The 1,153,433-nt window shown below is 33.5% G+C and overlaps 38 protein-coding genes and 2 long non-coding RNA genes across 76 annotated transcripts in view; 23 read left to right on the forward strand and 17 right to left on the reverse strand.

The window, feature by feature from the left end:
* Window positions 1-12,062, reverse strand: part of LOC148311406 (uncharacterized) — a 166,133-nt gene extending 154,071 nt beyond the window's left edge. Inside the window, exon 1 of the long non-coding RNA XR_015837268.1 lies at window positions 11,972-12,062. This is a non-coding gene — a long non-coding RNA (uncharacterized LOC148311406). The remainder of the gene's footprint in view (window positions 1-11,971) is intronic.
* Pxd (Peroxidase) overlaps window positions 1-45,163 on the forward strand; it is a 112,195-nt gene extending 67,032 nt beyond the window's left edge. Inside the window, exons 3-14 of the mRNA XM_088256697.1 lie at window positions 28,967-29,206; window positions 30,165-30,352; window positions 31,143-31,319; window positions 31,882-32,078; window positions 33,850-34,048; window positions 36,340-36,537; window positions 39,450-39,600; window positions 40,391-40,718; window positions 41,749-41,947; window positions 42,716-42,821; window positions 44,083-44,472; window positions 44,561-45,163. Coding sequence (XP_088112823.1) covers window positions 28,974-29,206; window positions 30,165-30,352; window positions 31,143-31,319; window positions 31,882-32,078; window positions 33,850-34,048; window positions 36,340-36,537; window positions 39,450-39,600; window positions 40,391-40,718; window positions 41,749-41,947; window positions 42,716-42,821; window positions 44,083-44,197 — 2,091 coding nt within the window. The 5' untranslated portion in view covers window positions 28,967-28,973 and the 3' untranslated portion in view covers window positions 44,198-44,472; window positions 44,561-45,163. The remainder of the gene's footprint in view (window positions 1-28,966; window positions 29,207-30,164; window positions 30,353-31,142; window positions 31,320-31,881; window positions 32,079-33,849; window positions 34,049-36,339; window positions 36,538-39,449; window positions 39,601-40,390; window positions 40,719-41,748; window positions 41,948-42,715; window positions 42,822-44,082; window positions 44,473-44,560) is intronic.
* A 7,128-nt stretch (window positions 45,164-52,291) lies between these two features.
* On the forward strand, window positions 52,292-71,850 carry LOC148311408 (immunomodulatory peroxidase-like). 2 transcript variants are annotated; one of them, XM_088256696.1, is made up of 12 exons: window positions 52,292-52,619; window positions 58,237-58,400; window positions 61,828-62,001; window positions 62,395-62,576; window positions 63,123-63,321; window positions 63,726-63,923; window positions 65,377-65,524; window positions 67,145-67,301; window positions 68,004-68,177; window positions 69,242-69,434; window positions 70,586-70,694; window positions 71,713-71,850. In XM_088256696.1, the coding sequence occupies exons 1-12, from the start codon at window positions 52,405-52,407 to the stop codon at window positions 71,798-71,800; spliced, it is 2,001 nt and encodes a 666-aa protein (XP_088112822.1). In that variant the 5' UTR covers window positions 52,292-52,404; the 3' UTR covers window positions 71,801-71,850. The 2 variants fall into 2 exon arrangements, with proteins under 2 accessions (XP_088112822.1, XP_088112821.1); XM_088256695.1 differs by lacking the exon at window positions 52,292-52,619 and adding an exon at window positions 56,114-56,662.
* A 5,270-nt stretch (window positions 71,851-77,120) lies between these two features.
* LOC148311409 (salivary peroxidase/catechol oxidase-like) lies at window positions 77,121-93,749 on the forward strand. 2 transcript variants are annotated; one of them, XM_088256699.1, is made up of 12 exons: window positions 77,121-77,233; window positions 77,340-77,577; window positions 78,986-79,200; window positions 80,268-80,441; window positions 82,538-82,734; window positions 84,524-84,710; window positions 86,272-86,469; window positions 87,938-88,121; window positions 89,169-89,396; window positions 90,581-90,644; window positions 91,546-91,744; window positions 93,534-93,749. In XM_088256699.1, the coding sequence occupies exons 2-12, from the start codon at window positions 77,414-77,416 to the stop codon at window positions 93,707-93,709; spliced, it is 1,986 nt and encodes a 661-aa protein (XP_088112825.1). In that variant the 5' UTR covers window positions 77,121-77,233; window positions 77,340-77,413; the 3' UTR covers window positions 93,710-93,749. The 2 variants fall into 2 exon arrangements, with proteins under 2 accessions (XP_088112825.1, XP_088112824.1); XM_088256698.1 differs by having other exon boundaries at window positions 77,121-77,147.
* A 4,018-nt stretch (window positions 93,750-97,767) lies between these two features.
* Window positions 97,768-112,319, reverse strand: LOC148311410 (leucine-rich melanocyte differentiation-associated protein-like). 3 transcript variants are annotated; one of them, XM_088256701.1, is made up of 6 exons: window positions 112,133-112,319; window positions 106,049-106,162; window positions 102,406-102,555; window positions 101,730-101,840; window positions 101,023-101,172; window positions 97,768-98,527 (listed from the first exon to the last, which is right to left on the reverse strand). In XM_088256701.1, the coding sequence occupies exons 2-6, from the start codon at window positions 106,090-106,092 to the stop codon at window positions 98,275-98,277; spliced, it is 708 nt and encodes a 235-aa protein (XP_088112827.1). In that variant the 5' UTR covers window positions 106,093-106,162; window positions 112,133-112,319; the 3' UTR covers window positions 97,768-98,274. The 3 variants fall into 3 exon arrangements, with proteins under 3 accessions (XP_088112827.1, XP_088112828.1, XP_088112826.1); XM_088256702.1 differs by lacking the exon at window positions 112,133-112,319 and adding an exon at window positions 111,545-111,657; XM_088256700.1 differs by lacking the exon at window positions 112,133-112,319 and adding an exon at window positions 107,115-107,273.
* Window positions 112,320-113,705: 1,386 nt separating this feature from the next.
* On the forward strand, window positions 113,706-121,535 carry MED4 (mediator complex subunit 4). The gene is made up of 6 exons (XM_088256703.1): window positions 113,706-113,968; window positions 114,215-114,395; window positions 116,108-116,259; window positions 117,121-117,293; window positions 118,596-118,822; window positions 121,223-121,535. The coding sequence occupies exons 1-5, from the start codon at window positions 113,901-113,903 to the stop codon at window positions 118,796-118,798; spliced, it is 777 nt and encodes a 258-aa protein (XP_088112829.1). The 5' UTR covers window positions 113,706-113,900; the 3' UTR covers window positions 118,799-118,822; window positions 121,223-121,535.
* Window positions 121,536-124,077: 2,542 nt separating this feature from the next.
* Window positions 124,078-128,501, forward strand: Dnali1 (Putative inner dynein arm light chain, axonemal Dnali1). The gene is made up of 6 exons (XM_088256724.1): window positions 124,078-124,276; window positions 125,215-125,355; window positions 125,501-125,650; window positions 126,094-126,222; window positions 126,671-126,868; window positions 128,346-128,501. The coding sequence occupies exons 1-6, from the start codon at window positions 124,193-124,195 to the stop codon at window positions 128,379-128,381; spliced, it is 738 nt and encodes a 245-aa protein (XP_088112850.1). The 5' UTR covers window positions 124,078-124,192; the 3' UTR covers window positions 128,382-128,501.
* A 1,385-nt stretch (window positions 128,502-129,886) lies between these two features.
* On the reverse strand, window positions 129,887-457,303 carry scrib (scribble planar cell polarity protein). Of its 17 annotated transcripts, XM_088256704.1 has the most exons (39): window positions 456,986-457,303; window positions 454,475-454,592; window positions 370,545-370,713; window positions 330,425-330,545; window positions 326,122-326,246; window positions 323,702-323,869; window positions 319,645-319,890; window positions 318,030-318,199; window positions 315,340-315,426; window positions 309,973-310,088; window positions 303,773-303,898; window positions 290,537-290,764; window positions 288,708-288,830; window positions 283,812-284,060; window positions 280,367-280,448; window positions 204,989-205,182; window positions 202,565-202,698; window positions 200,513-200,591; window positions 199,166-199,277; window positions 198,035-198,132; window positions 197,315-197,407; window positions 196,466-196,586; window positions 195,264-195,550; window positions 194,537-194,668; window positions 191,861-192,145; window positions 181,556-181,666; window positions 179,875-180,054; window positions 173,595-173,753; window positions 172,672-172,827; window positions 171,695-171,799; window positions 168,959-169,045; window positions 167,696-167,836; window positions 144,027-145,814; window positions 143,186-143,291; window positions 142,137-142,308; window positions 141,266-141,428; window positions 139,869-139,955; window positions 136,640-136,819; window positions 129,893-131,793 (listed from the first exon to the last, which is right to left on the reverse strand). In XM_088256704.1, the coding sequence occupies exons 1-39, from the start codon at window positions 457,145-457,147 to the stop codon at window positions 131,356-131,358; spliced, it is 7,698 nt and encodes a 2,565-aa protein (XP_088112830.1). In that variant the 5' UTR covers window positions 457,148-457,303; the 3' UTR covers window positions 129,893-131,355. The 17 variants fall into 17 exon arrangements, with proteins under 17 accessions (XP_088112835.1, XP_088112842.1, XP_088112847.1 ...); XM_088256709.1 differs by lacking the exon at window positions 136,640-136,819 and having other exon boundaries at window positions 129,887-131,793; XM_088256705.1 differs by lacking the exon at window positions 315,340-315,426.
* LOC148311414 (uncharacterized) lies at window positions 240,194-246,685 on the reverse strand. Its single transcript, XR_015837269.1, has 3 exons — window positions 246,561-246,685; window positions 240,448-240,506; window positions 240,194-240,305 (listed from the first exon to the last, which is right to left on the reverse strand). It is a non-coding gene; the product is annotated as an uncharacterized LOC148311414 (long non-coding RNA).
* Window positions 457,304-457,440: 137 nt separating the features above from the next.
* Window positions 457,441-464,227, forward strand: P5cr (Pyrroline 5-carboyxlate reductase). Its single transcript, XM_088256678.1, has 5 exons — window positions 457,441-457,670; window positions 458,227-458,486; window positions 459,534-459,752; window positions 461,558-461,769; window positions 462,983-464,227. The coding sequence occupies exons 1-5, from the start codon at window positions 457,589-457,591 to the stop codon at window positions 463,047-463,049; spliced, it is 840 nt and encodes a 279-aa protein (XP_088112804.1). The 5' UTR covers window positions 457,441-457,588; the 3' UTR covers window positions 463,050-464,227.
* A 772-nt stretch (window positions 464,228-464,999) lies between these two features.
* Prp18 (pre-mRNA processing factor 18) lies at window positions 465,000-470,029 on the reverse strand. The gene is made up of 7 exons (XM_088256677.1): window positions 469,841-470,029; window positions 468,775-468,895; window positions 467,967-468,145; window positions 467,108-467,188; window positions 466,791-466,922; window positions 465,937-466,149; window positions 465,000-465,356 (listed from the first exon to the last, which is right to left on the reverse strand). The coding sequence occupies exons 1-7, from the start codon at window positions 469,901-469,903 to the stop codon at window positions 465,114-465,116; spliced, it is 1,032 nt and encodes a 343-aa protein (XP_088112803.1). The 5' UTR covers window positions 469,904-470,029; the 3' UTR covers window positions 465,000-465,113.
* A 2,192-nt stretch (window positions 470,030-472,221) lies between these two features.
* LOC148311417 (E3 ubiquitin-protein ligase RNF181-like) lies at window positions 472,222-475,647 on the forward strand. Its single transcript, XM_088256634.1, has 3 exons — window positions 472,222-472,564; window positions 474,571-474,745; window positions 475,289-475,647. Exons 1-3 carry the CDS (start codon window positions 472,434-472,436, stop codon window positions 475,421-475,423), a joined length of 441 nt encoding a protein of 146 aa, XP_088112760.1. The 5' UTR covers window positions 472,222-472,433; the 3' UTR covers window positions 475,424-475,647.
* A 3,917-nt stretch (window positions 475,648-479,564) lies between these two features.
* Window positions 479,565-482,019, reverse strand: LOC148311418 (6-phosphogluconate dehydrogenase, decarboxylating-like). Its single transcript, XM_088256679.1, has one exon. The coding sequence runs from the start codon at window positions 481,792-481,794 to the stop codon at window positions 480,346-480,348; it is 1,449 nt and encodes a 482-aa protein (XP_088112805.1). The 5' UTR covers window positions 481,795-482,019; the 3' UTR covers window positions 479,565-480,345.
* Window positions 482,020-485,704: 3,685 nt separating this feature from the next.
* Window positions 485,705-499,061, forward strand: LOC148311419 (uncharacterized). 5 transcript variants are annotated; one of them, XR_015837251.1, is made up of 5 exons: window positions 485,705-485,926; window positions 488,622-488,760; window positions 495,773-495,940; window positions 497,538-497,891; window positions 498,325-499,061. XR_015837251.1 is itself a non-coding variant. In XM_088256635.1 (3 exons), the coding sequence occupies exons 2-3, from the start codon at window positions 488,632-488,634 to the stop codon at window positions 495,854-495,856; spliced, it is 213 nt and encodes a 70-aa protein (XP_088112761.1). In that variant the 5' UTR covers window positions 485,706-485,926; window positions 488,622-488,631; the 3' UTR covers window positions 495,857-496,028. The 5 variants fall into 5 exon arrangements, 3 of the variants coding, with proteins under 3 accessions (XP_088112761.1, XP_088112764.1, XP_088112763.1); XR_015837250.1 differs by lacking the exon at window positions 497,538-497,891; XM_088256635.1 differs by lacking the exons at window positions 497,538-497,891; window positions 498,325-499,061 and having other exon boundaries at window positions 485,706-485,926; window positions 495,773-496,028.
* A 947-nt stretch (window positions 499,062-500,008) lies between these two features.
* On the reverse strand, window positions 500,009-500,731 carry Pfdn6 (prefoldin 6). The gene has a single exon (XM_088256681.1). The coding sequence runs from the start codon at window positions 500,589-500,591 to the stop codon at window positions 500,211-500,213; it is 381 nt and encodes a 126-aa protein (XP_088112807.1). The 5' UTR covers window positions 500,592-500,731; the 3' UTR covers window positions 500,009-500,210.
* A 198-nt stretch (window positions 500,732-500,929) lies between these two features.
* Window positions 500,930-510,199, forward strand: Tes (testin LIM domain protein). The gene is made up of 6 exons (XM_088256680.1): window positions 500,930-501,089; window positions 501,173-501,312; window positions 503,060-503,212; window positions 506,413-506,492; window positions 507,105-507,269; window positions 507,655-510,199. The coding sequence occupies exons 2-6, from the start codon at window positions 501,183-501,185 to the stop codon at window positions 509,308-509,310; spliced, it is 2,184 nt and encodes a 727-aa protein (XP_088112806.1). The 5' UTR covers window positions 500,930-501,089; window positions 501,173-501,182; the 3' UTR covers window positions 509,311-510,199.
* Window positions 510,200-515,695: 5,496 nt separating this feature from the next.
* Window positions 515,696-524,942, reverse strand: Mtl (Rac family small GTPase Mtl). Its single transcript, XM_088256686.1, has 6 exons — window positions 524,800-524,942; window positions 522,518-522,633; window positions 520,011-520,160; window positions 518,941-519,023; window positions 517,561-517,721; window positions 515,696-516,566 (listed from the first exon to the last, which is right to left on the reverse strand). Exons 2-6 carry the CDS (start codon window positions 522,631-522,633, stop codon window positions 516,489-516,491), a joined length of 588 nt encoding a protein of 195 aa, XP_088112812.1. The 5' UTR covers window positions 524,800-524,942; the 3' UTR covers window positions 515,696-516,488.
* A 1,217-nt stretch (window positions 524,943-526,159) lies between these two features.
* Window positions 526,160-528,840, forward strand: Sur-8 (leucine-rich repeat protein shoc-2). The gene has a single exon (XM_088256683.1). It carries the CDS (start codon window positions 526,456-526,458, stop codon window positions 528,166-528,168), a length of 1,713 nt encoding a protein of 570 aa, XP_088112809.1. The 5' UTR covers window positions 526,160-526,455; the 3' UTR covers window positions 528,169-528,840.
* Window positions 528,841-532,565: 3,725 nt separating this feature from the next.
* On the forward strand, window positions 532,566-534,840 carry LOC148311424 (protein CREG1-like). Its single transcript, XM_088256685.1, has 6 exons — window positions 532,566-532,611; window positions 532,699-532,901; window positions 533,163-533,317; window positions 534,181-534,300; window positions 534,407-534,488; window positions 534,663-534,840. Coding segments are annotated over exons 1-6 (684 nt in total). The 5' UTR covers window positions 532,566-532,609; the 3' UTR covers window positions 534,785-534,840.
* Window positions 534,841-535,561: 721 nt separating this feature from the next.
* Window positions 535,562-540,675, forward strand: LOC148311425 (protein CREG1-like). Its single transcript, XM_088256687.1, has 6 exons — window positions 535,562-535,702; window positions 536,128-536,408; window positions 537,049-537,203; window positions 537,579-537,698; window positions 537,997-538,078; window positions 539,332-540,675. The coding sequence occupies exons 2-6, from the start codon at window positions 536,147-536,149 to the stop codon at window positions 539,511-539,513; spliced, it is 801 nt and encodes a 266-aa protein (XP_088112813.1). The 5' UTR covers window positions 535,562-535,702; window positions 536,128-536,146; the 3' UTR covers window positions 539,514-540,675.
* A 945-nt stretch (window positions 540,676-541,620) lies between these two features.
* On the forward strand, window positions 541,621-551,539 carry LOC148311426 (CDK5RAP3 protein homolog). The gene is made up of 9 exons (XM_088256684.1): window positions 541,621-541,786; window positions 541,934-542,347; window positions 543,217-543,369; window positions 543,786-544,019; window positions 545,270-545,407; window positions 546,754-546,918; window positions 549,205-549,398; window positions 550,275-550,446; window positions 551,350-551,539. The coding sequence occupies exons 1-9, from the start codon at window positions 541,781-541,783 to the stop codon at window positions 551,419-551,421; spliced, it is 1,548 nt and encodes a 515-aa protein (XP_088112810.1). The 5' UTR covers window positions 541,621-541,780; the 3' UTR covers window positions 551,422-551,539.
* Window positions 551,540-552,772: 1,233 nt separating this feature from the next.
* LOC148311427 (basic phospholipase A2) lies at window positions 552,773-562,954 on the reverse strand. Of its 3 annotated transcripts, XM_088256688.1 has the most exons (4): window positions 562,618-562,954; window positions 558,711-558,987; window positions 554,754-554,939; window positions 552,773-553,349 (listed from the first exon to the last, which is right to left on the reverse strand). In XM_088256688.1, the coding sequence occupies exons 1-4, from the start codon at window positions 562,742-562,744 to the stop codon at window positions 553,085-553,087; spliced, it is 855 nt and encodes a 284-aa protein (XP_088112814.1). In that variant the 5' UTR covers window positions 562,745-562,954; the 3' UTR covers window positions 552,773-553,084. The 3 variants fall into 3 exon arrangements, with proteins under 3 accessions (XP_088112814.1, XP_088112816.1, XP_088112815.1); XM_088256690.1 differs by lacking the exons at window positions 558,711-558,987; window positions 562,618-562,954 and adding an exon at window positions 556,272-556,402 and having other exon boundaries at window positions 552,951-553,349; XM_088256689.1 differs by lacking the exons at window positions 558,711-558,987; window positions 562,618-562,954 and adding an exon at window positions 555,741-555,867 and having other exon boundaries at window positions 552,951-553,349.
* A 1,424-nt stretch (window positions 562,955-564,378) lies between these two features.
* On the forward strand, window positions 564,379-573,525 carry LOC148311428 (mitochondrial protein C2orf69 homolog). Its single transcript, XM_088256725.1, has 7 exons — window positions 564,379-564,565; window positions 566,764-566,928; window positions 567,791-567,918; window positions 569,389-569,493; window positions 570,072-570,186; window positions 570,568-571,222; window positions 571,743-573,525. Exons 2-7 carry the CDS (start codon window positions 566,791-566,793, stop codon window positions 571,967-571,969), a joined length of 1,368 nt encoding a protein of 455 aa, XP_088112851.1. The 5' UTR covers window positions 564,379-564,565; window positions 566,764-566,790; the 3' UTR covers window positions 571,970-573,525.
* LOC148311429 (two pore potassium channel protein sup-9) lies at window positions 564,921-566,319 on the forward strand. Its single transcript, XM_088256726.1, has one exon. It carries the CDS (start codon window positions 565,017-565,019, stop codon window positions 566,070-566,072), a length of 1,056 nt encoding a protein of 351 aa, XP_088112852.1. The 5' UTR covers window positions 564,921-565,016; the 3' UTR covers window positions 566,073-566,319.
* A 10,871-nt stretch (window positions 573,526-584,396) lies between the features above and the next one.
* LOC148311430 (F-box only protein 9) lies at window positions 584,397-598,633 on the forward strand. The gene is made up of 10 exons (XM_088256727.1): window positions 584,397-584,566; window positions 584,837-584,947; window positions 585,340-585,525; window positions 587,922-588,096; window positions 588,763-588,899; window positions 590,228-590,391; window positions 591,302-591,496; window positions 591,616-591,748; window positions 594,244-594,369; window positions 596,054-598,633. Exons 1-10 carry the CDS (start codon window positions 584,564-584,566, stop codon window positions 596,243-596,245), a joined length of 1,422 nt encoding a protein of 473 aa, XP_088112853.1. The 5' UTR covers window positions 584,397-584,563; the 3' UTR covers window positions 596,246-598,633.
* Window positions 598,634-611,362: 12,729 nt separating this feature from the next.
* LOC148311431 (progestin and adipoQ receptor family member 4) lies at window positions 611,363-706,103 on the reverse strand. Its single transcript, XM_088256728.1, has 6 exons — window positions 705,169-706,103; window positions 653,619-653,840; window positions 624,167-624,270; window positions 614,747-614,884; window positions 613,254-613,394; window positions 611,363-611,709 (listed from the first exon to the last, which is right to left on the reverse strand). The coding sequence occupies exons 1-6, from the start codon at window positions 705,686-705,688 to the stop codon at window positions 611,602-611,604; spliced, it is 1,233 nt and encodes a 410-aa protein (XP_088112854.1). The 5' UTR covers window positions 705,689-706,103; the 3' UTR covers window positions 611,363-611,601.
* A 110,815-nt stretch (window positions 706,104-816,918) lies between these two features.
* Window positions 816,919-857,555, forward strand: Doa (CDC like kinase darkener of apricot). Of its 10 annotated transcripts, none has more exons than XM_088256733.1 (11): window positions 816,919-820,176; window positions 844,310-844,388; window positions 845,221-845,287; window positions 848,004-848,117; window positions 848,968-849,058; window positions 849,939-850,109; window positions 851,424-851,553; window positions 852,133-852,277; window positions 853,515-853,632; window positions 854,282-854,429; window positions 856,466-857,555. In XM_088256733.1, the coding sequence occupies exons 1-11, from the start codon at window positions 818,518-818,520 to the stop codon at window positions 856,471-856,473; spliced, it is 2,730 nt and encodes a 909-aa protein (XP_088112859.1). In that variant the 5' UTR covers window positions 816,919-818,517; the 3' UTR covers window positions 856,474-857,555. The 10 variants fall into 10 exon arrangements, with proteins under 10 accessions (XP_088112859.1, XP_088112855.1, XP_088112856.1 ...); XM_088256729.1 differs by having other exon boundaries at window positions 856,481-857,555; XM_088256730.1 differs by having other exon boundaries at window positions 856,484-857,555.
* Window positions 857,556-858,732: 1,177 nt separating this feature from the next.
* Gdh (glutamate dehydrogenase, mitochondrial) lies at window positions 858,733-893,119 on the reverse strand. Its single transcript, XM_088256743.1, has 9 exons — window positions 892,577-893,119; window positions 872,339-872,539; window positions 869,759-869,898; window positions 868,310-868,403; window positions 863,312-863,469; window positions 862,385-862,546; window positions 861,739-861,943; window positions 860,653-860,807; window positions 858,733-859,394 (listed from the first exon to the last, which is right to left on the reverse strand). Exons 1-9 carry the CDS (start codon window positions 893,004-893,006, stop codon window positions 859,278-859,280), a joined length of 1,662 nt encoding a protein of 553 aa, XP_088112869.1. The 5' UTR covers window positions 893,007-893,119; the 3' UTR covers window positions 858,733-859,277.
* Window positions 893,120-893,447: 328 nt separating this feature from the next.
* Window positions 893,448-895,308, forward strand: LOC148311434 (uncharacterized). The gene is made up of 2 exons (XM_088256744.1): window positions 893,448-893,780; window positions 893,896-895,308. Exon 2 carries the CDS (start codon window positions 893,936-893,938, stop codon window positions 894,935-894,937), a length of 1,002 nt encoding a protein of 333 aa, XP_088112870.1. The 5' UTR covers window positions 893,448-893,780; window positions 893,896-893,935; the 3' UTR covers window positions 894,938-895,308.
* A 4,460-nt stretch (window positions 895,309-899,768) lies between these two features.
* EloA (transcription elongation factor elongin A) lies at window positions 899,769-925,712 on the reverse strand. The gene is made up of 10 exons (XM_088256742.1): window positions 925,541-925,712; window positions 919,179-919,377; window positions 917,748-918,016; window positions 915,205-916,711; window positions 914,069-914,292; window positions 906,113-906,297; window positions 905,186-905,277; window positions 903,752-903,951; window positions 901,966-902,112; window positions 899,769-901,607 (listed from the first exon to the last, which is right to left on the reverse strand). The coding sequence occupies exons 1-10, from the start codon at window positions 925,631-925,633 to the stop codon at window positions 901,383-901,385; spliced, it is 3,141 nt and encodes a 1,046-aa protein (XP_088112868.1). The 5' UTR covers window positions 925,634-925,712; the 3' UTR covers window positions 899,769-901,382.
* A 2,548-nt stretch (window positions 925,713-928,260) lies between these two features.
* Window positions 928,261-951,319, reverse strand: LOC148311436 (trypsin-1-like). Its single transcript, XM_088256639.1, has 7 exons — window positions 950,984-951,319; window positions 938,159-938,318; window positions 936,284-936,446; window positions 935,885-936,047; window positions 932,251-932,382; window positions 930,483-930,660; window positions 928,261-928,832 (listed from the first exon to the last, which is right to left on the reverse strand). Exons 1-7 carry the CDS (start codon window positions 951,188-951,190, stop codon window positions 928,687-928,689), a joined length of 1,149 nt encoding a protein of 382 aa, XP_088112765.1. The 5' UTR covers window positions 951,191-951,319; the 3' UTR covers window positions 928,261-928,686.
* Window positions 951,320-975,243: 23,924 nt separating this feature from the next.
* LOC148311437 (venom protease-like) lies at window positions 975,244-992,329 on the forward strand. The gene is made up of 7 exons (XM_088256740.1): window positions 975,244-976,430; window positions 983,935-984,100; window positions 985,737-985,942; window positions 987,018-987,106; window positions 989,765-989,881; window positions 990,925-990,982; window positions 992,206-992,329. The coding sequence occupies exons 1-7, from the start codon at window positions 976,034-976,036 to the stop codon at window positions 992,319-992,321; spliced, it is 1,149 nt and encodes a 382-aa protein (XP_088112866.1). The 5' UTR covers window positions 975,244-976,033; the 3' UTR covers window positions 992,322-992,329.
* Window positions 992,330-1,019,302: 26,973 nt separating this feature from the next.
* LOC148311438 (trypsin-1-like) lies at window positions 1,019,303-1,033,997 on the forward strand. The gene is made up of 9 exons (XM_088256642.1): window positions 1,019,303-1,019,335; window positions 1,019,942-1,020,074; window positions 1,023,116-1,023,130; window positions 1,023,359-1,023,379; window positions 1,026,571-1,026,733; window positions 1,027,813-1,028,021; window positions 1,028,889-1,029,049; window positions 1,029,830-1,029,920; window positions 1,033,779-1,033,997. Exons 1-9 carry the CDS (start codon window positions 1,019,303-1,019,305, stop codon window positions 1,033,898-1,033,900), a joined length of 948 nt encoding a protein of 315 aa, XP_088112768.1. The 3' UTR covers window positions 1,033,901-1,033,997.
* A 12,084-nt stretch (window positions 1,033,998-1,046,081) lies between these two features.
* Window positions 1,046,082-1,058,480, forward strand: LOC148311439 (trypsin-1-like). The gene is made up of 7 exons (XM_088256741.1): window positions 1,046,082-1,046,617; window positions 1,049,873-1,050,008; window positions 1,052,406-1,052,568; window positions 1,053,352-1,053,557; window positions 1,055,067-1,055,272; window positions 1,056,691-1,056,748; window positions 1,058,167-1,058,480. Exons 1-7 carry the CDS (start codon window positions 1,046,471-1,046,473, stop codon window positions 1,058,286-1,058,288), a joined length of 1,038 nt encoding a protein of 345 aa, XP_088112867.1. The 5' UTR covers window positions 1,046,082-1,046,470; the 3' UTR covers window positions 1,058,289-1,058,480.
* Window positions 1,058,481-1,072,532: 14,052 nt separating this feature from the next.
* LOC148311440 (serine protease 27-like) lies at window positions 1,072,533-1,078,088 on the forward strand. Its single transcript, XM_088256627.1, has 6 exons — window positions 1,072,533-1,072,643; window positions 1,073,757-1,073,817; window positions 1,073,906-1,074,542; window positions 1,075,802-1,076,007; window positions 1,076,849-1,077,069; window positions 1,077,912-1,078,088. The coding sequence occupies exons 1-6, from the start codon at window positions 1,072,569-1,072,571 to the stop codon at window positions 1,078,086-1,078,088; spliced, it is 1,377 nt and encodes a 458-aa protein (XP_088112753.1). The 5' UTR covers window positions 1,072,533-1,072,568.
* A 1,038-nt stretch (window positions 1,078,089-1,079,126) lies between these two features.
* On the forward strand, window positions 1,079,127-1,088,854 carry LOC148311441 (uncharacterized). The gene is made up of 6 exons (XM_088256745.1): window positions 1,079,127-1,079,248; window positions 1,082,790-1,082,958; window positions 1,084,231-1,085,215; window positions 1,085,935-1,086,140; window positions 1,086,472-1,086,674; window positions 1,088,574-1,088,854. Exons 1-6 carry the CDS (start codon window positions 1,079,189-1,079,191, stop codon window positions 1,088,751-1,088,753), a joined length of 1,803 nt encoding a protein of 600 aa, XP_088112871.1. The 5' UTR covers window positions 1,079,127-1,079,188; the 3' UTR covers window positions 1,088,754-1,088,854.
* Window positions 1,088,855-1,088,936: 82 nt separating this feature from the next.
* LOC148311442 (acyl-CoA Delta-9 desaturase-like) lies at window positions 1,088,937-1,097,167 on the reverse strand. The gene is made up of 6 exons (XM_088256628.1): window positions 1,096,849-1,097,167; window positions 1,094,537-1,094,667; window positions 1,092,496-1,092,701; window positions 1,091,570-1,091,755; window positions 1,090,621-1,090,816; window positions 1,088,937-1,089,427 (listed from the first exon to the last, which is right to left on the reverse strand). The coding sequence occupies exons 1-6, from the start codon at window positions 1,097,165-1,097,167 to the stop codon at window positions 1,089,341-1,089,343; spliced, it is 1,125 nt and encodes a 374-aa protein (XP_088112754.1). The 3' UTR covers window positions 1,088,937-1,089,340.
* A 4,658-nt stretch (window positions 1,097,168-1,101,825) lies between these two features.
* On the reverse strand, window positions 1,101,826-1,110,208 carry LOC148311443 (acyl-CoA Delta-9 desaturase-like). Its single transcript, XM_088256629.1, has 6 exons — window positions 1,109,890-1,110,208; window positions 1,108,285-1,108,415; window positions 1,107,644-1,107,849; window positions 1,106,131-1,106,316; window positions 1,104,127-1,104,322; window positions 1,101,826-1,102,463 (listed from the first exon to the last, which is right to left on the reverse strand). Exons 1-6 carry the CDS (start codon window positions 1,110,206-1,110,208, stop codon window positions 1,102,377-1,102,379), a joined length of 1,125 nt encoding a protein of 374 aa, XP_088112755.1. The 3' UTR covers window positions 1,101,826-1,102,376.
* A 4,761-nt stretch (window positions 1,110,209-1,114,969) lies between these two features.
* Window positions 1,114,970-1,129,849, reverse strand: LOC148311444 (uncharacterized). Of its 2 annotated transcripts, none has more exons than XM_088256746.1 (5): window positions 1,128,669-1,129,849; window positions 1,126,079-1,126,400; window positions 1,122,572-1,122,652; window positions 1,117,633-1,117,763; window positions 1,114,970-1,115,298 (listed from the first exon to the last, which is right to left on the reverse strand). In XM_088256746.1, the coding sequence occupies exons 1-5, from the start codon at window positions 1,129,557-1,129,559 to the stop codon at window positions 1,115,152-1,115,154; spliced, it is 1,572 nt and encodes a 523-aa protein (XP_088112872.1). In that variant the 5' UTR covers window positions 1,129,560-1,129,849; the 3' UTR covers window positions 1,114,970-1,115,151. The 2 variants fall into 2 exon arrangements, 1 of the variants encoding a protein (XP_088112872.1); XR_015837270.1 differs by having other exon boundaries at window positions 1,115,163-1,115,298; window positions 1,122,520-1,122,652; window positions 1,128,669-1,129,826.
* Window positions 1,129,850-1,133,366: 3,517 nt separating this feature from the next.
* LOC148311445 (soluble guanylate cyclase 89Db-like) overlaps window positions 1,133,367-1,153,433 on the reverse strand; it is a 60,168-nt gene continuing 40,101 nt past the window's right edge. Inside the window, exons 3-16 of the mRNA XM_088256640.1 lie at window positions 1,152,690-1,152,811; window positions 1,150,804-1,150,997; window positions 1,149,039-1,149,172; window positions 1,146,440-1,146,581; window positions 1,145,166-1,145,266; window positions 1,144,238-1,144,349; window positions 1,143,905-1,144,016; window positions 1,141,471-1,141,578; window positions 1,140,615-1,140,783; window positions 1,138,960-1,139,112; window positions 1,136,521-1,136,674; window positions 1,135,619-1,135,728; window positions 1,134,878-1,134,964; window positions 1,133,367-1,133,623 (exon numbers count right to left, since the gene is read on the reverse strand). Coding sequence (XP_088112766.1) covers window positions 1,133,510-1,133,623; window positions 1,134,878-1,134,964; window positions 1,135,619-1,135,728; window positions 1,136,521-1,136,674; window positions 1,138,960-1,139,112; window positions 1,140,615-1,140,783; window positions 1,141,471-1,141,578; window positions 1,143,905-1,144,016; window positions 1,144,238-1,144,349; window positions 1,145,166-1,145,266; window positions 1,146,440-1,146,581; window positions 1,149,039-1,149,172; window positions 1,150,804-1,150,997; window positions 1,152,690-1,152,811 — 1,812 coding nt within the window. The 3' untranslated portion in view covers window positions 1,133,367-1,133,509. The remainder of the gene's footprint in view (window positions 1,133,624-1,134,877; window positions 1,134,965-1,135,618; window positions 1,135,729-1,136,520; window positions 1,136,675-1,138,959; window positions 1,139,113-1,140,614; window positions 1,140,784-1,141,470; window positions 1,141,579-1,143,904; window positions 1,144,017-1,144,237; window positions 1,144,350-1,145,165; window positions 1,145,267-1,146,439; window positions 1,146,582-1,149,038; window positions 1,149,173-1,150,803; window positions 1,150,998-1,152,689; window positions 1,152,812-1,153,433) is intronic.

Raw genomic sequence — 1,153,433 nt, forward strand, 5'->3', positions numbered from 1 at the left:
GTTCAATAGCTCGTACTTCTCTCCTCTCAACACATAATATATAATATAATATTGTATATATTGTGTATAAATATGTTGTAAATTTTCTTTATTATTTTGTTAGAAAGATTGCTGATTAAAAGTATAAATTTACATGCAGATTATATTATTAATATACATATTAATCCGTACATATTTTTTATATGCACATGAAATTTAATCTAGAGTTGAAATATTTCAATAAATAATAAAAATGGCGACGGTACTGATCCCCGTCCAATCTCATATATACCGGAGCCATGATATCTGTTTCTTGCCCATACGTCGTTGACTATATTTTGACTTTAATGGTTACATTCAATAGCTAGTACTTTTCCTCTCTTGCTCGTCTTCTTAGCACATCCTCCAAATAGGACACCTTCCAGACCTTGATATCAGTCAGTAACTGTCTCCCTGCTCTGCTCTTTGGGGCACATTTGCGCTGCTGACCATATCGGTCCATGGAATGTATAGCATTCTGCGATGTATCCATGTTTTGAATTCTTCTAATCGGTTCATTTTTAGTGTCCACAGTTCAACTCCGCATAGAAGTACTGACTAAACAAAACAACTTACCATTCTTTGCGAAAATTTCATACTGAGGCTGCCGTTACGAATATATTTCTCATCTTATAAAAACTATTCGAGAGATCTCTATTCCGCATTTTACTTTAGTTTCTGGGTCGAAATTTTCAACAAGATAAGCTAAGAATAATAACTGCAAAGAAAACAATCATGTCTGATATCAAACAGTTTAAAAAAATCATCTCACGTTTTTTAATAATTCGACAAAGTCATGGTCTGGGTGACGTTGTCCACGAAAGAAGGGCCTACAACCTGAGGATGAAAAGAGCTAACGCCAGTAGTCTACAAAGACGATAAGTTGGGATGTAGCGGGGAAGAAGAAGAAAAATATCTCACGTCTTTCAATAAATCGTAACGCGATATTATTTTTCTCTCGATTAGCATTTTTATGAATTCACGCAAAATGATAGATAAATCATATTTTAACAAGACTTGTATGACGCATTTTTATATGTAGATTATAACTTTCCCCATAAATCATAGATACTGCGTCGTTTTTTTATGAACATCCGTCACACCTATCTTGGTTTCACTAAAATAATATTGAATTTCACTTGCGCGTCAACTTTGAAAAGGTCTTGATGACCTAATCCTGGCTGTAATAATAAAAACAGCTGTACGTATCGATTATTATTATTGTATAATAAGTAAATGATAGTGTTCAAGAATAGCTTGATTGTTATTTACGATTTAATAATTAAATACATCGGTAAATGAAAAAATAATACTGAAAAATAATACGAACACCGAATGACTGTGTTAAAGTATTTTTAGCTCGGACTATTTTATGAAAAAATCTTTCTTATTCAGACCCTGGATTATTCACCCTGCGGAAGACATTTTTATTTAATATAGTAAGAAAAATTAATTCGTTTGCTAGACAATATTTTTTTTAAATGGACAAATGAAAATCACAGAACGTTTTACAGAATGTATACAAAAAATGTTAAAACGTACCGAAAAAAAAAATCACTAGACAAAGCAAAATCTCCAGGAATGCTGTGTTGTGGCACTCTCCATTCCTTGCCACAACACAGCATTCCTCAGTAATTCCTTTACTCTACAAGCGGCTAGACTCTGGAATGAACTACCTCTACACGTAAAAATGCACCTTCTATTTTAACCTTCAAAAAACGCCTGAAACATCATTATCTTACCTTAGAACCCTAACTGTCCATCTCCTCCTCCCCTGACCCCTCCTCTCTTCTTTAAACTTTCTACCTGATTCCCTTTTCCCATGCCTTCCTTACTCTATCGTCATTTTGTTTTTCTATTCATGTTACTCTAATAAATTCTTAATTTGTAATTATGCTCTCTTATGTTTCTTTATTTTTCTTTTTTCTAATCCTTGTCTTAACCTGTTCAAGCATTATCTCCCCACTAATTTCTAACAGATATCAAAAGGTACAAGCCTAGATCGTTCACACTAGTCTGTTTTTTTTGGTTGGTTGGAAGATATTCCTTTATAGCAATAAGCCCGCCAATGTACACATATATTGTACAAAATGTTCAAAATAAAATTCACCAATATTATATGTGTCTCATGAACTACAAAAGTTCCTAGAATATACACCTTCAATGAATGTGTAAAAAAATCATTAGTTCTATTCGCGTGTCTGGCAAACAAATTTAGAAAATAACCTTTGACATTTGTGATGCATGTGGACATAATACAAGATGCTTTCTTCTCGGTCTTCTCAGACGATCAATTAATAACAAAATGTATTTGTTTGCTACCCACACATTCTTTAAAAACCGGTAAGTTCTTTGTTTCAAATCATAAAAAAACCCAGGACCTTCCTTATTTGGAGCGCCTTAAAGCAAAGTGCGAAATTCCGAGAGCTTGGATGAAAGTTTTAATGGTTTTATTTCATGGTACTGAGTCATGACCGGATTGGATTTTTATCACCCGATAAAAGTCGTATATTGAAGATCACGCGGAGAAGAGAAAACAGAAAAGAGAAATATATTGCACGTCCTTATCAAATGTAAGTGCAACATTAAAAATGCGGGTATTTTGTTGAAATAACAATACATAATGGACTGTAAAAATAAATTTTATTAATGGACTATAAAAATCCATTTCGAAATTTGCATTTACCATGTTGGGGGTCCCGAGTTCGATCCCCAGGGGGGTCTAAATAAACATTATTGTTTCTTCACTCCAATCTTCTTCTTCTTCTTAAGCCTTCTGTCCTCCATTGCTGGATAGGGGCCTCTTCCGTATCCTCTCATTTTTTTCGGTCTGTTGCTGCTTGCAGCCAGCTTTTACTACCAAACAGCGGCTTTATCGTCGGACCATCTTTTTTGAGGTCTTCCTCTTTTACTCTCCCAAGGTCTCCATTTTAAAATTTTAGGGGTCCATCTTGTTCACAAAAATGTTGTTTAAAAATGACTCCCTTGTTAGATTTAAAATAACAATTTAAAGTGGATATTTGTTTAAAATCAATTAAAGAGTGTGCGCCAATAAGATTTATACACAGTATATACATGTGTTTTTGCTATATCACGAAAATATTGAAATAAAGCGAAATTTTTAGTAAATTGCTAGTTCACGAGTTTCCTGGTTTGATTCTTAGCCTAGACAACTAAACATGAAAAAAAATAATTACGATACCTCACGAAGAGTTGAATCAACTTTGTGAAATTTAAATTTGATTTTTTATGTAATTTAACTGGTTACTAGTATGTTTACTTAGTGTTGACTTAATTTTACTTAAAATGTTACCTGCGTTTAAAGAAAATTAAGTTGCGGTTTATTGTTATCATTGTTTATTATTTATTTATTTAGTTATTTATTAACTTGGGAATTATACACTTGATACATAAAAAGTATAAAAATAGAAAGATTTACAAAAATAATAGCCAATTAAATAATTATACATAAGTATGGTATATGTTATGAAAATTTTCTTGTATATTAAGGGAGAAATTAGAAGAGAGGGTAAGTGTGTGTGAGTGTATGTGAGGGTGTGTGAGTATGTGAGAGTGTGTGTGTTTGTGTGAACAAATTGTTTCACGAATGCATGTATATTAAGCCTTAAGAACACGCCTTTAGACTTTTGACACCGTTGTAAATATCAGACGTGCAAAAAACTATGTACGCAGTTGACTCTCAATTTCACAAAGCACGATTTTTGTTTATTATCCAAACTCGTTTTCTTCGGACGATATCTTGAATACTTGTGTTGAGATGTTTGCTTACCATAAAAAAAGATGCATCGAGAAAGAAATTCAGTTTACGACATAGTTTACGACATGTGCGATCGACATACTCGCCATTACTTCAGACGTATCTAACATATTTGTAGGTTATCACTCGTGTATGCAATTGAGAGTGAAAACATACATACTACATACTACATATATACTACGTCTTGTTAGATTGGGCGTGCTTAGGTCAGGAGTCGAAATAATCGTCGGGTATGTACATATAAGGAGATGCATGAATGTGGAAGGGGCGAAAATTTATTTTTAAGACAGATTATAAAAATTATTAAAAAACGATAATTTAAATAGCGTTATTTTCGTAAAATACTACTTCAAGGGCGCTTACAAAGACGTGGATTATGATTAAAAATTATAATTAAAAAAATTGTGTGGCGGTCTATTTTCTCTGACTTCCCCTGCGAGGAAGCTGCGTGGCGGTTAGTTAGTTAGTTAGTTAGTTGATTTATTAACTAAGCATTGCGCCGCAGAGAGAATATACATATACATATAATATAATAATTTGGATAATTTGTATAGCCCCGTTTTCGTAAAATACTACCTCAAGGGCGCTTTTAAAGACATGGATAGTAATAATAATAATAATAATAATAATAATAGGATGATGATGATAATGATATACAAAAAATAAATGGATTAAAACGTCGTCAATCGGCCTCGGGCCGTCGAGTCTGGAGCGGGGAAAAGATGAGGCGACAAATTAAAACGCCTTCCTTTTGTCCATGCGCTGGAGAATGGCCAAGGTATTGGGCAGGACGCCTTCCGGAGCGATGGTTGTCACGCTGGAGGGCAGCTCGTTGGGCTCCTCGTCATTGTGGATGGCCAACTTCCAACTTCCAGACTAGCACAGTTCAAACGAGACTTCACGTGTATACGTTCCTTATTTCACTATTCGAACATCTACCATACATGATTTTGCCGCACTGAGAGATCGCATTTCGTCTGCATTCAATCTACTCTCATCCTTTTGCTAACTCAATGCTTCACTTTCGTTCATTAGGCTTAGAAATAGAACTCTGTTGTGCACTGCCAGTTTAGTTTTTCTGATGGGCTTTTATTTGCTGTAACTGATTTAGCTTGAATTTTATAATAAATATTATAGAATAAAATTACATAGTTGTTATTTCCTTCTTTAAAATGCAGTTCCACCAAGAAATGTCAGTACAAATCTATGACTATAAATCTGTATTTTATAAAATATTTTTAGCATAAGCAGAGGATCTATGAGGTTAGTCACATATTACAACAGCTTATATTGGAAATGTCAAGAAGCTATTAGCCTTAGAACCTCCTGACATTTTGCTTGGATGGTTCAATCGCTATGACTTAACAATCAAAAAGGTATATTCAGATTATTCCGCTAAAATATCAATCAAAAGTCGTAAAGGGTTTTCAATAAATATCAAATATTTATTATTCTGGGAAACAGAGATAATGGTGCACTGAAATCAGATGTAGCAAATAGAAATCTATCAGCGAAAGCTGAACAGGAAGTACACAACGGAGTTCAGGTTTCAACCCTTATGTATGGAAGTGAAGCATGGAGTCGGCAAGAGAAGAATATAAGAGAAGGATTTAAGAGAAATGCGATGTCTTAGTACGGCAAAACGATGTATGATCGATGTTCAAATGGTGATTTGGGGAAATAATGCAATGCTGAGATTGTTTGCAGGCAGATTGGTGTGGCGTTCTATTCTCTCTGTCTACTTTCACGGAGAAGCGGCGTGATGGTTAGTTAATTGAAACCAAAATGTAGTTTGTTTTGAATATTGAAAGCATTAACTTTGTGGATCATATTGATATATTATTTCGAGAAATAAAAATACTTTGTGTTCTGATCCACTCACATTTTTATTAACCAACTAATTTCGGCAACAACCCCTCTTCAGAGTTTAAAGTAGTAAATAATATTCAGTAATATTCAGTAATAAATAAACCCTGAAGAAGGCAACAGGTTGTTGCCGAAACTAATTGGTTAATAAAAATGTGAGTGGATCAGAACACAAAGAATTTTTATTTCTCGAAAAAATACAAATTGAGGTTTATTTAAGGAACTAAACATAGAGAACGTACAAGAAATATAAAGTCATTCGAAAATTCTCAATTGTGTAGATGGGAATTACGCTAAGCATAACGAAACTGAAATACGTTCAAATTGAATTTAAGCATATGGGATAGAGAGAGACGTTAATTCACTTATAGTTATCGGCGGGTATATATATGAAGAGATGCATGAATGTGAATTATTTGCAAAGACAAAGTGGTATGGCCTTCTATTCTCTCTGCCTACCCTGCGAAGAAGCGGCGTGACGTTGATTTAGTAAATTTTATAAATTAAACACACACGAACGATGAAAACACATTACTGATGTGAGAAAAAATGCATTAAACTATTGCATATTTACTGCAGAACCGTGGGAAAATCACATAACACAATATGAATAGTTTGTATGCAACATTTACTTGCATTCAGCACCGAACGTAGTATGCCATACAAGCAGTGCACAATACATGCAGTATTTGTCCTTGGACTAGATGCACATTGTATGAATTAATACAACAATTACACTGCTAATAGGCATAAGCAAGCCGTCTTGATTTAAGCTAGAAAATAAACTTTCAGGAAGTGAAAGGATACAATTAAACTAACTAACTAACTAACCATCACGCCGCATCCCGCAGGGGTAGGCAGAGAGAATAGAGCGCCACACCACTCTGTCCTTGCAAACATTCTTCGCCTCTTCCACGTTCATGCATCTCCTCATACATACCCGCCGATTGTTACGACTCCTAACCTGACCACTTTCAAGTATTTAGCACACCTGATCGTGCCATGTTTTTTTCGGTCTTCCTCTGCTTCTTTTCCCACTAACATTCGCCTCATAAATTTGTTTTACCGTTCTTTCCTCACTCATTCGTTCTACATGTCCAAACCATCCCAACACAGACATCTCAACACAGGATACAATAGGCTGAGACTAACCATTGCTGACGTCTTGGAGAAAGAAAACTTTGTCTGGTTTAATTGTATTGTTGGGTAATGTATCCAAAATAAATATCAACAAAATAAATATCAAAATATCAACAAAAAAATCAGTTACACAACATTATAAACATATGAACGTACAATGTTTATTTTATAAATGCTTGTACTAGCCCAATCATTAAATGCAACATTCGCGTAATAAAGATGTACTCGTATATAAGGTAAATAATTTTGTAGAGCAAATGTGAAAGGTATTGGATTTACAGGTGCATAAGATCTCAGGAATTCTCCGAATAAGGATGCGAAGAGAATACAGGTCAGAGTATACTAGATGCATTCATTTTACGATCTACATACATAAATTGATCAATATGATAAACTTTCATTGCAATCGTATAGTACATAATAATGTTCAGACTGCCCGTATATTTCCATTTCAACATGGCGACGGTATTATTATATCGCTCACTCCTTTCAAGAACGTCATAAATAAAAAATTGTCAATTTTAAGTTGTGCATGTTTTCGGAATGCTTAAAAAAATGAACTATATCCCAATAAAAGAGGCATATTTTTAACTTAATATTTACCCGCTACAGGGCAGAAAGTGTTGTTTATGCATTTTGAAGAAAAGGTATTTTTTATAATTTTTTTTAAATTTACTAAATATTTTAAAATGGAGAAAAAATCTTCAGGTTTTACCTAAAAAGATCTGTTGCACAGTAAAAAGTTCAATAAGTGGCTTGATATTTATTTTTAATACATTGTATTATATTTTTAAACTTTAAAAACGTTCTCCTGAAAAATCAAGTATTTTGATTTATGACGTTCTTGAAAGGAGTGAGCGATATATTAACGTTAAAACACAACGCGTTATACGGTAAGGGTGTACTCTCGAAGTCAGTGCGCAACCGGCTGCATGTGAAGTCACACGTGTTGTCTACGATTTTTTTTTGTATATACCATATAATGTACTGGAATTTAAAAATTAATATTTTTAACATATATTTTTTAAAACTTCTTACCTTTCAATAACTCTTTTGCGATCTCTCAGACATATGTGCGATAAAATGATGTATGATAGATGTTCAAATCGTGATATAAAGAAAGAATGCAAGGCTGAGATAAGCATTATCGATAAAATAAAGAAAACTGTGTTCAGATGGTTTGCGCACGTGAATCGAACGGGTGAAGAAATAAAAGTAAATAAATTTAACGAGGTGAATATAGTTGGAAATAGAAGAAGAGGAAGGCCGAGAAAAACTTGGCGTAATCGAGTATTTCAAATATTTGGGCGTGGTCAGGTCAGGAGCCGGAATAATCGGCGGGTATGTATGAAGAGATGCATGAATGTGGAAGAGGTGAAAATGGTTCGCAAAGACAGATTGGTGTGGCGTTCTATTCTCTTTCAGCCTACTCATGCAGGGAAGCAGCGTGAGGCTTAGTACAATAGTTTTAAAAAAAGCAGCCACAATTTTACGAAACTACAAAAGAAAATGAAGAATTTTGACTTACCTATGTGTTCTACGATGGAGAATTTGGTTCACTGTTATTCACGACTTCAATGTCCCCAAACGCACTTTTAAAATAACTTTTAATGAAAAATATTAATGGATATTACAATTTCAAGATACCGAAACACGTGTTTTCGAATATGGCCCGCAATATCACTAACTGTGTTGCAATATAAAACCGAAAAATAATTACATTTGGATGTGAAATAGAGGCGGCCGAATTTTGCGTATACTTTTGTGCATATACTACATATACAAGGTGTCTCAAAAGAGGGTTTAAATTTAGTGAATTGATAAAAAGTAAGCCATTTTTGAATAAAATGCTTATAAATGATTACAGTACCTACACAGTATGAAAATATATTACATCACCATAGATGGCTATTGTGAACTCGCGCATGCTGTGTCTCGAGTTTATCAACACTATTACTGTTGGAATCATTGCTATTACCTACAAAATATGAACAATTATTTCTTGAAGATAATATCCTCATCCCACCATAGATGGCTTTTGTGAACTCACGCATACTGTGTCACGATTAATATATCTAAAAGTTTAATAAATTCGAGCAGTAAAAAAGTTGCAAATCATGGGTAGAATGGTGAATGTTGCACGTGTGTAATATGATCACTTGATCACCCTATGACAAGTCGCAAGCCCTGCAAATACCCAGACTTCCATATTTTTCTTCAGCTATGTTGAGATATACGAAAAAAATGTACATGTATATATATATAATCGATTTTTTTTAAATAAATATTTGTGTTTTTATTATTTACAAAAACACTTTAATTTCATACTATTTATGTGAGGCTAAGCGGCTCATAAGTTCACCTCCGTAGTGTAATGGTCAGAACGCTCGGCTATGGTTCTGGAGGTCCCGGGTTCGATTCCCAGAGGGGGGTCTAATAAATAAAAGTGATTTTTTCACTCTAATATTTATTCAATATTACCCTGGACTAGTACCTGCGGAGAGAAGCGGAGGGCTGATCACCTTTCCCTTCGTGTGCCAACGATCAAGATAACACTGCGTTTATATGATGCAGTGCCCTATGCACCATTGGGGTGAGGATAAGGGTTCGAATGAAGCGGCTCATTATAAGAAATATGTTTCAAATTGTGGTAGAGTGGGTTCGAACCGACAAGCCCTGACTCAAGAGTCCGCGACACTAACCACGGGACCACAAGCCGACACAACCCAAAATAACTAAAAAGTGGAGAAAACCCAGAATTGTAAACAAGTACATATTTGGAGAAATCAAAAGCTTGTGAATATAAACTTTCTTTTGAAACACCTTGTACTATTTGTACTCGTAATATCGAAGTGTAATAATAAGCCTTTTAACTTGTTATATTTTTATTAAACGCTCTCCATTTAACGACAGTAATAGTATTGCACAACAATTATTACAATCACGTGTCGTGAGTCGAGCAAAGTAGTGAAGTGTCGTGACTCTAGGGAGTGGCCAATAGCTGTACCTGCTGCGAAAATACCTTTAGAACAGAATTTAATTTAAACAATGGAGTCTTAGTACCAACCCTAATGTATGGAAGTGGCAAAAGTAGGATGAAAGAAGACTGAAGGCATTCGAAATGCGATCTCTCAGTATGGCAAAACGATGTATGATACATCACTCACTCCTTTCAGGAACGTCATAAATAAAAAATCGTCAATTTTCAAATGTGCGTGTTTTCGGAATGCCCAGAAAATGTACTATATCCCAGCAAAAGCAGCATATTTTTACACTTAATATTAACCCGCTACAGGGCAGAAAGTGTTGTTTTTGCATTTTGAAGAAAAGGTATTGTTTAGATTTTTTTTAATAAACTAAATGTTTTTCAAATGGAGAAAAAACATCTAGGTTCTACTTAAAAAGGTCTGTTGCACAGTAAAAAGTTCAATAAGTGACTTGATACATTGCATCATATTTTTAAACTTTAAATATGCCGCTTTTGCTGGGATAAAGTACATTTTCTGGGCATTCTGGGCACAACTGAAAACTGACGATTTTTGATTTATGACGTTCTTGAAAGGAGTGAGCGATATGTATGTATACATTACTATTAGCACTATGATTAATGAAACATCGTTACATTATACAATTTTAACCTTATAAAAAATCAAACTGCATTATCTCAAATACCAAATTGTTATAAAATAAATATATGAAATATTATACAGTCTAAAACATAAAATCATCTTGGATGCAAATTCCAACAATTTTAATGTTTATTGCCTTGTATATGCCGATCGCTAAATATTAACTATGTATTCAATATACTAACTAACTAACTAACTAACCATCACGCCGCTTCCCCGCAGGGGTAGGCAGAGAGAATAGAGCGCCACACCACTCTGTCCTTGCAAACATTCTTCGCCTCTTCCACGTTCATGCATCTCCTCATACATACCCGCCGATTGTTACGACTCCTAACCTGACCACTTTCAAGTATTTGGCATACCTGATCGTGCCATGTTTTTCTCGGTCTTCCTCTGCTTCTTTTCCCGCTAACATTCGCCTCATAAATTTGTTTTACCGTTCTTTCCTCACTCATTCATTCTACATGTCCAAACCATCTCAACACACCTTTCTTAATTTTATCGATATGCGTATTCAATATACATATTCAATAATTCGAGTTGTATGATAAAAGGATTTGAAATAATATTTTCGTTCGTCAATTAGGAATGTTTAAGTATAGTATGCCATAAATATTGAATGTTTCAGAGAAAAAACTCAAATTTTCAACTTATTTTTATTTATTTAACTAATTTTTATTTCCAACATTTTGAGTGTGTCCAAATACTTGTTCACAAAATCTGGATTATCTCCAATTACAGGAGTTATTTTCATATTATTTTTTGACATCTCATCAAAGATGAAGAAGAATATGGAAGTCTGGGCATTTACGGGGCTGACGACCGTCATCGGCTGGTTTAAGTGATCACACACGTGTAACATTCACCAATCCTACCCATTATTGACAACCACACTACTCAAATTCTTGGAAGTTCTTTATATATGAACCAATTTAGAAACCTTGTTCTTGAATCATTAGAACTTCACTAGAGACATCTATTGGTGAGATGTAAAGAAGCTTTTTATCAAGCAGAAACTCTTATATTAGTATGTGAGGTCCAAGTCCTGGATTATAATCACACACATGAGAAACGCCAGAAAATACCATTTTCATTTTTATTATTTAAGCTTATAATTTGACCAGATAATTTATTTATAACATTTTGAGTGTCCAAATACTTAACAAGTATTTGGACACACTCAAAATGTTGTAATTTTTATTTCATTTTATTTTATTTCTTATCAGTGGGAAGAATGACAATATAAATTTAATATTATAATATGAGTATTTTTTTTTTTAAAAGAGTACGAAATCACATAAAAAAAAATAATTATACGAAATTTCTTCAAGAAAGCCATTCATACGCCGCACTACTCACCGGATAAATGACAATGACTTCCTTTAGCACACCGTTAAGATGATCAAATAATAAATAAATCGTCTCATCAATTAAAACACCCACAATCTACAAAAAGAAATCACAGCCATTCATCCCATATATCATGCAATACAAAACAATGCATGGACAAATTCATTGAAAATGGACGGCTTGAACTTACCATGTTAGTACTGTCAATTTTTTGGTTGCCAATTATTCCTGTAGGCTTGAAATCTTTGTTTTTTGTGTTTATAGAATCATTAAGATATCAAAATTCTTTAAAAAAATATGGCTGCTCGCGTGTTTTGATGTATATACGATTGCTATAGATATGATCTCCTTTTTCTGGAACAAACGATCAATTTTTTTATTTTTTTTTATTAGCAACAGCAACATTTGTAAAACAAAACATTTAAAAAATATACATTAAACTAGTCAATTATAGTTAACCACAGAAACATAAAGATTAATAAAATAATAATAATAAAACCCTTATCCGCACCCAAATGGTGCATAGGGCACTGCGTCATATAACGCAGTGTTATCTTGATCGTTTTTACACATGAAGGAAAGGTGATCAGCCCTCCGCTTCAGGTACCAGTCCAGGGTAATATTGAATAAATATTACATTGGAAAATCACTTATATTTATTTGAACCCCCCTGGGAATCGAACCCGGGACCTACAGAACGGTAGCCGAGCGTGCTGACCATTACACTACGGAGGCAGGCATAAAGATTAGTACAAAATATTTAGTGTAGATCTAGCAAATGAATGAATGTGTGTGTGTGTGTGTGTGTGTGATGTTGATTCTAGTAGGGACATACATACAATGCAGAGAAGCATAGTTTTTAAAGATCCTGAGAGGACAGTATGCTCACCATTCGACTTTTCAACACAGATTTTCCGCAATTAAAAATGTCAACTTGGCTTAAACATTAAACTCATAATCGACAAAAAGAGATATGGATACTTTTTTCTTTATACCCTTCAATATATGTTGAATATTTCTACTGACGTGGAAATTACATTTATGGAAAACTATCAGGTACCTATAATTTGTTTTACTGACCTCATAAATCACCTTCAGTTTACATACGTATATAATTAAGAAATCATAATGCTAAGATGTACAAAAAGTTGTACGTAAATAAAAACCATGAACTTTTGTCAATGATGCGTTATCTTTATTTTTGTGTGTTTATTTAATAATTTATTTTTTAAATGTTCATTTTCAAAAATAATTAATGGTGCTTTGTAAGTTATCCAATATAATTATTATTAGAAGGAGACTCTTACCTTACTACCAAGATATCTCAAACGAATGTGCGGCAAAACGATGTACAATAGAAGGGTGATATAATAAATATTGGTAATTAATTGAGCGGAATCCGCAGAAACGAAAAGCCGATAAGAGTGTCAGAAATGAAGACTCTAAAGGTGGAGACTGACCGGAGCATTTCGCCGTAACGTAACACGTTACGATGCGAGCATTCAGGCAGTCACCATAGCGAGCCGAGTACTCCATCCATAGTTTCGGATGCTCGCTGATGCTCGCCGCGAGCGATGTTACGACGAAATGCTCCGATCAATCTCCACCTTAAGGAGCATATCTGGCAAGAGTCTAAGAGAGAAATATGCGAGATGGAAGATGTCGTTAGGTGGGGAAGGCAACGAAGGAAACAACGGCGTACGCATGTGAGGAGAATGGAAACATTTATATTCTTTAACATTACACAGCACGGCTAATCCTAAGGTAGACGACTCCAAAAAGATGAATTGATAACTGGGAATCTACATCGCAGGAGATCAATCCCTCTTCAAAACAGGCCGCAAGGCCTACACCAAGTAGAAGGAGAAAATTATTTTTAAAAAAAAGTTAAATTAACTTCTATTATGAAGGGATTTTCTCAATACCAGTCAATAGAAGATAATCTGTCGTTATTTCGTAAAAAATGCAGAAAAACGATATATGATAGATGTGCGAATGGTGATGTGATAAATGTTGGCATTCGATTTTTGTCCGCCTCCGTAGTGTAATGGTCAGCACGCTTGGCTACCGTACTGGAGGTCCCGGATTCGATTCCCAGGGGGGGTCAAATAAATAAAAAGTGATTTTTTCACTCTTATATTTATTCAATATTACCTTAGACTGGTACCGGAAACGGAGGGATGATCACATTTCCTTCATGTGTTAACGATTAAGAAAACACTGCGTTTATATTATGCAGTGCCCTATGCACCATTGGGTTGCAGATAAGGGTTTGAATGAATGAATAACAAGTGTTTGCACTAATAACAACAATAGTAAAACACAGTTAGAAAAAACATAAGTTTCTTCAATAAACAATAGAATAGAACTATTCTTCTTCTTCAAACCCTTATCCGCACCATTGGGGTGCGGATAAGGGTTTGAAGAATAATTGATTACCAAATTCAAGTAAAAGTTAACATAAATTCAGCTCTATTACGAAGGAATTCTCTCTATAGCAGTCAGGGGAAGATACTCTGTCCTTGAGTTAGGTAAAAAATTAACGCGTGGTATAATAATTCAATGGCGTGAGAGTAATTTTCGTTGTAGAGAGTATTTCGTAATCGCGGTCCTAGCATAAAAGGCGTATTGTCGGGAAAAGAAACGCGTGTTCAAACACAGCAGAGCACAATGCTTCCTTACAATTCGCAAGGAAAGTTGGTGAATGGATAACCATAAGTGCACCGCTAAATGCATTGCTGTGTTTCGAAACACGCGAGAGTGGAAATGACGGAAAAGTGTATTTTGACGGCTTCTTGTATTTAACATTAAACAATGCTTTTTATTCAAAATATAAAAACAACACTTTCTGCCCTGTAGCGGGTAAATATTAAGTCAAAAATATGCCGTTTTTGCTGGGATACAGTTCATTTTCTGGGCATTCCGAAAACATGCACAACTGAACATCGACGATTTTTGATGTATGACGTTGTTGTAAGGAGTGAGCGATATATTATATCCATTAAAAAAGTAATAACCCTCAAATCCCCTACTTTAAGAGGTTTGTCTGCAGGTAGCATAGTAATGAAAGGGAAGTTTAATGTGAAAAATACATCACAAAAACCAAGACCAATTGAAAATAAATATTTTTTGAATTCATTTTACAATTGGTGGGAATCGAATCTGTGGCGCCAATTTCGCAGTTAAGCGTCTACCCAACTACGCCATGGCGCCCGCACATGAATATGTTTATTTTTTCCAACCCTTATCCGCACTCAATGGTGCATAGGGCACTGCATCGTAGCAACTGTTTATTTGTATTAAAAAAGGGACAAATTGTATGATATTTCTCATCATTTATTTATTATATATTTGTAGTCGTCTTAATACGAAAAATCGTTTTTATGTAAATGATACATGATGTAGAGGAATTTATTTATTTATTTCAAAACACATTACATACAATAACCATATATACATATAATATTCCCGATGAGTAATTTCTATTTCTCATTTTGGACATGGGATTAAGGTTAACAAGACTGGAACACAAATAATTAAGTAACAAAAAAGATTTTTTTAAATAACCAAAACTAATACTAATACATGGCAAAATATAAAAGCAATAAACAGGTACAATAAATAGGCACAATAAGCATATTTAAAAGAAATAAATGAGAAAACATAAGGTAAGAAGCATATTTAAAATTGACAAATGAGAAAATATATAAAATGAGAAAATATAACAAATGAGAAAAAAATATAAGGTTAAAAAACAAAATAAGAAAGCTAGCAGTGTATGTTATAGAAAAGTAAGTATGAGTGTATGTCACAGATTGTATTGCTGTAGAAAAATGATGTAATCGTAGTATTAAAACAGAGAAATTAAGACGATACATCCATTTATTTCAAAACTACGTTTTTTGAACCATGACAGGCTCAAGGAGGAGGTGTGTACCGTATTCTCCAACCAAATGCACAATACCATTTACAACATCCAACCACTTGAAATGACGTACAATCGAACAAGTGCACTAATGATACGCTGTGATACGATAATGATAAGTTGGCACCGTTTTGCGGTTATATAACGCACTTATCTCACACACGCCGATGTGAGATAACGCGCCATCTCTCTAATAGCGGAGATGGAGAGTGTTCCTGTTTTTTGTCGGATTGACCGACAAAAGAGTCGAGACCGAGTCGCTTGACCGCCCAAGAGAAACGATCAGACTCACTTTTTGTAACCTTACTTAAATGGTAAACGAAAGAAAAAAGTGCATTGAAATCTGTAGCCGAGGTTCTTTTGGCGTTCCGCGAGTGATACCTTGCAAAAATATATACAGCGTACAACAGGTCGTAAGCCCTGTAAATACCCATACATCTTAATTTCTCTTCGTCTATCTTGATTTAAATATGTGTAAAACTTTAAAAACGATCTCCTGAAAAATCAAGTTTTTTGATATTTGACACTGTTGAAAGGAGTGAGCGATATATACACAAACACATACATACATTTATATATATGTATATTTACGTATTGATGTCTCAACATACACGAAGAAGAATATGGAGATCTGGGCATGTAAAGGGGTTGCGATACTTCACAAGCTGGTTTAAGTGATCACTTTATACACTATGATTTCACATTTCGAAATTTCGTTATTAAGTTATATTACTAGTTTATAATTTTCATGTGGTACACTTTTTCAGTGACGTCTATCGTTTAAATCAGAAAGTTTTTATCAGCAGAAATCTTCATAAAATGTTTGTTAGATTCTTCCCAAATTATTTAACATACTAGGAGACGCCTGAAAATATAATTTTCAATTTTCATATATCGGAAGTTGTAATTCTGCTTCCATTAAATTATTCTTGCATGTGATTCTTTTCCGGCGAGAATGATATAATACACGTAATAAATAATGTATGGTTGCATTTATCCATTGATGCATGGAAGTGAAGAAAGCTACGATTCGTGTGTGGGCATCAGAACTTATATGCGTTTCATCCTCTCTTCCTACCGTTGAACTATAGAAGTAGCAATAGCTATAGGAATCTATGTTTTCCTCCGGTTTGCGGATATTATAGAAGCATGACTAACAGCTTAAAATTCGCGGACATTGGTTTGAATATAAAATATACTGAAAGATTTTAATTTGTTTTATTTTTTTTAGTATTCGACTTCCCGACTTACGTACATTAAAAAAAGTCGAGGTTCGATTTCAACATCCGTCGATATATTTCACAGCATTGAAGATTATAATTTAATTAATTTTCTTTATAGAATACAAATTGAAGGTGTCATTAACTAAAAACAAATTTAAATAGATTTTGTATTTTGACGTTCCTAATTACATACGGGACATATATTTTTTTATTTATTTAAAAATAGGTCCGTCTGCCTCCGTAGTATAATGGTCAGCACGCTCGGCTACCGTACTAGACGTCCCGGGTTCGATCCCTAGGGGGAGTCAAATAAATAGAAATGATTTTTCACCCTAATATTTCATAAATATTACCCTGGACTGGTACCTAAAGCGAAAGGCTGGTCACTCTTCCTTCATGTGTAAACGATCAAGATAACACTGTGTTTATATCATCCAGTGCCCTATGCACCACTGGGTGCAGATAAGGGTTAGAAAAAGAGACTTTTCAATAACTCTTTTCTTTTCAAAATCGTATTTTTTATGAGAAAAACTTATTTTTATAACACAAAAACCATGTATCGTGTAAAAAATTCAATTGCGTCAAATGTTACCTGGTTAAAAGAAAATTAAGTTGCGTGCGTTTGATTACTGGGCCTTAGTGAGAAAATACATTAATTTATTGATGATGAGATTACGTAAGTGTTAATTAATCGAAATAAATGAATATTGTTATTCAAATTACATAATTTGACCATATTAATTAGTAGGACACGCTTACATATATGAATTGATACAGTGATAATATTTCAATGTACGCACAGTAGCACTATCCACTTTTACTTCGTAATAATCATACATAATCATCCATCACGATTGTATTATGTAAATTGTTGAATAAATTCATTAAAAGTGCTACTAGTTTATCACGATTTTAATAAGCTAATTTCAAAGTAGGCTTTATAAAATACAACTGTTGAATTGATAATTTTGTTTGTACATTAAACTCCCGTTTGTTACACGTTTTTACACGATTTCAAAATAACATGATGAAAAAAAAGAGGAAAAAAATAGTAATTATTTAAGGCTGATATCTCAAACGTTCAATATGAGAGACGACGGACGTATTTCCGTGCACAAGTTTCATTTTACAATATATTTTAAATTGAAATTTGACTTTTTTTAGAATTCATGTCGAAAAAATATTTTATCATTTTTTTCAATCCTAATCTTCCAATTTTTTTTTCTTTTCAATACCACATATTTATTTCTAAGAAAAACTTATTTTTACAGTAGATAAACGGTATTTTAATAATTACGTATAATGTTACTTGGGTTTAAAGAAAATTAAGCTGCAATTTATAGTGTATTAGGCCCTAAATACACCCTTGATCTTTCCAATCCTTATTTTTTCATTATATCATCATTCGATCATATATCATACAAGGTTTTGCCAGACATTTGTCTGAGAGAATACATTTCGGCTACGACTATATTCACCCTACTTTTATCCTTCTTTTGAAAACTCTATGTTTCACTTTCATGTGCATATATATATATATATATATATATATATATATATATATATATATATATATATATATATATATATATATATATATATATATATATATATATAACGTGGTAATATTTTCTTTGTAATTAAAGTTTATAATTAAAGTTTGTTCTTAATTAATCTTTATAATATTTTTCTATCTATCTATCTATCTGATTCTGACAGTTCAGAATATTATATTTTTTCTATCTGATGTCTTTTGTTTTATTCAGCGCGACGCATGCGACATCTGGTGGTAGATTTATACTATATGTAGGAACTTAATAAAATGTATAGGTAGGTACCTAGTTATTTTATTACATATATATATATATATATATATATATATATATATATATATATATATATATATATATATATATATATATATATATATATATATATATACTTATATATATATATATACTTATATATTTTTTTTGTTTTGGTCTTAACTGGACCAAATAAAAACAGTTTCCTACTGCATAATAGCATTCAAATACATTATTACTATTCAATATCTGTTTGCAATTTACAATTCATTAAACCGGTTCAACACCTTTCCATCGGTACCATGCTGCGAATAATACATATCGAGTCCAAATTAAAATAAATCCTGTTATATTTTTTGCGGAAAATTCTCACCGACACTGCAAACATTATAAAAATTAATGACTATGCAATTTTTCGGTAAATTACCATTGCTTACTGAAAAAAGTTATATTTATTGTCTCTTGAAGGCGAAAATTATATTCGATAGTGCGATTAATATGACAATTTATATTTTTTGTTGGTGTGCTATTACAATTTATCGATAAGACATTTTAATAGGTGATTATATCATGTTATTTTTGTTACTATTTATTTATTGATTTATTTATATCGTTATTACGAAAATATCGAATCACGTCCGTATGTGTGTCTTACATTTTCATCTAACCCTTATCCGCACCCGATGGTGCATAAGGCACTGCATCGTATTGACGCAGTGTGATCTTGATCGTTACTTGTATAAAGGCAAAGTGATCGCTCTGCGCTTCAGGGACCAAATAATTATTAGAGTGTAAAATCAATAATATTTATTTTCACCCCCGTCGGCCATTGGGAATCGAACCCAGGACTTCCAGCATGGTAGCTTAACACGCTAAACGTCAAACCATGGAGGTAGCCAACATTATTTGAAATATATTAATACTTTTTTGATTAATGTTTTACTTAGTAAATACCACTATTTCTTAAAATCTACTGTGACACGTGTTTCGATGCATTCCGCATCATTTTTAAACACCGTATGCTAAAATAAAATTAACACTGCCAAAATAAATATTTATAAACTATTGTAGAACACGGGGGCGAAAATTTCGCCATAGTTTGTTAAAATACATTGATTTGTTATCATCGTGTTCAGTGCAGCGAAAAGAATGTTTAAATACCTGAAATTAAGTGTAAATTAGAATGCAGGTCTTTTTTCGCTCTTTTTTTGTGTTATTCATTTATATTGCTCGCTTCGTTTATTCTCGTAAATAAGGCACATTCACGAGCAATACACAAATACTGCCGTGTTTAGATAAAAAGGAGTAAGTATTTTTTTCAATTTTCGATTAAATATTACAAAGTAATATAGCGACCACTTTCAAGAGATCAAAATCAGAAAAAAACGGTGAACTGTTTCTGAAAGATGCGTAACCTCCTTAGTTATGTTACACACTAGACACTTTTTTTTCCATCTGCGCATGATAATTTTAACTCTTGCAACTCTGTAGGCCAGACATTCTGGCTCGCACGATTCTAGTAGGCAGCTCCGTGGGCCACAATGTCTGGCCCGGCGCAGGTATAACTTTAATCACTGATTTCTCTATCACCCTAAGTAAGTTTATTCTACCAAAAAATATACTAAATATATTCTACCAAAAAATATCTGAGATAAATACAGTTAATCTTAATCAACATGGTCATACGAATTGCCAGACAGAGTGTCCCAAAATTAGGGAACCAAACTATTTATTTAGTCGTAGAAAAACGTCGCATTTTTTTGATCAGAGTAGCTGATCAGTTATGAGAAAAAATGGTCAGAGTGGAAAGGGTTAATGGTGTACTCTCAAATATGCAATTAACTGCGCGAGGAGCCACACGTTTGTCCGCACACAATTTTTTTAGAACATATTTTGAAAAAAAAAATATTTTTTTTCAACTAATTTTACCTTTCAATCTCTCTTTGCTTTTAAAATCCATATATTTATCACGAAGAAAAACTTATTTTTATCAAAACAAAAAAACGTTTTTTTTTAACCAAGAAATTACGTTCAATGCAATTATGTACAACAGAAGAATACTTGGGAATATCACGTATGTCAAATTCTTGAAAGAGATTCGGTCAGGAGTCGGAATAATCGGCAGGTTTGTATGAAGAAATGTATGAATGTGGAAGAGGCATAGAATGCTTGCAAAGACAGAGTGGTATGTATGGCCTTCTATTCTTACCGCCTAGCCCTATGGCGTGATAGTTATTTAGTTAGTTTATAATAATTTGTATTGTTTTACAAAAAAATATATGTAAATGCACCATTAACATTTTACGGAATATCTTCTTGTCTTTGAATTCTTATCCGCACCCAATGGTGCATAGGGCACTGCATCGTATAGAAGCAGTGTTACCTCGATCGTTATATACACGAAGGAAAGGTGATACAGCCTTCCGCTTCAGGTACCAGTCCACGGTAATATTAAATAAATATTTTACTGAAAAATCACTAATATTTATTTTGACCTTCTTGGATCGAACCTGGGACCTCCAGCATGGTAGCCTAGTGCGCTAACCACGACACTATGGAGGCAGACAAAATGGAATAGAATATACGTATTTGTATTGCTATGAAATGTTTTGTTTTTGAGGAAAATCTTTGCACAAAGCGAATTGTCATCTCAAATTTTCCTCGATCATTCTCTGCCTCCATTTTCAACTACATTCTGTAATTGTTTATAAATAAACGAAAAAAATACAGATGAATTACAATAAATAACAGTTTTAATCTCTTTATTGTATGGGTTTTCAATGGAAAATGTTAATGAACACGGTGGTCTACTTTTTAGCTAAGATAAAATCTTTGACCTTGTTTTTCTCTTAATGATATTTTGCGGATACCGCCTTTTACCTAAGCAGGCAGTGTAGAAGAAATATGCAACCACACGAAATGGTATTATGCCAATTTGGAGTTTAAGATCAAGGTCCCCATCATTTATATCTTTAAACTGAAAGCGAATTAAATGTGAGTTAGATTTATTTCAAGTAACAAATCAAGTTTGTTTAATTCTTTTTTAATGTCCTTGGTTTTGGTCGTACATATAACATTTACGTTTTAACGGTAGACGGTATGTTTTTTGTCTTGTTTTTGAAAAACATGCTCTATTCAATTTTATTTTATCTCTGCACGTTATCAGAAAAGTTGATATTTAAAATAGACGAATTGATTTATTAGTAGTAAAAATTTTAACTGCAATTTTTAGGGAAATATAAGGTCAGGTTGTGTTTCATCTTTAGAAAGTTGTTTCACCTTCTTAAAATAACAATTTAGGTGCTTAATTGAAAAAAAATATGTTTCTTTAATTACTTTTTAAAAAATCGCAAAGCCACTATTTTTTGGATTTCTGTCGGGTTTTCAAGAGATTACAAAGTTACAAGGATTCATAGGATTGAAGGATATATAAATGTTTATATATCACGTGTGTAGAGTGATCACTTAACCAGCCTATGAGTGGTCATAAGTCCCGTAAATACTCAGATTTACATATTCTTCATCTATGTTGTAATGTCAAGTTGAATTTTTGTAACAAAAACACATATAAAAATGTATATTGTGACAATTGTTTCGCCTTGTTAAGGCATTATCAAACGAATCAAACGAATGTCTCAAACATTCGTTTGATACATTCAACTGATTGAATACATTTCAACTGTTTCGCCTTGTTAGGGCATTAGCCCTAACAAGGCGAAACAGTTGTCACAATATAAATTTTTAATGTGTTTTTGTTAATAAAATACAACTTAGTAGACTCAAAAAATCTGTGTTTTATTTAAAATAAATATAAATATAAAACCCTTATCCGCACCCCAATGGTGCATAGGGCACTGCTTTATATAAACGCAGTGTTATCTTGATCGTTTACACATGAAGGAAAGGTGATCAGCCCCCCGCTTCAGGACCAGTCCAGGGTAATATTGAATAAATATTACAGTGGAAAAAATCACTTATATTTATTTGACCCCCCTGCGAATCGAACCCGGGACCTCCAGAACGGTAGCCGAGCGTGCTGACCATTACACTACGGAGGCGAACAAATTGTATGGTCTATCATGGCCACTAAAATAAATATATAAATTAAAATGGATTTCTACTAATTAAACGCCAAATCAATAAATAGTACGTAGGTATTAAAATCCAAGTGTATTTACGTACATAACACGATCTTTTTCAGATCTACCCACCTACATTAACCATTTATTAATAGCTCTTTTATACTTTGTTGCGTTATTTAATGTCTTTATAAATAATGTCCGCCTCCGTAGTGTAATGGTCAGCACGCTCGGCTACCGTTCTGGAGGTCCCGGGTTCGATTCCCAGGGGGGTTTAATAAATATAAGTGATTTTTTCACTCTAATATTTATTCAATATTACACTGGATTGGTACCTGAAGTGGAGGGCTGATCACCTTTCTTTCATGTGTAATCGATCGAGATAACACTGCGTTTATATGAAGCAGTGCCATATGCACCATTGGGGTGCGGTGGATTTAAAAATAAATAATGGAAGCAGGTTGTACAACTTTATTAAATAAAAATCAATGTCCTTTTTACTAAAGAATTACCCTGTAAATACCCGGACTTCCATATTCTTCTTCATTAAGTTGAAAAGAAATATGAATCGAGAAAACTAACTGATCGGCATATTCAAACCAAATCGGGATATCCCAACCCAACTCGGGATATACGAATCCCAATCGACAAAACGTTAAGTTACATCCCAGGAGACCATGACGTTGAATTGGGCAAGTAGATAAAACAGATATCGCTCACTCCTTTCAACAACGTCATATACAAAAATCGTAAATTTTCAGTTGTGCATGTTTTCGGAATGCCCAGAAAATGTACTATATCCCAGCAAAAGCGGCATATTTTTAATATATTATTAGATTAAAACCAATATTTTTAGCTTTTCCACTTTATTTTTATTTGACCAACGACCGGGTTTCGTCGTTACCGACATCATCAGACTGGTGATGATGTCGCTAACGACGAAACCCGGTCGCTGGTCGAATAAAAATAAAGTGGAAAAGCTAAAAATATTGGTTTTAATCTAATAATATATTAAAATGCAATTCCATCACGAAGTGTCAGTGGATAATATAAAGCATATGTTTAACTTAATATTTACCCACCACAGGGCAGAAAATGTTGTTTTTGCATGTTGAATAAAAGGCATTGTTTAACTATTTTTTTTAAAATGCTAAATATTTTTCAAATGGAGAAAAAAACATTCTGGTTTTACCTAAAAAGATCTGTTGCGCAGTAAAAAGTTCAATAAGTGGCTTGATATTTATTTTTAATACATTTCATTGTATTCTTAAACTTTAAAAACGATCTCCTGAAAAATCAAGTTTTTTGATATATGACGTTGCTGAAAGGAGTGAGCGATATGTCGTTAGCGCTATGTCTTATTACCAACTTCTTGTGAAAACTGCGCCAGATTTCACATGACATATGTAATTCAAACATGCGTTGTATCATCGCTAAGATCATCTAAAGAGATTACTACAGCCATTCAACATCCTCGTGTATGATAACCGCGAAACAACGCGACACGTCAAATAACGAAATAACTATGTCACTATAATTGCCATAACATATAAACATGAATTCCACAATTTATGCTGTAAAAATTGTGATTTGATGCAGCCTTGGGAAGTGAAAATTTCGCTCAAAATACAAATAAACTTGGCTCGTGATTGCTTCATTGTTTTCCTTTAATCGTTTTTTGACATTTCGCAAAGCGATGCAAAAAGTCACAATACAATATTCAAAGTTGCAATGCGAATTGTATATAAGCAATCGATTTGAATATATTAAGATATTTTACTGATTTTTTCTTGGAGCAAATGATTTGAAAAATTTATGATATTTTACTGATATCACTGGCCAACAATGATTTTAAAACTGTAATTTTGATGACTGATTTGGACTAAGTTAATCGTTGTTTTTCAAAGTCTCTATGGTGACAAGTTTGTATCACGTCAAGTTTTGATGTTACAGTCATATTATTGTTTGTATGGACCCCATACGTTGAAACCGTAATAGTGGTTGGTATCTAGACATGTTTTAGTCTAAGGTCTAAGGGATTTAATTTTTTAAAATAATTATAGAGAATCAGTGGAAATATATTGAATTATGAATATTGAATACGATAGCATTACATGTTATATATATATATATATATATATATATATATATATATATATATATATATATATATATATATATATATATATATATATATATGGCAACATGTACAGCACAAGCTTTATATATATACAATCAAAATATATCGATATTACTCGTATTATCGATATATTGATATTGAACAGATCTAAAATTCATTATGAAAATCGATTGGAAAGTTGGCAGTTTTTGATACAATCAAAAACGAACGTGATTTTATAAGCTTTTTTTATCAGCATATTCAATCATTATAAAATAAAAATAATTCTTACATAAGTCTTACGAATGCTTTTCGTTAAGCATTCCTGTATATTTTTTTTCATACAACTGCAATAAACACGTGACACCTCACATAAATTACACGTAACGAAATCTGGAGTACTCTTTTGTCATTCTCTTTCTCTGTGTGTTTTATTATCCATCGATACACATACAAAAATATCGGCAGTGAAAGGTATATTCCACCTTTTACTTTTATTTGTTCAAGTCTCGACACATTTGGTGCAATTATGTGCAAGTCGCTCAAACCTACTGAACTCCTTTCGAATCGTACTTTATTATTTGACAATCACATTTATTTCGATTGCCTTGTTTGGGTCACTGGTCAAGCAGCGTATGTGCGATGTAAAAACTAAAAATTAATTAGAAGGTCTTTCTAAAAACAACTATAACTAATTTATGTATTAATTTTAAATCAAACACAGATTTTTTGAGTGTACCAAGTTGTATTTTATCAACAAAAACACATAAAAAAATATATTGTGACAATTGTTTCACCTTGTTAGGGCATTATCAAACGAATGAACATTCGTTTGATAATGCTCTAACAAGGCGAAACAATTGTCACAATATGATTTTTTATGTGTTTTTGTTAATAAAATACAACTTAGTAGACTCAAAAAATCTGTGTTTGATTTAAAATTAATAGATAAATTAAAATGGAGTTCTACAAATTAAACGTCAAATCAATAAACTATAACTAACATTAGTACAGGGAGTGACACTTGGTACTAATGTATAGCTGTTTTTAGAAAATGACAATGAATTTTCAACATTAACTTTAGTGATGCCATTTTATCTTATCCTTTTTTAATGCATGTTTAAAATACTTACATCGAAATCTCTCAAAATAATTATAAAAAAAAACTGTTTAAAAAAAATCGTTCCAGATAAAACATCAAACACACAGCGCTTTCTCAATTGCTATGTTGTCAATTTTAAGTAATCGGTGATCTGAAATTTTGAAAAAAATAACACATATTATGTATATGTAAGTATATTGTTTTTGGAGTTACAAAGTTTCAATAGTAACCCAACAATGTTTGTGCATATTTACATTTATGTAATTTTAAAACTGACCAAAGTCATAAACAAATTTTTAACACCTGATATGACAAATACGTCATTAATTTGAGAAAAATCGTGGATTGAATTTGAGAAAAATTTGAGTGCGTGTCAAAGTCACTATCTTTAATTAAGAGTTATTTTTTACAATTTAAAAATAACTTCTTATTGAGAGTATCCAGATTTGTCAACAAGTATTTGAACAAACTAAAAATGTTCTAATATTGATATTGTTAATTTAAATGAGATTATATCAAAATTGCAGGGTTTGACTTGGCCACTTTTAGCAGCGCGCTCACGACATAGGCTTACACAGTTGCAGTGTGTGTTGCAATACTGCAATACAGAGTGCATCACGCGTACAGATAAGAGTGATACAGTTTCTTGCGATGCAAATATGCCAAATGCACTTGCACTTTCCAAAGTTGCGTAAATTGTTATAATCATCCGACTCCATCCGCGTTCCAGTTAGTTCTATGGGTCATACATGTTTTATGGTCTATCATGATCAATTTGGTAAGACTATAAATACTTTACTTGTCAGCCGTCTTTCCACTACTGGATGTAGGTCTCTTCTAATTCCTTCTAGACATATCTCTTTTCGGTTTTTTCAATTCACGTACTACCCGCGACGGTGACAATGTCATCGGCCATATTGTCATATTCCTGCCTTCATGTTCTTCTTGATCTGTAATAATAATATCCGTTATAAAAAAATTTGTACCCTGTCATAATGTCAGTTTTTAGTAGATTCTTTGTTTTAAGCGCGTTTACGCACTCTCTAATGCTTGCCATACAAAATTGGTGTCTAAACGCGCTCATCTTTGTGTGTGTTTCTAGCCTTTGTCAAGCACTAATTTTAATAATTTAAGTTTTAAAAACACATATCGCTCATTCCTTTCAACAACGTCATATATCAAAAATCGACAATCTTCAGTTGTGCATGTTTTCCGAATGAACAAATAATGTACTATATCCCAGCAAAAGCGGCATATTTTAAACTTAATATTTACCCGCTACAGGGCAGAAAGCGATGTTTTTGCATTTTGAAGAAAATGTATTGTTTAATTTTTTTTTAAACTAAATATTTTCAAATGGAGAAATAACATTCAGGTTTTAACTAAAAAGATCTGTTAAAAAGATCCTAAAAAGATATTTTTAAACTTTAAAAACAATCTCCTGAAAAATCAAGTTTTTGGATTTATGACTTTTTATTTATATATTATTAAAAAATTAACGACTGTACACGAGAAGCACTCAAAATTAAAAGATCCACTGCCTTACAAAATTGTAACATTAATTATCAAATTGGTGGAAGTTGCGTAGTGGTATTTTAAAATATAATTTTTATTTCGTGGGAATATCCCACGGTCTACTGACTCTAAAACAAAATATATCATTAATAGTTCATCTTTTTGTCGATAATGGATCCCATACTTCGAGATTTCGATAGACTTTTATTGTTAAAAATATTATGTGGTCAAGTATTTGAAATACTTGTCAATTTTTTATATAAATTAGTCTAACTAAATGCCGTAGTGTAATGGTCAGCACGCTCGGCTACCGTTCTGGAGGTCCCGAGTTCGATTCCCAAGGGGGGTTTAATAAATATAAGTGATTTTTTCACTCAAATATTTATTCAATATTACACTGGACTGGTACCTGAAGTGGAGGGCTGATCACCTTTCCTTCATGTGTAAACGATCAACATAACACTGCGTTTATATGACGCAGTGCCCTATGCACCATTGGGGTGCGGATAAGGGTTTTATTATTATTAAATGCCGTAATCTTAAACAAGGGCTCATGTCTTTTGAATATCTATACAGCACTTACAGTATTATTTTTTGAAATCTCAACAACTAAGAAGAAGAATATGGAAGTCTGACCATTTACGGGGCTTACTAAGGTCATAGGCTGGTTTAAATGGTTTCACTTTCCACACGTGTAACATTCATCAATTCTATCCATCCATGATAGACAACAACACTACTCAAATTCTTGGAAGTTCTATTACATATATCGCTCACTCCTTTCAAGAACGTCATAAATCAAAAATCGTCAATTTTCAGTTGTGCATGTTTTCGGAATGCCCAGAAAATGTACTATATCCCAGAAAAAGAGGAATATTTTAAACATAATATTTACCCGCTACAGGGCGGAAAGTGTTGTTTTTGCATTTCGAAGAAAAGGTATTGTTTAATTATTTTTTTAAATATACTAAATATTTTTCAAATGGAGAAAAAACCTTCAGTTTTACCTAAAAAGATCTGTTGCACAGTAAAAAGTTCAATAAGTGGCTTGATATTTATTTTTAATACATTGTATTATATTTTTAAACATTAAAAACGTTCTCCTGGAAAATCAAGTTTTTTGATTTATGACGTTCTTGAAAGGAGTGAGCGATATATGATCCAATTTAGAAATATTGTACGAAAATCACTAGAATTTTTACGAGAGACACCTATTGTTGAGATGAAGAAGCTTTTTTATTGAGCAGACTCTTATATTTGTATGTGATATGAGCACTTATTATATTATTTGAACATTAATGTTCTAAGGTCATTAAGTTTTTGATAGTTCACATATTTATTTAAGATATTTACTTGTTTAAGATATTTCTATGAGAGAAGAGAAGCAAATTTTTAAAATACGAATCTTTTTCCACAGATCCACCATGATGTTCCTCCTGGCGCTTCTCGCGCTGAGTGCTGCGGCCGAAGGAGTAAGACTAGGATTCCACCAGGACCCCGTGTCTGCCTACAGCGTCTTCCTGAACCATCACCCCCCTACCTCCTTCTCATCTCCTAGTTTCCATGGACCTCATGGATACCATGGACTTCAGAGGCCCAAGATCTTCGGCGGATCACCTGGAGGATTCTACCATCCTCCCTCGTTTTCGTCGTTCGGGTGAGTTCTTCTACTACTTCTTCATCGTCTTTCTATAGATCCTGAGGATATTTCTGAGCCCCGCTTGTTCATAAATCACCTTATACGTATAATTAAGATTTTTTTCAATATGAAGATATATTTTTTAACATATTATTAAGACATTGTGTCGGGTTGTGGTCCCGTGGTAAGTGCCGCGGAATCTTGAGTCAGAGTGTCTCGGTTTGAACCCACTCTACCCACAATTTGATACTTATTTCTAATAATGAGCTGCTTAGGCTCACAGACATAGTATGAAATTGAAATATTTTTGTTAATAACGCGAATATTTCACATTTTTGAAATAATGAAAAATTAATTTAATGTATAGTATATTATCCAAGTCTTGATTATATCTCATATATTTACATCTTCTTACAGCACACCAATCATTTCTTTTTTATTCTTGCAGACTTTTTTCATTCTTCATACATTCAGAGATCTCATCATACATTTTTAAACCATAAATAAGATATACAAAAAGTTTTTAAATGTGAAAAAAATCTATAATCTGTTTTCAATGATTCGATATCTTTATTTTTTGGTGTTAATTAAAATAATTTATTTTCAATGTATAAGATTATAGTTGATTCAGTACGGTTTTTTTTCTTTTCATTCTATTTTAATTTTTTTTGCATTACATGACATAAATTCAAAAACAAAAAAAAATATCCCACAAAGGCATGGCCTGTGTGTGGGTATACAATATATTTTAGTCATAGTAAAGGGTATAGGTATTAAAAGTAGAACTAGAATAATAGTGTTAATATACAATACAAAAAATACTTGACTATCAGAAAACAAAAATTATTATTTTATTATGTTCTTCTTCATATTTCTATAGATCGTTGGGATATGTCTGTACCACCACTTTTTTTGTAATATTAACTGCCAGCTATCTCTCCATCCTAATCATTGGATTTATTGTGTTTATTTTTAGTGGTTTCTCCAGTGGACCAACACCGGCGCCAGTCGACCCTGCTACCCTGACCTGCGGACTGGCTCCTGCCTCCTGCACCAAGGCCAACTACAGATCCCTGGATGGATCCTGCAACAACCTGAGAAATCCAGGCTGGGGAGTCCCCCAGAGCCCCTACGCTAGGCTGCTCCCTGCCAAGTATGGAGATGGTAAGGAATCAAGGAATATACATATAATTTTAAAAGGACATAACCAAAATGAAATTTAATAGTCAGGTGTTATGTTTAGTCAGTGCTTTTATACAGATTTGAGTCGTGAACTCTCAAGATCAGCATTAAAATCCATTTGAGATATAAAAAAGGTATATTAGGAAGCCAAGATGCTTCTATATCAGATCTGATAATGTGGTTGGGAGCTTTCAATGAACCAGTTCGATATGTAGTTGCATTGTAGAATGCTAACCATTCCATTGATCGATGTGGTCAGCAACGTATCTGCACTCCAAAAAGCAAGAGTAGAAAGACAGTTGCTGACTGATAAAAAAGTCAGTGATGTTCAAAGTCTGGAAGGTGTCCTATCTGGAGCATGTGCTAAAAGGAGAGAAGCAAGAGCTATTACACCTAATGGCAGAAGGCAGATCTGGGTCCGGAATATACGAGATTGGACGGGGATTAAAATAGTTGAGGCGCTGTTTGAAGCTAACTTAGACAAGGATAAATATTCTTAAGTATAAGTCAACGTTGGAGGACTTGACATGGCATATGAAGAAGAAGAAGAAGAAAATAGCTAAAAATCCTTATAAGACGCAGTTCATTAATGTTATAAATAATTCAATTTTGACGATTGAATGACTTAAAAGTTTAACCTTAAGGGAATTGTAAAAACAAGCCGTGTTCAAGTTCCACAAGCTAATACGAGTATGAGTATGAATTGTCTAGCTATTTCTGCTAATCTCTTTCTCTATCTACAATTCCTTCATTCGTTTTTCATTCATTTCAGGTATCAGTGAACCCACCACCAGCAAGACAGGCCGCGACCTTCCTCTGCCCAGAATCTTGAGTCTGATGCTGTTCCCCGATCAGCCAATCGATGACCCCATCTGGAACTTGAATGCTATGCAGTGGGGACAGATCATGACCCACGACATGTCGCTGGCTGCTGGAGGAACTCAATCTCGTAAGTATAAAACATTTATTTTATTACTTATTGTCAACACTGTGTTGGAGTTGGCTGGCAATACCACCAGGGACAACAAGAAGACCATAATCACCCCCCACCACCTGTAGTTAGCCATCCAAAAGACGCGGAATTCAGCAAGCTTCTCATCGGCGGGACTTTGAAGACCGTTACATTATTTGGTATCTCTACATGAGAGAGTACGGGTATTATCCTTGGCTCTACCAGATCGAGTTTCTCCAGGTTATGTGTCTTGTATGCTTGGCTACAATAGTTTAGAGACTAAAAGGAATGTGTATTTGATTGCGTATTTTTATCGATTGTTGCGCGGTTTGATCAATAATCCTGAAATTATCCGAAGCATTGGTCTGTATGTTCTCGATAGTTACCTAAGACAGCGTCGGCATAGATTGTTTCACAGTCAACAGCGTGGGGGTCCTCTGGCGTTTGTTCCCTTGTTTATCAGGTGCAGGAAATACCCCTGTCTCAACACGTGACTGATCCATTTGGCGCATCTCTTCGAGATAGATTAATGGCACTAATGATGGTGATAACTCTGCAGACAGGGAAGACACCCAGTGCTGCAGCAACGAGGGGCAGTTCATGGACCGCAGCGACCTCAACGAGCACTGCTTCCCCATCATCGTGCCAGAAGACGACCCCATCCACCAGCTCACGAGGACCAGGTGCATGAACTTCGTCAGGACCATCACCACTAGAGACAGGAACTGCGTCGGAGGATATGAACCAGCTGAGCAGGTGAACCAAATCTCCAAATTTCATTAATTGATTCGGCAGTCACTTTATGGTGAAATCTATCCATTTTTAATTTAAGTTTTACTTGGTGAATACCACTTAATCTTAAAATGCGTGTTTTGATGCATTCCGCATCATTTTCAAACACCGCATGTGTTTGAAAACGACACATTTCTCAAATTTAAACTTTGCTTAGACTTCACATACGGTGTTTAAAAATGATGCAGAATGCGTCGAAACTATTGTCATGGTAGATTTTAAGAAATAGTGGTATTTATTAACCTTTACTGGTACAATGTCGAATCTCATTTGACATCGAATTTTCCTCTTAGGTCCCATGTTGGATGTTATTCGACATTTTTTTCATCATCAGTATTATTTATTTAAATTCCAAGGTTTCATTTTCAAGGTCACTCGTATCTATTACAACAGTATGTGGAGCAGAGGACAAAATATTTATTTCCGATTGGAATCTAACTGTCTACCTAGTATTTTTTTTTTTTAATTTTGTGGAACCGGAAAGGGCCATGTAAAACTTAAATTAAAAACCGTATGTGTAGCTAAGTCCAAATTTTTAGAATTTTATCCTTGGGACGTTGAAGGATGAAGAGAGGGTAGGAGCTCTTTCTTTTTTTTTATCAGTGGGAAAATAGACAATAGGAGGGAGGTTTTAGTCATTGTCATATTGTTATGGGTTTATTCTTATTTATATGTTAATTAATTTATATTGTTTCAAAATGTAGCAGTTTATGACTTTTAGTTTTGATAATTTTTAGGATTTCTACGTTATTGTGGTTTTATTGGTGTTCATTATTAAAGGCTTGTAAAATGGTCACTTAACCAGCCTTTGATAGGTCTTAATACTTAGACTTCCAAATTCTTCTTCATCTATGTTGAGAAGCCAAAAAATATAAAAAATTAAAATCTTTAATCATCATTTTGATTGCTTATCAAGTCGGCGAGTGACTTATTTTATCATTAATTATGTAAAATAAAATCACTTAAATTTTTCTCGTGAATTCTTGCCTAAACTATTTCTACGGATTTATTTTTATTAACTAAAAAAACAGTCATACGTTTTACGATATTGTAATGGAATACGTGAAAGGCACCTAACATTGCAATAAAAATTACAGAACCATAAATCGTGTCTTGATTTTCTCCGCCAATTATGCTTTAAAATATTATATATGTATTATGTAATGAAATATTCGATTTTCGATATCACTGAATGTTCTCTTTCAACTGAAAAATAATGAGAATGATATAAAATAAGTTACCTACCCCGATATATTGTAAGAAGATTTTTTATATATATTTAAAAAAAAAACTTTTCAATACCTCTTTCCTTTCTAAACCTGTAATTTTTTTTCGAGGCAAACTTATTTCTTCAATATAAAAAAGAGTGTTTCAAGCAAAACATTCATTTACATCAAATGTTACTTAATTGTTTAAAAAAGATTTGTTTATATTTTAGTTAGTATATTGAGCCTTAACCTACATGGACAAAATTATCTCCGACATGCGTTGTAGCGGGTACGCCGAGTTGAAGAGATGAGCGGGGGAAAGAGTCGGTGGGACTGTAAAAAAACCAAACCAATCATCACAAAAATTGTACCACAAAGAAGACAACAAACGATATATATATATATATATATATATATATATATATATATATATATATATATATATATATATATATACAAATCAATAAACGATAAGGAGAGTTTAAAAAATATATTCCTTTAATAATTGATTATTTTTTTATGTGCAGCTCACGGTGGTGACAGCCTACATGGACATGTCTCTGGTATATGGCAACAACGATATGCAGCACAGACCCCTGAGGTCCAACGTGGGTGGAAAGCTGCTGGTGGAGACCAGACGTGGAAAGGACTACCCACCCACCGAGACCAACTCCACCGTGGTGTGCGAGAGTGCTCTCAGTTCCAACGAACCATGCTATCTGACAGGTTTGTTCAACTCCGAATACATCCCATTCAAAGCTATTCAAAGCCAGTCTATAGTCAGATAGAAATCGCCCGCAGGCCATTGTTTTGCCGTATGATCATACTGCTTGTTTGATTACAAGGTGGTTGAGAAAACAAGCGAAAATGTTCACGAAAGATCGCTAAAAGATACAAGTCCACATTTCTTGGTGGCACTGCATTTTAAATAATAAAACAACAACTTTATAGTTTTTCCACTTTTATTTTATTTGACCGTATGGTCATCTGTTTGTTCGATTACAAGGTGGTTGAGAAAACAAGCGAAAATGTTCACGAAAGAACGCTAAAAGATACAAGTCCACATTTCTTGGTGGCACTACATTTTAAATAATAAAACAACAACATTATAGTTTTTCCACTTTTATTTTATTTGACCGTATGGTCATCTGTTTGTTTGATTACAAGGTGGTTGAGAAAACAAGCGAAAATGTTCACGAAAGATCGCTAAAAGATACAAGTCCACATTTCTTGGTGGCACTGCATTTTAAATAATAAAACAACAACTTTATAGTTTTTCCACTTTTATTTTATTTGACCGTATGGTCATCTGTTTGTTCGATTACAAGGTGGTTGAGAAAACAAGCGAAAATGTTCACGAAAGTTCGATAAAAGATTCCACATTTCTTGGTGGCACTGCATTTTAAATAATAAAACAACAATTTTTTTCATCTTCATTTTATGTGACCGTATAGTCAAACTGCTTATTTGATTACAAGGTGGTTGAGAAAACAAGCGAAAATGTTCACGAAAGATAGCTAAAAGATTCAAGTTTTGTGCTGAAATTTCTTGGTGGAACTGCATTTTAAATAATAAAATAACATTTTTTTAGTTTCTATTTAACCGTATGGTCAAACTGCTTATTTGATTGCAAGGTGGTTGAGAAAACAAGTGAAAATGTTCACGAAAGATAGCTAAAAGATTCAAGTTTTGTGCTGAAATTTCTTGGTGGAACTGCATTTTAAATAATAAAATTAAAAAAAATGTTTAGTTTCTATTTAACCGTATGGTCAAACTGCTTATTTGATTGCAAGGTGGTTGAGAAAACAAGTGAAAATGTTCATGAAACTTGATAAATGATTCAAGTTTTTTGCTGACATTTCTTAGTGGAACTGCATTATACATTTTATTATTATACAAAAAACTTGATAGTTTTTGTCTATTTTTATTTTATTTAACCGTATGGTCATCTATTTGTTTGATTCTAAGGTGGTTGAGATTATAAGCGAAAATGTTCACGAATGTTCGACAAAGGATTTAAGTTTTACTAACATTTCTTGGTGGCACTGCATTTTAAATAATAAAACAGCTTTATACTTTTATTTTATTTGATGGTATGGTCATACTTCTCACAAGGTGGTTGAAAAAACAAGCATATTCACGAAAGTTCGTTTAAGGATTTGAGTTTTTTTGCTGATTTTTCTCTTCTCTTTAATAAAAAGTAATTGAATCAAGAATCACTTGTGTTCTGAACACCCTATATTGCAAGGTCTCGTGCAACCAGTATTATATTATGGGTGTGACGTCCATAGTTCATTGATCTTACTTGCATATCTTATTATATACTATACAATATCATAATTACGCATTATTTATGACGAACAAGTCTTTTCTTACGTTGTTTTTAAATAATATTTTTATTCATAAAACTTTCTTCGAGAAACTATCGTTAATAAGAAACTGATGAGAGAAATATATAAGAGATCCAAAATTGATTATTTTAGACATAATTGGTAACTAGTAACGATATAATTGAATGATTTTCTAAATTTGTATGTAAAATTAGCATAATCACACTATGATTATAATTAATCATAAAAAAAATTGTATGAATTTTCGAGACTTTTATTGGCATCTCTTTTATTGGATATTATTTTTATTGGATAAAGAAAAATATGGAACATTTAATTTAAGTTTTATTTCGATAATATCACTATTTCTTAAAATCTACTATGACACGTGTTTCGATGCATTCCGCATCATTTTCAAAGTTGTTTGAAAATGATGCGGAATGCATCCAAACACGTGTCACAGTAGATTTTAGGAAATAATCTACTATGACACGTGGATTCGGAAGGATTCGGACCTCACATACTAATATAAGAGTTTCTGTTTAATAAAAAGCTTCTTTAAATCTCACAAATAGATGTAAATAAAAATAACACTAGACGCTGGCAGAAAGATCCTCTCAATGGGTGACTGCAATATTCAAAAATACTTAAAAATATCAGAAAATTTCAAAAATGCGTCTGATTCAGGTGATGTCCGCGTGAACCAGAATCCTCAGCTCACCATCCTGCAGATCATCCTGCTGAGAGAACACAACAGGATCGCCGATGCCCTCACCGCCCTCAACCCTCACTGGGACGATGAGACCACCTTCCAGGAAGCCAGGAAAATCGCTGTAGCAGAGTACCAGCACATCAACTATTACGAATGGCTGCCGATCTTCTTGGGTGAGCTACCGATCAATTTTACGAGAAACTGACATTAACCCTTACTGGTCCAATGTCGAATCTCATTTGACATCGATTTTTTGCTCTTAGGTCCCATGTCGAATGGCATTCGACATTTTTTTCATCATTAGTATTATTTATTTAAATTCCAAGCTTACATTTTTGTCACTCGTATCTATTACAAAAGTATGCGGAGCAGAGGACGAAAGATTTTTTTCCCAATTGGAAATGTAACTGTCTACCTAGATTTTGTTTTTATAATTTCGGGGGACCGGAAAGGGTTAATAAAACATTCTCATCTTCTTTATAATACCCTGAAAAGTATAATAAAAGAATCTCAGTAAAATTATGTAAATCTCAATTAAATTAAGTAAACCTCAGTTAAATCAAGGGGGAATTTGCAGAATTCAATTTAGAACACTGACGACCGCGCAAGAGGTCGATCGTGTCTTTGCACGCGATTTAAAAATATACATATACATATACATATGTATTTGAGTGTTGCACTGACATTTCTTGGTGGAACTGCATTTTATAGATATAAATATATAAAATAGCAAGTATGTAATTTTTTCGACATGAATTTTATTTCACCAGCAACCAGGCTTCGCCGTAACCGACATCATCAGACTGGTCTCCATTTTATTTTATATATATATATATAACGTGGTAATATTTTCCTTTTGAAAATTAAGTGTAAATAATATGTAAAGTGGGTGTATAATAATAAAATAAACAATGTGTTGCTTTGTAATTAAAGTTTATTCTTAATTTATCTTTATAATATGTTTCTATCTATCTATCTATCTATTTCTCTATCTGATTCTGACAGTTAATAATATTATCGGAAGTCTTTTGTTTTATTCTGAACGACGCATGCGGCATCTGGTGGTAGAACTGTTTTATGTAGGTACTTTTTGTAAGTACTTAATAAAATGTATAGGTAGGTACCTAGTTATTTTATTACATCTCCCCCCTTGGGGATGAAAATTCATAGTAAAATTTTCACTCGACCTCCGGATCATCTTCTTGTAGTGAAGGGACTGGTATAAGTTTAGTGATATGATTTTTTTTTTCTTTCTTTCTTTTTTCCTTCTTTTTTTTTGTTTCTTTTTTTGTTTCTTGTTTTTTTTTTTCATTTCTTTTTTTTTCTTTTTTCCGTTCTTTTTTTCCTTCTTTTTTTCTGTATTTTTTCTTCTTCTTGACCCTTTTAAAGTAGACACAGTTTTTTTTCAATCCATTTGTTTTTTTCTTTTGAATTCCTTCATTTTTATTCTGATCTTTTAAATTATCTTCTAATTTAACCAAATTTACAACTTTTAATTGTTCATCTGCATTTTCATTCGATTTTAATACTGGATTCCTGCTTAGACAATCTACTTCTAAATTCTTCTTTCCTGGAGTATATTTTATTTTATCTTTCGTAGAAGTTTTTTCTACTTTATTTTTATTTTCATTTTTTAAGCACTGTTTCTGTGTTATTTGTATGTCTTCATTTTTATTCTGATCTTTTAAAATATCTTCTAATTTAACCAAATTTACAACTTTTAATTGGTCATTTGCATTTTCCTTCGATTCTAATACTGGATTCCTGCTCACACAATCTGCTTCGAAATTCTTCTTTTCTGGAGTATATTTTATTTTATATTTTGTAGAAATTTTTTCCACATTATTTTTATTTTCATTCTTCAAGCACTTTTTCTGTGTAATTTGTAAATCTTCATTTTTATTATTAATCTTATCATCCTCCTTTGTTTTAAACCAGCACCTTGCTTCAGAGTGATATCGAGTTCCCTTATTTAAATTTGCACAAATCTTACATGGACTTTTATCTTTAATTTTATCACTAGTTCTTAGATTTCCACGTCTTCTTTGATTATCTTCTAATCGTTTTCTTTGATCATCTTCTAATTTTTCTCTCTCGCTCCGAACATATTGTAGTAATTGTTTTAATACATCTAATGTTTCATAATCCATTTCCAATTAACAAAATTGTCGTTTTGTAACGTGGTAATATTTTTCTTTTGTAAATTGCGTAATGTTTGAGGAGCAGTATCCATTTTTATTTTTATTTTGTTTCTTTATTTTTGATTAACAAAATTGTCGTTTTATAACGTGGTAATATTTTCCTTTTGAAAATTAAGTGTAAATAATATGTAAAGTGGGTGTATAATAATAAAATAAACAATGTGTTGCTTTGTAATTAAAGTTTATTCTTAATTTATCTTTATAATATGTTTCTATCTATCTATCTATCTATTTCTCTATCTGATTCTGACAGTTAATAATATTATCGGAAGTCTTTTGTTTTATTCTGAACGACGCATGCGGCATCTGGTGGTAGAACTGTTTTATGTAGGTACTTTTTGTAAGTACTTAATAAAATGTATAGGTAGGTACCTAGTTATTTTATTACATATATATATATATATATATATATATATATATATATATATATATATATATATATATATATATATATATTCGAGAAAAATTAAATTTTTTAATACAAAAACGGTATTTAAAACATAAAATTCAATAACGTCAAATGTTACCTGGGTTTAAAAAAAAATTAATGGCGATTTATCATTATTATATAATTATTTTTTTTAATCGAGCGAGAACACACGACCAACCCTGAGCGTGGCTGAACGCATTATGATTTGAAAGCTTGAGATATAAGCCTTAAGTGAATCGGTGTTATCTTGTTTTCTTCTCTCAGTATAATTATTATGTAATTTATTTCCCTCTTTTTCTGATGTACCCATGCCCTTCGAGGCAGATCAAAACCCGCTACTCGAAATATTGGGTCCACGATTAATTGTTTTTTTATTACGTGTTCAGCGGCCCTTTTTCTTGAAGAACTGAAAATAAAGACGAGGTATTTATGTCCATTTTTGTAACCCTTTCAGGAGAGGAAAACTCAGTTAAGAACGGAATCATCTATCCCAATGTGAAGGGATACGTGAACGACTACAGCCCTTCAGTGGACCCCACCGTCCTGAACGACCACGCCACCGCCGCCTTCCGCTTCTTCCACTCCCTCATTGCTGGCAGGCTGCAGTAAGTATCCTTGGCCGTACATGGTCGCCCAAAGAAATAATCCTCAATGTACTGTGGTCGTACATGAAATTTCGCGCTTACAACTAAAGCCCGGTGAAATTTCTTTCTAAAATGGCACTTGTACCGCCATCTGTGGTTGCATTCAAATACTGAAACAACACTTGAGATTATTTTTCTGTTTTACCCACGACATTTTACTTGAAACAAAATTTGTGTGACGTAAAATAATCATAGAGTGAAAAAAAGTAATTCATTATACAGCCATCGTTCTATTCTCTTATGCAGGAGGAGTCAATTTATGAACAATCAATTTATGCAAACAATCTTTGACTCTTCCAAGCATCCTTCTTTATATCTTCTCATACATACCCGCCGATTATTTTAACTCCTGGCTTGGCGGCATTCAAGTATTTTACATACCTGATCGTGCTAATTTTTCCTCGGTCTTCCTCAGCTCCTTTTTCCAACTACATTTGCCCTATAAATTTGTTTTACCGTTTTTTTCTCACTCATTCGTTCCACATGTCCAAACCATATCAATACATAATTTTTGTCGATAATACTTTTCTCAGCCTTGCATTCTTTTTTTTTATTTCATTCGAACATATATTGTATCTTACATCGTTTTGCCGCACATTGGGCCAAGGGATCGATCATTTCGACTGCATTTAGTCTACTTTCATCCTTCTTTTGCCAACTCAACGCTTCGCTTTTTTAGAGAAAATTATGTTCGGGCTATCGATTATTTCTTTCTGATATTAAAGATGTGATCATCTGTTTTTTTTTCTAGGCTGATCAACGAACACCGTCAAGTCGAGGGTGACATCAGGCTCAGCGACTGGTTCAATCGTCCTTCCATCATCGAGGAAGGTGACAACTTCGACGCGCTAACCAGAGGACTCGGAACTCAGCCAGAAAAGGCCAGCGACCAGTACTTCGACAGCGAGATCACCCAGTTCCTCTTCAAGAGAAATAACACCTTCGGAGGAGATCTGAGGGCCATCGACATACACAGGAACAGAGATCACGGACTAGCTTCATACAACGACCACAGGGCTGAATGCGGCCTCCCTAGAGCCCATTCCTTCGAAGACCTTACTGACTTAATCTCCCGCGAGGTAAGAACTACTTATGGTATGTGAGTTCTAGGCACCATCTATGGTTGAGTTGAGATTATATAGGATTAATTTCGATACGATAGCGGCGTAGTCGAACTGCATCATTTTCGAAAATATTGAGCAATTGGAGACCTTTTATTTTTAATACTGAGATAGCTTAACATATAGTTATGAAGAAATTGTGTTATTTATTGTTTCGGCATTCACTTTATAGTAATATCTACCCATTTTTAATTAAAATTTTACATGGTTAATAACATTATTTCTTAAAATCTATAGTGACTCGTGTTTCGATGCATTTTGCATAATTTTCAAACACCGTACGAAAATGGTGTTTAAAAATGATGCGGAATACATCGATATACGTGTCACGATAGATATTTAAAATAGTGGCACATAATTACCTCAGAATCCATTAAAGAAAAAATAATTGTATAAGGTAATAGTTCTTTTGTTATTATTAATTGCATGCATGGCTTATGGGTGCATAGAGTACATACATAGGTAATTACCTAGTAAATTTGTAATTTAAAAAAAAATGATGGAGAGTTTTTGTCTTATTTTAGAATGTCCATCTTTTTTGATTGGAGGTTTCTGCCTTATTTCAGAATGTCCATCTTTTTTGATTGAGGGTTCTCGCCTTATTTCAGAATGTCTATCATTTTTGACTGAGGGTTTCTGCCTTATTTCAGAGTGTGCATCTTTTTGATTGAGGGTTCTTGCCTTATTTCAAAATGCCCATCTTTTTTGATTAAGGGTTCTTGCCTTATTTCAGAATGTCCATCTTTTTTATTGAGGGTTTTTGGCTTATTTCAAAATGTCCATCATTTTTGACTGAGGGTTTTTGCCTTATTTTAGAGTGTTCATCTTTTTTGATTGAGAATTCTTGCCTTATTTCAGAATGTCCATCTTTTTTGATTGAGGGTTCTTTCTTGCCTTATTTCAGAATGTCCATCTTTTTTTATTGAGGGTTCTTGCATTATTTCAGAATGTCTATCTTTTTTGATTGAGGGTTCTTGCCTTATTTCAGAATGTCCATCTCTTGTCCACTCTGTACGAGTCCGTTGACGACATCGACCTGACGGTTGGAGGGTCTCTGGAGGCCTTGGTGGACGGCGCGCTCGCAGGACCCACCTTCCTCTGCATCCTGACGGAACAGTTCTACAGAACCAGGAAGGGAGACAGGTTCTTCTACGAGAACGGAAACCAGGAGCACTCATTCACCTTACGTACGTTAAGCTATTTTATTTAACTAGCTAACTTACTAACCATCGGATAGGCAGAGAGAATAGAACGCCATACCACGCTGTCTTTACAAACATTCCTCGCCCCTTCCACATTCATGCATCTCCTCGTGCATACCCGCCGATTATTTCGACTCCTGACCCGGCCGTTTAATTTATTCTAACGACATACATACATCGGCTGTCCAAACTTAAAACACAGTAAGGGACATTTTTTTAGTAGGTACGTTTTTTTTTCATTTTTGGACTAGGTAGAATCTACTTAGTTCAAAAATGCAAAAAAACATACTACAAAAAAATGTCCCTTACTGTGTTTTGAGTTTGGACAACCGACATGTCCTTGTGTTCATAACAATGTATTAGCAAATATAATTTTTTGGAATGTAATGAAAAAATTATGTTTTTTTCTTCAACACACATACCATTAATACAAACAATCCGTTTCGTTTCGTACGTTTTTACGAAATTTCCAACGACAAAAAGAAGACATTTTTAATATCTCTGTGCTTTTGTTCATTAAAAAAAATCGCCTTGACCGTTTTTTGTTTGTTCAACGTGCTCTCAACATTTAGGTTTATCAAACTAATTCTTGACCAATATTTTTTTCTAAATATGTCGTTTACTCAATAAAAATGACAAACACACACACTACACTTACATTTCATCCCACAAAGCGTTTTAGGTATGCAATAGGACCCAAAAAACACGGAATGCAATTTATATGCATGTAATCATTCTTCCTTTTCTTTGCAGCTCAACTGAACGAAATCCGAAAGGCCAGTATCTCCAGACTCTTCTGTGACAATGGTGACAACATCAAGTCAATGCAGCCTAAAGGATTCCAAAGGATTTCCAAGGGGTAAGCTCTTTCAACAAATTTATTAATTATAACTGCAGACAGTTGGTAGAATTCCATATTGAATTATTGGGTAGTATATCAAAAATAAAACACGGTAACGAATTCTACATTTATTTATGTATATTTTAATACGTGACGCGTTTCGTCTTCTTAGGACATTATCACACACGTGTTTGATAATGTCCTATGAAGACGAAACGCGTCAGGTATTAAAATATACATAAATAAATGTAGATTTCAATACCGCGTTTTATTTTGGATATATTACCCAACAACTCTTTCAACAAATCTACAAATTTGATAACAGGACTCAATGATCAAAAACACTCATTTTTCATAGCTCCAAAACTGTTCCACAAAGACTATATCGCTCACTCCTTTCAACAACGTCATATATCAAAAATCGTAAATTTTCAACTGTGCATGTTTTCGGAATGCCCAGAAAATGTACTATATCCCAGCAAAAGCGGCATATTTTTAACTTAATATTTACCCGCTACAGGGCAGAAAGTGTTGTTGTGCATTTCGAAGAAATGGTATTGTTTTTTTTTTTAATATACTAAATAGTTTTTAAATGGAGAAAAAACATTCAGGTTTTACCTAAAAAGATCTGTTGCACAGTAAAAAGTTCAAAAAGTGGCTTGATATTTGTTTTTAATCCATTTTATTGTATTTTTAAACTTTAAAAACGATCTCCTGAAAAATCTTTTTTTTTATACTCGTATATGACGTTGTTGAAAGGAGTGAGCGATATGTGTGTCCGCGAACATTTTTTTAAAGATTACTTATTGGAATTTGCAAATGAATATTTTATATATATTTTTTTATTTTATGTTTGCCCCTTAAACTCTTTTCTTTTCCAAAACCAAAAACTTTTCAAAAAAGGAATTAAAAATTATATAAAATATATGTTTAAAAATATTACCATTTATAAATAATAATTAGTTAAAATAAATCATTAAATAGTTTAATAAGTAACTTTTTAAACTTTATTATCTTTTATAAAATATAATTACTAATTTAATTATTTGTATAATATATATTTTATTATTATTTTTTAATTCGGCAGTCATTTTGTGCCAATGTCTATTCATTTTTAATGAAAGTCTCACTAGGTAAATACCACTATTTATAAAATCTATTGATACACATGGCTGAATGCATTCCGCACCATTTCAAACACCGTATGAAAACGTCATGTCCGTCTATTTGACTTTTTTAGCTTAAACAAGTGTATAATTTATTTTTTTATTTTTTACAGCAATGAAATTCTGCCATGCGAGTATCTCCCAGCGCTGGACCTCTCCTTGTGGCAGGATAGCAAATCTCCCATCGCACAAAATGCGCACCCACACTTTGCGTTCTTCAAGAAATAATCGCATAAATTAGTACTACATTATTTTACTTTTAAGCTCATTTTCCCTTAAATATTGCCTGATTTTTAAAAAAAAGTTACACTACAGATAAACTAAGGAAATATGACCGTTTAATCAACATCTTTTGTCTTCAAAGCAAATACGGCTTCTTAAGTTGACCAATGAAATTAGACAAAATTACATACTTTTTCTGAAGTGTCTAATTTCATGAGTCAGTTTATACGAGTATTGTAACGTTTGACAAATTAAATAAGACAAAATTTCATACTTTTCCCGTATTGTCTATTTTCAAGAGTCAGTAGATGCTAGTATTGTAACGTTTGAGAAATGAAATTAGACAAAATTACATACATTTTCCTGTAGTGTCTAGTTTCAAGAGTCAGTTGATGCCAGTATTGTAACGTTTGAGAAATGAAATTAGACAAAATTACATACATTTTCCTGTAGTGTCTAGTTTCAAGAGTCAGTTGATGCTAGTATTGTAACGTTTGACAAATGAAATTAGGCAAAAAAATATATACTTTATTCCAGGATTTCTAATTTCAGGAGTCAAAAGACAAAATTTTATACCTTTTCTGAAGTGTCTATTTTCAAGAGTCAGTTCATGCAAGTATTGTAACGATTGACCAATAAAACTAGACAAAATTACATAATTTTTCTCAGAGTGTACAATTCCAAGAGTCAGTTTAACCAAATATTGCAACAAATGACCAATTACTAGACAACACAAAACTTCTAAAAAGTAAACATGGTAAAAACCAGTGTATCTACATAATTTTGTTCATATATTGATGGGAAAAATAGACTAAATATTATAAATATTTGTCTAGCGATTTTACAGACGTTATTCAGTTGTTTCTATTTATGAAATTGGATTGTAAATGTTTGCCCACTTATGTCTAGGAACTAAGCAACATCAAACATGTTTTTCCAGGTGTCTAAATAAATCGCCCAGTTTTTTAATGTCTTCTTCATCTTCTTGCTCAATGCTGAGCGTCGTGGTCTTCTGGAATGTCAGGCACTTGGTGCACAAGTCCTCTCCATTCTTCCCGGTCCTGGGCCAACTTGATGGCAGCGTTTAGCGAGGATCCGGTTAATTCCTTTATTTGGTCTGTCCATCTTGTTGGAGACCGTCCTCTTGCCCGCTTGCCTTCAACTGTACCTGTTACTACCAGTTTTTCAAGACTCTTCTCGTTCTTTCTGGCGATATGCCCAAAGTAGGACAGAATCCTTTTCCTGCAAGTCGTGGAGAGTCTTTCTGTCACTGACAGTTCGCGGAGAATGGAGACGTTTGTGCGTCTTGCAGTCCAAGGAATGCGCAGCATCCTCCTCCAGCACCACATTTCAATTTTTTTAATGTAAATTGAATAATTCTTTTTTTCTTAATTATCTAATTTCATTGCGTGCCTAAGTAGGTATCTGTCATAGATACAAATTGATTTTTAATTAAAATGTAACTTTGTTTCAAAATCATTGTAAATATTTTACCATAACTTAATTATAATGTCTACCGGTTTCGAAGCTAACCGCTTCTTTATCAAGACTGATTAAAACTAATTTGACTAGATTTTAAAACAAAGTTACATTTTAATTATAAAATAGAAAATCACAAATTTAGTGCTTTAAATATAAATTATAAAATAATTAAAATTATTTTAATAGTTATTATTTATTATAGTTACAGTTTTTCACACAATTTATTAAATTTTCTATACATTTTAACTTAATACAATCTTGTAATTTTAGTCGCGCCAAGCCTCTCCAAAAAAGAGACTTAGCTCTTGTGCTTGGAGAGGGACTTTTTTCTTCTTTTTTGTTGATAGTGAAATGAAAATGTAGTTTTTTCCATTCTCGAACATTTGTTGAACGTATAATCTTTTTTGAGTGTGTCCAAATACTAGTTCACAAATTTCTCAATCCGATGGTTGATTTCTCAATCCGATGGTTGATAAGTTCATAAGAACTCAATGATGAAGCGTCACGAGACTGATGATATATGTGCGAGTTCCAAAAAAAATAGTAGTTTAACCGTTAATCATGGGTAAAATGGTGAATGTTACACGTGTGTAAAAGAGATCATACAACCAGCCTGTGACAGATCATGAGCCCGGTAAATATCCAGACTTTATTCTGTATTATTATATACTATATTCTTCTTCATCTATGTTGAGATATCAAAAAATGTTGAATACATTTGTACGACAAAAATTAAATTTTATCTACAGCATTTTTTTCCTTTTAGTGAAAACACACTGTTATATTAATGTATGAATATATTTTTTTTAAATACAGTTTCTCGATGACGTAAAAAAGTCGGCCATATTTTTTTCAGTAGGTATACATTTGTAATTTCAGAATCAGTTGGCAATATTTAAGGGAAAACTTCATTAAACCATTAGATGTAAGCGTCATTAAAATACATTACTTATAATTTTAATGTAAAATACACATATTATTTTTTTGCAATATTACCGTTAGTTAAAATAGTTTTTTTTTAATAAAACTTACCATTAGATTTTGTATAACTCGTCGTCAAGTGTACATAAGATAGTTCATAATCAGAAGAAGTAATAGAGAAGTAATAATAGGTGTATTACATGTGATGAATGTATGAATGTTTGAATAAGTGCAATGTGACCACGAGGAACAAGGTGAATAAAATAAAACTTATCAATGTTGAAGTAAAAAATTATTTACTGACATAAAAATGAAGTAAAATGTATGGTATTGAAGTCATGTTTAGAAAATAATGTGTGCGAGATGATGACCATAATCACCACCACCTTTAAAGTTCTCTCCCACTCTTCTCTTTTATTCACAAGAATGAAAAGACAGAGTTTTGAAGTTCTCCCACACTCTTTTCAATATTTTGTAAACAATCAGTTGGATCCTACGTTGAATTGCATCTTACATAGATTCCTCTTATGTGCGAGATTTGTCCTCATAAATACGAGATTTTAAGTAAAAACATCAGAGGAGGGAATATTCTTAGGAATGAGAAGCAGAATACAGAAGAGTGAGTGAGAACTTTGAAGGTAGATGGTGGTTAACATCTCACAGACATTATTTTCCAAACACAACTTCAAAAGCATACATTTTACTTAATTTTTATGTCAAAAAATAATTTTTCACTTCAATGTTAATCGAGTTGTATTTTCATAACCGCCCATTCTCCGTGGCACCTTGTATAACATTATATAAGGTTTGCCAGCAATACCTCTAGTATAATTCTATTTTAAAAATATGAATTTATAGAAGTGTATAATTTAACAATTGAAATATGTAATATTATTTTCAAAACTTTTATTTTTACCTTGAACTTTTAACTTACGAAAGATTTATTATTACAATAAATATTTAATTTTATAGAAGCATTCGTAAGTTAAGAGTTTATAGTAAAAAAAAACATCTAGATGATACTATTTTGCAGCATGTTTAAGCATAGAGGCTAATCGATAGTTTTAAATTAAATAAATCACTTTGAAACAGTGCATATTTGAATTTTAATCACAAAAAATGAAAAATTGAAAATTCTCGTAATTTTGGTATTTTAAAAGTACTCTGAAAATTTGCCAAATAAGTGCATTTTATTATTATTTTACACGTTTCAAATATTCGTTTGGGTAACATCCAAATGTGTCAGTATGTAACTCTTCATTATGCAGAAGTTTAAGTTTAAATAATGCATTTTGTTTTATATCGTATTTATTTTCAACTTAAAACTATAAGTGTAATTAGCATCACCATAATTTAAGATAGTACTAATTCAATGGCTTTTTGGAAAATGTAAACGTATATTTATATAAAATCACCATGTAAAAACCGAAAAATTACAAAAAGAAAACATGACTTTTTACTCATTATTTTAAAATATCGAAAGTGTTTTTTTTAACTTACACATTAACCATCACCTCGGTCCCTGTTGGAGCAGGCAGAGGGTATTCTTGGAATAGAATACAAAGAATTTAATTGTTAATTTTTTTTATATTTAAATTACGTATATTATTTTCCAATACGTTTATTTTAGCAATATGTTCATTTGTAAAGTAAGTATTTTAAGTCGAATCAAATTAATGGATGTAAGACACCCCTTGAGATTATCTGTAAATATTTTTTTAAATAAAATAGAAACAATAAAAATTAATATAAAAAATAACTGGTCTTTTAAATATTTATTTTCCCTTTTTTAACTATTAAGTGCTCAGATTTTACTGATATGTATGCTAAAACTGCAGAAGGTTTTTTTTTGTAGAAAAAATGGTCCTTTTAATGAGGTGTGTACAAAATCAACGACATTTTTCTTAAATACTCACCGATTTTAGTAATTCTTTGTGGTGTTAGTGGAGAACATATCAAAATACTCAAATAAAATAGCACTTTGCAATAAATAAGTTTGTATGCATTTGGAAATCAATGCAAATTAAGGAAGAAAAATAGAGAATATTATCATGCAACGTGTGAAGGTCTTGTGAAATTGGCTCTTTCTCTGAGTTTTAACTATCCATGCGCATCCTTCAATTGGTAAACATGTAAGGATTTTATATTTATTAAATTATAATATAACAAACTGATGAACAACAAAGCTCCAGCCCATTCGGGTTTCAGAAACAAGTTTTTGGCCGAACACTCAATCACCCTTGTTCTTGTTCCCAAACTCAAAAGACATTTGAAAAGAAGAAGATTTGAGACAATAATATATAAATATATATATATATATATATATATATATATATATATATATATATATATATATATTATTGTCTCAAATCTTCTTCTTTTCAAATGTCTTTTGAGTTTGGGATATATATATTTATATATATATATATATATATATATATATATATATATATATATATATATATATATATATATATAAATATATATATAAATATATATATTTATATATATATATATATATTTATATATATATATATATATATATATATATATATATATATATATATATATATATATATATATATATATATATATATATATATATATATATATATATATATATATATATATATATATATATATATATATATATATATATATATATATATATATATATATATATATATATATATATATATATATACAATATATATATATATATATATATATATATATATATATATATATATATATATATATATATATATATATATATATACAATATATATATATGATCAAGAGTTAATTCCCTAATTTGTAAAGTAGTTATTATTCTTGATTTTTACTCACTTTTTGTGTATATTAGGTTAAAATGGATAAAAACAATAAAAATGTATGTAAAAAGAACTCCACCTACAAGACACACAAGGTAGCTTGGTGGGTCACTGCAAAAAAATATGTTTAATCTGTTTAAAATTGTTCTTTAAATAAATGTAGGCTATATATATATATATATATATATATATATATATATATATATATATATATATATATATATATATATATATATATATATATATATATATATATATATATATATATATATATATATATATATATATATATATATATATATATATATATAGTGTTTATGTAGAGGGAATTCTGAGCATTTCAGGGCTTACGACTAAGGAAGGAATGTGATGGTAAAAAATATTACTCATGTATCAATATGCAAAATATAGATTACCAATAATTTACATCGCTGCACTTTTGTGGTGAATTTTGTTGAATAATTCCACTATGGTAATTTAGAGATTGATTTTAGCAAAATCAATAAAATATCTGCGGGTATCAATTTGAACAGCTTTACTGAAAAGATCAGCAATATAGGAATGAAGCAATTAAATGCGTATAAATGCATGTATTAATTGTTTCTATGCGAACGATTATCTGAAAAATATATCCGTTGACACCAATTACTCACAATTTTTTTTTATTTTAAAACATATTACATACATAAGTCATATATACATATAATATTCCTGATGAGTAATTTCTATTTCTTATTTTGGGATATGGAATTAAGGTAAAAAAGACTGGAACATAAATAATAAAGTAACAAAAAAGTTTTTTTTAAATAATCAAAACTAATACTAATACATGGCAAAATATAAAAACAATAAACAGCTGCAATAAATAGGCATAAGAAGCATATTTAAAATAAATAAATGAGAAAAACATAAGGTAAGAAGCATATTTAAAATAAACAAATGAGAAAATATATAAAAAATGAGAGAATATAACAAATGAGAATATATTTAAAAAAAAAAAACATAAGGTAAAAACAAAATAAGAAAATATGACTAATCACTACATATATCGCTCACTTCTTTCAAGAAAGTCATAAATCAAAAATCGACAATTTTCAGTTGTGCATGTTTTCGGAAGGCCCAGAAAATGTACTATAACCCAGCAAAAGCGGCATATTTTTAACATAATATTTACCCGCTACAGGGCAGAAAATGTTGTTTTTACATTTTGAAGAAAATGTATTGTTTAATTATTTTTTTAAATACCAAATATTTTTCAAATGGAGAAAAAACCTTCAGGTTTACCTAAAAAGATCTGTTGCACAGTAAAAAGTTCAATAAGTGCCTTGATATTTATTTTTAATACATTATGTTATATTTTTAAACTTTAAAAACGCTCTTCTGAAAAATCAAGTTTTTTAATTTATGACGTTCTCGAAAGGAGTGAGCGATATGTATCAATATTATAATATGTCAACACACTTAGAAAGTTGAGATGGAAAATGGTATAAAGAATATAAGAAAGCCAAACATAAATGGAAAATGGAAGTCTGTAATTAGATCTGAAATAGATCACATGATTTATATTATATTTTTAACTTAAAAACTTTCTCCTGAAAAATGGGGTTTTTTGATTTATGACGTTCTTGAAAGGAGTGAGCGATATATCTGCAAATAAATATTTTTAATATGTTTAAAATAAATGTGTTTCCATAAAGTACATTCTCAGATCATTTATTTTGGATCCCCGAGCTTAAAGGGTTGTTTTGTTATCCGTTACTAGCTTCAGCCTCCTTCCTGTGTCCAGTATTGAACAAAGGCTTCCCTCTTAGACTTCCACAGTTCTCTGTTGGACGCGAATCTCTTGGAAGAGAACAATGTTAGGAACAGAGCAGTTATTCTTTGATTGCGTAAATTTTCCCAAATCATTATTTTTTGTACTCGTACATAATATAATATATTTTTCAATGCACGAATTCAACTGAAAATCTTCTTCTTCTTGGTGTAGGCTTTGTGACCTGTTTTAAATAGGGGTTAGCCTCCTGCGATGTCAATTCACAGCTGTCGACCCATCTCTTTGGTAGTCTGCCTTGGGGTTGATCGTTGACCGTGAGGGAGTCTGGTTGGATCCATTCTCCCCACATGCGCTTACCATTGTCTTCTTCGTTGCCTTCCCCACCTAACATCTTCGATCTAGCATATTTCTCTTATCGTAGTGTTCCTTATTCTATATTATTTTGAGAAATAAAAAGACTTCGTTTTTTGATCCATTCACATTTTCATTAACCAACTCTTTAATTAACCAACTGTTGCCCTCTTCAGGGTTCAATTTATGAGTCTAATTTGAGTTTAATTTATGAGTCATAAATTGAACCCTGAATAGGGCAACAGGTTGTTGCCGAAACTAGTTGGTTAATAAAAATGTGAGTGGATCAAAAAACAAATTCTTTTTATTTCTCAAAACAATATATCAATATGATCCACAAAGTTAATGATTTCAATATTCAAAACATTACTTATTCTATCTCGTGACTCTTGCCATATATGCTCCTTAGAGTCTGCATTTCTGACACTCTTAGCGCATTTTTTGTTACTGCGGTGTTCGTTCTGCATTCGATCCCATATATCATGATGAATCGCCCACAAGTTATATATATTTTAATTTTGCTGCCATCTCATAGACTCTCGATATCCGCAAGTCATTTCACAAAATCAGCGTGTTGAATAATATTATTTTAAATCAGACATACACGTATTTGTTTAGCGGTATAACTATAAAAATCAGCTAAAAAAACCAATAAATTTACCCACCGGTATTCGTTTGAACAGCTTTATTGAAAATAGTATGAGAACGTACATATAAAGCAACAGAGCATATACTTTTAAAGTTTAATGCTCTGTTGCATTTAAATGTCTTATCAGTCTAATCACTATTATATGGTCCATTGTCCGGTGACTATATCAAAAACCATTTCAGTTTGAAGCGATCTTAAGACAATGATCCTCTTAAGGCTTGTTTTATTATCTGTTTGCATCGCGTTAGCCCTCAGATGCTGTGATGGTTGTGGTGCAGTTGGCGGTGTAGCGCAGAAAAATAAGGATGGGAAAAAAACACCCCCTCCCGATACAGCTGTAGGAAAAAAAAAATTCGAAGATCGAAATTCGGACGAGTCGAATTCTGTTGAAAATAATAAAAAATATCCCATAAAAAAGTGAGTACATTTTTTCTTCATAAACATGATTATTATTATTAAACCATATCCGCTCCCTAGGTGGAGGATATGGAGTCAACAATCTGTCTCCAGGCTTTTCTGTCGGCTGCCAGCTCCCTTGCATCCTCCCAAGTAAGATCCGCGTCCCGAAGTTCTGACGAGAACTGCCGACGAATTGTCAGCAGTGGTCGTCCTGGGCGGCGCGAACCTGATGCCTTGTAAAAGAGGCAAGCTTGATTAAGGCTCTCAGGAGGCATGCGGAGTACGTGGCCAAGCCAACTGAATCGCCTTTTCTTGACGACAGTTGTGACAAAGATTTGCTGCGTCCCACGCCTTATCTCTTCATTCCTCACAAAGTCCTCATAAACAGAATTACAAATGAAAGATTACAGTAATGAACCCTCACTGTGGTTTATAGAAATATATTTTAGAGAAAAATTATTTTTAAACATATGTATAAGTATATGAAAGAAAATTGCTGTCGTAAAATCAAATACGACATGGCTAAACGATGCAATTTATTAAAGATCTATCCACTTTCATTTCGTGGGTATACTGGCAAAAAACGTTAACTCTAAAATCCCTGTTTGAATAATCCTTGTTATTTAAAGCTTTTAGCCTGAATAAAATACCCGCTATTAAACTGAATGTTGAATTTACTTATAAAACCACATAAATATGACATTTCAAACTACTTAGTGTACTTTTATAAGAAACTGCTACTACCCCCTCTTCAACCTTCAACATCAAAAGGACTTAACTCTAAAAATTAGAATTAGCTTCACATACGGTGTTTGAAAATGATGCGGAATGCATCGAAACACGTGTCACAGTAGATTTTAAGAAATAGTGGTATTTCTTTAGTAAAACATTAATTACAAAAGATCATAGAACGTTGAAAAATTTTAAAATACTGCATCATTAAGTCAAAATTGCATATTTTGGAGCTAATGTTTTTTGCCAGTACACCTTTATTACACATATTTATGAATAGCTATGTATTGTATATAAGATATTTTTAATTTTTAATGTCTTTATGGATTAGTCATGGCTTTCATTAAAGCAGGCTGTACAACTTTATTGCACAATGATCAATGTTACTTTGACCAAAAGAGGTACGTCTTAGGTTTTGTTTAAATTTTATTTATATACTAATAATTTTTATTTTTTGACATTTCATCAAAGATGAAGAAGAATATGGAAGTCTGGGCATTTACGGGGCTTACGACCGTCATAGGCTGGTTTGAGTGATTTGAGTGTTTTGAGTGGTTTGAGTGTTTTACATCTCACCAATAGATGTCTCTAGTGAAGTTCTAGTGATTCAAGAACTAAGTTTCTAAATTGGTTCATATATATAGAACTTCGAAGAATTTGAGTAGTGTGGTTGTCAATAATGGGTAGAATTGGTGAATGTTACACGTGTGTAAAGTGATCACTCAAACCAGCCTATGACGGTCGTAAGCCCCGTAAATGCCCAGACTTCCATTTTCTTCTTCATCTTTGATGAAATGTCAAAAAATAATATGAAAATAACTCCTGTAATTGGAGATAATCCAGATTTTGTGAACAAGTATTTGGACACACTCAAAATGTTCTAATAATTTTTATTGGCAAATAATTGGGCATGGTGCTAGAGGGGTGTCAGACTTTTTTTCAAGCGATCGACTGCTAACCCAATCCATAGCGATCGCTAAACATTTTTTAAAATATATTTCAATAAAATTATTTGTATATTATTTGTATATTATTGTTCAATAAATGTATTTTATTAATTATTTTATAAAATGAAATACCGTTTGATTTTTCTTATTAACTTCTAGTAAATTAGTGATAAACACAAAATAATAAGATTATACCGAACCCGTTCCCCAAGTGGAGCATATGGAGTCCATAAACTGTCTCCAGTCTTTAAATAGATCCCAACACTAAAGAAACCTTGATAATGAGTAAGGGTTGTTTTTCGAAATTATTTTACCCCTATTACTTTTCTAAATTACTGAGACATTCTTTGTCCATTTGAAGAACGAATTAAATTAGTAAAAAAGTTTCCGAGAAACCATATTACAAGAAAAGGTGGTTCAGTTGGCTTGGCCATGTACTCTGCATACCTCCTGAAAGCCGCCATCAAGCTTGCCTCTTTTACAAGGCATCAGGTTCGCGCCGCCCAGGACGACCACCGCTGACAATTCGTCGGCAGTTCTCGTCAGAACTTTGGGACGCGGATCTGACGTGGGAGGATGCAAAGGAGCTGGTAGCCGACAGAAAAGACTGGAGACAGTTTGTGGACTCCATATGCTACACATAGGGAGCGGATAAGGTTAAATATCGTAAAAATATATTTCACCAAGGATAAAAAGAAGAAAAAACCCGCGCAGTTAAAAACGATGAAATATCATCAAACCCTCATCCACACCCGATGGTGCATAGGGCACTGCATCGTACAAACGCAGTGTTATCTCGATCGTTAACACATGAAGGAAAGGTGATCAGCCCTCCGTTCAGGGTAATATTGAATAAATATTAGTGTGAAAAATTCACTTTAATTTATTTGACCCCCCTCCCTTGGGAATTAAACCCGGGACCTCCAGTACGGTAGCCGACCATTACACTACGGAGGCGGACAATAATGAAATATTATTAATCAAATAAGTATTTGGTTTTGTATTTTTTTTAATTTTTCACGATTTTCGCGAATACTGGGTGTAAAGTGGTATGAGTTCGTCAGGAATGAGGATGTGAGGAGAAGAACCCAACAGCCCCTCATACTGGAAGTTCTGAAGAGGAGAAGGTGGACATGGTTGGGACATGTTCTTAGAATGCCGCCTGAGAGCATTAACCCCTCATGTCTCTTCTTCCAACCCCGAGGATTCCGGCGCCCCGGAAGGCCGCTGACGATACTCAGCGGAACTTCGGGATGCCGGACTGACTTGGGAAGAAGCCAAGGAGATGGCGCGTGACAGAGTGAATTGGAGACGTCTCGTGTTGGCCATATGCTCCACCTAGAGAAAAAAGAAGAAGAATTATTTTTCATGATAACAGACCACCCTGCAGATCACCCTCTAAAAATAGAGGCTTTGGGGGTTATTCCTTAAAATTAAAAAAAACAAGTGTTATCTTGATTTTCTATTACACGTGGAAGAGGTCAATCAGTCTTGCACTCGACAAAACAAAACTACAGAAAAATGTTTTTAGAAATAAATTATTTTGTCGAATGGGTATAACTGTGATTATTTAATAATGAACAAACATAGAAAACATCTTTGCAAATATGTATCCGATTGTTACTTTTAAATATGCGCATAATAACAAAGGAAAAAATAGGTCTAAGCTTGATTGATATTGATTTGACCCCGCTAATTTGACATGACTGTTGGAAGAGCATAGCCGAGAAAATACTATACTCAATGTCAATTTGTACAGCTTTTCTTAGAAGACGAAAAAAACTCAATAAACAAACAGATATGGTTACTTCAAGGAAAAAGACTATTAGAAATGATCATTACATGCCCTAGTTTCGAATGGGACAGACGCACTGCAAAGAAGGATATTAGATTATAATCAAGACTTTAAAAAACTGAAGCCATGCTGAAGTTTTTGGTTTTTGGTTTTTGCTTATTATCGGTACTAAGCCTTAGCTATGGAGTAAACTACACAACAACCGTACCTCCGAAAGCTGCAGCACCAACCAAAGCACCAACCAAAGCGCACACAAAAGCGCCTACAAAAGCTGTTGCACCAGTAACGCTTGCACCAACGAAACCGCCAACCAAAGCTGCTGTACCAACGAAACCGCCAACCAAAGCTGCAGCACCAGTAACGCTAGCACCTACGAAACCACCAACCAAAGCTGCCGCAGCAACCTCACCGCCAGTTCCACCAAAAACTGCAGCACCGGCACCAAAAACCGTTGTCCCAACTAAAGCAGTTGGTTCAAATCCGGTAACAACTCCAAAAACTAGTGAAAACATGCCGAAAAAATTCGACGATAAAAATTCGGACGAAAATAATTCCGGCGAATCAAGAAGGAGATTTCCAATAAAGAAGTGAGTGGCATATTAATCACATTGTACTTTAAAATTATTTCGTTCATAAGAATGTGGCATTTAGATCTTTTTCTTCTTCTTCTTCATCTTGTTGTAAGCCTTGTGGCCTGTTTTTACGAGGGATTAGAATCCTGCGATGTCGATTCCTAACTATCGACTCATCTCTTTGGTGGTCTGCCCGGGAGTCGTCTACCATGGGGTTGGCCGTACTGGCCGTCTGGATGATTCCATTCTTCTCCCATGCGCATACCATTGTCTCCTTAGTTGCATTTCCCACCTAACGATCTTCGATCTCGCATATATCACTGATCCTGGCGTTTCTTAATCTATTTCAAAGACTCTTGCCTGATATGCTTCTAAGAGTCTTCACTTCCGACACTCTAAGCGCGTTTTTTGTGCCAACGGTGTCCGCTCTACTTTCAATCCCGTACGTCATGATGGGTCGGACACAAGCATGTAGATCACAGTCAAATATCAAAATTTAAAGATATATATATATATATATATATATATATATATATATATATATATATATATATATATATATATATATATATATATATATATATATATATATATATATATATATATATATATATATATATATATATATATATATATATATATATATATATATATATATATATATATATATATATATATATATATATACATACATAAATATATAAATTTGTTTATTTTTATTTTTATTTTAAAAGAAAAATATTTGATCACAACATTTTGAGTGTGTCTAAATACTTGTTCACAAATCTGGATTATCTCCAATTATTTCTGCTCAATAAAAAGCTTCTTTTCATCTCACAAATAGATGTCTCTAGTGCAGTTCTAGTGATTCAAGAAAAATGTTTCAAAATTGGTTCATACACTTGAGTAGTGTGGTTGTCAATAATGGGTACAATTGTGTAAAGTGATCACTTAAACCAGCCTATGACGGTCGTCAGCCCCGTAAATGCCCAGACGTCCATATTCTTCTCCTTCTTTGATGAGATGTCAAAAAAAAAAACATGAAAAATAACTGCTATAATTGGAGATAATCCAGATTTGTGAACAAGTATTTGGACACACTCAAAATTTGTTATTTATTTATATTTATTGAATCCGACACTGGATTATTTACCCTACGGATGATATGTCAATATTATAGGTGTCTATGTATTTTTTTTTTTTTCAAACACAGATTTTTTTAAATTCTATTAAGTTGTATTTTATTAACGAAAACACATAAAAATTAAAATTTTGACAATCGTTTCGCCTAGTTATGGCAAACGAATGTTTCTTATTCGTTTGAAAACGCCTTAGTAAAAAACTTAGTAGACTCAAAAAATCTGTTTGATTTAAAAATTTGAAATCGTTTGAAAACGCCTTAGTAAAAAAACTTAGTAGACTCAAAAAATCTGTTTGATTTAAAAATTAATACATAAATAAAAATGGAGTTCTACAAATCAAACGCCAAATCAATAAATATATTATAGGTGTCTCTACTTTGGTTACAATGAACGAAAGGTGTAAGCAAAACTTACATTAAAAAAAATGATTCTCTCAATTGATTCCAGGACAGAGAAGTTGATTCCTCCAGCTTGTGGCCGCGTGATTCCTAGCTGCAACAGCAACGACAAGTACCGCACGTACGATGGTTCCTGTAACAACCTGCTTCATCCAGAATGGGGTGTGCCTAACTCGACATACTCCCGACTCATCCCTCCGACTTATGCCGATGGTGAGTCGAAACGATATTTCACTCACTCCTTTCAAGAACGTCATAAATAAAAAAAAAATCATTTTTCAGGAGAACGTTTTTAAATGTTTTGAATATTGAAAGCACTTTGTGGATCATATTGATATATTATTTCGAGAAATAAAAATACTTTGTGTTTTGATCCACTCACATTTTTATTAACCAACTAGTTTCGGCAACAACCTGTTGCCCTCTTCAGGGTTTTCAGTCATAAATTACACAGAGTATTTTTATTTCTCGAAATAATATAACGTTTTTAAAGTTTAAAAATATATAATGTATTAAAAATAAATATCAAGCCAGTAATTAAACTTTTTACTGTGCAACAGATCTTTTTAGGTAAAACCTGAAGGTTTTTTCTCCATTTGAAAAATATCTAATTTTTTTTTTTAAATAATTGAACTTTTTCTTCAAAATGCAAAAACAACATTTTCTGCCCTGTAGCGGGTAAATATTAAGTTAAAAATATGCCTCTTTTGCTGGGATATAGTACATTTTCTGGGCATTCCGAAAACATGCACAACTGAAAATTTACGATTTTTTATTTATGATGTTCTTGAAAGGAGTGAGCGATTTGTTTAATTGTTTTCTAAATCTTCGATTTTTGTATACCGGTTTCGCAACGTGTCCGTCTTTTCGTCAGGACAATCACTACACCAACATGCAAACAATACTACAACTACACAATCGAAGAAGAAGAAAAAAAATGAAAATTTGTACAAAATTCAATATCAAGTAAAATAAAAGTAAACTTAAAATAAAAAGTTGTATCAAAGAAAAAAATAACAAAATATTAAATTTTAATAATCAATAAATACAACTACTTTAAAAATTCAACATCAAATATCTTAAAGATTGAATGGGTCGAACCACGTGTCACAATATATTTATACACATAAATAGTGGTATTTACAAAGTAAAGAAAAAAATAGATGGATAAACCACAAAATGTCTGTAAAATAATGAATCGAAACACGCGTCTTAATAAATTTATTTACATAAATAGTGGTATTTACCAAGTAAAGAAATAAATAGATAGATAAACCACAAAATGTCTGTAAAATAATAGATGTAAAATAATGAATCGAAACACGCATCTTAATAGATTTATTTACATAAATAGTGGTATTTACCATGTAAAGAAAAAAATAGATGGATAAACCACAAAATTGCTGTAAAATAATACATAGAAAATAATGAATCGAAACACGCGTCATAATAAATTTATATCCATAAATAGTGGTATTTAGCAAGTAAAGAAATTAAAACAGATAAATATAACCACAAAATGTCTGTAAAATAATAGATTTAATACCTATTTTTTCTCAGACAATGGATTGTTATATTTACTTATAAATCTTTTTTCAAACGTTTTATTGACGTACATAAATATTAAATTAACATCCAAAGATTAATGTTCCAGTTGTTTTTTATTAAACTATTGATTATAGTATCTTAATACAATACAATTAATCATCATAGGACAAATAAAACTATTTGCTCATAGCTGTGTGTTCAGTTGTGAAAATCGCTTTTTGGAATTTGCGCCATAAAAAAAAAGTTATTTCGTAACTGTCCCGAGACCCAAATAAAATCCCAAATGGCGATACAGTAAACCCTCGATAGAACGGACTAATTGGACGAGGGTGTGTCCGTTAAAGCCGAAAGTCTGTTTAATAAAAATAGTTTAAAATAAATGTTTTTTTTTACATATAAATAATAATAATAATAAAACCCTTATCCGCACCCCAATGGTGTATAGGGCACTGCGTCATATAAACGCAGTGTTATTTTGATCGTTTACATATGAAGGAAAGGTGATCAGCCCTCCGCTTCAGGTACCAATCCAGGGTAGTATTGAATAAATATTACAGTGAAAAAATCACTTATATTTATTTTACCCCCTTGGGAATCGAACCCGGGACCTCTTGAACGGTAGCCGAGCGTGCTGACTACGGAGGCGGACATGTAAATACAAAACATAAATAAAATTCGTCGTGAGGTGAGCTACGTTGCTGTTCGACATCGACGCGCCTTCTTTGATTTTTTTTAAAGATTGGAATTGAATTTTTTTTAGCCAATGGAACTGTCGATCGCCATAGCGAATTTTGCAAGAGTATCGATGTTTCTACTCCATTTTATTCACAACTTAAAGAATTTTGGCAGATAATGTTAAATATGGACGTATATTTTTAATTTTCTACCGATTGGCACCTAAATACTTTTTTAACATAACGTAGTTTGCTAGCGGACTACTCAATTCTAGCATGTATAATATTAATATCATCCTGTTAACAGGACGTTTAAAAAAAAATGATCGGATTTTTATCCGCCGTAACTGAAGTTCGTTTAATAGAGGTCCGTTTTATCGAGGTTTTACTGTACTTATGTTGGGTACCTATAATACTTCGGCTTCGTGTAACACGGTTTTATAAAACACTATTTTAAATAACACGTATGTATAAATTGTGGTATATTTTTTGTACAACACGCTTTTTATAACCGATTTTAGAAAAATAAATAAAGTAAATAATATGTTTGATTTGTAGATCGTATTATTTAATTCGATCATTGTGACTCGAATCTTGGAGGATCGTTCGTTGAACAAAGAAGAATTAATAGAAATTTTGAATGAACCCACCACAATTTATGACTCAGAAAGTAGCTACATATTTTATTTATTTATTTAAAATTCATGTACAGAAAATAAATAATATCTTCCTTCTTAAAAAGTAATATCTTCCAACCAACCAAAAACAGACTGATGATATTGATGTATATTGTTGGATAAAAGATTAGTTCTTGTGTGTATTGTATATTGTTTGTTACATGTGTGAGTGTATGTATATTATTGGATAAAGCAATAGTTATTGTGTGTATAGTATATTATTTGTTACATGTGTGTGTGTGTGTATGTATATCTTTGGATAAAGCAATAGTTATTGTGTGTATGTATATCATTGGATAAAGGATTAGTTCTTGTGTGCATGGTATATTGTTTGTTACATGTGTGGCTGATGCATATTGTTGGATAAAGGATTAGTTTTTGTGTGTATGGTATATTGTTTGTTACATGTGTGTCTGATGTATATTGTTGGATAAAGGATTAGTTCTTGTGTGTATTGTATATTGTTTGCTACATGTGTGTATGTATATTACTGGATAAAGGATTAGTTCTTGTGTGTATTGTATATTGTTTGTTACATGTGTGTATGTATGTATATTGTTGGATAAAGGATTAGTTCTTGTGTGTATTGAATATTGTTTGTTTCATGTGTGTGTATGTATATTGTTGGATAAAGGATTAGTTCTTGTGTGTATTGTATATTGTTTGTTACATGTGTGTGTATGTATATTGTTGGATAAAGGATTAGTTCTTGTGTGTATTCATGGACCAAGCATGTTTCAGGCTTCAGAAAACCACGAAGGGCCACAGACAAGTCTCCGCTTCCAGCAGCTAGGCAGATCAGGACAGAGCTGTTCCCCACGGGACAGGTAGAGAACCAACTGTGGCCCATCAACGTGATGCAGTGGGGTCAGTTTATGGCTCACGACATGTCGCTGCTTAAGGAACCCGACACCAGTAAGACGCTTTCCTTTGCAATTGAATAAATCTTTAAAGACCTCTCTTTGGGCAGAAGATAATAGTAGGAAGACAGTTGCTGACTGATGTCAAAGTCCGGAAGGAGTCCTAGGAGGCATGTGTTTATAAGAAGGAATGTGTATTTGATTACGCATTTTTATCGATTGTTGCGCGGTATGATCGATAATCCTGAAATTATCCGGAACATTGGTATGTATGTTCCCGATAGTTACCTAAGACAGCGTCGACATAGTGCCTGGTCAACAATGTAAAATTACTCTTAAGTGTAAAAACTCCTTTCAATAACTTTATCAACGTCAACAAGTATTTGGACGCACTAAAAATGTTGTCGATTTTTCAAATTTAAATATTATCCTCCAACAATCATTCCAGGTGTTACATGCTGTACCAGTGATGGTCAATACAAGAAAGGTAACAGTCGATTCTGCTACCCTATTAAGATCTCCCCAGAAGACGCCACTATGGGCAAAGCCGGAATCCGATGTATGAATTTCACCAGAACGATGACAGACTTCGATTTGGGATGTTCCAAAAAAGATGTTCCCGCTAATCAAGTACGAATTTGACCTTTTTTATAGTGCCCACTAATTAAGTATGAATTTGACCTTTTTTGTAGTGCCCACTAATTAAGTACGAATTCGACCTTTTTTATAGCGCCCACTAATTAAGTACGAATTTGACCTTTTTTGTAGTGCCCACTAATTAAGTACGAATTTCAACCTTTTTTATAGTGCCCACTAATTAAGTACGAATTCAACCTTTTTTATAGTGTCCACTAATTAAGTACGAATTCAACCTTTTTAGATTGCCCCCTATAAGAATGCACCCTTCGATAATGCGGTACCTATCTCAACGTTATAGGGGGGTTTACTATATATAGCTTACTCCATATACATCGAATGATGTTTCATCTCAAATTGAGATGCCTTTAATATATATATAAATGATATAAGATATATGATTCGTAGGGTGAATCCAGTGTCTGTTAGAATAAATAATAATAAATTGCCAGCAAAATGTTACTGGATAAAACGAAAATTTAGCTTGGGCCATCAATTCCTGTTCCATGATTTTTGAAATCCTGTTACTACAATTTACAGATCAACGTAGTGACAGCTTACTTGGATCTATCGAACGTGTACGGCAACGAAAAGTCAATGGTCGATTCTCTGAGAACAATGAGTAATGGCGAGATGAAGACGGAGATGAGGTATAACAGGGCCTACCCACCGACTGAAACCAACAAGGCTGACCTCTGTCCCTGCAGTCTCAAGAATGAGGACGTTTGCTACAAAACAGGTGAGCGAAAATATAATATTTGAAAGAGAAATACAATATATGAGGTGGATTTGGAATGTAAGATCCCTCCCGGGCAACAAGCTTCAAATTGGATGTTTTATAAACCAAATTGGACGCTTTCGACATCATATTGGACGTATACTAAAGAAGTTAGACGTTATATTGTATTTTGGCTTGCCAACTTGATGACTAACGCACTTGCCAGTCTTAAGAATAAAACATGTGCGCAGGTATTCACACTGACGGTATATTCCATGTCATCTTGCCATCTACAGGCGGTTCCCGCTCCAACCAGAACCCACAGTTGGCCATTCAGCAGATTCGCTTCGTATTCGCTAGAGAGCACAATCGTTGCTCGTGCTCTTGTAAAATATAGAAGTTCAATGTTATCTTGCCATTCACAGGTGATTCCCGCTCCAACCAGAACCCACAGTTGGCCATTCAGCAGATCGTATTCGTCAGGGAGCACAATCGTCTTGCTCACGAACTGAAGGCAATCAACCCGCACTGGGATGATGAAAGGCTATTCCAAGAGGCGCGCCGCATTAATATTGCAGCCTACCAGCACATCAGCTACTACGAATGGATGCCCATTCTTCTCGGTAATTAATACGTCACTTAATTAACCTAACCCAGCGGCTCGCAAGCAGCATATGGCTCTTTACATAGACATTTGCAGCCCTTCGGATATCTTCTCCGTCTTAATCCTCATTGCTGAGGGCTTTGACCCTTGCAGAAGCAATGACTCTTCTCCAGTTATCCCTTGACTGCGCTGCACGTAGCGCTCCAACCACTGAGGTGCCTGCTGCTGCCTTAATTTGATCGGTCCATCGTGTGGGGATCTTCCTCTCCCTCTTTTTCCCTCCAGGCTACCGATCACAACTAGTCGTTCCAAGCTATCCTCGTTGCCACGCGCAACGTGTCCAAAGAACTGGAGAATCCGTCGGGTACAGATATTGGCCAGATTCAAGCCATCCAAGCGTAGTTCCTGGCGAATGGACTCGGATATCACCAATTTTCAAAACCCAATTTTACCTCATCTCTCTCGTAAACTCATTTGCTGAACAGAATTCGACTAACACTATATATTGTACTATTATACTGCACAAGTTGGACATATCTGACGCGTTAAAAAAACTTATTGTAGTAATCTTTGAATGTTTGGCTCCACATAAAACAAATATGCAAAAAGCATTCTCAAGTATTAATGTTTTTTTTCTAAACTTAGATGTACAACAGATAAAAAACCATCTATTCAATTAAAAACAATTAGATATTTGCCAGATTAGTAAAGCTTTCAAAAGCGATGTGCGGATATCGTTATAATTAAAACATCTCGAACTTGTCCCCTAAAAATCCATATCCCATACATATTATGTATATTACATATATATGCAGCTCTCTGGTACCTTTAAGAATCTCTTTCCTGGACAATTTGGCTCTTCCCACTGGACAAACTGCCGACCCCTGACCTAACCTAACTTCACACATCGCTCACTCCTTTCAACGACGTCATAAATAAAATAAAAACTTGATTTTCAGGAGATCGTTTTTAAAGTTTAAAAATATAATGAAATGTATTGAAAATAAATATCAAGCCACTTATTGATCTTTTTACTGTGCAACAGATCTTTTAAGGTAAAACCTGAAGGTTTTTTCTCCATTTGAAAAATCTTGAGTGTGTTTAAAAAATAATTAAACAATACCATTTCTTCAAAATGCACAAAAAACTCTTTCTACCCTGTTTTTTTTTAATGATTTATTTTAAAAATATGCCGCTTTTGCTGGGATATGGTACATTTTTTTGGCATTCCGAAAACATGTACAACTGAAAATTGACGGTTTTTGATTTGTGATGTTCTTGAAATGAGTAAGCGATATATAAATATATGCAAACAAATCTATTCCTTAATTTTTAACTTAAAAACGTCCGTCGATAAAACAGAGAGCGGCAAAGAAAAACAAAAATGGCGAACTTGTACCATACGATGTAAAACTGTTCCCGTGTGAGTTTTTACTTGGACTTGACGTTTACATGTCTCCGTTTCCTTTCAGGTCGTCAGAACTTGAGAGACAACAATATTATCTTCGACGCCACAGGTTTTGTTGAAGACTATGACAGCAGTAAGGACCCCAGTTTGACTAATGAACATGCCCACGCTGCATATCGACAATTCCACACTCAAATTGTGGGAATGCTCCAGTGAGTTCATTTCTTTATCTTCTTTTTCTTCATCTTCTGAGCGTGTCGTGTGAGGTCCTCCTGACGTCGACTATCGCTGGAGTGTAATTGTGAAGGAAGTGGCGTGTGAGTTAATTAGTTAGTTAGCAGCAAGTAAAAGCATTTTTTTCAAGAAACTAGCAAGTTTCGAAAATAGGTGCCTGAGGCGTACTACTGGGTATAAAGTGGTATGACTTCGTCAGGAATGACGATGTGAGGAGAAAAACTCAACAGCCCCTCATACTGGAAATCCTGAAGAGAAGAAGGTGGACATGGTTGGGACATGTCCTTAGAATGCCACCTGAGAGCATCAACCCCTCATGTCTCTTCTTTCAACCCCGAGGAATCCGGCGCCCCGGAAGGCCGCTGACGACCATTCACCGACTATACTCAGCGGAACTTCGAGACGCCGGACTGACCTGGGAGGAAGCCAAGGAGATGGCGCGTGACAGAGTGACTTGGAGACGACTCGTGTTGGCCATATGCTCCACCTAGGGAGCGAACACGGAAAGAAGAAGAAGAAGAATTATTTTTCACGATATTTCCTATCATTATTGTCGTACCTGCTTTTTGTCGTAAAGCTTTTTATAAAGCAGAGACCTGTATTTAAAGTATGCAGCAAGATTCATCCATTTTTTTGGATTTGGGCAGACCCAATAATTTATTTTGGATATTAAAAGCATTTTTAACGTTTTGGTATGGTAATATAACACTCTCCTAATCATTTACCATTCACTTTGTGTAATACCACTTTAACTAAATTTAATACACTTTATTAAAGTGGGATTACACGAAGTGAACGATAAAAGATAAGGAGAGTGTTACACCCAATGATCTTGGAATTATTCAATAAACTTTAAGTAATTCTCATTTGTTTATTTTAAATATGCTTCTTACCTTATGTTTTTCTCATTTATTTCTTTTTATGCTTCTTGTGCCTATTTATTATACCTGTTTATTGTTTTTTTTTATATTTTGCCATGTGTTAGTATTAGTTTTGGTTATTTAATTTTATTTGTTCGCCTCCGTAGTGTAATGGTCAGCGCGCTCGGCTACCGTTCTAGAGGTCCCGGGTTCGATTCCCAAGGGGGGTAAAATAAATATAAGTGATTTTTTCACTGTCATATTTATTTAATATAACCCTGGACTGGTACCTGAAGCGGAGGGCTGATCACCTTTCCTTCATTTGTAAACGATCAAGATAACACTGCGTTTATATGACGCAGTGCCCTATGCACCATTGGGTGCGGATAAGGGTTTTTATTATTTTTTTATTATTTTTATTATTTGTGTTCGAGGCTTGTTAACCTTCATCCCATGTCCCAAAATGAGAAATAGAAATTACTCATCGGGAATATTATATTTATGTATATATGATTTATGTATGTAATATGTTTTGAAATAAATAAATAATAAAAAAATATAACATTTTTTTAGAGAACAAATTTCAAGAATTGTTTTTTCTAAAATTTATATTTGAGGCAATAACTTTCTGATTTTCTGTTTTACATTAAAATATAATTTTGTTTTAAAATCACTATGAATAAATAGTAATTTTAAAACAAAGTAATATTTAATAAAAATATTTTTTCTTTTTTATAGACTGATGAATGCAAACCGCGAAACCCAGTCTACAGTATCAATTGCAAATTGGTTCAACAGACCTCAGGTTCTGGAGCAGGGTACAAACATCGAGCAGTTCACCATGGGTTTGTTGACTCAAAAAGTTGAAGAGACAGACAACTTCTTCCCTGAACAGGTCAAATTTCAATATTTTGCTGATTTGTTAATTTTTTCTTGTTCACTTTTATTTTTTTTATTATTTCATGGTAATATTATTTCGTGGTTCAGCCTATATATACTCGTATATGTATATATATATATATATATATATATATATATATATATATATATATATATATATATATATATATATATATATATATATATATATATATATATATATATATATATATATATATATATATATGTATATATATATATATATATATATATATATATATATATATATGTATATATATATATATATGTATATATATATATATATATATGTATATATATATATATATATATATATATATATATATATATATATATATATATATATATATATATATATATATATATATATATATATATATATGTATGTATATATATATATATATATATATATATATATATATATATATATATATATATATATATATATATATATATATATATATATATATATATATATATATATATATATATATATATATATATATATATATATATACATATATATATAATTTTGTGAACAAGTAGGACACACTCAAAATGTTGGAAATGGATATATTAATTTAACGGAAATGGTTGTTAATTCGATGGAAACTGTCATCTTTATTTAATGGAAACGGTTAGTTTTGTTTATTTAATGGTAATGGTTTTGTTTATTTAGATCACTGACAAGCTGTTCGCCTGCCAAGGAATCGGTTTCGGGATCGATCTGAAAGCAACAGACATCCAGAGAGATCGCGATCACGCTCTCGGCTACTACAACGACTACAGGAAGCATTGTGGACTTAAGGTGGCGCAGAGCTTCGATGATTATTCAGATCTGATTCCGCCTGAAGTAAGTCCATTTTTATTCCTTCCTGTTTTAATGCCAATCCAAAAGAATCCAAAAGTAAAAGAAAATAAACTACTAATTTTTTTTTTACAAAAAATTACTCATCAGGAATATTATATGTATATATGACGTATGTATGTAATATGTTTTGAAAAAAAAATTGATGAAGAAAAATGCAGAAATCTGGGTATTTACAGGGCTTACCTTTTCAATAACTTTTTTTTTTCAAAAACCATACATTTATTTTGAAGGAAAAGTTATAATTATTTTAATACATAAACGGTGTTTTAAGAAAAGAAAAAAAACAATTACGTTAAATCAGGGGCTCCCAAAGTGTGCGCCGCGGCGCCCTGGGGGGCCGTAGAAAGTCAAGGGGGGCGCCGTGAGTCGATCCTCTATCATTATCCGAAACCACAAATATTCTTTTTTTTTCTTTTTTCGAACCCACTTTACCACAATTTGATACCTATTTCTAATAATGAGCCGCTTCGGCTCACAAGAATAGTATGAAATTGAAATATTTGAAATATATCCGCCTCCGTAGTGTAATGGTCAGCACGCTCGGCTACCGTTCTGGACGTCCCGGGTTCGATTCCCATGGGGGTCAAATAAAAATAAGTGATTTTTTTTCACTGTAATATTTATTCAATATTACCCTGGACCTAAAGCGGAGGGCTGATCACCTTTCTTTCCTTCATGTGTTTACGATCAAGATAACACTGCGTTTATATGATGCAGTGCCCTTTGCATCATTGGGGTGCAGATAAGGGTTCGAATGAATAATATATAATATATTTTTATTATTAGATTTTAAAGGCAGACTAAAAAAATATATATTTGTAAAACCAAACTAACCTTTGAAATCCTTGAAAATCGTCTCTGCTTTCTGTTTGCCTCAGTAAACATCGCATCGCACAATTCGCTCACTTCTTTCAACAACGTCATAAATCAAAAATCAAAAATCGGGATGCGGATAAGGGTTTGAACGAATGAAAATGAAATATTTGTGTAAATAATAAAAACGCAAATATTTCTCTTTATTTATGAATGCGTTCATTCGTCCCCAGAGTATCACCGTCCTGAAGAAGCTGTACAAGAACTACCAAGACGTGGACCTATCGGTGGGCGGCGGGCTGGAGAGGCTCGCTAACGGCACCCAGGTCGGCCAGACCTTCCTCTGCATCCTCAACGAGCAGTTCAGGCGGTCCAGGCAGGCCGATCGCTTCTGGTTCGAGAACTCCGGATCAGGCTTCACCTTGGGTGAGTTTTTAAATACGGCGTCTTTATCCAGAGTTATACCAATTCAAATTTCCCGCAATAAATGGATGGTGGCATGTTGCGCCATCTTGTTGAAACCATAGCTCTGTCACATCAATGCCATGAGGTATACAAATTCAAATTTCCCGCAATAAATTGATGGTGGCATGTTGTGCCATCTTGTTGAAACCACGGCTCTATCACATCAATGCCATCCAACCGAGGTACGAAGAAGCCAGTAATCGTGGTTCTGTAGCTGCTCATAAATCACACGAAACATAGAGTGTTGAAGGATATATATATATATATATATATATATATATATATATATATATATATATATATATATATATATATATATATATATATATATATATATATATATATATATATATTTATATATATTTAAATATATACATATATCTTCATGAGATATATGAATGTAGAAGTGGCGAAGATTGTTTGCAAAAATAAGTGGTATGGCGTTCTATTCCCTCTGCGGTAGGCCTTTGCGGGGAAACGACGTGATAAGTTTTGTTTTTTCACCTGTTGATGAGAACATTTCTATAGTTCTCAAAACTAGTCGTTTTTACATAGAGATTATATTTTGTTTATATAATGAATACGGTATATTTATATAAAAATACTCTCTGCCTGTTCCTGCGGGATAACGGCTTGATTGTCAGTTAATTAGTTACGTCGTTAGCAGGGACGTGCATTCCACATAGGCAGAAAAGCAGTGCCTATCCTAACTTACCCGCGTAACATATAGTATAAAAACGCAACCAGTACATACCCTACCTTACTAAGTAGTAACTAGCTTATCTTACTATGTACCTCTACTGCCTACCCTTGTAAGTAATACCAGCTTGCCTTACTACCTACCTCTACTGCCTATGCTAATTAATTATCTGTGCACGCCACTGTTTTTTGTCGAATTCCTATGCATAGGAATGTTTGTCGACGTGTGCAAAGCCAGCGACCGTATTTCATAGAACAATTTTTATCACGAAAAAAAGGTTAATCTCTTTTTTAAATCTAATCTCATTCATAAATTGAATGTAAAAATAACAATCCGATATACTGGTCTTATCACGAGATGTATGAAAAACAGTAGATATGAAACGTGCAATGAATGTATATATTTTTTTCAGATCAATTGACTGAAATTCGGAAGGCGTCTTCCTCCAGACTTTTCTGTGACAATGGAGATGGAATCGATACAATTCAACCCAACACATTCATTCTGATCTTCCCGAGATTGTAAGTTAAATATTAACAACCTTTATGACGATAAATTTACTACATTTATGACGATAAATTTACTAACTTTATGACCATAAATTTACTACCTTTATGACGATAAATTTACTACCTTTATGACGGTAAATTTACTACCTTTATGACGATAAATTTACTACCTTTATGACGGTAAATTTACTACTTTTACGACGGTAAATTACAACCTTTATAACGATAACTACCTTTATGACAGTAGTTAAATGTTAACTGTCTTTCAGAAAATGAATAAACTGCCTTTATGACTATAATTGTTAATTAAATTTTGACTAATAAATGTGAGTTAAATATTGACTGCTTTTATGACGATAAATTTACTACCTTTATGACGATAATTGCAAGTTAGATTTGAACTATTTTTATGAATTAAATTAACCACCTTTATGGCGATAATTTAAATATTAACTACTTTTATGACTTTAGTTGTAAATTAAATGTTAACTTTCTTTATGACTATAAATTAACTACCTTTATGGCGATAATTGTAAATTAAATGTTGACTGCCTTTATGACGTTAATGTTAAAAAATATATATAAAATCTCACTCCTGGACAGGTTTATATAAGGGTTAATTCATTGAACAGTAATCCCCTACATCTTTTACAAGCTTCAAAGGAAAAAAAACTTTTAAAAAAGCTTGTAAAAGATGTAGGGGATTACTGTACAATGAATTAACCCTTTATATAAACCTGTCCAGAGGTGAGTTTTTTATAAAAATATTTTTTTACTCTTTATAATTTATATCATAGTCAGTGCTATAAGCAACATATTTTTTTTAATAAAAAAAATATTTACACCAGTAAACATGATTTATCGCAACATTGGCAATTTTGACATAAATTATGTTTTGATGTAAATCATGTCATAAATCATGTTTTGATATAAATCATATCACAAATCATGTTTTGTATTTGTCGGATATAGACGACCATACTCCTGGAAAGGTTAAGTTTCATGAATATGTTTTATTTCTATTTTTCAGCAATCAGCCCGTCCCTTGCAGCCAACTCGAGTCAATAGATTTGACGAAATGGGCGGAAACCTACGATACTTCTACTATTAATCTATAAATTATACTTTAAACCATCGCAACATTCAAATACATTTCTTTTACCATGAACTCTTTATTTACCAATGATTTATTTTGAAAACTAGATTGTAAAATATGTAGTATATATATCGCTCACTCCTTTCAACAACGTCATATATCAAAAATCGACAATTTTCAGCTGTGCATTTTTTTCGGAATGCCCAGAAAATGTACTATATCCCAGCGAAAGCGGCATATTTTAAACTTAATATTAACCCGCTACAGGGCAGAAAGTGTTGTTTTTGCATTTTGAAGAAAAGGTATTGTTTAATTATTTTTTTTAATATACTAAATATTTTCAAATGAAAAAAAAACCTTCAGGTTTTACCTAGAAGATCTGTTGCACAGTAAAAAGTTCAAAAAGTGCTTGATATTCATTTTTAATACATTGTAGTATATTTTTTAACATTAAAAACAATCTCTCCTGAAAAATCATGTTTTTTTTATATATGACGTTGTTGAAAGGAGTGAGCGATATGTACATTTCTTTTACTATAAACTCTTTATTTACCAATGATTTATTTTGAAAACTAGATTGTAAAATATGTACATATGTACAAAGATAATCGCTTTTTTAAATTCAGTGACATTGCTTTTCAAAACCGATCAGCTTTTTTCCAAAGTTATTCAAATTTATTGGAACATTTTATGTGTGTCCAAATATTTAAATAATCCTGGATTCGGACCTCACATACAAATGAAAGATTTCCTGCTCAATGAAAAGCTTTTTTCATCTCATCAAAGATGTCTCTAGTGAATAGTGAAATTCTTGTGATGCACGCAATATGTTTCGAATTTGAACAATATATATATATATATATATATATATATATATATATATATATATATATATATATATATATATATATATATATATATATATATATATATATATATATATACAATATATATATATATATATATATATATATATATATATATATATATATATATATATATATATATATATATATATACATATATATATATACATATATATATATATATATATATATATATATATATATATATATATATATATATATATATATATATATATATATATATATATATATATATATATATATATATATATATATATATATATATATATATATATATATATAGTTCCAAGAATTTGAGTAGTGTGGTTGTCAATCATGGGTGGAATTGGTAAATGTTACACGTGTGTAAAGTGATCACTTAAACCAGCCTATGACGGTCGCAATCCCCGTAAATGCCCAGACTTCCACATTCTTCTTAATCTATATTGAGATGTCAAAAAATAATATGAAATTTATTGTAGTTTTGAATTTTGAATGTAGTACCTAACCTATTTTTTGTATCAAATTTTATATGTATATGTAAAGAGAGTATGGTAAAAAGTAATACATTTACCTGAAAGTAATACATTTTGAATACGTATTTATTTAAAATTATACCATACTCATGGCTACCTATTATATTTATTCCACCCATACTTACATAACTATGCAATATTTAGTAAATCTATAAATTTATCTGAAAATTCAAATATAGTATAACTGAAATGAAAAGGGGTGTTTTTATTTTTTATTTTCATGCAATCCGGGTTTCATAATACAATATACATCCTGCAAATATAACCAAGCGATTTAAAAAATATATGTATACTATATATTCCAGCCAACCAAAAGCAGACAGTCTGACAGACAGACTGGTCAAATTAAGATCGAGATGTGATTTTGATTATTATTTTTTTTAATTTACATGCATATGTAACTCAATAACAATGTACATATTTATTTTATTTTTTAATATGGATACAAAAGTTTTTTTTTAATAATTTTAATTAATTTTCTAGACATTTTTACTGTTCTGAAATCTTAAAATTAATAACGCAGTTCTCTCCAATAAATAGTACACTTATTATTTTTTGTTTATGTTTGCTGGCGATATAATTTATCATAATTATAATATTGAAATTACTTTTTGTGTTTTTTCTTTCTTAGATGAACATATAAGTATATACATTCAAATATATTTTTTTAAATACACAAAATGAAATAACAGAAAGTTTTGAAGAAAGCATTAAAAAAATAATAAGACGTACCAAAAGAAAAAGAAAAATCTCAATATTATACACATAATAGTGGTCAAGGTAAGGTCACAGTAATAGTGGTCAAAGTAAGGTCAAGATAAAAGTGGTAATGGGAAGGTCAATATAATAATAATAATAGTCAGGTTACGGTAATAGTGGTCAAGGTAAGGTCACGGTAATAGTGTTCAAGATAAGGTCATGGTAATAGTGGTCAAGGTAAGGTCACGGTAATAGTGGTCAAGGTAAGGTCACGGTAATAGTGGTCAAGATAAGGTCACGGTAATAGTGGTCGAAGTGAGTAGGCGAGTCATATTAACGAGAAGGAAAAAAATATATATGAAGTTGCAGTGAAAATGGATTAATAATTACAATATTATAATATATTGATGGCACTCTCAATTGATGGATAGAAAGTGAGTAGAATCATGTAAGGAGTTGAGGGGAATAGTGGTAGAGATGATATGAAGGTCAGGAAAGATTGAAATTATATGTTCCAGGCGTTTTCGGAAGGTTTTTCAAGTAGAAAGGTGATTTAAATATAAAACAAACCAACATTTTAGTCTTTAAAAAAAAACACGACTATTTTCGAGAACTACAGATGTTCTCGAAACTATTGTGTTTGCATCAATCAACTCAAAAAGTAGTTTAATACAAGTGTTTTATTTTTATATTTAAATCACCATGTTTTTCCACAAAGTTGATGCCAAATCGATAAATTATAAATAAAAAGGTAACTTATTTCATAATTCGTTTGGAAAAATTACTGAATAATGACGTATTGTATCGAGGAAATGAAATTATCAACTCCTGAGAAGATCGAAGCGACCAAATGACGCCTAATACCAAATATCTGGATGTTTACTACCGTATTTTACGGACTATAAGATGTACTTTCATTTTTGAGAAATTAAAAAATCTACATTTTTATTATTAGATTTTAAAGGTAGACTAAAAAAATATACTTTATAAAACCAAACTGATCTTTGAGATCCTTGAAAATCGTGTCTGTTTTCTGTTTGCCTCAGAAAATATCGCATCGCACAATTCGCTCACTCATTTCAACAACGTCATATATCAAAATTCGTAAATTTTCAGTTGTGCATGTTTTCGAAATGCCCAGAAAATGTACTATATCCCAGCAAAAGAGGCATATTTTTAACCTAATATTTACCCGCTACAGGGCAGAAAGTGTTGTTTTTGCATTTTGAAGAAAATGTATTGATTAATCATTTTTTTTATATATAATAAATATTTTTCAAATGGAGTTAAAAATCTTCAGGTTTTACTTAAAAAGATCTGTTGCACAGTAAAAAGTTCAATAAGTGGCTTGATATTTATTTCGAATATATTTTAATTTATTTTTAAACTTTAAAAACGATCTCCTGAAAAATCAAGTGATATATGACGTTGTTGAAAGGAGTGAGCGAATTGTAGTGTGTTTTTGTGTACTACAAATGCACGTGTGGTTTACTACAATTCTTATTGTACGATTCCATTACTACAATGTTGCCAGACAGAGGTAGGTTTTCCGCGGCATCCAAAATATTTGGGCATTTTTAAGGAGGGAATTTTAAATCAACCACTGAACATTTTTGTATTAATCTCCAGTCTTATAATTCAAGTGCGTTTTTTCTGCACCTGAATTTTGAAAGCATTTTTTTTCTAGAAAAAAGTGTCTCATAGTCTGTAAAATGCCGTACTTATAAAGATTGCAATGTAAAATAATAATAAGTGGCAATGGGCAGGACATGTTGCAAGACAAGACCCAACAAAATGGACCCCTAAAATTTGAAGATGATATAAAAGGTATAGATATAGATAAAAAAAGGCGCTCAAAAAGATGGAAGAATACGGAAAAGGGCTTATCCAGCTGTAGAAAGACAGAGGGCCAAAGAAGAAGAAGAAGAAGAAAAATAAAAATAAAGATTGCATGCGAAAAACTGCCATTCTGAATTAACGCAGTTTCAGCGATATTTTTCTAATGACTAAGCGTTGATGATGAAGATATTATAAAAGTCATAAAATCACGATCTAAGTTTTTTTAGATATTCAAATACATGGGTTATCTTCTACATAACTTTGAAATAAATATATCATAATTTGATACGATAATATGATATAAGTAGCATCAAATAGAATTGAAATACGATAATTTGATATAAGCATTGAATTCGATATGAAATTTGTATGATTTCCACGTTTTTAACTGTCAGTAAGCATTCCACTAAAGTCTATAAATATAACTGCAAGTCGTATCATTAGCATAATTGCGAAAATTGTCAACTTTTAACGTCGTGTAATTTTTTCTATTTTTAATGAATTCATAATGATTTTATTGTATTGGGTTTACGCATTTATTACGTTATTTGTTAAAATCGGCGGCATAGAATGGGACACATTGGTGGACTCGAATTATCCCAAAATTTGCTCCAAAATTAATATATTTGGAGAGTCAAGAAATGGGCAAACGTCTCGTGAGTAAAAAATAATTAAATATTAACTAACTAAATAACTGACCAGCACGCCACTTCCGCAGGGGTACGCAGAGAGAATAGGACGCCACACCAATATGTCTTTGTAAACAATCTTCGCCTCTCCCACATTCATGCATATCTTTATACATACCCGTCGATTTTTCCCATTCCTGACCTGACCAAGCCCAAGTAATTGAAATTCTTGATCATTCCAAATTTTCCTAGTTTTCGCACAGTTTTCCTCTGCTTCTATTACCAACTACATTCGCCTCATAAATTTGTTTTTTTACTTTCTTACTCGTTAAGCAAAACACTCGTTAAGCCAAACAATTTTTCCCATAGAAATCAATATAAAATACGATAATGCGTTCCAGGCCGAAAAAAAAAATTTTTTTAACGTTTTTCAAATAAAATTGCATATAAATTGATAAGAAGTGTAAAAACGTGAATAATAATATGAATTCATGAGAAATAATCAATCAACGTTTCTTTGTTTCAAAATCACATTTGACAACACTCTCCAGTCGAAGTTTTTTCCAAGTGGAAGTGAGGGTCCTCTTGGTAAACCTCATTCCCAAGCCGCGAATGTCCCGGTTCACAAGAGAATGTCGTGAAAACCTTCCTCTGTTACTCGTTATGTGAAACATCGCTCGTTATGGCTCGTTGTATGAATTACTCGTTATGAGAGGTTCCACTGTATTTAATTTTTTACTTTAAAGTGTTCCGCCGATAAAACAGAGTGCAGCAGAGAAAAACCAAAATGGCAACGTTATGTGAGTTTTGAGAATTTAAGTGTCATTTAATAACTTTTTTATATATTTTTTCTCTCTGCGTACTCCAGCAGGATAGCGGTGTGATGGTTAGTTAGTTAGTTAAATGGGAATATGGAATTCTTATTAGAAATCCACAGTAGTGGAGGTGGAAGTAGTAGCTGTTCATTTGATGATTAAATATTATTTTTGCAGTCAACATTCCACCACTGGTGACCCAAGCAGATGCCTTCATCTATGTCCAGCGCGGTCAGAAGTTGGCCAAGAGTATGGACTCCATGATGGACTCATCCATCCCTAGGGAGCCCTTCCCATCCCTGGCTATGACGCACTTCTTCACCGCGCAGCTCAACCCTAACATCAAAGCTATCTCCACTGCTTCCAAAGCCAATTTGCTCGGAACCAGAATAATGCTAAATAAGAAATCTTCCTGGTAAGAATATTTTTAACTGTATTTCGCAAAAACAGTAAAGTACATTTTTTTTATTTTATATTTGTTCTTTGCCTATTATGTACAAAGATTAAGAGCATATTTAGTTTATATACATCAATCAAGATCTGTCACATAGCTGTCTTATTCGTCTTGTCACATTTTCGAAATCAGTCACCACCAAATCTGATAGATCCTTATGTTAATTTTTGTCAGCTAAATACCCTCTTTCGCACATCCTGTTTCCAATTTAAATCTCTCACACCAAATGAGGAACATCCTGTGATAATGTGTCTTCACATTCATAAGCAGAATCTTGTCTAATTCCAAAGGAAATGAAATAGTAAAGGACATTGGTACCATAAAACAAGCAAGGACATAAAATGCTGAACCATCTTCTAGTGGAATGGAAGGCATGTTAACGACAGTCAACAGTCTGCCTTCTCCTGAGGAGTTTTAGTGGTTTCCTCCCAAATGCTGAGAAGTACCTAATTAGCCCTCACTTTTTTAACCCTCCTTTTCCCAACACAGATTAAAATAAAAATAAAAATTTAGCTAGAAGTAACAAAAATCCACTTAATGATATATTAACCTTCTACATAATCATTAAGGTAAATTATGAAAGCAACTCCCATCTAAAAAAACTGATTTGCTTGATAGTACATTTAGCTATCATGATGGATGTCCCAGGTTGTGCTTTTTCACTCCAATATTTATTTTTTTATACAATTTTTTATAATTTAATATCTTTACATTTTTTTAAATAAAATTTAATAAAATTTCCATACATTTGTAATTAATACAATCTTATAATTTTATATTGTTTTTTGTGCATCTCATCAAAGATGAAGAAGAATATGGAAGTCTGGGCATTTACAGGGCTGACGACCGTCATAGGCTGGTTTAAGTGATCACTTTACACATGTGTAACATACACCGATTCTACCCATTATTGACAACCGCACCACATTTATAGTGGCATGTTACACATTAAAAAGATATATTACTGGGAAAAATATATTTTTTTCACAAAAAATACATATATATTGCCTATCTGATGAACTGGTACCTGAAGTTTAAGACTGACCTTGTCTTCATCATATCATAGACGATCAAATTAACATTACATCAATTTGAAGCAGTGTTCTATGTACCATTGGGGCGAATAAAAAAGCAGGCAAAGTACTAAGGAGGAATATGGAACAATCTAAGCTTTAACAGCGACCCTACTACCGCCTACCTCTGCAGGGAAATAGCGTAATGATAATAATAAATTTGGATAATTTATATAGCGACATTTTTGTAAAATACTACCTCAAGGGCGCTTCGTACTAGTAGTAGTAGTAGCAAGTTGAATGATATTGTCGCATAAACCATTTCCTCTGACCACATACGTTGTCTCTCTCTTCAGCGGCAGGATGACCCCCAACACGTTTGTGAGCTTCCTGGAGTCCAAGTGTTTCCGCGGAGCCCCGGGCCGCCGCCTGCCGCTGTGCGCCGGGCGCCGCCGCCTGGGGGCCCCCGAGAGCGCCCCGCTGGACGGCGCCTGCAACAACATGCAGAGGCCGCACTGGGGCGCCTCCATGCAGGCCTACACCAGGATTGCGCCGCACAACTATGCCGACGGTATGAAGAAGAAAACTCTAATTTGTATTTTCCATTGTGACATCTCAACAAAGGTGAAGAGGAATGTGGAAATCTGGGTATTTACACGATTTATGAGATAACAGTTGGGCTGAAAAGTTCGTAGGCTGACACATAGATGACATTACTGGAATTAAATTCATATGATTTTTAGTTAGTACCAATCATGAAAAGATACGTGCATAATTTTAAGTTTTGTACTGACATTTCTTAGTGGAACTGCATTTTATAGAATAAAATAACAACTATGTAGTTTTTTCCACATTAATTTTATCTGACCTGCAACAGGGTTTCGCCATAGCGCTACGACGAAACCTGGTTGCTGGTCAAATAAAATTAATGTGGGAAAAACTACACAGTTGTTATTTTATTCTATACGTGTATAAATTTGACAGCAGTCAGACAATTGGTTTGTGAGATATTGCATTGTGAGTGAAACTACTTTTAAATCGCTTTATACACATGTAATATTCGCCATTCCACCCATGATTGGCAACCACACTACTCACATTTTTGAACTCCTACATACAAATGTTTATCATAAATCTCACAACGCTTTATGTGTGAGTTCAGTTCACTGGAGTCATCTATTGTCGGTTTAAGTAAGCTTGTATTTAGCCAAGACTCATTGGCTCTAGAATATTCTTCGTTTGGGGCAGAGTATCTAAGGAATTTTGAAATAGCACTAAAAATTATATGCATTGCATTACCACAGTAATTACTTTCAATAAACCATGTCCTTTTACCAAAACAAGTCGATTTATTCTTATAACAATTTATTATTTTATCCATTGCGTTACATGGGAACAAAGGCCCTGGTATAATCTATATAAAATGCAGTTCCACCAAGAAATGTCAGTATAAAACTTAAATCTATTATAAAGTATAAAGTTTATAGTATAATGTATAAATTATGAATTATAAAGAGTATAGAAGAGTATTATAAGATAATGGAAAGTAGAGTTTATAAATGTCATTGAGAATAAAGTAATTTTTTATAGAAAATGTGTTTGTTAATTTTGGAGTATTTATTGAATTTTTGAATACAGGAATCTACAGCATGCCAGTCTCCAAGAGTGGAAGACCGCTGCCATCAGCACGGGTGCTGTCTTCCAGCCTGATGACTTCCGCTCCAACGCAATCAGCTGTCATCACGGCCATAGCTGTTTACTGGGGACAGATAATAGCGCATGACCTAACCATGAGAGTTATGGAACAACATGGTAAGATTCCATAATCCGTTGTCAATATTTTAAGCAATATATTATTTGTTAATTTTCAACCTAATGACTGCCACTCCAACACAATCAGCTGTCGTTCGACCATAGCTGTTTGGGGACAGCCAATAACGCATGGCCTAACTATGCGAGTTATGGAACAACATGGTAAGATTCCATTATCCGATGTTAACCAGTCCGGGAGTATGGACGTTAATGAATGTCAGTGTGAATTTTCCTTAAAGGAGTTTGGACGTTAATGGACGTCGAAGTCCGTCTGTCAGTTAGTATGATGTAACTTGTATAGCAATGACATCTGTGGATATTTGTGTGTAATTTGGTCATAACTGAAAAATATTTCAAATAGATGTTTTTTATAAAATAATCAAATATAATTTTAAAAATTTTATTATTATTTTTTCTTTATTTAAAATTCTTTTGCATTACATAAATTCAAAAACAAAAAATATTTATAAAAAATAAAAATGAATACAAAAAAAGATCCCACAAAATGTGTCCTGTGTGTGGGTATACAAAATAAATGGTCATAGTGCGGGGTATAAGGGTATAGGTTTCTAAGTATAATTAGTACAAAATACATAAAACTGAATTTAAATACAAAAAAAAAAATACTTGACTCTCAGTGAGCAATTTTTTTTTTTTTTAATTAAAACTTAAACATAAAAAAGATGACAAAGTAAAAAAGTAAAAAGCTAGCGATCATGTGCTAAATGAAAAAGGAACTTAAATCTGTCTCTTTTAAAAATAATCTAAGCAAATTTTTAAATTTACACGAACTTAGGGAATTAACATCTAACAAATAGTCTTTGTGGAATAAGTTGAACAGTTTTGGAGCTATGAAAAATGAGTGTCTTTGCGCAAGTCTGGATTTACAAAAAGGGATTTCTAATAAATTATTAATTCGTTGGCTAGATCTATTATTATTTTTAGGAAATAAATGTTGGCGCAAATAAACATATTTTAGACACTGTTGGCAATAGATTTCTCGTAGCTCCAAAAGTCTTCATAATACATCGATTTAATGAAAAAGAAGAAAAAAAATCATGTAAAAACACACTCCCCAGAGATAGTATCAATTTTTGTACTCCCGGAAAGATAATATTTTTAGCAATTCATAATTTTGCAAACTTTTCCCTTTTTTGTTTATTTATTTTCCAACATACACATAATTACAATTTATAATAATGTGGGTTTTTCCATTCCGAGATCACATTTTTCAATGCTTATTTATAAAATTACATGAAAAGAAAATAGTTTATGACATGCCATCAAATACGGCATGGCCAAATCATGTGACCTATTTCAGACCTAATTACATACTTTTCCATTTATGTTTGGCTTTCTTATATTCTTTATACCATTTCCCATCTCAACTTTCTAAGTGTTTTGACATATTATAATATTGATACATATCGCTCACTCCTTTCAAGAACGTCATAAATAAAAAAACTTGATTATTCAGGAGAATGTTTTTAAAGTTTAAAAATATAACACAATGTATTAAAAATAAATATCAAGCCACTTTTTGAACTTTTTACTGTGCAACAGATCTTTTTAGGTAAAACCTGAAGGTTTTTTCTCTATTTGAAAAATATTTAGTATATTTCAAAAAATATATTAAAACAATACCTTTTCTTTAAAATGCAAAAACAACATTTTCTACCCTGTAGAGGGTAAATATTAAATTAAAAATATGCCTCTTTTGCTGGGATATAGTACATTTTCTGGGCATTCCGAAAACATGCTCAACTGAAAATTGACGATTTTTGATTTATGACGTTCTTGAAAGGAGTGAGCGATGTGTAAGATCGAATGCCACATATGGGATAGGGACCAGAGCTAGGATATTTCAAAAAATAATTAAACAATACCTTTTCTTCAAAATGCAAAAACAACATTTTCTGCCCTGGAGCAGGTAAATATTAAATTAAAAATATGCCTCTTTTGCTGGGATATAGTACATTTTTTGGGCATACTGAAAACATGCATAACTGAAAATTGATGATTTTTTATTTATGACATTCTTGAAAGGAGTATTTTGTTTATGTAAATATTTAAATGATTAAATAATTATGTAATAGGTTCTGGTGGAGGTATTCAATGCTGCACAAGAGATGGCGGTAGCGCTCTATGGGGTGACGCACTCCACCCAGCCTGTGCGCCGATACAGGTGTCACAAAATGACCCCTTTTACTGCAAGCACGGAGTCAAATATCTCAACTTTGTGAGGTCACTCACTGCGCCCAACGGAGGCAACACTCTGGGACCAGCCGAGCAGGTGGGTACTTTTTTAGTAATTTCATTCAACACGTTGACTGGCAACATCGAGATAACTCTTAGCTTGCGTTCTTTGATAGGATGCCGACTATGAGTTATCTCGTACTGTGTTTACTTGCCATATTCGTGCAGCTACGATAAAATTCCTAGTATGTCAGTGCTAATATGTATAGATGGCGCATGGGATGAGAACAAAAATCAATGAACAGAAAATTTATTAATAAATGAACATAAAATATAATTATGTACTATAATTAGAGTTTTTAATAGTATTATATAAATAAAATTGGCTTGTTAGGCCGGAATTCCGAAAATTGCCTTGGTAGTCAATGTGTTAATTGATTCGGCTGTCAATTTGTGGTCAAATCTGTCCATTTTTAATTTAGGTGTCACTTAGTAAATATGTAGCACTATTTCTTAAAATCTTTAATAGTACTTTTTATCATCCTAAAGTCAACAAATGAGATCATTCGAGCCACAGCAGGGTGTATATGTATTTTCAACATGTCAACACAGATGAAGAAGATCATGGAAGCTACAAGTATTCTACCCAAAAACAAAATCATCTATCTGTCACATAATTTCCCCATTTACTAATATTTTCAAACCAGATCTATACTCATCTCTTTAAAAAACAATAATTTTAGATTTGCTAACATTCATTGGTAAATCACTTTCCTTGCACACATTATACACGCGCCTGCAGGTCTTTATCAGCAAGAAGAACAGCATCGTCAGCAAACAACAAAAGGCAACAGTCAAATTGTGCATTGTAGCTCCAACATTTAAACCTTTCAGTTCTTTCATACAATTATCCATGTATAGATTAAAAAGCCAGTACTATATAAATGTAGTGCATATTACTCATCCTCAGAAAACGAGTTTCTTATTTAGAATCTAGTTTACACAATATTGATTTAGTATGTATACCAAACAGTATAATGTCATAAATTAACATTTGTTTTTACAGCTGACTAAAATTGTGTCCTTAATGACTTCATTGTAATACGGGTTACATATTTACATTGTTTACTCTTTATTTTATTTAAAATCATTAATATCTGAAAGTCGTATTAAAAATGTTTATTATTTATATCACTTGCAAGGAAAGAAAATAGGTAGCACACGTTCAACTACTTAACTTAATAGAACGCCACATCACTCTGTTTTTGCAACGTTTCCACATTCACGTATCTATCTCTTTATACATACCCGCCCATTATTTCGGCTTTTACCCGACCAATTATTTGACACACTTGATCGTGCCAAGTTTTTCTCAGTTATTCTCTAACATTTCCAACTATTGCACATGCGCCTCATAAGTTTGTTTTGCCATTCTATCCTCACTCATCAGCCTCCGTAGTGTAATGGTCAACAGGCTCATCTACCAAACTGGAGGTCCTGGGTTCGATTCTCAGGGTGGGGTCAAATAAAAGTGATTTTTTCACTCTAATATTTATTAAATACTACCGTGGACTGGTACCTGAAGCGCAGGGCTGATCACCTTTGCTTCACATGTTAACAACGATCTAGATAACACTGCTTTTATGTAATGTAGTGCTCTATGCACCATTGGGTGCGGATAAGGGTTTGAAGAATCCTTACTCATACATTCCTCGCGTCCAAATACACCTTTCGGCTGATCCAGACTAATTTGTCCATTAGAGCCTAAATAAGTTTCACTTTGAAAATCAGCTACTAACAAAAAGCAAGAAAATTCTCCCACACCTTTGTATCATACCTCTCGTCCCATTCATTCTCCTTTCCAAATCCTCTGACGCTCCTTTCAGCTAAACTCCGTATCCTCCTTCCTCGACTGCTCCCCGGTGTATGGATTCCACACGGCGCTGGCGGACCAGCTCCGAGAGTACTCCGGAGGACTACTGAGAATGACCCAAGCTGGCCAGTTGCCCCAGACACCAAATACTAGCAAGATATGTGACACGTCCCAAGGAAACTGCCCTTGCTTTCTGACAGGTATACCATGTAGCTTAGACGTCTAAATGGATATGAAAGATGCAGAAATGCCTCTCAAAACGTACTTAAATCGGTCCAGAAGCAAGTTCGTTATGTAAAATGCGTTTTCCCCATAACAATAAAAAAAAAAAGTTTTGCGGTATAATATACGGTACATTTCGGAGTTACATTGATTATTTACCTCACTTATTATAATATGTACACATATTTATTTACAGTGAAAAAACACATATTTATTTCGACCCCCCCTGAGATCGAACCCGGGACCTTTAGCATGTCAGCCAAATGTGCTATCAAGCAAATCACTTCACTATGTAGTCTGAAAAGGTTTTATTTTTAAATGGGTGTTGCATTTATAATTTACCTTGATTATTATGTACACGGTTTATTTATTTATTTATTTATTTAAACTTCATGTACAGAAAATAAAAAGTACATTGGCGGGCTTATTGCTAAAAAGCAATATCTTCCAACCGACCAAAGACGGACTAGTGATATTGATCAAAACGTTTGATACCATATATAGCCGTTTGCAATCAGTGGGCAGATAGTACTTGAACATTTAAAAGAATCATATAGTTTATAAATCATTAAGTGGATTTTTGTTTCTTCTAGCTAAAAAAATGTTTTATTTTAATCTGTGTTAGGAACAGGGGGGATAATTTAGTTTGAGCCAAGCAGGAACTTCTCAGCATTTGCTCGTTGCTAGGAGAAAACCACGTATAACTCCTCAGGAGAAGCCGGACTGCTGACTGTCGTCAGCAAGCCTTTCGTTCCATTAGAAGAGGCTTCAGCGTTTTGTGTCCTAGCTTAGTTTATGGTACCAATATCCTTCACTTTTTTTATCATGGTATCATACCACCTCTCGTGAGAGTTCCTTATGAACCAACACGCATCCAATGTTGGATAGGTCGTCACCCACGCGCCTCTAGCTGAAAGTCTTTAAAAGCCATGGGGGAAATATAGTACTTTAACATGAAAAAAATACTCGGGGGGGTTTTTTATTTATTTTTTAGTCAGACTCAGATTAAGGAAAGTCTACTAACACTTGCAGGGTCAAATCCTCTCGTTCCATTCTTAGCTTCTTGGCTGCTGGCTTCTTCAAAAACTTCCAATGTTGTCTCTCTTTTCTTCAACACCTACGGGAAAAACGGGCAAGGGTATAATTGTAGAGATGGTTGATCCTGTTGGCCTCAGCTGAGTTTGAATAGTGAGTGTTGTAAACTCCTGAACCTCTCCCTATTTGACCAGGATGTCCTTGATGACAGCAGTTGAGATTGTTTGATTTGATTGCTCCTCCTTGTTGTCAGATCAAGCTTCCCTTTGAACTTCATCATTTTGCTGGGCTAGAAGTGCTTGGAGCTCTTCAGTTGTCAGCTTTTTGCTACGATATAGTCCGTTGTGTGAAGCGAGATTTGTTGTGTGAGCCGCGTAATTGATGAACAAAAAGAACAGATTCTGTTGGCCTTAGCTGGTTTGAATAGTGACTCTCATTTCTAACACTTTCTTTATCATTCATTTCTCATTTCTGTCCTTATCATTCACTCTCATTTCTCTTTAGGTGATATGAGATCCAATCAAACTCCTGGCCTGGCCGCCTTGCAGACAGTGCTGGTTCGAGAACACAACAGATTGGCCCGTGCTTTGGCCGTGATCAACCCTCATTGGAGAGATGAAAGACTCTATCAAGAGACGAGGAGGATAGTCATAGCGCAGTTCCAGCACATTACTTACCACGAATGGCTTCCATTGTTCATTGGTATGTAAAATCTGTTAAAATATAGCAAAAGTATGTGAAGACAGATCTCCTGGCTCCAGAATAAATGAGATTGGACGGGGATGAGGAGCGTCGAGGCGCTGTTTAGAGCTGCCCAAGACAAGGACAATTACTCTCAAGTGATAGTCGATGTCAGGGGGACCTGACATGACACAAACAGAAGATACCTATTTTACGATCTGTAAGATGCACCTTAACTTCTATGGTTTTTTTTTTTGATAATATTTTTACCATTTTTATTATTAGATTGCAAAGCCAGACTAAAAAATCTTACATAACATATCAGAATAGATGAAGAATAATATGGAATTTATGTATTAATTTTAAATCAAACACAGATTTTTTGAGTCTACTAAGTTGTATTTTATTAACAAAAACACATAAAAAATTATATTGTGACAATTGTTTCGCCTTGTTAGGGCATTATCAAACGAATGTTTGATAATGCCCTAACAAGGCGAAACAATTGTCACAATATAATTTTTTATGTGTTTTTGTTAATAAAATACAACTTAGTAGACTCAAAAAATCTGTGTTTGATTTAAAATTAATACATAAATTAAAATGGAGTTCTACAAATTAAACGCCAAATCAATAAATAATAATATGGAAGTTTGGGTATTAACAGGACTTACTAGGGCTGGTTAAGTGATCACTTTACACTGGACACTTTACACTTTACACTTTACAATGGTGGAGACTGACCGGAGCATTTCGTTGTAACGTCACATGTTACGCTGCGAGCATTCAGGCAGTCAGTACAGCGAGCAGAGCTGCTCGCCCGCTCCTTGCTCCTCGCTCCGAATGTTCCATCTGAAATCGGATGCAATTTTAGCTTAGTACCAAGGTTGCCAATCTGCGGGAAATTCCCCAAACTGCGGGGACACTTTTTATTTCTTCATCTGGAGTAAGCTGTAATTTATTAAAATCACAGAACCAAGAATCACGTCTTCGTCGTCTGACGTTTTAACTATAAATGCAAAGATTCATACAGATTTTAGGTTATTGATTCTATACAAATTTAATACAGATTTCTAGACTTTAATTCAGATTTTTTGGTTTGGCATATAGCAACACTGAACACAAGGCCACAAGCGAGCAATTGCATTCTAAACAAGCACTGATCGCGGTCAGTCAGCAATGTGTAACGTAGCGTATGACATTACGTTACGACAAAATGCCCCGGTCAGTCTCCACCATAACGTTCACCATTCTACCCATGATTGATAACCACACCACTAAATATTTCGGAACTCCTAGATATCATTGATCTGATCGCTTAACCAGTCTATGATAGGTCATGAGCCCTGTAATCACCCAGGCTTTCATATTTTTCTTCATCTATGTTGAGATGAATTTTTTTTTAAGTATCCTTAAATACCGATTTGAAAGATGCATTGGCAGGAAGTGCTAGCAGATAAATCAAATGAATGTAATGATATTTTTCCAGGTAATGATTATGTCCGCCGTTACCAAATATCAAAAGATGGTCTGTATTCGTTCGACTACAATCCAGATATCAATGCAGGGATAATCAACTCGTTTGCAGCGGGAGCCTTTCGGTTCCTGCACACCATGGTACCCGGGGAGGTTAGGATCATCCCCGAGGGTGATCGACAACAATTTGAGATCAAGTTAGTTTCTATATATGTAACAATATTTATATTATTCAATATTCATATCGCCGTGGCGTAGTTGGGTAATTGGCGTTGCGGGTTCGGTTTCCGCCAATTGCAAAATAAATTCAAGAAAGATTTATTTTCAATTGGTCTGGGTGTGTTTGTGATGTATTTTTCACATTTACTTTCCCTATCATTACTATCCTACCTACAGACAAGCCTCTTAAAGTAGAGGCTTTGCGTGTTATTCTTTTCGGGGGGAAAAAAAGATACTAGATTATTCCCAAAGGATGAGATGTCAATTAAAAGGTTTTTCAACTTGATATGAAACATCTATCATCATCATCATCAGCCTGTGTCCGTCCACTGTTGAACGTAGGCCTCCCGCATGAGTCTCCATCCTCTTCGATCCTCCGCCTTCCGCATCCAGGTCACTCCCGCTATTCTTCTTATATCGTCAGTCCATCTTGTAGGGGGTCGGCCGATGCTTTGTTTGCCAGTTCTTGGGCGCCAAGAAAAGTATTGGAATGGCGCCCAAGAAACATCTATCATTCCTCTGTATATGAAAGAAGATGGATGTAAGAATCCTCTTTATATGAAAGAAGATGGAATATAAAGAGGAACGATAGATGTTTCATATCAAGTTGAGACACCTTTAAATATTTCTAAGTAACCGTACCTTACATAACGCGTTCTAAACTAATGTAACCTATCCGAATAAAACCTAACCTTAATTATTTGAAACATGACATTTATTGATATAAATTTGTGAATTCATACGAATTTAACATTCTTACTTATGTTTAGCATTTTTATTCTTATTTTACATCTTTTTCTTATGTCAAAAATATTATTCAATTATATTCCCTTCATAAATTTGTTTTACTGTTCTTTCTTCACTCATTCGGTTCACATGCCCAAACCATCTCAACACACCTTTCTTAATTACATTGATAATGCTTATCTCAGCCTTGCATTCTTTCCTTATATACCACCATTCGAATATCTATCAAACATCATATTTAAAGTGTTAAGGTGTGATTGAAAATGCTCTGTTTTCAGATTAAGTGACCAATATCTCAAGCCGTGCATTCTGCAGCATTTTCCCAAGGCCGTATCCGGTGTTATGAAGGGAGCTGCAGACCAAGCTGCAATGGAAGTGGATAATTCCTTTACTCCGGAGCTAACTAACTTTCTGTTCAAGGCTCCCAACAGCTGGGGGCTAGATTTGATAGCATTCGACATACAAAGGGGAAGAGACCACGGTTTGGCATCGTACAACACATTTAGGTATGTATTATACATTTCTGTGGTGCATGGGGCATTGCATCGTTTCGCCACAGTGTTATCTTGATCATTAACCTTCCTCTCATCATTGTTCAGGGTGGTTGTGCAGCTACGCTAGCTATGGCAGCTATTTGCGACAATTTTTATGTTTTTTAGATACTTACCAGAGCTAACATTACAAAATTGATACATTTCAACTTCAACAATGGTCAATAAAAACAACAATCAGGAATATTCACATTTTTCCCGTTTTTAAACCTTATTTTCATATGGTGTACAAAATACATATCAACGCGGAAGTTTTTAGCACCGTAAGGGAAAGGTTAACCGGATCCACGCGGCTCGCATAACCGTATGTGTTTTCATAAAACATGCCCCATACGCGGCTGACATAGGCGTATGTGTTTTTACTTTGCTCCAAGTTTCGAACCTCAGTTCAACTTGGAGGGATTTTTTCATGGTGTGGAACTTTGGACAAAATAATACGTCAATCCTTGGCCTTATGACATCTGTTGAAATATCTGACTAATAATTTGTAACACCACAAGGATAAATAAAAGAACAGATCCCTGATTTTTCTTGCGGTCGGTAATTAGTCCGCGCCATAATCATGCCCTATATCTGTCTCACTCTCGACGCTACGCATCGCCAGTGGGTAAGAGTGACACACGATGCGTGCTTTGATTTATTTATGTTACGATCTTATTTGTTTATATTACGATATATTTCAAGAATAATGTGACACAAGTGTATTATAGAGTACCAAAAAGGCACAATAAATCCCATTGAACATTTTTGTTTAGGAAAATAAATTGTTTCTTAACTAAATACATGATAAAAGTAATCATTTAAAAAACGGCGAAATACCGCCGCGCACCGGCGTCTCTCAGGAACAAAGTTAACGGGAACTCAGGCGTCTCTCAGGAACAAAGTTAAAGGCAAAGCGATCACTCCTGCACCTCAGAGTCAAAGTCCAGGGTAATATTAAATAAATATACAGTGTAAAATCACTAATATTTATTTTCAACCCACCCCCCCTGGGAATCGAACCCGGGACCTCCAGCATGGTAACTAAACATGCTAACCATTATATCATGGCGGTGAAAATGTAATAAGTTACTTATAAGAAATTGAAATTCCTTTTTAAAATTATACAGCATGCTTATTATTTTTTTCTTGTGTTTCAGATCTTTATGCGGTTTGAAAAGAGCAAATTCTTTTGAAGATTTAGTAAAAGAAATACCACTGGAGGTAGGTGGAAATAAAATTAATCACTTAGAAAGTACAGGTGAACCTTATTGTCAAGTTGAAATTGGTTCCAAAGAAATGTGGATCATATTATATTCACTCTTGTTATTAATTCTTATGAAATCAATGGTAGAAGATTCATAAAATGCACTATCGTGATATTTAATTCTTAGCTGATTTATGATATTACAAAAAAGGGTTAAAAATAGTATTCAGTTTTGTTCAAAACATATAAAATCCCACTACAGTCTATGTACAAAGAGCCACCCTGTGAGAAAACATTCAACTACCTCATGAAATACCATTATCAAACCCTTATCCGCACCCCAATGGTGCATAGGACACTGCATCATATAAACGCAGTGTTATCTTGATCTTTTTACACATGAAGGAAAGGTGATCAGCCCTCCGCTTCAGGTACCAGTCCAGGGTAACATTGAATAAATATTACAGTGAAAAAATCACTTATATTTATATGACCCCCCCTGGGAATCGAACCCGGGACCTCCAGAAGGGTAGCCGAACGGGCTGACCATTACACTACGGAGGCGAACAAAATACCATAATACAAGAAAATCATTTGGATCAATTTCTTCACCAGGGTGCTCATTTTCCGCATTCCGCTAGGGCCCATTTTTTTTGCCTGTATGTTGTACGGCCAAATTGGGCAAAGGGTTAAAGCTATGCAAACACATATGAATAGAGAAATTAACATCTACTTATCATCAAAGTGAAGTAACAGTATCAAATACCAACAAAAATCAAATATAGGTATTACTAGCGCTGTACGAAGCTTAGAGGGGTTATCTGACTTTGGTATTGTAAGATGTAAAAAAAAGAATGATGCAAAATGGCCTTTATTGCTTTGTTTGATATATTTAGAATATAAAATGGAGATTTTCAGAGAATCAAAGCCATGAAGGGAGTGTACGAGTGTGTAGATGACATAGACCTGTTTGTGGGCGGGATGATGGAGAAAGACATCTACGGGTCCGTCCTTGGACCCACCTTCCAGAGCATCGTGGGGGAACAGTTCTACAGGACGCGAGTCGGGGATAGGTTCTTCTACGACGTCGGAGACATGCCACACTCATTCACTCCGGGTAAATAAAACAACAATATATAATAATATATTATTTATTGATTTGAGATTAAAGAAAGATGGTTTAACTATTTTTAATCGAAATTTTATTTGGTAAATACCACTATTTTTAAAAATCTATTGTGACATATCGCTCACTCCTTTCAAGAACGTCATAAATCAAAAATCGTCAATTTTCAGTTGTGCATGTTTTCGGAATGCCTAGAAAATGTACTATATCCCAGCAAAAGAGGCATATTTTTAACTTAATTTTTAACTGCTACAGGGCAGAAAGTGTTGTTTTTGCATTTTGAAGAAAAGGTATTGTTTAACCTTTTAACTGCCGGTAGGTACATGTATGGCGGTACCCTTCTAAACATATCGTTATTGAAAGTGTAATAACGTTTATTTATACAACTTACGAAATAAATGAAGAGCATGCCAGTCGTGCAGTCATTTATCCATAATCATAAAATTAATTGTTCATGGTGCAGGGTTGTCACAAAATTTGACATAGAAAATATGAAAACTAAATTATATGTCAAAAGTAATTGTTTATGTTAGTTTAATATTAAAAGTATACACACACAGTATGATTTAAAAAAATTAAAAATTGAAAATCATCAGAATCGACACTAAAATCATTGTCATCAGATTCGGCAGTGACGGCAACTCAGGGATTATTGGACAACCCTGGGCGCCATTAGTTGATCGCACGACAAAGCTCTCTTTAATTTACGTTTAAAGTGGTAAAAACAAATTCTGTTTCAATTCTAAGTATGCAAAGATATTCTCAATAGATGTCACTATGCGTTCAATATATTTATACATTTTAAATAATTGATTTTCTTTAGTAAAAGCCCATTTAAAACGGCGCGTCTTAAGACGTAATTTTTGTATGAGCGGCGCTCCTTTCACATAAAATTATGCGTCTTAAGACGCTTTTGGCAGTTAACCGGTTAATTATTTTTTTTTTAATATTAAATATTTTTAAAATGCAGAAAAAACATTCTCCTGAAAAATCAGGTTTTTTGATTTATGACGTTCTTGAAAGGAGTGAGCGGTATGTTTCAATATATTCAGCATCATTTTCAAACACCGTATGTAAATACCACTTTTTTAACACATTATTTTCGGACGGTTTTTTCATAAACCCTAACCCTAAATATACTCAGAGATTCTGCCGCCCGACCCTCAGTATACTACTCACGAGTAACCACAAACTCAATTCCCATCTGTACAATGTTTTTTTGGCATCTCTCGCGCTCTACCAAAAGTAACCAAATAAAACGCTTATAAGTGTCTCCTGCTCTCAACCAACAGTATGTAAAAGACGCTTTTAAGTATTTCCCGTAAACGATCTGTTAAGATTACTTTTCAGTTTATGATCACAACAATCTAATAGTTTGTATTTTTACTTGTTGATGAAAACATCCGTAGTTCTCAAAACTAGTCCTTGTTACATTATTATATCGTGGGTATACTGGCAAAAAATGTTGACTCTAAAATCCCTGTTAATAAAGCTTTTAGCCTGAATAAAATACCCGCTATTAAACTTTAAGTTGAATTTAGTTTTAAAACTACATAAATTTGACATTTCAAACTACTTAGTGTATTTGCCACTTTAAAGAATGCTGAAAACTTTATAATACTGCATCATTAAGTCGAAGTTGCATATTTTCGAGTTGACGTTTTTTGCCAGTACACCCACTCTAAATGAAATGTTCCATCTGCTTCATTTTTGGGAGCAAGAAAGGCAAAATGCACGACATTTTGGTGAACACACTGATTTTTTTTTGGTATATTTTCAGCTCAACTCCAAGAATTAAAGAAGGCTTCCATAGCAAGATTAGTTTGTGAGAATACCAACATTCAAGACATGCAGTGCAAGGCATTCGAACTGGTGAGCGGAATGAATCCACTCCTGAAATGCCACGACACCATTAATATTCCTGAGATTGACCTTCAACACTGGAAAGAACGCTGATTATGTAACATTTATTTAAATAAAACATCTGATTTTAGAATGAAATATTTTATTATATTATCTAAACATAAATTTTATTACATTGGTATTTTTATATTATTTTATAATGTCTGAAATGAATGTAAATAATACTTTAGATAAAATTATTACGCAGCAAAAACAAACATAATATTATCAATATTTGAAGCACTTAGTGAGTCTCATTTAATAACACTATATAATATGTAATTCAAATTTGTTTAACTGTGTTTCCCGCACTCATTCGCTTCACATGTCCAAACTATCTCAACACACCTTCCCTATATTTTATCGATAATGCTTATCTCAGCCTTGCATTCTTTTATTATTTCACCATTTTATCATCTATCATACATTGTTTTGCCGCAAATTCGTCTTAGAGATCGCATTTCGACCATTCATCGTGGAGATGATGATGTAAGTGAAGGACATTACTGCTATATGGGAAAATAAATGGAGAAGGGATAGTAAATTGGACGAGGATAATAGCAGCAAAGGAGAGGGGACTCGGGGTTGCATGCCTATACTCGTACAAGCCTGCGAAGCTACCCCGAAGGTGTGCCTTGAGAATCTACCGAAATATCAAAATAGAATATATAAAAATTAACGATAATTATAAATGATATCATGGAAAATAAATAAATTGACAACAGTCAAGTTAAGTCAAAAACGTAATAATTCTTAATACATTAACTACCGAAAGGCGACTAGTCGGCTTTTCGCTGCCAACCGTAAACGACCAAACACCGATTAGTCGGTTTTTCTACCCTGCGTACTGGCAATAATTCTCACAATTATGTACCGTATTGATTTCAAATTTGAACTATTCATTTAACCTTTCCCTTCCGGTGCTAAAATAAAATGCGCGTCTTGGTGTTACTACACAACTACACAATAAAAAATTAGCGATTTTAAATCGTAAACATATGGACATTCATAGCTTATCCCCTTAATTAATTATAAATGAAGTAAAAAATTATAATAATTTACATTTGTTTTCTGAAAACATTAAAAAATCATCTGACAACGCTCACGGAACAAGCATAGGTCCACTCTTGTCGGAAGCCCAAAATCTACTGCCGCCTGCCGCTAGCCAGTGAACATTGAGCTTTGAGCTCCTCACGCTTGCACAGTGCAAGTATGTAAGAGTGAGATGCGAATATAGTGTCGCGGTTCCCGTTCACGCGCTGTTTATACGCGAATTTGTTTTCGATATTCACAAAATATGTACCTCTAAAGTACCCGATAAGTTCTGATTATTATTAATATTATTTTTTAAATCAATGCGTAAGTATGTTTTTGAAGAATACCTAAAATCTTAGCCTTGTATTTTATATATTTATGGAGATATTATGGTTATTAGAAGCAATGTGTACAAGGTATACAACACCGGAAAGGGAGGATTAAGAGGGATATTTACTAGGAACTAAAAAACTTTGTTGGTTTAATAAAGTGTTAAATATCAGTTGTAAGAATGTGCTTGATTAAATGAATGTTTGTCTCTTAGTATTTGAAAAACACATCACTATAATTCTATATTTTTTTTATTTTACAGTCACCAATATAATAAATATATATTATTGTCAGAAAAGATATGATTTATATATTGCTTCAATTATATTATCTCTAATGTGCTATACAGTATGAATACTCAGTGTGTCATATGTCAACAAATAATTAATATACGGTGGAATACGTATAACAGTACACAATTGTTTAAATAAAAAATAAATTTACACAATATCATAACAAAACAGTTATTTCTACAGCTGAATAATCTATTTTCAACATTCCTCTGAATGAAGTAATTACCGTCTACATTTTTCGCCGTGTAAGGTGTTTATTTTACATAATTCAAGAAATAAATTAGTTGCTCTTTGTAATATTGACATTGGAAAGATAACATTTGTATGATGAAATTGAGTATGATCATTTCTAATCAAATTGGTCATCTATATAAATTATCTAAAAAAATTAAAAAATATCTAATAATTTTTTTTTTTTCTTGTTGAAAACTTCTTATCAACTTCAAGTTATTCACTGGGGTCTTTGATTTTCGATAAAATATTACATTCGAATATGAATTATATAACATATATGCAGGTTTTCATGTTTTTATAGTTTTTTCTTTTATATTATCAGCCTGAGTTATGGCAACACATGGCCGGGTGTACTCCACTCCAAACCCTCATTCGCACCCAATGGTGCATAGGGCACTGCATCATATACACGCAGTGTTATCTTGATCGTTAACACATGAAGGGAAAATGATCAGCCCTCCGTTTTGAGTTCCGGTCCAGGGTCAAAATTGAACAAATATTAGAGTGAAAAATCACTTATATTTATTTGACCCCCCTCCCCGAGAATCGAACCCAGGACCTCCATTACGGTAGCCAAGCGTGCTGACCATTATACTACGGAGGCGGACGATTGGCCGGGTACAGATAAAACGCATTTCACATAATGAAATTTTGGCATAACGAACCTGCTCCTGGAACGAATTAAGTATGTTATGTGAAGCATCACTGCAGTCTAATTGCGTATTTTAATGCAATTTATTAGTGTTGTTGTGTATTTTAGTGCTATTGATAAGTGTAATCGTGTATTTTAGTGCATTTAATTAGTGCTATTGAACTTGTGAGCGTAAAATGAAAATCATAAACGATTGACCTACATTCATTTGATAAGATAATATTATTGCGGGCAAATAACATCACAAACTTAAATATTCCAACTTGACTCACTTCACACATATACCATAATGCATAATGAGCATTTTTCTTTTTAAACAACTATTTTATTTTTCGTTTTTCTTAAAGGAATAACCCGCAGAGCTTCTATTTTAGATGCTTGTCTGCAGGTAGGATAGTCAGGATAGGGAAGGTAAAATGTGAAAAATACATCACAAACACCCAGACCAATTGAAAATAAGTATTTCTTGAATTCATTTTGCAATTGGCGGGAATCGAACCCGCGATGCCAGTTTCGCAGTCAAGCATCTACCCAACTACGCCACGGCGCCTATCATGGCGCACTATTTTTTCTTCATCTCTAATATTCTTACTATGCTATATATATTTGATTTTGCTTCAGGGAAAACTCATACATAATAATGTTGCCAATGAATTAAAAATATGATTAGAAATACTATTATTTAAAAATACAAAAGATTGAGAAAATACAATATTACAAAAATATGAGATTATATCCTGTTTTCCTTTTTTTTAATACACACACATATATAAACACATACGAAATAAACTAGTTTTATTGATTAATTAGCCATTATGAAACATTGTCTTTTAAATTATATTATTTAAATACTTGTGTGTTATGTTGTAAATTATTACATATACAGTTGTCCAAAAGTAAACATATTTAAAAAATAAATAAAAAATGCAATCGCTTCTGTCAATTCGGGCAGCCACTAATGTGGCCAAATATCCTGGTCCCAATGTGTCCCGATTAAGAGGAATCGACTGTATCTATAAATAGGATATAATAAATTTGTACTTTATATTTCAAGTACATCAGAATTTAAAATATTTATAAAAACATAATGCTTGTTACACGGAAAACTGAGTCAAGAAACCAAGCTCAGTTGACAAGCTAGTCACAAGGACAAAGATGGAAATGTCAAGTATTGAAAAAATTTCAGTGTCAACGATAAAAAACTAATTATATGGCAGATAAAAACCAAAACGCTGCAAGTATTATTGATTCCTTTCTATTTTAAGTCATTGATAAATAATTAAATAAATTAAAAGTATATTTTCAAATATGTATGCATTCAGAGTAGCTACTGATTAGATGCATTCGTAATGTGGCTACAACGTAGAATGCTTCGCATGCCATGGACCGATATGGTCAGCAATATAAATGTACTCCAAAGTGCAAGAGTAGGAAGACAATTGCTGATTGGTATCAAGGTCCGGAAGGTGTCCTATCTGGGGCATATGCTTAGAGGAGAGAAGTACAAGCTTATTACACCTAATACAGGTAAAAATAATTCTTAAGGAATTCTTACTCTGTAGTATCTATTTTATTTTTCTGTTTTGTATGCATGCTTACTGTGTTATTGCAGGACTTTTTTACACGCAATAAATAATAATTTTGTATAATTTATAAAGCGCCATTTTTGTAAAATACTACCTCAAGAGCGCTTAACAGTGATTGAATTGGGAAAAAAGAGATAGTGGAAATGATTTAGCAAACGAAAAAATTAATTTTTAGTTTTTTTCTAAACATCATCTCGCTCTCGCTGTTTCTAGCTGCTGGTGGAAAAGCATTCCACGCTATCGACTTGCGACAGCAAAGGCACGCTCGCCAAATTTAGTGTGCTGGTTGCGGGCTGGTAAGATCACTTTACCCTGAGAGAGACGTCTTTCAACCAATTTGTCCGGAACATACAGCTCGTTCAGATACTCTGGAGCCATATTATTATGTATTGATTGTATACATACAGTTAAATAACGTTTGGATTTTACCTGGCGAAACTAGTAACAGTTTTTTCTGCAGTCAAAATTAAAATGAATGCGTCAATGTTTTCAAATCACAAGATTCGGTCTGCGTTTATTTCTCGACAGCGACGTGGACTCGAAAAGGCAGGACATTTTTGCGTGCAAGTTCCTCCATTGCTGCAGCGCGCTGTTGGACATGGATACGTCGCTGTTGGAGAAGGAAGTCAGGCGCTCCAGGAAGGGTCTCTGGTACAGCCTCTTGGCTTCTTGTCTCTGGTCATCCGTCACCGCCCTGTCGTCCAAATGTACCAAGCACGGGAAGAGGGATATCACAAACAGCCTGCAAAAATAGACATGCGAATAATATTTCTATTTTTTAAACATCGCTCACTGCTTTCAACAACGTTATATATAAAAAAACTTGATTTTTCAGGAGATCGTTTTTAAAGTTTAAAAATATAATGAAATGTTTTTAAAATAAATATCAAGCCACTTATTGAACTTTTTACTGTGCAACAGATCTTTTTAGGTAATACCTGAATTTTTTTCTCCATTTGAAAAATATTTAGAATATTAAAAAAAAAAAAACAATACCTTTTCTTCAAAATGCAAAAACAACACTTTCTGCCCTGTAGCAGGTAAATATTAAGTTAAAAATATGGCGCTTTTGCTGGGATATAGTACATTTTCTGGACATTTCAACTGAAAATCAACCCTACACTATGGGACTTGTTTCAATGTTCCCTAACCAGTTGCCAGTTTATCCCCCACGTGACTCGGGCAAGGAGTTTGTGTTGCATTGATGAGTCCGAGTGCTGCTCGGGCAAATCATATTCCAACTTGGTGGTATTGTTTTGCCTGACCCAAATATATTTATGTATTTGTTTTTATGGACTAACCCGAGCAGTGTTCGGGTAGTCCTGTTTCCAGTTGATTGGTGATGATTTCTAGCACCGACAAATTTTCTCACCAAAATTCGACTGTATGTGGTTAATATGGGACTATCGTAAAATGGATGATAATAAGAAAAACTAACACTTTACAAAAAACATTTAGAAAATAAGTACAATATGTTTTTTGAGAACTTAATACAAAATATAAGAAAGGAATGTAAGGCTGAACGAGGAATAATTGAAAAGATTAGGAAGAGCTCTTTGCGGTGGTATGGACATGTGCAGTGAATGGATAACGAGAGAATGACTAAGAAAATATATGTGGCGAATGTGAGAGGGAAAACAGAACGAGGACGACCGAAAAAGACTTGGCACAATCAGATCAATCAGAACCTAAAATCTGGCGGTGTCTGAAAATCGGAGAAAAGTCTGCATAATCGGAGGGCATGTATGACTAGATGTATGGATGTGAAGGAGGCGAGGAGTGTATGTCAGGACAGAAGAGCGTTCCATCCTCTCTGCCTACCCCTGCGGAGAAACGGCGTGATGGTAGTAGTAGTAGTAATACAAAATACGAATATAAAATATTGGTAAAAAATTAAGATATATGCTAGTTGTCGCTACATTCCTTACATGTGTTGCCTTAGATTGGATGTCTGTCATAAATTTTACAAATGTCCCGCATTCTAGGGTTGAACATTTAATTTCTTGTTTTGCTTTGCTGTGTAGCGGATAGGTGTCACTATGATACAAAAATATTATCGATTCTTTTGTCATAATTTTTTCGATGCAATCTAGTATCGCCCGCGTCAAATTTATTTACTATTTTTATTTCATAATTACAATAATACGCCTTAACTGAGTTTTTCATAATATTTATTAAAAACTTCATCATATTTATAAAAATATATGAAAGAAAATTGCTTATGACATGCAATCAAATACGACATGGCCGAATGATGCGATCTATTTCAGATCCACCCACTTACATTATCCATTTATGAACAGCTATATTTTTTATTTAATTTCTATTTTAATGACTTTATGGATGATGGAGGCAGGTCGAACAACTTTATTGCAATATAATCATTGTTCTTATGGCCGAAAGAGGTATGGTTTTGTTTGATGTGTTCCTGTTTTTAGGATCTTGTAGTTCTATGTACGTTACTATAAAGTGTGTTAGTTATGATTTGTGTACTTCAAATTTCTTTAATACGTTAAATGCCAATACTAAAATTTGTCAATTTTGAAATCCATAAAGAAAACACTTTTCCGCAATTTACGTATTTTAATAATATAATGTATTTAGTTTCTTTAATTTTTTGATTTGACGATGGGTTCCATAGTTAAAGCATTTTGAATATAGCGCTTGATTGAGGTCCCCCATGGCATTGCGGTCCAACACAGGCGAGGTCACCGATGCCCCTGTGGTAACAACTTTGCGTTGTCGCGCTGACGTAAGCAGTACAGAAGCGTTTCAATACTAACTAAACCGAAGATTTCCAAGCAGACCCGACTCTGAAGCGAGATAGCTAAAAAGCCGCGAGAACTGCTTGGATCGTAGACGCAAACAGACGTTTTATTTCGATTTTCAATTCACTTCTTTAACTCCATATATTGTAAATTAGTTGTCATTAGTTGATTCCAGTATTTAGTATAGAATCGCATTTATTTCAATAAAGGAACCAACTGTAAGTACATCATTTCGTTTACATTCTGTGCACTACTCCTTTGCATTAACAATCCCGATCACCAACAAGTGATCACAAAACGCGCCAACACGCCGCCCCCAAAATAGCTGTTCCCGAAACCAATAGCTATAAAAGTTGACCAAACAGCTATACCCCCATATCATTTAACGTGTTAACAAACTTCACCATAGCCAATGTGTTAAATGGCAGTTACAATGATTTACGATTTGGACGGCAGTGCAGATACTGACCTGTATTGGAGGTATTCGTAAAAAGTGCCCCCGTTCAAGTAGCTAGGTGCTGCGGGATTCCCCATCAGACAAATGTACTTGAGGTTCGGACAGGACTGCTGTAGGTTCCTCATCCAATAAAAGAGCTTCTTGATTTCACAGTGGTTTAACCTAAAAATACATATATAAACACTGAAATCTGGTGATGTCAGAGGGCATGTATGACTAGATGTATGGGTGTGAAGGAAGCGAGGAGTGTATGTAAGGACAGAAGAGTGTGGCGTTCCATCCTCCCTCCCTACACCTGCGGGGAAACGGCATGGTGTGCATAGGGCACTGCATCATTTAAACACAGTATTATCTTGATCGTTAACACATGAAGGAAAAGTGATCAACCCTCCGTTTCCGGTATCAGTCCAGGGTAACATGGAATAAATATTAGAGTTAAAAAATCACTTATATTTATTTGACCCTCCTCAAGGAGGACACTACGGAGGTGGGCGGAGATGTCAATAGTATGGGTGTCTCAAATCGAGATGAAATATTTATCATTGTTTTAAATGAAAGAAGATAGAACATTCACCGTTCTGTCCATTATTACATTAATTTTTGGAACTTGTGTGTATGCAATGGTCTTGGATCCAATCGATCTTGGTCTAGGATTTTTAAAGTTTATTTACATAATTTAAAAAAATCCGCACAGTACATTTGATGAATATTTTGCTCACCATAGTAATTCCAGCTTCGGCATCGCAGGAAATATTGTAGACTCGTTTATCAGATTATTGTCAGCGATCAGGGATGTCAGATTTGTAAAGTGAGTCAGGAACTTCAAATTTCTGCAGTAAAAAAAGTAACAGTTTAAAAAATCCATACGTAAAATTTAGCAGCTCTGCATTCATTGTACATAATTAGATTAACACATGGTTTGCAAGAAACGCTAAAGAGCATTTCCTACTGTTGGTAGAGAGCAAAAGACCCTTCTTCTTCTTCTTTCTCTGCCAGTTCTAACGAAGATCGGCGATCATCATGGCTATCTTCAATTTTGATGCTGCAGCTCGGAACAGAGATTTGGTGCTTTTGCCAAACCATTGTCGTATGTTTTTCAGCCATGATGTCCTTCGGCGTCCTTGAGTTCTTCGCCCCTCAATCTTTCCTTGTATGATATATTTATTTTTCATTTCTCATGACGTGTCCGAAGTACATCAGCTTTCTCTGCGTTCTATTTGCTTACTTTTGATAGAGCGCAAGACCCCAAAAAACATTGTACAGATCCGAATTGGATTTGCGGTTATTTGTGATTAGTAAACGACCGTAATTAGTATACTAATTAGGGTCTGGGTTGATGAAAAACCACCCGCCGACAATGTGTTAGTAAATAAAACAATCGTAAAATTCTCTTACTGTATTTTGTTGTGGCTTATGTCCAATATTTCAACAGACGGACCGAATCTCTCCACCAATGTTTTAGGAATAGTATGCAATCTCTCGTACGCCAAAGTCAGTCTGCTGTCGTCAAAATCATCCATATTTGTGCTGTCACATAATGATGGACTATGTAAAGAAAAAATTCACTTAACGTTAAAAGGTAATTTATGTATTAAATGTTATATCAAACACTGTTTTTTTTTTTTTAAGTTGTATTTTCCGCCTCCGTAGTGTAATGGTCAGCACGCTCGGCTACCGTTCTGGAGGACCCGGGTTCGATTCCCAGGGGGGGTAAGAATAAATATGAGTGATTTTTTCACAGTGATATTTATTCAATATTACCCTGGACTGGTACTTGAAGCGGAGGGCTGATCACCTTTCCTTCAAGTGTAAACGATCAAGATAACACTGCGTTTATATGACGCAGTGCCCTATGCATCATTGGGGTGCGGATAAGGGTTTTATTATTATTAAGTTGTATTTTATTATTAAAAAAACATGTAAAAATAAATTTTGTGACAATTGTTTAGCCTAGTTATGGCATTTCTTGGCAATTGTCACAAAATTGATTTTTATGTATTTTTTAACAATAAAATACAACTTAGTAGAATCAAAAAATCAGTGTTTGATATAACATTTAATACATAAATTAAAATGGAGTACTACAAATTAAACGCCAAATCTACAAATAAGTTTAAAGGTAAACTTAACCCTTTGGCTATCGGGACATTTGGGGTAACTTTACTAGAAATACCTCAATTTCAACATAAATAATTCAAAAGTAAAATGTGTTTGGTGATTTATAAACCCTCTGTGCCATTGTTGAAACAATTCTGTTTTCAGATTCCATGTTCAGCGTGACGAAAATATCTATCTGAGTTTAGTTAACTAAATGTATGCTACCTCAGTGCTCCCCAACCGGTGTGCCGTGGCACACTGTTGTGCCGTGAGCCGAATACAGGTGTGCCGCGATCAAATTCAATGTATATGACATTTTACAAGTTTTCATTATGTATTTTTAATACACGATGATAAATTATTTTTCATTTTATTATGTGTTTTTCAAAATGTAGGATATAATAATTCTCTCTCTCTCTCTCTCTCTCAACCGTTATCCGCACAACAATGGTGCATAGGACACTGCATCATATAAACACAGTGTTATCTTGATGGTTAACACATGAAGGAAAGGTGATTAGCCCTCCGCTTTGGGCACCAGGCCAGGGTAGTATTGAATAAATATTTCAAATCATTTCATCCATTCGCCAGGAACTACGCTTGGATGGCTTGTCTCTGGCCAATATCTGTACCCGACGGATTCTCCAGTTCTTTGGACACGTTGCGCGTGGCAACGAGGATAGCCTGGAACGACTAGTTGTGATCGGTAGCCTGGAGGGAAAGAGAGGGAGAGGAAGATCCCCCACACGATGGACCGATCAAGTTAAGGCAGCAGCAGGCACCTCAGTGGTTGGAGCGCTACGTGCAGCGCAGTCAAGGGATAACTGGAGAAGAGTCATTGCTTTTGCAAGGGTCACAACCCTCAGCAATGAGGATTAAGACGGAGAAGAAATATTTATTTGCCCCCCCCGCCCTTGGAAATCAAACCCGGGACTTCCAAAACGGTAGCTGAGTGTGCTGACCATTACACTACGGAGGCGGATAATAATTACTGCACTTGAATAATTTTTCAATGGTCTATATACTTTAGCTTTTGGTGTGCCGCGGAATACTAGGAAGAATTTTAGTGTGTCGTAGGTGAGAAAAAGTTTCAGAGCACTGTGCTACCTTATACAAAATCGGCTAACAAGTAAGTGCTGCTCGCTTAATGTCCACCTCCTTTCCACTGCAAATCAAACGACTTGCTGACTTAATTGACGATATCCGGTATTGAAAGGAATAGAGCAGGAGTGTGGATAATTAAGGAATAAAAAATACATGTATTTTTTTAACTTACGCAATACATGTATTGTCCGCCTCCGTAGTGTAATGGTCAGCACGCTCGGCTACCGTTCTGGAGGTCCCGGGTTCGATTCCCAAGTGGGGTAAAATAAATATAAGTGATTTTTTCACTGTAATATTTATTCAATATTACCATGGACTGGTACCTGAAGCGGAGGGCTGATCACCCTTACTTCATGTGTAAACGATCAAGATAACACTGCGTTTATATGACACAGTGCCCTATGCACCATTGGGGTGCGGATAAGAGTTTTATTATTATTATTATACATGTATTATATTTGTATCAATTTATTGCACATTGTTAATTAACCTTGACACACAAAAATTTATCTATTTGAAGAATATCACAGCTTTACATCTTAATTTTCGCAGAAACAAAATTGGTTTCATGCGCTATTTTTTCTCGTTTCTTTTGAAGTATTTTCATGAATTAAATTCTTGTAATATTATAATAAATTGTAAGATAAAAGATATGAATGATCATTCAATTCTAATTATCAATATTAACATATAATATAATAATAAATAATAAAACCCTTATCCGCACCCCAATGGTGCATAGGGCACTGCGTCATATAAACGCAGTGTTATCTTGATCGTTTACACATGAAGAAAAGGTGATCAGCCCTCCGCTTCAGGTACCAGTTTAGGATAATATTGAATAAATATGACAGTGAAAAAATCACTTCTATTTATTTTACCCCCCTTGGGAATCGAACCCGGGACCTCCAGAACGGTAGCCGAGCGTCCTGACCATTACACTACGGAGGCGGCACATATAATATTGAAGAAAAAAAACTTAACCTACTTAGTTTTTCTCGTTTCTCTTTAGGCATTATTGTGACTTCAATTTTCATAATATTTTAAGTTTTATTTACTGTCTTGGCATTCATTTTCATGGTGAAACACATGAAGACACGATGAAATTGTAAAAGAAAAACACTTGTATTTTACTACTTGAGTATATTTAATTTTATTCAAACAACTAGTTTCGGAAACTACAGATGCTTACATCTTCGAATCTAAATATAAACTAAATATCAATAACATCTGTAGCTTCCGAAACAAGTCGTTAAAATAAAATTAAATACAACATAACTGGTAAAAAACAAGTGTTTTTCTTTTACAATATTATAACACATTGCGAGACCGAGTAAGAAATACCGACATCCGGAGCATGTGTAAGACGGAGGAGACGGGTGGGGACAACAACAAAGGCGATACTGGAATGAACATATAAACAGAATGTCAGAAGACAGACTTCCACGTATCGCCCTTCAAGGTAACCCTGAAGGACGCAGACCCCCAGGCAGACCTGCGAAAAGATGAAAAGACAACTGGGAGTCAACATCCCAAGAGCGACATTCGGAGGCACAAACAGATCCCTAGGATCTACAAAAAGAAGAAGAAGAGGAAGAAGAAGAATATTATAACGAATTGAAAAACCAATAATAACATGTATGAATAAAAAAATTGCACAACCCTGAAGGAATCCCTAACATACTGTCCAAAATTTATCTGATACTTTTACATATAAATCATGACATCAGATCTGTATTTGTATCCGGTATTTCTTGCTAGAGTACTGAAAGCCGATATATAAGGTTTTGATAGCCAAAAGGTGAAAAACATTAGAGCTTGGTTAGGAAATACAAACCAGTTTTCTCTGTCCATACAAAAATAATCTCCGAGCGAAGTCATGTCAAGTGTGGTGGAAAAGATACCTGTATTCAGATAAGGATCTATGATTTCCACTCCCTCATCAAGGTCCCTGTAACAAAAGGAAGTCACTAATAAAATCTGTAAATCACTTTCTTACCAGAGCATGACATAATTATTACCAGGAGGTTTATGAAAGAGAAAATATATTTTTGTGAATATCACACACCGCATATCGGCAACCAGTTCTTTGAAAATGCTAATTTATATATGTGGACTATAATATCCACTTTTTTCTATTAAAATTGTCTCACTTTAGGTGCATCTTATTATTATTAAACCATATCCGCTCCCTAGGTGGAGCATATGGAGTCCACAAACTGTCTCCAGGCTTTTCTGTCGGCTGCCAGCTCCCTTGCATCCTCCCAAGTCAGATCCGTGTCCCGAAGTTCTGACGAGAACTGCCGACGAATTGTCAGCAGTGGTCGTCCTGGGCATCTTATACTCGAAATTAATATAAAAATGTCCAGTGTTTGACAAAAAATTCCCGCCAGTCTTGAAAATGGCTATATTCGATACTGCGGGAAAAATTTATCTATCTGGCAGCATTGTAGTGAGAAGAATATACAATTAAAATTGTAGTCCTCCACATAACACCATGCGTGCATTTATAGTTCACAAAAACACATTACAATTGTATAATGTGAGGCAAATAGAGAACTGTAATTTAGCAAGTAAAACTTAAATTGAAAATGCATAAATATTACCACAAAGTGCCGAATCAATTAAGGGATTTTTTTCAAATATTTTTAGGTCAACTTTTTTTTTAGTCTTGATTTGCAATCTTATAATAAAAAATTAAGTAAAAATATTTTATTCTAAAAAAAAATTATTAAATTTGTACATCTTACAGAATTATGTATATAAATTTTTAAATAAATAAAAATAATAATAATTAATGCCACACTACAAAATACTGTAATGATTAAATTCCTGGTCCACCTAAATATTTATTTTTTTAAAAACTATACAAACGATAAAAATAAAATAACAAAGATACTAACTCAGAATGGTAATCTAGTATATCACTCGCCATTTTGGATGGGAAGATATTTTTCAATTTTTTAAAGATGAGAAATTACGTATTATAAATAACTGACTTTTGGACACAACTTAAGCACAAAAATACAAGTTTCCTGGTTCACTTCCAAAAGCCGAATGGTGAGTGATAACAATTTGACATCGGCTCACTAAAATAATAATCGGCTTTATCTGTCCCTCACTTGATCAATGAGAAACAATAACATATAAAAGATAATTGGCAGAGATGTGACTAATGGGTAACTGTTACTCCGGTTTCGGTCACCCGATTGGGATGATATTCGTAACCTTTCTTGGTTACATTACTGACAAAAAAATAAAAGTTGTTTCACACACAAACTCTTAACACATTGTTTGTGGGAAACGCTTAAAAACGTCTTTAACATACAGTTGGTAGAGAGCAGGAAAAAATAAAAGTTGTTTCACACACAAACTCTTAACACATTGTTTGTGGGAAACGCTTAAAAACGTCTTTAACATACAGTTGGTAGAGAGCAGGAAAAAATAAAAGTTGTTTCACACACAAACTCATAACACATTGTTTGCGGGAAATGCTTAAAAACGTCTTTAACATACAGTTGGTAGAGAGCAGGAGACGCTTATAAGCGTTATATATGCTAACTTTGGTAGAGCGCGAGAGATGCCAAAAAACATTGTACAGATCAGAGTTGGATTTGCAGTTTTTTATGGTTAGTATACGACCCTAATAAGTATACTAATTATGGTCATGTTGATGAAAAAACCGCCTGCCTACACTGTGTTAATTGCTGCTCCAACTAGTTCCTATCCATTTAAAAAATCCTTCTTTTTGTATAGATTCCAAATTTCTTTCCAGCAAAACATAATATTTCTTGTGGGAGTATAGCTTTTCGGTTTAATTTTAAAATATATTATGGGTCTTATTTTTTAAAGAGTTCCTAAAGGCGGTATGGACATGTAGAGTGAATGGATAACAAGAGAATGACTAAGAAAGTATATGTGGGGAATGTGAGCGGGAAAACAGAACGAGGACAGCCAACAAGAGTTGGCACGATCAGATCAATCAGAACCTAAAATCCGGTGGTGTCAAAACTCTGCGTAATCGGAGGGCACATATGACTAGATGTATGGATGTGAATAAAGCGAAGATATATCAGGACAGAAGAGTGTGGCGTTGATCAAAACATCCAACTTGTCGCGCAACAATCTGCGTCAAGCCGTGCGCAAGAGAGCGGCTACCAACTCTATGTAAGAGCGATTTCGTAAACAATTATATTTTGGAGTGATGAAGCCCATTTTCATTTAAATGGAAGTGTAAACAAGCGGAATTGCCATTATTGTCACCTAAAGGACAGAACCCACGTTTCAAACATCAACAGCTACTTCACAGTTCCGAAGTGACGGTTTATATATATAAATATATATATAATAATAATAAAACCCTTATCCGCACCCCAATGGTGCATAGGGCACTGTGTCACATAAACGCAGTGTTATCTTGATCGTTTACACATGAAGGAAAGGTGATCAGCCCTCCGCTTCAGGTACCAGTCCATGGTAATATTGAATAAATATTACAGCGAAAAAATCACTTATATTTATTTTACCCCCCTTGGGAATCGAACCCGGGACCTCCAGAACGGTAGCCGAGCGTGCTGACCATTACACTACGGAGGCGGACAAATATATAAATATATATATATATATATATATATATATATATATATATATATATATATATATATATATATATATAAATGAAATATTTATTTACTGTTAGTGTTAAGTTCACAAAAAGTATTCCACTATTTTAACTTTGCCCTTTAGTCATGATATTAGTTGATTGAACCGCTGATGTTTAAATTAACAGACATAATTATCAAATAAATAAATATGCTATTAATCAACAGGGCTATGATAAGGCGGGAGACAGAACTATGATAGGTTATAGAAAGAAAATATTGATTTACAATAATTCTTATCTCTTCCATGTATACACAAGTACATGGTAACAAGAAAAAATATCAACAAATTGAATAGATAATGATTTACAATCTTTGGGTGGATTACAAATGGAAGTTGTCATTTTAACACGTTGACTGCCATGACAATTTTCAAAATTACGGTCTAAAAATCCAATTTCATTAAACCATATTAAATACTCTAATCATAGTACATAATTATATTTTCCGTTCTTTATTAATAAAATTTTCAGTTTGTGTTAGCCAGCATTGATTTTTTGTTCTCTTCCCAGATACCATCTATCCATATTAGTACTGATATCGCTCACTCCTTTCAACAACGTCATAAATCCAAAAACTTGCTTTTTCAGAAGATCGTTTTTAAAGTTTAAAAATAGAATAAAATGTATTAAAAATGAATATCAAGCCACTAATTGAACTTTTTACTGTGCAACAGATCTTTTTAGGACCTGACGGTTTTTTCTCCATTTGAAAAATATTTAGTTTATTTAAAAAAATAATAAAACAATACATTTTCTTCAAAATGCAAAAAGAACATTTTCTGCCCTGTAGCGGGTAAATATTAAGATAAAAGTATGCCACTTTTGCTGGGAAATATTACATTTTCTGGGCATTCCGAAAACATGCAGAACTGAAAATTTATGATTTTTCATATATGTATGACGTTGTTGAAAGGAGTGAGCGAAAGTTAGTTAAGTGTAATATTAAGTTAAGCGTGTTGCCTTCCTAGGCGCAATGTAAGTATTTGAGAGAGATGTAAGTATGTACATAGAAATAAGAATAAACAAGTAAATTCACTACCTGAGTAAAATCAAGAACTAAAATCATACACCTAAGTAACTTCACTGCCAACTTAGAATCATTGAAATGTATAAACTCATGCCTCTAGCGAGATAGCGAGTGTTTTTGCCTAGAATTTTCACTCATGAATTACATGAAATTATAGTAACTTTAAACATAAAGAGTAAATCCACTCACAAGTAGGCATAGGCTATGAAACTTATAAAGTTGAAGCCTGAGTAGGGACATGATAAACGGTGTTGCATAAGCCGTAGCTAGATTTCAGAGTCACTTGGACGTTAGGTAATTCAAAAAAAAAAAAAAAGGAGTGAGCGATGAGTTAAGCACGAATATGGCAAGTAAACACAGTACGAGATAACTCCTAGTCGTTGTCCTAACAAAAAACGCAATCTACGAGTTATCTCGTAGCTGGCAATCAAGGTGTTAACTATGTAGTGAGGATAAAATTACTGTCTGTTGCCTTCTGTATGCTGACGATGCTGTGCTTCTTGCCGATAGTAGATATTCGAATAGTGATATAAGGAAAGAATGCAAGGCTGAGATAAACATTATCGATAAAATTAAGAAATCTGTGATCTTGTCACATTGTAGTGAATAAAAAAATTATGTTTTTTTTTCTCAAACTGCATTTGTTTTTTTTTAAATATATAAGTACGTTAAATACAATATGTTTTTTGAGTAGCTTGATATTGTTGTCCACCAATACCAGAATGAAATACTAAAATCGGTTATTATTTGAGAAAAATAGTGTTGATCTTGTTCACACCTAATAAAATAGATCATTTTTGCGAAAAAGTAATTTTAGAATACATAAAAGAAAAAACTCAACCCCGAGACTATTAATTTAAAACTTAAAAATTTAATAATAATAATCCCTTACCACACCCCAATGGTGCATAGGGCACTGCTTCATATAAACGCAGTGATATCTCGATTGATTACACATGAAGGAAAGGTGATCAGCCCTCCACTTCAGGTACCAGTCCAGGGTAATATTGAATAAATATGACAGTGAAAAAATCACTTATATTTATTTTACCCCTCTTGGGAATCGAACCCGGGACCTCCAGAATGGTAGCCGAGCGTGCTGACCATTACATTTAAAACATAAAAATTTATAAAACAAAAATAAAAATTGGCAAAATGTATGAAACTGAAAAGAATAAATAGAGAAAAAACTCCAAAATGACTGACAACAAAAGTAATAGAATCTAGTGCAATAATATTTGAAATTTGATAAAATAACATTTTCAGGAGCGGAGGAAGACCGAGAAAAACTTGACACAATCAGGTATGTCAAATACTTGAAAGCAGTCAGGTCAGGAGTCGAAATAATCGGCGGGTATGTATGAGGAGATGCATGAACGTGGAAGAGGCGAAGAATGTTTGTAAAGACAGAGTAGTGTGGCATTCTATTCTCTCTGCCTACCCCTGAGGTGAAGCGGCGTGATGTTTAGTTAGTGAACATTTTCAAATGACAACTGACAAAAAATAACGAGAGAACAAAAAAGGGTTTTTGAGAACCTGAGGATTCTCAAAAACCAATAATCCAATGTGTTTAGGTGTATGAGGGTATTTAAAGTGAAATTAGAATTCTTCTGTTGGGGAAAGCGCAATTTTGTGTTTATTACCGTTTTATACATATATTTTTTGCAGGGCTTTTTTTCCATGTAACGTGGTGGAATGGTGTTCCGACAACTTTTTTTTTAATTTTCTTAATCAATTAGACAAAACAATGTTTGCGCTCACGTAATTACAATATATATTTAAATAATTCATAAAAATTATAAAATATGTATTGTAATGAATATTAAAATGATATTTGAATATATTTTCTTTAGTAAAAAGCTTGACATGAAGTGAGTTCCGGGACCTTTTTTTTTTAAAAAAAAGAACTGTATACAAGTAATCACCTACCTACAAATATCACATATACACGAAACCATCGAAAGACTTGACTCCATGTTAAATCTTAAAATATTTTAAAGTGGAATAATCACAATGAAACTGTCAAGTAAATAAATTTTAAATATTATTGTAGATAATATAATGTAGGTAAACAATAATATTTGGTTACGTCATTTGTGAATGCCATGTATGCAATAGCCAAACTTTTGGGTATAATTTTTATTGTTCTGAATATTTGTTTCAACTTCTATTCATGGAGTATGACGTTGTGGTAAATAAAAATATGTTTTTATGTAATGAGAAAAAAGTACCTTTTATTAAGAAAGAATTGTTAACAAACAATTAGTATGAAAACTGCGATACACGGGTTTAATATCACTGGACTTCAGATATCAATGAACTTCGTTAGTAAAAACATTATTAATAATGAAAAACTTTTTGACTTATTTTTATTGTAATTTTGACACCTCCCATTCGATTCTTGACATTTGACATGACATCGGATATTCTTGTATTGCCATTAATAAAAAAATATAAAATAAACCATTTGAAACTCGGGACAATGTTATAATGTATAAAATAATAATATACAAAATGTTGTATAATGAAATAGGCATTTAATCAATTCGTAATCCAAGATGAAATAAAATTATGAAATATGCTCTAAGAAACGAAATACCATTTTTTTATTCTCTGTAGGGTTGTGGTCCCGTGGTTAGTGTCGCGGACAAATAATGATTTTAACACTTTAATTTATATAAAATTTTAAAGATGTTAAAATTTTAATTTTAATTTACCTATTATGTCAGAGTTTCTCAATTCGAATCCACTCTACCATAATTTGATTTGGGTCAGGAGTCGTAATAATCATCGCGTATGTATGAGGAGATGCATATATGTAAAAGAGGCGAAGAATGTTTGCAAAGACAGAGTGGTGTGGCGTTCGATTCTCTCTGCCTACCCCTGCGAAGTGGCGTGATGGTTAGTTAGTTAGTTATAATTTGATATCTTTTTCTAATAATGAACCGCTTAGGCTCACAGAAATAGTATAAAATTGAAATATTTGTAAATAATAAAAACACAAATATTTCATTACGATGAACTCTGCGATTATATCGCGAGGAGGCTAGTATTATTTTTAATTCTTTCAATGTAAGTATTAAATCAGCCACTCAAAGCTTTAAAAAAAAACGTTGATGCTTGGCCTTTGTGCTTGCCCGACGTCGGACAAATCTTCAATGTGTGCCACCTGAAGTTACCACTCATGCTACAAGTGCTAAAGATCTTCTGGAACGCCATTTTGAGGATCGAATGATCTCGAAATTATAAAGTTCGTATAAATTATTAAGGGTGTACTCACAAATATTCAATTCTGTACGTGACCGGCTGTACTAGGAGCCACATTTAGGTATGTCCGTGCACGTTTTTTATTAGAATATATACAGTAAGTAACAAACCATCACGCCGCTTCCCCGCAGGGGTAGGCAGAGAGAATCTAACGCCACACCACTATGTCTTTGCAAACATTCTCTGCCTCTTCCACATTTATGTATCTCCTCATACATACCCGATGATTATTACAACTCCTGACCCAGCCGCTTTCAAGTATTTGACATACTTTTTGTGCCAAGTTTTCCTCGGTCTTCCTTTGCTTCTTTTTCCAATATTTATATATATTTTTAAAAATTACGAAAGTGTTTTCTTTTCAATATCATATTTTTATTCAAAAGAAAGACTTATTTTTTCAGTACAAAAACGATGTTAAAAGTAAAAAATGTTGTTTGAGTTTATTTAGAAAATTATGTTGCGGGCTGTCGATTATCCCTAACCCGCCTTGTAGTTGTCTATGTTATTTTATGCAATCAATATCAATATGTTTTTTTTATTGTCAAATCTATGGTTTTATACTCGCTGGTCCTGTTTGTGATTTGTGTTTAGTGACAATATTTTATTTTTGTCGAAAACGAATGAAGTTCCTGGTGCTGTTGTTGGTTTTTACCACAAATTTACTGATTTTCCATTATTTTCTTGGATTTGCAATTAATTGTTTAATTTTTTACTTTTATAAAAAATATAGCGATGGCTTCACATTTAAGTACCAAAGAACAGTTACTGAACCTCATCGATGATATCGAGCTTATAGCTAAGTATGAAAAACAACACTTTAATACTGTCTTAATTTCTGATCTGTATAAATGAAGTATTTCTTCATGGTATTAACATATAATGTACCTATTATATTCGGTACAATGATCGATTGTTTTAATGAAACAAAATAAAGTGAGGTTAATTTTATGTTTCTTTTCGGATTACAAATGACATTATTACTAAATTTAGGATTGTGATTAGAATAGTTCCTTAAATTAATTACACACATGTTCTTTTATTTTTAGAGAAATTATAGAAAATAGTATTGCTGCCAAACCACAAAAAATGTCCGCCGCTGAACATTCTCAAATAACGGATCTGTTATTAGCTAAAAATAATGAGTTAAATAAAACATTAGAGTTAGCCGATGAGCAAGCTAAGATACATGAAAAAATGAACCGCTTGAAAATGGAGGTCGATAATCAGGTATGGTAAACATACTACATTGATAATGATAATTTACAACATTTTGAGTGTGTCCAAATACTTGTTCACAAAATCTGGACTATCTCCAATTACTGGAGCTATTTTATTTTATTTTATCTCACCAATAGATGTCTCTAGTGAAGTTCTAGTGATTCAAGAACAAGGTTTCTAAATTGGTTCATATATATAGAACTTCCAAGAATTTGAGTAGTGTGGTTGTCAATAATGGGTAGAATTGGTGAATGTTACACGTGTAAAGTGGCCACTTAAACCAGCCGATGACGGTCGTCAGCCCCGTAAATGCCCAGACTTCCATATTCTTCTTCATCTTTGATGAGATGTCAAAAAATAATATGATAATGATAATAATAATAACAAAAAGTGATCTATGATAGCATGAGGCAAGCTTTTTATTAACCCTTTCCTTACGGTGCTAAAAACTTCCGCATGTACCGGTGGTATGTATATTGTACACCATATGAAAATGTCGTGACAAACGGGAAAATTGTGAATATTCCTAAATGTTGCTTTTATTGACCATAGTTGAAGTTGAAATTTACCAATTTTGTAACGTTAGCTCTGATAATTATCTGAAAGACATCATAAGTGGCCATAATAGCTAGCGTAGCGACACGACCGCCGCGTAAGACGATCTGCGCGCTACTTGACTGGCGAAGTAAACACGTTACGACATGCGACATGCGCGTATACTTACAAAGCACGCCACACCCGCACATACAGAAACGTTTGTGTATTGGTAATTTTATTCCCGATTTTTTCACAAATTATTTCTTTCCGCTGCAAATGAAAAACTTTATATTACAATACTTTCATGTTATACATAATTATATTAAGGAGGAATACAAAAATTCTGAACCCGTGTCTACTATATTTTATATTGATATTTTCATTTGAAAAGTTGAGTTGTAGTAAATACATATCACCGGGAGGGGAAGGTTAAGCAGAAACTCTTTCATTTGTATTTGAGGTTCGAATCTTGAGGTTGGAAGTATACCAAATCTTATGAAGTCTATTGAGTTTAAGAACTATGTATCGAGATAATTCAATATATCTAGAAGTTGCAAGAATTTCAATAGTGTGGTTGTCAATCATGGGTAACTTGGTGAATGTTACGCATGTGTTAAGTGATCACCCAAACCAGCCTTTAATGGTCATAAGCCCCGTAAATGCCCAGACTTTCGTATTCTTCTTCATCTATATTGAGATGTCAAAAAATCATATGAAAAATAACTCGTAGTTCGAGATAATCCAGATTTGTGTAAAAGTATTTGGACACACTCAAAACCCCCCCGGAAAATCAAACCCAAGACCTTTGACATGGAAGACCAATGCACTAACCACTATGCTACGGTAGAAGGCACATTTTACAATACATTATGTTTAAGCTTTTTTAATATATGAAGAACTCAGATACACACATAGAAAATTGACAGTGAAATAAACAGATACATATATCCCTCCCATTTTTTAAAAGATTATTTACCTTGCTTATTATGTACAAGATTTAAAGATCAATTAGTGGATTTTGTTTACTTCTAGCTAAAAACACACCACCAAAACTCAACAACACCAAAAAAATTCTTCTGTGTTGCGAAAAGGAGGGATAATCTAGTGATATCTCTTCCCATATCACATTATTATCACGAAATATGAACTTTGCAGGGTGAAATTATTGGTATTCCTCTTTCTAGGATCAAGACATTTGCCAGTTGCAGCGCCAGTTGAAGGAAGCGGAGCAGATATTGGCGACAGCCCTCTACCAGGCGAGACAGAAACTTGCTTCCATAGTTAAATCTCGAATGCGCCCAGTTCCCTCCGAAGAACTGATCAAATTTGCACACAGGTACGTATGTTGCGTACCCTGCATGCCACACATCTCAATAATGTGAAGATTTCGACAAAATTGATAAATGCTTTCAATTCAGAACATTCCAGATCAGCTAAACCTCCTACCATGTGGAATCCTATAAGACCTATCCTCGTAAAACATAGTCTCACTCTCAAAACCTTCATTTACCAACGAATTTTCGAAAGACTTACCTCAAAACCCAAGCAAATTTGTACTTATAGCAAAAAGGCACGCATTTAACAAATACATTCATAATTTCACATAAACTTGTTTCCAACTCACCATGACGTATGGAATCAAAAGTAGAGCGGACACCGTTGCCACAAAAAACGCGCTTAGAGTGTCAGAAATGAAGACTCTAAGAGGCAAGAGTCTTCGAGATAGAATAAGAAACGCCAGGATCAGGGAAATATGCGAGATCGAAGATGTCGTTAGGTGGGGAAGGCAACGAAGGAGACAATGGTATGCGCATGTGAGAAGAATGGAACCATCCAGACTCACCCACATCGCACTGTACGGCCAACCCCATGGTAGACGACTCCCGGGCAGACCACCAAAGAGATGGGTCGATAGCTGAGAATCAACATCGCAGGAGGCTAATCCCTCATAAAAACAGGCCACAAGGCCTACAACAAGATGAAGAGGAAGAAGATTCATAATTTCTGTATTAATCATTTGATTATTATGATTTTTATTGTATTAACTACCAAAAGCCGACTAGTCGGCTTTTCGCTGCCAACCGCATACAACCAAACACCTATTAGTCGGTTTTTTGACCCTACGTATAGGAACTACGTAACTCTCACAATTATGTGTATCACTATATCTATTTCAAATTTGAACTATTCATTACAGAATAAGCGCCTCGAACGCCATCTGCGCCCCCCTCTCCTGGCAGCCCGGGGACCCCCGCCGCCCCTACCCGACCGACATCGAGATGCGACTCGGCCTGCTGGGAAGGTTGTGTGACTTGCCCCTCAACGGACACGCCCCCTCGCTCAGCGAATTGCACAGGATAACAACCGGAGGTACTTATAATACTTATATTAACACATTGTAGTCGGGCGCTTCGAACAATAGACTAGCATATAGCGGATGTTTTTTGCGATTAGCGCAAAAATATATCGCTTTCTTAAAATTGACACAATTTCTAAACCAAATAATATTTTAGATTGAAGTTTTCAAAGAAATCATATATGACATTTGATCATCAAAAATAAATTATAATCATAATTTTTAATTAAGGATTCCGTATTTCACAATTTTAGAAGTATTGTAAACTCAAAAAAAATAGTCTTCCCCACCGAGGTATCATTCCTTATACAATGCTAATACATATATTCAATTAATAAATTACTAAACAGTAAACAAAACAGTGCAAGCGGTATGAAAAATAGTCCAATACGTGAAATGACTCAAACTAAACTGGAGATTGAGATCGCATAAAAACTCTAGATTTCTGGCGATGCCTTTACAAGCAGCACACTAGCCAATCCGGACAAATACTTAAATAAGACATCTCAAATAACGTGGACAGACTATCGCCTAGCACCCAGGTAGCAAATTACCCTTCAAGGCGTTTTATTTCACGCTGATAACAAATGCTTGCCGTGTCCCGCAGTTTACCGACAGTCTGCGAAAAACGACAAATGCCGTGTCCCGACGACAATGTGTTAATAAACACCCATTTTCTTCAATAACACAAGCTTTGTATATTGGAATTTGTATGTATAATTTATTAAATTTCTCTTCAACCTTGTCATGGATGGGATTATGGAGGATATTTATGCACAAAGGTTACAGACTGGGAGAGGAAACCATAGATATTGTTTGCTATGCGGATGATGCTGTAGTATTTGCTGAGACTGAGGGGGAGCTGCAACTACTCTTGCAAGCATTCCATTTTGCTAGTCAAAAATACAACATGACTATATCAGATACAACGAAGGCGATACTGGAATGAACATATAAACAGAATGTCAGAAGACAGACTTCAACGTATCGCCCTCCAAGGCAACCCCGAAGGACGCAGACCCCCAGGCAGACCTCCGAAAAGATGAAAAAACAGCTGGGAGTCAACATCCCAAGAGCGACATGCGGAAGCACAAACAGATCCCTAGGATCTACAAAAAGAAGAAGAAGAAGAAGAAGACTTTCATACTCAGTTTATTTTTTCAATGACTTTAAGGATAATGGAAACAGGTTGTACAACTTTATTGCATATAACAATCAAAATTCTTTTGATGAAAAAAGGTATGTTTTGAAGAAGGGTATCTAGTGTTGTGTCTAGAGTTGCATGAGTTTGAGAGAATGTGTGGTCTTGTGTCCAGATGTGCCGGCGTCGGCGGCCAACCAGTTTGCCTGGCACCCGAGCGGGGAGCTGCATGTGGGCGTGGGCGGGGGCGCCAGCGTGCCGCTGCAGGGCGGGGGCGGCGGGGGGGAGGGCGGGCGCCCCAAGGAGGGCGGCGTGCAGGAGGACGTGGAGGTCATGTCCACCGACTCCAGCTCCAGCTCCAGCAGCGACTCCCAGTAGGGCCCCGCTACTCCGCGTACTCAGGTAACATCACAATCTCAGCTTATTGCGGTTTTTTTTTTTTTGCAGAGACCCACCAAGCCACTTTGTGTGTCTTGTCGGTGGAGTTCTTTTTTAATAAATTTTTTATTGTTTTAACTATTTTAACCTAACATAGACACAAAAAAGAGAAAAATTTCATAAATTTCATAAAATTAACTTTTAATCATTTACCCATTCCTTTATTTTGCCTTTGTTCCATATTTTATTTTGACCTCTAACATCTGTCGGCAACAAATTAAAAATGTTCAGAACGATATATTGCAGTGTTCGACTCCCATATTTATTGTTAATTCTTGGTTTTATTGCTTATCTACTTTAAAGCTGTCCCTTCGCATTCCTAGATCTGATACCAAAGCTCCTAGCCTTACTGATAGACCTTCTCTCGCAAAACAATTTCTTTGTTTTTGTTTTGAAAATGAAATTTTATAAAAAATGTGAAACAAAATTATATCCCGATTTTACTGTGAATTTACATTTAAAAGCTTTCAATATCCCTGTCACTGCCAATCTAAATAAATACAAGTTTGTAAAACAACCACCAAATTATCTAGAAGTGCCCCAGTGTAGACAGTGAAAGGGATTAGTAGTTAGTTAATTCAGTTAGTCAGCTAGATCCGGTTTTGACCTGACGTTGGCCGGTACACAGACGCCTTCACAACCCCAAACAGCACAGCAGACAGATACGGAACAGGGCAAAGACATTTGCGAAAAATGCTCAGTCATCTGTGCTTACTGCGCTCATCTGTAATATCTCTTCTTCTTCTTAAAGAAGACTTTTAAAGAAAAGAAGGCAGAAAGCTGCCTTCTCTTCACTGCTGGATGTAGGCCTCTTCCATATTTTTCCATGCTTCTCTTTCTTGAGTTGCTCTTATCCAATTTTTACCTTATACCTGTAAAACAGGTTTTTCACTTAAAATTTAATATTTTACAAACCAAAAATAGATGTTTAACAAATCAAATTGGATATTTTACAAAACAAATTGGATTTTATAAAAAAGGTTAATTTTTTAAAAATATATTCATTTTGGTAGTACATATACCGTCCAGTGTATATGTACTACCTGGTCACAACTTTTATTCCTAAGAACTAGCAAACGTGTTAGTCGTCAAGTTGGTTGTTAGTCGTCACAGTCTGTGCGTGCGATATAAGTACTCAGACAAATTTTCAGACAAGATTATCAATACTACTTTAAATCATGAGTATATATTGAATATATATTTAATAATTCTTACTTCTTTATAAAATACAATATAACATCCGAATTGGTTATGTAAAATGTCCAATCTGATTTGTAAGGTTTTATATTTGGTTTGTAAAACATCCAATTTGAAGTGAAAAACCTGTTTAATGTACTGTTCTATAAATACAGTGAAACCCCTTTTTAATGTTTTTCATGGAAGTGAAAAAAAACCTGAGTGGATTGAAAATGCAAATGAAAATAAACAGCAAAATGAAAATAAACAGAATTTGAAATTTCATTTTTTATTAAAAAAAAAAAAAAAAATCTGTCCGCCTCCGTAGTGTAATGGTCAGCACGCTCGGCTACCATTCTGGAGGTCCGGGGTTCGATTCCCAAGGGGGGTAAAATAAATATAAGTGATTTTTCACTGTCATATTTATTCAATATTACCCTGGACTGGTACCTGAAGCGGAGGGCTGATCACCTTTCCTTCATGTGTAAACGATTGAGATAACACTGCGTTTATATGAAGCAGTGCCCTATGCACCATTGGGGTGCGGATAAGGGTTTGTTATTTATTATTATTTTTAAAAAAATTATCCGTAGATACATTTAAAAGATATACGTAGATCTTACTGTAATTCTCCTTTTTTTTTCTACTGAATAATACCTCACAGTTTTTTATCGGAAATGTTAATACTATAATAATTAATTAACAATCATTTTAGATAATTTATATTTAAATATGTCCCATTTCGCTCACTCCTTTCAAGAACGTCATAAATAAAAAAACTGGATTTTTCAGGAGAATGTTTTTAAAGTTTTAAAATATAATACAATGTATTAAAAATAAATATCAAGCCATTTATTGAACTTTTTACTGTGCAACAGATATTTTTTTCTCCATTCAAAAAATATTTAGGATATTCAAAAAAATACTTAAACAATGCCTTTTCTTCAAAATGCAAAAACAACACATTCTACCCCATAGCGGGTAAATATTAAGTTAAAAATATCCCTCTTTTGCTGGGATATAGTACATTTTCTGGGCATTCCGAAAACATGCACAACTGAAAATTGTCAATTTTTTATTTATGACGTTCTTGAAAGGAGTGAGCGATTTGTGTAAAATACTACCTCAAGGGCGCTTGTAATATGTAAGGTGTTTTTCGAGACACTTCATAATTATTTATTATTATAGGTAACCCTAATACGGCCCTCCTGCGATGTCGTGACAGGATGGATGCAGATGTGTGTGTTCCAGCAGTCAGAGGGTGAGATTACTCAGAGATGAGATGCACCGCATGGAAGACTCGGAAAACGGAAAATTGGCAGTCGATTATTTATTAAACTTCGAATAACGTTATGTTATTCAAATAATGTATTATGATGTATTTTAGATATTAAAAAATAATAATGTAGTTCTTCTGTGGTCTCAATATTGTGGATTTGTTTGCAGCAACAAATGACACCTCCTTCGTAATAAAGTAGTATGATATACATGAATAACCATTGACAAGTGTTTTATTTTAAATAAATTTGTATATTCTCTCCCCAAATACAAAAGCATGTTGACACGTCCAACAAATAAAGTCATATCTGCAGAAACATCATAGAAATGACTTCAAGTAATTTGATCTTTTTTACACATGTAAAATAACATGTAGCAAATGAATTAAAATGTTTTCTGTGTCCAAATTACTGTTTACAAATGTTTCACTTCACTTTAGAGTTATTTGTGCAACAAAATATGTATTGTTTTAATTACTATGACTAGCCTTTAATCTTTAACGGGGCTGTGTTCTTGAAATTGTAGATATATAAAATATATTGCGCCACAACAGGCGCCGTGGCGTAGTAGGGTAGACGCTCGACTGTGAAACTGGCGTCGCGGGTTCGATTCCCGTCAATTGCAAAATAAATTCAAGAAAGATTTATTTTCAATTTGTCTGGCTATTTGTGATGTCTTTTTCACATTTATCTTCCCGATCCTTACTATCCTACCTGCAGACAAGTCTCGAAATAAAGAGGCTTTGCGGGTGGTTCCTTAAAAAAAAAGGTATATAGAAAATATCCTTCAATTTCTTGACATTAAATGAATATATGTATATATCGTAGTCATACAGGAGAAAGTGACCAAGTGCATTTCTTACAAAAACGTGATCATTGACTATTTGATATCTTACTAGCTTAATATTGCCCTGAAAAAATCCCAAAGGATTTTAAACTTGGAAGTATAATATATTGACTTCTTAAAAATGACTAACTGCATTGATGTTTATTTTCTTGCCAAGCAAAAGTGATTTGAATGGCTCTCCTGAACATCTTACGTTTTGTCAGATGGTCACTTTCTCCTGTACGACTACAATATATTGACTTGTTAAAAATGACTAACTGCATTGATATTTATTTTCTTGCCAAGCAAAAGTGACTCAAATGGCCCTCTTGAACATTTTGTTAGTCACTTTCTCCTGTAGGACTACGATATATATAATCACATCTTGGGTTTTCAATGTTTTGAAACAATAATTATTTTTGTTTATTAACCTATGACATTCCCTAACACACCTTATCAGATATAATGGTTGAGAATTGATAATTAAATCCCTGAACATTTTCATTTAGGACATTCTCCTAAAAAATAATTCAAAGAATAAGTGACATTACCATTTGGTGTTGCCATTCAAATTAATGACTAACCAGTAATTATTTTTAAGTAAGTACTTTTTTTAAAACCCCTACCCGTATTCGATTATATGAAGGCAAAGTAATCAGTCCTGCGCTCCTGATTCTTGATCTAGGAGTAGAAATATGGATAACATAAATGGATGTTAAAAACTTGGTGAGGGATATTACACCTATATGGGAAATTAATTGCAGGACGAATTTTATGTAAAAAAAGAAGAATAGCGGTAATAATAGGTAATGCACACATAGGGCACAAAATCCTATCAGTTAAGCTAAACTGGCCGAACACAATGGAGTCCTGGATCCAACTCTATGAAAATGAAGTATGGAGTTAGCAAAGAAGGATGAAAGTAGACTAAACGCAGCCTAAATGCTTTCTTTGATGACAAATGTGTGGCAAAACGTTGTATGATAGATGTTCGAGTGGTGAAATAAGGGAAGAATGCTAGGCAGAGATAAGCATTAAGATAAAATTAAGAACGGTGTGTTGGGCATGTGAATCGAATACATAAGTGAAGAAAGAATGGTAAAACAAATTTATAAGGTGAATGTAGTAGGCTTTCTGCCTACCCCTGCGGAGAAACGGCCTGATGGTAGTAGTAGTAGTAGTAACAAAAGACCGGGGAAAACTTGGCAAGATCAATTATTTTAAATACTTGAAAGTGCTTAATTCAGGAGTCAAAATAATCGATGGGTATGTATGAGGAGATGCATGCATGTGGAAAAGGTGAAGATTTTTTGCAAAGACAGATTGATGTGGGATTATATTCTCTCTGCCTACCTTTGCGGATGATGGTTAGTTAGTTTTTTCTCAGTTTTTTTTTTTATATAAATGATATTTTCAAAAAAAGGATGAAAGTAGACTGAATGCAGTCGAAATGCGATCTCTCAGAAGAATGTGCGACAAAACGATGTATGATAGATGTGCGAATAGTGAAATAAGGAAGGAATGCAAAGCTGAGATAAGCATTGTCGATAAAATTAAGAAAGGTGTGTTGAGATGGTTTGGACATGTAGAACGAATGAGTGAGGAAAGAACGGTAAAACAAATTTATGAGGCGAATGTTATTGGGAAAAGAAGCAGAGGAAGACCGAGAAAAACATGGCACGATCAGGTATGTCAAATACTTCAAAGTGGTCAGGTTAGGAGTCGTAACAATCGACGGGTATGTATGAGGAGATGCATGAAGGTGGAAGAGGCGAAGAATGTTTGCAAGGACAGAGTAGTGTGGCGCTCTATTCTCTCTGCCTACTTCTGCGGAAGCAGCGTGACGGTTAGTTAGTTAGTTTTAAAAAAAGTACATTCAAAGTGTATTCTGATACTATGACAACCGTATTGTTTACCTTTGTTGATCTTTATCAACAACTCGCTCTCATCACCTCGGTAACAAAACAAGTTTGACAGAGTTTGGTTTTAGAAAAACAGTATTATTATTTGTACAGTATTACTTTTGCTAGATTTTACACTTTGATAGCTTACACAATGACTGAACGAGTAATAGCGGCCGATGACACTCTGGTCAAGTATGAAAACCCGGTGTTGGTGACTAAACACCCAGATAAATCAGTAAGTATGATCTCTCTGCTGATACCAATGATATTTATACTTAGTTGACACTGGGTGCATCCAAATTTCTCTATTTTTAATACCTATGGTCTCCAGCTGTATATAGAGTAGCTCCCTCTATTGAGGCGCTGTTTAGAGCTGTCCAAGGACTGTCCGGACTCGCAGGGTCCACATTTAACAGTATGAAGGCTGTCTGAAGATCGTATTTATACTCAGTGAAGACCAAATGCCACCTATACAATGCCTGCATTGCTTCTGTTCTCTTATACAGCTGTGAAACATGGCACCTTAAGGTGGAGACTGACCGGAGCATTTCGTCGTAACATCGCTCGCGGCGAGTATCAGCGAGCATCCGAAACTATGGATGGAGCGCTCGGCTCGGTGTACTGACTGCCCGAATGTTCGCATCGTAACATGTTACGTAACGACGGAATGCTCCGGTCAGTCTCCACCTTTACAAGGGCTCAGAACAGCTGTGTATTGAGCTTTGAAAATAGGTGTCTGCAGAGAATTTTAGGCGTGCGGTGGTTTGACTTCAAAGAATGAAGAAATGAGGCGTAGGACGCAGCAAATCTTGGTCACAACTGTTATCAAGAAAAGGCGATTCAGTTTGCTAGGCCGAATACTCCGCATGCCTTAATCAAGCTTGCCTCTTTTACAGACATCAGGTTCGTGCCGCCCAGGACGACTACTGCTGACAAGGGAGCTGGCGGCCGACAGAAAACCCTGGAGACAGCATGTGGATTCCTTATGCTCCACATAGGGAGCGAATATGATTTGATTATTAATTATTAGAGCTGTTCAATATAGGGATACATACTCTTAAGTGATAGTCAACATGGAGGAGACCTGACATGACACATGAAGAAGATATTGGTTATATGTTTGTATTGAAATGTAATTAACAAATAAATTGGTGATATGTTTATTATTTGAAGGCAGTAAAATTGTCTCCACGGCCCGGCTCTTCGGGAGCAACACAAATAGCCACCGAGACAAGGAAGGAGACCGAAGAAATACTTAATGCTATTTTACCTCCCAAAGAATGGGAAGAAGAGGGACAAATATGGATTCAAGAGGTATGTAAAGGTGTATTCTCTTAGTCCAGAAGAAATATTTTAATTCCAATTGTGTTTTGGAAATAAATTTGCATTTTACTAATGTGTATGAAAAGTAATTGGCTGGAAAAATTAGCTGAGGATGTCTTGATGACAAATATTTCAGGTGTCTTCAACTCCTGCCACACGGCTGGATGTGATGAACCTTCAGGAGACTCTGGATACCAAGCTGCAGCAAAGACAAGCGAGGGAAACCGGCATCTGTCCTGTCCGCAGGCAATTATATACACAGTGCTTCGATGAGCTCATTCGACAGGTATATTATTCTTATTTTATTAAAGTCTGTGCTTTGTGGAAAGCAATAATAGACCCCCGTCTGAGTAAACATGGTTAAAAAAAACGAGACATGTAAACACCCCTACCACATCCTAGATCCACAACCTCTTTTTGGCAAACATCCATGGTGTATGTTGGTCTTTGGTTTGAATAATAACACATGCGATTAATATTTTGTGTGTGTGTGAATAGTTCTATAGTAGTACTTGTAATCTATAGAGTTATCTGAATGCTAGTGTAGTGATTGTCCTGACAACAAAACAAGATGAAAAGGTAATCTCAAAGCTGGTAGACTAATGTTTCGACGAGTGGTAATATGTTAATGTAATTAACATTTTGTTAAAATTCCTGACCATAAAGTTAATGATTTTACTTTGAGTGATAAAAATATCATTGTACTCATTTTTATAACTTTTTAAAAAGGTAACAATAAACTGTGCGGAGAGAGGTCTTCTGTTACTACGAGTGAGGGATGAATTGAAGATGACAATGGAAGCATACGAAACATTGTACTGCAGCTCCATCGCTTTTGGAATGAGGAAGGCTTTGCAGGCAAGTTTTTAAACTTTTTTCTAATTATTTATATTCTTCTTCTTCCTGGCTCCATCCCAACTTATCGTCTTTGTAGACTCATCCTCAGGTTAAAGGTCCTTCTATCACATATGTCATCTTCTAGGCCGCGCCTTCGAATCATGTTATCTTTCTGTAGCATCCAAGAATTTTTGGTCTCCTTTTCTTTCTTATTACTACTACTGCTACTACTACCATCACGCCGTTTCTCCACAAGGGTAGGCAGAGAGGATGGAACGCCACAATCTTCTGTCCTGATGTGTATTCTTAGCTTTCTTCACATCCATACATCTGACTAGATGCATGACTATGCATGTCCTCCAATTATGTAGACTTTTGACACCACTAGAATTAAAAAAATTATTTCGTATTGTTTATATGTAATACAAAGTTTTACTCTGATAATGTGATTCAAATAATATTTCCACAGTCGGAACAAGGCAAAGAAGATTTGTTGGAACAAGTGAGCCACTTAGAAGGGGAGAGAGAGGTATTGGAGAAACAATGTACCGAGTTGAAACTTAAGTCAGAACAGCTGGAGAGAAGAGCGGCAGAACTGAGAGCTGCCGAGGAAAAGAAAAATCAAGAAAAGATCAAAGCTTTGGAGAAGACTAATATGCAACTCAAGGTAAGCTAACTTGGTATGATCGAGTGCTTCAAATAAATGAAGATGCATGAACGGGGAAGAGGCGAAGAATGTTTCCAAAGATAGACTGGTATGGCGTTATGTAAGCGCCGTGATGGTTTGTTATGTAAGCTAACAGTTCGGATTCACATTGATGTAATAATGTGAATCCAAAAATCTAAAAATTAATTATTTGTCAAAAAATCTTGTTGTACTTTATGTGCTTCTTCATACACTTCTTGGAAGAGAACACATTCCGATCCTCCACAAAACAAATCATTATTCAATAATTCCTGAACTGTCCATGCGGTCAGACTATGGAATCGAATCTCTCCACTTGTACAAAAAATGTACTCTCTCTGATATTTAAAACAATACTACCTACCTTTTAAATCCTAGCTGTCCATCATATCATCCCTTTCTTGGGGATGCTCTCCCTCTTTCTTCAATTCCTTACATGATCCTACTTCTTGAGTGAGTTTCTGCAGAACTGTATCTGGGGAATGAGTTTTTTATTTCTGTTTTTTTATTGATATCGTATTGAATGAAGTGAGTAGCATATTTTCTTGAATGTAAAATATTTAGTAAAAAAATAAATAGCTAACGAAAATATATTTACACCAGTAAACATGATTTATATCAAAATTATCCATATTTATTTCATGGGTGTTCTTTGACAGCGTCATTACGATCACACAAACTTTGTTTTAAGTAAAATTGTGGGTATACCAAACAGAAAAATAATTTGAAGCATAGTTTTAGTGTCTAAAATCAACCACAGATGGCACTACAAGTACCATTTTATGAATATGTCACCGGGCATTAGTTCATGTATTTTTTTTATTATTTTTTTTATTTTATTTATTTATTTCATAAATACGCCCATTTCATAAGTATGCCCATACTCCTTTGAGTAACGTTTTGTTTGACGACCATGTACAGGCCATACTCCCAGAGAAGTTATTTGTTCAGAATCAGAAGTAATTGTTCAACTGCAAACCCTTCAGCTTTCTTCATCTTCTGTCTTTTGCACCTGTATGTACCAAATAGGTACTATCAGCCCTTTAATTTCAAACAGCTGAGTATAAACAGCCTAAAAATATTCATTTTTATAATGTTTTTGGTAATTTGGAAGAATTGCTTTGTAGCAATAAATTTAAATTAATTATGTACCGTAGAACGGGGCTTCTTGAACTTGAATCGTGGTATCGATCGAAGTATCGTGACAATAAGTGACCTGTCAGGAAAACAATGAATCATGTCGATACGTTTATTATTGTAAACCAAATGCAGATTTAATTTTTTTTGTACTGGGCTCAAGAAGTAACACATCAAAGTTCAAGTAGCCCCGTTCTACGGTATGGAAATCAATCATCATTGAGACGACTATAGTTAATAAATTTGATTGAATCATTTTAATTAGGTGAGGTTAGGTAAAGTTTAATTTGGTTTAGTTAAATACATCTTATCTCTGTTCCAGGCACAACTTGAAGGAATCATAGCTCCAAAGAAATAAAAAAAAAATACCTTAAGATATTTTATTGGCCTTTTGGATTATGTACATACATTGTAAAGATTCTTTTTCACAAACTGAAAGCTTTTCATGTATTTTTAAATAAAACAAATATTTTTTTACAATAAATTGATGTTTTATTTATTTAAAATATATTATTCAATTATAATCATCCTACAAATACAAATATATATTAAAAATAATGTTTCCTTATAATCTAGGGATATTATAAATACATAATTTCATTCAAACGAAAAAATAATAATTAAATGCAAAGGCTTTTAATCAAGTTTTAAGTGCATTAAAACAGAAATTACATATTTTTATGCTACTTTAAAATGATAATGGAATAAAAATTGAGTTCCTTAAATGAAAACGAAAAATGTAATCACAATCAATTACAACTTTAAATTATTTTAGCCCAGTCACATGAAATCAGCACAAAATTTTATTTTGTAACATGACGGCTGATCCGTTAGAATATTAAATTTCTCTGCATAAAGTTAAAAATAGTCATAATTTAAGGTGGCTCTTATTGACGATTATAAAAGAAAAATTGCAAAATTTAATAAGTACAATTTGCAACACAGTGACTGGACTAATCACCGTGGTGTGACCATCAAGTGAAAATACTTTAAACAATATAACAAAATAAATAAATAAAGACGTTACGCATTTGCATTCAATCCCGTCAATTAAATAAAATAGTACATAATATATTATTTGCGTGTGAATCTCTAATTAACACATGTTTTCACCTATTACAACGTAAAATGTAGAGTTTGAGGGAGGCAATTAACGTTTTAATTTGTACGTACGTATATATTTAACCATTTACCTATATTATTGACTTTTAATACTTCGTAGAATTTAAAAATAAGGGAAAAACTACACGTATGTAATTATAATTGATAATTATATGATAAGCGATATACTATAATGATGTACATAATAATTCATGATTTGCTTAGTATAACACTTTATGTATATAAAACACCACAATAAAATTTCACATTTAAATTATCTGACGTATAATAAATTATATAAAATTAATTGGACAAAGTTTATACAAGTCTACCACCATATTGAATAGCTTCTCCGTAGATATATAAAATTAAAAGTAGAAAAAAGTGACAGCAAATAAAGAAGGCGTAAATTATAATTGAATTTACATATTATCCAAAACTTTAAATAAAATAAAGTAAAGATAAAATGTACGCTTACATTTTGGCCTCTTTTTCAATTTTCCATCACTATTAATTACTATAATATAATACGTACTTAAAAGACACAATAAATTATTACATTATTATATTTTAAGAAATCAGTAGCAAAGTGAATTTTACAAATATAATAGAATATATGTAGACAGTTTTGCAGAATTCAGTCCATCCACAGTAGTACATAACAAATTAATTAACTCAATGTTATAAAAAATGGATTGGCTGAATTTTGCATAACGTTACCCAAATATATCTTTTATGTCAAAATAAATTTCTTAACTCCAATTTTTTTTTTGCGAACCTGAATATAACGGTAAAGTTAGTAATATAACTAATGGTAATAGAGATACTGAAATATTATAATATAATAGCTGCTATTTGAGTTTTGTCATCTCGTAAAAATCAATAAACTAAAGGGATTAATAGCAAACATAGTAATTTCCAAACATAAAATTTATTATGAAAGAAAAAAAACTTATTTTTCATTCATTGATGATGATTTTTCATGGTCTAAAGCATTTAAGTATTTGAAAAAAAAAATGGCTAGTGACCCATCAATTCTACAAAGATTCATTTTACACATTGATAGTTGGTCGATGTATAAAGTGAAATCCATAGAAATTGTTACTGAAACAAGAATTATATTAAAAATCATCTTCTATATTGCAGTGATTTCTATGGATTTAACCATAATGTTTTTTTATCATTTGAGGTTAGGTTATATATTTAATTTGGAGACCCTATGTTTGTTAAATACTCTTGACTGTAATCATAATAGTATAATATTATACAAGGTATAAAATATACCTTTGAAACAAAAATATTGTATTTGATATTATTATCCGTAGGTTTTACAATAAAAATCAAATATAAAAACGCCTTACAATATCAAAATATTTTATGATATGTGAAAATCGTAACTACAAAAAATGGACAAATGCGTAATTACACCACTTATCAATATTACATTCTCACTCGCAAATCTAACTAGACTTAACTTCCTAAACAATAAATTAGTAATCAAAAACTATCCAATAGAAAAGAGGAATGAAAAATGGAAGAATACTTTTATAAAAACAGTTTACTAAATAAAATAAAAAGAAACTAGTCTCGCGTCAAACATCATCGAAAGACATGTAAGAAATCGTACGACACATAACAAATACTATTTCAATTGACGTAATAAACCCTAATTGGTAAAAAAGTGGTACAATAGGAATTAGTATTATACAATAAATTGCACCTTGGACACGTTTCTACCGTACTTTATACATTTACAATTGGATTCACATTGTCATTATATTACGATACAATCTAGAGAAGGCATCCTAGAAGACTTATTAATGTAAGTATTATTTTGCGGTTGTTTCCACCGTTAAATACATGTGTACCTACTCCCCACTTAATGGCCATTTCTCATACCAGCAACTGTTATATTGTCTATTAATATCATACTTCTGTACAAGAAATGCGAAATCTCTGCATTATATTGCTCTTGCCAAGTGTTAATTCAATATTGCAATCATTTCTATGGACTATAATACCATAGACAAGTTTTCGTATTATTTGAGGTTAGGTCTCACATTTTACTACTGCTATAATTCAATATTCTTTAATATATTAACAATGCATTATAATGTTGATGAATTCAGAGAGGTGTCGTATGTGGGGAGTTAATTTACAGACTAATTTTCTTAATGATCACGATGGTAGAACGAAACTAGAACGGTCATTAAGTGAAAATTGGCATTATCTTAGTTTTTGCCTTTCCGCGCGGATCGTTTTTTCTTTTTCTTCTTTCCCGAACCAGGAGTGGTGGGGGTAGAGTCGGCGCAGGGGGTCGTAGGGGTACTTTCGGTTTCTTCGTCCGATTGCTCGCAGCCATCTGGAGTTTCTACACCATTTCCATTGCTCTTGACGGTGAAGGTCGTATTCAGGTCCAGTCGCAAGCTCTCTCTGTCCGGCGAAGGGTCGGTCTTGGGAACGATGTACTGGGGGGAGGAGACCGAGATGGAAGTGACCTGACCATCCATGCCGTCCAGCATTGGATTGACGACCTGGACAATGTCGGGCTGTAAACTGTCAAGCTGGAGGCTGTCAGGCTGGAGTCCGTCGATGCTGTTGAAGGCCTCCTCGCTCATGGGACTCGTTGTCAATTCCAGGGAAATAATTTTCTCTTGAGTCGTTTCAACCTGGATTGCAAATTTTGCGTTAGATTTTGACATTTTATTACAAAAATATAATCAAGAAACAATAACATAATACAAACATTAAGATACATTTGATATCTCAATTCATTCAAACCCTTATCCCCCCCCCTTTGGTGCATAGGGCACTGCATCATATAAACGCAGTGTTATCTTGATCATTAACACATGAAGGAAAGGTGATCAGCCCTCCGCTTCAGGTACCAGTCCAGGGTTATATTGAATAAATATTCCTGTGAAAAAATCACTAATATTTATTTGACCCCCCCTGGGAATCGAACCCGGGACCTCCAGTATGGTAGCCGAGCGTGCTGACCATTACACTACGGAGGCGGACAAGAGTGTCTCAATAGAGTGTCTTTTTAAGCAAAGAAAATGGAATACCAAAGTCGTGGCATACACAAGGCTTACGGCCTGGTATTTTCTGACATAAGTGATTACTTTATGTGCTGTGTAACATTCATCATTCTACCTGTAATTAAATATCAATATTTATATTGATTTTCTACATTTATAGCACGTCTAATTAGACGTGAAATAAATATCATAATTATGAGCTGAATGGTGAATGTGTTACACGTTACATAAAAAAATCAGCTGATAACGTATCGTAAGCCATGATAATGCTAAGATTTACATATTCCCCCCTCAAAAGAAAAACTTATGACTCAAGCAAGATATGTATGATTATATTTTTCATTGTACTTTAACCCACATACTCAAAAATGTAACATATGACATTTAATTTAGATATGCAATTTTTTTAAACACAAAAACTCTGATTTTAATTTAGTCCCAAATAAAGCAAAAGTAATTTAAAGTTCTTACTGTAAAAATACAATTCTTTTAAACTATACTTATTTCTTCACTATAATTTGTTGATGCATTTAAAATAATAAAATATAAATGATGACGCTTTGACTCAGTGGGCCAGATATTCTAATATTTTTTTATCTCCTTTTAAAAAATAAAAATAATAAACTTCTTTGTTTCTTTTGAGACATTCATAATATATCTTGATAACAAACCTCCAAGGGTTAAATTCAGTATTGTGTATTAGTATTTTAAATATTATTTAAATAAATATATTTTAAAATTATAAATATAAATTAAATTCATTACGGTAAGCAGTTAGTCAAACATATCACAATATTTCATGTTAATTTAAAAAGAAAATCTACTAACAAATTTATTATAGTAGAACCTCGATTATCCGGACTTCATCTCTATGGTTTACAACTTTAAGGCAAGGTGATCAGTCATGAGGTATAGGCACCAGTCCAGGGTGATCAAATATATACACTGAACTCCCATTTAACACAGTTGGTACGCTACACTCAATGCCGTGTAAAAAATGTATTTTACAATTTGAAAAACTATGATGGACTGGTTTTCTTGCATAAAAATCAATCCAGGATATAAAAAAATTACACTATTTTGTTTTTTCCACATATATATTATTTCATGTGAATTAAATTCGTACTTAAAACCCTTACCCTTAATATGTAATTATTATTATATTATAGTACACTACTTAAATTCACTCAATTTAAATTAATTTTGTTAGAAAAATGTAAAAAAATCATGGTTTTCAACCCTTGATTTGTTGAGTGTAGAATTTTGTCAAGCCTTTCGCCAGTCTGATGATGTCGGTAATGACGAAACTCGTTCACTGGTCAAATAAAATATATGTGGAAAAAACAATACATGTAACTGTTACTTTATTAAATCAATAATTTCATATTTAAACTATAATTATTTCAATACAAATATTCACAAAAAAATTTTTACTATGGCTATCCGGACTACCTTAATTTCCGATAAGTCCAAATTGAGATTCTACTAAACTTCAGTACCAAAGCATTAAAACAAACAAAACTAATGTACCATCACTATAAAATAAAAAGTACACTATTAAATATACAAATAATCTACCAAAATACTATATTTCTATAAAACTAAATATATCTACAGTAGAAAAAGTGTTACTATAAATTTTCCTAAATAAATTGCTTGTTGATTTACATACGAATCAGAATTCTCTGTAAAATAATAATGCAGTGTAAAAAACGAGTGTGGTGAGAATGAGTAAAAACGTATATAGAGATCGCATGCAAGTGCAATTTGTGAATGAGCAAAAAGGAAAAGAAAACATATTAACCTTCGATATCACCAGGAAGTAGCATGCGAAGAATTATATCCAGTATCCACACATAACACAACCATTTATTCCATTTTTTTAAAGAGATGGAACTTAAATTTATCTTAAAAGAATTTTAAACTTTTAAAATGAGCATCACTGAGCAAAAACCTCGTAACATAAGGACTTTGTCAAAAAATCACAGTATATCTTATTATGATTTTTTTTATAATCTCAATCAGTTTCGAAGTAAACAGTTTCTTCCTTAAGGCTTATTAATTTTAATACTAATATAAATTAGTCTTAAGAAAGAAGTTGTCAGATTCAAAACCGTTTGTATAATATAAATGAGTTATAATAAGATAAGAAGTGATTTTATAAGAAAGTTATTTTTTATGTTATAAAATGGAAAATCACAAAGTTAGTACTTCAAATGTTGATAAAAAGAATGTATTTTGTAATTTTTTCTTCTAGCTACTCGGACCCCAAATGCACAAGGCACTTCACTGTTCACCTTTGGTTATTAACCTTTCCAGGAGTACAAAAATTGATGTCCGACATCCTCTGGGAAGTGGGCTCTTTTTACATGAATTTTTTTTTAAAATTAAATCGATGTATTATGAAGTATAATTTTTTAATCATAGTCAATACTATAGGCACCATATTTTGTTACGTAAAAAATATTTACACAAGCAAACATGATTTATATCATAATTATCCATATTTTATTTCATAGGTTTTCATTTACAGTGTCATGACGATGACGTCACAAAAACTTGTTTTAAGTAAAATGTCATGGGTAAAACAAAAAATAATCTGAAATTTGGCTTTAGTGTTAAAATACAGCCACAGATGGCAGTACAAGTGCCATTTTAGAAATAAATGTCACACGGCTTTACTTGTGTAAGTGTGGCCGTTCATGTATGCCCATACTCCTTTGAGGAAACTCCTGGACAGGTTAAAAATGGATTTGATACAAAATACTTACTTATATTTAATATTTCTATACAAAAATTTTATTATTATTGTATTTTTATACAAAATATTTAAAAAAAATTAAGTAATAGTAATTGTACATTTTTTTTTTTAAAGTAAAATGTTTCCTTGATTAAAAGATTAATTGACTGTGTTTTATGTGGGCACTGCCTGTACAAAAAAAAGAAAAACAATTAGTGATACAACAAAAAACAAATCATGCAATGTGAAAATTTTCCATGCAACCCTTGAACCAAAACATGCAAAATGACATTTGTAACATGAAGATCTATAAAAATGGAACCATACACTATCACAACACACATCAAAAATTCATAGACAAAATACACAAGAAGATTTCCGTAAGCACTCGCAGTATTTCCTATGTACAAAGAACAAAATTCAAGATTCCACAATGCCACTACTAGTTTGCGTGTCTGTACAACCAATCACTGATACAGTAAGTCCCAAATCTGCGCTTATTTTCCAATCCCCACATATTTTTGTACTGTATAAGAGATTGCGGAGGAATTAATGTTGTGTGCCACCATTTCCAAGCCCTATGTACTCTCAGCTAGCAGTCCGGTTCATAAAAATAACATTGCAAGTGCAAGTAAATCTGGAGAAGTAAAGATCTATTATTAGGTCGCTGAAAACTTTTGACACATTTTGGGATTTGAACACATTTTTAGCCACAAAACTGATCTCTAAATCCTGGCAATCATTTAATATTAAGAGCTGTTTACACGACGCCAATGGCCAATCCACTAAACCAAAAGAAAGGTTTGTTTCGTAAATATTGTAATTTAATTAATTAAAATTGGCTTAACGACATTCCATTGTCTCGGATGCCTTTGTGGCCAATATTTTCTTGGTTTAGCGGGTCTTTAATTTGGTCTTGTATAAGTACCGCACAAAAGTTTCAATTACTGTTTTTTACTTGAATTTTACCTTGTTAAAAATATAAATCATTTCCGGGAGCATAAGTCTCGTGACTTATGAATACGGTGACAAAATGCAGAGTTGTTTTAATGCAGTTTAAGGTGATGTCTTGTCAACAAAGTCAAGAATATTCTTTGGTAAAATATAGATTATTGATTATTTTTGTTGCATGAAATACTTGGAGATAGTACCTGCTTAAGATTATTTACTAAAATCTGTTCTAGGGAAGGAGATAATCAATTTGTATAAATAAACGAATCAATCAAACTATATATGTGCGTCAAAACTTTCCCAACAACCTATAAATTATTATTTTTTTTAATAAGGAAAAAGTTTGTTTGCTTGTAAATTAAACGAGTGAATTCATAAAGAGCGTTGCAACAACACAAAAAGACAGATTTATCCGCACTTTGCAGGTTAACGTAGGTGAAACGTACCTAGCCATTAGGGTTGAGGTCTGATTAGATGGTTATGTCCTTTCCACGTATTGTCAGTGCCAAGTTTTGTGTCAAGTTTCCGTTCATCTGTATAATAATCGGTCAGTCAGCAAAAGGGGAAAGGGTGTCCCGTCAGTTTGTCATATATTACGTGATTCATAAGCGAAATAAACAGGTCTGTCTGAAGTCTGGAGAGGATTGAAAGAGTGTATAAGGTACAAGAAGCTCTATAGATATTCACACACAGGCACATAGCAATACAGAAAATACATATCCACAAGCCGACGTCCGCAATATTCACTGTTTGCTGCGTGCGGTTGCGCGATGGCGGCCGTACCTCTTTCTCAATAAGCTTTTCGATATACTCGACGGTTCGCACGCGGGTGTCGCCAGATATTGGGCAAATGTACTCTTCCGTTTTGGAGGTTATCTTCTCGTCTAACAACTTCTCCTTCTCCTTGATGGCGAGAATGGGTCCGGGTTTGGTGCGAATGGCAATTCGAGGGACTTTCCACGGCTATAACATAATCACCACGTACCACATGATGCAGTGATCTATGAAAACATTCCGAGCATCCCTCGCCAACATCACTCGGACTCATTCAAACGAGGCTCGCACCATTTTAGTGATTTAAGGGCTTTGATCATAAATTATAAACATGGACGTAATATATCACTGAAATTTTACAGTAATACCTCAGCTAATGCAATGACTCATAGTACAAATCGTTCACTAATCAAATCACAACTTTTGGACGACATTTCCATCAGAAAGAAGTGTACAAAATAACATTTAATAATACTAAAGTAGAGAAAAAGTAGGCGCTTTATACTCATGACAAAAAAAAATATTTAATATGTTAATATGAGGAACACTTATTAAAAAGGTTATATTATTCATGACAGCTATCGTTGATTACAACATGTCATTTTGATGTGTATTATTTGCCACTATGCTGCATGCCTTTTGAACTGCAAAGGTTTTTTCAGATCATTAAATATCTTTGCGCTTATTCTTGTATTTTTATCAATCAAAAGACAATTTGGCTTATTAGTATCACCACAAAGATATGACAAAGAAGACCAAATATTTGGTACTACTGGCTGTATTCCGGTAAAAATATTGACCCCGTAAAGGAAAAATAAAATTGCTGAAAAACATACTGAAAATGTCAAATATACACAATACCCATACAAAAAAATTACAGGATAACACAGGGATGATAGACCCCGCATGTTTTTTTATTTAAGTATCTAGACACCTTACTAATAGAGGTCAGTCTACTGAACTGTCACTATACACTTTCATAAAAAACCAAAGAGCGGAGCATATTAACATACCAAATTTTTATATCAAAGAATTTATCACAAGTCAGTGTTCAACTTGTTGGACTTAAATAAATCTATTGCATATTTATTTGATATTAGCTGAGGTATTATCATATTTCACGCATAAATAATAAATAGAAACTGCCATCTTTTGATTAATTTTTATAACTAATAATCAAAGCCCTTTAATTAGTCGATGGAGAACACCATAAACCTGATAACATTCACAATGTATTGATGCATGGTAATCACATGAAATTTAGTAGATAGCTATGGGATTTAGTGAGACTACATATGTACTTACTTTAAGTTTACTTTTACATACAGTTAAGATGTGTAGTTCTAAAAGTGTATCTCTTTGGAGGAGATATGTATTTTGAATACTGATATTATAAATTGAACTAAGAGTTGATCTATGGTATTGGTATACAACGTAATAGTGTTATAAGCACATTGAAACTCTAACATATTAGCTTGTTTAGGCTGAATGGGAACAAAAAAACGCGGAAATGACGCAATAACAGATCCTGTGTATAAAATATTGAAAAAAATATAAAAATTCCAAGAAAATTATAAAAATATGAAAATCAAATATTTTACATATATATTATTTAAAAAAAAATTGAATTCGAATATAACCTTTAGATCAAAAGGTATGGCTATTTTAAGCAAAACCTGGTTTTCTGCATGAAAATCAAATGGCCCGCGTTCTTGTTAAAGTTAGTCGGAAAATACCCAGAAAATAATACGTTAAAATGGTACAATATCATTTTAAAAATATAAATTTAATAATAAATTAAATATTAAGTGGGCTTATTTATATTAAAATGTAATTTCTATAGATAAAAATAAATATTTCGTTTGCTGCAAAACAACTAATTAATTTGAAATTAAAGGGTGATATTTTTCTAAATAAAATTTTAAATAAAATAAAATCACTCATTTTCCATGAACAAACTAGCATGCAATAATGTTTATTCTTTGACATAAACGAAAGCAGTGAATGGATTCGGTGATTCAATTCAATCGGAAAAACAAATCATTTTTGTTACGATTTTTTTCTATCATACAAATGTCAGATGTTGCGCTTTTGTCTACCGCCGGCGTTTTTGTCCCCAGTATGAAACTAGCCTTACACGACAACAAAACAAACAAATTAATGGACATTCAACCCATAAACAGCTTTAAACCATTAAAAAACAAACACAGTTCAGGTTTAATAAGTTTTGTTATAGCAAAATCCCATCACAGCAGTCGATAAACCCACATCTTGAAAATATGAATGTGACTTGGGATGATAGTGGCATATTCCAAGAAGATGATGTCCCAAGCAAAAAGGTCAATGATTTTTGATGAGCTATCTATTCATGATTGAAAAAAATCGTCATTTATGACAAAAGCAAGGAAGTAATTTGTATAATTTTATATAAATAAGTGAACAATGTATTGTATGAAACAAAGCATTCAAAAGCAAAGCTATTCATATGTATTTCGGTGCTTGAAGCAAGATATTTATATGGTATTTGAAAAAATATGTATATTTATTTCAATCATTAATAAACTAAATAATAATAATAATAATAAAACCCTTATCCGCACCCCAATGGTGCATAGGGCACGGCGTCATATAAACGCAGTGTTATCTTGATCGTTTACACATGAAGGAAAGGTGATCAGCCCTCCGCTTCAGGTACCAGTCCAGGGTAATATTGAATAAATATTACAGTGAAAAAATCACTAATATTTATTTGACCTCCCTGGGAATCGAACCCGGGACCTCCGGAACGGTAGCCGAGCGTGCTGACCATTACACTACGGAGGCGGAGAAAATAGTACAGAATTTAAACTAATTTTATGTTTTATATTTTAAAAGCATTATTAACTTCGTGATATGGTAATATAACACTCCTTATCATTCATCGTTCACTTTGTGTAATACCACTTAAAAACTCTACTTCACGATAACCAAAACTTTGTGAATTTTGGTAGTGAAGTAGAGTTTCTAAGTGGTATTACACAAAGTGAATGATGACTGATAAGGAGAGTGTTGAGAGTGAAATCCGAGGTGATTTCTTTTATACAAATCAATATGATTTGGAAGTGATGATTGAATGACATTTCATTAGCTGGTTTTAAAATTGGGTATGTACCGATACGTTGGAATGACATTAATTTGTAGAAAATACATTATGGTTATTATAAATCTCGGTGAATGACGTCTAAAAGGAAAATCTTACCTCGGCAGGAGTCATCTCAGGGATGATGTGGTTATTGCCGACCACTTCATCCATCGTCTTCATGACCATTTGTGCCTTTATGGCGTCCTAAAAATATCAACCAATCTCAATTCATGGCACATACACGAGTGGAGTATGGAAAGTCAAATAGCTGTGTAATTAAATCTCACCAATAGATGTCTCTAGTGAAGTTCTAGTGATTCAAGAAAAATGTTTAAAAATTGGTTAATATATATAGAGCTTTCAATCATTTGAGTAGTGTGGTTGTCAATAATGGGTAGGATTGGTGAATGTTACACGTGTGTAAAGTAATCACTTAATCACTTAATCAAATAAAGCCTATGACGGTCGTCAGCCCCGTAAATGCCCAGACTTCCATATTCTTCTTCATCTTTGAGGAGATGTCAAAAAATGAATTAAAATGTAACTTTATTTTAAAATCACTATAAATATTTTATTATAACTTAATTATAGTGTCTACCAGTTTCGAAGCTAACCGCTTAATACTAATATTAATCAGTATTGTTAAAAAAGCGGTTTGCTTCGAAACCGGTAGACATTATTATAAAACAGTTATAGCGATTTTAAAACAAAGTTACATTTTAATTATAAAATGGAAATTTACAAAGTGAGTGCTTCAAATATAAATTACATTCAAATAGCTGTTTTGGACTACCCAAAATAGGGACACACTCTCACAAGTGATAATGATTAAAGAAAACACTTGTTTTTTACCACTTGAGTTTTATTATAGACTACATGTTTCAGAAGTTAAACTTCCATCATTCAGGTCTGTATAATAACTAAAATATAAAATATAAAATTGTTCTATAAATACATTTAGTTATTTAATTTTAATTTTAGTTACTATACAGACCTGAATGTTGGAAGTTTAACTTCTGAAACATGTAGTCTATAATAAAACTCAAGTGGTAAAAAACAAGTGTTTTCTTTAATCATTGTAACATGTCTTACCACAAAGTTAATGCCGAAACAATAAATAAAATCTCACAAGTGATAGTTAACGTCGGTGGGACCCGACACGACACATTAAGAAGAAGAATTTATGGCGTTCATCAGTCATAAACTTAATCCCCCTAGCCGTACAAATATACTAGATACGCCTGGTAAATTATTGTCCGAATACAACAAGCCGTATCCCATATGAAGCGCCCTTGAGGTATTATTTTACGAAAATGGCGCTATATAAGTTATCCAAATCTATTATTATTATTATATGTTCATGTACAGAAAAGTATACCTGCAACCACAGAAACATTTGTGAAGGAAGAAACATTCGTCTTCATTCTTCGTTTCGACCACGGGAATTCAAATTGAACGGGAATCCAGATTGAATGAGATCCCCGGAGATCATGGTTATAGTTGGGTATAGCTACCTGTTCGAGGCTTCGCAGCCTGGCCTGTCTCCAAGCGGCGCGGCGCTGCGCCTTCTCCGCACGGGCCTCCTCCGCGCTCAGCACGGCGCCCCCCGTGACCCCCGCCTGCCGCCGCCTCTCTGCTTTGGCGGACGGTGCTAGCAAGGCCGCACCTCCACTCCATCTGTTTGGATAAACAATATATCAGATGGATGCAGCGAGATCCTTAAACAACTGCAGTATGTCAGTGAAGAGCTTTTAATTGTCAAAAAGTAAATATAGGTACATAATAGTTCACCAGAGACCTCTATCTTGTCCTAGCGAAAAGTTTGGGTTAAGTTCATTCTAATGTTATCAACTGAAATGATAGTAATTGAAGTATAATCAATACATATCAGCAGGGCTTTTATCAAATAACGCGAGGGAACGGCATTCCAGCACCTTTTATAAAGATTATTTAAAAAAAATCAATTTGACAAAATAATGTTTGCACTTACGTAATTACAATCTTTATTTATATAATTCGTAAAAAGGATAAAATATGGCATTGTAATGAATATTTAAATGATATTTGAATATATATTTTTTTATATTTCTTACTTAATACTTCAGGAAACCTGTTGAAGAGGGCAACAGGTTGTTGCCGAAACTAGTTGGTTAAATAAAAATGTGAGTGGATCAGAACACAAAGTATTTTTATTTCTCGAAATAATATATCAAGATGATCAATAATATATCAAGTTAATGCTTTCAATATTCAAAACATATATTTTTTTAGTAGAAACCCTGAAATGAATGAGTTCCGGGACCTATTTCGTTTTAAAAAAAAGTCCTGCATAATATAGATGAAAGCATGTCACTTTTGTTGATAGCATAGATGAGAGTATGTTACTTTTGTTTATCCAAGGGCTCCGGGTCGGAGTCTTCCTCGTCACTGTTCTGGTTGGGGTGCTGGTCCATGGCCCAACTGGCCAGTTCGGCCCTCGTGAGAGAGGCGATCTTCTTATCCTCGTCTTGCTTCATTCGCTCTATCTCATCCGCTGACAAGAAACTGAACACTTTTTCTGTAAATAATAAATACATAAATTAAAATGAAATAAGTTAATGTAAAATGTTAATATGAAGCACTTGTATAAGACCACTTTTTGAGTTTACTATTATAAACACAACTAGTTTTCGGAACTACAAATGTACTCGAAACCAGCCGTGTTCATAATAAAAAAACTCAAAGAGTTTGCGATAATATCTGTGGTTGATTTTGAGTAAGCTTTATTTAGCAGAGACCCTTTTAAGCGTATGCAAGATCTTTAATTATCGTATCAAGATGTCGTTAGGTGGGGAAGACAACGAAGAAGACAATGGTATGCGCATGTGAGGAGAATGGAACCATCCAGACTCCCCCACATTGTGTCGCACACCCAACCCCAAGGTAGACAATCCCTGGGTACACCGAAGAGATGGACTGACAGCTGGGAATCCACATGATGAAGAAGATCCTTAATGAATTATTTCACATACTGTGAGACGACTGTAAACATGATCTTCCATTTTTTACTTACTTACTTATAACCCTTATTCGCACCCAATGGTGCATAGGGCACCGCATCGAATTGACGCAGTGTTATCTTGATCATTACTTGCATGAAGGCAAGGTGATCACTCTTGCGCTTCAGGAACCAGTCCAGGATAATATTAAATAAATATTACAGTGTAAAATCACTAATATTTATTTTCAAACCCCCTGGGAATCGAACCCGGGACCTCCAGCACGGTAGCTTAACACGCTGACCATTACACCACGGAGGCGGACAAAATTTGAAGATTTATAATTTGACCAGTTATTTTATTCACAACGTTTTGGGTGTGTTTAAATCTTTGTTGGTAACTGGAGAAACCTAGAATTGCGAAGGACATTAGAGTTATGAGCGAGGGATCGCTTACCTGGTTTTGGAGATGGTTTGTGACTCTCTTCCATGGCATTCTCAAAGAACTTCTTCTTGTCGCTAACCGAAGCTTTGACCAGATTTCCACTGTGAGGCGGTGAAACCTTCATAAATTAAACAAAATTAGTTTTACAGATCGAAGCGCATCAAAATTAACCAGTATTTCATTATTGAAAAAATATCTGAAAATAAATAACATCGGAGGAAACGTAAGGAAAGTCAAATTAATATACAAAAGTTGTTTGTTAATATAAATCAAAGTACCAAAAATAAAAAGTAAAACTCAACCATAGGGAAACTTCTAGATTAAAATAATATCTACAGAAGTAAGTACCAAATCAAAACCGTACATGCAAATTAATTAAGGGAAACAAAATATAATACAAAAGGCTGGAAATCATAGAAATTTTATCATCAGTACACTAATTCACTGCCGTAACTGAAACAATGTATGACACGTCGTTTTAAAATAAGGGGCATATTTAGTTAAAAAAAAAAAAACTTTGTGGAATAATGTGATGATTTAAATATAAAAATTAAATACATGAATAAGACTACTTTATTGAGTTTATTAATGTAAACACGACTAGTTTCGAGAACTACAGATATTCTTATCAACAAGTGAAAATACAAACTGACTAGTTTGTATTTTCACCTATTAATGAGAACATCTGTAATTCTAGAAAGCAGTCGTGTTTACATTACATTGCCTTTTGGCATTGAACCAGCGATGTAACCAAGTAATTAGTTGGTAAATCGTAATTGATGATGTTGAATAATATGACAAGTGCCAATGGATTGTTTCAGTTAGCGTGAAGTTTCAGTCGCAGGTGTCATACCTCGCCGAGAATGAAGTGCTTCTTGGCTTGCACCGCGCCGCCGGCCTCCCTGCCAGTGAGCGCGCTACTTGTCGCGGGCGAGGGGCTACACGGGGCGCTGAACATCCGACTCACGAGGGGCTCGTTAGGCTTCAGTGAGGTGTTTTGGACAAATGTGGAGTGTTTGTACGGGCTCGGTGCCAGGGAGCTGAAGTGCACGCGTCTCTCGGTGTATGAAGACCGGGGGGACGTGTCGGTGGAAGCGGCCTTAATAGAAGACTGCAGCACCCGCTGGGAATAGGATTCCACTTCCGATTGCGACGAAGGAGAAGCCCTTCCTATTGAAGCCAGAGGGACCGAAGAATCCCTCACAATGTACGGGTTGTAGGCCCCGGACACTGTCGAAAGCGGCGGAAACGTCTTTCCGGTAATGGGGAACGTGGCAGATTGAGGAATGTTAACACTCGCCCTGTGCGACTCGCCCGAGAAGAAGTACTGATCCGATTGAACATTCGTAGCGGGATAGACCGGAGTGTAAATTGGCTGGGAGTATTCCCCGCTGAGTTGGGTCTCGCTAGGGTGCAAGCTGCAAGGTACGTTCGGAATGTGAGATATGCTGGGCAACGTTCCCAAGTGCACTTGGATGAGTTCGGGACTTTTGACTCTTTCCCTTTCTGCGCTGTCGACTGTTTCGGGGACAATGGGAGTCGTCGGATAAGAGTAAACAGGCGTTACTGGACGAGCGGTGACTGGCGTTATAGGGCGAGTAACAGGAGTGATTGGGCGAGTGATCACAGGAGTGATTGGGCGAGTGATCGTAGAGGTGATCGGGCGGGTAACCGCGGGAGTGATCGGGCCAGTAACTGCAGGAGTAATCGGTTGAGAGAAAATCGAGGCGTTAGGTTGAGCGGTAAAAGGTTCCGCTGCTGGAATTACTTTCACAGAGTCTATGGTTACTACGGATGGATAAGTAACGGGTGTGGAAGGAGACAGTATTTCGGACATTTTATTAAACGGATTGCTTGGCTCGTCGGAATCGGAACTCAGTTGCGAAGCCAGCGGTGGGGGTTTACCCACAAATACGTCATCTACGAGATGTTGACTCGAAGCGACGGGAAAAACAGATATCTGGGCTGTTTCGCTGTAGAGGGACGTCCGTGGCGGTAATGTAGCGAGGTTGACAGGTGGCGGAAGTTCGGAATCGGTACTGTCGAAATCTACAGGGGGCAACGGCGGACGATCCGAGGGTTTCAATATTTTCTTGAACTTAGGTTTAGGCGGCGGCGAAGGGGGCAGAACGCTTTTAATGTCTTCGACGGAGTAGATCTGCTCTCGCGTACCGAACGACGGCGGAGGCGGAAGGATGATATCGGAATCGCCGATAATTATATCTGAGTGTTCGCTGATAAATGAGGATTTGGCGTCGAGCACGCCGGTGGAGAAATGCGGTTTGAAGTTTGCGATAGAGATTCTGTTAACGGGAGTATCGGCGCATGCTTTGTTAGTATCGGAAGGTGAGTCGGTGTCGGGGATAGGCGTCAAGGCTACATCGTGCAGTGAGGACTCCTCGAAATCCCGCTGGAATTCCTTGATGGGCAGGCTGTCGAAGCTGACTTTCTTCGCGGCCGGTTTCTTGGGGACACTTTCCGGGGGGTCTTCTTCGTCGATGCAAGTCCCGTAGGATGCTGTGCGGTGGTGGGGGTGGGGGAGGGACCCCGTGGGGGCGAGGGAGGAGGGTCTAGCTTTGGGTAGGGTGGAGGCGGCAGCGGATGTTAGCGGAGGCTGCGGAGCCGAGCCCACAATGGTCGGCTGTATAGGAAAAAATAAATCAAAACCAAAATGAAATACTTCGTCGAAACAAGAACACATCTGATCCATACTTATAATGTTGGCACTGTTCTTTCAACTACCTAACCTTCATTCAATTATGGAATGTTGACAACAACATCTCGGTTAAGTGTAGAGTTAGGCACCGGTTGATGTGGTCAACATTAAATGGTGCTCTCATTCTGCAAAAAACCATGTCATTGCAAGACACAACATATCATTGCAAGACACGACATGTCATTGCAATACACAACATGTCATTGCAATACACAACATGTCATTGCAAGACACGACATGTCATTGCAAGACACAGCATATCATTACAAGACACAATGTGTCATCACGAGATATGATATGTCATTGCACGTCACCACATCAAATTACATGGTAAAACATTAAATTTTCATCAGTTATTTTGCTCTGCGCGGCTTAACTTCTTAAAATGATTAAAAGTGAACAGTGATTCCATTAAAATTACAGATGGACCTTGAGATGTAGTCATGTTTAAATATTTCCAAGTGTTAGTGAATTGAGTAGTCTGCAAAGAGAGTGTGAGTGTGTTAGTTATCTTACAAACCACCAAGTACGCATGCACCTGATTTGTAAACGTGAAACTTGAGCGGTTCGGGCAGCTCTAGTAAAGAAGCTTGTAACTGTGAGATGTGCTGCCTAAAATGGTTGCCGCGTTGCGAGTAATCGGTCTAGAGGCATGGGTATATTGAAAAGCTGAAGGTGAAAAGTATATAAAAGAGAATATATTCAAACAACTAATGTGATCGGGTCATATTTCATATTTTAACATGTAACAGTAATAATAAATTATAGCGAAAGAAAATTATCTTTGAGTCAATTTAAAACGAAAACAAAAATTATAAAATTATCGGTGGCAGGATTCAGAGACAAGATCGAATATATTTTTAAATGATATATTTATTTTTACAGTTAACATTCTCAGATTATCATTAAAAAATAACTTCAAACATTGACGAGCTGTCGTCAGATATATTACAAAACAATTTGATTCAAATTTTTCTTCTCCATACATTCACACCGTGAAATGATAAATTTATATGCGTGTATATAATATGATGAATGATGTAAGTGCCCAGAACGCAGATCATACAAATATCTTACAATAATTCAAACAGTATCCTCACATTGTCAATAACTATGATTGAAAAACTAAACATTCATTTTCAGCAACAGTAAGCTAGGAAAACGTTTTAAAACAGACAAATGTGACATTTAGTATCAGAATGCATCATATCCATTTCTGTAGTCTGAGATAATCAAGAAAAACGTCACAAAAAACGCGCTAAGAATGTCAAAAATGAAGATTTTAAGGAGCATATCTGACAAGAGTCTACAAGATAGAAAAAAGAACACCAGGATAATAGAAATATGCGAGATCGAAGATGTCGTTAGGTGGGGAAGGCAAGGAAGAAGACAATGGTATGCGCATGTGAGGAGGATGGAACCATCCAGACTCCCCCACATTGCATTGCACAGAGAACCCCAAGGTAGACGTCTCTGGGCAGACCACCAAAGAGATAGTTTGACAGCTGGGAACCCACATCGCAGGAGGCTAATCTCTCTTAAAAACAGGCCACAAGGCTTATACCAAGAAGAGAAATATTTGTTTATTAAAAAAACATATGTGATATATCTGCTATATTATTGCCTGAACGCAACACGCTGTACCCCGCATGTTTCACCTTTAATATTTCAAGGTTAATATCGCTGGCTACCTCATTTGCAGAATATGTTGATTGATATAATACATTCAATACAAAATATATTTGTAAAAATATCCTTAAGAATATTATTACGAAAAATTATCCGGCGACATCTTATATTAAGAACCTCTGACTTGCAAAAGATATAAGATATAAAAAGGGTTCGGTCATGATACTAAAAGTCACAAACATTGTATTTTTGCAATGAATAGAATACTGCTTTAAAATAAAAAGGGTTGGGTTAGGTTAGGTTAGGTTAGGTTAGGTTAGGTTAGGTTAGGTTAAAAGTTATACTAAAAGTCACAAACATTGTATTTTTGCAATGAATAGAATCCCGCTTTAAAACAAAAAGGGTTGGGTCATGATACTAAAAGTCACAAACATTGTATTTTTGCAATGAATAGAATACTGCTCTAAAATAAAAAGGGTTGGGTCATGATACTAAAAGTCACAAACATTGTATTTTTGCAATGAATAGAATCCCGCTTTAAAATAAAAAGGGTTGGGTCATGATACTAAAAGTCACAAACATTGTATTTTTGCAATGAATAGAATACTGCTTTAAAAAATAACTTTGCGTAATATAAACATCACGTTTTGTCCTGAGCACACATCAATATATTAAAATTATAGATCTTCATATCAACATGGCCAACGAAATTCCGTTAGCTGTTAGACTTTACATAAAGTATCAACAATTCCTATGTCAACAATTCTTCAAGGCAGGAAATAATATTGAGTTTTCTTTTGGAAAGAGTGGAAGAAAAATCTGTTCTTGAAGGGTTGACATTCTTTAAACTTTGAACACATTGACACTTAACACATTGAACTTTGAACACATTGACCCTTAATTAACCGTTTTAGCGCTATAAACTTTTGATGGAATTATCTACAAACACGATTGGACTTATCAGCACTAAAATAGTAAGGTAGAAAGTATTTATTAACAAAATTATCAATTATAAAAAAACCGCAGTTTTTCAAATATCAAAGGGTGACAACTATTTAAATTTAACAAAAAATTTATCATCGAGATTCTCAAACGATTTTTCTACTCCAAAATGCAACACCAAGCAATTTCAGCAAAACTTCAAATATTTGGCAATCAAACATTTCAATAAACTCCCTAAAGAAATAAAAAAATAGATGATATAAAAATCCTTAAGAAAAAAATTAAAGCTCTATACATTTAAATCTTAAAAAAAATATATAAAAAAAAACTATTATATCTTTTATTATATAACATTAAACCACGAGTGTAAGTCCCTTTCCAAGCACAAGAGCACAGACTCTTTTATGGAGAGGCACAGCGAATCAAAATATAAAAGTTCTCCATATGTATAAATGATTAAAATGTTATTATGTTATAAATAAAAATGTAAATATATTAAATGAATAAAAAAAATTAAAAAAATTCACCCTTTTTATGACATTTTATTTTTATTTTACAAAATTTCAATCGTCTTGTCATTTGAGTTGATGCCAAATGTCAACTCATTAAGGATGGGAAAGGTATTTTTACCCGTTAGGTCGATTGATGCTTAGCCATCAATCCTTAATAATAAATAATCTGTCTTTTTCGTGTTTAGCCAGATGGTTTTAGTAAAAGATAGTGGCATTAAAATTGAAATTAAAAATGGATACACGAAAAAGCTAAACGAATCAATGAAAGTAGAATAAAGTTCATTGTGGTAGTCAATGCGTTTAAAGAAAATGCAGTCGTGTGTCAAACTAAATTAATTTCATTTTAATTTAATTAAACACCTGAATAATCCACTGAATTAACTGAAATAACAATATATCCGCTACATATCTTAACAATATGATCACATTCAATAAAATACATATTATAATAGTACCTTAATGTATAAATATATATTTGAAATAATGCTAATGATTTTATCTTACTATGAATTGTTTTATCCGTTTGGAACTTTTACAAAGTAAAGAAGCAATTTATTGAAATAAAAAGGTGGAAATCCAATTGAAAGAAAATATTTAAATAATATATTATTTTCTTTATATATATTTATATATTTTACATTTCTTCAAACTACATAAAAGATGTTTTCTTGCCAGGATTGTATTATTTTAATTTATAAAAAAAAAATAAACAGTTCAGTTTTTATTATGTGTGGTAAGTTTGTAATGTTTTTTTTTCTTTACATGTATGTACAAAAAGAGTAGATGGATAATAATTATGAAATTGTATTTTTTTCATCCATCCTGGTAAATGAAGAGTCTACTGTACACATTGAGAGTCAAGACATTTAAAACATTAGAACCAAACACGGATAAAATTCACATGAAGAAATTCTCATATATTCATTTATAAGTGGTCATTTACTACAATATACAAATGTGTAAAATGACGAATTTTAAGTTATTTCAATAAGTCTAACGATATTAAAATGTAGATAGGTATATGGTATGATATACAAAATATTGTGTTCCCTTCATTTCATGGCAAGAAAATGCCCGCGTAAACAAATTAAAAAGACTACAAACGTTTTCAATTAACCGCCCTACCCATATGAATATACGTGACACGTCTGCTATATTATCGCCTGAAAGCAACAAGCCGTATCCCATTTGTGATACGTCAAATTGTTCTTACTTGCCCTACGCATAAGAATGTGTCATACGGCGCATTCAGTATTTTGAGGTCAATATCGCTGGCTACCTCATTGCAGAATATGACAAGATTATCTTGATTGACATATCGCTCACTCCTTTCAAGAACGTCATAAATCAAAAAACTTGATTTTTCAGGAGAACGTTTTTAAAGTTTAAAAATATAATACAATGTATTAAAAATAAATATCAAGCTACTTATTAAACTTTTTATTGTGCAACGTATCTTTTTAGGTAAAACCTAAAGGTTTTTTCTCCATTTGAAAAATATTTAGTATTTAAAAAAAAAATAATACCTTTTCTTCAAAATGCAAAAAACAACACTTTCTTTCCTGTAGCGGGTAAATATTAAGTTAAAAATATGCCGCTTTTGCTGGGATATAGTACATTTTCTGGACATTCCAAAAACATACACAACTGAAAATTGATGATTTTTTATTTATGACGTTCTTGAAAGGAGTGAGCGATATTACATTCAATACAAAACATATATGTAAAAGAATTTAATAGATGTTACTCCAAAAAATTATCCCGTGACATTTTATGTTGAGAGCCTCTGACTTGCAAAGGATATAAAAAGGATCATAAATACTTAAAACAACTCAAAATTTTTTCGTAACTTGAATTTTTACTTGTAAAAGCCCTCTAGGCGTTTGTGTGAATAAATAAATAAATGGGTCTTTTGTTTAAAAAAAATTGTCTGGTACATTGCAAATAAGTATTGTTATTGAGTAATCTTATGAAAAATGAATGATGAGGATTTTCTACGTACTTTTTTAAAAATTACCAGAGGTAGGGCGGTTCATTTTAAATAATTTAATTACAAATCCAAAGTGTAGAATACCCAGATTTGCGAACAAGACACACTCAAAATGTTGTGCAACAGAAATGACTCGTCTTATTTAAGATTGATAAAGTGAATTGGGGATGTGATAGAAGAATGTAGAAAGTAAAGTCGAATGGAAATGAGTTTAATATAAAACAGCTATTTATTTATACCCGTCAATCAGAAGGCTTCATAGCGACATACCCCTAGAGAATGGTATGTAATAATAAGCCCATTTCATTCAGTCTTTTAAATATCAATATGCCAGTCGAGACGAAAGAAAACTTCTGTACTCTTCTTACTAATTCAAGATATACGACTAGCCAACCGTTATTTGTGAATTTTCTATAAAGCCAAAATGCGACATCTCAGACAATATGATAGATGTTCGAACGGTGATATCCAAAGTCATGGTTTTTGAAAGAAATAAATGTAGATTTGGATGTCAAAACAGACAAAAAGGGGTCTCACGTATGTTTTGTATGGGAAAATTATTGAATGTGTATTAATCAACTTCGCTTCAAAGTTGGCTTTGATTCCCGCCAAGTGCAAAATAAATTTAAAGAGAAAGATTTATTTTCAATTGGTCAGGATGTTTGTGATTTATTTTTCACATTTACCTTCCCTATTCTTACTATCCTACCTGCGGACAAGCTTCTTAAAGTAGAGGCTATGCGGGTTATTCTTTTTGTTTTTGTTTAAAACTATTTTAAAAACTGTGCATTATAATGTTGAGCCAAAACCTGACACACAAATAGTGAGGATTAAATTACGCAGATTCATAAAATGTTCGTCTCTTTCATACGCTCTTTATCGCGTCATTTATGTACCTCTATTACACAACTACCCAAGGACCCCAAAAATTTCACGTTGGATTTTTACAAAACAGGAGTTGAAAGACCCCAAGAGGGATGGTCCGACGGCATAGTCGCTGTGGGGTGTAAAAACTGGCTGCAAGCAGCAACCAACCAGAGGAAATAGAAAGAAGGGGGAGAGGCCTATATCCAGCGGTGGAGGACAGAGGGCTCATGAAGAAGAAGAAGAAGATTGCACAAGATCAGATAAGCTATATCCACAAATAACAGTGTCGCCAGTCGCACATACAACCGTGACATTATCATAAACATCATGACACTTTGTGATCACACAATTCACTGTTTGCAATCATCTTCGCATTCATTTATCTCAACGAGATAAATTCAGAATCTCTACGGTTATATTACGCTTACAGATCGACAAACTCTTACAAAATTTACTCTTAGTTAAATCGGGCTAGGATTATTCAAATTGAAGATTGGTCTCATCGACCAGTGGCAACTACTCTTTTTTTATACTTAAAAGGATGAAATTACAAAAAAAATAAAAAATTTGAAATTACGAAATGAAGTGAAGAGAGTAAAATTAAATTCCTAAAAATGGACAAACGAACAATAATTTAAAATACTACTTGTATTTTATAGACGTAAATTACAATTATTCAAGAAAAAACTTGGTAATTCCGTAATTTATTAAGTGATAACACACAGATCGTAAATGAAAAAGATATCTATGTTGACCCTTTCCCGGCTAAATATTGAAGATTCCAGTAAGATAAAGAGTTTAAGTATATCATCGCCTAAATGCCAAACTATTCTAACTGCATATAAAGACAAATTTTAGGTGGAGGCAAATAAGCTTTCCATAGTGATATTAGTAATGTTAGTAAATAACCACTCACCGACTTCTTCTGTCTACCGGTTTCGAGACGTACCCGTCTCTTCGTCAGGACATACACTACAATTTAACAATCATGATTGTTAAATTGTAGTGTATGTCCTGACGAAGAGACGGGTACGTCTCGAAACCGGTAGACAGAAGTAGTCGGTGAGTGGTTATTTACTAACATTACTAATATCAATTAAAATGTTTGACCACAAAGTAAGTGCTTTGAATATAAATAATATTTCCATAGTGAGTTCTCTCAGTCATTTTGGTGGTTTTTTTTATTTGAATATGTACATTCATAATGTTTAAATAGCTATTTATTTTAGCTGACAACTTAAATACCTATTTCAAATTTACACAGTAAAATCAGCAAAAAAAAAAACAAATCAATGTGCTTAAAATAAATACATGCATGATCTGTAAAAGATTTGGAGGTCTACGACATATTACCGGGAAAGAGTTTAAAAAATATTTGTTTAAAAGTGAAACTCACATAGTAACTTTAAATATTTGAGATTTTACTACTAACAGCATATTGTTGGGAAAGAGTCAACAAAATCTTTTGTTTAAAAGTAAAACTCAAATAGTAAGTTTTATTATTTACGGCATATTGTCGGAAAAGAGTCAAATCTTTTGTTTAAAAGGAGAACTCAAATAGCAAGTTTTACTATTTACGGCATATTGTCGGAAAAGAGTCAAATCTTCTGTTTAAAAATAAAACTCAAATAGCAAGTTTTACTATTTACGGCATATTGTCGGAAAAGAGTCAAATCTTCTGTTTAAAAATAAAACTCAAAAAGCAAGTTTTACTATTTACGGCATATTGTCGGAAAAGAGTCAAATCTTCTGTTTAAAAATAAAACTCAAATAGCAAGTTTTACTATTTACGGCATATTGTCGGAAAAGAGTCAAATCTTCTGTTTAAAAATAAAACTCAAATAGTAAGTTTAACTATTTACGGTATATTTTCAGGAAAGAGTCAACAAATCTTTTGTTTAGAAGTAAACTCAAATAGCTAGTTTATCGTATAAACTGATGATATTACACGAGAAAACAATAAGGCTATATATAAACATGTAGATATCATGTTGTGTGTAGTATATAGTTAAATTCTAATCTCATATCCGTATGTAAACATTCAGCATTATAACAACAATGATTATTACCGTAAAAACATTTAGACATTTCACACACAGAAGAATACCACATCGACCACATTTAGAGATAAAATAGCTTATATTACGCGCGATTGGTGCAAAATACACCCAATCGTCACATTTCACACGGAATAATTTAGAAAGACGGTCAATATACATTTGTTGACACTCGATTACAAATACAATGACACTACGTAATCACAGATATATAATAATTCTCGAGAGCGATCCGTAAAAATAGTTTATACACTGGTTTTATACATATTAATTATTACATTGGTTCTGAGCCAAATTCTATTCATTCGTGGGACGAATTCATGGCAAAATTTATATTCATACATTTAGATAATATATTATTTTTCTCTAGCGCTAAGCGCTCATCAATATATGTGGTCGTGTATAATACAATAGTTTTGCAAGAACCTTAGGTCTAATAAATCGCTCACTCCTTTCAAGAACGTCATAAATCAAAATTCATCAATTTTCAGTTGTGTATGTTTTCGGAATACCCGAAAAATGTACTATATCCCAGCAAAAGAGGCGCATTTTTAACTTAATATTTACCCGCTACAGGGCAGAAAGTGTTGTTTTCGCATTTTGAAGAAAAGGTATTGTTTAATTATTTTTTTAAATATAATAAATATTTTTCAAATGGAGAAAAAACCTTCAGGTTTTACCTTAAAAGATCTGTTGCAAAGTAAAAAGTTCTACAAGTGGCTTGATATTTATGTTTAATAAATTGTATTATATTTTTAAACTTTAAAAATGTTCTCCTGAAAAATCGAGTTTTTTGATTTATGACGTTCTTGAAAGGAGTGAACGAAATGTCAGAATTACACTTTATACATTTAGATAATAAAATAATTAATATACAATAGACTCCCGATGATTGAGGGTAACATTGACAGGCTTGTGAATTGTGCATCGACTACTTTGTAAGTCATAAGCCAAGTTGCAAATTACCTTGGGTCACATTGGGCCGCATTGCAGATTAATATCCACAATGACGGGACCTTAACAAGCTGCTCTCCGGCATTACCATTACACAGTGAGGCGTCCTGTCCAACATTTTGGCCATGCTCCAGCCTAAGAAGACCGAGAAGAAAGCGCAACAAAACGGCGGCTCCACTTTCCTGCCTTCAGACTCAGCCGACGTCATTTTTCACTTATAATTTTTTTTAATTTTCTCTCATTATCATTTTCATATCATAATCCATACCTGTATAAGCGCCCTTGAGGTAGCTTTTTACGGAAATGGCGCTATATAAATCATCCAATATTATTATTATTATTATTATTATTAACTAGGTAACCTATTAGCCAAGCCATTGGCCAAGCTGCAAATTACCTTGGGTCACATGAGCCGCATTTCAGATTAAAAGAGTAACTGGTTATATGGGGTCACAGTAACCAAGCTGCAGATTAACCGGGACAGTATTCGATTTTAGATTGTCAGTTGGCTCAGCCAAGTTGTAGATTAAAAAATAAAACTAGATTACTATCTTTACTAAGAAGACTAGTTTTTTTGACAGAGATTACCCTAGATGACTGGGAGTCTATTGAATTTGTGAATCTTATAATAATAAACACAACGAGATGTGAAAAAATTAGCTCTTAGCACACTATTAATTCTAGTAATTTTAAAATAGACCTCAAAACTCTACATATAGTGAAAAATTCATTGAAATGCAAAAAAACTAAGCTATTTCCCAAATAAAGTACGATTGCAATGTTGGCACATTGGAAAACATATTCGGATTCGGCAAATGAATACACGTCACCAGTGTAGACTTCTGCTAAATGTAGTTCAAAACACGTAAGCTCATTTAAAAAAGATTTACAACCTCATTTATTTAGGCTGAAACAATCCCATGGTTTGTTGTCAATCGCAACAATAGGACAGATGAGGCCAATTTTATAGGAGTAAGCATATAATCAATGCAATTTTATAATTGCAATTTGCAGTTTCATCATTATATTATAGAAAGAGGATAAAAACTTAATTGTGATATACTAAATCCAGTGACATATACACAAAGTTCGATCAAAATAACACAGTATCCCTCAATATTCACGGAGTTATGATTTGCAGTTTTGGATATTCTCAAATGGTATTACCATATGAAACAAAACAAAACAAAAACAATTCAATTGAAATGCACTGAATTTTGTTTTTAACATGTATCCAATTTTTCTATAATGTTCAGTTTTTTTAAAATGGAAATTGTGAAATGTATCCTTCATGTTTCTGAAATATACGAGATTGGACGGGAATCAGAAGTGTCGAGGCGCAGTTTAGAGCTGCCCGAGACAAGGACAAGTGATAGTTGACGTTAGGGGGACCCGATATGACACGCACAGAGGTAGAAGAATCCTTGGTGTAAAAAATAATCAGTTAAATGCTTCTTCTAATGAAATATTTCCAAAATCCCTGGATTTTACATTTCGCTCACTCCTTTCAACAACGTTATATATCAAAAATCGACAATTTTCAGTTGCGTATGTTTTCGGAATGCCCAGAAAATGTACTATATCTCAGCAAAAGCGGCATATATTTAACTTAATATTTACCCGCTACAGGGCAGAAAGTGTTGTTCTTGCATTTTGAAGAAAATGTTTTGTTTAACTATTTTTTTAAATAAACTAAATATTTTTAAAATGGAGAAAAAATCTTCAGGTTTTAACTAAAAAGATCTGTTGCACAGTAAAAAGTTCTATAAGTGGCTTGATATTTATTTTTAATACATTTTATTATACTCTTAAACTTTAAAAACGATCTCCTGAAAAATCAAGTTTTTTGATATAACATTGTTGAAAGGAGTGACCGATTTGTGAAAGGTGCTTCGCTAGCCAGAAGAAGTATAAATTTTGCATTTATGTTATTTGTAACCATTTCTTGGAATGTAACGTCCGTGAACACAGAGGGACGACTGTACCTTTACAGAATAACTGAATATACCACGTATTAAGGAATATTTCAATACCTGGTTTACCGATAATAGGCAATTAAAATTTGTCAAATCTAGATGTGTTTGGATTTAATATAGAAGGCTCTGCTCAGAGTTAGGAACTGTTATCCTGAGGAAATAAATGTAAAATGTGCATGATTTCACATCAATTATGGAATTGCGGCCATACAATCGAATGTCATTTAGAAAAATTAACTGCATAGATATTTAGTTTGTCCATACAAAAAAAAATCATGTCATTTTTATCATAGTAAGATCCGACATCAATCAACGTCAAATATATAATCGATACGTACTAATGAGTAAAAAATCTGGTTTAAGGTATTAAAAGATTTCTTAAACACATATTTTTTTACATAACTTGATTAATGAACACAATAATCATATTATTACGATAATAATATGTACAAATCTCTTAACCTGTTAGCCGGGCAGGACGTATAAATACGTCAAAAGGACATACGTGCTTGAAATATATGTTGCACCCTGGAATGGGCAGGACCTATATTTTCCAACAAAAAGGGTAATTAGTCATCCATACATGTCTCCACAAAGAATTTAAGACACGGAAGGAATCAGCATCATTTCGCTATTGAGAGTGGTGGACGTGTTCTGGGTGAGCAGTGAGAGTTACATACTTTACACTTACCAACGTATTTTTGTATTATATATATATTAAATAAAGCATTTTTTCACTCATTATAGAAGTAAATAAAGCATTTCAATAATAAACAATAAAATATTGATTTATTATTAGAAGAAAAAGTTTATTTTTTAACTTACAATATTCATTACGTATTATATATTATTTACTTATATTTTTACTTGATTTTTTCGTTGGTATTTTTTTCTATTTGTTTTGAATTTTGTATTTTCTTTTGTGATTTAAATATAAATAAACGAAAAATATATATTTCATAGTATTTTCATTAATTTAAGCTTAAATAAAATATATGAAATTACGTCCACCGGACGTGACGTACTGACACGTCTTAGCGAAAGCGTTGTATGTTACGTAATTAAAAAGTGAACTCCCCGGTTAACAGGTTAAATAAAGATCAATAATATCTGCGTTAAATAATATATCACAAACTCCGTCGCTTGCGTACTTTAAGGCTTATCTTCTTGGTTCGTAACTTCGGAATTGTTCTGGAAACATTTACAAATAAACATATTTGGATTTTTTTAAAGCATAATATGCCGGGTATTCTTAATTTCTTAAATACAGTCTAATAATACCAAATATGACCATTTCAAAGGTGGATTATTCATTTACATCATAATGGTCATTTGTGTAAGAGGCAATATTGGAATGTTTAATGATTAAAGTCAGATTTAAAGAAATTCAAAACTTAACAATCTTTATAATACGCCCAAATATTGGTGAGAATACTAGATTCACCTTCTGAATAAAGATTTTGTCTCATATAATGCACATCAACAATTAAAATATTTATTTTTGATACATACATTACTATTAGGCATCATTCAATATATATTTTGATGTATTTCAGATAAAAAGAGAAAAAAACTACATGAATATTTTTATTCTGTTCAAAATAGAAGTTAATATAGTAAATTTATTTTTCTTCTTTAAATTTTTGCGTAAAAAAATACGCAAAATATTTAAATGGCAAGACTAGAGTAATTTTAAAAATTAATACACATTCATTTCAAATTTTAGTTTAATTATAGAAAATTTTAATTATACACAATACGAAATCTTTAACTGATAAAAAGTGAATGAATGAGCTGCCTTTGAATTTATTAAAGAAATAATATAGCATTAATGCATCATATAAGTGCAGTTTGTAAAGAATTGCATTTATTTTGAATAAATCGTAATTTTCCAATATATAACTGTATTTAAGAAATTATGTTTGATACACAAATTAAAATAATCTAGGTTTACTAATGATCTAACAAATTATCTTAGTTTTTCTTTTAGTTTTCTTAATGACAACGAAGGTAATATTTTAAATGGTGATCTTTGTATTTAAAAAATAAACTAAAAATACCATCCACATTTCTGTATTTTTTTCTCAATCCTTAGCACTGGAGTGTCGCCGTAAAGGCGGCATGCATGGTTTGGCAAATTGCTTGAGTGCAGCCTCTATGACGGCAACTAAATTAAGTATTATTTCTTAATATTTTTAATTTAATATAATAATAATAAAACCCTCCGCACCCCAATGGTGCATAGGGCACTGCTTCATATGAACACAGTGTTATCTTGATCGTTTACACACGAAGGAAAGGTGATCAGCCCTCCGCTTCAGGTACCAGTCCAGGGTAAAATTGAATAAATATTACAGTGAAAAAATCACTTATATTTATTTGACCCCCCTGGGAATCGAACCCGGGACCTCCAGAACGGTAGCCGAGCGTGCTGACCATTACACTACAGAGGCGGACAAATTTTTAAAATTTTTAATTTATGGTCCTTTTTCTACTTTTCAGTACAATTGAACCATAATCATATTACAGTGATGCCTCACATAACAAACACTGCGCACAACAAATTTTCTGTTACATTATGCTACTCACGCAACGAACCACGCTTCATACAATGGACTGTATCGTATTTTATGTTGCCGCTCGAATGCTCCAAGGTCGCATACAGCCAATGCATTTGCACTAACATACAACATATCAACGTGGATGTAGAGGTGCTTATTGAAGAACACCAAGAAGAACTGACAACTGCACAGCTCCAAGCACTTCTAATCCAGTAACATGATGAAGCTCAAAGCAAAGCTTTATCTTACAACGAAGAGGGGCAATAAAGTCAATCAATCTCAACGGCTGCCATGGAGGACATCCTGGTCAAATGGAAAAAGATTCAGGAGTTTACCAACACTCACTATCCAAAATCAGCTGAGGCCAACAGGATCAACCATCTCTACAATGACACCCTTGCACATTATTTCCGGCAGGTGTTGAACAAGAGAGAGAAACAGACAACCTTGGAAAGGTTTTTCAAGAAGCCAGCAGCCAAAAAGCAAGACCCTGCAAGCTTCAGTAGACTCCTAAATCTGAGTCTGAGTAAAAAATCAAAATAAATGTGAGTGTCTTTTTCATGTTACAGTACCATATTTTATGATACAGAATGAATATCTTTGCTATGAAAACACTTTTTATATAATGAAATTGCTCCTGGAACAAATTAAGTATGTTATGCGAGGCATCATAGTAGTAGAAGTAGTTGTATACAATTTTGACGATTCTAGCAAGATAAAAAGTCGTGTAAAACTATATTTTTGCATACAGAAGAGAAATAGTTGCTTCGTTGAGTAGCATTATACCAAATGACGATGTATACAGTTCCTAGACATGATATAATAACACTAGTAAACCTAGATTACTTGACACTGTTTACAAATTGAGATTGGCACATTTAATATCACTTGACAACATCCATGCAGCGGTTTAACGGCTATCATTTAGCAATGCACGCAGCCCTGTTCTGCGCAAAGCTTCAATGCACAGAATAGAGAATATCTGCACCATACATTCACATAGAGTTTTCTAAGTTCCATGCTTTTCTATTCATATCCTTAACACAACTACCATATTTTACGGACTTTAATACACACGTTTTTCTTTTAAAAAGTTGCCTCCAAAATTTAGGCGGGTCTTATACTCAAAGATAATATAGAAATGTCCAGTGTTTGATTTAAAATTCCGGCCAGTTTTAAAATTGTACATATATTCGATACTGCGGAAAACTTATCTCTATCTGGCAACATTGTAGTGATGGGAATCACAATAAAAAATGTAGTCCACCACACTACACTACACATGTATTTGTACTACATAGAAACACACTATAATTGTGTAATGTAATATTTTCTGAGGTGAATACACCCCCTACTCCAGCAAGGATTTGAAGAGAGAAGTTCAGATAATGATTTTAGTGATTTTAAAGGTCAGTCTTGTTCTTTAAAATAATAGTATTTTATTTAGTCTGGCTTTGCAACTTAATAATAAAAATAAAACTAATTTTCTAATTTTTTTAAATTGCTTTTACATTAAGGAGCGTCCTTTAGTCCGTAGCGTTTTATAGTCCGTAAAATATGGTATGTCCAACAATTAAATTATAGACAAAATACTAATGAAGGTCCAATTTGACAAATGAATTTCATATTTAGAGAGGATTTTACAGGATTCGTAAGATACTATTATATTGACAGGTTCACTAGTTGAATAGGGTCTTTTCATAAAACGATTCTCAATGTATCAACTGTACGAGTCTTACGAAAAAAATAAACCAAAAATAAAATAAATAAAAAATGTGATAAACAAATTTTAGATAGTCGCTAAGGAATTTTTAACCTGATTTTTGAGTTTCAGTGCAATTGACATCTTTTTGACATCTTTTATTTGTTACTAACTGAACCCAGCTATGTGTTGCCGTGGCTCGAAAGTAGTCTGGTCAAATGGAAAAGAAAGAAAAGAGATAGCACACGTTTCTAATATGTCTAATTTCACAATGCTTGTGGGTATACAATATTTTAACAGCCACCAAGAAGCACGCTGTCTGCCATGAGAAAAGTTTAGAATTGCTTGTGTTGCTGTTACGTTCAATAGAAAGCGCTGCCACTGCGGTAAAAAATCATATTTAAAAAATCATGTCTTCACCTGTCACAAGTTAAAGCATGTTACCGGTATTTTTACTGATAACTCAACAGAGATGAAGAAGTTGTTGAGATGAATTCTGGGCATTTACAGAACTTACAACTTGTCACTGACTGGTCTTAATGTTACCTTATACATTGTGTGATATTCGCCATTAATTATTTTGGTTATAAGGATGAATAAAATTATCTTTAAATTATTATTTTTTTGAATATTTAAATAAAAAACAAATAAATTTGAAAAGACCCTATTGAATGACATGACACAGGAGACAATCAAAGATTTTTTCAACAGTACACGAAAATATCTATGGAGAAAAATGTACAATGTGATTGTATTTTAAAAGTAATGGGTACTTGATTATCGTAGTAATTAATTTATCAGAAAAAAATATGAGATGGAACTTGGAAAAAAGCAGATATTAAATACGTTGAAACAAAAGCTTGAAGAGACGTTTATTATATTTGGATTTTTCAGCTTAACTCTGTCTTGATAAAAAGGCATATATCCTTAGATTACATACAGGATAAAAAGTCGAAATAGAAGCTATACAAACGAAAAGAATTTCCTATTAAAACTATTGAGTAAAAATTAATTTTTTAAATATTTTTAATAATTATAGTATTGACTATGTAGTTAGAAATTTTCACTTCTTTGTTTAACAAAAATGTATTCTTAGTACATAACCATTTCCCGGTGGGTGGTTATATACTAAAATTACTAACAGTTTTGTAAAAAAAGAAAAAGTAAAAATTTATTATACACTGGCAATACAATATATTATATATTATATCATAAAGACAATATGTATCCTTGAACAGGGTAAAGTCAATATACAACCACAGAAATTATTAAGTCATCCTAATACTTCAATTTTTAGTTAAAATCTATTCTTAGATTAAGTATGACCAGTGTTTTAAATACATTCGAAATTTTCAATGAAACGTCAATTGGATGCACTAATTTATAGTTCTTATGGGTAAAAAAATGTGTATCAGTGAATACAGCAAGAGCAAATTACCCATTTTCGCTGAAAAGAGCAACCCTCCTATCGGATCTCATATATCGTTTTTTACGAAAACAAATCTTTACTTCAAATATGGGACGTACATCGAAAATAAAGATTTCCATTTGCAAAAGATTGCAGAGAGGTGATGAATTGCTCGTCCAGCTAAAATATGTTACATGTCCTTGTGGCAATCATGACACACTGATGAAAAAAAGAGGTTATCATAAATGACACGTCATATTTCATTACAATTTTTTTTTATAGAGAAAGATAATATGGTGCACCATTTTTTATATAAAATCCATTAGCAATGTGATTTTATATTCATCATTTTCTTACTCCTTTTAACCCTTATCTGCACCCAATGGTGCATAAGGCACTGCATCATATCAACGTAGTGTTATATTGATCACACAAAGAGACAATAATCAGTCCTGAGGTTGAAAGAGCAGTCCAGGGTGAAATCGAATAAAAAATTACATTTCATTCATATTTATTTTGACACCCCCGGGAATTGAATTCAGAACCTCCAGCACGCTAGCCAAATGCGCTAGTCACTACACTATAGAGAGAGGTATTCATGTTTTTTTTTAAATTATTTAAATTTGAGAAAAATAGAATTTTTAATTGACGATTATATTTTTATAGAACACTTTTTCAATAGTAAATATGATCCTTTTTAAAAACGATTAAAAAAAATATCGTATATAAATTACAGAAGTATTTCCCTAGAAAAGAATTACGGATTAAAATCATCAGTATAAATTATGATGCACCACACAATCAAACTCAATCGTAAGGAAAATATGTAGTAATAAAATACAATATTCATACTTTACAAATATATATGAACACATCATAGCATCAGACAAGATGGCGTTTGGAAAAGCAAACATGGAGTGCAAATCATTTCAAAACATAATATAACTGCAAACAATAAAGTAATGATCTACAGTTTAGTCATTTTAGCTCAAAATCAGGTGTAAATTTAAATGTTTTTTCAACTATGGGAAAATCAACCCTGGCTAGGTATCATAGGTGCCTCAACTTGATATGAAACATCTATTGTTCTTTACATATGAAAAAGGAAGCCTTAGCAACGTTAACCATTCTTTTCCGGCAGTTCGTTACTAACATTACACAAGTCGCTCACTCCTTTCAAGAACGTCATAAATCAAAAAACTTGATTTTTCAGGAGAACGTTTTTAATGTTTAAAAATATAATACAATGTATTAAAAATAAATATCAAGCCAATTATTGAACTTTTTACCGTGCAACAGATCTTTTACGGTAAAACCTGAAAGTTTGTTCTCCATTTGAAAAATATTTAGTTTATTTAAAAAAATAATTGAACAATACCTTTTCTTCAAAATGCAAAAACAACACTTTCTGCCCTGTAGCGGGTAAATATTAAGTTAAAAATATGCCTCTTTTGCTGGGATATAGTACATTTTCTAGGCATTCCGAAAACATGCGCAACTGAAAATTGACAATTTTTGATTTATGACGTTCTTGAAAGGAGTGAGCGAAGTGTACAAAGTGATTGCATAAGCCAGCCAAATGCCAGGTCGCAAGTCCTGGGATGCTCAGACTTCCATCTTTTTTCTTATTAAAAAAAGAATGATAAATTTCTATTTATATATATCAACATGCGCCGCATGACAGACGCCGTGGCGTAGTTGGGTAGACGCTCGACTGCGAAACTAGCGTCGCGGGTTCGATTCCCGCCAATTACAAAATAAATTCAAGAAAGATTTATTTTCAATTGTTCTGGGTGTTTGTGATGTATTTTTCACATTTATCTTCCCTATCCTTACTATCCTACTTGCAGACAAGCATCTAAAATAGACGCTTTGCGGGTTATTCCTTTTAAAAAAAACCATGAGACCTATAATAATGACATATCCATAGGGCGTTTGTCCACTACACGGAATTACACGGTATTTTACCGTCCAGCACATCAGTTAGCGTTTTAAAACGATGATTGGCTTGTGCTTTTGTCCATCTTTCTTTGTATCGGAGCTCTTGATCGGTCCGTGAACACGTTGCGCGTAAGTTCGATTACGCTAAACTGTCGTAGTTGCTTTCATTTTTCAAAACCGGACTGCCGGACGGTAAAATTCCGGGTAGTGGATAAGCGCCCATAGGGTGAATAATCCAGTGTCTGATATAAAAAATAAAGTTGAAAAAACATTATGAATTACGCTGTGACTCCCGTACATTGGAGCTACATTGACTAATTGCACATATACAATTGGGGGATGCATACTTGATGATCGTCATGCAAAGCGAGAGTTTTGTTTTTGTGTGTTTGTGTCATGCACATGCGGTGTGTGGTCAAGTCATAATACTCTCACAATGTAGATAGTACGCACACTGAAATGTCATCTCATTTGGGGGCTAGCTATATGTAAGGGTTACATTCATGTCATCTCCGTTAATGTAGGTAAATTATACATTACTGATAACCGATGGTTATCAATTGACCGAGCATCGATATATAAAAAACGAAGCCTTCGAATAAGCAAAACATAATGTAACATTGTTTGATTTTAGTTAACACTAAACGCCGGATTCAACGACAACCGTGAATCATACTAAAAAGGTTTCAAAATGATGCAAAGAAATAAAATTATACTCTTTTTCAATTTAAGTTTTACTTGATAAATACCACTATTTCTTAAAGTCTATTGTGACACATGTTTCGATGCTTTCCACATCATTTTCAAACACGGTATGCTTTTTAAAAATGATACGGAATGCATCGAAACACGTGTCACAATAGATTTTAAGAAATAGTGGTATTTACTAAGTAAAACTTTAATTTAAAAAAAGTTTAACTTATCTACACAATGCAGTTAAAACGTTACCTTTTGTAAAGAATTAATATGATGTTAATCATAAAAAGGTATGGTGTAATTTCGGAAAGGTACAAACCATTTATAATTTTAGAATTAAAATATTTCAGTTCAAATAAAACACGCGGTGAATTATTACCACGATATAGATTATACCAAAGAAATAAAAAATAGCCACTAATATTTTATATATTAACACATTGTTGTTGGGCGATTTTTTCATCAACCCCGACCCTAATTAGTAAAATAATTAGGGTCGTATACTAAGCAAAAGTAACCACAAACTCAATTCCGATCTGTACAATGTTTTTTGTGCATCGCGCTTTACCAATACATAGTAAGCAAATAGAACGCTTATAAGCGTTTCCCGCTCTCTACGAACAACATGTTAAAGACTCTTTCAAGCGATTCCTGCAAACAATGCGTTGAGTGGTTTTTAAGATACGGCAAATTTACAAACATATATGTAAACTTGCTTCAAGTTTTTATTTTAATTATCAAGAAAAAATATCCAATAGAAGCGTGTAAACATTAACGGAGAGACATTAAAATAACCTCACATATTCATTACTTGAATACTTCACTATTTTACGGCTAGATCAAGAATTCAATATTAATTCCAGTACTTTTATCATACCAACTAGGACTTTCCACAAACCACATCAAAATGTTGTTAATCCTACCTAATCTACGTACATACACTTGTATATTTTCATTGAAACTGAAGTATAAAGATTAAGAAGACGTATTATAAAGGTTGGGTGCAAAGAGGCTGCCACCATAAGAATAAGAAAAAAATCAATAATCATTCTTCAGTATCAAAGAAAAATCATTCAACTGCATTTGGTAAAATTTTAAGATAGAAATATGTAGCTTTGAAAATGCACAAAGCAGCAGAAAAAATGGTTTTGTATTGGGTAATGATCCAGCAGTATATTAATCAAATCAACAATTAATACAGGTATCTTTGTATTTTAACAATCTAATAATCCTTATCTGCAGCCAATGGTGCATAGGGCACTCCATAGTTAGTTACATGAAGGCAAGATGATCAGATCTGCGCTTCAAGTATCATTCCATGATGATATTAAATAAATATTAGAGTGAAAAATTGTAATATTCTCAGAGGAACTTACGGTAACGTCAATAACCCCGTGAATTAGAATATTTTGAACCCTGTATTTTGAATGCAGTAATGTCTTAATGTTCATGCACATATAGAAGTACATATTACATAGCAGACATATTGCAAATTGGAAGTAAATTCAAACAGTAGTAGCTCTCCATGTTTAATTTGCGTTTTACTTATCAAACACCACTATTTCTTAAAATCTATTGTGACACGTGTATCGATGCATTCCACATAATTTTCAAACACCGTATGATGCGGAATGCAACAAAACACGTGTCACATTGGATTTGAAGAAATAGTGGTATTTACCAAATAAAATTTACTTTAAAAATGGACAGATTTTACCACAAAGTGACTGCCGAATCAATTAATGAATGAAGTAGCTCTGTCAATTTTAAATTTTTTTAGAGTAGATATGTGCATTTGTGGAGGTCCTCACCAAAACGTTACATTTCCATTATAAATGATTTTAAGTAATCAGAAATTCTAGCTTGTAAAATTGTTACGCTTGGTGCGATTTAATGATTTCATATTGGTTTAACACAGGATCGGTCACGTTTTGTCGCAACTTTAATCAAGATTTCGATAGAATACAGTAAACAGAACAGATTTGCATTTAAATTATTGTCAAGAATTAACAATAAATATGGGAGCCGAACACTGCAATATATCGTTCCGAACATTTTTAATTTGTTGCCGACGGATGTTAGAGGTCAAAATAAAATATGGAACAAAGGCAAAATAAAGAAATGGGTAAATGGATCAAGAGTTAATTTTATGAAAATTGTAAAATGTTTATATTCTTAATTTTTTTCTCTTTTTTGTGTCTATATTAGGTTAAAATTGTTAAAAACAATAAAAAATGTATTAAAAAAACTCCACCGACAAGACACACAAGGTGGCTTGGTGGGTCTCTGCAAAAAAAAAAAGTTCTAAATATGTATAAATTGTGATTTAAATAAATTTAAATTTAAATAAAAAAAATATTTTTTGTGCATTATTGGAAATGTAGCTTTTTGATGAGGACCTCCACATTTGTATTGCGAATTTTTAATATATAATTTTAGTTTCAATTTATTGAAAGTTTTACTTTATTCCAGTTCTTAACAAGAGTGAATTTCACCATATGCAGTTGAATGACGATGATGACATCTTTTAGTTCAGGGGTGTCGGAAGCTGAAGGGCGGAGGCGGACTTACCGGGTGCTGCGGCGCGGGCGCAGTGTTGGGCAGGAGGGTGTGCTTGCTCATGACCACGGTGGTGGTCTTCTGCTGGGGCTCCGGGGACTTGGGGGGCACATCGAGGGCGATGCTCTCCGCCGCTCTCACTATATCCAGCACCTGCAGGTCATCCAAACACATTAGCATGATAGAAATGAGAAATAACTAGCCTAAATTTAGTACAATAGAAATGAGAAATATCCAGCTAAAATTTAGTACAATAGAAATAAGAAATTACCAGCTAAAATTTATAATTAAAATACAAATTATTTTAAAATCACTATAAATTTAAAGTGATTTTAAAAGAAAGTTACATTTTAGTTATAAAATGGAAAATCACAAAGTTAGTGCTTCAAATATAAATTATAAGCTAAAATTTAGTTCAATAAAAATAAGAAATAACCAGCTAAAAATTAGTACAATAGAAATAATAAATAACCAGCTGAAATCTATAATTAAAATGTAACTTTGTTTTGAAATCACTATAAATTTATAGTGATTTTAAAACAAAGTTATATTTTAATTATAAAATGGAAAATCACAAAGTTAGTGCTTCAAATATAAATTATAAAGCTAAAATTTAGTACAATTAAAATGAGAAATAACCAGCTAAAATTTAGTGCAATAGAAATAAGAAATAACCAGCTAAAATTTATTACAATAGAAATAACCAGCTGAAATTCACAACATTTTGAGTGTGTCCAAACACATGTTCACAAATCTAGGTTTCTCCACTTTGGTAAAAATAACCCATTAGTGGAGAAAGCCAGATTTCTCAACAAATATTTGGGCACACTCAAAATGTTGAGAATAAAATAATCTGGTAAAATTATAAGCTGCATAAAGAAATTGAAAATCACATTTTCAGGTTTTTTCCAGTATGTAAAATAACCCAGTTAGGATCTGGCGTACATCCAAATAAAAGGGTCTCTGCTAAATAAAAGCTTTACCAATCCAACCATAGGTGGCTCTAGAGAACTCACACATACATTACCATGAGATTAATGATATACGAAAGAGTTCCGAAAATTTGACTAGGGTGGTTGTCAATTATGAGTAGAATGGTGAATGTTGCACATGTGTAAAGTGATCACTTAACCAGCCTGTGACAGGTCATAAGCCCTGTAAATACCCAGAATCAAGAAAAATATCCGATAGAAATGTGTTGACATTAACGGAGTGAAATTTTAAAAAAATTCTAAGAATTCTGAAGTTTGTTTGCATCAGCATCTCAATCAATACCTTTTCTGGTGTGGACTTCTCCCTCGATATCTCCGCCAACTGCCTCTCTTGTTCCCATTCAACCAGTTCTCGTTGCATTTCTTGCTCCTGTGAATTTCATAAATATTAATCAACTAAACTGATTATTATTTTAATAATCATTTATAAACAAATAATTCAAAAATAAAATTTATTTGATAATTTATAACCATAACTAACAATCACGCCGATTCTCCGCAGGGGTAGGCAGAGAGAATCGAACGCCACACCACTCTATCTTTGCAAACATTCTTCGCCTCTTCTACATTCATGCATGTCCTCATACACACCCGACGATTATTACGACTCCTGACCCGGCCGCTTTCGAGTATTTGACATACCTGATTGTGCCAGGTTTTCCTCGATCTTCCTCGGCTTCTTTTTCCAACTATATTGGCCACATAAATTTGTTTACCGTTCTTTCCTCACTCATACGTTCCACACGTCCAAACCATCTCAACACACCTTTCTTAATTTTATCGATAATACTTATCTCAGCCTTGCATTCTTTCCTTATTTCATCATTCGAACATCTATCAAACATCGTTTTGCCACACATTCGTCTGAGGGATCGCATTTATAACCATTGTTTGAAAAAAAATATTTTTAGATATTTACTTACTGTATGCAACCTTATTCTAAATCAATTGACAAGTAAATGCTGCTCGCTTAGTATCCATCTCCTTTTACACCGTGCGTATTAAACGGAAAATCAAATAACTTGCCGACTTTATTGACGTCATCCGGTATTGAAACAAATAGAGCAGGGGTGTGAGTAATTGACCAATTTATAAAAATATATGTACATTTTGAGTGTGTCCAAATGCTTGTTCACAAAATCTGGATTATCTCCAATTACAGGAGTTATTTTCATATTATTTTTTGACATCTCATCAAAGATGAAGAAGAATATGGATGTCTGGGCATTTACAGGGCTGACGACCGTCAAAGGCTGGTTTAAGGGATCACTTTACACACGTGTAACATTCACCAATTCTACCCATTATTGACAACCACACTACTCAAATTCTTGGAAGTTCTATATATATGAACCAATTTAGAAACCTTGTTCTTGAAACACTAGAACTTCACTAGAGACATCTATTGGTGAGATAGAAGATAGATAGCCCCGTAAATGCCCAGACTTCCATATTCTTCTTCATCTTTGATGAGATGTCAAAAAATAATATATTTTTTTAGTTAGCAATATATGTTTTATATTTGTATGAATTTATTGCATGTTGCGACACGCAAATTTGCATTAACCCTGACACGTAAAATGAATCTATTTGAATAATATCACAGTTTTATACAATTTACTTTTCTCGGAAACAAAATTGGTTTTTCTGTATGTCCTATTTACTGTATGTAGTATGTATTATCTATTTATTCAATACATAATATATTACCCTAGACTGGTACCTGAAGCGGAGGGCCGATCACCTTTCCTTCGTGTGTTAACGATCAAGATAACACTGTGTTTATATAATGCAGTGCCCTTGGCACCATTGGGGTGCGGTAAGGGTTTGAATTGATTTTTTTTTAATTGTATGTACCTACTATGTTTTTCTCGTTTCTCTTTAAGTATTTTTGTAACTTCAATTTTTATAATATTATAACTAATTGTAAGATATGAATAATCATTAAATTTTAAATTTCAATGTATAGCTTATTTAACACGAGAAAAACATGGCACGATCAGGTATGCCAAATACTTGAAAGTGGTCAGGTTAGGAGTCGTAACAATCGGCGGGTATGTATGAGGAGATGCATGAACGTGGAAGAGGCGAAGAATCTTTGCAAGGACAGAGTGGTGTGGCGCTCTATTCTCTCTGCCTACCCCTGCGGGGAAGCGGCGTGATGGTTAGTTGGTTTAGTTAGTTTTTTTAACTTATTTAAAAAAAAGTGAATCGAAATTTATTTCATAACCCTGAAGGAAATGTATCTGGTATTTTTATAAATCGTAATGTCAGATCTGACGGATCCGGTATTTGTCTACCGAAGCTGATATATCGGATTTTGGTAGTCAAAGGGTTAAGGTCCTGTCGTTTACACCTCTGTAAAAGAAAGCAATCGAATCATGACCACAAGACTATTTTGTTGTGATGATAAGATTGATTCATACGTTAAAAAAAGAAGGATGTCTTTCAAATTTTTTATTCAAAATCCTATCGAAATTATTTTAAGACGCCTGAAAAATGATTATTCATTTTCATGACGTCGTATATGTTATGTTGTTTTTTGCTAGATACTGTGTTTTGATTCAGGACATCCATCTCTACATTGTAAATTTTAACAACGAAGGTTCAAATGAAGGATTCTCGAGATCTGGTTAATTTCTGTTCTTGACATTGAGAATCCTCGGTAATCCTTGATGTTCAAACATCATTTTCTCACTCAGATCACAGATGTCTCTATCTAAACGCAGACTTCTTAACCTAGTACCGGAACCATAGACAATACACAGACGCTACATGCGACTATAGACAAATCCCACAAGGCATATTAAAATCTATTATTTGAATATAACAAGCATTATTAACTTTCTGGTATGGTAATATAACACTCTGCTTATCATTCATCGTTCACTTTGTGTAATACCACTTTAAAAAACACTATTTTGTTTCAGAATATCATTCCATCATCAGGTCATGAATGCACAAATGTGGTGAATGTGGAAATAAGGCCGTCTAGGTTAAAGCCGTGCGCCGTACAAACCTGGATCTTGATCTGCTCCGATTCGGGATCTTCCCTGTCCAGGCTCGAGACAGACTGGGACAAGGAGCCGCTCACCGACCCGCTGACGCCGCTCTCGCTGCCGCCCTGAAATACCACCGCATTAGGGCAAGCCAAACTAGACACTACGCGGTGCCCGCAAAGCGCAAGGTGCCGTGGACCGGGCGTGAGGCTGGGCCGAGTCTAGCCACTAGTGAGGGTGAGGGTGGACCAAATGCAAACTCATCTGCGCAACTGTCAAAAATGGAATTAGCAGCGCTATATAGAATGCTATCCCACTGTCGCTACGTGTGTTAGTATTGCTACATCTATTGATGATTTCTCTAATCACAATAAAAGGTTTAAAACTGTTTTATAATTGTGACAGTAATTTGATGTTTTTGTATCGTACTGTGAAAGCGTTTACGGTATTCAATATTTTTAAAAGAAGATGTAAATATGAGGAATTTTCAATTATTGACTTCATTTATGAAAATGGCGGTCGGTAAATTATCCAATATTTTAATATATACAACCATGTGATATTATCCTAAATACAATTGATTTTTTTAGTAATAAAATGATGTTTTTTTTTTTTATTATTAAGAGAGCACGAATAATAAATACATTTATAATAAATCGGACACCCCATATGGTGAAAATAAAACAGTATTTTTTTAGTAACCTAATTTTTATTTCTCAAATTATCATTTCAGTCAAATCTCCAAATGACTTTTAGGGCTATATTGCCACCAGAGCCATATTTGCAAACGTTAATTTCCCGTCTGAAAATTCCCTCGTAAAATGAAGGTAATATTTTAATAGTGTGGTTAAAAACAAGCGTATCTCAAATAATTCAAACATAAAAACAACACTGTAGCTTGCTTTTCCTCTCAAAGTACAAATCTACTTTAAAAACCTATTTTACAAAACAAAACTATGCATCGATCAAACTAGATGGTGATATAGTCCTTCTTTACCTGGCTAGGAAGTCTGTCGATGTAGGTCCTGTCATAGCCGTGACACACGACCAGATATAAAGGAGCCAAGCCGCTGCCTCGCAGCGCGTTGACAGCCTCAGCGTGCGTGGCTCCCAAAAGAGATATTCCATTCACTTCTAGAAGTCGCATTCCAACCTAAAAACAAAAGTAAAACATGTTTTTTAAACTTCATAAATTTAATTTCATTAATTGATTCGGCAGTCACTTTGTGGTAAAACCTATCCATTTTTAACTAAAATTTTTACTTAGTAAATATCACTATTTCTATAAATCTACTGTGACACGTGTTTCCATGCATTCCGCATCATTTTGTTTTGTATTGCATGATATATTGGATGAACGGCTGTGATTTCTTTTTGTAGGTTGTGGGTTTTTTAATTGATGAGACGGTTCATTTAATATTCAATCATTTTATTGATTTAGTACTTAATGGTATGCTAAAGGAAGTTATTGTCATTTATCCGGTGAGTAGTGCGGTGTATGAATGGCTTTCTTGAATAGATTTCGTATAATTCATTTTTTTATGTGATTTCATACTCTTTATAAAAAAATTACTCATATTTTAACATTAAATTTATATTTTCTATGTTCCCACTGATAACAAATAAAAAAATAAAAAATTCAATAAATAAATAAAAATAAGAAACAGCTACTACCCCCTCTTCGGCCTTCAACGTCCCACGGACCAAACTCTAAAATTTAGAACTAGCTTCACATACAGTGTTTGAAAATGATTCGGAATGCATCGAAACATGTGTCACAGTAGATGTAAAAAAATAGTGGTATTTACTAAGTAAAAAAATTAATCAAAAATTCATAAATTTAATGTCAAATCACTAAATAAGTCAATTTTGACACTGTATAAAAATTGGGTAAATTTTTTTTAGTTTGGCGGTACTCACCTTGAGTCTGGCGTCTCGCCTGGCCGCGCCTCCGCTGTTGATCTTGGAAATGAAGACTCCCTCGTCATTGGGGTCCAGGGGGTTCCCCCTCTGTCCTCTCAGCCCCCCCTTGATGTGCATTCCTAGCTTCTCCCCCTCGTGCTTCGTAATTACCAACTCCTGATAACACACAAAATTATCAATACACAGACTGAAAACTCACATTAGCATACAGTGCGTATTTTAATACGTGACCAAAAGTGTGGTTCTTTGTTGCCAACGATGCAAAATTATTATGCTGTACCAAGCTAGAGGTACATTTTTGATTTTTCATTTTTCCAAATTAATGAGATCTGATTTTGCAATACATTACAAACAAATAGAGTGAGTTTTACTATACATAAAGACAAATTGATGACAAATTCTTCCAAAGGATGATGCTAGCATAGTCTGGATGGTATTGATTTGAGTATGGTTTTCCGGTATGTGAAATAATTCAGGAAGAATCGAGCATACATTTAAAATAAGGGTCTCTGCTACATAAAAAGTTTTTTCAAAAATTTAAGTAGTGTGGCAAATTGGTGAATGTTACACACCGCAGGTCAAATGCCAATGTGTCACAATGTAAAAAAAAATTAAACTCTTTATTCCTAAAACGGTATCTAAATCGTCAACATTTTCATATTCGAAAAAGACACCCATGATTATAGCGTTAGAAATGGACATTTCTAACGCTAAAATCATGGATGTCTTTCGAATGTGAAAATGTTGACGATTTAGTTACCATTTTGGGGTTTATTATTTTTTTTGCATTGTGGCCCTTTGGCATTCAACTAGCGACATGTGTAAAGTGATCACTTAACCAGCCTATGACAGGCTAACCCCTGTAAATACCCAGACTTCTATATTCTTCTTCATCTATGTTGAGATATCAAAAAACAAAATAATTAGATATATATGGGGATTTTAAACAAAGTCATTTTGCTAGTTATAAAATGGACTAATACTGATTATTTTAATGGTTTTTGTCAAATCGCTCACTCCTTTCAAGAGCGTCATAAACAAAAAATTGACAATTTTCAGTTGTGCATGTTTTCGGAATGCCCAGAAAATGTACTATATCCCAGCAAAAGCGGCATATTTTTAACTTAATATTTACCCGCTACAGGGCAGAAAATGTTGTTTTTGCATTTTAAAGAAAAGTTATTGTTTAACTATTTTTTTAAATGTATTAAATATTTTTCAAATGGAGAAAAAACCTTCAGGTTTTACATAAAAAGATCTGTTGCAGAGTAAAAAGTTCAATAAGTGGCTTGATATTTATTTTTAATACATTGTGTTATATTTTTAAGCTTTAAAAACGTTCTCCTGAAAAATCAAGTTTTTTGATTTATGACGTTCTTGAAAGGAGTGAGCAAAATGTCAAATGACCCCTCTATATTTAGTATGCCAGCATAATAATTCATATTTGTCATGGTAATAATTGATATTTGTCACCAAGCAAAAATATTTCAGAATCTATGTGCAAATATTTCAAATGGCAAGACTATGACCACTATTTGATTTTTTTAAAACGTTATAATTTTAAAAATATTAAACAGATTTTTGTTTTATTTTATTATATTATGATCAGGAGTTGCAACAGAATTAAGCGGATAATAAAGATGAAAAATTGACAAGATGTGGATGCATGTTTGTAATAAAATTGATGATGCGTAATTTCATCGTTTCCGGAAATATTTCATCTAACCTAAAGCTATTACGATGCTATTTCTATTTTCTATCTACAATACTTAAGGGTAAAATAAAGTTTGGTATAAGAGAAAAATATATTAAAATCTAAACACCAAAAGAATAAATATAAATTACTCCTAACTTAACGATACGGAATTCAAGTGTTTAATATTATCAATCCAATTTCGTACGATAATGTTAAATTGGATATAAAATAGTAGTAAATGGAGAAATTTCGGAAGAGGTATATGATTTCAAGAACAAGGTACTAAGCAGGGCTGGGAAGTCTAGATGCTTACTGAATAAAGTTACACAACAGCGAGCCAAATGGATAGGCCATAATATAAGACACCCAGCTCTGCTTTTTACGATTGCGGAAGGCGTGTGCGAAGGCACAAACTACAGAGGACGACCCCGCTTAACCTACACATGGGCCAAATTACCTCTGACATGCGTTGTAGCGGGTGCGCCAATTCGAAGAGATGAGCGGAGGATAGAGAAGGGTGAAGACTGACCATAAAAGAAGCAAACCGATCATCATACAGATTGTAACTCATGAAAAAACAGAAGATGATTTCCTATATTTTGGAAGTATGTTTTCTAAGAAAAGAAAGATTGATAAAGATATAGAAAGATGAGCGAATGCTGGAAACAGAGTGAATGGTGCACTGAATTCAGTTATAACAAATAAAAACCTTTCAGCAAAAGCTAAACTAGCAGTGCACAATGGAGTCCTGGTTCCAACCCGAATGTATGCAAGTGAAGCATAGAGTTGGCAAAAAAAGGATAAAAGTAGACTGAATGTAGTCGAAATACGATCTCTCACATGAATGTATGGCAAAACGATGTATGATAGCTGTTCAAATAGTGAATATAAAGAAAGAATGCAAGGCTGAGATAAGCATTATCGATAAAATTAAGAAAGGTTTGTTGAGATGGTTTGGGCATGTGAATCGAACGACTGAAGAAAGAATGGTAGAAATTCTGGGTATTTACAGGGCTTATGACCAGACCATAGGCTGGTTCAAGTGATCACTTTATACACGTGTAACATTCACGATTCTACATTGACAACCACGCTACTGAAATTTTTGGAATTGTAAATACCCAGACTTCCAAATTCTTCATCTATGTTATAAAAATTATATATTAACATTTAAATGTATATTGAATTATTGTTCTAGGGGGGAGTTCTATTTTATTTTTATATTATTATAATAAAGTTAAATAAGGAAAAAATTAGAAGATCAGTTTCAAAATCTAATACCAAATGTGACGCACATTTGTGGAACTATGAAAGATCTATATTATTTCGAGAAATAAAAATACTTTATGTTCTGATCCACTCACATTTTTATTAACCAACTAGTTTCGGCAACAACCTGTTGCCCTCTTCAGGGTTTCATTTATTACTAATATAATAAATGAATAATAATAAATGAAACCCTGAAGAGGGCAACAGGTTGTTGCCGAAACTAGTTGGTTAATAAAAATGTGAGTGGATCAGAACACAAAGTATTTTTATTTCTCGAAATAATATATCAATATGATCCACAAAGTTAATGCTTTCAATATTCAAAACATGAAAGATCTATTCTAATGTAGATGATCTCTATCTATAAGTCTATTTCATGCCAGGGAACAGTCGCGATTGTAGCAGGCGTAAGATATCTAAATGATAAAAAGAAAAATATTGTGAAAAAAAGACGGAATGAAATGTAATGCATAGTCATCTAAAGAACTGTTAACAAAAATTCTAATTTATACACCTCAGAAATTCTTATTCTGTTACAAGTATCTATCTAATTCAGAAGTTTCCCTTCAATAAAACCATAATTGAAAGATAAAAACACACAGTATGTGTGTCTGAAATTATGCTGATGAATGTGGAAGAGGGGTGAGAAAAACTATTTGTAAAAAAGGGTGCCATGACAATTGCGTATATAATTTTCTTTAATAAGAGATCCTAACTATCCCGAGACCTCCGGCACAGTAGCCAAAGGCACTTATTTATAAAAATTTTAAAGTATTTTATAAAATAATACTATAACTTTTTTTACCACTTTTATCTTAGTACATTTTTCCTTGCCATTTTCAGGGATGATATAAATACTAATAAAAAAAATTGTACTAAACATAGCACACCTTGGACGGGAAAGGTGTGCTATGTTTAGTACAATTTCTACCCATTCGGTCAATTGATGCTTAAGGACGGGAAGGGCATTTTTACCTTCTGAGCCGGCCTCATTTCAAAGGCAGAAAAGAAGGAATTATTTAATGTTTTTATATAAATATTATATACCAATCTCTTTGTTGAAGTCTTAACTATATGTACACAGTTTTCAAATTCCTCGCCAACAGTCCGCAGGCGTAAAAAAACCCATCCGAAATGTTTTAAAATTGAAAAATATTCAAGAAAACTAATTTAAATTGATCCATTCATGCAATGAATATGACTGAACGCAAGTCACTGCAAAGTTGAGAAAATAGAATACATCTCTTTGAAATATTCTTTTTAAAGCAAGAGAAATATTACTGTTTTTATTACTTCCAAAAATACTTCAATATCATACTATTTCTGTGAGCCTAAGCAGTTCATTATTAGAAATATGTATGAAATTATGGTAGAGTGGATGAGGATTTGTCGCGTACGCAATTGTCCGGTCCCAAAATAAAAGTCACAACACGTAGCAAGCATTTGGGTGTAACCACAACAGATTATGGTCCATTCGGTGTCACTTACTGCAGTCGGAACACACTCTATCACAATGTCCTTAATCGGGAATGTTAAGTAAAGTGAGCGGTGTGCGGAGTGAGTAAGCGCAAAACAAAAAGAAATAAGATATCCATATTAGTTTAGCAGTAATTTAAAAAATATATAAAGGGTCGCTGGCTTTGCCACAGTGATGGTGAGGGGCGAATGCTCGCATTCACGAATGAATCATATGATTTTTGCAATCAGTCAGTAAAATTTGTTTTTGTACACAATCAAAAGCCATTTCTTGGCAATGTATCCTATACGATTCATCTTTATTTAATTATAAAGTAATATAATAAATAATCAGATTTCTTAAAATATATCGGAGAAAGATGGCTGCCAACAGAAGAAGCGTAGCTCATTTCTAAGTAACATATTTAACCGTTTTCTTGGTAATATTCTTTGGTATCCTATAAGATACATAGTTTTTTTTAACTATAAACTAATACGAGATTGAATACGATTATTGAATTCGATAATATAACATAATGGGAGAATATTAATAACCATGTTGCACACAGTAATCAACACATTGTTTACGGTATACATGTATTTGTATATTTCTCTAGTCCATTCGCCAGGAACTACGCTTGGATGGCTTGACTCTGGCCAATATCTGTACCCGACGGATTCTCCAGTTCTTTGGACACGTTGCGCGTAGCAACGAGGATAGCCTGGAACGACTAGTTATAATCGGTAGCCTGGAGGGAAAGAGAGGGAGAGGAAGATCCCCACAGATGGACCGATCAAATTAAGGCAGCGGCAGGCACCTCAGTGGTTGGAGCGCTACGTGCAGCGCAGTCAAGGGATAACTGGAGAAGAGTCATTGCTTCTGCAAGGGTCACAACCCTCAGCAATGAGGAATAAGACGGAGAAGAAGAAGAAAGTATATTTCTATGTTGCGGCAGTGCGCACATATTTGCGTATTTCAGAAACCTTACTAACCAATTTTTGTACATTACATTTACATCAAAACTACATAGAACTTACAATTTCATATACAAAAAAACACTTCTTAAACATCTAACTTCTTGTCACGTTTGATTTTCTGTGTAGTGGATAAGTGTCACTATAATACAAAATTTTTATCGATTTTTTTCTGTCATCTTTCTATAAATGCAATCTAATATCGCCAGCGTCAAATTACATTTCTACAAAAAACTTCGCCAAAACCAAAGTGTTAATACACTATTGTCGGGCAGTTTTTTCATCAATCCCGATCCTAATTAGTATATTAATTAGGGTCGTATACGAACAGAGGAAGACCGAGAAAAACGTGGCACAATCAGGTATGCCAAATACTTGAAAGTGGTCAGGTTAGGAGTCATAACAATCAGGGGGTATGTATGAGGAGATGCATGAACGTGGAAGAGGCGAAGAATGTTTGCAAAGACAGAGTGGTGTGGCATTCTATTCTCTCTGCCTACCCCTGCGGAGAAAAGGCGTGATGGTTTGTTAGTTAGTTAGTATACGAACCACAAATAACCGCAAACCCAATTCAGATCTGTATAATGTTTTTTGGCGTCTCTCGCGCTCTACCAAAAGTAAGCAAATAGAACGCTTATAAGCTAATTGCCACTCTCTACCAACAGCATGTAAAAGGTGCTTGTAAGCGTTTCCCGTAAACAATGTGTTAATATATATTATTGGTACTGACGCTGACTACATTAAAGAGACGTTTGAGCAAATGAGAAAAACAAAATTAAAGACATCAAAATATTCGCAGTGTCTTGCGGTGATACCGTGTGCAACGGGCTAAGATGTTTGGCTATTCACAGTGCCATGCGGAGTAGGTGACGGCTGCCCTACCTGGTATCCCCTGGGCAGGGGGTCGTGCCTCACGTTGAGCGTGAGCTGCGGGGCGGGCTGCAGCAGCAGCTGCACTGCGTCTCCGTGGGTGACCCCCACCAGGGGCTTCCCGTTGACCTTCAGCAATCGATCGCCCAGCCTGAGCTTGCCGGACTTGGCGGCCACTCCTCCGGGTACCACCTTTTGAATTGATTTTGAATAAATTTTTTATAATTATATTTTCCGTTCATTTATTAATAAATTTTCTGTTCATGTAAGTCAGCATTGATTTTTGTTCTCTTACCAGAAGCCATTTATTACCATTAGCACTGATATTTTTTTTATTTGTATACATTTATTTAAATCACAATTTTTACATATTTAGAACATTTTTTTTTGCAGAGACCCACCAAGCCATCTTGTGTGTCTTGTCGGTGGAGTTCTTTTTCAATATATTTTTTATTGTTTTTAACGATTTTAACCTAATATACACACAAAAAAGAGAGAAAAATTAAGAATATAAACATTTTACAATTTTCATCAAATTAACTCTTGATCATTTACCCATTCCTTTAGTTTGCCTTTGTTTCATATTTTATTTTGACCTCCAACATCCGTTGGCAACAAATTAAAAATGTTTGGAACGATACATACTAGGAATTTTATCGTAGCTGCACAAATATGGCAAATAAACCAGTGATGGGACTCAAAAATTTAAAGAACCGGTTCGCCCTTTAGGTACTTCCCCTACCCCCCCCCCCTTTAATAGTTTTTACATTTATTCATTTATTTGTGTTTTATTCTGCACATAAACAGAACATTCACAAAACAACAAAGAATGTTCCAGATGCTGAAGCGTATATCCGTAGTGTAAAGGCAAAGGGATATATCTGTCTCAGACCGAATTTTACAGCAGAGCAAAAACAAACTTGTGAAATTAAATAAATCATTTGTTTTATGTATTTTTATATGTACACATCTTAATAAAACTAAATAAGTATTGCAACTACAGCTTTATCCTTTTGCCAGATTATGGAATACTACACTATTTTAGACATTTTGTGGAACAAACATAGAAAATGAAGAATTTGACAGATATACCCCTTTGCCATTACACTATCGATATATCTCACGATATTCTTTTTACTAAGTGCAATAACTTAACTGAATTTTTCCACTATTTTTTTCATCTTTCCGATATTTTTTTTCTTAGGTTCAAATATTTTAACAAAGTGGCGGACCGAGTGAACCGATAGTGCTCCGATACATGATCTCAATCGGAATATTGTGTGACAACAAAGGGTTAAGGACAGGTTCGGCGAACTCTAAACATTTTAAGGCGGAGACTGACCGGAGCATTTCGTCGTAACGTAACACGTTACGATGCGAGCATTCAGGCAGTCAGTACAGCGAGCCGAGCGCTCCATCCATAGTTTCGGATGCTCGGTGATGCTCGCCGCGAGCGATGTTACGACGAAATGCTACGGTCAGTCTCCACCTGTAGACACCCACTGAATCCCACCACTAAAATAAACACAGTACGAGATAACTCGTAATCGGTGTCCTAGCAAAGAACGCAATCGACAAGTAATCTCGTATTGGCAGTCAACGTCTTCATTGAATGATACAGTCAAAAAGGTGACCCTTTACTCAATGCTAAAAACAAAATATTTTCATAAGAAAAATTTAAACATAAACTTACATGGGATATGAATATTCCTGGCTCTTTGGCACCAAACGGAATACAGGAATGGTCGGTGCCTCCGATGATACTGAAGCCGAGAGACCCTCCTTCCTTCGTCAATACCACATCCTGGGGAAGAAAAGGACTCAAATATAAACTGGAGTCTTTACAAATCAGATTGACCGGAGCCCGAGTGCATATTACCCTATTACGTGTATATTATTCCAACACATTCGTTAATAATACCAATGCATATGACGAAGCAATTTTGAGTAAACGCTTCCTCCACACTATTTTGAGAATGTATATCCAGATACTTGACCACAAATGCTGGATTTCACTCAACTTAACCTTATCTATATGCCAATTAAAATGTGAATGTCCATTGGTTCATAATCTTACATATTTTAAAATAATTCAAAGAATGCTTTGAAATTCTAAAACAACGTTGAGTTTCAATATGTGTGTTTTTATCTGTAATAGGTAAAAAAAATTGAAAAAAAAAAACAGCTTTTGTGTCAACAAAAACAATGCCATCTGTTGAATGTAACAGCAACGCACGCAATACTAAACACTGCCCAAGATGGACAGCGTGCTTCTTGACGGTTGCTGTCATTTTTATAAAATTGTTTTTTTTTCTACAGCATTTTTATTTCTTTTCAATTGCATTATTGTTTCATAGATTTTTAAATTATCATATTATTTCGCTCACTCCTTTCAAGAACGTCATAAATCAAAAATCCTAAATTTTCAGTTGAGCATGTTTTTGGAATGCCCAGGAAATGTACTATATCCCAGCAAAAGAGGCAAATTTTTAACTTAATATTTACCCCGCTACAGGGCAGAAAGTGTTGTTTTTGCATTTTGAAGAAAAGGTATGGTTTAATTATTTTTTTAAATATCTGTACTAACTATTTTTCAAATGGAATAAAAAACCTTCAGGTTTTACTTTAAAAGATCTGTGCACAGTAAATAGTTCAATAAGTGGCTTGATATTTATTTTTAATACATTGTGTAATATTTTTAAACTTTAAAAACGTTCTCCTGAAAAATCATTTTTGATTTATGACGTTCTTGAAAGGAGTGAGCGATATGTCACAAGCATTGGGAAATGAAGGAATAAGAATGTCCGCTTTCTATTTTCTTTTGTTTCCATTTGATCAGACTGAACCAGCCGAGTACAGCTAGTAAAACATTTTTAAAAAATTGACACACAAATAAATGCGGAAATATACAGCAAGTTAATAGTTCTATACACTCTAATTTTTTTCTATTGAAGACAATTCCTATGATCAAAATTCATTGATAATCTTTAATGTATACGAGTCACTCATAAACACCCTATACATACATTAATATAATCTGTAATGAAAATGAAGTCCAATGATGTAATGACAGTAAAAATAAATGTTAATGGAAAATTTGAACAATGTAATTTAGAAATTTGCATGCTTCATTATTTGTGAGAAGCTTCGCAGCAGTCAGCCAATGGTCCATATTTGGTCACTTCATCTGAAATTTTGGTAGCCATGCATTTAATTATTACAGCCGGAGGAAACACCGTAATCGTTTGTGACTTGAGAGGAAAAAGTTGAGACGCAGAATGGAAATAAAGAGTGTATGAGATGATCTGAGGTTAATCTATGATTTTCCGAGTGATTTAGGAAGCATATTCCAGATTATTAGGCATGAGAGATATATTTTTGAGTAAATTAAAGCCAAGAAGGAAATCATCTATTGCCGCCTGATTTTTTAGCAGTAGTAAAATTCACAGTTTACCCATAACTAAGTAAAAAATATAGTATTAAAAATATTTTTCCATTTCTAGAAACTGTTTAACCTGTCTGGGAGTATGGCCACATATGGTCGTCTAAATAAAACTTTCCTCAAAGGAGTATGGGTGTACATGAACATCAGCGCTTATAACTAAAGCTCGGTGACATTTATTTCTAAAATAGCACTTGTACTGCCATCTGTGATTGGATTTAAACAGTAAAACCACACTTGAGATTATTTTTCTGATATATTACTTAAAAATAAAACATATAATGATAATATTTATATAAATAGTATTTGCTGGTGTATTTTTTTTTATTCAACAAAATATGTTGCTTACAGCATTGGGTATCATAAAAAAAAAGTTTAAAAAAATACTTAGAAACAAAATTCATTCCCGAGATACAATTTTTGTCTGCAGAAACTCACTCCCAGACAGGTTAAGATAATAATTGTATTTTTATTTAAATTTATTTACTTATCCAGCTTCGTAGTGTAGTGGTAAGCGTTTTTGGTCAGCATGGGGGAGGTCAATTGCCAGAGGGGTCATAATAAATATAAGTGATGATTTTCACTCTCTCATTTAATTAATATCACCCTGGACTGGTACTTGAAGCACAGTGCTGATCACCTTACCCTCATGCAATTAACAATCAAGTTGCCACTGCGACAATATGACGAAATGCCCTATACACCATAAGGTGCGGATAAGGGGTCTAAGTAAGAATGGATATCTATTTAAATGATGTCTTTTACCCTTACTGGTCCAATGTCAAATCTCATTAGACATTGATTTTTTGCTCTTAGGTCCCATGTCGGATGTTATTCCACAATTTTTTCATCATTAGTATTATTTATTTAAATTCCAAGGTTACATTTTTGTCACTCGTATCTATTACAACAGTATTTTTTTCCAATTGGAATGTAACTGTCTACCTAGATTTTTTTTTTAATTTTGGGGGACCAGAAAGGGTTAAAAAAATATTTTAATATTATATATGCATGGTTTGCAATGGGCAACAGCTAGATAACCTTTTTACGGATTATTTTTTTCAAGTAAACTATAGTTTACTTGAAAAAATAATCCGAGATAGTTTATTTTATTTTTTTTTTTTATTCAAACTTGAAAATTCTATAGCACTCAAAGTCACATTGCCCAAAAGTGGTAAGTGTTTGAATTTGTTTTCATTGTCCCCGCGTTAAAAACTTTGCAGTTCTATAGTGATTTTTTTGTGATGTATCTTCTTCTTCAAACCCTCATCCGCACCCCAATGGTGCATAGGGCACTGGATCATATAAACGCAGTGTTATCTTGATCGTTAACACGTGAAGGAAAGGTGATCAGCCCTCCGCTTCGGGTACCAACTAGTCCAAGGCAATATTGAATGAACATTGGAGATGAATATTTGTGATGTATATTATGATATCTCATCTGTGCTTAGATGGCAGTACGTACTTAACCCAAACGTGAGTGGGAATACTGGAGAACTATACATGTGTCCAGGTGATATTTTTGGCAGTTGAAATTACGTAATATTTTATTAAAATATCATAGATATTGAACTAATATTGAGTATATAAATATAATCATTATTTACCGCGAATATAATCATTATCGTCCGCCTCCGTAGTGTAATGGTCAGCACGCTCGGCTACCGTTCTTGAGGTCCTGGGTTCGATTCCCAAGGGGGGTATAAATATAAGTGATTTTTTCACTGTGGTATTTATTCAATATTACCCTAGACTGGTACCTGAAGCGGAGGGCTGATTACCTTTCCTTCATGTGTAAACGATCAAGATAACACTGCGTTTATATGAGGCAGTGCCCTATGCACCATTGGGGTGCGGATAAGGGTTTTATTATTATTATTATTAATATTTACCGCGAAAGCAGGTTTTAGTACTCTTCAATTATTGTTGTAGCCTAAATAAGTAGACGTTGCGAATAATTGTCCACAGATGTCACTACATGTTCAACTTTTCAAATGAATTTGACAGCGCTTGAATTATGAGCAAAGCGCTATGTAGGCTACAACCATTCATCTAGATTCTTTTAAGAATAATTTTGTTTGGACAATAAGTTCTATTCATATTTTCCTAGAGGTTAAACTAAGCAATATTAACACATTGTTTAAGGGGAAACACTTAAAAGCATCTTTTACATACTGTTGGTAGAGAGCGGGAGACGCTTATAAGCGTTTTTTTTTTTTGCTTACTTTTGATAAAGCGCAAGATGCCAAAAAATATTTAACAGATTGGAATTGGGTTTGCTATTACTTGTAATTAGTATACCGAGGGTCGAGCGGCAGACTATCTGAGTATAATTAGGGTCGGGGTTGATAAAAAAAACACCTTAAAACAATGTGTTAACATTACATGAATCATTTCTAGAGGTACGATTATATGTATCATTTAAAAATATGTCTTCTTCTAACCCAGTGGTTTATTGACGCAGTGGTATCTTGATCGTTACTTACATCACGGCAAGGTGATCACTTCTGCGATTCAGGGACCAGTCCAGGGTAAAATAATAAATATTAATGTGTAGAAATCGCTAATATTTATTTTCACCCCATGGGATTCGAACCCGGAATCTCCAGCACAGTAGCTAAACACGCAAACCATTACACTGCGGAGGCGGACCAGATGTAGGAGAAAAATTCACTTTGAATGCTAAAAATAATCAATTACTTTTTGATTGGGTAAACTGTGGAAAATTTTACTCCACCAAAAGAGGCGATTGCTTGGAAGATTCATTCGGCGGCAAATACTATAGTTCCGGCAAATACTATAGTTCCGTTAAATACTATAGTTTCGGCAAATACTATAGTTCCGGCAAATACTAAAGTTCCGGCAAATACTATAGTTTCGGCAAATACTATAGTTCTGGCGTAATGTGTGAAGGGCAAAGGCGTTATTAGTCACGGTTGTAGGTAATTAAATGCACGGATTAGAGCAGCGGATCCTTTTAATAAATGCAAAATAAACCCTACCTCGTTTTGGGCAGCCGACATTTCCAATCGCCTCTGCGAGGAACCAAGTGTTATTTCACAAAACAACAAACATCAGTCTGTGACGGATTAATTCCAAACAAAACAACGAGTATGTACGTAATGGTATGAAATGGTTAGGGTCTCATTCAAGATGCAAAGTAATGACACCACATCTGGCATGCTCCGGAGGTAAACCCCACATTATTGGAATGTTATTGTTTTTAGATCCCATTTAGTTTGTTAAGTCGGAACGACGTCTCTCTAGATCGGGTTGTGATGATTGAGGAAGGGAATTGGAGCGATAATTCAAGGATTCCATCGAACCTCATAATAGAACAGAGTTAGAGTGAAACGACTCATTATCAGCAGTGTAAAATTATTTTAAAAAATAATGTTAAAAACCCTAGTCTTTGCTGTATTGTCTCTATTTACATTATTATTTATTTGTATTTCTTTATTTACAGCCACATAGCATCATATATGAAATGAAATAAATTGCTAATTTTCAAAAAATCGCAGTTTATGGATATTTTCAAAATGTAATTTCTAAATATAAATAGATATTATTTTTAAGTAATCTACCAATTTTGTTATTTTTCATTACCAACTAATTATAAATTCCAAAGATGAAAATACACAAAAAATTAAACTCGTAGGATAAAAATTAACCCATTATTAAATAAACAACATCGTGAAGCAAAAAAAAAAAAAAAAACCCTTATCCGCACCCAATGGTGCATAGGGCACTGCGTCATATAAACGCAGTGTTATCTTGATCGTTTTTACACATGAAGGAAAGGTGATCAGCCTTCCGTTTCAGGTACCAGTCCAGGGTAATATTGAATAAATATTACAGTGAAAAAATCACTTATATTTATTTTACCCCCTTGGGAATCGAACCTGGGACCTCCAGAACGGTAGCCGAGCGTGCTGACCATTACACTACGGAGGCGGACTTATTTTTACTGTTATCATTATTATCTTCTGATTGACGACCAATTTTGACTTAGAATACATTGACCATTTCACAGGAATATATCATAAACCTCAATTGAGTAAAGATAATTTTGTTTGATTAAATATTATCAAAAAAGGCATACATGTGGCTTGGAAAAAATGGATCTTCAAGTGATCTAAGAACATTCTGAAGTACTAAGAAGAGTATTACTCTAAAGTTCTTTATTTTTCCAAATTATGCGTATAGTTATTTTGGCTATATTTCTTCTTAAAATAAACTTATTATTTATTATTATTATTATTTTTTTTTAATCCCTTACCGCACCCCAATGGTGCATAGGGCACTGCTTCATATAAACGCAGTGTTATCTCGATCGATTACACATGAAGGAAAGGTGATCAGCCCTCCACCTCAGGTACCAGTCCAGTGTAATATTGAATAAATATTAGAGTGAAAAAATCACTTATATTTATTAAACCCCCCTGGGAATCGAACCCAGGACCTCCAGAACGGTATTTATTATTTAGTCAAACAAAATTATCTTTACTTAATTGAGGTTTACGATGTTTTGCCGGGAAAGTGTCAGTCTAATCACGTCATCGTAAACTGCCAATAATTCACCGTGTCACTCTCTAATAAGAAACAAAAACCAAATCATAATGTTTTCAGTTAATAAGGTAAAAATAACACTTGCTTAGTCCCATCATTGACTGCGATTGAGAAATGTGTCGCCTGAGTAGGTCTATTTTACAATATATAAAATATCTACCAAGAGCACTACATGTTTGTTCATTAGTGAAAGCAATGTGCTTACTTAAATTATTGATTCAACGCATTTCATCAAAAAAACTCAAATAATTTCGTGACAAAATGGACTGGTTGACTCTGCGAATTGAATAAAACGCATGTTTGACTGTCTTTTTTTTTAATTAGAGAAATTAAATAAAAATCAGGGTGAAAGAAGAAATGTAGGAAATCAATGACAGGAATAACACCAAACCCCAAGAGATCATGCAACAATAACAATTCCACAAATAAAAATAGGTGAACTGCTGTGAGTGTGTAGAAACGTGATGCCGTCACCTTTCAGATCATAGTCACTTACAAAAGAATGGTAACCTTTCTCAATGTGTAATCAAAAACAACTTTTGAAGTGTCAAATGGGTCAACAAACTGTTTATTACTAACTAACTAACTAACTAACCATCACGCCGCTTCTCCGCAGGGGTAGGCAGAGAGAATAGAGCGCCACACCACTCTGTCCTTGCAAACATTCTTCGCCTCTTCCACGTTCATTCATCTCCTCATACATACCCGCCGATTGTTACGACTCCTAACCTGACCACTTTCAAGTATTTGGCATACCTGATCGTGCCATGTTTTTCTCGGTCTTCCTCTGCTTCTTTTCCCGCTAACATTGGCCTCATAAATTATTGTCACTGTTTATTACAATATGTCAAATGTGTTTGAATCATTACATACATAAGTACTGGCTACAACACAACTAACTCTGTTATCAAATCGTCTATTAATATCTGAGTGTCGGGTTTTGGTCCCGTGGTTAGTGTCCCGGACTCTGGAATCAGAGTTTCTGGATTCAAACCCACTCTACTACAATTTGATACCTTTTTTAATAATGAGCCGCTTAGGCTCACAGGAATAGTATGAAATTAAAGTATTTTTGAAAATAATAAAAACACAAAAACACAAGCTCTTTTTTTTAAACGTCCCAATTCCATTATAACATTTTCTCATTCATTTTAAGAGAGCTTTCTTTTGGTCATCTTATATATGATTTGATCATCAAGATGAGTTGATTATCGATTTTTTTTTAAACTAACTAAATACCCACCGAATATCTAACTAACCATCACGCTGCCTCCTCGAGGGTACACAGAGAGAATAGAATGCTAAACCAATCTCTCTTTGCAAAAAACTTTGTCTCTTCCACATTCATGCTTCCCCTCAAATATAACCCGTTGATAATTCCGACTCCTGACCTAACCACAAGTATTTGAAAAACTTTTCATACCAAATTAATAAAACTACCGCAGGGGTAGGCAGAGAGAATAGAAAAACCACACTGATCTGTCTATGCAAACAACATCACCACTTCCACATTCATGCATCTCCTCATGCATCTTCTTCTTTGTCAGCCGTCTCTCCACCACTGGATGTAGGCCTCTTCTAATTCCTTCCATACTTCTCTCGTTTGGGCCCTTTCAATCCACTAACTACCCGCGAAGGGGACAATGTCATCTCTTCATACATACCCGTTTATTATTCCAACTTCTAACCTGACCACGCCCAAGTATTTGAAATACTCGATCATGCCAAATTTTGCCCAAAATATAGTTTACTTTTTTAATTTTAGTATACTGAGGTAGAGAAAGGTCACCATTACGATCGTTAGTTGCTGACTTTTACCTAAATTGAGATGATGTATGGTATTCACAATGAAACCAAATGTGCAAGTGCATGAAACAAACATATAACCATGCGTAAACGACTGGGTGTTGCGACTGCAATAATAACAATCAGTTTCGGAGACATGTACGTATAAGATTTTTCTTCTCCCATACTATGAAAAAAACTATTTACCTGATAACATTTTTCCAGGGTATCGTGCCTTGTATTTTGCTAACAACTCTTATCAACATTTCGGATCATATTAATCCGAAAGTTAGACACCGCAACGGAATCCAAAACATCAGCAAAAAGTGCTAATGGCTCATGGCATAATAGAATAAAACTTGGTCAAAAACAATGTGTGAGTTTTATTTTTAAAAGTTTATAAAATTTGTCACAAAGCATCAGCAAAAAACATAATACAAATCATGACATGACAACCTAGAAAAATGCTATCACCGTTCGAACGTGGTGATAATCTACAAATTTAACTACAAACCTACTAAATCCTATTTTGAAAGAATTATGCCTACATTAATTTAACAAAAAATAATTAAATAAATTATTTATTATATTTCTAATTTCGATTAAAATTAATATGTATTTGTGTTTATTAAACCATCACCATTGATTCAACTTTTTTAAACTACTGTTAACAAAAAACTAAACTAAATTACATATAACATTTAACTACATTACATACATATTACATCACTCCAAAATGTTTGATACAAAATATTTATATCTCAGTATACATGATATAAATGAATTATTTGGTGGCTGATCACATGACAATTTTTAAAATTTATATATATATATATTATACAGTGAAGTGATCATTTGGCTACCGTGAGAGGTCTTGGGTTAGATTCTAGCGAGTTCAAAATAAATATATTTATTTAATACATATTACCCTGGACTGGTACTAGATGCGCAGGACTGATCGCCTTGCCTTTACGCAATCAACAATCAAGATGATACTGCATTGATATGATGCAGTACCCCTTGTACAATTTAGAAGGCTTTATTTCTAATTAGATGGTTATTTAAAAGGTAGAAAGAAAATATTTTTCACATTGGTATTTACATAATTCAATGGCACCCTGGAATGGTACCTGAAGCGTAGGACTGATCACTTTTCCTTCGTGTAATTAAATCAAGATAACCTGCGTCAAAATGACGCAGTGCCCTATGCATAGTTGGGTGCAGACGAGAAGGTTTACATTGTTCTACTCTACTGGAATTCAATAATTCATCAATCTATTGATTCGGCACTCACTTTGTGGTAATATTAGTCTATTTTCAATTAAAATTTTACTTGGTAAATATCACCATCAATAGTAAATAAAAACAAATGCAGCTAGTGTAAATTTATTTAAGAGACTTGCAAAAAATATATACATTTTGGAGTGATGTGTATAAAAACAAAACTAAAATACAACCCACAACAACCACACAAATAAAACCGACAGAAAATATTGTGACATTAAAAAATATAAATATATTTATTAAGAAATTAAATACTGTTTAATATAATTTGATACAAGAAAGATCTATTGCATTATTCGGACAGTTGTCCGAATTGTTTTTAAATTTTTGAATTTACTTATTGAATTGACATTTATTTTATACAATTCCAATACAGTATTCAAAAATCATGATAATATTTGACCTTGTAATGAAAACACCGTTAAAAACGTTCTCACTCTATGTGATTTTTGCCATCATTGATTCTACATTTCATAGTTCTTGATGGGGTACAAATAATGGAGTAACTGCGCTATGCACATCGGCTCCACATAGAAATTGAAGTTAAATTACCCCTTAGGACCAAATTCACGTACGCATATGTTGTATTCACGAGAAAAAGTATCTGTTCCAAAAAAAACCGAAAGAGGGGACGCGATAGTTATCCCATATATGAGTAGTCTTGCAAACCACGGTATGTTAAAGAATTAAATTTTTTGCCAATCGATGGAAGATTAAATCTTCTACCGATTTGAGCTTTTATGAGAGATTTTAGAAAGTGAACTGTCCATCGGCATAGCGAGTTTAGCTGTTTTTTTTAACACTGTTTATGAATAAACCCTAGCATTAAGTGGATAATATAATATAAACAAAATAGAAGATTGGATATAGTGTGTCACAATACAGACTGTCAGTGGCCCCCACCCGCACGCCACCTACCTCGCTCAACAGCGGCTCCTCCAGATGGTTGTCGGTGATGCGGGTGACCGTGGTCTCAGTGAAGGTGGACTTGGTGATGGTCTCCGTGACCAGCCCGAGCCCCGTGGGCGGCGGCGGCAGCGGCACGTCGGGCGGCGGCGCGCGCTGCACCGTGATGGTCACCCCGCCCGGCGCCACCGCGCCCGCCGCCGCGCCCCCCGCGCTCCCCGCGCTGCCGCCCCCGCCCAGGAAGTGCGCCGGGATCATGGCCTGGAACTCCTCGCTGGTGATGGGCCGCGGTATCGGCTGCGCAAAGGCTCAACGGTTCAACCACTGCCACAAAAGCCAACCAACCTGCCCCGAGACTCCGCAACTAGCCTAACCTTACCTAACCTAAATTAACCTAACTTACCCATCCGGGATCGGAAGAATACTCCTATTGCGTAATAGCCGGGGATCAGGCTACTGGGATCACTGCAACCTGTGTACATCTATTGTGGTAATGGGCAGGATAGGAGAATAGAAACTCAGCACTCTATTCTGGCAAACATGCTTCTTATCTTTCACATTAAAGAATTATTTCATAGAAACATACTGATTCCTTCTGACTTTTGAAAAGTCTGGATTCAACTTTTTAGAGTATTTAACCCTTTGAACGCGTTTAGCAAAAAATAAAAGTTGATTTAAAAAAAGCAAATTTTCCACAAAAAAAAAAGTATTCTTTAAAATTCCTTTTATTTCCTTTTATTTGCCTTGGACATGCTTGTAAAAGCCATGGACTATTCATATAGTTGTAGTCGATTTACGCATCCAAAGGGTTAAAAAATATATTTACATTTTTATGTGTTTTCACTGGGATCTCCCGTATCGAGAGCACATTTTACAACACACATTCTATAAATCATTACAAAAAAAACAAAAATCAATACTCTCCATTCCGCTGAATATTATGAACTTACCAGAAACTTACATTATTTAAAAATAAACATGCATTATTACATTTTTTCAAAAGCGGCCAACTTATCTATGCATATGTCGCCCTATCACTGCAAAAAAAACTTAGCCTAAATTTAAGTAGGAAAGCCATTGTGACAATTTTTTTGTATTATCTTATTGATACCCTTCGCGCATTATATTCTTTTTCAGATCAACATAATATAAACTTGATTGTTATTTATATCAAATGTAATCAGCCTTGCGTTTAATATACTAGTCAAGGGTGATATTAAATAAATACATATTACAGTAAAAAAATCACTAATATTAATTTTAAATATATATTTTTAATGTTGACTTGTGAAATAAATATTGTCTTTGAATGTCACAATAATTTCCCCCCTGAAATAATGTAGCATTTACACAAGGACAATTGAGATGCCAGTCCACTGAGGCTAACCAGAAAATATAAATTTTGCATTTATGGCTGTCGTGTTAGTCCCTTTTCACCTAATTAAGTAGGTACTTGTGTAAATGTTATTTTGTGAGTGTCTATTATTCAAATTTTAACATCTGGCGATATGGTGACAGATATCAGATGGTTAGGAACTTGCGTTTGCGACAGCTCAACAGACAAGTCGATCCAGCGTAAGATGGATTGGCTTTGAAACTTGGAAAGTGTTCTGGCGGATTGGTTTTGTGTAAATGCTGCATTTTGTATGCTAGTTTGACAGATGAGACAATACATTTTAAGTAGAAAAAAATATTTTTAAAGTAGAAATGAAAAATAATTATTTTTGAAAGAGACATGCTAATTTAACAAATTATATGGTTACAGTGATGCCTCACATAACGAACTTTGTCTACAACAAATTTTCTGTTCGTCAATCAAGCGATTCATACAACGAATCTCGCTTCACACAACGGACTATATTGTAACAAAAAGCTGACAACTGAAGAGCTCCAAGCACTTCTAGTCCAGCGACATGATGAAGCTCAAAGGGAAGTTTCATCTGACAACGAGGGGTAATCAAATGGACCAATCTCAATTGCTAACATCAAGGATATCCTGGTGAAATGGGGAGAGGTTCAGGAGTTTACCAAAACTCCCTATCCAAACTCAGCTGAGGCCAACAGGATCAACCATCTCTACGATGACACCCTTGCCCGTTATTTCCGGCAGGTGTTGAAGAAGCGGAAGAAACAGACGACCTTGAAAAATTGTTCATGAAGCTAGCAGCCAAGAAGCAAAGGATGGTACAAAAGTATTTGACCCTACAAGTCTCAGTAGACTCTCCTATATCTAAGTCTAACTGAAAAAAAAAAAAAACAAGAGTATCTTTTTCATGTTACAATACCATATTTTATACTACAGAATGAATAATTTTTTTAAATGTGTATTGTTATTAGAAAACGCACATAAAAAACTTGCTTCTGGAAAGAATCAAGTACATTATACGAGACATGACTGTATTTGTTAAAATAGACATCAAAGCTGGATAGTTGAGTATTTAATTGTACATTCGGAGTTATAAGATTAAATAAAATATATGAAAAAACCTAAACATCTAATACAGAATCACGAACAAACATAGCATAAACAAAAGAAGATAAAACTGACAAAAATCACTGGTTTCATACACAATTTAGTTAAAAAATATCTCTTACAGAAGAATGAATGAGTGACAAGCATTTTTTCGTAATTGCGATATGGATGGTAAAAGATTTTTTTTTTTAAATATGTTGTTTTGAAAAACTAACCTGAGCGTCGTCCTGGAATACCTCGCTGGTTGAGTCGGCAGAGGGAATGCCTTTAGGAGGAAGGGTGCTCACTTTGGGAGCATTTGGAGCCGGCTGACTGCTATTCTCCACAATCGGAATACCCAGGGTGTTCTACAATGAATATTTGATGATATTTAAAGCAGCTGTAGCAATTCCTGCAATCAACCCTTCGCCCAAGTTGCTCGTACCGCATACGGGCAAAAAAGATGGGCCTTTGCGGATTTGCCCGTACCTGGTAGGGGCACCCCAGCAAAAAATAGCTATGGGCTAGAAATACTAAATGGAAAACCTTTGAGTTTCTAATATCAGTTTTAAAAGAAGTTACAAATTTCTCTTAGTTTAAACACTAAATAAAATCTGTAAAATATTGTTATTCAATGCCTTACATTAAATCATTATCAGAAATTTAAAAAAAATGCCTTTTTCAAGTAAATCTTTTCCATTTGATCACTCGGTGTTAAAAACCTTTTTTTTTTAAAAGATTTTTTGAACTACAATGGCAACGCCATAGCGCTTATAGCATTGTATAAAGTTTACTAAACATAAAGTTTATATTTAAATTGTAGATTGAAGCATCTGTAACTTCTAAAACTTATCGTAACAAAATATAATATCCAAGTGGTAAAGTACTTTCTTCATAATTTAATCCTATTTTACCACAAAGTGAATGCCGAAACAATAAATAACAATTATTTTTTTAGTGTACCTCAGGAGAAAGGCTGGAGAATCGTCTGGGCGCCGGTTGCGGCGCGTGGTTGGGCACCTGCTGCTGCTGGGCGGCGCCGAACAGCTGCGGCTGGCTGGAGGCGAGCCCCTGCTGGCCGGGGCCCTGCTGCGGGCCAGCCGGGGGCTGCTGCGTCGGCGCCTGGGCCTTGCTGCTGGGCAGCGTGTTGAACTGGCCCTGCGCGGCCGGGTGCTGCAGGTTGTTGGTCTGGATGCCGACCTTCTGCAGCACGGCGTCCTCGGTCATTGAGCGTCGATATGTCGGATAGCCTGGAATGGTTAGAAAAACAAACATTACATTGTGTTACTCGTATAACTGTTTTTAAATAAGTCAAATTTTAAAAAATTAAGGAAATTTGTACTAGAAACTACTGAGATGCGAATGCTTAGATGGTCAGCTGGAGTGTCCCTCAGAGAAAAAATAGTTCATACATTCGTGGAAGCCCGGCTGTAACAGGCATCAATAGTAAGGTAGATAAGGCAATTAAGATGGCATGGGCACATAGAACATAGATAGATTTACAATAGTAAACCAGGCGATTGCCGTGGATCTTCCTCAAAAGATATCTAGAGGCAATATTGATACACACTTATTAAAAAGGACCGTTTTTCCAAAAAAAAAATCTTCATCATTTTTACAACATTTTGAGTGTGTCCAAATACTTGTTCACAAAATCTGGATTATCTCCAATTACAGGAGTTATTTTCATATTATTTTTTGACATCTCATCAAAGATGAAGAAGAATATGGAAGTCTGGGCATTTACGGGGCTTACGACCGTCATAGGCTGGTTTAAGTGATCACTTTACACACGTGTAACATTCACCAATTCTACCCATTATTGACATTAGTTTACACATAGAAAAATCTCAGCAATAAAATGGTTAGTCCAACATGGATACATATTGCCACAAAGCAACTCCCGAATCGATTATCGATTTTTAGTTTTTTTAAATTAAAAGAATTTTTTTTTTCAATTTACAAAACATAAAATACAATTATTACATTTAGATTATGAGTAGGTCAATCCTTTTAGGCCACAATATGAGTCTTTAGAAGATCATACAAATGACCATTTATTTCAAAAGTTATGAGACCAAACAGTGTTAATTTGTTATGTTAAGAAAAGAACAATCATGTGTAAGCCGTTTGCGCGGAAAGGGTGAAAGCTTCTGAATACTTACTGGAATTCTGTGGAATAACCGGGGTCTCCCTTTCAACGACAAGCCGCACGAACCTCTCGTGTCCGGTTAGAAGGGCCACTGCTTGCTCGTGACGAGCGTGAGCCATCTCTGTACCATTGATCTATTTAAAGTAATCAATACAAATTAGAAAATAATAATAATCAGAATAATTTCGGATGATTTATAATGCTCCATTTTCGTAAAATACTACATAAAGGGCACTTCACTGTGATAGAATTGCGGAAAAGGAGATTGTAAAAATACATTATCAAACAAAAACATTTTCACTTTTTTCTAAAGATCATCTCACTCTCACTGTTTCTATCTGCAAATGGAAGAGCATTTCACGACATTGGTCTTGCAACAGAAAAGGCACGCTTGCCTTTAGAGCGCTGGTTGCGAGCTGGTAAGACCAATCTTCCCATGGCAGTTGTTGTAGCCGATTGAAGCGTGAGATGTCTATCAACTGATTCGTCTGGAATACCCAGACCTTTAAGGTACTTTCAAACCATTTTATGTATTGATTTGGCAAGAGTACACACAGTTTATACTCAAATGTAACCAGTGCAGTTCATGAAGTAGTGGAGTGATGAGGCTGAATTAAAAAATTTAAAAAATCAGTCTTGCTGCAGCATTTAATACTGATTATAGTCAAGTCATTTGATTATTTGGTAGACCTGTGGAAATATACCGTTACAATAATCGACTATATACTAGAATTGCATTTATCAATTGATAGGCAGCATCAAAAGATGATTTCTAGAAATTGCTCTTGATATACCTTAATAACCATACATTAAGGACAGAAATATGCACAGTTCAAATAAATAAATAATTATGAACACTTACCGACACAACTTTGTCTCCAACTTGTAATTTTGCATCTCTGGCGGCCGCTCCGTTTGGAGATATGCGAGAGACATATATAGCTTCACTGCCATCCTGCCAAACACACAAATTTAACATTTTAACCACCTATCCTTTTGACATAATTTTTTTGATTTGTTTCTGTTGAAACATTTACAATATATACCTAGATATATCGTCCTTCATTTTAAGTCCAGTGTCTAATCAAAAAAGTCATGTAATTTTACAAATCCTTTGGCCTAAATGAACCATTTTTTTGATAATTACCGTAGAACGGGTTCTTGAACTTTGATGTGTTACTTGAGCCCAGTACAAAAAATAGATTAAAATCTGTATTTGGTCTACAATAATGAATGTATCGTGACAATAAGTGTCACCTGTCAGGGAAACAATAAATCATGTCGATACGTTCATTATTGTAGACCAAATACAGATCTAAATATTTTTTTTGTACTGGGCTCAAGTAACACATCAATGTTCAAGTACCCCCGTTCTACGGTACTGGAAATTGACTTACAATTGAAATGTAATTATTGCTTGAATTTTACAAGAATTTGTATCTTTTATCGATAACAATAGATATTTTTATCGATAACAATAGGTAATGTTTGATAACAATAAGCGATAAATGACATAATGAGAATATTCTACTGTATATACAACAAGATGTTGGATGGGTTTCATATTTGAATAACAACTTACTTTAAATGGCGGTGAGCCCTTTCCTCCCGCTATGCTGAATCCAAGACCGTGTCCGTCCCTGATAAGTGTCGTATGAACCAGGATCTTCTGCATATATACTGAAATCAAATATGTTTCTATAAAGGCGTGTGATCAAATTATAACACATTTTTGTCGAGAGGTTTTTTCAGCACCCCGACCCTAATTAGTAAACAAATTTAGGTCACATACTAATCACAGGTAACCGAAAACCCAATTCCGATCAGTTTTGTTTGTTTTTCAATGTTTTTTGTCGTCTCTCGCGCTCTATTCAATGTAAGCAAATAGAACTATAAGCGTCTCCCGCTCTCTACCAACTGTATGTAAAAGACGCTTTTAAATGTTTCCCGCAAACAATGTGATAATAAGGAATGTACATTTGACAATGTTTTATCGGTATTGTAATTTGTGATGTCATACAAATGTATATACATAAAATACAAACAGTTTGTATTTTTGCCTGTTGATGAGAACATCTGTAGTTCTCAAAACTTTTCTTATATCTTTTACTATGTGAAAGCAAGGTGATAAGTCCGACGCTTTAGGTACTAGTCATAGAATAATATTTCATATTTACAACATTTTGAGTCCAAATATTCTCATATATGGATTTTCTCCATTTAGGAGTTATTTTAATATTTTGACATCTCAACGTAGATGAAGAAGAATATGGAGGCCTGGGTATTTAGAGTAAAAGAATAAAAAAATTACTGGTTAAATTAAGCTACAAACAACAACAAAAATCAGGTATTTCCCAGTATGTAAAAAAATCCAATGTTCTAAAAAATATTTTGAATAAATAAATAAATTTACTTTATGTATTAATTTTAAATCAAATACAGATTTTTGAGTCTACTAAGTTGTATTTTATTAACAAAAACATATAAAAAAAATATATTGTGACAATTGTTTCGCCTTGTTAGGGCATTATCAAACTAATGTCAATGCCCTAAGAAGGCGAAAAAATTGTCATAATATAATTTTTTTATGTGTTTTTGTTAATAAAATACAACTTAGTAGACTCAAAAAATCTGTGTTTGATTTAAAATGAATACTTAAATAAAAATGGAGTTCTACAAATTAAACGCCAAATCAATGAATAAATAAATTTACCTTGCGCTGGAGGAGGGGTCTGCTGAGGGCTGGGAGTGGATTTCTTCTCTACGGCTTGTTGCGCATATTGGTTGGTAATCACAAGCGGACTTAACTTCTTGCCCGTCAGCACCTGAAAACATTCCATTAGTCGATTATACCACTCATAAAATCAGTGTCATAGATGTTTCGCTGTATTATGGCCCAACATCTATACATATCAAAGGTATATCGGTAGTTTAAAGGCAAAGGGGTATATCTGTCTTAGACCAAATTTTACAGGACAGCAAAAACAAACTTGTGAAATTAAATATTTTTTTCGGATGGCATATGTACATATCTTAAAAAAACTAAATAAGTATTGCAACTACAGCTATATCCTTTCCCTGGATTATGGAATACACTATTTTAGAGGTTTTGTGGAACAAACTTAGAAAATGAAGAATTTGACAGATATACCCCTTTGCCATTACACTACCGATATCTGCTATATTTTGTCATTATATCTATAAATATTATTTCAGTATATCTTGACACAACATCTATACATATCATTGGTATTCCGCTATATCTTGACATAATATCTATACATGTCATAGGTATTTCACTTAATTTTGATACAGTAGGTATCTATACATATCCAAGGTATCTGACAATTTTTTGTCATTACATCTATACATCGCTCACTCTTTTCAACAACGTCATATATAAAAAAACTTGATTTTTCAGAAGATCGTTTTAAAATATAATAAAATGTATTAAAAATAAATATCAAGCAACAGATCTTTTTAGGTAAAACCTGAAGGTTTTTTCTCGATTTTGAAAAATATTAAGGTTATTTAAAAAAATAATTAATACCTTTTGTTAACAATGCAAAAAGAACACTTTCTGCCCTGTACCGGGTAAATATTAAGTTAAAAATATGCCGCTTTTGGTGGGATATAGTACATTTTCAGGACATTCCGAAAACATGCACAACTAAAAATTAACAATTTTTTATATATGACGTTGTTGAAAAGAGTGAGCGACATGTCATAGGTATTTCAATATATCTTGACATATATCTATGCATGTGATTTATTTTATTAACTATCATATCAAAGGGATCTGACTATATTTTGTCATGATATTTATTAATGGCGTAGCGTCACATTATGCAGTTTGTGCTCTTGCGACTGAACATTTTTCAACCTTAATGAAAATATGACAATATTTGATATGTATCCTATCACTACTTCCATAAAAATAAAAACGAAAGAGGAATATTACTAACCATACATTTATTTTTACCCTGAGATGGGTCCGAAACATTGGAGAGTAATAATTTTACTATTTTGCATTACCTCTATGTAATGATTCAAAACATACCTGTCCATTTTCGATGATGGGAGGCTCAGGCGTTGTCAGGGACTGATGGCTGGCGGCACTCGCTGCTCTACTGTGGGATCTGCAATAATTAATTAATACAGGGTCATCAAAAAATAATGCCAACATTTAAAATAAATATTATAAAAAAACTATTAGGGGTAATTCAATGGTTTTGATCTTAAAATGTGCGGAAAAAGATTAAAAATAATTCTATGTGTTTTCTTGAATGTTTTCCGCAGATACTTTGTGGCACATTTTATAAACTTTATAAAATTAATTAACTTTGTCTTCACCACTTTTTTTTTATTAATACAATTTAACCTACCGGTTTTGACAAGAACCTTGTCATCATCAGAGTTTATTTGAATTAAAAAAAATTAAAAACATTAAAATACTCTCACCAAAAACTTCCACACACTCCGTAAAAATCCTAAAACACATTATTTAGGATTTTTACGGAGTGTGTGGAAGTTTTTGGTGAGAGTATTTTAATGTTTTTGAATTAAAATAAACCCTGATGATGACAAGGTTCTTGTCGAAACCGGTAGGTTAAATTTTATTAATAAAAAAATAATAATAATAATAAAAAGTGGTGAAAACAAAGTTAATCAATTTTATAAAATTCTATGTGTGCTCCGTTTGTCGCTCTGCAGATGTGTAGTCTATAGTTGATTTCTGGCCACGTACATGCAATCATTTCAGGAGTAACTGTCAAGATAGCAGCAAAAATTTGCTTCAACAGGTGATCTGAATCCCGAATCATTTCTGCGTACACAATGTTTTTAATGTACCCCCAGAAAAAGAAATCTAAAAGGTCAAAGGTCAGCACTTCTTGGAGGCCAAGCAATGGGGCCTCCTCTACCAATCCAGTTGTTGGGAAAGTGTGCGTTTAATGCACCGCGCACTTTGCGTACGCACATCAAGGTTATTCCTCCTTCTATAAAGGAATATGGAAGTCTGAGCATCCCAGGGCTAACGACCTGGCATTTGGTTGGCTCAAGTCCCAGTATTCGTTAAGTCGCAAATTAATTTTCATTAAATCGAAGTAATATTTTATGTAATTGTTTTTTTTTTAAAACACCGTTTTCGCATTGAAAAAAATAAGTTTTTCTTCGAAATAATATTATGGTTTTGAAAAGAAAAGAGTTATTGAAAGATAAGGAGTTAAAAAAATTATAAAAATATTTTTTCTATATATTCTAAAAACAAAAAGACACGTGACCTCTCTGATGGTCTGTGGTGGAATGAATGCGACATAACGAATGCTGGACCTTAAGCGATCATTTTATACACTTGTGTAACATTCACCATTCTGCCTATTATTGAATATCCATATTGCGTTGATTCTTGAAACCTGTATATATGCAATGATCTCGAAACCTTCCACATGTGGGTACGATTGTCAATATGTTTGGAAGTATGGCTGATTGTAGTACCACCAGTTGAGAACTTGGTGAAATATTTATTTAGCTTGCTTTGTAAGAACAATATTGATAAAAATATTAATATTGGAAATTATTTTTTGACATCTCATCAAAGATGAAGAAGAATATGGAAGTCTGGGCATTTACGGGGCTGACGACCGTCATCGGCTGGTTTAAGTGGCCACTTTACACACGTGTAACATTCACTAATTCAACCCATTATTGACAACCACACTACTCAAATTCTTGGAAGTTCTATATATATGAACCAATTTAGAAACCTTGTTCTTGAATCACTAGAACTTCACTAGAGACATCTATTGGTGAGATGTAAAGAAGCTTTTTTATTATATGAAAATAATATGAAAATAACTTCCATATTCTTCTTCATCTTTGATGAGATGTCAAAAAATAATATGAAAATAACTCCTGTAATTGGAGATAATAAAGATTTTGTGAACAAGTATTTGGACACACTCAAAATGTTGTAAATATTGGAAATAATAAAATGTTGTTTATCATTAATTAAATTAATTATTCTATTTTATCCTTTACAGTTTTGTGGCAAATATTCATGCTGAATGCGAAGAGTGAAGTGTGAGTTTTTTTTAATATACAATAATATTACCTTGTTGAAGCCGGAGTATCCCTTGTCACTACGAGGATTAGTGTTGGTCCACTTGCTTTCAGTACTTCCACAGCAAAATAGTGGTCTACGTCCACCACTACGGTTCCATTCACGCTGACAACCTTATCTCCCACCTGAAATGGAAATATACACAAATTACATACAACATGCCGACAAGGGTAGAATGATGCCTAATGTACATATCGCTCACTCCTTTCAAAAACGTCATAAATCAAAAATCGTCAATTTTCAGTTGTACATGCTTTCAGAATGCCCAGAAAATGTACTATATTGTAGCAAAAGCGGCATTTTTTTTACTTTATATTTACCCGCTACAGGCCAGAAAATGTTGTTTTTGCATTTTTAAGAAAATGTATTGTTTGATAATTTTTTTAAATATACTAAATATTTCTCAAATGCAGATAAAACATTCGGGTTTTACCTTAAAAGATATGTTGCACAGTAAAAAGTTCAATAAGAGGATTGATATTTATTTTTAATATATTGTGTTCTATTTTTAAAGTTTAAAAACGTTCTCCTGAAAAATCAAGTATTTTGATTTATGACGTTCTTGAAAGGAGTGAGCGATATATGTAGGGTTAAACTTATCAATGCTTTTAAATGCAAAATATTTTTAATGTCTCATTTAACCAAACTCAGCCACCAGCAAAACCTAGCCAAGTTTAGATTTTATCTCTGGAGGTCCTCACCAAAACGTTACATATCCATCATAAATGATTTTAAGTAATCAGGAATTCTAGCTTGTAAAAATTACATTTTTTATCGAGCAAAAACTCTTATTAGTATGTGAGGTCCGAATCCTGGATTATAATCCAGGATTTGGATCTCACATACTAATATAAGAGTTTCTGCTTACTAAAAAGCTTCTTTACATCTCACCAATAGATGTCTCTAGTGAAGTTCTAGTGATTCAAGAAAAAGGTTTCTAAATTGGTTCATATATACAGAACTTCCAAGAATTTGAGTAGTGTTTTGTTTTTTTTGTTTTTATTTATTTATTTATTTTCATAATACATAGATACATTCAATATACATATTCATTTCATATACACATTTATTATACGTATTACGGCTCTTTAGGCATGGCCTGTGTGGTCGTCAATAATGGGTAGAATTGGTGAATGTTACACGTGTGTAAAGTGATCACTTAAACCAGCCTATGACGGTCGTCAGCCCCGTAAATGCCCAGACTTCCATATTCTTCTTCATCTTTGATGAGATGTCAAAAAATAATATGAAAATAAATCCTGTAATTGGAGATAATCCAGATTTTGTGAACAAGTATTTGGACACACTCAAAATGTTGTAATTTTCATTTTTATTATTTTTTAGCTTAAAATTTGAGCAGTTAATTTTATTTATAACATTTTGTGTGTGTCCAAATACTTGTTCACAAAATCTGTATTATCTCTAATTATAGGAGTTATTTTCATATTATTTTTTGACATGTTATTTTATGTCTAAAAATAATATGAAAATAACTCCTACAATTGGAGATAATCCAGATTGGTGTGATTTGATGATTTCATATTGGTTTAAACAGGATTGGGCACGTTTTATCGCAATTTTAATAAAGATTTCGATAGAATACAGTAAATAAAACAGATTTGCATTTAAATTCTTTTTGCGCAGTATTGGAAATGTAACTTTTTGATGAGGACCTCCACATTTGTTCTTCTCCCTATTACTCCTCATTACTGAGGGTTGTGACCCTCGTAGAAGCAATGACTCTTCTCCAGTTATCCTTTTTTTAAATAAATAACCCTTAAAGCTTCTATTTTAGAGGCTTGTTTGCAGGTAGGATAGTGAGGATAGGGAAGGTAAATGTGAAAAATACATCACAAACACACAGACCATTTGGAAATAAATATATCGTGAATTCATTTTGCAATTGGCAGGAATCTAACCCGCGATGCTTGTTTCGCAGTCGAGCCTGTACCCACCGACGCCAGAGCGCCTATCATTAATTTATTTTTAGTAAGTTGACAAAAAAAAAATGGAATGAAAGGAATGTAAGGCTGAACGAGGAATAATTGAAAAGATTAGGAAGAGTTCTTTATGGTGGTACGGGCATGTGGAGCGAATGGATAATTAGAGAATGACTAAGAAAATATATGTGGCGAATGTGAGAGGGAAAACAGAACGAGGACAACCGAAAAAGACTTGGCACGATCAGATCAATCAGAAAAACATAAAATCTGGCGGTGCCAAAAGTCTGCGTAATCAAAGGGGCATGTATGACTAGATGTATGGATGTGAAGGAGGCGAGGAGTGTATGTCAGGACAGAAGATTGTGGTGTTTCATCCTCTCTGCCTACCCCTGCGGAGAAACAGTGCGATGGTAGTAGTAGTAGTGAGTTGACAAATATGTCCAAATGATATGTGATGAATGTGTGTACGCACCCTGAGGCCAGCGTTGTGCGCGGGCCCGTTGGGCGTCACGCGGGAGATGAAGATGCCGTCGTCGTCACCCCGGAAGGGCGTGGAGCCCCGCCCGCCCGCGATGGACAGCCCCAGGCCCCCGGCCGCGCGGGAGATGCGGATCTCGTACTGCGTCGCCGACTCCGCCAGCGAGCGGTTGTCCAGCCCGTCGTGAGCTGGGGAAGAACAAAACACACATTTATACATTACTGACATACCAACATAGGGGAAGTTTACCACTCTCCTTGTATCATTGTTCACTTTGTGTAATACCACTTTTTTTTATTTATAGGAATAACCCGCAAAGCCTCTATTAGAGTCTTTATATTATTTTATTATATATATATATATATATATATATATATATATATATATATATATATATATATATATATATATATATATATATATATATATATATATATATATATATATATATATATATATATATATAAGAAAAATTGTAGCAAAAAAAATATTTCTATCGCGTGCTGTCATTATTAAGGTATCCAACTGTTATATTATATATTACTATGACAAGGTCATGTTTCGATAGAATTTAAATATAGCAATAGCGTAAAATCGTGACGAAAAAAAAAGTGATTTTTTTTTTCATTTTTTCTTGATACTCAATTAAGCTCGCAGTGCAATCGCGATCACAGTACTTCCTACAGAATTAAGTAATAATGGCGAATGATCTAAACACACATACACACCCACGGCTGAACAAACCATTCTGTGATTGATGGGAGGCGAAAAAATATTTACGTACATAAATCATGCTGAAGAAATTCCAATGAGGAGCGAATACCGTTGGCCAAATCTATTTTAAATTATGCGAGAGATATTTGCGTTGATCAATTTCGTCGGATTCGTTACGTTAAGTTTTTTTTTGTTCATATTACCACTATCCTCCACATTTCCGCCTCCGTAGTGTAATGGTCAGCGCGCTCGTCTACCGTTCTGGAGGTCCCGGGTTCGATTCCCAGAGGGGGGTCTAATAAATATAAGTGATTTTTTCACTCTAATATTTATTCAATATTACCCACTGGTACCTGAAGCGGAGGGCTGATCACCTTTCCTTCGTGTGTTAAAGATTAAGATAACACTGCGTTTATATGGTGCAGTGCCCTATGCACCATTGGGGTGCGGATAAGGGTTCGAATGAATTACCACTATCACTAAAACTCGTAATATTCTCACGCGACGAATTTCACCGTCTATCATTTTGGATTCGTCCAAAAAATGAGTTTGAATTACCTATCATCCGAGTGACTCTGAAATATTGCTACAGCTTATACAGCACCGCTTATCATAGCCCCCCATCTTTAAAAGTTTACTGGGTTTACTTTTTATGTTTAAAGTAACTATAATTTCATGTAATTCATGAGTGAAAATTCTAGGCAAAAACACTTGCTAAAAAAAGAGAAAGATTTATCACCCAATTTATGTAATTTTGTACTTGTGTGTGGGTTTAATCTTTATGGGCAAAGTTACTATAATTTCACATAATTCGTAAGTGAAAATTCTGGGCGAAAACACTCGTTAAAAACATTATGTTATTTTCCCCAATTTCATTATTTCGTACTTCGTCGTATGATTTGAACGCACGAGTGAGACTCGTAATTTTGACTTTCGGGGCACGCGACGAGTCAGACTCGTCATTCCATCCGAATGGGTTACATAACTAGATATCTAGACTCGTACAGTTAGCGATAAACGCGAATCGACACTCAATAACAATACCCTGTTTACTATCAGGTTCATACAAGAAAAGGTCAGCTTTTAATTAGCATGCCGCCTCCGTAGTGTAATGGTCAGCACGCTCGTCTACCGTTCTGGAGGTCCCGGGTTCGATTCCCAGGGGGGGTCAAATAAATATAAGTGATTTTTTCACTCTGATATTTATTCAATATTACCACTAACCTCCACATTTCCGCCTCCGTAGTGTAATGGTCAGCGCGCTCGCCTACCGTTCTGGAGGTCCCGGGTTCGATTCCCAGAGGGGGGTCTGATAAATAAAAGTGATTTTTTCACTCTAATATTTATTCAATATTACCCTGGACTGGTACCTGAAGCGGAGGGCTGATCACCTTTAATTTGTAATTTAATCGATCAAGATAACGCTGTGTTTGTATAATGCAGTGCCCTATGCACCATTGGGGTGTGGATAAGGGTTTGAATTGAAAAAAATTGAATTTAACTAGCAAGTTCAGGTAAGAAAGGGTCGACGAAAATGCGAGATGTGAAGAAAAAAGTAGCAAAAAGACCCGCTACTTTCTAGAGAAAACAGCCGTTTAATTCGGTTCGCTGTGCTGTACCGCGATTCTGGTAATTAGCACCCGGAACCACAAATCGAGAAAAGAGTCGGAATCATTGAAGAAAGGTCACGACAGAAGATCGATATGTTTCGCTGAAACGTTACACCCGCTGTCTTTCACTGCTGCTGACATGCGATGTGAAAGTTCAATAAAAATAAAAATACAGTAAAACCTTGATATAACGGACCACTTGGGAGGAGGGGTGTCCGTTAAAGCCGAGAGTCCGTTATATACGTCCTTATTCTCCTTCCTGCTAAATATATTATTTTATACCATACCCTTTTTTTAATCTCTGAATGTTTTTTAATAGTTTTATAACATAAATGTGGAATTGTTTAATTGGCTTTTTTTTAACGTAACTATTTTTGTTAATGTAATGTTTATAATTGTTAATGTAACTATTGTTTATTATATATATTTTTAATATGTAAAGCTGTACAATTCCCGAACAAATAAAATAAAAATAAAATATAAAAATAGGTCTGAAAGAAATCAAAAAACCTTTTTTTGTTGTTGAAAATATGAACTGTATTTAGATATAAGTAAACAATCTTCTAACCTTTATCCGCACCCAATGGTGCATAGGGCACTGCATCGTATTGACGCAGTGTTATCTTGATCGATCACTCGCTTCAGGGACCAGTCCAGGGTAAGGTCCAGTAAAGTGTAAAATCAATAATATTTATTTTGACACCCGCCTGGAAATCGAACCCGGAACCTCCAGCACGGTAGCTAAATACGCTAACCATTACACCACGGAGGCGGACAAAACAATACCCAAGTACGTAAACAATACAAAGGACAAATAAAATTATATTTATTGTCTTCGGATACATGTGTCGCTTACTTTCAAAATCCGCCGAATCCAATTTTATAAGATTTTAAAATAAATACTCTATCGGAATGCCAATTGTGGGTTTTAGTGTTTAAAATATTTATATACTTGAATACCCTACTAAAAAATACTTAAAAACAGCGTCGTATTTCAAATTACCCTATATTCATGGAACTTGCCTTCTGACCCGTATCGGCCAATCAGAGAACGGGGATAGGTCAAAAATTAAGATGACGTCATTATTGGTTTGAGACTCGTGTTTTTTTTATTTTTAATCTAAAAAAATGGGAAAAATCTCTATTTCATAATATTTTATCTAAAGATAGAGAAATCTTTGAAACATAAACGTTACCCGGAGAATTTTGCAATTTTTTGTAAAATCGACTTACATGGATTTGGCGGATTTTGAAATTAGGCGACACACATCAACTCTCTTAAATTATCGGCTGCGGAAACGGGTTTGAATGAAAAATGAAAAATAAATATTTTATTTAAACACATCGCTCACTCCTTTCAAGAACGTCATAAATCAAAAAACTTGATTTTTCGGGAGAACGTTTTTAAAGTTTAAAAATATAACACAATGTTTTAAAAATAAATATCAAGCCACTTATTGAACTTTTTACTTTGCAACAGATCTTTTTAGGTGAAACCTGAAGGTTTTTTCTCCATTTGAAAAATATTTAGTAAATTTAAAAAAATAATTAAACAATACCTTTTCTTCAAAATGCAAAAACAACATTTTCTGCCCTTTAGCGGGTAAATATTAAGTTAAAAATATGCCTCCTTTGCTGGGATATAGTACATTTTCTGGGAATTCCGAAAACATGCACAACTGAAAATTGACGATTTTGATTTATGACGTTCTTGAAAGGAGTGAGCGACATGAGAAATAAACGATAAAATTGAGTAAACGTAAATTATTGTTAAAACAATAATATATGAAAATACTGGAAAAAACTCGGTCATTGAATACATTTTTTAATTAACCCGTAAACCAGTTATGTGGGAAGAATTGGAATGAATTGGATAAAAACCGCTTTATTTCTATTGTCAAATTATAACAACAGTTTTACGAGATTCCCGTTCAAAATTCACCTCGCTCAATTGAGATAACTTCATTTTGAGTGCGTCCAAATTATTGTCGACAAATCGTTGTATTTCCCACGCTTCAGAGTAGTTATTCATATCAAGATTTTCATTTTTAATTAATGTTTTACTTAGCAAATACCACTATTTCTTAAAATCTACTGTGACACGTCGGCTGTCCAAACTCAAAACACAGTAAGGGACATTTTTTGTAGTACGTTTTTTTGCATTTTTGGACTAAGTAGATTCTACTTAGTCGAAAAATGCAACAAAAAAAAACGTAAAAAAAAATCCCTTACTGTGTTTTAAGTTTGGACAGCCGACGTTTTTCGATGCATTCCGCATTATTTTCGAGAGAATATTATTTTTTGACATCTCATCAAAGATTAAACAGAATATGCATGTCTGGGCATTTACGGGGCTGACGACCGCCATAGGCTGGTTTAAGTGTTGCAAAGTGTATGGTGGTTTTATATTCTTCTTCATCTTTGATGAGATGTCAAAAAATAATATGAAAATAACTCCTGTAATTGGATATAATCCAGATTATATCCAATTACAGGAGTAATAAATATTTTTCAAATGGAGAAGAAATATTCAGGTTTTACCTAAAAAGATCTATTGCACAGTAAAAATTTAAATAAGTGGCTTGATATTTATTTTTAATGCATTGTATTTTATGTTTGAACTTTAAAAACGTTCTCCTGAAAAATCCAGTTTTTTGATTTATGACGTTCTTGAAAGGAGTGAGCGAAGTGTTCTATTTTATACTCAAATCATTTTAGTAGTGGACGGTATACATTTTAGCATTGGATATTACTTAGCACTGTTCAAGGATTTCCTTGTGATAATAGAAAGAAACTCAAAGACATGATAATAGACTTCGCCTCATAGGGAGTTATTTCATTTAGTTGTCAACATTATCGATACAATTAAGAGAGCTGTGTTAAGATGGCATGGCCATGTGGAACGAATGAGTGAGAGAAGAACGCTTAAAACAAATATATTTAACAAATGTTGACATCTCAACATAGATGAAGGAGCATATGGAAGTCTTAGAACATTTTGAGTGTGTCCAAATACTTGTTCACAAAATCTGGATTATCTCCAATTACAGGAGTTATTTTCACATTATTTTTTGACATCTCATCAAAGATGAAGAAGAATATGGATATATATATACGATAAGAGTTAACAAATATGGCACTAATATAAGAGTTTCTGCTTAATAAAAAGCTTCTTTACATCTCACCAATAGATGTCACTAGTGAAGTTCTAGTGAATCAAGAACAAGGTTTCTAAATTGGTTCCTATATATAGAACTTCCAAGAATTTGAGTAGTGTGGTTGTCAATAATGGGTAGAATTGGTGAATGTTACACGTGCGTAAAGTGATCACTTAAACCAGCCTATGACGGTCGTCAACCCCGTAAATGCCCAGACTTCCATATTCTTCTTCATCTTTAAAAAAATAATAATATGGAAGTCTTAGTATGTTTACAGGAATTATGGCCTGCCATAGGCTGGTTAAGTGATCTCTTTACACACGCGTGACATTCGCTATTCTACCCGTGAAGAAAAGTAGTCAGATCAAGAGTCGGAATAATCGGCAGGTATGTATGAGGAGAATGGTATGTACGGTATACATGCATGTGGAAGAGGCAAATATCGTTTACAAAGACAGAATGTAGTTGGAAAAAAAAACAAAGGAAGACCGAGAAAGACCGAGGAAAACTTGGCGCAATCAAGTATGTCAAATACTTGAAAGCGGCCGGGTCAGGAGTTGTAATTATCGTCGAGTGTGTATGAGGAGATGCATGAATGTGGAAGAGGTGAATAATGTTTGCAAAGACAGAATGGTGTGGCGTTCTGCTCTCTCTGCCTACCCCTGCGAGGATGCGGTGCGATGGTAAGTTAGTCAGTTAGCGGTAATTCTAGCGCATTAACGCGGGAATTTCGTTTGTAAAGCATCAAACTTGTAAAATAAACACGGGCTTCCGAGAACTCTGATAATAAAGATTGTATCTTTCAAAACACTGTCGGCACGCCATAGCACGCGGTAGCACGCGTGCCGGGGATTACGCTATACAGTCAAACCTCAATACAACGGAACTCTATTTGACGAACGTCCAATATAACGGACAAGAAATCCTGTCAAAAGTAAAAAAAAAGTCTTGTTAATATTATATATGCTTAAATTCAAGTGTCGCCGCATGTAAAAAAATAGCGGCCATGAAAATCATACGTCTATATATTTATAAACTTATTACGATTTGACATTTCGCTCACTCCTTTCAACAACGTCATATATCAAAAAACTTGATTTTTAGGATATCGTTTAACAATATAATACAAAGTATTAAAAATAAATATCAAGTCACTTATTGAACTTTTTACTGTGCAACAGATCTTTTTAGGTAAAACCTGAACGTTTTTTTTCCATTTGAAAAATATTTAGTATATTTAAAAAAAATTATTGAATACCTTTTCTTAAAAATGCAAAAACAACACTTTCTGCCCTGTAGCGGGTAAATATTGAGTTAAAATTATGCCGCTTTCGCTGGGATACAGTACATTTTTTGGACATTCCGAAAACATGCACAACTCAAAATTGACGATTTTCGGTACATGACGTTGTTGAAAGGAGTGAGCGATTTGTCGAACGTCAAATCGTTATAATTTTATTTTAATCACCTGACGATGGAATGATTTTCCGAAACCGGTAGTCACGTATAAGTGTTTATAAAAGTGGTATTACACAAAGTAGACAATGGATGATAAGGAGAGTGTTATATCATGATTTTGTTGTACTTTTTTTTCCGCACTGTAAGATGAACGGTGACAGGTTGGAGGAGGCCGAGGAAACAATGCGAAGTGAAGTGAAATAAAGGCGGGCGAAGGCGGGAAGGTGGCGAGCGACGGCTGGATGATCCACCCAAAGGCTAAATATAACCATTACGCTCAAATCTCGACATGTAGCGTAATGAGAAGGATGTGAGGTAATGCGGCAGGGTGCACCGACTCGCTATACGTGACATATGAGCGTATTTGGAGAATAATTAGGTCCAGTGAAGGACGGCTGTCCAAATTTAAAACACAGTAAGGGATTTTTTTTTGTAGTAGGTTTTTTTGCACTTTTGGAAATAAATGCAAAAAAAAAGTACTACAAAAAAATGTCCCTTACTGTGTTTTAAATTTGGACAGCCGAGGAGTTGGTGACATATCGCTCACTCCTTTCAAGAATGTCATAAATCAAAAAACGATTTTTCAGGAGAACGTTTTTAAAGTTTAAAAATATAATTAAATGTATTAAAAATAAATATCAAGCTAATTATTTAACTTTTTATAGTGCAACAGATCTTTTTAAGTAAAACCTGAATCTTTTTTCTCCATTTGAAAAATATTTAAAAAAATAATTTAACAATACCTTTCCTTCAAAATGAAAAAAACAACACTTTCTGCCCTGTAGCGGGTAAATATTAAGTTTAAAATATGCCTCTTTTGCTGTGATATAGTACATTTTCTGGGAATTCCGAAAACACGCACAACTGAAAATTGACGGTTTTCGATTTATGACGTCCTTGAAAGGAGTGAGCGATATATTAGCAACAAAAAAAACTTGCAACAGATTTAAAAAAAAGATACCTAATGGATCATTATCACACGAAAGGAATATCTAATTTAACATACTCAACCTATAAAGGATTGTATTATACTCGTTTTGTGTTCATAACAGCCGATATAATCAATATTTTCATTCATCACTTTCTTGTGGAAAATTCACCTTCGTAAATACGTTGTTTTCGTAAGTTGGTAATGAATGGCGTCACAGAGACGATAGATTTATTTTAAAATTGGTAACATTGTTAAATTATTGGCGGCTCTATTTGTCGAAGTCTATGGTCCACTCTCCCACCCCGAAGTGTTTATAACAGCCGATATAATCAATATTTTCACTCATTACTTTCATGTGGAAAATTCACCTTCGTAAATACGTTGTTTTCGTAAGTTGGTAATGAATGGCGTCACAAAAACGATAGAATAATTTTAATATTGGTAACATAGCTAAATTATTGTCGGCTCTATTTGTTGATGTATATGGTCCACGCTCCCACCCCCTCCCTTCATATTTGTATAACACAAATGGTAGTGTAATGGTAAACAAACAATCTACACTACTACCTACTACAGTTCTATAAACCATGGACAATAAACCATATGACGTCATAAAACGTTCGATGACGAAAATTTGATAACGTAAATATATTATTACCATTAAAAGGAATACGTCATAGAGAATTATTGCGAAATACTCCTTTCTTTCCTATAATTCATTCGAGTACCTTTGACCAAACGTACTATACTATTTTGTTTTACTTGTTTCTGCGTTTTTGATCTTGTGGTTCTATTTTTTTAAGTAATGTATGTATAAGATTGAAATAATGATTTAATAGTGATATTATTTTTTTAAATGTGATCGAAATGCGATCGAAATGCGATCCCTCAGACGATTGTGTGGCAAAACGATGTTTGATGTTCGAATGATGAAATAAGGAAAGAATGTAAGGCTGAGATAAGCATTATCGATAAAATTAAGAAAGGTGTGTTGAGATGGTTTGGACATGTGGAGCGTATGAGTGAAGAAAGAACGGTTAAACAAATTTATGGAGCGAATGTAGTTGGAAAAAGAAGCAGAGGACGACCGAGGAAAACTTGGCACAATCAGGTATGTCAAATACTTGAAAGCGGCCGGGTCAGGAGTCGTAATAATCGTCGGGTATGTATGAGGAGATGCATGAATGTAGAAGAGGCAAAGAATGTTTGCAAGGACAGAGTGGTGTGGCGTTCGATTCTCTCTGCCTACCCCTGCGGGGAAGCGGCGTGATGGTTAGTTAGTTAGTTATTTTTTTTAACATTTCCTCAAAGATGAAGAAGAATATGGAAGTCTGGGTATTTACGGGGCTGACGACCGTCATGGGCTGGTTTAAGTCATTACTTTACACACGTGTAACATTCACCAATTCTACCCATTATTGAAATATAATATGAAAATAACTCCTGTAATTAGAGATAATCCAGATTTTGTGAACAAGTATTTGGACACACTGAAAATGTTGCATTTAATAGTGAATCATTTCATATTCCGCATGCTTATTATATTTAAAAAAAACGTAACATTATAATCCACAGTTAATAAATGATTATTTGTAAAATGCACCACAAATATTACTATTTTTCAAGGACAGTAAAAACTACTATCAAAATTAATGCAATTATTTATTTGTACTATTTTTTATACAAATAACGTGGTATATTATTATTTTGCATCAAAATCACGTATAAGAGAGATATAACATGATAGAAATAAAAATTCGATGATGTCATTTTTGCGCAGTTTATCCCAAAATTATAATAACGCCAATTTTCTTCAATATTTTGCAATATAATTGATAAGCCGTAAAATAATATAATGGAATGTTTGGGCATACAGTGATGTAAGAAAGCAATCGATATTATTAATAGGATATAAAGCCTGAATGCCAAATGGTACAACAACAAAAAAACCTGCATTGGCTAGGTTCGTAAACACGTGACGTAATGCGATAGCATATATATTATGTATACCAGGGCTGTCCAAAACATGGCCCGAAGCTTATATTTGTGCGGCTAGCTTGGTGTTATGTTTAATCTAAGGCGAAAACGAAAAATTTCCTTCATTTATATGGGGTCTCAAATAAATTAATGAAATATTTAACCATTAATATTTTTGATATAATAATAAAAATAAAACCCTTATCCGCACCCCAATGGTGCATAGGGCACTACGTCATATAAACGCAGTGTTATCTTGATGGTTTACACATGAAGGAAAGGTGATCAGCCCTCCGCTTCAGGTACCAGTCCAGGGTAATATTGAATAAATATGACTGAAAAAATCACTTATATTTATTTTACCCACCTTGGGAATCAAACCCGGGACCTCCAGAACGGTAGCCGAGCGTGCTGACCATTACACTACGGAGGCGGACAAAATATATAATATATGTATATTTTTGATATACATAGAATTAACTTTGTGGGTAGTTAGTTTAAAATATATTTTTTTTCAAAAAAATTAGTAATGTTAGTATATAACCACTCACTGATATTTATTTACAACATTTTGAGTGTGTCCAAATCTGGATTATCTCCAATTACAGGAGTTATTTTCATATTATTTTTTGACAAAAAATAATATGAAAATAACTCATGTGATTGGAGATAATCCAGATTTTGTGAACAAGTATTTGGACACACTCAAAATGTTGTAAGTAAATTGTCTGGTCAAATTATAAGCTTAAATAATAAAAATGAAAATGGCATTTTCTGGCGTTTCTCATGTGTGCGATTATAATCCAGGATTCGGACTTCACATACTAATATAAGAGTTTCTGTGTATTTGTTAGTTTTCTTAAAAAAGTTAAAGTGCGACTCTTCAATCTATTTAGTCATTTGGATCGACCCGGGATCGTGTGTGATTTGGACAACCCTAGATACTATATATAATAGTGCGCAGCCATCGAAACAAGAAATACATGTACCTACCTACCTACCTAGTATTATACCATATTTAAATCCACAGTGCTTACATAAAAGGCAGTTATATTTTCTCTTTTAATTTAGAAGAAGAAAAGTAAGAAAGCAAGAATTTTCAATATGAAATGATACGCTTCTTTGACCTTTAAAAGCTCCGTAGATAGTGTTTAAATTTTATATTATTACACAAAAAAAAATACTATAATAAACCGTAGAACGGGGCTACTTGAACTTTGATTTGTTACTTGAGCTCAGTACAAAAAAAAATAATCTGTATTTGGTCTACAATAATGAACGTATCGTGACAATAAGTGTCACCTGTCGGGAAAACAATGAATCTTGTCGATACGTTCATAATCTATTGTAACACGTGTTTCGATGCATTTCGAATCATTTCTCAAGCACCGTTCAAAAATATGAAATCATACTTTAAAAAAAATACTTAAATTAAACTATTTAGTGCGGTTGTTTATAAGTTAGTTCATATTTTAGACGTATTAATTCTTTGTTATATTTAAAAAAATGATATCCGCACCATGGACAGGTCGGTTGTCCAAACTTAAAACACGGTAAGGGATATTTTTTGTAGTACATTTTTTTTTGTATTTTTGGACTAATTAGAATCTACTTAGTCCAAAAATGCAAAAAAAAACGTACTACAAAAAAATGTCCCTTACTGTGTTTTGAATTTGGACAGCCGAGGTGACACTTATGGTCGCGATACGTTCATTATTGTAGACCAAATGCAGATCTAATTGTTTTTTGTACTGGGCTCAAGTAACACATCAAAGTTCAAGTAGCCCCGTTCTACGGTACTTAATTTACAAATATTAAGTTTTTTTTACAGAAATTGGATTTATGTGGAAAAAACTATATCCGAATATGTAGTTACATTCGGGCAATGTTACTATTATACGTACCACAACGCAAGTTCACGACCATCGTGTCTGATCCTCGGCTGATCTCAGTGCTAGAGTCTAGAGCCGTCTGCAGTTCCGCATTTGGATCGATATTCCGTGCACTTCACTTAGTGCACTCACTCACACACGTAATACTTTCACCGGGAAAATAATGGAAAGCGCTGATAACAATTCGTCTAGGAAAGTGCGAAAATCCCATGTAAATAATTAAAATAATTTGGTTTATAATATATATCTTTTCAAGGTTTAAATAATACCGAAAGGTGAAGAAAAAATCCCCAAAGTTATCTACAAAGTTACCGCATTTTTCAAGGCGATTTAAAAATCGCCATGTTAGCTAGAACACTCTAGACTTGGAGCATACATTAGCTAGAACACTTTAGAGCAAAAAGTTGGCTAGAACACTCAAGAGAACAACGTTAGCTAAAACACTCTACATCACGTTAGCTAGAACATTCTAGCGATTTTATAAAGTTTTTAGAAACATTTTACTTTCTAAGTTTCTAACATTGATTAGAACTTAAACTCAAACATTGTTTATAAGTTCTCTTATTTTTACTCATATTTTTTCAACCGAAAGTCATCTTCAGGGATGGATACGTACTATCTCTTAAGAATATAAGGTGCTTGTCATAGCCGGTTGATAAAAAAGTACCAAAATTAAAAGTATAAAAATTAAAAAACCAAGTTTAAGTGTAATTTACTTTATTAAGTTTATATTAAAATATTTATATATGCCGTAGTGCTGCTTAAAGCCCCGGGTTCGATTCCCAGGGGGATTCAAAATAAATATTACTGACTATATCCTATAATATTTACTGAATATAACCCTGGACTGGTACCTGAAGCGCAATTGATCACCTTGTTCTCATTTAAGAAACGATCAAGAAAACACTGAGTCAATTCGATTATGCACCGTTGGGTGTTGATAAGGGTCAAAAGAAAGAATATACGATGCGAAAATAAACTACCATTGAGGTAGTTTTTCGTATAATCAGACATTAGTATTTTTACTGAATAAAAAGTTTTTTTTAAATTTAAGTATTACTTGATAAATAACAATATTTCTTAAAATCTATTGTAACACGTGTTTCGATGCATTCCGAATCATTTCAAACACCGTTCAAAAATATTAATTCATACTTTAAAAAAAATGCATAAATTAATCTATGTAATGCGTTTGTTTGCAAGATAGTTCATATTTTAGACGTTTTAATTCTTTGTTTTATTTTAAAAAATGATATCCGCACCATTCAGAAGAAAAGTGTGTGAAAGGCGAACAAATGTCCATTATTCTAAAATTTCTAGCAAACAATATACTAAGGTAGTCGGTGTGAAATGGTTGATCGAGTCATATAATTCGAAATTACACATAAAACATAGCGCGCTGAAGATCTTGCTACATTTTCATCCATTCGAAATTTAAAAATCTAAATCTAAAGCTGTTCGCAGTCAAATGTGGTGCGAGTAAAAAAGGATTTATGTATTGATGATACATTTAAATATAAAAATAAAACACTTGCATAATGCCACTATTGAGTTTATTAACGTAACCACGACTGGTTTTACATATCTTTTCATTAATAGGTGAAAATACAAAATAGTTTGTATTTTCACCTTTTGGTCATCAGTTATCAAGTATTTCAAATACTTGATCATGCCAAGTTTTCCTCAGTCTAACTATGCTTCTATTTCCGACTACATTAGCCTCATAAATTTGATTGACTGTTCTTTCTGCACTCGTTCGATTAACATGGACAAACCATACATAATAATAGTAATTTGTATCACTCTCCTTATCATTCATGGTTCACTTTGTGTAATACCACTTCAAATAAAGTGGTATTATACAATGTGAACTATGAATGATAAGGAGAGTGTAATATTACCTTACCACAAAGTTAACAATGCTTTTAATATACAAAATATAGTAATCTGAATTGAAATCATTATTTAAGTACTTTTAGCTTAAAAAGTGTATATTATTATATATAGAAGCATGTTGGAGTAATCGCAAAAAACCAAGATTTTACAACAAACCGACCGCTAAAGACTTCTGAATTATACGACTCAATCTACTTCAAGTAAAAAAATGGTATTTTTTGCACTTAAACCGCGGTAGAAGACTAACGAATCGTTTTTAAACCAATCGCAAAAAATCTGTATTGAATGAACTCGGTATAAAGTAAACATGGATTTTACGGTACATTGGTGTGGGTAGATTTTGTACGAAATTTGCCGGAATTCAAGCGAAGTGTAACGGGTCATGAAGTGTGGTTCAATGATTCAATATTCAACGACCCTTACATAATCACGAGCAAAACGTGCCCAGCTAACAAACAAAAAGGTTTTCTGCCCTTTATCTACGTCGCAGTACTGTATTGGATTGATGCAGTGTTATTTTGATAGCTATTAGATACATGAAACTAAGGCTCACAACAAGCTCTTTTTCTTATATTTTTTAACCCTTGAATTTCACTCGTAATATTTATTCAATATTACCCTGGACTGGTACCTGAAGCGGAGGGCTGATCACCTTTCCTTCGTGTTAACGATCAAGATAACACTGTTTTTATATAATGCAGTGCCCTATGCACCATTGGGGTGCGGATAAGGGTTTGAAGATGAATATAAAAATATTTTGTATTTCCACCTGCCAATGAGAACATCTGCAGTTCTCGAAACTAGTCGTGTTCACATTAATAAACTTAAAAATGGTATAAACACGTGTTTCATATTAATATATAAATGTATCTTCAATAATATAAATCCTTTTTTACTCGCACCTCATTTGAAAAGTGTTTTATTTTGTAATATTTAAATCATATATAAATAGTTTACGGTAGACGAAATATGTTTGAAAATACTACGTTAAATTTCTACGTAAATAAATTAATTGCTTTTCTAAATAAAGTAAACATATTGACACCATATTAATATCGACATTGATAATCAAACATTTTTAAACAATATAAAATGAAATAAAAATGAACTTATATAATTTATACAATATATATGTAATAAAATAACAACTATATAGTTTTCACATCTATATTTTATTTGACCAGTGACCGGGTTTTATCGTTACCGACATCATCAGACTGGTTTGGTGATGACGGACCAGCCTGATATCGGTAACGACGAATCCTGCTCACTGGTCGTATAAAATATATGTGGAAAAAACTATGTTGTTATTTCGAGTAACTAACTACATTTTTGTCAATTTTGAGATATTTGGTGTATGCTATCAACTGACCGTTATATTTTGTTTGTTTGTTTATATCTAAAAATATAAACAAACAAACAAAATATATAGAATAAATTACGCCTAGTTTTCAGGCGTATAAGACGCTATCTACATCGAATTATCGAAATGAACTGAACTCCTAAAACGCTAACTACTTAATTTTGCCAAAGCATAAAGTTTTAAAACGATTTAATACATTATTTTATCGTGTTTTTGAATGTATAATACTAGTTACGAATTTCAGATAAAACCGTTAATTAATAATAATAATAAAAAATACGTTAAAAAAATCTTCTAAGCTCTCTCATGTAAAGTACCAGATTTGCAGAGAGAGTACTTTACGTAGGACCGTCGATTTTATTATATAAAGTGCAGTTCAAGTAAATGGCTTTCATTTCTTCACAAATGAGAATAAAAAATACAACACTAAATTTTACAGACATTTTTTGCAGTAAGCTTATTTAAGGCTCGATCTATTTTCTGAGGTTACGATATGTTTGATGGACAACGAACGAAGCTTATATTATAATGTATATATTTATACATTGTGTTGAAAATTCACCAAAACTTTTGCAATGTGTTCCTTATAATAACAAAACGTAACACACGCGAAATATTCGTATTATTGTTTACGTTTAGGAACCGTTCACAACACTGCGACACGACACGACGCGACAGAGTAATGCACGCGAATGCGCGCCAACCGTAGCCCGACCGGCTGCCTCAGCACTCACCAACAAACCAGTTACAAGCTAAAACAAACCACCTAGAAGTTATGGTAGGGGAGATGGTATAAGGACATATCGCTCACTCCTTTCAACAACGTCAAAAAACTCAAAAAACTTGATTTTTTCAGGAGATTCGTTTTTAAGTTTAAAAATATAATACAATGTATTAAAAATAAATATCAAGCCACTTATTGAACTTTTTACTGTGCAACAGATCTTTTTAGGTAAAACCTGAATGTTTTTTCTCCATTTGTAAAATATTTAGTACATTTCAAAAAATTAATTAAACAATACCTTTTCTTCAAAATGCAAAAACAACACTTTCTGCCATGTAGCGGGTAAATATTAAGTTAACGAATTGTTTTAAAAATAAATATCAAGCCACTTATTGAACTTTTTACTGTGCAACAGATCTTTTTAGGTCAAATCTAAATGTTTGTTCTCCATTTCAAAAATATTTAGTATATTTAAAACAATAATTAAACAATACCTTTTCTTCAAAATGCAAAAACAACAGATTCTGCCCTGTAGCAGGTAAATACTAAGTTAAAAATATGCCGCTTTTGCTGGGATATAGTACATTTTCCGGGCATTCTGAAGACATGCACAACTGAAAATTGACGATTTTTTATATATGACGTTGTTGAAAGGAGTGAGTGACATATCAAATGATTATCTTAGCCCTAGAAATTAGTTAACACGACGTGACCCATAATTGGAGATCACAGGTGATTACTTGACGACATCATTACTTGTTTTGCTTCACAATTTCGGTGTGTTCGGACAATTAACGTTACGTTGGCGTATCGTAGTTAACAGTATGTCAACAATTTTTGACGCATTTGGAATATTTTGTAAGATGCGAGGTTTTTCATTGTAAGCGAAGCTATAATACCTCAAGGTCGAATTCCTCAAATAAGTTTGACTATTGATATTTAACATAGTGAAATTGTTTCTCATTCCCCTCCCTACAAATATCCAACTAATCCTAGCGAGCAGGAACCCAATTAAATACAATCTTTTAGTTATTTTTTTTTAAATTGAACAGAATTACTTTATAGTTTAATAATAATTTCATCATAAGTTATAATTAAGTAATATTATTTAATTAACTTGACAATGGCAAAAGCAATACGGCTGTCCAAATTTAAAACACAGTAAGGGACATTTTTTTTGTAGTACGTTTTTTTTGCATTTATGGACTAAGTAGAGTCTACTTAGTCCAAAAATGCAAAAAAAAGGAATTCAAAAAAATGTCCCTTACTGTGTTTTAAAAAAGGACAGCCGAATATATTGTATATGCAATGCCATTATTTATTTCAAAAAATTGTTTCAAACGCATCCCTGTTCAAAATTGAGAGTGTGCTTACATACTTGTTCACAAATCTGGATTTTCTTCACTTAGCAGTTTTTTTTATAATTTAAATAATTTTCTAGACATTACTACTTCACTATTTTAAAATTCATTGTGCTGTTCTCTCCACAAAAGAAACTAAGCTCTTGTGCTTGGAGAGCGACTTGCACTTATTGTTTATGTTATAGTTTATTTTTTCTATGTTTTTTGTGTTTTTTTTCTTCGATTAACAGGTATATAATTTTTTTATCATTTTAATGTTTTAATTTTTTTACATATGTATATAGAAGGGTTATTGAAGTACTTGGTTTCCAAAGTTATTTTTACATTTTTGAAATCTCAACATAGATGAAGTAGAATACGGATGTCTGGGTATTTACAGGGATTATGACCTGTCATAGGCTGGTTAAGTGAATTCTTCACATACGTGGAACATTCATTAATGTTATGCATAGTATATAAACAGACATTCTAAATTTAATAAATTTTAACTAACTAACTAACTAACCATCACGCCGCTTCCCCGCAGGGGTAGGCAGAGAGAATCGAAGGCAAACCACTCGGTCTTTGCAAACATTCTTTGCCTCTTCTACATTCATGCATCTCCTCATACATACCCGACGATTATTACGACTCCTGACCCGGCCGCTTTCAAGTATTTGACATACCTGATTGTGCCAAGTTTTCCTCGGTCGTCCTCTGCTTCTTTTTCCAACTACATTCGCCTCATAAATTTGTTTAACCGTTCTTTCTTCACTCATACGCTCCACATGTCCAAACCATCTCAACACACCTTTCTTAATTTTATCGATAATGCTTATCTCAGCCTTACATTCTTTCCTTATTTCATCATTCGAACATCTATCAAACATCGTTTTGCCACACATTTGTCTGAGCGATCGCATTTCGACTGCATTCAGTCTGCTTTCATCCTTCTTTTGCCAACTCCATGCTTCGCTTCCATACATAAGGGTTGGGACCAGAACTCCATTGTGTTCTGCCAGTTTAGCTTTCGCTGATAGATTTAATAAATTTTACCTAATAAATATTACTTTTTCTTAAAATGCATTATGACAAGTGTTTCGATTAAGAAATACTGGTATTTAACAAGTAAAACTTAAATTAAAAATGGATAGATACTACCACAAAGCGACTGCCGAATCAGTTCATGAAATTATAAACAGGCAGCTTAAGCAATCGGGGGAAACTGTTTCAAGCTGCCGCAGCTGGCCAATCTCCAATCTGCAGTTTTTTTGTTTTTAATAAAAAAGATAAATACTTATTTGTGTTTTTATTATTTAAACAAATATTTCAATTTCATACTATTTCTCTGAGCCTGCGGCTCATTAGAAAAAGGTATCAAATTGCGGTAGAGGGGTTCGAACCGAGAAACTCTGACTTAAGAGTCCGCGTCACTAACCACGGGACCACAACCCGACACAATACCAAAATTCGATCAGCGCACACTCGACCGCAAGCCGACTGCAGCTGTCGATCACGACTGCTCAAAACGGCAATGCGCGCATTTATTGCGCTTAATATCACGTTAGTACGAAATTGCTTCGAGTGGGTACCTACTTTGTATTAGTGTAGCGGAGATAATAATATACACACGAAAATTCATAGCCGTCAACTGGATAGAGAGGCTAGTAAACAATGTATTACAGATCCGGAGTCCGGTCACGTCCGAAATACGAGTGGAAAGTAAGCATTTGTACCCGGGGGGATATTCCATCACTTTACACTCAGAAGGCTACAATTTGTAACATCTGTATGAAGCTGCTCGCCTGCTAAAATGTTCGACAATTTCCGATATTCGGACATGTTACAAATTCAAATATATGAGACACAGCTCCCAAAAAGTAACGATTCCAAATATTTTACACTACGCTCAGAAGGGTAAAGATTTCAAATATATGACACAACCTATAGAAAGGTTCCAATTCCAAATATATGAAACTACGCTCAGAAAGGTAAATATTTGTATTAAATGACATAACCCCCAAAAAGATTTCAATATATAACACTACGCTCAGGAAGGTTGCAATTGTAATTTTTTGACAGAACGCTAAGAAGATTACGTTTCTAAATATATGACACAACCCTTAAAAAATTATGAGGCGAATGTTAGTGGGAAAAGAAGCAGAGGAAGACCGAGAAAAACATGGCACGATCAGGTATGCCAAATACTTGAAAGTAATCAGGTTAGGAGTCGTAACAATCGGCGGGTATGTATGAGGAGATGCATGAACGTGGAAGAGGCGAAGAATGTTTGCAAGGACAGAGTGGTGTGGCGCTCTATTCTCTCTGCCTACCCCTGCGGGGAAGCGGCGTGATGGTTAGTTAGTTACCCTTAAAAAGATTACAATTTACGACACTACGCTAAGAAGGTTACGGTTCAAAATATTTTACACAACACTCAGAAAGGTAACAAACAATCCTCACTATTTGAAACCACACTCAATTCTCACAATGTTTTATCTCACTCAAGAATGTTACAACATTTAATATTAAGAACTCAAAAATACCGAATAATATTTTTTGTTTAAAAACTGCTATAAAATAAAATAAAGCATGTCCATGCTTTTTTTAGACCACCAAACTGTCCAATAACAGTATTGTAATGTGATAGTAAAACATTAGTTATAAATTCCAAAAAAAGCGAAATGGCTGTCAAGAAAAACAGTTACACAATTGTGAAGCGCGTTTTGATTTTCCCCACAAATTAATTGACCATTTGTTACATCCCACACGAGGAACACTTGCGTTTGTTCCTATAAGCAACACGGAGGTAATAATTGATTTCATGGCCATTGTCATAAAAGGAAACTGTTAATAATTTTTGAGCAATTTTCCATTATCAACACGTAAATATCGTCATAACTGTGCCTTGAACTGCAGTCGGAGACACCAAGTACCTATAAAGGTTGGAATCCCAATTATTTGACACTATGATCAGGAAGTTCAATATTCCAAATAAATGGCACGACCCCCTAAAACGTAACAATAAACGACACTACGCTCAGAAAGGTTACAATTCCCAATATTTGACACAATGCTCAGAAGGTTATGATTTCAAATATATGACATAACCTCTAAAAAGATTACAATATATGACACTACGCTCAGAAGCTTACGATTCAAAATATTTGATTCAACGCCTAGAAATGTCACAATTCCTAATATTTGACACAACGCTCAGAAGGTTGAGATTCCAAATAAACGGACAAAAAGATACATAAGTAAAAAATATTGACATCTCTACATAGATGAAGAAGAATATAGAAGTCTGGGAATTTACAGGGCTTACGACATGTCATAGGCTGGTTCGAATGATCAATATATACACGTGTAACATTCAACAATCTACCCAAGATTGATAACCACATTATACGTCTGTAAAATATTGAAAAAACATGAAGTCAAAGATATTATTAATTTGGCACTTCACTTTGCGGAATGACATGTTGATTATTAAAAATTAAACACTTTTTTTGCTCGTTAGTTTTTATGATCACCCGTCGATGAAAACATCTGTAGTTTTAGAAACTAGTCGTGTAAAATAATACTCAATTAGTGGCCTAACAAAAGTGTTTAAATTTTAATCAGTCAATTATAGTTTAAAATACAACATTGGCGCGGTTCTAGCATCCAGAGATTATGGAAACAGCGAGAGCGTTGATCTTTCGACAAAACTTTTTTTGAATTCGTGAGAGAGCACTTACCGAGTGATGACTTCACGTTTCACGTTCGGCATTCTTTCCTCCCGTAATATATGGTGCATGTAAATCTCTGTGTGCTCCAAATGCTGAACTTGCAATACTAACGGTACACCAAGGATGGGACATATGAACACTGAATTATAATAAATCAGCTTAAAAAAGTTAAACTGGCATATTTGAGAGTGCGCCCTTAAGACGGCTGTCCAAACCTAAAACAGAGTAAAGAACATTTTTTTGTAGTACGTTTTTTTTGCATTTTTGGACTAAGTAGAATCTACTTAGTCCAAACAAAAAAAGAGTACTACAAAAAAATGTCCCTTACTGTGTTTTGAGTTTGGACAGTCGAAGAGTGAATGCAAAGTGGAAATAATCGGCGGGTATGCATGAGGAGATGCGTGGTGCAGAAGAGGCGAAAAATGTTTCCAAAGGCAAAGTAGTGTGGCGTTCTATTCTCTCTGCCGGCAGCAGAAGCGGCGTGATGGTTACTTGCTAATTGTTTACCTTTATGAAGAGTGAATGTGAGGCAAAATATGTATGTTAGATGTTCGAATGGTGAAATAATCATAAAATGCAAGGTACTAACGATATGAGATATTGACACAGAATTACATTGAATCTACAAATCAGTCATGGGACAATGGAGTCCTAATGTATGGAGGTGAAGCGTGGATTTGGCAAAGGAATGATAAAAGTAGACTTAATGCAGTCGAAATGCGATCTCTCAGTGCGGCAAAACCATGTATGATAGTTGTTTCCATGTTCATATAAGAAAAGAATGCAAGGCTGAGATAAGCATTATCGACATAAATTAAGCAGGATGTATTGAGATGGTTTGGGCGAGTGAATCGAACGAGTGAAAAAAGAAGAGTAAAACGAATTTACGAGGTGAACGTAGTTGGTAAAAGAAGAAGAGGGAGACCGAGGAAAACTTGGCATTATCGAGTACTTAAAATACTTGAAAGTGGTCAGTCGGAATAATCGGTTGATATGTATGAGAAAATACGTGAGGATGGAAGAGGAGAAAATTGTTAGCTAAGACAGATTGGTGCGGCGTTCTATTCTCTCTGCCTACTCCCACCCCCCCCCCCCGAGGAAGCAGAGTAATGGCCCATCTTAAAAACTATTCATTGCTTTGTTTTATGTTTTTTTTCTGAATACCTCTTACGTCAAATGAGGCTGTAGGCCAAAGGTTATACGAGTATAGGGATTGAGTTGTTCAAATAATAATTGATTGACACTGAGATTTTTTTTATGTCGATTGGTAATATCTAACCTTGAAATTCGTCTCAATTGAAGACACTTTAGGAATGTGTATTATACGTTTTGTTGGATTCTTGACGAATACAAATAATGGGATATTGAGTCATCTGAGATCATTAACTGACCTTTTCTTTTTACTCAGACGAAATATTGCTTTGAAAGATTAACGCCATAATTATTATCACGGAGGAGCAGATTTTCTCTATTTTTCCACATTCCATTCACTCATGACACAACACCAGAAATGATAATTCAGGAAATTATCTGCAAGGACAAGAAGTCTATTGAAGACGATTGAACACGATTGACGAACTTGCTATATGTCTTGCCCTGCTATAGGTCCTGTCTTGCTATATATTTTTTTATTAAATGTTATTATTTTGTGATTTTAACATTTAATATATAAAATAAAAACAAGGACAATTACGCTCAAGTGATAGTGGACTAAAGTCGTTAATATAAATGTAATTAAAAAGACCATGTTTGCAAATAAGTCTTCAGCAATTTAAGAACATAAGAAAATATCTCAGCACTTCAAGCAGCGGTTAATATGATCTCTGAGCGATACAATACTTCTCCATGCTGTTTTCAGTGAGTTTCTTCTGACCTCTGATCCGATCTTGCAAAGGTCAAGTAGGCTGATCTTTTGTACTTGAATGCTATTTGAGATCAGACCCTATATTCACTTTCTTTTCTTGGTATTTTCTTGTTTTATTGATCTCAATAGTATTTATCATTTTTTATTTAAGTTTTCTTAGTAAATTAAATACCACTATTTCTTAAAATCCACTGTGACACGTGTTTCGATGCATTCCGCTTTTTACCACAAAGTGACTACCGAATCAATTAATGAAAGGATTTATCAGTTTGATTAACACTAAAGTAGACTCAGAATTCCCAAGTAGAACGACAAAAATCGCAAACAATCTAAATATGTTTTAAAACCCCATTTCATTAGAACGTATATTTATCGACAACATTTTGGTGTGTCCGAATCCTTGTTCATCGATCTGAGTTTTTTCCACTAAGGAGTCATTTTTACATTCCGACATCTCACCATCATACTAAGACTCCCATATTCTTCATGAAGAAGAATATGTGAGTCTAGGTATTTACAGGGCTTACGACCTACAATAGGATGGTTCCAATCACTTTATACACGTGTGACATTCACCAGACTACCCATGATTAACAACTTTTTTTTTTGAATTACGTAACGTCCAAGTGACTCTGAAATCCAGCTGCGGCTTATGCAACACCGCTTATCATGACCCTACTTAGGCTTCGACATTTTAAGTTTCATAGCCTATGCCTACTCGTGCGTGGATTTACCCTCTATGTTTAAAGTTACTATAATTTCATGTAATTCATGAGTGAAAATTCTAGATAAAAACACTTGCTATGATAACAACCATTGGAACATGTGTATATATATTATTTCAATTTTAAAAAATCTTGAATGAGCATGGCTATTTCAGCCACTTTAAAAACATTAAAAAAAAAAACTAAAAATGGAAACTGACTGATCGAATGCAATACGTACTTAATCTGAAGTATCTAAACGCTTCCGGCTAACGATGTTCACGTCCCAGCAATGAAATGCAGTCGGCTAGTACCGTATACAGTATACAGCGCAAGAGGGAATATATTTTTCAGTATGCCCATAAAAACGTCTCCTCCAATTACCGCAAACCAAAGGCGTAGTCGCTCCAAAGGCGTCTATCCGCAAATTGAGGAAATACTAAATCTTCTGAATTGGTCCTACATACAGCACGACTCGCTGGATTTGCATCACGATGGTGAAAAAAAAAATCACGAAGGCGATCCGGATGAATTCCATGGCATTTTGATTCATTTTCATACTCAAATTTCAACCTTATCAATTAATTAACGACATTTGTTAATTTAAGTTTTACTTAGTAAATACAACTATTTTAAAAATTCGATTGTGACACGTGTTTCGATGCATTCCGCAGCATTTTCAAACAAATGATGCGGAATGCATCAAAACACGTGTCACAATAGATTTATTTTTAAATAGTGATATTTACTAAGTAAAACTCAAATTAAAAATGCAGAGATTTTACCACTATGTGACTGCCGAATCAAATAATGAAAAATAATACATGTTCACAAATCTGGATTATCTCCAATATAATAAATAAATAATAAAACCCTTATCCGCACCCCAATGGTGCATAGGGCACTGCGTCATATAAACGCAGTGTTATCTTGATCGTTTACACATGAAGGAAAGGTGATCAGCCCTCCGCTTCAGGTACCAGTCCAGGGTAATATTGAATAAATATGACAGTGAAAAAATCACTAATATTTATTTTACCCCCCTTGGGAATCGAACCCGGGACCTCCAGAACGGTAGCCGAGCGTGCTGACCATTACACTACGGAGGCGGACGAAATCTCCAATAAGGAGTTTTTTTTTTACATTATTTGTTATGAAAAATAACTCCTAATTTGAGTTAATCCAGATTTATTTAGAAGTATTTAGACACACTTAAAATGTAGTAAATAAATTAATTGCTTATATTATAAGCTTAAATAAAAATTCAAAATGATGTTTTCTAGCGTTCTTTAAGTATGTGAATATAATCCAGGATTCGGGCATCGCATACAAATGAAAGAGTTTCTGCTCAGTGAAAGCTTTCCTCATCCCAACATAGATGTATATGGTGACTCCCACACACTCAGGAGTTTGTATATCCTCCCACCAGTATGATGATGACCATAACAACGAATCCCAGACACTGATCTAATAAAATATTTGTGGAAAAAATGTATATAAGTAATTGTTATTATATTACATATATCGTAGTCGTACAGGAGAAAGTGACCAACTAACAAAACGTAAAAAGTTTAAGAGGGGCTAAATCGCCCTCCTAAACTTCAAAATCACTTTTGCTTGGCAAGAAAATAAACATCAATGCAGTTAGTAATTTGTAACAAGTCAATATATTATACTTCAAAGTTTTCAAATCCTTTGGGTTTTTTTTTCAGGGCAATATTAATCTGTTATCTGGGTAGCACGCTAACATATAACAATAAATGTACCCTAGACATAAAAAAGAGGATAACGCTAGCCAAGCAAACATTTATGAAAAAGTGCAGCCTCCTATCAAACAAACACTTAAAAATTGAAGTAAGAAAAGGATTCATAAAGGCTTTTGTTTGGAGTGTTTTGTTGTATGGGTGTGAAACCTGGACCATCCAAAAGTACGAAAAAGACCGGCTTGAAGCGTTTGAGATGTGGGTTTGGAGGAAGATGACCAAAACATCATGGGTCGTAAGGAAGTCCAACGAAAAGGTGTTGCAGGACGTAAAAGAAAGAAGAGAGCTTATAAATCATATTTTGAAGAGGAAGGCCAAGCTAATAGGGCACTCAATTAGACATAGCACCTTTCTTAGCAACATCTTCGAAGGAAGAATCTTGGGAAAACGAACAAGAGGCCGCCCAAGAACTTCATACTTCCAGGATTTGAAGCGGCTCATGGACGTCTCCTCCTATTCGCAGCTCAAGAGGATGGCGACTGACAGAGACAAGTGGCTGACACAACAAGGCGCTGCCTTTAGAAGATGATGATGATTAATCTAGTAGGATATCAAATAGTCAATGATCACGTTTTTGTAAAAACATGCACTTGGTCGCTTTCTCTTGTATGACTCTATTTCTGTGAGCCATTATTAGAAATAGATATCGAATTGCGGTAGATGGGTTCGAACCAAGAAACTCTGACTTAAGTGTCCGCGACACTAATCACAGGACCACAACCCAACTCAATGCAAATTAATTAATAATAAAACATGATTTAGGCACTTTTCGTACAAATTCAAGCGCCACTTTCATAAATCCGATACAAAACAATGAGGTAAAATTGTTATTCTCGTCTGCACATTACTTTCTTGTCGTCACAATTCACACAGACAACAAAATGACAAGTTATGAATTCGCTACTAACTTTCTTCAAGACAGAATTGCAAAAAACAAGAACTTTACGACATCATTAGGCAGAATACGGTATGCAATAAAAATATATTAAATGCATACATCATATTTTGAGAAAATAAACTACATTTTATCATTATTAATGCGTTGGAACGGTGCTTTTCACGAAGTTTCTAAAATAATGTATTCCACTGGTGCAAGCAGTATAAAACATAATAATAATAAAACCCTTATCCGCACCCCAATGGTGCATAGGGCACTGCGTCATATAAACGCAGTGTTATCTTGATCGTTTACACATGAAGGAAAGGTGATCAGCCCTCCGCTTCAGGTACCAGTCCAGGGTAATATTGAATTAATATGACAGTGAAAAAATCACTTATATTTATTTTACCCCCCTTGGGAATCGAACCCGGGACCTCCAGAACGGTAGCCGAGCGTGCTGACCATTACACTACGGAGGCGGATATAAAACATACAGGATAAAAACAGCAAGCCAAATGGATAGGCCATAATATAAGACAGACACCCAGGACTGCTTCTTGGGATTGCGGAGGACATGTACGAAGGCACAAACTACAGAGGACGACCGCGCTTAACCTACATGGATGTGAAGGAGGCGAGTAGTGTATGTCAGGACAGAAGAGTGTGGCGTTCCATCCTTGCTGCCTACCCTTGCGGGGAAACGTCGTGATGGCAGAAGTAATAGTAGTAGTAGTACATAAATAAACTAATTCCAGCATAGTATTAGGTACTAATATAATATAGCACTGTTTTTTAACATTGATAAATCGAAGTCATACAGGAGAAAGTGACCAAGTGCACTGTTATGCAAAAACGTGATCATTGACTATTTGATATCTTACTAGCTTAATATTGCCCTGAAAGAATCCCAAAGCATTTTAAACTTGGAAGTATAATACATTGACTTGTTAAAAATGACTAACTGCATTCGTGTTTATTTTCTTGCCAAGCAAGTGACTTAAATGGCCCTCCTGAACATTTTACGTTTTGGTAGTTGGTCACTTTCTCCTGTACGACTACGAAATGTCTAATAATATTTAGTTTAGTCGTTTTTTAATGATTTATGGTTTCCCTGTGGAAATAATGTATTATTTACTCGTACATCGCATACAGGAACGAGGGATCGTACAAACTGCTTGCTTCTGCTACTGGCGTATCTCTAAGAAACCATGAAATCTATTTTCATCGACAACCATAAACCAAAACCATTACGCTCGTATAAAGTCGATGAATGCCTGCGTTTTCTCATTTACTTAATTAATGTAATCGTTCTTTAGGATACGTTTTGACTTATCTAACTATATTACATAATCGTTATCGAAATGTTATCACAAAATTAAATGCGATAGCTAGAAAGATCGGATATTACAAAATAATATCCGATTCACTTTTATCAGTTGAATCAATAGTTAGTATATGGTAATATCAATTGGTTTTTTATTTTTTATTTTGTGACATGTGTTTTGATGTACTTAACATCAATATCAAACGTCGTATCTGTATAAAAGAATATAAATTGATATTTTATTTGCATATATATATTTTTAAATAGATGAAATTATAGTAACCATGTAAAAAGTACTCCACCGACAAACGGGCGACAAAGGGCGGCTTGGTGGGTTTCCGTTAAAATTATTACGTATATATATTTATAATTAACTAATTAACCATCACGCCGCTTCTCCGCAAGGGTAGGCAGAGAGATTAGAACGTCGCTTCGTGTCACTTCGGCAGTCACAAATATTGCCATTATTAATTTTAATTTTACATGCTAAATACCATTGTTTCTTAAAATCTATTGTCACACGTGTTTTGATGCAATCCGCATCATTTTATACGCATCATATGAGGTGTTTGAAAATGTGAAATACATTGAAACACGCGTTACATTGGATTTTAAGAAACGGTGGTTTTTACCAAGTAAAGTAAAAATTAAAAATGAATATTTATTATATTATTTCGAGAAATAAAAATACTTTGTGTTCTGATCCACTCACATTTTTATTAACCAACTAGTTTCGGCAACAACCTGTTGCCCTCTTCAGGGTTACATTTATTACCATTATTATTAGTAATAAATGTAACCCTGAAGAGGGCAACAGGTTGTTGCTGAAACTAGTTGGTTAATAAAAATGTGAGTGGATCAGAACACAAAGTATTTTTATTTCTCGAAATAATATATCAATATGATCCACAAAGTTAATGCTTTCAATATTCAAAACAGAATATTTATTTACAACATTTTGAGTATGTCCAAATACTTGTTCACAAAATCTGGATTATCTCCAATTACAGGAGTTATTCCAAGAATTTGAGAAGTGTGGTTGTCAATGTTGGGTAGAATTGGTGAATGTTACACGTGTGTAAAGTGATCACTTAAACCAGCCTATGACGGTCGTCAGCCCCGTAAATGCCCAGACTTCCATATTCTTCTTCATCTTTGATGAGATGTCAAAAATAATAAGAATATTTATTCATAAAGAATCCTTTCATCCACACCGCAAAATGACTGAATAAACTTCCTCCTTTTCTATGTTACCCTCCGACCTCGTTCATTCATTCGCACTTCAATTCCGCCTAAAACATCTTGTACGATTTTGAATAGAGATTTTAATTCAATTGAGTAAAGAATTCTCAGCCGTTATGGACCCCAATGTTCGATGGTTGAATGGGAATGTTGAAGAATACGGTAGGCAAGGGCCTAATGCTCTGAAGAGCAGTTGGCAGCTCTCACAATGGCAGAAAGGATGACCGTGACCGAATTAGAGCTCGCATCACAATGAACGACCACGACAAATACAATAACATTAGCAGGTGGGCAGTAACTACACACAAAATTACGCTATATAGTATTGGTACTCGGCGATGGACAACACACCAAGTACCGGCAACATTCTTATGGAAACGACATTTTTTTTAACCATTTACATGAGTGTTCATTTTTGACATCTCAACATAGATGAAGAAGAATATGGAAATCAGGGTATTTACGGGGCTTACGACCGTCATAGACTTGTTTTAGTGATCACTTAACACACGTGTAACATTCACGAAAAAACTAACTCCTAAATTGGAGATAATCCAGATATGTGAACAAGTATTTAATAATAATAAAACCCTTATCTGCACCCCAATGGTGCATAGGGCACTGCTTCATATAAACGCAGTGTTATCTCGATCGTTTACACATGAAGGAAAGGTGATCAGCCCTCCACTTCAGGTACCAGTCCAGGGTAATATTGAATAAATATTACAGTGAAAAAATCACTTATATTTATTTGAGCCCCCCTGGAAATCGAACCCGGGAACTCCAGAACGGTTGAAGAGCATGCTGACCATTACACTACTGAGGCGGACATTATTTTTTTTTTTGAGGCGGAGTATTTGAACACACTAAAAATGTTAAACTTGGTTAATACCACTGTAAATAGTATGAAATAGTGGTAAGTCTTCAATTAAAACTGGTACCACGAAGTCACTGTCGAATCTATATTTTCATCGAATACGAATCTCGCCAAGAAACATCCTAGTTTAATAAAATATTCAAACAGAAAACAAAAAAAACAGTTATGTCATCAAAAACAGAAGAAGACGCGTAATAAACTGGTGTATATTATAAATCAACACACGGAATAACAGTGTTGAATCAGCGCTAAACTCGATAAGCTATGCAAGGTTACTCATAGAAGACTAGATATTTCACAATATTTTGTGTATCTCAAAATATTTGTTCACAAACGTATGGGAAAATCTAGCGAAAGCGAATATGTATTTGGACATTTCGCTCACTCCTTTGAAGAACGTCATAAATCAAAAATCGTCAATTTTCAGTTGTGCATGTTTTTGGAATGCCCAGAAAATGTACTATATTCCAGCAAACGCGGCATATTTTTAACTTAATATTTACCCGCTACAGGGCAGAAAGTGTTGTTTTTTGCATTTTGAAGAAAAGGCGTTGTTTAATTATTTTTTTTAAATGAACTAATATTTTTTAAATGGAGAAAAAACCTTCAGGTTTTACCTAAAAAGATCTGTTGCACATTAAAGAGTTCAGTAAGTGGCTTGATATTTATTTTTAATACATTGTATTATATTTTTAAACATTAAGAACGTTCTCCTGAAAAACCAAGTTTTTTGATTTATGACGTTCTTGAAAGGAGTGAGCGATTTATTGATTTGACATAAACATTGTGGAAAAACACGATGATTTAAATATAAAAATAAAACACTTTTGGAGTTTATTCATGTAAACACGACTAGTTTATTTTAGTTAGGACTTATCACCTTGCTTTCACATAGTAAAAGATTAGAGGGAAGTTTCGAGAAATTCAGATGTTATCATCAATAAGTAAAAATACAGTATGCATTTCCACCTTCAAAGCAATCCGGGAATAATTGAGATACATGATTTTAAACAAACAAATATTTACATTTTTATTTAAAAAGACAATAAAAGCATTTTCTTGGAAGCTATTTGCTGATACTCTGTGGCACATTTTATAAACATTATAAATGAAAACTTATTATTTTTTGACATCTCATCAAAGATGAAGAAGAATATGGAAGTCTGGGCATTTACGGGGCTTACGACCGTCATAGGCTGGTTTAAGTGATCACTTTACACACGTGTAACATTCACCAATTCTACCCATTATTGACAACCACACTACTCAAATTCTTGGAAGTTCTATATATATGAACCAATTTAGAAACCTTGTTCATGAATCACTAGAACTTCACTAGAGACGTCTATTGGTGAGATGTAAAGAAGCTTTTTACTAAGCAGAAACTCTTATATTAGTATGTGAGATCCGAATCCTGGATTATAATCACACACATGAGAAACGCCAGAAAATACCATTTTCATTTTTATCATTAAGCTTATAATTTGACCAGATAATTTATTTACAACATTTTGAGTGTGTCCAAATACTTGTTCACAAAATCTGGATTATCTCCAATTACAGGAGTTATTTTCATATTATTTTTTGACATCTCATCAAAGATGAAGAAGAATGTTGTAATGAAAACTTATACAGAGTTTTTAACTATGTACATACTTTTATTATTGGTACTTTTTTTCAACCGGTTTCGACAAGCACTTTGTACTCTTCAGGAATAGATACGTACATATAATTAATTGATTTGCCAGTCACTTGTGGTGATACCCATCCATTTCAATTTAGAATTTACTTGGTTAATACCATTGTTGCTTAAAATCTATTGTGGCACGTGTTTCGATGCATTCTGCATCATTTTATGTAACACCGTATGTGAAGCTAAGCCTAAATGTTATTTTATTTTGTTTATTTCTTCTTGTGACTGCGATATGTGGTCAAGGTGAACAGGTTTTGGACCAGCACGCGTGATGGATACCCTTTCAAACTTATCGCGGACATTTTCATTCTGCGTATTGATTTAAACCTGCACTCGTTTATTTGGATTTAATTATTTTTTATTTGTTTTAACAACAGCAACATATATAAAAACAAAACAACATTTTGAGTGTGTCCAAATACTTGTTCACAAAACCTGGATTATCTCCAATTACAGGAGTTATTTTCATATTAAATTTCAAATAATTTCATATTAATATGAAAATAACTCCTGTAATTGGAGATAATCCAGATTTTGTGAACAAGTATTTGGACACACTCAAAATGTTGTAAATAAATTATCTGGTCAAATTATAAGCTTAAACAATAAAAATGAAAATGGTATTTTCTGGCGTTTCTCATGTGTGTGATTATAATCCAGGATTCGGACCTCACATACTAATATAAGAGTTTCTGCTTAGTAAAAAGCTTCTTTAAATCTCACCAATAGATGTCTCTAGTGAAGTTCTAGTGATTCAAGAACAAGGTTTCTAATTGGTTCATATATATAGAACTTCCAAGAATTTGAGTAGTTTGGTTGTCAATAATGGGTAGAATTGGTGAATGTTACACGTGTGTAAAGTGATCACTTAAACCAGCCTATGACGGTCGTCAGCCCCGTAAATGCCCAGACTTCCATATTCTTCTTCTTCTTTGATGAGATGTCAAAAAATAATATAAAACAAAACAATTAAAAGATATACATTAAACAAGCCAATTATAGTTAACCACAGAAACATAAAGATTAGTACAAAATATTAAGTGTAGATCTAGCAAATGAATGGATGTGTGTGTGTGTGTGTGTGTGTGTGTGTGTGTGTGTGTGTGTGTGTGTGTGTCTGTGTGTGTGTCTGTGTGTGTGTCTGTGTGTGTGTCTGTGTGTGTGTCTGTGTGTGTGTCTGTGTGTGTGTCTGTGTGTCTGTGTGTGTGTCTGTGTGTGTGTGTGTGTGTGTGTGTGTGTGTGTGTGTGTGTGTGTGTGTGTGTGTGTGTGTGTGTGTGATGTTGATTCTAGTAGGGACATACATACAATGCAGAGAAGCATAGTTTTTAAAGATCCTGAGAGGACAATATGCTCACCATCGACTTTTCAACACAGATTTTCCGCAATTGAAAATGTCAACTAGGCTAAAAATAAAAACATGATATAAAAACTGTCGTTTTTCAATCTTATTATTTTTTTATAAAATAATACCTAAACTTTGCTTAAAGGCTGAGATCTCAAACGTTCATATTCAGAATGCGAACGGCCGCGCTAGGGGTTGGACGTGTTACAGCACACATTTTTTTTAAATTTGAAAAAGGATTTTCATATGTTTTTTTAATTCTTTACCATTCAACAACACTTTTCTTTTCATAACCATATATTAATTTCGAAGAAAACGGTATTTTAATCAAATCAAAAACAATCACGTGAAATGTTCCCGAGAAAATTAAGTTGCGATTTATCGTATATTGGGCCTTAACTACTTTTTAATTTTAATGATATTTTTAACTGCATTGACAACCGCTTCGTCATCTTCAGGAGTAGACACGTACTAAATTTAAAACATTCATAATAGTTAAATAATTCTAATATTATATCATATACAGCAGTGCCCCGTGTACAGATATCGCTCACTCCTTTCAAGAACGTCATAAATAAAAAATCGTCAATTTTCAGTTGTGCATGTTTTCGGAATGCCCAGAAAATGTACTATATCCCAGCAAAAGCGGCATATTTTTAACTTAATATTTACCCGCTACAGGGCAGAAAGTGTTGTTTTTGCATTTTGAAGAAAAGGTATTGTTTAATAAATTTTTTAAATAAACTAAAAATTTTTCAAATGGAGAAAAAACCTTCAGGTTTTACCTCAAAAGATCTAATGCGCAGTAAAAAGTTTAATAAGTGGCTTGATATTTATTTTTAATACATTGCATTATATCTTTAAACTTTCAAGCCGTTCTCCTGAAAACTCAAGTTTTTTGATTTATGACGTTCTTGAAAGGAGTGAGCGATATGTATGGGAAGACACAGGATCTAGAGAAAATTCATACATTCGAGCGACAAACCCAGTATACAATTTACTGTCAGATTTTCAACGATGCAAAATCCTTTGGAAGAGAAGGCAACATGAAATTCCATAATAACACTACACTCCTAAGAGTATTAAGGAGTTAACTAACTAACCATCACGCCGCTTCCTAGCAGGGGTAGGCAGAGAGAATCGAACGCCACACCACTCTGTCTTTGCAAACATTCTTTGCCTCTTCTACATTTATGCATCTCCTCATACATACCCGACGATTATTACGACTCCTGACCCGGCCGCTTTCAAGTATTTGACATACCTGATTGTGCCAAGTTTTCCTCGGTCGTCCTCTGCTTCTTTTTCCAACTACATTCGCTCCATAAATTTGTTTAACCGTTCTTTCTTCGCTCATACGTTCCACATGTCCAAACCATCTCAACACACCTTTCTTAATTTTATCGATAATGCTTATCTCAGCCTTACATTCTTTCCTTATTTCATCATTCGAACATCTATCAAACATCGTTTTGCCACACATTCGTCTGAAGGATCGCATTTCGACTGCATTCAGTCTGCTTTCATCCTTCTTTTGCCAACTCCATGCTTCGCTTCGCTTCGTATTAAGAAGTTCATATTTCAAAATATTGGTTAGTGAAAGATTACACGAATGACTAGCAAAAATAGTGAAAGAATATCAATACCTTATGAATTCGGGAAGCCAAACATTTTTTTAAACGTAAATCACGAGCACTATTGTAATATGATACGTCAGCAAAAAAGAAACAGTTCTCTCGTGTTTCGCGAAGGAGTTTTGAAAGTATTGTTAATGTATGTAGTAATGATTAAAGAAAACACTTGTTTTTTACCACTTGAGTTTTATTATAGACTACATGTTTCAGAAGTTAAACTTCTATCATTCAGGTCTGTATAATAACATCTGTATGTTATTATACAGACCTGAATGATGGAAGTTTAACTTCTGAAACATGTAGTCAATAATAAAACTCAAGTGGTAAAATACAAGTGTTTTCTTTAATCATTGTAACATGTCTTACCACAAAGTTAATGCCGAAACAATAAATAAAATGTATGTAGTAGTGAATAGCGTAATAATTAAATAAGGGTTGATCAAGTATTTCCAATACTTGAAAGTGGTCATATCAAGAGTCGCAGCAATCGACGGGAATGTATGAGGAGATGCGTGAATGTGAAAGAGGCGAAGATCTTCAAACCCTTATCCGCAAGCCAATGGTGCATATGGCACTGCATCATATAAACACAGTGTTATCTAGATCGTTAATACTTGAAGGAAAGGTGATCAGCCCTCCGCTTCAGGTGCCAGTCCAGGGTAATATTGAATAAATATTAGAGTGAAAAAAACACTTTTATTTATTTGACACACCTTCTGGGAATCGAACCCGGGACCTACAGTACGGTAGCCAAGCGTACTGACCATTACACTACGGAGACGGTATTCTATTTTTCTTCTTCTCCTTTTCGCGGTAACACAATTGGACAAGTAATAATAAACGTTTCAATCATCCAATGAAATGTCACTCTGAAGATTCGTCATCAATTGTCACCGATTGACACACGGACGTGCGTGTCCGCGAGGTGTGTCCCGCAAAGTACGTGTGTAGATGTCACATAGCGCCAACCAACAGTTAGTGGGTCATCGGTCATATTACCTGCGAACATTGTGATGTCGAAAATAGTTTGCACGGCGCTCTGGACCGCCGCTCCAACGGCCATTGTGAATGTGGAATAGTGGGGAAGTCGGTAATCTCGGCTTGCGGTAGCACTGCGCACTGCGCGACCGGACGCCGCGTTATTTTTATTTTTATTTTTTTAATTCTTCAGTTTGCTTATATTACAACTACTAAACAATATTATTTGCACTTGATTTACCTCATATGTATATATTTACATCTTCTTAGAGTAAACGAAACATTTTTTAAAAAATTCTCTCAGCCTCTTTTCATTCTTCATACATTCAGGCATCTCGTCATACATTTACAAACCTTTTTTTCTAGTAATATGTTCATCATATGCGGATCGAAGGGTCAACGCTTTTGTGTATCTAGTTATGTTAGAAGTATCATCAAGAACAATGATTCAATTTAAACTTATCTTTATTGAGAATTCATTTACATCAGAAAAAAAAATATTCACCCTACGGATGACATTGGTATCAATATTATAAGTATCTCAATTTGAGATGAACCCTATGTTCAAGAGTATATATATAAAAAGTATATATATCTAACCGCTTCCCCGCAGAGGTAGGCAGAGGGAATAGAATGCCAAACCAATCTGTCTTTGCAAATTTTCTTCGCCCGTTCCACATTCATGCATCTCATACATACCTGACGATTATTCTGATTCCTGATCTGAACACTTTCAATCGTTTGAAATACTTGATCATGCCAAGTTTTTCCAAATCAGAATAATCGTCAGGTATGTATGAGATGCATGAATGTGGAAGAGGCGAAGAAAATTTGCAAAGACAGATTGGTTTGGCGTTCTATTCTCTTTGCCTACCCTGCTGAGAAGCGGCGTGATGGTAAGTATGTTTTAGTTAACTTATCTGCAAATATTGTATATAAATGACAGTCATCGTCAAAAGCAGAGGAAAAAAAACAGTCGTGCAGATGAACTACATTCACAAACACTGAAATAGATCACTACCAACAATTAACGTCAGACGGAGAAACTAGTTATCTGCATGTCAAACCGCAGTTAGGGGTTAAACTCGCGTCAAGAGGAGAAATTCTGGGCAGTCATCGGCACGGCATAGAATACAGTAACCCCCCCTATAACGTACACTCGTATAATGTTTTCCCCTTTAAAGTTTGTTGCTGTTTTTTTCCTATAAAAATAGTCCCCCGTAAGACGCAGTAGGTCCGTGTTTTCGGTCAAGTTATTCCCGTTAGTTAAAAAGTAAATCACGATTTTAAAAAAATAAACCCCATATAACTTGGAAACTTAACGAACACTACAAACATATACCAATGTGCGTTACATCACCATATTGCGAATGTGGACAAGATATAGGGGATGCAAACCATACGTTATTTCAGTCGCTCACAACAGAGAAGGAGAACTTTCTAAATAGCTTAACACGGGCAGGAATCCAACTCCCCACCCAAATATCCACCCTTCTTTCAGAACCTGATTCTAGAATTGCGGGCATAATTTCTAAAATGATAAAGCTGAACGCATTTAAACTATGAAATTTTGTATTAATTGTTATTATTATTTTCTATTATTTTTTGTTAATAAATAAAAATGATACTTGACACCGGCAGAAACATCCTTTTACTGGGTGACAGGGTGGACAAGATGGTAAAAAAACATTTACAGACTATACAATAGAAAACTTGATACTACCTCGTACCGCATAAATACTAGTATATCCATATTTATGAATATATATTTTTAAATGTCTAACATAATGCTGTAAACAAAAATTAAAAAAAATAAGAAAAAGTTCCTTTCCAAGCACAACAACAGCTCAGTTTCTTTTTTGGAAAGGCTCAGCGCAACTAAAATTATAAGATTGTAATAAGTAGAAAAGTATGGAAATTGTTTTAAATTATATTTTAAAAATGTAAATAAAACATAAAATAAGTAAAAAAAATAAATAAATAAACGTTCCCCCGATAACGCGGAGCTTATCTCAACGTTATAGGGGGTTTGGTTTACTGTACTACTATAGTGCAGTGTCGTGACCGGAACGGGAATTGGTGCAAGATCGACCGATATCGGAATACCGGAATCCATTCCAGTTCCGATACCTCACCTACCGAGCTGTTGGCCCTACGGTGATGTTACACAATCGAGTCTATTACCAGGGCCATAGATAACAAAAAAAGATCGAAGAACGGAATGGTACTTGTATCAAATGGGCCAATGTCGTGAGGCAAACCAAATAAACAAGATAGAATATAATAAAGATAAACAAGGTGTTTACCAAGTAGAACCTAAATTAAAAATGGATAGATATTACCACCAACTTATCAATTGATGAAAAAATACTAAAATTTATTTAATTTGTATTTAGACAGCAATCATCGAACTCGGTTATTACGAGCACGGTTATAGCGAGATCTCGGATATAACGAGGAAACATTCGTTGAAATTTTGGTTTTTGGTTTTCTCTAGCGAGCAAAAAGAGATCGCCTTTTTTAATGTTGTAAATATATTAACGATTTAAAATATTTTCGACATTCGCCTGCCCCCTATTGTCTATGTTACTACTAATAAAAAATAGTAAATAAATAAATGAAAATAAGAAACAATTTATACCCTCTCTTCATCCTTCAACGTCCACTAGATTATCAATCCAGTTCCCAACACAGACTCAAATAAAAACATATTGAATAAGCTACAAGAATTCAAAATCCACTAAATGATCTATAAACCTTGTGCATAATAAGCAAGGTAAATAATAAGTGCAATTCCCATCATATTTTTTTTAAACCTTCAACGTTCCAAGGACACTTCACAAGCCTTTGAGCAAGCCCAAGAGATTGAGTTTGCCCGACTCGCCCGATGTCGCGTGCTGCGACTATATCGGCATGTCTATTTTCGGATACCAATTTGAAGATAACCGAAAACAAACGACAACTTTCCAATCGCGAGGAATCGGTAATACTTGATTGCATCAATTTTTTTTATTAAAATTTTACTTAGTAAATACAACTATTTCTTAAAATCTATTGTGATCACTGTTTCGATGCACTTCGCATTATGTATGAGTCACACACTTATACTTAAGAAAATTTGTTCATCAGAAAAATATACAACATATTTTTTTTTCATATTTATACTATGTATTCCTCTTTTCTTCTTTATCAACATTCCTTTTCTTTATATTAATACATAAACACTATGAAAAAATACTGTTTTCTTGAATATACATACTATTACGTAAAAATCGGTAGATGTCCCGCTTTGAGGACAAAAATAAATGTTCAGTTTATGTATGACACACAATATCACAATGACCAAAGCCTTCCCCCTTTTGTCCATGTGCATACTGACAAAAAAAATAAAATAAAAGAAACAGCTCGTATTATCCTTCCACGTCCCAAAATCACAACTCTAAAATTTAGAATTATCTTCACATACGGTTTTTAAAAATGACGCGGAATGCATTGAACACGTGTCACAATAGATTTTGAGAAATAATGGTATTAACCAATTAAAATTCGACTAAGTTTCACATACGGTGTTTTAAAATGATACGGAATTCATCAAAACACGTGTCACAATAGATTTTAATACACAGTGCTATTTACTTATTAAAACTTGATTTAGCTTTACATACGGTGGTTAAAAATGAAGCAGAAAGTATCGAAACACATCGCTCATTCCTTTCAAGAACGTCATAAATCAAAAATCGTATATTTTCAGTTGTGCATTTTTTCGGAATGGCCAGAAAATGTACTATCCCAGCAAAAGCAGCATATTTTTAAGTTAATATTTACCCGCTACAGGGCAGAATGTGTTGTTTTTTGCATTTTGAAGAAAATGTACTGTTTGATTATTTTTTTGAAAATACTAAATATTTTTCAAATTGAGAAAAAAAACTTCAGGTTTTACCTAAAAAGATCTGTTGCACAGTAAAAAGTTCAGTAAGTGGCTTGATATTTATTTTTAATACATTGTATTATATTTTTAAACTTTAAAAACGTTCTCATGAAAAATCAAGTATTTTGATTTATGACGTTCTTGAAAAGAGTGAGCGACATGTCACAGTATATTTTTAAAAAAATAGTGGTATTTACCAATGCAAACCTGAATTAAAAATGGATAGTATTAATGAATAAATCAATTGGCCTGAAACACATTTGAACCATAAATGTACGATCAACGAACGTACCATAAAACCATGAACGTACGGAAAGTATGTTTTTTTTAATAAATATAAGTAGGTGCCTAGTAAAATGCCAAAGATAAAAAAGTGTCATTTTATCGCGATCTTTGGCGATCGGCACTCGACATAATTAGCGATGGTATCGAACAGTGTCCGAGGGGATATTTGCGGAACGGAATCTAAATTCGGGTAAAAGCACCTAGCTATTATTTTTAATCGATAGGCATTTACGGTCGGCGAGGCAACTGGGTCAAGAGTTCGTAAGGGTTCGGTTCTGTTAGGCAGTCGGAAGATCGATGGTGAGATATTGTGAAAGCTGCACTGCGAACGACGCGATCAGGACAACACTATAGACAATCTATTTCTCTACAACATTTTGAGTGTGTCCAAATACTTGTTCACAAAATCTGGATTATCTCCAATTACAGGAGTAATTTTCATAATATTTTTTTGACATCTCATCAAAAACGAAGAATAATATGGAAGTCAGGGTATTTACGGGGCTAACAACCTTTCTCTAGTGAAGTTCTAGTAATTCAAGAACGATTGGTTCATATATATAGAACTTCCAAGAATTTGAGTAGTGTGGTCGTCAGTAATGAGAACAATTGGTGAATGTTACACGTGTGTAAAATGATCACTTAAACCAGCCTATGACGGTCGTTAGCCCCGTAAATGCCCAGACTTTCATACTTCATCTTTGATGAGATGTCAAAAAATAATATGAATATATTTCTCATTCGCCCACCATGTCTCGCTGGCTTTCATGACTTTTTCTCTGCCTCCGTAGTGTAATGGTCAGCACGCTCGCCTACCGTTCTGGAGGTCCCGGGTTCGATTCCCAGGGGGGTCAAATAAATATAAGTGATTTTTTAACTAAAATATTTATTCAGTATTACCCGGTTCGATTCCCAGGGGGGGGGGTCAAATAAATATAAGTGTTTTTTTCACACTTATATTTTTTCAATATTACCCTGGACCGGTACCCGAAGTGGAGGGCTGATCACCATTCCATGATGTGTTAACGATCATAATAACACTGCGTTTATATAATGCAGTGCCCTATGCACCATCGGGAGCAAATGAGGGTTTGAAGAAGAATTTTGTAACAAAGATACTTTGTGTGTTATATTATGGAAGTTATTGCCACAAAGTGACTGCAATTAATAGAATGCCGAGATTCGATGATACTATACTAACATATCGCTCACTCCTTTCAAGAACGTCATAAATCAAAAATAGTCAATTTTCAGTTGTGCATGTTTTCGGAATGCCCAGAAAATGTACTATATCCCAGCAAAAGCGTCATATTTTTAACTTAATATTTACCCGCTACAGGGCAGAATGTGTTGTTTTTGCATTTTGAAGAAAAGGTATTGTTTAATTATATTTTTAAATATACCAAATATTTTTCAAATGGAGATAAAACCTTCAGGTTTTACCTAAAAAGATCTGTTGCACAGTAAAAAGTTCAGTAAGTGGCTTGATATTTATTTTTAATACATTGTATTATATTTTTAAACTTTAAAAACGTTCTCCTGAAAAATCATGTTTTTTTATTTATGACGTTCTTGAAAGGAGTGAGCGATATGGTACTAGATACACAATGACCCGCATAAGTGCGTAAACTTTCGATTTTAAACTTTAAACTGCACGCTTTTAGATGCATCCTTCTTTCTCAAAATATGAGCCATACTTTGTCTAACACCGATTGATTTAATATGAAATATAATGCATTCAATGATACTATACTAACACAAAAGATACACAATGAACCGCATAAGTGCGTAAACTTTCGATTTGAAACTTTAAACTGCACGCTTTCAGATGCATCCTTCTTTCTCAAAATATGAGCCATACTTTGTCTAACACCAATTGATTTAACATGAAATATAATGCATTCAATGATACTATACTGACATAAAATATACACAATGACCCGCATAAGTGCATAAACTTTCGATTTGAAACTTTAAACTGCACACTTTCGGGAAATGCATACTTCTTTCTCAAAATACTAGCCATACTTTGTCTAACACCAATTGATTTAACATGAAATATAATGCATTCAATGATACTATACTAACATAAAATATACACAATGACCCGCAAAGTGCGTAAACTTTCGATTTGAAACTTTAAACTGCACACTTTCGGAAAATGCATACTTCTTTCTCAAAATACTAGCCATACTTTGTCTAACACGAATTGATTTAACATGAAATATAATGCATTCAATGATACTATACTAACATAAAAGATACACAATGACCCGCATAAGTGCGTTAAACTTTCGACTCGAGAAACTTTTTAGACGAGCAGTCAGTTTAGTTAGATCGCGTCGACGGCCGCCCAAGCTAGCCGTGCCTGCCTGAGCACTAAGCGCGGCGGGCGGAGCGGCCGCCCTGAGCGACCCGAGTAGAGAATGCCGCCTATTTTTACAGCGCCGCACCCTGGGAGACTTTTCCGAAAACCTGGCAATAAGCTTTGGCCGATTTAGCGTCACATTCCTACCGAACTTACTTTAAGTATTTCTTAGCGTTTTGTACAGTTAGTGAATAAATTAGGAGGTATTCATTCAAACCCTTATCCGCACCCCAATGGTGCATAGGGCACTGCATCATATTCTACTTAGTTCGAAAATGCGAAAAAAACGTACTACAAAAAATGTCCCTTACTGTGTTTTAAGTTTGGACAGACGAGTAGCCAAATGCGATAACCACTGCACTATGGAGGCGGACTAAAATGTAGAATAAAAAAGAGAAAATAGTCCAAAAAAAGTGTTCTTGAGGTAGTATTTTAGGAAAATTGCGCCATGTAAATTAAATTTAATATATTTTTTAATGGGACTGCATTTTTTTTATAGTAAATGAACAAGAATATAATATAGTTTTTTACACAAACATTTTATTTGACCAGAGACCAGAAATCATCAGACTGTGTCGCCTTGTTGTGTATATAACAACAACAAAATTCTAAACTTCCACCAGTCTGCTGGTGTCAGTAACGACGAAACTCGGTCACTAATCAAATAAATAAAAAAAAATATATATATATTTATAAATATATATTTTTTTATATATATTTATATATATATATATATATATATATATATATATATATATATATATATATATATATATATATATATATATATATATATATACGGAAAACTTATTTAGTTATTATTTTACTGTGTAAATTATTAAAAAATAATCAATTGAAGAAAGAAAAAAATACCATTAATATGATAAGGGCTCGATGTCGCATACGCATACAAGCTTGTATACGTTGGATAAGATTCTGCTAACGTCTGTTACAAAAATGAATGGGCATATTCAGTCACATTTTTCGGCGGTAAACAGTCCAGTGTGCGCCGCTGGGATGATCCAAGACGAGGGAACCAGACTAGCCGACTATTGCATGTACAAACTAAGGGAAAGACGAGACGGCTCTTCTAAATGAGACAGCGAATTCCACTCAAGGCTAACGGATTTCCCAATATTTCCTACTGGAAATGTTCGCTTTTTCTGAGCGTTCAATTCATACGGTGAAAATTCTATGTCAATATATAAAAGGTGGTGAAAAATTAATTGAAATATGAACCAAAGATGCATACATTTTCATTCCTTGCGCCAAAGATATTATTTAATTTGCTGCCCGTAACCATTAAGAATTCCAGTAGTGATCATGTCTTTGAGAACAGTGTCCGTCGATGGTTGCTTCTCGTTGGAAGGGACAAGGTAGAAAGTGAATTAATTAAAGTCCAGGTGAAATTATTTATTGTTAAACCTTTATACTGTAAATTGTTATTGTATCTATTGTATGTAATATATAATATCTAATAATTAAAAAAAACAAATAGAATAAATAAAAAAAATTGTATTAACATATCGCTCACTCCTTTCAACAACGTCATATATCAAAAATCGACAATTTTCAGTTGCGCATGTTTTCGGAATGCCCAGAAAATGTGCTATATCCCAGCAAAAGCGGCATATTTTAAACATAATATTTACCAGCTACAGGGCAGAAAGTGTTGTTTTTGCGTTTTGAAGAAAAAGTATTGTTTAATTATTTTAAAAAAACCTTCAGGGTTTACCTAAAAAGATCTGTTGCACATACTGTTGTTGATACATAATACTAATAGTATTAATCAGACTCGAAAAAGAAACGTTTAGCTTCGAAACCGGTAGATATTATAATTAAGTTATAATAAAATATTTATTGTGATTTTAAAACAAAGTTATATTTTAATTATAATAATACAACGGCCCATATTGTTAGAAAAACAACGCTATTTATAAAACAAATGATTCAGTTGTTCGAATTCACCGATATAACGACGGAACATTTGAGAGAATTTTGGTAGCACAGATAAATCACCCGGCGCTTTTAGCGGGATACGAATTAAAATTTATAATATTTGTTTATTCTTTATAATGTGATTTTTGTGCCAGCGGCGATACCGCGAACTGTGGAGAACATCCACGCAGCAATTCGAGACAAAAAGACGCTTGGCAAAGTCTCAAATGTATCAATTTATTTTCTTGTAACCCTCGTTTCGTTTCGTGAAAATTACAGAAAAATGAACAATTTCATCTGCAAGTTTCAATCAAAATGTAAACTGCATTAAATTTAACGTAAATTGTTTGCGTTCGTAAAACGTGTTTTACGATGGATGCATAAAAACACACGAAGAATTTTCTTGCGAGATTTAAATTTTTCAATACACATTGCGATAATTATTTTATTTATTTATAGTTCACAAACAATGAAAAACATATTACAATAAATGAAATACAGTGCAATACAAATTGTTTGAATGTTTTTCATCAATTAGATGAGAACACAACAAGCTTACAGAAACAATAAAGGTGCAGGTTAAATACATATGTAAAGAATAGAAATTCGGTTGTTAAAAAGGGTAATAACAATTAAAAGTAATGAAATAAAAAAAATACAAGTAAAATTAAAGTGAAATTAAACTATGCTACATAAGGTACAAAATTCAAGACTCCACCAGATTGGTGAAATAAATTTCAAATTGATTTCACCAATCTGAAAAAAAAACAAAAACTAAAGCGAAGTATGGAGTTGCTAAAAGACTATGAAAAGAAGAATGAAAGTAGACTGAATGCAGTCGAAATGCGTTCTCTAAATACGGCAAAAACATGTACTTATGACAGATATTCCAACGGTGAAATAATGCAAGGCTGAGATAAGCATTATCAATAAAATTTAAAGGTGTGTTGAGATGGTTTGGACATGTGGAACGAATGAGTGAGGAAAGAACTGTAAAACAGAGGCGAATGTAGTGGGAAAAATAGAAGCAGAAAAAGACCGAGGAAAACTTGAAAAGATATTTTACGGTGCTCCTAACAGATTGGATGTCCGTCGTAAATTTTACGAATGTCCCGTAATCTAGGGTTAAATAAGAATATTATGATGCAATTATAGGGTGATTACTCAGATGAATGAGTCCTGGTGAGCATTCGACCAACACTGGATAATCACAGTGCAGCGATTGGACTACGAGTATATATCGCTCACTCCTTTCAAGAACGTTATAAATCAAAAATCGTAAATTTTCAGTTGTGCATGTTTTCGGAATGCCCAGAAAATGTACTATATCCCAGCAAAAGAGGCATATTTTTAACTTAATATTTACCCGCTACAGGGCAGAAAATGTTTTTTGTTGCATTTTGAAGAAAATGTATTGTTTAATTATTTTTTTAAATATATTATTTATTTTTCAAATGGAGAAAAAACCTACAGGTTTTGTCTAAAAAGATCTGTTGCACAGTAAAAAGTTCAATAAGTGGCTTGATATTTATTTTTAATACATTGTGTTATATTTTAAAACTTTAAAAACGTTCTCCTGAAAAATCAGTTTTTTGATTTTTGACGTTCTTGAAAGGAGTGAGCGATATGTAATTCATTCTACGGCATTGTTTATTTTTGTACCACTTTCCTAACAAGTTCATTAAAAAGTATGATGGACGTTGGTCTGTCTTATCCGCGGCCCATACACAGAAGGAAATGATTATCCATAATAGCTGTTCATAAGTTTGTGTACTACTATATACACGAGTCGGAAATGACGCAGCATTCAAGCTTATAATAATAATCGTCTTTAAACAAGACCGTTCCTTGTTCGTGTATTCAATATTACAATAAACAAAAAAGCTTTCTAGCGATGATATCGGAATACTCTAAGCGAGTACATGAAGTCGGCACGAAGCATGGATTTGGCAAAAGAAGGACGAAAGCAGATTGAATGCAGTCTAAAGGCGATTCCCTCAGACGAATGTGCGGCAAAACGATGCATGGTTAATATTCGAATGGTGAAATAAGGAAATAACGCAAGGCGTTATCGATAAAATTAAGAAAGGTGGGTTGAGATGGTTTGGACATGTGGAACGTATGAGTGAGGAAAGAACGGTAAAACAAATTTAGAAGGTAAATTTAGTTGGAAAAAAGAAGCAGAGGAAGACCGAGGAAAACTTGGCATAATCAGGTACCTATATCAAATACTTGAAAGCAGTAGTCGAGTCGAAGTCAGGAGTCGAAATAATCGGCGGGTATGTATGAGGAGATCGGCTGTCCAAACTGAAAACAAAAGGAGATTTTTTTGTAGTACGTTTTTATTTTTTTATTTTTGGAGTAAATAGAATCTACTTAGTCCAAAAATGCAAAAAAATTACTACAAACAAATGTCCCTTACTGTGTTTTGAGTTTGGACAGCCGAGATGCTAAGAACGCCGAAGAGGCGAAGAATGTTTGCAAGGACAGAGTGGTGTGGCGTTATATTCTCTCTGCCTACCCGTGCCGCGAAGCGGCGTGATGATAAGTTAGTCATCTGGATTCAGGACCCCAGGCAAGGAAGCCAAACGGGTTGACCACAAGAGAACGTGGGCGAACAGCGAGTTTTTAGACAAATTAAAACCGATAAGACCGGAAAAAATTAAGCGAATTAAATCACCAACTCTTCCCGCCGTTTGTCAGCGGATACAAGAAAAAAAAACTATCAATTAGAAATGAAATAGGAAATGGACAGAAACTCATCATTAACCCTTTGAGGACAGAATGAAAAATATTTTTATTTCTAGAAATTATTCACAAATAAGTGTAAATGTAATCAAAATTTTACTGAAAATTGTGCACACAGATTGATACAATATTTATCCCTCAACAAAATTAAAAATACACATTGTGTGCTTGGTGGTTAGCAACAAAGACCATGTTTTATAAAGTATAAATAAAAGCATTTATTCTTAAAAATATGCGGTAATATATAACACTACTTATTTTTAGTATTATTATGACTATGTATGTATGTATGTATGAAGAGATGCATGAATGAAGAGATGCATGAACGTAGAAGAGGCGAAGAATGTTTGCAAGGACAGAGTGGTGTGGCGCTCTATTCTCTCTGCCTACCCTTGCGGGGAAGCGGCGTGATGGTTAGTTAGTTAGTTAGTTAGTTAGTTATTATGACTATAATAATACTAAAAATAAGTAGTGTCATTTGTGTATTTCGTTCAATAACCTCACAAAATTGATAAACTAAGATACAGATAACCTATAAATATCCCGACATGTGCACATCGCCACAATAAATAGTCTGAAATAAGCTCCAAGACAATGATACCAGCATGAAATCTTTACAAGCAATATTTCCGTTACATAGGCAACAAATATTGCACTATGGTTTTAACTAGAAACCTGTAGGCACTTAGACAATATATTTTAAATTTGTGGTTAGCAGCAGTAACCAGTTGTCCTCAAAGGGTTAATAACTGTTTGGGTAGGTGCGCATCTAGCCAAACTATAGCGTCATGTTTATTTTTATATCTTTGTTATCAAACATCCAGTTTACAGTTTGCCGAAATGGCGCGGCCGAAAACCGGAACGTTCCAAAGCCAATGACATCATGCTGTCGGCGCGTCATCCGACGTTGTGGCGCAATTCTCAAAGCCTCCCCGTAAAATAGTAAAGATACTAGTATTCGCTTAATACCACTTATGGCCTAGTATTCGTTAAATAACATTTTTTTAACCCAGGTAACATTTGACGAAATTGTTTTTATTACACTCTGCTCACACTTATTTAACTTTTTTTTTTAAATAATTAAATTTATTAAAGTATAAATAAATAATAAAAAAATAAACACCGTTTTTGTGTTGAAAGAATAAGTTTTTCTTCAAAATAAATATATGATTTTGAAGAGTTATATGTAACATTTGATGAAATTATTTTTATTACACTCTCTGTTCACAGTTATTTTACCCCAATTTTTTTAAATAAATAAATTAATTAAAGTATAAATAAATAAAAATAAATAAACATTGTTTTTCTGTGGAAAGAATAAGTTTTTCTTCAAAATTAATATACTAGTAAATGAGCTATAAAAAATTATAAAAAATATTTTTCAATACATTATCTAAAATTTCAAAAAAATGTCCAATATCCATTATTTAAAAATATCGGGATGAACAGACATGTGATCTCTCCGGTGGAATGAATTCTGTGTTTGCCATATCCCATTAACTTTTTATTTTATATTTTTTAGTTACCTGAGAAATTTCAGCTTGCCTATTATGTACCTGCAAGGATTTTTAGTATATTCAGTTTATATATCCTAAAAATGATAGTGAATGTGTATTCTTCTTCTTCAAACTCCCATGGTGTTTGGTGCAAACCCAATGGTGCATAGGGCACTGCATCATATAAAACCCTTATCCGCACGCCAATGGTGCATAGGGCACTGCGTCATATAAATGCAGTGTTATCTTGATCGTTTACACATGAAGGAAAGGTGATCAGCCCTCCGCTTCAGGTACCAGTCCAGGGTAATATTGAATAAATATGACAGTGAAAAAATCACTTATATTTATTTTACCCCCCCTTGGGAATCGAACCCGGGACCTCCAGAACGGTAGCCGAGCGTGCTGACCATTACACTACGGAGGCGGCATCATATAAACGCAGTTTAATCTTGATTTTTAACAAATTAAGGAAAGATGATCAGCCCTTTACTTCAGGTACCAGTCCAGGATAATGTTGAATAAATATTTAAGTGAAAAAATCACTTATATTTATTTTACCAGGCCCCCCACTCCCGGGAATCGAACCCGAAACCTCCAACACGGAAGCTAAACACGTTAACCATTACAAATAAGTAAATCATTCGATTTCTTCCTCATCCTTGTAGCGAGACATAAAACAATAACGACAACTGTATCCCGCCGGCTACTTTCTAATATGACGTTTGTAAATCATTTACTCATTGAATCCGTTCAGTTAATCTCGTCATCTTATTCATACACCCAGATTGCAGTTAAACGATATCCGCCATTAGGGAAAAATGTGCGCCGTCGTATGCAATCAAATCGTTATTATCTGTCCGCTCATTTTCACACTTGACGCCATTATAAGGCCGTAATTTGCGCGGGAAATTCATCCCGCCTTTTTCATACGCGAAACGTCACACATGCCTTCACCGACACAAATCTTATGTTCATCTCTCTGCCTAGATTTATAAGTAATTTGCTTTTCACATTTTCACCTCTAACGACTTGCGATTCTAGATAAATATATTTCTATCGCGAACGCATTGAGGTTACAATCTAATCGCAATAATGACACGGGTAATTTGATCACTATTTACGTCTCCCGGTGTGTAAAATAATTACGTAAGTATTTTACAAACAATATTTTGCATTTAAATAAAAGAGTCTGGCTAAATAAAAGCTTAGTCATATCAACCGTAGATACTGTCGCGAACTCACACATGAAACAACGTAAGAATTATAAGATATATATGTGAGTTCCAAAATTTTAGTAGTGTGGTTGTCAATCATGGGTAGAATGGAGAATCTTACACGTGTATAAAGTGATAAATTAAACCAGCCTATAAAAGGTCCTCCGTAGTGTAATGGTCAGCACGCTCGGCTACCGTACTGGAGGTCACGCATTCGATTCCCAGGGGGGGGGTCAAATAAATATAAGTGATTTTTTTACTCTAATATACGAGTATATTCAATATTACCCTGGACTGGTACTTGTAGCGGAGAGCTGATTACCTTTCCTTTATGTGTTAACGATCAAAATAACACAGCGTTTATATGATGCAGTGCCTTATGCACCATCGGGTGCGGATGAGTTTTTAAAAAAAGGTCATAAGCCCTGTATATACCCATACATTCATATTGTTCGTTTTTTTTATGTTGAGATGCAAAATTGTCAAAATTAGGAGCTAGAATTACTGAATTAGCAACCAAATTTTGTGCACCGATTGGCGTGCTACGCTTTAAGCGATCGGATCCAGATATCGAATAAAGTAGCGACATATTTATGTTATCATCTTTTTTTTAGTATGCTGATTTTACGAGAAAGGATTTGGACACACGTAAAATATTGTCAATAAGTAATATATCGCTCTCTTCTTTCAACAACGTCATATTTAAAAAAACTTGATTTTCAGGAGATCGTTTTTAAAGTTTAAGAATATAATAAAATGTTTGAAAAATAAATATCAAGCCACTTATTGAACCTTTTACTGTGCAACAGATCTTTTTAGGTTAAACCTGAATGTTTTATCTCCATTTGAAAAATATTTAGTATATTTAAAAAAAATAATTAAACAATACATTTTTTCAAAATGCAAAAACAACTCTTTCTGCCCTGCAGCGGGTAAATATTAAGTTAAAAATATGCCACTTTTGCTGGAAATATAGTACATTTTTTGGGCATTCCGAAAACATGCAAAACTGAAAATTGACGATTTTTGATATATGACGTTGTTGAAAGGAGTGAGCAATATGCGCGTATTCATTACCACAAGAGCTTTGGGTTCGATACCCGATTTATTGCAAATGGCGCGAAGCACCGGAAAACGCTCATATTAACTGACTACTTGACAAATTCGCACACAAATATACTCGTATGGCCAGAATAACATTTGGACTAACGGTACTGCGTACTTAGTTTAATAGTATGCACCATTCAAAGAGCTTCAGCTTCGAGTTCACGGCGAAGTTGAATGCTTTTTTATTATAATTAAATGCTGTCCGTTGCGAAATGCAAGGAACATCGGTGCCAATTGCTACTTAACGTTTTTTAAAGTGGGAGTCGAAATAATCGGCGGGTATGTATAAGGAGATGCATGAACGTGGAAGAGGCGAAGAATGTTTGCAAAGACAGACTGGTGTGGCGTTCTATTCTCGGCGTGTTGGTTAGTCAGTTAGTTGTTGGAGTGATATTATTTTTTACCTCTTATATAATATTTAGACTTCTCAAAATTTTGGAACTTCTATATATTATAAATCATTAATCTCATGAAGCTTTATGTTTGTGTTCACTGGAGCCATCTATGGTTACTTACTCGTGTTTACATTGATAAACTCAAAAGTTATCTTATACGAGTGTTTTATTTTAATATCGAGTAAAATGTTGAGATATCTAAATCATTACCGGATAAAAGTAAAGTTAACGTAAAAGCTAAGTAAAATATTGAGATATATAAATTATTACCGGAAAAAAGGAAAGTTTAAGTAAAATGTTAGATATCTAAATTATTACTGGATAAAAGTAAAGTTAAAGTAAAAGCTAAGTAAAATAATGAGATATATAAATTATTACCGGAAAAAAGGAAAGTTAAAGTAAAATGTTAGATATCTAAATTATTGGCGGATAAAAGTAAAGTTAAAGTAAAAGCTAAGTAAAATATTGAGATATATAAATTATTACCGGAAAAAGGAAAGTTAAAGTAAAATGTTAGATATCTAAATTATTGCCGGATAAAAGTAAAGTTAAAGTAAAAGCTAAGTAAAATATTGAGATATATAAATTATTACCGGAAAAGGGGAAAGTTAAAGTAAAATATTAGATATCTAAATTATTGCCGGATAAAAGTAAAGTTAAAGTAAAAGCTAAGTAAAATGTTGAGATATATAAATTATTACCGGAAAAGGGGAAAGTTAAAGTAAAATGTTAGATATCTAAATTATTGCTGGATAAAAGTAAAGTTTAAGTAAAAGCTAAGTAAAATATTGAGATATATAATGTTAAAGTAAAAGCTAAGTGAAATATTGAGATATATAAATTATTAACGAAAAAAAGGGAAGTTAAAGTAAAATGTTAGATATCTTAATTATTGCCGGATAAAAGTAAAGTTAAAATAAAAGCTAAGTAAAATATTGAGATATATAAATTATTACCGGAAAACAAGTAAAGTTGAAGTAAAAGTAAAGTAAAATGTTGAGATATATCTAAATTATTACCGGACAAAACTAAAGTTAAAGTTATCTAAGGTACGTATTCAACGTATATCTTCCGTTTGGAATCGACGTGTAGATAAACAAAGTGAAAAGCATTTCTCAGGGATAATGATCAGATGGCAATCAGCTCACAGTAGCAGTAGGTGGGTGAACTTGAATCGACGCAGTCACAGTTGGTAGGTACCATTTGAGATATATGGTACGTATCTCTCGGAATGTCGCGGATCTGCATTGCTGAACCGACACACGCGTAGTTAACTACCTATATTTAGACGTGCATCACTCTTCACTGGCTATACTACCTTTGTTGTCTGCTACGGTGTCCCGTGAATTCATTTTCCTTATTATTTTTTAGTAATTTCCACTATTCCATTCAGCCAATTCGGAGAATATTTGAGGAAAATATTGTTCATTTTGTACACGCGTAGTAAAAATGACTCTTTTTTTGAATATTTAAAGCACTAACTTTGTGGATCATTGTTAATATATTAATAATAATAATAATAATAATAATAAAACCCTTATCCGCACCCCAATGGTGCATAGGGCACTGTGTCATATAAACGCAGTGTTATCTTGATCGTTGATACATGAAGGAAAGGTGATCAGCCTTCCGCATCAGGTACCAGCCCATGGTAATTTTGAATAAATATTACAGTGAAAAAATATCACTTATATTTATTTACAGTGAAAAAATATCACTTATATTTATTTTACCCCCCTTGGGAATCGAACCCGGGACCTCCAGAACGGTAGCCGAGCGTGATAACCATAGTGTAATATATTATTTGGATCCGCCTCCGTAGTGTAATATATTGTTTGGAGAAATAAAATAACTTTTTTGGTTTTTGATCCACTCACTTTTTTTTATTAAAAATCAACTAGTTTCGGCAACAACCTGTTGCCCTCTTCAGGGTTTGTTTTATAACTAAACAGACATACATAATACATAAAAGATATATATTTTTATCACACACTGTGTAACGAGGAATGCACCGAAACACGTGTCACAATAGATTTGAAGAAATAGTGGTAATTTACCGTGTAAAACATAAATTAAAAATGGATAGATTTTACCACAAAGTGACTGCCGAATCGATAAATGAGACAATATATCCTGTCTAATTCACGTTATCTGTCTTTTTTTTAAATTCAACAGACAAAAAGAATTATCGATTACAATCGATATAATATATTCTATGATAAAAAGTAACCGAGGTGAATTCTACTGTTTTTTTTTCAATGTGAAACACATGAACATTTACAATCCTCGTGTAAAGTGTTATCTAATCTATTCCTTTTTCCTTTTCCATTCAGACAGAGTCACAGCAACGCGTGACCAGGTACTAGTTCAGTATAAAAACTAGTTCAGAATAAAATAAAAATATACACAAAACACGTATTGGGATGCACCGCAGTTTCCGCTGCATCTTTATGCGTTTACTCTACAAAACACAAGAGCACATCTCCAAAAGTGAGGTAGTACCTAATTACTTGCCTCAAATTTAACCACACAATTTCCGAAGTGTTGCTCGCCGGAAATCAAAGCCAGATTACCAGTTAAGCATGAAATTGGGCATATTAAGAGAAGACGCTTCGAGGAAATCCAAATGACGTACCAGGACGTCGATTCCACAATGGCGTGTAATGTAACAACTAATTGCACCTAGTGAAAACCTTGTATATAATAAGCAAGGTAAATAATGAATGCAACGCCCATCTAAAAAAACACTGGAATGCATTATTTAAAAAAAAAAAAATATATATATATATATATATATATATATATATATATATATATATATATATATATATATATATATATATATATATATATGCACATATATATATTTATATTTATATGTGTGTGTGTTAAGTCATAAATTAAACCCTGGGCAATAGGTTGTCGAAACTAGTTGGTTAGTAAAAATGTAAGTGGATCAAAAAACGAAATCTTTTTATTTCTCAAAATAATATATTAACTAACATACTCGCCTGTATGGAAACGATTCGAAGTATCAAGGCCCCGGCATTATCATAACAAAGCCGAGTAATGAATGATGATGATGATTGCAACCGCATACTGCAGGAACTACATAACGCATAGTAATACTATGTGGAACAGATGGTCCGCTAGATACGAACGTCATATTATACAATACATAGTAAAAACTGTACACAATGAAACGTAAATTATAAAGCGCCCTTGAGATGTGTTTTTTTTTCAAATATAAATAGATTTGTTGAAATATTTTTATTGGCAAGCTGCAGCCAACCACGCGTTGCTGTGGCTCAGTCCGGTAAAATGGAAAATAAAGAAAATAGATAGCATATAACATACTTTTATATGTGTATGAGATGAGAACTGTAAATGCTAATATATCTCTACATTACATTGAAAAAACAGTAGAATTTCACTTCGTTTGTTATATTTAAAATACATATGTTTAATATTCTCAATATTATTAATATTTAAAGCATTTACTTTGTGGTTAGTCATTTTTACTTATTTATTTTTTTACAAAAATGTTAATAAAATTAATATATAACCACTCACCGAGATTTTTACGTCTACCGGTTTCGAGACATACCCGTCTCTTCGTCAGGACAATCACTAACACAATCACTAACATATGTTTAGTTAATCACACATTTTAATATGTTTAATTTTACAGTGCTTGTGAAGGATTGAAAATATTCAAATTTATGAATCGACAATGCAATCGAAAATACTTATAATGTTAAGTGACAGCAGCTGTCGATAAGCACGCTGTCTGCCATAATAAATGTTAAGTATTGCGCGTGTTGCATATACGAGTATATATTTGATTGGTGTTAAAATCAAGAAAGGTGTTTTGAGATGATTTGGGCGTGTAAATCGAATGAGTAAAGAAAAAACAGTAAAATAGATTTATGACGCGATTGTAGTTGGAAAATAGAAACAGAGGAAGATCAAGGAAAACTTGGCATGATTAAGTACGTCAAATACTTAGTAAATATGAGTATTTGCACCAATACTAGTGGTCAGGTCGGAATAATCGGCGAGTATGTATGAGATGCATGAATGTGGAAGAGGCGAAGGTTGTTTGCAAATATAGATCGGTGTGGCATTCTATTGCCCACACTCGCAGGAAGGCGATTGGTTTTATATGCACATATAAATAAATACATATAATATTTTTTTTAGGTAAATATGTAAATCGAAAAAAGAAAGCCATAAATAATGATAATGTCGCCATTATTTACTCAGCTGACAAGTTCCAATATAATTTATATCATGCATGCAGAATCCAGCCCACATGCACTCAAAAAGAACATGTGGGCACATTCACTATTTGATTTTGATGAAATTTTTCTCCGTCTAAATCCAGATTACTCTATTCAAATATACGATATACGCGATATTCGATATCGGGTCTGCAGTCTAGACCGTAGTTTCTCAAACTTTTTTTATTCCAGCACCTTTTGTTCAAATATTTCGTCGATTCAGGAAACAAAATTGGCAGAATATCCCCTTATAGAAAGAGGGGAGGAACGCAAAGTTACTGCCTACATCCCAGCCATCGATTCTGTGTTCACAACGATGTAGATAGGCCTCTAGTATCGTATAGAATAATGGCCTAGATGACCTGAAGACGAGGATAGCTGAGCCCAACAGTCCACAAAGACGATAAGTTGGGACGGAGCCAAGAAGAAGAGGAAGACATGAGTAGAATTTAATAAAGAATATCTTTCCAGTACCCGCGTTTTAAGAACCTATGGTCCAGACTGACATCTCACCGAATCTGTGAATAAATAAATGGACGATCTTTAAAAAAAACGCCATTTCTTTGTTGGGTCGCTGAACACGTTCCTTAGGCGTTCGATGATGGCTAATTCCTCCCACTACAAAATCTACACCATACCGATTAGTATTCAAATATCTATATGTATAGAGATACCCACAAACAAGCGTATGTATGGTACAAGTATGTATGTACCAGTAAACCGATGCAGTGAATGGCTGAATATTTTATACAGCAACCATATTTCTGTAAATACCACAGCTAAAATAATAATGACAGATTACCTCTTCGGAAGTTTACAAAACTAATTTTTTTCATTTATTATTAACCATATCCGCTCCCTACGCGGAGCATATGGAGTCCACAACTATCTCCAGGCTTTTCTGTCGGCTGCCAGCTCCCTTGCATCCTCCCAAGTCAGATCCGCGTCCCGAAGTTCTGACGATAACTGCCGACGAATTGTCAGCAGTGGTCGTCCTGGGCGGCGCGAACCTGATGCCTTGTAAAAGAGGCAAGATTGATGGCGACTCTGAGCAGGCATGCGGAGTACATGGCCAAGCCAACTGAATCGCCTTTTCTTGACGACTGTTGTGACTAAGATTTGCTGCGTCCTACGCCTCATCTCTTCATTCCTCACAAAGTCAAACCACCGCACGCCTAAAATTCTCCGAAGACACCTATTCTCAAAGCTTAGTACACGGCAATTTAATTTGGTAAATACCACTATTTCTTAAAATACTTGTTTCGATGCATTCCGCAACATTTTCAAACACCGTATGTGACGCTAAGTCTAAATTCGTCACGGGACGAAAACATACGAAATGTGACTATGTGTAGATACATCATAAGAGGTGATAGTGATCAGTTTCTCCAGGGTATGCTTGGCTACAATAGTTTAGAGACTAGAAGGAATGTATATTTGATTACGCATTTTTATCGATTTTTGCGCGGTATGATCGATAATCCTGAAATTATCCGGAACATTGGTCTGTATGTTCCCGATAGTTACCTAAGACAGCGTCGACATAGATTGTTTCACATTCCTATACACAGGACCAACCTGCCGATGGTTATGCCTGTAGGAAGAGCTACCGCTATGTTGAACAATATCACATTGGATATTGATCTGTTCCATGTGTCCGAAGGAGTTTTCCGAAGCGGGATTCTTCTACACCTTTAAGTCTTCTTGCTTATTTTTAATATATACGCCTTGAATATTGTTTGTTATGTATATATATTTTTTTTGTTGAATAAATTGAATTGAAATTGAATCATATTATAATTAGTACTTACATAAAACCTAGAAATTTTATTTGTTGTGTACTTTTGTAATGATTCACTGTTTTAACTTTATATTTCGTTAATTTAGTGTGTTAATTATTATTATCCCCAATTACTTTTTATCATTTAGATAACTTATGCTAATTTTATAAGTTATACTGTATATTTAAACAATGTAATATATTTTGTACAAATTGGATACGTCCGCCTACCTAGTGTAATGGTGAGCACCCTCGGCTACCCTTCTGGAGGTCCCAGTTCGATTCCCAGGGGGGGAGGGGTCATATAAATATAAGTGATTTTTTCACTCTAATATTTATTCAAAATTATGATGCACTGTTACCTGAAGTGGAGGTTTGATCACCTTTCCTTCATGTGTTAACGGATCAAGTTTATACGTTGCATGCCCTATGCACCATTGGGTGCGGATAAGGGTTTGATGATGAATTTGCTTTTGCCGTTGGTACAAAAAATAAAAATAATATATTTATAATATATAAAATAATATATATATATATATATATATATATATATATATATATATATATATATATATATATATATATATATATATATATATATATATATATATATATATATATATATATATAAATATATATATATATATATATATATATATATATATATATATATATATATATATATATATATATATATATATATATATATATATATATATATATATATATATATATATATATATATATATATATATATATATATATATATATATATATATATATATATATATATATATATATATATATATATATATATATATATATATATATATATATATATATATCGCCAATATATATCGCCAAATCCACATACCATAGTAATTGTCGTCGAACCTAATCCTGCTGCCGGGTCTGGGGGGGCCTTCCAGGGTGCGGTACTTCCTCTCGCCGGCGCCCCGCGAGCGCGAGGGGGGCCCGCGGGCGCTCCCGAAGCGCCGCGGGGGCTCGCCCGACACTTTGAACTTCACTTGCAGCATGTTACCTTCCTCGTATCACTCGGAACACATTCAGTACCGACGGCCTTGTCACACACACTTGTCACGATCGAGGGACAATCACTTTTGCAAATTTTAATCACGAAATAATTGTAAAATCACAGCTTTCGGACGAAAAATTCATAACAATTTTAAAAAATGGCTGTCGATTGATATATTACACATTATAACGGACACCGAACGAAAAAATATTTATATATATCCTGATTTTATGGTCAATTTGACGTCATTTTATTTTAATAAATTATAATAGGAATAATTATAATAGGTTTTCATTTTTATTTTTTGACATCTCAACATGATAAATAAGAATATGGAAGTCTGGGCATTTACGGGGCTTACGACCGTCATAGACTGGTTTAAGTGATCACTCCCAAACTTCCATATTCTTCTTCATCCATGTTGATATGTCAAAAAATATTATTTAAAATAACTCCTAATTGGAGATAATCCAGATTTGTCAACTAGTATTTAGACACTCAAAATGTTGCAAATAATATGTGCGTGAGATGGTTTGGCCGTATGAACCGAACGAGTGAAGAAAGGATGTTAAAACAAATTAAAAAATATTTTTTTTAAATATTTCAATGAAGAATTAAAATAAATAAAAATAGAAACGCGGGTATCCGCGGGCCGCAAAAAAATACTCGCGGGCCGCAAGTTGGACATGCCTGCATAAGACTAACTAACTAACCATCACGCCGCTTCCCCGCAGGGGTAGGCAGAGAGAATAGAGCGCCACACCACTCTGTCCTTGCAAACATTCTTCGCCTCTTCCACGTTTATGCATCTCCTCATACATACCCGCCGATTGTTACGACTCCTAACCTGACCACTTTTTTGGCATACCTGATCGTGACATGTTTTTCTCGGTCTTCCTCTGCTTCTTTTCCCGCTAACATTCGCCTCATAAATTTGTTTTACCGTTCTTTCCTCACTCATTCGTTCTACATGACCAAACCATCTCAACACACCTTTCTTAATTTAATCGATAATGCTTATCTCAGCTTTGCACTCCTTCCTTATTTCACTATTCGTACATCTATCATACATCGTTTTGTCGCACATTCTTCTGAGAGATCGCATTTCGACTACATTCAGTCTACTTTCATCACTTCCATACATTAGAGTTGGAAACTGCATAAGAACATAGTAAAATAATAAAAATGGGGAAAAAATTAAACACAAGTTGAGAAAATAATTTTGAAATATTTTCAAAGTTCTTAAAATGAAACAAAGAGATTCATTTGGAGCTTAAGTCACTCATAAACGAGTGGGGCCTTATTATTCATAATAATAATCATAATTATTAAAATAATAATAAATAAAAAATAAAAAATGAAAAGGGATTTATCGATATAACGATATTATAACATAAATCCATCGTATAAAATTCAAACGAGCTTACGCGAGAAATGAATTAAAATTAAATCACTCGAGATATTTATAAATATGTATAAAAATTAAAAATAATAAACCATTTGCCAAATCGGTTCACCAAAAGATAAAAAAAAATATTTACTTTCAACCAAAACAAATATCCCGAATAAAACGGCGAACGGCTCTTTTGATTGGCCTAACGTTTACACTATAAATAACAGAAAAGTTTACGTCAAAGTTATATTTATTGTAAATAAATTAAAAAATCAATGGAAACGATTTCAAATACTATAAATACATAACTCGTCCGCCTCCGTAGTGTAATGGTCAGCACGCTCGGCTACCGTTCTGGAGGTCCCGGGTACGATTCCCAGAGGGGGGTCTAATAAATATAAGTGATTTTTTCACTCTAATATTTATTCAATATTACCCTGGACTGGTACCTGAAGCGGAGGGCCGATAACCTTTCCTTCGTGTGTTAGGATCAAGATAACACTGCGTTTATATGATGCAGTGCCCTATGCACCATTGGGGTGCGGACAAGGGTTCGAATGAACGAATGAATAAATACATTAACCATGTATTGTACTCAATTTCTTCAAACCCTTATTCGCACACCAATAGTGCAATGGGCACTGCATAATACAAACGCAGTGTTATCTTGATCGTTAACACATGAAAGAAAGGTGATAAGTCCTCCGCTTCGTACCAGTCCATGGTAATATTGAATAAATATGAGAGTAAAAAAAAATGTAGTGTAGACAACTTGAATTAGAGTGAATAAATCACTTATATTTATCTGACCCCCTGGGAAGCTAACCCGGGATTTCTAGTGAGGTAGCCGAGCGTACTGACCATTACACTACGGAGGCCAACAAAAAGAAAGAACAGTAAAACAAATTTATTAGGTAAATGTAATTGGTAATAGAAGCACACTAAGGCCGATGAAAACTTGTCACGATCAAGTATTTAAAACACTTATTAGTGGTCAGGTAAGGAGTCGAAGATTGTTTGCAAATACAGATTGGTTTGGCGTACTACCTCTCTGCCTACCCCTGCGACGAGCGACGTGATGGTTAGTTAGTTAAACATTTACGTTTCAAATTTTCACACTTGAAATTATTAATATTTAGATAATGTACACAGATTCGAGTTTAAATCATGACGACCGATGAGATTAGCCAAACACTGGAATCATAAACACCACCTCATCACGTCGGTATCAATATTTCAGCGAAACACTCCACATCAACATTTACCAGAAAAATGTTGCGTAATTACCGTTCGAAAATATGCACACGCGTGTTCACACAACGCCCGATACCGAACCATATAATTGTGCAATTTACAATTATTTCAGTACGCGAGGTATGCCATAAAGCAAAACGGACACATCACGACACTATGTATGACAAATGTTCAGAAGCTCATTTTCAAAACTGAACTTATCCATTTTTACATTTCTTTTACATCTCAACATAGATGAAGAAGAATATGAAAGTCCGAGTATTTAAAGGAATTATGACCTGTCATAAGCTGGTTAAATGATCACTTTACACACGTGCAACACTAACCGTTACACCCATGATTGACGACCACACAATTCAAATTTTTGGAACTCCTAGACATATCGCTCACTCCTTTCAAGAACGTCATAAATCAAAAATCGACAATTTTCAGTTGTGCATGTTTTCGGAATGCCCAGAAAATGTACTGTATCCCAGCAAAAGAGGCATATTTTTAATTTAATATTTACCCGCGACAGGGCAGAGTGCTATTTTGCATTTTGTAGAAAGGGTATTGTTTATTTTATTTTTAAATATCCTAAATATTTTTCAAATGGAGAAAAAAACCTTCAGGTTTTACCTAAAAATATCTGTTGCACAGTAAAAAGTTCAATAAGTGGCTTGATATTTGTTTTTAATACATTGTATTATATTTTTAAACTTTAGAAACGTTCTCCTGAAAAATCAAGTTTTTGACGTTCTTGAAAAAGTTGAGCGATATTTATCAATCTCGTGACATGGTAAATATGAGTTCACAACAGCCATCTATGTTGGATTGAAAAAGCCTTTATTGAGCAGAGACTCAAATCAAAATTTGTAACAAAACTTTAAGTGGAGAAAACCCACATTTGCGAACAAGTATTTGGACACACTCAAAATTTGGAATTGTCTCCATTTTTTGACAAAATGAGACAGATTGATTTTTTTTCTTTTTCGACATATTGTTTTCCGCCTTACAATGTCCAGTAAATTCGAAATGGACAATTTCCGCAACAAGTTTTCAGCAATTTTAGCATACACACTCGTATACGTAAAATCTCCTCACTACAGCAGTTATAAAATGATAAAATTCATGTGGAAAAATTTACAGTTATTTTTTGACATCTCATCAAAGATGAAGAAGAATATGGAAGTCTGGGCATTTACGGGGCTGACGACCGTCATAGGCTGGATTAAGTGATCACTTTACACAAGTGTAACATTCACCAATTCTACCCATTATTGACAACCACACTACTCAAATTCTCGGAAGTTCTATATATATGAACCAATTTAGAAACCTTGTTCTTGAATCACTAGAACTTCACTAGAGACATCTATTGGTGAGATGTAAAGAAGCTTTTTATTAAGCAGAAACTCTTATATTAGTAAGTAAATAACTCCTGTAATTGGAGATAATCCAGATTTTGTGAACAAGTATTTGGACACACTCAAAATGTTGTAAATTTACATAGTTGTTATTTTATTATATAAAAAATGACTCGACGTAGAGCGCTCTAAATTCAGATGTGTCTGCTTTTGAAAAGTATCTCCCGATTCGAGGTAGAGTGGAAGCTATGCGCTCGCAGCTACCGTATTATGATACACGAAGGAAATTGCGGTAGGAGTGATTCACTGCATGCATGATTCAAAATATTGAAAGATAACACACATGTCCTAGAAACCTTTGCCACATACTGCGAGAATCGTGGGAAGAACAAATTTAACCCATAATTGCACGATTTTTAAAACTAACCAATTAAACTTGCCTCTTCCCCGCAGGGATAGGGAGAGAGAATAGAACGCCACACCACACTGTCTTTGCAAACGTTCTTCGCCTTCTCCACATTCACGCATCTCCTCATACATACACGTCGATTATCCAGACTTCTGACCTGATCACGCACAAGTTTTTAAAATACTTGACCGAAGTTTTTCTCGGTCTTCCTCTGCTTCTATTACCAACCACATTCGCCTCATAAATTTGTTTTACTGTTCTTTCTTTATTTATTCGATTCACATGTCCAAACCATCTCAACACACCTTTCTTAATTTTATCCATTATGCTTATCAGCCTTGCATTCTTTCCTAGTACCATGATTCGAACATCTATTTTACGATTTTTTTGTATCACTTCCCAATTTGTGTATTTTCGTCCTCCATTTTCTTTCCTATAAAGGAGTAATAATAAAATAGAATAAAATAATAAAATAAAAATTGTGTCAAAAGTAATGTTTTCCTCTGCTTATATTACGACATACCTACATTATAATGCCTGAATTGACCGACATAAAGACACGATTGTCATTCATCTACACGCGCGACGAAGTGTGCATGTGTGTGTCACACATCAATGCCAAAATGTAAGATGTGTCGTCATAATTATGGATATAATGCAGATTAGCACGTCCGAACCATCGTTTTACACGAATGTCAACAACTGCTTGTTGACATTTTTTACGACGAACAGCTGTTTTGCGACGCTCCGACCAAAAACGTTATTTTTATAAATTGCGTTATCCAACAAATATTTCGATTTAAACAAATTTTTAATATTTACAAAACCAATATTTTAAGTGGCATTTTGAGTGTGTCCAAATACTTACTCACAAATCTGGGTTTCTTGTTAAAGAAATCACGGTTTTAGGCATCTCCCTGTATGTAAAATAACTCGGGAAGGATATTGCATACTTTTTTAATGGATTTGGCGTTTAAATTGTAGAACTCCATTTTGAGTTATGTATTAATTTTTAAATCAAACACAGATTTTTTGAGTCTACCAAGTTGTATTTTATTAACAAAAACACATAAAAATTTATATTGTGACAATTGTTTCGCCTAGTTATGGCATGTCACGAATGTCTCATTACATTTGTTTGAAAATGCCATAACTTAGCGAAACAATTGTCACAATATTAATTTTTGTGTTTTTGTCAATAAAATACAACTTGGTAGACTCAAAAATCTGTGTTTGATTTAAAAATTAATATATTGCATACATTTTCATAAGGGTCTCCACTAAATACAAAGCTTACTCAACTCATCCATAGATGCTGCCGAGAACTCACATATGTGCACTGAATGTGAATGTTATGAATGAATATGTTGAATGTTACACGTGTATAAAGTGATCACTTCAACGCGCGTTCGACGGGTCATAAGTCCTTTAAATACTTCCATATTCTTCTTTATACATGTTCAATATGAACAATTCGTTGGTGAAACCCCGATTTGTGAATGAGAATTTGGACACAGTCAAAATGTGATGACAAACTGTATTTTCACCTGTTGATGAGAACACCTGTAGTCGAACCTCAAAACGAGTCGTGTTTACATTAACAAACTTAAACAGGTGGTTTTTATTAATTTTATAATTTTTTGTGTATTTATTTATTTCATACAGTTACAAAATATTTAATTTATTTCCTAGTAGAAACTACTTATTTATATAAATCCATATGTACATGACAGCAAAGCCAATTATAATGTACACAGCTTCATTTAAATATTTTTTTTTAATGGTCGAAAAAAAATAACAGAATGTTTCAAAGAAAGAATCCAAAAAAATAATAAAACGTACCGAAAAAAATGAAAAATTACAAGACAAAACAAAATTTATTTATTAGTTTTAAATCAAACACAGATTTTTTGAGTCTACTAAGATGTATTTTAGTAACAAAAACAAAAAAAATATGTGACAATTGTTTCGCCTTGTTAGGGCGTTAATAACATACAACTTAGTAGACTCAAAAAATATGTAAAATTAATATTGTAATGCCTTAAACAAGGCGAAAAAATTGTCACAATATTATTTTTTGATGTGTTTTTGTTAATAAAATACAACTTATTAGACTCAAAAAATCTGTGTTTGATTTAAAATTAATACGTAAATTAAAATAGAGTTCTACAAATTAAACGTCAAATCAATGAACAAAACAAAATCACCAATATATATACATCACGTTATCCAATCCGAGAGGAATTGCCTATATCTAGCAGTGCTGAGATGGAACAGATCCACATCTCTTGCTATACGTAAGCCATTCAGCAGACCAATGCATTACCGATGGTAAATTGGTTCTGCAAGAACAAATGGTCTGTGTTGCCTGGCTCTAACGTAGTTCTCCGTAGTCTTATAGAATTTTTATATTTGTTTAAAACATTTTATACGTATATGATAGTAGTTATATATGAATTATTATTATCCGATTCAACGTACTGCCAGTACACACTAAATTTATGTTACGATTGAAAAAAAATATCATTTTAAACGCAAAAATAAACGAACCGTTTAATCTCGACCACAGCCGAGAGAGTGACTGGTGACAATATGGAAAACGCCTCCATTGTTAGCGTCCTACCTGAGGGCCGAACGCACAAAACACCACAACACACCAACTGAATGTACATGCGTGCATTTTAGGTACAAAATATCGCGTTGGTACCATATGTGGCAGATGAAAAGGTTTCCGTAATTCAGGCGTACGTAAATGGCCGTGAGAAAAGCCAGATGATACATATCGCGGGAAATGAGAGCTCTGGGTTGCCGCTCGTACGGTGGAGTATCGCTTTTCGCACGCTTCTTCATTCGTCGAACGAATATCGAATAAATTCGTCGGTCGAGTTGCGCGAGTGGCGCTCGGAGCTCGATGGGAAACAAGGAATTTTGACAAATTGCGGATTATAACAGTATCGTCGAATGATTCTATGCGATATTAGATAAAAATGGAAGATAATTGATTAATAATTCTTAAAAACACAACAATCCCTCTCTTTATATACCTTTCAATTCTGTCATCGAGCTACAGTTGGGTTATAAAGCATTCAGTAATAATATTTTGCATACTGAAAAGCAAGATCAAAGATGTCGTTAAGTGGGGAAGGCAACGAAGTAGACAATGGTATGCGCATGTGAGGAAAATTAAACCATCCAGCCTCCTCCATATTTCACTGCACGGCAAACCCCAAGGATTGCCGTGCAGTGCAATGTGGGGACTCCCGGGCAGACCACCAAAGAGATGGATTGACAGCTGGGAATCAATATCGCAGGAGGCGATCCCTCTTTAAAACAGACCACAAGGCCTACACATGGCAGAAGAAGAAGAAGATACATAAATTAACAATTAACAAATGTAACAGATTGGTGTGTGTGCGTGTGTCGTTCTATTCTCTCAGCCTACCCCTGCGAAGAAGCGACGTGTTGGTTAGCTAGTCAATTATTATTCTACCTATAAAATAAAATATTCATCTCACTTGTTTGGGCGATAACTTTCAGCCTAGCGCCTTGTCACGAGCTAACGTTTGACACCTGTGACAAGTAGATCGTATTTTTTCGGCACGAGTGTTTTCATAGTTTCAGAATTTGCTTCCACCGACGAATGTTTCTGACGTATTCCAACACTCAATATGTGCGAATATCAAAATTTGAGTCTACAGATTGTTTTCAAACGACGCGTACGTTTTACACGTGGCCGAGTATACGTCGATATGTCGTGATGCATTTAGCAATCAAACTGCAAATAGTCGGTGTAATAATGGAGTGATGACTTTCTACACGCATAAAATTTACCATTATACAAATGATTTGAGATATTTTATAAAAAGAGGGAGAGGAAGATTCCCACACGATGGACCGCTCAAATTAAGGCAGTAGTAGGCACCTCAGTGGTTGGAGCGCTACGTGCGGCGCAGTCAAGGGATAATTGAGAAGAATCATTGCTTCCACAAGGGTCACAACCCTCAGTCATGAGGAATAAGACGGAGAAGAAGAAGATAAAAAAAGAGTAGTATGAGTGTCAATCATGGATAGAATGGTAAATGTTACACGTGTGTAAAGTGATCAGTTAACCAGCCCATGACAGGTCGTAAGCCCTGTAAATAGCCAGACTTCCATATTCTTCTTTATCTATGGTGAGATGTCAAAAAAAATAGTTTCGGAAGTAGCTTTCACCAACGAATATGAGATGATCAACACTCAATATGTCCGAATATCGAAATTTTAATCTAGAGATTTTTTTCAAACGACGCGTACGTTTTACACGTGGTCGTGCATACGTCGATATGTTGTGGCGAATTTAGCGATCAAAACAGCAAATGGATGGAATAATTGGAGGTGAATCGATTGGGCGTATACGCAAACGGTAGCAGACAGTAATTATTTATTATTATAGAGATTATTCCGGCGTCAGATAATAAATAATATTATTCAAATTGAACAGTGCGAGATGGTATCGCATATCGGGTAATTGAAGCGATCTACATACATATATTCATGGTTGGTATTTAATAAGGGGCTCGCGATAGAGCAATTTGTACAATTTTCCTCCTCCATTTCCTTTGCTACATAGCAGTTATTTCTTTCAACCAAAGCTCCTACAATCACATCGCGCTGGATTAAAAAATAAATTAAAGTGATTTTTCAAACGAAATATAAGAAATTTTAAATCTGCCATGAAACTAGTCATTATTTTACGGTGATATTTTTCTTCTGTCCGTTATCTGCACTTGGTGTATGGGGCATTGCGTCGCATCAATGCGGTGTTATCTTGATTGTTGGATACGTGATAAATTTTTGCGTGTCTGGTACCAGTTCACGACGATATTAAATATTAACGAACTAACCAACCACCACGCCGCTTACCGCGGGGGTAGGCAGAGATAATAGAACGCCACACCAATCTGTCTTTGCAAACAATCTTCGCCTCTTCTTCATTCATGCATATTCTCATACATGCCCGTCGGTTATTCCGACTCCTGACCTGACCATGCCCAAGTATTTGAAATACTTGATCATGCCAAGTTTTCCTCGGTCTTGCTCTGATTAGCAACCATTTCCATTTTTTTTTGCTGTTCTTTTTTCACTCATTCGATTCCCATGCCCAAACCAACTCAACACACCTTTCTCGATTTTATTCAGTCTACTTTCAACCTTCTTTTGCCAACTCCATACTTCACTTCCATACAACAGGGTTGTTATCAGGACTCTGTTGTGTACTGGAAGTTTAGCTTTCGCTGATAGGTTTTTATTTAATACAACCGATTTCAACACACATTTCTCAATTTTATCGATAATACTCCTCACATCACAACTGGAACATCTATCACACATCGTTAAGCCGCACATTCGTCTGAGAGATCGCATTTCAACTGCATTCATGACAGTGGCGGTACTTCCATAGAAGCCCATAAGCCTGGCTTGCCTAACAACTCCGAATAAAAATTACCAAATCTGCATGAAATGATTAAAAATACATAATTAGTGTATGGTTGTTTTTAAAATATCGCGCGCTTGTTTGTGGTACTGGAATCATCTAGCCGAGAATAGCCGAGATTACAATGCATTGTTTATCTTTGTAATGTTTTTTGGGAGCTTACTGTACTGGGGGTGGTATGAATGGAAGAAATTATAGGTACGTCATGTATTCACGAAAGTGAAAAATAAGGGCTTGCCTTACTGGTAAACCCTAGGCACGCCGCTGATTCATGACCACATTTAATGCAAACAGGGGGCTCGCGCTGCCCTCTCCGAGCCCCCTTCGGCACATCCCTTGATGCATTAGGTAAATATTCCAGTTCGATTACACTTATCGGTAATGCTACAATTCTACACGGTCCGCGTTGGATTTCATTTTAAACGGATAGCTTCGAGCGGCAAAAATTTGAGTGTATACTTTTTTTTCTTCGAAAATTGAGTGATTAGATCGAAATTCGAGTTCTATGGACCTTTACTTTTCAAGGTAACAACGATTGTGTTATTATTTACCTATTATTTTTGACATCTCATCAAATATGAAGAAGAATATGGAAGTCTGGGCATTTACGGGGCTGACGGCCGTCATAGGGTGGTTTAAGTGAGCACTTTAAACACGTGTAACATTCACTAATTCTACCCATCATTGACAACCACACTATTCAAATCTTTGATGAGATGTCAAAAATAATATGAAAATAATTCCTATAATTGGAGATAATTCAGATTTTGTGAACAAGTATTTGGACACACTCAAAATGTTATTATTTACCATCTATCATACAAAATATTTGTATACAGCAAATAAATTTCTGTTGTATACAGCAAATTACCTATATTTAAAAATTATCGACAAAAAAGGTTGATAAACAAAGCTAAAGTATTATTAAACATAATAACTAATTAACCATCACGTCGCTTCTCTGCAAAGGTAGGCAGAGACAATAGAACGCCACACCAATATGTCTTAGCAAACAATCTTCGCCTCTTCTATGTTCATGCATCTCCTTATATATACCCGCGATATAATCTGGGAAATATGGCGATAATAAAAATTAAAACTACATATTGTGATACATGTTTCGATGCATCAGATTAACTTAAACAAAACGGTCGGATTGTGGTTAGGGTCGCGGACTCTTGAGTCAGATGTTCTCGGTTCGAACCCACTCTACCATAATTTGATACCTATTTCTAATTATGAGCCGCTTAGGCTCACAGAAATATTATGAAATTTAAGTATTTTTGTAAATAATAAAAAACACAAATAATTTCTCTTTAAAAAATTAAAAAATAAACTTTGTGGCGATTTTCTTTACTGGCGATGGCGATATTTTGCCGGCAAAGGGCGCTTGTCCACTACCCGGAATTTTACCATCCGGCAGTCCGGTTTTGAAAAATGAAAACGACTACGACAGTTTAGCGTGATCGAATTTACGCGCAACGTGTTCACGCGCTGATCCGAAGAAACATGGACAAAAGCACAAGCCAATCCAAGCCAATCATCGTTTTAAAACGCTAACTGACGTGCCGGACAGTAAAATTCCGTGTAGTGGACAAACGCCCAAATGGTCGATACACCGCAAGAATGTGTCGGTATTTTTAGTAGATTAAACACGCTCGTATGAAAATAGTTTTACGGCGCCAGCTGCAGATAAACTCGTAGAAATGACGAAAGTGAAACGCGTTACGCGCGTGGCGCGTGCCCAATCGGACTCTACGCACAAAGGGAGTGAGCCGATTCCCTTATCGGCCGCCGAGTCGGTGGAAACGTGAATCATCCGGAGGAATTCAAAACTTGAAACACACGACGCATTTCCGTGACCGCAGTTTACCCGTTCAATGATGTGTTTTCATCACACGCACGTTATCAACTCACTAGACTATTAGGCTATTCAAATTAAAAAAAAATTAAAAATAAAACTGAAAGAAGTAATGACTTTTTTATATATTTTTTTTAAATAAAGAGAATTATTTGTGTTATTATTATTTACACAAATATTTCAATTTCATACTATTTATGTGAGCCTAAGCGGCTCATTATAAGAAATAGGTATCAAATTGTGGTAGAGTGGGGTGAGTTCGAACCGAGAAACTCTGACGTAGTTAGAGTCCGCGACGCTAACCACGGGACGATAACCCGACTTCTTCTGAGGTCATTACTTCATATTATTTTTGACATCTCATTAAAGATGAAGAAGAATATGAAAGTCTGGGCATTTACTGGACTGACGACCGTCATGGGCTGGTTTAAGTAATCACTTTACACACGTGTAACATTCACCAATTCTACCCATCCATTGTTGACAACCACACTACTCAAATTCTTGGAAGTTCTATATATGTGAACCAATTTTTGAAACATTGTTCTTGAATCACTAGAATTTCACTAGAGACATCTATTGGTGAGATAAAATTAAGTTTTTTACTGAGCATTTCATCTTTGATGAGATGTCAAAAAATAATATGAAGAATAACCCCTATAATTGGAGATAATTCAGATTTGTGAACAAGTATTTGGACACACTCAAAATGTTGTAAATTAATTACTTCATTCTGTTTTTGGGTACAATCATTCAAGAATTCGAGAATTTGAGTAGTGTGGTTATCAACCGTGGGTAGAATTGGTGAATGTTACACGTGTATAAAGTGATCACTAAAACTAGCCTATGACGGTCGTAAGCCACGTAAATGATTAGACTTTCACATTCTTCTTCATGTACGTTGAGATGTCAAAAAAATAATATGATCAATCATTTAATTTATTTATAGATTTGGCGTTCAATTTGTGGGACTCCATTTCAATTTATATATTATGGTAAATGTTAAAATTAAGGCCCAGTATTCATTAAGCTGCAACCGAATTTTCTCTAAATCCAGGTAACATTTAACGTAATGGATTTTTTTCTTAAAACACAGTTTTTGCATTGAAAAAATCAGTTTTTGTTCAGAAATAATTATATGATTTTGAAAAGAAAAGAGTTATTGAAAGGTAAGGAGTTAAAAAAAATATAAAAATATATTTTCCATATATATTCTAAAAAACAAAAAATATCCAACACGTATATCGTAGTCATACAGGAGAAACTGACCAAGTGCATTTCATACAAAAACGTGATCATTGACTATTTGATATCTTACTAGCTTAATATTGCCTTGAAAAAATCCCAATACGATTTTAAACTTGGAAGTATAATAAATTGACTTGTTAAAAATGACTAACTGCATTGATGTTTATTTTCTTGCCAAGCAAAAGTGATTTAAATAGCCCTCCTGAACATTTTACATTTTGTAAGTTGGTCACTTTTTCCTGTACGACTACGATATACATTATTTAAAAAAAATCGAGCGTGAACAGACATGTCGCTCGCTCCTTTCAAGAACGTCATAAATCAAAAATTGTCAATTTTCAGTTGTGCATGTTTTTGGAATGCCCAGAAAATGTACTATATCCCAGCAAAAGCAGCATATTTTAAACTTAATATTTACCTGCTACAGGGCAGAAAATGTTGTTTTTGTATTTTGAAGAAAAGGTATTGTTTAATAATTTTTTTAGATATTTTAAATATTTTTCAAATGGAGAAAAAACCTTCAGGTTTTACCTAAAAAGATATGTTGCACAGTAAAAAGTTCAATAAGTGGCTTGATATTTATTTTCAATACATTGTGTTATATTTTTAAACTTTAAAAACATTCTCCTGAAAAATCAAGTTTTTTGATTTATGACGTTCTTGAAAAAAGTGAGCGATGTGATCTCTCCGGCGGTCTCTGAATTCTGTATTTGCGAATATCCCAGTAAACACTGATTTTTTAATTCTATTAAATTGTATGTTATTATTTAAAACGCAATTTTTGTGACAATTATTTTGCCTTTTTATGGCATTTTTAAACTAACGTTTGTTACAACCGGTATTGCTGTAAATCCATTCTGAATAACTAGACTAGATTACACGGGTAAGAAATAATCTCTGATTGGAATACTACACAGATAAGAATTAGGATACTAGCAAAGATAAGAGATACCTTAACCCTTTCTTGAGTCGATTAATGCCATTTTACATAAAAATTCTTCACTCATATTTTATTCATACATCGCTCACTCCTTTCAAGAACGTCATAAATCAAAAAACTTGATTATTCAGGAGAACGTTTTTAAAGTTTAAAAATATAACACAATGTATTAAAAATAAATATCAAGACACTTATTAAACTTTTTACTGTGCAACAGAACTTTTTAGGTAAAACCTGAAGGTTTTTTCTCCATTTGAGAAATATTAAGTTTATTTAAAAAAATATATATACCATACATTTTATTCAAAATGCAAAAACAACACTTTCTGCCCTGTAGCGGGTAAATATTAAGTTAAAAATATGCCTCTTTTGCTGGGATATAGTATATTTTCTGGGCATTCCGAAAACATGCACAACTGAAAATTGACGAATTTTGATTTATGACGTTCTTGAAAGGAGTGAGCGACATGTCTTATCTATGGATAAGAAAATGAGAATGATAAGATTAACATTATTTAAACAAAAATAATATTTCCAATACATTTTTTTGTTAAATATCACGCTTAAAGATACAATCCTAAAACCCTTGTATAGCTATGTTTCCAATATACTCACTTTAGATGCATTGGCAACAAGTTACAATACAACTGTTTCCAATACATTCAATTCAGATGAATTGGAAGCAAGTTACAATACCACATTGTTTCCAATACATTCAATTTAGATGTATTGGAAACTAGTAAAGATACCACTATGTTTGTAACACACTCAATTTAGACGCATAGGAAACTAGTTACAATACCACTATGCTTCTAACGCACTCAATTTAGTTGCATTGGAAACTAGTTACTATACCACAATGTTTCTAACACGCTCAATTTAGATGCATTGGAAACAAGTTACAATACTACTATGTTTCCAATACACTTAATTTAGAGGCATTGGAAACTAGTTACGATACCACTATGTTTATAACACACTCAATTTAGACGCATAGGAAACTAGTTACTATACCATAATGTTTCTAACACACTCAATTTAGATGCATTGGAAACTAGTTACAATACCACTACTTTTCCAATGCACTCACTTAAGATGCATTGGAAACTATTTATGATACCACTATGTTTCTAACACACTCAATTTAGATGCATTGGAAACTAGTTACAATACCACTACTTTTCCAATGCACTCACTTAAGATGCATTGGAAACTAGTTACGATACCACTATGCTTCTAACACACTCAATTTAGATGCATTGGAAACTAGTTACAATACCACTTCGTTTCCAATGCACTCACTTGAGATGCATTGGAACTAGTTACGATACCACTATGTTTCTAACACACTCAATTTAGATGCATTGGAAACTAGTTACAATACCACTACGTTTCCAATGCACTCACTTAAGATGCATTGGAAACTAGTTACGATACCACTATGTTTCTAACACACTCAATTTAGATACATTGGAAACAAGTTATAATATCACTATGTTTCCTATGTAATTATTTTAGATGCATTGGTAGTGTGTTGCAATATGACTACGTTTCCAATTCACTCAATTTAGAAGCATTGGAAACAAAGTAACAGTACCACTTTGTTTCCAATATAGTTACATTAGATGCATTTAGTCATATTACATTAGCAATATAACCATCGTAAAACTATTTCATTTATTGATTCGGTAGTCACTTTATGGTAATATCTATCAAGTATTAGTTTAAATTTCACTTGGAAAATACCACTACTTATTAAAATCTATTGTGACACATGCTTCAATGCATTCCACATCATTTTCAAACACCGTGTGAAACGGTGTTTGAAAATATTGAGGAATGCATCGAAACACGTGTCTCAATAGATTTTGAGAAATAATGGTTTCACCAAGTGGAATTTATTTTTAAATAATACACTCACTTTAGAAGCATCAAACATAACTATTATGTTTGTAATAGCCTCACTTTAGATGTAACGACAACACATTGTTTATGCATTTCTAGAATCACTGATAACTTTTTATTTTATATGATTTATTGAGTCCGAGCACTTGATTAACTACGGTAAATGGAAATGATAAAACAGAGACAGATATTTCGGCAGATGTCTCACACGGGAATGGATTATAGAACCAAACACGGAGTGGTATTATCGTCTCCCAACCTGGGCAGCGGAGGTGTGCTAATTCAGGCCAAACTGCTATCAACAAATGTGCTATGCAAACACACACAGCGTGATAACGCCTTATCATTGGAATTAATTCTGATAGTGTGTGAATAGGCCCCGTACACAATGCAGGTGAGGAGAGTTCATTGTGTACAAGATGATAATTATCACTGTTGCAATAGGTTTTTAAAATCAATAATCAAGTGATATGATTCACTATTTTTGACAACTCCACATAGTTGAAAAATAATATCAAAGTCTGGTGTGGCGTTCTATATTAGAACGTTAGAAGCGGCATATGGTGAATTAGTAAGACTGCTAAATAAAAGCTTTCTCAATCGAACATAGATGGCTCTAGTAAACTCACATGATCAGTGTGATGAGATTAATGATATATAATATGTAGGAGTTCCGGAAATTTGAGTAGTGTGGATGTAGTGTCTACCCAATCATGGGTAGAATGGAATGTAACAAGTGTGTAAAGTGATCACTCAACCAGCCTATGACAGGTAATAAGCCCTGTGAATGCCCAAACTTCCATTTTCTTCTTTATCTTTGTTGAGATGTAAAAAAATGTAACATTTAAAGTGATTTTAAAAACCAAATAAATGTGATTTTATATACCAGATATATTTGTATGCCAAAGTCGATAAATCGATTCCGGCATTTTAACGATTAAAAAAAACAAACCTAGAGCACTTAAGCCAATAAGGCTTACCACTTTTTTACGTAAGTTGATATATACATTCTATAACAGATCAGAGGCAAAAGATGGAGCCGCAAAATCATTCGGATTACAGCGCGTTTCGGATTATGCAGCGTTTAGATTAGTGAGCTGGCACTGTATTAACACATAACGGGCAGTTTTTTCATCAACCCCTACCCTAATTATGCTCAGACAATCTGCCGCCCGACCCTCAGTATGCTTATCATGAGTAACCGCAAACCTAATTCCCATCTGTAAAATGTTTTTTGGCGTCTCTCGCGCTTTACTAAAAGTAAGCAAATAGAATGCTTATAAGCGTCTCCCGCTCTCTACCAGCAGAACGTAAAAGACACTTTTAAGCGTTTCCCATTCGCCAGGAACTACGCTTGGATGGCTTGACTCTGGCTGATATCTGTACCCGACGGATTCTCCAGTTCTTTGGACACGTTGCGCGTGGCAACAAGGATAGCCTGGGACGACTAGTTGTGATCGGTAGCCTGGAGGGAAAAAAAGGGAGAGGAAGATCCCCGACACGATGGACCGATCAAATTAAGGCAGCAGCAGGCACCTCAGTGGTTGGAGCGCTATGTGCAGCGCAGTCAAGGGATAACTGGAGAAGAGTCATTGCTTCTGCAAGGGTCACAACCCTCAGCAATGAGGAATAAGACGGGGAAGAAGCGTTTCCCGCACATAATGTGGTAGGAAGTAATAAATTTGATATTTAAAATGAACTAAAACTGAAAACTCACAAGAATGATCACTTTTTCTTGAAATATAAATTTATATTGTCGTAGTATTTCATTTTAACTTGAACAACAGTACAGGTCAAAACAATCAGGAAAGCAATGCAGCAACAAAATAAGGTAAATCAGACACTTTATAAAAAAGGACTCACCCTCAGAATTGTCAGCTATGCTCCCCGGTGGTGTGGAATAGTTCCCTTTGCTTCCCGTGTCCTCCTCCTTTCGTTTCAGTGCCTACACAAATATAATCATTACATCAGAATGAACACTCATTGATACTTGCATAAAATATTAAAAGCAAATAAACAAATGTAAAAATTAATATAAAAATTGATATTATAATAGAAAGATGCGGGATGGGAGTATTTTTTACTAATTTACACATTTTTGCTGAACGGATTCTCACTAAAACAAAACTAAAAATTTAAACAAACAAAAAATACATGTGATCCCAAGCACTTTTCCTATAAAAAAAATCCCTCTTCCTCCTAAGATATTAATGAAAAGTTTGTATGTATCCTGCAGGGTGACTAAACATGTAACTAGCCGATAAATGATTTTATTGTATTGTAATATCAATAGATGGCATTGATAGTCCGAAGCCCGAAATAATCTGAAAATATTTGAGAAATAATCACTATACCCCTAACCCATTAGTATTTTATGGCTTCATTGTTGAAGCGGTACGCATGAAGAGGTTAAACGCTTTTACCCGATCTACAACGCCGTGCTGGCCAGGCCGATCATACTAAATTATCCTTGGCTCTTTCCTTAGCTCTACCCGACCGAGTTTCTCCAGGGTATGCTTGGCTACAATAGTTTAGAGACTAGAAGGAATGTGTATTTGATTACACATTTTTATCCATTGTTGCGCGGTATGATCGATAATCCTGAAATTATCCGGAGCATTGGTCTGTATGTTCCCGATAGTTACCTAAGACAGCGTTGGCATAGATTGTTTCACATTCCTATACACAGGACCAACCTGCCGATGGTTATGCCTGTAGGAAGAGCTACCGCTATGTTGAACAATATCTCATTGGATATTGATCTGTTCTATGTGTCTGAAGGAGTTTTCCGAAGCAGGATTCTTGTATACCTCTAGCAATAGTTCTTGCATATATTTTATTTTAATGTATTTTTAATGTATACAATTTAAATTTTTCTAAAGTTTGTAATGTATTTATTAATTAAAATAAATAAATCGAATTGAAATTTAATTGAATTCAAAATCATCTTTGTTCTTGTTTCTTTCTTTGTCAAGCACTAATTTTAAAGATTTAAAATAAAGGACACTTATATGCATATTTAAGCGCTCTTGAGGTAGTATTTTACGAAAATAGCGCTTTATAAATTAACCAAATTTATTATTGATACCACAGTGTATATGTGGTAAGTCTTTAAAATATCATTTAAATATATAAACAAACAAAAATTGTGAGGTTTTTATCAATTCAAACCCTTATTCGCACCCCAATGGTGCATAGGGCACTGCATTATACAAACACGGTGTTATCTTGATGGTTAACATACGAAGGAAAGGTGATCAGCCCTCCGCTTCAGGTACCAGTCTAGGGTAATATTGAATAAATATTAGAGTGAAAAAATCACTTATATTTATTTGACCCCCCCTGGGAATCGAACCCTGGACCTCCAGAACGGTAGCCGAGCGTGCTGACCATTACACTACAGAGGTGGATTTGTGAGTTTTTACTTTTCTGAAAATGTAACGGCCATCTCTTGTCGCATGAAGATTTAAAAAAAAAAAAAAGCTTTATAGGACATAAATATAGTAAAACATATAGTAATACAGTAAAACACACACATTAATACAAAACGAAGGATTTAAGCACACATGCAACAAACACAAATAAAATTCCTTTAATAAATTAGATTTACTGCAATCAAGCAATGAAAATCGTGCATTAGTCAGGCATTAAAAGCAAATAAATAATAGTAATAAAAAAAAAAACATTAACACAGTGAGAAGAAATATTTATGTTAGTAGATAGTTTTTGTTACAAAGCCTATTCTTAGATTATCACTTTGTGCTAATATTTTTTTATCTAAATACAGCATCCATCATCAACATAGATGATAAATGCAACAATGTAGTCCAAAATACTTGACACATAGCATAAAAACTCATAAAAACACAATTGGCACTTAAAAAATTACTAGTATTAACATACCATAGATTAGGGCTACTTGAACTTTGATGTATTACTTGAGCCCAGTACAAAAAAAATTATTTAGATCTGTATTTGGTCTACAATAATGAACATATCGACATGATTCATTGTTTCCCTGACAGGTGACACTTATTGTCACCATACATTCATTATTGCAGACCAATTTTAGAGCAATGAACAGATTTAAATCTCTTTTTTGTACTGGGCTCAAGTAACACATCCAAATTCAAGTAGCCCAGTTCTACGGTATTTAAAAATTTAAAAATTAACCATTTCTCTGCAGGAAGAAGCTGAAGCAGTACATATTTTTTTTCTATATCTGGAAATTCATTAACTAACTAACTAACCATCATGCCGCTACCCGCGGGGGTAGGTATAGAGAATAGAACGCTACACCACTCTGTCTTTGCAAACATCCTCTGCCCCTTCTACATTCATGCATCTCCTCACACATAACTGCTGATTATTCTGACCACATTCAAGTATTTGACATACTCGATCATGTCAAAAAAAAATTCTTCTCCTATTTCTCTGGTACTAATTCCAACTACATTCGCCTCATAAATTTGTTTTACTGTTCATTCTTCACTCATTCGATTCACAAGTCCAAAACATCTCAACACACCTTTCTTAATTTATTTGATAATGCTTATCTCAGCCTTGCATTCTTTCCTTATTTCACCATTCGAACACCTGTCATATATCGTTTTGCCGCACTGAAAGCTCGCATTTTGACTGCATTTAGTCTACTGTCATCGTTCTTTTGCCATCTCCATGCTTCACTTACATACATTAGTCTTAGAACCAGGAACTACACTCGTCCTGTAAAAACTTAAAAGTTGTTTTTTTTATGATACATAATTGCGCATAATTTTTAATATAGCGTTTCCCAACTATATTTTCTTCACATTTGTACAGAAGTATTTTGCAAATTTCAAATGTTTCGACTGTTGGAGAAGTCATTCATTTAATAAGGAATGAAATCCATAGATATTTATTCTCGAGGAAGTGCAGACAAATGGTTAAATGGTTAAAAGACTGATGATTATGAAAAAAAAACAAAAGAATATTTAACCACTTAATGCTAGGGTTTTTTTTATAAAAAATGTTTGAAAAAAACAAGGTTTTTCTAAAATGTTTTCGTCAAAGTTGATCCACTTTTCAAATAAACTATAACAATTTAAGCACATTTAATTTACAATTACAACTACAATATTTTGAATGAAAAAAAATAAATGAAATTTTAAAATTCAATATTTAGCGCGCGAGCGTGATTCGTTTAAAAGTATGAAGCGGTTAAAAAAAACAAGACTATTTACAAATGAAAATTTAAAAAAAAAAGAACATTTATGGCAACAAAAGAACGATTCAGGCGGGACGGCACTATTGGCGGCGGGGCGCTGACCTGAGCCAGCAGCGTCTCCACCTTCTCCTTGTCCATGAGCGAGGAGTGCACGCGCTTGTTCTTGAGGTGGTGCGGCGTGTCGCGCCGGTGCAGGCGGCTCTTGGCGTTGGGGTCGTCCCCGTCCCTCTCGCTCTCGTCCAGGGTCCTGCGGCGGAGGCGCGTGCGGTGCTCGCGCAGCGTCACCGCCTCCTCGTCCTCGCCGGGCGCGGGGCCCGAGGTGAACCCGACGCGCTTTTGCCCGTAATATTCCTAGTGAGCGAGGACACTTCACTTGACTTAAGTCGACAGATATATGAACATGTTTTTTGGGCCATTACGTATCGGACAAATACTTCTGTCATATCTAATAGCGACAAAAAATCAGGGCTGTCCAAATAAGCCGGATTTTCAACCTTCGTTTAATTGCACAACATCATTCCAATGCCTTTACAGCCGATTAACCGTTTACTGTTGAGATTTTTTCATATTTGTATGTTAAAATTGACGGAGACTTTTTTTGCAGAAATAATCCATTTTAGTGGACTTGGCAAGGGCGAAAATAACAGGTTTTTACAAAAAATCTATTCCCATTTCTCACATTTTTTGTGAGACAAAAAGAAACGCAGAGAAGCTCAAATGCACACAGTGATCCGTGGAAACATCAATGCTCGGTTTAAGCCAAAGAGATAAATTAAGAAATGAACAAATTAGGAACAGAACCAGAATAGCGGATATCATGGATCGCGTAGCAAGACTCAAGTGGTAATGGGTAGGTAAGACAAAACCCCTTGGAGAACTTGGAAGAATAAAAGAGGCAAAGGAAGATCTCAAAGATGGTTCAACGACATAGCCACTGTGCAGTGTGAAAACTGGCTGCAAGCAGCAACAGACAATAAAAAAAATAGAAGGATACGGAAGAGGCCTATATCCAGCAATGGAGGACAGAAGGCTTAAGAAGACGAAGAATTTGTAACTAAAAATTAATGAAATTATGTTTTGAATATTGAAAGCATTAATGTTGTGGATCATATAGATATATTATTTTGAGAAATAAAAAGACTTTGTTTTTTGATCCACTCACATTTTTATAAACCAACTAGTTTCGGCAACAACCAACGGAAGAGGGCAACATGTTGTTGCCGAAACTAGTTGGTTAATAAAAATGTGAGTGGATCAAAAAACAAAGTCTGAATGAAATTAGTTTATTTATGAATATTATTGACGAATCGGAACTTTAGAAGCGCGCACGCTGCGACACAACCTACTAGATTCTATATATTCTAAAATATACTGGCGTCATCATCGATATATCAATGGCCACACTTTTGGCAAAGTATACCAAAGTCAGTATGTCGATTCTCAGCGCTCTAACGGTTAAAGAACCAGTCTACCAAGTAGAAAGTTAGAGAGCGCTGTAATTCAACTGTCTCGAGGATACCATACGTCACCGGAATGCCTTCCCGTAAATTGTCTCTGCGAAACATATATCGCTCACTCCTTTCAAGAATGTCATAAATCAAAAATTGACAATTTTCAGTTGTCCATGTTTTTGAAATGCCCAGAAAATGTACTGTATCCCAGCAAAAGAGGCATATTTTTAACTTAATATTTACCCGCTACAGGGCAAAAAATGTTGTTTTTGCATTTTGGGTATTGTTGAATTATTTTTTTTAAATATACTAAATATTAATTTATTATTAGATTAAAACCAATATTTTTAGCTGCGACCGGGTTTCGTCGTTACCGACATCACCAGTCTGATGATGTCGGTAACGACGAAACCCGGTCGCTGGTCAAATAAAAAAGTGGAAAAGCTAAAAATATTAATTTTAATCTAATAATAAATTAAAAATGCAATTCCATCACGAAGTGTCAGTGGATAATATAAATCTATACTAAATATTTTTCAATTTATGACGTTCTTGAAAGGAGTGAGCGATATAAGAAATCTTGACAACAATACCCGGGAAATAAATCCATTACTTGTGTTCTCACGAGGATTCGAACAATTTCAAAATATTGTTAATGATAAAAATTAGAAGAAATTACATTTCAGACGTCTTTTTAGTATGTGTTAATAATTCAGAAAGAATGTTGCATATAAAAAAATTAAGATATTGACATTGCTACACACAGAATCTTGCACACAGATGAGTGCTTGGCTTGTATATGCACATACAGATCTAGAGAGATCTTTACGATGTCGTGCAACCAAATGAAGGTTATTGAAAGATATAAGGACTTCGTTATTTGAAAAAGTGAATAAGGTAGGAACATATATAAAGAAACAATTTACTAGAAGTACATGCCTAATAGCTAAACATTATGTAACCAAGAAAGTTTTTACAGTTTAAATATAATTTAACTTTATAATTAAACTTTAAACATTTGGGCACTAAGTAATTCAACAACCTTCCTACAGACATAAAAAAAATTGAAGACTTAAAAATGTTAAAAAATTAATCAAATGAATTTTTGTTATGTTAATCTAAGAAAAAAAAATCCATAAAAATAAATCGTAAATTGTAAAACAAGTGTAAGTCCCTCTCCAAGCACAAGAGCACAGTCATTTTTTTGGAGAGAACTGTGTTTTTAATTTTAAGAATGTTAGAAATGTTTAGAAAATGAAAAAAAAGAATAAAAAACATTGTAACCATATTAAATATATAAAAAATAATAATTTCACTTATTGTTACAATTTTGACTCATATAACAGAGGTGCATATTCACAAACCCTGTTAAAATTTGACCTTGTACGCCAAGATCTGACGCCACACCCATAAAAACTAAACCTTTGATTCAACTATAATTATTATTTTGTCCAAAAATAAACAGTATTGTATAATATCGCAGCGAAGCGCCCTCGAGGTAGTATTTTATGAAAATGGCGCTATATAAATTATCCTAAATTATTTTTCTAGAGAAATGATATGCTTTGATTTGATATGCACAAAACGTCTTGAGACTCTCAAGCCTTTTCAAATGTCTGTCAATACTAGTTTGACAGCAGTGTCTTTTCTTTGTAAATTCAACCTTAGTAAGAAGCATTTGGAATTTAAAGATATCAAAAGTATTTATGTATTAATTTTAAATCAAACACAGATTTTTTGAGTCTACTAAGTTGTATTTTATTAACAAAAACACATAAAAAAATTATATAATATAAATTTTTATAAATAATATAAATTTAAATTTTTTATGTGTTTTTGTTAATAAAAAAAACTTAGTAGACTCAAAAAATCTGTGTTCGATTTAAAATTAATACATAAATTAAAATGGAGTTCTACAAATTAAACGCCAAATCAATAATTATCAAAAGTATTTTAAATGAAACACCACAAACTGTTTTGGTTACATAATTGAATAACTATTAAGGAAGAACTACGGTTATTTAAATATTTTAAATATCCAGGTTAAATAAAGATATACCCCATGGCATAACATCCCGCATTCATATTCATGAAAAAAAATCTTAACACATTGTTTGCGGGCGGTTTTTTCATCAACCCCAACCCTAATTATACTCAGACATTTTTAATTAATGTTTTACTAAGTAAATACCACTATTTCTTAAAATCTAATGTGACACGTGTTTAGATGCATTCCGCATCAACACCGGTGTTTAAAAATGATGCGGAATGCATTGAAACACGTGTCACAGTGGATTTTAAGACATAGTGGTATTTACTAAGTAAAACATTAATTAAAAATGGAAAGATTTTACCACAAAGTGACTGCTGAATCAATTGATGAAATTATACTCAGACAGTCTGCCGCCCCCCCCCTCAGTATACTAATCACAAGTTACCACGAACCCAATTCCCATCTGTACAATGTTTTTTGGCATCTCTCGCGTTCTACCAAAAGTAAGCAAATAGAACGCTCATAAGTGTCTCTTACTCTACCAACAGTGTGTAAAAGATGCAATCTTTTTCAAAATGTTGTAAATATATTATCTGGTCAAATTAAAAGCTTAAATAATGAAAATGAAAATGGTATTTTCTGGCGTTTCTCATGTGTGTGATTGTAATCCTGGATTCGGACCTCACATACTAATATAAGAGTTTCTGCTTAGTAAAAAGCTTCATTACATCTCACCAATAGATGTCTCTAGTGAAGTTCTAGTGATTCAAGAACAAGGTTTCTAAATTGGTTCATATATATAGAACTTCCATGAATTTGAGTAGTGTGGTTGTCAATAATGGGTAGAATTGGTGAATGTTACACAAATGTAAAGTGATCACTTAAACCAGCCTATGATGGTTGTCAGCCCCGTAAATGCCCAGACTTCCATATTCTTCTTCATCTTTGATGAGATGTGAAAAAAAAAATAATAATAATAATATGTAAAAGATGCTTTTGAGCGTTTCCCGCAAACAGTGTGTTAATCTTACATGATATATTTGAAGCAGTACTTAAAGAGATCCTTTCTAATTTCCCATCTACAAAGATGCAGTTTTCCATCAATTATCATTGGTCTATTAGCCCTGCCACCATTTCGCTTACTCCTTTCAAGAATGTCATAAATCAAAAATCGTCAAATTTCAGTTGTGCTCGTTTTCGGAATGCCCAGAAAATGTACTATATCCCAGCAAAAGCGGCATATTTTTAACTTAATATTGACCCGCTACATGGCAGAAAGTGTTGTTTTTGCATTTTGAAGAAAAGGTATTGCTTAATTATTTTTTTAAATATGCTAAATATTTTTCAAATGGAGAAAAAACCTTCAGGTTTTACCTAAAAAGATCTGTTGCAAAGTAAAAAGTTCAGTATGTGGCTAGAGAATTTATTTTTAATACATTATATTATATTTTTAAACTTTAAAAACATTCTCCTGAAAAATCAAGTTTTTTTTATTTATGACGTTCTTGAAAGGAGTTAGCGATATAATAAACATGTAAAACAGAAAAAACGAACCTCTTCCAAGTCTGAATCGTCGTTTTGGTTAGTTTCGGCATCGGATGAGTCATCATCTGGCAACTGATGACTTTCTTCCGTCGCGATTGCAGCTGAAGGTTGCTTCTCAGCTGGTTTATGTGACTGAAAAAAAATATTCTCATAAATAAATAGGTTATTATCTAAAAAAAACTAACCAACTAACCATCACGCCACTTCTCCGCAGGGGTGGGCAAAGAGAATAGAACGCCACACCAAAATCATTCCCTCATCCACGTGCACGCATCTCCTCGTATATATCCGATGATTGCATTTTAAAAACTTGGCATGATCAAGTATTTGAAATATTTGATCATGCCAAGTTTTCCATTGTCTTCCTTTGCTTCAACGCATTGGCCTCATAAATTCGTTTTACTATCCTTTCTTCACTGATTTGATTCACATGCCAAAACATGTCACATTAGATAAGAAAATTTTTTAGAAATAGTGGTATTTACCAAAATAAATTTAAATTAAAATGGGTTATTTTCTAAAAAAACTAACTAACTAACCATCACGCCACTTCTCCGCAGGGGTAGGGAGAGAGAATAGAACGCCACACTATTCTGTCCTTGCAAACATTCTTCGCCAAGATAAGTTGAGGCAAGCATCATCGATAAAATTAAGAAAGGTGTGTTGAGATGGTTTGGACACGTAGAACGAATGAGTGAGGAAAGAACGGTAAAACAATTTATGAGGCGAATGTAATTGGAAAAAGGAGCGCAGGAAGACCGAGAAAAACTTGGCACGATCAGGTTTGCCAAATACTTGAAAGTGGTCAGGTTAGGAGTCGAAACAATCGGCGGGTGTGTATGAGGTGATGCATGAACGTGGAAGAGGCGAAGAATGTTTAGGTTATTTTCAATAAAAAAAATTCAGATTTAATTTTAAAATATTTTTGAAGATTATCTTTGAGTATTGTTATTTTCAATGGGGATCAGGACTGTCGAGGTGCTGTTAAGAGCTGCCTATTGTCTTGGGCAATTACAATTACTCTCAAGTGATAGTCAGGCAGACATGACACGCACAGAAGAAGAAGAAGATTAAGTTTAAAAATTACTTGGTCATGGTTCCAACCCTAATGTATGGAGGTAAAGCATAGCAAAAGAAGGATGAAAGTAGACTGAATGCCGTTGAAATGCAATCTCTCAATGCGGCAAAATGATATATGATAGATGTTTTAATAGTGAAATAAGGAAAGAAGGGTGGGATCATCGTGCTGCTTCCGCAGGGGTAAGCAGAGAGAATAGACTGCCATACCAATCTGTCTTTGCATACAATCTTCGCCTTTTCCAAATTCATATTTCTTCTCATACATTCTTCTTCTCCGTCTTATTCCTCATTGCTGAGGGTTGTGAACCTTGCAGAAGCAATGACTCTTCTCCAGTTATCCCTTGACTGCGCTGCACGTAGCGCTCCAACCACCGAGGTGCCTGCTGCTGCCTTAATTTGATCAGTCCATCGTGTGGAGGATCTTGCTCTCCCTCTCTTTCCCTCTAGGCAATCGTTCACAACTAGTCGTTCCAGGCTATCCTCGTTGCCACGCACAACGTGTCCAAAGAACTGGAGAATCCGTCGTATCTTCGAATCTTCTCATACATACACGCCGATAATTCCGTTTCCTGATCTGACCACTTTCAAGTATTTGGAATACTTGATCGTGCCAAGTTTTTCTCTGTCTTCCTCTGCTTCTATTACAAACCACATTTGCCTCAGAATTTCTTTAAAATAATAAAAAATGTACATAAACGACTCTTTCTTTTATAAAGCAGAATCCCCAAAAAGGGATCTCTATATCCATCTCATCTTACTTTATCTCCGGATTCCGACGCGTCGTCCTCCGGCTCGGCCATCTTGGCCTGCGCCTCCTGCTTCTCTAGGGCCTCCACGACCTGCGCCGGCGGGCACGGGGCGGGCTGGCTCTGCGCCTGGGGCGACGGTTGGCTCTGCGCCTGGGCATGCGCTGACCCGGAGAACAGCTTGTGCGCCTTGGCCTTCAGCTCCTTGGGGTGAGGGGTGTTCTGCCTAACGAACGGGGTCTGAAGAACAAAAACACCAATGTTTTATTTATTGATTTGGCAGTAACTTTATGGAATGACATGTTGACAGGAAAGGTATTTCTACACGTTCGGTCGATTGATGCACCTACTAGTTTAGTATACGATTTCAATTTTTTATACTTTGTAATGTATACATCAATTGAACATGTGTTATATTTTGTATATTAACCTGTCCAGGGGTGAATTTTTTTATACATATTTTATATTTATTTTTTGTTTATTTTTTATCATAGTCGTTGCTATAAGCAAAATATATTTTTTGAATAAAAAAAACATTTATACCGGTAAACATGATTCATCGAAACATCAATAATTTTGACATAAATCATGTTTTAAACATGTTTTGATATAAATCACGTCATGAATCATGTTTTGCATTGGTAGTATATATTACACAACCATACTCCTGGACAGGTTAAAAGCATTGTTAACACACTTCGGACGGAAAAGGTATTTCTACCCGTTCAGTCAATTGATGCCTAAGGACGGGAAGGGTATTTTTATCTTCTGCGCTGGCCTAATTTCAAAGTCAGAATAGAAGGAACCACATATTTAATGTTTTTATATGAATATTATGTACCAATCTCTTTGTTAAGGTCTTAACCATATGTACATAATGATCCAATCCCGTTGCCAGCGGTCCGCAGGCGTAAAAAAACACCCGTCCGAAATGTGTTAAAAGAAAACACTTGTATTACTATTAAAATTTATCCGCCTCCATAATATGATGGGTATCAAGCAGGAGGTCCCGGGTTCGATTCCCAGGAGGGGTCAAAATAAATACAAGTGTTTTTTCACTCTAATATTTATTCAAACTAATATTAATTAACAATCAACTTAACATTGCATCAATTCGATGCAGTGCCCTATGCACCACCATTGGGTGCGGATAAGGGTCAGTAGTGTTAACATGATTCATGTTTTGTTTTACAAAATAAAAATTTCTTATTTAAAGACTACGAAAATAAATATTATTTTTATATGTATTAATGATTGTAAAAAACTAAATGAATCATGCAAAAGCTATAAGAATATACTAAATACATATTACAATAGAAACAGGTTATCATTAATTTACACATTTGTTATTTTGAATTTACGTTTTACAAGGTAAATACCACTTTTTCTTAAAATCTATTGTGACACGTGTTTCGATGCATTCCACATCATTTTCAAACACCATGGATTTAAAGAAATAGTGGTATTTACCAAGTAAAAATTTGATTATAAATGGATAGATATTATTATTATATTATCACAAAAGCGACTGCCCAAAAAATTAATAAAAACATATTTATCTTTTTTTAATTTAAGTTTTACTTGGTAAATACCACTATTTCTTAAAATCCACTGTGACATGGGTTTCAATGAACTCCGCATAATTTTTTTAACAGATTTTACAAAATAGTGGTATTTACCAAGTAAAACTTAAATTAAAAATGGATAGATTTTACCACTATGTGGTAAAATCTACCCTAGTTAATAAATGAGAACATATTTTTCAGTTGACCAAATCATGTCCAGCGTGCGAACTGAAAGTTCACAACCAATCAGAAGATGGTCACTGTAAAAGCAGCCGAAAGGTGCAAGTAGAAATTTTAAACTGACTAACCCAAAAAATGTGTTTTATGTGATACAATGTAACCAATAATCTACTAATGTATGGAGTAACTAAATAAAAACAGTATGTTCATATGATCCGTGATTAATAAATGGGTCAGCTAGTAACAGGTTAACTCTACACTACTTCAAATGGATTACACACATCGCTCACTCCTTTCAAGAACGTCATAAATCAAAAATCGTCAATTTTCAGTTGTGCATGCTTTCGGAATGCCCAGGAAATGTACTATATCCCAGCGAAATCGGCATATTTTTAACTTACTATTTACCCGCTACAGGGCAGAAAGTGTTGTTTTTGCATTTTGAAGAAAAGGTTCTGTTTAATTATTTTTTTAAATATACTAAATATTTTTCAAATGGAGAAAAAACCTTCAGGTTTCACCTTAAAATATTTGTTGCACAGTAAAAAGTTCAATAAATGGCTTGATATTTATTTTTAATACATTGTGTTATATTTTTAAACTTTAAAAACGTTCTCCTGAAAAATCAAGTTTTTTGATTAATGACGTTTCTTGAATGGAGTGAGCGACATGCTAATGTCATTAATGAAAGAGAAAAAAAGGATTAAGTTCAATATTTTTAATAATAAGTAGATATATATTTATTTTTAATTTCAAAAGTTGTATTTTTTATTACTTTAGGTCGGATGGGAATCTTTTAAAATGGTATTTATTGGTGTAATTTTTTTTTTGACAAATTCTTTTTCAAAAAATAAAAAAGCGAATATTTTCAACAGCAAAAAAACTTTTTAATATAAGCAAAAAAATCATTCCCAAACGAAGCACGTTTAGTCAAAACTCCATGAAGAAAAATTTCGAATTCCAAAAAAGTAAATTAAATCTGATTTCAAATTTATTCCAAAGACAAAATGTTACAAGTAAAGTATGACGATTTTTTTTAAATACGTAAATATTTTTGAAAAAAGAATCTATTATTTGAAAGCAAAATCATTATTCCCAATCAAAGTACGCTAAGTTGCCATGACGAAAAACATCGAGTTCAAAAAAAGTAAATTAGATCAGATTTAAAATTTATTCCAACAAAACATTCATTTTGTCTAATTATTATACAAAAAATAAAGTAAGTACTTATTTCCAAAAACAAATCTGTTCATTGAAATCAAAATCATTATTCCAATCGGAGCATGTCCCGAATTCAAAAAAAGTCAATTTGATCAAATTTTAAATTTATTCCAAAAACAAAACATTATTTTTGATGAAATATTTTTAAATATACATAAATATATTTAAAAAATACATATATATGTATTTTTGAAAAAGAATCTATAACTTGAAGGCAAAAACATAATACACAATCAAAGCATATTTTTTTTTGACATCTCATCAAAAATGAAGAAGAATATGGAAGTTTGGGCTTTTACGGGGCTGACGACCGTCATAGGCTGGTTTAAGTGATAACTTTACACACGTGTAACACTCATTAATTCTACTCATTATTGACAACCACACTACTCAAATTCTTGGAAGTTCTTTATGTGTACAACATATAAAAAATCGAAGCAATTTAAGTCAATAATATCCATGACGAAAAACTCCGAATTCAAAAAAGTCAATTTGATAAAATTAAAAAATTATACCAAAAACAAAACGTTACTTTTGTTAAATTAAACAAAAAATTAAAAAAGGTATTTATTTTTGAAAAAAATAAAAAAGTATTACATGAAAACAAAAACATAATTCCCAATCAAAGCACATTGTCACAAGTAAAAACACGAAAAATTCGCGCCTACAATTTCACTACGCGCGGCGCGTACATTTCGCGGACGCGATATACGAGAAATGATCGGTAATATGGTAGCAAAATGGAAAATATGTTATGATAATCCAAGAAAAATCAACATTCACTCGGAATATAATACCCAAGGGGGGGGGAGATGGCTTATGAGAGTTTATTCACACCAATTGGAAAAGCATAATATAACTTTTACTATCGCTCTGATCGGACAATACAAATCGTTCGTGTTTTCCGCGTCAATCAACGAATTTGCGCGTAATTTACGCATTTTCGCTTAACACACTAAGGGCATTTGTCCACTACACGGAATTACACAGAATTTTACCGTCCGGCACGTCAGTTAGCGTTTTAAAACGGCACAGAATTGTATAGATACATAAGGACCGTCAGTCCATTTGAACTTCACATTCGTTTGAAAATCCCATAACTAGGCGAAACAATTGTCACAATATTAATTTTTTATGTGTTTTTGTAAATAAAATACAACTTAGTAGACTCAAAAAAGCTATGTTTGATTTTAAAAAAAATAATACATATATTTTAAAACGACGATTGGCTTGTGCTTTGTCCATCTTTATTCGGATCTGAGCTCTTGATCGGTGCGTGAACACGTTGCGCGTAATTCGATCACGCTAAACTGTCGTAGTCGTTTTCATTTTTCAAAACCGGACTGCCGGACGGTAAAATTCCGTGTAGTGCACAAGCGGCTTTAGTGTGTTTTAATATCAAAGGCCTTCTTGTTGATGCATGAAAGATGTATCACAAGGTTAAACAAAAATTCCCGCTAATTCCTCTCGCAATTGTGACAGTCAAAAAACTATATAACCTAAAATTCTAGAATTGCGGTCACAATTTCTAAAATGATAAAACTAAACGCATTTTACCTGTGATTTTTTTATAAATTTTTATTATTTTTATAATTATTTTGTTTGTAAATGAAAATCAGACTTGACACTGGCAAAAACATCCTCTCACTGGGTGACTGCCAAATAAATAAATATAAAATTAAATAAATAGTAAGTATATGCTATAACTTTTCTTGTATTTGTATTTAAGAATTTCTCTCACATAACACAATAAAGCAACTCCCAGCAAAGCACACAAATCACAATCAACACATTTTATTGAATCGTACATAGAACCACAAGATCCAAAACACAGAAACACATCAAACAAAATCTATCACGTACCTCTTTTGGTCAAAATAACTTTTATTGTTATGCAATAAAGTTGTACAACCTGCTTCCATTATCCACAATCTTGGAACCCTTATCCGCACCCCAATGGTGCATAGGGCACTGCATCATATAAACGCAGTGTTAACTTGATCGTTAACATATGAAGGAAAGGTGATCAGTCCTCCGCTTCAGGCACCAGTCCAGAGTGATATTGAATGAATATTAAAGTGAAAATTCACTTATATTTATTCGACCCCGCCCCCTGGGAATCGAACCCGGGACCTCCAGCACGGTTGCCTAACGCGCTAACCACTGCGTTATGAAAACTGACTACCGCCAATATGCTATGCCAACTAACGTCTTTAAGTGAAAGGGAGTATATTATAGAGTATAGTCGTAAATATTTAACAAAGCGATCTCGCGTAGGTACGGCAAGTTTTAAAATAAATTACCAGAACAATGGTGCTAATAACAATACGAGTGCAATACAATGAAAGAAATGCTATGAAAAGTGTAATAAATATGTTCTCTCAAGCTTTTAAATGCACATTACGAATTTAAAATGTATTCACGTACACACCTACTGACATTTAAAAAAGAAAACATATTTTAAGAACGTAATATGACTAATAACTGAATATTTTAAGAACGTAAGGAGGCGAGGAGTGTATGTCAAGACACGAGAGTTTGGCGTTCAATCCTTTCTGCCTATCCCTGCTGATAAACGGCGTGATGGTAGTAGCAGTAGCAGTAGTAAGAACGTAATACAAGATTGAAGAGACTCGAAAAACATTTCGCATACGAATTGACAAATTAAAAAAAAAAAACATTAATTGATTCGGCAGTCACAGTGATAATTTCTAGCACGATATGATAATTTTCTATATTTTTCAATTCAAGTTTTACTTAGTAAATACCACTATTTATTTAAATCTATTGCGACACGTATTCGATGCATTCGTTGTTTAAAAATGTTGCGGAACGCATCGAAACAAGTGTCGCAATAGATTATAAGAAATAATGGTATTTACCAAGTAAAACTTAAATGTAAAAAAAAAGTACTATTTTCCAAAATGATTCGTTTTTTTTGCTTCGTTGTTATTTTTTGTTCTTAATTTAGTTTTTTTGTTTGTTTAAATTTTCACGTAAAAAACTTCTTCATTATTTTTACCGAATTTGTTTTTCTTTCAAATCACAATTTTTTACTCTTATTCGAAATTTCACCTCAAATTTCGGGCGAAATTCATATGGAATTTTAAAAGTTTTGCATTTAAAATTGACAGAGGGAGCATGATTTTCTAAATGTTATTGGATATACTCGTATGTATATCGATTTTAGGAATAATGTACGAACAAATGAGCTTTTTACTGCACTTATTTGAATTTTACAAATTAAATGAAAATTAATAAAAAATATTTTTAAAATACGATATTTAATATAAAAAAGAACGATAGATTTTTAATATCAAGTTGAGACACGAAAAACATTTTAGCAAAGAAATGAACAAAAAAACGTGCGCACTTTTCACTGTTGAAAATTTTGTTCACCACGTCAGTTAGGGATCTATAGCACGATTAATATTTATTTTCTAATTTTTCCGTACTTTTTCGGGCGTCACTATACGAAAGAAGTACTCACCACAGACCACTGCCTCGTGAAGATCACAACACCTTGCTTTATCATACTATTTTCATTGTGCGTAATTCGGGAGGGTGGTTCAGATTCAGTCGCTATTCGACTCACAGATTTTGTCAAAATTTGCAACTCTTCAGATTTTTGCAATCGTTTATGCGAATGTTCAATGTCCAATCGGGCTAATGATCTCAAAGAGTAATAAAACCAACAATTATCAAATTTTTAGCTTGGATAAATTTAACTTCAATGTTAACTTAATTTAAATTTAACTTAATTTAACTTGGAACAATTCTTTAAGGGATTATGAAGAAGTCGACGACTTTATCTATTTAGGTGCACTCATTTCTAAAGACGGAGGCTGTGAAGCAGAAATCCGGAGAAGAATTGGAATGGCAAAATCAGCAATGTCTAGTCTGGCGAAGATATGGAAAAATCGGTCCATACTGAGGAGAACGAAAACCCGTCTAGTGAAATCTCTTGTATTCTCCATTGCGCTGTATGGAGTGGAAACATGGACACTGAGGAAAAAGGAAAGACATATGCTGGATGTGTTTGAAATGTGGTGCTGGAGGAGGATGCTGCGCATTCCTTGGACTGCAAGACGCACAAACGTCTCCATTCTCCGCGAACTGTCAGTGACAGAAAGACTCTCCACGACTTGCAGGAGAAGGATTCTGTCCTACTTTGGGCATATCGCCAGAAAAAACGAGAAGAGTCTTGAAAAACTAGTAGTAACAGGTACAGTTGAAGGCAAGCGGGCAAGAGGACGGTCTCCAACAAGATGGACAGACCAAATAAAGGAATCATCAAATCAAGTTGGCCCAGGACCGGGAAGAATGGAGAGGACTTGTGCACCAAGTGCCTGACATTCCAGAAGACCACGACGCTCAGCATTGAGCAAGAAGATGAAGAAGAAGAAATTTAACTTTACTTGTGAGCTTTCATTTCTATCGAGCTAAAGTTGGAGAAAAATGAGTGCCAGGGGCACATTTAATTTATGTATTAATTGTTAAATCAAACACAGACGGAGTTCTACAAATTAAACACCAACCAATAAATACATTTTATAATATTTATTTATGAAATTATATGAAAAAAATATGTTAATGACATGGACGAATGATACGATCTATTTCAGATCTACCCATCTCCATTATCCCTTTTTGGATAACTTTTTTTTATACTTTTCATTATTTAATGACTTTATGGATGATGGAAGCAGGTTGTATAACTATATTGCAAAATAATCAAAGATCTATTGACCAAAAAAGATATGTGTTAGATTTGATTTGATGTTTGTGTTTTGGATCTTGTGGCTCCATGTGTGTTAATTGTGATTTGTGTGCTTTGCTGGGGGGTGCTTTCTTGTATGTTTTATCTTCACTATGTATCTTCCTTTTGGATTCGAAGCCTAAAAATCGAAGCCTAAAAATCTAATCAAATATAGAACAGGTGAAGCATAAACAACCCTTTGAATCGATACCCTTGACCTATAATTTACTCACCTTTTTACAGAGGGCCCCACTATCATCTTCGTGCATTACTTTTTTTTTAAACACCACCTCTAATGACATAAAACTCCAATACTACGATATACAATATTTTAGCAGCTGTCGAGAAACACGCTGTCTGCCATAAGCAACGTTGAGTATTGCATGTGCTGCTTTTACGTTCAACAGATGGTGCTACCAGTGTTGCCATATATATAGATTTATCTGTATTGATACAGATTTAAGGCTGCCGCCATTACACATGACAGATTTTACTTTTAAGTAGTACTTATAGTTTCATACAGATTTTTGGAATAGGACATAGTATATGATAAAACAGAAGAATGAAAATTTGTATAGATTCGAACATGATAATAAGTAGGTGTGAATTTGTTTTATATTGGGGTGTGTTATTTATTATTGGGTAGGGTACTATTTTGTCTCGTCACGAAACATTACGGAATCTACGCAGCGTACTGCAGGATTCTCCAAAACATGACTATTTTTTTCATGCGACCGAGTGTTCATTTTTTATACACGTCGCGTAGTACGCAACGTTTTAACAATATTTTATTTTAAAAAGGGCAGGTTTTTTTTTCATTTCTGATATTGAAATAATGCATCAAATCACAATATTTTTCAGATTTTATGTTTTGATTGAATGTTTAAATAAATATGAGAATTTTTAGCCACTTTTAAGACTGATCTTAGATACCCAAAGGTTTTCCATCTAGTATTTAAAGCCTATAACTCCATTTTAATCTACTATTATCGCCATTACTACAGTAAAATAAGTTTGAGCCATTTCCAAAGCCAATCCGTAAAGGCCAATTTTTGGCCTGTATGTGGTACAGGCATATCAGGAAAAGGGTTAATTGAATTTGATTTCATTACATGGAACTTGAACTGCCCTCTGAATTGTCATGAGTACAAATGTAATCAAGTGGCCAATTGAGGCATGGGGGAGGGGCGATGACTCATGGCCAGCACAGTACTGAGGCAGACATGAACCATATATACATATGGACCCCATTATTCCCCTATAACGCTGTCATCCTAACCATAACAATGGATATAAATCAATAATTTTTCGTCCCCACTATGCGCCATATTAAATAAGTGAAATAAGATTGATATTGAGCCGGCAGCAGCCAATTTGACTCCTGGCCAGATTTTTTAGACGCAATCCCACAAGTTGGTTTATATTTCAAAACCAAACCATATGAGGCAGTATTTTTTCAAACCCTATGCACCGCTACGAGTAAAAAAATAACATCAACTTAACTTATAAGGTACTATATAATCAATATTTGAAGCATTAACTGTGTGATTTTCCCTTCGTATAACTCAAAAATTATATATTGTTAAAAATACTGTCAAAATAAAGGTTTTTAATTAATGTTTTACTTAGTAAATACCACGAATAAGTAAGATATTAATTGAAAGTGGATAGATTTTACCACAAAGTGACTGCCGAATCAGTTAATGAAAAAATAAAGGTTAATGAAAATTTACTCTCCTGAAGTTTTTCAAAGAGTATCTTAGTATGCGAAACGATTCGGGAAAAATCTTACATACATTTCGTGAAGGTCTTTGCTAAATAAAAAAAAATATCTAAATCAACCAGTTTTTATTGAGCCAATGGTTTTAACCGTTAGAGTGCTGAGAATCGATATATCAACTAGCATACTTTGCCAAAAGCACGGCCTATCTATATACTAACAATGACGGCAGTGTGTTTTGGCGGTCGATCTGGGAGCTTGTGTCGCAAAGTGTGCGTTTGTTAAGTTCCGATTCGTCAATAATATTCACAAATTTAATAAATTTTTAGTGAAATATAGAAAATTTTGGTGGATTTCTTAAAAATTTTCTCTAAAATTCTCTACAAAACTAACTAACTAACCATCACGCCGCTTCCCCGCAGGGGTAGGCAGAGAGAATAGAGCGCCACACCACTCTGTCCTTGCAAACATTCTTCGCCTCTTCCACGTTCATGCATCTCCTCACACATACCCCCCAATTGTTACGACTCCTAACCTGACCACTTTCAAGTATTTGGCATACCTGATCGTGCCATGTTTTTCTCGGTCTTCCTCTGCTTCTTTTCCCACTAACATTCGCCTCATAAATTTGTTTTACCGTTCTTTCCTCACTCATTCGTTCTACATGTCCAAACCATCTCAACACACCTTTCTTAATTTTATCGATAATGCTTATCTCAGCTTCGCATTCCTTCCTTATTTCACTATTCGAACATCTATCATACATCGTTTTGTCGCACATTTTTCTGAGAGATCGTATTTTGACTGCATTCAGTCTACTTTCATCCTTCTTTTGCCAACTCCATGTTTCACTTCCATACATTAGAGTTAGAACCAGGACTTCGTTGTGCACTGCCAGTTTAGCTTCCGCTGATAGGTGACATATTCTTGTGAATGAAAATATTATGTTTTTACTCAAATTGCATCTTTATTACAAAATGCTGTTTTATTTGAGTAGTTTGATAGGTTCTCCACCAATACCAGAAAGAAATACTAAAATCGGTCAATATTTGAGAAAAATATTGTCGATTTTGTACACGCCCCATAAAAAAGAAATTTTTAGATACATATCGCTCACTCCTTTCAATAACATCATACATAAAAAAATCTTCAATTTTCAGTTGTGTACTATATCCCAGCAAAAGCGGCATATTTTCAACTTAATATTTACCCGCTACAGGGCAGAAAGTGTTGTTTAATTATTTTTTTTAAATATACAAAATATTTTTCAATTGGAGAAAAAACCTTCAGGTTTTACCTAAAAAGATCTGTTGCACAGTAAAAAGGTCAAAAAGTGACTTGATATTTATTTTTAATACATTCCATTATATTCTTAAACTTTAAAAACAATCTCCTGAAAAATCACGTTTTTATCATATATGACATTGTTGAAAGGAGTGAGTGATATGTATAAGAAAAAATCTCAGCACTAAAACGATTAAACAAATTTTTATAGGTACCATTTATTGTCACAACTATCCCCCCATTGTGAATGAAAATTAAATAATAAATTTTTATCGATATATTCATTTCTAACATTGTCATATCTGTTCAAATACATACTGATTTTACCCAATCATTTTACCATATTTTATTTGTGTTTTTTTTTTACCTATTTTATAGTAAACCGCAGCATCTACATCAGCCCAAGTATCAAATGAAATAATTAATCAACAAGTTACTGGGATTTATTTAAGATACAATAGAAAAGTATGGGTAAATAATATAAGGCGGGTAGGAGATTCTTTAGTCAGCGTGTCAATTATAAAAGTACACAAGAAGAAAGATACTGGGATAAGAACCATGCTTGAATATCTGAAAAAATATAAAATATGATACCATAAAACGATCAAGACAGAACGTTAAAAAAAACAAACATTAAAATAAAACACAAATTACTTTTACTTATTTATTTTTTTACAAAAATGTTAAAAATGTTAGTATATAACCACTCACCGAGATTTTTATGTCTACCGGTTTCGAGACGTACCCGTCTCTTTGTCAGGACAATCACTACACCAGCATGCAAACAATACTACACGTCACTACCATAGCACTATTTGTGAAGGGTAGTATTGTTTGCATGCTGTGGTAGTGATTGTCCTGACGAAGAGACGGGTACGTCTCGAAACCGGTAGACATAAAAATCTCGGTAAGTGGTTATAAACTAATATTATTAAAATTTTTGTAAAAAAATAAGTAAAAATGAACCACAAAGTAAATATGCTTTAAATATTCAAAATATTGAGAATACAAATTACTTTTATTATTACTATATGATGATAGTGCTTCCGGAAAATTCATGCAGGAATTTTAAAAATAAAAAATATATGGTAAGCATAACCTAATTAAAATAAAAGTATAATATAATGCCTTCTGTATTTCAAAGATAACAACTATGTCAATTTGCTGTTTTCCTCATAAAGAAGGCATTGCAAGATATTTCTGTATGTAACTAATCCAACAGTCACTTATTTTTGATAACGACAGAAAAATCTAAAAAAAAAATTGTGTCGGGTTGTGGTCCCGTGGTTAGTGTCGCAAACTCTTAAGTCAGAGTTTCTCGGTTCGAATCCACCCTACCACAATTTGATACCTATTTCTAATAATGAGCCGCTCAGGCTCACAGAAATAGTATGAAATTGAAATTTTTGTGTAAATAATAAAAACAAAAATATTTATATTTTTTTTAAATAAACAATTTGATGAACTGTTTTTTTAAAGAATAGTAAAAAATCAAGTGATATTAACGTTTGATTATTTGTACTTTCTGACATTTACTTCCAATATCCACATAAAATTAGAAGTAGTTTTATAATTTATATTTAACATGGTTAATACAACTTTTTCATGAAACATATTATGACACATGTTTCTATGTATTCTGCATCATTTTCAAACACCATATGCAAAGCTGAGTCTAAATTCTAGAGTTGTATCTTTGGGACGTTGAAGGTTGAAGAGGGGGTAGGACCTATTGCTCATTGTTTTACTGTAAAAGGTGTTTGAAAATCATGCAGAAAGCATTAAAACACATGTCGTAATAGATTTTAAGAAATAGTCATAACATTTGTTTTCATCTCACCAATAGATGTCTCTATAGAAGTTCTAGTGATTCAAGAACAATGTTTCGAAATTGGTTCATATATACTTATTTAGAACTTCCAAGAATTTGAGTAGTGTGGTTGTCAATAATGGGTAGAATTGGTGAATGTTACACGTGTGTAAAATGATCACCAGCCTATGACGGTTGTTAACCCCGTTAATGCCCAGACTTCCATATTCTTCTTCATCTTTGATGAGATGTCAAAAAATAATATAAAATTAAAATTAAAAATGGATAGATACTACCAAAAAGTGACCAAAAAAATTAGTGAAATTGAAAAAATAACAAGCTTATGAAAGAAATTTAGCCATACAATCAAATGCTCTAACTCTGATCATGCAAAATTGAATTTTTTTTTTATCAAAGGTAGCACTGAATCTCCTCCATATTACAATCATGAAATACTGAACTAATATAATATGAATTACGCATAAAGTTTGATATTCTACTGCTGTTACAACATCTACTTGATGAATCAATAAATGATGTAAGAAAGGGGGTCTGAAGAAGCAAATAATTGAAATAGCTGTCGCTAGCTACATGAGACACGGACTTGTTGATCGGTAGCATATGGCATATGGCATACAGCATACTGCATACGGCATGAGTGACAACAACAATGCTGCATGAACATGTACTGCGGGCCGTAGTGATGTACCTCGGACAGATTAGTAATGGGCGAGTGCCTTTGTAGAGAAGGTTTGGGCGCGGGCGGCGCAAACAGCTTCCGCACAGCCGAGATGGGGCGGCCCAGCTCTAGGGCCGCCAGGAGCCCCCCGGGGACCTACACGGACCCACACTTAGTAACACAATACAGTGAGCTACTTCGGACCCACACTCGGTGACACAATACACAATACAGGGCTACCCCTGACTTATCAAGTGAGTCCATTCATTCAAAGATCCACACCTAGCGACACAATATAGTGAGCTGTCCCGGACCCACACTTAGTAACACAATACAGTGAGCTACTCCGGACCTGCACTCGGTGACACAACAGTGAGCTACCCCGGGCCCATCAAGTGAGTTCATTCATTCAATGATACACACTTAGTGACACAATATAGTGAGCTGTCCCGGACCCACACTTAGTAACACAATACAGTGAGCTACTCCGGATCCACACTCGGTGACACAATGCAGCGGGCTACCCCTGACCCATCAAGTGAGTCCATTCATTCAAAGATCCACACTTAGCGACACAATATAGTGAGCTGCGACGGACCCATGTTTAGTGACACAATACAGTGAGCTACTCCGGACTCATCAAGCGAGTTTATTCATTCAATGATCGACACTTAGTGACACAATATAGTGAGCTGCCCCTGACCCCTCAAGTGAGTTCATTCATTCAATGATCCACACTTAGTGACACAATATAGTGAGCTGCACCGGACCCACGCTTGGTGACACGATACAGTGAGCTACTCCGGACTCATCAAGCGAGTTCATTCATTCAATGATCCACACTTAGTGACACAATATAGTGAGTTGCCCCTGACCCCTCAAGTGAGTTCATTCATTCAATGATCCACACTTAGTGACACAATAAAGTGAGCTGCACCGGACCCACGCTTGGTGACACAATACAGTGAGCTACCCCGGACTCATCAAGTGAGTTCATTCATTCAACGATCCACACTTAGTGACACAATACAGTGAGCTGCCCCTGACCCCTCAAGTGAGTTCATTCATTCAATGATCCACACTTAGTGACACATTATAGTGAGCTACCCTGGACCCACGCTTGGTGACTTAATACAGAGAACTACCTATGACTCATCAAGCGAGTCCATTCATTCCGAGTTCCACACAGACCCATACTAGTGGGCTATCCCTGACCCATCCAGTGAGTCCATTCATTCAAAGACCTACACGGACCCACACTTTGTGATACAATACCAGAGCTACTCTAGACTCACACTCAGGGCTACCCTTCGCCCATCTAAGTAAATCAATTTATTCGAAAACTTATAATAACTAACACTTTTGATGTTTTTGCTAATAGATTTAACATTAACTTCACGGTATCACCATGCGACATGTGTTTCGCTATAACACATTGATATCTGTATTTATTGATTAATTAGGTTTAGAATTATTTATGAAGAAAGGTAATAAGAGGACGATGTTCAAACAGCTCTTTCCAGCTTTTCATATAAAAACCTAGTTAAAAGGAATTAAAATAAACAGGAGTATGTTTTATATTTGTTTTCAAAGTTCATGCATATTTATTGTTATTTATAGTATTGTCTTCGTTCGGGCAAAAATAAACTAACAAATGCAGTGGTGATATTTTTTAACCCATGATTAAAAACAATACAAAAATAGCAAAGAATTTTTTCTATACATTTTCACATTTAGATTGACATTCATATAAAAGATTGGTGCATAAGTGTTTAATGCGATGAGTTAAGAAAAAGGTCATTAATGTGTCTTTTAGTTATTGACCTTTGGGTGAATAGAGATTTATTGAAAAGAGCATCAATAACCCTTCCAGAATAGATGCCTGAACTGTCTTAAAAAATAAGGATTTCGATATAACAAATAATCGTCGTGTGTCGTGTGTCGGGTTGTGGTCCCGTGGTTAGTGTCGCGGACTCTTAAGTCAGAGTTTCTCCGTTCGAACCCACTCTACCACAATGTGATACCTGTTTCTAATAATGAGCCGCATAGGCTCACAGAAATAGTTTGAAATTGAAATATTTGTGTGAATAATAATATCACAAATATTTCTCTTTTAAAAATAAAAATAAAAATCGGTGTAGTTTTGTATTATAGAAACAGTTTTAAAAAGTGATGGGTAGGTTTTTTTCTTCTTCTCCAATTTTTAACTGATTTTATTGGATTATTAGCTAGGGTAACAAACCATGCCATACAAAACGATAATGAAATATTCTAAATTCACTATCGAATTAAATTTTGTAGTATGGGCACATAGGACGCAGAGAATCTGATCATATTGTGAACCAGGCAATCGCCATGGATCTTCCTCGAAAGACATCTAAAAGAAGACCAAAGAATTCATGGATGCTGCAGAAAGAAAACATGATTCAAAGGCATGGCCTACGTGACTTTGCCCATGACAGAAGGAACTATAATTTGAGGACGAGGAGAGCTGACCCTGACAGTCTACAAAGACGATAAGTTGGGATGTAGCCAGGAAGAAGATTGAATTGAATTTTTTCCACAATATGTATATCAGAGTTAAAAGTGTGTCGGATTGTGGCCCCTTGGTTAGTGACGATGACTCTTGAATAGAGTTTCTCGGTTCGAACCCACTCTACCACAATTTGATACCTATTTCTAATACTGAGCTACTTAGGCTCACAGAAATAGTATGGAATTGAAGTATTTTGGTAAATAATTATTTTTTTGTAAATAATAAAATTTGAATAAGAGCATTACATTTATATGTTCAAAAGAAAGTGTAAAGATATATCGCTCTTGATGCCGCAGATCTCTCAAAAAACTGTTTGTATAATTAGATAAATTTAAGTGTGTATTGTGCAATGAAAAAAAATTGTGATAATATAACAAGTACAAAGCTACATCGGCATGCACAACAAACATGCAAAATAATAATAATAAAACCCAATATCTACTTTATATCCAATAAGTTTATTGTGTAACCTGAATATGTTCAGACAATCATCATATAAAATGAAACAATAAAAGTAATATAACATTTTTTTTTTAGTTTTGTACGAAAATCTTAGTAATGTTAGTATATGACCACTCACCGAGATATTTTATGTCTACCGGTTTCGAGACGTACCCGTCTCTTCGTCAGGACTATCACTACACCAGCATGCAAACAATACTACACGTCATTACCATAGCACTATCTAGTCACACTTACAACTACAAAAAATGTAAGTGCATGTTAGACTTCGGACTTTAGTGCATGTTGTTCTACAATCGTAGTTGTTCTACTCAGTGCATATTAGTCCTTGGATTAACTTAAAACGCATGCGATTATTATTTTGTGTAGTTATAAGTGTGTGAATTGTAATGGCCCTGCCATTTCTCATTCGCACTTTTATTGTCCTTTTAGAAAGTCGAGGGACTCGTCATTTGCTTGCAATATGTTGTCCAGCCTTAGGTTCGAGATGCGTTCCCATGGCCATAAATAGGTACAGCATTTTATGATTCCCTACCCTAAAGCAAGAGGGTTTTTAACATAGTCTAATTTGGTATTTCGTGAGAGTCGGGTGTAACATAACTTAACAGAGCTGTTTGGAAGCACATGAGTATTGACTTCTGTATTGTTTGTTTTTAAATAAACATAAATATAAATAGTCGATACCGTGTTATTATTTAATACTCGCTTCAGTCCAACCTGCCTCCTGACAAAAGGGGACTAAAGTGTCCTGTTCAATGTGGACGTCATCGAGTGCACGCGTACGCTGATCACAAAGTGTCTTCGCGCACGTAGCGCACGCGACGCGACCGTCCATAACTTTACAGAATAGTGCTATGGTATGACGTGTAGTAATGTTTATATACTGGTATAGTGATTGTTCTCACTAAGAGATGGGTACGTCTTGAAACCGGTACATTAAAATCCTGGCGAGTGATTATATACTAACATTACTTACAATTTTATAAAAAAAAAAAACAAAAGAGTAAAAATGACTAACCACAAAGTAAATCCTATAAATGTTAACCCTCACCGGTCCAATGCTGAATCTCATTCGACATGGATTTTTTCCTCGTAGGTCCCATGTCGAATGTTATTCGACATTTTTTTCATCATTAGTATTATTTATTCAGAATGCAAGCTTGCATTTTTGTAACTCGTATCTATTACAACAATACACAAAGACCATCTTCGCATCATAGATAAAGTTAATTGCTATTTTCCATTGGAAATCATATAAACATCAAAGATAGGTTACCGTATTTTTCATTCAGTCCTTAACCTTTTAACCGCGTTAAGCCCCGTTTTTTAAATGATTACTTTTATTATGCATATTGGGATTCATTGTGCCTTTTTGGTACTCTATAATACACGTGTGTCACATTATTCTGGAAATATGTCGTAATATAAACAAATAAGATAGTAACAAAAATAAATCAAAGCACGCATCGTGTGTCACTCTTACCCACTGGCGATGCGAAGCGTCGAGAGTGAGACAGATATAGGGCATGATTATGGTGCGGACTAATTACCGACCGCAAGAAAAATCAGGGATCTGTTCTTTTATTTATCCTTGTGATGTTACAAATTATTAGTCAGATATTTCAACAGATGTCATAAGGCCAAGGATTGACGTATTATTTTATCCAAAGTTCCACACCATGAAAAAATCCCTCCAAGTTGAACTGAGGTTCGAAACTTGGAGCAATGTAAAAACACATACGCTTATGACAGCCGCGTATGGGGCATGTTTTATGAAAACACATACGGTTATGCGAGCCGCGTGGATCCGGTTAAATAATAAAAAAGGAGACTATTTACAAAACAAAACAAAAGTGAAACGTTGAAACGTTGAAACGACGCAAAGCGAGGTCTGAGTGTATGTGGAGCATAGAACAATATTTTACCATTGGAATGTAACTGTCTAACTGTATTTTTTTTTATTTGGGGGACCGGAAAGGGTTAGTAAAATGTAATAACACATTTAACAACGATAATACTGTGCGTGACTATGGTGCAATAAACAAATAACAACTATGACCAATATGTGACATAATAAATAAGTTAACACAACAAAAAAAGCATCCAAAAGGTAACAATAAGAACTACTTAGAAACGTTTAATACAATTAACAAAATTGTAGGAAACAACAGGCGTACAAATTTGTGAATGCACCTTTAAAAGTATATATAATTCACCAACACCAATGCTCTTAAACAATATTTAAATGGCAGGATATTTCAAAACGCGAGTTCAATAAGGAAAAACTACAAAAAAAAACAGAGATATTAAAAAGTTTAAAAAATACATTCATGATAGTCAGAATCTTTAGTGTAATGGTTAGCGCGTTTAGCTACCATGCTTGTATGTTCAAACAATCATGCTGGTATCATTAAAAAATAAATACCATATTTTGACGCTTCAGTAATATAAAAAATCCTAGTTACTTCATGAATTTTTCCATACAGAATTATCAAAATTGTAAAAAAATTTCACACAAAATTCAAAATAAAATTACAAGGAAAAAGGTGAAAAATGTAACCTTTTTTTTTTTTTAATTTATAAAAATATATATATAACAACTTTTGTTATTTTGTCATAAAAAAAACTATGAATTTCATTCAGAAAACTCATTGTTCAAATTTAAATTTATTTGACTATTCAATAAATATTACAGAGAACAAAATCAAAATGGCATCAATCATAAAATAATAATAAATAACAAATGTATAATAATAAATTACATTGAAAAAATTTCATGTTTCCTTATTGAACTCACGCATAAAATTGAGTATAAAAAGTATAAAAACGATATATTTCATAAATAGACAAATCAATCTGCTACAGATACACTGATTCCCTATCAATCAAAAGTGTCTAAAATTTTACTCAAAGCCAAAAACGCCTGGTCGCTATCGAATTTACGAAAGCATCTCTTCAGGGTCTTTTCATACAGCCAGCTGAACGATCTCCTCACCCTTTTCGTGTGGGATAGCATATCGCAGCATTTGGCCGGACAGCGGGTAAAAGATCTAAAACGATGACCACAGCTGTCCAGGAATTGCGCGCAATAATAGTATTCCACATTTTCAGGGTGAGGGGTTTCAACTGGGGCGTAGCTCCGCCTCGTACAGTAGTGGCAGACTGATCGGAGGCTCTTAACGCAAGACTGTCCCGCCACCGCTAGTGCCCTCCTACCCCCGGACCTTCTCACCTCTTTTCCTTCCGGCATGTCGTCCGTGAACTTGACGGAGTGCGTCCGGGACGCCTCGCGCTCCTCCCAGCCGTCCGAATCCGACTCTGCATTGTCGTTGAGGCCGGACCTTTTCACTGTAGCACCAATGAAAACAAACATTAATGAATTATATCGCCACAATGAATTATCAGGTTGAGTCATAAACAAAAGAACATTAGGGCGAGGCCCCATTAGTGCGATGCGCTGCGTTGCGCTGTTTTACGCTGTTTTATAACCTTTACGCCTTCTGAATTCCATTTCTAAAGCTGGAAATTATCACCTTGCAATCATATGATTAATAATCAAATTAACACCGCGCCAACCCTATACGGTGGACGCTGCGACGACGCAACGCAGCGCATTGCACTAATGGGGCCTCACCCTTATATGTATAATTTATATTTTAAGCAATAACTTTGTGATTTTCCATTTTATAATTAAATTATAACTTTGTTTTAAAATCACTATAAATATTTTATTATAACTTAATTATAATATCTACCGGTTTCGAAGCTGACCGCTTCATTTTCAAGACTGATTAATACAAAAACACTGTAGATAGTGTTTTAGTATTAATCAGTCTTGAAAAAGAAGCGGTTAGCTTTGAATCCGGTAGACATTACAATTAAGTTAAAATAAAATATTTATAGTGATTTTAAAACAAAGTTATATTTTAATTATAATAAAACATTTTACTGTGCGTATATTGGCAAAAAACGTTAACCATAAAATCCCTGTTTGAGTAATCCCTGTTATTTACAACTTTTAGCCGGAATGAAATACCCGCTATTAAATTTAAAGTTGAATTTACTTAGAGAACTTCAAAAATATGAAATTTCAAACTACTTGGTGTATTTTGCCAGTTTATAGAACATTGCAAACTTTATAATAATAATAAATAATAAAACCCTTATCCGCACCCCAATGGTGCATAGGGCACTGCGTCATATAACGCAGTGTTATCTTGAACGTTAACTCATGAAGGAAAGATGATCAGCCCTCTGCTTCAGGTATCAGTCCAGGGTAATACTGAATAAATATTATAGTGAAAAAATCACTTATATTTATTTGACACCCCCCTGGGAATCGAACCCGGGACTTCCAGAACGGTAGCCGAGCGTGCTGACCATTACACTACGGAGGCGGACGAAAACTAATAATACTGCATCATTAAGTCAGAATTGCAAAGTTTCGAGTTAATTTTTTTTTGCCAGTACATCCACAGTATCATTATTTATTCCATTTTCCAGTTTTACTCGGTAAATATCACTGTTTCTTAAAATCCATTGTGACGCGTGTTTCAATGCATTCCGCATCATTTGGGAGTGCGTACAATGGTATGCAGTTTTAGTTCGCACATTGGACATAATAATAATAAATTCCTTACCGCACCCCGATGGTGCATAGGGCACTGCTCCATATAAACGCAGTGTTATCTCGATCGATTACACATGAAGGTGATCAGCCCTCCACTTCAGGTACCAGTCCAGTGTAATATTTAATAAATATTAGAGTGGAAAAATCACTTATATTTATTAAACCCCCCTGGGAATCGAACCCGGGACCTCCAGAACGGTAGGCGAGCATGCTGACCATTACACTACGGAGGCGGACATTGGACATAATTTGTATAAATATGTTCTCATCAATTGATTCAGCAGTCACTTTGTAGTAATATCTATCCATTTTAAATTTAAGTTTTACTTGGTAAATACCACTACTTCTTAAAATCTACAGTGTTTGAAAATGGATTGAAATACGTGTCACAATAGATTTTAAGAAATAGTGGTATATACCAAGTAAAACTGAAATTGATATTGGAGAGATATTACCACAAAGTAACTGCCGAATCAATTAAGGAAATTATTCATTCCATCAGACACTAGGTTATTCAGATGATTATCAATATTATAAGTGTCTCAACTTTAGACGGAATATCTATCATTCATATAAAAGAATATCCGGAACAACATCTACAACACAGAAAACACCATCAACTTTTCTTATTACATTATCAAAAGATTTTAACACACACCAATCACTACCAATTTTTATTAATATAAGTCGAAACACTACTTAAAATTCTACCGAAATTATTCATCTTGGTGATAGCTATTTTGCCTTGGATAGTATTAATAGTAGCCTGGGTCACAATATGATCAGGTTTTCTGCATCCTATATCGCTCACTCCTTTCAACAACGTCATATATAAAAAAAATCGACAATTTTCAGCTATGCATGTTTTTGGAATGCCCAGAAAATGTTCTATATCCCAGCAAAAGTGGCATATTTTTAACTTAATATTTCCCCGCTACAGGGCAGAAAGTGTTGTTTTTGAATTTTGAAGAAAACGTATTGTTAAATATATATTTTTTTTAAATATACTAAATATTTTTCAAATTGAGAAAAAACATTCAGGTTTTACCTAAAAAGATCTGTTGCACAGTAAAAAGTTCAATAAGTGGCTACATATTTATTTTTAACACATTTTATTATATTCTTAACCCGATGGTTGCCTGAGACGAGATATCTCGGCAAATGGCGGAGTGCCCGTATTGCCAGAGACGAGATATCTCGTCAGTACTTTTGATGACGTATTACTCCGCAGTTTTAACTCATATTGACAATCTGTCAAAAACGGAACATACATTGCCATGTGTTGAAGTTCTCACAAAATATTTTATAAAGTTTTTAAATACTTTTAAGTGATTTATCGGTATCACTTTCAGCTGACAGTTGACAGATGTCATTAGGGCTACCACTCAAACCACTTGAAATATTGATTATTTTAATCGATTGTTTTGAACGCCAGGGGTTTTTATTTTGCTCAATTTTTTTGTGTTTTTCTTATTATTTTAAAATATTTGTTTATTTATACCTTTCGCGTTATATTTACTCCGATTTTATCAGTGTTTTGCTAGTGATATTGGTTTCTTTTCACAACTTTTTAGTAAATAAATTATTTCTTTGTGCTAAGTTCTTTGTTCTTCTTCGTGCTAAGTGAAAAAGAACAACCCGGTACTTCTCATGGCAGAAAACGGAAGGCAGAATTTCTATCGCGACTTACAGAAAGACATTTTTTGAAAAAACTACCACGGACCGAAAAAAATCATCCCCGACTGCGAAGTGTATTGTGTGTACTAGCAAAAAACTAAGAAAAGAGTCTAGTTATAGGTGTAAACAATGCAAGATGGCTCTTTGTGTTATACCGTGCTTTGAGAAGTACCACACAATGGAAAATTACTAATTTATCACATTTCTAACTAAACTTCATTCTAAGATACCTGATAAATAATAGTTGAGTGTTAATATTAAATTTACTATTTTTTTACATTTCAAACTATATTCCATTGATAAATAATAGTTTTGTGTTAATATTAAATTTAATAAAAACTTGCGTGTGCGACTCAGTGTGACAACCCTGTCTGAGATGAAAATTTGAAACTGGTTTAACTTCAATAATAAAACTCTAACAATCGATGCGGGATATAATATTTGATAAGTAAATTATAATTCAATAAAAACAACAAAAAAAAATTTCTTTAGACAACTTTTTTTTTTCAAAAAAATACTTGGCCTGTTGAGCACTGCGGCGTAATTTATTTGCGGCTATGAAAAGGTTAAGCTTTAAAAACGATCTACTGAAAAATCAATTTTTTTGATTTATGACTTTGAAAGGAGTGAGCGATGTGTCCTTATCATCTCAATTGATCTCTTGATCGTTACTTATACAAGATGATCAGTCTCACAGTTCAGGAACCTCCATCCAGGATAGTATTGAATAAATAATGGAATGAATAAACACAAAATATTATTTTACCCCTTCCCCCTCCCCGGCAATGGAACCCGAGACTTTTAGCATGGCAGCTAAATGTGCTAACCAATACACTATGGAGGACAGACGCAAAGTTATATTTTTTGTGACAAACATTGATTTCTAAGTTACCTAGTTGCAGTAATTAATTACCTCATAATATGAGAATCTTGTTTCATTGATAGTTTGATAATGCCTTGACAAAGCGAAGCAGCTATCACAAAAATAAATATATTTAGTAGAATCTTGAGTTGTATTTTTATTTATATCAACAATAATAGATTATTGAATTCTACAGCAAATGCCAATTCGATAAATAATTATGGGCAACTTAAGAAAGACATTGATTTATTTTTGCGTCAACTATTTTGTTCACCGTTGAGCCAAGCAGATTTAAAAATGTATTTTTATTTGAAAATTGATTACAAAAATCGATCAATATCTGAAAAATCTGTCTTCAATTTTTCTCATTATGGAATTCTACAAAAACCAAAGATTCAATATAAAAATAATAAAGTGATATCTTGTACATGATATCATTAAAAAATAAGATATTTCTCTTTTTTTTGATAAATTAACACTGACAAAAAAAAACAAACATAAACTAAAAAAATATACACATATACTCGCTGGTTGATTTAAAAATATTTAGTTCAATAAAAATTGTAGAAAAATAAACAGTATTTTTTTTCTTCCTTCCTCGAAAGTTTCCATTTTTATACTTACTTATGAGGAATTGTATCGTTACCTTGGAAAAATGGAATTCTTGTAGTATATATTTCAAATTTATTTCACTATCAATATCAGAGCTACAAAATAAGCATAATAAATGTGTAATATAACAAGGTTAATGAGTTATTCAATCAAAAGGTATACTGGGAAAATAAAAAGATTTCAATCCTACGGAAAAAAAATTAAAAAAGCATTTTACAAAAATAAAATTATATAACTATAAACAGATAACGTTCATATATATTTCACTAAGTTTTCCCCCTAAAAACTGTCAATGCATTTACTTTTCCATAGTAAAATTTTATTTATCGATTTGGCATTTAATTTATAGAACACCGCATGTATATATATCATAATAGATTTCAAGAAATAGTGGTATTTACTAAGTAAAACTTTAACATTAATGCATTTTACCACAAAGTGTCTGCCGAATCAATTAATGATTTTTTTTAAATACCTCGGATTAAAAAGAAATATCTCTGAGAATTTTGTTTTAAAATTCCTACTAGTTCAAAATTTACGAACAGTTTTTAAAAAAATGCATTTTTGCCAAAGTGGTAGATTTAATACAATTTGGACCCGGTGCGAATTGGTGGAATGGAGTATAGTTGTCCTGTTTTTTGGAGGCGGTCTAGTGAAACATCCCGTACATATCATTCCAAGATCTATACAACAAAACGACATGCACAAAAGCGTATGTATCTACATAATGTTTGAATGTGTACGCACTACCGGTGACTGCGAGACAACACAACACGAGGCAAGAGGAGCATAAAGCCGGTTGGAGGCGACGGACTCACCTTGGATCCGGTCCAGGTCCTGGGAACTGAACTTGTGGTCGGAGCGGTAGAGCCGCCCGCTACCGCCGTGTGAAGCGTGCTCCAGCTCTGCGGTGGGTGGGAAGGGTGATGTGCCGAGTGCATTATTATTATATACACATATGTATGTCCCTCCGTGGAACCAGTCAATTCACTTTAAAGGTAACCTCCATATTTTAACCCTTTCCACTCTGACCATTTTTTCTCACAACTGATCAGCTACTCTGATCAAAAAAATGCGATGTTTTTTTACCATTAAAATAAATATTTTGATTCCCTAATTTTGGGACACTCTGTCTGGCAATTCGTATGACCATGTTAATTAAGATTAACTGTATTTACCTGAAATATTTTTTGATAGAATATATTTGGGTGATAGAGAAATCAGTGATTAAAGTTATACCTGCGCTGGGCCAGACATTGTGGCCCACGGAGCTTCCTACTAGAATCATACGGGCCAGAATGTCTGGCCTACAGAGTGGTAAGAGTTAAGGTGAGGACTGACCGGAGTCATCATTGTAACGTAACACGTTACGATGCGAGCAATTGAGCTTGAAATTGATTTATGAATGGGAAAGGGTGTATGATCACATATTTGCTTTGCGCAATGTGTCGGAGAAGTTTTTGGGAAAAAACTTAAGACTTTTTATCGTGTATTTGTGGTCATGATCGAGTTGAAAAAACGAAAGGTATTATCTGAGTATGGAGTGAGCAGTAAGCTTATCCAAAGCATAGCAGCCTTGTACGACGATTGCTCTGCACGCATTAGGGTAAATAGTTCTTTTTCATCTTGGTTTGGCATCTCTAAGGGCGCTGAACAGGGATTTTATGGAAAGACTTATATTTCTTTTGTAATAAATTGATTAAATACATGTGAAGCTGCCATAAAAGAATATTATTTGGATCCGCGGCTACATTAAAGTGAATTGACTGAAAAAGCTCCAAGGGTAAAAGCAAATTGGTGCGTGCACACTAAAATTAAGCAAGCCCGTGTTATACATAAACATTATCATCAAATACAGGTTTCTCACTTCAAATTGGACATTTTTCAAACCAAATTGGACTCCTTGCAAATCAAATTGGACGTTAAATAAACCAAATTGAACATTTTACAAAACAAATTGTATTTTACAAAAAGTTAAATTTTTTAAAAATATATTCATAGCAGTACTCACGATTCAAAGTAGTTGTGAAAATCTTGTCTGAAAACTTCATTACACAACACACGCACAGACTATGACAGCACGCTGTGCAGGATTGACAACTTGAGGACTAGTGCACTGCTAGTCTTAAGAATAAAAGATGTGGCAGATATTCACATTGACGGTATATGTAGTACTAATATGAATATATTTTTAAAAAATCTAACCTTTTCATAAAATGCAATATAATGTCCAGTTCCATTTGTAAAGAGTCTAATTTGGTTCGTAAAACGTCCAATTTGAAGTGAAAAATCTATACAATTATGATTATTCTACGAAATATAAAAATATACACTTGTGAAAATTCCCTAAAAAATTTATTAATATTTGCTTATAATATACCAAAAGTATAAAAAGTTATCAATAACATATCTAAAATTGATTAAAAATAATCTAAATGAATTCTATTTATATTAAAATTTTAAGTTAACTTGGTAAATATCATTCATTTTTGTGTATTTTACTCAAAATCATATAATTTGATAATGATGTTGACTTTTGGTAATGATATTGTATACATAAAAATGTATACAATATCATTACCAAAAGTCAACATCATAAATGAATGATATTGTAAAAAAAAGTATACATTTTAAAATGAATAAATATTGCCAAAAAATGAGAACTGAATCTATTAGTCATAATAAAAACTCATAATACAAAAGATGTCTTAAAAAATTATGGGAATGTAAGAAATTTTAATTGTTTGATAAATGTTAAACTAAGAATATTTGCATTCAGACCACACGATGGAATGTTAAATGGTTAAGATCTCAGCTAACTTACTAAAAATTTACAAATCTTAAAAACACAGATGTCACCTTTGATTTTAATTCTGAAAAAAAATGTTGTGTCACTTGCGACATATATACAACTTTTTAAAATTTGAGTAATGCGGTTGACAATTGTGAATAAGAATATCATTTAAACCAGCAAATAGAAGTAAAAACTCAGGCTTCCATATTTCTATCTTCATAGATTTCTTCATCTGTGTTGAGATACCAATAAAAAGCCTTTATCTATATTTGCCCAGACAAAGAGATATCTCAAACTGATTTTACCATATTATTTTATGAGCTCTATGTGTATGGGCTATAGTGGACTCTATCGCCCAATGCTGGTATTATTTCGTATGTTTTCACACAACACATCTTCAGATCATATATTTTAAATAAAAAATCTACCCCATTTTCCAAGTAAAATCCTCATTAAAACTCATCAATCAAAGGGTTTTATTCAAGCATTTTTTTTTCTGTTTAACAATAAAATTTCACATTTAGCATCCGAGTCGTGTAAACGTTAAAACGTCATGAAAATTCCATCACAAATAATATGCAAACAATCCATTATTGGCGGAGACATAAAACTCATAAAGCTGCAAGGACGGAGCGGTATTGTATCCAAAGCAAATGTGACTATACAGCCAAACAAAAGGCATTATTTACACACCGGTATGGAAGGTCTCCTTACCTGGCTGCTTCGTGTACTCCAACTGCGGCAGGAGGAAGCAGGTGAGAACGTTCTCACCGGTGGCGAGGTCTCGGTCGGTCTGGAATGTGAGCATCGGCTGGGCCTGGTTCTCGGACAGCCACACCGCTTTCAGGTTGAGATTCACCAGCGAATAGGGCAGGTATTCTAATCTGAAATCAGAGAGAGGGGATTGATATTACACGTTATCTTTGCAAGTATCCAAATGGTTTTTAAACTAGTCGATGGTAGTGGAAGTGTTAACTAAGCTTTTGCTAAAATGTTAGGTTTATTTGGGTTTTTTTTTTCTCCTTGGGGGTAAAGGGATCTTGCATCCCTTATGTCACCGCGACCATGTCAGGTCTATTGTGACTTCCCTGTGTTTTACAGCTCACTGCCGAGACCTACATGAGTCATGTAACTCACGACCTGTGTTGGTGGTAGGAGCTTCACCTTCTCGGAGTCCAGTAGAGGTCCTCCAAGGATGTGACTTCGTTTGTGAGCGAGTGCGTCACATTTATTTGGGTTAAGGTGGAATTGGGAACAGGCACCGGCAATTGAATTATATAACAACTTCTTTGACCGTCTCCTAGAATTAAGCCGTCATAAGTCCTGCCAAATTTTTAAGAAAGTACTTGTCTTAAAAACTTGTTTACAGTAATATATGCTTGATCAAAAAGACACCATTTGTTTTCAAATGATGCAACAAAACACCACTTTGCCCAGAGTTTTTTGAGGATTTTCAAGATTCATGCATATAAATAATAATAATAATAATAATAAATCCCTTACCGCACCCTGATGGTGCATAGGGCACTGCTTCATATAAACGCAGTGTTATCTCGATCGATTACACATGAAGGAAAGGTGATCAGCCCTCCACTTCAGGTACCAGTGCAGTGTAATATTGAATAAATATTAGAGTGAAAAAATCACTTATATTTATTGAACCCCCCTGGGAATCGAACCCGGGACCTCCAGAACGGTAGGCGAGCATGCTGACCATTACACTACGGAGGCGGATATAATATTAATTTTGGATAATTTATATAACGCGATTTTCGTAAATACTTTGTATATAAAATCTGTTTATTTCTAATATGTACATATTATTATCAGTAAATTGTTCACTAAATTGTTACTTCATTTATATTAATTGGACTGCTTTCTCATATTGCAATAAATTTTACTTTACCTAAACATGTAATTTATTGAGATTTATCAAAATTATCATAAAATTTTTACAATCCCATATTATGCCCCCTTAAATACAAACAAGCCTCATGTTAGGTCCTTCTGATATTCCGAAAAAAAATTGCTTCTGTGTCTAGTCATCTATTTAAATTCTACACTAGAGATTATTCATACTTATCACTTTTTTTAAATCGAATGAGAATTTGATTTTTGGATTTGATCATTCAAAGCTAATTATGCCAATCAGTGCAAAAAATTACGAATTGTTCATTTTTGGCTCCTAATATATTTGACAATTTGAAAAAAAAATTAAAGTAACAAATACTATCGCAATCGGGTGAGATAAGGAAAAGCCAGGTTAAATTTGAAACCTACCTTTCATTACGGTAAATCTTTTTATTTTGTGAAAGACTCCCATCTCTACCTGTTTCCGCTGACGTCCAGCACGTGCAGCGAGGCGCAGTTTCCCAAATCCTTGGGCAGCGCCGTCAGCTTGTTGTCCCTCAGACTGAGCACCCCCAGCACGGACAGGTTCCCGATCTCCGAGGGGATCTCGCTCAGGGAGTTGCGGTCCACGTTCAGGTTGGTCAGCTTGCTCATGTTGCCTATGCTGGCGGGGAGCTCCATAAGGAAATTCTCCGTCAAGATGAGCTCCTGCATGTTTTCGCACCTGGAAATCAAACGCAAGACTCATAAACTAACAAACATCTTATTTATTTTATTACAATTAAACACTTCAATAAACCACTTCAATGAGTTTTATTTATATTTACGACTAGTTTCGAAAACGACACATGTTTTCATCTTCTGGTACAAATTGAAACTGTTTTCGAAACTAGTCGTAAATATAAATAAAACTCATTAAAGTGGTTTATACAGGTGTTTAATTTTAATAAAATAATCATATCATTCCACAAAGGTAAAGCCGATTCAATAAATAACATCTTATTTTTTGACATCTCATCAAAGATGAAGAGGAATATGGAAGTCTGGGCATTTAAGGGGCTGACGACCGTCATAGGCTGGTTTAAGTGATCACTTTACACACGTGTAACATTCACCAATTCTACCCATTATTGACAACCACACTACTCAAATTCCTGGAAGCTCTATATAATATGAACCAATTTTGAAACATTGTTCTTGGATCACTAGAACTTCACTAGAGACATCTATTGGTGAGATGAAAAGAAGATTTTTAATTAGCAGAAACACTTTTATTAGTATGTGAGGTCCGAATCCAGAATTATAATCACACACATGAGAAAAGCCAGAAAATATCATTGTCATTTTTATTATTTAAGCTTGTAATTTGACCAGATAATTAATTTTTTTATTCAAAATATTGTAAACAAACATCTATATCCCGTACTAACAAATACTGGTTTTTTATTTTTTATTTAAGTTTTACTTAGTAAATACCGTTATTTCTTAAAACCTATTGTGACAGGTGATTTGATGCATTCCGCATAGTTTTCAAACACCGCATTTGAAGCAAGTCTAACTTTTAGAGTTGTGTCCTTGGGACATTGAAGGTTGAAGAGGAGGTAGGAGCTGTTTCTTCTTTTTATTTATTATTTATTTTTTATTGCGAAATCGATTTTCAAAAAAATTTCGATTTTTTTTTTTTTTTTGCCAAATCGATTAATGAAATGGTTTTTATGTTAAAAATAACCCTCAACAGACCCCGTACACCTTTGCAGTACCTTGCACAAGCTTGTACCAAGTGCAGGTGTGCTCCCCCGAATGCCCTAGTTATTGCTCCTCTCCTCTTTTTCCTCACATATTCCTCCTCCATTTCCTTTCCATATAGCAGTTTTACATTCCACTTTAATACTCCTTCATTCACATCATAGCATTGATGGACGATCGAAATAAAATAATAACGATTTATTTAAAAGATTGTGATAAAAAATATATAGAACAAACTGCGAGAAATTTAAAGATTAGACTTAAAGAACATCGTAGCGGTCTTGTTAGTCATTATTTTTCGGAATTTGCAAATATCATAATAGATACTAATCACTCATTTCACTCTCATAAATTAAAATTATTACACCTTGTTTCATATAAAGGCCAAATTATGAATTATCTTGAAAATTTAGAAATCCAAAAAAACCTGCATTCTAATAATAATTTATTAAATAATATATTGTTTCAAAATTCTTCACCTTTGCTTTCCATTTTTCCTTTGTTTTCAAACTCCGCCTCTTGACTAACCCCCTCCCCCCCCCCTAACTTTCCTCTCTCCTTATTTATAGAACAATTTTATATGTTATATTTTAGTCATTATACAGACCTGAATGATGGAAGTTTAACTTCTGAAACATGTAGTCTTTAATAAAACTCAAGTGGTAAAAAACAAGTGTTTTCTTTAATCATTATTTAAAAGAAGTCGATACTTAGTTCGGTTTTGGAATTGATAACTTAAAGCTAATCAAGCTGATCAGCATACAAATTTGTTTGCTTATTGTGTATTTCTAGAACCTGATACATGTGACAATTCGAAATAAAAAAATTAACCTGGAAAGAAATATAAACCGATAAAAAGTTAAAAATATCATCCCAATCAGGTAACCGAAAAAAATTACAGTTACACGTCGGTCACATCTATAAAAAGAAGAGGATGTTAGAAAGACAAGGAGATGGCAGAATTCAAAATACTTTTGACACGACTGTGACAAATATCACGGAGAATAATAATGTATTAAAAGCTTTTAACACCTGTACCACAAATAACTGCACTAAATGATGTACAGAAAGCATTTGGTTGCCAACTACAGAGATAAAATCTAGATTATTATGAGTCATAAAACCTAGAATAACTACTACTACTACTACTACTACTACCATCACGCCGTTTCCCCGCAGGGGTAGGCAGAGAGGATGGAACGCCACACTCTTCTGTCCTGACATACACTCCTCGCCTCCTTCACATCCATACATCTAGTCATACATGCCCTCCGATTACGCAGACTTTTGACACCGCCAGATTTAAGGTTCTGATTGATCTGATCGTGCCAAGTCTTTTTCGGTCGTCCACGTTCTGTTTTCCCTCTCACATTCGCCACATATATTTTCTTAGTCATTCTTTCGCTATCCATTCGCTCCACATGTCCATACCACCGCAAAGAGCTCTTCCTAATCTTTTCAATTATTCCTCGTTCAGCCTTACATTCCTTTCTTATATCGTCGTTTTTAATTCTGTCATACAATGATTTTCCACACATTCGTCTGAGGGAGCGCATTTCAACAGCGTTCACTCTGCTTTCATCCTTCCTTTGCCTAGAATAACGTACACAAGAAAATCATTTAAACAAATAAAAATTAAAGAAAACAAAACTATACCAAGTGATTTTCAAACAATAATCAGCCACCATGGAAAGTGAGAAAAATTAAGTTTAAAAATTAAATTAAATGATATAATCCACCATTTGCATGTGTTGTTTTTCTAATATCACACGCAGTTTCTAATATATGTATAATGACAGGCGCAGTGGCGTAGTTGGGTAGATTCTCGACAGCTAAACTGACGTCGCGGGTTCGATTCCCGCCAAGTGCAAAATAAATTCAAGAAAGATACATTTTCAATTGGTCTGGGTGTTTGTGATGTATTTTTCACATTTACCTTCTCTATCCTTACTATCTTACCTGCGACAAGCCTCTAAAAGCAGAGGCTTTGCGGGTTGTTCCTTTATAAAGATAAAATAAAATAAAATATATATATAATTATACGAAGAATGGAAAATGTTGAGGATGTATAAATTGAAGATGTATTTTATATAATGATGCGTGAATACCTCGCTCTTTGCACTCATGAGAAAACTACTTAACAATGAAAGTCGTACTTACTTGTTTAAATAACACTGTTTATTGATTCAAATTATAAATATAATCAAAAGTTAAGGAATCTAAAACTATTTAAAAAATGAAAATAACTGAATTGATTTGCCAATAATCTTGCTGCGCAAAGATCTTGGCTCTGCATGCAGTTGGTCAAGCGAGCAGGTGAAAAAAAGAGCGATTTTTTTTTACCTAACGTCCGAGTGACTCTGAAATCTAGCTACGTCTTGTGCAACACCGCTTATCATGACCCTTGTCAGGCTTCAAATTTTTCAGTTTCATAGCCTATGCCTACTCGTGAGTGGATTTATTCTTTATGTTTAAGTTATTATAGTTTCATGTAATTCATGAGTGAAAATTCTAGGCAAAAACACTCGCAAAGTGAGCGATTGCAAGTGTGTAAGGGCTTTTACAGTCTCTCCACTACATCACTGTTCTCGCTAACTCAATTTTGTGAACATGACAGCTAGACAGGTCCGTTGTCTGTTTAGGGACCTACCCGAGTCACAACAATGTTTTAAAACGCAAATCAGAAAAAAAAATTAGTTTCAATTATTTTTGTTTTAATTTTTTTCAATTATTTGTTTTTCAAAAATGTTGTAAAATATTAAAGTGAAACTGAAAGGTAAAATACTCACATTCCAATATTAATATTAAGAGTATGCAGTCTATTTTGATCCAACTTGAGTATGGTCAGGTTTGTCAGTTCACACATGCCGTCTGGAAGGGTTTCCAGAATGTTCTGCGATAAGTGGAGGTCCGTAAGCGATGAGAGGCCACCAATCTCTTCGGGGAGCTTTTCTAACCTGGAACATATGACAGAATAATATTAAAGTTTTTTGTTTTAATTTATTGAATTGGCATTTACTTTGCAGAATTCCATAATCTATTATTATCGACTATAAGACATGGCACCTTATAAGGGCCCAGAGCAGCCGTGTACTCAGTTTATAGAATAGATGCCTGCAAAGAATTCAGACACGCGCTGGTTTGATTTTGAGGAATGAGGAAACACGATGTAGGGTGCAGCGACCCATTATTACAACTGTCGGTAAGAAAAGGCGATTCAGTTGGTCAGGACATGTATTGAGCATGTCTCCTGAGAGCCGCCATCAAGCTTTCCTCTCTTACAAGGCATCAGGCTCCCGCCGCCCAGGACGTCCACAGCAGACAATCTGTTGGCAGTTTACACCTGATCTTCAGGATGCGGACCTCACTTGGGAGGATGCAAGGGAGCTGACAGCCGACAGCAGAGCCTGGAGGCAGTATGTAGACTCCATATGCTGCACATAACAAATAAATTTTTTCTTTATCTTGGTGCAATCCTTGTGGCCTGTTTTTAAGATGGATTAGCCTCCTGCGATGTCCATTCCCAGTCAATCCACCTCTTTGGTGATCTGCCCGGGAGTCATCTACCTTGGGGACGGCCGTGCAATGCAATGTGGGGGAGTCTGGATGGCTCCATCACCATTGTCTTCTTCGTTTATTATTGTTCATGCCAAAAATTGTGTATTTTTTATAACAATTTGTTTAATAAAATTGTAGGCATAAATGTATTCGAGAAGAACAAAGTGACGCAGTTCATTAAGTTTTAAATGTTTACAATATTGTCCCCACCACATGCAACGCCTTTAAATTCGTATATAAGGGGTGGAGGACCAATATTTTCGTGTTCAGATTAGATTAATATTAAAACGTGTATATGTCGCGCTCGCTCCTTTTCTATCGCCCTAAATAATTGTTAAAATTTTCGATATATTGGTGTCAATTTGTTATTTTCACACTTATAACTTTGTAATTTTAATAGATAAATAATTGTCTTCATTTGCGCGTTTCCGTCTTCCTCATCACAAGTGTTCCAGTACCGTTAGCAGTAACAATAATTATTAATAATACGAATCAAAACAATTTACGATTCTACTAAATTTATTTTCATACCACCTGTTCCGCCTTGCTATCAAAAGTGTCAACAAATAATATATTTTGCTATTGTTTTATCAAAAGAAAAACAACATAAATTCCTGAAAAAATACACAAATAAGTCAAGGTTCTTAAAAACAGCTCTTTGTTATAATTCCGTGATAAATAATAAAAGCGATACTATGTGTGTCAATGACACAATAATGGATTTCACAAATTACTGTTATCAAATAAACACAATGGCAATACGATACAACGCATGCCGTTTCGGAATATTATAATAATGACATATATGTATGCATAAAGTAACATTTCCTGAAAATCAAAAAACATATATCGCTCACTCCTTTTAACAACGTCATAAATCAAAAAACTTGATTTTTCAGGATATCGTTTTGAAAGTTAAAAAATATAATGAATTGTTTTAAAAATAAATATCAAGCCACTTATTGAACTTTTTACTGTGCAACAGATCTTTTTAGGTCAAATCTAAATGTTTTTTTTCCATTTCAAAAATATTTTGTATATTTAAAACAATAATTAAACAATACCTTTTTCTTCAAAATGCAAAAACAAAACGTTCTGCCTTGTAGCGGGTAAATATTAAGTTAAAAATATGCCGCTTTTGCTGAGATATAGAACATTTTCTGGGCATTCCGAAAAAATGCACAACTGAAAATTGACAATTTTTGATATATGACGTTGTTAAAAGGAGTGAGCGATATCATAGTTACAGCAAAAGAGCATTTTTTTCTATTTGTGATCATACAAAGGATGAAACTAGACTGAACACAAAATGTAATCTCTCAGATGAATGTGTATGATGGATTTTGACATAAGTGGAGTGAATACATTCCAAATGTGATCTCTCAGACGCATGCACGTCAAACTGATGTATGTTGGATATTGAAATAAGTATACTAAATGTGTTCAGAATACAACCTTTCAGACAAATGTGAGGCAAAACGGTACATGATGGATGTTGAAATAGTGAAATAAGGAAAGAATGCAAGGCAAGAAATAAGAAAAGTATGTAAGAATGTGAAATAAGGAAAGAATGTAAGTATGTATTTTTTTTTTTACAAATAAACAAAATTCTAAAAATGAAGAATTAATTAAAGCATAAGACAATAATTACTTGTTTTCGGATACGTCCAAGCAGACGAGGGAGCTCAGATGCCCAATCTCCGGAGGCAGCGACTGGAGCTGGTTGTGGTCGAGCCACAACTCCTGAAGGGCGGGCAGGGACCCTATATGGCCGGGCTGAAAATCAAAATGGGTAAAGTTAAATCATATTTTTTTACTATCTGCGGGAAGGGTAATTTTACGGTTTCACTCGACTGGTGGTGTTGGGCGGGAAGGGTAATTTTACCTTTTAACTGAATTCATCGTAAATTGTGTGTAAGTTATTTTTACGCATGACTTTTGCGGCATCTGTGATCTCATATCGATGTATACAGTATGATTAAATGTTATCACTTCTTTTCAGAGATGTTTATCTGTATTTAAAAGCGTTGTTAACTTTGTGGTATGGTATTAAAACACTATCCTAATCTATGTATTGAATGTTGAATCAAACACTGATTTTTCGAATCTACTAAAGTTGTATTTGATTGTTAAAAAACACATCAAAATCAATTTTGTGAAAAATGTTTCGTTTAGTTATGGCATTTTCAAACGAATGTCTTCGAACATTCATTTGAAAATGTCATAACTAGGCGAAACAATTGTCACAAAATTGATTTTTATGTGGTTTTTTTTAACAATAAAATACAACTTAGTTGATTAAAAAAATCAGTGTTTGATTCAACATTTAATACAAAAATTAAAACGGAGTTCTACAAATTAAATGCCAAATCTATTAATACTCTCATTATCATTCATCGTTCACTTTGTGTAATACCACTTCATGACTAAAACACTACTTCATGACTACCGGAGTTTCGGAATAATCTCTCTCTCTCTCTTTCAAATTTCAGTTTTATTTAAATAGCAGACCATAACAATTTCACATTAGTCTACATTTGACATGATGATGAAATGATTATTCCGAATCTGGTAGTCATGAAGCAGTGTTTTTTTAAAGCGGTATTACACAAAGTGAACGATAATGAATGATAAGGAGAATGATTAAAGAAAACACTTCGTTTTTTACCACTTGAGTTTTATTATAGACTACATGTTTCAGAAGTTAAACTTCCATCATTCAGGTCTGTATAATAACTTAACTTAACTTATAATAAGTTATTATACAGACCTGAATGATGGAAGTTTAACTTCTGAAACATGTAGTCTATAATAAAACTCAAGTGGTAAAAAACGAAGTGTTTTCTTTAATCATTGTAACATGTCTTACCGCAAAGTTAATGCCGAAACAATAAATAAAATGATAAGGAGAATGTGAAATCATATTATTTATACTAAAAACTAACTAACTAACCATCACGCCGCTTCCCCGCAGGGGTAGGCAGAGAGAATAGAGCGCCACACCACTCTGTCCTTGCAAACATTCTTCGCCTCTTCCACGTTCATGCATCTCCTCATACATACCCGCCGATTGTTACGACTCCCAACCAGACCACTTTCAAGTATTTATGTTTACAGCATTAATTTTGTGGCTAATGATTTTTTACCTTTTTTACAAAATGCAATTTTAATAAATAACGAGAGAGATTTTAGTTTACTGGTTTCAAGACGTACAAGTCTGTTCGTCAGGAAAATTACTACATCAGCATTCGAACATTTGCTATGGCCGTGATGTGTAGTATTATTACAAACATTTTAGCACATGTTGTAAAAAAAAAGTAAAAGATTAATAAAATATCCTTCCATGTCCTATTGGAGAAGGCCTGATCCACAAATTTCACAAAATTCTCAACTGATGGCAGCACTGTCGGCCAAAATTCAATCAAAATAACAACCATCATACAAAAGAAATGCTACAACAATGCATATATGTATACATCTTTCAAAAATGTATGCAATCTGGATGATCAACGATGGCCAGAATAGTGAACGTTATAATAAAAAAATAATAAAACCCTTACCGCACCCCAATGGTGCATAGGGCACTGCTTCATATAAACGCAGTGTTATCTTGATCGTTTACACATGAAAGAAAAGTGATCAGCACTCCGCTTCAGGTACCAGTCCAGTGTAATATTGAATAAATATTAGAGTGAAAAAATCACTTATATTTATTAAACCCCCCTGGGAATCGAACCCGGGACCTCCAGAACGGTAGCCGAGCATGCTGACCATTACACTACGGAGGCGGACAAAAACGTTATACATGTGTATAAATTGAACACATGAGTCAACCAAAGAAAGCAGAGACCCTTTCTCTTCGGATGTGTGTGAGATCCGTAGTTTAATCTCAAAATAACTAAGTGGAGAAACCCAGATTTCTGAACAAGTATTTGGACACACTAAAAATGTTAATTTTATGCTTACATTCGTTATTTAATGACTTTGTGGGTAATGGAAGCAGGATGTACAACTTTATGGAAAAATAATCAAAATTCTTTTGACCAAAAGATGTAGGTATGCATTACGTTTCATCTGATGTGTTTCTGCATTTTATATATAAACATTATCATTTATTTAAATTTGCAGAAACAATAGCAAATAGTGAAAAATTCGTTGGCCGATAATCAACATTTAAAAAATATTATTTCGAAAAAACTTTTTTTCTTTAACAACTGCAAATGTGAGCAATCGAAATAAAGCACACATCGCTCACTCCTTTCAAGAACGTCATAAATCAAAAAACTTGATTTTTCAGGAGAACGTTTTTAAAGTTTGAAAATATAATACAATGTGTTAAAAATAAATATCAAGCCACTTATTAAACTTTTTCATATGCAACAGATCTTTTTAGGTCAAACCTGAAGGTTTTTTCTCCATTTGAAAAATACCTAGTTTTTTTTTTTTTTTTTAATAATTAAACAATACCTTTTATTCAAAATACAAAAACAACACTTTCTGCCCTGTAGCAGGTAAATACTAAGTTAAAAATATGGCTCTTTTGCTGGGATATAGTACAAGTTTTGGGCATTCTGAAAACATGCACAACCGAAAAATGACGTTTTTGATTTATGACGTTCTTGAAAGGAGTGAGCGACATGTCCAGTTAAAAAAAAAACACCTGTGAATCAAAATGATCATTGAATGCAAATGCAATATTGATTCATAACTGCACTTTCGAGGAAAAATAAAGATGCATAGTTAATGTTTCCCAGAGAATTACAATATCCAGGAATACACAGAATGGAAATCAATGTTTTAAATCAGCAAACAAGCTATTGTGATTTTTATTCACAGAAAAATGTATTGCAAAAAATTCAATCTAGAGAAAAATTTCTAATTGGAATTTCACATACGTTTTTTTTTATCTTTAAACCCTCACCCGTACCCGACGGTGCATAGGGCACTGCATCATATAAACGCAGTGTTATCTTGATCGTTAACACACGAAGGAAAGGTGATCATCCCTCCGCTCAGGTACCAGTCCAGGGTAATATTGAATAAATAAAAAAATCACTAATATTTATTTGACACCCCCCTGGGAATCGAACCCGGGACCTCCAGAACGGTAGCCGAGTGTGCTAACCATTACACTACGGAGGCGGGCGAAATTTCAAACCAAGCTATAATTCTTTAGTGTGGCAATAATTATTCCGCATCGCGTATTTTTCGAGACGAAAGAGGGAAGAACGAAAATGTAGGGGACTGTGATATCAAATTACTTTTAGTTATTATCTCGATAAGGGTATTGATGACACAGTTAACACGAAACGTTGTTAAACGAAAAACAAAAATTAGATTGGAGAAACAAAATCATGAGTGCAGTACCGTACACGTGATGGAAATAAAAACTTCAAAATAATAAGAGAGATTTAGTGTGAGAGAGAGACAGAGAGAGAGTATCAATAATTTGTGATACCTCAAATATGAGATACATGTCCGTGATTCGATATTTTCGAGATAACGAGGAAAAACTGCATCTATTGTAGTTCCAGATTTTGATGTAAATTCATTGATAAATAAATATTACTTACACAACGCGTGGTACGTCACTGTTCATATATAGCGTCTGATGTGCACATCTATAACGCGCGTATGTGCGACACTATCTAATTCTATCGTGGTGTACACGTCACTATCTTTTTCTCCACTCGCGTGGCGTCGGAATGTACACCTCTCTTTCTACCTCTCTCTACGTTATATTTTTCGTCTCTCTCGAGTAACGAAATGTGCCTAATAGACGTCACTTTTCCTTGAAATTTCACAAAAAGAAATGCCACATTCCCAGGTCCGGTACAGAAACTTAAAACGCGTCCATTTAAAAATAACTTTAATTTTTTTAAATTAGATTTTTTCTCAATTTTAGTTAAATTATGGATTATCGAAGTTTCACTTCAAAGAGAAGAGCAACTCACCAGATCTTCGATTTCATTGTCTCCCAAATCGAGTCGCTCCAACTTGGTGAGGTTCTTGAGTGATTCCGGCAGCGACTTGATGAGGTTCTCTCTCAGCTCCAGTGACTGCAGAGACACCAAACTGTGAACAACAAAAAAAGTCAGTAAAAATGTATTCTCCAACGTTACACGTAACATTTAATAAATAAATAATAAATCCCTTACCGCACCCCAATGGTGCATAGGGCACTGCTTCATATAAACGCAGTGTTATCTCGATCGATTACACATGAAGGAAAGGTGATCGGCCCTCCACTTCAGGTACCAGTCCAGTGTAATATTGAATAAATATTAGAGTGAAAAAATCAATTATATTTACTAAAAACACATTTGTTTTCTAAATCATTTCCACCATAATATTTTCCCCAATTCATTCACCGTGAAGCGCCCTTGAGGTATTTTTTTACGAAAATGGCGCTATATAAGTTATCCAATTTTATTATTATTATTAAACCCCCCTGGGAATCGAACCCGGGACCTCCAGAACGGTAGCCGAGCATGCTGACCATTACACTACGGAGGCGGACAAAACGTAGGTAATTGATTTTTTTTTGATAATTTATATTTGAAGCACTAACTATGTGATTTTCCATTTTATAATTAAAATGTAACTTTGTTCTAAAATCACTACAAATATTTGATCATAACGTAATTATAATGTCTACCGGTTTCGAAGCTAACCGCTTCTTTATCAAGACTGAATAATACTGATTAATACTAGTATTTAATTTTGGATATTGAAAGCATTCATTTTGTGGATCATAGTGATATATTATTTTGAGAAAAATGTGAGTAGATAAAAAAACAAAGTCTTTTTATTTTTAAAAATAATATAATACTATAATATTTAATCAGTCTTGATAAAGAAGCGGTTAGCTTCGAAACTGGTAGATATTATAATTAAGTTATAATCAAATATTTATAGTGATTTAAAAAGAAAGTTATAGTTTAATTACAGATTTTTTTTATTAAAACATCCTTTTTGTTTTTCGTCGAAAAAAAATTAGGGGTTTGAAAACAAAAGTGTGATTGAAAGGCAAGGAGTTTAAAAAAATTATAGAAATATTTTAACAAAAAAATTTAATTCCCACATCTTTTCTGCGTCTGCGACACGTCTGCCCTCTAGCGCGGCCGATCGCCTTCTTAATTTGTACGTTTAAGATCTCAGCCTTAACAAGGTTATAAATGTAAAAAACAATTTTTTTTGTAAGTTAGTTTTGTGTTGTCTATCAAATAATACTCGTTTCCTAATTTATGTAGACTTTGAATAGCTGAATGTTGCCGAAAATTCTCATTGTTTTTCTTACAAAGAATGGATAAATTTTGGCACGTTTTTCTTGACGGCACAGATAAATCTATCAACTTCCTAGGCCAGACCAGATATGTAAATATGTTGTATAAAATTATCTCACCGTGTTATACGTAACAAAATGTATGCATGCTCATTCACGAAACGTAAGTATTTTTATGTTGATAGAGTAGTAAAATGATCAAATCGGAATTTAATCCTATTGTACATCTAAAAAAATATATAATAAAAAATTTCATTAATTTATTCGGCAGTCACTTAGTGCTAAAATCAATCCATTTTTAATTAATGTTTTACTTGTTTGAAAATGTTGCGGAATGTATCGAAACACGTGTCACAGTAGATTTTAAGAAATAGTGGTATTTACTAAGTAAAACTTACATTAAAAATGGATAGATTTTACCACAAAGTGACTGCCGAATCAATTAATGAAATTATACTCAGACAGTCTGCCGCCCCCCCTCAGTATACTAATCACAAGTTACCACGAACCCAATTCCCATCTGTACAATGTTTTTTGGCATCTCTCGCGTTCTACCAAAAGTAAGCAAATAGAACGCTCATAAGCGTCTCTTACTCTACCAACAGTTCTTCTTCAATTCTTCTTCAACTTTGTTGAGATGTCAAAAAATAATAATAAAAAATTCCTATAACTGGAGATGATCCAGATTTGTGAACAAGTATTTGGACACACTCAAAATGTTGTAGTGCTCAGTGCATTGGTAAATACATTACATCAGTGCGTATGTTTAATATGTAGTGCATTGTGTCGTCTGGCATCTAAATACAAAGCGCAAAATATGGTCATGTAGCGTGTCGGCGAGTGCTCACCGTTGCGGAAAAAAATTATGAAAAACGATAACAAAAGGATGGACCCAACAAGGCGAGGCACTATCTCCATTCAGTGCTCTTGTCGTATTATTATAGTATTTCAGTGTGCATGCGGGGAGATAGCCATATTACACATCCGATTACAGCACGCAGCATTGGTCGGTGCAGGAAACCGAGGTTGCTATATTGTTATCGCGAATCAAAATTACATTGGTCATTAAAAATAATATTTACCATGCTTGGAAAATTATGTTCTATAAGGTAGAGTACAGTCCATACATATGTACGTATACTACAATCGTAGCGTACCTCTCAGTAAGACTACACTCATATGTACATTCGATTTGCGAACACAACAATTGTAGAGTTTCTCAAACCAGGTACGAAACATAACACATCCTGCAATATGTAACATGTCCTGAGAGTTCTCAGCGACTTTTTATTATTTTCTTACAAAAATCTTTGAAAAAGTAATGTTTGTATATAACCACTCATCTAGATTTTTGTCTACCGGTTTCGAGACGCACCTTTTTTGACCGTCACCTTTAAGGTCAAGAACTTTTTTGTTTATTTTTGTTTGTCATCGTAAGCATTTGTTTGTCGATCGTGATAAATTATAATTGACAATTCAACAACGTTGTAATCAATCTTTCAGTAACACAACAAGCATACGTACGTTCGACTTGCGAACACTACAATCGTAGGGCACCTCTCAGTGGCACTACAATCAAACGTACGCTCGATTTGCGAACGCTACATTTTTATCGTAGAATTGCTCATCGCTAATTCGTAGTCTGAATAAGGTCATATCAGGAATATTCTATTGGATAATCAATAACTATACCAAATAAAGAGCGGGGAAGACGAAGAAGAGCAAAAATATTAAAATTCTTCAGTACACAATAAAAAAGGAATTATCACTCCAAGTCGACACTTGCAGCGATAATTCCATACATTCCTTACTATAAAGTTATAAAAGTATTTGCAGCGCAGTGCCGTAATCACCGCTGCAGACTGCAAGCTGCAAGCTGCAAGGTTGCATGTCGCATTTCTTCCTCCGGTAGAATAATGACTAGTCATCGCTTCGCTTCACTTCCTTGCATAATCATTTTTCCACCGTTTACGCTCCGCACACAACAAGAAAACTCACTTATTTTTCTCGCCATAAAAAACTTCAATAATACCGCTAGACTTAATCGTTAATTGACCAATTATTCATACAATTTGTAGTCATTACAGGAATATTATATTACAATATTACTATATTATAAATATAATGGTAAAAGGCGAATGTAGTGGGAGGAGAGGAAGATCGAGGAAAACTTGGCATGATCAAGCAAAAACGTTACTTTACAAATATATCGTAATCATTCAGGAGAAAGTGACCAAGTGCATTTTTTACAAAATCGTGATCATTGACTATTTGATATCTTACTAGCTTAATATTGCCCTGAAAAAAATCCTAAAGGATTTTGAACTTGGAAGTATAATATATTGACTTGTTAAAAATGATTAACTGCATGGATGTTTATTTTCTTGCCGAGCAAAAGTGACTTAAATAGCCCTCCTGAACATTTTAACTTTTGTTAGTTGGTCACTTTCTCCTGTACGACTACGATATGCATGTGGCCCGAAGAAAAAAGGTTGAGTACCTTTGACACGAACAAATAATTTCATTGTTGTTCAAAATTAACAGGTAAGTACCTACTGAGGAAATGGTTCGGAAATTATACGTTCGCTAAGATGCGTCCGTGGAAAAAAATAGAGATATCCGCATCCCATTGATTGCTTGATACTCTGGTGCATTTCCTCGCATATTAAAGCCCCCAGTGCAAGTAATTGCAACTGTTCAGTTCAACCCTTTGGTTACCAGGACTTAAAGAATTACTATGCCAGAAAAAAAAACGAATAAAACAATTTTTTAATTTAAAGGTAAAATATGTTCGATAATTTAAAAACATTCTGTGCCATTGTTTTATCTTCGGCGCGACGAAAATAGCTCTCGGATTTTATTTAACTAAATGTATGCAACGTTATGAAAAATCACTAACTAAATGACTAACAAGTAAATGCTGCTCGCTTATTGTCCACCTCCTTTTTACGCCGTACGTATAACACCGGAGATCAAACGACGCCGACATAATTACCGACATCCGGTATTGAAAAAAATAGTGTAGGGGTGCGAGTAATTAACAAATAAAAAATACTGTTATTTTTTAGTTATGCAATTTATGTATTATATTTGTACCAATTTATTGTATATTGTTTATATCAACCTTGACACGTAAAAATGTATATTTTTGGATAATAAAACAGCTTTACATGACTCCTTTTTCGCGGAAACAAAGTTGGTTAAATGTGCTTTGTTTTTCGCTTTGAGTATTTTTGTTTTTCAACTTAAATGTTTGATATTACAACTAATTGTAAGATGTATCCGCATCCGTGCTGCAATGGTTAGCGTGTTTAGTTACCGTGCTGGAGTAGGGTCTGATAAGCAGTGTTGCATAAGCCGTAGCTAGATTTCGGAGTCACTTGGACGTTAGGTAATTTAAAAAAAGCGTGATCGTACCGTGATCGAACACCGATCGAGCGCACCGATCCACAGAAAGACGGACAAGTGCACAAGCCAATCATCCGTTTTTTCATGCTAATCGGACTGCCGGACAGTAAAATTCCGTGTAGTGCACAAGCGCCAAAGGGTTAAACTCCCAACCGAAGGCGGACGGGTTGGAAGAACGCCCTGAAGTGCGCTACAGCGGAGCTCATTACACTAGCTACATATGGAACATCTGGTTCTGGTCTATAGCCTAGTATTATTCCAATCAATTTGATCAATTTTTTCTCGTTATCAGGCGATCTTGCCATTTCCTGCGCGGTTAATTTATGGTATACTGAAATGCTAAATATTTTCCCACGCGTCCCTACTGTGCGCTGTCAAGCATCGAGACACAATTTTTATTATTGCTTCCTTAAAACAGATAAATTGAATCATTAAAAAATATATACATTTATACGTCCGCCTCCGTAGTGTAATGGTCAGCACGCTCGGCTACCGTTCTGGAGGTCCCGGGTTCGATTCCCAGGGGGGGTCAAATAAATATAAGTGATTTTTTCACTGTAATATTTATTCAATATTACCCTGGACTAGTACTTGAAACGGAGGGCTGATCACCTTTCTTTCGTGTGTAAACGATCGAGATAACACTGCGTTTATATGAAGCAGTGCCCTATGCACCATTGGGGTGCGGATAAGGGTTTTATTATATTTATATACTGGTAGATATACAATACTCGCATATAAAAAGTATGATTGCGAATTCAAGATTTGTGGATCTCAACAGGCGCTTTATATCAATTTTGTCCGCCTCCGTGGTGTAATGGTCAGCACGCTCGACTACCGTGCTGGAGGTCCCGAGTTCGATTCGTTCTAAGTGATTTTTCCCTCTAATATTTATTCAATATTACTCTTGACCTACGCCCGAAGCGGAAGGATGATCGTCTCTCTTTCATCTGTTAACGATCAAGATAACACTGCGTTTATATGATTCAGTGCCCTATGCACCATCGGTTTCAGATGAGAATATAATAAATAAATTTTGAAAAAATATATAAATAAAAGTAATTAATTAAAATCATTTAGCTACCTCACTATCGCAACCTTTGTGTGAAATCGCAAATTATTTTATATGAATTGTTTCGAGTTTATGTCTTCTTGCATTACAACTCGTATTTTTATTTCTAGTTAATTTACGTTTTTACTGTTTTAAAGTGTATTAACACCCCAATTTTCAGCCCGTAATACGAGATACGTACGATTATGTAGATATTTGACTCGTAGGTATGTTTAACTAACTAACTAACCATCACGCCGCTTCCCCGCAGGGATAGGCAGAGAGAATCGAACGCCACACCACTCTGTCCTTGCAAACATTCTTTGCCTCTTCTACATTCATGCATCTCCTCATACATACCCGACGATTATTACGACTCCTGACCCGGCCACTTTCAAGTATTTGACATACCTGATTGTGCCAAGTTTTCCTCGGTCGTCCTCTGCTTCTTTTTCCAACTACATTCGCTCCATAAATTTGTTAAACCGTTCTTTCTTCACTCATACGCTCCACATGTCCAAACCATCTCAACACACCTTTCTTAATTTTATCGATAATGCTTGTCTCAGCCTTACATTCTTTCCTTATTTCATCATTCGAACATCTATCAAACATCGTTTTGCCACACATTCGTCTGAGGGATCGCATTTCGACCGCATTCAGTCTGCTTTCATCCTTCTTTTGCCAACTCCATGCTTCGCTTCCATACATAAGGGTTGGAACCAGAACTCCATTGTGTACTGCCAGTTTAGCTTCCGCTGATAGATTTTTATTTGCTAAAACTGATTTTAGTGCACCATTCACTCTGTTCCCAGCATTCACTCTCCTTTCTATGTCTTTATCAATCTTTCCATCCCTAGAAAACATACTACCCAAAACTTAGTAAAAGCTTACTTAAATATAGGTATGTTTATGTAAGCTTTTACTAAGGACGCAAACGTATTGTACTAATTACAGGTTTTTTCAGGGGAACAATTTAAAAGATAAATGCGATAATGACAAAACAGTGTGCAATTGTCATGTTTATTATTCGATCATTACATAGATTACTTTTAACTTAAAAAACACATACCATATGGTTCTAATAACAACAAAAGAAGTAAGGACCAATATAATTATAATCATTACGTTTGTATAGTAAGAAATGTATAACGTCTCGTTACATACATATAAATAAAAAGTTGTTTTCATTAATTAATAGTTGACAGGCGCTGTGGCGTAGTGGGTAGACGCTCGACTGCGAAACTAGCGTTGCGGGTACAATTCCCGCCAGTTGCAAAATGAATTTAAGAAATGTTTATTTTCAATTGGTCTGGGTGATTGCGATGTATTTTTTACATCTGCCTTCTCTATCCTTACTATCCTACCTGCAGACAAGCCTCTAAAATAGAGGCTTGCTTTGCGGGTTATTTTTTTTTTAAATAACCCAAAAATGCTCTGAAACAAGTAATTTTTATAACATTTTGAGTATGTCCAAATACTTGTTCACAAATCTGGATTATCTCCAATTATAGGAATTATATTTCATATTATTTTTAACATAAATGAATATAATGTAGAATCGGTGAATTGTACACATATGTAAAGTGATCACTTAAACCAGCCTATGACGGTCGTAAGCCCCGTAAATGTCCAGACTTCCATATTCTTCTTCATATACTCGTATATTGAGATGTTAAAAAATTGTATGAAATGTCATTTTTATTTTATGTATTAATTTTAAATCAAACAGATTTTTTGAGTCTACTAAGTTGTATTTTATTAACAAAAACACATAAAAGATTTATATTGCGACAATTGTTTCGCCTTGTTAGGGCATTATCAAGATATGTTGGACATTCGTTCGATAATGCCTTAACAAGGCGAAACAATTATAAATTTTTTATGTGTTTTTGTTAATAAAATACAACTTAGTAGACTCAAAAAATCTGTGTTTGATTTAAAATTAATACATAAATTAAAATGGAGTTCTACTAATTAAACGCCAAATCAATAAATAAGTCATTTTTATGTTTAAATATAAAATGTTAAACATTCCGATGTTTGATAGATGTTCGAATGATGAAATAAGGAAAGAATGTAAGGCTGAGATAAGCATTATCGATAAAATTAAGAAAGGTGTGTTGAGATGGTTTGGACATGTGGAGAGTATGAGTGAAGAAAGAACGGTTAAACAAATTTATGAGGCGAATGTAGTTGAAAAAAGAAGCAGAGAACGACCGAGGAAAACTTGGCACAATCAGGTATATCAAATACTTGAAAGCGGCCGGGTCAGGAGTCGTAATAATCGTCGGGTATGTATGAGGAGATGCATGAATGTAGAAGAGGCAAAGAATGTTTGCAAAGACAGAGTGGTTTGGCGTTCTATTCTCTCTGCCTACCCCTGCTGGGAAGCGCATGATGGTTAGTTAGTTAGTTTTTAAACATTCCCCTCCCTTTTATTTCCCCCGGTGGACCTAAAATGATTACTCGCCTTGTAATTTTACATATATTTTTTTAATTAAATGATTGAAATCTCCTACCAAGGCGCATCCTTCACGAGGCAACCAGTAGCAGTTGGAGAACATTCCATATTGGCGGATTGGCGTCACTTAATCTCCTCGCTAACCGTAGCAGCCATTAGTTAGAGGTGGAAAGCCATAATTATAGGCCACAGCGTTCGGGAAATGCCTGCCAGGCGCGCCACGCGATGGTGGTCTGTCTTCCAGAGCTATGTGCCTCGTCTGCGGTGATGGTGACAGCTGGTACCAGTTGATGTTTTTAATGTTTAAGAATATAATAAACCTTGATGATGACAAGGTTCTTATCGAAACCGGTAGGTTAAAGTATACTTATAATAAAAAAAAAATTGTCCGCCTCCGTAGTGTAATGGTCAGCACGCTCGGCTACCGTTCTGGAGGTCCCGGGTTCGATTCCCAAGGGGGGTAAAATAAATAAAAGTGATTTTTTCACTGTCATATTTATTCAATATTACCCTAGACTGGTACCTGAAGCGGAGGGCTGATCACCTTTCCTTCACGTGTAAACGATCAAGATAACACCGCGTTTATATGACGCAGTGCCCTATGCACCATTGGGGTGCGGATAAGGGTTTTATTTTATTTATTTATAATAAAAAAGTGGTTAAAATAAAGTTCTTTAATTTTATAAAGTATAAAATGTGCCACAAATTATCTGCGAAAAACAGTCAAGAAATTTATTGTTTTTTTTTTAACTATATATTTTATTATATAAAATGCAATTCCACCAAGAAATGCCAGTATAAAATTTAAATGTAATAATAAACTCAAGCCTGAAAGAAATATTTATTTATATTTCTTCATCCCCATAATTACAAAATAACAATAATGTGCCGTCACTTAGATTTCCCGTTGATTGATTTTAGGGCAACAATAACTAACTAACTAACCATCACGTCGCTTCCCAGCAGGGGTAGGCAGAGAGAATAGAGCGCCACACCGCTCCGTCCTTGCAAACATTCTTCGCCTCTTCCACGTTCATGCATCTCCTCGTCCATACCCGCCGATTGTTTCGGCTCCTAACCTGACCATTTTCAAGTATTTGGCATACTTGATCGTGCCAAGTTTTTCTCGGTCTTCCTCTGCTCCTTTTTTCCAATTATATTCGCCTCTTAAATTTGCGAATGTAATTGGAAAAAGTTCACCGCAACAATAATACTATTTAATAAATCGTTTTTCGTACCACCCGACCAATTATCCCATACTGTAGAATAGAATAGGCTTAATTCTTTTGTATTTAGGATGATATATTATTAGATTAAAACCAATATTTTTAGCTTTTCCACTTTATTTTTATTTGACCAGCGACCGGGTTTCGTCGTTACCGACATCATCAGACTGGTCAATGATGTCGGTAACGACGAAACCCGGTCGCTGTTCAAATAAAAATAAAGTGGAAAAGCTAAAAATATTGGTTTTAATCTAATAATATATTAAAAATGCAATTCCATCACGAAGTGTCAGTGGATAATATAAATGTATTTAGGATGTTATAAACTGAGAAAAAGTAACGAATACCATCCCAATCGAGTAACCGATAAAGTAACAGTTACCCATTAGTCAAACCTCTATTGAATGGTGTAAACGAATATTATATTTCATGTAAAACATGTATTGCTTAAAATAAAACAATACAAAGAACATCATAAAGGCATTGTTATAAGAAGGTTTAAAAAGTTTTTTTTTTTTTAAATGGCCCAATAAAGAAATATTACACGACCAAATCACACACATATCGCTCACTCCTTTCAAAAACGTCATAAATCAAAAAACTTGATTTTTCAGGAGAGCGTTTTTAAAGTTTAAAAATATAATACAATGTATTAAAAATAAATATCAAGCCACTTATTGAACTTTTTACTGTGCAACAGATCTTTTTAGGTGAAACCGGGAGGTTTTTTCTCCATTTGAAAAATATTTAGTATGTTTAAAAAAATATTTAAACAATACCTTTTCTTCAAGATGCAAAAACAACACTTTCTGTCCTGTAGCGGGTAAATATGAAGTTAAAAGTATGCCGCTTTTGCTGGGATATAGTACATTTTTTGGGCATTCCGAAAACATGCACAACTGAAAATTGACGATTTTTGATTTATGACGTTCTTGAAAGGAGTGGGCGATATATTCACCTTTACTATATCCATTAAAAATGAAACAATAGGTACTTAAATGTCGATAAGAAATAACTGCCGGAAAATTTCTATTTCAGAGATCACAGGACTTCTTATATAAAAAAAATGTGCAAAAGAATGAGTTGGCAACCAGCGGTTCCCGATCCACCCATTTACTATTTAAATTTACAAAAATCCTTTTCTATAATAAAATTATATATTATCATACATAAAACCCTTATCACAACTTATATATATATATATATATATATATATATATATATATATATATATATATATATATATATATATATATATATATATATATATATATATATATATATATATATATATATATATATATATATATTCGTAATTAAAATACACTCCTTAAATACATTTTATCAGAAAAATATATTTAGATATGTCAACCATATATTATTTAAATTTACATACAAAAATCCACATCCATATATATTTTTTAAAACTCGTATATGTATATGTACTTATATGTAATTTTTATTCAAATACACTACCTGCGGGAAGGGTCATTTTACCGTTTTACTCTACGGGTGGTGTTCGGCGGGAAAGGTAATTTTACCATTTCACTCGACTCGTCGTAAATTGTTTGCAAGTTATTTTTACGCATGACTTTTGCGGCATCTTTTGATCTCATATCGATGTATACAGTATGGTTAAATGTTATCACTTCTTTTCAGATATGTTTATCTCTATTATGAACGCGAATCCACCCGCAGATAGTGTGTTAAATTCATTTGAAAAATTACATAATCTCATGGTTTTCAACCCCTGACTTATTGTGTATATAACACAGAATTACGTCTACCAGTCTGATGATATAAATAACGACGAAAACCCGATCATTGAAATATAAAATAAATATGAAAAAAACTACAAACATAGGTAGTTGTTATTGTATTATATTATTATATGTAAGTATCTAAAGAGAAAAAAAACTTAACATGAAAGTAAATCGTAAAGCATACTTCTGACGAAGGTCTCACAAAGAAGACAGAACATAAATCAAAAGAAAGGTTTCAAGGAAAATGGATACTTAGTTTGGATGTTCGCTAATGAGTCTTTTCATCTTTTTTTCAGTTTCCCTGTCGCTTTTCAGTACATTTTGGACGTAAATTATCACTACAAATGTATGTTTGGATACACAACCGTAAATCACCCTGAAACTAATACGAGGTGACGTCCAAATCTTCTTAAAAATAAATAAAAACAAACGATGTCGTAAAAAATTAAGTGATATCAAGATTCGAATGATTTGAAAAAGTTTCATTAAATGATTCAATTTGTGGTAATATCTATACATTTATAATTAAAGTTTCACTTGGTAAATATGACTATTTATTAAAATATATTGTGACACGTCTTTCGATGCATTCTGCATCATTTTAAAACACCGTATATGAAGCTAAGTCTAAATTTTAGAGTTGTGTCTTTGGGACGTTGAAGGATAAAGATGGGGTAGGAGCGGTTTCTTATTTTATTTTATTTTTTAATTTTTCATTAGTGGGAACATGGACAATAGGGGGGAGGCTTTAGTTATTGTCATATTGTTTATTATACAACATTTTGAGTGTGTCCAAATACTTGTTCACAAATTCTGGATTATCTCCAATTACAGGAGTTATTTTCATATTATTTTTTGACTCAAATTCTTGGAAGTTCTATATATATATGAACCAATTTAGAAACCTTGTTTATTATAGGTTAATTATTATTTTGATTTATTATAAACGTGTCACAATATATTTAAAGGAACAGTGGTATTTACCACGTAAAACAAAAATTAAAAATGATCTGAAAAAAATCTTAATTTCCATAAAAGTGAAAAATTTAAATTTACAATATTTTTAGAGTATCCAAGTACTCGTTGACACATCTTGATTATCTTGACTGAGGATATATAAACATGTAAAAATTTTGGTTTGTTCAATATCTTAAATCTCATGCGTGATGGTTTATAAGTATGTAATAACTTATTTGGTGAGAAGAAGGTTCACACGCGTTTTTAACTGGTTCGAAAGTGCATCTATCTAATATAGAAGACCGGAATCGTGAAACACGACTCAAAATATCACCGAATGTAAAGGTTACATATCGCTCACTCCTTTCAACATCGTCATATATCAAAAAACTTGATTTTTCAGGAGAACGTTTTTAATGGTTAAGAATACAATAAAATGTATTCAAAATAAATATATAGCCACTTTTTGAACTTTTTAACGTGCAACAGATCTTTTTAGGTAAAACCTGAAGGTTTTTTTCTCCATTTGAAAAATATTTGGTATATTTAAAAAATAATTAAACCATACCCTTTCTTCAAAATGCAAAAACAACACTCTCTGCCCTCTCTGCCCTGTAGCGGGTTAATATGAAGTTAAAAATATTTTTGCTGGGATATAGTTCATTTTCTTGGCATTCCAAAACCATGCACAACTGAAAATTGACGATTTTTAATATGTGACGTTGTTGAAAGGAGTGAGCGATATGCGGGCGCGACTTGGTTACACGAAGGTACCAGATTCGAGATAACGAATGCCTACAAAAGTAAATCTAGCATCTAGAAATACAAAATCCACAATTCAAGTCCATATAATAAATGAGGATTGTACAATTAATACGTAGACTGACGTCATAAAACAAAATATACTTTCACAAAATTTTGAGTGTGTCCAAATACTAAATATTTTTCAAATGGAGAAAAAAACATTCAGGTTTTACCTAAAAAGTCTGTTGCACAGTAAAAAGTTCAATAAGTGGCTTGATATTTATTTTTAATACATTTCACTATTTTAAACTTTAAAAACCATATCCTGAAAAATCAAGTTGTTTTATATATGACGTTGTTCAAAGGAGTGAGCGATATATTTTCAACCCAGATTTATGAACAAGGATTTGGATACCCTTAAAACGTTGTAACTGTGTCATATTTTGAAGCAATTAAATGCGCAGTTCATCTATGGTGAACCCACACAGCACTGATTGCGAATTTAAACAATTTCCGCTGAACGTAATGAAACCATATTTGATTAGTTAGAAATTAGTATTACTTACCACTGGCAACACGTTCGTTAGTAAATAATTGCGAGAATGTTATTACGCCTAACAGAAAGCCATATGTGACTTCGCGGAATGCTCGGAAACGTTTAGCATCACAATGAAGTGGCATGTTCCATGTCTCCAAACGGGGAAGATGTACATTTGTTGTATGTGGAATACATATACTTGGATGTAATGTGTTTCCTCCGACATTGGTACGTATCTGAGAGTAGAAAGAATTTTTGACATCTCATCAAAGATGAAGAACAATATGGAAGTCTGGGCATTTACGGGGCTGACGACCGTCATAGGCTGGTTTAAGTGATCACTTTACACACGTGTAACATTCACCAATTCTACCCATTATTGTAATAATGTAAAGTATGCAATATTATTTGGCAGATATTGTAATATTGTCCGTTTAACTTGAAAACACATAATGTGCATCGATTTGTAATTTGTTGATTGGAAATTGCTTTAGTACCGGCATCTGATGATGCACAGGGAACTGTATCTCATCGACGGTAACGTGATTAGTCTTGTGCTTCAGGTACCAGTCCAGGGTGGTATTAAATAAAAAAATTAAAAACATGAACATAATAAAAATCACTTTATTTATTCTAAACTCCTAGTAATCGAACCGGGGACCTCCAGTACGGCAGCCGAACGCGCTAATTACTATGTGGTGCTTAGGACACAGTATCCTAGCGACGCAGTGTTACCTTGATCGTTAATTGCATAAAAGCAAGGTGATCAGCCCTGAGCTTCCAGTCCAGGTGATATTAAATCAATATGAAAGTGAAAATCACCCATATTTATTTTGAACCTAGGACCTCCAGCACGGTAACCAAACGCGCAGACCACTACACTACGTATAAATTATATATATATATATATATATATATATATATATATATATATATATATATATATATATATATATATATATATATATATATATATATATATATATATATATATATATATATATATATATATATATATATATATATATATATATATATATATATATATATATATATATATATATATATATATATATATATATATATATATATATATATATATATATATATATATATATATATATATATATATATATATATATATATATATATATATATATATATATATATATATATATATATATATATATATATATATATATATATATATATATATATATATATATATATATATATATATATATATATATATATATATATATATATATATATATATATATATATATATATATATATATATATATATATATATATATATATATATATATATATATATATATATATAGGGAGGTGGTTCTGTTGTTCCTTTGCTTGACATTAGGGGGGTGTAAAGTATACACTGTACAGATACAGAATAGAGGAAGCGGAATATAGAAGATAGGGGAAAGAATACGCAGAAGTTCCAACAATGGGAGGGCTGTGGTGTCTTGAGAAAAACCGCTGTATGGGGTGAGATGAAGAGTATAATGGGACATATTTCTATGGAAAGAAAGCGATTGACAAACATCAGGAGTGAAACTCGCAGGCCAAAATACCACACTATTTTTTGAGATCTCAACATAGATGAAGAAGAATATGGAAATCAGGGCATTTACGAGGCTTACAACCGTCATTCTTCAAATTCTTGGAACTTCTATATATATACATATATATATATATATATATATATATATATATATATATATATATATATATATATATATATATATATATATATATATATATATATATATATATATATATATATATATATATATATATATATATATATATATATTATTTATACTCGTATATCGTTCAAATTTAGAAACATAGTGCTTAATAGTACTGAATCAGTTAAATTTCACTAGAGACATCTATTGGTAAGAAGAGTTTTAATTTTTGCGATTCTTAAATGAGTAGTATTTTACAACATTTTGAATGTGTCCAAATAAATAATTGTTCACAAATCTAGCTTATATCCAATTATAGGAGTTATTTTTCATATTATTTATTGTATTTTTTGACATCTCAGCATAGAAGAAGGAGAATATGAAAGTCTGGACATTCACGAGACTTACGTCGGTCATAGGCTGGTTTAAGTGATCAGTTTACAAAGGAAAAAAATAAAATATAAAAAATGACTCCTAATTGGAGATAATGGGGATTTGTGAACAAGTATTTGGACACCCTCAAAATGTTGTGAACTCATGTTTATGTATATGTACACTCTGTTTACAGTTATTTTACCTCTGTTTTTTTTAAATAATTAAATTAATTAAAGTATAAATAATTTTAAAAAATAAAATAAAATAATATATATAAATATATATATATATATATATATATATATATATATATATATATATATATATATATATATATATATATATATATATATATATATATATATATATATATATATATATATATATATATTATATATACATATATATATATATATCGCTCACTCCTTTCAAGAACGTCATAAATCAAAATTCGTCAATTTTCAGTTGTGTATGTTTTCGGAATGCTCAGAAAATATACCATATCCCAGCAAAAGAGACATATTTTTAACTTAATATTTACCCGCTTCAGGGCAGAAAGTGTTGTTTTTGCATTTTTAAGAAAATGTATTGTTTAATTATATTTTTTAATATACTAGATATTTTTCAAATAGAGAAAAAAACTTCAGGTTTTACCTACAAAGATCTGTTATACAATAAAAAGTTCAATAAGTGGGTTGTTATTTATTTTTAGTACATTGTATGATATTATTGAACTTTAAAAACGTTCTCCTGAAAAATCAAGTTTTTTGATTTATGACGTTCTTGAAAGGAGTGGGCGATATGTAATAAAATACCTAGGTACCTACCTATACATTTTATTAAGTACTAAGTACTATATATATATATATATATATATATATATATATATATATATATATATATATATATATATATATATATATATATATATATGTGGTACACCACAATATGCTTTATTAGCAGGTCCAATTATTAAATGAGAACCGTATTAATGAATGCAGAGATAATAACAGATATCGTTTCACAACTTAAATTAATTGATCGTTAGAAACAGCCATATATTTTGTGGACGTAATATAATTTCTATACGTTGGTTAATCTTCTAATTTAATTTAGCAGAACGGTTCCGTTAGACCTTCTTATCAGTGTGCACACATCAATAAATTTCTACTCGCAAAATGTGCTCGCTAATCGACACTAAAATAATTGTAATGCTCGCGAATTTTACGAGAAAAGTAATCGTGTGAGTAACTGCGTATTCGTAACAATATTACACGAATCCAACAGTGTAGCATTCAAGCATTAGAGTGTAATTACTCTAATCTGAAATCATACTTCTTTTTTCTGACTAAATCTTTATTTTATTAGAGTTTATATTAACATTTCTGATTAAAGTTTAACTTGGGAGATACCACTTTTTCTTAAAATCTATTGTGACACGTGTTTCGATGCATTCCGCATTTTAAGAAATAGTACCTAGTAGTTACCGAGTAAATTACAATTAGATTTGTTCTGCATTTGTTCTGCGTAGTGCCAGGGTTTTCGAAAATACCCGCGTGCTGAGAACTCTTTATAACTCCTTGGTGCGAAGTAGACTCGAGAGTGGCTCGATGATCTGGGGGCCACACGAGCTTAAGTACTCTCTTATGGTAGAGAAAGTCCAAAAGAAGTTTTTGAGGTATCTCTACATGAGAGAGTACGGCTATTATCCTTGGCTCTACCCGACCCAGTTTCTCCAGGGTATGCTTGGCTACAATAGTTTAGAGACTAGAAGGAATGCGTATTTGATTACGCATTTTTATCGATTGTTGCGCGGTATGATCGATAATCCTAAAATTATCCAGAGCATTGGTCTGTATGTTCCCGATAGTTACCTAAGACAGCGTCGGCATAGATTGTTTCAGATTCCTATACACAGGACCAACCTGCCGATGGTTATGCCTGTAGGAAGAGCTACCGCTATGTTGAACAATATCACATTGGATATTGATCTGTTCCATGTGTCCGAAGGAGTTTTCCGAAGCGAGATTCTTCTACACATTTAACAAGAGTCTTCTTGTGTAATTTTTAATTTGTTTTTTTTTTTTTTAATGTATACGCCTTAAATGTTTGTTTGTAATGTATATATTAATTATTGAATAAATTGAATTGAATTGAATTAAACATAATTTAATGGAACGATACTACAAAGTGCTAGCAGAATCAATTAATGGATTTATATGAACACTAAAAATGTATGGTTATGACGTGCTGAATCATAGAAAATACGTTTAAAGATTATTGATTTAATAATAACGATTAACTTATATTTGTCAACAGTTTTTGATTCCATAAGACAAGTTTGGGTAAGCTTAAGTAAGTTTACTAAGCAAACAATAAGATCGATAGAAAATCAAGTGTCGTTAACCTACTACTATTCAAAACCTGTAATTTATTTTACGTGTTATTGATATTTTTAGTATACGCAAGAGAACGTGTGTGCGTGTGTATACATATTTATAATTTTACCAGTTTGTGGTCAAATAAATATATGTGATAATACTACGTTGTTGCGATACTTAAAGCTATTATTATTGTGTTTTGAATATTGAAAGCATTAACTTTGTGGATCATATTGATATATTATTTCGAGAAATAAAAATACTTTGTGTTCTGATCCACTCACATGTCGCTCACTCCTTTCAAGAACGTCATAATTCAAAAAACTTTATTTTTCAGAACAACGTTTTTGAAGTTTAAAAATATAATACAATGTATTAAAAATAAATATTAAGCCACTTATTGAACTTTTTATTGCGCAAAAGATCTTTTTAGGTAAAACTTGAAGGTTTTTTCTCCATTTGAAAAATATTTAGTATTTAAAAAAAAAAATTAAACAGTGTTTTTCTTCAAAATGCAAAAACAACACTTTCTGCCCTGTAGCGGGCAAATATTAAGTTAAAAATATGCCGCTTTAGCTGGGATATAGAACATTTTCTGGGCATTTCGAAAACATGCACAATTGAAAATTGACGATTTTTTATTTATGATGTTCTTGAAAGGAGTGAGCGATGTGAGTGGATGAGAACACAAAGTATTTTTATTTCTCGAAATAATATATTATTATTATTACTATAAGCAAACAAATTAGGGAGTCCTTTGTGTCCCAAAAATATCAGCAAATCGAAAAGTTTACCAAATCGTCAGAGACAAATTAAAATGTTCACGCATTCGTGAAAGCCTAGGTGTAACAGACATCACTAGTAAGGTAGAGAAGACACGGCGTGTGACGTTAACGTTGTGTCGTGACGTTGCCCAAGACAGAAGGACCTACAGCCTGAGGACGAGGAGAGCTGACCCCAACAGACCACAAAGACAAAAATAAGTTGGAATGGAGCCCTGGCTCGAAGAAGAAGATTAGCAAACAAATTAATATAATTTTCAATGAAATCTATAAAGAAGTAAGGGAGATACATAAAAACGGATTAAAAAACTGAGAGAAAGATATTACAAAAGGTACAAAATAACCGTACAAACACTTGACTCGAAAGCCTAAGGGGTGATTATATTAATACTATATTAACATATACAAAAAATTACAAAATATTGTACAATAGTACTATATAATATTCGATCATTATTGAACGCTTGATAGTTTTGAAAAGGAGCAGTAATATGATTCATAGTTGCGCAGAATTGATTCCATTCTCACCAATAGATGTCTCTAGTGAAGTTCTAGTGATTCAAGAACAAGGTTTCTAAATTGGTTCATATATATATAGAACTTCCAAGAATTTAAGTAGTGTGGTTGTCAATAATGGGTAGAATTGGTGAATGTTACACGTGTGTAAAGTGATCACTTAAACCAGCCTATGACGGTCGTCAGCCCCGTAAATGCCCAGACTTCCATATTCTTCTTCATCTTTGATGAGATGTCAAAAAATAATATGATTCCATTCTATTGTACGGCCGTCCTTAGCGTTGGTCAAGACATGACTATTGATGGGATGGAATCTCAGGCGACGACAGGTGAAAGGATGGGTGTACAGTACTTGTATATGTACAAAGTATAGTGTAGTCTGTAAGTCGGTTCACACCACGGCGTGTTTTCACTCGGCCGTCCCTCGTGGCCCGGACGAGCTGCATACAAATTAGTGTGCGAACCCTTCCCAAACCGCGCACGGGATTTCCAATTTGCCAAAGCCTTTCCCGAGACTCGGCTTACCGTTGCTTTTGTACCGGGCACAAGCTAGAACAAAGCCTGACGGGAGGTCATTGTTTCTGCACGTAATCCATTAATTCCCGAGACGCACGTCGGCTCTCTGATAATTTAGCAACAATACTCGTACAGGCATAACTGATAGTTTTGGCGATAGACTGTATTGAAATGCAAAAGAAGTACTTCGGGAATCATCGCCAAAAAAGACTGTTGCATATAGCATATGGGAACCAAATACATCCTTCAATAACCTTCGTAGAGATATTTTTAAAATATATATATATAAATGGTAAAAAAATAATTAAATTACTTTTATAGACGTTGATTGAAGAAGAAAAAAAAACACAAAAAATAAAATGATTAAAGAAAACACTTCGTTTTTTACCACTTGAGTTTTATTATAGACTACATGTTTCAGAAGTTAAACTTCCATCATTCAGGTCTGTATAATAGTTATTATACAGACCTGAATGATGGAAGTTTAACTTCTGAAACATGTAGTCTATAATAAAACTCAAGTGGTAAAAAACGAAGTGTTTTCTTTAATCATTGTAACATGTCTTACCACAAAGTTAATGCCGAAACAATAAATAAATTACAAAAAATTATAATAAAACTAAATTACAACACCAACAAACATAAAAAAATAAGTATAAGTCTCTCTCCAAGTACAAGAGCTTAATCTCTTTATTGGTGATAAAAGAGTAATTATTTTTAAAAAATGTCTTGTTACTATATTCAATAAATAAATAAATATTTTCAGATGTTTGGATATAAAAAAAAAAATAGAAAATATTAAAATACTTAAAAAAAGATATGCCTATTGTAAACTAAGAAATGATAAATATTCTCTCAAACATAACGTTTGAGAGAATATTTACAAGACATTTTTAAAAAATGTCTTGTAACTGTATTCAATAAATAAATAAATATTTTCAGATGTTTGGATATCAAAAAAAATACAGAAAATATTAAAATACTTTAAAAAAAGATATGCCTATTGTAAACTAAAAATGGTAAATATTCTATCAAACATAACGTCACCTACACAGGTTATGCCTTCGAATCATGTTATCTTTCTGTAACATCCATATATTTTCACTCTCATATTTATTTGATATCACCCTGGACTGGTACAAGAAGCGCAGGCTGATCACCTTGCCTTCATGCAATTTACGATCAAGATAACACTGCGTCGCTACGATGCAGTGCCCTATGCACCATTGGGTGCGGATAAGGGTTAAAAGAAACATCCATTGAACTTTTTGGTCTAAAATCCAAAAAACTTTTTCAAAAAGAAAAATATTTATTTCGAGGAAGATTCATGACGATCGCCTGGCGTGATACGCTTAAAGTGTCGAATCCATAAACCGAATCAAGTTATGACTTCATTTAAAGAAATTGAATTCATTTCAATTTTTAGACTTATTGTAAAAAAAATAGACTTATCATTCTAAAAAAACTTGATCATCAATATTTAAAGTAATGCTTCCAATTTTGAGTCGAATTACATAACAAATTTAAACAATAATACTAAACATCATCTTGAAAAAAAAACAATTGTTTAACGCTTTAATAATAATAATAATAAAACCCTTATCCGCACCCCAATGGTGCATAGGGCACTGCGTCATATAAACGCAGTGTTATCTTGATCGTTTACACATGAAGGAAAGGTGATCAGCCCTCCGTTTCAGGTACCAGTCCAGGGTAATATTGAATAAATATGACAGTGAAAAAATCACTAATATTTATTTTACCCTCCTTGGGAATCGAACCCGGGACCTCCAGAACGGTAGCCGAGCGTGCTGACCATTACACTACGGAGGCGGACAAAACACTTGCTTTTTGTTTAACACTTTACTATAACATATTATAATTTTTCCAGTAAACTTATTTATTTATGTGATTCGGGCTGTTTTTCTATGAAAGACTAAAGCTCCATCTTTTCTTTCCAATCTACAACGTTTCTTCTATGCTCACAACTAATTTTAAGTTTATAATTTTCTTTGGATCTTTTGTAAACTAAACAAAAAAAATATCTACGTTCAGATAATCAAACGCCGACATGTATATTTTGATATAAATCAAATATACAGGAGTTCTTTGAACTTAGAGGCAAAACGACCAGTGACGTATGTATGTACAGTGGTGGCCAAATGTATTAGGCACCCCCCACAGAATTAGTTTATGTCTTTAAATATGAATTCTTGCAATCTTTTCGAATTGTATCTTATTTTGATGGATTTACCTACTACTTATTACCTATTATTTTTTGACATCTCATCAAAGATGAAGAAGAATATGGAAGTCTGGGCATTTACGGGGCTTACGACCGTCATAGGCTGGTTTGAGTGATCACTTTACACACGTGTAACATTCACCAATTCTACCCATTATTGACAACCACACTACTCAAATTCTTGGAAGTTCTATATATATGAACCAATTTAGAAACCTTGTTCATGAATCACTAAAACTTCACTAGAGACATCTATTGGTGAGATGTAAAGAAGCTTTTTATTAAGCAGAAACTCTTATATTACCTGTTATCCTGACAGTTAGGGGCGTTATTTATTTAAAAACACTCTTTTTACTAATTTCAAGGGTCAGTTTTGTATGTGAAACATTGCTCTCCAGTTATTTTAATCAGTAAAAAAGTGCTTTTTTTGTATTTTTCATTTAAACCTTCATTATTTTATATTAAAATGCCAAACAAAACGTGATTTGAGTGAAACTGGGCGGTCTCAAATAATTTTATTGAATTCAGAAGCGTTGACCCGGGTAAAATAGCTAAAAGCAAGTAATAAGTAATAGGTTAAATCCATCAAAATACGTAATAGGTTAAATCCATCAAAATACGATACAATCCGAAAAGATTGTAAGAATTCATATTTAAAGACATAAACCAATTCTGTAGGGGGTACCTAATACATTTGGCCACCACTGTATGTATGTAGTTGGTATTGGTGGTTCTGTCTGGTCTGTGGGGATGTGATTATTGTAAAAGAATAGAAAAAAACGTTAAGTGGTTTCAGAGAGTGCTTTATGAGTTTTCGTACAGCAAGCGAAAGAAATTTATCACAAAAAAATCGCGCCTAAAAGACCGGTTTGGATAATTCCATATCAACGATGATGTAATGAAATAATACTTTTTAGGATTCCGATGTATCGTTGCGTGAATCGTGCGATAAAGAAAAAGTCGACGACACATTTTACTATCTATAAAGTGAATGTAATAATAAATGTTTATATGGTCATTATATTCTGAGCATTAAAATGTTACTAAACGTTATAATTAAATTAATTTAGTATTTGTGTATTAAATGTTAAATCAAAAACAGATTTTTTGAGTCTACTACTTTAGTTATAGATACTTAAGTAATAGTAATAGTATTTGTCCGCCTCCGTAGTGTAATGGTCAGCACGCTCGGCTACCGTTCTGGAGGTCCCGGGTTCGATTCCCAAGGGGGGTAAAATAAATAGTGATTTTTCACTGTCATATTTATTCAATATTACCCTGGACTGGTACCTGAAGCGGAGGGCTGATCACCTTTCCTTCATGTGTAAACGATCAAGATAACACTGCGTTTATATGACGCAGTGCCCTATGCACCATTGGGGTGCGGATAAGGGTTTTATTTATTATTATTAATAGTATTTGTATAGCTGTATAAGGGCCGTCAGTCCATTTAATCTTCACATTCGTTTCAAAATGCCATAACTAGGCGAAACAATTGTCACAATATTAATTTGTATGTATTTTCTAACAATAAAATACAACTTAGTAGAGTCAAGAAAAATATATGTTTAATTTATTAATTAATACATGAATTAAAAGGGAATTCTACAAATTAAACGCCAAATCAATAAATAATATAGTGCTCACAACATTTTGAGAGTATTATTAAGACCGATGGCGCGGAATGCTCTTCCACTAGTAGCTAGAAACAGAGAGAGTAAGATGACGTTTAGAGAGTAAGATGATGCCAAGAAAAGGCCAGGATTCGCATTAAACTGGCATTTCTCGACATTTTTTCGTTTTGACTTGAGTTATTTTTCATATTATAGATGCCTATAGTGAAGTTCTAGTGATTCAAGAACAATGTTTCGAAATTGGTTCATATATATGGAACTTTCAAGAATTTGAGTAGTGTGGTTTTCAATAATGGAAGAATTGGTAAGAGTAATGTTTATGGCTTCCAAACCTTGGATTTCATTTATAAAGTAAAAAACATTTTCATACTTATTATTATTTATAACAATAAACGATTTATTTATTGATTTGGCGTTTAATTTGTAGAACTCCATTTTAATTTATGTATTAATTTTAAATCAAACACAGATTTTTTAAGTCTACTAAGTTGTATTTTATTAACAAAAACACATAAAAAATTATACTGTGACAATTGTTTCGCCTTGTTAGGGCATTATCAAACGAATGTGAAGATCAAATGGACTACGGTCCTTATGTAGCTATACAATTCTAAGTGACAGTTTTAACACGTGCAGCAATAATTTATGGGAGACAACAGTAGCTAATGGGGGATGTAGGTATGTACCCTTATATTTATCTTCTGGGAAAGGAATACGTATACCATATTTTAAACGTTTATCACACATAATTTTCAGTCTCTTTACAGGTGTGTAACTTATTACTATTTATTGCTTCAGTAACATGATGAATGTAGTGTAAAACACCCTCGAGTTGATGTAATACAAAATGGCCTCTATAAATAATCCAACATTATAATGCCTTACCTAACAACACCGTAACACTAACGTAGCTAGATGTCTGGAGAGACGAGAAGTCCGTAAAACGATGCGACGCCTTATTTCAATATGCTAATAGGTACGTTAAAGCGATCTACTTGTCTGGGGTACGTAATACCCGACGTTACACAAAGTTATCGCGCAAATACGTGAGATGAATATTTTATTTTACAGGTAGAGTAATAATTAACTAGTTTCGTTAGTGGATTCGGCAGTCACTTCATGGTAATATCTATTCATTTATAATTTCAAGTTTCACCTGGTGAATACCACTAACCTGTCTGGGTGTGAGTTTCTCCGGACAAAACTGTATCTGAGGAGTGAATTTGTTTTTGTTTTTTTTTTTTTACTTTTAAATTTTTATATTATAGTCGATGCTATAAGCAACATGTTTTCTTGAATAAACAAAGATATTTACCCCAGTAAACATGATTTATATCAAAATTATCGAAATATCGATAAATCATGTTTTTAACATGTTTTGATATAAATCGTGTCATAAATCATATTTTGTATCGGCCGTACATGTACGTCCAAACTCCTTTGAGAAAAGTTTGGTATGGCCGTACATGTACGGCCATACTCCTGGACAGGCTAATTGTTAAAATCAATTGTGACACACGTGTTTCGATGGATTTCCCATGGATTTCGGTAAACCGGGAAATTCTCAGATGCGTTGAAAAACCGGGGAAAAATTGGCAGCCAAGAGCTCCCCTTCCTTCAGACTCTGTAACTTTTTCTCCTTTTAACCCTTATCCGCACCCAGTGCATAGGGCACTGCATCGTATTGAAGCTGTGTTATCTTGAAGGCAAGGTGATCACTCCTGCGCTTCAGGGACCAGTCTAGGGTAATATTAAATAAATATTAGAGCGTAAGATCAATAATATTTATTTTCACACCCCCCCCTGTGAATCGAGCCCGGGACCTCCACCGCGGTAGCTAAACACGCTAACCAGTACACCACGGAGGCGACAAAATCACACTCACAGAATATAGTCCAAGTGTAGCCAAAATAAACAAATTTTAAGAGAGGGAACAAATAAACATAGTTTCAATAACGTGAGAGGCACTTGCCAAACAATAATGACCGATATCCGCGAATAGGCGACTACTTGGAAATGTGTATGGATCTCCGAGAAGGAAGCGTGCCAAGTTCAATCACCTGGATAGCACTGTACCAACGTAACATGTACGTTTATGTAGGAGACGAGTAGGTGCTGCCAATAAACGTAGGTACCATGACACCTTCAAGGGGTAGAATCGGAATAGAACCAGGACTGGACTGGTCACTGAAGCGCAGGAGTGATCACCTCGCCTTCGTGTAAGTAACGAACAAGATAACACAGCGTCAATACGATGCAGTGCCCTATGCACCACTGGGTGCGGATAAGGGTTAGAAGAAGAAGAAGATCATGCCAAATTTTCCTCGGTCATTCTCTGCTTCTTTTCCCCGTTATTTCATATTGTAAAATTTTTATGGCAAACAGTACGCTCTATAAAGTTTGTTACTGCCAGCGTTTGTTGCATAGGTGCACCTTTGTGCATATGGAAATTCAATTCACAAACTAGGATGGGATGGTGGTAATACGAGTATCAACCGTGTGTGTTGTTGTCTACTGCGATGTTTCCAGAACGCTACTCCCGTGTGACTCAATTAGAACAATAGAAGCCGCTGTCAACGCTGTAATTACTATTTTCCACATATATGTGTGCGTACATAGGATAGAGGTACATATTACCTTATGTGTATTGTGGATATCTGTGTGATGTCGCTTTCATCAGAATTATGTATATTTAAACCCGTAGATGGAATCATCTATAGCTACCAAAACTAGTCGTAACAATACAATACTCAAGTGGTAAAAAAAAGCGTTTTATTTATAATAAAACAATCATGTCTGACCACAAATTGAATGCCGAAACAATGAAAAGAAATACTTATATTTTAAAATCAAATATAAAGGGTGTATTTATAGATTTCGTGTTTAATTCGTAGAACTCCATTTTAATTTATATATTAAATGTTAAAATCAAACACTGTTTTTGAGACTACGTTATTGTATAGGGTCCGCCATCTAAAGTTTTTTTTTTCAACTAGTGCTTATTTCGTGAATGGTAACACTTAGCTCATGTCTGATTTGACAGATAATTAGTTTTATCCTTCCGCTGAGCGAATATGGTTGTGTATACGCTTGAACAACGCTGGGAAATATTGCGACATTACTTTGAAAATCATGGTAATGTTGCAGAATGTGTGCGAAAATTGCGTACGGTCAGCTCCGTATGTTCGTTATCTTGTGAAAAAAGTGAAAGAAACTGGCATCCTCATCGATAAACCAAAGCGTGAAAAGCCAAAAACAGTGCGTACACCCGAGAATATCGATGTTGTGGCAGAAAGTGTGCGTGAAGCGCCATCAACATCAATTCACCGTCGTTCTCAACAATTGAACATTTCGGAGACATCATTGAGACGAATTTTGCATAAAGACCTTGGTATGACGCCATACAAAGTCCAATTGGTTCAGGAGTTGAAGCCAACTGACCATCCAATGCGTTTTCGCTTCGCTGAGTGGGCCTGCGATCGACTTACAGAAGATGCCGATTTTGCCAAAAAAATCATCTTTTCGGATGAAGCTCATTTTGATCTTGGCGGGTATGTAAACAAGCAAAATTGTCGTATTTGGGGCACAGAAAACCCGCACGCATACATTGAAAAGCCGGTACACCCAAAACGAGTCACTGTTTGGTGCGGATTTTGGTCCAGAGGCATAATTGGGCCATTTTTCTTTGAAAATGAGCAAGGAGTGGCCGTTACAGTCAATGGCGATCGTTATCGGGCCATGTTGAACGGATTTTTGTTCACAAAAATTGAAGAGGAGGATATTGGCAACATTTGGTTTCAACAGGACGGCGCTACGTGCCACACAGCCGAAGCTACACTCGATGTTTTGCGCCCTGTTTTAAAAAAAAAAAGTTATTTGGCGGACCCTTTATTATATTGTTAAAAACACATAAAAATACATTTTATGACAATTGTTTCGCCTTGTTATGGAACTTTCAAACGAATGACATTCGTTTGAAAATTCCATAACAACAATAAAATACAATTACGTAGTCTCAAAAAAACAGTATTTGATTTTAACGTTTAATACATATCGCCCACTCCTTTCAAGAACGTCACAAATCAAAATACTTGATTTTTCAGGAGAACGTTTTTAAAGTTTAAAAATAACACAATGTGTTAAAAATAAATATCAAGCCACTTATTGAACTTTTTACTGTGCAACAGATCTTTTTAAGTAAAACCTGAAGGTTTTTTCTCCATTTGAAAAATATTTAGTATATTTCAAAAATAATTAAACAATACCTTTTCTTCAAAATGCAAAAACAACACTTTCTGCCCTGTAGCGGGAAAATATTAAGTTAAAAATATGCCGCTTTTGCTGGGATATAGTACATTTTCTGGGCATTCCGCAAACACGCCCAACTGAAAATTTACGATTTTTGATTCATGACGTTCTTGAAAGGAGTGAGCGATATATTAAAATATATACTAGAATACCCTATAAGGGTTTCACCCTAAAACTTTCAGCCATAAAAAAATAGAAAAAAAGGGGAAAAAAGCATAATCCAGCGCTGGATTTGCAGTATCGTGAAGTTCATGAGCGAAATGTGCGTTATCTCGTGACTCATGACATTCCGCAAAATTTATAATTTCAATATCAAAATCATACTTTATCTAGGCAAAGATACGCCAACTTGTCATCACTTCGCCTGCGGTGTAGATAAGCAAACGTATTATTTTATAGAGCGCGGCGCGAGTGTTTTTGCCTAGAATTTTCACTCATGAATTACATGAAATTATAGTAACTTTAAACATAAAGAGTAAATCCACTCACGAGTAGGCATAGGCTATGGAACTTAAAAAGTTTAAGCCTGAGTAGGGTCATGATAAGCGGTGTTGCACAAGCCGTAGCTAGATTTCAGAATCACTTGGACGTTGGACTTGGACAAAAAAAAAAAATATATATATATATATATATATATATATATATATATATATATATATATATATATATATATATATATATATATACACACGTATTTCGATGCATTCCGCGTGCAGAATGCATCGAAATACGTGTTACGATAGATTTGAAGAAGTAGTGGCATTTACCAAGAAAAACATGAATTAAAAATTATGGATATTACCACAAAGTGACTGCGGAATCAATTGATGAAAAAATGAGATAATTTAATTCATACACGATAAAGAAACACGGATATTTACACTTTATTAACCACTTGAGTTTATTTAAGACAACTAGTTTCGGAAGCTAAGCTTCCATCAAACTAAGCTCACATTAATCCGAAACTTGTTGTCTTAAATAAACTCAAATGGTAAAAAAAAACAAGTTTTTTTCTTTAATAATTTCATGTAATTACACACACATTTCTTATAATGATTAAAGAAAACACTTCGTTTTTTACCACTTGAGTTTTATTATAGACTACATGTTTCAGAAGTTAAACTTCCATCATTCAGGTCTGTATAATAACTGATAATGGTCTGTATAGTTATTATACAGACCTGAATGATGGAAGTTTAACTTCTGAAACATGTAGTATGTAATAAAACTCAAGTGGTAAAAAACGAAGTGTTTTCTTTAATCATTGTAACATGTCTTACCACAAAGTTAATGCCGAAACAATAAATAAAACACATTTCTTATGTTTTAATTACAAAATTTTATTTAATTTCGTGGTAACATGTCTTACCACAAAGTAAATGCCGAAACAATAAATAAAGTATTAAAATTCGTTTGATGTACATGAAAATCTGTATATATTTTTAAAAAAACGAGTTCCATTGACTATGAAATTATGAACACCCGATAAAAAACAGTCGTTCCATTCTTGAGCACTTGATGCTATAATTTTATCAATTCATTTTGCAGCAAAGTTCTCAGCACTTCCGGACCACAAACGGGAATTACTGTAGAAAGAAGACTAATACTAAAGTTTTATCATTTGTTCTACAACGGACCCGTTGTGTACTCTTTCTCCATCTGCAAGTTCCCACGCGAGAATACGAAGATACATGACTTAAAGTTACAGCCGACAATTTGTGCAGCCCACGGAGCATTTTGTTAAGGTTAAAAGTATAATAAAAGCTGATATAAAAGATCTCCTGTATCTAATAATTCCCCCGTGTGAAGCTAACTGGAATAAAGTTGTTCCGAGGGCTTAGCGTCGAGACAAAAGGTCTAAGTACAGGTGTATTATGCATTGTGCTCCATATGCACACATCACGTATCTATATAGATAGCCCTCGCGCAGTCCGATAAACCTTTGACACCATTTTTCTCTAATGCGATATGGGAAATCAGCGGAAAACCTCGTATATCAAAGTCACCTAGAACGCGGATTCGATTTGATATGGGCAAAAGTCTGCAGAAACATTCATATACTCGTATCATATACATAATAAAAAAAATTAGAAAAACTAAAAAAAATGTGCCCACACTGAGTTTTTCCGTGCCGAAGACACATTTTACATTATTCGTAGATTACGCGTATTACATCAGAGTAGAGATTCTGATCTCTCCCTTGAGACTCAAATTAGCAAAACAACAAGTACATGTTTTTATCAGCTAAGGCAAATTAAAAGCATTCGCAAGAATCTGCCAGTTGATGCTGCCCGTCAATTAATAAATGCGTTTGTAATATCGAGAGTAGATTATTGTAACGGTATATACACGGGTCTACCAAACAATAAAATGACTCGACTGCAATCAGTGTTAAACGCAGCAGCGAGACTAATTTTTGGAATATCTAAATTCAGTCACATCACCCCACTACTTCACAATCTCCACTGGTTACGCTTTCCCGAAAGGGTTGAGTATAAACTCTGCCTACTCATGTATAAATCAATACACAATATGGCTCCAGAGTATCTTAAGGAGCTGTGTATTCCAGATGAATTGGTTGATAGACGTCTCACGCTTCGATCGGCTACAACATCTGCAATGGGCAAAGTTATCTTACCAGCTCGCAACCAACGCACTAAATTTGGCGAGCGTGCCTTTGCTGTTGCAGGACCGACGGCGTGGAATGCTCTTCCACCAATGGTTAGAAATAGTGAGAGTGAGATGATCTTTAGAAAAAGACTAAAAACACATTTGTTTGCTAAATCATTTCCACCATAATATTTTCCCCAATTCATTCACCGTGAAGCGCCCTTGAGGTATTTTTTTACGAAAATGGCGCTATATAAGTTATCCAAATTTATTATTTATTATTATTATTACATACTTATGTAAATGTCATTAATACAATACTCGTAAATTACATATATTACATACTTATATGATCCGTAATTAATGTAAAATAGAGCTGTTTATATGGCTTATGATTATATCATATCATTGAGATAACTAACTAAAAACTAACTAACTAACCATCTCGCCCCTTCCCCACAGCGGTAGGCAGAGAATAGAATGCCACACCAAAATCTTTGCCTCTTCCACGTGCATGCATCTCCTCATACATATCAGATGATTGCATTTTAAAAACATTACATGATTTATTATTAGAATAAAACCAATATTTTTAGCTTTTCCACTGTTTTTATTTGACCAGCGACCGGGTTTCGTCGTTACCGACATCATCATACCAGTCTGATGATGTCGGTAACGACGAAACCCGGTCGCTGGTCAAATAAAAACAGTGGAAAAGCTAAAAATATTGGTTTTAATCTAATAATAAATTAAAAATGCAATTCCATCACGAAGTGTCAGTGGATAATATAAATCTATTAAAAAAACATTACATGATCAAGTATTTGAAATATTTGACCATGACATCAAGTTTTCCTCGGTCTTCCTCTGCTTGTATTAGCAAACGCATTCGCCTCATAAATTCATTTTATTATCCCTTCTTCACTGATTCGCTTCACATGCCAAAACATGTCACGTTAGATAAGAAAAAATTAGAAATAGTGGTATATACGAATTCAAATTTAAATTAAAATGGATAGATATTACCACAAAGTGATTGCCAAATCAATTAATGGAAAAAAGGAAGAAAAAAATATTGTTTATTTATTGAAAATAAATTAAATAGTTTTCGAAATTGAGTCCTCCTTTTTGCACTAAGCTCTGGATTTCTTGCAACACGTTCTGACACAACACCGCATTTTCTATCTACCATGTTACAGGAGGATAACCCACATTTCCTATGTAATTATGCAACAATACACAATGCAGTAAAATGCAGTGATAAGAGCACCGGGGAGATTGCGGGTAGGAAACAATTATACAACAAGAAAAATGTATTACAGTATACAGTAACAGTTAATCCGAACGTAAATTGTGCATTGGGTAGATCGAATTAGGGAATCGTTCGGATAACTGAGTCTATTGAAAAAACTGAGAGAAAAAAAGGAAATTTAGATTTATGAAAATGTGTACGACTCCGCAGTGTAATGGTCAGGAGTCTCGGCTACCGCACTGGAGGTCCTGGGTTGGATTCCCTGGGGGATGGGGCGTCAAATAAATATTATTTCACAAGTTTGTTTTTGCTCTCCTGTAAAATTTGGTCTGAGACAGATATACCCCTTTGCCTTTACACTACCGAAATATACTATATTGTGTAGGGCAGGGGTTTCCAAAGTGTGCGCCGTAGAAAGTAAAGAGGGGCGCCGTGAGTCGATCCTCTATCATTATCCGAAACCACAAATATTCTCGGGTACCTATAAAGCAAAAATCTCTAATTTAAGCCCTTGCATATTTCTACGTAATAACTATTATTGAAGGTACCTATTTCTTTCGACTATAATATTTATAAATATATATATATATATATATATATATATATAATATATATATATATATATATATATATATATATATATATATATATATATATATATATATATATATATATATATATATATATATATATATATATATATATATATATATATATATATATATATATTATATATATATATATATATATATATATATTATATATATATATATATATATATATATATATATATATATATATATATATATATATATATATATATATATATATATATCTTTTCCAAATAGTAGGGCGCCGTGACAAAATACTAAACTTGTAAAAAGATTGGGAGCCCCTGGTGTAGGGCAAGTCGTATACAGAGTACGGAGTGGGTACAGTCTAGAGCCGATTAACCGGGCGATAAGGTAATACGGTCGGCCGTGAGAATCTTCTCCAGCGCCGGGCAACGGGCAAAGCCGACTGCCGCCATATCAACGGTACACTGTACACTGCATATTGCATTGCGTGTAATTAGCTCAGCGGCTACCGGGCGCTAGGCGGAGAGAGTCACGACGAAGAGGCCCCAAAAACTACCTTCGCACTAAGCAACTGTTCAAATTATGAGGCAAAGTCTAGATTCTAGTCCATTTCGTAATCTTGAATTACTATTCTCTCGCGTTGCCACATAATAGTACCTAGTAACGAGATGCCGAATCGGATTATTAATAGCTAACTAAGTAACATATATATTATTTTGGGAAATAAAAACGTTTTTCGATCCACTCACAATGTGAGTGCATCAAAAAACATTTTTATTTCTCAGAATAATATGGTATATCACTATGATCCACAAAGTTAATGCTCTAAATATGGTGGCTTGGTGGGTCTCTGCAAAAAAAAATAGTTCTTAATATATAAATTGTGATTTAAATAAATGTATCCAAATAAATAAAAACAATAATAAGGTCAAATTTCATTTCATTTTTCATTCTATAGCCAAAGTGACATCGTCTCATTTAGAATTATTTGAAAAGATACTTTTCCAAGGATATTCACCGCTTCTAGTTTCAATAATCCTTTCAATGTCAATCTTCAATATTCAATCCCTTCAATCTAGTAAAAAGCTACAGTTTATGAGGAGAATGGGTGTCACCAACAGCGCCCAGAAATATCTCGGACCTTCCAACACGTTTAGGTGAGATATTAAACATATTTTCAAGTTTTTCCTATCTCTGTGTGTACTGTATTTACACTCCTCGGCCATTCCACCCCGTGTCCCAATATCCGACCAATTTCCGGTTACGTACGAAGCGCCAGGCCACAGGAAGTCCGTAATGGCGGTCGATACCTGTAGGCAGGCCTTGCGCCGGCCTTAGACTTTTATCGTCATTTTCATTTTTCCCGACAACTCTGATGATTTTAAACGCACAAAAATTACAACATTTTGAGTGTGTCCAAATACTTGTACAAAAATCTGGATCATCTCCAATTATAGGAATTAGAAGTCAAAAATACAATAATATGAACACTAAAATTATTTCATTTATTGTCCGCCTCCGTAGTGTAATGGTCAGCACGCTCGGCTACCGTTTTGGAGGTCCCGGGTTCGATTCCCAAGGGGGGTAAAATAAATATAATAATAATAATAATAATAAAACCCTTACCCGCACCCCAATGGTGCATAGGGCACTGCGTCATATAAACGCAGTGTTATCTTGATGGTTTACACATGAAGGAAAGGTGATCAGCCCTCCGCTTCAGGTACCAGTCCAGGGTAATATTGAATAAATATGACAGTGAAAAAATCACTTATATTTATTTTACCCCCCTTGGGAATCGAACCCGGGACCTCCAGAACGGTAGCCGAGCGTGCTGACCATTACACTACGGAGGCGGACATAAATATAAGTGATTTTTTCACTGTCATATTTATTCAATATTACCCTGGACTGGTACCTGAAGCGGAGGGCTGATCACCTTTCCTTCATGTGTAAACGATCAAGATAACACTGCGTTTATATGACGCAGTGCCCTATGCACCATTGGGGTGCGGATAAGGGTTTTATTTTATTATAAAATTATTTCAATAATTGATTCGGCAATTATTTCAAAAATTGATTAGTCACTTTGTGGTAAAAACTATCCATTTTTAATTTAGCTTTTACTTAGTAAAAACTATGGTTGTATTAACCAAGTAAAACTTACATTGAAATCATACAAAAATAGTCTCACAATATTATGAGTGTGTCCAAATCCTTGTTCACAAATCTGGGTAACTCCAATTGGTAGTTATTTTTACATTTAGACATCTCAATGTGCATGAAGAAGAAGAATATTAAAGTCTTTCATTTTCACTTTTTTTTTAAATATGTTAGTTATGTAAGCATATAACCATTCACCAATATTCTTGTCTACCGGTTTCGGGATGTACCCGTCTCTTCGTCAGGACAATTACTACGCGTCACTATCATAGTACTTTTCAGTGTAGTTGTAAGTGTGTGAATAATAATAATAATAAAACCCTTATCCGCACCCCAATGGTGCATAGGGCACTGCGTCATATAAACGCAGTGTTATCTTGATCATTTACACATGAAGGAAAGGTGATCAGCCCTCCGCTTTAGGTACCAGTCCAGGGTAATATTGAATAAATATTACAGTGAAAAAATCACTCATATTTCTTTTTACCGCCCCTGGGAATCGAACCCGGGTCCTCCAGAACGGTAGCCGAGCGTGATGACCATTACACTAGGAGGCGAACGAGTGTGTGAATAGTGCTATGGTAATGACGTGTAGTAATTATGCCATTCTGTGCTTTTGTGGATTTGCAGAAAGCGTATGACCGAGTTGATAGAACGAAGCTATGGAAGGTGTTATCTGAGTATGGGGTAAGCAGTAAACTTATCCAAGGCATAGCATCCTTGTACGAGGATAGCACTGCATGCATAAGGGTAAGTGGTTCATTTTCATCCTGGCTTAGCATCTCTAAAGGTGTTAAGCAGGGATGTGTAATGTCACCGTGGCTGTTTAACCTATACATGGATAATTGCATGAAAGAACTGAAAGATTTAAATGTTGGAGCCAGAATGAATAATTTGACTGTCTGTTGCCTTTTGTATGCTGACGATGCTGTTCTTCTTGCCGATAGCAGAGAAGACCTGCAGGCGTTGGTGACAAAAGTGTATAATGTGTGCAAGGAAAGTGACTTATTGATGAATGTTAGCAAATCTAAGATTATGGTTTTTGAAAGAGAAGAATGCAGATCTAAATGTGAAATATTGGTAAACGGAGAGATTCTGGAACAGGTAGATGATTTCGTGTATTTGGGTAGTATGTTTTCTAGGGATGGAAAGATTGATAAAGATATAGAAAGGAGAGTGAATGCTGGGAACAAAGTGAACGGTGCACTGAAATCAGTTATAGCAAATAAAAACCTATCAGCGGAAGCTAAACTGGCAGTGCACAACGGAGTCCTGGTTCCAACTCTAATGTATGGAAGTGAAACATGGAGTTGGCAAAAGAAGGATGAAAGTAGACTGAATGCAGTCGAAATGCGATCTCTCAGAAGAATGTGTAACAAAACGATGTATGATAGATGTGCGAATAGTGAAATAAGGAAAGAATGCAAAGCTGAGATAAGCATTATCGATAAAATTAAGAAAGGTGTGTTGAGATGGTTTGGACATGTAGAACGAATGAGTGAGGAAAGAACGGTAAAACAAATTTATGAGGCGAATGTTAGCGGGAAAAGAAGCAGAGGAAGACCGAGAAAAACATGGCACGATCAGGTATGCCAAATACTTGAAAGTGGTCAGGTTAGGAGTCGTAACAATCGGCGGGTATGTATGAGGAGATGCATGAACGTGGAAGAGGCGAAGAATGTTTGCAAGGACAGAGTGGTGTGGCGCTCTATTCTCTCTGCCTACCCCTGCGGGGAAGCGGCGTGATGGTTAGTTAGTTAGTTAGTTTTTTAATTATGCCATAGCACTATTCAGTGTAGTTGTAAGTGTGCGAATGGTGCTGTGGTAGTGACGTGTAGTAATTGTTCTGACGAGACGGCTACTATCCGAAAGCGGTAGACAAAAATCTCGATGAGTGGTTATATACTGACATTCTAACATTTTTGTAAAAAAAAATATTGACCTTATTTTTAATTCACAGTCGTAAAAGGAGTACATACTTTTGACAATAGAATACATCTTTTCAGATTATATCGCGTAATACTTTATATATAAAAGAAAAGAAGATTTTAGAATGTAACGGTGGTTAAAACGTTGGTAGGAGGGAATATTGTATTACACGGTATAACTTCTGGTATAAAAATTGGTATTCTTTTGTTAGCGGTGACCGTGGAAATTAACGTTATTATTTAGTGCTTCTTTGTTTTTAAAAAGTAAATGTATTCGTATAATATGTATCTGAAATAATGCACACACATATTGTCCTGTATTTACTGCACATTTGGAAGGCTAGATAAAAATATATTATCAGAATGTTACCTGTCTGCGATCAACACAAATATATTTTTTTTTATCATAATGTAACTAATAACGAGTATGATATTATATTTATAACGCAAATGTGGTGTCTTATGATGAAATATTGTTGATGTCTAGTAATAGTTATAAAATTATATAGTTATACAATACTTATGTACACGAAAACCTGTAATTTTATATATTTTTATATATATATATATATATATATATATATATATATATATATATATATATATATATATATATATATATATATATATATATATATATATATATATATATATATATATATATATATATATATATATATATATATAATTGTACACATATTGTCCGCCTCCGTAGTGTAATGGTCAGCACGCTCGGCTACCGTTCTGGAGGTCCCGGGTTCGAATCCCAAGGGGGGTAAAATAAATATTAGTGATATTTTCACTGTAATATTTATTCAATATTACCCTGGACTGGTACCTGAAGCGGAAGGCTGATCACCTTTCCTTCATGTGTAAACTATCAAGATAACACTGCGTTTATATGACGCAGTGCCCTATGCACCATTGGGGTGCGGATAAGGGTTTTATTATTATTATATATATATATATATATATATATATATATATATATATATATATATATATATAAATGTCTCTAATATATTTATGCAGACGAGCGATTGCTGAGAGAGCGAGCGATCTAGCGAGAGCTGGAAGATTCACTTCATCGAGGTGGAGAAATTGAACGAGTCATATTATTGTGACTGGACCAAAGACATACTGGACTCACATACGCATCGCAACGCTCAACTCTGAAACGATTCATCAAAGGCGGCGCACTAAGGTATAGAAATATACATCATTATTAGGAGCGGAGAGAGACGTGAAGAAATGCTATTTTGGTATCACAGAGCGTGGAACTTGCTACCGACATTAATACAAGTACTCTACATAAACACAAATACTCGTTATATTGACCAGGGCCTGTTCAAAAGCTGTCTGCTCGATTCGGTAGGTTTGCAGTCAAAAACCCACCACAAGCGACAAGTTCAAATAAACTCTATTTCAAGAAGACATTTTCCGTCCTTCCTTCTCAGCCATATTTTGCATAACTAAACTTTTTAATAATAATAATAAAACCCTTATCCGCACCCAAATGGTGCATAGGGCACTGCGTCATATAACGCAGTGTTATCCTGATCGTTTTTACACATGAAGGAAAGGTGATCAGCCCTCCGCTTCAGGTACCAGTCCAGGGTAATATTGAATAAATGTTACAGTGGAAAATCACTTATATTTATTTGAGCCCCCCTGGGAATCGAACCCGGGACCTACAGAACGGTAGCCGAGCGTGCTGACCATTACACTACGGAGACGGACAAATTTTTACACCTTCGAATATTTAGTTACCACGCAATGTTCTCGGCTTGATGACGACTGGATGCACATAAAAAATAACGTGTATTTCCCAATAAAATAATTGAATTGGCACCTAAGATGTTGGACTGCTTAAATGCATCATACGATTGCGATAACACTGCATCACAATAACTCTGTAAAACTGTAACTATAGAAGGCATGGCCTAGTGGACGTTGCCCATGACAGAAGGACTTACAACATGAGGACGAGCAGCGCTGACTCCAACAGTCAACAAAGACGATAAGATGAGATAAAACCAGGAAGAAAAAGAAAATAACCTTAAACGATCACTTCTTGACTTGCCATTTATTAGTAAAATGAATTGATTCCGAAACACTTGTTCCAGAATGTCACGAAATATGTCACCGTGGGAACTAAATGTTGCGACGTCATGTCACGGTCATTGTGTCACGATCTCGTCAATGGACAGAATGTCCATTTAAAGAAAAAACTCTCGGAACAAAAGTTACAACAAAATATTCATGAAATTATGATGACCGACACGATTTTCGCTGATTACCATTAGTTGTGCATCTTGACCTAGAACATCATAATTGATATTATAAATAATAAAAAATAAAAGACACAACACACGATTTTTCTTAAATGAACAAATAAAATTAAAAAAAAAAAAAAAATTTAACTTCTTCGTGCAAAGCAAATGAATTGGATTCAAGCAAATGAACATGTAACGAAATGATGCAATTAAATTCATTGCCAAAATTACTATACACGTGCCACAAATATGGTATTTGCAAGAATGGTAAATTGATTTTTTTTTATCAAACTGATCGAATATACAAATAAATTTTTTATCAAACTGATCGAATATAAAAATAAAAAAAAATAAAAAATAAAAATAATAAAAAAATAATAATAATAATACGAATATACTTGATTTAAAAATGTATTTTTAATTTAAGTTTTACTTAGTAAATACCACTATTTCTGAAAATCTACTGTGACAAGTGTTTCGATGCATTCCGCATCATTTTCAAACACCGTATGTGAAGCTAATTCTAAATTTTAGATTTATGTATTAATTTTAAATCAAACACAGATTTTTTGAGTCTACTACTTAGTTCTACAAATTAAACGCCAAGTCAATAAATAAAAAAATAAAAAAATAAAAAATAAAAATAATAAAAAAACTAAATTTTAGAATTGGATCCTTGGGACGTTGAAGGTTGAAAAATGAATTGTTTTGTGTTCATCAGAAAGAATCTATCCAATGCCTAAAACTGGTGGTGGAACTTTCCGAAGAAAAATACAAGCAGTACTACTGAAATCGGAGTGTGTGGAGATCTCTGAACAGACTTAAGGGAGAGTTCGAAGACTCAAAGACATCCTCTAAGAAAATCTTTAGAAAAAAACTTCTTCAATAAAATCACAGTGAAGCGCCCTTGAGGTAATAAATAACGAAAATAGCGCTATATAACATAAATTATCCCAAATTATTATTATTATCATGGTATCGTATAGGCCACTGCCGAGGTAGCAACCTTCTAGGTCAAAATGCTGTAATAGCGACCACGAGTGGCAACCTACTAAGTCAATATGCTGTAAAATCAACACGAATGGCAACCGCTAGGTCAAAATGCTATGATGTCTATTACCAGATATGTGAAATCAAATTGAAATACAGTCTTGAATTATCCACCTTAATATTGTAGCTTGTGATACCGACGCGAGTGGCAACCTATTAGGTCAAAATGCTATAATACCGACACGAGTGGGAACCTGCCAGGTCAACACGCTATAATACCGACACTAGTGGCAACCTGCCAGGTCAATAAGCTGAAATACCAACACGAGCGGCAACCTGGCAGGTCAGGACAAGAAGCAGGAGGCAACTCACCAGCCGAAGTCCGTGGGCAGGCACGTGAGGGACATGTCGTTGAGGCCGAGCACGGTGAGCGCGCGCAGCTGGCTGAAGCCCTGCGGCAGGCGGGGGATGGGGTTGCTACTGAAGTCCGCCACCTGCAGCGCGCGCAGGTGCTTGATGTCCTCGGGGATGTCGGGAATATCTGCAACAACAACACACACGACTGTTAGGAAACCAATCAACACCATTCGCGACTAGACTGGGATGAGAGGAGTGAAGCCTTTGCCATATATTGAAAGCTGTCTGATGCAGAAGCATCTAGGCCTTCTGACAGAACTTCTCTTGCATTTTCGATAAATTTCGCATTTTAGTTTTTTTTTAATGTTTTGCACGATAATGTCTGTCAGGAAGCCTAGATGCCTAGATTCATACGGTTTTAAACATGCCGAATATGATTTTTTTTTAAAGTTGACTTTACATATGGCACGATCATATGACGAAAACATGGCACGATCAGGTATGCCAAATACTTGAAAGTGGTCAGGTTAGGAGTCGTAATAATCGGCGGATACGTGTGAGGAGATGCATGAACGTGGAAGAGGCGAAGAATGTTGGCAAAGACAGAGTGGTGTGGCGTTCTATTCTCTCTGCCTACCTCTGCGGGGAAGCGGCGTGATGGTTAGTTAGTTAGTTAGACATTACATACAATTTCCATACATATTTTCTGAAAGGTATCAAGGTAAAACTGTAATACTATCACTGTTTGACATCAGATTGCCAATACATTAGTGTTTACCAAAATATCACGTCGCTACAAAATACAAAGAGTGATGTTTGTTGATCGGAATACAAAAAAGCTTTACGATAGAAAAAAAAATAAAATTCAAAACAGATCGAGTTTCAGACAAACGAGGTAGAGAATTTTGTAAATAGCTAAAAATAAAGAAGAGCAGATACATAAAATGGATGTCCTGGATTGAATCTCAAATGTATTTCAAACATATTTGAAGGGGGTACTGGGGACATTAAAACACAAACAAAAATATATGCTATTATAGGTATAAGATGTAGTGGATAACGGGAATTACTACACAAACGAAAATATATGTGGCGAATGTGAGCAAGAAAACAGAACGAGGACGGCCGAAAATAAAGACTTGGCACGATCAGATCAATCACAACCTAAAATCTGGTGGTGTCAAAAGTCTACATAATCGGAGGGCATGTATGGATAAAAAGGAAGCTAGGAGTGTATTTAAGCACAGACGATTGTAGCGTTCCATCCTCTCTGCCTACCCCTGCAGTGAAACGGCGTGATAGTAGTACAAGTATTCGGCTATCCAAACTTAAAACACAGGAAGGGACATTTTTTTGTAGTACGTTTTTTTGCATTTTTGGACTAAGTAGAATCTACTTAGTCCAAAAATGCAAAAAAAAAACATACTACAAAAAATGTCCCTTCCAGTGTTTTGAGTTTGGACAGCTAATTACTAGACACAGTTTTTCACAGCTTGGGTTGGTGTAGGTAGAAAAAGAGCAAAAACCATGATTCAGATTTCAAGGTCTCTGAATCCATAATTTCATAATAATAAATGTCCCAAAAACCACTCGACAAATTTACGTCCTTCAAACGAGACACTCCGTCTAAATTTTTGACAAAATATATTATTTATAGCGCCCCGTAATTTGATAGCGCAATCGGAGGATTTGAGGGGCGCCAAGTTTGCTGAAAGCATGAAAGCATGCACACTCGTGCTGTTTGTTTGAAAACCCTACCCCGCTGAAGGAGGGAACTTAAGACGAAACATAAATAATTGCGACGGGTATTAAGTATCTGGCATACAGCGCAGTAGAGCCGGCAGGGTGGTCAAGTGTCGCCGCGGCACTCAAACGGCTCCAGCCGTGCGGGGAGCGTATAACTACTCCACTCGAGTGTCCCTTTTGTTTCTGTTCAACAGACAGCGGTGGATGAGCCATGGAAATCTAAAAATAAACACTCAAATGACATGTTCCCGAGCCATTTCGCGATAGAGCCTTTTCCGCTATTTGGTCGATGCCACGAACCTCACGCAGTCACGCCAGAACCAGTTTAGACTGATACAATATGACAATATTAATATTACTTATTATATCGGACGCTGGATTATTCACATCACGGGTGAGATGTCAATTTAAAGGTGTTTCACATATAGCTCACTCCTTTCAACAACTTCAAAAAACTAAAAAAACTTGATTTTTCAGATCGTTTTTGAATAAAATGTTTTAAAAATAAATACTAAGCCACTTATTGAAATTTTTACTGTGCAACAGATCTTTTTAGGTAAAACCTGAAGGTTTTTTCTCCATTTGAAAAATATTTAGTATATTTATAAAAAAATATTAAACAATACCTTTTCTTCAAAATGCAAAAACAACACTTTCTGCCCTGTAGCGGGTAAATATTATGTTAAAAATATGCTGCTTTTGCTGGGATATAGTACATTTTTTGGGCATTCCTAAAACATGCGCAACTGAAAATTGATTTCTTTATATATATATGACGTTGATGAAAGGAGTGAGCGATATATAACCATGACCATGGCACAAATTCAAGAATTTATGCAATATGGATGTTCAATAATGAGCAAAATGGCGAATGTTACACAAGTATATCGTGTATAAAGTGATCGCTTAAGCTAGCCAATTGCAAGGTCGTAAACCTTAGGATGTTCAGACGTTCATCTTCTATTATAAAAAAAAGAACGATACATGTTTCGTATCAAGGTGAGACACCTTCAAATTGATATAATTTGATCGATAGATATTTTCGCTACCCCTAGGAAAATAAGATTTTTAAGTTTAAATTTGACTTACTTTAAAATACACCAATTTCTTAAAATCTGCCTCGACACGTGTTTTGAGGTAGTATTTTTCTTGAACAGGCGCTATATAAATAAACCAAAATGATTATTATAATTATTTTCCTATAAATTTCCCCCCCCCCCAATTGTCCGTAGTGTAATGGTCAGCATGCTCGCCTACCGTTCTGTAGGTCCCGGGTTCGATTCCCAGGGCGTTTAATAAATAAAAGTGATTTTTTCACTGTAGTATTTATTCAATATTACACTGGACTGGTACCTGAAGTGGAGGGCTGACCACCTTTCCTTCATGTGTAATCGATCGAGATAACACTGCGTTTATATGAAGCAGTGCCCTATGCACCATTGGGGTGCGGTAAGGGATTATTATTATTATTATAAATTTCCCACAGAATACAATATCAATACCATAAGTATATTATTGAGGAATTATTTTGATTGTTGTCTGTTTAAAGGTCTGGTATTATGAAATACATATATATATGCAGAAAACCCAATTAAATTTTCTGAAAACGTAGAATTTCCTTTCATAAAAAACAGAAGCTTATTTGAGTAAGGGAAACGACTTAAGTATTCTTTAAAAAGTTTTGAAATCCACCTTCTGTATTGAAAATGAAGCGAAGGCTCAAAAGCGCTTAGGGCCAAACATCCTTGGGAAAACGGAAAAGAGCTTAAATCTACAATGAAGTAATACTAAGGCGAATTAATAAAGTTGCGGGTTCGAAAGATAAACATCGAACTGAAAAACGCCGAGGGACAGTGAGCAATGAAAATATTTTAGGCAAATCTTTAGTAATATCGCATTTATTGTCGACAATGGACGGATAAATAATAAATATACCGGTCTTACCGATTGTAAACTCAGAATACCAAGTATTACATTATTAAACTTGCAAGTATTACATTATTTAGCTCATTGAAAACGTCTGAATAAATCCGAATGGACTCTGTAAACGTTACAACATTATATCAGAAAAAAAAAACAAACCAAATATCGCAAGACCCATGAAATTAATTCTTGTTTTTGTGAGACCAAGAATGTTAAAAGAGGTTGAAATGGAAATAATGAAAAACACGCTTTTTACAACATTTTCTCATCGAATCATATTACGAAACAATAAAATGCATTATTTAAAAAAACGGTTTGACACTTGTATTGTGCATGATTTTGCTTGCAAATATGCTTTGCTGGACAATGTAATTTTTGACATCTCAACATAGATGAAAAAGAATATGAAAACCTGGGTATATAGAAGGCTTCCGACCTCTCATAGGCTGGTTAAGTTATCACTTTACACACGTGTAACATTCACCATTCTACTCATGATTGACAACCAAAGAACTAAAAAATTTGGAACTCATACATATATCATAAATTTCAGGACGCTTTATGTTTGAGATCATGGAAGATATCTATGGTTGGTTCAACAAAGCTTTTATTTAGCAGAAACCCTTTATTCAGGTATATGCAAAATACTAAACGGATGGGAGACAAAGTATATGCAATAGTACGTGCTGGGAAACGCCTGAGAACATGATTTTAAATTTTTACGCAGCTCGTAATTTGACCACATGTCGTGAATTAAATGATCGAATCCAACTACCAAATTGGAACAAGGGTTTCTTTTTGAAAAGTCCAATCCCAGGTGATATTCATTTTAGCTTGATTTCGCCTTTAATAGAATGCGAGAAAACCGTGTTAGGCGTCCCATAATAATCTGGAAATAAATTCATCATTTTGGCAAACGATTGGCCAATCTGGTTGCACTCATAAACGGGGAAATAAAGTTATTTGCGGTGAACGCGGCGCGCGCGATGCGATTCCGGCCGCATTTCAATAAACAAACGTACCGCTTGACGGACGGCCCCTCGCACCGGCCGCCCGTCAACTAGCGCCCGATAAATTTAACAAACAAGCCTCGGCAATATTGGCAAACTGGAAAATAAACGGTAAACAACGACACGACCATAACCGCACGGAAAATAGAATCCCGTACGTGTGTAGGCGGCGTAAGTCGCACGTGTGGCGAAGGCACAACCTTCGATAAGCTCCGCGGTTTTGGCATCCATCCGTCTATAGCCTATATGATATCGTCGGCCTCATTTTCAAATCGGGCAACTAAATAAATCGTCGAACATTTAACGTTACTTTAGAATCTAGATCGAAGTCGTACCGGGGGAAAATATTCAAATTTCCTTTTAATCAAGACCATTCATTTGTTCTAGGCCAAATTTTCAGCAGTATCTCATTATTGGCACTGCCAATTTAACCAATAAAAGGTTGTATAGAACATTTTCCCGAGACTCCGTCAGACATTTTACAACCAAAAAATGCGTTCAGTTGCTATCGGTGGACGGGAGACAGATATCGGTAAAAATATATTTCAGATTTTTAGTATTTTTCATGACTCCTGAAATTTTAATTTTTCGTGATTTCAGGACCTTACAATTAGTTTTTTTTCCTTTATATATTTTCACAACTCGTGTGAATATTTAATTCACCGTACATAAAGTAAACCTTGGGAGATTTTTTCTGCCGTTGGACACAATTAAAAAAGGTGATATTGAAAACAAGTTTGTACATTTTGCGGCAATTCATTTCTTCCCATACATTTCTTCTCGATTTTTTTGTTCTTTATTTCTTCGATATAATATCGTTAACTTTTTTCCACAACTTTTAACCGCTGAATACCGATAAAACTATGATTTAATATATTTAAGTCTGTACTTTTTTGTTAAATAATTTTCATAAAAATCCAAAACCACAAAGTTTGTATTTCAACAATAAATTATATGCTTAGAGATGTTTCAAGGAATAAAAACAAATATTGTACCAAAAAAAAGGAAAATAATCATGAAATATGGTTTGAAAAAAAGGCACGAAACTTTGGCGAAATATCTGAGAAACTTTCGATATAAAGGAAAACCCCTTTAGAGTGTTCGAGCCTTCTGCGGTCCTTTGTGGTAAACTATTCGCAGGATTTACGTATCCTAAACTAAAGCATGACAAATTCGTCGAGCTTGACAATGGAACAGGGAGCGATACTTGAAAAGTTTGTAGTTTGCTTCAGGCCTAATCGAGTGTGAAGAAGAAGGTCTCAACAGCACGTAGTAAAATACAGACAGCTAAAATTGTGCAAACAAGCTGAAAATTCCAACCTACGTAATATGATTAAGACTTTTACTTGGTAAAAACCGTCAAAATCTATCATGACACGTGTTTCGATGCATTCAAGTAATTCACCGGTATTTGATAATGATAAATGGGTCGACTTGTGTCACCGAGTAAATTTAAATGAACAGTGGTATTTACCAAATAAAAGTCAAATAAACGCAAAATCTAGGTACTTTATTTTTACAACATTTCTCATAATGTTGTAAATATAAGCTTAACTAATAAATATGAAAATGACATTTTCTGGCGTTTCTCATGTGTGTGATTAATTCGAATCCTGCGAACCTCACATACTAATAAAAGAGTTTCTGCTTAGTAAAAACCTTCTTTTCATCTCACCAATAGATGTTTCTAGTAAAGTTCTAGTGATTAAAGAACAATGTTTCGGAATTGGTTCATATATATAGAACATCCGAGAATTTGAGTAGTGTGGTTGTCAATAATGGGTAGAATTGGTGAATGTTACACTTGTGTAAAATGCCCAGACTTCCATATCCTTCTTCATCTTTGATGAGATGTCAAAAAATAATACAAATTAAAAACATAAGTAACTTATCATAAGGATGAAAAGAATTAATATTTCCTTTTAAAAAAATATTAGAAAAAGGTTGAATTAGCCGGTGCAGTTTATACTCGAGCTAGTCAAATTATACGTTGTATTGTATATTCACAGATTTGGCGTTAAATTTGTATTATTTTCGACATCTCATCAAAGATGAAGAAGAATATGGAAGTCTGGGCATTTACGGGGCTGACGACCGTCATAGGCTGGTTTAAGTGATCACTTTACACACGTGTAACATTCACCAATTCTACCCATTATTGACAACCACACTACTCAAATTCATGGAAGTTCTATATATATGAACCAATTTAGAAACCTTGTTCTTGAATCACTAGAACTTCACTAGAGACATCTATTGGTGAGATGTTAATTTGTACATAGAACTCCATTTAAATTATAATATTAACATGTAAATTATATTATAACGGAAGAAACGTATAAACATGTATTAATAAAGACTTAACTAATACACTAACGGTTTCATAAGAGCTCGGCGGATAGAAGGAAGTCAAATTAAAATTAACACGGGCCATGAGCAAACACAAGCGCACAACCGAAATGGAAATGGCCCGTGACCAAACGGGATTGGAACCCGAACTGCCCACTTAATCAAAGATGAAGTATGCCCATCAATTTGTGATCCTCTCCTATCTGGCGCCCAGTATATGGGCGGACGTTTGTTCATGATAAAATAAAATAAAAGACCACCATGACAAAACATATATCGCTCAATCCTTTCAAGAACGTCATAAATCAAAAAACTTGATTTTTCAGTGGAACGTTTTTAAAGTTTAACAATATAACACAATGTATTAAAAATAAATATCAAGCCACTTATTGAAGTTTTTATTGTGCAACACATCTTTTTATGTAAAACCTGATGGTTTTTTTCTCCATTTGAAAAATATTTAGTATATTTATAATAATAATTAAACAATACCTTTTCTTAAAAATATAAAAACAACATTTTTAACCCTGTAGCGGATACAATAATTAAGTTAAAAATGTGCCTCTTTTGCTGCGATATAGTACATTTTCTGGGCGTTCCGAAAATAAGTACAACTGAAAATTTACGATTTTTGATTTATAACGTTCTTGAAAGGAGTGAGCTCGTGTTTATTCACTTTGTGGTAAGACACGATGAAATTGTAAAAGAAAAACATTTGTTTTTTTACCAAATGAGTTTATTTTATTATGACGATATTTTATTTTTAAATATTTTATATTAAGATCTGGAAGCATAGCTTCCGAAACTAGTCGTCATAATAGAATAAACTCAAGTGGTAAAAAACTAGTATTTATCTGTTACAATTACATATATATGCATTAATGCAATTAATATTACGTGCGATATCTTAAAAGCAAAACAAAAAGTAGGTAGGGATTTCACCAGGTATTTAAAATCATATCAAAAAGTAATTTTATACACATTCTCAAGTTAAAAAAATGAAATTCGATTAAATTTTAAATATTGGGTTTGTTTTGTACATCACATTGGCTACTAAAAGTATGAAAACCGGTAAAATGCCAAGTTTTAACATGATTCCTTTTCCAGCGTATGTTTACGTGAAGCCAGGAATGCATATGCGGAACAGCTTGGCTACCAGGGTGGAAGGAACTCAAAGAGATGTACGCTAGTAAACACTAAATATTATCCGGGTACATCCGGACGGTGCTTAAACATGTAATACCACGTGCTCGCTAGATGTAAGCAGCCGACTCCGTTACACATTGCACTATTTTTAATTCTGTCTAACGGGCCTTTGAAAAAATCCAGACACTAGCACGCATTCAAAGATAATGCCGAAAGAATTATTACGCCGATGATAAAAGGTGAGAAGAATCACCTGCTTATGAAATAATGCTAATCGATACATTGATTTAATAGTGGGAAAAATTGTTAGGGCATGTGAATCGAATGTCCGCCTCCGTAGTTTAATGGTCAGCACACTCGGCTACCGTTCTGGAGGTCCCGGGTTCGATTCCCAGGGGGGTCAAATAAATATAAGTGATTTTTTCGCTATAATAATTATTCCATATTACCTGAAGCGGAGGGCTGATCATCTTTCCTTCATGTGTTTACGATCAAGATAACACTGCGTTTATATGATGCAGTGCCCTATGCATCATTGGGGTGCGGATAAGGGTTTGAATGTGAATCGAATGAGTGAAGAGAGGAAAGGATAATAAAACAATTTTATGAGGCAAATGTGGTTGGTAATGGAAGCAGAGAATGACCGAGAAAAACTGGGCATATCAAGTATTTCAAATATTTGAGAGTGGTCAGGTTAGGAGTCGGAATAAAAGGCGTGCACTGAATTTTATGGTTTATTTTTATTTATTTAAACAAAAAAGATAAATATTTGTGTTTTTATTATTTACACGAATATTTCAAATTCACACTATTTCTGTGAGCCTAAGCGGCTCATTATTAGAAATAGGTATCAAATTGTAATAGAGTGGGTTCGAACCGAGAAACTCTGACTTAAGAGTCCGCGACACTAACCACGGGACCACAACCCGACAGATTATAATATAATGTGCCTATTTCTAACTTTAGAACGTAACATCAATCTGTCTTTGCACACAATATTCGCCTCTTTCACATTTATACATATTCTCAAACACAACCGCCGATTATTCCGACTCCCGAACTGACCACATTCAAATACTCGATAAGGGTTTTCTTCCGTCTTTCTCTGCTTCTATTACCAACCACATTTGCCTCATAAATTTCTCATGAAATTAATTATACGTTAAATGAAATCGACGTGCCCTACGTAAAGTGCTCTAACTACATTTTTGTCAATTTTGAGATATTTTGTATATGTTATCAACTGACCGTTATCTACTAATGTAAACGAACAAAAAATATATATATATAATAAATTATGCCTAGTGTTCAGGCGTATAAAACGCTATCTACATCGTATTTTCGAAATGAACTGAACTCCTAAAACACTAACTACTTAATTTTGACGAAGCATAAAGTTTTAAGAAGATTAATACATTATTTCATCGTGTTTTTTAATGCAAAATACTAGTTTAGAATTTCAGGTAAAACCGTTAATTAATCACATAAAATACGTTGAACAAATCTTCTAAACTCTCTCCTGTAATGTTACAGATTTGCAGATACTTGACGTAGGGGCCGTCGAAACGATTCAAAATATGTTGTATATAGATATATTTAAGGTAGATTAAAAAAACATTAGTTAAGGCATAATTTTAAATGGGAAAGACACCCCTATCTAACCCATGTTATCACGTGAAATTTAAAAGCTGAAATCACGTACGCTTGCCGGCGATTAGTTCCGGGAAAAATCCCATCAAAAATTTATCAAAACTAAGCAAAGCTTTTAGTTACGATTTCTTCCCGATCCTGTCACATAGGATTTCGATTAAAGCGGGCGGAGGTTGTACCGTTCCGCTCTGTAAATTTGATATTTAAATCATGTTTATTCCCATGTTTACCAACATCACGAGAGGTGGGTGAGCCACCCTAACCTCGGTATACTGCCTGAAGGGGTAAATTAGCGAATTCGCTTATGTACATACATATTAACCCCGTTCTTCAATATTCATATACAGTAAACCCCCCTATAGCGTATAGATAGGTACAGCGTTATCGGATGGAACATTATAGGGGAAAAATATTTGTATCTAGATTGTATTTAAATTTAATAATGACTCATGTCAATCATTTCCTTTCGGTAAAAATGTAGTAATACAATTTAAAATATTAACCTCCAATAGGTGTCCGCCTCCGTAGTGTAATGGTCATCACGATCGGATACAGTACTGGAGGACCCGGGTTCGATTTCCAGTGGGGGGGGGGAGTTAAATAAATATAAATGATTTTTTCACTCTAATATTTATTTAATATCGCCCTGGACTGGAACCATTGCTGGAAAGAGGACTGATCGTCCTTCCTTCATGTGTTAACGGTCAAGATAATAATGTGTGTATGATGCAGTGCCCTGTGCACCATCGGGTGCGGATAAGGGTCTGAAGGACCCCCTATAACGTTACCTCCGATAACGCGTTACCTATATCATCGTTATAGGGGGGTTTACATTACTCGAACTGTAGGCCTGCAGGCACGGATGCCTCTATGGCTTCGGTAAACCACCTGTAAATATGCCAGAAGTGGTCGACATTCCATATGATAATGATAATAAACAAGATAGGCGCCGTGAAGTGCTCACTTATGATACATTTTGATAAGCGACAGCATGAAGATTCAATAATCCAACCTTTTTAGAACATTTTTAGATGTAGGAAAATACATCGACGAAAAACGAAATAATTTAACATGTAACGTTTTGTACTGAAAAAAATCTGATGGAACTGTATTTTATATAATGAAATAACATCCAAATAGTTTTTGTACTATTGTAGTATTGATATTTTATACATATTTTAATATGTAGTATTGTATAAAATAACAACTATATATTGTAGTTAAACTCAATTATAAAATAAAACAACTTTGTTTTAACCACTTTTTATTGGTACACTTTTTCCAACCAGTTTCGACAAGAGCCTTGTCATCCTCAGGCCTTATGTACTAATTCTAAAACATTGAAATACTCATAGTTAGGTTTTGGTTAATTACCCTTCCCTTACGATACCAAAAACTTCCACGCACTCCGTACACCATATGAAAATGTGATTTAAAAAATGGGATTTTATTTAAAAAATGTGATTTTGTACAGTCCACTAAGTATCTGCGAAAAATCGAGAAAAGATTTACTAATACAAAACTATCTTTACTACTCAACTGGCACTTACTATGTTTTGCTGAAAGGGTCGGTATTTAAGGGTTATAAAGAGAAACGGTTTCCAAATTATAATTTGAGATCCAAACTTTCAAACAGCTGTGACGCGTAAGTTTGAATAACCAATCAGAATGAAAGCCTTCTATCCCAAAGGGGAGTTGTCTACTTTTCGGATAAATTCTGATTTGAATCAAATTAAAATCGGACAAAATAAATAAAGCCGGCTCGTTTTACACTTAATTTGGGAAAAACATCATCGCGGTTCGCTAATTACGATCTCGAGTCAAGTTAACATTGTTGAACTTTAGCGAAGGAAGATTACTTCGTGAAATATCGCATACTTTAACTAACCGAATTAAAAACCTCACTCGAACAAGATTCAGTCGAAAAGTTTGCTAATAAATTAAGGGCGCTCGGGCTGAAAAATATTTACAAAGCTGGCAGAGAAGTATGGTAAAGAATGATACAGCTGAAACTTTATTGCAACAATTATATTCTGTTATTAAACATATTTTTTTTTCCGTTTACTAACAAAATTAAATTTCATTATTATTTTTTTGAACGAGACATACAAAATGACAACCTCCTCCTAAACCTATAAAGTGCTTTGGATATGATGCTATTTTTATACGTGTTTTTCACTCAAGAATTACATCCATCATAGTAGCTTTGCCTTTAATCATAAAAAATAAACCCACTGTAAAACATACAAAGTTTGAGGCTAGGTAAACTTCTTTTGAACCTATAAAATGCGCTACATATGATGTTATTCTTATACGTAAGTGTTTTTGCCTAGAATTTTTCACTCAAGAATTACCTCAATCATAGTAGCTTTGCCTTTAATCATAAGGAATAAACCCACTGTGAAACATACAAAGTTTGAAGCTGGGTAAACTTCTTTTGAACATATAAAATGCGCTAGATATGATGTTATTCTTATTCGTGAGTGTTTTTGACTAGAATTTTTCACTCAAGAATTACCTCAATTATAGTAGCTTTGCCTTTAATCATAAGGATAAACCCACTGTAAAACATACAAAGTTTGAAGCTGGGTAAACTTCTTTTGAACCTATAAAATGCGCTAGATATGATGTTATTCTTATTCGTGAGTGTTTTTGACTTGAATTTTTCATTCAAGGATTACCTCAATTATAGTAGCTTTGCCTTTAATCATAAGGAATAAACCCACTGTAAAACATACAAAGTTTGAGGCTAGGTAAACTTCTTTTGAACCTATAAAATGGGCTAGATATGATGTTATTTCTATACGTGAGTGTTTTTGCCTAGAACTTTTCACTCAAGAATTACATAAAGTATAGATTTATATTATCCACTGACACTTCGTGATGGAATTGCATTTTTAATTTATTATTAGATTAAAACCAATATTTTGCAACCAGTCTGATGATGTCGGTAACGACGAAACCCGGTCGCTGGTCAAATAAAAAAGTGGAAAAGCTAAAAATATTGGTTTTAATCTAATAATAAATTATAAATTATAGCTTTAATCATAAAGAGTAAACCCACTATAAAATTTAAAAAAAGGTTAAAACCTAAAAAAAAAACCCTTCCTAACCTATAAAATTCACTATATATATGATGCTATTTTTAAACGAGAATGCTTTGCCTAAATGTTTTCATTAAAAATTGCATCTAATTATAGTTACTATAACGAGTAAACCAAACATAAAACTTTTGAAGTTGGAGTCCAAATAGGCAAATGAAAAGCGGTGTTACATAAGCCGCAGAAGAGTCAGTTGGACGTAAGACACCCAACAGGTCTCATGGCGTGGTTGAGTTGACGTTTGTCTGGAAAACAAGCATCGCTGGATCGATCGCGCCAATTGGAAAATGAATTCAAGGATTATATTTATTTTCTATTCTCAATATTATTAATATTTAAAGCATTTACTTTGTGGTTTGACATTTTTACTATATATTTTTTTATGTATTTATTTTAAATTGGTTCAAAAAATACATAACACACACACACACGCCCAGACCAATTGATCTGGATGTGTGTGTACGTGTATTTTTTTTTTCAGAAATGCCGTCTCTATTTTTGCAAAGAATAATAATAAAATTAAAATCTCGACAAGATATAAAGTATTGCGCTGAATATGCGTAAAAATCCTAGAATTTCAAAGCTTTGACGATTCCCCGCGTCAATAAGTGACGCAATAAACGCATTTATACGGCCTGAAGTGTGGATTAATAAAAAAAACATGAACCCAATCGAGACGGCTTATTTAATTTACCCGACACCATAAAAATGTCGCTCAATCTATTGATCATATATTCTTCCCTCCATTTCGCAGAATACCCTCGAGTAATTCGATTTAGTTCGGCGCCAATTCAATCAAAATGCGATAAGAGCGACGCTATAAACTACCCCTTTATGGGGAAAAGGGCCTATTTGTATTTATTTATTTATCCTGCCAAATATCAATAACAGCGGGCGACGTGACATCGTTCGTGATCTAATGGCAGCGGTGGTTCTGCCCACTGTGTTACGAGTATTTACCAAGGGTAGGAGGCATTAGAGACATCGTCGTGTTGGGGAAACAAGGTTCTATCTAACACATTTAGGTATTTTCACATTTAACTCTAACTCTATTCAGATTTAAATTTCGGTTCGATCTGTATAAAAATTACAACAAGAAACCAAATCAATCGTCGGAAATTCAAAGGGAAACAAAGTTCTATCTGTTGTTATGAAATATCATTCAGAGAAACATGGTTCTATCTCGACTAATTTCATACTATACAGTATTCAAGATGGCGGAATAGCTGAGTTTTGTGAACCGCCAAACTCGAGTTTTGTGTGATATAACTGGTGAATTTGTAAATATTCCCGAAAATATGATACAGAAAAGTAGTGTAAACATAAATTTTTCATATTTTGAAATAAAAATCAGTAATTTTCGCGAAAATCTGTGGAATTTACAATGTTGAATTTATCATTATTTACCAGAGGCAAACTGTTTACTGCTAAAAAAGTACTCAACAAGAAAAATTGCTTGGAAAAATGCAAATTTAATAAAATATTAAAAAATATTTTTTCATTCCACCAACTTCGGCAGTATAAACAAATTAAAATAAATATTTTGGTTATCTAAGTGACTGCAACAAGGTTCTATTTGAGATAGAACGTTGTTGTATTGTATTATTTGAATAATTTTGTCAAGGTTACAAAGTTCTATCTGAACTTTTTTTACTTAAAAATTATTTATTATTCCAACTTTTCTAAAAAATGTTGCATTTAATTTGCTTTTCGGTTTGATTTGATCATATTATTAAAATAATAAATAAGTATTTATTTAGAATATTAGAGAAAACATCATCTAAATTTTCAACCTCTCATATCTCAAAACTATAAGGAATCCACATAGAACCTTGTTTCCCCAACGCGACGACATGGCAACCCGACCTACATTGTTAATTCAATACTTTACAAGCGAGCATTTCTAACTAACTTCACAACATTTTGAGTGCGTCCAAACACTTGTTTACAAATCTGATCAATTAACCAGCCTGTAATATGGCTGTCCAAACTCAAAACACAGAAAAGGATATTTTTTTGCAGTATGTTTTTTTGCATTTTTGGACTAAATAGATTCTACTTGTGTTTTGAATATTGAAAGCATTAACTTTGTCATAAATTAAACCCCTGAAGAGAGCAACAGGTTGTTGCCGAAACTAGTTGGTGAATAAAAATGTGAGTGGATCAAAGCACAAAGTCTTTTTATTTCTCAAAACAATTTAGATTCTACTTAGTCCAAAAATGCAAAAAAAAAACGTACTACGAAAAATGACCCTTACTGTGTTTTAAGTTTGGACAGCCGAATGGGTAAATAAATACCCATACAGTCATGTTCTTCTATATCTACAATATGCAAAAATTACTCCTATGTGGAGAAAACACGAATTTGTCAGAAAAAAAGAGGAAACAAGTATTTGAACACACTCAAAACGTTGTGATGAAATAACTGGTCAAATTTTAAGCTGCGTAAAATTGAAAATCACGTTTTCAGGCGTTTCCCGGTTTGTAAAATAATTCGGTTAGGATTTTGCATGCGTCTGAATGAAAGGGTTTCTGTTAAATTAAAGCTTTCTCAAACCAAGCATAGATGGTTCCAGTGAACTCACAAGTAGTGTCATATGATTAATGATATATATTGTATATAAGAGTTTCAAAAATTGAGTAGTGCGGTTGTCAATTGTGAAAAAATAGAATATAAAAGTTTAGGCATTTACAGGACTTATGACCTGTCATAAGCTGGTTAGGTGATCACTTTACACACGTGTAAGATTCACCATCCTGCCCATAATTGATAGCCACAAAACTCATTTTTTGGAACTCATATATCCATCACAAATCTCATGACGCTTTGTGTTTAGGTACACGGGAGCTAAATATGGAAGGTTTGAGAAAGCTTTTATTAAACAGAGACCCTTTAAATCAGATGCAAGAATATCCTAACCGGATTATTTTACAAACTGGAAGACGCCTCAAAACATGATTTTCAATTTTTAGGAACCTTACAATTTGACCAGATTATTTTACTAACGACATTTTTGGGTACGTAAATGTAGTTTGTGAACAAGGATTTGGACATCCAAAATTATTATTTTTTGACATCTCATCAAAGATGAAGAAGAATATGGAAGAATATGGGCATTTACGGGGCTGACGACCGTCATAGGCTGGATTAAGTGATCACTTTACACACGTGTAACATTCACCAATTCTACCCATTATTGACAACCACACTACTCTAATTTTTGGTAGTTCTACATATTATATATGAACCAATTTTGAAACATTGTTCTTGAATCACTAGAACTTCACTAGAGACATCTATTGGTGAGACATATTCTTCTTCATCTTTGATGAGATGTCAAAAAATAATACGAAAAATACTCCTATAATTGGAGATAATCAAGATTTGTGAACAAGTATTTGGACACACTCTAAATGTTTTTAAAAAAAAAAAACATCCAAAAATGTTGTGAATTAAAATTATGTCAAAAAATAATATGAAAAATACTCCTATAACTGGAGATAATCCAGATTTGTGAACAAGTATTTGGACACACTCTAAATGTTTTTAAGAAAAAAAACATCCAAAAATTAAAATTATATCGTAAATCGTATAAAAGTATCCTCCGTGAAACAAAATAATATTTATTTTATCTGCTTCCTTTTATTCTCTTCTGAATAAAAAATGCCTTTGAAGAGAATCATGTTTAAATAACTTTTTTCGAGTTGTTATTTTTAATACACTCTTTCCAATGCGTATTCCGCTCCTAGGACTGGGCGAATTTCTTTTTTTCAAAGCCAGAAATCACTCTCGAGTGGCTTGTTACTATTCCACAAGCTTCACATCTTTTCGACTTGAGTGATTGTATAATCTTTTGTGTGTATTTATTCACCTTAAAAATATATACATATTACATAAAGTTAAACAAAAGAAAATGTTATTTATATTCAAAGCATTTACTTTGTGGTCAAACATTTTAATTGATATTAGTAATGTTAGTAAATAACCACTCACCGACTACTTCTGTCTACCGGTTTCGAGACGTACCCGTCTCTTCGTCAGGACATACACTACAATTTAACAATCATGCGAACAACACTACACCACACCCACTTAGTACTATTCACATACACTATCACTATGTCATACAGTCCCACCATGCTTTTGGGAAACTCCCAAAGCATGGTGGGACTAACAACTCGCTCTGCATGTTTTGCATGTGTAGTGATAGTGTATGTGAATAGTACTAAGTGGGTGTGGTGTAGTGTTGTTTGCATGATTGTTAAATTGTAGTGTATGTCCTGACGAAGAGACGGGTACGTCTCGAAACCGGTAGACAGAAGTAGTCGGTGAGTGCTTATTTACTAACATTACTAATATCAATTAAAAGAAAATGTATTTAAAGATTAGGCGTTTAATTCGTAGAACTCCATTTTCATTTATATATCAACACAGTAAGGACGGGAAAGGTATTTCTACCCGTTCGGTCGATTGATGCTTAAGGACGGGAATAGTATTTTTACCTTCTGCGCCGGCCTCATTTCAAAGTCGGAAAAGGAGAAATTATTTAATGTTTTATATGAATATTATGTACCAATCACTTTGTTATGGTTTAAAATATGTGTACACAATTATCAAATCCCGTCGCCAGCGCCAGCGGTCTGCAGGCGTAAAAAGCACCCGACCGAAATGTGTTAAATGTTAAAATCAAACACTGATTTTTTTAAATCTACTAAGTTGTATTTTATTGTTAAAAATACAAATGAAATTAATATTGCGACAATTGTTTCGCCTAGTTATGGCATTTTCAAACGAATTGTCAAACATTCGTTTGTAAATGCCATAACTAGACGAAACATTACTCGGCTACCGTTCTGAAGGTCCCGGGTTCGATCCCAGAGGGGGTTCAAATAAACATGATTTTTTCACTCAAATATTTATCCAATATTACCCTCGACTGGTACCACAAGCGGAGGGCTGATCACCTTTCCTTCATGTGCTAACGATCAAGGTGAAACTGCGTTTATATGATGCAGTGCCCTATGCAACATCGGGGTGCGGATAAGGGTTTGAAGAAGAAGAAGAACTGTTTTTTTTCGTTTATTTTTTAGTAATCCAAACATCAATTGCTGCCAAAACGGCAAACTAAAGTCGCAATTTCGGAAACAGTCGTCTATGGTTTAGAACACAATAACGACTCAGGTATGCGACAGGAGCAACGAAGCGGAAACAATCCATTATACGACACGAGTACGTCCGAACGTGGATGGATGCATTTTGTTGCATACACGCGGACACAATATAACACATATCATTAATACGTAGTTTGGTTGTGCTTCCCACAACAATTGTCAGATAGAACATACCAATGGACTAACCGACGAGCCACCGTAGCAGATCACCTCTTCGTCTCTCTATTAATTCATACCTTTCTTTGAGCTTAAGATTAAACAATTTTTTGGACAGCCCTGATCTAAATCAAATAAAGCTTAGCGTGCGTCGAAGAGGAACTAGGCAAAAATCTGTATTCGCAGTATTTGTACATGATGCAAACTGTGCCATGTTCTCTCCGATTCCGCGGCTTCACATGTTAGCCAATGCTTTTGATAGTATAGATTTATTTAATATATTGTCATCCACCTTGATGTATGTACTTTTTCAGCATTACTTCTTAATGTTAAAATGGATAAATTTAAAAGTTGTGTTTCACTCTCTCTCGCTGCTCGCTAATAGTGTGTGAAGGAGACGTGTATTTACCAGTGTTTACTATTTGTTATTTTATTATTACTTTATGTTTAAGACTTTTTGTTTCTCTATTAGTGTGTTAATTAGCGTATTTTTAGACCGTATAGTCAGACCTCGGCCTTGTTGGTTCTCGGGTAGACCAAAAACGCATGTGATTAGCATTTTGAGTAGTTGTTAGTGTGTTAATAGTGCTATGGTAGTGGCGTGTAGTATTGTTTGCGTGCTGGTGCAGTGATTGTCCTGACGAAGAGACGGGTACGTCTCGAAACCCGTAAACAAAAATCTCGGCGAGTGGTTGCATTGTACATTACTAATACTTTTTGTAAAAGAGCATAACATTTATGTTGTTTAAAAAAATAAGCAAAAAACATAGCTAAAATAATCTAATAAAAAAATACAAAATTGGCACTCAGTAAAGATATATTTCCGCGAGTGTCAAGTTTTATTTTTATTTACAAACAAAATTCAAATTAAAATTTCATAGACCTTCATAAATTGTACAAAATACAGTTATAAAATTCGCCTAAAAACAATGATATTATGCTATGAATTGGGTTAGCTTACGTATTTACGTATATGGTACATAAAATATTATCAAAGAATGAACTAAATATAGAAAAGTAGGTCAGCTGTTAAATATTTAAAAGCTCACCCCTCCAATTAATTATTTTAGTGATATCAATATTTTACCTTTCATCATCAAAATACATTATCTTGAAATATTCACATTAGGCATGTTGCACAGTTATATTCGAATATAAGGAAATAAAACAGATTTAAAAAAAATGCCTTTCACGGATTTAAGAATAACTTTTAAGGATCGTAAAACTTGAATTCAATCAAATTTGCAGTTACAAATGATTGATGATATTTATGTAGATCAATGATTGAAAAAGTAGAATTACCACATACAAAAATGTATTTGAAGCAAAATAATTAATACGTCACAATTCACATATTCCATTCAACCCGAAATAAGAAGGAACAAGCTTAATAAATACGTCACGAATTTTTCAACTGATGGCGCAATAATCAGCCAAAGTTTACAAAAGTATTGAAAACTTTACACGTATGCAGAAGGTTCTAAGACTATTGCATATATCGCTCACTCCTTTCAAGAACGTCATAAATCAAAAATCGTCAATTTTCAGTTGTGCATGTCTTCGGAATGCCCCGGAAATGTACTATATCCCAGCGAAATCGGCATATTTTTAACATAATATTTACCCGCTACAGGGCAGAAAGTGTTGTTTTTGCATTTTGAAGAAAAGGTTCTGTTTAATTATTTTTTTTAATATACTAAATATTTTTCAAATGGAGAAAAAACCTTCAGGTTTTACCTTAAAATATTTGTTGCATAGTAAAAAGTTCAATAAATGGCTTGATATTTATTTTTAATACATTGTGTTATATTTTTAAACTTTAAAAACGTTCTCCTGAAAAATCAAGTTTTTTGATTTATGACGTTCTTGAAAGGAGTGAGCGATATGTACACAAGTTTCAAGAATTAATGCAATGTGAATGTTCGATAATGTGTAGATTGGTGAACGTTACACAAGTGTATAAAGTGATCGGTAAAGCCAGCCAAATACCAGGTCGTAAAAGACATGCAATTTCTTTCATATAAATGCAAGAACGATACATGTTTCATATCGAAGTGCCCTACGTAAAGTGCTCTAGCTACATTTTTGCCATTTGAGATATTTGGTGTACGTTATCAACTGACCGTTATCTACAAATATAAACAAACAAAAAAAATGTAAAAAATAAATTACGCCTAGTTTTCAGGCGTATAAGGCGCTATTACATCGAATTTTCGAAATGAACTGAACTCCTAAAACGCAAACTACTTAATTTTGACAAAGCATAAAGTTTTAAAACGATTTAATACATTATTTTATCGTGTTTTGAATGTATAATACTAGTTTAGAATTTCAGATTAAACCGTTAATTAATTTTGAAAAATACGTTGAAATAATCTTCTAAGCTCTCTCCTGTAAAGTAACAGATTTGCTGAAAGAGTACTTTACGTAGGGACCGTCGAATATCAAGTTGAGACACCTTCAAAAAGAAAAAAAAGAGACATAAATATGGTATTTTCAAAAAATGCAATAATCACATAGTAGCAATGATTAAAGAAAACATTTCGTTTTTTACCACTTGAGTTTTATTATAGACTTTTATATAGACTACATGTTTCAGAAGAGTTTTACTATGGAGTTTTATTATAGACTACATGTTTCAGAAGTTAAACTTCCATCATTCAGGTCTGTATAACAACGCCCCTTGACTAACCCCCTCCCCCTAACTTTCCCCTCTCCTTATTTATAGAACAATTTTATATTTTATATTTTAGTCATTATACAGACCTGAATGATGGAAGTTTAACTTCTGAAACATGTAGTCTATAATAAAACTCAAGTGGTAAAAAACGAAGTGTTTTCTTTAATCATTGTAACATGTCTTACCACAAAGTTAATGCCGAAACAATAAATAAAATATCACATAGTAGTACATTCACAGAGTGGTACACTCGTCTCGTTATGTTTCAAATAATCACATGAATAGTTGTACGTGAAGAAATTCTCATATTTATGAATCACATCACATGGTGTTTCTTTCATCATTAATATTCATCCCGCGCTCCCAACTTACCAATTCTCGAATAAAGAAATGAGCAGAAAGGCTAAATTTCTTAGCAATACTCATCACACCGTTTGCGAAATAAATTTTGAAGCAGAGAACCAAAACGATGTGATAGGATCTATACCAATGTTTTTTTTTTTGACATCTCATCAATGATGAAGAAGAATATGGAAGTCTGGGCATTTACGGGGCTTACGACCGTCATAGGCTGGTTTAAGTGATCACTTTACACACGTGTAACATTCACCAATTCTACCTATTATTGACAACCACACTACTCAAATTCTTGGAAGTTCTATATATATATGAACCAATTTAGAAACCTTGTTCATGAATCACTAGAACTTCACTAGAGACATCTATTGGTGAGATGTAAAGAAGCTTTTTATTAAGCAGAAACTCTTATATTAGTGTGTGAGATCCGAATCCTGGATTATAATCACACACATGAGAAACGCCAGAAAATACCATTTTCATTTTTATTATTAAGCTTATAATTTGACCAGATAATTTATTTACAACATTTTGAGTGTGTCCAAATACTTGTTCACAAAATCTGGATTATCTCCAATTACAGGATAATCCAGATTTTGTGAACAAGTATTTGGACACACTCAAAATGTTGTCTATTCAAATGACTTTACTTAATTTAAATTTTACTTGGTAAACAGTACCAATTCTTAAAATCTATTGTGACACGTGTTTCGATGCATTACGCATCATTTTTAGTCACCGAATGTGAAGCTAACCTTAAATTTTAGAGTGTCCTTGGGACGTTGAAGGATGAAGAGGAGATAGGAGCTGTTTCTTATTTTTTTATCAGTGGGAATATGGATATGAACCAAGTAAAATTTAAATACAAAATGGATAGGTATCACCACAAAGTGACTGCCGAATCAATCAATATTTTTTTTAAACCCATCCACGTCACATTTAACGTAATTGAATTATTTGATTTAAATACCGTTCTTGTATTAAAGAGTTTTTGTTCGAAAAATATATATGGTTCTGAAAAGAAAAGAGTCATTGAAAGATAAGGCGTAGAAAATAATGTTATTTTTTCTCAATATATTATATATTCATATTATTTTTTGACATCTCATCAAATATGAAGAACAATACGGAAGTCTGGGCATTTACGGGGCTGACGACCGTCATAGGCTGGTTTAAGTGATCACTTTACACACCTGTAACATTCACCAATTCTACCCATTATTGACTACCACACTACTCAAATTCTTGGAAGTTCTATGTATACGAACCAATTTAGAAACGTTCTTGAATCACTATAACTTCACTAGAGACATCTATTGGTGAGATGTAAAGAAGCTTTTTATTAATTTCTTCATCTTTGATGAGATGTCAAAATATAATATGAAAATAACTCCTGTAATTGGAGATAATCCAGATTTTAGAAAAAAAAATATTTGGACACACTCAAAATGTTGTATATTATATATTCTTTTTAAAAAAGTGCGCAGACAACACGTGTGGCTTCTAACGCAGCCTGTCTTGTATATTTGAGAATACACCCTTAGGGTGCCGGACACTATTTATAGAACACATACAATATAATTTAACGGCCCAAGACCAAGAGTGCATCAGGCGATTCAGTTAGCAGTAGCGGCGGTATAAAGGATCTACTTTGTAGTGTATATCGGAGAGGGGATCCGGCAATTTACCGAGAACATGTCGCTTTATTGGAAATTTTATACGGCGAGAATGCGCGATGTGTTCCTCCTTCCTTCCACCCCCGCCGCCCCGCCCCGACCGATAGAGGAAAACAATGAAGAAAAACAACAATCACAATGTATACAGCGGGGAAATTTCATCAAAAGCGACGAGCAGACACAGTGTGTGTGTAACATTGTCGCAAAGTAGGTACCTATTCGCATATAAAGGACGTTTTATGTCAGGGATGGCGAACCTATGGCACGCGAATAAAGACAAAAAATAAAACATTTCATTATATTTATGTATTAAATGTTGCCAGAACTTCGGGAAGCGCATCTGACTTAGGAGGATGCACGGGAGCTGACAGCCGACAGAAAAGCCTGGAGACAGTTTGTGGATTCCATATGCTCCACCTAGGGAGCGGATATAGTTTAATATACTAATCAAATGTTAAATCAAACACAGATCTTATAAGTCTACGAAGTTCTATTTTATTGTTAAAAATACATTGACATTCGTTCGAAAATGCCATAATAGGCGAAACGATTGTCACAATATTGATTTTTATGTGTTCTATTTTTTTTAACAGTAAAATACAACTTAGGAGACTCATAAAATCAGTGTTTGATTTTACATTTAATACATAAATTAAAATTGAGTTCTACAAATTTAACGCGTAATCAATAAAATACATTTGATTACACAAAATAAAATGACTTACAGAAAAAAACTAGTGCATGTATTCTATTAAAAGCTACCAGCTATAAACCCGAAATAAAAAAACGGCATCTGGTATCCAACAGCAAAATTCTCAATAATAATGAAGGTCATTTTTCTGATTAAGTGTTTCTTTAATTTCTATCTTTTATTTTGCCATTTATAACTACTCAAATATTTTTTTCGATGTATAAATGCTTTGTTTTTATTAACAATCTGAAGTGACACGAACATTTGATGCATTTTTATTTCCACGGCATGTGGTACGCTACAAATAGTTTTTTTTTGGCACACGACTCAAAAAGGTTCCCCATCCCCGTTTTATGTTATGTCGGTAGTGCCATTAAAGCCTTTCCGATGATGGCTTTCGGAAATATTATTCGATAAATCGATTATTCGCGATCACATGAGCGAATTTTATGAAGATCGTTATATTTTATTCGGAGAAAAATAGTATTGAAAATACATCAATAATGTTGTCGAGTAAATAAAAACCTACATAATGGATGTGAAATACTAGATATCGAGAGCGTATAAATGTAATACCGACTAGCTCTACGCGTTTAGCGATCTCGGAAGGTTTTAAATTACGAAAAGGGTCTGTACTGTACTTTCTTACTTAGCTCACACAGGTACTCGGCTGTCCAAACTCAAAACACAGTAAGGGACTTTTTTTTGTAGTACGTTTTTTTGCATTTTTGGACTAAGTAGGTTTTACATAGTCCCAAAAATGCAAAATGCAAAAAAAAACGTATTACAAAAAATGTCCCTTACTGTGTTTTAAGTTTGGACAGCCGTACTGTGTGAGCTTTTACAAGGGAAAATATTTAAAATCGATAGCATATTAGAGAGAATTTACTTATTTTCTTGTAATAACATTTTGATGTAATTCATCGCATTATTATTGGGAATTACATTCAATTGATGTATTACAATAAGCTACATAGATCCCAAGTGAAACGGAGGCAAAATTGACGATCGTGCGTTTATTGTACTTAACTAATTTTTATGTACGACTTTGCATGCATGGGACAACATGCATAGTAAAAACAAGAAGGAAAACTGGAAAGGAAAGAAGGTAAAAAACAATATTAAAGCGAAAAATTAACCTGATTGTTTTTTCACCTATTGAAAATAACATATCTAGTTTTCGAAACCAGCCGTGTTTGTTTTAAATCAACAGTTTATTTTTTCACCTGTTGAAAAGATCATTTCTAGTTTTTGAAACCAGCCGTGTTTATATTAAATATAATAATCTCAAAATCGATATTTAAAAAAAAATACTTTCTTTGTAATATTTGGGTTTCATAACTTTCTAAAATTAATCCGCATCCAATTATTCCAAATCTGGTATCAGTGAAAAATGGGAGAGGTTATATCAAATTCGTAATTAGTTTTCAGCGCTCCATTTTTATTAATTTAATATCCTGAAATTTCGTCGCTGGATGTCGCAAAAAGGGCGCGCATCCGTATTACTATTTCCCATTTAGAATGCACGGAAAAACGGAAATAGATTCCACAGCCGGAATGCGAATATGCTCTCTTCCGTTGACTAACATTTCATTGTTTGAGAAAATTGCATTTAAAAACCCATCCTAGCAAAATAACCCGGCGCATCGCAGCGCATAAGCTGCGGCGGTCTATAGCTAACTGAATTTATTAAACAAATATTTATTTAATTTAAGTTTTACTTGGTAAATACCACTATATCTTAAAATCTAATTCGACACGACATAAAATTTAGACTTGGCTTAACAAAAGGTGTTTCAAAATGTCACAAAATGTATCGAAAGACGTGTCACATTAGGTTTTAAGAAATAGTGGTAAAACTATTTATCTAAATTAAACTAAAACGAATATATTTTGTACATTAAAAGCATTGATAACTAAAATATTCTCATTGTGATTCATTTGTCGTCTTTCTCTCCTTCAAAAATTTTATTTTTATACAAATGTTAAATCGTAATATTTTATTTTAATTTTAATGACCTGATGATGGAATGATTTTCCAAAACCGGTAGTCACAAATAAGTATTTAAAAAAGTGGTATTACACAAAGTAAACAATGGATGGTAAGGATAGTGTTTTTTTTAAACGAATACATTATTAGTTTTTTAGCCAGGGTGTATATCAAGTATGTATATGAATTTAATCCAAGATTCGGACCTTACATACAAATAGAAAGAGTCTTTGCTTAATAAAACCTTTCCCTATTCAAACATAGATGGCGGCAGTGAACTCACACATACAGTGTCACGAGTTTGATCATTATATCTAAGCGTTCCAAAAATTTAGTAGTGTGGTTGACAATCATAGGTACAATTGGTGAATGTTACACGTGTGTTAAGTGTTCACTTAACCAAACCTATGACGGTCGTAAGCCCAGTAAATGCCCAGACTTCCATATTCTTATTCATCTATGCTGAGATGTCAAAAATGTACAACTACATTATCATTATCATCGAAACATGTATCACGATAGATTTTTAAAAAAATACACAGTTTTATTAACCGAGTGAAATTTAATTGAATTTTAAATTAAATATGGGTAGAATAAAAATACAACCGAAATGAGATTTAGCATTTTATACTACTATTATTACAACTACTACCATCACGCCGTTTCCCCGCAGGGGTAGGCAGAAAGGATGGAACGCCACACTCTTCTGTCCTGACATACACTCCTCGCCTCCTTCACATCCATACATCTAGTCATACATGCCCTCCGATTAGGCAGACTTTTGACACCGCCAGATTTTAGGTTCTGATTGATCTGATCGTGCCACATATATTTTCTTAGTCATTTTCTCGTTATCCATTCGCTCCACATGTCCATACCACCGTAAAGAACTCTTCCTAATCTTTTCAATTACATTTTATACATGTACATATCCAATTTATTAAAATATACACGTGCCCAAATATAATAAGTTGTGAAACTCAAACATGTTTAGAAAAAAACTTTGCCTTTAAAATTATCTACAATAGTAATAGAGATCGACTTGCGGTCCAGCGGTCAGCTGGAGGGGCCATTTAGCCCGAGGCCGGTATTGGAATATGGGACGGGTATACCGCCAATACCGCAGAATGTAAACTCAAAGTATGCGCACGATTCGCGCACAATTTGCACCTTAGCATATATGAACTGGTCGCAATGCACTCCGCGCCACAACTTTAAATGTGTCAAACTGAAAACAATGTCATAGAAGATTTTAGCAATCATAATTCGCTTACTCCTTTCAACAACGATCTGTTGAAAAAAACAAAAAACTTGATTTTTCAGGAGACCGTTTTTAAAGTTTAAAAATATAATGAAATGTATTAAAAATAAATCTCAAGCCACTAATTGACCTTTTTATTGTGCAACAGACCTTTTTAGGTAAAACCTGAATGTTTTTTCTCCATTTGTGAAATATTAAGTAAAGTAACTAACTAACTAACTAACCATCACGCCGCTTCCCCGCAGGGGTAGGCAGAGGGAATAGAACGCCACACCACTATGTCTTTGCAAACATTCTTCGCCTCTTCCACGTTCATGCATCTCCTCATACATACCCGCAGATTGTTTCGACTCCTAACCTGACCACTTTCAAGTATTTGGCATACTTGATCGTGCCAAGTTTTTCTCGGTCTTCCTCTGCTCCTTTTTCCAATAACATTCGCATAATAAATTTGTTAAGTATAAATATTAAGTATATTTAATAAAAATAATTAAACAATACTTCCTTCAAATGCAAAAACAACACTTTCTGCCCTGTAGCGGGTAAATATTAAGTTAAAAATATGCCACTTTTGCTAGGATATAGTACATTTCCCGGGCATACCGAAAACATGCACAACTGAAAATTGACTATTTTTGATTTATGACGTTCTTGAAAGGAGAGAGCGATATATGAACTGGTCGCAACGCACTATCTCCGTGCCACAGCTCTTAATGTGTCAAACAGAGAAAAATGTCATAGAAGATTTTAGCAATCATAAATGTAAAGGTCCTCACCAAAACGTTACATTTCCATTAAAAATAATTTTAAGCAATCAGGAATTCTAGCTTGTAAAATTGTAACGTTTTGGTGCGATTAAATGATTTCATATTGGTTTAACACAATATTGGTCACGTTTTGTCGGATTTTTAATTAAGATTTCGATAGAAGACAGTAAACAGAACAGATTTGCATTTAAAGGATTTTTGTGCATTATTGGAAATGTAACTTTTTGATGAGGACCTCCACAATTATCGGTTATAGTTAACACTGCCGATTTATGGCGGGTAAAATTACCAACATATTGCCACATGAAAGACGTTATATTTCGTGTTATGATAGTCTTGCCACTGAAGTTTGACAATTCTACCGGCTTAACTAACTAACCCTTTCACTACCTACACTGGGGCACTTCTAGATAATTTGGTGGTGGTTTTACAAAACTTGAATTTATTTAGATTGGCAGTGACAGGGACATTGAAAGCTTTTAAATTTAAATTCACAGTAAAATCGGAATACAATTTTCTATAATTTTCGCAACTTTATAAAACAAATAGAACAAATGTTTTGCTTTATCAGGAAGACTAGATGCTTCTGTATCAGATCTGGGAATGCATTGGGACAACTTATTACAAAAAAATACTACCGACTTATGGCGGGTAACAAAATTTGTTTATGAATATGCCACACTACTTAAATTTCGATAGGACGTTTCACAACATTAATACGAAATTCAGTGCTGCCATCTGGTGTTATTTTATTTAAAAATTTAATTATAGCTGAAACCTTAGTACTCAGACTTCCGCAGTCACACCTTAAATATTTTACTAACTATAAATATTGTATTATAACCATATTAAAATGTCTACCGGTTTCGAAGCTAACCGCTTCTTCATCAAGACTGATTAATATTAACACACTATCTACTAAACAATATTCAAAATATTTTGAGGGTTAGGGAAAGAAGCTTAGGTAGATCTCAAGTGGCTTTATTTTTTTGTGTTGATTGGCAGACACAGTCAAAAGGGATCAGGGATGATGAGTGATTGGAAACATATTTAATAACGGACTTTTAACAAAATCATTTATTAGTGTATTTATTAGTTGTAAATTATTATTAATTGCCTTTTTAATTTCTAATATTTCTAAGTAATCTAATTTAAGTCCTCTATTGCATGTGTGTATTATATTTAGACCTTTATTTTCTAGGTTTATTCATAATTCAGTTAAAATAAAATATTTATAGTGATCTGAAAAAAACACAGTTACATTTTCATTATAAAATGGAAAATCGCAAAGTTAGTGCTTCAAATATAAATTATATGAAGTATCTATTATGTGATTTACTAATAATTTACTAATCACTCATTTCACTCTCATAAATTAAAATTATTACACCTTGTTCCATATAAAGGCCAAATTATGAATTATCTTGAAAATTTAGAAATCCAAATAAAACCTGAATTCTAATAATAATTTATTGAATAACATATTGTTTCAAAATTCTTCACCATTGCTTTCCATTTTTCCTTTGTTTTCAAACTCCGTCCCTTAACTAACCCCTTTCCCTTACTTTCCCCTCTCCTTATTTATAGAACAATTTTATACTTTATATTTTAGTTACTCTACAGACCTGAATGATGGAAGTTTAACTTCTGAAACATGTAGTCTATAATAAAACTCAAGTGGTAAAAAACGAAGTGTTTTCTTTAATCATTGTAACATGTCTTACCACAAAGTTAATGCCGAAACAATAAATAAAAATGCATAACGTGAATATGTATATAACCTGTCATTTTTGTTATTATTTATTTCAAATTATGAGTAATATACATACCTGTTTTTTTTTACTATTTAATATAAATATGTAATCGTAAATTGGATATTGAAGGACTCAGGACAATGCAAAAAGGTTTCTTTTGTTGTCTAAGCCTCAATTTTTTTCCAGTCTTATCTCGTTCGTTTACGACATATACCATAATAAGGTTAACGGTTTATGTTCGTAAATTATTTACTAACGTAGACTGGAAAACTCTTTTATAATTTGCTATAATTCCGAAATCAGGGTATGATACTTTTTTCCCTTTTGTATAATTTTTAATGTAGAATTTTATGAAAACAGGGCTATGTTAACTTTACAAATTATCATTAGTATAATCTCAATCGAAAATTGCATAGTAAAAAGGGTGATTCTTGTGTTTATAACATATTCACTATAATTAATAGATTTATATTATCCACTGACACTTCGTGATGGAATTGCATTTTAAATTTATTATTAGATTAAAACCAATATTTTTAGCTTTTCCACTTTTTTATTTGACCAGCGACCGGGTTTCGTCGTTACCGACATCATCAGACTGGTATCACTATAATTGATTATTAATACAAAAGGTATATCATAGTAACTTATTTTTGCCGTTGAAAATCGAGAAAAACCGAGGATTCCCAATAAACCAGCGTTTTTCGACCTTTTAGAATTGTGACTTTAATTGGGGTAATGTTTATGGCTTCCCAACCTTGGATTATATGAATTAAATAAAACGTGCTAACGAAAAATGAATACATGTATTTATAATAAGTACTTAATTCACAAATATTTAAATTTGTGTCCAAATCCTTGTCCACAAATTTCAGTTTCTCTACTAAGAGTTATTTTTACATTTTTTAACAACTCAAAATAAATGAAGAAGAATAGGGAAATTTGGGTATTTTACAGGGCTAACGATTATAGGCTGGTTTAAGTGAACACTCAATACACGTGTGACATTGACCATTCTACCCGCGATTGACAACCATATTAGCAGAGACCCTTTTTTATAAATAAAATCGTATCTGTGAACTCAGACTTTCATATTCTTCTTCATCTATGTAGAGATGTTAAAAAATACTTTATTGTCAGTTTTTTTTAGTCACTTTACAAGTAAACGGTATTTCAAAGAATAAAAAAATACACGACAGCTGTTTATTTACAAAACCCTACAACAACAACAAACATAAAAATGAAACGAGTCATAATAATACGAAATATAACAAATAAAATGATATCCTGCGCGCATTTTCAATTTCCCATCGTTCAAGACCATATACGAGCAACCGACGGCCCGCGGACCGGATACGGCCCGCCATTCTATTTTATCCGACCCTCAATCATCTCGGCGAAGTACATACAAATATAGAAATTTACGCGCATTTGCTAGAAACATCATGTCTTTTTGGCAGCACATATACGTGTGAAAAGGTTTTTTTTGGAGGACGAAACACACTAAATCAAAGATTTAATTGATAACAGATAAAAACCTCGAAAATTCTATGCGATTATCTTTAATAGAGAACTCGCAAGCAGAAAGCGCACGGCTGCGCGAGAAGCTGGACGTACATATGCGCACAATATATATATATATATATATATATATATATATATATATATATATATATATATATATATATATATATATATATATATATATATATTTTTTTTTTTTTTTTAATGGAATATATACTTATTGATTTTTTTCATATTTTTTGAACTCTCCTAAAACGACTCTATTATTTTCAAAACCATATATTTATTTCGATGAAAAACAAATTTTATCAATACAAAAATGGTGCAACAACAAAAAAACAACTACGTTAAATTTTACATGGGTTTAAAGAAATTTTAGTTGCGGGCTATCGATTATACCGGCTGAAACAATATTATTGTATTTGATCCATAAAATTTCCTGAAAAAGGTCTGAAATATTCGAGCTAAAAATTAAAAAAATTGATTTATCCTTGAATGTCCATGACTCGGACACAGAATGATAATTTGGCCCCAGAACAAGAAAGGTAGCCCATGCCTGATCTAGACTCTTCATCGAAAAATGTAATATCAAAATGAATATAAACGTTCATTTTATACTTCTAAAGCTCTCCTTTATTCACCCAGACCAAAGGCACAAACAAATCCTTATCAAATATTATATTCCCATGTTACGAAGAACATTCTTTTATTCCGAGATTATATTGAAAAACGAAAAATGTCTGAAATAATATTCCCCGTGTACGAGATGTTTCCTTTGTCAAATATACGTATTATAGCATTTAAAATGAATTCGGGGAAACATTTTTATCTTCTATTTTCATACATCGCTAAAGACGGTACACACGGCAACTCTTACAACGAAGGTAAATATCAAATGATTAATACATAGAAAATCGATATAGCGGACCTCTTTTTAACGAACTTCGTATATTACGGTCAACAAATCCGGTAAAATGTAAAAAAAATCCTGTTTATATTATGATTAAATTCAAGTAAAAATTTAAATCATCACAAATTGTGTCTCGAAAGTGCAAACAAAAGTTGATTTCTTTGAAAAATCAAAGCGGGATTACCCAAAACAAGCGCGTCGATATCAAACGTACGTCGACAGCAACGTCATTTCACGACGAGTAAAATACGGTAGCATACTTTTTTTAAAGTTTACGTTTTTACAATCGAAATACATATACTTACTGGAGGAAAGGACCCTTCAAAAATTTTTTAATATAGTTTTTGAAACGCGGTTAAAATTTAACAGGTTTTGTGAATGCGGATAATAATCATGTAAATTAACATGTCCTCGTTTACATGAACAATTCACATGTGGCTTAGTAATTAGTAGACCAAATTGTTTGAATATTGTATGTGCTGCAGTTCCGTGAATGTCGAGTGTCAGCAAAATATGCAATGTAAGGTTACAGAAGGCAGGGATGGGATTAGGGTACAGGTTGGCCCAGGAAATTATGCACGAACAAAAGCCGAAAAACCTGACGGCGTGGCATTTTATTACACCCCTAACTTTTTGAGTGTGTCTAAATCCTTGTTCACAAATTCGGTAGAGATCTTGCGTACATTTATAAATAAAAGGGTCTCTGTTAAATAAAAGCTTACTAAAGTCAATCATAGATACTTACACATGAAGGGGCGTGTGAATTATATGATACATGTATGAGTTAAAAGATAAAATTAAGTAGTATTGTTGTCATGGGTAGAATGGTTAATATTACACGCATATGAAGTACATATAAACATATAACATTCACCAATTCTACCCATAATTGACAACCACACAACATAAATTTTTAAAACTCATACATATATTTTTTTAATATTTTTTATTTACGTAAATAATATACATTTATTTAAAGAACGATTTTTAACATATTAAAAATACTTTTTTGCAGAGACCCACCAAGCCACCTTGTGTGACTTATCGGTGGAGTTCTTTTTACACGCATTTTTATTTTAATCCATTTTAACCTAATATACACACAAAAAAGAGAGAGAAAATTAAGAATATAAACTATACTACAATTTTCATAAAATTAACTCTTGATCATTTACCCATTCCTTTGTTTGCCTTTGTTCCATGTTTTATTTTGACTTCTAACCTCCGTCGACAACAAATTAAAAATGTTTGGAACGATATATTGCAGTGTTCGACTCCCATACTTACTGTCAATTCTTGGGACGATCAAACCTTCGTTGTGTGTAAATCATGAATCATGGTTGTGTACTAGAATATGATTCTCCCATCGCTTCATGTGTGAGTTCGCGGCAGTATGTATGGTTAATTCTAGTAATCTTGGGTAGAATGCTGGATAAACCAGCCTATGACATGTCGTAAGCCCTGTAAATACCCATATTCTAGTTATCTATATTGAGATGTCAATATGCAAAATATTAAATAATAAACTATATGTGTCGCCTACTTTCAAAATCCGCCAGATCCATGTTAGTCGATTTTACAAAAAATGCATAATTCTCCGGGTACCATTTATGTTAAAAAGATTTGTCTATTTTACATAAAATATTTTGAAATAGATAATTTTGCCATTTTAATTTTTTTTTTCAGTATTAAAAAAAACACGAAACACAAACCGATAATGACGTCATCTTAATTTTTGACCTATCTCCGCTCTCTGATTGGCCGATATGGGTCAGAAGGCAAGTTTCATGAATATAGGGGAATTTGAAATACAACGCTGTTTTTAAGTATTTTTTTAGCAGGGTTTTCCAGTATTTAATATTTTAAACAATTAAACCCACAATTGGAATTCCGATAGAGTATTTATTTTAAAATCTTATAAAATTGGATCTGGCGGGTTTTGAAAGTAGGCGACACATATATTTATGCCGTTATTTGATATTTTAAAGGAGCTTTTTGTGGACCTGCTAGAATTTTCTGGTTTGAACATAAACAATTAATTACAGGAACATATTATATTTCTCTCCCTTAATGGAATCTTAATTCTAACATAATAATATAATCTCTTAACATAAAACCAAAAATAATAAGGAGAAACATATTTTTGCGAAGTTGAGTAGTCACTAATTGATTCTCAAAAGAGATTAATAACGTAATTAGCGATAATATCCCCCAAAAGATGTAATTCGACGCCCCATACCTTCGAGTCTATCTCTTAACCAAAATCGTAGAGCTCAGAAATAATTAACACGTTGAACGCCATGTGAGTTATATTTGACTCACGCTGTGTTTATTCAACAGGTCGCGTGAGTTAAATATAACTTTAATCATGGATTGGATTTTACGTTCTGTGAATTGGATTCGCTTCACGTTTGCCATGTAATGTAAATGTATGCACTTTCTGTGTGCCCCCTAGACACGTTACTAAAGTTGACCCAGATTTTTCTCTAAAAACTAATACATACTTGGCATTGCATCGAAATGAAGAAAAATATTGGTGAAAGTAACTTTATTTTTCAGATAAAACAAATGAAAATTAATAAATATTAGAAACATTTTTATGAAATTTATCACAAACATAAAAATCTCGTGATTATCAGCACATTTTTATTGCTTTGTGTTTCATGAAAAAACATTCCGGATAAAAAAATAAACGGCGACCTTCATATTTGTATGCAGTAAGTTTTTTTCATTCTCGCACATAGCACATTCTCTTCCATGTTCCGCTTTCGCGAGTCACAGATACAGAAAAAATATATTGGTCTTGACGTCCCGTGAGTTGCATGTAACTCACGGGCTTAAAACAAAGAAAAATTATTAGTATGATATTTTTCTTTAAAAAATTGGTGAATGCCAAAACGCCATGTTTTTTCAAAACAAACCAACGGTAAAATTTGTGGCCCCAATGATCGTTTTTTCTAATTTGGCAGTCAATGTGTTAAATCGATCTTATATAATAACGATTTTTGTAATATAGGAACGGTTGAGTATGGATACTTGAAGGATTACGAGGATAAAATGTATTATAATAAGACCCCTGAGGAAACCTGAAAAGGCAAGACTTTAACATACAGAGTAGAACTTCTTTGTAGCTGAAAGCCAAACTCAATTATGATGAACGAAAAGGAATATAATATTATGTACGGCATAATTGCGAGTGTAATGCCGAAGTCTCTCATCTTTTCATCGCTGAGAAAGATTAATACTTAATACACCATTCACGTACAAAAAAAAATAAGAACATAATTTTCTATAATGAAATACAACTCTTTCCGTAATTCTGTGAAAATAATTAAGATCGAATGATCTACTTGTACATGTGTCACACGTAACGAGGGGTCGATATATGTACATGTATTCAAAGCATTTAGTGAAACGATATTTATAACAAAATAAAATAAAAACTTTATAGTTTTTTTCATATTTTTTTTATTTGATCAAGTTTAATGTCAAGTTTCACGTCAGGCTAGAAAAAAAATTACGTTATATGCACAACAAAACAGGGGTTGAAAACCACGATTTTATATAATTAATCCGACAAAATAAAATAAAATTTGAGTAGTGTATTTTAACAATAATTACATATGAGTTACGGTAAGGGTTTTAAGTATGATTTCGTATAATTTAATTACAGACATGGCTTAAAACTACAATGTCGTTATTTTATACATATTCATGGATTTTTGTGTGTAGATTGAAATAATAAACGCGTAAATCTGGAACCGTCGGTTGACAACTCCTTCAGATGTGCTGTTCTGTCTTTCAGACGTTTTTATTAGAACTTGAATTTCGGTTGATCGCGTTTCACGATAAAATGTTGTAATTTATTTTCTTTATATTGACAGTTGTAATATGGTATACAGTGGTACCTTGACATAAGAGTGCCCCAACATACGAGTTTTTCGAGATACGAGCCGACGAGCAAGTGATTTTTTGCTTTTAGTTACGAGCGAAATTCGAGATACGAGTTCGGTTCGGTAGTAACACGCAGTCGTGGAAAAAAAACACCCAGAAAAAGTTGCAACAGGTCGTGCATCTGACCTTTTTAATGACACTTGCCTAACTCATTTCCGGAACATTCTGAGAGGGAGGAAGAAACAAACCTCCTTGGACATGTTTTTTTTCTAAACGGCCTACAGGTGAAAGCGAGAAAAATGTAGCGAAAAAGGCAAAGACCAGTGAGGATATCTAATTTATTTCTTTACATTCTCTTTTTTGTTTTTGTGCAATAAATATTTGATATTAAATACGTTTTTATTATTCAAAACCACGTAACAAAAATAACTGGGGGTGACATTTTGGAGGTTGGAACGGATTAATGGTAGTTCAATTGTTTTGTATGGGGAAATTTGCTTTGAGATATGAGTAATTCAAGATACGAGCAAGGTTACGGGACGAATTAAACTCGTATGTCGAGGTACCACTGTATTCGTTTTCAGAGTATTTCGTTTATTTATTCCTACCTTCACGTTTCTCTAAGGGAATTTTAATTGTATCGTATGGTTATTCGTTGTCACATCACATCAATATAAATAATAACAATAATAGGCCAAAATATAGGTCAAAATATGGCCCAAAGTATTTTAGGTCAAAATATTAGGGAATGACTCGATATCGTGGTGTTTTAATATTTTTATAGTAAGTCATTGTTCCGCCGCGTGTGTGCCGTGGCACACTGGTGTACCGTGGTGATTAGTTGATGTGCCGCGAAAAAAGTCTAGTTTTGTGAAAATAACACAATTGCTCCAAATTTTGATTCCCTGTGCTCAGTTAAGTAGGCTCACATTTCTCATTTAACATATGTTACCATAATATGGTAAATATGCACCTCTGAAATTTCTTTATTTGGTAGGTGTACCTTGAAAAGAAAAAGTTTATGGAACACTGGTCTAAATGACTCTAAAATCTAAGTACGGCTTATGCAACACAGCTTATCGTGACCCTACTTAGGCTTCAACTTTTTTATGTTTTATAGCCTATACCTACTCGTGAGTGGATTTACTCTTTATGTTTAAAGTTACTATAATTTCATGTAATTCATGAGTGAAAATTCTAGGCAAAAACACGACTAAATTAAATTATTTTTTGACATCTCATCAAAGATGAAGAAGAATATGGAAGTCTGGGCATTTACGTGGCTGACGACCGTCATAGGCAGGTTTTGGTGTAACATTCACCAATTCTACCCATTATTGACAACCACTCTACTCAAATTCTTGGAAGTTCTTTATATATTAATAATAAAACCCTTATCCGCACCCCAATGGTGCATAGGGCACTGCTTCATATAAACGCAGTGTTATCTTGATCGTTTACACATGAAGGAAAGGTGATCAGCCCTCCGCTTCAGGTACCAGTCCAGGGTAATATTGAATAAATATTACAGTGAAAAAAAATCACTTATATTTATTTGACCCCCCCCCTGGGAATCGAACCCGGGACCTCCAGAACGGTAGCCGAGCGTGCTGACCATTACACTACGGAGGCGGACAAATGAACTTGAATCTCTATATATGAACCAATTTTGAAACATTGTTCTTGAATCACTAGAACTTCGCTAGAGACATCTATTGGTGAGATGAAAATATTTGTACGATTAAATTATGTTAAAAATAATCCAGATTCGACTCTGAAGTCCCAGCGCGTATGAGCATGACCGATGGGCCGTGAAGACACCCGATACTGTTGCACTGAGCACTGAGCACTAATTGTAAGCGAAGCGGAGGACCACAACTGCATATGGAAGAATCAGAGAAGCTAGTCCATGCTCTAATCTAACATGACGTTACCCACAAAACATCCGGTAACTTTACAGCACATTTGCATAAATATGCAATTATCGTAGCGAGCAACTATTAATTATTAACTCAAGGAAAAATATGTATGAGAAAATAGATCACTGTTATTTCACGCGTCTTAGGGTCAGTGTCGGGTTATGGTCCCGTGGTTAGTGTCGCGAACTCTTAAGTCAGAGTTTCTCGGTTCGAACCCACTCTACCATAATTTGATACCTATTTCTAATAATGACCCGCTTAGGCTCACAGAAATAGTATGAAATTGAAATATTTGTGTAAATAATAAAAACACAAATATTTCTCTTAAAAAAACTGTCATTGTGGATTCAATTATTATTATTATTTGAATATTATGATGCGAATGTAGTTGGAAATAGGAGCAGAAAAAGAGCGAGGAAAACTTGGCATGCTCAAGTAAGTATTTCAAATATGTATGTACTTGATGAAATTGGTCAGGTCAGGTGTCGGAATAATAGGCGGGTACGTATGAGAAGATACATGAATGTAGAAGATGCGAAGACTGTTTGCAAAAACAGATTGGTGTGGCATTCTATTCTCACTGCCTACCTCTGCGGAGAATCGAAGTGATGGTTATTGAACCAGTTAGTTAGTTTAAATAATATTATTTTTTCCTTCGGATATATATCATTTTCTAAAATTTGTATTTTACTAGGCAAATACCACTTTTTGTTAAAATCTACCGCGGCACGTGTCACGGAGCATTCAGCATCTTTTTTAAACACCATATCATGGATTTTAAGAAATAGTGTTTTATTTATAATATATCGCTCACTCCTTTCAAGAAAGTCATAAATCAAAAATCGTCAATTTTCAATTGTGCATGTTTTCGGAATGCCCAGAAAATGTATGTCCCAGCAAAAGAGGCATATTTTCAACCTAATATTTACCCGCTACAGGGCAGAAGATGTTGTATTTGCATTTTGAAGAAAAGGTATTGTTTATTTTTTTTTTGAATATACTAAATATTTTTCAAATGGGGAAAAAACCTTCAGGTTTTACCCAAAAAGATCTGTTGCAAAGTAAAAAGTTCAATAAGTGGCTTGATATTTATTTTTAATAAATTGTGTTTTATTTTTAAACTTTAAAAACGTTCTCCTGAATAATTAAGTTTTTTTATTTATGACGTTCTTGAAAGGAGTGAGCGATATGGATTATGAAAAACCAAATTATTCATTTTGAAAGTAGGCATTATAAAGTGCACAATAGATTGGCGATTTAACGTATTCCCTCTGCATTTTACAATATTAATGACATACAGTAAATTCCATGATTCACTTAAAATGGATTTAGCCATAATTGATTTACACAAACTCACATCTATAACGCATTTTTACAAGAAAGAGCTACGGAAATTTCACGCCGAAATAACTCGAGTAAAAAAATCTCTATCACATCCTTCGAAATGGGTAAGGCGACGACGTGTACCACAATATATTAATAACGTATGTAGCACATAATATTACTAGTAACGCGAACCTTTGTAGAAAGAATGAGGATTTTATCTCCAAGGTGGAATTCACCGGAGCGAGTTACGACCGCAAAGTGTCTGCTATTACGTTACCAATTGATTGACGAAAAGTCGTAAATGAAATGATGAGATCAGATCACCGAAAAAACCACAGCCTCCATATTTCGCGGTGGTCCATTCGCAGCCTCAATCAGTACTTGTTGAGAGACGAAGCATTCTAACCGTACTATATACGAAAAGAAAGAGAAATGTAACCTACATTCTAGAAAGATAAATTAACAGCATTTTGAGTGTGTCCAAATACTTATTAAAAAATCTGGATTATCTCCAATTACAGGAGTTATTTTTTCATATTATTTTTTGACATCTCAACATAGATGTACAAGAATATGGATGTCTGGGCATTTACGGGGCTAATTTACCGCCATAGGCTGGTTTAAGTATCACTTTACACACGTGTAACAATCACCAATTCTATTTTTTTTATTTGTAGGGGAAACTTGGTTTAAATATTTGTTTAAAGTTGTGAGAAGACCTTCAAACATCTATCAAACGTATTTCAAAATTACTGTTATTTTGAGTGAAAACATGGTAAATTCAGAATTTGCTTTTATATGTTCACAGGGGCGGTTAATTGTTGTTGACTTTGAAATGCGTGAACCTTCGACATCAATCCCCACATATTGCTTTAAAGTAGAACGGAGAATAAACACGGATTGTGTTTTCTCAATTCCACCCTTATTTCATTTCATAACGAAGGTATAATTTCATTTTGTTTATCTTATTAAATATGAAAAAAATATTTTTTAACACGACTTTTGCTTCAAGAGAATAATCGTTTTAAATGCTATATTTCGTCGACACTTTGGATACATTACTTTTGGTCTCATTATTACTTTTGGTTTGTATGCTTAAAAATGATAGAAAAAAGTAGCAGAGACTGCTCGTAAGCTAAAAAATGTTTTGTGTATGGATTCGTAGATATCGTCAATTAAATGGTGATTTCAATACACAGTTTCTTAAGTATATAACAACAATAAATTAGCCAAAAGTGAAGGAGCTAGATGAATCTGAATCACACAAGTATTCAAACTAATTGATCATGTCAAGTTTTCTTAGTAAGAAAAGGTAAGATTGTTATTTAAATTACCTAAAGTTTAAATGACTTTGAAATCTAGCTACGGCTTTTGCAACATCGCTTATCATGGGCTTACTTAGGCCTCAACTTTATGAATTGTGTAGCCTATACCCAGTGGCGTGCACAAAGTATTAAATCACGGTAGGCAGTACGGTTGGGTAAGGATAAGGCATAGTAGGTAGGCACTGGTCGTGTTTCAATATGCAACGCAAGTAATGCAGAGTAGGCACTAATTTTCTGCATATATAGAATGCACACCCTCTACCTATACCTACTTGTGAGTGGATTTGCTCAGAATTTTCACTCGTGTAATTCATGAGTGAAAATTCTAGGCAAAATCATCGATAAAATAATATAGACTAATCTCCCATTTGATGTAATTTCGTACTTGTGAGTGGGTTTACTGTTTAAAGTTACTATTATTTCATGAGTGAAAATTCTAGGCAAAAACACTCGCTTGTCCAATAAGAAAGATCGATAGCCGTCTTATTAGGGGGGTGATGCTTTTTATTTACAGTAATTCGTGTACGTCGTCACGTCGTCAGGTATATTGGCAGCGAAAGGGTCACGTGGATCGTGTGATAAATAGCTCATAAAGCTCCCAGGAGCCGAGGAGGTGGGGGAGGGTAAACTGTGGCAATTCATTAGCGCAGGGGCGTCTCCCGCTCTCGAATGAATAAACAATCCTCCTCCAGCCGCGGAGTTACTACACACGAGAGAACATCGCCCGGGACGGTGGGATACACGGCAGCTGTTGAGGTTATCTCGAATTGTAACCGGTTCCACGTGGAATACAATACGCGCGAGTTTAAATTACTCACAGAGAATTATAATCACATTCTGACATCTTAACATAGGTGAAGTTTTACTTAGTAGATACCACTATTCTTAAAATCTATTGTGACACGTGTTTCGATGCATTCCGCATCATTTTCAAACACCGTATTCAAATATGGTGTTTGAAAAAATTATGTGGAGTTCATCGTAATACGTGTCACAATAGATTTTAAGAAATGGTGGTATTTAACAAGTAATACTTAAATTAAAACATTAACACGAAGTGACTGCCGAACTAATTAATGAAAGAATATGGAAGTCTGGGTAAAGGCTGGTTGAGTGATCACTTTACACACGTGCAACATTCAGAACGGTTAATGTAGCACGATTGACAAACGATTGAAACCAATATTGAATATAATGAAAAATGAATAATGAAAAAATTGACAACCACACTCAATTTTTTTTTCGAACTCCCACATATGTCGTAAATCTTATGACCCCTTTCGTATGAGCTCCCTGGAGCCATTTTGGAGCTCATGTTTAGTTTGAGAATTATTTTTATTTATCAGATACTTTTATTTTTATTTTAGATGTATGCAAGATGCTAACTAGATCATTTTACATACTGGGAGATGCCTGAATACATGATCTTCAATTTTATGCAGCTTACAATTCGACCATATGTTTGAGTGTGTTCAAATACTTGTTCTTAAATCTAGGTTTCTCCACCTAAGAAAGTTAATTATTCAAAAAAATATATACGAAAGACAATTTTTACTAAAAAAATTAACCTTTCCGATTCAACACTTCAAATATTGAATATCAGAGAAATTCAGTGTATTTATTCATCTGAATACCCAATGTACATAAAATAAACGTAAATTCTCGGCGTTGAGCAAAAGCAAATACGATCGTAATGAAATCGCGTGACTGTAGTCGAGAGATCGGTCTCGTTTCCCGTCAGCCCGACCCGCTTTGGCTGAAACGAAATTTTCCTGAAGGAAATATTTACAAACACTGGCAGACAGAATCACAGGAAGTATTATATAATATAAGATCTCGGTGAGAGACGAGAACGCCGAGCCATAGCCGCAGGGTACAGAAGAATAATAAAATTAAAATAAAACCCTTATCGCACCCCAATGGTGCATAGGGCACTGCATCATATAAACGCAGTGCTATCTTGATCGTTTACACATGAAGGAAAGGTGATCAGCCCTCTGCTTCAGGTACCAGTCCAGGGTAATATTGAATAAATATTACAGTGAAAAAATCACTTATATTTATTTTACCCCCCTTGGTAATCGAACCCGGGACCTCCAGAACGGTAGCCGAGCGTGCTGACCATTACACTACGGAGGCGGACAGTAGAACAGAAGAAACCAGTACAAATCGAAAATATTTGACTTATATTCAAGCGAAACATAGATCACGTGAAATGTAATATTTTAAATAATTTGATGACATCTCAACATAGATGAAGAAGAATATGGAAGTCTGGGTATTTACTTGGCTTATGACAGTCTTAGGTACTTTACACACGTGTAACACAACTGACACCTACTCAAATTCTACAACCACACTACTCGAATTCCGGCGTTTCTCATGTATGTGATTATAATCCAGGATTCTAACCTCACATACTAATAAAAGAGGTTCTGCTCAATAAAAAGCTATATCTTTAGCTATATTTTATCTCACTAATAGATGTCTCTAGTGATGTTCTAGTGATTCAAGAACAATGTTTCGAAATTGGATCATATATATAAAACTTCCAAATATTTGAGTGTGTGGTGTGATAAGTGATAACTTAAACCAGCCTATAACGGTTGTCAGCCCCGTAAATGCCCAGACTTCCATATTCTTCTTCATCTTTGATGAGATGTCAAAAATAAATTAGACTAGTTTAGAGAAATACACATGTTCTCGAAACTAGCCGTGGTTATCTTCAATAATAAACTTTAAAAAAAAACAGTCTTATACAAGTGTTGTGTTTTTATATTTAAATTATCTTTTATTTTGTATAAATAATTTTGTTTCCAGAGTTATAAGTAAACAACAGAGTAAATGAAAAATATAACCTGAAGCATTTCGGAAAAATCTATTTATCACAATCCATCACTCTGGCATTTTCGACATATATTTTTTTTAAAACGAAAGCTTTTAATAAACGACCTTATTAAATATGAATATAATTATTAGAGCAATGTAAATGCTAAACGTATTCAACGTTTAATTAAGGAAAATGCCGGAAGCGAGTTTCCCATTTGCCTTGAAACGTCCATTTCATCGGATTGATCGTATTATCGGCTCATGTTTACAGTTGGTTTTATTGCGAAACTATCACCAATTTACTTCGATATCGATCACGTGCCTTAAACGCTTAAACTACGTACGAATGCATCTCAAAAGAATTACTTACCGTAGAACGGGGCTACTTGAACTTTCATGTGTTACTCGAGCTCAGTACAAAAAAAATAGATCTGTATTTGGTCTACAATAAACGTATCGACATGATTCATTGTTTCCCTGACAGGTGACACTTATTGTCACGATACGTTCATTACTGTAGACCAAATACAGATTTATTTATTTTTTGTACTGGGCTCAAGTAACACATCAAAATTCAAATGGCCCCGTTCTACAGTACATAAAGTACAACAATAAAATTAAATGGCATTGAAAAAACAAATAAGCGGAAGGCTGATCACCTTTCACTCGTGTATTTAACGATCAAGATAACACTGCTTCTATACGATGCAGTGCCTTATGCACCATGGGTGGCGATAAGGGTTAGAAGAACAAACAAATTACAATTCTGGCTGTTTAAGGCCCAGTTTTCGATAAATCGGAAAAAAAATTGAAATACAGCCATGTTTTCGCCCTTACAATGTCCACTAAATTCGAAAGGGAAAATTTTTGTAAAAAAAAACGGAAATTTAAGCAAGCAAAATCTCAGTACTTAAATAAGTAGAGTTTTATTTTATTTTATTTTATCCATTTATTTCATAGATAGATACATTTTTTTTACTAAATGTATTACGGCTCTTTAGGCATGGCCTGTGTTGTGCCGAAGTACTTACATGTTACTACATTTTATTATTATTTTTATTTTTTTTTAATCATTAGATTCTATTCATGTACATTACATACAATAGATACAATAACAATTTACAGTATAAAGATTTTACAATAAAATAATTACACCTAGATGTTAATTAATTAATATAACAAACAAATAAATTAAATTAAAATAAAACGCGAAAAAACAAGGATGGTGTTCGAGTATTTCGATCCCTCGCCGATGTAAGACGCAAAATCTGAGACATTTGTCATTTTCAGACAGAGAGCTAGATTTTACTGTTAGTTTATATTGTCATGACAAATGAACACGTCGTTATTTCGAAGCGAGTGGACATTAATTTAAGGTTTAAAAAAATTGCCGTTTTATGCAAAGTTTTGAATTTTATACATTAAAACGTTGAACAAAAAAAGCTGGCGCATTAAATATAATTTGTCTGGTAACACTGTGAGAATGAGACATCTTTCGTGAAAATTAAAAAAAATATATTATGATACATAATTAAAATATTTAAGAAAACTTAGTTGTATTTTTGACACTCCATTTTTAACATTTAACACAACATTTTGTCGATGTTTTGTATGAAACTCTACGAACCGATAGTAAATGTTTCATACAATCTGTCGATATAAATACATACTTGGTATTTAAATTTCATCGTTATGATTATTGATCACTGAGCGAGCACATTGAAATAATTTTTTTTGTGAAAATGCCCTCTTGAGTGATATTAGATAGGCAATTAATAAAACAGTGAAGGTAAAATATCAAGTACTTACTTATATATATTTTATAAAGGCGTTACTACTTACTAAGGAAATATGGTACGTAATAAAAGTATTGACATCTCATCAAAAATGAAGAAGAATATGGAAGTCTGGGCATTTACGGGGCTGACGACCGTCATAGGCTGGTTTAAGTGATCACTTTACACACGTGTATGTAACATTCACCAATTCTACCCATTATTGACAACCACACTACTCAAATTCTTGGAAGTTCTATATATATGAACCAATTTTGAAACATTATTCTTGAATCACTAGAACTTCACTAGAGACATCTATGGGTGAGATGAAAAAATAATATGAGAATAATATGAAAATAACTCCTGTAATTAAAGATAATCCAGATTTTGTGAACAAGTATTTGGACACACTCAAAATGTTGTAGAAGTATTGATATACTTACCTAATTATGATACTATCTTAAATACATCCCGACATTCGGGCATGTCGTATTTGATTGCATGTCAAATATAGTATTGTAAAATATGCCCTCGGCACGGGTAAGCTGTAAATCGTAATTATGTATATGGTGAAAAAAATAAAATAGAATTGTGAAACGTGAATTGTCAATTAAAGTTGTGAAAAAAACGGTGACAAATTGCAACCCCCCGCGAACTAGTCGACAATCTAGTGACAAATCTCGTTAGTAATTCACAATATTAAATGGAGGGCTCACAGGGTGCGGTGAGGCTTTCTGTGCACCCTCTGTATGTGTGTCACTGCGGCGATGTGCTGTGACTAGGGAATGCATGCCCGGGAGTATAAATATTAAACCCCGAGATCCCAGGGACCGGTCCCGGAATAAACCAAGAAGGATTTAAGGATAAACAAAACATATTTTCGTCTTATTTATTGATTTGGCGTTTAATTTGTAGAACTCCATTGTAATTTATGAATTAATTTTAAAATCAAAAACAGATTAATGAAATATCAAACAAAGATGATGCGTTATTGATAAACTAATAATTTTTAAAACAATTATATCTACAAATAAAAATTCTTAAAAATAATATTACCAACAATTGTATTTAGTTTAAAAACATTAAATCTCTCACAAATTGCCATGTCAATAGATTCTCTTTTCACAGAAAATAAATATAAGTGTACGAACCTACATCCCCCAATAACTATTGTTTTCTCCCATAAATTATTGCGGCACATAAACACTAACTTTTTAAATCAAATAAATATAAAGTATTTGAAGAAAAAATACTGTAATATAAATACGGTTGCTAAAAAAAGGATACATTACATTATCATTACATTCTCGTAAAATTAACTGTTTTAATAAAGAGTGTTAAATAAATACATATCGTTCACTCCTTTCAACAACGTGATATATCAAAATCTTGTTTCTTCAGGAGATCGTTTTTAAAGTTTAAACATGTAATAAAATATATTAAAAATAAATATCAAGCCACTAATTGAACTTTTTACTGTGCAACAGATAATTAGGTAAAACCTGAATGTTATTTCTAGATTAGAAAAATATTAAGTTTATTTTAAAAAATAATTTAACAATACCTTTTCTTCAAAATGCAAAAACAACACTTTCTGCCCTGTAGCGGGTAAATATTAAGTTAAAAATATGCCGCTTTTGCTGGGATATAGAACATATTCTGGGCATTCCGAAAGCATGCACAACTGAAAATTGAGGATTTTTGATTTATGACGTTCTTGAAAGGAGTAAGCGATATATGAAAGCTTAACTGCCAATCCCCGAAAAACCCATGTGTGAAATCGTATAATCCCGTATCCCGTATACGGGACAAATCTGATAAAACCCCGGGATCCCGGGATTGTATCCCCTACCTTTGACCCGATTCGGTTCGGCCGGACATAAAAGGTACATGACACGTACAGTATTTCATATCAAAAGTATAAAAGGTCTTTGAGGGGTCGCGCCCAACCGTCCTCATCAAGAAAAATAAATAGGTCAAATTTGGACAGGTCGCGTGACGTCTTGCCTGCGACCGTTGTCGATTATTCGACGCTTATTCGATTATTATATTATTCGATTAATATAAATACAAAAATAAAAATGCATCTCTCTGACATGCGCTGTACAAAGTAGTTGGAAAAAGCAGCACAGGAAGACCGAGAAAAACTGAAAAAGATCAGGTATGCCAAATACTTGAAAGCGGTCAGGTTAGTAGTCCAAATAATTGGCGGGTATGTATGATGAGACGCATGAACGTGGAAGAGGTGAAGAATGTTTGCCAAGATAGAATGGTATGGTGTTCTATTCTCTCTGCCTACCCCAGCGGAGAAGCCGCTTGATGGTTGGAATGAAATAATGAAATTCATAGCCGACATTTTTTCAATGAAAATGCAAATATAATAAATAAGGACTATTCTTTTTACGCCTTAGGGTTTGTTGTTTTCAGTGTTTATATATCGGAGAAAAAAAATTAAACCTTGAAACACTTTGATCGTACACAGGCGAGCCGTGAATATATCGCTCACTCCTTTCAAGAACGTCATAAATAAAAAAACTTGATTTTTCAGGAGAAAGCTTTTAAAGTTTAAAAATATAATACAATATATCAAAAATAAATATCAAGCCACTTATTGAACTCTTTACTGTGCATCAGATCTTTTTAGGTAAAACCTGAAGGTTTTTTCTGCATTTGAAAAATATTTAATTTGTTTAAAAAAAATAATTAAAAAATACCTTTTCTCCAAAATGCAAAAACAACACTTTCTACCCTGTAGCGGATAAATATTAAGTTAAAAATATGCCTCTTTTGCTGGGATATAGTACATTTTCTGGGCATTTTGAAAACATGCACAACTTAAAATTGACGATTTTTGATTTATGACGTTCTTGAAAGGAGTGAGCGATATATGAACATATCGTAGTCATACAGGAGAAAGTCACAAAGTGCATTTTTTACAAAAACTTGATTATTGACTATTTGATATTTAACTTAATATTGCCTGAAAAAAAATCCCTAAGGATCTTAAACTTGGAAGCATAATATGTATATTGACTTGTTAAAAATTACTAACTGCATTGATGTTTATTTTCTTGCCAAGCAAAAGTTACTTAAATGGCCCTCCTGAACATTTTACGTTTTGTTAGTTGGTCACTTTCTCCTGTACGACTACGATATAGTCTGAGGGATTGTTTAGGTTTTAATGTAAGCGTTTAAACTACCGTTTTTGTCGCAAATTTTCCAATTCTACGTTGACTCGCATGACGTTTTCTGCTACTCAAAAACTTACTTATTTCATACGTTATTTTTTACTTTGATTTTAACAATTAATATGCAAATTGTTTTTACTTATTAACCATCCCTGATTCTTCGTCTGTTCTCCGTCACACAAAAAATAGCCACTTGAGATATCCATTCCAGACCCAGCTGACCGCCTAATATTAGAATGTTTGTACAATACATTTTTCAGTACCAATTAGTATTTAGGCAGAAGTTCTTATAAAAATAGAATTATTTTGATAAGATGCAATGATTTTTTTTATATCACAACATAGATGAAGAACATTAGGAAGTCTGGGTATTTTCAGGGCTCATGACCTGTCATAGGCTGGTTAAGTGTCACTTTACACAAGTGCAACATTCACCATTCTACTCACGATTGACAACCATACGACTTATTTTTATGGAACTCCTAGATACATGACAGTACGTATGAGTTCACAACACCCAACGTTATTCGATTGAGAAAAGATTTTATTTAGCCGAGACCCTTGTATATTTGTAAGCTAGATCCGAACCACGGATAATTTTTACATAATGGGAAACACCTGTAAAAAAATGTAAATATCCAGACTTCCATACTCGTCTTCATCTTCGTTGAGATTTCAAAATATAAACAGAACTGCTAAGCGAAGAAACACTAGATTTGTGTACAAGTATTAGGACACACTGAAAATGTTGTATATCGTAGTCATACAGGAGAAAGTGACCAAGTGCATTTTTTTTTTACAAAAACGTGATCATTGACTAATTGATATCTTACTAGCTTAATATTACCCTGAAAAAAAATCTCAAAGGATTTTAAACTTGGAAGTATAATATATTGACTTGTTAAAAATGACTAACTGCTTTGATGTTTATTTTCTTGCCAAGCAAAAGTGACTTAAATGGCCCTCCTAAACATTTTACCTTTTGTTAGTTGGTCACTTTCTCCTGTATGATTACGATATAAGGTGATTTTTACTGCAATTAATTTATAAGTCATATAATGGATAATTCACAAAGTTAGGGGCTCAAATATCGATTAGAATAAAAAACAACTTTTAGATTATTGATTTATATTAAAATATCGATTTATCTCGATTAAAACACGAATCGATCGGCATTTAATCATTTTGCCCACCCTGTAGTACTCCGTGCCGGTATAAACCGACTTTGAAAAGGTCTTTAGCTCTGCTGAAACCAGTTTATGGTATAAATGCGGATATGAATCTTATGCCCCGAGATAGATTTAGAAAATGATGCGTGCAGACTAATCTTGATATTTTAATAATTTCAAATAAAAACGGTTGAAAGACGTTATAAGACAATATTTACGTACGTATCTGCATTGGAAGCTGGCCGAAGAAGCAAGTCATCAAATATTTATTTTTTGTTTTAGTAGCACTAGTATTTAAAACAAAAAAATAGGGTCTCCCCCCAAATGAAGAGATCATTCAAATCAACTATAGATACGACCGCGAACTCGCACATAAAGAGACGTATGAATTATAATATCATAATAAGGTTTAAAAATTTTCAATGACTATAAGCTGTCGTGATAAATACATTTTGTCCGCATCCGTAGTGTAATGGTCAGCACGCTCGACTACCGTCCTGGAGGGCTCGGGATCGATTTCCAGGGGGGTCAAATAAATACAAGTGATTTTTCCGCTTTAAAATTTATCCAATATTACCATGGACTGTTACCTAAAGCGGAGGGCTGATAATCTTTCCTGAATGTGTTAACAATTAAGATAACACTGCGTTTATATGGTGCGGATAAGGGATAGAAGACGAGGAAATGTTGTTAATAAATTATCTGGTCAAATTATAAGCTTAAATAATAAAAATGAAAATAATATTTTCTGGCGTTTCTCATGTGTGTGATTATAATCCAGGATTCGGACCTCACATACGAATAAAAGAGTTTCTGTTCGATAAAAAACTTTTTTACATCTCACCAATAGATGTCTCTAGTGAAGTTCTAGTGATTCAAGAACAAGGTTTCTAAATTGGTTCATAAATATATAGAACTTCCAAGAATTTGAGTAGTGTGGTTGTCAATAATGGGTAGAATTGGTGAAAGTTACACGTGTGTAAAGTGATAACTTAAACCAGCCTATGACGGTCGCCAGCCCCGTAAATGCCCAGACTTCCATATTCTTCTACATCTTTGATGAGATGTCAAAAAATAATATTTATATATGTTTTCTTTATAAATATATATATATATATATATATATATATACATATATACATATATACATATATACATATATACATATATACATATATACATATATACATATATACATATATACATATATACACATATATACACATATATACACATATATACACATATATACACATATACATATATACATATATACATATATACATATATACATATATACATATATACTTATATACTTATATACATATATACATATATACATATATACAAATATACATATATACATATATACATATATACATATATACATATATACATATATACATATATATATATATATATATATATATATATATATATATATATATATATATATATATATATATATATATATATATATATATATATATATATATATATATATATATATATATATATATATAACTATATATATTTATTTTCAAAAACAATTTTCAAGCAATGTTGGATCGGTCTTAGTCGGTTCAATTAACATCGGTATCGTGGTAATTGAAACACAGGCGTAATTGATAATATTATATTACCATATACGAGGTCAAGTAAATACCATCCGACTGGGGAACGTACAACATAATAAATATTAACGTATCCACATACGTATATGTATCATCGACATGCATAATACATGTGGGCGGGCGGGGCGTAATATAAAAATTTCAAGATTTAAAAGTCGTACATTTTTTATGTCGAGTAATTTTGACCGTTCGTATTCATTCCTATTTGTGCGAAAATATTATCATCCTTCCCAAAGATTTTAACACATTATAAGCAGCGTCAGGAAAATTTATATAGATTATAATTTATATTTGAAACACTAACTTTTTGAATTTCCATTTTATAATTAAAATGTAACTATTTTTTTGTAAGGCGGAGGTCCGCCTCTGTGGTGTAATGGTCAGCGTGTTTAGCTACCGTGCTGGAGGTCCCGGGTTCGATTCCCAGGGGGGGAGGTGAAAATAAATATTAGTGATTTAACACTGTAATATTTATTTAATAGTACCCTGGACTGGTTCCTGAGGCGCAAGAGTGATCACCTTGCCTTCATGTAAGTAACGATCAAGATAACACTGTGTCAATTTGATGCAGTGCCCTATGCACCATTAGGTGCGGATAAGGGTTTATAAAAAAAAAATAAAATTTTAAAATTGCTATAAATATTTTACTATAACTTAATTATAATGTATACCGGTTTCGAAGCTAACCGCTTCTTTATCAAGACTGATTAATACTAAAACACTATCCACTAAACAATATTCAAAATATTTTGAAGGTTAGATACGGCAGTTCGGTTAGCATGATAAAACGGATGATTGCCTTGTACTTTTGGCCGTCTTTCTTCTGGTCGGTGCGTGATCACGTCGATCTGTCGTAGTCGCTTTTATTTTTTTTTAAAACCGGACTGCCGGACGGTAAAATTCCGTGTAGTGCACAAACGCTCTAAGACTTATTTATAGAAATCGTCGGTACTTGTCCGGAAGACATCCAACCGAGTCGTGATTCGTGATGTAGTCTCGCGGCGGGCGGCGGGCGCCTCAGCCCCGAGGAAGGAATTATTGAAATGAAATATCGATCCATTCATGGCCTGCATTCGTGTGCCGGCGATGACGTAGCCGTCTCGAACACGTACCTCAGGTAATCTATACATTCCAAACCAAACACGTGGCTTTTCCAATACACTACAATACAAACAACCTTCGCACACATACAGTACCTACGTGTGATAAGAACGTACCGTATAAATATAAGGTGGATAGTCAATACGTTATACATTGTTGACTTCGGGAAACAAAGTGTGTATGTGTTTATCCAAAGAATCAATATGACTGGATTCGTGTTGACAGGCTAGATGGCTCAGTTGGCTAGACCAGTGGTCGACAAACTTATTAGCCAAAAAGTCAAATATCCACATTGGAATATAGTAAACACCACTATTTCTTAAAAACCTACCGTGACACGCGTTTCGATGCATTACGCATCATTTTAAAACACCGTATGTGAAGCTAATTCTAAATTTTACAGTTGGGTCTTTGGACAGTTGGATCCTTGGACGTTGAAGGTTGAAGGGGGGGGGGGGGTAGGAGCTGTTTCGTATTTTTATTTATTTTTTATTATTATGATATATTTTTATTTCTTAAAAGGAATATAGCCAATAAGGGCTTTAGTCATTGTCATAATGGGTTGTTTTTTCTATTTCTATTGTTTCAAAATGTTGCGGTTATGGCTTTTCATATGAATATGATAATAAAAATTAAATAAAAAATAATAATACAATTGTAAAGAAGGTCCAAATAAAGATTTCCAATACTCAAAATATTTTTTTGTATTTAGTTTAAAAGTTATGCAATAATAAAATCGTATGATTAATTCTGCGCCACTGTAAATTTCTTTGTGTAGCTGTCTAGTTTAAAACGTCAAATATGATTGACGTACGACGCCATTCACAAAAAATATAACATCTTCCGATAGGGTGGTTAATTTTTCGCCACCCTGCAGATAGGTACTAAGGCGATACTTGCACGGCATTCACACTGGAATGACGTATGACCCTCTCGTATGCAGCTATGAGAGCAATACGTGGTAATGCGTCACGATTTGGCGAATCCTACAGGTGTGTACGTGTTGTAGCTTTCACTGTGCAAACATATCAGAGCAACGAGGCTCAACTGTATCGTGCCAGATATTGAAGTATCAACATGTATGATGAATCACACGGTTACTGTTGGCAAACATACTCAGACTCGATGGGAATACAAAAGAAGTCGATGCGAGAACTCTGCGATTTTCTTTTGGTATGACAAAAATAGTAAACAATTTCATTGTATTAAAAATCAAAATTAAATGCAAGTGACAATGCCTACAAAACGAAGATGTAAGAAAGAAATGTAAGGCTGAACGAGGAATAATTGAAAACATTAGCAAGAGTTCTTTACGGTGGTATGGACATGTGGAGCGAATGGATAACGAGAGAATGACTAAGAAAATATATGTGGCGAATGTGAGAGGGAAAACAGAACAAGGACGACCGAAAAAGACTTGGCACGATCAGATCAATCAGAACCTAAAATCTGGCGATGTCAAAAGTCTGCGTAATCGTGAGGGCATGAATGACTAGATGTATGGATGTGAAGGAGGCGAGGAGTGTATGTCAGGACAGAAAAGTGTGGCGTTCCATCCTCTCTGCCTACCCCTTCGGGGAGACGGCGTGATGGTAGTAGTAGTAGTAGTAGACAATGCCTGTGCGTGTGTTAAAAATATTTTACTGGAAAAAGATAGTATTGGTCCTTCGAGCCGGATCTCATATTTAATGGTCCTACGGGCAGTTGTGCACTACAGGAATTTCACCGTCCGGCAGTTCGGTTAGCATGATAAAACGGATGATTGGCTTATGCTTTTGGCCGCCTTTCTTCGGATCGGTGCGCTTGATTCGATTCGTAAATTCGATCACGCTACATTGTCGTCGCTTTTATTTTTAAAAACCGGACTGCCGGGCGGTAAAATTCCGTGTAGTGCACAAATGTTGTGGAAAATACGACGAGAACGTTTTTCACATCCATGTATATTACATTTAACTCTAGAATGATCGTTCGACACAAAATCAATCAATGCAAGGACACCAGTAATGCTCAGGGTAACAAAAACAATTATTACCATAAATGAAAACAACGTGCAAACAATAAACAATAGATTTAAAAAATTAGTATTTTTCGGCCATGAGAGGCTATTAATCATTTTTATCTACTAAGCGCAAGACAAATGTGGAAGTCCTCACCAAAACGTTACAATTTCGTATAAATGGTTTTAAGTAATCAGGAATTCTAGCTAGTTAAATTGTTGCGTTTTGGTGCGATTTAATGATTTTATATTGGTTAAACACAGGATTGGTCACGTTCTGTCGAAACTTTAATTAATATTTCGATAGAATACAGTAAACAACAGATTTGCATTCAAATGATTTTTTGTGTAGTGTTGGAAATGTATTTTTTAGTCCGCCTCCGGGTTCGATTCCCAGGGGGGTCAAATAAATATAAGTGATATTTTCACTTTAATATTTATTCCATATTACCCTGGACTGGTACCTGAAGCGGAGGGCCGATCACCTTTCCTTCGTGTGTTAACGATCAAGATAACACTGCGTTTGTATGATGTAGTGCCCTATGCACCATTGGGGTGCGGTTAGAAATGAAATTGGAAATGTAACTTTTCGGTGAGGACCTCCACAAATATGTTAAAAAAGTATGTTAAAGCTTAATCTGCGGTAAAACACCTGAATTAATTGAAAATACAAAAGTACGTGGCAAGCAAACAGCAAACTTATCCGAAATGGCATCCGATCAAATACGGTGGTATCGAAACATAATGACGAACTGTAAATATGCGACAGGTTCATATTTGTATGAATCAACACGCGTGTTTCGTAGGCAACTATGCGAATCAGCAAACGTGCTCAATTTTGACCACCGTTTAATCCATGTTTGTGTATACTCTCAGAATGACGAACTGAAACATAAAATCAAACGAAAAAAGTATTTAAAAATAAGAGGTGCAAACAGGCAAGATTTCTACTTATTTATTTTTTTACAAAAATGTTAATAAAATTAGTATTTAACCACTTACCGGTGAGTGGTTATATACTAATTTTATTAACATTTTTGTAAAAAAATAAATAAGTAAAAATTACTAACCACAAAGTAAATGCTTTAAATATTAATAATATTGAGAATATAGGCAAGATTTCTATTAAAAAAACTGATATCACGTTCGATTTCTGTGAAAAAAAATAAACAAACAAACGACTGCTTTGGGAATCTTAGGCGTGCGATATCGGATCAAAATTATAAGTTTCGTTGAAAATGCACCAAAAAAGAGTTCAAATCCAATAAACCAAATATAATTTAATTTATTTTGTAAATTAAAAGCATTTTTAACTTTGTGATCATCCAATTTATCGACTTGGCAGTTACTTGGTGGTAATATTTATATATATTTTTAATTGGTAAGTACCACTATATCTGAAAATCTATTGTGCACTTTGAAATAATTGAAATTCATAAATATATAAATAATTATAAACTCACAATTAACAAAAAAAATTAACAAATGACTAAAGCCTCCCCGCTGTTGTCCATGTTTCTATTGATAAAAAAAAATATTAAAAAAAACCTATCCTACCCCCTCTTTATCCTTTAGCGTCCCAAGAACAGAATTCTAAAATTTGGACTTAGCTTCACATACGGTGTTTGAAAATAACACGGAATGCATCAAAACACATGTCATAATAGATTTTAAGAAATAGTGGTATTCACCAAGTAAAAATTGAATTAAAAATGAACCGACAATAATTAAGAATATATGAACATAACAATGAAAATTAATTTAGGTCACTGCCTAAATAAGCTTGTCGATTTTTCCAATTCGAAGAAACGGTAAGCCGAATGGGCTAACCTTGGCCACCATATTTGTTCTACGCCATTGGTCACGAGGTAATGTTTAAAGAGGATGGTGATAGCATAATATTATAAGAACTGTCACAATTCCCCGTGGGATATCGAGAAACTGGACCCATGACCTCAGGGTCGCGGGTTCGCACCTTAGTCACGAAGGCATTCACCATTCATGCCTAATTACACAACATACATACTTAGCAGTGACTAATACACCGAATAATTAAAAACAACATTCTTCAAACTGCGATGAACGTCGTCAGCTTCTGGGTTATAATATATCTTCATTAATTGATTCGGCAGTCACATTGTGGTAATATCTATCCATTTTTAATTTACATTTCACCTGGTTAATACCACTTTTTCTTCATATTTAATTTAGACTTTGATTTAGCATCCCACACGGTGTTTGAAAATTATGCAAAATGCAGCGAAACACGTTTCGCAATAGATTTTTAGAAAAAGTGGTACTTACCAATTGAAATTAAAATAAAATAAATTATATTATGGTAGAGATGATTTTTATTATCGTATTATTTTTTTCAATTGACTCATTTCTAACGTTGTAAACAGGAGTTTGAGTGTATTTATACTATCGAAGTCTTTAGTAATTATACTTAAACTCATACTTATGTTGGTTATTTTGTTTATGTGCGATAGAAAGCCGAGTTTGGTGTCGAAGGCTTGCCGAAAACCTTATATTTCTAATACCGATTCTAGGTATCGAGTAATTAAAAAGTAGTGGTTTCTTGTTTTTATAGAATCTTTTTTTTAAGAAAGTTTAGATAGTTTATTTTTATTGCACCAATCTGAAAGTTTTCCAGATATTTATAGTCTTTCAGCCGTTTATGTGACGAATTATTTTCATAATCTATTGTTATTGGTAGTGATGATTTTTATTCGTGTATAATTTATTGTTATTGTACACATTTTTGTTGATATTGTTAAAGGCATTAGCCGTTAATAAAAATAGAATAAAATGAAATAAAATGTACAAAGGAGCAGCGGTAATTATTTAAAGACAATGTATTCAGAATTCTTAATCTGGACATAGCTTCGTTTGATCGGAATATTGAAACACGAACAACGTTTTCGAAGATACAATGCTCGCTAATCTATAAAACTGATGTTGTTTTCAGTCAGGCGAGCTTTTTAATGGAAGGGTTGATTCTCTATTAATTTTAAGGAAATTTACGACATTCGACGAATTCGGCGGCACACGCTGTACCTACCTACCGGCATTCACTGCCGATAGAAGCTTCACGAGCGAGTCGAGGTCAACAATATTCCCCAGTGACCTTTCATACATCGGAGGCGGACAAATTACTAATCGCGCCTGGTGTTGTGCAATAACGGGCTATAAGACGCACTTTTTTCATTAAAAAATTCCCTCGAAAATTCATGTGCATTCACTTCATACGAACCCTCATGCGCACCCGATGGTGCATAGAGCATAGCATCATATAAACGCAGTGTTATCTTGATAGTTAACACTCGAAGGAAAGGTAATTAGGCCTCCGCTACATGTACCTGTCCAGGGTAATATTGAGTAATTCTTCTTCAAACCCTTATCCGCACCCCCAATGGTGCATAGGGCACTGCATCATATAAACGCAGTGTTATCTTGCTCGTTAACACGTGAAAAAAATGTAATCAGGCATCTGCTTCAGGTACCAGTCCAGAGTAGTATTGAATATTAGAGCGAAAAAATCACTTTTATTTATTTAACCCCCCCCGGGGAATCGAACCCGGGACCTCCAGCACGGTAGCCTACCGAGTGTGCTGACCATTACATTACGGAGGCGGACAAAACTTCGTCAAAGCGTGGGATACTCAAAAATTTCGCGTCATTATATCTAGACACCGCAAGATGTCCCTAATCTGAATTTCAAACCTTATCAATGGATAGAAAGAAATGATAAAACAACTGCATATGTGTTTTTTTTTCCAAATGAATTTTATTTGACCAGCAACCGACAACATCAAACCAGTCTGATGATGTAGGTTACGACGAAACCCGGTTGCTGGTCAAATAAAATTCATATGCAAAAAACTACATAGTTGTTATTTTATTCTATAAAATGCAGTTCCACCAAAAATATCCGTACAAAACATAAATGTTATCAATAGATACATACTTATGCCAAGGTTTTTTTTAGCCTGAGAGTAACACGGTACTACGTGTTTTTTTTTTTAAAAAAGTTTTTTTTAGTTCTCGAATAAATTTAATAAAAAGAATAAAACATTTAGATATTTCGCGTTTTTACGCCGATTTACGTTATGAATAATCTATTGTGAATGTCTTTATTCACCTAACCAGGTCCAAATTCCAAAGATCTTCCGTCATCGAGAGTCGTAAGAATTATATTATTATTTGTGGCATTTTATGACTTATAACATTGCAATCCAATAACGGTGCTACAAAAACCCAAGCCTGCTCGGGTAAAAGATAGCAACGTCAGAAAAATATTTATACATTCACTAAATTTTGAGTATCACCATTTCGGCTGTCCAAACTCAAAACACAGTAAGGGACATTTTTTGACGATTTTTTTTTGCATTTTGGACTAAGTAGAATCTACTTATATATTTTTTTTTGACATCTCATCAAAGATGAAGAAGAATATGGAAGTCTGGGCATTAACGGAGCTGACGACCGTCATAGGCTGGTTTAAGTGATCACTTTACACACGTGTAACATTCACCAATTCTACCCATTATTGACAACCACACTACTCAAATTCTTGGAAGTTCTATATATATGAACCAATTTAGAAACCTTGTTCTTGAATCACTAGAACTTCACCAGAGACATACATCTATTGGTGAGATGTAAAGAAATAATAATAAATAATATGAAAATAGCTCCTGTAATTGGAGATAATCCAGATTTTGTGAACAAGTATTTGGACACACTCAAAATGTTGTAAAATAATCTACTCCAAAAATGTACTACTAAGTCCAAAAATGCAAAAAAACGTTTGTCAAAAAAAATGTCCCTTACTGTGTTTTAAGTTTGGACTGCCGATTTCTTTGTCCACAAATCTGTCTCCTAGTATGTGAAATAATTCAATTCGGGAAGAATATTCTATGCTGTGAATAAAGGTGTCTGCTAAATACAACTCAATAAACTCTATATATTATTTAAAAAATATAAAACACACTTCGCTCACTCCTTTCAAGAACGTCATAAATAAAAAAGATTGATTTTTCAGGAGAACGTTTTTAAAGTTTAAATTATAATACAATGTATTAAAAATAAATATCAAGCCACTTATTGAACTTTTTACTTTGCAACACATCTTTTTAAGTAAAACCTGAAGGTTTTTTCTCCATTTGAAAAATATCAAGTATATTTTAAAAAATAATTAAACAATACCTTTTCTTCAAAGTGCAAAAACAACACTTTCTGCCCTGTAGCGGGTAAATATTAAGTTAAAAATATGCCTCTTTTGCTGGGATATAGTACATTTTCTGGGCATTCCGAAAACATGCACAACTGAAAATTGACGATTTTTGATTTATGACGTTCTTGAAAGGAATGAGCGACTCGTGCTTAGAGCTTTGGACTAAAATTTTAACAGTTCAAAGGGTGTATAAAAGGGTGGAGCAGTATTTTGCATTTAAGGCCCTACATACGTTAAAAAGCAACTTAACTTTCTTAAAACCCAGTTAACGTAATTTAATTTTTTCTTATAACATCGTTTTCGTATTGATAAAAAAAAAATTTTCTTCAAATAAATATATAGTTTTGAGAAGAAAAGAGTTATTAAAAGGTAAGGAGTTAAAATTAATTATTAACATATTTTTACAACGTATATTCTAAAAAACAAAAAAAACAATATATTCTAAAACAAAATCGGGCGTGAAATGCCGGGCGGCTCAAGCGTTGCCGAACACTGAATGAGATCTGTTAATGCGAGTATGGCCATAAGAAAATCCTGAAGAATCCTGTGGGCAGACTAGCATTTTTACATTTCAGAGAATCCTGGAGGATAATGGTGAAGTTGAAGGAACTCTCTCAACCAGCTGTTCCCGTTTTGTATTTTCATGATTTAAATTCAATTATCTGAAATCCATTTCAAAGCTTTGAAAGAGAAACGCCTTTTAGCTAACCCATAGGTTCCCAAAGTTGACTGGGCTCCGACCCATCTAATAAAAAATTCCAATCTTGGGACCCACCTCTAACTAAGCTCTCTTAGAGAAAATAGGGCATAAATAACGGAATGAAATATCAAATTTATTAACTAACTAACTAACCATCACGCCTTTCCCCCGCAGGGATAGGCAGAGAGAATCGAACGCCACACCACTCTGTCTTTGCAAACATTCTTTGCCTCTTCTACATTCATGCATCTCCTCATACATACCCGACGATTATTACGACTCCTGACCCGGCCGCTTTCAAGTATTTGACATACCAGATTGTGCCAAGTTTTCTTCGGTCTTCCTGTGCTTCTTTTTCTAACTACATTTTTTTCAAAAACATTTATACAGTGGCGATATCCCACTCAATATTCGCTCGCGACCCATAGTTTGGCAAACCACGAGAAGTATAATAGGTAGATATCTTAATCGTTTTTTCTCCGACAGTTGCATTCGCCAGTTGTTACGCAAATCGAGCGCGAAAGGGAAATTATTTCACCGGCACGCCATAACGCAATCTTAATTTCGGTTTCTTCTCGCCAGTTATGTATTCATAATTCGTGAAGCGAACTTCAGTACATTGATCACCGCTTTGGTGAAAGTCACAAAATGTATTTTAATGAGCATCATAGAGCCATCAATGATATCGTAAAATTAAATTAATTTGTGAACCTATTACCCAAGAAGGCGCGCCTGCTTGTTACTTCTTCTTCTAACTCTTAATACTTATTACTCAATTGTGCATAGGACACTGAATCGTGTTGACGCAGTGATCGTTACTTACACGAAGACAGGGTGATCACTGGTGGACTTAAAGGACCAGTCCAGGGTAACATTAAATAAATATTAGTGTGTAAAATCACTAATTGATAATTTATTTCCCCCCCCCCCCCGTGGGAATCGAACTCCGAACCTCTGGCACGTAGATGAAGAATTTATAGGACTTACGGCCTGTCATACGCTGGTTCAATTGTATACACATTCACCATACAACAACACTACCAAATTTTCGAAACTCCTCAATATATTACTTCAGTAGTGTGGTTGCCAATCATGGGTAGAATTGTGAATTTTGGATGTGTGTAAAATAATCACTTTACCAGCCTAAGACAGGTAGGTATATAAGTCATATAAATACCCAGACTTCTTCATCTCTGTTGAGATGTCAAAATTTTTATTATTTATTAAAAAAAAAAAATTGAAATATCATTATTATGTATATATTTAAAACATAAAACAAAAATCTCACATATGCATATATAGCCTGTGCGTGGATATACAATAGAATACGATATAAACTATGGTGAAAAGCTAATTGTTATAACAACAAAAAATATGGAAAACAAGACATAAATTAAGAAATATTCAAGATAAGATTCAAACAAGAAGCTGTAAAATTAAAATAAATGCTAAAATATACGCGAGAAAAATAAATTAAGAGGGAAATTACAAATTTTTATTTACATGTGGGTTTTCAAATGGAACAATTTGCACAATCCACGTTTCCCGTAAAAAGTGAGGATCGGAAAAAATACGGTACCGTTATCTTGAGTAATAAATTTCAAGAACACTAATGTAGTCTAACTGGACTTTTGGTTAAACCACTGGTATATAAATAAAATCATAGACGTAACGGTTTTGTATAAGCTTGCCAAAAATGATGAGTACAATTGTTTAGAGTGTGGTTAAGTCCATATTTATAATACTGGAGTTCAACTCGTAACTAATAGACATAAAAAGAAAAATAAAAACAATTATATACATGTTCTAGTGATTCAAGAACAAGGTTTCTAAATTGGTTCATATATATAGAACTTCCAAGAATTTGAGTAGTGTGATTGTCAATAATGGGTAGAATCGGCGAATGTTACACGTGTGTAAAGTGATCACTTAATCCAGCCTTTGACGGTAGTCAGCCCCGTAAATGCCCAGACTTCCATAAATTTTTTCAGCTTTGATGTGATGTCAAAATATAATATGAAAAGAACCACTGTAATTGGAGATAATCCAGATTTTGTGAACAAGTATTTGGACACACTCAAAATGTTGTAAATAGAGCTGGTTGATCAGCGGATGATGCAACATTATTCATAAAATAAAATGAGCAATGGTAATATCTCCGAAGGAATTTCTTTAGCGAGCTTCGGTTCACTGCAGTTCGCGGAGTCCGTTGCCTAACAATAGGCGAATGGTAATGAATCTAGAATCCGACGAAACTGGCCCAGGCCGAGTCGGAGGTGAAGTCAATGCACGAAGAATGCCCAGTTTTTCTCATTCAGACGGGTAAATGGCCCGCAAACTGCTCACACTCCTAAGGAACAATGCGCGTCTGAGCCACGACGGATTACATTAATCCGAAAAGATTAAATATATCGAAAATTATTCATTATTTCTTAAAAAAATACCAACAAATAATTATTTTTTACATTTCATATCACGTTACTGATTGGATCCAAAACAAACATTGAATTCGCGTAATAATACAAGTTATTCAACATTTTTCAATAATGGATTCGGCAGAAGATATAATTATTATAATAAAAATAGCCAATTTACGAGTATATAGAGCATTTTCGTGAAAAATCACCTCAAGGGCGTTTTACTTCTTCTTCTTCTTTATGTAGATCCTAGGGATCTGTTTGTGCCTCCGCATGTCGCTCTTGGGATGTCGACTCCCAGCTGTCTTTACATCTTTTCGGAGGTCTGCCTGGGGTGTGCGTCCTTCAGGGTTGCCTTGGAGGGCGATACGTGGAAGTCTGTCTTCTGACATTCTGTTTATATGTTACCGGAAGGGCGTTTTACAATTTACGTAATTAAGTTTTGACAAAATGGTCCGATGACATTAAGGAAGTGGCGGACCTGCACTGGGAGAGAGTCGCGTCCAACAGACAACTATGGAAGTCCAAGAGGTAAGCCTTTGTTCAATACTGGACACAAGGAGAAGGCTGTACACGCGTGATACCAGATATTTTGGTTTAATATGGGTATGTGCATAAAATCAATAGTTTAATTTTATTAATATTTTTAATTAGTGCCATATTTCCTTTGGGATAACGCGCTTATAAAACAAATCAGGTAATAAAGACTCCTCGATAATAATCACTATACAAAAACAAGTTTTTGTAAGTAACCATAAGCGGTGACTAACACTGACAAGAAGAAGGCAGGACTAGGTGGATGACGCACAGATGGAAAGGTGACCTTAGCACTACCGAAATCTCAAAGAAGCCGTAGATATGGGCTCGTTTATAGAGAACACCTAAAAGTGTAATCAAAATGTTCCTCAAAGGGTTAAGAAATGCCATTATGTAATTTATTGTTACATTATTATTGGGAGATCTAAAGTAAAATAACTTGAAAGACTTCGACAATTTAAAATACACTCGAACCTCGGTTTAAGAGGTAATAAATGATTACCCAAGTACAATATTACAATTTTATAAATTGGATGAGAAATATGAAGAAACGGGGTAGAAAATGATTACATTATACGAATAGAGATACCGACTTTGAACTCATGTGAAGGAAATTGATTAAACATACGTATGATATAATACATGACACATGAGATATTTATATGAAATACCGATAATGAAATTTTAAGGAAAAAAAATCCACCAAACCAAAAATAGACATTATTTTTTACCACACACGTCAACTATGTTTTTGTGTGAGATAAATATGTCAATTTTATGTTTAATTATTAATTTATGTAAAATAATATGTTATATAAAATAAATATATCTTTAAAAAAATGTTTGTTAAAAAACTCCAAATGTATACCTACTGATTGCCTAGAAATATTGGCACAACGTTGCATTCGTATACACGCGTTTTTTTTTTTTTAATATACACTTGTGAAATATGTTTAAACAGATATTATGACCGTAAAGGCAGCGTCATCTGTTGAACATTTGCTTTCCATTTTCTTTCTTTTCCTTTTAACTAGAGTGAGCTACAGCAAATGGGCACAGCTAGTAAATAAATAAACAATGTTTTGAAAAAACGTATACTTGTATTAGTAGGCAGACTTTTACAGATATTATAAATCCTCTTTTTTGAGAAAATCTGTACGTCGATTTCTGCGTTTTTAATGAGGTATGATACTGTACTACGTGTGTACCGAGGGATTGGTCTATTATCATACGAAATTGCATAAACATATACTTTATGATAGTTCGTTAATATATATGTTCGTTAATATATATGTGGCGAATGTGAGAGGGAAAACAGAACGTGGACGACCGAAAAAGACTTGGCACGATCAGATCAATCAGAACCTAAAATCTGGCGGTGTCAAAAGTCTGCGTAATCGGAGGGCATGTATGACTAGATGTATGGATGTGAAGGAGGCGAGGATGTCAGGCGTGTATGTCAGGACAGAAGAGTGTGGCGTTCCATCCTCTCTGCCTACCCCTGCGGGGAAGCGGCGTGATGGTAGTAGTAGTTATAATAGTTAAGCGGATGTAGCAAAACGCTTTCTATAGTGCAGATATAGTAGGAAAAATTGTCACCAGAAAAACCATAAAACCAAAGTATTATACATGTATAAAAACAAGGACGACTAATTTGTAACATAATGGCTGGATAAAATTCTGATTTGTGATTTCAACTATGTAAAATATAATATTATCGAGGCACGAATAATATTAATTAATGATGCGATAAATTATTTAGACCCCCACACACGTCATGTTTTCCTTGTCGGACATTTCGTTTGATGTTTTAGCAATGTTATTTAAACAAGGCTGATTTTTAGACTTGGTTCTCAATTTTTCACAAAATAATTAATAATAGACAATTTAAACACGTCTGGAATATTTTGGTGCCTTCGAGGCCTGAAAATTCAGTATAGAAAAAGACTAAGTAAAAGATCTTGCGTACAAATAAAAGGGTATCTGCTAAATAAAAGCTTTCTAAATCCATTTAAAAATTATCGCTGTTGTGAACTCAATCTAATGACTTTGAGTGGTGTGGTCAATCACAGGTAGAATGGTAATGTGTAAATGATATGTCGTAAACCCTGTAAATACCCAGACTATTTTGCCTTCTGACTTGACCGCTTTCAAGTATTTGACATACCTGATCGTGCCAAGTTTTCTCGGTCTTTCTTTGCGTCTTTTACAAACATTAAGATCATTATATCCTAAGATAATTATTTAAAAATTACAAAAAGTACCTGATACATCAAATAATTTAATTAAGTAAAAAGGTTATATTTTTATTCGTGTAGAATTGTACAGAATGGAAAATGGTCATATTTCCTGATAAAACCATAAATGCTTTGCTAATCTAAAACTGCACCAAATGCATTTATCGAAGCGGCGCGAATGCGGGGCCTTATCGCTGTATCAATAAATCGTACAACGTGAAAATATTGACGCATTGTGTTCTGCATGCACGCCATTGTTTCATATTTACCAATGGAGTGATTCCAGTCAAATCTGGCAACACAACGATTGAGGTTATAAATATCAAGGCGAAGGCAATCCGACCCACGCAAATTCGGTGGTAATACACGGAAAACACACGTTATGTTACATGAAAGTAAGAAAAATGTACAGAATGCAAGATTTACGGAAATACGAATGCCTGGAAATAACAGAAACATTTTCATATCTTAGTACGTTTTCAAGATAAGGAAAATAGGATTAAGATAATGAAAAATAAGTACCTACATATACACATGCACGGAAAACAATGAATAGTGCTGTGAATTCAGTGATTGTTCATAAAAGTATGTCCATGTTAGATAAACTTGCAGTAAATAATGTAGTGCTAGTGCCAACACTGCTGCATGAAAGCGAAACGTGGAATTAGTAAAAGAAGGATGAAAGCAGAGTGAATGCCGTTAAGAAAAGATCGCAAGCGTATATCGTGGGTGTACTAGCAATAAACGTTAACTCGAAAATATGCAATTTTGACTTGATGCATATTATAAAGTTTTCAACGTTCTATAAACTGGTAAAATAGACTAAGTTGTTTGAAATGTGATATTTATGTGGTATTTTATTCAGTCTTTAAAAGCTTTAACCAACACGTGTTTAGATGCATTCCATTGAAAATGATGCATGATTTTAAGTAATAGTGGTATTTATCAAGTAAAACTAAAATTAAAAATAAATAAATAATAATAAACGTAACACACTCCAAAAGAACGATAGATGTTTCATATCACGTTGAAACACCTATAATATGTTGATTTTAGTACCCTGAAAACGTATTGTTGAAAATTACATAAATTTCCTACTACCAACTAACTTCCAATAGCTGCCCTAATTGAATAAAAATGCATTGTCAGTTAAGGTTTTGACTAGTTTTAAAACAAAAATCAGAAGTTTTTGTCAAAAATTTGAGCAAAAGTGGAATAAATCGGGTAGATCTCGAAAACAATTCTTGAGTTCAAATTCTTCATAGATTCTTCAAGGAAATCTTATGTTTTCTAATACTTTTACTCAAGTTCTATCAGGTACTTTAGAAGGTAGCTCAATTTGTAAGCCTTGTAGGCCTTGAAAGGTTTTTGAATCGTGTGCATCTAAGGTCAAAAAACGAAAAATACAAAATCTTGTTGAATTAACAACCCAAGAAGAGTTGTCCTTAGCCACAGTAATCAAACTGAGAAAAACTGGAAAAAGAGATTCTGCCGCCCTCATCAGAGAGTTATCTTCTGCTTTCCCTACAATAAAAAAAGACTCAATTGCAACTGATTGCAGTATTACCGAATGGCGGCAATACCAAAATAGAATTCGCTCATCTCACCGGTAAAACCGATAATGATAAATATAATTTGCTCATCTCACCGCTAATATTGGTAATGGTGTTGATCCTAGATAGGACATCGCCTGTATTGTATTCGAAGTGTACCATATATACGCAGTATCGGAGCGCATCGATCCCGTACGCGCGGCGGCCAGCGGGCGGGTCGGGTCGGCCAACCTGCCGCGTCGCATTCCGAGCCAAGGTACTCGGCCACGGCGTCCTTGGCGAAGGACTAAGGCTCTATTGCAGAATATTTGCACTTGAAAAACTCGCTTTTAATCTATAAACCAATAAAGCATTCATTCGACTATTTTCACATCGAATTGAAGTCGAAGTCAGACAGCTTATTCATCATGAATGATATATGAAATGAAATATATGTTCACAACATTTTGAGTGTGTCCAAATACTTGCTCACAAAATCTGGATTATCTCCAATTACAGGAGTTATTTTCACATTATTTTTTGACATCTCATCAAAGATGAAGAAGAATATAAAAATAATAAAAATGACAATGATATTTTCTGGCGTTTCTCATGTGTGTGATTATAATCCAGGATGCGGACCTCACATACTAATAAAAGAGTTTCTGCTCAATAAAAAGCTTCTTTTCATCTCACCAATAGATGTCTCTAGTGAAGTTCTAGTGATTCAAGGATAATGTTTCAAAATTGGCTCATATATATAGAACTTCGAAGAATTTATGTAATTTGGTTGTCAATAATGGGTAGAATTGGTGAATGTTACACGTGTGTAAAGTGATCACTTAAACCAACCTATGACGGTCGTCAGCACCGTAAATGCCCAGACTTCTATATTCTTCTTCATCTTTGATGAGATGTCAAAAAATAATATGAAATATATGTTCCATAGTTTGAAAATTTAAATACCACATTAATTTGAGTCAACTTAAGTGTTTCTTTTATTTTTAAAACATAACCGATGGCGTCCAATTCTCTTCCACCTTTGATAAGTAAGATGATCTTTAGAGAAAAAAAAACTAAAAGCGCGTTTGTTTGTAAAATCATTTCCATTATCTCCTTTTCCCAAATTCAATCACAGTGAAGCGCCCTTGAGGTGGAATAATATTTTTCGAAAATGGCGCTATATAAATGATCCAAATTGATAATTTATTATTTTTATTAAGTAGGATACAAAGAGTATGTAAAGTGTTTCTAGATTTAATGGACTTTTAGTTGTAATAGCTATTTTTGTAATTTTTATTTTTATTTTTAAATTTAATCTCTTAAATATAAAAGCACAAGTAATTTTTCTGCAATTTGGCTCTTTGGGCATAGCCTGTATTGAGCCGGAGGTAAGACTTTTAGTTATAATATCAAACGTTCAACAGAATTTGTGAATACGGACAAAGTGTAAACTTGTATGTTTATGCAGCAAATTAATTTGTAAGATTTTAATGTAAAGAAAACAATGACAATTTAGGTATTCATATTAACATCGACCCAATAAAATAATTGTTTACAAAAAATTAACGAATAATCCGACCAGAACCGACACAATATAGCACATTTATTTAAACCTCAATGTGAAAACAAAACAAACCGAGTTTGGCACAAAAACAATGACTCGAGTAATTTTACAGGATGTTTGAAAATTATAGCATTTAGTATTGTAAGTAAAAGGCGGTATCAGCACCGATCATGGTGGCGAGGTAGCAATTTAATATAATAATGAAAATATTCCGAGGTCAAGTTGCACGGCCGCGAAATTTGCATTCTACAGAATGAACTTCCTAGGTGATATCGTCGCTTTCCTGGCGAAATGTCGTATATGACGTATTTGTACAAGACATAGAAAGGAGAGTGAACGCTGGAAACAGAGTGAATGGAGTACTGAAATCAGTTATAGCAAATAAAAACCTTTTCCCGAAAACTAAATTGGCAGTACACAAGGGAGTCCTGGTTCCAACTCTAATGTATGGAGTTGGGAAAAGAAGGATGAAAGTAAACTGAATGCATTCGAAATGCGATCTCTGAGTGCACCTATCATAGAAGTTGGAATGGTGAATGAGGAAAGAATGCAATGTTGAGATAAGCATTATCGATAAAAGGGAATGTGTAGAAGCGAACCATGGAGTTGGCAAAAGAAGGATGAAAGTGGACTGAACCCTGTCTTAATGCTATTTCTTAGTGCGGCATAAGAATGCAGTGTAAATGAGATATTTGCGTTAAAATTGAGACGTTTTGGTATGCGAGTTCTCGGGAGCATCTATGGTTAAGTTGATTGAACTTCTCATTTAGCAGAAACCCCTATTTAAACGCTAGGATGGAAGACTATTTCATTTCAACATATCGTGGGTAGGTAGGTGTATACTGGCAAAAAAACTCTTAATTCTCTGTTTTTATAATCCCTGTTATTTAAAACCTACAGTCTAAATAAAAAAAACTCGCTATTAAACATAAAGTTGAATTTACTTTTAAAATCACATAAATACGACATTACAAACTTTTTAGTGCATTTTGCCAGTTGAACGTTGAAAACTTTATAATACTACATCATTAAGTCAAAATTGCATATTTTAGAATTAACGTTTTTTGCTATTACAACCACGATATTAAGAAACTACGTTATTAAATAAGAAGCGTTCGCTTAAAGTTAATTAATAACTCATCGAATAACCTTTGTGATCTTCAAAACCTTTATTGTATACGCGAGTTCACGTACAAATTAATATTCCTACATACATGAAAAAGCTAAAGTAAGAGAGGGTTAAGCTATATCTACATATCATAGTCATTCAGGATAAAGTGCATTTTTTTTAACAAAAACGTGATCATTGACTATTTGATATCTTAGTAGCTTAATATCGCCCTGAAAAAATCCCAAAGCGATTTTAAACTTGGAAGTATAATATGTCGACTTGTTAAAAATGACTAACTGCTTTGGTGTTTATTTTCTTGCCAAGCAAAAGTGACTTAAATGGCCCTCCTGAATATTTTACGTTTAGGTAGTTGGTCACTTTCTCCTGTACGACTACGATGTATGTATATATCGAGAACAGCAAGATAAATCGTATAATCTATTCAAGGTCGCACAATCAAAATGAACAGCGCAGATTACCTCTCTTGAGAAATGAGACCTAAACAAACATAACCCCGCTCAGAAGGGCCTGATGTTCAAATTAACTGCGTTACATCTGGCCACGCCGAGCCGGTTGGATCGTGAAAATTTTACGAGATTCTGTTATTAAATTTTGAACGGAAATTTCGCCGATGTTGCGTGAAGGAATCTAATGGATTTCATAATTGTTCAATAAAACGATTCGTAAAACTCTGTACCATTTTCGATTTATTAATACGTAACGAAAATATTGCGTAAGTTGATTCGGCATTCACATTGTGGTAAAACCTATCTGGTTTTACTTGGTGTAAAGTTTTGAAAAATACTCAAATAATTTTGCTAAAATACGTTGTTTGAAAATGACACGGAATACATCAAAACACGTGTCACAATACATTTGTTTAAATACTGGTATTAACCAATTAAAACTCAAATTAAAAAAAAAAGTATTTCGATTTAAATTTACAAGTTGGTAAGTTGGACACAGTCAAAATTTATCAATAAAATAACTGGTCAAAATATATGCAAGTTAAAAAAAAAAAAATTAAAATCTTTTTTCAGGAGTCTTCCAGTGTGTAAAATATTTAGAGAGAATCTTACACACATTTCGTGAAGGTCTCTACTAAATACAAAAAAAAACTTAACCCTTACTGGTCCAATGTCGAATCTCATTCGACATGGATTTTTTGCTCTTAGGTCCCATTTCGGATATTATTCGACATTTTTTTCATCATAAGTATTATTAATTTATATTACAAGCTTACATTTTTGTCACTCGTGTCTATTACAACAGTATGTGGAGCAGAGGACATTTTTTCCAATTGGAATGTAACTGTCTACCTAGATTTTTTTTAATTTTCGGGACTGGAAAGAGTTAACTTAAAAAACTAACGCAACAGTAGATGGCGCCGAGAACTCACATGTGAAAGAAGGATAAGTACGGTAAATATAAGTAGTACGGTTGTCAATCATGGGTAGAATAATAGACGTTACACGCGTATAATAAAGTGATCACTTGAACCAGCCTAAGACAGGTCGTAAGCCCTGTAAATACCAGCCTTCTGTATTCTTCGTCATCTTTCCTGAGATGTTGAGAACATCACGTGTTTGGATGTTCAAAAATATAATAATTGCAGAATTACAAATGGAAAAAAGTGCTATTTTAAGACAGCCAATAATAGTCGGAAACCCTGTAAACGCTCAAGTATTGTACAATACCTTTCTATAAATTGCTACGTATTGCGATCGATGACTAAGTTATTTTTATAAGGGTATACCGAAAAAGAGAAAAATAACATCTGACCAAACCCAAAAGCGGCATTCGGATGATGAAACCATATTCAAATGCGGTTCTTTGTTGTGAATGAAAATAATTTTAGGTCACAATTCTCTTTTGGGAGGATGAATTGAATCACGCATTAAACTTGGACATTTCTAATTCGGTATCCAAACAAAGAAAATATGACTAACAAACTAACTAACTAACCATCACGCCGCTCACTGCAGGGGTAGGCAGAGAGAATAGAACGTCTTTGCAAACATTCCTCGCCTCTCCCACGTTCATGCATCTCCTCATACACACCCGCCGATTGTTTCGACTCCTAACCTGACCGCTTTCAAGTATTTGGCATACCTGATCGTGCCAAGTTTTCTCGGTCTTCCTCTGCTCCTTTTTCCAAATACATTCGCCTCATAAATTTGTTTTACCGTTTTTTCCTCACTCATTCGTTCTACATGTCCAAACAAAGAAAATGTGAATGAATGTAAAAGCGGCGAAGATTGCTTGCAAAGACAGATTGGTGTAGCGTTCTATTCTTTCTGCCTACCCCTGCGGAGAAGCGGCGGGAAAGTTAGTTAATTAATATGCGATTTAAGTTTTGTTCTGAGATTAATTGGTGGTATTTGATAAAATGTTTGGGATTGGTACTCGATGAAGACCTGATGCTGCCTATATAATGGCAGCATCGCCCCTATTCTCTTAGAATTTTAGTGTTTTTTTTTTAGAAAATATAAATCTGTATTATTACTATCCAAGAGAAGGCTCAGAAAATAATATTTAAAACAAACATGATTTACGAAACGTTTTTTCCCCAAAATTAATAATGTATGATCGTAGCCAGGGGTTAGAAACCTATTCAATTCTAAAGGCCACATTCGTTTATCTGATTTAACTTAAGGCCGCGTTTTTTTGTAAATCACGTTCATCCATCAACCACTTTTCGGGTATTTTTTTTTGATAGCGCAAATCAAAACACGGTACCAAAATAGCTTTTAGGTCGCAGGTTCACCACCCCTGATCGAAGCAGTAAATCTATTAACTACTTTACGAACATTGCAGACACAAACAAACCAAAGTTTTTTAAAAAAAAAAAAATATTTAATAAAGTTACAAGATTTTTAAAAAATAATTTAATTAATTTTCTAGACACTTCTACTTTGACAATCTTAAAATTAGTTACGCTATTCTGTCCAATAAAGAGACTAAGCTCTTAGAGAGGGACTTATACTTATATATTATTATTTTACACATAAAGATATTTTCTTTTTTTAATTGGTTCAAGTCAAAAGGCTGGTTCACCACCCTTGATATAAGCAGTAAATCTTTTCTTATTGACTACTTATCGAATTTTGCAGACACAAACAAACCAAAGCTGATTTTTTTGTACATAAATATAAATATTTTTTTTCATTGGCCGAAGGTTCTCTACCCCTGATCTAGGCTATCAAGTTGACAGTGTCGAAAATTGAAATCTTAACAAGATGTAAATTTCCCCGCGAACGTTCGCTTACATTAGCATCGCCCATTACCATATCAATTTCCACAGAAATGATACATAATGTTTTTACAGTGAATACTTAGAGCTTATTTTCTCATGAGATATGAACAAAAATACGCAGAGACATCTCCTGAACGAGTTCATTAATAGAAGTCGACGAGCCGACAATGGAATCCATCTACTCGCAATTCCAGAAATGTTCATTCACCTTCCTACTACGACACATACGCTTAAGCCGCTTGTACCTACACTACACGGAATTTTACCGTCCGGCAGTCCGGTTTTGAAAAATGAAAGCGACTACACTACGACAGTTTAGCGTGATCGAATTTTCGCGCAACGTGTTCACGCACCGATCAAGAGCACCGATCTGAAGAAAGATGGACAAAAGCACAAGTCAATCATCCGTTTTATATGTTAACTGACGTGCCGGACGGTAAAGTTCCGTGTAATTCTGTGTAGTGCAGAATCGGCCTTAAGGCCCAGTATTCGATAAATCGCTATTTAATTTTCTCTAAAACCAGGTAACATTTTACTTATCGTAGTCATACAGGAGAAAGTGACCAAGTGCATTTTTTTACAAAAACGTGATCATTGACTATTTGATATCTTACTAGCTTAATATTGTATTGTAAGTATAATATATTGACTTGGTAAAAATGACTAACTGCATTGATGTTTATTTTCTTTGCCAAGCAAAAGTGACTTAGATGGCCCTCCTGAACATTTTACGTGTTGTTAGTTGGTCACTTTCTCCTGTAGGACTACGATATTATTTATAGATTAGGCGTTAAGATGTTTTCGAAACGTTAGATTCGTTTTCGAAACGCTAAAACTATATTAAAAATATGTAATTTTCCATTTGTGAAATGAAAAATATTTAGGATTTTCCAATTATTTCAAGGAATAAAGTCGCGTCAGATTGAGATTATCAGATGTCCGCGACGCTAACACAAGGTCCACGACCCGACTCGATCGGCATGTTCGAAAGGTGACATCATGTGACAGTGTGAAACAGTTGTCAATTCAATGCGTCTAATACGCTAACAGATAACTATCTCCATAAATTACAATTCATTTATTTACTTTTTTAAAACATTTTGAGTGTGTCCAAATATTCCAATTATAGGAGGAATTTTCACATTACTTTTTGACATCTCATCAAAGATGAAGAAGAATATGGAAGTCTGGGTATTTACGGGGCTGACGATCGTCATAGGCTGGTTTAAATGATCACTTTACACACGTGTAACATTCACCAATTCTACCCATTATTGACAACCACATTACTTAAATTCTTGGAAGTTCTATATATATATATTTATATGAACCAATTTTGAAACATTGTTCTTATATCGCTAGAACTTCACTAGAGACATCTATTGGTAAGATAAAAAGAAGATTTTTACCAAGCAGAAACTCTTTTTTGGTATGTGAGGTCCGAATCCTGGATTATAATCACACACGTGAGAAACGCCAGAAAATATCATTTTCATTTTTATTATTTATGCTTAAAATTCCATATTCTTCTTCATCTTTGATGAGATGTCAACAAATAATATGAAAATAACTCCTGTAATTGGAGATAATCCAGATTTTGTAAACAAGTATTTGGACACACTCAAAATGTATTTACTTTTTACCCATTGAATGATGGATTATACATATTCGACTGTATGTATCATTTCAAATATTTCGATACGGCAACATTGTCCGATTGGCGATGTTGACCGAGAATATGATAATAATACAAGTCAGGATTCAAGGCATCACCGCGAATGGGACATTCACCTTGCCGCCGCCCACGCCTACCTCATACTACTTTGTAGCGTGTGTAGCATCCAAACGCGATACCGGCCCATCATTATCTTGTATCTACACTTTTTCACACAGCATTATCAAGAAATCTCTCGAATAAATATACTAAAAGATAAAATATGAATACAGCAAATCCCCAAAATAAACAAGTACACAATATTATTTTTTGACATCTCATCAAAGATGAAGAAGAATATGGAAGTCTGGGCATTTACGGGGCTGACGACCGTTAAAGGCTGGTTTATTCTGATCAATAAAAAGCTTCTTTTCATCTCACCAATAGATGTCTCTAGTAAAGTTCTAGTGATTCAAGAACAATGTTTCAAAATTGGTTCATATATATATATAGAACTTCCAAGAATTTGAGTAGTGTGGTTGACAATAATGGGTAGAATTGGTGAATGTTACACGTGTGTAAAGTGATAACTTAAACCAGCCTATGACGGTCGTCAGCCCCGTAAATGCACAGACTTCCATATTCTTCTTCATCTTTGATGAGACGTCAAAAAATAATACAAAAACAATATTCAATTCCACAACAATAACAAAAAAATTGGAAAATCTACATTCATTAGGTGAAAAGCATAATCTTTAATCCGAAAATTAATACATATTTATTCCTTATATATTTTAAAAATATTATAATAACGATAAGTGGGTATGGAAATTGCGACTGAAAGACTTGACATTTTTCACGGAAGAGGAAAACAGTAATTACGGGAGCAATTCTGAGCCGGTAGCCTCTAGCCTGTAATCTCGAGAAATTGAGTATCTCGGTGATTATATTATTCATAGCGCGTCGTTGAAAACATCTCCCAAATATTAAAAAACACCCTCTTGTTTCCGTTTCGATAAATAACTTGACATAAATACGGCGCAATCAAGGGATGCCTTAGAAATAAGTATAGCCACAAACGTAAATTAGAAAAACATATATGATAGAGAATATAAATAAATAAAAAGCAATGGGAGATTTTTAATTATTTCTCTCCGATATTTTAGATCGGGTTTTTCCATATATATATACCCGTCTCTTCGTCAGGACAATAACTACACCAGTATGCGAGCAACACCCACAACACCAAGTTACAAACAGTGCTATGGTGGCGGTGAAGAGTGGCTTGCAATAAGGTGTAGTGATTGTTCTGACGAAGAGACGGGTATCTCTCGAAACCGACAGACTAAGGTTTCAGTGAGCGGATACATACTAACATAACTAACATTTTGTCAAAATATTTAACCACAAAATTAATGCTTTCAATATTGATAATACGTAAATTGCTGTTGAACCTTAGTGACAAACTCAACTAACTATTTTTTATTGGATAAAATATCCTTTGAACATTTTGTTTTCATGTACATTATAAGGGATGAATTTTAAAATTCAAAAGGAAATACTTAAAAGATTTTACAGACTTTTTATGCGTTTGATCGCTTTGAACGTCCGCAGGATTCGGTTTAAATACGAATTGATTATTTGTAGGAAATAACTCAGTCGCTAGGCTGAATGTTACAGAAAATTTACTTCTATTGGTGGACGGATACCATCCGAGATCAAAGGTATGGTTAACAAACGTACCAAACGCTGTAAACGGATTTCGTTTCCATAGTAATAGGTTTCAAGATAAACCATAATATAACTAGTATATTTTATTAAAATTAAACACTCGAATATACCACTTTATCGAGTTTTATTTTTATTTACGACTAGTTTCGAAAACGAAAGTTGTTTTCATCTTCTGGTACAAATTAAAACTAACGAACAAAAATATATTTAGGTGTATATATAGGTTAATAAATATAGGGAGGGGGGTTAAGGAACAAGAAATACATAAAAAAATTAATTCAGATAAAACAATAATTAATAATTTACTGTTTTAAAATACGTCACCGTTATTATCAATGTTTCCTTTTACAAAAATCTTGTAAAAAAGAAAATTGAAGTTCCTATAAGTAGGTATACAGATATCTGAATTCCGTTTGATTTTTTTTATAAACCTAAAAAAATTAGGGGATGACGCAAAATAAGAAACCATCGTAATATACGAACGTAGTGGAAACAAAACTGAGAAGTGGAAGGTATTATTTGATCCTGTCGACCTTTGCCTCGCCAATAAAGTATTCATAGGCTTTTCGAGAAAAACAGGTGAAAGCCCTTTTCCTTAATTTACTCGACTCGACCCAATCGTTGAGATGTTGGTACCTCACGATTCGGGTGCAAAATAATCCAGATTACAAATAACGGTCATTAATTGGTTCGCCTAATTGGGTAATTTGTGGTAATATCTATTCATTATTTATTTAATTCTTGATTTATTTATTTAAACTTCATGTACAGAAAAGAAATAAGTACATTGGCGGGCTTATTGCTAAAAAGCCATATCTAGCAACCAAGCAAAGCCAGACTGGTGATATTGGTCAAAACGTTTGATACCATATTTAAATAATATAATAAAACCCTTATCCGCACCCAAATGGTGCATAGGGCACTGCGTCATGTAAACGCAGTGTTATCTTGATCGTTTACACATGAAGGAAAGGTGATCAGCCCTCCGCTTCAGGTACCAGTCCAGGGTAATATTGAATAAATATTACAGTGAAAAAATCACTTATATTTATTTTACCCCCCCTGGGAATCGAACCCGGGACCTCCAGAACGGTAGCCGAGCGTGCTGACCATTACACTACGGAGGCGGACGGATACCATATATAGCTGTTTGCAATCAGAGGGTAGATAGTACTTGAACATAAAAAAACATTACAAATTGATGATAATGAGGAAGGCAAAGGAAAAAGGGAGTTTAGGGAAGGAGGTAGAGGGAAAACTAGGGGAGGAGGTTTGATGGACAGTTAGGTATCTAATGATAGATAGTAATGTCTCAGACTTTTCTTAAAAGTTATTAGAGAAGGTGCAAGGTGAAGATTTTTTTTGTTGGTATTTACTTAAATATCACTTGGTAAATATCACAATTTCTAAAATTCTATTGTGACACGTGTTTCGATGCATTCCGCATCATACTGGTTTGAAAATGATGCGGAACGCATCGAAACAAGTGCCACATGGATTTTAAGAAATAGTTATTTACGAAGTGATATTTGAGGAATCGGAGGGTACGTATGAGGGGATTCATGAATGTGGAGGAGGCGAAGATTGTTCGCAAAGACAGATTGGTGTGGTCTTCTTTTATCTCTGCCTACCCGTAAAACGGCGTGATGCTTAGTTAGTTTGATAATTTGTCATTTCTAAAAAACAAAAAAAATTGCAGTCAATATTTTAAGACAAGTCGACAATTCCTGTGCTACAAAGATAATGATGTTACAATAGATTAAAAAGAATAGTGATAAACGTCAGGTAAATTATAGAAATTACACGAAAGTGTTTTTACCTACGTATTTTTGTCGGTGTTTATCGGTGTTTTAGAACGTTTGCGACACGTGACAAGTAGATTAGGGCAAAGATGCCAAATCTTTTTTCCACTAGAACATATTTTCAATAGTTTTCTCACAATTGACCCCTAACTCGATTCTAACAAGATTCTCATATAAGGGTCTCCTAAAAAAAAGATATCGCTCACTCCTTTCAAGAACGTCATAAATCAAAAATCGTCAATTTTCAGTTGTGCATGTTCTCGGAATGCCCAGAAAATGAACTATATTCCAGCAAAAGAGGCATATTTTTTACTTAATATTTACCCGCTACGGGGCAGAAAGTGTTGTTTTTGCATTTTGAAGAAAACGTATTGTTTAATTATTCTTTTGAAATATACTAAATATTTTTTAAATGGAGAAAAAACCTTCAGGTTTTCCATAAAAAGATGTGTAAAAAGTTCAGTAAGTGGCTTGATATTTATTTTTAATACATTGTAATATATTTTTTAACTGAAAAAACAATCTACTGAAAAATCAATTTTTTGATAATATGACGTTGTTGAAAAGAGTGAGCGATATGTGAACTCATTCGGGATGAATCTCACCTATGTTCAAACTGAAAAAATCTCAATAAATACTTCAGCAATATCTCAATTGATGGCGCTACAATTAGATATATTTACAAACGAATCGAAAATCGCACCGACATGTGAAGGTCTTGAGACCATTGCATATATATACAGGTGTCAAGAATTAACGCAATATGGATGTTCAATAATGGGCAGAATGGTGAACGTCACAAAGTGTATAAAGTGATCGCTTAAGCCAGCTTAATGCTAGGTCGTAAGCCCCGGGACGCTTAGACTTCTATCTTCATTAATCAGATTTTTTCTAAAAACACCGTTTTTGCATTGAAAAAACAAGTTTTTCTTCGAAACAATTATATGGTTTTGATAAGAAAAGAGTAATTGAAAGGGAAGGAGTTTTCAAAAATATATAAAAATATTTTTTTTCTATATACTTATATTCTAAAAAACAAAAAAATATCTAATAAACATTCTTCGGGCGTGGACTGACATGTGACCTCCCCGAGTAAATTTTGTGTTAGCGAATATTTCTTTAAACACAACATCATTCAAATGAGTGCCACGGCTGGCCCTTAACTAATTTTCTCCAAATTGGCGATTATAAATTTTGCTACGCGACCGACAGTTTGGGAATCCTTGGTATGAGTTCAGACAGCTTAATCTATTTATCCATTTTGACAGAGAGGCAACCTGATAAGCCGCGGACGGGGTGACAGCTAACTGCGCCTCGCCACACCCACACATGCTAATTTGCCATTACAAAAAATACTCTACAAGACTCGCACGTTAAGGGTATACTCTCAAATATACAAAGTCAGTACGCGACCGGTTGCGCGAGAAGCCAGACATTCTTCCTTTTTTTATTTATTTCATCATTTCTTAAATAAACATGTACATATAATTTTATAATTTATTTACAACATTTTTAGTGTGTCCAAATACTTGTTCACAAAATCTAGATTATCTCCAATTACAGGAGTTATTTTCATAATATTTTAAATAGATGTCTCTAGTAAAGTTCTAGTGATTCAAGAACAAGGTTTCTAAATTGGTTCATATATATAGAACTTCCAAGAATTTGAATAGTGTGGTTGTCAATAATGGGTAGAATTGGTGAATGTTACACGTGTGTAAAGTGAACACTTAAACCAGCCTATGACGGTCGTCATCCCCGTAAATGCCCAGACTTCCATATTCTTCTTCATCTTTGATGAGATGTCAAAAAATAATATTATTATTTATGGTATTGATTCGGCATTAATTTTACATATAATTTAGCCGAAATACTCACATGCCAAATGACATGCTTATATAACAAAAAGTAATTGAAAGTTAATAATTGATTACAATTTTAATACAATACAATTAATGAAAGCGTTCTTCTTCTTTTTTATGAAAGCAAGAAGAAGGGCAGAATGGTGAACGTTACACAAGTGTATAAAGTGATCGCTTAAGCCAACTGAATGACAGGACATAAGCCCTGGGATGCTCCATCTTTTTTCACAAAAAAGGGAACGATACATGTTTCATTTCAAGTTGAGACACCTTTAAAATTGACATCTTATCCGTAGTATGAATAATCCCAAGTCCGATTTAATTAATAATATTAATGTCGAGTTTAAACTCGAAACAAAGTGATTGACTTCACTTTACTTCACTAGAGACATCTATGGTCAAATTATAAGCTTAAATTAAAAATTAAAATAATATTTTATAGCGTTTTCAAGTACATGAATACATATTTTTTTGTTTTGAATATTGAAAGCATTAACTTTGTGGATCATATTGATATATTATTTCGAGAAATAAAAATACTTTGTGTTCTGATCCACTCACATTTTTATTAACCAACTAGTTTCGGCAACAACCTGTTGCCCTCTTCAGGGTTTCAAATCAATTCAGTAATAAATGAAACCCTGAAGAGGGCAACAGGTTGTTGCCGAAACTAGTTGGTTAATAAAAATGTGAGTGGATCAGAACACAAAGTATTTTTATTTCTCGAAATAATACATATATTTTTTTTAATTTAAGTTTTACTCGATGAATTCTACATCATTGTTTGAAAATGATGCGGAATTAATCGAAGCACGTGTCACAGTAGATTTTAAGAAATAGTGGTATTTTCTACGTACAACTTGAATTAAAAATGGATAGATTTTACCACAAAGTGACTGCCGAATCAATTAATGAAAATATGTGAATATAATCCAGGATTCGGACCTCACATACAAATAAAAGAGTTTCTGCTTGTTAAAAAAGGAGCTTCGCTCATCCTACCAATATTGAAAATCTTTGGGATTAGAATATAAAATAAGGAGTTCAGAAATGACCGACGATCGTTATCAATTCGTAATATTTACCTTATCTCGTGCGACACTCGAGTTATGTTATCTAGTCGAGTCGTACGATAGCAAGATCGTGCAATGAATGTACATACTCGTACTCGATGGGCGGCGTTCACCTGAAGTATTTACCAATATTATTTGTGTTTATTCTGTAAAATCCATGCACACAAAAATATACAAATAAATGCAGACAGCTCTGTTGAACCACTCAAATGGCACGCTTATTTTCAAGGGTCGAATTCAAACAATTTTTATACGTTAAAAAAAATCTGTTGTGATATAAGGAAAGAATGCAAGGCTGAGATAAGCATTATCGATGATGTTGTTATGTTGCTGGCAGTGCCTAAATGGAGTCCTGGTTCCAACCCGTCATGCGTGGAAATGAAGAATGGAGTCGGCAGTAAAATGATGAAAGTATACTGAATGCAGTCGAAATGCGATCTCTCAGTGCGGCAAAACGATGTATGATAGATGTTCGAATGGTGATATTAGGAAAGAATGCAAGGCTGAGATAAATATTATCAATAAAATTACGAAAGGTGTGTTGAGATGGTTTGGGCATATGAATCGAACGAGTGAAGAAAGAATAGAATAAAAATAAACAAATTTACGAAGCGAATGTGGTCGGCAATAGAAGCAGTGGGAAACCGAGGAAAACTTGGCATGATCAAATATTTCAAGTACTTGGGCGTGGTCAGGTTAGGAGTCAAAACATTCGGCGGGCATGTATGAGGAGATGCATGAACGTGGAAGAGGCGAAAACAGTTTGTGCACTCCATATACTCCACATAGGAAAGCGAGGTAAAAAATATTTATATGATTTGAATAATAATAAAACCCTTATCCGGACCCCAATGGTGCATAGGGCACTACTTCATATAAACGCAGTGTTTTCTTTATCTTTTACACATAAAGGAAAGGTAATCAGCCTTCCACTTCAGGTACCAGTCCAGGGTAATATTGAATATATATGACAGTGAAAAAATCACTTATATTTATTTGATATACAATTTTATATGATTTTAATAAACAATTAATTACATATGTATTGTATTATTATTTTAATAAGGAGACATGATTGATTAGCGTGCACAAAACTCACAACCTGTAACATCAGTAATGGAAATACACACCTTATAATAAGTTTGTACATAACGATACAATTATCTAACTATCATAATAGCGATGTTTTAAGATAATGGACAGAAGGAGAATAACACGTTTCAAGTACCTACAAACTAATCAGCTATGGTACATAGAGTGATGCCTCGCATAACGAACGCTGCGCACAACGAACATGCAACATGCATCATTTCATTTCACACAATCATGCATCTCCTCGTACATATCCGCCGATTGCCTGACTGTTTTCAAGTATTTGATCATGACGAGTTTTCATCGGTCTTTCTCCGCTCCTTTTTCCAACTACATTCAGCTCATAAATTTGTTTTCCGTTATTTCTTCATTCATTGTGGATGAGTATCATCGTTGAACAACAAACTAGACAAAAATATCGAAATCTTTTAGTACACAACCATGAAAATGCCGTAACTAGGCGAAACAATTGTCACAATATTAATTTTTTGTGTTTTTGTTAATAAAATACAACTTAGTACTACAACTTAGACTCAAAAAATCTGTTTTTGATTTAAAATTAAAAGGCTTATTATAATTTAGTCGCTGACGTGAAAAAATTTGGCCCGCGTGCCTTTGCCTTTGCGGGGCGATGGTGTGAAATGCTCTTATATCAGAAATTAGAAACAGTGAGTGTGAAATGATTTTCAGAAAAAAATAAAAACTCATTTGTTTGCTAAATCATTTCCACTATCTCCTTTTCCCAATTCAATCACAGCGCAGCGCCCTTGAGGTAGTTAGTATTTTACAAAAATGGCGCTTTGTAAATTATCCAAATTTATTATTATTAAGGAAGCTAAACAGTTTCTCTCGTTTTCGCGTTCCTGTAGCGACTGGGACCATTCCCATTTTTATAAATGAATCCCTGAGGATCGCTCCAGAGTAATTAGAAAAGTTCTGAAAGGACAGCGGCACGTAATCAAGTTAAAAACTACGTAACCTGAATTACGTGTCTGCTTACTAACTGCTTAACAACGTGTGCAAAACACAACGTAAATGAAGTGTTAGAAAATACGATGCACATTTGAAAATAACACGTGGAAATGCAAGTCGTAATACAACGAACTAAATTCGGTTAACAAAATTTTGTGTGTGTCCAAATACTGGATTATCTCCAATTAGGAGTTATTTTTTACATTATTTTTGACAACTCACCATATATGAAGAAGAATATGGGAGTCTGGGCATTTGCAGGACTTACGACCATCATAGGCTGACTTAAATGATAACATTTATCAGTTCTACCCGTGATTGACAACCAAACTACTCAAAGTATTGAAACTTTAAGATATATTCAATATTTCTAGAAGTTTCAAGAATTTGAGTAGTGTTGTTGTCAATCATGGGTAGAATTAGTGAATGTTACACGTCTGATCAGTCCTGTAAACGCCCAGACTTCCATTTCTTCTTCATCTATGTTGATATGTCAAAAATAATGTGAATTCGGTTCAGTAAAACTTTAGTGCTCAAGATGCACCAACAAATTGAATCTTAATTTTAAGTATCTCAACGTGATATGATATCAAACGATAGAAAATAAAATTATACAAATAAAACACTTTTAGAAAACCACATTTTTAACCTTATTCATGTAAACACGGCTAGTTTAGAGAACTATCTTCTTCTTCCTGGCTCCATCCCAACTCATCATCTTTGTAGACTGTTGGGGTCAGCACTCCTCGTCCTCAGGTTGTAGGTCCTTCTATCATGGACGTCACCTAGGCCTTCGAAACATGTTATATTTATTTGATCTTCCTCTAGATGTCTTTCGAGGAAGATCCATGACGATTGCCTGGTTCACAATATGTTCAGGTTCTCTGCGTTCTATGGGCACACAGCATATCAATTTTCTCGAACTATTGATATGTTAAAATCCAAACTATTCGTAAGAACTTCTCTCGTTCTCGAAACTAGTCTTGTTTACACTGAGAATCTCAAAAAAGCGATATTATTCCAGTGTTTTATGTTTGTTTTATACTTGTAAGATTACGTATCTACATGATCTGCAACTTACAAACAAGGTATACTATGAATTCCTGGTTACCGGGACTGTAAAAAACATTTTTTAATTACTTACCATTTCTGGAAACGTCGAGCTCTACAAGATTCTCAAAATTTTGTATATCGGATGGGAGGCGGTGGATTTCGTTATCACTGAGACCCAACTTCCTCAGTCGATGGAGACGAAAAAAATTCTAGAAATGAAATTTTTAAAAACATATTAGAATAAATGATTAGGTCAGCAGGAGTCTAGGTGAGGACCTATCCAACACCGGATCCGTGTTAGTTCGTAAGGAACTCTCACGAGAGGTGATATCATGCATGATAAAAATAGTGAAGAGAGACATTGGTACCATAAACCAAGCTGGGACATAAAATGCCAAACCCTCTTAGTGGAACGGAAGGCCTGTTGACGACAGTCAATAGTCCGGCTTCTCCTGAGGAGTTTTACGTGGTTTCCTCCCAGCAATGAGCGAATGCTGACAAGTTCCTGATTTGGCCCACACAAGATTTTCCCTCCTGTTCCCAACACAGATTAAAATATTATAAAACATAATTTTAGCTAGAATAAACAATACTCCACTTGATGATCTATAAACCTTTTACATAATAAGCAAGGTAAATGATAAATGATAAATGTAACTCCCATCTAGAAAAAAAACAAAGGAGGTTTGGATGATTTTTTAATACATCACGAAAAACAATTTTCATTTAATGTTTTTTTTATCACGATCCATACAAAAGCTTATATCAAAAGATCTCATCGTCTTTCACACTTTCACATTAATATCTGAATTTAAAACTCATTAGCGTCTGTTGTATACGGCCGAGTACCACTTTTCAAAGAATGATTTGATGTTAAATAAAAAACAATAAAAAGTGTGCAGTGGCGTGTACAATGCTCGGTAATGGGTTAAAAAAAATAAGCCATTTTTCGACCATCGCCCAATTTTGATCATTCGAGTCGATAGGTGAATTTTAGTATATGCCCTCTGATATATTTTTACACAAATTTTTGACACGAAATTCCAGATTTTTAATGACATGGTCCTGTTGAGTCTTACTTGGTCGTCTTCCCCTATTTTTTAAAATTATTTCATCATACACATAATCACAAATTACAGTAATGACCCACACTGAGTTTTTCCACTTTTCCACACCTAGGACACATTTTAAAATATTTATTTATAAAATTACATGAAAGAAAATTCGGACATGCAATCAAATACGACGTGACTGAAATGTGCGATCTATATCAAATGTATCCACTTCCATTACCCATTTATAAATAGCTCTTTCGTATTTAGTTTATATTTTTAACGACTTAATGAATAATGGAAGCAGGTTGTACAATTTAATTGTATAACAATAAAAGTTCTTTTGAGTAAAAGAGGTATGTGATATGGTTTTGTTTTATGTGTTTCTGTGTTTTGGACGTTGTAGTTCTTTTTCATTACCATAAAGTGTGGTAATAATCTTTGCTGGGTGGTGTTTTCTTCTGTTATGTGATAGTAATTTTTTAATACATATGTAAGGATTGTTTTAGCACATAGTTATAAGTGTGTGAACAGTTCTATGGTAGTGAAATGTAGTAAGTTTGTTAGCCGGTGTAGTGTTTGTCCTGACGAAGAGACGGGTACGTCTCGCATCCGGTAGACTAAAATCTCGGTGAGATTTTTAAAATCTCGGTGAGTTATATACCAGCATAGTTTTGTAGAAATTACTAACCACAGAGTAAATGTTATAAATATTTAAATAGGGGGGAAGGAGTCAAGGTAATCTGTACAGCTTTATATTGAATCAAATAAATGAAAGTGGCCTTCAGAAATAAAAAAAGGTTCCCCATTCCTGACCTAGAACTTCTGTATCGGGAATGTGGCGGGAAGCTTTCAATACGCACGTAATGGTACATAGGCCACTGCGTCAGAGTGATGCAGTGTCTTCTTGAATTTTAACAAGACAGAGAAAAGTGTGTCTTCTTTGACGTAAATTCACGATTATTGTGTGCCAGTAAGACTATTTTTGGTACCCGGTTGATAATCGAACCCGGAACATAATACGTATCAGTCCATTTTTTTAAATAATTAAGGTAAGAAGAGTTCAAAGGCAGCAAATACAAAAATAGACAGTAAAATTATTCAAAATAGTCGATCATGCACACCAAATAGATATTATCCACCGTTACTTGCACAGAATGTATTAAAATAATATTCTATCAATAAAAACACTATCGTATTTGTTCAAATTAATCGTAAAAATTGTGTCCGAACTGTAACTTAAAGCTGTTTTTAAATATTTTTCAAATAAACAAAGACGATCATTTAAAATGAAAGTTAACGATAAACAAGCATTGATTCACTCTGTATTCCAATATTTTGTATGGTTGGAGTTTAATCAAATATAATAGATACTGAATAAACAGTTTACAGTGTGGTAGCTTCGTAATTTGGCAGGAATTTGGAGAACACAAAACAAGAGGCGCAACAATCGTTGACGTTTACACCTGACGGCATGAATACGCCCACATTCCTGCATCTCCAGGCTCGTAGATATAGGTGGTACAAACCCAAACATGTTCAATTATTACCTTTGGTAAATCTCTTATGTGATTGGCATCTAATAAAAGTTCTTCCAAACTGCGGGAATATCGCAAGATGTCTTCTGGGACAGTAGGCAAGGAGCAATGCCGCTTGTCAACATACTCCACCTGCCTATTGCAGCCTTTAAACAGGGGTATGCAACGAAACATTGTGTTCACTACACTTTAAAAGCACTGCACATAACTATTTCACCAGAACAGAACACATTTTAAATCAAAACACCACATAAAATCTAAATTTCGTTAAAAACGTACCGCCGGACACGAACTACACACACTCACCGCTCGACTAAAAACCATAGACTGACCATAGAAAAAGTAGATGCCAGGTAGATGCTTAATTTGTGGTGATTGACGTCATGATCATTGATGAGCAACTACCTCAGATAAAAAAAAAGATGTGTTTAGTTATAAATTGGCAACATTTAAGCATAGACAAATTTATATTAGGTTTGACGTTTACTGTTTTGACGTTTCTTCCTTGGGTTTTATTTGTAGTCAACTGTAAACACATTCAATATCGATTACTTAATAAAAGATATACAATTTTCTTAATTACATCATATACATTCTGTTAATAAAAAATCCTAAATGCCGACTAGAAATTATTCTGTGGGGTTTATTGGTGGTGGAAACATGGCAAAAGCCATCGGTGAAGTAATCATCAAGAAAGGTATTCCTTTTAGTTGTCTTCTCAATTATTTGATGTATTGAAACGGAAATCACACATCTGTCGCTTAAGACGGAAGGCTTTCGTCCCGTTTATCTTTTAAAAATTATAGCTGTATTTTATTTACAACATTTTGAGTGTGTTCAAATACTAATTCACAAAATCTGGATTATCTCAATAAAAAGCTTCTTTTCATCTCACCAATAGATGTCTCTAGTGAAGTTCTAGTAATTCAAGAACAATGTTTCAAAATTGGTTCATCTTTATAGAACTTGAGTAGTGTGGTTGTCAATAATGGGTAGAATTGGTGAATGTTACACGTGTGTAAAGTGATCACTTAAACCAGCCTATGACGGTCGTTAGCCCCCTAAATGCCCAGACTTCCATATTCTTCTTCATCTTTGATGAGATGTCAAAAAATAATATGCATTTTATTTGTTCAGCTCGGGGAAAGGGAAATATTTGAACTTTTACGAAACCGTTTTTTGCAACATAAAATACATGACATTATTATCTTTTGTTTTGAAGCTACAAATTAGTAATAAACTTTTCTCTTCAGGTCTATTTCAATCTTCCCAGGTCTGGGTGTCCGGACCACATATAGAAAATCTGCAATTTTGGAAAGATCTCGGAGCAAATGCCACCACTAAGAATGGGGAAGTGATTGCAAAATGTGACGTTGTCTTCATTGCTGTCAAACCACATCTTTTAAATGATGCTGTCGAAGGAGCTTTACAAACTCTACCAGTCACATGTAATTCTTCAAACAAATTATTTGTCTCAATTTTGGCAGGAACAAGCATACAGACACTGAAAGAGGTAGAAATTATTAAATTATTGTAAATTATACATTTTAGTCCGCCTCCGTAGTGTAATGGTCAGCACGCTCGGCTACCATTCTGGAGGTCCCGGGTTCGATTCCCAAGGGGGGTAAAATAAATATAAGTGATTTTTTCACTGTCATATTTATTCAATATTACCCTGGACTGGTACCTGAAGCGGAGGGCTGATCACCTTTCCTTCATGTATAAATGATCAAGATAACACTGCGTTTATATGACGTAGTGCCCTATGCACCATTGGGGTGCGGATAAGGGTTTTATTTATATTTTTATATATTATACATTAAATTTTTATCTATACATATAATATACACAATATTTTTTTGTCCCCCTCCGTAGTATTAAGTGTAGTGTAAGTGTAGTGGTCAGCACGCTTGGCTATCGTACTGGAGGTCCCAGGGGGGGTTCAAATAAATATAAGTGATTTTAAGTCTAATATTTACTCAATATTACGCTGGACCCGAAGCGGAGAGCTGATCACCTTTCCTTAATGTGTAAATAACACTGCATTTATATGATGCAGTGCCCTATGCACCATCAAGTCCGGATAAGGGTTTGAAGAGTGATCAGATTTGCCTAGAAGTGTCATACATATAATTGTAAAACGCGTTGTATGATAGATGTTCGAATGGAATAAGGAAAGAATGTAAGGCTGAGATAAGCATTATCTATAAAATTAAGAAATGTGTTTTGAGATAGTTTAGGCATGTGAATCGAAAGAAGTGAAGAGAGAATATTAAAACGACTTTATGAGAAAAATGTGGTTGGTAATAGAATCAGAGGAAGACAGTGGAAAACTTGATAAAATCAAGTTTTTCAAATAGTTGTAGTGGTCATGTCAGGAGTCGGAATATTCAACAGGTATGTATGAGGAGATGCATGAATGTGGAAAAGGGAGAAAATTATTTGCAAATACAGATTGGTATGGTGTTGAATTTTCTCTGCCTAGCCCCGCGGCTAAGCGGCGAGGTGCTTAGTTGGTTTTCTATATTAATATATATTTGCGTAAATATATTCTTTCAAGGTCCTTGCAGTATTCAAAAATTCCCGTGTTATCCGTACAATGCCAAATACACCAATGACATTGGGCGTCGGAGCCACAGTCTACTCTCCGGATGCGAGTGCCACGGAAGAAGATTGCAAGGTAGTGGAGGACATTCTCGGCTGTGCAGGAATTTACCAGAGGGTGCCTGAAAACCTGATCAACGCAGCTGGGGGTCTCTCTGGCAGTGGACCAGCTTTTGTAAGATATTAAAAATTATTATTATATACACTCAAAGCCTTGTGCTATCAAAGTATCACATAGATTTTATTTATTTTTATTTATTGACTTGGCGTTTAATTTGTAGAACTCCATTTTAATTTATGTATTAATTTTAAATTTTAAATCAAACACAGATTTTTTGAGTCTACTCAGTTGTATTTTATTAACAAAAAACACATAAAAATTATATTGTGACAATTGTTTCGCCTTGTTAGGGCATTATCAAACGAATGTGAAGATCAAATGGACTACGGTCCTTATGTAGCTATACAATTCTATGTGACAGTTTTAACATGTGCAGTAATAATTTATGGGAGACAACAGTCGCTAATGGGGGATGTAGGTATGTACCCTTATATTTGTTTTCTGGGAAGGGAAGAATTTATTGACATGGCCATATTTTAGAGATTTTAATACAATTGTTGGTAATATTATTTTCAAGAATTTTTATATGTAGATGTAATTATTAGTTTATCAATAACGCATCATGCAAGCGTTTACATAGAGAGAGATGATGTACAGTAATAGTCTATTTAAATACATTTAGCAATAGTGAAGACCTAAGGTTAGTTTGTTCATTAAGTAGTGGGGGATGTAGGTATGTACCCTTATATTTATTTTCGGGGAAGGGAGAATTTATTGACATGGCAATTTTTATTTTTATTTTAAGAAAGAATTCATGTATGTAGATATAATTAATTACATATGTAGATATAATTATTACTGTCCATTTGATCTTCACATTCGTTTGATAATGCCCTAACAAGGCGAAACAATTGTCACAATATAATTTTTATGGGTTTTTGTTAATAAAATACAACTGAGTAGACTCAAAAAATCTGTGTTTGATTTAAAATTTAAAATTAATACATAAATTTAAAATTAATACATATATCACATAGATATTCGTAATAACTATTTACAAATGTAGAGATTATTATTATTTTTTTATAATTTTCTTTTTCTTTTTCAAAGTTACGGGCTTCATTGTAGGATAGGTATTAACAGTGTACTTCAACCTGAAAATGACCTCTGTAATCAGGTCAAAATATCATAGAAGAAAAATAAAATTAGACAAAATTATCACAAAAACATCTGTTTTATTTATTGTTTCGGCATTGACTTTGTGGTAAGACATGGTGAAATGAGAACACTTGTTTTTTTACCACTTGAGTTATATGTATTTTAACATCTAGTTTCGAAAGCTACAGATGCTTCGATCTTTGGGTCTTAAACTGTGTTTATGAAGATGGAAGCATCTGTAGCTTCCGAAACTAGATGTTAAAATAAATGAAGCTCAAGTGGTAAAAAACAAGTGTTCTCATTTACAATTAAAACATCTCTGCATGATATGTAGTCAAACATTTTGACAAAATGTTAGAATTGAACATTTTAATATCCTTCTTCTTCTTCCTTCTTATATACCCAAGGATGTCTGTTCCGTTATCCTACTCTTGTGATGTAGACTGGCAGCTGTCACGCTATCGCTTTGGAGGTTTTTCTGGTGGTCTTCTACCGTCTGGGTTTTCTTAAAGAGCAATTCGAGCCAGTCTATTTTCTTGAATTCTACTGACCTGGCCATTCCAGAATCTTCTTCACAGTCTTCCCCATCAGACTTAATCCTCTGTACTACACATATTCTGAATTTCCGTGTTCCTTATTTGGTCTCTTCTTATTATCAATTTAAAACAAATTAAAACGCTCATTACACCAAGAACATACCACAATTCATATAAAGTTTCACTAAGATTCTTTAGATCTTGAGATATTTGATTATATTACAGATATACTTGATGATCGAAGCTTTATCTGACGGCGGAGTGAAGCAAGGGCTACCGAGAGCGATGGCGACACGGTTCGCCGCCCAAACTGTGTTAGGGGCCGCTCAGATGGTTCTGGAGACTGGCAAACATCCGGGACAGCTGAAGGATGAAGTGTGTTCTCCCGGGGGCACAACTATCTGTGGAATACACGAGCTGGAGAAAGGCGGCGTTAGGTGAGAACTTACCATAACCTTTATCTACCGTTAGGTCTAATTCCTTAAAAGTTTTAGATGAAGAAAAGCGGTTGACGCTTCCTTTTATAAATAATTGCTATTTGTCGTATGATGTTGCGTGATTTGTTATTTAACTCACTTACGGGAAACGCTTAAAAGCGTCTTTTATATACTGTTGCTAGAGAGCAGGAAACGCTTATAAGCGTTCTATTTGCTTACTTTTGGTAGAGCGCGAGAGACGGCAAAAAAAACATTGTAAAGATGGGAATTACGTTTGCTGTTACTTGTGATTAGTATACTGAGGGTCGGGCGGCAGACTATCCGAGTATAATTAGGGTTGGGGTTGATGAAAAAATCGCCCAATAACAATGTGTTAATTGTAATTGCAAATAGAGAATATTCAATCGGTCTTGAAAGCAGTGTACCAGCAACCATCATGTTGAATAGGTTTGTTTACTGCTCTCATTAGCTGCTTTAAGGGACTGGATCTTTAGCCTACCAAGTTTTAAAACTTAAGTAATTTTAATAATAATAAATAATAAATTTGGATAACTTACATAGTGCCATTTTCGTAAAATAATACCTCAAGGGCGCTTCACTGTGAATGAATTTGGGAAAATATTATGGTGGAAATGATTTAGCAAACAAATGTGTTTTTAGTCTTTTTCTAAAGATCATATCACTCTCACTATTTCTAACCATTGGTGGAAGAGCATTCCACGCCGTCGGTCCTGCAACAGCAAAGGTGCGCTTGCCAAATTTAGTGCGTTGGTTGCGAGCTGGTAAGATCACTTTGCCCATTACAGATGTTGTAGCCGATCGAAGCGTGAGACGTCTATCAACCAATTCATCTGGAATACACAGCTCCTTAAGATACTCTGGAGCCATATTGTGTATTGATTTATAGATGAGTAGGCAGAGATTCTACTCAACTTTTTCGGAAAAGCGTAACCAGTGGAGTTTGTGAAGTAGTGGGGTGATGTGACTGAATTTAGAAATCCCAAAAATCAGTCTCGCTGCTGCGTTTAACGCTGATTGCAGTCGAGTCATTTTATTGTTTGGTAGACCCGTGTATATACCGTTACAATAATTGAGTTTTGTGATTAATTTTTGTAAAAATAACAAATTTCAAATGTTATACAATAATCTTTTGCTTATCATGTCATTTCACACAAATAATTATATTACTATCTAATATTTCTTTATTTTACAGAGCATCATTCATAAATGCAATTCAGGCAGCTGTGCAAAAGTCCAATGAGATGGGACAGAAAAAATAAATGTGATACTTTTAAGGATGAAAATATATTGTGCTCAGGTGTACGATACCGCAAATGAGACAATCTTTTTTCGATCTGATGAACATTAGTAGTCATTAGTTTCTACCACAGCCTTTATGTAAAATTACAGTATTTTTTTGTTCTCTGTAGTGGACACCGAAGGACGAAACAATATCTTGAACATTGTATTATTTTTTCAGTATTTTTTTTGTGAATCTCAATGAGTTCCTAAATCTTTGAAGTTTTATTGAATCTCTCTTGAACTGAATCTCTCCCATATTGTATTGTTATGATATTTTTATTTTATTTTTAATTTGTTAGATATGAATTATACATATTGATTTTTTTGATAATATCCATGACCCATTTATTCTATACATTTGATTTATAGATTTGTTAATTTTTATTTCTGAATATAAGTACTGAGGCCCATAATTTATGAAATTATAAACTTGTTTTTAAATACTAATGCTCTGAAAAACACATTGAATTTAATTTTAAAATGTGTTTCGCTGTTAAAATATTATTTGAAATATATTTTTACTGTTGAAACTGCCATACTTTTAACTGTATTTTTTTTAACGCAAGCATTGTTGTATTAAATGTATTATTTTCTTGACTTTATTGCAAGATTTTTTGTGAGAATAAGGGTTATTTCACACTTATAGCCTTGGCACTATATGACTATTACCTGAACTCTTTTTATGGAGTTCCACACACAAATCCGTAATTATCAACGCCTCATAACCCGCTTTCAAATTGGAATGATTCGAGGCAATGGTGATACGATGGTGAGGCAATTAGCTTACCTTAATTCAATATTCTTTTATTTATTTTTCGTTACTTGAAGTTTACTTAAAAGTATAAAGTCTATTCACTTTTTTAGTAAGTATTATGAAAATTACCATGTGAAAATTTGGTAATTTCAAAACATAACATGATTATGTCAAGGTGTATAGAATCCCTTTAAACCAATAGCTAGATATAAGTAGCTGATATAAATCAAATGCAAAGTTGACAATAATTACTGGTTGCTACATCGGTTGTAATTATGATCCCATAAATGTTTTTGATCTGATAGTTGCTATATAAAATGTTATATTATTAAAAATGTGAAACACATTGTTACTGTTTTTAAATATTTAAATAATAAATCACATATAAAAATTTAAAAAAAACCTTTTTAAAGTTTGATGTCCATTTTTAACACAAATTATTTGAAGTTGTTTGACCATATCATTAGTATAATGAACTCTAGAGTGATTTATGACTCAAGAATGGGGTAAATGCCACAAGATGAAATGGACCGCTGGGTTGTTGGAAGAATGATCCATGACTTTGCGCACAGAGGCACGTTGAAGGAGGCAAGATCGAAGATTCAGAGATGAGTTTGAATCAATTGGCGCAATGAAGGTTTTCTGCGAAGATTTGATTTTTGGTCACCTTTACTTTAAAATAAGTAACCCGGTATATTCAAACTGCCTGTTTATTGTAACATACCAATCGTAGACATTTACGTGTTATAAGTAACTTGCAGGATCAAGATCGTATCAGATCACTATGATGCAATACGCTATGATGAATATACATTTATAGGAAGCCTTTCAACTACATACAAATGTCTTAATATTGAGAACAGGCGTATAATTAATTTCATTTGTCTATTCCGACTCTAATTTGGGGCGATCGGAAATTAAAATGAGTCTGAGCTCTTAGTACAAGCATATGAGTAACCAAGCAGCTATGAGTCATTCTCATAATATATTATGAATATTAAAAGCATTGTTAACTTTGTGGTGTAGTAATATAACACTCTCCTTATCATTCATCATTCACTTTGTGAAATACCACTTTAAAAAAAAACACTACTTCAATCTCATCAAGTCTGACAAAATAAACCTCAGTCTTTGTTTCCAGCAATATTTAAACTAGAAAATACCAAATAAAACAATCAAGTTTAAAAAAAAACCTTTTATCCATATTTATTGCATTCATATGTACAAAATGTTCAATATTCATTCATATAAAAACATTTTAATTAAATACAAATATGTGTTATTTCTCTCATGAAGTCTGCGGAGTGTATTCTACACATCTCGAGGGATCTGTAGGAAAGTATTCTTGACATTTGGTCATCAGTCGCTTCAGTGCCTGGATGTATTTGCGTTGAGTTTCATCGTTCATCACGTGTGCCACATTCTTTGAGAAAATTTTCTCTCTTCCCGTTCTTGCGTGGATACCCACCATAGTCACTCCGATTGGCCACGGAGCATTACCGATTGCCATTTGTAAGTAGGCATCGCTCGCCTAGAAAATCGAAGAAAAAAAATCATATAAGAAACTTATTGCCAAACATTTGAAACCTCATTTTCTAACTGTCTTATCTCAACCCAGAACCACACTTTTACGGATTACCACTTTTCGTGTGGCGCTTGCACAATTTCATGTACAGATCAATTATTGAAATTATTATCAGTCTATTATAGGTGTCTTAACTTGAGATGAAACATTTATCATTTTTTATATTTTTTTAATCCGGTGTCTGATAGAATAAATAATTATGACGCAATAGTTCACAACTTGACCTATGACCCCAAGCGCAGGGCAGGGGTGTTTGCGAGGAATGTTTACATAGACTCAACCCCTTATGAGATTGACACACAAAGGAGATGACACGCTTGTGCTTGTAATGTCATAGCGACCTGTATATGTAATAAACTTACTGCATTGTAATTACGAGTTATTATTACCAATACCTTAGACATGAAATTAAATGTAAAGAATATTGTGAATTTGTTTATTTTAACAGCTTTAGGCTAGTTAATCAAGACGAGGTACCTGTCATGCAACAATTATGCTAGGGAAAATTTAAGTTTAAAAAATTTACCATGATGTAATTTCTGTTGAGGAGATGTCTGGTGATTTCGCACAAACTGTCGCTGATATCCTCGGGAAGTGATTTGTTCCTCAGTTTCCTCAGCAGTGGCTTCAGGTAAACTTGCGTCTGGGTGAATGTAGCCCGGGTCATCTTGTGCCTTGTGGCCATCTTTTCAACACCGCTTGCTGAGTTCAGTTGGGTGCCCCAGAGCTTCAGGAGGAACTGCAAGGGTAATTTAAAAAAAATGGTTTTTCAATTTCTTTGTGACAGAAAAAATTTGCTTCAAGAGTTTATTTTCAAAGTACCTTTTTACTATTAATGTAATGTAGCATCTGCATGACAGTACAGTTAAGCAGAACGCATTCACCGCATTATTTTTTTCTTTTTGTAGATACAAGTACGTACTTACTTAGTTTTCTTTGTGTGTAGCATTTTAGTGTACCTCATGTTTATACTCACTTTGAGACAAATGAGTATAAACACAAGTCCTCGATGGGACTAAAGCTGAGTTTACACTCGCAAATCTGTATTCATATATGAAATTTAATTTTCCTTTTGTAATTTTTTTATACATAACACATTGACATAAAATATTGTTTCAAGACTGTAAGGGTATACATTCAATTACACAATGATATTTTTAAGCTATTTGACTTATTGTTTTCAGCCGTACGCCCCCAGCGAATACTGCACTTGGTGTAATATTAGATGTATGCGCCTGGCGTGTGGGCAACATTCAATGTGTTAATTTAAAGATATTGTTTGTGGCACAATTCGGAATGAAAAATATATGTAGCTAATAATCACAAAAAGTAGAAATTTATTGAAACCATAGAGAAAAAGCTCAAAAATAATAATAATACCTTCAGCAATATTTCTATAACATTCATGTCGTGTTCTCGATCTCCTTGCCCCATCCTTTCTGCCATTTCTTGTATTGTGTCATATGTAATAGTATCATCTATTGATTCATCTTTTGCGCTTTTGTCGTTGCTCTGAAAAATGTATTTATTGATACTTATGTTAGCGCTTTTTAGATTTGATCAATTCATGTTATTATAATTACACATTTACTTATCATACATATTAAAAAGTTTAAAAAAATAAAAACAAATACATAGTTAAGAATGGATAAGAATAAAGAATTTGAGTAGCGTTTGAGAAAGAAAATGGTACTTACATCAGATCCCAGTGCAAGAATTTCATCCAAATATGCTTGATCCACTTTTTCCATAGCCTCTTGGAAGTCATTCCTAAAACCCTGAAATTTTTACCATAGTTACAAAGTTATGTTTTTACTTTTCTGAATTTAAATAACATAAACAATTACTTAAGGCCCGGTATTCTTTAAGTCGCAACTTAATTTTCTTTAAATCTGGGTAACATTTTACGTAATTGATTTTTTCCTTAAAACACCGTTTTTGCATTGAAAAAATAAGTTTTTCTTAAAAAAAAATCGGCAACAAAATCAAAATTTACAAAACTTGTGTGTGACCCATCATGATGTATGGAATCGAAAGTAGAGCGGACACTACAGTCACAAAAAACGCGCTTAGAGTGTCAGAAATGAAGACTCTAAGAAGCATATCTGGCAAGAGTCTACGAGAGAGAATAAGGGAAATATGCGAGATTGAAGATGTCGTTAGGTGGGGAAGGCAACGAAGGAGACAATGGTATGTGAGGAGAATGGAACCATCCAGACTCTGCCACATTGCACTGTACAGCCAACCCTAAGGTAACGACTCATAGATAGATCAACATCGCAGGAGGTTAATCCCATTTGAAAACAGGCCACAAGGCCTACACCAAGCAGAAGAAGAAATAAGTGTATTCCTTTGTGTTTTCAAAACACCGGCTACTAATCCTTATCTTTGTTCAATATGATTTCCGTCAATGCGTGACTGCAATATCTGTATGGACACGGAAGCTGTGTACGACGCACGGAACGTGTTAATGGTCTAAAGATCTATGTCGAGATATCAATAAAAAATCTTAATATAAATTGAAATCATAGTAGCCGTTTCCATATTACAACATACCCTATTTGCTTCCGGTTCCTGTATTTCTATTCTCCTGAGGCGTTTGAAGGCTTGCTGTTCAGTTTCTCCGTACAACAGGATAGGGTGTCCTCTGTCTCTCAACCGTTTCATCACCTCAGCTCTTGGTAAGGTTATATTATTTTCCGGAGCTTCCTCCGTACTAACTGCTGGTGTGATATCTAAAGCAATCAATACAATAATGTTATGTTATGCTACTGGCAGTGCACAAGAGAGTTTTAGTTCCAATCCCTCATGAATGGAAGTGAAGCATGGAGTCGTCAAAAAAAGGATGAAAGTAGGACTGAACGCAGTCGAAATGCGATCTCTCAGTGCGGCAAAACAATGTATATATATATTGATGTTTGAATGGTGATGTAAGGAAAGAATGCAAGGCTGAGATAAGCATTATAGATAAAATTAAGAAAGATGTCGCTGGTTTAATGCCAAAAGGCCACAACGCAAAAAAAAAAACAATTTATTCCAAAAATGGGATCTAAATCGTCAACATTTTCAAATTCAAAATACACGCATGATTCTAGCGTTAGAAATGGACGTTTCTAATGCTAGAATCATGGGTGTCTTTTGAATATGAAAATGTTGACGGTTTAGATACCATTTTTGGAATAAAGAGTTTTTTTTTTTTTGCATTGTGGCCTTTTGGCATTTAAATAGCGATGAGTTGAGATGGTTTGGAAATACAGAATTCTTAAGTTTTTATTGACATATTGTCAGATAATTAATTTTATATGCGATTATTGGTGTCTTAAAATTGCAGATAAATATTTATACAGAAATATGTATAGCATACCTTTGACGCTAGCTTTAAGGCATTCTTTTTCCAAATTATTTTGAAGGTTTTCTAGAAGGTCCTTTGATTCCTGCTCTCCTGTTAGTAAATCGCTTCTTTTGAAATACCTCTTATCAGCTTTCTAAAATTAAATAATTATTATTATTAAAATACTTTATTGAAACGTACATAGATCTACAAGATCCAAAATACGGAAAGACATCAAATAAATACCAACATATACCTCTTTTGGTCAAAAAAACTTCGATTACTACACAATAAAGTTGTCTCAAATGGAGTTCCGTCGACAAACAAAAAAAAGAGTTGCGTCATATCTGATAAATTATACTAAATACAATATTCTGAATAAGTATGGCAAATTTGTGGCAAAATGAAATTTTCGCGATCATCTATGTCCCACCCAATAGCAGTAAAACCATCCTTTTAAATTATTTTTTTATTTTTTAACCCTTATCCGCATCCCGATGGTGCATAGGGCACTGTGTCATATAAACGCAGTGTTATCTCGATCGTTTTTACAAATGAAGGAAAGGTGATCAGCCCTCCGCTTTAGGTACCAGTCCAGGGTAATATTGAATAAATATTACAGTGAAAGAATCATACCAGTCCAGGGTAATATTGAATAAATATTACAGTGAAAGAATCACTTATATTTATTTTACCCCCCTTGGGAATCGAACCCGGGACCTCCAGAACGGTAGCCGAGCGTGCTAACCATTACACTACGGAGGCGGACAAATTGAAATTTACTGAAAGCAATAATAACCAAAGGGGTTTAAAACACACAAATCTGTGTTAAAAAATAAACTCGATGGTAGGTTTGAATTGCACACTTTATTTTGTGTAGAGAAATTTTATAACCAAATCATTTTGAGGAACTGAGAAGTAATTTTAATGGAACATAAATAACCTCAAACATACAATGCTCTTATCGCTTTTCAATATTAACTACTAAAAATTACTTTAATTCATAAGTGGAGGTAATAAAACGCAATGCCAAAGAAAATATCGCCATAATAACAACATTATTCGTTGATGATATATTTTAGAATACTAAATTACTTACCAACAAATTACTTTCTTCTATTAATTTTCTTTTTTTGGCAATTTCTGCCTTCAATGCATCCATGTCAAAGAAAATATATTTATTTGAATTTTCAATGAGATATTTAAACGTTTATTTCAGACGACTACAAATTTTAAGTTTTGCTCGATTTGAGTCTGTCAATGTCAAGTAAAATGTCAAAATAAATGCACACAGACTAACTAATTTATATAAAGACCGCCAACTGCCTCGATTTTTTATGGCTAGAAGTGATATTCGCCAGCGGCCAGAAGTGACGTAAACGGCTAGAAGTACTAAGCTCCCGGCTGGGCGTGACTTCGCCGCGGCTGAATGTCGAATCCACTCGCCGAAATATTTATCATTCATTTTTCAGGTTAAATGGTATTTATATTGAAATTTGTTGTATTACATATTTTCAAAATTATAATATTAATATTACAAAGAAGATATTTCACTATCTAAATTTATTTATTTCAGTGTAAACAAAAATAGAAAGGTCACGGCTAAAACGCGACATTTATAAAAAGAGTTCAGGTGATTAATAATGGTTACTCAACTCAGCTTTACAATGGTAAATGGTAATGGAAACTTTTTTGAAATTATTATCTCAAACTATGTATAAATATAAGGCTTTTCAACAAAAACAAAAACGATAGAATTTTCAAATTACTATATTATATATAAAATTCTAGAAAATACAATATTTTAAAAGGGCGGAAGGAGCGCCCACCACTTCCTGAAGTTATGTTTCTTAATGGGGGTGCCAGCGCCCCTTTGTGGGCGTTTTGGAAGTTTGGCTAGGCGTTTTTAAATTTTCGCATTTGGGGGGTGCTGCAAAAGTTCAAGGAAGCGTTGTGTCAAGTTAGAAAAACTACACTTTCATACACAAAATTTAACTTTAACTTTGGCATAAAACTCAATATTTTCATCAAGTTCTTCATATAAGGATTTCTATTTTTCTATCGATAATTGTCTATAACCATAGTTTGTCTATATTTATTTGAAATATTTGAACAACTTGTTGATATCTCGTATTTTTTGTTCCCGTTTTGGTGTTTTTGTTAGTGTATTAGTGTAACTCGTCATTTCTGGTCGTTTTTTGAACAATCTGACGTTTACGAGTCGACCCCCCCTGTAAATGCATAAAAATGTTTCCACAATAATATTATTCTGGTTGAAGGATTAGTTTACCATAGACAATAATTAGTAGGCACCTATCTAACCCTTTAGAATAAAAAAAATAATCAAATATAGTATTCTTATCCAAAGTTGTCAAACGTGGAAGCCAAAAAGTAACTTCTTCATTAAGGAATGGTTAAATGATTAATGGCCAGTGCCATCTTTAGGCCAGGTGCGGTTGAAAAGATATATCTGAGCAAAGCCTTGTAAAATAATTATGTTTAGAAGGGTTCGCACTGAAGTCTGAAAAACTAACTAACTAACTAACCATCACGCCGCTTCCCTATAGGGGTAAGCAGAGAGAATCGAACTTTAGTCTTTGCAAATATCATTCACCTCTTCTACATTCATGCATCTCCTCATACATACCCGACGATTATTACGACTCCTGACCCAGCCGCTTTCAAGTATTTGACATACCTGATTTTGCCAGGTTTTCCTCGTCTTCCTTTGCTTCTTTTTCCAACTACATTCGCCTCATAAATTTGTTTAACCGTTCTTTCCTCACTCATACGTTTCACATGTCTAAACCATCTCAACACACTTTTCTTAATTTTATCGATAATACTTGCATTCTTTCCTTATTTCATCATTCGAACATCTATCAAACATCGTTTTGCCACACATTCGTCTGAGAGATCGTATTTCGACTGCATTCAGTCTGCTTTCATCCTTCTTTTGCCAACTCTATGCTTCGCTTCCATACATAAGGGTTGGAACCAGAACTCCGTTGTGTACTGCCATTTTAGCTTTCGCTGATAGATTTTTATTTGCTAAAACTGATTTAAGTGCACCATTTACTCTGTTCGCAGCATTCACTCTCCTTTCTATGTCTTTATCAGTCTTTTCATCCCTAGAAAACACATTTTTTTGCACAGAAGTCTGGGGTTAAAATATACCCAAGTTTTGAGTTTTTGATTTAAATTCTGCCACTTTGTGTTCACAAATAAAAAGAACAGATTTTTATAAAGGCAGATGAATTAATTTTTTCGAAAAAAATTATTTATTTTTTGTTTAAACAAAATCATAATATATGACAATAATTACTAAAACGCCCAAAGTATGTTAATCTATTTACCGGTCTTCTTTTTTACATTTCAGCACCAGATCTTTTTTTTTAGTGATGGTCGTTGAAATAAAACAAAAAAAAAATGTTGTCTATGGATGAAAAAATTTAAAAAAAAAAAGGTTTATAGCATGGCAAGTATAAATTATATGTCAAAAGAAATTTCATGTAAATTATTGCTCAGCTAAATTCATGTTAATAAAATCGATTTTTAATGAATCATGCTCGTTGATGTGTTTATTTTAATAAAGTTAAAATACTTTTGAGTTTAAAAATTATTGTTCTTCATCCTGTTACGCACGGAATATAATCATTACAAGTTTTTGAAAGTGCTCTGTGAAATCAATAATGGCAGATTATTACGAAGAGATGTCATGGAGACCATTGGAAGGTGAATCGGGAGATAGATTGCTACATTTTGCGAGATTATTGTATGATCTGGTACACAATAGTGACTCCCCCACTGGAGAGTGGCCAAGGTATTTATTATTATTTTAATTATACTGTATTATTGTTTGATTCTAGTTGGTATAATGTATTAGAAACAACAACAAAAAAATCATGATGTCTACCAAAAAAAAACATGGCAATGGTAGATTACAGATATGATGAAATGTAAAGCATAATTACACATTCTGATTTATTTATTTTTTGACAGTTTTTCCATTTTTTTTTTCGGTTTACTAGTTTTTATTTTTTATTTTTATATCAATTGTTCGCTCGAACAACGTTTTATCTTTAAATTCGTGATTTTTCAGGAGACGTATTAAAGCTCTCATCAACTTGTTTATTGATTGAGTTTTGCACCCAACACTTAATTAATTAATCAAGCGGGAATTAATTATCATTATTATATCCCAGAATCTAAAACATAACAGATCACATTACGTTCACAAACTTAGCGATCACATCAAAACCATGTTGATCTGACGCGTTGCCCTATGCATCATTGGGTGGGCATTTTGACCTACGTTATGTTCTACTATATAATTATCATTCGAGTTTTTCTATTGCATGAAATATAAAATTGAAAACACCCATTCCTATGGTTGGAATTTAGCTGCTTGGATTGTCAATTTCAAAACAGTTAACACCTAGCTCTTTAGTGTTCAAAGTATAAATTGCTGCACAAGACACAACTGTATACAAATTACAAAAATCTATTGTCATCAATCAATATTTGAATTTTAAGCTGAATCAATGTCTTGAGCTGAATCAATTATTTTTTCAGTAAAATAAATTTTTAAATAATACAAAATATATTTAATACATCCAATAGATAAAATATTGTAAATTAAAGACATAGTTTTTTAAACTTAGAGAATCAGAAATATCATAAAATGTGAACTTTTGATTAGTCTGCATCCACCCTCTTCCTACTAGTAAGTAGAAACCAATATTGTTTCTATGATAATATATTTTTGATAATTATATTATGATAAAACAAAATATTTTTTTGTCATGCATTTAGAATTCTTAGTTTTATATTAAAATATTTGTTAAATCCATATATTATGTATTTAACACATTCACTGCATATAAAATAATGTCATACTTTTTGAATTTTTGAAAACCCATAACTTTGTTCCAAATCAAATTCTACTTTATATTTAAACATCATAAATAGGTGTATTCCGTCGTGTTTTCAAAACACATAATACCAGCTATGAATCCTTATCTTTATTTAACAAGACTCCTGTGTTCAACGCGTGGCTGCGACATTCGTATGGACACGGAAGCTGTGTTTAACGTACAGAATGTGTTAAAGAATGGCAATTCATTGGATGAGAGTAGTCTTTTTTTTTAACTACCTAACGTCCAAGTGACTCTGAAATCTAACTACGGCTTATGCAACACTGCTTATCATGACCCTACTCAGGCTTCAACTTTTTTAGTTTCATAGCCTATACCTACTCGTGAGTGGATTTACTCTTTATGTTTAAAGTTACTATAGTTTCATGTAATTCATGAGTGAACATTCTAGGCAAAAACACTCGCTTGAGAGTAGAGTCTTGACATTTTCTAGCCTTATGTACCCATGCAACCTTTCCAAAAACTCGGCTGTCCAAACTCAAAACACATCAAGGGACATTTTTTTTTGTAGAAGGTATTTTTTACATTTTTGGAAGTAGATACTACGTCCAAAAATGCAAAAAAAAACATATTAATAAAAAAATGTCCCTTACTGTGTTTTATGTTTGGACAGCCGAACTGTGTAACAGCTTTATAAACATTTTTTTTGTTTCAATCCTTTGGATTGGTCTGCAGCAACAAATGACACCTACTTCGCTACTCCGGACTATTTTGTGAAACTCTCTTCAATTCCTCTTACGCCGAACAGCCCATGTCCTCGTATTAGCCGCAAAGATATTGGTGGCGTGGGCGTCCTCTAGCGTTGGTTCCCTCGATCATTCCCTCTATTATAATAAAAATATTATAAGTGTGTGTTACTTGAGGATTGATCATTTTGCATGACTCATTTCAGATTACCTCCCCCGGCTGCCAAACTTGCCGTAACCGAATTGAAAAAAGACGTAGTTGCTAGCGATGGAGAAAAGTGCCCTGTCTGTCTCAAAATGCACATCATCGGGGAAACTGTCACCGTAATGCCGTGTGACCACATGTATCACCAAGACTGCATCATAACTTGGCTCGAAAAGGTTATTTTTTAATATATTTTATTGCGAACCTTGAGGGCTTAGTGTGCAGGCCTCTAAGATTCATATGGCTTATACCTTATAATACTTTATTAGAGTATTCTTAATTGTTATTGTACATACTTTTGTTAATATTGTTAAAGGCATTAGCTATAAATAAAATAAAATAAAAACAAAAACAAAAACATTTTTACATCAAAACTCACAAATTAGTTATTATTAATTCTCACAAAAACATGTCTAAAAATAAAATAAATAACTTGTACATATTTAGATATTTATTTATAATTGATATTTGAAGCACTAACTTTGTGATTTTTTCGTTTTAAACTTACAAAACATCTATATTTCTAAATCCAGCTGGTGTAAAACTTACCTTTTTCTCAAAGGAATCTGAAATAAAATCCAGCTTGTGTGAAACTTACCTTATTCTGAAAGGAATCTGAAAATATAAATTGGCATATGACTTAAATAAAAATAAGCAGCTATTTTAACAGTCAACATTTCTATTTTGTTGGTAATTTGATGTTTTGTTTAATTTTGCAGACAAACTCGTGTCCATTGTGCAGATTCGAGCTCCCGACGGACGATCCTCGCTACGAGGAGTTCAAGAAAGAGCAGAAACGCGCCAAGGAACGGGAACATGACCTCGATAACCTCCACAATTCAATGTTTTCATGATTCATTCCGTAGTTTAGTGTTCTTAAGGTTAAAATGTTTATGCAAGTGTATAGCGGTGGTATGTGTTTAGGATCTCTCTAGGTATTTCATTTCATGTGTGATTGATAGCATGACTCTCTATGTGTTTACATCAAATTTATTATTTTATTCCATGATTATTTATTTAATCATTCCACTTTATTGTTACTGTGTGTAACTAGAAAAAATTAAAACTAATTACACTACTTCTCTTCTTCTTCTTTTATCCCTTATTCGTAGCAAATGGTGCATAAGGCACATCAAGTTGACCAGTGTTACATTGGTCATTCATGGCTTGAAAGCTAGATGATCAGCTCTGGGCTTTGGGTATCAGTTCTGGATTATATAAAATTAAAACTAGAGTATAGAATCATTTATATTTATTTTTACCCCTGTGGGAATCAAACCCGGGACCTCCAGCATGGTAGCCAAATGCGTTAACCACAACAGTACAGAAACGGACTACTGCACTTCTTGCCACTACACTATTTCTATACACAATTTATAAACCTTTACATTAGATATACCTTGCCACGTTATTCAAATAAAAAATTAAACTAAAAAAAGTTTCTAGTTGATGTGCTTCACATAACTCCCCTCAATATTTATTTTTAAATTATAATTTGTTCTTGAACTCACTCAATTGTATTCCAAAACTCCCCAGGTATATGAACAAGTAGACCTATACTTATGGAACAGTATATTCATAGCAGTGATTGGGTGTTGTTATTCTTGAATGTTTTTATGTCAACTTGCCTCCTCTACCAAATTACGGGATTCTTTAGAGATTATTTCATCAAGCTTGCCTCTTTCACATGGCATTAGGATGTCTGGTGTTGATTTTAGTTGTCTTTTGAACTCAAAGTGGCCTGGAGCCAACTAGTAAAATTAATTTGGTCTTCATGGGAGTAGATATGGATTAAAGATACTTTGTTTTGTCATTTTATAATATTGTATAAAAAATGTATATATACATACAATATATATATATATATATATATATATATATATATATATATATATATATATATATATATATATATATATATATATATATATATATATATATATATATATATATATATATATATATATATATATATATATATATATATATATATATATATATATATATATATATATATATATATATATATATATATATATATATATATATATATATATATATATATATATATATATATATATATATATATATATATATATATATATATATATATATATATATATATATATATATATATATATATATATATATATATATATATATATATATATATATATATATATATATATATATATATATATATATATATATATATATATATATATATATATATATATATATATATATATATATATATATATATATATATATATATATATATATATATATATATATATATATATATATATATATATATATATATATATATATATATATATATATATATATATATATATATATATATATATATATATATATATATATATATATATATATATATATATATATATATATATATATATATATATATATATATATATATATATATATATATATATATATATATATATATATATATATATATATATATATATATATATATATATATATATATATATATATATATATATATATATATATATATATATATATATATATATATATATATATATATATATACATATTATGCATATTGTTTATTTTTTATGGAATTAATGAATGGTAGCATTGGATATTATTGTGCAATGCTATCACATTTCTCACCAAAAATAAACACGGGAAACTTGTTGACGATATAGCTCTGATAATCTTCTGAAATTAGTCTAAAAGCTACAATATAGTATTTTACTTATTACAATAAAACATAGTTCCACCAAAAAAAAATAATTTACTGAATATTACTGTGCAAGTCATAAGTTTATACTTGTTTGAGGGACTCATACACATTAGGATTGTCCAAGTGACACAAACTAGTACAAATACTGGTGTCCCTGAGTGTCCTAATGATTGTAGCTATTTTTCTTTTCCAACCTAGTTTTGCTTTCCCATATAGAAGTAATATTCCTTCACATATCGCTCACTCCTTTCAACAACGTCATATATAAAAAATTGTCAATTTTCAGTTGTCCATGTTTTCGGAATGCCCAGAAAATGTACTATATCCCAGCAAAAGCGGCATATTTTTAACTTAATATTTACCCGCTACAGGGCAGAAAGTGTTGTTTTTGGATTTTGAATAAAAGTTATTGTTAAATTATTATTTTAAATTTACTAAAAAAAATTCAAATGGAGAAAAAACATTCAGGTTTTGTCTAAAAAGATCTGTTGCACAGTAAAAAGTTCAATAAGTGGCTTGATATTTATTTTTAAAACATTTTATTATGTTTTTTAACTTTAAAAATGATGTCCTGAAAAATCAAGTTCTTTGATATATAACGTTGTTGAAAGGAGTGAGCGATATCGCTGGTTAAATGCCAAAGGGCCACAATGCTCTTGTGGCCCTTATTCTCTCTCTATTCTCTTTATTCCAAAAATGGTATACAAATTGTCAACATTTTCATATTAAAAAAAGACACCCATGATTCTAGCGTTAGAAATCTAAATTTTTGGAATAAAGAGTTAATTCTTTTTTGCGTTTTGGCCCTTTGGCATTTAACTAGCGATATGTGTGTGATCTGTGTCTCCAAATATTTTCCACTTCTTTCTCAGATCTAAAGTGCAAGACTAATCGCACTGCTTTCATAAATAACAACTTAAAGCCACGCGGGTGCGGAGAAAGGTCAAAGACAATAAAAAAATAATTGGTTACACAACCATACAATGGACGTGATTAAATCATATAAAAATATTGCAAGCGCTGTGGCATAATTGAGTAGATACTCCACTGCAAAACATGCATCATACATTCAATTCCCGTTAGCCTGAACGGATATAATACGTTAAAACCAAACTATTTCATATTTATCACCGAAATTCCATTATTAAAATTTAATCACTTGTATTAGACTACTAATTGAGTTTTATTTCACGTTACGACCAGTTACGAAAACTACAATGAAACGAATTAAACTAAATTAATTCAATTAATATATGCATTCAAACCCTTATTCGCACCCGATGGTGCATAGAGCACTGCATCATATAAATGCAGTGTTATCTTGATCATTAACACAGAAAGGGAAGGTGATCAGCCCTCCGCTTCAGACACCAGTCCAGGGTAATATTGAATAAATATTATAGTGAAAAATCACTTAAAATTTACGGGGAATCGAACCCGGGACATCCGGTACGGTAGCCAAGCGTGCTGACTATTACACCATGGAGGCGGACATTAATTAAATTAGTGATGTAATATAAGTGTTTCATTTTTAATAATCAACATGTCATTCCACAAAGTTAATGCCAAATCTGTGAATAATATAAAATGTTACGTAATCAATTTTACATTTTAACCGAAGATATTGTGGAAATTATACTGTATATTGATTATTAACTTATTACTATAGAGTACATACATATATTATCTTAAAAGTTTGTCGATAAGGAACATAGCTGGCTAATTGGGCAATTAACATCTTATCAGGTAGTTATGTTGCTTTTTAAATAATTATTATAATCACCTTGAGACTACATGGCCTAGTACAATGTTATTTTATTATTTTTTAATTGCATTGGAAATTGTAACTTGTACATCGATAAAAGGGTAGGAGAGCTTTCTCAAATAAAATTTAAAGGGAAAATTTTGCGTATTTTATTTGCCTGTTTAGGTTTTTTTTTGTCCACCTCCATGGTGTAATGATCAGCGTGTTTAGCTACCGTGCTGGAGGTCCCGGGTTCGATTCCCAGGGGGGGTGAAAATAAATATTAGTGATTTTACACTGTAATATTTATTTAATATTACCCTGGACTGGTTCCTGAAGCGCAAGAGTGATCACCTTGCCTTCATGTAAGTAATGATCAAGAAAACACTGTGTCAATTCGATGCAGTGCCCTATGCACCATTGGGTGGGGATAAGGGTTATAAGTAAGTTTGGGTTTTAAATTGTGTTAAGGTTATGGACTTATATAGAGATCAGACAAGCACTCAAATATGTGTTCAATATGGAAGAATATTTATTTATTTCATCATATACATAATTACAAGTTACAATAATGTGTCCTTACTGAGTTTTCTTGTTCCGAGGGCGCATTTTACAATACTAATTTATAAAACTATATGAAAGAAAATTGTTTATGGTGTGGCCGAATGATGTGATCTATTTCAGGTCTATCCAACTCCACTAACCATTCATAAACAGCTCTTTTATACTTGCTTTATTTTTTTAATGACTTTATGGATAATGGAAGCAGAATCCCTTATATTTAATTATTTTATTAGGATCCCTTATAAGGAAATATTCCTAGATAATCAATTTACAATCTTTAATGCTTTTGCAACTCATTTCTTATCCAGTGATAAAAAATATTTATATCTAGCATCAGTATGAGTTTTAAAAATATTATCAATTTTGAAAAATATTTAATTTTTTCGTAAAATTTAAGACGTAGAAACGGTAATTTACATTTGACATTGTAATAAAAATGTTAATCAAATATGTATTAGGTAATTAAATTGGAAAGTCGTGTAATATGTGTGTTAAATTTGTTGATGGAATTTCATGGTTGTTTGGAGTGATATTGGAAGAGACAGATTAGGTATAGGAAAATGTTAGAAACAAAAACACGCATTTCATATAAAAATAGTAACATTTATAAAATAGAATGTAACATAAATACAGTTTTCCTTATAGATTAATAAATAATAAAAAAAAATTAAGATTGTTCTAAAATTATTGTTCCCAATCAACCAAAAATTAAATTTTAGATAATAAGTCCTTCAATTGTTGTACGTAGAAGCCGACACATCACCGCCGTGGCCTGTCCAATTTGTATGGATGTACTTTCCTTCTTGGCCAAGAATCTCATAAGTGTGTGCCCCGAAAAAGTCCCTCTGCGCCTGAAGGAGATTGGCCGGCAGTACATCGCAGCGATATCCATCGTAAAACGAAAGTGCAGAGCTTAAAGCTGGTACTGGGACTCCGAGTAGGACCGCTTGAGAGACCACCTCCCTCCACGACTGCTGACATCTCAGAATAGCCTTCGAAAAGAAGTCATCCAATAACAAGTTAGAGAGACCGGGGTTCCTCGTGTAAGCTTCCTTGATATTGCCCAAGAACACACTTCTGATGATGCACCCTCCACGCCACATCAGCGCAATCCCTCCGTAATTGAGTTGCCACTTGTATGCCTTCGCCGCTTCTCTCAAAAGCATAAAGCCCTGGGCGTATGAAACTATTTTACTGGCGTACAAAGCTTTCTGTATTTTATCGAGGAATTCTTTTTTGTCGCCTTTGAAAGATACGGCTGCGTTAGACAGAATCTTACTAGCGGCGACCCTTTCTTCTTTGAGCGCACTGAGGCAGCGCGCAAACACCGCTTCCCCTATGAGTGTTACGGGAGTTCCGTACTCCAAAGCCGCGATAGCGGTCCATTTGCCGGTTCCTTTCTGCCCAGCGGAATCCCGGATTTTGCTGAGCAAAAATTTTCCGTCTTTGTCTTTGAAACGAAGAATGTCTTTGGTTATATCCATTAGGAAAGAATCGAGCTCTCCCTTGTTCCAAGTTTCAAAAACATCGGCCATTTCGTCCTGGCCCATTCCGAGTCCCGTCTTCATGAGGTGGAAGGCCTCGCAGATGAGCTGCATGTCTCCGTACTCGATACCGTTGTGTACCATCTTGACGAAGTGTCCGGCCCCGTCCTCGCCGACCCAGTCGCAGCACGGCTCCGCACCCGACTTGGCGCAGATGGCCTGGAACACGGGCTGGATATGGCGCCAGGCGTCCTTGTGCCCTCCCGGCATGAGAGAAGGCCCGTAGCGGGCGCCATCTTCTCCTCCGCTGACACCAGCCCCGACGAACAGAAGCCCCACTTTCTCCAACTCCTTGCACCGACGCTGCGTGTCCGTGTACTCCGAGTTACCTCCGTCGATAATGATATCGCCCTTGGAGAGAAGAGGTATCAATTGTTTGATAAAATCGTCCACCGCCGACCCCGCTTTGACGAGTAACATGACTCTCCGAGGACTCTTCAGTTTGCTGACCATGTCCTGCATCGACGTCGCTCCGATAATTTTCGTCCCTTTAGCCTCATTATTCAAAAAGTGAGTTACCTTTTCGACCGTCCGGTTGTAAGCGCATACGACGAAACCTTTAGAATCCATATTTAAAATCAGGTTTTGGCCCATCACGGCCAAACCGATGAGTGCAATATCGGCTTTTTCGGACATAATTAATCAGTTTATTATCTATGACAAAATTAGATTTACTCCACTTAACTGTTTCAAATTAAGATTATATACTCTCGAATACGCGAAAATCTGACATCCACTTGGAATCAGTACGGAGCTGTCTCGCGATTTCAACTTTCAATCAGAGCAACCAGATTTCGACGATTTCCAATTTGCGGATTTGCGGTCATTCTCCGAACTTCTCAATAACGAACTTCGGACTTGTTCACACCACATGTAAGTTGTGTTCGGAAACATCGGCCAATGAACGCAAGTTTATATTCGACCGTTTATACTCTAAACTACATATAAACGATTATACTGTATACGCGAAGACACCTATTAGAAACTGAAAACAAACTAAAATTATCCCTTATTTTTCAGCTACAACATCTTAAGTTGTAATTCAAACCCTATCGTCAAATAATATAATAAACTTACGGTAATCAATCGTTACTTATACTTATTGTGCAAAAAAACTCATTTTATTTTTCATAAATTCATATTCTGTCACTCTCTAAACTTATGCATTGTAAATTCAAGGCCAAATTTCAGACCTCACTTGAAATGAAGAAACTCAAACTAATTCCCTGACATTACAATTGATTAGAGATTCTCTGTTGTTCACATGTTAAAAGCAATTTACTGTGTATTATCCCTCTACCTTTAGCACTTCTTGTCGGCAGATTGCATTGTAGTGTCATTAGATTGCTTCCAGGTGGCATTGGATTTTTTTAGAAATTGCTGTTTAGTTATATTATTTTGAGATTTTGAATATAATATGTCAATATCACTTGAAACGAACGTTGACATTGAATAATTGCATTACCTTTAAATTTGTCTTATAGTTTTTTCTGATGAATCTTCGAGGAAATCTTATTTATTTATTTGTTTAGTTTATATTTTTTAAAAACCATATTTCAAAAATTAAAGAAATACATTTTTAACAATTTTGAAAAGAATAATAATATTTTTTTTTTACAATTGATCCGACTCGGAGATCATCTGACGATCGCTTTAGGTTATAGAACGCAGTCAAGGTCAAAAGCTTTTGACGTTAGTTGGTGTGATTTGACATTGTTTGACATTCCTATTCCTCACCTCATACACATGATATTGACATGATTTCAACTTGACGTTTGCGTTTTCGCGCTTACTTGCTACTTAGCAAACTTGACAGTAGATGGTGTCCTAATAAAGATGCGATTAAATTTTTCCCTCCGCTTATTATTACATGGATTATCTACAAACCAAATTCCTCTCTATAATAAGAGACATTTTTCTTTATTTATAATTTTTATGTTATTTACCTATTTTCAAATTATGTTCATATTTATGGAACAAACTATTGGCGTTTTCAAAGTCCACAGTCATTATTATAATACATAAATTTAAAATACTTACATATCTGTATACCATTCGGTGCGCGTATTTTGACCTAAATTATGCTGAAACTAAGTTATTTTGAGTAAAAGAGGAGGAATGTTTACTCGCGTAGAGACTAGTCCGCAGCGAAGGATGAAGATCAAAATCAGTACGCTCTTCCCCTTCTTGCATAGTAATATAATGTTATGCTATAATATATTTGTAATATACTTAATGTATAATGTACAATTAAACAACTTGCTTTTTTTTTCGCGTATAGAAGCATTCTATCATGCTATTATATATGAACTATGAAATTATCTTTCTTGTTGTATACAAGAAAAAATAAAATGTTAACACATATTTTAACTAAAAATAAACGCGTGAGACTCGCGTTAGAAGTGAAACATTATAGGTTCTAGATACAATTGGTTTTATGTTCTCTTTGCATTTGTTGACGATTTTATTATTTCAGGATTAGAAAATGGTTTTGTGGAATTTATTTAAAGAAAATCTCTCTTAATTAAATAAAATATGTATTTTATTTACCAATTTCCAATAATTCATATTCTTAGAAAGAAATTTTGAGTTTGTGATAGCTGAAGTACGATACAAATAATTTAGACAGAAAATTTTCAAAATAACGAGAGAATACTGTTTCGATGATAGTGGCTGATCTGGTTGTAGGCTGTCAATACTTACTTAGTCAATGTTCAATTTTATATTGAAAATTTTCACCAATAAATCTTATCGACGGTTGAGATTCGTCTGAGTTGAAGTTGTTGTTGAAATCACCAGTCATAATCATTGGCATTTTGTCCAGTTCTTTACCCAACAATGCTGCACCTTCAATAATGATAATGATATTAATAAGGCCAATAGACTTCACGTCTGAACTCAATGATGTCATTTACTCTTGCTTCGTTTAACATGTAGATGGCAAACACCATAATTATCTGATCATTTTCCAATTGGCATTTCGCTGCACAAATGTCTTGATGTACATATTTATGTTTATATTAATTGATGACATATATAATTTTTTGATATTTTTGCACCTAGTTTTTCAAATACACCATTCGTATGTAATACGTTTTTTGAGAAAAGAAATATCTTTTGAAGTACTTGGAAAAAAAATGTTCCAAAAGTAATAAAGCCATTTCGATAACACAGTTGAGATTTACAGTGAACATTGTAACATGATATAGTTATTCGAGTTTCATACCAGAATACTACAAGTGTACATTCAAGCATTTCACTTTTTTGTCTGATCTGATACCGCGCCTAAAAAAACCCCTTTTCCCGTACATTTTTTTCAAATTAGATACCAGTACGAATAAAAAATAGCCGACCACTCTAAATACACGATTGAATTATTCAATTATTGGTGTATGTAGATACTAATAGGACGTTGATAAATCTTACTAGCTCCAAGGGAGAAAAATGGGAACCAGCGACGTATGTTAAGTAGTGCGCACGTTCCGAAACCGGTGCATTTGCAATCGTTTTTAGACGTAAGGCGCGTCCCAATGCACATACCTTCATCTATAATCGGCTGAAGGCGTAACATTACAACTACGATAGGTACTAGGGGCATTCAATAAATTTTGGGTGTGGGTATGAAGAAAAGACTCACAATTTATTTATTTTTATTTCTCGATGTCAATACACTTCGGCTGTCCAATTTAAAACACAGTAAGGGACATTTTTTTGTAGTACGTTTTTTTGCATTTTTGGACTAAGTAGAATCTACTTAGTCCAAAAATGCAAAAAAAAACATACTACAAAAAAATTGTCCCTTACTGTGTTTTGAGTTTGGACAGCCAACTTCCTGTAGCAATCAATTTATTAAATTCATCAAAAACTATATTTTTTTATATTGAAAGATTTGTAAACTTAGTGGTATGGTAATATAACACTCTCGTTATCATCCATTGTTCACGTGTAACACCACATATTTTTAAAGTGGTATTACAAAATTATTTTTTGAAACTGGTATTACACAAAGTGAACGACGAATGATAAGGAGAGTGTTATAATTTATTTTTGCTGTCAAGATGCTGATAAATCGCCGACTTTAGTGAGTCATCGTCGTCATTTTATTTCCCATGCAGGTCTTCGATTAGAGAACAAAAAACTAAAGCGGGAACAGAACAGACACTGAGTTTCGTTGTTACCGACATCATAAGAGCTATGTGAAGAAGAAGAAGAAGAAGAGTCGGGTTGTGGTGCCGTGGTTAGTGTCGCGGACTCTTGAGTCAGAGTTTCTGTGTTCGAATCCTCTCTACCACAATTCGATGCATATCTCTAATAATGAGTCGCTCAGGCTCACAAAATTAGTATGAAATTGAAGTAGTTTTGTAAATAATAAAAACGGAAAATTTATCTTTAAAAAAAAAGACATTTCCGTCAAGAAAAAATACAAATGTAACAAGACCAGATAGTTATCTGTTCATTCATAGCTGCGCTCCTTCATGTCACGGAGAATATATTGAACGCCCCTCGTACATGGTACATGCTGGAGGAGGAACGAGTAGTTTTGTGATGTGCGTAGTCGTAGTCGTAACATTATGTAAAGGAATATAAATATACAAAGCAAGTTAGTAGTTGCACTGAGGCCTAACGCAGGCCAGTTTGTTGTTTGTCCGCTTTCTTACTATATACTCGTCACCGGGCGTCTCTATTGTTTACAGTTACTCAGTTATTTTTAGTTTTAATTGCAAAGGATCGGTGACTTGTCGTATCATAAAAACGAGTGACACTCTAGGTATGTAGGCTGCAATTACAATTATAATAGTATCAATATGAATATTTAATACGGTCATATTACTTTATCAACATTATTTACTTTCTACCTACACTGTTTTGTTTTGTGAGCACGCTTGAATGAAAAGATATCTTATTCCGTGAGAAACCAAGTATAGCGAGTGTTTTTGCCTAGAATTTTCACTCATGAATTACATGAAATTATAGTAGCTTTAAACAAAAAGAGTAAATCCACTCACCAGTAGGCATAGGCTATGAAACTTATAAAGTTGAAGCCTGAGTAGGGACATGATAAACGGTGTTGCATAGCTAGATTTCAGAGTCACTTGGACGTTAGGTAATTTAAAAAAAAAAGAGGAACCAAGTGTTAGATTTGTTTTTATACTTTTAACACAATGATACCTAATTAAAGTATCTGCACAATAAATATGAAAACTTTGTTTTATGTATCATATCCGCAACTAAGCGTTGCTTAGACTACAAGTGCCGTGGTCATTGCTGCTAAAAAATCTTGCGTTGACGCTAATTTAAAAAAAATATATTTCGCATAATGCAATATGACAGATTTATATTTTAGTCCATAAGTTTTGTTGACCAGTTCAATGCTCTCGAAAAAGACTTAGGACAACGCAGGACCAATCACCTTGCCTTCATGTTAACAAACACTGTTTGTTAACATGAAGTGCCCAATGTACCATTGGGTGGACCCAATCTGGAGATAAGGGATAAAATAAAGAAATTAATGTTCTAGGAAAAACCGTATTATAATACGAGGCGTACTATAATAAATTATTAATAAAACAATTTTGCGAGTTATAAATATTAAGTGTGTATCGTGCGATTTAACCACAAAATAATTATTTAGGTTAACATATTAGAATGAATTATAATAAATCGGTACATTTAATACATTTTTCTTATTTTGTATACACATATACGAGCACATGAATATCAAAAATGTGTTTGTGTCGCGTAATTTTTTGTGTAATTATTATCGTGTCATTGGATATTTATTAAAATATATTTGATCTTTACTTGTTTAATGTTAATAAATTGATCACTTTAGAATGATCGATTATTTTGTAACCTAAATCACCACAATAAATATTCGATTGGAAAAAAATTACGCCAAAAATATGATAAATCTAGCATCCTGTTCCCCTGTTAAAACTTTTCGGAACAACCCTATAATGGATTAAAAACTATCAATTTAAATAATCAATGTATTATTTTTTCAATTTTCTTTCGTGAGACAGGTATTTACTAGGCACCTTCCAGTAGAAGGCACACCCAACTGTTTGCTAATAGCTCACCATTCATGTCATAGGTGTCGTAATTATTATTGTGTCATGCTTTCAAAGTGGCTTGGACTGTTCTCGGTATGCGAGTCGAATCCTTATCTGACGTTACCTAGTATTTCACGTCACTTTTCTGTCAAATATGTTTAAAAAAAGAATATTTAAAAAAATCTTTATCTAGTGGGAGGGAGGGGGATCAGACGCGAGCCGTTCGTAAACGACCGGATCACATACATTGATCGAATCGCAGGATTCCAATTCTGAGTGAATCTCGTTCACAAAAAAATAATTGGTAGAGTTGTAAAATACCACTTTTGTGAATTATCACATTAATCACGGGCGCTGTACAAAGAATTTAAATCTTGTTCTTTTTCTACGTATGCACGAGATACGCTTACTAAGTTTTCCGATATTTTACTCAATTTGGGGATGAGAAAAATTAGTCTTTAAAAAAAACAGATAGTATTTAATATTATACTACCCCAAATTTTCACCGACTTATTTTGTTATTATGCTGTAATATCCCTATTGGCAGAGGTGTGCATTCTATATAGGCAGAAAAGCAGTAAAATTTCTTCATGACCATAATCACATATATTTTTTCTTATACATGGTATTAATTCATAACAACATAATATTTTGGTAAATGATAATATGTACCTAATAGTTTATTTTAATCATAAAGGTTAACTCAATTTACCGTACGTAGAATTCAAATTGAATTGAGAACGTCTGAAAAAAATTCAAATTACAGTCCAAAAAAAATTCTTCCTATTCACGTTAGTTAGTTTGTTATTTATATACCTATTTAGCTTTTTGGGGATATTTTTAACTGTGATGAAAATATTTTTTAAATCAGCTGTTATCTCAATGTACTTAATATCTAGGTATTATTTCCATAATACCTAGATAGAACATCTAATGGTGAGTGGAATCGTATTTTTCAAACTGTCAAATATATTCGGAATATTACAAATGCGGAAAATGTAACGAAATTTGATCATTGATTGACGTCAGAGATTTAAATTATCGACTCCAAAAACTGAATTATGTAACGATTTCTTTTTTAAAAGTCGTCTCATACCTATATGTACTTGCTACAATAACAACAAAAAAAACATGCGTGTTCCCGAGAGAATTTTTTTGTACCCCATTGAAAACGCTTATCAAAAAATTATCGTTATCTTTTGTTTACTGACGAGAAATGAGTTATCTTTTCGTAAGCATTCTGTGTAAAATGCCACACTACCTTTCGTAAATTATATCTCGATGTATATCGACGACTGCTCCTAGCGGAAGGCATTACTACAAATTATTATTTGTAAGCTGCAGTTGAACTGTTTAAAATTGGCTGATTTTATTTGATAAGTAATTTTTAATAATTTATTAATTTTTCAGGTGAATCAAGATGGGCAACGTAGTGTACTCAATAATATGGTTGTTGTTGTTGATATTCGTCGCGTTTTGGGTGGCCGGAATTTGCGCTTTCCTTTACATAATTCTACACTGTTTTACTGTTTGCTTCGACTTTTTAACGGTGAGTTAATATGTATTTCTAATTTCAAATATTATTAAGGAGCATTTATCAAAAAAGGACGGATCTCCAGTGCGCGTATTCACAATTGCCTTTAAAATTTAACATGGCAATGAAAAAATCCACACAAAAAAGATGGTAGGCCCAGCCTCACCTCCATATTCTACCTTCATCCGGTCAAAATTATTATCCTATGGAAAAAATCCGGCGCTTCACACACGTGTTAAAAAACTGATAGCGAACGCAGTCGCTATCCGTTATGTTTAACGAGATTCCCTGTATCCGTACCATTCCGTAAAATATTTTATTAGTTTCTCCAGTGTATTTGTTTTTCTGTTGGTCGACATCACATTATGCTTGACTAGGCCTTTATTTGATTTCATTTTTAATTTTGTTAACTGTCAAAATTTAAGAGTAGGTACGTCGATCTTAACTGTAAAAAATACGTTTTTACCATAGTTATGATTTTGGGAATAGTTGTGACAATTTATCTACTTTGATTTATTTACCCTTTTCTATTCCATCAATATAAAATCATTTTTACATTGAACATTGACAGCTATCAAATAAAATGACCATACCAGTTCGGCTGTCCAAATTTAAAACACAGTAAGGGACATTTTTTTGTAGTAGTTTTTTTTTTGCATTTATGGACTAAGTAGACTCTATTTAGTCCAAAAATGCAAAAAAAACCTACTACAAAAAAATGTCCCTTACTGTGTTTTAAATTTGGACAGCCGAGTTGACTAGTTGACTATGGAATCACAGGTGGTGGATGCGTTTGATAGTATTTCCTTGAATTAAAAAATCAGCATTTTTTAACCCTAGATAACTTAACTATATTTGTAGATACATATGTAGTAACTAAACATTCGTCAGGCGGACTACGCAATTAAAAACGTGAAAATTATCAAAAATATTTATTAAAAATAGTAACTGATACATGACACTTAAGTTTGGTTTGTTAGGAATGAATGTAAGAGACATTTAACAATAAATCACTATTCCGTAAACAAAGCCTGGCGCGTGTGCAGGGAAGTAAGTGCACATGACTTTTTCGGAGAAGGGCGTCGTCGCGTGGACGAATGTTTAGTTATCTAGGGTTAAATCGGCCTACAGAACTCTGTTAAAGTGATATGAAGTTTTCTGCACCCTTTTCATACAGTAATAACATAATATATAATGAAAAAATAGCTAGAAATGTAACCATCTGTCCAATAAGTACTAAGATATTTGATTAGGTACGTACTTAACCTCCTATATTACATTGTAATAGGATAAACTAAGGAGTTGTTGGCACTTCTCCAGTAATGATTAACCTGTCCGGGAGTATGGCCGTACATGTGCGGCCATACCAAACTTTTCTCAAAGGAGTATAGACGTACATGTACGGCCGATACAAAATATAATTTATGACACGATTTACATCAAAACATGTTAAAAACATGATTTATCGATATCTCGATAATTTTGATATAAATCATGTTTACTGGTGTAAATATTTTTGTTTTTTCAAGAAAATATGTTGCTTATAGCATCGACCATGATATAAAATTATAAAAGTAAAAAAAAAATAGCAAAAACAAATTCACTCTTTAGATACAGTTTTGTCCGCAGAAACTCACACCCGGACAGGTTAATACATTACTGTATGAAACGAAGTTTCCGTTTGCACTGAGAAAATACCTACAACATTTTGAGTGTGTCCAAATACTTGTTCACAAAATCTAGATTATCTCCAATTACAGGAGTTATTTTCATATTATTTTTTGACATCTCATCAAAGATGAAGAAGAATATGGAAGTCTGGGCATTTACGGATATACTAATATAAGAGTTTCTGCTTAGTAAAAAAGCTTCTTTACATCTCACCAATAGATGTCTCTAGTGAAGTTCTAGTGATTCAAGAACAAGGTTTCTAAATTGGTTCATATATATAGAACTTCCAAGAATTTGAGTATTGTGGTTGTCAATAATGGGTAGAATTGGTGAATGTTACACGTGTGTAAAGTGATCACTTAAACCAGCCTATGACGGTCGTCAGCCCCGTAAATGCCCAGACTTCCATATTCTTCTTCATCTTTGATGAGATGTCAAAAAATAATATGAGAAAATACCTCGCGCACAAACACATTTTTAAGACTGATTTTATCATTTTTCACGAGTTTTTATTCCGACTACATATTACATTTTAGATTATAATTTAACGTATCATAATTTTTAACTAATCAGTGTTGCAACAGGTTATTTAACCTTATCTCCAACCAAATGAAATGATAAAATTCTTGTGTAGTAATTGTAATATTCCAAAATGTTAATCATTCTACTCGGTTGTCAATAACTGGATATTTCCTAGATATTTTATAATATTAACCTTTCAATTCGTATTTAAAATAAGTATTTAAATTTATGAGGCGAATGTTAGCGGGAAAAGAAGCAGAGGAAGACCGAGAAAAACATGGCACGATCAGGTATGCCAAATACTTGAAAATGGTCAGGTTAGGAGTCGTTACAATCGGCGGGTATGTATGAGGAGATGCATGAACGTGGAAGAGGCGAAGAATGTTTGCAAGGACAGAGTGGTGTGGCGCTCTATTCTCTCTGCCTACCCCTGCGGGGAAGCGGCGTGATGGTTAGTTAGTTAGTTTTTTAGTCAATTCGTATTTTCATACGTAAATTTGTTTTTATAACGGCATAAAATATGTTTATATCAGTAAGATATCTTACAAAAAGATATTTAATACTTTTACAGCTTTTTTTACAATTTTTACAATTTTTTATCATTTACAATTTTTTACCATTGGTTTATCCGCAGATAAATATTTTTTTAAAAAAAAGAAATATTTTAAGTTGTGCTAACCTTATGTGTTTATTCAGGTGTTTTAAAAAAATAATACTATTATTTTAATTTGAAATATGGAAATTTAAAAATAAAAAAATCGTTGTTTTTTTTACATTATTAGATTTTTTTATAACATGTAAATATATATTTGTTTACATTGTCTGACTAACTAATATAGTCCTCGTTCTAATTCAGACAAATATTTCGATTTCTAATACAAGTACATAAATAGGAAAATTCATTGAAATTACAAAGGAAAAATAAGAATAGTAAAAATATTTATGTTTAATAAATAATTAGAAAACATTTTTTGTCACCCATTAAGATTTATTCATTCCTCAGCATTCTTACCATCCAATTCCACAAAGAAATCAAACCAAAAACCTGCTTAGCTTAACAGTAACTTCGCCATTCCATGATTCAGGCATGTCCTTATAAAGTGATTTACTAATATGGCTGTACTGTCTTTGACTATTATATGTCCTTATATATCCGCCTCCGTGGTGTAATGGTCGGCGTGTCTAGCTACGGGTCCGATTCCCAGGGAAAAGAATTATTAGTGATTTTTGCACTGTAATATTTATTTAATACTACCCTGGACTGGTTCCTGAAGCGCAAGAGTGATCACCTTGCCTTCATGTAAGTAATGATCAAGAAAACACTGCGTCAATTCGATGCAGTGCCCTATGCACCATTTGGTGCGGATAAGGGTTATAAGTAAGGGAGTAAGTATTTGAGTATTAAAATGACACATATTTTTATAAAAGTAGGACTGACTGTCTTTGAGTATTAAAATGACCTTGACTTATAAAACACATATTTTTATAGAAGTAGGACTGAATATGAAGAGGTACCAAAATAATATTAGGCATTGGAAAATCTTTTTAAAACAGTTTTGGCATTACATCACAAAATAGTGTGGTGCCTTAGGATTTTTTTAAATAATGTGCTTGTCAATACAAAGATAAAATTAATCTGAATCATAAAATATTTAGGTCCAAATGAACTATCACTTATCATTATATCTATCTGTGTTGCCAGACTATTTCAAGGAATTTATTAAACTCTATAGATAACCCAACCAAACTAAAATTATTATAAACTATGAAATTCTTTTTCTAGATTGTAAGGGAAAATAATATTTCTTATATAGCAACAAAGAAGAACCTTTCACAAAGCTATCAATATAAATTTTATTGATCGATGTAAAAATTAACAAGTTAGGAAGATCAAATCTTTGTATTATGAATTATGATTAAAAAATTATTATTATAATACAATATTAATAATTTATATAAATAATGATATTCCATAAAGTCATTAAATAATGAAACCACGTATAAAAGAACTTTCGTACATACATATCTATCACACTGTCTACATATATTCGTATTTGCATAATGGAGGGGGGTAGATCTGAAATAGATCCCATCACTCAGCCATGTTTTATTTTGATTGCATGGCATTTATATATAATTCTATAAATAAGTATTGTAAAATGTGCCCTCGCCAAGGGGAAGCCAGTGAGTGTCTTTTATTATAAATTGTAATTATGTATATGGCAAAAAAATAATAATTTATATAAAATATACCTGTCTTTAGAGTAGTGACCATGCGTTAGGTTCTGTATTCAATCCATGATACAACAAAGTATATTTTATGTAATATTAAGAATTATTAAATCATTTCATTAATTGATTCAGCAGTCACTTTGTGGTAAAATCTATCCATGTTTAATTTTAGTTTTAGTGCATTTTAAGAAATAATGGTATTCACTAAGTAAACCCAAATTAAAAATAATATAAGCAATTACATATGGGAGTGAACATTTTAACTACACAGGTAACTTTAATTTCACTGCTAAAATAAAACTACAATCATTCAATTTATTTTGTGTTTAAAAACTACCTGACAATGCCGATTAACATCCTGTTTCAAAGCGCTGAAGTCATATGAAATTAAAAGCTAAAAGCAAAAAAAAATTACTTAACTTATTGAATTTTCATTGTGATTCCAGCCCTGTACTGGCCACCTGACTGAAACAAAAGACTTTCTCTTCTTACCTTTGTATATTTATCAAGTAATATAATACAGCATCAATTCACTGGAGTTCCCTACGGTCGTTGGTGGAGTACAAAGGAAAAGAAAGATAAATTAATTATATTAAATCACTTTTCACACTGCGGCATCGGTGACGAAAGAGAGAGAGTACCTTACTTTGCTGCGGTTTATAAGGACTTGGTGACGTCACAAACGCGCGGGGCGCTCACCACATGGTGCATGTTACAATGCACTAGAGTTCATTTATTGCAATTTCGTCTCAAATGCCTCTATTTTATAGGCTTCTCTGTTTGTAGGATTGTAAAGATGGGTAAGGTAGATATTAAATATACCTTACAAATACTCAATCGAATTGAAAAAGCATTCTTGAATTAGTTTTACAATAGAAGGGAATCGAACCCGCAACACCTGTTATATACCATAGTCAAGCTCTATCAAACTTCGTTTCAATTTTCTAAGTAGGTTTATAAAATGATTATTTTCCTATATCGGTATCTGAAGTATGTGCGCCAAAATAACACTATATCTAATTTTAGGTATAGATACTAGAAAAATATATAATAATATAGCACTAGTGAATGTGGTATACAATGGCATTTTCTTCTTGTTGTTATTCATGACCTTCAACCCAATTCAAGATAGTAAAGAATGATCAATGCATCATATTCATTTATGCAACTCACTTTAGAAGCATAGAATCCTTAGCCATAATAATTATGAATTATTCAACACTAAATGAATAACCAATCATATTCTTTTTGCAATAAAATGCTACAATATGTATTATATTTAGTATGCTAGTACAGTTAAGTGAAATACTTTGATATGTTGGTATCCAAAACTTGTCCAATTTCATATGAAAATGTATAGCGACACAGGTAAAATATCATATCGCACACACACACACACACACACACACACACACACACACACACACACACACACACACACACACACACACACACACACACACACACACACACACACACACACACACACACACACACACACACACATATATATATATATATATATATATAATGTTGTTTTGACAGCTATCTGCTTATTTCATTATTTTTTTAAAGTTATGTTTAATTACATTTCAGACTTATTTTTCCTATTTTCATACTAACCTTATCCGCACCTAATGATGCATAGAACACTGTATTGCATCAATACAGTGTTATCTTATTATAAAGGATATAAATTATGTTTAATGCCTGCTTGGCGGTTATAGTCTTCTTCTTCATGGGTCATAATCTGGCCAGTCTCCACCCGTCTATCTTCAGTTCGTTTCTTCAACTCGGCATACCCGCTACAGCGCATGTCGGAGATAATATAGCCCATGTAGTTTAAGCGGAGTTGTCCTCTGTAGTTTGTGCCTTCGCACATGCCCTCCACAGTCGTAAGAAGCAGACCTGGGTGTCTATCATGGCCTATCCATTTGGCGTTCTACTTTATTTAGTAATCATCTATACCCCCTAGCTCTACTTAATACTTCGTTGTTCCCTACATATTCCCGACCAATGAACCCCAATACGCGCCTGTAGCACCACATCTCAAATGTCTCACCGCTCCTTTTCTACTTGCCCGATAGTCCATGTTCCACTTTCATATAACAGTATGCTCCACACCAGAGTTTAAATAAAGTTTTTTATTGTTTTTAAACTTAAACTGCGGTTATTGAATTAAAATTAAAATAAGAGCATCAAAAAGGACATAAAATATTGTTGCAAAATCAAGCTTAATTAGATTTTACTACTTCAACTGTGTAGTATATATTGTAGTCATACAGGAGAAAGTAACCAAGTGCATTGTTTTACAAAAACGTGATCATTGACTATTTGATATCTTACTAGCTTAATATTGCCCTTAAAAAAATTCCCAAAGGATTTTAAACTTCGAAGTATAATATATTGACTTGTTAAAATTGACTAACTGCATTGGTGTTTATTTTCTTACCAAGCATAAGTGACTTAAATGGCCCTCCTGAAAATTTTACGTTTTGGTAGTTGGTCACTTTCTCCTGTACGAACACGATATGTTTTTTTTTTTCATTTGATGAAAAAACAGCCAAACAGTTGATAATTTTTTTCAAATTATTTGTTCCAGCCGCTGACTGATGTGTTACTTCAAGGAATACAGATGCCTTATTTCTGTGCCAGAGGAATGATGGAAGGAAAAGCTCTATTCTAGACTACATCACCATTGTCTTATCAATAACCACTATCTTGTAAAATGATGTCATTGCTATGAATTCTCGGATTGTATGATAATAAGGTTTGAATGCTGTCACTTACAATAATATTCTTTAATTTAAGATTCTAATTTATTTTTGTAATGACTATTATTAAAGTTCTTTAATAAGCATATTTGTTTTATTTATATGTATACGTATTTAAAAAAAATATACAATGACAGAATTTAAAACAAAGATATAAGAAAAGAATGTAAGGCTGAACAAGGAATAATTGAAAAGATTAGGAAGAGTGCTTTAAGGTGGTATAGACATGTGGAGCAAATGGATGGCGATAGAATGACTAAGAAAATATATGTGGCGAATGTAAGCGGGAAAACAAAACGAGGACGGCCGACAAAGACTTGGCACGATCTGATCAATCCGAACCTAAAATCTGGTGGTGTCAAAAGTCTGCGTAATCGGAGGGCATGTATGATCTAGATAGATACTAGATGTATGGATGTGATGGAGGTGAGGAGTGTATGTCAGGACAAAAGAGTGGAGTTCCATCCTTTCTGACTACCTTTGCGGGGAAACGGCACAATGGCAGTAGTAGTGGTAATAGTAGTTTAAAAAAATGATAAAAAATATTAATGGCAAACTTGTTTCTCTTTTTGTAAAAATTAAGTCTAAGGATATTTATTTGATATAAATTTTTACATTGAACCTTTATTTTCACCTTCAAGGGTTAGTAAACATAGTATATCACTGGACCTATTTTATAACTCACAAATTTACTAAGGAACTGCCTTTCATTAAAACCACGAATGCATACCCAGCTATGACATGTGACAAAATTTATATAAAATGCAGCACCTTTTTATAATATGTTTTTTTTTTAAACATCATATCGATAAAATAGATTGACTGCTACGTCATAAAATGCAATTTTCTGGCGAAGGATTAAGACCAAGGGTGGCCAACCCGCGGCCTGCAGGCCGCATGCGGCCCGCCGGGTGTCTACTTGCGGCCCGCGGAGCATTTCACATATTTTTTCTTTAAGTGTAAATAAAACCACCAAAAGAACATTCCACCGCGCGTAGTTCATATCATATCTTATATATAAAAGTATTTCACTATCGTGACAGTTTCAAGACCCATATAATGGCGTCAAGTAGTAAAGACGTTTGACCAAAGAAGAGAAGAGTAACAGAAGAACTGAGAAGTTTTCTGATTATTTTTTTTATTGCCTTACTCTAATTTAATAAATTTGTTGTATTCTCATTTTTGTTGTATCTTCAAAAAAAAAAAAAATAATAATATATATACATATATTGAGTTGTCTAACGTGTGATTTCTTTAGTTCAAACTAAATGCAGTTTAATAAAATACATCAAAAATATTAAAACCATAAATAAGAGACATGATAGTAAACATATAGTAGAAGCAGGGAGATGCTGTGGCTAAGTTGGGTAGACAATCAAATGGTAAATTGGCATCGTGGGTTGAATTTCCAAAATCAATTGCAAAAAACCTCCGATAAGATTTAGTTTTGATTGACATGGGTGTTTGTGATGTATTTCACATAACGTCATATTTCAAAAAACTTTATTTTTCAGGAGATCGTTTTTAAAGTTTAAGAATGTAATAAAATGTATTAAAAATAAATATCAAGTACCTTATTGAACTTTTTTCTAGGGATAGAAAGATTGATAAAGACATAGAAAAGAGAGTGAATGCTGGTTTTAGCAAATAAAAATCTATCAGCGAAAGCTAAACTGGCAGTACACAACGGAGTCCTGGTTCCAACCCTTATGTATGGAAGCGAAGCATGGAGTTGGCAAAAGAAGGATGAAAGTAGACTGAATGTAGTCGAAATGCGATCCCTCAGACGAATGTGTGGCAAAACGATGTTTGATAGATGTTCGAATGATGAAATAAGGGGTATGCACTTATTACATCATTAGAACGCTAGGTGTTGCATAATAAAGAAAGCACTAGCTTGTGTAACTCGCTACCCTTGGATGAACTGTTTGCAAATTTATATTATGTGTGAGTTTTTGATATCATTTTTCTAAGGTAGGTAAAAATAAATCATCTTAAAAATAGAATGGTAATTTGTTTCTAATATAACAATCATTTAAAATCAGTTCTGTTTATAGTAAACAGAAAGGGCTAGAACGAAAATAATGTGTTGTGTTTTGGGCTTGTTGATGTGTGTGGTTTGGTTATTAATATTTATTTTAATTTCTTTTCCGATTGCAATTGTTTCGGCGTTTCTATACATCATTTTATATACTGTTCTAGGTTGTTGTAATTGCTTAGAGGTATGTCGTTTATATATATATACATATATATATATATATATATATATATATATATATATATATATATATATATATATAAATGTATATGTATATAGTATCAACCATTTACAACAGGGTTGTCATACGATAGTACTTCTACAAATGGTTTTTTTTTTCAGCCAATTACAAATCTCTTGCTGAAAGGAATCCAGTTTCCACACTATTGTTTAATGAGAATGCAATGTTGCGGATGTGGACTGTAAATAAAGAAGCTTTTATATATTTAAATATACTACCCGTGTCTTTTCATATGTCCAAAACTATGCTGTTAAGCACTCTAGGGACGGTTGGTAAAATTGACAATATTTATTTCATTTAAAATTCTCTTACAACACTTTGAGTGTGTCAAAATACTTGTTCACAAATCTGGATTATCTCCAATTAGGAGTTATTTTTTGACATCTCAACATAAATGAAGAAGAATATCGAGGTCTGGGCATTTACAGGGCTTACAACCATCATAGGCTGGTTTAAGTGATCATTTTACACACGTGTAACATTCGCCAATTCTACCCATGATTGACAACCACACTATTCACGTTCTTGGAGCTTCTAGATATATTATAACATTATAAGTGTGTACAAATACTTGTCCACAAATCTGGATTATGTTACACATGTGTAAAGCGATCACTTAAAACTGCTTATGACGGTTGTAAGCCCTGTATATGCCCAGACTTTCATATTCTTCTGCATCTATATTGAGATGTCAAAAAATAATTTAAAATTCTCTGAAAAGTCACAAATGAATTCAATGAATTTTTTTATTGTCATTTTATTGACCGTTTCTTAGATACAATTCATTCAAGGAATGTTACTCTACATATATGAATTACAAATAAAATATTTAAAATTCTTTTCTTGTTTTATATATAAAAATAAAACCCTTATCCGCACCCCAATGGTGCATAGGGCACTGCTTTATATAAACGCAGTGTTATCTTGATCGTCTACACATGAAGGAAAGGTGATCAGCCCCCCGCTTCAGGACCAGTCCAGGGTAATATTGAATAAATATTACAGTGAAAAAATTCACTTATATTTATTTGACCCCCCTGGGAATCGAACCCGGGGCCTCCAGAACGGTAGCCGAGCATGCTGACCATTACACTACGGAGGCGAACAAAATGTTTTAATAAAAATAATATACCTTGGTAATTTTGTAATCAAACCATATTACATTAACCCTTCCCTTACGATGCTAAAAACTTCCGCGCGCTCCGGTAATATGTATTTTGTACACCATATGAAAATGTGATTTAAAAACAGGAAAAATGTGAATATTCCGAAATGTTGCTTTTATTGACCATAGTTGAAGTTGACATGTATCGATTTTGTAATGTGTACTCTGATAAGTAACTAAAAAATTAAAAAAATACATCGTAAGTATCCGCCATAGATAGTGCAGCGATACAACCATCGCGGACGGCGTCTTGTGGGCAACATTATGAAGCCGCGTGTGCGTGTACGTAAAGTGCGGCACGCACGCATACTCTGAGAAACGTCTGTGTATTAGTGATTCTATCCCCGATTAATCTTACAATTTATTTATTTCCGTCGCTGCAAATGAATAACTTTATATTATGATACTTTTATGTAACACATGATAGTATTACGGAGGAATACAAAAAATTCTGAGCCCATATCTATTATATTTTACACTGATATTCTCATTTTTAATCTCGAGTTGTAGTAAATACATACCGGGAGGGGAAGGATAATAATGAATTACAATCACCTACCAAAGACATTATTTGTAAGGAAAATGTTGATTGCAAACGGATATGAAATGATGTAGACATGTGATTCAAAAAGTGTTATAATTTATTTGTTCATAACTTAAATTATGATTAAAAGTAGGTGTTAGAAATGTGGACAATATAAAAATGTTAAAAATAATAAAGAAAAACAATTTGACATAATACTTTTGATGTACAGGAAATAATGATATTTGAGGGACAGAGAAGAGATTTCCCGGTTGTAGACTGAGATGCATTAAAATAAATTAAGCTTTCACTGCAGCTTTTAGCTGTGCCTGCTGATATTCTTGCTGTAGTTTGGACAGTATTTTAGTGTGGCTTTCTTGCTTTTTGTCCAAGTTGGAAATTAATTCGTCGACCCTCTTCAATTCCTTAGATATGTATTCCATTCTTTTGTTGACATTCTGACGTGCTTCTTCTAGGTCTTGTTTAATCAGAACGGGACCAATAAGTTTGTAAACTTGGGCATCCTTCTTTATAAGCTCGAGTTCATCCTTCACCGCTTTATTTTCATTGAGCTGGCCGTCTAATAGTTTTCTTTGGTTAATCGCTTTATTGAAATCTTTTTGAACACCTTTGAATGCATCTAGCTCTTTTTGGAGTTTCTTCTGTATTTCTTCGGCCATTTCTTAGTTTCGGTAGAGGAAATACACAAACAATCACTTTAAAATAAGTAAAACTCAACAACGTGCTCAGATGTTCTAAAAATTACAGCGGTTTTCTTATTTTTTGGTTAACCAAGTCGCCCACAACTGTCAGAAATCGTGATGCATATTTATAGCGATTAGTGAAATATAAATGTATCCTGTCATGCAATTCTTTCGTTTCTAATTTAGTAGGTAAGTACGTAAATGGACATTTTTCTCTAATATTGGTTGCAATGAGAGATTATTTGGATGGTGCTATTGCACGCTTGACATAATGTCAAAAATGTTTGACGTTTTTTGTTATCTCTGAATGAGTCATGAATGAATATTTCGTGGAATGGCGGGGTGTATCTGCGCAAGTCCGACGTTTTATTAACGAATCTTATTCAAAAATCAAAAGTTGGCACCTGCGTTTTATAACTAAGAAACATCAATAACCTTTGTGCGTTGTTTAATTTATAAATCTTCTATATAAGGGTACTAATATTTGAATTCATTAACCGGTTTATTATCATAATCGTTATTAGTCAGACTGATGTTTTTTTGTTTAAATTTATTAGTCACTACAAGATGTCTGGATCGTGCATCGAGACGGCGGAGGCTCCCGCTTGGCTCTCAAAACTCGAAAGACGGAGAGAAAAATTAAGTAAAGGGAAACTTGGACATGATAGCGGAGCCGGTGCAGCCTGCAATTCGTGTGGTAAACTTTTTTCAAATAATATTTGATGTATTAAAAATAATATTGTATTAATTAATACGAAGAGCAGGTAAAGAGAATCAGAGTACTCTGTTAATGTTATGTTTTCCACCAAATAGAGTAGTTACTACATATATAAAATACGATCAAATTTTAGGCCTAGATTTATTTTTTAAATATTTATTTTTATAGATTAAAATAAACACTACTTATGTAGTTTTTTTCCACATGAATTTTATTTGACTAGCAACTGGGTTTCGTCGTAACCGACATCATCAGACTGGTGTGAGGCTAGACAAAATTCTGTTATGTACACAACAAGGCAGGGGTTGAAAACCATGATTTCAAATAATTTATTTTTATATAATCTATCGTTTTGCAGAGACCCACCAAGCCACCTGATGTGATTTGTTGTGAAGTTATTTTGTTTTTTATATTTAATAAAATAAATATTACAAATATTATCATAGTATATGATATCAGCACCATGATTTATGTCGATTTAAAAAGAAAATCAATACATTTCTTGAATACCAATACCAAAATCTTTGTTAAGTTCTTAACTCATAATTATCAAATCCCTTCGCCAGCGGTCCGCAGGCGTATGTAAACACTCATCCAAAATATGTTGAGACTTCATTTTGGTAGCGTTGTAGCGGCACTCAAATTTTACGGCAAACCATGAATGATGCCACTATGGCGGCACTCCAGTGTTAAGGGTTAATAACCACAAACTTATTATCAATTACTTACAAAAAATACTACCTCAAGGATGCAAAAATAGCTTTTATTTGGTGCCCATTCTAATTTGGGCTCCATTTTGGCAAAGGTAGAAATGTCAAGAGCGTTTTTTTTTTTTTTGTTTTTGTAATAGCACATATTGCGCTCTGCTCTGAAATTTTAATTATTTTCCCGGTAATTTTCCTACTGACTATACTCTGCCAGTCTGCCGTCCGACCATCAGTATACTAATCGCAAGCAACTACTAACCCAATTCCCATCTGTACAATGTTTTTTTTTTGGCGTCTCTTGCGCTCTACCAACAGTATGTAAAAGACGCTTTTAACCCTTACGGGTCCAATGTCGAATCTCATTCGACAGCGATTTTTTGCTCTTAGGTCCCATGTCGGATGTTATTCAACATTTTTTTCATCATCAGTATTAAATAATTAAATATTTAAATTCCAAGCTTACATTTTTGTCACTCGGATCTATTACAACAGAATGTGGAGCAGAGGACAAAATATTTTTTTCCAATTGGAATGTAACTGTCTATCATGATTTTTTTTAATTTTGGAGGACCGGAAAGGGTTAAGTGTTTCCCGCAAGCAATGTATTAACACATTTCTGATGGGATTCGATACATATTCAGTTATCTTGATTGTTCACACACAAAGGAAAGGTGATCAGCCCTCCGCTTCAGGTACCAGTCCAGGTGGGGTCAAATAAATATTGGAATGGAAAAAACACTTATATTTATTTGACCCCCCCCGGGAATCAAACCCGGGACCTCCAGAACAGTTGCTGAACGTGCTGACCATTACACTACGAAGGTGGACAATTATATACATAAGTAACCGCAAACCCAATGCCGATTTGTACAATGTTTTTTGGCGTCCCTCGCTCTCTACCCAAGTAATCAAATAGAATGCTTATAAGCAACTACTCCCGCTCTCTACCAACAGTATGTAAAAAACACTTTCAAGTGTTTCCCCCAAACCATGTGTTAATTCAATATTCCGGATGGCAGGTTCCAAGTGCCCCGGACTCGATCTCCACTTTTGGCGCAAAGTGTGCCGAGCGTGCCACTGCCACAAGGATGTGCACGATGTCCAGGATGACGACATGGCGGGATGGGCGCAGTTCCAACTCCTAGGAACGACCAGGCCCAAGAAGGCCGATCGTGAGTGTCTTTTTTATTTCACAAATTTTAATGGAAGAAATCACGTATGAAAAAAATGTTGTAAATCCTCGCTTTCTCCTGCAAAAATAATACAAAGTAATAAAAATATTAAGCTAATTTAAAAAAAAAAATATTGTAATACAAAATGTTGAGGCTTATGTATGTAGACCTAAACTATGTAATAACAACCACACTTCTCAAATTTCAAATATTATATACATATATGCTTTATTTAGACACTTCAAATCATAAGGATCTTTGCTAAAAAACTAAACTCATCAAATCAAATCATAGATGCTGCCGATAAAAAGCATGTGAAAAAAGGTGTCAATTGAAGCAGAAATATAATTTCCAATTTATTCATACGACAAACCCAGAATTTGTGAACAAGGATTTGGACACATTCAAAATATTGTGGAAAAAACCTTGTTAGAAATTAATGTTTGCTATATAAACCATCAGCAAATATTTTGAAGGACCACTGTAAATAAATAGGTTGTTGCCTCTTAATCCAGTTTAAAAAAAAAATAGTTTGGTTTTTATTTAAAGTCGGGTTGTGGTCCCGTGGTTAGCGTCGCGGACTCTTACGTCAGAGTTTCTAGGTTTGATTCCACTCTACCACATTTTGATACCTATTTCTAATAATGAGGCGTTTAGGCTCACAGAAATAGTATGAAATTGAAATATTTGTGTAAATACTAAAAAAAACACAATTTTTTTTTTTTTTTTTTTTTAATTTAAAAAAAGTTCTGAATAATTATTATACTCTGTAATAAAAAAAATTGACAGCTAAAAGTAAAAATTATGAAGTTTAGGATTGCGATTATCTACAAAACAATAATTAATCCATATATTTTTTTGAAAGGCCTATAGATAGCCTTATCTGCGAATTATAAACAAGATAATAATAAATAAAAAAATCTTGATAATGATTATGGGGAATACCGCAAATAATTTCAATATAATGCTCTCTATTTCACAAACCAATATAGTATTTTAGATTTTTTATAAGGTTTTTAATAATTGATGGAATAATTTTTCTCATTTATTTGATTAAAATTAAATACTTGAATATACCCTTTATCGAGTTTCATTTTTATTTACGACTAGTTTCGAAAACGACAGATGTTTTCATCTTCTGGTACAAATTAAAACTAAATAATATAATTTTTCTCATATTATATATTTTTTTCAAATAAACTTCTTAAAATAGAACTATAAAAAAGAACGATAGTAAAGATAGATGATGAAGGATTTAGGAAAAATTAATTGATTCGGCAGTCACTTTGTGGTAAAATCTATCCATTTTGAATTAATGTTTTACATAGTAAATACCACTTTTTCTTAAAATCTACTGTGACTCGTGTTTTGATGCATTCCGCATAATTTTTAAACACGGTGTTTGAAAATGATGCGGAATGCATCGAACCACGCGTCACAGTAGATTTTGAGAAATAGTGGTATTTACTAAGTAAAACATTAATTAAAAAAGATTAAGGAAACACTTGTTTTTATACCACTTGAGTTTATTTATTTTTGACTACTAGTTTCGGAAGCTAAGCTTCCATCTTCAGGTCTGAATAATAATGTTATTATTCAGACCCGAAGATGGAAGCTTAGCTTCCGAAACTAGTAGTCATAAATAAATAAACTTAAGTGTTATAAAAACAAGTATTTCTTTAATCATTTAATATGACATACGTCAAATTGTCACCCTATGTATATGAAGACGTCATACGGCACATTTAGTATTTCGAGGTCAATATCACAGGGATTTGCAGAATACATCGAGAATATGTTGGTTGATATATAACATTCGATACAAAATATGTTTCTAAAAATATTTTATAGAATATTACTACAAAAAATTATCTGGCAACATCTTATGTTGAGAACCCCTGACTTGCAAAGATATAAAAAGGGTCATAAATGGGTCTATTTAAAAAAAATATATATTTTATTGTTTTTGAGAAATCTTATGAGAATAAATCCGAGGATTTTTTACTTATTTGTTCTAATAATAACCCAAAGGTAGGGCGTTTAATATTTATTTTGACCCCTCCCCCCGGGAATCGAACCGGCACGGTAGCTAAACGTGCTAACCACTGCACTACAGATATTCATATTAAATTCAGTGTTTGTGTGCCGTAAGCAAATTTTTAGTATCATTTAGTTTTTTATTAAAAACATTTACTGAAGTAGATAGGTGTTCTGCAAATAGTATTATCAATCATATTTAAAAATAAATATTCCCACTATCTTTGAACGTACGCAATATTTTTATTAAAATTGCATTTTGCAAAAATTTACAATTTATGATAACATTGCTTTTTATACTCGTTAAAAATAACAAAAATTTAATATACAATATGCAAAAGTTTTATCGTTGTATTTAATTGATATTTCAGCATAGATGAAGAAATCTTTTTAAATGATACTATGGGATTTACTTTATCATATTTTTGTCCGCCTCCGTAGTGTAATGGTCAGCACGCTCGGCTACCGTTCTGGAGGTCCCGGGTTCGATTCCCAAGGGGGGTAAAATAAATATAAGTGATTTATTCACTGTAATATTTATTCAATACTACCATGGACTGGTACCTGAAGCGGAGGCCTGATCACCTTTCCTTCATGTGTAAACGATCAAGATAACACTGCGTTTATATGACACAGTGCCCTATGCATCATTGGGGTGCGGATAAGGGTTTTATTATTATATATTATTATTTGCTGGTTTGTTAACATGTTATGCCCTTGTTAATATAAATAAAGTAGAAAATAAAAATTCTCACTTTTCTTCTTCATGAGCCCTCTGACCTCCACTGCTGGATATAGGACTCTTCCCCTTCTTTCCATTTCCTCCTGTCGGTTGCAGCTTGTAGCCAGTTTTTACCCCCCACAGCAACTATGTCGGCGGACCATCTCTTTTGGGGTCTTCCGACAACTCTTTTGTTCTCCCAGGGTCTCCATTGTAAAATTCTTGGGGTCCATCTTGTGGGGTCCTGTCTTGCAATATGTCCTGGCCATTGCCATTTGAGTTTTGCCACGCGATCCATGATATCTTTTACTTTGGTTCTTTTCCTGGTATCACTAGGAAAATATATTCACTAGGATTATTAAATTAATAGCAGGAAATGTTGAAAACAGTTGATGTTTTTTTGTAACTGTTTTTATTTAGAAAATAACGCTTTGTTTTACAGATACCGTGATGAAAATTCAAGGTATATCAGATGAGCCAGTCAAACTCGATTGGGTACCGCCGAATACATCTCCAGATATAGTAAGGATGCTTTCTCTTGATTACTTGAAATATCAAAACATTGGCTTTCTGAATAAATCCAATTTCTAGTAAAGTCAGTCCTGTCTCGAGTTCTATTTCAAGAGCTTGTTTGCAAGTCCAACAACGTTATTGTAATGGGCTAAGCTTCACCACCACTGTTATTTCACCTAATACATGCCCTCATGTAGTGCTAGAATTGATTGATACACTCACTTCTTAAAGAAGACAGTTTTTGAGTATAAATAAACAAAACACCTTATGTAATTACTGTTCACATTACTTAAGTATGTATAGGGCCTGTGCCCTGCTAAATTCTAAAGAATCAAATTAACCTTGCACTTTGAAATTCAATACAACTTTGAAACACTGATTCAAATAATTAAACATAAATATATCTTTAAAAGTTTGCAAGTTAAATATTTTCATAAAAAAGTCATAGCTGTAAAATAAAATTAAAATAGTACAGATAATATATACGAGTCAGTCCTTTGCTTAGTATCGACCCTGAGGCAGTGGCTCTAAGATCGACTATTGTATTGAAAATCTGCGCTTATCGTAAGAACATAAATAAATCTTTAAAAAACTAATGATAATAACAATGCATCGTTACAGGTGTCAGACTACATGACTAGTTTGGGTGAAAGTCTGGCCCCTGTGGCAGGTTCGGACGGTGCAGCTCGGAGAAGAGAACAACTTCGAAGACAGATACCTCCGCATGACATCAGCAGCGACCTCTGTTGTCACAAGCTCACGCAACAAGAAAAAGAGAGTCATCAGGTAATACAATATAACAACCCAATTTCATCAGACTCTTCCGTCTGAATCTTAGAATCAGGATGTTATAACTCTTTTATTTTATGTACATTTTTTTTTTAATTAAACACAGATTTTTTGAGTCTACTAAGGTACATTTTATTAAAAAAACACATAAAAATTAATATTGTGACAATTATTTCGCCTAGTTATGGCATTTTCAAACAAATGTCATAACTAGGTGAAACAATTGTCACAATATTAATTTTTCTGTGTTTTTTTTAATAAAATACAACTTAGTAGACTCAAAAAATCTGTGTTTGATTTAATAATTAGTATATAAATTAAAATGGAGTTCTACAAATTGAAGGCCAAATCAATAAATAAAAACTCTTTTATTTGTTTACAGGAATATATCTCTCGTATCAAAAATCAAGTTGTCGGGATGGGAAACATTGTCAGGATTGGTACCATTCAGAAAGGAAGCGCTCTGTCCATAAACACGGAAGGCAGTCAACCCGTCCCGGGAACCAAGTCATACAGCTTACCTCTTCGAGTGTCCAATCTCGGAAAGGGAATCAGGTTTTCCAACATCCCCAAGAACACGACGGATAAGCATCTGGTTCTCGATAACAGTGGCAATGTCATCACCAAATCGGCTCACATTGCTGACTACAAGACCAGTCCTATTATCAGTCGTGTTGTGAGAGACAAGCTGAACTTCATGCGGATTGAATCTGACAGAATAAAGAGCGCGGTAGAGCACGGACCTATTTACGATCGCCTGTTCATAGATTTAAAGCAACTCAATGTTTCCGTAGATAATGACGTTTATCTAAATCCGATCAAAAACTTCCGCACGGAGTATAATGCCAATCCTAAATTCAAAGATGAAACCACAGCTTTTGTTGAAGCTCAAGGGGCCAAGATTGTGACTCCGTGTTCGTTAAATAACAACGATAATAGTTTGAGGAGTCAGATGATGCCCAATAACTATTCTCAGAACGGTACAATCTTCGGACCGACTGGCGAAATCTGGAGCTGGTCAACTCACCCTGAAGATCCAAATAACTCTGTCGATCCATTGTATGCTAAAAATGCCAATCCGAACTATCTCGCATCTTCTCAGCAGAATCAAAATCTCGCCAACAGGATGCATGCCAGTTCATTGTCCTCAGTTGGTCGAGAAAATAGCCATTCCGATATTCCTCCTATTCCCAACTACGATACTTACCCGGGACAATTAAACAAAGGGCTGTTGCAAATGGATAGCATGCCGATATATGAAAACGTGGGAGATTTAGGAGAACATTTCGATCATCTGTCCCCTATGAAATCCACTAAAGGAGACCTTTATCCCGGTAACAGGAAGCCCGGCTATCTCCAGTCGTTCGCTTCGGAGGATTCGATAATTCCTGACCAGATGATAGAGCAGGTAGCCGATTTGAGAGTGAATCCGAACGATAACTCTGAAAATGTAATATCTTTGCCTTGTCAGCGCTGCTGTTTGCCGATTGCGCAGGGAGAAGTTGCTGTCAATGCGGAAAGGGCAGGCAAAAACGCCTCGTGGCACCCGCAATGCTTCAAGTGCAACAAGTGCAACCAACTTCTGGCGGACTTGGTGTACTTTTATTATCTCGGCGAGTTATACTGTGCCAGAGATCTAGCCGAGGCTCTGAAGATCCCGCGTTGCTCGGCTTGCGACGAGTTGATATTCTCAGGATCTTACACCGCGGCGGAAGGACAATTCTTCCACGTCAATCATTTCTGCTGCTATCACTGCGACCAACCACTCGGAGGAAAACAGTACATTCCGGATAACAAGTCCGGCCAGCCGATGTGCTTGGACTGCGACTACAAGTTTCACGCTGAAAAATGTAACAAGTGCAAGAAAATTATCGGCCCTGAGCAACAGGGCGTTTCCTGGTCTTCGTTCCACTGGCACGGGACTTGCTTCAACTGCTCCTCCAATCTGTGCGGGAAAAGTCTACTGAGCGGAAAGTTTGTGATGAAAGGCGAACTACCGTTCTGTAGCGCAACTTGCCTTTCCACTAAAAAAGTCTGATTTTATAAAACGTAGTTTTTTTTTTTTAAAGAAAGCTTAAATGTGTCCATGCACATTTTTTTCTAGTTCTTGTGTATTAAATACAAATTAGTTAAGTGAAAAAAAATATGTATGTTAAATTTACAATTTTTAAGCTGTTTATGTATGCAATAATATGCAAAATACATACATACATATTTACATATAAATATTTACGCTAATTGTCTATTGTGAGTTGAACTTTATGGCCATATATTTTGTGTAAGAATTTTTTTTTACGTGTGCATTATGGTGGTTGTTGGTAATTATAGATAGGCTTTTTAAAATATTTTTTACATTGGATTTTTTTTAATGGGATGAGTGATATTAAAACTCCTTCTGGCCTTCATCAGCACCCAATAGTGCATGGGGCACTGAATCGAGTTGATGGAGTTTTAACTCTGTCATCAATTGCACAAAAGCAACGGGATCAGTTTTGTGCTTCCAGTGCCAATTCAGAGAATGTGAAAAATCACCTATATTTATTTGAGCCCCCTGGGAATCGAACTCGGGACCTTGGGAGCCAAAGAGACTAACCATAAGAATACAGAACCAGAAGAAACTGGAGAACGTATTTTTTAGAAAAAGGAAAAAAGAGCATTTTATAAGCAAATTAAAAATAGCCGGAATAAAAATTATTACCACAGAATTTATCTTCTTATTTTATAATGCAGAAGAAGCGACTTTTTAGTTTCATGTTTCAATAAAATTCTTTATTGTCAAGGAAATATACATTACATTTATTAAATATGAATTTATTTAAACCAAATTGTCCTTATACAGGGCGCTGCCATTAAAATTGTGATACATATATATAAACTTCAAAACTTGAATATTTACAGCAGATTAATATGGAAAAAAAATAATAAAATACAATATCTTATAAACATAATATTTTATGTCATTTGTCTAATAAATAATTTTGGAAGAAATGAAAATTGTTTTATTTTTACTTGTTTTCTGTTTTTTTAATTTTCTGATTGGTAATTGCTGATTTTACGAGTCATTGGGTGCTATTCTTTATGATGATATTTATACAGGTTTCTCACTTCAAATTGGAGGTTTTACAAACCAAATAGGATGCCTTACAAATCAAATTGGATGTTTCACAAAATTGGACGATATATTTTTAAAAATATTTAATATGGAATAAATATTAGAGTGAAAAAATCACTTATATTTATTTGACCCCCCTGGGAATCAAACCCGGGACCTCCAGAATGGTAGCCGAGTGTGCTGACCATTACACTACGGAGGCGGACAGACATATTTGTATTTACTAAGTAAAATTTTAATTAAAAAAGGAATTTTAGAGTTCACGTTTTTTACCAGTATACCCACGATATATAAGTAGTTTCGAAGATCTTGTCTGAAAACTTAGATAGTACATATCACGCGCACAGACTAAGACAGCGTGCCGAGCAGGTGTTGTCTCAGTAAAAAGTAAGCCTTTTTTGTTATTCCTTCCTGGCATATAAGTACTGCACTGCGGTTATTAAATTAAAGGATTCGGCAGGAGATAAAGTAAAAAGTACATTTGATCATAAAGCATATTTTATTTATAAATAACTGTTAAATATGGCATCGTCGACAGAAACTTGAAATATAATGCAAAAGAATTTTTTTCAACCTTTGACTAGAGATTATTGTAAACAATAAACAAAAAATGTAAAAAAAAAACACAAAAAAATATACCTGCCAAAGAGAATTTTTTACAATTCGATTTAATCGTGTCAACAAAAAAATTAGGAGATAAATAAATAATGAGTGTAGTTTTAGTAAAACAATATTACATATTTTATATTTACTGGCACAGGCAAATAGAGCATTATGTACAAATAAATGCGAGTTTATTTCATGGATAGAAATTAATGCGTTACATAATTTTGGATGAATTTACGATGAATCAAAGCCACCAAAAAATGCAAAGGTTAGTCTGACTTATTTATGTGATGTGCATTTTATTATTTATTATATTTCTTCATAAGAAACATTGTGTAATATTTGTCTTAACAGAACTTGGTAAAAACAAGATCGTACATATATTTGATTTTTCCCATAATTCTGTCAAATTTATAAAGATTATCCACCCAAATAATGGATGCAGCGGTGTGATCAAGCTTTGTGAAATATCATTCCACAAAAATACTATCAGCATCAGAACAGCTGTAAATATCTAAGTTTAGTCAGATATTAATGCCTTAGCACACAAACTTACTGATTGCAGGTAGTGTCTTCATACTTTTTATATGAATTTCTTAGTTATTATTTCACTAGAATCATGTATATGTATTTACTTATCAATACTTATTACTTGGATAATAAGTAATCTATTTAGTTATTACATAAGAAACGTGATAACTTTGTACTCTCCTGTAAAAATTATAATCAGTACATTGCCAAGTCATTGATATAAATATGTAGATTTGAAGGATAAGTGATTTTACAAAATTGATTGGAATTTAGGCATTTAATTAAGCGATTAAATATAAATATCGCCTGTGATACAAACAATTCCATTGATTTTATATTTACATACTTCTTCGTCACTTTGTCGATTGAAGACACTAATTTACCCATCAATTCACCATAATTATTGCTAAATACTTTATGTAACAAACCAAAGTATGGTAACGCTAGATCACAGAACATTTAGAAGTTCATAAGCAAAGATCTACCTTTCATAAATAAAACAAAAAAAAAGGAGAATATTTTAAATAAATGCGTGTGATGATAATGTAATGTTTATAAGCCGTGGCACTAAAATAATATATGCTTAAAATCTAGGGACTAACCAATAAATACAGCAAAAGTTAAATGCATTCAAATTTAAACTAAAATCTGGTGGATGTAAAATGAACACCATATCCATAATTATCGTAAAAGTATTGAATAGTTATTCGTCACTTGTTTTATACGAAAAAGAAACCGTAAGTAAGCGATATGATATATTTGATTAAAATATCAAACAGTTTTAAGTTAACGCATCATCTTGTGCTTTTCCAACAAAAATCACTACATATGTACATGTAGGGAAAAACTAAATCTATTATGAATTCAAAATGATACACATAATCATGCAAATATATAATTATATAAAAAAAAACAAGTGCTTTAAATCGCCCCTTTAAAACATTATCGTGTATAACTAGACTCTTACATACTATATTACAGTAATATAAAAAATATAAAGATTCAATTTGGTAAAAAATATTTTTACAATTAAGGCTAGTATTTGAAATCTACTAAGAATTGATTTTTATTTTTGGTATTTTTTTAAATTCTCATATCTACAATATTCTGCCAGTATATTAGAGTTAGATAGATAACAATTTTGGTTACAGCACTTAGTTTAGGCCGCTTACAGTTTTATTTTTATAAAGCGAAAAAATTACATGGCTAGTGACATTAAATATACATAAAAGTAGCACAGGATTATCATTTATTTGATAGTGAAGTATTGATTTATCACATGATAAGAGTTTACAGAACTGGGTTTTAATTTTTGATTCACTTGCATTGAATTAGATTAACCGGATCCACGCGGCTCGCATAAGCGTATGTGTTTTAACAAGACATGCCCCATACGCGGCTGACATAAGCGTTTGTGTTTTCACTTTGCTCCAAGTTTCGAACCTCAGTTCAACTTGGAGGGATTTTTTCATGGTGTGGAACTTTGGATAAAATAATACGTCAATCCTCGGCCTTATGACATCTGTTGAAATATCTGACTAATAATTTGTAACATCACAAGGATAAATAAAACAACAGATCCCTGATTTTTCTTGCGGTCGGTAATTAGTCCGCGCCATAATCATGCCCTATATCTGTCTCACTCTCGACGCTACGCATCGCCAGTGGGTAAGAGTGACACAAGATGCGTGCTTTGATTTATTTATGTTACGATCTAATTTGTTTATATTACGATATATTTCAAGAATAATGTGACACACGTGTATTATAGAGTACCAAAAAGGCACAATGAATCCCTTTGAACGTTTTTGTTTAGGAAAATAAATCGTTTCATAACTAAATACATGATAAAAGTAATCATTTAAAAAACGGCGAAATACAGCCGCGCACGAGCGTCTCTTAGGAACAAAGTTAACGCGTTTAAAAGGTTAAAAATAAATTTTAACTTGATTGACACACTGGAAAAAAATTATTTAAATCTTCTAATCATACAAAATAAGTACATTTTTGCTAATGTGCATTTAGCAAATACGCTAAACTCACTTTTTTTTAAATAACACAGTGCAAAAAAGAGAAAAAATATCAACAATTCATTTAACACACTATGCACAGGAATTAGCCTCATTTCAAAGTCAGAATAGAAGGAATTACATATTTAATGTTTTTATATGAATATTATGTACCAATCTTTTTGTTAAGGTATTAACTATATGTACGTAATTATCAAATCCTGTCGCCAGCGGTCCGCAGGCGTAAAAAACACCCGTCTGAAGTGTGTTAAGATATTTGATTTTCGTGTATTCTTTTCCTATGTAAAATGTAAATAACATTATAGAAAAATTATAGAATTTAAATACGTCTAAGAAGACATATTATATTTGCAACATATTAAAAATTGCTCACTATTGGCACTGGCCCTCCACATAAAACATTCTATAAGATGTTTTGTAAATAAAACATTCTGTATGTATGTTGCACCATAATTATATAAAAATATATACATACATATATATCATTTATTGACATTCAAGCAAGCTATATATATATATATATATATATATATATATATATATATATATATATATATATATATATATATATATATATGTCCGCCTCCGTAGTGTAATAATCAGCACGCTCGGCTACCGTTATGGAGGTCCCGGGTTCGATTCCCAAGGGGGGTTAAATAAATATAAGATTTTTTCACTGTCATATTTATTCAATATTACCCTGGCCTGGTACCTGAAGCGGAGGGCTGATCACCTTTCCTTCATGTGTAAACGATCAAGATAACACTGCGTTTATATGACGCAGTGCCCTATGTACCATTGGGGTGCGGATAAGGGTTTTATATATATTCTTCTCCGTCTTAATCCTCATTGCTGAGGGCTGTGACCCTTGCAGAAGCAATGACTCTTCTCCAGTTATCCCTTGACTGCGCTGCACGTAGCGCTCCAAACACTGAGGTGCCTGCTGCATATATATATATATATATATATATATATATATATATATATATATATATATATATATATACATATTATTTTTATTTATATTTTGTGGCATCAAACGATGGCACTGAGGAATCAAAAACCTTGGTTACTTCATTAAAACAATTAATTATACTTAAAATTTACCAAAGTCAGCTTGGTTCAAAATATCAGCAGAAATACATATACATAATTATCTGTATGTTTGGAGAGATAATGACCTAAATCTGTTTTGGTGATGAGAAGCAAAATCACATTGATAAAAATAGGTACAGGTATAGTAATAAAATTAAATTTTGAAATATTTTAAAAGCATGATTTGAATAGAGGTAGATGAAGCACATTACTATTTAATTATTTTTTAATATACATATTATATTTCTGTGCATACCTTTCTTATTAGCTAAAATTATAAAATATTATGCTTACTTCTAAAAAAAGAGAGAATAAAAGTTTAAATAAAAACAACTAGAAAATGTTGATACGAGAGCATAAAATAAATACCATAATTATTTACATATAACATAGAGAGCTGCCAGTCGAGATTCATTTAAGCAAAAATGTCATAGAAATGAGTTTATCCGATATGTGTAAAAAAAAACACAATTTTAATAAATAATCAATAAGCTATAAAATCCAAATATCAATATCATTCGATGGGCGTTACTCGAGTAATATACAAATTCAAAGTTTTATAAAAATCAAAAAAGTTGATTTGTTTAAATATTACGTTTGTTCATAAAAATGAGATTCAAATCCTAGTAAAAGAGTCAAATATATATAAAAATATGTGTATAAAATTTCAAGAGAGAAGTCACTGGTCAATATACAGAGTTTGCAAATTTTCTTTTATTTGCAGAAAATTTGAATTTAAAATTAATAATATCGCTGGTTTATAGGAATAAGAGCAATTTAACTAAACACAGGATTTAAAATTATTTATAGACAACCGATAAATTGCAAACATTTATAAAAATTTTGAAAAAAAAGTAAGTGTATAAGAATTATAGGAACCTCAAAAATTTCAAGAGATGGACAGTTAGTAATCAATTTAATAAATTTCAAAAACAAAAAGGTATTATGTGATTAAAAAAAAAATTATTTGAAATTATATTTGAAGAGAAATTCATAACTGTTACATGTCTCATTAGCCTAATAAACCAGCGCTATGTTACAAAAGTTGGTAAAATTACTGATACAAATACATTGCGAGCATACTGCGAAAATTAGACAAAAAAATACTGTTTTTAAAAGAGTTACCGCTACCTAAACTTTATTAAAGTTACAAATTCATCTGAGAATAAAGTGATTACAATTCTAAATATCAAACATAGTTAATAAACAAAAAGATCTTATGAAAAATCACTATGACAATGTAAATTCATCATACAATACCTTTATCCTCAACACATCCCTCATAGCATCAGAAGACTAATGTCTCCCACACACATTCATGGTACTTGTACATACATAATACTTGTTGACAAACGAGAAAACTTCCCAGAAGGAGTACTGTCTACTCTGGTAGCGGATAAAAGCACCTGGCCAGACACGAGAGGACCCAGGTTCAAATCCTGGGGCAGAACGGAAATTTTTTCCTGTGATGTGATAAATTGATAGTGTCAAGTGATTATTTTTCTGTCGTCCATTGTGTAATTTCAACACTTCATTACTTCTAAATCATGATTAATTTATGGAAAAAAAAATTTAACCTTAAACCAGATGTTTGAGGAACGTTGTACAATAATTTGAAAAACAAATTTACAAAATTCGTAGAAATTTTATAATTTAAATGGGCTTATGTCAAAATTGCATGCATTAACTTTTGTCATTTTTCACAGTATGCTCACAACATGCGTGCATCATGAATTTTTCACTATGCCTTTTTAACGATACAATGAGGCAAGGCTTAGTGGAATAATGCAAATACAGATTTCATTGCACATACCTATTTATACAAAACAAATCGGACATCCACTACATTATCTCGCATTTTCTCTGATGACGTTTCTGCGGCTCCGGCCTTAGCACCGCCCGAACAGCCTCATCAAACACCTGCACAGTTACACAACTTTGTGAGATTTCAGTATAAATCAGAGTTAAATCTGTAGATGGTGAAATTCTATACAGGATGGATGAAACCAGAAATTTCTCAGGGTGCAAGATGCAGAAACATCTCCATATTTTTTTTTTAATAATTACCTAACGTCCAAGTGACTGACATCTAGCTACGGCTTATGCAACACCGTTTATCATGTCCCTACTCAGGCTTCAACTTTTTAAGTTTCATAGCCTATGCCTATTCGTGAGTGGATTGACTCTTTATGTTTAAAATTACTATAATTTCATGTAATTCATGAGTGAAACATCTCCATTCTCCAGGAGTTCCTAGTTATATCCTGGTTGATAGTTATCAGGAAGAAAATACTTTTATTATAGAAAAATAATTCATTGTCCTTCACTGAATGCTGCTTCAAACTCAGCAGGAGGGGTATCATAAACCCGGTGCCAGACAATTCGAGACACCACTATGCTCAGCATAGAACAAGACAATGAAGAAAAGGATTTGCAAAAATTGATACTTTGTATCAAAAAGCTTTCATGAAAAATATGGTCTTCTTCAATAACAGACCGGGGTCTGAACTATCGTGATAATTTATAACAGTTTTAAGTGTTAATTGGTGAGGAAGCAGCTGTTTGCTTGGAAACTGAGTGACATTTTTATTAAATTATAATAAGATATACAGGGATTTTATAACTAAGTTATTAAATATAAAATACATATGTACTTAGCAAACTGTCAAGCATTGTATCTGTATGATATATATAATAAATTATTATTTATTATTGGTATAGATTTATTTCAGAGCTTTAAAAAATACAAGAAGTTTCTAGAACAACCTGCCATTAATACCAGGGGGTATTAATATGAGAATAGGAGTATACAATTTGAAAATATAAAAATCAATTCATTAATATTTTACAAGTAATACACTGTAAATATTAGTAAAAACATCAATTGAAAAAGCTGAATGATGTTGCATTTTACCTGTTTAAGTCCACGCTGCGTGAGGGCGGAGCATTCCATATACTTGATGGCTCGCACCTTATTGGCTAACTTCTGTCCTTGTTCCCTCTTAAGGGGAGATAGTCCCTGCTCCGACAGTAGACTCAGAGTCTCTCTGTCGTCCCTTAAATCTATTTTAGTACCTGAAACACAGTATTAACACATTGAAACCGGGGAAAAGTATTGCAAATATGCCCAGGGGCAGGCGCCAATTGGCTACGGTTTTCTGACTGGAAAGATTGATAAAGATGGAACTGAAATCAGTTGTAGCAAATGAATGCCTGAGGAAAATTTGGCACTATCAGGTATGTCGAATACTTGACAGCAGCTGGGTCAGGAGTCGACATAATCAGCGGGTATGTATGAGGAGATGCATCAATGTGCAAGAGGCAAAGTATGTTTGCAAAGACAGGGTAGTATGGCGTTCTTTTCTCTAGGTCTACCCCTGCGCGGAAGCGGCGTGACGGTTAGTTAGTTGGTTAAAGCCTTACAGCAAAAGCTTAATTGGTAGTACACAATGAAGTCTTGGAAACAGACCCAATGTTTGAAAGTGAAGCATAGAGTTAGCAAAAGAAGGATGAAAATAGACTGAATGCAGTTGAAATGCAATATTTCAGACGAATGTGTGGAACAAAAATGTATGATAGATATTCTAATGGTAACATAAGGAAAGAACACAAGGCTGGGATAAGCATTATCAATCAAATTTAAGAGTGTTGAGAAGGTTTGGAAATCGCTCACTCCTTTCAACGTCGTATATAAAAAAACTTGATTTTTCATCATTTTTAAAGTTTAAAAATATAGTAAAATAAATTAAAAATAAATATCAAGCCATTTATTGATCTTTTTACTGTGCAACAGATCTTTTTAGGTAAAACCTGAATGTATTTTCTACATTTGAAAAATATTTAGTATAGTTAAAAAAATAATTAAACAACTTTTCTTCAAAATGCAAAAACAACACTTTCTGCCCTGTAGCGGGCAAATATTAAGTTAAAAATATGGCGCTTTTGCCGGGATATACTACATTTTTTGGGCATTCTGAAAACATGCACAACTGAAAATTGTCGATTTTTGATATATGACGTTGAAAGGAGTGAGCGACATGTGGAATGAATAAGTGAGGGTAGAAGAGTAAAATAAATTTATGAAGAGAATGTAGTTGGAAATAGGAGCAGAGGAAAAAGTATTTAATATACTTGAAAGTGTCAGGTCCGGAGTCGGAATAATCGGTGAATATGTATGAGGAGATGCATGAATGTTTGCAAAGATAGAGAGGTGTGGAATTTTATTCCCTCTGCCTGCCCCAACTAGGAAGCGGTGTGATGGTAAACTATAAACTAAACTTGTTTTTAAACTCACCAACTAATATCATAGGGGCATCGGGACAGTGATGTTTTATTTCTGGATACCACTTTGATGTGACATTTTCAAATGATGAAGGACTGGAAATAAAATGGACAGATTAATATAAGCAATTTCAAACCCTTATCCACACCCCAATGGTGTATATAGGGCACTGCATTATATAAATGCAGTGTAATCTTGATCGATAACACACGAAGGAAAGGTGATCAGCCCTCTACTTCAGGTACTAGTCCATGTTAATATTGAATAAATATTAGAGTTAAAAAAAATCACTTATATTTATTTGAGCCCCCCCCCCTAGGAATCGAACCCGGGACCTCCAGAACGGTAGCTGAGCGTGTTGACCATTACACTACGGAGGCGGATATAAGCAATAGGTTGCTATTAAATTATAAGAATTAGTCCAAACACAGATCATACACAAAATATTTTTTTCATTTCATTAATGAAATATTTTACTATTTGAAAACTTAGGATGATCAAGTATTTAAAATACTTGAAAGTGGTTAGGTCAGGAGTCTGAATCCATCTGTGGAGAAATAGTACATATCGATCCCTGAAGATGACAAGGTGCTTGTCTAAACTGGTTGAAAAAAGTAGCAATTTAAAAAAATTACATTTTGACCCTCATCCGCACCCGCTGGTGCATAGGGCACTGCATCATATAAACGCAGTGTTATCTTGATCGTTAACACATAAAGGATAGGTGATCAGGCCTTCCGCTTCAGGTACCAGTTCAGGGTAAAATTAAATAAATATTAGAGTGAAAAATCACTTATATTTATTTGACCCCCCCTAGGAATCGAACCCAGGACCTCCAGTACCATAGCCGAGCGTGCTGACCATTACAATACGGAGGCGGACCCCCAGCAAAAATAGAAGTGGTTAAAAACAAAGTTCGAATTTATTTTTTGTTTGTAAAATGTGCCACATTATTATTTAATTATCAGCTAAAAACAATAGAGAAACTAATTTTAGGCTTGAAGAAAACTATTCAAATATCATTTCCAGCAAAATTTCTACATCTGATATATTTGATTTCCAAAAATGTCACAAATAGTTACCTAGTGACGCTGAAGCATATTAAGAAGACGTCAGTTTGAGGATAACTGAGAGGTCGGAGGCGATCATAGTCCTCTTGTCCCGCCGTGTCCCACAGTCCCAGGGAGACCGCTACTCCGTCCACCACCATCGGTGCCGAATAATTGTCAAATCTGTAAAAATAAAACAAACTCTAAAATTCATCAAGACATTTTGTTAAAACAATACAGAACAATCCCGATTTTCCGGGATGGATGGTGAAAAAAATATTACATATAATCGATTTCCCATTCAATAAAAAAAACATGAAAAATGTAAACAAAAAGAAATTTAAAACTGCACTATATGCGTTTCGGATTACCTACGAAAAATGGAAATTTTGCACTTGAAAATGATTTTTATATATTATTTATGTATAAACAAAGTATTGTTTGTATTAGGGGTGTAATCGATTTTCCAGTTAATTCAAAAACATGAAAAAATGTAAACAAAGAGAAATTTTAAACAGCGTTATATGCGCTTCTGTATACCTACAATGGATATTTAGCGCTAGAATTAAAAAAAAAAGTATAATACCACAAAGTATAGTTTGGATAAGAGGTGGGTTAGATCCAATCATTTAAAAGATCTGCATCAGTGAATCCGTACTCTAATACCGAAATAATGGATCCTTTGTCGTATATATTATTAACCCATAAGGCAAAAGAATTATATTACAATCACAAATATTATTATTACATTAGGTATTTTACAAATATTTTAAGCCATAAACATGACTTAAGAGAGAGAGACAATAGTACTTATAATGTGGAAACACGTATTGACGGCTGAACACATTTGTTGTCCGTGTTAAAACTAACTAAGTTAGAAACTATTAACACATCATAAAAGTGAGAAACTGTTATTCTTTCGCTGCGGAGGACAAATGCGTTCGGCCCTCAACACGTGTTTTCACATTATAAGTACTATTGTGAAATATTCTTGTTTTGATGAAATATTTTTTCAACGACTCAAGTGTCATGGATAATCCCGTTTCCCAGTTAACCTGACCCCGGAAAATCGGGAATGTGCTGTACTAGAGATATTGTAATAATGATTGCCATATCTCTAAATAATCCAAGATTCAAATTTACTACATTGTTATATATGTTTAGATTGTGGCATTTGTATGTTTTACGGAAGCTTTTTTTTCTTTATACCCTTATCCACACCCGATGGTGCATAGGGCACTGCATCATATAAACGCAGTGTTATCTTGATCGTTTACACATGAAGGAAAGGTGATCAGCCCTCCGCTTCCGGTACCAGTCAAGGGTAATATTGAATAAATATAAGAGTGAAAAAATCAGTTATATTTATTTCCCCCCCTGGGAATCGAACTTGGGACCTCCAGTACGGTAGCCGAGCGTGCTGACTATTACACTACGGAGGCGAACAACGGAGGTTATGGAAGCTCTATGTCATAAAGTCATTTTGATAAATGTTTAAAAGAAGAAAAACAACACTAATTTGAAATATGTTTATGAAAACATGTCTTACTAACGCGTTACATTTATAATCAAAAAGCATTGTGTGAAATTAAGAAGAATGGTTACAAATACACAGCGATTGTTATTTTGTCCAAATAAAAACAAAGTGTTTAAAAATATATGCAATGTAAAATGACAATGTAAACTAAAAAGGTATGAACAAAGGTATTGATCACTCTTCGATAAACTTTAGCTAAGTACAATTTTTTTTATTTAGATCTGTATTTGGTCTACAATAATGAACGTATCCACATGATTCATAGTTTCCCTGACAGGTGACACTTATTGTAACAAAGTTCAAGTAGCCCCATTCTACGGTACATACGTTTATGACAAATAAAATACAAATTTTATATAAACTATATACAACTAACTAACCATTACGAGAATAGAATGCCACACCAATCTGTCTTTGCCAACAATCTTTGCCTCTCCCACATTCGTGCATCTCCTCATAAACACTCGCCGATTATTCCGACTCCTGACCCGACCACTTTAAAGTATTTGACAAACCTGATTATGCTAAGTTTTCTTTAGTCTTCCTATGCTTCTTTTTCCAACTACATTTGCCTCCTAAATTTGTTTACCCGTTCTTTCCTCACTCATACGTTCCACATGTCCAAACAATCTCAACAGAACTTACTAATTTTACCTGATAATTTTAAGGTGGAGACTAACCGGAGCATTTCGTCGTAACATAACGTTGTAACATCGCTCGCGGCGAGCATCCAAAACTATGGATGGAGCGCTCGTCTCGCTGTACTGACTGCCTGAATGCTCGCATCGTAACGTGTTACGTTACGACGAAATGCTCCGGTCAGTCTCCACCTTTTTGTAATAATAATTATAAATAATTATTATTACATAAAGGTGGAGACTTAAAACACATTTATAATAATAATTATAAATGAGTTTTAAAGTCTGCGTGTTTTCTACATGTTTTTCTAAAAAATCTTGTTTGGGTTTCTGGGGTTCTACTGTATTTATTAAAGTGAACTTACACTGTTGGGACATATTCTCCAGGAAAGCTATCTGTAGTGTAAGATATTAACATGCAGGTTTTTCCAACAGTTCCATCTCCCACGACCACACATTTTATTGGCCGCCCTGAAGACATCTACAACAAAAACAAAAAACAATCTAAACAGTTGAATAATTTATTTATTGTAACTGCAGACAGTTGGTAGAATTCCATATTGAATTGTTGGGTAATATATCCAAAATAAAACAAGGTTTGTTGGATTGAATTCTACATTTATTTATGTATATGTTAATATGTGACGCATTTCATCTTCTTAGGACATTATCAAACACTCGCGTTTGATAGGACTCGCTTTTTAGGACATTATCAAAAACTCGTGTTTGATAATGTCCTAAGAAGACGAAACACGTCACGTTTTAACATATACATAAATAAATGTAGAATTCAATCCAACAAACCTTGTTTTATTTTGGATATATTACCCAACAATTAGATGAATAATTACTACAATAAAAATATTTAATAATATAATATAGCAAGTGTATAAATGGAGCAATGGCTAGTACTAGTTTGTACTCGTACTAGCTTGAATATCTTATACATAGAGGTGTTTCTAGTATTTCAGTCACAGGTACAAATACTATGATACGTCAAGAAATCATTACATCATGATACTTGTATGGAGCTGTAATACGTACAATATACTAGCCACTAGCCACTAGTCAAATCTCACAAATCTGTTTCAAACGAATATAACCAACGATAACATTGTCACTCATAAAACATAATACTAATTTTAGCTTATCGATGACTTGCCGGTCAGTCGTTTTGCATTGTATTATTTATGTGCTTTCTAAAGCAAACAAATTAGCAGTAATATGCAAAAACTTTCCTTCAAAACAAGTGTTTGTAATTTAAAGAAACATTTGAAATGTAAGCATTTTGAAACGGTGCCCAAAATAATTTAGCGTACCTCGGCGGCGCATAGTACGAGATACGAGGAGCTTGTACCGGAGTCTGTTAGCAGACTAGTATCTGGTAACAGGTAGAGTATCCTAGTACTGTATCTTAACATGGTGATTTATATTATCCACTGACACTTCGTGATGGAATTGCATTTTTAATTTATTATTAGATTAAAACCAATATTTTTAGCTTTTCCACTTTTTCATTTGACCAGCCTATTTTAGTAAAGGTAAAAAATTAGATAGGCTCGAAATTTTGGAAATAAATAGATTAAAAAATTGTCACAATAAAGACATATTAAATGATCAAGTAACACACATTCATTCTCCCTTACTTTACCCATTAGAAAATAAACAATAGATGCCTTAATGTCTTGTCGATAAGAAATGACTGCCGGGAACTTTACATTTCAGAGAACTTCGGACTCCCCCCGGACAATCACAGCCTAGTGGAAGGAGCTGTCAACCAGCATTTCCTGATACTTCGTTACATAATTTAAATTCATTTACAAAAAATGCAAATCTATTATAACTTTATATAAAATCGTGCTTTCAATACAAAAAAACCTTTATAAAAAATATTTTTAACATCATACAATACTTAAATTCACTCAAATTAAATTAATTTCTCATAAAATTATATCAAATCATGGTTATCAACTCCTGCCTTCTTTTAAATATAACATAACAATTTGTATAGCCTCTCACCAGTCTGATGATGTCGGTAACGACGAAACCCGGTCGCTGATCAAATAAAAAAGTGGAAAAGCTAAAAATATTGGTTTTAATCTAATAATAAATTAACATGGTGATATCAGTAATAGCGATATTGCTAAGTAGCAGTCTAAACACACCATTACTTATACACTGCCAATGTATATGAATCCCTTAACGACTGATTCATAATATACATCTCTTTTAAAATTTTCTCAATTCTTAGAATTTTGGTCATCTCTTGGAATAAATTACATAAAAATTGAGTCTAATTCAATAAAACATCAAAAGTGATTTAAAAATCTGAATAGTGGTAAGGCAGCAAGAAACGGCGAGGCGGAATAATAAAAATAAATGAACCACCAAATATGCACAGATATTTTTAAATAGCCCAAGTTTTGAAATGGGCGTAAAAGTTAAGTTCGTTTATTTAGTCAAATTTCATTACGAATATTGAAAAAAAATGTCTGCATTGATAAAATATTTATTATGAACACACATTTAATTAAATTCACTTTAAATAAGCATTCTTCATAATAATGACGAAGGGCTTGGCCATGCCAGTTAAAAAGTAATTCACTGTCAACATTGAGTAGTCAACTAAAAAAAAAGTTTACTTTACCTTATAAAAGCATAAAATTAATTAAATTACGCACTCCCACAGTGTTCAGAACTTCAGTTACCGTAAATGACCGGCAAATTTATAAAAATCACCTTTGAAAAATCGGGACACAACACGCAGGGAAAAGGCGATCCAGCGATCTCAGTGTTGACACATAACAAAATATTTATTTGGAGATTATGAGTCATTCGCGGAAACTCTTTTTGAAATATAGGAATTTGAGTCAATGTGATGAGAGAATGAACTCATTTGTAGAAAAATAAATGAGCATATTTCGAAAGATTCGAGCTCTCAATTAAAGCCTGAATGTGAGTTGTAGAAATTATTATAGTATAATTCTCAAATTGTATCTACCTACTAATAATGTGTTTTTTTCTTCAGCATTGTAGCAACATTAAGTCCACCCAAGTCAGGGGGGGTCGACTCGTAAACGTCAGATTGTTCAAAAAACGACCAGAAAATGACGAGACACACTAATACACTAACAAAAACACCAAAACGGGAACAAAAAATACGAGATACCAACAAGTTGTTCAAATATTTCAAATAAATATGGACAGACTATGGTTATAGACAATTATCGATAGAAAAATAGAAATCCGTCTATGAAGAACTTCATAATATTGAGTATTATGCCAAAGTTAAAGTTAAATTTTGCGTATGAAAGTGTAGTTTTTCTTACTTAACACAACGCTCCCTTGAACTTCTGCAGCACCCCCCAAATGCAAAAAAATTAAAAACGCCTAGCCAGACTTCCAAAACGCCCACAAAGGGGCGCTGGCACCCCCGTTAAGAAACATAACTTCAAAAAGTGGTGGGCACTCCTTCCGCCCTTTTAAAATATTGTATTTTCTAGAATTTTAAATATAATATAGTAATTTGAAAATTCTATCGTTTTTGTTTTTGTTGAAAAGCCTTATATTCATACATAGTTTGGGATAATAATTTCAAAAAAGTTACCATTACCATTTACCATTGTAAGGCTGAGTTGAGTAACCATTATTAATCGCCTGAACTCTTTTTATAATTGTCGCGTTTTAGCCGTGACCTTTCTATTTTTGTTTACACTGAAATAAATAAATTTAGATAGTGAAATATCTTCTTTGTAATATTAATATTATAATTTTGAAAATATGTTATACAACAAATTTCAATATAAATACCATTTAACCTGAAAAATGAATGATAAATATTTCGGCGGGTGGATTTGATATTCAGCCGCGGCGAAGTCACGCCCAGCCGGGAGCTTGGTACTTCTAGCCGTTTACGTCACTTCCGGCCGCTGGCGAATATCACTTCCAGCCATAAAAAATCGAGGTAGTTGGCGGTCTTTATATAAAATAGTTAGTCTGTGTCTGTGACCCAAGTCGCGCAACTGTCAAGCAGCGTTTTTATCGAAGAGGATTGGCGTTTTATAGTGTAATGTTGAAACGTATCACAGAAATGAATAATCAGTGCAGAATTATACACTTTTATAGAAATTAGAAGATCTTCCGGTCAGAGGGGTAATAACGGATAATCAATCGTTCGCTAAATATTTGGTATCGATTAAATGACGTCTGGATATTTTCAAGCTGTTTCGCTCGAGAAAATGGACTGAATTTTTCCGTAATCTGAATCTGCAAGTCGCGTGCAGAATTAAACCAAAGTTACGGTATGAGCCAAGAACATTTAGAACATTTAGTTAAAGATGTGCCAGAAGAGGCGGAACCAGCTGGAGCGATAAGTCCCCGCGAAAGACATAACAGCATGAAGGAGAAGAAGCTCTCCACGGCGTCCTTGACCGGCGCCGACGGAGCTCGGCCGAAAGTAGTGACCGTCAAGCACCCGGAGTCCAACAAACCCAAACCCACCACCAAGAAGAACAAGCCCGTGCAGGCCGATCTAGACATAATCAAGGAACTCAGCAAATGCAAGGAGAAGTCTAGTCACCGGCTGGATCTCAGCAAGTGCTCCATCACCACCGTGCCCTCCAACATCCGCGAGCTGAGGAACGTGTCGGAACTGTACTTGTACGGAAACAAAATAGCCACGCTGCCCCCGGAGATAGGCTGCCTGGTGGAGCTGCAGACCCTCGCGCTGAGCGAGAACTCGCTCACCAGCCTGCCTGACTCGCTGGCCAACCTCACCTCCCTCAAGGTGCTGGACCTGCGGCACAACAAGCTCAGCGACATCCCCCCCGTGGTGTACCACCTCACCTCCCTCTCCACGCTCTTCCTGCGCTTCAACAGGGTACGCAAGGTCGGCGACGGCATAGCCTTCCTCACCAACCTGACCATGCTCAGTCTCAGGGAAAACAAGATCAGAGAGCTCTCCTCGGGGATCGGCAAACTGGTCAATCTGGTCACCTTCGACGTCTCGCATAACCACTTGGAGCACCTTCCCGAGGAGATAGGGAACTGCGTCAACCTGCTGACCTTGGACTTGCAGCACAACGAGCTTCTGGATATACCCGATTCCATCGGCAACCTCCAACAACTGAACCGACTCGGGTTGAGGTATAATCGCCTCACGGCACTCCCGGCCACCCTCAGCAACTGTAAGATCATGGACGAGTTCAACGTAGAAGGCAACGCCATCTCCCAACTCCCCGACGGACTGCTTTCCAGTCTCAAGCAGCTGTCCAGCATCACGCTGTCGAGAAACGCTTTCGTCAGTTACCCGATCGGGGGTCCGGGTCAGTTCACGAATGCGTACTCGATCAATCTCGAACATAATCAAATCGACAAAATCCCTTACGGCATTTTCTCGAGAGCCGAGAAGTTAACAAAACTCAACATGAAAGAGAATTTATTAACTTCTCTCCCTTTGGACATCGGGACTTGGGAACAAATGGTAGAACTGAATCTCGGGACTAATCAGTTGACCAAACTGTCGGACGACATCCAGTGCTTGTACAATCTGGAAGTGCTGATACTGTCCAACAACTTGTTGAGACGCATTCCGCCCAATATCGGAAACCTCAGGAAATTGAGGGTATTGGACTTGGAAGAGAACAAGATCGAGACCCTTCCGAGCGAGATCGGCTTTCTGCACGACTTGCAGCGTTTGATAATCCAGTCCAACCAGCTGACCACGCTGCCTCGCACGATAGGGCACCTGACCAACCTCACGTACCTGGGAGTGGGGGAGAACAACCTTCAATACCTGCCGGAGGAGATCGGCACTCTGGAGAACCTGGAATCCCTGTACTTGAACGACAACCCCAACTTGTGCAACCTGCCCTTCGAGCTGGCGCTGTGCGTGGGGCTGCAGATCATGAGCATAGAGAACTGCCCCCTGACGTCTATTCCCCCCGAAGTGGTGTCCTCGGGCCCGTCCCTCGTCATACAATACCTGAAGTCTCAGGGTCCATATCGTGCCATGTAATTTGTATATTCTTGTCGAGTCTGGTGCGGATCGGCTCCGCCATTTTTGATAATGTCTTATCAAAAGTATTTTATTATGTGATTTTACTTTTATTCGTTTTTAATGTGAAAACTAAATGTTACAACTTGACCGTGTCCCCCGTGTTTGAGAGTGCAATTCGCCACTGTCGGATGACGCATTCCCAACGCATAAATGTCTCTTCAGTAAATGGTGTGTTACGCATTCACCTGCGTCAGGAGTGAACTTTCTGTGACGTCGCTTTTACCAAATCCATTGTCACCGGATATTGAATATCCTCCTCGTTCCTACATCGGTTATTCGTAGCTCCTATTCCACTGTGTCAAATGTCTATTAGTTTGATGTAATTATCTTTTTAACGGAGGCAATGTTTCTCGCCTTCGGATATAGAAGGAATTGTATTTGTGTGACAAGATTATAATGTTAATAAAGCTGTACAACGCTGTTCAATGTTTTCTTGACTGTTTCACTAATGTTACGTAATTGCATCTTATTTTTATTTAATTTTAAGTTTTTATAAGTGATTTTAAATTGCGACATATTTATTATTTTATACTTGTACATATTTTGATTAAGATTTATTTATAATACACATGACGTAATTACCATGTCGAAAAGTATTTTTTTTTAATATTATATATTTTTTGCCCAATATCCTTTTATGCTTTTATTTTATTTGTAGAATTGATAACCTTGTCTCGTCCCTATCAAAAGATATCTCAGGATTCGACCATAAGAAAAACTAACAGCTGAGCTAACATTCAGAGAGTATTCTCTGATGTATTACTGTATTCTACTTAAAATGTATATTTTAGGTAGTCATTGTAACTATTCAACCGCCAACCTTGGGTTTATCAAAATCATACCTTACGACTCCATATACCACATAGAATTGTCATGAAAAGCTTCATCTATTTAGTTGTTACTAGTTGCCTGACAAACGGAATTGGTCACTAATTAATAAAGTGGTTTCCTATGTATTTGCGGTTTTAGAGAAATGTTATCTCTGTGGTAAGGCCTAAAAAATCATAAAGTATGTTTTTTATGTGCAAGATAGAAATCATAAATTATTCCGGAAATTCGTGTCATTTTTTTTCACAGTAAAACGTTTTATTAGCACATGACATGTTTCTTATGCAGTAGATCAGATTTAGTAATCAGACATTTTTATCAAGGTCATAAAAGAATCTTGACTAATTAATGTAGCATAATTTAATTGAGAATTCAGCATTGCTGAAAAAGTCTATTCAGATGAGACCATGTATGTGTGGGCATTCACAGGGGTTACGACCTTTCATTGACTGATTTATATTACACACTTGATTAATTATGATAATAATAATAATAAAACCCTTATCCGCACCCCAATGGTGCATAGGGCACTGCGTCATATAAACGCAGTGTTATCTTGATCGTTTACACATGAAGGAAAGGTGATCAGCCCTCCGCTTCAGGTACCAGTCCAGGGTAATATTGAATAAATATGACAGTGAAAAAAATCACTTATATTTATTTTACCCCCCTTGGGAATCGAACCCGGGACTCCAAAACGGTAGCCGAGCGTGCTGACCATTACACTACGGAGGCGGACAAATTAATTGACACTTGATTAATCATAATAACAATAAATTAAAAAGTTTCAAAACCCTTATAATTTTTTTGAAAAATACTAACTAAAGGAGAGGACTGACTGGAGTCATTTCGTCGTAACGTGTTACATTACGACTCGAGCATTCGTACAGTCAGTACAGCGTTCCGAGTGCTCCATCCGAAGTCAGATGCTTGCCGCGAATGTTACGTTATGACGAAATGTGGAGGTCAGTCCCCACCTTAAAAGTTTAATTGCAAATATGAGATTTTTGCATTTTTTGTCTTCAAAAACTATTAAACATAGTATATCTTGATACAGTCGAACTTGGTTATAACGAGGATGACGGGATCGACTGAATTTGCTCGTTATAACTGTTACTCGTTATATCCAAGTATAGGTATTTTTTTCTTAAACATACCTATCACATAAAGACATGAAGTATCTGGAATCAGAATAAGTCGCAATTCAAACAAAATACACAGTAAACCCATTATACATATCGCTCACTCCTTTCAAGAACGTCATAAATCAAAATACTTGATTTTTCAGGAGAACGTTTTTAAAGTTTAAGAAAATAATACAATGTGTTAAAAATAAATATCAAGCCACTTACTGAACTTTTTACTGTGCAACAGATCTTTTTAGGTAAAATCTGAAGTTTTTTTCTCCATTTGAAAAATATTTAGTTTTTTGAAAAAAATAATTAAACAATGCCTTTTCTTCAAAATGCAAAAACAACACTTTCTGTCCTGTAGCGGTTAAATATTAAGTTTAAAATATGCCGCTTTTGCTGGGATATAGTACATTTTCTGGGCATTCCGAAAACATGCACAATAGAATATTTACAATTTTTGATTTATGACGTTCTTGAAAGGAGTGAGCGATATGTCATTTTTCTGTCAATCAACTTTTCATACAAAATTTGGAAAATCCTGCGCTTGTTTGGGTACAAAACCATTGTTGCAAAGTTTCAACATTCGTACGATCATTTTGTTCCTATTTTTTTCGGGTCCGTAATGTTCTTTTCAAATGCAGATAAAAATACAATGTTGACACTGTGGATGATGAAAATTTTTTACATACTTCAACATTTTTCGTGCCACATTTTTTTTTTCACAAGTAATTTCAGCCTTTTCACAAATTGAGACACTTTCTCTTATTAGTAGACATGTTTATAATTCAAAGGTAATTAACTGATCTGCTCAAGAGAATTGATCTGACATTCCCATATCATAATGTTTATATGCATTGCCCAGAGTAAGTACTCGTATAGAACATATAAAATGTGGAAACTATTGTGAAAATTGAATATTTACAACATTTAAAAAAAAGACGATCTATTTTTGCTCGCTATAGCCGAGAAGTTGTTCGTTATAACCGTGAATAAATGTATGGAGAAAATTATAAACCAAAATATCAACAAATGTTTCCTCGTTATATCCGAGATCTCGCTATATCCGTGCTCGTAATAACCGAGTACGACTGTATATAGTTTCTGAACTTGCTCGTAATAACCGAGTACGACTGTGTATAGTTTCTGAACTTGATGTTAATTAATATTTAATTCAGATAAATGAAGTTCCGTTTATTTCATAATATTTTTGCTTATCGTTACCTAATTAACTTTATGATTTTTCAAAGGTTATCTATCATATTTAACCTATAAATATATAACAGGAATGATCAACAATCAAACTAGAAAAAAAAAACATTTTTTTTATTTTTTTATTTGTTCTTAACAGGAAAATATGCCTACATCCCTAAAATAGTGCTAAGTGGGTCGTTAATACACGGTTATTAACGCATTGGATGCTGCTTACTCGCCAGGTATGTATTTCTAATATTTCCCACAGTGTGAAATATGCGCTAGGCATATCTGACTTAAAAGTGTGAGAAATGAGTCAAATGGCTTAAAAGCAGGGTTTTTCTTTGCATGTAACGCGGTGGAACAGCGTTCCGGCACCTTTTTTCAAGGATATTTTTTATTTAATTTTCAAATCAATTACACGAAACAATGTTTACGCTTACGTAATTACAATCTATTTTATATATATTTTTTAAATTTAAGTTTTGCTTAGTAAATCTCACTATTTCTTCAAATCTTCTGTGACACGTGTTTCGATGCATTCTGCACTATTTTCAAACACTGTAAAATACGGTGTTCGAAAACGATGCAGAATGCATCAAAACATGTGTCACAGTAGATTTTAAGAAATAGTGGTATTTACTTGATAAAACTTACAATAAAAATGGATAGATATTACCACAAAGAGTCTGCCGAATCATTTAATGAAATTATATTTATATAATTCGTCAAAATGATAAAATATGGTATTGTAATGAATATTTTTGAGATATTTGAATATTTATTTTTTTAGTAAAAAGCTTGACATGAAGTGAGTTCCGGTACTTCTTTTGTTCCGGGTTCGATACCCAGGGGGGGCGAAAATAAATATTTAGTGATTTTACGCTGCAATATTTATTTCATATTACCCTGGACTGGTCCCTGAAGCGCAGGAGTGATCAACTTACCTTTATGCTAGTAACAATTTATATAAATGTTGCTACTATTTCAACATCTCGCTGGTTAAATGCCAAAGGGTCACAAAATAAAAAGAGAAATAGTTATCTTTTAATTTTAAAAAAATGTTATACCTAACCATTACTTGTCTAAATAAAATGAATTAAAATAATTGACATACTTGAGTAAATGGTTGGTTACTTATGGTAAAACTTTTATTTTTATGATAATATTATACAATATTGGCACAATCTTGACCCGATATCCATTCATTTTGAATCAGAAATCATTGGCAGTCAGATAAATCAAAGATGTAAGTTTTATTGAAATCATATAACATTCCTTAAGTACATTTTTTTCTAACTGATAGTTCATTTATCTATTTTCGTTCTTATTTTAGGAATCGCTGTTTGGGATGGATTTTCATATTATTTTTTGTATTGACTACAAGTAGTGGTAGACTTTTTAGAAAGTTCGAGGATAAGTCTGGTTTTAATTTAAGTCCCTTGAAGGATGTTTCAAATCAGGTGAAAAATGTCAGATCTTCACCACCCGATCACAAAGATTATGTTGCTATGGCGAGATACATCATGCACCAAGCAGGTTTTTAAACTTAGATATTGGATATCAATTAATATAAATTTAATAAAATAAAATATAATTTTACAAGAGAAAGCTTTAAATATATTTCATGCTGTATATCTATACTGATTTACTAAAGTTCTTTCTCCATGAAAAAGTACACCCAATTAATAGTCAATTAAATTTAAATATAATTTCAAAGAAAACTGAAAATTTAATGATGTTTTGTAGCTTACAATAGTATACAAAGGAGAATCATTATTTTGATTACGATCTTTTCAGACTGGACATCTATAGCTACAATATCCGTAATACCCGAAATAATAGATTATCCATTCACAAGTGTGGTATCAATGAGTGATGGAACAGTGAAAAAATCTGTTGGTATTCCATACTTTTATTTAACACCATTAGATTTTCCAAGTATTGATCTGGGAGTAAGTACTTATTTTCATAATAATTATAGGGATACTGTTACAGGGCATTAATTCTTAATGGAAATTACCATTTTAACTGTCTAGATTGCTTCAACTTAACTTCTATTCATGAAAAAATGTTTTTAAAAAAAGAAAGCTGTAGTCAACTTCCTGACATCATCGGTCGACGACGACCAGTCTAAAAAGGCCAAAATCATTATAAATAAAATTGAAGTTATCTACACCACATAGTTAAAACAGTAACTATGGCATCTAATCAATACCTAGGTATCTTCTCTGTGAGTAATATGTCTAAAAAAATCATTTTATGCAGATGTCTGAAGACCTTTTGCAAATAAACTTTCAATTACAGTTTATGTTTGTTACTTCTAATAATTGTACTTATTTTATCAGCTTAAGGATGTTATTCAGACAAATTTTGGAAAAGAGTATTTTTTATTGATAGATACTGTATTAACTATTTTAGTATGTGCATACTGCCAGCTAAAATTTTGAGAATTTAATACTATTTAAGTGTACTTTCATTCTGATTAAATTATATTTCATAAAGACTTTTTTCTTTACGCCATAGTCGCGGCACTCGAGTAGTATGGTATAATATATATTTTTAAAATTTTTAAATTTAAGGAAAAAAAAATACAAAATAAATAAAAATATTGAATATTAAATAAGAGTAATATTCAACTTTTTTTATACATATTGTGCATATGGAATAGACTTACTTTGAATTTAGTTTATTTTTTTCTGTGCTTTAAAAATTGTAAATATATATTTTTTTTATGATTCAATTAAAATTCATAAAATATTTTTTTGTGTATTTTTGAAAATAAATAATTTTATAATACATTCCATTTGCTTTGTAGAAAGATAGCAGATGCACCATTTCAGCATCTTTAATTCAAACTGACTATTGCCGATCTTTGGATTATGTTCCTGATGACCCTCGCTGTGCCAGAGTTATGTTGACAGGAAAAATGGAAAAAGTAAGAAGAAAAATTATTGTTTCCGTACATCGAAACAAAGAATTATATTATTAAAGAAATATTGTTTGTGGAAGGTATTTAATAATTTTTTTTAAACCACCTTTAGATGAAAAACGGAACAGAAGAATATGATTTTGCCAAAATTGCTTTATTTTCAAGACATCATTCAATGGCAAAATTACCTGAAAGTAAGAATAATTAAGATATTTGAATTATGATTATTTGAATTAAAAAATTAATAACAAATTGTGGTTTCACATGCATGCAAAATAATTTCTTTGTACACAATACATACTGAAAATAGTTTTAAATTTAAATATGCGTTTTTCCGATTCAATATATAATTTTATTTCATATTTCAGATCATGGATTTTATGTTGCAAAATTAGATATTGAACAAATTGTGATGTTGGATTGGTTTGGTGGCCCCATCTATATCCCAATCGATAAATATTTAGATTATGATGGAAAAAATCTTTATTAAATATGTAAACTTTATTATAAAGTTGGAATAAAGGAACAACATATCCAGTAAATAAATGAAGTTTTAGTTGTTTGATAAGTGTAATGTATAAATTAATTGATGAAATTATTTTTTATGTTTATATGAAGTTTTAAAATAATATTTCTTCAGTTAATTTAATCTTAAATTGAATTATATTGAAAATTAAAAAAAAGGTTTTATTTATTTATTAAATATATTGTTTACTATCAAATATTTAAAAGACAATACTCCTTTTTTTGTAAATATTATAAAATTTACTCGAGACATCTTTCAACTTGATCATAATTAGTTTTTTACGAAAAATTATCATTGAAAAACGAATTATCATGAAAACAAAATAAAAGAAAGGGAAGTTAATAATAAAGTTGATTATTCATAAGAGGGTTTATTTTTTTGAAAAGTGTTTTCTAATGGATATCCATATGGTTACTTATCTCACCCTTTTATAAAATTCTTGTAATAAATAGGAAAATTGCATACAATATGCCCCATAATAATTTTCAAAATAAGAACTTCTAGTAAGTCATAAAAGAAAACAAGAAAATTCATGTGCGATACACTACGACTAACTATATACGTAATATTTCGAGAATTCTAGTAGCATTAAAAAAAATTAACCATCTAAAATCAACAAAATTTAATGATATTCTTTTAGTTTTAACGAAAATCGTTCTACAAATAAGCACGTCATAGTGTAGACTAAAATAATTTTTCTATGGTTTTATCTAAGTTTGTACGTTTTTTGTTTTGACGTTTGTTTTATTTTTGCGCTGTCATTCAGTTACGTCTTTTTATATGTTTATTTTTTATTATTATCCAAAACGAATAAGATTAATAAGCATATCCCTAATTAAAGTAAATAAATATTGAAACTGTTAATAAATTTATTGATTCAAAGTACGTACTTATTAAGTTTATTGTTATTTCATTATTTATTCTCGACTCATAACCATGATTTATTCACCCTCGAAGTGTATTTTAAATCAATTTTAAATATAAATCAGGTTGATTTCATTGATTCGTGGTAACCAAAAAAGTTACAATAGCTTTATTCTTTCTGGATGTATTGAAATTGATAATTACTTTTGATATATTAATATATATTGTATAAATAAGCACTGTTTACATGTATGTCTAGCGCTCAAGTTTTTTTATTTAATTAGCCATAACATTTCACAATGTGACGCCCATATTAACTTTTTAAAAATGTATACCATTGGAAAACCGCTTGTATAGTTAACTAAAAAAAAATCATTGGTTAGTTATATTATTTAATCCTGTAACTAAATGATGTCTAAAATAGCTAAAATACCTTTTTACAGAAATATTTACTTCACTAACATGTTTTCAAAGACATTTATGATCTTGTTGGTGACAATCATCTCTTTATGTCTCATCGATGCAAGAAAACACAAGAAGTCTGAACTTTCTGATGAGTATTTAGAGAAGTATGACAGAATGCACAATTACAATGGCAATCATCACAGACCTCATGGAAAATACAGGGATCACGCTGAGAAAACAAATCATAGAGTATCCAAAGTGAATCCGCCGGACCACACCAAAATTATTGCTATGGCAAGATTTGTTGTCCATCAAGCAGGTAAAAGATATTAATTTCATTAATTGATTCGGTAGTCACTTAGTGGTAAAATCTATCCATTTTTTATTTAAGTTTTACTTGGTAAATACCACTATTTCTTAAAATCTATTGTGGCACATGCTTCGTTGCATTCCGCATTATTTTCAAACACCGTATGTGTGTACGGTGTATGGTAAACACATACAGTATTTAAAATGATGCGGAATGCATCTAAACACATGTCACAATGGATTTTAAGAAATAGTATTTACTAAGTAAAACTAAAATTAAAAATGGAAAGACATTAACATGTTTCACTGTATATTTGCCATATCATAGGGACAGCAATTTTACTATTTAAAATAGTGATGGGCAGTTTTTTACTGATTTTTGATAGAAAAACTTAAAAAAAAAAAATTAATCATCAAAGTACCCAATAAGGCATGCAATTCAAAAGGACATTTGAGAATTACATCTACATAAAATGTCTTACTTGAATGTGATTTTGTCAGAAATCTATTAATGTACAGCAAGTTATTTTAATACACCAACTATTAAAATAAAATTAAACAATAAATTACAATGTTAGATTGTTAATAAGTCACAATTTTTTTACATAATCCTAAAATCTTTCATTTATTTTTTAAATGTAATATTACAGATTGGACATCGGTTGCAACATTGTCTACCATATCGGCCCTTAGAGGATTCCCATTCACAAATGTGGTTTCCATGGTGGACGGTCCAGTGGATAACTCTACAGGAATCCCGTACTTTTACCTGACTCCGTTAGATTTCACTTCTAAAGACCTCGAGGTAATAGAAGCTTATTATTATAATATGTATCACTTAATAATATTAGACATAATACATAAAACCAAGACTTTGCCCTTTATATTATAGGGTATTATACGTCAGGAGAAATGTCAGTTTGATACCTATTGTCTTGATTTTTTTCCATGAATTTATTTTGTAATAATAAAAATATATCACTACATGCAGTCTTTTGTGCACCGTTGGGTGCTAATATGAAATATAGAAATCTCATTATTATAGCTAAAATAATGGAAGATGTGTAAATATGTTTCTAAAAAGATATTCTACTCCTTACACTCTTCCTTATTTCCTACTTTTCACATTTTTTATCATAATTATATAAAAATATATATATATATATTTTTTGTATTTTAGAGAGATAGTCGTTGCACTATTTCCATTACTCTGGAGGAAACCGATTATTGCCGTGTTCAAAATATAGATCCAGAAGACCCGAGATGCGCTCGTGTTATGCTGTCTGGAAAAATGAAAAAGGTTAGACACGTGTTTGATTAGTAATTCATTTGTTCTTCTTTTTCACTGTTCACCATTTTTTTGTGTTTTAAATTTAAAACTTGGCATGTAAAGAAAAACTCTTTTTCCTGGACATTGTAATGTTTCTCAAATCAATGTAAATACAAGATACATACTTTTTTTAAGTCTCAAAATTATAAAATTACCATTTCACGAGAAAAAATGTTTGGAAAGCACTGCTCCATCAATGTGGATATTGTTCATTGTTATTAAAAAACTAAAATTATTAATACATTTATTTATTAATCTTATTTTACAGGTACAAAACAATACTCAGGAGCATAATTTTGCCCAAAGTGCTCTCTTTGCAAGACATCCCTCCATGTCCACTCTCCCAGCAGGTAATAAATTTCCCTTTTTAGAACTTTAGATTAAACTAAACTTCTTGATCGCGAGTGATGGAGATTGGATAAACCTGGTTCGAGATGGGGTGGCTATAGGGTGCGGTATACAATGTACCTTATTTTGCAAAACCACCACTACATATGGTAAATTATTATTTTGACCTACCTATTGACACGTCAGTATGTATGCAACTATAATTCTGCATTCAGAGGACGACAAGCTTTTGCAACATTATCCATATCGTAATATAATTTCGACGGTCATACTGACGTGATTAACCGGTTGAATTTGAACGCCGTTGACGCCTCAAACACGCGAACGTTGTTATTGGTCCGACTGATTTATACAACAAAAATCAATCTGTTTAGTGCGTGGTACCTTTTTCTGTATTTAAAGATTATTTCTATGTTTGTTTTCATTTTATCAGGTGCAAAATATTAGCGCTTCATTGTTTGACAAACCATATCACCTCCCCTCTGGGCGGGGCAACTTTTTTACTTGTAGGGATATATTCAATAAGGGTCTTTGTATACATGTTTTGAAAAAAAACTGAAATGCGGATGGGTTAACCTTTTAACGGCGTTAACTTTGTTCCTAAGAGACGCCCGTGCGCAGCGGTATTTTGCCGTTTTTTAAATGATTACTTTTATCATGTATTTAGTTAAGAAACGATTTATTTTCCTAAACAAAAGCATTCAATGGGATTCATTGTGCCTTTTTGGTACTCTATAATACACTTGTGTCTCATTATTCTTCAAATATATCGTAATATAAACAAATAAGATTGTAACATAAATAAATCAAAGAACGCATCACTCTTCACTCTTCACGCGTCACTCTTACCCATTGGCGATGCGTAGCGTCGAGAGTGAGACAGATATAGGGCATGATTATGGCGCGGACTAATTACCGACCGCAAGAAAAATCAGGGATCTGTTGTTTTATTTATCCTTGTGATGTTACAAATTATTAGTCAGATATTTCAACAGATGTCATAAGGCCAAAGATTGACGTATTATTTTATCCAAAGTTCCACACTATGAAAAAATCCCTCTAAGTTGAACTGAGGTTCGAAACTTGGAGCAATGTAAAAACACATACGCTTATGTCAGCCGCGTATTTGTTAAAACACATACGGTTATGCGAGCTGCATGGATCCGGTTAACAAGCGCGCTTACTTACTATTCAACCATGTGTGTTTATTGTATATCTGGGATTGCAGTCTTGATATGTTTTTTTGTTGTTTTAGATCATCATTTCTATGTTGCCAAATTGAAGATAAGCAATATCGCCATGCTTGATTGGTACGGTGGACCCAAGTTTATTGGAGTACGGGAATACTTGGCTTTTAAACCTGAAAAAAATTTGAAGCACATCACCCCGATGGAAACTAATGACATAGATAATGACTTCAGCGTTCTTAAAGTTTAAAATGGTTTATACTACGATCAGATATAAAATGCTTATGTTTCGTTTTATATATATTTTAAGCATAGTGTAGATTAGTTCTAGGTATAAATGTACAATTATTTGTACATTGATGTCTTGATTTACCATGTGTCTGCTGTTTGAAAGTTACTAACCAAAAAACACTGACGAACTCTCTCTGGCCATAATGCACAGCAGGAAAAGTAATTGTGCCTGATATATACAGAAAAAAAATATATTTACCATTTTATATTATGGACTAAGAAAGGGTGTCATAGTGTTTGCCGTTTTTATTATTGGAACATTATATTATGCGCTTAAATAGAAGGAATATCGTCATTCTGAGAAGTTTAACAATACATTTATTTATTGAAACATTTTTAAGGTCACTGTTTATTTATTTTTTTATATAGCTTAATCTCGGTTAAAAATGGCAGTTAATATTGAGAAATCAGTTGCTGCACTGGTAATATAAAATTATTTATTTTTATAAAAAATATTAATTTTGGTTAACTGTGTAGTTGATTCACAATCTCTGTTTATTGAACCTTATTAACAGAACCGAGGGTATTGTAATATTTAGATTTTTTATGTGTACATCAGTGCCTTTTTTATGTGTACATGGTATATTAACCCAAAAAAATGCTTGGAACTTTTACAATATAATTGAGTGAAATGCATACTGAAGACCGCCTGTGTATGTTTCTGAAATATGTATTTTATTATTTTTATTGTACATTTTTTAAATGCAAAATAACTTAATAAATAATTATCGCATAAGTACCAACATATATGTATAACTGTGTATAAAATAAATAAAAAAATGTATAGCACTAACTAATGTGATCAATGTAGTAACTTGTGATAATATTTTCATGCCTTGTGATAAAATAGCAATTGTATACCAGGGGTTTTCAATGATTAAAAAAAAATCTAATAAATTAAAATAATAATTATAATTATAATTCTGGAGTAAACAATCTCATAACTTGAAGGAAAATTTTGTTACATATCTCTGTTGAAAGCATTTGATCACTCCTGTAAATACATTGTGTTATATTTATGTAGATAATACTAACATTATACTAAGTAAAATGGTGTTGTGAATTTGACATTATTGTAATATGTATATTTTTGAAAATAACTATATATTTTTTCATTTGAAGTACTTTTTTTCTTTATAAAGATCTAGTAGAATTTTGATCCTACTTTTGTAAGAAATGAAATGTTGTACTGGAGATGAAAATGAATGCATAATTTCCAGCATGTCTGTGGTTTTCTCACATTTCTTTTGTTTTCACACTTTTTATTATAGATTTTCTTTGTCTCCCTATTTATTAACTAACGAAAACCTGTTTTTCAGGACAGTTTCACTATCGAATATTCAAAAACTTGGTCGGTTTCTAACTAATTTTGGTTGACTATATAGTGTTTTATTTGATAAAACCGAAACGTGGGAGTCGGTGATCTCAACATTTTTGGATTCGAGGTTTTGAATAACACTATTTTAAATTTATAATGGATTTCAATCTTATACGGCTGTGAAACATGGCACCTTACAAGGGCCCAGAGCAGCCGTGTACTTTGAGAATAGGTGTCTGCAGAGAATTTTAGGCCAGCGGTGGTATGACATTGTGAGGAATGAAGAGATAAGGCATATGATATGGCAAATTTTGGTCACAACACAATTTTGGACCGCTGCTGACAATTCGTCGAAAGTTCTCGTCAGAACTTCGGGACGCGGATCTGACTTGGAAGGATGCAAAGGAGCTGGCAGCCAACAGAAAAGCCTGGAGACAGTTTGTGAACTCCATATGCTCCATCTAGGGAGCGGACATGGTTTAATATACATATATAAAGTATTACAATTTTAATGAAATCTTAGTTTATACATTTTCTTATTGCTTATTCAGGTAGTAGGCAAATATCGATTTCGGTAGATTCTGTTCGTTTTTCGTACTTCGACCAGATTTCCGAAGATTTGTAGATTCTGGTACATCTACCGTTTTTTTTGTAAGGTTCGATAGGTAGGTACCTAGATGTGCCATTTTTGTATATAATTTATACATATCATCTTCAAACACGGGTACGTGAAAAAAAATACATCGTTACATTTACGAACACCCAACATATGTTGACATTTTAACTTTTTGACAGCTACTGCCAGAAATTGTCTGGTCCATTTGCCACGTTATAAGCAAAACTATCTTGTTTAATTCAACGCCATAGTTATATATATATATGTAATCGTATAAATAAAGTATACGAAAATGAATGTAAGTCTATGTATTATTTTGTTATGGCAAATACGAATAGTTTGTCCAACATTATCAGCGGTCTTATCACATTCGAATAGTTTTACAATTTTAACTTAAAAAAAATTGTTTGACAAAGTAATATGTTCAAATGTTGTTATATTGCAGGAGGCCGATATTCCTATCGACATACATACCGGGAAATTGCTAGACTGGCTCGTCAGTAGACGTCATGTCAAAAAAGATTGGCAGAAAAATATTCTCACCATCAGAGAAAAGATTAATAATGCCATACAAGATATGCCGATACACGTTGGAATTACAAAACTCTTGACAGGCAGCCATATAAACTACTTCCACTGTTTGAAGATAATCGAAATCTTGAAGGAAACTGAAGCCGATTCCAAGAACCTTTTTGGTCGGTATGGTTCTCAGCGGATGAAGGACTGGCAAGAGATATCGTACCTCTATGAGAAAGATAATGTCTACTTGGCTGAAGCAGCTCAAATATTAGTCCGAAACGTGAATTATGAAGTACCCAGTTTGAAAAAGCAAATTGTCAAATTTGAGCAGCTGCAATCTGTGAGTATTCTTAAAAATTATCAGTTAAACTTCTTCAAACCATTATCCGTACCCCAATGGTGTGTATCATATAAACATATAAACGCAGTATTATCTTATTTTTTGACATCTCATCAAAGATGAAGAAGAATATGGAAGTCTGGGCATTTACGGGGCTTACGACCGTCATAGGCTGGTTTAAGTGATCACTTTACACACGTGTAACATTCACCAATTCTACCCATTATTGACAATCACACTACTCAAATTCTTGGAAGTTCTATATATATGAACCAATTTAGAAACCTTGTTCATGAATCACTAGAACTTCACTAGAGACATCTATTGGTGAGATGTAAAGAAGCTTTTTATTAAGCAGAAACTCTTATATTAGTATGTGAGATCCGAATGATGGATTATAATCACACACATGAGAAACGCCAGAAAATACCATTTTCATTTTTATTATTAAGCTTATAATTTGACCAGATAATTTATTTACAACATTTTGAGTGTGTCCAAATACTTGTTCACAAAATCTGTATTATCTTGATCGTTAAAATATGAAGAAAAGGTGATCAGCCCTCCGCTTCAGGTACCAGTCCAGGGTAATATTGAATAAATATTACAGTGAAAAAATCACTTATATTTATTTGACCCTCCCCTGGGAATCGAACCCAAGACCTCCAGAACGGTATCCGTGCGTTCTGACTATTACACTACGGAGGTTTTTTTGTATTCATAAAGCACATGGCTTTCATGACATGGTATGGTTGGTATTCATATAAGGCTAATTTATATTTTACGAAGTTTCCATTGGAATCTCATTCATTAAAAAAGAAAACCATATTCGACGAATGCTTCATATACAACGTTGATATTTATTCCAGGAATGTGATAAAAAAATTGCCGAGTATTCTAAAAGAGACGCAGCCTCCCGAGCGGAATTTAATTCTTTTTGCAAACAAATTGGCATCTCGGGAGAAAAACTTAAAACTGAACTCGTACAGAAACTGAAGGAACTGCCTGAAATTTACGAAAAGGTAAATACATTTTGTAATTAAAATATAACTTGGTTTTAAAATCACTATAAATATTTTATTATAACTTAATTATAATGTCTACCTGTTTCGAAGCTAACTTCTTTATTTTCAAGACTGAATAATACTAAAACACTATCTACTTAACAAACGCTTTCAAGTATTTGATATACCTGACTATGCCAAGTTTTTCTCGGTCTTCCTCTGAACCTTTTTCCACTGCGTTCGCCTCATAAATTTGTTTTGCCGTTCTTTCCTCACTTATCCGTTCCACATGTCCAAACCATCTTAACAAACCTTTTTTAATTTTATCGATAATGCTTATCTCAACTTTGCATTCCTTCCTTATTTCACCATTCGAACATCTTATCATACATCATTCATCTATGGTGAGATGTCAATTGTTTGTTTGTTTCCAGATTGGGTATAAAATATCAGCTTTGAAGCCCGCCATAGACTTGTACACTGCTTTCACGAAATGTATTGTGGGCGAACAGCAGTCCCAGATATGTGTTCCTCTTGTCAAGTACATTGTGGAGAATGGAAACACTACAGTCTATGAATGGAGCTACGGGGAGGCGCCATTGAGCGTACAGCCGGATCCCATTCAGATTGATATCAACGTTGAAGATGAAAACAATGATAATGGAGAGGTATTTATGATTATATTAACCCTTCCCTTACGGTGCTAAAAACTTTTGCGTGCACCAGTGATATGTATTTTGTACACCATATAAAAATGTAGTTTAAAAACGGGAAAAATGTGAGTATTCCTAATATAATAATTATAATTTGGATAATTTGTATAGCGCCATTTTCGTAAAATACTACCTCAAGGGCGCTTGTAATGACACGGATAGTAATAATAAAAATAGGATGATGATGATAATGATATACAAAAAATAAATGGATTAAAACGTCAATCGGTCTCGGGCCGTCGAGTCTGGAATGGGGAAAAGGTGAGCTGACAAATTAAAACGCCTTCCTCTTGGCTGGAAAATGGCCAAGGTGTTGGGCAGGACGCCTTCCTGAGCGATGTTAAATGTTGCTTTTATTAACCACAGTTCAAGTTGAAATGTGACAATTTTTTAATGTTAGCTCTGGTAATTATCTGAAAATAGGAATAAAAATACATCGCAAGTAGCCGCAATAACTAGTGTAGCGACACAACCGCCGCGTAAGACGATCTGCGCACTACTGGCGCAGTAAACACGTTACAACATGCGCGTATAATGACATGAGAAATGTTGGTAATTTGTTCCAGATTTTTTCACAAATTATTTATTTCCGTCGCAGCAAATAAATAAATTTATATTATAATACTTTCATGTAATATATAATTATATTACGGAGGAATACAAAAATTCTGAGCGTGTATCTATAATATTTTATATTGATATTCTCATTTAAAAATTTGAGTTGTAGTAAATATATATCGCCGGGAGGGGAAGGTTAAAGGAAAAATATTGCATCAAGTTAAAATATATACAGTGGAACCTCTTATAACGAGTAATTTGCATAACAAGCAAAAGAAGTGAAATTTTTTCTTTTCACATTTTACACAATGAGTTACAAAGAAAGGGCAAGTCCTCTTTTCACAGCATTCACTTGTGAGCCGGGACTTCCGCGCCAGTGCATTTGTCTGTGTTTTGCTTAACGAGTAAGATTCCGGAATGAATCATGCACGGTTTGAGAGGTTCCACTGTATTTTTAAACTTTTGTATTGACATTTCTTGGTGGAACTACATTTTATATTATTATTAAACAGCCTTATAGTTCTGCCACTAAAAATTAAATCAACTGCGGATAAATAAAAGCTCCTTTCATTTTAACAAAAATGTTTTTCGGATTGACTGTGAAATTTACTGAAAAAGAGTATTGCACTGTCACTTTTTGCTTCCAGATTGATTTTGGAGAATCACCATTGGATGGGAACGCAGAAATTGATTTTGGTTGTGTTGAAGATGCCATTGATTTTGGAGACGTTCCTCAGGATAATGATATTGACTGGGGTGGTATAGATTCTGCAGAAGACAGCAAGGTATTAAAATTTTATTGTTTTTCTTTTATACAGTTTTTCAGTATATAAAAATATATCATTTGTTCATGCGTATCTTTTAATGGTTACATTATTATATGTATTAATATTTTTTTACGTTTCTGTATACATATGTATTACAGTAATTTTTTATTGCTGATATTTTTTTAGTTTTAACAAATAAAAGCCTAATAGGAAAAACTGGCAGTACATAATGAAGTCCTGGTACATATTAACCTAAATGTGTGGAAGTGAACTATGGAGGCAAAAAAATAATAGAATAGAGTGTGTGGGAAGCGCCAGACTGTATCTCACTCTTGCATACTTGCACTGTGAAAGCGCGAGGAGCTCAAAGCTAAATATTCTCAGTCGTGTTTTTTTCCCCCGGCTAGCGGCAGCGGCAGTAGCTTTTGGGCTTTTAACTAGACCTATGCTTGTTCCGTGAGCGTTGCCAGATGGTTTTTTAATGTTTTCAGCAAATAAATCTAAATTATTACAATTTTTGACTTCATTTGTAATTAATTAAGAGGATTAGCTATGAATGTCCATATTTTTCAGATTTAAATTGCTAATTTTTTATTGTGGAGTGACTACCCAACACCGGAACACGCGTTTTTATTTTAGCACCGGAAGGGAAAGGTTAAGAAAGATGTTTTAAGATGGCTTGGACATGAGTGAGGAAAGAATGGTCAAAAAAATGTGCTAAATGTAGTTGGAAATAGGAGCAGAAAAAGACTGAAGAAAACTTGGCACGATTAAATATTTCAAATACTTGAAGTGGTCAGGTCAGGAGTCGGAATAATCGGCAGGTGTGTATGAGGAAATGCATGGATGTGGAAAAGCCAAAAAATGTTTGTAAAGACATAGTGGTGTAACGTTCTATTCTCTGCTGGGAATTTTTAGAAGCATGCAATTTCTTCTTCTTCTTTTCCCATGTTCGCTCCCTAGGTGGAGCATATGGCCAACATGAGACGTATCTAAGTCACTCTGTCACGTGCCACCTCCTTGGCTTCCTCCTAGGTCAGTCCGGCGTCTCAAAGTTCCGCTGAGTATAGTCGGTGAATGGTCGTCAGCGGCCTTCCGGGGCGCCGGATCCTCGGGGTTGGAAGAAGAGACATGAGGGGTTGATGCTCTCAGGTGGCATTCTAAGGACATGTTCCAACCATGTCCACCTTCTCCTCTTCAGGACTTCCAGTATGAGGGGCTGTTGAGTTCTTCTCCTCACATCGTCATTCCTGACGAAGTCATACCACTTTATACCCAGTATTCGCCTCAGGCACCTATTTTCAAAACTTGCTAGCACGCAATTTACTTTGCATATTTTTATGTTGTGTGTGGTTTTGCTGCAGGTTGACATATCGCTTGGTGACGAGGGTGTGAATATTTCTCTGGAAGAGTCTGGAATAGTTGTGGAAGGAGGAGGAACAATGGGGGGAGTGGCCACAGGAAAAGACGCTCTCACATTACTTGATAATGTTTCCACACGAAGCGCTTTCATTGATCAACTGATGGAGGTTTGTAACCTATTGCATGAAAAATATCTTTCTTTCTTTTCTATGTTTACTCCTTTTTTAAAAATTTATAACCCTTATCTACACCTAATGGTGCATAGGGCACTGCATCAAATTGACGCAGTGTTATCTTGATCATTACTTACATGAAGGCAAGGTGATCACTCTTGCGCTTCAGGAACCAGTCCAGGGTAATATTAAATAAATATTACAGTGTTAAATCACTAATATTTATTTTCACCTCCCCCCCTGGGAATCGAACCCGGGACCTCCAGCACGGTAGCTAAACATGCTGACCATTACACCACGGAGGCGGACAAGTTTACTCCTTAGTCGAAGTATATGGCCATCACAAGTCTCAAGTTAGTTCAGCATTCAAAGTTCTGCTGAGTACAGTCGGTGAATTCTCGGGATTGGAACGAAAGACACGAGGGATCAATGCTCTCAGGCGACATGCTTAGAAAATAAAATGTGTACAGTGATGCCTCGCATAATAAACGCTGCGGACAACGAACATTCTATTTGTCCATTATGCGGCTCATTACTAACTTTGCCACACAACAGATTGTATCGTATTTCATCTTGCCGATTAAACGCTCCAAAGTCGCATGCAGACAATGCACTTGTATGAACATACATGCATACTGCACGGCAATCGTTCTTCTCTGTAACTATATAAATGTAGTTTGTGTTTCTATATTATAGCTTCTAAAAGAGCAGGAAGACGATTTCTGTTGAAATAAAACAATAAATAATTAGCCTCAGTAGTAAGGGTGTGATAACTACATATCTGAGAGAGTACGGCTATTATCCTTGGCTCTACCCGACCCAGTTTCTCCAGGGTATGCTTGGCTACAATAGTTTAGAGACTAGAAGGAATGTGTATTTAATTACGCATTTTTATCGATTGTTGCGCGGTATGATCGATAATCCTGAAATTATCCGGAGCATTGGTCTGTATGTTCTCGATAGTTACCTAAGACAGCGTCGGCATAGATTGTTTCACATTCCTATACACAGGACCAACCTGCCGATGGTTATGCCTGTAGGAAGAGCTACCGCTATGTTGAACAATATCACATTGGATATTGATCTGTTCCATGTGTCCGAAGGAGTTTTCCGAAGCGGGATTCTTCTACACCTTTAAGTCTTCTTGCTTACTTTTACTTTTAATATATACGCCTTGAATATTGTTTGTTATGTATATATTATTTTTTTATTGAATAAATTGAATTGAATTGAATATTCAATTTCATTAAAAATACTTATATCGTAGTCGTACAGGAGAAAGTGACCAACTAACAAAATGTAAAATGTTCAGGAGGGCCATTTAAGTCACTTTTGCTTGGCAAAAAAATAAACATCAATCCAGTTAGTCATTTTTAACAAGTCAATATATTATACTTCCAAGTTTAAAATCCTTTGGGATTTTTTCAGGGCAATATTAAGCTAGTAATATATCAAATAGTCAATGATCACGTTTTTGTAAAAAAATGCACTTGGTCACTTTCTCCTGTATGACTACGATATGTTGAAATGATTCTTGCATATTTTGGTTTGTGTACATACCTTTTGTCATATTAACACATTGTGTACGGTGTGCACATATTTGTGCGTTTCAGAAACCTTGTGTGGTGGCGGGGTGCACATTTTTGTGCATTTCGGCTACCTTCAATTTAGTATACAAAAAACACGTCATAAACTTCTAATCTCTTGGCCTTTTTGCTTTTGTTGTGTAGTGGATAGATGTCGTTGTAATATAAAAAATAATACTGATATTTACTGGTTCAAAACATAGCTAATGGTCGTAATCTGTTTCGAAGGAAATGTTACAAATTAACTTTAAACAATGGATACAGATGGTGCGTTTTTTTCTTTGTCCTAAAATGAAATAAAATACAAAGATCATTGTCCTTTACTTAAGTCGGCAGTTGGTACTTACAAAGCAATAAACGCGTGTGGGGAAAGCCCATAAATCATTTTTTATTCGCAGATTTTGAGTTTTCGGCGGTTGTTAAACTGTGTTGTTATTTTCTAATATTTTATTAGTGTTTTTAAAATTTTTTTTACTTTTGTGATTTGTGGACTAACATGATTTTATTTTGAGACGTTAGAGACCATTTAACCGTTTTTGTATTGTTTTCGAGTTCAACCTCAAGTTCAAAATATGAAGTTCACTGACATATTTTATATTTCCGGACAGCTGTCTAATGTCGCCCGCCTCAAGATACAGTTTTATCAAAACATTGCCGTAACTAATGTGTTAAAATACTTTTCATTTTCTTGCAGCTGGAGGCATTCTTAAAAATGCGATTCTACGAGATATCGACGGACACCCAATTCAGTACATTCAGTTCTCTACAAGACCTGCCGATAGAATCCACAGATTCTATCGCGAGCATGTTGGGATTGGTCGAAATCATTATCGGTGAAATGACAGACAAGAAAGTCAATCATCTTCACAACATCAAACATTCGCCAAGGTTGAAATTTTAATTTGTTTACATCCATATTTTGTCTTCATTCTTCCACTTCAAACCCCCATCCGCATCCGATGGTGCATAGGGCAATGCATCATATAAACGCAGTGTTATCTTGATCGTTAACGCATGAAGGAAAGGTGATCAGCCCTCCGCTTCAGGTACCAGTCCAGGGGGGGTCAAATAAATATTAGAGTGAAAAAAACACTTACATTTATTTGCTTCGGGTACCAGTCGAGAGTAATATTGAATAAATATTAGAGTGAAAAAAATCACTTATATTTATTTGACCCTCCCCCCTGGGATCGAACCCAGGACCTCCAGTACGACAGCCTAGCGTGCTGATTATTACACCATGGAGGCGGACAATTTTGAAAACGAATATTTTATATTATTTTGAGAAATAAAAAGACTTTGTTTTTTGATCCACTCACATTTTTACTAACAACCAACTAGTTTCAGCAACAACCTGTTGCCCTCTTCAGGGTTTAATTTATGACTAAATTAAACCCTGAAGAGGGCTACAGGTTGTTGCCGAAACTAGTTGGATGTTAACAAAAATGTGAGTGGATCAAAAAACAAAGTCTTTTTATTTCCCAAAATAATATGTCAATATGATCCACAAAGTTAATGCTTTCAATATTCAAAACGAATATTTTATACTCATCAGATATAACATATTGAATTCACCTTTTTACTTCAAGCCCCATAGTTTTCATCCCTTTATATTACAATTATGACATCCATTTTGTATTTCAGTGCTCTGTTTCTTGTAATAAATTAATAAGAGTTTGTTTTTATACAGGTACTTTCAAAGCAATTTTAATTGTTTTCAACGTAGTGTATTATCCTCATTAATATTATTTTCGCTTATTTCAGATATGTGGATACGCTCGCAACGCAGTTAAAACAGAAGTTGACAGTTAGTAAAAAGATGACATCCTTAATAGAAGTGGTGAAACAGAAAAAGAAGGAAGCCAATGAACAAGCCAAATCTATAGTCCCCATCCTCAACCTCATCATTGCCAAGACAAAAGAATTGCAGCATCAGGTGCGAATAAAAATTTATCTTTATTTTCATTTTTTAACCCGTAAGCTGCGGATCGCATCTATTGTCGTTTTTTATAGAAGTACCGTTGACTGCGGATCGCATGCATAGTCGTTTTTCAACTTTACGTACTTATATCAACACCTATGGATAATTTTTTGCACTTAAATTTGGTTCGAGGCATGGATAAATTAGTTCTCTTTGATTTATTGTCATAAAATATCATAATTATTTTAATTTAGTGTCAACTTTATCGTGAATACTTCCGGTCAGCTCGTGCTCCGCAGATACGACAGCCGCGTCTTCTATACAGCCGCCATACTTTAGGCCGCGAGTCCGTAAATGTTAATATTTTTGTGTAAATACACCATAAAAACATAATAAGTAAAGTGAATTGTGTACTGTGAACATCTATGATGGATATCCGAAAGTTTCACTACAAAAAATAGGCAAAAATATGCTTTTTTTGTCAAAAATATTGTAATGTAAAATAATCCAGCACGGGACGGAAAGTTTGACACTCGAAATCGAGCAGCTTAGAGGTTAAAAGGAATAACCTGCAAAGTCTCTATTAGAGGCTTGTCTGCAAGATTTTGTTCTAGAAGGCTTTTGCCTCTATTCCGTAAGTGGCTATTGGTCGAATACATGTTTTGTATATCTTCATTTTACTTTCTATTTTCTGTGTTTGTTCCTCCACACTGAATTTACTAGATTTTTACCAAAGCTTTTGATAGTCAGATTAAAGGATGTCATTAAAATTCCCAATGAAAAACAAATGCCCTCTAATATTGTGAAACTTATAAAAGATCTGAACACCTGATCTGAGCTACACTAGGATCAAAGTGGATACCAAACTCACAAGCTCAATAAAAAGAGCTAATAAATATATATACTTTTATATTTCAGATTGAAGGCGATATATCTAAGAGGTATAATAAGCGTGTCGTCAACTTGATGGGCGGAGTGAAAACGTTATAGTGATTCCAATATACCATGTAATTTATTATATTACATAATTAAATATATATTATTATAGGTGATGTTTTATACATATGTAAATGAATTTGTATTGAAATACAAAAATATCATTTTTTAACATTTTATTTTTATTTATAATATAAAACCCATCTCAAGCTTGTGTAACTTATATACTTAAGTAGTGTATAAGTTACACAAGCTTGTACAAGTATAGGTATGCAACCCCGAGTACCCTAGCCGTTACCACCATGAATATTCTCCCTTTTCCTAATGATTATTATTATCTAAAAAATATATTATCACTATTCAATTCTCTTTTTTTTTTTTTAAACCCTTATCCGCACCCCATAACGTTTTTTGCCAGTATTCATTCGAACCTTTATCCGCACCCCAATGGTGCGTAGGGTGCTGCATCATATAAACGCAGTGTTATCTTGATCGTTTACACATGAAGGAAAGGTGATCAGCCCTCCGCTTCAGGTACCAGTCCAGGGTAATAATATTGAATAAATATTACAGTGAAAAAATCACTTATATTTATTTTACCCCCCTTGGGAATCGAACCCGCGACCTCCAGAACGGCAGCCGAGCGTGCTGACCATTACACTACGGAGGCGGACAAATTATAAATTATCAATAATAAATTATCAATTATCTAACCCCTTGAAATTAAAATTCATAAAAATGGCAGTCAAAAAATCTTCATATTATTTTTATTATTGGATTAATAAATTGTCTTCATTGTCATCTACACAAAGGCGAGGTAATCAGTCTTATATTTCTAGTAACAATCTATAGGAAAATATTAAATATTTGAGTTATACAAATAATGAAATTCGTTTATTGTGGTACCTGTTTTGATGATAATATACAACTAGATAGTAGCAAAAAATAGAGGATGGAACGCCACACTCGTCTGTCCTGATATACAATCCTAACTTCCTTCACATACATACGTCTAGGCGTACATACATTTCTTCCAGATATCTAGAATTTGACTTAACCAGATTTTAAGGTGGAGACTGACCAGAGCATTTCGTCGTAACATCGCTCGCGGCGAGCATCACCGAGCATCCGAAAGTATGGATGGATCGCTCGGCTCGGTGTACTGACTGCCTGAATGCTCGTATCGTAACGTGTTACGTTACGACGAAATGCTCCGGTCAGTCTCCACCTTTATGCTCTGATAATTCTGGTTAGGCCGAGTCTTTTTCGGCTGAAAAAGCTTTGGAAAAAGGATGGCTATCCTCGTTCTGTTCTCCCATTCATATTTGCCGAATATATTATCATTCTCGCGTTATCTAATTGCTCCATATGTCTAAACCAGCTTAAAAAAAAATTCTTTTCAAACTTTAGATCTTTTAATAAAACGAAAAATGGACACTGCTATACATCATCAAATTTTATGTCATCATCTTTATGTATCTCTTTCATAGAGTTGTAATAGTAGTAGTGTGGATTCGTTTCTGTGACGTCATTTGTTACCAACTTATGAAAACAATGTTTTTACGAAGGCTTTTGCAAAATAAAATGATAAATGAAAATATTGATTATATCGGTTGTTATAAACACAAAACGAGTCTTACACAATACTTTATAGGTTAAGTAAGTTAAATTAGATATTCCTACCGAGTGATAATACCCTTTTGATTACACAAAAGTGTTATAGCATGATTAGGTTTTGGAACAATCTCCACGGCGAGGAGAAGCACAGGGCTCTCCGACGGGGGCACGGGCGTCTCGCGAGGCAGAGCGCCAGCTGGCGGTCACACTCGCACAGGCGGGTGGCGCAGCTCCCCGGAGCCCCAGCGGGGGGAGCGGCACATAGCGGCCGGCCGCGCCAGCAGCGCCACAAGTACGGCACAAAGTACACTAGGAACATGGGACAGTTCACAGTGGAGTAGCACACGTCGTGCATCATACAACACCTGCAATTGTTAAATAATTTTAATTCCCAATCTTTTTCTTCTGATCTTGATTTAATTCCTAACTTCCACCATACATAAACAAATGCTCCATATTTAATAGATGTACATATTTAATTAAATTATTAATAGTTCAGTAAAACCTCGATATAATGGACTGATTGGCGGGAGAGGGTGTCTGTTAAGATGGGGACTGACCGGAGTCATTTCAATTCAATTCAATTAAATTTATTCAATAATTAATATATACATTACAAACTAACATTTAAGGCGTATACATTAAAAAAAAATAATTAAAAAGTAACCAAGAAGACTCTTGTTAAATGTGTAGAAGAATCCCGCTTCGGAAGACTCCTTCGGACACATGGAACAGATCAATATCCAATGTGATATTGTTCAACATAGCGGTAGCTCTTCCTACAGGCATAACCATCGGCAGGTTGGTCCTGTGTATAGGAATGTGAAACAATCTATGTCGACGCTGTCTTAGGTAACTTTCGGGAACATACAGACCAATGCTCCGGATAATTTCAGGATTATCGATCATACCGCGCAACAATCGAAAAAAATGCGTAATCAAATACACATTCCTTCTAGTCTCTAAACTTTTGTAGCCAAGCATACCCTGGAGAAACTCGGTCGGACGGAATTTCGTCGTCACCTAACACGTTATGATGCAAGCATTCCGAGTGCTCCATCCGAAGCCGGATGCTCACCACGAATGTTACGTTACGACGAAATGTGGAGGTCAGGCCCCCACCTTTAAAGCCGAAAGTCCGTTACATAAAAATAGATCTAAAATAAATCAAAGAAATCTTTTTTTATTGAAAACATGAACAATATATCTTTAGACATAAATAAACAATACAAAACACAAACAAAATTCTATTTATTGTCTTCGGACACTCGTCGTGAAGTGACGTTGCAATTTTTTATCTGCACTTTTAAAATTTTGGGACATAATTTGTGATTATCATGGCCGCTTAAATTTTTGTACATGCGGCGATACTTGCATTTAAGCATGTATAATATTAACAGAACGTTTTTAATTTCTTATCTTTGACCAGTTATTTTATTATTTATCCATTATTTATTTTATCCATTATATCCGAAGTTTGTTAGATAGAGGTCTGTTATATTGAGGATTTACTGTACAATAATACCCTTTTACAATATAATTAGCATCTGGTAACACCAATAAGTTACAAGAAATAATAATAAGGATAATGTAGCTGTGTGTATAATTAAATTAATCATTGATTTACTTATAATAATTTTATTTATTTGTGCAAAAATTTATTATTTTTATTTATTTGTAGTAATTAATTAAAGGAACTGTCCTGAGCTAATTAATGATGTGGGGAGGGGAACAGTTCTTGAGAGGAGAAAGCGATATTTTTTACCAACCTGTCGATGCTGTCTGTAATTTCTCCAGATCCCATGAAGCCACAATAGCACCCATACCCTTTGTAGGATAGCGGGTTACAACCCGTGGCGCATGACACCATATTATACAAGTGTGTGACTCCTCGTTTACCCCTGATTTCCATTATGCTGGGGTCATCTTCCATTGAGTTTACCTTTCCTTTAAATCTAAAATAATAAAAGGCTTATTATTTGTTTAACATATCACTAGGATTTTAGTGCCAATATTTTAAAAAACTGATCACCACATAATATGGCAACCGAAAATTAAAAACACTGAATTTGTGATTTTCCATTTGAAACTTTAAAAAAATCTTTTTTTAAAATGATACTGAAGGGGTTATTTTTTGACATCTCATCAAAGATGAAGAAGAATATGGAAGTCTGGGGATTTACGGAGCTGACGACTGTCATAGGCTGGTTTAAGTGATCACTTTACACACGTGTAACATTCACCAATTCTACCCATTATTGACAACCACACTACTCAAATTCTTGGAACTTCTATATATATGAACCAATTTAGAAACCTTGTTCTTGAATCACTAGAACTTCACTAGAGACATCTATTGGTGAGATGTAAAGAAGCTTTTTATTAAGCAGAAACTCTTATATTAGTATGTGAGATCCGAATCCTGGATTATAATCACACACATGAGAAACGCCAGAAAATACCATTTTCATTTTTATTATTAAGCTTAGAACTACGAAAACTTAACATTATACATAATATAATAAATACAGATTACGATCAAAGAAAATTAAGGATGTGACTATTGTATAATACAGCGTTTAATAAAAAAATCATGTAATTTAACACATCGGTGAAAACATTTTTCACGGATGACGACTCGTCTGATTGAAATATTACACGTTTTGTATAAGAATTAAATAAATTAAAAACGAAATATTTACTTAATATATTTAGCATTGAAAACAAAAAAGAAGTTATAAGAGCTTTAGTGTTACCGTAAAGTGGGTATACTTTGCACCATGGGTGATACTTTGCACCACCTTCTGTAAAGAAATTGTGGAGCTGGTCATCTCTGATACATGTCATTTTTCATTCTTTTTTCTATTGTTGCTGATAGATGGCACTTCAATCTACTTTTTAGTTTAAAGAAGTAACATTCGGTCGCTATTGCTTCAATGCGTATTTCCTGTCCGAACGTAAAGAAAGTTTTCTGTCTGAAAATTGTGTCCCAAAAAATCGAATGTAATCAGTATACTGAAACAAGTTACAACAAGTGAGTGGTCTCTAAATCGTAGGTAGGTAGGCCCTGCTTTTCTCAAATGTTGTATTTTTTGGTTACGTTGTCAAGTTTATGTAAAAATTATATTTTTTTAAGAACTTACTTGTATTGACTACATTTGGGGTAACATTGCACCTGGTGCAAAGTATCCACAAAGGGCCATAGTTAATCAATTTGATCAAAAGTCTTAAAACGGCTAATACAACTTGACATTTTTGCTAAATATCTATAGGTTTAGTGTACTTACTTAATTCCTGATGGTATATTTTTTTCAAAAATGTCAAGAACACACAAGCAGCGGCCTTATGCCAGACGATACTGCGATTTTACACCGAAGAGAGTGGAGCAGTGTTTGGAGGCTATTCGAAATGGTACAATCAGTCAAAGAAAGGCTGAAAAAATTTTCTAAATCCCCAGAAGGACGATTAACTATAAACTCAAAGGTCAGCACACAAAACCTGTGGGAAAACCTCCGATATGTGACAAGGGCGAAGAGCAATCTTTCGTAAACTGCATAGTAGACATAAGTGAGTACGATTTCCCAGTGAGTGTTTTTAACATTCGCTACATTCTAATAGCCTATTTAGATAGATTTGGCAGAAGAGTACGAATATTAAAGGACATCGTACCAGGCTCTGAATGGATAACATCATTTTTGTAAAGACATAAAACCTTGACTGTTGCTAAAACTAGTCAGTTGCTTAATCGGTTGCCATTAAAAGCGTATGACGATGACGTGCGCCAGAGTTTTCAACAGTTTTTGGAAGAAAACAGATTCAACCCAAAGAATTCAGTCTTAAAACGCAGGAAAACGGTACCGATAGAACCAGGTAAGAGCATTGCTCACGATCCAAATGTCGAAATGAACGTTGACGAGACACAAATGCCACCTGAATCAACTACATCAATGATCCCACCTTCCGCATTGAAACTTCCAGCATATCTAGCATTAACTGATTCATTAACTGTTCACACGGAAGCTTTGAGGAAGAGGGAGAAGAACAAAAACGATGACTGAAACCAGTTATCGTATTTGTTCCTCAGTGTCATTAGGACCAGTAAAAAAGAAGGTGGGAGAATAAGTCGTATTTCATTATGAAGGATAAAATTTTCCGGGACAGATTTTAGAAATAAAGAAAAACAGAGTTGTTAAATCCATGCAGGAGAGTCTCAAATCGTATAAGTGGCCGATGAAGGATGACTTTCTTCAATATTCTTGGAAGGATGTAGTGGGTTCCATAAAAGAACCGAAAATGCAATCCAAAAGAGGTTTCTTTACCGTCCCGGAACTTGACCATATTTAGACCTAATTTAATTTTAATTCCTATTATCTATGTAGAACGATATGTTTTAATATCCACCTTTCATTTTATATAATTTTAAACCTTCAGTATTGGAAAAAAAAACATTTTTGTTAGATTTTTTAATATTTTTAAAAAAAAAATTCTATCAAGTGTCTTATTTTTCCATAATTATACAATAATATAATCTGCATTTAGTGAACTGTGAGCCAAAACCCTTCACGAAGTGCAATGAAACTTGTAGGATAGCCTTTACTTTGCATAAATTTGGATTCTAGTACGAAAAGTGTAGAGAAAATATCATGGTGCAAAGTTGTACTTTACCCCGGGATACTTTGCACCAAAACATAAATATTAAAAAAAAATATAGGCAAAATAGATAAAAATTTAAAAATGTGTCAGACATGTTACAGGTATATGTGTTATTACATTGCAATAGTTGAAACCTCAGAAAAAGTAAAAAACATGATCTAAATAGACAATTTTTTGAAAAAATGCAGTATTTTGGTGCAATGTATACCCACTTTACGGTACTTCTTGACATTGTATTCTATAACTCTCGGGAACAATACCCCATTAATATTAATAGGGTGATCATGGCAATATAAATCTGCCATTACGAATAATAAAATATATGTTTACTACTTTAAAATCCCGCCTGTGGTCGCGTAAAAACAATTTAATTGATACTTTTGCCGGCTGAATGTTGTTAGGGGAAGGTCGGGTAGCCTTGGACCGTGGGTAGCCCCGGACATCATGCGGTAGGTACTTACTATATAAAATAGGTACTTATAATTAAAGGACCAAGGAGTGACCTTACTGTTCGATGTGCTGCCTCAGAAATAAAATTACTATGCGTATTAGAACCAATTTCATCAAAATAGGTCTGTAACCTGTACTTAAAGACTACTTACCTCTTCACAACTATTGTAATCTTTGCAATTTGCTTGTAAGTGTTTTAAATCTTTCATAGGGGTAACAATATTTGATTGTACATGTATACGTTATTTTTATAATATGTTCTGAATATTACAAGATTAAGTTCACTTTTTTTATATCCATTATTTTCTTCATTATATATAGTGTAATAATACTCATACATAAAATGAAATCTAGGAGACTAGATATGGCCAATCGAATAAAAAAAACCGAATTAAATAGCGACTTCTTTAAAAGAAGTCGTTACTTAAATCGGTTTCAGGATTCGATCACTATATAATATCGCGAATCAATGTTCAAATTTGGTGGCGTACTCCATATTTCTAGATTTGAAAATTTAATATCTAAAAACTAAGCTGGAAATTAATATAAAAAGTTGCGAATCGGATTACCGAAAAAGTAACATTTACCCATTAGTTAAATCTATATAAGAGTTACTAACATACCTCTGGTTTTGATTCCATAACATTGATGATCCAAATGGATTCTTAGCGTATCCCAAATACATGATTTCATCAGTATTATTTTTCGTTGAATCGAGCTCAAAAAATCCTTCAGAATTGGTGGCTTTTAGCGAAGAATCTTTGGGGTATTTCTTGCGAACTTTCTTCCATTTTACTAGCTGATGCTGGTCACTTTGGTTACAGAAGCCATTCGTGGATCGGGGTATTATGTCGATCGAGTTATCTGGTATATAATTATTTATTAATGGGAAGTCCTTATCTGAAAAATAAAACATCATTCTAAAATAAAGAACAAATGAATGCGTAGAATCGAAATGTACGAATCGCATTTTTTTGGGTAGGTACTTTAATATATGCAGGTAGGTACGTATGAAAAATAAGTATTTTCATATTATTGTTCTACAAGCGTTATATGTTTTTCTATTATTCAAATTTGAATTCTCTCCGTGTTGCGATCTTGCTACCCTTTTATTCGTTAAAAATAGCAAATGCGAAATTTAAAAATTGCTCGCAGTCAACACAATAGCGCCATTAAAAAAGAATTAATATATTCAAGGTTCTACATGATTTGAACTTTTTACTTATTTTAAATGTTTATCACACTTCGTGGTCAATTCTGAACGGTATTTCGGAATGAAGTGCAGACTAGCATACAATATAACCGACTGCTAGTATTTTATATTTATGTAAATAAAACGGCATTAAAATGTTAACATTTTAAAGTGCCGCTAATTTTTCCGAATACTTACTGTACTAATTGATGAAAGAAGTTTAGTTTAGTTGAGATAAGGTAAACGACATACTTGACGACATAGTCCAAAATTCTAAATAATGGTGTTTTAACTCTGATTTAAAAAAATATATATGGAAACTTTCTATTTCAATTTAATTTAACACAGCCACCCTGGATTTTCTACTTCTTCAAAGTCGCTTTTCGTATCCAAATGGTGCATAGTGCACCTCATCGAATCGACGCAGTGTTAACTGGACCATGATTTGTTTATTATTATGATCAGTCCTGTGCTCCTTTTTCATGGATGCAGGGGTGGAACATGTTTGACGGGTTGCAGATGACGTACATGAAGGAGCTCAGGATGGAGGAAATTACTGCTATGTGGGAAAGAAAATAGAGGAAAAGGAGAATGGCAGTCACGGATATGGCACTCAAAGTTGCATAACCATGTGTAAGCTGTACATTTCTAATGTTTATGATTCTCTTGAAGATAAATTAAGATATTTCAAAAATATAGGAAGATTAATCACACAGGAGTAATTAAATTTATACATACACACTTCTACGTAATACATTCTTAAATTTATATACATAGTTCGTTATATCGTGGGAAAAGTGTTAAAAGTTTGCAAAAAACATCCAATTAAAACGATTGCATTTAAAAGTAAAAAAAAACGTTTGCATTGTCGTAATGGTATTATGTTATACGAGTACACGTGTATGCAGGTTTATTGGGATTACCAGGACCGGAGTCACTTTTTTTGTTTGTTTTTTCGAATATTATTAAATATCTTAGAATATTATAAAACATACTTACTATACAAAGAAATAGAATTTGAGTTAATCTTTTTTTAATAATTCATTGTATGTGTGTGTGTTTTTATGCACTCACTTAAAAATAATTTTAAAAAATTTAGGTAGGTAGGTCAGGTTTGTTGTTTAAAAAAAATTGTTGTTTAAAAAGAATTTTCGTTATTAAAATAAATTATGCTAACAAATTAGGGACTTTGGATTATGTATCTACATTCAGAAATAAATAAAAAAGGCACTTATTTAGAGAAGCAAAATCACGTTTTTAAACACATAAGTATTATTGTCATTTATATTCAATGTTGGATTTTTGTTGTTTTTTGGTTTTATTTATTTTTAATTTTCGATATTCCCTCCATGTTTAAGTACTGTAATAGAGGGATTAGGGGTGATATGTTTAAAAAATATATAAATGAACATATTTTTTATGTAGATAATACACAATATTTACATTTTTTATTGTAAAATACAGTTGATTTGCGTAATTCGGACTAAAAACGAGTATAAACTATAAGTTTTCATTGTTAATTATGAAGAATATTCTACATTTTACCACATTATATTGAAAATGAGGATTTCGAGGATGCAATTGTCAAAGACGAAAGATTGTTAATCGAAAGAAAAAAAATGAAGAAGATGATGACTATGAAGAAACATCTGTGCCTGTGACTAACCAAGTGTAAAAAATGTTTTACTTTTTCCTGTGATTTTATTTTTTCAAAATAATTTCCGCCAAGGAATTTAAAAATAAATACATAAAATACACATAAGTATTCAATGAAAAATATTCCTTGTTAAATTTTTAAGGCGCTTTGGTTTGTTCGGTCAGCATTTGATTGGGCCAAATGTATATTTTATAAAAACCTTTTCTCGTAGCAAAAAAATGTAGTGATAAACACGACAAAATTACTAAGATTTTTTTACGGACAAAGTGCTGCCCTGAGCACATCTGAATGCAACATCTCCGTTATCACTTTCATCTTTCCACGGGATGTGTAGGTATTATGGAAAACCAGCGTGCCGTGAAAACGTCACGATTCTCGAATTTTATCACAATTGCCTGAAATTTATGTAGGTTTTTTTGTTACGCACTACATTTTACGGCACAATTTTTGTTTAAGTAATAATCGGAGCAAAACAGTGTTATTTTATGAGAATTTGCGGTTAAAAACCTTTAAAATAAAGGGAATCTAATTTGCTGCTTCGGCAATCACTGGACGAATATTTTTTTTGCTTAGTTGGAAAGTATTGCTTCTTAGCCCATCAGTAACGGCATTTATTTACAAGATTTTCAATGTAGACAATTTTGACACCTTTATGGTATTTTGTAGGTCAGAAGGAGAAAGGGGAAGTTGTACTAAGGGCCATATTTTAGCAAGATGGACAAAAACTGGTGGTAGTTTTTTACGCACAAAAAAACGTAAACGAATATTAATTCATTAATATAATACTGCAGTACGTATACTGTTGATCTTGTCAGAAAAAGGTATCTGGAGTTTTTTGTTCTTGGGTATTTTTGGTTTTGATAAAAATTTATATAAAACATTTAATCAAGAATAAATTACTATCAGATAACAGTGGGCTATTACCGCGACCCCGGAGATAAAATACTCAAATAAGTTTTATTTTAATTTTAATAATTCACGTTGATTCAATCATAAATATATACTTCAGACATCATTCCTTTTCTATTCACAACACATCGGACTGCGAGCGGTTTGTAAATTTGAAATTGGAATTTTGATTAAAATAATAGCAAGATCAATTATATTCCAGACGAATTAAGCATATTTTAGGCAAAACCTTAGAATAAAATTAATAGTTTTGATTTTGGGCAAAGGTGTTCCTCACAACCCAAACCAAAGGGTGTTCCCTTAAAAGTCCCCACATAAGGATGTCCACTCCCTATACCACCCTCCAAAATGTTAGTTTTCACTATTCTGTCATTCTGTCAAAGGCATAAATGATTACCAGTAAATTACCAATAAGTATATACTCTTATAATTTACTGACCAAAATACGATATATGAGATAATACCCAAATAATTATTGCAGATAGTATATTTTTGATTGCAAATACATAACAAATAATATTATCGATTACTATTTAAATGAGGTATCGATATATTCACACATGATGCGGGTTTTATCAATGTTCAAAATGAAATAAGCTAAAACAGGAACAACTTTCAATTTCATACATTTACAAAACATTGTGGTCAGGTTTAAATAAATAAATAAATACACTTATAAACTGAATAACTAATTTATGAACGAAAAATATCACTCACATCACTAATCACAAAATAATTAATATTAAATATAATATATTTTATTGGTATTTACCTGTTAAGCAATCGATAAAAAGATTATTTGAAAATCTATTAAAAATTCGCTGGTTTATGTATATGAAAATGCACATCCAAATAATTAGTTTTAAAAATAAATTGCAGTTTTTACGTACTCTATACATATCTATTTATTTATCCACATTAACAACAATATGATTCCTCTATAACACTAAAAAATGTAGACCGTATTTTTTTTAAATCATTTGATTTTTCATCTTCTTTATTCGCACAAATCTTTATTTCATTTTTTTTATTTTTTATCTTTTTGCAAAAACATAAAATAGTCGCGAAATAAAATTGCAGTGATCGATCGCACTTATCTGCACGCGTCTGAAACTGAAGCACCGCTTGTCTCTCAACTGAGGACAATGCGCGCAGACCATTAAACGAGGGAAAAGTGAATTTACGATTTTGAATGGTAAAGTGATTCACAATAGCGAACGTACATTGCCAGAGTTTTGATAGACACGCGAAGAGGAAATAATCGCCACTGAGATGGCCGTACCATCTGAGTGCTGCGTAGGTATTATAATAATATCTAGTTTACTTGACTAGCCACGCGCCGCGCTACAATGAAGATATTTATAATAACCCCGCTTAACGCTGTCCCGCTTAAGACGGATCGCAACGTGATGTTTTCACACATATTTCTTTGAACAAAGACTCCTTGCTAAGGATTACTTCCCAAAAATAAGTTTACTGCAGATGAAGTTTCATTTCCGTACATTTTTTTTAATTTTAATTATTTGTGAATTTAACAGATCAGTAATATCAAGTTATACACATATACAAATACTACAAACCAAGTACCTACTTGTACTGTTCCAATTCCTATTTGCATTAAAATACTATTAAAAACCCATAATTCATTTTTTCAAAGGTCTTCATTTATTATATAATTATTGGAACGTTAATTTTATCCTTCGCGTTAAGCAAGATCTTACTGTATTAACATGTTTGATTTTATTCTTTAAACTCTATCCACAACCATATGGTGCATGGGGTATCGCATCGGATAGACTTAGTGTAAACTTGATATCGAAGGCAAGGTGATCAGTCCTGCCCTTTTGATTTTTGGATATAGGAGTATAACTTATCTCTAATGCAATACAGATGACGTAATTGAAGGAGCTCAGGGTGAATAAAGTCACTACTATGTGGGAAAGGAAATGGAGGAGGGACGTAGGAAGGAAAAATAAAAGAAGTAAACTGGGCAGCAATGGCTAGGGCACTTGTACTAATTTGTTTAACTTGGACATTGCTAATTTATATCTCTAGAAGAAAAACATGGTTTTACTCGAGTTAAATATGAATTTCCGTCACAAGTAAATACTTTAATACACTGTTTTAGATCAATACCCGGTTTCATTGCTCTCGCGGCATTATCAGACTAATAAAAAATTGATTTTCATTAAATCTCATATACACTTGTGGAAGCTTTAAAAATGTACACTGAAATTTTATTGCGGAGTTCTGACTTTTATGTACATGCATTGGGTACAATTTTGTACTACAATAGCTTTTTTTTATTTATTGAAAAACTAGTTCCCTTTGGAACTTTTGTGTTAAGAAAATTGTTACCTACTGTATTTTCAAAAATCGCGCGGTGTCACTTAATACTTGGATACTATTAGGCAGCTAAATCGTGTATTGCCATTTATCTAAATAATTATTTTACGTACCTGACTAAATGTCAAAACGCCCATAAAATATCATTTAATAGCCATAATACATTTTAAGTAAAAAAAAAAAAAACAACAGTGTTTATAATGGCTGGAATGGCTGCTTGTCATCGCGTTGAAATGCTTCTGTTTTCATGACTTATTCTGCGTGTAAAACCTTACGAATCAAAAATAAATACACATTTTATATCTCCGGTGATTATTTCAGTCGATTCCCTTCCGCTTAACTTTATACACAGACGATATCGTTTGTCTGAAGAGGTAAATATTATATCAGCTCTTCGCATTTATATTAAACGTTTTTATCTTAATTCTTACAAAATAATGTATATTTTAGATAATTATGTTTGTTTGTTTTCGTATATGTTTAGTGCAATTTCGTTAGTCCGCTCAGATTGAACCAATTTTAAGAAAATGAACACGGATGAAACATAGTGACAAATGTCAGAATTGTAGTGCGCGCGGCGTGTTCTGCCCCGTTTGGAGGTATTCTGAATTATGATATTCCTCCGGGATATTCGAGTTATGTTACTGCCTGTCAATTAATAAATAACCAACCCAATGTTGAATAAAAATTGGCAGGGCGCCAACATATTTCTAAAAATACTTTACACGCTTCTAGTTTATCTCTGAACTTAACTTGAATGACTGAAAGTATAGACTTTATTCGGTAAATGTTGGTATTTTATCAGATGTAAAGTGTTATGTCAGGATGAGGCAACCGGGCAATCAGCAGTTTAGGAGTTCCCTGCGAAGCAGAGACTCCTCGTCTACCACGGAAAGTGATCCGAGAGAGAAAATCAAAGATTGTTTTAGGAAGTTTATCGCCTTTATGTGCACTCAAGTAGGAGTCGGTGGATTGGTCGTGTGCTACGCCATCGTGGGAGCCTTCGGCTTCCAGAGTATCGAAACGCAGGAAAAGAATCCCCACTTCGAACATCTCGAGAACTTGAGGCGGAATTGTGTCTCGGAACTGTGGAATGTGACTGCTAATGAGAATATTTTCAATGAATCCATCTGGATACACGAAGCTAATGTTGTGTTAAAGAGATTTCAAGATGGATTTTCATCTACTGTTTTAAAGGGGTACGATGGCCGTACAACAGATGAAATTTGGTCATTTCCCGGTGCTTTAATGTTTTGCCTTTCCGTGTTTACGATGATCGGTTACGGGAACACTGTTCCCAGGACTCCGTGGGGGAAGGGAATCACCGTAGCGTATGCCGGCCTCGGAATACCTATATACATTCTTTACTTCATGAACATGGGTAAGGTATTAGCCCAAACCTTCAAGTGGCTTTATACGATCATCCACGAATGCAGTCACGAAAGAGAATTAGACTACGGGTTTGAAAATGGTGGCCTCCCTCCAATAAGAAAGAAGATAATTGTCCCTTCCACCGCCTGCCTGTGGGTTATAAGCTTCTACGTGCTCTGCGGCACTATAATGTTTGCAGAATGGGAGGAATGGAACTATCTGGACTCCACATACTTCTGCGTCACTAGTCTCTGCAAGATTGGCATCGGAGACTTTGTTCCCGGAACTAAAATAAAAGACTCCCGCAGTAGTTCGCAGACCAAACTAATAATAAACTTTGTGTACATGCTGCTCGGAATGGGACTAATAGCCATGTGTTACAATCTGATGCGAGAAGATGTCCGAGTGAAAGCGAGAGAACTCAAAGAGGACATGAGGCAATGTTTGGAAGACGTTCAGAACAAGTTCACCCGATGCATCGGGATGAAAAGATACCCGAGAAACATGTGATAAAAGAACTATTACATTTATATAAAAGTGCTAACTAGGGTAGCAGTGTATAAATCAGCTTTTCAATATATTCACTCCTTAACTTGATTTCTTTATATATTTAAAATTTGCTGGTGTTCTCTTTAAGCATTTGTTACTGCAGTGAAATAACTAGGCGTGAAAGTATATTTAAACAAAATTGTATTATTATTTTTTGTTTCATGATTAATGTGTGTTCATATATATTTTGAATAAAACACTAACGTATTGTGGTGTAGATACTTTATCGGCTTTGCCCTCCACACATACACCACGTCGGAGTATAAAATAAACCCACACACATAGAAACGTCGCTTAAATAAGCTCTTTGTAATCCACGGTAGCCTTACTAACTATGTGCAGAAAGAAATGAAAATAAGCTTATTCAATTGAATTAGATTGGATTTAATAAAAACCCGAAAGTCACTTCATCCTGGCATTGTGATTTGAATAAACGTGTAAAAATGGCTTTCATTTTGCCAAATTTCACATTAATTCGGCTAATATATCAAAGCTTCGTTGCAGCATTTAAGGCCTATTATTTTAATTTGAATTAGCACTTATTGATAAGTTTATTTGTGAAAGGTTTTATGTATGTGATGCTGCTATTTTAGCATTGTGTGTGTGTTTTCCTCGTTGGTAGTATGTAACGGTGTTGGTTTTATGAACCCAGTGAACAGGAGACGGATGGTGAGGGCTGATGTTGTCTCCAATGCCTCCGATAAGACTGTGTTCTGTGGCGGGCTACGATGGGAGAGTCAATGATGTGGTCTTCTGTCCTCCCGCCATTCCTTCCTACGACCACTCCACGGTGGTATACTTTGGAGGAGATGTTCAGGTAAGCCATAAATGATTTTAAAAAAACTTATATTTCTAAATATAACTAGATATAAAAAACTCAGTGTGGAGGAACAAATACATGAGAATAGAAAGTAAAATAAAAACATACAAAACATGTGTTCGACCAATAGCCACTTATGGGATTGAGGCAAGAGCAGATACTTCTAGAACTAAATCTCGACTTCGAACCTCCGAGATGAAGACTCTCCGATCCATAACCGGAAACACATTGTGAGACCGAGTAAGAAATACCGACATCCGGAGCATGTGTAAGACGGAGGATATTGTGAGGTGGGGACGACAATGAAGGCGATACTGGAATGATCATGTAAACAGAATGTCAGATGACAGACTTCCACGTATCGCCCTTGAAGGAATCCCTGAAGGACCAAACCCCCAAGCAGACCTCCAAAAAGGTGGACAGCTGGGAGTCAACATCCCAAGAGCTACAAACGGAGGCACAAACAGACCTTAGGATCTAGAAAAAGAAAAAGGAGACTAGATATATATGCTGTAATAATAATAATAATAATAATAATAATGAAAAATTTATTCCAGCTTGACTAAGTGATGGGTGTAATACTTAATCAGCCATATCTGTTTTACAACTATAGTATTATATTATAATTATATGAAATGAAAATAATTTACAACAAAAAGCAACCTTACATTATAAAGTATAATGTAGTGAATGTTGAGCACACCAAGAGTATAATAAATATTTAAAATCAAAATAATCAAATCAGCCCTTTATATACATGGCTCTTCCGATAAGTTGAGTGCTCAAAAATACCTCTTGGGTTTTGTAGTGCTTATGCGTAGGTACTGTTAAAATCTTGAATATTGTATTTTATTTTTAGGATTTTCCCGAAATAATGAAATCACACCGCGACAATAAAAACTACATAAAATGGAACTTGGAAAATATGGCTTCTATGCTGAATGTCAATTTCCCTCGATCTCATATAGTTGTCGTACGACCGTCCAGGTAATTAAGTTATTTCACTATTATTTTGGATATGAAAAGCAAACATAACACTTTGGATGGCGATTAGACCAATATTAATAACATTGTTGATACTATGATAGATCTTAAACTAACTAACTAACCGTCACGCTGCTTTACCGCAGGGGTAGGCAGAGAGAATAAAGCGCCACACCACTCTGTCCTTGCAAACATTCTTCGCCTCTTCCACATTCATGCATCTCCTCATACATACCCGCCGATTGTTACGACTCCTAACCTGACCACTTTAAAGTATTTGGCATACCTGATCGTGCCATAATTTTCTCGGTCTTCCTCTGCTTCTTTTCCCGCTAACATTCGCCTCATAAATTTGTTTTACCGTTCTTTCCTCACTCATTCGCTCCACATGTCCAAACCATCTCAACACACCTTTTTTAATTTTATCGATAATGCTTATCTCAGCTTTGCATTCCTTCCTTATTTCACCATTCGTACATCTATCATACATCGTTTTGTTGCACATTCTTCTGAGAGATCGCATTTTGACTGCATTCAGTCAGATGATAGATCTTAATTGGTGTTTTTCTCCTTCTATAGTATAGTGGGTTGTGGATTTGGTCATAACACTTCTAACGATAAGAGTTGAATGACTCATTTCTCTGGTTTATCGCCATAGTAAAATTGGTGTGAACCAAGTCATCCATGGAGCATTATTGAGTTGGGTGTGTATTCAGATCCTTGGCATAGGAGTGAGTCAGGCGACTTTCTTCGAGAGCGAAATATTGAATCTCTTAATTTATATTTAGCTCCGAACAACTATCATCTGGCCCACTTCCCTGTCAGGACTATGAATACAAACTTGATACAATTCTCTTCCATGGGCGATTTGGTTTATTACGACGTTATAGCCCAGCTACGTTTACCTATTTAACCTGTTTTTGAAAAATTTTCTGATTTAACACACTTAGGACGGGAAAGATATAATATCTATATAATATCTATATATAATATCTACCCATTTGATCGATTGTTTAAGGACGAGAAGACTATTTTTATATTATGTACAAATCTCTTTGTTAAGGTCTAACTATATGTACACTGTTATCAAATCCCGTCGCCAGTGGTCCACAGGCGTAAAAAACACCCGTCCGAAATGTGTTAATTCACATTTTATCATTGAATGCATTTATATTTTGATTGACTTCAGTAAAAGTGGTACATTAGGGTGCTATTTTTCCACCATATTCTGCATTTCGCTTCATTGAGAAAACATTTACTTCATTTTGGGAGAAGGTGTGGAAGGTTTACTTGATCTTTCTTCAATGGATGAAATTTCTCTGTTTATTCCAGCTTTTTGTTTTTTCCAAAATACTGGCAAATATTGTATCGTTTTTTGACATCAAAGCATGTCAAATGCAGAGGCTGATGAATATAGAGGTTCCACTGTAATATATTTTTACTAATAATGAACATTTTTATTTTCTTTTACAGGATGGAATACAAGACATTTAGCTGTTATAACAATTTCGTTCCAAGTAACAATGCAGGAGTTCCCGATCACATAATTACACATCACGCACTGCAGCATTTAGAAAGGTATCTAGCTAATTTGTTCTCATTATGTATATTGTGAATCGGGTTCAATTTTTAATATAAACATTAGGGCGTGGCATAAAATAACAGCCCGTGTAATTATCATACGAGGAACTACAATATCAAAATATATTTTATTGACAGCAAAACATGGGCATATTTGGATTTGTCTGTTAAATTACAACTTATAGCATTACAAAAAACAACAAAAAAACTCACCCCCTGTATCCTACCCTAATCTAGTTAAAATCATTATAATCTCTAGCAAATTACCGTCGCTCTAGATCCATGTGTCAAAAACCAATATCGAAAGCAGAATTTCATTGGTGAGAATGCAGGGGCTGAGGGTTCTCTTAACAGTTTTTTTTATTAAAGAGGTTTCGTAATGAGGTAAATTTTTCACAGGATTTGTGAATACTATCTAACTGAGCTAGTAACAAATTGCTGTTTTAGTTTTTCTTTGCAGTTTTTGTTTTGTGGAAAAATCTGATTTCAGAGATTTATGTACATACATTATTGTTTACTTGTAAATGCACCTGGTTTATTATATTGTCCATACCAACCTGTGTTTTACATTTCAGATTACTTCAGAGTGTCACAAATAAAATAAAAACAATGCCAATTTCCGAGCTTAGAGAAATGATAACTTCTTCACTGGCTAATCAACAATGTTATATGGATCTGGATATATTGCAAGTAAGTTTGATGTATTTTTAATGATTATTCTGAAAAATTTTGATTTGGACAAATGAAAATTTACAAATAATTCACAAGATACCATATGTTTTGATTAAGCTATAGTGTGCAGCATTATTTGGTGCTGAAAAAGCCATCATACTGTACTTGCATTTGTATATATACACGGTGAAACCTCTCAGATCTAGCATAATTCGTTCCAGAATCTTACTCGCTAAGCGAAACATTTTTTGTTTGGACTCGCGCGGAAGTCCCGGGTCATAAGTGAATGTCGTGAAAAAGAGACTTGCTTTTTCTCTGTAACTCGTTATGTAAATTATTCGTTATGAGAGATTCCATTGTACTTGATATGTATATTTATTTATTTTATATGAATTTAAGGTTACCATTGAGTCAGCTAATGTAGCGAATAAACAAGAAATAACCACAATTGACACGCCCACAACATTATTGCAAAGAGAACTAGAGAATACGAGAAATCTTACGGTGACCACTTCATCATACAACGAACCGCACACGCAGACTAACAACGCAATACCCGACCATCATGTCACTATCACTTCCACCAAACACAATAACACCGATGGCGACAAGACCCTGGAGGAGTTCCAGAACCAGGGGGGTGTCATACAGACAACGAATTCCAGTCAACCGGCCAGCGTGCTGGTGTCGCCGCAATGCCAGTCCGCTATCGTCGTAAATCCTCAATCCGCCAACTCGGAGCAGTCGCACAATACTCCCGAAGAGAGCAAGGGCAAGGATGGCAGCGCGCCGAATTTCAACACCCTCTGGTGGCGGGACGGATTGGCCCTCGACAAGGCCAACCTCATCCTCATCGGATTCAGCAAGGGCTGCGTAGTGCTGAACCAGCTCATATACGAGTTTCACTACCTGAAGACATTGACGCCCGACGACAGCACGATGATGAGGTTGGTCTCGAGAATATCGGAGATGTATTGGCTGGACGGGGGGCATGCTGGAGGGAAGAATACTTGGATTACATCCAGAAGTCTCTTGGAGACTCTTACAAGACTAGGTATGTTAAAAAATAAATAAAATTCATGGGATATAAATACAATAGCAAATAAAAGTTTGAGGTTTCAAAGGACAAATTGTATTTATGAAATTTGTAAAAAAAATTGTAAAAAATTATTGCGTAGTTGAAAGTCCCACAGGACTCTAATAGCCGAGGGTATGGCGGGATATTCCCTCAAAACTCAAAATATTCTTCTACAATGTTTGAAAATACATAATTAAAAGTATCTAATCCAAGATGCAACTTTATATATACGTTTTCTGATTTAGTTTTTATGGACAATGACATGGTTTAGCGTTTCGATGGTGATTTTCTGGGTTATTATTCCATAGGTTGTTAGCGCTTTGGCCAACATTCAGACTGCATTGCAGTGACCATCAATGTGGTTCAAAACATCATAAAAATGTGTAAATGATGAACAGCATAATAACTCTTAAAAATTCATTTAATCTGTATCGGAATGGAAAAAAAATTAAGAAGCTATCGAAATAGTCACTGATCATAATGTTTTCATCCTCAGATATAAAGATATGGATTCACGTGACACCGTATCAGGTGCACGATGAGCGAAGAGCCTGGATCCGAAGAGAAGAGAGAGCTTTCACCGAACTACTCCAGCAGCTGGGGGCCAAGGTCTCTCGGACTCTTCACTTCGATGGCGCGTCACCCAACCTGTACATGCACTTCGAAATCCTCAATGTCTTCAGAAGTCCCGACCACTTGTTGGCACAAGTATCGGAAAAGTAACGCACTCAAATGTTACTAACCCATACATTGCCCCCAATTGTTGGAAATTGGTGTTTTTTAAACTTTGTAATATATTTTTTTTATTGTACGCACGGGTAATACATAATATGTACAGACTAGTGATGTAAAATAAGAGAGTATAAGAAATAAACAAGAAATGTCCAAATGTCGTTTTCTATCGCTCAGTTTTAAGATCTAATTAGCAAATTTATTTTGAATAATTTCCTATGGATTTTATTCATTGCAATATTTAAGAGTATTCCATATTCGCTCTATTGGAAAATCCACAGATATCATTTCAGTATCAATGAAAATTCCATAGATATCTTCATAATATAGAAGGAAATTCCACAGAAATCATTACAGTTGAAAAATACATACATACCTTTGTATGTATTTTTTGTAGAAGTCATTGCAATGAGGAAAAATCTATGGAAATCATGACAATGTACAATACAAATATATCCAAATTCCATAAGTCATCGCATTCATTTCTACATATTTCATTCCTGTCTATTGTATTGGAATTTATAAATTTCTCTATGGATTTTAAATATTGCTAGTTCGGTGGTATGAATATAACACAAGGACAGTATCTTAATTGTAAATTAATTGTAATGGGATGATATGCATAATATATAGGCTTCATAGACTATGCAATTATTTGTTAGCCGTCAAATGAGATTATATCGCAGTATTATTCGTTCCAAATTATAAGGCTCAATGTAAACAAATACGTTACTTCTATGTTCAATGTTATATTTGTCTAAATGTAGGCCTTTGAATAATTTTTAAAGGCCAGTTTGCACTGTAGAATATTCGACGTACATATGTAGTTTCATTGTTAAATTTGTGTGTTTATGTCATACGTGTAAACTACATAATATACCACTATTTGGTGTCAAATATCTGTGGTCACAAGGAAGGGGTTACATGGATATTTTATGTATAAAATAATTCAATTTTAGAATTATACATTGCAAATGGACAAAATAAATTTATTAATATTTATTAAAGACATCACATATTAAAGATATACATGTAGATAATTTTATCTTCCTTGTGATCACAAAATGGTGATAATTCGTACATAACTTATGTATATGTAATATATTTGGAATAAAGATGTCAATTTAAAATGGAAACATTTATATGGTGGAGCTCAATGAATAGTTTCTTACTTAGAGAAGTGTGTAAATACACAACCATATTATTTTTCTATAAATGCACATTAGAATATGTAAATGCGCTCTTTTTTATTAACCTTTTCCGGTTCGCCAAAATTTAAAAAAATCTTTTAGACAGTTACATTCCAATTGGAAAAAAATCTTTTGTCTCTGCTCCACTTACTGTTGTAATAGATACGAGTGATAAAAATGTAAGCTTGGAATTTGAATAAATAATACTAATGATGAAAAAAAATGTCGAATAACATCCGACATGGGACCTAAGAGGAAAAAATCAATGTCGAATGAGATTCGACATTGGACCAGTAAGGGTTAATGTATTTGTAATTTTTTCATTTGTTAAAATGTTGACTTATTGCTCTCGAGTCATGAATATGAAAAAAATAATTGAGATCCCAACATACATGAAGAAGGATATGGAAGTCTGGGCATTAACAGGGCTTCCGACCTGTCATAGGCTGGTTGATCACTTTACACACGTCCAACACTCACCAATTTTTTACCACCACACTACTCAAATTTTTGTAACTCCTACAGTAAAATTTTTTGTAACTCCTAGAGTAGACATGTGTAAAGTGATCACTTAACCAGCCTATGACAGATTGTGAGCTTTGTAAATGCCCAGACTTCTATATTCTTCTTCATCTATGTTGAGATGTAAAAAATAACTCCTAAGCAGACATAATTCTGATTTGTGAATAAGTATTTGGACACACTCAAACTGTTATAAATGAAAAATTGTATTGCATATTGGCTAAGTATAAACTAGAAATATATAGAAGACCTCATTTGTATGCATTACAAAAAAGTGAGATAAAATAACACCGTAATATGTAGTCATTTAGCAATAATTTTTAACTCCAAACAACAGCCTTTTAGGCTGTCAAATTTATTTGAATAAAAATTTAGACTTCACACAGTTTTGTCTAGTTTTTATATAATTATTTTGTGTGATATCGGCTTCACACTTGAATTTTTATTGTTTTTTTTTTTTATGTGTTTTTGACAGCACTACTGTTGAAAAACTACTAAATAGGTTTTATAGCGAATACATTTTAATTTACAATACTACTTTATTTTTGGTTTATCTGTGATATTGTATAAGAAAGTATAAAATTTTACTAACCAATCATCACACCTCTTCCCCACAGGGGTAGGTAGAGAGAATAGAACTCCATACCACTCTGTCTTTGCAAACGTTCATCGCTTCTTCCAGATTCATGTATCTGCTCATACATACCTGGCGATTATCTCGACTCCTGGCCTGGCCGCTTTCAAGTATTTTATATGTCTGATTGTGCCAAGTTTTCCTCGGGTCTTCCTCTGCTTCTTTGTCCAACTACATTCGCCCCTTAAATTTGTTTTACCGTTCTTTCCTGACTCATTCGTTACACATGTCCAAACCATCTTAACATACCTTTCTTAATTTTATCAATATTTTATCTCAGCCTTGCATTCTTTTTTTATTTCACCATTCGAACATCTATCTTACTTTGTTTTGCCGTACATAAAATTTAAATGATAATTTTACCAAATGAAAGTTAATAAAAAAACTCACTGAAATAAGTACAGTTCACAGAAATTAATACTTCTGATACAATTTAGTTCACAAGAACTCTTGCTGAGATTGAAAAGTTGATTTCAATGCTGGTATCGCATTGCAAGGATATTTTTAACAATAATATAATTTAAGACATTCTTTATGCATTGTAGCACTATATATAATACACATTACCATGATATGGAAGCAAACAATGAACTTAATACTTGCTCAAAAATCAACACCATTTAAAATGGCTGATTTTCACATTCAAGACTTTGTTTCGTGTGCATTAATTTATTTACACTACATGTTTTCTCTAAAAGAATGTTCCTGCTAACAAATTGTATTATAATCTATTAATTTTTATGGGATTTTGAATACAAGTAGGTCTTCAAAATATTCATAGCTGCATCTTCAATTGTTTTTATTTAACCCTACCGTGCAAATGGTGCTGTATCAAATAATAGTGTTATCTCTCCTACGTCTACCATTACATGAAGGCTAGGTGATTTTTTTAATACTCAAGTCCAAGTATTATAGTTTAAAAAACCTTGGTTAGTCAAACCCGAGACCTTATGCATGGTAGTACAAAATGCTTACCGTGATTTGAGAGCGGATAAAAAAATCCTTTTACAATACTAAATAATATTAATTTCATTAATTGATTCGGCAGTCACTTTGTGGTAAAACCTATCCATTTTTAATTAAAGTTTTACTTAATAAATACCACTTTTTCTTAAAATCTACTGTGGCACGTTCTTCGATGCATTCTGCATCATTTTCAAACACCGTATACGGTGTTTGAAAATTATGCGGAACGCATAGAAACACGTCACAGTAGATTTGAAGAAAAAGTGGTATTTACTAAGCAAAACTTTCATTAAAAATAAATAATACATATTAATCTAGCATTTGAAAACTTTGTAAATTTGTGGATTTTTGTTGGGATATATTTATTTTGTTTGGAACATTAAACTGAAACAATTTCTGTAAATGGGTGTCAAATTTTGTTTTTTTTTTGTTCACACAATAATGCTGATAACAATTTACAGCCATGAAAAGGTAATGGTTACAGTCTGTTCACAGTTATTTTACCTCCATTTTTTTTTAAATTATTTATACTGCTAAATAAATAATTAAAAAAAACTAGAGGTAAAATAACTGTGAACAGACTAATGTTAACCCATAACCATAATAATAACGTTGAATTAAATTATTTAATCATTGTAATATTAATAATAACATTGAATTAAATTGAAATAATTCACAACCGTAATAACATTGTGAGGTATTTCATTTAGAAATACCTAATTCTGCTAAATAACATTACCAATTGAAATACCTAACCTCAAACAAACTATCTATTGTGTTGCCATAAAAAAATGCAAACATCAGATCAAATTTACTATATTCTTGATAGTCTTTATTAGTTTTTACAAAAAATAAAACTTTATTTTATTAGCATTTGGAATTAAAATGCTCGAGTTTTTAAATGTGGATTTGATTAAATATGCATTCATAATTATGTTTCTGTTTTATTTTATATTATTTAATAATATAAGTAACTAAAGTACAAAATGTTTCCCGAATATGTTAATTAACATGTAGTTACACAAAAATGCAAATTGTGTATATGTATAGGAACTTTTACTTTGTGTAATACTTCATAAAATGTATTTAAATGTTTCTTTATAAGAGTGTCATTTCCTCTATTTTCAATGGAGCATCATAAGCTGTTACTTAAAGGACGGTTTAAAATTTCCTTCGAGATATCTTCTGCTAACCTTAGTCTGCACCCAATAGTACATAGGGCAACGCATTTAAATGACACAGTGGATCTTGATTGTTAATTACATGAAGGCAAGGTTATGAGGTGTTATGTTACAAAAATTCTTGCTTTTGCTTGTGGAATACAATACGCAAGCATTTGACGGATAGCCTTGCATTTTTGTAATTTTACATTGAGAGAATGCTCTCCAAATCGTGCTCACCCACTAATCTGTGTAGAGAACTGATTAAAAATACGTTACGCTGTATATCCACTATGAACACGTGTTCTGTCATTGCTACTTGTGGATACGTTCACATACTCTGTATGTGTAACGGTTCCATCAACAGCAATATGTCTCAATCGGAGCCAACAGCACACATTTGGGGAGGAATGTGGTATGCTTCATTAGCGATTCCATTTATTTCTTGAGATAGGTCTCACAGTACCATATTTTTACTTCCATTTTTGAAGGTAACAATCTTAAAAATTTAAAGGATTTCTTGTAATCTTCTTGTAAACAATATACTAATATGCGAGTCAATAATTCAAACGACTTGTTTGACAGATACACATTGTCTCTATTCCAAATGTTGCGGATGTGTGAAATTCTAAACGTAGTGGATACCCAGCTTTAGAAAGCATCAAATGAAAACATTCATATATGTAACTTTGTTTTAAAATAACTATAAATTATAGTGATTTTAAAACAAAGTAACATTTTAATTATAAAATGGAAAATCACAAAGTAAGTGCTTCAAATATAACTCATATGAAAACATTCATCTCTTGCTACGCATTGTTGTCCAAATTTTGACCTCTAGTCATAAATTAAAGCATGGGCTCATTAGTTTTTATTTTATGTCAAAACTTCCTTCCTACATATTTTACATAAGCATTAAATACTTACCCTAAGCTTAAAAAAACTATTCATTGTTATCTGCATATACGATTAATTAATGTACTAAAAAGATTAAATTGTAGTTATAATAATTTAGGAAAAATCTCTTGGATCTTTCATATGATAATTATACTATTGTGTTTGTAAATGGTGGTAAATCTATAATTGTATTGAATGTAAAACTAGAATTTTAAGAGAACTTAAATACATATAGATATATTGACATAACTTTTCTATTGTACATACATATTATCAATATTAAAATTACGAATTCAAATATACGTCCTGATAAGAATGTGTTAGAATATAGTGTTTTTACTTTAATTATTAAGATGTCTGTATGCATTTTTACTGTGCCATTTTCAGAAATCGTAAAATGCTTTTTATAATTCTTCCAAGTGATTTATTTATTGAAGCATATGTAAATTATATAAGAATTTAAATTGCATACATGTAAAATGGATGACAGAGTATTCTCAGAGACATTTATATTATCAGAGATAACAGTAGAAGATCACTAGGTTTCGGATTACTACAGATTGTTGAATTTTAATAAATAATTGGACTCCAAAAACAAATCAGTCAGGTTTTTATATTTCTTAGTGTACAGCTCAGTAATAGTTTCCAGAGTTTTTTTGGAATTCTTCGTGCATTTATAAAAATCCTAAAAATCAATATTTTACTTTGTCATTTTCAAAATAGAAAGTATGTTTGTGGAAAGTTGGCACCATTAAAACTCTAAATTAAAACATTAATTTTCTTTTCTAGTACCAAACCATTGAAAGAGTAGTAGTGTTTTAGTATTTTGGCAGCAATTTTAATGACTAGAGTTTGATCCTTTGCAGGCAACATTAGTACCAATATGCTGTGTTCTTAGATTAATTTATTTTCTACTTTAATAATTTGAAAAAAAAACCCTCTAGTTGAATGATTGCTGTCACGAATTCCTAAAATTGTATTTAGACCTGTCTAATGTCTGACTATAGAGGCTCCAATAAATTATTTGTGTATTATAAACGCATTATTTTTCAATATTTCACTTGCAGCTTTAAATTTATGCATACTTAACTCTATTTAACGTTATTATGAATTATAAATGTAATATTGAGTTATTATCATTATTGATGATAATACCTGTCATCTTTTTAAATACTTATGCATAGATTCTTCCCGAGTATTGAGAGAATCTAAATTGGCACTTACTTTTGTGTTTGTATGTATATATTTTGAATTAGACAAGCTAGTTTTTTCCAGATACACTCTTGTATAGCTGCACTTAGGCCTAATGAAATGGTGCATTTACTTTAAAAGCTTTTTATGTGCAGTATAATTTTTTTAGGTAAGCTCCCTAGCTTTGTTCCTGAAATCGAACAATTTGTTTTAATGGTAATATGTACTTGAAATATTATGTTTGATTTAAATTTTTCATAAAAGAAAACTATTGTATAATAGTAAATATTATAAGTTTACATGAAATAAGAATTATCTTAAAATATATTTTAGATCCAGTTTTGCGGCAGTTTGAAAGTTTGTCACAAAAACCAAGTAAATGACAACATTTTATTTGGTTTCTTTTATAAAAAAATGTGGCGTTTTAGAAAATAAATGCAGCTCCATTGAACAATATTCTTTGTGATTTTTTTATGGCGTCTGATATAAAACAGTTTATTTGGCAGCGTCTCAAACTGCATCATTAGTTGTGATTAGGACAAATGACTCCAGGATTGCGACCATGTGGATATATCTATTTTTCTTTAGCTGCGTGTTGGTAATACCTAATAAGCACTGTACAACATCAGTATGACCAACTTTACCAATATTAAAAGGCATTGCGTATGCACGAATGTTACTTCAAACAAAACATAACCTCTAATTTTTGATATTTAATATTACCAAGGTGTAGATATCTGTTATTAGGACATGGAAAATGTTGTAAATGAAAGTGTATCTTTCACTTTCAGTGGGTTTAAAGACGCAGAAGTTTTAAAATAAAAAAAAAACTAGTTTCTTTGGTATTGAATGATTAAAAATATGGACTTATTTTACGACTTAACTACATGTAAAACTATCCACCTGGGATCGCACAGCAGCTATATCAATACAGTGGAACGTATAAAAAAAAATTTTAAGTAAAAAAAAATCATTTGGTACCTGGGAACTACTACCCAGAAAGGTAGCTTTTTTAAAGTGTATTTTACATTTTAATTATTTCAATTTGTTTTTTACTTCAATAAAATTTACTATCTTTTTATAAATAATTACGTTTCACACTGGCAATATTGATTAATTAAAATTTGATTGGCATATAGAATCTTTTCAAATAAAACTATTGCATTTGTGTAAATGTAAATAATGTGTAATAAATAGCCGTGTTTCCAAATTATTATTATATGTATAAAAAGCTGCGTGGTATGGAGATGATATGGAGTCTCAGTTAAAATAAATGTCATCCTTTTATCGAATTTTTGCAATGATTGTTATCCTGGCATTCAGTATTCTTTACAATCTATTTTATAATATCTATAGGAGGTGAAGAATCTCAAATCCAAATTTCTAGTGTTCAAGAAAGACAAATGGTAATTATGTAGAAATTAAATGACAAAAAATATTTGTTTCTCCTGAAGACTTTTGGATTTACAATTTTTTATCTTGCACCTAGAGATGTTACGAAACGAAATAATCATTCAGCCAATATTTGATGCAGTCAAATATCAAATGCCTTAATCTTTTTTCTGTATTAGATTAGATAAAAGGCAAAAAACAAATTTCAATACTGAATATTTTTGTACTTTTACTATAATTTTAAAAAATATATGAATTTAGTTGATGTGCAATACTTTATGGGTGTACGATAAGTTATTTACGCAGTCATAATTTTGATTATTTTTATAAAAAGCAAAATTAAAGATAAATTATATAAATTCCTACCCAGCATCTAATAGCTGCTCCACACTATAAAAAAAGTGGTTGTCTATGATTCCTAATAATATTACTTCAATTTTGTAATTTTCCTGTACTACCAGAAAACTCATAGACAATCTTCTTCAGTAATGAATTTGGGAATGCAGAGGGTAATAAAACATCAATATGCCTATTAGATAAATAAAAATAAATAATATTATCCAATGTTGAAGTCTTTGACATAAAAATTATTGCTGTGACTCACATTGTACACTTTATAAAAAAAGAAAACATAATATTTAATATCTCCATACCACGCTAAATATGTACATTGTTAAGAACACTTGTATGTACATTTGTACTCATTTGATTAAATAAATTTTCAATGTGATTGGATTCAGTTTTTGTATAAAAAGTGTAAATGATTTTTTTAATGATATAAATGTAATGTAATATAAAGATGTCCGCAAATGGTTGTATTGAATTTAAACTAATAAAATGTTTTTAATAATATTTATGGCTTTTAATTTTCACACTCTTGAGAAACTGAAAAATATTATTTTTTCTCTTTTTTTCCTTGAAAGTGTATCTTCTTCTTCAAACTCTTATCCACACCCTATTGGTGCATAGGGCACTGCATCATATAAACTCAGTGTTATCGTTAACACATGAAGGAAAGGTGATCAGCCCTCCGCTTCAGGTACTAGTCCAAGGTAATATTGAATAAATATCAGAGTGAAAAAATCACTTATACTTATTTGACTCCCCCCCCCTTGGGAATCAAACTCAGGACCTCCAGTACGGTAGCCAGGCTTGCTGACCATTACACTACCTAGCGGACTACCATATTCACTATAGTATGAAGTGAATTGTAATAGTTTTTAATCTGAAAAAATATGTGGAAAAGCAGTAAAAAATGGTGAAATAAAAGAAAACAATCTCCAGATTTTTGGATTTAGGAGTAATTAAGATCTAATTGGGTACAGATGACGGAAGTAGAGCTCAGGGTGAAGGACATAACTATACGATAAAGAAAATGGAGGAAGAATAGTTGGGTATCGACCCCGGGACCTGCAGAACGATAGCCAAGCGTGCTGACCAGTAATGGAGTAAACTACTGAGGCGGACAGTGGCTGATAATTTTTTATTAATAATTTGCATGGGAATCCAAAAGCAAATCCCAAACTTCGCCATCAATTTGATAAATTTCTTATTTCCTTTAAATCGAACATGCATAAGTAACAAAATTAGATAAGTTTTATAAAAATACTTGGTGTTAGAGTTTCACTTTTTATTTTGTAGCAGACCACCAAGTGCTCTCGCATAAGAAGGTATCTTCAGAATGGAACGCCTTTGGAAGTAAAAAGTGAAACTAAAATACTAAGTACTACTATATTTTTTTTTTAAACCCTTGTCCGCACCCCAATGGTGCATAGGGCACTGCTTCATATAAACACAGTGTTATCTTGATCGTTTACACATGAAGGAAAGGTGATCAGCCCTCCGCTTCAGGTACCAGTCCAGGGTAATATTGAATAAATATTAGTGAAAAAATCACTTATATTTATTTGACCCCCCTGGGAATCGAACCTGGGACCTCCAGAACGGTAGCCGAGCGTGCTGACCATTACACTACAGAGTCGAACAAAATACTAAGTACTACTATAATGTTTGTATAAGTTTTATCAATAATATATGTTTTTTAAAACAATGATAATAATAATTTTTTAACATAGTAAAAAAATGTATTTTCATTTTTAATGATGTAATCCCAGAAGCCTCAGTTTCAAAAGCTTATCTTCAGGAAAAGAGAGTAAGGAATGTAAATTTTGAAAAACACATTTCAAATACAGACCAATTAAAAATAAATGTTTATTATAAATATATGTTTAAAATAAATTAAGAATTAACCCTCACACATAATGAATTACCAGAGCATTAAAAATAATGGATAAAGTAAACCAAATAAAACAACAATATTATTGAAAATTGTTTAATAAGACAACAAGAAGACCAGGTTCACCCCCCACCATCTGCAGTTGGCCATCATAATGACAAACAGCTCAAAAAGCTGCTCTCCGCCGTGACCATCACTCAGGGAGGTGTCCTGCCCAACATCTTGGCAATTCTTCCAGACCGAGAAGAAGGCCTCCTCTTTTTCTCCCCCAGATCTCCGCCTACTTGATGCTCCGAGACCGATTGACGGTGTTTAATTTTTTAGAAAAATGTTTAATCCATCATTATATCACTATCCACGTTTTTATAAGTGCCCTTGAGGTAGTATTTACGAAAATGGCGCTTTATAAATTATTATTACTATCAATTTATAAAAAAATATCTTAAAATAATATTTTACAGCACAGCCCGAGTCCACAAAAAACAACACTTTATACTAAACAAAAATTCTGACATGGTACTTGGAATCTTCGCAGCTTCTTCTGAACATCTAGTGGTAATACGTGTAGAAGTGTTGAATTATTCCACTCATCTGATCCGTCGCAGCAGTCACAGATGCCATCGTTAACATGACTCGATGGAATCACATTCTCCTTACTGCTGTGATGCCGTGGCTGGTACTTGCAGTAAAATTGTCCCACATTACAAGCATTAGTTCCGGGCTCATCGCTGCCATCTTCTGGACAATCACAGTAATTATCATTCACATAAGAGAAGTCTATTTCCAACTTCGATGCGAAACAAGTGAACATTCCGTTTGAATTTGGCTTGTACTTATGCAGATCTCCCAAGCGGGTGCCTCTCACTAGTCCCTTGTTATCAAATACCTCAGTTATTTTCAAATCAAGGGGCTTCGATGTGTAATATATTAATTTCGCCTTTTCGTCAGTCTTTCGCTCTGATTTTGAGAGTAGTAATAAAAAAAGAAATTGGTAGAATATGAAAAAAACAGCAAAGACCAAAAATAGTATTAGAACACAACGTTTCTTCTGTCTAAATATTGAATGTTTGTGTAGAGAATCTTCGCGTTTGAAAAATACATTTTTCATTGTCTTTTTTAACTTTCTATCATAATAATGTGGAAGAATACTGAAATATTTCATCGAGGACGATTTAGCATTTATTATTTGCGAAGTGACAGTTGGTATTGTTTTTAGTGATCACTAAAATTCAGTTATTCAAATTTGATAGTGAAACAATTGAGATCTTTTTAGAATAATATTTCACGCTTTCTTGACACTAATCTTTATTTATATTCGTAAACTACGATGACAACTTTTTTGACATCCAATACGATAACAAAAACACGTCACAACCGTCACTCAAGGTTTTGGGGTTTTGGTGTTTTGCAGTTTTTGACGTTTTGACTGTAGTTTTCCGGCGGATTAAGCCTTAACGCACACGGGAATTTCCCCTTCCATCGAAGACATTTTCCGAATTCGGAATTTTCGTATGAATAGCGTACCACATAAATGAAAATACCCTTTTCCGAATTCAGAATCCCAAAATTATGTAAATTTTTGAAACCCAAATTTAAAAATGGTATTTTCACTGAGAAATATCGGATTAATAAAAGCGACTACGACAGTTTAGCGTGATGAATTTACGCGCAACGTGATCTAGCGCACCAATCCAGCCAAAAGCTATAACCAATCATCCGTTTTATCTTGCTAACCGGACTGCCGGACAGTAAAATTCCGCGTAGTGCACAAGCCTCCCAACGGAGCTTCCTAAAGAAACCACAAGTTCCGTAAAGGAACCACATACGTTCATATTTGTTTATTAACATTATAAAATTCATAATGTTAATAAACAAAAATCAATAATCAACATTTTAGTATTTTCTTCGGAAATAGGGTAAATTGAACGGAATCCCAAATCCGGAATATTTTCTGATTGGTAAGCTAACGGGGGATAATGGTTTTTTATTTTATACATTGATTTGTAAGGGGATCGTAATTGGTTGCAATAATATTCGGATCGTTACATTCGACAAACTTAATCTACATAAGGTATCACTGTCACATTTATTTTTATTTAAAATTTATTTTGACCACCCAAAATTTTACAAAACAGTTTGACATAATTTTAGTTCCAATAAAAATCGTTCTACCATGTAAGTTTGTGAACGTATACTTATGTTTACAAATTTCTAGTTAGCTGTTTTACCTATTGTACTACAACAAATCCGATCTGTCAAGTGAAAAATCTGCTTTATCTTTTATCAAATATGGCTTCTGACTTATCGGAGTTGGGAATCGTCGTCTATTTTAAAATAATAATTCGATTCTCCGACCGTGATTATTGGGGTTGAAATAAACATAATCAAGGTGTAAAAATGGTAAGTATTTTTTATATTGCTATTTATTGTGTAAGAGTCGAATTTTACTAGCGTTGCGACTTTGCCATATTGCGCTATTTATATACGTTTGACCCCGGATATTTCATAACATTGCACCACATGCTGTAATGTTTTGGAATAAAACTCTGGCACCTGAAGGTCGCCGATATCATTTGTGAAGTGTCTTGGTCGCGGTTAGGATGCGTTGCAGTTCTCCCGTTAGTTAATATAGGAGTATTTAGTAAATTAATGTTTATTTTTCCATGATAGTCCGGCGAATCTGGAACCTCGCAAACCGGCAACGGCGGGTCTTGCGGCGATTCTGAAGGGGAAGATCAAGAAGACCCATCTTCTTCTTTGCAGAAGTTGAGCATAAATGAAGTGAGTTTCTGAATTTAATGTATTTTATTTTTATGATCCTGGGTGGTATGACAAAACTATGCAGCTTAGAAGTTTAAATAACATAAACTTTGCCTCTGGAGGTTTACTTCTAATGACTTGGCATTTTGAAACCGGTCATCGATCTATATTATCAATAGTTGACATTTAGGTTTCTTTAAATAAATATGTAGATATTTTTTTACTGACTGATGAGTTGGCAAAATATTTTTTATAATTTTAAAAATTTGTGACATTCAACGGCATTAAAGCCATCTTAAACTTTTATCGAGAAACATGTTTTTTTTTTTAAATATTGTAAATTGAAAAGTGGTTAAAACAAAGTTTATTTTATTTTATCAAGTTTATTATATTTTAATTCATTTATATTTTAGGAAAATCTGAATGATTCTGTTGAAGATGCCTTGACTTCGTTTCGTCAGCAATGGCATAAGGAGTTAGGTTCTCCAGTTCGGTACAGTGCTAGTAATGAACAAAACATAACCAATGCCCTGAACAAACAGAACTTGAAATCTGACGATGGGAATAATGCTTCTCTGATTGAATCGGATGAAGAGAAGGTAAGTCGGTCACTCCACTAATAACGTTAACCTTTTAACCGCGTCAACTTTGTTCCTGAGAGACGCCCGTACGCGGAGGTATTTAGCCGTTTTTAAAATGATTACTTTTATCATGTATTTAGTTAAGAAACGATTTATTTTCCTAAACAAAAATGTTCAATGGGATTCATTGTGCCTTTTTGGTACTCTATAATACACTTGTGTCACATTATTCTTGAAATATATCGTAATATAAACAAATAAGATCGTAACATAAATAAATCAAAGCACGCATCGTGTGTCACTCTTACCCACTGGCGATGCGTAGCGTCGAGAGTGAGACAGATATAGGGCATGATTATGGCGCGGACTAATTACGGACCGCAAGAAAAATCAGGGATCTGTTCTTTTATTTATCCTTGTGATGTTACAAATTATTAGTCAGATATTTCAACAGATGTCATAAGGCCAAGGATTGACGTATTATTTTGTCCAAAGTTCCACACGATGAAAAAATCCCTCCAAGTTGAACTGAGGTTCGAAACTCGGAGCAAAGTAAAAACACATACGGTTATGTCAGCCGCGTATGGGGCATGTTTTATGAAAACACATACGGTTATGCGAGCCGCGTGGATCCGGTTAAAAATATCTCTTGAAAAACTGCAGCTTACCTTGGGTGGAATTATTGATGTTCCATATCTATAAGTATTGCATTGATAAGTTCAGGTTTAATAAATATCGAAATCTTTTAGTACACAACCATGATACACACAACGAAGGTTTGATAGTCCCAAGAATTAACAATAAATATGGGAGTCCAACACTGCAATATAACGTTCCGAACATTTTTAATATGGAACAAAGGCAAAATAAATGAAATAAGTAAATGATCAAGAGTTAATTTTATGAAAATTGTAAAATGTTAAAATTCTTAATTTTCTTTTTTGTGTGTAAATTAGGTTAAAATGGTTAAAAACACCGACAAGACACACAAGGTGGCTTGGTGGGTGGTCTCTGCAAAATATTATTTTTCAAAAATGTTAAAAATTGTGATTTAAATAAATGTATACAATTTAAAAAATAAATAATAATAATAAAATAAATAAAAAATAACCTCGAGGGACTTGTTGATTAGAAAAAGATATTCAAATTTTGTCATAATTTGAAGAACCACTATTGTTCTTTTCAATACAAACACATTTGTATTTTCGCCTGTTCAGAACATCTAGCTTTCCAAACTAGTCATGTTTACGTTAACACATTGTTTTCGGGTGGTTTTTTCATTAATGCTATACTAATTAGGGTCGTATACTAATCACAAGTTGCAAACCCAATTCCTATCTGTACAATATTTTTTGGCATCTCTCGCGCTACCAAAAGTATGCAAATAGAACACTTATACGCGTCTCGATCTCTCTACCAACAGTATGTAAAAGACACTTTTAACCCTTTCAATGCCGGAAGGCATATGGCTGTACCCAGCAGGCCGTGGTTTTATCAATTTTTTTTTTGTATACAGATATAAAGGATATTATGAAAACTTACCAAACATATACACCGTGTGACGTTTAAGTTGCCATTTACTCAGAAAAACACAGATGAAATATTTACAAAATGTCAGGATTATCACAACTTGATACAGAAAATACATTTACTTATAAATATAACGGAATATAACTGTGTTTATAAAATATGGTTATTCATTTCTTTAATTATGTTATAAAAAAAATCCTTATCCGCCCTTATCCGCACCCCAATGATGCATAGGGCACTGCGTCATATAAACGCAGTGTTATCTTGATCGTTTACACATGAAGGAAAGGTGATCAGCCCTCCGCATCAGGTACCAGTCCAGGGTAATAATATTGAATAAATATTACAGTGAAAAAATCACTTAATTTATTTTACCCCCCTTGCGAATCGAACCCGGGACCTCCAGAATGGTAGCCGAGCGTGCTGACCATTACACTACGGAGGCGGACAAATTAATTATGTTTACTTAGATTAAAAAAAGGATTAAAATAAATGTCAATGTTGCATGAAAATCATTTATAAAAATCACTAAATTTGTTAATATCGGTAAATTATAATATTTTAGTATTTCTTGGTCTTCCTAATAGATGTCTCTATATATTCTGAGGAAAAGTATATTCAAATTGGATTTTATATTGGCTTGCGACAAACTCACAGAAGAACGCGTTTACGCGCTCATTTTATATGGCCGGCCTGGCCAGTATGGAAATGGATAGCGCGTAAACGCGCTCGTGCCAGCGAACCGGTTAAACGTTTTCTGCAAACAATGTGTTAATCATCTCAGAAAGTGGTCTTATACAAGTGTTTTATTTTTATATTTAAAACTATGTTAAGACTATGAGCTTAACATACTGCTGGACTAACGCATATTATATACTCACCAGGCCAAGAAGCTGTTCTTGAAGGGTGTTGAGCACGAACAAAACGGGAAATTGTACGAGGCTATTCAATTCTACAAGCGTGCAGTACAGCTCATCCCTGACATAGAGTTCAGGCTCTACGAAAGCACCAAGATGAAGACCAAGGGTGCCAGAGAAGAGTCGCCACACCATAGTCCAGGTATTTTATAATTTTATTATAATATGGTATTTTATAACTTTTTCTTGTCAAGTTGTACATAATACAGCTCGAGGGCAGTATCCTTTTTTTTAAAAAGGAATAACCCGCAAAGCCTCTACTTATAGAGGCTTGTCTGCAGGTAGGGTTAGTAAGGATAAGGAAAGAAAATGTGAAAAATACATCACTTACACCCAGACCGATAGAAAGTATTTTTTTCTTAAACTTATTTTGCGATAGGCAGAATTGTACCAGCGACTCCAGTTTCGCGGTCGAGTGTCTACCTAACTATGCCACGGCGCCAGTCTTAATATAATACTTTTTATTTTATTTTATTTTTTTATTTTTCTTTTTTATTGGTAAACCAACAGAATATTTCGACAAAAATAACATAATATGAGAAAATACAAAAAGAATAACAATTCCAATTATAGGTTTCCACCTAAGAAATGTAAAAATAAAACAATTTAAATAAACTGTCATAAAAGCATAACTATATAGAACATTTCTTTATCAACTGGTCAAATAGACATCAACAATTTTTCTTTTAAACGTATTAAAAGAAACATTATTGATGTCTATGTTAATACTATGTTGATTTATGTATCAAATTTGTTGTGGCAAAATCTGATGTATAAGCTAATTTTTATTTTGTTTATTTAATTCTAGAGAGTATCAAAACGCCCAACAAAGGAGAAGAGAACACACCGAGTGATGATGAATTTGAAAATGAGGACTTTTTGGAACGCATTGAGAGAATTGTATCCAAAACTGGGTGTTTCTGTCAACCCGAGCATGAACAGAGGGTAAACCACTTATTAATATTAATTTAATTAAACCATATCCGCTCCCTAGGTGGAGCATATGGAGTCCACAAACTGTCTCCAGGCTTTTCTGTCAGCTGCCAGATCCGCGTCCCGAAGTTCTGACGAGAACTGCCGACGAATTGTCAGCAGTGGTCGTCCTGGGCGGCGCAAACCTGATGCCTTGATGAACTTATTAATATACGAAGCAAAAAACAATTATTGAATTAGTATGGTAAAATTACAGCAATACTAACACAAATAATTGGGAACACGATTGACTTATTCTATCTTGAACTGGAAATTTAAAAAGGCAACACTTCATCTGATTTCTTATTATATGATTATTTCTCTTTTTTAATTTTACTTAGTAAATACCGCTATTTCTTAAAATCTATTGTGACCCGTGTTTCGATGCATTCCACATATGGTGTTTAAAAATTATGCGGAACGCATTGAACACGAAACGCATGTAAGCACGAAAATTGATTCGGAATGCATCGAGTCAATAAATTTTAAGAAAAAGTGGTATTTAATAAGTAAAATTTGAATAAAAAATGTATAGATTTACCTAAGTGACTGCCAAATCAATTAGTCAAATGATTATTTCTAAAATAATCATGCAATAAATGTTAACTAATTTTTACTGGCTGCTTTTAACCAGTCCAGGAGTATGGATGTAAATTAACTTGCAACAGTGCCAATTTCCCTTAAAGGAGTATGGACGTTAATGAACGTCGAAGTCCGTCTGTCAGTTAGTATGATGTAACTTGGATAGCAATGACATCTGTAGGTATTTATGTGTAATTTTGTCATAATTGAAAAATATTACAAATAGGTGTTTATTAAAAAAAAAATATTTTAACATAATTTCTATCTTCATAAAACATCGATTTAATGAATAAATTTTTTTTTCATGTAAAAAGAACCCACTCCCCAGAGAAAATCTGACATCAATTTTTGTACTCCTGGAAAGGTTAAGTTTATTAAAAAAAATATATTTTAACATAATTTCTATCTTCATAATACATCGATTTAATGAAGAAATTTTTTTTTCATGTAAAAAGAACCCACTCCCCAGAGAAAATCTGACATCAATTTTTGTACTCCTGGAAAGGTTAAGTTTATTAAAAAAAATATATTTTAACATAATTTCTATCTTCATAATACATCGATTTAATGAAGAAATTTTTTTTTCATGTAAAAAGAACCCACTCCCCAGAGAAAGTCGGACATCAATTTTTGTATTCCCGGAAAGGTTAAGTATGCTTAACACTGACAAAATAATTGATTGTTATATTACTAATGTGATTGGCGTTTCCTATCGGCAGAATGTACACATATCCTGCTTGCCGATGGAGCTGGTCTTGTACCTGCTGCGCTGGGTGGTGTCCAACGAGCTCGATCTGCTGTCTCTGGAGCGGTGCGCGGCGGTCTGCCGGGGGTTCTACCTCTGCGCTCGTGACCAGGAGATATGGCGTCTCGCTTGTATCAAGTAAGCACTGCAATATACACTAAAGCATCAAGTTAATTTTAAAATTTTTTAATCTGAAATATATGTGGAAAAAACGAGAAAAAAGTAAAATAAAAAGGAAATAAAAAAATATGATCTCCGGATTTTTTTATTTAGTAGTAGTTAAGATTTGATTGGATACAGATGACGGAAGTAGAGCTCAGTGTGAAGGACATAACTATATGGATAAGGAAATGGAGGAAGAATAGTAGGGTATTCATTAAGAAAAGGAATAGGAAAATAGTAGCGATGTCCAAGTATGTCCAAGCTTGTGGGGACTGACCGGAGCCATTTCATCATAACATAACACGTTACGATGCGAGCATTCAGGCAGTCAGTACAGCGAGCCGAGCGCTCCATCCATAGTTTCGGATGCTCGCTGATGCTCGCTGATGCTCGCCGCGAGTAATGTTACGACGTTACGTTACGATGAAATGCTCCGGTCCGCTACCTTAAGGTGGAAATTTGCTTCCAATATCCTCATAATAAATGTTTTTTGATTTTTTATTCACTTTGTAGCCACTCTCAACAGCGATTTAGTTCTACAGCAGAAAAACTCTGAAGTTTTTAAGCCAGGATATACGTCTTCTTCCTATGCTGTGTTTACCTTCAACATTGCCTTATAGTATTACTTTGTACTTTTTTTTCCTCTTAAAATCGCTAAAGCGCTCTAACTTTTTTTACTTTAAAGTGTCTATGGCTTTTATCTCTTTTACAATAGGTCTAAAAACATCCACAAAATCCATAATAAAAACAATTATTGAAAAATAATAATAAACGTAAGACGAATGTAATCACGTGGAATCCACATTCCCCGCATAACAGAAAGTTTGTCATTCACACGGAGTTCCCTGTCACTAATGTGTTAAGAGAGTGTAAATTTCTTTCTCAGAATTTGGGGCATAAACTGCGGCACCCTGAAGACATATGGATTCTCCAACTGGAGGCAGATGTTCATTGAGAGACCTCGCCTTCGATTCAACGGGTGCTATATCAGCAAGACAACTTACCTCCGCCACGGAGAGAACAGTTTCCAGGACCAGTTCTACAGGCCGTGGCATCTCATAGAGTACTACAGATACCTGAGGTACGATCTTCCCTTACCCCTCTCAGCCGCACTAATTTACCCTTTGAGTACATCCTATATCTTAATAAAAGGGCACTGTTTTATGATAAAAATAATTGACAAATATTTGTATTTTATAGGTTCTTCCCTGACGGTGTTGTTTTGATGTTGACCACAGCGGATGAACCGAACTCGACTTGCGGTTTATTAAAGCAGAAATATGGCCGTGTGCAGGGTGTTCTTTCCGGCCACTTTAGGCTGCATGGAGATAAGGTAATACACATTCAATGATAAGCTTACTGCTATGAAGCAATAAGCCTACTTCTTAATTGATATTGCAGTTATATGGCTTGTATAACTGCAATACCAATTAAGAATCCTCACCTATTTTCTAAAACTTTGAGAAACTTGGTCAAGCTTAGAATGTTTGTTATATTTCTGGAATTTTCTAAGAATTTGTATCCATGTATCTACCAGAATGGATAACTATGAAGATTTTGATTGATTCTTTTAAAATAATTTTGTATGTAGGGTGTTGATTGTGACAATAATGAAGTAAGGGTCCGAACAAAGGGTGTTACCATAAATAAGAGTGTATTCTATAATAATAATAAATTGTATCGTATTATATTGGGTTGATGCAAAAGTTTTGACCGTTTTTTACATATATATATATATATATTTTTTTTTTTCTTGTGTATTATTTATTTAATAAATTATACAATTTCCATCAGTTCTTATAACCTTCTCCCATCTTTCTATCAACTTATAAATACCAGTAGTATAAAATTCTGTAGATTTTAATGCGAAAAATGAAATAAGGGATGTTTTTACCTGCTCTATTGAATAATTTTTTTTGCAGTGATCGGAATAAATAAAAATCAGAAAGAGCAAGATCTGGAAAATACAGTGGATGCTTGATAACATCCCAATTTAACTCATTTAGCTTGTGTTGGGTCATCATAGCCACATGTGGTCGCGCGTTGTCGTGATGAAACACTGCCCCTTTTCTGTTTACCAATTCTGGTCTATCCTTTTGAAGGACAATGTTCAATTTGGATAATTGCTGACAATATCGTTCTGTTGTACTTGTCTTATCGTGTCCCAAGAGTTCAAAATACACAATACCCTTATTATTCCACCAAACACAAAGTATAACTTTTTTATGGATTTCGGCCTTCGAAGTTGTTAATGGGGCTTGTCCAGGTATAGTCCAATGTCTTTTTCTTGTCACGTTGTTGTACACGACCCATTTCTCATCTCCCGTCACCAAACGACGCAAAAAAGGTTCATGTTTTTGTATCGCACTCAAAGCAACGCGCGTTGAAACACGATCCAATAAATTGGCAGCCGACAATTGATGAGGTATCCAAACGTCGTACCGCGAAACCATTTCCATACGTTTCAAATGTCTTAATGCGATTGTTTGGTTGACTCCCATCATTGACACAATCTCACTGATGGTTAGACGTGGATTGGTGTCAATTATGACTTTTAACTTGTCGTCATCGGACTTCAATGGCCGCCCGGTACGTGGTTTATCAATGAGTGAAAAATCTCCAGATCGGAATTTTGTAAACCATCTTCGTACCTGTCGAACTTTGATGACATCTGCTCCATACACTTCACAAATGTTTTTGGTTGCCACACTCGCGGTATTGTCTTTACGGAATTCATAAAGTAAACAATGACGTAAATGCACTTTATCGAACGACATTTTGAAAAAATACAAGGGGTTATTATTGTACTCTGGCCAGGCCAAAACTGAATAGAAAGTAGAGGGAAAGCATCCTTTATACAATGGAATCATAAAAAAAGAAGATGCTATTCATAATTTATGAAAAAAAAATTTTTACCTGGGATCATAAAAAACGGTCATTACTTTTGCATCAACCCAATATATACCCTCAAGAGAGGGTCAATACAAAATCACTGTACAAACATATTGAATTCACTTCCAATATGTGGAATATTGTGGATGGATATCCCAACTGAACGACTTATTAAACAGTGAAAAAATCTTCTACCACATAACTATGATACCTGCTTCACCCAAAACAAAGGGTTGATAATCCCAAAGTTCACAATGAATATGGAAGTAGAGCACCTCAATATATAGTTCCTTCCATTTTCAATTTGTTGCCCATCTTAAAGGGAAATAAAAATAAATCCAGAGTATTTATCCTTAAAATATATGTATACCCTTAAAATTCCTTAATTTCCTAATTATTATTTTTTATAACATTTTTGCAATTCAATTATTAATTGCTTCTTAATAATAAGCATATCAGGCAAGAGTCTACGAGACAGAATAAAAAACGCCACGATAAGGAAGATACGCGAGATCGAAGATATTGTTAGGTGGGGAAGGCAATGAAGGAGACATAGGTATGCGCATGTAAGGAGAATGGAATCCACTCCCCCACATCATACTGTACGGAAAACCCCAAGGTAGAGGACTCCCGGGCAGACCACCAAAGAGATGGATTGACAGCTCGGAATCAACTTCGCAGAAGGCTAATCCCTCTTTAAAACAGGCCACAAGGCGCCTATACCAAGAAGAAGAAGAAGAATTATTGATTAATAAATTTAAAAAGAGGTCTTACATTAGTTTTAAGGGTTAAGAATTGTGTACTGTATAGTGATTTTTAAATAATTGAATAATTATTCCAAGATTTTTAAACAAGTTTTTACAATGGACAGATTTTTACTCCTCAATTTTATATTTATGTGATTAAATGTAATAATTGTCTGGTATTTATTTTTAGGTGATAATCGTTGTGAAGAAACAACCCCCCATTCAGAACAAGCAGTTCCAAGCTTCCAACACCAGATTTAGGTCGAGAAGGAAGGACACTACGCAGGAGAATAACTTTGAGCAAACATTCCACCTCGTAAGTTTTTATTCTTATCCAAATGTTCATCCGTGTTTCCCACTTCATGCTTTAAGACGAGTGACACTTCGCTCACTCCTTTCAAGAACGTCATAAATCAAAAAACTTGATTTTTCAGGAGAACGTTTTTAAAGTTTAAAAATATAACACAGTGTATTAAAAATAAATATCAAGCTACTTATTGAACTTTTTACTGTGCAACGGATTTTTTTAGGTAAAACCTGAAGGTTTTTTCTCCATTTGAAAAATATACTTAATATATTTAAAAAAATAATTAAACAATACCTTTTCTTCAAAATTCAAAAACGACATTTTCTGCCCTGTAACGGGTAAATATTAAGTTAAAAATATGCCTCTTTTGCTGGGATATAGTACATTTTCTGGGCATTCCGAAAACATGTACAACTAAAAATTGACGATTTTTGATTTATGACGTTCTTGAAAGGAGTGAGCGACTTGTAATAAAAAACCCTGCAATTTTCATTACGGGTGTGCTCATGTATATCATGTATATCATGAATAACCACATGAATACTGTAACATAAGAAAAAGGTATATATTTCTCGCGTTCGTAAAATAACAGATAAAATAAGTTATTAGGCCAATCCTCACTCCCTGTATTCTACCCTTATCCAAGTTAAAATCATCATATTCTCTAGTAAATTATCAGCGCTCATGACCTATTTGCCAAAATATAAAAAATAAATACATATAACCTTGCTTCGTTATATTGAATAAAAATTTCAAAAGACAATTTAAAAAAATAATAATTTTCTAACCTACGTAAAATCTAGCTCTTGAATATTGTTCATGGTATTTTTACTCACCTGTCACAAATCTGTGCAAAAAATGATTAGTGACAAACTAATTAATCTTTTAATCATCCATTATTACTATTCATCTACCTTTTTTCGATTTTTGGCCTATATTATATTGAAAAAAATGATACATTTTGAAATGTGAAATAATGCCTATCGACATTAGGTAGGTATATTTGATGGAGTCCTTAAATTATTAATTTTGCCATAGTCTATGCCAATTTTTTAAAAGAATTTCACCTTGTAATAATAATATGATATTAATATAATTTCACCGAGGAAAGTACAGTTCTATAAATTTTTTAAATATAAAATCTTAGTATTAAGTGGTTACATAAATATTTTGTTATCTTTATAATGAACATTTGCTCGTAGATTCACCAAAACAAGTTGATAAACCGTAATATTTTTGTGAATTTACCACATCTCAGCAACTGTGGTTAAAAATCTTTTATTTATTGATTTGGCGTTTAATTTGTAGAACTCCATTTTAATTTATGTATTAATTTTAAATCAAACACAGACTTTTTGAGTCTACTAAGTTGTATTTTATTAACAAAAACACATAAAAAATTAATATTGTGACAATTGTTTCGCCTTGTTTGGGCATTATCAAACGAATACAACATTATCATTATCGAAAGAAATTATCGAACATTCGTTTGATAATGCTCTAACAAGGCGAAATAATTGTCGCAATACTAATTTTTAAAGTGTTTTTGTTAATAAAATACAACTTAGTAGACTTGATTTAAAATTAATACATAAAAAAGAAAAATCTTTTATTGAATTTGAACTTAAGCGAGTGCTTTTGCTCTTCAATTAGGATGCAAAAGTAGCTAATGTGTTAATTATCACTATTCCAGGAGTTGCAGATCCAATCTCAGCGTTCTCGGCTGTTCTGTTCGCTGGTGTGGTGCGGATATACGGTGTTCATCAAGTACAGCAACGGGGTAGAATCTAGTAGTGCTTTTGACGTTGTCAAAAGCAAATTTCCGCCATTTTGGTTTTCCAGAGTCAAAAGTTACCACGCTGAGGCCGACAGCCCTCTTCAATAAATTTCCATTTTAAAAATGCAAAAAATATTGATTTTATTTGGTATGTGTTAATTTTTGTAAAGAGTTTTCTGGTGAGTTTCATCTCTCCACCATCTTGAATAATTTCATTTTCTATATTTTTGCTATCAAATATAGGATGTGTATTTATTTAAATAAACTTCTTGTATGGAGTTTATGTACATTGGCGGCCTTATTGCTACACAGCAATACCTTCCAACCATCTAAAAATAGACTAATGATACTTGTCAGGGATCGTACCTTATATAACTGTTTGAAAAAATCAGCAGGTAGTGCTTGTATATAAGCGATTTTTTTAAAATAGAGACTTTTTGTATGTCAGATCAAATAAAAAAATTATGTTTGTAAAACTAAATGAAAAGGATGCAAGATAAGGTAAAAAGTTGATGGCAGAGAGAGAGAGAGAAAAAGATAGAGGAGCCAAGGAAACAATTGGGGTTGTGAAGAATATTACTAATATAAATGAAGCTATTTTAGTTCAGTGCGAGAAGGTGATACATGGTCATATTTTTGATATTCTCATATGCTTATTCTTGAAAACGGCATTACGATTTAAGATTTTTCTTGTTTCATCTATCAGAGTTTGCCTATCCAGATGGTGACTTTTGTGACAGCTTCACAATACAGTTCGACGTCGTGTCTTCCTATGCTTTGGCTGCCATAGATTTTCCCCTTGATCAATTGGTTCACTATTATATTCTATAGTTTGAGATTGCATTATAAAAAATGTATATATTTTGTTGTCTAATTTTTATGTTACATTATAAATGGCTCCGTTCTTCAATGTTTTTAGCTTCACATAGAAATAATCATTACAGTATGTCATTACAGTCCATGTGCAAACCTTTATCAGCCAGTTACTTTATTAATCTGCATACATGGTAACTGGCCATTTGAGACAATTTGCTTATTATTACCTAAAATGATAATGGCACTTGAAGCGCAAGACTGATCACCTTGCCTCCTGTAAATAGAGATTAAGACAACATCGGGTCAATCCCGAGCAGTGCTTTGTGAATTCGGTTTATATAAATGTCAAATTTGCATAATATAAGCTTATATGTGTTTGTTTTTTTGTATCATTTGTAAGTACATAGTACTGAAATCAAATAAGTTATACCAAACAAATAAGTTACGGCAAACAAATACGTACACAAATGTTTTTTTATAAATGTTTTTTTTTGTAAATGCATAGTATGTCAGGGCGTTGTAAGTTTTTTAGACTCCATAAGGAGTCTGAAACAAGCGATGAGTTTGTATTAGTGCTATAAGTTATTTGATTTCAACTCTGCTTTGTACATATCGCTCACTCCTTTCAAGAACGTCATAAATCAAAAAAGTTGATTATTCAGGAGAACGTTTTTAAAGTTAATAAATATAATACAATTTATCAAAAATAAATGTCAAGCCACTTATTAAACTTTTTACTGTGCAACAGATATTTTTAGGTTAAACCTGAAGGTTTTTTCTCCATTTGAAAAATAACTATTTTATTTTAAAAAAATAATCAAACAATACCTTTTCTTCAAAATGCAAAAACAACACTTTCTGCCCTGTAGCGGGTAAATTTAAGTTAAAAATATGCCTCTTTTGCTGGGATATAGCGCATTTTCTGGGCATTCCGAAAACATGCACAAGTGAAAATTGACGATTTTTGATTTATGACATTCTTGAAAGGAGTGAGCGATATGTAGAATTCAAGCTCACTTTATTTTGAGTAATAATTGAGGTCATGCATGGAATAATAACTTTTCCCAATAGGTATTTTTTTTTAACAGTGAATTGCTTTTATATTTATTTCATCTTAAGTTTTATACATGCTTATCTCTTTTCCTGTGGTTGGTGCGTAATCTGTACCACCATGCATTTGTGCCAACCCAGTACCCAAGTTTCAAAATTCACTTTTTGACAACAGATTGTTTTAATTTCATTTATTACTGGCGTGAAATAAAGCTAATCTTTTACACTATGACATCTGCTTAAATAATCCCGAAGAAATATATCCTTTTTGATAGTTACATGATTGGGTATGTTTATCTGAAAAAATATCAATGTCTCGTTCCTGCTACCCCACACAACAGTTCACGTTTGACAATCAGCTGTTATGCAGGAGCATAAAAATATTTGCTTTGAAATAGTTACGCAATTTAAAAAAAATTACAGACTAATTTTCTTCGACTTTATATCGATGTCCAAACATTAAAAAAAAAAACCTTATATCAAGTGGTTAAATCGGGTTTCACTGTTATTACATATCGACGTGCCCTACGTAAAGTGTTCTAACTACATTTTTGTCAATTTTGAGATATTTGGTGTACGTTATCAACAGACCGTTAACTACAAATATAAATAAACAAAAAAAATTAAAAATTACGCCTAGTTTTCAGGCGTATAAGACGCTATCTACATCGAATTTTCGAAATGAACTGAACTCCTAAAACGCCAACAACTTAATTTTGACAAAGCATAAAGTTTTAAAACGATTTATTGCATTATTTTATCATGTTTTTGAATGTATAAAACTAATTTAGAATTTCAGATAAAACCGTTAATTAATAAAAAAAAATATGCTGAAAAAATATTCTAAGCTCTCTCCTGTAAAGTAACAGATTTGCAGATAGAGTACTTTACAAAAGGGCCGTCGATAAAATACACAAATGAATTAAATCTGTTATTATAACAATAAAATGATAAAAAGTGTCATAAATATCAACTGATTTGAAATCCGGTAGTCATGTTAATATGTACGTGTGAATGGTTATTTTGTAGACCAGCCATTCTCTTCTCTCTCAAAATGCGCCTTTTGATGGTAAGATTTCTTCCACGCGTGTCTTCAGTTTCACATACTGAATGTTTTTAGTATTAGCCAAAATATTTTTGCCAGCTGTTAAAAAAAAGTTTTTATAAATATTAATATATTAATAATTCATATTTCAGAGTCATCTATTTTCCCTACTCATATTATAGACGAATGTCAATTTATTTCCATTTTCACTTATATCATGAGTCTAGTCACAAATATGAATATATTTTTGCTTATGTGTGTGGATAGACATTAAAGTGTTTACTCAGTACATATATGTAATTAATAAATTGATACCTTTTGTTGAAAATGTGTGTATTTTTTTTAAACGTTGGCATCATTTGGCAACATTTACTGAAGTTTAATAGTATATTTTTACATTAAATAAAAGAAAACAACAATTTTTGTTGATCATGTCCGTACGTAAATATAAGAAAAATGTAGATATTGGTGTCATAATTCGTGACATGTGTTTTGTGCACATACCTTAGGTTCAAAAATTGTAAAATGTGAACTTAATACATATGTGCAACTTGGAAATGGATGTGTTTTTTAGGCTGCATTAAATTTACATATTTAAATACACATTTGAGGGCTTGATATTTTTCCAATATTTTCTATGAATGAAAAGATCTATGGCCCTATGTGTTAATTGGTTTGGATGAGTTCAGTGTGTGTGTTTGGAATACGGTGGTGCTAATGAAATACAGAGTTGGGATGGTTTTGAGTTATTTATTTTTTGTAGTGTATTATGCCACAAACTATGAATAAAGTATTTAAATATACAATTTGTATTATTTATCTGAACTTTACGAAGTGTAATATAACTTGACATCTACTCACGACTGGGTCTATACTGCTCTCAAAGCAAACCAGTCGCGTTTCTATATTTGGGCAACTGTATCCTCCGGCTATAAGTTTGCTTAATGTACATCGATATATTCTTGTAGTACAAAATTTCTAGGTCTGCCTCCGTGGTGTAATGGTTAGCGTGTTTAGCTACCGTACTGGAATTCCCGGGTTTGATTCCCAGGGGTGGGTTTTTTTTTTGCGAGGTCAAGGGATCTTGCATCACTTATGTCACTGCGACCATATTAGGTCTATTGTGACCTCCCTCTGTATCACAGCTCACTCCCAAGACCTACGTGTGTCATGTAACTCACAACCTGTCTTGGTGGTAGGAGCTTCACCTTCTCGGAGTCCAGTAGTGGTCCTCCAAAGATGTGACTTCTTTGCGAGGGATTGCGTCACAATTATAGAGAATGTGGATTGGCGTTTCGTTACCCTCCATACAAAATCTGCTTATTGGGGAGTCATGTAGTCTAATTTTTGTCATGTGTTTCCTCAGTCTGCAGTGTCCTGTCAAGGTCCTGGTTAGGTTTCTTATTTGTTTTTTGCTAAGCTTCAGAGCTTCTGTGGTGAATTTCCGCGAGTACCCTGTGATCAGTTCCTTTGCGTGTTTCATCCCTGAGGTGTTGAACCAGATCTCTTGGCTCTTATCCATGGCCCAGTTTTTTAGACTTAACTTGATAGTGCTGAGTGTCAGTCTGCATATGGGCTCAGGGCCCATTAGTGGCCACTCAGCACCAGTTCTTGCAAGTTTATCGGCAGTCTCGTTGCCCATGACACCACAATGCCCGCCCAGGCATTGTGGTGTCATGGGTGCCCACCCAAACCAGCCTTACCGGGTTTCTCTCGCCCAGGCGGCTTAGAGCCTCTATGCATTCATAGGTTAGTTTAGATCTTATCTCAACGGAGGCTAGGGCCTTAATCGTCGCCTGGCTGTCTGAGAGGATGTAGATCTTTTTGTTATAGTATGATCGGTATAAGTTCATGTGGGCGCACTCCATATAATTAGCGATTTTACACTCTAATATTTATTTAATATTACCCTGGACTGGTCCTGAAGCGCAAGAGTGATCACCTTGTCTTCACGTAAGTAACAATCAAGATAACACTGCATCAATATGATGCAGTGCTCTATGCACCATTGGGTGCGGGGTTAAGAAGAAAAAGAAGAATTTATATGTGAACCTACATATATGTATTTTTATATGAATGTCCGCTACAATCGTAGTTGATTATTTTACGATGACAGCACACTGTCTCATGCTGATTAACATATTAAATAATCTTCCTGACTTTGTTGCTACCGGAACTCACAGACAAACTGTTTGGCCCACCATGAAATCTATTAGTGTGGAGCTAACGTAATAAATCAATTAGCAATACATACCTATGGAATGTGGTAAGAAGCATTGTCTGAGAAAATAATAGACAGGTTTTTTGATTTTTCAATTTTTTATTGTTCTAGTGAAATACAATCAAAGTTTGCATCAAAATTAATAAATGGTCATATGTGTTGACGGTTTAAAGATAAGTTATTATTTGTACCACCATAAACAAATCAAGATCTCAAAACGGATAACGTTTCTGCGTTTGATTTTGACAGAATGAGAGAAACTGATGTTTTAAATTGCATGGACCAAGTAACAGGAGCTAAGAGTTTATACAGTATCTACTCAATGAATTAGGGCCACCCATTATTTTTTTGAATACTCTGAAATCTTTTGGATTATTATATTTATTTTACATAAATACTTTAAGTTTTCTATTGACATCTAATATCATGTATATTACCTTCAATAATATGTAAAATATACCTGGATTATTTAAGCCTTTACAAAATTTCAAACCCTTTTTCTGAGAAAGGTCCCTAATTATCACAGGTAGACAGATAGTTGAAAGTTCAAAAAATAGTCCTATCTCATTTATTAGTGAAGTTTCTTGAGTTCTGGTTGTTGTTTTGTTCAGAAAGGTTATATAGTTATCGTGTCTTGTGAAAAAAACTTAATTTTTAATTTTAGTTCATAAAGTATAATTTTTTTTTGTAAACACACGTGTTTTTTTTGAAAAGGACAAAATGGGAAAAAGTAAAGACATTTCTGAGGAAAAAAAGTCTAGTGTTATAGTGCTACTGAAATTAGGAATACTATCTAATAGAGAAATTTCAAAAAAAGAAAACGTTTCTCGTCAAACAGTGGACAGAATTTCAAAATCAATAAAAAATCAGTCACCCGCCACCAGCAATCGGCGAAAGAACTGTCGTAGGATTAGAAAAACAACACCGAGGACTGATCGAAAAATCGTTCAAAGTGCCTTAGAAAACCGTAGTGCATCAGCAAAAACATTAAAAATAAAATTGGAAGAAGAGGGTATAAATATATCGGTATCAACACTGAGGCGACGTCTTTACGAAGTAAATCTGAAATGCAGGCGCCCTGTAAAAGTACCAAAATTGACACCACGAATGAAAGCGGATCGATTAAAATGGGCCAGGCTACATCGAAATTACTCGGTAGATGATTGGAAAAAGGTATGTATTTAAATTGAATTTTCAACATATTATTTTAGTAAATAAACTTATATATTTGAATTAAACTTAAATTTTCATTATTTTTCAGGTCATCTTTAGTGATGAGTGCCGGTTAGAAGCCGTGACAGAGAGCCGTCGATTCGTCAGGAGAACACCAATGGAACGTTACAATGAGGCCTGTGTGGTAAAAGTTATCAAACACCCCCCTGCAACAATGATATGGTCATGTATTATTAACAATTTACCTGGGCCGTTGTTTTTCGTGGAAGGAACAATGAACCAAAATTCCTATAAGCAGGTCCTCGAACGAATTTTATTGCCCTTCTACCATACACTCGACCCAACAGAAGGTTCATACACCTTCATGCAGGATGGGGCACCTTGCCACCGGGCTAAATCAATAATAAAATTTTTGTCTAACAAAAATCTGCCTTTGCTCCCCTGGCCTGGAAATTCTCCGGACCTTAATCCTATAGAAAACGTATGGAGCATGTTAAAAAATAAGGTATACTCATTTCCAAATCCGACAGTAGACTGTCTAAAAAAAAATATTCAAAAAATTTGGTCAGAAGACGAAGAAATAAAAAATATGATAAAACAGTGCATTTTAAGTATGCCAAAAAGAATTGAGGCAGTTATTTCTGCCAAAGGTGGAAATACTAAATACTAACTTTATTTATATGAAAATATATGCATAATTTAAGCGTAATAAAGTGTTCATGTGTAAATAAAATTCAATGTTGTTTTATTCAAGGTTTTCTCTGAGTTATTCCTGTTTGAATTGAGAAATTGCGCGAAATTCTGCGTGGCCCTAATTCATTGAGTAGATACTGTAGATTATTTAAAACAAATAAGAAAATTTACTAGAATCTTAAATGTGTCTTTTTTTAAATGTTTTGATTATTTTATAAATATTAATGATTATTTTCTAAAATATTGTTCAAGAAATGTAATGAGGTTTGATTTTCATATTATTTTTTGACATCTCATCAAAGATGAAGAAGAATATGGAAGTCTGGGCATTTACGGGGCTGACGACTGTCATAGGCTGGTTTAAGTGATCACTTTACACACGTGTAACATTCACCAATTCTACCCATTATTGACAACCACACTACTCAAATTCTTGGAAGTTCTATATATATGAATCAATTTAGAAACCTTGTTCTTGAATCACTAGAACTTCACTAGAGACATCTATTGGTGAGATGTAAAGAAGCTTTTTATTAAGCAGAAACTCTTATATTAGTATGTGAGATCCGAATCCTGGATTATAATCACACACATGAGAAACGCCAGAAAATACCATTTTCATTTTTATTATTAAGCTTATAATTTGACCAGATAATTTATTTACAACATTTTGAGTGTGTCCAAGTGTGGTTTGATTTTAATGAAAACAGTTTTATATAGGTCCTAATTAATGAAGGGTCCACTTTCATAAAACTTCAGCATAAAAACAATCAAAATGGTTGCAGAAAAACGTTAATAGTCTGGTTAGATTTGATTACTATTAGGTATGTTTACCAGTACATATAATGTCATAATTTAACATTCAAATAAAAGATCTTGATTTGATTGTTTGGGGCATCGATATTTTCTAATACTTGTTTTTCAGAGTGTAAAAAATATTACGTGTGGTTAGATTGTTGGTTCCCGAATATCTCTGATATTGCAGTTATTTTCTCAACATTTATGTGCAAATTTTATCTCCAAAGCTAAGTTTTTCTATTATTGATGGAAGCAGTATTACCATATTAATTTTCAAAACGATCCTACTTACTACTGATGAAGATATCTTAAAAATACAAGTTTAACATAATATTTACATATTTATAAAATAATCCACATGTAAAAGTTGCTCTGGTAAGTTGTATGGAAAATAATACGAAGCATTTCATACGTGCTGAATTAAATATTTCTTTTACATAAAAAATTCAATCTATTGCTTTAAAAGTGGTGATTTCCAATACAATATTGTATAATTTGACATGCCTATTCATTTGTAAATTTATCTAATTTAATGGAGTAGGTAAACGGTACATTTTAAAATTATATTTGTTTAGTGAAATTATACAATTGATGTCAGAAAACAAATTAAACATTAAATTCATACAACGTAAATTATCATAATTTACCACTTAATTTCATTGGTCTCGACATATATTGTGTTTTTTTCCATGAAAATAAAACAGTTTGGGTTATATTTGAAAAGAATAACATGCTCACTCATATTGGCTAGTCTTAAAAATCCTGAAATGGCAAAAAGGTAAAATTTTAAGGAGTTAAAGGGAGGGTTTTAGGAGTTATTTGATAGTAAATTTAATATTCAATAAAGGTTTATAAACAAAATATACAATAAAAATAAATAATTAATAACACTGAAAATGAAACTTTTTTTTAAAATCAGTACATATCTACATTACTAATATATTTACTAATCTATCTAGCTACACTCTATTAATTATGTACTCTATCACATAGTTTTCTGCCATAATAGAAAAACATAGGTACAAAAATAAGAAAGTGTCTAGTAGCAGACTGAGTCATGTTTTCAAAAGACATTTTAAAGTTGATAAAAGTATACCCGGGCTACATGTTATAAATTGCATGTTACGGATTATAATATTGACTTGATAATTTTATCTATCTGCACACCTGGGGGAAATAAAATAAAACACACCGCATACTCAAATCAAACATCAGCTTTGTTTGTACACTTGCATAGATTAAAAAATGACATAATTAAGTAGTCAGTTTTCACAATGCTCAGCATCAGATCTAGCATTAAGAACTCACAAAAAAGTGATTGGAAAATACATGTTTGTAAATTAATATAAATATATTTCTCTCCTCCATGTGAACCGGTCAGGATTGCGTGACATAGATGCCTTAGAAACCATAATTAGGTAATCTAAACTAACCGCAGTCACAATTTCACATATCGTATCTCGCAATGCAAATTATATGATTCCCCGCAAGTTTACAGCTACGCTAAATGAATTAGTAGTATCATTTTACTCCAGTTATTTGGTTAATTATCACAATTTCATGTTTTGTAATGTCCAAATGAACCTTTAAAACATCATTTATTTTGCCAATACATAACATCAATCAATAGCAAAAATATTTATTAGAATAGCTTGACTTCAAATGGACTAGTGAATCACCTATAATAGTTATACAAAAATAAAAGTATGTAGCTAAATCAAATAATAGTAGAAAAAATACAGATTCCTTTTTATTAAGGAAGGTCACTGAAATATTACTAGAAATAGGATAACAAAATATTTATGGAGTTCTCCATATAGTACAGGTGAATTAACAAACATTATCACAATGATACGTGATTTTTTTAAAAATTAATTTACTTTTAAAAATATTGCTTTAGTGTGATAACATATTTTTATTGATATCGGTTAGTAACGCAAGTCAAATATTTAAAAGTATGTGTCCTGTTTTCAGTAAAAGATTGATATACTTTCGACCAATGGGAGGTTTTCTGGGCATGTTTGGATGACATCAGCAAACAGAACCCGGGACAATGTCAAATAAAATCAATGGCCTAAATCCAACTGATCTTAACTATTCTAACCACTCAACATATTTTGGCTTGGCTTATTAATTTCATATTTTAGACTTATCATTTGGGAATAGACAATTGGATAATGAACATAATAAGATGGGATGTTTTTATTAGTTTACAACTATTATGTAAAATACAATAGGATAAAAAAAAACAGTTATCTGCGAACCACGAGAATACGGGAAAAACAGTTTGGAAAACAATTCGCATTTGTATTTTTGTCTAAAAAACCTTTATTTTATTGGTTTGTCTGTAGCCCAACAACACGTCTGTGTGATGTTATTTTTCTATGGTTGATGACGGATTAACTTCACAGTAAACCATACATAAAAAACCTCCCATTATTCAGCGAGAAATTTTGAATAATTATTCCGCTAATGCAGCTGATGCTATGACACCTTTGTTCTATATATGAGTAAGCACTCAAAACATTGAATTATTCCTGCATTTGATTTCAATAGTATGCATAAGAGCAGAATTAAACATGAATTGACAGAAATTTATCCATTTAATTAAATTATTTATTTGTTGGGATAAAATTGTACGTTTATATTTTTCCATTATTCATGCAATACTAGTATGGCACATGTAGTCATTTTATAAATTGAAACACAAAAATCAAATTTGACTCTGACATCCTTCTTACTTGTATTAAATAAATAGTCTGATAAGTTAAATTATTTTTTGCCTACTTCTGTTCAAACAAGTACTGATGCAGTCTGAAAATTTAATTATATCTCTATATAAAAAGATTTTTTATAGCATCTGCATGTTTTTATTAGGAAATATTTAAAAAAGTAAGGAAATTTTCTTATATTTAGTGAGACTTAATGGAATCGATACTCTAATAACGTACGCCTAGGAACAAATGCATTTCCAATTTCGAAAAAAGATATCAAAAAGTTATTAAAATCCTTACGATTTAAACAAAGATCAACAGTAAATTGTTTAAATTACTCACAATTTTCTGTGGATTTCCAAAGATTTTAAATTTAAACTTACTTATTAATATTGCTTCAATACTATTTTTGGTCACTAGAATTAATCATAGTCAGGATGCACATTACGGGTCCTTCGCTAATAGTGTTGTCTAGTAGCAACAAATATAAGCGGTAACTCATTCACACCATCAAGGAGATACGTATCTCCGCCATTTATTTACACACAGTCATTCGAGTATTTCAGAATACACATATAACATAATGCATCATTACGTTACACCGCATCGTATAAATAAAACTCCCATTAAAGTGGACCGCATACTTTGTACATCCTTATAAGTTGGATATATTCACAAAATACACCAACTTACTGTTGTATACTTTACAGAAGAAATCATGAGAAGAATTTTTTAAATATAGATAATAACAAGTTTTTCTTCCAAAATAATTGATGATGTAACAACGCTTAATATTAATTTTTAGTTACCTAATGATAGAACAAGTCACTTAAATAATCACAGCAGGCTGAAACTGTCGGGAGCACTTTATATGCTTTCATAGCGGGCATCTTCCCCGGGAGAACATTAGGCCATTCGGCAGAAAGGAAGAGTTAAAGCGATATCTCCGTATTCGAGATATTTCAACAAACGGAGTAAGAACTCTAATTAATGGACTAGTAGTAACCTTAGAGCGGTTTGCGCATGATCGAGGAAGACTAAGACGAATCAACAAGAAAGTGGGTAATTTGTAATAATGTAACGGCAACATCGAGTGCTTTATTATTGAAGGAATTTATTCAAGTACTTGTAATAAATAGTAGAGAATGTGGAAAAAGTATTATATCAGAATGAAGTGCAGGTATATGCGACCGTAAGAAGGGCTTTACCAACTAAGCGTTTCGGGATCATCTTGAAATAGCGATAATTTCAAGGAATTAATATGGAACTAGCATTTGTACCTCTTACATCTTCAGTGCTCCTTCGTCTAATTTACTATTGCTCCAAGCAATACGACTATTTTAGAATCCGTTATGATCGAGGTTCAAAGTTTTATAATTATCAATGAATAAGTATTAATACGCTAGATTAAAATGATTCGTTTAACAGATACTGTATTTGAGGGAAATATTCTTAAAGATGTTTTTCAGCCAAAGAAGTACAAGTTTTCTGGTCCCCTGGAAAACTTCTCGGTGGTTTTGCTGATTTTACAATGAAAGTCGTATTTAACATAAACCTATATAGTAGTTTGTTAATGGATGGACTATAACATCATCTATTATTTCCCTACAAAATGTTATTTTTGCTTATTACTGCTCTAAAGAAGGTGGTGGTGGAATTCCAATACAATATTTAACTAAAAGTGCTCTCCCGATCGCGTCACATTAACTTAATGTCTGCGTTTATTCAACGGATCTACATCGCTTTTGCAATAATCCATTGAACCTACTCACAGATCAGGTAACTCGAGGACTACGTACTGTCCTGTGTTTTCTACAATTATTTGCTACTTTCACAGCTAATCTTGAAGATTTTCCCTTCTACATTCATTCGTAATCTAAAGCAGACCGTAAAAATTATTATCACTTATTTATGAAACAATTTAAAATTATGTACCTAATTTTTTAAAATCGTGTAAAGTATCCTACATAAATAAAACACGAATGTTAAAAGGATAACCACACAACACCTAAATAAGCTGCAGTATAATGTTGAAATTATTCATTTCGTTGAAAGAAAATAATAGTCAAATAATTCCATAGAAATATTGCAAAAACAACATAATACTGCTTAAATTGTACTCTTAAATGGCTGAAATTTGAATACATATTTTTATAAGCATTGACTAGAATTAATAAGTTGCTAAATTTTTATAACATAAGTCTAAAACCATAAATTTATTACAACTATTGCTTAATATCAAATCAGTGTTTAAAGTTTCAGAAATATAAGAATCGATTTAAATTAAATTTATCCAAATCCAAACATATATCTCTGATATTTCATTTACAGTTAGTCCTATAGATATTTAGCAGCTGCACTGAATTGACACTCGGCAATTAATGGTGATTATGAATTAAGAAGTGTCTGTTCAAAAAGAGATATTTCCATGTAATAAAATTTTACAACAAATAATATTACCAATAAATATATACACTACTTAATTACTTAAACATTATGTTTTTTAATGTGCATGTTTAGTATCCCAATTATAAATGGGATACTAATTGCATTCTCATAACCCTTTAAGGGGGAAGACTTTGAAACAATTTTTTCAATATTCACTTATGTTCTTACAACTTCTATGTGATGTTTTATGAACACACTGTTCAAAAATTGCGTATACGGTAATCACATATACCAAATGATGTATCTAAAAAGTAATATTGACATCAATATATAATTTTATTCCGCCTACAAATTCTAGGCGGTTAAACCAGAGAACTTTATAAGTAAACGGGAAATAGTTACCTTCGAACAGAAACACACTCCTTAATTGCGTTACTTAAAAATGAAATTGTTATGACAACACAGAAAATATAAATATATAAATTTTTCATATTTGCAAAATTAAAATAATAAACAATATTGAAAGTAGATATCACTAATTGAAGCTTCACATCGAATAACGATCTAACCAAGATAAGGCATGTATTTGAGAAAATGTTTATATTTATAGTAAATAAACTGGTCATTAATATTCTATATTCTTGTTTCAGTGTAGAACATAACTTTTAAATGCAGGTTTGTTGCATTTATTTTATTTCATTACACTGTTATAACATCCACACATGCATATATTCCGAAATAAATAAGTACCCATAGCTTTATTATCAAACTGATAAGTCTTTGCTATACTTCTCGTATATTTAGAAGGGTCGTGGTCCCGTAGTTAGTGACATGGATTCTTATGCCTTGGCTTGGTATTTTCATGTAACCAAACAACGCTACTCTGAAAATAGTATGGGATTGAAATATTTATGGATAAAATAAGAATGCAAAAATTTCTTTACTTTCAAAATCACAATTTTGCTGGGATTATCCCAGTCTAATTCATTTTATTATTTTATTTATCCGTTATCCGCACCCCAATGGTGCATAGGGCACTGCTTCATATAAACACAGTGTTATCTTGATCGTTTACACATGAAGGAAAGGTGATCAGCCCTCCACTTCAGGTACCAGACCAGGGTAATATTGAATAAATATTACAGTGAAAAAATCACTTATATTTATTTGACCCCCCCTGGTAATCGAACACGGGACCTCCAGAACGGTAGCCGAGCGTGCTTACCATTACACGACGGAGGCGGATAAATAATAATAAAAAATATTTACATTTATAATGTCATTCAAATAAAGCAAGATTAGTAGTTTATAAAAGCTCATAAAATTATTTTCTTACTTTTTTAAAATGAATGTACATGATTTTTCTCGGTTAGATCCCTTTTCAATAATTTACTCATCGCGCCGTAAGAACAAATCAAAAGCATTTGCATAATATATAACCAGTGACCTAGAACTTTTGTTTCTCAACCGAGTGGTTGCCTAAACTCGTTTGCGAGTGATTTTGATCTTTTAATCTTATCACATAAGTAATATAAAACATTATTTATTGCTAAAATATTGTAGTGTGGGGAGTTTTTTGGCTTGAGATAATCGCGACACGAAAAAGATTGAGAAATGCTGAGCTCGGTAAACAACTGAAGTGCTGAGGTGGGATGAATACTGAAAGTTATCTCAAACTCGTATAGCAATAATGTTCTAGAAAGGGACGGACCCTTTCTCCACCTATTGTTCCTAGGTAACTTTTCAATTGAACATACTTCAGGAGCCAGTTGGCATGCTTTCTGGTGTTCATGGAACTAATTGCATATGACAAATGATATACAAACTCAGGTGGTTTCAAACAAAAACAATTTCATGTTTATAGAAACCCACATGAACCCATGTAACATTTATAGCCGCTTTGTGGGTGATATGGCAAGTTTTGTGACCATATCAGCCACAAAGCGACCCACGTTATATACTAAAAATGCAACATGGGTGGTAGCGACAATGGTCAATTCTATCGAACCCTTATCCACACCCCAATGGTGCATAGGGCACTGCATTATATAAACGCATTGTTATCTTGATCGTTAACACACGAAGGAAAGGTGATCAGCCCTCCGCTTCAGGTACCAGTCCAGGGTAATATTGAATAAATATTAGAGTGAAAAAATCACTAATATTTATTAGTGATTTTCCCTCTGGGAATCGAACCCGGGACCTCTAGAACGGTAGCTGAGCGTGGTGACCATTACACCACGAAGGCGGATTCTATACATAAGATTTTGTTTTGTTCTGACAGCATGATGAACAAACTTATCTGTAGAATAGCCAAAAAATAACTAACTTTTTTTTCATGTTTTTATGTACATTTTTGGATAATCAAAATCATTTTCCCCGTCAATTCTACTGATAAGTTTGTCAATGTGTAATTTCATCTTCTAAATTGATTCACATTGCTCGAGTTCCATTGCAACGCAGTTTCGATGGAGTTTTCCAACGGCCGTGTGAGTTTAGTGTCGGGTAAGGCTAATGGGCATCACTGGGCGAGGAGGAAAGCAGGTCAGGCGGCGGCCGCCAGGTGTCAGAGCTGGCTGAGGACCCCGGGCACGAGGCTTCCCACGGGACCCGCGGACACTTCCTCCTCGTAGCACTGCACTTGCGACATCCAGCTAATGTCGAGAACTGTCGCCTGCAAAGTACATTACATTCAGTCAAGTCTTCTAACCCTTATTCGCACCCAATAAGGCACTGCATCATATAAACGCAAAGTTATCTTGATCGCTAACGCATGAAGAAAAGGCAATCAGCCCTCCGCTTCGGGTACCAGTCCAGGGTAATATATTGAACAAATATTACAGTGAAAAAATCACTTGTATTCATTTGACCCCCTCTGGGAATCGAACCCGGGACCTCCAGAACGGTAGCCCAGAGTGCTGACCATTACACTATGGAGGCAGACAAGTACTGCAGAACAATTATGACGTTTTATTATTACAGAACATAAGGGGTTCAACTTAATATTGTAGTGGTAAGGTTAGGTTTAGCTACCAAGCATGTCGACCTGGGTTGAATTCCTAGTAGGATCAAAAGATAAACATCTCTGATAAATTAATAAAACTTTTCGTTTCAAACTGTAATATTTCAATTATAATATTAATTTTTTTAAAAACCAACACATTACACATAAAAAACCACAAAAATAAAAACATTACCCTTATCGGACAAGCATTAAACTGTGCCATCAGCAATTTCACGAGTCAATGTTTGAAACAGAGTAAACAATCGTTTACTATCCTGAGGTGGATTTTTATTCATGTTTTTTAATAATATTATTAAATACAAAATATGGTATGGATAGTAAAAAAAATAGATGCACAGTGACATCTGTTGTTAAAAAATAAAAATAAAAACATTGCCCGACAAGCATTAAACTGTCCCATCAGAAATTTCATAATTAAATGTTTGAAACAGAGTTTATGATAGTTTACGATAGTAAACGATTGTTTAACCACCTCTAGATATAGAGGTGGTTTTAATTATGGTTTATTGGGTTTACCCATTATTATTAACTACAAAATATGGTATGAATAGTAAAAATAACGCACAGTGACATCTGTTATAGTTTTTTTTAGTTAGTTACAAAGTGTGGTTCAAAACCGGGATATAATAATTAATAGTTCCTAGAAAACATATCATTCTGGATTTCTAAAATCAGGAAAGATACCATGGATATAATTTTTGGCTAATAATAATCTGTGTTTAGTTAATTGGAAGAAAGTGCTACCCAGTATAAAGCCTGCCATGTACATACTATTTTACAAGAACTTCAAATTAATAAATATTAGGATATCCTGTAGTCTTCTCTTCTGAAGAGCGATTCCATAATATTCTTGAGACATTAAAAGATGCATTTTTTTAATTTATTGAATCGACACTTAGCATTGTCTTTGTGCACATTAATTTGTTATAAATAATTAAAATTGAAACTTACTTACAATGACTAAAGAAAACACTTCGTTTTTTACCACTTGAGTTTTATTATAGACTACATGTTTCAGAAGTTAAACTTCCATCATTCAGGTCTGTATAGTAACAGACCTGAATGATGAAAGTTTAACTTCTGAAACATGTAGTCTATAATAAAACTCAAGTGGTAAAAAACAAAGTGTTTTCTTTAATCATTGTAACATGTCTTACCACAAAGTTAATGCCGAAACAATAAATGAAACTTACTTGATGCATGAAATAGACTGCAGTTACCACCAGCACGTGCATGATGTTGTGAGAGTTCAGGTACATATCTACGGCTCCAGGGAACCAGCGTTCAGGTATATTGATAGCTCCTATAACACCTCCTACCGCTGACACTGCATCCTAATATCGGGAGAGATAAATTGGTAACATAAGGTTTTTAAAAAAAAAAAATTACAATGAATGAATGATGCTCATGCAGGAGAAAGCATGCGGGAGAAAGTTTTCCCAAATACATTTGGCGCAGTATCCGTTTTATCTCTATCTTTTGGTATTGTCCATCTTATCTTATCTGCTACTCATTTAAAAATCCGTTTTTCTCTGTCATATGTTGCTGTTTTTTTTTGTTTTTTTTTTGTTTTTAACAATTAATAATGGCGGCTCAAGGCGAAGGGACCTTTCTGTAATGTTTTCGGGTTGGCAATTCTCACTGTATCCACGGTTGCTAGGTTGAAATGAAAAATACCGCTCGGTCAGCCATATGCATTAGTGGAATTATTTGTGTGTTCCAGTACCAGTCACGAGAAGCAGTAGTACAGTTCTTATTTAATGTTTTTGATTTGCCCAGATTACATATTTTTATATTATTTTTGACATCTCATCAAAGATGAAGAAGAATATGGAAGTCTGGGCATTTACGGGGCTGACGACCGTCATAGGCTGGTTTAAGTGATCACTTTACACACGTGTAACATTCACCAATTCTACCCATTATTGACAACCACACTACTCAAATTCTTGGAAGTTCTGTATATATGAACCAATTTAGAAACCTTGTTCTTGAATCACTAGAACTTCACTAGAGACATCTATTGGTGAGATGTAAAGAAGCTTTTTATTAAGCAGAAACTCTTATATTAATATGTGAGATCCGAATCCTGGATTATAATCACACACATGAGAAACGCCAGAAAATACCATTTTCATTTTTATTATTTAAGCTTATAATTTGACCAGACAATTTATTTACATTTTGAGTGTGAATACATCCATGAAATAAATAAATAAATAATAATAATAATAATAAATACTTAAACCAGCCTATGACGGTCGTCAGCCCCGTAAATGCCCAGACTTCCATATTCTTCTTCATCTTTGATGAGATGTCAAAAATAATATGAAAATAACTCCTGTAATTGGAGATAATCCAGATTTTGTGAACAAGTATTTGGACACACTCAAAATGTTGTAAATACATATTTTTAAATGCATAATAAAATTCATTTAAATTCAACGCATTCAGGTGAAGAGGTACATAAGTATGTAGCTGAAAGTATCAGCCCCGATGATGGATGCTACAGTGCAATCCGAAACGTTGACACGAAGCGTTAGATACCATGGATACTTCAGTGACAAAAAAGAAATTTGGTGGTAAAAATAACATCAGAATGCTTCCCACCACTATGTACCCACAGGGTCATATGGAGAAAGTTAGTACTAATATCGAGTAGGACGGGTAAAGCTAGGTCGGTCACCTGCAGCACGATGTGCGAGATGGCCTCCGGGTTGCCGCCCGCCAGGCGCGCGGCGCGGCTCCAGGCCAGCAGGGCGCGCATGGAGAAGGGCAGCAGGAAGCAGAGGCGCCTCTCCCACGGGGACCAGGCCGTCATGGCCTGGAACAGACATTTTACATTATAATATTTCACATAATAAATTGTCATTTTCACAGCAAATAATACATGTAATGTATATATCGTAGTCATACAGGAGAAAGTGACCAAGTGTATTTTTTACAAAAACGTGATCATTGACTGTTTGATATCTTACTAGCTTAATATTGCCCTGAAAAAAAAACCCAAAGGATTTTAAACTTGGAAGTATAATATATTGATATGTTAAAAATGACTAACTGCGTTGATGTTTATTTTCTTGCCAAGCAAAAGTGACTTAAATGGTCCTCCTGAACATTTTACGTTTTGGTAGTTGGTCACTTTCTCCTGTACGACTACGATATGTATGTATTCGTATGTAGTACAGACGAGTGTGGCGTTCCATCTTCGCTGCCTATCCCTGTAGTGAAACGGCGTGACAGTAGTAGTACTGGTAGTATTATTTTAATTACCTAAAGTCCAAGTGACTCTAAAATCTAGCTACGGCTTATGCAATACCGCTTAACATGGCCTTACATAGGCTTCAACATTATAAGTTTTATATCCAATATTCGTATAGTTTTTTTTTTGCATTTATGGACTAAGTAGACTATACTTAGTCCAAAAATGCAAAAAAAACCTACTACAAAAAAATGTCCCTTACTGTGTTTTAAATTTGGACAGCCGTACTTATGAGCGGATATACTATTAACGCATAAAGTTACTATAATTAGAAGTAGTAGTATTAAAATTAGATTGGGTCGTGAGGATTTCTTTTAGTGGGGAAAATTGAGAATTTGAGAAAATTGATTAGTTTTTTTATGGCCTCAATCTCTCTTCGATGTACGAAACGGCGCGCGGCGCACGGTGCGTTATATTGGCAATCTAGCGGAACTTTATTATTTTTTTCGATGGCTTATATTTTGAAAAAAATATTTTATTCCAATAGAAAACAAACCATTTTACAAAACTGTTTAATTATTTTTAAATTAAGTCATTCCGAAAAATACATAATCGTATCGGAAACCCGAGCTTCAGCGCGCCGTTGGGGGTGAGCGGTTTTAAACGAATGCGCATCAGTCGCTTGAGTCATCATATTATAAATTTGTGTTATGTATGTGTAATATTTGTTTATATTTTTATAGTATTAATTTATCAAGGTATACTGTACGTGTTTTTATTTGAGTAAATATTATTTCATTAGCCTGCAAAGTCTTGTTGAACTTATAGCTCGTAAATATAAATTATAATTGGTTTATTCCAATTATAACTAGGCTTTTAGTATGCCATACCCTAAAATACCGTACTATGACAGTATTTTTATAAAAGCTTAACTTATATTCTTATTAGCATATTTAATAACTTTTTGCTTAACTTGCCATACCCATACATTTTTTTCTCAATTTCAGAATGACTACGTAAATTTATCGTCAGGCTATTTTTGACATATGGGTCGTAGATTCGAAACGCGTGAGAGTTGAAGCCATAATTGCATATATTTTGGAGCAATTTAATATGCTTTCAGTGTGATTTAAGATTTTGACTAGTTTTAAAACAAAAATCAGAAGTGTTTGTCAAAAAATTGGGCAAAAGTGGAATAAATCGGGTAGATCTCGAAAACAATTCTTGAGTTCAAATTCTTTATAGATTATTCAAGGAAATCTTATGTTTTCTAATATTTTTACTCAAGTTCTATCAAGTACTTTGAAAAATAGCTCAATTTGTAAGCCTTGTAGGCCTTGAAAGGTTTTTGAATCGTGTGCATCGAAGGTCAAAAAACGAAAAATACAAAATCATGCTAAATTAACAACCCAATAAGAGTTGTCCTTGGCCACAGTAATCAAACTGAGAAAAACTGGAAAAAGAGATTCTGCCGCCTTCATCAGAGAGTTATCTTCTGCCTTCCTAACAATAAAAAAATATTTCAATAAAAAATAAGCCGAATTATCTGCGGATTAAGCACTACCTATAAAATAATCTAAAAACCCATCAGTATGAATAAGGCAACAAATGATAGATATAAATAGGAAACAATATCCACCTTACTAAGCGAAAGAATCTGTGAAATTCTCCAGCAATCACCATCAACGAAATTTCAGCTGAAATTCCGCTTTAGTCACTTAACGATCATACTAGGGCGCGATTATCCAAGGTTCAAGAAGAAGTGCTTGAAACTCTTTGTTACTCGAAAAACATTAGTTAAAATAAAATTTTAAAGTGGGTCTGTCATGGTGCCGACAAAATAGGTACCGACAAAATTTTCAGAAGACCATCATACAGACAAAAAATTGTTTAGTATTACTATGATGTCAATACAAATATGTATACTTATAGCGGAACTGTTAAACACAACAAAAAATATATTTGGCAAAATCGTGCACCATTGTCGACTAGATATTGGCACCCCATTTAATTGGTTTTTATTAAAGAAACGGTGAACACAATGACTACAGAAGTTGATGAAAGAAAAAAATTTGGATGAAATTACGACACTTTCTCCAACAAAAATACTTGTGAATGAAATAAAAATGCACGTGAAGCTTACGATGAATTTTGTATGATAGACGGTAAAGTATCCGATGCCATGTGATCATGTTTATCTATTCAAACAGAACTTAAAATATGAGTTTAATGAATCAGAAGAATATTTAAATAATAGTGATTCTGAATAAAACATAACTTGAATATTCTCCATTTTCAAATAATTCCTGGCCTCATATACGAATATATACCTTTCTTTTACAAACATTGGTGATGACGTTTTATGCATATATGCATCTACAACAAATATTTAAATAATATTAATATCTGCCAAAACATTTAAGTGTAATACAAACACATTTAACTGTGGCCTCTTTTCATAAAGCATGAAAGTTGTACCCATTTTACCATATCTTTCTAGAAATACTATAAGATAAATACAAAATGTTCACTCAATCATGTATTTTATAAGTGATAGTATCCAAAAACCTACTAAAACCGGTATATTTTAAGCGTAATAATAAAGTACCCCTAGATTGCCAAAATAACGCACTGTGCGGCGGTCGAAATCTCTATTTTGTTTGATCTGTGAAAAACATTCTCGCGTGGAAAGTAAACAGAAATGAAAGGGTTCGTGAAACAATATGGAGTAACTTCTTCTGACTATGTGCTCGCTTTCGAAGTGGGTCAGGGATGTCGAACGCGTGGACGAGCGAATCACGGAATGACACCATATATTTCTGCGGAACACGCAGGAGTTTTTGGAATTACCTTAACTCCAAATTTATCAGGCAAATGTAGTTAGGAATAGAAGCACAGAAGATCGAGGAATACTTAGCATGATCAATTATGCAGTGATGCTATAACGAACACTGCGCACAATAAACTTTCTGTTCATCCATTACGCGACAATCTCACAAAACGAATCTCGCTTTACGGAATGGATTGTGTCGTATTTGATGAAAAGATGTTGCCGGTCGAAGGCTCTAAAGTCGCACGCAGCCAATGCACTTGTACGAACTGTACTGAAGTAAAGGAGCTTATTAAAGAACACCAAAAAGAGCTGACAACTGAAGAGTTCCAAGCACTTCTAGTCCAGCAACACGATGAAGCTCATCTGGGAAGATTCATCTGACAACGATGAGGAGCAATCAAATCAACCAATCTCAATTGGTGCCATCAAGGACATCCTGGTCAAATGGGGAGAGGTTCGGGCGTTTACCAATACTCATTATCAAACCCATCTGAGGTCAACGGGATTAACGAACCCTGCAATGCCCTTGCCCGTTATTTCCGGTAGGTGTTGCAGAAGAGGAAGAAACAGACAACCTTCGAAAGGGTTTTCAAGAAGCCAGCGGCCAAGAAGCAAAGGATGGAACAAGAGAATTTGACCTTGCAAGTGACTCCTAAATCGGAGTATCTTTTATAGGTTATAGTACCTACCATATTTTATGCTACAGAAAAATCCCTAATATTTTTTTTAAAATCAAACCCTTATCCGCACCTCAATGGTGTATAGGGCACTGCATCATATAAACGCAGTGTTATCTTGATCGTTAACAAACGAAGGAAAGGTGATCAGCCCTCCACTTCAGGTACCAGTCCAGGGTAAAATTGAATAAATATTCGAGTAAAAAAATCACCTCTATTTATTTGATCCCCCCCTGGGAATCGAACCCGGGACCTTCAGAACGGTAGCCGAGCAAGCTGACCCATTAACTACGGAGGCGGACAAAACCTCAATCGTTACGTAAGTACAAACATAATCAAACTTTATGGATAGTAACCAAATGCTCTTACGACTGAATTAAATATATATAGGAGGATAAATACTGATTATAAATAATGACAAGAAAAAGGTTTGCCATCTCTATAGTTGTTCTATACTCTATGCAATTCTAGCTTACTAAAGGTCGAATAGAACAGACCGTGTTCCGAGGGACCATCGCATGTAACATGTAACATGTAATACTAACAAGTAATACTGACGCACGGCCACAACTTTGTATCAGTCGACAAAACCCAAAGCCAATTAATTGCAAACTCTGAAGCAAATCAGAAAAGGTTGTTTGTGTTAGGGCTAGGTTAAGTCGAACCTTCGGATTTAAAAAGTGTTTCGAAAACAGGATCCTTTTATTTCTTCTCCTTCTTCTTTTTAATGGCTTTTCACCCTTCTTGAGTATTCCAACCAAAGTCGAGTTATTGATCTTTTTATTTATTATTTTTTTACTCAATTTGGAATCTATGGTATAATCTTATGCAGCAAGTTATGTTCCCTTGGACACTTTCAAGTTTAAGGGCAACATTTTATTCTTTAAAAATTGATCATATTGAACCAGGCAATCGCCATGGATCTTCCTCGAAAGACATCTAGAGACCAAATAATTCATGGATGCTGCAGAAAGATAACATGATTCGAAGGCATGACCTGGATGACGTTACCAATGATAGAAGGACCTACAACCTGAGGACGAGAGCTGACTCCAACAGTCTACAAAGACGATAAGTTGGGATGGAGCCAGGAAGAAGAAGAAGTTTTTTCTTAAACTAATTTAACTAAGTCAATTTATATTATTTATTGACATCTCATCAAAGATGAAGAAGAATATGGAAGTCTGGGCATTTACGGGGCTGACGACCGTCATAGGCTGGTTTAAGTGATCACTTGTAACGCACGTGTAACATTCACCAATTCTACCCATATCGACAACCACACTACTCAAATTCTTGGAAGTTCTATATATATGAACCAATTTAGAAACCTTGTTCTTGAATCACTAGAACTTCACTAGAGACATCTATTGGTGAGATATAAATAAGCTTTTAATAAAGCAGAAACTCTTATATTAGTATGTGAGGTCCGAACCCTGGATTATTTGGACACACTCAAAATGTTGTAAGTCAATTTAGTTTATAAGATTGCTTTTGTTTATTCATTGGTTGTTTCCGATATCTTATAAAACTTTTGTCTTGAGCACATTTTTTTAGACACAGGAGCTATGTTCATCAACAGTACTTGTATGTCTATATAGCGACCAACAGTCTTTTCATGAATTGAAAAAAATGATAAAATAATATTATTTTAAATTACGATGGCGATAAAATATATTTTTTTTAAGATTTCAAACGAGTTTCCTAAACGCGCTTAAAATACGGATATTTCAAATTATTTTCAAAATTATATTTTCACGAGCTGTAAATTTTATGACTTCAAGTTAGTTAATATTGGCTGGGCATTATGCAGAATGAAGCCAGTGAATTTGTATTGAAAGACTAGAAAGAATTTTATAGGTATTTTTTTTCCCTTATATGTAGAAGCAGGGCTTTTTTTAAACAAAAAAGGTCGCGGAACTCACTTCATGTCAAGCTTTTTATAAAAAAAAAAAATCAAATATCATTTAAACATTCATTACAATACCATATTTTATCATTTTGACGAATTATATAAATACAGATTGTAATTACGTAAGTACAAACATTGTTTCGTCTTATTGATTTTGAATTTTTTTTAATCCTTGAAAAAAGGTGCCGGAACGCCGTTCCACCGCGATACACGAAAAAAAAATCTCATTTCATCTCACCAATAGATGTCTCTAGTGAAGTTCTAGTGATTCAAGAATAATGTTTCAAAATTGGATCAAATATAAAGAACTTCCAAGAATTTGAGTAGTGTGGTAGTCAATAATGGGTAGAATTGGTGGATGTTACACGTGTGTAAAGTGATCACTTGAACCAGCTTATGACGGTCGTCAGCCCCGTAAATGCCCAGACTTCCATATTCTTCTTCATCTTAGATGAGATGTAAAGAAAAATAAAACAAATAATATGAAAAAAGCTCTGTGTAGACGAAAAGTCAAAGTTATCAACGCTAGGTTGTTAGAGCGTTAACTTAACCTTAAGGAATCTCATCCCTGGTTGTAGTTTAGGAGAGTCAATGAACCTTTATTCCAAGGACGCTAAAGTAACCGAGTTAGCACACCGGCAGCCCTTCACGTGGACCGTAAAATTGACGACTCAACGCGAAATATGAAACCGTATTTATATCATCAAATGTCGTAAAATTGGTGATTTCCCAACATTGGAGAAACCCGGGAATTTATGTTTTCCCACAGCGGCAGAACTAAACACTAAGTACTTAAGTACTTCGATACTTTTTATATCAAGTTGAATAAGATATTGATACCAATCCACTCTAGTTCTCCATATATGTTATGTTGTTTATGTTATTTTTTTCCCACTGAATCTTATATAATGTACATATATGCAGTGGCGTGCACAGTTTATAATGAGGGTAGGCAGTAGGGTTGGGTAAGGATAAGGCATAGTCGTGTTTCTACATATCGCTCACTCCTTTCAACAACGTCATATTATTCCTTTTTTTTAAATATTGAAAGCATTAACTTTGTGGATCATATTGATATATTATTTCGAGAAATAAAAATACTTTGTGTTTTGATCCACTCACATTTTTATTAACCAACTAGTTTCGGCAACAACCTGTTGCCCTCTTCAGTCATAAATTAAACCCTGAAGAGGGCAACAGGTTGTTGCCGAAACTAGTTGGTTAATAAAAATGTGAGTGGATCAAAACACAAAGTATTTTTATTTCTCGAAATAATATATCATATTATTCTTACTATGGTAAATAAAGACTTCAATTTCATGCAAAAATAATGGATTTCTTTTTACTAGACTTAATATATCAACAATTTTCAATTTTCAGTTGTGCGTGTTTTCGGAATGCGCAAAAAATGTACTATATCCCAGCAAAAGCGGCATATTTTTAACTTAATATTTACCCGCTACAGGGCCGAAAGTGTTGTATTTCAATTTTGAAGAAAAGGTATTGCTTAATTATATTTTTTAATTTAATATTTTTCAAATGAAGAAAAAATATTAAGGTTTTACATAAAAAGATCTGTTACACAGTGAAAAGTTCAATAAGTAGCTTGATATTTATTTTTTGTACATTTTATTATATTGTTAAACTTTAAAAACGATCGCCTGAAAAATCAAGTTTTTTGAAATATGACGTTGTTGAAAGGAGTGAGCGATATGTTATGTTATGTTTATGTTGTTTTTTCCTCACTGTATCTTATATAATGTACATACACACAGTGGCGTGCACAGAGTTTTTAATCAGAGTAGGCAGCAGGGTTGGGTAAGGATAATGCATAGTAGGCATTGGTCGTTTTTCTACATATATGGAACGCGTGTAATCCAGGGCACTGTTTTTCTGTCTATATAGAATGCAGAGGCATACATGTATATGCCACATAAACCTAAGAATCCTGCACACTTCACCTCAAGGCTTTGAACATAATTTTATTACATATTATAGACTTCTTACGGGGCTGATTATATCACGAGTGCGATAAAATAGTTTAACGGTCCATTTTATTTATGATTACAATGAATTTGTGAAAATAAATCAATAATTTGTTAGTATATCAATAATCTTAAATATGTACACTGTATTTAGTCACGTTACTAAGTTATTTTAATACCGTAAATATTATTATTTTTGCTTACCCTGGGCTGGTACCCGAAGCGCTAGACTGAACCATCAACTTTATTATTATTTTTGATTTATTTTAACCCCCCCCTGGGAATCGAACCCGTAGCTAAACACGCTAACCATCACACCGCGGAGGCGGACTATACTCCAAATAATAAACGATCAAATTAAAATCGCTTCAATTTGAATCAGTGCCCTAAGCACCATTGGGTGCGGGTAAAGGTTACTCGAATCGGTGAATAACTCTAGGACATTCTAGATTTCTAACAAACAATAATATTTTCATTTATAGAAGAGCGAAAATGATTTTTTTAATGCCAAAAACTGTAAGTCTATTTTGTGAAGATAAAATCCCATGCTCAACGAAGGATAAGAAAATATACTGAGAACTGTGAAAAACTTACAAGTATGAGAATATAGTCGAAAAATGTCCTCAATTTTTACCTCTGTAGCCTAAATTACGAATATATCTGACAATATGTTCGTGTTCATAGATAGGAACATAGGCGCTGAGAGATAGAAATAAAGGACATTTTTTTGCATCACATTTTCACACAAGTTTTTCATGCTGCTCCGTATATTTTCTTATCCTTCGTCGAGGATGGGTGGAAAATCAACATCCTATAAGATTTAGCCGCCGTATAAAGTAGCTTAAAGTACTGCCGTGGGATAAACTTTCTATCTCTTCTTTACGAGAGAGATTATTCGGGGATCGCTTTTAGTTGAAAAAACCCATTTTGAAAGCTTTTTCGGAAAAAAATAACATAAACAACTTACTCCTTTTATTTTTCGTAACAATACCCGCGCAATATTTCTAGATGTTTTATTTTATTTTACAAAACATTAAACCTCGCTCCATTACCTGAAGGGATCACATAAGTTTCCACAGACTGTGTGTACGACCCCTAGCCAATGGTGGGATTCAGCCGGTTCGCACCGGTTCTAGCGAATCGGTGCCTAATTTTTTTAGAGTTTGCCGAACCGGTCCTTAACTCATTGTTACATTACTTGAATTGACTTTGAGAAAATTATATTTTGACTAATAAGTTAGTTAAAATATAATTTTGCCTTAGAATAACAATGTATCATATAATACCAAAGCGCACTTCACGTATAATTTTACGAAAATGGCAAAAAACGTCATTATCATAATTGTATATCATGTATTAATTATCATTGTAAAAACCTCGGTTATATACAAGTTTAATTTTTTTTTATATACCTTAAGATAATTTCGGTCATCCATTCATTCGATAATCCAATATTTAGAGTTATGGTGAAATAAAAAAATTTGTTTGTTTACTTACCTTATAGAGACCCCATATACTGAGCAAACAGTAAGCGGAGATGATGAACCATCTGTACACCCAGGGCATGCAGTACGCAGTGGCGCACACCATCGGTAAAGCACCTATCAACAAAACAATAATGTTATTCAAAACATAAAACGGGTCGTAATCCTACAAGGCCCAAAACAAAGAAACATCAAACAAAACCTAACACATATCGCTCACTCCTTTCAACAACGTCATGAATAAAAAAACTCGTTTTTTTCAGGAGATCGTTTTTAAAGTTCAAGAATATTATAAAATGTATTAAAAATAAATATCAAGCCACTTATTGAACTTTTTACTGTGCAACAGATCTTTTTAGGTAAAAACTGAAGGTTTTTTCTCCATTTAAAAAATATTTAGTATATTTAAAAAAAAATATTAAACAATACCATTTCTTCGAAATGCAAAAACAACACTTTCTGCCCTGTAGCAGGTAAATATTAAGTTAAACATATGCCGCTTTTGCTGGGATAAAGTACATTTTCTGGGCATTCCGAAAATATGCCCAACTGGTAATTAACGATTTTTGATAAATTGACATTGAAATTGATTTTTGATTTTTGACATTGTTGAAAGGAGTGAGCGATATATCTCTTTTGGCCAAAATAATTTTGATTATTATGCAAGTTGTATAATCTGCTTCCATTTTCCAAAAATTAATTAAATGGATAATGGAGTTAGATAGATCGGAAATGGATCGCAACATTCGGCCATGTAGTATTTGATAATATGTCGTAAACAATTTTCTCTAATTTAGTATTATAACAGTGACTCTTACCATAAGTGGAGAAACCTAGATTTGTGAACAAAGATTTGAACTCAAAATATTGTGAAAGGTACAGGTGTTTTTAAATAATTAAATTAATTAAAGTATAAATAATTTAAAAAAATAAAAGAGGTAATATAGAGTGCCTTATCTAGACCTTAAGCTCATATTATAAATTGCCCTTTAAATATGTATAATTTTTAATATAAAAACTAAATATGATATGTATTCATGCCAATATTCCACGGGTTTATTACGAATTCGTGACTGAAAAACAAGCCAAATTCTTGAAAGGTTGAAAAGCCTTCCCTACCCCTCTCCGAGTTGTTGCTGAAATAATACCGGAAACAGTTTCCGCTGAAAACTGGACCGGAACAACAATACGGAGGTTGGAGATTATTGTTAAAGTGGTAACATTATAAGTGGTTATTATTCTATTTCCTTTTACATCAAGATGATTACTCAACTAAATGTGGCAAGGAAAACTAGTTCACTAATTCACATTTTGGGAGTGTCCAAATCCTTGTTCACAAATCTGCGTTTCTCCAAATAAGAGTTATTTTTACATTATGACATCTGGAAACACGGAGTTGTAAAAAGGAGGATGAAAATAAGAAGAATGCAGTTGAAATGCGATCCCTCAGACGGATGTTGCGGCAAAACGATATACAGATGTTCGAATAGCGATGGAATGAAAGAAAGTAAATTAGAAGGAAAGAAAATGTTTCAGGTCGGGAGTCAGGAATAACCGGCAGGTATGTATGGGGAGATGCATGAATGCGGAAGAGGCGAATATTGTTTACAAAGTCAGATAGGTGTGGCGTTCTTTTGTCTTTGCTCACCTGCGGGGGAGTGGTGTGATGGTTTGTTTAGTATTGTTTTTATTTTTCAATTTTTAGATTTTCGTATATTTTTTTTATTTTCAGATAATATAAAAAAATAGAAACTATGGCATACATAATGTATTAGTGTTTAAATACCTAAATTGGAAGACGCGTGTTTGGATAGCACCCTATTAGTGGAAACGTGTCTAAGATCTTGATACTCCCTTAATGAGAAAAGCATAAATAAGCATAACATTTGTGAGCACAAACATTCTACTATTTGATATTCCGAGAGATATGAGTGAAGTGTACTGTAGCATACATAAGTAATGTAATACACATGTGATTAAATGCTAATTACCAGAAATGTCGGATGGAAAATATTTACATAACATAAACATAATATACGTATTAATTTTCATATCAAACACAGCTTTTTTGAGTCTACTAAGTTGTATTTTGTTAAAAAAAACACATAAAAATATATATAACTAACTAACTAACTAACCATCACGCCGCTTCCCCACAGGGGTAGGCAGAGAGAATCGAACGCCACACCACTCTGTCTTTGCAAACATTCTTTGCCTCTTCTACATTCATGCATCTCCTCATACATACCCGACGATTATTACGACTCCTGACCCGGCCGCTTTCAAGTATTTGATATACCTGATTGTGCCAAGTTTTCCTCGGTCGTCCTCTGCTTTTTTTTCCAACTACATTCGCTCCATAAATTTGTTTAACCGTTCTTTCTTCACTCATACGCTCCACATGTCCAAACCATCTCAACACACCTTTCTTAATTTTATCGATAATGCTTATCTCAGCCTTACATTCTTTCCTTATTTCATCATTCGAACATCTATCAAACATCGTTTTGCCACACATTCGTCTGAGGGATCGCATTTCGACTGCATTCAGTCTGCTTTCATCCTTCTTTTGCCAACTCCATGCTTCGCTTCCATACATAAGGGTTGGAACCAGAACTCCATTGTGTACTGCCAGTTTAGCTTCCGCTTAGCTTATTTCGCCTAGTTATGGCATTTATTCCGAAATTATTCCGAATCCGGTAGTCATGAAGTTATGTTTTTTTTAAAAGTGGTATTACACAAAGTGAACGATGAATGATAATAAGAGTGTAATAAAGGGTGTTGTCTGAGTTCCGGTATGATACAAAATTCACCAAGGCATAATATTCATAATCAAAATGGCAAATTCAAGCGGAGGGAATAGGTGATTAAATTAAGTTTATTGAAATATTCAAAGGGGTTTGTTCTCGCGGAATTCCATCTAAATGCATGAAGCCGAGTTCACAGCGTATTGCGTATTACATTATCAATGCGAGAGCGCCATGGCGCTGGCGCTGGCGCTGACGAGAGCTTGCCCAATTTGCTCCCCCCGCGCTATTTTTGTTCGTCCTTGATGTTACCTGCGCCGTGGGAAGGGATGGAGGGTTTGTGCAGAGTTATGGGGGTGTGTTTGCCAAACTGGGGCCCTTTCCACTCAAAGATAAACCAATTACGACCTGGCCGCGTGTTTTCTCATCAAATGTCCGCTGTTTATTTTTAAATTAATCCCAATTTTCGTCAAGAGCGTCAAAAACCTTATATTTTTGACTCTACACTCCTCTCAACATATTGTTTTTTTTACGAGGCGAATTTTTTTGTTTGTTCAGTAGATGAATTAATGAAAAATGTCAATTATTTATACAAAAGTTATTATTATAAGCTCATTTGTATAAATTTATATATAAGTATAGAATTTATATATTTCACGAAACTGGCGCTATATAAATTTAACATAATTACCATTATTATCATTATTATTATCGTTTTCAACGTAGGTATCTTCATTTTTATTGCATTAAAATATATTTCATACGAACACGTTTTGTTGCTATAATATTTTTATTTAAATGTCATGAAAAATGTATTTTTAAATCTACATAATGCGGATCCAACTTTTAAGTGGATATTAGTAGGTCACACCCTTTGAATGTTTCTGTAATTTAACAATAAATTCGTATATTTGACGTATACCTTAAATGCTACTATAATTTGTGAATAAATTCATATATTTGACGTATAATTTTGATGCTACTGTAATTTGTGAATAAATTCATATATCTGACTTCTAACTTAAATGCTACTGTAATTTGAAAATAAATTAATTTTTCTGACGTATGACTTTGATGCTACTGTAATTTGTGAATAAATTCATATATCTGACGTACAACTTCAATGCTACTGTAATTTGTCAATAAATTGATATATCTGGCATATAACCGGGTTGGCCCCAATTCGGATGAGTTACCTCTGCCATAATACGTTAACAGGAAGAGGCCCCAAAGCAGGTACTTCCTGGTAATATGAAGCACACGATACGACCATTAAAAAGATTTACAGAGACACGTAGACCGTAAAAATCAGCCAAAGTACCTGACTTGTTCATTACGCTGAGTAAATAAAAAGGTTTTTTTTTAAGTCGGAGGATTAATTGCGCGTATTTAATTTGGTGACAATTATTTTAAAATACTACCTCGAATGGCTTACATTCAAATTGTACTCTGTAATTAAACTGTTAAATTCGTTTATTTTGGGCCATTTTCTCCAAATCGAGGAACTTAATTTATCCATTTAAAGGCTCGTTATGTAAAGACTTTATTATAAAATCGATATCTGTTGAGATTTTGAACAACTTGCTTGGATCGTAACTTGAGAGGCAACGTTTTTCGGTGTCTGTAAAAAAATACACCTACAATATCATATTTAATGTAACGCTCTATGCACCATTGGGTGTGTTGACAAGGTAAATAATTTATATACTGAGGCGGTTTAAATGTTGAACCCATAAATACGAGTACAACGCAAGAAATGTTGGCCCGAATAACTACTTTTTGTAGTTTTAAACCGTCGAAACCACACATACAACGCAATAAATGTTGGCCCGAAGAGCCGACTGATATATCGCTCACTCCTTTCAAGAACGTCATAAATCAAAAAACTTGATTTTTCAGGAGAACATTTTTAAAGTTTAAAAATATAATACAATGTATTAAAAATAAATATCAAGCCCCTTATTGAACTTTTTACTGTGCAACAGGTCTTTTTAGGCAAAAACTGAATGTTTTTTCTCCATTTGAAAAATATTTAGTAAGTATATTTAAAAAAATAATTAAACAATACCTTTTCTTCAAAACGCAAAACCAACACTTTCTGCCCTGTAGCGGGTAAATATTAAGTTAAAAATATGCCGCTTTTACTGGAATATAGTACATTTTATGGGCATTCCGAAAACATGCACAACTGAAAATGGTTTTTTATTTATGACGTTCTTGAAAGGAGTGATCGATATATTTCTCCAAAGGTTCAACCTATATTTATTTAATGTGGTATCCTGGGCTATCGGTTGAATCTCAGGACATACCACCTTGCTTTTATGTAATTATCGATTAAGATCACGCTACATCAAAGTTTCAATAGGATTTGTGAATGCGCCTACATTAGGGCTTATCACCACCGACGCGCTGTTCTGATCAATACATCTGGGGCGGACAGATGGTATATTAAGATTAAAATGTAACAGCGCTGTTGATATTATATAAGTACATGAGGAATATCGCATTGACAGTTATACCGGGGTAATCTTATGTATCTATGACGCTATAGAAATGGAATTGAATAGTCTATTCAAATAAAAGCTTTAGTTAATGTATATTTTTAAAATAAAAAAATGCATAGATATTATCATAAATAGTGAAATTATTGAAATACATATTTGTACCTGAATAACCTGAATAATGTTCACAACATTTTGGATGTAAAATCCTAGTTTACAAATCTGGGTTTCTCCACTTAGGAATTACTTTCTTGACATCTAAACATAGATGAAGAAGAATATGGAAGTCATAGGCTAGTTTAAGTGATCACGTTACGCATATATACTGCCGCAAACTTACATATGAATATATATATATATATATATATATATATATATATATATATATATATATATATATATATATATATATATATATATATATATAAACTGGAGTAGTGTAGTTGTCAATGATAGGTGGAATAGTGAACTTTACACCAGACCGTAAGCCCTGTAAATACTCAGAGTTCCATATTCTTCTTCATCTATGTTGAGATGTCTAAAATGTACATTTATACTCACTGAAACAACAATATTTGTACTCTTATATCTTGAAATATATAAAGTCCTAGCTTAAAAAAGGTTTTAAGACAGCAACTAAAAAAATATCGTATCTTCTTTTCCAGAGAAAAAAAAATCCGAATAGGTAGGTACTTAAATAGTGAGAAAAAACACGTATAACCTGGTTAGGAACTGTTTTCATAGACAAAAGTATAAGGGGGTACCTACATACTAAACGGCCAACTGACAGCTGGTCCCAAAGTAGAATTTATTATTCAAACGGATTTCCCGCCAGATCGACATTTCGACACCCATTTCGCCCGAAGAGGGGCTCTATGGCCGGGAAATGGCGCGAAGTAACGATGATGGGTGGCGGATCCATGACTGGGAATTATGGAATACGCCGGATATTCACTTATGTTGCGAGCGAGCATTAACTGTCGGATGTTCGAGGGATGTTTAATGGATTCCAAATTAGCAAAACTCGAAGCATTTAATTATGGGTACACAGCGTGATTCATACTCGTCTCACTCACCCCATGCAACGAGACAAAAGTTATAATAAAAAACGATAAAAGAGTACATTTTGACATCTCAATACAGATGAAGAAGAACATGGAAGTCTAGGTATTTAAAAGGCTTATGACCGTGGCTAAGTGATCACTCTACACATGTGTAATATTCACCATTCTACCATTTAATGAAAACCACACTACTACATTTTTAGGAATTTCTATATAAGTATACACATATATTGATTTCATGACACAGTACATATTAACAACACTTTGAGTGTGTCCAAATACTTGTTCACAAATCTGGTTTATCTCCAATTATAGGAGTTATTATTTCATATTATTTTTTGACATCTCAACATATATATATATATATATATATATATATATATATATATATATATATATATATATATATATATATATATATATATATATATATATATATATATATATATATATATATATATATATATATATATATATATATTATATATATTTATATATATATATATATATATATATATATATATATATATATATATATATATATATATATATATATATATATATATATATATATAAGTTTTAAAAACTGGAGTAGTGTAGTTGACAATGATAGGTGGAATAGTGAACTTTACACTTATAACAGACCGTAAGCCCTGTAAATACTCAGAGTTCCATATTCTTCTTCATCCACGTTGAGATGTCAAAAAACAGTACACATTAGTTCACAACAGCCATCTTTGCTGGATTTAGGAAAGCTTTTATTCAGCAGAGACTCTTTTTTTTGTATGCAAGATCCGTGTCACAATAGATTTAAAAAAATGGTATTTACCAAGTAAAATTCAAATTTAAAATCAATAGATATTACCGCAAAGTACTGCCGAATAAATAAATTTAAAAAATTACACGTGTAGGAGTAAATTACATTATTTTAATTGTTTGTTTTATAAATAAAAGCATTATTATCATCCGCTGTGGTAATGTGTCCATATTGGACAAAATATTGATGGCGATTATTGTAAAGGATCTACCTAATACATATTACTATGTACGAACATTACGTGGTAAAAGGTCATCAGAACAGTTATAAGAGGTCATGAAAATGGCCATAAAAGGACACAAAGCGGCAATAAGACGATAAAGGAATAAAATAATGCGGTAATATTATAACTCCTATAATTTTACGCCTTACAAAAGGTATTAATATCATAAAATAAAATAAAATAGGTAAAATATTAGGTGAAATGTAAAGATATAACTCAATTTATCGGACCTCGATAAGGACTCGAGATTTAAGCGGGATAATCGATAGCCCGGAACTTAATTTTCTTCAAACCCAGGTAACATTTGACGTAATTGAATTTTTCGCTTAAAAACCGTTTTCGTATTAAAAGATTAAATTTTCTTTTAACTAAATATATGGTTTTTAAAAAAGAGTAATTAAAATTTTAATAATAATAATAAAACCCTTATCCGCACCCCAATGATGCATAGGGCACTGCGTCATATAAACGCAGTGTTATCTTGATTGTTTACACATGAAGGAAAGATGATCAGCCCTCCGCTTCAGGTACCAGTCCAAGGTAATATTGAATAAATATGACAGTGAAAAAATCACTTATATTTATTTTACCCCCCTTGGGAATCGAACCCGGGACCTCCAGAACGGTAGCCGGGCGTGCTGTTGAGTCGTGTTCAACTGTCACGGTCATTTTGTTCTGTATTGTTTGATATTTCATCATGAAAAGACTTACGTATACACTGCAACAACGTTTACAAATTGTTCAATTATATTAGGAAATTCATTTTGTGTATATATATATATATATATATATATATATATATATATATATATATATATATATATATATATATATATATATATATATATATATATATATTTATATATATATATATATATATATATATATATATATATATATATATATATATATATATATATATATATATATATATATATATATATATATATATATATATATATATATATATATATATATATATATATATATATATATATATATATATATAAATATATATAAATGAACAATATAATTACAGAATAGAGAAACGTTTCCGCAATTTATATTTAATTATAAATTAATTTCGACTAACACTCAATAAGTTTTAGAATGACACATACGATATATTACGTTGTTCTTTAAAAATTATTAGAAATATGTATTTGAATGTACATATTATTGTGAAATCGAGATATTTTTGCTATTTGAATTTTGCTTTGTGAAGCCTGAATGATGTACAAGTAAATATATGCATGCACTATACTGCACCCAAAGAGTTATAGCACTGCATTCGTATTCAGTGGATTTGCATCCCGTTTCAAAGCTTTTCTCCGTCGACCTATTTATCATTTCACACCATGTACATTATTCTTTGGAGAGGAATATTTATGGAAACCGCGATGAATATTCGTGAATTACTTCTACCGACATGACTGGATAAATAAATAAAATACTATTTACCAGTATGACGATGTCGGTTACGAGAAAAATCGGTAGCCAATCAAGTAATGTACATATTATTATTTTTTTTTTTTTTATAACTCTTTATTCCAGCTTGACTAAGTGGTGGGTGCAATACTTAGTCAGCCATATATGTTTTACAACATTTTATTTAAACAATGAAATTAGAAATAAGAAGGAAATAAGAAATTGAAAGAAATAATAAAAAAATAAAAATAAAATAAAAATTAAAATAATAATAAATTTGGAGAGATGTAGACGAAAATTAGCTCGCTGGCAAACGCAGCACTGCGCTCCAGTGCCGCCACATGTCCAGCCCCCATCTGTGCTCCACAAGCCGCTTTATGATGAGGTTGGAGCTCTTCATCAGCCTCTCCCGGAAGCCTGCCACTCGGTGCCTTAACAGGCCATCCCAATGTGGTAGGCGTGCTGTGGCAAACATACCACTCGCGCTGCAGTGTCGGGGTAACTTCATTAAAGCTCTGTAGCCGTTATTGTAGCATATTTTCATGCTCTTTAAGCTTCGTTGTGTAACCTTACACCATAGTTCGCTGCCGTATTGCTGCGTACACAACACTTGGAACAGTCTATTTTTTACCTGCGCGGAGCAGTGGGCAAAGCGGCGTGTCAGCATATTGGACCGCACGCAATGAGCACGATACTGGCGCTTGATGTCCTCATCATCCGCACAGTTCTCCTGTAGGATATGTCCCAAATACTTGAAGCTACTTACCCGCTTAACTTCTTGTCCATTTATAGTTATGGGCGGTACCTTTAATGAGTAATTTTTGGGTTTAAATACCACAAGCTCACATTTTTTGGCGTTGTACTCTAGGCCGTTTTCTGTGGCATAACATTCACAAATGGCAATAAGTTTACGTAGGCCAGCTATCGATGGTGCCATCAGGACCATATCATCGGCGTATGAGATGGCATTCACTCTCCCTCCTCCTATGGAGCATCCCGCATTTACTTGGTTTAACCTATCATGTAATGCATCCACGTAAAGGTTAAATAGGCTAGGAGATGTGATTCCACCTTGTTTGAGTCCTCGCTGAGCTTTAAACGGAGTTGAGGTTTCGGTCCCCCATTTTACTCTATAAATGAGATTTTCGTTCCAGTTTTTTAACATGCATTTCGTCGTAGGACATTCAATTGATTTTTGTATTTTTTCTTCCAAAATGTGATGTACTACTGTATCATATGCTTTCCTGAGATCCATAAAACAGGCATATACTGGCGTATTTCGGCGCACATATATATTTATAGTATTTTTAACAGCGAAGACAGCTGTGTCCGTTCCCGATCCTTTTTTAAAACCAAATTGGTTGTCGGTCGTTTTTAGGTTTTCAACAGCTTTCTCCATCATTATGTTTTCTATGGTTTTTGCCGCCATGGTGGAAATCGCTATTGGCCTGTAATTTTCTTTTTCTGTTAAATTTCCCATAGGATTTTTTGCAATAGGTATAATTATTGACGTACACAGAGACTCAGGTATGAACGAGTGCCGGAACATTGCTGTGAAAGCTAGCGCCCACAGTACGTGTATTCTCGCGCTAGCATATCTAAGGTACTCAGCACAAATTTCGTCTCCTCCGGCGGCTTTATTACATTTCAGTGACCTAATGGCAGTCTGGATTTCCTTCACTTGTATAATGCAGGGACTCAGTGGATGCATATTGTTAGCATTTTTATTGTAAATATTACAATTTTCCGCACTTCCTGTTTTCTCATACATTGAACTGAAGTGGGCTTTCCATAGTTCGCTGATTTTTCCGTCACCCGTTATGTTATCAATTTCTGTGGGTCTTGTAGCTTTGGACGATCTCATTTTATTTGTTTGTTTCCAGAACATTTTGAAATCAGCAGTAAGCATATTCTTTGCCAATATATCGGCTTGTATCTGTTTTTTATTCTTCACCACCGTGCGTAGATTTGTTTTGAAAATACTTCGCGTTTCCGCTCTCCTCTGGGCAACTGGTCCTGTAGACGGTTTTCCCTCTATGAGCCACGCTTTGAAGGCATTTCGTGCATTAATATGGCTTTGTTTTACTTGCTCATTCCATCCTGGAATGTTTCCTGAATTTTGTTTTCCGCTTTTGGGCCCCCCTGCATTCACTTTAAATGCAAGTTGTGCGGCATTTCGCATAGCTTTTATCGTACTTTCGTAAAATTCTTTAATAATGAATTTATGATGTGGGTTTATACACTGTTCACATGTTAAAGCTTCGTAAGGAATTATTATTTTCTTAAAGAGCGACTCTGTCTTATCGTGGTATTTCTTCAGTTGTATTTGACTGTATTTGTTCCAATTAATTTTTTCCTCATTTATTTGAGTATTACTTTTAGATGTATATTTACACTTCATCTCCACTTGTATGTGTAGTGGAAAATGGTCGGACATCTGTTGGTTGTCGTCAATATGGATATTTGTGATCCGCTGTTCGAGCGTACTGGATATTATACAATGGTCCAACCAAGAGGTAGTATTATGCGCCTCACTGAAGAACGTAAAGGAGCTGATGTCGAGTTTTTTCACGTCATAGATACTATACTCGTTTTCCTGAGAAAAGGCATCTAATTCCTCCATGAATCTACTGTGTATGGGCGCATTGAAATCTCCCATACAAATTAACTCATTCACTTGAGTTTCATCTACGATAGCTGTAACTCGGCTCAAGATGTCCACAAAGACAGGCAGGTTTTCGTTGCAACATACTGGCATATAAACATTTACCAATAGAGTGACTCCGTGGCTATGTTGTATGGTTATTGCCGCCATCCGATCGTCACCACATTCGATAATAGTTACATTAGCAATTTGCTTCCTTACCAGTATGGCTACGCCTCCGTGTGGTCTTCCCTGAATTATTTCCTCGGAAGAGTTCATTGCTGATGTTCCAGTGGCCAGAAACTCCTCGTGGATACTATTCAGGAAGTTTAAGTCGTCCTTCATCAACCAGGTTTCTTGTAGGAGAAGAATGTCAACATTGTTGCAAATTTCGTGTATACCCGGTGCTATGCGATGTACTGATTTACAGTTGTAGGAACATATTCTAATGGAATTGTTCATGATGAAATATTAGTTTTTTTTTCGCTATAAAAAAATCGTCGTACAAAAGAGTACTGTGGCCAAATATCTCCGTTTAGTGTGGTACTATACATGGATTCAGGAACTCCTATTTTAAAAGTCTTATAATCACCCGATTTTGTTTGTAACTCCTCACATTTATGAACGTCCACATCTTTTGTTTTCAGAAAGTCAATGATCATCTCACAATTCGTTTCTAGACTTAATCTCGATACCACTAAATATTTAACATTTTCTATTGCCTTAAGCCCAGACGAGACATTACTGCCTCGTATGGCGTTTTTATTTTTGAATTTTGGGCGTTTATTATCGTTATTATTGGAGTTATTTTTACTCTTTGCATTTTTAACGATTGTCCACTGGCTAGAAGATTCAGTAATATTATTTACATTTTGAGTTTTGTTTTTAGTGACATCTGTCAATTCATTTCCAACTATTTCGCTATAGAGCGTTGGTGGCTTTGGGTCGCTGTTCACAGATGGCGTTATCTCTTCGTTCGGTATGAATTTTTCATGCTGTCTCCTACCTACATTATGGTGGTCGTTTACGTTATGTTGACGTTTAATTTCTGCCACTTCACATTTCAGAGATTGGATCGATTCCGAATTCTTTGGCGTTTCAATGTTTAACTTATGGATTTCGTTCTTAAGATATGTTAACTCTCTAAGTAGAGAACTCACATCGATATAGTCAAACGTGATGGGAGGCAGTCTATTGATGTTTAGCACAGCGAATTTGGGCAGAGTATCTGGGTCTGTCTCTCTCAGAATTTTAATAATATCGTTGATATTACGTTTCTTCTTACCTTCGCCCACTCTTCTGGTTTGTGCAGCAGGCACGTAGGTTATTAAGATTGCCTTTGCGGCATCTATTTCGTCTTCCTTGAAGAATTCACAAAGTTGGCACAAACTGACTTCGTCCATAACATCCATTTTCTGCTGGATAAAGGCCAACACCTCGTTCACCACAATTCCACAAGAACATCGCGACGTCTTGTCGTTCATTTTCATGTAATTGTTTTTGTTTTTACTCGTAAAAATAACTTTTATTTATTGATTTCGCGGGACGATAAAATAATACGTGTTGTGTACGCCATCTACCGACCGACGTTCAATATATAGCGTAGCACGAAAAAGTACATACTCCGCTTCAGGTACCAGTCCATGTTAATATTGAATAAATGTTACCTGTTGAATAAATGTTGTCCCCTCGGGAATCGAACCCGGGACCTCCAGAAGGGTAGCCAAGCGTGCTGACCATTACACTACGGATGCGGACGCCTCTAATTTTTAAATTACTTAAGTGAAAACCTCTAATTGGAATGTTATTTTTTTAATTTTATTATATTTTGTTATTTTTGTTAAATATTCTGTTGGTTTTCCAATAATAAAAAAAAAAACAAATAAATAAAAAGATATTGAAATAAACTGGAGATTGATTCAATATTAAATTAGCATGTGTTCATACGAGAATATGTTCGGTCGACAAAATGATTTGAATTAATTAATTCTCAGCCCGCAATCGTGGGGATAAAATTAAATTTCCGTTCACGTACACTGTAACACCCCAGCACGGCGGAGGGTGGATCGCTTTCGGAATTTACAATTCGTTGAATACAAATTGAATTACTGCCCGAAATGTGCGTGATATATTGACTTAATAATTCCCCCGAAGTCGATATAAAACTTAACCTCATATCTATATTTTTTGGACTTGAAAATGTGTTACCGGAAACACATCGCGAGACCGCGTAAGCAACACCGATATCCGTGTAAGACGGAAGACATCGTGAGGGCGTTTGTACACTACCCGTAATTTTACCACCCGACAGTCCAGTTTTGAAAATTTTTGACATGTCATCAAAGATGAATATGGAAATCTGGGCATTTACGGGGCGATTACCGGTTTAAGTGACACTTTACACACGAGTAACATTCACCAATTCTACCCATTATTGACAACCACACTACTCAAATTCTTGGAAGTTCTATATTTATGAAGCAATTCAGAAACATTGTTCTTGAATTACTAGAACTTAACCAGAGACATCTATTAGTGAGATAACAAGAAGGTTTATATTTGATGAGATGTCAAAAAAAAAAAGATAATTAACTCCTATAAATAGAAATAATCCAGATTTGTGAACAAGTATTTGGACACACTCAAAATGTTGATCGAATTTATGCGCAACGTGTTTATGCACCGATCAAGAGCACCGATCCGAATAAAGATGGACAAAAACATAAGGTAATCCAACCCAATCATCGTTTTAAAACGCTAACTGACGTGCCGGACGGTAAAATTCCGTGTAGTGCACAAATGCCCTGAGCCGGGGACGACAACGAAGGTGATACTGGAATGAGCATTTAAACAGAATGTCAGAAGACAGACTTCCACGTATCGCCCTTCAAGGCAACCCTGAAGGACGCAGACCCCCAGACAGACCTCCAAAAAGGTGGAGAGATAGCTGGGAGTCAACATCCCAAGAGCGACAGGCGGAGGCACAAACAGATCCTTAGGATCTACAAAAAGAAGAAGAAGAAGATAATGTGTTTTCTCACATCCCATATTTCTTCTCCAGCAGTGTTATACGAGTAGTTTCATAAACCGTCGACTCTCTGGCATTTTCTTTCGTGTGACATGCTGCTCTAATATAATCTAACGCCTTTTATGTTTTTCCGGTGGTTCAATCAATGTTCTCTAGTTCTTTTATTATCTATCATCTTTTTCTCGCCCTTCTAATTTCTTATATACTCATCAGTCCACAAAAAATGTAAAAATGACCTGTTTAGAAAAAAGGTGAAAGACAAATTGGAAATAAGTAAGGGTAGAGAGATTTCGTTGTTAATGATAGGTTGGTTTTTCTCTCATTAATCAAGTAAATGAGTTGAACTTTTGAAAGCTTTTTTTATAACAGTAGGTTAAGAAAAGCTTTTTTTTAAATATTGGAATAGATTTTTTTTTAAAATAAAAATTCAGATTAATGTCGTACATTCGTTCCTTGGTAATTACGTCACGGTCTAAGTATACTTTTTTAGTTATTTATTTATTTATTAAACTTCTTATACATGAAATATGTATGAGTATCTTTACAAGCTTATTGTTTTTTAAAGCAATATCTTCCGATTGACCAAAAAAGACGGCTGATACTGTTCAAAGGTTGAACCTTATACTTAGTAGTTGTACGTAAGTATCAATGAAAAAAACTATATAAAAATAAAATAAATAATATAATAAATAATAAATAAAATAAAAATAAATTTAGTGATTAGTAACAAGTAAAACTAACTAACTAACTAACTAACCACCACGCCGCTTCCCCGCAGGGGTAGGCAGAGAGAATAGAACGCCACACCACACTGTCTTTGCAAACATTCTTCGCCTCTTCCACATTCATGCATTTCCTCATTCATACCCGACGATTATTACGAATCCTAACCTATTTTTATTTTTATTGTTAAAGTACTAGTGGTATAATGGTTAGCGTGTTTTGCTACCGTACTGGAGGTCCCGGGTTCGATTCTCAGGGGTGGTGAAAATAAATATTTGTGATTATACACACTAATATTTATTTAATATAGCCCTGGACTGGTCCCAGAAGCGCAGGAATAATCACCTTGCCTTTGTGTATATAATGATCAAGATAATACTGCATCAATACGATGCAGTGCCCTATGCACCATTGGGTGTGGATAAGGGTTAAAAGGAGAAGACCAGATTAGTTTGATAATATCATAATGCAATTTTTACACCGTTCGTATTTAAAAAAATGTGTAAATTTTTCCATTGCAATTCTTAGTATTGTACATCTACATACGCAAGGAATTCTCGTCAATTCACAAGCAAAATTAAGTCATTATCACATTTAGACATTAATTTTGTACGTCTATAAAATGTACGTCTATAAAAAACGTGTAGTTGTGTGTTCACTAAGCATTAATTTTAATTCAATTCCCCGTTTTTATGCGACACGCGCAAAGACCTTGGATTTAAATAAGTTTATGCTCGTCCCTTCGTTAAGGGCGTATAATAAAATAAAAACAAAATGGGAAAATCCGTTTTCCTCTCCGATTAAACCCTGCTTTATATTCAGCCTATAAATTTACCTAACAAGGCTGTACATTAAAATTCGCAAGATTTGTGAAGTTTTTTTTTGGCCTTTAAAATAAAAAAGTTCCAGCACTCTGGATAGGATTAAACAGTACTTATGAATTAACAGCGAAATCAGTTTCAACAGCAGCTGAAATATTGGATTTTTCTAAATAAATAATTTTAATTGAAACATTGTTCACTGAATAAAGAAAAGGGATTACAGTTTTTACAGAACATAAATTTAAAGAAAATACAACACGGCTTAGAAAAATAGGGATATTATAAGTTTTTTTTTTTTGCTTAACATGTATGTATTTTTTTAAATTCTTTTCCGAACCCCAATGGTGCATAGGGCACTGCATCATATAAACGCAGTGTTATCTTGATCGTTAACACAAGAAGGAAATATGATCAGCCCTCCGCTTCAGGTACCAGTCCAGGGTCGTATTGAATAAATAAAAAGTGAAAAAAAAGAGTGAAAAAAACACTAAATATTTATTAACCACCCCCCCCCCCCCGAGAATCGAACTCGGGACCTCCAAAACGGTAGCCGAGCATGCTGACCATTACTTTACGGAGGCGGACATAATGCTTAATAAGTTTGAAAAAAATATAACTAAAGAAAAATGGAGGTTTCACACTAAATGTAGAATTTAAATAAAAAAATAATATAAAACCAATGATAATTTAAAAAAAAAACGATTCAAAATACTACACATGTTTACTGAATAATGGAAAAATAATTGTGTAAACACTGTATTTACAAGAGTTTTTAAATATATAAATTTTAAAGCGCTCTGAAGGTAATTTCTAACGAAAAAGGTGGTGTAAAATTCTCAAAAATTAAAAAAAAACTATAAATATTACAAAATATACAATGCTTGTTCATATATTTTATTAGAAAATCACTATGAAAACTTAAAAATTGAACATGGTAAACGATTTTTGAGAATAACCACCATAATAATTATATTTTGCAAAATATTTGCCCATTACAGGAGAAATTTACCGCAGAAAGCCGGGTGTAAAAGCATGCTTGAAATTCATATTAATGAAATGGTCCCGAGCTTGAAATATTTCAGTCGGGGGTGGTCCAAGGTAGGAGAGGAGGGGTGGCCCGCTTCGTGCGCCTTGAGACAGTTAGGGGTTGAATGGGTCAGACGGACAAGACACACATATGGAATGCATTCATTTTACATTCTTTCCTATTATAATTCTGTAACGAACACTGCGCAATTTGCGATGTCTGGCTGGTCACGATTTATTAGATATTGATTTATCTACAATTCAAAATGCATCTTATTAGGTGCTATATTATGATACTTTCATATTTACATTTTCTATTTTATCTATCGTACCCGCAGATCAGCCTTCTGAAATAGAGGCTTTGAGGATTATGCTTTAAAAAATACAAACATATTTTTTACATTTTACAAATGAGGTACCGTAGAACGGGGCTACTTGAACTTTGATGTGTTACTTGAGTCCAGTACAAAAAAAAATCTGTATTTGGTCGACAATAATGAACGTATGGACATGATTCATTGTTTCCCTGACAGGTGACACTTATTGTCACGATACTTCGATCGATACCATGATCTAAATAAAATAAAATTGTACTGGGCTCAAGTAACACATCAAATTTCAAGTAGCCCCGTTCTACGGAATTCTATATTTATATCAAAACTGAAAATTAGAACTGATATCATATATCAACTAAAATCAGTGAACATGTTAAAATTTCGCAACTGAGTTTAATTAACGTGTCCTTCCATGCGATGTTTAAACAGTAACTTATAATTAAAACTTGGTGATAAAAAAATACCAAATATTTTAGATTGTAAGAGCGTTGGAACTATTATGTTTTAAGAAAACCACTGCGAAATCTCACCTGATTGAAAATTTTATTGTAAACGATTTTCATAATTAACAAAAATAATAAGAAGAATGTGTGAGAGAATCGAGTTTAATTAATATGACCTTCCTTGAGATGTCTAAACTGTAACTTATATTCAAAACCAGGTGATTAAAAAATCAATATTTAGATTATAAGAATGTTTGAGCAAATTTATATAATGCTAACATATGTTTAAAAAAAAAACTGCCAAATTTCTCCAAATTGAATATTTTAATGTAAACGATTTTCAATAATAACAGTGATTATAGTAAGAATATGTGAGAGAACTGTGTTTGATTAATAAAAGCTTTCTTGATATATCTAAACTATATCTCACATTCAAGACTAGGTGATAAAAAACACAAATATTTTAGGTTATCTGGTAAGTACCTTCCTTGAGGTGCTGGTATCAGATTGCTTGGATAATATCCACCTCAGACTTGGGTCTCAGACGTGGGTGAAGTGGGTAACGGTTAAACTTAAAGGCACTTTACATTATACTACTATACTAGTATAGCTATAGTATCTCATTCCGCTTTCGCAATCTCACCCAAGCGTTCCCAGGGTTCATAATATAATTATTTTTACGGGCGAACTTAGCCACCCTTATTTACGTATAATATTTCCACTTCACGATGTTGATTGATTAAAAGGGGGTGCGAAGTTTAACAGGAGGGCGCTTCAATAATGAAATTTGAGATGGCTTGTTTTTTTGTGATAACGATAAGCTTTTTATCCGGCGCAAAAATGTAGCGTAAAAAAAGCTCCGATGAAAATTCGATAATGGAGGCGTGAAGCTTAATACATTTAAAAATTTCACGATTTAAAAAACACATTCCTTCCAATATCGCGGTCTTGAAAGGGTGTTTTACTTTTTTAATTTATCATTTCATTTGTTATTATCTTCTTCTTCTTTTTCACGAGCCTTTCTGCCCTCCACTGCTGGATATAGGCCTATTCCGTGTCTTTCCATTTCTTTCAGTCAATTGCTGCTTGCATCCAGTTTCTACCCGCCACAGCGACTATGTCGTCGGACCATCTCTTTTAGGGTCTTCCGACAACTCTTTTGTTATTATGCAAAACCTTATTAAAACCGAATCATATGGAAATAAATACATATCTTAAAGTATTGTAACGCTTTACGGTATCTATACGTTATCTATACTTTATTCTAAAACAAACTCTAAACTTAGGGCACCATTGTCAAGCAGAATTGTAAATCTATCAAATTCACAACTAACACACGAAGGTAATCCAACAACAATGCAAATATGTATACATTTGTCAAAAATTGATGCAATATGGATGTTCAATAATGGGCTGAATGGTGAACGTTACACAAGCCAGCCGATTGCCAGGTTGAGAGCCCTAGGATGCGTAGACGTTCATCTTCTTTAGAATAAAAACTATGGATCCTTTGTCTCAAGTTGAGACATCTTTAATATTATAAAATACATACCATAGAAATACGTTAGCTTAGTTACGAGAAGCGATAAAACGAGAAATAACGTCTCTAGAAGAATTTCATATTACGTTAGCGATGTGAAGAAATTCAATATCCGGCTGTAGTATTGTTACCTTGTACCCACCCCCGAGCCCGTTATAACGACGATTCTCGACAAACGGATTTCTTAAGGGTGTACTCTCAAATATACAAAGCCAGTACGCGACCGGTTACGCAAGAAACCGGACAGTTTTTTTAAAATTATTTTTTCACATATATTTTTATTTATTAAGTCTCGACTCGTTTGCGAGTGATTTTAGCTTTAACAAACGAAATATATTGTAATAACAATAAATAAAGGAACTAAAAGGAGATGGACATAGAAGCAAAAAAAAAACAACAATAATTAGAATTAACTGACATTTAAGGAAATATAAAATAAACTTAACTCATAATTGTGCTGGACGTGTTGTCCGCGCATAATTTTCTTTTATAATATACATTGGAATTTAGCAAATAAATATTTTTATAAACATTTTTAACTTTTCCCTTTAATAACTATCTTCTTTTTAAACCCGCATATTTATTTCCAAGACAAAATATTTTCTTCAATACAATAACGGTGTTTTGAGCAAAAAATTGTAATTAAGTTAATTGTTACCCGGGTTTAAAGAAAATTAAGCTACAGGATATTGATCCCGCCTTAAGATTTTGAAAAAAAACTTACATTTACACTTTAATTTATATAGATACTTTGTTTCTAAAAAAAAGTTTAAATAATATATTATTATGATTAGTTTCACAGCCTGACAGAACTGACAGTTTTATGAACGGCTTGAAAACGAATTTTAAAAAGGCGATTTTAATATAAATATTTAAAAATAACACATAAATTATATGTGTTTATAGTATGAAGAATCATACAAATAGGAGAATCAAATAAATATTTATATATCTTAAATATAGATTACGGATAACAGAAATCTTTTACTGCAAACGTCATTTCGTATATATTGAAATAGTTTTATGATCTGCAAATTTTAACGTTGCTGGTTTGAAGGTATTTTAAAATATAGTTGTGATTAAAATATATTTGAAAAAAGCAATTGAAGTTAACCAAGAATGAAGTATATCTTGTATATTTTAAGCAATGTTAATATTTAGAAAAGGCTTACAGGTTCGAAGTAAGAATCCAAGTGTTTTATATGATTTATCAGTGATGCTTTCAATGAGTGTAGTATAAATTAGTTTAATTTATTATTAGATTAAAACCAATATTTTTAGCTTTTCCACTTTTTTTATTTGACCAGCGACCGGGTTTCGTCGTTACCGACATCATCAGACTGGCTAAAAATAAGCTAAAAATATTGGTTTTAATCTAATAATAAATTAAAAATGCAACTGTGTGTCAGTGGATAATATAAATCTATTATAAATTAGTTTACTATCAAGAAGGATGCTTAGATCGCAAACCGTTTGTACAGACTTGATGTTACTGTTTTTGAGATTATATGTGTAATCAATCGTGTTGACCTTTCTATTAAATGATATTTTCATACATTTATCACAATTTAGAGATAACATATTGATTTTACAGTACTCAGACAGTCTCGAGAGGTCTTCTTTTTCATTTAAATGTGAGTTCTTGGCACCATCAATGGTTGAGTTAAGAAGGCTTTTTATTTGGCTAAAGTGCATGTATAAGATCCGAAATTCGAGTGGTGTTTTTGTCAATCGTGGGTAAAATGTCGAACGTTACACGCAATCACTTAAACCAGTCCATGACAGATCGTAACCGCTGTAAATACCCAGACTTTCATATCGTTCTTCATCAATGTTGAGATGTCAATATAAAGTATGTAGTTGTATAATTTGATCGCCATATCTATTATATTTAATGCACAGTACATTTACAACATTTTGAATGTGTCCAAATACTTGTTCACAAAATTTGGATTATCTCCAATTACAGGAGTTATTTTCATTTAACTTTTTTGTTGTTTACATCTCATCAAAGATGAAGAAGAATATGGAAGTCTGGGCATTTACGGGGCTGACGACCGTCATAAGCTGGTTTAAGTGATCACTTTACAAACGTGTAACATTTACCAATTCTACCCATTTTTGTCAATAATGGGTAGAATCGGTGAATGTTACGCGTACATTTAGTTATTTATTATAGTTACAAAAAATATTACAATTTAATTCATTTGCCAGACATGTCTACTTTTATGATATCTTAATACTAGTTAAGTCTTTAATAAGTCTATAATATAAGTCTGCGTAATCGGAGGGCATGTATGACTAGATGTATGGATGTGAAGGAGGCGAGGAGTGTATGTCAGGACAGAAGAGTGTGGCGATCCATCCTCTCTGCCTACCCCTGCGGGGAAACGGCGTGATGGTAGTAGTAGTAGTAGTAGTTAATACTAGTTACGCGATTCCTCTCCAAAAAAGAGACTAAGCTCTTGTGCTTGCAGAGGGAAGTATTATTCAAGGAGTATTTCTATTCAATTTGGTACTCCTCTAGCACTGAGTGAGACGTCATTATTTCCGCCATAACTTGAGTTGAAATTTATATAACATTTGAAATTAAGGATCTCTTTATTCATCCACGAGAGAGTTTAATCCAAATTACTCGTCTGCCATTTGAGTTTCTCCAGTCGTGCGTCTAATGTCTTATAACCATCCAATATCGAAGCGGGGCAGGCACAGGATGGCGCAAAATAAATCACCCTATGCGAATATGTTATATTTTTTTGCAAATGACGTCGTACGTCAATCACATTTGACATACGACAATTTGAGTGTGTCCAAATACTTGTTCAAAAAATCTGGATTATCTCCAATTACAGGAGTTATTTTCATATTATTTTTTGACATCTCATCAAAGATGAAGAAGAATATGGAAGTCTGTAATTTATTTACACGTGTGTAAAGTGATCACTTGAACCAGCCTATGACGGTCGTCAGCCCCGTAAATGCCCAGACATCCATATTCTTCTTCATCTTTGCTGAGATGTCAAAAAAGAACACATTTGACATTATTGAACTGTAATATTTTTTGTTTAATTTCCAAGAATTTAAGGAGTGTGGTTGTCAATCATGGGTAGAATTTGTGATTTTTACACGTGTGTAAAGTGATCACTTAAATCAGCCTACGACGTCGTAAATGCCTAGGCTTCCGTATTCTTCCTCATCTATGTTGAGATGTCAAAAAATAATTCCGATAGGGTGATTCATTTTGCGCCACCCTGTAGTCAGGTAGGTACATACATAGATAGATATCGCGCGATTCCAGTAAGTATTGCCTTCAAACTCCCGGGAGGCGACAGCGCTATACGCGGAAGCGACTGACAACCGAACTGGAAGCAAACGTCGGATATTAAGTTTATACCTTGGAAACGTCACTTTATAATCTATTGTATAAGCACGGAGTTGGCAAAAGAAGAATGAAAGTGGACTGAATGCAGTCGAAATGCGATTTCTCAATGCGGCTAAATAACGTATAGGTACCTACATATAGCGTATAAATTTTTGCAAGGTGGTATAAGGAAAGAATGCGACGCTGAGGATATGAGCATTATGATAAAATTAAGAAAGGTGTGTTGAGATGGTTTGGGCATGTGGAACGAATGAGTGAAGAGAGAACACTTAAAAAAATTATGAAAATAATGTAGTTTGAAATAAAAGCAAAGCGCAAAGGAAGACCGAGGAAAACTTGGCATGATCAAGTATTTCAAATGTTTAGTCGTGGTCAGGTTAAGAGTCGGAATAACCGGGGGGGAGGTATGTATAAGGAAATGCATGAATGTGGATGAGGCGAAGATTGTCTTAGACAGATTCGTAAAGCGTTTTTTTTTCTCTCTGCCTAAGCGACGCGATGTTTAGCTATCATACCATATATTACATATCATTTGTTTTTCCTATTTCCTGCTCTAATTCAAACGGATGTGCATGGCACAGAACGGCAAATGGAAGTCTTGGACATTTACAGGGCTTATGATCTGTCGTTAGCCGATTTAAGGGTTCATTTACACATTTGAGTAACGATTACGATTCTGCTCACAGTTGAGCATATACGTCATGAACCACTTGAATTTTAGAACTTGTATATATTCATGAATCAAGCGTCCGTTCGATGTGAGTCGAATACGACATCTAGCGAGATGTTTTCGAATTAATAACATATACTAAGAGGTGAATAATATATAAACATTAAAATAATCTTTTAATTTATTGATTCGGCAGTCACTTCGTAATAATATCTATGCATTTTTAATTCAAGTTTTACTTTCTAAATACTCTTTTTCCATTTTGTCACGTTTTTCGATGCATTCCGCATCATGCGGTGTTTGAAAATGACGCGAACTGCAACGAAAACGGGTCACAACAGATTTTAAGAAATAGTGGAATTTACTGGTATTTTTTTTAAATATTTTCTCATTTGTTTATTTTAAATATGCTTCTTACCTTATATTTTCTCATTTATTTCTTTTCAATATGCTACTTGAGCCTATTTATTATACCTGTTTATTGTTTTTTTTAAATATTTTGTTACTTTATTATTTGTGTTCCAGTCTTGTTAACCTTAATCCCATGTCCCAAAATGAGAAATAGAAATTACTCATCGGGAATATTATATGGATATATGCTTTATGTATGTTATATGTTTTTAAATAAATAAATACTAAGTAAAAGTCAAATTCCGCCTCTGTAGTGTAATGGTCAGCACGCTCGGCTACCGTTCTGGAGGTCCCGGGTACGATTCCCAGGGGGGGTCAAATAAATATAAGTGATTTTTTCACTGTAATATTTATTCAATATTACCCTGGACTGGTACCTGTAGCGGAGGGCTGATCACCTTTCCTTCGTGTGTAAAACGATCAAGATAACACTGTGTTCAAATGAATCAGTGCCCTATGCACCATTGAGATGCGGATAAGGGTTTTATTATAATTAAAAGTTAAATTAAAAATAAAATAATCTTGATATATTATATTCTATCACTGTCGTTATGACTCCATTGTTCAAAAACAGCTCGGATTGGAGATACGATAGAGTAGAAGGTTTAATAATTCACAGTTGAATAGGCCTCGCGAGTTTATTGGTAAAATTTCCGCGTCTGGATACATTCGCAAATTTAATGGAAGATATTATTAAAACAGATTTCATTATAAGATTATTTACATATACAAACCAACGTTGAAGACGATGTCTTTGGAACGGAAATTATTTTTCGTTTTCTTAGAGCTAGATACGAGATACAAGTTAGTAATTAAAACATTCTAATTTGAATCCGGACATTGTAAAGATAATTTATCTGCGAGATTGTTGAAATAAATATAATTTCGTATAACGTAATTTTGTATTTAAATCATCCGAAAAGTAAAATCAAAATGTCATAAGAACGTGATGATAACATTCTGGGCTTACTTACTCCCTATATTATTTTTTGACATCTCATCAAAGACGAAGAAGAATATGGAAGTCTTGGCATTTACGGGGTTGAAGACTGTCATAGGGTGGTTTACGTGATCACTTTGCACACGTGTAACATTCACCAATTCTATCCTTCATTGACAACCACACTACTCAAATTCTTGGAAGTTCTATATATATATGAACCAATTTCGAAAGGTTGTTCTTAAATCACTAGAACTTCACTAGAGACATCTATTGGTAAGATAAAAATAAGCTTTTTACTGAGCAGAAACTCTTATTAGTATGTGAGGTCCAAATCCTGGATTATAATCTTCTTCTTCTTCTTTTTCCACGTTCGCTCCCTAGGTGGAGCATATGGCCAACACGAGTCGTCTCCAAGTCACTCTGTCACGCGCCATCTCCTTGGCTTCCTCCCAGGTCAGTCCGGCGTCTCGAAGTTCCGCTGAGTATAGTCGGTGAATGGTCGTCAGCGGCCTTCCGGGGCGCCGGAATCCTCGGGGTTGGAAGAAGAGACATGAGGGGTTGATGCCCTCAGGTGGCATTCTAAGGACATGTCCCAACCATGTCCATCTTCTTCTCTTCAGGACTTCCAGTATGAGGGGCTGTTGAGTTCTTCTCCTCACATCGTCATTCCTGACGAAGTCATACCACTTTATACCCAGTATTCGCCTCAGGCATCTATTTTCAAAACTTGCTAGTTTCTTGCTTTGAGCTTTGGTGAGGTGCCACGACTCACATCCATACAGCAACACTGTTAGGATGCAGGCGTTAAAGAGACGACACTTGGTTTTTGTCGAGTAAAGCAGTGAGTCCCAGACATTGCGCATTTTATTGAATATAGCTCCTGCCATTCCGAGCCGTACATTCAGTTCCTTCTGGACACTACCATCCTCCACCATGAGTGTTCCAAGGTATCTGAAGGTGTCGACTCGAACGAGCGCTCGTCCCTCACAAGTAAGATGTTGATCTCGGTCCGGACAGGCTGAGTTGCACATGACATTGGTCTTTTTGGCGTTCACTCTTAGGCCTAACCGAGCGGAGTTTATTTGGAGGGAGTCAATTATATCTTGCAGGGCTCCGATCGATGTATCTATTAGAACTGCATCGTCCGCATATTCTAAATCGCATATTCTAAATCGCATAATTTCTGAGCAGGACTCACTGCAATTCCTCGATCCGGTGGAATTGACATTCGTAGGATGAAGTCAAACATGGATTATAATCACATGCCAGAAAATATCATTTTCATTTTTATTATTTTAGCTTGATGAATGAAAATGATATTTTCTGGCGTTTCTCATGTGTGTGATTATAATCCACGATTCGGACCTCACATACCAATAAAAGGGTTTCTGCTCAGTAAAAAGCTTCTTTCCATCTCACCAATAGATGTCTCTAGTGAAGTTCTAGTGATTCAAAAACAATGTTTCAAGTTTGGTTCATATGTATAGAACATTCAAGAATTTGAGTAGCGTGGTTGTCAAGAATTTGAGTAGCGTGGTTGTCAATAATGAGTAAAATTCGTGAATGTTAGACGTATATAAAGTGATCACTTAAACCAGCCAATGACGGTCGTCAGCCCCGTAAATGCCCAGACTATTCTTCTTCATCTTTGATGAGATGTTAAAAAATAATACGGAGAATATGGATATTCGGAGATCATGGATATTCGGCCATGTCATCCATGATTGAAAGACTGACAATAGATGAGACACAATTAAAATTAAAGAATTGTAAATTATGCCCTGGGCACGGGAGTACCCAGTGAGGACACATTATTTCAAATTTAAATAAGAAATATGCGTACATGAAATATTTAAATAAAAATATATTTATACACACAGTATATTGCATCACTAGCTAGTAGGTTAAACTAAACGGATAAACTAACTTCATGTGTACAAAAATCACTTCATAGTTTCAGAGGAGCAAAAAGTTTTACAGAAAATTCCACTTAAACAACGTTAAACAACTTTTCCAATTGGATTATTGTCCCGCTGAAACATTGCGAAACTTAACGGACCGGGCTATTTAATCTGTGCTGAGAACTTGAGAACTATTATTTACCCCACGGGCCATTTAGTCTTAATGTAGGTACCTAGTCCACGATACCAGTGAGCTGCAAATAATGTCGATCTGAGCCTGCGTTACATTTACTTTTGAGTTTAAAGGTAAATAAATTATACCATAACATTTTGGATGTGTCCAAATCTATGATTGTTGAAGTGTCAAAATGTAATAATAGCTCCTAGGTGGACATACCTAGATTTGTGAACAAGGATTTGGTCACACACGCAAACAATTCCAACAAAACTATAAATAAAATAATTAAAAGATAACTTTGTTTTTAAATCACTATAAATATTTTATTATAACTTAAAGACTAGACCGATTGATACTAATTTTTAGTATTAATCAGTCTTGATAAAGAAGCGGTTAGTTTCGAAACCGGTAGATATTATAATTAAGTTATAATAAAATATTTATAGTCATTTTATTAAAACAAAGTTATATTTTAATTATCAAATGGAAAATCACATGATATTTAAATTATTGAAAAAAAAATAATGCCTATTATAATTGAAAAAAAATAATACAAAGAAAAAATACTATTATTTCATTGGTTAAGTACAAACAATAAACATTGAGTGTAAGTCCCTTTCCATGAGCTTAATTTTGGAGAGGCACAGCGTAACTAGTATGTATAAGATGTGAGTTAAGTAGAAATGTTTTGTAAATGAATTAAATTGTAATATTTTTTTAATTTATAAATATTTTTTTATTATAATTTAATTATATAGATTAAAAAATAAAAAAATCGGAAAATAAGTGATCCAAATATTAATTTAAACTTGATTGAATTTCGAAATCATATACATTTGGAATGGATACAATTACTATTAAATAGTATACGCAAATTCAGTGTCACAAATATTTTTTTCAAACTCAACTAATACCGATTGCCGAATCGTCAAATAGAAATGAATTCACGTTCAGTTAATCCGAAATAATCCGGGTCATTGCAACTAGTGAATAATTCGCTGTGGAAATGCAGGCGGATCGAGGGTGCATAAATTTAACCGTACAATTCCGTTAGTTCCCCGGCCAATTAAGAGTAACCCAATTCCAAGTCCTGCAGTTACTGCAGACAATCTAAGATTGGACCAAGGCCAAACTGTCAACCAAAATATACAACCTCCCCGAGATCGGAGGGTTGTTCAAAGTCTAGCAAACCCTAATGGTCCGGGCCGGGAGTAATTTGGAAATTCAGCAGTTTCGTACTAGTTTGCTGAATTGCGGGATTCATATCCAAGTTACGAAACTAGATGTTTATTACTTTGTCTATCATATGAAACGAGCTGAGATCAATCCATTTGAGTTGGTCTTATACATGGGTGGCCAACATTTTCAGTAGCCGGGCCAGATTTTAGAAATGAGATTTCCTACCGGGCCGTAAAAAAATTATTTATTATTCAAAGTATTTTTATAAGATATTTTTATATTTATATATCTTATCTTGATCTTAATATTTTGGTGGTTTTGTATACACTAAGGAAAAAATGTGTGATTTTCTCCGCGGGCCGTGGGTTGGCCACCCTTGGTCTAATAGGTACGTGGGACGGCAAAGTATGGCTCGGGAGCCTCATGCGGCTCTTTGACCTTTTAGGCGCAGCTCCGGCACAAATATCCGCGGAAAAGCTCTTCGACTCTATGTATGCACGACCTTATTAATGGCAAACTAAGAAATTGTCTTATTTACAAGAACCTGGAAACGTGCTAAAAATAACGACATACAATACTGACGTGATTAAACTTTCACAGAAGATGTGAGGATATTATTTGCAATAAGTAGTGTTCTTATTTAATCTAATATTCAAAAGAATTTTTATCGATGAATAAAATCCTTGACAACATTTTGAACGTGTTTGAAATACTTCTTCATAAATATGGGTTTTCTTGGGAGTTATTTTAAACATCTCAACAAAGAAGAAGAAAAATATGGAAGTCTGGGTATTTACAGGGCTTATACCCTGTTATACGCTTGTTAAGTGATCACTTCACACATGTGCAACATTCACCATTCTACCCATGATTGGCAACCACACTACTCAAATTACCCACACTAGATTACCCATCCTGTTTCCAATATAAAGTAAAATAAAACATATTCCTTTTAGATAGAAGAAACAAAAATTCACTTATTGATCTATAAACCTCGTATATATAATAAGAAGGTAAAAAATAAGTGCGATTCCCATATAAAAAAAGGGTCATATATTTACAACATTTTGAGTGTGTCCAAATACTGGATTATTTCCATTTAGAAGTTATTTTTTACATAATTTTTGCCATCTCAACATACATGAAGAAGAATATGGAGTCTGGGGTTTTACACGCTTACGACCGTCATAGGCTGGTTAAACCAGACTATGACGGTAAAGAGCCCGGTAAATTCCCAGACTTCCTTATTTTTCTTCATCTATGTTGAGATGTCAAAAATTACGAACTCGTATATTTTTTCCAGCACATAATAATAATTGCATTAGGGGAAACAACTGACAGTTGGCACGCGTTATCAAGAAGGACCATGAGGAAGTCCTTCCAGCCATTCGTGCACACACACCTTCATGCATAACACCAGGTGATGATTGGTAAACTATCGTGTATGTTGGATGCACTCACCGAAGCTCTGGCTGACCCAGATGCCGAGCATGTCGACCTGCAGCAGGCGGTGGTAGGCGCCCGCGCCGCGGCTCGTGTTCATGAAGAGGTGGTAGAGGAAGCTGCCGCACCAGGGCGCCAGCGCGCCGGCCAGGTGGCACCACGCCAGGAACGGCGAGCCGGCGCCCTCCTCCCACGGCAGCAGCTTGGGCACCACCGCGATTATGTAGATGATGGGCAGCCCTGCAACAACACGCCAATCAGATACTATTCCATTGGTATTAATTGAAAGCTGTCCCACCCAATGCCCAGATCTGATACAGAAGCATCTAGGCTTCCTGACAGATCTGCTCTTGCTAAGGAATTTAAAAAAAAGTAAGTTGCAAAATTTATTGAAAATGTGAAACAATATAAAATTGTATCCCGATTTTACGGTAAATTTACATTTAAAAGCTTTCAATATACCTGTCACTGTCAATCTAAATAAATACAGGTTTGTAAATCCGTCATCAAATTTTCTAAAAGTACCTCGGTGCTTAGGCAGTGAAAGGGATTAGTATTTAGTTCAATTAGTCAGCTAGATCCGACTCCGACCCGACGCTGGCCGGTACGCAGACGCCCACAACCCCGAGCAGCACAGCAGGCAGACACGGCACAGTGCAAAGACATTTACAGAGAATGGTCAGTCATCGCATTTCCACTCAGCCATTATGCATCGACACTCTATTTCGGATCCCTTTCACTGGTACTGCATCGACTTTGTGCTGGGTTGTGAGTTAGGGCAGCTTGGGCACCACCGAGATCATTTAGATGATGGGCAGCCCTTCAATAACACGCCAATCAGATACTGTGCGAAAAGGGTTGCCAGCTTCCAAGAACGTATGATATGATAGAGATAAGATATAACAGAGTAGTGTAGGTACTGGTCACGTGTGGACTGTGTAAGTTTTCTTCCTAATGAAACGTGGTTGGACAACTTTAAGGGTAGCCCAATTTATATTGATTACAGTGCCACCTCGCTAATCCGAACGCTCCGTAATCCGAAACGCGCTGTAATCCGAATAATGTTGCGGATCTGATGACGACGAGCAAAATCCTCGTAAAACCGTACAACATAACCATCAACTGGGCTGAAGAAGTCGTCCAGAACACTAAGGAATTAATTGGTGGTTTCAAAATGAATGCGAATTTTTTATTATAATTTCATCAATTGATTCGGCAGTTCAATTGTCACTTTGCGGTGAATGATGCGGAATGCATCGAAACACGTGTCACAATAGATTTTAAGAAATAGTGGTATTAACTAAGTTAAACTGATTTATTAAAAATTATGGTTTGAAAATATGATGTTAGGTTAGGTTAATCAATTTTATTATTTATTAATATTATTTTATTATGTTATTTTGGCTTCAAAATATGATGTTAGGTAAATTGTTATTTTCCACTTAATTTTTAAATTTTCATTACACGTATCGGTTGAGTAGAGATTTTTTTAGATAACTAACCATCACGTGCTTCCCCGCAAGGGTAGCCAACGGGAATAGGCAGAGAGAATAGAACGCCACACTAATCTATCTTCGCGAACAATCTTTGCCTCTTCCATATTCATATATCTACTCGTACATACTCAAAGGATAATATAGTATCAAAATATACGTCTTCTATATAATTTAAAAATATTTAAAAAATATATTTTATTCATTTTCCTTAAACGTTATCTATATTTAAACTTAGAGCAAATTCACATGTCTTTTATAGTTTCAGTAGCTGTCAAATTGACGGCTTAGATCTTTATATTAAAAGTATAAATAACTGAATGGTATTTCAAAGAATAATTTTTTATTTCTTAACCATTTGAGTGTAATCATTATTCATTCAAGTATTGAATACTTAATGGCAGCATTTAAAACAAAGAATGGTAAGTTGAAATAGGGAACCAGGTGTTTATAGTGTTGATCTTTCACCTTTTCCCCTTTTCCCCTTTTCCTCCTGTTCATCTACACTTTTCTTTAGCAAATGGATGAAATTGAGGAAAATAATCATTATAATGACATTCGGGTCAATCCATTATTCCGGAATAATCGATTTAAAATTCTATTTGTAAATCGAGGCATCGGAAAATTCAAAGTTCATAAGTTCAAAAGCGCAATGGTTTGCACCGAGCGTTTATAGGTCAATCGGTCTGTTTTCCAAAAAAAATTATTCCTTTCACAAAAAAACAGAACCGAGACGAATATAAGACATTTCATGCTTTTCTTTTAAAAATATATGAAGTTATATACTCGTATGTAAAAATTATATAAAATTAATTCGCAAATAAAACGGTATTTTGAAATCTATTGCAAAAATAATTGAGAATTTCATTAAGTGATTCGGCAGTCACTTTGTGGTAATATCTATCCATTTTTTAATTAAAGTTTTACTTTGAGAACACCATTATTTAAAAAAAATCTAACGTGCCACGTGTTGCAATGCATTCCGTATACATTACATATAAACGGTGTTTGAAAATGAAGTGGAATGCTTTGAAACACGTGTCACAATAGATTTTTAAAAATAGTGGTACTTACCGAGTAAAACTTGGTAAAACCAGTAAAACAAGTATGGTGTTCGATACATTGAAAATCAATAAAAAATATGTAATTGGATTACATTTCGGGGTCCCAATCCGAACACTTGTACACTGGGGATATTTTATTAAATAAATGTCATGAGTGTAAGAATAAATGTAAAAATAATGTGAAATGGCACGATCAAGTATGTCAAATACTCGAAAACGGACAGGTTAGGAACCGGAATAATCGGCGTGTATGTATGACGAGATGCATGAATGTGAAATAATGGGTGAAGAATTTTTGCAAAGACAGAGTGGTGTGGCCTTCTACTCTCTCTTCCTACCCCTAGGGAGAAGCGGCGTGATGGTTAGTTAGTTATTTATATGTAAAAAAACATCTCCTACACATGTATAGATCGGGTAAAATTAAACAAAAAATACAGAAAAACACACGCTTTACCAATACAAAAATGTCAACTGTATTCCAGACTAAAAATGTCACATACACACTCGTATATCTATCACCCAAACTGTTTAATGTTGCACTATTTTTTTAAAAATAAAATGAGTAGAAAATAATTACAATTTTAATAAACAAGTTAAAAAGTAACTGTTCTTGATATGACACACGAGAAGTGTTTTGTTTGTCAACGCACCAAAATTATGACAGCCGAATTACATATTATTGTTGTAATGTTTCTTTTGTCCGCCTCCGTAGTGTAATGGTCAGCACGCTCGGCTACCGTTCTGGAGGTCCCGGGTTCGATTCCCAAGGGGGGTAAAATAAATACAAGTGATTTTTTTCACGGTAATATTTATTCAATATTACCCTGGACTGGTACCTGAAGCGGAGGGCTGATCACCTTTCCTTCATGTGTAAACGATCAAGATAACACTGCGTTTATATGATGCAGTGCCCTATGCACCATTGGGTGCGGATAAGGGTTTTATCATTATTTATCAATGTTTCGTTTGTTGAAGTATTCTATGTATAATATCGCTCACTCCTTTCAACAACGTCATATATCAAAAATCGTTAATTTTCAGTTGTGTATGTTTTCGGAATACTCAGAAAAATTACTATATCCAAGCAAAAGCGGCATTTTTTAAACTTAATATTTAACTGCAGGGCAGAAAGTGTTGTTCTAGCATTTTGAAGAAAACGATTTGTTTAATTATTTTTTAAAATAAATAGCCATCATATAATAAAAATGAAGCTCTCTTGAGTTAGTATTCTCCGAAAATGACGATATTAACAAAGTGTTTCAAATTTCCGTAATAAGGAAATGATTAGCGGACCTTTAAAAAAATGTACGTAAGCATTTACAAATGTTTAAAATAAAATCCCTATCGTTGTATGATCCGCATAATAAAATTTTAACTACCCTATCAAGTTCTCGGGTGGATCTATCGAAGAAAACTAAATTACCCCATTTTATTGCGCGTATAAATTCTCTTTATGACTCGGCCTATAAAATGAATATAATTGTTCCCGTCATTGGCCAGTCAGTTTTGTACACATTTGTTTTAATATATTTACGCCCCTCCTTAAAATGGTTTATGCACAGCTATATAGTTGTCCATAGACGATAAGGATTGAATGACTTTTTTATGTGGTGCCCGACAATATAAATCCTACTGCCAGCGAGTGTCGAAAACAGCGTCTTTTTTATAAATCGATTGGCATTTTGTTTTTTTCTGCTCTTAAGGCCTAACATACGATGAATAGCAACTTAATTTTCTTTAAACCCAGGTAATTGAATGTTTGTAAATTTGACGTAATTTATTATTTTGTTTGAAATTATGGTTTTGTATTGAAAATATAAGTTAATTTTCGAAATAAATTTATTTATTTAAACTTCATGTACAGAAAATAAAAAGTACATTGGCGGGCTTATTGCTAAAAAGCAATATCTTCCAACCGACCAAAGACGGACTAGTGATATTGATCAAAACGTTTGATACCATATATAGCCGTTTGCAATCAGTGGGCAGATAGTACTTGAACAATTAAAAAAAACATAAATTACAAATTGACATTTAAAAAGAAACATAAATTAACAAAAGACGATAATAAGGAGGGCAAAGGAAGAAGGAATTTAGGGAAGGAGGTAGAGGGAGGAGGTTTGATCGACAGTTAGGATTCTAATGACAGATAGTAATGTCTCAGACGTTTTTAAAAGTAAAAATATAAAGTTTTGAAAAGAAAATAGTTTAACTTAACTTTCTTTTCTTTCTATAACATAATTTTCTTTACACCCAGGTAATTGAATGCTTGTATATTTGACGTAATTTATTATTTTGTTTGAAATACCGTTTTTGTATTGAAAATATAAGTTTGTTTTCAAAATAAATATAAAGTTTTGAAAAGAAAATAGTTTTAGAAAGGTAATAAATATTTGACGTATTTTATTATTTTGTAAGAAATACCGTTTTTATATTAAAAACATCAGTTTTTTTCGAAATAAATATATAGTTTTGAAAAGAAAATGAGTTTTGAGAGGTAAGGAGTTAAAAAAGGATGACACAAATATATTTTTAATATACATGTAAAATGTATTGAGGACGAGGAGAAAATATGATCACCACCCACGGGCAATGAGAATAGAAGACGTAAAAGAAGATATTTATAATCGATTGAAAATGAAATTTTTATGCTATGCTGTTAAAAAACCGAGTTAAATCTTCTTCTTCTTTTGGCTTTTTACCCTTCTACAGTGTTCTAGCCTGGATAATAACTCGACACTGCAGTGTCGAGTTATTTTTTATTAACACTTTTTACATTTCAATTAAAACTATTAGTATTCCTGTTAGTGGGGTTAGTTTAATTAGTAATTTTAGTTTATTTAGTGAGTTATCTTACATTTATCATACACCTTTTTAAATTTATAAAATAAATTAAAAGAAATTTATAAATTGTTTTATATACAAGTTCAAATTAAACCTATGTTAATGAGAAATTGCGAAAAGCATTGACAACTTTCAATTTATTTGGATATCGAAAGTTTGACGAAATTATTATTCAACGTGATTTGAGAAGAGGGCACAGAATAGAGGGTAGAGGGTAGATTGATGACTGAGTCAGAAAACTCTCGGAAAAGTATGTACAAAGTTGGGCACAAAAGAAGATTCAAATAATAAGCACTCAATCTATCTTTTACAATAAATTCATCATAATGATTCGAACAATCATATTCGAATAAAGTTAAGGATGCCAGTGAAAATTATCCAACTTTTGAAATGGGAAAATTTATAGGATTGGGTTTCAAACTTCGCGATGGAGGCGTGTCCGAGATTTAAAAATACCATAGGAATGAGAAAGATTTATGTGACCCTGTTATCAAAGGAAATTTCATTCATCTTCTTACATTGAGATCTTTGGACCATAATATTCCCAGAATACTTTTTTCCGTGGTAAATGTGCAATATATGTGCAATATTAATGTGCAATACTCGTATACATATAAAAATAAAATAATTGTTTTTAATAAAAAAAAGTTCATTAAATAACTCTAAGAAGCATATCAGGCAAGAGTCTTCGAGATTTTTTATTTTATTTTTTATTATTTTTTTTCTTCACTTATTTAAATCACAATTTTTGCATATTTAGAACATTTTTTTGCAGAGACCCACCAAGCCACCTTATGTGTCTTGTCGGTGGAGGATAGAATAAGAAACACTAGGATCAGGGAAATATGCGAGATCGAAGATGAGGGGGGGAAGGCAACGAAGGAGACAATGGTATGCGCATGTGAGGAGAATGGAACCATCCAGATTCCCCCCACATCGCACTGTACGGCCAACCCCATGGTAGACGACTCCCGGGCAGACCACCAAAAGGATGGGTCGATAGCTGGGAATCGAAGTCGCAGGAGGCTAATCCCTAAAGGCCTACACCAAGCAGAAGAAGAAGATTAAATAGCAATTATTGGCGCTTATAACATAATCAGTTGCCAAAATTATGTTTATATAAAGAACGAAAGCATAGAGGAAAATAAATAAAAAAAACCATCAAAATTTAACATATTGTTATTGGAAATTTCATTAATCATAACGAAACTGGGTGCTTTAACATTAGTTTAAAGTATATGGATACAGAGCAATGGAAAATTACTAGAAACATGAGAGTGCGAAAATACAGCGGTTGGGGATTTGCCTGATCCATTTTCTGTACGTACTTTGTGTTTTCGAAATATTTTTTCTTACAAAACTGGTAAGATTTATTAGAATGTGCGTATCGTTTTGTAAGCAAAAATAGTATTTACTATTAGGTAATTTATTATTATAAATTACCTAATAGTAAATACTATATTTAAAAATACATTAATTTTAATGATTTTTTAATACTTATAGTTATTTATGCGGGTGTATTTTTCCATTATATTATGAGAAAACACTTGAGAAATAGAGGATAGCAATTTTAAACGTGGAACGAATGAGTGAGAAAAGAACAGTAAAACAAGTTGATGAGGCGAATGTAGCTGGAGCAGAAAAAGAGTGAAGAAAAATTGGCATCATCAAGAATTTCAAATTATGGAATTCGCCATGTCAGGAGTTGGAATAATGAAAATGGAGTAGTGAAAATGGCGAAGAATGTTTGCAAAAACAGAGTGCTGTGGAGATCTATTCTCTCTGCCTACCCCTGCGGATGCGATGTTATGGTTAGTTAGTTTGCTTAAAAAAACATGTATATAAACAGTTTGAATTTTTAAAAAAAAGTTGTTTTTTTTTTTAAATCTAATATAATTATAAACATATACTTTAAAACAGCTAACGCACAAAAATATAATATTTATTAGATGTTTACCTTTAAGCATATCCCAAGATTATAAGAAATTGATGTCTCCCCCATCGAATATATTTTTAGCGAATCGTTTATACTGGCTAATTGATTGATTGATTGATAAATTTTAAAAATATTTGTTTAAAGCATTATAGAATGTTCATCTGATGAACGATTGAATGATCCGAAGACAGTTATGCGAGACCCGTTCTTAAAATATTCATATATAGATTATTATTTAAGGTTTATGAGAAAAATTCTCGATGGTGTATAAATGATTTTTTGAATGGCTTATATTTTTTATGAATTAATAGATAATGATAACAAATTAAACAACAATAACGTAGAAATATAATTCATACCAAAAGTCATAAACTGCAATATTTTGAAACAATGGAAATTCATAAAAACAAAAATAATAATAAACCCAAAACTAACAATATGACAATGATTAAAGCCTCCCTCCTATTTTCTATGCTCTCACTGAAATAATAAATAATAAATAATTCATAAATAAATAAAAATAAAAATCTGCTCCTACCCCCTCTTCAATATTAAACTTCTCATAGACCCAACTCTAAAATTTATAATATGCTTCACATACGGTGTTTGAAAATGATGCGGAATGCATCGAAACACGTGTCACAATAGATTTTAGAAATAGTAGTATTTATTAAGCAAAACTGAAATTAAAAATACGTTATATTGATTTACTCATCATTAGCATAACATTAAGTTATATCTTTGATGAAGGTTGTAAAGGTTTTCAGGTATTAGGTGTTGTAAACATAAGGTATTAAGAGTTATTCGACGATCGATTTGTGAATGGTATAAACACAACTAAATTTATAGTAAGGTCCTTACAATATATTGCGTATACCCAAATTAACCAGCTGACGGACATACATACATAAAATAGAACCCAATCAGGAATCCAAAATAAATGAACTGTAAAAATATTTTATGAAAAGATATTTCTGTTAGTGATTAGTTATAATTTCTCATTTGTTTCCTTCAAATATGCTTCTTATCTTACGTTTTTTTATATGCCTATTTATTTTATCCGTTTATTAATTTACATTTTATATTCATCCCTGTGTTAGTTTTGATTTTACTTTTTTTTTAACTCTCTTATTTGTGTTTCAGTCTTTTTAACCTTAATATCTCATGTTCCAAAATGAGAAATGGAAATTACTAGTCAATAATATTATATATCGCTCACTCCCTTCAAGAACGTCATAAATAAAAAATCGTCAATTTTCAGTTGTGCATGTTTTCCGAATGCCCAGAAAATGTACTATATCCCAGCAAAAGCTGCATATTTTTAACTTAATATTTACCCGCTATAGGGCAGAAATTGTTGTTTTTGCATTTTGAAGAAAAGGTATTGCTTAATTTTTTTTTGTTGATATTATGAATATTTTTCAAATGGAGAAAAAACCTTCAAGTTTTACCTAAAAAGTTGTTTTGCATAGTAGAAAGTTCAATAAGTGGCTTGATATCTATTTTTAATACACTATATTATATTTTCAAACTTTTAAAACGTTCTCCTGAAAAATCAAGTTTTTTGATTTATGACGTTCTTGAAAGGAGTGAGCGATATATGACTTACCATATGTATGTAATATGTTTTGAAATAAATAATAATAATAAATTGGTTGAATTGATTCACTCGTCATTGTACGTAATACAATGTTATTCCTTTGATTAAAGTTTGCAAAGGTTTTCCTTAACCCAGTTTCACGGTCCAAAGGGAGAGAGTCCATTCTTTGGCGGCGCAGTTGGCCCAGATCCTTTCGGTCTATTATTTTACCAATCGACACCGAGATGGAAGCTTTCAAGGAAAGAAAAAAAACTCGAGCACTCGACAGATTCAATAGTCTATTTCAGGAAGGCCGCCGTTTGTTGTCAAACTTTTGAAAGTGCGATAGGGAGGACGGGGAGGGGGTGGTCTTATTGTATGTAATGGCAGTGGAAGCGTAGGGTAGCAGGAGATGCAGAGGGTAGACTTCAGTCACCACTCGACTGAAGTGGGTCACACTTCTTGCTTTACACGGCCATGTATAGGTAGGTATGTGCTGTTACCGCATAGCTCTACAATTCTAAGCACGAGAACTCAATATCGAGTTGTTTGCTCTAATGAAAATAAAAACTGAAAAATTCTGATGGATTCACTTTCGTGTTCCGAGTTCTCGAGAAACTTTTATCCTGACACAAGACGTGATTAAATTTATAATTTTTTGTATTTTATATTAACACTATTATTCTAGTTCTACTTATAATACGTAAACCCTTATACCCTATGACCTAAATTATATTGTATACCCACACACAGGCCATGCCTTTGTGGGATCTTTTTTTGTATTTATATTTATATTTTATTCATATTTTTTGTACTTGAGGTTATGTCATGTAATGCAAAAGAATTTCAAATAAAGAAAAAAAATATGTGTTGTGACCATTATTTAATGTATATTTTAAATAGTTTTTTTGCCAATCGTCAAGGGAATGGATATTTTTTCCAGTGCCGCGTTAGTTTTTATTAACAAATAAAGGAAAATTGGTTTCATTTTCTGATTACATTTCAGCGTTAATATATTACAAAATATGACCGAAATTCTAGAACTAGTTATTAGAATTAGGGTGGTAGGTTGTTTGAGGGGGTGATCAAAATATTCTTTGCCATTATTTAATAACAAATGCTATACTTTAGAAATATTTCATTGGAGGATTCATTTACTATATGTATTACATTATTTTAGTATGACTAATAATATGATACGAACATTTTTTACATTTTGACATCTTAACATACATTGATGAGAACATGACGTGTAAGTTTGGGTATTTACAGGGCTTACAATCTATCATAGGCTGGTTTAAGCGATCACTTCATACACGTGGAACATTCATCATTCTACCCATGATTGACAACTAATTATTTTCGAACCTTTTTGTGGAACTTTACCCTTTTTTTTAAACAATACAAGTAATATATAAGTGTATTCTTTATTGTTATTGTACATTTTTATGTTAATATTGTTAAAGCCTAAAATAAATTTTTAAAATAAAAGTTTCCAACTCTAATGTATAGAAGTGAAACATGTAGTTGGAAAAAGAAGGATGAAAGTAGACTGAATGCAATCAAATGCGATCTCTCAGAAGAACGTGCGAGAAAACAACGTATGATAGATGTTCGAATAGTGAAATATGGAAGGAATGCAAAGCTGAGATAAGCATTATCGATAAAATTAAGGAAGGTGTGTTGAGATGGTTTGGAAATGTAGAACGAATGAGTGAAGAAAGAACGGTATAACAAATTTATGAGGCGAATGCAAGTGGAAAAAGGAGCAGAGGAAGACCGAGAAAAGCATGGCACGATCAGGTATGCGAAATACTTGAAAGTGGTCAGGTTAGGAGTCGTAACAATCGGCGGGTATGTATGACGAGATGCATGAACGTGGAAGAGGCGAAGAATGTTTGCAAAGACAGAGTGGTGGGGCGTTCTATTCTCCGTCTACCCCTGCGGGGGATGGTTAGTTGGTTAGTTAGTATGCATTACAATATTTCAGTATGACTTATAGTATTACATCTCAACAAACATAAATGAGAACATGACGTGTAAGTCTGGGTATTTACAGGGCTTACAATATATCATAGGCTGGTTTAAGCGATCACTTCATACACGTGTATTATTCATCATTCTACCCATGATTGACAATTAATTATTTTCGAACATTTTTGTAGAACTTTACCCTTTTATTTAAACAATACAAAAATTTCGATACTGTTATTTGAAAACTAAAATTCAAATTGTATTTATCTTAAACACTAAAAAATCGAAATAATCTATAAGTTAATTTGCCGGTTATCTCAAACACTAGAAAACCTCATAATCTTTTGGTTAATAATCGTCAAAGGAATTAATGGTTTATATAAGCACGCTAATTAACCTTAACACTTTTTCATGCTTTGAGGTTAAAATTCTCGTTAAGGGTTGCCATTATTTTCCATACTAATTTGCCGGCACCATACTCTGCTCTTTGGTTTATGTGGCTATTAGCTTGATGACAAAAGCTATTATTACGAACAAACTTACAATTTCATCACGTGGCTTTGTATAAACTAGATATTAAATTGAGAAAACAACAATTAACTATGCTAACTACTCGTATCTATCAGTCGTCATGAAAAAGTGATTGGCAGTTCAATTCCACATTTCGCTCACTCCTTTCAAGAACGTCATAAATCAAAAATCGTCAATTTTCAGTTGTGCATGTTTCCGGAATACCCAAAAAATGTACTATATCCCAACAAAAGGGGCATATTTTTTACTTAATATTTACCCGCTACAGGGCATAAAGAGTTGTTTTTGCATTTTGAAGAAAAGGTATTGTTTAATTATTTTTTTTAATGTACTAAATATTTTTCAAATGGAGAAAAAACCTTCAGGTTTTACCTGAAAAGATCTGTTGCACAGTAAAAAGTTCAATAAGTGGCTTGATATTTATTTTTATTACATTGTATTATATTTTTAAACTTTAAAAACGTTCTCCTGAAAAATCAAGTTTTTTATTTATGACGTTCTTGAAAGGAGTGAGCGATTTGAGGACCCAAAATCGTTTCCCATTCTTCTTCTTCTTCTTCATATTGTTGTAGGCCTGGTGGCCTGTTTTTAAAAGAGATTAGCCTCCTGCGATGTCGATTCCCAGCTATCGACCCATCTCATAGTGGTCTGCCCGGGAGTCGTCTACCATGGGGTTAACCGTACAGTGCGATGTGGGGGAGTCTGGATGGTTCCATTCTCCTCACATGCGCATACCATTGTCTCCTTCGTGGCCTTCCCCACCTAACGACATCTTCGGCCTCGAATATTTCCCTGATCCTGGCGATTCTTATTCTATGTCGAAAATTCTTGCCTGATATGCTTCTTACGTATGTGAAGTTAATTCTAAATTTTAGAGTTGGGTCCTTGGGACGTTGAAAATTGAAGAGGGGGTAGTAGCTGTTTATTATTTTTATTTATTAATTAAATTTTTATTTTTTATTTTTATTTCTTATCAGAGGGAACATAGACAAAAGGGGGGAGGCTTTAGTCATTGTCATATTGTTAATTATGGGTTTATTGTTATTTATATTCTTATGAATTTCTATTGTTTCAAAATGTTGTTGTTCAAAAAAAAAAAAAAAAATATATATATATATATATATATATATATATATATATATATATATATATATATATATATATATATATATATATATATATATATATATATATATAAATATATTTGTAAATAAAATATATTTTATTTCATTTTGTGACTGTCGGTAAGGCAGATCTCGCAATGCCGTCACTAGATGTCGCGCACGGCATTGCCTATAGAGCAAGACGTCAGATGAAAAAACAATATGGAGTTCGGAGAAGAAAATAGTATGGAAGATTAATTTAAGTAATGTAATAATGTATGTGTTATAGAATAAACTTTAATTGCCGTTGGTATGAGATATAATTTAAAACGTATATAATAAAAATCTTATTAACATTTGAGTTTATTATTTCATACCTACTTGAAAGCAAAATATTACGACGTTATAAAACAACCATTTTGTTTGAGAATCAATCGAAAATGGAGGAACGAAATCTATATTTACATATAAAAAAACACACACACACATATACATATATATATATATATATATATATATATATATATATATATATATATATATATATATATATATATATATATATATATATATATATATATATATATATATATATATATATATATATATATATATATATATATATATATATATATATACATATATATATATATATATATATATATATATATATATATATATATATATATATATATATATATATATATATGTATACATATATATATATATATATATATATATATATATATATATATATATATATATATATATATATTTATTTATAAGATATAAGACTTGGATAATAAACACTATTGCAACTATATCAGGGGAGTAGTTTGTCTTCCAGAAACAATGGGAGGCAGGGATGTTTGCTCCGAAACTACTAACCCAGTTCTCGGGAATGTTGCTTATTATGTAATAAATTACACTATCGTAAATCTAAGAAGCATGTTCATGAAAGTAAATTTAAATTAACCTCTATATAGAGGAATGGTAGACGGTATGCGAAGGGTTAGAGCTAACGATATTTTATTCTAAGCTCGCCAAACACATATGTTACAGAAACGGTTGATGATATGTACATATACAATTTTTGGGGGTAAATTGTGGAATTCATTTATAGATTTGGCGTTTAATTTGTAGAACTACATATTACTTATTGCATTTATTAAATATTAAAATCAAATACTGATTTTTAGAGTCAACCGAATTAGATTTTATTGTTAAAAATACATAAAAATACAATTTGTAACAACTGTTTCACCTTGTTATGGCATTTTCAAACGAATTTCCTTAGTTTTAAAATGCCATAACAAGGCGAAAAAATTGGTGTTTTTAATAATAAATTACACTTTAGGAGACTTAAAAATCAGTGTTTAATTTTAATATTTAATATATAAATTGTACAAAAAAATATATTCTTCTACCATTTATTAATTTGGTACTAAGGCACAAAATACGATAAATCGTAGCTTTTTTTCATTAAACCCAGGTTACATTACACGTAATTAGATTTTTTTCTTGTAACACCGTTTTTGTATTAATTTTTTTTTCAAACTGCTGTATTTATTTTGTATTCAAACTACTATATTTTTTTATTCCCCCTTAGGAATCGAACCCGGGATCTCTAACAAGGCAGCCAAACGCACTAACGCGCTAGAAAAATCAATGCTTTATTACCTCGTAATAAAATTTCATGCTAAGAGTCGGTCATATTAAATATTCCTTCTTATTCTGATGCACGTGGAACAGGAAATTAACGACTTAACTGAATCCAGTAATCATGTTTGCGTTACGAACTAAAGAACGGAAACAGCGATAAGTTATAGCACGCGCTATGAATAAGGCAGCAGCCGGTAACAAAGCAAAGGCGATTTTTCCTTCCGGCAGGCGATAACAGATGGCGTTAGGTCAAGGATTGAACTAAATCCCATTCCAAATACCGAGCCACAATAGCGTGGCTTCAAGTGGCAGTCGGAATGTGAACGCAACACAATGGTTGGACATTCTGATTTTAAATAAAATACCGAAACAGACCAAATAATATGAAATGACCGTTTTTTTATATCATAAAAGATATAGGATAAACTGGACAATAGCGAACATTGAGAAAAGGGTCAGCGGTGAAAACCGTTACCAAAAGTCTAACCCCCTCATACAGAAAAAGCTACATTTGAACCCTTTTGGCTACCAGGATCTTTGGGGTTATAAAGCTATAAATATTGCGATTTTCTCAAAAAATTCTATATTTTTCAATTTAAATTCAATTTCAATTTATTTAACTGATAATTAAGGAGTCGTTATAATCGTCGGGTGTGTGTGAGGAGACGCATGCATATGGAAGAGGCGAAGAATGTTTGCAAAGACAGAGTGGTGTAGCGTTCGATTATCTCTGCCTACCCCTTCGAGTAAGCGGCGTGATGGTTAGTTAGTTAGTTATAATTAATATATACATTATAAACTAATATTTAAAGTGTATACATTGAGCAAAAAAGTAATCCAGAAGGCTTTTGATAAAGATGTAGAAGAATCCCGCTTCGGAATACCCCCTAGACACATGGAACAGATCAATATTCGGCGTGATATTGTTCAGCATAGCGGTAGCTCTTCCTACAGGCATAACCATTGGCAGGTTGGTCCTGTATATAGGAATATGAAACAATCTATGTCGACAGTGTCTTAGGTAACTATCAGAAACATACAGACCAATGCTCTGGATAATTTTAGCAACATGCCTCTAGCGAGAGAGCGAGTGTTTTTGCCGACAATTTTCACTCATGAATTACATAAAATTATATTAACTTTAAACATAAAGAATAAACCCACTCACGAGAAGCATAGGCTTTATGACATGAAAAGTTGAAGCCTGAATAGGGTCAAGATAAGCGGTGTTGCATAAGCCGCAGCTAGACTTCAGAGTCACTTGGACGTTGGTAATTTAAAAAAAATCCGGATAATTTCAGGATTATCGATCATACCGCGCAACAATCGATCAAAATGCGTTATCAAATACGCATTCCTTCTAGTCTCTAAACAATGGGTGGCCAACCTTTTCAGCAGCCGGGCCAGATTTTAGAAATGACATTTGACACCGGGACGTAAAACAAAATTTCTTCTATTATTCAAAGCAAACATATATGTATTTATACATATATGTAAGATACAACGAAAATGAAAATCAAACATATTTATAAAATTAGAGTAAGGCCATACAAAAATTATCAGAAAACTTCTCAGTTCTTCTGTTACTCTCCTCTTCTTTGGTCCAAGGTCTTTACGACTTGACGCCATTATATGGACCTTGAAATTGTCACGATAGTGAAATACTTCCATATATATATATATATATATATATATATATATATATATATATATATATATATATATATATATATATATATATATATATATATATATATATATATATATATATATATATATATTAATATTTCTGAAGAAATAAATAATGCTCTATTCAATTAATGAGGGGGGAGGATGTACGGACAGAGATCGACACTTCGTTCCCACCCCTCGGGATCCCCTCATTACCTATTATACTTACAATAAAATAAAACAATAAGAAAACAAAAATATAAATAAATAATAATGTTTGCATCGTAATTGTAAATACTTCCATATATGGGATATGATACGAACTACGTACGGTGAAATATACTTTTGGTGGTTTTATGTACAATATGTGAAATGCTTCGAGGGGCCGCAAGTAGACACCCGGCGGGCCGCATGCAGCCCGTGGGCCGCGGGTTGGCCACCCTTGCGCTATACTTTTGTAGCCAAGCATACCACGGAGAAACTCGGTCGGGTGGAGCCAAGTATAATACCCTATATATTGCTCCGTCATATCAGTTACCGATAAATACCTACATTGAATAATTATTCCATGCATATTGAAGTACATATTTGTATTTTACGGACCTAATCGATGCTCGTTTCAAATATGCAACCCCTAGCAGTTATCGGTGTAGTGATCGGGAAAATAGCGGCCATGAATAATAAATTCACCCCACCCCCATTGAACACCGTCTATTGTATGTTATTAGCGATAATACCATATTATTTCACTGCTCGCCCAGACTGGCGGTAAATATTTAAACAGATATCACAAATAACGTCCAAGTATGAGGATTATACCTAGATCTTCTATTTCTCATACCGATTCTAGGTATACTTTGTTGATCGACTAATTAAAAAATAGTGGTTTCTTGTTTTCATATAATATCATAATTTGGTAATTTTGTGAGTTTAAATGGAGTTAATATTTATTCCACCAAACTGAGAGTCTTTCCAGATTGTTTTCTAGTATGTAACAGTCGTTTATGTGACGAATTGTTTTGAAAATCTATTGTTATTGATAATGATGATTTTTGTAAGTGATGATTTTGTACATTTTTATGTTAATATTGTTAAAGCCTAAAATAATTTTTAAAAATAAAATTTTCCAACTCTAATGTATGGAAGTGAAACATGGAAAAAAGTAGGATGAAAGTAGACTGAATGCAATCGAAATGGGATCTCTCAGAAGAATGTGCGACAAAACGACGTATTATAGATGTTCGAATAGTGAAATAAGGAAGGAATGCAAAGCTGAGATAAGCATTATCGATAAAATTAAGAAAGGTGTGTTGAGATAATTTGGACATGTGGAACGAATGAGTGATACAATTTATATACATTTATACATTTCGCTCACTCCTTTCCACAACATCATATATCTAAAAACTTGATTTTTCAGGAGATCGTTTTTAAAGCTTAAAACTATGGAAAAAAATGTATTAAAAATAAATATCAAGCCACTTATTAAACTTTTTACTGTGCAACAGATCTTTTTATGTGAAACCTTAATGTTTTTTCTCCATTTGAAAAATATTTAGTACCTATATTAAAAAAAAATCATTTAACAATACCTTTTCTTCAAAATGCAAAAACAACACTTTCTGCCCTGTAGCGGGTAAATATTAAGTTGAAAATATGCCGCTTTTGCTGGGATATAGTACATTTTCTGGGCATTTCGAAAACATGCATAACTGAAAATTGTCGTTTTTTATATATATATGACGTTGTTGAAAGGAGAGAGCGATATATTTTTAAAAAAATTATTAATTTTTCTTTTCCAAAAAAATTATACTCCTGGTTCTTTCCGAGGAGCAAATGTAGTGTAGTGTGTTTAGTAATATGATATACCGTCATTAGAATTTATAGGTTATCATTTTTAGTAAATGACATAATCTTCCGTAAATACGTATTTCGTAATCATGACGTAAATGCAAACCGGTGCCTTGGTTCACTTTATCGTCACGGTGACCAATATTTTCAAACAAAGCACACATCACGCGAATCCGATATGATTATGCTTTTTACGGACATGCTATGCTATTATTTAGAACTCATATTCATGAGTATTATTGTAATCTGTGTCCGTAATCTACCCATGGCATTATTCGTAATACGCTTTTATTAATATCCATACGCACGAGGCGACAGTTCCCGCGTTATGATTTTACGCAGAGAGAATAGAACGCCATACCATTCCGTCTTTGCAAACATACTTCGCTCGTTCCACATTCGTGCATCTCATATCCGACTAGAACGTAGTACCTCACTCTGCAGATACTCTGATCTCCTTATTTTTAATTCCTCATACTTGACATATAAACATGCGATCGCATTTTAATATTATTCATATTTATATTTCGTCATCTCAATACAGTCGACGAAGAAAATGGATGTTTGGGCATTATTTGAAAGGCTTATGATCTGTCGTAAGCTGGTTAAGTGATTGCTTTACACAAGTGTGACATTAACCATTCCAACATTTTGAGTGTGTCCAAATACTTAGAAAATAGAATATAGTTACCAATTACTGGATTATCTCCAATTATAGAGCTATTTTTCATATTAATTTTTTGACATCTCATCAAAGATGAAGAAGAATATGGAAGTCTGGGCATTTACGGGGCTGACGACCAATAGATGTCTCTAGTGAAGTTTTAGTGATTCAAGAACAAGGTTTTTAAATTGGTTCATTTACGAGTATCTAGAACTTCCAAGAATTTGAGTAGTGTGGTTGTCAATAATGGGTAGAATTGGTGAATGTTACACGTGTGTAAAGTGATCACTTAAACCAGCCTATGGCGGTTGCCAGCCCCGTTAATGCCCAGACTTCCATATTATTATTCATCTTTGATGAGATGTCTATATATATGAACTAATTTTGAAACATTGTTTTTTAATCACTAGAACTTCACTTGAGACATCTATTGGTGAGATAAAAATAAGCTTTTTATTGAGCACAAACTCTTATATTAGTATGTGAGGTCCGAATCCTGGATTATAATCACACTCCTGAGAAACGCCAGAAAATATCGTTTTCATTTTTATTATTTAAGCTTATAATTTGACCAGATAATTTATTTACAACATTTTGAGTGTGTCTAAATACTTGTTCACAAATCTGGATTATCTCCAATGATCTTGGAGATAATCCAGATTTATGAAGTATTTGGACACACTCAAAATGTTGTAAAATTATAACAGTATTTGATAATGCGTTACTCGTACCACCCCAACCAATAATCCTATACTTTAGAATAATATAACCCGTATAGAAAATTGTACGATACCTACGTTTTTTTTAACTCCATTTAAAATGTCATAAAACGTTGACATTTTTAACCGTCATTGTATTTACTCGCAACTCTCGAAGGTAATGCGGTATTAATTTGATTTAAATAAAGCCCGCAAAGTGTAAAGCTCCACGTAACCTACCCCTAGTGTCTAGTAGCTCGTAAAATATCGTATAATGTCAACGGGTGAGTAAAAATAATACAAATTTAGGTTAGAATAATTCATGTCGCCTGACATTTGCAGGCGACCGTAAAAGGAAAATGTGCCGAAGCTTTTTTAACTCTTACCACTCTGCAAGCCAGACATTCTGGCCCGTATGATTCTAGTAGGCAGCTCCGTGGGCCGCAATGTCTAGCCCGGCGCAGGTATAACTTTAATCACTGATTTCTCTATCACCCAAGTATATTCTACCAAAAAATATTTCAGATAAATACAGTTAATCTTAATTAACGTGGTCATACGAATTTCCAAACAGAGTGTCCTAAAATTAGGGAACCAAAATATTTATTTTAATGGTAGAAAAACGTTGCATTTTTTGATCAGAGTAGCTGATCAGTTATGAGAAAAAATGGTCAGAGTGGAAAGAGTTAAAATAATTTTACTTTCAACAATAATCCAACCCTATTGCATGAAGCGAAGCATAGAGTTGGCAGAAGAAGGATGTAGGTTGGCGGTCAAAATGCGATCTCTCAGACGAATGTGCGGCAAAACGACGTGTGATGGATATTCGAATAGCTAAAAAAGGAAAAATAAGATACGAACTATCGATAAAATAAAAAAAAGGTATGTTGAAGTGGTTTGGATATGTAGAACGAATGAGTGAAGAAAGAACGGTAAAACAAAATTATGGGACAAATGTAGCTGGAAAAATAGCGGAGGAAGACCGAGGAAAACTTGGCATAATTAGTATGTCAAATACCTGAAATTTCAAGTACTTTCCTGACCTAAAAAAAATACACTACCGATCTTATGGCATGTGGCACGCGACATAGGTAATATCATATTGGAAAAAAAAATTAAGCACTTCGGCTCAAAAAGGTTTGCCATCCCTGTTCAAGACGGATCTGAGTAATGTCCATCGGCGGGTTCTCTTCCAACTAATTTTTATAAGCATTATGTACCGAAAGATATATTATTTACTTTCAAGAAAAGCTCCGTGTAAACAAATGTAACTGTATATGTTTCCGTCGGCAACAAAAGTTGAGTACATTTTTATTTATTGAACTATCGAGCGTCCGTGAAAAATGTGTTTTCTCTAAGTCTAATGTTTGTTATTATGAAGGTATACTAACGCACATTTGATAAATTATGTACTTCCGTAAGTAACAAACAAATCACGACCCTACTTTAGATTTCGATAAACAAAATAAAATCTTGTTCATTAAGTAAATTTTAAAAATAATATCACGGAGTAATTACTACACGTTGGCAAGTCGTACATAAACTTTGATGGGAAGATTATGAGCAGTTTGATAAATATATTTTTCCATTCGTTATGATGTATCGCTCAGTCCTTTCAACAACGTCGTATATAAAAAATCGACAATTTTCAGTTGTGCATGCTTTCGGAATGCCCAGAAAATGAACCATATCCCAGCAAAAGCGGCAAATTTTTAACTTCATATTTACCCGCCACAGGGCAGAAAGTGTTGTTTTTGCATTTTGAAGAAAAGGTATTGTTTAATTTTTTTAAAATATACTGAATATTTTTCAAATCTCTACAAATGAAATGTTACAAAGGCAGTTAAAATAAAACATAAAAGCAAATATTCCTTTATTGATTAAAAAAAGTCTGCAATTCAAATATGTTTTTTTCTTTTGTTGCTTGTTAGCATAATTGAATATCCTAAAAAAGAATTGCTTTAAATAAAACGCGGCATTTCTAAATGTCAGAACGTTCAGATATTCTATAAACATCCTTTCATGTTTCCTGTTTTATGTAAAATTATATGTAAAATAATAATTCTTCTAGCAGACCTTAAGTCACTGTCAATTATAGAAGTATTATTACATGAAAGGCTGGTCTAATAATAACACGTGTCAGATATACGGCTGTCCAAACTTAAAACACAGTAAGGAACATTTTTTGTAGTACGTTTTTTTTTGCATTTTTGGACTAAGTAGAATCTACTTAGTCCAAAAATGCAAAAAAAAACGTACTACAAAAAAATGTCCCTTACTGCGTTTTGAGTTTGGACTGCCGTATAGTATAAACGTTATAATTATTAATGGTATTTACTAAATCGATTATAAATTGGAATATTTTTTTCATATTGCTGTTATATTATTTCTATTCTAATCCTTATCCGCACCTAATGGTGCATAGGGCACTGCATCGTATTGACGCAATGTTATCTTGAACGTTAATTATACGAAGGCAAGGTGATCACTTTTGCGCTTCAGGGATCACTACGGAGTAATATTGAATAAATATTAGTGTAAAATCACTAATATTTATTCTCACCCCCCCGGGATTGGGCCTGGGATCTCTAGCTCGGTAGCTAAACACGCTTACCATTACACCACGGAGGCGGTCTAAAAAAGGCGGTTATATTAATCAATTTTATTTATTTTGAAATGAACTAAGTTCTTATTAAGTTACTAAGTTCATATTGAGTTCTTATGTTTAATTGGGATACATACATCGATAGTATAATCCCTGAGTTGAAGAAAAAGGATTCGTCAAAAAGTAATTATCATTTCAGATTGATTTTCGATATTTTTAGCGGCGCCTCAAAGTCTACACGCAACTACTACTATTTCCCATACATAATTTTTGTTTAAATTTCATTATATTATGTATATTATAAATTTCATTATAACAAAAAGAAAAAACATATACATTTTTTTATATACAACCATTTTCTTAACAGTCAGATGGTCGTTACGCCGTTCGTGGCTAGCTCAAAGAAAGAATTTCCCGCAAAGTTGAGCAGATTGCCTTACGCCAGGCGCTTTTAAGTCACGCGATTTCTATCAGAAAACGTTTTAAAGTTTCGAGTTACGAGTTTGAGTATATTTTTCGTTCCCACTTTTTGTTTTTCCCATATATCTCTGAGACAAAATGTTTATTTGCAAATCAACAAATGGCATTTGTAAGGATGTTTTGAGTTGTGACTGAGAGAAAACCCATCATCAATTATTTTCATATTTACCATCTAAATTTCTAAATTATGTACAAAATATTTGATGAAATTTTTATTGGTTTTACTTTTGCGCTTAGTTTTAACTAAATTAGACGATCTGAGAAGAATCCTGTCTATTAAAAATAAGATAGTGAAATGTACACTTTTTTCTTTCCCAAAAGACTGTGGTGAAAATTAACAGAAGTTTAAATGAGCTGATGGGAAAATTATGACATACAAATGACAGCTATACAGGTTTAAGTGAAACATTGTAAAAAAAAGGTTTAATAATAGTCGTAAAAAAGTAATAATAAAAAACTGTTTATTCAGACATGACTTGAAATATGGGTGAAATACTTAGTCATACATAGTTTGTTTAAAAAATAAAATTATTTATACACAACCTTCAAAAGCACTTATCATCAATGATTTTGTTATTTTGATTCCATCGATCGCGGCAGCACTCAAATGAATTTATAATAAAAAACAAGGTCTTTTAAATGCCAAAAGGCCGATTGATGTAATATTTTTAGAAACTTTTCGTTACTGTTTCTACCCCAAATTGAGTGCCTTAACCCACGGTATGGGGGGGGGTGAAGGAGTAGAGGGTAGGTTACCCGCTTAATTGATTGGAAAATGACCGAGAATGTTTCTGAATATACTCTCGTTCCGGAAAAAATGGTCAGTATTTAAGGGGCTGACTTTGATTTACGAGATTCAACTGTAAACGACCTTTTGTCCGTCAAGATTGAGTATAAGAGACGTTCATCTGGGTCATGTCAAAAGCAAAAATGGATAAATTGGAGTCAAGATAACGTCCGTAGATACGTGTGAAATCAAATTTTACTTATGTATTTGTGCCCACAAGAAATATACTCTTTTGCTGTTCCAAGCTAATGAAATATGCACATCTTTAATTGTGTAATTTTAAGAACATTATGATGTTAACGAACAGTACAAGGCTAAAAAACATATAAAATATATTGTTTACCAAAATCATATTTCCACGAAAAACATCTATAAACACGGAACACATTAAAAATTAACACCTGTAATTAAAATAGACAGGCAAAACGTTCGACTTACTTCGAACTTATGTTTTTCAGCTGTAAAACTAATTAGTATGAATATATTACAATATAAATATGTTAATTTTATGTAGAAACACGATATAAATATTTTAAAATATTCTCAAATATTGAAATTATTCTTAAATTTGATCATTTATATAAAAAAACACACTTAAAGATGAAAGTTTTGAACTTTAAACAGAATTAGTTATATGAACAATCGTCTTATTTTATTTTTTATCATTTTTCACTGGGTACAAGGATAACATCCCCTAATGAATATAATAAACAACGCTAGTGGTGTTGTTCTTTAGAACACTCAAATTATAAACTTTCATAACATAGAATGGGGAAACTTTTCTAGCCTCTGAAAACTGTGTGGATAAAAACTTTTTTTCTAAACGATGGAGGAAATTGCAGTTTATGACTTATACGCGCATAGTATGCATACAGTTTAAACAGATGAAGCGAAAGAGCTTTGCGATAGAGGCACTTTTTGTTTTTCTAGATAAAAGAATTTTAAATATTATACAGAACGCTGGAAAAGTCAGACATAAGCGTTTAAAATATTTATTTAAATAAAACATTCAATGAAACGTTAGCAACATTTTGAGTGTGTCCAAATACTTGTTCACAAATCTGAATTATTTCCAACTATAGGAGTTATTTTTAATATTATTTTTTTGACATCTCATCAAAGATGAAGATATATAAGAAAGAATATTAGGATTCGAACCTCACATACTAATATAAGAGTTTGTACTTAATAAAATGCTTCTTTATATCTCACTAGTAGATGTCTCTAGTGAAGTTCTAGTTATTCAAGAACAAGGTTTCTAAGTTGGTTCATATATATAAAAAGAACTTCCAAGAATTTGAGTAGTGTGGTTGTCAATAATGGGCAGAATTGGTGAATGTTACACGTGTGTAAAGTGATCACTTAATGGGTCCAAGTACTTGTTCACAAATCTGGATTATCTCCAATTATAGGAGTTATATTTCATATTATTTTTTGACATCTCATCAAAGATGAAGTAAAAAATGGGTACAATTGGTGAATGTTACACGTGCGTAAAGTGATCACTTAAACTAGCCTATGACGGTCGTCAGCCCCGTAAATGCCCAGACTTCCATATTCTTCTTCATCTTTGATGTCAAAAAAAATAATAAAATGAAACGTTGATTATAAAAATTTATTAGACAATGTTTTATTTAGTGACTGATATATTGTGAAGCTTATATCATAATTACAAAATAGAAATATACAGTTAAATCATATGACATAAGACAATGTATCGATTAGTGACGATACTCAGTAATACTGAAATAATACCACGAAATACGGATTTAAATGAACGTAAATCACAATTATTTCATTTTAAAAACAACCTTAAAACACGGCTGCGTATTTGAAATGACTTTCGGGCACATAAAAAATCGATGACTTAATTGTTGCACAGTAAATATGAAACGACATGTACGGGTTATTGGCAATCAATTAGGTTAAAAACAATTGATTAATAAATGAAGTTAAAAAAAAACTTAGAACCCTTATCCGCACCCCAATGGTGCATAGGGCACTGCGTCATATAAACTCAGTGTTATCTTGATCGTTTACACATGAAGGAAAGGTGATCAGCCCTCCGCTTCAGGTACCAGTCCAGGGTAATATTGAATAAATATTACAGTGAAAAAATCACTTATATTTATTTTACCCCCCTTGGGAATCGAGTCCGGGACCTCCAGGACGGTAGCCGAGCGTGCTGACCATTACACTACGGAGGCGGACAATAAATGAAGTAAGTGATTTAAAATAAATACAATGGCAACTCTCTAATCTGAATGTAAATCGTGCAGATGGTAATTTGGACTTAATTTTAAATTCTATGACCTAAAAGTACATAACTTTAAAAAAAAAATATTTTTGCGTATTATCAAATTTGTTTGAAAAAATGTTATAAAATATGACAGGCGCCGTGGCGTAGTTAGGTAGACGGCCGACTGCGAATCTGGCGTCGCGGGTTCGATTCCCGCCAATTGCAAAATGAATTAAAGAAAGATTTATTTTCAATTGTTCTGGGTGTTTGTGATGCACTTTTCACAATTGCCTTCCCTGTCCTTACTATTCTACCTGCAGACAAGCCTCTTAAAGTATGGGCTTTGCTGGTTATACCTTAAAAATATGAAAACTATACTCCTTTGACGGTCACATATCGCTCACTCCTTTCAAGAACGTCATAAATAAAAATAAAAAATTGATATTTCAGGAGAACCTGAAAAACCTGAAGGATTTTTGTCCATTTGAAAAATATTTAGTATTTTAAATAAATAATTAAACAATACCTTTTCTTCAAAATGCAAAAACAACACTTTCTGCCCTGTGGCGGGTAAATATTAAGTTAAAAATATGCCGCTTTTGCTGGGATATAGTACATTTTCTGGGCATTCCGAAAACGTGCACAACTGAAAGTTGACGATTTTTGAAATATGACGTTGTTGAAAGGAGTGAGCGATATGCATTACTTTTTCAACGATAAATATAAAATTTGATTTGTACTTTGTTTGTGTATTTTAATGTGTATTTTATTATAATTTTTAAAAATTTCACTTTGACAAAATTTACACTGTGAATATTTGGTTTATGAAGGGGGTGTCAAGTTTCTCTTTACAGTGGCCTTGTGTTGGAATAATTAAATGAATATGACCTTTAGGAAATAAAAAGGTTCCCCACCCCTGATCTACACTTTAAACACATAAGCAGATACAAATTTTGAATGTGTTATCAGAGATACACCGAAAAGGGTGGCATTCAAATAGACACGTAAAAGCTCGTCGCATTTTACGGCCACAAAGATACTGTTTATAGCGGAGGGACGATGTAATTCCAGTTGTAGGTACAAAATGAGCACGGTCCACGACACTCGTACAAGCGTACGTACATACAGCGCTCGTGGACGGGGAGAATTCTAGCCGTAATCCGGAAATGACGACTTCCATCAGCCGGACTTAGCGCGGAATTATTGCCAAAATGGCGGCCGCTGGAATGCGAATGAGGCGAAAAATGTGTAATATTTAAAGCTTAAGGATATTTCAACTTACACTAAGTATGCTAATAAATATATTACAAAAAGGGCTTAGGGTTACATTTCATTTTACGGCCATATTAAAAAAAAACCTGGCTGTTTTTAGGTTAAAAAAATACATAATGTCTTAATATATTTACTGTTTATTATATATTTACTGTTTTTTTTTAATCTGCCTCCGTGGTATAAAAAGGTTAGCATGTTAAGCTACAGTGCTGGCGGTCCCGGATTCGATTATATAGGAGTTATTTTTCATATTATTTTTTTGACATCTCATCAAAGATGAAGAAGTATATACAAATATAAGGATTCGGACCTCACATACAGATATAAGAGTTTCTGCTCAATAAAAAGCTTCTTTTAATCTCACCAATATATGTCTCAAGTGAAGTTCTAGTGATTCAAGAACAATGTTTCTGAATTGGTTCATATATGTATAGAACTAACAAGTATTTGAGTAGTGTGGTTGTCAATAATGGGTAGAATTGGTGAATGTTACACGTGTGTAAAGTGATCACTTAAACCAGCCTATGACGGTCGTCAGCCCCGTAAATGCCCAGACTTCCATATTCTTCTTCATCTTTGATGAGATGTAAATAAATAAATAAACTTTTCATTTTTATTTTAAGAAATTAGTTCAGTCATCGGGCAATCAATCATTAAGCACAGACGGTTATATTATAATAATGCATTCGTTATTAGAAAGCTTCGTGTATCCTCTTGATACTATAACGACCACTAACGAAGTGCTCTAGTCATTTCGAGTGCTTGATAACAGCTACGAAAAATGATACAATTTATCATTATTTTTGCAATATTCTCTGCTAATATAACGATAATAACTGAAATTCAGCCATGACATTTTCGATATCGAGTTCACGTCCAGCGAGTTTAGTAAAATCAGCACAAATGTCAAATAACACTATTTAAACAATGATGAAGATCATAAGTATATACCATACATAAATATTTCATATAATTTTGAAAAATAAAAAGACTTTGTTTTTTGATACACTCACATTTTTATTAACAACCAACTAGTTTCGACAACAACCTGTAAATAGTCATAAAGAAAACCCTCTTCAGGGCTATTTTCATATTGTTTTTTGATTATTTTCAAATTATATTTCATACTGCACTTTTAAAAAAGTGCTATTAAAAATTGACTGCTGCTTCTGACCCTTATCCGCACCCAATAGTTCATAGGGCGTTGCATCAACATCGACTGATGCAACGTTAATTTGACCGTTTAAAAAAAATATATGAAAGCAAGGTGCCAGTCTTCAGGTACCCGTCCAGGGAAATTAATATTTAATAAAAATTACAGTTCAAAAAAAAAATAATAATAAAAAAATATATATACAATATATATATTTATATATATATATATATATATATATATATATATATATATATATATATATATATATATATATATATAAATATATATATATATATTTATAGATATATATATATATATATATATATATATATATATATATATATATATATATATATAAATATATATATATATTTATAGATATATATATATATATATATATATATATATATCTATAAATATATATATATATATATATATATATATATATATATATATATATATATATATATATATATATATATATATACATATATATATATATATATATATATATATATATATATATATATATATATATATATATATATGTATATATATATATATATATATAAATATATATATATATTTATAGATATATATATATATATATATATATATATATATATATCTATAAATATATATATATATATATATATTTATATATATATATATATATATATATATATATATATATATATATATATATATATATATATATATATATATATATATATATATATATATATATATATATATATATATATATATATATATATATATATATATATTTATTTATTTATTTATTTATTTTGAACCCCCTATATAATTTGAAAAATAACTCCTTTAATTGGAGATAATCCGGATTTGTGAATAAAAATAATATTAATTTTAATAAGATATTTTAATATATATATTTATATATATATATATATATATATATATATATATATATATATATATATATATATATATATATATATATATATATATATATATATATATATATATATATATATATATATATATATATATATATATATTTATTTATTTATTTATTTATTTTGAACCCCCTATATAATTTGAAAAATAACTCCTTTAATTGGAGATAATCCGGATTTGTGAATAAAAATAATATTAATTTTAATAAGATATGTAGGTACCTCATAAAATAATACGGTAAAATCAATTTGCGCTATCTCTTCGCCGGGATGTCCGTACCAGTTACGGGCAAATCCGCAAAGGGCATTTTGTTACTGTATGTCGCGTATGCAAATCAGACATGGGTTAAATGCATCAAATTATAGTGTATACCCATATAAAGCAAGGTCGCTCGTTCCACTCGAGTTACGATTTGCAAAGCACTTCCAAGAATGGGGCGATAGTGGAATGGAGAAGGCATGGCGGAATAGTCCATAACGGCGAACAATATGTAAATATTAAAATAAGAAAAGATATGCATGACGCGATGAATACATTACAGAGCTTTAAGTTCATGTAAATTGGACGCTTCTTATTCGGAAAACGGGGGAGAAGTGCAAAGAAAAATCGTAAAATTTAACGCTCTCTCTTCTCGAGTGTAAGCCGTGTTAAGCACATTCTTTGCTACCGAGACAATTCATTTATAAAATAAAATAACGTTTTTTTTTTATTTTATTTATTTAATATTAATTTATTCAATATTACCCTGGACTGGTACCTGAAGTGGAGGGCTGATCACCTTTCCTTCATGTGTAAACGATCAAGATAACACTGCGTTTATATGACGCAGTGCCCTATGCACCATTGGGGTGCGGATAAGGGTTTTATTATTATTATTAAAAATATAGTTATATTTTTAAGTACAATTTCTAAACATTTATACATATGGCAAACTTATAATTTTAGATTCGCTGTGCCTCTCCAAAAAAAGAGACTGAGCTCTTGTGCTTGGGGAGGGACTTTCACTCAAGGTTTAATGTTTTTTTTATAATTAATGGTAAAATAGTATTTTTTGTACATATTTTTTCAAGATTCATATGTAATTTTGTCCGCCTCCGTAGTATAATGGTCAGCACGCTCGGCTACCGTTCTGGAGGTCCCGGGTTCGATTCCCAGGGGGGGTCAAATAAATATGAGTGATTTTTTCACTGTAATATTTATTAAAAAATATTACCTTGGACTGGTACCTGAAGCGGAGGGCTGATCACCTTTCATTCATGTGTAAACGATCAAGATAACACTGCGTTCATATGAAGCAGTGCCCTATGCACCATTGGGGGTGTGGATAAGGGTTTTTATTATTATTATATGTAATGGGCATTAATTTTTTTCTTAAGAATTTTTACATCTTAAGAATTTCTATATCATAGAATAAAATATAATAAAAGACCAACTAAGTCAAGTCACTTCCAGTACGTGGAATATTGTGGATGGATTAGTTGATCAATAAACTAGGAAAAAGTAGAAAAACCCTCTAGTACACAACTGCTTCACCCACAACGAAGGGATGATGGTCTCAAAAGTGATGAGTAATACATACTTCCGAGCATTTTTAATTCGTTGCGGGTGGAGGTAAGAGGATAAACAAAAATATGGACCAAAGGCAAAAATAAAGGAATGGGTAAATGATCAAGAATTATTTTCATATTATTTTTTCACATCTCATCAAAGATGAAGACGAATATGGAACCCGGGCATTTACGAGGGTGACGACCGTCATAGGCTGGTTTAAGTGATCACTTTACACACGTGTAACATTCACCAATTCTACCCATTATTGGCAACCACACTACTCAAATTCTTGGAAGTTCTATATATATGAACCAATTTTGAAACATTGTTCTTGAATCACTAGAACTTCATTAGAGATGAAAGAGTTATCTATTAAGTGTTAATTGCATAAAAAAATTACATTGGTTTGATTTTAGCATTATTGTTTTCGCGTGTATTTAAAATAGATAAAAATATGTAAAAAAAAATCCACCGACAAGACACACCAAGTCACCTTCTTGGTGGATCTTGGTTTTAAAAAAAAGATATTAATTATATACAACATAAATGCATTTAAAAATAAATGTATATCTACGTATTTGACAAACGTTTTTTTTTATGTGTAGTAAATGTGTGAATAGTGCTACAGTACTAAAGTGTAGTTTGTTTGCATGCTGGTGTAGAGATTGGCCTGACGAAGAGACGGGTACATCTCGAATCCGTAGATAAAAATCTCAGTGAGTGGTTATATATGTACTAACATTACAAACATTTTTGTTAAAAATATTTATAAAATTAATTAACTTTGTTTTCACCACTTTTTTATTAATACAATTTAACCTACCGGTTTCGACAATACCTTGTCAGGGTTTATTTTAAATCAAAAACATTAAAAATATTAAAATACTCTCACCAAAAACTTCCACACATTCCATAAAAATTCGAAATTATTTATTTTAACGTTTTTAATGTTATTGATTTAAAATTAACCCTGAAGATGACAAAGTATTGTCGAAACCGGTAGGTTAAACTGTATTAGTAAAAAAAGTGGTGAAAACAAAGTTAATTAATTTTATAAAGATATTATTATAGCACCATTAAATAATTATTTCAAAAATTCCTTTATTTATCGAAGTTATGGGAAATTTAATGAATGTTGTACCCACCTTGATATGTTCTACTGCAATCTTTCTATTTTTACTTTCTACTTTAAAGCTAAATTGTTCAAAATCTTATAAACCTAAAAAGGTAATTCTATTCCCTGTCCTTTCCTTTTCTTCTTTTCCTATCACTGCCATCTCCTTTTCTCTTTATCCCATCCATGTCTCATGTTCTTCCTTTATATAGGCCTCTATTATGCATAGTTAAGAAAGAACTGTGTGGAAAATCATTGTATGACAGAATTAAAAACGACGATATAAGAAAGGAATGTAAGGCTGAACGAGGAATAATTGAAAAGATTAGAAAGAGCTCTTTGCGGTGGCATGGACATGTGGAGCGAATGGATAGCGAGAGAATGACTAAGAAAATATATGTGGCGAATGTGAGAGGGAAAACAGAACGTGGACGACTGAAAAAGACTTGGCACGATCAGATCAATCAGAACCTAAAATCTGGCGGTGTCAAAAGTCTGCGTAATCGGAGGGCATGTATGACTAGATGTATGGATGTGAAGGAGGCTAGGAGTGTATGTCAGGACAGAAGAGTGTGGCGTTCCATCCTCTCTGCCTACCCCTGCGGGGAAACGGCGTGATGGTAGTAGTAGTAGTAGTAGTAAGAAAGAACTATAATTGGAACTCATGATTTTATTTTTTGTATTCTGATGTATATATTGTAACTGTTGTTCTTCCTTCCAATAAAATAAAATAAAATAAAATGTGACACAAAGTATCTGCGGAAAATATTCAAGAATTTTTTGTTAAAACCTATATTGACCTGGTAACGAAAACATGCAGAAATTGAGTTATTCCAAGTAAAGGCGCAAGGAACGGATACCAGATATTGTAATCACAGCGCGTTATGCCAAATTATTTTTTCCACATGCTCCATTAATAAATACGTTAAAGAACACATAATAATGTAAGCCCAGATGAAATTAATCGTAGAATTCAGAAAGATAAACAGAACAAGTAATAATTTATAAAATTTACCACATTTTACTGCCGAATCAATAAACGAAAATACGATTTTTAAATATTGATTTAATATGGAGTAAACCATAATAAATAGAGATGGAAAAAATAACGCTCAAACATATTCTCTATTTATATCTCAACATATTAAAAATATAGAACACCATGGAAGTCAGGGTATTAACAGTGCTCAAAACCTGTCATAAGCTGATTGAAAGGTGTAATCACTTAATACGAATGCTATATTTACCATTCTATCCATGATTGCCAACCACACTACTTGAATTTCAGAAGTTGTATTCATGTATCAATCAACACCTTCTTTCACATGTAAGTTTTCGACACCATCTATGGTTGAGCAAATATATATATATATATATATATATATATATATATATATATATATATATATATATATATATATATATATATATATATATATATATATATATATATATATATATATATATATATATATATATATATATATATATATATATATATATATATATATATATATATATATATATATATATATACATGTATAAATGGACGTAGAAAACTCTATTATAACATACTTATACTCATACATTTTTCTCAAACGATTTGCAATCTTTGAAGCATTCATATAAAAATCCTTTGATGGAACCTTCGATAACCCTATTTAAAATTCAAGCTGTATTTCTTTTTATAAATATCCCTTTGTTTTCCGTATTTGAGAGCTTTTGTATACAGGGTAACTCAAAACATGTAACAGGTAAAATATACAGTGAAACCAATTTTAAAAACTATAATGCATATATAGAAAATAAAAATATTATCTTATCTTATATATAACGTTTCTACCTCTCTAATAAAGTACATACTTGTGTTTAGAGAGGGAGTTCGTTTCACATTTATTTTTATTTTTTTTTATAAACTAAGTAAATTAGAACAAAGTAAATTAAAATTAAAAATAAAAAATTAACAAGGTAAATTAAAAATTAAAAATAAACATTCTTTGGTATGGAGTCTAGGAAGGGGTGGGTCTTAAATATTTTTTAATTTTAGTTTTAAAAGTTTGATAATTTTTTATAGATTTTAAGTTTTCCGGATTTTTCCGGATTATAAAACTGAATAATATTTCTTTATGTATACATTTATATTCAGTACAGATTCCAAGATAGCTTTCGTTTTATATTTTATTTACGATAGTAAAACTTGTTTCATTGATTCGCTTTTAAATGCGTGAAAAATTGTATTGTATGGATATAGCTAAAACATGCGGAAATGTACATGATCATATTATGAAATACAGTAACAACAAGTTTAACAAGTTTAACAATCACTTAAACCAGCCTATGACGGTCGTCAGCCCCGTAAATGCCCAGACTTCCATATTCTTCTTCATCTTTGATGAGAGTTCTAGAAACTGAACGCCGAATCAATAAATAAATTAATAAATAATTAATAAATTGTTAACTTCTTAATTTTATGCTCGACATTGATATTAATTTTTTTCTTCATTATTTTACATCAATAAATTTAAAGCACAAAATAATTCGCAGGACATAATTTTTCGTTAAATCCTGTGCATAATCTTTATCTCTAATCCACGGCCTACATGCTTGAATTTCAGAGACCGGATAAGAAAATAACTCAATTAATGACGAATTAATTATTCCTAATGACAAGAAGACGGGCAAACGGCGTAAACACGACAGATAACATGGTTTGTTGGTGTTAATTAGAAGAATGAGATTCATTGATGAAGAAAACACATTTCAAAATACGGCATTGACGATATATATATATTTCATTTTGGTGTGAATCGCAGAAACGTAAAAAATAAAAACGTCGCGAATAGATACGTCGCGGCCAAATCGAAATATTACTCATAATACATTTATCTCTGACCGTTTTAATTATTTATATCACCATTCCCCTATTTGTACATTGGTAAATTTCGTTGCTAGGTTCCCCTCCGTATTGTGTTGGTATGCGCGTTCAGCTACTGTGCTGGGAGGCCCCGGGTTCGATTCTCAGGGGGTTAAAAATAAATATTATTGACGTTAGATGTCTCTAATTAAAATTCTGGTAATTCTTGTACAATTTTTCGAAATTTGATTATATAAATAGAACTTACAAGAATTTGAGTAGTGTGGTTTTCAATCATGGGTAGAATTTGTGAATGTTACACGTGTGTAAAGTGATAACTTAAACCAGCCTATAACGGTCGTCAGCCCCGTAAATACCCAGACTTCCATATTCTTCTTCATCTTTGATGAGATGTCAAAAATAGCAGGAACCATCTTAAAATTGATGTGAAATTATTCCCGAATTATTTTAGATATTTGGAGACGCCTGAAAACATAATTTAAAATGTTAATCAAACTTATTATTGACGAGTTATTTTTTTAAGGATATTTTGAGCGCATTCAAATATGTGAACAAAAATTTCGACGCACTTATAATATTTTTAACACAAATATTTCATTAAAATAATGATTCTAATAATGAATCTAGAAACCAATACTACAATAATTTATGTTGCTTAATTGAGAATAATCCTCGTATTCAATGGTTTGGATGATTCAACGACGTGACTTTATGTCATTTGTACAATATAATTAATCTGTAATTATATTTACTACGTACTGATATTAAGAAGAAAAGCCTGTGCGAGTATTGAATTTCAGAATAATCTATTTTCGTGAAAGGAAAAATTATTATTAATATTTTGAACGAATTATTCCAGCTTACGTTAAAAGAATTTAGTGGTGAAAAATTAGATGTTTACCGTAACATAGATATCTCACGGAGAAGAAGACAGTTAAGAGAAGGATTTGTGAAAATCTGCTAATAAATAATTAATTTCCACCATGAATGTCACCGAACAAGTACCACAAGCAAGGTTTTTTCAATTGAAGCACAAATATAGCTTCCAGAATTTGAGTAGCATGAATGTCGATCATGGTTAGAATAGTCAATGTTACACGTGTATAATTTCCATTCTTTTATTTTATTTTATTTTATTTATTATTTCGGCATTCCCTTTGTGGTAAGACATGATGAAATTGTAAAAGAAAAACACTTATTTTTTTACCACTTGAGTTTATTTTATTGTCACGACCGGTTTCGGAAGCTATGCTTCCCTCTTCAGGTCTAAATATAAACTAAAACATAAGTAATTATCTGTTCCATAAATAATGTATCTCCTTATTTATAAAACAGATAAATTTTTATGCTTTACTTTATATTTAGATCTGAATATGGAAGCAAAGGTTCCGAAACAATTCGTTATAATAAAATAAACTTAAGTGTATTAATTTTAAATCAAACACAGATTTTTTGAGTCTACTATAACTTAGTAGACTCAAAAAATCTGTGTTTGATTTAAAATTAATACATAAATTAAAATGGAGTTCTACAAATTAAATGCCAAATCAATAAATAAATAAACTTAAGTGGCAATAAAACTATTATTTTTCTTTTATAACTTCTTAATTTATATTGAAATATTAATAAAAGAATACTGAAATATTTGTGTCTTTATTATATACACAAACATTTCAATTTTTTACTTTTTTATAAGCTTATTCGCGCTGCTAATTTATTTTAAAAAAGGATTATCATTTTTGGTAGAGTGAGTTTCAAACCCAGAAGCTTAGCAGATACGCTGTGCCAAGCTTATGCAACATATGTATCATGGAAAGGCTTCATTTAAGCCCGTTAAGGGAAGCAGTTTTTTCTCCATTTATTCGTTATTTTATTATATCATTAACGCAAAGGAAGGGTTGTGGAGATCATCCCCAATAGGCGCAGGCGGCGCTGCTAACCGCAACAGGTCAGAGGTATGATTTATCGCGTCGGCTCATCTCTACCTCCACGTGAGAACGTGATGGTGGCGGACTTTTGGTGTAGCTCAATTTACCCTTAGCAAAATTACTATTTGGGCGACTTCACGATATTATAATTATACGTCGAACCCGACTTTGGGCTTTATGCTGTAGCGTGCGAGCCTAGGATAATTATTTATGTGCCAGTATATGCGACGCACAGCATACCTAATATCGCAATTTAAACACTTAACTAACCTAACTAACTATCACCATCACGCCGCTTCCCCGCAGGGGTAGGCAGAGAGAATCGAACGCCACACCACTCTGTCTTTGCAAACATTCTTCGTCTCTTCAACATTCATGCGTCTCCTCATACATACCCGACGATTATTATGACTCCTGACCCGGCCGCTTTCAAGTATTTGACATACCTGATTGTGCCAAGTTTTCCTCGGTCTTCCTCTGCTTCGTTTTCCAACTACATTTGCCTCATAAATTTGTTTAACCGTTCTTTCCTCACTCATACGTTCCACGTGTCCAAACAATCTCAACACACCTTTCTTAATTTTATCAATAATGCTAATCTCAGCCATGCATTCTTTTCTTACACCAAAAAAAAATTTGATTTTTTTTACTGAATTTGGCAAATTTTACAATTATCAATTTTGCTGATGACGTTAAAACATATTTCATTAATTGATTCGGCAGTCACGTTGCGGTACTTAAGTACTTTACTTTTCGTATGGCTCCGGTTTCTTCTCCACCCATATGGATTGCATCTTATGGGATTAGAGTTTGGCTCCAGTTTTGTCAGCCAGTGCACCGCCTCCGGGGTCACCTCATGGACTCTTTCAACAACGTCATATATCATAAAACTTGATTTTTCAGGAGAAAGTTTTTAAAGTTAAAAAATATAATGAAATGTATTAAAAATAAATATCAAGCCACTTATTGAACTTCTTACTGTGCAACAGATCTTTTTAGGCAAAACCTGAATGTTTTTTCCTGTAGCGGGTAACAGATATTTATAGGTAAAACCTGAATGTTTTTTTTTCATTTTAATAATATTTGGTAAATAAAAAAAAAGAATAAATACCTTCACTTCAAAATGCAAAAACAAAACTTTCTGCCCTGTAGCGGGTAAATGTTAAGTTAAAAATATGCCGCTTCTGCTGGGATATAATACATTATCTGGGCATTCCAAAAACATGCATAACTGAAATTTTACGTTTTTTTTATAAATGACGTTGTTGAAAGGAGTGAGCGATGTGCTTATGTTCTTTCTGCTCAGCTCACACTCACAATCAGGGTTGTTCCTTTACCCCCAATTCCAGAGCAAGAAGTTGCAGCAACCGTTCTTCGTCCTTACTCTATTCTACTGTACCCATGCCCTTCGAGGCAGATCGGAACCTGCTACTCAAAATTTTAGGTCTGTGATTTGTTTATTACGTATTCGTCATCTTTCTTTCCACATTTCCTATATGATAATTTCGTCTGCCTCCACTGTCCAAATAGGCTTACGGGATTTGAGCCTCTTTAGAGGTGGGTAAAAAATATCTCCAAAAGCTGGTGGATGGGGTTTATTTTTTATATTATTTTATTTTTCTCTCTGACTGTGACGTGTAATCTTCGAAGGCCTAGTGGCGCAATATTGGATAGCACTGAACTACCAGTGCACTGTGGTAACCATTGGTTGATGTTGGTTTTATGGTACTTGTTATGGCTCTTTTTGTTTTATTTAGCTTGGCGTCTATTTTACTATTTTTACGTTGTGGTATCTATCCATTTTTAATTTAAATTGCACTAAATATCACATTTTCTTAAAATGTATTGTGACACGTGTTTGAAAATTATGCAGAATGTATCGAAAATGCCAAACTAGTTAGATAACAAAGTCCGCATACAAAAACATAATTGAATCCAAGATTAATGAATTTAAAAACAAACAAAAAATAAAACAAAAAATAACTTAAAATTTTCATAATAACTCATCCATATAGATTGCACTTTAATATATTCATGTAGATTTATATGAAAACTGTACGAGTAAATGCCTTCTGATGCTGTTTACTTTACTTAAAAGCTTGTGAAATTATTGAAGAGAAAAATATACATTCACAGCCCAAATAGTTCATCAAATAATTAAAAATGATCGCAATCACGCGACCTTTGATATGCCACAAGCTTCCGAAAAATGCTTTTAGTACGAGCAAATATTGGAATGTTTGCGTACCAAAAATCGATTTTAACGTAGTTTGCATGTTTGCGAGGGAGCTTAAAAAGGTTCTGAAGTGTACACTCAAAATTAAGAGGGTAATTTGGTTACTTGAAGTGGGGGCTATATTACGAGACGAGTCATGTTATAACGGAGGGTTTACTTTAACAGCATCGGGTTTTAAGGAGTTTTTTTTGCTTGAGGAGCGATGAATATCTATGGTGAAGAAATGAGGGTCGTACTGGTGGATCCCATGATTGTTGTACCCCATGAGAGGTACTTGTACGAGTATATTACGATCGCGAGCCCTTTATGTAATATAAATCTAACTAACAAAAAATCATCACGCCACAAGGGTAGGTGGAGAGAATAGAACGCCACAATACTCTGTTTTTGCAAACATTCTTCACCTCTTCCATCTCCTCATACATACCCGCCGATTATTTGAACTGACTGCTTCTGAGAATTTGACACAATTGATTATGCTAATTAATATGAGTATACTACTTTTTGTTCAAGGCATATATATTTATTTAACAAAGAAGCCTCTTTTATAGAAATTTAGTGCAGAAAGGAAATGTCTTTTTAAAATTTATAAATTGAATCACGTGTCTGTTTCTAACCATTTAAGAACTACTTCAAATTATTGAAAACATCTTTTTCTATGATTTATTTTACCAGACACTGGATTTATTCACCCCATGGGTTTTTTTTACTGACATTATTGGTGTCTCAATTTGAGAAATTAATATATTGATTTGTGAACAACGATTTAGGCACATTCGAAATATTGATAAGGCTAAAGAAATTGAACTAAGATCTTTACAGTCAATATTTACCTATTTGAGATCATTGTGTATGGTATAAATGTACGTTGTACGTGTATGTATCGATATATACAGAGGTGTGCATTCTATATAGGCAGAATAGTAGTGCCTATCCTGGATTACTCGCATTCCATATAGAAGCACGACCAGTGCCTACTATGCCTTATCCTTACCCAACTCTACTGCCTACCCTAATTGAAAACTTTGTGCTCGCCACTGGATATATGTATGTAATGTAGAGTACGATGTAACATACATTATCGTTTTGGTGGTTGTATTGTAATTTGATTGAACTATCTGAAGAATCTGATAATAAAAAGGCTGCAATCATCGTCTATTTTTTGTTTTTTTTTTTTTTTTATTTATTTATTATTTATATAATAAAGATAAAAAGAGAACAAATACCAAAAACGCCATTTTGCAGTCGTACGTCTATTCAATTACCCCACAGTGCCCATGAATGTAAACATTAAATTGCCAGTTTAAACAATACAATAAAATACAATCACATTTTACTTTTCAATTGTGTTGTACGTACGTTCAGTTGATTGAAAAACAAATAACGTAAAATACACAATACGATTGATGCTAACCTTCTAAACGCCATGTTAACCAGCTGCCGTAAAACATTTTGCGCATTCCCAAATTTAGACCCACGATTCGCGGAGGCCGAGCTCCCCTCGCCCAAAGGGGTTTGAGAATTTAATGCTTTCCGCGAGGTTTTTCACCCTCCCTCCACCCTACCCCTCTCGCCCCCACCGCCGCCGCAACCTGTGACGCAACAATCGTTACATTTTTTATCGGCCACAGCGCGGCAAACGTGATTAATGACCTTCCCGATGATTTATTATTGGCAAAGCACAGTGTTACCTAAAATTTGTTCAACGAATCGAACGGTCGGTGGGACTGTAAACTGAAATATTTATTCGACGGTCTGAATAAAGCATCTCAGTTCGTTGTTCCGCTTGTCAAATGCGAGTCGAATGTTCAAGCTCGATTTGGTGTGCGCCTACATACATATAATGCAGGAAGGGTGAATTGGAGCTGGACTGATCGGCCACTTTACTGACTAGTCGATAGTCGGTGACTACTTGCTAATTATTTAAAATACATTGAAATTTATTTTGCAATATATACTATTGTTATCATGAAATAATTTCTAGTTCATGTTTTGAACAAAAGATAACTTTGAATCGAGTTTTTGTTTAAATGTTTTTGAATCGTAATACTGTATTTCAATAATGAATGTTATAAGTAACTAGGACGTTTTTTGAATTTTTTCAATAGATATACAAATTATAATTGAGATACACACACACACACACATACAATCTTTAAGTAACGAGTCAGCATGAAATAACATAACTGCAGATTTTAAAAAGAAGTGGTATTTACCAAGTAAAAGTGTACAAAAGTGTCCGCCTCCGTAGTGTAATGGTCAGCATGCTCGCCTACCGTACCGGAAGTCCCGGGTTCGATTCCCAGGTGGGGTCAAATACATATAAGTGATTTTTTCACTGTAATTTTTTTTTTCAATATTACCCTGGACTGGTACCGGAGGTCAAGCGGAGGACTGATCACCTTTCCTTCATGTGTTAACGATCCAGGTAACACTGCATTTATATGATGCAGTGCCCTATGCACCATTGAGGTGCGGATAAGGGTTTGAAGTGAAAAGTGTACCAAGTATAAGAGTACCAAAAAAAATGGATATAAATTAACACAAAGTGACTGCCGAATCAAACAATGTTTTAACAAAAATATGTGCTATTTCTAAAGCAGATAGATAAATATTTTTTAGGACTCTTAGAAATAGTGATCAATTTTCAAATTCAGGTTTAATATTTTAAACGTAAAGTTTATTTAGGTATCACACACACATCAATTCACAACAGCATATCATACAATTCACCCCGATATCGCCACTTGCGGTTTACGAGTTGCTATGAAAGCCCTAAACGTCTGTAAGATATTTATAACCGGCCCGAAAACATGTATGTAAATATCATTACAGCGAAAGGATGTCATTTTTTCCATTCCCACGTCAACCTTCGCATTTTATTATTGAATTAAGGCGACGAAGATATATCGTACACGAGAAAACTGAATGATAAATGCCGGTTTTAAGATGTGTACCGTATGTCTACCTGCGCATTTCAAATTGTGGGAATTTCAGCAAAAAGTCGATTTATACTATAAATTTAGTCCATCAAACGTACTCGTTTTGAAAAATCCACAACTATAAATAACAATTATTGACATGTATTTTAAATAAATTTATTTGAAGATTTTGTATATTAAAAGCATTAGAAATAAGTAAAGCAATTCCTGGCACTGGCTGGCTTAAGTGATCATTTTATAAAATATTTAACATTTACTATTCTGGTCATTATTAAATTTTTATAATGCATTCGTTTTCGAATGTTGGGTAATTTGGAATAATCTACTTTACAATGTTTTCAAGTAGCTCAAATATAAAGGCTTTTATGATTAATTCACATAAAAGCCTTTGTCAATATTGGTTAAACGGTGTACAAAAATGTTTGCAGATATGACATTTTTAAAAGTAATTTATAAAATTCCATCAGTTCTTAGAAAAGTATTCAAATTGAATTTTTCAATTTGTTTTTACACAAGAATATATTCGATTGCCTGAAAATAATTTCTTTAGAAACGTAGGCAAAGAAAAAGGGGTTCTTTTTGTATTCACGGAAAATCGTATTTAAATGTTTATTCAATAAAGTCGTATTTTTAGTTGACACGTTTCAGCAAATTCATGAATTCATTTTCTGAATTTATTATTAAAGTTTTTTTAACGTCTTATAATGAATTCTGTTTTTGGAAAACATAACAAAAAAGTAAAACTAAAAATATATTTATTTATTATATCGATGACGGATCAAAATAACTATACGCCAATTCGATTCAACACCTTTGACTTCGTTAGCTGTTAGGGTTAAAAATAAGTCGCTCTTTGAAGTGATTTTTTAATTTATTATTAGATTAAAAACAATATTTTTAGCTTTTCCACTTTTTTATTTGACCAGCGACCGGGTTTCGTCGTTACCGACATCATCAGACTGGTGAGAGGCTATACAAATTGTTATGTTATATATAAAAGAAGGCAGGAGTTGATAACCATGATTTGATATAATTTTATGAGAAATTAATTTAATTTGAGTGAATTTAAGTATTGTATGATATTTAAAATATTTTTTTTTGTACAAAAAAACCTTTATAAAAAAATATTTTAAATATCATACAATACTTAAATTCACTCAAATTAAATTAATTTCTCATAAAATTATATCAAATCATGGTTATGAACTCCTGCCTTCTTTTATATATAACATAACAATTTGTACAGCCTCTCACCAGTCTGATGATGTCGGTAACGACGAAACCCGGTCGCTGGTCAAATAAAAAAGTGGAAAAGCTAAAAATATTGGTTTTAATCTAATAATAAATTAAAAATGCAATTCCATCACGAAGTGTCAGTGGATAATATAGATTTTTTAATATCTATTTTTTTTTAATTAAAAGCAGTTCTCGAGATAGTAAAATGGTATGAATAAAAATAATATGAATGAAAAAAATATTAACTCAGTGATGTATTAATTTACTTTAATTTGTAAGCGTAAATAATTGTCACATACATATTAATTGCTTGAACTTGAAATATTATTCCACCACCAAACCAAGAATATCCTTTAAAAAAATATCAACAACAAAAAAATATTTTTATTTTTCCATTAACTTAATATTTTATTTCACAGCATTTTGAGTGTGTCTAAGTACTTGTTGAAAGTTTTCCGACATTTCCCAGTATGTAAAATAGTCCTGGTTCGTATCTCGTATATAAATGGTCTCTGCTAAATAGAAGCTTTCTAAATCCTATCATAGATGGCTCTTGCAAAATCAATCATGAAACGACATGAGATTGATCGTACATGTATGAATTTCAAAAAAAGTTTACTAGTGTGGTTGTCAATCATGGGTAGAATGGTGTAAGTTAGACGTGTGTTAGGAGATCACTTAACCAGTCTATGACCCGTCGTTAGCCTCGTAATACCCAAACTTCCATATTCATTTTCATCTACATATGTTGAGATGTCCAAAATGTGAAACAATTTGAATTTTGAGTTAAAAATCAACTCCTTAAAGTTCCACAAAAAGTTGTAGAATATTAAACTGTTTAATTTTATACAATAATTGAGTTTTCCACGAATTTTATTCTTCATTCCAAAATAATACTAAAAAGTTTTAAAAAAATAAACCATTTCCTAATGGTTTCAGCAACGTTTTAATGGTTCCCTTTGGTACAAAACAGCGAATTCGCACTAGTTATAAAAAGCGTTTGAAAGTAAGTTTTTATACCTTTCATTACTTTTCGCTGATATCATTCTATCGGCGATTTCGATGCCGGAGAAATCTACAAGGCGTTAGTGGCCCTAGGGGTTAGAACAGCGCGCTAATGATCAACTGTGCAATGAGCTAGATTCCTTTATCTTTAATTGCTCTACTGTTTTCCAACTATCAGCGAACATGTCCAAATTATAGGGGAATATGCCGAAGACATATCGCTCACTCCTTTCAAGAACGTCATAAATCAAAAATCGTAAATTTTCAGTTATGCATGTTTTTGGAATGCCCAGAAAATGTACTGTATCCCAGCAAAAGAAGCATATTTATAACTTAATATTTACCCGCTACAGGGCAGAAAGTGTTGTTTTGGAATTTTGAAGAAAAGGTATTGTTTAATTTTTTTTTAAATATATTAAATATTTTTCAAATGGAGAAAAAACCTTCAGGTTTTACCTAAAAAGATGTGTTGCACAGTAAAAAGTTCAATAAGTGGCTTGACATTTATTTTTAATACATTGTGTTATATTTTTAAATTATAAAAACGCTTTCCTGAAAAATCAAGTTTTTTGATTTATGACGTTTTTGAAAGGAGTGAGCGATATCGTCCACTCAAAATGCAAAAACAACATTTTCTGCCCTGTAGCGGGTAAATATTAAGTTGAAAATATGCCTCTTTTGCTGGGATATAGTACATTTTCTGGGCATTCCAAAAACATGCACAACTGAATATTGACAATTTTTGATTTATGACATTCTCGAAAGGAGTGAGCGATATATTGTAAAGTGCAACATTTACATAAGTATATCCATCTTCGAACGTTCATGGACCATCATACATACCCCCCGTAATTCTTTTGATCGTCTCTTCTACTTTTGGATAAATTGAACGATATTTCGTTTAATTCATCAAAAAATCTTTGTAGTGTGATATGTGGCCGTATCCAATATTTTTTCAGCGTCCAAGCACGCGTTGGATCTCACATGTTCGTAAATTTTCTTTCTCAACGATTTTAATTTTGAGGATCGGTTCTATTCGTTAAAATTGAAATAGAACACCATTACTTTGATAAGCTTGAACCTTGGGCCCCAATGCGGTTAAACTTATTACCTCGATACACACCTGACATCCGATTTTCTCTGCTTTGCAGATAAACCAAGGATATATGGTATTTTAGTTGTTTCTTCCCAAATGTCCGCATTCTAAACTGGTGTCTATGATTTACTTTTTCATTTGTTATTGTCCATCACAGTTATTGCAAATTGGTTTGTTTTTATGATTTATTTAATTTTATGGCACCGTGGCGTAGTTCGGTAGACGCTCGACTGCGAAACTGGCGTCGCGGGTTCGATTGTTCTTGAATCACTAGAACGTTACTAGAGAAATCTATTGGTGAGTTGAAAAGAAGCTTTTTATTGAGCAGAAACTCTTTTATTAGTATGTGAGACGGTTAAAGTGATCATTTAAACCAGCCTATGTCGGTAGTCAGCCCCGTAAATGCCCATACTTCCATATTCTTCTTCATCTTTGATGAGATGTCAAAAAATAATTTGAAAAATAACTCCAATAATTGGAGACAATCCGGATTTGTTAACAAGTTTTTGGACACACTCAAAATGATGTATAATAATGTCATCTACATGTTTGTTCACGAACTAGTTTTTTTTTTCATCTAGAAAATAATCTTCTTTGTGCATTAATTTATTAGACATTCGCATTTCTATCACGTTCTTCACAAAGGAAGTTTACGCTTGAAAACAATGAAAATAGAAATTTTCCTTCGCCTTTTATCATTATTTATCTTCCAACCCTTATTCAAATTCTACGAGACATAATAAGCAGTTTAACATATAACATTACAATTCCATTATAATATGTCATTATAATATGGGATAATAATGGGCGATTACGAAATTTAAAAAAAAGTAAAGAACCACTTCAGAAAAGCAAGTCGCCATTTTAATAATTACGCTGGTAAGATTCTTTTAATTGCTAGCATTGTTCGTGCCTTCAGGACGTAGCTCGAACAACGCTTGCGTTTAAATTAATCTTTGTATAATTTTCTTTTATTTGCATTGCCAATTTGAATATTCAAATCACGTCAAACAAAATAAAACATATAACACGTTTGGCCAAAGCAACATGAAATATTGCGTAATAAAGCTGTGTAAATCTGCTTCCCTCATCCGTAAATCAATAAATAACGAATGTTTATATTGAAAATATATATTAAAAATTAGAAAATGGAGTTAGTTAGGTATAAAACAGAACATATCGGCTATGTTATCCATTTATTAATAGATATGGCGTTTAATTCGTAGAACTCCATTTCAGTTTATATATTAAATGTTAAATCAAACACTGATGTGTAGAGTCTACTAAGTTGTATTTTATAAAATGCCATAACAAGGCGAAACAACTGTCGAAAACTTTACATTTATATGCTTTTTAAAACAAAATACAATTTAATAAACTCGAAAAATCAATGTTGAATTTTAATATTTAATATATTAATATATCATCCATTCTTGCATAACTCATGATTGACAAATAACGAGTACTTCTCAAATAACTCAATAAAAAAGTACTGCAAAATGTGCTCTCGGCATGAGAAATCCGTATTTTAAATGTAATTATTAAACAATGAAAACATGATTTGTGTATCTTTAAATCATAAAGGACTGTATCCACTCGGCTGTGACTCAAATGTTCTATCAGGGGCTGCATAACTATGGCGCAGGAAAAGAGGTGTATACATTCCCAAAGTATTTTATTGGTATTTATTATTCAATTAGTATTTCAATTGTGTGTATATGTGTATATATATATATATATATATATATATATATATATATATATATATATATATATATATATATATATATATATATATATATATATATATATATATATATATATATATATATATATATATATATATATATATATATATATATATATATATATATATATATATATATATATATATATATATATATATATATATATATATATATATATATATATATATATATATATATATATATATTTATATACACACATATAAATAAAGGATTTTTTTACATATTGTATCAATCACGTCACACTATCTGATTACACAATTATTAAAAATATGTACAACAAGAAGTGAATAACAAATTCAGAATTCTGAAATGTTTTTTAAATATGCACAATATACTGATAACCTACACCAGATAGTGGATCTACACAACAATATGTTCAACGGATAAAGTAATATCTGCAAAATTATTATATTACCGCAGAGCGATTCATAGCTTTTATTTTATTTATTATGTTTTAATATTTTTTATAAACGTAATAGTAAAGAAATATGAATGATCCTTATTAGGTTTGTGTCTAATACAATTTGAAACATATAAAACATTTTTCTCTATTCATGGAACCCTAACTGTCTCATCATCATTTCCTAGTCATTTTCCTTTCTCTCCTCAACTCCTTACTCGATTCACTTTGCCTTTATTTGCTTCCTTTAATATACAGTTCCGTCAATATACAATATTGCAACACAATATATTTCATTTTTACTTCTTCCATATAACGGGAAATCCGCCAAAATCGACAGTAAGTTAGCAGATATCCTTCAGTAAACGTATGTGAGATTCTTTTCTGAATTATTTCCCATATCAATATTAAACTCCTGAAAATAGAATTTAAATTTTATAATTCTTGTTATTATGCCAGTTTTATTCGCAATCTTTTCAGCGTATAAAATTTTTTGTTCACAAAGGGTGGATTTTCTCCAGCATTTGTAATTATGAAACATCTGAAATAATAAAATAATACACTTGATTCTGCCTCCATAGGTTCCGGATTCGATTCCCAGGGGGCTCAAAATAAATATAAATGTTTATTTTTAAAACTGTAATATTTATTAAATATAACCCTGGACGGGTAGACTGAAGACTGGCTTTGCTTTCATAAAGTAAAAAAAACGGTCAAATTAACGTAACATCAGTCAATGTTGATGCAGTGCCCTATGAACTATTGGGTGCGGATAAGGGTCAGAAACAGCAGTTCATTTTTTGTAGCACTTTTTAAAAAGTGCAGTACGAAATATTATATGTAATTAATCAAAATATAATATGAAATATATTATGTAAATATGGTAGTCATAAATTAAACCCTGAAGAGGGCAACAGGCTGTTGCCGAAACTAGTTTCTTTTTATTTCTCAAAATAATATAAAATATTTGTTGATGGCATATACTTATGATCTTCATCATTGTTTAAATAGTGTTATTTAACATGTGTGCTGATTTTACAAAACTCGCTGGACGTGAACTCGATATCAAAAATGTCATGGCTGAATTTCAGTTATTATCATTAGCAGAGAATATTGCAAAAATAATGATAAATTGTATCATTTTTCGTAGCTGTTATCAAGCACTCGAAATGACTAGAGCACTTCGTTATTGGTCGTTATAGTATCAAGAGGATACACGAAGCTTGCTAATAACGAATGCATTATAATATTATAACCGTGTATGCTAAAATGATTGATTGCTCGATGAGTGAACTAATTTCTTAAAATAAAAATGATCATACATTTTTATTGACATCTCATCAAAGATGAAGAAGAATATGGAAGTCTGGGCATTTACGGGGCTGACGACCGTCATAGGTTGGTTTAAGAGATCACTTTACACACGTGTAACATTCACCAATTCTGCCCATTATTGACAACCACACAAACTCAGATTCTTGGAAGTTCTATATATATGAACCAATTTAGAAACCTTGTTCTTGAATCACTAGAACTTCACTAGATACATCTATTGGTGAGATGTAAAGAAGCTTTTTATCAAGCAGAAACTCTTATATAAGTATGTGAGGTCCGAATCCTGGATTACAATCACACACATGAGAAACGCCAGAAAATACCATTTTCAGTATTTTTATTTAAGCTAAAACTCCTAAACATAAAATAACTCCTGTAATTGGAGATAATCCAGATTCTGAGAACAAGTATTTGGACACACTAAAAATATTGGTTCCTATACATTTACTTTTGATGCTTTTCAAGAACATGCGATGAAATAGAGACGATTTAAAAAATATATGCTGTAGTTGGTAATGTATACCAAACGATAGGTCCATTAGCGACTGCAATGATTGATGGTGACTTTGAATCACCGGTCGAGGACACCGGTCGGTAAACGGGACACCGATATTTGTCGTGCGATTATAGTGATATCATTTATCCTTTAGCACATCCTGATGTCCTGGTGGTGCGGTTACTTAGGGCGATAGTATTAAAATAAATCATGACCCTAGAAGCTGTCAAGCCGCAGAGATGGAACAACGATCCGACGGCTGAACATAAATCTCGGATAGCCATCTCAAATTGGATCCATCAACGTATGCCTGACATCGATCCACGCGATTTTTTTCTGCGATATTTTTTAGTGCGATAGAGAAAAAACATTTTTCTTCTTCCGGCCCAATTGTGATCGATACGATGATATTTATATACAACGGTATAAAGCTGTCCCACCGCATGCCCAGATCTGATACAGAAACGTCTAGGCTTCCTGACAGATCCGCTCTTGCTAGGCAATTTTTTTTAAAACTAAGTTGTGAAATTTATTGAAAATGTGAAACAATATAAAATTGTATCCCGATTTTACTGTGAATTTACATTTAAAAGCTTTCAATATGTCACTTCCAATCTAAATAAATACAATTTTGTAAATCAGTCATCAAATTTTCTAGAAGTACCCCGGTGCAGGCAGTGAAAGGGATTAGTATGTAGTTCAATTAGTCAGCTAGATCCGACTCCGATCCGACGCTGGCCGGTACACAGACGCCCACAACCCCGACCAGCACAGCAGACAGACACGGAACAGTGCAAAGACATTTACAGAGAATGTTATCGATATAATATTATCGATAGCTGTAATTATTTATTTTTAATACCGACATAATGCACTATTTCAATAATAAAAAAAAACCCTCATAGGTATATCTCGTATCGACGCCGACGGCGTATTTCAAAATGTAAAAAAAAATCTAAACACGTGTCACAATTGATTTTAAGAAAAGGTGTTATTAACTAGGAAACACTTTAGTTAAAAATGAATAGATATTATCAATTGACTGTCGAAATAGTTAATGAAATCGAATTATACTCCTAAAGTGTTATTTTCTCCATACAAGTATGCGGTAGAAAATATTGTCAATCAACGATTTCAGGTACAAACATACTCGTACATTATTTAAATATAGCTGCAAAAAATGAAATCCTGCTTAAAATCGTAACGATTATTATTATTATATAAAATGTAATTATCATTATAATACAACATTTTGAGTGTGTCCAAATACTTGTTCACAAAATCTTCATAATATTCTTCTTCATCTTTGATGAGATGTCAAAAAATAATATGAAAATAACTCCTGTAATTGGAGATAATCCAGATTTTGTGAACAAGTATTTGGACACACTCAAAATGTTGTAACTAAGTTGTCATTGTTAGTTTTTCCTTATTTTTTTAAACCCATTTGTGATTAGAGAACTTCTTTCCTCTTCATATTTTATAAGAGAATGCAGACTTTCACTTAGGATCACAAATCAATAAAAACAATATTTTCAATTTTATTTTATATGAAATATTTCAAAAGCTAGGATTTCATGTGTACAATCCTAAAGCAAATATGCCTCAATTATTGATATTTTAAGTAGATTAGTTCAGTGTTAATTAAAAAATAATGTACCTATGCATTAATTATTTTTTTATTGTATAAATTCGGTTACTTTTAAACTAAATCTTAACTTATTCTGAAATATATTCTGAATTACTGAACAAAAATATATAGTTGTTAATAAATAATATTTTTGTAAGTTATTAATTTTAAATATTTTAAAAGTAGTTCAATTCTAATCTTAAAATTAAAAATAATTATATATCTAGCTAGACAAATCGTAAAATAACATGTATTCACCATGTATGAGTAAAAACATAAAAATTGTGATAAATTATACTAACATTATACGTTATTATAGTATATTAGTTATACTAACTAACTTTAATAATACATAATGGCTTCCCGCTTCTTCACTTCTCCGCAGGGGTAGTCAATGAGAATAGAATGTCACACCACTCTGTCTTTGCAAACAAACTTAGCCTCTTCCGCGTTCATGCATTATCTTCATACATATCTCGTGACCAGACCACTTTTAAGTATTTAAAATACTTGATCATGTCAAGTTCTCCTCGTTCTTCTTCTGCTCCTACTTCCAACAACATTCAACTCCTAATTTATTTTACTGTTATTTCCCCACTCATTCGTTCCACGTGTCCAAACCACCTCAACACACATTTCTTAATTTAACGAGTTTCTTGAATATTTATTTGATATCTAAAGAAATTAAATACGTACATATATATAAAAATATGTATAACTACATACACATATATATTTTCAATATATACAGTTTTCACATAAATCAACCAGCGTTAGAAAATGGATAAATATAAAATGGGATTTATGGAGGAAACGGGAAACCAAAGAATTACGACATCAATGAAAAATCAAAATTTTATAGCACGCTTATCATTACGGCGGATTTATTTTTTCAACACCGCAAGTCAACGATTCTTGACAAAGCTTCTATTCAACTCGGCCTCGTATTTATTTATAACTTGACTGAAGAATATTTATGTTTGTAATGAGATTGGGAGATAAATCTGTAAAGCAAGCATTACGTTATGATGTAGTGTTAGAGCGGTTGTAATATAAATGGGGCCATAGGTTACGCGTTTTTTTTTATCGAATCGATTCAATATTTAGCTGAATTGTGTTAATTATAGGTTCGAAACATCGTCTTACATGAGCTAGTGAAGAGCAAACAGGAAATAATTTTAATATGCCGTCGTTTAAAGTGTGTGTGTGTGATAATATGGTTAACATTTCATACGTTATCATAACATCACGATCCGTAAAAATCTTAGTAAATAATCGTATCTAGAATTCTTTTTTAAGTCGAATAATTTTAAAATTTACTTTTGTTTTAATAGAAAATATTATACTTTGAAATTTAGTATACATACTAGAAAAGGTAACGATAGTGATAGATACATTGTGACTTACCGTGGGTCAAGATGTTGACTGTTTCATTATGAAGATAGCAGAGGCTGTAGACGCAACCCCAGGCGCTGAGGAGAGGCCTGTAGCCCGTCTTCACGTAGGGGTTGAACTGCAAGTGTCGCGGCATGTCCTCCCAGTGCAGCAGTCTAGGCTCCGCGCTGGTTTCTTTGACGCTCTCGCTGCGCCCGTTCTGGGCGCCCGCATCCTGGACCTCGGAGTTAGCGGCCCCTTCGCCTTGCACGGCGGACGCTCTCTTGCGAAGCAACGTCTCGTCGGCATCTTGACCCGCTTCTCCGACGTGATTGTCAACTGGCTGGTCGTGCGCGACAGTCCCAACGTCTTGGCCGTTGCCGATCGCTCCACGATCCCCGTGACTCTTGCCGCGCGCGGAAGAATCTTCTGCGGAATTCGGCGGATTCTTCGGAGTGATTTCTTTGAAACCTCTCAACACGAATTCGGGATTCGAGCCGAGGGTCTCCGCTCGAACGCTAACGCCGTTCCCTTCTCTCTCGGAAAGTGGCATTGTCGACAAACAATAATAACATCTACGCGACGAGAATGTTTACCTTGTACCGCGGCACTAGAATTGCGTTATTCTCGCGGGAGACGGTATCGGCGGGAATCATGAATGAGAGTGTGTCCGTACGCGCGGAGTGTACGGATCGAGTAACGGTGCGCTAGCATGTTAGGAGACCATCCGCGTGGAGCGGGAATCCGCGATAACCTCGTCGGACGCGAAAAATCGTTAAACGCGATGATATAACGCGGCGGCCACGTGCCGCGAGACGGTTCCCGCGGGCGGCGGGATGCTGGCGAGCTGGCGGGCCCGGTGCCCAGTGGCCGGAGGCCGGAGCTGCAGGCGCGGGGAGCTGGGAGACGGCGCTCGGTCGGCGCCGCTCGCACGACGTCGCACCGTTGACTGGCCGGCTGGCCGCGGGAGCACAGCGCGGGAAGGAGTCCCGCGCGAGGCGCAGGCGCCGCGTCGCGCGCACGAGGGGTTGGGAATCAGCGTCGATACCCAACAAAACCACACACAACTTTCCGCCGCTAATTCTATGCCAACGAGTCAAAAATTTACTCCATCCTCCTATTAGACCTATTTCTCTAAACTAATCGTTTTTACGAACGGATTCTGTCAACTGGGGTGGTACTGTCGTCAGTTTGGGGATAAATGTTTGAATCGGGACGGCGCTGATTAAAATAAGGAAAACACTCATAAAAGCGCCGAGTATGTACCTCAGCGCCACTTCGTTTTACATCAAACAAAGGGGAGGTTGTATTTAATGCGTGAGAAATGACGGTTCATTAATTGGTAAAAAGTATATTGAACAAAAAAGTTATAACTTCTCACTATTGTTTTTCTTGTATCAACAGAACCCAAAACCGCTTACAAATTGAATAGGAGTTTTTAACATAATGTCACAAAGCAAATATAAGTTATATAACTAAACATAATAATTAAATCTCTCGAAAAATATTTTTTCCCACTAAGATTTGACGTTTCTAACTAAGTGTGAAAACATGAATAAATATATATATTTTTGTATTAAAAAAAGAATACGATAATATTTTACAAGAGAACTTACTTAAATTACTATTTTTGTGGTACCTACGCGTGAGATATAAAAAAATCGTTCGGATTGTGGTCCGCGACACTAACCACGGGACCACTACCCGACAAGTATGCAACAATAATAATATGATTAGCTGATTTTATTTAGGTGGGGTGACCAACTTTAGGCAGCTCTTGTGTCCCTAATTAAGAAGCCACTATTTAACTTGTTTTCATTTTATTGTTTTTAAAAAATCTGATTTTATACTATGTGGCGCAACACTGTATAGTTCGGGTGCCAGATATAAGTGGCTTCTCTTACCAAATACTTTATTATTTTTCATACTTTACATATAATTTTGGAGCGCATGCTCCAAATTCTACGGACAGCTAGACGCACCAACGACTCCATTCGCCAGGAACTACACTTAGATTCAAAATCTGCAATATTCTACTACTACTACTACTACCATCACGCCGTTTCCCGCAGGGGTAGGCAGAGAGGATGGAAATGTTAGAGGTCAAAATAAAATATGGAACAAAGGCAAAATAAAGGAATGGGTAAATCATCAAGAGTTAATTTTATGAAAATTGTAAAATGTTTATATTCTTCATTTTTTTCCTTTTTGTGTCTATATAAGGTTAAAATCGTTAAAAACAATAAAAATGTATTAAAAAAGAACTCCACCGACTAGACACACAAGGTGGCTTGGTGGGTCTCTGCAAAAAAATCTAAATATGTGTAAATTGTAATTTAAATAAATGTATACAAACAAAAAAAAAAGATGGTTTGACTCTGGAAAATGTCTGTACACGACGGATTATCCAGTTATTTGGACACGTTGCGCGTGGCAATGAGGATAGCCTGGAAGGACTAATTGTGATTGGTAGCCTGGAGGCGAAGGGAGTTAAGTCAGCAGCAGGCATCTCTGTGGTTGGAGCGCTACGTGTAGCGCAGTCAAAGGATAACTGGAGAAGAGTCATCGCTTCCACAACCCTAAGTAATGAGGAATACGACGGAGAAAAGACATATAATTTTATTAGTGCGGTGTGTATTTATCAGCATTTTTTTTTCACTTTCAACAGATTTTTGCATGTGACCGAAAAGTATTTTTGCATAGAGTTGTCTTACACACATAACACCCATGTGGTGAAAAGCCTATATTATAATTTCTTGAATGTTTTTCGCAGATACTTTGTGGCACATTTTATAAACTTTATAAAATAAAACAACTTTGTTTTAACCACTTTTTATTGGTAAACTTTATCCAACCGGTTTCGACAAGAACCTTGTCATCATCAGGGTTTATGTACTACATTCTAAAACATTGAAATACTCATAGTCAATAACCCTTCTCTTACCAAAGTGCGTGGAAGTTTTTGGTAAGGGAAGGGTAATTAACTATGAGTATTTCAATGGTTTAGAATTTAGTACATAAACCCTGATGATGACAAGGTTCTTGTCGAAGCTGGTGGGAAAAGTGTACCAATAAAAAAGTGGTTAAAACAAAGTTGTTTTATTTTATAAAGTTTATATTATAATTATAATAATATTTTAAAATAATCGTTCCTGTTAAAGCCGGCATTAGATACGCACCAGGCATCCTTGTAAATTAAGTACCTACGAACTTAGAATATAGAATAACTTTCTCGGCGAAAATTGAACGCTTGACTCCAATAATAGAATCTAAACAGATTTCTCAGTCTTTCTCGAGGTTGCCTTTTTTTAAAAGTAAAAGTCAGTTCACAAATACATTAGGTGAAGTGTACGTTTACTGGCCACTTAAAAAACCGCTTAGTTTAATTGAATTTATATAATTTATCATTCTTCGAAAGAAATATTTTTTATAACTACATTTTTTCCTATTTTTTCTTATAAGAATATCAATAGATCAACTAGAACAGCCATTGAAATAATTCAATACAAAATAAGTATGAAAAAATACAGTTTCTCACGACCCAGATATTTTGGACAAAAAAATATTATTTTGAAAATCAGGTATTAAAATTATTGATATATCAACAAAGATGAAGAAAAATATGGAGGTTTGCCCATTTACAAGGATTAAAACCTAGCAGCTGGTTTTTATAAAGAAAGCATTTTTTAGTAGATAGGTTTTTAATTTGCTATTGACCATATTTGAGATATTGTCAGGTATAACATATTTGTTAGATTACAGTTTGTCACAAACGATGTTATAAAATTAATTTTTATCTCCGAGGAATCTTTATTTCTAGAAGTGTCTCCACACTTTTTAATCTTTATTTCAGGAGAAAAAAGGTAGTTACTATCAGAAGGCCGATAACTGAACGTTTACCCTATACATAAAAGTATTATTTTTGTCATCTCGGCACCTCTTGACGTAATGTTTACTTTCTACATCAGAGCTTCTTAAACTTTGGGCACTATTATCAGTTCCATGTAGAACAAGGATGGCTTACTGTATATTTTCATTGATTGACTTGGCAGTCAACTTTAACTTTACGTCCGCCTTCGTAGTGTAATGGTCAGCACGCTCGGCTACCGTTCTGAAGGTCCCGGGTTAGATTCCCAGGGGGAGTCAAATAAATAGAAGTGATTTTTTCACTATAATATTTATTCAATATTACCCAGGACTAGTACCTGAAGCGGAGGGCTGATTACCTTTCCTTCATGTGGAAACGATCAAGATAACACTGTGTTTATATGAAGCAGTGCCCTATGCACCATTGGGGTGCGGTAAGGGTTAAAAAAAAAGACTTGGCAGTCACTTTGTGGTAAAATCTATCCATTTTTAACTCATGTTTTACTCAGTAAATACCGCTATTTCTTACAGTGTAGTGTTAAATGAGCCCGTACAGAAAGCGTTACCGGGTGCAAAAAGAATTATCGTGTCTCGGGACTTTTCGGTAGGGTGAGCGTCTTTTTCATATACCTTTTTTTAGAATTGTTTTAGACGTATTATGTTTAATTGTATCCGCCTTAAAATGGGGTTGTGACCCACGCTTTGAAAACTTCTTTTCTAAACGGTTTTGTAATGCTTATTTATTTAGTTTTCAATGTTAATGGACTTTGCCTACTATTATTATCATTCATTTTTAGATGGAAACTATAATATATACACGCATATTCTAGTCAATTATATGAAAACACGAAATTGAAACTGAAATATGAAATATAATAAAGGAATATTTGTTAACATGTATAAATATATGGAAAATACTGGTTTATAATAAAAATTAAAATGTCCATAATAAGATACGGTATTTCTTAGTTACCTAAACAATAGTCATGGTATTTAAAATGGTAATTATTTATATGCTTGACAAGTGTTAGAAAAAAAATAGATGAACTTATGATATGAGATAGTACATAGTAAATAAAATTAGTAGGTAGTAAATTTTAACATAAAACAGTTTATGGTCAGAAAAATCATAGTTTCGTTGTAATAAAACCAAGATAAGGGTAATATTTTTTAATTGAAAATTATAGAGATGCAGTTATATTATTAAAAAAATACGTATAGAATCATAAAAGACATCAATGTTTCGAATTTGATTGCACTGTAGAAGTATTTTCGTTTATTTTTTCTTTTCTATTATGGTACTTTCTTTTTTGGCCCCCGTTCGCTACTAAGTGGTAATTAGGGCAGCGTTTCGGAATGACGCGGTGTTAACTCGACCGTTGATTATATAATATGTACAGGGTGATCAGTCGCCCGCGTTCGATTAACCGAGTAGGAAGCGTCAAGATGCCAAATTTGACATCCGAAGCGCAAAAGGTGATTACCACACCTGTCCTCTTTCCCTAAATTCATAACCAGTATTATTCAACGTACATACATATGTTGATAAGAACAGATATATACTTACGTTTCTATTGTAGGCCATTGCCAAAAGACATTGCCAAAAATAATACAAGTATTGAATGGGTTTTCTATTTGCTTATTGTACATCGTATTGAGCTCAAATAAATATGCTTTAAGTTAAACAAATAATAATGACCGCATTAAAGTTTATTTGTTCAGCTTTTGAAAATGTATTAATTATTTTGTTGTTGTTATTATCGTTTTTCTACGAACGGATTCAGTGACATTCTAAAAAAATACGCCGATACTTATATTAAAATAAATTTAATTACCATCAAAAGATTTTTCATTCATATTTTATACATATACATAATTTAAAAATTATTTTAGACTTTTAAAAACAATTTTTAAAAATTAGTTTAAATATAATTTTTTGACATAAATTCATGTGTGTAAGTTCATTTATTTATTTATTATATAAATACGTACTTATAAAATGCACGGGCAAATAAGAAAATATTGAATCATAATAATATTAATAAAATAGAAGCAAGCAAATAAAGGACGCATTGGAAATCATTAAAAAAGTATTATATGTATGTATGATAAAAAAATAGGCACGAATAAAAAGTTTGTAATCTACGGCATGAATGTACTTTTCAAAAAAAATACAGTTCGCTATAAAAAAAAAACAATTGCAAAAATCCTTACTTATTTTACACGTTTATGAACTATTTAGTTAAACATGAAACCGGTGAATGTTTTGCAAGATTTTAACAGACCCGCCTCTGATACCCTATTGTTTTTAAAACGAGACCCATATGGTCATCAATGCCAAACCGCAATCGAAATTTTGTTTTGTTAAACGAACATCGTCTGAAAATCAAGGAAGTTTCTTAAGAAAAATAAGAGAAAATATTTCATCTCAAATTTTTTAAGCATCGCGCGTCCCACGAGTTTGATAAAAAATTATCTATGAACTCCGCTTTTACCGACAGAACACTGTACAAAACAGACACTTTTATTTTCTTGAAGAAAAATTTACGCTTTATATTTATAATAAATACAAATTGTGTTCGTTCAAAATATAATAATATTTTAATATTTCATTAATTTTGTGAACAAACGCATATTAGCATAATTTAGTGTGAAAACATACTACGTTATCAAAGTTTCAACCAATCGGCGCCAAGTCGGATCGATGTTTGGCCCTTTATTGCGTACAGAATTTCTTCAAGGTTCGGCGTTCAGGACTTGGAATTGTGTTTCTAAATTCGCTTATTTGATTTGGTGTAAACTGAGTTACTTGCGAGAAAGAAAAGTAAGTACAATTTCGAGATTTTCTCATAATTTGTGTGTTATCATAATCGTTGTAGAGTTTTATCAACATACACGAGTTGTTCAGACTGGTTTGCAATATGGCGTCATGTAAATATCCGTGATCGCCGTTTCGCATGACATTTCGGCATTTAACACTGTGCACGTTTATTGGCGTTTGTCAATGTCTCATTGCCAGAAACTGCATTCTGCGTTTAATTTAACGAAGATTTATCGTAAATTGACAGTAGTCAACGACCTATTTACAGTAGTTACGAGTTAATTTCTTTAGAGGTATTTCAGTTGCAAATAATACCAGCTGTCCCATCTAGCCTTTTTGAAGATATTGGCGTTTGTGTCACATATATTGGACATCCACTGTTATAAGGTATAGTTATGATCCTACTCATGTCACTGAAATAAAATAGGTTAGCTGTTTCTCCCGATTTGCGGGTGATCGATGTCAAGTTATATTTTCTAGTATGCTTCTCGCATTTTCATCGATTCTCATTCTAACCTATTATGATGCTACTAACGTCATTGGTGATATTATAACATCCAGGCCTACTATTTTTCATTACGAACAGCGAATTATCGTTGACAGAATCAATAGGGATAGAAACACAGGGAATCCATTGTATGTTACATGTAATCACTATACCTAGTAAGAATTAGAATTTATTTTTAACATTGATTAACTTATCAGCTTTTACTTTTGATGATAGTGTATTGCAAGTCACAAGTAATCTTTGCTAGAAATTGGCAGTTATATTCCTTTTTTAACTAGCTAATATTTCAACGCAAACATGTAGCATGGGATTGAACGTAATGAATGTCAAAATCCTTTTAAAAGAATTATTCTGGGGACTTAATGAAAATGATGCACCTTTTTTTAATCAGCTTGGATATTTTGATGTATTTTCACGCCTTCTCCGATTCTTTTTCTCACCTGCAGACAAGTCTTCATCCTTACTATTTTATAAAAACGAAGACTTGTCTATGGATGTAAATGTGTAAGGAAAGGCGGGAATAAAATAAATAATTTGGCTGCTTTGCGTAAGAGTTCTTTTGTTTGATTTCTGCAGGGGAAGAAGGAAATAAATATAACCGATTTTTAAAAGATATTTATTTAATATTACTCTGGAGTGGTATCTGAAGCGCAGGACTGATCGCCTGACTAAGTTCACACTGCAGCCATTAGATCTAGTGTCCTCCCTTGAAATGAACTTGTAAGAGACTGTCCTTCTGACTGGCTTTACCCAGCAAATTGTAACTTTAATTATATTACTATATACATGTCGCTCACTCCTTTCAACAACGTCATATATCAAAAAACTTGAAGTTTAAAAATATATTAAAGTGTATTAAAAATAAATATCCAGCCACTACTTATTGAACTTTTTACTGTGCAACAGATCTTTTTAGGTAAAACCTGAATGTTTTTTCTCCATTTGAAAAACATTTAGTATATTTAAAAAAATAACTAAACAGTGTCTTTTATTCAAAATGTAAAAAACAACACTTTCTGCCCTGTAGCGGGTAAATATTAAGTTAAAAATATGCCGCTTTTGCTGGGATGAAGTACATTTTTGGGCATTCCGAAAACACGCACAACTGAAAATCGACGATTTTTGATATATGACGTTGTTGAAAGGAGTGAGCGATGTATGATTTGTCCGCCTCCGTGGTGTAATGGATAGCGTGATGACCGGGTTTCGATTACCAGGTGAAAACAAATATTACTGATTTTGCACTCTAATATTTATTTAATATTACTCTGGACTGGTCCCTGAAGCGCAGGAGTAATCGCCTTGCCTTCATGTAGGTAAAAATCAACTGCGTCAATACGATGCAGTACCCCATATACCGGTGGGTGCGGATATGGGATAGAAAAGTATATGTGTATATTTGTTTATAACATGTTTTTTAATGAACTGGATATTGAAAATTTCATATGAATTACAGATGCCGCGAACACGTAAACGTCACCATTCTGCGTCTCGGTCACGCTCGCGGTCTCGCTCGCACTCCTACGACACGAAGAGAAGGAGGCCCGAGGAGTCGCCGTCTGAATCGTCATACCGTAAGAGATCCAGATCGCACAGGTAACTAATCATTATTTATATACAGTAATACGCTTAACGCCACCCCTATTTACGCTGTTTCGCTATATTTCTGTTTTAATGGCGCGGCTCAGTGATTCTCCGAAGAAACAGAAAATGCAATTTTGTACTCGGGGTTTCCCTAAAACACTAAGGACAGGAAAGGTATTTCTACCCGTACGGTCGATTAATGCTTAAGGATGGGAAGGGTGTTTTTTTACCTCCTGCACCAGCCTTATTTGAATGTCAGAATTTTATTTTTTTTTTTAATTATCTAACGTCCAAGTGACTCTGAAATCTAGCTATGGCTTATGCAACACCGTTTATCATGTCCCTACTCAGGCTTCAACTTTATAAGCTTCATAGCCTATGCCTACTTGTGAGTGGATTTACTCTTTATGTTTAAAGTTACTATAATTTCATGTAATTCACGAGTGAAAATTCTATGCAAAAACACTCGCTGTCAGAAAAGAAGGAATCATTTAATGTTTTTATATGAACATTATGTACCTATCTCTTTCTTAAGGTCTTACTATATACATAATTATTGAATCCCGTCGCCAGCGCTACACAGGCATTAAAAACACCCGTCTTTAGTGTGTTAGTATTTATTCAGTTTCGTGTACGGCATGTCGACTCCCAATCAGTTTATACCGTTTCGGTTGTATGTAAGGTGTGTACATTCACAATAAGTTTATTTATGTACTATAATACTGTTAATATCACTTAAAACGCATTAGTTTTGTACTTAAAATCCCGATAATTGCACACTGCGTACAAAAATTACATTTGTGAAAGGAAGTGTATCATTTTGCTGTACCATTGTCATTTATATATGTGGAAAATAGACCCCACTTGGCGCTGATTAGTTTTGCATGCCATTTTGCTGGCGTATATTACCCGAGCTAAGCGCGTTTTTACTGTACATCTTTCATAAAGAGTCATATTAGGTAAGATTCTTACCAGCAATACTCATTGGCTGCCTTTAGACATGGACTTTACTGCGCGAGAAGTTTTGTACATGTAACACAGGAAATTGTGCATTGTTAAAAGATTATACTCGTCGCTTTATGATAAGCTGGCAAACTTGTATGCATTTTTGGTTCACCTTGAGTGAAAACATATCGCTCACTCCTTTCGAGAACGTCATAATTAAAAAAACTTGATTTTTCAGGAGAACGTTTTTAAAGTTTAAAAATATAATACAATGTATTAAAAATAAATATCAAGCCACTTACTGAACTTTTTACTGTGCAACAGATCTTTTTAGGTAAAACCGGAAGATTTTTTTCTCTATTTGAAAAATATTTAGTTTATATAAAAAAATTATTAAACGATACCTTTTTTTCAAAATGCAAAAGCAACACTTTCTGCCCTGTAGCGGATAAATATTAAGTTAAGAATATGCCTCTTTTGCTGGGATATAGTACATTTATTGGGCATTCCGAAAACATGCACAACTGAAAATTGACAATTTTTGATTTATGACGTTCTTCAAAGGAGTGAGCGATATGCAGCATTAATAGTGCAGTAAGGCAAACACATTCTTTTTCAATTTGTTTTTTGTTTATTTTTCTGATTTGTTTTGCACTGTATTTTGGTAGCTGTTTATTATGATTATTAATTCACCCTGGTTATCACGTTTCTCATTGGCTGGTTAGTAACAGTCATGATTACTCGTGCAATTATGCGTATAACTAACTGACAACTTGAGGCAGCCAAATTATGATTCATAATATGTAATTGAAAACAAACAGCAACCATAATACTGTTGAATACGGCCTTGCATCTGATCAATGTCCTGATCTCTGCTCCGAAGCTCCAATTCTAAATGAAACATTCCGGACTACCAATGTTTTGTACAGAGAGATCTATAAATGTTAAGTCTTTATTTTACTCCAAAATTTATCAACGTTAAGTCAATATGTAGACAGATATCGCCATTCTTTGAAAATTTGCCTTAAAAAATTTGCTAATTGATTCTTTCTCAGTGGCCAGCATGTTTCGGTGATTTGCTGAACAGCGTTGAAATCCGTATCTGTCATCTATATGGACTAATGGGTTTTCGCTCTTATGCCTTAACCAATTCAAATGATTTTTAGTTCACTATGGAGTAACTCAATTTCCTGTGACATCTTATGAATTCACCCACAAATAATATTCCAAAGTGAAAAAAATATTGCTCCCCGTGTGAGCTATATAAAGTCCATAAAGAACTTGGAGGGATCCAAGCTCTTCTGTTGACTTTACAGCTACTTGTTACCTCCCAAGTCAGGTCTGCATCTCAAAGTTCATACAAGAACTCCTGATGAATTGTTAGCTGTGGACCCCCTTTGCGGTGGGGACCTGATGCCTATAAAAATGGCAACCTTGATTAAGGTAGCATGCTTAGTACATGGACTAACCAGATAAATAGCCTTTTCTTAGTAACAGTTACCATGAGTTACTGCAAACTAAGCCTTATTTGCTTGTATCTCCAAACCGCAAGCTTAAATGTCTTTCTAGACATCTATTCTCTAAGCTAACTGTATGACTGTTCTGTGCCTTTGTAAGATGCCATGTTTCGCAGGTGTATAAGGGAATAGGAGTAATGCGGGCATTGTATTAGTGGCATTTACTCTTTACCGAGTTCAAATCTGATCTCCAGGCAGCCTTTACGCTGTCGAGTGTATACACTTTACGCAACCTTTACACTATAAATCCTCCAAATGCACTCCTAATCCAAAACAAATATCAAAAATAAATTGGTCAGTTATAAACATCCTCTTGTTTGTTGTTTTTTAGAGATTCTCTACTTGAACACATGATCAATTTTCAAACATTCGATGAATTTTGCATAATTTTAACTAATTTTTGCATTTTTGTTTCATTTTTATTTTATTTTTTATTTTCTAACAATCAATGTGTTTGTCATAATTTCAACTAATTTTTGCATAATGTTTGTTTTATTTCTTGAAAGTGGATTGTATTAATTGAATAGGTTCTTGCTTTTATTACAATGTAAATAAAGTATGAATAAATTTAAAATATATTATTTTTAAAAGCAACCTTTTAAAACAAGCATTTGATTGAGTGATGTGTGAATTAAGTAATATGTTTTTTTTAATTTATATTATATTTTGTCCGCCTCCGTAGTGTAATAGTCAACATGCTCGGCTACCATTCTGGAGGTCCCGGGTTCGATTCCCTGGGGAGGGTCAAATAAACAAAAGTGATTTTTTCACTGTAATATTTATTCAATATTTCCCTGGACTGGTACCTGAAGCGAAGGGCTGATCAACTTTCCTTCATGTGTTAATGATCAAGATAACACTGCGTTTATATGATGCAGTGCCCTATGTACCATTGGAGTGCGGATAAGGGTTTTAATGAATCAGTTATTCGACGATAATTAGTGCACAAATTTTGTTGCAAATTGCATTTTTGTAGCTCCTGATATACTTGATATAAAAAATTAATCCGGAAAGAAATATAAACCTGAAAAAATATCAAATACCATCCGAATTGGGTACCGTAGAACAAGGCTTCTTGAACTTTGATGTGTTACTTGAGCACAGTAAAAAATAAAAGAGATTTAAATCTGTATTTGGTGTACAATAATGAACATATCGTGACAATAAGTGTCACCTGTCAGGGAAACAATGAATCATGTCCATACGTTCATTATTGTAGGCGAAATACAGATCTATTTTTTTTTGTACTGGGCTCAAGTAACACATCAAAGTTCAAGTAGCCCCATTCTACGGTAACCAAAGAATAACTGTGATCAATTAATCTTTTAATATTTTTATTTGGTCTTTGGAATAAACTATGGCATAATTCCTTGGGTTGTCAGGTTAAAGACCTTCATCGAATATTTTTTTAAAGCAAACATTTCAGATTTATGACATCAATTTAACTATACAGTTTAAATTTACATAAATCAGCATACAGTGTTGCTACGCAAATGTTTTCTACCACAAAAAGAATGCATTATGTTAATTAAAGGCACTATATTTGTTACGCAATAATAAAATTGTTTTCTTGATATATTGCACATAAAAATGTTTTATACTAGCGCCATCTATTGCAATTATGTTTTACTTAATGTTTTTAACTCTACCGCACAGATGTCAGTAGTACTACTTTTTTTTTTTGTAAGTCAATACAGGAATCACACAAAAAGTACAAATAAATCACTGGCTTAAAGATTGATTTTAAGTTGTTTTATTTTATAATGTTTTTATTATTTTATTGGGTTATTATTTTTTTTACTTATAAATAGAAAATTTGAATTTCCTCCCATACAATTTGTGAAATGTACATACAAACTTTTCATACAAGGTCATTTTGACCAGGAAGCCTACAAAAGTGATAAGGTATTAATATCCTCAAATTGGAGCTAGATAAGTACCGTCACGCAGTATTTTACTCGCCACAGATTGATTTGTTTGCCTCCACAGTGTAGTGGTTAGTGCATTTGACTACCGTGCTGGAGATCCCTGGAACAATTCACTTCCCGTCGGACCACATCAGATTGACACAGTGTTGACTTGATTGCAAGTTACAATAAGGGATGCGTTCAATTGAAAGAAGTGGAATATATTAAATGTGATGCAGATGGCGCTATTCAAGGAATGCAGGGTGTAGGACGTTACTTCTATATGGGAAAGGAAGTGGAGTAGGAATGGAAAATAACAGTAATGAATCGGGCACTTGGGGTTTCATACCTCTACTTGTACTTAAACGCTGTTAATTTTTATGAGTCATTTTAGGTTCGATTCCCAGTGGGGTTGAAATGCCAATATTAAAGTCAGCATTTCATTATTTCGACCGGAAAGTAGTTATTAAAAACGCTTAAAAACGAGCCAATGTCAATGCTAGACGTACCATTTGCCGTTTATTTTTCATGGTATGCCTATTTAATATCAACTATCCCTATTTAATATTACCCTGGTTTCTGAAGTGCTTGACTGATCATCCCGCGTTCATGTTGTTAGCGATCAAGATCACACTACATCGATGTAATATAGTGGCCTATGCGCCATTTGGGTGCGGATGGGGGTTGGAACAGTGATCACTTAAACCAGCCTATGACAGTCGTCAGCCCCGTAAATGCTCAGATTTCCATATTATTCTTCATCTTTGATGAGATGTTAAAAATAATATGAAAAATAACTCCTATAATCGGAGATAATCCAGATTTGTGAACAAGTATTTGGACACACTCAAAATGTTGTAGAACAGGTAGTTTAGGAATCAGATATAGTGACTCAAAATTTAACTTAAGGTCTCGTGCATCAATTCCATACGCGAGTTAATGTTTTAACTACGCAGTGTACACAACTTTAATTTTAATTCTGAACTTTTATTTCTAATGATTAATACCAGTCGTTGATACATTTTTTTTTACATTTTTACACTCTTGTTCCTAATTAAAATTGCTAATAATTTTCCTGGAAATATCTTAAACTCTACGAATGTAGATTTAATCCTCCGTTACAAATTAATCATTAGATAGGTTCATATAGATTACGGTGCGATTTTTATTAGTTTGCCGTTAATCTTGTTCTTGTGAGTGAGCTGGGATTAGGCGGTTCCCACGTGGGCGCCTACCAGTTCAATACATTTACCTGTATATGGAGCCTACCGATGGTTTAACTATCCGCCGAGTGTGTCATGGCATGGCATTCAATCACCATTGACAACCTTACTGTATGTATTTATGTGTATCACGGTTACAGGGTGTAATAAAATAAACACACCTGTCAGTAATTTATATTTGAAGCAATAACTTTGTGTCTTGAATGTTTTTCGCGGATACTTTAGTGCCACATTTTATAAACTTTATAAAATAAAAGAACTTTGTTTTGACCACTTTTTATTGGTACACTTTATCCGACCGGTTTCGATTAGAACCTTGTCATCATCAGGGTTTATGTACTAAATTCTAAAACATTATAGTTAATTACCCTTCCCTTACCAAAAACTTCCACGCACACCATACACCATATGAAAATACGATTTAAAGAATATGATTTAAAAATATGATTTAAAAAACTCCGAAATAACTTTGTGATTATTCCATTTTATAATTAAAATATAACTCTGTGCTAAAATCACTATAAATATTTTATTTTACAACAACAACAACAAAAACCTTATCCGCACCCCAATGGTGCATAGGGCACTGCTTCATATAAACGCAGTGTTATCTTGATCGTTAACACATGAAGGAAAGGTGATCAGCCCTCCGCTTCAGGTACCAGTCCAGGGTAATATTGAATAAATATTATAATGAAAAAAATACTTATATTTATTTGACCCCCCCTGGGAATCGAACCCGGGACCTCCAGAATGGTAGCCGAGCTTGCTGACCATTACACTACGGAGGCGGACAAATATTATAAATTTTATTTTAACTTAATTATAATTTCTATCGGTTTCGAAGCTAACCGCTTCTTTTTCTATTATTAGTATTAATCAGTCTTGAAAAAGAAGCGGTTAGCTTCGAAACCGGTAGACATTATAATTAAGTTGTAATAAAATATTTATTGTAATTTTAAAACAAAGTTATATTTTAACTGTCAGTGTTCTAACGTGATTAAATAATATAACGAGCTTATTCTAAGCTCTTAAAGAGATTTTAAGAGAGGATACCGCAACAGAGTTGACTTAAAGCTCTCCTCTTTCCTTCTTCACCTTTCCTTTTTTTGTTAATTTTTTTTAAAATTTTATATTGCATATACTGAAATAATACGTGTACTTTTAACTGAAAGTAATTTTCTATACATTTTTAACATAACGAAAATTTTATCCGCCTTGAAGTGTAGTGGTTAGCGTATTTGGCTACCCTGCTGGTGGTGTTCCTGGGTTCGATACCCAGGGGGGTCAAATTAAATATGTGATTTTTTTTTATTTGTCACTCAAATATTTTATATACAACCTGGAGCGTCGGACTGATTACCTTGCCTTCATAAAATTCACGATCAAGATAACACTCCGTCGATACTTTGCTGTGTCCTGTGCACCATTATGTACGAAGAAGAAAAAGGCAGTCAAAAGACATCCATTTTTAACCTGTCAATTATCGCATTTTGTTGTACAGGTTTTGTTTGAAAATTTCAGTTTCGAGATATTTTTTGAAATGTAAAACATATTATTCTTACAACATTTTGAGTGTGTCCAAATACTTGTTCACAAAATCTGGATTATCTCCAATTACAGGAGTTATTTTCATATTATTTTTTGACATCTCATCATATTATTCTTCTTTTTGTGCCCCATAAATGCATCCTAGTATGGAAAAAAAAATTCAGATTCATTTGAAGGCAACCAATGTCCGGGACGATCGGAACATATTACACCTGTATATATTTTTTATTACCTGTTATACGACTTGTACGGCAAAAAATCTTGTGCTAAAATTCGCAATGTGGCTTTTTTAAATACCCACGTTTTTATATTAATATCTATAAATAACCCGTGAACTTCAAATGAATGGATTATTCCTTAAATTATTTAATAATTGATGCAGATATCGAATTCTGATGTAGGCATAATTAATTTCTACTAATTTATCATGAAGTTTAAGACCTAAACACGTTTTTTCTCGTTTTTATTTTTAATTTATTACATTTTTTGCTGTGATAAATTTAACCGAAAACCATTCATATATAATCATGTTTTTATTGGACATTTATTACTTGAAATTATTATAATCTTTTGAGTTAATGGCTGCGTTTAATCTCAGTTAGGTGATGATCTGGGTTCATTCATATATGTACGTGTACATATGCGTAACGTTTGTATATAAATATAAAATTATGGATATTTACAGGGCTTGCAACGTGTCTGTCATAGGCTGGCAAAGTGATCACTTTGCACACGTGTAACAATCGCCATTCTACCCACGATTGAAAACCACACTTCTCGAATTTATTCAATATTCTCCTTGTTTTTCATTCAAATGATTTTTTCTCTAATAAAAAAATTGTATACATATTTTGTTTCAAGAGAGATGTTTTTCGTTAATTATTAATATAGATGAAGAAGAATGTGGAAGTCTGGGTATTTACAGGTTGTGAATCATGGGTCTGCTTCCATGGTATAATTGTTAGCATGTCCAGCTACCGCGCTGGAGGCCCCGGGTTCAATTCCCAGGGGAGGGGGGGGGTCAAATAAATATTAGTGATTTTTTCACTTCAACATTTATTCAAAATTACCCTGGACTGTTCCCTGAAGCGCATGAGTGATCACTTTGCCTTCATGTAAGTAACGGTCAAGATAACACTGCGTCAATACGATGCAGTACCCTATGCACCATTGGGTGCAGATAAGCGTTAAAAGAAGAAGAATCATGGGTAGAATGGTGAATGTTGCACGTGTGTAAATTGATCACTTAACCCCTACTGGTCCAATGTCGAATCTCATTCGACATCGATTTTTTCCTATTAGCTCCCATGTTTAATGTTATTCGACATTTTTTTCATCATTAGTATTATTTATTTAAATTCCAAGTTTACATTTTTCTCACTAGTATATATTACAACCGTATGTGAAGCAGAGGACGAATGTTTTTTTCCAATTGGAATGTAACTGTCTACCTAGATTATTTTTTTAATTTTGGGGGACCGGAAACGGTTAACCAGCCATAATCCCTGCAAATACCTAGACTTCCATATTCTTCTACGTCTATAGTGAGATGTCAAAAAAATTTCACCGGATTTTTTCGCTCGAGTGACCGAGAAAGCCAAGCCCGCCGCCGGATGGAGGAAGTCGCGATTTTTCGTCATCACCACGCATCGGCCTTGCGAAGGTCGCCGCTTGGATAATGCCACTTTTTTCGCCACTCTCTCGGTTCAAGGTCGCAGCGTTTTGTGAAATTGTGTTGCGAAACTCGGCTCTCTACCACGGCCGCTGTGGGCGACTCCATTACGCTTATCCTCTCCAGCGCGGAGCTGTCGAATGTTAGGCGGATAAAAAAATCCAATGCTATCATTACGGCACGCACTACTTGTCTGAGGAAGCGGAAGGACGTGGTGATGTCATTGATAGCTTTTATTTACACATCCAAAGCACAGAAATACGTCATACAAAACCTAACACATACCTTTGGTAAAAAAAAACAGCGATGTCAGTTGAAAGGTAAAAAGATGATACGTGCTGGACTTCTAATGTTGCTATTCATTATAATGAATTCATTCAATTCATTATTCATTAGATTCTTTTTCTTTGCTCTAAATAACATTTTTGTAAAATGTTATCTGGATTTAGAGTTAAATTTATGTTGGTGACTAATCGAATACTGTGCCTTAACACAAACCGATAAATCGAGATTGTTATATTGCTTTTTTCTTCAAAATATGTTTTTTATCTTGAGAAGCCAGTCTTCTCTCATATAACACAAGAAAGCACCTCACGGCAAAGCACACGAATCACAATTAACGCACTCTTGTATGGTAACGTACATACAACTACAAGATCCATAACACAGAAACACATCAAACAAAATCACATATCTGTCAAAAGAACTTTTAATATTAAGCAATAAAGTTTTTAAAATTTTATTTATAAAAAAAAGGTGTTTTTATTATTTACAAAAATACTTCAATTTCATACTATTTCTGTGAGCCTAAGCGGCTCATCATTAGAAATAGGTATCAAATTGAGGTATAGTGGGTTCGAACCGAGAATCTCTGACTCAAGATTCCACGACACTAACCACGGCACCACAACCCGATACAACAGTTGTACAACCTGCTTCCAGTATCCATAAAATGATTAAAAATAGAAACCAAATATAAAAGAGCTGACTTTGGACTAAAATTTGTAGATACATACAATTGAATGGTTCGTTCCCCTTTTCCGCCACCACTGAATTATGTACCATTGCGTTTGGTCTTGAAATATCAATCATTTATCATTTCGACATATTCTCGATTTCGTACCCATAGTTCCGAACGGCCGAACGTTATATCTGTGGGGCATTACTCGGTAAATAGTAATAGGTGTCACCGCGGGTCGTGGGCTGGTCCCGCCTCCGCCCTAGCAGGCTCCAGTACTCCCGCACCACTGGCCGCCAGTGACTTGGTGCCCTTTCGGACTGGTACGTTCTCCAACAGCGGCAGGGTTGTGCCATCGTCGCATTCTCCGAATCGACTGTTCTTCGAATGACAAGGGTATTTGAACGACGGCTTTACAAATTGACCGAGCGTCGCCGGATATGTTTAAAATAATGTCCACAAAAAGATTTTCACGGAAAATTGTTGAGGATCGTAAATATTATTTATTTGATTAAAAATAAACTTTTGTGTACAAAATGTATTTGCTTATGGTTTTTTCTTACTTGAAGAGATTCCGATTCCCAGATTATTGTGAAAAAATACGTGTAACATTGAATAAATTGTAATATTTCCACTTAAAGCACTTAAATGTTTTATTCATCTTCAAAAATGTGTTTTGATTTATGGTATCAATGTCCTTCACTATTTTTATGATGTATGATACCACCTCTCGTGACAGTTCCTTATGAACTAACCATGTCCTCACCCAGGCTCCTGCAACGCGCCTCCAGCTGTTTTTGTCTTTGGAAGCTGAAATAGGGACAAAGCATCAACAGGTGAGGGACATCTCGAGGTGTCTCATCATCACACGTACAGCTGTCGATCTAGGAGAGCTTGAAACGATGCTGGTAGCTCATGAACCCACCGTGACCCGTAAGGATTAGGATGAACTTAAAGCCAGGTTTTTTTTCAGCAGTCTCCTGAAATCAAAGGCATGAAAATGGTGCTTTAGGGATATAATTCGATCTTGTTTTCCTTATGATCACTGCACACCGGTGTGTGTGCAGCCCTGTTGCAATGCATTCGCAGATCCCGGTTAGAAGGATTACTTATTTATTATCTCCTCCAGCCGTGTTGCATGTGTTGCGGCCGCCGGTGCATTTTTCCCGTCTGCGGGGACCGGTTTCGCCAACGTAACAGGTGAAGCCAGTAACTCCGTCTTGCCATATTGGCTCATTGCAATCTGCGAAAGGACGAGAGATCCTAAGCATTCCGCGAAACTTTGCGACTTATGGACCAGTATATGATACAATCCGAGCGATTTATCTCTTTGTTTACTATTGACGACTTTATGTGACAATATATTTATATGTAGCCGGACTTGCGTTGCTGTGTTTCGGTCTGGTGAAAAGGAAAAGAAAAAAGTAAAAAGGAATTTGTAACAGAAAATTTCACAATACGATGATTTAAATATCAAAATAAAACATTTGTTTAAGACCACTTTTCGATTTTATCAACGTAAAAACGACTTGTTTCGAGAACTAGAGATGTTCTCAATAGATGAAAATACAAACTGATACTAGTCGTGTTTACATTAATATATTCGAAAAGGTGTCTTCTATAATGGTTTTATTTTTATATTTAAAGTTGGATATAATGTATTAGAGTAAAACCTCGATATAACGTACTAATTGGGAGGAGCGGGTGTCCGTTAAAGCCAATAGTCCATTTTATTAAAACAGGTTTAAAATAAAAGTATAACTATATAATAAAACATGTTTTTATCAAATAATAGAATTTTTTCTTTATCAACTAGTCAAATAGACATCGACAATATTTCTCTTAAACGTATTAAAAGGAACATTATTGATGTCTATTTCATTAAGCATTACATTGCACATATCGCAGGCTCGATTTAAAAATGAATTTTGGTAGGACTTGGTGTGCATTTTTTACCGGACATGATAATTACAAATTTCATCGATATCGTTCAGATATCAATACGAATATTGATGATGCTGATGACTTAATAAAGTTCTCCTGTCAACTGTTTTTACTTTTACAAATAATAAAAACGTGGTTTATCTTAAGTTGCATTCATGGAAAATAATCCAATTTTTTTATTGGTTCTGACTCTTATCCGCATACATAGGGCACTGCGTCATATATACGCAGTGTTATTTTGACCGTTAAATTTACTCAAATACGCGGTCTTATATATTTATATATATATTTTTTTTAATTTTCCCGCTGAAATTTAATGTAATTATAAATCGCTACCCAAAGGTCGTCCTGTTGGCTAATTCCTTCGGTATTGACATATCGGATTCGCGTGGGTCGGTCTATAATTCTCGATACATACATCATTGTCCGGTGCAGCCGAATACGCTAACAAGGACCGGACACGGGCCGATCCTCGAGGCTGCTAGCCCACCGTTTACCCGTTCTGGACGTTTTACATCCATAATAAACATCACATTTGCATATTGTTCGACACGGATCGGCAATTAATTATCTTTAAATTATTTGTTGTGTAATTTCTGCGTCCATTAACAACCTGCTTCGAAATCAAACAAATATTTACATTTTATTTAAATAATATTGTCAACGGCCGAGCTAACAAGAATGTTTATTTTTATAAATGGAGATTTATGACATATGTATTAGAGTAAAACCTCGATATAACGGACTAACTGGGATGATGCAGTGTCCGTTAAAGCCGATAGTCCGTTTTATTAAAACAGGTTTAAAATAAATAAAAAACCTATTTTTGAAAAAATGATCACTAAAACACAAACAAAATTATATTTATTGTCTTGGGACACTCGTTGTGAAGTGATGTTGCTGTTTGATATCATCGCGCTTGCTTTCGGCAATCCTGTCTTGAAAAAGGAATCAAGTTTTGCTTGCACTTTTGAAATTTTGAGACATAGTTTGTAATTATCATGTCCTGTAAAAATTGTTTTCATGCGGCGACACTTGAATTGAATCAATTATAATATTAACGGGACATTTTAAATTTTTTACATTTGACCGAATTTTCGTCCGTTATATTGAGGCTTTACTGTAGTTTGAGTAGTGCGGTTGCCAATTTTGGGTAGAATGGTGAATGTTACGCTTTTGTAGAGTGATCACTTAACCAGCCTATGACAGGTTATAAACTCTGTAAATGTAGACTTCATATTCTTCATCTATGTTGAGATGTTAAAATGTAAATTTCGATGACGCAATTCTCCTTTTTCTAACCCTTATACGAATTCAATGGTGCATAGGGCACTGCATCGTATCGAAGCAGTGTTATCTCGACTATGACAGGTTATAAACTCTGTAAATGCAGACTTCATATTCTTTTTCATCTATGTTGAGATGTTAAAATGTAAATTTCGATGACGCAATTCTCCTTTTTCTAACCCTTATACGAATTCAATGGTGCATAGGGCACTGCATCGTATCGAAGCAGTGTTATCTCGATCGTTTGTTACGCGAAGAGAAGGTGATCAGTCCTGTTTTTCAGCTACGAGATAAGGTGATATTAAATGATATTATTAGACCACCGCCGAAAAGCCACATCAGATGGCTTGGTGGGTCTCACAAAAATAATAATTATGACTCATAAAAAAACAATTTAAAAATTACACAACACACTGTAATAAAAATCTTCATAATTTTAGTTAAATTAAAAACCGTAGTTAAATATGATTTTATATGAAATAATTGTAGCTACTTTATAACAATGATTTCTATTGCAAACGCATCAATTAAGAGATTTCTCGGCCGCTGCTTTTAATCTATGTAAATGCAGTTGTTTTCTTTTTATTAATTACAAAGGCCATTCTTTGTTTTAATTTAATACAGTTTTAATTTAATACAGAAAAGGAGAACAAATATTATTATTATTTATTGGACAATTTTTATATTAATGCGATCCCTCAGATAAATGCGATTCCTCAGACGAATGTGTGGCAAAACGATGTTTGATAGATGTTCGAATGATGAAATAAGGAAAGAATGTAAGGCTGAGATAAGCATTATCGATAAAATTAAGAAAGGTGTTTTGAGATGGTTTGGACATGTGGAGCGTATGAGTGAAGAAAGAACGGTTAAACAAATTTATGAGGCGAATGTAGTTGGAAAAAGAAGGAGAGGACGACCGAAGAAAACTTGGCACAATCAGGTATGTCAAATACTTGAAAGCGGCCTGGTAAGGAGTCGTAATAATCGTCGGGTATGTATGAGGAGATGCATGAATGTAGAAGAGGCAAAGAATGTTTGCAAAGACAGAGTGGTGTGGCGTTCGATTCTCTCTGCCTACTCCTGCGGGGAAGCGGCGTGATGGTTAGTTAGTTAGTTTCAATTTTTATAACGCCGTTTTCGTGAGAAATCACCTCAAGGGCGCTTTACACTTTACAGTAGTTTTTATTTTATTATTAGATTAAAACCAATATTTTTAGCTTTTCCACTTTTTTATTTGACCAGCGACCGGGTTTCGTCGTTACCGACATCATCAGACTGGTGTCGGTAACGACGAAACCCGACATCATCAGACTGATGTCGGTAACGACGAAACCCGGTCGCTGGTCAAATAAAAAAGTGGAAAAGCTAAAAATATTGGTTTCAATCTAATAATAAATTAAAAATGCAATTCCATCACGAAGTGTCAGTGGATAATATAAATCTATTAAAAAGTAGTTTTTATATTTAAAACGATATTATTTAATATAAATTTATCGTATCAATATATAAAATATAGTAATAATATACACATATAACACATTACACATACATACGTAAATATATACACATAATACACATGCTTTCCAGATTACTGGATTTGGAGTAGAATATATTCTGCCATATGAGAAATAGGGAGGAATAGAAAAAAAAACAGTAATGGTTCGAAGACTCGGGTTTGCATACCTGTCCCCGTTTACGCAACGCTGCTAATTTGTACAAGTACAAAATAAATTATAGTTTTAATCGAATTGTCATGTTTTTTTTATTTATTAATAAAAAAAATTTAAAATTTATTTTGCATTTCACAATATATTATAATTGCAAGTACAAAAAAATATAATATTAATACAACAAAAAAACATCCCACAAAGGCATGGCCTGTATGTGGGTATGCATTTTATTATGGGTTATCATAAAGGGCACTGGCAAGAATACAATAGATATCAGAAATAAAAATAGATTTATAGTGCTAATATAAGCTACAAATATGTACTATATGAGTTAAACGTTTAAAAGAAGAAGGTACTTAGATCTGTTTTTTTTTTTAAATAAATAATTTAAGCAAATCGAAACAAACTTAGACAGTTATTACTTTCTTTGTGCAAAAATCAAACGCGCATTAGTTTTCTTCGTGGGCCGTTATATTTTTGGCATGTTAATTATTTATTAGTAGGCGCTGTAATTTGTTTCCTCTTTGAGATCTGTAACGCGTTGACCTTTCGCGTTATTCATTTTGGGTCAAGTGCAACTCCAGGCGTTCGATCATCGGAAACTTTGCGTCTATCGCGGAATACGGGCATTGAATCTTAACGATACCATTGTCTCCCCACACCCTGCATACCTGTACGAGCACACTATGGTGTAACCCATACACCCATGGAGTTATGGAGCGGCTTGTATCGGTGCATTCAAACGCGTATCCTATTCTTCATATTTGCATGCGAACATGACGCGTGTTTCTTCTCAAGGTTCGCAACAATGCTTTGTGCTTACTTCTCAACATGGCTCTGAACTTTCTTGTGCGTATGACGTAAGCGTACTGAACTATGACGCCAAAACTCAATTACATGAAACTATTTTTTTATTATGATTTATATTTGAACCACTAACTTTGTGATTTCCATTTTATAATTAAAATGTAACTTTGTTTTGAAATCACTATAAATATTTTTTTTATAACTTAATTACAATGCCTACCGGTTTCGAAGCTACCCGCTTCTGTATCAAGATTAATCAGTCTTGATAAATAAGCGGTAGCTTCGAAACCGGTAGACATTAAATAATTAAGTTAAAATAAAATATTTATAGTGATTTTAAAACAAAGTTACATTTTAATTGTATTTTCTATTATCATTGTATCAAAAAAATTAATAACCCGCAAAGGCTCATTTTAGAGGCTTGTCTGCTTATCTTGTCGACACACCACGATATAAATGTCGAGTTACAATGCAGGCGATCTTAGCATCATAATCGGGTTGTGGTCCATTGGTTAGTGTCCCATACTCTGGACCAGAGTTTCTGGGCTCAAGCCCTCTGCATTGTTGAGGAATGCAATTGATGGTTCCGCATCACCCCCTATATCCTTGGCTATCTGCAATCCGATATTGCATTATCGCCCGTCGCGTTTCGCAATGCACCGCTATCAGTCCACTCCGTGAATTATTTACGACTTCGGTCAAATAAATTTAATTCCGGTTTTATTGGTTAATTGTAACTGAGCAAGCCCACGTCTATAGGTGAAGAACGATACGGTATCAATAAGACTACGATTTTAAGATAATAATTAATTGGTTTTACGATAAACTTCATGAATTGCGAATGAGCCCGATAAATAATTATATAAAATTGACCTACAAATTCATTTATCCATCATATTTATTACGTTAATGACATTTATTATCAATGCGCGTATACACAATGGAATTGGCTTTGAATTTTTATTTTGCAACGAAAAATCCATTCAAAAATATAAATATTTGGCTGCTCCTCACTCCTTATATCCCTTACTTCATCCAGTTTAATAAATGATTATACTGTCGCTATCCATTATGTTAAACGAAATTTTCGGTGACACGGAGACAGTTTGTACTTGTACCTACCTGTGCAATAATGCCATTCTTTTTGACGATTCTAGATTACGTCATTTTATGTATTATGATAAAATAATAAATATCAGCTGACTACGGAATGACATGTCGTGGATGCGTTTAAAAGAATTTCGTTGTATTAAAAATCAGACGCTCTGACTTTTTTAAAGATTGTCCTATAAATTTTTTTTTCGCAATATTTTTCATTAAATCTGTTCAGGTTTCTCTGCGATATTGCGAAATGATTCGACTCGCCATAGTATTTGTTTTGAGTTATTTATTTTCGCTCGCCTTGCGATGGTGGTTATAAGATGTCCTCGCTTCTAGTGTGCTTGTACGACTAATTACAAATACTTGGTTTCTTAGCTAATATACACACGTATTCTCTCACGTACTATTAGCTATATTCGAAGAATATATGAGTGCATTCTTTTGAAGTAATGTGCTGAGCGCACATAACGAGAACGTGATCGGGTTGTTTTTGTCCAATAACGATCCAGTTCAGTTTCACGGACTCGCTTCACAAACCGATCCACAAACTGCGATAAGGCACTTCTTTTTGCCATTTTTTTCGTAAATTTCTCACCACTTTGTTATCAATTTCCCAATATTTTTCCATTTTTTCGAGCGTAAAGCGTCCCATTTCGTGAATGTCAAACATAAAATTAATTTTCTGACAATTCGTGAATGTCATCATACCTTTTGAACTTAAAATAACCGGTAGTTCAAATTCTAAATGCTGGATGGCCCATCCTTTATCTACCTAACACGTTATGTACGTCGAACACGGCTCCAGTGTTTGTACAAATATTGCACCCACGGGTTGAACACGGGAGTCGTGTTGAATCAAGATAAGGATTCGTAGCCGTTTTTATGTGTTCTGAACACACGAAAGAATACGCTTATTTATGCTGTTATTTGTGGATTTTGACCATATTGAAGGTTTTCAAAAATTGTCGAATTTAATTTTATACGCAGTGAAGGTGTTATCCGAGAACATTTTATGATTTCTTTGTTGAAGAAGCGTTTTTGCGTAAATAATTGCATTTTGTGATGTTTACTTTTTTCGCTCTCAAGCGTTGAATACTGTAATTGGACATTTGAAAATGTTCCTTCAGCTCACGGCTAATTGCCTCTCTGGACTAATGATACTCGGAACGATGTAAATCACACTTGTTTATTATTATATCTATTTATTATAATTTGATTATTTCTGTCTAGTAACTTTTTCGCCTTGAATTCTTGCATCCATTTATTGTACGAATTTATTGACCAATTATTTTTTTAAATTTAAATTTTCACGGTCACTGAGATTGGTGTTTACACCTTTTTATGGGTTATTATGCCGTTCGTTATTACATGATGATTAAGGTTGCAATGTTCGACAGGGTGTGCGAATGAGGCACTGCATCAGATTATGACAATTATGAAAAGGCAAGGTGATCAGTCGTGCGCTTCACGTACCAGTCCAGGGTAATGTTATTCAAATAAAAGTGTGAATAATCTCTTATATTTATTTTGACTCTCCGGGAATCGAACCTATGACCGAACGCGTTAACCGCTGACCTATGGAGGTGAACGGTGTGTGTTTAGCGTTAAAAAAAATATCGAAAGGATAATGAGGATTACTGATAGTTACAGTATTAAGAAAATTATTTATTTATTTAAACTTCATGTACAGAAAATAAGTAAGTACATTGGCGGGCTTACTGCTAAAATGCAATATCTTGCAACCAACCAAAAACAGACTAGTGATATTGATTAAAACGTTTGATACCAAATATAACCGTTTGCAATCATAGGGTAGATACAGTAGTACTTAAACATTAATAAAAATCATAAATTACAAATTAATGACAATAAGGAAGGCAAAGGAAAAAGGGAGTTTAGGGAAGGAGGTAGAGGGAAAAACTAAGGGAGGAGGTTTGCTGGAAGTTAGTATTCTATGTAATGGCCCTGCCATTTCTCATTCGCACTTTTATTGTCCCTTTTAGAGAGTCGAGGGACACGTCATTTGCTTGCAACATGTTGTTCGGCTTTGGTGTGAGATGCGTCCCACGACCATAAAACTATACAACATTTTAGGATTCCCTTAAAGCATGAGGATTGTAAATAGTCTAATTTGGTACTTCGTGAGAGTCGGGTGTAACATAACTTAACAGAGCTGTTTGGATGCACATGAGTATTGACTGCCGTATTGTTATTTTTAAATAAACAAATATATAAATAGTTGATACCGTGTGTTATTTAAAACTCGCTTCAGTCCAACCTGCCTCCTGACAAAAAGGGGACTAAAGTGTCCTGTTTAATAGGGACGTCATCAAGTGCACGCGTACGCTGATCACGAAGTGTCGTCGCGCACATAGCACGCGACGCGTCCGTCGTACTTTTACATCTAATGATAAATAGTAATGTCTTTAAAATTACGGGGTTTTAATCAAATTAGATTCACGTTAGTCTTTACATTTTTCTTTATCTAATTAAAAACTTACTTCATTCTTAAGTTTATAGCTAAAGAAATGTGTACGCAAATAATATGTTTCAATAGCGTAGGCCTAAAGAGCAGTCTTTATTGAGCCCTTACCATTCCAAGTACCTCGCCTGTCCATATACGCGGACACTCGACACGAGAACAATGTCGGTAAATTATTTCGCTTTTATTCCCCGAGGATTGTATTATCAAATAATAATGTTCGTCGTACCCGGCTCTCGCCATAAACAGCGCGAGAGGAATTGAGTAGTCCGCTTGCAAACCACGTTATGTCAAAAAAAAAATATTTAGCCAATGGCGACAATCGGTAGAAGATTAAGTCTTCTACCGATTTGAGCTTTTTTGAGAGATTTTTGAAAGTGAACTATCGATCGGTATAGCGAGTTTTGCAAGAGTATTGATTTTTCTTAAAAGTATTTTTTCAAAGGTGTGTTGAGATGATTTGGACATGTGGAACTTATGAGTGAGGAAAGAACGGTTAAACAAATTTATAAGGCTAATGTAGATGGAAAAATAATCAGAGGAAGACCGAGGAAAACTTGGCGCAATCAGGTGTGTCAAATACTTGAAAGCGGCCGGGTCGAAATAATCGGCGGGTATGCATGAGCAGATGCATGAATGAGTGTGAAAGATGCGAAGAATGTTAGCAATCACAGATTGGTGTGGCGTTCTATTATCTCTGCCTGCCCTTGGGGAGAAATGGTGTGATGGTTAGTTAATTGTGTTTAACATAATCTGTCAAAACTCGTTTACAACATTTTGAGTGTGTCCAAATACTAGTTCACAAATCTGGATAATCTCCCAACTATGGTGAATGTTACACGTGTGTAAAGTGATCACTTAAACCAGCTTATGATGGTCGTCAGCCCCGTAAATGCCCAGACTTCCATATTCTTCTTCATCTTTGATGAGATGTCAAAAAATAATAGGAAAAACTCGTTAAGTTAGGAATAACATGGAATAGAAAAATCAATACTTTTTTCTGTGCCGATCGACAGTACGCTTTCTAAAATCTCCCAAAAAAGCTCAAATCGGTAGAAGATTTAATCTTCTACCGATTGCGTCCATTGGCTAAAAAGCTTTTTTTTAAAAACATAACGTGTTTTGCAAGTGGTCTTCTCAATTATCGTGTTCCTCGGTTTGTCTGCTAATGCATTTTTTCCGAACAACTCCGCGAATTGGTTGTCTCGAGTCTCCAGTCTCCGTGCTAACATAAATATTTATCTTGCTCGTGATAATTACGCAATAACTTGCACAGTGAGATGTGGCAGCGGCCGCATTGTTTGTCAATACTCCGTATTTGGACGTGACAGCTTTGGCTTTTTTAAAAGACATTTATCGGTGGATATGGTATTCAAATAATGTCAACCGTATAAATATCTCACGGTGGGCATCGGATTACTCTTGAGTTATGTCCATTACCGGCGCGCGGCGATGCGCTGAGACCATGAGCTGACCACGCTTGACTTCCGGGCTCTCTAATTCTATTTGTTTTTCCTTTTCTTTGTCAAATTTATTATCTGAATAAATATTTGTCGGATGCTGCTGTGTTTACCACTCTCTCCCTTTGATAGTGGAGATCTGATGAGAATATGGTATTCATATTTTTTAAAAGTTTAATATTCGATAGACCTTAAACAAAATGGATCTTTCACGCTTTATTTAATGTTTAGAAACATCTCTGGAAACGTAGTATTATCAAAGAAATACACGTATAGATTTATACATATAAAAATATGTAAATGTTATAAATACGTGACAAGAATTTAATTTCATTAATTGATTCGACAGTAACTTGGTGGTAAAATGTATCCATTTTTAATTTAAGTTTTACTCGGTAAATACCACTATTTCTCAAAATTTATTGTGACACGTTTTTCGATGCATTCATTTTCGAACACGGTGTTTGAATATCACTCGCAATTCATCGAAATACATGTCACATTAGATTTTAAGAAATTGTGGTTCTTACCAAGTAAAACTAAATTAAAAATGAAAGGAATTCAATATTATTGTTACGGCGTAATATTTATAGCAACATGAACTATGACCCCAAGCGCCTGCTAGGTGCAGGGCGGGGTGTACTCGGGGAATGTTTACGTTATATCCCTTATGAGATGAATGCAGGGGATGCTGCGCACGCTTGTCATTGGACTGTCATGGCGACCTGTTGAATAAACCGATTGCATCCTAATTACGAGTTATTATTACCTATACCCGAGCCCCGTAATATAACAAAACGTTAAATACATGGAATATGACATGGTAACGTTTTCGTTCAAACGTGGTATATCGGACGAATTCATAATATGATCAGGATCACATAATCTGGTAGGGTTAAAAAAAATGCTAATTGGCCATATCCAAGTAACGTTTCTTCATTTGCGCTTTTGCCGTTTCAATACATACGTTTACTGATAACGCATATTTCCTCGTGTTTTTTCGTCCTGTCACTCCCGTTACGGGTCCCTGCCATTAGCCGGCGATAGGATCTGTCGGCAGGCGGGGGCGTATTCCCATTACCGGGCCTGCCAGCAGGCCAGCGGCCGGCGACTGCCGCTCCGTCTCGTTGTCGAGTACATATCGTAATGCCGGAATGCCGCCCACCTCCTCCGCCGCGCTGTAGCCCCGGTGGAAAGTGAAATCAATTAAATTTGCGCCGATACAGTGCAGATAAATCCGTATTTTGGCTAGCCACATTAGGACCGAGGTCGATCCTTGGTCAAGTTTACACTTATATCTGAAACCACGCAAGGATATCAGTGCTGCCACTGTTTTAGTGTTCTACTCAATCAGTGTCAATCTTCTATTCTTGGTCACTTGCGTGATTGATATGCATATCGCCAACTCGACATTTTCACTCTTTTTTGTTTACTCGTAATGCTTGATATTTTTTGCATTTGAATTGCGATATTGTCGAGTATTGGGTACCGCTTGGTTCCTTTACATCAGTGCTCCTCAACCTTTTTATCGCCGCGGACCGTTCAACGTTTGACAATTTTACCGTGGCCCGCTAAGAGACTGATTGTTTTTATTTTAGATTGTTTTGATTGAATAATTTCAATTGAATTGTATTTAAACATACCCTCAAAATAAACTATTTAACATTTTAATTCGGTAGAACGCTAAATCATTGAGAACCCTCAGCTTATTTCTTTGCAACGACACGGTTCCATATGGGGGTAATAAATGACACCCGAGGTATGTTGCTTATGCCCAGTTTATTCCGTTGTTTTGTTTTGACTGCTGTCACTGCAAAAAACCTTGCTTCACAGGGATATAATGTCGGAAATTGCAATAGGATTCATATTTTTTTACGTAATTTTGTTTTTAAGCTGGGCCTTGAGCGAGCTAGGGATTAAGGACCACTGTTTTATATTACAACATAAATAAAAGAGAAACAAATGTGATTTGAATTCAAAGAAAAAGGAGACTTTTGTCGTAGAAAGGCCTTGATTAAATTTTCATTTTCATACCCGTCCAAATACTGCTTACGTTTTCTGGGTTGTTATGCCCTGTTTTCTAAAATCTTACTTGCCGACGCTTCAGATGTTAAAGGCCTATCGTCAAGGCTGACATATCGTCTTGATGATAACCCCAGTAATGTCGCCCAATAGGATTTTCGACACACGACAAAATAACCCAATATTGCAATTGAAAGGACCTTGTTTGGAAAATGTGGAACAAAGCGATATTGTCATCATTGCGTTAAATCTTCAAACAAACATGGCCATCGGCAAGTTGGTCCTGTATATCGAAACGTAAAGCGATATATACTGACCCTGTCTCTAGGTATTTTTTTAACGTCTTAATATTAAAATTGCCTAATCGGCATTAGTTTTTATCAATTATGTACCCTAAAAATATGACCCATTTTGATGGCTAGTCAGATTTCTTAAATTAGCGTATTTTGTGTTTTTTCCTCTCTCAAATACCTGTCCTCATTTTCGGGTAGTATTTCTCGCGGTGTACGTTAATTTCTTAAATGGATCGATTTCATTATTTTAATTTTTCCAACAACTGGAAATTACTAGCTTGTTTGTTTCTGTTTCAGATCGATCGTAATCCGCGACTTATTTTCAGCAAAAAATACGACCGTTAAGATTATAACTTGGAATGGTCGAAGAAATGCTTATACTATTACGAAAAATATAATTATTCTTGAAGTTTTATATTCAATATTATCATTAATTACAAATTTATGCGAGAATTTATTTTATGCTTCAGAAAATAATAATTTATTTTAAGATACAATTATTTGCAATTTAAATGTATTTCTGTAATCAAATTTTATGGTACTCCTCGCATTGGCGTTCATTAATTAGAGAAATGTGCAACTAGCTAACGGTTCCGACACCAATGCATATTATATTTAATAACTTTTACTGTTTGCGTTATAATCTCTCGAGCGTACCGAATGCTTTGTTAAAGGAATATCTCCAATTCTCTGTGAACATTATTAGTTATCAAGTTTTGTTAAATACAAATAAAAACGGATTAAATGCTAAAACCTATCAAATTTGATTCTTACTATTATAAAAGCTCTGTTTAGACGATGTACTTATGTTTGTGTTATACTTCGTTATACTTTTAGGCTTCACACAACAGTGTACTGCATATATTATTTTTCTACTTGTACCATCTATGTTTGAGTTCAGTAACTTTTTTTATTATTTAGTTGATGCCTTTATGAAATGTGTGTAAGATTTTTCCCGAATTATTTTATATTCAAGATTTGTGAACAAAAATTTGTACACACTCAAAATATCGTGAATGAATCGTCTATTCAAATAGATAAAATCATCTTTACTGAGACCGATATGTCGTTTAAACGCAAATGGGTCCAGAAAACGTGTTACTATTATTAGAAAACATCAGTAATCAAGTGTCAACATGGGAAGAAATTCAATTCGCTTTCCACGTCCGTTGCTGTGTGTATGTGTTAGTATGGTGTACCTACTAATTACCGCACAAACATTCCTCGACTCGTCTATGTAGTTTCATTTGAATTTCTCCTCCCCAAGTAAGCAATATAAGTTATCATTTCCGCTCGTTTTTTAGCCGATGAACTGTAGGAAACTCTTCCTTTATGATTTCTTTTAACTTTTTATAATATGTACCGCTGTACCAATATACCATATACAGCAGGACCAATATCCCTTATGTGAATACTTCGTTCTTCAAATTACGCGAATTGTACATTTATATAAATTTTCACAAAAAAATATTGACCTAAATCCATATTACCTATTCAGTATAATAGGTCCATTAAAATATCCATAAACAAATTGCAAGAGCTTCTCAAAAATGTAATGAAATCAATTGTTTTTCATAAATTGATTCGGCGGCAAATTTGTGGTAATATGTATCCATTTTTTTATTGTTTTACTTGATAAATATCACTATTTCCAAATAGTGGTAATATACTAAGTAAAATTAACACAAAATTATTTGTGTTACAAAATAAGAAATTAATGGGAAATTCCTTATATCGTTTTTAGATATATTTTTCACTTAGGTTTCCACTTCGATAGTTATTTTTGGATTTCAGAGTTTTATATTTAAGAAATACGATAAAAACAAATATATGTGAAAATAAAGCTTATTCAAAACCCCACAAAAAATTGGCGCATTATGTATTTAATATATTTTTTACGTGTATTATTTTGGGAGGAGTTTTAAAATTATGACCTCGTGTACACTGTATTATGAAAACTGACGAATCAGGAATGTGTTATTTAGAAACACATTCGTAAACACATAGGGAACTCTGATATTATCAATACTCTTCTGTGGGATACTTTTTCGCTCTAATTATCTGTCAGTTTCAACTGAGATAAGAAAGCGGTTGTTGAAATATACCATATATACACCTCTCAAGAATATCTGCTTATATGGATCAACAATAATATGCAGAATAGTAAAGAAATGTAAAAAAAGGTATCGATTGCTAGGGAGGTCAAAATATAAATGATTGTTTACTCTGTTATTTATTGAATATTACCTTGAACTTATAGGCAAAGCGCAAGACTACTTTGGCTCCGTGTAATTTAACTATCAAAATGACACAGCTTTGTAACGAATTAGAAATAAAAACAAAGTGTTCACTTAAGCCACCCAATGATTGTCCAGCAAGTGCGTAGACTTTCGTATTACCTTCGTAATAAATCTTCAATAAGTATGTGTATTTCGAAGCGCTTTTAGTTACTTGCATACAACCGAATCCAATAGTTTATTTTCTTCGGATCTGCACACCTAAATTTCAGTGAGAAACTGTTTGATATTTTAATGTGTCTAAGGCGTTCAGGAAGGAAGGAGATTTAAAATATCAATGTAATCATACTTTTATTGTAACGTGAATTTTTTTAACTATGGGAATTAGTTTTTTGATGCGTTCAGCCCACGGTCTCGAATTTGTTTCCGCGTGTATCACGTATCGCTAAAGAGTCGATAGCGGTGGTTGCTCATGTTATTGTCCTCAGCCGTTTCGCGAATTGCCCGACGCGCCGAAACGCCGTACATGTATGCAAAATGGTGCGAGGTCGGCTGCGAGCGCTCAAATCGGCTGACATTGACACACTTCTCGTCTCTAGATTTTTGCATCGGCTCTCCTCTGGGCGGGAAAAAATGCTCCTTCGACATTGGACGTGGGTGGGTTGCCGTCGATCGCATGGGCTCTCCTAGCGTCCAAATAGCCTCACAGACGTCCTACCCGCGCCGGCGGTAGGCAATCGGCAATCGGTGGCCAATGTGCCGCGAGCCCACATCGCGATGTTTTAAAAAAAAAATTAATGAATGTTTTAATAATAATAATGATGAATCCCTTATCCGCACCCCAATGGTGCATAGGGCACTGCGTCATATAAACGCAGTGTTATCTTGATCGTTTACGCATGAAGGAAAGGTGATCACCCCTCCGCTTCAGGTACCAGTCCAGGGTAATACTTAATAAATATAACAGTGAAAAAATCACTTATATTTATTTTAACCCCTTGGGAATCGAACCCGGGACCTACAGAACGGTAGCCGAGCGTGCTGACCATTACACTACGGAGGCGGACAACCATTAAATACCACTATTTCTTCAAATCTACTGTGACACGTGTTTTGATGCATTCCGCATAATTTTCAAACACCGTATGTGAAGCTAATTCTAAATTTTAGATTTGACACGTGTCACAGTAGATTCAAAGAAATAGTGGTGTTTACTAAGTAACACATTAATGAAAAATGGATAGATTTTACCACAAAATTACTGCCAAATCAATTAATGATTTAAAAAAAAATAAATATTGTCTTCGTATCGCTCATTTGGTGCAGCAACGGCGTAATTAGACTTTTAGAAATATTACAGGAAATGGCGCCATTTTGCTCAATTCTACAATGACACTCGCGCCATCTCGCAGCAATTTCACCATAAAATCAATTCTGTCGATTATTCTCCCGATGTAAATAGTCTTTCCGCACATTTTGACATATTTAACTTGTTTAAAAAAAAAGTAATTACGTCATTGTTGCACCATATGAGCGATATACATAATAACGAATTAGAGATTGCGGTAACTTGCCCTCACTGAGTTCTCCCGTGCCGAGGGGCACATTTTACTTTACTCAAATACATATACATATGTACACACACACACACACACACACACACATTATGTATACATATTTAAAATTATAATGAAAGAAAATTGATTATCCAATTAAATACGACATAGCTGAATTATGCGATCTAATTTGACGTGGCGTAGTTGGGTAGACACTCGACTGCGAAACTGGCGTCGCGGGTTTGATTCCCGCCAATTGCAATATGAATTCAAGAAAGATTTGTTTTCAATTCTTCCGGGTGTTTCTGATGTATTTTTTTACATTTACCTTCCCTATCCTTACTATCCTACCTGCAGACAAGCATCTAAAATAGACGCTTTGCGGGTTATTCCTTTAAAAAAATCGTATCTGCCTACTTTATATTTCAGATGCAGATTTTTAATTTACTTTCAATATTATATTATATTTAATATATTTAGTTTCAATATTTTATGATATTTATCTACTCTTTTGTCGTTTACGTAATCTTCGCTGTTATGTCAGTGACTCGATTTAACGACTCTTTTATGTCCTGAATGCGCCGTTAATGACATCCTAAAAGGTCTGCTCCCGAGTGATTAATATCTTTATTTCGCGTGTAAAAATAATTATTTTACGACATATTATATATTACACGGTGTACACGTTAAATTTACGTGCCGACGCGGTAATGTCGGAAGCGGAATCGTAAATTTCCCTCAACATCCCACCGGTTCGTACCTACCCACATTTGTTAAATTTTCATTAGTCTCGAATTGGCTACAATTTATAAATTAGCGATTTGCATGGAGAACATGAACGAAAATGGGTTTTAGATGAAAATCTTTGACCCCGTTAGCAGTTACGGCACCTGTTAATCGATTAAGTCTTTAAATAATCGATTGTTTATGACCTCTGTAAAAAAGCAACCTCGAATACGATTATCCGAACAATTAAGTGCTCTTTTATTATTATCTCATTTTGTTTATGTTTGTTTATAATTAAGTCATTTATATGACTCAAATTGTGTTGTAATTTGAATTAAGGTTTTACGTCTATGTAATTTAAAAATAATTGAATTCATAATGAAAAAAAAGTAAACATTTTGACATCTCAACATAGATGAAGAAGAATGTGGCTGTCATAAGCTCTGTAAATACTCAGACTTCCATATTATTCATCTTGGTTGAGATGTTTAAAAAAAAAATTAGTTGCCTTAGAAAATTCTCCATGCCTATTATGTACAAGGATAAAAACTAACTAACTAACTAACCATCACGCCGCTTCCCCGCAGGGGTAGGCAGAGAGAATAGAGCGCCACACCACTCTGTCCTTGCAAACATTCTTCGCCTCTTCCACGTTCATGCATCTCCTCATACATACCCGCCGATTGTTACGACTCCTAACCTGACCACTTTCAAGTATTTGGCATACCTGATCGTGCCACGTTTTTCTCGGTCTTCCTCTGCTTCTTTTCCCGCTTACATTCGCCTCATAAATTTGTTTTACCGTTCTTTCCTCACTCATTCGTTCTACATGTCCAAACCATCTCAACACACCTTTCTTAATTACAATTTTCTCCTATGTACAAGGATTTATAGCATATTTAGTTCATGTGTCTTAAAAATGATAGTGGATGTGTATAGTTCATAATAAATTAATAAGGTTGATCCCTAAAAACAATACAAAAGATACAAGAATACAATAGACACAATGGATTCAATATTTTACATCAAACAAGATGTTGAGATGCTAAATTGTATAAATAACTAATGAATAAGTGGAGAAAACCCAGATTTGTGAACAAGTATTTGGACACACTCAAATTGTGAAAAATAATAGTAGGTATGATTTTTTTATACATTTTTTATGAACTTTTATTTTCCATCAACATCGCTTATTACATCACCCAGTTTGTACGAATTGTGACAAAAATATGAGAATGACGAATTTCCATAATTTGCGCTTCGATACCATCTAAAACCACTCAAGCATTCCTTGGCCTTCCATTAAATACAACGACTTTTTATTATATTATTTAAAACAACGTTTTTTTGTGTATTTATTTTTTACATTAATTATCAACTTATTTATGGTAATGCATAATAATACGGCATCCCGCAAGTCAAGTTCGTTAACCTTATCTACTACGGGTACGTATGCTGATATGTCCACTTAGTTAGAATATCTATGTACAGTAAATCCCCCTATAACGTACGTAGGTACCGCGTTATCGGAGGGAATGTTATAAGGTGTTAATATTTTGAATTGTATTTTGAAATTTTAACCAGCGGAAATGACCGAAATGAGACTAAATACATTTTAAAAACATTTTCTCTCCATAACGTTCTGTCCGATAACGCGGTACTTATCTCAGCGTTATAGGGGGGTTTACTGTACATCGATGTAGTTGATACCATGTTGACTATTATTACTCGACACGTAACGGCATATAAAATACTCGTTACATTGACAAACTTTATTAACGGAATTATACGTTTCCTTCCTACTAATTTGTTACAGGAAAGCGTCGTTAATCTTGCATATTAAATATCCTAAACTGTTTATTTATGACGTTATAATTACCTTTTTATGTTATCCTGTATAATTCCGAGTCTCGCTATTTATCTTAGTTTTAGGTTAAAGTTAGTAATATTTACGACTAAACATTTTCAAAAGTTTATTTAGTATATACCATATACGCAAAATACAAGCACGCGTATCCGTATTTAAGCTCCAGACATAATGGTATAATTGTATAAATTGCCTTTTTTATCATTTAGGTTTCTTACGATAATACTCGTTTGATAATCATTATTATATATTACTGTTTGAAATTAAAAAAAATACATCTCGACTAAGATGAAGAAGAATATGAATGTCTGAGCATTAACAATGCTTACGACCGTCATAAGCTGGTTTAAGTGACCACTTTACACTTTTTTAAACTTTTATTTATTAAAAATGTAAAAAAAACACTCCTTACTGTTTCAAACAATATTCCGAGTATTTGGACACACTCAAAATATGGTATGAAATATTAATATAGGTAACTTCAGCCAAAAATAGCTATTACTTAAGGTTTTTTAAAAAGGATTAAAAAAGAGTTACTGAATTATCCAATAGTCATAATTTTTCACAAACATTTTTGGTGTGTCCAAATCGTTATTCACTAATCTGGGCTTCTCCACTTAGTAGTTATTGTTACATTTTTACATCTCAACATAGATGAAGTAGAATATGTAACACAGACTTCCATATTCTTCTTCATCTATGTAGATATCGCTCACTCCTTTCAAGAACGTCATAAATCAAAAAACTTAATTTTTCAGGGGAATGTTTTTAAAGTTAAAAAATATAATACAATGTATTAAAAATAAATATGAAGCTACTTACTGAACTTTTTACAATGCAACAGATCTTTTTAGGTAAAACCTGAAGGTTTTTTCTCCATTTGAAAAATATTTATTATATTTACAAAAAATAATTAAACAATACCTTTTCTTCAAAATGCAAAAACAACATTTTCAGCCCTGTAGCGGGTAAATATAAGGTTTAAAATATGCCTCTTTTGGGATATTATTAGTACATTTTCTGGTCAATCCGAAAACATGCACAACTGAAAATTGTCGATTTTTGATTTATGACGTTCTTGAAAGGAGTGAGCGATATGTCAAAATGTATACTTAATGCATTTTTTCAATTCGAGTTACACTGTCTGTCTCACCTTTTTTTCTAGATTTCACCCGTCTCGATTCTAACCTGATTGAATTTAATGTTCAATCTCTTTTTCTATTGCTAAAATGTGATAGTATTTGCGTTTACATAAACAATTTCTCACTATCCGTTTTCGAGGAAATTACCTTTCTTTATCCTTTGCATAATTTCCTGCCTCGACGCGGAGCTCCAATTCTCTACTTTTTACGTAATGAAACCACCAGTCATTATGCGGCCAATTTTCATATTTGCATAACAAATTTGCCGTCGGAAGCGATCCGACGCTTCTGTCGGATAATCAATTATGTTTCATATATCCCATATTCAAAGTCAGCTTATGAACCCCCACCCCGAAATTTATCCCCTTTGTAAACCGCTATGAATAATGTAACGGTCTCTTATCGATCCCATTTCGCTGAGCACTTGCTCGGCAAGCATCTCAGAGTCGCTACTTCACAGCGGCTGAAAGAGTGGCTGTAATATGGTTTACTTTTAACCAATTAACATAATCAGAAGGGTGTGTTCTGAGTGGCAGGAAGTGTTGAAGAGTCAATATTGGTAGAAGAACCATCGAGTGCTGTTCGCCTACTTACCATTTAATCACTTAAAATATTATAATGCGATGTTTAGTCTTTTTTTGTGGAATGTCGAGTTGAACATCAAAAACCCCATATTCATCGTTAACCAAGTTTGATGGACGATAAATAAAGGAATGAAATTACACATATTGCAAAATTTATCTAAGAAAACCTTGTACCTTGTAACGATGACACCTAAAAATCATCTGTTTATAGCGGCGATTCTCAATCTTTTTACTGTTGCCACCTTCCTAAAATTAAAAAAGCGATAATAAATCTTGTCACCCCATTTCTATAATTTCTTAACATTTATCAAAGTCTTAGAAGACTTAATAATTTTAACCCTTGCCACTCCTATGTTGACTATGGTTCGACATTAGTTTGCACAATTTAAACAAATAATTTTGAACCAATTAATACAAAATCTATATTCCGATACAAAACACTATGTAATATGATTCCCTTTCATTTAATGCTAATTTGAAAATCTTATCATGTGATTGGTACTAGATAATAATAGTAAGACTTGAGGATTGCAAAATATTTATGTTTTCGTTTATTAATTTATTATTAGATTAAAACCAATATTTTTAGCTTTTCCACTTTTTTATTTGACCAGCGACCGGGTTTCGTCGTTACCGACATCATCAGACTGGTGAGAGGCTATACAAATTGTTATGTTATATATAAAAGAAGGCAGGAGTTGATAACCATGATTTGATATAATTTTCTGAGAAATTAATTTAAATTAATTTAAATATATCAAATCATGGTTATCAACTCCTGCCTTCTTTTATATATAACATAACAATTTGTATAGCCTCTCACCAGTCTGATGATGTCGGTAACGACGAAACCCGGTCGCTGGTCAAATAAAAAAATGGAAAAGCTAAAAATATTGGTTTTAATCTAATAATAAATTTAAAATGTAATTCCATCACGAAGTGTCAGTGGATAATATAAATCTATTTTCGTTTATTGTTTTAAAGAAATGTATATTGAGCATCATTCAATTTTACGACTTTAGCAATAATAACAGCTATTATCCACTTAAATGATTAAATTTGTCATTTCAAGGCCAGATTTTGATGAGTATTCCTTTATCTGGGTCATAACAAAGCTAATAATACATGAACGGTCGTATCAGTCTTGTGTCAGCTACTCATTTTGAGCGCGTCTTTGCAACAAAAAAAAGAAAATCGCCATGTTAGCGCACGCAGCGGTGAATTATGATTAATGAGCAAGCAGGTACGTTAGGCACGCGTCGGATAAAGTTATCGGAAACTCTTACCCGTTCGTGCATTCGTTGCATTCAATCCTCGTGCATTTCACGCGTTATAAAACCGGCATTGTTTTACAAATACGTTTTATTTTTAAAAAAATGCTGCTATCCGCTCGAAAGTGAAACGTATGGTGAGTGAGTCTTCCTCAAGACTAGAAATATCTTGATAAGCTTAAGTTTTGTTTATGTATTAATTTTAAATCAAACACAAATTTTTTGAGTCTACTAAGTTGTATTTTATTAACGAATGCATTCGTTTGATAATGCCCTAACAAGGCGAAACAATTGTCACAATATAATTTTTTATGTGTTTTTGTTAATAAAATACAACTTAGTAGACTCAAAAAATCTGTGTTTGATTTAAAATTAATACATAAATTAAAATGGAGTTCTACAAATTAAACGCCAAATCAATAAATAAATTAAGTTTTGTTCCTTAATTAATCGACTACAGTCGACTGACCAGTCGCTCCATCCGACCTCAATACATTCTAGACAACAAAGTTTTCCCTCTCCAAGCACAAGAGCTTAGTTTCTTTTTGGAGAGGCTCAACGCTACTACAATTATAAGATTGTATTAAGTAGAAATGTACAGAAATTGTATTAAACTTTATAAAAAATGTAACTATATTAAATAATACAAAACGAACAATCGATCCCTTTGAATTAGCAAGTTAAGTATAAAACAACCTTCTTAGTAGTTGCCGTTTATTTTTTCTTTCAAAAACTTATTCAAAATGGTGCAATCAGGTAGTACACCGAAGCGGAGTTGACTTGATCGCTTATTACACAACTTAGGTAAAATCCAGGCTACTGCCCTCCGAATGTTGGATATTTGTGTGGAATATATTTGATACGGATACGGATGACGGGAGTGAAAGAGCACAGGATGAAGAAAATTATCGTTATATGTGAAAGAAAATTGAAGAGAAATAGTAGGTGTACTCGTACAAGCTTGTGTAATTTAGACACTGTCCTTTGAGGTAAAAAAAACTAGATTAACAGAAAACTTTGTATTTATTTATACCATTATCCGCATCCGGTGGTGCAAAGGGCATCGTATCGATGTAGTGTTATCTTGATCGTCAATTACATAAGGACAAAGTAAAGACCGCGCTTCAGGTACCAGACCAGGATGACAATAAATATTGGAATGAAAAATCACTGAATTTTATTTTGACCGCTTTGGGAATCGAACCTCTAGCCAAACGCGTTAGCCGCTACACTGCAGCCGTGCAATATCTCATATTTATGCGCGAGCAACTAATGATGTACACGATATGAATAATAAAGAGCACAATCTCCGCTCAATGAGCGCTGATATAGCCGTTCCGTTTCCGCGGTGTTGTGAAATCTCTACCATCATATGGAGCGCGATGTGCGGGGCACCCATTTCGCTACAATTGTATTGTAATGTTTCCTCTTGGCGCGCGAGCCGTGACTCCTCTCGCTATTAACGCCGTAGATAATAATTCCGCAAAGTAGGTATGCGTTATTCATAAGGAAAAAGCTGCGCATTTACGGATTGAGATAAGCCACATGACGTTGTGTCGTCCGCGATGATTTACGGCGTCCGAGATATGGGCTCGCGTGGCCTTATTCCGATATATTTTCTTTCTCCGCTGTCTCGTAACGAGTGTTCCGTGTTTGGTGCCACATTGAGCGTACCGATCGAGGCGAACATTAAAAGAAAGCTGTATCTTGATGCAGTCGCAGCTTCTTAGAACCATCGCGTATTTGTAACTAATTAGGTGTAATTTCTCGGAAACGTCAAGTCGGTAAATCATATCGCAGAACTGGATTATTCCAAATGTTTTACACTATTTTATGTGAATCAATGTTATTCAAATGGATTTTGGTCAAAGGCCAGGTTTTTTGATCTTTTTACTTACGATACTACGCCAGCGTTCTCTTTTACCTGTTTCACGTAACTCCTGGGTCTTCCCCATCCTCTATTTCCTTTTATTTCCCCTCAGTTATTGTAATGACAAGGTCGTCATGCCGCGGGATATATCCTATCATCCTCCTTATTCTGTTTTCTATTGTTTCTTGTACTTAATTTTTTATCAATTATTTCAGCTGTCCGTTTGTGGTTATAATATCTATCCATTTTTTATTCAAATCTTCTTGATAAATACTACTATATCTTTAAATTGATTGTGACACTTGTCTCGATGCATTCTGCACCATTGTATGTAACAGTGTTTGATGATGATGCGGAATGCGTCGATACACGTGTCACAATAGATGAAGAAGTAAATCTAAGTTGTTTTTTCATTCAACCTTCATAACCTTTTTGTTTGTCTTTTTTTGCATCCTTCTCCAACACCTGCACTCAAATGAGTCTTTTCATTTTCTATCCTTAATCACCGTTCAGGTTGTTTTTCATACCACACCATATGCACTCCAACATATGTTTTAATACATTTTTCTTGATTTTTTTTCATTATTCGGGCGTGAAAAGTGACATTTTCTTTTCAAATGCCTGTACAAAAATATCTACATTTAAAACAATCATATTTATATATTTATATGACCACTTTTGGACATGACCAAAGCGCGACAACGGAAACGATTATTAAAAACAGGCCACAAGGCCTACACATAGAAGAAGAAGATGATATTTATGTACTCTTTATTTTATTTTGGGAACGATTGCAATTTGACCGATTCACATAAGTGTACCATGGTCATCGGAACCCGGAAACTAGGAATTACCCCATTGAAATTGTTATTATCCTACAAAAAGTGCACTTGAAGATAATTGATGGAGTTTTCGCTTTCAAAACGCCAGGACAGCGGCAAGGCTCCCCCGACCCGTGGGCTGGACGTGGGCTCGGGAGAGGTCGCTCTCGGCGGAATCGGCTCGAAGGACACTGCGAACGGCAATTAGGTTATCCTCTTAATAATATACTCATTAATATGGAAATCTCAATAGAAGACGTACCTGCCTGTCTTTGGGTCTATCAAAAAAATATTTCGTGTAATTTTAGATTGTATTTTTTTATGGTAAACAGAACGCTCGCAGAACCATAAAAAACCAAGCTTTCAGCATATATTATACACTTAGTAGAAATTGCTCCTTTGGTGACTACCATACATAACTCATACATTAAAAAAATCTTCTTGTGTTAGCTTATACATATATTACATTTAGTATACGAACTAATGTTTACAGTTAATATAACATTATAAGCACTTATATCTTCTTACAATAAACATACCTTTTCTTTTAAAATTTATTCAAACTCTTTTCATTCTTGATACATTCAGGCATCTCACCATACATTTTTAAACCTTTATACATAATGCAATTTTGGGATTGTTTTTTTAAGGTTTTTTTTTAACATTGGCATATTGTATTTATTTATCTTATTGATAGTTTGGTAGTCAATTATGAATTAATTGGGAATTAATTCATTTGGTGTACAATACCATTCAGGCGTACAACTGACACAACCTAGTATGAATGCAGGCATGCAACCCCTAGTGCCATAACCAATGTTGCTATTCACATTTTACGTAATAACAGTGATGTCCTTCACCCTGAGCTTCACTGACGTCATCTGCATACCATCACACAAATTCCATGCCTATTACTTCGAGTCACTATGCTATTGCTACTGTTATCCTATTCTTGTCTTTACCTATTATTCGTCTGCCATTTAATTTCCCACATTACAGTTCTAGTATACTCCGTTCCCTATATGATATTGTCTACAAGGAAACAGCCACATATCGGTAGTGTAAAGGCAAAGGGTATATCTGTCTCAGACCAAATTTTACTGGAGAGCAAAAACAAATTTGTGATATTAAGGGTTTTGTTCGGATGGAATATGTACATATCTTAATAAAACTACATTAAGTATTGCAACTACAGCTATATCCTTTTGCTAGATTATGGAATACACTATTTTAGACATTTTGTGGAACAAAATTAGAAAATGAAAAATTTGACAGATATACCCGTCTGCCATTACACTACCGATATGTTGAAGCCCCCTTGAGGTACTATTTTATAAAATGGCACTACATAAAAAATCCTTATTTATTACTGTTTTTCATTTATTGTTTCGGCATTAACTTTGTGGTAAGACATGTTACAATAATTAAAGAAAACACTTGTTTTTTACCACTTGAGTTTTATTATAGACTACATGTTTCAGAAGTTAAACTTCCATCATTCAGGTCTGTATAATAATTAAAATATAAAATTGTTCTATAAATAAGGAGAATGTTCTTTGTTTTCGAACTCCGCCCCTTGACTAACCCCTTCCCCTAACTTTCCCCTCTCCTTATTTATAGAACAATTTTATATTTTATATTTTAGTTATTATACAGACCTGAATGATGGAAGTTTAACTTCTGAAACATGTAGTCTATAATAAAACTCAAGTGGTAAAACACAAGTGTTTTCTTTAATCATTATTACTGTTTTTATTTTATTTATAAGTACAAAATTTGTGTCATTACTTTCATTCCCCTCATGCTTATTTACGATCCAAATTATCAAAAGGGAAATTGGAATGTATTTTGAATACACAGTTTGAAACGCTTCCATCATCACTGGCCAGTCTGCGGCGCATTCTCTAATGTTGTCTATTGATGGTTTTAATTATTATCGTTCATTTGTACACCATAATGGAGCTATTCTGAAATGGATGAATACCATTGTTCTACTATAGATTACCATTACTCGTCGCTGTTCTCTGTGCCTTGAATACTAACGATAATAATACGGACACTGTTCATCCGTAGCTAAGAATTTTCCGCACTTGTACTATACGTATTGATCCAGCCGATCACTTGAGAATTGGCTCTCGACTTTCACTCTTCTCGACTATTTTTTTGTTGTTTTCAAATGATGTTTCTTCCCAGTTTAGTTATTGAGTCAGGAAGGAAGATAATTCTTAGTAATAAATTTTGTAAATCTTCAAAGATTTTTCTTCAATTAAAATCCCTTTTGTTATTTTATTTTAGTATTTTAAAGGCAATTTTCGAACATTGAATTAATGCATAGGACCCATAACCCTACTCGTATCAGACCTTAATTTTTGATATATTCAAATGTTTCGTTTTTTGTGAATAAATTAAAATTTATTTTATGTATTAAATGTTAAATCAAACACTGAATTTTTGAGTCTACTAAGTTGTATTTTATCGTTTTTAAAAAAAAACACAAAAAATCAATTTTGTAACAATTGTTTCTCCTAGTAATGGCTTTTTCAAACGAACGTGAAGATTAAATGGACTGACGGTCCTTATATAGCTAACAGTTCTAGGTACTTAGGTAATAGTTTTAACATGTGCAGTCATAATATACGGGAGACAGCAATAGTTAATGGGGCATGTAGGTACGTATACTTACATTCATTTTCGGGGAAAGGAAGAATTTATTTACATGGTATTGTGTTAACGTTTAATACATAAATTAAAATGGAGTTCTACAAATTAAACGCCAAATCTATACGTAAAATGTATTGTTTATCAGGGGAAAATGACTTTTCTTATCAACTTCAACAGTATATCCTGATTTATCGCCATCGACTTGAATTTATATGATTTTACTGTCCAGTACAGACAACGCCCACAGTTTCGAGTTTCCGTCTCAAAGTAAGCAACCTCACAAATAAACAATTAAATTACAATTTACGATCTGATATTAATTTACGGTCGCTGTCGCGTCAAACAAAGCGGTCATTGGTTTCACACAGAGTGCAGCAAATGTTACCTGAAACCGCATCTTACGACGCTTTCAGAATTCATGGTAGATAGTAAAACAAGAAAAACGCCTACATAAATGAAGTGTTACAAAGAAAGCAAATTTACTAAATTCACTTCACTAAATTACAGTGGTTTACAAGAATACGTTATTTTTTTGGAATCTATAAAAACATTCTTTAAAATTTTGTAAGATAAGTGTGTGTATTACAAAAATCAGTAAGTCCGTTAACTTGTATCAGTTATAGTTTCTCAACTTCATACATATTTGTCAAATTAAGTAATGTGGTTAAAAATGAATGAGTGTATTTTTTTGTTTGTTTTTTAATTGATTCGACAGTTACTTTTTTTAAAGAGAAATATTTGTGTTTTTATTATTTACAAAAATACTTTGATTTCATACTATTTCTGTGAGCCTAAGCGGCTCATTAGAAATAGGTAGAAATTATTAGAAATAGTGTCCGTGACACTAATCACGGGACCACAACCCGACACGTGGAATAAATCTATGGTATACATTTTACATTTAACGTTTTTTTGGTAAATACCAATATTTGAATGGAGGCCAAGTAAAATTTAAATTAAAAAAGAAAAAATATATGTATAGTAGTCACACAGGAGAGTGTGACCAAGTGCATTTTTTTTTTACAAAAATGTGATCATCGACTATTTGATATCTTACTAGCTTAATATTGCTCTGAAAAAATTCCAAGGGATTTTAAACTTGGAAGTATAATATATTGACTTGTTAAAAACGACTAACTGCATTGATGTTTATTTTTTTGCCAAGCTAAAGTGACTTAAATGGCCCTCCTGAACATTTTAGGTTTTGGTAGTTGGCCACTTTCTCCTGTACGACTACGATATATATCACCCAGGAATGCAACCTGAACCGCAGGACTGATCATCTGCCTTCGTGTATTAAAATTCTATATGACATGGCGTCGTCGCGATGCAGTGGCGTATGCATCATTGGGTGTGGACAAGGGCTAGGAGAATATAAAGAAGAAAATAACCTATTCCGCATTCATTTTACATTGTCGTATTCGTAAGGGCTAGTTTTTCCCACTACGTCATATGCAGTGATCAAATTGTACGGGACGGTTTCGGCCTAATAAGCAACGGTGCGGGCGCGGTTTCTCAGCGCTCGCCCCGGTCAGCGTGCGCTAGATAACTGGACCATGTGCACTCTGCAATACATAACATGCATTGTTCGGTTCATACCTGTTCCGTACCGTGAAGAAAAATAAGGACGCGTTTTTATTATTAATCTCAGATTAATTTTACCATATTGATATCTCAACGTAGATGGAGGAGAATATGGATGTCTTGGTATTTACAGGGTTTACGACCTGTTGTAGGCTGGCTGAAGTGATCACTTTATATACGTGTAGGGCTCACCATTCTACCCATAATTGACAACCACACTACTAAATTTCAGAAGTTGTGTGTATATGCATGACATAGAAAATGACAGTTAACAGCTGTTTATAGCGGAGTAATAAAAAAAATAACATACTAACCATCTCGTCGCTTCTATGCCGGGCAGGAAAAATAGAACGACACGCTAATCTGACTTTGCAAACAATCTTCGCCTCTTCCAAAATTATGCATATCCTCATTCATACCCGTGGATTATTTCAACTCCTGACCTGACCTCTTTCAAGTATTTGAATTACTCGATCATGCCATTTTTTCTGTCTCTCTCTGCTTCTATTACCGAAAACATTCGCCTCAAATTTATTATACCCTTCTTTCTTCATTCATGAAAATTTTGTTATTATAAAAATGCATGGCTTTCACTGTTTTGGGACTTGGCTTATATGACCGTAATAATGCGTTTTTCATGTTTCAAAGTATCACTTCAAAAATCATATACATACACTTTTGTTTTCATACAACCATCTCAGCCGTGACGTGATGGATAGTAAACATGTTGTGAAATTTTAATTGATACATTTTCACGTTACTGTTTATGTGGCGCACAGCGGCCCAAATTACTTTCAATGCTGCCGGTAATTCATCACATCTCCGAGTCATGTTTCTAATTACTATTACCTTCCCAAAGGTTGCTTCTCTCCCGGTCCGTCCTCGAGAGTCGTTCGGATTAATTTGTCACCGCGTGTCGGCTGTCGCACGTCCGCCCACGGCCCGCGTCGACGTCTTATAATAATCGTAATCAAACCGTAATTTAGCCTTTTCTGTTAATCGACCTCTGATACGAATCGGTAATTAAAACAAATTCTATTACTATTTTTTTTGACATCTCATCAAAGATGAAGAAGAATATGGATAGTATTTATTTTATTTTATTAAAATGTAAAGGCCTGGAAATAAAATTACTTACATCGCTCAGAAAAAAAAAATCATTTGCACTCAATTTACTGGAAACTATAGAAGCTTATTATTTTTTGACATCTCATCAAAGATGAAGAAGAATATGGAAGTCTGGGCATTTACGGGGCTGACGACCATCATAGGCTGGTTTAAGTGATCATTTTACACACGTGTAACATTCACCAATTCTATCCATTATTAATAACCACGCTACTCAAATTCTTGGAAGTTCCATATATATATGAACCAACTTTGAAACATTGTTCTTGAATCACTAGAACTTCACTAGAGACATCTATTGGTGAGATGAAAAGAAGCTATTTATTAAGCAGAAACTCAAATGCTCAGACTTCCATATTCTTCTTCATCTTTGATGAGATGTCAAAAAATAATTAAATTTTCTATTAGTTTGATTTTTCCGTTTTGAGCCCTATGTTGAAAATAGGCATACTTCGGATTTCGGTTTTAAACAACCAATGATCGTCTATAAAGATAACGAGAGTAGAATATCTGTATTTGAATAATGCAATTATAATGCTTCAAAATACCACGATCGTTTCGGTTAATGAAACTACCTATCTGACCATCACGCCGCAGGAGTAGGCAGAGAGAATAGAACGCCACATTGCAAACAATTTCGCTTTTTCCACATCTCTTAAAATGAATTTAATTGAAGCTCGACAAAAAAAACAGTCGACATTTTTTTAAATTACATATTCACGTATTATTAGAATTTTTAAATCATGCCTTGGAATTTACAAATATGTACAAGTTATGATTACGAGCAGTCGTAAAATATAATGTGACCTATGTTCGTAGGTACATATTAGGCAACTTTTGTTCACTCGTATGATTAGTGAACGATTTGTTCCTTTCCATAAGTGTCGTAACGATGAGTCCTCCACGTGAATCATCGCTTTGGTGATCACCAGTCTTTACGCCACGTACTTATATGCGTAGGGGTTGAAAGACAAGAACCTTCACGTCTTGATAATGCGCCATTTCAGTATTCTGTTAGGGGCTTCGAGTCCCCCCTCCCTTTCCGCCTGAAAATTGGAAAAAGTAGGCATAAAGACGATGACGAAGAAAACTTGGCATGATCGCGTATGTCAAATATTTAAAAGCGGGGTCAGGTCAGGAGTCGGAATAGACCTGACGAAGAGACAGGTGCGTCTCGAATTCGGTAGACTGAAATCTCAATGGGGGGTTTTATATTTTAGCATAAAAATGATAAGCCTTATCGAATAAACTTTTTTTAAATGATTTTTTTTGTATATTTTTAAAGGAGGTACTTACACATTAAAAAAAAAAACAAATCTACATAAGCTGAAATTAGATGTCAATAATGAGATTTTTTACGGTTACAATTGTGATTAGATTCTAACATAAAAATGGAAATACCTTACGAAATTCTCTTTATCAACATGATTTTTTGTATGTTTTCAAATGAGGTAATTTTTATATTTTTTGTTGAGCTGAAATCTGAAGTCAATAATGAGATTTTCTTACCGTTATGCTTGTAATAATGTTGTAACGAGGCGTAGGTAATTTGTGAGATTATTATCAAATCTACATGTATACTGCTGCAATTTAATGAATTTAAACAATAATGATTAATGATTAAGCCTTCGGAATATTAGTATTCTCCCCCGCAAATTGAACACATGAATTAAATGTCGGGTGAAACAGGATTGTGATACATATTCCTTGTTTTTTTTTTATTTAATCCGCTGCCTGACATGTTGTGGTCTGAATGAATTTATCTCAGAATCGCAGTTAAATAACCTGATTTGTTCGTCACCATATACGAAATTGTCGATCGAATGCATAATATTCGTTCCGCCCACTCGGGTACAGCCGACGAACGGCCAATAAAACATTTCATTATGCACAGAATCGTCTTTTATCGATTTTATTCCCGTCATAAATACGTAATAATGCGGGTTTGTTGCATAAATATATCACTTTTCAACAATGCTAAATTATGGAGATATATTGTGTTTGACACGTTATTTTTATCTTTAAATGTTAGCGATAAATTTTTCATATTAAATCTGTAATGTCGTGTGAAAATATCATATGAGTATTTTTTATCGTATTTTTATTTGTTGTTTATTGTCGACATTACTTTGAAGCATATTTCGAATAAATACTGTTTATATTAAGTTTTTGTCGATATCTAATAGATGAAGTCTTTATGAGGTGGGAATATTGAAGTCATTTACAAGGCTCACGATTTGTCATTGACTAGTTTGAGTGATCACTTTATACCATTTTATCCATGATCGACAACAAATTTCGTATATTTATATTTATGCTTCCGTTGGATTTACGAATAAAACTTTGTCTGCGACGTCTGTGGTTGAAATTACTAAGTTCACTTGCAGAAACCTTCATAAAATGTATGTAAGATTCTTTCCAGAATTATTTTACATTCTAGGCGACACCTGGAAATATCATTTGGACACAATTATAAACTCAATTTTTATTTTACATTTTTATTTGATTTTTATTATTATTATTTACAAACCATCTTGGTAAAATATCTTATACAAGGATGCCCTAATTTTTTTCATTTTCTTTTTTGCATCCAATGTTTTATATGTTTTTTTTCATCGTATCGTTGCAACGAGCGTAATTTAATATTGACTGGTATGCAGATTAATGTTTTTCGAGGCTAGAAATGAATTAATTGCATTACATTGAGAATCTTTCACACGGCGTTCTCTCATTCGTTTTTAATAAATTCCATTATACAAGTCCTTGATCTTTTGAATATAATATTATTAACGAAATGCATTTGTTAATTGGGCCAATTTTCGGCGCGATTTTATTTAATTCATTGAACATGATCTCATACTTAATTCTTGATTTATTTATTTATTTCCTCCCGGCATTTATAACTGACAGGCAGCTGAATGGCACCGTCTGTAGGTTTGATTACCTGGTGTATATCGTTTCATTTTAATTGTCGTCATAATTTTTATATCGCCTTCCTCAACAAGCATGTTGCCGATTGTCTCACATCCTTATTATGTCATTTTATTTTGGTGATGATATTCCGTGATTTTTTATTATCTCAGCATAGATGAAGTAGAATATGGAAGTCAGGGAATTTACAGGGCTTACGACCTGTCTGTCCATAGTTGACAATCATACTGCTCAGATTTTAGAAATTCATACATAAATCATTATTCTCACGTCGCTTCATGTATGAGTTCGTGGCAGTATCTATGGTAAATTTGTGTTAGCTTTTATTTAGCAGAGACCCTTTCGTTATAAATGTATGTAACATCCTTACCTCATACTCTTGTAAAAGAAACCCAGATTTGTGAACAAGGATTTGATCACACCTAAAATGTTTTTTTTTCATTTATGATTCGTCAGGAATTTAAAGTATTTAAGTTAATAACAACTTTTGATAATAATAAAAAAGGCTGTTAAATTAATGTGTCTTGTACGGACGAATTCAATTAATTTCTTTATAAATTTCGTTAAACAAAACGAAACGGGTTGCGTTCATGTGAATTTTAAGGTCATAGGGTCCTAAGTGACGGTAATTTACTTGAAAGATTATTAAGTTAACCAATTAAGCGTACAATGCAGGGAAGTAAGGATCGGTCTGATCCCTGTTTATAGGCTTTTCATTACAAGGTCTAATATTAACGGGATTTATGAATACGATTATTATAAATTAACTTCAACTCATTTATTTATTTACAATTTTTGTTTGTCGCGACCTTAATGTCCCAAAATTTATATTTATAGAAAATGACATTTCGCGTTATTCTGCATTGGAGGTTCTAGTTTTTTTCGTCGGTGTTGGCATTCGAATTGATATCGTATTTCATAATACTATGTTTGGTACGATGCGAGGTGTTCTAAACTATGCGAACTTACTTATTTTACATATACTTGCATATCAGAATGAAGTTACCATGAATATTTGTCCATTATCACCACTCCCAAAATTATTAAATTTGGTGTCTCCTTGAAAAATAAATTGAAATGTTTTAAAGTAATTGGGAATTTCTGCGCCGTAATTAAATCTGTTTCATTTTGAGGAAATTGCCCAGATGAATAATTATCTCGTTCGAGCGCTTTCCAGAATCCAATCTCGGCACAAAAATTAAATTTCCTCTGTCCTTTAAATTAATTTCCCCTACTTTTTTCCTTTTAATTATTCGCAAGCAATTGAAAGTGATTGCTCTTTGTATTATCAATTAATTATAAATTTTATGTTATTAAATGACTGCGATAATTAAAAATACAATTAATATGCATGTCATAAACATAGTTTTATATTGACCGTTCTCAGTTTTATTGCTTCTTAGCTGCAGGTTTTTTTTTATTTATTTATAAATATATGTCCATATTTGCCTTTTGAGTACTTCATTGTCCTGTCCATTCTCTTTCTCTACGATATTAATAATAATTATCGATACTAATTATCACCAACGTACGCAATTGATGACGCTTATAGGAAACGTGTTTTATTATTTGTTGATTATTTTACATAATCAATGAGTTTGTCCAGTTTAATTGATCGGAATATATTCTATAATTGTGTGTTATGTACTTAGCTAATACATTAGGCCATTATAACGTACGTTACCATGATTATGATAATTAAATTAAATCGAGTTTTAGTATTCACCCGTAGCCATAAATTCTGTTAATATTTGTACTTATATCAGTAAGTCCATACAGAGAGACATAAAAGAGAGACTCAGCCAATTCTTGAGTTTTCCTATCCTCATCTAGTTCAAATGGAGTAAGTTATATACTTCACAAATTTCTTAACTGATGGCGCTTCAATTGGCTATACTACCGAATTTATTCAATCACTACCCACATGCCTAAGGGATCTAAGACCATGGCATGTAAACAAGTTAAAAAATTAATGCAATATGGATGCTCAATAAGGGACATAATGGTGAATGTTACACAAGTGATCACTTAAGCCAGCCAGGTCCTTGGATGCTCAGACTTACATCTTCTTTCACATATAAAAAAAACCAAAGATCTTTCATCTCCAGTTGAAACACCTATAATATAAAATTATCTCACTGAATTTTCCACGTTTAACTTTTGATTTTAATCTTTATAAACACAACTCGTTTCCGTTATGTTTGTCAATTTTATAACGACAATAAGGAGACAACAACATTTCACCTGTGCTCTTCGTTAAAAACGTCATTTTGACTGTTATGTTTAAACTTTTTTTCAATTTCTGTCCAATAATAATTTTTTTTGTTTTTCTCTGAAAATTTTAAACTTTCACAATACCTGTGGTAAAAATTGCTAAAATTTATGACCTTACGTCATATCGAAGACGAGTTACATAAAAAAGATGTTTTTTTTACCGTTTTTCGTTTTATTAAAAATAATTGTTAACTTTATTTATTAATTTCTGAATGCTTGAACATTCGTTTGAAAATGCCATAACGAGGCGAAACAATTATCACAATATTAATTTTTTATGTGTTTTTGTTAATAAAATACAACTTAGTAGACTCCAAAAATCTCTCTTTGATTTAAAAATTAATACATACATTACAAATAATGAGTTCTACAAATTAAACGCCAAATCAATAAATAATTGCTAACCACTAAAGAATAGACCTATAATGGTACAAGTATATACATATGTACTTCTTTAAATCGTATATATTCCCTACTAATTTGCAAAATTATGGTAGGAATTATATTTTATGATCTACGGCTCGTATTAGGATCGGTAATCACGGTAAGTTGATTCGTCCTAATCGGGAATGAGATTGTATTATGCTTAATGATATGATTAATAACACCGCTTAATGAGGCAGTACTGGTCGCGGAAGAATTTTATCCCCCGTTCTGTCGTCGATTTGACGGGTGAATGATGATGCCCGCGGTTTGTGCGCCTTGAGACTCGGCCCAAAACGGCCGCAAATGGCGGAAGTCTCGTCTGAAAGCAAATAAAACATTGTTCAATCGGCATAATGCCTTCCTTTAAACGGGCGAGCGATCTTTCGCCTCTATTAATCTGAGCATTCGCATTGTATCATTGTCCGCCGCGGAATATGAGTGACAGGTGTGGTGACCTCTAAACGCGGAATCGTTATTTTGTATGCGATGCCTTTTTTGGCGCTCGTTTTAGCTTTACTTCTCTTGTACGCTTCCCCGAGTCTCTTCTCTAAACGTCGATTAATGGTAAACAGTTCAAAAGGTCGTGTTGTTTCTTCTTTAAATTATTTAAATGAGTGTTATATTTGTAATACATATATTCTTTTTAACCACGCTCTGCTAACTGATTGCTATTAGATGAAGGCAAGGTGTTCTGCCTGCGGGTTTTATGAATTTTACGGGATACATATGACGCAAGTGACGAATTTTGGGGTGGTCAACATTACTGCTCTTTGGGAAAGGAAAAAATGGGAAAATAAAAAGGATAATTCGGGGCTGTATACCTGTTACTCGTACTTACTTGGATACTGCTAATTTGTATGAGACCCACCCCTCAAGTAGCATATTACATTACTCTATTCTGAAATAAATAAAAACACATCTCGACTTGGAACCACTGAGATAAGAAATCTCCGATCTTTAACCGGAAACACGCTGCGAGACCCCGCAAGACACATTGATATCCGGAGCACGTGTAAGACCGAATATATCGTGAGGTTGGGACAGCACTAATTTGTAAGGCAACTAGTCGTAACTCAAGTTGCGGCTGTTTGGCGTAATACGGCTCAAAGCATTCTTATAACTGACCTCTATCATATACAATCACAGATTTTTCTCCATCTCTTTCCTCTAATGAGATATTCATTATCCAAGTAGCCGCAAAATTGTATTTATTTGGTACACGTATTGGCGAAAAGCATCATTTTAAGTTTACTATAAACGCGTTTATCTCAAAACTACTGTTTTTAACTTGCGGCTATTTGCTTTTGCACAATAGAACAACAAATGCAACGCTGGAAATAGCATGTAAACAGAATGTCAGAAAACAGACATCAATGTATCACCCTTCAAGGAAACCCCGAAGGACGTAGACCCCCAGGCAGACCCTCGAAAAGGTGGAGAGATAGCTGGCAGTCGATATCCCGAGAGGAACATGCGGTAGCACAGACAGATAGATCCCCAGGATCTAAAAAAAAGAGATTTATATAATCACGACTAGTTTCGAAAAGATCTATTGTTTTAGAAATTAGTCGTGTTTACATCAAAATCAAAAGTGGCCTTATAACAAGTTAAAAGTATTTAATTATTGTATTCAAACCTTTACGAGTGTTAATTACCCAATATTTGTGTTATAGCTCTTTACGCATGTAGCCCAGTAAGCTCAGTGTGAAATAAATCTAAAACAATTTCGGACGAAAAACCGTGGCTTCGGTTTCTAATGCGAGGGCGCAGTGCACTTGGAGGCTTTCTGTTAGTGTTTCGATCTGATATGTGCGAGTTCAGCCAGCTGCCTCGGGGCTAGGCTACCTTATTCCGACGCCGTCGACCAACCACCTGCCGCCAGACAACGCTGGAACCTAATATACTTGGACCTATATAATACGGCTTTAAATAACACAATTTTTTTAGCACGAATGTATAAATTTTTTCGAAGGCTAAAATCATAAGAAATTCAGAACCCTCTGACGATGAAAACTTACAACCGATCTCGAAAAAGAATAAAACATATATAATTATTCTAAGTGATGGTGATGATGAATGAATGCTACATTAATATTTTTTTTTTGACATCTCATCAAAGATGAAGAAGAATATGGAAGTCTGGGCATTTACTCATCTTTGATGAGATGTCAAAAAATAATATGAAAACTAACTCATAGATGGAGATAATCCAGATTTGTGAACAAGTATTTGGACACACTCAAAATGTTGCGAATGCTACATCAATTATTTATGGCTTCTTATATCAATAAACTTATGAACATATTAAAAAGAAGAAAAAAAACTATAAAAAAATAATAATGAAAAGCCTATACAAATATCCATATTTGAAATACATGATTACGATTAAGAGAAATTATATTATATGTATTATTAAAGTTTTTCTCAATAAATATGTAAATTTATATATTTTTATTAAAAAAATAAAGTACACATTCATATAAACTATCTTCGTTTTTTTTGTATGAACTTCAATCCTTGTATAACACGGATTTGTATTACACGAGGTTTTTGTGGAACCATATAACCGTGTTATACGAGGCCCGAGTTAACGTACAAAAAGTTAGTCCCTAGTGCATGTTGGCTCGGATTAAGACAGCAGCTGGTGTTAGTTCCTTGACTGATAACACCTGCATTATTTTGTTGCACAAATAAAACAGATTTAAATATGTGCCCTGCCGGAACTGTTAACAATTCGTGATTTTCTAGTTACTAAACTTTCAGATTACGTAACGGCAAACGGATAGTTTAATGCTGTATATTTTTATCCACCTTTCATCGCTATATTTTGAGTGTTTTCAAATCTCAGTTCACGTGTGCTGGATTTGCTTCACTAAGGAGCTATTCATATCACGATTTTATTGGTATCTTAACATTGACGACGAAGGATTTTGAGATGGAAGTATGAAAATACTGGGTATTTATAGGGCTTACGACCTGTCATTTGCTGGTTTCAGATATTACTTTACTTACCATTCTATTGACAACCAAATCTTGTTCATCAATGCTAGGAATACAATATATCAATATTTTAATTGTACAAAATTCTTCATTATTTTCTTTAAACACTCAATGTGCATATATTAAACGCTCAATGATACATGTATATCGTTGTGTATACATCGTTCTCTTTAGCTGTACTCCCGTGGCTTCAAGATATATAGCTCTCTTTCTCCTTCTCTCTACATGATATCTTTCTTCTCTCTCATGTAACGAAATATGCCTAATGAACATGACTCGTCCTTTAAATTTTACTTTCAATTCACTCCCAATTATCGACTTTCGAATCGCTGTCTAAGAAGCTTCACGAGAGGATATTTAACATTTTAGATGATATTAGCAGTAATACTAAAAATCTCTCCTATAAAGTGCAAATGCATATAAGAGAGTTAGTCGGGGGAGTGACGATTTGTCCTTCACCTTGCGCATATGTATTCCTTATTCGGAGTATATTTCCTGTTGGATCAGCCTCATGCGTTACATTGCGACTAAATTATATTCCAGATGTATTGTGCGCCACAGATACCTCTCCGTTTTCCATACAGCTCGCCGCAGGCACCATATGCTCCCGCGTTGATCGTTCTCGGTCATTCTCAAAAACTTACCAAACACCTGTTGTTTGGCAAACTGCTCACCATATTTTTATATTTTAGAAAATCTCACACAAAGGTATTTCTAGTCATGTCACGGTTTTCAGAAACCTTCTGTTGCTAAGCATTTAAAGCCCAACGCAATGACAATTTAAATATAAAAATGAAACGTTTGTATAATACCACTTTTTGAGTTTATTATTGTACAGCTTTGTTCTTTCTCCTTTTCGTCCCTTCCAGGTACTTATTTATTTTGTAATGCTAATATATTTGAATGACTTGATGTAATTGTTCTGTAAAATTCCTAAATCAAACACGACTAGTTTCGGGAACCACAGATGATCGCATTTCGACTGCATTCAGTCAACCTTCATCCTTTTTTTCGCTATGTAGATGCTGTTTAAATATTTTTGTGTAAAATCAATATCTCTATATCGAGTGATATCGGAATCGCCAACTATCCAGCTTTTACTATTTTAACTAAATAAATATTAAAATTATTACTGAAAACTGCATGCCAAATATATTAAACGCTCGTTGGAGTACGAATTTCACAAGCCATAAGATCATTTCAATAAAGCTTTTTTTTGTGAACCTCACTATTATATTCTTGACTTGCTTACGAAATTAAAACGCGGCAATTTAATTCGATTATTTTCGTAATTGATAATATTTTTTCTGCAATCATCACTACGGATGATCGATCGATCTCAAGTACAGTCGCGTGCAAAAAAACTCGGATAGTGTTCTTTACCCGGCTGACCGACTTTTGCCCGTATGTTCATCACACCGAGTGTCGGATATGGTGAATAAAAATTAAGGTGTCGTCGCAACTTGTCGTCCGCGCTTGTACATCTGAACGTGTCGAGAGCGATTTAAAATTAACAATTAAACATTTGCCCAATATAATTTATCGGCCGTGTGCGGATTCGAAAGTGGAGAGTTCTCATTAGTGCTACAAAAATGAAAATGATCGCCGTCTACAATGTCTTCGATACATTTTTGCTCTGCGGTCCGCTGCATTAGTACTTACATTCGCGCACACATGTTTTAAAATTACCCCAGTCATATCGCTTCTTTACGCAAATCCCATTGGAAAGCGAACGGTCGAAATTTAATTGAATGTATATATATCTGTTATTACAACGCGGTGTGCGCATTTAATGCAATTATTATTTTTTGATAATTCATGTTTACAAAGAGTTTCACTGTTTTCGATTACTGTAAAATGCACCGAAAAAGTGATAGTGCATTTCTGTGGATCATTTTGTTAATCTCATAATTAAATCTGATTGAAAATCAAATATACGATAGTTCTATTGTATCGATCGTTGAACATTTAAGCTTCAGTTAGCTCTTAATTATTCTACTCTTTTTATATATGAAAGTTAGTTAAACAGTATTAGAAATTCGTTGCTAGGATGAATCGTTAATTTAACATACGAATTTCCAATTCATTGTTCATAATATCTTATTTTAATATATGGAAAATATCTAGATCTCTTTTGGTAATTTTAAGAAATAAAGTTCATCTTCTGACCCTTCCGTATACAGTGGTGCATAGAGTACTGTTTCAGATAGACGCATTGTTGACTTAATAATTAATTATAATAATATATGACGAAAAGATAAACGAGATGAATCATGCGCCTCAGGTATGCCTCCGGGGTAGTTGGAAATAAATATTATAGAGTAAATCTCTCAAATTTATTTTAACCCCCTTGGGAATCAAACCCAGGACCTCTAGCGCGGCAGCCAAACACTACGGAGGTTACAAGCGTATATTGTATTTTTGATATTGTTGGGAGTTGTATTAATTATTTACAACGTTTATAGTTCAGTAAGTGGATTTTTCTTTCTTCTAGTTAAAAACACGTTTAATTTTAATCTGTGTTGGGAACAGCAAGGGTAATCTAGTGTGGGCCAATCAGGAACTTCTCAGCATTTGCTCGTTGCTGGGAGAAAACCACGTAAAACTCCTCAGGAGGAGCCGGTCGTCAATATGCTTTCCGTTCCACTAAGAGAGGGTTCGGCATGGGTCCTAGCTTGCTTTATGGCACCAATGTCCTTCATATAGCGGACATTGTATTATATTTATGCGAGATTTAATTAATCACGCTTAGGGAAAAAAAAGACATCGGATAAAAGAGGGATGAGAGAGATTTGTTGTCGGGAGTACCCGTGAATCACGTCAATTCCTAGGATTTTATTTATTTATTTTAGTTTTATTTTATTTTCTTTCGCGTACAATTCACGCGAGATTTCCGCCGCGTATGTCGGACGGCAGGCGGTAGTGCGGCCGGCATAATTAATCGGATATTTCCATGGGGATCTGGCGCTGCAAACTGGCACTCTCTCTTGCCTAGTAAATCATTTTCCGCATGGGCATCGGATATGCCCGGCTGGCGGCTCTCGGGTCATGTGAATGTGGAAAACTCGCCTTTGCAGAAATCGCCAGTCCGCTTCCTATTCGCAATGGGCAAATAGAAAACGGACATGTGAAATGTCGAAAAACGGCGGTATAACAGCTTTTCGAATCTCTCACAGCTGTTAATCGATTGTTTATCACAGAGGCATGGAATCTTGCTGGATATTTATTGTGTAATTATGTTTCATGGCGTTTTCAATTATGAATTTCATTGACCCAGCAAGCCGAGGTGTGAAAATATTGTTTATTCATATGCACATTGTTTATTTTATTTATTATTTTACGATTTTTAATATATTTTTAATTTAAGTTTTACTTGGTAAATGCCACTTTTTTTTAAAATTTATTGTGACACGCGTTTCGATACATTCCGCATCACTAATACGGGGTTTCAAAATGATGCGAAATGCAACGAAGCACGTGTCATATTAAGAAATAGTAAAACTCATATTACCATAACAATTATCAATTAATGTGATTTTAATATATATATATATTTTGTTGCAGGTAGGCACAAATCCATGTCGGAAGTCTTTTTACCACTCCGTATTCGTAAGTATATTTTACATGAAAATTAGGTTATGCACACACCAATTATACTTAAAGTATGTTTGTAAATGCATTGAAAACGTTAGTGCATTTTGTACAAAGGTCAATAATATTGTCAATTATAAACAGCGGGTATATCGTTTTATTGAAGTCTAATCAATATCATATTTCATTCGTTTTTCGCTAATAAATTATCCGACTTTCAAAATATCCATCACAGTTTTCCGACATATACTATCATGAATCATTATTGTTCGTGTTGAGTTGTTCGCATCGCGTCGAGTACTCACTGTCGGCAAAGTAACTCGCAGTTACCTAGAAGGCACACACATTGTATTTATTAGCCATCCGTCTCTTTCTGATTTCTCTTCACTTGACAATAATTATTGCCAGCCTTGATTGATGCGCTCCACGTCCAGACGTGACCGTTTGCAGCGTTTTTCCATCACGCAAGTATGCGATGATACTCTCTCGCGGAGTTGAAGACACAATTTGCTTGATATTGTCGTAAATTTGTTATAAACAACGCTTTTTAACCCTCTCCTTATCATTCATCGTTCGCATTGTATAATACCACTTTAAAATGCTTTAAATAACACTTCTTCGTGACCACCGATTTGGAAGAATCATTTCATTTTCAGGTCAAATGTAGATTAAAATGAAATATTTATACCAAAATAAAAATAAAATTGTATTCGTATTAATTTCATTTTGATCTTCATTTGACCTTATGGTGGAATAATTATTCGGAAACCGGTAGTCACGAAGTAGTTTTTTTTTCAAAAGTGGTATTACGCAAAGTGAACGATGAATGATAAGGAGTGTTATATTTTCATACCGCAAAGTTAACAAGTCTTTTAATATACAAAAACGTTTTTAACCCTTTGATAATCATAATAATCTTGAATAATTTATATAGCGCCATTTTCCTCAAATACTACCTCAAGGAGGCTTCACTGTGACTAAAACAAAATTAAAGAAATTATGTAGTATACAAATGCGTTTTTAATATTGTTTGGTTTCTAAATATCGTCTTACTCTCACTGTTTCTGCTGGTGGAAAAGCGTTCCATGCCATCTCTCCCGCTACAGCAAAGGCATGCTCGCCAAATTTAGTGCGCTGGTATCGAGCTAGTAGGATCACTTTACCCATGGCAGTTGTAGCCGATCGAAGCGTGAGACGTCTATCAACCAATCCGTCTGGAATGCACAACTGTTTTATTTACTCTAGAACCGTATTATGTATTGATTTGTATAGCAGATAAAGTTTATACTTTGTGTTATGCTATGTCTAGGAGTTATGTGTCTGAATGTTGAAAAATCTATTTGTTTGATTACATACTCATAGACTCGACAACGCAATTTAATTCCGAAAAATTTATTATAGTAGGAAAATCATTTAGATTGTTTAGGTGACCAATAATACGTTATAATGTTTAATTATTAATCTTCGTTCTTTGTTGATGTGTGATAAGATAAACGACAGACTTTTCACACTATACTACGAAGATAAATCATACTATGTATGTTAGTAGGTTTTTCGTGTAGATAATTCTGATATATACAATTAACGATAACGAATCCTTATAATTATATAAAAAATGGCTATATCATCATTGTTTACATATATTTTAGACGTTTTATTGATATTTTAAGTGTTTGATCAATTCGCAGTTATTACAATGTGATTTCATGTATCGTGGACTTTTTTCAATATTTTTTCAGTTGTTAATGGTATACTGATAGTTGCCCCACCGCATTCCCAGATCTGATACAAAAGCATCTAGGCTTCCCGATAGACCTTCTCTTGCAAAGCAATTTTTTTTGATGAATTAAGTTGCGAAATTTATAGAAAATGTGAAACAAAATTGTATCGCGATTTTACTGTAAATTTACATTTAAAAGCTCTCAGTATCCCTGTCACTGCCAATCTAAATAAATACAAGTTTGTAAAACCACCACCAAATTTTCTAAAAGTACCCCGAGATCATGATATATGTATAATATGTATATAATTTATAGTTTGCCAAATGACCCTTAAAACCAACTAGAGCCACATCCATTTGAAACATCTCTATTGTTTATGATCGCAGGCCATATGTTGCGCATTAATGACAGTGGATTTGTCTTCGACTCTCGCTCGTGACGGTTTATCATCCTGATAGCTCACTCGTGCTATCGCATTATTAATTCACAATGCATCCACCGGTGGTAATACTTCCCGCAGAACCAGTCGGCGTCCTGTTCCCTGTTCCCTGTTCCCGATTATCTGGCGCCGTCTGCGACGAGAACATTTATGGAAAATATCACTTTATCCCTCCCAACAATCGTGGGCTCTTCCTCACCTCTAAGATAACGCCGCACCATTAATCTGGATTGTATCTTAAACACGGCATTCAGGTGTGTACACAGTATTATCGTGGTATGTATCGGAGATTAATGCGAGATATTGCATTTTATTCGAGAATTATGCAACCTAGAGACGAGTTTGTGAATCTATGAATCGAAGACATTTCTGTTGTTGTTGAAACTTCTTTGTGATACTTATTTATACTTGACGCTTAGGCTCACAGAAATAGTATTAAAATTAAGTATTTTAATGAATACTAAAAACGGAAATATGTATTTTTTTTAAATAAAATAAAATTATGTGTTGAAATGCATTAATTGATTCGGCAGTTACTTTGTTGTATCCATTAATTTTTCAATTTAAATTAGCTTCGCAACTAGCGATATAGTTTCATTTCATTTCAAAATGTTGAAATAAACCTTTTTTTGTAGGTATGTAGTTGTAACTGTCCAGTATGAAATTGTCAATTCTTGCAACAAACATTCACATTAGTGTTTAAAGTTTCTTTATTAATAATAATTCGTATAAATTTCTACCAATCAGGTTTTGCACATTTTATCCATACATAATTTAGTGGTTGATAAATCGACAAAATACCCAAGTTGTTAGCATTAAGCCCGGTATTATTATTATTGTTACCATGCTTCTTCCATTATATTAATTTTTTTTTATTTGCCTTCACTTTTCACTCAAGTGTATTGTAAGCCTTTTTAAGTTTTACTTGGTAAATACTACTGCAAATAGTGCCATTTACCAAGTAAATATGGATAAATAATACTACAAGTGACGGCTGAATCGATTAATGGAATTATAAGCAAACTTTTTATCCGATGGGTTTTTCTCTCCAAAGTCAAATTTCTCACCGTTACACATGCCCTATCTTTAAGATAAAAAATTATAATATTGGGCGATTTATATAGCGCATTTTTAGTGGAAAATCATCTCAAGGGCGCTTTTAATTTTACAGAAATTTTTCACATCAATCAAGGTATACAATTTGTCCACTGTTATTAAAAAATATATCCTCGAATGATTCAAGGTATTTGTTGTGAAATAAATTAACATTAATCAATGAAAATTGACGTAGAAAGTCATGTGTTGAATTTTTCATTATATTTTGTGTATCGTCTCCGAGGTACGATTGTGCACAATTACAAGTTATGCGCAATGCACACCTCTGCCTTTAATGATACACGTTTGACTGGTCGTGCCTTGGAGGGTTAGGCTGTGCGGTGTGAAGGGTCGAGCCCACGTCGTCCTACGCCCACCGACCGCATACTACTGCTGCAGTATGGCATGGGCCGGAGAAAGTCGGTGCGGTGCATCCATTGTAAAATACGTTATTACTTAGCTCTTATCTGATGACCGATTACTCGGAGTTGCCCATTCAACCCGGAGCACACATACGTTATTATTCGACGTCACTTATTCATTTTATTGTTTTCTCTCAGACGAATGTGCGGCAAAACGTTGTATGATAGATGTTCGAATGGTGGTATAAAGAAAGAATGCAAGGCTGTGATATAAGCATTATCGATAATATTACGAAAAGTGTGATTAGACGGTTTGGAGATGTGAATCGAATGAGTAAAGAAAGGATTGTTAAACAAATTGACGAGGCGAATGTGGTTGGTAATATAAGTAGAGGAAGACCAAGGAAAATCTGGCACAATCAAGTATTTCCAATACTTGAATGTTGTCAATCAGATTAGGAGTCGGAATAATCGGCGTGTATGTATGAGAAGATGGATGATTGTAGAACAGGGCGAAAATGTAAGCAAATACAGATCGGTGTGGCATTCTATTCTCCCTGCCTACCCCTGCGAGAAGTGGTATCATAGTTATTAACTTATTCAACTAAATGTGTCGTTAATGTATCCATTATAACGCGTTATTCACTTTCCACTGTTTAATGTGTTATCTACGTGACTTCTAATATTATCGATGTCGAAATATCGGTACGTCACATTCAGCCTTTCATTTGCATAATTACTTCAATGAAAATATGATTTCCATTCTGAAAAATTAACGCTTTTTTGCGCTGATGAATCACGCTCTAGAATAACTGTTCCGACTTACGCTTGTTTATTTCGTCACTGTGCTATCACGGAAAAGATAACACTTCTGACGAAGAAAGAAGACAGTCGCATTTCTCCGAAATGGATTTGTCACTTTTTTCGCGATTGCCTTATCAGTCTGTACCTTTTCTCGAAAGAAATTACGCTACACACTTTGATTTGATGTATTTTTATCGGATTTTTTTCTGTTTTCAAGCAGAATTTAAACTAAATAGGTTATTTTCGAAATCGATTAAGGTTTCTTTGTGTACCCTTTGATTAGTGGTTTGGTGATAAGTTTTTTTTTTAAAAATTCAAACAAAATAAAAAAAATTATCTATTGAATAAATGGCCAAACCACAATGTCAGTGCTTCAAACTTACATTGTATTAATAGGAAAACCGCAAAGTGAGTTTCTTGAATATCCATATAAATAGATCACATCCTTGCATTCGGTTTACAAGGATGTTAATTTCTATGCACATTATTTTGTTATTCACATTTCACATTTCTTAACGAAAACGGATGAATTGAAATATGTATGTGTATGTTTGTAATGGAAGTGGGTAGATCTGAAATTGATCGCATCATTCGGCCATGGCGTACTTGATTGCAAATCAATTTTCTTTCATTATAATGTTTTAATGAATATTATAAAATGCGCCCTCGGCACGGCAAAGCTCAGTGTGGGCACATTATTGTGATTTGTAAATGAAGAAATAAACGTGGAAAACTTAGCATGATCAAGTATTTCAAACACTTGAAAGTGGTCAGGTCAGGGGTCGGAATAGTCGTCTTGTATGTATGAATGTGGAAGTGGCGAAGATTGTGTTCAAAGACAGATTGGTGTGGTATTTTATTCTCTCTGCGTACCCCTGTGGGGAAGCGGCGTGGTGGTTAGTTAGTTAGTTAGTTAGTTTTAAAAATAAATAAGTATTATCATATTCTTAAATAAATCAATATTATGTGTCGGGTTGTGGTCCCGTAGTTAGTGCCGTGGACTCTTGAGTCAGAATTTTGTCAGAGTTCGAACCCACTCTATCACAATTTGATGTATATTTTTAATAATGAGCCGCTTATGCTCACAGACAAAGTATGAAATTGAAGTATTTTTGTAAATATTAGAAACACAAATATTTATAATTAAAACAAACTTTAATTATTAAATTGAAAATCACGAAGTTATTGCTTCACTATAAATTATACAAATATTTATCTTTAAAAAAAAAAAGTGCAGTTTTATGCACCCTCTTACAGTTTTCGTTTCGAGTCGTGAAAATATTTTGAGAGGCAACATATGCACTCGAATCGTAGAGGGAGCGGACGTCAAACCTAATTTATCAACGACCATTATCGTCGAACAAAACGCAGCCGCCTCGTCAAAGTGTATAGAGTCGTTTCCTATTGCTGTACGCATCTGAAGCGCGCCTTTCGCTCGGGCTGGCGAACGCTAGGCCCGCGTAGTCGAGGCTTCGCGGAGGATGGCTGGCTAGACTCTGCAGTCAGTCGACTGGGGCGCGCGCTACAGCGCACCGCTACCTGCGTTCTCGCACGACATACACACGGAGTTATCAATCCGATCGTGCTTTATCGCCGGTGACAGCCAAAAGTGAACAGATTCAAAATTACATCGCGGTGAAAGTGTCAGCTGGTTGTGTTTAAGAATTGATCGTTTGCTTCGCTGTTGGACCGCGGCTCGAAACAACAGTCGGCCTGTGATTTGTGTGAATTTAATCGATGGTTCTTATAGGTAAGATAGCGATTATCTAGACGGGAATTATCTCGTGTCTCTTGATAATTTCGTAGATTAAAAGATTAATATATACAAACCTTGATTTTAACGTTTTAAGTGTCAAATACCCTGTGAATAAAACAAAGATCACGATATCTCTCAAGAGAAATAAGGAATAATATGTCATTCCGTTCAACTTTTTCCATACGATTCTGTTAATTCCTGCATTTATTGCATGTACCGGATAGCGATTATCTGCAAATTATCTTGTCTCTTGATAATTTCACAGACTAAAATATTAAAATACATATACAAGCCTTGATTTGGACGTTTTAAGCGTTAAACTAAAAAAGTTTACGATTAGTTTCTAAGAGTAAATCAATCCCATGGTGTTCCGTTCAACTTTTTCCATACGATTCTGTCAACTATTGCATTTTTTGCATATACCGGATAACGATTATTTCGATACAAATTAAAACAAAGTTTTATATTTTTTAGCATTTATTGGTGGAACTGCATTTTATATAATAAAATAACAACTTATCGAGTTTTCTTTCATTACACACTACTAGTTTCGAAAATTATAGTTGTTTTCATCGATAGATGAAAACAAAAAGAGAAAAAATCGTCGTGTGTAATGAAATGAAACTCGTTCAAGTGTTTATTTTTTATATATCAGTCAGACAGCAGTCTGATGATATCGGTTACGACGAAACCCAGACACTGGTCAAATAAAAAATATGTCGAAAAAAAATATATGTAGTTGTTATTTGATTATATTAAACAAAGTTTACCATTAGTTTCTTATAGTACAATAAATCAAATCAATCCCATTATATTCTGTTCAACAATTATACCATTAAATTCAATCTTTTTTATTTATTTATCGATTTGGCGTTTAATTTGTAGAACTCCATTTTAATTTATGTATTTGTTGAGTCTACTAAGTTGACTTAGTAGACTCAAAAGATCTGTGATTTCGATGATTCGATTTAAAAATTAATACATAAATTAAAATGTCTCTTTATTCTTTGATTTTTTATGCAAAATATAAACATTTTTGCATTACCGGATACATAATTATTTCGGTAATCATCTTGAATTCAAGGAATAAATCGGTTGCCTTATTTTATGTAATGTTATATTATACGTAACATTTGCTACTGTTAATAATTACGGGGCATAATGTAACTCTGACAATGTACTGTAACTCGGATATTCATTGCCTTTGCTTCGTTTTACCTTCACGCCAATCAACCATTGTCAAGTTTGTGAAATAATAAGATAAAATATTACAGCATTGAGAATATCAAATTTAATCCATTACGCCTTCTTTAGAGACGCGTTTTTTTTTGTATTATTCACACTGCCTACAAGTTTACAAGTTTGTTTTTGTTATTGCATGTCTAAAATGCACATTGAAAATTATTTCTAATATGAAGTTAGCTCTTTGTGATTCATTTTTAATATCTGCACCATCTTCCACCCACCACACGATCTGCTTTTGTTTTCAGACGTTTCCCAGTATGTAAAAAAAATCCAGGGTTTTGATATTGCATACAAATAAAAGGGTCTCTGCGAAATAAAAGTTTTTCCCAATCCAACATAGATGCCTGTTGTGAACTCATATGTACTGTGTCATGAAATTGATCAATATATCTAGTAGTTTTGACATACCTGATCATGCCAAGTTTTCCCCGGTCTTCCTCTGCTCCTTATCCCAACAACGTTCGCCTCATAAATATATTTATGATATGCGTATGAGTTTCAAAAAAACAAGTAGTGCGGTTGTCGATTATGGGTAAAACGGTGAATGTTGCACGTGTGTAAAGTGATCATTTAACCAGCCCATGATAGGTAATAAGCCCTTTAAATAACCAGACTTCCATATTCTTCTTCATCAATGTTGAGATGTCAAAATGTATACAATTCTCTCCCAGATCTGGAGCCCAGAACCGATCACAATGCTTAAGTTGACACCGAATTGATCCGATCGGGTGCCCTATGCAGAATTTGATAGAAATAAGGATTAATCAGACACCTCGGTGGTTGGAGCGCTACGTGCAGCGCAGTCAAGGGATAACTGGAGAAGAGTCATTGCTTCCACAAGAGTCACGACCCTCAGTAATGAGGAGTAACACGGAGAAGAGAGAGAAGGGTTTATTAATAAAATTTGTTTAATAATTATCTTGTTTTGCTAGAGAAACTATTGTCACTCGACAACGTAGAGTCTTGTTTTATCACGGAATGACACGTAACCGGGGGTCACGCGTATGTCTAATTGGTACTCTACTAGATAACCACAGGACAGCGCCCTCGCTATTGTGCGCGCTATCCTCTTGACTGGCCCTATTCGCCATTTCCCGAGTACAAACAGTAATACCAAAATCTGAGTGTATTCGTCGACCTTAATGGAATTGCCAAATTTTATTAGAACTTCTTCATTCTGACCGTAACTTTGTATTTTGTCAGTTTGTTATCGCCCTTTAGTCGAGTAAAATTGTAGTCTTATAGGTGTCTTGACTCGATATGAACATCTATCGTTCTTTTTCTATTTATTATATTTTCACTCTTTTTTGTTGTTATATATATTATATATTGCTGTATAAAATGTGAAATCAGTAATTGGCCTCATTATCGGTTCCTTGTTGTATATTTATATTATTTTAGTTAATGGCTGTTGATTTCCAATAAATAAATAAATATGAAAGAAGATGGTGGTCTGAGCATCCCAGAACTTACGACCTGGCATTTGGCTGGTTTGAGCGATCACTTTCTACACTTGTGTAGCGTTCACCATTCTGCCAATTATTGAACTTCCAACGAAGAATGTCCCGCAATTGAATATCCGACGAAAAATGGTGAACATTACACAAGTGTATAAAGTGATCGCTGAAGCCTGCGAAATGCCAGGTCGTAAGCTCTGCGATGCTCAGACCTGCATCTTTCATATAAAAATAAGGATAGATGTTTTATATCAAATTAAGTTATATTGAATGATATCTAAAGCGTAGGACTGATCAACTTGTCCTTATGTACAATACTTAACGATCAGGATAACACTCCGTCCGTACGCTGCATTACCCTATGTACCGCAGGGTGCAGATAAATTTTAAATTATGATTTTTCTAGGAATAATAATAAAAAACTGACTTCTGATAATGATTCTGTTATCAAATTTAATATGATTGGCAATTCATTAAGCTTTAAAAAAAAACAGAAATGAATAATATTTTTATTCGTTGACCGTCTAATGTTTATAATTTCATTGTTAATTTTCAATATTTTGTGTTTTCTGTCTGCATTTGTAAAATATTGACATATTATTTCTTCACAATACAGCACCGTGCAGATAGATAATATTTAAAATATTTTACTTTCATATGCAGTCGGCATTGTTTAAAAGAATGTAAACAAAACCACTCTTGTTTTTTTTTCGCATTAGTCAAACTTCTTGGAGCTTGCTAATAAAGCCCTTGTTATAGCAACACCGAGATAGCTGTTTTGTATGCGAGGCTCTCCGTAAAACGGGTATCGGAAGAAAGTAAAATCAGTGTCATTATTCAATTCTTATTATCGAGGCGATGCACCTTGCCTCGCGCGTTTGCATACCCAGTACTGGTGACCGGTTCAAAGAAATGTACGAACGGCGGAATTAATCGAGTGTAATTATATGCGGGGTTCACTGGCATCGTCGTGCGGAGGGACTCTGGACCTAGACGCACAAACGTGTTGTCGCTTTTACCCGACTCGTATAGTACACTTACTATACTATCATTTTATTACGCATCAATCATTTAGAATAACATCTTCAATTAAGAAATATCTCGTGTGTTATTTTATTAGTGAGATGTTTTACAGTTAGAAAGTTTTATGGTTTAAAAATACTCAGCCAACATTTCGACCTAAAAAGGTTTATTAATTTATAATTATTATACGATAAGTCTCTTTTTATTGGGGTCTTTTTTATAACTTCTTATTTTTTTATAATATGCGATAAACGGTAGAAAAAACGCTATCCATTATGTAATTCGTTTTTGATCGGTCAATGTGCCCCAAATTTACGCAATATTTGGTACGGATATCGCGTGTGTTTGACTTTTTCAGACAGTAAAACGATTTTTTCATCATAAAATATTCACAAATTAAATAAAAGTAAAAGTCGTAGCAATTATTTTCAGTATTAAAATAAAAACACCTGTCGAATTTGACGTTGCTTGGACGATTTCGTTCGGCAAGCATAGTGAAAGTGCAGGAATTAGAAAAAAGTTTTCCCGAATTTTACTTGTTTTAGTTGAAAATTTCGTTAAACGTTACGAATCGGGTTGCGTTTATGTCTAAGGTACAGAGGGACGGTATTTTACTTCAAAGATACTTCGGATTTTAAATAGACGAGGGTACAAAACCAGCGGTGGGATCTGGTTAATTTTTTTAAATATTTTTATGTACAATTATAATTTTTTAAGGAGAATATTTTGAAAAACAACAAAGCCATTTTCGATTAAAAATATATTTTTTTTACTTGTCTATCTCAAAACTTAAGTAACAACCTACGTATATAAATATAATATAAATAAATTGATATAGAAGTGTATGAATTTTCCACCGATTATAGATTTATCCATAATTTTAAATTTGTAGCATTTTTGATGGCAATATAATGATTCTACGTTAATATCTATAGTAATAAGTGCTGTTTTCAATGACAAAATAGTATGTCACCTAAAGCTTTCGAATGATAAATCACCTTGCCTTCTGGAAAGATGTATGATAGTATATCATTGTCTATGCATCCATATTTAAGTTCATTTTTTCCACTCCCCATCACATCGTATATTTTTTTCACTTTATCATATTATACACTACTGCTTTCACATCTACATACCTCTTTCGCTATGTCTCACAACCCATACCGCCATTTCCGAAGCAAAGGATGTAAAAGCTGTACGCTCAATCTTTTTTAATGCGTGAAATTTAAAGTCTCAATAATTATTCCTTACATTACAGTTACGTACATACGTTTATTGATTTTCATTATAATTATAAGCGATAAATCTCTCGCGCGAAATCGAAATGACTCCGTAATGACTGCTCTTTCGGAATCGAAGAATTCGCGTTAGTTTTAATGATGCCTCAAACGGTCGAGCGCCGCGATTAGCGAACCCCTACTACTGTCCATCCAGCATGTTATTCGGAATTAGTTATTCCGTTACCAGCCCCGTTCTGCGTTCGATATGTCCGTCCGTTACTCTCTATCCTTTTGTTGGAGTCTAACAGCCCGTATACTGTTATATTCGAATAACCGCGGCTCGACTCGCCGAATTGCACTGCGAAATCGATACATGTACCGCACTATATCGGCCGGTTAAAAGTAGCCGGCGTTTAACCCTTTAATTGCTCCAAACCTGTGCTCAGTGACAATGGCTTTGATCGAAACTGTACAAAACAATTAAAAACCGTCGAAAACATACATACACTTTTTAAGCAATACCATAATCCTAGTTTTCCTCTTTACACACACCTTTCAACTCTTCTCAGTGCAGTAATCTGCAGTCAATTTTAAATTTATTTTGTAAATATTGCTAATGATTTTTTTGTTGAAGTTGATACATTACACGACTCTGTAGTGTAGTTGTTAGCGCATTTGCCTACTGTGCTGTCCGCGAGCTATATTACGACGTTACGTTACGACGAAATGCTCCGGTCAGTCACCACCCTAAGGTTTCTGAAACGCACAAATATGTGCACGCCGTAAACAATGTGTTAATTACACAATATGTTTTGTCTTGCGCTTCAAGTAAATAAATGTTGGAGTGAAAAATCAGTAATATTTATTTTGACCCCCCTTGAATCGAACCCGGGACCTCCAACACGCTGGCCAAACTCGCTGATCTAAGGTTCCAAGGCTCCAATTGAAAGTGGGCAAACATTTAATCCGCCTACTTTGAGATAAAATTATCTAAACATGTCAAGTTATTCCGGTAGCCTTATTGCGCTTGTACTTTATGTAAACATTCTCCAAATGCCGCTAATGACAAGGCGGTATCTGGCGTCGCGTACACTATCGGTATTTATTCATGAGATAATAACGAAATAACGGATGCGGAATGACGCTCATCAAATCTCAGTCACTCTTGATCGCTTTATTTCCCTTCACATGGGATTAGTTTATTTACCAGCCCGTAGAAATACTCGCTGGTTTATGTTACTCTCGGCCCTTGGACGGAATGCTTACCCAGGCTCTCTGTATGGGGTATCGGCGCAAAGAAACATTCGTGTTATTTATAAGAAGTTCATTTCAATTTGTACTTGGCTCAACAGCTGGGAATCCTCAATGATACGTTGACCCTACACATTTTATTTACGTTTCATTTATTGAAGCGGATGAGATATTTCACTGGGTATTTTTTTTATATTCTCATCCTTCGAAGTTTATTCGCACTCAATAGGGCTCTGCATCGAATTACACGAAGACAAAGCAATCAGGATAAAAATTCGCCTGATAATTGTCAGTTTTTCATTTCTTTTCTCGGTTAACACAGTATTTTTTTCCAAATCAAGTTTTTGGTAGAATTAGTTACATTTATCGTGTTTTAAGTTAACCTTGTACTAAATTATTAAAGAAAACACTTGTTTTTTTACCACTTGATTTTATTAAAAAAATGTTTTCTTTAATAATTTCAACACGTCTTACCAAAAAGTAAATACCGAAACAATAAATAAAAAACCTTATTCTTTATTTTTCACTCTTATTATAGTTATATTTGCTCTTTACAATATATACTTAAGATTACGTTTGATCTTGTTAATTTTTACAGTGTCTTCGCTTCAGTTTCTTTTACTCAATTTGACTGTAATCATCTTTCATTATGATTCTACCTGCCTATGTTCTTTTTTACTTAAATTTATAATATATTATTAGATTAAAACCAATATTTTTAGCTTTTCCACTTTATTTTTATTTGACCAGCGACCGGGTTTCGTCGTTACCGATATCATCAGACTGGACATCATCAGACAGACCAGTCTGATGATGTCGGTAACGACGAAACCCGGTCGCTGGTCAAATAAAAATAAAGTGGAAAAGCTAAAAATATTGGTTTTAATCTAATAATATATTAAAAATGCAATTCCATCACGAAGTGTCAGTGGATAATATAAATCTATTAAATTTATAGTTATACTTTTTGGTAATATTGTGATTTAAGTACAAAATTATAAGGCATTTACCACTACACCAAAAAAGTCATTCTCATTGAGAAAATTTCCGAAATATGTTTGTTATATTTAAAAAAAATATCTTGAGAGTTGAAATTTGAAACTTTTGGATAGATACAGTTTCTTTTACTTGATATTATGTTCCTGAATCGAATTTCGTGATCCATTTGTTTCGTCGTTTCGCTTATAATCAAGGTAATTCGCTTGAATATTTATTTTATGTATCGAGCGTAGGAAAACAGTTTTCTGCAAATAAATATATTTGAGAATAGCGCTTGCGTTGCCCCTTAATCTCGGTCTTTGTTTATTTTCGGTATGATTTACGCCGAGAACTGGTAAATGGTTATAATAACCATAGGGGGTGCGGAAACATCTGTTTCTGATCATCTCCGTAACGCGATGCTGATGTTGCCAGCTCGTGAAGACGTCCCGACACCCGCATGCTTAGTGTCGGATTCTATCATTTTTTTCTGCATATAGGATTTCGTGGCTTTGTGCTTGTATTAAATATCCACTTAACCCTGGAATACTAAACTATCGTAAAAATTACATCGGCAAAATGACGATTCCTGGAAAAAATAATGTTCGCGTCCTTCCGTCGCCGCCTGCTTCATAGTGTCTTCGAAATGTACCTTTTTATTATCACGTGATCTCTTAAACCTATTGAATAGTTATTTCTATTACTTTAAAATAATAAAAGTTTTTTTAGTATCGTATTTATGTTCCCGTTTTATTTCTGTTTACTCTCCTACGAGTGACGTTGTTATTAATCTAGGGTTAATAAATACTATAGAAATATAGCTATATATATACTATAGATTGAAGTGTTTAAACTATATCAGATTCTGATTTTATTTCCTGTTAAGTACACGTTCTCGACATTGTTTTTTTTTCTCTTTCTTATCGTCGCTCTTGACCGCAAGCGTGTTTTGCCATTTTCTTACAGCATAAACGATTATTATAACGTTCAGTTGCCGCTTTTTACATATCTAAAAAGTGGAGTAAAATCGTGCGAACGATATCTAATATCATGTGCGTTATTGAAAGAAAGTGGACCACCGGTGCGGCCGGTGCATACCTGAAATGTGTCACGAATACTGCCATCAAGCTCCTACCGATCGCGTCCCATGATGGAGCGTCTACAGCACGGCCGATTGGTTTAGTCACCCAGGCGTGTTTTTATATTTGGGTGGTATTTCCGCCTGCACCGCTTCATGACTAGACATCTATCCGAATTAATTTCGACACAACGAGGTATCCCATTACCGTTTCGTTACTTTTAATGCCTGTTTACTTTTCTTACCGGAGAGTTACGCCCCCGTAATAACACTAATCATACCATGGATTTTCCCTACTTTGCGGTGTTCCGTTATTTTTAGGCTGTTTTCTTGTTTTATTCGGTTTAAATATACGCATCCGTGTAGTTATTTCCCAACAGCGTTCTTGCTTCCGGTTTTGTCCGATCCGGGGCATTATTGTTACGATGCGACTGTTGTCCGGAGAACAATGTAATTATTGTGTGTATCTGGTACGTTTGTAGGTTTCTGGTTGCGTAACGCGTCCCCATATCGTTAGTCCGCCCACTGAGTTACTCCGAAAGGTGCATTGTGGGAGAGTATTCGGTAAAGCGGTGACCCCCTGTTCAATCAACGGAACGATTGTTTCCTCTCACTGAATGGGGGAGATCACAAACCCATAGCCTTGTTTCCCATTGTTTTGCCAACATTTCGGTAGGTGAAGTTCATTGTGTCACAGCACATTGTAGCGAAGGCTCGCCGAAAATTATTAGCATCGCGTTTGTGTCTTTAACCCTCTCGTAAATATTTAGAAAATATATACAAATACAAAAATTCTCTAGTGCGTAATTTATGTAAGTAAATTAGACACCAGAACATTTTTAAAAAATTTTTTTAGGATTTTCAGAACAACGTCATATGATATTTATATTTGGGGGAGCATAATATGGGATTGTAACATTTTTATAATAATCTTAACAAATCCCATACATAGATAAAATAAAATGAACTTCTGTATTCCAATATGCCAACACAGTGCAGTGAGTATGATTAATGTTACAATTTGTCAACACAGTGCAATGACTGTGAATAATGTTATATTCACTGTTCAAATGATAATAATATGACAAATAAACAGTTTTTTATGCGCGAATAGTAATCTTTAAAACACTACGGGCACAATTGTTCTTCTTTACATCATTTGCAAACGTAACTTAGTTTTTCTCCTACAGCCACTATGGTGGCATTTTGATCAAGCAAGTCTTAAAGTAAGTTTGTGACATAAGTACTATTTTTAACCTATTTTTAAGACCTCACATATGGACTTAATGTTGGAGAGGGTTAAAAATAATGTTATATGCTGTGGCGTCATGGTCTTATTCCGAGAATGTATAAATAATAAGGTTTATCGGTGTTGTCGATATTCCAAATTACTAGACTACTTTCCACTATATTTCGCTTGAACTTTTTACTTACGCTAAATCACGCAATATTGATATTATGATTCGCGTGAAATTTGGTTTAATTATTTGATTGATTGTCGGATTTTTTCCGTCTCTGGTAATTTTTCATATAACAAACTAAGGTTTAATTAACTCCTCGTCAAATGTTTATCTTAAACGATAACTTTACTTGGTTCGTATGCTGTTCAAAATGAAGGTGCTTCATTTTTAGTTAATTTCTAATCGGCTGTCAGTATGTGCCTATTTTATTTAAATAAGTAAACGAATACGTACAACATTTTGAGTGTGTCTAGAATACTTTTCTGAATCTGGATTATCTCCAATTATACGAGTTATCTTTTTAATGTTATTATTTTAGTTATTTTCCGTAAATGCCCAGACTTCCATATTCTTCTTCATCTATGTTAAGATGTCAAAAAATAATATAAACAAATACGTCGTTAAAAATGCGAGTTGACAACGCTTTCATGCTAATTTGGTACAAAAAACCGTGGCCCAGATACGGAATGTCTCAAACCGGTGTCTATAGAAATCAAATCATTACCCTTTCACTATCGTTATTAAACATCGCTAATCGTCCGCTTTGATTGATTCGATCAGCATCTTTAGGTACAATCAAATAATTGATGTTGTACCTATGTTCTCTCTCGTATTATTTTCTTTTTTTCTGCGTGATACAACATTCTTTCGAATGTCCTTTCGCGTGGTCAAGTCCGTTCGCTCGCGAAGTGTGCGTACGTAATAACTTGCGCTCGCTACCATACATGGTGCACGAATCGCGGGTGCAACATTTCAGAAATACCAAATTTGTAGTCTTGTCGCAACATCTGTTCGGTACGTACTTCAATGTGACCACTGTAAATAATGCACTTTATTTATTGGACACAGCGCCATCTGTGTCAAGATGAACATACTTGTTGGTAATGAATTTTCTTCGCAACTTTTAATTGCGGCGCTTTTCTGGGCTGCATTTAAGTTGTTAACTTCTGCTATGTGGTGCAATTATTTTACAAAAATCTTTTTTAAATAAAATAAAAATTTCTCATACACGCTTAGAACAAAACGTCTGTTAGTTATACATATTATGAGTACACGAAACAAAGATGTTGTCAATGAATAAAAAAGGTAAATGTTTTTATACACACGAAATTAAATTCTTGATCAAATTAATTTTATCAAATTTATATATTTTTCGATGGAATTCTATAAAATCTAGAAGGATATTTATGATTTTTGAAAAGAACTATAACAGAACACAGTGAAAATCAACATTCATAAATTATAAACTCCTGATAAACTGCAATTCAAGAATATTGCAAATGGGGTCCTTAAGTCAATTATTATTATATCTCAAAACACTTTAGTGGATTTATTTATATTTGTAACAGATGTTTCGCTTTTTGCGACTTTATCAACAGATTGATGATGAACAGCTAAACATATGTCGCAAAAAATTACGTTTCACTTACATATTTATCATAATATTAAAATGAAAAGGATAGAAAAATCATGTAAAGATTTAAATCTATAAATTGTACACTACTTATTTACATGCAATAATAAATAAAACAAAAGAAGTTGAGCCATGTATACCATTGGTTATTTAAACAAACAAGTCACAATCAACAAATAACAGGTTATTGTAAAAAAATATAAGAAAAAATAAATAATTCCTTTCCAAAGAATTTTCGCAACGAATGCTTTTCTGTTAATATTTTTGCATTTTTTTGTTTCTCGGCAACATATTAAACATTTTGGGATAATATATGGCTTCATATTTGCGTTTTGCATAATGTTTACGTAATTTAAAGAACGTATTCTAATATTAGTAGCAAAATGTAACGCATTTTGCAAGGAAATTGTCGCTATCTTTTCGCTATTTATCGACTGTTGCACAATGCTAGTGTCTCTCTGCCTACTCGACAAACTGCATTTATCTCGGACGGAAGGATAAATCATATTCGCATGCAACCTGAATCTGCGAAACGCACCTGGGATTTATTTAACCTTGTTTAAGTTGTCGTCGTTTTGCGATGTAATTATGAAGTGTTTAGTTGATGGCAAAAGCGTTTGTCAGACTACGAAACGTAATTCAATATTCAATCCTTGATCCTTCCATACTGTCTGACTTGTGAGCGTTGTTCTCAAATTTCACAACTTTTAGAACAATTTCATTTTTATGGCTTCGAACACGACGTGTGCGTTCTCCCCGCATTCGACTATTATAATTTTTACCTTACATTATCTTTTCATAGTTGTTTAAACAAAGGAAGTGTTATATCGATCGTTAATTATACGACATTCGAACAAAGAAACGTAAAGATGGAAATCGAATGTCGATAGGTCCACAACTTCTTAAGAAAACTTTTTTTTTTAAAGAAAACAAGTTTTTGTTGATATGATATCGCTCACTCCTTTCAAGAACGTCATAAATCAAAAAACCTGATTTCTCAGGAGAACGTTTTTAAAGTTTAAAAATATAATACAATGTATTAAAAATGAATATCAAGACACTTATTGAACTTTTTACTATGTAACAGATCTTTTTAGGTGAAACCTGAAGGTTTTTTCTCCATTTGAAAAATATTTAGTGTGTTTAAAAAATAATTAAACAACACCTTTTCTTCGAAATGCAAAAATAAACTTTCTTACCTATAGCGGGTAAATATTAAGTTAAAAAAATATGCCGTTTTTGCTGGGATATGGTACATTTTCTGGGCATTCCGAAAACATGCACAACTGAAAATTGTCGATTTTTGATTTATGACGTTCTTGAAAGGAGTGAGCGATGTGTAAAGTTCTTTTAATGCACCGAATTACTTGATATTTGGTAGATGCCTTTTAAATATGTAGTATCAAAATCGGCCTGACGTAAGGATTTTTAAATAAAATTACTATTTAAAAAAATCCTACTTCTCAAAAAATTCTACATACTTATGTTTTTTTTTTAGAATTCGCCGAAATTTTATGTTTAAAATCACCGGAAGGGTTGGATCACGTCAACCAGGCCGGCCCAAGTCATTAAAAAATTAACACACTTTTATTCTTATAAAATGTAAATTAAAAACTGAATACTGAAAATGTATGATTAAAATGTTAAGTGTACTTTTTTTATTGTGTCCGTAAAATCACGTGATAAACAAACCTTAAATAACTAAAATACCCCCCTTAACCGTGTTTAGATATATGATTGTTACCATATTCTCATACACTATTCTTGCATAAAGAACACTTGCATTCTGTCACCGTGATCTGTTTGCTACCGTGTGCCTTATAATCCTAGGAACTTAAGTTTAATGTCTTCATAATATTATAGTACAATGTATAATGCATCCTTTCAAGTTGCATTGAAGCCAAAGAGCCGTGCACCGTGTACCGAATACGTGTCGCGTTGGTACTTTGAGCTTCCTTATAAGGTTGCTGCACATTCGCTGCAGATTTAAATGCATTATTATACCCCGCGCAATCCGTGCCAGTGATTTGCGAACTCGAGTGACGCCCGCCCACCGTACATTTGTCATTTGTTCCCTTTATAGATGTTAATGATAGCGCGAAAAAATCTGAATTCCGCATGTAAATTGTGCGGTCACTTTGGCCAGTTTTATGATTCTAACCGCATTATTTGGTATCATTTTTCTACCTTTGCTGAAAAATAAAACAATTATTTTATATCGTCATTGTCGTGTACAAATAGCAATATTTTTAGTGTGTCCAAGTCTTTGTTCACAAATCTTTGTTTTTTGTCTCCTTATTGTACTGATATTTCAACGTAGATGAACATGCATATCGCTCATTCCTTTCAAGAACGTCATAAATCAAAAATCGTCAAATTTCAGTGGTGCATGATTTCGGAATGCCTAGAAAATGCACTATATCCCGGCAAAAGCGGCATATTTTTAACTTAATATTTACCCGCTACAGGGCAGAAAGTGTTGTTTTGGCATTTTGAAGAAAAGGTAATGTTTAATTATTTTTTAAATGTACTAAATATTTTTCAAATGGAGAAAAAACCTTCAGGCTTTACCTAAAAACATCTGTTGCACTGTATAAAGTTCAATAAAAGGCTTGATATTTATTTTTAATGCATTGTATTATATTTTTAAACTTTAAAAACGTTCTACTGAAAAATCAAGTTTTTTGATTTATGACGTTCTTGAAAGGAGTGAGCGATATGTAAGTCTGGGCATTTACAGGACTTATTATAACGGATCACTTTATACTCGTGTAACATTCACCATTCTTACCACAATTGACAACCACACTACTCAAACTTCGGAAGTTGTATGTATCCATCAATACGCCTTCTTTCACACGCTAGTTATCGGATTTGAAGGCTAAATACAACATCCAAAATTTGAGTAGTGTGGTTATCAATCATGGGTGGAATGGTTAATGTTACACGTGTATAAAGTGAACAGTCAAACCAGCATATGACGGATCGTAAGCCCTGTAAATACCCAGACGTCCAAATTGTTATTTATTTATGTTGAGGTGTAAATAAAAAAGGTACTTACATTAATGGCCTTTTTTATCCAGATGTAATAAATCAATTACAATGTAGCATGTTTTCACCGTAAAACCAAGCTCGGATAATTTTTCAGCATTTTATTATCAAACTTGTGGATTGTCATTTTTATTTTTTTCCTGGTAATGTCAAAGTCCCGTTGGAGAAATAAGGCGCGACATAAAAGCCTTTCACATGTCCAGCTGTCAAAAGTTTGAAATTTTATTACCTCCAAGCAGCAATTGCGATCCTCGCATAATGCATCGTCAGAAGGTCGAGTTTATCCTGACTTGCACTTTGCATTCCGTTACCATGTCGTGTTCCTACACGGAGAACATGATGGGCAGGAGTCGAGGGAGTTTTAGCTCGTACCTGCCGACTTGTGATACCGTTACCGGGGACGAATATTCGATTCCCGGTAAGCGCTCTGTCCGTTGGCTTTGCAAAACGTACACATGGTGGAATTCTTAAATTTTGTTTGATCATCAATTTGAATGTTGCCACAAATTTGTGACTCTTGCATACGCACCGCGCAATGTCAAATAACTTTACGTCACTTTTCGTATTTAAAACTAACTAACCATGTCGCCGCTAGGCAGAGAGAATAGAACGCCACACCACTCTGTCCTTGGAAACATTCTTCGCCTCTTCCACGTTCATGCATCTCCTCATACATACCCGCCGATTGTTTCGACTCCTAACCTGAACACTTTCAAGTATTTGGCATACTTGATCGTGACAAGTTTTTCTCGGTCTTCCTCTGCTCCTTTTTCCAATTACATTCGCCTCATAAATTTGTTTTACCGTTCTTTCCTCACTCGTTCGTTCTACATGTCCAAACCATCTAAACACACCTTTCTTAATTTTATCGATAATGCTTGTCTCAGCTTTGCATTCCTTCCTTATTTCACTATTCGAACATCTATCATACATCGTTTTGTCGCACATTCTTCTGAGAGATCGCATTTCGACAGCATTCAGTCTACTTTCATCCTTCTTTTGCCAACTCCATGTTTCACTTCCATACATTAGTTTTATATTTTACTTATGTAACGAACGGTATCATATCACACAACGCCTCTCTTTGCCTGTCGTGTCTGCCTTGGAGATGATCGAGGACCCCCGGGTCACGTAGTGCATATAAATACTTATTGCTCACCGTCTACTCATCTGCATTCGCAAATAGGGAGTATCGCTTATTTTTTGCTTCCTGTATTCGTATGGTATGTATGTGCTATTATCATTCCACGATCTCTTCTCTAGTTGGTTAAGTTTGTGCGATTTTTATTGCAGTAATAGATGCGGTTTTATTCGCAAACCAACCACGCTCGCTAACAATCACTTTTATTACATTATTTTTGACATCTCAACATAAACGAAGAAGAATATGGAATTCTGGCCATTTACAGGCCTTGCAATCGTCATAGGCTGGTTTAAATGATCACTTTACACACGCGTAACATTCGTCAATTCTACCCATGATTGACATCCACACTACTCAAATTCTTGAATCTTCTAGATATATTGATCAAACTCGAAACACAGTGTGCGAGAGTTCACTAGCGATATCTATGGTGGGATGAGAAAAGCTTTTATAAGCTGAAACTCTTTCAATTGTATGTGAGGTCCGAATCCTGGATTATATTCACATACTTGTGATACGCTAGAAAACGTAATTTTTTAAATTTTATTTAAGCTTATAATTTGACCAGTTAATTTATTTACAACATTTAGAGTGTTTCCAAATACTCGTACACAAATCTGGATTATCTTCAATAAGAAGTAATTTTTTTAGATTATTTTTGACATCTCAACATAGATGAAGAAGAATATGGAAGTAAAAAATAACTGCTTATTGAAGATAATCCAGATATGTGAATAAGTAGTGTCCAAATACGTGTTCACAAATCTGGATGATATGAAATTAGTAGTTTTTTTACTTAATTTTTTTACATCTTAATATAGACGAGGAAGAATATGGAAGTAAAAAATAACCCCCAATTGGAGATAATCCAGATTTGTGAACAAGTATTTGAACACACCAAAAAATGTTGTGAATCACGTTTACATTTGAATAATACTCTGATACAGTTCATAAACTGTCATTATTAAGGGTACTTATGTAAGTACCTCCTACCTTGTCTTCTTTTGTAGTCTGATCGGCACTTAGGACCTTATCTCGTCCAGCCCCTCCCACGCAGGACGTTGTCCCTCTCTTTATTCGAGCGAAACGTTGGCTCATTACCATTTAGCAGAAATGCACTCGTACTCTCCATTTTAATATTTGTCAGTTGATATTTCGCTCACTCCTTTCAACAACGTCATATATCAAAAATCGTCAATCTTCAGTTGTGCGTGTTTTCGGAATGCCCAGAAAATGTACTATATCCCAGCAAAAGCGGCATATTTTTAACATAATATTTACCCGCTACAGGGCAGAATGTGTTGTTTTTGCATTTTGAAGAAAATGTATTTTTTAATTATTTTTTTAAATATTTTTCAAATGGAGAAAAAAACCTTCAGGTTTTGACTAAAAAGATGTGTTGCACAGTAAAAAGTTCAATAAGTGGCTTGATATTTATTTTTAATACATATTATTATACTCTTAAACTTTAAAAACGATCTCCTGAAAAATCAAAGTTTTTTTTATATATGACGTTGTTTGAAAGGAGTGAGCGATTTGTTCATTGTTTCAATTTCTTCGCTTTGTAGAGCATTGTTTTCGAGGAAGCTTTGATTTTTTAAGTGATTATTCACTATGTCTCATCACCTGAGATTATCATCACACATCCTTCTTCCTAATCGCCAGTCTTTGTCGCCCTTCTCGGAAGATCAGCGATACTCGCATACGAATAATGAAAAGTTTCTTTCCAGACATCCTTTTGTCCAACGATTTGTCCGCTTTTTTTAAATTATTTTTTTATTAAGGTACATTCCACCAAAATACACACGTCTTTCGAGACAATTTATTTTATTTTATGCAAATTCATGCATTCTTCTTCTTCTTCCTCTCTATTTTAGACTTTGTCCTGTCATTCTCCGGTCCGCTCCTGGGAGGTGGAAGACCAGCTATCTCTCCATCGTTTAGGTGGTCTTCCTAGGGGGTCTGCTCCCTCTTATGCTGCATGCATTCCAATTTATTCATTCATAAATTTGGCGTTTAATGTGTAGAACTCCATTTTAATTTATATATTAAATGTTAAAATCAAACACTGATTTTTAGTCTACAAAATTGTATTTTGTTCTTAAAAATACATCAAAATAAAATTTGTGATAATTCGGTAGTGTAAAGGCAAAGGGGTATATCTGTCAAATTTTTCATTTACTAAGTTTGTTCCACAAAATTTCTATAATAGTGTATTCCATAATCTGGCAAAAGGATAAAGCTATGGCATAGTTGCAATACTTATTTAGTTTTATTAAGATATATACATATAAAAATACATAAAACAAATGAGTTATTTAATTTCACAAGTTTGTTTTTGCTCCCCTGTAAAATTCAGATGTCTGAGACAGATATACCCCTTTGCCTTTACACTACCGAATTGTTTCGCCTTGTTATGGCATTTTCAAACTAATTTGAAGTAATTTTCCTAAGCTAATGTGTCCAATATACATAACTTTCAGTGGACTGACGTCATAAAAACCAGGCAAATCTCCTCGCTTTACATACCCGCAGACTCAATTGCACATCGGGCCGTTCCGTTACAGCCGCATTCTCTCCCATCAATTGCGTAGTTATAATAATTATTGAAAAGAAAATTGCACTGGTGGCTATAGTTCCCCAGCATATTGCGAAGGATACATCGCCGGTTAGTAGCGGGCCCTTACTAAACGAACGCGTTGTAAACCGGTCGGTTTAGATAATATTATGTTTCCGGTAGAATGCGCAAACCGATCCTTTGTTACAATAATAAATGTTCATTCTATCTCCGTTTCGCGTTTTGCAATGGATAAATATTACGATGTGTGATTATTGGCTAATAAACATAATATGAAAAATCACAAGACTGTAGGTAGCATTCTTATTCAAATATATTGAGAAATAAGGGATATATGAAGGTTAAAACTTTAGATATTTTTACAAAACGAAAAACGTGCGTTCGCATACGTCATCAAATTGCCGTCATCGAACGTTTTATGACGTCATATGGTTTATAGAGCTGTAATAGTGTGGATTGTTTGTTTACCACTACACTACCATTTGTGTTAGACAAATATGAGGGGGGTGGGTGGAAGGGTGGACCAAAGACATCAACAAATAGAGCCGCCAATATTTAAGTAATGACACCAACATTAATATAAATCCATCGTTTCTGTGACGTCATTCATTGCCAACTTACGAAAATAACGTTTTTTCGAAGGCGAATTTTCCAAATGAAAATCATGTATGAAAATATTAATTATATCGGCTGTTATAAACACAAAACGAATCTAATACAATCCTTTATAGGTATGTTAAATTAGATATTCCTCCCGTGTGACAAAGATCCATTCTTCATACATCGTTACGACGCGAGTCATCCGAACGCGAGTTATATCCGCGTAGCGTCTTATGTAATTTCGGTTGAAAGGGATAAATAGTGGCGAGTATTTCGTCCTTACCCATGTCCTTGTATGGGCGGCCAGAGTTTATTGGTCCCGAAGGTCGATGATTCTTCTGGCGTTGCGGTGATTCAGCCGTTGCGAAAAGATCCAACTTGTTACGGGTATGGTGCAATCGTGAAGGATGGCGTGTAGCAACGCGTTGCACCATTGTTGATTTGTCACCTTATTTTGATGCAAGTAGATAGATGAAATTCAATCTATTGGCATTTAAAATATCAAAAAAAAAAAACATGATTACTACTGGTTTTGTCATTAGAATAGAGATTTAAACTTGATGTTCACATAGTACAGTAAAACCTCCATATAACGGATTAATTGGGGGAAGAGGTTGTCTGATAAAGCTGAAAGCCCGTGATATAAAAAATAAAAAAAATAAAACCCTTACCCGCACCCCAATGGTGCATAGGGCACTGCGTCATATAAACGCAGTGTTATCTTGATCGTTTACGCATGAAGGAAAGGTGATCAGCCCTCCACTTCAGGTACCAGTACAGGGTAATACTGAATAAATATAACAGTGAAAAAATCACTTATATTTATTTTACCCCTCTTGGGAATCGAACCCGGGACCTACAGAACGGTAGCCGAGCGTGCTGGCCATTACACTACGGAGGCGGATATAAAAATAGTTTTTAAATATGCACACTGTAATCGGAGATAATCCAGATTTTGTGAAGTATTCGGACACACTCAAAATGTTGTAAATAAATTATCTGGTAAAATTATAAGCTTAAATAATAAAAATGATATTTTCTGGCGTTTCTCATATGTGTGATAAGTATTTGGACACACTCAAAATGTTTTAACAATCAATACATTTATTAAATTAATCCAATTTTTCGCTCGATCAGTTAACAACGAGCGCATTTCTCGCACCCGCGGTCATTCGATAATCGCGAGACGTTTTGCATACGTCGATGCGGCAACCATTTGAAGGGTCCCTCTAATTGGCGGACGCCACAGGTTGAAGGTCTGCCCGGTCCTTGAACCCGCCCCCGCCGAGTGCCGAGGTGACGGACCTCTGCCGGCAAGGAGGAAAAGGAAGTCGGTCCATTGTGATGTTTTACCCCAGACGGACAATGATTATGACCTTTGAGGATAGTGACTCTCCCGTCTCTCATTATACACAATTTTCCTCCTAATCTTTGATCGGATGATTGGATGAATGCATCATTTGTTCCTTGGCCAACCGTTCGACGAGAATTATACTTAAACGATTAAGTATTTACAAAGTTTTGAGTGTGTCCAAATACTTGTTAAATCTGGATTATAGCCAATAAGAGTTAATTTTAAATTATTTTTTGACATCTCAACATTGAAGAATATGTACGTGTGAAAAGTGATCATTTAAACCAGTCTATGACGGTCGTAAGCCCCGTAAATGCCCAGACTTCCATATTTTTCTTCATCTATGTCGAAATGCCAAAAAATGATTACGTATTTATTATTATTATTCATTTCATTCTTAATCTTCTCCGCTCCAATGGTGCATAGGGCACTGCATCGTATCTATGCAGTTTTATGTTGATCGTTACTTACACGAAGACAAGGTGATTACTTCTGCGTTTCAGGGACTAGTCCAGGGTAATATTAAATAAATTTTACATTGTAAAATTATATTTTTATAAAGTATCGGTATTTGTTATGAAGTAACGGTAAAACAAATTTACGAGGCGAATGTAGTTCAAAAAAGAAGCAGAGAAAGACTGAGGAAAACTTGGCACGATTAGGTGTGTCAAATACTTTAAAGCGGACGGGTCAGGGGTCGAAATAATCGGCGAGTGTGTATAAGGAAATGCATGAATATGGAAGAGGCGAAGAATATTTGCGAAGACAGACTGGTGTGGCGTTCTATTCTTTCTGCCTAATCCTGCGGGGTTAGTAAGTTTCGATCAAGTATTCACTGGAATGATCATGTAAACAGAATGTCAGATGACAGACTTCCACGTATTGCCCTTCAAGGAATCCCTGAAGGACGCAGACCCCCAGGCAGACCTCCAAAAAGGTGGAAAGACAGCTGGGAGTCAACATCCCAAGAGCTACAAGCGGAGGCACAAACGGATGCTTAGGATCTAGGAAAAGAAGAAGAAAAAGAAAAAGATTCATCCTTCGTTTCGTTCCACACTTTGATATTGTGTATCTTCGTGACCTTACCGTGTTTACTACTTCGTAGTATGTGTACCTCTCACGCGAATATGGCTTGTCGTTTAACAATCACGAAAAAATCCGTTGCTTTTCTTCCTTCGTTATTATTCATATACTCGTAGTTTGTAAATAGATTTTTCTATTTCCTACTTATATTAATTTATTAGGAAGACTGATTCTCATAATGGTGATACGTCACATCAATATCGTGACACATGAATTAATATTTGTTCAAATTATGGCTTGCGTATTGATTCTTAATAAGGGCAATCATTTATATTAACCTTGTCGGCTACGGGAGTGTTATCCATATGGGCGTTGAATTACTTGAATATGCAAGAAGGAAGAACGACTATCATTCAAATACATTTTAGGTAGATATTATTATACAACGATATTCGTATTTAAAATTTGATCAATCTCGCCTTTTTTGTTTTGTAAACTAAACTATGTAAGCAGTCAAAATGCGATCCCTCAGACGAATGTGTACGGCAAAACGATATATGATAGATGTTCAAATGGTGAAATAAGGATAGAATGCAAGGCTGAGATGAGCATTAGCGATAAAATTAAGAAAGGTGTGTTCAGCTGGTTTGGACATGTGGAACGAATGAGTGAGGAAAGAACGGTAAAATAAATTTACGAAGCGTACGTAGTTGGAAAAACGATTAGAGGAAGACCGAGAAAAACTTGACATTATCAGGTACATACCAATTTTTTTTCTTGAAAGTGGTCAGGTTAGATGTCGAAATGATCGGCGGGTATGTATGAGGAGGTTCATGAATGTGATAGAGGTGAAGAAAGTTCGCAAAGACAGAGTGGTGTGGCGTTCTATTCTCTCTGCCTGACCCTACGGGGAAGCGGCGTAATGGTTAAACAGTTAGTTTAAACTTGGACGTTTTTTTGATCTTTCGAGCGATATCGAACTTGCTATAATTTAACTTGCTATAATAAATTGCTAGATATCGATTTATGAATAAAACCGTCTTCATTTCCTTCGCATGTTGCTGATAGTTGACCACCGCGACCGCAAATAATCACGAGCCACTCCGCGTTTCTATGACGCTACAAAACGAATCATCTGCCGGTGCCGTGGCGTAGTTGGGCAGACTCTCGACTGCGGAACTGGCGTCGCGGTTTCGATTCTCGCCAATTGCAAAATGAATTCAAGAAAGATTTATTTTCAATTGGTATTCGTAATGTATTTCTCACATTTGCAGTATTGCAATGTATTGCTACCTGCAGACAAGCATCTAAAATAGACGCTTCGCGGGTTATTCCTTTAAAAAATAAATCTTTTCATATTTCTCCCCTTCCCTTAAGCTGGCTGGATATTCAGCCGCGGTTCAGTCGCCCCGAGAGGAAGTTGAACTTTCTCCGCCGAATGTTTATTGACAAACTGGTATTTGAAGCAAAAAAATACCTTTTCGTCTTCTGTTTGCTGAATGGCCGTTATCGTACCGGTTTTTCGGAGACTGAATCATGCTCTCGTTTCACCGCTATTATTACATCGATTCGAATTACACGGATGGCTTCGGAAGATATCATTTGTTGATCGAGTTTTCTAGCACACTTCTTGTCCCAACTCTTCGTTCGACTTTGATATCGATGTTAATTATTTGTTTATTGTTTTTTTTTAAAACTATTTATTATATTATTTTTTGACATCTCACTATAGATGAAGGAGAATATAGAAGTCTGGGCATTACGGGGCTTACGACCGTCATAGGATGATTTAAGTGATCACTTTACACAGTGTAACATTCACCAATTCTACCCATGATCGACAACCACCCTACTCAAATTCTTGGAAGTTCTATATATCTATATTTATATATATGATCCAATTTCGAAGCTTTGTACTTGAATCACTAGAATTTCACTAGAGACACCTATTGGTGACATGAAAAAAGCTTTTTATTGAGCAGAAACTCTTTCGTTTATATGTGAGGTCTGAATCCTGGATTATAATCACATACATGAGAAACGCTAGAAAGGTGATAATTTGACCAGTTAATTTATTTACAACATTATAAGTGTATCCAAATACTTGTTCACAAATCTGGATTATCTCGAATTATAGGAGTTAACACATATAATTGAAGATATTCCAGATTTGTGAACAAGTATAAGTATTTGGACACATTTAAAATGTTGTAAACAATTTGTTATTTTATTTTTAGCCGATCGATAGTGGCGTTTAAATATCGCATTCCCTAAGTAAAATGCCGTTTTGAAATTCACCCGGGTGAAGATAAGTGAGGTCTACGCTGTAAAATGTAATGTTATAGCGTGTCAGTCCAGTCTAGTTCTAAAAACCTGGATTCACTCGGTCAATTCGGGTCAACTTTTGCATGGCGAGTATGGATTTCGGCTTGTACCGACTTCGCGGTAACGCCGAAAACAAATAAAAAATAGTAATATTTTTATATAATTATATACGAATTCGCAATGCGAAATGTTACAAATAGTGTCCTCATTTAATACCACACGTCTAATTAATCGCAGTACTTGTTTCTAATTTCTCAATGTACTTAATTTTCGCCTCAGTTTTACTCGTTTCAAATAATGATTATTATTTAACACTCTCACTATCGTTCATCGTTCACTTTGTGTAATACCACTTTAAAAAAAAGTCATTCGGGACTACCGGTTTCGGAATAATCATTCCGTCATCAGGTCATTAAAATGAAATTGTTACGGTCTGACATTTAAAAAAAATTTATAAATATCAGACCTTAACAAATGGTCTGATGATGGAATGATGGTGGGAAGTGGTAGTGCACAAAGTGAACGATAAATGATAAGAAGAGTGTTATATTACCATACCACAATGTTAACATCGCTTTTAGTGTACTAAATATATTATTTAAATCAATGCCCCGTTGTACGTATTACCGGAGGTTCGACGAATCGCCATTGTTTCGATTCTGCCTTCTGGATGCTTCAGTTATCCTAATTACGGTTCATTGCGCCGGAGCAGCGCTTGAACCCTTAAATGTGGACCTTACGCGGCGCTTCGTCACCTGTCCGCCGCGGCTAATTGGCGGCCGCGGAAAGTAAAGCCACTGGTCGTAACAAAAACTGGTCTCCAGCCAGCGCGGTCTCCTCGGGAAACTGAGGTGCACATCGGACTTCAGTCAGCGGTCCTATTCGGTTCGCGTCAGACGTGCGTTGCCTGTGCTGGCCGTGGAGTCTACTTGTAGATATTGTCTCTCACCATCTTCGTAATCGAAGTCGTCGGAGATCATTGTCTCAAATATTGTTTTTATAAAGCGCAGGAAATCGTTTGTTTATTTATCAATTGATTCAAAGTTTAAATAAATATTTTAGTTTTACGCGACCTTAAGGTTGTTAGTTCGGATTGTCCGTTAATCATCGTTAAATTTCTGGCATTGAGATTTCCCTTTCATTCGAATCGTACTTTTTTTGTAATCAATCAACTATCTTACCTACAAGAACTATCGAAAATCTGTATTTAAATTGGATGCTTTGTTATCGAATTATAGAATAATGACACTAGAAGTTTTAATAATTATCTAAAGTGTTAAAAGTTTCGTGAATTCAATGTAAAAAAATCAGTGAGCAAAATGGTGACTTCACGCATCCCTACATATTCCCTGAACACGGAGTTCAACAGGGAATTCCGCAGCTTCCGAGTGTCATCGACGAGCCACATAGTTCCCGTGCACGAGTTCTCCAGGATAAGTCTCCAAGAGCGACGAGCCGCGCTGAGGGCAGCCTTTGCCAGGGACAATGCCCCGGAGCGGCCCAAGGTGTCGGAAGCGCGCCCGCTTTTCTTCCGTTGCGATACCCTGCAAGAGCGTCGAGCCGCTCTGCAAGCCGCCTTCGAGAGGAATGCCGAAAAAGCTAGATTCGACGCCAAAGCCGTAAAGAGGCAAGATTCTTCCAATGAATCAAAAATTGAACACAAACAAACGAGCAGGAAAGAAATCGTTATTCCCATATCCAAAAACGAATCTAGGGATAAAATATTTGCCAAAGTAGATACCGTACTCGAAACCAGGGGAGATTTGAGGCACGACGATAGAAATAATACTATTTTGAGTATCAAATCTAATTTTAAAAAATTCACGACAAATGATCCAAAACCGGAAGTACGATCTATTCTTACTGATCGTCTTTTAAACAAATGCGACTCGAGATATCACATGCCCGATAGAAGGGCAATCATAGCGACGGAATCTCTCAATGACATACGATCAAATGTCAGGAAGGACGTGTTAAAACTACCGAAAATCGATTATAGAACTGTTTCTGGCGCCGAGTCTCTCAAAGACATTTGCTCCGATCTCAAAGCCGAACTGAGGAAACTGAAGCGTCCCGAATACAGTAAGACGGGGGTGATGGGCTCCATGAGCGACATGCGGACCACGAGGCTGGACGGGAAGGGGATCAAGAGCAGCCGCGTGCTGACCACGGAGGAGCCGGGCATGGAGGGCTGGAGCACCCCGGACAGCGGCGTGGCGCTGGGCGACAGCCCGCCCGAGGAGCGCTCCAAGGGCTCCGACCTGCCCGCCATGTACCTGTCGCTCGCCTCCTGGACGCCCAAGTCGTCCGTCTTCCAGAACAGGCTCAAGGAACACGAGTGGAGCATCTCGTATGTCTAATGGGTTTCGTATTCCTATGTTTTTGCATTTAAGATGGCAAGGTTTTCAATTGAACGCAATTCTTAAAGGTGGGGACTGACCGAAGTCATTTCGTCGTAACGTAACAAACACGTTACGATGCGAGCATTCGTATAGTCAATACAGTCGGATGCTCGCCGCAAATGTACGACGAAATACTCCGATCAGTCCCTAATACAAAAAACTGAACTACTTGAAAAATCAGTGGCATTTTTAATGTCTCTTTACAAAATCTCCCCACTTGAATGCAAATTCATAAAGGAAGATTTCCTTCAAAATTGTATTCTCGCGGTTGGAAGCTGGCAAAGGTAAGTCTCTATGAATTTTGGTTATTATCACATTTACCAGGAACCACGAATGTCAAATTTAATTGTATTCAATTATGATTTCGGAACGGAGGTAATAATTTAACGTGTAAATTGAAGTACCTACCACAGCTTCTGTTAGATGGAACTTTTCCTTTCCATTCCGCTTTCTAATATATCCGCCCATAAAGCAGCCTAATGGCTTCCACTTAAATTTGGATACGTAAGATTAACGACTTTTATCCCTGATGAGTCGAGATATTTATTACGTTCATAAAAAGTTTTTTTCAAATTCAATAATTTTACTACCCAAAGCGAATAATAACTCGTTTTTCTTATTGAATTCTTTAAAACTTTTTTTATAATCACTCGTTGACCGTCAAAGCTGCTAGATCAGAAATATAATTAATGTAATATTCTATTAATACCCGGTTTCTCGATTGCCATGTCAATATACTCGTATTAATCACAAATTAATAAGTAATGGCGTTGAAATAAAATGTATATTTCACCGCGAGTCAATATTTTTATTTCGTATCAACGAATGTCGAGAGCAGCTACCACGAATTCCGTAACACGCCGCTAATATTAATTGTTTTCTCCATTTTAGGAAGCAGCAACTTATTTATACGGGAAGCGTTTTTTGCTCCGAATTGATTTATTATTCCGTACATATATTATGGCATTTTGTGTCCCGATTATTCTAATTTAAAAGGCATTTTATAGCGCCGGAGGCGATTATTTATAATCGAATTGGCGGGTTGTCTCTTAAATCGTGTTTAAAAAAATATCAACTCGGTATTGATCGGTCATCATTTTTCATTTCATTGTTCAAATACGAATATTTACTATAGCGTATTTTAATGTCATTGCACCCACGTGTCCTCTGGCGAGAAATTAACGAGGCTGCCGCTCAAAGAGTCATATGCATTTCCAATTATAGAAGTTCTCAGCCTTTTGTCTCTGTTCCTATGTGCTATTTTATTTATATTAGACGTCTCTATAATACGTATACAGCCTTGACTTTGTAATCTCACACTGAAATTAATTAATCACCGTCGAATGCAAAAAAATACCATTGAAATTTTTGCGCACAATGTCAGAATTAAAAAAAAAAATATCCATGAAGTGGACGATTTTCTTTATGAAAATAAATATTCTATGGGTAGTATCAAGTAGTGAATTATTTGTTTGTTGAATATCTCGATGGCTAAAAAATTCTCAAAATTGCGATTGATAGATTTTGTTGGTATCCTACCTTCCATTCCTACCTGACAAATGGCAGTCTCTAGCACCTATACAAGCTTTTGGCTCGTTTTTGGCCATTTTCTACGATGCGGCGCAGTGTTTAATATTGGTATCCTTTTGGACTGGACGATTCATGGTTTGCTTCCTTTTTCGTTCGCACCACATAAAAGCTGGTGATGTGAAAACATTCGGTCTGGATGGCCAAGTTGCCATATGAAATCGCCATTGCTGAATTTCGAAATAGTTGTCCTTTTCCGGCTTTGAAACACTTGACGTAAATGGTCATAAAACATAAAACAATGTAGTATTTCTGATTAATTTTTACTGTAAATCGCTCCATAACACTGATAAATAAATGTTAAGTACAACTCGTTTACAGTTTCCGAGCGATTTTTAAAATATTTTTTTTTTATTATCGTGTTAATTTTTCTTCTTTATAAGTCTACTAATTTTCTTTGTCGCTGCCGACTGCATTCTTGCAATCGACTATTGTTCTTATTTCTGATTCAACATATGTCACAGTATTTACCGAGGTGCTAGATCACTATTTTTATTAAGGTCAGCTAATTAGATGACATTACATATAAATTTCCTGCATTACTCAAATATTTTATTATATTGAAATTAATTTTATAGATGCTTTCATTTACACTTCCTCCTTTTAATATGTCATCTAGATTCAATTACAGTACCGTAAATTACTCGAGAATGCATAATATTTACATTATACTATAATAATGCATACATTTATTTAATACATTTATTACTGCATAACTGATTTTTCCTTAAGATTTTAATGACTCGTATTCAAAGGACGTTAATATAATTTGATGTAATTATCAGTAAAACTACTAAACACTGCTTTGGCAAGAATATTGGATGAAAGCCTTCAAATAACAAGAAGAAATTGTTAGCATCCGGTAAATGAAGGCTTTTAGATGAAGCTATTAAGGAAAATTGTTAGTTGTGCGTCAAATTATATACTAATTTGAGATAGTTTGCGATTATAAGATCCTTCTGTTCAATGGTTCATTGATTTTGTCAACAAAAAAATGAATATGTATAATTATTCACTATTAATTTTATTACTAATGAAGGAAATGCTTAGTGATGACAGGTAAAAATCCAATTACACTCAATTTTAAAAAGGGATGTGATGAGAAATATATTACGAGCACCTACCTGTCGAGCGTGTACCAAACTACGAACGGCATCTTAAAAATCATCATGTCTTCCTATTTTAGATCTTTGAAAGCAGACTACCTGTGCTGTGCACAAACTTGGCATTTCTTTTTGTTTCCACATAGTACCTACAAGATGTCGCACCTTAGGGCCAAAGAGCCGCTTGGAGGGTATTTTACCCGGTTTGCCGACCACTGATCTAGTTAATTTGATTCAGTTAGTGTGATTACTTGTGTTAATGTTTTACTTAGTAAATACCACTATTTCTTAAAATCTACTGTGATACGTGTTCCGCACCATTTTCAAACACCGGTGTTTGAAAATGATGCGGAACACGTGTCACAGTAAATTTTAAGAAATAGTGGTATTTACTAAGTAAAACATTGATTAAAAACTCAATAATTACATCTAGTTATGCTTCCAAATCGTGTTTCGGTTCTCTTCATCACTCAATCATTTTTGATGTATACATTTCTTAATATAAATAAGTACTTTCATAATTATTTCCAGTACCGATTAAAATTTAACCATCTCTAGTACGTACAATTTATTATACGTGTAGATAATAAAAATTAATGTATCTATAGCATATCTGCGTAATGACTTAACTGGTGTGTTCAGGAGCGGCTCAATCACCTTACTATGGTCAGAGTTGTTCGGGACTTGTTTACTGTACATTAAGTACAATTCATTGAACTTTTTCACAGACCAAGTTTACTTTTACGGATGTAATTCCAGAAACGTTTTGGGCTTAGAATACAATTTTTCTCATTTTTTTCCACTATTGACAATGAACCCAGTAGTAAAACATGAAATGAAAATAATAAAACAAAAGCTATTTTGTTAACCAAATTTATTTTTGGCGCTATTATTACAACCGGTTTCGACAAACACTTTGTCTTCTTCAGGGATGGATACGTACGTATCCATCCATGAAGAAGACAAGGTGTATGTCGAAACCGATTGGAAGAAACGTTATTTTTTTTAAATGATGTACTATGTTTCTGTTTTATTCATTTTATAAAATGTGGCATAAAGTATCAGCGAAACGTAAAAAAAATTAAATTGAAATATTTTATTATTTAAGATGAATTTCAAATACAGTATGTTCCTCTTTGATTAATAATATCATCCATTCTTACAGCCACTCCATCTTTCATCAATTTATAACGAAAATATCGAAGTATACACTCGAGTACTTATTTATTGTAGGCAGGTACTTTGTATTTGCGCCAAGTTAAAAGTGCTCTAATTGTGAAGGTACGAGGTGTCCATAAAGGGTTAAACCTTTATACTAGCAGAGTGAAATCCATTACTAGTTTAACGATCGCACTTATTTGTTGTAATTTGCACTAATTGTCCAGGCGAATCTCCATAGTCCAATGCCCTCAGAAGTCGGCCTGTTAAAATTTAGCTATGGCGAATATAAAATCGACGCCCATTTATTAAGAGATTATACACGTTACGAAGTTTAAGTCATTTACCCAATACGTAACTACAACCTTTATGTCTCGACCTAGCTTTTAATTTATTCAAATTGTAGATTGGGCACTTGAAAAATCTATCCTTATTAACACGGGTCTCTTATTTCTAATTCAAACTGTTCAATCGGGGCCCGTTTTACCGAGGTAATAAAAAGTAATTCAACAATTACTAGAATCTACGATACCATGTATTTAATACCTACAAAACGACTAACTGATGACATGGTTTTTATAGAAAAAGAGGTTCATAATTGTATGTATATGTTACTTAGGTTGTCTCGATCACTAGGGAAATGCATGCTTTGTACATACATGCTCCGATTCACAAAATCCGGCAGAATTTGACCTTGTAACGAAAAGTCCGATAAATTCAATAATTTAGTTTGAATTTCACTTGTTAAAAGCCACTATTTCTTAAAATCTATTGTGACACGTGTTTAGATGCATTTGCATTAGATTTTAAAAAAAGTGGTATTTACCAAGGGAAATTTAAATTTAAAATAGATAAACATTATTTGCCAAATTGATGAATGAAATAAATAATTTTGTATTCGTGTTTATTATAAATTTTAATAAAAAAGAGTGTCGTTTTATTATATGTATCTTTCGTAATTTTAACGATCCAAAAACGTACTATAAATGAATTGATAGTGAAATAATTTGATTAACCTTTCGTTTCTCTGTATTCCTAATTGAATTATCGTGGTGATTTTCAGATAGATGACTAATAAAACAGAATTACTCACAAATTGTGTTTCAATTTATGCGTCATTTATGCACCATGATAACTTGATCGTTAATGACTCGAAAAATCGGCAATTCGGTGAATAATAACTATGCATTACCTCCATGATACCATAAAATAACTTCTTTTTTTTTAAATCCCAACTACACAATTTTCTGCCTGAAATGAAATTCTCGCAATATAAACACTTTTTGTTTTTCTTCATACTGTTACTATAGTGTTATGTAAATGTTTAATGTTTGTTTGTTACCAGCCTGCGTTACTTTGCCGATATGGCAATGTTTTAAAGCTATAATGTTTATGATTATATTCATTAACATTTTGAGTGTGTCCAAATACTTGTTCACAAAATCTGGATTATCTCCAATTACAGGAGTTATTTTCATATTAATAAATAGCTTCTTTACATCTCACCAATAGATGTCTCTAGTGAAGTTCTAGTGATTCAAGAACAAGGTTTCTAAATTGGTTCATATATATAGAACTTCCAAGAATATGAGTAGTGTGGTTGTCAATAATGGGTAGAATTGGTGAATGTTACACGTGTGTAAAGTGATCACTTAAACCAGCCTATGACGGTCGTCAGCCCCGCAAATGTCCACACTTCCATATTCTTCTATATGTCAAAAAATAATATTTTATTCATTTTTCAAAATAGCGTTCACGATTTATAGATGATCCTCTGTCGTACAATGATTCAGAAGTACAATGATTCGCACTTCATGCATCAGGTATGGGGTCGGTCAACGTAGTGATGAATATTTTAACGAACATAAATTTCATTGAGCCGGCCTAGACATGTAATTAAGGATCACGATAACGCTTCGATAAAGGTCAGATTTTTTAGAGTTGATAATGTTAGGAGTTTGTAATAAAAAAATGTTCATGTAATTTTTGTCTAGATATGAAGGTATTTATGCGGTTTAAGGTTTCTTTAAAAAAAATGTAATTGTGGCGTATTGATCCAATTTTGACATATACAATTTACTTTTGAGACGAATGCGGGATTTAGCCTTTGAACACCAGTTCGTTGGTTCAAAACAATATCTGTTTTTTTTACAAGCTAAAATAAAAACATTAAATTGCGTTCAATTTACCCAAATGAATGTGTAAAATAAAGAGCATTTTTATAAGACGAAATTTTCTTTTTACTCTCATTTTTCTCAATACACATAACGAGGACGATCAAATAAGACTTGACATAACCAAAATCAATCAGAACCTATAATTTGACGGTGTCAAGTCTATGTAATCGAAGGGCATGCAAGACTAGATGTATGGCTGTGAAGGAAGCTAGGAGTGTATGTCAGGACAGACGAGTGTGGCGTTCCATCCTCTCTGCCTTTCCCTGCAGAGAAACGGCGTGATGGTAGTAGTAGTAGATGTATCTTTCTTATTAGTCACTTGGATTATTAGACTCTGTGACGCACCTTGGTAGATTTTTGACTGAGAAACTTTTCACTGTGCCGGTATATCTTTTTCATAGCTTTCGTTCTGTCTCTTCTTCCCTACCTGGAGTCAGACCTTTCAAATAGAGGCTCAACCGTCTAATTAAAAATATCATCTCGGCATTTCAGAAAGGAGATTTTTTACATAAATATTACCTTTTTTGCACTGTATTTGTATACTCTATGCCATCCGTTTGAAATTCATATTTTTCCTCGTAATATTTAGTTTTTTTAAACCATGTACACAATGCTCACTGCCCGTTCCTTGGTCTGTTGATCATCCCACGCGAGTCACTCTATAATTATCCATAATTACATATGTATTATATAAGGACTGATCACATCCTTTTAATTATTACACTACAGCCTTAGACATGTTAGTATACAGCACCAGTTATGAAATATGTAGGGCGCTTAGTGGCTAATTGACAAAAAGCAATAAAATTAATGAACTATCGTGAGAAATGCTGCAGGCGGAATGTTACATCGCTACTCCTAACTCCTGTATATTAAATTGATTTTTTTATTGAAAATCCTCTTGGTAAATACCAGTTTTAATTATTTTTTAAAGTATTTATTTATGAACGCAATTCTAGAATGCGGTTCAGAAAGGGTTCAGAAATGGGGTGGTAACTTGGGTGACGAGTTGGATTCCTGCCCGTGTTAAGCTATTTCAAAAAATCTTCTCTGTTGTGAGCGGGCACTGAAAGAACGTGTGGTTTGCATCCCCTATATTTTGTCCGCATTCACAATATGGTGATGTAACGCACTTTATCTTATAGAGATCCACAGGCAGTAAGCAGTGCCCAGACCCTAGGCGACAAAATTTATTTTAAAACGTGCCTGTCGAATCAATTAATGAAGTTATAAAAATATTTTTAACATTTTATCTTATTGTCCGCCTCCGTAGTGTAATGGTCAGCACGCTCGGCTACCGTTCTGGAGGTTCCGGGTTCGATTCCCAAGGGGGGTAAAATAAATATTAGTGATTTTTTCACTGTAATATTTATTCAAAATTACCATGGACTGGTACCTGAAGCGGAGGGCTGATCACCTTTCCTTCATGTATAAACGATCAAGATAACACTGCGTTTATATGACAGTGCCCTATGCACCATTTGGGTGCGGATAAGGGTTTTATATATCTTATTGTAATATAGTAATAAATATGTACTACAGTTAAATTTAGTATGAAATATCGTTGAGTAACAAACATTTTTCTTGACCGACCATTTGTAAGTTATCAAGGAAAGGAATACAGTGCGAGTATAGAAAAATTATCAGATAGTCAAAATATTTATATTGTAAATATCTTTTATGTTTATTTTCCTCAAAATATGTGATTTTATTTCAATTATAATCGTCAAAATCGATTTTTTTAAATTCATTAAATTAATTAACGATTTTAATTATTACAGCTCATCTAGATTAAAATATATATTGAAATCTCAATTTCCTTATAACTCAATGATATTCAAAACAAAAACTACCTCAAACTGGTATTTTCATAGAACTCCATATTCATCGTAATCATTATTGCTGATAAGCATCTTAGTATGGGTGCTCCCAAATATTATTGATTACGCTATAAATCAACTTAAGAAATACATTATTCATCCAATCACTAAGCGATTTACGCATAAATACTATATAATACATAATTTATGACACTTTTTTGTTTTTTTTTTATTTTTTTATTTTTTAAATATTAATATTCATACAATTACACCGGATAACACCGTCTGTCCTCCATGTTTTTTTTCCAACCTATAATACATTAAACGAATACAAACTTGTGAAAGCGAGTTGATGTGATCCATACAAATAATGTATATGGTAATATGGGTATATTATAACAGAATATTATTATTGTTCCACAAACGTAATCTGATGCGTTTTCATGCACTCTTTTAGCGCTTTTCTGATGTGGTGCGAGTAAAAAAGTATTGATATCATAGAGATACTTTTATGGTTAGTAATTGATGTGTAAAAACACACAGAAGGAAAGGTTATCAGACATCCGCTTCAGGTACCAGTACAGGTACAGGTATAGAGTGAAAAAATCACTTATTTTTTTGACCCCCTTCCCCTGGGAATCGAACCCACGACCTATAGAACGGAAGCCGAGCGTGCTGACCATTACACTACGGAGGCGGACATATACATATAACAGTCAGCTATTATCTGCTAGTTAATATTTAAAATAAATGAAATGCTCAAAATCTGGAAAAATTGCTTATCGTTAATTTTGAAAAGAATTTACTAATCCGAATTTTAATAATATAATTTTATAATAATTTATAATAAATTTGATAATTTTAATCCAAGGTTTAAGTAAAAATGGTTGGATGCGTGTCTATTATTGTTCAATTTCATAAAATGTTTGCATATTTTTAAAACGATTTTTTATCGGTTAATAGCAGCAACGATAATGAATCACACAGCATCCATAACTTATTATTATCCCGGTTAGTGCGGATCCAACTTAAATTGTTAGTTGCGTCAGTATAATATCGGCGCTTTACGAGATAAGGCACGAAGGTAGTTAGTATAAACCGAAGATTGCAGGAGGATAATCTATTTACATGTTGAGATTATAGTCATTATAGTTCAGATAACAAATCGGTTAAAATATATTAATAATAATAAAAATAGTACATACTTGTTTTCCTTATTTCAGTTAATAGTATGTTTGTATATATGTACATATCAAAGTCTAATTTATCGATACTTTAAAATGATAACAGTAAATTTGTTTTACTGTTCTTTCTTCACTCATTCGTTCCATATCGCTCTCTCCTTTCAAGAACGTCATAAATCAAAAATCGTCAATTTTCAGTTGTGCATGTTTTCGGAATGCCCAGAATATGTACTATATCCCAGCAAAAGAGGCATATTTTGAACTTAATAATTACCCGCTACAGGGCAGAAAGTGTTGTTTTTGCATTTTGAAGAAAAGGTATTGTTTAATTATTTTTTTAAATAAAGTAGTTATTTTTCAAATGGAGAAAAAACCTTCAGGTTTAACCTAAAAAGATCTGTTGCACAGTAAAAAGTTCAATAAGCGGTTTGATATTTATTTTTAATACATTGTATTATATTTTTAAACTTTAAAAACGTTCTCCTGAAAAATCAAGTATTTTGATTTATGACGTTCTTGAAAGGAGTGAGCGATATGTCCAAACCATCTCAACACACCTTTTATGGACTTAGACATTTTACGCTATAATCTGACGATATGACGTTTCAGATATTAGTTTTTTTATCGACCTGGGGAGCGTAAAATTCACTGACGTCATAAATGTGGCAATATTTGCAGGTATCAATATTTGCTTTCCAGTCCAATTTCATAGGGCCAAGCTGTAACAAATATTGTTCTTCTTGGAAAAGCTCTTCAACCAAATTGATTTTGCTTAGTTTTGCTGAAATATTCAAGCGACTCGGGTCTTATTTTATTTCTGTACCATTATAAATTTATTTAACATTTTTTTAGTAGTTGAACCTCCGATTTCAGCTCTCAGGTTTTCAGAAAATACAGTATAATTTTCATTAAAAAAAATTCCGCTGATTATTCGCGATATTTGTTTAAAATTCGCATCAAAATATTTTATTCTTCTTTCGGAATACACGTTTTTATTTATATTTTTTTCGCATTGGTACCTGAAAGCATAAAAATAAAATTAGTCATCGTTCTCAAATGCCCAGCGATCAGTTAGATTATGCTCCAGCAAACCTATTCAAATTGAGCTTCTCATTTCTAGGAAACTTCTGGTCCCTAAAATTATTGCTTTCGCGGTTTTCCTTGTAGACCTGATATTGAGACAACTGAAAGAGTATTGTTGATAATAAATATTGGAAAAAATGCAGGTATTCTTAATTTCACTGTAAAAGCCACCTGCGCTCTTCCCGTTTTATATCTGCACGTTTTTAAAATATTCGTTTGTTTGCTATTATGGCTTATCGTTTGCCGAAAAGTATGTCACGGTTGGATAATCTTTGATTATTTTTAATTTGTTGATAACTATAAATCATTCGACGTTACTGTTGATTTTAATTCAGGTGTATTTCCATGTTAATGTAAATACAATGCCAATGTGGTCTTAACAGTAGGCATAAATGCAAGTCTTCTTAAAAATATATAGTAGGATTGCAAGTAGATTTTAGAGTTTAGTCAATATATTCAATAGCCTATGATAGATATCAGCGTATTATATTTCACATATCGCTCACTTCTTTCAAAAACGTCATATATCAATCGTCAATTTTCAGTTGTGCATGTTTTTGTAATGCCCAGAAAATGTACTATATCCCAGCAAAAGCGGCATATTTTCTACTTAATATTTACCCGCTACAGGGCAGAAAGTGTGCTTTGCATTTTGAAGAAAAGGTATTGTTTAATTATTTTTTTAAATATACTTACTAAATATTTTTCAAATTGAGAAAAAACATTCAGGTTTTACCGAAAAAGATCTGTTGCACACTAAAAAGTTCAAAAGTGGCTTGATATTTATTTTTAATACATTGTATTATTTTTTTTTACTTTGAAAACGTTCTCCTGAAAAATCAAGTTTTTTTTATTTATGACGTTCTTGAAAGGAGTGAGCGATATGCATTTTACAAAATACTTTTTTTTTGTTCTTTTGGTATGGTTTTTTTTATATTACATATGACGTTGTTGATAGGAGTGAACGATATATCATTTCTGTAAAGCTTTATGTGAATCAACATAATTAGGCGTATTTTTCCAAAATTTCGGATCGAAAATGTTTTACGAATTCGAACTAAAGTAGACCCGCGAGCATTAGTGAGTGGCCTTAATCAAATCAGTCGTTACTATGTATGAGTATGTATGTACCTTTCATGATTCCTTATCTGGCAAGGACAAATTATTGTTTAATTATGTTTTCAACGAGTCCACAAATTAAATTTAGATTTGATTTAATGTATTGTTGTTACATAACACCTCTCGTTAGGCCCATACCGAATGACTTTAATCAGCTATTTTTTAGGATAATCTATTCACAAAATCTGAATATTTTTATTTCAGAAAACGCGTTGTATAATTCTTGTCTTTCATTTTGTAGTTTTAATTTATTTTTACCAACTAGTAAATGTTAATTTTTGAAATGCGTAGAAAAATGTTACATACTTTTTTTTTAATTATCCTCAGAAGAAATTAGTTAAAATAATAATAATTTTGAATAATTTATTTAGTGCTATTTTCGTAAAATACTACCTCAAGGGCGCTTACACATACGTGAATTATTATATTTAAAATTATTCGGTATTTTCCTGTATGTGTTGTCATTTTATTTGCACATTTTCGCCGAAAACTTAGTTTTATTCCTCAAACTTGATAATATAATCACTGATTCAAACGCATTGAAAATAAACCAATAAAATTTATACAAATTTCATAGGATCGTACCAGTTGGAAGTGAATTATTTACACTGTCAGCTGATGTGTGATAATGGGTGATAATTGCATTATGATCGGGCTTCCGCACGCGGCCGAGTTGCTCACATCCTCGACTGCCAGTCCAGTCGGTCTTCAGTCAGCGCGCGGTGTTCCGTGGAGACGCATCGCGGCGCTCTCCGTCCAGGAAATCACCACCTGTCAAACCGGAAGCCTTCTTCCGAGAAAATCTGACGGAACGGGAACACTCTGGCCCATGTCGGAATTGATTAATTTAATCCCATTTTCGTTGCATTATAAAATAAATAGTAATAAAAGATATTTTAATCAATATCAGGTGTCTGACGTTGTCTGGGCATGTTTATTATCGCTAATTAAACAGAAAGTGGATGCGTTTTGAATTTTCTAATTGTATTGTGTTTTTATCTGTAGAATGAACGGCGTGGGAAAGTATCGATCTTACTCGGCATTTTCAAGGTTGGCTCTGTCTAACTGTTCGCGAATACAGCTATTCAATTCATAATACCGCACGGACGAAAGAGAAATTCATCTTCAAATTCGCTTTTTTAGCTCCATTCGTTGTTCGCAAAACCTTGAGCGTTTGTATACAAATAATTTACATCCTCTATTTAATGATTCATTATTTGTGACATATTATTCTTAGGCAAAATATTTCACCAGCATTTGAAATAGACAGTCAGTCTCTAGCCGCGTGCTTGTGATAACGTTCCTACATAAACAAACGCTTCGGAGCCGTATTCGCGAATCGATAAATTGACGTACATTGCGGTAATTTGCAATAATTTGACCGAGTCAACACAAGTGTGTGATGGTGAATAGCGTATTGAACATATCAAATGGCCGTTTGTATTTTTTAGCGTGGCCCGTGTCACTTTAATCATTCTGTTGTGGCAGACTTTTGTCGGTCAGTGTGATTCTGGTCTTGACCGCCAGCGGCCGCTTGCGCAACTCTTCCGAGAATACTCAGTTCTCGCACATTCGCACTCCGGCTGATAACAAACGTATTTTCCGCGCCATTCCGAGTACATACACCCGACGAACTGTGATTATACTGTGATATTTAAATTCATAAGTTTATTGTTTCGTAAATTCGAATTTCGACCGACGCAAACAAATGCGAATCAATTGATCGCCGTTGCCATAACGATATTATTATGAAATGACAATTCTGCTCCATGTCATATCGGAACACTTCCAACTTCGCGCGGTCGTGCTGCTGTCGCTCTTGTTTTGGATTCATAACAGTGGGTACAGTGTAGAAATTATTTTGGCTGTTGGACTCAACATCATCGTCATGTTTTGATCTTCTATTGGCACTGCCGAACGACCCGGACTTACAACGGTGTTATCGAATGCAAATAACAAAAGTCACGTTATTTCGACCAAAACGAGTGCAGAGTCTCTATGATACTTGATGGACTATCGCTCGTCGAGAAGCAATACAAGCACGTCGATCGTCCAAGTCAATATCGCTCGGGTCTTTATGGCATTTGATTGACTATCGCTCGTCGAGAAGCAATACCAGCGCGTCGATCATCCGAGTCAGCATCGCCCGGGTCTCTATGACATTTAATTGACTATCGCTCGTCGAGAAGCAATGCCAGCTTGTCGATCGTCAAAGCCAGCATCGCCTCATAGCGCGCCCCATGCATCTCCTCGCGAAGCGCATCGCCCGCAAGGGGCCGTGCTCGTGCGGCGGCGGCGCGCTACTGGCGCGGGCGGGCCGCGCGCTCGGGCGCGCCGTGCTCGCACTGTGCGGGGCCGGCGTGCCGGACGTGGCCGGGCAGGCGTGCGTGCTGGCCGCCATGGGCTTCGATAAGCGGCTGACGGACGGGGCCGTCTGGGACGAGGAATCATACCGGGGGTCGTAAGTAGCGCATAGAGAAGAGCTTTACGACGGATCTAATGGTTTTCCCTGAAAAGTACTTGTACTTTTTATATGGGTGTTACATTTACTATTTATCTTGCTTATTATGGATAAGGTTTATAGATCGATTAATGGATTTTTGTTTCTTCTAGCTAAAACATGTTTGATTTTTACTTCATTTATAAATAATCAATTATTGAAGAAAAATAATCAAAAGGCGTTATATGCAGTTTATAATAATATCGCCATTAATTCGACGTAATGAAATGTACTTGAATACGATTGACCTAAATTAATAATTTTAAAAATATCAGTATGTACATATATGTTTAAATAAATAAAAGTCGTAAAGCGCGATTGTAGAGGGAATGTGTTCTTTACCAGATTGTACTCGTCAAATATTTTTATTGAACACACATTATCGTCTCGTGGGCGGAATTCGATCTCACAGCTGCATTTGAAATTAATGAAACGTCCAGTCGTGATAAGTATTGTATAATATTGTAAGTCATAACTTACGACGTGTAATCCTCGAACAATGATTTTGATACGGTTCAAATAAACGGCAATTTAATTTAATAGCATTCAGTTATAGTTTGTAGGTGTTTTTTTTATCAGTTTGCTCTTGAACGTGCCTGGTAGAAATTAGATATAATAAAAAATCAACATGCTTTGCGTAAAAATCTTAAAAGATTTTTCTTAGTCATTATTTTCTCGAATTTTTACCCTAGTTTTACGTAATATGTAATTTGCATAAATTGCGTATTAACTTGTGTAAATAGGTTGGTTTTGTTCAAATGCTTAGGTAAATACAACGTTATGTTTGTACACAAAATATAATTCTACGACCTTAGTCGTTTTATATCTCGCCTAACCGCGACTCTAAATACGCGATATAAATTTTGCTTTACTTTCAGCTATCCTACACGTAGAACCTTTTTGTCGGATTAAATATGTATTTCGGTTTATTATTTATACGCACAGTACCCGAAGGTTTACAAAGACAGTCGGAATGGCTCGAATCCGCCTTTATTTTTACGATTGCCTAAATATATATATATATATATATATATTTTTTACTGATAATGCCGAGACGGTAAATAAAATGACGGAGGTGAAGGTTAAATTATAATTTATCCGGTTTTTTTTATTTGATAGTGAGCAATGTCCGAAAAATGTTCGTTGATGGATATTTTATTTTTTACCTTTTCATTTGTTTTGTTCTGTAGCGATTGGGGTGAAAACCTACAACAATATCACGTGTTTCCTGCTAATGTGTTGATAACCAATATTTCGCCCTGAAACAAATTATGGTTTCAACAATAATATCGAACACTGTCAGTACAGAAATGTTGAATTCATGTCGTCGCTAACGATGCAAAATTCTTCAGCATTCAATTTTTAAGAAATCATGATAAGAGATGACTGTATATTTAATACAACTCCAATTGCTAAAAAAACACTCAATTTAGGAAATTATGGTATATTTAGGGAACTGGAAAACTCTTGGGAAAATCTTGCATCGTGAGCGCTGATTTTTTTATTTTATTTGTTCACGTGTGTTTTCTATCATTAACTTGATTTTGTCATACTATAACGAATGAACAGTTTATGTTTTACACACAAAAATAAATTTTATTCCCTTAGCCATATAAAAGTGGCTTAGAAATAGATTTTTTGACCAAGTACGCATGATTTTACACTTTTGCATTGCCAGTGATCGATATCTTGTAAAATGTTTATATGTATGTAGAAGATGACAACAAAATACTGCATTATTATAATTTAAAATTACTAATACCTTTTTGCAATGGTTAATTGAATTGGGTCGTGCAAATTTTATAATTTAAAATATTAAAAAAAATTGTTTCCTAAATGCTTCGTAATAGAGATTCAGTTTGATTTATTTATTTCTCGTATGTTTGTCGGTGTAACCTCTTTCATAAAAAAAATTGCTTGACCTTATAATTCAATTAACCATGTGATTTATCGATATGATCTTCATACAACTGAAAGTGAAACACTGACAAGGAGAGTGATTGAATGATTTTTCTCATCCTTTAAATAATATGTCCTTTGTTTACTATACTATTTTTTAATTTTTTTTAATTCCTATCCGCATTCATTGGCACATAAGGCACTGCATCGTATTGAAGCAAAAAAGTAATACAATAAAAAAATAATAAAAACAAAAAAATACTGTATATGTGTTTTATATATATAATATTACCAATGAGTAATTTCCATTTCTCATTTTGGGACATGGAATTAAGGTTAACAAGACTGTAACACAAATAAGAAAGTGTAAAAAAAAAAATTGTAAAAGAAAAACATTTGTTTTTTTTACTACTTTTTTACTACTAAATATTAACATATATTCAGACTTGAAGATGGAAGCGTAGCTTCCGAAACTATTCGTCTTTATAAAATAAACTCGAGGGGTAAAAAAAAAACGAGTGTTTTTCTTTTCCAATTTCATCATGTTTTACCACAAAGTGAATGCCGAAACAATAAAAAAAAATAAAAATTAGTCACAACTAACACAGGGCAAAATATAAAACAATAAACGGGTATAGTAAATAGGCATATAATAAAACATAAGATGAGAAATATAATTAAGGATTTTACCATTGGAAGTCGTTTCGTTTCAGTTGAATAAGATGTATCATCGATGCACTCACAATATTGCCCGTGTGATAGTGTGCAGAACACATGGCCCATATTGCGTGTGAATTGACAATGTGACAGTATATTGTTTATCTCTTGACTTTATCACTTTTATGCCCTGTATTTGATAATGACCCTTTATTTCGCGAGTCCTTGAGTAGTGAATCATCAGTCCGTTCGCATTGTGGTTCCAGCAGCTCGGAGCACGAGTGGAGGAGGCGCCGGGACCGCTCCAAGAGGTCGCATCGGCGCTCGCCGACGTCCAACCGGCGGCGCCGCAACCGCCACCGCTCCGGCTCGCGGGAGCGCCGCCACGAGGAGCGCCCGCAGCCGCAGGATGGCCAGCCCACAGCCACGGTCAGTGCTCCTCACACCCTACTCCGCGTGCCCGCGAGCCCGCCCCGCCGCTCCGAGACTCGGCCCGCTGCGGAATCGCCGCTCCGACTCTCATACCGACATCGGCGTCGTCTCGCAAAAATAATGATAAATTTTTAGATATGATAAAGAAGCGGTTAGCTTAATAAAATATTTATAGTGATTTTAGAACAGTTATATTTTAATTATAAAATGGAAAATCACAAAGTTAGTGGTATAAATATATATATATATTTTTTTATCTGGGATTTTTTCACCCTTATCCGCACCCGATGGTGCATAGGGCACTGCATCATATAAACGCAGTGTTATCTTGATCGTTAACATATGAAGAAAGGGTAATAAGCCCTCAGCTTCAGATACCAGTCCAGGGTAATATTGAATAAATACTAGAGTGAAAAATCACTTATACTTATTTTACTTCCACCTGGGAATCGAACCCGGGACCTCTAGTACGGTAGCCGAGCGTGCTTACCATTACACTACGTAGGCGGACAAAATAAAACTTAACTAAATAATAATGATAATTTTTATTTTATTTTATTAAGGAAATTTACATAATAGTTAAATCAATCAAATCATTTGGAAAGTAATAATAATACTGACCCTTATCCGCACTTAACGGTGCAAAGGGCACCGCATCGATTTGACGCATTGTTTATTTTATGAAGGCAAGATGATGAGTTCTGCGCTTTAGGTACCAGTCAGGTATAATATTAGATATATATTAGAGTGAAAAAAAAAACATTTGTTTGTTTTTCACTCTAATATGCTATTCGATCCCTCCTGGGAATCGAACCCGGGATCACCAGTGGTGTACAAAGCAATAGTAATAATTACATTATTTGCGTGACGTGGTTTTAGTAAAACATTTCTAGATTGACTTGTTATAAAAATATAAATGCTTCCAACAATATTTTTTTGACCTTTCGCCTTTTGGGATAAAATAATAAATAGTTTTTTTACTACCGAACTCTTTGTATGAAAAAAATACGAACACTTTCAAATCAAGATAAAAAACAAAAAAACAATGGAGCAATATTAATGTTATGTATTAATAATATCAATTTTCATTATTTTTATGGTAGAAATTTTATCCTATTGCATCAAAAGTGATGAAAAAAGCGAATAATTAACACGAAAATCGCGATATTCAAATTAATTTAAATATAAATATAGCACAGGATCAGGAAGATTATACAATCTTCCACGGACGTATTTATTTTTCAATAGTTGCCTAGAAAAATTCTAACAAGAATTAAATACCGACATTCTGTCTAATATTAATAGATATACGCATTCTATTGGATTGTGGAATTTTTAGCTATTTATGACGTCATCACTTTTCGATGGAAAAACGCTTCCTCGTCTTCGTTCTTGGCGGTACTGAGAAGCAAAACTTGACGCTGATTCGTCGCCGTGTTGGTACGAGACTCGAGTGGATATTTCATTAATTAATCGACGAATCTCGGATGCTGGTTGGGAATACCTAAATTACTATTTATGATTACTTTATGTATACTTTTTTTCTTCATTCGGATGACTTTACACTATACAACCAACACACCACATCACCACACATTGTTTTTGTTTAAATCTTAATATCTATAACCACCATTCATTAGGTGAACTACGACACACTTTTAACATGATAAAAATATTAGAGATTGTATAATGATATGTATTGTCTAAATTTGTGCGCCGACAATTTTTTGTTGATATAGTTCTTTATTTGACCAGTTTTTCTTTTGGAGTTCATTTTAATGCTTAACATATATTTCTAATCGACATAACCGCACCGTTAAATGTACACCAAAAGAATTCTGCTCGCAATAAAGGTGTTGAATTATTGTCACGTATGATGTGTGACCAAACCTAATTTTTCATTCCGATGTCGGCGCATACGAACACACCCATTCCAGTTTACAATGTGTCCCCGATCACACAAATTTATTTATTATATTTTTCTATTACTTGGATATATGTATATTGCATCCGTCGCTTTGCCGTTGTGCGTGTGTGATGTGTGTTAGAACTGTACTATTATGTGCAGGGATTTTCATCAAGGATAACTTCCGAATATTAAGTTTCATCCGGTTTTCATTACTTTTCTATTGTGATCATGAAGTTTCTCCAGTTGTAGGCAACCTGAGATTTGATTTGATGTATGACATACAAAAATAAAATAGTTATGTTTAGACATTTCAATCAATTTTAGTACTAAAGATATTGTTATAATTTATTTTTTACTGAGCAATATTGTTCCAATATGGTCCCTTTCCGCACCCGGGTGGTCTATGGGACACCGCATCGGATCGATGCGGTGTTAACTTTATCCATTATTACGTACGATGGCACTGGAATGGTCATCCATTCCTGCGCTCTAGATTCTTGGATATAGGAGTAAAACATGTTAGATGGGATCAGATGACATAAGTGAAGGATATTGATGCTGTTTTAAAAGAAAGGGGGGGAAGAGAAATAGTAGAGGAAAAAGGGTATAGCAGCTACGGGTAGGGCACTCGGGTTTTCATACCCTTACTCATACTAGCTTGTGTAATTTGTACACTGCTAATATGTATCCCTCGAGGATATTGCTATCTGTCTTGCCTCGCTTACATTCTGGTATTTTTAAGCTGTCTTCAGATTTAACCAAACATACCAGCGATTGAAGTTATTTGGCACAAATCTTATTACGTCTCAATGATTTGTGATGGGCAGACTTAATTTGGCTCAGTTTACTAACACGCTGTGGGAGAACATAGTTGCACCACTTATTATTATTATAAATAAGTATACACGGCGATCTGGAACCTTCGCGCGTATGGTTGCCCAGCAATGCTCTCGCGATGGGCACCTTAGTAGCCTTCCTGCTATTCGAGCGTTCGTGTGTCGTGTACCTTACTGTGGACTAGTTGAAACTGTTGTCCATTGTCGATATATTTACAAGTCTTCCGAATATAACTTGTTGCTATCAAAATAAAACAGTGTTTTGGGTTATTTTGGTCTCGTTTCTAGTGGTATTCCGCGAAGTTTACTAAATACCGATCTGCGCGTTCAGTTATGTTTTAGACGCTTCTTATGGTGATATTCCCAAGACAAACATATAAAGGATTTTCATTTGAAAAGTAAAAAGATTTAGAGAATATTTTCCCTCGTTTGGCCTGAAGCTAGTCCAATGTGAAGACAGTGCTGCCACCTGGAGCGAGACAGTTGGCGGCAGAGCGGATGGTGTAATCAGCTTTGCACGTAGTGTGCGCCTTTTCGCACTTGATCGCGGCGCGAGCACGCGCGGGGCTATTTCCGTCGGTGAAGTATCGGCAGGAGATCGCGGAGACAGAAATACCCAGCCCGTCGGGGCGGCCGCCGCTTCTGCCGTACAGTGTCTACGCGCCCGCGGCCTGGCGGGACCGCCGCCCCGAGACCATTGCGAACGTCAACAATGATATTTCACCTGTCGTACACTGTCCACTGATCATCCCTTTCCGCTTCCACGATGACTCGATCTTCCCGGCTCTAATCTAGCCAGCGTTGTTCTGTGACAATCCACCGGTGTGAAGTGTTCCCGTCCGGCGAGATGGCCACCGAGTGCTACTGCGACAGCGCGTCCTCGCGCCGAGACGACGTCCCGGTCGTCCCGGTCGTCCCTCGTCGCGAGCCCCCGAGGAACTTGCTGTTCTCGTGCCCTCCGCCGCAGCTCGTGGACCTCGTCATCATCCCCCAGGTCCGGTCGCTCTCTCTGGCCGCCGAACACGACACAAACAATAACACGGACAAGACGAACGGTGGACAAACAATTTTTCCGAGTGTAAATTTTACGCTTCGTCACGACGCTGTTCCGTTTAGCCCCGCCTACAATTTAAACAAGAGTGACGAATGCTTTCCTCGTGATATTTTGAACTGTCAGGTCCAGACACCTTGCGCTTTCTCGGCTTGCGGAGTTGGATTATCTCCCTCTTTGGTCGATAGTTCGGCTCTTTCGGCAAATTATACGGATCCTTTAAATAAATTTTTATCGCCGAAAGAAGTGAAAATGAAAAATACTCAGATTCCTTTGGCGGACAATGTTAGTGCGGATCAAAGTTTGAATATGCGCAGAACCCTACATTCTGAGCCGGACTTTACGAAAATGGACGCTAACTTCTACGATAATTCGAATGAGAAAGGTTCGTCTTGGCCATCGCTACCGTTAGTCTTAGATAATCCGTTCTACGATTGTTCGACGATAACATCGGATCCTAGTGTTGCTAATGACCAAATTGTGTTTCCGGAAAAATTTTTAGATCTAGAAAATAATTCAGTTTCCCCATACGCCTATGTGGAAGAAGATGGCGGAATACTGGAAGATACTAGTCCGATGCAATACTACTACGGAAGTGCCACGTTGGTCGAGACGGATCCGTGGGCGCCGATAGTGCAAACCGCGTGTCATCCCGAGACTTCGGAACGTTTACCCGTCAGTGACCCCGACCAAACATTCGCCGACATTCAGACTTTTCCTTATGTCCCTCTCGACAATTTGAACGATTGCTTGTACGCCGACTACGCCGCTAATGTCGAAGATATTCCGTACGTCAACGTAGAAAAAAACAATTCTCCATTCGCTTTGGACTACTTCGACACGGTCACGGAACTGGAGCAGTGCTCGAACAGCCTGTCTCCTTACCTGGAAGACGAAAAGTCCCAAGTGGCCGGTAGCATCGTGGACGATGCCAGCTACGTCACTCCTCTCAACTCCGGAGAGTCGGATACCTCGTCTCCGACCAAGGACCTGCGAGAACTGATCGACTTCACCAAGGACGGCACGAGCGTGGAAAGCTCTTGCTCTCGCAGAGAAGTCAGTCCGGAGCCTCCTTCGAGCTACTCCGTGGACTGCGATCAGTCGTCCTTGCACGTGCCGACCTTCAGCATCAACGAGGACTTGGGAAGAGGTTCTCTGGAACCGATAAAGCCGTCGGAGTTCTGCATTCCCGCGAACTCGGGAGAGGAGTACGGTATCCCGGGAAACGTGGAAGTGGCCCAGGAAGCGAAGGAAGAGCTGCGAGCCACGGTGGAGGAAAGCGAGCCCGGCAAGAAGTGGAACTGGCCCCGCTGCCCCGGGGGGCGCGGCTCCGAGGGGGCGGCGCACCAAATCAGGGTGCTCGACCCCGAGGGGAACACCGTGGGGCTCGAGGAGTGCACCCCGGTGGGGCCCGACGCCGACGAGGAGGACGACCCGCCGCAGCAGGAGCAAGAGGTCTGGAATTGTGACGCGCGTTTGTAACGTAATGTTTTCTCCTGTGCGGTTCTTTTCTAAATACACCTCCGCGGATTTTTCGGACAACGCTCTTCTTTGTTCTCGACAAGAAGTGTGACGATATTTTAAATATGAAACGAAAATTACATTTTGGTTGTATTTAAAATAGAATCCGTATGTTTCGTTGCTTTATTCAGATGTCATCTGCTGCTTTTATAATATAATTTCGTCCTCTCGGCATATATTTTTAGTATTCAAACTTATATTTGGACTGTTGTTTTTCTTCCGAAATTCCGCCTTTCAAGTGATATTAAAAAAATATAGATATCTTTATATATTACAGTATCTACTCAATGAATTAGGGCCACGCAGAATTTCGCGCAATTTCTCAATTCAAACAGGAATAACTCAGAGAAAACCTTGAATAAAACAACATTGAATTTTATTTACACATGAACACTTTATTACGCTTAAATTATGCATATATTTTCATATAAATATAGTTAGTATTTAGTATTTCCATCTTTGGCAGAAATAACTGCCTCAATTCTTTTTGGCATACTTAAAATGCACTGTTTTATCATGTTTTTTATTTCTTCGTCTTCTGATCAAATTTTTTGAATATTTTTTTTTAGACAGTCTACTGTCGGATTTGGAAATGAGTATACCTTATTTTTTAACATGCTCCATACGTTTTCTATAGGATTAAGGTCCGGAGAATTTCCAGGCCAGGGGAGCAAAGGCAGATTTTTGTTAGACAAAATTTTTATTATTGATTTAGCCCGGTGGCAAGGTGCCCCATCCTGCAAGGTGTATGGACCTTCTGTTGGGTCGAGTGTATGGTAGAAGGGCAATGAAATTCGTTCGAGGACCTGATGATAGGAATTTTGGTTCATTGTTCCTTCCACGAAAAACAACGGCCCAGGTAAATTGTTAATAATACATGACCATATCATTGTTGCAGGGGGGTGTTTGATAACTTTTACCGCACAGGCCTCATTGTAACGTTCCATTGGTGTTTTCCTGACGAATCGACGGCTCTCTGTCACGGCTTCTAACCGGCACTCATCACTAAAGATGACCTGAAAAATAATGAAAATTTAAGTTTAATTCAAATATATAAGTTTATTTACTAAAATGATATGTTGAAAATTCAATTTAAATAAATACCTTTTTCCAATCATCTACCGAGTAATTTCGATGTAGCCTGGCCCATTTTAATCGATCCGCTTTCATTCGTGGTGTCAATTTTGGTACTTTTACAGGGCGCCTGCATTTCAGATTTACTTCGTAAAGACGTCGCCTCAGTGTTGATACCGATATATTTATACCCTCTTCTTCCAATTTTATTTTTAATGTTTTTGCTGATGCACTACGGTTTTCTAAGGCACTTTGAAAGATTTTTCGATCAGTCCTCGGTGTTGTTTTTCTAATCCTACGACAGTTCTTTCGCCGATTGCTGGTGGCGGGTGACTGATTTTTTATTGATTTTGAAATTCTGTCCACTGTTTGACGAGAAACGTTTTCTTTTTTTGAAATTTCTCTATTAGATAGTATTCCTAATTTCAGTAGCACTATAACACTAGACTTTTTTTCCTCAGAAATGTCTTTACTTTTTCCCATTTTGTCCTTTTCAAAAAAAACACTTGTGTTTACAATTTTTTTTTATACTTTACGAACTAAAATTAAAAATTAATTTTTTTTCACAAGACACGATAACTATATAACCTCTCTAAACAAAACAACAACCAGAACTCAAGAAACTTCACTAATAAATGAGATAGGACTATTTTTTGAACTTTCAACTATCTGTCTACCTGGGCTAATTAGGGACCTTTCTCAGAAAAAGGGTTTAAAATTTTGTAAAGGCTTAAATAATCCAGGTATATTTTACATATTATTGAAGGTAATATACATGATATTAGATGTCAATAGAAAACTTAAAGTATTTATGTAAAATAAATATAATAATCCAAAGGATTTCAGAGTATTCATAAAAATAATGGGTGGCCCTAATTCATTGAGTAGATACTGTATATTGTCGCGATAAAGTGATACGTGGTTATAAAATATAATTGAGGAAAATAAAGTTTTTAATTAAAATTATATTAAATGAAAAAAAAGCACAAGTGTTGTGACATTTGAGTAAGGTAACTTTGTTTGTTTTATTTATTTATTTATTTCTCTTTAAATTACTGCAACGGAAGAAACAATCAAACATTCGCCATAATTTATTTATACGATCTCTTTTTACAATTCTTGTAATTTAAGTAACTCGTGATTACATTCATTGGATGCGTTTGTAAATTTAATATGCTTTGGGTTTTTTAAAACAGAAGTATTTTTTTTCTTCTTTCTGCTAAGTATCGTCAAACTTTGATTCAATAGCAGTTTGCCAACGGGTTCTTTAATTAGTTTCATTAAATGTTTTACAACGGAAATTACAGATGAGAATCTACAAATAATACATTGCCTATTTATACAAAAATCGAACGAATATAGCAAACCAAAAAATATAAAACTTATTTTATTAATTGTTTCGGCATTAACTTTGTGGTAAGACATGTTACAATGATTAAAGAAAACACTTGTTTTTATACCACTTGAGTTTTATTAAAGACTACTAGTTTCAGAAGCTAAGCTTCCACCATTCAGGTGTGATGGAAGTTTAGCTTCTGAAACTAGTAGTCTTTAATAAAACTCAAGTAGTATAAAAACAAGTGTTTTCTCTTTAACCATTGAAATATAAAACTAAAGAAAGACGATTTATTTTTACATAAAAGTAAAATTTGATTTCCGTTGGTTTCACGATACTATCAATATGGACGCGTATAATCAGTTATTTTGGGTAGCCGATATCGACGGCACACGTTAGGAAAGAGACGTTTGGAAGATTTCCACGCATTTGGCAATACCCTCCCGCCTCCTGGCCTTCGGCGCTTGGCACCTTGCTGCTCGTTACGGGCTGGTCTCCCCTACGGGAGGAATGGATGCACAAATTTGCACCCGCATCTTTGCCCTCATTAACGTCGACACGTCACGCTCTCGGCGGTATGCGTCTCGCGTGTATGAGACAAGGGTCGTTCGGATTCTTGTGATGCGTTTATATACGGCACATTGTTTCGGCGATTACATTTTGTGTGAATCTCATTCGCAGATTTATCGATTCGCCGATTCATTGATTCAAGAACGACTGAAAGATCTCTTGACGCCTTGTCAGCTGTTGTCAATAAGATTTATGGTATTTTATTAAATCTTAAAGCCGAGCCTTATAAAAATCTAAGGCTTAGGTGCACCTCGCAAGGCGAAACAGCGATCACAAAATTATAATAATATGAATAAATGAAGTTAATTAATAATAACAATTCAATCAATGATATAGATATATACTAAACCATACCATTGACAATTCGTTTGAAAAATATATATTCACTGTATTCAATCGGGATTGTACGAAATATTCCGCATTTTTGTTAGACGTGTAGCTGTTACTTTTTCGGTAATTGATTTTTACGAAAAAGTACAATTGGGATGTTATTCGTTAATTTTTCTCGGTTGACCGTTTTATTTCTTTCCAGCTTAAATTTTAGAAAGCAATGTGTTAAATATATCAGGAGCTATACGCGATACGCGACCAAATTTATGCACCGGTTGGCGCGATTAGCGTTAAATGATCGAATCCAAAAACCGAATTGAGTAACGGCTTGTAGTGTACTAATTTCTGGTGTACAGATGATGGTGGTGCGTCATCCACCCAAACATTTGACCAGACACAGATCCCCGTGCTAGGGGAAGGGGAACCTTGATCGGAACATTCTTCTGTTGGCATTCATTTTGCGCTATTTTCGTCCGTATCCATCCTCCGTTTAGCAGCACCACGCCTCGTGTTGGACTGTTTAGAATTTTTTTCATATCCCAATGTTTCTCTTCCAATCCGTTGTCATTGTATTCGTATTGAGAAAACATTTCCGTATTATATCGTGTTGGAAACAATCACGAAACTGAATAACACGTGCTTCGATTTTGTCGAGAAAATCAGAAAACAATGAGATGCTTTGTTAAACGGGTTATTTCAAAAATATTTTTTGGCAGTAATTCTCTCCTTGTAGATGTCATCAGTTTGTTTTTGCAATTTTTTTAGGTAGGTTCGTAGGTACCTTTGACTTGTTGTAATTCAGAAACGGTTCTGTAAATAATGTCGATAATTATTTATCATTTTACAGAAGGAAGGATTAAAATGCATTAATCGTGGTTTCGTGTTATGCAGATCCCAACCAGTTTTATATTAGATAATCACGTTTTGGACGGCACGATTCTAATCGTCGCTGCTTAGTTTCATCACGGCTTCAATGTAACAATTCAAATTAGATAATTTTATGTATATATTTCAAGACGTTTCTTGCTGTAGTCGGCTATTTAAATAATCGCCCTGAAATCTCACATATACTAGATTCAGCGTATAGGTAGGAAATATATAACACTCTTCTTATCATTCATCATCGTTCACTTTGTGTAATACCACTTTAATTTTTTGAAGTGGTATTGCACGAAGTGAACGATGTATGACAAGGAAAGTGTTAAATTACCATACCACAAAGTTAATAATGCTTTTAATATACAAAGTATAGGAAATATACAGCCTGCATTCAACAATAATATTTCAGGATAAAAACATGTAATACGCAAAACATGAAATGTTAAAAATATATACGACTAGAAATTTTATTAAATTAGTACTTATTTCAATAATTCGTACATTCCTTTGTAATATTATGAAGTTATTAGAAAAAAGCTTATTTGCAATTCTAAATTAATGCTTTCAATGTATACATAAACAATGATAAAAATAATACGAACATGTACAATACATGTCCTTAATAAATTGAATTATGTTTGATTTTTTTTTATTTGGTCGATTGGGACGTACAAGAGTTTTTTCGTATGTTGGATATCGTGCGTTTTCACTTCTGTGATGAACAGAAATAAATTTCGTATATTTTGATCATCGGCCGCAAGGTTATACGCGCATCACTCGTGTATCATAGGAAAATCTTCAGGACAGAGTCGGTATGGCTTGTCTAAAAATATAAGAATTAATTTTAGGCACTGGTGTAATTTATCAATATTAATAAGGTGTATTATTTATTTGTTTAAATAAATACTTATATTAATCGTGAAACAAAGCTAGTCGTGTCGTACTACGGTCAAACGACTCAAATTCCAATACCAATGATAACTCAACATAATTTTTTAATGGAATTGTAAAAAAATGTTGTGCTAGATTTTTTATCTGCATATAATTTTACTTGCTGTAGCTCAGCCTGGTCAAATGGAAAAGAAAGAAAATAGCAAGCAATTCTTATATGTATAATTTCATCACATCTGTGTTGCAATGAAAATGTCTAAATAAAAATTACGAAACAAACATGCATTCGAAAACATATCAAAGCTAACAAGAGGCACGCTGTCCGCCATTAGCAATGTTTGCAATATTGCGTGTGTTGCTGTTACGTTCATTGCCGTCAAAAAACATTAAAAAAAAATCTGCCTCAGGTAAAAACGCCCGTTACATTGAGCATTAGAACAAACTAACATTTGTGTTAGATTTTTATTTATATTTATAAGTATGGCTTACTCAGAGACTTTTTAAAGGTATCTTTAATTCTCTCGTATTCTGACGAATAATGTATAAAAATAATAATTAATATGAAAAACAATATAGCTTTTATATCAATAATTTTTCTTTACCCGTCCGCTTTAACTTAAACCAAACAAAACGGTTCTTTCCGTGATTAATTGTCTCCCACGTAATTGCACGTTGTAGGCATTCGGCATGTATCGCGGGAAGAATAAACAATCCTACGCGTATTCACCCGTTGCGGGTCCGCCTCTGCTCCGGGGATCGACGCCAAGAATGCGGCGTCGGTTTTCCCGGTCACCTGACGTCGCGACGTGCTCCCGTCCGCCGATAGATGGCGCTACGCGCACGACTCGGCCGATTTGACGATGATCGTACGAACTCCGAACGATTCGTTGTATTTTGTATGGATTATTGAAGATTACACTTGCAAACACTTATTAAAAATAATACATACTTTTGAGTGTTATTTTTCTACTATACATAAAGAAAAAGATACTGTAAATTTACATTACCTTGTAAATTTACAAAGAAAATTGTTCCTCGTTTTTGTCTCTTTTTGGACATTAAGTCACCGTGACGATTGTTTGCTAGGAACTTATGGGAAATAAGATGCGTGGATATATTAAAAAAAAAAAAACAAAAAATTGTCAGTTAGAAAATTATTCATACTTATTAATAAAAAAATTAAATAATTAATTCCATAAAAAATTCCATTTTCATATGGCGTTTTCGTGATTATCATCGTTTCTATTTTTCCCTTTGTTACATTGTTAATCATATTGTATTATTTTTAATCAAATTTCATAATAATAATTTTGTATAATTTATATAGCACCATTTTCGTAAAATACTACCTGAATACTATATAAACGTTGAATTTTAATATTTATAACGTAGATGCTGTTTATATCTAAATAAATCAAAATCCAAAATCTCTATGTAAAATATTCTTGCACCTAGCATATAATCCTGATATAACACTGGTCCAAGAATGAATAATATCCTGATGAAATCATAATTCAGTCGCCTTACATTCAGCCGTGTTAAAATTATTTTATATGACAAGCCATTTAACTCGCAGTCACCTTCGTGGTATTTTATTGAATCGTGTGTTTACCGCTGAATTGCGAAACCATTTTCACGTGTTTCGCTGCGACGACCGCAACTTGAACGTTATTGACTTGTCTAGTGTAAAGTCATTGTATATTTTAATATTTACGAGCGCGGAGCGCTTTCACAACACTTGAAACTATTGATACCGATTCCTGTGGCACGTGCTTCCGTCTTGGCACCGCTCTACCATAAAATTATTTAACGACATATTGATGATTAAACTCTTGGGTTTTCGATCTGTTCGAAGGGTCATTTTGATTTGATACCCTTATATTTTACTTTTGGTCGCGGTAATGCTAGCATGTCACCAAATCTTTCGTTTAAAAGATGATTTTAACGATCAGTCGAGTTTTAAAAGCTTATATTGATGATTAAACTCTCAGTTTTGGAGCTGTTCGAATGATACAATGATCTGAAATCATTTGTCGCAGTAATCCTAACATGTCACCAAATCTATCTTACGTGAAAAAGATGATTTTATGGTCAGTCGAAATTCTTTTGCTTTAAACTTTTGACAGAATATACAAGAATTAGAATTTGAGTAGTGTGGTTGTCAATAATGGGTAGAATTGGTGAATGTTACACGTGTGTAAAGTGATCACTCAAACAAGCCTATGACGGTCGTCAGCCCCGTAAATGCCCAGACTTCCATATTCTTCTTCATCTTTGATGAGATGTCAAAAAATAATAAGAATATACAAGGTTTTGTTTTTTCCTTTTTTTTTAATTTTCTTATTATTCTCATTTTTTAACAAATGCTTGCAATAGAATAGATTACAATTAGTTGTTTGATCTGTATTTTATTTGGGAATCTCACAGAACAGTAACAAGTCATTCACATAAACCAGTATCACAAAATGAATACTTGTATTTGTGAAAATACCTGAATATAAGAGGAAAAGGGAAAAACTGAAAGATCGTAGTCCAAGTCAAATATAAACAGATTGAAGTAAAATTATATTTATGATGCGAATGTTGTTTGTGATAGAAGCAGAGGAAGACCGAGGAATATTTGGCATGATCAAGTATTTCAAATGCTTAAAATTGAAAGGTCAGGAATTTGAATAATCGGCGGGTATTTATGAGAATTTGCATGAATATGGTAGAGACGAAGATTGTTTGCAAAGACAGATCGGTGTGGCGTTCTGTTCTCTCTGCTGTGATGGTTAGTTAGTTAGTTAGTTTTGGTGTAAAATTGTCGCGTTACATAAAGCTAGCCATCCCCAATGCGAAGGTGTTTGCGACATTAGTGAGATTACCGCCGTCCGGAAATATCTCCTGCTTTTTGTGACTGCTCCGAAGATCGACTCGCTTCGGTTTTTCAGAATAGCCGACACTTTACTCAGACCTATTTTCTATCTAGAGGTCATTTTACTCACTTCGCGTCAGTGTTGTCATCGGCGCTTTATTTATTCTAACGCTTTCACGTTACTGGAATAATCTGCTTCCTTTTCAACGTGAATTTTTGTCACATTTTAAGAAAAAAATCATTTGCCTGTGTGAAGAAGGCGATGAAGAGACATTGGACCATACCATATGTTCTTTGACTGCCCTCTCTACGATAGAGGCGAATTTCTTCGAGACATTACTGTAGAATGCAATACAATAAAAGTCTTCGACGTGAAATTTCAGTCATGAAAAATCAGCACTGAATGATTTAGATATTTATATAATTATCGTCAAATTCCTTAAGAAAAATAATAAAAATATTTTAAACAAACAAATCTATTAATATTTGCATTTATTTGTTTAAAACCTTTTTATTATTTTTCTTTAGGAATTTAACGAAATACCATGTTCACAACTTCTGAATGCCCCTTTTTAGTCTGCATAATGTAATTTGTGTGTATTTGTATGTATGCATACACATACACACGTATGTATGTTTGTATGTGTATGTGTCTATAAATGTATATGATTCACATCATAGTTACACTTAAGGGAACAATAATTTTTGTTCACTAAATTTTTATTCGTTTTCCTTAATTTCAGTTTAATTATTGTAAATTTTTTCCCCTCTCTTTTCTCATCTCGTTATATCCTTTTTGTATTTTGTTTGTAAGAGCCAAATATCTGGCAAACTACTTTTTCTTTTGTTGAATCTCTTTGTTGGCGTTCATTGAATTTTAAATTTCACCCGCAAAATGGGGTCGAGAATATTTATATTCCGATCCAAGCGTCGGGACCGGCTCGCATCCTTTTGAAATACATTTAATTACTTGTTAAATACACATACGATAATTAGATTTTTTAGGTTAAATTATTTAGAATGATTCGGCATCGCGGAGATATAATACGCAGGGCAGAACGTGTAACGGAATCGATGGCGGCTTAATAACAACTTAATACCCGCGTATTCTAATGTTGGCGAGTCGGTGGGAAATATCTCGGCCACTTGCCAGCTGAAATGACCGCGGTGAGGCGCGGTGACGTACGAATCAGCGAGAACAACTCGTGTTATTTTCTCGCAGCGGCCCTTTTTCCGACCGCGGAAATGTGCAATTATACGTTTTGTCATAATTATTATTGTCAGCTTATATTTTTATATATTAAAATCAAACGCTGATTTGAGTCTACTTAGGTGTATATTTGGAGTCCTGGTTCCAACTCTAATGTATGGAAGTGAAACATGGTGTTGGCAAAAGAAGGATGAAAGTAGACTGAATGCAGTCGAATTGCGATCTCTCAGAAGAATGTGCGACAAAACGATGTATGATATATTTTCGAATAGTAAAATAAGGAAGGAATGCAAAGCTGAGATAAGCATTATCGATAAAATTAAGAAAGGGACTCAATGAAATTTGTTCGAAGCCGAGTAGTCCAAGTTGTGTGTGATTTAGTGAAAATTGTTTTCATATTCAATCCGCGACTGTAAACAAAATATCATTTGTCAATTGCAGCTGGAAATTTCTGTGGATACTAACTTTTTGTTCAACTACTGGTCGCCGTGTCAACGAACGAAAAACGTGCGGGGCGCTTCTTATTCCCGATAAACTTTTCATAATACGGACAAACGTCCGTAAAATACGTAAATTTACGTATTTCGTTTTATTTTCGTAACCTCCGGATTCTTTTAGTTTGCCAACGGTCGAATCTTTTATTAGTGTAGAATATGTTTCAGCTGTTTCTATTTATCAGGAGTTTGTTATATTTAGAAAGTGTTGTTTGTAAACACCCGTTACAGTATTGTTCCCCATACGTCACGTGTTGTCCTGCGCTGTACGCGAAAATGTACCCACGGGATGAAGGGTTTAAGTGTTTTCACCGTCTCGTTCTACGCGCTATTGATCTTGCTACCCTTTCTACTCATTCGAAATTCAAAGCAGTCGGATGTAGTGCGAATAGAAAAGGATTTATATCGCTGTGATACATTAAGGGTTGAATTTGTTTTTTATTTATTTTTGTTATAAATTATTTTTACGATAGATTTTCGCACTGGATTTGAGACTAGCGTCGGATACCGCCCACTGTTATCTGCTAATAACTTGTTCTAATGTTTTATCTTTCTATTTTCTGCGTTTTCCTTTACATATTACTTTTACTCAGGGCTTTTTTTTAAAAAAAAAGGTCCCTGCGTGTCAAGCTTTTTACTAAAAAAATATATTCAAATATTCGTTACAATACCATATTTTATCATTTTGACGAATTATATAAATGTAGATCATAATAACGTAAGCACGAACATTGTTTTGTCTAATTGATTTTGAAAATTAGAAGAAGAAAAATTATTCCTGAAAAAGGGTGCCGGAACGCCGTTCCACGCGTTACATGAAAAAACCCTGGTTTTATTTATTTTTGTCTTCTGCTTTTACATGGTTATCATAAAGAAAATCTTTGAATGTCATATTTCAAGTATACAAAAACATCATACATTAAATCAATCAAGCTCGATTGCTTTGTTACAACCGCTTCAATTGAACGAGTCAATTGGAGTCAATTTAATATTTTACAAGAGATCTGACAATGCTCAAGTCTTCAAGAACACTGTACATTATTTATTACCATAAATATTCAATCTATATTGTTTTTTAGTACGAAAATTAACGTCTCGCATATATTTTATAAACCCCTCTTTAATGATCTTTATAAAAATGTAATTACTATTCGTAATTGATCTTATGTAAGTTCATCTATTTTTACTATGTGAAAGTTAGTGGGCGTTTGTTAAAATAAATCAAATCCAGACTTTTCATTAATATAACCGTACATACTTTTATTTTATTTTATATAAATCAAAATAAACCTGGCACGTACCTCTCTATGCGTCAATTTCTCTAGTCATTTTTCATAGCGTCAGACATTTTGTACATTTCGGTTATAGTGCTGTTTCTGCGATCTTCATTTTTAAAGTGAAAAGTAATTTTCAAAGACAGTTTGATTTTTAACAGTACGTATATTATTCGGTATTATTACTAAGGCGGATGGATGCAATAAAACACGTGCTTATGCAATGAATATGCTACTCCACTAACGGATGTGCCGAAATGAATGTGCAACTTATATAGAGCATATGCATGACTACTTTCATGAAATCACTCAAAATGCTTCATACTTTATTTAAGGAAAATAGTTAGGGATCCATTTTGTTGGGGTTATTCATGCAAAATGTCCTACCATCTCCAACGCTGCTTGAAACCTCGTTGTTCTCTACATGTTCCTACCAATGAATCGCTAACATGCGCCTGTTGCACCACATCTCTAACGCCTGACTCGAGGATATATTATTACACAGTTTTACATAAAACAGATGATTTTTGTTCAAAACCTTAACTGTTGGTTTCGTTAACGATTTCACTGCGTATCGGAATTTCTCCACCGCCGCGAAAAGCAGTGACTCATCAATTTGGCTACATTTTCATTTTTCAATGCGTCATTTTGGAACATTTGACCACTGTGGGTTTTTATTTTAATCACCGCCGACTTCGCCAATTTATCAAGAAATAATTGGCCGGTGTTGTTACGTACAAAGGAACGCACCAGAAGAAAAAGCATCGATGTTATTTTACCAACCCTGTAATTTGATTACGAGCATTATGATGCATTGTTTTTGGTACAATTCAAATTACGATATAAAATCGTGGGCGAATTCTCTATGGGCCGTAATTCTGCTTTGTTACCACATTTTATAGCTCTTATGCAAAAAGAAAGAAAAACATTTCGGCTTATGAACACCCTTCGTTTTCGTAAGCACATTCAGATTTTTAAATAAAACAATTTTTTCAACTAACTATTATTTGTATATCTTATGGGTCGGTATTTCATTGGCTTTTTTTTCATCAATAATTTTGTTTTTACTCGAATGAATTTTATTTTTATACTCAGTACCTATACCTAATATCACTCAGGCTTTGCATCTTCTTTCGGATAAAAACGATAGATGTTTCATCTCAAGTTCAGACACCTATAATATTTATATATCTTCCGTAAGGTGAATAATCCAGTGTTTGATGGAATAAATCATTTAAAAAATGTTTAAACGATCTTCGTCGATCTATCTGAAGGGTCGGTTATATTCCTAGCTTCTTCGTTTAAATACAACGCACATTAATACATTTTTAATATAAAAATTTAAAAATCTAAATTTGTAATTTTATTTATTTAACGACCACATGTTCTTATCTCTCTATTATTAGAAAATCTTACGTAATGATTATTGATATTAACTTTCATATCGTAATTAAATTAGATTTACGTGGGATTTTATCGTCTGTAACGGTATCCGTCTCGTGGTCTGGTACTACATGTATTGCATAAAGCAGTGTTTACTTGTACAAATAATGGTATCGATATCTTCACAATTAAATATGATATTAGTGTGAAACGCCACATATTTCAACATGTTCATTAATCGGGAACATTTTATAAGGCACCTATACTAACGTCATAATGTCTTCGTTAGTTAGTATCACATCTGAATGTTACAAGTTAATGTCTTCGTTAGTTAGTATCACATCTGAATGTTACAAGTTAAAACAGCCTATTAAATTTGAGGCGCGTGGCAATTAATAATAATTTATATATTTGGTATATATATATTAGCTTTTGTTATGTGACATTTTACGTTTATACTATATTTTTTACATTATATTGTCCGCCTCCGTAGTGTAATGGTCAGCACGCTCGGCTACCGTTCTGGAGGTCCCGGGTTCGATTCCCAAGGGGGGTAAAATAAATATAAGTGATTTTTTCACTGTCATATTTATTCAATATTACCATGGACTGGTACCTGAAGCGGAGGGCTGACCTTTCAATCATGTGTAAACGATCAAGATAACACTGCGTTAATATGACACAGTGCCCTATGCACCATTGGGGTGCGGATAGGGGCTTTATTCATTATTATTATATTGCCGGAAGTAAATAAATACGTGCATCAAGCATTTTAATGCACTTCCTGTTGATGCAATTAAAGTAGTAACGTACAACTTAGCACTCGATATTTTATTTGTCATTAATAATTACCATTCGCTTACTTAAGACTATTTCTATAAACAAACCAGTGTTAGTACACGCTTTTATTAAATCATTAGTATATTACTTGAGCTATTTATAAAGATTGGTTTGACTCACTTTTTTTAAATATAAAATTTTTCACAGATGTAATTAATTAATTTATGCTATATACTGTACCCAGTAGAGATGTGCTGACCGGTTCGGGTTGCCCGACTAATCGGTCACTTTGCCGACTAATTCGCTGAATAGTCTGCTTAATGATTAACCGAATTATTTTTAATTGAATGAATCGTACGTGTATGTTCTACGCAAAGACAAGATTATTGATCAAGAAACATCTCTTTTTAAATGAAATAATCTCAATTAGCGAGTTGTGTAAACAAAACTATTCGCTTGTTTTCATATTTTGATTACAGCGCAAAAAAGGTTTTTTAGTTAGGCGAGTCAGTCGGTCGATAAGTCTCTTTAAAAAATGACCTACTAGTCAGCTAGCGGCCAAGCCAGTAATCGATGCATCTGTAGTATTCAGCTACCGATAAATGTAACAATGTAATACAACTCTCAGCCTCAACTGCTCCTCGATCTTTGATGTAAAGTGTCATTTTATCGTAGTTAGATTGCCGGTCACGTTTACTGCCCACCTGACGCCGAGACGCGACGTCTCCACAAACGGATCCTAATAAGGGACTATCCACTCGACAAGTGCGGCAAAAAAAAATGACCGTGTACGGTGCCCCGTTTAACTGTGATCTTGGCTTACAACGCGCATCTGCGTTTCTTTTAACCGAGCGCGTGGTCAAAGTGCAAGGTTCTCCGATGCGTTATTTTAGATCGCGGTCGCTATGTGGAGCAGAACAATCGAGCACATTAAACGAAGGTTTTTTTTATCGTGCATAACTATTCTTAATAATGTAGTTTCCTTGGCGATAAATTCATCAGTGTCTGGTTCGCTTATCGCGGATAACTTTTCACCCGTATACTGATTCCCGATAGCAACTAGAACTCTAGAACAGTGGTTCTTAACCGTGTTGGAGGTACCGAACCCCACTACATAGTTTCGTATGCGCGTTCACTTAACCCTTAATTGGAAAAATAAAATAAGATTTTTTCAAATTCAAAACATAGGTGCACACAATGAATAACACCATTAAAAACAAAGAACAAAACCACTTTAGCATGATTTTCGCATAAAAACAAAATAATGAATGTTTACTGCAAATCAGTGTGACTTGTGCTGTTGCCTTTCAGAGACCAGTTCAGAAATCGCTCACTCCCTTCAAGAACGTCATAAATCAAAAATCGTCAATTTTCAGTTGTGTATGTGTTCAGAATGCCCAGAAATTGTACTACTTCCTAGCAAAAGCGGCATATTTTTAACTTGATATTTATTCACTACAGAGCAGAAAGTGTTGTTTTTTCATTTTGAAGAAAAGGTATTGTTTAATTATTTTTTTAAATACACAAAATATTTTTCAAATGGAGAAAAAACCTTCAGGTTCTACCTGAAAATATCTGTTGCACAGTAAAAAGTTCAATAAGTGGCTTGATATATTTTTAATACTTTGTATTATATGTTTAAACTTTAAAAACGTTGTCCTGAAAAATCAAGTTTTTTTGATTTATGACATTCTTGAAAGGAGTGAGCGAAATGCGCGGCTTTAACTTACCATAGTTACAATTCGACTATTGGGCGGCTGTGTAGCCGTTAAATTATCACTTCTCTATTCTATGTGATTCTCCGATTTCGTAAATCACATTTGACGACACATTATGACAATAGATCTAGTACATTTGTTAACTTATTTGAAGTCTCATTCTAGTAAAAAAAAAATACGATTCGGAGGACGTGCATCGTTTTAGCGTTTGAGCTCTCGTATTATTTTTGTTGATAAATTGATATATGTATTCCTTTCAAATAATATATTAGATCAATTGGATAAATGAATATATCGGATATGAATAAGTCGGGTGTGTGTTTTGACCTCCGCCGAACCCGGGAGACTGACTCACCGAACCCAGGCTAAGAACCACTGCTCTAGACTTTTCGGACGAGATTTTACGATCTAGTAGCACCGTAGGGGTTTATATTTCAGACTAATATTATACCTCTACAATTTGTTTACATTTCCTAAACGTGTTACTCTGTGTTCATATTATGTAGCAGACCGCGCCGCATGCAAATGTTTACAATCTCACAAGATGTGAGAGGGGAGCCTTTATCAATGTTAGGTTTGGTTTTAAAGCCTCGTTTGTGGTCCATAGTAAATATGCTCTTGTAGATAGCTACTTACATACTTAAAAAATGTATCTTATGAGATGCACCGACTGTTAGTGTTAGTGAAGACGACTAGTGCAGTTTCATTTCTAGAATATGGAAGAATATGGAAGTCTGGGCATTTACTGGGCATACGTCACTTTACACACGTTTAACATTCACCAATTCTACCCATGATTGACAACCACACTACTCAAATTCTTGAAACCTCTAGATTTATTGATCAAACTCGAAACATACTATGCGAGAGATAGAGAGTTCATCATTTATGTTGAGATGTCAAAAATAAAGTGAAAAAATAACTCTCAATTGCAGATAATCCAGATTTGTGAACAAGTATTTGGTCATGTTGCACATTCATTTAATTTGTTTTGTTCTTGCCTGTAGAATGGACTTATCGGACTCATTATTTCAGTCTATCAGTTGCTTCCTTAAGTCATAGTCGGGACTCTTATCCCGCTACTCTGTGCATTTAAACTCTTTACATTTCATATATGGTATGGCATTACGTCGGCTTCACCGCAAATGACTGTCTGCTTGGCTAAAGTCGATTACCTCGGTACTAGTCAGTTCCGCGACCGGTGACCGGTGACCAGTGTTAGTCGATCATTGTGCCGAGTAACACGCGATGTTCACGATACTTCCCTTATCAGTAGCGGTTTGATTCAGTGTCTACAATCGTTAGTTAAAAACTGAACGCCCCGTCTGTGCGCGCCGATACTTTTGCGGAGTTCATCGTGAGCTTTGAATGTGCGCTTTGATGTGTTTGGCATTAGTAATTTCCGGAGTGCAGACAACGCAAAAAGCTGTTGAATTCGTAAACACGATACACGTGGACACGTGCCAATGTTCTTCGTATCGTACATCTTTTGTGGCGGAAATCGCCAGTAGTTTCTTTATTCGCAATCAAATGTTGATTCGCCAAAACCGCCAGTTTGTCTCTTTGTCGCGGTGCAGCATTATTCGTTCGTAATGAGCTTGTATGTGCGCTTCGGTTTATTTGCATTAGTAAACAATGGTTCCCGGAGTGCAGACAACGCAAAAAGCTGTTGAATTCGTGAACACAATACCCATTCGAGAGGACACGTGCCAATGTTCTTAGCTTTGCACACCTTTTGTGGCGGAAAATCGCCAGTAGCTTCTTTATTGTTGATGTTGATTCGTCAAAATTGCCACTTTGTCTCTCGGTCGCGTGTGCCGCAGTATTAATTCTTGTTCAGTATTACTTAGAAAAATATATTCAAAATATTTAGTGCGCATCATGTTATTTCCTTTTTGGTGTGTGCAGCGTATGTTGTATCTGTGGTCTGGACCGACTGCGCTCTCTGGGAGTGGTGACTGTTTGCCAGAGGAAACATCCGTCAGTATGTGCTCCTCCTCGGCTTGCAGTGTGTGCGATGGCACGTCACATTCCAACATTAACAAGATTACCGAGAAGAGAAAAATCCAGAAAAGTGATTCGCAGAAACGGGACAATTCCGGGAAACGTTCGGTGGTTTTAGACGAGAACGCTAATCTTTTGCGATATAGAAATATACACGAAGAGAATCATAATCTTTCGAATGATCGGGAAAGTCAGCCTGAACGGCGCACGGACGGCTCTCTAACCGCGATTGGTATGGGTTATATAGGCCCCGTGAGTTCAGCTCTGTCGACAATACGACGCTTCCTGAAACTCCTCGAAGAGCAGGGTTACAATTGGAAATATTTGCTGAAGGTCCTCGGCTCTATGGTGGAGGCGGTGTTCGATCCGGAGGGAGAGGAACTTCAACATCCGCTACCGATCGCTCAGGTCTGAATAACATAACACTTTGATGTCTCGAGTGAGTCAGTTCACGTTTCGATCTGTTTCTTGAGTGATAGCTTTTGACCCCAGTTAGATCCGTCTAGTATTCGGTTCCTTATATACCTACATTAGACACAGGAACACTTCTTTAAACTGGACAATATGTATATCACATTGCTAAATGCTAAAAAATATATAAGTTTTATTTTTCGATTTTCAAACAAAATTAGTTTTTTATTCAACCAAAATGGTCATTTCGAACGATTTTTTACTATCCTTCTTCTTCTTACCCTTATCCGCACCCGATGGTGCATAGGGCACTGCATCATATTGATGCAATAATATCTTGATCGTTACTTACATGAAGGCCAGGTGATCACTCTTGCGCTTCAGGGATCAGTCCAGGGTAATATTAAATAAATATTAGAGTAAAATTAAAATGACTAATATTTATTTTCACCCCCTCTCCTGGGAATCGAACCCGGGACTTCCAGCACGGTAGCTAAACACGCTAACCATTTCACCACGGAGGCGGACATTAAAAATCCTTTCCATATCATTTTTGTGAACATAGATAAAGTATGCAATCCAATAAGTCAGTGTTGTGTACGTTTCCTCCTGCCTACTACACACTCGGTCGCACGTAACACTCCCGACGCTTTATTTGCAGTGTCTCCTGTAAGCACACACGTTTAGTTGCTCGCGTTGTGTACACACAGCGTCCGCACGTCAGCAGTCTTCTTCCTCGCGTAAACCTTCAGCCGAGTCGCTGCCAAGAGTCGGCTGCGCAGAGAGAAGGGAACACGATTATTCATTACCTCATTAAATATATATTCGGCGGTGACACCTTCGAATTTGCGTCTCCATTCTCTCATCCGCCTGGGCTCCTGGTCACTTTTTTATTATTTTTATTTTTCGAGTAAAATCGTGACCAGATTTTGCGTAAACGTTTGATATTATAATACCCAGTCAAGATCTAACAAATTTGTTCAGGAAACAAATGACGACTTGTTTTTGATTCGCTCCAATTACTTCTTTTTTTAAATGTCACCAATTAGAAGAAACTTTTGAGCTGTCTTAGACTCACTTTAAAATCTTTAGATATATAAGTATAGATAAATAATCTAATTCCCCGTTTCTTCTTTCGATACTTATTTTATTATTTTTAATTTTATTCAGTGTTAGTAAAAATCACAGATTCTCAAACTTTTTTCGTCTAGCACTGAAATATTTCGTCGATTCAGGAAACGAAATTGTCGGAATGTTCTCTCACATAGAGGGGTGAAGGAATACAAATATATTTCTACTTTCCAGTACTCGATTCCGTCTCCTAGGGCTTATAGTATTCTGCAAAATATCTCTCCAACGTTCACCTATGATGTAGAATGTAGATGGTTTAAACTCAAAAGCCTACAAGCTTATATAAAAAGTATTTGTATGTATCTATTGTAGATAATATTGCAAGATTTTTGTATTGAAATCGATAGTGACTCTTGATTGCAGTAATTTCAAACTGCTTGTGTTTTCCCGGACTAAGCTTTCTATATAAAATACTTTAATACTTCAATACAAAATATACAGTTGACATTTTTACATTTAATTTTCAATTAATTTTTCATGCGTGTATACAGTTTACTCGTATTGAAAGTCAAAAGTACAATAAAACATTAATAAAATTTTAAAAAATCTAATCTCAAAATGTTGTATTAGATTCTTCTAAATTTCCGGATTCAATCGTATTCGATAAGGCACGTTTTCAACTATGAAATCACTTTCAAACGATTCGATCGCGTTGTATTTAGTTTTACAAGCATATTGTTTATATTACACTAGTCCAGAGTGAATGAATTCGCGATTATGCTGCCCATCAAATTTGTAATCAGCTCGTCCATGTAGTCGCCGTGCCAGAGCGGTCGCGGTAACTCAGTAGGCGTTTGTTCCCAATGTCGCCTCTACGCACGGCGCACTGTAATGGTAACATTACGTGGGCGGATGAAATCTGTATCGAGCAGTGACAGTATCAAATCCAAGAGCGACCGATAACATGGGTTCTCCCTCGTCATCTAATCTTACCTAATGATCTCGCTAGCATCTCGATATTCCGTGACCGATACTGCTAACATGTTATTTCTCCCTTTGGCTATTTTTACATATTTCTATTTGAGTTAGGCGCACTATTTTGAGTGTATTTAAATCTTTGCTGTTCCATATCTCGACGATTTTTTTTTATAAATAATTTTGGAAATTTTACACAACAGTAACATAAATACATTTACATTATCAATGAGTTAAAAAAAAGGTATTTGTATCATTCCATTAAAAAAATTTCACATACGTATGCAATTTAATATTAATACCTGGAAGAGGGACGGGAGGGAGGAAAAGGGGAGATGGGAAACATTAAATATAAATTATAAATTCAAAACCTCCTTCGAGCAATATTAATTTTCTTCCTTTTTTTCTTTGGAGTGTAATGTATTGATTTTTGATCTTATATTTAGGGTTTAATTAAATTCGTATATATAGTCATGTAAAATAATTTAAATGCAGCTGGATGTAAATCGACTGAATTGTAGTTTCATCAGGATATTATTTATTATAAAATATATTCATACAAAACGCTAGGTGCAAGAATATTTAACATTAAAAGTTTTCGGATTTTAATTTATTTAGAAAAAGCATCAATATAAAATTCGATGTACACGCGATAGTATTGAGGTTAGTATTTTACGAAAATTACGCTATATAAATAATCGAAATATTATTATTATACAAGGAAGTTTATTGATATGTGAATATGGAAGTCCGGACATTTACAGAGCTTACGATCTGGCATTAGCTGATATGAGTCATCACTTTTTTATACGCTGTAACATTTACCGTTCTACCAATGATTGACAGTTTTGAAGATTGAAGTTTTGTATAGATGCTTAATTTCACCGGAGTGTTTGCAAACTTTCGATAGTATATTTAGTCTATTGAGACGTGATACATTTAAAATAGGTAAGGTTGCTGGTTAAACATCACTTAGCGTAAGAATCTCGCGTCACTTTTCTGGTGCGATCAGCAATAGTGGTTACTCGAAGGAATTTGCATCTTCGATTTACCCAACGCTGGGTTATATTGTCGTACCGAGGTAGCTTCTAACACGCTTCGATTTGTCCATTGATGACAATTATTGTCGGCTTGTTAAGATAATACTTTTTAACGCATCAACAGTGCACTGCCTCGTAAAATGCTGACATTTTATTTATCGCAATAATAGAAGTACACGATCTACGAGTACTTCCGCAACACCCGATCCCAGTCATCCCAGGTAGTCAACACCGAGATCGGGATATATTGGATTGCTGTTTGGACTGTGGACACCGAGTGCATCGGTTCTGTATATTATGTCACTCGGTGGAATTGCGTAATGCGGTGCTCTGTACAGTGTACGGGGTACAGGTGACCGCCGCACTCCCGATCATCCGGCCGCTCTCGGCAGACCGCGGGGAAATTATCCGAAAGGCCACTCTAAAATACTCGGCGGACGCCAGGAATAGCTGGCGAATTAGCACTCGGACAATTAATAAATGAGACATATTTGTATTATCGAGCTCATTGTCCTACTTCGATTGCGTCACGTTTACAACGAATTTTTTTTTTAAATTTACGCTCCGTAAAACGATAAGCTCCTAGTTGTATCCCAGTTTTTTTTATAATACCATTCATCTGTAGATTAAAAAAAAACATAAGCAAACGTTTAGAGGATGTTTGAATAAAGCTCGTGGTAGGGAGCAGAGGCTGGAGCTGGAGCGCTAGAGTCCGTCGGCGATGAATGGACGCCGTGCACCGCCGCCGGCAGCGGCGCGGCGCGGCGCGGCGGCCTCCGCCTCTCCGTCCCTCCGCGCGCTGCCGGTATTTATAGTGGCGCGATATTTGGCAGCGCAAGCTCCCCGCGCCCGCTCCCCGCGCCCCGCCCCCGCCGCACCCGCGGCCCGGCCGGTATCTTTAGTTCCATCCCTGGCCTCCTGGCCTGCAGGCGCTAGGGAGGCCCGGCACCGACTCGCCGTTCCCGCGCCAAATGGTTTTCCAATCGGGATTTTTCCGCGATAGTGAGAAGCCCGCTCCCCGCATGAGTTCCCGCGCGCTGGACGCGCCGCGGCCCGCGCCCGCCGCGCGCCGCTCCCGCTACGCGCGCGCCTCCACGGCCTCCGTCACGCAGCTGCTCTCGGACAGCTGCTCCAGCCTGCTGCACCGCCTCACGCGCCGCGTGCCCTCCGAGAAGCTCGACCGCAACGCTAACCTCTCCGTCTTCTCCAACGAAGACCTCAAACTGCTCAAACAGAAGAAAGACTCGGTGCTGAACAGCGTCAAGAGGTACGAAAACGAGAGGAAGTACGAGGAGAGACCCAACTTCTACTCCTCGGTCACCGATAGACTTCGGTTGGACGAGAGATCGCCTCTCTTGCCTTATTCGAGTTCTTCGTCCAGAAGTCGTCGCGAACCGGCCTCGACTAGCGCGTCGCTCAAGATCAGGTCTCGAACCGAAGATGTTCGGCCGGCGCTGTCGACCTTCGCTCGGACTCCCTCCCGCATCAGGCCATCGCCTCCCGTGGCGAGCGCCCCCCGGCAGGCGGCCCGCGAGGCGGAGCCCGAGAGGGAGCGGCCCGCCTCGCCCGCGCTGGGCTCCACGCGGAGCCGCCTCGAGGACAAGTACTCCGCCGTGCTGGACAAGGTCGCCCACAGGAAGCGAGAGAAGGAGAAGGAGGATCGCGACCGGACCCTCGAGCCCCCCGCGCCCAAGGGGCTCGTCAGGAGCCTGACCACGGCCGTCTTCGGGGAGAAGACGTACCCTTACGCGAGCTCGTCGTCCCTGCGGGAGAAGACCAGGGACAAGACGCCCTTCCAGAGTCGCAAGCAGAGGCGCTCCGAGAGGGAGGACCAGCCGCGGGGCAAGGACCGCGACAGCGTGTACAGGGTCCGCGCCGGCAGGAGCGCGCGGGCCGGGGAGAGCTCCACCTCGGAGCGGCTGCGCCAGCTGCGGCTGCGTGACGCCGAGTCGGGCGAGGGCCCGCCGCGCCGCCAGCAGCAGCAGGTGGCCTACCGGGAGGACGACGAGGTCACGCCCACGGCCGACCCCGCGCTGCTGGAGCGCGAGACCAAGCGCAAGGAGATCCAGAGCCTCATCATGAAGTACTCGGCGCTGGACGAGGTGTACGGCCGGACCGAGCCGCCGCCGCCGCCGCCCGCGGCACCGCCCCCGCCGCCGCCGCCCGACGCGCGCCCCGCGCGCCCCACGCGCCCCAAGCACCTCAACGCGGCCACGCCGCCCGTAAGTGGATCCCTAACAAACAACGCGCGAAATTTTATCTTCCGTATTACTACTACGTTACACGCACCAAACCTGATCGAATTCCGACGTGTTGTTTCGCTAATTGTCGGTGAACCCACCTGAAATATTATTGTCACCCTCGCTCGTGACGAAGTTCGCCCGGTATGGCGGAGAGTTCTAGTTGTAGATTTTATTCCGAGTCGTGACGCGGGATCTGTGTTTTAGCTTGTCCCAAGTTTCGGAGTTGACGTTTCAAAATGTTTTTTCAAAACTTTTGCCTGATGCAACTGTTCAGGTATTTTTTTAAGGTAATTTACGCCCGTTCCCAAATCCCCGCGGATCGTTCGGATAGTTTGTCTTCCCTACAGCCTTGACCCAGTCTCGGGAATTCCAGTAGCCCCGCGTAAATATAAACAGAGATGTCACCTAAGAACATCGGCTGCTGTGCGCTCCGTTTGATTGTTACTTTCGTTTCTGAGTGATTTAAATCAGTGATCACTTTAATTTATTTTTTATGCTTGAAAAAAAATCCTCACAATGACCATTTTGGAATTGCGAAATTTTGGTAGGATATTATGATTAAAAGTAATTTTATTAGTGCACTGAATGAATGTTTTTGTTTGACAACACTAAATTTAAAATCAATTGAATTTCATTTTACACAAAAAGTTAAATATTTTCACATTTTATTAGTAATCTTTTTTCAATAGTTAGAGTTTTACAAAATAAATATGTTTATTTTCATATTTTTGAAAATTTATATAAATGAAGTAGGGTAAGGATACCAGTTATTGACGCTATTTGTGCCTAGTATCAGATAATGTTTACTTAAATTTATCAATAATTTTACCTAGTGTCAATAACTGGTGCAAGGGAGTATCGAAACACCCCTGTTTACCTTGTATTGATGAATGTGGCAATTATTTTATGTATTTTTTTAATGTTGAAAATATTTTTTTCGCCTGGTTTATTTATTTACTAGAAAAAATTATTTTTGACATTACATGTTTATTTTCACAATTTATTTACATAATCTTTTTAATATTTATTTTTTCTCTCTAAATTCATGTGATCTGTGACACATTGTACTAATTTCATATAGTGAAAGCAATAATATATTTCATTACATCACAAGAACACAATCCACCATACTCATAACCAGTAACCAAATGACCGTATGACTAAATGACCAAATGACCACACCTCACACTACACAAGAAGGAGACTGTTATTTGTTTTGTTAAATGTCATCCACACATCCCGGCATGGTTCTCACATGCTGCTGATGGCAGTTGACCCTCTGTAACTTCACACTTGTCACCACTAGAAAGACTGAAACATTGTGTTAGCTATGTCTGACGGGCAACCGTTCCCTTGTTTGATTGTTGGGTACTCTCGCTCGACCTCGTATTGTGCGCTGGTGATCTCGGTGATGCGACCCGTGTGCCTGTGACCTGTACCCGGCGCGCGCGACCTGCGACCTGACCTCGCCTCGCCGTGACCTCGCCGCGCCCTGCGCCTGCTGCCGCGACCTGCCGCCGCCCACAGAGCTCCCGAGGAAGAGTGGTCATGGACGACACGGACGGCCATCTCGTCTACTGGCCAGGATACGTTATGGGAGACAGATGTTCGTGACCTCACCAAATTGAGATAAATATTTATAAAATACAAATAATCAATAACACACAAAAGATTAAACAAATGTCGTATACCCGCCAATCCGATTCCACGAGACCGGTACTGTGATCCGTTCTGTCTAGTGACATTTTTGTTTCCTGTTTTGCAGCTTTCATTAGGCAGACGTAATTGTAACGGTTGCTAGATTCAACTATCGGGCGGGTAGACCTGTCCATCAGAAAATGGGAAACAATTTGCAACATTCCGCTTTTTTTTTCTTGTTCAACTTCAACATTATTATTTTCCATTTTTTAGTAAACTTGTTTTATAAATGTGAGCATTCAAATTTTAATTTTCTTAAATATAATAGTGATTGTTTTTAAAAAAATGCAGCCTCTGTTGATATTATACCCCGAGTTGATTACTTTTAATGACAGAATGTCCTTGTGATTAGCACATTATAATTTCTCGCAAATTGTATGTTGTGTTTATTCCATGATTCGTACCAGGGGTAAATAAATACTGTGTTCTCTCGTTGGTTTCCACAATAATTTGGTGATACCCACTTCCCTCACTTCTCCGCAAACGGGTCACTAGAACTCATTCAAGAATAGATCTGACCTAAAAAGTGAGTTATTAGTCATTTCGATTATGTTCTGGGATTATAAACCACTTGGAGGTGTTTGACAAGCCCGAGTTGAAGTTTTTACTAAGTACAATATACATTTTTGTTATTTTGGTTTAGTTTTATCACCAAGTTATTTGATCAAGACATCCTCCCTACCTCTGGTACGAATGTGTTCATTTCATGTAAATAACGTGTGCGGACTGTTCTCTTGCAGATAAAATCTTGACGACTCTCGGCGAGGGAACGTTCGGAAAGGTCGTGGAAGTGAATGATTTGGAAACGTAAGTGCTGTTATTCTTATTCTTTATAATATTATTAGGTCTATTGCCCGATGGTCAAAGTCGCTGCCATTCTACCATTATGGTTGAATCATAACCCAAAAAAATATTTCAATACTATCTTTACAAGAGGGGTTTTTCAATAGCAATGATACAATTTTAAATTATTATAATGGCCACACTGATTTTTATTTTTTTATGTTTCTTATGTTGTTTTTGTTCAGTAGGTTATGCCATTTAATCATGGATAGATACACGCTTGAATAACATTTAGAAATTGTTTAATTTATTTATCAAAATAAGTGCTCATTTGCGAATGTTGTGAGAAATTTAAGTGAATTCACGGATGACATTATTAAGTTGATTAACTCACTATTCGTCGTATTGTAGGCAAATTTAAAAGTGAACGATACAAGAGTACCAGTACGACAAAGAAATCTAAAATTGAGGTTATGTTAATAAAAAAAATATTAAATATTTTTCTTAATGTACTAAAATAAATAACACGCCGGGAAGATCTTGTGCCAGATTTTATAGTAACTAATAAGTAATTAAGTTAGACTTGGGATTGGCCAATCATCCTTGGCATTTATGTCTAATTATAATTTTATTTCGTTACATAATTCAATTTAGTAGTGTTTTCTGTATTTTCGCTCTAATAATCTAAAAACAAAAATGTATTCATTTCCTTTGGAATTAGAGTTCCGTGCAACTTTGAGTTATGAATGTCCTTGGTGACCGACATAATTTCGTGTAAAATGATAACCCAAACTTCTCTTTGTAAACTGATGTTTTGCCTGGATTTTGTTCGTAGCCTAAATTTTTCATTCCCCTGTTTTTATATGTTTGTAACTTTGAAACAACAATATTAACCTCTCGAGCAATAATATATAAATAAAAAGGTTGTACTTTGCAGAGTGACTGTAACAAACTTTTAATTTAAGTTTAACAAACTTTTAATTCAATAAACAAACCTTTAATTTGAAAACTTATTATTTAGATTGAATATCAACATTTGAAACGTATGCCACGCACAATTCTATTTTACTATCCCACTTGTTAACACATTTCGGACAAGTGTATTTTACGCCTGCGGACCACTGGCGATTTGGCGGGATTTGATGATTTATGTACATATAATCAAGACCTTAACGAAGAGATTGGTACATAATATTAATATAAAAACATTAAATATGTAATTCCTTCCTTTCTGATTTTGAAATAAGGCTGGCGCAGAAGGTTAAAATACCCTTCCCGTCCTTAAGCATCGATGGACCGTTTTAAATCAGGTAGAAATACCTTTCCCGTTCATTCATTGAAACTAAAATGAAATTTTTACTGTAAACAGCTGTGATTTGGTGTAAATGTTCTGTATTTTGATGTGAAAATACAAACATTCGTTGAATTAGCTTTACTACTCTTTCTTTTAAGTGATGAAAAATTTTGTTACTAGTTTTTATAGTGTCTTGAGTTTTATGTGCCCTATAATAACATCACTTGAGTTTTATGTACCCTGTAGTAAAATCATTTAAGTATTATGGCGAGTACTGAGTATTTTGGTCACTGAGTACCTGTCGCTAAATACAAATAATGAGTCGTAAACAAACTCAAGTACCATGCTGTAATTCCTCTCTTAGCAAGGAGATTAGTGAGAGTCGGAAAACCAAAGAGATGTCTCCTTTATTATCGATAATTCAAAGGTGCTCAAGTAAATGCAGGGATGCGGAGAGGGTATTGCGTATGCGATCGAGGTGAATATGAATATGCCAAAATGGAGGTAAAAAGTGTAGCTGAGATCGCTGGCCTATACACTGATATCACTGTCTCCATTCTACCCGGTCAGTTACACTTAAACTCCACAGATTGCGAATGTGGTTTCTTGGAAATCAGTCATATAATCCAGACCCAGAGCTGACTCATTTTTCTGGTCTCTTATCTAAAGAAACACTTTTGTGTGAAACAATTTGATGATGACTCATTAGTGGCAGTGTTTAATGACCCTCCACAGTGATCAGGATTAATATTTTTGTGCATAACATTTTTCAGGATTTTATTTCGACAAATAAAACAAGTGTCTTTTTCTTTAAAAATGTATTGAACAACAAATTTCAAAAATAAAATATTTTACCTTTACCTTAAGTCTTTCTGAAGAATTTTTATTATACCATTCTATATCTTTTATGTTATGTTGATCATTAATTATATGAATGCAAGGTGATCAGTGTTACACTTCAGGTACACCAGTCCAGGGTAGTATGAAGTAAATATAAGAGTGAGATAACACAACTTTTTTTGACGCCCCTTGGAAATCGAATCTGGGACCTCTAACATGGTAGCTTTTAATGCACTAACCATTGGACTATGGAGAAGGAAATTTTATGTAGATGAGAATTGAAAAAAAATATCACATTTACAGATGTGATAGTTGAAAAATGAATGCAACTTTGGCACTAAAAGAGAAATGTGTCTGATATGCAACTACCACAGATAAATGTATGATTGAACTTATTTCTTGGAACAGGATACTCTGATTGCAATTAAATTTTCCTTAAAATACTTTTACTATTCATACTGTCTATAGATTTCTGTCTAAATGAGAACAATCACGAATTTCCCATAGTTTGTCAGATGTGGCTTATCAACCCTAGTTGAATAGTCTTCATATTATATGATTTACATATTTGAAATGCCCATTACTGATATCAGTTATTTCGTACAGGAATCACACTATGGCTCTCAAGATAATCAAGAATGTGGAGAAGTATTATGATGCAGCTAAACTGGAGATTATCGTCCTAGAAAAATTAGCCGAATTAGACCCTGAAAGCAAACAGTGAGTACTTCCATTTTACAAATATATCGTCTATTAAAAAGAAGTAAATTATATAACTGATTTCTACTGATGTCTACTGATGTCACCAATTGAAGCTATTTCTCACTGATGATTAAAAATAATAATAAATTTGGATAACTTATATAGCGCCATTTTCGTAAAATTAATTAGATTTCGTAAAAGATTAATCGTCAAAATCTCAAATCAATCAAAATGTCATCATTAATGATTTTATTGACCAAGCACCTTAATAAATAAAAATATATACATCATAGTAAATTTCGTGTCATGAAATTTTTTATCTCTTCTATTCCCAACACAGATTTAAATACAGCATCTTTATTTAATTAGATGAGACAAAAATCTACTCAATGATCTATAAACCTTGTACATAATGAGCAAGGTAAATAATAAATACAATCCCCAATAAGATATATAAAAACTACTCAAGAAATTATCAAAATAATTTAAAGATTTTATTGTGGATCATTATAAAATATATTTTACAAGAAGAGTTGAATCAAACGGGATTTATTTACGAAAACATCTGAGTCAAGTTCATTCATGGATCGTTCTGTGTTTTGGTAAAATAGGGAATTTTGTTGATCGTGAAATTTTTGTATTTCTGTCCATGACAGTCGTATATTTTTTTATTTGTATATATGTTTAGATATTATTATTTATTACTTTTGAGAAGGTGCCAAATGATGTAAAAAAATCGGCATTGTTTTTCAGACCACCCTATTCCGTGTTTGATGCTTGTCTATCTACTTTTAATGTCCCGAGATAAATATTATGGTCGGGTGACCGCATCTCCCAATAGCTAAATGTTGTATCTGTTTCCTTTCAGCCTCTGTGTGAAGATGCTGGACTGGTTTGAGTACCACGGACACATGTGTATAGCGTTTGAAATGTTAGGCCACAGCGTATTCGATTTTCTGGTAAGTTATATTTTTAAAATTTCCTTTTATTTGAATTAAATATGCAAATACTTCAATTTGATTTTCTGTGTTACAAATTTTATTATCAAGACTACTTTTCCTACCTTGGCAAGATTTTACAGGAGTAATAAAAAAAAATTGTTTTTATATTTTTGCAAAAAAATTGCACTTTCACTTATAAACAAGACATATTAATTTATAAAATACGTTATTCTAAATTACGCTGTGCCTCTCCAAAAAAGAGACTAAGCTCTTGTGATTGGAGAGTACTTATTTATTGTTAATAAATACTCTTAATATTGTCTGCCTCTGTAGTGTAGTGGTGAGCACGCTGGGCTACCGTACTAGAGGTCCCGGGCTCGATTCCCAGGGGGGTCGAATAAATATAAGTGATTTTGTCACCCTCGTATTTATTCAATATTACCTTGCACCGGTACCTGAAGCGGAGGGCTGATCACCTTTTCTTCATATGTTAACGATCACGATAACACTGCATTTATATGATGCAGTGCCCTATGCACCATCGGGTGCGGATGAGGGTTTGAAGTGAATATTTTTATTTATCTTAAATGCTTCATTTTAAGTGTGTCCAAATACTTGTTTACAAATCTGGATTATCTCCAATTATAGGAGTTATTTTTCATATTATATTTTGACATCTTAATATAGATGATGAAGAATAAGGAAGTCTGGGCATTTGCTATGGTCGTAACCCCGTAATTGCCCAGACTTTCATATCCATCTATGTTGATATGTCAAAAAATGATATTTTAAATGTCCGTCTCTTAGTATAGTGGTTAAATGGTTTGGCTAATGCTAATGCTGTACAGGGCAGCAGCAGTTGGGTGCGGTGGTGCTGTATGTGTGTGTTTGGTTGCAGAAAGACAACAACTACCAGGGCTACCCGATAGAGCACGTGAGGCACATCTCCTACCAGCTCATGTACGCCGTGCTGTTCCTGCACGAGCACCAGCTCACGCACACCGACCTCAAGCCGGAGAACATCCTGTTTGTGAACTCGGACTACGACATCTACTACAACCCCGAGAAGGTGAGCCCCACTCCACTCGCCTTATTCAAAGTGCAAGGAAAAACAAACTAATTACAAATTATTTATTGTAACTGCAGACAGTTGGTAGAATTCCATATTGAATTGTTGGGTAATATATCCAAAATAAAAAAAAGTTTGTTGGATTGAATTCTACATTTATTTATGTATATGTTAATATGTGACGCGTTTCGTCTTCTTAGGACATTATCAAACACTCTTTGTGCTTGATAATGTCCTAAGAAGACGAAACGCGTCACATATTAACATATATACATAAATAAATGTAGAATTCAATCCAACAAACCTTGTTTTATTTTGGATATATTACCCAACAATTTAATTACAAATTGTCAATAAATATTTTTATTTTAACAGAATATTTTCTTAAGTGCAAAGTCAAGTATTTTGATGTTAAGTTTTGTCAATATATTTATGGAAAAAATGTTAATAGCGCCAAAACAACCTCAGCTTATTCTAAGATCTAGAATCTTTTATAAGATACATCCAATAATTGGATTGTTGAAAAACATCCAATAATTGGATTGTTGATTGTTTTGTCACCACATATTTGTTTGCAAACGTTATTTCCAAAATGACTTTCCAATTATTGGAATGATTGCATATCACATTTTGGAAATAACACTGGCAAACATGTGGTGACAAGACAATCATAATTTTTTGTGTTTGTATTCACTGTTTTTCAGAAAAATTCAGGAGATGCCAACTGAGAATTTAGAATTATTACAGTGTATAAATATTTTTTGAGGAATTTATGAATCACTGGGAAAAAGCACTACAAAAAGTAAATTTAGGAACCTTGAAAATGATGAAAGTTGCAATTTATTTATTGACTTGGCGTTTAATTTGTAGAACTCCATTTTAATTTATGTATTAATTTTAAATCAAACACAGATTTTTTGAGTCTACTAACTTAGTAGACTCAAAAAATCTGTGTTTGATTTAAAATTAATACATAAAGTTGCAATTTGTGAATTATCATTGGCTTAATTAACTAACATTTTATGTATTACCAAGAAATAATCTTTTTCAACCAACCAAATTTAAGAATCGTCAAGGCTTTAACCAAAATTCAAATGGATTATTTAATAAAATAAATTTACAAAAAGCAACAGCACACATTTAATAGTGATACTGAGAGTATCACAAGATCACAGAAAAGCCAATGGTCTGAGAAAGATCATTTCCTATCGAAAACCATCGAGTGTCTCACTGCTACCTTTACTAATAATTTCCCATCATATCTGTTAATTGTTCCTTCCATTATTTTAATATCCGGCTTTTGTATGTTTCCAGAAACGTGACTTCAGGAGAGTGAAGAGAACTGACGTAAGACTGATAGATTTCGGTAGTGCCACATTCGATATGGAACACCACAGTACAATAGTATCCACGAGGCATTACAGAGCGCCCGAGGTCATACTCGGTAAGTGACAGGTTCAGTATACTATTACTAATGTTACCAGTACCGTTACAAGCGAGACTGGTCACTTTGGCTTTGTGCAATATCCAATTACAAGAAGGGGATGTTACTGAGGGGAGGAGAGAGGGAGCGTCCCTACTTCTAGGGGTGGCTGGATCCAAAAAGTTAAACAATCTGTGATTTATACACTGCTGAGTGTCTCTACTCGATGTCTATGGTTACGTTGTTTTATTATTCATTTAATTTTTAAAATCATGCACAAAAATGTACACACCACCTCTCACCTTCATGAATCTTGAATCTATTTTTTATTTATCCGGAACATTTTTTTGTCTCTTTCCATATGTATGTGCGAAAAGCACTATAAAGTAAAAACTTATCATGTTCAATATCTTCTTTTGCCAATTTTATGCATTCATAATTTTGTACTATGGAAATAAATATGATTGCCTCAATATAATTGTAATTTTCTTTTACTTGCTAGTATTTTCAAAAACCCGATCTGTATATTTACTATTTTATAAAGGTATGAATTGGACCAGTGCGGAGGATATATGATACTAATGAGAGTTGCATTTGCAGAATTGGGTTGGGCCCAGGCGTGCGACGTGTGGTCCATCGGGTGCATAATGTTTGAGCTGTACCACGGGACCACGCTGTTCCAGACACATGATAACCGGGAGCACCTCGCCATGATGGAGAGGATTCTGGGCACCATCCCGTACAGGTATTGGAGTACTACATACACATTCCTGACAGCTATCGAAAATAACACTATAATTAGTCGATTTGCTTCTCCAGTTCTGATTTCACTTCAAATTGGACATTTTACAAACCAAATTGGGTTTTTATTTAATGCACGTTTTATTGTATTAAACGTGCATTAAATAAAAACATATAGCATATATTGTAGCATTAAAAACATATAGCATATATTGTAGCATTAAATAAAAACATACAGCATATATTGTATTGTATTGTCCGCCTCCGTAGTGTAATGGTCAGCACGCTCGGCTACCGTTCTGGAGGTCCCGGGTTCGATTCCCAAGGGGGGTAAAAATAAATATAAGTGATTTTTTCACTGTTATATTTATTCAATATTACCATGGACTGGTACCTGAAGCGGAGGGCTGATCACCTTTCCTTCATGTGTAAAACGATCATGATAACACTGCGTTTATAAGACACAGTGCCCTATGCACCATTGGGGTGCGGATAAGGGTTTTATTATTATTATTATTATTATAAAAAAAATGAGTTTTTAAAAATATAGTACTCATGATTGAAAGTAGTATTGAAAATTTTGTAACAGACTATGACTGGCGTGCCAACTTAACCACTGACACAATTGCGTTGCTATTGCTAGTCTTTTCAATATTTTATGCAGCTTATAATTTAACCACTTGTTTTATTGGTAACATTTTGAGTTCACTCAAAACATTTGGTTTAATTAATGCTTTACTTAGTAAATACCACTATTTCTTAAAATCTACTGTGACACGTGTTTCGATGCATTACGGATAGATTTTACCACAAAGTGAAAGTCGAATCAATTAATGAAATTTTTTACCACAAAGTGACTGCCGAATCAATGAATGAAATTTGGTTTAAGTTTGCTTTGTTTCTCGACCTTTTAACGTGAGTTAACATATTGTTTGTGGGAAATGCTTGAAAGCGTATTTTACGTACCATTGGTGGAGATCGGGAGATTCTTATAAGCGTTCTATTTGCTTAATTTTGGTAGAGCATAAGAAGCCAAAAAACATTGCACAGATCGGCATTTGGTTTATGGTTACTTGCGATTAGTATATTGAGGGTCAGCCAGGAGACCGACTGAGTATAATTAGGATCGGGGTTGATAAAAAAACCGCCTGAACAACGTTTCAACGGAATTAAGTATGTGTAAAGAACTTCCTCCCCGGAGCGAGTTAGCGGATAGTTTAGTGTGTATAAATACATGGAAGTGTGCATTGCAGGATGGCTCGCAAGACCAGGACCAGGTACTTCTACCACGGGAAGCTCTACTGGGACGAGAAGAGCTCCGCCGGCCGCTACGTCCGGGAGAACTGCAAACCGCTCATGGTAAACCCCTTGCAACATTTCTTTTCCCATATACCAATCACGTCTTTCATTCAGAACTCCTTCACTTATGCCATCGTACATTCTATATTCATATACCAGAAGTGCAGGACTGATCACCTTGCCTTTATATATGAATGAGCAGTATTTGCGGATGGCGTGTGTGTCGTATTCTGCCAACCCAAGCACTGCTTGTGTGTTTCCTCTTGCTTGCATAAGATAAACAACTCAACTGAGCTCGCCAGTTACGATTTGACACTTTTATTTAGAATTTATTAGAAATTCTTCGATATCAGATTGAATATTATACTTATAATATATATATATTTTCTAAATATTATAGTTAGACTTGTTTTTTTTTTTAATTGTCTTGGGTTAAGTTCTTTACTGCTTCTGTTTTGTTTTTTGAAGTGGACAACTTTTAAATTATGTAAACTCTTTAAAGAAAAAAATAAGGCAATTGGATATTTTTAAGTCCATTTTTGTTAAAATAAAGCAAGACCATAACACTTTATGGTTATTTTAAACAAAGTCTTTAAGTAGAATTTATTGAATGCGTCCATAGTGTGGCGGTTAGTGTGTTCTACGCGACCCGCGTTTGTCAGTCAGTGTGATTGATTGTTGAATAACCCTCCCCCCTTTGTGTGTGCAGAGGTACCTGGAGAGCGAGGACGAGGAGCACCGGCAGCTGCTGGAGCTGGTGGGGCGCATGCTGGAGTACCGGCCCTCGGAGCGCATCACCCTGCGCGAGGCGCTCAAGCACCCCTTCTTCCAGCGCATCCCGCACCACCACAGGCTAGGTAAACCCACTCCGCTACCCAAACACATCCGCAACATCGAGCCGGCAGTGTACACATTCAATGTTCAAAAGGAACGAGCTAAAACTCAACTGATGGCGTAACAATCAGCCTACTTTACGAATATACCTTTGTCCGCCTCCGTAGTGTAAAATGGTCAGCACGCTCGGCTACCGTTCTGTAGGTTCCGGGTTCGATTCCCAGGGGGGGTCAAATAAATTTAAGTGATTTTTTTACTCTAATATTCTTTCAATATTACCCTGGGCTGGCACCTGAAGCGGAGGGCTGATCACCTTTCCTTTGTGTGTTAACGATCAAGATAACACTGTGTTTATATAATGCAGTGCCCTATACACCATTGGGGTGCGGATAAGGGTTTGAAAAAAAAATGTTTTGGAGACCTAAAACCTTACCATTGTCCGGGAGGATCTAAGACCGTTGCGTATATAGAGGTTTCAAGAATTAATGGAATTTGGATGTTCAATAATGGGTAGAATGGTGAATGTTACATGCGGAGGCGTACATTCTATATAGGCTGTAAAGCAGTGCCTACCCTGGATTACTCGCAATCTATACAGAAACATGGCCAGTGCCTACTATACCTTATCCTTACCCAACCCTCCTCTGCCTATCCTGATGTGTACGCAACTGCACGAGTGTATAAAGTGATACTTAAGCTAAATGTCAGGTTTTGAGTTCTGGTGATGCTCAGACTACCATCTTCTTTCATAAAAAGGGATGAAAGATACATGTTTCGTATCGAGTTGAGACACCTTTAAAAAATTGTAAAAATCATTATTTAAATTATGATAATTTTATATGCCCAACAGTGCTATCAAGCCTCCGACACAAACTCAAAGAAAGGTGCCATTCCAGCGATGCCTAAATGGTTTATTATCGCTAAATATCGTCAAACCAGTCGCTTTCCTTCCAAGATTCTTTTTTATAACATGGGCGATATATAATCTTACGGTATGAATGAATGAACTTTCCTTTGGTGTGTGTTATCTCAACTTTCTTTTGTCCCTAGTGCCTGAATGTTTTACACATTGCATCTCATCTGAAATCCAAGTTACTATATGAAAACGTCATTACAGTTTTCCCGGGTAATTTTCACCCATATTAATCGAGTATTTGAAAACAATCGCAACAGTAGATCAATTTTCATTTCATTCTATTTTTACCCAATTAGGATTTGGCATCCATCGTATAATGTATTTGGCTTCTACATATGATAACATCGTCAGCTTGAATAAATGACTCAATTTAATTATCGTTTAGGTAATAATTTTATACTAAATAACTTTGAAATTCATACATATCGCCATTTTCATTTTAAATGTAGTCTTTATGTAAAGGCTAATTTGTATTGATGTATTAGTAGTTTTTTTTTCATTCTTTTTACTTTTATTATTCATCATTGTATCATTATACTTTTGTTTTTTTCTTTATTTATTAGACACTTATTTGTTATTTCAAACATGTAGAATGTATATTTTTGTCACAATGTTTGGTTCTCATAAAAACTTTCAGCATATTTAAAAGCTTTGAACAAAGATAATTTTAAAATCTTTGATGATTTCAAAATTGGAAAAAATATTTTGACTATTCAAAGTAAAAAATCTAACCAAAAATGTTGAAAATTATTTTGCTTTTTTTTTCATATTATGTTTTATTATTATTTGAATGATCAGTTTCATTCTCTGCTTTTATTATTCAAAATATTGCAAAAATCAATTGAAAATATTTTTAATTAAAATTTTACTTAAATAAATACCACTATGGTATTTGCTACGTAAAACTTAAATTAAAAATGGTCAGATTTTGACACAATGTGACTGCCGAATCGATTAATGATATTTCATAATTATATGCAAATATTTTGTTTTTTGTTCCTTGGATAATACATTGATGAGCTTAACTATTTCTTGTTTTATGTTGTGTACTTAAAACAAGAAATAGTTTGAGGAGTGAGTAGATTTAAGTGAAGCGAGAATATTGCAATTAGCGATACGACACAATTGTGAACTCCAAATCAGACTTGTAATGTTTAGCAGGCGGTGAGTCGGGAGACGGCGAGCGCGAGAGGTCGCACAGCCTGTCGCGGTGAGGGCGCGCCGCCACCTGCGGCCGGGAGCCCCCGCCAGCGCCCACGCACCCAGGACCACACTCGTGTACATTTGCCTTTCTAGATTAAGTAGTCGCAACGCTCGAGGTCGGGAAAGTACGCTATTACTTTCTCATCTAGCCATTGTCGAGAATGTCGTGCGAGAGTGAATGCAGGCGCGCGCGCGGAGTGAATAATAAATATTGTCTTATTCTGTGATGATTAGAATGTTAGCTAAACCAAAAAAATTGCCAGTCTGTTTTGACAAATCGACACGCGTAATTTTTTTTCCAATTCTGTACGAAGATAATACAATTAAACCCATTATTTAACATATTTTGCCGTTATTTTGTCTTTTGTAAAATAAATCAATTTTGGGTTCGTAAAATATGTTCGCTAATCTTTTGTATGACGTTAAATAATATGACCAAATATTTAAAATAATAAAGTCATTCAATTCATTAATACTTTTTTTTTTGCAATTCTCAATTAAATATGGATATAAGAAAAATCTAACTTTTCAACTATTTAAACATATGATTCTTGTATTTATTTTAATTGAATTGTGTAGTTCCTTACAGACACTATTATTATCCCCATATGTATGTATATAGTACCTAATATCTATCGATATTGACCGTCTGGATTCAAATTGAAGTGCATCAAAATGTTTTACCACTGAACAGAAAATGTAATTGTTGAATCGGATTTTTAACTAAGGATAACATGATAGTCGACATGTTTGAAAGTGATTTATAATTGATTTTTAGGTGTTTAAGTTAAATGAGTTGAGAGTGAACGGGAAATACGAGTGGGACACGAGTTTAAGAGAATGTTGTAGCTTAAATAATTATTCTGCAACCAAATGTAGGTTGGTCCTCGCCGGAGAATTGATACAGACTGCAAACTGTAAAGTAAAAAGAGAGTGTTTGTACGGAAACATTTCTTGTTTCTACGTTCAATTAGCCAAAAATGTTGTAAAATAACTTGATAAATATGTCAAATAAAAAGTTGAGCAAAAACTGCATTTTATGTTTCAACTGTTTTGTTTATTTCCCATTTTCATTTTCAGATGTACAGAAAAAAATTCATGGAGAGAATCTTAAAAAACTTTATATTTTTTACGCCTGCGGACTGCTGGCGATGGGATTTGATAATTATGTGTGTAAAATTAAGACCATAACAAAAAGATTGGTATATAATTAAAAACTAACTAACTAACCATCACACCGCTTCACCGCAGGGGTAGGCAGAGAGAATAGAACGCCAAACACTGTCTTTGCAAACATTCTTCGCCTCTTCCACGTTCATGCATCTCCTCATATGTATGAGGAGTATGTACGGGTATGTACCCGCCGATTGTTTCGACTCCTAACCTGATCGCTTTCAAGTATTTGGCATACCTGATCGTGCCAAGTTTTTCTCAGTATTAGGGGGGGGGGGGGTATATAATTAGTATTCATATAATAACATGGGATAATTCCTTCTTTTCTGCCATTGAAATGAGGTCAGTGCAAAATATACCCTTCCTTAAGCATCAATCGACCGAACGGGTAGAAATACATACTGATCACCTTTATTTCATGTGTTGTAACAATCAAGACAACACTGTGCTTCTATGATGCAGTGCCCCATGCGCCATCGGGTGCGGATAAGTGTTAGAAGAAATTTATCTTTCGTTTTAGATAAGAAAAAATAGATAAGTAAAATCCCAAAAGCAGTGGGCATGTGTTCTCAACAAAACAATGTTTGCATTTTTGTATTTACAAAAATGCAAACATTGTTTTGCATTTTTGCAAATAAAAATACACCAAATGGTGTTTGCAAAAATGCAAACACCATTTGGTGTATTTCATGATATAAAAATGACATACTCAAAACAACAATATGTATAATATTGTATTTGAAATTAGTAGTGTATGGGGGGGGTGTCACTAACATCCTGTTTCTTCTTCAAACCCTTATCCGCACTACAATGGTGCATAGGGCACTGCATCATATAAATGCAGTGTTATCTTGATCGTTAATACATGAGGGATAGGTGATCAGCCCTCCGCTTCAGGGTAATATTGAATAAATATTACAGTGAAAAAATCATATATCTATTTGAACCCCCCCCCCCTGTTTACCCTGTACAAAACATACTTTTCATCATATAAAGGGGTTGGAAATACAAATCACATAAAATAAAACAATTGGTAGGTTTAAATTTTTTTATTGTAACAAGTTTTCAATAATAATTTGTGAGAACCTACAAAATACTGTTCATTCATCTGAAAGCACATTTCATTTCATATGGTAATTGGTAAAAATGATAAATACACAAGACGTCATAAATAAAAATCAATATTCCGTATTCTAAATGTAATTTCATCAAAAAAAATAAAAACAATGGTACCTTGACTCCGTCCCGCCTTTTCCTGCTTGGAATATATTCCTACAGCCCTAAATACTTCAAATGTCTTTTTCCCTCTTCAAATCCCATTTGCGTAAACTACCGTAAGTGCCGTGAATAATTTTAAAATGAGTGCCGTCACATCGAAAATCATTGAGTATTTTAAAATGCCGCGATGTAGAAAGTAAATTTTCAGCTGTAGCAAAAGCTGTTTCTTTTCTTTTTAAATTAAAGATTTCATCGTATCCATTTCTCATCAGATGTCAGTTTGGAAAGCAAACGCTGTACCTTAATGTTAAGAAAAACTACCGATAAGACTGAATTAAATCTAGAAGATTGTAATTGGTGTTTAGAAGGCGAGACCGGCTTCGGAGTATGTGGTGAAGATCTTCTCGATGGAGTTGACATAGGCGGCTGTTCTCAGGTCTAGTCCCAGGTTATGTTTCATGGCGGTCTTCATGATAGCCTGCAATAGAAAGATCAGTTTAATCATTTATTTGCATAATATTTAAATATTAATAATTTATTTTATTTATTGTTTCGGCATTAACTTTGTGGTAAGGCATGTTACAATGATTAAAGAAAACACTTGTTTTTTACCACTTGAGTTTTATTATAGACTATATGTTTCAGAAGTTAAACTTCCATCATTCAGGTCTGTATAATAACTGTTATTATACAGACCTGAATGATGGAAGTTTAACTTCTGAAACATGTAGTCTATAATAAAACTCAAGTGGTAAAAAACAAGTGTTTTCTTTAATCATTGATTAATAATTTATTTACTGGATGGCTTGACTCTGGCCAATGTCTGTACCCGACGGATTCTCCAGCTCTTTGGACACGTTGCGCGTGGCAACGAGGATAGCCTGGAACGACTAGTTGTGATCGGTAGCCTGGAGGGAAAGAGAGGAAGATCCCCACACGATGGACCGATCAAATTAAGGCAGCAGCAGGCACCTAGGTAGTTGGAGCGCTACGTGCAGCGCAGTCAAGGGATAACTGGAGAAGAGTCATTGCTTCTGCAAGGGTCACAACCCTCAGCAATGAGGAATAAGACGAAGAAGAAGAAATTTATTTACATAATAACTTGCATCAGATTTCTATAATAATATATTATAGATTTAATTTCGGCATATTTTTATTAAATATAAACTAAATACACTAAATGTGTTTACTGATTAATCATGACCAAATGAGCGATTCACAAAAGATCAGTGATATTTCATTTTTTCCGATTAATAGTGGTTAAGAATAAAAAAGGAAGATAAATTATGTTAGATTGATAAGGTGCATCAGATTGACGCAATGTTAACAACATAAAGGCAAGGTGATCAGTCCTGCGCTTCAGGTACTGAGTGTTGTTAATTCATAATAGTGAAAAATCATAAAAGGTATCTATTTTACAGATGTGGATGCTAATTTACTTTATTTTTGTTGATGTGAGGGCAGACCCTAACTTAAGCTTAACTATTTCTTGTTGATTCTTAGCATATTAACGGAATAGGGAATAACTGATTCTTAAACAATTGTTTATTGGGACAGTTGTGACAATTGTCCCGAGTTAGGAAACATTGTAATGCATACCATGGATGGGTATTACGATGCTCAAATACTGCATGGACAGCAATTTTAGTTATCTTAAAAGGGTAATAAACCCAGATCCTTTCATGGTCAATGTAAAGGATGATCTAAGGAATGAAAATAAAAAAGCCAAATGTTACCCTAGCGGATCGCTCCATTGTGTAGTCGAGGCCGGAGTGCACGATGTCCTTCTCAGAGGCACCGGAGATCCTCTTCTGGAAGGACTCGGAGGGAGTGACGGGGATGCGTCCTCCGACACGACCAAAACGCCTTTCCAGGGATTCTTGCACAGATTCTGAAAGGGAAAATTAACAATTTACAAGATTAGGACTTGCTATTCTTGTGGTATTAATCGGTAGTTTTAAAATGGTTCGACTGTGTAACGACTGTGCAAGGATATGGACGAAGAGTTCGTATTTATGTGGCCGAGTGTCAATAGACTAATCCCCTCATACAAAAATAATATAAACCCCCTAGCCTGCGGGTTCCTTGATACTTGATATTAAGCATTGGGTTTATCTAGGTATTATCACTAAATTCGTACAAAAACACAAGTAAAAACTTCACTGAAATTTTTCACTTTTGGCTGTAACTCTGAGTTGGTGTATAAAAATAATTAATGGTATTCATTACTAACCATAAGTATTGATTTTATTACCTTACATTCATAATGTGGCATTTGTTTATCCATTTTCGAAAAAAAAACAAAACAAAGCTTTGGGAGGCTCAAGGAGCAGTTGTTTGTTATAAATTACAAATGAATGAAAATAATAATATAAAAAGCAATAATATAATGAGGAGCTGAAGAGGGTTTCGCATAATAGACCAGAATGGCGAAGGAGATGTCATTTGTTGCTGCAGACCAATCCACAGGATTGAGACCACAGAAGATAAAAAGTAACTAAATGACAGACACAGGTAGCCTTGATACTTAATTGTTTATTTACGATTAGTCAAGAGAAATTTATCAACTTTTGACAATTGGGCGTTTTGGATTTGTCTAATTTTAATTTTAAGAACCAAAGTCTTTATCAAGCCCAATTTTTAAATAATTTTGTAGATATTTATCTTGATAGAGAAATGTGAAAAATGTACATTTTCCAAAACTCCTTTGTCGCTTATTTTTTGGTGAAGAAATAGATTGTCAATTTTTGACACTAGTGCCACAGAATTTAAATAAACAACAATAGCAAAGGATTGTCATAATAGTTGTGATTAATAATTACCGAGAAGATGGTAGTTGGATTCCCTTTCATATTTGAACGTGAGTCGGCCGTAGGAGACGTGGTTGAGGTTCTTGAGCCACTCGAAGAAGGACACGGTGACACCTCCCGCGTTGATGTACAGGTCGGGGATCACGAGGATGTTGCGCTCGATGAGGATGGCGTCGGCGGCCGGAGTCGTGGGACCGTTGGCAGCCTCCGCGATGATCTAAAATCAGCAGGACTCTATGTTTATCATTTATAAAAAAACAACATTTCAACAATTTATTTATTTATAGAATTGGCTTTTCATTTATATAACTACATTTTAATTTATGTATTAAATGTTAAATCAAACACCTATTTTTTGAGTATTTTATTGTGTTTTTGTTTTTTGTTTTTGAAAAAGTCATTTTTTTGTTATTTAATCTTCACATTAATTTGAAAATGCCATAACTAGTCTAAACAATTGCCACAAAATTGATTTTCTTTTTTTTAACAATGAAATACAACTTAAATTAGATTAGAACGTAGATTAAAAAATCAGTGTTTGATTTAAAATTTAATACATAAAATAATAAAAGTGACAATAATTTAAAAGAAGCCTATTTAAAAAATCATAAAATGGGATTTATGTAAAAACAGAAGTAATTGAAAAGTTAGTAAATACCTTGGCTTGGATTTTGTGGGCATTCTCTTTGTGGATAACTTGTTCAATGGCGGCGGGGATGAAGATGTCGCACTTCTCGTACATCAGGTTCTCTCCTTGATACGGCTGCGCTCCCGGGAAACCGTTCACAGTTTGGTGCTCGTTGCGGTAGTCTTCAAGGGCCTGGATTTGTACAAATTCTCATTAAAAATGTGCAATATACAGACATAAGATTCACAAATAAAAAGGGTGAGTTAAATTATTCTGTCTTCGCAAACATGCTTCGCCCCTTCCACATACGTGAATCTACCACTACTGATATTCAAAATGTGAATGAAAGAAGTAAAGAAAGACATAAAATATCTGAAATATACTATTCTCACTCGGAAGGTTTTATAAGATTCATTTTATATTTAAAAAAATCCAAAATATCAGTAATTTTGTTTGTCAATTTTGTTTGCAAAATTTGCTCATAGAACAGCATATAAGATTAGTATATGACACCGTATTTACATGCGTTAGTTCCACACTTGGACTACAAAACTCATTAACAGGGTGTGTTAACTTTACGATAATAATAACGGTAATAGAGGTCTCAATTTTTGTGAACCTCCCTATAACGTTAATTGACCACAGTCAATGACATCACAAATTGAAAAATATAAATAGTTGAATGATTTTATATCTCCTTAATTCTGTACAGATTTCAATTATTATTCTGTACATGATTTTTGTATAAATTTATTTGCTAATAAGAAAGTTGAAATTGCAATAAATGGTAAAATACATACATTAGGGATGTACATACTTAATTTTCTATGATAAATAAAAATATTTTTCAATGGGAGAACCTCACCATTTACAAGCATGTTATACAAAAGGTAGTCGTGATTTTTTTGCTTTGTTACTTGAATTAAATATGAGGGCAGACACTGCGATTGCTCTTACCTTGGGGTCAATTCCATCAGGGTTGACGATGGAACCGTCGTGTTCAATAACTCCGATGCACTTGGCTCCGGCGCGGTGCAGGTACCTGCAGGTGTGGAGGCCCACATTACCGAATCCCTGGACGATGAAGGTCTTGCCGCCCCATCCGGGAGTCGTTCCTGGAAACCAGCGTTATTAACTATTTATTCATTCAAATGCATTGGCAGAATGCAACCGTCATGGCTTGACACATTGTTTGCGGGAAACGCTTAAAAGTGTCTTTTACATACTGTTGGTAGAGAGCAGGAGATGCTTATAAGCATTCTATTCGCTTACTTTTGGTAGAGCACGAGAGACTCCAAAAAACATAAATCTAGTAGACATTTTAAGTAATACAATTGTACAAAAAAATTATTTTCGCTGAAAATATATTGTATTTGTTTATTAGGAAATTTTATTAACAAATAGGAGCTTTAGAAATACATAGACTGCAACACAACCTCCTAGCTCGACCGCCAAAATACACTGGCGTATTACTATTAAAATATTACTGGTGTCGGTATATTGACGGCAGCGCTTTTGGCAAAGTATACCAGTCGATTTATCGATTCTCAGCAGTCTAATGGTTAATTTCACTCTGGACTGGGTACCAGTAAAGCTTCAGGTATAGGACTGATCTCCTTGCCTTCATGTTGGTAAATTACCATTCTGTATATAAACTACTGGCTGATCAATTTAATCACGGACCATTAAATATTAACATATTACTTTACTACTATCCAATTAGATAATTATTAAATAAATAAGTCCAGGTTGATAAGAAATATTTTTCCTATCAAAACATTCAATCAAACATAAAGAGAATATTGGAATAGCGATATTACATAATTTGTTAGAACATTTTGAATGTGTCCAAATACTTGTTCAAAAAATCTGGATTATCTCCAATTACAGGAGTTATTTTCATATTATTTTTCAAGTATTTGGACACACTCAAAATGTTGTAAATAAATTGTCTGGTCAAATTATAAGCTTAAATAATAAAAATGAAAATGGTAATTTCTGGCGTTTCTCATGTGTGTGATTATAATCCAGGATTCGGATCTCACATACTAATATAAGAGTTTCTGCTTAATAAAAAGCTTCTTTACATCTCACCAATAGATGTCTCTAGTGAAGTTCTAGTGATTCAAGAACAAGGTTTCTAAATTGGTTCATATATACAGAACTTCCAAGAATTTGAGTCGTGTGGTTGCCAATAATGGGTAGAATTGGTGAATGTTACACGTGTGTAAAGTGATCACTTAAACCAGCCTATGACGGTCGTCAGCCCCGTAAATGCCCAGACTTCCATATTCTTCTTCTTCTTTGATGAGATGTCAAAAATATTAATTTGTTAGACATGTTTTTGTCCATGTCCAATACAAAAAACAGGTTTTGAGTGATATAATCGAAGTCATACTCCAAATAAGCAAATAACAAGGTAGAATCGCGATATAACGAAATCCAAGGGACCAAAAAATATTAATTCGTAATAACGAATTCCCACATATAACAATTTTTTTTAAATCATACTTAGTATGTATATGTTGCGCGCCGTTGCAAAAAATGTTGCGCGGCTTTTCAAAAAGATCGCAAGTTCTGCAAACAAAGGAGGAAGGGGGCCATAGGGAACTGAATATCTACATATTTTCACTAGTTTTCTTATTAACCTTACGGTGATAAAAGTGCCGCGGGAATCGATGATACTCGTATGTATTTTGTACACAATATGAGAATGTGATTTTAAAACAGGAAAAACGTAAATATTCATAGTTGCTTTTACTGGCCATATTTAAAGTTGAAATATAACAATTTTGTAATGTTGGGTCTGGTAAATATGTATCTAAAAAGGAGAATAATAACATCAAATATAATAATAATAATATCACAAGTAGCCGCCAAAGCCGAGAACGAGAACGGCTTGCGCGCTACTGACGGCCAGTGTTGTCAGACGTCAAAGAGTAGTTTTCGATATTGAGATTGCGAAATTGCGAAATTACGAGACGGCGAAAAAAAAATTTTTTCCAAAATTTACGCGATGAATTTTTTTTCGCCGTCGCTGAAAATTTCCTAAAATCCGTTAAAATTCCGTTATAATCCTTCAAATTCCGTTTGATCTCTTTATTCCTTCAAAATCCGTATAAAACGGACAAATTCGTATTTGTCCAAATTGTCCGTCATATTTAATATTCCTAGTTGCTTTTATTGGCCATATTTAAAGTTTAAATAAAACAATTTTGTAATGTTGGGTCTGGTAAATGTTATTCATAATGTCATTCATTTGCAGCGACGGAAATAAATAATTTGTAAAAAAATCGGGAATCAAATCCTAACATAAAATCGTAAAAATACACAAACGTTTCTGTGTTTGCGCGTGTGGCGTGCTTTGTAAGTATGCGTGCATGTCGTACGTCGTAACACGTTACTCCGCTAGTCCAATAGTGTGCAGATTGTCTTACCCGACACTACGCCCCACTTAGGGCGCTTGTCCACTACCCGAAATTCCGTGTAATTTTACTGTCCGGCACGTCAGTTAGCGTTTTAAAATGACGATTGGCTTGTGCTTTTGTCCATCTTTCTTCGGATCGGAGCTCTTGATCGGTGCGTGAACACGTTGCGCGTAAACTCGATCGTAAAATCGTCGTTTTAAAACGCAAACTGACGTGTCGGACGGACGGTAAAATTATTCCGTGTAGTGGACAAATGCCCTTACGATGTAGATAAAAGACGGATGCAATTTGAGGATTATTATTGTCAACAGAATCATTTCATTGAGATAAAAAGATGGATTGTAATTTGAGAATTATTATTGTCTACCATTGAGATAAGCAGGTGGACTGATTATGGGAGAGAATATACTTGAGAATTTTTATGGCCTACAGAAATAATTTCATTGAAATAAGAAGAGAGATTATAACTACGTCGCCTACTTTCAAAATCCGCCAGATCCATATAAGTCGATTTTACAAAAAAATCCAAATTCTCCGGATAACATTTATGTTTCAAAGATTTGTCTATCTTTATATAAAATATTTTAAAATAGAGAATTTTCCCATTTTTTGGAAAGTTTTTCAGTACTCAAAAAAAAACACGAGACACAAATCGATAATGACGTCATCTTAACTTTTGACCTATCTCCGCTCTCTGATTGACCGATATGGGTCAGAAGGCAAGTTTCAGGAATTTGAAATACAACGCTGTTTTAAGTATTTTTTAGCGGGGTTTTCAAGTATTTAAAAATTTTGAACAATAAAAACCAGAACTGGCATTCCGATAGAGTATTTATTTTAAAATCTTATAAAACTGGATCTAGCGGATTTTGAAAGTAGGCGACACAACTAAAGAATTATTATTGCTAAAGTAAATCATTTCACTGACTCATTGACTCTAATTACTAATTACTCAAGCTGATGGGATATTGTATTGAATTACTTTTAAAAATCGCCATAAAACCATCCGCATATGGTGCGGCGGCGCGGCTTGAATAATTTTATCTTAACATTTTTTATTTCCGCGCGGCGCCGTGGCGGCGCGGCTTTGAAATATTTTTATCATAACATTTTTTATTTGTTATAAATTTACTTAAATGTATTGGCACTTTTTCGTACGGGACAAAAGTGATTTTGTTATACATAATAACGGGATTTCGTTATATAAATGCATTTCTGTATGAAAAATTAGTTTTAGGAAATAAATTCGTTTTTTTTTTTCGATATACGTCATTTTTCGATATATCGCGATTACTTATATCGCGATTCTACTGTATTGCACGAGGAGCGTAATGGAACAATAAATACACAGAATTTGCACATTCGGATTTACCTTAGAGTGTTATTTGGTGAACACATTATTTAGTGGCAGCTATTATTACTGAGTAAAGAGTTTGGGCACCTTGGATATGTTGGGCGCTAATATTGACACCACAGAGCAGGAGAGTAACTGTTTGTACGACCTAAATTGGATTCTCAAACTAACATGGTAGAAAATACTGTAATTTCTATAGATGTTAGGCACATTCATTGATAATCTTTCTCGGTTTATAACTCTTTACAGCTTAAGTCTTTTTATATCAAATATGACATGAGCTAGAAATACGCAATACACACCCTTATTTTTGCAATGATTAGGAAGCAGACTTTAAATTCAAATAACAAATTTAGTATTTCATTTGGTTTTTGGATTTAATCACCCATAATTGGTACATTAATCAATAAAACAAAATATTTTTTTACCAGGTTAAGTTTTTTTTTTCATTTTTATTTGCTTCTGTTTTGTTTTTTTTTTGATCTGGATAACTTTTGAATTATGTAAACTCTTTAAATAAAAAGTAAAATGTGCGGGTTGTGGTTCCGTGGTAAGTGTTGAGGACTCTTGAGTAAACCTTTGATGATACCTATTTTTAATAAGCTGCTTAGAAAGTATGAAATTTAAGTATTTTTGTAAATCATAAAAACACAAATATTTATTTGAAAAACCAAAACCAAACAAAAAAATAAAAAATATCCTGATAATGTCCGCTTTCGTGGTGTAATGGTAAGTGTGTGTAACTACCATGCTGGAGGTCCCGGGTTCGATTCCCAGGTGGGCAAAAATAAATATTAGTGATTTTACATTGTAATATTTATTTAATATAACCCTGGACTGGTTCCTGAAGCGCAGGAGTGATCACCTTGCCTTCATGTAACTAAGGATCAAGATGACACGGCGTCTATATGATGCAGCGCCCTATGCACCATTGGGTGCAGTAAATCTATATGATTAAAAAAAAAGGGTTTAGGAGGATTTTTGTGTAAAAAACGCGAGCATGAAGTGGTTAAAATCACCCTGAACTGATAGCCTTGCCTTTGTGTAATTAACAATCAAGATAAAACTACTTCAATGCAATGGAGTGCCCTGTGCACCATTGGGTGGGGATAAGGGTAAGAAGATTCGTCATGTTGGTAACCATGTTACAGAAATGGAAGTCAATTTATTTACCGATCATGCTCATGTAGTTGGCTTCATTGATGAAGTTCTCAAGCCCGTGGAATACTCCTCTACCGGTTGCTGATACTCGGCCGTGGATACCACCCTACAAACAAAAAAGACAACAATTATTTATAATTTATATTTGAATCACTAACTTTGTGATTTTACATTTTATAATTAAAATGTACCTTTGTTTTAAAATCACTACAAATATTTTATTATAACTTAATTATAATGTCTACTGGTTTCCGAGCTAACCGCTTCTTTATCGAGTATTAACCAGTCTTGATAAAGAAGCGGTTAGCTTCGAAACCGGTAGACATTGTATTACGTTATACATATAAAATATTTATTGTGATTTTAAAACAAAGTTACTTTTTATTATAACAATTATTAAACTTATTTTAAAGTATACAAGTCTATAACAATCAAAATTAAATTAACAGTCTTTTTATTTATATCTAAGCATAAATAAAGAAGAATCTAGGTATTTACACAGTTCACAAAGGTGTAGCTTGCCAGTAAGTTTGCCGATCCGAGTGGGACTGATTGCATTTGAGAGAGTATTCATCTCTCTTGCAATCATCTCTCTATTACTCTAAATGGCAAATATATTAGGCTTTAGCAAGTGACATTCACACTGGCTTAAACGAAAGATGTTTTACATAAGAAATCTATATGATTAAACAAAAATTATGGTTACTTTATTTTACGGACTATAAGACACACTTTTTTCCTTAAAAAATTGCCCCTAGTGCGTCTTATACTCAAAATAAATATAAAAATGTACAGAGTTTGACTTGAAATTACCGCCAGTCATACATTTGATGCCACGGGAAATCTATCTGGCAACATGTAGTAATGGGAAAATGTATATCACACAACACCATTTGTAGTACACAAAAACACACTAAAATAGTGTAATGTGATATTTTCTGAGGTGAACATCCCCACACTTCGACAAGGATTTCACGAGAGCCTCAAAATTATATTTTTATAAATATTTTATTAGTTTCGCTTTATAATCTGATAATAAAAATAGTAAAAAAGTTATTTTAAAAAAAATTCTTAAAAATTAAAGTGCGTTTTATAGTAATATGGTGTGTGCATGCCCTATGACTTATGCATCACTAAAAATACAATACATTATTGGATATTTCAAAGACAGGACATCAATTTCAACATTGATTAGCACAATTTAGTGAAATCACGCTGCAATCTGTCGTGACAGGAATGCGGTTAGCAACTCGGTAAATTTTAGAATAAATCAAAATTACCGCTAATAAGTGAGTAAACAGAGACAACGTGAATGTTTACAAATTTACTGATGTATCAGTCACATAGCAATTGGGATCTAAATGATACAAGACATCAGGTAATGGTACATAGTTTCTTCACACGGATAGGCAAAAGTCAATTCCTCAAAATGTTGATATAGAACCATATGTATTTAAGTACCTGGTTGATGGGTTTGCCAGTAACGCAGGCGTGGGCGTTGATGTCATTGAATCCTACAGTCTTAGCGTACGTGTCGGCAATCCAGGACATCTCCCTTTCTCCGGTGCCCATATCAGGAGCGGGCACGTCAATCGCGGGTCCTAGAAAAATCAAGAAATTTGTCTATCAAAAAATATACAAATGTTTTATAATCATTGATATCTCTACGTAGATGAAGAAGGATATGGAAGTCAGGGTATTCATTGGGCTAGTGACCTGTCTTTCATCAGACGCCAGAAGATAATATTTTCAGGTACTAAGTAAAATAATTTGGAAAAGAATCTCTAAAAGGCTAATAAATAAAAAAACTGGCCATAAAAAATTCCAACCATAAATGTACATAACATGGAGTTGATCTTTTCAATTGAAGCATAAATACGATATTCATATTCTTCATCATCTATGTTGAAAATAAGTGGAATCCGGAATTTGTGAACAAAAAAAATTTGGACTCTTGAAATATTGTGTCTATATTTGCATTTTTTTTATATTTTTCCAGTGTGCATGCGTCGCAGATTTAACTAAAACTATAATATAACTGCAGTACATGTTGTTTGAAGGCAAATGCAATAACTGCAGTACGCATTGTTCGAAGGTAAATGCAATAAATGCGGTAAGGCGAATGGATGTCTTAATTTTAATGTGCATTTGTGTGCACAGATAATAACATACACATTGTGATCTTGGATCGAGAGATTAACATCTTTTAACCATTAAATAATTGCCAACACTTCTCTGCATTAATTAAAAACATGTTTGCCAGTAAGCCTGTTTATATGCATCTAGAGAATCTAGAAAAACGTGTTGCCCTTGAAGATTTTTGGGTTGAAAATGGGCTTGTTTATACACAGATTTAATACTGATATGAAGTTTTTTTTTATATTTTTGTTTTTATTATTTACAAAAATACTTCAATTCCATACTATTCCTGTGAGCCTAAGCAGCTCATTATTAAAAATAGGTAACAAATTGTGGTAGAGTGGGTTCGAACCCAGAAACTCGAGGGTCCGCGACACTTACCACGGAACCACAATGTGACATGAGAAAAATATGTTAAGTTTTTACTTTAAATAGAAAAACAGCAAGGTGACAATATAAAACATTAAAAGAGGTAGAAAAATCAGAGTACAATTATAGAAAAGAAGAAAGAAAAAAAAAGAAAAGTAGTTTTAGTTTCACATTTTGTTTTTTTCTACATCAAGTACTTCTATTTTTTTTTTATTAATATTAAAATTCATAAACAAAATATGTAAACAATCGATGATATACACAACATTGCTACAGGTATGAAATAATTATTCATATTATTGATCACCTCCACCTGCATAGTGTAATGGTCAGCACGCTCGGCTACCGTACTGGAGGTCCCAGGTTTGAATCCCAGGCGGGGTCAAATAAATATGAGTGATTTTTTCACTCTTATATTTATTCAATATTTCCTTCATGTGTTAACGATCAAGATAACACTGCGTTTATATGACGCAGTGCTCTATGCACCATTGGGGTGCGGATAAGGGTTTGAATGAATTATTGATCAACTAGTACACAGATTGTGATCAACCTTAGTGATGATATTTTAAAAAACAAACTTACAATTAAAAAGTCTCATTGTGAGTGTGCTGCATCGAACAGATGAGTCACTTTGTGTTCTAATTTGGGGTCTAATTGACGGCTTAACAAGCCAGACAGTTTAATTTGTTTTGTGAAAAAATGTGTTCAAATTGCATGAAAATTGTATGTTTCCTTGTTCTAAACAAAAAATTATCTGAAATCCAAAGTATCATCTGATAAGGGCCAGTATGATTTTAACTTGATTACTTACTTGATCAGTGACTTGAGGTAAGACAATTTACAAAGAATAAAAAAAGTTCAATATCTTAAAGTAATGAAGAGACAGGTACGTCTCGAAACCGGCAGACATAAAAATCTCGGTTAGTGGTTATATCTTATATCCTATCTTCTTGCGCAGATACCTTTTCACTGTCCAATTAGAATCAATAGGCATAGTCATACCTTTTATAATCCAGCACCAACAAATAACTATTCAAAAAATTCCTTTATTTATCGAAGTTGTGGGAAATTTAATGAATGTTGTACCCACCTTGATATGTTCTACTCCAATCTTTCAAAATTTAAAGCTAAATTGTTCGAAATCTTATAAACCTAAAAAAGTAATTCTATTCCCTGTCCTTTCCTTTTCTTTCTTTCCTATCACTGCCATCTCCTTTTCTCTTTATCCCATCCTTGTCTCATGTCTCTTCCTTTATATAGACCTCTCTTATGTATAGTTGTGAAGAACTATAATTGGTACTCATGATTTTATTTTTTGTATTCTGTATGTATCATATATTGTAACTGTTGTTCTTCCTTCCAATAAAATAAAATAAAATACACTAATACTATTAACATTTTTGTAAAAAAATAAATAAGTTATTTTAGTTAGTTTTTGTGACATACTTATAGAAGAAGTAAGTTTGTCTATAAATGTAGCAGATATAAGCGTAGTTCCAGAATGGGGGTGGTATAAGAGTGGGTGTTTACCGATGAATCCCTTCTTGGCCAGCTCGAGGGTGAAGCGGCGGGTGATCTTCTCCAGCTCGTGCTCCGAGTACTCCTTGGGGTTGATGCGGATGCCGGCCTTGGCGCCCCCGAAGGGCACGTCCACGCACGCGCACTTGAACGTCATGAGCGCCGACAGCGCCTTCACCTCGTCGCGGCACACGTCCATCGAGAAACGGATACCTGGACAACAGAGAAGATTTTTAAAAATTTATTTTAAAACATATTATGTACATCACTCACTCTTTTCAAGAACGTTTTAAATTAAAAAATTTGATTTTTCAGGAGAACGTTTTTAAAGTTTAAAAATATAATACAATGTATTTAAAATAAATATCAAGCCACTTATTGAACTTTTTACTGCGCAACAGATCTTTTTAGGTAAAATCTGAAGGTTTTTTCTCCATTTGAAAAATATTAAGTATATTTAAAAAAATAATTAAACAATACCCTTCCTTCAAAATGCAAAAATAACACTTTCTGACCTGTAGCGGGTAGATATTATGTTAGAAATATGCCTCTTTTGCTGGGATATAGTACATTTTCTGGGCATTACGAAAACATGCACAACTAAAAATTGACGATTTTTGATTTATGACGTTCTTGAAAGGAGTGAGTGACAAGTCATACATATAATATTTCCAATGAGTAATTTCCGTTTCTCATTTTGGGATAAAGGTTGACAAGACTGAAATACAGACACGTCGGTGGACCCGACACGACACATAAAGAAAACTTCTTCTTGGTGGTGACAATTTTTTATTTGGTTGAATGGGTTTTGTGTTTGTAAATGGAGAATTCATTATACTATAACTTGTTTTAATAAATTATTATCTGTTCTTATTTTTATTCTATCATTGTATTTTATATAATGTATATGTCATATGAACCTTAGAGGCTTGCACATTTTACCTCAAGTTTTGAAATAAAGATAAATTCAAAATAATAAAAAAAAACATTTTAAATACCCTAGTAGTCTACATCATTAAGTAAGTCCATATTAAAAATATTTGTTTCAATATACTATGACTTATTTTAATCATATACCATATCGCTCACTCCTTTCAACAACGTCATGTATAAACAAAATTAATTTTCATTTGTGCATGTTTTCGGAATGCCTAGAAAATTTACTACATCCCAGCAAAAGCGACATATTTTTAACTTAAAATTTAAGGGCTACAGGGCAGAAAGTGTTGTTTTTGCATTTTGAAGAAAAAGTATTGTTTAATTATTTTTTTTAAATATACTAAATATTTTTCAAATGGAGAAAAAACATTCAGGTTTTACCTAAAAAGTAAAAAAGTTGCAAAGTAAAAAGTTCAATAAGTGGCTAGATATTTATTTTTAATACATTTTATTATATTTTTAAACATTAAAAAAGATCTCCTGAAAAATCAAGTTTACTTTTATATATGACGTTGTTGAAACGAGTGAGCGATATGTTATATTCTTATTTTTATTCTGAACCTTAGAGGCTTGCACATATCATCCCAAGTTTTGGAATAAAGATAAATACAAAATAAATACAAATACATTTTTAAATATTCAAGAAGTTAATTTCTAATATGAACTTACATTGTAATGTAAGTCCATATTAGAAATAGTTGATATTAATTCTAAACACAGTGTGAATATCTTTTCCTTACACAAATAAAAATGATATTTAGATACATTCATACCAGAAATGAATAAAATGTATAAACAAGTCTAGAAGGCTAGAGTGGCAATAAAACAACAGTATCATTAATTTTGTTTGTCGATTCAAGTTTTTTCAAAGTACACAGGTATCAAACATAAATAAATAAATGCCACCATCACAGATTAAAAAAAACTTTAACCCTTTCAAATACATTTTTTCCTTCATATAACATGTTAGCTACTCCGGTTTAAAATTAATAATAAAAACTGTGTGTACTCTTGAAATAATAAAATCATAAAATAAATTTTTACATGACTGTCCGAAAATTAAAAAAAATATATTCAGAGTTCGCTAACCTTACGCTGATTATAAAAAATCGCTTCGGGTGTCGAAAACAAACTCTTTTCTTTCATCTTTAATGTGTCGCAAAAAAAATTCCGAAAAAAATCATGAATCAAAAGCAAAATACATTAACGAACATCAGTAGAAATAATTCTTCATATAGATGGAGATGTACATATTTCAGAAACGTTTTCAAACCATAAAATATGCACGTATTGTTAGTCTCAAACAGCTAGGCGCCGGCGGAGTTATTATAAAGTTTATCATGTCGCCATAGCGGCGCCACCGGATTCTAAGGGGTTAAAACGCCAGCGTAATGTAAGTGCCTAATTTACATAGCGCTAAATATTTTCGGTGTGTGAAGTTTTTTTTCTTTAGAAATCATAGGAAATGGACACATGGTTACTCGATTATTTCATAGTTGTAGTAAAAAAATTACGAGAAAAAAAAAACTCTAAAATAATTATAAATTACAGAGGTATTATTTTTAAAAAAATGTCAGTTATAAGACTTCTGATTTCTACGTGGTATAAATAATTTACTTGTCGATTCAAACGAGAAAATTACTTATTTTTTATACATACATATAAAAATACACACATAATACGGCTGTCCAAACTCAAAACACAGTAAGGGACATTTTTTGGATTACTTTTTTTTTGCATTTTTGGACTAAGTAGATTCTACTTAGTCCAAAAATGCAAAAAAACGTACTACAAAAAAATGTCCCTTACTGTGTTTTAAGTTTGGACAGCCGAATATATTACTCGTATGAGATTCATATGAGTGATACATGACAAAAAATGGTAGTATTATTTCGTGGGTATACTGGCAAAAAAAATTAACTTGATAATGCATATTATAAAGTTTTCAACATTCTATAAACTGGCAAAATACACTAAGTAGTTTGAAATGTCATATTAATGTGGTTTTAAAAGTAAATTCAACTTTGAGTGTAATAGTGGGTATTTTTTGCACGCTAAAAGCTTTAAAGAACAGGGATTATGCAAACAGAATTAACGTTTTTTGCCAGTATACCCACGATTTGATAACGAAAATAATAAAATACAACAAAAAAATTCAAAGTCACCTCGAATATACTAAGGGTCAGATATGAAATTAAATGAAGTCGGCTATATAAAACATTAAAAATAAAAACAAATACGATTTTCACATCGGCTGCGGCAGTTGATAAGAAAAAAACTGTACAAAATTATACAAATGACAAAAAAAAACTGTAGAAAATTATAATTAAGTATACCACAAAAATAAGAAAATTACGTTAAGGTTGCACACATTTAAGACACATTCACAAAAAAACATTAAAAATTATTCCCATTGTGATTCACTTGTCTTCTTTCTCTCTTTCAAAATTTATTTTTGTACAAATGTCAGACCGTAACAATTTAATTTTAATCTACATTTGACCTGATGATGAAATTATTGGATTATTCCGAAACCGGTAGTCCCAAAGTAGTGTTGTTTAAAGTGGTATTACACAGAGTGTACGATGAATGATAAGGAGAGTGTTATATTACTATACTACACAGTTAACAACCTTTTCAACCTGTCCGGAAGTATGGCCGTACATGTACGGCCGATACAAAACATGATTTATATCAAAACATGTTTACCCGATTTACCCCAAAATTATCGATGTTTCGATAAATTGTGTTTACTGGTGTAAATAAAAAAAAATATTCATGAAAATATGTTGCATCGAATATGATATAAAATTATAAAAAGTCGAAAAAAAAATAGCAAAAAACTGACTCCCCAGATACAGTTTTGTCAGCAGAAACTCACTCCCGGACAAAATATAATTCGCGACTTGTTTAACAAAAAAACACCCGTGTAACGATATCACGAAATAAAGTAACAATATACGGAAACGGTTGTATTCGCATAATTGGTTAAAAAATGGTGATAATTAGGTAGTAGTATTGTACAATGCGTAACGCGTGATAGCGGTAATTTACGAGCCAAACATGTTTAAAAATAAACGCGTTACGGAACAAAAGGCGATAAAAAGTCGGCGATAATGGACGGGAAGTTTGAGCGATGCGATGGACTGATCAATAAGCCGAAATTACCATTTAACTGATGGTAATTTTTTAAGAGTACCCCCGGAAATTATGTTTAAGTCAAATGTGAGAGAGGTAATATTTAACTTAGATATATATATTTTTACGATCCATCATGAAGTATGGCATCGAAAGTAGAGCGGACACCATCGGCATCAGAAATGAAGACTCTAAGAAGCATTTCTGGCAAGACTCTACGAGACAGAATAAGGAACGCCAGGATAAGGGAAATATGCGAGATCGAAGACGTCGTTAGGTGGGGAAGACAACGAAGCCGCCATACCGGCGACACTCGAGCAATACGACAAACAATGCGTGCCGCCTCTGTGTCGGAACTCGACTGCTAAGGGTTAACATACCATATCTACTAATCTAATCTGTCACGTGTGACCCGATCTAATGATCTCATACTTGTAGCGCCACGTGACCACGCCGCCCACGCCCTAAAACGTACTGCGATTCAAGCCGAAAACATCGCACATTTGAAAACAAACATCGTAAAAAAAATGTTCCAAGCAAGTGAATAATTGTAATTATACGTATTTTAACTATAAAAAAACAATAAAAGCTAGATTTTAGTAAATATGATACAAATACACGTGGGTATATAATAAAATGCAGTCGATTGCATATTACGAAGCAAAACAGTTCGAAATATAGAATATTCATTAAAAATAACACATGTCGCTCACTCCTTTCAACAACGTGAAAAATTAAAATTAAACTTGATTTTTTAGGAGAACGTTTTTAAGGTTTAAGAATATAATAAAATGTATTAAAAATAAATATGAAGCAGTGGGTTCAAGTGTATTATGTTTTTTACAGTGCAACAGATATTTTTAGGTAAAACCTGAAGGTTTTCTCTCCATTAAACAATACCTTTTCTTCAAAATGCAAAAACAACACTTTCTGCCATAAAGGGGGTAAATATTAAGTTTAAAATATGCCGCTTTTGCTGGAATGTACTAACATTTTCTGGGTATTCCGAAAACACGCACAATTGAAAATCGACGATTTTTGATATATGACGTTGTTGAAAGGAGTGAGCGATGTGTGGATTGTGTGGAGGACCGATGTTTAAAATGAAAAAAATTGAAGAAAAAAAATAAAGGAATGTAAGGAATAATGGAAAAGAAAAAAAAAGACGAGATAATCGAAGATATAGCCCGCAACTTAATTTTCTTAAACTAAATTTAAGTTTTACTTAGTAAATACCACTATTTCTTCAAATCTATTGTGACGCGTGTTTCGATGCATTCCGCATCATTTTCAAATACCGTGTTTGAAAATGATGCGGAATGCACCAAAACACGTGTCACAATAGATTAGAGAAATAATGGTATTTACTAAGTAAAACTTACATTAAAAATGGATAGATTTTATCACAAAGTGACTGCCTAATCGATTAATGAAAACATTTAACTTAATTTATTTTTGTTTAAAACACTGTTTTTATATTGAAAAAATAAGCTTTTATTTTAATTCAATATATGGTTTTGAAAAGAAAAGAGTTATTGAAAGGTAAGGAAGGGGAGATAAAAAAAATTTTAAATATATTTTTTCATTACATATTTTTTGAAAATATTTTGAGTGTGTCCAAATACTTGTTCACAAATCTGGATTATCTCCAATTACTTATAGGAGTTATTTTTCATATTATTTTTTGACATCTCAACATAAATGAAGAAGAATATGGAAGTTTGGGCATTTACGGGGCTTACGAACGGCAAAAGCTAGTTTATAAACGTATTCTTAAAAAAAAAATGCCCATATTAAAACGCGCGTGGCTTCTCGCGCAGCCGGCCGAGAACTGAATTATTTTTGTGAGAATACACACTTAAGAAAGTAAGGTACTTTCCAGGTGGTTTAGACTTATGTAAATATATTTTAACGTAAAAAAACTTTTTTAAGATAATATTAAGTGCAATATTACCTTCAAAGCATGGACACTGTACCCAAAGATATTTGAAGTTGATAGGTATGTGTACGTTTGTATTTTTATCTGAGTCTAAGATTGCTCAAACATTAAAAAAGATAAGCGAAAAAAGATTCTTAAAAGAAAATCTTTATCTAGATTTATATATAACGTACTTATATATATTTAGCTGTGGGAAATTTAATGAATGTTGTACCCACCTTGATATGTTCTACTGCAATCTATCAAACTTTAAAGCTAAATTGTTCGAAATCTTATAAACCTAAAAAGATAATTCTATTCCCTGTCCTTTCCTTTTCTTCTTTTCCTATCACTGCCATCTCCTTTTCTCTTTATCCCATCCTTGTCTCATGTTCTTCCTTTATATAGACCTCTATTATGCATAGTTGTGAAGAACTGTAATTGGTACTCATGATTTTATTTTTTTGTATTCTGATGTATCATATATTGTACTGTTGTTCTTCCTTCCAATAAAATAAAAATAAAAATATATATATACGTAAGTAAAAGTATACTACATACAGATATTTGGCAATAAAAAAAAACAATGATATGAAAAGGTCAATTAATTATTAGATAAAATTGTCCAAATAAAATAATTACTTGTCGTTAAGAGATGATAATAATATTAAGTAATAAAAACCGAATAATATTTGTGAAAAAAAAATCTTTAAATTAAATCAGGCCGCGTTATTAATTATTTTAAAACATTTATTTTTGTACACTCTTTTTTTATTCAGTAATGGTCAGCGCGCTCGGCTACCGTTCTGGCGGTCCCGGGTTCGAATCCCAAGGGGGGTAAAATAAATATAAGTGATTTTTTCACTGTCATATTTATTCAATATTACCCTGGACTGGTACCTGAAGCGGAGGGCTGATCACCTTTCCTTCATGTGTAAACGATCAAGATAACACTGCGTTTATATGACGCAGTGCCCTATGCACCATTGGGGTGCGGATAAGGGTTTTATTATTATTGTTATTTTATTTCTCGAAATGCGGACGCGTACAATTTATTACTGAGAAATGCTTGAATTGTTCGATACAAGTGACCGGAGATGCGTCAATTTTGTTCATGACCATTTTGCGTCAAAAGTTTCGTGGCAGCGTCATCTCATGTCGAATAACCACTCAGAGCAGTCAAGGGATAACTGGAGAAGAGTCGTTGCTTCGACAAGGGTCACAACCCCCAGTAATGACGAGTAAGACGGAGAAGAAATCATACCAAGTCATACCAAAATTCATTTTTAAATCTAGCCTGCGATATGTGCAATCTAATGCTTAATGAAATAGATATCAATAATGTTTCTTTTAATACGTTTAAGACAAATATTGTTGATGTCTATTTGACTAGTTAATAAAGAAAATTTCTATTATTTGATAAAAACATGTAATGTAAGTTTATTACATAGTTATACTCTTATGTACATGACAGTTTATTTTTTATTTTTAGATTACTTAAGTGAAAACCTCTAATTGCAAAGTTATTTTTTAAATTTTATTATATTATGTTATTTTTGTTAAACATTCTGTTGGTTTTCCAATAAAAAAGAAGGGTCATGAGTTATGATAAGCGGTGTTGCATAAGTCATAGCTAGAACTCGGAGAAATTTGGATGTTAGGTTATTCAACAACAACAAAAATCCAACATAAGTATATGAAGAAGAATATGGAAGTTTGGGCATTTACGGGGCTTACGACCGTTATAGGCTGGTTTAAGAGATCATTTTACACACATGTAGCACTCACCAATTCTACCCATGATTGACAACCACACTATTCAAATTCTTGGAACTTCTATATATATGATCCAATTTCGAAACATTGTGCTTGAATCAGTAGAATTTCACTAGGGACATCTATCGGTGAGATGAAAGAAAGAATATGGAGATCTGAGCATTTATGTCGTTTGAACCAGCTTATGCCGTTCGTAAGCCCCGTAAATGCCCAGACTTCCATATTCTTCTTCATCTATGTTGAGATGTCAAAAAATAATATAAAAATAACTAATTACAAAATTACATGATTGGAGATAATCCAGATTTATGAACAAGTATTTGGACACACTCAAAATGTTGTTAATAAATTATCTGGTCAAATTATAAGCTACAATAATAAAATGAAAAGTATGTTTTCTGGCGTTTCTCATGTATGTGATTTTATAATTGAATCCTGGATTATTCCAGGATTCAGGCCTCACATACGGATAAAAGAGTTTCTGCTTAATAAAAAAAGATTCATCTCACCAATAGATGTCTGTAGTGATAATTCAGTAGTGTGGTTGTCAATCATGGGTAGAATTGGTATATGTTACACGTATTTGGATACACTCAAAAAGTTGTAAACAAAAATCCATGCTTTTAGCGTTGTTTTTTTTATTAGTAAACCTTGTTGAATAAATTTGAATAAGAATAGACAAATGGTCAAATGTCGGAGGAGAGTGGGTAAAAAACACTATTACATATTCAAGTTTAGTCGGATATGTTTAACCTTGTGTGAGCGGTACCTACCGCTGTGTAAACAAGAATGTGTCGTTGCCTAATAAATATCACAAATAACCATCTGATGCCTGTTGGCATGCAGGCGTTAGTTTGTGTGCGTGTGTGTGTGTGTGTGTGTGTGTGTGTGTGTGTGTGTGTGTGTGTGTGTGTGTGTATTCGTGTGTGTGCATGTGAGCCGTGACGTCAGGACACACCTCCGCCCCGCCCCGCGAAACGCCGATAATGGCGGATTGGAAACAGCTGACACGTGACAGATGATCGATAATTTGCGAAAATGTCACGAATCATTCGGCGTTGTCGTAAAACTGTGTACTATTGTTTTGTTTGTTTGTTTATTTTACGAAACGTCTGAGAAATTACTATTTTTCAATAGAATCCTAACTGTCCATCAAACCTCCTCCCTTAGTTTTTCCCTCTACCTCCTTCCCTAAACTCCCATTTTCCTTTGCCCTCTTTATTATCATATTTTGTAATTTACGTTTTTTTAAATGTCAATTTGTAATTTATGTTTTTTGAATGTGCAAGTACTATCTACCCTCTGATTGCAAACAGCAGTAGTATATGGTATCAAACGTTTTGATTAATATTACTAGTCTATTTTTGGTTGGTTGGAAGATATTGCTTTGTAGGAATAACCCCGCCCAATGTACTTATTTCTTTTCTGTACATAAAGTTAATAAATAAATAAATATTTATTACGATGCATAACACCTACTCTAGGCAACTAGAAACTGTTGAAATACGAATATTTAGATGGTCAGCTGGAGTGTCCGTTAGAGACCAAATAAAGAGTTCGTGGAAGCCTGGCTGTAACTGACGTCAATCGTAAGGTAGAGAAAAGGCAATTGGGATGGTATGGGCACATAGGACGCAGGGAACCTGAACATATTGTAAACCAGGTGATCGCCATGGATTTTCCTGGAAAGACATCTAGAGGAAGATAAAAAAAATCATGGGTGCTACAGAAATATTAACATTACATAACATTAAAGATTACATGATTCGAAGGCATGACCTACGTGACGTTGTATAAGATAGAGGACGAGGAGAGCTGACCCCAATGGTTTGCAAAGACGATAAGTTGACTAGTGGAGTCTTCATCACCAGCCTGTGATGGATATATAATATATTTAGAGTTGGAACCTTTAAAAAATTCAAAAATCTGTTTAACTTAACAGCAACACACACAAATATAAACATAGCTATTTATTGACTTGGCGTTTAATTTGTAGAACTCCATTTTAATTTATGTATTAATTTTAAATCAAACACAGATTTTTGTTGTTGTGAATTGTGACAATTGTTTCGCCTTGTTAGGGCATTATCAAACATTATCAAACATTCGTTTGATAATGCCCTAACAAGGCGAAACAATTGTCACAATAAAATTTTTTATGTGTTTTTTGTTAATAAAATACAACTTAGTAGACTCAAAAAATCTGTGTTTGATTTAAAATTAATACATAAAATAAACATAGCTTATGGCGGACAAAGTGTTTCTTTACAGCTACTTAAATAAATAGTACGCAGGCTAGAAAAACCGTCTTAACGGTATTTGGTCGCTTAGGGCGATTGTGCACTACACGGAATTTTACCATCCGGCATCCGTTTTTTTATTTATTTTTTATTAATAAAAGCGACCACGACAGTTTGGCGTGATCGAATTCACGCGCACCGTGATCACGCATCGAACAAGCGCACTGATTCGAAGAAAGACGGACAAAAGCACAAGCCGATCATCCGTTTTTCATGCTAACTGGACTGCCGGACGGCAAAATTTCGCGTAGTGCACAAGCGTTCTTACGGTTGGCAGCGAAAAGCCGACTACATAGTCAGCTTTTGGTTGTTAATGTGTTTTAAGGTTGAGAGGAAAAATGAAAGTTCTAGCATTGTAATACGCGTCGAGAGCGGATGATGGATCCAGCTATCTCATCTAGGTATGTGATCTTGGCAGAAGCGTACATTGTGTATTTCAAAACGATTACATAAAACTCAAATACGTAAAAAGAACATCACTCACAAACAGCAGAGGAGAAAATACTCAAATAGATCGTGCAGACGGTCAGCGGCTGACATATCGTGATATTATATTTGACATCTCAACATAGATGAAGAAGAATATGGAAGGAATGGGCATTTACAGGGCTTACGACCGTCATAGCCTAGGTTGAGTGATCACTTAACGTGTGACATTCACCAATTATACCCATGATTGATAGCATATTATTATTATTAAAAAAAAGGAATATTACAGAAAAGTTACATCAACTCACTTACATATATCGCTCACTCCTTTCAAGAACGTCAAAAATCAAAAATCGTCAATTTTCAGTTGAGCACGTTTTCGGAATGCCCATAAAATGTACTATATCCCAGCAAAAAAGGCATATTTTAAACTTAATATTTACCCACTACAGGGCGGAAAGTGTTGTTTTTTGCATTTTGAAGATAAGGTATTGTTTAATTATTATTGTAAATATAGTAAATATTTTTCAAATGGAGAAAAATCATTCAGGTTTTACCTAAAAAGATCTGTTGATATTTATTTTTAATACATTGTATTATATTTTTAAACTTTAAAATAGTTTTCCTGAAAATCAAGTTTTTTATTTATTTATGACGTTCTTGAAAGAAGTGAGCGATATGTATCAAAAAATAAGTAGCGCTCATAAGTGAACAGGCGCTGTGGCGTGTTGTATAGACGCTCGGCTGCGAAACTGGCGTCGTGGGCTCGATTCCAGCCATGTGCAAAATAAATTCAAGAAAGATATTTTCAATTGGTCTGGGTGTTAGTGAAGTATTTTTCACATTTACCTTCCCTATCCTTACTATCCTACCTGTAGACAAGCCTCTTATAGAGGTTACAAAATTCCCTATTAGTAAATTTGTGAAAATACCTCGAAGAGGGACGGGAGGGAGGAAAAGTAGTCAGTGGAAAGATCAAAGCCCAAGTCAAAGACAAATTGTATGAATCTAGGGACACGTGGGTAGAGAGAATAGAACGCCACACCACTCTGTCCTTGCAAACATCCTTCGCCTCTTCCACGTTCATGCATCTCCTCATACATACCCGCCGATTGTTTCGACTCCTAACCTGACCACTTTCAAGTATTTGGCATACTTGATCGTGCCAAGTTTTTCTCGGTCTTCCTCTGCTCCTTTTTCCAATTACATTCGCCTCATAAATTTGTTTTACCGTTTTTTCCTCACTCATTCGTTCCACATGTCCAAACCATCATATCAATGTCATTAAATGATAATTGAGATGGGTAGATTAGATCGCATCATCACATGTCATGAAGTTACTTTTTATATAATTTTATAATAAAGTATTGTAAAATGTGCCCTCGGCACGGGAAAACCAGTGAGGGCACATTGTTGTAAATCGAAAGGTGTGGCGTTCTATTTTTTCTGATGGTTAGTAAGTAAGTTAATACCGTAGAACGGGGCTACTTGAACTTTGATGTGTTACTTGAGCCCAGTACAAAAAAAAAATTGTATTTGGTCTACAATAATGAACGTATCGACATGATTCATTGTTTCCCTGACAGGTGACACTTATTGTCACGATACTTCGGTCGATACCACGATCTAAATATTTTTTTGTACTGGGCTCAAGTAACACATCAAAGTTCAAGTAGCCGCGATCTACGGTATTTCTTGGGTTCAGGTGATAACGTAACAGAAAACGGGAAACATAGTGTTAAAATTGTGCAAAAAATGGATGCAACAGTTTGATAGGTGCTGGAAAACGTATTGTCTATAGGCAGCTATTGTGTTATTATGTTTATTAGCAAACCAAGTTCCGTGGTTCCGTCCAACTAAGGTTTCATTAACCGTAGACAGTTTGCGATTACTATTTCTCTCGAAGGATGAAAGTAGACTGAATATAGTCGAAATGCAATCTCTCAGAAGAATGTGCGACAAAACGATGTATGATAGATGTTCCAATAGTGAAATAAGGAAGGAACGCAAAGCTGAGATTAATCTTAATGCTTAAGCATTATCGATAAAATTAAGAAAGGTGTGTTGAGATGGTTTGGACATGTAGAACGAATGAGTAGGGAAAGAACGGTAAAACAAATTTATGAGGCGAATATAATTGGGAAAAAGAGCAGAGGAAGACCGAGAAAAACATGGCACGATCAGGTATGCCAAATACTTGAAAGTGGTCAGGTTATGAGTCGTTATAATCGGCGGGTATGTATGAGGAGATGCATGAACGTGGAAGAGGCGAAGAATGTTTGCAAAGACAGAGTGGTGTGGCGTTCTATTCTCTCTGCCTACCCCTGCGGGGAAGCGGAGTGATGGTTAGTTAGGTAGTTAGTTAGTCCGATATGTTATATGGAAAATATTCCGGGTAAGTATGGACGAAATTCGATAGGAAATCAGTATAAATATTTTCAATGTTTTTACGAAAACATTATGTGGAGGTCCCCACCAAAAAGTTATATTTCCAATATTGTACAAAAATTCTTTAAGTGCAAATCTGTTCTGTTTACTGTGTTCTATCGAAATCTTAATTAAAGTTGCGACAAAACGTGACCAACCTTGTGTTAAACCAATTTGAAATAAAAAAAAAAACAAACTAAAACGTAACAATTTTTTAGTTCAAATTTAGATTAGTTAGAATTTCTGATTACTTATAATCATTTATAATGGAAATTTAACGTTTTAGTGAGGACCTCCGTATATGACGTAGGGTATGTTTTGTCTCTTTATTTTGTTATTGTGTAAAACAGTGATCTCCAAACTTTTTTGACTGCATGGCCTTATGACGACAATAATCATAAATCGCCATGCCGTCGCATGTTTTGTTTATTTTTGTTTAAAATCATAACGGGGGCTCAGGGTTAAGAGCGACCTCTCTGTAATGTCGCCAGGTTAGCAAATCTCACTGTATCCCTGGTTGCCAGGTTGCAATTATATTTGAGAATCTTCATGCAATATTTTTGATGAAAAATGCAGTTTTGCAAGTCTTTTGAAATTCGCTAGTTTTTGTTCGTTGATGTAACAGACCCCTGGCCTGTTGAGGTGATGTTATCTTCCATGTCACTACTCGCGTGTACAAAATACCCGTTTTTTCCACTTGGGCAAACAATGATCACTCCTTATACAAAACAACTTCACGTTGACCTTGGAATTGCGTTCTAGACACCCGAATCACGCTATTACGTAACATTTTAATGTTAAAACCAAGACCGGAATCGTAAAAAAACTAGCCTATTGATCGAAGGCTAAATTTGCAACTCGGTAGATCTTTACATGACATTGATAACGACACACAAACGGATATTATTGTGTTATAATATATATTATTTCTTGCTTTTAGGCGACAGGCCATGGCGGATATCATATCACATTTTGCTTATTAAGTGAATGTATTTTTGTTTTTTTTTTTTATTCAGGAACCCCATCGTTTATTTTGGAGAACAACGTCACAATATTAAAAAGTTATACTTTTGATAAATAAATGTATGAATTCAATGAAAAAGGTGTGGAATTAAATTGAAACGCATGAAACCAGTTGGAGAAAAGTACCAATAATAAAAGTGATTGAAAACAAACGTTCTATTTTTATTTTATAAAGTTTTAATTCAACATTGTAAAGATTTGAAAATTTTAATATACATATTATATATGTACAAATTTCATTAGTATTATATTCAAATTTTGTATGTCCACGTTTGTCCTATAAAAATAGTACCTATTTATTATAATAACGATGATTTCGTCTAAAGGTTTCTGCATGCATTTATACAAAAAATTCAATTGATATGATGAATAGTTTAGTCGTAAATCAATACTGATTGAAACAATCCACTGTAAGTGACAATAAACGGGTATTTATTTACATCGTATAATTACAAAAAATACTCTATACACAAATACAAGTACCTTCATTAAAAGGCAATCAAATAAGTTATCATATTTTTATGAAATCAGGTAAATATGCTTTATCGTACTTTGGATCGTGTTTTATTATCATTTTCTGGTCGGCACGATAGTACTAAATAAAAAATAAATTACTATTTGGATATATCGACATTAGTTATAAAAGATTAGCAAATGTGTGTGCGTTATCGTACGAGTACCGCGCACTCCACTCTAAGGGGGGGGCAATTAATACCGCTTTCGATATCAAATATTATTTTGTCTGTTGCTACTCAGATTCGACGATTTTATTGTTTCACTCTAGTCAAGGTCCCAGATAACAGTACGAAAACAGATAAAATTTAGGCACATCGTGAGGCAAAGAAAACATTTTTTTGCATCATCAATGTTTTATTTTTAATTTATCAAACCTTCCACACAATGTATTTGGAATTTCAATACAACGCCGCTGTGCACTGTGTACTATTTACTTGCGATAGGTAAGACCCGCTTAACGCTAAGGATACCTTCCACCACGTAAACGTACTAGCGACGAAAGACCACTAAAACGTATTATAAATACTTTTATCTCCACTAGCACTGTATACAGCATTAACTATATGGAATAACGTGATTTGTTAAAAATATATACGTATATACCGATACAAACATTCAGTTTTTTTTGCGGGAACCTACCAAGCCACTTTATGTGTTTTGTCTGTGGAGTTCTTTTTTGCATATTTTTTATTGTATTTATCTATTTTAACATGAGAAACCTAATTATGATTTAAATATAAAAATAAAACACTTGTATAAGACCACTTATTTGAGTTTATCAATGTAAACACGACTAGTTTCGACAACTACAGATGTTCTCAGTGACAGGTGAAATATATCATATTTTGTTTTCGAAACTAGTCGTGTTTACACTGATTATCTTTAAAAAAAGGTAGTTTTATACGAGTGATTTATTTTTATTTTTAATATATGCATTTTTAAATGTACTGTCGTGATAATGATTAAAGAAAACACTTCGTTTTTTACCACTTGAGTTTTATTATAGACTACATGTTTCAGAAGTTAAACTTCCATCATTCAGGTCTGTATAATAGTTATTATACAGACCTGAATGATGGAAGTTTAACTTCTGAAACATGTAGTCTATAATAAAACTCAAGTGGTAAAAAACGAAGTGTTTTCTTTAATCATTGTAACATGTCTTACCGCAAAGTTAATGCCGAAACAATAAATAAAATACTGTCGTGATGTTAAACGTACCGCAAGACTGCCTGCGAGCACCAAAGCAACAAGTAGAGAGCGATTTCAGAGAATCGCCATATTGTAGCCTAATACGCGTACTGTGACAGCGTTAAGCGAGGTCTTACTGTATATATCACTGGTTAAATGACATAGGGCCAGAAATGAACATTTCTAACGCTAGAATCATGGGTGTCTTTTTTTAATATGAAAATGTTGACGATTTAGATACCATTTTTGGAATGAAGATTTTTTAGCATTGTGGCCCTTTCGTATTTAACCAGCGATATGTCGCGATAAAAAAAATATGGGCAGAATCTAAAGCGGTGCCGATAAGAAGTAAGTGGTGTGACGGAGGAAATGATCTGCGGGGAGCAGAAGCGAGGAAGGTGTTGAGTATGTGAAATGTAATTTTAGCAGAGACTTGACTAGGCCACGGATAGGTACATACCGACATACTCGCGTATACATATGCATGGCACTGCTCCAAGTGTGCAGTACCATCTGTTCTTATTGCTGTAATATGCACGTTATATCATGTTGGATTGCCGCATCCCTAATACATTAATATCGCAGAATTAACTGGCCAATTTCTGGAAGAGGGTGTTTTCTTTATTTAAGAAAAAAATGAAGGGTTAACATGACGGTTATTGGCCATACTGATTCAATACGTAGGTAGACATTGTTAGAAATGTTTAGAAAATTAATTAAAATTGTAAAAACGTTGTAACCATATTAAATAAATTTTTAAAAATGTTTTACTCAAATATATATATATATATATATACATATAACATATTATATTATATATATAATATAAATTCTGTACAATAAGTTAAATAATATTAAGTATCTTATTTGATACATCGTATCTAAATATAAAACGATTTGTTGTCTAGATTTACAACATTTTGAGTGTGTCCAAATACTTGTTCACAAAATCTGGATTATCTCCAATTACAGGAGTTATTTTCATATTATTTTTTGACATCTCATCAAAGATGAAGAAGAATATGGAAGTCTGGGCATTTACGGGGCTTACGACCGTCATAGGCTGGTTTGAGTGATCACTTTACACACGTGTAACATTCACCAATTCTACCCATTATTGACAACCACACCACTCAAATTCCTGGAAGTTCTATATATATGAACCAATTTAGAAACCTTGTTCATGAATCACTAAAACTTCACTAGAGACATCTATTGGTGAGATGTAAAGAAGCTTTTTATTTTTGTCTTTTTTTTATTTTATTTTTGTCTTTTAAGCTTTTTATTTTTTTTTTTAAGCTTTTTATTTTTGTCTTTTTTTTTTTGTCTAGATTTGTTTGTATACCTATCACGCGTGATACACCTTCTATAACACGCGAGATAATGGGGTATTGAACTTTGGATATACAAACTGGTGATCAAAAAACGAATAGGGTATTATCACTCGGGATTCCTCCCGAGTGATACGTGAACGTAATTACGAAGGCGAATTTTGCAAAAGAAAATGATGAATGCAAATATTAATTATATCGGCTGTTATAAACACAAAATGAGTCTTACACAATCCTTAATAGGTTGAGTATGTTAAATTAGATATTCCTCCGGTCTGAAAATGATCCATTGTTGATGGATACGTCGCTTCATGTGTGAGCTCGCAGCAGTATCTATGGTTGATTTGAGTATTGTGGTTGTCAATCATGAGTAAAATGGTGAATGGTAAACTTTTATAAAGTGATCACTTCAACCAGCCTATGTGTGACAGGTCGTATGCCCTGTAAATACCCATATTCTTTTTTGTCTATGTTGGCATGTCAAAATTGAAAAAAATCATACTAACTGATTGGGATTTAATTTATATGTAATTATAATTATCGTAAATCAAATGAAGAGCGTAAATTAACAATAAAAACAAATAAAAAGTGGATTAAAATTAAAAAAATTAATCAAATTAAATAAAGATTAAAAATAAAAACAAAAACATTAAAAAAAAACAAACTGTCGGTTTGTGATGACGTGGTTAGTGTCGCGGACTCTTGAGTCAGAGTTTCTCGGTTCGAACCCACTCTAACGAAATTTGATACCTATTTCTAATAACGAGCCGCTTAGGCTCACAGAAGTATAATGAAATTTAAGTATTTTTGTAATTAATAAAACCACAAAAATTCTCTTTGAAAAAAACACTTGATAATTTAACTTATGAACCGGGAAAATAAAATAAATGTGAGTGATTATGTTATTTAGGTAATATTGAAAGCTGTCCCACCATGCCTAGATCTGATACAGAAGCATCTATGCTTCCTGACAGATCTGCTCTTGCAAAGCATTTTTTTTTTAAACTAAGCTGCGAAATTGATTCACAATGTGAAACAACATAAAATTGAATCCCGATTTTACTGTGAATTTACATTTAAAAGCTTTCAATATACCTGTCACTGCCAATCTAAATAAATACAAGCTTGTAAATCCGTCACCAAATTTTCTAGAAGTACCCCGGTGTAGGCAGTGAAAGGGGCTAGTATTTAGTTCAGTTAGTCAGCTAGATCCGATTCTAATACAAATATAAGTCGGTCGACAAGGTAATTGTATTATTATCGATAAGAAAGGGAGTAGAAAGACAACGCAGGAGAGTAGAATAAACGCCATTACGTAAATACTGTGGAGGCAGACGGCTTTTGTCAGGTCAACGTCACGATTATAAAATGGAATTGCGTATTCAGTATTCGTGTTAGAACAATGCAGCGTGGTGTCTACGTATTTGTCAAATTAAACCTTTTTTTCTTTATTAACGACCGTAACCAATTTGTAAATAATTAATATATTACATGTCATAATATGTTGTATAAAATAATAATCTCTTTTTAAGTACCTATATTAAACAAGGATGAACATATAAAAACATGAAATTATACATTGACCTGAAATATTGTAATTATTCTTGCTTTAAAGTTGGGAAGTGACATATCGCTCACTCCTTTCAAGAAAAATATAACACAATGTATTAAAAATAAATATCAAGCCACTTATTGATCTTTTTACTGTGCAACAGATCTTTTTAGGTAAAACCTGAAGGTTTTTTCTCCATTTGAAAAATATTAAATATAATTAAAAAAATAATTAAACAATACCTTTTCTTCAAAATGCAAATACAACATTTTCTGCCCTGTAGCGAGTAAACATTAAGTTAAAAATATGCCTCTTTTGCTGGGATATAGCACATTTTCTGGGCATTCCGAAAACGTGTACAACTGAAAATTGTCGATTTTTGTATAGGAGTATTGAATCCAGACACTGTCCGGCTGTTATTACAATAAAATATTTGACGGTTTCTCGTGTTTTTTTTTTCTTCGAAATAAAAACATGGTTTTCAAAAGAAAAGAGTCATCAAAAGGTAAGGAGTAAAAAACAATATTTTTCAATACATATTCTAAAAAAAAAAGTGCAAGGAAAACTCGTATGGCTTCTCGCGTAGCCGGTCGCGTACTGAAAATTGTATATTTGAGAGTACACCTTTAAAGCGTGTTCATGATGAACCAAATATAACTTGGAATATAGAAGTTTGGGTATTTACAGGGTTTACGACCTGCCATATTCTGGTTAAGTGATCATTTAACACACGTGCAATATCCACCATTCTACCATGATTGAAAATCACACTACTACACTAAGACAACACTGCATCAGTCCGGTGTAGTCACGTGTTATGCACAACACGGGAAATAAAAAGACGAAGAAAAGGTTTTTAGTAGGGTTTATAATATAAAATAATAATAATAATGTTTAAAAAAAAAAACTAAAAAAATTAACGGATATGAATTAATTTTAATATAGGTTTATTTTTTCTATTTAAATAATATCTAAAAAAACCAAGAATTTTTACGACTTATGTATGAATTCCGTTTCTGTAGTGCTGTTAACAATCAACAATAATTGTTAACAATCAAGATAGCACTGCGTCAATCCGAAGCAGTTTTCTATGCACAACTGGGTGCGGATGAGAGAACTACTAGATCTTTTTTTAGTAAAACTTTAGGATTTAGTTATCAATATTGCGGTTTTCTTATCAAAAATATTGGCTTGAAAACATTCGATTCTTATAAGAATCCAACCGGTATATAACTGTGTAATATTTTTGTTATCACTGAACTTTACTAGCGCATACAAGATTTCCTCGCGACACCTGGGTATATATTTACATAATCCAATCAGGTGCCCCTTTTAAAGGTGTTACACAATAGAAAATGACCGAATTTGCTTCTATATAAAGGATCCAATAATAATATTTTTCGAGTAAAACGTAAAAAAATAATATTTCACGAACTTGCCTTTTAAATAAAGCGCTTTGTAGAATTCGATGAATCTTTACATTCTCGAACGTTCAATATGGAAATGTTAAATGCGGATACTAATTTAAAGTATAGATATTATTTTAAGACACGTATATCATATTTACCATTTTAACTATCGATTGAAATGTATTTTTTCTTTGGATATATTTTAGCTTATGGCATTTCACCGTATAATTAATCCCGTAAAACGTTGGATCGATTGAATGCAGCAGAATTATGAATGAAACTCGATAGTTCTTTGACTTACCTCCTTTCGTCGGTGTCCTGTGACTAGAATGCTGCGCCCTGTACCCGTGGATCATCTCATAATCTCCGGAGTCGCGCCTCAGCGGGAACTGGATCTCTATGATGTGGTCGCAAGGCTGCATCAGCATGAGGATACCCTTGACTTTCTTCTTCTTGTCTTCCACGCTCATCCTTCCCTTCATGTCCTGGACGAGCTTGTCCTCCACCACCTGGCAAGCCCTGTGGAAGAAGTACTCTACCATGTCGAAGAACTTGGGGTTCGCGCTGGTGGGAATGTCTTTGAGCCTCTCGGGGATCTGGTGGTCGGCATAGTTGCGAGAGTTGAATACACTCACTGCGGAAGGCACGACTTTCAGAAAGCTCGTTAAGTCCTTTTGGGAGGCGTGCTTTAGAGGCACGACCGTTTTCGCGACGTTTCTCAAATGAAACATTTTGTTATACAAGAAAAGGCTTAATGGACTAAATTTAATTACAACGAATGCCGCAGTGGATTTTCGTAGGCGCCCGCAAAAGCAACCACTACCCGCGGAATCTAAACGAAAACGGAGGTGCGGGAGGACCTATTTCTATTTTTATCGAAAAGTGCGAATTTTGCCGATCTCCCGTCAAACACCAAAATTACAGTTGCCAGTAACAAATTTAATAATTCCCTAGCATAACGTCTTTGGCAACATTTACAACGAAAATAAAAATAAAATTATATAACAAGCGATAAAAATATTTTGATTTCTCAAATAAAAATATTAATAAAATTTACAATCCGATGTAAAATATTAACGAAAGCCAAGCCAAAATCAGATTTTGTGGATGGAAAAAGATTTTTAAATATTTTACTCTGGCAACCCTAATTCTATGCTGGCAAGACTGGCGGTAAACGTCAAAATTAAAAATAATCCGAAGTAATATAAATAAAATGACTGCTGTTTTAAAAAATGAAATCTTTTTGGCGTTTAAGAGGTCAAAGATCAAAATGGCATAAATCTATTCTAGGCATAGCATTATAAAGAAAATATAATAACTACGACGAATAGTGAATTTATGGGTGAATACCCATACTGTAAGATGCATTAATATCAAAATACTCCGTTTTTCGGAGGGTAGTAGTTATATGTAGGCGTATTATTTTATTATTGTTCCACTTTTAAAAATTCAACCATCATTATTGACGAAGTTGTGCCGATGTCGCCGGCTGATTTTTTATTAAGGTAGCGTTTCGTTTATACAGATAAATTTCCCTTTATATTTCATTACATTTTAATACTAAAAATAGAATTAAATCCTAAACATATATATTTATTCTATTTATCTATTGCATTGCAGGTCACATTTTTTCGGGAACAATTAAAATCCCTCCTTCATAATGCATATAAATGACTTACCACCTGAAATGGTGGTCAAAATCTTCTCATTTCTTCCGTTCCAATCTCTTCTCGCTGTTTTAGAAGTGTGTAAGAAATGGAAATATATCAACGACAACCTCTACTCGTGGAAACACCGCCCCATTACTTACGACGGTAAAAGTTCAAAGTTGAGCGATGTTCTAGCGCTGGTGGACGAATATGACGAGAAAATTGTGAATGTCGTTTTTCGCCGTGTGGACTATGACGAAATCCGTAAAATCACATCGCGTCTTCCGAAAATTACCAGGTTGGAAATGATAATGTGCGCAGCTGACGAGAATCTAGCCAGGGATTTGGTCAACTATCCCGCTTTGAAATCCCTCCAGATTCGAAACTGCTACATTTGCGGGAACAGATCCAACATGGAGCCTTACGACATTGACTTTTACCAACTGCAGAACTTGGAGAGCATCCTTTTATCCGACTTCGGACTGCACCAAACTAATTTTGATGGATTTCTTACCTGCACGAAGCTCACGGAGATATTCATCGAAAAGATCCGGCACGTCTCTCAAGACAACATGATCAAGTTGTTGGAGCAGAGGAAAGATCAACTGCGGAGTTTGGGCATATACGGTAAAGGGTATGACGACGAAGTTACCAAGTTTATTTCGGGATGCCGAAAGATCACCAAACTTAGAATACTCCGATGCGACATTTTGACAAACAGGAGCTTGACCTATTTGCAATTTTTAAACTTGACTCAATTGATTCTGTGGAACAATACGAAATTTACGAACGACGCTCTCATCGAATTGTTTGAAAACAAGAACCTGCGCAATTTGTCGGTCCTCAGCCTGTCGAAGATAACAAATATGACGATGGAGTTGCTGACAGTAATCTCGAGGAACTGCCTCAAGTTGACTTCCGTGGGCATCTATAGATGCCCTTGTATGCAAGCGGACATTCAATCTCCAATTGTCGTGGCCTTGTTTAAGAATGCCAAGGTTTTTTTTGAGTGAGAATAAGTATGTTATTAAAAGCGAGCATTTTTTTGTAAAAATATGGTAAGTTTGATTTTGCGACATATTATTTAGTATTAACCATTTTAAATCAATTTAATTATTTTTTGTAGGAAATATTAAGGTTTTTTAAAAATTCTTTTAAGTATCCATCATGTTTTTGTTTTAGGAGAGATTTTTTGACTTATTTGCTAATTAATTTTATAATCATAATCATTTTTCATTGTTGTGTATAAAATCACATTTTTATTATCATGTTTTAGTATCTATTTTCATCATTTTATAATATAATAAACTGTATTCATTTTTGACATTGGCTGTAACTTTGTGATATTTTATAAAATGAAGGGAATAAATTGACGATCAAACAACCCTGTCAGATATTTATTATTATTAATTTACAAGTTCTTTTCCATGCCCAATTCATTATTTACATCCGCTGTGTTATTTTTGATTAGGTACATGAGCAAATTTAAATAATAATATATTTCACTCATTACACATTAGCAGTAGCACAATCACTTATACAAGCTGTTACGGGTATGTAACCTTAAATGCCCGAGCCATTGCAGCTGCTCTCCTCTTTCTAATTACTATATCTGCTTTTCTCCATCGTCATCTTCAGCTTCAACGTGGAGGAGAAATGCCTGTAGTCTCCGGTCGCCGCCTTAATTTTATTTAAGAAATACTGTAAATAAATCAAGGGTAATAAATATTAGTCGCTATTACTATAAGACAAAAGACTAATTCATTTACGCACATTTGGTACGACATTGCTTTCATCAATTGATATATTCAGATTCTGTGTTATATTTCGGTCCAAGTTTTCGTGTTTTTTGGATTCAAATAAATGTCACTGTGACTGTTTTTTGTTAGTTCCTTGCATAGCTTTTGCCATGCATGCAGTAAAATCACATTGAAATTAAAGTGCTTGTTCTACAGTCTGATCATTTGTTATAAAATGGTATCCTAGCCTCTTTCTGCATACCTCGTGTGTACTGCGTGTAGTAATGAATAGTAAGTACAGGCGAGGGATGTAGACAATTCTAAATCACAGTTATACATTTTTAAATGTTCAATTTTCTCTCTTTTTTTGTTGCACTGTGTTATTTTAAAATTGTGCAAAAATGGAGTTCAGTGTATATTAATTAATAATTAAATTGATCATAAATCAGTTCAATGCAGTCCCATGTGCACCACACAAATATAAAAACATTTCCAGTAAATGCTTCTGTGTTCCCGAAAATATGTTGAAAATTCCAGGAATGAATATATACAAGCAGGGCTTTTATTCCATGTAACGCGGCGGAACGGCATTCAGGCACTGTTTTTCACGGATAAATTGTTTTTTTTAAAATCAATTAGACAAAACAATATTTGCGCTTACTTAATTGCAATATATATTTATATGATTCATCAAAATGATGAAATATGGTTATTGTAATGAATATTGGAATGATATTTGAATTTTATTTTTTTAGTGAGTTCCGGGACGTTTTTTGTTTAAAAAAGACTTGTATATAAGAATACCGATAAACTATTGTACATACTGGTTAAAAAATCTTCTTCTTCTTTTTGTAGATCTTAGGGATCTGTTTGTGCCTCCGCATGTCGCTCTTGGGATGTTGACTCTCAGCTGTCTTTTCATCTTTTCGGAGGTCTGCCTGGGGGTCTGTGTCCTTCAGGGTTGCCTTGGAGGGCGAAACGTGGAAGTCTGTCTTCTGACATTCTGTTTATATGTTCCTTCCAGTATCGCCTTCGTTGTCATCCCCACCTCACGATATCCTCCGTCTTACACATGCTCCGGATGTCGGTATTCTCTCGGTCTCGCAATGTGTTTCCGGTTATGGATCGGAGAGTCTTCATCTCGGAGGTTCGAATAAAAATCACAATATTTAAATAAAACACACATTTTCTTCACATTCTTTAATTGGCTCTAACATGAGTACATACATTATCTTAAAGTCCTATTAACACATTCATAATAAAATACAGATGAGACGAAATTCACAATAGTAGACGGATAAAATTAAAACACATTATTTTAATTATTGGAATGCGATGCAGACCATCCGGGAAAACTAAATGTACAAATATTTACTATTTACATACAATATGAATGTCATTTTCCCGTCTTGAATAAAAACACTCAATCTTTGACATACACGAGGACGTTTTATACAGAAATATAATTAAGTAATTTACATTTCAATCTCCAAAGATTGCAAGAATTGATCATAAATATCCATTTACATTAAACACACTCGACACATGTACATTTAATAAAACACACAATGACTGTGTGTCTTTCACACTTAAAACACAAATTACGTTCGCGATATTGGGCACGAGCAAGATGCAGAAATATTTTGCTGAATTTAAAAGATCGACACAGCCCAATTTTATCAAGTAAGTATTAAAAAGACATTTTTATTCGGTATTTTTTCCACAGATGTCAGTAGTATGAAGAAATAGCTATGTTTTAAGCTAAAAACCGTAAAAACGTCAACACTTATTCCAGAGAAATTGAGTTCGGGCACTGGCTGTCATAAACCGCTGGTAAAGAGTTATTTGCTGAGCTTCTGGTCGGATTAATTACATGGACCAAGTAAAGCACATCTGTACATGGATTGACACTTATATTTTTACGAATATATATGTATTTAAACATTGAATTTGAACTACCTATTAATTTTAATACATTCAATACTTTATACATCCATAAAGAACAAGAGAAATATGAGAAATTATTTACAATAAAAGTGATCGATAATTTCCTGTTACAATCTTGGTGAGAAAATAATTTGGAGAGTCATACGATGCGGTGAAAAATTAAAAATATTTATTCTATCTTGATCTCTGTTATAAAAATATTATTTTATGGTAAATATACGACTTTACATATTTGTATAGAAAAATTATGTTTTAAATACATATAAGATAGGGTCTTTTTAACATAATTTAAAAAAAAAATAAAGTAAATAATCCACATATAAATTTTTAAATTTTTTAAATTTTCCACAAAAAGTACAGATATTCTTAACTATCTTTAAATTACATTTTTGACACTTCTGTGATGTTTTCTTATTCGGGAAGGAATAATGATGTGACATTATTTCAACCATTATCAAAGACAAAATTATGTGATGTTCTTTCAACGTTTACCAAACTCATAATGATGTAACATTATTTCAATGTTTCCCGAAGACTACAGACTATGCAGGTGAGCACTTTTTAATTTTTAATTTTAAAACAAAGTTATAAATGGTAACAATAAATTCCAATTGTATAAAACAACTCCAATATGAGAAATAACCCAGATTAAATAAAGATTTCAGAAAAAAAATCATAATATCTATGGTTGAAATTACTTTTGTACAAAATGTGCTTAGAAAATATGAATTTATCATCTATGCGTTAGATGTCTGCCTTCATAGTGTAGTGGTTAGCGTGTTAAACTACCGTGCTAGAAGGTTCCAGGTTTCATTTCCAGGGGGGAGTCAAAATACATAAATATAAGAGATTTAATTGTAATATTCATTTAATATTACTCTAAATTGGTACCTGAACTGCAAAATTGATCAGCTTGCCCCATAACCACAGATCAGGTTAACATTGCGTTGATCTGATGTCATGCCCTATGCACCGTCTGGTGCGGATAAGATTAAAAAATGATGATTTTTAAGAAAGTTTTTAAAATTTACAAGATTTTTTTATGGACATAAAAATAGTGTATTTTTTGTTATTCTTACAAATTTTTTACATTGAAGAGTTTCATTTATTTAATTACTATTTTTACAGTCACAAGGAACAATTATAGAATTATCTTAAAAACATAAATATTTTATAAATTTAATTATTTGAAATATTTAAAAATATGCTTATGAATATCATAAATAAGATGGCAAAAACACACATTTTTATCGGATGGTAACGCAAAAATGTATAAATGAATGCTGATATTTAAATTCATATAAATATACATTTAATTCTTTTAATTAGGATGCAATACATAAATGTATCATTTTCATCCGGCCTATAAAATTGTCTATACAATATAATAATGATTTAACACAATGTGATTTCTTTTCTTGTCCGATCTTCTTGAACTCAACATCTCGACATGGTGCGCTTGTCTTTGTATTGACTTTGTATAGAGGCCAGGAGACCCGAATAGCTGATATATAAGAAAATAAATAAATAAACTGTTTATTAGGTAACTAGTTACATCAAACATTCAACTATGAGACATTTAACATTGATTTAATTGTTACATAATAGAATAATAGAATTTTGGTAATTCTATAAATGCATAAATATACAAAATAGTTTTAGAAACATTTAGAGTGCAGACATAGCTGCTTTTGAAATGTAATGACACACATACATCAATGTTTAAATCTATACATTTATCTTACTAATACATATACATTTTAGAGTTTTGTTTTTTATGAATGTTTCATGCATTATTGGCTGCATTTTTATACTGGTTATTAAAAAAATGGTATTTTCTCAAATTGAGTGAGTTTTTTTGTGTTTCGCTAGAAATTAATTATATTTTCTTTGAACCACAACCAAGATGCGATATAGAATGATATTTTAGATTTTATTTTATTTTGCTTCCTAGCTTTAAAAAAATACCCTTTGCCCAGGATTTTTATTGTTGCGTCTAATCTAAGAATATTTTGACACTCGGAACAGATAAAATTTAATGTGCAAAAATGATACAAGATGGCGCAAAATTAATCATCCAGTTTTGTTATTGAATAACTTTTTTTACTAAATAAAAAAATATATTTCGAGTGATGAAAATCTTTATTTTGACCCTTAATTTTTTTCTGTTAGTTGGAATAGATGAAATCTATCAAGTGGGTGCCGCCAGTGTTGATAAACATTTGTGCCTGTTTGTATACTGCAGCTGTCTAGTTCACAAATGTCAAATATGATTGACGTGCGACGCCATTTGCAAAAATTATAGCATCATTGGATAAGGTGATTAATTTTGCACCACCCTGTATTTTAAAAAAGAAAGGCCAATTTTTAACTACAAAAAAAATGTACAAAATTTTTTTGTTTTCAAATTCATTAAAATGTCACCGGAACCCCTACAGTTTTCTGCCATTATATTATAAGTATCTCAACAGAGATTAAGTTTTCCAAAATATTACATATAACTTTACAAAGACGTATTTTTCTTAAGTTTTTAAAAATTTTATTGCATCTCTTTTGCTTTTTTGAACTGGACAAGTTTTAAATTATGTAAACTCTTTAAATAAAAAATAAAATAACATGATATTTTTAGTTACATTTTTGTGAAAAAACCCAAGAATGAAGTTTAATTTACATATTTATACAATAATATCTTGGTTTAGGAATTGATGACCTTCACTGTGGCATAGTGTAAATAATTCATTAGAAAAATCATGATTTTTTATGGCTTTGCCTCTCCAATTACATTTAAAATTTCACAATACATGGTTGTTTTATTTGATAAAAATACCCTAGAGATTCTCTGTACTGTAATCTGAATGCTCCACTAGTACAAACAAGGGGTAAATTTACAACATTCGGATTATAGAGGTCCTGCTGTATGTCAGCTGTACATTAAGCACTCTCCTTATTATCCATTGTTTAGTTTGTGTAATACCACTTTTATAAACACTTATTTATGACTACCGGTTTCGGAAAATCATTCCATCAGGTCATTAAAATAAAATTATTACAATTTGACATTTCAATGACCCGATGTTGGCATGATTTTCTGAAACCGGTAGTCACGAATAAGTGTTTATAAAAGTGGTATTACACAAAGTGAATAATGTATGATAAAGAGAGTGTTTTAATACCATACCACAAAGATAATTAATGCTTTTAATATACAAAATAAGTTCATAATGCATTCAAATGCAGACATCGCTCATTCCTTTCAAGAACGTCATAAATCAAAAATTGACAATTTTCAGTTGTGCATGTTTTCGGAATGCCCAGAAAATGTACTATATCCCAGAAAAAGAGGCATATTTTTAACTTCATATTTACTCGCTACAGGGCAGAAAGTGTTGTTTTTGCATTTTGAGGAAAAGGTATTATTTCATAATTTTTTAAAATAAACTACTTATTTTTCAAATAGAGAAAAAACCTTCAGGTTTAACCAAAAAAGATCTGTTGCACAGTGAAAAGTTCAATAAGTGGCTTGATATTTATTTGTAATAAATTGTATTATATTTTCAAACTTTAAAAACATTCTCCTGAAAAATCAAGTTTTTTGATTTATGACGTTCTTGAAAGGAGTGAGCGACATGTGTTTTTACATGTCCAACGCTACCTACGAGTACTTGCCAAAATGCGACTGTTTAGTGTTTATCACATGACTATCACCATCCGCGGGGTCTTATCCTAGTTAACACAAAGTAAGTTGGGGGAGCACGCAGTCCACAGGAGTCCATCACCTCTTGTACCTTCCCTTGATGAGTTGCAGCGCCTTCTGCATGAGGGGGGCCTTCTTTGGTTTGGTGAAGCCGCCGCCGCCGCCGCCGGGCCGGGCGGGCGCCCCCGAGGAGGAAGCCCCCACGCCCTTGACTTCGGTGGCCTTGACCACATTGTTGCCGGAGAGCGAGGCCACCCTGGCCGCTGGACTCGCAACCGCCTTTCTCGCCGTACCGTAAATAGCCTAAAAATTTAATATCATCTCATTTATTGATCCGGCTATTATAATGAATAGTATAACATATCGCTCACTCCTTTCGAGAATGTCATAAGTTAAAAAACTTGATTTTTCAGGAGAACGTTTTTAAAGTTTAAAAATATAATATAATTTATTAAAAATAAATATCAAGACACTTAATGAACTTTTTACATTTATAACATGTAAGTAGTTTAAAAAACTTGATGAATTGATGTGTTCTTTATTCTTATTATGTAAATGGTACAATAGTACCGTATAAATAAATAAAAAAATAAAAATAAATGAGTCCTTGCAATGATAGCCGATCTCTGGCGGGAGACAAAAGATAGCAAAAATCACGTACCTGCTTCCTAGCCACGTTCCTTGGCGGTTTGACAACACTATCCACGTAGGCCATTTTGGTTTGCCTTACCGGCTGAGACTTGTCCTGGGAGAGCTTGATGTTTGCCGTTAAAGACTTCAATTTGGCCTCCTGTTCGTCAATACACCGCTGAAAATGCACACAAAATGTTAAGTGAATTACCCAAACATTTATTGTAACTGCAGACAGTTGGTAGAATTCCATATTGAATTGTTGGGTAATATATCCAAAATAAAACACGGTTTTTGTTGGATTGAATTCTACATATATTCATGTATATTTTAATACATGACGGGTTTCGTCTTCTTAGGACATTATCAAACACTATTAATTAACAATAATTGCTATAATTAGGTCTAGGAGTTAGTATATAAGGACATTTTGTAAATGTTTTCAGTCAGTGTTTGATAATGTCCTTAGAAGACAAAACGCGTCACATATTAAAATATACATAAATAAATGTAGAATTCAATCCAACAAAAACCGTGTTTTATTTTGGATATATTACCCAACAATTACCTAAAAATCTTCGATGAGTAACAGACTGACAAATTGCAAGATCAGAAATGATTTTATTGCATCTGATTCCTATCCTCATGTAAATTAACCATTTTTACACATCTCTGCTGTCCAAACATAAAATACAGTAAGGGATTTTTTTTTGTAGTACGTTTTTTTGCATTTTTGGAGTAATTAGAATCTACTTAGTCCAAAAATGCAAAAAAAAGCGTACTACAAAAAAATGTCCCTTACTGTGTTTGGACAGCCAATCTGTATTGGAGTATTTTCCAACCAAATTTGGCAAGAGCTTCACATATATTTCTTTAGGAATATATCATTAGTATTTTGTCTGCCTCAGTAGTGTAATGGTCAGCACGCTCGGCTACCGTACTGGAAGTCCCGGGTTCAATTCCTAGGGGGGGGTCAAATAAATATAAGTGATTTTTTCAATCTTATATTTATTCAATATAACCTTGGAATGGTACTGGAAGCGGAGGGCTGATCACCTTTCCTTCATGTGTTAACAATCAAGATAAAACTGCGTTTATATGATGCAGTGCCCTATGCACCATTGGGGTGCGGATAAGGGTTTGAATGAATGAATGAATTTCATAAGTTCTGAATTACTTCACCTTTAATACCGATATATCATCAGTAGGATAAAAATAATCCAGTATCCATTACAGTAGTAGAATAAAAAATAATGAAAACAATAATTATACTGATCATATTGTGAAAGAGGGAATCGCCATGGATCTTCCTCGATAGACATCTAGAGAAACATCGAAGCATTCGTGGATGCTGCAGAAAGAAAATGTGATAAGAAGACATGGCCTAGGTGACGTCTAGGAAGAAGGGTAGAATATAATGTATATAACCCTTTTTTTTTAAATATCTGAATGTTTTTTAATAGTTATTATAACATAAATGTGGAATTGTTTAATTTGCTTTATTTTTATGAATGTTAACTATTTTTGTTAATGTAATGTAATGTTTATTATTGGGGACGACCACTGCTGACAATTCGTCGGCAGTTCTCGTCAGAACTTCGGGACGCGGATCTGACTTGGGAGGATGCAAGGGAGCTGGCAGCCGACAGAAAAGCTTGGAGACAGTTTGTGGACTCCATATGCTCCACCTAGGGAGCTGATATGGTTTAATAATAATAATGTAACTATTGTTTATTATATACTTTTTGTATATGTAAAGCTGTACAATTCCCGAACAAATAAAATAAATAAATAAAATAAAAAATAAAAATAATTACCAGGTACATTTCCCTCCAGGTCTCCATCTCCTGCCTCTGCTTGGAGCGGAACTTCCTCTTGCAGTGCAACTCCCACAGCGGATCCGTGTCGTCCATGATGTACGCGTTGAAGTGTTCCAGCAGGAACAGCTGTTCGGGCGTCGCCTTGTCCACCACTGGCTTCAGGATCTCGTAGGGAACTCCCCCCGTGTACTCCAGGGCTGGACGCGGAATTTGGAATTTTTAAATTCATCACTCCACTACTTCTCCGACTGTATTGGTTACCGACATTTTGAGCGTGTCCAAATACTTCAAGTATCTGGATTTCTCTACTTAGGGAGTTATTTTACATTTTTGATATCTCAACATAGATGAAGAAGAATATGGAAGTCTGGGTACAGGGCTTATGAACTGTCATAGTCTGTTTAAGTGTCACTTAACAATGGTGAATGCTACTTGTATGTAAAGTAATCCGCGTAGTAAAATTTAAACTTGTCCGCCTCCACAGTGTAGTGGTAGTGTAGCCGTCCGGCCACGCCATTTGGTGTTGTCAGGTTGACAACACTGAGAGGATTCAACAAAAACAGCAAACCGGAGCGCGGGGGCGAGAATCGTCTGGTATCGCTGGGTTGTTAAAAGACGTATATTTTAGCTTCTCATTTAATTTAAGTTCAATAATCCATTAGACAAATTATAATAAGTTAATATCAAATCGTAACCAAAGTGTAAGAATTTATTTCAATAAACAAACTGTAAGTACGCATTTCTTTTAAATATCCTACTCTGGCATCCCGCACAATAACACACGCACGAGGTGCCTAAAGTAGCGCGCTAGGCTACCATGCTGGAGGTCCCGGGTTCGATTCCCAAGAGGGTTAAAATAAATATTAATGATTTTTCAGTCTAATATTTATTTAATGTGACACTGGACTGGTACCTGAAGCGGAAGGCTGATCACCTTTCCTTCGTGTATTTATCGATCAAGATAACACTGCTTCTATGCGATGCAGTGCCCTATGCACCATCGGGTGCGGATAAGAGTTAGAAAAAAGTAATCACCTAACCAGCTTATGACAATGAGTGTAAAATTCATCATTCTACCCATGATTGACAACCACACTACTTAAATTTTTCAGTCAAAGTCATCAATATTACGATGTGCCATGATTGAGTTTACAAGCCATCTATGATTGGATTTAGAAAGCTTTTATTTAGCAAAGACCCTTTTATTTGTATGCAAAATCCGAACTCAATCCTATCAATATTTCTATGTAAATAAATTTTTGGTGGTTTTTTATGGTTTATCTGCATTTTTTTCCGTTTTGCCCACTTATTGAAATATGTACATATTGAGTTTTCAATTAAAAAAAATATAGAATTCTCAATTTAAATAATGAGAGGTCAATTCAATTTTTTTATCATTATTTAGTAGTCAAAATTTAAATGATCACTCACCGTCAATGTTTTCTTGAAGAACGATCACGCACAGTTCGTACAGGGAAGGTATTGATCCGTGTAAAACTTTATTTCCGGAAAAGACTTTAGTTCTAAAAGAAGAAAAAAAATATTAATGGGAAAGTAGTGAAAAATATTAAAATTGGTAAAATTCGTTGTTAGATTTTTTTATATATTTATTTTTATATTGAAACTAAAAATTATTATTTAAAAATAATCAAATAAATTGTGTGTGTGTTCTCATTAAACATATAAATATTTCAGTTTCATACTATTTTTGTACGCCTTAAGGGCAGAGAAGGTAAATATGAAAAATACACCAAAAAACACTTAGACCAATTGAAGAAAAATCTTTCTCGAATTTATTTTGCAATTGGCGGGAATCAAACCCGCATTGCCAGTTTTGCAGTTGAGCGTCTACCCAACTACGCCAAGGTATCATTGTTTAAATCAGGAATCAAGTTGTGGCAGAGTGGGTTCGATCTCGGAAACCCTGACTCAGGTTTCGTCAAGTAAGCATCATGAGTAATTTGTTTACAACACTTTGAGTGTGTCCAAATACTTGTTCACAAAATCTGGATTATCTCCAATTACAGGAGTTATTTTCATATTATTTTTTGACATCTCATCAAAGATGATGAAGAATATGGAAGTCTGGGCATTTACGGGGCTGACGACCGTCATAGACTTCCATATTCTTCATCATCTTTGATGAGATGTCAAAAAATAATAGTAATTTGTTTGTTGAAATGAAGACTCTATAGAATAGCATCTGGAAAGAGTCTACGAGATAAGGAACACCAGGATAAGAGAAACATGCGAGATCCAAGACGTCGTTCTCGACTCTTGGATAGTGATTGCCAACGTTGGGGGGACCTAACAAGGAACACGGAGAAGAGAGAAGATGATTGGCGAAAAAAATGTTACCTTTGATTTTTGGTGTTCATGACCGTGGTGAGGGCTTCCTCCTGCGTGAGCTGAGGGAAGGGGGTGTCCAGCAGGCGGGGGGGCGGGCGGGGGGTGTAATGCGGGGAGATGTCGGGCAGCGCCGAGATGGGGAGGGGGGCCAGCGGCTGCAGCTTGGCCGACGGCTGGAGCAGAGAAGGCGTCGACTGAAAACCAACAAAATATTCATGATAAATGAACAAATCAAAAGATACACACAGACGAGAACAACATCGATGGGCCCCCTTCATGCAAACATGCTTTATTGATGCGTAAATGAGATTGTTTTATACGAGTATGAGCGCCTCAAAACGCAAGTTTAGGCACTTGAAGACTTTATTTATTAATATGCCAACGGAGAATAAGAAATCCAAACCTATAAAGACCTGAGGATGAACGCCTCCTTTATTGATATCCCAACAGAGAATAAGACATCCAAACCTTAAGACCTGAGTGGGAACACCAGGCAGACTCTAGCTACTCCGACGATCTCACGTCGAGGGCACCTAAACAAAACCTACGTCTTCTCTCTATCAAACTTACCATTTCCTAATTCTAAAATCAATTCTATAATCACCTTGCCTTCATGTAAGAAACGAGCAACTTAGATAACACTGGGTCAATATAGTGCAGTGCCCTATGCACCATTGGGTGCGGATAAGGGTTAGAAGAAGAAATTTAAAATTCCAACAGATGAGGGCATTGCAATATGTACTCGGGAAGCTCGGAGGACCAAGAGAGGGCGGAGCCTCAGTTAAAACATGGTGCCTGACGTTAGTAACATTTTGTACTAATATAGCCTCTTTATTTTAAAGGGACCGTGAAATCGCAGATGTCGGTTCAGCAATATCCTAATAACTATTTTGTATAACCTACACCACTTTGCTAGACGTCCTCATTGGTTGGTAAGCTATTTTCTTTATTAACACGTTGACTGCCACGGCAATTTTCAGAATTCCGGTCTAAAAAGCCAATTTCATCTTCATTTTTCATTCAAACCCTTATCCGCACCCCTATGGTGCAAAAGGCACTGCATCATATAAACGCAGTGTTATCTTGATCGTTAACACACAAAGGAAAGGTGATTAGCCCTCCGCTTCCGGTACCAGTCCAAGGTGATATTGAATAAATATAAGAGTGAAAAAATCACTTATATTTATTTGATCCCCCCGGGACCTCCAGTACGGTAGCCGAGCGTGCTGACCATTACACTACGGAGGCGGACCAATGTCAATTTTGCCAATTTCATCTAATCATGTCATATTCTTAAAAAGCCAATTTTATTTAATCATATGAAATTGGCTTCTTGATTTTTAATAATTTTTTAAAAATTATATTTTCTGTTCATTTATCAATAAATTTTCTGTTCACGTAAGCCAGCATTGATTTTTTGTCCTCTCTCCATGCGCCATCTATCCATATTAGCACTGTATATACCTAGTATATGAATTTGATCGTAGCTGTACAAATATGGCAAGTAAACACAGCAAGAGATAATTCGTAGTCGGCATCTTAGCAAAGAACGCAATCTACGAGTTATCTCGTAGTTGGCAGTCAACGTGTTAACATGGCCTAAAGCTGTAACCGTCGGCTCTGACTCCTGGCTCCGCACGGTTCCCATTATTCTACTAATACAGTCAAGCTGAAACTCATCTCCACACGGTTCCCATTATTCCATTAATACAGTCAAGCTGAAACTCATCTCCACACGGTTCCCATTATTCCATTAATACAGTCAAGATAAACTCATCTCGTCCAACACATGCAACTCAACAACCCTATCACATGCCCTAACATATTACTCAACCCTATAGTTAAACAATCATATTACAGTAAAACCTCAATATAACAGACCTCTATTGACTCTTAGAGTGCGAACCGTCGATAGATGGACTCTCTATTAACCTTTTAACCGCGTCAACTTTGTTCCTGAGAGACGCCCGTACGCAGCGGTATTTAGCCGTTTTTAAAATGATTACTTTTATCATGTATTTAGTTAAGAAACGATTTATTTTCCTAAACAAAAACGTTCAATGGGATTCATTGTGCCTTTTTGGTACTCTATAATACACTTGTGTCACATTATTCTTGAAATATATCGTAATATAAACAAATAAGATTATAACATAAATAAATCAAAGCACGCATCGTGTGTCACTCTTACCCACTGGCGATGCGTAGCGTCGAGAGTGAGACAGATATAGGGCATGATTATGGCGCGGACTAATTACCGACCGCAAGAAAAATCAGGGATCTGTTATTATATTTATCCTTGCGATGTTACAAATTATTAGTCAGATATTTCAACGGATGTCATAAGGCCAAGGATTGACGTATTATTTTATCCAAAGTTCCACACCATGAAAAAATCCCTCCAAGTTGAACTGAGGTTCGAAACTTGGACCTAAGTGAAAACACAAACGGTTATGTCAGCCGCGTGTGGGGAATGTTTTGTAAAAACACATACGGTTATGCGAGCCGCGTGGATAGAGTTAATGCGTATAAAGTGCGGAGCGTCGGAATACCGACTATTGCGCAATTTGATTCAGGTATCCACCTGTACGGACGTGTCTTAGCGCGCATGTATAACGTTTTCAATAAGTTAATAACATTTATAAATAACCATTAAAAAAATATTTTGCTGTGAATTTAACATTGATTTTTGTATTTTTTTTAAGTAAAAGTTTTTTATTTCTACCTACAAAATGTCAAATTCGTCAAGTAATGATGATGAAAAGCAATTAGCAATTTATGCAAAGTATGTATTGTCCACCTCCGTAGCGCAGTGGTCAGCGCGTTTGGCTACCGTGCTGGAGGTCCCGGGTTCGATTCCCAGGGGGGTCAAAATAAATATGGCCGATTTTCACTCTCATATTTATTTAATATTACCCTGGACTGGTACAAGAAGTGCAGGGCTGATCACCTTACCTTCATGCAATTAACGATCAAGATAACACTGCATCGCTACGATGCAGTGCCCTATGCACCATTGGGTGTGGATAAGGGTTAAGATGTGAAAATAAGCTCAGCACTATAAGGGTTAAACAAACTTTGGATATAATGAACAAAATATCCAGTAAAAAAATTAAAAACGTCCTGTTAATGTTACACATGCTTAAATTCTAGTGTCGCCGCATGTAAATAATTGTTAGCGGCTGTGATAATCACGTCATACGTTTAGCACCAGAATTTGAGACATAACGCCATCCTGTTTGTAGACTGCAGCTAGCCGGAGCAACAAAAACACTGGCAAAAATTAGGCACCAGTGGTAAGGTCACATCTCAATAATCTAATAACATTTATGGACTATTCGCCAGATAAGTTCAACTATATTATACGCATTTTCGTAATTTTACAGAGTTGATTATTTAAAAAAAACAGCGAACTTCTAAAGTGCAAACACAACTTTATTACTTTTTCAAAGCAGGATTACCGAAAGCAAGCGCGTCGATATCAAACAGCTAACAGCTTCATGACGAGTGTCTGAATACAATAAATAAAATTTCATTTGTGTTTTGTAGCCTTTGTCCGCCTCCGTAGTGCAATGGTCAGCACGCCCGGCTACCGTTCTGGAGGTCCCGGGTTCGATTGCCAGAATATAAGTGATTTTTTCACTTTAATATTTATTCAATATTACCCTGGACTGGTACCTGAAGTGGAGGGCTGATCACCTTTCTTTCGTGTGTTAACGATCAAGATAACACTGCGTTTATATGATGCAGTGCCCTATGCACCATTGGGGTGTGGATAAGGGTTTGAATGAAATTCGAAATCGTTATTTATATTTAGTTAGAGTATTCATATATTAAAAAAAAAAGTTTTTCGACTCTTTTAAACCTATTTTTATATAACGGACATTCGGCCTTAACAGATACCTCTTCCCCCCGATTAGTCTGTTATATCGAGGTTTCGCTGTACGCAAATATTAATGTCTCCAAAACTTGCAATGATGCGAGTGCTCAAGAAAGCCTGAAATGTGAAAAATGGCATATACACCCCTCGTTTTACAACATCAATCTGTTTTTATTTGTTTGACAACATGACCCAAAACACAAAGCTAATAAACATATAAAACAGAAATGGATTGATTAGTTTCTTACTTTTCATGAGTGATGAGTGAAGAATTGAGGCTCCTCAAAAAGGAAAAAATAAAAATTATTATTAAAAAAATATTAAATTCATTCCGATAGTGTATATTGTACACCAAATTATGAGATACTGTTTTAATCAGACAGAAAGTCAATTTTTGTATTTTTTAGTACAATATATGGCATGTATTCGATATTTTTAGATAATATTTTTTTATAGGCATGGAAGTGAAGTATGGAATTGGCAAAACGATGTATGATACATGTTCAAATAGTGGTGCAAGGAAATAATGCAGGGCCGAGATAAGCATTACAGATAAAATTAAGAAAGGTGTGTTGAGATGAATGTTGAGGGCATGTGAATCGAATGAGTGAAGAAAGAGCAGTAAAATAAATTTTTGAGGTGAGTGAAGCCGGTATAAGAAGCAGAGGAAGACAGAGGAAGACTTGGCATGATCAAGCTTTTAAATGGTCAGGTCAGGAATAATCGGCTGTAGATGTATGAGGAAATGCACCAATATGGAAAGGCAAAGATTTTTTTCAAAGACAGATTGGTGTGGCGTTCTATTCTCTCTGCCTACCCCTGCGGAGAAGCATCGTGATGGTTAGTTAGTTAGTTAGTTATTGAAAATAATATATATTTTTTAAATCTCATATCAGTCAGGAAAAAAAGTTTGACGAGTATCTATTACTTGCAATAAAAATAAAAACCAAATACATTAATAGAACAAAAGAAACCATAGAGAAAGTTCAGAATTATAAAGTCTATCCAAACTTATTTTCATTGGAAATTTTACTAAACAAAATGTTTTTTTTTTTTACTTTAAGAATACGGGGTGCAAAGTGATGATAACTAATTAGAAAAATAATATAGTAAATAAGAAATGTAATAAAAGGAACTAAAGATTCAAAGATTATTTCAATTGAATAAAAATAATATTCAACATACAATTTGTAAAATAAACTTTCATCCTATAAAGACAAGCAGGCTATTTAATTAGAGGTTAGTTACATTAAATAAGTATTGAATGCGTAATACAGTGAAACCTCTATTTATCGTTCCTCGAATAATCGTTTTCCCGGATGTGTCGTTTATTTCTTCTATCCCGACTTAATTTCATACTAAACTAATCAGCATCGATCGTTTCTCTATCACCATTTACCGCATTTATCGTTCGAATTAAGCTGCATATTTGATAAATTATGTCAGTTTTTTTTTACATTATTACCAATTTTCTTACATTCAACGGCAACGTATGGGATAGAAACTATGGAAAGCTCGTGTAACCGATAGCAGGAGAGGTCGATATTGATGAAAAGGAGCCGCTGCCCATACCTGCATTTCCAGAAGCGTGCACACCCTTTGAAAGAAAACTTTCTACAACGTACATTCAATAACCGATGCTGAAAAAAATACTGTTTGCAAAGCCGAAAATATACTATTGACTTACGAAAATAAAACAGTTAAAAAAAAAGTATTTTTTTAAAATTCTATTCAGGTTTGTATTTTTTTTTTAAATAAATATATTTGCATCTGAAACATGTATTCTTTTTAGAATTTCAGCCTACGAATGGTTATGCAGATTGGGAGGACTGTATCTTTACTCGGTCGTATCTATTTGCGTATTGACCTCTTAATCCCGCATTCATAGTTTATTTTAATAGGTCCCTTTAAAAACGATAGATAGAGGTTTCACTGTATATTATATTGAACTGTAATATATACCATATATATGTAATTTATACTTTATACATTCAATGCCATATGGAAAATGCGTGTTTTTTCCTCATTTTCAATATCAAATTTTACCACCTTAACTATGATTTTGAATTTTCAGATATACAGTAAGTAAATTTCATTGTGTAATGTATGTATACATATCACCATGGATTCATATGGCCGGCATTGTTAAGAAAAATATATTTTTACATCAGTTTTCAGCTACAGTGATCAATATTTAATCCGACTTAGGCAATATTACATTGTTTTGAATATTGAAAGCATTAACTTTGTGGATCATACTGATACATATATTATTTCGAGAAATAAAAATACTTTGTGTTCTTATCCACTCACATTTTTATTAACCAACTAGTTTCGGCAACAACCTGTAGCCCCTTCAGGGTTTCAATAATGTATTGTATTCAATAATGTATTATATTAAAATTTAAAGCTAAATTGTTCGAAATCTTATAAACCTAAAAAAGTAATTCTATTCCCTGTCCTTTCCTTTTCTTCCTTTCCTATCACTGCCATCTCCTTTTCTCTTTATCCCATCCTTGTCTCATGTCTCTTCCTTTATATAGACCTCTCTTATGTATAGTTGTGAAGAACTATAATTAGTACTCATGATTTTATTTTTTGTATTCTGTATGTATCATATATTGTAACTGTTGTTCTTCCTTCCAATAAAATAAAATAATAGTAATAAATGAAACCCTGAAGAGGGCAACAGGTTGTTGCCGAAACTGGTTGGTTGATAAAAATGTGAGTGGATCAGAACACAAAGTATTTTTATTTCTCGAAATAATATTACATTAACCACATCATGGTTTTGAACAAGCAGTGTTCTAGGATAGTGTGTGTGTCGTATCGCGCCAACTTGACACTACACACGTGTTTCGACTTGTTTGCGTCACATAAAGGTGGAGACTGACCGGAGCATTTCGTCGTAACATCGCTCGCGGCGAGCATCACCGAGCATCCGAAACTATGGATGGAGCGCTTGGCTCGCTGTACTGACTGCCTGAATGCTCGCATCGTAACGTGTTACGGTGGGACGAAATGCTCCGGTCAGTCTCCACCTTAAGATAAACAACCCAACTGAGCTAGTCAGTTACCACTTGACATTTTTTATAGGAATTTATTAGAAATTCTTCAACTAATTATGAAATTTTATCTTTTTATTTTTATTTGCTTTACTAACACATTTCGGACAGGTGTTTTTTCATCCTGACACCTGCGAACCGCTGGTGACACGATTTGAAAATTATGTACATATAGTTTAGGCCTTAATAAAGAGATTACATGATATTCATATACAAACATTAAATGTGTAATTCCTTCTTTTCTGACTTTAAAATGAGGCCAGCGCAGAAGGTAAAAATACCCTTCAATCGACCCAACGGGTAGAAATATCTTTCCCGACCTTAGTGTGTTAATACAGTTAAAATTGTTTTATACATATTAGGTTTAGTTTTTACTAGAACTAGACAACTTTTAAATTATTCCGCAAAGTCGATGCCAAATTAGTAAATAATAAAATCTAAGATATCGCTCACTTCTTTCAAGAACATCGTTAATCAAAAAACTTTTCTGGAGAACGTTTTTAAAGTTTAAAAATATACTACAATTTATTAAAAATAAATATCTAGCCACTTATTGAACTTTTTACTGTGCAACAGATCTTTTTAGGTAAAACCTGAATGTTTTTTCTCCATTTGAAAAATATATTAGTATATTTAAAAAAATAATTAAACAATACCTTTTCTTCAAAATGCAAAAACAACACTTTCTGCCCTGTAGCGGGTAAATATTAAGTTAAAAATATGCCTCTTATCCTATATGGTCTACTACTATATGGGATACTACAATATGGGATACTACTATATGGGATACCACTATACTATATATGTATGTACTACAATATGGGACATAGTACATTTTCAGGGCATTCCGAAAACATGCACAACTGAAAATTGACAATTTTTGATTTATGACGTTCTTGAAAGGAGTGAGCAATATCACCTATCGCATGTCAGATACTTAAAATGCAATTAGAATCTCACTAATGCACGTGCAAAAAAAAAACAAAATTAATTTCAAAATGTTGATTTTGATAATCTTACATCAATGGCCGGGTTGGAGTAGGGCGACTTGGAAGGATACGAGGTCTTGTCTACCGCTGACGATGAAGAAGCTCCTCGATTGACAAACTCTCTGCTCATAGAGGTGCCGGTGGAGGTGCTGGTAGAGGTACTGGTGGCTTCTTTTACGGACACGGGCTTCTTCTTTGTGCTGAAGCTTGATTTTGTGGGTGAGATCATACCAAGAGCTTCCGCAAAACTTGCACCTAGAACACATTGATTAATTGTTAATTTATAACTATGTAATACTACTACCATCACGCCGTTTCTCCGCAGGGCTAGGCAGAAAGGATGGAACGCCACACTCTTCTGTCCTGACATACACTCCTTCACATCCATACATCTAGTCATACATGCCCTCCGATTAAGCAGACTTTTGACACCGCCAGATTTTAGGTTCTGATTGATCTGATCGTGCCAAGTCTTTTTCGGTCGTCCTCGTTCTGTTTTCCCTCTCACATTCGCCACATATATTTTCTCAGTCATTCTCTTGTTATCCATTCGCATCACATGTCCATACCACCGTAAAAAAAAACTCTTCCTAATCTTTTCAATTATTCCTTGTTCAGCCTGACATTCCTTTCTTATATCTTCATTTTTAATTCTGTCATACAATGATTTTTCACACATTCGTCTGAGGGAGCGCATTTCAACAGCGTTCACTCTGCTTTCATCCTTCCTTTGCCAGTTCCGTGTTTCGGTTCCATACATTGGTATCGGTACCAGCACGCCGTTGTGAACCGCTAGTTTGGCTTCCATGGACATATTTATAACAAGACAGGAATAAGAATTGATTAGTGGATAAATTGCAGACTGGGATTCCCAATAGGGTTACTTTATAAGAGCATCAGACCCTCTATTTCTGTTCGACCTTGGTTTGAAATTGATAAGCAGCCTCTCTCTCCCTATGATTATGAAAGGTTTTTAAATTACTTACTGTGTATATTGAAAATAGTAAAAATATACTTTATTTTTAATGATTTTTTTTAAAAGCTTGTGTATGAGAAGAGTTATGCATTCTCTGATGAGAATATGCCAGAATTATGAAGAAGCACCCATTTCTGTGATGAGTTACACAAATTATGATTGAAATTAAATTAAATTAAACAATTCCTCACCTGAACCGCAGTCGATTCCGTCCGAATACTCTTCTTTCAATATTTTCTTTTTCTTGTCAGCAGAAATCGGTTCTTCGATTTCAATTTTTTTAGGTTTCACAGAGCTTTCTTTGGATTTGTATTCTTCTCTCTTCTTGGGTTCAGTCTTATTTTCCTTTTTGGAAATATTCGGTGTTTGAGTTTTCGCATTGCTCTCCTTCGCGACCTTATCTTGAGAGGACTTGTGTTTGTCGGAAGAATGTTTATCTTTATCTCTAGATTGACTCGGTTTGCTGCTGGAGTGTTTCTCCCTCTCGCTAGAAGCATCCTTTTCGCTAGAATGTTTACTCCCGTCACTAGAATGTTTTACCTTATCGCTAGAATGTTTACTCCCGTCACTAGAATATTTTACCTTATCGCTAGAATGTTTTACCTTATCGCTAGAATGTTTTTCTTTATCGCTAGAATGTTTTTCTTTATCGCTAGAATGTTTTTCTTTATCGCTAGTTTTGCTCTTTTTACTAGAGTGTTTATCCTTACTGCTAGAATGCTTGCCTTTATCACTAGAATGTTTTCCCTTATCACTAGAATGCTTGGCCTTTTCATGTTTCTGCTTATCACTAGAATGCTTCTCAGTATCACTAGAGTGGTTACTCGATTTTTTGGTTGAACTAGAATTGGATTCGAGGCTCTTTTCTTTCTCGGATGAATGTTTCGCCTTCTCAGTAGAATGTTTTCTTTTATCTGATGAATGTTTGCTTTTACCTGAAGAGGTCTCTTTCTCTTTTTCTGCAGAACTCGTATGTTTCCTATCGGAGCTCTGACCTTTTTCAGTAGAAAGTTTATCCTTACTACTCGAGTGGTGCTCTCTGTTACCAGAATGTTTAGATTTGCTCGAATGGCGATCCTTGTCGGCAGAATTTTTGTCCTTACTGCCCGATTGTCCATCTTTGCCTTTGTCGGCTCTGACATTGCGGTCTTTCTCTGTAGGATGTTTGACTTTGCTGCTATGGTGTTCTTCTTTTCGGCTTTTATGTTTGGTAGGATGAGACGTGTCACTGGAATGGCTGGATTGTTCGGAATAGTCTGACTTGCTACTAGAGTGTGATGACTTGTCGTGCGGAGATATCTTGGGGGAGTCGTGCGATTTGCGCAGCTTAGAAGAGCTCTTTTTATGATGTGCCGGTTCGGGAGACCGTTCATCGTTTGAAGAGGAATTTACACTCGGTGAACGGCGGCTCCGTGCATGTTTGGAAGACTTCTTGACTTCCTTTGACTTTTTGCGCGACGGCCGTTCTTCTGAAGAGCTGCGGTAGCTGGTTTGGGGTGGAGGAGATTCCACCAGGGGTGAGGCTTGAGTATAATCGGAAACAGACTCGGCATCGGACTGGGATCGACTCTCCTCACTACTTACTATCACTTGGCACTCTGCCTCCTTCTCCGACTGTTCATCCGAGGAGTCGTTGATGACTTGCGGCTCCTCATCACTCGATTCATTTTTGCGTTTCTTATATTTTTCAATTCTCGTCTGAAAAAAAAATGAAGTGAGCCACCAACAAAGGAAATTTTTCATAATTTATATTGCTATATGGGGATGGAAATGGAGAAGCGATAAAAGGTAAGAAAAGAAGAATAGAATTTCTCTAGTCCCGCGACATGTCTTTAAAAATATCTTTACTCGGATATAACAAGTAACGGTTATAACGAGCAAATTCAGTCGGTCCCGTCTTCATCGTGTTAACCGATTTCGACTGTATATTCAAAAAGTATATTTTACTTTGTTAATTAAATGAATATTAAGATGTTATAATTACCTCCATCAACGCTTCATGTTTATTCAGAATCTTTTTAAAATCATTGATAAGACTTCCTTGGTTTGTCCAGACAAAGCTCTTCCTTGTCCCAACTTCGAAATGTCAGACATGGTCACCGTATACAAACAGACGTGCAGCCAATCGAAACGCGCGATTTTACTAGTACATTTGCATGCTTGCAAATAGCACAAGTTATTTCTTAAGTTTATGTATTAATTTTGGTAAAGATATTTGGTAAAGACTTGGCACGATCAGATCAATCAGAACCTAAAATCTGGCGGTGTCAAAAGTCTGCGTAATCGGAGGGCATGTATGACTAGATGTATGGATGTGAAGGAGGCGAGGAGTGTATGTCAGGACAGAAGAGTGTGGCGTTCCATCCTCTCTGCCTAGCATTGCGGCGTGTTGGTAGTAGTAGTAGTAGTACATGTATTAATTTTAAATCAAACACAGATTTTTCTTTTGAGTCTACTAAGATGTGTTTTATTAACAAAAACACATCAAAAATTAATATTGCGACAATTGTTTCGCCTTGTTAGGGCATTATCAAACGAATGTCAAATGATTTAAATTAATACATAAATTAAAATGGAGTTCTACAAATTAAACGCCAAATCAATAAATATTTCTTAAGTGTTAGTTTTGCATTTTTATGTGGCGACCAGTATACATAACTCCTAAGTAGACAGAACCAGATTTGTGAACAAAGATTTGGAGACATCCAAGATATTGTGAATTATCAATACATACCTCATCTTCGTGCTTCCTCTTCCTCCGATTGTCCTCACTGCTGGATCCCGACTTGTGGGCCTGGTGAGGGTCTTCCCGGGACGTGGAGGCCTCCTTGCGCCTGTCGGCCTCCAGGCGGTCCCTCTCCCTCTGTCGTTGGTCGCCGGGGGAAGGATGGTAGCTCTCCACCGCGTGGCTCGTGTGCGCGTTGTGAGTGGCTTCCTCCTCATCTTCCCCTTCTTCTTCCTGAGGTGAATCCTGATCCGGCTCGTGCTCGTATCCAGTGTTGCCTGGTAGAAGCAAATTCATTAATTTCACCCTATGCACCCTTGGGCGCCCGCAGGGGGAGGGCTAGGCGGGGCACTTGCCCTCCCCTGGATTGATTAAAAATAGTCAAATAACTAACTAACTAACTAACTAACCATCACGCCACTTCCCTGCAGGGGTAGGCAGAGACAATCGAACGCCACACCACTCTGTTTTTGCAAACATTCTTCGCCTCTTCTAGATTCATGCATCTCCTCATCAGACGATTATTACGACTCCTGACCCGGCCGCTTTCAAGTATTTGACATACCCGATTGTGCCAGGTTTTCCTCGGTCTTCCTCTGCTTCTTTTCCCAACTACATTCGCCTCATAAATTTGTTAAACCGTTCTTTCCTCACTCATACATTCCACATGTCCAAACCATCTCAACACACCTTTCCTAATTTTATCCATAATGCTTATCTCAGCCTTGCATTCTTTCCTTATTTCATCATTCGAACATCTATCAAACATCGTTAGTAAAATAATGTTAGTTTTATTTATGTGTTAACCCTTTGCACTCGAATAGCGACAATATGTCGACATGATAAATTCCCCGGTAAATCGGTTGGTGACTATATGTCGCCACTATGTACCGTTATGTTGTAAAAATAATAAACGGCCGAGATCCGTACTAATGCAGGTACAATTCTGTCCCGCCAGTTGCTCAAAGACCTTGCTTTGCATTGAGTCACTTAAAGTTTGTGAAAACTTTAGTAGATCAGTTGGTAGGGGACTTTTGGCAGATTCTATGTAGGCTGTCTACTTCAACTGAGGTCCGCCTGGATGGCAAACTACATGTTTTGCGTGTGGGATGAATAAGAGACTGTGTGGTTTGCTCACGGAGGGACAAAAATTGTCAAAGGCATGAGTCTTATGAGTTTTGTGACACTTGTCCCAGGCAGCCTAAGATGCATTTGGGCGATTGTTTTGTTAGATACCATACATTGAAAAATTATAAAATTTTAAAATAGTAACCAATTATCTATATTTTTATGTGTTTTTTTCAAAAAGAAAATACTTTTTTTAACATTTAATACATAAATTAAGATGGAGTTCTACAAATCAAACGCCAAATCTATAAATAAGATAAGTAGACTAATGTGTACAAGTTGCTTGCGTATATAATCCTCATTAGCGCATACCGTTCTGTGGCTGACTATCCTCTTCCTCGCCCTCTTCCTCGGCCACCATCAGCTTCCACTTGGCCACCAGCGTCCTGGACGCTGTGGCCACATCTCCATCGCCCTTCCGGAGAGCGTTGACCGTGCGCCCGACTCCCGTCTCCGTCAGGTGATCAACCGTCACCGGGAGATGTGCCAGGCGGCTGATGCAGTGCAGGACCTGGACGCAAACAGACATATTGCAGATAAGTTTACGAGATTGAAAGCAATGACTAGAAGCATAATTTCAACCTCAGTGACACAAAACTTATCACGTCTCCCATATGTATAACTAGATTCAACTCTATTAACACATTGTAGTCGGGCGCTTCGAACAATAGACTCTAGCCTATAGCGGACGTTTTTCGCGATTAGCGCAAAAATATATCGCTTTCTTAAAATTGACACAATTTCTAAACCACATAATATTTTGGATTGAAATTTTCAAATTTTGTCCGCCTCCGTAGTGTAATGGTCAGCATGCTCTGCTACCGTTCTGTAGGTCCCGGGTTCGATTCCCAAGGGGGGTAAAATAAATATAAGTGATTTTTTCACTGTTATATTTATTCAATATTACCCTGGACTGGTACCTGAAGCGGAGGGCTGATAACCTTTCCTTCATGCGTAAACGATCAAGATAACACTGCGTTTATATGACGCAGTGCCCTATGCACCATTGGGGTGCGGAAAAGGGTATTATTATAAAATTTTTGATTAAGCATTCCATATTTCACAATGTTAGAAGCGTTGTAAACTTTAAAAAATAGTCTTCCCCTCCAAGGTCAACAGACTGTCGCCTAGCACCCAGGTAGCAGATTACCCTTCAACGCGTTTTATTTCACGCTGATATCAAACCCGTATATTGCCGTTTCCCGCCGATAACCGACAGTCGACAAAAACGGCATTTGCCGTGTCCCGCAGTTGACCGATAGTCCGCGAAAAACGGCAAATGCCGTGTCCTGCCGACAACGTGTTAAGACACATTAGTCCCTTAGAGACAAAATAAAGAGTTCAGGCATTCGTGGAAGCCTGGGCGTAACAGACATAAATAGGAAGGTAGAGGAAAGGCAATTGAGATGGTGTGGGCATATAGGACACAGAGAGCCCGACCATGTCGTAAACCAGGAAATAGAAATGGATCTTCCTCGAAAGATATCTAGAGGAAGACCAAAAAATTCATGGATGCCGCAAAGATAAAACATGGTTCGAAGACATGGCATAGGTGATGTCCATGACAGAAGGACCTACAACCTAAGGACGAGGAGAGCTGACCCCAGCAGTCTACAAAGACGATAAGCCGGGATGTAGCCAAGAAGAAGAACTCTATTAAGACACATAAAAACCTAATAATTGTATTATTTCGAGAAATAAAAATACTTTGTGTTCTGATCCACTCACATTTTTATTTAACCAACTAGTTTCAGCAACAACCTGTTGCCCTCTTCAGGGTTACATTTATTAGTAATAAATGTAACCCTGAAGAGGGCAACAGGTTGTTGCCGAAACTAGTTGGTTAAATAAAAATGTGAGTGGATCAGAACACAAAGTATTTTTATTTCTCGAAATAATATATCAAGATGATCCACAAAGTTAATGCTTTCAATATTCAAAACACCTAATAATTGAATCACCAAGTGGAATTTTGGTATTCCAAACATGCACATTCTTGTGTTTTATATTGTGTGCAAACATATTTGAGGTGACATGACTTCATTAATCCTGAATCATTATATTGACATATTGTTGTCGGACAGTTTTTATATCAACCCTGACCCTAATTAGTATACCAATCAGGGTCGTATACTAATCACAAATAACCGCAAACCCAATTCCGATCTATACAATATTTTTTGGCATTCCTCGCGCTCTACTAAAAGTAAGCAAATAGAACGCTTATAAGCGTTTCCCGCTCTGTACTAACAGTATGTAAATTATGCACTTATGTGTTTCCCGCAAATAATGTGTTAAACAGGGCTGGGGAGTGAAAATACTTACTAAATTAAGCAACACAACAGCGAGCCAAATGCATAGGCCATAATATAAGACACTCAGGTTTGTTTCTTACGATTACAGAAGGCATGTACGAAGGAACAAACTACAGAGGACGAGCCCACTTGACTTATATGGACCAAATTATCTCTGACATGCGTTGTAGCGGGTACGCCCAATTGAAAAGACAAGGAGGATAGAGACGGGTGGAGTATGACCACGAAAGGAGCAAAGTAATCATGACACAGATTGCACCCCACGAGAAATCATTTTTAAACATATTTTAATTTTATAAATACTGTTTTAAATATTAATCTACGATATCCGCCTGCAGACTATAGTGGTTAGCGCGTTTAATTACTACGGCAGAGGTCTCGGGCTCGATTCCCAGGGTGAATTAAATGGATTTTCCATTCTGAGACTGATTTATTATCACCCTGGAGTGAAAGGCACAAGACTGATCACCCTGCCTTTATATTATCAATCTACAAGACGGTATCAATACAATGTAGTGCCCTATGCACCATTGGGTGCAGATAAGAGCTAAAAAAAGAAGAATTTAGAATATAGGAGGGATATTGAAGTTGAATTTACGAAACAAACTCACGAGTTTTTAACTATTTAAATGAGCTGTGACAAAATTAGACAGATTGACTTTTGACATGTGCTCACAATACGTACGTAAGAACATGAGCAAAGTAAGCCAAGGTGGAGTTGGCCCATTTTATGGATTAAGCTAAAGATATGCAATATAACAACATCTGTATGATGATAATAATAAATTTGGATCATTTATATACAGCCATTTTTGTAAAACACTACATTAAGAGCGTTTATATTATAGGTCATTATTTTTCATACAAAATCGTATTTTTGCTAGGATAAAAAAATGGGCATGATAATTCTAATTAAGATATATATTTAGGGTGAATAACACGACAATTTGTCATTGCTTGCCGCCAAAAGACAGACAAAAATTCTAACCTCAAATATAATTATAGAAAGATAGGTTTACTTCACAAGATTTCAGGCAACAATTATGTTTATTGAAAGAACTATTTTTATGTTTTTAAACCTTATCAAATCCGATATCAATCTGGTAAGGGGGGGTTTTCTAAAGCATAGTACCCCAAAATAATAGAATAACTAACATTATTTTCTGCCCATACATTCGATTCAAATTAACAAATTAGGGTTAATATCACACCAGTGTCTCATTGCTAGCTGCCAAAAGACAATTAAAAAATATTACCTAACCACAATAGCGAGGTAGGTTCAAATGTTTTCAGACTAAGATTGTCTGTTGAAAAAGCTACTTCTATGTTTAACGATATCACATTAAGACATTTATCTAGTTCATATATCTAAGGGGATTTTTCTAAAGCAGAATACTTCTGCTATTTCGGGTAATGACATCAAGGCGGTGAGGAAAAATCTTAACACGTTAAATTTTACCTACATAAAAAAATATGGCAAAGTTTTTGGAAATGAATATATAAAATTCTCAATATTATTAATATTTAAAGCATTTACTTTGTGGTTAGTCATTTTTACTTTTTATTTTTTTATTTTTTAGTAATAATAGTATATAACCACTCACCGAGATTTTTATGACTACCTGTTTCGAGACGTACCCGTCTCTTCGTCAGGACAACAGCTACCACAACATGCAAACCATACTACCACAGCATGCAAAAAATACTACCCTTCACTACCATAGCACTATTTACATACGTAAAACTACACAAAATGTTTAACATAATAGTGCTATGGTAGCGAAGGGTAGTATTGTTTGCCTGCTGTGGTAGTGATTGTCCTGACGAAGAGACGGGTACGTCTTAAAACCGGTAGACATAAAAATCTCGGTGAGTGGTTATTTACTAATATTACTATCATTTTTGTAAAAAAAAAATAAGTAAATATATGAATATAGTAAAGAGTAGGCCATAGCTAAGAGAACCATCAAAAGATAGCAGCACATTCGTACTTCTTGCTATTTCCAAGTGTGGTTTGATTCATTTCTAAAGTTCAGAGATTTACGATTTGTCACGGAGCAAAACAAACTAGAATGAACCGAAATAATATACAGTAAACCCCCCTTTAACGTTGAGATAAGCTCCGGGTTATCGCAGGGAACATTATAGGGGTTAATGTTACAAATTGTATTATTACATTTCAACAACAAGAGCAGATACTTCCAGAACAAAATCTCGACTTTGAGCCTCCGAGATGAAGACTCTCCGATCCATAACCGGAAACACCGACAAGAAATACCAAATATAAATAAATAGACATCCGGAGCATGTGTAAGACGGAGGATATCGTGAGGTGGGGATGACAACGAAGGCAATACTGGAATGAACATATAAACAGAATGTCAGAAGACAGACTTCCACGTATCGCCATTCAAGGCAACCCTGAAGGACGCAGACCCCCAGGCAGACCTCCGAAAAGATGAAAGGCAGCTGGGAGTCAACATCCCAAGAGCGACATGCGGAGGCACAAACAGATCACCAAGTACACCTATTTGACACCATCAGACTTCTAGTGGGGCTATGAGAAAGGCAAGGTAAGGTGTCCAACCGTCCAGTCTTGTTGTCGATTTAAAAGCTAAAACGTATTTGGACAGAAACACTGCGGCACATCATAAAAAGTGTTAAAAAACAACCCGAAGCTTGCAGCGATGCTACAGATGGCTATCTGCCACATATAAGATACCGACAAGACACATAAGGTGCCTTGGTGGGTCTATGCAATTTTAAAAAAAATATCTGTATAATTGTTATTTAAATAAATGTATGCAATTTATGTTAATAAAAAAATACGTTTTCATATCTAAGCAAAACTAATTGTAATCAGAATAAAAAATCAGTTTTTATTTTTTATTCAAGTTAATGAGTTATGTGACATAATAATTTACTACTTTTAACACATTGGATTATTGTTTCAAATGAAAAGCAGCAAAGCCAACGATTTTATTTCTCGTGACAAATTGATAAGTGACAGAATTAAGTTATTTGTTTGTTTTTTTGGAAACGCTTCAAAGCGTCATTTACATACTGTTGGTAGCGAGCTGGAGACGCTTACGAGCGTTCTATTTGCTTACTTTTGGTAGAGAGGCGCGAGATGCCAAAAAACATTGTACATATCGGAATTAGGTTTGCAGCTACTTGTGATTAGTATTCAACCTTAATTATTATACTATTTAGGATCAGAGTTGATGAAAAAACTGATTCTGTCTGTTCCAATGTAGTGGTTAGTGCGCTTGGCTACCATACTGGAGGTCCCGGGTCCGATTCCCGGGAGGCACAGAATAACTTTTTCACTGTAATATTTATTTCATATTACCCTGGACTAGTATTCCATACACATGAGTGATCAATTTGTCTTTAAATAATTAATGATCGTGTTAACTTTGCGTCAATCTAATGTGCCTTTGGCATCATTGAGTGCAGAAAAGAGTTGGAAAAAGATTGTATTTTAACAAAAATTTTGCAATTAAAAACAAAAATTGTTTAAAAGTTGAAGATGAGAAGGTCAATATGTTTCAATAGTAGACAGTAATAGAAAGCTTATTTACTGAGAACCATAGTTTTCTTTAAAAAAATTACAGATTGTATATTTTACTACGGAATCATAGAAAAATACTATTTATGTAATTTACTCATCTCATAAGACGTTTCGTTATGTTTGAATGAGAAGAGACAGTGTCTTGGTGATATAAATACATCACCTAAGTGATTTAGTTATCAATTTGGTTTTTAAGAGCAGAAAGGCTCCAAAAAAGCATATCATGGACATAAAATAACCTAAAAATATATCTAAATTTGTTATCTAAACAAACATAGTTGTAAAACAAATATATATAGTATACTTGAGTACATAAATTTTTAAGATAACAAATATTTATATGAGCCGATTACTAGGATTTAAAAAAAATATATGCATAAACATAGTTTAGAAATGGAAATAAGAACCACACATGCATGCATATTCTATAAAATCACAGAATAATGAACGCAATAGTGATTGATTTAATAGTAAGTTTACAAATATTATTGACTCGCTAAGATTTTTTAGCATAAACATCCTCAAATCGTTGTCTATTGGGGAAAAACCAATCTAAAAATCATAATTCGTCGCAATAGACGAGATGTCAACTTTCACAAGAAACGTACAGGATTTCGACGGCTACGATTTTCAAACGTGGAGAATCATGTGAATATTTTCGTGTATATAATTTTGACGATATCATAACACGTTTACGTGGGATAGAGGTCAAAAGAAACAGCAAATGCCACATCAAAATTAAGCAAAACGTAAAAAGCTGGATCGCATTTCAAAAAACTGGTTACCCTCTTCTCGTTGCCGACACATCTTTCAATGTCTTTCTGATAATGCTTAATAGCGCGAAGCACCGAAACCATGGTTTTATCTGTTTTATTCATTTAACGCAAACATAAACTCTAAAATTAGACATATTTCCCGAGATCGAGACAGCTGGTGCGATTTTCAGGAATAATCAACAAATTTTTTATTGTTTATGGCAGCAAGTGACGGCTCTGACATTTTGTATTAGCAAGTACTGTGAGTTAAAACCGGGGCTAGAAGTGTTATATTGAAATTTATAATAGAATAAATTTATTCCTCTATTTTTTATTTGTTCATATCTAGTGACAGATTTTTAAACAGACACACGATAAATTCTCCTCTTTTTTTAAGTAAAAAAATTAATAATTTAGTAGCACTCCCTACTTGATTAAAAAAAATTATAATGAATACTTAAACTCACAAAAATAATATAAATTTGAAATATTTGTTTAATAAACACGCAAATACTTGTCTTTAAAAAAAAAACAACGAATAAATGACGCTCGCACATTTGTTTTTGAAAGGCATAAATTTATTTAATGTAGATAATATCTTTCTGTTTATCATAACATTAAAATACTATATGTATCAAAATAATTTCACTCCAGAGATTTTTTTAATTTTACGATAAAGGTATATGTGATTTCGCAAATTCAAAAATAAAGAACTTTAAAATATTCAGTTTAATCATAAAATAACATTTTTTATTGAATCGGATAATCCTTTTTGAAAATATATAAATATTTGTAATAAAATTGTTTGCTGTTTCATGTCTAAGAAAAGAAAGATTATTAAATTATTTATTATTTATAAAAATATTTATTAAAAGTTACATGTTAGTATCATTATGAATGTTTGATATAGACTATTTCAATAAATACATAATTTTTATTTGTTTCTCGTGGGGGTAAGAGGGGAAACCAAAATATAGAGCAAAGGCATAATAAAGGAATGGGGATTAAGATTAATTAATTTACAAAAGTTTGATTTTTTTTCTTTTTCTTTCTTCTAATGTGTACATGTTGTGTTATGAAAATAATAAATATGATTACAACAGAACTCCACCTTAACAGGTAGTGTCCTCAAAAAAAAAGATTCCTTAAATATGTTAAACAAAACTGCATAAATGATTAATTGTAAATGGAAATAAATCGGTTTTCAAAAAGTAAAACATTTGGAAATACTGAAATAATATTTTTATTATTTTTAAGTGTCATTACATTTTCACGAAAAATTTAAGCAAAAACAAATATTTACTAAGTTTTCCTTATTGAGTTTTTGATGAGCCTATGGTATTTTCAGAACGCAAAACATTGAATTTTCTGAATACCAATACTATATTTTATACATACATGTATATCTTTAGCCATAAACTTTTAACTGAGAAAAGACATGTTTAAAAAAAATAAAAAAAATTACTAAAAATTAGATGTATATGACCAAAATTCACTAACTTACTACTGTTCAAATCTAATAATTCTACTTTAACAAGTTCAATGGGTATAAAATAATGTCATCCAGCGTGAATTTTTGAAAAAATTATAATAACTTTGTTCAAAATTAAATTCTACTTTCAATTTAAACATCACAAATAAGTGTGTTCCTTCGCGTCTTCAAAATATATCAAACTGGCTACAAATCCTCATCTTTTTTCGACACGACTCCCGTCAACTCGTGGCCACAATATTTGCATGGATATGGGAGCCGTGTTCGACGCACAGAACGTGTTAATAAAGTTATTTATAGTACAGAATAATTTGATAAGTTTTTAAAAGTAGTATGTCAATGAAATTCTTCGCCGGTAATCTATTTTTATTAAAAACATTTTTTTAATTCACAAATATCAATATCATTCGTAAGTCAGATGTTTATGGGAAAAGAAAAACATATAAAAATATAACGGTGCTATGCCCTTAATCAAAATAAAAATTTAGAACAATGCTAACAATACAGGCGAGGAGGAAGATAATAAGTTATTATATAATCAATTAATAAATAATATGATATATACTGTACATATTACGCTAAAAAGTATTTATTTAAGAAATATTTCCAAAGCGGTAAAAATAGAAATAAATAAAAATTATAATGGGAGAGGACTGTTAGTACCTACTTCAATATTTTTTTATTTATTTTTAAAATACTTTTTGTCCTAAGAAAATTTTACATAAATAACATTATTATAAATTGAATTGTTAATTAACTATTTATCAAATACTACATCTATTGGGATAAACTCCTTTTTTATTTCGAGTGTCTGTAAATTGCCATAATTTTTAAACATACCTTTTTAATAAGGTTTTAAAACTTCCATGTTTTGTTTCATACGACCATAATAATCTGAGGATTCTCTGTTTAATGATGAGCTATTTCCACATGGGCGAATTCTCGAAAATAAATTAAGTGATAAGTAATTTCAATCAAATAAACTTATTTTGAATTGGCTGTGAAAAAATGATGTCTGTAGGGTTGGCACTATTTTTGTGCCTATATGGAATGCCCGCCTCTGCTAATATTAAACCGCCAATTGGAGGTGTTTTAGCTATGGCAACTAAAAAAATTCTAACGCATTCGATTCTACTGGGACAAGGGGTACCTTCTCGGGTATTTTAATGTGAACTTAGTGACAACCATTGAATCGCTGCAAGTTTAAAGGCTGCCACTGGGCGTAAGGTCGTAAAAGATGTTAATTTAAAAAATAACGTTTTATATCACCAAACAACATTTTCTTTATTATCTTCACAGCATAAAACTTTTTATTGCAATCTGTACATGTCGCTGGTTAAATTCCAAAAGGCCACAGCGCAAAAAATTTAAACTCTATTCCAAAAAATGGGATCTAAATCGTTAATATTTTTATATTTGAAAAAGGCACCCACGATTCTAGCGTTCGAAATGTCCATTTCTAACGTTAGAATCATGGGTGTCTTTCGAATATGAAAATGTTGACGATTTAGATACCATTTTTGGAATACAGAGTTTTTTTGCTTTGTGGCTCTTTGGCATTTAACCAGCGATGTGTGGATGTAACGTTTTCGAAATACAAAGTTCATTTAACACTGTCTTTTTAGTACAAATTAACCTAACAATATGCATTAGAGGGACTCGGTGACTCGTTTGTGTGGTTGGTTTATATTAATATGGTGTACTGCGCTGAACTTTCACAATAACAGGCATCTCGAGTATTGTCCTTCAACCATGTGAGGTAGCGATTGACTCTCGTGTAGACTCCTGGATAATCGGGTTGAGCACAACCCTGACCCCAAGAAACGATTCCTGAAAACAATACAAAATATGCTATCTTTACTATTTTTTCTTCTTCTTCCTCTTAATTTAGGTTATTATCCTATTACTCTTCGGTTCGCTCCTGGGAGGTGGAAGACCAGCTATCTCTCCATCGTTTAAGTGGTCTTCCTGGGGGTCTGTTACCTCTATTTTCAATAACCAAGTAATTTTATTTTAAATCACTTGTCAACAAATCAATTTTCAATTCTATAAGATAAAAACTAAGCTAGATATGAAGATTTACGTTCCTTTATTCATCGTTCATCAAAATTGGTCAACGATGAATATGAGAATTTTGATATGTTCTACTCGACGTTATTAGCATTGAGATTGCTTACATAGTAAGTCGATATTCATATCGTGGTGTGTCCCTATTTTCACATAATTCGTCTTGGACTTGAGCTTTGATCTTTCCCTTTTAACCTTTTTCTCTCTCCCGTCCCTATTCCTGGTATTTATATTAAATTACAAATTTTGTAACTGGAATGGTACAAATACCTGTTTTTATTACTCATTAATGCGTAACTGTAACTGTACCGTAAAATTTCCAAAAAAAATAAATATTAGTCTTTTTCAAAGTGGGCGATAATGCCCCTTTTAGAAGTCACAAGTAAGAGGACACAGGAGACCCGAAGAGACAGATAAAAGTTCGAAGAACTAAGAATTTTTTATTAGTGTGGTTGCTAATCATGAGTAGCATGGTGAATGTTACACGTGTGAAAAGTGATCACTTAACCAGCCTATTACAGGTCATAAGCCCTGTAAATACCTAGGCATTCATATTATTTTTCATCTATGTTGAGATATCAAAATGTAAAAATACTTCTAAGTGGAGAAACCCAGATTTGTGAACAAGTCTATTTGGACAAATGTAAAAGAAATATGTTTTTATTCCTTCCCACTCTCTGCGAGTAGACATTCTTTTAGGCTTTTTTTATATTACTCAAAATTTTTGATAAGGGGCTATATTTAAAAAGTTTAGGAACCTGTGGTTTCGATATTGGATTTTGATCATGTCTAAAAAGCGTATATTATAACAAACAAACAGGCAACTACTAATTGAGCGTAAGTGAGCGTTGATATGATCATATCTCCAATATGAATTTATTTGTTTGTTTTAGGCTTTTTTATGTGACAACTTTGTAATTCCCGAATGACTGAAAAAACAGTTTTTGTTCTATTTTTATTCGAGTAGGGAGGTTCTTATTCTAGATATTGCAACATTGTACATTTCATTTCAAACCCTTATCCGCACCTTAATATTGCTTAGGGTACTGTATCATATAAACACATTGGTTATATTGATCGTTAACACATAGAGGAAAAGTGATCAGCCTCCGCTTCAGGTACCAGTCCAGGGTAATATTAAATAAATGTTTTAGTGAAAAAAATCACATTTATTTATTGACCCTCTCTGGGAATCGAACCCGGGACCTCCAGAACGGTAGAACATTGTACATTTGATAAATACTGACTTTGGAAAACATATGTATTTTCAGAAGTATTGACCTGCTGACCAACACAAAAGCACAACACATTAGTAACCTTTGCATTTCTCACTAAAGTAAGGTAGGCACTGTTTATGTGCTTATATCGGAAGCACGCCACTGCCTGGAATCTGTCTGCATACATATTACTGACCTACGGCTTGGTAGAGATCTGTAGTGGAATTTGAGACGATCAACCCTCCACCGCTGTCTCCTTGGCAAGCATCCTTCATTCCCTCCGGATATCCGGCACATAGCATGTTGTCCGTTATTTTGTCAGCTCCATATTTAGTTTTCCGACAGTCCGTATTCGAGATGATGGGAACTACTACCTATAACATACAAAATAATCATGCCACATTATAATCTATTGAATATTTCTTCTAAATTCCCTTGTGTGCGGTCCAAATAATTTTTTAAAATATTTTTTGAATCTGATTCTTATAAAAACTGCCTAAAACTCTCAGAAAAAGGAACACTTCAAGTCACAAAGTTTTCATAGGAACCAGATTCAAAAAATATTTAAAAAATGATTTGGACCGCGCATTGATTTTTTTAGCTATTTTTACCCGGGTCAACCACTTTGAATTCAATAAAATTAATTGAGACTGCTCAGTTTCACTTAAATCACGTTTTTTTGGCATTTTAATATAAAATAATGAAAGCTTAAACAAAAGGTACAAAAAGGCACTTTTTCACTGATTAAAATAACTGGAGAGCAATGTTTCACATATGGCTCACTCCTTTCAAGAACGTCATAAATCAAAAAACTTGATTTTTCAGGAGAACGTTTTTAAAGTTTAAAAATATAACACAATCTATTAAAAATAAATAACAATTCACTTATTGAACTTTTCGCTGTGCAACACATCTTTTTAGGTAAAACCTGAAGGTTTTTTCTCCATTTGAAAAATATTTAGTTTACTTAAAAAAATAATTAAACAATACCTTTTCTTCAAAATGCAAAAACAACATTTTTTGCCCTGTAGCGGGTAAATATTAAGTTAAAAATATGCCGCTTTTGCTGGGATATAGAACTTTTTTTGGGCATTCCGAAAACATGCACAGCTGAAAATTAACGGTTTTTGATTTATGACGTTCTTGAAAGGAGTGAGCGATATAAAACTGACCCTTGAAATTAGTAAAAAGAGAGTTTTTGAAAAAAACATGACCCTAACTGTCGTAGGTCGGATAGCAGGTAATAAGCAGTAGGTAAAATCCATCAAAATACGATACAATCCGAAAAGATTGCAAGAATTCCAAGAGTCGCAGTATTTAAAGAAGTAAAACAATTCTGTAGGGGGTGCCTAAAACATTTGGCCAAGGCTGTATATATATATTTAGTCTTTGTGGAATTAATTAACCACCTCTACCTCCGTAGCGCAGTGGTCAGCGCGTTCGGCTACCGTGCTGAAGGTCCAGGGTTCGATTCCCAGGGGGGTCTAAATAAATATGGCCAATTTTCACTATCATATTTATTTAATATCACCCTGGACTGGTACAAGAAGCGCAGGGCTGATCAAGTTGCCTTCATGCAATTAACGATCAAGATAACACTGCGTCGCTACGATGCAGTACCCTATCCACCATTGGGTGCGGATAAGGGTTAGAAGAAGAATTCTAAAATTCCAACAGATGAGGGAATTGCAATACTCGGTAAGCTCGGCGGACCAAGAGAGGGCGAAGCCTCGGTGAGAACGTGGTGCCTGACGTTAGTAACATTATGTATTAGTATAGCCTGATTATTTTAATAGGACCGTGAAATCGCAGATGTCAGTTCAGCTCCATTGAATTCAGTTCCATAAGGGTTAGAAGAAGAAGGAAGGAATTAATTAAACAGCTTAAATTAATTAAGATAGCTTCCTCAACTGTAGCCATAGCCTTCCTCAATCATAGCCATTTTAAACATGTTCAATACGCACTTCCTGAAGTGTGTTAGATGCCGATCCACCCTCCTCTGTAGTACCCCAGCCGAGGGCGGTGGCATTGAAACCGGTGAAACTTTTCCCCCTAGTTGGCATGCAAGCTGGACGCAGATCTCCTTTGATTTCCACCTGAAAAGAACCAATCAAACTGTATTATTTTTTCGACATATCATCAAAGATGAAGAAGAATATGGAAATATTTGATGAGATGTCAATAAAATAATATGAAAATAACTCCTGTAATTGGAGATAATCCAGATTTTGTGAACAAGTATTTCGATACACTCAAAATGTTGTCAATCTAATCTGTCTTCAAATAGCATTAAACCAAAAAGTTTAAAAAGTAAACGTCATTGATTTACAATTAATAATATAAAATATCAAGGAAAATATGTTAAAAGACAAAATAAAATATAAATTAATATGTAAACGTATCATAATAAAATTAAAATCTTCGAAGCCTTAATCTCAACATGGTAAAAAAACAAATTATAAATTATATTGACTTATTCATATTGATATCTTATCAAAGATGAAGAAAAATAATAAATAAATATATATATATATATATATATATATATATATATATATATATATATATATATATATATATATATATATATATATATATATATATATATATATATATATATATATATATATATATATATATATATATATATATATACAGTGGGTGGCCAAATTATTAGGGACACTTCGAATTTCCTGTAATTTTCATGTTCAAATGAATTTAATTAGCAAACAATTAGGTTTTTTAATAATTTTTTTATTGATTGGGGTGCTTTATTTAGAATTTAGAAACAATGTTATCAAACATTTAATAAAAGTAATTAATTTTTATCATAAAAAGCGATTATTCAAAAATTTTAGAAAAAACCGTAATATTTAGTAATAATACCCTTTGCTGGGATTACAACTTCCAAACGTCGGGGCATGCTTTCTATGCAGATTTTTATATTGTGCCGAAGATTAGGGTTACCATGCCATACTCTGATAAGAGTTTCTATCAGTAACCGCTTGGTGGTGATGACTTTTTTAACAATTTCCCGTTTCGTTAGCCTCCAAATATTTTCAATGGGGTTCATATCCAGCAAATTGCCCGGGCAAGGCAAAACACATACTCAACAGACGTTTTTTTCAGCCAGGAATGCAGTAACACTCCTAGTTTTATGACACGGTACCAATTCATGCATAAACACATACTCTTCATCACCAGGGAACCATTCCTTAGCCTCGGCTGGAGCCGAGTCTTGCCTTACTGGTCTTGCCTCATGGTCCCTTCCATGATATGGAGGCGTCCCATACCCTAAAATGAGATCATGGACCACAACATTATGCTAACAGGGTGTTTTTAGCCCTCTTTACCAGGCAGTCCGGGTGGAATTTCTCTCCTGGGCCCCGTCGGACGAATTAAGTTTTTCCCACCAAAATTTTAAATGTTGACTCTTCTTAGAAGCAGACCTATAAAGTATTACCATGATTGCAAAAATGTGTATTTTTTATTATCTTCTTATTTTATTATACAAATGTAAGTCATAAATACTCGATTCCAATCCGAAACAGTCATATTCCGGAGTGCTCTGGCCCATAAGAGTCGTTTTTTCTTCATGGCCTCAGACAGGCGTAGTTTTTTGGTTGGACGTCGACCAATTAGATTTACTTCGACTAACCGTCTCCAAACTGTCATTTTGGAGGCGTTGATTCCTACATCGCTTATCAACGTAGTGGACAATCAACACACGTTTTACGATTTTGGAAATAGATGTCCCTGATTTTACGGTGACCACGCGGAGTGGTGATCGTTTTTCTGCCACTTTTTCAGACGTGGGCTGCTTCTAGAGGTGGGTTTTTATGAATTTTTCTGTTTATCCGGTTGACTCCTGACTTCAAAATACCTGTGAGTGCTGCTATCTCTCTTTAAAAATATGTGGAATGAAGTAGTTAGGTTGGTACTTCCCTACATTTTCTTGGAGATATGTCTAAAGACTTGCCCATACTTAAATTTAGAATATTAAGGTTCAGTTCAAACTAAATTGAATTTTAATTAAAAATTAATTGAAATTAACTTATTAAATTGGCAAAACTAATAAATTATTAAACAATATTTAATTTTTTATAGTCTTGGACCCAAAAAACATACAGGAAAATTGTTTAAAAAATATTAACTGAGCTCACACCAACACCATTTTTCACTAATTAACACTAAAATGAGAAAAAAATTTACTTCTTTGATATTTTGCAGCATTGCTACGTTTTAAAAACAATAATTATGATACCAGCAACAAAAATAAATAATATTTTTTAATTAGAACACATTTATTTGATCATAAAATTCATTTAAACTTGAAAATTACAAAAAAGGACAAGTGTCCCTAATAATTTGGCCACCCACTGTATATATATATATATATATATATATATATATATATATATATATATATATATATATATATATATATATATATATATATATATATATATAATATATATATATATATATATTTATATATATATATATATATATATATATATATATATATATATATATATATATATATATATATAAATATATATATATATATATATATATATATATATATATATATATATATATATATATATATATATATATATATATATATTATATATATATATATATATATATATATATATATATATATATATATATATATATATATATATATATATATATATATATATATATATATATATATATATGTATATATATATATAAATATATATATATATATATATATATATATATATATATATATATATATATATATATATATATATATATATATATATATATATATTTATATATATATATATATATATATATATATATATATATATATATATATATATATATATATATATATATATATATATATATATATATATATATATATATATATATATAATATGTACTAGCTGTACCCACTCATGAGTTTGCTGTGGCTCACTCTGGCTGAATGAAAAACAAAGAACATAGTAAGAACAAAAGAACAATCTTTAATACGTTTAGTTTTACATCGCTTGTGAAGCAATGAAAATATTGTATTAAAAATCTGTGACTCAATAATACAATCGGAAACATTAAAAATGTTAAATGACAGATCAAGAAGCACGCTGTCCAACATGAGCGTTAGCAAGGTACTATTTAGCGTTGCTATTACATTCAACAGATGGCGCGACCATTTTGGTAAAAGAAAACTGTTTAAAAAAAACATAATTTTATATGTCTCATGTATTAACACATAAGCGCGCGTATTTGAATGCAACTTTGTTTCAAATTTTCTGACAACTCGGTGAATAACTAATTAGAGAGAAATGTTATTGACTAATTAGCCAAATGCCAGGTCATAAGCCCTGGACTCCTCAGACTTCCCTCTTCTTTCGTATAAAAACGAAAGATGCCGCACTTCAAGTTTAGATACCTATAGTAATAATTAATAACCTTAAATAATAATTACTAAACCTGGTAACATCTGTTATTTTTTTTATTTATTGTAAACGATTAATTTAAATTTAACTTTCTGATCAAAATGCCGAAAGCTGGAAATTCTGATTTTTGAAAAATATTTACCGGTTCAGACATTTGAATAAGGGCGATATCGTTGTCATAGGTGTTAGGGTTGTACCGGGGATGTTGAATGATCCTCCTCACAGTCATGGTAATGGTGGTAGTTTCATCATCCTTACTGCGGTCATGTTCGAGTAGTCGAATTTTCAGTTTTTCAGCTTTAATTCTGTAAAATGATAAGTCAGCAATAGTCTTATTAACTAATTAGTTTCCAAAAATATCAAAATATGTCCTTCTTGGTGTAGGCCTTGTGGCCTGTTTTCAAGAGGAATTAAACTCCTGCGATGTCGATTTTCTTTCTTCACTCATTCGATTCACACGCCTAAACCATCTCAACAAACCATTCTTGTAACAGTGAATCGCCTTATAGTATTTCTGGTTTTCATTATCTTAGGGTGTTACCGTGTGACGCAATGTGCTGCAGTCATGATGTACTCATTATTGATAAGGGTACCTCCGCAGAAGAATTGATTATTATACAGAAGAGCGGCCATCCAAGGATACTGCAGGACCTCTGTTTCATGACCTCCCACAATTCGGTGTTTTGTATTTGTTTTCCCACATACTGAAAATATATTTAAAGAAAATTAAGCTCGGAGATATCAATATTACAATAAAATAACAAAATGTATCATAATACATGAAAATATCTAGAGGAAGACCAAGGAATTCATGGGTGCTGCAGAAAGATAACATGATTCGAAGGCATGGCCTAGGTGACGTTGTCCAGGACAGAAGAACCTATAACCTGAAGGCAAGGAGAGCTGACCCCACCAGTCAACAAGGACAATAAGCTGGGATGCAGCCAGGAAGAAGAAGAATACATGAAAATAATAGGAAGAGACCTGACAATTCTCAAATCTCAAATTGTTTACGAAAATGAACTAACACGTGAATATTGAGAGAGCAAAGTAAAAATATACAAGACACCTGTAACACCGATTGCCACGTATGAGATAGAGACCAGAGCAAACAGTGGACACTAAATCTCTTCTTAGAACTTCACAAATGAGAACATTGAGGTGCATAACCGGAAACACGCTAAGACACCTAATTAGGAACACGGAAATTTTGGAAATGTATAGTACGGAGGATACAGTCAGATGGGGAAGACAGCGAGGACGATTCTGAAATGCCTTCGTCAATAGAATGTAAGAAAATAGACTGGCCCGATTTGCTCTTCATGAGAACCCAGACGAAAGAAGACCACCTGGAAGACCTCCAAAGCGATAGCGTGAAAGCTGGCTTTCCACGTCACGAGAGACGAATAAAGGAACAGACAGATCTGAGGATCTATAAGGATGAAGAAAGGGAAGAAGAACTACCACAATCAAGAAATACCAGCTTTTATATCTAAGAGTACTCTTAGATATAAAAGCTGGCTTTGCATTGAGTTAGTTATTGACGTCAGTACTGGCGCCAAAAGCTGATTTTCAAGTTTACAAGTAGTCATCAGTCGAGAATATTGAAGTCAGCACTGACGCGACAGCGCTGTACTGATGTGTAATTAAAAATAATAGTAGTACCGAGTCAGTTCTGCCTTACCTTACGTTTGAAGTCAGTTAATGGCTCAATGTAAATCCAACTTAAGGCCTGATCGAAAATGGTTAAGCTTCTGGATTATTCTCAAATGAGAAGGCAAACTATTCCAACCAGCATGGCTAGCCGCCGCAAAGTTTCGGTCCCCAAAATTGTAAAAACTAATCACTTAAACCAGCCATTACCAGATCGTTATGTATAGGATGCTCTGACTTCCCTATTCCCTTCGTATATAAAATAGATGATTTGTCTCTATGTACCCAAAGCTCATCTATGGATTTGAGACATTACTAACAAAAATAATCATAAATAAACTCTGGGTAACACAAAAAGCAATGGAGAGAAGGATGCTAAACACGGGCCCGAAAAACGAATATTTGGATAAGGGATAAAAGACTGAGGTAACAGATGTGGCTCAAAGAACCGCGGAACAAAAGTGGAACTGGGCAAGTCATGTGGCACGTATGTCTGAGGATAGATGGACAAAATAGGTGCTTGACTGAAGGGTATAGAAAAAGCAGAAGCTTGGGTAGGCGCCAGACAAGATGGTGCGACAACATTAAAAAAGTGGCGGGCCTGCACTGGAAGAGAGTCGTGTCCAACAGGGAACTGTGGAAGTCCAAGAGGGAGTCCTTTGTTCAATACTGGACACAAGAAGAAGGCTGAAGTAAAAGTAAGTTGTCTCTGTAGATATAAAAAAAAATATATATATATATTTTTAAATAAGTATTTTCTTACAGCAGGGTTTGCAATCTTTTGGAGGTCCTTGAGGTGGTTTTTGAGTGGTGGTTGTTGTAATACCGACTATGCTAAGCAACCAATCCAAGAAGTCATTTCGGTTCTCAGAGTGCCCTACATCTACGGTATCGTCTGACTGGCGAGCGAATCCCTTAGAAATCTGAAAGAAAGTTTTATTTGTATTTTATTTTATTGTATTTTTTAAACTCACAACAGACATCTTTTAATTGGGATATTAAAATTATTTCAAATCAGTTATTGATTCGATTAAAATTATTTTTAATGTTTTAAATTTCACTTGGTAAATGCCACTGTTTCTTAAAATAACACTGTTTTTTTCAAAATTTTCAAACACTGTATGTGAATCTAAGTCAAAATTTTAGAGTTGTGTCCTTGGGACGTTGAAGGTTGGAGAGGGGGTAGGAACTGTTTCTTATTTTTAGACAGTTGAATCAAAATTAGGCTTCACTTACAGTATTTGAAAATGATGCGGAATGCAATCGATTTTAAGAAAAAGTGGTATTTACGAAATGAAATTTAATACAATAAAAATAATTTTGATCCAATTGTCTAAGTTCCCACTGATAAAAAAATAATAAATACATAAAAAATAAAATAAAAAACAGCTTCTACACCTCTTCATCCTTCAAGTTCAGTTCCCATGAGAATCAAAATAAATATTATAAGTGGTCAATTCTTTAATTAAGTATGGAGTTTTAGAAAATAAATACTTTGTCAAATAATGAGGAAATGTTTTATGTACAAACCTTTTCATTTTTTTATGTGAATAAACATTTATAAAATAACAAATAAAGTCCACAAAATAAACTATAAATAATTTAAACGATCAATTTATTCATGTGAATGGCCAGTATAATCAATTTCAGAACAATATACAATACATACATGTATTGGACTTCATATTATCAAATTGGACAGTAAGTGAGGTCTGAATAAATTGACATAATTATTATAATTTCAATCGTATTATAGTTGCATTTCATCGATGTTCTGAGTTGCGAGGATAAAAGCGATCAGACAAAACGAGAATATTCTCAATATTATTAATATTTAAAGCATTTACTTTGTGGTAAGTCATTTTTACTTTTTTTTTTTCAAAAATATTAGTAATATTAATATATAACCACTCACCGAGATTTTTATGTCTACCGGTTTCGAGACTTATCCGTCTCGTCAGGACAATCACTATCACAGCTTGCAAACAATACTACCCTTCACTACCATAGCACTTAAAACTACACAAAATGTTTAACATATGCGTTTGTTAGTGGTAGTGATTGTCCTGACGAAGAGACGGGTACGTCTCAAAACCGGTACACATAAAATCTCGGTGAGTGGTAATATACTAATATTACTAACATTTTTGTAAAAAAATAAATAAGTAATAATTATAATAAAACCCTTACCGCACCCCAATGGTGCATAGGGCACTCCTTCATATAAACGCAGTGTTATCTCGATCGTTTACACATGAAGGAAAGGTGATCCAGCCCTCCACTTCAGGTACCAGTCCAGTGTAATATTGAATAAATATTAGAGTGAAAAAATTATATTTGAGTCTACTATGTCCGCCTCCGTAGTGTAATTCGGCTACCATTCTGGAGGTCCCGGGTTCGATTCCCAGGGGGGTTTAATAAATATAAGTGATTTTTTCACTCTAATAAATAAGTAAAAACGAGAATATTTATTTATTTATTTTCACGTTTTACATTTTTTTGTGCATATGAATACCTCGAGGCACTCATTAAGATTATTTTAATTTTCGGCCTTTGTAGAGTAGTGGTAAGGGCGTTTGGCTACAGTGCTGGAGGTCCCGGGCTCGATTCCAGGTGGATCAAAATATCAATGTGGTTTTCACTCTTATATTAAGTTAATATACTCGTAATACTGGACAATTACCTAATACTTAATATTAATTCACTTAATAAAACAAAAAAAAACTCAGGACATAACACCTTGTATTCATGCACCTAACGATCAGGACAACAATGCGTCGTTACGATGCAGTTCCCTATGCACCATTGGGTGTGGATAAAAATGGATAAAGTTTTACTTGGTGAATACCACTTTTTCTGAAAATGTGTTGTGACACGTGTTTGGTTGCATTCCGCATCATTTTCAGACACCGAATATGTAGCAGAATGCCTCGAAACTCGTGTCACAATAGAATTTGATAAATGGTGGTATTTACCAAGTAAAACTGATGGTTCCGAATGTTGGACGATGTATATCATCTACTCTAGACAACTGGAAACTGCTGAAATACGAATGGTTAGATGGTTAGTCGGCGAGTCCCTTAGAGACAGAATAAAGCGTTCACGCATTCGTGGAAGCCTGGGTGTAACAGGCAACAATAGTAATGTATGTATTAATTTTTAAATCAAACACAGATTTTTTGAGTCTACTAAGTTGTATTTTATTAACAAAAACACATAAAAAATTATATTGTGACAATTGTTTCGCCTTGTTAGGGCATTATCAAACGAATGTGCGAATGTGAATTCGTTTGATAATGCCCTAACAAGGCGAAACAACTGTCACAATATAATTTTTTATGTGTTTTTGTTAATAAAATACAACTTAGTAGACTCAAAAAATCTGTGTTTGATTTAAAATTAATACATAAATTAAAATGGAGTTCTACAAATGAAACGCCAAATCAATAAATAGTACCTAATGTAGATGAAAAGGCAATCGAGATGGCATGGGTACATCGGACGTAGAGAAGCTGAACGTATTGTGGAACCAAGCAAGTGCTATGGATCTTCCTTAAAAGACATCTAAAGTAATATTTAAAAAAAATCATGAATCATTGTTTCGCAAAGTATGTGCTGCGGCACACTGGTGTACCGTGGTGATTAGTTGGAGTACCGCGGAGAAAAGTCACTGATAAACGAGCAAGAAGAATTTATGGAGCTATAAATTGATCGGACATTGAAATTTTCCCAAATACAGCTAGCACATTTTTGGCTGCATATAAAAAATGAATATTCACTGCTTTCAAAGCGTGCTATTCCTATTATTTTACCATTTGCCACGACTTACTTGTGCGAATTGGGATTTTCGACTCTAACTGCTGTTAAAAAAAAAAGAACGCCCGTGGACGATCAACGAAGAGATGAGAGCAGCCTTATCAACAATTGCTGCAAAATTTTATCGCCTGTGCTCTGTTTAGCAGGCTTATGTTTTATGTTGATTTGAATAATTAATCAACATGAAATAAACTTTGTTTTTATCTTTGGTGTGCCTCTAAAATTTCTTGATTTGGCAGGTGTACCTTGAACAGAAAAAGTTTGCGGAACACTGGCCTAGATGACGTTGGCCATGATAGAAGAACCTACAACCCGAGGACAAAGAGAACTGACCCCAACCGTCCACAAAAACGATAAGTTCCGATGGAGTCAGGAAGAAGAGAGACCAGATAAAACTTAAATATAATTATTCTATCTTTTAACAAAAAAGAAAAATTTGTGTTTTTATTATTTACACAAATATTTCAATTCCATACTATTTTTGTGAGCCTAAGTGTCTGCCTCCGTAGTGTAATGGCCAGCACGCTCGGCTACCGTTCTGGAGGTCCCGGGTTCGATTCCCAGGGGGGGTCAAATAAATACAAGTGATTTTTTCACTGTAATATTTATTCAATATTACCCTGGACTGGTACCTGAAGCGGAGGGCTGATCACCTTTCCTTCATGTATAAACGATCAAGATAACACTGCGTTTATATGAAGCAGTGCCCTGTGCACCATTGGGGTGCGGATAAGGGTTTTATTATTATTACTAAGCGGCTCATTATTAGAAATACATAGGTATCAAATTATAGTAGAGTGTGTTCCGACCGGGAAACTCTGACTTGAGTCCGCGACACTAACCACAGGACCACAACCCGACACATTTTTGACATTATCATTATCAAGTTGACATTAAGAACTTAAGCTGGAAAAAATAGCATATAAACTGAGAAAAAGTAACAGTTACCCGCCACACGTCTTGAAGTCTAATAAGACTTTACATAGCTGTAAAATTATAAAGTGTGCTAAACGGACAGAGCATGTTAAAAATTTACATAACATGTCCGAAATGCAAGTAGATACTGTTTAATATCTTCATAGTTTTCACGACTACATTTCGTACTAGGCACCAATAGTTAATTTAATATTGTTGTTCCTTAAGAATATCGTTTGCCCATTTTTTTGACAAACGATCGATTTTTTCACAACATTTTGAGTGTGTCCAAATACTTGAATAAATCATCTGGTCAAATTATAAGCTTAAATAATAAAAATAAAAACGATATTTTATGGCGTTTCTCATGTTATAATCCAGGATTCGGACCTCACATACTAATAAAAGAGTTTCTGCTCAATAAAAAGCTTCTTTTCATCTCACCAATATATGTCTCTAGTGAAGTTCTAGTGATTTAAGAACAATATTTCAAAATTGGTTCATGACGGTCGTCAGCCCCGTAAATACCCAGACTTCCATATTCTTCTTCATCTTTGATGAGATGTCAACAGATAATATGTTAGATTTTTTCCTTACATAGGTATTGTTATTATAATTTAAATTGATAATGGATGATGTCAGTCTCTTTATTGGAGACAACTGCGTTTTTAATTTTAAGATAGTAAAGCGATCACTTAAACCAGCCTATGACGGTCGTAAGCCCTGTAAATACCCTGACTTCTATATTCTTCTTCATCTTTGATGAGATGTCAAATAATAATATAAAATTAAGTATTTAAAATGGCGCCTTCAGTTAAGTTTGTAACCCCTGTTTCTTTCACATAAAAAAACGACGGATGTCTCGTCTCATGTTGAAACACCTATAATATGGTTTCGTGCGCCAACATTTATTTCATAAAAAATAATGATAGATCTAACCAAATAATGAATAATTTATTACCTTTTTTGCAAATCCAGACTCGAGCAAAGACACTCATTTTTCATAGCTCCAAAACTGTTCAATTTATTCCACAATGACTATATCGCTCACTCCTTTCAACAACGTCATGTATCAAAAATCGACAATTTTCAGTTATGCATGTTTTCGGAATGCCCAGAAAATGTACTAGGTATATCCCAGCAAAAGCGGCACATTTCAAACTTAATATTTACCTGCTACATGGCAAAAAGTGTTGTTTTTGCATTTTGAAGAAGAAGTATTGTTTAATTATTTTTTTTAAATATTCTAAATATATTTCAAATGGAGAAAAAACATTCAGGTTTTACCGAAAAAGATCTGTTGCACAATAAAAAGTTCTATAAGTGGCTTGATCTATATTTTAAATACATTACATTTTATTTTTAAACATGAAAAACGATCCCCATAAAAATCAAGTTTTTTTGATATATGACGTTGTTGAAAGGAGTGAGCGATATGTTAGATGTTTTACCTAAGTTTGTTTCGATAATTTTTTTTTTTAGATTGTTTAATGAAGAGACAGATTTAAGCTTCCTTTTCTTGTAGACGTATCACTCATGTAGTTACTATTTTATTTATTTTTGTTTAATTTTTTATTTTAATTTAATTTTAATTTAATTTAATTTTTATGTTCTGTGAGTAAAGTATTTTGAATATTTTGTATTTTATATCAACACTGCCATTGTATTTTATATTATGTCCGCCTCCGTAGTGTAATGGTCAGCACGCTCGGCTACCGTTCTGGAGGTTCCGGGTTCGATTCCCAAGGGGGGTAAAATAAATATTAGTGATTTTTTCACTGTAATATTTATTCAAAATTACCATGGACTGGTACCTGAAGCGGAGGGCTGATCACCCTTCCTTCATGTATAAACGATCAAGATAACACTGCGTTTATATGACAGTGCCCTATGCACCATTTGGGTGCGGATAAGGGTTTTATATTATATATATATACATACTTATGTATATATATATATATATATATATATATATATATATATATATATATATATATATATATATATATATATATATAATATATATATATATATATATATATATATATATATATATATATATATATATATATATATATATATATATATTTATATATATATATATATAAATATATATATATATATATATATATATATATATATATATATATATATATATATAAATATATATATATATATATATATATATATATATATATATATATATATATATATATATATATATATATATATATATATATTATATATATATATATAAATATACATATATATATATATATATATATATATATATATATATATATATATATATATATATATATATATATATATATATATATATATATATATATATATATATATATATATATATATATATATATATATATATATATATATATATATATATATATATATATATATATATATATATATATATATATATATATATATATATATATATATATATATATATATATATATATATATATATATATATATATATATATATATTAACACTATTATTCTAGTTCTAGTTATAATACCTATTGTATTCTTGCCAGTGCCCTTTACTAAGACCTAAAATATATTGTATACCCACACACAGGCCATGCCTTTATGGGATCTTTTTTTGTATTTATATTTTAAATATATTTTTTGTATTTGTATTTATATTATGTTGCATAATGCGAAAGAATTAAAAAAAAAGTTTATCCTATTTGAAATACAAAAAATTAAAATCAGGTCTTTCATACACAGCAAGCTTGCATTAGCTGATCTGCCTTGCAATTTGAATTGATAATTTACAACGTGATTGGCTACATCAATTATCTTCCATTTTGTCGTCATGCGTCACCTGGTTCTTTTAAACTTGGAACAGAATCTTAATTTGAAATTCAAAACGTCCCGAAACGGACCTGTCACATTAATTTGGACCAATCACCGCCATGCTGATTGATTTAACGGTCCTGAGAGATGGCAAATTGATTAACATAGCCCGTTTTTCAAAGCGAGTTTCCAAAAGCGATTCACTGTTTATAAAAATGGTAATTCACATAAAATATTTAAATGATCACTGATTTGAGTCTACTAAAATGATTATTATATTTTCAAAACTTAAAAACAGAAATTCGGTTGGAAAAATTATGTGCAAATTCACAGATATTTTTTTTAATGTTTAAAATTTAAATTAACATTTTAGGGGGCCCAAATCAGTAATTGATTTAATATTTAAAGTATTAATATGGAGTACTACAAAATAAACGCCAACTCAATAAATATTGTAATTTAGTATTAAAAATTAAACGCAATGAGTATTTGGATGTCTGGGTATTTACAGGGCTTACGACCCAAACCACCTCATGAGAGATTTATATGCCATATTCTTCTTCATCTATGTTGAGATGTCAACATTAATAACTCGTGGACCCACCTAGATTTGTGAACAGAAATTTGGATACACTCAAGATACCTAACAAAGAGTAAATAAATTATTTAAATTTAGATTTTCTATAAAAACATTCATAAAGTCAAAGTAAATATTCCTCGCCTCTTCCACATTTGTGCATCCTCTAATATACACTCGTCGATTATTCTGACTCCTGACCTGACTACTTTCAAATGTTGATCTTGGCAAGTTTTCCCCAGTCTTCCTCTGCTCCTATTGCTGACCACATTCGTGAGTGAAATCACTTAATAATAAATCCCTTACCGCACCCCAATGGTGCATAGGGCACTGCTTCATATAAACGCAGTGTTACCTCGATCGATTACACATGAAGGAAAGGTGATCACCCCTCCACTTCAGGTACCAGTCCAGTGTAATATTGAATAAATATTAGAGTGAAAAAATCACTTGTATTTATTAAACCCCCCTGGGAATCGAACCCGGGACCTCCAGAACGGTAGCCGAGCATGCTGACCATTACACTACGGAGGCGGACAAATAACTTAAAGCAGATATAAACCTTTTAGCTAAAGCCAAACTGTCAATGCACAATGGAGTCCTGGTTTCAACATTAATACATGGAGTTATCAAAAGAAGGATAAAAGCAGACTGCAGAATGCAGTAAAATGTGATCTTTTAGACGAATGTGCTGTAAAACGATGTATTATAGATGTTCAAATGGTGATATATTGATGATTGTTGAGATGGATTGGGCATGTGAATCGAATGAGCGAAGTGAGAACAGTTATTATTAAAGATTTTTTTTGATATGATGGATTCACATATCGCCCACTCCTTTCAAGAACGTCATAAATCAAAAATCGTCAATTTTCAGTTGTGCATGTTTTCGGAATGCCCAGAAAATGTACTATATCCCAACAAAAGAGGCATATTTTTAACTTAATATTTACCCGCTACAGGGCATAAAGTGTTGTTTTTGCATTTTGAAGGAAAGGTATTGCTTAATAATTTTTAAAAATATACTTGATATTTTTCAAATGGAGAAAAAACCTTCAGGTTTTACTTAAAAAGATGTGTTGCAAAGTAAAAAGTTCAATAAGTGGCTTGATATTTATTTTTAATACATTGCATTATATTTTTAAACTTTAAAAACGTTCTCCTGAAAAATCAAGTTTTTTGATTTATGACGTTCTTGAAAGGAGTGAGCGATATGGCCCACATAGTTCGGTTGTCTTGGTGAGATTTTTGGGTTGTTTTTTTAGATGGGAGTTGCATTTATTATTTACCTTGCTTATTATGTACAAGGTTTAGATCATTAAGCGATTTTTTGTTTCTTAGAACATAAAAATGTTTTATTTTAATTTATGTTGAGAACGGGAGGGATAATCTAGTGTGGGCCAATCAGGAACTTCTCAGCATTTGCTCATTACTGGGATAAAACCACATAAAACTCCTCAGAAGAAGCCGGACTGTTAACTCTCGTCAACACACCTTCCGTTCCTAGACTCTTGGGTCTTAATCTCGTGAGATTTGGTACAGTCTAATGATATTGGTTAAAATAGTGTTCGTATCTTAACATTCAAACGGTCAACGAATCAAATTGGTCTGAGTGACACGAAACCATTTTTATTTTATTTTATTTTTCGTTTTTTATTTATTTAATATAGTTACATTTTTAAGTACAACATAAAACAATTTCTAAACATTTATACATATGGCAAACTTATAGTTTTAGATTTGCTGTGCCTCTCCAAAAAGAGACTGACAAATTGAAATTAAGAATTGAAAAACTTGGCCATGTTAGGATTCGCCGAAAAAACACGAATGCTAGTGGAATGCGCGAGGTGCCTTATACCGTTAGGATCGCACCTCTGCGCATCTCTGATTTCAATTTGACAGTTCTTGACAAACTCACAATAGTCTGACAGTTCGTCGAATCAATATTAGATTATTTATAATGAATGTCAAGAAGGACAGCGTGCTTCTTGACAGTGCGGCATTTTAAATCGCATTATTATTTTTGATTACTGTTTTACTTAGTAAATACCACTATTTCTTAAAATTTACTGTGACACGTGTTTCGATGCATTCCGCATCGTTTTCAAACACCGTATGTGAAGCTAATTCTAAATTTTAGAGTTGGGTCCTTGCGACGTTGAAAATTGAAGAGGGGGTAGTAGCTGTTTCTTATTTTTATTCATTAATTTAATTTTTAATAAAAAATGGATAGATTTTTCCACAAAGTGACTGCCGCATCAATAAATGAAATTATTGAAGGCATTAATATTATTTTCATAAATTTGCGATATTACCCAGTGTGAGAACTTATGATTTAAATCCGTTGAAACATTTTGCATTGTTGTTTCCTAGATTTTAAATATCTTGATCACTTCATTAGGGTAGGAAAAAGCATATTAGAAAGTGGGTTTTCTATTTTCTTTGATTTTAATCAGACTGAGCCACAGAAAACTCTTGGCTGGGTACAGCTAGTGTGTATCTATCTTTATACACATGTATATATATACCAAACTAATTTGTACTTAGATTAATTAAAAATAAACGGTCCTGTGTAGTGTTAAAAGATCGAAAATTGGGTACATAATATGTATTTTAAATATTATGTTGCTGATGCATAATATTTCATACGTCAGGTTGTCCTTTTTTGGGGAGTTTAAATATACATTTAAGTATTAAAATAAACGTGATATGATTTGTCATTTATTTAATCTTTATAAAATCAATTAAATAATACAAATGAATAAGTAAAATTATATTATACAGTGTCCCATAATCATTTTAATAGGTGTTAGGCCAGCTTATGACTCACCAAAAAATGAAAATGTGACCTCAGTAAAAGTGCCTTAGTTTTCCATATTTTATATAAACATATATATATATATATATATATATATATATATATATATATATATATATATATATATATATATATATATATATATATATATATATATATATATATATATATATATATATATATATATATATATATATATATATATATATATATATATATATATATATATATATATATATATATATATATATATATATATATATATATATATATATATATATATATATATATATATATATATATATATATATATATATATATATATATAATCCGAAAGGCCATTGATTTAAAGCTTTGTGTGAAAGTTAGAGTAAGAATAGAGAATACAGGCATAAAATATACCAGAAATGCTCATATTAATTATCAATTAAAAATAAATAGACATATCTATTGGTGGGAATCGAACTCTCAGCCCCAGTTTCGCTGTCAAGTCTCTACCAGACTATGCTACGGCGACTGCCTAAACAAATTAAACAACCGAAAAATTTTGAGTGCATGAATTCTATTTTTCCTGCATTAAAATTGGTCTAATTTTAATAAATAGCGATTTCAGTTTGGTACAATGCTGATAATCGTCGTTAATCATAGTAAAAAATACAATAAGAATTCAATATGATTTAGTTAAATTTTCTTAAAATATTAAGCAAACATATAAGCACTATTTATCCTCACTAGGTCATCCAAACATCTGTTCTAATGTGGGCAGTATTGATGAATTAATTACACTGGCCAACAATGATTTTGTAGCTGAAATTTTGATGACTGATTTGGACTAAGTTAATCGTTCGTATTCAAAGTCTACATGGTGACAAATTTGTATCACGTCAAGTTTTGATGTTACAGTCATACTATTGTTTGTATGGACCCCATACGTTGAAACCGTAATAGTGGTTGGTATCTAGACATGTTTTAGTCTAAGGCTAAGGGATTCAAAAAGAGTATTGATAATTATGGAGTAACAGTAGACATATATTAACTTATTAATATTGAATACCATAGCATTATATGTTTATATATATTTATACATAAATAATAAGATAAACTTTAGTCAATATCAGAATAAAAATATCCATAACTAAGAAGTCTGACATGCTACATTTTTTTGCTTTCGTTTTTTAATTCAGCCATGCAAAGTGCATAAAGATAGGTATTTTCATACCAGTTAAAAAATCATTCTTCACTTCAAACCCCTTATCCGCATCCTGATGGTGCATAGGGCACTGCATTATATATAAGCAGTGTTATCTTGATCGTTAACACACCAAGGAAAGGTGATCAGCCCTCGGCTTCGGGTACCAGTCCATGGTAATATGGAATAAATATTAGAGTTAAAATATCACTAAAATTTATTTGACCCCCCTGAGAATCGAACCCGGGACCTCCTGAACGGTAGCCGAGTGTGCTGACCATTACACTACGGAGGCGGTCCAGGTTACAAAAAAAAAGGATTAAAAAAAAAGCTGTAAATTGTTGGCCACTGTTATTATGACCTATTTGCTTGTTAGTTGAATTCTCAGAAGGGAAAAAGAGTTATAAAATAGTAAAAAAGTACATAAAAAACTGACTTGCTTAACCCTCTTATTAAGGCATAGTATTCGTTTTATCGTTATCGCAACTTATTTTTTAAAAATCCAGGTAACATTTTATGTAAAATATTTTTTTCTTAAAACACCGTATTTGCATTGAAAAATAAGTTTTTCTTCGAAATAATTATAAGATTTTGGAAAGAAAAGAGTTATTGAAAGGAAAGTAGTTTACAAATATTTAAAAATATGTTTTCCATACATATATATTCTAAACAAAACAAATATCCAATAAACATTCATTAAAAAATCGGCCGTGAAAAGACGTGTGTCCTCTCCGGGGGTCGGCCGGTGATTAAATTCTGTGTTTGCGTTGTATCCCCTTAAAAGCCGATGTTAATTTTTAAAACTTACTTTGAACAAAATGCAACGAGAAAGTAAAGTACCTGTTTATTATTATTTAAATAATTATAAACAGGTACAATTATATACAGGTACAGGTATAATTATATAACTTTTATCTGAGATATTACAATTAATCATTGGAATCCTAACTGTTCAACTAACCTCCTCCCTTAGTTTTTCCTTCTACCTCCTTCCCTAAACTCCCTTTGCCTTCCTTATTACCATCAATTTGTAATTTATGTTTCTTTAAATGTTCGAGTACTATCTACCCTCTGATTGCAAACAACTATATATGGTATCAACCTCCTAGCAATGAGCAAATGCTGAGAAGTTCCTGTTTGGCCCACACTAGATTATCCCTCCTGTTCCCAACACAGATTCAAATAAAATATATTAAATTAGCTACAAGAAATAAAAATCCACTAAATGATCTATAAATCTTGTACATAATAAGCAAGGTATATAATAAATGTAATTCCCATCTAAAAAAAAAATATATATATGGTATCAAACGTTTTGATGAATATCGCTAGTCTGTTTTTGGTTGGTTAGAACATAATGCTTTTTAGCAATAAGTCCGCCAATGCACTTATTTATGTACATGAAGTTTAAATAAATAAATATTAAAAAAAAAAACATAAAACTTACATGATTTTTTAGCAGACTTTCAGATTCTTGTGTGATTACTGGTTCATCTTCTAAGTTTCTTCCACTGAAAGCATCATCAGAATCTGCGAACACATTCGGGTCAAAAAATCCGAGCACTTCTGAGTCGATCTCGCTACCCGGGAGGCATAAGATGACAGGCGATAAAAACGCGACTATGGCGAAGAGATTCACACTAGATGGATGCATAGTGTCTGCTTGTCGGTCCGCGACTGGCGGGCCCAAAACTAAAGTGTCGGCGCTCGGTGGCGAGTCTAGTTTTTACAGTTTGTAGTCAAGTCTGGTGGTCGATTGTGTTCGGGACCCCGTTTTAAACGGGCACAAATCTAAGGGCCCGCATGTGATTTTTCGTTTATCAGCGGGGGATTTCTGATTTAATTTCGCTATCAAAGGAATGTCCAACAGTTAATAAAATCTGCGAATCTGTATCTAGTTCAACACAGCGGCGTACTTCGTGTTTTATTAATTTATTATTTGTGTATGTCATATTAGCGCGTTGTTATAATTGACACTAAATATATTGACCGCCTCCGTAGTGTAATGGTCAGCACGCTCGGCTACCGTACTGGAGGTCCCGGGTTAGATTCCCAGAGGGGATCAAATAAATATAAGCGATTTCATTAATTGATTCGGCAGTCACTTTGTGGTAAAATCTATCCATTTTTAATTAATGTATTACTTAGTAAATACCACTATTTCTTAAAATTTACTGTGACACATTCAACTTCATCGGTGTTTGAAAATGAAACACGTGTCACAGTAGATTTTAAGAAATAGTGGTATTTACTAAGTAAAACATTAATTAAAAATACATATAAGTGATTTTTTCACTCTTATATTTATTCAATATTACCTTGGACTGGTACCGGAATCGGAGGGCTGATCACCTTTCCTTCATGTGTTAACGATCAAGATAACACTACGTTTATATGATGCAGTGCCTTATGCACCATTGGGGTGCGGATAAGGGTTTGAATGAATAACATTCGTATATTTAGGAAATATGTTTTCTAGGGATGGAACATCGTTTAAAAAAAACACAAAATATTGTGTTTTCCAATTCTAAACATTAAAATTATTATGCTCATACATATTATGGACCGATTTCTGATACTTAAATACTAGACAGGACCTGTTAATTTTTAATTAATCTAAGTACATATTAGTCTAGATCTTCTTTTAGATTTATTTATCTATTTTTATACTAAATTTTATAAAGCATCCTACATAAAATCTTTATTATAATATATATCTAATTATTATTAAAATACACAACTTAAATTCATTATTTTTTTTTCATTTTGTCAGAAAAATTTTGTACTATAATATCGTGATTTTAAACCCCAGCTTTTTTGTGTATATAACATACAATTTTGTCTAACCTCCCACCAGTCTGATGATGTCGGTAATGACTAGACCTGGATACTAGTTAAATAAAATAAATGAGAAAAATACTATAAAGCTGTTGTTTTATTATATCAACTTTAGTTTCACCAAGAAATGTCAGTACAAAACTTTAATATTTTAGTAAAAGCAGACTAGTAGGAAACCCGAATGTATATATAATGCCATTGCAATGAAAATATCGTAAATTGAATCTTTATTTTGCACGCCAATGATGATACTATAATATGAATTTAAAATTAACCATGAGTTATCCGAATCGGGTAATATTTACCCAGAAAATTTATCGAAACAGCTTTATAATTGAAGTTTTATTTATTTTCAGCACTGATGTTGATACATACTTTAAAAAAATACATATTATATGTGTACTTTATGACTACCAGTTTGATAATAAGTCACAATTTTTTTTAACATGCTGTGAGAATATTGTACTTGTTTCTAGCACATTAAATAAAAAAGATAACACATGTTATGGTTTTTTATTCGTATTTAGAGTTGTGATAGTAAACCAAGACATCACATTAACATTTTTTGTGCCAAATATTTTATTTTCTCATGTATTTTCTCATATTATAATGACCAAAACTTTGTTTTCGTATATTAGACAGTAAACGTTATTTTTTGACATTTCTAGATATATGAAAAGAACATGGAAGTCTAGAAAGAGTATCTGCTTAATGAAAGCTTTCCTCATCCCACCATAGATGACTTTTGTGGACTCGCGTATACTGTGTTACGAGTTTGATCAATATAAGTAAAGAAAAATTGAGTACTATGGTTATCAATCATGGGTAGAATTGGTGAATGTTACAGTGCGTAAAGTGATCACTTAACCAAGCCTATGACGGTCGAGAGCCCTGTAAATGCGCAAACTTACATATTCTTCTTTATCTATGTTGAGATGTCAAAAAATAATGTAAAAAAATTGCTCTTAAGAGAAGATAATCCAGATTTGTTAACAAGTCTTTGGGCACACTCAAAATGACGTAAATATAAAAATATACATAGTAAAATGTACCAAGATTTTTTTTAAAATTATTTATGGCAGTCACCCAGTGAAAGGATGTTTCTGCCAGTGTCAAGTATTATTTTAATTTACAAACAAAAAAAATAAAAACAATTAATACAAAATTTCATAGTTTAAATGCGTTTAGCTTTATCATTTTAGATATAATGCCCGCAATTCTAGAATTAGGTTCAGAAAGAAGGGTGGATACTTGGGTGGGGAGTATAACATTCTCACTTGGATTACTTAGAACCATGTTACAAGTAAATGTTGCATGGGCTCTGAATGACCCCCAACTATACACAACTGTTTTTTTTAACGTCTGTATGTTGGAGGTTAACGATTTATTTATTTTAATTGTTATTGGATAATGGGGTTACGTTTAAAATAATGTAGGTTAATTCAATCAATTATAATTGTTATGTTGTGATTCATACAAATGTCTTTAAAAAAAACAATTTTTTTAACGTAAAACTATTTTGTATTTCAAACATTAATCAATAAAAGTAGTACGTATGTAACGATGGCATGATGAATTCGTAAAACATGGATACAATATAATTTTTTGACAACATAACATGGATTAACAACATAATTTTTTGACAACACAACATGGATTAACAACATAATTTTTGACAACATAACATGGATTAAAAACATAATTTTTTGACAACATAACATGGATTAACAACATAATTTTTAACAACATAACATAGATTAACAACATAATTTTTTGACAACATAACATGGATTAACAACATAATTTTTTGACAACATAACATGGATTAACAACATAATTTTTTGACAACATAACATGGATTAACCACATAATTTCCAAGATAAATTATTTTTGTCGTCTGAACATTTACAAAAGATTGAGGTAAAAAAAAAACAAACAAAATTTTTATCCATCTCATTTCTTTACAACATTTTGAGTGTGTCCAAATACTTGTTCACAAAATCTGGATTATCTCCAATTACAGGAGTTATTTTCATATTATTTTTTGACATCTCATCAAAGATGAAGAAGAATATGGAAGTCTGGGCATTTATTTTATCTGGTCAAATTATAAGCTTAATAATAAAAATGAAAATTGTATTTTCTGGCGTTTCACATGTGTGTGAATATAATCCAGGATTCGGATCTCACATAGTAATATAAGAGTTTCTGCATAGTAAAAAAGCTTCTTTACATCTCACCAATAGATGTCTCTAGTGAAGTTCTAGTGATTCAAGAACAAGGTTTCTAAATTGGTTCATATATATAAAAATTCCAAGAATTTGAGTAGTGTGGTTGTCAATAATGGGTAGAATTGGTGAATATTACACGTGTGTAAAGTGATCACTTAAACCAGCCTATGACGGTCGTCAGCCCCGTAAATGCCCAGACTTCCATATTCTTCTTCATCTTTGATGAGATGTCAAAAAATAACATCTCATTTCTTATACGATGGCTGTTTCAAGTCAAGTTGAGACACCATAAGGCAAAATATCAACAAAAATTGTGAGAAAAAAAAATTGCCGTATGAATAATAAAAATAATAAAACCTTATCTGTACCCCAATGGTGCATAGAGCACTGCGTCATATAAACGCAGTGTTATCTTGATCGTTTACGCATGAAGGAAAGGTGATCAGCCCTCCGCTTCAGGTACCAGTCCAGGGTAATATTGAATAAATATAACAGTGAAAAAATCACTTATATTTATTTTACCCCCCATGGGAATCGAACCCGGGACCTACAGAACGTTAGCCGAGCGTGCTTTATTTATTACCATTTTTTTTTGTAAATGTTCATACGGCCTCCTCCGTAGTGTAATGGTCAGCACGCTCGGCTACCGTTCTGGAGGTCCCGGGTTCGATTCCCAAGGGGGGTAAAATAAATATAAGTGATTTTTTCACTGTCATATTTATTCAATATTACCCTTGACTGGTACCTGAAGCGGAGGGCTGATCACCTTTCCTTCATGTGTAAACGATCCTACGCCCTATGCACCATTGAGGTGCGGATAAGGGTTTTATTATTATTTATTATTAAAAATTACAAAAGATTGAAGACTTTCTATTTCTTTATTTGAGCTTCGTTTTATGTTTACATACAACATATTTTTTGTAAAGAACAGTTACTCCCTTTATTTTTTCAATAGTATGACATAGTCGGCGATATGTCAAAGTAGGTCTTAGAAATTGAAATTCTCCGACGAACGAGTAAAATAAAGGACGCAATACTTTCACCGTTATTGTATCGGTCATTCGCTCGTGTTGTTATTCATCCTCGCAGTCGGCGGTGACGTCAAACCCGGCGTGTTTAGTTCACGACGTGATATTAGTCCTACCTGAGGTGACAACGCCATTAGTAATGGAATACTATAGAGGTTTTTCACTTTAAATTTGACGTTTTTCAAAACCAAATTGGACACCTTAATAATCAAATTAGATGTTTACCAAATCATATTGGACGTTCAATATACCAAATTGAACGCAATACCAATTAAAGTGGACGCTATACATATCAAATTGGACATTGAATAAATCAAATAGGAAGTATTAAAAACTTAATTAAACACCATATAAATTAAATTTAACGCCTTACAAAACAAATTGGATGTATAAATAATCGAATTGGACGTTTTCAGAACAAATTGGACTTTATATTTTATTTTATAAAAAATATAGAATTTAAGAGAAATGTATTTAAAGTAGTATTCATGATTTAAAGTAGTATTGAAAATCTTGTCTAAAAAGTTCAGTGCGCATTGCGCGCACAGACTATGACAGCACGCCGCGCAGGTTTGCCAACTTGACTACTAACACACTTGCTAGCTTAAGAATAAAAGATGTGGGTGAATACATATTCACACTGACGGTATACGATAATGCAGTATTAACATGAATATATTTTTTTTTTATTCTAAATATGTCCGCCTCCGTAGTGTAATGGTCAAAATGCTCGCCTACCGTTCTGGAAGTCCCGGGTTCGATTCCCGGGGTTTCATAAATATAAGTGATTTTTTCACTCTAATATTTATTCAATATTACACTGGACTGGTACCTGAAGTGGAGGGCTGATCACCTTTCCTTTATGTGTAATCGATCGAGATAACACTGCGTTTATATGAAGCAGTGCCCTATGCACCATTGGGGTACGGTAAGGGATTTATTATCTTTTTTTTTAATTCTAACTTTTGTATAAAATAACGTCCAAATTGTTTTTGAAAACGTCCAGTTTGATTTGTTGAACGTTTAATATTATTTGTGAGGTATCTAATTTGGTTTGTAAAACGTAAAATTTTAAGTGAAAAACCTGGAGTAAGAGTCGAGTTGTACCCGGATTTTAAAATGGAAAATTTAACAAAGATTAATACAAAATTAAACGCATTGGAGGGGTATATAATCGTAATACCAATATCAATAAAAATCTTAATATGAAAAATTACAAAGTGAAGCAAATTTAGCATTTTTTAACAAAAATTTGCGTACACTTAAAATATTAAGTGAATTTCTGTTTGTTTACAATTCAATATATTTTATTATTTTAAAATATACTATAAAATAATCCTTCAAAGGAGTAGGTAGCCTTTGCATGGGTAATGGGTATACAATAAAATACAATAAACAGTACGGTATAAAAATATAATAATAATAATAATGAATCCCTTACCGTACCCCAATGGTGCATAGGGTACTGCTTCATATAAACGCAGTGTTATCTAGATCGATTACACATGAAGGAAAGGTGATCAGCCCTCCACTTCAGGTACCAGTCCAGTGTAATATTGAATAAATATTAGAGTGAAAAAATCACTTATATTTATTAAACCCCCCTGGGAATCGAACCCGGGACCTCCAGAACGGTAGGCGAGCTTGCTGACCATTACACTACGGAGGCGGATAGTACAGTATAAAGATAATCGTAATAATTTTATAATAACGCTTTTTGTTTTAAACGCCTGTTTGTATGCAATCTACATAACAGATATGTAAATTAAATTGCCAGATAAACTTTGGTAGGTGTTGTGTGGCATTTTCTTTGAATTTGAATTAAAAATACATTAATGCTTATGGATACGACATTACACTATTTAAAATATGTTCTTAAAATTATTATGCTGGAAAAAACCTTTTCATACTGAGTTGGCTGTGTAAATATATCATGTTTCGCGTTGAAAAACGTGCTTATGCAAATTAAAATGTATCTTTGAAAACATTCAAAGTAAGTTTCCAATGAAGGCAAAAGATGGCGCTATTCAAAGACGAGTGATTTTTGTACACTGACAATTTTCCAATAAATCTCGGATATATATCGCTCACTCCTTTCAAGAACGTCATAAATCAAAAATTGTCAATTTTGAGTTGTGCATATTTTCTGAATACTCAGAAAATGTACTCTATCCCAGCAAAACAGGCATATTTTTGGCATAATTTTTATTCGCTGCAGGGCAGAAAGTGTTCTTTTTGCATTTTGAAGAAAAGGTTTCATTATTTTTTTTAATATACTTAATATATTTCAAATGGAAAAAAAAACCTCCACGTTTTACCTTAAAAGATCTGTTGCACAGTAAAAAGTTCGATAAGTGGCTTGATCTCCTAAAAAATGAAGTTTTTTGATTTATGACGTTCTTGAAAAGAGTGAGCGAAATATCTAAAAGGAAAAAACTCCTTTCAACAATGTCATATATAAAAAAAACATGATTTTTCAGCAGATCGTTTTTGAAGTTTGAAAATAAAATAAAATGTATTAAAAATAAATATCAAATTGAACTTTTTACTGTGCAAACAGATCTTTTTAGGTAAAACCTGAATGTTTTTTCTCCATTTGAAAGATATTTAGTAGGTATATTTAAAAAAAAAATGAACAATACATTTTCTTCAAAATGCAAAAACAACACTTTCTGCCCTGTAGTGGGTAAATATTAAGTTAAAAATATGCTCCTTTTGCTAGGATATAGAACACTTTCTGGGCATTCCGAAAATACGCACAACTGAAAATTTATGTTTTTGATATATGACGTTGTTGAAAGAAGTGAGCGATATATAAATAAAGCTGACTGTTGATTCATGGAGAATAAAAATTAAAACAATATTTTAAGGGGTAATTTATTATTTGTAGTTAACTTCAATTTTTTTTTTAATCGATATTTTTTACGACAGGATGCTGATTACACATCACACTGATGAAGGACCCGAAATTTCGTTTGGTGAATATTGTCAGCATTTTCGAAAGAATCTTTGTTCCTCTGCTAGAAATTTAATTTTTTTTATATGGACGAAAAAATTAAATGAAATGGACTGAAATAACATTTTTTACTAATTAAAAAAAATATATATAAAAGAGTAAGTACACATAAATATTAACTATATTATCAATCATTTTCTAGAGTTGGTGAAAGGCCCTACATCGTAATGGTGCAGTGTTACCTTGACGTTGATTATATGAACGCAGAATTATCAGATCTGCGTTTCAGATATTTGGATCTAGGAATGAAATGCATTCGATTGGATACCGATGACGTAAGTACAGGAGCTCGAGGTTTAAGTATAAGGTACTGCTATAAAGGAAAATAAATCGAGGAGGAATATTATGTGTTACTGTTAAGGAGAGGAAAAACCTGAAAGACTTTTAAAGCGAACACGCGACAGCTAGCAGTCCACTTCATAAGGACAGAGAACAGGCAGATTCGAGGATCTATATAAAAGAAGAAGAATAATATTATAATTGCATATGAATGCATATTTGTATTCTCATTAATTGATTCGGCAGTAACTTTGTGGTAAAATCTATCCATTTTTAATTAAAGTTCTACATAGTGAATACCACTATTTCTTAAAATCTACTGCGACACATGTTTCTATGCATTCCGCATCATTTTCAAACACCGTGTTATTCTAAATTAAATAAGCTTATTCTAAATTTTAGAATTGGGTACTTGGGTCGTTGAAAGTTGAAGAGGGGATAGGAGCTGTTTCTTATTTTTATTTATTTATTTCATTTTTATTTTTATTTCTTATCAGTGGGAACATAGACAATAGGGGGGGGGGGGGCTTTAGTCATTGTCATATTGTCAATTTTGGGTTTATTGGTTTATTGTTTAAAATGTTGCAGCTTATGGCTTTTTATTCGAATTAAATTATAATAATTCCAATATAGTATCCAACGCGCTATTGGGCGCAGATAGAGGTCAAAAAAGAATCTTTAGCACAAATATTGATATTGCTATTTAAATGCATTACTGCAATAAATAATGGATTATTTTGGCCTTCAACTTCAATAAAATATGATCCTGACAAATTCGGAGAAATGGAGACCTTGACATAAAAATAACTTTACCCAAATGTACTCGATGTGGCAAAACTCAAAGATGATTAAAAAAATTAAAAAAAAATTAAAAAAATCAATCTATATTTGCGGTTATAGTTCTGACTGTTGTTAGTGAAGTTGGTTTTACACATCGCTTACTCCTTTCAACAACGTCATAAATAAAAAAAACGTCAATTTTCAGTTGTGCATGTTTTCGGAATGCTCAGAAAATGTATTATACCCCAGCAAAAGCGGCATATTTTTAACTTAATATTTATCCGCTACAGGGCAGAAAGTATTGTTTTTGCATTTTGAAGAAAAGGTATTGTTTAATTATTTTTTAAAAATACTTTATATTTCAAATGGAGAAAAAGCATTCAGGTATTACCTAAAAAGATCTGTTGTACAGTAAAAAGTTCAAAAAGTGGCTTGATATTTATTTTCAATACATTTTATTTTATTTTTCAACATTCAAAACGATCTCCTGAAAAATCAATTTTTATGATATATGACGTTGTTGAAAGGAGTGAGCGATATCTCAAACATACGCACACACACATTTACATACTCAATTTTGTACATACATATGTAGGTATGTACAAGATTGAGTAAAAAAATATTGACGTTTTGGATATAATTCATCCTCAGGCGTGTCTCAGTGCCATTTCAACTACATTTTTATATTTTGACATCTCAACATAGATGAAGAAGAATACAAACGTCTAGGTATTTACAGGGATTACGACCTGTCATAGGCTGGATAAGGTGATCTCTTGTGGATAGAATGGTGAATGTTACACGTGTATTAAAGTGATCGTAAGTCCTATAAATACCCAGACTTCCATATTCTTCTTCATTTTTGTTGAGATATCAAAATGGAAAAATAAATATAACAAAATGTTGTGAAAGACGACTTTATGCCTATTATACCTACACACTCGAATGTTTCAGGAATACATATCCGGTATTTTCAGAATTGCAACCTGGCAATGCTATTTTAATAATTTAAATGTATGATGAAATGAATAAAATAAAATAAATACTATTTTTTTAAGTGTAACGCACTGGAGATAATAATTATTATAATTAAAATGTAACTTTGTTTTAAAATCACTTTAAATATTTTATAACAACTTAATTATAATATCTACCGGTTTGGAAGCTAACCGCTTCTTTATCAAGACTGATTAATACAAAAACACTATCTACTAGTATTTATAATTTAGTATTAATCAGTCGTGATAAAGGAGCGGTTAGCTAGGAAACCGGTAGACATTATAATAAAATATTTATAATGATTTTAAAACAAAGTTATATTTTAATTATGAAATGGAAAATCACAATGTTAGTGCTTCAATTATATATTATACAATAATTATTCTCCTCAACCTTTTTGTAAAAAAATATTGTGGCCATCAGTGTGATTAAAAAACCTCTTCAAATGTTTTGTAGTTTTGTCTCACGGTATACTTTTTGTGTTTCATTATTTGATCAGTTATTAAATCCCACACTGTAATAAATATAAGTGATGTACTTAGGGTCATAAATGTAAACGCATTATGTTGCTACATGTTTCAAAAGTACACATGCAATAAATTTATTAGCGTATAAAAAAAAACAAAATACGATGTTTTTGTAATACAGCTTAATAATAATAAAACTTATTGTGACCTTTTTCGCAACAATTTCATTAAGGGCGTTTGTGCACTACAATGAATTTGACCGTCCGGCAGTCCGGTTTTGAAAAATAAAAGCGACTACGACAGTTTAGCGTGATCGAATTAACGCGCACACCAAGCACACCGATCCGAAGAAAGATGGACAAAAGCACAAGCCAATCCAAGCCAATAATCGTTTTAAAACGCTAACTGACGAGCCGGACGGTAAAATTCCGTGTAATTCCGTGTAGCTGACTCTGTCTTTCTTTCTTCGGATCGATGCACTCGATCGGTGCGTGATCACGGTGCGCGTAAATTTGATCACGCTAAACTGTCGTAGTCGCTTTTATTTAAGAAAAAAATCGGACTGCCGGGCGGTAAAATTCCTGTAGTGCACAAGCAAAAAGTAAATTTTAAATTTACAATTTAAAATTTACGTATTTTAGTTTTAAACTAACTTGCTAACCATCAGCCGTTTCCCAATAGGGGTTTGCAGAGAGAAAAGATAAGCACACTATTCTGTCATTGCAAACATTCTTCGCCCCTTTCACATTCATATATCTCCTCATAAATACCCGCTGATTATTCCGAATCCTGGCCTGACCACTTTTAAGTATTCGAAATACTCGACTATGCCAAGTTTTACTTGGGCTTCCTCTGCATTTATTTCTAACTACGTTCGTCTAATAAATTTATTATACGAGTACTATTCTTTTTATCACTTATCCGATTCACATTTTGAAATCATCTCAACACACCTTTCTTAAGTATGTTTTTTTGGCAAAATATATTTATCACTCAAAAAAATGCTTCTTATGAGCAAAAGTCGATTAGTAATATCGAATATAATTTCTTAGTATATCCAATTAAAATAGTATTGCAATAATATTACCTTATTTTAAAAATAAATTTCCATGAAACCATGGAAAATTTTATATAAATTTCTGTATAATTCATAGCTCTGTGTTAAAACTTTACATTAGTTCTTCATATATAGAGTGATTTAAAACAGTTCAACGTTTTTTACTTTTTTTAAAGTAAAAATATAAGTAATGTTAGTATATAAACACACACCGATATTTAAGTTTACCGGTTTCGAGATGTACTCGTCTCTTCGTCAGGGCAATTACTACACCAGCATGCAAACAATACTACACGTCACTATTTCTTCAAATCTATTATGACACGTGTTTTGATATAGTCTGCATTATTAATAAATACCGTTTGTGAAACACGTGTCACAACAGAATTTAAGAAATTTATAGTGCTTTAGTAAAACTTCAATTGAAAAATTAGTAATTTCTTTAATTCATTCTGCGGTAAATTTGTAGTTTATCCATTTTCAAAGTAAATTTTACTTGGTATGGTATTTGTAAACGATGCGAAATGCATCGAAACACGTGTTAAAATACATTTTAGAAATCAATTGAAAATAATATGCGATTTTATCAATAAAAAGCATTTTAACAATTTTGTCGTTTAAAAATGATGCGAAATGCTTTGAAACGCGTGTCATAGAAGATTATAGAAACCAATTAAAATTGAAAACAATATGCCATTTTATTAATAATTTCTTTGATATACCAGGAAACAAGTACTAAAAAATTATAGTTAAACGGTTTTTTTATGATGCGGGATTTTCATTAACGTCTATAAAAGTAGTTTTGAGAAATTGACGATAAATTTAACGACTCGACTACTCATCGTCTCACGATCACGTTCACGGTCGCTATAGTAAAAATGGGACAAAAAGATAACGCCCGTATAAATAAATAATAAACCAATCATTTTTATCGTACGACCTTTTTGTGAAACTGTTAAAGCACTTGTAAATCGAACCGATGTTTTGTTTTCCAAATTACTAATTAGATTATTCAGATGAAATTAAGGAAAATCATATATTTTCATTGATTAATTCGGTAGTTAGTATGTGGTAATATGTATGCATTACACAAAATCCCGAACGCTCTTCGAGTGGAATGGAAGGTGTGTTGACGACGTCAACAGTCCGCCTTCTCCTGAGGAGTTTTACGTGGTTTCCTCCCAGCAATGAACAAATGCTAAGGAGTTCCTGATTGGCCCACACTAGATTATTTCTCCTGTTCCCACCACAGATTAAAATGTTCATTTCTTTACAACATTTTGAGTGTGTCCAAATACTTGTTCACATATCGGGATTATCTCCAATTATAGGAGTTATTTTTCATATCATTTTTGACATCTTATCAAAGATGAAGAAGAATATGGAAGTCTGGGCATTTACAATTTTACATTTCAAAAATTCGATGTAGATAGCGTCTTATACGCCTGAAAACTAGGCGTAATTTGTTTTTTATATATTTTTTTGTTTGTTTATTTTTGTAGATAACGGTCTGTTGATAACGTACACCAAATATCTTAAAATTTACAAAAATGTAGTTAGAGCACTTTACGTAGGGCACGTTGACATATTTTAAGAAGCAGCGGTATTAACCAAGTAAAATTTAAGTTAAAATGAAATGTTAAGTATTATCTTCGATAATTTACTAAAGCTCTAATTTTTTGCTTTTTTCTATGATTTGAACAAAAAAAACACCCTGTTTTTGTATTCTTGATTTCTTTACAGGGGGATTTTCCACAAGAAGATGATTCTTGGGATCACATTTGCTACGGCAAAAATTCGAAGAATAAAATTTTCCGAAAAAACAGATAATACAAAAAAAGACAAAAGACGTAAAATTCAACAGACTTTTGGAATAACTTATTTTTAAGCAAATGAACTAACCTTCCAATTAAACGTTTCTGAAAGGAGCCTGAACGTCAGCAATACGTTAATGTCGTTCTGAGAAACATTGAATCATCTTTTGACCCGTTGGTTGCCAATATCCGATATATCGGCTTTCGACAGGCAGCTTGTGCACTACACGGAATTTAACTCTCCGCGAAAAGCGACTACGACAGTTCAGAGTGATCAAATTCCAGCGAATTTCAAATTAACCAGCTGCCTGACAAATATCAATCGAAATCATATCAAAATAAAAATCGAAACCAGTCCGGGATCCAAAATGAATGAACTGAAAAAAATACTTTATGGAATGATATCTGTGCTGGTGATTTTTATACTGTCTCATTTTTTCTCTTTAAACATCTGTCTTACTTTATGTTATTTTATATACTGTACTCCTTATATTGCTTCATATTTTATATTTTCCCATGTGTTTCATTATATCGCTCACTCAAATTTAAGAATATAAAAAAAATGTGTTAAAAATAAATGTCAAGCCACTTATTGAACTTTTTACTGTGCAGCATATCTTTTTAAGTAAAACCTGAAGGTTTTTTCTCCATTCGAAAAATATTTATTAAATAAAAAAAATTAAACAATACCTTTTCTTCAAAATGCAAAAACAACACTTTAGGACCTACATTATCTGGGCATACCAAAAACATGCACAACAGAAAATCGTCGATTTTTATTTTATGACGTTGTTGAAAGGAGTGTGCAATATATTACTTTCTTGTTAACCTTAATATCATGTCCCAAAATAAATCATGGAAATTACTCTTACTTTCTTATTAATTAGGAAGTTTTAGATATGTGACTTATAAATGTAATATCGCTCACTCCTTTCAAGAACGTCATAAATCAAAATACTTGATTTTTCAGGAAAGCGTTTTTAAAGTTTAAGAATATAAAACAATGCATTAAATATAAATATCAAGCCACTTATTGAACTTTTTACCGCGCAGCAGATCTTTTTGTAAAACCTGAAGGTTTTTTTCCATTTGAAAAATATTAAGTATATTTAAAAAAATAATTTAAAAAATACATTTTCTTCAAAATGCAAAAACAACACTTTCTGCCCTGTAGCGGGTAAATATTAAGTTAAAAATATGCCTCTTTTGCTGGAGTATAGTACATTTTTTGGGCATTCTGAAAACATGCACAACTGAAAATGGTCGATTTATGATTTATGACGTTCTTGAAAGGAGTGAGCGATATGTGTAAATAAATAATTAAATAAAGTATTTATAAATGTATTAGATACATTTTGGATAGTTTTCTGGATTTTCTGGTACCCCAAAACTCCTGGTAACAAAAGGGTTAAAATATTTAAGTAGCATATTGAGAATTAAGTGAATTGAAATAATAATTTATGCAAATTATAATTTCTTTTGTTAGAATATGCTAATAAAGATTTATGAGTTATATCCGTTCCAATTTATAAAAATAGAAATAGAAATATAAATTACAATTATTTATATAAGTTTCGATCGGAAAATTTTATGAAAAAGATTAAAAGTCACGACTGCAAAAATACTAAATATAAACTGACTATGGGCATTTGTGCGCTATACGAAATTTACCGTTTGGCACTTCAGTTAGCATGATTGGCTTGGATTGGCTTGTGCTTTTGTCTTTTTTTCCGGATAGGTGCGGGTGATCGGTGCGTGATCACGGTGCGCGTAAATTCGATCACGCTAAACTATCATAGTCGCTTTTAATTTAAAAAACCGGACTGCCGGACGGTAAAATTCCGTGTAGTGCGCAATCACTCTAACTCACCATCATGCCGTTTCCGTAGGGTAGGCAGAGAGAAAACAAACGGTACACCAATCTGTCTTTGCAAACAATTCTCGCATTTTCGTCATTCGTGCATCTCTTCATACATACCCGACGATTATTTTTACTTGCCACTTTTAGGTCAAAATACTTCACGATGCTAAGCTTCCTTCGGTTTTGCTCTGCTTCTATTCCAACTACGTTCGCCTCATTAATTTATTATGCGGTTCTTTATCACTCGATCGATTTATATGTCCAAACCATCTGAACACACCTTTCTTAATTTTAAATATGATGCATATCTCAGCCCTGCATTCTTTCCTTTTACATTTTTTCCAAAAGTTTATAAAAAAATTGAAAAATTCTCTATTTCATAATATTTTATATAAAGATCAAGAAAAGACAAATCTTTTAAACCTAAATGTTACCCGGATAATTTTGCATTTTTCTAAAATTGACTTACATGGATCTGGCGGATTTTGAAAGTAGGTGACACATCGCTCACTCCTTTCAAGAACGTCATAAATAAAAAAAACTTGATTTTTCAGGAGAACGTTTTTAAAGTTTAAAAATATAATACAATGTATTAAAAATAAATATAAAGCCACTTATTGAACTTTTAACTGTGCAACAGATCTTTTTAAGTAAAACCTGATAGTTTCTTTTCCATTTGAAATTTTTTTAGTTTATTTAAAAAAATAATTAAACAATACCTTTTCTTCAAAATGCAAAAACAACATTTTCTGCCCTGTAGCGGGTAAATATTAAGTTAAAAATATGCCTCTTTTGCTGGGGTATAGTATATTTTCATGGAAAACATGCACAACTGAAAATTGTCAATTTTTGATTTATGACGTTCTTGAAAGGAGTGAGCGACATACATATATAGTACAAAAAAAGTTTAAAAAAAACTTTTGTTAGTTGATTTACTAAAAAGGGGATTTTCTGACACGATTAAAAAGGGGATATTCTGTCCGTCGATTTTCAAGGGTAGTTAATTCGTTCTCTATGTAGTGTAGATAATCAGTGACAATAATTTTTCAGAAGGCCAATGCGTAAAGCACATAAAAAATCTTTACAGTATTTGCTGACCTTTCATGAGGTTGTACAATATTGTCACAAAATTTACATGATAATTTATGAAGGACTTTCAACCGCAATCCTTTACGTTAATATGTTAAAGTTTGTATGACGATTTCCGAAATAAGGGGTCCAAGGTATCGATAATCGGAATTTAACGTTTGATGTAGAACTTTGACTTTAACAATGAGGTAAAAACCAGATTCTATTGTCAGAAAGTTAATTTTAATAAAAAGAAAAATGAAATAATTCATACTCTTTATTTTCAACAAATTAACATTTCAAAAAATTATCTACAATACGAAGTTTAAAAGAAACTTTGCCTGAAATACTTCCTCTGGGGGGTCAATTTTAAAGGGATGTTGATATTTAAAAAAAATTAAAATACAGTTAAAAGATTTTTTGAAATAAAAAAATCCATTCCGTAGACTGTTCTCTTCAATGAAGAGCTCTTGTACTTGGAGAGGAACTTACACTCATTGTTCATTGTTTATGCTTGTAAGTGATATAATTCATTTTTACTATTATAATTTCATTTTAATAGTTTTTTCTATTTTGTGTGTTTATATGTTTACATAATTACATTATTTTCAGCAGTTTTATATTTTTTATCTTTTTATATCAGTAACGAGGCTATTAAAATATTTATTTCCCCACATTTATATCCTCACTCCTTTCAACAACGTCATATATAAAAAAAACTAGATTTTTCAGGAGATCTTTTTTAAAGTTTAAAAATATAATGAAATGTATTAAAAATAAATACCAAGCCACTAATTTACTGTGCAACAGATCTTTTTAGGTAAAACCTAAATATTTTTTCTCCATTTGGTAAATATTTGGTATATTTAAAGAAATAATTAAATAATACCTCTTCTTCTAAATGCAAAAACAACACTTTCTACCCTGTAGTAGGTAAATATTAAGTTAAAAATATGCCGCTTTTGCCGGAATATAGTATAGTATTGCACAACTGAAAATTGACGATTTTTGATATATGACGTTGTTAAAAGTAGTGAGCGATATATATATATAAAATCAATATTAATTTGTCCTTAAATAGAAAAGTACTCGATAAGTATCAATAACTAACCAGAAGGCCAAAGTGTCAAAGCGCTAAATAAAATCCATACAATATTTGTCAACCTTCCGTAAGGTTAAATAATATTGTCACAAAATTAACATACGAATCTCGAAGGACTTTTAACCGCAATCCTTTCGTCGCGCGCGTCTTCCTGCATAAAACATAAATGCATTTAGTAAGTTACCGATATTCTTTAAAGGACCTTAACCCGCAATATCTGTTTGGGTGCATTAGCGATTCTCATTAGTCCTTGTCCCAATATCTGTCGTGCAACATTGTTCAACATTTCAAAGCCATCTAATACCTACTCACTACTCATCAATCGGTAATATTTATTGAATCGGGTCGCCATGATTACGAAACAACTATTGTTCTCGATACTTAATTACAGTTATAATATTTTAAACGAGTACGTAGAATTAAGATGATTTACGTTTAAATTATTGTACGTTTTTTAATTTTTTTTATTCATTTAATATATTTATGTATGTATATAAATGTGTGTATGTATGCGTATGTATATATATGTATGTATATTTATAAATATTTTTTTTAACTTCTTACCTTTAAAAGAAAAAATCCTGTAACCACCCTTTATTAATTCCTCTCCTTTCCTTCTCCTTCCTGCTAAATCTATTATTTTATAAAATACCCTTTTTTTGTTTTTTGTTTAATCTCTGAATGTTTTTTAATAGTTTTATAACATAATTGTCGAATTGTTTAATTGGTTTTTTTTTTTAACGTAACTATTTTTTGTCAATGTAATGTAATGTTTATTATTGTTAATGTAACTATTGTTTTATATCATTTTTTTTATATGTAAGCTGTACAATTCCCGAATAAATAAAAATAAAATAAAAATAAAAATATTTACATTTTTATTTATAACATAATAACATTTGTTATAAATAAAGAGATGGTTTGGACATGTAGAACGAATGAGTGAGGAAAGAACGGTAAAACAAATTTATGAGGCGAATGTTAGCGGGAAAAGAAGCAGAGGAAGACCGAGAAAAACATGGCACGATCAGGTATGCCAAATACTTGAAAGTGGTCAGTTTAGGAGTCGTAACAATCGGCGGGTATGTATGAGGAGATGCATGAACGTGGAAGAGGCGAAGAATGTTTGCGAAGAGTGGTGTGGCGCTCTATTCTCTCTGCCTATCCCTGCGGGGAAGTGGCGTGATGGTTAGTTAGTTAGTTAGTTAGTTAGTTAATAACATTTGAATCATTTATACATATGGAGAACTTTTATATTTCGATTCGCTGTGCCTCTCCATAAAAGAGTCTGTGCTCTTGTGCTTGGAAAGGGACTTACACTCGTGGTTTAATGTTATATAATAAAAGATATAATAGTTTTTTATATATTTTTTTAAAGATTTAAATGTATAGAGCTTATACGTTATATGTTATGTTTGAATTTCATGGATAGAATACATTTTAATCCTCCTCCATACCATAGTGGCTAACGCGTTTCGCTACCGTTAAAAGTGTTTTTGCCGTTAAGAGTGTTTTTGCCTAAAAATTAAAGTCATGAATTATAATAAAAGAATATATATTCCAATAATTAATAATATAATTATTATATAATATATTTTTTACATCTCACCAATGGATGTCTCTAGTGAAGTTCTAGTGATTCAAGAACAAGGTTTCTAAATTGGTTCATATATATAGAACTTCCAAGAATTTGAGTAGTGTGGTTGTCAATAATGGGTAGAATTGGTGAACGTTACACGTGTGTAAAGTGATCACTTAAACCAGCCTATGACGGTCGTCAGCCCCGTAAATGCCCAGACTTCCATATTCTTCTTCATCTTTGATGAGATGTCAAAAAATAATATAATACAACAAATTATAGTAACTTTAAACATAAAGAGTTAATCCACTTACAAGTAGGTAAAGGCTATAAAACTTATAAAGTTGAAGCCTTAGTAGGTCCATGATAAGCGGTGTTGCATAAGCCTTAGCTAGATTTCATAGTCACTTGGACGTTAAGTTATTACATAAAAAAATATATAGTTCAAATTAAGGGAGTTAAAATAAACCATTATTTGTTTTTACATTTTGGCATCTCAAGATAGGTGAAGAAGAATATGATAGTTTAGGTATTTACAGGGCTCACGACCCGTCATAGGCTGGTTTAAGTGATCAATTTATACATTTACCATTCTATCCATGGTTGACAATCACAGTACATTTTTTTAGGAATCAATCAATTATGTATATGCAATTATTGTCGAGATTTTGAGGTTGATAATTATAACCGGAGAACAGAACGAGGATAGGATGAAGACTTGACACGGCCAGATCAATCAGAACCTAAAACCTGGTGGTGCCTAAAAAGTCTACGTAATCGAAGGGCATGTATGACTAGATGTATAGATGTGAAGGAAGCTAGGAGTGTATGTCAGGACAGACAGCTAGGAGAGTGACGTACCGTCCTCTCCTCCTACACCTTCGGAGAAACGGCCTGATGGTATTAGTAGAGATCAAATACGTATGAATTATAGAAATCAAAACCTTTCGTTAATATCAAAATCCATATTTATTTACAAGTAATTCATAATTTACTTCCTAGGGCTAAATTACAGTGCAAATATACCATAAGACATTAACTATGTACATATATTAGATCATTTAAGACATTTTAATTTAATTTTATTTTATTTTATTATACCACGTAGTAAAATTTAAATTTAATAATAAATTCAAATAAATAAATAGTATAGAAAAAATTGTACTTTTTTTCTTCATTTTCTTATCATTCTTCAACTTCACTTCCAACCTTTATCCGGACCACATTGGTGCATAGGGTAATGCATCATATAAAAGCAATGTTATCTTAATCGTTTACACGTGTAGGGAATGTGATCAGCCCTGTATTTCACGTACCAGTCCGGGTGAATAAATATTAGAGTGAAAAATCACTTAAATTTATTTAATACCGAATATTGATCGACGATTGGACAAATTTAAAATGCTGTCGTTGGAAAAAAACAGACATGAAGTCAAACTTATCTACAATACATTCCAGTCCTGTATCTGGTTTATTATTTTATTTGCAGGTATTTTTAATACCTAACGGGTCTTTTAAATTAATAAAAGGTTCTTCGATTTGTTTTCGGAAGGCTTTCGAATATTGATGGTGTATTTATTTTTCTCGGGGCGATGATAAAAAACGAATAATGGGTTGCTGAATTATATAGTCAATGACCCATTTTCTTACTTTGTACTGCCGTGTACGCCAAAAATACTCGGTTTCTTTTTAACGATGCGAAATTGCTAAGAGTCGGTTTTATAATTTGTGATTTCAAAATACCTCGTGATATAATTAAGGTACAAATGTGTCTTAATTCACACCCTTTCATTTATCAACAAGACCATTAATTCTACCAATGTCTCTTGTCAATCTGCTTTCCCTTTTGATTCGATTCTTTAACCTGTTTTCAGTGGACAAATATATTTTTTAAATTTAAGTTTTACTTGGTCAATACCTCTATTTCTTAAAATCTATTGAGACACGTGTTTCGATGGATTCCGCATCATTTTCAAACACCGTATGATGATACGATTTCACATCTTACATTTTACATATCGCTCACTCCTCTCAACAACGTCATATCGCTCACTCCTTTCAAGAACGTCATAAATCAAAAATCGACAATTTTCAGTTGTTTATGTTTTCGGAATGCCCAAAAAATGTACTATAACCCAGCAAAAGTGGCATATTTTTAACTTAATATTTACCTGCTACAAGGCAGAAAGTTTTGTTTTTGCATTTTGAAGAAAAGGTATTGTTTAATTATTTTTTGAAATAAACTAAATATTTTTCAAATGGAGAATAAACCTTCAGGTTTTACCTCATAGGATCTGTTGCACAATAAAAAGTTTAATAAGTGGCTTGATATTTATTTTTAAAACATTGCATTATATTTTCAAACTCTAAAAACGCTCTCCTGAAAAATCATGTTTTTTGATTTATGACGTTCTTGAAAGGAGTGAGCGATTTGTAAAATGTAAAATGATGTGGAATATATTAAAACACGTATCACAATAGATTTTAAGAAATAGTGGTAATTTAAAAACTTTAAATAAAATTGAACAGATATTTCCACAAAGTGACTGCCGAATCAGTTAATGGAACAAATATTTTTCACGTTTTTTAACGCTCAAGTCTACACATACCTATCTTCACATCACATAAAGTATTTTTCTTCATTTTGAAGGATATGATAATATCGTTTTAGCAACGAAAGCAGAGAATTTGTCGAAATAAAGATAATTGATGTGGGACACTAACTGTCCTTTTATTTACATAATTTAATCATTAGTGAAATTTTTTTAAAATCACAAATCTGGAACTCTTTACTTAGGACTTCTTAATAATTGATCAAATTGTAAGTTTATTAAAAATTTAAAATCATGTATCCAGGCGTCTCTTAGAATGTAAAATTATTCGGGAAGAATCGAACATACATTTCATAGGGGTTCTGCAAAATGAAAAGCTTACTCAACTCAACCATAGAAGCTACCGAGAATCCACATGTAAAAACCTGTCAATTATATGATATAAGTAAATGTTCCAAAATTAAAGTAGTGTCGTTGTCAATCATGGGTAGAATATCGAATATTAAAGACTTCCATATTCTTCTTCGTCTATTTTGCGATATCAAAATGTAAAAATAACTCCTAAGTGAAAAAAACCCTGATTTGTGTACAAGCTTTTGGACACGGTCCAAAAAGTTGTACACAAATCACACACTGCAGGTAGGATAGTAAGGATAGGGAAGGTAAATGTGAAAAATACATCATAAACACCCAGACCAACGGAAAATAAATCTTTCTTGAATTCATTTTGCAATTGACTTATACTTAGTCAATATATATCACTATTTCATAAAATCTATTGTGACACGTTGGCTGTCCAAACTCAAAACACAGTTAGGGACATTTTTTTGTAGTACGTTTTTTTGCATTTTTGGACTAAGTAGATTCTATTTAGTCCAAAAATGCAAAAAAAAACATACTACAAAAAAATGTCCCTTACGGTGTTATAAGTTTGAACAGCCGACGTGTTTCGATGTATTCCTCATCATTTTCAACCACAGTTCGGTGTTAGAATATGTATAGATAGAGAAAAATTAAAAATGGATAGTTTTTATTACAAAGTCACTGCTGAATCAATTAATAAAATCAAAAAAATATTTGTTTGTTACTTATTTGAGTTGAAGTTAATGTTTAAGTTTAAAGGAAATATTACCACTACTATGTACTACTACATTAAAAAATGCAATACGTGTTTTGATGCATTCAAAATCACATACGGTGATTGTTAAAACGATCGAGTTAATGATATAAGAGTATTTAAAAAAAATTGTCGTACATTCATTTTACATGATAAAAAACCTAAATATACGAGATTGGATGGGGATCAGGACCGTCGAGGCGCTGTTTAGAGCTGCCCAAGACAAGGACAATTACTTTCAAGTGATAGTCCACGTCAGGGGGAACCTGACATTACACGAACAGAAAAATAAGAAAAAAAAACTTATCACAATACTACTGTGAAATTTTTTGGATTTTTTGTACATCGGATGAATCGTCGACAGTGATTTTTTTGTAGATTGTGAATAAACGAATTCATGATATCATTGATTCGTTAATAAATTATCTTATCGATTTTTACCTCTTTGCGGTTTGTAGGAGGAGATAATTGACATTTGTTCTATGAGTAGTAAGGTGTATGATTAAATTCTAAGAAAAATGAATTTCGTGTTAATTTATGATTTTATACTCTCAACATAATTTTCTTACTAATGTTTTAAACATTTATTTTGTACTGTTTTTAGTTTTACACATTTTCTTTGGTATTTCTAAGGTTTTCACCTGTTGTTTGGTTGAATATATGTAAATACGAGTATTTATTTAAATATGTATTTTTATATATGTTAATTTATTGTGGTTATAATATTATATAAAAAATAAAACCCTTATCCGCACCCCAATGGTGCATAGGGCACTGCGTCATATAAACGCAGTGTTATCTTGATCGTTTACGCATAAAGGAAAGGTGATCAGCCCTCCGCTTCAGGTACCAGTCCAGGGTAATATTGAATAAATATGACAGTGAAAAAATCACTAATATTTATTTTACTCCCCCTGGGGAATCGAACCCGGGACCTCCAGAACGGTAGCCGAGCGTGCTGACCATTACACTACGGAGGCGGACAATACGGAGGCGGTTATAATATTAGCAAGATTAAATTATAAATAAGTATGCTTAAAATTTTAAACTTAAGCCAGGCGCTGTGGCGTAGTTGAGTAGACGCTCGACAGCAAAACTGGCGTCGCGGGTTCGATTCCCGCCAATTGCAAAATGAATTCAAGAAATATTTATTTTCAATTGGTCTGGGTGATTATGATGTATTTTTCACATTTACCTTCCCTATCAATATTATACCTGCAGACAAGCCTGTACAATAGAAGCTTTGCGGGTTATTTCTTTTAAAATAAAAATAAAAACAACTGTAAAAATTTCACGTGCTAAGCCAGAAATAATGTTTAAAATAATACAATTCATTAATATGTGTTATCATATTATTACAAATTTATTAATAGTTGGTAATGGTTGACGCGTATTTAATGAAAATTGAATGAATCCATTAAATGAAAATTGAAATGCAAACATTCGTGATAATTTAATATTACCACAAAGTGACTACTGAGTCAGTTCATGGAAAGGATTGTCTTCCGTTTCAGAACGACACCCCGGATCTGGTGTGAGTTGAAAAGAAATATTTAGGTGAGTGGCAAATATTCGATAAGGTTGGATATTGACATTTATACGGCACGGGCATTAATGAACTTCCAATGACAAGAGCAGGTGCAAGATATTGCAATTATGCAAATTTCAACACAAGAACACGCGAACGCAGAAATGGGACGACCGTCCATCACTTTTCAAGTATAATTGCACTATTTACATAACCGAAATCGCTGCGTGCATTGTGCGATCGTCTCTTTCCCGCGAGCGACGGGTCTCCGGGGGCGTGTGAGAGGGATGCAAGGCGCAGATGTGGTCTCGTTGCATCAGTTTCCCCCGCTCGCCTTAATGTCCTCCGCGTTATCTCTTGTCACATATAAAAAAGGTTTTCTTCATTACGCGACCAACCACTTGTCTACTGTCCGCCACCCTGTCGTGACGTCCCGCGACGGTCTAGTTGGCTACTTGCGATTGGCGGGAAATCGCGAAAAAATAGACAATTTTCACCAGTCGACAATTGTTGAAAGATCCTGAAATCTACATAATTTTTGAAAATTATGAAAACAGTGCTTAATACTGTAATCGAGACCGGTTGATGAAATAAAACAGCAATCGCAAGTGGTGAAAAATCAAAGTTTTTCTCAAATTGAAAATTTCATGTAAAATTTCTAAATCTACTTATTTTAATTATAAAAGTGTTTAAATGTCGTTAGTATTTTTGTTTAAAAATTTCTTCGAATTTATAAAAATTATGAAAACAGTGTTAAATACAATTTAACGACAATCTGAAGAAAAAATGTGGTAGTAATTTTCCTGTGAATTTTTTTTAAAAATTCTGTAAAAATCTTATCGAATTTTTTAAAGAACAATTATGAAAATATTGTTTGGTAAAATTTAACGGTTATCTAAAAAAAAATATTTTTCCTGCGTAAAAATTTAAAATAGTTTAAAAATCGCCTAATCGAATAAAAAATATGATTTTTTCAAAATTATGAAGAGAGTGCTTGAAAAAATTCAACAAGAACCTGAAGGATAAAATATTTTTAGTTTTTTTCGCTGTGTTAAAATTGAAGATTGTCCGATAATTAAAAGAAAAAAGTTTTTCAACAAAGGAAAAATATCATTGATATCACAAGTAGTTTTCCTGTGTCAACAATACCAAATCAAGCCAGTGGAAGTTCAACTGTAGCCATGGGTGCTATGAACGTAATCGATGTTAATTGCGGCTGCTGTGAAGGCAACAATGACACACGCATTTCAACGGGCTGTCAAAAATCATGTTCCCTGAATGTCAACAAACCGCCATGCGCTGACAACGGAGTGTCAAGGTCGCGGACCCAATGTCAACAATCGAATGCTTCGCAGATTTTCAGCGATGATTCACACGAAACTGGCGACAAGAAGGAAGTAAATGGCAGTCATACAAAAAAGTTGATCTCTAAGAAGTGTTTCGATAAAATCTCCGGAAAATCTTGTGCGATATCAAAATTTGTTGTGATTTGTGTATGGTTGCTGTCAAGTTTGGGAGGGGTTATAAGTGCGCCTTCGTTCTTTGATGATGGACGAAGATATGATCCTCTTAGATGCGGTAAGTCAAAGATGTATTTTTTCACAATATTTTGAGAGTGTAAACTTTTATTCTCAAATCATGGAATAGATCAATTTTGTGATTATTTATATTAAGATTTTTATTGATATCGCAACATTGATGAATAAATCTATACGAAATGTTAAGCTTTTTCATGATCTGTAATTCGCTGGTTTGAGTGATCATTTTATGCACCGTGTAACATTCACGTCTCTACTCATCATTTTTGTCAACAAATAACCTTATTAATGGTAATGGTAATCCATTCGAGAGTCTAATCGAGGATCTCATGTATGGTAGACAAAAATATTAATCAGTACACCACGGAGACAAACTAATATGAATTAAGTCCGCCTTAGCAGCTTAGTGATCAGCGCATTTGGATACCTTGCTGGAGGTCCCGGGTTCGGTTCGCAGGGGGTCAAAATAAATGTAAGTGATTTTTCACTTTAAAAAGTGATTGGATACTACCCTGGACTGGTTAAACGAAGGGCTGATCATCTTTCCTTAAACGATCAAGATAAAACTGCATATATACGATGCAGTGCCTATTGCGTCATTGGGTATTTCTAGGGGTTAGAAGAAAAAGGTGTTTGAATTTAGTTGTCGAACGTTTATAACTTTCGTTACTGTCGTTTATAGGGTTAGATAATGATCGTTACCGGTTTATTATGAAGTTGATTACTCTTAGTTTATTATTTGAGTAATCGGTTGTTTATAAAGTTATTTACTGACCGCGTATAACTTTAGTTATAAGCCATTTATTCAGATAGGTATTGGACTTTTTTGTCGTTTATAAATTTAGATAATTACCGTTCATAAAATTGATTTATCAGCCATTTATAAAGATATTTACTGACCGTATATAATATTAGTTTTTTGTCATTAATAAAGTTAGTTACTGACCGTTTATAATTTAAGTTAACAACCGTTTATAAAGTAAATTAGCAACTGTCAATGACTGTGTCATGTGATAAAGATGAACCCAAACAAACGATCTAGATGATTGGATATCCTGACATTTTTCCATCAAATAGAAAGGCTGAGTTCAAGTTCGTCTATTATTATGCTTAAGTATGTCAATATTACCAACTTGGCGCTGCAAATAATACACCCATTTGCTTTTCTCTAGGATTCAATAATTTATTTAATGCCAGTGTTGTCAAAATGTCGGTGAAAAATATATATGGCAATGGAAAGCAAGGTAATGGCATTTAAAAGTAATAAGCAAAGAAAATAAAATTCAATGTTTATTTTACATAAGTCTAATTCATTGTCTGACTTTGTGCAATATTTTTTTCTGTAATGTTTATTTATTTTAAATAAATACACATTATAATAAGCCTTTATAACGGTGATCTCCAAACTTTTTTACGCGTACCCTTGGATGAAAATAATCATAAATTATGAGTCTTTAAAAAATTTATAATATTTATACATGGTATATTTTATTTTATTCATTTATTAACTCGTTTATCATGGATATATTTATATTTATAAAAAAATATTTAAATAAACTTTTATCTCATGGTCTTATTTTGGTTACCAAATAAATGTAGCAATTATGTTCTAAATAAAAATAATATTTGATAATAACCTTCAGGGTTATTTTTTCAGAATTTATTTATTAGCTTCTTTTAAAAATCTTATTACATAAACATTTAAAATTAATCTTTTAAAATATAAAAAAAAGTAATACTCGTGTACCGACAGTACGTAATTGAGTCATTTTTCCACGGTCTTCCCCTGGTTCTATTATTAACCACATTCGCATTATAAATTTGTTTTACTGTTCGTTCTTCACTCATTCGATTCATTTACATGCCCAACCATCTCAATACACCTTTCTTAAATTTATCGATAATGCTTATCTCAGCCTTGCATTCTTTCCTTATACGTAAAACACCATTCAACCATCTATCTTACATGGTTTTGCCGCACTGAGGGATGACATTTAGACTACAGTCAGTCAAGAAGGTATATGTTTCACAACATTTTAAGGTGCGTTCAAATACTTGTTCACAAAGCTGAATTTCTCCACTTAGTTACCGGAAGTTATTTACAAAATTACTTTTAGGTGAATTCCAGATTTGGGAGTATTTATTTGTATTTGGACGCACTTAAAATTGTTGTGAATGAGATAATCTGGTCATATGTATTATAAGCAGCATATAAAGTGACAATCATGTCTTCAGGCGTCAATTAATACACGCGGAATATAATATATTGATTTATTTATAAATAATTATAAAACCCTTATCCGCACCCCAATGGTGCATAGGGCACTGCTTTATGTGAACACAGTGTTATCTTGATCGTTTATACACGAAGGAAAGGTGATCAGCCCTTCGCTTTAGGTACCAGTCCAGGGTAATATTCAATAAATATTACAGTGAAAAAATCACTTATATTTATTCGACCCCCCTGGGAATCGAACCCGGGACCTCCAGAACGGTAGCCGAGCGTGCTGACCATTACACTATGGAGGCAGACAAAGTAATGGTAATATATATATATATATATATATATATATATATATATATATATATATATATATATATATATATATATATATATATATATATATATATAATTTGAAAATACGAAGAAAAACGCGTTGTATGTTTATATGCATATGTTTTCCATAAATCTCAGAGCACGCGTTAACCTTGTAATACTTGCAGCAGTTCTGAACTCGATTGTGAAGTGATTTAAGTCCTATCGGAACAGAACTTAGCCTAGTTTCGTATTGTTCCAGCACTTGTCTTGAATACGAACACGCATGCGGGTTAGTTAACCTTCAATCGGCGCGAGGGTCACCGCGAACCCCGGCGCTATTGACAAATTACTATGGTGACAGAATTCTTAAACGCTATTGCCATTATATAATATGACTACGTCTGATTTGTTGCATATATTATACAATCTTAGTGATTTTTTCACTCTTTTATTTATTGCATATAACCCTGGACTGGTACTTGAAGTGGAGGGCTGATCACCTTTCCTTCATGTGTTAACGATCAAGATAACACTGCGTTTATATGATGCAATGCCCTATGCACCATTGGGGTGCGAATAAGGGTTCCAATGAAAAAAATCTATTAATTATGTTTTAATCTTTGTGTTGACATTTCTCGGAGGAACTGTAATTTATTATATAATAAAAAAAATTTAAAAAAAAAAAAAACAGATTGATCTGATGATGTCAGTAACTTCAAAAACAGTAACGTCAAATAAAATAAAAGCGAGAAAAGCTACTCAGTTGTTGTTTTATTAATATATTTATATTTCCTTAATGTACTGTTGTAAATAATTAACAGTTATTATATCGTCCGCCTCTGTAGCGTAATGGTCAGCACGCTCGGCTACCGTTCTGGAGGTCCCGGGTTCGATTCCCAAGGGGGGTAAAATAAATTTAAGTGATTTTTTCACTGTCATATTTATTCAATATTACCCTGGACTAGGTACCTGAAGCGGAGGGCTGATCACCTTTCCTTCATGTCATGACGCAGTGCCCTATGCACCATTGGGGTGCGGTAAGGGTTTTATTTATTTATTATTATATTGTTGTGAATTAAAAAATCGTCATTAAAAAATATTCACACTTACCTATTCACCTTTTTGTCCATTGGGACCAAATAATAAATGTAGTTTCTATTGGAATAGTAAAATAGGATAGAAGTAAGATAATGGATTTATGATATTTAATAAAAATAATAACAGATTGCTTTGAATGTGAAATGCATGTTCCCCCCATCCAAACTTTGAATTTCCAATATCTTTATAAATTTTTGCTAAACATTTATTCGTACTTCTTTTACCCGCAGTCGACTTATTCTTTTTTTTATTTTTTTTTATTATTTATTATGTACATCTGATTAGATCATGATTTTTAAGATCAAGGGCACACCACAAACTTCCAGTAATATATCTAATAAAATAAAATGGTGATTTCATTCGTTAAAAAAAATATGTACCGTAGAACGGGGCTACTTGATCTTTAATGCGTTACTTGAGCCCAGTACAAAAAAAAATTAAATCTGTATTTGGTCTACAATAATGAACGTATCGTGACAAAGAGTGTCACCTGTCAGGGAAACAATGAATCATGTTGATACGTCCATTATTGTAGACCAAATACAGATCTATTTTTTTTTCTACTGGGCTTAAGTAACACATCAAAGTTCAAGTAGGTAACCCCGTTCTACGGTACCTACTTTTTTGTAAATATAATACTTTTTTTTCAAAATGCTTTAATCGCTAAAACGATATATCAGTATCTAATATACATAATAATAGTATCAATTATTTTTTGTCTGCAGGTAGGATAGTCAGGATAGGGAAGGATAATATAAAAAATACATCACAAACACCCAGACCAATTGGAAATAAATATTTTTTAAATTCATTTAGCAATTGGTTGGAATCGAACTCGCGACGCCGGTTTCGCAGTCGAATATGATTATTATATTGTTCAAAAAATTATTAACGCTCAAAAAAAATTATGTACGCTCAAAAAATTACATTTATCATTCTGACCCAATCTATGTACTTCTGAAAAAAAAATTATCACATTCAAAGGAATATTTAAATTGAAATATATTCAATAGTAAATTAATTTTCATTTTATCTTTTGACATCTCATCAAAGATGAAGAAGAATGTGGAAGTCTGGGCATTTACGGGGCTGACGACCACCATAGGCTGGTTTAAGTGATCAATTTACACCCGTGTAAAATTCACCTGAAATATAACTCCTATATTTGAAGATCCAGATTTGTGGACAAGTATTTGGACACACTCAAAATATGTTGTAAATAAATTAATTTGATTCGCTATTGCAAAAAATCCTTTGCAACAGTAAGCATTTACATTTTAATTGTTATATCTATACTAGTACATATCGCTCACTCCTTTCAACAACGTCATTTATTAAAATAATTCATAAAAATAAGTCATTTATTAAAACGTCAATTTTCAGTTGTGCATGTTTTCGGAATCCCAGATAATGCACTATATCCCAGCAAAAACGACATATTTTTAACTTAATTTTTACCCGCTAAAGGGCAGAAAACGTTGTTTTTGCATTTTGAAGAAAAGATATTATTATTATTATTATTATTTTTAATATCCTAAATATTTTTCAAATGTAGAAAAAACCTTCAGGTTTTATCTAAAAATATCTGTTGCACAGTAAAAAGTTCAATAAGTGGCTTGATATTTATTTTTAATATATTTTATTACATTTTTAAACTTTAAAAACGACCACCTGAAAAATCAAGTTTTTTTGATATATGACGTTGTTGAAAGGAGTGAGCGATATGTTATCCATTACTAAAATATCAAATACATTTAATATTATAAACGTTAGCACTATATTTAATAATGTAAATATAATAACTTCAATGTTTCGAGTGTAATAGTTATTTAATGGTTAGTAAATAAAACATTGTTTAGCAAATCGTCTAAGCGTCTTTTAAAGTATTTTAAAGATAAGAAAAGCGTGTCATTGCTATAAATATGCCTATTAAGTGCATAGTCCATACGTAGTGATTACAAAACATACTATAATGGTTTATATTATGCAATTATTAGACTTCAATTTTACACATATCCTTAGATATATTAAAAGAAAAAAAAAGAAAAAAATTTCAAAACAAAACCTATTGTACATTTTATCGTATGAATTCTTAAAGTTAAATGGAATCACAGGAATATCTGGGTATTTATATACTGAACATTTTGAGTGTGTCCAAATACTTGTAACATTCACCAATTCTACCCATTATTGACAACCACACTACTCAAATTTTTGGAAGTTCTATATATATAACCTGGGTATAGATACCTGGGTATGATATGGGTAGAATTGGTGAATGTTACACGTGTGTAACACTATGACGGTCGTCAGCCCGTAAATGCCCAGACTTACATATTCTTCTTCATCTTTGATGAGATGTCAAAAAATAAAAAAAAAAATTTTTTAACACACCTTTAACATTAACTGATTATAAAAAATGTGATTTATATATGTTTATTATTGGTTAAAAACCTTGTCATTAACTTCAAATAAATATTATCACGTAAGGTGGCGTAATGCTGTCCAATAATTTTTCTTTATTTTAAAGTCTTTTGCATTATGCAAACATGACATAAATTCAAATACAAAAAAATATTACTGAAATATAAATACAAAAAAAGATCCCACAAAGGCATGGCCTGTGTGGTATTATAAGTAGAACTAGAATAATAGTATTAATATAAAATAGAAAATACTTGACTTACAGAAAACAAAAATATATATTTTTTTAAATAAAATAAAAAAAGTTAAAAACATAAAATACTGAAAAAGTAAAAAGTTAGCAAGCATGTACATGAGTTATACGTCTGCAAGAAAAGGGAGCTTAAATTTGTCTTTTCGATAAACAATCTTAGCAAAATTTTAAATCTACACAAACTTAGGTAATTAACATCTAACAAATAGTCTTTGTGGAATAAATTGACCAGTTTTATAACAATTTATTATACTTGTTAGAGTTTTATAACAAGAATATACGACGATAAAACACTTTACGTCAAAGGCCCGAAAGAGATGGTAGATTTTCTTCAACAAGTAGATATTGAGATCAAAATACTCTGAGTCTGGAGATTAACCAGAGCAAAAACAAGATCATGATCATAGATCAATCTGACAAGAATATTGACACAAATGGCCAAAAAACTGGTTGAAATAAAACCACCAATATATCATACGTTTTTAAGTGTAAAAAATTTAATAAAATTAAGAAAGGTGTGTTAAGATGTTTGGGCGTGTGAATCGAAGAATTAAGTAAGAACAGTAAAACAAATTATGTTATTTATTGTTTCGGCATTCACTTTCTGATAAGATATGATTAAATTTTTAATGAAACAATTGTTTTTAACCACTTCACTATTATATCTTAACGACAAGTTTCGGAAGTTACAGATGCTTCCATCTACGGGTTTGAATATGATATTTTATATTCAAACTCGGGTGGAAGCATCTGTAGCTTCCGAAACTAGTCTTTACAATATAATACTCAAGTGGTAAAAAACAAGTGTTTAATTTATAAGTAGAACAAATAAATGAGGCAAATATGGTTGGTAAAAAGGCCAGATGATTACCGAGGAAAACTTGGCATGATCAAATATTTCAAATACTTGAAAGCGGTCGGGTCAGGAGTCGGAATAATCGGCGGGCATGTACGAGTAGATGTCAATTATGATATACATATATACAAGTTCTAAAAAATGAGCAGGGGTAAATCATGGTATATGGGATGGTAATGTTACACTGTATAAAGTGATCACTACCTAACAAATTAGCCCATGATAGGTCGTAAGCCCTGTAAATACCCAGAGTTCTATATTTCTCTTCATCTATGGTGAGATGCCAAAATGCTTTTCCTTTTTTTAACATTCTGTTCTCCACTACTCGATATAGGCCTCTTCCCTATCTTTATTTTGATTATTGAAATTTTCAGGCTGTAATGGCGGGGGCTCCAAGCGCGCTCGAGTGGTGGGGGGCTCCGAGCTGTCTCGGGGCTCCGCCCCTTGGCTGGTGGCCATCACGAAGGGTGGTCGCGCGCACTGCGGCTCTACCCTTATTTCTCCGAGACACATACTGTCGGCCGCGCACTGCATAGAGGGGTGAGTTTTTTTGTGACAACTTTTATTCCAACTGGTTTTGACAAGTACCTTGTCTTCTTCAGGGATGGATACGTATTCATCTCTAAAGAAGAGAATGTGCTTGTCAAAACCTTCTCTGTCTTCTGCTATTTGGTAACAACTCCATCACTCTTCTTTTCCGGTATATTTTTTTATATTTATTTCTCAGCGAGGACATCTGCTTTCTTCCAACTCCTTGACTTCATTTTCTTAATTTTTATTATTTTATTAAAAAATAAATTGTGTAAAGAAATAAAGAAATTAAATAGAAGTTTTAATATTTCTTCTCTCCCTTATTCTTTATTACTGAGGGTTGAGTCCTTTGTCGAAGCAAGACTCTTCTCCAGTTATCCCTTGATTGCGCCGCACGAAGCGTTCTAACTATCGAGATGCCTGCTGCTGTCTTAACTTGATCGGTCCATCGTGTGGAGATCTTCTTCTCTCTCTCTTCCCTTCCAGGCTACCAATCACAACTAGCCATTCCAGTCTATCCTTATTGCCACGTGCAACGTATCGAAAGAACTGAAGAATCCATAATGTACAGATGGCCAGAGTCAAGCCATCGAAGTGTAGTTTCTGGCGTATGGACTCGTTGGTGCGTCTATCTGTCCATGGGATTTGGAGTACGTACCTCCAACACCACAATTGAAATGCGTTAATTTTTCTCTTGTCTACTGCTTTTATGGTCCATGTTTCAGCAGCATAGAGTACAGTGGATTGGACCAAGTTTCTAACAAGCTTTATCTTGCTGTTGTTACTCACACCCAGTTCTTTCTAGATTTTGTCTAGCTTAGACATGGCACTTTTGGCGATGGTGATCTGACGTCTAATATCTCCTTCGCAAGTTTCTTCATGCCTTAATTGAGATCCAAGGAACTGAAACTCATTTATTATCTCCAGACCTTCTGGTGAGTTTCCGAGATCACCAAACTCCTTAGATTGATCTATGATCATGATCTTGTTTATGCTCTGGTTAATCTCCAGACTCAGTGTTTTGATCTTAATATCTACTTGTTGAAAATCTACCATCTTTTCCGGGTCTCAGACGTAAAGTGTTTTATCGTCGTATATTCTTGTTATAAAACTACAACAAATATAATATGTTGTTATAAAACTGTTCAATTTATTCCACAAATACTATTTGTTAGATGTTAATTACCTAAGTTTGTGTAGATTTAAAATGTTGCTTGTATTGTTTATCGTAGAGACAGATTCAAGCTCCTTTTTCTTGTAAACGTATCACTCATGTAGTACATGCATGCTAACTTTTTACTTTTGCATTTTTTTATGTTTTTAAGTTTTTAATTTTATTTAAAAATAAAAAAATAAACTGTTTTCTGTCAAGTATTTTGTATTTTATATTAACACTATTATTCTAGTTCTACTTATAACACCTATTGTATTCTTGCCAGTGTCCTTTACTATGACCTAAATTATATTGTTTACCCACACACAGGCCATGCCTCGGTGGGATCTTTTATTTGTATTTATATTTTATTCATATTTTTTTGTATTTGAATTTATGTCATGTTTGTATAATGAAAAAGAATTCAACCAAGGGACAGCATTAGGCCACCTTACGTCATACCGTTATACCGGAATGTTATAATTATTGCAGGGTGAACATCAATGAGCTTCAAGGGTGGCTTGGGATACACGCCATCTCCGAAGCTCACTCTACTAGTAAGGGGATGAGATTCAAAGACGCCTTCCCCCACCCTGACTTCCAGTTCAATGGATTTCACAACGATATCGCAGTCTTGGAGTTTCAACACGGTGTCCAGTTTTCCACCCTCGTGAGGCCTATTTGTTTACCGAGTAGAGGTTCGTGAAATCATAAATAATATTTACAACATTTTGAGTGTGTCCAAATTCTGTCCACAAAATCTGGATTATCTCCAATTGCAGGAGTTGTTTTCATATTATTTTATTTTTCTGGCGTTTCTCATGTGTGTGATTATAATCCAGGATTCGGACCTCACATACTAATAAAAGAGTTTCTGCTCAATAAAAAGCTTATTTTCATCTCACCAATAGATGTCTCTAGTGAAGTTCTAGTGATTCAAGAACAATGTTTCAAAATTGGGTCATATATATAGAACTTCCAAGAATTTGAGTAGTGTGGTTGTCAATAATGGGCAGAATTGGTGAATGTTACACGTGTGTAAAGTGATCACTTAAACCAGCCTATGACGGTCGTCAGCCCCGTAAATGCCCAGACTTCCATATTCTTCTTTATCTTTGATGAGATGTCGAAAAATAAAATAAAACTAATTTAATAAATTAGTTTTACTTGGGAAATACCACTATTCCTTGAAATCCATTGTGACACGTGTTTCGATGCATTTCGTATCATTTTCAAACACCATTTAAGAAATGGTGGTATTTATTGAGTAAAACTTAAATTAAAAATGGATAGATTTTACCACAAAGTAACTGCCGAATCAATTAATGAAAATAAGTGATAAATTACATTTCCTCATTTGTTTCCTTTAAACATGCTTGTTAAGTACATTTTATCCTGTGTGAGTTTTGTTTATTTAAAAAAAAACTTTCCTTTTTTGTGTTTCAGTCATGTTTATTTTTAACTATTATTCTGACTATGTTTTTTAAATATTTTATTATTATTATGATTACTACATTCTAAATTCTTTGATTTAGTTTTTTTTCTAATCTTATTTACTTTGTTTTAAAAGTCCGACAAATTCGTTTAACGCCTGAATTATTAACAGAAAAATATTACCTTGATTAAACAAAATTTTAGCTGCGGGATATTGATTGGTGAAATAAAATAAAAATAGATAAAAAGTACACCGTTGTCCTTTTATTATATATTTGTTTTATTATAAAGCTGTTGTTTTGTTACTTAGTTTTTTTTATTTTATTTTTATATTTTCAGCGGATGAGGAGTATGCCGGTAGAACTGCCATAGTAGCAGGGTGGGGGAAAACAGCGGAACGAGATCCACCCTCAGATGTTCCGCGTCAGGTAGGTATTTTCCAAAATGAATGATGAATTTTCCAAAACGAAACACGACGAAAAGAATATTACGTTATGTGCGTTATCATAAAACGGTCAATTTATGGCAGTTAAATAATTGTTTATAAATAACAGTTACTCATAAATGTCAAAATCACGGGCTTCTCCGAGCATGTTAAATTATCCTGTTAGAATCTTACATACATCGGCTGTCCAAACTTAAAACACAGTAAGGGACATTTTTTGTGGTACGCTTTTTTGCATTTTTGGGCTAAGTAGACTTCGCCCAAAAATGCAAAAAAACGTACTACAAAAAAATGTCCCTTACTGTGTTTTGAGTTTGGACAGCCTACATGTATTTGTAGTTTATATTAGCACTTTAAATTTTATTTTATTTCTGATAATATATATTGCATTCTTGTCAGTGCCCCTTACTAAACCTAAAATATAACCTAAAATATAATGTACACCCACACACAGGCCATGCATTTGTGGGATCTGTTTTTGTATTTTTGTTATACTTGTAATTAAAAAATATTGTGAAATGCAAAAGAATTTAAAATAAAAAAAAAATAATAATAATAGAGTCTCTGCTAAGTAAAAGCTTTCTTAGTCCAATCATAGATGGCTGACTCAATCATTGAACGTTATGAGATTGATCAAATATGTATGTCTTTCAATATTTGAGTAGTGTGGTTGCCATTCGTGGGTAGAATGGTGAATGTTTCACGTGTGTAAATAAATCACTTAACCAGCTTTTGGCAGGTCGAAAGCCCTGTAATGACCTAGACTTCTTGACATTTATGAAGCAATTTTATGAAATTCGCAATGTACACTGTGCCAAACTACCATTATTAAAGTTGATTATAAATGCACACTGTGTATAAGGGACTCACGATATTTATCTATACTCTTTTATAATTATAACACGTCAAGGTTGGCATAGTACAAAATTCGGCAGTCTTGCATGTGGCAACACTGTGTTTATTGGTAATTTTTCCCGCCATAAGTCGGCAGTATTGTCATGGCTGCTACAGACAGAGTCGGAATGCAAATGGCGGCTATAATTTTTTCTGTTTTGTCTCTGGTCCATCACGTTCACGTATGAATTTTGGGATGACGAGGAATACTAATTAGTTAATATTACATCGCTCTTTCACATTTATGACACGAACGTCAACACGAAATCACCTAGTGTGTTAAAATTCAAACGTGAACATGATGGATCAGAGAAAATACATAAAAATACTGGCGCTATATGCATTCTGGCTGCGTCTGTACCAAGCATCAAATTTAATTTGGAATAATTCGTCAAGACTATCATAACACAAAATTTCGTACTCTTTTATGTGGCAATGCCATGATTAAGAAAACACTTGTTTTTATACCACTTGAGTTTTATTAAAGCTACTAGTTTCGGAAGCTAAACATCCATCGTCAGGTCTAGATAATAACTAAAATATAAAATATAAAATGGTTCTATAAATAAGGAGAGGGGAAAGTTAAGGGGAGGGGGTTAGTCAAGAGGCGGAGTTTGAAAACAAAGAAAATATGGAAAGCAAAGGTGAAGAATTTTGAAACAATATATTATTTAATAAATTATTAATACAATTTTTTTTGGATTTAAATTTTCTAAATAATTCATAATTTGGCCTTTATTTACAAGGTGTAATGATTTTAATTTATGAGAGTGGAATGAGTTATAATTTATAGAACAATTTTACATTTTATATTTTTAGTTATTATTCAGACCTGACGATGGAAGTTTAGCTTCCGATACTAGTAGTCTTTAATAAAAGTAGTATTAAAACAAGTATTTCCTTAATCATTGTAATATGTCTTACCACAAAGTCAATGCCGAAACAATAAATAAAGTGGCAATACCATGTGTAATAGTATTTTTCTCGCCACAGGTCAGCGGTATTTTTAAACTTTAGTTGGAGAGCTATAAATAATAATTGTGACACATTTAGACTTTTTAAAAAGTTGACATAATTTAAAAAATCCTTTAATCATCTCAACACACCTTTCTTAATTGGTTTAAACGTGTGGAACGCATGTGCGAGGAAAGAACAACAAAGCATATTTTCAAGGCGAATGAAAATAGTTAACTTCCATTTAGTATGACTTCCAAAATTTTAGTAGTGTGGATGTCAATCATGGGTATAATGGCACATGTTACACGTTTGTAAAGAGATCACTAAACTAGCTTGTGACAGGTCGTAAGTCCTGTAAGCACTTAGATATCCATATTCTTCTTTATCTATGCTGATATGTTAAAAATAATCATGTAGAAATAACAAAAAGTAAATAGTTCAGTAAGTCAGCTAGATCTGGTTAGCCAGTATACATTCGAACCCATCCGCACCCCAATGGTGCATAGGGCACTGCATCATATAAACGCAGTGTTATCTTGATCGTTAACACACGAAGGGAAGAACCCTCCGCTTCAGGTACCAGTCATCTGGAATAAATATTAGAGTGAAAAAAATCATTTATATTTATTAGACCCCCCTCTGGGAATCGAAGCCGGGTCCTCCAGAACGGTAGCCGAGCATTACTCATGCCTCCACAACCCCGACCAGCACAGCAGGCAGACACGGAGCAGTGCCAAGGCATTTGCAGAAAAATTTCAGTCAGTTGTATAGGTGATTTAATTTTTTACAGGCTTTGGTACAAGTTTGGGCGAGATCGAAGTGTAGGGGTGCTGGATACCCCGCTAAGAAGGTAGCCGGCGAGGTAATCTGCGCCGGACTCCCAAAAGGAGGTGTTGACGCTTGTCAGGTAAAACCATATTTTTTAAACTTAACTTTTCCGGGAGTACAAAAATTGATGTCCGACTTTCTCTGGGGAGTGGGTTCTTTTTACATGAAAAATATTTTTTTTCATCAAATTGATGAAGATAGAAATTATGTTAAAATAATTTCAATTATGACTAAATAACACAGATATCATTGCTATAAAGTTACATCATACTAACTGACAGACGGACTTCGACGTTCATTAACGTCCATACTCCTTTAAGGAAATATCGCACCGACGCGACGTTCATTTACGTCCATACTCCCGGAAAGGTTAAGCCTTAGCATTCGTTAAGTCGCATCCATTCCACCGGAGACCACCGGAGAGGTCACATTTCTGCTCACGCCCGATTATTTTAAATAATGTGCATGGGTTATTTTTTATTTTAGAATATAAGTATGTAGAAAAAATAATTTTATAATTTTTTTAACTCCTTATCTTTCGATAATTCTTTTATTTTCAAAACTTTTTATTTATTTTGATGAAAAACTTATTTATTCAATGCAAAAACGGTGTCTTTAGAAAAACAATCAATTACATAAAATGTAACCTGGATTTAGAGAAAATTAAGTTGCGACTAAAGACAGATTTCAACCAACCATAGATGGCTCCCGTGAACTCAAACATAAAGCGTCTTTTTTCTCTATGGTATTCTCCTTCATAAAAATGAAGTTGTGTGTTCGAAATATAAAAATGTAAAAATTAAGTTAAAAATAATATAAAAATGTAAAGATTAAGATGTGTTGTCGAAATATAAAAATGTAAAAACAGCTCCTTAGTCGAAAAACCCAGAATTGTTAACAAGGATTTGGACACATCCAAAATATTGTGAAACACCAGTTTTCCTTAAGTACAAAAGTATGTTATGTACATCGTAATATACAATAAATAAATTTAAAAATCCTAAATTAAAATAGAAAAGTAAAATACAAATAAAATACAATTACAGTATTCGTAGTGTTCATAAAATTGTTATTTTATTTGGGATATTGTATGTATTTATGGTTTATAATTTTTATTTTCAGGGTGACAGCGGTGGTCCTTTGGTTTTGGAAGGAGCTCATGGAACAATGCAAATAATTGGTAAGATATTAATTTAACATGCATTTATATAGATCGTAATAAACGAAATATGGTGAATTTTATGACAATTTTTTTTTTTTAAAATAAAAATACATTTGTAATATAATTGGATTAGAATTTTTTTTTTTAAATAAACAAAATCATATTAACAGGGTTAATTTTTTTTCAGCATTATAGTTTTAAACTTTTGATCCTTTTCCTTAAAAATTATCATGAATTTATGTATTAATTTTAAATCAAACACAGATTTTTTGAGTCTACTAAGTTGTATTTTATTAACAAAAAACACATAAAAAATTATATTGTGACAATTTTTTCGCCTTGTTAGGGCATCATCAAACGAATGCCCTAACAATACGAAACAATTGTCACAATATAATTTTTTATGTGTTTTTTGTTAATAAAATACAACTTAGTAGACTCAAAAAATCTGTGTTTGATTTAAAATTAATACATAAATTAAAATGGAGTTCTACAAATTAAACGCCAAGTCAATAAATAAAAATAAAAAATAAAAAATAAAAAAATAAATATCATGAAAACCAAAAACACAATTGTGCAGGACAGGCATTTTGTAAAATTGTTTCCAGTTAAAAAAAATGAAAATATTATTAAATATATTGAAAGAAAACTATATGTGGAGGTCCTCAAAACCTCTACCAAAACGTTATATTTCCATTACAAATGATTTTAAGTAAAAAGGAATTTTAGCTTGTAAAATTGTTACGTTTTGGTGCGATTTAATGATTTCACATTGGTTTAGCACAGGATTGGTCAGGTTGTTGAAATTTTAATTAAGATTTCGATAGAATACAGTAAACAGAACAGATTTGCATTGAAAGGAACTTTTTGTGCAATATTGGAAATGTGACTTTTTGGTGAGGAACAACCTCCACATATAAGAAATGTATGAATAATTGGAAAACTTATGAGGTTTACGCTTCTTTGAATTCACAATTTAATAAGTATTAGCTTGATGTTAATTCATTTTTAATTAATGTTTTACATAGTAAATACCACTATTTCTTAAAATCTACTATGACACGTGTTTCGATGCATTCCGATTCAAATCAAAAAAATCCATTCGATGCAAATAGTGGAATTTACTATGTAAAACATTAATTGCATAATTTTTACAGGAAACTTTTCATGTGTAATATGTCTCAAGGACAAAAATAAATCATGTTAAAAGCATTTTTATAAATTACTTTTTATTTTTTCAGGAGTTGTATCCTGGGGGAGGGGCTGTGCCAGGCCAAACCTTCCTGGAGTATACACAAGAGTAGCAAGTTACCTTCCGTTCGTACATAGCATTATCGATAGTTCCTGTACGTTATGATAGAAAAATTATTCCTTGTACAAATATATAATATGTATATGTTTTACAAAATACTTAATGTAAATATATATATATATATATATATATATATATATATATATATATATATATATATATATATATATATATATATATATATATATATATATATATATTTTTTTTTTTTATATATTTTTTTTTTTATTTTATTTTTTTTTATATATATAAATTTACCATATTAACAGTATTTTTGCATGCATCAATAACACATCAAATGAAGTGTGCGTGTATTATGAACAACTACCCTTATGGGGGATATAAATGTAATGTTAAATTAACACCTGTAAAATATAAAGTCCGTTATAATAAGTTATTTGGGTCAGTTAGTTAAATAAGACAATATTAATATTATTTATTTTATCAGACACTGGATTATTCGCCCTACTGATAAAATGTCAATATTATAGGTGCCTCAAATTGATAGAAAACATCTTTCGTTTTTTTATATGAAAGAAGATGGAATTCTGAGCAACCAAGTGCTTACGACCTGGCTTAGCGATGCCAGGTCCTAAGCCCTGGAATGTTAAGACGCCTATCTTATTTTATTTAAAAAGATCGATAGTTGCTTTTTATCAAGTTGGGACACCTATAAAATTAAATATTATATTAGTTACGTTAACATTAAAATTATCAGTATTGACTTATATTGATTAGATATTTAACAAAACTGTCAGAATTCACAGTTAGAAAAACATTCATAATTCTATCATATTATAATTCATTATTAATTTTGGAACATTTTTCTACACCCAATGGTGTACAGGGCACAGCATCATATAGAAAAAACTATTTGTTTTGTAACTCAGATCGTTAACTACTGAAGACAAGACGAAAACCAGCCAATGATAGATCGGATGCCCTGTAAATATTCCAACTTCCATATTTATCTTAGTAGAAATATTAATAAAAAATATTTATACTTATTTATTATTTTAAAATAGTAGTTAAACCATTTTCGAATTCGATTTCTGACCATTTATGAATAACTGTTAAGCTACTAACCAAATGAACTTGTGTAAAACCGATAACAAAATATATAAAAATATTTAGTTTGATATTAATTAGTTACTATATATATATATATATATATATATATATATATATATATATATATATATATATATATATATATATATATATATATATATATATATATATATATATATATATATATATATATATATATATATATATATATATATATATATATATATATATATATATATATATATATATATATATATATATATATATATATATATATATATATATATATATATATATATATATATATATATATATATATAATTGAACCACCGATTACAATTCAAAGAATTGTTTGTTATGTATTGTACTTAAATAGGTTAGTCAGTATTTATTTATTACTAAAATTAAGTTTTAAAATGATTAAATTAAATTAATAAAATGTTGCAATCTATGTCAGTGTGGTCAAAAAACCATTATTTTTAAAGAAAAACTGTCCCAGGTAAAAAAAAAAACACCTGTCAAGAAGCATGCCATCCGCCATGAGTAATATTTAGTGTGTTTCTGTTACGTTCAACAGATGGCGCTGTCATTATGATCAAGTTAATTGTTTTTGTTGTCATTTGCTAATTCTTGTTTATATATATAAAACCCTTATCCGCACCCCAATGGTGCATAGGGCACTGCGTCATATAAACGCAGTGTTATCTTGATCGTTTACACATGAAGGAAAGGTGATCAGCCCTCCGCTTCAGGTACCAGTCCAGGGTAATATTGAATAAATATGACAGTGAAAAAATCACTTATATTTATTTTACCCCCCTTGGGAATCGAACCCGGGACCTCCAGAACGGTAGCCGAGCGTGCTGACCATTACACTACGGAGGCGGGCATTCTTATTTATACAGATAAATAAAAACACGCCGCTATTCGCATGCAATATTGCGTCAAAATTTCAAAGCAATCGGTAAATTACTCGAGGAGACTTGAGTTTTTAACAATCTAACGTCGACATTTTTATTTATTTGCAAATATTGTATTTTCATTAGTTAGTATAATTTTAAATACTTTATCTTATACTAATGTTTTTATATGAAAATATTGTAATTTTATATGTTATTGTTTAATGTAATATGCCAATATGTTGCCAGTAGACTTTGTTTGAATTCAAAGTACTAGTCATTTATATTAGATTAATTATCAATTTATTTTATAAATTATGATTGTTGTAACTAAGCGATAATAAAAAAATTTAAAAAAATATTTTTTATTTTCCCAAAAAAACAAAATAGGGTTGTTAAATGAAACGGTAATATTTTTTCCATTTAACTTACTTAATACTTACGAGTTCGGGTACCAAACCCCGAGTGCCTTACCTGATGCTGATATTCTATGTTTTTCTATCTTTCTTCTTACATTCCTTCTCTATTTCCTTTTTTTATAAAAAAAACGCAGACTGATCACTTCACATGATCACCGTTTGAAATTAACAGGCGCCGTGGCATAGTTGAGTAAACCCTCAACTGAGAAACTGGCGTCGCAGGTTCGATTCCCGCCAATTGCAAAATAAGTTCAAGAACTTTTTTTTTTAGTAGTCTGGGTGTACGTGATTTATTTCTCACATCTAACTTCCCTATCCTTACTACCCACAAAAAAACCTTAAAAGTAGAGGCTTAGCGGTTTTTTTGAGGTCAAGCCAAGTATTCAAGTATTTTGAGGTCAGGTCAAGTATTCCTAAAAAATATTGTCGTTAAAATGCGGTGCCTTATAAACCACTTAGAAGAGGATTGGGCCAAAAGAAAAAGTGACATTCTACTGATTAGATAATTCTAAGATGGACCTACTGAAATAAATCTTCTCTTCGTTATGTAAATATTTAAAAAAAAAGCATTTGACCAGTTGGCAAAGGAACAGAGGAAGGCCGAGGAAAACATGGCATGATCGGGTGTGTCAAATACTTGAAAACCGAATAATCGGCGGATGTGTATGTGGAGATTTAGGAATGTGGGAGAGGCAAAGAATATTTGCTAAGACAGAGTAGTGTGGCGTTCTATTGTCTCCACCTACTCCTGTAGGGAAGCGGTGGGGTGGTAAGGTAGAAAGATAACATTTAAACAATTTAAACCGACTAATTTTGAAATAATTTTACACAAATATATAAAAATATTCAAATACTCACAGTATATTCATAAAAAAATATCTTGTATTTCTCAAAATGACAAAAATTGGTTCAAAAGCAGAAATATGAAATAACAAAATATTGAAATGAAACAATTTAAGATAAATATTCGTTAAGCTTACAATTTTGTAAAAGCCTTTGAATTTTGTCAAATTGTTTAAACGATTTCCCAATAGATGTCGCTAATTTTGAGAATAAATAATATAATTACAAAAAACACTTTGAAATTGAGAATAATCATATCACTTTTGATAGATAGGTACTTTAATTTTTTTTAATAGAATGGCGTTGCACGTGTAATACAATGCATTTGCCAATAGATACTTTAATTAGAATATAAAAATGCTACAAAAATATTAAGACGTTTTAGAAAATAAATACATTTTTACTACAAAACGGAAAGCCTGATATGTTACGATCGAATAATTAATCGAGATATTATTTACAATTATAAAAATATGTACAAAAGATAAATAAATGTTATAAATAATAATAGATTTTTTATTATTTGTGTCTCCTACTTTCAAAATCCGCCAGATACAATTTTATGAGATTTTATAATAAATACTTTTTCGGATTGTCAATTGTGGGTTTTATTGTTTAAAATATTTATATACATGAAAACCTTGCTAAAAAATACATAAAAACAGCGTTGCATTTCAAATTCCGATATATTAATGGAACTTGCCTTCTGACCCATATCGGCTAATCAGAGAGCGGGGATAGGTAAAAATTAAGATGACGTCATTATCGGTTTGTGTCTCTTGTTTTTTTTTAATACTGAAAAAAATTACAAATAAATGGGGAAATTCTCTATGTCATTATATTTTATCGAAAGATACCTTTTATCTTAAGTTATCCGGAGTGCATTTTTTGTAAAATCGACTTACATGGATTTGGCAGATTTTGAAAGTAGGGGACACATTTGTTTGATTAGATATAAACATCCATGGAGTCCTGATTCCAACCCTAATACATGAAAAGGAAGCGTGGAATTAGAAATAAAAGGATGAAAGTAGACTGAATGCAATCGAAATGCGATATCTCAGACAAATGTGGGGCAAAACAATGTGTGATAGATGTTTGAGATTGAATGCCATAAGAAATTAATGCAAGGCATTATGGAACATAATGAGAGTATGAATGTTTGTATGAATGCATGAACATATCGCTCACTCTTTTCAACAACGTCATAAAATTAAATTAAATTAATCATTTATAGAATTAAACAACTTTGTTTTAACCACTTTTTTATTATTAGTACACTTTAACCTACCGGTTTCGACAAGAACCTTGTCATCATCAGGGTTCATTAAATTCTAAAATATTAAAATACTCATAATTAATAAAATTCCCTTACCAAAAACTTCCACACACTCCGTAAAAAATCCTAAATTTTATTTATAGTTATTTAATGAAACCGGTAGGTTAAAGTGTAAAAATAATAAAAAAGTGCTTAAAACAAAGTTGTTTAATTTTATAAAGTTTATAAAATGTGCCACAAAGTATCTGTGAAAAACATTAATTAATAAATTAAACAACTTACTAGCTTCATTTAAAAAAAAATTATGCTTATAATTTGAGGTAAGATGAGCAAATCCAGATTCAGGAACATAGATTTAGTCACTCTCGAAATACTGTGAATATTGGCTAATATTAGCCGTGAATTTCTTGAGAGAAAGCGCTTAAATAACGCACCAAAATAGTACATTATTACTACCTCTTACCATTCCCTTGACCACAGTGCTTGGCATTTTCGTTTATGGTGCAGCTATGTATCATACGATTTAGCTCCGGTTTCGTTAATTTGATAATAATAATCGGGTATCCGACTTTCTCTTACTTATTTTGGTCTTATTTACAAACCGTAAACCCTCCACAAACTGGTAAACTGTAAAAGAGGCAAGCTTAATGAAGGCTCTCGGGAGGCATGCGAAGTATGATACATGACCAAGCCAATTACATCAATGTTCTGGCGACATTGCGTTCATGGGTGTATATTTTTGGCAAATTTACAATATTTGTCAATAAACACAAACTTGTTTTATTTACATCCATAAAGTTTTTAATTTTCCCTCAGATTTGGACCCATAATGTTGTAAATAAAGAACTGGAAAATTGAATTGATTTTTTATAGGCCTCCACCGTTTGCGAGTGATTTTGGCTCGTACAAACGAACTACATTTTAATTAATGTTTCACTTAGTAAATACCACTATTTCTTAAAATCTATTGTGACACGTGTTTCGATGCATCCCGCATCATTTTCAAACACCGATGATGCGGAATGCATCGAAACACGTGTCACAGTAGATTTTAAGAAATAGTGGTATTTACTAAGTAAAACATTGATTAAAAATGGATAGATTTTACCACAAAGTGACTGCCGAATAAATTAATGAAAGAACTACATTTTAATAATAGAAAAGAATAAAAGAGGTGATTGTTGAGTATTCATCAATTGCTTTGAAATTTTGTCGCAACGTTGCATTTTATTTGTTATATATTTATGTTTTTATCCGCCTCCGTAGTGTAATGGTCAGCACGCTCGGCTACCGTTCTGGAGGTCCCGGGTTCGATTCCCAGGGGGGTTCAAATAAATAAAAGTGATTTTTTCACTCTAATATTTATTCAATATTACCCTGGACTGGCACCTGAAGCGGAGGGCTGATCACCTTTCCTTCGTGTTAACGATCATGATAACACTGTGTTTATATATTGCAGTGCCCTATGCACCATTGGGGTGCGGATAAGGGTTTGAATTGAATATATATGTTTTCATCTGTGACAGGCAAAATCATGCTTTTTTGAAATACGACAAAACTATGTATGATCGATGTTCGAATGGTGAAATAAGAAAAGAATGCAAGGGAAGACTATCTAGTGATATTAATTGGTGATATCAACATTATTTGCTGGACTCTAAAGAAACCGCTGTTTTAACATATGAGAATATGATGGCATCACATGGTATGACAAGGTGCATAAATGATACAACTAGGGAAGCTGTCATAAACAGATCACGACTAGCTCGTGTTAGGACCATATTTATGTGCGTGATAGGGAGTGCGTACTACTGCAAGCTTGTGTTCTGAAGTGCGCTATTGCTGACCACTATATGACTGCTCGGCTGTCCAAACTCAAAACACAGTAAAGGACATTTTTTTGTAGTGCGTTATTTTTGCATTTTTGGACTAAGAAGATTCTACTTAGTCCAAAAATGCAAAAAAACGTACTACAAAAAATGTCTTTTACTGTGTTTTAAGTTTGGACAGCCGTGCTGTCTCCATCGTTCCGTTGGAACAAAGGCAAAATAAAGAAATGGGTGAATGATCAAGAGTTAATTTTATAAAAATTGTAAAATGTTTATATTCTTAAATTTTCTCTCTTTTTTGTGTGTATATTAGGTTAAAATGGTTAAAAACAATAAAAAATGTATTCGAAAAGGACTTCACCGACAAGACACACAAGCTGGCTTAGTGGGTCTCTGCAAAAATTGTTTTAAATATGTCTAAAATTTAAATAAATGTATACAATTAAAAAAAAAAGAGAGGATTGTGAACGAGGCGAATATTGTGGACGAGGTGAAGATTGTTTGCGAAGACGCATTGGTGTGGCATTCGATTCTTTCTGCCTACCCCCGAGGAAGCGGCGTGAAGGTCATAAATTTAGTTGGTTACTTACTTCTTCTTCTTACACTGCGTTTACTTTGGAAGATATTTTACACATTTTAACTAAATAAACATTGTTCACTTTACACCATGGGTGGCCAACCTTTTCAGCAGCCGGGCCAGATTTTAGAAATGAGATTTCCTACCGGGCCGTAAAAAAATCTTTTATTACTTAAAGCAAACAAGAAATACACCGTTTTTTTACTAAGATATGATAAACATGGGAATACATATTTATTAGATAAGAGTTAGGCGATACAAAGAAAAAAATAATAAAAGTAAACAAAATATAATGAATTTGAATGAAACGTCTGTTTTGTTTGTCAGAAGTAAGTGCGTCAATGTTGATAACGATTGATGTTGTTGCTACACGCAAACAGTTTTACAAATAATCATCAGTGATTCTTGTTCACATTTGAAATTACATATGCTTTATTCGACTAATTACATATGCTTTGTCCGCCTCCGTAGTGCAATGGTCAGCACGCTCGGTTACCGTTCCGGAGGTCCCGGGTTCGATTCCCAAGGGGGGTAAAATAAGTATAAGTGATTTTTTCACTGTAATATTTATTCAATATTACCATGGACTGGTACTTGAAGCGGAGGGCTGATCACCTTTCCTTCATGTGTAAACGATCAAGATAACACTGCGTTAATAATAATAATAATAATAATAATTTTGGATGATTTATATAGCGCCATTTTCGTAAAAAAACTACCTCAAGGGCGCTTACACAGGTATGGATTATGATATGAAAATGATAATGAGAGAAAATTAAAAAAAAATATATAAGTGACACAGTGCCCTATGCACCATTGGGGTGCGGATAAGGGCTTTATTATATTATTATTCGACTAAAAAGCGGTTCACAAGTGTACTTACGTGGAAACACTTGTTTCCAAATAAGAAAATTATTGACAGACCATGTTTGTAAAATGCAGGATATTTTTCCTTGTCCAAATATATTTTGTAAAAACAAAAAAATTGTCAGAGATACTTCCATATCGCTCACTCCTTTCAAGAACGTCATAAATCAAAATACTTGATTTTTCAGGAGAACGTTTTCAAAGTTAAAAAATATAATAGAATGTATTAAAAATAAATATCAACCCACTTACTGAACTTTTTACTGTGCAACAGATCTTTTTAGGTAAAACCTGAAATTTTTTTCTCCATTTGAAAAATATTTAGTATGCTTAAAAAAATAGTTAAACAACACCTTTTCTTCAAAATGCAAAAACAACACTTTCTGCCCTGTAGCGGGTAAATATCATGTTAAAATTATGCCTCTTTTGCTGGGATATAGTACATTTCCTGAGCATTCCGAAAACATGCATAACTGAAAATTGTCAATTTTTGATTTATGACGTTCTTGAAAGGAGTGAGCGATATATGGAATATGATACGAACTACGCACGATGGAATGTTCTTTTGGTGGTTTTATGTACACTAAAAGAAAAAAAATGTGTGATATGCTCCACGGGCCGCACACGGGCCGCGGGTTGGCCACCCATGCATTACATGATTAAATATTTACCATATTTTCAACTGTCCATAGAGACTTCTCGTTTACAATAGAAATAACGCATTTACATAATAAAAGGCGGAGTTTTTTTATTTTTTCTTCTTCGAGCTATTATTCATAATTTGACAATTTGTGCCATTATAAATGTGCCAAGCCTCTTTGGAGAATGATGTATACTTGTATTATTTTTAAATATTACTGCGTCGTACTATATCTGTCGTATATACTGATCTCACTCTACCATATCCTGATTTCTACTAATTCTACTAAAAATATATCTAACTAACTAACTAACCATCACGCCGCTTCCCCGCAGGGGTAGGCAGAGAGAATAGAGCGCCACACCACTCTGTCCTTGCAAACATTCTTCGCCTCTTCCACGTTCATGCATCTCCTCATGCATACCCGCCGATTGTTACGACTCCTAACCTGACCACTTTCAAGTATTTGGCATACCTGATCGTGCCATGTTTTTCTCGGTCTTCCTCTGCTTCTTTTCCCGCTAACATTCGCCTCATAAATTTGTTTTTAAAAATAAATCAATAAATAATTATAGTAACTCTAGATAACTAAACATTCGTCCACGCGACGACGCCCTTCTCCGAACGCCGTCTGCACTTACTTGCCTGCACCCCTCACCCGCCAGGACTAGTGATTTATTGTTTAATGTCTCTTACATTCATTCCTAATAAAACAAAATTTTGTGTCGTGTAACCAGTTACTATTTTTAATTCATACTTTTGAGTATTTTCTCGTTTTTAATTGCGTAGTCCGCCTGACGAACGTTTAGTTACTATGTATCTACAAATATAGTTTAGTTATCTAGGGTTAAATGAATTATTAATACAAAGAAAGACCAAGCTAAACTGGCAGTACACAATGGAGTTCTGGTTCCAACCCTTATGTATGGAAGCGAAGCATGGAGTTGGCAAAAGAAGGATGAAAGCAGACTGAATGCAGTCGAAATGCGATCCCTCAGACGAATGTGTGGCAAAACGATGTTTGATAGATGTTCGAATGATGAAATAAGGAAAGAATGTAAGGCTGAGATAGCATTATCGATAAAATTAAGAAAGGTGTGTTGAGATGGTTTGGACATGTGGAGCGTATGAGTGAAGAAAGCACGGTTAAATAAATTTATGAGGCGAATGTAGTTGGAAAAAGAAGCAGAGGACGACCGAGGAAAACTTGGCACAATCAGGTATGTCAAATACTTGAAAGCGGCCGGGTCAGGAGTCGTAATAATCGTCGGGTATGTATGAGGAGATGCATGAATGTAGAAGAGGCAAAGAATGTTTGCAAGGACAGTGTGGTGTGGCGTTCGATTCTCTCTGCCTACCCCTGCGGGGAAGCGGCGTGATGGTTAGTTAGTTAGTTAGTTAAAGAAAGACCGAGAAAAACATGATCAAGTATTGCGAATACTTGGGGTTCAATTCTCTCTGTCTATCTCTGTGAAAGCGGCGTGTTAATTACTTAGTTTTTTTACTAAGAAACCAAACGATTTTTTTTTTCTTTCTAGAAAATAATAATTTTAATAATTTAGATTATATTCTATTCATTATTTTTTCATTGTACGCTTATATACAATTTAAATTTACAGTAATGTGTCCACATTGGGTATTCCCATGCCAAGGGCAGTAAAACAGTGTTTTTAAAAATATTTGGAATATGGCTATACATTCCATGAAAATTTTTACCGCATTTTTTTTAAATAATGGGGTCTCAAAAACCTAGCTTGGTTTGGAAATTATTATAACAATAGTCTTTTCATTGGTACGTAAGTAGGTCCACCTCCGTAGTGTAATGGTCAGCACGCTCGGCTACCATACTGGAGGTCCCGGGTTCGATTCCCAGGGGGGGTCAAATAAATATTAGTGATTTATTCACAGTAATATTTATTCAATATAACCCTGGACTGGTACCTGAAGCGGAGGGCTGATCACCTTTCTTTCATGTGTTAATGATCAAGATTACACTGCGTTTATATGATGCAGTGCCCTGTGCACCATAGGGTGCAGATAAGGGTTTTATTGACGTAAGTAGGTACAAGTTTTATAGTACAGTACCTATTTTAATTGTAATTTTAGAACGAACTCCATCGTATTTGATTTCAAATCGAAAACAAAATATTAAAAATGAAAAATGCTCACAATTGTCAAAGAGAATATCATTTCCTCGCAAAATTTTCTGTGAAGTGCATATATATTATTAAAAAATCGGAAAATGTCCAGCACCAACGAGGCTTCTTCAAAGGAAACTGTCAAAACTAAGAAAACACGTCGAGAAACAAAGGATAGGAATCTAAGGGGAACGAGAAGTCAAAGGGTTTCCAAAAAATCAGTTCGCAGAAAGGAAATGCCCAGGAAAAAGGAAAGCAGGGTGGAAAGAAGAAGTAGGAGAAAGGATCAAAGGAATAGTAACATGTCCGAAGTTTGCCCAATGCATGGCAGGAAGCACGAGAAGAAACAATGATGAAATGCAATCAAATACTTATCTTGTTTTGTTCTTTAATTTGTATATTGATACCTGTTTTCAGTGTGTTATTTTCTTTTTACAATTATATCATTTCTTAGTCTCAAATCTGTGTTTCATTTCTTTAAGTTATAGAGAATTTATCTAAATCTGCGCATGAATTGTATGATGCTCCTTGCATCTTTTTGGTGCTCCTCTATGGGGTTGAAAGCTGGTCGATAGCTACTACAAACAAAATTAAAGCATTTCATTAATTGATTCGGCAGTCACTTTGTGAGTAAAATCTATCCATTTTTAATTAATGTTTTACTTAGTAAATACCACTATTTCTTAAAATCTACTGTGACACGTGTTTCGATGCATTCCGCATCATTTTCACATACGGTGTTTGAAAATGATGCGGAATGCATCGAAACACATGTCACAGTAGATTTTAAGAAATAGTGGTATTTAATAAGTAAAACATTAATTGAAAATTAAAGCAATCCAAATGCTCAAAGAATGATTAAAGAAAACACTTGTTTTTTACCACTTGAGTTTTATTATAGACTACATGTTTCAGAAGTTAAACTTCCATCATTCAGGTCTGTATAATAACTAAAATATAAAATATAAAATTGTTCAATAAATAAGGAGAGGGGAAAGTAAAGGGAAAGGGCTAGTCAAGGGGCGGAGTTTGAAAACAAAGGAAAAATGGAAAGCAACGGTGAAGAATTTTGAAACAATATATTATTTAATAAATTATTAATTTCATTGTAACATGTCTTATCACAAAGTTAATGCCGAAACAATAACAATAATGCTCAAAGAATGATGAAAAAAATACACTTATCACGCTGCTTCCCAGCAGGGACAGGCAGAGAGAATAGAATGTCAAACCACTCTGTCTTTGCAAATATTCTTTGTTTCTCACACATACATCTCCTCATACATGCCCGACGATTATACCGACTTCTGACCTGACCATTTTCAAGTATTCAAAATACTTGACCATGCTAAATTTTTCTCAGTCTTCCTTGCTTCCATTACTAACTACATTTGCCTCGTAAAAATGTTTTACTACTATTTTTCCACTCATTCGATTCACGTACCCAAACCATCTCAAGACACCTTTCTTAATGATATCTATAATGCTTATCTCAGTCTTGCATTCTTCCCTTATGTATCGCCATTCGAACATCTATCATACATCGTTTAGTAGATTCCTTCTTTAACCAACTGTATGCTTCACTTCAAAATTACAATACGAACAATCAATCTGGGTTGTGTCGGGAGTCGGAATTATCGACGGGTATCGAGGAGATGAGTAAAGGAAGAGGTAAATATTGTTTGTAAAGACATATTCGGCTGTCCAAACTCAAAACACAGTAAGGGCCATTTTTTTGCAATAGGTTTTTTTTTTGCATTTTTGCAAGTAGAATCTACTTAGTCCAAAAATGCAAAAAAAAACGTATTACAAAAAAATGTCCCTTACTGTGTTTTGAGTTTGGACAGCCGTATTGGTGCGGCGTTCTATTTCATGAATTATGTAAACAAAAATATGTACTTCTTCTTCAAACCTTTATCCGCATACAATGGTGCATAGGGCACTACATCATTTAAACGCTTATGAAGGAAAGGTGATCAGCCCTATGCTTCAGGTACCAGTCCAGGGTAATATTGAATAAATATTAGAATTAAAAAATCACTCATATTTATTATTCCTCTCCCTAGGAATCGAACCCGGGACGTCCATAATGGTAGCCAAGCGTGCTGACCATTACACTACGGAGGCGGACAATATATATGAATAGATAAATTGGTTTTTCACCGTAAACCCGTGGATTTGCAATAGTTAATCGGTTCGAATTAGTCTTATTTTCGCCGTGTTGGAATGCAGTGTTCAAAATGTGAAATTTGTGTATTTCGACTCTTACGAAACGATCCGATAGAACCGTCGGCGGTGGAGGGGCAATTGGGAAACACGAGAGGGGACCACACTTTCATTGCCACTCGTAGAAAGGTCCCCCTCAGTCAGCTGCTAGCCTTCGAACTTACTGAAAGTGAAAAGAGTGAAAGTGAAAGAGTCGCAGTGAAAGACAAACAATACAATTAACGAGCCAATATTTAAACAAAATCGGCCAAAACCACTTAACGGAAACATACTAAATAAACCAACGAAATTAACAAGAATTTCTTATATGTTTTAAAAGAAACATTCCCAAACACATTCCGGTACATTAAAAAAAATACAAAATATAAATTTCACTTACACTTGATTCAAATGATTGAGGTTCTGTCAACGTCTAAATTAAAGTAATATTAAAATAGTGCAAGGATAACTTAATTAAACATTATTTAAACATGACTCGTTAAATTTTAATAATAAAAAAACGGTTCAAGAATTAAAAATATTTCCCAAATTAACACACTGAAATTTCATACCCCATATTGTTTATATAAATATATCTTTCGAGTTATATTGAAGTTCGTTCGATGATCTTGTTGAATTGAGTGATTATTGACATTATCGAGTTTGGGGAAAAGACAATTTATTACATCATGAACCGATGGATATTTTTTTTGGCAACAGTTGCACTATTTCCATATTGCGCACATTCGTTGGTAAGTTATACCTGATTCTATTTTTTATTATTTGCCAAGGATTTTAAAATTTATTATATTTATTTATTTACTCTAAGAACACATATACATTTTTCTATAAATACACCGGACAAGGTGCTATTTAAAATTTATAGGGAAATACGAATGAAAATTAAAACGTAAATATGTATATCACATATTTAATGACAGAAAATGAAAATCAAAAAAATCTCCTCGAATCTCATAAACTTACACATAATTAAAAAATATTTACAACATTTTGAGTGTGTCCAAATACTTGTTCGCAAAATCTGGATTATCTCCAATTACAGGAGTTATTTTCATATTATTTTATGACATCTCGACTACGACATGGATTAGCTTTGTATTTGAAAAGTATTTGGTTTTTGTTTTTAGTATTTTAAATAACTAGTTACCTTATTTTTTGACATCTCATCAAAGATGAAGAAGAATATGGAAGTCTGGGCATTTACGGGGCTGACGACCGTCATAGGCTGGTTTAAGTGATCACTTTACACACGTGTAACATTCACCAATTCTACCCATTATTGACAACCAAACTACTAAAATTCTTGGAAGTTCTATATATATGAACCAATTTAGAAACCTTGTTCTTGAATCACTAGAACTTCACTATAGATATCTTTTGGTGAGATGTAAAGAAGCTTTTTATTAAGCAGAAACTCTTATATTAGTAATAATAGGTAGAATTGGTGTATGTTACACGTGTGTAAAGGGATCACTTAAACCAGCCTATGACGATCGTCAGCCCCGTAAATGCCCAGACTTCCATATTCTTCTTCATCTTTGAGGAGATGTCAAAAATAATATAAAAAATATTTCATTACAAAAATATTAAAACGCAAAATTTATGTGTGTGTATTTATTATGTTTGTTTAAATGTGTTTATATCTACATAGTTCATTGGTATTTCTTTTAATTTTATGTCATGTTTGTTCATGTTTTAAAATGTATATGCCATATGATCCTACGAATCCTGTAAACTTCACCTCAAGGCTTGGAATAAATAAATAAATAAGTAATGATTAAAGAAAACACTTCGTTTTTTACCACTTGAGTTTTATTATAGACTACATGTTTCAGAAGTTAAACTTCCATCATTCAGGTTTGTATAGTAATGTATAAGTGGTAAAAAACGAAGTGTTTTCTTTAATCATTGTAACATGTCTTACCACAAAGTTAATGCCGAAACAATAAATAAAATAAATAAGTAAATTAATAACAAAAGTTGTAAGTTAATGCAATAAAAAAAAAATTATAATAATAATAATAATAAACGTAAAATATAAACTTTGTCCGCCTTCGTAGTGGAATGATCAGCACGCTCGGCTACCGTTCTGGAGGTCCCGGGTTCGATTCACAAGGGGGGTAAAAATAAATATAAGTGATTTTTTCACTGTAATATTTATTCAATATTACCATGGACTGGTACCTGAAGCGGAGGGCTGATCACCTTTCCTTCATAAGTAAAACGATCATGATAACACCGCGTTTATAAGACACAGTGCCCTATGCACCATTGGGGTTATTATTATTATTATTATTATAAAATATAAACTAAGATGCTCAGTTAGTCGGAATAACTTATGGCCGGTGATTTTGCTTCTCTTGGCCTGAATGGCCTACCTCTATTGACCCAAAACACCCAAAAGGTTAACCTTTATTGATCCGAAAGGCTTTTCTGTTTAAAGAGACAGAGGTCCAACAGAAAAATAAACAAAGCTTAAAATGTTCCGATCAAAATAAATTGTTTTATAAAATAAAGCAACAATCCAATTCACGGGCGAAGCAGGGCATAGGAAAAAAAGAATTGTACAGTAAATATATTTTTGTATGATTTTTCATATATAAGCTCCTTAAAAAATATAGAATCGTCAGTTGTATACATATTTAAATTTCTCTTTCCAATTAGCGTTTTATCATTAATGCTTTTAAAAATATACTTCTTAAATACGACGCGCCTACGAAAATGTTCCTTAGTTGTATAAAAATTAGCATATATAAATAAAGAGAATAGGACGTTATTTTCTCTTTTCTTTTATTTATACAAAGTTGTAGAAGTAGTCTCTTGAAAATTGGGCCTAAATGAAAATGACACATACAACAATCGTTATAATAATACTATGAAATTAAATTACAAAGCGGTTTCTATAAAATAACAGTCATTGTTTATTTTGATGTACAAATAAAAACATCTATTTCTTAAAGTCCGCCTCGGTAGTGTAACGGTCAGCGCGCTCGGCTACCGTTCTGGAGGTCCCGGGTTTGAATCCCGAGGAGGGTAAAATAAATATAGGTGATTTTTTCACTGTCATATTTATTCAATATTACCCTGGACTGGTACCTGAAGCGGAGGGCTGATCACCTTTCCTTCATGTGTAAACGATCAAGATAACACAGCGTTTATATGACGCAGTGCCCTATGCACCATTGGGGTGCGGATAAGGGTTTTATTATTTATTATTATTCTTAAATTAATTTTGGTATCCGATTGTTAAAAAAGGGAAATTCATATTCCTGTTTTATTGAAAATCGTAAATAATATAGTTAAATTATTGTATGAGTAATATTTTAAACGTATTGAAAATAATACCGTATTTTCACGTTGTTAAATATTTAGAAAAAACATTTAAAAAATCAAACAACTTGTATAAAAGGGTTTTGTGACATATGTGGTTTTTATCCCAAAGTTTTTCAATGTCATTGATCAGTTATAAAGGAATTTTACCCAGCATAAGATAAATTGCATCATATTTTGTATTTTAAGCAGTATTAACATTTTGTTATGGTAATATAATATTCATTTTATCATTCATCGTTTACTTTTTGTGATACCACTTAAAAACTCGACTTTATGACTTCCGGTTTTAGAATAACCATTCCCCCATCAGGTAAACTATGGTCTACAATTCGTTTTAATAATAATAATAATAATAAAGAATATAATTCAAATACTACACTCCGCGGAAAAAAAGGAAACATTATTTGAAGGAAGAAGGTTTTGAATTTATAATTTAATATATTTTTTATTGTAAGGACTCCTACATACAACTTCCTAGAATTTAGACAGTATGAATGTTCAATTATGGACAGAATGATGAATGTCACAACGTACATAGTAACAAATCTACAACAGATTGTAACCAAGTCAATAACACATCTTTGCCCCTGTGAATATATTTAGATTTCCATATATTTTCATAAACAGATGCTTTATCTTTGTTGGGATATATGATACATCTTGATTTATATATCTCAGGAGTTAAATTCAGAAATTTAATTAATTGATTCGACAGTCACTTTGTGGTATTATTTTTTTATTTACGTTTAAATTGGAAAATACCACTTTATCCTAAAATCCACACAATGAAACACAGTAATGGTAAATGATGCGGAATGGATCGAAACACATGTCACAATAGTGGTATTTGTTTAGCAAGTAAAACGTAAATTAAAAATGGATTAATTCAGTTTTTGAGTATAATCAAAAAAATAAAACATGGCAATAATTGTGTTATTAGATTACCTTCAACTAATTTGCATCATTTCTCGATAAATTACATTTTATAAGTTTTCCTAAAAGCCATTAAAATTATGAGTAATGAGTTTTCTGACGTGGTTAGCGATCGGAGAAATTGCGCAATTACTTTCGACTTGCAACAGAAGTATCTAGTTACCAGTTTCACGATCAAGATCAACTTCGAGGTAAACACTTGAATGAACTTGAGGAAAATTACATTATTACAGTTATATAAAGACAGTTATATCTCGAGAGAGTGGTTCCACTGTAGCAACACGTTTAGAGCAGCTAAAGACATAGTAAAAATTGGAATGAAAATTCTTAACCTTCAGTGTGGATAAGCGTAATATCGTGAAGTTATAAAATTATATCGAAATATTTATGGTAATGGAATCGTTAAATGATTAAACTAGATGATAAAGAAGCTAAGATTACACACACATACACTCTCACTCTTTTTAATTATATTTTTATTTTTGTTTTTATCTCTTAATGTTTTTAATAGTTATACATGTGGAATTGTTTAATTGGCTTAATTTTATTAATGTAACTATTTTTATAAATGTAATGTAATGTTTATTATTGTTACAATGATTAAAGAAATCACTTCGTTTTTTACCACTTGAGTTTTATTATAAACTACATGTTTCAGAAGTTAAACTTCCATCATTCAGGTCTGTATAATAACTAAAATATAAAATATAAAATTGTTCTATAAATAAGGAGAATATAATTACTAACTTTCCCCTCTCCTTATTTATAGAACAATTTCATATTTTATATTTTAGTTACTATACAGACCTGAATGATGGAAGTTTAACTTCTGAAACATGTAGTTTATAATAAAACTCAAGTGGTAAAAAACGAAGTGTTTTCTTTAATCATTGTAACATGTCTTACCACAAAGTTAATGCCGAAACAATAAATAATTTATTATTGTTAATATAACTTTTTTTTATTATATACTTTTTTAAATGCAAAGCTGTACAATTCCCGAACAAATAAATAAAAAAGATAAATTGATTCGGCAGTCACTTTGGGGTAATATCTATCCATTGCTAATATTAATTTTACTTGGTAAAATAGCACAATTACCACAAAAGAGTAATTATTATCAAAAACAGATCATAAATCTTGGGGTTTCATTTAATTTAGTGATAATCTTAGGGTGAAGACTGACTGGAGCCATTTCGTCGTAACCTAACACGTTACGATGCGAGCATTCGTATATAATTATAGTCAGTACAGCGAGCCGAGCGCTCCATCCATAGTTTCTGATGCTCGCTGATGCTCGCCGCGAGCGATGTTACGACGTTACGTTACGACGAAATGCTCCGGTCAGTCTTCACCCTTAAACATAACTTCAAACTATTGTGTATTGTTCATAAATACCCTCAGTATATGAAATCATAGTCCTCAAAAAATCAATTTGTTTAATTATTTCATTGATTGATTCGACAGTCACATTGTGGTAATATAAATCCATTGTCAATATAAATTTTACATTTTACATTTGACGTAATTGATTTTTTTTCGTAAAACATTGTTTTTGAATTGAAAAAATATATTTTTCTTTATAATTATATGGTTTTTAAGAAGAAAAGAGATAACGAAAGGTAAGGAGTTAAATAAAACAATATATTTTCTATAGGTTTTTTCTTTCAAAATGACGTATGATGTACCCGGCTACCGTACCCGTCACACGTCACAATCTTTATTCAGAGTACCTGTCCTTCGAACTAATTATACGCGGAGTTCACCTTTGTTTGGATTGGCTAGTGAGTACAACTCATGTTTTAGCCAATCTGACATTTTCAATTGCCGAAAATCTGTGTTGAAAAGTCGAATGGTGAGCATATTGTCCTCTCAGGATCTTTAAAAACTATGCTTCTCAGCATTGTATGTATGTCCCTACTAGAATCAACATCACACACACACACACACACACACACACACACACACACACACACACACATTCATTCATTTGCTAGATCTAAACTAAATATTTTGTACTAATCTTTATGTTTCTGTGGTCAACTGTAATTGGCTTGTTTAATGTATACCTTTTAACTGTTTTGTTTTACATATGTTGCTGTTGTTAACCCAAATAAAAAACAAATAAAAAATAAAATTGAAAAAATCCTATGTACATTATTTAAAAATATCAGGCGTGAACAGACAATTAACCTCTCTGGTGGTCACCGGTGGAATTAATTCTGTGTTTATTGCGAATATTTCCTTCAGTGGTTAACGAAATCAGAAAAATTATCATTTCTTTAACATAATTCATGTTCATCTCTTGATTCATCCACATATGTGTATGGATATCACTAAGCAATGATTAAAGAAAACACTTCGTTTTTTACCACTTGAGTTTTATTATAGACTACATGTTTCAGAAGTTAAACTTCCATCATTCAGGTCTGTATAATAACTAGTTATTATACAGACCTGAATGATGGAAGTTTAACTTCTGAAACATGTAGTCTATAATAAAACTCAAGTGGTAAAAAACTAAGTGTTTTCTTTAATCATTGTAACATGTCTTACTACAAAGTTAATGCCGCAACAATAAATAAAATATCACTAAGCATCAATACTTCTTTGATTAGAATATCATGACCTTAACCGTGAAGTTCTATTCAATATGATGTAAGAAGGAAGAAGGAAACTGAGTAATAAAAATCCCTTTCATTCCTACACTTGCCGACATTACCTTAAGGTTGCATCACACTCTGGTTCGGTTTTATAAGGTCCATTAGCACTTATGCAAGTGGAGGAGGTGCATCTTGAATACATAATCACACGAGTGAAAGTTCAACCGAAAGTTTTATTACAAACGTACGTATTAACCCAAATCAGGGGTGGCCAAAGCGTCAACCGCGGTCGACTGGGTGACTGCCTGTGTGATTTGTATATATATATATATATATATATATATATATATATATATATATATATATATATATATATATATATATATATATATATATATATATATATAATATATATATATATATATATATATATATAAATAAATATATATATATATATATATATATATATATATATATATATATATATATATATATATATATATATATATATATATATATATATATATATATATATATATATATATATATATATATATATATATATATATATATATATATATATATATATATATATATATATATATATTTATATATATATATATATATATATATATATATATATATATACACATATATATATAGAAAACAGAACGAGGACGACTGAAAAAGACTTGGCACGATCAGATCAATCAAAATCTAAAATCTGGCGGTGTCAAAAGTATGCGTAATCGGAGGGCATGTATGAAAAGATGTGTGGATGTGAAGGAGGCGAGGAGTGTATGTCAGGACAGAAGAGTGTGGCGTTCCATCCTTTCTGCCTACCCCTGCGGGGAAACGGCGTGATGGTAGTAGTAAAGTTCGTTTGTTAAAAAAGTAAATCTCTTAAGTAATTTCATGGTTTTGTTGACATAACGATTTATTCAAATACGCGTACCTGTTTACATATATGCTGTTTTCTTTCTTTTCCATGTAACCTGACCTGAGTCACAGCAACTCGTAGTTGGGTTACAACTATGAGTAATAAATATCCTTTTTTTAATTTGATTTATAAACGTTGTATTTTATTAAAAAGCGAATTAGTTTGTAAGAAATATTATTTTCTATTATTAAAATAACTTGAAATTATTTTTTGTTGATATTGGATATGTTTTATTATTATCGATGTATGATTTAAATTCAATTAAATTTTTACTTTATAAGTCTGTGATAACTAACTAACTAACTAACCATCACGCCGCTTCCCCGCAGGGGTAGGCAGAGAGAATAGAGCACCACACCACTCTGTCCTTGCAAACATTCTTCTCCTCATACATACCCGCCGATTGTTACGACTCCTAACCTGACCACTTTCAAGTATTTGGCATACCTGATCATGCCATGTTTTTCTCGGTCTTCCTCTGCTTCTTTTCCCACTAACATTCGCCTCATAAATTTGTTTTACCGTTCTTTCCTCACTCATTCGTTCTACATGTCCAAACCATCTCAACACACCTTTCTTAATTTTATCGACAATGCTTATCTCAGATTTGCATCCCTTCCTTATTTCACTATTCGTACATCTATCATACATCGTTTTGTCGCACATTCTTCTGAGAGATCGCATTTCGACTGCATTTAGTCTACTTTCATCCTTCTTTTGCCAACTCCATGTTTCGCTTCCATACATTAGAGTCGGAACCAGGACTCCGTTGTGCACTGCCAGTTTAGCTTCCGGTCATGAAGGTAGACCGCCGCATATTACTTTAAAACAATGTCGCCCGTAGTGATCGCAAGGTTGGTCATCCCTGACCCACACGATATGTACGTAGCAACTCTTTAAATGGTTTAATCAGTTCCTTTCCAATGCATTTACATCATTAATAAAGTCATTTGTATTCTTACTGACTTCTCGGGCCATTAAAACGATCAAGATATTAATGGAGGCATACATTAATATCATTATTGGTGTTGTCACTAATGAGTACCTGTTACTTTTTCTTTTTTTGATATCTTAACAAAGATGAAGAAGAATATGGCTGCCTGGGTATTTATAGGGCTTATGACCAGTCATATGCTGGTGATCAATTTACATACGTGCATCATTCAACATTCTACCCATTATTGACAACCACACTACTCAAATTAGGAAGTTCTATATATATGAACCAATTTCGAAACGTTGTTCTTGAATCACTAGAACTTCACTAGAGACATCTATTGGTGAGATGAAAAGATTGTTAATAGTAAAGTAGTTTTACATACCTACCTATCTATATATATACAAGATTTTGTCACTCACACTCACACTCCTAGATATATTGATCAATCTCGTGACACAGTACATATGAGTTCACATCAGCCATTTTTGTTGGATTGAGAAAGCTTTTATTTACCAGATTCCCTTTTTATATTTGTATGCAAGATCCGAACCCCGGATTATTTTTACTATCTGGATAATACCCGAAAATATGATTTTAAATTTTTCATGTGGCTTATAGTTTCACCAGATATTTTTATTTTCATTTTGTGTTTTTCAACATGTCATTTTTTCAGTTACCCGATTGAGATATTTTTCTCTTTATATTTATTTTAAGTCATGCTATTTTTAAATATAAGAAACTTGCTGGATTACCACATTTTGAATTTATTAAAGCCTAGCATTCGTTAAGTCGCAAATAATTTTCTCTAAATCCAGGTAACATTTTACATAATTGATTTTATTCTTCAAACACCGTTTTTAAAAAAGAATTTCCTCGAAAAAAAAATTTTGAAAAGAAAATAGTTATTGAAAGGTAAGGAGTTAAAAAAAATTATAAAAATATTTTTTCCATAAATGTATATATGTATATTCTAAAAAACAAAAACAAAAAATCCAATATACATTATTTAAGGAAAAAGTGCGGTGAAGAGACATGCGAGTTCTCCGGTGGAACGAATGCTGGATCTTAATGTAAACACGATTAGTTTTGAAAACTAGAGGTGTACTTTCAACTGGTGAAAATACAAACTGACAAGCAATAAATTAATAATATTGTTACTGATAGAAGTGGGTGTGGTATTGATTGGACGGTGTAAGTTATGGGGTGGAGTTTGGTTTAACGGGAATAAAGAAAGCAATGGTGAGGAATATACATGTAAAGTGTTTTTTTTTGTAATTTCTAAATTTTCAAGGTTATTCATAACTAGACCTTTGAATGTGACTAGATGTAATAATTTAAGTGTGTGTGAGTCATAAGAGTGATTAGCCTCTATACGACGATATATTTATGTACCAAATGATACATCAAAATCTATTTTCCGCATTTTTCAAATGTTTAATAATGACAAAAATACATTTTTTTGCTATTCATCATATTGCGGACGATTTGCATAAAAGCAATAAAACTTTTATCTTATAATGTTCGTATAAAAATAAGCGAAAACTGATGAAAATAAATACAATTCCGTATTGATTACCGCAAAATTTATTGACTGCGTATCGAATCCGATTTCCTGACTTTCGAAAGTTTTCACTAATTCCAGTATCGCGCATACCTTAAGGTGGGTATACTTCTTAAATATTTCAATTAGGTTATAAATATGATTGAATTTTGAATGCATTCCCCAAATTTTACATGTTTATTTTATTACATTTTTTTGACAATAATTTAAAAATAAATATTTATATAAAAATACATACACTCACTCCAAATAAGTTTCTGTCCATGTTTCGTACATGAATATTTTTTTAACTGAGTAAACATAACTGTCCATCTCCTCCTCCCCTGACCCCTCCTCTCTTTCTTAAACTTGCTACCTGATTCTACCTATTTATCATTAGAATCCTAGAATACTTTTTTGTCTAATTGTTAATAATTGTTTTTTAGTTTTTTAGACAATAATATGTATTAACTTTTAAAAACGTCTGAGACATTACTATCTGTCATTAGAATCCTAACTGTCGATCAAACCTCCTCCCTCTACCTCCTTCCCTAAACTCCCTTCTTCCTTTGCCCTCCTTATTATCGTCTTTTGTTAATTTATGTTTCTTTTTAAATGTCAATTTGTAATTTATGTTTTTTCAAATGTTCAAGTACTATCTGCCCACTGATTGCAAACGGCTATATATGGTATCAAACGTTTTGATCAATATCACTCATCCGTCTTTGGTCGGTTGGAAGATATTGCTTTTTAGCAATAAGCCCGCCAATGTACTTCTTATTTTCTGTACATGAAGTTTAAATAAATAAATAAATATTTATATAAAAATACATACACTCACTCCAAATAAGTTTCTGTCCATGTTTCGTACATGAATATTTTTTTAACTGAGTAAACATGACAAATTTAATGTAAAAATAAAACGTTTGTAATAAACCACTTTTGGAGTTTATTAATGCAAACGCGACTATTTTCGAGAACGACTGATGTCTCATCTCTTACCTTTCCATATACAACACTAGTAATAATCTAGGTAAAATCCTTTGTAACTCAAAATCACGAGTAGGCATATTAGAAAAAAAAGTATTTTTGAAGTTTCTTGTGGAGTTTGTGATAAAAAAACCTTGGCCAATCTGCAAGAAATCTAAAAATTAGAATAAAAAACATCGTCATGGTCTTTTTAGTAATTATTTTTCAGTATTTACGAATCATATGAAGCAACACTTTGAAATTTTCACACAATAGAAGATACCTAAATTTATATACAAAATAGATTTATGTACCAAACGATACTTCAAAATTAATATTTATCATTATTTTATTGAACAACAAAAAAAAACATTTTTTTGGTTAAATATCATATGTTGGACGATTTCCATAACAGCACTATAACTTTTATATTATAGTATTCGTGTAAAAATAAATGGCAACTGATTAAATTACTTAAATTTAATTCCGTATTGATGACCGCAAAATTTAATGACTGAAATTTTCAAAGTGTTGCCTCAAGATATACTGCGTGCAGTCGTCGAAAGATTATTAATTTATGCTTATATAATTTGTGAGTTGTAACATTATTGTCTGAGTTATTGAATAAATTGACCTTCACACACTTTCTTCATCAAAATGCACATAATGACATGCACCACTAAGTACACTGAATAATGAAACACCTAGAGTCTAGCTAGATCCAAACAGAGGCGTATTAAAACTACGACATGTATTAAGTTTGTATTTCAATAGTATGGATTTGGTTTTTGTTTTTAGTATTTTAAATAACTAGTTACCTCGCTAAAAGAGTATACTGCTCGTGATTAGGGAAGACGTTCGTTTTACATTCCGTATTTATAACTAAATCGTAAATATAATTTATCAAGCATAATAATTCGTGGATTTATTATAAATATATTTTTAATTAAAGTTTTACTTGGTAAATACTAATATTTCTTAAATAGAATAGTGGTATTAAAATTAAACACTTGAATATACCACTTTATCGAGTTTTATTTTTATTTACGACTTGTTTCGAAAACGACAGTTGTTTTTATCTTCTGGTACAAATTAAAACTTTTTATTTTTTTTTAGTTTTAATTTGTACCAGAATATGAAAACAACTGTCGTTTTCGAAACTAGTCGTAAATAAAAATAAAACTCGAAAAAGTGGTATATTCAAGTGTTTAATTTTAATAAAATAATCATGTCATTCCACAAAGTTAATGTCGAATCAATAAATAATAGAAATAGTGTTATTTACCAAGCAAAACTTAAATTAAAAAATCGATAGATTTTACCATAAAGTGACTGCCGAATCAATTAATAAAAGTTGATCCTTTGATATATTAAGGTAATAATAAAAGAGTAAGTTTCATAAAAATTAAAAGATTAAAACAAAAAAAATCAAAGAGTAGTTATCTCGTTGCATCGATTATTCTTATGATAGAATTTCCTTTTCCTTTTTTTTAATTGATCATAATCACCACATTTAGAGTGTGTCCTAATAAATCTTCAAAACTCTAGGTTTTCTCCACCTTGGAGTTATTTTTACATTTTTATCATCTCAACTTTTTGGATCGTGTGGTTGTAAACAAGATTTTGAACACACTCAAAATGTTGTTAAAAATATTAATAATTACAGGAGTACATTTGAGTCCACCTACGTAGCGTACTGGTTAGATTTTTTTAAACGTGGGTCCTAGGATTCGATATCCCGGAGATCAAAATCAATATAAGCAAAATTAAAGTTTTTAAAAAAGGCTGGATAATCAATATAATTTTATTTAAACCCAGGTAACATTTGGCTGCTTAAATTACACGAATAAATTCTTCGGTACAATGTTTAAAAAAAATCAGTTGGAAGTAAACAGTCATATCAATGTCCGAAATATTTAACATACTACATTTATTGCTTAAAACACCGTTTTTGTATGGAAAATTTAGTTTTTCTTCCAAATTAAATAAGATTTAAATAAAAAGATAGAGTTATTGAAAGGAAACAAGATAAAGAATATATATTTTTTCCAAATTCCAAAATAAATTCTTTAAAAATTTGTGCGCAGAGTACACGTGCAGTTTCTGGTCGCGTACGGATTTTGTAAATTTGAGAGTACACACTTAAGTACAAATCATTGCTCAGAGTGAAGCGAATTCCATCATAAGTACCTCGAATACAAATTACATATTTCTTTGCATCATTTGCTATATACTCCAAGTCCGGTCTAAAACTTTCTCCCCGATTGTCTGCCTCGTTAGAGTGGCAATGACCATCAAACAACTATTCACTCATTGCACGTTATACATAACACAATAAACTTGAAGTAATCGCATTGCGTAAGATCAAAGACGTCTTTTTTCAGTATCTCGGCTATTTAAGCGCTTTCGTTATTGTACAGGTTTTTTACATCAAATTGGACGTTAAACAAAACAAATTAGACGTTTCAAAAAACAAATTTTACGTTTTATTGTATTTCACAAAAAAGTAAGAATTAAAAATCACATATATTCATTTAAGTCCTAAATATACTGTCACTGTGAATACCTGTCCATATCTTTTATTCTTAAGACTAGCGGGTGCGTTAGTCGTCAAGTTGGCAAGCCTGCACGGCGCACTGTCATAATCTGTGCGCGCGATGTGTGATAGTTTTCAGACAAGATTTTCAATACTACATTCAATCATGAGTACTACTTTGAATATATTTTTAAAAGTTCTAACTTTTTTATAAAATACAATATAACATTCAATTCCTATTTTAAAACGTCCGATTTCATTTGATAAACGTCCAAATCGATTTATTAGGCGTCTGATTTGATTTACAAATGTCCAATTTGAAGTATCCAACATGAAATAGAAAACTGGAGCCTTAAAAAATCGAGAGTCCGTTTAAGACTTGCTAGCACATCATTCAATATTATGAAGGCTGCAGTTCGGATTTGTACTCAGTGAAGACCAACAATGCTTACAACCATCCTAATCTCTTATACGCCTGTGAGTCATGGCACCTTACAAGGGCCCAGAGCAGCCATATACCCAATTTTGAGAATAGATGCCTGCTAGAAGAAATGCCTTTAAGAAAATTGGAGTCTTATAAAAAAATGAGAGTCCATTTAGAATTTGCACCACCGCATATTATGAAGACCGCAAACTATCTAGAGATCGGATTTGTAGTAGGTGAAGATCAAAATTGTCTGCATCGATCCTGTTCTCTTATACGGCTGTGAGTTATGGCACCTTACAAGGGTCCAGAGCAGCTGACAATGGGTTAACAGTTCTAGTTTTAACTTCTATTTTTGTTCGAATATCAAATATATAATAAATGTTTATAGTTTAATAATAAAAAACTAAACATTTCAGTGCTTCGCAAAAAATAATGTGTTTCAAAAAGGTTCCGTCGTCAAAATGTTTGAGAACTGCTGCGCTACACTATGAAGGCAGAATTTATTGAACATCATTCCCTATCCTCACTATCCTACCTACAGACAAGCCTCTACAATAGAGGCTTTGCGGGTTATTCCTTTAAAAAATACGAGTACCTTTATTATTAAAAATCGTATTACATAATATGTATTTTTAAACTTTTTCATTTTTTTTCAGTCAAACAGCATTGAATCTCCAGGAACAAACAGGTCTGAGAGATTTTTATTCGACAGCTTATTTGGGCTAGAGGTCCCTTCGTTAGATGATGAGGAGGAAGATTCTGGAACCAGATTGAAAAACTGCACCTGTGGTAAGAATTGTTAATATTATTAAAAAAATAAATCCATTTATCATCAAGAATGATAAAAAGCGTGATGAAACGTGTATTTTGCGGCTGTAATAAATTATTTTATAATGCTAAATGCGCTGAAGAAAACATCGTAATATAAAAATAATAAATGCACATAAATGAATAGTAATAGCAAATACACTGTGTATTTGATCACCTCAAGAGAAATTATATCATGTGACTGAGTCGAACCAGTTACATTCATTTTTACGTTTGTGACCATTTTTGCAATACGAATACGTATAGCAGAAATGTTTTTTTTTAAATTTCAATATCTTATGATTTTTTAAATGACGTCTTTTCCACATTGTCAGGGCGTAGATTCCATACGGTACCAAACGCGTCTAGTGCGGACACGTTATTTAAAAAAATAATATTTCAGTTCGTAAATACCAATATGGGAATCGAACCCGGGACCTCCAGAACGGTAGCCGAGCGTGCTGACCATTACACTACGGAGGCGGACAAGGGTTCGATTTCCAAGGGGGTAAAATAAATATTAGTGATTTTTTCACCGTCATATTTATTCAATATTACCCTGGACTGGTACCTGAAGCGGAGGGCTGATCACCTTTCCTTTATGTGTAAACGATCAAGATAACACTGCGTTTATATGACGCAGTGCCCTATGCACCATTGGGGTGCGGATAAGGGTGTTATTATTTATTTTATTAAATACCGATATTTCTTAAAATCTATTGTGACTCGTGTTTCGAAGCATTCCGCATCATTTTAAAACACCGTATGTGAACCTAAGTCTAAATTTTAGAGTTGTGTTTTTGGGACATTAAAGGTTATTTCTTATTTTTTATTATAATTTTTTTATTATTATTTTTATTTATATTTTAGTGAAAACATGGATAAAAGATTTAAATCTAGACTCAGCTTCGCATACGGCGATTGAAGATGATGTGATGATGCATCGAAATAAGTGTCACAATATATTTTAAGAAAAAATGCTATTTACTTAGTGAAGATAAATTTAAAATGTAAAGATATTACCATAGGGTGACTGTCAAATTGATTAATGGACAAACATAAATTATGCTTGACTTTAAAAAAAAAAAAAAATACAGTCGAACTCGGTTATTACGAGCACGGTTATAGCGAGATCTCGGATATAACAAGGAAACATTCGTTGAAATTTTGGTTTCTGGTTTTCTCCATACATTTATTTACGGTTATAAATTTCTCGGCTATAACGAGCAAAAAGAGTTCGCCTTAAATGTTGTAAATTGTATTCATAATTTTTCTTTTTAGTATCATTAACTTCCTGAGAAAACTGGTCGATAATCGGTTTTAAAATGCCAATTGATAGAAATAAAAGTTCATAAATAAAGTACTACGTTGATAAAACAAGAACTTCCGTATGGAATTGACGTCCCGGTGATCATATAAAGGGTCAATTTGTTAATTTTTATATGAAGCGAGGAAGACGCTTTTCATACTGAGTAGGATATACGAGAATAAGACATATAGGTAAGCTTCCTTGAAACATTTCTCGAAACATATTTGTGTCCGTTTTTACGCCGTTTATCTCACATACACTAGATCTTATGTATATCATTTTGAAGACTGAATATTAATAACACCAAACTTGGTAAATTTTTATGTGCTTTTTTTTAATGGTGTCAGCTGTTTTGGCTTTATAAAATATTTATTTGAAGCCAATATCAAAAAAAGCTATTTACAGATATTTAACTTTTATATTAAGCATTTTTTGGCTTTGAATTTAAAGATATTCTTACCTGCTTTTTACGTTGTAATTTTGTGACTAACTTATGTGTAAATTTTGCACTAAAATACTAAAAAATGCACAGTTATTAAAATTAAATTGATTAAAATGAGTGTTGAAGTATGCGTTTGACAACAATATATATTTTTTTGTTTTTGGGGTGTATTTGGAAATTAAAAAAAAAACGATGTATTGTCCGTTCCTTTCATACATTTCAAATCTAAGGTTTAAGAGAAAAAATAGATAATAATAAATACATCAAACATTTCGTTTTAAATTACATAAAAAAATATGCTTATACTTTTCCAAACGCTTACAAATCTACGTTTCCAAACTTGGATATATTTTTTCAAAAGTTTTAATATAGTCAACTGTAAATCTAGTCAATTTACAATTTGTTGCTATTTGAAACTGGGATTGTGACATGGCATAAATTTATTCCTGTTCAAAACTGGGACAATCACATGATACAAATTAGTTGCTGTACAAATTTGTTTCTGTTTAAACTGGGAGAGTCACATAGTACAAATATGTTGCTGTTTAAAACTGGAATTGTGATATGGTACAAATTTGTTGCTGTTTAAAACTGGGATTGTAACATGATTCAAATTTGTTGCTGTTTAAAACTGGAATTGTGATTTAGTACAAATTTGTTGCTGTTTAAAACTGGGATTGTGACATGGTTCAAATTTGTTGCTGTTTAAAACTGGAAAAGTGATTTGGTACAAATTTGTTGCTGTTTAAAACTGGGCTTGTGACATGGTTCAAATTTGTTGCTGTTTAAAACTGGAATTGTGATATGGTACAAATTTGTTGCTGTTTAAAACTGAAAGAGTCACATGGTATAACTTTGTTGCTGATTAAACTGAGAGCGTGACATACTACAAATAAATTGATTTTTAAATCTGGGAGAGTAACATATTACAAAGCTATTGCCATTTAAAACTGGATATGTGACATGATGCAACTTTCCGATATTTAAATCTGGATTTGAGACATGGTTGATAATTTTTTGTTTTCTTAGAAATTGTGTAGGTATATTTTGTTCTCAGACGTAAACTTCTAAAAACATGTGTGTACATTTTTACATAAATCTGATGTGATTTTTTTAGTTAAGTTGACACATGTTTTATAGATTTTGACAGGACTTTAATATACGAGAAATCTTCACGTAGAAATCAAGAATCTTTATTATTTTAAAACATTGTATTTAATTTAATTTATTTATTATATCAATATACTAGATTTATTTTTACAATGATTTTAGACTGTGGAACCACAACAAATAACCATTTGGAGGTTGCATTAGATACGGATAAGTGTAACGGTACAGGTGGGTCCAGCTTACTAACTAATTGCTTATTCAAACCACAAACAGTTGTAAAAAGAGGTCTTTAACTTAAGACAAACTATAATATTAAAAAATGGAGTAAAATGACGCATTGTGTCAATTTGTTTGTTTTTTGTTCTATGTTTTTCGATTGTATTTATTAAATACTGCGACGATTCGATTCGATACCAGAAAAAGTTGGTAAAAATAAAAATGAAACGTGACACAGAATCGCAAATAACAGAGTAATAAATATGTAATAAATAAATAAAAATGAGTAAATGCTTGTTATTTGTGTCAAAAACAAAGATTCGAGATGGGAACAAGAGTGGTCTATGTCAAATTATGACATATTCTATGTTTCGGTTCAGTCAAAATTATGCATATATATATATATATATATATATATATATATATATATATATATATATATATATATATGTATATATATATATATATATATATATATATATATATATATATATATATATATATATATATATATATATAATTTTGAACCCTACTTGGTAAACCATAGTAACTGTTTTCCGACTATTTAAAAATACATTTTTTGCTTAATTTAATGTTTTTATTAACAAATATTGATATTTATGATAAAATCTCAATTTCTCAAAATTAGTCGTGTTTACATCAATAAATTCAAAAAATATTATTTTACAAGTGTCTTTTTTTTAATTATTCAAGCAAACATTTTATCTCACATAGTTACTGCCAAATCAATTAATAATAAATATGTAATATTGTATACCACGAAACCTCTTATTAACAACTGTGAAATATAACACTTATTATTTATTGTTTTACTAAAAACGCTTAATAGACAATGTTACTTAGCACTGTTTGCACTAAAATAATATTTGTATTAAGTGAATAATATTTGTGTCTAGTTTGTGAAAATTTATATCATTATGTTCTTAATAGTTCATATTCTTCTCGACGATTTAATTTATCTTTTGTATATATTTAAACCAATTTGGCAACTAGTGTGAGGAATTTCGATTTATTTTTTCTTGTAAATAATAATCAAGGGACATTTGAGTTTAAAAATCAATAAAAACGTGAATTACTACTACTACTACTACTACAACTACTACCATCACGCCGTTTCTCCGCAGGGGTAGGCAGAGAGGATGGAACGCCACACTCTTCTGTCCTGACATACACTCCTCGCCTCCTTCACATCCATACATCTAGTCATACATGCCCTCCGATTACGCAGACTTTTGACACCGCCAGATTTTAGGTTCTGATTGATCTGATCGTGCCAAGTCTTTTTCGGTCGTCCACGTTCTGTTTTCCCTCTCACATTCGCCACATATATTTTCTTAGTCATTCTCTCGCTATCCATTCGCTCCACATGTCCATACCACCGCAAAGAACTCTTCCTAATCTTTTCAATTATTCCTCGTTCAGCCTTACATTCCTTTCTTATATCATTACAATTACTAAGATTTATTATGATCATATTATGTTCCATATTTTTTTCACCTCGTAAGGTAAAATATAATTTGAAATTGACATTTACTAGGTAAGTATAATATATCAATCAAGAGAAATAACGTGATACTTTTGAATTATAACTCTGTACAATATTTTCAAAAATACTGTAATATTTTTTCGGCAAGTACGCTTTTGACTTATCTTCCACAACATTATTACTACTACTGACTCTTATCCGTACCCAATGGTGCATAAGGCACTGCATAAAATCGATTAGATTGTTTATGCCTTATGAAAGCAAGGTGATTAGTCCTGCGCATTAGGTACAGTCCAGGGTAATATTAAATAAATATTAGAGTTTAAAAAAACACCTTTTATATATTTTGACTCCCTCTGGGAATCGAACCCGGGGCCTCCAACATAGAAGCCAAATGTGGGGAAGCGGCTTGACCATATAATATTACTAAGTTTTAAACAACTGTTTTATTTTTATATTTAAATCACAATGAAATTTAAATATTTGACCAATAAATCGTACAAAATTTCTGTATGAGGCAAAATAACAAAATACGAGTTTTTAAAAAATGTATTCTTAAATATGTGGTTTAATGCCATTGACCTTTTACCTCCCAATATGTTATTTTATTTATTTGTCATTTTATTTCATTCCGGAATTTCACAAAACCGTCATATGAAGCCATTCGCATATACAAGTATTACAAAATAAATATATACTTGTATTATTTCAATTACAAAATATAAAAAAAAACTAACCAACTAACCATCGGGCCGATTCCCCGCAGGGGTAGGCAGAGAGAATAGAACGCCACACCACTCTGTCTTTGCAAACAATCTTCGCCTCTTCCACGTTCATGCATTTCCTCATACATACCCGACGATTATTACGACCTGACCACTTTCAAGTATTTGGCATACCTGATCGTGCCAAGTTTTTCTCGGTCTTCCTCTGCTCCTTTTTCCAATTACATTCGCCTCATATTTTTTTACCGTTTTTTCCTCACTCATTCGTTCTACATGTCCAAACCATCTCAACACACCTTTCTTAATTTTATCGATGATGTTTATCTCAGCTTTGCATTCCTTCCTTATTTCACTATTCGAACATCTTTCATACAGTCTACTTTCATCCTTCTTTTGCCAACTCTATTACATTTGTATATTACATTTGTAAATTTGTGGAAATACCTGGGAGAGGGACAGTAGAGAAAAAAAGAGAAAAGGGGAATGATTCTAGCTTAACTTGTACGAAACGAAGGACATATCACATATTCGGCTGTCCAAACTCAAAACACAGTAAGGGATATTTTTTTTTGTTGTACGTTTTTTTTTGCATTTTTGGACTAAGTAGAATCTACTCAGTCTAAAAATGCAAAAAAAAACGTACCACAAAAAATGTCCCTAACTGTGTTTTGAGTTTGGACAGCCGACATGTATTTGTAGTTTTTATTAGCACTTTAAATCTTATTTTATTTCTAATAATATATATTGTATTCTTGCCAGTGGCCTTTATTATAACCTAAAATATAATGTATACCCACACACAGGCCATGCCTTTGCGGGATCTGTTTTTGTATTAATGTTTTATATTTTTTTGTACTTGTAATTATAATATATTGTGAAATGCAAAATAATTTAAAATAAAGAAAAAAATAAAAGAGTCATAATAGAGTCTCTGCTAAGTAAAAGCTTTCTTAGTCCAATCATAGATGGCTGACTCAATCATTGAACGTTATGTGATTGATCATATATGTATGTCTTTCAATATTTGAGTAGTGTGGTTGCCATTCATGGGTAGAATGGTGAATGTTTCACGTGTATAAATAAATTACTTAACCAGCCTTAACAAAAAAATGTCCCTTACTGTGTTTTAAGTTTGGACAGCCGTATTACAGGTGTACAAATTATTTCAGAGTGTGGAGTATCTAACCAGGAAAACAGAATAGTGGGAGGGCAGCCGACGGTACCCAACCGTTATCCCTGGGTGGCCAGACTCGTGTACGATGGGCAGTTCCACTGTGGAGCGTCTCTGCTGACGCAGAACTATGTTCTCACTGCAGCTCACTGCGTCAGAAGGTAGACAATTCCATAATTTTTCCAGAAGTTTTCAGATTAGATATTTAAAGACACTCTTTAATTTTTTTTTAATTCTACCTTTTTTATAAAATATAACGTTCAATTTGTTTTATTAAACGTAATTGGAGTAAAAATCTGTATTTAATAGAAAAAAATATTGTTTGCAAAACTAGAAAAACTCACTAGCTAACCATCAGCAGGGGTAGACAGAGAGAGTAGAATGCCACACCAATCTGTCTTTGCAAACAATCTGAACCTCTTCCACATGCATGCATCTCCTCATACATACCCGCCTATTATTCCGACTGCTGACCTGACCACGTCCAAGTATTTGAAATACTTGATCGAATCACTGCCTGAGAAGTTTCACTCTTAAAAAATGTGAACATCGGGGGTACGCATAAGCAGTTTTCTTCATTAAAATAATTTGCTACGAGCTTATTCTAAGCTCTTAAGGAGACTTTAAGAGAGGATTATGCAACAAAAGTTGACTAAAAGCTTCCCTCTTTCCTCTTTCCTTGTTTTGTTATGACTTTTTTAATATATATTTAAAAAAAATACTTTTTTCGCTCTAGTAAAGGTGAATTATTGTTAATAAATAATGTCAAATGCAAGCTAACTTAACGAAGCGTTTTCATGATATCATTCTAAGTAGGTACTAAGATATGTATTAATTTTAAATCAAACACAGATTTTTTGAGTCTACTAAGTTGTATTTTATTAACAAAAACACATAAAAAATTATACTGTGACAATTGTTTCGCCTTGTTAGGGCATTATCAAACGAATGTGAAGATTAAATGGACTACGGTCCTTATGTAGCTATAAAACTGTCACTTAGAATTGTATAGCTACATAAGGACCGTAGTCCATTTGATCTTCACATTCGTTTGATAATGCCCTAACAAGGCGAAACAATTGTCACAGTATAATTTTTTATGTGTTTTTGTTAATAAAATACAACTTAGTAGACTCAAAAAATCTGTGTTTGATTTAAAATTAATTCATAAATTAAAATGGAGTTCTAATTAAACGCCAAATCAATAAATAGGTACTAAGATTTCATTAATTTCTCATAGGTTGAAGAGATCGAAGATAAGGGTCATTCTTGGCGACCACGACCAGTATGTAACGAGCGAGAGTCAGGCCATCATGAGGGCGGTCTCCGCCATAATCAGGCACAGGAACTTCGACGCGGAGTCATACAACCACGACATCGCCTTGCTCAGACTTCGAAAGCCAGTGGAATTCTCAAAGATAATAAAACCCATTTGCCTACCCAAAATTGGTACGATATTTATTATACCACATCTAATAATTTTCAAAATCTTAATTCCAAAAAACAGCTACTACTACTAACTACTAATACAACCATCACGCTGTTTCCACGCAGGGGTAGGGAGAGAGGATTGATCGCCACACTCTTCTAGCTTCTTTCACATCCATACATTTAATCATGCATGTCTTACGTATACTTTTAAAAACACCAGATTATAGGTTCTGATTTATCTATTTGACATCTCAACATAACATAGATGAAGAAGAATATGGATATTTACAGGGCTTATAACCAGAAAAATATAATAATAATATAAAATGTATAATATTTATATATATATATATATATATATATATATATATATATACAGTGAGGGCACACTACTGTAATTTGTTATTATCGTAGTCATACAGGAGAAAGTGACCAACTAACAAAACGTAAAATGTTCAGGAGGGCCATTTAAGTCACTTTTGCTTGGCAAGAAAATAAACATCAATGCAGTTAGTCATTTTTAACAATTCAATATATTATACTTTCAAGTTTAAAATCTTTTGGGATTTTTTCAGGGCAATATTAAGCTAGTAAGATATTAAATAGTTAATGATCACGTTTTTGTAAAAAATGCACTTGGTCACTGTCTCCTGTATGACTACGATATACATATATATATACAATATTGATTTTCAATAATGGGCAGTATGGTGATCGTATCACGAGTGTATAAAGTGATTACTCAAGCCGGCCAAATTGCAGGTTGGAAACCCTGAGATGCACAAACTTCCACCTTCTTTCATATAAAGAGGAACGAAAGATTTTTTATCTCAACTTGTGAAACCTATATTTAAAAAATTCTGAATTTTATATGACCTATTTCAGGATTTGATCCATCTGGCAGGGAGGGCACGGTGGTAGGGTGGGGAAGAACGGCTGAAGGAGGGTCACTTCCGGCTATAATACAGGAAGTCAATGTCCCCATATTGACCCTGGGACAGTGCCGAGCTATGAAATACCGAGCGTCAAGAATCACATCAAATATGGTAAAAGAAACTAAATATATTCTTACAGCGTTTTGAGTGATTCCAATTACTTATTCACAAATCTAGGTATTCTAAAACATTTTAACATTAATTATTTTTTCTAGTCTAACCGCTTTCCGCACCTGATGGTGCAAAGGGCACTGAATCATATAAACGTAGTATTATCTTGATCTATTATTAGATTAAAACCAATATTTTTAGCTTTTCCACTTTTTTATTTGACCAGCGACCGGGTTTCGTCGTTACCGACATCATCAGACTGGTAAAAATATTGGTTTTAATCTAATAATAAATTAAAAATGCAATTCCATCACGAAGTGTCAGTGGATAATATAAAAAAATTATCTTGATCGTTAACACATGAAGGAAAGGTGATCAGGTGATCCCCGCTTCAGGTATCAGTCCAGGGTTATATTGAATAAATATTAGTGTGAAAAAATCACTTATATTTATTTAACCCCCCCCCTGGGAATCGAACCTGGGACCTCCAGAATGGTGGCCGAACGTGCTGACCATTACAATATGGAGGTGGACTTTACAGAAGTTATTTTTACATTTTCTTGACACGTTAAATAAAATTATGTATTAAATATTTATTCAATATTACCCTGGACTGGTGCCTCAAGCAGAGGGCTGATCACCTTTCCTTCATGTCTTAAATTGACATACGACTTTTTTGAAAGGAGTGAGCGATATGTTTCATCGGTTCTATTCCTTGTTATAATTTTCGTTACTTTCTTATATACATAATTAAGTCTGTATTTTATTTCCAAATTTCAGTTATGCGCTGGGAAAGGTAAAACAGATTCCTGCCAGGGAGACAGCGGAGGGCCTTTGCTCCTTCATAATGGGGACAGATATGAAATAGTCGGTACGTATAATAAATAGTAATCGATTTATACCACATAATTGACAATACACACTTTCTTGTATATCATCATCAAACCCTTATCCGCACCCCAATGGTGCATAGGGCACTGCATATAAACGCAGTGTTATCTTGATCGTTAACACAAGAAGGAAAGGTGATCAGCCATCCGCTTCAGGTACCAGTCCAGGGTGATATTGAATAAATATTAGAGTGAAAAAATCACTTATATTTTATTTGACCCCCCTCCTGGGAATCGAACCCGGGACCTCCAGAATGATAGTCGAGCGTGCTGACCATTACACTATGGAGGCGGACAAATGTCTTGTATATACAAATTCTTTCTTGTATATACAAATTTAAAATCCGATGCGATAAGTACCCTATGCACCTATCTATGAAGTTATACATAGATAGGGTCAAACAAAACAAATCTATCAGTTTTCAGACAAGAATTATAATTCACTGTCATCTCTTGTCTCCTTTCACGTTCTTCGACCTATTTTTAATGTCTGCTAATATTCATTACACGATAATTTTAACCGTTTTTTCTTGGTAAACTGATAAGCATGCTTCACAATATCACGCCAAAGATTTTAATTACATGTTGTAAGAGGTAATGAACAATCAAGCTGTCGTGTCAGGCATTGTTCTAGAGTATTTTTCATTCACCCATAATACGCTATTAATGAAAAGAAGGCGTATAAAACAATTGGTTTATGATTTTTTATTAAATAAAACAATAAAAAATATCGTTTCAATAGTTCAAAAAGATACATTTTTATCTTGTTTTTCTCCAATAAACCGATTATTAGCATGCTTAATAATATCATGCTTAGGTTTTATTAACGTGTTGTAAAAGGTTATGAAAAATTAAGCTGTCGTTTCAGGCATTGTTTTATTTTTTAGTATTTTTCGTTCAATCATGATACGCTTTTTATGAATATGAAGAGTATGAAATGATTGACTTTATGATTTAAAAAAATCAATTCCGAAAATATCCGAACCACGTATGTAATAAATAATGAACCCATAATTGAAAATATGACAATGATTAAAGCCTCTCCTATATTGTCCACATTTCCACTGATAAAAAAAAAAGAAACAGCTTCTACCTTCTCTTTATCCTTCAACATCCCAAGGACGAATTTAGACGAAACTAATCATACGATTTACAACATTTTGAGTGTGTCCAAATACTTGTTCACAAAATCTGGATTATCTCCAATTACAGGAGTTAAAGATGTAAAGTTAGGAGATGTAAAGCTTCTTTACATCTCACCAATAGATGTCTCTAGTGAAATTCTAGTGATTCATGAACAAGGTTTCTAAATTGGTTCATATATATAGAACTTCCAAGAATTTGAGTAGTGTGGTTGTCAATAATGGGTAGAATTGGTGAATGTTACACGTGTGTAAAGTGATCACTCAAACCAGCCTATGACGGTCGTAAGCCCCGTAAATGCCCAGACTTCCATATTCTTCTTCATCTTTGATGAGATGTCAAAAAATAATAATCATACGATATTTGAAAGTGATGCTGAACGCATCGAAACACGTGTCACAATAGATTTAATGAAATAGTGGTATTTATAAAGTAAAAACTAATGCTGTATGTAAGTATAATATATCAATCAAGAGACAAAACGATGTTCTTTGTAATTATTACTCAGTACAATATTTTCTCAATTCTTACTCAACATAAATACTACTACTGACCCTTGTCCACACCCAATGGTGCATAAGGCACTGCACAAAATTTATGGAATGTCGATTAGATTGTTTATTATATGAAAGCAAGGTGATTAGTCCTGCGCCTTAGGTACAGTCGAGGGTAATATTAAATAAAAATATAAATTAGATAAAAAAATGACAAACAGCTTCTACCTCCTATTTATCCTTCAACGTCCCAAGGGCACAACTCTAGACTAAATTTAGACGAAACTAATCACACGGTGTTTGATACTGATGCTGAACGCATCGAAACACGTGTCGCAATAGATGGAATGAAATAGTGGTATTTATCAAGTAAAAACTAATGCTGTATGTTACCAAAATATTGTTAAATAAATGGTTGCAAACCACTTATATAAAACATACGTAAGGCATTAAGTGAGAGTATAATAATTACATCTACCATACGTTATGAAGATCGCTGACCATACAATTCACTTTTACATTACATATGCAGGCCCTCTTAAACGATATTGTATTACAATACTACTTATAATACCAAAAATAATTAAAACAAAATAAAATAACGCATTGTTTTATTTTGAACTTTTAAAACGAAAAAAATAATAAATTAAGTCGGGTTGTGGTCCTGTGGTTAGTGTCGTGGACTCTTGAGTAAGATTTCTCGGTTCGAATCCACTCCACCACAATTTGAGACCTATTTCTAATAATGAGCCGCTTGGGCTCACATAAATAATATGAAATGGAAATATTTGTTTAAATAATTGTTTTTAAACCGTTATCCGCATCCCAATGGTGCATAGGGCACTGTGTCTTATAAACGCAGTGTTATCATGATCGTTTTACACATGAAGGAAAGGTGATCAGCCCTCCGCTTCAGGTACCAGTCCATGGTAATATTGAATAAATATTACAGTGAAAAAATTACTTATGTTTATTTTTACCCCCCTTGGGAATCGAACCCGAGACCTCCAGAACGGTAGCCGAGCGTGCTGACCATTACACTACGGAGGCGGACAATAAATAATAAAACATAATATTTCTCTTAAAAAAAAAACGAAATAAAACATGAACTATGTTTTATTAAAATCCAAACTTATTTTTGACATTCAATTACAAATGTAACTGATATGATTTTTAACAAATACGGCGAAAGAATATAAATTGTCCTATATTTTAATTATGTTATTAATAAATTAAAATATGTGAATTACCTACTACATTTTATTAATAAAATATCCTTTGAATATAAAACACTATTATAACAATAAAAACATCAATTATTTTTAAGTCCGCTTTGCTTACTTTTATACTTAAAACTTTTTTCATCTTACCATACATCGCTCATTCAACAACGTCATATCGCTTTCAAGAACGTCATAAATCAAAAAACTTGAGTTTTCAGAAGAACGTTTTTAAAGTTTGAAAATATAATACATTCTATTAAAAATAAATATCAAGCCACTTATTAAACTTTTTATTGTGCAACAGTTCTGTTTAGGTAAAACCTGAAGGTTTTTTCTCCATTTGAAAAATATTTAGTATATTTAAAAAAAAAAAATTAAACTATACATTTTCTTCAAAATGCAAAAACAACCCTTTCTGCCCTGTAGCGGGTAAATATTAAGTTAAAAATATGCCTCTTTTGCTGGGATGTAGTACATTTTATGGGCATTCCGAAAACACACACAACTAAAAATTGACGATTTTTGATTTATGGCGTTCTTGAAAGAAGTGAGCGATATATCAAAAATCGACAATTTTCAGTTGTACATGTTTTCGGAATACCCAGAAAATTTACTACATCCCAGCAAAAGCGTATATTTTTAACATAATATTTTCCCGCTACAGGGCAGAAAGTGTTGTTTTTGCATTTTGAAGAAAAGGTATTTTTTAATTATTTTTTTAAGTAAACTCAACATTTTTCAAACGACATTTTTCAAACGGAGAAAAAACATTTAGGTTTTACCTAAAAAGATCTGATGCACAGTGAAAAGTTCAATAAGTGACTTCATATTTATTTTTAATACATTTTATTATATTCTCAAACTTTAAAAACTATATCCTGACATATGAAGTTTTTTTTTTTATATATGACGTTGTTGAAAGGAGTGAGCGTCATGTTCAACTAAAAATGAGTTACTAATTTTTCTTTCATTTTTGTAGGTATCGTGTCATGGGGGGTAGGATGTGGCCGTCCAGGTTATCCCGGTGTCTACACTAGAGTCCCGAGGTACCTATCCTGGCTGAAGGGGAATCTCAGAGACACGTGTCTATGCACCAATTGACCTCCTATTAGATAGTATTGTGCTACCTACTTTTAATACGAAAGTGAATACTCGCTAGCAGTTAAGAAATGTGATTAGTAATCTTACAACATCTTGAGTGTGTCCAAATACTTGTTAACAAATCTGAATTATCTCCAATTATAGATGTTGTTTTTCATTATTTTTTGACATCTCAACATAGATGAGGAAGAATATGGAATATTCACATAAAATTGAAAGAGTTTCAGCTTAATAAAAAGCTTCTTTCATCTCACAATAGATGTCTCTAGTGAAGTTCAAATGATTTAAGCATAATGTTTCGAAATTGGATTATATATATATATATATATATATATATATATATATATATATATATATATATATATATATATATATATATATATATTTATATAATATATATATATATATATATATATATATATATATATATATATATATATATATATATATATATATATATATATATATATATATATATATATATATATATATATATAAATATCTATATATATATTATATATATATATATATATATATATATATATATATATATATATATATATATATATTATATATATATATATATATATATATATATATATATATATATATATATATATATATATATGTATATATATTATATATATATATATATATATATATATATACATATATACATATGTATATATATATATATATATATATATATATATATATATATATATATATATATATATATATATATATATATATAGATCATTTAAAAAAAGATGATCAGTGTGGTTATCAATCATAGGTAGAATTGTTGAATGTTACACGTGTATAAAGTGATCACTTAAACCAGCCTATGACGGTCGTAAGTCCCGTAAATGCCCAGACTTCCATATTCTTCCTCATCTATTTTCAGATGTCTAAAAAATAATTAGCAATTTTCATCGTCCATAAGAATATTATTCAATTTAAAGAATAAAATAACAACTATGTAATTTTTTTCCACATTAATTTTATTTGACAAGAAACCGGGTTTACTAAGTAAGATTTACGTTTCAAAATGGCGACTGCCTGAATGATGAATTAATGAAAGTAAATTTACATCATTGTACTGAGATCCAAGTCGTGTTACAATATTATCATGTTACTGTATAGTGGTGTATTGATTATACACTGAAGCCATCTCGTTAACTTATTTGATAAAAAACAGATATTAATTTATTTAATTTTCAGTATCATTAATTTTCTGATAAAACTGATCAATAACCGGTATCAAAATGTCGAATTTATCAAAAATAAAAGTCAGCCAAAGTAATGTTAAACTTATCTGCACTACGCTATTAAGCTGTTTATTTTTTACTGTAATTCCAGCGTCGATATGTTTTGTTTTTACGTGATTTTTGTAAACATAATCTCAACCATGCTACTGTGAGTAATATTGCTATTTAATTCAAGGTGCGGTATGTTTTAATTCTGTTTGAATATACATTTAACTGCCAATTTAAACATTTATTTACTAGTTTTAAAAAAGAACATAATTTATTTCGGTTTGAAAAAAAACAAGCTTGTATTTAATTATATATATTTTTATGAATCATGTTTTTAAATATATCAAGAAGTTAGTTGTTTTTTTAACTTAGTTAACTCTTATTTCTCACTAAGTAATTGCTTCTAAGTCATTTTCATCCATATTCTTCCCGTAATATGGATGTCGAATTTTAAAAAAATATATACATATCGCTCACTGCTTTCAACAACGTCATATATAAAAAAACATGATTTTTCAGGAGATCGTTTTTAAAGTTTAAGAATATAATAAAATGTATTAAAAATAAATATACAGCCACTTATTGAACTTTTAACTGTGCAACAGATCTTTTAAGGTAAAACCTGAAATTTTTTTCTCAATTTGAAAGATTTTTAGAAAATTGACAATTCCTTTTCTTCAAAATGCAAAAACAACACTTTCTGCCCTGTAGCAGCGGGTAAATATTAAGTTAAAAATATGCCACTTTTGCTGGGATATAGTACATTTTCTGGGCATTCCGAAAACATGCACACCGGAATATTGACGATTTTCGAAATATGACGTTGTTGAAAGGAGTGAGCGATATATGCAGGGCTTTTTCCCATGTAACGCGGTAGAACGGTGCTCCGGCACCTTTTATCACTGATATATTTTTTTAAACGTTAAAAATCAATAAGACGAAACAATGTTTGTACTTACGTAATTACTACCTATATTTATATAATTCGTCAAAATCATAAAATATGTTATAGTAATGAATATTTAAATGATATTAGAATATATATAATTTATAGTAAAAAGCTTGAATTGAATTTTTGAACTTGAATTTTTTTTTTAAATTGGAAAACCGAATATTTCGACAAAGATAACATAATATGATAAAGCACAAAAAAAACAATTCGAATTATTGGTTTCCACCTAAGAAATCGAAAAATAAAACAATTTAAATAAACTGTCATAAAAGTATAACTATATAGAACATTTCTTTATCAACTGGTCAAATAGACATCAATAATTTTTCTTTTGAACGTATTAAAAGAAACATTATTGATGTCTGTTTCATTAAGCATTTCATTGCACATATCACTGGCTCGATTTAAAAATGAAATTTTGGTAGGACTTGGTTTGCATTTTAGGGATTTTAAATAAGTTTTTTTTTAAATTCCCTGCATATACCATATGTACATACTGTACAAACTCATCTTTGTGACACATATGTATACAACAATTGTAACATTGTCGAAGAGAATGAATCTCTTCTGACAGTATTATCTTATTAAAGGAATTTGGCCATACATACGGCCAAGACAAAGCATTTTTTATTATTACTGTTCACATTTCCTTATGAATCACGGCGAATTCGTAAGAAACCAAAACTAGTTTCTATAAATATTAAATAGATAAATAAAAATTAAGTGTAGGATTTAATAATTTATGAAATTGTAAAAGTATAATTTATAAGATTTCTCTTTTGTATCAAATAGTTATTTAAATGGCAGATATTTTTGTTCACCTTAAATTTATTTAAATAACTCTCCGTTACGGACAACAATTTTTTAGCTATGTGTTTATTTCTTGAATTCCGTTGATTATCTTATGTACGTCATTATCCCTTAATTTAATGTATTTTTAATATAAACTAATAATAAATAAAACCCTTATCCGCACCCCAATGGTGCATAGGGCACTGCTTCATATGAACACAGTGTTATCTTGATCGTTTACACACGAAGGAAAGGTGATCAGCCCTCCGCTTCAGGTACCAGTCCAGGGTAATATTGAATAAATATTACAGTGAAAAAATCACTTATTTATTTGACCCCCCTGGGAATCGAACCCGGGACCTCCAGAACGGTAGCCGAGCGTGCTGACCATTACACTACAGAGGCGGACAAAATATTCACAACATAAGTCGGACATAATATAAACTACACAGGAAAAACATGTGCATATGCAAAATGATTAAAATTCTTTAAAATTACCCAGAATAAGAGTGTTTGCACGCTTTTTATAACACATTCTGAAATTTTTGGTGGAATTTTTGATATTTGTTATAACGACTTGAATTGTCCGTGACGGCCAAATTTATAACGTAATAAAGTAAATAATAATATATTTCTTTAAATATGTTGTGATTTGTACCGTAAAATAATTAATATTGTGTAATTACTCTTACTGTCTGAAAGAAAACAATAAAAATATAAGAAGTATACCATAAAGCGTTTAATTTCATTTGTATTAAAAATATGTTTTATTTACTTAATAAAATGAAACTCAAACTTTGTTTTTAACCACTTTTATTTCTGATCCGTTTTTCCAATCAGTTTCAACAAGCACATTGCTATCTTCAGCGATAGGTATGTAAATATTTATAAATATGACAAAGTTTAATTTTAATTTTATGAAGATTATATGTCCGCCTCCGTAGTGTAATGGTCAGCACGCTCGGCTACTGTTCTGGAGGTCCCGGGTTCGATTCACAAGGGGGGTAAAATAAATATAAGTGATTTTTTCACTGTAATATTTATTCAATATTACCATGGACTGGTACCTGAAGCGGAGGGCTGACCACCTTTCCTTCATGTATCAACGATCAAGATAACAATGATTAAAGAAAACACTTGTTTTTTACCACTTGAGTTTTATTATAGACTACATGTTTCAGAAGTTAAACTTCCATCATTCAAGTCTGTATAATAACTGTTATTATACATACCTGAATGATGGAAGTTTAACTTCTGAAACATGTAGTCTATAATAAAACTCAAGTGGTAAAAAACAAGTGTTTTCTTTAATCATTGTAACATGTCTTACCACAAAGTTAATGCCGAAATAATAAATATGACACAGTGCCCTATGCACCAATGGGGTGCGGATAAGGGTTTTATTATTAAAGATTATAAATGGTCGTAAGCCCTGAGACGTGACTTTTAATTTCTATCGCTTAAAAATGTTCGATGCTTATTCTCAAGTTGAGACACCCATAATTAATATTAAATAAAGCATTTAAAACATAAAAAAACATGCTGACATAGTATTATCAAATCGTTTTTGCTCCTTGATGGGTAAACATTCAATTCTATTTGCATACTCATAATATGACATTTGAATTGTATTTTTCCTGACTGGGAGCAAGTGACCTTAGAAAAATAATGAAGTGCAAATAGTTGAGTGACTTTAAAAATAAAAGCAATCTGCCCAAATAAAATGAATTTGATTTTAAATTATTATAAGTATAAATTACTTAAGGGTGAAGCAACATAACATTTTTAATCCTTTTTTTATCCTTCTTAAAATTTTGAGTGTGTCCATTATATATTTAAATGCTCAATTTTTTTTTCATGTAGTTTTCTACTATTTTTTTAACTTATTTAAACCATTGATGTTTTAATTTTCAATTCAACTTTGTTATAATATTCGAATATTCATTCGAATATAACATCTAATATATGAATATTTCATTAATTGATTCGGCAGTCACTTGGTGGTAAAATCTATCCATTTTTAATTAATGAATTACATAGTAAATACCACTATTAAATACCACTAGTAAATACCAATATCTAATAGTGGTATTTAATAAGTAAAACATTAATTAAAAATGATTTTTTTTTAAAACCCTTATCCGCACCCCAATGGTGCATAGGGCACTGCGTCATATAAACGCAGTGTTATCTTGATTGTTTACACATGAAGGAAAGGTGATCAGCCCTCCGCTTCAGGTACCAGTCCAGGGTAATATTGAATAAATATTACAGTGAAAAAATCACTCATATTTATTTTACCCCCCCTGGGAATCGAACCCGGATCCTCCAGAACGGTAGCCGAGCGTGCTGACCATTACACTACGAAGGCGGACTAAAAATGAATATTTCAACCAAATAATATTTTGAAATATTTAGTTGAAATATTTCAAAAATATATTCATAAGTTATATTCGAATTTTCTAATTAATATTTAAAAAGATTGAGTTGAAATATCATTTATTATTATGGAAATTTTAGTAAAGTGGTTGTCAATCATGGGTAGAGTGGTGAATGTTATACGTGCATGAAGACTTAATACAGCTTGACAGGCTTTAAGGCGTGTACAGACTTACATTTTTCTTTCTATCAAATTTTTATTGATATCACACCAAAAAAAATTGTACAAATATGTTAAAAGCGGAGCAAATCCATCATTTATAAAAGGAAAAATTTAGACAGGATTAAAATATTGTTGTATTTTTTCCATCGTGAATAAGAAATAGTAGTAGCAAATTTGTTCGTAAAAACAGATTTCTTTAAAAATACAGTATATTTATATTTGAAAAATATATTACATTAAAACTGAGTAAATGTGTTTTTATTTTTTTTCTTATTTATTCTGTCAGATACTGGATTATTTATACTACGAATGATGTATTTTGTCCGCCTCCATAGTGTAATGGTCAGCACGCTCGGATGCCGTTCTGAAGGTCCCCGGTTCGATTCCCAAGGGGGGGGAGTCAAATAAATATAAGTGATTTTTTGATTCAAATATTTATTCAATATTACCCTGGACTGGTACTTAAAGCGGAGGGCTGATCACCTTTCCTTCGTGTGTTAACGATCAAGATAACACTGTGTTTGCATAATGCAGTGCCCTGTGCACCATTGGGGTGCAGATAAGGTTTGAATTGAAATGATGTATTAATATTATAGGGTGTCAACTTAAGATGAAGCGTATATCGTTTTTATAAGAAAGAAGATGGATGTCTATTAGAGTCCCTCTTATTGCACACCATTATTTTTTTAATGCGTATTTTTTTCGTATTTCTATAAAAGTCTTGCACAGCAATTTTCAGATTATTTGAATACAGTAACCCTTGTTGACTTACATCGGTACATGTTCATACACAATGATAAAACGATGATGGAATGATAACACATTTTGAGCTACTGGATTTTGAACTAACTGGAAGAGGTCGAAAAATTTTGAGGTCTCGTCGGCGCTGGTACGAATTGTCGTACAGACCTGAAATTCTGTATCTGAATAGGCCATGGTATTTGAGTTTAAGTTTTTGAGGTATCTCTACATGAGAGAGTACGGCTATTATCCTTGGCTCTACCCGACCCAGTTTCTCCAGGGTATGCTTGGCTACAATAGTTTAGAGACTAGAAGGAATGTGTATTTGATTACGCATTTTTATCGATTGTTGCGCGGTATGATCGATAATCCTGAAATTATCCAGAGCATTGGTTTGTATGTTCCCGATAGTTACCTAAGACAGCGTCGGCATAGATTGTTTCACATTCCTATACACAGGACCAACCTGCCTATGGTTATGCCTGTAGGAAGAGCTACCGCTATGTTGAACAATATCACATTGGATATTGATCTGTTCCATGTGTCCGAAGGAGTTTTCCGAAGCGAGATTCTTCTACACATTTAACAAGAGTCTTCTTGCGTAATTTTTAATTTGTTTTTTTTAATGTATACGCCTTAAATGTTTGTTTGTAATGTATATATTACTTATTGAATAAATTGAATTGAATTGAATTGAATTGAATTGAATTGAATTGAATGGTAGTTGTACAAATATAGAGGGTATGTATTTTAAAAATCGAAAGAAAAAATATTTGCCCTATCAGGGACAGCCTAATGTATCATGTATGTTATAAGTTTCTCAACAAAAATCAATACATTTTAAATCTATCAAATAACTACTCACATATCGCTCACTCCTTTCAAGAACGTCATAAATAAAAAATCATTAATTTTCAGTTGTACATGTTTTCGGAATGCCCAGAAAATGTACTATATCCCAGCAAAAGAAGCAAATTTTTAACTGAATAATTACCCGCTACAGGGCAGAAAGTGTTGTTTTTTGCATTTTGAAGAAACTGTTGTTTTTTTATTCATTTAATATATTTACATTTTTATTTATAACATAAAACATTTAATTAATTTATACATATGGAGAACTTTTATATTTCGATTCGCTGTACCTCTCCATAAAAGAGACTGTGCTCTTGTGCTTGGAGAGGGACTTACACTCGTGGTTTAATGTTATATAATAAAAGGAAAAATTTAGACAGGATTAAAATATTGTTATTTTTTTTCCATGGTGAATAAAAAATAATAGTAGCAAATTTGTTCGTAAAAACAGATTTCTTTAAAAATACAATAAATTTATATTTGAAAAATATATTACATTAAAACTGAGTAAATGTGTATTTATTTTTTTCTTATTTATTCTGTCAGATACTGTATTGTTTAAGTATTTTTTAAATATACCAAATATTTTTCAAATAGAGAAAAAACCTTCAGGTTTTACCTAAAAAGACCTGTTGCACAGTAAAAAGTTAAATAAGTGGCTTGATATTTATTTTCAATTCATTCAATTATATTTTTAAACTTTAAAAACGTTCTCCTGAAAAATCCATTTTTTTTATTTATGACGTTCTTGAAAGGAGTAAGCGATATGAGTCTAGCAGGACAGTGCATGTTAGGTGCTCCTTGGTGCAATTTATATGAGAGGATAAAGTCCTGATACGAAATATTGAGAGCCGTGCTTCGGATGACGAAGATGAATGATATTCAGCTATTGGGAGACGAGCCCCTTAAAAACACAATAAAAATAAACCGTCAGGGATATAAAATGAGGTATTTGAATCGCAGGTATAATAATTTCAGCAGGATTAAATCAACAACTCGAAAAATAGAGAAGGCCGAAAAACCACTTAAATACGTTTTAATTTTTGCAAATAACCAGTTCAAATGGGATTTATATAAAAACTTGCCCCGATAGGATTTCTGTGTTTCCAAACTATAAACAATCATAAATAAGTGTGGTTTCCATAAACTTGGCGCAGTATTCTAATATACCGGTTTATCGGAGGGTCGATCGAATAGTCAACATAATATTATTTTTATCCGATAATGCACTACTGTTTTTTTTTATTGCGCTTGTAGTACCGTGCACGTGATAGAATAGAAACTTCTTAAAAAATAAAGGATAATTATATTTTGGTATGAAAGAGAGAGATATTGCATCGTAAAAGAAATACAACGATACAAAATTAACGAAAAAAAAATGTTTATTTTACATACTAAGAGGAAGCCTTGAAGAAAGGAAGATAATGAAGAGAAACATTTGTAGAAAAACATTAAAAAAAAACACGCAAAGACCACATTTATTTTTACATTAAATTATTATAAATAATTAAATTCTGTTTAAAAATTAGTTTTGACTCAACTGAATTAACATTACATCTACTTTTGATTCGGCAATATTAACATATATATATATATATATATATATATATATATATATATATATATATATATATATATATATATATATATATATATATACATATATTATATATATATATATATATATATATATATATATATATATATATATATATATATATATATATATATATATATATATATATATATATATATATATAGTACGCTAGTACGCTTTTGACTCAACTGAATTAACATTACATCTACTTTTGATTCGGCAATATTAACATATATATATATATATATATATATATATATATATATATATATATATATATATATATATATATATATATATATATATATATATATATATATATATATATATATATATATATATATATATATATATATATATATATATATATATATATATATATATATATATATATATATATATATATATATATATAATGATTAAAGAAAACACTCGTTTTATACCACTTGAGTTTTATTGTATGAGTTTTATTTTATTGTATTTTATTGCATGAACGTGGAAGAGGCGAAGAATGTTTGCAAGGACAGAGTGGTGTGGCGCTCTATTCTCTCTGCCTACCCCTGCGGGGAAGCGGCGTGATGGTTAGTTAGTTAGTTTAGTTAGTTAGTTAGAGTTTTATTGTATTTATTTATATATCGATAAAAAATATTACGAAATATATTCGAACGACCCTCCAAAACACATCGAAACGCATACATTGCTAGACCGCGACAATAATTATTATGTATATAAGGCAGGTACTGTTAATTAAAGGACTACACTAATTTAACATTAATTTTAATTTTATTTCAAAATAATTATTTAATAATATAAATTATAAACTAACTTACTAACCTTAGCGCCATTTCACCATTTCCCCGCAGGGGTAGACAGAGGGAATAGAACGCCAAGCCATTTTGTCTTGTAACCAATCTTCACCTCTTCCACGTGCATTTCTCCATACATACTCACAGAATATTTCGACTCCTGACCTGATTTGAAATTCTTTATCATACCAAGTTTTCTTCAGCTTTCCTCAGTTTCTATTCTGACGATAATCACCTCATAAATTATTATTTATTTTTGATTAATTAATGGATTAACTGTAATATATAAATTGAATTTACAATTTTTGAATGAATTATGATAAAATGAATAAGGATATATATGATTAAGTATTTCAAAAACTTAAGTGTGGTCAGGTCAGGAGTCGGAATAATAGGCAGAGAGTTTTTTTACGTTTGTATCCTGGGATTGTTTGATTATACCCGTGAAGAATTATTGTATAAGTATTGTAATATTATATTTAAACTACTAATTTTTTAGCAATAATAATGTTTCTAAGCTTACACTATTTCAAAATATAATAAATAATATTTTTTTGTATCGTTATATTTATTTTAACCGCCCTATTTTTGTCCGCCTCCGTAGTGTAATGGTCAGCACGCTCGGCTACCGTTCTGGAGGCCTGGAATGACTGGTTGTGATCGATAACCTGGAGAGGAAGAGAGGGAAAGGAAGATGAACCGATCATGTTAAGGCAGCAGCAGGTTGGAACGCTACGTGCAGCACAGTCAAGGGATAACTGAAGAAGAGTCGTTGCTTCCACAAGGATCACAACCCTCAGCAATGAGAAATAATACGGAGGAGAAGAAGACATCATATACATAACGTAGTCATACAGGAGAAAGTGACCAAGTGCATTGTTTTACAAAAACGTGATCATTGACTATTTGATATCTTACTAGCTTAATATTGCCCTGAAAAAATCCCAAAGGATTTTAAACTTGGAAGTATAATATATTGACTTGTTAACAATTACTAACTGCATTGATGTTTATTTTCTTGCCAAGCAAAAGTGATTTAAATGGCCCTCCTGAACATTTTACGTTTTGTTAGTTGGTCACTTTCTCCTGTACGACTACGATAATAACAAATTACAGTAGTGTGCCCTCACTGTTCCTGTGCCCAGGGCATATTATAGAAAGTAGCAAATTTCGTCCTTTACAGGAGTTGAGCGTCCCTGGACGACCGGTGTCGAGAGAGCGGTGACTCCAATACTCGACCGCGAAACGACTTCTTGTCACCTGGGAGGGCCGGCATAAGGTTTTAGTGACTTCTTCGTCTATTATTTTATGGTTCACTCAATATAACACTTAATATCAATATTCTACCGAGGATCTTTTGCTGGTTAATGATTAAATTTTAGTATCATATATCTTAGTCATACAGGAGAAAGTGACTTAGTGCTTTTTTTACAAAAACGTGATCATTGACTATTAGATATCTTACTAGCTTAATATTGCCCTGAAAAAAAACCCAAATGATTTTAAACGTGAAAGTATGATATATTGACTTGTTAAAAATGACAAACTGCATTGATGTTTATTTTCTTGCCAAGCAAAAGTGACTTAAATGGGCCTCCTGAACATTTTACGTTTAGAAAGTCGGTCATTTTCTCCTGTACGACTACGATATGTAGGTATATGGTAAAAAAAATAAGATGGGTTTACAATCCTGTTCCCGGCAATTCACCTAAGAAACAATTCATGATTTTTAGTTTTAATTTCACATGGTATACACCGCTATTTCTGAAAACCTATTGTGATCCGTGTTTCGATGCGTTACACATCATTTTGTAGCAACACTGTATGAGGGTTAGTCTAAATTTCTTTTTCAATATGACAATGTCTAAAACCTGCTTGATTCTTAATGTCCATGTAACCAGTATTGAAAAAACATGGAACAGCTGTTACCCCCTCTTCATCCTTCAACGTTTCAAGGACACAACTCGTAGAATTGGTGAATGTTACACGTGTGTAAAGTGATCACTTAAACGAGCCTATGACGATCGTCAGTACCGTAAATGTCCAGACTTCCATATTCTTCCTCATCTTTGATGAGATGTCAAAAAACTCCTATAATTGAAGATAATCCAGATTTGTGAACAAGTATTTGGATACACTCAAAATGTTGGAAAAAATAATATGTTTGTTGTTTTATTATGTTTACAAAATGTTTGTATTTAAACCTGTCAGTGAGAACATTTTTAGTTCAAAAAACTAGTCATGTTTACATTAATAATCACAATACTGGTCTAACACAAGTATTCAATTTATATTGTTTTTACTCCTCCCTACTTCATATAAAAAAAATTCAAACCTATTTTTTAAAAATAATATAAAAAATAACTCCTATAATTGGAGATAATCCAGATTTGGGAACAAGTATTTAGGCACACAAAAATGCTGTTCATAATTTTAAGTCGTTTTCCTGGAATAGCCTCTTCCGGCCCTGCATTCATCAGAGAGGGGAGAAACAGGTACACATGAGTTATACGGAGTGGGAGACAACGGAGTCTCCGTTCCCCGCCCGCCCCCGCCCCCTCGCCCGCGCGGGGTCCTCGTGACATTCCGAGAGCCGCGGCCGCGACCTCAACATTTGCAACAGTCAGTCACCAGTCCTCGTGGGCCAAATATTTACACCGGAACGATCCGACTATGTCGTGAGCGGAGCGGCGCGAAAGTGCAACAACATCGCTACAGCGTAGCGGCAAAAGCAGCCACACCGGAACGACAAAAGAAGCAATCGCCTCAGCCGATGCAGAAAATCAATCTTCATGCTCTCTCGAACATATTGAAAACGTCAATCAATCGATTGGAGAAGCGCAACGAGTTACCGATAAGAAATACCGAACCACACAAAAAAAATCGATTCAATCAGTCATATTTGTGAATTGAGCCAAATTAAGCATTTGTTTTTGACCTGTCCGAATTGATGCTATAAATTGTGACTTATGATCTCAGCGTGTGGAACAGTTACCTGTTTAAAATTCAGGGGATCATCTTTCGGCTGTGCTGACAGGAAATTCAAACCCAAAATGGACAGGAATACGTTGGCTTTGTTCATTTTGACTGCTATTGTCATGCAAACCTGCCACGGGGTGAGTAAAATATATATTACTTCTTGGGACCACTGTCCGTACACGATGGTGCATAGGGCACTGCATCGGATAGACGCAAAATTAATTATATAAAGGCAAGGTGACTGGCAAATGAAAGTCTTGCTTTTCAGGTATCAGCCTATGGTAATATTACATCAATATTACAGTGAAAAAAAAATAAAATAAGAAATGTGTGTAGAGATGGTTTGGACATGTAGAACGAATGAGTAAGGAAAAAACGGTAAAAAAAAGCGGATTATGATACAAATGCAGACAGGAGCAGAGGAAAACCGAGGAAATTTGGGGATGATCAAGTTTGTCAAAGACGAGATTCACGAATGTGAAAAAGGCGAAGAATGTTTGCAAGTACAGCGGTGTGGCGTTCTATCCCCTCTGCCTACCCCTGCGGAAAATGGCGTTATGTTTGTTAGTGGAAATCATGTACAACGATTAGAGCATAATGTTATATTAGTTATATTCGTATAGATATATTAATCTAAATATTTATTTTTTTAAGAATTCTATGTATAGATAATTGTAAAAGTTCGTTTTCTCAAAATATTAAATCTCCTAAAGTTATTCACCAATTGCTTTGACATTTAGATACAATGTTGCATTAAATACGCTCGTGTTTGTGTATGTAAATACTTATGACAGGTAAAAATATTTCGAGAATACATCATTTATTTGTGAGAATTTAAGCAAATTTTGACAGGATTTAGCTAGTCGCCTTGTATACCATGTGGTATAAATCAGTGTGAACCCAGCCCAGTTTTATTACAATCACATTGATATTAAAATTAACCCTGTATTTCAAGTACTTTCTCTATAGCACTTTCTTTATCATTCATTCTTCACTATTGTAATACCACTTAATTATCATATATTTGCCGCTCTTTAAAGTGGTTTTACACAAAGTGAACGATGAATGATAAGAAAAGTGTTATATTACCATAAGACAAAATGAACAGTGGTTTTAATGAACAAAATATTTTCTCCATACTTTATTGTGTTTAAAAAACACTATCAGTTGACATTGTATATACGTCATATCGCTCACTCCTTTCAAGAACGTCATAAATCAAAATACTTGATTTTTCAGGAGAACGTTATTAAAGTTTAAAAATATAATACAATGTATTAAAAACAAATATCAAGCCACTTATTGAACTTTTTAATGTGCAACAGATCTTTTTAGGTAAAACCTGAAGGTTTTTTCTCCATTTGAAAAATATTTTATAAATTTCAAACAATAATTAAACAATAACTTTTCTTCAAAATGCAAAAACAACACTTTCTGCCCTGTAGCAGGTAAATATTAAGTTAAAAACATGCCTCTTTTGCTGGGATATAGTACATTTTCTGGGCATTCTGAAAACATGCACAACTGAAAATTGACGATTTTTGATTTATGACGTTCTTGGAAGGAATGAGCGATATGTTGATTTCACTCGTTTCGAATATTGATCAATAATTTTTTTTCAAAACATAGTTTTAATAACTGAAATGTCAAACACTCATTAACCTTTGCTTAAAATTTAGAAAATTGAAGGTTTAACGATATCTCGAAAACGAGGAGTGACATACAAGGGTTACGATTGTTACTGTTTTCCGTTAAATTCAAATAATTATTATCAACTATTAGAGAATACACTTCATAAGTAAAATAAGCCGGCTGATTAGTATAAAAAGGAAACTTGTCTATTGCTTCTACTACACCTTCTACTTATAAGAAAAAATCTCAGCACCAAAACGGTTAGGAAATAATGGTATTTACCAAGTAAAAACTGAATTAAAAATTGAAAATGAAGCAATAAGAATAATTTTTTATGGGAATTAAGATTTGTGAGATTTTATGGGAATATCCCGAATTGAAGTATTTATAATTATAATGTTTATCTGAAAATTAAATGAGCCCCGGGTTTAAGGTGACTGCTAAGGTCATTGTTTAGGATTTCTTTTCAGAACAGTGTTGTGAATACGACTTAAGTGCGACATTGTCACGTATTTCTGAGGTATTTACACGTGTCTCGAAGTACCAAGGAAGCACTTACAGTACTATGTACCTCACCCATTGTTATGTTTATTGATTTCTAAAGAGAAATGGAACCAATATGAGCGTAACAGTGAAAATAAAACCCAACTGTACGGCTCGCCATGCGGGTGAAATTTTATTTTAAAAGAATCACTAATGGTCGCTGTCAGAATTTTATTTTTATTTTTTGAGTATAAAGACCCAATGTACGATAAATCACAGCTTAACTTTATTTTAAGACAGAAATACTTGACGTAATTGATCTATTGTTTTTACTTAAAATACCGGTTTGTAATGAAAAAAAAAATTGAAATAAATATATGATTTTGAAGAGAAAAGAGTTATTGAAAGGTGAGGAGTTAAAATAATATATTAATATATTTTTCCCATATTATATTTATTTTAAAAGTATTTTTTTTAAATTTAAACCAGCCCATGACAAACCCAAACCCAAAGTCCAAATGAGGAATACAAAACAAATTATTCCTTATCTATGTTATAAAAATAAAATGAAAATAATAAAAAAAACATATGAGACTCACCCCTACCTAGACTACATACCAAAGAATATATTTTAATTTTTAATTTACCTTGTTTATTTTTAATTTTAATTTTAATTTACTTTGTTTAAAAAAATATTGTAAAACGAACTCCCTAAACACAAGTCGCTCACTCCTTTCAAGAACGTCATAAATAAAAAATCGTCAATATTCAGTTGTGCATGTTTTCGGAATGCCCAGAAAATGTACTATATCCTAGCAAAATAGAAATATTTTTAACTTAATATTTACCCGCTACAGGGCAGAAAGTGTTGTTTTTGCATTTTGAAGAAAAGGTATTGTTGAATTATTTTTTGAAATAAACTAAGAAAAAAAAACCTTCAGGTTTTACCTAAAAAGATCTGTTGCACAGTAAAAAGTTCAATAAGTGGCTTGATATTAATTTTTAATACATTGTATTATATTTTTAAACTTTAAAAAGGTTCTCCTGAAAAATCAAGTTTTTTGATTTATGACGTTCTTGAAAGGAGTGAGCGAAGTATCTACTTTATTAGAGAGGTAGAAACGTTATACATTGAAATGTATTGTATGTATATTCACCAACTATTTTGTTTTATTTAAATATGTTTTGTAAAAAAAAAAATCAATAAAAATAAAATAATAAAATAAAGAGATGTCAAAATGTAAACAATCTTATTTTTATTTATTTGATTATTTCAGATGGAGAGGCCATATTCGAGGGGATTTAGTTTGTTTGGGGGCGGAACCCAAAGTAAACAACCGCTCAAACAAATTGGGGGATTTTGGGGAAATAGGCCGCCTGCTCACGACTCACCTCCTGCTGCTTGCTCGTGTGGTAAGAACAATTTTAACCTATCCGGGAGTATGGACGTAAATAAACGTCAGTTCGAATTTTCCTCAAAGGAGTATCGACGTTAATGAACGTCGAAGTCCGTCTGTCAGTTAGTATGATGTAACTTGTATAGAAATGACATCTGTGGATCATCATCATCATCTTCTAAAGGCAGCGCCTTGTTGTGTCAGCCACTTGTCTCTGTCAGTCGCCATCCTCTTGAGCTGCGAATAGGAGGAGACGTCCATGAGCCGCTTCAAATCCTGGAAGTATGAAGTTCTTGGGCGGCCTCTTGTTTGTTTTCCCAAGATTCTTCCTTCGAAGATGTTGCTAAGAAAGGTGCTATGTCTAATTGAGTGCCCTATTAGCTTGGCCTTCCTCTTCAAAATATGATTTATAAGCTCTCTTCTTTCTTTTACGTCCTGCAACACCTTTTCGTTGGGCTTCCTTACGACCCATGATGTTTTGATCATCTTCCTCCAAACCCACATCTGTGGATATTTGTGTATAATTTTGTCATAATTGAAAAATATTTCGAATATGTGTTTAAATTTTTTTTAAACATAATACATCAATTTAATGAAGATTTTTTTTTCATGTAAAAAGAACCCACTTCCCAGAGAAAGTCGGACATCAATTTTGGTACTTCCGAAAAGGTTAAACATCAAAATGGCTAACTTATAGTATTTTTTTTAAACATGTCAAATGTGCATCCGTTATTACTTGATAAAGTACCCTTAACCCTATAACTCCCTTCCTCACACACACACTCCCACACTTTATTTTTTATTTTTTATCTAGTGATGTTTTTGATCGTTATTATAACATAAATGTGGTATTGTGTAATTGGCTTTTTTTATTAATGTAACTATTTTTTATTATATTTCAATTCAAACCCTTATCTGCACCCCAATGGTGCATAGGGCACTGCAGCATATAAACGCATTGTTATCTTGATCGTTAACGCATGAAGGAAAGGTGATCAGCCCTCCGCTTCAGTAGTACCAGTCCGGGGTGATATTGAATAAATATTACAGTGAATAAATCACTTACATTTATTAAAACCCCCCCCTGGGAATCGAACCCAGGACCTCCAGAACGGTAGCCGAGCGTGCTGACCATTACACTAGGGAGGCGGACATATTTTATTATATACTTTTACTAAATGTAAAGCTTTACAATTCCCGAATAAATAAATAAAAAAGTAGTATGGGATGTAAATTGGACGTAAATTAAATCTTATGTGCGGTAATTTTGCTTAAATATGGTACACCATAATACTTAAAATTATTAATACTCATATTTGTATTTTTTCTATACGGTTAATTAAATCAGTTATTCGTTAATTGATTCGGCGGTCACTTTGTGTGTATATCTATCCATCTATCCATTTTAATTTAAGTTTTGATTTGTACCTGGTACATACCAGTATTTCTTAAAATCTTTTGTGACACGTGTTTCGATAAGTTTTAGAGTTGTGTCCTTGGGATGTTCAAGGATGAAGAGAGGGTAAAAGCTGTGATCGGGCAGGCTTTATTCATTGTCGCATTAAATATGAAAATTTGACTTAGCTTCACATACAGAGAATGAAAATGATGCGAAATATATAGAAACACTTGTCACAGTAGATTTTTTTTTAAATAGTGATATTTGCTAATTAAAACTTAAAAAAAAATCAATTGCATTAGTTTCTTTAGATATTAAAATATTTTTTTATGAATATAAATATATATATTTAATTTATTGATTTGGCGTTGAATTTGTAGAACTCCATTTTAATTTATGTATTAATTTAAAATCAAACACAGATTTTTTAAGTCTACTAAGTTGTATTTTATTAACAAAAACACATAAAAAAATATATTCTGACACTTGTTTCGCCTTGTTAGGGCATTATCAAACGAATGTAAAGATCAAACGGACTACGGTCCTTATGTAGCTATAAGCTAAGTGACAGTTTTAACACGTGCAGCAATAATTTATGGGTGACAACAGTAGGTAATGGGGGATGTAGGTATGTGCCCTTATATTTTTTTTCTGGGAAAGAAAGAATTTATTGGTTTTCGTTAGTAAAATACAACTTAGTAGACTCAAAAAATCTGTGTTTGATTTAAAATTAATACATAAATATATTTTTAATGCTTAAAATATCTCCTATCCAATTATCAACATATTATCGAAACCTTTACAAATAATATATCATTGTTTATACTACCAGACGCGGAATTATTCACCCTACGGACGATATATTGATATAGTAGGTACTACAACTTGAGATGAAAAATCTGTATTTTTTTATATTATAAGATATAAGATGAGAGATTTTTCTATGACTTGCGATTATTTATTGCTTGTTTACAGGTGTTTTGCTTATTTATCACCAGAACGTTTAATTTTTAGTATGTGGGGAAAGAAATGACCCCGGTCGAGTGGTGGGTGGGCAGGCGGCGGCTCCTCAGGAGTTCCCCTGGATGGCCAAGCTGTCGTACTTCAAGAAGTTCTACTGCGGCGGGACCTTCATCAGCGACCGCTACGTCCTCACAGCTGCACATTGCGTCAAAGGGTAACTAAATACCACTTTACACACGTGTAACATTTACCAATTCTACCCATGATTGACAACCACGCTACTCAAATTCTTGGAAGTTCTATATACATGATCCAATTTCGAAACATTGTACTTGAACCACTAGTATTTTCACTAGAGGCATCTATTGGTGAGATGAAGAAGCTTTTTTATTGATTAAAAACTCTTTCATTTGTTTATGGCATTACTGCCTTTTACAAAAAAACATAGAAGTTAGAAATTAAAATAGATTACATAGGAAATAAAAAATAAAAATAAAATAATAATCATAATAATTATATCGCTCACTCCTTTCAATAACGTCATTTATCAAAAACCGTCAATTTTCAGTTGTGCATGTTTTCGGAATGCCCAAAAAATGTACTATATCCCTGCAAAAGCGACATATTTTTAATTTAATATTTACCCGCTACAGGGCAGAAAGTGTTGTTTTTGCATTTTAAAGAAAAGGTATTGTTTAATTATTTTTCTAATTATACTAAATATTTTCCAATGGAGAAAAAACATTCAGGTTTTACCGAAAAAGATCTGTTGTATAGTATAAAGTTCAATAAGTGGCTTGATATTTATTTTTAATACATTTTACTATATTTTTAAACTTTGAAAAATCAAGTTTTTGCGAATATGACGTTGTTGAAAGGAGTGATCGATATGTGAGGTTCATATTCTTACTTACTTCTACAATTGGAGATAATCCAGATTTGTGAACAAGTATTTGGGCACACTCAAAATGACGTTAATATTTTTTTCTGCTTTCAGATTCATGTTCTTCATGATCCGTGTTACGTTTGGAGAGTTGGACAGATGTGACGAGTCCAAAATGTACGAGTCCAGATTCGTGATCAGGGCTATCACTCACGACTTTAGTTTTAGCAACTTCGACAACGACATCGCGCTCCTGAGACTCAACGAAAGGGTTCCCATAAGCGCCAACATCCACCCAGTCTGCCTTCCTACAGATCAAAGTACGTGGAGCTTTCAAAGCTTTATTTAATACCCCTTTCGTACCTACGCATAGCGCATACTTTTATTTTATTTATATTAATAAATATGGCTGTAACGCCTTTTACAAACAATACATTAAAATATATATTGCTCACTCCTTTCAACAACATCATATATCAAAAAACCTGATTTTTCAGGAGATCGTTTTTTAAGTTAAAAAATATAATAGAATGTATTAAAAATAAAATCAAGCCACTTTTTGAACTTTTTACTGTGCAACAGATCTTTTTAGGTAAAACCTAAATTGTTTTTTCTCTTTTTGAAAAATATTTAGTGTATTTAAAAAAATAAATAAACAATACCTTTTCTTCAAATGCAAAAAACAACACTTTCTGCCCTGTAGCGGGTAAATGTTAAGTTAAAAATATGCCGTATTTGCTGGGATATAGTACATTTTCTGGGCATTCCGTAAACATGCAGAATTGAGCATTGACGATTTCTGATATATGACGTTGTTGAAAGGAGTGAGCGATATATTGTACATCGTTTTGACGCCTTTTTTTATTCTTCTGTTGCAAACTCAATGCCTCACTCCCAAACATTATAATTGGTACCAAGACTCCTTTGTGCATTGCCAGTTTAGTTTTCGCAGATAAGCTTTTATTTGCTATAACTGATTTCAGTGCAACATCACTCTAATCCCAGCATTCACTATTCTTTCTTTTTCTTTATTTTTGCCAACTCCATGCTTTGATTCCATACATTCCATACATACCTTTTTCTCTTTTTTTAAAACATTTATTTGTTAACTATATAGTTACATACATATAAATACACATTCTGCATACATTAATTAAAAAATTATAAACATAACTAACTTATTATTTTTTGACGTCTCATCAAAGATGAAGAAGAATATGGAAGTCTGGGTATTTACGGGGCTGACGACCGTCATAGGCTGGTTTAAGTGATCACTTTACACACGAGTAACATTCACCAATTCTACCCATTATTGACAACCACACTACTCAAATTCTTGGAAGTTCAATATATATATGAACCAATTTTGAATCACTAGAACTTCACTCGAGACATCTATTGGTGAGATGAAAATAAGCTTTTTATTGAGCAGAAACTCTTTTATTAGTATGTGAGGTCCGAATTCTGGATTATAATCACACACATCAGAAACGCCAGAAAATATCATTTTCATTTTTATTATTTAAGCTTATAATTTGACTAGATAATTTATTTACAACATTTTGATGAGATGTCAAAACTAATATAAAAAATTACTCCTTTAATTGGAGATAATCCAAATTTGTACACACTCAGTATTTAGACACACTCAAAATGTTGTAAATAATTAACTTGTTTTTTGCAGAAACCCATCAAGCCACCTTGTGTGTCTTGTCGGTGGAGTTCATTAACACACGTTTCTTTTATTGTTTTTATCTATTTTAACCTAATAAGTATATGTACATATATAAAGAAAAAGAAATATATGCATATGGCCTGTTTATTTTCAGAACAAACGTACGTGGGAACTGAGGGAATAGTAACCGGATGGGGAACGTTGAAGGAAGACGGCAAGCCTTCCTGCACGTTGCAAGAGGTCCAGCTGCCCGTGCTGAGCAACGCGGCGTGCAGGAACACTAGCTACAACCCCAAGATGATCTCCGACAACATGATGTGCGCCGGGTACCCGGATGTCGGGAAAAAGGACTCTTGCCAGGTATTTGGAAATAAAAGTTAATTATTCATGTGTTAATTGTATTAACAAAGTATAATGACACACATCAATCACACAAGTCACAATTAACACACTTTATGGCAAAGCACATGGAATTACGAAATAAAATAATATGGAAAAAATGAGAGATGAACTAAACTGGTTATCTATAAAAAAGAGACTTAAATTTTATATGCTAATCTTTCTACGTATTTTTTTAAAACGATAAATTACCAAAATGTTTTAAGGATAAAATAGTTTAAAACAAAAATTGTCATGAACATATTACTAGAAATAAGGATAAAATAACACTGCCATTGTTGAAAAAAACACACAGTCGCAAAATTGTTTAATGTAAAAGGGTTTGAAAATATTTGATGAGATGCCTGAATGTATGAAGAATGATAAGAGTCTGAAAGAATTTAAAAATAAATGTTTTTTTTTTACTGTAAAGAGATGTAAATATATATACACATATATATATATATATATATATATATATATATATATATATATATATATATATATATATATATATATATATATATATATATATATATAGATGATGTAAATTAAGTGTCAATAATAGTTTATATTAATTGTAATATAAGCTAACTTATTAAAAAAACACGGAAACACTTCAAACAAAACCTAACATATGTCTCGTTTGGTCAAAAGAATTATGATTATTATGCTAGAAATACTAGATATTGTATAAAACAGCTATTCATAAATGGATAATAGAAATGGGTACATTTAAAATAGTGTATTTCAAATATATTTTTTTTATTTTTAATCAATTGAAACAATATGTGTCTCAACAGACATAAACATCTTTCGTATTTTTACAAAATAATATCGAAGATTCCGGTCATTCCAGGGCTCACGACCTGGCATTTGGCTGGCCTAAGTGATCACTTGAACTCTTAACACGAATGGCATTCACCATTCTGGCCATTAAAGAATTCATATTGCGTTATTTTTTTTTAAGATATTGATATATGCATTGTTGTTGGGTTATTTTCATACTTTTAGGAATGTGGGTATGTTGGTGACACATTGGTGACAACAACATAGCCACAATCGTGTGAATAGCCACTTAGTCCGGCAAGGGCAATCTAGATTTGTCTCCTCTAGAAACCAGTCACTCGCTTAGAGCTACCTAGTTATACTCATTTATAAGAAACCAAAGTACTAGCGAGATTTTACTAATCATCGCTCATAACCTAAATACATAACACACACGTTAGTTGTTATTTGGTAGATTTGAAATGTATGGCTGACAGTAGCGCCTTCACTTGATAAATTACGGAAATTTGTACCTTAACTAAATATTTACACACCATCCGTTAAGTGTAAACTCCATTATAATAGGAAAAACAAAATGAAAATGTTCTTTAAATATTTTTATGTACTTTCAGGGAGACAGCGGCGGTCCCATGATTGCAGAAAGAAAGGATCATAAATATGAAATAATCGGTAAGGAATAAAATATATTATGAATATGAGGTCTTAAAATAACATCTCTTCACTTACAACCCGTATTCGGATATCCTGTTTATATTTGACCTCGTAACGAAATGTACATAGTTTAGGGCAATTCTCATAAATTCAATTTTCATAGACCCATCATCTAATTCAAACTATCATTTGACCAGTAAATTACCTTTGCTCTGAATCCAGTGTCCTTAAAATCATTTTTGATTAAAGTTTTACTCGGTAAATACCACTATTCCTTAAAATCTATTGTGACACGCGTTTCGATGCATATTAAATTATTGGAAGAGGTTTTAGCAATTTATTTTCTAGCTTGGTTTATGGTACCAATGTCTTTCTTTTCCCTTGGTAACGTACATGATTAAAATAGTAAAGGTGTAATTATTCGTAAAATTACATCAGCAATAAGAAGAAACCCTTATCCGCACCCCAATGGTGCATAGGGCACTGTGTCATATAAACGCAGTGTTATCTTGATTTTTTTTTTTACACATGAAGGAAAGGTGATCAGCCCTCCGCTTCAGGTACCAGTCCATGGTAATATTGAATAAATATTACAGTGAAAAAATCACTTATATTTCTTTTACCCCACTTGGGAATCGAACCCGGGACCTCCAGAACGGTAGCCGAGCGTGCTGACCATTACACTACGGAGGCGGACACATCACCAATTGCCACATCAGCAATAACTCAAATAAAATAATAATTTCTGAAAAATTGATATTATCAATATTCGGCATTAACTTTGTGGAATAAAATGTTAATTAAAATTATTATCTATGTTTCCTTTTACAAAAAGACCGGTTCGTTCACCCTCCCCCCTTTATTTATTACCCTACCAACCTCCATTATACACCAGATTTTTTTTGTTCGTTAGTTTTGCTGACCACCTGTTGATGAAAACAACTGTAGTTTTCAAAACTAGTTGCGTGTAATGAAATAAAAGTCAAATGGTATTATACAAGTCGCTCACTCCTTTCAAGAACGTCAAAAATAAAAAATAAATTGATTTTTCAGGAGAACGTTTTTATAGTTTAAAAATATAATACAATTTATAAAAAACCAATATCAAGCAACTTTTAAACTTTTTACTGTGCAACAGATCTCTTTAGGTAAAACCTGAAGGTTTTTGCTCAATTTGAAAAATATTAAGTATATTTAAAAAAAAATATTAAACAATACATTTTCTTCAAAATGTAAAAACAACACTTTCTGCCCTGTAGCGGGTAAATATTAAGTTAAAAATGTGCCTCTTTTGCTGGGACATGGTACATTTTCTGGACATTCCGAAAACATGCACAACTGAAAATTGATGAATTTCGATTTATGACGTTCTTGAAAGGAGTGAGCGAAGTGTTTAATTTTTCAAAAATAATATGAAAATTTTACTTATTTTTTAGGTGTGGTTTCATGGGGTAACGGTTGTGCCAGAAAAGGTTATCCCGGAGTGTATTCCAGAATAACAAGATACCTCCCCTGGATATTAGAACACACAAAAGACAGCTGTTTTTGTAATGAATAACCCAAAATGTTTAAGTAAAAAATACCATTAAAATTATTTAACCTACCAGTTTAAATTAATTGAGAAAAATGTGCAATGATGTCGTAGAATCATAACTTATATATTTTTTGTTATTCGGCCATTGATGTAGTCATTATTATTAATGAAAAAGTTGAAGGAGAGTGCTATAAAGGACTATGTATAATATTGAAATCGTATTTTATTAGAGTATATTTATTAATTTCTGACTACATTCTCAGATCTGATATTCATTTCATGAACATTTTGAGATATAAACAGCATATATATATATATATATATATATATATATATATATATATATATATATATATATATATATATGTATTATAATGCTTTATAATTCATTAAAGACCAGAAACTGGATTTTTTACCCTACGGATGATCCTTTAGGTGGAATTATCCAGTGTTATATAAAAAAAAAACAATAAAAAATGATTATTGATTGGAAAATATAACTACTTATATAAAATTTAAATGTTATTGTTAGATAAAATAAATAAAAATGAATAAAATTATATATATATATATATATATATATATATATATATATACATATATATATATATATATATATATATATATATATATATATATATATATATATATATATATATATATATATATATTTTTATACATTTATACATTTTATACATTTTATTTACTTTACATTTAAAACCTTTACGTACCCAAAATGACAGAGACATAGTGTTTATTATATCCAAATATATAAAAGTATGTAAAAATTAATTTATGTAAACATTATGTGTATATAATATGCAATATATGAGTCTGCTTTTTTAAAAATATATATTATCTGTAATAAAATTTAAGCTATATATTTATATACTCAAGAAATTTATTTATAGGAAAATAAATTATAAGATTTACACACCAAATAGTTGTTTTAATTTATGACCTGACGAACATAAATAAATTTATAATTAAAATCTAACTTTGTTTTAAAATCACTATACACAATAAAGTGATTTTAAAACAAAGTTACATTTTAATTATAAAACGGAAAATCACAAAGTTAGTGCTTCAAATATAAAATATAGTTTTAACTACGCAGCATAGAAAACTTTTCGGTAAATAAAAACAATATTCATTAATTTCTTTTCAGGTTTCGTTAATTTCCTTGGAATACTAAGCAATAACTTATAAGATATAAGTAATATATAATATTATTATAAGGGAATAATTGATAAGTTAGCTTCCGTATTATAAATTAAATAAATTATTGAAATAATAAAAGAAAATAATGAATTCAATAAGATGAAATTACTATATTTTCTGAGGTTCAGAAGAAAGCGGAAATATTAAAATTTTTATACCTCGTTGAAAAGAACGCTTGAAGCTTGTCTTTCTCAAACAAAGATGTCTCTATGTTTAGTGTACTACCAGCAGTATGTAAAACAAACTAGTATGTAAACCTAGTATGTAAACCCAGTGTGTAAAACAATTCGGGAATAATGTTACATACATAAAATGAACGTTCTGTAAAATAAAAAAAACCTCCTCAATTCAACCATAAATGTTTCTGACAAATCGCATGTGAAAGAACGTAGAATTTAAATATATAAGTACATATCGCTCACTTCTTTCAAGAACGTCATAAATCAAAAATCGTCAATTTTCAGTTGTGCATGTTTCCGGAATGCCCGAAAAATGTACTATATCCCAGCAAAAGAGGCATATTTTTAACTTAATATTTACCCGCTACAGGGCAGAAAGTGATGTTTTCGCATTTCAAAAAAAAGTCGTTGTTAAATTATTTTTTTTAAATATACTTACTAAATATTTTTCAAATGGAGAAAAAAACTTCAGATTTTACCTAAAAAGATCTGTTGCAGACTAAAAAGTTCAATAAGTGGCTTGATATTTATTTTTAATGTATAGTATTATATTTTTAAACTATAAAAACGTTCTCCTGAAAAATCAAGTTTTTTGATTTATGACGTTCTTGAAAGAAGTGAGCGATATGTAGTATATATTCCTAAATTTCAATACCCATGGGTAGAATTATGAATGTTACAGTTAAATACAGTGACTACTTAAACCAGCCTATGACAGGTTGTAATCCCTGTAAATGACCCAGACTTCCACATTCTTCCTTACCTATGTTAAGATGGAGATATAAATTTCCTTTACTGTTTAGTATTCATTCATCTATTGCCTTTTTTCTGGTATACACGATATTTTACTTTTAATTTATAATTAAAATGTAACTTTGTTTTAAAATCACTATAATCATTTATTATAACTTAATTATAATGTCTACCGGTTTCGAAGCTAACCGCTTCTTTATCTAGTCTTGAGAAAGAAGCGGTTAGCTTCGAAACCGGTAGACATTATAATTAAGTTATAATAAATGATTATAGTGATTTTAAACAAAGTTACATTTTAATTTTAAAATGGAAAATCACAAAGTTAGAGCTTCATATATAATAAATTACAAAAATTATACTTTTGATTTAGTTTCATTCACAGGAAATGATTTTAAATTATAAGTTCCTTTATTATTTTGAAGTGACCGCGAATTTATGTAGATCTCTACCGACGAACCAAACCAGTTGGGCGATGTACCATGTACGAGTATAATGTATCTCGTATGAGAGTTAGTTGTGGTATTATATTTAAATATAGAGGTTCGTATACATATATTTATATCATTAATTTGGAACCAGTTCTGATGTTATTGAACTCTCTACCATACTGTTTTTATTTTTTTGCAAATTTTAACACTTTGAAGACCAACAGTAAAAAACAAAGCTAGATTTACATCATGTTTTAAAGATGTAAATTTTTACTAAAAAAATACATCTTTAAACATCATACATACATCGGTATGATAAATGTTCGAATGGTGAAATAAGGAAGGAATACAAAGCTGAGATAAGCATTATCGATCAAATTAAGAAAGGTGTGTTGAGATGGTTTGGACATATGGAACGAATGTGTGAGGAAAGAACGGTAAAACAAAATTATGAGCTGAATGTAGTTAGTTGAAAAAGGAGCAGAGTACGATTGAGAAAAACTTGGCACGATCAGGTATGCCAAATACTGGAAAGCGATCATATTAGGAGTCACAATAATCAGAGGGAATGTATGAGGAGATGCATGAACGTGGAAGAAGCGAATAATGTTTGCATACACATGGTGTGGCATTCTGTTCTCTCTGTCTACCCCTGTGGAGACGCGGCGCTATGGTAGGTTAGTTAGTTACTTAATATTAAGCTAGTAAGATATAAAATAGTTAATAATCACGTTTTTGTAAAGAATGCACTTGGTCACTTTCTCCTGTATGACTACGATATATATTTACATCTTCTTACATTAAAAAAATATTTATTTGTAAATTCTTTCAGACTCTTTTTATTCTTCATACATTCAGGCATCTCATCATACATTTTCAAACCTTTATACATTAAACAATTTTGTGACTCGGTTTTTTTCAACAATGGCAGTCTTATTCTAGAGCCAGGAGATCTGTCTTCTGTCCACATCTCGTAAACCCTCCATTTTGATTAGGTGCTATAGCTTGTACTTCTCTCCTCTCAGCACATGCCCCAGATAGGACATCTCCAGGACCTTGATATCAGTCAGCAACTGTCTTTTGCTCTTGCTCTTTGGAGCACATTTGCATTGATGACCATTTGGGTCCATGGAGCGTGTAGCATTCTACGATGTAGCCACGTTTTGAATGCCTCCAATCGGTTCATAGTGCTGATGTTTTTGATTGGTTTCTGTAACGTCTAATGGTACTGGAACACTTATGATGAGGAAGACGGAAACGCGCAAAGGAAGACAACTATTTATTTATCGAAAATTACAAATTGTTAGGGCGAGAAGAACAAAGCGACACCAATAAACAAAAAGCGAGCGCGACGTACATACGTTTGAATTTTAATCTTATCTGAGCACACAAAATTTTGTTCTCCACCCTTAATATACGATTTTAAAGGAGTTTCATATGGTGGGGACAATATTATAAATAAGTAAAGTCGATGAACTGCGTCTCTTTGTTCTTCTCGCATACATTTATGAAACTTTCAAACTTTCAAACTTTAAACTAAAATTATTCGAAATATTATAAACCGAAAAGGGTAATTCTATTCTCAGTCCTCTCCTTTTCTTCTTTTCCTATCACTGTCATCTCCTTTTCTCTTTATCCCATCCTTATCTCATATCTCTTGTTTTATATAGATTTTTTCTCTCTTACTTTTCCTATGTATAAATGTGAAAAACTGTAATTGGTATTTATGATTTTTTTTTGTATTCTGTTTTTTTCATGTATTGAAACTGTTTTTTTTTCCGTGTAATAAAAAAAATACAGTTTAAAACACAAATTCTTGTAAAAAATACACAAATTTGGAAGGAACAGTTTCTGTTATGTTGTTTTTTTAAATCAGGGCCGCAACGTGTTAACAAAATCGCGTTACTTTAAATATCCCGCCTTGTCACCTTTAATATATGACCAGAAGAAACATTAATGTAATTCGTCGTGCTGTAATGGAGAAGGGATGATATATATTTATTGAAATTGAATTTATGCAAAATATTTCGTGAAATTCGTTCTTAATTAAGCGGGTTCAACGCCCTTCTGTGTTTGCGTGAACTCTGCAGACTGGAACTGACTAACTGGCAGAGCTGCAAAGTATCTGCCTTTACAAATAATCTTATCCTCTTCCACATTCATGCATCATCGCATATTATTCAGATTATTCCAACTCCTGACCTGATTATTATTATTTTTGAACAAACCATATCCGCTCCCTTTGTGGAGCATATGGTGTCCACAAACTGTCTCCAGGCTTTTCTGTCGGCCGCCAGCTTTTTTGCATCCTCCCAAGTCAGGTCAGCGTCTCGAAGTTTAGACGAGAACTGCCGACGAATTGTCAGCAGTGGTCTTCCTGGGCGCGAACCTGATGCCTTGTAAAAGAGGCAAGCTTGATTAAGGCTCTCAAGAGGCATGCGGAGTACATGGCCAAGCCAACTGAATCGCCTTTTCTTGACGACAGTTGTGACCAAGATTTGCTGCGTCCTACGCCTTATCTCTTCATTCCTCACAAAGTCAAACCACCGCACGCCTAAATTCTCCGCAGACACCTATTCTCAAAGGTAAGTACACGGCTGCTCTGGGCCCTTGTAAGGTGCCATGTTTCACAGCCGTATAAGAGAACAGGAGCAATGCAGGCATTTTATAGGCGGCATTTGGTCTTCACCGAATAGTATAGATCTGATCTCCAGACAGCCTTCATGCTGTTAAACGCGGACCCTGCGAGTCCTAATCGTTCACGAGTCCTAATCGTCCACTCCCAGTTCCTTTTGAAGGCTGAAGATCTGATTATTACTCCCGGACTGACAAGCCGCTTTCAAGTATTTGACATACTTGATGCCAAGTTTTCCTTGGTCTTCCTCTTTCACCGATTTTGACACAGCGTTGCATTCTAATGTGCATTCATTTTTATATGCTCTGTTCTTTCTTTTCCATTAAAACTAAAACTGACCCACAGCAACGCGTGGCCAGATACAGGTTAGAATACTTTACTTAACTTTAAACCCTTATCCGCGCCCCAATGGTGCATAGGGCACTGCGTCATATAAAAGCAGTGTTATTTTAATCGTTAACATACGAAGGAAAGATGATCAGCCTAGCGCTTCAGGTAACGAGTCCAGGGTAATATTGAATAAATATTAGCGTGAAAAATTACATATGTTTATTTGACCCCCCCCCCTGGGAATCGAACCCTACACCTCCAGAACGGTAGTCGAGTGTGCTGACCATTACACTACGGAGGCGGACAACAAGTTGGAGTAATGATGGCATATTCTCTCTTTTATTTTTTACTCAGTAGAGATCTAACAAATAAATAATGACTTGTCTGTTCGCTAAATGCACTGACCGCCATATTTTTTTTTATAGTGATCGAATGTTACCTGATCAAAAATAAGATATATTTATTTGCGCTATTGGCAATAATAAACAAATAATAAACAACTTGTAAAACACAAGTAAAAAACAAATTACCGTTGCGTTTTAAAATTATTTTGTGTATAATGTGTACAATCTTGTTTTTTCCTTGTAAGTACATACTTAAGAATAATTTGGTCGAATAAAAAATCTAATCGTGTACTTCTATGATGGGATAGGAATTGATCAATCATATCTACACGGTGGACCAAAATACGAGCACGTTTTTGATATTTTATAAATTGTAAAAAAAAATATTTTTCGAAAATGTTGATTAAATTAATATGGGAAATAACTAAATATAATTTTTCGGTAAAATCATAATATTAATGTAAATAACATTATTTGATTTTTTTGTTAACTAATTAACTAACCATCACGCCACTTTCCGCAGGGGTAGGCAGAGAAAATGAAACACGCGATTAATCTGTCTTTGCAAACAATCTTCGCCTCTTCCACATTCATGCATCTCCTTCTCATACCCACCGATTACTCGACTCCTGACCTGACTAAATTTTAAATTCTTGATCATACCAAGTTTTCCTCGGTCTTCCTCTGGTTCTATTACCGAACTCATTCGTTTCATAAATTTCTTTTACTATTCATTCTTCACTCTTTCATAATATGCAGGGTTTTATGAGTATACTAAAAAAATAAAAGCGAATTCAGAAAATGTTGAAATTCGTACATGTAGAACGATGCATTAGTCGCGAGATTGCACGAAATAACATTTAAAAAAATAAATTATTCTTCTATATTATTTTCTTTTGAACGCACTCGCACATAAGTAAGTAATACACACTAAGTATGTATTATTTTCTTGAATGCTTTTTCCCGTTTTTTAAATCACATTTCTTTAAATCACATTTTCATATGGTGTACGGAGTGCGTGGAAGTTTTTGGTATCGTAAGGCAGAGGTTCCCAAACTTTTTTTGTCTCGTAGACCCCTTGCCATATTTTTCGATTTTTTCCCTCCTTACCTGATATTGTTTTTCAGCAAATTCACTATCTTCTAATGTATTTTGGAAAGTCGATGTAAGTAGTACACATTGAAAGATTGAAATTTATAACGTGTATGATAATTTATAAAGTGTAATGAAAATTCAAAAAATACACACATGTTAAGTTAATTCAAATTAAAATTACTCTCTGTTAAATTAAATAAATAAGCAAATAATAAATGCTTTTAGTCTTAGGAATAAACTTGATGCCGTTGATTTCCATTTCTTTTTCATGGACCCCCAATTTTTTTCGCTGACATATGCCCCTTCCAAGTCGTCGTAGACCCCTGGGGGTCGATATAGACCACTTTGGGAATCACTGTCGTAAGGGAAGGGTAATTAAGTATAACTTAACTATGAGTATTTCAATGTTTTAGAATTAGTACATAAACCCTGATGATGGCAATGTTCTTGTCGAAACCGGTTGGAAAAAAGGTACCAATTAAAAGTTGTTAAAACAAAGTTGTTTTATTTTATAATGTTTGATACAATATAACTTATTTTTATGTTTTCTTATCTATGTATAGCCATTGTGTCTATTTTACAATACAGGATTATGGTATGGGGTGGTACGAGTGACACAATATTAAAAGTCTTTAGGTTGCACAAAAATCCGTAGTGAAAATAATACTTCGAAAATATTCAATAAATTACCGACTCGTGCCAGATAAACAACTATACGCTAAAACAACCCTAACATATGCAATGCATTAGCCTTGTTAGATTTATTAGCCTTACTGCAAAAATTCAGCTAAAAAACAAAAAAATCAACTATATCAAAGTCGATCCGGAGATGCAGGATAATTTCCGATGTGTATAAAATTTTGTATGTATGGTAAAAACATTATTTGGCACCGTTTTCTTCCTGTGCCCGATAGAAAACATACATTTTTTTCTCCATACAAAAGTGGCCGTCCTAATATGCATTTAAGAATTACTTACATGTGTTACAAGGAAGGACCTCCCAGCAAAACAACACACATATTACAAATAACACACTATATGATAACATACACAGAACCACAAGATAAAAAAAAACACTGAAACACGTGAAACAAAATATAATATATACCGCGTGTGGTCTAAGGAAGTATTACTGAGTATTATGCAATAAAGGAGTTTGACCTGCTTCGATTGACCATAGAGTCATTTAATAACATTCAAGACAGACATTAATAATTGAATAAAGGAGGTTATTTTGAGGCGAATGTTATTGGGAAAAGATGCAGAAGAAGACCAAGAAAAACATGGCACGATCAGGTATGCCAAATACTTGAAAGTGGTCAGGTTAGGAGTCGTAACAATCGGCGGGTATGTATGAGGAGATGCATGAACGTGGAAGAGGCGAAGAATGTTTGCAAGGACAGAGTGGTGTGGCGCTCTATTCTCTCTGCTTACCCCTGCGGGGAAGCGGCGTGATGGTTAGTAAGTTAGTTTTTTATTTTGAGTAAAAATATTGTGATTAACACAACTGGCTAAATTATAAGTTAAATAAAAATTGAAATCATATTTTTTGGCATCTCTTAGCTATTGCTGGGTATTTTTTTGTCATAAAAAAAAACCCAGAGATATTGAGTTTTGCTTTTATATTATTATTTTTATTTCTATCTTCATAACACATAAATTGCGTATTTTTTTTTCATTTAAAAAGAACCCACTCCCCAGAGAAAGTCGGACATCAATTATTGTACACCCAGAAAGGTTAATTTAAGAACCTGATGACAGACTGTTTAAATCGCAGTTAATTGTGACGTAATAATTTATGTATACATGTATTTTTTTAAATATATATTAACTATACCTTCATAAAAAATATATTAAAAATTAATAACCAACCATAGGAAAGTCTCTTTAATGTCAGTATTTCATACTAACAATGTTTTTTTTTTAAATTATGGATGTTCAATTATAGTTACGACTAATATAGAAAAACCGGACATTATTTATTTTAATGTGTTTAATGTACAGTTGTGTTTGATATCTTGTTTTGCTATGTAAGTTTATATTGTTGCAATTCGGGTATAAATTTATTTTAATATACTGACAAACAGTCCCATTACGTTGACCTGTTGTAGTTATATGTACTTGTTCCTGAATCTGATATATTTTATTCCGTGTCATTGTTGCATAATTCTGTTTTTTTTTATGGTTCAGGCAGAGATCACTCTCCATATGGGTGGAATGCCTTATTTAAAAAAAAAATATATATATATAGTGACAATAGTTATAATATAGGCGAAATGGTGAATAAAATGTGGAGGTCCTCGCCAAAACTCTACATTTCCATTATAAGTGATTTTAAGTGTGATTTAATGATTTAATTTAATGTATGTAAGAGAATTTTTTGTATGTATGCGATATAATGTATGTCAGGTGCGATTTAATGATTTCATATTGGTAACGTATTTATCGCAACTTTAATTAAGATTTCGAAAGCATACAGTAAAGTTTGGATTTAAAATATTTTTTTGTGCAATATTGGAAATGTAACTTTTTGGCAAGGACCTCCACAAATAAAAAACTGACTAGCGATACTGGCCAATGTTTGGTATGAGATAGTGCTTGTGTATGAGTTTAAATAAAAAAAATATTAATAATAATACATTGCAATACGAATAAACAAATATGTAAAACAGTATATATCAAATGAACTGCAATTGATGTAAAGAGCAAAGGAAGTATGATCAGGTAGGGAGTTGAGGGTGGAGAAATAAAGGAAAGCAGCCAAGGAAGAATGACATGAGGGATAGTTAGTTTTAATAATAGATCTTTCAGGAGTTTCTTAAAAACTGTCAGAGAAGGTGCATTTTTCACATCGCTCACTCTTTTCAACAACGTCATATACCAAAAATCGTCAATTTTCAGTTGTGCATGTTTTCAGAATGTCCAGAAAATGTACTATATCCTAGCAAAAGCGGCATATTTTTAACTTAATATTTACCAGCTACAGGGCAGAAAGTATTGTTTTTGCTTTTTGAAGAAAAGGTATTGTTTAAATATTTTTTATAATATTCTAAATATTTTACAAATGAAGAAAAAACCTTCAAGTTTTACCTAAAAATATCTGTTGCACAGTAAAAAGTTCAATAAGTGGCTTGCTATTTATTTTTAATACATTTTATTATATACTTAAACGTTATTAAACGATCTCTTGAAAAATCAAGTTTTTTGATATATGATGTTGTTAAAGGGAGTGAGCGACATGTCTAAGTGACTATAAAATCAAGCTACGACTTATGCAACATCGTTTATCGTGGCCCTACTTATGTTTGAACTTAATAAGTTTTATAGCCTACATACCTACTTTAGAATGGATTTTCTCTGTATGTTTAAAGTTACTAAAATTTCATGTTATTCGTGAGTGAAATTTCTAGGCAAAATCATTGGCTATCTCGTTAAAGGCATGATTCTAAACAATTTAATGATTTTAAGTTAGCAATGAAGTTACTTAGGTATGAGATTTTAGCTCTATGATTTGACTTGTGAGTTTACATAGCATATGAGCATTCCATATAGGCAGAAAAGCAACCAGTACCTGCCCTACCTTACTAAGTCGTACCTAGTTTACCTTACTACCTGCCTCTACTGCCTACCATAATTAATTCTTTAAAGGAACCTAACACTTATGTATTCTTGAGAAAAACGAAGTGATCGACCACGATCTAAAAGGTACATAATGTTTTCAACGTTATGTACCTTTCCTGGACAATAGTCCATCCAGTATCAGTAGATAGACTACGAGTTTCATTTCTACACAAGGTTGAATATCAACAGCGTAAAAAAATAACTAATAAATCATACGTAATAAATACGTATAAATCATAATAAATACGTGTATGGTGGGTACCTCTATTTTCGGTGCATCCTGTACAATTACTATGGTGGTTTTCCCAATTTCACCAACGTGCAAATATTAGGAAGAACACTTAAATTTGCATGCAGGCTTATATTTATTGGAAACGGTGATAATAACTTAGAAGATTGCGATTTGATTATGATTTTTATGCGGTAATTGGCACATAAATATTAATGGATAATCATTAAAAGGAATTCCTTGTTAGTTTTGTAGTAAAGATTAGCTTTATAAATTAACTAATAAATTATTTTCTAGTGTAGTTTTTGCCAATTTTTTATTTTTTAATTTTTTAAATATTTAATTTCGGATTATTTTATTTTATTTTTTATTTTACTAATATCTCATTCCCATTTTGTACATTCTATTATAGTTCTTACGATTATTTTATTTATTTATAATTTTCGAATTTTTTTTTTTACCACAATTTTAATCAATCCTTTTTTATTCGCACCACATAAATTATTTTCAACTAATGGTGCATAGAACTCTACGTCAAATTCACCCCAAATAAAACAAAATGAACCAACTTCCTATTTACACTGTCTTGATGCCATTTTCTAACTTAGTAATACACAAGAGTAGTTGTTACAGCCATAGTAGATAAGTTAACACTCTCTACTACATATGTCCTTCAGAAATAATATGCAATATTCTATCGGGTTGATCAAAATGCTACCATCTGTTGCTAATAAAATCAATTGAGATCTATACTATTCTCAATATTATTAATATTTAAAGCATTTACTTTGTGGTTAGTCATTTTTACTTATTTATTTTTTTACAAAAATGTTAATAAAATTAGTATTTAACCACTCACCGAGATTTTTACGTCTACCGGTTTTGAGACGTACCCGTCTTTTGACCTGTACCCGACCCCTTGACCTGTAACCCGTACCCCTTGAGCCGTACCCGAGACATTTTGTGTAGTTTTGAGTGTGTAAATGGTGCTACGGTGGTGAAGGGTAGTATTGTTTGCATGCTGTGTTAGTGATTGTCCTGACGAAGAGACGGGTACGCCTCGAAATCGGTAGACATAAAAATCTCGGTGAGTGGTGGTATACTAATTTTATTAACATTTTTGTAAAAAAATAAGTACAATTGAGATCTTTAAAACTTACTTCGGCTGACCAAACTCAAAACACAGTAAGGGACATTTTTTGTAGTAGGTTTTTTTTTGCATTTTGGACTAAGTAGAATCTACTTAGTCCAAAAATGTAAAAAAACGTACTACAAAAAAATGTCCCTTACTGTGTTTTAAATTTGGACAGCCGACTTATCGACGTAAATCAGACTAAAGCAAAAAATTTAAAAGCTAAAAATAGAAATAGAAGGGTTTTTGGAGTCTAGAATTAAAATTGAAGCATTAGAACAGAAAAGCAAAAAAATTGACTTGTGATAAATACTGAACGTCTTTTGCTTTTTTCCTTGCTTGTCAATCATATTTTTTTTTCTATTCATCCGGACTACCCAATTATCGAGGTTCTACTGTACATTATACTAATTAAATTTTGTTTACTATACTACTAATAAGATTCTGTGTTATACAATAAAAATAAATCTTCATTTTCGTTTTCCAAATTGATTTGTACTAAGTATGCGCCTAAGAACGATTGGTGCTCAGTGAACTTTCTCGTTGGAGAAACGTACCCCTAGGAGCCAATCAAAAATCATTTGGCGAATAGAAAAGATTGATAGTGTGTAGCGTGAAATTACTGTTAACGAATCTTATTTGCGGTTCTGTGAGAGATTCGAAAACATTATACTTTATTTCAATCACGGGAGGTGGCTCCGGATAAAAAGGATTCGTTTAAAATTTGCAACAAAATTTTGCGAACTGGTGAAAATCATTTTATTTATTGTTTCGGCATTGACTTTGTGGAGACATGTTACAATAATTGACTACATGTTTCAGAAGTTAAACTTCCATCATTCAGGTCTGTATAATAAACTTAAGTGGTATAAAACAAGTGTTTTCTTTAATTGGTGAAAATTATATTGTACCCAATTTGAAAGCTTCCCACCATACTTGCAGATCCAATACAGAAGCTTTATGCTTGCTGTCAGTTTTTTTAAAGAACTTAGTTCCTAGATCAATCAGAACCTACTGTCTGGTGGTGTCAAAAGTCTACATAATCGGAGGGCATTTATGACTAGGTGTATGAATGTGAAGGAAGCTAGGATTGCTTGTTAGTACAGAAGAGTGTGGCGTTCGATTCTCTTTGACTACCTCTCCAGTGAAACGGCGTGATGGCAGTAGTAGTAGTAGTAGTAGTACATAGTACCTAGCACAGAAAATTATGAAGAAAAAAAAACTTAATAATAAAAATACGTCTTGCAATATGTCCTGCCCATTGCCTTTTGAGTTTTGCCACAAGATCCATGACATCGTCTACTTTGGTTGTTTTCCTGGTATCTCCATTTTTTATTTTATCCATCAGACTTAAACCAAGCATGGATCTTTCCATGGATCGTTGTGTGAAATTGAGTTTCTCTGCATTTCTCTTTGTCAGAGCCATAGTCTCTAGTGCATATGTGTTCACTGGCAGTGTGCAGGATTCGTACACTTTTTTAGACGGGTCTGAATCTCCTTATTTTGCAGAATCTTCTTTTCTGCAAAATAAGGATAAATAATAATAATGATAAAACGATAAATTATGTTACAACATTTTGAGTGTGTCCAAATACTTGTTCACAAATCTGGATTATCTCCAATTACAGGTGTATTTTTCATATTATTTTTCGACATCTTATCAAATATGAAGAAGAATATAAAAGTCTGGGCAATTACGGGGCTGACGACCGTCGTAGGCTAGTTTAAGTGATCACTTTACACACGTGTAACATGCACCTATTCTACCCATTATTGACAACCACACTACTCAAATTCTTGGAAGTTCTATATATATATGAACCAATTCGGAAACATTGTTCTTGAAAAGCTTATTTTTATCTCACCAATAGATGTCTCTAGTGAAGTTCTAGTGATTCAAGAACAATGTTTCAGAATAAGTTCATGTGGTTGTCAATAATGGGTAGAATTAGTGAATGTTACACGTGTGTAAAGTGTTCACTTAAACCAGCCTATGACGGTCGTCAGCCCCGTAATTGCCTAGACTTCCATATTCTTCTTCATCTTTGATGAGATGTCAAAAAATAATATAAATTATGTTTCTTTCTTTTGACTCTTGGCCGTGGAAAAAAAAGAAAAAACGAAGATTTACATCCGAGCTTGATTAGGGAGTCGATCATAATTTGAGTCCCAACGATATATACGTGACCTAAATAAAACAAGTTATTTCGAATATTATTATTATTTTAATGGTGGTCTTCTAGTTTAGGAAAGTCGGGTTAGTGATGGTCATGCTGCTGTCATTGTGCCGAAAGTAGCGGGCAGGGAAGGACATTGCGAATAATTTGTGTTTGAAAAATGTCTAAATTCTTGGTTATGTTAATTTTGGCGGTGACTGTGCCACCGTCGCTGACATTGCCCGCAAAGAAAAGTGTGAGTACCTCGAAAAATATGATTTTTGGGAGAATTTAAAAAAAATTGTAATCGATTTTTTTGATTTACAAATATTGCGTATTTTTTATCTTATTATCATAAATTATTATCAAAATAACTTTAAATTTCATGTAAGTTAAATTTAATTTATGTTAAATTAGTTATAATTGATTTATTATTATTTATTGGACATACAGCGCTGTTTTGGCAAGAAATCACCTCAAGGGCGGTTTACAATTTAAAGTAATTATAACATTTAAAATGACAAATAACTTTTTATTTTATATTGCATTAAGAATAAAAATAAATAAATAAATAATTCATAATTTTATATTCTACTTAATAATATAGTTATACAAATAGACTAAACTTAAATTATTATTAGCGTATTTTATTATTATGTTTTTATAAAAATTTTGATTATAAAAAATCTTGTACCATTTTTTAATTTCAAACGGAATATTGCAAATTTTAACGTACACATTTCAGCACAAAATTTAAAAAGTTTTATTAGCTTCAATGAACAAAAAATTCCTACTTTTATTCCAAAAATATCAATTTTATTTTTATGCAATATCTGAAACCCCAACAAAATTAAGAATTTCTGCTAAATAAAAGCTTTCTCCATCCAACAAGATGGCTGTTGTGAACTCTATGTAGTCATGAGATCTCTAGGGGTTCAAAAATTTTTAATAGTGTGGTTGTCAATCAAGGGTAGAATGGTGAATGTTACTAAAACCAACAAATCGTAAACCCTGTAAATACCAAGACTTTAATATCCTTTTTCATCTTTAATGTACTGAGATGTCAAAATTTTAAAAAAAATCAACAATGCTTTGAATATTGAAAGCATTAACTTTGTGGATCATATTGATATATTATTTCTAGAAATAAAAATACTTTGTGTTCTGATCCACTAACATTTTTATTGACCAACTAGTTAGTAATAAATGAAACCCTGAAGAGGGCAACAGGTTGTTGCCGAAACTAGTTGGTTGATAAAAATGTGAGTGGATCAGAACATAAAGTATTTTTATTTCTCGAAATAATATAAAAATCAACAATGTTTAGCAGGTACATAGATTTTTTTTTTTATATTGTGTTTTTTTCCAGAGTTTTGCAAGTGGACGTGGTCTTTTTGACATGATAATTGTACAAACTAGATGTTTTTGCAGTAAGTAATAATGTTTAAATAAAAATAATATTGAAAAAGTGTCTTACATGAAGAAATATATGAATTAGTATATTTTTCTCTTTTTCAGAATGCGGGATGGTACCAAATCCCATGACCAGAACTAACTATTTCGGAGATGACGGTAAAAGTAATAATAACAATAAACTAAGTAGTGACCCAACTCTTGATGAAGTTTTGTCGTATGAACAGAGTCTAAGAAACGTTTCCGACGAATTCATCAACGCAGAAGGAGAGAAATGCAAAACCAATGGAACCAGAGTCATTCAGGTTGGGGATAAAAAGTATTCAGTCAAAAATACCATCTGCGAAATCGAAGACGATCGCGTTCCAGCCGAGACCATTCTAACAGCTGACAATTTCAACAACACTGATAGATCGACAATCAATGACGTCATTAACAAAAATGGTACTGATAAAATTGATCCGGTGTCTTTCGTAAAAGGTGAAAAACCGATCGCGGCTGTAATCGCTGATAAGCTGAAAGGCCAAGCTGTTATAACTAAAGGACCGGAGAAGATCAAAGTTAAGAAACCGACAGAGGGATTGGTTGATGGTAACAGAAAACAGAGGTTGCTTGGAGGAGATTTGTCCCCACCAAACGAATATAATTGGCAGGCCATAGTGATGATCAAGTCAAGACCTGCTGCCGGGGGAGCTATTTTGACTGACCAACACATTATTACGGCAGCTTCTCCATTGATCAAGTAAATCTTCATTTTCTTATTCTTCTCGGTGAAGGCCTTGTATCCTGTTTTTAAGAGCCTCTTGCGATGTCAATTTGTTAGCAGTCAATCCATCTCTTTGATGGTCTGCCTAGTAGTCATCTACCTTTCATTGTTGATAGTTGATTGTGCAATGCAATGTGGGAAGTCTGGATGGTTTCATTCTTCTCGTTGCCTTCCTCGCCTAACGATATCTTCAATCTCGCATATTTCTCTTATCCTGGTGTTCCTTATTCTATCTCGTAGACTCTTGCCAGATATGCTCCTTAGAGTCTTCATTTCCGACACTCTTAGCGCGTTTTATTACTGCAGTGTCCACTCTGCTTCTTCTTCCTTGCTCCATCCCAACTTATCTTTTTTGTAGACTGTTAGGGTCAGCTCTCCTTATCCTCAGGTTGTAGGTCCTTCTATAATATATGTTACAACGTCATCTAGATCATGCCTCCGAATCATGTTATCTTTCTGTAGGATCCATGAATTTTTTAGTCTTCCTCTACATGTCTTTCAAGGAATATCCATGGCGATGCCTGGTTTACAATATGTTCAGGTGTTCTAAGTCCTATGTGTCCATACCATCATAATCGCCTTTCCTCTATCTTACTATTGATATCATTTACAGCCAGGGTTCCACGAATAGGTGAAATCTTTATTTTATCTCTAAGAGACACCGGTGTCCGCTCTGCATTGGATCCCATATCGCTCACTCCTTTCAACAACGTCATGTATAAAAAAAAAAATTCAGGAGATCGTTTTTAAAGTTTAAAAATATATTGAAATGTAATAAAAATAAATATCAAGCCACTTATAGAACTTTTTACTGTGCAACAGATCTTTTAAAGTAAAATCTGAATGTTTTTTCTCCATTTGAAAAACATTTATTATATTTAAAAAAATAATTAACCAATACCTTTTCTTCAAAATGCAAAAACAATACTTTCTGCCCTGTAGCGGGTAAATATTAAGTTAAAAATATGCCGCTTTTGCTGGGATATAGTACATTTTCTGGGCATTCCGAAAACATGCACAACTGAAAATTTATGATTTTTTTTATATATGTCGTTGTTGAAAGGAGTGAGTAATATGTACAATGAGTGTTAATAATTTGAAATGTAATATACGAGAAAGAAAAATCTTTTTAGCGTTTTTTTCTAGCAAATTTTTTTCCTGTCACGATGGGTCGCACACAAGTTTTATATATTTTTAACACAAGTTTCATAAGTTTTATTTAATATTTTTTTCAGCATTCAAGCACTGGATGTGAAAGTATCACTCGGTGTGCACGACCGATGCGTAGCTGACTTGACTTCTACCAACACTAGTGTTGAGACCATCAACATTCACGATTCCTACAGGATGACTGACCGTTCTCACGATATAGCGATCTTGACTCTGAAAACTCAGCTGTTTTTCAATCAGATGATTCATCCAATTTGCCTCCCATCTTCTGGTATGTACTCTATACATATTAAAAATACTTAAAGAAATCTATCACAATTACACTCAAAATGTTGTGAATAAATTAACAGGTCAAATTACAAGCATAAATAAATAGAATTTCATGTTTTTAAGCGTTTCTCAAGTATTTGAATGTAATCCAGGATTCGGACCTCACATACAAATGGAAATTCTTCTTCTAACCCTTATCCGCACCCGATGGTGCATAGGGCACTGCATCATATAAACGCAGTGTTATCTTGATCGTTAGTTGACACATGAAGGAAAGGTGATCAGCCCTCCGCTTCTGGCACCAGTCTAGGGTAATATTGAATAAATATTGGAGTGAAAAAATCACTTACATTTATTTGATCCCCATTGGGAATCGAACCCGGGAACTCCAGTACGATAGCCGAGCGTGCTGACCATAACACAACGGAGGCGGACAAATGGAAATAGCCTCTGCTTAATAAAAGCTTTCCTCATCCCACCATAGATGGCTATTGTGAACTCGCGCATACTGTGTTACGAGTTTGATTAATACATCGAGAAGTTTCAAGAATTTGAGTAGTGTGGTTGTCAATCAAGGGTAGAATTAGTGTATGTTACACATGTGTAGAGTGTTCAATTAACCAAGCCTATGACGGTCGTAAGCCCTGTAAATGCCCAGCCTAAGACAGGTCGTAAGCCCTGTAATCACCTAGACTTCCATATTTTACTTCATCTATGTTGAGATGCCAAAATGTATTATATTGTAATATGATTTTGTTTGTTCTTGGCTGTGGATAAACGAACCAAGACCAACATGTGATTACTATATTTTGTATTCAATTTATGTTTTTTTTTGTTTTTAGCGAGCTCGTACAACGGGGAGGTCGCCTCTGTGATATCCTGGTTGTCTCCGACCGCCCCCAACGTACTAGTACCCTTTCCGCCGCCCGGGTGCCTGCCCCGCCGGGTGAGCCAGCCCGTGATGACCAGGGACGAGTGTACGCGCGCCCTGACGAGCAGCACCTACTACACTGCAGACAAGTCTTGCTTGGGGGTGTTTGGAGCCAGGGGAGTGTTCTGCCCCGTAAGTAATCCATCACACAAAGGGTGTTTGTCCACTACACGGAATTACATGGAATTTTACCGTCTTAAAACGACGATTGGCTTGGTTTGGCTTGTGCTTTTGTCCATCTTTCTTCGGATCGGAGCTCTAAACTTCGGATCACGCTAAACTGTCGTAGTCGCTTTCATTTTTCAAAACCGAACTGCTGGACGGTAAAATTCCGGGACAAGCGCCCAAAGAGGAAGCTAAGATGTTTTATGCAAATAGATGCCAAGAAAGGAGAAGTACAGGTGACACAAAAAAGGGAAGTTTTGAACAATCTAATTAAACCAAGAGTTGATGTGGCCAAAACATGTTATTTTAGTAATTGAAGCCTTAGAATTTGCTTTTTATTGTATGTATTAAAAAATGTATTAAAAATAAATACCAAGCCACTTATTTAACTTTTTACTGTGCAACAGATCTTTTTAGGTTAAACCTGAATATTTTTTCTCCATTTGAAAAATATTTAGTAAATTAAAAAAATATATAAAACAATACCTTTTCTTCAAAATGCAAAAAACATCAGTTTCTGCCCTGTAGCGGGTAAATATTAAGTTAAAAATATGCCGCTTTTTGCTGGGATATAGTACATTTTCTGGGCATTCCGAAAACATGCGCAGCTGAAAATCGAGGATTTTTTATATATGACGTTGTTGAAAGGAGTGAGCGATATCAATTGTAGCGTGAATAATCCAGTGTCTGATATGAATAATAACAAAAAAGATTAAATTACTCACTTTGCCTCTGATATAGTTTATTTTATTTTTAAATACGACTTATTTTGTGATATTTTGTAACTATTCGTTTTATTTTGTTCCAAGGGTGACGTCGGTGCACCAGTCCAGTTCCTGAACAACTATGGGCGTTATGAACTCCTGGGAATCATGACTGATATCAACGTCTGCGACGTCGTCAACCCCGCCCTCTTCGTCAGGGTTTGGGACCACATGTCCTGGATTACCAAGATCATCAGCACAGGGTGCTCCTGCAGACTATAAGAGTCCTGATATTGAATTTGCATGATTAAATCTCCTACTTTTTTGTCGATACAATATTATTTATAAACTTATTTATTCGTGTTGTTAATTATTTATTTTAATTTATTTTGTTGAAAAAAAAACATTTTAAGTGGTGACCAATTTTCGGTGTTTTTATTACTATTTTTATTTTCTATATATTCCTTTTCGACACGCATTAAAATCAGAATTGCCATGTACATACAAAAGTAATGTTTCTATTAAAAAAATCATTGAGATTTTAAAAATATATATTGAATATTTTTTCGTTTTTTACAATATAAAAATAGAAAAAATATTTTTATACTTTTTCTCGACTCCTTAACCTTTCAATAACTCTTTTTTTTTCAAAACCATATGATTAATTCGAAGAAAAACTATTTAAAAAATCAATTACCGTAGAACTAAACTTAAACTTTGATGTGTTACCCAGTACAAAAAAATATTGAGATCTGTATTTGGTCTACAATAATGAACGTATCGACATGATTCATTGTTTGCCTGACACTTATGGTCACGATACGTTTATTATTGTAGACTAAATGCAGATTTAAATCTCTTTTTTGTACTGGGCTCAAGTAATACATCAAAGCTCAAGTAGCCCCGTTCTACGGTACGTGAAATGTTACCTGGATTTAGAGAAAATTATGTTGTGACTTATCGAGAATACTGGGTCTTAAATTTGAAAATGAATAGATTTTATAACAACGTTACTGCCAAATCAATTAATGAAATCGTTAGTACATTTAAATGATTTATCATGACTTAGAAAAATGCGTACGAATTGTAATAAATATAATATGAGGAAATTTTGTTAAAAAGATAATGTATGTAACCTCGTGTTGCCGACCACGAAACATTATTTACGATCAACACACAAATGAATTTTCAACCAGTTGTATTTGTATGTACCTGAATGTGAAATGTAATCAAATCTACATACTCAATCAAATGCACTTGTATTTTTATTTGCACTCGCCTGGGCAAAGTGCAAACCAGTTTTCGGAAGGACCCTTTTGTGGTTCGTGGCCCTCAATTTCTCCTCCAAGGATCAGTTCTCTTCCATTCTCCTTCCAAGTACCATGGAACGCAAAATGATGGGAAAAGCTTTCTTCGTCCTTGCAGCACTTCAATTGGCATATGTGAGTAAATTTGGAAGTTATTATACTGCATTTATAACTTCCAACCTTTCAATAAATCTTTTCTTTTCAAAACCATATAATTATTTCGAAGGAAAACAAGTTTTTTCAATATAAAAACGGTGGTTTAAAAAAAATAACAATCACTTCAAATATTATTGGGTTTGGAGAAAATTAAGTTGCAATTTATCGCATGAGTCTTATTTTTTTTTAACTATGTGTCATTTTGAAATAACGGAAATTGTGAATATCATTCTCCAATTTAAATAATAAAAAAATACGAGTTTTTATATATTGATTAATAATTGTAATATTTATTGATTTTTTAAACACCTGGTACCTGTATTACTAATTTTGAGAACTAAAGAAAAAATACAAGCTGATCAATTTTTATGTGCAGTTTTCCTAACTAACTAACTAACTAACCATCACGCCGCTTCCCCGCAGGGGTAGGCAGAGAGAATCGAACGCCACACCACTCTGTCTTTGCAAACATTCTTTGCCTCTTCTACATTCATGCATCTCCTCATACATACCCGACGATTATTACGACTCCTGACCCGGCCGCTTTCAAGTATTTGACATACCTATATAAATAAACTTGTCTTATAAATTCGTTTATTTTTTATTATAATTTTACTATTATTTTTTGACATCTCATCAAAGATGAAGAAGAATATGGAAGTCTGGGCATTTACGGGGCTTACGACCGTCATAGGCTGGTTTAAGTGATCACTTTACACACGTGTAACATTCACCAATAATATAAGAGTTTTTTTTTAATATAAGAGTTTCTGCTTAATAAAAAAGCTTCTTTACATCTCACCAACAGATGTCTCTAGTGAAGTTCTAGTGATTCATGAACAAGGTTTCTAAATTGGTTCATATATATAGAACTTCCAAGAATTTGAGTAGTGTGGTTGTCAATAATGGGTAGAATTGGTGAATGTTACACGTGTGTAAAGTGATCACTTAAACCAGCCTATGACGGTCGTAAGCCCCGTAAATGCCCAGATTTCCATATTCTTCTTCATCTTTGATGAGATGTCAAAAAATAATATGAAAATAACTCCTGTAATTGGAGATAATCCAGATTTTGTGAACAAGTATTTGGACACACTCAAAATGTTGTAAATAAATTATCTGGTCAAATAATTTTACTATATATATTGTTAAATCAATTAAATACATTGGATATTTTAAAATTATAAAGTTCTGCATATCAATCACTGCTGCTCTGTAGATGATATCGTAAATTGCTAAGCAGATTGCTATTTATTAGGCGCACCGCGAAATAACGGTATTAGAATAATTCATTTATGGTTTAATTTGAATAAATTATGACCGTTATAAGACAGAAAAATGTTTAAGTATCATATTTCCATATTATAAAATGAATTTAAAATTAAAAATGTCTTGAGTATCGCCAACTTACGTGCATCTTGAAAACAAAATAAAATACATTTTGTATATTAAAACCATTATTGACTTACAACATTTTGAGTGTGTGTCCAAATACTTGTTCACAAAATCTGGATTATCTCCAAATACAAGAGTATTTTCATATAATTTTTTGACATCTCATCAAAGATGAAGAAGAATATGGAAGTCTGGGCATTTACGGGGCTGACGACCGTCATAGGCTGGTTCAAGTGATCACTTTACACACGTGTAACATTCACCAATTCTACCCATTATTGACAACCACACTACTCAAATTCTTGGAAGTTCTATATAAGTATATGAACCAATTTAGAAACCTTGTTCTTGAATCATTACAGATTTTGTCAAATTATAAGCTTAATAATAAAAATGAAAATGGTATTTTCTGGCGTTTCTCATGTGTGTGATTATAATCCAGGATTCGGATTTCACATACTAATATAAGAGTTTTTGCTTAATAAAAAGCTTCTTTACATCTCACCAATAGATGTCTAGTGAACTTCTAGTGATTCAAGAACAAGGTTTCTAAATTTGTTTCATATATATAGAACTTCCAAGAATTTGAGTAGTGTGGTTATCAATAATGGGTAGAATTGGTGAAGGTTACACGTGTGTAAAGTGATCACTTAAACCAGCCTATGACGGTCGTCAGCCCCGTAAATGCCCAGACTTCCATATTCTTCTTCATCTTTGATGAGATGTCAAAAAATTACATTATTGACTTTGTTGTATGGTAATAACACTCTTTTAAGTGGTATTACAGGCGCCGTGGCGTAGTTGGGTAGATATTCGACTGCGAAACTGGCGTCGCGGGATAATTTTCCGCCAATTTTATAATGAATGAATGAAAAAAGATTTATTTCCAATTGGTCTGGGTGTTTGTGATGTATTTTTCACAACCTTCCCTGTCCTTATTATCCTACCTGCAGACAAGCCCCTTAAAGTAAGGGCTTTGCGTGTTTTTCCTTAAAAATAATAAATAAATATTTATTTATTTATTTAGAAATTTAACAGAACATTAACATAAATATTATACATTTACAATAATGAATAACAAATAAAACAGGTAATTGTAACATTCCAGTTACAAAATTTCACAAATCGCTCACTCCTTTCAAGAACGTCATAAATCAAAAATCGTCAATTTTCAGTTGTGCATGTTTTCTGAATGCCCAGAAAATGTACTATATCCCAGCAAAAGAGGCTTATTTTTAACTTAATATTTACCCGCTACAGAACAAAAAGTGTTGTTTTTGAATTTTGAAGAAAAGGTATTGTTTAATTATTTTTTTAAATATTCTAAATATTTTTCAAAAGGAGAAAAAACATTCAGGTTTTACCTAAAAAGATCTGTTGCACAGTAAAAAGTTCAATAAGTGGCTTGATATTTATTTTTAAAAAATTGTATTATATTTTTAACTTTAAAAACGTTCTCCTGATAAATCAAGTTTTTTGATTTATGACGTTCTTGAAAGGAGTGAGCGAAATGGTAAATGAGTTGAAAGTAAACAGCAAGAATAAAATATTGCAAAAGTTAAGAAGATTAATAGGCAGACTTAATTAAGAGCCAAAGTAAAAAAATATTTAAAAAAAAGGAAAAAACATAAACTGTTATAAAATGTACAAGTTGAGATGTACGTCCGCCTCCGTGGTGTAATGGTCAGCGTGTTTAGCTACCGTACTGGAGGTCCCGGGTTCGATTCCCAGGGGGGGGTGAAAATAAATATTAGTGATTTTACACTGTAATATTTATTTAATATTACCCTGGACTGGTTCCTGAAGCGCAAGAGTGATCACCTTGCCTTCATGTAAGTAATGATCAAGATTACACTGCGTCAATTCGATGCAGTGCCCTATGCACCATTGGGTGCGGATAAGGGTTATAATAAGTCGAGAAGAGCAATAAAGTAAAAATAATAAATAATACAAAATAAAATAATAATAAATAATGAAATAAAAAAAATACAAAATAAAAAGTGAATGATGAATGATAAGGAGAGTGTTCAATATATAAAACTTAAAGAAAATAGTGAATAAATAAATAAAACTATATAATAACCCAATTCTCAAATATATATTTTTTAAATTTTATTAATTTCAGGGTGATCCCATACCACCACTACCTTCATCAGCCAACTTGAATGCTAAGAGCATTCCACTCACCAACCTGAACCAATTGAATCTCCAAGCTCAAGGTGGAAGTCTCATTGGACAAAATGGAGTCAATCCGCAACAACCGGCGCTTATTCTCGTTGTGGCTGCTCCTTGCCGTAAATACCACTATATTTAATTTTTAAATTAATTTTATTATTTAATTTATTTAAAAAGATGTGCCTTCTTACTACATATTGAATAATACTTAAGACAAGTAAATAAATAGATCAATATTATTGGAAGCTGTTCAAAATTCTGACTTCTGAAAAACCAAAGTAATAAAATTACTATTTATTAAAATTCAATTTTTGAATGTTTTTCGCAGATACTTTGTGGCACATTTGAATTTTTTTATAATAAAACAACTTTGTTTTAACCACTTTGGTTAAAAGTGGTTAAAACAAAGTTGTTTTATTTTATAAAGTTTATTAAATTTGCTTCATTTCCAAGTCAGGTTTTAATATGTCATAATTTTAAATATCAAAATTATAATAAAGGCTTCAAAATTTAGAGATTTCAGATGCAAAATAAAATAATATGTGCATAAAGACTGAGAAATATTATTTAAAAATAAAAACAAATTTGAATGTAACTAATTGAAATATCTTTTTTTTTATTCAAACAAGAGATTTAGTTGGAAATAGAAGCAGGTGAAGACTGAGTAAACATGGCATGATCAAACACTTTGATTACTTAGACATAGACAGGTCATAATTTGGAATGATCGCCTTGTTTGTATGAGGAGATACATAAATATATAAGAGTAGAAGAATGTTTGCAAAGACAGTGTGGTATGGCATTCTATTTTCTCTGCCTACCCCTGCGGAAAGTGGTGTGATAGTTACTTTATTAACACATTGTTTGTGGGAAATGATTAAAAGCGTCTTTTGCATACTGTTGGTAGAGAGTGGGAGACGCTTATAAGCGTTCTATTTGCTTACTTTTAGTACAGCGCAACATGTCAAAAAAACATTGTACAGATCGTGGATGGGTTTGTGGTTACTTGTGATTAGTATACGACCCTAATTAGTATACTAACTAGGGTCGGGGTTGATCAAAAAAACTTTCCGACAACAATGTTTTAAGACAGTGTTTTTTAAGCCTGCGGACCGCTGGCCATGGGATTTGATAGTTGTGTACATATAGTTTAGACCTTAACACAGAGATTGCTAAATAATATTCATAAAAAAAAAAAAAAAACAAAAAATCCTTCTTTTCTGACTTTGAAATGAGGCTGGCGCAGAAGGTAAAAACACCCTTCCCGTCCTTAAGCATCAATCGAACGAACGGGAATTACCTTTCCCGTCCTTAGTGTGTTAATAGTATACATAATAATGTTATCATATCAGCTGTTATAGTAATGCCAATAAATATTTTCATTATTTTAGAATCTCAGGAGCACGCGGTAGAAGGAAAAAGTGACGGGTTTAGTAATGTTGCCCCGCTTGGAGTCATACCGATTAATTTGCAAGAACTGCTGTTGAGGAACCAGCTGATCAACACCATAAACCAACAAGTAGCGCATGAGGAGGCTTTAGCAAACTCAGATAGGGGAGGCGATCTCTTGAGTGGAGGAATACTAAGCAGTGGCCAGATCGGATCAGTTCTCGGGACTGGAGGTGTTACAAGCGAGTCAGGAAGCAACTTGTATGGAGGAGGGACCCTACTCGGAGGAGGCCTGCTAGGGAACGGTTTACTAGGAAACTTGATAAACGGTGGTTCCAGTTCAGGAACTCCCGGATCAGGGATTCTCGGATTAATCCCGTTGAACGGATTCAATTTAGGTAGCCTCGGGGGCAACGGAGGTCTTTTGAGTATCTTATTAGGATCTGGAACAGGCACGAATACCGGTAGCAATTTTTTGAGTAGTCTACTCCCGAACAAAGGTAGCGGAACGGGCATTTTTGGCACAAACCTTTTGAGCGGTCTGAACTTTGGAAGCGGGACAAATCCTATCTCATCACTACTGGGAAACCTCGGCCTTGGAACTGGTATTCCTATCCTGACTACAAACACCGGAGGTCTGGCTGGAATTTTGGGAAATCTGGGAATCGGTGGAGGAATCCCGGCAGGACCCATCGGTGGACTTCCCGGGCTCTTGGCTAATTTGGGAATGACCAACACTATTGGGAATACACACATGTTTGGAGTATCCTCAGTGAGTGGACTTTTAGGACTGCTCAGTAACATACTTAGTGGAAACAAAGGTAGAAATATGGAGGGGAGTTTTAGAAGATATTATGCTCGTGATGAGAAAGCTGACATTAACAAGTTTCCCTCGCTTGTCAATATTTTTGTGGATGGAGCTGCAGTCGCTGATGGTGTATTGATATCTGACCGACATGTTTTAACAGCAGCAACACCATTTTTGAGGTAACCAATCCATTATTGCAAAATTTTTGTACATTTTATGATAAAAACATAGTGATTATGGTGTATATAATGTTAAAAGTGTTTATTGTTCTAATTCTATATTAAAAATATATTTTTTTGGCAATTTGGGTTATCCATCAAATGTGAATTTCCATCGGTTGTGAAGTACAGTTATCCCAAATAATTCATTCTAGCCTACTTCAAATAATACTCCTAACTAATGTCTACATAATTTTATACATATTTCTTTTTTTAATTATTTTTATTTCATCATTCACATAATTACAAATTAAAATAATGTGCCTTCACAGAGTTTTTTCGTGCTGAGGGCACATTTTACAATATTTATTTATAAAATTATTATAAATATGAAGAAAAAATGTTTATAATATGCAATACAATATGACATAGCCAAATTATCTTATCTATATCATATCAACCCACTTCCAATATTTCTTTTATATTAAGTTTCTATTTTAAATGATTTTATAGATAATGTAAGCAGGTTGTTCAACTTTACATAATAGTCAAAGTTCTTTTGACCAAAAGCCGCATGTGATAGGTTTTGTTTGATGTGCTTCTGTGTTTTGGATATTTTAGTTCTATATATGGTAAATTCATCATTAGTTATAATTTTGACATCTGAAAGAAATTTAAAAAATAATCAGGCACAAAACACACATTAAGTTTAAAATGTGTTTTTAAATTTTTGTTTTTAGAGTTTCTGGATCCGATGTCCTGGTAACGATAGGGCAAAAAGACCGCTGTTCCGCTGATTCTAAAGGCTTGAATATGACAGTCTCACAAATTCTGAAAAACCCGCAGTTTGATCCTGAGACTCAAGCTCACGACCTGGCGATTCTCACCCTCTCGAATAATGTCATGATTGGAAAAGACCTGCTTCCTGCTTGCCTCCCCCCGCTGTGTAAGAATTTATGTTTCATCTTTTTTTTTAAATAGTTTGTTTTAAGTTTTATACTGATATTGCTCGGTGGAACTGCATTGAACTGCAAAGCTACATTTTAATTATAAAATGGAAAATCACAAAGTTAGTGCTTCAAATATAAATTATAATTTGTATTTATTGGGACATTGTAAGCTTATTTATTATTCAGAATAAAATCTGAATAATTTTAAAAATAATTTTCCCAACTTAGTTCGTAAAATAAAATTGCTTTGCAAGACAGGTCTGTCAGGAAGCCAATATGCTTCTGGGAGCTTTCAATGTGCAAATACTAAATTATATTTATTTTCAGTAATTCCAAGCGCTGTTGCTCTTCAAGAGGCTACAGTAGCTTCCTACGAAGGCGATCCTGCATCAGGACCTCTTTGTACGCCAAAAGAAGTGGTTCTGCCCCTTCAGTCCTTTGAGACCTGTACCAAGTCCATTACATCACCTAACTTGGTCACCGAAGACAAAACATGCTTGGATGTGCAAGGATCTAAAGACGTGTGCGGGGTAAGAAACATTGACTGCATTAGAAAAATAAATGAACAAACTACAGTAATATTTTGCTTAGTGCGATAATCTGTGCCAGCAAAATGATGCGCTACATTAGGCCTGGCCAACCCAAATTGATCGATGACCTAAAATTTTCTTAAGGGCCGTAGGGCGTATAGACATAAATAATTTTAAAAAAATTATAATGAATTTCATACTTATTGATTTTTTGTAAATATTATTAATAATTTGAATGCAGAGGTAATCAGAAAGTATAAGCAGGATAATTGTGAAAAAAAAACGTTGCTACAACTAGATGTGAGAAGAAAACACATATTGAACCATCAAAAAAAAATTGTATAGTAATAAACATTTTTATCAATTTTAACAATAATTTTTAAATTAGGACACATAAATGAAACAATATTACCACTTTTATTTTGAATAAAACCTATTTTTAATGGCCACTCAGTGCGAGATTTGAGGTTCTTTTTTAATTACTTAACTTTCTGTCCGCCTCCGTAGTGTAATATAAATATAAGTGATTTTTTCACTGTCATATTTATTGAATATTACCCTGGACTGGTACCTGAAGGGGAGGGCTGATCACCTTTCCTTCATGTGTAAACGATCAAGATAACACTGCGTTTTCTTGCACTATTGGGGTGCGGATAAGGGTTTTATTATTGTTATTATTAACTTTCTAAATCTATTTCGCTGCAAGCAGACTGCGAGTTCTCCAAAGCAACGAACCACATGTTTTGCACGGGAAATATAAATCACCAGAGTATGTATATGCATTTCGTGCAATTACAGAAAAATTATTGGTTTTAATAACTTAAATATGATTTTAAATACATTTTAAAGGACCCGATATTTAAAAAAACAATATTTGTCAAATATGACTGCGGGCCTCGGGTTGGCCACCCTTGAGCTAAACGAATCAGCGCTAATGGGGTTTATTTTCCAGATACAATACTTGAAATACATTGTCTTTTTTGCACTCCTTTGACATACTCCCTTGCATTTTCAGATATTTTTATACGCAGTGTTCAATTATTGAAATTTTATATACAAAACCTAATGCGTTTCAAACAACAAAACAGTAATATAGTACATATATATACTTATTATTCTGTCCGCTTCCGTGGTGTAATGGTGAGCATGTTTAGATACCGTGGTGGAGGTCCCAGGTTCAATTCCCAGGGGGAGTGAAAATAAATACATAAGATGGAGCGCCATACTCTTCTTTCCTGACATACACTCATTGCCTCCTTCACATCCATACATCTAGTCATACATGCGCTCCGATTACACAGACACTTGACACCACCAGATTTTAAATTTTAGAAGTCTTTTTCGGCCGTCCTCGTTCTGTTCTCCCATTCGCCACACATATTTTCTTAGTCATTCTCTCGTTATCCATTCGCTCTGAGTGAGTGGAGCGAATTATTTTCATATTTTTTTTATAATAGTATCGATTTTACTATCTCTATTTTACTATTAGTGATATTACACTCTAATATTCATTTAATATTACCATGGACTGATGCCCAAAGCGCAAAAGTTATCACTTTGCCTTCATGTACGTAACGATCAAGATAACACTATGTCAATATAATACAGTGCCCTATGCACTGTTGGGTGAAGATAAGGGTTGTCGTGATAGGGAGTCGACACTCCAAAAAAATATTAGGAAATACCCCAATCCATTTTTTATTTCTTTGATAATTCACTGACCGCGCTATTTAAACAGCGTTGTAGTGAAACATCATAAATAGGGGTGGCGTTGAGCAGGGTTTTACTGTAATAGAGTTCCCAATAATGGAGGTACTATGTTACAGAGATAGTCATAAAAATATTGATAGAAAATATTATGTCCGCTGATTCAGTTCGATAATGATTTGTATTTTTCAGGCTCTCCCCGGAACAGGAGTCCATCACCTTTCCAAGGATGGGTCCAGTGAGGTCATTGGTATTGTATCTCATACAAAAGTTTGCGGTACTTCGGATAGTTCTCTCTTCGTAAGGGTTTACGACCACCTCCCCTGGATTCTGGACAGCACCATTGGAGGTCAAATGTGCATCAAAATCTAATTAATAATTTTAATGTTTTTGGTGGCGGGTGGGTACATTTTTATTTTAAGTAAATACAATTGAAAAAGGATTATAATAAAATAAAAAAAGTCTTTTTAAAATGGCATTTTTATTTAATTGATGGTAAAATCATACATGCTTAAAAATAAAATAAAATGACTCGACTCTAATCAGTATTGAATGTTGCGAGAATTGATTTTTGGAAGTTCTAAAATCAGTCATATTACTTCACTACTTTACCAACTGCACTGGTTACGCTTTCTCGAAAGGGTAGAGTATAAACTGTGTCTACTAATGTATAAATGAATGCATACTGTGGCTTCAGAGTGTCTAAAAGAACTGTGCATTCCAGACAAATTAGTTGATAGACTCGGTAGATCGGCTACAACAATATGCCATGGGTAAAGTGATTTTACCAGCGCACTAAATTTGGCTAGCATGTCTTTGCTGTTGCAGGACCGATGGTGTGAAATGCTCTTCTATTAACAGTTTCTCCCTTCTCTCAAATTTAGGTTGTCTCGAGTAATATTAAATTCATTAAATACCCCAATTCCCATTCCAGGATCATACTTTTTCTTGTAAAATTTTCAAGAAGATTTCGACTTCTTTGCATTTTCTACGAGGGAATTCATATAATGGCTTCCATCTCCCGTTCTTATTGCACGGCTGTATACCTAAAACAAAATATTGCACAATAATAACACACACACACACACACACATGCAAAGGAAGGATGAAAGCAGAGTGAATGTTATTTAAATACACTCCCTCAGATGAATGTACGGAAAATTGTCATATGACAGAATTAAAAATGAAGATATTAGAAAGGAATGTAAGGCTGAACAAGAGATAATTGAAAATAAAGAAAAGATAAAAGATAAATTCTTTAATGTGGTATGGACATATGATGCAAATGGAAAACGAGTAAATGACTAAGAAAGTATTTAGAAATGTGAATGGGAGAACAGAACGAAGAGGGCTAAAAAAAATTGACATGACCAGATCAATCAGAACCTAAAATATGGAGGTGTTAAGAGTCTACTTAATCGGAAGGCATGTATGACTAGATGTATGGACTTGAAAGAAGCTAGGAGCGTACGTTAAGACAGAAGAGTGTAGTGTTCCATCTTCTCTAGCTACCCCTGTAGGGAAACGGTGTGATAGTAGTAGTATGTAGTACTAGTAGAAGATCCATGATGAGATATCAATAAAATCTTGATACAAATAATTCTAAAAGGAATATTAAAGGCAAAATAGAGGTTCAACAAGGTGTGGGCAGAAGAAAGATCTCCTGGCTCCGGAATATATGACATTAGTCGGGGATCAGGACCATTGAGACGCTGTTTCGAGGTGCCCAGAACAAGGACAATTGTGTCGCTTACTTTCGAAATCCGCCAGATCCAATTCATAAGATTTTCAAATATATACTCTATCGGAATGCCAATTGTGGATTTTATTGTTTAAAATAATTATATACTTGAAAACCTTGCTAAAAAATAATTAAAAACAGCGTTGTATTTCAAATTCCGCTATATTCATGGAACTTGCCTTCTGACCCATATCAGCCAATCAGAGAGCGGGGATAGGTCAAAAATTAAAATGACGTCATTGTCATCTTGTGTTTTTTTTTAAATACTGAATAATTTTTTTAGCAAATAAGAAAATTCTGAATTTCATAATATTTTATCTAAAGATAACCCAGAGAATTTAGCATCTTTTGTAAAACTACTTACATGGATCTGGCGGATTTTGAAATTAGGCAACACAATTACTCTCAAATGATAGTCGACGTCAGGGGGACATGACACGAACAGAAGAAGAAAGGGAGTATTTAATTAATAAAATATTGTGGATATATTATCCTTACCATTTCTTGGGTAGCCTCTTTGAGATTAGAAGCCCAGCCGTTCCTTACAAACCACCGGATGATGGATGCGGAAAAATTGAAACTAATCCCAAGCTCCGCAGCTTTGTAATCCCACGGGAAACAGTGATGGTAATTGTGCCAACCTTCCCCAACAGTTATCGCTGACACAAATAGAGATTCAACTGGAACTATATTTCTGGAAAAAAAAGTTTTTTTTCAGTCCATAAATTAATCTTCTACGTTTTTCTCCTCGTTACTGAGGGTTGTGATCCTTGACTTAACTCTTTTTCTAAGTGGTCTTAAACAAGTGTTTTATTTTAATATTTAAATCATTATTTTTTTCCAAAAGTTAATGCCGAATCAATAAAAACACGACTAAACACTTGTTAAAAGTAGTATTTTATCGCATGACAAAGACGTGTAAACCTGTTGAAGCAAATAGTTTGAATCATCACCTTTTGATGAGAACATATCGTTCACTTCTTCCAACAATGTCATATATCAAAAATTGTCAATTTTAAGTTGTGTATGTTTTCGGAATGCCCAGAAAATTTACTATATTCCAGCAAAAGTGGTATATTTTTAACATAATATTTACCCGCTACAGGGCAAAAAGTGTTGTTTTTGCATTTTGAAGAAAAGGTATTGTTTAATAATATTTTTGAATATACTAAATAATTTCCAAATGAAGAAAAAACATTGAGGTTTTACCTAAAAAGATCTGTTGCACACTAAAAAGTTCAATAAGTGGCTTGATATTTATTTTTAATACATTTCATTTTATTTTTAAACTTTAAAAACAATCTACTGAAAAAGTTTTTAGATATATGAAGTTGTTGAAAGGAGTGAGCGACATAGTTACTTTAGAGTCCTCAAAACTAGTAGTTTTGATATTAATAAACTATAGGTGTTATGAAAGTGTTTTATTTATATATTTCAATTAACTTACTTGTCGTAAGGTTTGTTCCCAAAAAAGTGTGCGATGCTATTAACCGTCCATGTGATATTAAGTACTAATACTGTTCTTGTTATATAACAGACCATAAAGGATATCCAAACTGACTCATTCCACAGTAGGACCGGGATATACGTCGGCAGAAATAAGGCTAGTACCAAATACCATGTCTTGTAATATCTGGAACAGAAAATTTATAATTAGATGCAGACAAATTATAGATTGAAGTTATGACACAAACATTAGAGGAAGTTTAAGTCTTTTCCTAACACATAAAAACTAAAACTGATGGTACTGTTTATTAATATATAAAAAAACACAAATGTAATATGTGTACATGCGTATTTCGTATTTTTATTTAAGTATGGAATTATATATTTTTTACTATAGTATTTTATAATACTACTTATTTCAGTGTGCCGTTCACTCTATTCCTAGAATTCATTCTCCTCTATATATCTTTATCAATCTTTCCATTCCTAGAAAACCTACTTCCCAAATATGGTATGCATCATATAACCGCAGTGTTATCTTGACCGTTTAAACAGGAAGGAAAGGTGGGTAATATTGAATAAATATTACAGTGAAAAAATCACTTACATTTATTTTACCCTCTTTGGGATTCGAACCCGGGACCTCCAGAATGGTAGCCGAGCGTGCTGACTATTACATTACCAAGGCGGACTAAAATATATATTAGAATTTAAAAATCACTAATATTTATTTTCACTATCCCTCCCTGGGAATCGAACCTGGGACCTCCAAAACGGTAGCTAAACACACTAACCACTACACCACGGAGGCAGACTAGATACTTACACAATAGGCAAGGTACACAATAGGCAAGGATAATTTTCTAAGGCAACTAATAAATATTTTTTAAAAGATTCACGAAGAATGAAGAATATATTATATCTTACTTCTTCTGCATCATAATAAGGGGATCAGCCTCCAAGTCTGACATGTCTATCGTCTTTCCTGCTTGTATGACCAGTGGATGCTTTTTGCTCATCAGCCAGCCGATGTGAGCGAAGAAGAAGCCTCGGTTAGCATTGTGAGGGTCGGCATCAGTGTCGGAATATCTGTGGTGCTGTCGGTGGTCCCTCACCCACACCCAGAGGCAGTTCTGGGAATATGGGAAGACTTGCTACATACACAACAATTGTGGAGGTCCTCACTAAGACGTTACATTTCCATTTTAAATGATTTTAAATAATCAGGAATTCAAGCTTGTAAAATTGATACATTTTTGGTGTGATTAAATGATTTCGTATTGGTTTAACACATGATTGGTCACGTTTTGTCGCAACTTTAATTAAGATTTTGATAGAATACAGTAAACAGAACAGATTTGCATTTAAATGATTTTTTTTCTGCAATATTGCAGGAGAACCTCCACAATTATACTTTGGAACCTCAATATACCAAACCGTAAGGGTATAAGTTATTTTCAAATGCTGATGAGAATATCTGTAATTCTCAAAACTAGTCATATTTACATTACTAAACACATAAAGTGGTTTTATTTTTATATTTGAATATCGAGGGGTTTTGAAAAATTTGGTATATTGAGTGATTTGTTGTATTTATATTGAGTTTCACTTTGCTGTTAAAGATTGAACCAAATAAAAAATTGCTGACCTTTATATAACAAATTCTGTGATAGAGAAAACATATCGTAATTGAAGTATTTATATACAAACTACTAAGTAGTATGTTCAGTTTTATATTACTACTGTATACATTATTTAAATACTAAAATTGCATTTGACAAAAACATAAACTTTCTTTGGTTATATGAAGGTTTGTTTACATTCTTTGCTCGTAGTGGTATATTTTTCATTGAATGCAATGGCTAGTTCGATTTAAAAAAAAATGTTACATTGAGGAATTGATTATATAGAGGTTTGATACATCCAGGTTTCACTGTATTATATCCAAAATACATAATGACAAATATGGCCTGATTAATTTATTTCATTTCTACTCTAATACACATACTAATTACTGTTATGGTAAAGGTATTTTTAAACCACACCATCATCTAGTTCTTATTCTATGTTCTTTATTCTAATTTGCGATGCAATTATCAGACTGGCCTACAAGAGAGCCAGTGTGAAAGAGCTTTAAACTGTCAAGGTATGAGGCAGAGTTGCCAGTCAGTAGCAGCGCAGTGTTGCCAGCCCTGACAGTACCCCAGTCTGACCTACCTAAGCATCTTATATACACATACATATCGTAGTCATACAGGAGAAAGTGACCAAGTGCATTGTTTTACAAAAACGTGATCATTGACTATTTAATATCTTACTAGCTTAATATTGCCCTGAAAAAATTCCAAAGGATTTTAAACTTGGAAGTATAATATATTGACTAGTTAAAAATGACTAACTGCATTGGTGTTTATTTTCATGCCAAGCAATAGTGACTTAAATGGCCCTCCTGAACATTTTATGTTTTGGTAGTTGGTAACTTTCTCCCGTACGACTACGATATTTGTAAATAAATATTTTTGATATTATTTTTTGACATCTCAAGATAGACGAAGAAGAATATAGAAGTCTGGGCATTTATGGATCTTATGACCGTCATAGGCTGGTTTAAGTGATCACTTCACACACATGTAACATTTACCAATTCTACCCATTATTGACAAACACACTACTCAAATTCTCGGAACTTCTATATTTGTATATATACATATATAGTTCAATTTTGAAAAATAGTGCTTGAATCACTAGAATTTCACTAGAGACATCTAATGGTGATATGAAAGAAGCTTTTTATTAAGCAGAAAATAATACATTTGTATGTGAGGTCCGTCCTGGATTATTATCACATATATGAAATACAATAATATGAACAATAACTCTGATAATTGGAGATAATCCAGATTTGTGAACAAGTATTTGGACATACTCAAAATTTTGTGAATAAATATTGTTTAAATGTATAGTTTACCTCTCCGGCCACCGTTGAAAGAGCGAGCAGTAAAGCATGCAACTGACGATTGGCTTTGAAACTTTTGTGTGTAAAATATCTATGGGCTCCAATTGTAATTCCCTTTCCTGTTGCGAATACTAGAAATGCACCTAAAAACATACACACATACACATAAATACTCAATATGGTAAAGGAGAAATAGATTTTTTTTAAAGATAAATAAGCCATAAATAAAAAACACATTTTTTTGCTTTCGTTTTAGAATTCAGCTATGCAAAGTGCATAAAGATCAGGTATTTTCATGCCAGTTACAAAAGACTACTTAGAAAACGAATTATCTACCCTTGGTAATCGACGGACCCTCTTTATAATGAATCCATTAACAAAAGTTTTTAAACTAATTTTGTACTATACATACAACCTTTCGTTTGATTGAAAATTTCAATTTCACTAAGTAAAACTAACTAACCATCACGTCCCTTCTCTGCAGGGATAGGCAGAGAAAATCGAACGCCACATCACTCTGTCTTTGTAAACATTCTTCGCCTGTTCCACATTCATGAATCTCCTCATATATACCCGACGATTATTACGACTCCTGACCCGGCTGCTTTTAAGTATTGACATACTTGATTTTGCCAAGTTTTCCTCGGTCTTCCTCTGATTCTTTTTCCAATTACATTCGCCTCATAAATTTGTTTAACCGTTTTTTCTTCACTCATACGTTCCACATGTCCAAACCATCTCAACACACCTTTCTTAATTTTATCAATAATGCTTATCTCAGCCTTGCATTCCTTATTTCCTTATTATTAAAGATTAAAAATGAAGATATAATATTCTTCTGTTACTGTAAACAATGATTCATGGCGATGCAATGAGATATTCTCTTATTTAAATTTTATATTAGGAAATACATCTTATATTCAATAACGTGGAATATGTAATGTTTTATTTTAACTTATTATTCTTCTACTACCCCTCATCAGCACCCTATGGATCATAAAGCACTGCATCACATAAACACAGAACGATCTTAATTTCCCAGAAGCCATCTATCCATATTAGCACTGATATACAACAAATTTTATCATAGCTACAGGAATATGGTTAGTAAACACAGTACGAGACGATTCCTAGTCGGTGTCCTAGCAAAGAACGCAATCTACGAGTTATATTGTAGTTGGCGGTCAATGTGTTAGGTCTTGAAACCTGTATATATGCAATGGTGTAAGATCTTTCCATGCGGAAGGATATGTATGCACCGGTAAGGTTGACATCTCATCCATAGGGTGAATAATCCAGTGTCCGATATAATAAATAATATTAATATTGTTAAAAGAAATTATTTTAAGATCTGTTATTTATTTTCTTTTTTTTTTATATCTCATCAAAGATGAAGAAGAATATGGAAGTCTGGGCATTTACAGGGCTGACGACCGTCATAGGCTGGTTTACACAGTGATCACTTTACACAGTGTAACATTCACCAATTTTACCCATAATTGACAACCCTACCCAAATTCTTGTAAATTCTATGTATATGATTCAATTTTGAAACATTGTTCTTGAATCACTAGAACTTCACTAGAGACATCTATTGGTTAAGGTGAAGGCTTAAACCAGCCTATGATGGTTGTCAGCCCTGTAAATGCCCAGACATCCATATTCTTCTTCATCTTTGATGAGATGTCAAAAAATAATATGAAAATAACTCCTATAATTGGAAATAATCCAGATTTTGTGAACAAGTATATGGACATACTCAAAATGTTTATTTTATTTATTTAATCAATCTGTTATATCTTTTTTATTAAGGTTTTTCTGCAGGTAGGTTAACTTTTTCATCAGGTAGGTATGGAAGTTAAAAAAAATATATCACACACACCCTGACCGCTACAGAGCCTATCAAAACAAGGGTATAACTGCATGAAAATATTTTTAAAATATACAGTGGAACCTCTCATAACGATCAATGTTCGTTCTAGAGTCTTACTTTTTAAGCGAAACATTTTTTGTTTTGATTGGGATGGAAGTTCCCGGCTTACAAGTGAATGTCGTGAATGAGGGACTTGCCCTTTCTCTGTACATCAATAAGCATTAAGCAAAATCGCTTAATATCTCTCAATCAATAAATCTAAATCACTAATCTCTAAATCAATAAGCAAAAGGCAAAAAAAGGGAGCAACTTTCCATAAAAAAACTTAAAATAAAGCATTTCAATAATAAACAATAAAATATTTATTTATTATTAGAAGAGAAAGTTTATTTTTAACTTACAATATTAATTATTAAGAATGAGAGGTTCCACTGTATAAAAACATACTTACCGAAAGCCGATGTAATTAATTTGGCTTGGGAAAACGCCAAATAAAGTCCGTAAACAGCAGCTAAGTGCAATATCAAAAAACCTATTGCATTTTTCCATACGATTTCCCTTTTGAAATTTGGATCTGTGCCACAGTTTTTAAAAGGGTCTACTGAGATGAAATTCTTGTCAACGTTGACTTCATTTTCATCCTTAGTAATGGTAACTTTGGGTTTATTTTTTTGATTTTTAAATTCATTAATTTTTACACTTAGAGTGCTTTCTAATTCGTCTTTTGTAATAATTTCTACATCTTCCTTCTCAATAAATCGGAATGCCATTGTTTTTTTTACACTCTCCTTGGGAAAGAAATTGAACAAAAAAAAAAACACTTTATTCACTTTAAAATTTTCCCAAAATCGTTTTTATATAATTAAAAATTTAAATATTAACAATTAAAGTAATTTCTCATTAAAAGTGTATAACTAACTGAATATTCAAAATAAATTCCAAGTATTTATAACTGCTAAGCATTTTATTTTTCCCATTGTTAAAATGAACAAAATATCTAAACTAGAGCAGCTATTGTTTATTGATGTATGGATATTGATTGTTTAAATAATCTATTTGCTGCATTTTGTATTTAGATAAGTGTGTCGCTGCATTAGTAAAAATTCAACACAATAATATTTTTAACACTTTCCGGACCACATAAAAAAACCCACCAGTTCCACAATTGATTTACAGTATTTGAAAATAAACTATTATTTTTATTATTTTATTAAAATATAAACTCCATTTGAAGCGATCTTGATATTTTTTTAATGCTTGTTACAGGAAGAGTAGGTACTAAAATAAGAATTGACTCTACCTAGTCGACTAAATTGACTCTTAACCTTTCCAGGAGTATGGACGTAAATGTACGTCGGTGCAAATTTTCCTCAAAGAAGTATCGACGTTAATGATCGTAGAAGTCTATCTGTCAGTTGGTATTATGCTATTTGTATAGGAATGACATCTTTGGATATTTGTATTTAACTTTGTCATAAAATAAAACCTAGAGATGGTGAGCTTAATTTTTTATTTAAATTATTTTTACATAATTTCTATCTTCATAATACAAAAATTTTATTTAAAAAAAATACATATTTAATGTAAAAAAACCACTCCCCAGAGAAAGTCGGATATCAAATATTATACTCCTGGAAAGGTTAATGGTCTTTTCAAAAAAAAGTTGATTGGAAACAAAAAGTGATGAATTTTGATCAATATTTACTAGTCAGTTGACTACACCTATTTACCATAGTTAATAAGTAAAATGAAAATATACAAAACATGTGTTCGACCAATAGCCAATTATGGGATTGAGGCAAGACCAGATACTTCTAGAACAAAATCTCGTCTTCAAACCTCCGAGATGAAGACTCTCCGATCCATACCCGGAAACACATTGCGAGACCGAGTAAGAAATACCGACATCCGGAGCATGTGTAAGACGGAGGATGTCGTGAGGTGGGGACGACAACGAAGGCGATACTGGAATGATCATGTAAACAGAATGTCAGATGACAGATTTCCACATATCGCCCTTCAGGGAATCCCTAAAGGATGCAGCCTCCCAGGCAGACCTCCAAAAAGGTGGTAAGACAGCTGGGAGTCAACATCCTAAGAGCACAATAATATTACTAACACTTTCTGGACCACAAAAAAGCACAACAGATCCTTAGGATCTAGAAAAAGAAGAAGAAGAAGAAGAAGAATAACAGTGGAGGCATTCACAGGGTTATGCAGGGCACATCTTTTCTCTCACAAGTTTTACAAATTGAATGAGTTTCTTTTCAACTGTTCGGAATTTTTCTATCGGAGCATACTGCAGTCTTTAAGTTTTTTTGTAGATTGGGTCGTGTTTCAACTACTTGTGGAGACTCATCGTGGTTTATGAGTAGCCCGAAAATAACTAACTTAATTCACCAATTATTCCTCGAAATTATTGAAATTTATGTGCCATTTCTCTTCTTCCTTCTGGAGATGCTCGCTCTCTTTACAGAATATATGCTTCCATTCCTTAAAACAAAAAATGCATGAACTCTCACGTATTTAGAGTGAAAGTTTTTAGGTTCTAGAAACAGTTGATTTTATGCATTTCTCTCTTTGTATTTGTCGACCATTTTATTATTTCAGGATTAGAAAATTGTTATGAAGAATTTAATTGGAGAAAATCTCCATCAATAAAATGAAATACTTCTTTTATCCATTAATTTCCATTAATTCATACTCTAAGAAAAAAAATATGGGTACGATGCTAACAAAGCATCCAGTATATTTAGCTAAATATACAGAATGTTTAGAGGTTATGTCGCCACTTGTATTCTTTCAACCTTTTCCATACAGTGCTAAAAACTTTAGCGTGCACCAGTGATATGTATTTTGTACACCATATAAAAATGGGAAAAATGTTAATATTTCTAAATGTTGCTTTTATTAAGCATAGTTGAAGTTAAAATACATCAATTTAGTATTGTAAGCTCTGGTAAATACCTAAAAAAGAGAAGAAAAAAAATACATCCCAATTGCCGCCGTAGCTAACGCAGCGACACAACCACTCTAAACGACGACTCGTGCAGTACTAAAATGAGATTGTCAGAAACAGTATGAAGCCGTGTGCTCATGTACGTAAAGTGAGGCACGCATGTATACTCTGAGAAATGTTTGTTAATTGGTGATTCTATCCCCGATTTTTTTTAAAATATTTATTTATTTCCGTCGCTACAAATGAATAACTTTATTTTATAATACTTTTATGTAACACGTAAAAGTATTACAGAGCAATACAAAAATTCTGAGCCCGTATCTGTTATAATTTATATTGATATTCTCATTTTTAAAGTCAAGTTGTAGTGAATACATATCACCGGGAGGGGAAGGTTAATGCAGTCCACCTAGCTCGAAATTCGATACTCAATTTTGAATATATTTTGTATATTAAAAGCTTTGTTAACATTGTGGCATGATAATATAATACTCTCCTTATCATTCATCATTCATACTATGAATTGAGTGGTATTACACAAAGTTACTCTTTCAAGTTGTATTATACAAAGTGAGAGATGAATGATGAGGTTAAAAAAATCAAATAAAACTAGTTTTTCATCTTTACAGATAATTTATTTAATAAATATTAATACAATAATAATAAAACCCTTATCCGCACCCCAGTGGTGCATAGGGCACTGCTTCATTTAAACGCAGTGTTATCTTGATCGTTTACACATGAGGGAAAGGTGATCAGCCCCCCGCTTCAGGTACCAGTCCAGGGTAGTATTGAATAAATTTTACAGTGAAAAACATTAATAATAATAAAAACAGATAAACATTAATAGAAAAAATTGTGACAAGAGACAATTTTTTCAAAATAGAGAACCAATAGTGGGGTTTTTGCAGCGTCTTGCAAGTCACCATCGGAATCCTCTTCTATTAAGAAAGATGTATGACTTATTTATAGATTTGGCATTTATTTTGTAGCACTTGATTTTAACTTATGTAATAAATATTAAATCAAACACTGATTTTTCGAGTCTACAAAATTGTATTTTATTGTAAAAAAACACATGAAAATCAGTTTTCTGACAGTTGTTTCGCCTAGTTATAGCATTTTCAAATGAATGTCAAATATTCAAAGCATTCATTTGAAAATGACATAACTAGCCGGAACAATTGTCACAAATTTGATTTTTATGTGTTTCTTTTTTAACAATAAAATACGACATTGTAGACTCAAAAAATCAGTGTTTGATTTAACATTTAATACGAAAAATGACAATAATTTAAAAGAAGTTAATTTTTAAAATCTAGTATTTCTTCTATTGGTCAAAGTTGTCTGTGATATAATGATTTTTTCCGATGAGTTTGATTATAATGCAGACAAAAAATATGACATAGACACACTTAGGACAGGAAAGGTATTTTTCTACCCGTTCGGTCGATTGATGCTTAAGGACAGGAAATATATTATTACCTTCTACGCCGGCCTTATTTCAAAGACAGAAAGAAGGAATTGTTTAAAGTTTTCATATGAATATTTTATTTTAATAGAAAATATCATTCACTTGATTAAAATGATTGAGAGTTGACATGTCATACAAGCGTCCAAATAAATATTAGAAAATCCTGGAGTTTAATATTGCATCTTTCGGTTCCTCAGTGAATCACTGAACCACGCTATTCAAACAGCATTATAGCAAAATAGCATAAATAGTGGTGGCATTAATCACGGTATAACTATCACTACCTGAGTAAAATCAAGAATTAAAATCATACACCTAAGTAACTTCACTGCTAACTTAGAATCAATGAAATGTATAAACTCATGCGTCTAGCGAGATAGCGAGTGTTTTTGCCTAGAATCTTCACTCATGAATTACATGAAATTATAGTAACTTTAAACATAAAGACTAAATCCACTCACGAGTAGGCATAGGCTATGAAACTTATAAAGTCGAAGCCTGAGTAGGGACATGATAAACGGTGTTGCATAAGCCGTAGCTAGATTTCAGAGTCACTTAGGACGTTAGGTAATTAAAAAAAAAATAACAAGGTATTACTGTAAAGGAGTTCCAATAATAGAGGTTCTACTTTACTATGTTATAGAGATAGTCATAAAAATATTGGTAGAAAATATAATGACCGTTTAATCAATTCAAGAATGATTTGTATTTTAAGGCTCTCCCGGGAACAGGAGTCCATCACCTTTCCAAGGATGGGTCCAGTGAGGTCACTGGTATTGTGTCTCATACAAAAGTTTGCGGTACTTCATATAATTCTCTCTCCGTAAGGGTTTACGACCACCTCCCCTGGATTCTGGACAGCACCATTGGAGGTCAAATGTGCATCAAAATTTAATAATAATTTTAATGTTTTTGGTGGCGGGTGGGTACATTTTTATTTTAAGTGAATACAATGGGAAAAGGATTATAATAAAATTAAAATAGTCTTATTAAAATAGCATTTTTATTTATTTGATGGTAAAATCATACATGCTTAAAAATAAAATAAAATGACTGGACTCCAATCAGTATTGAATGTTGCAACGAGACTGATTTTTAGAAGTTCTATCACTTTATATACTTTACCAACTGCACTGGTTACGCTTTCTCGAAAGGGTAGAGTATAAACTGTGTCTACTAATGTAAAAATTAATGCATAATATGGTTTCAGAGTATCTAAAAGAACTATGCATTCCAGATGAATTGGTTGAAAGACATCTTACGCTTCGAGATCTTACCAGTGCACTAAATTCGGTGAGCATGTCTTTGCTGTTGCAGGACTGATGGTATGAAATGCTTTTCTACCAACAGTTAGGAACAGTGAAAGTGAGATGACGTTGACAAAAATTGTATTTCTTTTCTAAATTTGAAAAATTCCACAATCTCCTTTTCCTCAAATTAATCTCGCCTCAAAAAATATCTTATATTGTTGGTTATTTTGAGAAATATTAAATCCATTAAATACCCCAATTCCCATTCCAGGATCATACGTTTTCTTAAAGAATTTTCAAGAAGATTTCGACATTTTTGCATTTTCTACGAGGGAATTCATAAAATGGCTTCCATCTCCCGTTCTTATTGCACGGGTGTATGCCTAAAACAAAATATTGCATAATAATAACACACACACACACACACATAAGATATTACAAAGAATTGTAAGGCTGAGCTAGAGATAATTGAAAAGATAAAATATAAATTCTTTGAGGTGGTATAGACATATGTAGCGAAGGATAACGAGAGAATGACTAAGAAAGTATATTTGGAAAATGTGAATGGAAGAATAGAACGAGGTTCTGATTGATCTGGACTTTGCAAAACCAGATCAATCAGAACCTAAAATCTGGTGGCTTCAAAAGTCTACTTAATTAGAAGGCATATATGACTAGATGTACGGACGTGAAGGAAGCTAGGAGCATATGTTAGGACAGAAGAGTGTGGTGTTCCATCTTCTCTACCTACCCCTGCAGGGAAACGGCATAATGGTAGTAGTAGTACTCTAATGTGTAAAGGCAACTAGCCGTAACTCAAGTTGCGGCTGTTTGGCTTAACACGGGTCAAACCATTCTTATAACTGGCCTTTATCATATACAATCACAGATTTTGCTCCATCTCTTTCCTCCAAATAGTCTCAAAATTGTATTAATTTGATACATGTTTTAGCAAAAACATTATTTTAAGTTAACTATAAACTCGTTTATCTCAAAACTACTGTTTTTAACTTGCGGCTATTTGGCTTTGCACTTTAGCACTAGTAGTAGATCCATCAATAAAATCTCGATATAAATAATTCCAAAAGGGAGTATTTAAGGTAAAACTCGTAATAACAAAACTCAGTTAGCTTCTGGCAGCGTATAGGGCTGATCGTCAGGACACGCCCAATTTTTTTTTAAAGAATACATATTGTTTTTTAGAATTCGTATTGTTCAAAAATTTTCTCCTTTATTAAAACTCCTTTGAATTACTCTTTTCTTTTCAAAACCATATTTTTGTTTCTAAGAACACCTTATTTTTTCAATGCAAAAAGTGTGTTTAAAAAAAAAAAACAAATACGACTAATGTTACCTGGGTTTAAAGAAAATTAACTAACTAACTAACTAAACATCACGCCGCTTCCGCAGGGGTAGGCAGAGAGAATAGAGCGCCACACTACTCTGTCCTCGCAAACATTCTTCGCCTCTTCCACGTTCATGCATCTCCTCATACATACCCGCCGATTGTTACGACTCCTAACCTGATCACTTTCAAGTATTAGGCATACCTGATTGTGCCATGTTTTGCTCGGTCTTCCCACTAACATTCGCCTCATAAATTTGTTTTACCGTTCTTTCCTCACTCATTCACTCATAAAGAAAATTATGTTGCTATTTAACCTGTTAACCGAGCGGGACGCATAAATACGTCAAACGTAAACAATATCGGGTACGGGTAGGACATATGAATACGTCCCTGAAATAAATGTATATTATATTATATATATATATATATATATATATATATATATATATATATATATATATATATATATATATATATATATATATATATATATATATATATATATATATATATATATGGACGTATACTTTTTGAACAACAAAGGTATTAGTCATCCATACATGTCTCGACATGAATTTAAGACACGGAGTGAAACAGTATTCGCGCCCGTTAAAAGTTGCGTAATTGGACAGCGGACCGCCCGGTTAACAGGTTAAGGAACAAAAAATCCTAAAATATTGTGGATGTGTTTTCCTTACCATTTCTTGGGTAACCTCTTTGAGATCAGAAGCCCAGCCTTTCCTTACGAACCACCTGATAATGGATGAGGATAAATTGAAACTAATGCCAAACTCCGAAGCTTTGTAATCCCACGGGAAACAGTGATGGTAATTGTGCCAACCTTCACCAAAAGTTATCACTGACACAAATAGAGATTCAACTGGAACTATATTTCTGGAAAAAAAAAAGTATTTTTCAGTTCAAAAATTCTTCTTCTCTCTTACTCCTCATTACTGAGGGTTGAGCCCCTTGACTCGGCTCTTCTCCAGTTATCCCTTGACTGTGCTGCATGTAGCGCTCTAACTACCGAGGTACTCTCTGCTGTTTTAACTCTTACCACTCTGTAGGCCAGACATTCTGGCCCGTATGATTCTAGTAGGCCGCTCCGTGGGCCACAATGTCTGGCCCGGCGCATGTACAACTTTAATCACTTGGTGGTGAATATTTCTCTATCACCCAAGTATATTCTACCAAAAAATATTTCAGATAAATACAGTTAATCTTAATTAACATGGTGATATGAATTGCCAGACAGAGTGTTCAAAAATTAGGGAGCCAAAATATTTATTTTAATGGTAGAAAAACGCATTTTTTTATCAGAGTAGCTGATCAGTTATGAGAAAAAATGGTCAGAATGGAAAGAATTAACTTGATTGGTCTATTGTGCCAAAAATAAGTTAATTTTTTTTTTATTTGAAGTAGAGAGGAGTAAAATATGATAAATTTAACACTTGTGTTGGATCAGTATTGTGATTATTAACCACTCTACCTTCGGGTTATTTTCAGGCATATATTTTATAAACAAGCAAAAAAATCACAACGTTTGTTGTCGCAAAATATTGTCAGGTATGAAACCTGACATAAATTTGACAGAGTATCCGGTACGCATCAAATATTTTTGGAACAGATATCTTTTCTCGAAAAACGGTGAAGAAAAACCGCGCGTATCACGTACGTTCGTATGTGTAGGGTGGTGAATGTAAGAACGATTAGTTATCAGATCTAAAAATGGTCTCATCGACAGGTCAAAATACAAACATTTTATAAAGCAAAAACCATAAAGTTTTTTCCACATTTATTTTATTTGACCATCAACCGGTTTTCATCATTACCGACACCACCCGACCAGTCCGATGATGTCAGCGATGAAGAGACCTAGTCACTGGTCAAATAAAATAAATGTTGAAAAACCATATAGTTGTTGTTTTATTATGTAAAATGCAGTTCCACCAAGAAATATCTATACAAAAACTTAAATTTTATAAAGAGTTTTTATTTTCACCTGTTGATGGAACATTTGTATTTTTTTTAACTAGTTGTGATTACGTTAACAAACTCAAAAGTGGTCTTAAACAAGTCGCTCACTCCTTTCAACAACGTCATATATCAAAAATCGTCAATTTTCAGCTGTGCATGTTTTCTGAAATCCCAGAAAATGTACTATATCCCAGCAAAAGCGGCATATTTTTAACTAAATATTTACCCGCTTCAGGGCAGAAAGTGTTGTTTTCGCATTTTGAAGAAAAGGTATTGTTTAATTTTTTTTTATTAAATAAACTTAATATTTTTCAAATGGAGAAAAAATATTCAGGTTTTACCTAAAAATATCTGTTGCACACTAAAAAGTTCAATAAGTGGCTTGATATTTATTTTCAATATATTATATTATATTCTTAAACTTTAAAAACGATCTCCTGAAAAATCAAGTTTTTTTGATATGTGACATTGTTGAAAGGAGTGAGCGAAGTGTGTTTTTTTTATATTTAAATTATCATATCATTCCACAATGTAAATGCCGAATAAATAAAAACATGATTAAAGACAAATAGTACAATGTGTTTTATCGCGTGACATAATACAGTATTAAATCATCACCTTTTGATGAGAAAATCTGTTTTTTTTTAAATCTAGCAGTGTTGATATAAATAAACTCTTAAGCGGTCTTATACAAGTGTTTTATTTATATATTTCAACTAACTTACTTGTCGTAAGGCTTATTCCCATAAAAGTGTGCGATGCTATTAACAGCCCATGTGAAATTGAGTACCAATACTGTTCTCGCGATAAAACAGACCATAAAAGATATCCAAACAGACTCATTCCACAATAGGACCGGGATACACGTAGGCAAAAATAAGACCAGCACAAAATACCATGTCTTGTAATATCTGGAACCGAAAATTTATAATTAGATGCAGACAAATTATGGATTGAAGTTATGAAACCAACCGTAAAATTTTTTAAGTCTTTTTCCAACAGATTAAAACTAAAACTGATGGTACTGTCTTTGAATACCTATCTAAAGAAAACACACACATATATATATTTATATATATATATATATATATATATATATATATATATATATATATATATATATATATATATATATATATATATATATATATATATATATATATATATATATATATATATATATATATATATATATATATATATATATATATATATATATATATATATATATATATATATATATATATATATATATATATATATATATATATATATATATATATATATATATATATATATATAATATGTGTACATGGATGGGTATTTTGTTTTATTCATTAAGTGTGGGATTCTATATTTTTTATTATAGTTACATATTTCAGTGTGCCGTTCACTCTGTTCCTAGCATTCATTCTCCTTTCTATATATCAACCTTTACATTCCTAGAAAACATAATTCCAAAATATGGTATACAAAATCATCTACCTGTATGAAAATTTCCCCTTTTACTTAATTTTTTTTTAAATTTAAAAAAGAAAAGAGAAATACTACTGTTTTTATTATTTACACAAATATTTCAATTTCATACTATTTCTGTGAGCCTAAGCGGCTCATTATTGGAAATAGGTATCAAATTGTGGTAGAGTGGGTTCAAACCGAGAAACTCTGACTTCTGCGACACTAACCATGGGACCACAACCTGACACAAATTTTACACCCTGATTATTTATTTTATTCATTAGTTACTAATCAGTTACATAATATGTACATACTTTACCTTAAATTAAACTAGTCTGGAACATACTGGTGTATGGAAGTGAAACATGGACTATTAGGGTGGTTGGAGGCGTTAGAGATGTAGTGCTACAGGCGCATGTTGGGGATTCACTGGTCGGAACATGTAGGGAGCAACAAGGTATAAAGCAGGGCTGGGGAGTCTAGATACTTACTAAATAAAGTAAGATGACAGCGAGCCAAATGGATAGGCCGTACAATAAGACACCCAAGCCCGCCTCTTACGATTGTAGAGGGCACGTGAGAAAGACACAAACTACAGAAGACAAGCCCGCTTAAACAACGTGGATCAAATTATCTCTGACATGTGCTGTAGCAGGTACGCCGAGTTTAAGAAACAAGTGAAAGATAGAATAGGGTGGAGACTGACCATAAAAGAAGCAAACCAATCATCACACAGATTGTAACCCAACAAGAATGAAGAATTTATAACTTAAGTCTTACTTTTTCTGCATCATAACAAGGGGATCAGCATCCAAGTCTGACATGTCTATCGTCTTTCTTGCTTGTATGACCAGTGGATGCCTTTTGCTCATCAGCCAGCCAATGTGAGCGAAAAAGAACCCTCGGTTTGCATTGTGAGGATCGGCATCAGTGTCGGAATATCTGTGGTGCTGCCGGTGGTCCCTTACCCACACCCAAAGGGAGTTCTGGGAATATGGGAACACTTGCATTAATACAAAACAATTGTGTATGTCCTCACCAAAAGGTTACATTTCATTCGAAAATTCTAGCTTGTCAAATTGATACATTTTCATGCAAATTAATGATTTCGTATTGGTTTGACACAGGATTGATCACGTTTAGTCCCAACTTTAATTAAGATTTTGGTAGAATACAGTAAACAGAACAGATATGTATTTAAAGTATTTTTTGTGGAATATTGGAAATTTACTTTTTGATGAGGACCTCCACAATTATACTATGGAACCTCTATACATCAAATTACAAAGGTATTAGTTATATTCAACTGTTGATGAGAATATCTATAATTCTCGAAACCGGTCGTGTGAAAGGATTTGTGAACAAGTATTTGGACACACTCAAAATGTTGTCAATGAATATTGTTTAAATATAAAGTTTACCTCTCCGGCCACCGTTGAAAGAGCGAGCAGAAAAGCATGCAACTGACGATTGGCTTTGAAACTTTTGTGTGTAAAATATCTATGGGCTCCGATTGTCATTCCCTTACCTGATATGAACATGAGACCTAAAGCTAAAAATAAACACACATACACATAAATACTTAATGAGATAAAGAAGAAATAAATAAATAATGATTATATAATATCCTTCTATTACTGTAAACAATGATTCATGGCGATGCAATGAGCCCATATTCTCCTTTTTAAAAATTTATGTTAGGAACTACATCTCATATTGAATAATATGTAATTTGTAATGTTTTATTATAATTTATTGTTCTTCTACTACCCCTCATCAGCACCCAATGAAGCATAAGGCACTGCATCACATAAACACAGAATGATCTTAATTATTACTTAGTCAAGAGACCCTTTACTTAATGAAGCAGTCCAGGGTGTTATTTACAATATTAATATTATTTATTATATCGGACACTGGATTATTCACCCTACGGATAAAATGTCAACCTTACTGGTATACGAAAGGATCTAACACCATTGCATATATACAGGTTTCAAGAATTAATGCAATCTGGATGTTCAGTAATGGGCAGAATGGTGAATGTTACACAAGTGTATAAAGTGATCACTTAAGACAGCCAAATGCCAGGTTGTAAACCCTGGGATGCTCAGCATCCATCTTTTTTCATAAAAAAGGGAAAAATGATAAGATAAATGAAGAATGCTGTTTCATTTGAAGTTGACATAAGTTGAGATAGGTTGAAAAAATACAGGCAAAATACATAAAAATTTTAAAATGTATCAGACATGTTACAGGTACCTATATGTGTTATTACATTGCAATAGTTGAAACCTCAGAAAAAGTAAAAAACCTGATCTGAATATACAATTTTTTTTTAAAATGCAGTATTCTGGTGCAATGTTTACCCATTTTACGGTACCTTTATATTTAAACCTATTATGGGATTTATGTTTCAACCATTAACGTTGCGGCTATGATTTGTAAAAACAATTACATTTTTTAATTTTTGTGAGACCATTATGGTATAGTAGTTAGCACTAGTGATCCGAGGTTCGATTCCTATGGCAGTCAAAATAAATATAAGTTATGCTAATATTCCACCTCCGTAGCGTAGTGGTCAACGCGTTTGGCTTCCGTGCTGGAGGTCCCGGGTTTACTTCCCAGGGGGGTTAAAATAAATATGGGTGATTTTTGCTCTCATATTTATTTAATATCACTCTATACTAGTACAAGAAGCACAGGGCCGATCACCTTGCCTGCGTGCAAATAACGATCAAAATAACACTGTGACGCTATGATTCAGTGCCCTATGCACCATTGTGTGCGGATAAGGGTAAAAAAAATAAATATAAAATTATTTAAAATAAATTATTTAAAGACCTGTAATTTATTTATTTGAGCGATCTGTAATCTCTAATATAAAGGTTTTTCTGCAAAGAAAGAATAGGTATGGAAGTTATAAAAAATATATCATACACACCCAGACCGCTACAGAGCCTATCAAAACAAGGGTGTAACTGCATTAAATTACTTTTAAACATAATATATAAAAACATACTTACCGCAAGCCAAAGTTAACAATTTGGCTTGGAAAAATGCCAAATAAATTCCGTAAACAGCAGCTAAGTGCAATATCAAGAAACCTATTACGTTTTTCCATACGATTTCCCTTTTGAAATTTGGATCGGTGCCACAGTTTTTAAAAGGGTCTACAGAGGAGATATTCTTATTCGCATTGACATCATTTTCATCCTTAGTAATGGTATGTTTAAGACTACTATTATGATTTTTAAATTCATGTATTTTTACATTTAGAGTGCTTTCTAATTCATCTTTAGGAATAATTTCTACATCTTCCTTCTTCATCAATCGTAATGCCATTGTTTTTTTACACTCTCCTTGGGAAAAAAAATAAACAGAAAAAAATCACTTTATTCACTTTCAAATTTTCCCAAAATCGTTTCGATATAATTAAAATTTATAATAATACAATTTCAGTATCTTCTCATTAAAAGTGTATAACTAACAGAATAGTTATAATAAATTTCAATTATTTATAAGCGCTAAGCATTTTATTTTTCCCGTTGTTACAATGAACATATTATCTAAACTAGAGCAGCTATTGTTTAATTGATGTCTGGATATTAATTGTTTAAATAATCTATTTGATGCTTTTTGTATTCAGATAAGTGTGTCGCTGCATTAGTAAAAATTCAACACAATATATTTATAACTCTTTCTGGACCACAAAAAAACAACCACCAGGTCCGCAATAGATTTACAGTATTTGAAAATAAATTAATATTTTATTTTATTAAAAAAAATACTAACTCCTTTTGAAGTGTACTTGAAATTTGGTTTTGGAAAAGTAGATACTACAGTAAGGGGGCTTGTGCACTACCCAGAATTTTACCGTCCGGTTTTGAAAAATGAAAGTGACTACGACAGTTTAGCGTGATCGAATTTACGCGCAATATCTTCACGCACCGGTCAAGAGCACAGATCCGAAGAAAGATGGGCAAAAGCACAACCCAATCCAAGCCAATCATCGTATTAACACGCTAACTGAAGTGCCAGACGGAAAAATTCACACACAAACACCCTAAGGGTTGACTCTGCTTAGATAAAAATTGATTGGAAATTAAAAGTGATGAATTTTGATCAACATTTACTAGTCAGTTGACTAGACCTGGGGAAAGTATATTACTGGCTAGAGTTAGTAAAATAATACTTTTTTGTACTACTAACCTAACCCAGTGGTCAGCATTATTAGACGAACAGCCAAATATGGACATTAATTATAAGAACACTACATATTGTCAATCTTTGAATCTCCATTGAAAGTTTGGTCAAGTCATATGTTACTTTCAGCACATTTTTAGGTTCTCATCAATAGTACGATTTCTCAGATTGCTTTTAATTAGGATCATGCTTCATGAGTCAAAGAACATTATGTCGACACATGACCTAACCTAACCACGCGCAGGTTCATGTGGAGAGCGACTAAGAAGACTTCACCCAACCTTTGTTGTTGTCTTTTGAATCAACTTTTACTAAACTACAGCAGGCATAGTTCCCCCTCCTAGAAAAAGTGGATCTGTTCATTTTCAATAAACTTTACAGATACTTTAATAAGATTTTACTCATCCTAGGCAGAGTTAACTCTCCCTAACAATCTACTTTTCCTGTAACATATATTATAATGGCCGAATTATCTATATTTCATAATTTTCCATAGTATTATAATGGTGAAAGCATTCACCAATACAGACCCCAAGTTTTCTCGAAGTTATTAAAATTGATCAAGTTTCTATTCTACTGTTAAGAATTTTTCTATTGGAGATCATTGTGGATTGGGGTAAAGGAAATGATTTCTTTTTCAAGTCTTTTCTCCTAATCCTGGTTTATAAGTAGCCTGAAAATAACTGTAAATGCCCAGACTTCCATATTCTTCTTCATCTTTCATGAGATGTCAAAAAATAATATGAAAATAATTCCTGTAATTGGAGATAATCCAGATTTTGTGAACAAGTATTTGGACACACTCCAAATGTTGTGAAAATAGCTAACTAGACTCACCTATAAATCTTCTTAAATTTATTTTATGTGCCGTTGCTTTTATTTCTTCTTGAGATTGAGATGCTCGCTCTTTATACAGAATACGAGTGCATATTTGCATTGATAATGGACGTTTCCATTCCCCAAAATAAGTTGATTTTATGCATTGCTTCTCTTTGCATTTGTTGATCATTTTATCATTTCAGGATTAGAAAATGGTTATGTAGACTTTAATTGAAGAATATCTCGCAATAAAATGAAATATTTATTTTGCTAATCAATTTCCATTAATTCATACTGTAAGAAATATGTATATGGGTACGATGCTATTAATGCATCCAGTATATTTTAAGTTATTTAGAGGTTATGGTGCCCCTCGCATTCTTTTAATGCGGTCCGCCTAGCTCGAAACTCAATGTTAAATATATTTTGTATATTAAAAGCATTGTTAACTTTATGGTATGGTAATATAACACTCTCCTTATCATGAATCGTTCATACTATTAAGAGGTATTACACAAAGTTGCTATTTTAAGTGCTATTACACAAAGTGAACGATTAATGATAAGGAGATGGTTATTTCAATGTTGAATAAATCAAATAAAACTAGTTTTTCATCTTTACAGATAGTTTATTTAATAAATATTCAAGTACAAACTAATGAAAAACAATCTTATGTATATTGTGATATTGATTGCATACTTAATTATCAATAATGTCCAAGTCTATTTTGCACCGCAACAAAACGAAAAAATTGTGACAAGTGACACAACCTAGAAAAGAACAATATTTTCTTATATCATTGACATATCACACTTATAATCACTGAAAACTCTTCATCAATGTCTCTCGCTTATTGACTCCCCATTTAAAATTTTATTTGTCCAACATTCCACTACTAAATAGTCGCCCACTCCTTTCAACAACATCATATATCAAAAATTGTAAATTTTCAGTTGTGCACGTTTTCCGAATGCCCAGAAAATGTACTATATCCCAGCAAAAGCGGCATATTTTTAACTTAATATTTACCCGCTACAGGGCAGAAACTGTTGTTTTTGCATTTTGAAGAAAAGGTATTGTTTAATTTTTTTTTTTAATATCCTAAATATTTTTCAAATGTAGAAAAAACATTAATGTTTTACCTAAAAAGATCTGTTGCACAGTAAAAAATTCAATAAGTAGTTTGATATTTATTTTTAATACATTTTATTATATTTTTAAACATTAAAAACAATATCCTGAAAAATCAAGTTTTTTGATATATGACATTGTTGAAAGGAGTGAGCAATGTGTGTAATATTTGAAGGTCTGTAATAAATTATATTAAGTTGTCTGCCTTCTGTCTGGGTCCATAGAGGTTTCTAATGAGATTCCCAGGGGAATCAAAATAAATATAAGTAATATGCCATTACAATAATTTAAACTTACAAGTAAAACACTTGTACAAGATCACATGTGAGTTTATTAATGTAAACACAACTAGTTTCGAGAACTACAAATGTTCTCATAAACAGGTGAAAATACAAACTCACCTGATTATGATAATACAGTGAAACCCGGATTTTACATCGCCGGAATCAACATTTTCCCGCCAATTGCATGTTATTATTTCAGTCCCGATATGTTTTCTTACATTTATTAGCAGCGTTTACAATGTTTTCCCCCAGTTTACGTCGAAAATATCATGTCATTTGATATTTCACTCAATCTATAATGCTTATTTGATATTTGACTCAATCTATAATGCACAACGGAGTCCTGGTTCCAGCTCTAATGTATGGAAGTGAAACATGGAGTTGGCAAAAGAAGGATGAAAGTAGACCGAATGCAGTCGAAATGCGATCTCTCAGAAGAATGTGCGACAAAACGATGTATGATAGATGTGCGAATAGTGAAATAAGGAAGGAATGCAAAGCTGAGATAAGCATTATCGATAAAATTAAGAAAGGTGTGTTGAGATGGTTTGGACATGTGGAACGAATGAGTGTAGAAAGAACGGTAAAACAAATTTATGAGGCGAATGTTAGTGGGAAAAGAAGCAGAGGAAGACCGAGAAAAACATGGCACGATCAGGTATGCCAAATACTTGAAAGTGGTCAGGTTAGGAGTCGTAACAATCGGCGGGTATGTATGAGGACATGCATGAACGTGGAAGAGGCGAAGAATGTTTGCAAGGACAGAGTGGTGTGGCGCTCTATTCTCTCTGCCTACCCCTGCGGGGAAGCGGCGTGATGGTTAGTTAGTTAGTTTATTTTTTTAGTTTTATAATGCTTATTTTCTTGACATAGTTTTTTAAGTTTTTTATTTGTATTATTCCTTTCATTACAATTTTTGCAAAAAACAAATTTAAAATGTGTTCTTCAAAGCCCCAAAATTATACATTCCCTCCATTTAAGTTTATTTTTTCAGTCCCTTAGGAAAAGTAAAATAGGGGTTTAACTGTGTAGTTCTCGAAAATAGATGTGTTTACTTTAACAAAATCAAAAGTAGTCTTATACAAAAAACCCTTATCTGCACCCCAACGGTGCATAGGGCACTGCTTCATATAAACGCAGGGCTATCTTGATCGTTTACATATGAAGGAAAGGTGATCAGCCCTCCGCTTCAGGTACCAGTCCAGGGTATTATTAAACAAATACATATTAGAGTGAAAAAAAATCACTTATATTTATTTGACCCCCCCTGGGAATCGAACCCGGGACCTCCAGAACGGTAGCAGAGCGTACTGACCATTACACTACGGAGGCGGATGTCTTATACAAAAGTTTGATTTTAATATTTAAATCATCATGATATTCCAAATCAGTTCACCTCCACAGTGTAGTGGTTAGTGCGCTAGGCTACCATGCTGGAGGTCCCGGGTTCGATTCCCAAGAGGGTCAAAATAAATATTAGTGATTTTTAAGTATAATATTTATTGAATATGACCCTGAACTGGTACCTGAAGCGGAAGGCTGATCACCTTTCCTTCGTGTATTTAATGATCCAGATAACACTGCTCCTATACGATGCGGTGCCTTATTGGGCATATATCCGCACCATTGGGTGCGGATAAGGGTTAGAAGGGAACAAGGGAAGATATTCCAAAAAGTTAATTTTAATGTGTTGTCTCATAATGTAGAGGTTGGCAAGTGTGGACACTAGACACGAGGTTCCGGGTTTGGTTTCCAGTGGGGTTTAATAAATTACAGACCTTCGCTTATCAACACGGTGTGACGATGTTCTTATATAACACGAATATTGCAACGGCGGAGCTTGGGCGATCAGTAGACGATATGGGGGGTGTGCGAAGGCGGCGCGGAGTTGACAGCTTCCTCCAGGGTGCAGTCCAACTTCCTGTAGGCCGGTCCGCCCCCGGGACACCTCCTGCGCCCCTCACCCTTCCTGCCTTCCAACAGTAGACCCAGAACCTAAAAAACAAAAAAAATTACGGAATATATATTAAAATCAAGCGCTGATTTTTAGAGTCTACTGAATTGTATTTTATTATTAAAAACACAAATTAACCGATTAACTACCGGCAGGTACATGTATGGCGGTACCCAGCACGGCGCGAATTTTACGACAAAAATAAAACTTTCCAAACATATTGTTATTAAAAGTGTATTAACGTTTATTTATAAAACTTGCCAAATAAATGAAGAGCGCGCCAGTCGTTCAGTCATTTATCCATAATCATAAAATCAATTGTTCATGGTGCAGAGTTGTCACAAAATTTGTCATAGAAAATATGAAAATTAAATTATATGTCAAAAGTAATTGTTTATGTTAGTTTAATATTAAAAGTATACACAATGACACACTTCGATTTAAAAAAATTAAAAATTAAAAATCATCAGAATCGACACTAAAATCACTGTCATCAGATTCGGCAGTGACGGCAACACGGGGATTATTGGACAACCCTGAGCGCCATTAGTTGTTCCGACGACAAAGCTCTCTTTAATTTACGTTTAAAGTGGTAAAAACAAATTCTGTTTCAATTCTAAGTATGCAAAGATATTCTCAATAGATGTCACTATGCGTTTAATATATTTGTACATTTAAATAATTTATTTTCTTTACTAAACGCCCATTTAAAACGGCGCGTCTTAAGACGTAATTTTTGTATGAGAAAATTATGCGTCTTAAGACGCTCTTGGCAGTTAACAGGTTAATTTGAAAATGCTATAATAAATTGAAGCAATGTTAAGTTGATTGTTAATTGTATAAAGGCAAGATGATCAATCCTGCGGTTTAAGTACGAGCCCAGGGTAATATTAACACATTTTTGTCATCATTTTTTTTATCGACCCCAAACCCTAATTAGTATATGTACTAATTAGGATCGTATACTAATAACAAGTAACCGCAAACCCAACTCAGATCTACACAATGTTTCTTGGCTCCCTTACACTCTACCAAAAGTAAGCAAATAGAACGCTTATAAGCGTCTCCCGCTCTCTACAAACAGTATGTAAAAGACGCTTTTAAGCGTTTCCCGCAAACAATGTGTTAAATAAATACTATAAAAACTACTTATATTTCGTTTTAACCGGATCCACGCGGCTCGCATAAGCGTATGTGTTTTAACAAGACATGCCCCATACGCGACTGACATAAGCGTTTGTGTTTTCACTTTGCTCCAAGTTTCGAACCTCAGTTCAACTTGGAGGGATTTTTTCATAGTGTGGAACTTTGGATAAAATAATACGTCAATCCTCGGCCTTATGACATCTGTTGAAATATCTGACTAATAATTTGTAACATCACAAGGATAAATAAAACAACAGATCCCTGATTTTTCTTGCGGTCGGTAATTAGTCCGCGCCATAATCATGCCCTATATCTGTCTCACTCTCGACGCTACGCATCGCCAGTGGGTAAGAGTGACACACGATGCGTGCTTTGATTTATTTATGTTACGATCTAATTTGTTTATATTACGATATATTTCAAGAATAATGTGACACACGTGTATTATAGAGTACCAAAAAGGCACAATGAATCCCATTGAACGTTTTTGTTTAGGAAAATAAATCGTTTCATAACTAAATACATAAAAGTAATCATTTAAAAAACGGCGAAATACAGCCGCGCACGAGCGTCTCTTAGGAACAAAGTTAACGCGTTTAAAAGGTTAATTGAAAATGGGACCTGCGGCGTGGTAGACAAATGTGCTAACCTATGGAGGCGGACAAAAACAAGCCTGAGTAAGGCTCTCTTACATATCTTGTATTTGAAATAAACATAAGTAAATAAAATAAAATAAACTAACTAACTAACCATCACGCCGCTTCCCCGCAGGGGTAGGCAGAGAGAATAGAACGCCACACCACTCTGTCTTTGCTAAAAATTCTTCATGCATCTCCTCATACGTACCTATTGCCGATTATTACGACTCCTAACCTGACCACTTTCAAGTATTTGGCATATCTGATCGTGCCATGTTTTTCTCGGTCTTCCTCTGCTCCTTTTTCCAATTACATTCACCTCATTTCTCAGTTCTTTCCTCACTCATTCGTTCCACATGTCCAAACCATCTCAACACACCTTTCTTAATTTTATCGATAATGCTTATCTCAGCTTTGCATTCCTTCCTTATTTCACTATCCGAACATCTATCATACATCGTTTTGTCGCACATTCTTCTGAGAGATCGCATTTTGACCGCATTCAGTCTACTTTCATCCTTCTTTTGCACAACTCTATGTTTCATGTTTCACGTTCCATAAGTAAATAAATTGAAATTAAAATGAGTTCACCTTATTTTTATTGTGAAATATGATGTAACCAAGTATCAGGACAGCAGAAGCAAACAGGAAGTAAAGAAAGAAATGAGAGTCTTCAGCGCCAATGAATTCCCCGTTAGAAATATAGGCAGGACGATTTACACCTAAAAACATATAATTTCTCATTATAAAACCACATTGGCATGAAATAGACCAATTTGTTTATATTATATTTATATACAACATTTTGAGTGTGTCCAAATACTTGTTCACAAAATCTGGATTATCTCCAATTACAGGAGTTATTTTCATATTATTTTTGACATCTCATCAAAGATGAAGAAGAATATGGAAGTCTAGGCATTTACGGGGCTGACGACCGTCATAGGCTGGTTTAAGTGATCACTTTACACACGTGTAACATTCACCAATTCTACCCATTATTCTACCCAAGAATTTGAGTAGTGTGGTTGTCAATAATGGGTAGAATTGGTGAATGTTACACGTGTGTAAAGTGATCACTTAAACCAGCCTATGACGGTCGTCAGTCCCGTAAATGCCCAGACTTCCATATTCTTCTTCATCTTTGATGAGATGTCAAAAATAGTATTATATTTATATTTTACATCATACACATCATTAAAAATTACAATAATGTCCCCTCACTCAGTTTTCCCGTGCTGAGGGCACAATACACAATACTTATTTACAATTTCATTCATTGATTCGGCAGTCATTTTGTGGTAAAATCTATCCATTTTTAATTAATGTATTACTTAGTAGATACCACTTTTTCTTAAAATCTACTTTGACACGTGTTTCCATGCATTCCGCATCATTTTCAAACACCGTAATTGAAAATGATGATAAACACGGTGTTTGAAAATGATGCAGAATGCATCGAAACACGTGTCACAGTAGATTTTAAGAAAAAGTGGTATTTACTAAGTAATACATAATTAAAAACTTATTTACGAATTTATTTAAAAGAAAATTGTTTATGACATGCAGTCCAATACGGCATGGCCAAATGATACCATCGATTTCAAATCTGCCCACTTCTAAAATCCATTTATGAATAGAACTTATATAATTAGTTTATTTTTTAATGACTTTATGGATAATGGTTGAACAACTTGATTTCATATCAAACAGTTCTTTAGACCATTTAGAATGAGGATTTTTTACCAAATTATTGATCCCAAAGGTAGGGCTAAAGGAGTAAGTAAAAAAGGTCAATTTCATGCCGTGCTTCACAGATTCCATGCCACGCTTGAGGTAGGAAGATTGGATTAGCTCTAATAATAATAATTAATATATACATACATAGTCTAAAGCAAATTTGCACACATTAAAGATCATAAGATAACCACAATCATTTTAAAGAAAAAATGAAGGATGAGTGTCTAAAACAGTGGTTCTTAACCGGGTTTGATCGAACCCCAGGGGTTCGGCGAGTCCGTCTCCCGGGTTCGGCGGAGGTCAAAACATACCCGACTTATTGTACGATATTACGAAAAATGATACAACATATGATATATTCATTTATCCGATAGATCTAGTATATTATTTGAAAGGAATGTATAAAATATTATGAAAAATAATATGACATACGATATATTCATTTATACAATAGATTTAGTACACTTAGATCTGTTTTTATGCGGATCTTTTTTATGCGATTTTCAAATGTAAAGGATCCTATCCCTTATTTTTGTATGTAGTTCAAGTCTTTTTTATGCGATTTCGCATTTAAAAAATCTCAAATTTAGACTAGTGCAGGTTACAACCGTTAAAGTGTGATTGTGTCACTGGCACAAAGTTAAGCTCAAATTTTACATCGTATTCAAAAGATGCTTTATTGGAAAAAAAAACAGAAAAAGCCTTGTAATTTGGATTGAAGATTAATCTCTAAATTGATTTCCCATATGTGGATATTTGATTAAGGAAAAGCTCTTCTATTTTAATTTTTATGATTTTTTTTATAAACTTTTTTATGCGATTTTTAATACATTTTATCATTTTGATTTGGAGTTATGCAGTTTTTAAAAATAATGGAACCTTTCCCAGTTTTGTATGTACTTCAAGTTTTTTTTATGCGATTTCCCGTGGAACGTATCTATCGCATAAAAAGAGACCCAAGTGTATATTATTTGAAAGGAATATATCAACATGACATACGATATATTCATTTATCCAATAGATCTAGTATATTATTTGAAAGGAATATATCAATCTAATAATAATTTTATCCAATTGAAGGCTTGGTGATCGCGCATATGAAACTGGTGGGGTTCGGTACCTCTAACACGGTTAAGAACCACTGGTCTAAATTATGAAAGATGAATTTTATACAAATAAGTAATAATAATAAGTATAGAGTGAATGCATTCGGTAAATGATCAAGAGTTAATTCTATGAAAATTGTAAAATAGTTTATATTCTTAATTTTTTCTCTCTTTTTTGTGTGTCTACATATTAGGTTAAAATCAATAAAAACAATAAAAAATGTATGTATAAAGAACTCCACCAACAAGACACACAAGGAGGCTTCGTGGGTCTTTGCAAAAAATATTTTAAATTTGTTTTTAACTGTTCTTTAAATAAATGTATATTATTTATGTAAATAAAATAAAAATAATAGTAAAAATGTGTCCATATTTCTAAAAAATGACAATGAAAACATATTTCTATATTACAGGTGTCTCAACTTGATATGAAGCATCTATCATTTTGAAATGAAAGAAGATAATGTCTCAGCGTCCCGGGGCTTACGACCTGGCGTTTGGCTGGATTGAATGATCACTTTATACGATTGTGTAACATTCACCATTCCGCCCATGATTGATATTGCATTGATTTTTGGAACTGGTATACATGCAGGGGCCTTGAATCCCTTTCATATGTTAGTACCATTTCAGTAGATTTGGAAGTATGGATAAATGTGGCATCATCAGTTGAGACAGCTATAATATTGATATAATAATTTTTCAAAGATGTATGCACCGTTGTTGGATGGCTTTCGTATGTTAATTGTAATTTAGTAGATATTTAAATTTAGGCTAATGTGGCGCCTTCAGTTAAGAGTTTTGTGAAGTATATAACTTACTTCAATCGAACGTAAGTGACATTCATGCAGAATAAGTTCACATATATTTTTTAAGAGAGAGAGTCTGAAATCATTCCAATTTTGGATATTTCCATTTTACCGTTTGATCATTGAGAATTCTTTAATATTTATTTTATCAGACAAAATAATATATATTGACATATCATCCGTAGGGTAAATAAACTAGAGTCTGATAAAATAAGTAATAATTTTTTTTAAACATGCTTCTTATGGGTACAATATATTTGGATAATGCAAATATTGTGTGATGTTTTTATGAACATTTAAGTATGATACCTTATTAAAAATGTCTGTACAAACGTGAATGTTTTAATTATACCGGAAATAAATATGTATATATGATAGAGTTCCACCAGGATAAGAATTTAGCTATGACAAACAAGGAAGGAGGTGTAATTACCTTCTAGTTTAGTGTCCCATATATGTAATTTGTGTTATATTTTTTATATTAAAACCATTGTTAACACACTTCAGACGGGAAAGGTATTTCTACCCGTTCAATCAATTGATGTTTAAGAATGGGAAGGGTATTTTTACCTTCTGCACCAGCCTCATTTCATAGTCAGAAAAGAAGAAATTACATATTTAATGTTTTTATATTGACATTACGTACCAATCTCTTTAAGGTATCAAATCATAGTTATCAAATCCCATCGCCAGCAGTCCGCAAGCGTAAAAAACACCCGTCCGAAATGTGTTAACATTGTGGTATGGTTATATCGCGCACTCCTTTCAAGAACGTCATAAATCAAAATACTTGATTTTTCAGGAGAACGTTTTTAAAGTTTAAAAATATAATACAACGAATTAAAAATAAATATCAAGCCACTTTTTGAACTTTTTATTGTGCAACAGATCTTTTTAGATAAAATCTGAAGGTTTTTTCTCCATTTGAAAAATATTTAGTATATTTAAAAAAATAACTAAACAATACATTTTATTCAAAATGCAAAAACAACACTTTCTGCCCTGTAGCGAGTAAATATTAAGTTAAAATATGCCTCTTTTGCTGGGATATAGTACATTTTCTGGGCATTCCGAAAACACGCAAAACTGAAAATTGACGATTTTCGATTTATGACGTTCTTGAAAGGAGTGAGCGATATAACACTATCATTATCATTCATCATTCAATGTATTTACAACTAAATTCGCCTACTAAATTTGTGTTGCCATTCTTTCTTCACTCATTCGTTCCACATGCCCAAACCATCTCAACATACTTTTCTTAATTTTATCAAAATATTATATCATATTTTTAATACCGTACTTTTTTTTCAAATAGAGAAGTACATATTTGTGATTTTATCATTTACAAAAATACTTCAACTTTATACTATTTCTGTGAGCCTAAGCGGCTCATTATTGAAAATAGGTATCAAATTGTGGTAGAGTGGGTTTGAACCGAGAAATTCTGACTCAAGAGTCTGCAACACTAACCACCGGACCACAACCCGACACAAAATATTAAAATTTTTAAATAAAAATAAAAATATTTGAGGCACCTATATGTTTTAATTTTTAAAAACACCATTCCCTTTACCCTGTTTCATAGCATTAGACCTCTTACGCTGATGGACCTCTACAAACAGAATGATACTACTGAGAAATCACTTAACAGATGATTTTAAAGAAAAAAGTGGTAAGCCCTTGGATTTCCATATCCATTTAGACTTTCAAATTTACAGTGACCCTGTGTTACCATATAGAGAAAATCTTATGAGACGATGAATTTCTGTTAGGTTGGTAGCGTCCCCAAGTTGAATTAAATCACACAAAATTGGCATTACTGTAGAAGTGTATTGTGAACGGTGTAAAGGATAAACATGATGATTAGAGAACCAATAGTGGGGTTTTCCACTGGAGCCGCTCCGCCCGCCGCGCCCATTGCAATCTCTCGCAAGTCACCATCGGAATCCTCTTCTGTTGAGAAAGAAACATGACAATAATTCAAAGGAAACTGACAATAAACAAAATCTAGCATTTGTTTTATTTTATTTATTATAACTGCAGATAGTTAGTAGAATTCCATTTTGAATTGTTGGGTAATATATTCAAAATAAAACAAGGTTTTTGTTGGATTGAATTCTACATTCGTTTATGTATATCTTAATACATGGGTCGGCAACCTTTTGTTGTAAAAGGGCCAAATATTTTTCATGGGGATCAGTGCGGGCCGCACTTGCAGTAGGTATACATACAATATTTATGTACAAATATTTTAGTTTTAAAAATAAAACGCTAAGTGTATATTTTAACGACATTATTGTATTTAATAAAATCAATGAGATTCCCTTCGCTCCCTTTCTCGCCTCCTTTCACTCGATTGTGTATAATATCGTCCGTCATGTGCGTTGCGGCGAGAATCTCGCGGGCCGCACCAAGATGTCTCGCGGGCCGCAGGTTGCCGACCCATGTCTTAATACGTGACGCGTTTCGTCTTCTCAGGACATTATCAAACACTGACGTAAAATATTTACAAAATGTCCTTTTATATTAACAATAATTGCTATTATTAGGTCTAGGAGTAGATATAATGGTGCGTATTTCGGTGGGTAATGTGAAATATTATTCATTCACAGAAATACACATTACCCACCGTAATACCCACCATTATATATACTCCTAGACTTAATAATAGCAATTATTGTTAGTATATAAGTGTCAGTGTTTGATAATGTCCTAAGAAGAGGAAACGCGTCACGTATTAAGATATACATAAATAAATGTAGAATTCAATCCAACAAAAACCTTGTTTTATTTTGGATATATTACTCAACATTTCTTTTATTGATCAAAGTTGTCTGTGACACAATTATATTAAAATGCAGACAAAAAATATGACATAGTTATTAACACACTAAGAACGGGAACTTCAACTACATCTTGACTTTTAAAATGAGAATATCAGTATAAAATAAAATAGATACGGGCTCAGAATTTTTGTGTTTCTCCTTAATAAAATCATGTAAAAAGTTATTCATTTACATTGACAGAAATAAATAATTTGGGAAAAATTGGGGATAAAATCACCAATACAAAAACGTTTCTCAGAGAGTGCGTGCCGTGGCGTGCTTTGAGTATATGCGCATGTCATAGCATGTTTACTGCGCCGTAGTGCGCACATTGTTTTAGGTGGCGGTCGTGTCGCTATGCTAGCTATTGCGGCTACTTGCGATGAATTTTTTTCTCATTTTCAGATACTTACCAGAGCTAACATTACAAAATTCTTACATTTCAACTGTACAACTATGTCCAATAAAAGCAACATTTAGGAATATTCACATTTTCATATGGAGTACAAAATACATATCACCGGTGCATGCGGAAGTTTTTAGCACCGTAAGGGAAAGGTTAAGGACGGGAAATGTATTGTTACCTTCTGCGCCGGGCTAATTTCAAAGTCAGAAAGAAGGAATCATTCAATGTTTTATTGTATGAATATATCAATAGTATGAATATTTTATTTTAAGAAAAAAATCAATTACATATAATGTAACCTGGATTTAGAGAAAATGAAGTTGCGACTTAACCTGTCCGGGAGTATGCACGTAAATGAACGTCAGTGCGAATTTTCCTTAAAGTAGTATTGACGTTAATGAACGTTGAAGTCCATCTGTCAGTTAGTATGATGTAATTTGTATAGGAATGACATCTGTGGATATTTGTGTGTAATTGTATCATAATTGAAAAATATTTCCAATAGGTGTTTTTTAAATTATTTTTACATAATTTCTATTTTCATAATACATCGATTTATTGAAAAAAAATTTTTTTTCATGTAAAAAGAACCCACTCCCCAGAGAAAGTCGGAGACCAATTTTTGTACTCCCGGAAAGGTTAACGAATACTGGGCCTTCAAGAGATTTGAATAAAATAAAAATGTTGACAAATAAAATTTTAAATGTCAATATTATATTGTAATTTAAATACAAATTATATTTTAAGACCTTGTCATCAAATTTAACGAGTTTAAAGAAACATAATACTTATGCAAATAACTTGACTGGTAGCTATATAAAAAAATATTGTGTAAAATTAAGTCAGTGATAATAAAATTACTTTCATTACAAAGAATTTGGAAAATACTTTTAGTATATGTATTAATTGATTCGAGAGATATGTTAAAGCAATCATGGATAATAAAAAATATTTATCTTTATGTTTATGGTTGAGATGGGTAGGTATTTTATGCAAATTGTCAAGGACCTTCGTCAATTCAATGTTAATCTTAAATGAGAAACAACAATTTAAAAACCCAAAACACACATGTCCATATTTGGTGAATATTACCATATATTGAATAAAAATGAAAATGTCATTTGTTCAAAATCTTGAATCTCCTAAAGATTTCGCTGATTGATTTGAAATTTCGACACAACGTTGCATTTGAATATGCGTATGTTTTAATTGATCTATATAAATAAATATGTGCTATGATGCATACGATATGATGCAGTGCCCTGTGCACCATTGGGCGCGATGAGGGTTTGAAATTGTATGGAAACAAGTAGTGCCTTGTATTGCACACGTACACATACTGAGAAACCACGTGTGGACAGCACTAGGTAAAAACGATTACTACCCGGAATTTGACCATCCGGCAGTCCGGTTTTGAAAAATGACTGCGACTACGACAGTTTAGCGTGATCGAATTTACATGCAACGTGTTCACGCATCGATCAAGAGCACCGATCCGAAAAAATATAGACAAAAGCACATGCCAATCCAAGCCAATCGTCGTTTTAAAACGCTAACTGACGTGCCAGACGGAATGTAATTCCGTGTAGTGGACAAACGCCATATGGCTTTGTTTTATTTATTTATTTAAATTAAACTTTATGTAAAGAAAATAAATAAGTACATTAGCGGATTGCTAAAAAAGTAATATCTTAGAACCAGTTTTATATTGTAATTATTTAAAAAAAAAAAAAGTAAATGAAAAATAAATTGTATTACTAACAAACATAACTAACAAGTGTAAGTCCCTCTCCAAGCATAAGAGCTCTGTCTCTTCATTGGAGAGAACTGCATTTTTGGTATTAAGATTGTTAGTTGAAATTATCACATTTCGCTCACTCCTTTCAACAACGTCATAAATCAAAAAACTTGATTTTGCAGGAGATCGTTTTTAAAGTTTAAAAATATAATGAAATGTATTAAAAATAAATATCAAGCCAATTATTGAACTTTTTAGTGTGCAACAAATGTTTTTAGGTAAAACCTGAATATTTTTTCTCCATTTGAAAAATATTTAGTATGAGTATTTAAAAAAATAATTAATTAAAAGTTTAAAAAAAAATTGTAACCATATTAAAAAAAAAAAGCTTTTTAATTCAAATAACTTACCTAATTCGGGATCAGATGGCTTTCTTCCCATATCGTCCAACTGGATAGGCCCATCCAGGTCTTCATCTTCATTCATCATGGGTTCCTCGGGAGAGGCACCCTTCCCTTGCGGCTGCGGAATCTGCACCACATCCGGAACCTTGACATAATCGGGAACTTCCGCAGAATTTGATTTATCAGAATCTGGGATCTTGCCGGAGTTTGTGATCTTATTGGATTCCGGTAACTTGGCTGGTGCTGGAGCACCGACATTTTGCGGGGCCCTTGAAGATGGCTTTTCAGGAGTCGTTGCTTTCACAACTGTTTCTGGCAAAGCCTCCACCTACAGGAAGTAAGAGTTTAAAAATGTCAAAATAATATTTATTATAACCCTTATCCGCACCTAATGGTGCATAGGGCACTGCATCAAATTGACGCAGTGTTATCTTGATCATTACTTACATGAAGGCAAGGTGATCACTCTTGCGCTTCAGGAACCAGTCCAGGGTAATATTAAATAAATGTTACAGTGTTAAATCACTAATCGAACCCGTGACCTCCAGCACGGTAACTAAAAATGCAAAAAAAAGTACTACAAAAAATAATGTCCCTTACTGTGTTTTTTAAGTTTGGACAGCCGTATTGGTCATTGGTTGATATTTTAAATTCAAAAGTTCAAAGCGCCCATGAGGTAATATTTTACAAAAATGGCGCTTTATAAATTATACAAATTTAATTATTTATTTATTATTTAAGTATTATTAAAGTATATGTTTATGTCCGCCTCCATAGTGTAATGGTCAGCACGCTTGGCTACCTTACTGGAGTTCGATTCCCATGGGAGGGTCAAATAAATGTAAGTGATTTTTCATTCTAATATTTATACAATATTACCCTGAATCTGAGCCTAGTACCTGAAACGGAGGGCTGATCACCTTTCCTTCATGTGTTAATGATCAAGATAATACTGCGTTTATATGATGCAGTGCCCCATGCACCATTGGGGTGCGGATAAGGGTTTGAAGAAGAACGTATATGCAACCCTGCATCCTGCCAGTGAATACACATGGATCTTGGCTCTGACAAAAATAAATGTAGACTAGCTCAAATGCACACAGCGAACCATGGAAAAATCCATGCTTGGTTTAAGTCTGATGGATAAAATAAAAAATGAAGATATCAGTAACGAAACAGAAAAGAGGATATCATGGATTGCGTGGCAAAACTCAAAATGCAACGGGTGGGACATTCAATTCAATTTTCAATTCAATTCAATTTATTCAATAAAAAAATAATATATACATAACAAACAATATTCAAGGCGTATATATTAAAAGTAAGCAATAAGACTTAAAGGTGTGGAAGAATCCCGATTCGGAAAACTCCTTCGGACACATGGAACAGATCAATATCCAATGTGATATTGTTCAACATAGCGGTAGCTCTTCCTACAGGCATAACCATCGGCAGGTTGGTCCTGTGTATAGGAATGTGAAACAATCTATGCCGACGCTGTCTTAGGTAACTATCGGGAACATACAGACCAATGCTCTGGATAATTTCAGGATTATCGATCATACCGCGCAACAATCGATAAAAATGCGTAATCAAATACACATTCCTTCTAGTCTCTAAACTATTGTAGCCAAGCATACCCTGGAGAAACTGGGTCGGGTAGAGCCAAGGATAATAGCCGTACTCTCTCATGTAGAGATACCTCAAAAACTTCTTTTGGACTTTCTCTACCATAAGAGAGTACTTAAGCTCGTGTGGCCCCCAAATCATCGAGCCACTCTCGAGTCTACTTCGCACCAAGGAGTTATAAAGAGTTCTCAGCACGCGGGTATTTTCGAAAACCCTGGCAGTACGCAGAACAAATCGTAGTATTTTCAATGCATTACCACTGACTGCCTCTATATGATCGTGAAATGTCAGGGTGCTCACAAATGTAATGCCCAGATCCCTAACATTCGATGCTCGCATCAGATTTTGGTCATGTTGCAAGACAGTATCCCACAAGGTGGACCGCTAAAATTTTAAGATGAAGACCTTGGGAGAATAAAATAGGCATTGGAAGACTTCAACAAAGATGGTCCAACGACATAGCTGCTGTGGGGAGTAGAAATTGGCTGCAAGCAGCAAGACTGAAAGAAATGGAAGAATACAGGAGAGGCCTACATCCATCAGTGGAATACAGAAGATAAAAGAAAAAGAAGAAGAATGTATTGTAAGAGTATTTTTTTGCGGCCAGCGGATACCCGCAGTTATATTTTTCATTTATTTTTAATTCTTCATTGAAATCATTTTTTTTTACAGGAACATATGATATTTTTTTACAAAATCATTAAGTTGGGTTTATTGTACTGTACCTCATGTGACTTGTCTTTGATAATAAATTATTAACTTAAAGTTAGATTAAAATAAAAATGAGATTTTTGAGTTTTTTGATGTGGTCCGCCGGTGTACCAAAAATACCTTATGCGGCCCTTGGTGCCTTTTGAGTTTGACACCTCTGGTCTAGATGAAGAGACGGGTGCATCTCTAAATTGGTAGACTAGCTAGTTATATACAAACTCAACAAGCATTTTGTTTTTTAAAACAACTATATTACCTTAGGTCTTTGTGGTAGACCTGCTCCGGGGATTTTTTTTCGGTCTGCGTCCACAGCTAGCGGATGGAATGAGAAATCAGTCAAATTGTTTGAGATATCTCGGTTATCAGATGCTGATGAGTATTTGTGTGGTTCGACCGCCATTGCGGGTGATGCAACGTTTGTGGGAGAATCAACCGGATATTTTGCAATTGGCTGGGCAACTGTAGGTTTACCAACAGAAGTAGGAGACACTCGAGGCAACGAGTTAGTCACCTCCGCTGCTTTTTGACTTTTAGCGATTTTCACCACATGGTTCATCTTCTCAAACTTTGAAGTCGCCTCATCGTGGTTGCTGAGTTTCGAAGTGGCCCAGAGAATTATTTTGCAAAACGGTCTTAGAGTCCCGTAGAAGTCGTGGCACGTGGAAAGGCAAACGTGGTGTTCTGATATTGCGTCAGAAAATATCTTTACATATTCTTTGGTTTCGGGAAAGTCAGACTGTCCAATTTCTACCGGAGGCTTATCGCAAAAATCATCAGCGACATGAGTGGTATTCAAAGAATTTAATATATCCTCTATGTTAGACTTGTTTTGCGGTAGAGACTTCTGTATTTCAATTTCGCCGCCATTCATTCTATCGCAAATCTTCAAATTGACGTCGTAATAAGCCATACACAAGTACGACTTGAAATTTTCCTGATTGAAAACCTTCTCCGGAACGCTCACGTTACATTCTTTTAAGAAATCCGCTTTTTCTGGATCTACCAATGCATTTTTACACCTCTTGTCATTAAAATCCTTTTGAAATATATCTAAGATTGTCGTCGCTCCCTGAGCACTCGGAGCTTGAAAAGATGAACTGATGCATTGTGAGAAAATTACCATAAAAATAAGTCCTTGCAGATCCATATCGAATGATTTTGGGCAAAACGAAGGAGGGACGGAATATAATGAGCACAATAACAAGTGTATGTGCTTTTTACCAATAATTGAACGTCATTAGAGATCGCATTTATCACTTATAATACAAAAATAGTACGATCCGGTTAGCCGTTGATGTATTTTTTAAACGTACTTGTATTTGTAAAAATATTTTCTAAGCTTGTGGTTTATAAAATTAATCCAACGTGACACACTCGACACTCCGTCTTATCGCGATTTCTCGTTTCGTTTGACAGCTAAGCAGACATTTCAAGGATACCATAGAAATCTTTAAAACAATAGAAACTAAATTATACTCAAATATCTATGGCGGATGATTGCCATAATGTTAAAATTAATTTATTAAAAAAGTACTTACACCGATTAAACTGCGTAACTAGTTATGTAAAAACCTTCCAGTTAAAAAAATATTAGTGATTTTACACTCTAATATTTATTGAATATTACCCTGGACTGGTCCCTGAAGCACAGGAGTGATCACCTTGCATTCATGTAAGTAACCATAATGAATGCGTCAATACGATGCAGTGCCCTATGCACCATTGGGTGCGGATAAGTGTAAGAAGAAGTTTATGTATGGGGTTCATGCAATCGAAATTCTGAAATAGGAAACCAGTCGAAAACGACGGTAGAAAATATTTGTGTATAACATATTTAATATAATATATTGTATAGTTTAAATAAAAAACAAAATAACATGGCTTTTTATTATATTCGATTTTCTAAAATATTCTAATGTATCATTTTGAATTATTTCACATCTTCCAATTAAAGTTGGTATTTTAATAACTAAATAGTTTTTGATGAATAAAACTTTGTCCTTGACAAAAAAAAACCCGACGTACAATTTTACGAAAATGGCGCTGTATAAATTATCCAAAATTATTATTATTATTAACTATGCCATCTCAAATCCCTCTCAATAATTTAAAATATTATTTTTCTTATTGGTGGGGCATCTTCCACGATGTATTTATTTGCCATTCTTGACAGAAAAATTTACATATTTATTTTTGGGCTTTTATTATTGAAGGTGGACTACGTTTTCAATTTAATAAAAAGAAAACTAAAAAAAAAGTTATTAGCAAATAATTACTCTTAAGCATCACATTTATGGGAAAAGGGAGTTTTCACACATTAATAACTCAAAAACAATACAATAATAGTTATATTTATTTTTTACACATTCAGGGAACTTATTTTATATATGTATTTATTAAAAAAAAATTGAAAATAAAATTTGTTGATAGTCAACAAAAGATAATCATTTTAAAAACCTTAGAATATTAGTAAAATTAAACAACCTACGATAGATTTTTTTTAAATATGTTTTATATTTTAAGAATATATTGCTTTGAAAAACTTATAACAACAAATTTTCACAATTTTCAAATAAATTCTAAAATATGTTAAATAATTATAAAAATAGATTGAGGTTCATTACATTGTCGAATTTTTAGTTAGTTTATCTTATGATCCTAGTGTTTTTGTGTCGTTTATTATATATATATATATATATATATATATATATATATATATATATATATATATATATATATATATATATATATATATATATATATATATATATATATATATATATATATATATATATATATATATATATATATATATATATATATATATATATATATATATATATATATATATATATATATATATATATATATATATATATATATATATATATATATATATATATATATATATATATATATATATATATATATATATATATATATATATATATATATATATATATATATATATATATATATATATATATATATATATATATATATATATATAAATATATTTATTTATATATATATATATATATATATATATATATATATATATATATATATATATATATATATATATATATATATATATATAAATATATTTATTTATATATATATATATATATATATATATATATATATATATATATATATATATATATATATATATATATATATATATATATATATATATATATATATATATATATATATATATATATATATATATACATATATTTATACATTTTTAAATATCTGTCATTAAAATACAATAAATTTATGAAAATAGAGTTAAATAAATGTTTTTTTTCTATTTTTAAATATAATAAAAAATATTTGCTTGAAGGAAGGTAAATACAAAATATTTTATTTAATACAATTTCTATCAAGCTATAAGCTCAAAACATCAAGCCCTATTTTACAAAAGTACTCCTTTTTATTTTATTTTGATTAACGTTGTTATTTATAACATTTTTAATGTACAGCGCAAGACAAAAGTTTAATATCACAAATTTATACATAAATGATTTACAATGTTTCGACTTTTTTTTCAATATAAGCATCGAAATATAACTAGTACACATACACACACATTAATACGCACACATAATATGCACATAGAATTGATCCAACAATCTATTAATAAAATGATCTATGAAAAATATATATAAATTGAAATACATGGAAAAATCGATTGGGGCCGATTCGTCCAGCTTAATTGTTGAATGTCAATAAATATAATCTCAGGAAAAAAATAGTAACAGTTACATCGTGATACTTTGATACATACCAGTACTGATAAATTAAAAAAAATATGAATTTGTTATAACGTACTAAAATAAAACTTCGGTACATAAAATTGCATGTACCTATGTTGTTAAGATTTTGTTTTCCTTATTAAGTGAAGAAGAGAGTGAAAGAAAATACATATGCAGGGTATAGGTAAAAAATGCACTTTCTCTAATAACTTTTAAGAAACGTCTGAGACACTACTATTAATCCTTAAAATCCTTACTGTCCATCTAACCTCCTCCCTTAGTTTTTCCCTTTACCTCCTTCCCTAAACTCCCTTTTTCCTTTGCCCTCCTTGTTATCATATTTTGTAATTTATGTTTTTTTTTTTTTATTTCGATTTGTTATTTATGTTTTTTTTTTAAATGTTCAAGTACTATCTACCCTCTGATTGTAAACAGCTATATATGGTATCAAACGTTTTGATCAATATCACTTGTCTGTTTTTGGTTGGTTGTAAGATATTGCTTTTTAGTAATAAGCCCGCCAAAGTACTTTTTTCTTTTCTATACGTGAAGTTTAAATAAATAAATAAAAGGAAATAGAGGAGGAAAAGGAAAAAAAATACAAAATAATAAATCTTTTTAAATTGTATGTTTTACTTGGTAAATACCACTTTTTCTAAAAAATCTATTGTGACACATATCGCTCACTCCTTTCAAGAACGTCATAAATAAAAAATCTTGATTTTTCAGAAGAACGTTTTTAAAGTTTAAAATTATAACACAATATATTAAAAATAAATATTAAGCCACTTATTGAACTTTTTACTGTGCAACATATCTTTTTGGGTAAAACTTGAAGGTTTTTTCTTCATTTGAAAAATATTATATCTATTTAAAAAAAAATTAAATAATACCTTTTCTTCAAAATGCAAAAACAGCATTTTCTGCCCTGTAGCGGGTAAATATCAAGTTAAAAATATGCCTATTTTGCTGGGATATAGTACATTTTCTGGGCATTCCGAAAACATACACAACTGAAAAATTACGATTTTTGATTTATAAGGTTCTTAAAAGAAGTGAGCGATATGTGAAGCTAAGTTAAAATTTTGAAGTTTGAAATTGAAAATTTGTTGGCAGGAATTCACACTGACACCATATGTAGTAGTAGTATGAATATATTTTTTTAAAATTCTAATTTTCTTATAAAATAAAATATAACGATTAATTCGCTTTGTAAAACGTCCAATTTGAAAGAAAAATCAAAAACAAAAAAATCATTTTTATGCAACTTTTCACAATTTTAGTGACATATATTTGCATAGGAAAAAACATAAAAATATTATCATTGATTTGTTTAGTCTGATTTGACCGTCAACACATCTTGCATACTCTTCAATAGCTCGCTATCCACTGAGTTACTGTCCTCTGTCTTTCCGTCCAACCAAAAAGTTTCCATCTCACCTTTGCCCTAAAAAAACAGCAAATTGTTATCATTATTGAAGAACTAAACGAAAAAATACTTCAAAAATATAAAAATATACATGCAAAATACGTTTTCTCACTGTATAAGATAACCAAGAAAACGCTTATTTTTTTTAAATAAAAATAAAACTCAACGCACATTTTCCTCACTATCACTATCACTAAACTTGTGTAAAGTTTTTTTTTAAAAAAGAGAAATATTTGTGTTTTAATTATTTACACAAGCATTTCAATTTCATACTATTTCTGTGAGCCTAAGCGGCTCATTACTAGAAATAGGTATCGAATTGTGGTAGAGTGGGTTTGAACCGAAAAACTCTGACTTAAGAGTCCGTGTCACTAACAACGGGACCACAACACGACACTGTTCACGATTCTGCCCATCATTGAACTAATATTGCATTATTTTTGCAATGAGATGACATGTCAACATGTAAAAATAACTCCGAAATGTAAAATAAAAACATGATTTGTGAACAAGGATTTAGACACATCCAAAATGTTTTGAACTTTATTGAAAAAAGTATTTTAACTAACTTACTAACTAACCATCACGCCGCTTCCCCGCAGGGGTAGGCAGAGAGAATCGAACGCCACACCACTCTGTCTTTGCAAACATTCTTTGCCTCTTCTACATTTATGCATCTCCTCATACATACCCGACGATTATTACGACTCCTGACCCGGCCGCTTTCAAGTATTTGACATACCTGATTGTGCCAAGTTTTCCTCGGTCATCCTCTGCTTCTTTTTCCAACTACATTCGCCTCATAAATTTGTTTAACCGTTCTTTCTTCACTCATACGCTCCACATGTCCAAACCCTCTCAACACACCTATCTTAATTTTATCGATAATGCTTATCTCAGCCTTACATTCTTTCCTTATTTCATCATTCGAACATCTATCAAACATCGTTTTGCCACACATTCTTCTGAGGGATCGCATTTCGACTGCATTCAGTCTGCTATCGTCCTTCTTTTGCCAACTCCATGCTTCGCTTCCATACATATTAAAAAGACTTGGCACGATCAGATCAATCAGAATCTAAAATCTGGCGGAGTCAAAAGTCTGCGTAATCGGAGGGCATATGTGACTAGATGTATGGATGTGAAGGAGGCGAGGAGTGTATGTCAGGACAGAAGAGTGTGGCGTTCCATCCTCTTTGCCTACCCCTGCGGGGAAACGGCGTGATGGTAGTAGTAGTAGGAGTAGTAGTAAATATTTAAAAATAATAATACCTTTACAGCCACGAGCCCTCTTGGTCTGACTACGTATTGAGAAGGTAGCAAGTCAGCAGTAGCGCGAGATATGTGAACTCTACCAATCTATAATATTTATAAGAAGATGCCATTAAAAATAAAACAAGTCTCTAAAATTTCCTAAGGGGATATTCGCAAACATACAATTCAGTTCGCTAATGTCTCCGCGAGGAGCCAGACGTGCCCGCGCACAAAATTTTTTAAAAATATCTATTGGAATTTGATTTTTTATTGAATATATCGTAGTCATACAGGAGAAAGTGACCAAGTGCATTTTGTACAAAAACGTGATCATTGACTATTTGATATCTTACTAGCTTAATATTGCCCTGAAAAATATCCCAAAGGATTTTAAACCTTGAAGTATAATATATATGAAGTATAAAAAATGACTAACTGCATTGATGTTTATTTTCTTGCCAAGCAAAAGTGACTTAAATGGCCTTTCTGAACATTTTACGTTTTGTCAGTTGGTCACTTTCTCCTGTACGACTACGATATGTGGAAAAAAATTACATACATTTTTTTGACTCCTTAACTTTCAAGAACTCATTTCAAAACCATATGTTTATTTCGAATAAAAAATTATTTTTTCAACACAAAAACAGTGTTTTAAGCAAAAATTCAATGACGTTAAATGTTACCTGGGTTTAAAAAAAATATGTGGCGGACTATCGATTATCCTGACCTAATAAAAAAATATATGTTTCAAATATTTACCATTCCACTGGATTGCATCCGGCTTGCCGTGTTGATGGTGTCCCCGAAGAAGCAATACCTCGGAACTTTCAAACCGACAACTCCTGCTACAGCCGGTCCACTGTGGACACCTGAAAAATACATTAAAAAATCACATTACTGTAATGGCTTGGTCTACACATGATCACACTCATGTAGGTTGTATGTATGTAAAACCCTGATCCCCACCCCAATGGTGCATAGGGCACTGCGTCATATAAACGCAGTGTTATCTTGATCGTTAACACATGAAGGAAAGGTGATCAGCCCTCCACTTCAGGTACCAGTCCAGGGTAATATTATATAAATATTACAGTGAAAAAATCCCTTATGTATTTATTTTATTTTACTTATTTTTTTACCCCCCCCTGGGAATCGAACCCGGGACCTCCAGAACGGTAGCCGAGCGTGCTGACCATTACACTACGAAGGTGGATGTAGGTTAATACCAGAAAAATATTTTATTAAAAACTGAATATATACATATATATATATATATATATATATATATATATATATATATATATATATATATATATATATATATATATATATATATATATATACATATATACATATATATATATATATATATATATATATATATATATATATATATATATATATATATATATATATATATATATATATATATATATATATATACATATATATAAATATATACAGCATAACGAATGCCATAAACCATTGTCACAATATTAATTTTTACGTATTTTTTAATAAAATATAACTTAATATACTCAAAAAATCTGCGTTTGATTTAAAAATAAATACATAAACATAATCGCTCACCGAAAAATAAAAGTGATATGACTAATCACGAAGTAAATGCTGTAATATTAATAATATTGAGAACGTCTCACCTATCTTTATGTGCACTTGAAGGGTTTGCGGCCTGCGCAGAGCGCTGGCAGCTTTGAGCATGGCGAGAGCAGCGTCAGCCACGTGCTGAGCGTGCCTGCTGGAGACGTCTGGGGCACCACTCACTGCCATGTACACCTGACCGACTGTTTCCACCTTACGAGAAAAAATACTAAGTCATTAGAGGTGTTAACTGGTAGTACTCAACGAAGTCCACCATATTTACCAATAACCTAGTTATGTTATGGGTGGGGGGTGAACGAAGCATGACAATTTTTTTTTCTGTAAATGCAATGTATATATATATATGTATGTATATATATGTATGTATGTGTGTATGTATGTGTATGTTTACGTATGTATGTATATTTATAAAAATATTGATATTTTTTGACTTCTCACCTAGAAAAAAAAAATCATTAACCACCCTCATTAATTACTCTCCTTTCCATCTCCTTCCCGCAAAATCAATTTTTTTATACCATACCCTTTTTTTAAATCTCCGATTGTTTTTTTATGTAACGTAATGTTTATTATTGTTAGTGTAACTATTGTTTATTATATACTTTTTTATATGTAAAGCTGTACAATTCCCGAACAAATAAAAAAATAAAATAAAAATAAATAAGTCCCGGTTCCAGCTCTGATATATGGAAGTGAAGCGTGAAGTTGGCAAAAGCGAGATGAAAGTGACTGATTGATGTCAAAATGCGATCACTCCACGATAGATGTTCCAATAAGGAAATAACGCAAGGCTGAGCTAAGCATTAACGATAAAATTTAGGAGGGTGCGTTTGGACATGTGGAAGGAATGAGTGAAGAAAGAACGGTAAAACAAATTTAAGAGGCTAATGCAGTTTCATAAAAGAAGCAGAGGAAGATCGAGGAAGCTTTGAAGAATCAAGGACTTCAAATACTTGAAAGCCGTCGGGACTGGAGTCGAAATGATCAGCGAATAGGTATGAGGAGAATAGTATGTAGAAAAGAAAAAAAATCTACTACTACTATGTATTACTCTACTACCATAACGCCGTTTCCTCTCAGAGGTGGGCGGAGAGGATGGAACGCCACTCTCGTCTGTCCTGACATTCACACCTAGCTTCTTTCACATCCATACATCCAGTGTAACATGACCTTACGATTATGCAGACTTTTGACACCACCAGATATTAGGTTCTGATTGATCTAAGTCTTTTTCGGCCATCCTCGTTCTGTTGTCACATTCGACAAATGTACTTTCTAAGGCATTTTCTTAAATAACATTCTAACACGGAAAAAACGTAATTTTTCAAAATACTGAAGATCTGCGAAGCCTTAAAATTGCGTACCTTTAAATTTTTGTTTACTGCGAAATTAATTAAATAGCCTTATCATTTTCATATAATAATTCACACGTATATAAGAGCTTTTGATGTAGTACGTATAAAATGGCGCTATATAATTTATCCAAAATTATTATTATGATGATAATTTAGAGGTCACGTATAGATATTTTCCAACTTGGTTTCTCCTTTGTATTTGATAAAAAATTTATATGTGCGAGTCCTTGGGTTTATAAAAAATACCCAATCATTTTTCTTTCCAGAAGGATTCTAGTTGACAAATTTGCGGAGATAAAATTCATATCATATTTCGAAATAACGAGGAGACTGCGCGACTTCGGAGCGCTTTGTGGAATCACAAATAGGTTGTCACTTTGTAAAAAGTATGATTGGACAAGAATCAGAGACGAAAGAAAATATACACGTGTATAATATGTAGATATCACTTTCATGGAATAAAATTCAAGGAATTCAACTCAGTCTTTTGAAATCAACAATATGAAAAAATTCAAAAGGATTTTATTTTCGTGTTGAAAACGTGAAAATTATAATTACATTTTTTTATGATTATAGAAAATAAAAATAAAATATTTGTAAAATTAATCAATTCTTCATTTTTAATGATTTCACATTTTTAAAACGCCAAAAGTGGTTTTAAACTGCTTAAATACATTTTCGGTTTTGAATCACCTCGATAAAAACTTAATATTTACAATTTCATTATTTTTTTATGATTATAGAAAATAAGAATAAAAAATCATAGTAAAATAAATCAAGTATTCATTTAAGGTGGTGTGGACATGTGGAGTGAATGGATAGCGAAAGAATGACTAAAAAAATATATTTTGGCAAATGTGAATGGGAGAACAGAACGAGGACGGCCAAAAAGACGATCAATCAGAACGTAAAATTTGATCGTGTCAAAAATCTACGTAACCGAAGAGCATGTATAACTACATATTTAGATGTATGGATGTTAAGAAAGCTAGAAATGTATGTCAGGATAGACGCGTATGGCGTTCCATCCTCTCTGCCTACCCCTTCAGTGAAACGGTGTGATGATAGTTGTAGTATAAAATGGTTAACTATATATTTGTAGGCATTCAAATTTCAGTTTACCTTATACACGCTGTAATGGTCTAAAAGCTGGTCAAAACAGGAAAACACGGCATTGATGACAGAGACAGTATCCATGACTTGCTGTCGTGTTCTATTGCTGGTGGCGCGGACTTCTTCCAGGGCGCAGAACATCACGGACACTTCATCGAACGACTGAAAAAAATCATTAACTGATTCGGCAGTCACATTGTAGTAATATCTATCCATTAATTAAAGTTTTACCGAGGAAATATAATCGACAAAAAAAAATTAAGTCAAATGCAAACTTCCTTCGATATCACAGTTTCAAATATATTTTTTCCCCATTAATGCGGGATATGCGATACCCCATAACTTAATTTTCTTTAAACCAAGGTGAAATTTAAGGTATTTTTTTCTTAAAACACCGTATTTCTATTAAAAAATCAGTTATTCTTCAAAATAAATAAACGGTTTTATGTATTAATTTTGAATCAAACACAGATTTTTTGAGTCAACTAAGTTGTATTTTATTAACAAAAAACACATAAAAAATTATATTGTGACAATTGTTTCGCCTTGTTAGGGCATTATCAAACGAATGTCGATTATTGAATGTCGAATGTAAATTAATACATAAATTAAAATGGAGTTCTACAAATTAAACGCCAAGTCAATAAGTAAATAAATAAACGGGGTTGAAAAGAAAAGAGTAATGAAAAGGTAAGGAGTTAAAAAAAAAATATTAAAAATATTTTTTCAAAACATAATTTTTAAAACAAGTGTCGTTTATTGAATTGAATTTTTGCGAGTATCCCCTGAACAATTATTTCTTTTGTGCCTATATGTAACACACACATGTACTCTTGTAGACAATTATAAATCAAATTATTTAAATAATTAGAGATTATTCAAAATAAAGCAATAAGAATGGTACTTAAGAAAAATAGATAAATATATGCAAAAAATAAAAATAATATGGAAAAAAATTAGAGATAATAACTCCACTGGTTACCTATAAAAAAAAAAATAAGAATAATAAAACCCTTATCCGCACCCCAATGGTGCATAGGGCACTGCGTCATATAAACGCAGTGTTATCTTGATCGTTTGCACATGAAGGAAAGGTGATCAGCCCTCCGCTTCAGGTACCAATCCAGGGTAGTATTGAATAAATATTACAGTGAAAAAATCACTTATATTTATTTTACCCCCCTTGGGAATCGAACCCGGGACCTCTAGAACGGTAGCCGAGCGTGCTGACCATTACACTACGGAGGCGGACTATAAAACCGCGGACCTATAAAAAAGAGACTAATATATAATATGCTTTTAATATAAATTTTTGAAAGATAAATTACTTAAATATTTTAAGGATAAAATAGTTTTTAAAAAAAATCATGAATACAGTACTAGAAATAAGGATAAAATAAAACATTTTTGAAAAAAAACAACAGAGTCGCAAAATTGTTTAATGTATAAGGGTTTCAAATGTACGATGAAATGCCTCTACGTATGAAGAATGAAAAGAGTCTGAAAGAATTTTAAAAATGTTTTGTTTACTGTAAGAAGATGTAAATATATATTTGATATAAATTAAGTGCAAAAAATAATTTGTTTTAAATGTAATATAAGCCAACTAAAGAAGAAGAAAAAAGTTCTCTTTCATTTAGACCTAGTGATGTGTAAATTTTTACCTCGCAGGTGCTCAATGGGGACTGTCCCTTCCTGAGACGATCAGCGACGCTCCTGGGGATCATGGAGTAAAGCAAGTCGTCTCCTCTCCTTTTCCATCTATCCAGAAGTTGCAAGGATCTTTCCAGTTCATCGGAACGCTGTTCAGCTCTTTCACACATCAATTCTAACCTGTAACAGATCAATCAAAGTTGCATTCGAATACGCGTATGTTTTTATATTTGTACATGTGGCAGGTAAAACCATGCTTTATTAAAAAAAAGATATTTTTGTCCGCAATGGTAACGCCATCTTGTGAACGTTACAACAACACATGCAATAATGCTCATGGCAGACAGCATGCTTATTGACTTCCGCCTTTCATTTCAATGTTTCCGAAAAAGTGTATTTGACTAACTGTCACAAAAAGTTCCTATAAATATTTATTTTTATTTTGCATGTCTCTTAATTCCATACTTATGTTGTTTAAAATTGAACTAAAAGAATACTGGTAAAAAATTTCTTGTTTTTATTTTTGGTCTGGTATGAGTCTCTGAGACCTATAACAGTGGCAATGTTAAAAAAACTTATAAGAGTACTTAAGGGATAATACTATTTTATGCTGTACAAAATATTAGATAGTACCGTAGAATGGGGCTACTTGAACTTTGATATGTTACTTGAGCCCAGAACAAAAAAATCTGTATTTGGTTTACAATAATGAACGTACTACAATGAATCATGTCGATACGTTCATTATTGTAGACCAATTTACAGATATAAATATTTTTTGGTACTGGGCTCAAGTAACACATCAAATTTAAAGAAGCCCCGTTCTACGCTATACTTAAATGTTGTATTATTGTGTTTGGTTATTACCTTGAACAATGTTGCCATCCTGCCAAAACCAGCTCTCTCGATAGCCCATGAGAGTTGAGATCATTTAAGAACAACCCGGTTGTAGGCAATTCATCTAGATTATTAATCCTGAAAAAATATGTTTCTATATACGTTTCATCCTTGTATTTTTATCCCCTTTTATTCGTCAGTATTGTCAAACTTTAATTGAAAAACTAGGACTAAAATCACAAAAGTTTTCAATGTAATTTTTCTCACAATCACACATCTTGAGCGCTTGTGCACTAAACGAAACTTTACTGTCTGGCAGTCCGGTTTTTTACGGTAACATGAAAAATATTAATGGCTTGCGCACCGATCTGAAGAAAGACGGACTAGTGCACAAGTCAATCATCCATTTTTTCATGCTACATCGGACTGTAAAAACCGGACTGCCAGACAGTAAAATTTCGTGAGCGCCCTTAGGGCGTTTGTGCATTACACGGAATTTTACCGTCTGGCACTTCAGTAAGCGTGATAAAACGATTATTTGCTTGTGCTTTTGTCCATCTTTCTTCGGATCGGTGCTCTTGATCGGTGCGTGAACACGTTGCATATAAATTCGATCACATTATACTGTCGTAGTTGCTTTAATTTTTTCAAACCGGACTGCCGGACGGTAAAATTCCCTGTAGTGCGCAAGCGGCTTTAGACTTGTGGCACTATTAACGGGGGAAGCGGGTGCGATATACGCACATAGGTGTTCGTATATGATTTATATAATATGGAAATATTAGATAAATTATTCAGTATTATTACATATACGGAATTTTCTAGAAAAGCTGCAGGGATTTATATACATAATACTCTTAGTATGTAAATTGGAAAGTTTTCTGAGTAGAGCTCGGGATTTATCAAGTTTACACAGACCCTGAGAGTAAGTGCAGTAGACGAGATTACAAAATACCAACTCGGCTATCTACAAAGACCCAAGTTCTGTACATGGAATGTGTGCGGTATGTCTTAATATTATCCCCTATATATATATACTCAAGGCACCTTAGCTAGGGCAATACATGTACATACAAAAAAAGTGATATTATGAAAAATTAAAAATTATTTTCTTGGGGTTCAAATCAGTTCGCAATTTTAGTACACCTGAATTATAATTATAGATCTTTATTTAATTACGGGCACACTCAATAAAACATAATTTTACACATTAAAAGATTTTATGATATTATTTATTGATTCAGAATTTGCTTCGTGGATTGACATGTTGATTATTTAAAAAAATAAGAAAACAGTGTTTAATACTTTTATTGTTTCCAAAAGTGGTATTATACATCGCTCACTCCTTTCAAGAACGTCATAAATCAAAATACTTTTCAAGAACGTCATAAAGTTTAAAAATATAATACAATGTATTCAAAATAAATATCACGCCACTTACCGAACTTTTTACTGTGCAACAGAACTTTTTAGGTAAAATCTGAAGGTTTTTTCTCCATTTGAAAAATATTTAGTATATTTAAAAAAATAATTAAACAATACCCTTTCTTCAAAATGCAAAATCAACACATTCTGCCTTGTAGCGGGTAAATATTAAGTTTAAAATATGTCTCTTTTGCTGGGATATAGTACATTTTCTGGGCATTCTGAAAACATGCACAACTGAAAATTGACGATTTTTGATTTATGACGTTCTTGAAAGGAGTGAGCGAAATGTGCTTAATTTTTTTTTAAATAAGGATTTTATTAATTCATAATAAATCTTTTGAATGTAAGGTATCCATAAGAACACTATTCATTACATATCGACGTGCCCTACGTAAAGTGCTCTAACTACATTTTTGTCAATTTTGAGATATTCGGTGTATGTTATAAACTGACAGTTATCTACAAATATAAACAAACAAAAAATATAAAATAAATTACGCCTAGTTTTCAGACTTATAAGACGCTATGTACATCGAATTTTCAGAATGAACTGAACTCCTAAAACGCTAACTACTTAATTTTGACAAAGCATAAAGTTTTAAAACGATTTAATACATTGTTTTATATGTTTTGGAATGCATAATACTAGTTTAGAATTTCGGATAGAAACGTTAATTAATAAAAAAATACGTTGAAAAAATCTTCTAAGCTCTCTCCTGTAAAGTAACAGATTTTCAGATAGAGTACTTTACGTAGGGGCTGTCGATATAATGTCCTTGTATCTCCTTTGAAAGTTTGATCAAGACAGGTTTAAATGTCGTTATTTTTAGTACGTTTCTAGGTTCTCGTCAATAAGGCGATTTCTCAGTTTTGTTTTTAATGAGGTTCATGCTTGAATTTTTTTTAGCACGATCGAAGATCCTTCCCGCGGATATTTGTCCTGGACCTGCACTTAAAAGGTCAAAAAGCAACATTCGGCACCGGAGCCACACTTTGCAGACCTATGAATTAGTGTATATTTGTATTTTTTACTTACAATGGACTGCATAGAAATACCAGTGAATTGATCTCTTTGATGAAGAGCATCTGCCCTTTGAGAAGAATACTGCGGGCGCCTTGACTTCCACGACGATCCAACACTCCTGTACCTTTAAATCAAATACTCCATATAAAAACAATAGATGTTTCATCTCAATTTGAGATACTGATATCATCCGTAGGGTAAATAATCCAGTGTCTGACATAAATAATAATAAAATAATAAAAATTGTTGTTGAATATAGGTCTCAATTCATGTAACGATACTAGTATTTTTACGTGAATTGAGACCTTTTTTCAACAACAAAATTCAAAAAAATTGCTGACTTACTTGGTCTAAAATCGCAGACATTAGAAGGAGATGGTGTTGGTTCCTGATTGGGAGCAGCCGCGGTGCAGCGTACGAGTTCTAGTTCAAATAATACTGATTGCAAGTATCGCACCTGAATAAAAACAAATAAACTTAACAAATAATTTGATGGTTACTTATACTAAATTCAATTTACTTTGGAAATGAAATCGTCTTACATTAGTGACGTAAGTGGTTACGATTTTACATGATTTTTTCTGACATCTCTCAAAAATTAAGAAGAATATGGAAGTCAGGGCATTTACGGGGCTGACGACCGTCATAGGATGGTTTGAGTGATCACTTTACACACGTGTAACATTCACCAATTCTACCCATTATTGACCACCACATTACTCAAATTCTTGGATGTTCTATATATATATGAACCAATTATGAAACATTGTTCTTGAATCACTAGAACTTCACTAGAGACATCTATTGGTGAGATGAAAAGAAGCTTTTTATTGAGCAGAAATCCTTATATTAGTATGTGAAGTCCGAATCCTGGATAAGACCACACACAAGAAACGCCGGAAAATATCATTTTCATTTTTATTATTTTAGCTTTTAATTTGACCAGTTAATTTATTTACAACACTTGGAGTGTGTCCAAATTATCTCCAATTATAGATAATATATTTGTGGACAAGTATTTGGACACACTCAAAACGTTGTAAATTTTCATTTGGTTATTTTATTACAAAAAATTTAATCACTTTTTTAATACCTAAAATAAACTTATTTTCGTTATATTTAACATAATTTAAAGACATTGAATTGAAATTTAAAACATTAATTAAACCGTTTGGAGATTAAGAGGATTTGAGAGCGGCCTCTTTTAAAATTAGGGCGGGAATTCAAGAAAATGAGGGAAGGATAAGAGATGCCATTATCAAAGATTCCTTACCGTTTCAAAAGTGAAAGGCACTCCCTTGGGACGCCTGACTCGGAACAAATCCGTGACTTGCTGCCCAAGAAAATGTTTTCTGCCGCCTCCCCAGGCTTCCACTACCTGGAATATCAAAAAAGAAAATCCATCAAACATAATTCTCTTGCTCATCTGAGAATTAAGATTGAAATAAATAATTAAGTAGAGTAGTTATTAAAAATTAAACTATATGTCCGCCTCCGTAGTGTAATGGTCAGCACTCTCGGCTATATAACGATCAAGATAACGTTTATATGATGCAGTGCCCTATGCACCATCAGGTGCGGATAAGGGTTAGAAAGAAAAGATCTATTGAAAATTAAACACCTTTATTAGAACAATATTTTGAGTGTGTCCAAATACTTATTCACAAATGTGGATTATCTCCGATTATAGGAGTTATTTATCTTTTTTTTATATCTCAAAATAGATGAAGAAGAATATGACGTCTGGGCATTAACGGGGCTTACGACCGCCATAAGATGGTTTACGTGATTGACAACCACACTACTCAAATTCTTGGAAGTTCTATATTTGTGAACCAATTTCGAAACATTGTTCCTAAATCACTAGAATTTTACTGCAGACATGTATTGATGAGATGAAAATAAGCCTTTTATTAAGCAGAAACCATATATATATATGTATATATATATATATATATATATATATATATATATATATATATATATATATATATATATATATATATATATATATATATATATATATATATATATATATATATATATATATTTATATATATATATATATATATATATATATATATATATATATATATATATATATATATAAATATATATATATATATATATATATATATATATATATATATATATATATATATATATATATATATATATATATATATATATATATATATATATATATATATATATATATATATATATATATATATATATATATATATAGACTACGAAACGAGCGTCGCTGGTTCAATTCCCGCCAAGTGTAAAATAAGTTCAAGAAAAATTTACTTTCAATCTGGCTGTTTGTGATGTCTTTTTCACATTTACCTTCCCTATCATTACTATCCTACCCCTACCTGCAGACAAGCCTCTAAATGTAGAAGCTTTGCGGGTTATTCCTTAAATAAATAAAAAATAATATTTTTTTAAATTTGTCATTCTACGTATTAATTGAACAGCCCACGTATTTATAATACATACATTATAATGATTTTTATGTATTTAAAATTATCCAAAAAATACCTACCTTTTCGCCAGCCGAGATGACCTTCATAGTCTGGTCCAGGAGCACTCCGAACGGGAAGAGATGCAGCAGCAGATAAGCTGGTACCTTCGGAAGACCAGCGTCTTCACCGCGACAAGCTCTTTCTCCCGCCGTTCGCACCTAGAATGACATTTTTTATCAAATCTTTTTTAATCTTCAATTCAGAGTTACTGGATCAAAAAATATTGACAATATTTTAAGTGTGTCCAAATAATTGTTTACAAATCTGGGTTTTTCTTCAAGTTATTTATATATTTTTACTTCTCAACATATCGCTCACTCCTTTCAACAACGTCATAAATAAAATAAAAAATGTATTTTTCAGGAGATCGTTTGTAAAGTTTAAGAATATAATCAAATGTATTAAAAATAAATCTCAAGCCACTTTTTAAACTTTTTACTGTGTAACAGATCTTTTAAGGTAAACCCTGAAGGTTTTTTCTGCATTTGAAAAATATTAATTTTAGTTTAAAAGAATAATTAAACAATATATTTTCTTCAAAATGCAAAAACAACACTTCCTGCTCTGTAGCGGGTAAATATTGAGTTAAAAATATGCCGCTTTCGCTGGGATATAGTACATTTTCTGAGCATTCCGAAAATATGAACAACTGAAAATTGACGGTTTTTTTAAATATGACGTTGTTGAAAGGAGTGAGCCATATATGAATATGGAAATCTGGGTATTTACATGGCATATGGCCTGTCGTAGGTTGGATGAGTGATCACTTTACACGCGTGCAACATTCATTTTTCTACAGTGATGACCACAATACTCATTTTTTTGGAACTCCTACATATATCGTTAATCTCATGACACTGCACGTGTGACTTCACTAGAGCTATCTTTGGTTGGATAGGGGAAGCTTTTATTTGAATCGGAAAAATCAATAATCATGTAAAAGAAACAACAAAGAGAAGTATTCAAAAAAAGTTTTAATTTTATAAAGTTTTTAAAATATACCTCAAAATATAAGCAAAAAATCCAAGATTATAATTTCAATAAAAAAAATTTTTAGAGATGAATGTAAAAATGAATATTTTCAAAAATCTTTTAAACAAACATATTTATTATGTGTTAAGATTTTAAAAATATTTTATTTAGAATAGCATAGTTTCACATTTGTTGCAAAGTATTACCATTGATACAAATTCAATAACCAAGATTCCATATTTAATATTTGCACCCACTCTAAGATCATTTGCGCCCATTTTGAGAACATTTGCACCCATTTTAAGAACATTTGCACCCATTTTGATATCATGCGCTTTTAAATTTTGATCCTCGATTACGAGAACGTACTTCCGTATTCTACTCGTAATCCTATATATGCAAGATTTATTCACACAAAGCGAGGATTCGATTTAAAGCGTTTACGCTCGAATACCCATGAATTACGTACCTTGATCTAGAAACAGCTAGAATGTTCCACATTAAATAACATTCTTTGAAATGTAACTAGGGTGACTATTTATCCTCGTTGAATTTATTGATATACGGTAAGAAATGTGTCGCCTACTTTCAAAATCCGCCAGATCCATGTCGATTTTACAAAAAATGCAAAATTCTCCGGGTAACATTTATGTTTTAAAGATTTGTCTATCTTTAGATAAAATATTATGAAATAGAGAATTTTCCCATTTTTTTAGAAAATTTTCAGTGTTTAAAAAAAACACGAGACACGAACCGATAATGACGTCATCTTAATTTTTGACCTATCCCCGCTTTCTGATTGGCCAATATGGGTCAGAAGGCAAGTTCCATGAATATAGCGGAATTTGAAAAACAACGCTGTTTTTAAGTATTGTTTAGCAGGATTTTAAAGTATATAAATATTTTACACAATAAAACCCACAATTGGCATTCTGATGTATTTATTTTAATATCTTTCAAAATTGGATCTGGCGGATTTTGAAAGTAGGCGACACATGTATCCTTAATATGTAAATCATCATCCCATATATACGCTCGAATAACATATCTTTGTAATTGAAGTCTCCACATAGATGATGTAGATTACAGAAGTCTGGTCTTATGAATTGTCATAGACTGGTTTAGATTATCACTTGTAACGCATTTAAGTATACATTCACTATTCTACGCATGATTGTTCACCATTCTATTTTTTTTTGAACTTTTAAATTCATCCCATATTTCACACCTTCTTTCATATGTGAGTTCTCGGTAGCATCTAAGGTCCGTTCTTACAAACATCTCATTAAACATTTTTAACCCTTAAGGCAGTGGTCCCAAAACCCCGGGCCGCAAATCAAATGGTACCGGACTGCCCAAAACTCTGCTTAAAAAAACAGACATACTAAGTAAAAATTATTTAATTATGGACAAAAAATAATTATTTAGTTGAGAACCCCTTCACGCCAAGTTACCCCCGAAACAGTACCTTCGAAGTAAAAAATACGACTCTTTTAATCAAACGACCTTATGTATAAATAATCAAAGTCCCCTCCCAAAAATTATCAAAAATTGACTGGTCCGCGGCCATAAAAAGGTTGAGGACCACTGCCTTGAGGTATTGTGGCGTCATTACAAAAAAATATATTACAATAGAAACTCACATATTCCCTGTTGTCAAAGTCGAGTCTGTAGGTGACCAGCACATGCTTAGTTTCTGCAGTGGGAAGCTGTTCGTCGATTACATGTATTCCCAAGTCAAATCCATACAGCTCCTTTGCGATTTCTATTAATTGACCTGAAATGTTCAAAGGAAAGAGAATAAAATAACAACCCATGACAGTCAAACAACTATACGCTAAAAGCAATAATTACATATGCATTTAAGATATACTCTCACATAAAACCAGAAACCACCTAATCACAATTAGTCACATCCTTGGAGGACCTCTACTGGACTCCGAGAAGGTGAAGCTCCTACCACCAACACAGGTCGTGAGTTACATGACTCATGTAGGTCTTGGCAGTGAGCTGTAAAACACAGGGAAGTCACAATAGACCTGACATGGTCGCGGTGACATAAGGGATGCAAGATCCCTTGACCCCCAAGGAAAAAAATCACAATTAACACACTTTATGGAAATGTAATTTTGTTTATTTCATCATATACCTAATTACAAATTACAATAATGTGCCCTCCTTGAATTATCCCGTGCCGAGGGGATATTTCAGAATATTTATTTAAAATTAATAATTAATAAATTTATGTATAAATTTTAAATCAAACACAGATTTTTTGAGTCTACTAAGTTGTATTTTATCAACAAAAACATAAAATATTAATATTGGGACAATTGTTTCGCCTAGTTATGGCATTATCGAACGAATGTGAAGATTAAATGGACTGACGGTCCTTATGTAGCTACACAATTCTAAGTGACAGTTTTAACACGTGCAGCAATAATTGATTAATTAATAAAACAAATAAAAAACTATAAAATAAATGCACGAAAATTGTTTATGCAATCAAACACGAAATGGCTAATCAATGCGATCTATTTCAGATCTGCCCACTTCCATTTTCCAGTTTTGAATAGCACTTTCACATTATTTTTATTTTTAATGACTTTATAGCTAATGGAACATGGTTGTACAACTTTTTTTTATAATAATTAAAGCTCTTTTATAAACATAGAATGTATGAAGAATGAAAAGAGTCAGGAATAATTGAAAAATAAATGTTATGTTTACTGTAAGGAGATGCAAATATATACATAGATGATGTAAATTAAGAGTAAATAATAGTTTTATATTTGTTGTAATATAAGCTAACTTAAGAAATAAAATAAAAAATAGAATCACACGATCCGAAAAACAGAATCGAACCAAATTAAACCTTACCTCTTTTGGTCGAAAGAACTTTGATAATTATGCAACGAAGTTGTATAACCGGTTTCATTATCCATAATGTCATTAAATAACGAAACTAAGTATAAAAGAGCCATTCGTAAATGGATAACGGAGGTGGGTTAATCTAAAATAGGCTATATCTCATGCATTCATCGTTCACTTTGTGTAATACCACTTGAAAAAACACTACTTTGTGACTACCGATTTTTTAAAAGTGCATTTTCTTTTACTGTTTTAAAACTGGCATTACACAAAGTGAAAAATGAATGATAAGGAGAGTATTATATTACCATATCACAAAGTAAACAATGCTTTTTATTTACAAAATATATATCTCATGCATTCATTAAATTTAAATTTCATACAATTGTATAAATGTTATGATGTAATTGTTGTATGAAAACCCGGTGAGGATACATTATTGTAAATTGTAACTTGTAATAATGAGTATGATTAATCTAAAAAATTGAAAAATTCCTTCACATGACACATGCAAAGTAAATATATTGTTATTTTTACCTTTGAAATAGCTGGAAAACCCTTGTCTGGCACTCCTGTACACCAGGACTGCTCCATCGTCGTCAATTTTGGTCAGGTACATGGAGGGACTCTTCATCCTTGGGTAAGTGAAGCGCATACGGAGATGGATGTTGTCCACAGACTGCAGAAACTCGCAGAAGTATCTCCCGGTAGCCTTGATCATCTCATCGTATCTTAAATTAAATATACCAATATCATCAAGAAGTAAAAAAAATAACCCTCCAAATAACCCTCCTCTTCACACTCCTCTTGTTTTTACTAATTATAGACATAATTCATATTTATGGCGAACTTTTTTCCAATTTTAATGCAATCTCGAAAACATTTAACATAGACTTGTTAGAAAAGAACCACAGTAGTGTGCGGCGTTTGTTCTTCGAATAATGGTGCATATGTTTTTGGATGTGTGTGTGTGTGGGTGCGTGTACACACACACATACAAAAACATATGCACCATTATGTGTATAGTATGTCCATGTGAGCGTTTGTCGCTCACTCCTTTCAACAACGTCATATATAAAAAAAACTTGATTTTTCAGGAGATCGTTTTTAAGTTTAAAAATACAATGAAATGTAAAGAAAATAAATTTCAACCCACTTATTGAACTTTTTACAGTGCAACAGATTTTTTTGGGTAAAACGTGAATGTTTTTTGTCCATTTGAAAAATATTAAGTTTATTTGAAAAAATAATTGAACAATCCTTTTCTTCAAAATGCAAAAACAATACTTTCTGCCCTGTAGCGGGTAAATATAAAATACATTTTCTGGGCATTCCGAAAATATGCACAACTGAAAATTGACTATTTTTGAAATATGACGTTGTTGAAAGGAGTGAGCGATGTGGGTGTGAGAGTGTTTGTTTGCGAATGAATGTTTTTTTATAAATCATGTATCTATTTATGAACACCTGTAATTGGCTTTGCGTTAATTGTTTTTATTTGTTGGTGTTGGTTTTCCTAAAAAAAAAAAAATCCAAATATTTTCCTAAATATTTCATGATGATATTCATTGATGTTTGATTAAAATGTAAATATGTAAAATAGGCATTCGGGTCAACAAAATTAACACTCTATTTTTGTAAAAACGTCTTATAAATGTAGATATATCATACATACAAAAACATCTTGCTATTACTGTGTATTCGATGTTCTCCGGGGGTCAATTTGGGTCATTCCAAGTCTTATTTATAATGTATATGGCTGTAAAACATGCAATGCTATTGTTAGAAATAATAATACGATTAATATCTAAACCGAGAATTATGTGAATCCCTTTTTTGTATTAAAACGTACATAAACTCTTAACGTGAGCAACAATTTAATTTAATTAAAGAAATTGATATTTTATTTATGTGTTGATTTGTGTAATTATAAAGTTGGTTAATTAAATAAAATATAAAGACTCATCTTATACTGCTTTTAATAATTTGTTGATGTAAACACGACTAGTTTCGAGAACTACAAATAAACGCATCAATAAGTCTTTTCGTTTCAAAACCGTATATTTATTTTGAAGAAAAACTTCGAAATAAATATTTTATACTGTGTATATAAAAATGGAACGATGAATGATAAGGAGAGTGATAAATATATGATTTAAATAAAATAAACGGTGTGTTAAGCAAAAAAATCAATCACGGTAAATGCTATCTGGGTTTAGGTAATGAAAATTAATAATTAAAATGTAACTTTGTTTTAAAATCACTATAAAATAGTTTATAGTGATTTTTTAATTTTAAAATTTTAATTATAAAATAGAAAATCACAAAGTTAGTGCTTCAAATATAAATAAAAGAAAATTAAGCTACCGGCTGTCGAATATCCCGCCTTAACTAAGGTAGGATTTTGATTGAATGATTCTTACCCAATGTTACTGAAGTATCTGACAAAACATCTTCCGAAAAATCCCATGAAGATATCAGGAGTCGAGGATGTCGCACTTGCCAGAGCTGCAGCTAGTTTGGTCATCAGCTCGTCAGGGTATTGCTGGTAAAAAAAACTTATTATAAAACAGTGCATTAAAAAAATCTTTATAAACATATTGTGGTTAGTTAAAAAAGTAAGGTTGAATTAGGTTTTTTTTATTAATATTTTTGACACAGGGCTAGTGACCTGTTGTAGACTGGATAAGTGATAACTTTACGCGTGCAACCTTCATTATTGTACCCATGATTAAAAACCACAGTACACAAAATTTTGAAACTCCTAGATATATCATTCATCTCATGACACGCCTGGATTTTTTTTTAGTTTTTTTTTATCCAGCTTCACAACATTTTGAGTGTATTCAAATACTTCTCAGTATATAAAAATAATCAGGAGTTCGGATCTTGCATACATCCAAATGAAAGAGTTAAATGTATAGATAACTCACATGTCTATGTCATGAGATTGATCATACATCTATTTAAAAAAAAGAGCAGTGTGATTAATTGATAGGTCACCTCATGACTCATGATAAAAAGTGCCTTAGTTTTAGAAATATTTCCACTTTTATGAATTTTCCGAAAATCTACCCCTTAGTTAAGTTTTTTTAATTAAATTAAAATAAATTTCAATTTTGAAACAAAAATTAGATTCATAAAACATGACAAATTAAAAATGTGAC

The sequence above is a fragment of the Brachycentrus maculatus genome, unplaced genomic scaffold, assembly GCF_059751285.1.
Source record: "Brachycentrus maculatus isolate JH-2025_06_01 unplaced genomic scaffold, ASM5975128v1 h1tg000065l, whole genome shotgun sequence".
Classification (NCBI taxonomy): domain Eukaryota; kingdom Metazoa; phylum Arthropoda; class Insecta; order Trichoptera; family Brachycentridae; genus Brachycentrus; species Brachycentrus maculatus.

Coding starts and splice junctions, on each gene's coding strand:
- scrib (XM_088256704.1), bottom strand. CDS start 457,147: ATGTTTCGTTGCATACCCCTGTTTAAAGGCTGCAATAGGCAGGTGGAG. Junction 196,587..197,314: donor TTGGAGACAAAGTTGTGTCG/GTAAGTGTTCAT, acceptor TACTTTAAATAG/ATCAATGGTACAGAGATGGC. Junction 136,820..139,868: donor CTGAGATGACTCCTGCCGAG/GTAAGATTTTCC, acceptor ATTATGTTATAG/CCGTGGAAAGTCCCTCGAAT.
- LOC148311410 (XM_088256700.1), bottom strand. CDS start 107,146: ATGGCGAGTGATATACTAGATTACCATTCTGA. Junction 102,556..106,048: donor TGTATGGACAGAGAAAACTG/GTTTGTATTTCC, acceptor TTCTTTACATAG/TCCATCATTATGTGACAGCA. Junction 101,841..102,405: donor ATAAGCCACAACAAAATACA/GTAAGAGAATTT, acceptor TTTTTACTGCAG/AAATTTGAAGTTCCTGACTC.
- LOC148311424 (XM_088256685.1), top strand. Junction 532,902..533,162: donor ATACATCATGCACCAAGCAG/GTTTTTAAACTT, acceptor CGATCTTTTCAG/ACTGGACATCTATAGCTACA. Junction 534,489..534,662: donor AATGGCAAAATTACCTGAAA/GTAAGAATAATT, acceptor TTCATATTTCAG/ATCATGGATTTTATGTTGCA.
- EloA (XM_088256742.1), bottom strand. CDS start 925,633: ATGAATAAAACAGATAAAACCATGGTTTCGGTGCTTCGCGCTATTAAG. Junction 903,952..905,185: donor TCTTCAAGAAAACATTGACG/GTGAGTGATCAT, acceptor TTCCGCGTCCAG/CCCTGGAGTACACGGGGGGA. Junction 901,608..901,965: donor GGAACGTGGCTAGGAAGCAG/GTACGTGATTTT, acceptor TTAAATTTTTAG/GCTATTTACGGTACGGCGAG.
- LOC148311442 (XM_088256628.1), bottom strand. CDS start 1,097,167: ATGGCATTCCGATTTATTGAGAAGGAAGATGTAGAAATTATTACAAAA. Junction 1,092,702..1,094,536: donor TTTCAACGGTGGCCGGAGAG/GTAAACTATACA, acceptor CCATATTCCCAG/AACTGCCTCTGGGTGTGGGT. Junction 1,090,817..1,091,569: donor GGGAACAAACCTTACGACAA/GTAAGTTAATTG, acceptor TTTTTTTTCCAG/AAATATAGTTCCAGTTGAAT.
- LOC148311431 (XM_088256728.1), bottom strand. CDS start 705,688: ATGCCACTTTCCGAGAGAGAAGGGAACGGCGTTAGCGTTCGAGCGGAG. Junction 613,395..614,746: donor TCTCGCACATCGTGCTGCAG/GTGACCGACCTA, acceptor TCCCGATATTAG/GATGCAGTGTCAGCGGTAGG. Junction 611,710..613,253: donor CAGTCTATTTCATGCATCAA/GTAAGTTTCATT, acceptor TGTACTTTGCAG/GCGACAGTTCTCGACATTAG.
- LOC148311427 (XM_088256688.1), bottom strand. CDS start 562,744: ATGTATAGAGTACGTAAAAACTGCAATTTATTTTTAAAACTAATTATT. Junction 554,940..558,710: donor TTATGGAATCAAAACCAGAG/GTATGTTAGTAA, acceptor TTATTATTTTAG/ATTTAAAGGAAAGGTAAACT. Junction 553,350..554,753: donor ATTACAGACAGCATCGACAG/GTTGGTAAAAAA, acceptor TAACAATTGCAG/GTGTTGTATGATGCACGACG.
- LOC148311441 (XM_088256745.1), top strand. CDS start 1,079,189: ATGGAACGCAAAATGATGGGAAAAGCTTTCTTCGTCCTTGCAGCACTT. Junction 1,085,216..1,085,934: donor GCAGCAACACCATTTTTGAG/GTAACCAATCCA, acceptor TTTTGTTTTTAG/AGTTTCTGGATCCGATGTCC. Junction 1,086,141..1,086,471: donor TGCTTGCCTCCCCCCGCTGT/GTAAGAATTTAT, acceptor ATTTATTTTCAG/TAATTCCAAGCGCTGTTGCT.
- Gdh (XM_088256743.1), bottom strand. CDS start 893,006: ATGTTTCATTTGAGAAACGTCGCGAAAACGGTCGTGCCTCTAAAGCAC. Junction 860,808..861,738: donor ATCCAACTACCATCTTCTCG/GTAATTATTAAT, acceptor TTTCCCTTTCAG/AATCTGTGCAAGAATCCCTG. Junction 859,395..860,652: donor CAATGGAGCGATCCGCTAGG/GTAACATTTGGC, acceptor TTTCTATTGCAG/GCTATCATGAAGACCGCCAT.
- LOC148311409 (XM_088256698.1), top strand. Junction 77,578..78,985: donor CTAAATAAGAAATCTTCCTG/GTAAGAATATTT, acceptor CTCTCTCTTCAG/CGGCAGGATGACCCCCAACA. Junction 90,645..91,545: donor TAAAAGAAATACCACTGGAG/GTAGGTGGAAAT, acceptor GGAGATTTTCAG/AGAATCAAAGCCATGAAGGG.
- Tes (XM_088256680.1), top strand. CDS start 501,183: ATGTCTGGATCGTGCATCGAGACGGCGGAGGCTCCCGCTTGGCTCTCA. Junction 501,313..503,059: donor TGCAGCCTGCAATTCGTGTG/GTAAACTTTTTT, acceptor TCCGGATGGCAG/GTTCCAAGTGCCCCGGACTC. Junction 506,493..507,104: donor CGAATACATCTCCAGATATA/GTAAGGATGCTT, acceptor GCATCGTTACAG/GTGTCAGACTACATGACTAG.
- LOC148311434 (XM_088256744.1), top strand. CDS start 893,936: ATGCATATAAATGACTTACCACCTGAAATGGTGGTCAAAATCTTCTCA.
- LOC148311426 (XM_088256684.1), top strand. Junction 544,020..545,269: donor AAAACAATGATAATGGAGAG/GTATTTATGATT, acceptor TTTTGCTTCCAG/ATTGATTTTGGAGAATCACC. Junction 550,447..551,349: donor CAAAAGAATTGCAGCATCAG/GTGCGAATAAAA, acceptor TTTATATTTCAG/ATTGAAGGCGATATATCTAA.
- MED4 (XM_088256703.1), top strand. CDS start 113,901: ATGGCTTCACATTTAAGTACCAAAGAACAGTTACTGAACCTCATCGAT. Junction 113,969..114,214: donor GATATCGAGCTTATAGCTAA/GTATGAAAAACA, acceptor TTTTATTTTTAG/AGAAATTATAGAAAATAGTA. Junction 117,294..118,595: donor GCACAGGATAACAACCGGAG/GTACTTATAATA, acceptor TCTTGTGTCCAG/ATGTGCCGGCGTCGGCGGCC.
- LOC148311439 (XM_088256741.1), top strand. CDS start 1,046,471: ATGATCTCAGCGTGTGGAACAGTTACCTGTTTAAAATTCAGGGGATCA. Junction 1,053,558..1,055,066: donor CTGCCTTCCTACAGATCAAA/GTACGTGGAGCT, acceptor GTTTATTTTCAG/AACAAACGTACGTGGGAACT. Junction 1,055,273..1,056,690: donor GGAAAAAGGACTCTTGCCAG/GTATTTGGAAAT, acceptor ATGTACTTTCAG/GGAGACAGCGGCGGTCCCAT.
- LOC148311425 (XM_088256687.1), top strand. CDS start 536,147: ATGTTTTCAAAGACATTTATGATCTTGTTGGTGACAATCATCTCTTTA. Junction 537,204..537,578: donor TCACTTCTAAAGACCTCGAG/GTAATAGAAGCT, acceptor TTTGTATTTTAG/AGAGATAGTCGTTGCACTAT. Junction 537,699..537,996: donor TGTCTGGAAAAATGAAAAAG/GTTAGACACGTG, acceptor CTTATTTTACAG/GTACAAAACAATACTCAGGA.
- LOC148311440 (XM_088256627.1), top strand. CDS start 1,072,569: ATGTCTAAATTCTTGGTTATGTTAATTTTGGCGGTGACTGTGCCACCG. Junction 1,072,644..1,073,756: donor CATTGCCCGCAAAGAAAAGT/GTGAGTACCTCG, acceptor GTTTTTTTCCAG/AGTTTTGCAAGTGGACGTGG. Junction 1,074,543..1,075,801: donor GCAGCTTCTCCATTGATCAA/GTAAATCTTCAT, acceptor TATTTTTTTCAG/CATTCAAGCACTGGATGTGA.
- LOC148311438 (XM_088256642.1), top strand. CDS start 1,019,303: ATGCTTACAACCATCCTAATCTCTTATACGCCT. Junction 1,023,380..1,026,570: donor TTCGATACCAGAAAAAGTTG/GTAAAAATAAAA, acceptor AAATTATTTCAG/AGTGTGGAGTATCTAACCAG. Junction 1,029,050..1,029,829: donor CAAGAATCACATCAAATATG/GTAAAAGAAACT, acceptor TCCAAATTTCAG/TTATGCGCTGGGAAAGGTAA.
- LOC148311429 (XM_088256726.1), top strand. CDS start 565,017: ATGAGGCAACCGGGCAATCAGCAGTTTAGGAGTTCCCTGCGAAGCAGA.
- LOC148311444 (XM_088256746.1), bottom strand. CDS start 1,129,559: ATGGATCTGCAAGGACTTATTTTTATGGTAATTTTCTCACAATGCATC. Junction 1,126,401..1,128,668: donor GTCTACCACAAAGACCTAAG/GTAATATAGTTG, acceptor TACTTCCTGTAG/GTGGAGGCTTTGCCAGAAAC. Junction 1,117,764..1,122,571: donor AGTGGAAAACCCCACTATTG/GTTCTCTAATCA, acceptor ATATGTTTTTAG/GTGTAAATCGTCCTGCCTAT.
- P5cr (XM_088256678.1), top strand. CDS start 457,589: ATGCCGACTAGAAATTATTCTGTGGGGTTTATTGGTGGTGGAAACATG. Junction 457,671..458,226: donor TGAAGTAATCATCAAGAAAG/GTATTCCTTTTA, acceptor TTTTCTCTTCAG/GTCTATTTCAATCTTCCCAG. Junction 458,487..459,533: donor GCATACAGACACTGAAAGAG/GTAGAAATTATT, acceptor TATTCTTTCAAG/GTCCTTGCAGTATTCAAAAA.
- Pfdn6 (XM_088256681.1), bottom strand. CDS start 500,591: ATGGCCGAAGAAATACAGAAGAAACTCCAAAAAGAGCTAGATGCATTC.
- LOC148311436 (XM_088256639.1), bottom strand. CDS start 951,190: ATGCATCCATCTAGTGTGAATCTCTTCGCCATAGTCGCGTTTTTATCG. Junction 932,383..935,884: donor TTATTCAAATGTCTGAACCG/GTAAATATTTTT, acceptor GGTTCTTTTCAG/GTGGAAATCAAAGGAGATCT. Junction 928,833..930,482: donor AGATCTCTACCAAGCCGTAG/GTCAGTAATATG, acceptor TATTGTTTTCAG/GAATCGTTTCTTGGGGTCAG.
- Sur-8 (XM_088256683.1), top strand. CDS start 526,456: ATGAGCCAAGAACATTTAGAACATTTAGTTAAAGATGTGCCAGAAGAG.
- LOC148311437 (XM_088256740.1), top strand. CDS start 976,034: ATGGGTGCTATGAACGTAATCGATGTTAATTGCGGCTGCTGTGAAGGC. Junction 987,107..989,764: donor CCTCAGATGTTCCGCGTCAG/GTAGGTATTTTC, acceptor AATTTTTTACAG/GCTTTGGTACAAGTTTGGGC. Junction 990,983..992,205: donor TGGAACAATGCAAATAATTG/GTAAGATATTAA, acceptor TTATTTTTTCAG/GAGTTGTATCCTGGGGGAGG.
- LOC148311419 (XM_088256635.1), top strand. CDS start 488,632: ATGGGCAACGTAGTGTACTCAATAATATGGTTGTTGTTGTTGATATTC. Junction 488,761..495,772: donor TTTGCTTCGACTTTTTAACG/GTGAGTTAATAT, acceptor TATTTGTTCCAG/CCGCTGACTGATGTGTTACT.
- LOC148311430 (XM_088256727.1), top strand. Junction 584,948..585,339: donor AGAAGTTGAGCATAAATGAA/GTGAGTTTCTGA, acceptor TTTATATTTTAG/GAAAATCTGAATGATTCTGT. Junction 588,900..590,227: donor AACCCGAGCATGAACAGAGG/GTAAACCACTTA, acceptor TCCTATCGGCAG/AATGTACACATATCCTGCTT.
- LOC148311408 (XM_088256695.1), top strand. CDS start 56,202: ATGCTGAAGTTTTTGGTTTTTGGTTTTTGCTTATTATCGGTACTAAGC. Junction 67,302..68,003: donor ACAACTTCTTCCCTGAACAG/GTCAAATTTCAA, acceptor TTGTTTATTTAG/ATCACTGACAAGCTGTTCGC. Junction 68,178..69,241: donor CAGATCTGATTCCGCCTGAA/GTAAGTCCATTT, acceptor ATTCGTCCCCAG/AGTATCACCGTCCTGAAGAA.
- Dnali1 (XM_088256724.1), top strand. CDS start 124,193: ATGACTGAACGAGTAATAGCGGCCGATGACACTCTGGTCAAGTATGAA. Junction 125,356..125,500: donor GACAAATATGGATTCAAGAG/GTATGTAAAGGT, acceptor CAAATATTTCAG/GTGTCTTCAACTCCTGCCAC. Junction 126,869..128,345: donor AGACTAATATGCAACTCAAG/GTAAGCTAACTT, acceptor TCTCTGTTCCAG/GCACAACTTGAAGGAATCAT.
- Prp18 (XM_088256677.1), bottom strand. CDS start 469,903: ATGGATGCATTGAAGGCAGAAATTGCCAAAAAAAGAAAATTAATAGAA. Junction 467,189..467,966: donor AGGAACCGGAAGCAAATAGG/GTATGTTGTAAT, acceptor TAAAAATTTCAG/GGTTTTAGGAATGACTTCCA. Junction 465,357..465,936: donor TCAACAGAAATTACATCATG/GTAAATTTTTTA, acceptor TCGATTTTCTAG/GCGAGCGATGCCTACTTACA.
- Mtl (XM_088256686.1), bottom strand. CDS start 522,633: ATGTCTTCAGGGCGGCCAATAAAATGTGTGGTCGTGGGAGATGGAACT. Junction 520,161..522,517: donor GGAGAATATGTCCCAACAGT/GTAAGTTCACTT, acceptor TTATTTTTACAG/ATTTGACAATTATTCGGCAC. Junction 517,722..518,940: donor TGCCCCTATGATATTAGTTG/GTGAGTTTAAAA, acceptor ACTGTGTTTCAG/GTACTAAAATAGATTTAAGG.
- LOC148311417 (XM_088256634.1), top strand. CDS start 472,434: ATGGCAGATTATTACGAAGAGATGTCATGGAGACCATTGGAAGGTGAA. Junction 472,565..474,570: donor CCCACTGGAGAGTGGCCAAG/GTATTTATTATT, acceptor GACTCATTTCAG/ATTACCTCCCCCGGCTGCCA. Junction 474,746..475,288: donor TCATAACTTGGCTCGAAAAG/GTTATTTTTTAA, acceptor TTAATTTTGCAG/ACAAACTCGTGTCCATTGTG.
- LOC148311443 (XM_088256629.1), bottom strand. CDS start 1,110,208: ATGGCATTACGATTGATGAAGAAGGAAGATGTAGAAATTATTCCTAAA. Junction 1,108,416..1,109,889: donor ATTGTTAACTTTGGCTTGCG/GTAAGTATGTTT, acceptor GTTTATTTTTAG/CTTTAGGTCTCATGTTCATA. Junction 1,104,323..1,106,130: donor GGGAATAAGCCTTACGACAA/GTAAGTTAGTTG, acceptor TTTTTTTTCCAG/AAATATAGTTCCAGTTGAAT.
- LOC148311418 (XM_088256679.1), bottom strand. CDS start 481,794: ATGTCCGAAAAAGCCGATATTGCACTCATCGGTTTGGCCGTGATGGGC.
- Doa (XM_088256729.1), top strand. CDS start 818,518: ATGGCCACCGAGTGCTACTGCGACAGCGCGTCCTCGCGCCGAGACGAC. Junction 820,177..844,309: donor CGCCGCAGCAGGAGCAAGAG/GTCTGGAATTGT, acceptor CGCCGCCCACAG/AGCTCCCGAGGAAGAGTGGT. Junction 845,288..848,003: donor GAAGTGAATGATTTGGAAAC/GTAAGTGCTGTT, acceptor TATTTCGTACAG/GAATCACACTATGGCTCTCA.
- LOC148311428 (XM_088256725.1), top strand. CDS start 566,791: ATGTTGTCTCCAATGCCTCCGATAAGACTGTGTTCTGTGGCGGGCTAC. Junction 567,919..569,388: donor GTTGTCGTACGACCGTCCAG/GTAATTAAGTTA, acceptor TTTCTTTTACAG/GATGGAATACAAGACATTTA. Junction 569,494..570,071: donor GCACTGCAGCATTTAGAAAG/GTATCTAGCTAA, acceptor TTTACATTTCAG/ATTACTTCAGAGTGTCACAA.